We start from the raw sequence: 1026694 nt of genomic DNA, 5'->3' as shown, positions 1-1026694 counted from the left end.
GTTTCCCAGTCTCTGAAGCCAAGTAAAGAAGTTGGCATTCCTACAGTTCAACACTCAATATGTTTGGAAATATTAGCAATCTTACAAGTATAACTAAAGCCATTTCTTCACTATGCATGTTTGATGTTGAAATAAGGAGGGTTAAAGTTATCCTGCAGAATAATAGCTACAATGATCAAATCACTTCTCACTTTATATCATGTAAATTCATAGAACATTCTAAGATTGTTAGTCCTAAAAAGTACGCTATCTAAATTACATTAGCCTAGAAGGAACAACATGGGTGGTGTTCACAAGATCCTGCTGTTAAGTCAAAAATCTGTCCTACCTATCACACAAATCAATAACTTGCTATATGGATTTCAGTGCTGGTGCGATGCCAGATGTATAGGCTATGTGTCCAAACATTAGTGAAATTATCAAACAGAATACACTGTCAGCTGTTCATCACAAGTAAAGTGCTGACTGCACCAATCTAGCCCATGCTTACATTACAGTGTTCATTGCTAAGTAATCCTTGAGTGTGTGAAGAATAATGCTGACAAGCAATTTAGGATTATCAGTCAGGATTAATTTGGTACATTTGTATGTCCTGGAAACTCCACATATTAATGCACAGGGCCCTGTTAATGCAAATAGAATGAACATGTGCACACATGGTGTCTTGTTTCAACTCAACAAACAGGTGACAGCCTTTCTTCAGCTCATTTCTCAGGAGAATGTCCTAATCAATCAGGGTCAAACTGAATTAATATTTAAACAAAAGCTGGCAAGTAAATGTCAGCCATCCTCAATTCTGTATTCTCTAGAGCAACGCTATGAACAAACAGATTTCATTTGCCAGCCATTGAAAACTTTCATAGAGTTATAGATTCATAGAGATGTACAGCATGGAAACAGAGCCTTTGGTCCAACTTGTCCATGCCGATCAGATATCCTAACCTAATCTAGTGCCATTTGCCAGCATTTGGCCCATATCCCTCTAAACCTTTCCCATTCAAATACCCATCCAGATGCCATTTAAATGTTGTAATTGTCCCAGCCTCCATCACTTCCTCTGGCAACTCATTCCATACACGCACCACCCTCTGCATGAAAACGTTGCCTCTTAGGTCGCTTTTAAATCTTTCCCCTCTCACTCTAAACCTATGCCCTCTAGTTCTGGACTCCCCTACCCCAGGGAAAAGACCTTGTCTATTTATCTTATCCATACCCCTCATGATTTTATAAACTTCTATAAGGTCACCCCACAGCCTCCAATGCTCAAGGGAAAACAGCCCCAGCCTATTCAGCCTCTCCCTATAGCTCAAATCCTCCAACCCTGGCAACATCCTTGTAAATGTTTTCTGAACTATTTCATGTTTCACAACGTCCTTCCAGTAAGAGGGAGACCAGAAATACACGCAATATTACAGAAGTAGCCTAACCAATGCTCTGTACGTTGCCACAACATGACCTCCCAGTTCCTGTAGTCAATACTCTGACCAATAAAGGAAACACCTTCTTCACTAACCTGCCACTCCATTTTCAAGGAACTATGAACCTGCACTCCAAGGTGTATTTATTTAGCAACACTCCCCAGGACCTGACCATTAAGTGTATAAGTCCTTCTCTGACCTGTCTTTCCAAAAGCACCTCACATTTATCTAAATTAAACTCCATGTGCCACTCCTCAGCCCATTGGCCCATCTGATCAAGATCTCGTTATCCTTTCATAATGGAAAGGATTTCCTGGTTTTTCACTTTTCTGATATTCTTGTGAATTTTTGTGATGAGTGCAAACCAAAAAGTTTCAATTAAATATGTCTTTATTTCCAACAGTACTTAAATTCTGTACTTTAATGACAATTTAATTTGGCTTGTAGTCAAATATTTACATGTTATTTTCCAAATGGCATATGATCAGTATGACAAGAGGAGTTTTACATTGATTGGATTCTTTGAATTGTTAAAACCTTGATAACAAAGAATGACATAAGGAGAAAAGATGTTAGCTCAGAAAATCACCAAGTAGCATAAGAATGAGTAGTGATTGGAAATAACAAATGTCACAGTTATTTACTAATCCATGATAGTAGTTGTAGATACTTTAATCAGAGATGTTTTGGCATGTCTCTGGGGCAGGTGAGACTTGAACCTGGAACTTCAGGCCCAGTGATCACGGTGCCACAGGAGCCCTCAAAATGGTAGTTATGCCATCGGACAGAAAATCGAACCTCAGAAATTGTAACCAAGACATTGTGACAATTGCTGGAAAAACTCAGAAAGTATGCCAGCATCTGTGAAGATAAATTCACAGAAATATTAATTCTGATTTATCTTCACAGATGCTGCCAGATGTACTGAGCTTTCCCAACAATTGTTCCAGAACTATTTCTGAGAAAGGGTCAGCAGGTCTGAAACATTAACTTTGTTTTCTCTTCAAGGGTCAGTGAGGACTTGTTGGGCCGAAGGGCCTGTTTCCACACTGTAAGTAATCTAATCTAAAAAAAAGATGCTCCAGACCTGCTGAGCTTTTCCAGCAATTGTTACAGAACTAGTTCTGAGGAAAGGTCAGCGGACCTGAAACATTAACTCTGTTATGTCTTTACAGATGCTGCCAGACCTGCTGAGCTTTTCCAACAATTTCTATTTTTGTTTCTGTTTTATAGCATCTGCAGTTCTTTTAGTTTTTATTTTGCAATGTAACAAGTGTCAGGGATTTTAATGTTCAAATAGTTTGGATGAATCAAAATGTTTGAAGTGATGTGGAAGCTGCGTTTTGTATTTTCATTGGCGAATATAAATTACACTAAATCTTTTTTCTTTCATTTTTGCAAAATTGGAGTTATTTCATCATATCTATGTTTGTGTGCATAGGTTTACAGGTATCAACATCTGCAATTCATACCCAGCCAGTTGACTGTACAATGGTATGAACTTGTAAGCTCCATTCATCTATTAATCTTTTTAATATTTCTGCATACTGAGAGCATGTTTTAACTTTGGAATGTTTATTTGCAGACACAAAGGATGGCAGTGGTGCAAATAGACATGAGAAGTGACAACTGGAGGATGCAAGGAATTCATTCAAGTATTATTAGCAGGAGGCAGTTGGGAGGTCGATATCTTAATTATAGATTAGACTCCTGAATACTTTAGAAAGTCCACTTTAAACTGTTTAGAAATTAGAAGTCTTCATTTTAAGCCTGTCACAATCATTTCTTAAAATATGATGTGAAACTTTCTTATACATTTTAAATATAAAAGGCAAATATACATACAGACAAAGAAGGACACCAGTTTTATTTGGACAACACACACATCCTAGGACAGGCGAAACAAAGACATGCACAAAAATTCTTAGAGGCATGGCACTCCAGCCAGAACTCCTTCAATAAACACATTGATTTAGATGCTATCCACCTTCCCTTGAAATAAAAAGAACTGGAAATGACATCACCCACCTTCAGAAACTACAAAATTATGAGGGGCATGCTTAGGATAAATAGACAAAGTCTTTTCCCTGGGGTGGGGAAGTCCAGAACTAGAGGGCATAGGTTTAGGGTGAGAGGGGAAAGATATAAAAGAGACCTAAGAAGCAACTTTTTCACGCAGAGGGTGGTACCTGTATGGAATGAGCTGACAGAGGATGTGGTGGAAGCTGGTACAATTGCAACATTTAAGAGGCATTTGGATGGATATATGAATCGGAAGGATTTGGAGGGATATGGGCTGGGTGCTGGCAGGTGGGACTAGATTGGGTTGGGATATCTGGTCGGCATGGACGGGTTGGACCGAAGGGTCTGTTTCCATGCTGTACATCTCTATGACTCTATGACCTATAAATAGAGAGGCGAGACATACCACCAGCAAGCACATCACCAGAGATTCTCACTGATGATGTTACCTGGTATGGTGACAAAATGTCTGAAAACAAACCTTCAAGCTCAGCGAGCTAACTTACATACTTAAAATCCTACCATACAGGCATTGTTGTGTGTTAATATGCTTCATCTTGTTTTTTCACAACACTTTTGAACATCCTAAGGAAAAGGCAATGCAATTTCTTTTTACCACTATTGGCTGTGTATTTACCTATATGGCAGAAATGTTACATTGTTCTCTATTTAAGAGGAAATTAGATTATACAAACATTGTTCCAAATTCTGCTCTGTTTCACAACCACATGACCAGATGGGACCACAATCAAGTCATTTACTTCCTACAGGGTTTTGCAACATCATAGTAATTGAGGTTGTTTTTATATGTATGCATCCAAAGCATGAAAAGATTATGAAGACATGTACAAGGAAAAAGAGTAGGCCACTGATCTGATTTTAACCTCAATTCTACATTTCTGCATATCCAGGATAATCATTCATCCTTTTGGTAATCAAGAATTGATCTAGCCCTGCCTTAAAAATATTCTACATCAACTGCCTTTTGAAAAAGAGAATTCTAAAGACTCATGACCCTCTGAGAGAAAAAAAAAATCCTCATCTCTGTCTTCAATGGGCATCCTCTTGTTTCTAAACTATGACCCCTAGTTCTAGATTGTCTCACAGGAGAAAACATTATTTCGACAAACTCTTGGTCCAGTCCCCTCAGTATCTTCTATGTTTCAGTTACATGACCTCTGACTCCTCTAATCTCCAGAGAAATACACCGTGGGGTAATTTTTTATCCCATTCTTTCTTCTATAATTTTCACTGCTGTAGAGAGGGTTTAAAACTAGTACATTGGAAGAGGGAAGGATTCCCTGGAGGAGGGATTTGGAAATTTAAAATGAAGACAGCAATCGTGAAGAGAAATGAAATGGATAATGGAAATTAGAGTGCAATAAAACAGGTGAGCTGCAAAGTTAGTATCAGATGAGACAGAGATTTTAAAGGTAATAGGCATCAGACATTAAGGTAAATGCTTGGAATAGAAGTAAAGAAGAATTGAAGTTACTTCATCTGAATACATGGATCAATAAGAATGATGAACTAGTGGTCAGAGATAGAAATAAATAATATAGATGTAATCAGTGTTATAGAGATATGGTTAAAAGGCAACAGATTGGGAAATAAATATTCTAGGGTACATGTTTTTGAGGACAATCAGAATGGATAAGGAGGAGGAATAGCCCTTGGATGATAAAAGAACATTTAATGAGAAAGGATCTGTCTCAGAAAATCAGGAAATAGAATCATAATAGCTGAAGATTAGGGAAGAATTTGGTGGGATTAGTTTAGAAGCCTCTAACCAACAGTTAGATCATTGGACAGAGCATTAGATTAGATTAGATTAGATTCCCTCAGGTGTGGAAACAGGCCCTTCGACCCAACAAGTCCACAGTGATCCTCCGAAGAGCAACCCACCCAGACCCATTCCCCTACATTCACCCCTGACTAGTGCACCTAACACTACGGGCAATTTAGCATGGCCAATTCACCTAACCTGCACATCTTCGGACTGTGGGAGGAAACCGGAGCACCCGGAGGAAACCCACGCAGACACTGGGAGAATGTGCAAACTCCACACAGACAGTCGCCCGAGGCAGGAATTGAACCGGGGTCCCTGGCTCTGTGAAGCAGCAGTGCTAACCGTGCTGCCCCTTTTTGAATTTTTTGGAGTTGGTGACAAAGGCAGTGAAATAATTGTGGGGGGGCTTTAATCTTCATAATCTTCAAATTGGTTAGAAAGTGATTTGTGAAAGGAGCTGGTAGAATGTATTTGGGACAAAGAACCTGGAGAAATGTGTAGTGGAATCAATTAGGGATAAAGCTATTTTCACTCTAGTATTGTGCAATGAGACAGGACTAATTATTAACGCTGAACTGAAAGATCTACCGAAAAATTTAAATCTTTGCACAACTTACATTAAGTTTGAAAACCTTCACTTACAAGCAATATTCTTAAACTTAAATTAGATAAATTATGAAGAGAGAGCTGGATCTGATTTATTGGAAAGTAGGCTTAAAGGTATTGCCGTAGATAAACAGGGGGAACAATCAAAGCAATAATTCAAATTATTCAACCAAATGCATTCCATTGAAAATAAAAAATCTGCCCAGAAAAAGATATCCGTACTTTACTATGTAAGTTAGGGACAGCATCAGATGAAAAGAAAAGGTTTAAAAAACTTCAAAGAACAGTTGTAAATCCAAGAATTGGGAATGTTTTAGAAATCAATGAAAAAGTTTATAAAATAAACAAAAATAGAATGAGATCAATGTAGCCTAGAATAGTAAAGAGATTTAAGATCTTCTACAATTTAAAAAATTGTTCATGGGATGTGAGAGTCTCAAACCAACATTTCTTGCCTGTTCCTAATTGCCCTGGAAAAGGTGGTGGTGAGTGGCTTTCTTGATCTGCTGTAGTCTTTGGTGTAAAGAAATATCTACAATGATGTTATTGAAGTCAATTCCAGAATATTGCCGCAGCAAATATAAAGGAACAGCAATGCAGTTCCAAGGCAGAATGGGCGGGGGGGCCGGTGGGGGGGGGGGGGGTGGGTTTGGGTAGAGAGGGGGGTCAACTTGCTGGTGCTGATGTTCCCTTGATCTTATAGCCAATTGAGTAATGGGTTTGAAGGTGCTGTCAAAGGAGCCTTGTTGAATTACTGTAATATTTTGGAGATGGTAAACACTGCTGCCAGCATGCATTGCTGGTGAAGGGAATGAATGTTGAAGGTGGGGAAGAGTTGTCAATCAGGCAGACTGCTATATACTGGATGGTGTCAAGCTTCTTGAATATTGTTGAGAGTGTATCTGGGCAAATGGAGTCTATTCCATCATGTTCCTGATTTGTGCCATATGGACAGAATTGGAGAGACAGCAAGTGAGTTACTAACCAAAGAATTCCTAACATCTGTATTGCTCTTGCAGCCATGGTATGGCAGGGCATATGGCTACATGGTTCACCCAGTTCAGCTTTTGGTCAATGGAAACTCCCAGGATATTAATAGTGCAAGATTTAGTGATATTAATGCCATCAAAGAGATTGTCTCACATTTGGTATGGTAATTGTGTTATTTCAAAAATTCTATACCACTTATCCGCCCAAGTCTATATATTGTCCACATATATGAATGTGGGCTGCTTCAGTATCTGAGGGGTCATGAATGGTGCTGAATATTGTGCAATCACCAATGCACAGTCCCAGGTTGGGTCTTATTATAGAGGGAATATCATTGATGAAGCAGCTGAGGATGGTTGGGTTGAGAGCACTATCCTGAGGAAGTCCTGCAGAAATGTCCTGGAACTGAGATGACTGACTTCTAACAATAATAATCATCTTCATTTGTGCCAGGTCAATTATAACCAGCAGATGGTTTGCTTCTTTATTCCCAATTATTCTAGTTGTTGCAGAGCTCCTTGATGCTATTCTTGGTTGAATGCTGCCTTGATGGCAATGACAGTCATTCTCACCCACCTCTGGTGTTCAGTTCTTTTGTCTATGTTTGAATGAAAGTTTAACATGGTCAGAAGAAAGTTGCAGATACCAAATTCAGCATCAGTGAGACGGTTATTCCTTTGCAAATGCCACTTGAAAGCACTGTTGACAATCATTCCACTATTTTACTGATGATCCAAAGTAGCCTGATAGAGCGGCAATTGGCTGGATTGAATTTGTCTTGTTTTTTTTGTGTACAGGACGTACCTGGACAATTTTGCACATTGTATGGCAGATAGTAGTCTTATAGTTGTAATGGAATATCTTGGTCAGAGGCACAACTAGATCTGGAGCACAAGTCTTCAGTACATTATGGACCAAGCCAGACACTCTCAAAGCATTTCCAGAAGCTCGCCCAGATCCTAAATTTTCTAGTTGTTTTAAGTAGGTGTTAGTGGATATTCCAGGGGTGATGCAGCTAGTCAAACCACTCAGTTTTAAACAAAACAGAATTTATTTGCAGACTACTGAATGAGACTTAAGCAAAAGAAAACAGACTTTAGAATAACAACTACTTGAAAACCTGACTGGCACAATATCCCCCGCAACTTATCAAAGAGCTGTTCCGATTTCCTGCAGCATCCCCATAAACACACCCCTTGGCAAAAAGGTAAATTCAAACACAAGTTCTTACAGGAGATAGAACTTGCAGAGAGGATTAGCCAGGGCTCATTGGCTGAAACATGGAACCTCCTTATTCCCAGCAGCGTCTCAGGGTCTCCAGCTAAAGCTAAACCAAATGAGAAAAATCTCTGAACAGGGAGAACTGGCCATTCCCTTTTCATTGTACAAATGTTCTTTCCAAAAAACCTCTAAAAGCCCCTTTCCCTGATTGTTGCCTTAGGATTGTTGCCTTTTGATTATGACAGTTAGCCATAATTAAAAGTGGCCTAACCCAGACAAATCAAAACGTCTGCCTTTTTTCAACCCCTTTTGAAAACAACCAAGGGCAACATACTCTTGTTAAAGGAGCAGTATTGCTGGAATGTTGGCAGGGCCCATAGTCTTCACAATATCCAATGTCTTCAGTTGTTACTTATTATTGTAGGAAGTGAATCAAACTGGTTGTAGACTGGTTTCTAGGATTCTGGGGATCTCAGGAGAATAGCAAGTTGGATCATCCACTCAGCCAATCTAGCTAGATTATGGATGTAAATACTTCAAACCTTTTTTTAAGTTATGTGTTTGGCTCATTTGTCATTGAGGCTGAAGATTTTTGTGGCACTCCTACTTCCAGTGAGTTTAATTGTCCACCACTAATCATGAATGGCAGGAATTTGTTTTTTCAATTTCCTTGTGGGATATGGACATCTCTGACTAGGTCAGCATTTATTCTCCATTCCTAAACAGCTAGAGCTAGAGGTTGATCCCCAAGCCTGATAATAAAGATGGAGTGGGGATAGGTCGTGAGATTACAGATTGTGGTTAATACAATTCTGCTGCCACTGATGCCACACAGCACCTCTTAGATGCCCAGTTCTGAGTTGCCAGATTTGTTTATAAAGTGTGTTCTATTTATCATGATGGTATTGCCACACAACACAATGGAGGATATTCTCAATGTGAAAGTGGGACCTTGACTTTACAAGTGCAGTGCAGTGGTCACTCCTATCAACACTGTCAAAGACAGATGCATTTGAGGCAGTTAGACAGGTGAGAGGGAACTTAAATGCATTTTTCCTTTTGTTGGTTCCTTCACCATCTACTACAGACTCAATAGCAGCTATGTCCTTTCAGATTTGATGAGCTTGGTCAGTGGTTGTATTGCCACAACAATCTTAGTGATAGACATTGATGTCTGCTATTAAATTTACATTCTGTGCCCTTGACACGCAAAGCTTTTTCCAGGTGCTGTTCAACATAGAAGAGGGCTGAGACCTCAAAATGTGGTAATCAGCAGGAGGATTTTTGCCCATGTTTGACCTGATGTCATTCCACTTTAAAATATATGGATTCAATTTTGAGGACTTCCAGTTCAGCTGATTTCCAACTATATACCACTGTGCTGCCACCTCTGGTGGATCAGTCCCATTGCTGAGACACGACACACTCAGCGAATGTGGTAGTGTCACTTGTGACACTGTTGACAAGCTATGATTCCATGAGAATGTCAGTCTGTTGCTTGACAAGCCTGTGAGACAGCACTCCCAATGTTGGCAAAAGATCCCAGATGTTGGTAAGAAGGATTTGTAGGGCCAACAGGACTGTGTTTGCCTTGTCATTTCCTATGCCTAGGTCAATGCCAAGTGGTCAATCCAGTTTCATTCCTTTCTTTGTACTCCATCAGTCAGCCACATGGAAAGATATAGAAAATGGACCCGTGAGGATGGAAGAAGACTGAGTGAAGAATTCCCAGTACCTTATCCCAAGAACAGAATGCTACCATCATCAGATGTCCAGAGCACACACTGTACTAAATGCCTATTTGTTCCTCCAGGACCAATGAGCTACTTACAGATTGCATACCTTCCCAGGCTCCTTACAGATACTTGACTGCCTGTCTTAGGTCTCCATGGCTTCTGAACCCAGAATCTTATAATACTTTCATGAAAGTGAAATTCTGTTTGATAAGTTCATTCGGATTTTTTTAAGGATGTAATGAGAGAGGGTGGCAAAGGGGAACTGGTCGATGTCAACTACTCACTCTGTAATGGAGTGCCAGAACTGAGGAACACCTGGAAAGTACTGTCATTGTTATCTCAGAAGCTGCTGAATTGGACTTGATAGATTGTTAAAATTTTAATGTAATTCAAATTAGACAAGTACTGTAATGGCTATCTGTTAGCTTATCACCAATGTGGTAAATTCAAAGGTGTACTTATAAACTGACAACACCACCACCTACAAACCCATCCCTGACTTGGAACCATTATTCTTTCACTGTTGCTGTATAAAATCCTGGAAATCCCTTCCTAACAGCATGAAGGTTGTGGGTACCATGGCCAGACATAGTACATTAGTCACCAACCCCTCTCAAGAGCAATTAAGGATTGGCAATAAATGCTGACCTCCCAGTGATGCTCACATCCCATGAAATCAAAAATGTTACAAAGCCTAATTTCTGTTCTTTCTTTTACTCTTGATAGATGTCACAATCTTGAAAGCACAACCTGCACAACTGATTTAAACATCACACAACACCAGGTTATAGTCCAACAGGTTTATTTGGAAGCACGAGCTTTCAGAGCACTGCTAATTCATATTCTTACACAAAGAAGTGCAAAGAGAAAATTGTGAGAGATGGAAAGATAGTGAAGAAAGGGATGAAAGATGGAAAATAAATTAGTTCTCAGTAACAGTAGGTTAGGGTAATGAATAAACAGTGCTTATATCTAGTGGGAGATCATGTACATAAATACTCACCAGTGTTAATTTGAAACTTCTCCCATCTGATCTTAGAATTAGTGTTGGTTTAGTACGAGAGATTTGGCAGCACCCCTATTCTCTGGGAGAAAACTGCTGAAATATGATCAACATCTCTGCACCTATTTAAAGTTACATCTCTAAACCAATCTAATCCATAGCTCAGGACTACACATTATTTCTGAGATCCAGATTGCTACAAGATTGCTTTATTTTTCCATTAATTATTCAGAATTATATCTGTGCAGATTAGTATCTAAAACTTGTTTAAAGTGCAGTTGTCACCAACAGGATGAGGGGTGGTATACTCATTCATTTAAGCACTGATTTCTTTGCTTTTTTCCAGGTCATCTAATTCAGAAGACATTGACTGATGCTTCAAAATACTCAACAAAAAAATCTGCATTGCAAGATTACTGAGGTAACAAGTTCAAAAAGTTAATTTCGAGACAATCAGACAAATCTAGTATATTAGTTTACCCAAAATCTGCCTTTCTGCTGAAATTTGTTCAAATTTTTTAAATTATAGGCTTCCAGAACAAATATTTTGGGAAATATTGAATATTAGTCAATAGACATATATGATGTGTTTCTTTTCAATTGACTAGTTGATATCTTATGCAGTTTCTCAGTGATCCAAAGTAATTTAAACTTATTTTCAATGAATTTTGCTGCACGTAGCATTGGAGCAGGAACCTACCACAGCCACCTTGCCACACACCGTCCCCCCCTCCTCATAAGCCCACAACTGGTGTAAAGGTTAGGAGTGAGCTTCCTTCCACTTGAAGATAGTGAGGACTGCAGATGCTGGTAGTCAGAGTCAATAAAAAGTGGAGCCAGCAAGGTACTGCAGCTCAGGCAGCATCAGAGGAGCAGGAAAGTCAACCTTTCAGATTGGGACTCTTCATCAAGACTTTTCTTCCACTTGACCTTCTCACCCTGCATCCATTTGATGGCTACCAAGCTGTTGATTGGTCTATGTCAGTCAAGAGGCTAGCATCTCTCTAGTCTCAGTAGCAGCACTAAGAGCAGCGGCCACTAATGAGACTACAGGTAGTCCAGAGTGCAGATGTGTTGTGTGGAGTTTAGAAGAAAACAACTGCAGGGTTTCATCAGGGCTAGAGTGGGAGACACAAGTGAGGAGCGGTTAATTGGGGTGGACAGGGCATGAAAGAAACATGATATGGAGTATACCATGAGATAGTGAATAGGTAATGATAGGTACATGGTGCCTGAAAAGTAGACCTCCCACTTTTCCTTGTTTCACCTGACAGGCTGGACACTTAGTGCCTGTCTCTCGCATCCTGGATAAAATCCTAACAGGACCATTAATTGGTGACTCAAGAATCTGAAGGAGGTTATATTTCAGTTATACAGGACATTGGTAGGATCACATCTCAAATACTGTGCGCAATTTTGGTCTCCTTATTTAAGAAAACATGTAAATGAATCGGAGGTGTGGTCTTAGGAGGTTTCCTAATTGATGCTAGTGGGTTGACTGATGACGATAAAAGTTGGACAGACTGGGCTTGCTTTCACTGGAGTCTAGAAGATTGAGGGGTGACTTGATTGAAACATACAAGACCCTGAATGATCTTGACAAGGTGGATGTAGGAAGAATACATCCTCTTGCAGATCAGCCTACAATTAGGGATCACTGTTTTAAAACTGGGGGGCACCTTTTCAGGACAGAGCTGAGGAGATTTTCTTTTCTCTCAAAGTTGTGTGACTTTGGAGTTCTCAGAAGGTGGTGGAGGTGTGGTCATTAAATAGCTTTAAGACAGAGTTGGATAGATTCTTGTTAGGTGGCCAATATTGCAGGGGGTAGAATGGAATGTGGAATTCAAAACACAAACCAATCAGCTGTGATTGGCAGAGCTGACTCAAGAGCTAACCAACTTCTGCTCCTTTTTCAAGTGTTTATAATAACTGCCCAAATTTCCTCTGCCACAGGTCAATTTTCTTTTCATTCACTTGTGGGACATGGGGGTCGCAGGCTGGGCCAGCATTTATTGCTTGTCCTTAGCTGCCTTTGAGAAGGTGGAAGTGAGCTGCCTTCTTGAACTGCTGCAGTCCACATGCCAATTGCAATGTGGGCAAAGTGGACGTGTGTAAATGTCGGGGATGGTGATGATGCCACGCTGCAGTTTTATGGTCCCATATCCTGTTATTCCATTCCTAGTGTGACTATAAAATTCTGACCTGTGCCTTTCCATTGCTCTTCCACTAGTAATTAGTTCTGAACCCCTCTTCCCATATTGGTTTCATACTTTTCTCATTATAATTTGGCCATATTCTGTATACAGTTCTTAGTGCTCTTGCATTTTCTTTCATCACCACTTATCTTTCATTTTCTCTGGTTGGATTTACAGTTGTCCCCTCGGATGCTGCCTGACCTGCTGTTCTTTTCCAGCACCACACTGTCGACCCATTATTGATAAGGTCAACTTCTAGCTCACCTTTCAGCCTAGAGGAAGCAGTGAGTAAGTACTGGTAGAGATTGAGCAGGAGCTGGTGATTCAGGCAAGGAGAATGGCGAATGGGTTTCTTGGATCACAGAGCACTACAAAGATGCTGTGTCTTAAGCACTGGCAGAGATGTTGCAGTCCAGTAAATACTGGTTTGGTACTTCTAAAATTGCAAGAAAAAAACTTCTTAACTTCAGATGCTGTTCTTAAAAGAAGACATATGTATTTCTGATTTTCAATGTCTTAACAGAATTATGTTTTATTTATTTTAATTGCTAATCACACATCTCTCTTCAAAAATAATATAAGATTTTAAAAATCAACTTTGACTCCTTGAAGCAATTTGTTCAAATTTTACAATCCATGTTCACATCCATTTCCGAATCTGGAAACCCTGTGTTTATTCAATGGCTTTTGCCTTAATTTCTCCCAGGTTCTACTTTAGGGTAAGAAAAAACAGCATCCAAATTTCAGCACACAAGTGCAATAAGGTGGGTATTCTTTTTAATCCAATATCTTGTCACGAATAAACATTATATCCAGATCACATGCCCCAACCAGAGGACACAAGGCTAATTTAAGATTTAGCCACACTTCCCTGCCATTATTTGGTTATTGGTGTCTGTTGAATCTCCACTGGCAGTTCACTGATCTGAGCCTCACTGATAACAGCAATGGCAAAGTAAGGCCAATGAAGATTTCAAAAACTAATATCTTCCAGCCAATGCAAGGAAGGCACCTTAAACCAAATGATTATTTTAAAAATAGTCTAAAAAGTTCCTGTGGACCCATAAGGAGCTGAAGTGTGCCTGTAGAACCTAAACATTTGCAAACTCTCAGATGTAAAACCATCATCACATCCACAAAGGAACACTGCTATACCAGCTGCATCAAGGTTTATACCTTCAATGGGAGAAGACTGCAGGGGTAGGGATTCAATCAGTTTAAGGCAGGGAAGTGGTGTTGAGAGCAATCAGGTAGCTGTAGATTAGATTACTTACAGTGTGGTTACAGGCCCTTCAGCCCAACAAGTCCATACCAACCCGCCGAAGCGCAACCCACCCATACCCCTACATTTACCCCTAACCTAACACTACGGGCAATTTAGCATGGCCAATTCACCTGATCTACACATCTTTGGACTGTGGGAGGAAACCGGAGCACCCAGAGGGGGGTCCACGCAGACACGGGGAGAATGTGCAAACTCCACACAGTCAGTCGTCTGAAGTGGGAATTGAACCCGGGTCTCTGGTGCTGTGAGGCAGCAGTGCTAACCACTGTGCCACCGTGCCGCCCATGAGTAGAACTATTGAATGGAGGAACAGACTCAATGGGCTGGATGGCCTACTTCTGCTGCTAAAGTATTATGATGTGAGAGCACAACAGTAGTCCTCTACCCTCCACCGCTTCTTGCCCAAATGCCAGAAAAATATCTAGCTATGGCCCACTGGAGCGCCAGCTTTAACACTCAATGTCTCGGAAAGATTGTGATTACATACTTCAAAAAATGGTTTTAATTGCTCCCTGATGAGCATTTTCCTAACAATAGATGCTTACTTACATCACAATGTATTTAAAAGTTATTTGTGGCGATGCATTCCATATCTTGGGCACCACTTACCTTCAAAGCAGGATTTGTAGAGATCACCTTCATTTGGCAATGTTTTTGGAAAACCGCTTTCTGAATAGCTGATGGGAAGGTCCCAGGAGAATAATGCAGCATTTAATACAACATTAAATAGTGAGGCCAACCTCTCCTTCACTTCAGTATTAGCCGCTGACTAGTGATCAGGAGAGGAAACGTTGTTTACTTTTCCATACTTGACAAAAGGTGCTGTGAGTTTTGCAGCATGCTCACAAATGTTCTGCCAAGGTTACCTTACTCAGCAGGAACTAGGGACTGAAGCTGGATTTCCCTTAGATGCACAGAATAAATTGAGTGAACCATCAGGGAGCAGAATATTTTATAAAGTAAAAGCACTGTATAATTGCTCCAAAGTTTAACAGTCATTTTAAATGTCAGATTTTGTGACTATTTCAGCACAAGAAAATGATCCAAAATCAAGGATTGAGGTGGCAATAATAAATAAACTACAAGAGAAAATGCAAATACATGATTTTATTTCTCTTGTCTTTCTCTCTCTCTCTCTTCCTCTTTCATTTCCTAAAATAAGCTCCAAGGTCATTGAGATTCTTACAAACAGATTAAAATGTTTGGGTTTATTCATCTCCAGACACCTTACAACAAGCCAAAAATGTGTCACGCTCAAAACAACCTTATTCCCTACATGCATTTAGAACATTGTGATTAAAGTAGTGAACTAATAGAGTCATAGAGTCATAGAGATGTACAGCATGGAAACAGACCCTTCAGTCCAACCCGTCCATGCCGACCAGATATCCCACTCCAATCTAGTCCCACCTGCCAGCACCCGGCCCATATCCCTCCAAGCCCTTCCTATTCATATACCCATCCAGATGCCTTTTAAATTGTACCAGTCTCCACCACTTCCTCTGGCAGCTCATTCCATTGACGCATCACCCTCTGTGTGAAAAATTTGCCCCTTAGGTCCCTTTTATATTTTTCCCTTCTAATGGTTGCATTCTACTACATGGTACAATAATCTACAATAGTAGGTAAATATTCTTGAAATGTATTTTAATCCTATAATTCCCTTCTTGTCATGGGCATGTTATCTGGCTTCTATATGTAATTTTGCACAAGGCCTTTCCTTGTGCTCACCCCATTCAATTTAATGCTGTTCACAATGTCTTGAGCCACTGGAATAACATGGATCACTAACTTTTACTTCCAACTTCAGATAGAGTACATCCTTTTTAAAATGTTAGCAACACTCTGAGATTTACATTAATTCTTTTTGACTTATTTGTTCAATATCTATTTTGTTACTGGTCCTAAAATCGAGTCCAGAATTATGTTGAGAATATAGAGGAGGAATAGCGTATTGTTATTGTTTGGGGCCAACATTTCAAAAGTAACTAATTGACAGCAAAATAGTTTGAGACATTCTTCAGGATGTGATAACTATAAGAAGACGTTTTAAAAGTTTGTTTAAAATTAAATCCAAGGCTCACAATAATGAACTGGGAGAAAAGGTTATTTGCATAACTCCACTTCTAGTAGCATTAAGTGTCCTATAACAATCGAGAACAGACAGTGCCATTAGGCCATAACTTGAACAACCCCGTGAATTTCTCCAATGATGTTGATGAAGGAACCAGGTAGATGAGCAGATATCAGCTGGTGTCACTGTCTTTCTCCAGCTTGAAGCATTACCAAGCAAACAAACTTTTCCCACAGAAACTATGGAGAACTCGTGAACAGTTATTGAGATTCAATATTTACCATTACGTCCTGTTCAAAATCTATTTTTGTCATTATTTTTACACTTATATGTGGTTTGCTTCTATTTCTGGCCAGCATCATGTCATCTGCAGTAGTCATTGGTCTGTTTTTGACAATTTATAAAGAAATATAAATTACATAAATAGACAAAGATCTGGCCAATGGAGAATTATGTGGGGAGATGTGAAATTGTCCATTTTTGCGGGAAGAATTTAAAATAAGTAGATTATCTAAATAATGAGAGATTACAGGGTTTTGAGATACATGGGGACGAATCACCAAAATGCAGTACAGCAAGTAACTAGGAGAGTTAATAGAATGTTACTGCAAGGGGAATTGAATAAAGAAATAAGAAGGATATGCTAGGAGAAAGTGAGGACTGCAGATGCTGGAGATCAGAGTCGAGAGTGTGGTGCTGGAAAAGCACAGCAGGTCAGGCAGCATCCGAGGAGCAGGACAGTTGATATTTTGGGCATAAGCCCTTCATCTTGATTCTCCTGCTCTTCAGGTGCTGCCTGACCTGCTGGTCACCACAGTCGCAACTAAGAAGGATATGCTTCAGGGTATTGTTGTATAGGATTTTGGTGAGACTACATCTGGAGGACTGTGTACAATATGGTCTCCTTATTGAAGGAAGGGTGTAAATGCTTTGGAAGCAGCTCAGAGAAACTTCATCGTAGTAATCCCTCTTCACCATACAAGGCCCCGGACATGTGTTCCAGGTGAAGAAGTGGTTTAACTGAACTTCGTTTAATCTAGTCCACTGCACACCCCACAGCCAGTCCTACTATGACATGGGTTGCTTTTGATACAGTCATCCATTTTCACCGATGCCTATTATCATATTACATGCATTGCTTTCAGTACAGCTCACCTATTCTCTCCTAATCTTAGTTCTTATTATCACATGTTCAGTTTTTCATCTGTTCTGGTCTGTTATGCATAATCTCATTGTTTACCAACCCCTTTTATGTATCTCTCTCTGGGTTCAATCTTCACCTGTGCGCTCACCTCTTCCTCCACCTTGCACCCACCTCCTCTTTCATATAAATACCTGTTTTTCCAAGTCGCTAACTGTTCTGATAAGTCACAGGACTCAAGACATTAAAGGCTACTTTCTTCCCACCGATGCTGCCAGACCTATCGAGTTTCATTAGCATCTGCAGTTCATTGTTTTATTTTACTCTTTAACTTACCTCTCTCCCAGGTATTTCCACCTTAAAGAAATTCTGCTCCTCTCTCCGATAGGATTTCCATTCTAATCTTTCTTCTTGATCTCCATCATTACTTTCATTTTCTCTCCCAGTATTTGACCAAGTCTTTGCCAAAGCTCGTTTCCACAGCCGTATCTCAGTCCTCAGTGACTGCCTTTGACTGACTTACCCCACATGGATTCTGACTGAGATTTCATTCCTTGTGATTCAAATCCATCCAGGATCACATGTGAATAAAAACAATGACTGCAGATGCTGGAAACCAAATTCTGGATTAGTGGTGCTGGAAGAGCACAGCAGTTCAGGCAGCATCCAAGGAGCAGTAAAATCGACATTTCGGGCAAAACCTCCCCCACTCCAACCTCTCACCCTCACAACGCGCAGCCCTCCAATCCCTCTGCTCCAATCCCAACCTCACCATCAAGCCAGCAGATAAAGGGGGCGCAGTGGTAGTCTGGCACACTGACCTCTACACCGCTGAAGCCAAACGCCAACTCGAGGACACCTCTTCCTACCGCCCCCTTGACCATGACTCCACCCCCCATCACCAAACCATCATCTCCCAGACCATACAGAACCTCATCACCTCAGGAGATCTCCCACCCACAGCTTCCAACCTCATAGTCCGGGAACCCCGCACTGCCCGGTTCTACCTCCTTCCCAAGATCCACAAGCCTGACATCCCTGGCCGACCCATTGTCTCAGCATGCCCCACTGAAATCATTTCTACCTACCTCAACACTGTCCTATCTCCCCTAGTCCAGGAACTCCCGACATATGTTCGAGACACCACCCACGACCTCCACCTCTTCCAAGACTTCCGTTTCCCCGGCCCCCAACGCCTCATCTTCACCATGGATATCCAATCCCTCTACACCTCCAGCCACCATGACCAGGGCCTCCAAGCCCTCTGTTTTTTCCTCTCCCGACAGTACCCTTCCACCAACACTCTCATTAATTTGGCCGAACTGGCCCTCACCCTTAACAATTTCTCCTTCGAATCCTCCTACTTCCTCCAGACCAAAGGGGTAACCATGGGCACATGTATGGGCCCCAGCTATGCCTGTCTCTTTGTTGGCTACATAGAGTAGTTGATCTTCCGTAATTACACCGGCACCACTCCCCACCTCTTCCTCCGCTACATTGATAACTACATTGGCACCACCTCGTGCTCCCGAGAGGAGGTTGAGCAATTTATCAACTTCACCAACACATTCATCCCTGTCCTTAAATTTACCTGGACCATCTTTGACACCTCCCTCCCCTTCCTGGACCCCTCCATCTCCATTAATGATGACTGACTTGACACTGACATTTTTTACAAACCCACCGACTCCCACAGCTACCTGGATTACACCTCTTCCCACCCTACCTCCTGCAAAAATGCCATCCCGTATTCCCAATTCATCCGCCTCCGCCGTATCTGCTCCCAGGAGGACCAGTTCCACCATAGAACACACCAGATGGCCTCCTTCTTTAGAGATAGCAATTTCTCTTCCCACGTGGTTAGAGACGCCCTCCAACGCATCTTGTCTACATCCCGCACCTCTGCCCTCAGACTCTACCTCTCCAACCGTAACAAGGACAGAACGCCCCTGGTGCTCACCTTCCACCCTACCAACTTTCGCATAAACCAAATCATCCGCCGACATTTCTGCCACCTCCAAAAAGACCCCACCACCAGGGATATATTTCTCAACCCACCCCTTTCTGCCTTCCTCAAAGACCATTCCCTCCGTGACTACCTGGTCAGGTCCACGCCCCTCTACAACCCATCCTCCCATCCTGGCACCTTCCTCTGCCACCGCAGGAACTGCAAAACCTGCACCCACACCTTCTCCCTCACCTCCATCCAAGGCCCTAAAGGAGCCTTCCACATCCATCAAAGTTTTACCTGCACATCCACCAATATCATTTATCATACTCATTGTTCCCGATGCAATCTCCTCTACATTGGGGAGACTGGACGCCTCCTGGCAGAGTGCTTTAGGGAACATCTCTGGGACACCTGCACCAATCAACCACACCACCCCGTGACCCAACATTTCACCTCCCCCTCCCACTCTGCCGAGGACATGGAGGTCCTGGGCCTCCTTCACCGCCGCTCCCTCACCACCAGACGCCTGGAGGAAGAGCGCTTCATCTTCCGCCTCTGAACACTTCAACCCCAGGGCATCAATGTGGACTTCAACAGTTTCCTCATTTCCCCTTCCCCCACCTCACCCTAGTTCCAAACTTCAGCTCAGCACTGTCCCCATGATTTGTCCTACCTGCCTATCTTATTTTCCACCTATCCACTCCACCCTCCTCCCTGACCTATCACCTTCATCCCCTCCCCCACTCACCTACTGTACTCTATGCTACTTTCTCCCCACCCCCACCCTCCTCTAGCTTATCTCTCCACCTTTCTGGATCTCTGCCTTTATTCCTGATGAAGGGCCTTTGCCCGAAACATCGATTTTACTGGTCCTTGGATGCTGCCTGAACTGCTGTGCTCTTCCAGGATCACATGTATCTCTGCGATGTACAACATTCCTCAGAAAACTGCTCTTGCCCCATTCTGAGGTTCACAGTCAGTGCCATGCATCACCATTTACACTCTCTTGACCTCTCCCTCCATCAACACTGCCTCACGCTGGCTCAGAGTTGCTCTGCACACTCCCACCTCCCTAGTTCTACTTCATCCTGTGGTTCATTCGACATTCTTACAAAAAAAATTTCTTTTTCTTTCAGGCATTAAGGAATGCAAGCTGCGAGACACGAACAACCCTCCAAAACACCTTCCCATCCCCTCCCCCTAACTCCATCTTTTCTCTGTACCCCACTTCTTGTCATGTATTGACTATTCCCACTGACCTTTCGCTCTCTGATGCTGAGTGCTCTGTACTCAGCAAAGGTCCGAGTCTTATCCCTCTGCACCTGCACCGTAATGAATTTCAAGCATGAGATGATGTTGAACTCTTCTCCTGCCGTCTTCCCCAGCGTGCCCATATCTTTGGACAGGAGTCCTTTCCTGGTTCCATAGATCCCTTCACCCAGCTATGACACTTTTCCTCCACCTGGACCTCTCCCTCTGGCGTTTTACCTGCACTTGAAGTGTTCATCGAGAACTGTCACCATTAAATTGTTTGCCCAATTTCTCCATCCCATTCCCATTATCATTCAACCTTTCTCCCTCTGAACTTACTGCATTCTGCGCTCTCGGATCCAACCCTGATTTTGTCATCTAGCCTGCCACCAAGGGTGGTGTTGTTGATGTCTGGCGTCTGGACCTCTATATTGTGGAGACTGAGTGCCAGCTCTCAGATATCTCCTCCTATCTCCCCCGGACGCCACCATCAATCATCAGGCCATTGTGTGTGCATCAGACCACGACTGTCACCAACAGCATCTCAGCTGGTGATCTCCCTGATAGCCTCACAGCTCATAGAACCCCCCCCCCCACAAACCATCTACAGTCCACTTTTACTTTCTCCCTAAAATCCACAAACAGGGACCCTATGCAGACCCATTGTTTCTGCCCAACAAAAGGACTTGGACCGAGAGTGGGCAAAGAAATGGCAGATGGGGTACAAAGTGGGAAAGTGTGAGGTCATGCATGTTGGAAAGAAGTATTGAAGCATGGACTATTTTCTAAATGGAGAGAAAATTCAGAAGTCTGAAGTGCAAAGAGACTATGGAGTTGTAGTCCAGGATTCTCTCAAGGTAAATTTGCAGGTTGAGTCAGTAGCACATAGGAAGGCAAATGCAATGATGGCATTTATTTTGAGAGGACTTGAACATAAAACCAGGGATGTACTTGTGTGGCTCTATAAGGTTCCAGTCAGGCCACATTTGAAGTAGTGTAGGCAGCTTTGGGCTCCATATCTCAGAAGAAGTTCATGAGACTGGTCCCAGGAATGAAAAGCTTAACGTATGAGGAACGTTTGGTGACTCTGGGTCTATACTTGATGGAGTTTAGAAGGATGAGGAGGAATTAATTGAAACTTACTGAATACTGAATGGCCTGGACTCGATTCCATTCTCTCAGCTTCTCCATCTCCATCACATCTGTTCTGACAGACATAATACTTTAGAGCCTGATTCCACCTTTCCATTTTTTTATATACACCTGGTCCTGTTATGACATGGGATGCTTTTAATATAATCACCCATTCCCACCTATTCCCAGGTCTTTCATTACATATCACAAGGTATCACTCTCAGTAGAGTTCAACCTACCCCTAGCTTCTATTATCATTGATTTGACTTTACTTCTGACTTGGCGTGCCATTTGATAAGATGGTAGCGAAGTAGGATTTCTGAGCCTGGGGCTCATCCGCATTTCTTTCCTTATTTTTCTTTTCTCTCATTTGTTTTTCTCTTTTATTTTGTTTTATATACCTTTTGGTAAAGAGCTGGGTCACGGCGGCAGTGAGTAGGCCTAGCAGTGCGGACTCATAGTAATGGCGTCAAAAGCAAGATTGGGTTCCTACCAGCTTCTGCAGTGTTGAGGCTGTCTGAGCATCGAATCACGGCTTCTGTGGCACAGGTGGGTTTGGGTTACCGACAGAGTCAGTGTCCAGTGGAGGTCCATGGTGGTGGCGACGGAGCTGAGTTTGGGCCTAGTGGAATCAGCAGTGGCTGTGTCGGCAAGGTAGGCCCAAAGTGGCAGTGGAGTCGAGTTTGGGCAGTGGCATCTGCATTGGTGAGGTCCAGTGAGGATTCATAGTGGTGAGGGCATCGGTGGAAGCAAGATGGAGCTAAAGTGTGGCAACTTTCACTCCAGTGGTGGTGGCATGGCAAAGGGACTCATGCTTGACCTTCAAGTCCACTTAGCAAGATGGATTATAAAGGTAGACACTTTTTCTTGATTTCAGCATTTTTCTGCCTTTATATTTTATGTTTTGGTTTAATTTTCTGACTTTTAAGATGATGGTGGAGAGTGGTGACACTGTACAACACATTTCACTGTATTTTCTAACAAGATACACATGACAGAAAACAAATCAAATCTCCCTGCTCACCTATACCCATCGATATCTCTCTTTCTCTGGGCTCTATCTTCAATCTGTTCAGCTCCATCCTTCCAACCTCATCTCCCAACTTCATCTTCATCAGAAATACAAGATTTTCATAGATCTAACAGTTCTAATGAAGGGTCCTTGCACTCAAAACATTAACTCTGCTTTCTTCCCACAGATGTTGCCAAACCTGGTTAGCTTCATCAGCAATTTCTGATTTTGTTGCATCGGGTTCATATCTGGAAGATGGATGGTCTCATGATGGGAGGTTGGACAGCCCAGACTTGTATCTGCTGGAGTTTATAATATAAAATTTATAATATAAAGAGGTGAGTTGATTGGAACACAGAAGACCCTGAGAGAGTTATTCTTGTGCCTGTAACTCTATCATTCAGGTTGGTGTGAGGAGACAAGGGAAGCAGGAAGACAAACTGAGGTAATGCTCCCAATCTTGTTTCCCAATATATCAGTGTACGGGGGCAATAAAAATACAAACATTGTCATGTTTTGGACCTACGCCACTCTTATGACTCAATAGGGATTTACCAACCAAATGCTCAGGAATTTTATTCTAGGGGATCAAAGCATTTTACGGAGAAGAAATTTAATTTGAATTGTTACATAATTCTAAATGTTATCCTGAGAGTTATTGCAGATAAACAGTCATCAACAATGAACTAATTATTCATTTGGACTGCTGTATTACTTACAGGTGGTGAAAAGGGTTTAAACTCTGGCATTCTCTTGCTAAACATTTCTGTTCTGACTAGGTTTTACTTCCTTTAGAACACTCCTTACCACTCTTTAATTTCCTGTCCTAATTATGTCACTTGCTGGCACCTCCTATTTGATAATGTTTCTTTGAAACAGTTTAATTGCAGAATAAAGACAAACCAGGGTAATTTGAGAGGTAAAAGTTGTTTTTCATGGGAGCAGAGAACAATTTGGTGATTGAAGTGGTACATCAGGACAGTCTGGAATACCACACAGCTACATTGTATATTAAGTCTGTCATTTCTATTTATAAACAGACAGAGAGCTTCAGCTTTGATTGCTGCTTGCCAAGCTCTGAACATCACAAGTAATAAAATACTATTTTTAATTTCTCTTGAAAATGCCAGCCTGCCAACTATGATAAGAAAGTGGTTTCACATGGAAAACATTACATTTTTCAGGAACTGTTATGTCTGGATTGATATAATGCACAAGAATAACATCAGAATGAAAATAACAGCAAATATCAGTGTGTACATCGTTTGTTGCAGCTGAGGCTCTAACTCCTGTTAAAAGCAAAAATAGAAAAAAGGCATCTGATTTGTACTTATCTTAATTTCTACTTTCACACAAAGATTAAAATGGGAGCAAAAGAGTATATTAAAAGCAAATCATGGGATTCAGAATTTACTCCATGATGGAGTGCTGGTAAATTAGCTAGAATCATTGAGTCTTTCCAGCACTTAGCCTACAGCTATTGCATGTTATGGCATTTCAAGGGTACATCCAAACAGATGTAAATATCTGTGAGTTCCTGCCTTTACCATCCTTTCAGGTAGTAAGCTCCTGAAATAACTGCACAGAGGCCAGAAACAAATCACCTTTTTATTTCCATGTGAACAATACATTGGCTGTGGCCAGCTAACTCAGTCAGTCCCCTGACATGAGGAGATTCTGAACCACCTGGTTATAATATTTTATTAAACAAATTACAAAACAGTTTACAAAAAACAGTTAACATTTACAGCTGTGTACAACAGAAATTTTACAAGGGAGAGGAGCAGCAAAGCCAGGCCCCAAACCCTACCGTTCAACCAGTTTACAGAGAGGAGGACAAACCTCAAATCTCAGTTTCACATATAAAAGACAGTGACAATGACATTTGTACATAAAAAACTAATCCAGTTACATAAAAAGAGTGCAGACAATACAGACCCAGCAAGCCCCCATCCCTCCCACCTTCCGACCACTCGAAGGCAGCCTGCCCCTACACACCTTTCGGCTCTCAATCCAACCCATGCCCCTTCCAGTTCTCGGTCCGCCCTGACACACCTTTCAACCAGCTCTGGGACAGCCCGCCCCGGTAACCACCTGGTTATAATATTTTATTAAACAAATTACAAAACAATTTACAAAAAACAGTGAACATTTACAGCTGTTTACCATAGCAATTTTACAAGGGAGAGGAGCAGCAAAGCCAGGCCCCAAACCCTACCATTCAACCAGTTTACAGGGAATTGAGGACAAACCACAAATCCCAGTTTCAAATATAAAAAGACAGCAACAATGACCTTTATACATAAGACAATCCAGTTACATAAAAAGAGTGCAGACAATACAGACCCAGCAAGCCCCCATCCCACCCACCTTCCAGCCACTCTAAGGCAGCCTGCCCCTACACACCTTCCAGCTCTTGATCCACCCTATGCCCCTTCCAGTTCTCAGTCCGCCCTGGTAACCACCTGGTTGTATATTTTTTTTTGTGTGTGCAGGTGTGAGACACAGTGAAAGACACAAGGTACACGAATCTTTATTCAAATTTCCACCACCAGGAAGAAAGGAAACACCCGAGTGGACAGTGTCAAGCAGTGCCCTTAACCATCTGGTTATTTTTTATTTTTATTTTTTCTTTCTTCTTTTTTTTTCTTTTTTGATTAAATCAAAGTAGAGTTGGGGGGGTCTCCTGTTTTTTTTTCTTTTTTTTCTCTCTTTTTTTGTTTTTTATAACCCCCACACTACCACCTAACCGCGGTAGTGCTTATTTTTACCCCAGCACCCATGGTGTGTGTGTGTGCAGGTGTGAGACACAGTGAAAGATACAAGGTGTGCAAATCTTTATTCAATTTCCACCTCCAGGAAGAAAGGAAACACCCGAGTGGCCAGTGTCAAGCAGTGCCCTTAACCATCTGGTTTTTTTTTAGGGGCAGGTTTATTTTTTTTCTTTCTTTTTTTAACTTGCTTTTTTTATGAACCATCTGGTTATATTTTTTTTTTTTCCCTCAGTTCATTTTTTTTTTTTTTTTTTTTTTTTGACAAGCACTGCCCTTAAATTCCCTGTTTGTTTTTTTTTCTTTTTTTACCATCTGGTTATATTGGTCAGCCAGTGCTCTCTGATTGGCCCAGGTTAACAATCCCAATCAGGGATCTCATAATAAATACAATCCACCTGGTTTCAATCAATGCAGTTCCAGACACACATCCATTTTCCTCCAATCCCCTCTGAACCTCCAGTTCCTCAAAACAGTATACCCTGTTTCACACTTCCTACCCTGTCTAAGCCCCTCAAAACTTTGTACCACTCAATCAGATCCCCCTCAGCATTCTTGCTCCAAAGTATATCTAGTCTCTCTTACTTCAGTTCAAACAACATCCTGGTGAATTTCATCTGCATCATCTCTGGCGCAATTACATCCTTCCTAAAGTGTGGTGACCAGAACAGCACACAGCATTCTAACTATGGCCTAACTATATTACATACAGCTAAAGAAGGCTTGACCAACAGGCAAGCTATAAGCCACAAAGTGCCCCACCATAAAGCCTATGCGGCTGACAAGATCATTGTTCAAAAGTACATCAAATACTAACAGGATGATTTTGCAAAGAGCTGCTCCTCCAATCAGAGGACATTTCTCTCAAGTATATGTTGCTTATAGACTCACTAGCTGAGCCTATCAGCAGCAATGCAGGACAGAAGCAGACTTTGATTGGCAGGGCAGCGAGCAGTGTAACACAAATAGTTTTTTTCAGCCTCAGGTCTGGGACTGCAGGGATGAATCTGTGAGCCTGGGGCTGGGGCAGGGATTAGGGGTGTTATGGTGAGACACTGTCTTGAGGAGGAAAGGAATAAGCATCAGGCTGATGGACCTTTCCTTCAATCCTGTCTCTCTATCCCTCCTGCAAAAACATATTCACAAAGCAGACTGCGAAACATAGAAAACCAAGGCTGAAAGGCAACCCACTTTTGACCTCCACTTTCCATGTGAATTCCAACAATGCCAGCTCAGATTATGCCCCACCAGACGTGAATTAAGGATCCAGTGTTAGGAAAGTGCAACCCTTTTGCTTGGCCTCAGTCTCTACCTCTTTCCTTGGTGATCAAAACTTGGGTCGAATCATTCTTCCCTCTCCAAAAGAGAAAAGGGGATAAAATATTTTCTTCATCTTTCTGCTGCTTGGAATTTTTGAATGGTCATTTTTATTATTTTTTCAGAAGAACATAAGAGCTAGGAGCAGGAGTAGGCCATCTGGCCCATCGAGCCTGCTCCGCCATTCGATTAGATCATGGCTGATCGTTTCATGGACTCAACTCAACCTACCCACCCACTCACCATAACCCTTAATTACTTCACTGTTCAAAAATCTATCTATCCTTGTGTTAAAAACATTCAACAAGATAACCTCAACTGCTTCACTGGACATGTAAGTCAATTATTCAGCTTATTGCTTTGGAGTAGTCTCTATTTTCTAACACGACCCCCTGCACCATCACCCTCCCCCGAAAACTGCCAGCCTCCACCCAGTACATTCTTCTGGCAAACTTTACCTTTTGAAATTGCTCTTCTGTCATCTGAGTGAGGGATCAGTTTATGTGGGCCTCATATGAAAAGTTTGATCTACACTGTCACAACTTTGTGCTAATTTAGTAGGTTGTAATCTCGACTGTCTTCGTTGATAAATCTTTGAACATGTCAATTTGACCAGTGTAGTATTAAAGACAAATTTCAAATAAGGATGACAGATATTGACTTGTTGTTTGTTTATCAATGTTAACATATGTGCAATTTCTATGAATACAGCATTTAGTTAATTTTTAAACTGGGAACGAAAACAGGTACTTTATTCAATCAGCACAAAACTGTGTGCAATCTCAATTTGGCATGGGCTGAATAGTCAAGTGGATTGGCTGGTATTGGAGTAAGACAGAAAGAATTAGAAGTTAGACAAATTGGTTTCTAATATTTGCTGATAAAGCTTATCTTTGTCAGATAAATGGCAAATGCTTAGTGGAACTCTGAATAGAATATAGAACAGCTTTGAAATAAAGAGGCGGAGATATGCTGCAATCTTGATCATTGCCCAGTGACCCATATAGAAAACCTTATAAGTAGGGAGATCAGACAAAATTGGAACTGTATTTATCTGGGTTATCTTCCATGAGTAGACAATGTGTCTATGCTCACCTACGATAAATGATCTCTCAAGTGGGATTCTATTGAGTATTGAATGCCCCAGAAACGTATATGACAACGTATCTGTGTGGAAACTGTAAGAATGATGTCAAGAAAAACAAAGGCAGTCAAGGTAAGTATTCAATCAACACTAAGGAATGGAAAGTGGCAAAAATTAACTGCTTAGGAATTTTTAGGAACCAGCAGCAAATGACGAGAAAGCTAATATAGAATGAGAAACGTGATGATCGAAGTAAATATAAAAGGAATGTATAAGCAAACAGCAAGAGCTCCTATAAAAGAAAATGAGTACATAAGGGAGGTGTGGGATCCTTAAAAGATGCAAGTGGGAAATTTAATGATGAGGAACATGAAAATGATGGATAATTGAAACCAATATTATACATTGATCTTCACATGGAAAACAAATTAAATGCCCCAAAGGTAACAGCTAAGCAAGGTACTAATAGGAAGAAAGATTCTGCAGCAATTCCTATCACAAGGTACAAAGTATTTGACAAATGAATGGGACTGAAGGAAGACGTTAGGATCTGACGCTTTGCATTCAAGAGTGAAATTGGAAGTAGCCACAGAAATAGCAGAAACCTCTGTTGAAATACTTCAGAACTCACTAGATTCCTGGAACGCTCCAGCAGATTGGATAAGCATTAATGTGATGCATCTTTTCAAGAAGAGAGGGAGACAGTCAACAGGAAAATATAGAGGACTTAACCTGACATCTGTGTTGGGAAAATGCTCAAGTCCATTTTAAAGGAAGAAATAGCAGGGTATTTAGAAAAGCTTAACGCAATCAAACATTGTTTGGTGAAAGGGAAAACATGTATGACAAATTTGCTAGAGTTCTTTCGGAATGCAACAAGTACAGTTAATAAGGGGAAACTAATAGATGTAGAACATTTGGATTTTTGAAGGTATTCAATAATGTTTCATATAAAAATGAACAATTGCATAAATGTATAATATATATTGCACAAGATAGGCGTACACAGAATTGGCGGTTATACATTAAAATTGATTGAGGATTGGTTGACATATAATATGCGTCAGTTTATGGGTCTTTTTCAAGTTAGAAAGACATATGAGTGGATTGTCACAACACCAGTTCTAGGGCTTCAATTATTTACTATCTATTTTAATGATTTGGAGGAGGAGGATAGTTGAACGTACCCTAATTTTCCAAAGATGCAAAGCTAGGTGGGAGGGCATGTTGTGAGGAATTTGTGAATCATTTTCAAAAGAATAATATTCACATGTCACTACATGAACAAAGGAGTTAAGAAAATTAATAGAATCCCTATAATGTGGAAGCAGGACATTCAGTCCATCGAGTGCACACAGCCCCTCCGAATAACATTCTACCCAGACCCATGCTATCCCTGTAACCTTGCATTTCCTATTGGCTAATCTACCTAGCCTGCACTGCCTTGAACACTATGGGCAATTTAGCATTGCCAATCCACCTAACCTACACATTTTTGGACTGTAGGAGGAAACTGGAACACCCAGAAGAAACCTATGCAGTCACCCGAGGTTGGAATCTAACCTCTTGGTGCTGTGAGGCAACAGTTCTAAACATTGAGCCACCGTGTTATTGATGGATTTAGTTATTTCAATCAAAAAAATTTTGCAGCCATCCTCAGAGGAAGAAATTAAATTATCACCTGAATTCTAAGAAATTTGTTTTGAATATACAAACAGAATTTCCAATAAAGAAAGGCAACTTTGTTCATGATTAGAATGCACCATAACAGTGTTGACACTGCTTTATAAAGCAGCAGCACACACAAGTAATAGCATTATATATTACGTTATAACAAAGCTGAGATATTTAAATTGAAGATCTTCTGATGATTTCAGAAGTCTGAAAGTGTCTCTACACATTGTTTTTTTCTCCCAATCTAAAATCAATACATTGTGCTTGGAACTGAAGTTTTTTTTAAGGTTTTGCCTAAAATAATGAGGAGGCTTTCCATTATGGGCCAATAATGGGCCAGCAAGATTAGCTAATGAGTACCTGAGTACATAGGGTAGGGAGATCCTCTGTATGATCCTTGGTCTATACTTATTCAGCTGACCTCAGTCAAAGGAGTTGACAGGTAATACAACTGTCCTCAAAACCCAGAAGGCAAGCAGGAAAAGAAAACATTGATATACATGCATTGTGAGGTCAGCATTGGGTGTGATCTCCAATCATTACATTTTCAATCAACATTCCCTCTTCTATTAAAGAATACAGAATGATCATTGGAGAAGGTAATTAAAGGCAACGCAGCACTGGGTGAACAGTATGATGGCAAGAAAATGACACCTTTTGAAAGTGGATGGGGAAATTGTGAGAGAGAACAACATATAAAATTATCATGAAGAATCTGCCCTGAAAATCATTTTGCATACTTTATCCAATGAGCTACAAAGCATACTGTGTCCAGGCTGAAATGTTCTGAGCTATTTCAAGACAGCGATTCATTAAACAAGAGTACTCATTAGATAGATTTGAGACAGGTACTCAGATAAATCACTGGGATATTTCAAACTGGTTTAGATATAGAGCTGGTGCCACATGATCTCCATGCACTCTGAACAAAACTTACATTGATTACTGTTTGCCTCCAGCAAGTCCATAATTTCTATTGGAATCCAGTCATTTCATTTTTTAATTAAATTTCAAGATATTTTAATAATGGAGTCATTCTCATGCAAGGCATTTTGAGAACACATTATTAGTTTTTAACAATTCTATTGTAATTATCACATTTCCATGAACTAACTGTGTGCAAAGATCATGCCTCTAGATGTCCCTTCCAAAGGTTTAGGGCGAAAATCTAGGTTGAGTTTCACCAATCATTTTGCTGCTGGTGCCAAAAATTGGTGAGGAGGAGGAGATAGGTTTTGAGCAGCAAATAATTATCAGGCCACTACCTGAGTTTCCAATCATGACAGGAGACTGCCTACAAGAGATTAGCAACCTCAGCATCACCATCATTGAGGGTAACCATTGCTGATGCTGCCGCCCATGGGAGAGTGAACCTCAACGATCAGATGTCCTCACAGAGAGTTGATAAAGTTGGGGAAGCTGTGGCTAGGTTCTGCAATTTGGGTGGGGAGAAGGTCATGACATTTTGGTGGTGCTGTTCCTGGAAGTTTGGCAGTTGTTGCTAAAGGCCCTTACATGGACCATGGAGGGCTGCCCTTCTACCAGAACCCAACTGGAAACAACCAGATTTCACAGAATGGTCTCTCCCACCTGGTAGCAGGTCATTCTGGTAAAAACCTAAAATGGGAAAGGTAGCTCCACCATGGCAAACAAGGAATAGTCTAAGATCCAAGGAAAGAGCAGAATAAATTGGCCAATAAAGGATGAGAAAGGATTGATTAAGAAGGGGAAAATAGAGTATGAGAGGATAAAAGCATCTATAGATATGTGAAGAGACAAAACATTAGTAAAGACATATGTAAGTCCCTTACAGTCAAAAACAGGGAAGTTATAATGGGGAACAAAGAGATGGTGGAACAATTAAATGCATATTCTGGTTCTGTCTTTGCAAAGGAAGACACCAATATCCAAAAGTGTTGGGGAATGCAGGTCTTTCAAGATTCTGTAGTCCAGGTTAAACCACTACCTGGTTTAACCTGGGGCCATCACACCTCAGGGGTGGGGAGAGGTTGAGAAGGAGAATTTTTTCATGATGTCTTCAGTTGGTATGGGAATTGAAGTGATGCTGTTGGCATCATTCTGTGTTACAACCTAACTATCCAGCCAATTGAATAATACGATCACCTCAATTTTTCATCCCACAGAGTTCTTAAGGAAGCATCCTGAGAAATGATGAATCCATTGATGATCATCTTTCAAGATTCTGTAGTCTGTGGAACGGTAACTAATTTGGAGGATAGCTAATGTAGATTCCCTACATTTAGATTAGATTAGATTCCCTACAGTGTGGAAACAGGTCCTTCGGCCCAACAAGTCCACACCAACCCTCCGAAGAGTACCCACCCAGACCCATTTCCCTCTGACTAATGCACCTAACAATATGGGCAATTTAGCATGGCCAATTCACCTGACCTGCACATCTTTGGATTGTGGGAGGAAACCGGAGCACCCGGAGGAAACCCATGCAGACACAGGGAGAATGTGCAAACTCCACGCAGACAGCCACCCGAGGCAGGAATTGAAAATGGGTCCTTCGTGCTGTGAGGCAGCAGTGCTAACCACTGAGCCACCGTGCCACTCATGTAACCAAACTATTGAAAAAATTAAGTTAGGAGAAACCAGGCAATTATAAACCGGTTAGCCTGACATCATTTGTGGGGAAATGCTCGAGTCTCAATGCCAAAAGAAGATTTAATGGTAGAGCACTTGACAAACAATGATAGGATTAAACGGAATCACCATAAATTTACAAAAGGGAACTCAACACTTGACAAATATACTGGAATTTTAAAAGGCTGTAACTAATGGAGTTCTTAAGCGGGAACATTGGATGTGGTTTACTTTTAGAAGACTTTTGATAAGATTCTACATAAGAGATTAGCATGTAAAATTAAAGCACATGGGATTGGAGTACTGGCAGACAGGAATAAAAAGGAAGAATAAACAGGTCATTTTCTGAGAGGTAGGCAGTTACTAGTGAAGTACTGTAGGGATCCCAGCTATCCAGAAATGCTTTCAAAGATAGGAATTTGTCCTTAATTGGTCACATAAATGACCCAATTGGCTTCCCAGAGCTTCAGCTTTCCCAGAGCATAATAGTGGACGGGTATTGGATTCATCTTCCAAAGTCTTTTCTTTTTTCCAGACCATCCCTATACGAGCTAGCACTGAGCCCAATTCAAGTCATCAGGTTCAAACTCTGTATGTAGTCACTCTCAATCGATGTAGAGGGGGCAATTTGTCTCTGCTTTATCTATGATTCTGGGGTGTCTCTGTTCTCCTGCAGGTTTGCCAACTATTCTTTCTGCTTTGAACATTGTTTTCTGCAATAGAAATGATTATGTTGATTAATCATTTACTTTTAAATACTACAACAATGCCCAATTTCAACTTGGGCAACATGAAACGAGTGAGGGGAATGGTACTCAAGCAGATCATCCCGATAATGCAACGAGGGAAAGACAATTTTAACACTGAGGCCTCATTGTAATTTGATTGTCAAGCTGTTAACCTGATCATGTCAGGACTCCAACTGCCTGTCCACTTCATGCATGTAAGTTTTAACAGGTGCAATGAGATCTATTTAAAGCAGAAATGAACCTCTTAAGGTAATGTTGCATTCCCTGCATTGCATATTCATTTTAACAGTCTTGGACACTATTCCTGTCCACTACTGATGACAACATGGCATGATGACAGATAATATGGATCTTCCCTCCTGATGTTTTTTCTTGGCTTTTTCCTAACCCATCACAAAGGGCCCAGAAAATTCAGCCCATTAAATTCAGTAATAATAGACTTGAAGCTGATTTTCTGACCCTGTATCCTACACCATAGACTCTCCATACTGTTATAACTGTAATTGAGATCAGTAACTTTATATTTCAGAGAAAGAAATTCCATTGCCCCTGCTTTAGAAAAGATGTTGTTCAGTTTGAAAGGATTCGGACAAGATTTCTATGGATGATGCCAGTGTTTGAGAGTTTGAGCTAGAGAGACAGCAATAGGCTGGGGCTATTTTCCCTGAAGCCCTAGAGGCCAGGGTTTATAAAATCATGAAGGGCATGGATAGGGTGAATAGTAAAGGCCTTTCACCCAGGAGAGGGGAGTCCAAAATTAGAGGTCATAGGTTTAAAATGAGAAGAGAAAAATCTATAAGGAATCTGAGGGGCAATGTTTTCACATGGAGGGTGGTGCATGTATGGAATTAGCTGCCAGAGGAAGTGGTGGAGGCTGGTACAATAGACAATTTAAAAGGCATCTAGCTGGGTACATGAATAGGAAGGGTTCAGAGGGAAAAAAGGTAAAAACAATGACTGCAGATGCTGGAAACCAGATTCTGGATTAGTGGTGCTGGAAGAGCACAGCAGTTCAGGCAGCATCCTTCAGAGGGATATGGGCCAATGCTGGCAAATGAGACTAGATTAATTCAGGATATCTGGTTGACATGGATGAGTTGGACTGAAGGGTTTGTTTCCATGCTGTACATCTCTATGACTATTAACCAGGGTGGCTCGAATCATCAGATTCAGACTCTGGCCTATATCAATCTCGTGCAGTGGAAACACTGCTATTGGCTCCTTTTGCTTTTGTGAGTCCAGCATAAAGTGAGAATGTGCAGGGATCATGGGTTACTTGCTTTGTGTGAAGACCTGTTTAATATTACACTGTTAATAAAAATGAAATAATAAAAGCAGGAAGAGCTGCTTATCACATAAATGACCCAGTGATCCCAATGACAGCTGGACAAAATGGTTTTTTGACAAAGTATTTCCAGTTCTTTTGAAATGCCTGTGCATACAAGAAAATGTTACTCTTTAGCACATTGCAAATTTTATGAAATATCTCTCTTTGTGGATCACTACTCTTAATGTTAGTTGACCTTCATCGTGGAACTCAGTAGCTCCATGAAGCTATGTTCCAGTTATGTTCCAGCTCTTGGTGTTGAACAAGCCAGAGAAATGCTGTACACATTCAGCACGCCAGCCTTGACCATATGCCAAGCACTCTAAGCTTCAGAGAATTTATTTTCATGGTAGAAAAGTATGGACAAATATGCCTTCATTTTCCTGTCCTGAAGGTGTTGACAATAATTATGGGCATGATTATTTTAACCAGACGCGTGTCCAAAAATCAGATTCTCAGTAAAACTGTCACAACTAAGTCCTCGCTCCTTAGATTCAGAGTTCAAATACTTGCCATCAGGAAACCTATTTGCATATATTTCTATCTCATTCAGTACAAAGCAATTAAACGCCACCTCCTGACTAACTTCACCTCAGTCAAGAAGCTCAACGCTCCAAACTCTCAGCAGTTAAAACAAAGTGGGTCCCCATCGAGTTAGGTCTTCTGCCTCAAATGCAGGTAAGTTCAAAGATATGCCAATAATCTTCACCTCTATAGATTAGACAGAAGCTCTACTACTGCAGCAGATGCTTCTATGGTCACTGGGAACTATGTGTCTCTCAGCCTTTCTTCCACAGAAGTAGTCAATGGCAACGCATCAGTTCCAGAAGATCAGGTAACTTGTCATTGAGCAAGTTCAAACAGCACTTGTTCTCTCACAAGTAATTTTCTCAGGAAGAAGGGTCTGGCTGATAGAGAGTACTTTTGCACAGAACAAGATGCAGATAGCAGCCTCTGTCTCAAATGTCTTTATGTGCAGAGAGTGTGGCAGCCAAGAGGTCCAAGTTAATTTCTGGTTAATCACATTGTTAAGTTTGGTAATATCTTTACCTACATTTAAGAAGAAAAAGGTAACAAAATTGTCTGAACAAATCTATCTCTCAGAAACATCTGTAACACTGCAGGATGGAAGGAGATAATTTTCTGTCTCACTGAATTGACATTTGTACCTGTGATTGGTTATCAAAAGGTGAAAATTGAGTGGAATCTTACAGGATCTGAGGGATCTTAGCTTTAGCGAGAGATGTAACAAAATTGGACAAGAGTTCTGACATTGAAATGATCGTGTTCCATCTTTTATGGTTTTCACATGCAGCATGGTGAGATTCACGCAAGGCAATTGGCAAGATGACAATTGATGGATTGACACTGGTTAAGCACCTTTTTAATTCAACTCATTAATATTAAGCCTCCTATTTTACCAAACTTGTCAAAGAAGTCAAATGTTGGGAAAACCTGACAAGGAAACTCAAACATGTACCTCACCTATTTAGCTCATTGCATGCTCCAAATGATCTCCATGGGCCCTGCAATGAAACTGCAGCCCAGGTTACAATGAACGGTAATCAGACAAACACACCCTGAATCTTGGCACCCAGCATATGCCAACCAATCATAACCATCATGCACTGGTAGTTCACCCTAGCAGCACAGATTTGCATAGCAGGACATGCCAGCAACTAATATTGAAATGCTACAGCGGGGACTCTTTCTGCACAGGGACAGGCACAGCTTGCTGACTGGACTAGGCTGGAACTTAGGGCCTCTTACTTGCTCTCTAAGTACTTCCTCACTGTGCTTACTTGCATGCTTATAGTATCCATGCTCTGCTTTGCCTTGCTATGCCAATTAGTGCAATCACAAAACAAGTAGCTTGCCTTGCTGCTAAACTATCCTCAGTGTAGCTAGCACACATCTTGCTGCATAGCAGTGTGCTACATCAAACGTACACCTGAATCATGTTGCAGCAATTTACAAAGGGACCAGAGTAGGCCACTCCAGCCTGCTCCCATTCAATAAGATAACTGCTGAACTGATTTTAATCTCAACTCTACATTCCTGCACACTCGCAATGATCTTTCATCCCCTTGGTTATCAAGAATCAATCTGCCCCTGTTTTAAAAATATTTAATGATTCTCTGTCCACTGCCTTTTGACAAAAAGAGTTCCAAAGACTCACAACCCTCTGACAGAATTATTTTGCTTTATCTTTGTCTTAAGTGGAAACCCTTTATTTTTAAACTATGATCTCTAGTTACAAAATTTAAAAGGCATCTGGATGGGTATATGAAAGGAAGGGTTTAGCAGGATATGGGCCAAGTGCTGGCAAATGAGACTAGATTAGGTTAGGATATCTGGTTGGCATGGGTGAGTTGGATTGAAGGGTCTGTTTCCGTGCTGTACATCTCTATGACTCTAGATTATCCCACAAGTGGACACTTTCTTTGTGCATCCACCTTTTCTGGGGAAACTGCAGGGAATGGGCACAATTGAAATGTGGAGCTTATTCAAGGACCAGCTACTGTGGATCCTTGATAAGTATGTACTGGTCAGGCAGGGAACAAGTTTTCGAGTGTGGGGGGGCCATGGTTTACTAAGGAAGTTGAATCTCTTGTCAAGAGCAAGGAGAAGGCTTATGTTAGGATGAGATGTGATGGCTCAGTTAGGGCACTTGTGAGTTACAAGTTAGCTAGGAAAGACCTAAAGAGAGAGCTAAGAAGAGCCAGGAGGGGACATGAGAAGTCATTGGCGAATAGGATCAAGGAAACCTTAAGGTTTTCTAGAGCTATATCAGGAATAAAAGAATGACTAGAGTAAGATTAGGGCCAATCAAGCATAGTAGTAGAAAGTTGTGTGTGGAGTCAGATGAGGTAGGGAAAGCACTAAATGAATACTTTTCGTCAGTATTCAAACCAGAAAAAGACGATGTGGTAGAGGAGAATTCTGAGACACAGGCTACCAGACTAGATGGGATTGAGGTGCATAAGATGGAGGTGTTCACAATAGCTAAGTCCCTTGGGCTGGATGGGATTTACCCTAGGATTCTCTGGGAAGCCAGGGAGGAGATTGCCGAGCCTTTGGCTTTAAACTTTATGCTGTTATTCTCTACAGGAGTAGTGCCAGAAGACTAGAGAATAGCAAATGTTGTTCCCTTGTTCAAAAAGGACAGTAGACACAACCCTGGAAATTATAGACCTGTGAGCTTTACTTCGATTGTGGGTAAAGTGTTGGAAAGGGTTATAAGATGTAGGATTTATAATCATGTAGGGATGAATAAATTGACTAGGGATGGCTTTGTGAAGGGTAGATCTGCCTCACAAATCTTATTGAGTTCTTTGAGAAGGTGCCCAAACAGGTGAATGAGTGTAAAGTGGTTGATGTGGTGTATATGGATTTCAGTAAGGCATTTGATAAGGTTCAACATGGTAGGCTATTGCACAAAATACGGAGGCATGGGATTGAGGGTGATTTAGCGGTTTGGATCAGTAATTGGCTAGCTGAAAGAAGACAGGGTGGTAGTTGGTGGGAAATATTCATCCTGGACTTCAGTTCGTATGGTGTACTGCAAGAATCTGACTTGGGTCCACTTTTGTTTGTCATTTTTATAAATGATCTGGATGAGGGCATAGAAGGATGGGTTTGTAACTGTGAGGATGACACTAAGGTCGGTAGAGTTGTGGATCGTGATGAAGGATGTTATAAGTTACGGAGAGACATAGATAAACTGCAGAGCTGGGCTGAGATGGGGTAAATGGAGTCTAATGCAGAAAATTGTGAGGTGATTTACTATGGAAGGTGTAACAGGAACGCAGAGTACTGAGCGAATGGTAAGATCCTTGGAAGTGTGGCTGAGCAGAGATCTCGGTGTCCAGGTACGTAGATATTTGAAAGTTGCCACCCAGATTGATTGGGTTGTTAAGAAGGCATATGGTATGCTGGCTTTTATTGTTAGAGGGATTGAGTTTTGGAACCATGAGATCATGCTGTAGCTGTACAAAACTCTGGTGCGGCCACATTTGGAGTGTTGCGTACTGTTCTGGTCACCGCATTATAGGAAGGATCTGGAAGCTTTGGAAAGGGTTCAGAGGAGAATTACTTGGATGTTGCCTGGTATGGTGGGAAGGTCTTACGAGGAAAGGCTGAGGGACTTGGGGCTGTTTTTGTTAGAGAAGAAGGTTGAGAGGTGACTTAATTGCGACATAGAAGATAATCAGACGGTTAGATTGGTTGGGCAGTGAGAGCCTTTCTCCTCAGATGGCGATGGCTGTCATGAGGGGACGTGATATTAAATTGAAAGGTGATGGATATAGAACAGATGTCAGAGGTAGTTTCTTTCCTCAGAGAGTAGTAGGGGCGTGGAACACACTGCCTGCAACACTAGTAGACTCGCCGACTTTATAAGCATTTAAATGGTCATTGGATGAGAAAGGAATAGGTTGATCCTCAGGTCGGTGCAACATCAAGGGCCGAAGGACCTGTTCTGCATTGTAATGTTCTATGTTCTATATTCTAAGAGGAAGCTTTCTTTGTGCATTCACCTTTTTAAATCCCCCAGGATATTACATGTTTTAATTAAGTTCATCACTGATTATAAACTCCAGAGAATGCAGGCCTGGCCTATCTACTGGCAAACACACTCAATGTGCAGCAAGGAGGCAGCAATGTGGACTACTCTTCAAGGAGTAGTCCACATGGAAGTCCATGGAGGCACCAGTCAGTCAGGGGGTCCTGGCACAATAGGTTGAGGGCAGTCGCCCATACTCATCAAAGGAATTGTCCACGTTATGCTTCCAGTTGGGGGCCTGTGCCTTTGCATACTGGGGAGTGAGCCACAGTCAGTCCATTTGCTCCACTGCAACAAATATGAAGATTTGAGATCATGCAGTATTGGAGAAGTGTAGGCACTACTCAGTGGTCTGGGCATATCTTGCTTGGGACTGTCCGGTCATCTTATATCTGGGGGTGGCCTATGGTCATCCGCTAGACCTGCCACAGAAATTAAGAGGCCTGTGGGGGAGAGATCAGTGGATGAGGCAAGGGAGGCTATCACCCTGGGCCTGAACTATTAATGGGTTAGTCTTTGCAACGGGGGCGGGGGGAGGTCAATAGGTTCCGGGCAAGGGCAGAGTACAACTGTGAAGGGGGGAACAGCAGCATTTACAAGGAGGGGATACCACAAAACATAGATCGGAAAATTGTCATTCAGGAGAGGGGGTTGTCCAAGGTCTGGAGCTCCTGGGTCCAAGTTGGTGTGGGGTGGGGGGTGTCAGCAAACAACTACATGGCCACCTCATATGCCTGAGGCTGGGTGTGAAAGATAAGCAGGAGTAGGAACAGTTGGATGGTTTGAGCGTGAAACTTGGGAAATGTGAAGCCTGTGGAGTTAATGGAAAGGGATACTTGGAAGGGGATGCATTAGACATTGTCCCACAGTGTGAAGTGAAGGATGGACCATTTTCCTTTTCAGGAGTGGTAGGAGGTCCTTGACTTTGGAAACAATTGCCTTACAGAATCATAGAATCATGGAAGCATGCCATTCAACCCATTGAGTCCACATTGACCCTCCAAAAACCCAGACCCAGACCCAGACCCCTACCCTATCCCTGTAACTCCATAACCATGGAGTTCATGGCCAATTCCCCCTAACATAGGAACATAGGAATTAGGAGCGGGAGTAGACAATTCAGCTCTTCAAGCCTGCTCCACCATTTAACATGATCATAGCTGATGTTGTTCTGGTCTCAACTTCACTTTCCTTCTGTTCCTCGTAGCCCTTTATCCCACTTTTCATCAGAAACATATCTATTTCATTCATGAAGGAGGAAAAATCAGAAGAAATCATTGCAAGTTGTAGAACTCCAAACATTGAACTAAGTTTAAAAGTCTGACATGAGTTTTCAAGTTGAGTGAGATCAATCTTCAAACAGCAGATTCTATCACAGGATAATAGGGCTATCATTATAGCTCTAGTACACCTGAATAATCCACTACTAACAATCTCCATCAATCAGTACTCAACATTTCAATTCAGTTTCTTTTCTATATCATGAATGCAAGGTCCAGTCAAAGAAAACTATAATGGAATTGAATAAGTGTGCAGACAAGGATGAAGTAATTAATGATATTATTCTGTGCAGAAAATTGCAGATCATGGAGAAACCTATAAAGGAGCAGAAATTAGATACCGCAGTAGAAAGGTATATTCAGTAACCTATATAATTGTGCATGTGTAAATAAATAGTGTTACGGTACTGGAGAGAGTGAAAGAGCTTTACTTTGGGAGAAAGGTGACTTCGGAATGCTGTAACCCAAGAATAATCTAATAAAAAGGGAACAGTTTCAAATAGTGTATGTGCACGCAGCCAGAGCCGAGAAAAACAAGAGATAATTAGTGTGCTCTAAACATGCTGGCAGCATCAAGCATACAGAAGTACAGAAGAGACCAAACTGCTTTTAACAGACATGCACTTGGATAAGATATTGGAAGGCTTGGCAAGGCAATGGTTAACTGTGTGGGGGAGTCTTGGTAGTCTCACCTGTTCACTGTGGTCAATTCCAGGAATTCTGCAGTGAGGCTCTCTTAAAGCAGCTCAGGGTCACTCACCTTTGTAGCTTTGTTGGAAACACAAATGGTTGCCATGCTAATTCTAGACTCAAATTGTTGATATCCCTCTGAGAAGCAGACATGCACCATGTAGAGACAGGTGTCAAACTTGGAGATTTTGATGGATCGACAGGTTAAGAAATGTCAAGAACCCACCCATCTTTTGCAATTTCTCACCCACAGATCAGTGGAAATTATGAGCCCCTAACCCACAGGAATGGCAATACCACAATGGGAGCTGTCCATGCTGTCATCTTTTAGGAAGTCACCAGTCCTGATTCTTCACCGCTATCCTTGAGACATGATATGCTTAGTCTGGGAATTAGGGCCAGACCGTTCAGGAGAGGTGTTTCTCTACACAAAACGTGGTAGACATTTGGAACTCTCTTTCACAAATGGCTTTGAGTGCTGATCAGTTGTTAATTTTAAATCTGAGGTTGATAATTTTTTTATTAAGCAAAGTTATAAAGGGATATGAACCAAAGTCACGTAAACGGGGTGTAGGGAATATTGCTTAGCCTTTGGCCCAGCAGTCATTTTCAAATTTCCTAAAAAGCCTAAACTTTAGGGTTTGGGTGGTGGACTTGCACATAATTGTAACAGTTATCTGGATAGAAATTTAAAACGTATCCTGTTTCTGTAATCAGACAATGCCTAGACAATAATGGAATGGCAACCTTTCTGAGTGAGGAATATTGCTGACTGGTATTCTGGGGGATTGATAGGAACATATGCGCAGTCAATCATACTTGACACAAGAGAAGCTGAACATTTGCAAATCCCCGAATCATTTCACGTTGGGAGCAATGAGAAAGATAATGTACTCAACAGCCTTGACCAAATGTCAGCAACCTGCGTAATGTAAGCTGTGAACTGCAGACTAAGAGATGTAGTCTTGTCGCAGAAAGAATCAGTCAAGGGTTGTACTGTCAGTAACAATCACTCGAAAATCTTAAGTCCAACACCCACCCAAACCCAGCAAGTCCTATCACAATAGCCTGCATGAGAAGCATAGACTACTAATGCACTGCTTTTCTCTTATACCCGAGAAAGTGTTGTTGGAGTGTGTACACACTGTGATCTGAGTACTATCTCTTAGAAGCATCTCCCTCACCTTTTGAATAGAAGCAGCTGCTGTTACTCATGTTTTTTCCAAATTATCGTCCATCCAAATGAAACTTAGCATTAACTGCCACAGAAAATGCTGCAGAAACGCAGCAAGTCTGACAGAATCTATAGAGAGACAGAGTTAACATTTTAAATTCAATAGGACCCTTCTTCAAAACTGAATGTGGTGGGAAAATGAATTCAGTTGTACTTTTAACTCAGGCAGAAGTGGGTGGATATAGTTTAGAGGCCCAAGGTAAAAGACAGGTAAGTTGAGAGTGGTTGAGGAAGAGAAAAATAATGGAAAATGGGTGTCGATTAAGTTGTGATAGGGAGAGAATGGGTCATCCTTGCTGACAGCAAGGTAAACAAGACACAAATAAGTCAAGACTGTGTTGGAGTGCTGAGGAGGAGAATAGAGAGAATGTAAGAAAATGTAAGAATGTAAGAAAAATAAAGAGCAAAAGTAATACACTCAGGCTCCGAATCTTTGGAATATTGGCTGTAAAGTTTCTAAGAGGAACATGAGATGTTACTCCTAGCACAATCACAGCCCATTTGACAGAGTGGCTCAGTGGTTAGCGCGTTTGCCTCACAGCACCAAGGACCTAAGATCAATTCTAGACTTGGATGACTGGCTGGGTGGAATTTGCATGTTTTCTTTGTGTCTGTATGGATTTCTTTGTCAGGTGCTCTGGTTTCCTCCCACAGTCATAGAGATATAAAGCACAGAAACAGACCTTTCAGTCCATGCTGACCAGATATACTAAATAATCTAGTGCCATTTGACCCAATTTCCTCTAAACCTTTCCTATTCATCCAGATGCCTTTTAAATATTGTAATTGTACTAGCCTCCACCATTTCCTCTGGAAGCTCATTCCATTCACACACCATCCTCTGCATGAATAAGTTGCCCCTTACGTCCCTTTTAAGTCTTTCCCTCTCACCATAAACCTATGCATTCTCGTTCTGGACTCCCCTACACTGGGAAAAATCCTTGTCTATTTACCTTATCCAGGCCCCTCATGATTTTTTAAACATCTATAAGGTCACCCCTCAGCCTCCGATGCTCCAGGGAAAACAGCCCCAGTCTAATCAGCCTCTCCTTATGACTCAAACCCTCCAATCCTGGCAATATCCTTATAAATCTTTTCTGAACCCTTTCAAGTTTCATAATATCCTTCCTATAGCAGGGAGACCAGAATTGCACGCAATATTCCAACAGTGGCCCAACCATTATCCTGTACAGCCGCAACATGACCTCCAAACTCCTATATGCACTGACCAATAAAGGTAAGCATACCAAACACCTTCTTCACTATCCAATCTACCTGCGACTCTACTTTCAAGGAATTATGAACCTGCACTCCACAATCTCTTTGTCCAGCAACACTCTCCAGGACCTTACCATTGAGTGAGTGTGTAAGTCCTACCCTGATTTGCTTTTCCAAAATGTCAAAGATAACAAAAGGAAATTCCAAAGTTATATAGTCATTAAAACAGTAAGAGGGAGATGAAAGGAGGAGTGGAACCAATCAGACACCAAAAAGGCGACTTACACAAGAAGGCAGAGGGTATAGCTGAAGTGTTAAATGAACGCATTTGCCTTATGAAAGAAGAGGATGCTGTGCAGGCCCAGGGAGGTGATATTGAACTTATACAAGACACTTATTGGACTTCAGTTGGAATTTTGTTACAGATGTGGCACCACATTTATAAGAATGATGTAAAGATATTGCAACAGTGTGAAGAAGTGATTTATAAGAATGGTTCCACGAATGAGGATTATCAGTTATGAGGATAGATTGAAGATGTTAGAGCTGATTTTCCTTGAAGAGAAGAAAGCGGAGAGATTTAGAGGGTTTCAAAATCATGAACGGCCTGCAGAGATTAGATAGGGTGAAGCTGTTCCCACTCATTAAAGAAAAAATAATGAGAAGGCATACGTTTAAAACAATGTGCAAATGAAGTAAGTCTAATATGGGAAAAAAGACTTCCTGTCACAGCCAGATAGGGTATATAGGAGTTCAGTTGGCTTAGTTAACTGGATGGCTGGTTTGCAATGCAGACTGATGCCAATAGTGTGGTAATTCCCAAATCGGCTCAGAGATTGCCAAGAAGGTCCCACTTTCTTAATCTCACCCCTCACCTGGGGCACGGCAACTCTCAGGATGGGTACATAAATAGGAAAGGTTTCGAGGGATATGGGCCAAATGCTAGCAAATGGGACTAGATCATTTTAGGACGAATTGGATCAAAGGGTCTATTTCAATGTTGTATAATTCTATAACTCTATGTGCATGTTAGGCCATGTTAAATTGCTCATAGTGTCCAGGGATGTGCAGGCTATGTGGATTAGCCATGATAAATGTGGGATTATGGAGATAGTGTAGGATGCTCTTCAGAGGGTCAGTGCAGACTTGGTGGGCTGAATAGCTTCCATCTGCCCTAAAGGGATTTTATGAATATTGCAGCAGGCACACGAAAGAAATGCTAGCACGAGAACAAAATGGTTTATTGAATTGGCAAGCAACTGGAAAGTCTGGTCATTACTACGTATAGGACAGAGGTGTTCCGTAAACCAGTTACCCATTCTGTATTTGGTTTCACTGCTGCTATGTTCTAAATTCATCCACATTTTCCCACCCCTTTCAGTCGAAAGAAGAGCCACACCAGATTCGAAATGTTAACTCTGTTTATCTCTCCATAGAGGCTGTCAGACCTGCTGAGTTTCTCCAGCAATTTCCATTTTGTTTCAGATTTTCAGCAACTGCTCAGGTTTTTGTTTCATTACTGCAGTAATTTACTTTAATTTGACTAACATTAACAGCATCTATGATAAAAAGATGAAATTTACTGTACTACATAAGGCAAAAAGACAAGAGAAAGAAGAGCCTGGAAACTCAAAACACTGCTGGCAATCTAAATAGCAGAAAGCCTCTCAATCCAATTACTAGGAAGCAATGTTTTTTTTAATGTATCTTTTCAGGTTTTACTAGGTCATTGGCTTTTAAGGGTGTAATGCAATTACTTTGAAGTGATGCCAACTCAAATTCAATTGTGTGCCCGCACATGGCAAAATGCCACCTTTAAATTTGCCAGGTTTATTTTCCATTGGAAAGAATTAAAGATTCAAATAGTTGAGGTCACAATGTTGCATTAAAGGATGATGACCTGCAATTGGTATTTTGGAAGGTTATGAAGACATTGTGGGTGGAGTTCCCCTGCATCTCATCTGATTGGTAGCACAACTGATCTCTGGAAGCTTGAAGTACAGTAACGAGTGAGTAAAATGTCTAATGTTTTCCATTCACCAGCAACATTTAAAATTGTCACAGAGTCACAAAGGCATACAGCATAGGAACAGATCCTTCGGTCTAACCAGTTCATGCTGACCATGTTCCCAAACTAAACTAATCCCACCTACCCACCTTTGGCCAGTATCCCTCCAAACATTTCTTATTCATGAACTTATCCAAATGTCTTTAAAACATTGTAACTGTACCTGCATCCATCACTTCTCTTGGAAGTTCATTCCACACAGAAGCCAATCTCTGTTTAACAAAATTGCTCCCCCTCCCATGTCTTTTTGAAATCTCTCTCTTCTCACCTTAAAAATATGCCCCTAGTCTTGAAATTCCTCATCCCCGGGAAAAGACACCTGACATTCACCATATCTCATGATTTTATAAACCTCTACCAGGTCACCTCCTGATGCTCCAGTGAAAAAAGCCTCAACCTATCCAGCCTCTCCTTATAACTCAAATCCTCCATTCCAGGCAACATTCTGGTAAATATCTTCTGAACCCTCTCCAGTTTAATAATATAATTCCTGTAACAGGGACACCAGAGCTGGACAAAGTATTCCAGAAGAGGCTTCACCAATGTCCTGTACAATATCAATATGGCTCCCCAACTCCTTTACTCAAAGGTAAGGAATATATATATATTATAAATTATGTATGTATCCCAGGACTGGGATATCATAGAAATTGCAGAGATGTGGCTCAGGGATGGACAGGACTGGCAATTTAATGGTCCAGGTTATAAATGCTATTGGAAGGATGGAAAGGGGGGGCAAGAGAGGAGAGGGTGTGGCGTTTTTGATAAAGGATAAAATTAATATTGTACTTAGGGAGCATATTCCTGGGAATACACCCAGGGATGTATATGTCAAAGATCCTTGGAGAAAGAAATTCATAATCATCTTCACTTCAAATTGGGGACTTCTTATCGTGAAATGTGCCCCCATTGTTCCTTTCCCAACCAGCCAATGGCTCCTACCACACACTCCCTCCCCGCAATCTGATGATACACGCACCCACCCCATCCCTTCGCACACTCACCCACTCTAACCCACCCTCCACATCTCCCAGCCCACCCCCAACCTTTCCCAAAAGAGCAACACCTATCCTGATCAATTGAACTTCTTCCCTGACGATCCATCTCCAAGACCGTCGATGCCCACCAGGTCACTGTTGACGTCTGAGTCATTGAGGGCACTGGGCATCACGTAAGACATCTTTTGCTTCATACAAATATACTCTCAAAGTAAAAGCAGATAATGAAAGGAAAGGTCCACTGAGTTTCTAGGGTTTTTTCACCACATTACTGAATCATAGAGTCACACAGCATAGAAACAGACCCTTCAGTCCACCCAGTCTATGCCAACCATAATCTCAAGCTAGTACCACCTGTATGTGCTTTAGATAGGGGTGTAGTTGAAATCCCAAGAAAAAGGATAGAGCAGATGAATGCATGGCTGAGGAGCTGGTGTATGGGAGAAGGATTCACATTTTTGGATCATTGGAACCTCTTCTGGGGTAGAAGTGACCTGAACAAGAAAGATGGTTTGCACCTGAATTGGAAGGGGACTAATATACTGGCAGGGAGATTTGCTCGAGCTGCCCAGGAGGATTTAAACCAGTAAGATTGGCGGGCTGGGGGGGACCCAGCGAAATAGCGAGGGAAGAGATCAAGCTGAGACTGGTACAGTTGGGAAAAGGAGCGAGTCAAGCAGTCAGGGCAGGCAGGAACAAAGCAGAGAACAAAGCAGAAGACTGATAAATTAAACTGCATTTACTTCAATGCAAGGAGCCTAACAGGGAAGGCAGATGAACTCAGGGCATGGTTAGGAACATGGGACTGGGATATCGTAGAAATTGCAGAGATGTGGCTCAGAGATGGACAGGACTGACAGTTTGATGTTCCAAGATATAAATGCCATTGAAAGGATGGAAAGGGGGGCAAGAGAGGAGAGGGTGTGGCATTTTTGATAAAGGATAGAATTGCTGCTGTACTTAGGGAGGATATTCCTGGGAATACATCCAGGGAAGTTATTTGGGTGGAACTGAGAAACAAGAAAGGGATGATTACCTTATTAGGACTATATTATAGACCCTGCAATAGTCAGTGGGAAATTGAGAAACAAATTTGGAAGGAGATTTCAGTTATCTGTAAGAATAATTGGGTGGTTATGGTCGGGGATTTTAAATTTCCAAACATAGACTGAGACTGCCATAGTGTTAAAGGTTTGGATGGACAGGAATTTGTTAAGTGTGTACAAGAAACATTTGTGATTCATTATGTGAATGTACCTACTGGAGAAGGTACAAAACTTGACCTACTCTTGGGAAATAAGGTGACTGAGGTGTCAATGGGGGAGCACTTTGGGGCCAGTGACCATAATTCTATTTGTTTTAAAATATTAATGGAAAAGGATAGACCGGATCTAAAAATTGAAGTTTTAAATTGGTGGAAGGCTAACTTTGACGGTATTAGGCATGAACTTTAAAAGCGATTGAGGGCAGATGTTCACAGGTAAAGGGATGGCTGGAAAATGGGAAGCCTTCAGAAGTGAGATAGCAAGAGTCCAGAGAAAGTATATTCCTGTTAGTGTGAAAGGAAATGTTGGTAGGTGTAGGGAATGCTGGATAGCTAGACAAATGGAGGTGTTAGTTAAGAAAAATAAGGAAGCATATGTCAGGTACAGACAGCAGAGATTGAGTGAATCCTTAGAAGAGTATAAAGGCAGTAAGAGTATACTTAGGAGGGAAATCAGGGGGGCGAAAAGAGGACATGAGATAGCTTTGACAAATAGAGTTAAGGAGAATCCAAAGGAAATTTATAAGTACATTAAGGACAGAAGGGTAACTAGGGAGATCAGCAAGGCAGCCTATGTCATAGAGTCATAGAGATATACAGCATGGAAACAGACCCTTCCATCCAACCTGTCCATGCCAACCAGATATCCCAACCCAATCTAGTCCCACCTGCCAGCACCCGGCCCATATCCCTCCAAACCCTTTTATTCATATAGCCATCCAAAAGCCTTTTAACTGTTGCAATTGTACCAGCCTCCACCACTTCCATACACGCACCACCCTCTGTGTAAAAATGTGGCCCCTTAGGTCTCTTTTATATCTTTGCCCTCTCATCCTAAACCGATGCCCTCCAGTTCTGGACACCCCAACCCCAGGGAAAAGACTTCATTAATTTATCCTATCCATGCCCCTCATGATTTTGTAAATGTCTATAAGATCACCCTTCAACCTCCGATACTCCAGGGAAAACAGCCTCAGCCTATTCAGCCTCTCCCTATAGCTCAAATCCTCCAACCCTGACAGCATCCTTGTAAATCTTGTCTGAATCCTTTCAAGTTTCACAATATCTTTCCAATAGGAAGGAGACCAGAATTGCACACAATATTCCAACAGTGGTCTAACCGATGTCCTGTACTCAATACTCTGACCAATAAAGGAAAGCATACCAAACGCCTTCTTCATTATCCTATCCACCTGCGACTCCACTTTCAAGGAGCTATGAAACTACACTCCAAGGTCTCTTTGATCAGCAAAACTCCCTAAGACCTTACCATTAAGTGTATAAGTCCTGCTAAGATTTGCTTTCACAAAATGCAGCACCTCGCATTTATCTGAATTAAACTCATCTGCCACTTCTCAGCCCATTGGCCCATCTGATCAAGATTCCGTTGTAATCGGAGGTAACCTTCTTCCCTGTCCATTACACCTCCAATTTTGGTGTCATCTGCAAACTTACTAACTGTATCTCTTATGCTCACATCCAAATCATTTATATAAATGACAAAAGGTAGTGGACCCAGCACCGATCCTTGTGGCACTCCACCGGTCACAGGCCTCCAGTCTGAAAAACAACCCTTCACCACCACCCTCTTTCTTCTACCTTTGAGCCAGTTCTGTATCCAAATGGCTAGTTCTCCCTTTATTCCATGAGATCTAACCTTACTAATCAGTCTCCCATGGGGAGCCTTGTCGAACGCCTTACTGAAGTCCATATAGATCACATTTACCGCTCTACTCTCATCAATCCTCTTTGTTACTTCTTCAAAAAGCTCAATCAAGTTTGTGAGAAATGATTTCCCACGCACAAAGCCATGTTGACTATCCCTAATCAGTCCTTGCCTTTCCAAATACATGTACATCCGGTCCCTCAGGATTCCCTCTGACAACTTGCCCACCACCGACATCAGGCTCACTGGTCTTTAGTTCACTCGCTTGTCCTTACCACCTTTCTTAAACAGTGGCACCACGTTAGCCAACCTCCAGTTTTCCAGCACCTCACCTGTGACTATCATTGATACAAATATCTCAGCAAGTGGCCCAGTAATCACTTCTCTAGCTTCCCACAGAGTTCTAGGGTACACCTGATCAGGTCCTAGGGATTTATCCACCTTTATGCATTTCAAGACTTCCAGCACTTCCTCCTCTGTAATCTGGACATTTTGCAAGATGTCACCATCTAAATTATCCATATCCTTTTCCACAGTAAATACTGATACAAAATACTAATATAGTATCTCCCCCATTTTCTGCAGCTCCACACAAAGGCTGCCTTGCTGATCTTTGAAGGGTGCTTTTCTCTGCCTAGTTACCCTTTTGTCCTTAATGTATTTGTAAAAACCCTTTGGATTCTCCTTAATTCTATTGCCAAAGCTATCTCATATCCTCTTTTTGCCCTCCTGATTTCCTCTTAAGTATACTCCTGCTGCATTTATACTCTTCTAAGGATCCACTCAATCTATCCTGTCTGTACCTTACATATGCTTCCTTCTCTTTCTTAACCAAACCTTCAATTTCTTTCGTCATCCAGTATTTCCTCTACCTACCAGCCTTTCCTTTCACCCTGACAGGAATATACATTCTCTGGACTCTCGTTATCTCATTCCTGAAGACTTCCCAATTTCTAGCCGTCCCTCTACCTGTGAACATTTGCCCCCAATCAACTTTTGAAAGTTCTTGCCTAATACCATCAAAATTAGCCTTTCTCCAATTTAGAACTTCAACTTTTAGACCTGGTCTATCCTTTTCCATCACTATTTTAAATCTAATGGAATTATGGTCGCTGGCACCAATCTGCTCCCCCACTGACACCTCAGTCACCTGCCCTGCCTTATTTCCCAAGAGTAGGTCAAGTTTTTCACCTTCTCTAGTAGGTACATTCACATACTGAATCAGAAAATTGTCTTGTATACACTTAACAAATTCCTGTCCTTCAAAACCCTTAACACTATGACAGTCCCAGTCTATGTTTGGAAAGTAAAAAGCCCCTACCATAACTACCCTATTATTCTTACAAATAGCTGAGATCTCCTTACAAGTTTGTTGTGGAACCACAGGAGATGGGGGAGATACTAAACAAGCATTTTGAATCAGTGTTTTCTGTGGAGAAGGACATTTAAGATATAAAAAATGCGGTAGTAGATGGTGAGATCTTGAAAAATATTCATATTACAAAGGAGGAAGTGCTGGATGTCTTGAAATGTATAAAAGTTGATAAATCCCCTGATCAGGTGTGCCCGAGAACTCTGTGGGAAGCTAGGGAAGTGATTGCTGGGACCCTTGCTAAGATATTTGTATCATCAATAGTCACAGATGAGGTGCCGGAAGACTGGAAGTTGGCTAACGTGGTGCCACTGTTTAAGAAAGGTGGTTGTGAGGAAAAGCCAGAGAACTACAGATCAGTGAGCCCCACGTCAGTGGTGGCCAAGTTGTCAGAAGGAATCCTGAGCGACAGGACTTACACGTTTTTGGAAAGGCAAGGACTGATTCTGGATTGTCAGCATGGCTTTGTGTTTGGGAAATCATGTCTCATGAAGTTGATTGAAGGGCTTTTGCCCGAAATATCGATTTTCCTGCCCCTCGGATGCTGCCTGACCTGCTGTGCTTTTTCAGCACCACTCTAGTCTTGACCCCAAAGTTAAAAATCACATAACACCCGGTTATAGTCCAACAGGTTTATTTGGAAACACTAGCTTTCGGAGCGCTATTCCTTCATCAGGGGACTGTGGAGAATAAGACCAAACGACACAGAATTTATAGTAAAAGATTACAGTGTCACGCAACTAAAATGATATATTGAACAAACCCAGATTGTTGTTAAGTCTTTCATCTTTTAGAATGTTTTGGTTCATCAATATGTAAGTCCCAGAACTTCTTTTAAGTCACCTTCCCGTGATAACAATGTTTGATAACGAATGGTGACATCTCAGCTCAGACAATACATTAAAGGTGTAAGGTTAGAGTCAGGCTGTATCCCAATCTTGAGTCAGACTGATTCTATTTGCAAGGTGAAATTTACAAAATATTACATAGATTGACTGCCTGCATTGACTGCCTACAGATCGTGCATTTTTTTCCAGCAAAATAGAATGCATCTGCAAATATAATTCTGCAAATACAAATTCATTCTATAGTCTTATATGTGTGTGTGCATGCATGACAGAGAGAGAGAGTGAGTGTGCATGTGTGAGTGTGAGTGCACACAAGAGACTGTGTGTTTATGTGTGTGAAAGCCTGATAAAGTGTGTGTGTGGGGGTGACAAAGTATAAGCCTCTGAGAGGATGGGTGCATGAGTATGAGTGTGGGGTGTGTATGTGTGTGTGTGCGCATGAGAAAGGATCTGCATGAGTGTGTGAAAACGTAACAGTGTGTAAGAATGTGTGCGTGTGTGCGTGTGTGTGTGTGTGTGTGTAGTGTAGTGGGGTCATCTGTATTGTGATATGAACCCAAGGTCCTAGTTGAGACCATCCTCATGGGTACCGAACTTGGCTATCAGCCTCTACTTGGCCACTTTGTGTTGTTGCCTGTCCCAAAGTCCGCCTTAGAGATTGGTCACCTAAAGATCTGAGGCCAAATGTTCCTGAAGCTTTCCCTAACTGGGAAAGAACACCCCTGTCTGGTGATTATTGCGCTGTGTCAATTCATCCATTGTCATACTGTCTGTTTGATCTCGTATCATGCCTTGAGGCGTATGAGATAGACAATGCTGGCAATGCAGGCAGTCATTTTATGTAATATTTTGTAAATTCCACCTTGGAAATAGAACCACTCTGACTCAACGTTGCGATACAGCCAGACTCTAACCTTACATTTCTAATGTATTGTCTGAACTGAGATTTCACCTATTGTATAAAACCTTAAGTTATCTCGAGAAGGTGACTTATAAGAAGTTCTGGGATTTACATATTAATGAACCAAAACACTCTAAAAGATGAAAGACTTAACAACAATCCAGGTTTGTTCAAATATCATTTCAGTTGCATGACACTGTAATCTTTTACTATAAATTCTGTGTCTTATGATCTTATTCTCCACAAGCTCCTGATGAAGGAGCAGCAGTCCCACAGCTAGTGCTTCCAAGTAAGCCTGTTTGACTATAACCTGGCATTGTGTGATTTTTAACTTGGTTGACACCAATTAAACACCAGCCCTTTCACACTAAAGGTTGAAGACAGAGGATGGTGATGGAGGGTTGCTTTTCAGATGGAAGGCATGTGACTAACGGTGTACCACAAGGATTGGTGCTGGGTCCACTGCTTTTCATCATTTATATAAATGATTTAGATGTGAACATCAGAGGAATCATTGGTAAGTTTGCAGATGACACTAAAATTGGAGGTGTAGCGGACAGTGAAAAAAGTTACCTCAGGTACAATGGGATTTTGATCAGATGGGCCAATGGGCCGAGGAATGGCAGATGGAGTTTAATTTAGATAAATGTGAGGTGCCTGCATTTTGGAAAGGCAAGTCAGAGTAGGACTTATACACTTAATTATAAGGTACTGGCGAGTTTTGCTGAACAAAGAGACCTTGGAGTGCAGGTTCATAGTTCCTTGAAAGTGGAGTCACAGGTAGACAGGATAGTGAAGAATGCATTTGCTTTCCTTTATTGGTCACTGCATTGAGCATAGGATTTGGGAGGTCATGTTGCGGCTGTACAGGACATTGATCAGGCCAGTTTTGGAATACTGAGTGCAATTCTGATCTGCCTTCTATCGGAAGGATGTTGTGAAACTTGAAAGTGTTCAGAAAAGATTTACAAGGATGTTGCCAGAATTGGAGGATTTGAGCTATAGGGAGAGGCTGAATAGGCTGGGGCTGTTTTCTCTGGAGAGTCGGGACTGAGTGGTGGCCTTATAGAGCTCTGCAAAATCATGAGGTGCATGGATAGGATAAATAGGCAGGGCCTTTTTCCTGGGGAGGGAGAGTCCAGATCTAGAGGGCATAGGTTTAGGGTGAGAGGGGACAAGTTTAAAATGATCTAAGGGGCAAATTTTTCACACAGAGGGTGATGCATGTATGGAATGTACTGCCAGAGAAAGTTGTGGAAACTGGTACAATTACAACATCAAAGGGCACTTGACATTGCAGGAACACCCTCTATGAAACTTGCCAACAGAGACCCTTGGCTGATTTCTCGCAAGTTTCAGGCCCATGTCATTATCATTTTTCTTGGGGTGAGCAGATCATAAAACAGTTCTTTCCTGAATTCAAGAAAACTTTGTAATTGGCTCCCAACTGACACAATAGAAATCAGGTAAATCCATTTCTATTAGTGGGATATATAGTCTTACGGTAATAAGAGCATAAAATCTTTATTACAGTTAATCAAGGTGATTGAAAAGAGGGGTGACAATTCTCCCCCCCCCCCCCCCCCCCGCCCTCACCTCATTTTAACAACAGCAGGAATGGAAGAAAGATGAAAACATCTGGACAGACTCTGCAGTCAGAGGGTTAGCTCTGTCCACCCTGTGAGCACAAAAGCCTTGGGAGCCTTACATTTTGATGGCAGGGTGTTATTGGCAGTTGCAGAAATCTGGAACAGGATCTCTTTCCCATTGCAGCAACTAGTTACTTAGTGCCAGTGACCATCTAGGTAGCTCTCAGATCCTTATCCTGCAGCTTACCCATTATACAGACTGTGTTCTGGACTAGTGGTGCTGGAAAAACACAGCAGTTCAAGCAGCATCCGAAGTTTACTGCTCCTCGGATGCTGTCTGAACTGCTGTGCTTTTCCAGAACCACTAATCCAGAATCTGGTTTCCAGCATCTGCAGTCATTGTTTTTACCAATTATACAGACTGTGGCCTAACAGAACATTGTTCAGCCTCAGCATTATACTTGTACGTTTTTAAAGTATATAATTTGCATAGGTTGGTTACAGCACAGGAGGACATTCAGTTCCTTGAGTCCATGCCAGTTCTCTGCAAGAATTGGAGATGCTGGTGTTGGACTGGGATGTGCAAAGTTAAAAATCACACAACACCAGGTTATAGTCCAACAGGTTTAATTGGAAGCATACTAGCTTTTGGAGCGTTGGACCTGTTGGACTATAACCTGGTGTTGTGTGATTTTTAACTTTGTACACCCCAGTCCAACACCAGCATCTCCAAATCAAAACCAATCAAGTCTTTCAAAAGAGCATAATAGCTCGAGAAAGAAAATAGGGCTACAAGGAACGAGTGCCAATGTGGAACAAGTTGCGTTGGTGCTTTATGATTTTTAACTTTGGATCTGCCTCCATCACATTCTCAGGCAATTCATTCCTGATCCTAACTACTCATCACATTTTAAAAATTCCTCGTGTCACCATCAACAGAAATTCGAATCCATTTGATCGTAATTTTTCTGTCAATGAGGACAGTTTCTCATTATCTACTAGGTCCAAATCCTAATGATTTACATATGTCCATCAAAGCTCTAACCTTTTCTTATCTAAGGAGGACAGGGTAGGGAGTTCAGTTATAGGAGAGATTAGAAAACCCGAATTAAAAGAGGAGGTAAGAGGAGAGATCAGTAAAAACCTCAGGGGAGGTTATTAAAATCTCCAGCACAGACATAAATAGGACAGAGGGTTAGCAATCAAACTTCAAGCACTTTGGACAAACTAATGACAATAAGAAGAGGGACTGTTAATACAGACTGAAGGAGTTATATCTCAAATCAGGCAGTACAAGGAATAAGGTAAGTGAGCTTATGGCACAGATTGAAGTTGGCAGGTATGACGTGGTGGACGTTATGGAGAGGTGGCTGCAAGGGGATCAAGATTAGGAGCTGAATATTCGAGGTTATACATCCTAAGGCAGGTGGGCAGAGGACATTAGTAAGAAATGAAATTAAATAAGTAGTAAGAATTGAAATAGGATCAGATGGTGTTGAATCAGTGTGGGTAGAATTAAGGTGAAGAAACCATAGTTGGAGTTATGTATATGGCCTCCAAACAGTAGTCAGGAGCTGGGGCATAAGATACACCAGAAGATAAAAAGGATGTGTAGAGAAGGCTAAGTTACAGTAATAATGAGGGGTTTCAATATGCAGGTGGACTAGGAAGCTCAGATTGGTAGTGGATCACAAGAAAAGGAATTTGCGGAATGTCTATGAGATGGCTTTTTGGAGCAGCTTGGGGTGGAGCCCACTTGGGAACAGGTAATATTGGATTTAGTGTTGTGCAATGAGGCAGGTTTGATAAGAGAGCTTAAGGTGGAGAAACCTTTCGGAGGCAATGATCAAAACATGATTAAATGTACTCTGCAGTTTGAGAGAGTGAAAATAGAATCAGAAGTAAGAGTATTACAGCTGAAATACTGAAATTTGTGGTTGTTATGGGGGACTTTAACTTCCCAGATATTGACTGGGAAAGCTATGCTCGAGTTCGTTAGATGGGTCGGTGTTTGTCCAATGTGTGCAGGAGGGTTTTCTGATACAATATGTAGACAGGCCAACAAGAGGTGAGGCTATACTGGATTTGGTTCTAGGTAATGAACCAGGCCAGGTGTTAGACTTGGAGGTAGGTGAGCACTTCGGGGGCAGTGACCACAACTCGGTGACTTTTACTCTAGTGATGGAGAGGGATAAGTGTGCACTGCAGGGCAACAGTTATAGCTGGGGGCAGGGAAATTATGATGCGGTGAGGCATGACTTAGGATGCGTGGATTGGAAAAATAGGCTTCAAGGGAAGAACACAAATGATATGTGGAGATTGTTCAAGGAACAACTAATGGGTGTCCTTGATAAGTATGTACCAGTCAGGCAGGGAGCAAAGGGTCTTGTGAGGGAGCCGTGGTTTAACAAGGAATTGGAATCCCTTGTGAAAGGGAAGAGGGCGGCCTATGTAAAGATGAGGCGTGAAGGTTCAGTTGGGGTGATTGAGAGTTATAAGGTAGCCAGGAAGGATCTAAAGAGAGAGCTAAGAGCAGCGAGAAGGGGACATGAAAAGTCCTTAGTTGGTAGGATTAGGGAAAATCCAAAGGCTTTCTATAGGTATGTCAGGAAGAAAAGGATGACTAGGGTAGGTATCCGTCCAGTCAAGGATAGTAGTGAGAAGTTGTGTGTGGAGGTGGAGGAGATCGGTGAGACACTAAATCAATACTTTTCGTCAGTATTCACTCAGGAACAGGACATTGTTGCCGATGTGAATACTGAGTCACAATTAATTAGAATGGACGGCTTTGAGATATGTAGGGAAGAGGTGTTGGAAATTCTGGAAAGGATGAAAATAGATAAGTCCCCTGGGCCTGATGGCATTTATCCTAGGATCCTCTGGGAAGCTAGGGAGAAGATAGCGGAGCCATTGGCCTTGATTTTTATGTCGTCGTTGTCTATGGGAATAGTGCCAGAAGACTGGAGGATAGCGAATGTGGTCCCCTTGATCAAGAAGGGGAGCAGGGATAGCCCTAGTAACTATAGGCCAGTGAGTCTCACTTCTGTTGTGGGCAAAGTCTTAGAGAGAATTGTAAGGGATAGGATTTATGAACATCTGGATATGAATAATGTGATCAAGGATAGTTAACATGGTTTTGTGAAGGGCAGGTCGTGCCTCACAAACCTTATTGAATTCTTTGAGAAGGTGACCAAGGAAGTGGACGAGGGTAAAGCAGTAGATGTGGTGTATATGGATTTTAGCAAGGCGTTCGATAAGGTACCCCATGGCAGGCTAATGCAAAAACTACGGAGGTATGGCATTGAGGGTGCATTAGAGGTTTGGATTAGGAATTGGCTGGCTGGAAGGAGACAGAGGGTAGTAGTTGATGGTATAGGTTCATCTTGGAGCGCAGTTACTAGCGATGTTCCACAAGGATCTGTTTTGGGACAATTGCTGTTTGTCATTTTTATAAATGACCTGGAGGAGGGGCTTGAAGGCTGGGTGAGCAAGTTTGTGGATGACATGAAAGTCGGTGGAGTTGTGGACAGCGAAGAAGGATGTGGCAGGTTACAGCGCAATATAGATAAGTTGCAGAGCTGGGCAGTAAGGTGGCAAATGGAATTCAATGTAGCTAAGTGTGAAGTGATTCACTTTGGTAGGAGTAACAATAAGATGGATTACTGGGCTAATGGTAGACTACTTGGCAGTGTGGATGAGCAGAGGGATCTTGGTGTCCATGTACACAGATCTTTGAAAGTTGCCACCCAGGTAAATAGTGCTGTGAAGAAGGCATATGGTGTACTCGGCTTTATTGGTAGAGGAATTGAGTTCCGGAGTCGTGAGGTCATGTTGCAGTTGTATAAGACTCTGGTGCGGCCTCATCTGGAGTATTGTGTGCAGTTTTAGTCGCCATATTATAGGAAGGATGTGGAGGCATTGGAACGAGTGCAGAGGAGGTTTACCAGGATGTTGCCTGGCATGGTAGGAAGATCGTATGAGGAAAGGCTGAGGCACTTGGGGCTTTTCTCATTGGAGAAAGGAAGGTTTAGGGGAGATTTGATAGAGGTGTACAAGATGATTAGGGGTTTAGATAGGGTTGACAGTGAGAACCTTTTTCCGCTAATAAAGTCAGCTGTTACTAGGGGACACAGCTTTAAATTAAGGGGTGGTAGGTATAGGACAGATGTTAGGGGTAGATTTTTTACTCAGCGGGTTGTGAGTTCATGGAATGCCCTGCCAGTAGCAGTGGTGGACTCTCCCTCTTTATGGTCATTTAAGCGGGCATTGGACAAGCATATGGAGGTTATTGGGCTAGTGTAGGTTAGGTAGGCTTCGGTCGGCGCAACATCGAGGGCCGAAGGGCCTGTACTGCGCTGTATTTTTCTATGTTCTATGTTCTATGTTCTATGTTCTACGAAAAAAAGGCAACTACAGAGGCATGAGGGAGGAGTAGGGTGGAGTTGACTAGGAGAGGAGCCTAGCAGGAAAGATCGTGGGACAGCAATGGCAGGAGTTTCTGGGAGTAATTCAGGAGACACAGCAGAGATTCATAATGAGGAGAAAGAAGAGAAGGATGAGGCAACAGTGGCTGACTAGGGAATTCAGGGATAGCATAAAAGCAAAAGAGAAAGCACAGAACCTGTTTAAGGGCAATGGGAAACCAAAGGATTGGGAAGCTTACAAAGACCAACTGAGGGCAACAAAGAAGGAAATATGGATGGAGAAGATTAAATATGAGGACAAGCTCATATTTCCTTTAGTAATATAAAGGAAGGCTGTAAAGGTTTCTTTAGATATATAAAGGGCAGAAGAGAGGCAAAAGTGAACATTGGACATGTGGGAAATGATGCTGGAGAGATAGTATTGGGGACAAGAAAATAGCTGAGGAACTGAATAATTACTTCGCATCAGCCTTCACTGTGGAACAGTGGTAATATCCCAAAGATCCAAGAGAGTGAGAGGGTAGAGCTGACTCTGGTGGCCATCACCAAGGAGAAGGTGCTAGAAAAATTGAATGGCTTGAAGATGGATAAATCACCTGGACCAGATGAACAATATCCCAGAGTTCTATGGGAAATGGCTGAAGAGATAGTGAAGGCGTTAATGGTGATCTTTTAGGAATTGCTAGAATCAGGCAGGGTTCCGAAGGACTGGAAAATTGTGACACCCCTGTTTAAAAAGGGAGTGAGGCAGTAAATGGAAAATTACAGACCATCTAGCCTCACTTTGATTGTGGGTAAGATCTTGGAATCCAATCTGTAGGATGATATTTCTGAATACTGTGAAGTGTATGGTAAAATAGGGTAAAGTCAGCATGGTTTCATCAAAGGGAGGTCATGCCTGACAAATCTATTAGACTTTTTTGAGGAAGTAACAAGCAGGTTAGACCAAGGAAAGCCACCTACCTGGACTTAAAGAAGGCCTTTGACAAGGTGCTGCACAGGAGACCAATGCGTAAGATAAGGGCATATGATGTCAAGAGTAAGGCACTAGCATGAATAGAAGCTTGGCTGTCTGGCAGAAAGCAGAGGGTGGGAATAATAATGACAATTGGTGTTCTGAAAGGGTCAGTGTTAGGACCTCAATTTTTCATGTTATATATTAACAATATTAATGAAGGAACTGAGGGCATTCTGGCTAAGTTTGCAGACAATACAAAGATAGGTGGAGGGGCAGATGGCATTGAGGAGGCAGAGAGGCTGCAGAAGTATTTGGACAGGTTTGGAGAGTGGGCAAAGAGGTGGGAGATGGAGTATAACGTGGGAATGATTGAGGTCAAGCACTTTGGTAGGATGAATAGAGGCATGGAGTATTTGCTAAATGAGGAGAAAATTCACAAGTTTGAAGTGCAAAGAGACTTGGGAGTCCGAGTCCAAGATTCTCTCAAGATAAACTTACAGGTTGAGTCAGTAGTTACGAAGGCAAATGCAATGTTGTCATTTATCTCAAGAGGACTAGAATATAAGAACAGGGATGTACTTCTGAGGTTCTATCAGGCTCTGGTCAGGCCACATTTGGAATATTGTGTGCATGTTTTCCATATCTCAAGAAGGTTGTACTGGCCCTGGAGCGTGTTCAGAGAGGTTCATGAGCTGACAGAGGATGTGGTGGAGGCTGGTGCAATTGCAACATTTAAGAGGCATTTGGATGGGTATATGAATAGGAAGGGTTTGGAGGGATATGGGCCGGGTGCTGGCGGGTGGGACTAGATTGGGTTGGGATATCTGGTCGGCATGGACGGGTTGGACCGAAGGGTCTGTTTCCATGCTGTACATCTCTATGACTGTATGACTGTATGAGAATATTCCCAGGAATGAAAGGCTTGACATATGAAGAACATTTGAGGACTCTGGGTTTATACTCAATGGAGTTCAGAAGGATGAGCTGGGATCTAATTGAAACTTTCAGAAGACTGAATGGCCTGAACAGAGTGGATGTTGGGAAGATGTTTCCTTTGGTGGGAGAGACCAGGACCTGAGGGCACAGCCTTAGAGTAAAGGGAACACCTTTCAGAATGGCGATAAGGAGAAACTTCTTCAGTGGTTAATCTATGGAATTCACTGCCACAGAAGACTGTAGAGGCCAGGTCATTAAGTATATTTAAGACTGAGATAGATAGGTTCATGTTTGTCAAGGGGATCAAGGGTTATGGGGAGAAAGCAGGAGAATGGGGTTGAGAAACTTATCAGCCATGATTTAATGGCAGAGCAGACTCAATGGGCTGAATGGCCTAGTTTCTGCTCCTATGTCTTATAGTCTTATGGTCTAACAGTCCCAGTTTCTCCTGTCCTTTGATGAAGGCCCTCATCTATGGAACCATTTTTGTGAATCTTTCCTGTACCATCGTTAATGCATTCACGTCCTTCATAAAGTTCAGAGCCAGAATTTGGCACAATACTTCAGTTAAGCCAAAGTCATACTCTTGGCATTAAATTTCACCTGCCACGAATCCACCATCTGTCTCTGTTTTCTTGAAGGCTATCACGATATGTATGACATTTGCAATTCTTCAGTCATCTGGCATCACTCGGTGATCATCAGAAGATTATGGCCAGGGCCTCCACATTTCCACCCTCACTTCCATTAGTATCCTTGGATGCATCTTATTCTGTTCTGTTGAATTGATAATGTTAAGGACAGCTAGTCTTTCTTCTACTCCCCTTTTTCAATTTTTGTCCATCCAGTGTCTTAATTACCTTATAGTTCAGCATCCTTTTCTGATAAACACAAAGTATTCATGAAATACTTCAGTTATGTTCTTTGCCCCATGTGTAAGTCTCTAATTTAATTAATAATCAACCCCACTCCTCCTTTCACCACCCTTTCACTGCTAATATGCCTATTAAAGAGTTTTAGATTCCCTTTTATGTTTGCTGCCAGTCTCTTCACATACTCTTTCTTTCCTGCTCTTAATTTTGTTTTCATTTTGCCATCTTGAGGAATTGCAGCCCCAATACCTGTGATTTATTTCTAAGTCAATGGATAGATTATTACGAGCAACATATCTGCAATGTATGGCTCTGCATGACCTTGCTATGATGGAGGGATGAGAACACTCATCTGGTATTCTACTGATTGATAACATGACACAGTATTTGTTGATTGTTGATGTTGCTTTACAATGACAGAATGTGGTAATTACGGAGCCTCTTATCACTGACTATTATCAGACACAACACTAGTTAATCTGCTATTATTAGGGCTTAGTCCCTCCTGACTCCCCAAAGCCTGGGTACCATTTACAAATCAAAAGTCAGGAGTGTAATGGAATACTTCCCACTTGCCTGGATGACTGCAGCTTCAACTATACTCAAGAAGATTGACACCATCCAGGACAAAGCAACCTACTTGATTGGAATTAAAACTACAAACATTCAGTCCCTCCATTACTAACATTCCTTAGCAGCAGTGTCTATTATCTTCAAGATGCACTGCAGGTATTCTCCAAGGCCCCTGAGACAGCACCTTGAAACCAACAACCACTATAATGCAGAAGGACAAGGGCAATGTGGGAATGTCACCACCTGAAAATTCCCCTCCAAGCCGCACACCATCCTAACTTGGAAATACATCACTGTTCCTTCAGTGTTGTTAGTTTAAAATCTTGGAACTTCTTCCCGAACAGTACATGAGTCTAGCTACACCAAATGGTCTGCAGCTCTTCAAGAAAGCAACTCAACAGCATCTTCTCATGAGCAAGTAGGAATGGGTAATAAATGCTAATCAGCCAGAGATGTCCACATCCAGTGAAAAGTTTTTTAAAAGAGTGAAATACATTCCCCATCTTTCTTCAGTGTGACCTTCTCTCCTTATCAAAATGGATTTAATCTGATATAGTTCTGCCAGCAATAATTGTTTGCAGTTATTATTAATTTAACTAATTTTGACCAAATCTTAATATGACTCTTTGGCTGTTTCAAACTCTCCCCACTAACTGCCTATCTGGTATTGGTATTCTGAGCCTTCTGATTGACCTGGAAAAGGAAATGAAGAACAGACTAATAAGGTTGTTGACAAACTAAGTTCGAGCTGATGAATGATGTTCACCCACTAACATAAACTTCCAGTGTAACAGCTACAACATTCAAATATCCAATATCTGTGAACAATTCAGAGACTGATCAGTATATTTTTGAAAATTTTAATCTTTTGGATGCACCTCTTATTTCTAATATGCATGAGTGTTGTCTTTCTAATTCTTCTGACATTTAGTAATTATTAAACTCAGCCTTTGTTAATTCAAGAACATTTGGCTAGGTTGGCACCTTTTTAAAGCAGAAATTCAGTTGATCTGGGAGAAACATATTCACAGCAGAGGTGATCCTTCTTAAATTAACCTTTTTGCAATTGGATGGTTGCACAAATGAAGAAGGTGAGCCAGCTCATCCCTCCTCACCTCGGAGCTTAATGGTTTGGGGTATCCCGACTGGAACAAATTGAGAAATCTCACCTTGAGTGTGGTAACCTAATACCTCATAGCAACTGGTGAACAGCCTCTGTTTATACTTAGGCATTGCCAAAATTAAATCAGGAAGAACAATGCATGCAGCTATTTGTGGCACTATGTCCATCAGCAGGGGGACTGACAGCTTGATTCATGAATTTTCCTGGTTACAAGGTAGTTCACATGCACACAACACAAATAGTATCACCTCACAGTCCTTCATATTTCTCTAAATAGCAATCATCTGCATAGTAGGGACCCCTGCTGTTCAAAAGCTTCACTAATAACCTTGAACAAGTTGCCACAAGTACTGTTCATGTTGACAGAAGACATAAGGATCAGATATCATTGAAGGACCCCTACTGAGAAACAGGGGAGGTGAATATGTAACAGAATTTAATGCTAAAATATGGAAGATAATGATAATAAATATAATTAGCAGAAATATCCTTCACTAGCCTTAAAACTTTAATTTTCTCATCAATGGTCATTGGTAGGAATATTTTTTCGCAGTTAGAAAACTGAAAATTGCCTTTAAATGTTTGTCAGGCCCTCTACTGGGCCATATGCAGGGACAGAAATGGCAGCCTACGATCAAGAGAAATCACATCCAATGCTGATGCACAAAACAAAGTTCATAGACATGTAGAGGAGCAGTATAGTATTAATCCCCCTTACTAAGAGATGGTAAGTACAGGTGTTACTGCATGGAGTGTCAGAAGAGCTGCCTCTGTTTGCCACCTCAGATGGGTAGCCCAAGATTACATGCCACAAGTGTACCTGTCAGTCAGCTCCAGTCAGTTGCTCCTGCCTAGACCTCATAATACATTGTAGTTTTTGCATTGCAGGTCATGCATACACATACTTTAGCAAAACATGCATTCCAACTGCGACTTGACAGCCTTGCCGTGCATTTATTGTCCAAGACATTCGTTTATCAAATCCCTGTAACACAATTGTGCTCATTTACTTTTGGTTAAGATTTCAGGTTAGGCAAACAGCAATCCTTTCCCTGAAAACTGGGAAATGCACTTTGACGTAGTGGCACTGTCATAAAACCAAAATACTGTAAAAGTGAAGATCTGAAATAAAAACAATAAGTGTTGGAGAAACTCAGCGAGTCTGGTAGCATCTTGGAGAGAGAGACAGAGTTAACCGCCATTTCAAGTCCAATATGTTTCTTCTTTGGAAAACACCAAAGATGCTCTGAAGAAAAGTCCTATTGCACTCAAAACATTAACTTTATTTCTCCTTCAATAGATGCTGCCAGACCTAATGGTAATCCCACTGTACTATTAATATAGAACCTTGGGCTAAAGTGCTAGGGACATGGGTTTAATTGCCACCATGGCAGATGGTGAAATTTTGATTCAACAAAAATCTGGAATTAAATGTTAGCCCTAAGAATAACCATTACCTGATCTGACCAATATGTGATTTCTGACCCACAACAAATTGACTCTTCACTGTCCTCTGGAATATAACTGTTAATCTAGTCAGTAAAGCTCACACTGCATGAATGAATTTTTTAAAATTTGTATTGGAAAGTTGGATCAGGCAGTTCAGTGAACAAGTGAAAGAATGAGATAGGTTAACTGATGTGTCAGTTGTCGATTTGATAAAGATATCAAAATGACATCAGTGTGCTTGCTGAAATTGACCCACAAGTATAATAGTTAACTGCAGTGGTGAATTTGCAACCATTGACAATTACTCTCATTGCTGCAATATAAGTGGATTACAGATGACATGTTCTTTGCTGACCTAGAGCAAGCTGAGTCAGTTGTTCTCAAATGTGCATATGGAAGTACACAAAGACCTGAAGATGAGGTAATATTTGCATACTCAGTTCTACTTCGAAACTATACTTTTTAAAAACATAAATCAATATTAATGGATGGGAAATATCCTATGGGGTAAAACCACTAATCCAATATCCTATGGGGCCTACTCATCTCTGTACCAAAACTCTGAATATATGTGTCCAGCAAGCAAAGACAACTAAAGATTCATAAAAACATCCACAATGTGTCATGTTTATTCCAGTGCTTCAAAATTAAATGTTCGCAAAGGAAAAGTGAATGATTATATCAGTTACTTTTATTTTTTTCTTTGAAATGTTTTTAAATTCAGAGAAATGTGATCAGAAGTTTGTGAGTTATACACATTTGAATTTTAAAGTAATGGTATATATGTTTTTATCTATTTTTGTGAAGCAGTTCAAAAATTAGGCCAGTGCTTTTTCAGAATCGTGATTTTAAACATTTATGTGCCTCCTGGAGTGTTGCCAGAACTTGGTTTATATTCTGACAGTTTAAGACAGGAGAAAGAAAAAAACTGAAAGGCATTAGCCTGTTTTTGGTTTTGAATAGTCAGGGATTGATTTTAGCTTGCAGGACTCAAGAGTTTGGAAAGCTTTTGGGTTCAGATTACCTGAAGTCAGATGCAAATATATTCTCTCCTAGAAGAAAGAGGTTGTTCATAACAGTTAACGGAATAAGTTACCTTAGTGAAATAGCATAGTTTGTGAAAGCTTCCAGGTCAGGAGTGTTTAGTTAGAAACTTGCGTTTGTTATTCAAAGCTGAGAAATACTAACATCTCGGTTATGCGAATCAAGAACAATGACTTCATAGCTCAAAACCAGAACTTAGAAGAAGCAGTTAAGTTTAGCCTATAGAGTTGATAGGGGACAGAAATTTATTTGGTTTTGAGTAACTGTAAAATGATAGTGTTGGAGAATAAATTGAATTTTATTTTGCCATATGTTTTGCAATCTTTCAAACTGTGGTATATTTAGATACTTAGGTCTTTTTTTGTTATTTCTTTTATATAATAAGGTTCTGTTTTATTGTTAAAACTGAATCTGCAAAATTGAGTGCTTATATTTCTGTAAATGACAATCATTTAAAACAAAAACAAAATATGATCTATCAAGCCAGATTTCATGCTGGGATCTGACTTGTTCGTGTAACGTTGGTTCAGAGCAGAACAGAATCAACAACCATTTTACTAGATAACTAGTAAGTTTGCATTTTAACTGGTCACTTTTAATCTTGTAATATATCTAAATGCTATGAGTTTACGTTTTCATAAGAATTTGACTCAACAATGGCCCTTCCTGTTTGCTGGTACCTCATTGTGCACAAATTGGCTTGACATGGAGAGGCAGCCACAGGGACCACAGCAGCTGAACAGAATCCGATCCACATCTAATTTCCAGCAGAGGGTGCAGGATAGCAATCAGAAGCAAGATTTTCTATTTATGATTAAGTGCACTGAGTGCAGAATTGAACAGCACAATAAGCCATTGAGTAAACTTATTGAGCCATTAGGCAGAGCCTTCCAACGAGAACTTTGCAATATGTTAATGGAAAGAATTATTTTGGCCATACTATTGGTGCATTCTTCAAAGTCACACCCCTGACAAGAATGTTTCTGTGTAGTTGCAAGTCATAACAAATTAGTTCTGGCATGCTGTAACCATCTGCAACCTTCCCTAACAAAGAGAATTGTACATTGTACTTTTCCCCTGTACTTTTGAAAATTGAGGGTGGTGTGTTGCAAGGAGCAGTACCAACTTTGTTTTCTTCCTTGAATGAATCAGTCTTACATGTCTACAAGAAATGTGAAGGTGTGGCCCTGTTTCACTACTTGAAGGCTTCTCAATATTTGAAGGTCCCATGCTTTTAATCATTGATCACCTCTTTGAAGCAAAGAGGACACAGCTAGGTAGAGCATCACGAGTCTGCCATGGGCATGGCCAAGGTGGTCATTCAGAGTTCCAGGATGGGGTGGGGGCCTTGTGGGTCGTCACATGATGTCTGCAGCTTCACTTATGTCAGAATGGCTCTGAAGGAGCACCGTGTGTCTGTTGGTACATCAGGGATCTTCCACAGTCATTGACCACCTTCGGAATTGGAGTGTGTGGTCATCATGGGTGGAGATAAAATTATTTCAACTACAATGTTTACTTTGAAATTTTTTAAATCAACTTTTGTTTTATTTGGTTGTGCCACTCTAAAAAGGGGCAATTTCTGTAGGATCACTTTGTTTACTTACACAGCATTCAGTGGAGGGTTCGAACAAAAACAACACAAATTGGATGGACAGAGTACTGCTGGTTACTTTTTATTTTTATTTTCTATTATTAAAAATTATTGCAATGATAAATAAGAACAAATTACAACTTTTAGCAAAATGAAAATTTAAAGATTTTAACATTCTATATAATTAAATCAAACAAATCTTCTAAAACTCAGACATAGTTAGGCAATCTAATACTGGATTAGTGGTGCTGGAAGAGCACAGCAGTTCAGGCAGCATCCAACTAGCAGCGAAATCGACGTTTCGGACAAAAGCCCTTCATCAGGAATAAAGGCAGTGAGCCTGAAGCGTGGAGAGATAAGCTAGAGGAGGGTGGGGGTGGGGAGAGAGTAGCATAGAGTACAATGGGTGAGTGGGGGAGGAGATGAAGGTGATAGATCAAGGAGGAGTGGATAGATGGAAAAGAAGATAGGCAGGTAGGACAAGTCCGGACAAGTCAAGGAGACAGTGCTGAGCTGGAAGTTTGAAACTAGGATGAGGTGGGGGAAGGGGAAATGAGAAAGCTGTTGAAGTCCACATTGATGCCCTGGGGTTGAGGTGTTCCGAGGTGGAAAATGAGGCGTTCTTCCTCCAGGCGTCTGGTGGTGAGGGAGCGGCGGTGAAGGAGGCCCAGGACCTTCATGTCCTCGGCAGAGTGGGAGGGGGAGTTGAAATGTTGGGCCACGGGGCGGTTTGGTTGATTGGTGAGGATGTCTCGGAGATGTTCCCTAAAGCGCTCTGCTAGGAGGCGCCCAGTCTCCCCAGTATAGAGGAGACCACATTGGGAGCAACGGATACAATAAATGATATTAGTGGATGGGCAGGTAAAACTTTGATGGATGTGGAAGGCTCCTTTAGGGCCTTGGATAGAGGTGAGGGAGGAGGTGTGGGCACAGGTTTTACAGTTCCTGCGGTAGCAGGGGAAAGTGCCAGAATGGGAGGGTGCGTCGTAGGGGGGTGTGGACCTGACCAGGTAGTCACGGAGGGAACGGTCTTTGCGGAAGGCGGAAAGGGGTAGGAGGGGAAATATATCCCTGGTGGTGGGGTCTTTTTGGAGGTTGCGGAAATGTCGGCGGATGATTTGGTTTATGCGAAGGTTTGTAGGGTGGAAGGTGAGCACTAGGGGCGTTCTGTCCTTGTGAGCCATGATAATATTTAACAATTCGCTAAAAGCAATCCACATTGCAGGGCAGCAGATAGAAATGAATTTCCCTTCAGCATGATCTGATATTTGCAGTTTGAGTTACTTAGTTTAGAACATTACTTTGCTTTGACACTTACTAATAGTGTCATTCTCACAGTAAAGGACTTATAGAAGTTGTGACAACATTCTGATTTAATCACAACTTGAGATTAGCTAAGCAGCCCATTTCTGGAGTTAAATTTGTTGATATAGTTGTGCAGTTGACTGTCATTTACATTGATGAAGGGCTTTTGCCCGAAACATCGATTTCGAAGCTCCTTGGATGCTGCCTGAACTGCTGTGCTCTTCCAGCACCACTAATCCAGAATCTGGTTTCCAGCATCTGCAGTCATTGCTTTTACCTCTGTCATTTACATTATATATGGAAGACAACCTGTAAAAGTGAAGTAAAAAAGTACCAAGTTTGGATCCTTGGAGCACTTGAGATGACTGTACAACTATGCAATCAAAAATGTCTCAGATTCCATTCATATTCTATGTTGAGTTTGCTCAATTCACTTTAGATGGCATACATAGTGCTGCATTTGGACACCTTGCCTCTGTGCTGGATAGGGACAAAATCATATTGGGTTCCTGTTCCAATTTGTGTTCCTTCTGAAAAATGTACACAGGTCAGCATCAGGTGACAGTGGAATCAAATTCATCTGGAATGTAATATCTCTCCACAGATGGTAAAATAACACAAAATCACTGTGAGAGTTTACATAAGAAATCTATCCACTTAGTTAGGAGCTAGAGAGCTAGAGTTGGCTTTATTGAAGTTCCATCTTGCAGTGAGGGATGAGGTCATGTTGCAACTGTACAAAACTCTGATATGGCCACACTTGGATTATTGCATACAGTTCTGGTTGCCACATTATAGGAAGGATGTGGAAGCTTTGGAAAGGGTGCAGAGGAGATTTACCAGCATGTTTCCTGGTTTGGAGCGAAGGTCTTCTAAGGAAAGGCTGAGGGATTTGGGGCTGTTTTCATTAGCAAGAAGAAGGTTAAGAGATGACTTAACATGATTCAGACCAAACTAATTAACAGGCAAGAGATACTTTAAATAGAAAGGTAAATTTCATTTTAAGTAGCTGATACAACAAAGATATACTTCAAGCAACTCCAAGTCCCTACATCATGTCTGACAGACTTGTGGCACTATATAGTCCTTTTCTTTGCTCATCCAAGGTATTATCATCAGCAAGATATGTTTCTATGAAGGCAAAAGTGAGGACTGCAGGTGCTGGAGATCAGAGTCAAGATTAGTGGTGCTGGAAAAGCACAGCAGGTCAGGCAGCATCCGAGGAGCAGGAAAATCACGAAAAGCTCCTGCCCAAAATGTCGATTTTCCTGCTCCTCGGATGCTGCCTGACCTGCTGTGCTTTTCCAGCGCCACTGTAATCTTGACTATATTTCTATGAAGCCTATCTTCTTTGGTTTTTATGCTAAGGTTTTTCATTTGACCAATCAATATTACCTCAATTTATTGTTTGGTTTTGAGGAAAATAGCCAGCTCTTTAGCATCTCTTGAACTTATCATACAGTTGATTTTCATGTTTCAAACCATTTCAGATAGCCTCCAAGAAATCATGTCTCTTTTTTTCTGCCAAACAGCTTGACCGACTTTTTCCTGAGAAAGATTTGCTTCTTCTCAAGAATTCAATGTGCTCCAATTTCTATTTTGTCTGTTTTCTTTTTGAGTCTGCATCTGTGTGCTGATCACTTTTTCCCTCCTTTCCTATCTTGTTCATAGTAGTAGCTTCTTATCTCTGTCTTTCATATATTTAGCTGCATGGCTTTTTTAAAAGTCTTAACTTCCTTCCTGTCATACTGCTTCCAGTTCGAGGTCACCAATTCACATGAACCAGTCTTTCTTATTATTCAATAAAATTACAATTGACACTAACTCTCTTCAAGCATTCTTAGAACCAAATAGGTTGCATAGGATTATAAAGAAATGTTTTTAAAATTGGTTATTGTACAGTTTTCAGGTCAAAAACAATACTCACACAAGTCAATGAGAATGCAGTGGAGCAGCAGGATCAGAAAGTAGATGACTAGCTGTAGCACTCTTTAAAATGTGAAGGAGTGCAAGGAAATCAGCATGACCAAGGTGATAGTGAGAGTTTGGTGCTGGAAAAGCACAGCCAGTCGGGCAGCATATGAGAAGCAGGAGAATCAATGTTTCGGACACAAGTCTATGCACTCATCAACCACTCTACTCTTATTAATCTTCTCTGTAAACTCATCAAATTACTCATACTGGATTAGTGGTGCTGGAAGAGCACAGCAGTTCAGGCAGCATCCAACGAGCAGCGAAATCAACGTTTCGGGCAAAAGCCCTTCATCAGGAATAAAGCTTTATTCCTGATGAAGGGCTTTTACCCGAAACGTTGATTTCACTGCTCGTTGGATGCTGCCTGAACTGCTGTGCTCTTCCAGCACCACTAATCCAGTATTTGATTTTCAGCATCTGTAGTCATTGTTTTTACCTCATCAAATTACTCAGTCAAGTTAGTGATCCCAAATTTGCTTTGAACAAGTTTGTACTGAACATTATTAATGAAGCCATATAGTAATTACTTTCTCCCCTCACTGCAGCAACATTTTGGGATGTGGGCAACACTGGTAAGGCCAGAATTTGTTCCTGCTCCTGAATTTCCCTTGAATTGAATGGGTTGCTAGGATCAATCACATAGCTGCACATCTGGAGTTACGTGTCAACCAGACTGAGTAAGACTGACAAATTTTCTCCCTTAATTGGACTTGGTGAACCAAATGATTTTTTACAACAATCAAAAATAGCTTTATGGTCACCTTTACAGAGTTTTATATTCCAGAATTATTAACTGACTTTAAATTGCATCAGTTTTTGTGACTGGATTTAAACCTTCTTGAGGCGTGTGCAAACAGAATGCTGGAAAAACTCAGCACATTTGGCAGCATCTGTGCCAACAGGAAAACAGTTCACACTTTTGAGCCCAGTATGACTCTTCTTCAAAAGCCTTGGCCTTTGGATTTCCAGTAATGTAATAGCAGTTCTGACCAATCTCCACCTCATGAGGCTGACAGTTCCAGATATGAGCTCACCAGTAGATGATCATTCACCATCAAATTTGCTGAACAACATTTTGCATAAAAATGCTGTGAAGTCCTTCTACTAACGTAGGGCTCTTTGAGGAGTAAAGAAAATTCCAAACTTCTCTTTTTGGTGACAAACCCCATCCACCCACTCCCTTCATCAACTCTTTGATCCTCAGCATGTGAGAAAGGCTCAGAGATATTTGTCACTTGAATAATTAAGGTCAGTTGGTTGCCAAATCTGCTCTAGCTTCACCCACTACATTTTAATATGTGTAGTGTTGGACCGAAGGGTCTGTTTCTGTGCAGTATAACCTTATGACACTAAAAGATAAGGAAAACTCATAAAAGGATCTAGAATGAAAGGGCACAGATTTAAAAAGGCAGATGTATGGAAAGGAATGGTCAGGGTCTGAAATACATTATGTGGAAGTGAAGGAAGGTTCATTTGAGGCATTGGATGATTATTACGTGAGGATGTGAGGCAGGTGACGTAAGAGAATTGGCACTCAATTGCAATGCTTGTGTGGAGAGCTTGGACAGATGGGTAGAACCAAATTGTCTCCTTCTAAATTAAAACCAAAAGACCTGCAAATGCTGTAAGTCAGAAACAAAAACAAAAAAAACTGGAAAAACCTCAGCAGATCATAGTCATAGAGATGTACAGCACAGAAACAGACCCTTTGGTGCAACGTGTCCATGCATTCCTGATGAAGGGCTCTTACCCGAAACGTCGATTTTTCCTGCTCCTTGGATGCTGCCTGACCTGCTGTGCTTTTCCAGCACTACCCTCTGGACTCTGATCTCCAGCCCTCACTTTCTCCATACTAACCAGATATCCCAACCTAATGTCGTCCCACTTCCCAGCACTTGGTCCATATTCCTCTCTGGCAGCATTTGCGGAGTGAAATCAGTTAACGTTTCGGGTCGAGTGATCCTCCCTCAGAACATTAACTCTGATTTCTCTCCACAGATGCTGCCAGACCCTGCTGAGCTTCTCCAACAATTTCTGTTTTTTTGTCTCCTTCTAAGCCGCAACACTTCTGAGACATTCAATGACACCACTTGAAATGATTGTACCATTCTTCACCGCTCTGTTTTGAGCAGTTTAATAATGTTGGCCGAACCCATACACTATTCGCAGACAAACAGCCAAGCCCAGCGGCATGTAACAGCTCAACGCCGCTGACGCACAGGAAACCCTCCACTCCAGCTCCTTATATGGACATCTCTCGCGTTCCACTGCACCACACCACGTGACCCCCGGAATGCTGAAACGTTGCGTCATTGACGCTACCACTTTAAACTGCCTGGGAAAAGGAGGGGGGAGATGAAGACCTGAGTAAAATGTCAACCAACACAACAGCTATAATTTGAACATGTGCCTAAGGAAATGAATCATTAAAATTAATAACCTAGTTTCACACAGTTATACTCTCTACCGTGCAGTAGCATTGCGGTTGAAGCTTTTTTGAAAAATTGGCTCCCCCTCTGTGAAGTGGGGCATTGTAATGGATGAGGTGGAGTTTATTTCCGGCGGTTGCCGCGGGCTTGATGGTTATCAGGGAAGTGGGGCGGTGCCGGTACTAAGAGAGCAGGAGAGGTACCGAGTTTCAACGGGAGTTTTGTGAGTAAGTGTGGGGGGGGGGGGAAATGGGGGATTCGCCTCTTTCGTTATTTATCCCTCAACGGTGGTGGTAGTAGTAGCTGACAGCCCGATCGGTCGGTATCTTGAGGAGGACCAGTCGGGTTCAGACGGTTATCTGGCGGGTGTGGGGTTGGGAGTGCGGGAGGGGCGCAGGGGAGGCCCGGCGATGGAATGTTGGCCGGGAAGCGCGAGGCCCGGGGCTTTCGGGCTGGAAATAAAACGCTGCGGTGAGTAGCACCTACTTAACCCGGCGGTGCACAAGTGGCTGTTGTACCAAACTTACCTGGAGGACAGTTCATATTGTTTTGCAGGAGCAATGCCGCCCTGCTTCAGATTTTTGTCGTCGTACAGTCTCCAAGGCATATGTTTGATGGAAGGGGCAGTTCATAGTGTTGCGTTCTGTTTTTCTTTAAAGTTCTAATCTGGAAATAGAATGAACCAATGTGAAGACACCGTCACGTATTATTTGGGGAGGGGTCATTTTAAGTGAAAAATGACTGACAAATACCTGTGAAATCCTGGAGTGATAATTTCTCAAAAATTGACATTTCAAAATTTCTCCGAACTTGATTGCGAGCATAAGTTTTTAAATCAGTTTAGTCGTGGTTGAAATTTTATACCGTTCTGGGGTGTACCCCTAAACTGCCTGGACCGCCAAATGCTGTTGTCTTGACTGAGCTGATTTGACCGTAGTCTCTTGCACATCATTTATACTTGGTATCTGTAAAATTGCTTTAATATTGTTTCTAAGGACTGAATTCTATTATCCTCCTCTCAGACCCTCCTTAAACACCCTCCCTTTCACCAAATGCAGACCTTCCTGGGCTTAGTGTTCATTTTAAATTAGGTTTGAGTTGTCCCTGACAAAGATGCTATTTAAATGTGAGTTTCTGTCTTTTGAATTACAGTCCTTATTGGCTTGTTTTAGGTTAAAATAGATGTCAAGGTCTCATTTCATACCCTGATAAGGTTTAGGTACCAGAAGCTCAGTGCCTTTCAGCTGGTTCATAGAATCACAGAATCGGTAATGTGTGGAAGCAGCCTTTTGGCCATCGAGTCTACACCAAGTCTCCAAACAATGTCCCACTTAGACTCTCCCCACCAGCCACCAAACTGTATCCCTGTAACACTGCATTTCCCTTGGCTAAATCCACCTAGCCTGCACATCACTGGATGCTGGATATGTAGACTGTACACAGTCACTGGAGGATGAAATAGAATCAGAGGTCCTGGTGCTGTGAGGCAGCAGTACAAACTACTGAGCCTCTGTGCTACCCATGCCCATTTACAGTTTGGGTATTTGTTATGGTCAGTGGGTAAGTGCGAATTTCTTAGTGCTTTGGTGTATTGCATCTATTATGTGCTTTATCGATGCAAATTTGATACATTGTTGAATTCTAGCTATATTAAAATGTAATTTCTTTGAAAAGGAGCAACTAGCAGTTAGTTCAGCAAATTGCATGCATAACCTGCTGGAAAACATTGGCATTACTCACTCTTAAAAATACACCGTGGCGGTTCTGGGATATGTTCACATAGGATGATATCACATACCTACTGCTAATCATGAATTTGCAGCTGTTAGTGTATACTCATGCTTCTGTTATGAGGGTTTGCAGTAACCAGGCTGGCAGCTTTAACAAAGCGTACTTGGCAGCACAATGAAAGCTCTGCCTGAAAGCATAGTGGAAACAGATTAAATAGTCCTTTTTAAAGGCAACTGAAAATTTGTTTTATTTTTGGCAGTTGTGTTGCGGGTGTGAGTGTGGAGAGACAGCAGAAAGCTGCAGCAGCAGTGAAGCAAACTTTGTCACCATGATGGGCTGAATGGTGTCTTGTGTTCAAGTCTTTTAACATGACTGGATTGATTTTGCTCATACTTTGTGGAATGTGATCCCCGTTGTCTAAATCAACATGTTGCTCATCCTCCTTTTTTTCCCTTCTGAGAAGGTGATGACTTGCTATCTTGAATTGCTGCAATTCAAGGTGTTATAGGTAAACTAAAGACCAGTGTTTCAGCTTTTTAACCAATTGACTTTCGTGGGACTCCTTCAGTTCCAAGACTCAATGCTGTGGCTTGTAGTGGAACTTATAGTGCTTCATGCATCAGCTACCTTTTGTTTTCTATTCTTTTATTAAGTGAAAATTTTATTTAGGCTGTGGGAAAAGTTAGATCATTATCCATTCTTGCCATATTTTAGAAATCAAGTATAGATAAATTATTTATGTCTACGTTTTTGTGATTCTACTTCTGCATTAGGGCAATTGAGAAGAAACAACTGGTAAAATGGGTAAAAAGGTGAAAACTTTTATCTTTGAATGGAGGGACCTGACGAGTTTTTACTTGAACTTCTAGACATGTGCAAACATGTCTGAAAAATATGTATTACCTATACTTTACGCTTACATGGGGTCACATTTGTGCTGCGTGTTAAAACTGACTTTGTGCGGGACTCAATTTCTCGGTGAGTGTTGTGGCATTTCATAGCTAAAAATCATGCTCACCTTTTCTGCCTTTCAGCTCTGGCAATTTGTCCTAAATATTGCATGTCTGTTTGTGTAGCTTGAGAGGTTGCCATGCTTTTTTTTAATGTAACAAAGTAGGTCACTTCCAGCAAGCTGATCCCTGTTCTATGCCTTTTTAAAGTCTAAAAGGAATAGGGTGACATTTTCTAACACATGTTTGTGTGGGGGAAAATAATCTCTTTTTTTTGTTTTGGAAGACCACAACACAAACAATGAAGCTGAAGTCGATGTTTGGGTGTGGAAGGGAAGCAGTTATTCTTAACGTTGTCATGAATTAAATTTATGAACTGAAATTTTTAAAATGTGCAATAGACTACTTTTGTTTAAAAGTAGTTCATCTTTGCAATGCCAACGTACATGAGCAAAGTGGTAGATCAAAATGAATGACCAGGTCAGTGTCTTGGGCTTTTATTAACTCTACTTTTAAGGCCCTGAGCTTGAATTGTTATCAATTTTGTTGATCTCTGGAGATTTTAAGTTTGATATAATCTAAAATTTTAGCTTGCTGTAAAGTATATGCCCTTCATCACTTGCTGTTTTCTTTCCTGATCTCCCATAATCTAAAGCTAACTGATCTGCTGAGAAAGTGTCGTCAGGTTTGTTACCCTTTAGGTCTATACATCACTTCAATTTGCATTTTCTGTGCAAACTAGCATTAACGGGTGCTTTCTTCATTGGATGTGGGTATTACTGGCTGCACCTGCATTTATTGTCTATTGCTAACTGCCCATGAGCTGGCTGGCTTGCTTGCTAGGTTTGTTCAGACGGCAGGTGAGAGTTAACCACACTGCTGTGAGTTGGTGTTACACGGCTGCCAGTCCAGGCAAGGATAGCAGATTTCCTTCCATAAAGAACATAGGTGAACCAGGTGGGTATTGATAATTGAGAATGGTTACATAGTTGACATTAGATTAAAATTTTAATTCCAGATTTATATTGATTTCATATTTCAATATCATGGGGATTTGAATCCATGTCATCAGAACATGAGTTCTGAACTCTGAATTACAAGACAGTGATAGTATCACTGCTGTCTCCTAACTTTTAACTAACAAAACATAAGCTCTTCAGTGTTCTCAAGTAAAATTGTCACTTATCAGCAAAAAGGTTAGGCCTTAAACTTCATCAGAGACATGTTTTATCATGTCCACAGGGGCCAAAGTGAGGGAGAAGTTTTAGACAGGATTTCTAGGACCCAGGCAGTTGAAGGTGAAGCATTTAAACTTGAAAGCAGAAGTTAAATCAGGAACACCTCCTGGAAGGATCTAAGGTTGAATCAGTTACACTGGGGGAGTGGATTTGGAAATTGCCTTTATAATTTATTTGCAGGAACCTGGGTAGGTCATTGAGCATAGGTGAATGGGAATTGAGTGCATGCAGCAGTTCTGGTTGAATTTGCATCATCCCATCCAGAGGTGCAAGTTTTAAAATCTAGCAATAAGCTATCACCCCACAAACTGATCAAGGGCATAATTACTAAATTCTTCAAGACTATTCATTAGTTTAATACTTTTTAAGTAAAGCACCACGCAAACTTAAATTAGTTCTGTGGTGGTAGTATTGGTATTTTATCCCAGGTTATCCTGTTCAATACATCAGGATGCAATTGATTAGTGCTTGTGATGATACTACAGGAATGTCATCACAGAATTTTTTATTATGAAGTAGTGGCATTCTCCAAATCCAGACAGTAATTTTATTTGGAGCCTGCAAAGCTGTTTATAATCCCACATCCTTGTCCTTCTCAGAACAGATTTTACAGCTATGTGCTAGGAAAGTGAGCTAGGTTTATTGTAGTGCATAGTTTGTGTGTATATACAGCTTACAGTAAGTAAATTGCATTGAATGTGTTTGACAGAAGTACGGGTCAGGCAAAAAAAATCTCAGATATTGCTGCAGTTGAACAAATGAGGATAAAGGGTGAGCATTTCTCTGCATTCAACGTGTTCAAATTTAATTGTGCAGATGAGTTGGGAAACATCCAGCTGCTGCTCTGCAGCCATATTGATGTGGCTTGTCCAGTTGGAATTCTGGTCTGTGGTGATCCATGAAAATGGAATTTAGCACTGAAATTGTTGGCTGAGAGGTTATTGGCCCTCTCATGGCACTGTGGTAATGTACGGTCTTGTCCTGGATTGGGAGGCTCAGGTTTAAGCTCCATCTGTTTCAGAGGTAAGCAGGTTGCTTAGAAAAAGTCAAGATTAGAGTAGCGCTGGAAAAGCGCAGCAGGTCAGGCAGCATCTGAGGAGCAGGTAAATCGATGTTTCGGGCAAAAGCCCTCATCAGGAATTGCTCTAATCTTGATTCTGATCGCCAGCATCTGCAGTACCCATTTTCGTCTTGCTTAGAAAAAAAGTTAATTGAAAAATAACGGTTAGACATTCTTGATCAGTGCATGTCAGTTGTGTGAATGTCACTTGTTGCCAAAACCTAGGATGTAGATTGATTTGTGCAACTTCATTAAAAGTTTAGAATTTAGAGGGCAACAAAGGGATTGATTTTTAAGGGAGGGAAGGAAATTAGAACAAAGCTTGCAGGAACAAAAAAATGAAGATTCTATTAATATGCAAAGAGAAAAGATCCATAGAGACAAATGTAAGTCACTGAGTCAAAATGCAGAAGTTGATAATGGAGAGCAAAAAATGGCTGACTATCTGTACACCTACTTTGTCCTTTTGTAAACTCAACCTAAATAACGAACTTGAGATTTTGAGGAAACCAACCATGAGATGGCATAACTGAAGGAAATCAGGGCAGTGGTGTTTGGAAACTTGATGGGTTTGAAGGCCAATAAATATCCAGTGCCTGAAGTTGTGTATTTGACTGCATTAAAATTGTTTCTAGGAAAAGTGGTTGTATTAGTGGTTGTCTTCCAAGGTTCTAGACTGAGATTCATCTTGCAGATCGGAGGGTCGCTAATGTAACCCCTCCATTTTTTTTTAAAAAGTAAGCAGAGAGAACTGAGAGTTACAGACATGTTGAAGTGGAGAAAGTGCAAACCAGTTAAATATTTAATAGAGCATTTTCATGAGTGAAGATGGTAGGATTGAGCAGTTGGAATGAATTTATGAAAGGAAAATAATGCTTGATACATCTACTGGAATTCTTGAGACTGTAACTAGTAGAGTTGAAGTAGGAGAGCCAGTGGGTGTGGCCTATTTAGACTTGTAGGTTTTCAACAGTCCCACAAGATAAATGTGTGAAGTTATTCTGGGTTTCATGTAGTGTATTGAAATGGGTAGAAAATTGGCTGGCAGACAGGAAACAATAGGAACAAACAGGCTATTTTGAGTGTTAGGCAGTAATTTAAATGAGGGAGCTAAATAAAGCTCAATTTGTGCAGATGGCACAAAAGGGTGAGAAGCTTCTGAGAAGGATGCCCTGGTGTGATTTGAACAACTTGAATAAGTGGGAAAATGCATGAGTGTAATTTGTGCAAAAAAGGAATGTAGATTATTACCTGGCTCTTAATTGGAGGGGATGTACATTGAGACCAGGATGCGCCCCCCCCCTCACCAACTGCTGAATGTAAATATATGGGTACAGTGGTTGGTAAGGAAGGCAAATGGTATGTTGGTCTTCACAGCAAGAGGATTTGAAGATAGGAGAAAGTGTTCCTTGCAGTAATTATGCAAGGTTTGACCAGGCATGGAATATTGTGCATGGTTTTGGTCTCCTTACTGAGGAAAGATATTCTTGCTATTTCAGGCATGCAACAAAGTCATCCCACCATACCAGAATGAATCAATATGGTAAAAATGTGAGGTTAAATCAGTAAGGATTATATTTATGGGAGTTTAGAAGATTTAATGGGGATCCTGTAACCTACAAAATTGAAAGAGGATTAGGCAGGAAGCATGTTCTCAATGGCAAGAGTCTAGAACTGGGGTCACAGTCCAAGCCTACAGGACTGAGAATTGAGATGAGAAATTTCTTCGTCCAGAATGGTGAGCCTGTGTAATTCATTACCACAAAGAAGTTGATGCCAAAATTTTGATATCAAGAAGTTGAATGTAGCAATTGGGGCTAAAGGGATCCAAGGATATGGGGGAAGAACGTGGCAGCAGGCTATGGAGTTGGATGATCAAAAATGATCGAGTGGTGGAGCAGGCTCAGATGATTGTCTCTTCCCATTTTCTGTTTGTGTTGTGAATGGTCTAATGTCTGTGTGGAGTTTGCACATTCTCTCCATGTCTGCGTGGGTTTCCTCCAAGTGCTCTCATTTCTTCCCACAGTCCAAAGATGTGCAGGTTAGGTGAATTGGCTATGCTAAATTGCCAGCAGTGTTAGGTGCATTAGTGAGGAATGAATGTAGGGGTCTGGGTGGGTTGCTCTTCAGAGGGTCGGTGTGGACTTGTTGGACCGAAGGGCTTGTTTCCACGCTGTAGGGAATCTAATCTAATCTTTAAACCAAGGTAATATGCCTAAATAGTAAAACCATAGCCAGTCCTGTGCTTGTAACCAGTGAATGCTCACGGAAATGTGAATAAACTAGTGAAGGTAGCTTGAGGTCTGTCCATTGTGGCCTTCGTTGAATAGCTGTAACAGTTACCAAGTCTGTGTTCAGATTGGTTAGGATATATTCATTCACGTGCATTGTAAATATCTTAAGATTGATTATCTGTATGTAACTTGACTCACTGAACTGGAAAGGTCACTTTCAGACATTTCATCACCGTTGTAGGTAACATCAGTGAGCCTCTGGTGAAGCACTGGTGTTAGTAGCCCACTGTTTAGGTTTCCTTGAGTTGATGATGTCTCCCAAATGGATTATCTCCAAACTCCCTGTTTGCCACTCCTCTTAAGCTTAAGTTTTGCATGTTTCCTAGGCAGCAAGCTTAAGTTTAAGAAATTGGCTACTCCATTGTTAATGAGCATTGTGATACTTGGCCAAATGGGATTCAACTATTATCTGCTAGGAAAACTTGAAGCCAAGTTAGCTTGAGCCTCACTTGTTCTTGTGACTACCTTGAGAAAGCAGGTTGTGATCAGCTTTTGAATGGTATACATGATAATTGTGAGCAATTCCTATTAATGAAGTTTTTCCCATTCATCGTAATGGACTTTATTGAATGTTCAGGGGTAACCTAATTATAATTAACCAAAATGCTTTTAATTGGTATTAAAGTTAAAGCACTGGAGCAAGTTTGTTTTCAGTACTTTCCAGCCCCATAAATTTGAAGTAGTTTGTAGGAAAGTACAGCAACTGAATATTACTTTGAATCTCTCTTGCTCTATACAGTTGAGCAAAATGATCATTTTTGATATTGCTTGATGAATATATCAAAACTTTGAGTTTTCTTAACCACTTTTTGCAGTGGGATCTTGTCAGCTTTGTGCTGTACAATTGAGAAAAGTGAGTTTGATCTCTGGCAAGTAGTCACAAGCATCTTCTGTTAAGATTTGTCCAAAACCTTTTAATGTGGCTTCCATTGACTTTATATACAATGAATGCTTGTGTTCTTGTTGCGACCTGTTCCTTCGTGTTGTAGCATGGATATTTTACAAACATGATTTTAGCAATAGATGTTAACTAAGGCAGTTTTGATAGATACAATCTGGAATTCCAAAGTGGAAATTAAACCTTGTATGAGGGAAGAAATCGCTTCAGCTTGATTTTGTCCCCTTCTTTGTAGATTCAGCAGAAGTTGATGGAAAAGAATTTGAAAAATCCAGTGTTCCTGGTCTCCTAACAGTTTCTTTGAACTTTATCCATTCTTCTATATTTTTCTTGGAATCCTGGTGAAACTTGTGAAGGGTTTGTAGTAATTTAGGCATTTGGATCTAGTAGAAGAAAATGGGTGTTACTTAAGTTTCCCTTTTTTGTTAAAAAGAATAAGAAAATGCCAGTCCTTGTGGTACAATGACTAGATCCCACGCATGTCAGGAAAGCAACTGACTGCAGGACTGTCATGTTAATGAAAAGGAGTTTATACTGTCTGCCTACGACAGATGAAACAAAACATTTAAGGTTTAATTTTGTTTACATTTCCTAAGACTTTAGGATTGAGGAAGTTACTTCATTTCAGAAGATGTAGAGTTGATCGTGAAAGCAAGTTTGTTTCCTTCCTGGAAGGAGTCAAATGAATAGTTGGTTTGCAAATTTTCCATACGAGGTAAATTTGGTAAGAAATCTTTAGCTTATTAGAACTGATATACTTTAAGTTTTCATTTATGAAAAGTTCAAGTTGGCAAATATTTTGAATAGTCACTTCAGTCCATGACCTGAACTGGAAGGAATCAGTTAATCAGAGTCTAATGTATTTTGACTGTCTGTGACAGACCTAAAAGCAATGCTGGGAATTGTTTTTAACCATCAAAGTTTCCTTTCGGAATTTGACTTGTTTATTAGTACCATCAGCTTGGAGGATTGTGCTTCTTTTGTACAAGCAATGACCAGAAGAATATGCTAGTAATCAAACCATCTACTGACTTGCACCATTTTAGTGTTAGGTTAGTTTTATTCTGAACAGCATAAAATGTAAACAACTAGTGATGGGCTAAGACATCCACAAACTTTTTAATATAAAAGCAGAACATTTCCTTTTTTTTTTAAAGAAGTGGCAAAACTGGTTAGCATCTAAGCTAAAATCAGGAATTAAAATGGTATCAAAGTCTGATAAAACTCCAAAAATATGAAGGGATGGGAAGGAGGAATTGAAAGAAATTAACATTAGTTTCACCAACACCATTTCTCTACTAAAAGGATTAAAAGCAGATGAATGCCCAGGGCCTGACAAGCTGTATCCCATGGTAGTTGAGGAAATGGTCCTAGAAATAGCAGATGTACTAATGGTCTCTGCCAAACTCTAAAGACATGAGGGAAAAGTAACTACCCTCCAATCTATAGGAAGTGTAACCCCACTGTTTGAGGGAGGCAGAGAAATAGTGAAAATTATAGACAGGTTAGCTTGACATTGGTAGTGGGGAAAAATACTCTAGTCCATTCTAAAGATGTGAAAGCAGAGCACAATAATGACAAGATTGTAAACTTATGCTGACTGTTCAAAGGGAAGTTGTGCTTGACAAATCTGGCATTTTGAGGATACTCTCATTTGAGTATCAGAAGTTAGCATGCATAATTGAAATGCTGGAATTGGAGGTCACGTACCAAAATGGATTTAAAAACTGTTTAGCAGAAGGAATAAATGGATCTTTTGAGTGGCAGGCAGTAACGAGTAGTGTACCACAGGGTTCATTGCTTGGAACTCAGGCATTTGTTTGTACAGAGGAACTTCAATTATCCAAATGTCGGATTATCTGAAGGGGATCCAAAAGGTCCTGCTATAAGCATTACATCAAAGCTGTTTCAATCCTGATCGTGTCTTTTGTTTACAGATATGACAATTTAAAAGCACAGCTCACTGAAATGCTGCTGAGAACAGCCCTGGACAGTCCACGCACATCTGTAAATGACGAATGATCGATCTCCCCCTCTCTTTTTGCCCCCTTCCCCAGATAATCTCTCCAACACTGTCCTGTACAGAGCAAAGGTGGAACCTGTCAAAATGTGTCCATGTGCCATTTGGAGATTTACCCCACAAAAGCAGTGGAAGTCTTGCTGTTGGTGTACAGTCTGGCTGGCCCGGGGGCGTCGATTGGACTGGCGGTGGGGGAATGGGAGCGGATGGGGCTGGGGTGGTGGCGGGGTCTTACCTGCAACGTGTTGCTGCCTCATCTTACAAACTCTTGATTGGGTTTTCTACTTGGAGTTGAGTCTACAGTTGTGGGGGAAGTATCGAATCAGACTCACTTTTCAAAAAAAAAAGCTTTCTAATCTGCCAGCTGAGACCATTGTTTGTAAAATCATTGATAAGCAATAGAAATTGAATGGTACTTTTTTCATGGGTTCTTTTGTTGAAGACAGACTTTTTAATAAAAGTGAGGCCTTTAGTAAACAAAACTGTGCAATTGTTATCCTCAGTTGACTTTGCCTTCTGACTTGAGTAATTGCTTACCATCTGGCTTTACGTCAGTGCCAGTGTTCTTCCATCTTGAGCACTGCTTGAGCACAGACCAAGCCAGCAGTTAGTGTGTTGCATCTTTTGGATATAACAATCCAAGGTTTTATATCATGAGTAACAAATCCCTTAACTATACATTGAACAAAAGGTTTCCTAATGTCTGATGCCCCATTGTTGCCACTGCAACCATAAATTAATTATTTTCTTTTCAAGACCTTTCTCTGAATTGCCTGCTGTGTAAGCCAATTGTGCTGGTGTATAATAGGAGCAGGTGGAATTTAGATAGTCCCATAGAGGTTTTTTGTTTGAAAAGTTTGATCAATTTTGGACAGTGACCTCCATACCAAAAGTACCTGTTCAAATAAAGTATGTGATTGTAGTCAAATGCCTGGGAGAAGACCTGTAGTGCAACAGCATAAAATGTTTATCTTCATTTTATGGCGAACAGTATATATGCAGGCTGTTAATTTATTAGGATTTTGGAACAAAGTTAATTTTAAATTCTGAAGAACCTGAGGTTCAGTTCAGAAAAGGTGTTTTTCACTTGGGAGAGCATTTTTCTTAGTTATGGGGGCCCTGTCACTTCAGAAGTGGTTTCTAGTTGGTCAAATTCCAAGCAGGAGGGTTTAGATAGAAATCTTAAAGATGTTAATTTTGATGGCCTAAGCTTTCAGTTCGAAGGTTCATGCCTGTGGACTCTGAAGGAATTGCAACAATGTCTCTCCCATTGGAAAGAATGAAAACATAGGTTAATAAAGGTTTGCAAAGCTAAAATTAAATAATATTGCTTGGATTGTAATTCTAGCACTGTAGCAGCTTGAAGCTTTTTTTGATAAAGATCTTTTGAACTGCCTTTATATGTTTTATATAATGTATATTCTAAGAGTATCTGCATGTTCATAAATGCTTTAGTGACTAATCAATGTTTATCAACTGTGGAATATGATCTATTGAGCCAGGTATTTTGGGATCGGACCTGTGAGTATTGCCATCAGCTGTGATCATAACACTGAAACAAGGACTATGTTTCAAAAGTGTTTGGCTGAGATGCAGAGACCAATTAGTTCTAAAAGCAGGCTGTTTCCTGTTTTCAAGCATTTTATTTTTAGCCTGAGACTCTTTAAATTAAGGGCTGTTGTGCAATGCATTTTTTTTTAGGGTAAATTTTTGATCAACTATTGGAATCAGGTGAGGCTCTGAATTTCTGTAGTAACAGAATTAACTTTGGCAGATGGCCAGTTGATATGATCAGACAAATAGCCTTCTGTTAAACCTTGATATTCAGTAAGCATAGAACTAATAATATATATTGAAGTTGAGTTCTAGTTTACCTCTGAAAGTTGACTTTCCAATATCCTTATTTGAATGTGGGAAACTCCAAGTAGAATTTCCCAATGTCCAGGATTTATTAACTGGAATTCATCCTAAATAGCAAACTTACTGTGTGGCTGCTTTACCCCTTTCCTTTTTTATTGCAAAGAACATAATAGCATTTTGGTTAAGGTATTGTTAAAAGTTTCTACTTATCAAAGTAACAAATTTGTGTTTGCACAGATTTAAAGGTAAACTATTTATTCTAAAACTTGAGATTTACAGAAGCATGAAGGTGTCCTACGTCTTATACAAGCGTGGGTAAACTGCTGCATCCAACCTGCTCAAAGAAAGTTATAGCATCTGGTAGTTAGCAGAGAGGTCCCTTAGAGAAAATGATTGAATATTTGAACTTCAACTCAAATTTAGTTTTTGAAAATATTGCAAATAGTCAGATTAAAGAATTGTTATACAGTGCCTTATAGTCAGAATGTTTTACAAAACAAATTGCTTTTGAAGTTCAGTCAGTTTTGTGAAGCCTGGGTATTGAATAATAACATAGTTGGTTCCAGGTGTTCAGTGGATGTCTCCTGTAAACCAAAATCCTTGGTTTGAAATCTTCCTGCATTGTTTCCTTAATTCTACGTGAACTGTAGTCAGAGTTACAGCCATTGAAGGGATTTTGTAGTTACTTTCTGATTTAAGATGGCTGTAAACTGGCTTGTGTGTCTAACTGCGTCTCTACTTAAGTTTTGAACAGACCAGTTTTTGTGCTGGTGTGGCTAATATGCAGCAGTTGCTCAAACAACTGGTGCCTCCAGAATACTTACCTTTTATTTGTCTAGTATGTGCAGAAACTACCACTTATGGCCACTTATGCTGAATGCCTGCCTTCTCTTTCGTCATCTTCTCTCTTTCCTCCTCCTCACCTCCTTTCCTCCCCCCGTGCTTGATTCACTGTTATTAGTGGGAATCAATATACAACTGTTATGAGGGGCCTTTGTTAAAAAATTGACTCTGTGCTTCGTTATAGAGCACCTCGCAACCAAAACATGACTGCATAAGTTATTGACTTGGTGTCTTGATTTTGAAATCTGAATAATTCCAGCATAGAATGCAATCAAGGTTGTGTATAACCTTCCTATTTCCCAGAATTTTTAGGTCTATGGTACATTTTGCACTTCCTTGTAATCTTGAACCATCTGTGTTAAACAAATTGTGGGTACATCAGATGGTGTAGTTCTATTCCTTGGAAATAACTTCAAACTCGTCAAATTAATCTGAAAATTTGAGTTTTTAATAGCAAAATAAACTTTGTTGTCACTGCCCATGCAGCAGGGTCATTATTTCAACTGTTATACAGATTAATTTTGGACAGTGTATAAATGTTTATTTCGTACCGTTTCTGTCACTTTCCTGTGACTTTTGTGGAACCTGACGTGAACTGTTTCTGGTGTTCCTTAACTTAAACAAAAAAAAGAATTTTTTTTCATTATCAAGATATTTTGAAGATATTAACTTTGAAGATATTAACTTAAACTGAGCTGGATCCATATTTCTTTCTGTCCATAATCTAATTTCTCAAATAAATCAGAGCTGCTCAATGCAGCAGGTCAGGCAAAATTAAGATTCGGGTCAATGTTCTTTAATCAGAAATTTAGTAATCTCAATTGCTTTTTCCTAGATAACACCTAGCCACCATGTCGAGCAAAAAAAGCAGGGGAAAGACCACCAAGAAGCGCCCTCAGCGTGCAACTTCCAATGTGTTTGCCATGTTTGATCAGTCACAAATTCAGGAGTTTAAGGAGGCCTTCAACATGATCGATCAGAACCGTGATGGCTTCATTGATAAGGAGGATTTGCATGACATGTTAGCTTCACTTGGTAATTACTTGTAATATTCATTAGCCATAGCATGAATGTCAAAGGTTTTGCAAGTTAAGACATTTTAGCAAAAGTTTTGAGTCTGTCTTCACTAGACATGATACAAGTGATAGAGGTAAAAACAATGTCTGCAGATGCTGGAAAGCAGATTCTGGATTAGTGGTGCTGGAAGAGCACAGCAGTTCAGGCAACATCGGGGGTTTTGCCTGAAACTTCGATTTTCGAAGCTCCTTGGATGCTGCCTGAACTGCTGTGCTCTTCCAGCACCACTAATCCATGATACAAGTGATGTCTCAGAAATAGCTGTAAGTCAGGAATTAAATGTGAGGGAGGAATTCAAAGCTACAAATACCAGGGAAATAGTTTGAGAAGATTTGTAGCTCGGGTGCTCGTTGTTGTGGTTCTGTTCACCGAGCTGGGAATTTGTGTTGCAGACGTTTCGTCCCCTGTCGAGGTGACCTCCTCAGTGCTTGGGAGCCTCCTGTGAAGCGCTTCTGTGATGTTTCCTCCGGCATTTATAGTGATTTGTATCTGCCACTTCCAGTTGTCAGTTCCAGCTGTCTGCTGCAGTGGCCGGTATATTGGGTCCAGGTTGATGTGCTTATTGATTGGATGAATGCCATGCCTCTAGGAATTCCCCTGGCTGTTCTGTTTGGCTTGTCGTATAATAGTGGTGTTGTCCCAGTTGAATTCATGTTGCTTGTCATCTGTGTGTGTGTGTGTGTGTGTGGCTACTAAGGATAGCTAGCAGTGTCGTTTTGTGGCTAGCCATGAAACGACTCAACCAGCTATCCTTAGTAGCCCGACACTCAGATGGCAAGCAACATGAATTCGACTGGGACAACACCACTATTATACGACAAGCCAAACAGAACAGCCAGGGAATTCCTAGAGGCATGGCATTCATCCAATCAATAAGCACATCAACCTGGACCCAATATACCGGCCACTGCAGCAGACAGCTGGAACTGACAACTGGAAGTGGCAGATACAAATCACTATAAATGCCGGAGGAAACATCACAGAAGCGCTTCACAGGAGGCTCCCAAGCACTGAGGAGGTCACCTAGACAGAGGACGAAATGTCTGCAACACAAATTCCCAGCTCGGTGAACAGACACACCCAGGGAAATAAATCTGAGGGGTGATGAGTCTCAGGTCCTCATTGATTTCATCCTAGGGTCATAAAGGCTGTAACAAGTGAGATGGTTGGTGCATTGGTTTAATGTCCCAAACTCATTAGATTCAGGCAAAGCCTCTTTAGATTGGAACAATAACTAATGTAACTCCTTTTATTCAAAAATAAGGGAGTCAGAAAACTACAGGCCAGTTAGCTTCTGTCATTTTTTAAAAAAGTTGCTTCTTGAAAATATTATTATAACAAGGCAATTTGGATGAGTTCAAGGTAATTAGACATTTAACATGGTTTTGTCAAAGGGAAATTAGCTGGTTTATTGGCTTTTTAAAGTAGTTTGTACTGAATGAAGAGGAACCTATGGAGGTCTTTATTTTTCCAGAAGACTCTGCTGTATCAAATGTTGAAGAAAAATAACACTTGGATAGAAAATTGACTGGCTAACAGGAAGCAGAGAGTAGGAATAACTGAAGACCCATTATTGCAGATACTGGAAATTTCAAACAAGATCTGGTAGCATCTGTAGTGAGTAGCAGGGTTAATGTTTTGAATCTGGTATAACTCCTCAGAACAGCGAACTAAGAGTAAATGTATTTTTGCAAATTGGCAGCATGTCATAGTGGGGTCGCCAGGGTTCGTGCTGGGACCACAACTTTTTACAAGCATATATGAACAGTTTGCGTAAAAGGACCGGAGATATGGCAACTAAATCTGCCAATCTGAAAGGTAGGTCATTAAACTGAATTGTGAAGAGGGCACGAGCCTACAGAGGGATGTTAGGTGAGGTGACACTGATCTGACAAATGGAATGCAATATGGAAACGCAGGATGTGTCGGCAATCATGTAAAATTGTTGTCTGTAGAAGAAAGAAGCATATTATCTAAATGTTGTTGTTACGGAGCTGTGAAGCAGAGATCTAGGTGTTCTAGTGCATGACTCTACAGGTACTACAAGTAATCAGGAAAGTTAATAGAATGTTACATTTTATTTAGAGGAGTTGCATACAAGTGGAGGGAGGTAATACTTCAGTTATACAAAGCACTAGTGAGGTAGCATCTGGGGTACTGGGTCCACTACTGGTTATTCTACTAAAGGAATGCAGTTAGTCAGATGTACAGCATGGAAACAGACCCTTCGGTCCAACCCATCCATGCCGGCCATATATCCCAACCCAATCTAGTCCCACCTGCTAGCATCCAGCCCATATCCCTCCAAACCCTTCTAATTCATATACCCATCCAAATGCCTCTTAAATATTGCAATTGTACTAGCCTCCATCACTTCCTGTGGCAGCTCATTCCATACACGCACCACCCTCTGCATGAGAAAGGTTGCCCCTTAGGTCTCTTTTATATCTTTCCCCTTCACCCTAAACCTAAGCCCTCTAGTTCTGGACTCTCCCACCCCAGGGAAAAGACTTTGCCTATTTATCCTATCCATGCCCCTCATAACTTTGTAAATCTCTATAAGGTCACCCCTCAGCCTCCACTCCAGGGAAAACCAGCCCCAGCCTGTTCAGCGCCTCCCTATAGCTCAAATCCTCTAACACTGGCAACATCCTTGTAAATCTTTTCTGAACACTCAAGTTTCACAACATCTTTTCGGTAGGAAGGAGACCAGAATTGCACACAATATTCAAACAATGGCTGAACCAATTCCTCAAATGAGTGAATTGCTTTGAGGAAAGGCTTGGTAAGCAATGCCTGTATCCTAGAGTTCGGAGTCCGAGGTGACTTAGTTGAAATGTATAAGATCCTGAAGGACTTAATTGGGTTGATTTGGAAAGGATATTTTTTCTTGTACAGTAGTCTAGAATTGAGTTTAAGATGGATCCGGGTTGAGGTTTTTTGAATTTCCCTTCCTCAAAAGGCAGTGGATGCAGGATCTTGTGATATTAAGGCAGAAGTAAATTGACTCCTTTTATCCCCTTGGTAATCAGATTATCTGGGTGTGCATGACTGTATATGAAGGTTAAAATCTGTTCAGTCATGATGTTGAATAGCTGTGCAGGTCGAAACAGTCAGATGAGCTGTACATGTGTGTTCCATCTTCTGTCAAATATTGCAAGGTTGTGTTCAATTTGCATTACCAGAATAGTGCAACACATTGCCATGCACATTGGGGACATACCTACTGTTAAATGACTTTCATTGAAGTAACAGGTGTTTGCTCAATAGTCTCTACATTTGTCATACAGGAATGCATTAGAACTAGATGAGGTTTGACTGGAATGTAATTGAAATTCAGTACAAGTTGGTGCCATTTAAGAAAGGTGGTAAGGCTAATCCAGGGACCTAAAGACCAGTGAGTCTGATGTCAGTGGTCAAGTTATTGGAGAGAGTCCTGAGGGACAGGAATACGTGTATTTGAAAAGGCAAGGGACAGTCAAAATGGCTTTTTGTGGGGAAAATAATGTCTCTAATACTTGGTTGAGGTTTTTTTAAGAGGATTGAGGGCAGAGCAGTGGCCATGATCTATATGGACTTCAATAAGGCATTTGCAAAGGTTCCCCATGGGAGACTGGCAAGGTTAGATCTCATGGAATACAGGGACAACTTGCCATTTGGATACAGAACTGGCTCAAAGGTAGAAGACTGGGTGGGTGGTGGAGGGTTGCTTTTCAGACTGGAGGCCTGTGACCAGTGGTGTGCCACAAGGATCAGTGTTAGGTCCGCTGCTTTTCGTCATTTATATAAATGATTTGGGTATGAGCATAGGAAGTACAGTTAGTAAGTTTGCAGATGATACTAAAATTGGAGGTGTAGTGGACAGCAAAGGTTGCCTCAGATTACAGTGGGATCTTGATCAGATGGGGCAATGGGCTGAGGAGTGGCAGATGGAATTTAATTTTGGATAAATATGAGGTGATGCATTTTGGGAAAGCAAGTCTTAGTAGGACTTATTTAATGGTAAGGTCCGAGGGAGTTTTGCTGAACAGAGACCCTGAAGATCAGGAAAGTGGAGTCGCAGGTAGATAGGATAGTGAAGAAGGTGTTTGGTATGCTTTCTTTATTGGTCAGCGTATTGAGTACAGGAGTTGGGGGGTCATGTTGTGGCTGTATAGGATATTGGTTAGGCACTTTTGGAATATTGCATAAAAATCTGGTCTCCTTCTTTATGGAAGGATGTTGTGAAACCTGAAAGGGTTCAGAAAAAATTTGCAAAGGTGTTGCCAGGGCTGGAGGATTTGAGCTATAAGGAGAGGTTGAATAGGCACTGGCTGTTTTCCCTGAGGTGTCAGAGGCTGAGGGGTGACCTTGTAGACGTTTTCAAAATCATGGACAGGATAAATAGTCTTAACCCTGGGTTGGGGGAGTCCAGGACTAGAGGGCATAGGTTTAGGGTGAGAGGGAAAAGGTATAAAAGAGACCTAAGGGGCAACTTTGTCACGCAGAGGGTGGTACGTGTATGGAATGAGCTGCCAGAGGATGTGGTGGAGGATGGTACAATTGCAACATTTAAGAGGCATTTGGATGGGTATATGAATAGGAAGGGTTTGGAGGGATATGGGCCAGGTGCTGGCAAGTAGGACTAGATTGGGTTAGGATATGTAGTTGGCATGGGTGAGTGGGACCCAAGGGTCTGTGTCCATGCTGTACATCTGACTCTAAGTTGATTGGGACTACATTAACTTGTATGTTATATTGAGGGCTTTTTTCCCTTCCCTTGTGTTTCTTGTATGGTGGTGGGCCATTTTAACCATGAAACTTTCTGCAGGAAAGAACCCAAATGATGAATATCTGGAGGCAATGATGAATGAAGCTCCAGGGCCTATCAACTTTACCATGTTCTTGACCATGTTTGGTGAGAAGCTGAATGGGACAGACCCTGAAGATGTAATCAGAAATGCCTTTGCATGTTTTGATGAAGAAGGAACAGGTAAAGAACTGTAACTGACACAAAGTATAAGGATTGCAGATTTATGTTTTAGTGTTGTTATTACTGTCCCTCTAAGCTTTCCAATCTAGATATTGGAGTCTGTTTTTAGTACTTTTATCATTTACTTTGAGATGTTTGGGATGAGTAGGGCTGAGTGCTCTCCACATACGTAAGTAAATCTTTTCCACCTTAATGGTAGGCTTTGTTTGTTTTGTACGTGTAGTGTTACAATCAAGATAGGAGTGCACAATCTTCCTCTAATCCCACTGGTTACAGCATAATGTTAAATTTTTTTTACCCAGTTACTGATCTGGGCATTTAAAACTTTTAGGTTTCAAGTAAAAGTCTTTTGAGGTTTCTTACCATTCCTGTTTATATTTAATTTTATAAGTTGATATGAAAGTATAAATGCTTAAACCCCTCCACTCGAAGAAAGGAAAATGTGAAAACCAATTCGCTGCAAAGATTCACTTGGGAAAAACCCGTGTGCTCAGGTCATTAAGTAGGTACAGTTGTCTCTGGTATCTTCAGATGCAGCCAATCTGGAAATAACCAGGCTAATTCTCTTGGGCTTCTTGATCAACTTAATTTGAATTCAGTGTGGGTACTCCAGTCACTGAAGGAGTTTTTTTTTCAGAAACTGCAAAGCTGAACTGGGTAGCTTTACTTTAGCAGACTGGATGTCCAATTACAACTACATCAAAACTTTTTAAACCAATACCACCATTCTGGCAGTCAAAGCACTGACCTCCAGCAAATGGCTGAAACCTTGGTTTTAAGTAATATTCTTATTTTAATTCTCATGTCTAAAGTAATCTTATTTTGAAGAAAAAATATAAAATCTCAGTATCAGTAGAACTTTAAATCATTTTTCATAATCTTTGCTTTTAATTACAGGACTGGTGTTTTGAAGTCTCCAAAACATTGGCTGAATATATTCTGTATTTATTTCATGGTATAGGCAGAGTATAAAGTTATTTCTGAAGCCTTTCAATTAGCCCTTCAGCCTAAGGCAGTTCCTTAGCTGTAATGTGTGCATGCTGTAGAATATATGTACCTTAGTGTTAGGAAAGCAATTGTGGCTGAGAGCTTCTGTAGTAGATGAAAATCCTGCTCTGCTGCTGTTCTTCCAACTTCAGTCCCAAGTCAAAAAGGCTAGCCATCCAGGTTTAGATTTGCATACGTTTCTTGCTAGATTAATGTTCAATAAGGTCATCCTGTACAAATTAAACTAAACCAATAAAACTGGAAGAGGGTTACCTCAGATTACAACAGGATCTTGACCAGATGGGCCAATGGGTTGAGAAGTGGCAGATGGAGTTGAATTCAGATAAATGCAAGGTGCTGCATTTTGGGAAAGCAAATCTTAGCAGGACTTATACACTTAATGGTAAGGTCCTAGGGAGCGTTGCTGAACAAAGAGACCTTGGAGTGCAGGTTCATAGCTCCTTGAAAGTGGAGTCGCAGGTAGATAGTGAAGAAGGCATTTGGTATGCTTTCCTTTATTGGTCAGAGTATTGAGTACAGGAGTTGGGAGGTCATGTTGTGGCTGTGCAGGATATTGGTTAGGCCATTGTTGGAATATTGCGTGCGCTTCTGGTCTCCTTTCTATCGGAAAGATGTTGTGAAACTTGAAAGGGTTCAGAAAAGATTTACAAGGATGTTGCCAGGGTTGGAGGATTTGAGCTATAGGGAGACGCTGAACGCACTGGGGCTTTTTTTCCCTGGAGCGTCAGAGGCTGAGGGGTGACCTTATAAGAGGTCTACAAAACTAAGGGGCATGGATAAGATAAATAGACCAAGTCCTTTCCCTGGGGTCGGGGAGTCCAGAACTAGAGGGCGTAGGTTTTAAGGTGAGAGGGGAAAGATATAAAAGAGACCTAAGGAGCAACTTTTTCACGCAGGGGGTGGTATATGTATGGAATGAGTTGCCAGAGGATGTGGTAGAGGCTGGTACAATTACAACACTTAAGAGGTATTTGGATGGGTATATGAATTGGAAGGGTTTGGAGGAATATGGGCCAGATACTGGCTGGTGGGAGTAGATTGGATTGGGATATCTGGTAGGCATGGACAGGTTGGACCAAAGGGCTGTTTCCATGTTGTACATCTCTACGATGCTAGACTCTACCTGTAATTGGATGGGAATAGAAATTTTAAGAGAATGCTGAATTTGTGGCCTTATTTGTACTTTCATGAGTTAAACTTCCTATACTCAACATTTCAGCTTAAAAGCCTGCTATTGAATGGGCATCTTTGCTTTTGTATTTGTTAACCCATCAAATGCAAAACATTCAGCTGTAGTGCACTGGCAATGCAACTTGGAGTTATTGTTAGGCCAAGCTGTCTCTTTTGTCTCTTTATTTTGGGCTAACTATTTAGTTCTTTGTGCGCCTTGTGCTGAATTTGATTTTACTTGTGGTCTTTTTACAATGAAGTTTCCTAGTTTTTCATGTTGATTTGTGATTTTTTAATAAACTTATTTTGCTTTTGTTTCATCAAAACACTTGATCTATGTTCTCCCTTTTCAGGTTATATCCATGAAGACTACTTGAGAGATCTGTTGACGACAATGGGTGATCGGTTTACTGACGAGGAGGTGGATGAACTTTTCCGTGAAGCACCAATTGATACCAAGGGCAATTTCAACTACATTGAATTTACTCGCATTCTGAAACATGGTGCTAAGGACAAAGATGACTAATGGAATGTAAATTCAAGGGTTGGGGGAAAGCTCCTGTTTTACTTTACAGAATTTATACCTATTGGAACATACTGCATGCCTTGGCTCTAATAAACGTTGCTTTTTTTCATTATTTATATTTTTCAGTCATGTTGGCACACTTTGCGCACACTTGAAGTGGAAGGTTAGTGGCAGGGAGCAAGAATCTCTAGAAGCAGATCACTTGATTGAATATTTCTTGGAAACCACAAAATTTCAGCCACTTGTTAGAGGTCACTAGTCTGTGTTTTGACTGCCAGAGTGGTGATACTCTTTTTGATGTGATTTGGCTTTTCAGAATTCCTCTTTTTTTTCACTTTTCAGAGTTTTTTTTACTTGCTATTTAATTTGATTTATGGGGTGGTAAAGAAAATAAACCACTGTCCATCTGACTCTTCTGATCAGTATACTTGGTTTGTCTAAAGACAGTTGTCCTCGTTTAGTTGAAAGGGTATGACCTGTAAGCCGTTAATTTTACATTAACTGTCATGATATAGTTGTGTTGGCAGTCTTGATATGCAAGTTTGAGCTGTCATCCATTTGTCCAATTTTGGTTTTCAACTTATGGAGCTATATTTAAATATGATCATTTTAATCAGTGATATTTGGTAATAAGAGTAAATGATAAATGGTATGAAGCGAGTTCTAAGCTGTATATTGAGGGATAGTGGAAGATGATCCAAAAGACAAGATTTCAGTTTAAGGTGCAGAGTTTTATCCAGAGTCTTCCCGGTTTTGTCCAAGGTAAGACCAAAGTGTCCCAAGTGACTATGCAGATTGGTGTAGATATGTTTTGCCTTATTCTTGATCATACTTCACACCCTGTTCAGATTTCAGTGTCCTTTGTTATCAAAATTGACTTAAATAAAAGTTCTAAATTTGCATTTGTTTTAAATGGTTTCATTTGGTAGTAGCTACTTTTAAAGTCCAATGCAATGAACTGAAAACATACCCAATGTTTGTGATCAATACAAATATGTCAATGCTGCCCCCCACCCCCAAAATCGCTTTTTCAAACTCCTGCTTGTTACTGTGTTGTCTTTTGGTACTATTAAAATAGGCCAGAACAGTGCAAACTTGTGATTGCTTGGAGTTAGCTTGTTTTCAGCCAAGAAGTGGTGAAACATACAATTGGTTTTAATGCTTTAATGAAGGCCATTAAGGTACCTGCTGTTGATTTTGCTGTCCAAAGTCCTTTGCTCGAAGCTGTCCAGTGAGGCAGGCCTAAGCTTGGCTAAGAAGTGGGCTGTGAGATAAATAGGAGTGGGGTATCTGGGGGAAGGTGATAGGTTGGTGCAGGTGGGGTAGTGACTGTCCAGAGACTGTTTCCATCCCCACTCCCAATCTCTACTCTACACCAAGTGCTAGCCCCAGCCTTGCTCAGTTTTTTTTACCATTTTCCTCCCTGTCCACTGATGATAAATGATCAGTCCTGAAAGGTCTCACCTTCATTGAACTGTGCTCCTGGGTCAATGAATTTCACACACACTGACATCAAAGTTTTCTTCCTCAGCCTCCATTCCTTTTCCTTCAGAACCCCCACCCACACTCCAAATACCCCCCTCCTGCCTCCAACATACTCCATCCATTTGTACAGCCCATGCTGGTCTGTTACCTGGGAGAAAGTGAGGACTACGGATGCTGGAGACCAGAGTTGAAAAATGTGGTGTTGGAAAAACACAGGCCAGGCAGCATCTGAGGAGCAGGCGAATCGATGTTTTGTGCATAAGCCCTTCAGGAATGAGGCTGGTGTGCCAAGCAGGCTGAGATAAAGGGTAGGGGGAGGGGTGCTGAGAATACTATAGGTGGAAGGAGGGGAGGGTGATAGGCTAGAGAGGGGGTGGGGGCGGAGAGGTCAGGAAGAAGATTGCAGGTCAAGAGGGCGGTGCTGAATCCGGGGTTTGGGACTGAGATAAAGTAGCAGGGAGGGGAAATGAGGAAGCTGGAGAAATTACATTATCCCATGGGGTTGGAGGGTTCCTAGGCAGAAGATTAAGTGCTCTTCCTCCAGGTGTCACGTGGTCAGGGTCTGGCGATGGAGGCCAAGGACCTGCATGTCCTTGGCAGAGTGGGAGGGGGAGTTGGTATTCGGCCACGGGTCAGTTGGGTTGGTTGGTGCAGGTGTCCCAGACGTGTTCCCTGAAACTTTCCGCAAGTAGGCGGCCCCTCTCCCCAATGTAGAGGAGACCACATTAGGTGCAGCGGATACAGTAAATGTGTGTGGAGGTGCAGGTGAATTTGCGATGGATATGGAAGGATCCATTGGGGCCTTGGAGGGAGGTGTGGTGGCCGCAAGTTTTGCACTACTTGCAGTTGCAGGGGAAGATGCTGGGAGTGGAGGTTGGGTTGGTGGGGGGTGTGGACCTGATGAGGGAGTGGTCTCTCCGGAATGCTGATAGGGGTGGTGGGGTCTGTTTGGAGGTGGTGGAAATGACGGAGGATGATATGATGTATCTGGAGGTTGGTGGGGTGGAAGGTGAGGACGAATGGGGTTCTGGCCTGGTGGCGATTGGCGGGGCGAACTCGAACTGCTGCCATGACATTGACTGACTGCCTTAACCTGCCCACCCCTTTAACCCACTCCAACATCTCAACCTTGCAACACAGCCCTCCACTCCAACACCAATCTTGCCATCAAACTAGCAGACAAGGGGTATGCAGTGGTAGTTTGGCACACTAACCTCTACACTGCTGAAACCAGGTGCCAATTGATGGATGTCACCACCTACTGCCCCCTTGACCACAACCTCTCCTTCCATCACCAAACCATCTCGCAGACCATCCACAACCTCATCACCTCAGGGGGTCTCTCATTCACAGCCTCCAACCTCAGTCCTGGAGCCCTGCACCGCCCAGTTCTATCTCTTACCCAAAATTCACAAACCTGACTGCCCTGCTTGACTCAGTTTCTGCCTACTCCTGCCCCACCAAACTTATCTCGTCGTATCTTGATGTTGTCCTCTCCCCCTTGGTCCAGGAACTTCACATACATTCAGGCCACCACCCACACCCATCACCACCTCCATGACTTTTGGTTCCCTGGCCTCCAACACCACCTCTTCACTGTGGACATTAGTCCCTAATACATTTATCTGCCATGAAGGCCTCCAAGCCCTCCATTTCTTCCCCTCCTGACCTAACCATATCCCTCCTCCAACACTCACTCGGCAGAACTGGTCCTCATCCCTCCATAACAACTTAGCATTTTCCTACTTCCTTCAGACCAAATGAGTAGCAGTTGGCCCCAGCTGTGCCTGTCTCTTCAGATACGTGGAACAATGCATCTTTTGTAGTTACACTGGCACCATTCCCCACTTTTTCCTTCACTACATTGACTGCATGGGTGCCACCACATGCTCCCATAAGGAGGTTAACAGTTCATCAACTTCACGATCACCTTCCACCTGGACTTAAGTTCACCTGAACCATCTTGGACACCACCCTTTCCTTCCTGGACCCCTCTAGTTCCATTTCTGGCAACTGACTCCAAACGAACACCTACTTCAAATCCAACTGGCTCTCACAGCTACCTGGCCTATGACTCCTCCCACCCACCCCCATCTCACTTTTAGAAAAAAAGCTATCACTTACTCCCAATACCTCTGCCTCTGTGTCTCCTCTTAGGAGGACCAATTCAACTCTAGAACGTCCCAGATGGCCAGCTACTTCAAGGACTGCAATTTCCCCTCCCATGTGGTCAACAATGCTCTCCAGTACACCACCTTCACTTCCTGCACCTCTGTCCTTGAACCACACCCCACCAACTGCGACAAGGACCGTGCCCCTGGTCCTCATCTTCCACTCCACCAATCTCCAGATGTAGTGCATCGTCTTCTGCGACCTACATTCAGACCCCATCATCAGATCTATTTTCCTCTCCATTTATATCTGCGTTCTGCAGAGACCATTCCCTCCGCAACTCCCTCTTGAGGTCCGCACCCCCACCAACCCACCCTCTACTCACAGCACCTTCCCCTGCCACAACAAGAGGTATAAAACCTGCACCCTCGCCTCCAGCCAAGATCCCAAAGCATCCTTCCACATCAGGCAGCGATTTTCCTGCACATCCACCCACTTCATCTACTGTGTCCATTGCTTTCGATGTGGCTTCTGTACATTGGGGAAGATAGGATGCCAACTCATGGAACATTTCACAGAATATCTCTAGGACACAAGCCCCAAACAACCACGCTGCACTGTGGCCAACCACTTCATCTCCCACTCCAAGAAGGACATGCAAACCCTAGGTTGCCTCCAATACCAAATCCTAGCCATTTGACGGCTGGAGGAAGAACACCACCACTTCCACCTTGGAATCCTCCAACCATACAGCATCAGTCAATTTCCTCCCCTCTCCTCTGCCACCTCATCCAGATCCAATCCTCCAAGCTGGCACAGCCCTCTTCCCTCTTGACCAGTCCCACCTGTACACCTTCCTTCACACCTGTCTGCATTCCCCTCTGTTCTGACCTGTCACCATCAACCCCCTCCTGCATCCACCAATTGTGTTCCCAGATACCTCCTCCATTTCCCGCCTCCCCCAAAACCTATTTATCTCCACTCCCTGCCACCCACCATATTCCTGATGAGCTTATGCCCAAAACATGGTCTAATCTGATCCTTAGGATGTAGGCCATCTGGTCATAAAAATTGTTCATGCCCATCCCCAATTTTTGAGGACAGTTAGCAGTTAACCATATTGTTATGCCCTGAAATCTGAAATATTTGACTTTTGGTCCTTGTGTTTGTCGCAGTTTTACTTTGGTATTGATTTTGTTTTTGGGTTTCTCAGTGCAAGCCCCTCAAACCTCTTGCATTCTGTCTCTGCTGGTTTCTCACTTTACATTAGAGCCCCTCTTCTCTAATTCCAAGGGATTGATGTTCACTTTAGTTCTTTATACATAAAAAATTTTATATTTCGTGCATAAGCCCTTCAGGAATGAAGAAGGGCTTATGCCTGAAACGTCGATTCTCCTGCTCCTTGGATGCTGCCTGATCTGCTGTGCTTTTCCAGCAACACATGATTTTACAACCTACCAAATTAGGACTTTCTTTTAAGTAACTTAATCTGTGACTTCATTACTGCAACCACACTGATTTCACTCTCGTTTTCTAGAAATTTCTAGAATGGAGGCTATCCCTGTTGACTTGTCTGTGGTCTGCTGACAACCATGAGACTGCCTGCCTTTGTCTGTGCTGGCAGGCAGTGCAGCTGTACTGTAAGTCTAGTATCTCTAGCTGAAAGGCAGGGTGGTGAGAGAATCCAGGTTAGCTCAGGGAGTGACTTCTGACATAAGTGAACAAGCTGGAGATGCAACCTGCTGATGGGACCAAGTTGTGTCCCTGACTGCAGTTTCCTTGCTGCAACTTAATGATAATTGCATGTCGACCACAATGGCGATTACCAAAGTATTCTGTAGATGGATTGGAGATGTCTCAAGTGGTTCTTGGAGGCTGGCATGTCAGGTGCTAATGTCTCTCGACTTGGAGTGCATCTGGCCAGTACCTTTTGGAGTAAACTGAGCTGAATTCTCTGCATCTTGTTTGCTTGTAGTGGGTGGATAGGAAGCTGCATATTAATGAGGTGGGATGTGCAGTTAATAAGATCATGGAAAAGAAATAATCCCTTTGAATAGGTGACTTGTAACTTCCTAGTGTGAATCTCGCCTTCATGCTGGAATGTTATTTAAAACCTTGCTCCTGATGTTGAGAGGCCTTGACAAACTTGTGTAATCCTGCCGTCTTTACCATAGCCCACACCATTTAGATTCTACTTACTGTAGACTTACCATAGACTTTTACAGGACAGAAGGAAGCCATTCCACCAATTGTTTGTACCAGTCTTGAAAGAGCTACCCAGCTAATCCCTATCTCTAGCCCTCTAGATTGATTTATCTTCAAATATATGTCCAGTTCTGTCTGAAACCTCTTGTGGAATCTGCACTCCAAGGCAGTGCATTCCAAATCCTAACAACGGTATAAAGACGTCTCTTCCTCTTATTTTTTTTTTCTCCCTCTTTTTTCCCTCCCTCTCTCCCTCCTTCTTCCTCTCCCCCTCTTCCCCTCCTCCCCCCACTCCCCCACTCTCTGCTCCAGGAGCATAAGCCCAATTTCTTTAAACCTTTTTCCTTGTTTCTAAAATCCCTTTATTCCTGGTATCATTCTAGTAAATCTCTTTTTTGCACTCTCCAAGGTTTTTACATCCTTCCATAAATAAGGGATCTGATCTGAACTGAACACATTACTCCCAAGCATCACCTGACCAATTATTTGCAGAGCTAGTAAGCATTGCTTCCTTTTTATACACTCTGCTTCTATTTATAAACTCAAGATCCTAGCATTCTATTTTTATTAACCTATCTTTCTAATCAATCGGTTTAGAAATGTTATTACACATGAGGGAGGGACTTGAATGCAAGCCTCCTGGTCCAGGGGTAGGAATATTGCCCCACATAAGGGAGCCCAAAAGGTCAAGTTGCCATAGTTAGACCAAACCATAGGATTGCTCTCCCATTAACGAGAGACAGCTGGTGGACTGCCTTGACAGAACAATGTTGACCGTCTAGTATTAATTATTATTCTTGTGTATTTATTTTATCCTGTACTATGGCCTCCATTAGTTTTTTCCACTGGCGTCAAGCTGATAGATCTGTAGTTTCCTGGGTTATCCTTTGCCCTTGACATTGGCAATCCACCAGTCCCGGGGACTAATCCTATGTTTGGAGAAGTGTGCAAAATTTGTCAATACTAGCATTTATGGGAGTTGTAATCTCTTGCACATTGGCATCATCCCTGGCAGCAGGAGGTGTCAGGTCCTACAAGGATGTGGAGTCCTGTGGTGGGGATGTTGGGGTCCTAGGGCAGGGGTGTCAAGTTATGAGCAAATCAGGCCAGGTGCTGTGGGTGTGTCAGGTAAGTATGTAATCAGTTTAATAATTACTCAGGCTATGTACTTAATAGTTAAAATTGTTACTCAAAAAAGGTTAATTTCATTTCATCAGAACTATCAAAAGTCTTTTGTTTTTTCTGAGGACATTGAGGGTTTGGGTGGAGGGGAGCCACCCAAAAGAAAATTCTACTTAGGCAATTCCTTCAGTGTTGTTTCTCCTTTTTGTGGGAGCCTACTTATGACTGAGCAGGAATCTCTTCTATTGGAGAGTAGTGAATTTGTGGAATTCTTTACAGTACAGAGCTGTAGAGGCTAGTTCATTAAGTTCAAGACTAAAATAGACAGGCTTCAAATCAGCAGGGACAGCCCAAGGTTATGTGGAAAAAGAAAGTGGAGTTAAAAATTATTCAATCAACTGTAATCTCATTGAATAGCAGTGCAGAGTTGATGGGCTGAATGGTCTACTACTGCAGCTGTGTTTTGTCACTTTATTGTCTTAAGGATGACCTTACACCCTTGACCCTGCAACACAAGTGCAAAAATGTGGCTGTTGATTATTGCATAAATGTTCAGCATTCTCCTCAGCTTGTAGCTGCCTGTATCTAAATGCAGAAAGACCTGGGCAATATTCAGATTTGGGCTGACAGGTGGCAAAAAACATTCATGTCATAAATAATTATCTGAGAATCTTACCATCAATCCTTGACTTTCTATGGCAATACCATTACTGAATCCCCTGTTGCCAACATTTTGGGTTTACGATGGAACAAAAACTGAACTGCACCATAAACATACTAAGCATCGGCCCTGACAATAAACTTATAAATTCCTTATAGAACTCACTGGGGAGCCTGTCAGGACCCTGCGCCTTTCCAGTCTGGAGCTGCCTCGCAGCCTCCTGCAACTCTTGCTCTCACAATGGGGCATTGAGGAGAGACTCTTGCTCAGGGGTCACTACCAGAAGGTCCAACTTATTAAAAAAAGACTCTATTCTAACCCGCCCACTCTCACAGCTTTCAGATTGGTATAATTCAGAGTAAAATTTCCAGAGTGCTGCACTAATCCTTTTAGAATCATAGTTCAAATTTCTAGTGTCCTGTCTGATCGAGGTAATAGCCTGGGGGGACCTTCTTTTCCTAGCAAGATATGCTAAGTATTGCCCCACTTATCCCCATGCTCAAACAGCCTTTGTCTTGCAAATGTAAGCTACCTCTTGGCTGTCCGCATGAGCATGGAGTTCAGCGTAGAGAAGCGCCATGATCCTCTGCAGTTTAACCAGTGATGGCCTGTCAAAATATGTCTTTTCAGTTACTTTCAGATGTATCTTGAGCAAGCATTGCTGATCACCCGTCCGTTGCATATTAGTGGCTGAATAGAAATAACCAAACCCCGAGCATAGGCTTTAGCTGTTTCCCAAAGGATGGATGGGCTACTGGCTGAGCTTTATATCTAAAAAAGCCGTGAACGCAGCAAAAAAGAACTTAATAAACTTGCTATCCTTGAGGCTGAAGGGATCCAGTTACTAGTGCCTCGAGCCAACCACTGTATCCTTACTCTTAACCATTAAACACACTGGGGCGTGATCGGAAATAGTGATATTGCCAATTGTATATGACGCCACTGAGCCCAGATATGCTACGGGGGTCAGAAAAAGATCAATCCTGGTATAGCATTTATGTGGGTTCAAAAAGAACGTGAAGTCCCTGCCAGTAGGGTGAAGGTGCCTCTAAACATCTACCAACCCCAATTAAGCATTCAGATCCCTTAAGTGTTTAGATCACAAAGAAGTTTTGGCAGGCATTTGGGCAATCTGTCAACTGTGGGGTCTATGAGACAATTGAAATCCCCTCCTACAATGATATATTGAGATGCAAGGTTAATGAGTCAAAGAAAGTCTGTCTGACAAGAATGTAAGGGGGTGAGCCGGGGGACAGTAAACATTGAAGATCCCGTATTCTTCCCCATCTATCAAAGCCTGAAGGATTACAAATCTCCCGTGTGTGTCTTTAATGCACTCTAATAACTTAAATGGGAGATTTTTTTCTAACTAAAAAAACCAACCCTCTACTCCTCGAATTGAAAGATGAAAAATAACTCCAGTTGTACCCATTCTGTTGCAGCTTCAAATGCTCTGCATCATCCAAGTGTGTTTCTTGTAAAAACGCAACATCCACCCTCTCCCTTTTTAAGGCTGGAAAGTACCTTCTCCTTCTTGACAAGTGAATGACTCCCCTTAATGTTCCAGGTGCACCACTTAAACACATCCTGAACCATAACCTTCTATAATATCATTTAGACTCCATAGAGGAAGAACCCAAATTACATATCACTGAGCTTTATTGCGAAAGAATTCACAAAACCCAAAAACTACACAGACTAAAATAACTACAGCCAACAAATCTGCAAAACCTACAAAAACTATGTTCAGCAAAAACAGAAAAACAAAAAATTGCCAAAGGCAATTGGAGGAATTTACCCCACATTCAAAGTGGGTACCTGCACATCCTACAAGCCTGATGAAGGGCTCTGGTCAGAAACGTTGATTCTCCTGCTCCTCAGATGCTGCCTGACGTGCTGTGCTTTTCCAACAACACACTCGACTCTGATCTCCAGCATCTGCAGACCTCACTTTCTCCATCCTACAACCCTACTAACCATCCCAACACCCTCTCGACTCCTACCAGCTCAGGTCACGTCACATACACCGACCACTCGCTAAAGAAAAAAAACACTCAAAAGCAAGGTTAGTGCTATAAGCAAGTAAACCAAAAATAAATGTCACCATCCCTTAACATAACTTAGAGATTAAAAATAAATACTCTATCCATCCCGGACATCATTTCACATGACTTATTACCAGAAAGGAGACTCCACCAAGTCCTTTCTAAAGAAGAGCAAACCCGAACAGCTCTGTCCTCTTCGCCTATTCAGCCATTCGACTTAAGTCAATGTGTCCACATAGATCTTTGCTTTCTCTGGCAAGTCGAACAAATGTATAGATCCATTGTGATTGATCCAAAGCACCGTTGGGTATCTTAAAGCACTTAGATCTCAAGTGTTCTCAATCTCCTCTTGACGCCATCATAGGTCTTCCTTTTCTGGACCACCGGCACTGAGAAGTCTTGAAAAAACATGACCCTGGACCTGCCAGATATCAATGCCCTTGAATCTCTCTGCTGGGCTCTAGAGGCTTCCATGACGCTCTGCTTGTCTGTATAATGATGAAACCTCACCAGTGCAGGGCATGGGCGCTGATCCGCACCTGGCTTTTGCGCTCCTATCCAGTGGGCACTTTCAATTGTTAGCCTTCCCTTTTCAACCTCCAAACCAAGAGGTCTAAGAACCACTTCTCTAAGAACTGCACCGGCCGCTCACCTTCCGTCCTCTCCGGTATGCCAACAATGCGCGGATTCGTTCTTCTGTCCTGCTTTCGAGATTATCTACCAGATCCAACAGACCTATGTTTCCAGAGCTTCGGTCTGACTCTTGGAGGATGAGAAAGTGAGAACTGTAGTTGCTGGAGACCAGAGTTGAAAAGTGTGATGCTGGAAAAGCGCAACAGGCCAGGCAGCATCCGAGGAGCAGGAGAATTGAAGTTTCGGGTATAAAAAGAAGGGCTTATGCCTGAAACATCGATTCTCCTGCTCCTCAGATGCTGCCTGGCCTGCTGCGCTTTTCCAGCATCACACTTTCCAACTCTGACTCTTGGAGGAGTCAGTCTCTGCCTCTACCCCTGCAGCCTGGCGCTTGAGCTCATCAGTCCTTTTTCCCAGGTCTTGCAACATAGCAGATACAGGAGCCAGCTTCTCCTTGATTTTTTTTCCCTGGATCTGCATGCCCAGCTCCTCACGAGGTTTGGCCAGCTCCTCAACCAGGGTCTGGTGAGTAAGCAAGCCTACTTCTTCAGAGGGCTGGGCCATAGCCCCCGGCCCTGGGCAAGCTTCCTCCCTTTTTCAGCATTCTCCAGCTGCAGGGACAAAGGTAAGTAGTAACCTCCTTTACTGTGTTTTTACTCACAGTAAAGTGTTTGGGACAGGTCCTGATTTTGTCAGGCTAGTGTTGCAGCGCGGAGCCCAGCACATGTGATCTTAACAGGATGCCGCCATCTTGGATCCCCCTTTTTGTCTGGCTAAACTCTTGTGAAGCACCTTGGGCAGTTTACTACATTAAAGGTACTGTAAAAATACAAGCTGTTTTTGTTGTTGAATTGCAACAACATACTTTATAGAGAAATTCCAAGGCAGAATTTGGAGTTTCAGTCTGACAAACCCTTGCTATTGTTTCTGCTCTATCAGCAGCAGCCTTAATCCTATTACCCCATTTCCTTTCCCCTTTTCCTTTGACCAGCTATCTAAAATACAGTAATTGTGCTGTTGCCTATACAATGCACCAACTCCCATAGTGCATTCCACAGTCTCCTGAAACTTTCTGTAAATTGTCTAGCTTTCTGTCTTAAATCTCATACATTTAATATTATACCTACTTTAATTCTCTCATTGACTGGAAACTTTTTCTAGGTAAAAACAATGACTGCAGATGCTGGAAACCAGATTCTGGAGTAGAGTGGTGCAGGAAATGAAGGGCTTATGTCCGAAACGTCGATTTTACTGCTCCTCGGATGCTGCCTGAACTGCTCTTCTTTTCCAGCACCACTCTACTCCTGGAAACTTTTTCTATCTGATGAGTCACCAACTTCAAACAAACAGAATAAGTAATCAGAGGGTAATTCAGCAGAAAGTGAATATTTGTTGCCTACAACGACAGGCATATGAATTTCTGATTAAGTTTTCTTTCAGGTATTAACCCTGCAGTTAGAGAGAGTTGCAGTTTTCTTTATTTCAGCAGAATATATGAATAAGCTGAGGTTTGGAGAGCTGATTGCGTTGAGTATCAACAAAATATTATTTCAATCTATAAGTGTATCGTTGGGGGTAAGGCTGCTGATTCCAGTAGTGCGAACATAGAATTATAGAGTCATAGAGGTGTACAGCATGGAAACAGACCCTTCGGTCCAACTTGTCCATCCCGACCAGATATCCCAACCCAATCTAGTCCCACCTTCCAGCACCTGGCCCATATCCCTCCAAACCCTTCCTATTCATATACCCATCCAGATGTCTGTTAAATGTTACAATTGTACCAGCCTCTGCCACTTCCTCTGGCAGCTCATTCCATACACGTACCACCTTCTGCATGAAGCAGTTGCCCCTTAGGTCCCTTTTATATCTTTCCCCTCTCACCCTAAACCTATGCCCTCTAGTTCTGGAAAAGACTTGGTCTATTTATCATATCCATGCCACTCATGTTTTTATAAACATCTATAATGTCACCCCTCAGCCTCCGCATTCCAAGGAAAACCGCCCTAGCCTAATCAACCTCTCCCTATAGCTCAAATCCTCCAATCCTGGAAACATCCTTGTAAGTCTTTTCTGAACCCTTTCAAGTTTCACAACATCTTTCCGATAGGAAGGAGGCCAGAATTGCACGCAATATTCCAACATTGGCCTAACCAATATCCTGTACAGCCACAACATGACCTCCCAACTCCTGTACTCAATACTCTGACCAATAAAGGAAAGCATACCAAACACCTTCTTCACTATCCTATCTACCTGCAACTCCACTTTCAAGGAACTATGAACCTGCACTCCAAGGTCTCCTTGTTCAGCCACACTCCCTAGGACCTTACTATTAAGTGTATAAGTCCTACTAAGATTTGCTTTCCCAAAATGCAGCAGCTCACATTTATCTAAATTAAACTCCATCTGCCACTTCTCAGCACACCGGCCCATCTGATCAAGATCCCGTTGTACTTGGAGGTAACCTACTTCACTGTCCACTAAACCTCCAATTTTGGTGTCATCTGCAAACTTACTAACCATACCTCTTATGCTCACATCCACATCATTTATATAAATGATGAAAAGTAGTGGACCTAGCGTGGATCCTTGTTGCATTTCACTGGTCACAGGCCTCCAGTCTGAAAAACAACCCTTCACCATAACCCTCTGTCTTCTACCTTTGAATCAGTTCTGTATCCAAATGGCTGGTACTCCCTGTATTCCATAGGATCTAACCTTGCTAACCAGTCTCCCATGGGGAACCTTGTCAAATGCGTTACTGAAGTCCACATTCACCACTCTGCCTTCATCAACCCCCTTTATTACTTCTTCAAAAACTCAATCAAGTTTGAGAGACATGATTTCCCACGGACATGTTGACAATCCCTAATCAGTCCTTGCCTTTCCAAACATATGTAAATTCTGTCTTTTAACTTAGTGATGTTGTGCATCTTCTAAAACAGGGAATCTTGATATTTTTACTACTCAAGCCCCAATCCCTTGCTGTAAAAAGTCTATGGACCTTTATTTTCCGTATAAAACTTTGTTATACAATTGAACATAGAGCAGGTACAGACACAATGCACTGAGTTGCTGCCTTTTATGCACAATCATTTTTTGTGCATTTCGGATATATTCTTCCAACAATTTACTTGGAAGAAAGTCTTACTCAGTACATTCATGTAACATTATCATTAATCTATTTATAAAGAGAAGATATATGATTTTAGTACAAATGTCCAAGAACTCCAATGCAGTGCACCAGTTATCCTAACAAATAGAACTGTGGAATGTAATCAGAATATTGGCATTATTTAGCAATTGTACAGGACCATTCCCTTGGGCAGACACTGAAATTTCCAACTATGTCAGTCCCAAATAACTAGCCTTTTTTTCTTTAAACATAGACTTTATTTTGAAATAATACAATATGCAGACAAAAATTGAATTAATGCTGACATGTTATTTTAAAGGTTGTGAACATTGGAGAGGATTAATTAATCTGCAGCACAGTCTTTTAACTAGATTTATCATCTATATGATTCCTAATGTTGAAAATTCGCATATCTCAAATCCCATGTTGGAAGTAAATGACTGGACTAAGATAATTTACAGGGTCCTTAATGGTTGTGTACACTCTATTGTCCTATTAGTAGAAATCTTCCTCTGTCCAGTCTGTTCACACTCAGTTTTCTGTAAGTTTTAATGAGATGAAAACTTGCATCTTTCTAAACTCCATCAAGTAGACTCACATATGACAAGCTCTTCATCCTTGGGATCATTCCTGTAATCCTTCCCTGGACCCCTGCCAAAGTCAGCATGTTCTTTCTTAGGTATGTGCACAAAACTGCTCACAATATTCTAAATGCAGTCTGACCAGAGCCTTAAAGATTTCTAATAGTACAGTTCTGCTGTTGTATTCTAGCCTTCTAGAAGTGAATGCAACATTGTATTTGTCTTTCTCACTGCCAACTAAACATGTATGTTAACATTAAGAAAATCCCGAAATAGGACTCATAAGTCCCTTTGTGCTTCAGTCTCTGAAGCCTTTTCCAGTTTAGAAAATATTGTGTTCCATCAACCACTTCTTTGCCCACTCTCCTATTCTGTCCAAGTCCTTCTGCAGTCTCTCTGTCATAGAGTCATGGAGTCATGGAGAGTAAAAATTCCCTCAGTTCCTTTATCCAGATCATTAATGTATAATCTGAATAGTCGTGGTCCCAGCATGGACACCTGCAGAACTCCATTAGTCACTGGCTGCCATCCTGAAAACATCATGGACCCATCTTATTTAGCAGCCTCCTGCGTGGCATCATGTCAAAGATCTTCTGGAAGTTCAAATACATTATGTCTACTGACACTCCTTTGTTAACTTACTCTTTAATATTTAAATCTCCACAATTTGTGTTAGCCTCAGAATGATAAATTAGGATTTCACTTGCATTTGAAAACACATTTAAACTTCAAACCAGGTAAACAGAATATCTTAAATGTTCATAATAGAGAACTAACCAGGACAACGTAAAAATAAAATTGCCATCCAAGAACAACTTCAGACTGAAAATGGGGTCAGGCCAACTGACAAAGTCAGGCCAACATGCCTTAAGGTGATTTGAAGCAAATACTTAAGACAAATCATGGATAGCAAAGATCTCATTAAGGTTCGGGAATCCTGTGACAAGTTTACTAAATTAGAGCTATTCAAATAACATATCCAGTTCTCTGTTTCAGGTGATGCTGAGAAAAGAACTGTAAACATCTTTTTTGCCATTCTTTCCACAGACAACAAAAAAGATCCAGAAAAGACTGAAAGGTTCTAGAAGACTAGCTCAAAATAAGAACTAACTTAAGGATTAATATATACTAATCAGATCATACAGACAACAACCGCAAAAGCCTGTTGATCAGTTTGTCAGAGGATGCAACAACAAATGACTTGAGTTGACTTTTTCGAAGAGAATTGTCAGTGAGGCTAATTGAGTTTGCTCTTATCTCGACAAATTAAAGCTTTTAGAAAAGATCTTTGGCAGGAAAAATTACCATCAGTGCATTACTTGAGAATAGATGCAAGTATAAAGCCATGGTAGCAGGCAACAAAAATTATGTTTTAGGTGTAACCATGCAAGTGCAAGAAGTTCAAATCCAAAGGTCAAGCCTGAAGAAAACACAGCTGAACATTGAAGCAGTATGACACTACAAAACTGGCAGCAAAGGCATTGTGAGGAACTTACACAAATCCAAGCAAATCAATGAGGTTCAAGATCAACTAAGTGAAAGGCAAATTTTAAAAGATGACCAAATTTTCCATATTAATAACCTTGCACACCACGTTGACAGTATACGGCGATCAGAATTTTTTAGAACCATTATATCACATGCCCTGAAAAGTCCGGACATCACAATCTTAAATCAAAAACTGACATGAAGGCTATTGCCAATGAAATGTCACTACACATTCAGAAAGACATGTACATCAGCAAGGGGCACTCCTTAAACAGCCTTTGAGAGACTGTCTCAGAGCATATAGTATTTCCAGGTTTTGTCAGAACTGCATAGTACTGCCAATATCAACACTCATCTTGGCTTCCTGAAATCTTCTACCTGGTAGATACCGCTGTCCACAAGTGGTGGGACAATATAGGTACAATTCATGACATCCAAGTTGTGCTCATTATGACCTTAATAGATTACACATAATGCATTCAAATCATTCAATGATTTCAAAACCCAGACAGATTTAATATAATCAGCAATTTTAAGGGTAATGCTGAATTGCATTTTATTGATGATGCAACCTCATTAAAACAATTCTCCAAGAAACTTTAATGTCCACATTCAGGAATGATTCAAAAACTACTGGACAAGCTACTGCAAAATGGTATAATCCAGAAGGTTAACCATGACACAGATTGATGTCACTCAATGACATGCGTGTTTAAACTAAGATGGCACCGCAAAAGTATGTCTGCATTCAAGAGTCCTCAAATTTTGACTTCAAATGTGTCAACATAAAATAAAGTTGCTGGAAGAATTAAATTCTAAATTTTCTGACGTAAAATTATTCTCTACTCTAGGATCGAAGCATGTTTTTGATTTAAATGAACTACAGATGCTGAAAACAAATAACATACAGCACAGGAACAGGTCCCTCAACCCTCCAAGCCGCGCTGACACATTTTGCCCTTCCACACTAAAACTGTCTTCACTCGCAGGATCAGTATCCCTCTATTCCCTTTCTATTCATGTATTCGTCCAGGTGCTCCTTGAATGCTGCTATTGTGACTGCTTCCAGCTACTCCCCTGGCAGCAACTTCCAGGAACTATCCACCCTCTGTGAGAAAAAACCTACCTCACACATTGCTTTTAAACTACCCCCTCCCACCTGCACACTAAACCTGTGTCTCCTAGTAATTGACCCATCCACCCTGGGAGAAAGCCCCATACCTTCCACTCTATTCTTGTCATTCACAATCAGAAACAAAAAAACAGAAATTGCTGGGAAAACACAGCAGGTCTGGCAGCATCTGTGGAGAGAAAGCAGAGTAAATGCTGCAGGTGAAGTGACATTGGTTTGTCCAGTTAGTGGAGGAATCTCAGGAGCTTACAACAGTTAAGACACCAACGTTTCTGATGATTATAATTTGAGCTATCAACCAAATATTCTAACATAGAGCATATCTTTGATATTTGGCATCAGGTGGTTTCACATTTTTTTATTCATTCATGAGATATGGGCTTCACTAACTGGGCCAGCATTTATTGCTCACCCTATTTATCCTTGAGGGTCGAGGTGGTAAGATGCTTTCTTGAATGTAAATATAACCACAATCTTGTTAGGAAGGGAGTTAGAAGACTTGACCCAGTGAAACTGAAGGAATAGTGATGTTTCCTAGTCAGGATGGTGTGAAACTTGGAAGGGAATTTGTAGGTGGTGCTGCCCATGTCCTTCTACAGATGGAAGGAGTTGTCTAAGAGATCTGGGAGGATTTCTGCAGTGTGTCTTGTAAATGATACACATTGCTGCGACTATATGGAGTCTGGTGGAGGGAGTGGATGTTTGTGGATGTAGTGCCAATTAAGTAGGCTGCTTTGACTCGGATGGTGTCAAAATTCTTGAGTGTTGTTGGAACTGTAAATTCAGGCAAATGGGGAGTGTTCCATCACACTCCTGACTTCTGGTTAGAGGTGGATAGGCTTTGGCAAGCAGTGAATATTATATTTTTATTTATATATATTTTCAGTTTTTGGTCAATGGCAAAACCCAGGATGTTCATAATGGCTTGTTTAGCAAGAAATTGATCATGAAAACAGATTATAAGCCATTAATAATGAAATGCTGCAAACCTAAAAATTGCATTGCCACATTTGCAATACCTACTTGTTGAGGTTGCAAGGACATGTTTTTACAATAAGATATAAACCAGGTACATGGATGATTACATGTGACGCACTGAATAGATTACTCAGCCCACACAAAGGAATTCCTCTTGTTGCTCTTGACAACAAAGTTGAAGTTGTTCTCAAGTTTGATCTGTTACACTTTGATCAGACCCAGAGCATACAGTCTCAATGAGCAACTACCAAAGATGATAGATAACTTCTTTAAATTTTTCATTGTTCAATGACTTAGCAACATACAAGCATGATCATCATTGATGCAATGAGTGTTATTTGCAGTTTATTTGTTGTCCAGGATCAGATAGTATCTGACAACGGGCTGTGGTACACTGGAAATAGTCAGTGTACTCTGCAGGCAGTGACTGGTATCACATCATCACCTCACTATCTACAGTTAAATAATCGAGCAATGATCATTAAGTGGTGAGCAACAAAGGAAGTGTTTCACATTGCATTGCTGTATTTCTGTGCAGCACAATCGAATAGGGTTTACCATTCCCAGCATTTCTTATGCTCAGAAGACAAATAATCTTGTCCAATAACCAATTATTGAACCCCTGTTGAGACACAGGGCATTCTAATTCCAAGCCAGAGAAAGAGATATAGATGAACAAGTATGTAAAGAACTATGCAGAGCATGTGAGTCAGAAATATAAATTAGATTAGATTAGATTAGATTACTTACAGTGTGGAAACAGGCCCTTCAGCCCAACAAGTCCACACCAACCCGCCGAAGCATAACCCACCCATACCCCTACATCTACCCCTTACCTAACACTACGGGCAATTTAGCATGGCCAATTTACCTGACGTGCACATCTTTGGACTGTGGGAGGAAACCGGAGCACCTGGAGGAAACCCACGCAGACACGGGGAGAATGTGCAAACTCCACACAGTCAGTCGCCTGAGTCAGGAATTGAACCCGGGTCTCTGGTGCTGTGAGGCAGCAGTGCTAACCACTGTGTGACTGTGCCGCCCATAAATACAAAAACATGGATAACAACAAAGACCAAAACATGCTAACAGCTCAGATTCATACAAAGTCATAACTGATCTTGGTAGTACAGAGCAAAGGAAGAGAAGCCAGCTCAGACTCTGTACAACACACCAATTGTGCATGAAAAGTCTGAAGAAGGACACTTCAGCAAAGAGGATTGTCTGGTGATGTTGAGTGACAACAAGATAAGCAAATTGTTAAATAAATGCAATGCAGAATAAGGTATATCTCCAGACACATGTACAATTACCATAACAGGATGATTTGTCAAATCTCGGCAGCATTGCATTGAAATTTAAAATGTTAAGTCTTGTAAACTTTATTACATCTGCTTACAAAATAATTAAATTAATGACGTATGACCATGTACATCTGTATTGAATAGGTTTTTATCTGTCCTTTGTCTCACAGTTCAATATATTGCATATATCACCATCCTTTTATGAGACACGGTCATGACATCATTGCTGTATCATTACAATGTGACCTGATCTTATAAAGTTCACATATGTCATCTAACCTCAAATCACTTGAAGCATAAGACTTATCGGAAACATATTCCTCTGATGAAACTTAATAGCTTAATCTTATCCCATGCTCTCAGGGGCCTGAGGAATATACTGAATGTACATAATAGTCACAACAAAGTCTGTTGGATTCTTCAATATCACAATATGAATGCCCAGTTTCCTACATTACAGGAGATTACGTAAACATTGCTCCATCTTTTCAGTGGCAAACTCATACAAATAGTCTCTATTCCTACTCTAAACACACCTGTTTCTTTTTCTTGACGCATTACCAACCATTTTGGACTGGTCATGGACATTCAATTGGTTAAAGATGTTGTAATCTTCCTCTCATTCTTTTGAGAGCTCACCTCACTACAACTCATCCTGTCCTAAAACAGGACCTCCACGTAAGAGTGAGAAAGGCAATTAAATTGTTGGTGAGTATTCTAATTCCAGTTGCGATCCCTATAATTGCAAATCCTTCCTTTGAGAATATGGATGAAGCCTCCATGATTGATTGGATAAGATGTTAACTGTGCCTGAGTTAGCAAGCCAGGTATGAATACAGGTAAATAAGGTTCCTGGCAAAAACAAGATTTAATAGTCTGGCAGAGACAAAGCTCAGAAAGTTCTTTCAATTAATTCTGATTTTCTCTCCCCAGTCTTTGAATATTACACTAAGTTTTAACTCTTTGCAAATGAAAGTGAGTGAATAATGAGTGAATTAAAAGTGACCCATTAATTCTGCTTCTCTTACCATTGAAGCTGCCTGAGCTACAATAGATTTCCAGGATATTCTATTTGACTTTGCTATTTTACAGGCTGTTGAAAAAGAGGTGTATAATTTATCAGGTTAAAGTAATTAATTAATCATGTTAATGTAAATGATCTAATGCTTCAGATAAATTATTTTAGCCAAACACAGTAAAGTATAGATTTCAACAGTGGTGTGTCAGCCATTCATTTGCCACCTTGCCTGATTTGTCTTTCCAGTGAGACAGAAGTGCGATAGGCCAGGCTAATAGACTTTACCTTCATCCATTGTTTTCCCTCAATTCTGATCTTCTAGATTTCTGCTCTGGCTACTCCATTTTACAGGCTTTGATTTCAATATTGCTGAACACTCTCACTGCACTCACCTTGTCCACAGAAGCACATACACCTACATATATCTACAACTCCAAATTGTATGCACTGTGATATAAGATGTGTGGTTAATTTAATATATATTTTAATGTCATTTATTTTAACATTCAGACTTCAAATTAGTGGCATATGGGTTTTGACCTGTGTGCATGAGGGGATTAACTTGTTAATATTAATAGAGTTTTTTTTAAACGGAGTGAGAGAGAGGTTTCATGGAGTGGTAATATTTTGCATTTGTAGAGTTTTACAAGCAGACACAGTAACCATTGAAGAGCATTAGCCTGATTTCAGTTAGAAGGATCATGAATTTTTTTTTTCCCTTTTGCTTCGGGGAGTCATCCATAGCTTTGGTTTCAGTTTTCAGACATTCTAGTTGAGGCTGGATATATGAAACAGTTCCCTTCAGAGGAAGGAGTTGGTTCAGCAAAGACATGAAGTGGGTTACCTCATTTTAAGGATGTCGGTTTGAAAGTTTCAGACCAGAGGCATTTGGTTCGAATTCTGTCAGGCTTTTTGAAGTTGAGAAGTCTAAGTTCAGTTGTGTGAATGCTCAAAGAAAAGCCAATAAGACACTCAAGCTCGGGAATTGAAAACAATAGGTAAGTCAAAACTATAGAAGTGATAGACAAGGGAATTGTCTCTACTGTTTGAGTGCTACAAAGTGGTGCTGTTGGAATAGATTGAACATTATATTTTTACTGTGTTTCAAAATCTTTCAAATTGTGTTATATGTAAATGGCTTGATTAATTCTATTTCATCTCCTTTCCTTTTGAGAATTAAATATCCGTTTTATTGTTATAACTAGACTGGCAACAATGAATGCATGCTTGTGCTTCAGAGAAAGACAATCTCTTTAAATAAAATGTATATAATCTATCAAACCAGATTTCAGTCTGGGATAGAACATAGAACATAGAAAAATACAGCGCAGTACAGGCCCTTTGGCCCTCGATGTTGTGCCGATCCAAGCCCACCTAACCTACACTACCCCACTATCCTCCATATGCCTATCCAATGCCCGTTTAAATGCCCATAAAGAGGGAGAGTCCACCACTGCTACTGGCAGGGCATTCCATGAACTCACGACTCGCTGACTTGTCCCATAATAACAAAGACTGGGAGTGAGAACAATCTGCTAACCCAGTTGACAGGAAAGCCCTGCGTCAAGCTTCATCTGATAATAACAATCTCTACATTTTACTCTGTCTCCTGATTTCACACATTGTTTTGGACTCAGGACCTGAGCCATTGCACCATTTAAACAGCAGTAATACATCCATCAAGTTCAGGATATTACATAGAAATCACTCCTGAAAAAACATTTTATTGGACATTGAATGAGGATAAAATCAGATATGGGCTGTGATGTTTTTATAGTCAAATAGCATGCCAGTGTGCATTCAAATTAGTAATCATAAGCAGACAAACGTAAGGTGAGTGGAATGTTCATGGAGATATAATGTGCCATGTTTTAGCCAGTATGGTGACTCCTCAATTCAGAAGCCCTGCTCTCATACCTGGACCCACTATTTTCTCTGGGGCTGGATGTGAAACAGGGAAGGCATATCTTGCACACATATGTGTTTCACAGAGGCAACGGTTCATTTAAAACTGTTCCTGCTTTCACTTCATTGAGGAAGCAATTTTCATTATACATACAAACACGAACAACATTACGCCATTCACCCCATCAAGAATGAATTGCAATTTAATAGGATCATGAGTGATCCCATCATTAAAGCAATTTCTTTTCATTCACAGAATGAGGGCATCACTCATTCATCGTCCCTGATTGCCCAGATGGCAGTCAAGAGTCAACCACATTGCTGTGGGCCTGGGCTCATGCGTACCCCAGACCAGGTAGGGATGGCAATTTCCTTCATAAAAGGAAATTAAAAGGACAGTGAAGTAGATGGGTTTTTTCCAACAATCAACAATGGATTCATGGTCATCATCAGATTTTTAATTCCAGATTCTATTTTATTGAATTCCAATTCCACCATCTGCCATGGCAGGATTCAAACTTGCATCCCCCAGTCATTACCTAAATCTCTGGATTAACAATCCAGCAATAATGTCACAAGGCTATTGCCTCCCCACTAGGATGTTGCTTCCTCATTTGCATTCCTGCCTATCCTTAATACTTCTCACTCCCTTGCTTGGCAAATGTCTATCCACTTTCATCTTAAAACTAATAAAAGACTCTGTTGCCACTTCCTTTACAGAAAGAGTTCCAAAGACTCACAGTTCTCTGTGAGAACAAATTTTGCCTCATCTCTGTCTTATTTTTAAACAATAACTCCTCATTCTAGATTATCCCATAAGAGAAAACATTGTCTGTATATCAACCCTGCCAAAACTCCTCAGGGCATTATATGTTTCAATTAAGTCATCTCTTACCCTTCTGAATTCCAGTGTACACAAGCCCCTCTGCCCAATCTTACCTCCATAAAACAAATTACCAGCGCCAGTTTGGAAACCCTTCTCTGTCTTTCTGAAACGTCACTCGAAAATTTTATAAATTTGATTTTCTTTATTCTTTTGAGATGTGAGCGTTGCTGGCAAGCATTTGTTACTCAGTATTAATTGCTCTTGAGATGAGAGGCCATTGCAAAAGACATTTAAGAGTCAACTACATTGCTGTGGGTCTGATTTTACATGTCAGACAGAGGAGGTAAGAATGGCAGATTTCGAATCCATTAAGAACATCAATCAACCAGATGCATTTTTACAACAATGAATATTAGCACAACAATCAACGGTTCTCTTGATCACCATAACTGATATTATCTTTACATTCCACATTTATGCAGAGACAGGAGTAGGCCATTCAGCCTGTTGAACCTACTGTGTCGTTCAGTTAAATTATGGCTGATCATCTAACTCAATGCCAGTTTCCTGCTCCATCTCTACATCTCTTGTTGTCATTATTCTCCAGAAATTGATATCTGCCTTGAACCTATGAACATAGAAATTACAAGCAGAAATAGGTCATTCAGCCCTTCAAACTGCGCTGTTATCGAATAAGACAATGGATGATCTATTTCAAATTTCACATCACCACCTGGTCCTGATAGTGCTTCATTCCATAGCCTAACAATAATCTATTTACATTTGCATTAAAAAATACTCAATGACACTGTCTTCACCATCTTGTGAGACAGACAGTTCCAAAATAAGTAGTCTAGGGGAAAATGAATATCCTTCATCTCTGTCCTAAAGAGGTATAATGTAGAGGTGCTGGTGTTGGACTGGGGTGGACAAAGTTAAAAATCGCACAACATCAGATTATAGTCCAACAGGTTCATTTGGAAGTACAAGCTTTCGGAGCACTGCTCCTTCATCGGGTAGCTAGTGGAGCAGGATTATAGGACACACATGTGTCCTACAATCCTGCTCCATTAGCCACCTGATGAACGAGCAGCGCTCCGAAAGCTTGTACTTCCAAATAAACCTGTAAGACTATAACATGGTGTTTTGTGATCTTGAACGAAAGAGTTAGGACTAACTGAGAGCATTGTTCTAAATTTGTAGATGACAGAAAGATAAGTGGAGGGACAACTGGTGTTGAGAAGTTGGGGAAGTTGCAACGGACTTGGAGATTGGGCAAAGAAGTAGGAGATAAAAATGTGTGACAAAATGTGATGTTATACACTTTGGTAGGAAGAACAGAGGCATAGATTATTTTATAAATGAGGAAATACTTCAGAAATCTGACAAACAAGGAGACTTTGGAATCCTAGTTCTGAATTCTCTTAATGTTGACATGCAGGTACAGTTCGCAGATAGGAAGCCAAATGCAATGATAGCATTCATTTGAAAAAGATGAAAGATGTACAACTGATGCTGTATAAAGCTCTGGTCAGACCAGAATATAGTGAGCAGTTTTGTGACCTGCTCCTAAAGAAAGCTGTGCTGGCCTTGGACAGGGTTCGGAGGAGGTTCATAAGAATGATCCTGGCAATGAAGGACTGGCAATATGAACAGCAGTTGAAGACACGGGGGCTGTATTTGATAGAATTTTGAAGGATGAGGAGGGATCTCTTGAAATTTACAGAATGCTTATATACATGGATAGAGTGGACATGGAGAAAATGTTTTTATTAGTATGAGAGACTAGGACCCAAGGGCACAACCTCAGAGTGCAAGGACGATCCTTGAGAACTAACACCTGAAATACATCAAAAAGGAACAGCTCTTACAGCCACAACTTTTTCCCATCCTCCATCTTAGATTACCATGTTTGTGTGTGGGAAATCATGTCTCATGAATGTGATTGAGTTTTTTGAAGAAGTAATGATGAGGAATGATGAGGGCAAAGTGATGGATGTGATCTATATGGACTTCAGTATGGCATTTGGCAAAGTTCCTCATGGAAGACTGGTTAGCAAGGTTACATCTCATGGAATACAGGGAGAACTAGCTTGGAGGTAGAAGAGAGGGTACTGGTGGAGGGTTGTTTTTCAGACGGGAGGTCTGTGACCAGTGGAGTGCCACAAGGATCAGTGCTGGGTCCATTGCTTTTCATTATTTATATAAATGATTTGGATGTGAACATAGGAGGTATAGTTAGTAAGTTTGCAGATGACACCAAATTGGAGGTGTAGTGGACAGCAAAGAGGGTTATCACAGATTGCAATGGGATCTTGATCAGACGGGATGTGGGCTGAGAAGTGGCAGATGGAGTTTAATCTAGATAAATGTGAGATATTCTATTTTGGGAAAGCAAATCTTAGCAGGACTTATTCACTTAATGGTAAGGTCCTAGGGAGTATTGCTGAACAAAGAGACCTTGGAGTGCAGGTTCATAGTTCCTTGGAAGGGGAGTCGCAGGTAGATAGGATAGTGAAGAAGGCGTTTGGTATGCTTTCCTTTATTGGTCAGAGTATTGAGTATAGGAGTTAGGAGGTCATGTTGTGACTGTACAGGACATTAGTTAGGCCACTTTTGGAATATTGCATGCAATTCTGGTCTCTTTCCTATTGGAAGGCTGTTATGAAACTTGAAAGGGTTCAGAAAAGATTTAAAGGATGTTGCCAAGGTTGGAGGATTTGAGCTATAGGGAGAGGCTGAACAGGCTGGGGTTGTTTTCCCTGGAGCGTCGGAGGCTGAGGGGTGACTTTACAGAGGTTTATAAAATCAAAAGGGGCATGGATAGGATAAATAGACAAGGTTTTTTCTCTGGGGTGGGGGAGTCCAGAACTAGAGGGCATAGGTTTAGGAAGAAAGGGGAAATATATAGAAGGGACCTAAGGGGCAACTTTTTAATGCAGTGGTAGTATGTGTATGGAATGAGCTGCCAGAGAAAGTAGTAGAGGCTGGTACAATTATAACATTTAAAGGCATCTGGATGGGTAGAAAAATAGGAAGGGTTTAGAGGGATATGGGCCAAGTGCTGGCAAGTGGGACTAGATTAGGTTAAGATATCTGGTTGGCATGGATGATTTGGACCGAAGGGTCTGTTTCTGTGCTGTACACCTCTATGACTCTATGACTTTATAACTGAGGTGAGAAGGAACTTCTTCAGCAAGAGGGTGGTTAATCTGTGGAACTCAATGTTGCAGAAAGTTGTGGAGGCCAAGTTTCTAAGTGTATTTAGGCAGGATAGATGGATTATTCATTATTAAGGGGTTCGAAGATTGCAGGAAGAAGGCAGGAGAATGTGGTTGAGCACCATTTCAACTGTGATCCAATGGCAGGGCAGACTCAATGAGTCAAAATTCCTAGTTTTCCTCCTATATCTTATGGTCTCATGGTCTAAAACAGTGCCCCTTTGATCTGAACTCACACATAACAGTACATATCCTCTCCTTATCCACCTTTCAAAACTATTCAAGTGTAAAAACTATATCATTTTACTTTCCTGTATGTTTGATTGTGGTCTGAAATGGGTAAAGAATGGTTTTAAAAACTAAGTATTGTTGAAGGATTGCTACACATTTTAAAAGCATATAACCTGACACTCATTGTAAGAACTCTTCATGCAGCTACTGTTTAAGCAGTACTTGAAATTAGTGTGCAGATGAGCTGAAACCAATAGGTGAGTATGAATGGAGCTTTGGTTGTCACCAAGTAGCTGATTGGTCTGTGAACTCGATGATGAAGGCATTCTGCCAATCAACAACAGGATTGGATCCCAGGTAGCTGTGTAGCTTGGGGATATGAATCTTTTGGCAGAAACCATTGGGCCCCTGAAGGAGAAGGGACTATTTTGTTCTGTGGTAAAAAGCATCTCAAGCCTGACAATAGCAACATCCCCTTTTCCAGCTGCTGTGAGTTGTGCTGTTAATTGATTAATCTTTATAAGTGGGAACCAGTCACTCCATGCCTCATGCAAACAAGTAAAAGCATCACTAGAAGGAAAATCAAGAAACAGGTTTCTGATCAGCACAAGAATCATCTCAGTAAATCCTGTGGACGGGGACCTGAGCTACCTTCCTGGTCTTTCTCTTTACCCATAACATCCAATTATTTGTCATTTATATCTGTACATATGTGTGTAGAGAGAGGAAGATTATAAAGTTTAAAGTTTTAACTACTAGAGTTATATCGTTAATCATTCATGATTGTTTACCTTTGGTTAGGATCTATTTATTTGAAATAATTAGTTAACTATATTCTTGTTAAGTACAAAACTCAATCTATCCTTTCTGTCAATGTGGGTCTGAACAGAAGGTAAGTTGGGACATTCTGTGTAGCTCCTAAAATCTTTAGATAACTCTGGGAATATAAGCTTGATTTCCAGAGTGCCTAGTGAGACATAATACAGAATTTTATAATCTTCAATCAAAACAACCTCAATCTTCTAAACACTACTGAAAACATGTCCTGCCTGTCCAATCATTCCTCATAAGACAACAAATATGCTCCAAATATCAGTCTAATAAATCTCTCTTGACCATGTCCAGTGCATTTTCATCCTTTCTTAAATAAGGGGACCAAAACTGTATACAAGATGTGGTCTCGCCAAAGCCCTTTATAACTGAATCATATCATCCTTATTTTATGTTCAATTCTTCTTATAAAAAAAGGCTTGCATCCCATTAGCCTTTCTGATTATGTGCTGTACCCTATAACTGACCTGGTATGACTCAGCACTAGATGAGGGACATGGACAGGATAAATAGATAAAGGTCTTTTTTCCTGGAGTAGAAGAGTCTAGAATTAGAGGGCATGGGTTTAGGGTGAGAGAGAAAAAATTTAAAAGGGACCTAAGGGGCAACTTTTTCATGCAGAGGGTGATGGAAAATGGAATGAACTGCCTGAAGAAGTGATGGAGGCTAGTACGTTTACAACCTTTAAAAGGCATCTGGATGGGTACATGAATAGGAAGGGTTAGAGGGATATGGGCCAAGTGCTGGCAAATGGAACTAGATTGATTTAGGGTATCTGTTTGACATGGACAAGTTGGACCAAAGGGTCTATTTCTGTGCTGTACATCTCTATGACTCTTTGACTCTATGCCTCTGCACCTGAAAATTCTCAAGTCGTTCTTAATGCTTCCTGCCAAGGTGACCAACTTCACAGTTTCCCACAGTATACTCCATCTGCCAGATTTTTGCTCACACACCTGACTATATGGTCCGTATCCTTGTTATGTCATCGTCAAAACACACTTTCTAACCTATCTTTGCGTCATCTGCAAATATAACCACTATGCCTTTGATTGACCAACTAAGTCTTTGATATAAATTGTAAAAAGTTGAGAGCCCAGCTACCTGATCTCACTTATCATATCCTGCCAATGTGAAGAAGATCTATTTTTGAATACTTGCTGGTTAGATTAGATTAGATTCCCTACAGTGTTAAACAGGTCATTTAGCTCAATAAGTCCACACCGACCCTCTGAAGAGTAACCCACCCAGACCCATTCTCCTACATTTACACCTGATTAATGCACCTAACTCCAAGGGCAATTTAGCATGACCAATTCACCTGACCTGCACATCTTTGGATTATGGGAGGAAGCCAGAGCACCCGGAGGAAACCCATATAGACATGGGGAGAATGTGCAAACTCTCCACAGACAGTAACCCAAGGCGGGATTCAAACCCAGGTCCCTGGTGCTGTGAGGCAGTAGTGCTAACTACTGAGCTACCGTGCCACCCCTGGTTACTGTCAGCCAACTAATCTTCTACCCATACTAGTATATTACCCTTGAACCAGGAGCTCCTTTTTTGTGTATAAAACCTATTATGTGGAACCTTGTTAAATGCCTTCTGAAAATCCAAGCACAATACATCAATGGGCTCCCCTTTATTCGCAGTACATATTACTCATTCAAGGAATTCCATTTTATCGATTAAGAATGATTTCCCATTCACAAGTCCATGCTGACTCTTGCCAATTTCCTTGAGTTTTTTTTAAAGTGTCCTCTTTAATGATTGATTCTAACAGCTTCGCCAAGACATAATCTTAATTGGCCTTTGGTTTCCTGTTTCCTCCCTCACTTCCTCTTGAATAGAGGGAGTAAATTTGCTACTTTCCAGTCTGAATGAGTGATTCCAGAATCTAATGAAGTTTGGAAAATCAACACCAAAGCATCTACTACCTCAGTAGACAACTTACGACCCTAGGATAAAGTCTATCAGGACTTGAAAACCTACCAACCCATCGGTTTGCTCAGTATCATTTCCCTCATGATTACAATTTCATCAAATTCTTCTCTTCCTTCAATCTCCTGGTTTACAGATATTACTGAGGTTTTTTTTGTATCTTCTATAGTGAAGACTGAATCAAAATATTTACTCAATACTTCCTCTGTTTCTTTATTATCTTTTATTTCCTTCCAATTTCCACCCTTTAGATGACTAACTTCCATTTTATTTACCCTTATTTTAGATATCTATAGAAACTCTTGCTATCTGTTTTTACATTTTTGCTAGCTTTCTCTCATGTTCTAATTTATTCATCTCAATTAACCTTTTCATTATTTTCTGCTATTCTGTGTGTTCTGACCAGTCATCTGACCTGCCCATTCATCATTGTGCAATTCTATACCTTTCCTTTAAGTTTGACACTCTTTTTAGCTTCCACAGTTAACCACAGATGGAGGATCTGCCCTTGTAAGTTTTCTTTATAGTCCAAATGTAGTTATTCTGCGTGTTGTGAAGTATCTCTTTAACTATCTGTTGCTGGTTCTCTGTTGGTCGATCTTCTAGTCCAACATCCTGCTTTCATTGTGGCATAGTTACCTTTTTACAAGTTTAGAATATTAGTCTTAGTTCAATTCATCTTCCTTACAAACTGGATTCAGTATTTAATCATATAATGACTGTTGTTATGCAAAAATGTCCTTACTCTGAGGTTATTAATTAGTTCTGTCAAATTACACAATATCAACTTTAATATTGTTATGGACGAGACCAAATCCCCTCAAAATATGTCAAGGAGTTAACCCAGACCCTAACCTTTCTTATCTTAAAGGCAAGTGCCAAGCAATGCAATTTATTGGTCAAACTTGCAGGCTTGAAACAAAACACACTTTATTCACACACTGTAGTTAGAAAACAGACAAAATAAAAACAAAATAAAATAATTGGCTTACCTGTAACTCTATCGAAATACTGAACAAAATAATAAGCTACTTATTAGTGTTTCAATGAAGTAACATCCCATAAGCACAGCCTTGGCAAAGATAAAGTCGGTAAAATAGATTGTTTCACGTGCAAACCCAGAATCGCACAAGCTGTTTACTTTATTGGCTTCAAATAGACCACTCAGCATCTCTCCCCCAATCTCCCATCACACAAAAAAAGGACAAAATATACCTCTTAAAGTCATAGTATCATCACAATATAATCTGCTCTCAGGCTGGCTCCAGAAAATGGTGCTCCAAGAAACTATTTTGAAAGCAATCATGAACTCCTCATCCTTGCTGTTATAACCAGTCTGATTTTTCATGTTTATACATAGATTAACATCACTCATAATTATTGCTCATCCTCTGCTTCAAGCACCCTATATTTCTTATAGTATAATTTTTCCTTCATAATGGTTACTCATCACAGGCCTGTAGACTACAAGTGACTTCTTTCCCCTACTTTTCCTCATTTCCAGAAAAACAGATTCTGCATCCTGATCTCCTGAAGCAAGTTCAACTCTAGCTTTTGCACCAATCCAACTTTGATTCGGAGTTCCAGCCCTTCAACTTTACATAGCTTCCTATCCTCTATTCTTCTTGAATGTCAAATATCCTTCAATATTAAGGACCTAATCATTGTCATCTGCAGCTATGTCTCCATAAATGTCTAGCAGACCATATTTTCTCATTTCAATATGTGCAATCAATTCATTAACGTCGTTATGAATGCTAGCCACTTCAAGATACAGAGCATTTAGTTTTATATGTTGTTATTTTTGTAGCATCTACTGTTGACTGCTGGTGTTTTCTCAGGATTTTCTTCTGCCTATTCTCTGACTTTCATTTCCACATTAGTATTTGGCCTCTTGCCTTGACTCTATGCCTTGATTTTGTTACAATTACTCAGACTTAATCTCTCACCCACCACCTCAAACCCATTTTAGTTTGAAGCTCTCCCTGCCTCCCTAGCTGTGCAGCTCATGAGACTATTAGTCCCACCACAGTTTAGGTGTATATTGTCTCAACAGTACAGGTCCCCAATACTTTTGCCAGTGCCTCAAGAACTATAACCCTTTTTTTAACCAGACCAAACTTCGAGCCACACATTCCATTTTATAACCTTACTGACGTGCCAACTTTTTTATGGCTCAAGCAGTAATCAACAGACTATTATCTTTAGGTCTGCTTTTTAATTTAGCCACTAACCTCTCTTCCCTCAGTCGTACTTCTTTCCCAGATGATTAACGTTTACAAGGGTAGACAATTCCAAAGATTTGACACACTCTAAGTGAAGAAATTCCTTCTTATCTAATTTTAAATAGCCTACCCTTTCTCCTGAGATTATGTACCCTGGTTTTTGGCTCACCAACTAGGGGGCAATACCTTAACTGTGCTGTCATACCCTACACAAGTTGTGTACTTCTCATTTAGATCTGATAAAAGAAAATCCATAGAGGTCACTATCCCATCACCAATTTCCCTGTTATTTACACGTGGAAAGTCCTTGACACTGATCTAGTTTCCTCAGAACCAGCTGTCAGAGTGTCTGACACTCCTGTTTATATCTGTCAGTCAGGGCTCCCTGACTGGACCAGATTAACAGCCTCAATCAGAGAACTCATATTCTATGAGATTGACCTGGCTGACCTTGTTACAATCAATGCATGATCACCCCTCATTTTCCCAAACTCTTCTGAATACATATATAGCCTCCTCAATCTCTCTTCATAAAGCAATCTTACTATTCTTGGGATTCATCTGGTGAACCTCAGTTGTACTCCCTCGATCGCAAGTGTATCCCTTCTTAGACAAGGGAACAAAATTGGAAACATTACTAAAGAACAAAGAAAATTTACAGCCCAGGAACAGGCCCTTCAGCCCTCCAAGCCTGAGCTGATCCAAATCCACTGTCTAAACCTATCGCCCAATTCCTAAGCATCTGTGTCCCTCTGCTCCCCACCTACTCATGCATCTGTCTAGATGCATCTTAAATGAATCTACTGTGCCTGCCTCTACCACCTCTGCTGGCAACTTGTTCCTGGCACCTACCACCCTCTATGTGAAGTACCTGCCATTTATATCCCCCTTAAACTTTTCATCTCTCACCTTGAATGCGTGACCTCTCGTTATTGAATCCCTCATCCTGGGAAAAAGCTTATCTCTCTCTACCCTGTCTAAACTCTTCATAATTGTGTAGACCTCAATCAGGTCCCCCCGTAATCTCCTTTTTTACTAATGAAAACAATCCTATCCTACTCAACCTCTCCTCATAGCTACCACCTTTCAGACCAGGCAACATCCTTGTAAACCTTCTCTGCCCCCTCTCCAAATTGTCCACACCCTTTTGGTAATGTGGTGACCAGAACTGTACACAGTACAGGATTCTAAATGTGGCCGAACCGAAGTCTTGTACAATTTTAACATGACCTGCTAGCTCTTATATTCAATACCTCATCTGATGAAGGCAAGCATACCTTATGCCTTCTTGACCACTCTATCCACCTGTGCAGCCAAATGGACCTGAAGTCTGCTCATCAAATGCCTTACTAAAGTCCATCTACAGCTCCTCCTTCATCTATCAACCTGGTCACTTCCCCAAAATACTCTATTAAGTTGGTAAGGCACGATCTACCCCGCACAAAACCATGTTGGGACCTATCAATGATAAGCCCATTCTTTTCCAAATATAAATAGATTTTATCCTTCAGTACCTTCTCCAGCAACTTTCCCACCACTGACATCAGGCTAAGTTGTCTGTAGTTATCTGGAACACTTTAACTCCCCCTCCCACTCCACCAAGGACATGCAGGTCCTTGGCCTCCTCCATCGCCAGACCATGGCAACACGATGCCTGGAGGAAGAGCACCTCATCTTCCACCTAGAAACCCTCCAACCACAAGGGATGAATGCAGATTTCTCCAGTTTTCTCATTTCCCCTCCCCCCACCTTATCTCAGTCCCAACCCTCGGACTCAGCACCACCTTCTTGACCTGCAATCTTCTTCCCGACCTCTCCGCCCCCACCCCCTCTCTGGCCTATCTCCCTCACCTTAACCTCTTTCCACCTATCGCATTCTCAATGTCCCTCCCCCTCCTCCCTACCTTTTATCTTAGCCTGCTTGGCACACCCTCCTCATTCCTGAAGAAGGGCTTATGCCCGAAACATCGATTCTCCTGCTCCTTGGATGCTGCCTGACCTGCTTCACTTTTCCAGCAACACATCTTTCAGTGTTACCTGGAATATCCTTACTACCTTTTTGTACAAGGGGACAACATGAGCAACCCTCCAGTTATCCGGCACCTCACTTGTGTTTAAGGATGCTACAAAGATATCTGTCAGGGCCCCAGCTATTTCCTCTCTTGCCTCCCTCAGCAACCTGGGATAGACCCTATCCGGTCCTGGGGATTTGTCCACCTTAATATCCTTTAGCCTCCCCAATGCATTATCCCTCCTTATGTCAACATGATCAGAGTAAACAAACTTGTATCTCTAATCTTAGCATTCATCACCTCCCATTTCTCAGTGAACACTGATGCAAAATAATAATTGAAAATCTCACCCATTTTCTCAGGTTTAACACGCAACCTTTCTTCCTTATCCTTTAGTGGACCAACCCTTTCTCTGGTTACCCTCTTGCTTCTTATATAAGAATGAAAGGCTTTGGGATTCTCCTTAATTCTGTTTGCCAAAACTATTTCATGACTTCTTTTAGCCTGCTTGATTCCTTGTTTAAGATTGCTCCTACTCTCTCGATATTCTTAGCTGCCTGGACCTTATGTATGCTTCCCTTTCCCTCTTGGCTAGTTGCATGATTTCTCCTGTCATCCATGGTTCATGAATCTTGCCTTTCCTATCCTTTATTTTCAAAATGACGTGCCTATCCTGCACTATCTTCAACCTATTTTTGAAAGCCTCCCACATACCAAATGTGGACTTTCCTCCAAATAGCTGTGTCCAATCCACATTTCCCAGCTCCTGTCTAATTTTGATATAATAAGCCTTGGCCCAATTTAGTACTCGTCCCTTAGGACCATTCTCATCTTTGTCTATTCTAAAACTTACAGAATTGTGGTCACTATTCCCAAAAAGATCCCCCACTGCAACTTCTATTACCTGGCCTGACTCATTCTCCAGTACCATGTCCAATATGGCCCCTTCCCTTGTCGGACTATTGACATAGAGTCATAGAGTCATAGAAATGTACAGCACAGAAACAGACCCTTCTGTGCAACTCGTCCATGCCGACCAGATATCCCAACCCAATCTAGTCCCACCTGCTGTCTCCGGCCCATATCCCTCCAAACCCTTCCTGTTCATATTCCAATCCAGATGCCTTTTAAATATTGCAACTGTACCAGCCTCCACCACTTCCTCTGGCAGCTCCTTCCATACATGTATCACCCTCTGCGTGAAAAGTGCCCCTTAGGTCTCTTTTATACCTTTCCCCTCTCACCCTAAAACAATGCCCTCTCATTTTGGACTCCCCACCCAGGGAAAAGACTATCTATCTATCCTATGAATCTTGATTTTGTAATCATGGATTATGATTATCCATGCCTCTCATGATTTTGTAAACCTCTATAAAGTCACCCCTCAGCCTCCAAAGCTCCAGGGAAAACAGCTCTAGCCTATTCAGCCTCTCCCTATAGCTCAAATCCTCCAACCCTGGCAACATCCTTGTAAACTCTTTTCTGAACCCTTTCAGGTTTCACAACATCTTTCCGATAGGAAGGAGACCTGATTTGCACGCAATATTCAAACAATGGCCCAACCATTGTCTTGTCCAGTCACAACATGACCTCCCAACTCCTTTTACTCAGTACTCTGACCAATAAAGGAAAGCATACCAAACGCCTTCTTCACTATCCTATCTACCTGCGACTCCACTTTCAAGGAGCTATGAAGCTGCACTCCAAGGTCTCTTTGTTCACAAATACTCCCGAGAACCTTACCATTTAGTGCATTAGTCCTACTAAGATTTGCTTTCCCAAAATGCAGCAGCTCACATTTATCTAGATTAAACTCCATCTGCCACTTCTCAGTCCATTGGCCCATCTGGTGAAGATCCCATTGTAATCTGAGATAACCTTGTTCACTGTCCACTACACCTCCAATTTTGGTGTCTTCTGCAAACTTACTAACTATACCTTTTATGCTCGTATCCAAATCATTTATATAAATGATGAAGAGTAATGGACCCAGCACCAATCCTTGTGGCACTCCACTGGTCACAGGCCTCCAGTCTGAAAAACAACCCTCCACCACCAACCTCTATCTTCTACTTTTGAGCAAGTTCTGTATCCACATGGCTAGTTCTCATGCTGCTGTAGAAAACTTTACTGGACACTTCTGACAAATTCTGCCCCATCCACACCTCTGACACTAAGTGTATCCCAGTCAATGTTGGGAAACTTAAAATGACCAATCACCACCACCCTGTTGCCTCTACATCTTTCCATAATCTGTTTACTTATTTGTTCTTCTATCTCATGCTCACTGTTGGGAGGCCTGTAATACAACCCCAACAAAGTAACTGCACCCTCCTTATTTCTCAGCTCCACCCATAATGCCTTACCCACCCAACAAGCCCTCCATAGAGTCCTCCTTTAGCATACTGTGATATCATCCCTGACCAGCAATGCAAGTCCTTCCCCCCTTTTACTTCCCTCCCTGTGCTGTCTGAAGCATATATATCCTGGAACATTTAGTTGCCAATCATGCTCTTCATTCAACCAACTCTCTGTGATCGCAATAACATCATACTGCCAGGCACCAATACAAGCCCTAAGTTCATCTACCTTACCCACTTTACTCCTTGTATTAAAGTATATGCACTTCAGGCCACTAGTTCTTTTGTGCTCATCTGCTCTTTGCCTATTCTTCCCCTTGGTAATGCTAACTTTGTGATGTTTACAGTCTCCAGTTTCCACCTCACTGTCTAGTGGTCTTGTTTTGTGGTTCCCAGCCCCCTGCCACATTAGTTTAAAACCTCTCCAACAGCAGTAGCAAAAACTTCCCCAAGGACATTAGTTCCAGCCTGGTTCAGGTGTAGACTGTCCAATTTGTAATAGTCCCACCTTCCCCAGAACTGGTCCCAATGTTCCACAAATCTGAAACCCTCCCTCCTACACCATTCCTCAAGCCACATGTTCATTCTGCCTATTCTTTCACTTCCACCCTGGCTGGCACCTGGCACTGGTAGCAATCCGGAGATCACTATCTTTGAGGTCCTTCTCTTTAACATCTCTCCTAGCTGCCTGAATTCGGCTTTCAGGACCTTATCTCATTTTTTACTTATAACATTGGTGCCAATGTGCACGACGACAACTGGCTGTTCACCCTCCCTTTTCAGAATGCTCTGCAACCGATTGGTGACATTCCTGACCCGAGCACCTTGGACTGCAGCAAGACAATTTTAGCCATGTTGAAGAGTGTGGTGCTGGAAAAGCACAGCTGGTCAGGCAGCATCTGAGGAGAAGGAGAATTGACATTTTAAGCATAAGCTCTTCATCAGGAATTCCTGATGAAGTGTTTATGTTTGAAATAGCTATGCTTTTGCAGCACCATACTCTCAACTCTGATCTCCATCTGCAGTCCTCACTTTCTGCCAATTTTAGCCATGTACTCAAATCCATTTGTGAGGAAGTCCAACTTGCCATTTTCCTTCCTAATTGCTTGCTCCACATCTTTAGTGACTCATTGTTAAGAAGTCATCTTGCCAAGTCCCTTTGAACACCAACACTTCACTATTTAAGCAATTTTCTTTCTAACAAAGTGAATAGTTTCACATTTACTTTGACATTGCATTCCACCTGCCATAGAGTTATAGTCATACAGCACAGAAACAGACCCTTTCGTCCATCTTGGTCGTACCAACTAGATACCCTAAACTGATCTAGTCCCATTTGTAGCATTTGGCTCTTATCTCTCTAAGCCTTTCCTATTCATGTACCCATCCTGATTCCTTTTAAATGTTGTAATTGTACCAGCCTCCACCACCTCCTCAGGCAACTCATTTCATGCATGCACCATCTTCTGCTTGAAAAGGTGGCCCCTCAGGTCCCTTTTAAATCTTTCCCCTCTCACCTTAAACCTATGCCCTCTAGTTTTGGACTCCCCTAAACTGGGAAAAGGACATTGCCTATTCACCCCATCCATGTTCCTCATGATTTTATAAACCTTTATAAGGTGACCCCTCAGCCTTTGATGTCCAGGGAAAAAAGCCCCAGCCTATTCAATATCTCCCTATAGCTCAAACCCTTCAATCCCCACAACATCCTTGTAAATCTTTTCTGGCGCCTTCTAAGTTTAACAACATCCTTCCTATAGTAGGGAGACCAGAACTGAACACCGTATTCTAAAAGTAGCCTAACCAATATACAACCACAACATCCTAACTCCTACACTCAATGCACTGACCAATGAGGACAAATATGCCAAATGCCTTCTTCACCACCCTGTCAACCTGCTATTCTAATTTCAAGGAACTATGCACCTGAACACCATGTCCCTTTGCTTCGCAACACTTCCCATGACCCTAACATTAAGTGTATAAGTCCTGTCCTGAATTGCTTTACCACACATTTACCTAAATTAACCTCCATCTACCACGCCTGGGTCCATTGGCCCATCTGATTAAAGTTCCCACTTTACTCTGAGATAACCTTCATGTCATCTACATCACCAATTTTGGTGTCATCTGCAAACTTTCTAACTATACTTTCTATATTCATATTCTAATTCCCTTTGAAGTATCCTTGCATCGTCCTCACAATGTAATTTCCAACTAAATTTAATGTCATCAGCAAATGTAGAAATATTACAAGTGGTTCCCATATCTAACCTCTTATATAAATTCTTACCAGTTGTGAACCTGATCCTTAAAGTGCCTCACTACTAACAGCGCCCTCCTGAGAATGATTTATGTATTCCTGCTTTTTGTCTATGAACTAATTTTTTAGCCATACTAGCATATTTCCCCAATCCCAGGTACTATAATGTTATTTTTTGACTTTCTCAGTGGGTTCAATCAAAAGCCTTCTGGAAATTCAAGTACAGCACGTACACAGGTTCGCCTTCATTAATCCACAAAAAACTCTAAAATGTTTGTCAAACATGATTTGTCTTTTATAAATCCATATTGATCGTGCCCAGTTTTGCCATTCATTTCTAAATGTCCAGTTATTGCATGCTGCAAAATAGATAAAATACTATTTTCTTATTTTCAAACTAAAGTATCTGCAGTTTTCCATCGTCCCTCTTCCTCCCTTCTTAAAGAGTGTGGTTACATTTGTTACCCTGCAACATGGGGGAGCTTTTCCAGAGTCACACACCTTATTGTGCCCACTCATTTACAATGAATTCATTTTGCTAATTATACCTGCAGTTCTTCAAGTTTCTATTAAATTAGAACAAGAGACCATTCAATCTACCATGCTTGTGTTACTGTTAAATACTTGTTCACAGTAAGCTGTCTTTCTAATCCAATGATCCATTACCTTTTTCTATTCATTCTTTTCAAATAATAATTCAGTTTCCTGTTAAATTTGTCTTCTGGTGATGGGCAGAAGTGAATAAATATGTTTAATCTGAAACATAAAAAGGAAATGACTGCAAATGTTAGAGATTTTAACTGAAGCAAATTGGGAAGAGAAAATGAATGTGAAAAATAAATATTCCAATCACTGAGATAGAGTTAGTGGGTTGAATGACCTTTGCAATGCTTAATAGTGAACTAGAATGAGATAGAAGGCCAAATCAGTGCAGTAATGGGAAAACATGAATAGAACTAAAAGCATGTACATAACTGAGAGGGTTCAATGACATGCTGAAGGTCCACACAAACAAAAATGTGAGAAAATATTGGCAATTGGAAAAACAAAAAAAAACGTAGGAAGTCGAAATAAAAGAACATGGGAAATAATAATAGAACTAGTCCACACAGGCCTTCAAGCCTATTCTGCCATTTTATTGGATCATGACCTGATCTGACTGTGGCCTTAACTGTACGTTCCTACCTGCATCTCATAACTGTTTACTCCCTTGTCAATCAAAAATGCATCACCCAGCTCTGAGTATATTTCAATGAACTACTGCTCATTGGGTCAGAAAATCCTAAGCATTAATACCCCAATGAGACTAGAAATTCCTCCTCGCCTCCATCTTAAATGGAAGGCTGCTTTTTTTAAAATATTGTTTGAGCAATCTGAAAGAGGGAAACATCTTACCAGTATCTACCTTGTCGAGCCCTGTCACAAACCTTTATGTTTCAGTAAGAACAACTCTCATTCTCCAAAAGTGCACTGATATTGACCCAATCTGCTCAGCCTTTCCTCATAAGAAAAGCTCCGCATCCCAGGACTCAGCCTGGTGAACCTTCCCTGAGCTGCATCCAATGTAAGCATGTCCCTTTTTAAGGGATATATTCAAAACTGTACACAAAAATAAAATGCTGGGAATACAGAGTTGTCTGCTGGGCCCAAATATATGCCACTGAACAAACTGGAAGCAGGATTTCTTTGACACATGAAAGAGTTGTGAAGCATGATTGAGGTGAAGGACCGATGGGGTAGGAAATGGGATCGGAAACAAGAATATCAGTACTGGTACTTCTGGAGATGGAAGTTGGTGGCAGTCAAACTTGCCATCTCTACATCCTGACATAACACAAAGAGATGCATCTGATGAGACAGTCTCACCAATTGAAAATCCTGCTGCCTCTGTCTAACCACTTGATAGGTGCTCCAGAATGCATGGCCTGGATGCATTGGAGAATATGTTATTTGCCTGATCCAGGGATCTGGTAGGGTAAGAGCTGCACATAAAATTTTCTCTATAATGGGATTATAGAAGTTTATTTCTTAACTGGTATTGATTGAAGGTAATGTGGGATGTTTTAAATAACATTTGATTAAGGATTATGAATGTAATATTAAATTTAAACAAGTTGAATCTTAGTGATCCTCCTTCCTGGATTCCTATATCTTAATCAGGCCTTGAATTCATGGGACAACTTTAAAAAATATCTGAGTCCTTCACTTTGTGCCAGATAAGGCGTATTGCTTTCTTATTTGATTTTTTTTTAACGAGAAGGTCATAAATAAAGGGTGTGTATGATACAGTAGAACAAAATGTTCTTTTGGTTCAAAACATTGTATAGCAATTTATAACATGTGAGCAACAGAAGTTGTTTTCTGTTTTTTAGTTACGACAAAATGTAAACATATTCAAACCAGTAAAACGTTCATGTGGACTTTTCTATTATTGCATAAACAGGGTCCAATCAATTTTTTTTTGCCTTATTAGATATTAGATATTAGATTCCCTACAGTGTGAAAACAGGCCCTTCGGCCCAACCAGTACACACCGACCCTCCAAAGAGTAACCCATCCAGACCCATTTTCCTCTGACTAATGCACCTAACACTATGAGCAATTTAGCATGTTCAGTTTTAACACGTAGCATTTGTCCTGAGATGTACATGTCTGTAGTAGACAATGTGACATTCTGTTACACTTGAAAAGCAGCATTATTCAGATATATGAGTCTTTAGTCTTTGCCAGCACAATCTCAGGAATGCATTCACAGGAACAGGTCATAAAGCACAGAATCCTCTGTTACAGAATTGTTAAGGTTGTACTTCAGGAGCAGGTTTACATTTTCTTCAAAGTTTCTGTCCAAAACTTGCATTCCTCAAGGGTAGTGAACAATCTCTTCTTCACAGCAGCCATATATTTCAAGGGCAGCACGCTATGCTTTGCTGGAGAGTTCTTGGCTCTGGATGAATGAATTGGCTGAACAGACATCCTTCACCACCACACGATTTGTCAAGGCAGATGATGAGACAGTTTGACAAATTAGGTGCCAGGTTAGATTTGTTGTTGAGTTATTCTTTATAGTAATATAAGAATCTTGAGTGTCCAGAAGTTACCTAAGTGCATGTTACTTTGTAAATAATCCTGTTCCTACCTCTATCTGACCAGCAGTCCCGACTATTATCTGAAAGAGCTGTTGTACAGCGGTCTGGGGAAGAATGGTACACTCTAACCAATTGGAGTAACAGCACTCTGTATGCAATCATCTAACAACACATTCCTAAAGTTAAATCTGGAACCATTATGGTCATAAGAAATTCCTGCAATTCTTTCTTTTGTAATATTTCATATTTGCACCCTGTAAATTCACATTACTATTGTTTGCCATTTGGCACATAGTCCTACTTTATTTATGCATTAGATCAAAACTAGTTTGATTGTGTTGAAGTAAACTTAACCTCATCGTTCATCAGTGTCACCTTGGAGCCCAAGTTATGCACATAAAAATGTCAGGCCTAACACATCATATGGGGAGGATGGGAGAGCCAATCAGGATTAAATTTTAATGTATTTACATGAGTCAAGGTTCATTTATAACCAACAAGACAATACATCTGTTTTTCTGTTAGAGATTAGTATATCTTGTCTGTATCTATGCTTAAGAATAACTTAAATCATCTTTTCACTAAGCAATGTGACATTGATCCTAGTTTAATAGCTAGGAGATTCATGTTAAAGTGGATTTGCAAGCAAGAATAAATATTTATATTGGATAGTAAAATTAAGATACTGCTACATGTGCAATTTTTCATGCTGTGATTCATTGTAGGGATTTGTCCTTTCAAGATTTTTTTTCCCTTACATGGACTTGCTTTCTGTATTTGTTCACTTGCATTATCATCCCTTCCAAATGGAGAAAGCTCCATAAAACAGAGAATACTTGGATAAAATGCCCGGTCTGCCTGTGCTGCCACTTTATCCCTGTGATTCAAATGGCTGTGGGTGATCTTAAAAAAAAATCATAGAGCTGAATCGTATATCTTTTTAGCAAAGTGAGAGTTGCTTCGAATTTTTAAAATATTTCTTTGCCTAGAGGCTTAGCAAGTTTTCTCATCAAATCTTACAAAACTCATGAACTAGTGAACCTACACCAATGGAATCATACAATCATAGAGATGTACAGCAGGGAAACAGACCCTTCGGTCCAACCCGTCCATGCCAACCAGATATCCCAACCCAATCTAGTCCCACTTGCCAGCACCTGGCCCATATCCCTCCAAACCCTTCCTATTCATATACCCATCCAACTGCAATTGTACCAGCCTCCACCACTTCCTCTGGCAGCTCATTCCATACACGTACCACCCTCTGCGTGAAAAAGTTGCCTCTTAGGTCTTTTTTATATCTTTCCCCTCTCACACTAAACCCATACCCTGTAGTTCTGGACTCACTCACCCCAGGGAAAAGACTTGGTTGATTTATCCTATCCATGCCCCTCATGATTTTATAAACCTCTATAAGGTCACCCCTCAGCCTCTGATGGTCCAGGGAAAACAGCCCTAGTCAATTCAACCTCTCTACAGCGCAAATCCTCCAACCCTGACAACACCCTTGTAAATCTTTTCTGAACCCTTTCAAGTTTCACGACAGCTTTCCGATAGGAAGGAGACCAGAATTGCACTCAATATTCCAACAGTGGCCTAACCAATATCCAGTACAGCCACAACATGACCTCCCAATTCCTGTACTCAATACTCTGAGTCCTTCACATCCACTTCCAACCACATCTTACATGTGCCATTTCCTGAACAAATTACCACATCTAGGATATCCCAGAATGAGCTGATGCATCTGCAGCTGGTAGATGATGAACATAAGGTCTCATACGTTTTTCCCTCCTGTTGGTTTCCTCACCACCTACTGCAGACCCAGTCTAGCAGTTTTGTCCTTTAGGTCTTAACCAGCTTAGTCAGCAGTACTGCTGTTGAGCCAGTCTTGGTGATGAACATTAAAGTTCCTGGCCCAGACTGCATTCAGGTGCCTTGCCATCCTCAGATGTTCCTCCAAGTTTTGTTCAACCTGGAGGAGGAGGTAGAGTGGTACATGCTAATCAGCAGGAGGTTTCCTTGTCCACGTTTAATCTATTGCAATGAGGCTTCATAAACTCCAGAATCAATGTGGAGACTCCCAGGGCAATTCCCTCCCAACTATACACCACTGTATTGTCACTTTTGCTGAGTCCATCTGCTGGTGGAACAGCATATCCAGGGATTCTGATGGTGTGGCCTGGCATGTTGTGTGTGAGGTATGATTCTATAAGTCTAATTTTGTCAGTCTGTGGTTTAGTCCATTTTTGCAAGTGACTCCATGCCCCAAAGACGGAACTGTGGGCAGGGGAGATTGCATGCCCACTCTCAGTGGGCCATCTGGAAGGTTTATCCTACCAGCCTTGGTTCCTCTGACTTTATTTTTTTTTATTTTCCTCTCTAGGGCACCTCATCAGAGCACCCGGTTGGGCTGCCAAGGCTGCTGTTTCTCTGATTTGGCTGGCAATATCTATATTCAGCCTGCCATCTATGTTTTTTTTTGCCAATAATACTTTTGCCACTGCACAAATCTCCAAGGTCCATGCACAGCAGCAGTATCTGAAACTGGAAGTCAGTGTGTCTAAATGCAGTATGTCCAGAAATTCTGAGTGACTGCATGGATGCACAGCTTAGAGGGAACACTGCCTGTGCTCCTTATATACACAGTGAGCCTGGAGGTAGGCAATTGAGAGGCCAGGTTCATGCAAATTGCTGAATCCATCTTGCTTCCAGCATGAATGGGTTCAAGTCTTCCATACGGGCCCACATCAAGGTCATGAAGGCTGCATTGGAGTTTAGCCAATTACCAACATTTATCTCTTCACTGACCTGCTGAGTATTTTCAACATTTTCTATTTCAGCACCTGCTGTGTGAATTAAAATGGGTTTATGATAATAAAGATGGATTTATGCTGCAAATAACCTGGGGCACTGTAATAGAAAAACTTTTTGTTTAAATAATGAAGGAAAGTGGATGATAGAAGTTATATTTTTAGTATGCCACATATTTTCATTTTGAGCTTCAATGTTTGTGTTTGAGCAGCCTTAATGTGCCTGAGCTGCACAGTTTGTATGATGTCATTACATTGTTTACATTGTTTGACTAATCATAATATCCATCTATCCTCCTACACATGAGAAAGTTTGCGGAAGGATTTGTTATGTCACAAGAAAAATAGAATGGCTGATAAACATAGGTAGTCATCATATAGCCAGACTGGGAGAAAGTGAGGACTGCAGATGCTGGAGATCAGAGTCAAAGAGTGTGGTGCTGGAAAAGCACAGCCAGTCAGGCAGCATTCGAGGAGCAGGAGAATCAACATTTTGAACGTAAGCTCTTCAACAGGAATGTTGAGCAATATAGTCAGACTGGTCTTGTCAAAGGTACTGCGAACACTACATTTAAAAGGGTGCATTTATTCTAAATATCCAGCATTGCATGTCACAGTCCTTATATTAATTATGGAAATTAACTTTTTCTACATTTTGGGCCCATCAGAACTTTTTAATGCTGAAAAATGAGCTGTTTTGCTTAACATTGGCACACCTCAGCTCATGAATTTCTGTCCATTAACCTGAATAGTCTGGAAATGTGGGGTAACTGTAGAAATGAAAAACAATCCAGAGTTGCCTGCGTTCACTAAAACTGGTGAATAATCATTCCACTGACATCTGATTCTGACATGTGTAAACACCAGTAGGTGGACTGACTATCCAAAGCAATGATCACTTTAACTATGCCCCACACTCTAATCACTACCTACTTCCTGTTATAGTCACATTTTGTTTTATTTTGTAGAGTTCTTCCTCTCCAGCTTTGCTATTCTGTTCTGCCCACTGCAGCATCCTTCCCACATTGCTATTATAAATTGACCTTCCTCTTCCTTCCTCTGCTGCTTGTCTCTCCTCCGTGAGTGTTGCTATGTGGGGCAGCATGGTGGCTCAGTGGTTAGCCCTGCTACTTCACACTAGGGACCTAGGTTCGATTCCAGCCTCGAGTGACTGTCTGTGTAGAGTCTGCACATTCTACCCGAGTCTGTGTGGGTTTCCTCCCACTGTCCAAGGATGTGCAGGTTAGGCAAATTGGCCATGCTAAATTGCCCATAGTGTTCAGAGATGTATAGGTTAGGTGCATTAGTCAGGGGTAAATAAAGGACAATAGGGTAGGGGAATGAGTCTGGGTGGGTTACTCTTCTGAGGGTCAGTGTAGACATGTTAGGCCTAAGGGCCTGTTTCCACACTGTAGTGATTATATTGTATGTTTTCTGCTATGAATCTCCAAACCATCAAGATCATACTGCTTCTCTGCCATGCTCATATAGATTTATTTGTCCTGCACCTTGCTTTTCCTTAATTTTTCATATCGCTGACAGGGCCTTGCCCATCCTCAATTGTCTTTGAGAATATAGCAGATCTTAAAACAATGCAATTTGTGTGCTGAAGCATCTTCACAATGATGATAAGGAGGGGTCTATAGGATTTTCACCTATCTAATTTCAAATAGCAGTACTATATTTCTAAGACAGGATGGTATAAAAATTGCAGGGAAATTTGCAGGTTGTAAGTGTTCCATTGCATCTGCCACTCTGGATCCCTCTAAACAAGGGTGGAATGGTGGCACAGTGGTTAGCATTGCTGCCTCACAGTGCTGAATAACCAGGTTTGATTCCACCCTCAGGTGACTGTCTGTGTGGAATTGGCACATTCTACCTGTGTCTGTGTGGATTTCCTCTGGATGCTCCAGTTTCCTTCCACAGTCCAAAGATGTATGGGTTAGGTGGATTGGCCATATTAAATTGCCCACAGTGTCCAGAGATGTGCAGGTCACGTGGATTAGCCATTGGAAAATGCAGAGTTACAGGGATAGGGTAGAGGGTGGATTTGGCTGTGATGCTCTTCAAAGAGTTGGTGTGGACTCAATGGGTCAAATGGCCTGCTTCCACACTTTAGAGGGTTCTATGATTAGATCATTAGGAGATGTAGGACATGCACACTGCAGCCACAGTGCACTCGAGATGAAAAGAATAAATGGTTAAGGTGGTGCACTGATTGTCAATCTACTTGGCTATTTTGTCATTAATGTTGCTGAGCTTTTGGGCATTGTTAGCACTGCACACATTCAGGCATCTTATAGATGATGGGAATACTTTGGGGCATCAGGAGGTGAGACACTCACCTCAAAATGCCTTCTGATTTGTTATTGTAGTTACAATGTTTGTGTGACTAGTCCAGTTAAATTTCTAGTCAAATATAGCAAACAGGATGCTGATCAAGAGGTATTTGGCAATGGTAATACTATTGAATGTCAAGGGCGTTAGACAATTCCTTGTTGAGGTCATCATTGCCTGGCTTAATTGGGATGAATGTTACTTGCCATTTATCAGTCCAAGCTTGAAAACTGCTCTGTCATTGTTTCTTGCATGTATGGGCCTGTTTATTTTGTGAGGTGTTGCAAATGAAACCGGACATTGTGTAATCATGAGTGAACATCCAAATTTCTGATCTTAAGATTTGAGAAAGTATTAGATGCAATATGAAAGTTGCGCCTAAAACAATACCTTGAGGGGTGTTGACCTGGGGCTAAGATGATAGTCCAACTAAACTCCGATCATCTTCCTTTGACCTAGACATGATCCTAACCAGCAAAGAGATGTCACTTTGATTCCTAATGACTGAAATTTTGCAATGCACATTCAAGCAAATGTTGTCTTGATGTCAAGTCACTCTCACATTCTTCTGGAATTCAAATGTTTTGTCCTTGTTTCAATCACAAATGCAATGATGACCGCACAGAGGTGGACCTGAAATCAAAACTGAATTTCAGTGTAATTGGTGCGTAAATGTTACTTGAAGCACTGTCAATAACCTCTTCCACCATTTTACTCTTGAGTAGGACTAGACTATGGGTTAAGCATTGACCAGATTGGATTTGTCTATTTTTTTAATGGATATATCATGCATGGACTATCTTCTGTATATGTGCCGTCACCTAACCTCTCTCCAGTCATCCCTGCCTCAGCTGAGGGCCACACTCTCTCAGAATTGCAAAGGACCCACTCTGTACTACATCCTCAGGAGAATTAATACTCTCAACAAACAGTATTTCAATTCCATCTCAAACATCAAAAACTGTAAGTACAACAAACTTTTATCCACCCACCTCCATAACCAGTGCTCCTCAAACATTCCAGAAGATTCCCCTGGCCTCGGAAACGCCATTAGCCATGCGGCTGACGCAGCTACCACCCCCACGCTGAGTGATGATGTCACTTCCGCCCACATCATGGCCACTCCCACAGCCACTTCCGGCCCTCACATCATCGCTGATGCCACACGCTCAGTGACTTCCCCGACTGCCATGATCACCACCACTTCCGCCTCCACCAGCGCCACTCACCTGCATTCTGCTGACACGCCCCCCACAGACCCCACTGTCACTATCCCCACCCCCCAGAACCCCGAGGGCAACATTACCCCAGCTCATGTCTCCACCCCCATTCCCCCCACCATCACACCCACTCCAGGTACTGGCTCCGACCCCATTCCCAGCTCCACACCCGCACCAGATCCCAGCTCACGGCCCTGCCGAGTTTTCGCCATCCCTCCAGACCTCCCACTTACTGAGGACGAACGATCAGTCCTCAGCAAAGGACTCACCTTCATCCCCCTCCGTCCACGTATCAATGAATTTAATACACGACGTGACATCGAACAATTCTTCCGTCGCCTCCGCCTCCAAGCTTACTTTCACAATCAGGACTCCCGTCCAACTTCCGAGGACCCCTTCGCCCACCTCCAACACACTGCATCCACCTGGACACCCCGCGCTGGCCTATTACCTGCCCTCGACCTCTTCATTTCCAACTGCCGCCGGGACATTAACCGCCTCAACCTGTCATCCCCCCTCCCCCACTCCAACCTCTCACCCTCACAACGCGCAGCCCTCCAATCCCTCTGTTCCAATCCCAACCTCACCATCAAGCCAGCGGATAAAGGGGGCGCAGTGGTAGTCTGGCGCACTGACCTCTACACCGCTGAAGCCAAATGCCAACTCGAGGACACCTCTTCCTACTGCTCCCTCGACCATGACCCCACCCCCCATCACCAAACCATCATCTCCCAGACCATACAAAACCTCATCACCTCAGGAGATCTCCCACCCACAGCTTCCAACCTCATAGCCTGGGAACCCCGCACTGCCCGGTTCTACCTCCTTCCCAAGATCCACAAGCCTGACCACCCTGGCCGACCCATTGTCTCAGCATGCTCCTGCCCCACTGAACTCATCTCTACCTACCTTGACACTGTCCTATCCCCCCTAGTCCAGGAACTCCCCACATACGTTCGAGACACCACCCACGCCCTCCACCTCCTCCAAGACTTCCGTTTCCCCGGCCCCCAACACCTTATCTTCACCATGGATATCCAATCCCTCTACACCTCCATTCGCCATGACCAGGGCCTCCAATCCCTCCGTTTTTTCCTCTCCAGATGTCCCCAACAGTACCCTTCCACTGACACTCTCATTCGTTTGGCCGAACTGGTCCTCACCCTTAACAATTTCTCCTTTGAATCCTCCCACTTCCTCCAGACCAAAGGCGTAGCCATGGGCACACGTATGGGCCCCAGCTATGCCTGTCTCTTTGTTGGCTATGTCGAACAGTTGATCTTCCGTAATTACACCGGCACCACTCCCCACCTCTTCCTCCGCTACATTGATGACTGCATTGGCGCCACCTCGTGCTCCCGCGAGGAGGTTGAGCAATTCATCAACTTCACCAACACATTCCACCCTGAACTTAAATTTACCTGGACCATCTCTGACACCTCCCTCCCCTTCCTGGACCTCTCCATCTCCATTAGTGACGACCGACTTGACACTGACATTTTTTACAAACCCACCGACTCCCATAGCTACCTGGATTACACCTCTTTCCACCCTATCTCTTGCAAAAATGCCATCCCGTATTCCCAATTTCTCCGCCTCCGCCGTATCTGCTCCCAGGAGGACCAGTTCCACCATAGGACACACCAGATGGCCTCCTTCTTTAGAGACCGCAATTTCCCTTCCCACGTGGTTAAAGATGCCCTCCAACACATCTCGTCCACATCCCGCACCTCCGCCCTCAGACCTCACCCCTCCAACCGTAACAAGGACAGAACGCCCCTGGTGCTCACCTTCCACCCTACAAACCTTCGCATCAACCAAATCATCCACCGACATTTCCGCCACCTCCAAAAAGACCCCACCACCAGGGATATATTTCCCTCCCCACCCCTTTCCGCCTTCCGCAAAGACCGTTCCCTCCGTGACTACCTGGTCAGGTCCACACCCCCCTACGACCCACCCTCCCATTCTGGCACTTTCCCCTGCCACCGCAGGAACTGTAAAACCTGTGCCCACACCTCCTCCCTCACCTCTATCCAAGGCCCTAAAGGAGCCTTCCACATCCATCAAAGTTTCACCTGCACATCCACCAATATCATTTATTGTATCCGTTGCTCCCGATGTGTTCTCCTCTACATTGGGGAGACTGGGCGCCTCCTAGCAGAGCGCTTTAGGGAACATCTCCGAGACACCCGCACCAATCAACCAAACCACCCCGTGGCCCAACATTTCAACTCCCCCTCCCACTCTGCCGAGGACATGGAGGTCCTGGGCCTCCTTCACCGCCGCTCCCTCACCACCAGACGCCTGGAGGAAGAACGCCTCATCTTCCGCCTCGGAACACTTCAACCCCAGGGCATCAATGTGGACTTCAACAGCTTCCTCATTTCCCCTTCCCCCACCTCATCCTAGTTTCAAACTTCCAGCTCAGTTACTGTCTCCTTGACTTGTCCGACCTGCCTATCTTCTTTTCCACCTATCCACTCCACCCTCTCCTCCTTGACCTATCACCTTCATCTCCTCCCCCACTCACCCATTGTACTCTATGCTACTCTCTCCCCACCCCCACCCTCCTCTAGCTTATCTCTCCATGCTTCAGGCTCACTGCCTTTGTTCCTGATGAAGGGCTTTTACCCGAAACGTCGATTTCGCTGCTCGTTGGATGCTGCCTGAACTGCTGTGCTCTTCCAGCACCACTAATCCAGTATCTTCTGTATTATTGCAGTTGTATTGATTTTGCTTGGCTGGAGGCCATGGCCAATTCTGGAACACAAATGTTCAGTACTACACTTGGATCTTGTCAAGGCCCATAGCCTTTATAGTGTCCATTGCCTTCAGCATTACATGGTATCACATAAAAGAATTGAATTGGTTGAAGATTGATATCTACAATAGTGAGATCCTCAGCACGTGGCTGAGTTGAAACATCCAATTGATACTTGCTGGAAATGATTATTCAGTCTTATCTTTCTCACTGACCTTTGATCTCTGTCATAATTGAAAGCCAAGATGTTCATGGACTCTCATCCTTCTCTCGTAGTTGTTTATTTGTCCACCATTGTTAGCAGGATTAAAGGGCTTTGGTAGTGTCTCAGTTTATCACTTGCTACTTCTGCTGTTTAACATTCTTGTATTCCTGTGTTGGATCTTCAGCAGATTAGCACATCATTTTTAGGGATGCCTGGTGCTTTTCTGACCTCTTATGGAACAATATAGAATTGTTTCCCTCCATTAATTATGGGGAAATTTTGAACCATGAGGTGACAGATTATGGTGAAGATGTAATTCTGCAGCTGGTAAGGGCTCACTGTATCTTACAGATGCCATGTTTTGAGCTGCTAGATGGATTCTGAATCTATCTGATTTAGCAAGTAGCAAGGCCACACAATATGAAAGAGAATGTCTTTTCATCTGAAGACAGTATTTCATTTGCATGAATACTGTCATTAGGTGATGCTTCTGAAATTAGTGAAGGTGAGGTCAGGTATGTTTTTCCATCTTGTCACCGGTGTCAAGCCCAGTCTAGAAGCTGGGTCCTTATGGACCTGACCAGCTTGGTCAGTGGTGGTACTATTGATCCAGTCTAGGTGATGGTCACTGAAGTTCCCTATCAAGAATTTACTCTGTGCCCTTAATAAGCTCAGTACTTCTTTCAAGATATATTCAACATGAAGTAACAATGGTATGGTGGCTGACAGAGGGTAGAATGTGATAATTAGCTGGAGGCTTCCTGCCCATATTTGACCTAATGCTATGAGACAGAGTCAGTGCTGACAATGTACAGGGCCACTCTCAGAGGTATCTGAAATACAAACTTAAATATATGACTCTATAAGCATGAATATCCATGACATATTATGACTATATTACTCTTTTAATGTACAGCTGCCTCACCTTTCAGCATACCACATACACCATCCTTTTGGCTGTCTATTACAAGGATACATCCCCCTCAATCGACATCACTTAATTAGAATATTTAGCCATTTATCCTTGAGTTGTTTGTGGAATCTTGCTATGTACAAATCGGTGCCACATTGGCAGCATTACGAGATTGGCTTTTACCATATTCAAAAATGATGAATTAGCTGCGTAAAGCACTTTGGGTGTCTTGAGGGCATGTGAGGTGTTCCCTTCAGGAGATGACTGAAGACATTGTTGGGGAAGGAAGCTTTGGAAAGTGATAAGTGATGCTGCAAGAGAGAAGGTTTCAGAAAAAATGCCCCCGTAGTGTCAGGACATCATGAAGATCATAAATGAGATGTTTCATGATTGTCCTTAACAGTGTCACAGAAAGAGGATAAATAATGTAATATATTACTCTCAATAATGTCTAAATTCACATTCAGTTTCTTCTGCCCTACATTGCGAAATTCATACCTTAGTGAAGCATATCTTATTTTGGGATCAATGTGTATTGTTTTCACTATTAAATCTCTATCAGATTGAATACAGGATATTTGTACTGTAATCAGGTATAACTGGATTAACAGATACCTGTAAATCATTATCTTAAATCACAGTATTAATCTTTGTTGCTGGGAAGCATCCTTTTCCTGATCTTTGTTAAATCATTTTTTAAAAATTATATTCATTTGTTCACTCAATCCAATGCCACATTCTCAGACCATTTATTAATTTACAAAGTGACACAGTTTACAAAAAGGAAAATAACTTGAGCCATTTAATGAGCACTGGTGGTTTCTGATTCTTGGGTCACATACAATGGCTGCAAATTGAAAGTAAACTTGCTGGGATTTACCATTAGTGGCTAGGCATCCAGCTAAAATGATCTCCCAGTTTGCAGTCTGAACAAGACCTGACAAGTTTAGTTTGGGTTGCATTGAACCAGCCTTACTTCTGCCTGTCTGTCAGAAACTGGCTCCAGTACAATATGTTTTAACGTAATACAAAAGAATCTTAGTTTCTCACTTTAATAGTGACCCCAGGCAAGGTAATTTGCTCAATTAGGAACAATACATGTCAAGCTACAATGTACATATGCACTAAGATCAACTAGGGGGTTTAATGAATTTGTTAATATAATGACACAAAATTCAATTCAGTGTCTTTTTTTTGTGTTTTTTTTGTTATGCAATTAATTTTTTTGCATCAATGATGGATGTCGACATAGATTAGTTAAGCCAAATGACCTTTACAACCATATTGTAACTTCAATGTACTTCCTGAAGGTGGGGACACAAGCTGAGTTTTTCTCCCACATAAGACACTTATCCTAGGACATCTCATCTAAGTGGACCAAGAACATGAGGATTGACTAGGGTAGTCATGTAACTGCAGGACCTGCAGAATTGCACCCAAATTCATCATCATTCTGCACTCATGCAAAACTACCTCCAGCAAGTTAAATAGGTCAGGTTGTTCAATGAGGCAGCAGTGAAACCATCCCTACTATGCTAGTCACCACTTTCCTGAGATAAACAATATAGCAAGGGATCACTCATAAGATAATACTTACTATGAAGGTTGTAAGGGGCGTTCAGGGATTTTTTTTGGCAAATCTCCAAAATACAGAAATAGCAAGGCAGCTCGTGTATGATTTTGTTCATACCACAGGATACTAATCTTAATTTAATCTCCACAAACTGGTTGAATAATAAAATAATATGGTCAAACTTCATAGCAAGTGCTGTTCAGGAGTAACAATGTAGAGAAAACCAAATCTTGAGGCTGAGTCAAGATTTGATTTTCTGGTTGAACTCCCATGTTTTCAATTCCCCCGTGATGTGGGACTTATTGAGAAGGCCAGCATTTTTATTTTCCATACCTAATTACCCTTGAAAAGATAGTGACAAACTGCATTTGTAAATGACTGCCGTGCATGTGGTGAAGACCCTGAAATATATCATTGATCCTTCAAAATTCTGGAACTCCCTTCCTAACAGCATTGTCCTTACATGAAATGTTCTGCAGTTGAAACTGAGAATGCACAGAGGCCAGAAATTGAGGTGTGCATTTTCAAAGGATTGTAGGGCTGGAGGAAGGTTTTGTAGAAAAATGAGAACCAGAAGGGTTTTGAAAACAAGGCACTGTTTGACCAGTTGTCAATGAGGTCAGCGATCACAGGCAGCAGAGTTTTGGATGACCTTAAGTTCATAGACAGTAAAATGTGGGAGACCAACGACATTAGAATATAGAAAAATAATAAAGGTTCACTTGAGGAATGCAGCATCATAATGAGAAAAAAAATCCTTATGCAACATTAGAGATGGAATTAGGCAACCTTAATAATGCCATGAATATGATGTCAAAAATTCATCCTTGGATCAAATATCTTACTAAAATTGTGTTAGAGACAAGAAAATCTGCAACTGTTGGAATCCAAAGTGGACAGGCAGGAAGCTGTAGAACACAGCAAGCCAGACAGCATCAGAGGATAAGTCAACATTTCGGGCTCCTACTGGAGGGACAACACTTCATCCTCTGCCTGGGCACCCTACAGCCCAGAGGACTCAACATTTTCCGCCTTCCGCAAAGACCGTTCCCTCCGTGACTACCTGGTCAGGTTCACACCCCCCTACGACCCACCCTCCCATTCTGGCACTTTCCCCTGCCACCGCAGGAACTGTAAAACCTGTGCCCACACCTCCTCCCTCACCTCTATCCAAGGCCCTAAAGGAGCCTTCCACATCCATCAAAGTTTCACCTGCACATCCACCAATATCATTTATTGTATCCGTTGCTCCCGATGCGGTCTCCTCTACATTGGGGAGACTGAGCGCCTCCTAGCAGAGCGCTTTAGGGAACATCTCCGAGACACCCGCACCAATCAACCAAACCGCCCCGTGGCCCAACATTTCAACTTCCCCCCCCCCACTCTGCCGAGGACATGGAGGTCCTGGGCCTCCTTCACCGCCGCTCCCTCACCACCAGACGCCTGGAGGAAGAACGCCTCATCTTCCGCCTCGGAACACTTCAACCCCAGGGCATCAATGTGGACTTCAACAGCTTCCTCATTTCCCCTTCCCCCACCTCATCCTAGTTTCAAACTTCCAGCTCAGTTACTGTCTCCTTGACTTGTCCGACCTGCCTATCTTCTTTTCCACCTATCCACTCCACCCTCTCCTCCTTGACCTATCACCTTCATCTCCTCCCCCACTCACCCATTGTACTCTATGCTACTCTCTCCCCACCCCCACCCTCCTCTAGCTTATCTCTCCACGCTTCAGGCTCATTGCCTTTATTCCTGATGAAGGGCTTTTGCCCGAAACGTTGATTTCGCTGCTCGTTGGATGCTGCCTGAACTGCTGTGCTCTTCCAGCACCACTAATCCAGTAATTGACTTCTCTCATTTCAAATGACCTCCCTCCCCATCCACCAACTCCCTTCCCAGCCCCTCCCCCTCCTTTCCACTGCTCCCTGCCATCAGCCAGATTCATTCTTCCCATTGACCAACCAGGTCATACACTCTGCCTGTCTTCACCTACCTCCACTTCACCATGCTGCCCCGCCACCCCCTTTATCTGCAGCTCCCCCCACACCCACTCACAGTCCTGAAGTATAGTTGCACCCAAAACATTGACTTGCACCCCCTGATGCTGCCTGCCTACATTAAAATTGTGGCCAGACTAACTTAATTCACTCTCTTCATGAGAGAAAAGGAGTACACAACTAGGGTTCAGAATTTGGAGTAGGAATTGAAATCAAGTTTCAATCTTCCCAATGTTAATTGTAGGAAATTTCTGTTCATCTATTCCAGATGTCAGAGAAGCAATTTGACAAGTCAGTGACAGTGGAGTAATCAAAAGTGAGATAAAGTTGGCGTCATTGGTATACATGTGAAAAGTAACTGTGCCGTTGAATACAAGGTTTTAAAGTTTTACAATAATTTTACAACCTTTAATTGCAGCTTCTGATCATTTGTGTTATGTTTACAGTATTTTTTTCCTGCTTGAAGTAGTGTCAAACATTTGAAGGTCTTTGCATTTGCTTTAAAGATTTATCCCGAATGAACAATTCAGTGCTGCTATACCGGAGATGGGAACCTGGGCCCCATTTTATTCTATCTCGGAAGGACTCAGTGAGAAGTTGACACAATTCTACTCAGCACAAGGTGGAGGACCAGGGAAATTAGACTGGGTGTGAAGAATTATGGTATTAAAATTGGAGGATGGCCTTGGAAACATTGTTTTTTTTCCCCAGGTTAGCTGCAGCAAGTGGACAATGAGAAGGATGTCACTACTCTGGCATGGAAGAACATTCCTGATTGTTGGGGTAGTCCAGAACTAGGAGTCACAATCTCAGAATAAGGGGTAAACCATTCAGGACTGAGGTGAAGAAGAATTTCTTCGCTCAGAGTTGTGAACCTGTGGAATTCTCTCCCACAGAAAGCTATTTGGACCAGTTCATTAGATACTTTCAAGAGGGAGCTGGATGTGGCCCTTGCAGCTAAAGGGATTAAGGAATACTTAAACCACCTACTCCTGCAACTACTTTCTATGAAACAACAAAATTAACCATAATTCAAGAGCTCCAGACAATCAATGTGTTTTGCAGTTGTTTTTCATCCTTTATCTTCAGATCTGCCCTCTCATGAAAGGAGGACTTCATTGTTCTGAATAAGGCTTCACTAGCAAATCTAAACTATAAGCAGCAGTCCACAAAAAGTCCTGAAGAAACCCTGGGAGGGTAGTGGTTGTAATGAAACTGCTGGAGTACATCCAACTTGAATTGGCTATCCTATTGCTGAGATTAATTGTAGTGATGCTTTAGCTGCGATCAGCTAACTCAGTGCAAGTACATTTGGAGCCTGAGATGTTCATGATTTTATCACTAGAGAAATTTACTAAGCTATCAAAGAATCTTTTGAGAATTATTTTTTCTTTAATATATACAAAATGCCAATATTTTTAGTAATCCCCCACTGAATCTAAAAAGTCTTAATAAAGCCTTTAAGATACTGAACACCCTTCAAAACAAGTGATAATTATTATTACAATAAGAAGCACAGTGCTAGCTTTGCCTTGCTAGCAATGCAGGCAGATCACGTAGTTGAATAGCATAGATAAGTAAATAATAGGTAAACAGCAGCAAAAACAAGAACACGTGTATAGGCAAATGTTAAGAGTTTGTCCGTCCATTCAGTATTCTTGTACATCTTCCAATAAATGAAGAAAATTAATGATTTATGAAACACTTTGCTATTGTAAACCTAAATTTACTATCCCAAAATGGCAGAAGCAGAATTGCATTTTAAGATGGAAATGTCAGGATTGTATGTAATGATCAATCTGTCGTTATTGTACTCTCCGTTTTCTTATCATTTTATCTCTCATTTCTCCTGAAAACATTCTTGTTCTTGCTCCAGAATTACCAACAGCTTTCCAGCCAAATAGCAATCCTTTATTTGTCAGAGCTGCATTGACCAGCAGGAACTAGAGCAGATATTTTTAGTCGTTTCAACCCTGGAAGTAATCTGCTAGTCTAAGTCATCTAAATAAAACCTGGGATTTTCTAGCCTGTTTAATTTAGCGTCAAAATGAGTCATGCGTTTTTCTAAAAAAAAATGTAGCTTCGAACTGTCGGTCAGAGAATGTGTAAATAAGCGAAACTTTGTCGATACGATTGGTCTAACAGTAATGTGTTAACTGCTCGCATTCTGCGCGAGAGCTGCTGAAGAAGGTGTGACAATTGTAGAAAACAATCTAATTTTCTCAGAACAAAAGAATCAAACACTTGTTGGATCCTTCTCCCTGGGCATTTCCAACCTGAACAACAGCTGAGATGCGAGCAAGATAACAAGGAACCATCCAAAAGTCATTCAGTCACAAATTACCTCGTTGATCAATGCAAACCGGTTTTCGTTCACATCGAGCCGTTTTTACAAGGACAATTATGGTTTACAATTATATCTTGCCCTTCACAAACCAACCACTTGTTCGCATCATCCATGACTGAAATCATTTCAAAGCAATCAGTAGGCCAGAAAAAAAAGGCTAACTTGTTTTAAATTTAAAAACTAATCATCCTCGAAAGTAACAGTTGCCCTGTCTTGGGTAACATTATTTTGAAGTTCTTTTTTCAGACGATCGATAACTTCCCGAGGGAAGGTAAGACAATAAATAATTACACTAGAATCCATTGTTGAGTGTGTTGTTGTCGAGAGCATTTGTATTGACAAACAGATGGATTCACCCTCCCCACGATGTAGTGATAAACACAACCATTAATTAGCATTTCTTTTCAAAACGTGCGTTGGACAAAGGAACGTTTGGACAAAGCCCTTCACTATATACACATAGAGAGATAAAGTCAATCCTGTGTGGAAGTTTTAAGTTTTTTAAAAAAAAGTTTGGAAACTATTAACTGGTGAATCAGCGAACCACAACATATACGCAGGAGCCAGGCAAACGTGGAAACAAAAGAACAGCCCAGTGCGGAAGTGAAGCAAACATGTATATATGCTTCAAAGTTGAACACGCTTATGTATTTTATGTAATCAGAATAATGAAATCTGCTTAATCACTGCGCGCTGGCATGTGCTACAAAGTTTAATGTTTAACCGAGCCGCTCAAAAAGCAGAACCGTTTTTTTTAAAAAATACTGATCTCCTTCCAACTCTCCATGGGGGAGGTCTGCCAACCGTCATCAAAGCAGCTCGCCACATTCACCGGATATTAACCAGCAAAAGCACAAAGAAACAACAACCACTTCAATTGCAAACAGTTTCATCTGGTTTACTTTTAACGAACTCCAGAATCGAACAATGCACAGAGGGTCTTCTTTACTATGTATCATCTTTAAGAAATATATTAATACTTTAAGCGTAATCAAAAGTCGGGTTGGATTCCCTAACTCTATGCAAATACTAAACTTTTTTTTGAATGGGTTTGTGGTGATGTCAGAAGGAATTTTTTTTCTCTCTCTATTTCCACTCCCTTCCGTGGGTTAGGGGCGGATCCAGCTCTGAGGCAGCAGCTGTCAAAGAGAGCTGTCAGCTCCTGAGGAGGCAGAGAGACGATCTGATCCGACCCGAGCCGACTAGTTCCGAGCGCAGGTAGCAGTGATGTGTTTACCTTTTGTTTGAATCCTCCAGCGAGCAACACGTTGGGGCAGAGCGAACAGCACCCACCCAGCGTGCACTCCCAACACTGCAGCTGCCACTAGTTAGTCGTGTACATATACTCAAAACTTTTTTGCTGCTGCTTTTTTTTTGTATTAATCTGGGAGAAACGTAGCCGGGGAAGGTTTGTTTTATTGTTTCCTCCTCCCTCCCCACCCCCCCCTTTTTTTTCCACGGCGAACCTAGTTGGAGTGCCTGGAGACACATTTCTGGAACAGGATGAAAGCTAAGAAAGGTAGGTAAAAGCAAGTAACTGCTTCCTCCATGCTGTTGGCACGTTGTCAGATCAGGTTCAATGTGGCGTTCTTGACACTGTCTTGTCTGGAAATGTTACTCATTTAATTTAACACTTTTATTTTGTGTGTACCGTTGGAAAGGGGCTGTTTGTGTGTGTGGAGGGTAAGTGATCGATTAACTGCTAGGCGAAAAAAAAGTGTCTTTTTAGAAAGAGGTGAGTGGTGAGGTTTGATGAGGGCTTTGTTTAGCTCTCACCCTCGTGGAAACGTTTTCTACCTCCCCTACCCCCCCCCCCCCCCTCTCATTTCTTTGCTCAAACGTACCACATCGATTCATAGGTTTAACTTGACGAATTTAATTGTTATTTCCTTCTTTAGCTTGCTTTTAAAGTTTTATGAAAAGTGAGTGGGTCACAAGCGCTTCGAGGTTCTGGGGGATTTCCTATTGATTTGTTTTTCCAAGAAACACAACTCATCACTCGGGTGTTCATTGATTTTTTTTTCGAATAGCTCGGAACTTGGAAAAAATGCTAAACAAAAAAAAAACTCCCCGCTGTAGGTGGGCGGGATGTGTGGAATGATTCACAAGGACGGTTATTTTCTGTCTGTAGCAAAACTTCCACTTATTAAACATCCAGCCGTGCAGAACGTACTTTTAAAATATAAGTTTCCCGTCCATTTGCTCGATTAAAGCCTCAGGAATTTCAAAGGACATAGCACCGCCAAGTATTAGAGAGTTTACCATTTTGTCTGTGTGGGGGTGTTGGAGCAGGATCAGGTACATGGTGTTTAGTTTTGAGGATGTTTGCTGTGCTTAAGAATGTTGGAGTGGAGTTGCTTCCCCTCCCCCTCCCCTTAGAACTATAGCGAAGTGGGTGATTTTTTTTGTGACAGGTTCCAGTGTGCACAATATTTGTTGTCTTTCCATAGTTATTTTTCATCTTTATATAGGTGGGATTATCAATTCACTCGAATTGAGTTGTTTTCAAATCCTGTCCACCTGGAATGCAGTCTTTTATCTTTTGCTTTGAACTGTAGAAGAAATCAAACACTTTTTTAATATAAAAAATACTTTTTTTAAATAAAAGTTTTTAATCGTTGACCACTGTCATCAACTTGGTGAGGACAGCGTCCCAAGTCAGACAGGGTATTGTTTAAATATTTTGAATGCGTGTTTCCATTTATGAAAGACACGAAGTTAGTAGCACGTGTTTGGCGAGGACACAATGTTTGATTTTTTTTCAAGTCAGGGCAGCAGACTGCAAGATGTGACAGAAACTACCGAACTAAATTTCTTTATTGGTCCCCTTTTTGGGGGGTTGGAAGGAGTGAGGGAGACTGTGGAGGCAGAGAGGAAAACTTTGCAGTTGTTGAAGGCTGGTTTCTGTTCTTTTGTTCTGTCTCAAGCGGACAATGGCTGCTCTAAAACGCTGGCAAAGAGCAGGTATCACTTTACAACTGATAGCCCGACTAGCTTCAGAAATTCAAACTCAGCCAACCAGCGGTTTGCCCTGAGGAGGGCCTACGCTTTTCCCGGAGTTGGCTGAGAGTGGGCTGGATGGTTACAAACAATCTGAGGTTAGTGTGGGGGTGGGGGTATACGGAGAGGGGTAGTTCGAGGACAGCGAGAGGCGGCTTTTGTTTTAACCATGGAATGCCTGTAGGTCACGAACAAATCGGGCTTGTTGCAAGTTTTATGTTGGATTTATATAATCTGATTTCCTAAAGTTATGCAAATTAATTGTTTCGACTCTTCGCTCTGTTAGATACCACAAGGGAGGTCTAGTATAGGATCAAAATAACTTTTTTTTCGTAGAGAACGTTCAGAGAGGAAATTCGTTCAAATTTCTAAAAATAATATGTTTAATCATTCAAAATGGATCATAATAACATTCATTAAAAGGCTGAAGATAGGCGGTGCTGGCAGCGAGGCACTGAACGTGTTAAAGAGTGTACGTGCCGAGCAGTATAGCGAGCTTGGGTCCCTGTTGATCGTATTTCACCAGTCAGACCAGTGTGTCATTTGAACATCTCGTTCCTTGGCAGCGATGGGGCCGGTCTGCGGCAGTGAAACGGACGAGGACGACAGTTTGGAGGTGCCTCTCGACCTCTCTCATTCAGGAAAACGTCGCAGGCGGGGAAACCTGCCCAAGGAATCCGTGCGGATCCTCCGGGACTGGCTCTACGAGCATCGCTATAAGGCATATCCATCGGAACAGGAGAAAACTCAACTGTCCAGGCAGGCACAGTTATCCGTACTGCAGGTGAGTGAGTCCCAAGGCGGCTGACATTCGACCAATGACCATCATAAGAGCTTTCAGCAGAGATCTGTCACTGCTCGCTTACCGGTTATGTTTGTTCTATGTAAATCTGATGTTTTATACCCAAGGCAGCTGTTGGTAGTGTACAGCTGGACTGCAAAATGCATCTCCACAGTGCTGGAGTTGCTATTCTCTAAAATGTTGATGTCAGCCCATAAGTAGTGGCTGCAATTGCAGCAGGGCCCTGTGTGCTGCATAAAGCAGACAAGAGGCTGAGAAATCACTACAGCTTGGAGTTCGAGGTTGGCTCATGGATTTACACTTCCAGAACTTGCAATGTGAAATGTGTTGACCATTCTGTATGATCTTGTGTAATGCCAGCTCATTGCTAAATGAGAATTGTTTAACTGTTGCTTCATACTTGAGTCACAACTAATCTCAAACCAGTATCCAGGAATGTGTGGCCATTTCTAAATTGTCAGAATATGTAGGAGAACAATGTCTATAATGTTTTATTCCTGGGGTGTGGAGATGATTCCTCATGAATCTGTTCTGAGATGTGCTAACACCTCTGAAGCTGGTGGGACTTCAACCCAGGTTGCTACCGTTGCACCAAAAGAGCCCTTTTCTGGGGTACAGACCTTAACTAGGCCAACATTTATTGCCCACCCCAAATTGCTTTTATGGTGTTGCTCCATGATTAAAAGTGAAGGAATTGTATTCACTAGATTGGAGGGGAACTTGCAGTTGGTTTTCACATATCTTCTGCCCTTATTCTAGATGGTAGTGGTTTTGGAAAATGCTTTGTAAAGAGCCTTGGGTTTCTGCAGCCCATTTTGTGATGGTAGATGCTGCTGAGCGTTAGTGGAGGAGGAATGAATTTGGTGCCAATCAATTGGACTGCTTTGCCATGGTGTTACACTACTTGTGTTCGGTGTTCCACACATCCAGGCAAATTGGGGATATTCCATCCTGCTCCTGATTTTTGGCTTTCAGATGGTGAGCAGGCTTTGGGGAGTCAGGAGGTTTTACTTGCAGCAGAATTTCCAGAGTTTGATCTGCTTTTGTAACCATAGTTTTTTTTAATGGCTGCCCTATGTCAGTCAAGTAAATGGTGATCCCTAGGATGTTGATCGAGGGATTCAACAATGGTAATGCTGTTTAAATATTGTTGAGTGATGGTTAGATTCTCTCCTATTGGAGATGGTCATTGCCTGACTTGTGCAGTGAAAATGTTAATGCCATGCAATCCTGCATGTGTCATTTAGGGCTTTCTACACATGGACATGGACTACTTCAATATCTGAGGAGTGGTGAAGATGTCCATTGTTAAATGATCAATGAATAGTCCACGTCAGACTTTTATGGTAGTACCCTGAGGAACCCTTGCAGGAATATCCTGATGCTGGGAAGACTGCAATTATCTTTCCTTTGTGTTAGATATGGTTCCTAGACAATGATTTGGTTGCTGTATTTCTGATTATTCCTTTGCAGATGTACCAGTTTGACACCATTATGGGGATGGTCATGTTGTCTACCAACCATCTACTTAGTCTTGAGATGTGCAGCATGGAAAGAGACCCTTTCATCCAATTCATCCATGCTGATCAGATATCTTAGATTAATCTCATCCCATTTGTCAGCCTTTGGCTCATATCCATCTAAACCTTTCCTATTCATATACCCATCCAGATGCTTTCCACATGTTGAAGTTGTACCAGCCTCCACCACTTCCTCTGGTACCTCATTCCATACATGCACCATGTTAGATTAGATTACTTACAGTATGGAAACAGGCCCTTCAGCCCAACAAGTCTACACCGACCCGCCAAAGCACAACCCACCCAGACCCATTCCCCTACATTTACCCCTTCACATAACACTGGGCAGTTCTGCATTTTAAAAAAATTTTGCCCTTTGGGTCCCTTTTAAATCTTCTTTTTTCTCACTCAAATCTATGCCCTCTAGTATTGGACTCCCCAGCCCAAGAAAAAGACTTTAGTTGTTCACTCGTATCTATGCCTGTCATGATTTTATAAACTTCTATAAGGTCACTCCTCAGTCTCCACTCCAGGGAAAGTAGCCCCAATCTATTCAGCCTTTCCCTATAGCTCAAACCGTCCAATCATGGCAACATCATTGTAAATGTTTTCAGAACCTTTTTAAGTTTCACAACGTCTTTCCGATAGCAGGGAGACTAGAATTGCACACAATATTCCAACAGTGGCCTAACAATGTCCCGTCCAGCCGCATTACCCTCCACTCCTTTACTCAATGCACTGACCAATAAAAGCAAACTTACTAAACATCTCCTTCACTATCCTATCTACCTGTAAGCCTGCTTTCAAGGAACTATGAAGTTGCACTCTAAGGTCTCTCTGTTCAGCAACACTTCCCAGGACCTTTACATTAAGTGTATAAGTCCTGCCCTGATTTGCCTTTCCAAAATGCAACAATTCACCTTTTATCTAAAGTAAGTTGCATCTACCATTCTTTGGCCACCAGCCTATCTGATCATGGTCCCATTGTAATTTGAGAACTTTCCTTGCTATCCATTACACTTCCAATTTTGGTGTCACCTACAAACTTACTAACCTGACCTCACATGTTCATATCCAAATAATTTGTATAAATGACAAAAAGCAGTGGACCCAGCACTGATCCTGGTGGCACACTGCTGGCCACAGGTCTCCAATCAGAAAAGCAACCCTCCACCAAATGGTTAGTTGACCTGAAAAGGTGCTGTTGAGTCTTCCCCTTGGTGCCGTTAATGAGGATTGTATTAGAACAGTAGCGTTAGAATTATGCTAGTCATGGTGTATGTCCTTGTTCTGAGAGGTGATGCATTTTGGAAGTTCAGGTACAGGTGGAAATTATACAGTGAATGGCAGATCTGGGTGTGCAGATGGGTAGTAAAAAACAGCCTATGGCATGGCTGCCTTCATTGGGAGGGGCATTGAATATAAGGATAGATGAGTTATGCTGAAGCGTTATGGAGCTTTAGTTAGGCCACGCTTGGAATATTGTGTGCAGTTCTGGTCACTACACCACCAGGAGGATGTGGATGGCTGATCAGGATGTGGCCTGATATGGGGTATTTTAGCTATAGAGAAAGGTTGGATAGACTGGGTTTGTTTTCACTGGAACCCAAGAGTTGATGGGGCAACCTGATTTGAAGTTTGAGATTGAGTGGCATAGATAGGAAAGCACGAAGCTTCCTCCCCAGGTGGAAGGGTCAATTGCTAGGGAACACAGATTCAAGGTTTGGGGGGGGGGGGGGGGGGCAGCAGGGTTTAAAGATGTGCAAAGCACCTTTTTCAGACAAAGGGTGGTGGGTACCTGAACTGAACTTCCAGAAGAGGTGGTTGAAGCAGACACAACAGCAGCTTTTTAAGAAGCACCTGGACAAAAATGTAAATTGGAAGGGAATAGAAGGGTGTGGAACCTGTAAGTGAGAGCAGTTTTAATATAGATGGGCAAAATGTGTTGGCACAAGCTTGAAGGGCCTGATTCTTTGCTCTTTGTTCTGTGTTGCTGCTTTTATGCTTCTTGGTGGTAGAGATTGCAAGATAAGTAAGGATTATAACTTTGGCTATTGTATAGATATGTCTGAGAACACGTTACTCTTGCCTCCACTGTCAACAAAGGAGGCTATTTTTAGTTGGGTTTCCATTCCTGAAAATCGTGACTTTGAATGAAACATAACTTCTCATGGGAATAAATGCTAAATCCAAAGTTTGGCTCTCAGGAGCCCATGTAAAAGCTGAAATACTATGCCATATGTGTGAAGTGTTGTGCATTGCCAGCTAAAATAACTTGCAAGGCAAAATGATGAAAACTACAGTAAAGAATGCAGCTTTTAAAGAAACTTACAAGTTCCTAAACTATTTTACCATGTACAGGTACAGTACAGCAGAATTAGTTCCAAGAGATTAAGTCCACAACAATTGCTATAATTTTACAAGAACATACAGCAGGTACTTAAGAGATATTTAATACTGGAGTTTACCTGGGTAGAGAACCTTTTTAGTAAATTTTGAGTCAGAGTGCAGACACAATACTGGCAACTCGAGCAGCACCATCAGGGGCTGATGTGATAATGCACGAAGTGTGATGTATAACCTGATGAGGGAAGGAACATTTAAACAGAGAATGACCCTCTTAAATTAGGGGACAGGGTGTTTTTATTTAAGAAAGAAATCACCTTTTCAAAAACAATTTAACAGCAGAGATGTAAAATGAGGACACCCTTTAGCTGTTAAGTATTGAGTGCTCAGAAAATGATTCAACAAGTGTTCAGTCTCTTGTCTTCCACAGTAATAATCTGACTTGCTCAGTTAACATTGTGGTCAGTAGTGACAACTTTTTATTTACTCTGCATTGCTGTTGCTGAAAGAAATCAGCAGTGGTGGCACTGTTGAAGATTGTGGAGAAGCTTGCTGGCGGTGATTTGTTCTCTATGTGCATTGGTCGACAACAGTCAGGCAAAGTCCAAATGTTCTGGTCCCACTGTCAGTTATGGATTATTGAATTATCAGAAGAGTTGTAAATTGAACTGAACAGGTCTCGGTAAACAATCCATTCCTTAACTGTGCTAGTAGGATTCACTGCTGGTGGATGGTTGAATCAAGGTAGTTTCTGTGAAGAATTTCAGCAGAGGTAGAATGATGTAATACTGCAGCATAGGACCATATGTCCTGTTTATGCTGAGAGTATCACAATAAAATAATGACCAACAAATTATGCAGTGAGACTGAGCACTTAGTTTTAATCCTTTTTTAAAGGAAGGTTGTCTCTATTATGGTGCTGTTTTATCAACCAGTTGGATACTGTATAAGTTTTTTGTCAATTTAATTTATTTCAAGCTGTGATACAATGTCTTTCTGTTCTCTAGTAAGACCTTTTGTAAAGCCGAGAAAATTTGTAATCAAATGACCTTGGTTGACTTCGATAGAATTGCAGAATAAGCACCTGTCATGAAACATTGAAATTCAGAATTATCTGGGAAAGCCCACTGTTAAACTGAAGGTGTAATATTTGAGTTTATTTTTACACCTTTTTTTAAAGCAATGTGCAGAAAAACAAATGTGACAGAAGCTGTAAGGCAGTCAAATGTTGCCCCTTTAAAAGTATTCATTAAGTAGGAAAGTCTTTGCTCTGTCTCTTTCCCTCCTCTGCTTTGTGCCATGAATCTGTCTCAGACACAGATGGGGAGACTATGGTCTAGATCAAAGTCACCACATTCCAACAATTACTTTTTAAAAACCTGAATTCAAAAGAAAGAACCAGTGGGAGCACCAAGAACCTTGATTTCTCCTACTTAGACTAAGTGGTGTTCTTTCTACCATTTTGTCATGTTGGCCATGTACAATCCGTTGTTTGCACATAATTTTATCATGCACCAAGATCCAACTGTAAATGTTGACTTAGTCTGTTGGTTAGGAGACCAACTTTGCTTAATTTTGCTTAATGTCATGACATTTTTACATTCACCCAAATGGGCAGGTGGGGACTCTGCTTAGCATATCTGTCAGAACTATAAGTAAACATTTTGCCCTAGACTATTTAGGTTCTGCAATGCATCACAAACCAAGATCAGTCTTAAACATAAGGTAAAGTTTTTCCTTTTGGTGTAACTTACATTTTAGCTTTTTGAAATTTGTGCTCAAATTCTCAATCAGAAACATTTCCATGTTATTAAACACAAATTTTGTCCACATGAGCACACTCCGGTCACGATTATAGAATGTAATTTTTTTTGTGGTGGGGGAGATTCTGATACTAGATCTGAGTGGTCGTGGAAAAGCACAGGAGGTCAGGCAGCATCCGAGGAGCAGGAGAGTCAATGTTTTGGGCAAAAGTCCTTCATCAGGAAATTCTGATAGATGAGTTGCTTTTATTAATGCAACTGAAAATCGATTAACCACAACATGAAAAATTTAGAGGTTACACTTAGTAAATTACCCCTAAGCACTTAAATTTTAAAAAATTGGCTTTTAGTATTTGTATGTGAATAGTATCTGCAAATTAGGAAGGCTGAAGGTTTCCATGATACGTTCTACATTGGATAATACATTTAACCACATAATGGGGAAGCTTCTCCCAAGTGTATACATCTTAGATATCCATTCTAGAATAGCTATTATATGTTCAAAGTGAGAATTTTTGGATGAAAAAAGTTTTTTGAAATCATCTGAGCATTGTTCTTAATTTAAAAGTAGAGATTCATGAATATACTACATGAAATGCTACCTTCACCTACACGTCCAGAGGAAGAATTAGGCCATCCTTGTTTCACATTGTTATAATGTCCCTGAAGGCACGTACAGAAAGGCATTTGAACTACTTGCTGCTGTTTGAATTGATTTATGAAGAAATTTGTATCAATCCTTTTTTTGAGGCATTTTGAAATAAGCAGCGAGCAATAGTTTAATAAGTTTGCTCATGTATGAAAGCAATTGAAAAGATGCTGCTAGCCAAATTACATAGGACAATTTGCAGTATTGTCAACATAATTTTTAAAAAATACTGTACTCTTGATATGGCAGTGGTCACTAACTGCAGACCGTATTGTAAATACATTCATGCCTCCTACTTTTCTAGGACCTTCAGATAGGGTTTGGAAAACAAAAGCTTCCTTCTTTTAGTCTTCCAATGCTAATTCAGTAAAGAGGGGAGGTTGACCCTTGAAGTTCTCATGTTTCAGCTTGAGTACTGCTGTTACTGAGCCCCCTCCCTGCCCCCACAACTTTATTCTGCATGGCTTAATGAGATGAGCTCAAGGAAAGAGGACTGTGACTTTAATAGCTGAAATAAAGATTGCAAAAATGGTTTTGTGTTGTACTTGGTGTCTTTTAATTGCTGAATATAGATTATTGAAACTCCTAGTAAACTGAGTGCTTTTAATGGCCGGTTGAAATAATGCCTATGATACCATTTCCCTAAGGTGGATCTGGTTGACAGTAGTGATGTAGGGTCTGTAATTCAAATGGATTATGTTGCACGTAGAGGTCACATTCTATGCGATTTGGACCCTCCAGTGTACAGGAGAGTATTAAGAGTGCACACTCCTGTTGAATACCGGCTTCATATATTGCTTATGTAAGGCTGGTTGAGTAATGAAAGTGGGATAATCAGATTCCAAGCACCCTCATAAGGCGTACTGCCTGTGTTGCAACTCTTTGTAATGCACTTGAATAATAGATGAGAGCAAACAACTTTTTCAGCAGGAGACAACAAAAATATTTCATTTCTTTGAAAATGCTTTTTAAAAAGTTATTTTTAATTGAGATCTTAAGTATAGAATGCATTGCTCAATATCTATCACTTTGCATTGTGTTATTCATCCTTGAATATATTCAGATTTTTAATCAACAAGGTTGCAATAGACAAACTTATAATCTGTAAGGAAATCAAGTGTAATGAGGACAAGGCAGGAAAGTGAATTGTGGAAGTGTACTCTTGAATTGTACTTTTCACAAATAGACATTATATTCCAAAATAATGTCTCATGACAGGCTCTTTATATGAAGATGTGCTGCAACTCTATTAGTCAGCCAAGGTCTTTTGATAACAATGTCTTGGCTTTACAAAGGTCTTATTATAGTCTTAAAATCTTAGTCAATTGTCTTTGGAATAACACATTATTTTGAACAGTCATAGTCTATTAATTGTTTCAGACATGATCTTTGAGTGAAAATGCAAGATAAGTCTGTCAAATAACTTGCTAAGGCTGGTTCATTGATACTTAATTTGCATAAGCAAAGTTATGCAATCTGTGGCTGTGTAAAATTTGACAGCAAGACTATTTAGTCCGTTATTTTCTTTCAAAGAGCTGCTGCAGGCAGCCTAATTTGTTCCACTCACATACTTTTCCATCACAGCATTGCAATCATTTCCTTTTTCAGACATATCCAGAGACTTGGAGAACTGGCATAGGCATATAGGGCCAAATAGCCATCTCTTGTGCCATAGGGTATCATTCTGAAAATGTTACTATTGAAATGTAAAAGCTTTGTTTTTTTTTTCTTCAGAGGGATTTAGTTCTAAATATATGGAAATGGAAATTTTTCTTTTCAGGTGCCATGTCAACAACACTTTTGGGTCTTTGATAGCGTATCTAAACACTGACTCAATACAAGTAGAGTATGTGGAGTATCAATGTGTCTTCCAAGTTGTCATTTAAACTGTACCTGCCAGTGAAGTCATGTAGGGCAGTTATTGTTAAGAGGTGAGGGAGGAGAAATACAGGAAAGGAAAACATTGATCTGCCCATCTGTCATGAAAGACAACATTGTCATACAGTTCTTGACTTGTGAAATTTCCCTAATGTTGGAGTTTTGTACAGGCAAATAAGGTGGAGTTTTTAATCCTAATCCATCTCATGAGGTTGAAAGTTCACTTTCTCTGACTAATGGACAGTGGTGGAAGTTGGAGCCAGTATCTCTGCAATTTTGTTTGTCTCTTCCTGCTAATGCCTGAGATGGTGAATGCTATGCTGAATTTTCTACAAATTGTATTTTAACAATATGGGTTAATGATTAATTGCACAGTTTTGAGGTGAATGAGGGAAGCCATGCTTAAAGGAATGATCGCTGATAGAATTACAGCCAGTTCTCTGTCTTGCACGCACTCTGTGAAAATAGGAAATTGTCAAATTGTTTTTTAGCCTTGTTTTAAATGGTTTGTAAGGAAGTGGCTGACCTCATGTTTAAGATATGGAATTTTTGTTTTGTGATTCTCGTCAATGTGGTTATTCTTTTGCTTTGCATTATATTCAAGATACTTGTTTGGTTGGAGTTCATGCTTTTATAGGTAATACTTTTGATATTTGAGTTGAAGTCAAAGATGGCCTCTTGTTGATTATCTTTTTTTTTCCTTCTGCTAAATTGCAGGTCTGTAATTGGTTCATTAACGCACGCCGCAGACTCCTGCCAGACATGTTGAGAAAGGATGGCATGGACCCCAACAACTTCACCATCTCTCGCCGAGGCAGCAAGAGTGCAGAGCACACATCGATGACTTTTAATAACTATGTTGCAGACCTTGATGAAGGATCTTTCAGATCTGCAAGTTCCAGCCCAGAAAACGGGGAGACTTCTCCATGTAGCATCTCTTCTGCAGGGGGATTACTGCCAAGACCTTCGGTGATATGTCACACTACTGTCTCCACATCAAATGACGTGCCTTTACACTACTGCCCACCCACCAGCATAGAGGGAATGGATCTCTTGTCAAGTGCTAGTTTAGTGGATACCAATCCTGGATGCTCCAAAGATGCTGTTCAGGTGGGGTCAAACCAACCGCCCCAGAGTGGACTGTTTAACACCCCTCCACCCACTCCACCAGACCTCAACCAAGATTTCAGTGGGTTTCAGTTGCTGGTAGATGTTGCGCTCAAGCGAGCTGCAGAAATGGAATCCCAGTCGAAGCTTGTGGCTTAAATTCTGTTCTCACTGGCTGCCAAACTGACTTGAGGGAGGAATAAAAACACTAACTAAATCCTTTTGTTTCATGTGGAAAACAGTTGCTTTATGCAGCATGATGCCTTCTTATTTGCACAAGGGAATCCAAAAACACGGCTTCCTATCATGGAATTGTCTTAACAAACTATTCGCAAGGAGACCAATGAACTCATGACTACTATAGATAGAAGTTCTTTATGTTTTGTAGTTGCTGATAATGTGAGAATTTTCCCATGATTATGTGATTCTTTACTTTCTGTGCAATATTTAGATAAACAGAGCCGCCTTATCAGTCTTTATCATTCCTGCATGGAAAAAGTGTGGCCCATGCATTGTTTAGAACAACAGTTTTTATATATAATTATGTATTATCACTGGGGCTTGTATCTAAACTGAGTTTTGATTTATTCCTTCAGTCTTTATTTCAGTGTGAGGCAACCAACCATGGACCTGGGGAACAGAACTTTTAATGTACTTCACCTGCAGTGACTGTTTTATTGTACAGACCTTTCCTCTGCTTTACTTTTCCAGCTGCTACAGCAGGACCTGTGCATAGGCAGTACCACGCCTACAAGATTGCTTTACTTGTGGCTGCCATCACTGGTTCGCTGCTATTGTTACAGTAGCCAATGTTACCTAATCGTTTAAAGTTAGCTGCTGTATTTGTATCAATAGTAATCTCCAAAGTACAGAATAAGATTTTAAACCACCCACTCACTGCAAGTTTTTTTTAGTTACTTAATTGAAAACCTGAGTGATTTCAGATTTGGTGGCTGGTGTGGCCAACATCTCCTCGTGTAGCACACAAACCTTGAATGTACGTCTTTATTTTGATGCTTATGGTTTTGTTTTCTCTTGTGCATATTTCATGGAGGCACTGGATCACGTGTCTGTTTTGCCCAGGTCATCCTCTTCCATTACTGGTGAAGACTCCATGGCTTCCTAGAACTTTGCCTTTTGAAGCTGGTGTTGTGAAGTCTGGACACTACTGGCGGAACATGTCAGTTTGTCTCCTACCACTGTCGGTGTCTTGAGATATTCATGCTTAAAACAAAAATCTGATGGCTGTGCCATTATTCACTCTGTTTCTAGGCTGTAATTCAAAATGAAGTTGGGACCGACTTAAGTGAAGGACTTTGTTTCTTTAACTGCTGTTACATGAATAGTTAGGGGCTGAGAGTCCATGGGGCTTCTCCTGATCTCCTGCTGTAACTCGTTTACTGACTCTGACAGTCTGCTGCCTGAGTAATGGCATGCATGTGGGAAGATCACTACAGAATTTCAGGATATGAGTTCAAATGCATAACTTAATTTACTACAAGGTATAGAGATTAATGGACATCTTGTGTTGCCATGACAGTGTCGGTTTTGGTTTCTGTCACCCTGATAATGCACCTTATCTCAAAGACCAGGCCCTGTTGCATTCTTCAGTTTCTCAATAGTGCCAGAGGACAGGATTTCTAACATGAGGTCCTGCTGGCAATGTTCACATTTTTAAGAAAAAATGTACTATTTGGCTGCTGACGCTTCGATTGTTGAAGTGCTGTTTTTCCTGGGATAATTGTCAGAAGTTGTAGAATTTACTCTACAATTTATTAACTTGAGGGATGGTCAGGGAGATGAAAGAATGTTTTGTTTTTTTAAAAAAATCAATGTCTTTAAATACTGTGCAACTTGAGATTTGGAAATTTGTAGTGTGATTTCTTTAGCAGCTAGTGATTTTTAAGATCTTTTTAGCTGGGGGAAAAGATTATTTAAACTGTACATGGCTATACAAATTTCATTCCTACCTCCCTCCCACCCCCTATTTTTAAACTTCTTTGCAATAAATGGCTTTTCCTGTTAACCTGTCTGCATTGTGAGCAGGTACACACTTAAACGATAGTGTAAATTTGCTATGTCATACTGCCACGTAACATCACGCTGATGGTTGAACCAGTTTAAACCTTTCCAAGTGTGTTTCTGTTGGCAAAATGACTGATATGACTCTTGCATAGTTGGGTGACTTATAATTTATGAAACTATTTCCACTGTAATAATGTCTGCAGTGCCATTTTTGGCATTGTCACAAAGCAGGTTATGGGAACAAGACCCTGAAATCCCTTGCAGGTTCTCGTTATAACTCTTTGAGACCAGTGATATCCCCCAGGAATAATTACTATCTTCATCCATCTGTGTTAGGACTGTCACTAAGTCGTAGTTGGTTGTTGGGGACTCTTCCCACAAATGCTGGAATTATATCCTACCTCTTGAACAAGGGTCCTGCAGTTCTCTAAGTCCTCATGTCTACAAACATAAAGGGCTGGATCTTGTCCTATGATTAAACCAAAGATCCAGCAAAAACTAATTATAAATCAGACCTTCAAAAGGAAGTCTGGTCTCCATTATCTGTACCTTTTGTGCTGATCAACATTTTTTTGGATGAGTTCCTGTTCTGTGGCTTTTTTTTTGTATAATTTATTATATATTATGGATGCTGATGACCTGACAGGCACTGACTTGCTGTTTCTGACTGAAACGTGAATGGCAGCTGATTTAACACCGTGAAAGTGACACAATCACTAAAGCATTCCAAACTTTTGTCTATCGTTGTTGATTAATTCAATTTGCATTCCTTTTTTGCAATTGGGTCAATAGTACTGTAATGAAATGTGATTTTTTTTTTTCCTGACTCAATCATAATTCAACCTTTTTTAAAGAAGAAATGAAATAGTGAAGTTTCCTACTTTTTAACCTAGAACCTTTTTTAAGCCTTCGGCTCTGGAAGGTATTTGTACAGTTTGCATCATTGTGGTCATCTTCCATTGTAAAGCTAAGTGAAGTCAAACTGTACTGAATGAACCTGGTCGTTTTTTGCATTGATGTTTGCCTTGTTGATTTAGCCAGGTTGCAATGACCTGTAAAGATTGACTAAAGTTGCAGTATTCCTCTTTGCCTTGCCACTGGATTCTGCAGGCAGGGTTCTTCTCACTTCTTAATTATAAGGTGGGGGCAACAGAATGCAGTTTCACAATGTATCCAGTTTTGATTTAAAGACAAAATAAATTACTTTATTTCCTTCGTAATTCTGGTTCTGTGATTTCTCTCTGTGAACTTAATGATATTTTATTGGCAGTTGGCAGCTCTGCTCAGCAACAGTAAATAAATGCTGCCTATTTTGTGGGTAAGTTGTTAGAGGGTCAGTAAATCACAGTTACTGCCATCTCCCAACACTCACTGCTTCGTAGCTTCAGTAACTGTCTTGGTGGCCCACACTGTCATGAGGACTGCACTGAGCACAGCATGATTATTCTCCTACCATGATAGATGAAGGCTTGAGAGTACTTGGAGCTACTAAGTAAATAAATCACCAGAGCAAGATGAAATTGCTTCAGGTGGATTTCAGGTTCTTGAAAAAAAGACAATGAAGAAATAACTAGGTCTGTGCATCATCTTCCCAGTTCCCCGCCAGATAACAGCGTGGTGCTAGAAGATTGCTAATGTTATACCTTTTTCATCAGGGGAGCCAGGGAAGTTTATAAATCAGTCTAAACTCGGTGGACAAGTTCAAAGCATTTGAGAGACTGGGGTTTTAAAAAAAAGTCCCGAAAGCACAGATTATTTATGGACAGTTGACAGGGATTTGTTAAGGGAAGGTAATGTTTCTCATTATTTTTAAAAGTAATGGTATTGATCAGGATAGGGCAGTTTGTGGTCTGCATGGATTTTATATTTTTTCAATCATGTACATTTTCGAACCTTTTGCTAAATCCATGTAAACCACATCAACTGCACTATTCTGATCAATCCTCCATATTTTTTTTTAAATAAAAGACTTGAATCAAATTAGTCCGACACAATCTTCTCTTAAACCCCTGTGTAGTAAATAGTGAAATAGGGAGTTGTAGATGGCAGGAATATATCAATGGATTTGTCAGGCAAATGAACCTAGAGCAGGAGGAGGTGTTGCATTTTTGAAGAATTCAAACAGCAAAAGTATTACACGTTAAGCGGGAGTATATTGAGATGCTGTAAAAGTAAGGAAATTAATATTTGCTGATCCTTTTAAGGTAGCAGGTCAGGTTGATTACAGTATCTCATATGCTACCTTAACCACTTTCTCAGCTGAAGTGTAGAATATAAGACAATGGTGGTTATGCTGGAAATAAATAGACCACAATGTGTTCTGCGTGTAGTTCTGATCACTTCATTTCAGAAAGAATATAATCGCCTCATACATGGTGCAGGAAAGATCTAAAATGATTGGGTGCCACAGTGGCTCAATAGTTAGCACTGCTGCCTCTCAGTACCAGGATCGATTGCAGCCTTGGGCAACCGTTTGTGTTGGTTTCTGGTAGATGCTCCAGTTTCCTCCCACCATCAAAAGATGTATAGTTTAGGTGTCTTAGATATGGTCAGTATTGGACTACGGGGATAGGGTTAGAGCCTGCATCTGAGTGGGACACTTTTTTTTTTCTTTTTAGAGGGTTGGTGCGGACTCAATGATCCAAATGGACTCTGCACTGAGGGGATGTGAAAACTGGCTGAGGAAAAACTGCCACTGTCTATTACCCATCCCCTGAAATAGTGGTGCCTTGATGTGTTGCAGTACGTGATCTGTAGGTAGACCCACAAAGCTGTGAGGGAGCAAATTCAAGGATTTTTAACCCAGCAATAGTGAAGGAACGGTGATATATTTGAGTCTGGATGGTAACCAGCTTGCTAATAAACTTGCAGGTAGTGGTGTTCCATGTATTTGCTATCCTTGTCCTTCTAGATGGAATTAGTCATGGGTTTGGAAGGTGCTGTCTAAGGACCTTTTTTGTTTTAGCAATGCATTTTTAGACTGCTTCTACTGCGTATCAGTGATGGAATGACTGAATGGCACCACATGCACAAAACAGTCAAACATGCTGCATTGTTCTGGATAGTGTCAAGCACCCTGTAATATTGGACTTCAACTCCGAGCAAGTGGAGAGTTTTCCATCACCCTGCTGACTTGTGCCTTCTAGGTGATAGACTGGGTTTGGGGAGTTAGGAGGTGGGTTAGTCTGCCTCTGATCTGCTCTTGTAGCCACTGTTTATGTAGTGAGTCCAGTTGAGTTCCTGGTCAATGATAACCCCCAGGATGCTGATAGTGGGGGATTCAGTGATGGTAACATTACTGACTATAGAGGGGCACTTGGTCATTACGTGGCATTTCTGTGGCACAAATGTTACTTGTTACTTTTCAGCTCAAGCCTGGATGTTATGGTCTGTTTGCATTTGGACATGGACTACTTCAATAGCTGAGGAGTTGTGAATGGTGCTTAACACTATGCAATCATCTAATGTCCCTACTTCTGACCATATTGAGGGAAGATCATTGAAACAGCTGAAGATGGTTAGGCTTATGATGTTTTCCTGAGGAACTCCTGCAGAGATGTCCTGGAGCTGAGATGTCTGCAAAGTTTCCCATAGTGTTCATGGATGTGTAGGTTAGGTGCATTTGTCAGGGGTAAATGTAGAGTGATAGCCTTTTGGGAATGGGTCCGAGTGGGTTACTCTTTGGAGGGTCAGTGTGGATTTGTTGGGCCGAATGATCTGTTTCCACTGTAAGGATTCTATGATTAAAATTGCAAATCTGATAAAATGCAGCCGCCATTGTGCTAGAAACTTCCTGAGCTTTTAGATTTTATCTTTTTCATTCCCTGACGCATGCAAGTACAAGTTATTTAAAAACAGAAGTGCAGCACCTGCCAAAATCTTTCAAGGATTCTTTGAGATGCTCTTGAGGGGCACTTTTTCAGAGATTCCTGTGACATTCTTGTCACCTCCTTTACTAAATGATACAGACATGTAGTAATATGGTTCCTTCATTTATGTTGAATATTTTTTAGTTTCTATTTTTTTAACACACATTGAGGATAGTATACATGCACTTTTTGTAAATGTTTTAACTTGGAATGTATAAATCAGAGGCTTTTGGTCATTTTAAGATTAACAAATTGACTTTACTGTTTCTAAAATGAGACTTATGTGAGACACATTGCAAAACGCCTCTCTCCTCCCACCAGCACGCAAGTTAAAAATTTGCAGAAACCCCAACAATAGTTAGAAGATCCCTTAGTTTTGGGGGTCAGCAATATTTTTCTTGGACTGTACGACGTTACGGAGAGTTTGTTCAGCCCGTTCTCTTGGTTCAGTATTGAGAATTTTTGACTTTGGTTTGAGTCAACTTTGCAAACAAAAATGTATGTGGTGATTTTATGATTTGACTGTTAGAGAATTTAATCTACAATGTAGAAACAGGCCATTCGGCCCAACAAGTCCACACCAACCCTCTGAAAGCAGCCACTCATACCCATTTCCCTCTGACTAATGCGCCCAACACTATGGACAATTAAGTATGGCCAATTCACCTGACCTGCACATCTTTGGACTGTGGGAGCAAACTGGAGCAACCGCGCAGACAAACTCCACATAGACAGTCACCTGAGGTGGAATTCAAAGCTAGGTCCCTGGTGCTGTGAGGAATCAGTGCTAACCACTGAGCCACGGTGCTGCCCCTAATTATTGTATAATGTAGTTGTCCTCAAATTTAGAACGTGAAAGCTTTGGAATAGCTGTGCCCACTGATATATAGATAAATGCATATGTAATACATGCTCTGAAGATTATCTTTCCATGGTTGCTCCTGTGTTTGAAAATTTAAGAGGCTATTTTTGACTTTTGGGGTATATGTTACATGCTGAAGTAGCGAAACTGCTGGAGAAACCTCTGAACTGAACTCCATCGATGTTATAAGGTTGATTAAAAGTGGTATGTAAATGTGAGCTGTTGTTATATCCAGCTGATCTTGATCTTATCTGAATGCAATCCAACAACCACTGTTCACTGCACTTCAGTTAATGATTCAATTGATTGGTGTACATTGAGCTTCCCAATGCATTGGCAACCCTTTCTACTCAGTCATTTGATTCAGGTTTTAACTTTACTCTGCATTGCACTTGAGGACAATGCACAATACAAGGTGTGGGACGCAGGCAGCTTGACAACAGGGCATAATACAGGTATATGAAGCACTTTCTTTCACCTGTAAAGATCTAATCATTCACTTATGTTTATCACAAGTCTAACAAAACTTTGGTAACAAGTAATTAAAATGGACAACACAGTTCTTCATTATAAACCAATCCTCACTATGATAAGAATGGCATGGTCAATACAATGAGGTATTATCCCATTTGACCAATGATCAGGAGCATTGTTTTATCACGGCCAAATAACTCTAGTTCCACCTTTATTTCTTGGGATTGTGAGGATTTTACCAGAGTATAGGAGATTATATTCAGTGATTCATTATGCAGTTGTGAACTTGTTTGAATGTTTCTGGAACGTAACCACGCGCAGTCTGTCTTTTAAATTTCTATGAAGTATTCACAAAGATATGTTTCCCTTTTTTCTGATGTCTTTGATGCATTGTCGAGATTGAAGATAGGATTAGGACATAATGTTGAGGTTGTACAGAAGATTAGTGAGGCCTCTTCTGGAGTACTGTGTGCAGTACTAGCCATCCTGTTTTGGGAAAGATATTATTAAGCCGGAGATGGTTCAGAAGAGGTTTAGCAGGATGTTGACGGGAATGGAGGTTTGAGTTATACGGAAAGGCTGCGTAGGTTGGGGCTGTTTTCACTGGAGTGTAGGTGGTTGAGAGGTGATCTTATAGAGGTTTATAAAATAATGAGGGGTATAGGTAAAGTGAATAGCAGGTGTCTTTTCCCTAAGTGGAGGATTTCAAAACTTGTTTTTAGGTAGGCAAAGTTAAAAATCACGACACCAGGTTATAGTCCCAATAGGTTTATTTGGAAGCTCTAGCTTTTGGAGCACTGCTCCTTCATCAGGTGTTTTTTTTAAGGCGAGAGGATTTTGAAAAGACACGAGAGGCAACTTTTTTTTTAAGAGTGGTTTTTGTGTGGAATGAACTTCCAGAGGAAGTGGTAGATTCAGGTGCAGTGGTAGATTCAGGTACAGTTACAATGTTTAAAGCAAGTTTGGACAAATACATGAATGAGAAATATTTGGAGGGATATGGGCCAAGCGCAGGCAGGTGGGACTAGTTTATTTTGGTGTTCTTGTCGGCATGGACTTGTTGGACCGAAAGGTCTGTTTCCATGCTGTATTACGCTGTGACACTATGAAACATGAGACATATAGCCACCAGACATGGAACCCATGGGTACTATTTTGAGAAAAAAGCAGAAGAATTCTCCCAATATCCCTGTGAAATTTAACCCTCAAGCACCATCAATTAATAATGTCATTTATCTCATTGGTTTTGCAGTTTCCACACAAGATGCAACAGTGTTTTATAATATTCTAACTCTGAATATATTTCAAAAGTGTAATGTTGAATGTCAAATCATAGAATGATTACCCCATAGGAGGCGCGTCGTCCCACCCTGCCCACGTCGGCGCTCAATAAGAGTCGCAACAAAAAACCGCAGATGTTAGAAATCGTAAACAAAAACAGAATGTGCCAGAGATACTCAGCAGCATCAGTGGAGAGAAAAATAGCTTCAAAACCAGTGACCCTTCGTCAGACTTGGGAGTAGTTTAGCTACTCTCACTCCACGTCCTCTTCCTGTAGTAATTCAAATCTTTTCTCTTCAAATTTATCTAATTTATAATCGATAATTGGATCTGGGGCAACTTTTACATGTGGAAGGTGGTGCATGTATGAAATAAGCTGCCAGAGGAAGTGGTGGAGGCTGGCACAATTATAAATAAAAGACACCCGAACGGCTATATGAATAGGAAGGTTTAGAGGAATGTGGGTTAAATGCTGACAACTGGGACTAGATTAAATGAGGATATCTGGTCATGGAGGAGTTGGACCGAAGGATCTGTTTCCGTGCTGTACGATTCTATGACTCTCCATGACTCTAATTGAATCTGCCTCCATGCCACACTCGAGCAGTGCATTCCAGATCACTCTGTGATGTGACTTGATGTTCCAAAAGTCAAAGAAGGCACTCTACAAATGCATGTTCTTTCTTTAACTTTCAATCAAATAAGAATGTATGAACTTACTAATTATCTACTTTTGTAAAGTTTTCTTTACTTGACAAAGCACCTTGGAACCTTTTTTGCACATTAAAGGTTGTTGTAGCCTGAAAATCACATTGAGGCATTTCCAACCGTGGGAAGTGGTCCAAAACGGGATGGGAGTGAATGTGACTGCTCAACCCGACTTTGGCGCTTCCGAGCCGGCTAGCTCAGCCGGGTTTGATCCGGCGGTTCTGCCGACGGTCTCGTCTTCGAGGGGGGAGCGTTCCCCGTTTACCGTCCGATTTTCGTGCATTTCGAACCGTGGGAAGTGGTCCAAAAGGGGATGGGAGTGAATGTGACTGCTCAACCCGACTTTGGCGCTTCCGAGCCTATCTGATTGGCATACTTGCTGGATGAGATGGCAGAGCCATTATGACCAATAACTATTTGCACAGTACAATAGTAAACAGTGAGGCATAGCTAGTAGCACACTTTATAAGCATATAAATATTTTGGTGAAGTGGACACACCCAAGTTCGAAGAAACACAGGAACATCAACTTCTATATGGCACCCTTAATGTAATAAAAAATCCCAAGCTATTTCACTGGACAGTTAGATTCTTTTTAATTTCTTATACTTGTGAATACAAGGACAAGTAACCAAAGCTGGGTCAATGACAGAGGTTTTAAATACCATTTCAAAAGAAGAAAGACCGAGCAGCAGAGAGATTGAGTGATAGAGGTCCCAACAGTCTTGAGTGCAATGGAATAATCTACATTAAATGTAACACAAGACATGAATGAAGAATTAGCAAAGGTTTAGCTGAAACAGAGGTGAACTTGGATGATATTGATGAGATGAAAATAGGTGGTATTAATGATGATTTATGTATGTATGTATGTGGTTAGAAGTTCATCTGTGTTCAAACAAATTACTAAGTTTCTAAGCAATCTGGTTTAGTCTCAAGTTGTTGCCAGGCAGAAGGATAGGTTGGCGAGGAACAGTGTTTGGACTGAAGACAATGGTTTCAGTTTTCAAAATATTTAATTAGAGGAATTTTCTGTTCACCCAGTGGCACCTAAAATTGATACTTTTTTTTGTATGATACTGATAAATGTTATCTGGCCAATATCATATTGCATTGTGGGAGTTTGTTGTGTGCAAATTGGTTGCCATGTTGTCTATACTATAACAGTGACTTGTCTTCAAAACTTACTTGCAAATCTTTCCTTTTCTCTCTTGTGCAATTGTCATCTTGCAGCCATGCCTCATGGTTACTGGCTGGACTTCCCTGCTGTTAACATGCGCCATTATCGACACTCATAACTCTCTGTCTGCCTTCTCTTCCTGGAGAAGATGAGCTTAAAATTTTAGGAAGAGACTGAGCCTTGGGGATAGTGGCCTTCTACTGAGAGGCACCTGGATGCCCATTGTGTGCAAATTGGTTGCCATGTTGTCAATGCAAATGTGTCTGGTCCAGTGGGAAGTTGGTCTTTTTTTAGGAAGCTGCAGGGATTATCCAGCCATGATGTCCATGACTTTATAATTAGAAGCATGGGCTGCAAAGACAGAAAATGTCTGCTGATCAGCTGTTTGTTCATGCCTCATCTAGAATTGACTCTTTTAGCATTCTCCCATTTCCCTGCAGCTTCCTAGAAAAGACTAGCTTCCCAGTGAGCCAGATACATTTGCATGTTACTTTCCTCACGCACTGGGAAGGAAGGTAATTGCACTTTTGGAAAGTTGATGGCCTTAAAGTGATCAGTCATTGACCTGAACTGGTGGTGGGTCCCAAGAATCATAGACCTTGCTTGATGAATTGTAATTGCTGACATGGAAGGAAGGGGGCAGATTTCTCACTGGTGTCAACACACACAATTAGTTGACCTTCCCTGCCTGCCCATAGCAGACAAGATTAGATTATATTCCCTACAGTATGGAAACAGGCCCTTCGCTCCAACAAGTCCACACTGACCCTACGAAGAGTAACCCACCCAGACCCATTTCCCTCCGACTAATGCACCTAACACTATGGGCAATTTAGTATGACCAATTCACCTGGCCTGCACATGTTTGGACTGTGGGAGGAAACCCACGCAAACACAGGGAGAATGTGTAAACTCCACACAAACCGTCACCTGAGGCTGGGACCGAACCTGGGACCCTGGTGCTGTGAGGCAGCAGTGCTAACTATTGAACCACCATGCCATAAGTTTGTAGAGTATTTCAAATATATTACTGCTGCTTTGACTCAGGAGGTAAATGGTGCTTCGTTGAATGACATGGGAACCATACTACTCTGTAAGCTCCCATATCAGTGCATCCCAAAATTCTGGTTTATGGCCCCATTCCTAGCCTAAGGGTGTCGCAGTATTTTGCAGCTCCTCTCGCTGACTGACTGAGAAGAATAGATAAAGTTTCTTTTCGGTGACAGGATGTAGCTATCCTTGAAATTCTGATGCCTGGGCCTGAACTCCTATGTGAAAGGGTGGATCTGCAGAGAATCTCATGGTTCCACAAAGTAAATACAGTGAATGATTCATGCGAGTTTGCACTTTTACTGTGGGATCCAGCATGTGTTTCTGGAGGGAGAGTGATATGAGACTAATAAAAAAGAAAATGATAGAATGAGATCACTCCCCTGTGGCAACGTATAAATACATGCTAATTCAATACAGCTAGACTGAGAAGAGAATCTGGTAGTAAACTGGAGAGCATGAATTGAGATCCTTTTCGCTTTAGGCCTCATTTGAATGCTTGTGATATAACTTTAGATGATTGAAGTATGACTGCATAGTGCCCCCTTGAGCTACGGAGGTCCACCACCAAATCTCAGAGACAAAATGTCCTTCATGACCACACAGCACTGCAGCATATTATTGCTGGTAGGTAGCAGGGTCTCCTTTTATGAGATGCAAGCTTTGACTCAGCTCTGTCCTACGTCAACCAGAGAAAGTGAGGACTGCAGATGCTGGAGAGCAGAGTCAAGAATGTGGTGCTGGAAAAGCACAGCAGGTCAGGCAGCGTCTGAGGAGCAGGACAATCGACTTTTCGGGCATAAGCCCTTCATCAGGAATAAGGCTGGGGGGCTGAGAGATTAATGGGAGGGGGGAAGGTGGTGGGGTTAGGGGGAAGGTAGCTGGGAATGCGATAGGTAGATGAAGGTGGAGGAGAGGTGATAAGGTGGGGGGGGGGGGGGGGAGCGTGATGGCAGAGGAGAGAACCTGGGGGATACAGTGAGAGCGCGATTCACTGAGATCCTTGTGGAAGGAAGAGAACTTCTTCAAGGAAGGTATCCTTGGAAGAGGCTTCGCAGTAAGGTTAAAATTAACTAGGACAAAGTTTGGATTGCAGGTGGTTTTCCCCCCCCCCTTTATAACCTATTACCTTCTCCCTCACATTCATCTACCTATCACTTTCTCAGCTAATGTCCTCCCAACCCTACCCCCACCCATTTATTTATCAGCCTCCCGGCCCACAAGCCTCATTCCTGATGAAGGGCTTATGCCTGAAACGTCAATTCTCCTGCTCCTCTGATGCTGCCTCACTTGTTTTCCAGGACCACACTCTCAACTCTGTCCTATGTCACACTATCTAACTAGCTATCGTAATGGCAGGATTCAAAATCTGAACCATGTTGGTTCTGTGAAAGATCTAGAATGAGGGTGCAACTTGAGCCCTGTACTCATGTTCCTTAAAGGGCCACGGGATTCACATTTTTTTGGATCATTGCAATCTCTTCTGGGGTATAAGTGACCTGTACAAGAAGGACGGATTGCACCTAAATTGGAAGGGGACTAATATACTAGCATGGAGATTTGTTAGAGCTGCTCAGATGGACCTAAACTAGTAGGGTTGGGGAGGGGGGGGGGAACCCGGGGAAATAGCAAGGAAAGAGATCAAGCTGAGATTGACTCATTTCTTTTCTTGACTGTACCAAACAGTCAGGGCAGGGATAAAGCAGAGAACAAGATAGGACTGATAAATTAAACTATTTATTTCTCTGCAAGGCGCCTAACAGGGAAGGCAGATGAACTCAGGGCATGGTTAGGAACATGGGACTGGGATATCAGAGCAATTACAGAAACATGGCTCAGGGATGGACAGGATGGGCAGCTCAATGTTCCAGGATACAAATGCTACAGGAAGGACAGAGAGAGAGGCAAGAGAGGAGGGGGAGTAGCATTTTTGATAAAGGATAGCATTACAGCTGTGCTGAGGGAGGACATTCTTGGAAATACAAGCAGGGAAGTTATTTTGGTTGAACCGAAAAATAAGAAAGGGATGATCACCTTGTTGGGATTGTATTACAGACCCCCTAATAGACCTAGAGAAATTGAGAAACAGATTTGTAAGGAGATCTCAGTTCTCTGTAAGGATAATAGGGTGGTTATGGTAGGGGATTTCTAACTTTGTTAAGTTAGACTGGGACTGCCATAGTGATAAGGGTTTAGATGGAGAAGGATTTGTTAAATGTGTACAAGACAATTTCCTGATCCAGTATGTGGATGCACCTACGAGAGAAGGTGCAAAACTTGACCTACTCTTGGGAAATAAAGTTAAAAATCACACAACACCAGGTTATAGTCCAACAGGTTTAACTGGAAGCACTAGCTTTCGGAGTGACGCTCCTTCATCAGGTGCTCTGAAAGCTAGTGTGCTTCCAATTAAACCTGCTGGACTATAACCTGCTGTTGTGTGATTTTTAACTTTGTACACCTCAGTCCATGCTGGCATCTCCAAATCTTGGGAAATAAGACAGGGAAGGTGAGTGAGGTGTCAATGGGGGAGCACTTTGGGGATAGTGGCCATTATTCTATTCGTTTTAAAGTAGTAATGGAAAAGAATAGACCAGTTCTAAAATTTGAAGTTCTAAATTGGCGGAGAGCTAATTTTGACAGTATTAGGTAAGTTCAAAAGCTAACTGGGGACAGATGTTCGCTGGAAAATGGGAAGCCTTCTGAAATAAGATAACGAGAATCCAGAGACAGTACATTCCTGTTAAGGTGAAAGGAAAGGCTGGTAGGTATAGGGAATGCTGGATGACTAAAGAAATTGAGGGTTTGGTTAAGACAAAGAAAGAAGCATATGTCGGGTATAGACAGAATAGATCGAATCCTTAGAAGAGTATAAGGGAAGTAGGAGTACACTTAAGAGGGAAATCGGGTGGGTAAAAAGGGGACATAGCTTTGGCAAATACAGTTAAGGAGAATCCAAAGGGTTTTCATAAATACATTAAGGACAAATGGGTAACTAGGGAGAGAATAGAGCCCCTCAAAGATCAACAAGGCAGCCTTTCTGTGGAACCGCAGGAGATTGGGGCAATTCTAAACAAGTATTTTGCATCAGTATTTACTATGCAAGATGTAGACTGTATGGAAATAGATGGTGGCATTTGAAAAAATTTGAAAAATCCAAACCAAAGGAGTAGCCATGGGCACCCACATGGGCCCCAGCTATGCCTGCCTCTTCGTCGGATATGTGCAACAGTTCATCTTCCGCAGCTACACTGGCACCACCTCCCACATTTTCCTCCGCTACATCGATGACTGTATCGGCACTACCTCGTGCTCCCACGAGGAGGTTGAAGAGTTCATCCGGGGGCTAAAAACAATGACTGCAGATGCTGGAAACCAGATTCTGGACTTGTGGTGCTGGAAGAGCACAGCAGTTCAGGCAGCATCCAAGTAGCTTCGAAATCAACGTTTCGGGCAAAAGCCCTTCATCAGGAATAAAGGCAGTGAGCCTGAAGCATGGAGAGATAAGCTAGAGGAGGGTGGGGGTGGGGAGAAAGTAGCATAGAGTACAATGGGTGAGTGGGGGAGGGGATGAAGGTCAAGGAGGAGAGGGTGGAATGGATAGATGGAAAAGAAGATAGGCAGGTAGGACAAGTCCGGACAATTCATGGGGACAGTTACTGAGCTGGAAGTTTAGAACTAGGGTGAGGTGGGGGAAGGGGAAATGAGGAAACTGTTGAAGTCCACATTGATGCCCTGGGGTTGAAGTGTTCCGAGGCGGAAGATGAGGCGTTCTTCCTCCAGGTGTCTAGTGGTGAGGGAGCGGCGGTGAAGGAGGCCCAGGACCTCCATGTCCTCAGCAGAGTGGGAGGGGGAGTAAAACTTTGATGGATGTGGAAGGCTCCTATACAGCCTTGGATAGAGGTGAGACAGGAGGTGTGGGCGCAGGCAGGTTTTACAGTTCCTGCGGTGGCAGGGGAAAGTGCCAGGATTGGAGGGTGGGTTGTTTGGGGGCGTGGACCTGACCAGGTAGTCGCAGAGGGAACGGTCTTTGCGGAAGGCGGAAAGGGGTGGGGAGGGAAATATATCCCTGGTAGTGGGGTCTGTTTGGAGGTGGCGAAAATGTCGGTGGATGATTTGGTTTATGCGAAGGTTGGTAGCGTGGAAGGAGCACCAGGGGCGTTCTGTCCTTGTTACGGTTGGAGGGGTGGGGTCTGAGGGCGGAGGTGCGGGATGTGGACGAGATGAGTTGGAGGGCATCTTTAACCACGTGGGAAGGGAAATTGCGGTCTCTAAAGAAGGAGCTATCTGGTGTGTTCTGTGGTGGAACTGGTCCTCCTGGGAGCAGATCCGGCGGAGGCGGAGGAATTGGGAATACGGGATGGCATTTTTGCAAGAGGTGGGGTGGGAAGAGGTGTAATCCAGGTAGCTGTGGGAGTCGGTGGGTTTGTAAAAAATGTCAGTGTCAAGTCGGTCGTCATTAATGGAGATGGAGAGGTCCAGGAAGGGGAGGGAGTGTCAGAGATGGTCCAGGTAAGTTTAAGGTCAGGGTGGAATGTGTTGGTGAAGTTGATGAATCGCTCAACCTCCTCGCAGGAGCACGAGGTGGCACCAATGCAGTCATCAATGTAGCGGAGGAAGAGGTAGGGAGTGGTGCCGGTGTAATTACGGAAGATCAATTGCTCTACGTAGCCAACAAAGAGACAGGCATAGCTGGGGCCCATACATGTGCCCATGGCTACCCCTTTGGTCTGGAGGAAGTGGGAGGATTCAAAGGAGAAATTGTTAAGGGTGAGGACCAGTTAGGCCAAACGAATGAGAGTGTCAGTGGAAGGGTACTGTTGGGGACGTCTGAAGAGGAAAAAACGGAGGGCTTGGAGGCACTGGTCATGGCGGATGGAGGTGTAGAGGGATTGGATATCCATGGTGAAGATGAGGCGTTGGGGGCCGGAGAAACAGAAGTCTTGGAGGAGGTGGAGGGCGTGGGTGGTGTCTCGAACGTATGTGGGGAGTTCCTGGACTAGGGGGGATAGGACAGTGTCGAGGTAGGTAGAGATGAGTTCAGTGGGGCAGGAGCATGCTGAGACAATGGCTCGGCCAGGGTGGTCAGGCTTGTGGATCTTGGTAAGGAGGTAGAACCGGGCAGTGCGGGATTCCCGGACTATGATGTTGGAAGCTGTGGATGGGAGATCTCCTGAGGTGATGAGGTTCTGTATGGTCTGGGAGATGGTGGTTTGGTGATGGGGGGGTGGGGTCATGGTCGAGAGGGCATTAGGAAGAGGTGTCCTCGAGTTGACGTTTGGCTTCAGCGGTGTAGAGGTCAGTGTGCCATACTACCACTGCGCCCCCTTTATCCGCTGGCTTGATGGTGAGGTTGGGATTGGAGCAGAGGGATTGGAGGGCTGCGCGTTGTGAGGGTGAGAGGTTGGAGTGGGGGAGGGAAGTAGACAGGTTGAGGCGGTTAATGTCCCGGCGGCAGTTGGAAATGAAGAGGTCGAGGGCAGGTAATAGGCCAGCGCAGGGTGTCCAGGTGGATGCAGTGTGTTGGAGGTGGGCGAAGGGGTCCTCGGAAGATGGGCGGGAGTCCTGATTGTGAAAGTAAGCCCGGAGGCGGAGGCGACGGAAGATCCACTTTACCAACACATTCCACCCTGACCTCAAATACACCTGGACCGTCTCAGGCTCCCCCCTCCCCTTCCCTAGACCTTTCCATTTCTATCTCGGGTGACCGACTCAACACGGATATTACACCTCCTCCCACCCTGCCCCCTGTAAAAATGCCATCCCATATTCCCAAATCCTTCACCTCCGCCGCATTTGCTCCCAGGAGGACCAGTTCCAATACCAAACAACCCAGATGGCCTCCTTCTTCAAAGACCACAATTTCCCCCCAGACGTGGTTGGCGATGTTCTCCACTGCATCTCCTCCACTTCCCGCTCCTCCGCCCTTGAACCCCGCCCCTCCAATCGCCACCAGGACAGAACCCCACTGGTCCTCACCTACCACCCCACCAACCTCCAGATACATCGTATCATCCTTCGTCATTTCCGCCACCTCCAAACAGACCCCACCACCAGGGATATATTTCTCTCCCTTCCCCTATCAGCATTCCGTAAAAACCACTCCCTCCACGACTCCCTCGTCAAGTCCGCACCCCCCACCAACCCAACCTCCACTCCCGGCACCTTCCCCAGCAACCGCAAGAAATGCAAAACTTGCGCCTGCACCTCCCCCTCACTTCCCTCCAAGGCCCCAAGGGATCCTTCCATATCTGTCACAAGTTCACCTGCACCTCTACACACATATCATTTACTGCATCCGCTGCACCCGATGTGGCCTCCTCTACATTGGGGAGACAGGCGGCCTACTTGCGGAACGTTTCAGAGAACACCTCTGGGACACACGCACCAACCAACCCAACTGCCCCGTGGCGGAACACTTTAACTCCCCCTCCCACTCCGCCAAGGACATGCAGGTCCTTGGCCTCCTCTATCGCCAGACCATGGCAACACGACAGTTGGAGGAAGAGCGGCTCATCTTCCGCCTAGGAACCCTCCAACCACAAGGGATGAATGCAGGTTTCTCCAGCTTCCTCATTTCCCCTCCCCCCACCTTATCTCAGTCAAATCCCTCGATCTCAGCACCGCCTTCTTGACCTGCAATCTTCTTCCCGATCTCTCCGGCCCCACCCCCTGTCCGGCCTATCACCCTCACCTTAACCTCCTTCCACCTATCGCATTCCCAACGCCCCTCCCCCAAGTCCCTCCTCCCTACCTTTTATCTTAGCCTGCTTGGCACACCTTCCTCATTCCTGAAGAAGGGCTTATGCCCGAAACGTCGATTCTCCTGCTCCTTGGATGCTGCCTGACCTGCTGCGCTTTTCCAGCAACACATTTTTCAGCTCTAATCTCCAGCATCGCCAGTCCTAACATTCTCCGCATTTGGAAAATGTCCATATTACAGAGGAGGAGGTGCTGGATGTCTTGAAATGCGTAAAAGTGGATAAATCCCCAGGACCTGATCAGCTGTACCCTCGAACTTTATGGGAAGCTAGGGGAGTGATTGCTGGGCCCCTTGCTGAGATATTTATATCAGCGATAGTCAGAGGTGAGGTGCTGGAAGACTGGAGGCTGGCTAATGTGTGCCACTGTTTAAGAAGGGTGGTAAGGACAAGCCAGGGGACTATAGATTGGTGAGCCTGACATCGGTGGTGGGCAAGTTGTTGGAGCGAATCCTGAGGGACAGGATGTATGTGCATTTGGAAAGGCAAGGACTGATTCGGGATAGTCAACATGGCTTTATGCATGGGAAATCATGTCTCTCAAACTTGATTGAATTTTTAAAAGAATTAACAAAAAGGATTTGTGAGGGCAGAGCGGTAGATGTGATCTATATGGACTTCAGTAAGGTGTTCAACAAGGTTCCCCATGGGAGACTGGTGAGCAAGGTTAGATCTCATGGAATACAGGGAGAACTAGCCATTTGGATACAGAACTGGCTCAAAGGTAGAAAACTGAGAGTGGTGGTGGAGGGTTATTTTTCAGACTGGAGGCCTGTGACCAGTGGAGTGCGACAGGAACAATGCTGGGTCCTCTACTTTTTGTCATTTATATAAATGATTTGGTTGTGAGCATAAGTGATACAGTTAATAAGTTTGCAGATGACACCAAAATTGGAGGTATACTGGACAGCAAAGGTGGTTATCTCCGATTACAACAGGATCTTGACCAGATGGGCCAATGGGCTGAGAAGTGGCAGATGGAGTTTAATTTAGATAAATGTGAGGTGCTGCATTTTGGGAAAGCAAACCTAGCAGGACTTATACACTTAATGGTAAGGTCCTAGGGAGAGTTGCTGAACAAAGAGACCTTGGAGTGCAGGTTCATAGCTCCTTGAAAGTGGAGTTACAGATCGATAGTATAGTGAAGAAGGCGTTTGGTTTATTGGTCAGAGTATTGAGTACAGGAGTTGGGAGGTCATGTTGCAGCTGTACAGGATATTGGTTAGGCCACTGTTAGAATATTGAATGCAATTCTGGTCTCCTTCCTAACGGAAAGATGTTGTGAAACTTGAAAGGGGTCAGAAAAGATTTACAAGGATGTTGCCAGGCTTGGAGGATTTGAGGTATAGGGAGAGGCTGAACAGGCTGGGGCTGTTTTCCCCGTAGGGTCAGATGCTGAGGGGTGACCTTATAGAGATTTACAAAATTATGAGGGGCATGGATAGGATAAATAGACAAAGTGTTTTCCCTGGGGTTGGGGTGTCCAGAACTACAGGGCATAGGTTTAGGGTGAGAGGGGAAAGATATAAAAGAGACCTAAGGGGCTACCTTTTCACACAGAGGGTGGTGTGAGTATGGAATGAGCTGCCAGAGGATGTGGTGGAGGCTGGTACAATTGCAACATTTAAAAGACATCTGGATGGGTAGATGAATAGGAAGGGTTTGGAGGGATATGGGCCGGGTGCTGGCAGGTGGGTCTAGATTGGGTTGGGATATCTGGTTGGCATGGACGGGTTGGACCAAAGGGCCTGTTTCTGTGCTGTACCTCTCTATGACTCTGTGACGCTATGCCCCAACTTGGAAGTATTTCCATTGCAAACTGCCTGGAAGCACTCTGGAGTGTTTCTGGGCACTGCTGAATTGGGTTGGGCTTCTGGATTTGATGTACAACATTGAGGCATCCTCACAATGATGGCTGAGAACTAGGTAACCTGGTCAACAAAGAAAGATGCAACAAATACAGGGGCAGTGGTCAGAGTGCCTCCGGCTCTGCAATAGGAGATAGAGTAGAGAGGTTAGACTCAGTCCAAAGATGTGCAGGTCAGGTGAATTGGCCATGCTAAATTACCCATAGTGCTAGTTGCATTAGTCAGAGGGGAACTGGGGCTGGGTATGTTGCTCTTCAGAGGGTCGCTGTGGATTTGTTGGGCCAAACGGCCTGTTTCCACACTGTAGGGGAATCTAATCTATTCTGTATGTTCCTTTACAGTGAGAGAAAGCCTCCACGTGGTCTATTTTACACAACAGAAGGCATTTTTTTATTCAGCTTAATGTGTGGCGTCGAGCCGAAAAGCGGGAGGAACAGGCTTTCACAAGTGTGTCGAGTTTTTCCGTATGATTATATTCTTCATAACCTATTAATGTTCAAGAATGGGTAAAATGTGAACATGATGTGCAGATTAGCAGCAGATTCTGCTCTCTGCTGGAACATTCCAGATGCCGGCTTCCAGGTGCCATATTTTAAAGGTACCTGAACACCATTTCACTGACTGCCACTCAGGAACATCAATCAAACTATGCACCTCACATCGCCTTATCCCAGAGAGATGACAAAAAGCTGACCCTACCTTAGCAACACCACCTCAGAGATTTTTCGAAAAACTATCCAGGAGAATAGGGAAGTTTTACTTCCCCTAAGAAAGCCAGCAAAAGACCATTCAACTGATGAATTAAGCCTGGACAGAGATAGTGGTATCTGTGGACAGCTGAAGAGAACCTGGTGGCAATGCTGCAAGTGGATGAAGGATCTCCATTCAACGTCTCAAGCTCCTCTGCGTGTGAGTTAGCATTGTAAGGTTGCCATTACAGACGACTGGTTGGGTACTAGGCATTTTCAACTCATGTCCTGTATGCAATCAATGTCTGTCACTTCATTATACCAATAGTGCACTCTTCGACCACAGTGCTGTTGACTCTGTGCCTTCTGCCAGGTCATATTTAAAACAAAAAAGTAGCTACTGAAGTCAATACCACCAAACCACTGGCCTTTCATCACAACTAGGAGAGCATGCACATCCAATAGATTATCTCCAAAGACTTGTGAAAGACAAGGGCACCATCACAAAAACATGGTTTCTGGATCAACGCTTCGCAGATCTTTCTGGCACACACATCATACAATGCATTATCAATTCCAGTCCTGTACCATCTTGCCATTTGAACCCTCTATCATCTATTGTCCCCCATACCACATTCTCCTTCCCATTAATAGCACACACACAGTTACAGCTCTGGGGATTGGCATCGCAATCAGTATCTGTGTAGGCAATGTGCTCTTGTACATACTCTAATATCTCTTAATGCTTCTCTCCTTCTGCAAGGAAAGAATATGCACAATTAATGTCAATGAGGTTAAAAAATCACACAACACCAGGTTATAGTCCAAGAAGTTTACTTGGAGGTGCTAGCTTTCGGAGAGCTGCTCCCACATCAGTGAATAGTTACCTGATGAAGGAGCAGCACTCTGAAAGCGAGTACTTCCAAATAAACCTGGTGGACTATAATCTAGTGTCGTGTGATTTTTAACTTTGTTCACCCCAGTCCAACACCAGCACCTCCTCAATGTGAATGTGCACAGAGAGGAAAGGAATGCCTGATATAATCCTCTTGATCTAATGTGAAGGCACAGAGCTGGCTGGAGAGGAGCAGGAATATATCAATGCTGAAGAGGTGATTGGTTATGTTCAGCCATCTCATGAGAAAGCTTTCAATCTGCTTCGCTCACGTATACATCAAGCGCTATCTAAATGCAAGTTCTTTAATTTCTTTGCCTTTTTGACTTAGTTCTGAACCTGTACATACAGCACAGTTCTATAGCTCTAACACTTCTGCCACAGGATCAAATTTCTGAAGCTCCTTTACAGCACTGTGGTGCCCCTGTAGCCCTAGAGGCAATTAGGGATGGGAAGAAATACTGGCTTAACCAGCGATGCCCACACTCCGTGATGAATGAATACTAAAGAAGGATCAGTTTGTTCTGACACTGTGGAAGGTCATTATTCAGGATTTTAAGGTCATAATTGTAACTTTTGCTGTCACATAAAAGCAGTCTTGAAAATGTGCAGCTGATGCAGTGTTATTGCAACTCTGAAATCCACCCAGAAATTCAAAAGCACCACCTGCTCACATTTAATGTGCCATTTGCTACGATAAAATTGCACAATTGTGGAAGATGTTTTAAAAAAACTTCTTTCCATAGGCTTCAAATAGCATTTGGTACAAATTTAAACTGTGACGTTAGCTACTTTGAAATTCAACAAACATGAATGATTCAATCTGCCCTCAGTGCACCCCTCACCGATAAACACCAATAAGCACCTCTCCCCCACAGCAGGAATGAGTTGGCAAATGGGGGAAGGGGGAGCAGTTGCATAAGCCCATGACCTTTTTCACTATTGTTGATATTTTGACTCGCGGTGGTAGTGGGGGGGGTGGGGGGGGGCGGTAGAGGAGTGGGGGGTGGTGGGGGGTTAACCATGCCACATGGTAAAACCCAATGACCTTTTTCTGGATTTAGGGGAATCCTTCTTGTTCAGGTACTCTCTATCCAGCAGAGGTGTGCCCAATAAAGTCTCTACCTCCACATGCTCCTACCGACCCTCTTTCCCTGTTGGACTCAGACCCAACTGACAGGGCCTTTTAGCCTGGTACTGTCAAACCCTGGAAAGTGGTCATGAATCAACATGAATCTCTATAGTGGTCATCATTTCCAAACGCACTGCTGGGAGAGCTCTTGGATGATTACTGTCCATTAGGTCTGTCGGCCTGTTGTGTTTGGGCTGTTTCTCTGAAGCAGCAATCTACACAGTAGCTCTGCCTTGCCTGCTCCCAGCAGTTATGCATGTTATTCCTTTTCAGATGATTATCCAAGTCCCACTTGAAAGTCTCAATTGAAAATGCCTCCACCAGGTCCTCAGGCAATGTATTACAGATCTTAACCACTCATTGTGTTAAAAAATATTTTTCCTCTTGCTACCATAGCTCTGCATTCTCTCGGTCTCGATCTTTCCACCGATAGGAACAGTTCTTTCCCTCGACTCCATCCAGACTGCTTTTGGACACTATCCTCTGCTATTTAGCTGACTTAAACATTCCTACTTGTCCTATCTCCTCCAGAGGGTGTGTAATAACATCTCCAAACTGGCTGATTACAGAGAGAAAAAAAGGGCAGAAAAATAAATATAAAAGGTATTGAAGTTGTGAAAAAAGGGATTAACACTGGTTTGAGGACCACTCATTGGCTAATGTATTTAAAAGAATATATTTAAGGAAGCAACAATATAACCATTTTACAAGTACGCAGAAGAATTTAATGTGATTTAAATTAGCTATTAAAAAACTGAAGTGGACTAGCATGCAAGTATTTCCAAATTTAAATGAGGTTTACTTGAATGAAGAACAGGACAAATGATGTATAGCGCAGAGATGCTTTGGGACAGCTACTTAGTCTCATGAATACAAAATCACGAGGTTTAGAAGCAGGAGCAGAGTGTATGGACCACCCATCAAACCTGTTATGTCATGTCATTCAGTACAATCAAAGCTGACCTTGGGCTTCAAGTTAACTTTCCTGCTCTACATTTCCCTTGATTCTCTGTGAGACCAAAAATCTTTCTATCATGGCCTGAAGTACACTCCAAGATTAAATGGCGGTTTATGATGATCATCATGGAGTTAAATCTGTTTTAAACATGAACTAATATGGCTTTCAAGACTCCTCTGGTATGGTAGACTCTGAATGAATGATTTATTGTCACTAATGAACGGCACAATAAAATACCGTGAAAAGCTTCAATTGTCACCACAATACAACACCATTTTGAACAGTTGAAGAATAAAAACATACAACTGAAAGAGAGTCCATCTTCACTCCTCTGCCCTGAGTCCTGAGCCGCCTCACCAATGACACCTGTGCCGCACCCACTAGTGTTGAAGTCACCTCTCTTTTGGCACAATCTCTTCATCACTGGGCCCACCTCACTGATGGGAAGCAGATGCTGGGTCCAGTGCTGGACCCACACTCGCCCTGCAACCAGGAGCCCCCGGCTCTGCTGCTGCCTCACTAATAACCAGGAGACTCCAGCTCTGGGCTTACCACAACCAGGAGCCTCCGGCTCTGCTGCTGCTTCACTGATAACCAGGAGACTCCAGCTCTGGGCTTACCACAACCAGGAGCCCCTGGCTCTGCTGCTGCCTCACTCATAACCAGGAGACTCCAGCTCTGGGCTTACCGCAACCAGGAGCCCCTGGCTCTGCTGCTGCCTCACTCATAACCAGGAGACTCCAGCTCCGGGCTTACCGCAACCAGGAGCCCCTGGCTCTGCTGCTGCCTCACTCATAACCAGGAGACTCCAGCTCCGGGCTTACCACAACCAGGAGCCCCCGGCTCTGCTGCTGCTTCACTGATAACCAGGAGACTCCAGCTCTGGGCTTACCACAACCACATGTCACGGTTCTGCTGTCCCCAGTGCCCTGCCGACACCTGGAACCCCAGCTCAGGGCATACCACACCACCGTCGCTTCAGCCACAGCCAGGACTCCCCACTCTGCACCTACCACAGCCAGGAGTCCCTGGTTACCAACTCTATTTTCTCGGTATCCTCTGCTTTTTTTTCTGTTCACTTTCCCCAATACACTTTCAAACAGTTGGTCTCCAGAGGTCATGGCAATCAGAGTCAATGTCCACCAATGTCATATCTTACTTGCAGGTATCATCATTGTTGTGGGAGGTCACGACCTAGTGGCCAACTCACCATGCAGCACGTCTTAGCATATTCAGCCATTAATTATCTGATTGACTTGGCCAAGGAGCGCAGATATTATTGGCTTAGCAATGAGTGTCTGCTGATGGAACCTGTGTGCGCCAGTACCTCTGTGTTGGTGACCTTATCCTGGTGAGAGATGCTGGGTATAACGCAGAGACAGCAAAACATAAACTGTTCACTCTTTTCACCTGTCTAGCCCAAGTTAGAACATAGAACATAGAACAGTACAGCACAGAACAGGCCATTCAGCCCAAGATGTTGTGCCGACCATTGATCCTCATGTAAGGTAAATCTAATGTGCGAACCCTCAAATTTCCGTGACCATATTCCAGTCCAGTAGTCTCTTAAATGTCCCCAGACCTCGCTTCCACAACTGCTGCTGGCAACGCATTTCATGCTCTCACAACTCTCTGTGTAAAGAACCCGCCTCTGACATCCCCCAAACAGCTTAAAACTACGGCCACGTGTTAACAATTTCTGCCCTGGGAAAAAGTCTCTGTCTATCAACTCTACCTATGCCTCTCATTATCTTGTACACCTCAATTAGGTCCCCTCTCTTCCTCCTTTTCTCCAATGAAAAAAGTCCGAGCTCAGTCAACCTCTCTTCTTAAGATAAGCCTTCCATTCCAGGTAGCATCCTGGTAAACCTCCTCTGAATCCTCTCCAAAGCATCCACATCTTTCCTGTGACAGGGCGACCAGAACTGGACACAATATTCCAAGTGACTCCCACAGCTACCTGGATTACACCTCTTCCCACCCTACCTCTTGCAAAAATGCCATCCCGTATTCCCTATTCCTCCGCCTCTGCCGTATCTGCTCCCAGGAGGACCAGTTCCACCACAGAACACACCAGATGGCCTCCTTCTTTAGAGACCGCAATTTCCCTTCCCACGTGGTTAAAGATACCCTCCAACACATCTCGTCCACATCCCGCACCTCTGCCTTCATACCCCACCCCTCCAATCGTAACAAAGACAGAACGCCCCTGGTGCTCACCTTCCACCCTACCAACCTTCGCATTAACCAAATCATCCGCCGATATTTCCGCCACCTCCAAAAACACCCCACCACCAAGGATATATTTCCCTCCCCACCCCTTTCCGCCTTCCACAAAGACCGTTCCCTCCGTGACTACCTGGTCAGGTCCACGACCCCCGACAACCCATCCTCCCATCCTGGCATCTTCCCCTGCTACTGCAGGAACTGTAAAACCTGCGCCCACACCTCCTCCATCACCTCTATCCAAGGCCCTAAAGGAGCCTTCCACATCCATCAAAGTTTTACCTGCACATCCACTAATATCATTTATTGTATCCGTTGGTCCCGGTGCGGTCTCCTCTACATTGGGGAGACTGGGCGCCTCCTAGCAGAGCGCTTTAGGTAACATCTCCGAGACACCCGCACCAATCAACCACACCGCCCCGTGGCCCAACAATTCAACCCCCCCCCCCACTCTGCCGAGGACATGGAGGTCCTGGGCCTCCTTCACCGTCGCTCCCTCACCATCAGACGCCTGGACGAAGAACGCCTCATCTTCCGCCTCGGAACACTTCAACCCCAGGGCATCAATGTGGACTTCAACAGTTTCCTTATATCCCCTTCCCCCACCTCACCCTAGTTCCAAACTTCCAGCTCAGCACTGTCCCCATGATTTGTCCGGACTTGTCCTACCTGCCTATCTCCTTTTCCACCTATCCACTCCACCCTCTCCTCCCTGACCTATCACCTTCATCCCCTCCCTCACTCACCTATTGTACTCTATGCCACTTTCTCCCCACCCCCACCCTCCTTTAGCTTATCTCTCCATGCTTCAGGCTCTCTGCCTTTATTCCTGATGAAGGGCTTTTGCCCGAAATGTCGATTTCGCTGCTCCTTGGATGCTGCCTGAACTGCTGTGCTCTTCCAGCACCACTAATCCAGAATCTGGTTTCCAGCATCTGCAGTCATTGTTTTTAACAAGTTCCCTATATTATCCCTGATCAGCCCTACTCTTTCTTTGATCATTCTCTTATTCCTCACATACATGTAAAATGCCTTTGGATTCTCCCTAATCCTTCCTGCCAAGCCTTTTTCGTGCTCCCTCCTGGCTCTCCTCAGACCATTTTTCAGCTCCTTCCTCGCCTGCCTGTAATTCTCTAGAGCAAGATCCTTGCTCCCTCCACCTTCCGTAAACTGCCTTCTTTCTTTTGATGAGAAGCTCCTCCACTCTCGTCATCCAAGGTTCCTTTATCTTACCCCTTCTTGCCTATCTCACAGGAACACGTTTATGCATCACTCGCAACAACTGTTCCTTAAACAGTCTCCACGTGTCTATAGTGCCCTTTCCGTGGAACAATTGCTTCCAGTCCATGCTTCCCAACTCACGTCTGATAGCATCATAGTTTCCTTTTCCCCAATTAAATATCCTCCCATTGTGCCTGCTTCTCTCTTTCTCCATGGCTATGTAGAATGTGAGGCAGTTGTGGTCACTATCACCAAAATGCTCTCCCACCACAAGATCTGACACCTGCCCCGGCTCATTGCCAAGTACCAATTCCAAAATGGCCTCTCCCCTCGTCGGCCTGTCAATGTACTGAGTTAGGAAACCCTCCTGAACACACCTTATAAAAACAGCTCCTTCCAAATCATCTGCTCGAAGGAGGTTCCAATCAATATTGAGAAAGTTAAAGTCACCCATTACAACAACCCTATTACATTCACACTTTTCCAAAATCTGCCGACCTATGCTTTCTTCCATCTCCCTGCTGCTATTGGGGGGCCTGTAATAAACCCCTAATGAGGTGACTACTCCCTTGATGTTCCTAATTTCCACCCATACTGACTCGGTAGGCAGACCCTCCTCGACAATGGAAGCTTCTGTAGCTGTGTTACTCTCTCTGATTAGTAGTGCTACACCCCCTCCTCTTTTTCCCCCCTCCCTATTCTTTTTAAATGTTCTAAACCCTGGAATATCTAGCAGCTATTCCTGCCCCTGAGAAACCCACGTCTCTGTTATGGCCACAACATCATAGCACCAGGTACTGATCCATGCTCTAAGTTCGTCACTTTTATTCCTGATACTCCTTGCATTAAAGCAAACACACTTTAACTGATCCCTTGGTTCTTTCCCATGAAAATCCTTCCCACTAGCTGGTCTACCTCTTGCTACTGCCTCATCTGCATCAACTCTCATCTCCGGTATACAGCTCAGGTTCCCACCCCCATGCCATACTAATTTACACCCTCCTGAACCACTCGAGCAAACCTTCCACCGAGGACATTGGTCCCCTTCCAGTTCAGGTGCAATCCGTCCTTCTTGTACAGGTCCCACCTTCCCCAGAAGGCATCCCAATTATCTACATATCTGAAGCCCTCCCTCCTACACCAGCTGCACAGCCACGTGTTAAGCTGTGCCCGCTCCCTGTTCCTCACCTCGCTATCTTATGGCACCGGTAGTAAACCCGAGAACATTACTCTGTTCGTCCTGCTTTACAGCTTCCATCCTAACTCCCTGAAATCACTTTTTATATCCTCGATCCTTTTCCTGGCTATATCATTGGTGCCAATATGTAACACGATTTCTGGCTGTTCACCCTCCCATTTCATAATCTTATACACCCGATTGGAGATGTCCCAGACCCCTGGCACCAGGGAGGCAACATACCTTCCAGGAATCCTGATCCTGACCACAAAATATCCTAGGTAAAAACAATAACTGCAGATGCTGGAATGCAAATACTGGATTAGTGGTGCTGGAAGAGCACAGCAGTTCAGGCAGCATCCTGAACTGCTGTGCTCTTCCAGCACCACTAATCCACAAAATCTCCTGTCAATTCTCCTAACAATCGAGTCTCCTACCACTAGCGCTTTTCTGTTCTGCCCCCTTCCCTTCTGGGCCACAGTGTCAGGCTCAGTGCCAGAGAACTGACCACTATGGCTTTCCTCTGGTAGGTCAACCCCCAGCAGTATCCAAAATGATGTACTTATTGCTGAGGGAATGTCCACAGGGGATCTCTGCACTGTCTGTCTGTCCCCTTTCCTCCCCCTAACTGTAACCCATCTATCCTTACCCTGAGCCTCAGGAGTGACCAACTCCCGGTAACTCCTCTCAATTACTCCCTCAGCCTCCCGAATGATCCACAGTTCATCCAGCTCCAGCTCCAATTCCCTAACACGGTTTTCAAGGAGCTGGAGTTGGGTGCACTTCCTGCAGGTGTAGCCAGCGGAGACGTGTGCCAAGTCTCCCACCTGCCAGATTCTGCAGGAGGAGCAAGCAACTGCCCTAGCATCCATACCCCACTTAACTGAACGCCCACACAATATTAAACAAGAAAGCTGGATTCAATTGCTATAAAATCAAGCAATAAACTTATATTCAAATAAAGGAAGTTGAGAAATGAACCGTACCGTATTAACTTGGCTTAGAGGAGGAGGGCGGTTGGGAGACATTACAGTTGTAGTGCCTGGGGTTTAGCTGCCTTGCTAGTATATTTGGTCACTTACTTTCCTTCCTGGCAGCCCCTCTGGTCCGCGTCTCATCCGCAGCTACTCCCTAAGGAGCAAGTTCTTGTCCTTAGGGCTACTGGATACAAACAAACCGTAGCTGCAGCTTCTGTCTGGATCAGTGAACATATAACTTACCATCCAACCCAAACTCTGGGTCCAGTATGTAGATGGCACCTTTGTCATCATCAAACGTACACAACTGGAAGAAACCCACCACCACATCAGTAACATCATCACCAGAATAAAATTCACTAAAAAAGAGGAAAACAACAGTAGACTCCCTTTCTTGGATGAATTAGTAGAACACATACCTGCTGGGGAACCCCAGACCAGTGTGCACAGCAAGAACACCCATACTGACCAGTTACTGAATTATAACAGTAACCCACAAACAGAGCTGCCTTAGGATACTATTCAAACAGACAAGGACACACTGCAGCAACCCAGAACTCCAGAAGGCAGAACAAGAGCACTTATTCAAAGGGTTCAAACAAAATGGGTACTCAAGAGCACTATCCTCCATACTTACGGGACAAGCCCAAAGAAGAAAACACTACATGACTAGACATGATAGCGACCATACCATACATCAAAGACATATCAGAGATAACTACCCAACTGCTCAGACTACCTGAAATCTTAGTGACACACAAACCAATAAATGACTTCCACCAGCTCCTCGCAAAGCTAAAGACCCGACACCCACATCCAACAGGATGAACGTTATCTACAAGATACCACACAAGGACTGTAAAAAACACCACATGGGAGAAACAGAACAAAAACTAACCATACAAATGCACGAACAACAGCTTGCCACTGCCAGACACAACCAGCATTCTCTCATTTCCAGCCACACAGACAATGAAGGACACCAGCTCAACTGGGCCAATGTAACCATCCTAGCACAGGCTAAACTGGAACTCAATCAATAGATACGCTGACTGGACCCCGTATACAAACCACTCAGATATGAAACCGGAAGTACCAACAAACAAGGTTAACAGCTTTCCATCAGTATTGATATATCAGTAGACAGTTTCTGAAATAACTTGAAGGTATGCAACAGCAGTGAAGGGGAGAATATGCCAAAAGAATCATGTGTTGGTTCCAGAACCCAACCCTCTTTGATCCCACTGTGGAGCCTAAAGGATTCTGATGCTGCCTTAACCCAAATGAGACCCAGATAATAGGAACCAAAGGCAAATGGTGGAACTTAAATGAAACCAGACAAGCCACCTGGCATTGACCTAGGCACCAGAGATGACAATGGCACCACTCAAGATCGAAGGCAGTTACAGAGAGTGGTGAACTCAGCCCAGACAATCACAAGGGCGAATCTTCCATCTATAGAATCCATTTACCAGGCCTGCTGTCAAGGAAAGGCCGCCAGCCTTCTCAAAGATCCATCCCACCCTGGCAATGTTTATCTACAACGTCTACCATCAGGGAGAAGGTACAGAAGCCTGAACTCACGCACCAGCCGATTTCAAAACAATTTCTACCCTACTGTTGTTAGAATACTGAGTGGACTCACAAACGCTTAGCATTCGCCTATACCTGTGTTTCTGTTTTTGCCGCTGTTTACCTATTATTTACTTATCTATGCTACTTAACTCTGTGATGTGCCTGTGTTGCTCGCAAGACAAAGCTTTTCACTGTGCCTTGGTACACGTGGCAATAAATTTAATTCAATTCAAACCCAGCCTGGATAATGCTGCAAACTGTTGACATGACTTATTACAATCTGGAGTCCTGCCAATGTTGAGAGAGCTGTCTCACAGACTAGTCAAACAATAGCCTGAAGTGAGCCATACTCACTGAATCATACCTCACAGAAAATATCCCAGACACCACCATCACTTTCCCTGGGTATGTTCTGCCTTGCTGGCAGGACAGACCTCGTGGAGGTAACAAAGTAGTAAATAATTAAGAGGAATTTGTTCTGAGATTCCTTAACATTGATGATGGACCAAACACAGACAAATGTGACTAGTTTACTTTGGGGAAACCTAATCGGCATAGACGAGTTGGACCGAAGGGTCTGTTTCCATGCTGTATGAGTCTATGACTCCATACTGGTCTGAGGCAAAATAAATTAGCCTCCACATTCTTGTAAGATGAGGAAACCTTTTGAAGAAGTAAAAGGAAGAACTGAGCTTATACTATAAATTCACTATAAAATGCTATGAAAGTTATCATGTTAAGTTGTTGGTGTTGTATTTAATGTTTCTTTATATATACAACAAAGTCTGTTTCTGTAAAGAAAACTTGAAGTCTTGAGGCATAGTTCTGTCATTTAATTGCTGTGTTTTTTCAAACACCAACAGTCCCCAACTGGACTGTAACAACCTTTGCCTACTCTACAAGTGATATTCTCAAGAAGTTTCAATAAATTAACCATACGAGTAATGTCTTGTCAGACCATGTTGTCTTTTTCTAATCTTTTTCGAAGTGAACTGTTAAGATGTCTTGAATAATAGATTCCAGCTCAAGTTAATAGAAATCATAATTTAGAAATTTGAGAAACATGTCAAATTACGGTTGTTTTGTGTATCTTAGGATGTTTTGGTCTGCATGTTTAAGGAGGTGCTAGATAGTAAGAAAGAAAAGTGTGCATTTATTTAGTGCTTTCATGATCTTTGTTTGTCCCAAAGTACTTTACAACGAATGGAGAACCTTTAAAATTTGGTCACTCTTGTGGGGGCAAATAACATTAATGTAATGCAAAGTACATAGGGAGAGAAAGCTATGCTGATAATGATAAATGTAACACAATGGGAGGGCTATGTGGTGCTTAAACACAAGCATACACTTGAATGACTTGTTTATTTCTTTATACACCAAAGGCACTGAGTACAGTAAGGTGTTGTTTAAACTATGACAACATGCTGAGTACACCAAGTTTATCATCATTCTACTACAACTGCACACTCTCAGATCTGGCCACCCAAAAATTGGCACAATTGACACAATTCCAATTTTTTGTTCTGAAAACTGTTAAGTTCCAAGATCTGGTCTGTCCTCATGGTCCTGAGGCTGCTAAATCTAAGAGTGTACTTGTTAAAAAGCAAAGTGGAGTTATTTTGCTCTCTGATTGGTCACAGAAACTGAAATTTTAATTCTGTTTCTCTTTTCAATTATGCTGCATGACATTCTGTGTGTTTCTGAAATTTTTCTGCTTTCATTATTGTTGCTCCTCTATAGGCTGGTGTTCACTTCGGAGAGTTTGTCTCAAGTATGAAAATCAGAATCCTGCCCTTGAGTTGGAAAATGAAGTCATGTGAGGTACAAATCTTATTTCAAACACTTAAACTCACCTAAAACTATAGCAGATTGACATTGCATTATAAGGTAAAGCATTTCTGTGTTATGCCAGTAGGTCAACATTCTTTTAGATGTAACCATGTGAAAGGCTTGTTTTTCAACCATTTAGTGAAATTCCAATAACATTGCAGAAATGCAACATTCCTAAATGTCAGTCAATCCTGATGGACCTGCAGGTTTTGCCAAATCAATAAATGGCCCATTTAAGTCTCCATGCATTTCCACAAAAATCCAGCTGTGGATTATTAAGTTAACATTTCAATTTATGAGAGAAACTTTGTGGGGGATAAAAGACTACTTCAATAGTATTCATTCCTTCAAATTTGCTGAAAAAAGTGTAATTTTAATGTAGTTCTCATGTCACAGAATTCTGTTCTGAATTAGCGACTTTGGTTAAGAAGTAAAATTGACCTTTTCTAATGCTTTTTGCAATATTATTGAAGGATAAGGGTACTAACTTCAGACTGGGTAATTTTTGACACTGTAAGAGGCCACATAATTTCTTTTTTGGGACTATGACTGAATGGAAGTTGGACTGATATAAGTAAATCCCCAGGAGAGTTTTACAAATTAAAAGTCAAATACTGCATATTATTTAACAGTGGATTACTATGTTGTTTTTTGAAGCAGTGAGCAGGATAATTTAAGACTGAGAAGGACCAAGAATTATTTTGAATTAAGAAAATTCTGCCTGGTGACAGTCTTTTGATTGGTCAAGCTATAGTTAAAAGAAAGTGTTAATAAACTGTTAGTATCAGGGATAGCAATAAGGAAACGTCTTAAGCCTGTAAACAGGAAGCATCTATTTCTCTCTGTGTGTCTCTCTCTCTTCATTTGAGAAAATAAGACAAAAATAACCAAGAAAACTTTAAAAGAAAGAAATTTAAAACAAGAAAATACTTAGGTTCATCTGATCAACTATTGAATTGAAGAATTACAATATCCCCATGGAGACTCTACCATGTCATTGTTGCTAAAATCAAAAATATTATGAAAAAAATACTTTTCCCCCTAAAGGCCTGGACCTCTGATCTTCAGAATGTTTAGCTTGTATATACTATTTTCCACCCACAAAATATATGTTGTAAACCATTTAATTTTGTCTGTCTTACTTGTCTTTGAGTACACAGGTATTTGGGAATTTTTGAAGGGATATAGTTTAGTTGCATAATAGGAGATTAGAAATCCTTTCGTGTTTTTCCTCTTCTTAAAGTTAAATGTATTACAATAAATAGATAGTTTTCTGTTAATAACAAAATCTGGTCTGAATTTCTTTCATTCTGAGTAGCAGTCAGTCAGGTGAATTAGTTATTTTGGTTATGTCATTGGGATGTTACACATTTATACATTTTGGGACGGCCTTTGGAACAGTGGGCATGATCACTGCTGCTCTTGTCCTACTTAAATTGTAACAGTGCTGTGCCCTGCTTCCCCACAGTCAATAGCCTATTTTATCTCACAAGTATTCACAAGTGGGAATACTGATGCTCTCCAGCATATTCTAACAAAAACAGTAGAGTTCAATCTAGGAGCAAGACAGCAGAAAACAAAACTCAAATGGGTGGATTTCATAGGAGAAAGTGAAGACTGCAGATGCAAGCAGGTCAGGCAGCATCCGAGAAGCAGGAGAGTTGATTATTTGGGCATCTGAATGATGTGAGCTATGGTGAGATTTTGAACATATTTGACTTTGTATCTTGCTAAATATGCCAAACAAGCTAGATGTCAAGAATTCTCAACATGGAAACCAGAGCAGGCACCTGGTGACTCACCATTTGCTGTGAGAAGCCTCCATGTTGCACAGAACCAAACATCATCTCAGGGCTCGATACCTGGGCACCAGCTGCTGGCATCCAACAGACATTGACATCCAATAATTGCCAACCTCATGATACCTCTCCAATCCACTTACCGAAGCTTACAGTCCAACATAGCAGGGTGCACTGGTAACTAGTTTTGAAGAATTGCTGTAAGGAAACTTTGCACAGATTGGCAGGCACACGAAAGGGGCTGCTTCAGATGTGATTTCACAGCAGGCAGCTGTCTTTGTTGAGGTGATTGGAAGGTGGAGGGACTAGTTTGGATAGAGTTTGCTGCATCTTCCTAGTGTAATGTGCTCTGCACAATTGAAGCAGTCACTGGAGTGATGTGTTAGATGCTGAGGAGCTAGGGGAATGGGAGCAGCCTTCTCAGGATGAGGAGATTGAGGAGCAGGAAGATTGCCTTGTGCATGTCAGAAATCAGCTACAATTGGTATTACAAGCCAGGCAGGGCCTGACTGATGTATGGTAGATTGACAGCTTGCTGGGTGTAAAAGACAATCATGGATTATAAAACATATTGTTCATGGTGCTAGGTTTTTGCTGACCAACTGCAGCTTTCTTGGTTTTGTTTGTGGTTCCTTTTGCTGTCTGTAAGTAAACATTCCCGCTTCGAATTGTCTAGTTGAATGTTTGTATGTGATGTTCCTCCCTGGACAACAACAAGCTGCTGTGGACATTGGAGACATAGTAGCAATGACTTAAAGAAAGTGCTGAGACAGGATGTAGGTAAGGATGGGCAAAATGTGTAGTCTGGTAGTTAAGTAGCAACTAGGGTGGGAGAATAGGGCTCTAAGTGTCAGGGATATGCTGTGAACATCATGCCCTTGCTGCTGCTGTGCCACGATGGTGCCAGTGAAGGGCAATGCCAGATTGCAAATGTTTGTCAGGGTGCACAGCAGCCTTTTAAAGATGGCACAAGGGATGTTGATCTTTTGAGGAATATCTGGAGATTGTTGAGCTGTTCCAAGAACAGCACATGACAAGATGGGACTGGAATTAAACAGGAGTGACCCACGAGGGACAGGCAGGGTAATTAATGAGACGAGTTTGGTCAGCTATGGTGAGAAAACTTACAAAGCCTTGCCCTGGAAAACCCTCCAAATCTACTTGATTCAACTCACAGCTCGTCAAAGAAACAGAAGATTCCGTCCAATGTATCTTACCCCCAATGCTAATATGTTCCAGACTATATGCCCAGTCATAACAGTGATTCTTTAGCCACTTTAGTAGTTCTCGGTTTCAGTGATTGGGGGGGATTCCTATATGTATGTGTGTGGTAAGTGAATGCGAACATATCTGAGCTTTGTGTGATTGGGATATCTGTATGTTTCTCTGTGTTGGGGAGGAGGGCTGGAACAGATTAGAATTTTTAACAGTGTTAATACGCCCCTGCAGACATAGTTCAGATTACTTTGCATTCATATCAGCCACAAGCATTTGACTGCATTTGAAGTATTGGACATCTGTATATTGGATTGGTTTTGAAGTATTCTCTGTTCCAAGACATGCAATTGCTAACTTGGCTGCAATTGAGAAAATGCCTCCAGCAACCGTGAGCCAAGAAGATCTTGAAATGCAAAGGAATGTGTGCGTGATGTATGTGTGTGTGTGTGTGTGTGTGTGTGTGTGTGTGTGTGTGTGTGTGTGTGAATGATGTGCCTGTGTGTGATGTGTGTGTGTGTGTGTGTGTGTGTATGTGTGTGTGATGTGTCTGTGTGCGTGTGTGTGCACTTGTGATGTGTCTGTGCGTGTGTGTGTGTGCATGTGTGATGTGTCTCTGTGTATGTGTGATGTGTCTGTCTGTGTGTGTGGTGTGTGGGTGTCTGTCTGCGTGTGCGTGCATGTCTGTGTGTGTGTAAGAGTGTGTGGTGTCTCTGTGTGTGTGTGATGTGTCTGTGTGTGTGATGTGTCTGTGTGTGCGTGTGTGTGATGTGTCTGTGTGTGTGCGTGTGTGATGTGTCTGTGTGTCTGAGTGTGTGATGTGTGTGTTGTGTGTGTGCATGTGTGCGCGTGTGATGTGTCTGTGTCTGTGTATGTGTGTGTGTGTCTGTGTGTATGGTGTGTGTGTGATGTGTCTGTGTGTGAGTGTGTGTGATGTGTTTGTGTGTCTGTGTGTGCATGTGTGTGATGAGTGTGCATGTGTGTGCCATGTGTCTGTGTGTGTGTGATGTGTCTGTGTGTGCGTATGTGTGTGCTGTGTGTGTGTGTCTGTATGTGTGTGTATGCATGTGATATATCTGTGTGTGTGATGTGTCTGTGTGTGTGATGTGTCTGTGTGTGTGCATTTCTGTGTGTGTGTGTGATGTGTGTGTGTATGTGTCTCTGTGTGTGCAGGTGTGATGTGTCTGTGTGCGTGTGTGTGTGATGTGTCTGTGTATGTGTGTGCGTGCGTGTGTGTAATGTGTCTCTGCTTGTGTGTCTGTGTGCATGTGGTGTGTTTGTGTGTGTGTGTGTCTGTGTGTGCATGTGTGTGATTTGTCTGTGTGTGCGCGTGTGTGTGCGTGTGTGATGTGTCTCTGAGTGTGTGATGTGTCTGTGTGTGTGATGTGTCTGTGTGTGTGCGCGCGTATGTGTGTGATGTGTCTGTGTGTGTGTGATGTGTCTGTGTGTGTGATGTGCCTGAGTGTGTGCGTGATGTGTCTGTGTGTATGATGTGTCTGTGTGTGTGCGTGCATGTGTGTGATGTGCCTCTGTGTGTGTCTGTGTGTGCGTGTGGTGTGTGTGTTTGATATGGGTGTATGTGTGGTGTCTGTCTGTGTGTGTGTGATGTGTCTGTGTGTGTGATGTGTCTGTGTGTGTGCATGTGGTGTGTATGTGTGTGTGTGTGATGTGTCTGTGTGTGTGTGAGTGTGTGTGTTATGTGTTTGTGTGTGTGTGTGGTGTTCAGTGACACATTCTCTGAATTCCACAGTGGAATGGGTGAAAGTACAAGGCCACTGAGAGTCGTCTCAGGTTTTAACCTCACACAGGCAACTAAATATTAACAAAGGGAGTTGTGGTTTTGCAGGTTTAACACCAGCTTGTTTGAATAGACTACAGTAATACCCATTCTGAATACCGACGATGCCAATAGCCAGCTCCCTGTTTGTTGTTTTGTTGTGGAAGATCACAAACCCCCTACAATCAAACAAGGAACTGTGGATGCTGGAAATCTGAAACAACAAAAACAGAAATTGCTGGGAAGACACCTTATCTTCTTTTTGGGCAGCCTAAAGTCCGAACGACTCAACATTGAGTTTTCAATTTTAATTAACCTGCACCTCTCGCTTCTTCCATTGGAGTGAACTAAGGCATTTCCTCCAGATGAGTTTCTACCTGGTCATAACAGGTTTGTTGTAGCCATGACTGTTGCAGTAATATGCAGACACAGGATGTCACGTAATCTATGGATTCAGTGCTCTAGGCAACTGGAGGGTACACTGAGGCTGTGGGATAGATGACAGGGATCAGTGAGAGCTGCAGCATTATATGTGGTAAGAACCTTCCACCTCCTACAGAGTAGCAGCATCAGCCAAAACAAGGCCAGCAGAACTCTGTGTGAACCTCTTAAAATGGGTTGTGTGAAATCATCGTTGACTCAATGTAAACATTTTAATGCTGCTGAGGCCAGCATCCCCTGTATGATCCCAACTGAAAGTGCAGCTTAATGCCACGATCTTTTCAATGCTTTTTCTGTTTAATAAAATTTAAGGATACAAATTGATGGAAACCTTCATAACGTGTGCTGTTCTGGTCATCCTGCTTTGCAAGGATATTAATAAATTGGAGAGGGTGCAGAAAAGATTTACAAGGATATTTACTGGGACTGGAGGGTTCAAGTTAGAAGGAGAGGCTGGATAGGCTGGGCCTGGTTTTCCTGGAACATAGGAGGTTGAGGGGTAATCTTCATAGAGGTTTATAAAATGATGAGGGGCATAGATAAGGTGAACAGCAAAGAGTAGGGGAGTTCAAAACTAGATGGCATATTTTTAAGGTCAGAGGCGAAAGATTTAAAATGGTCCTAAGGGCAACGTTTTCCACATAGAGCATGTGCAAGGAACTGTCAGAGAAAGAGGTAGATGCAAGTACAGTTACAAGAAATTTGGACAGGAATATGAGGAGGAAAGGTTTAGAGGGATATGGGCCAAATGCAGGCAAAGACTAGCTTAGTTTGAAAAACTTGGTCGGAATGGGGTGATTGGACCAAAGGGTTTGTTTCTGAGGTGTGTGAGTCTATCTGAGACTCCCTCATTCAATTCATGCTAGTGTGGACACAATGCAAAGAATGTTGTTATCATTCAGACAGGGATGAGTTATTGTGTAGTGCTAAGGTTGTCTAACCTCTGCACCTTCATTTTTACCACAGCTACAATGACTGGATCACACAAGTGATGATGAACAATGAACACATAGTTACAAATGTGGTTATAGGGTCATAGAATCATAGAGATGTACAGCATGGAAACAGACCCTGCGGTCCAACCCGTCCACACCAACCAGATATCCTAACCCAATCTCGTCCCACCTGCCAGCACCTGGCCCATATCCCTCCAAACCCTTCCTATTCATACACCCATCCAAATGCCTCTTAAATGTTGCAATTGTACCAGCCTCCACCACATCCTCCACCACATTCCATACACGTACCACCCTCTGCGTGAAAAAGTTGCCCCTTAGGTCTCTTTTATATCTTTCCCCTCTCACCCTAAACTCCCTGACCCCAGGGCAAAGACTTTGCCTATTTATCCTATCCGTGCCCCTCATAATTTTGTAAACCTCTATAAGGACACCCCTCAGCCTCCAACGCTACAGGGAAAACAGCCCCAGCCTGTTCAGCCTCTCCCTATAGCTCAGATCCTCCAATCCTGGCAACATCCTTGTAAATCTTTTCTGAACCCTTTCAAGTTTCACAACATCTTTCCAATAGGAAGGAGACCAGAATTGCATGTAATATTCCAACAGTGGCCTAACCAATGTCCTGTACAGCCGCAACATGACCTCCCAACTCCTGCACTTAATACTCTGAGAAATAAAGGAAAGCATATCAAACGTCTTCTTCACTATCCTATCTACCTGCGACTTCACTTTCAAGGAGCTATGAACCTGCACACTCCAAGGTCTCTTTGTTCAGCAACACAATGAGGTTTCACACTTGCTATTTATACAACGTCATCACGTTTTCTGTTTTGCTTCCCTCACATCTCGACGTAGTCACAGTCATAGAGATATTCAGCACGGAAACAGACTCTTTGGTCCAACTCGTCCATGCTGACCAGTTATCCTAACCTAATCTAGTCCCATTTGCCAGCACTTGACATATCTCTCTAAATCCTTCCTATTTATGTACCCATCCAGATGCCTTTTAAATGTTGCGATTGTACCAGCCTCCACCACTTCCTCTGGCAGCTCATTCCATACCACCCTCTCTGTGAAAAAATTGCCCCTTAGGTCCCTTTTAAATGTTTCCCCTCTCACCCTAAACCTATGCCCTCTAGTTTTGGACTCTCACACTAGGGAAAAGACTTTGCCTATTTATCCTATCTATGCCCCTCATGATTTTATAAACGTCTGTAAGGTCACCCCTCAGCCTCTGATACTCCAGGGAAAACAGCCCCAGCCTTTTCAGCCTTTCCCTATAGTTCAAACCCTCCAAACCTGGCAACATCCTTGTAGATCTTTTTTGAACCCTTTCAAGTTTCACAATATCTTTCCAATAGGAGGGAGACCAGAACTGCATCTGGGGTCCACAGCTGAGGTGGAGGGAGCCTGCTGTACAGTAGAGCTTATTGCCCTTTGAAGTTTGGGTAGGTGACCTCAAGGGAGATTTATGACTGGAGCAGCTGGACATGCAGAGAGTGCCACACCCAGATGTAAGTCTTTGTCTTGAATGACCACAGGCAGAATAGAGATGAAGGGTCTGGCCACTCTGGAGTGTGCTACGAGGAGACCTCTACACGGCCTGTGTGTAGTTCCCAGTTCTGGCACCATCCTGTTTCCTTGTGAGCAAGTGGAATCTGGAGTGAGGTCAAGGTCCCTTTCCAGCCTACGGCCTTGCTGTTGGTACTGAGGATCAATGGTTGGAGTAGAAATCTGTTTGCCAACTTGTCCAGTCAGAATCATACACACTGCAGGTATCACTGTACAGATAGCATTAGTGGGCATCTTCAACATTTGATCCTGTTTTCCATTTGCCTCCAGCAAACATGCCCACTGCTCCTGCATCTGTTTGTACAGTTGGATAAAGTTCTTAATGGATGACATCAAGGGGTCCCCTCCTTCCTTGGGTTGAGCAGGTGCCTGGACTTCAGCAGTCCCTCTGACTACTGGGGAGCTTGGCTATTTCTTCCTCGGCTAATTGCAGAAAAGGCAGTTATGTGCTCGGTTGGCTTGATAGCTGATTTCCAACAGCACTGGCTGAGGTTACCATGAAGGACTTTTTTTCTCAACCGCTCCCCTCAGCGTGGTGACTCTCAGGTTAAATCCCTACTTGTTGTGTGTGTCTCTCTCTCTCTCTCTCTTTCTCTCTCTCTAATGAGACAGCAGCTTTATGGTCTAGTTAGACTATGATAACTTTATTCCTACAACTTATTCTTTCTAAAAGTGACCTTTCCTTTTCAGAACAGATAAGAGCAAAATACTGTGGATGATGGAAATTTGAAATAAAAACAGAAACTTGCTGTAAACACACAGCAGATCTGGCAGCACCCTTGGAGAGAAAACAGAATTGACCCTTCAAGTCTGCCCTTTCTTCAGACATTTATATTTTTTATAATGTTGATTATTTATTCCAGGCAACAAATGACCAACTTCATATAAAATAACTCATGTTTCTTTGGATTAAAATCATTGACACATAATAAAGCATGTTTCAACCACTTTGCAATGCAGGCTCAAAAGGCCACATGATACTTCTCAGGGCTGTTATCAACTAAAAGCTGACTTTATGTCACATTTTGAAATACATTTTGTGAGACAACAAGAAGCTACATATTAAGGGTCCTTTTAAGGTTAGCAAGGTAGGGAGGGAATTCCCCAAATTAAGGTCCAGGCAGCCAAAAGAATGGAAGCCAGTTAAAATTGGGGATAAGCAAGAATCAGAATTGGAGAAGCAGAGAGCTCTCAAAGGGTTCCTGATGAAGGGCTTATGCCTAAAACGTCGACTCTCCTGCTCCATGGATGCTGCCTGATCTGCTGTGCTTTTTCAGTGCCACAACTTTTCGACTCTGATCTCCAGCATCTGCAGTCCTCACTTTCTCTTAGCTCTCAAAGGCTTGTACAATTTAAGGGGGTTATGAATAGAGAGGGTCCAGGCAATGAAGGGATTTGAAAACAAGATGAGAATGTTAAAATTGAAGCATTGCTTATACCAGTAGCAAACATAAATCAGTGAACATCAAGGTGATGGCAGAATTGGCTATGGTGTAAGTTCGGGTACAAGCAGCAGCATTTTGAAGGGACTCACATTTAAGGAGTGTGTAAGATAATAGGTTGGTCAGGAGACCACTGAAGTAGTCACAACTAGAGCTGACAAAGGCCTGGATTAGGCTTTCAGCATTGGTCGAACTCTTGCAAAAGGGATCGAGTCACATGACGGAGGCTGAAGTGGATAACTTTGATGATGCAGATTCTGCAACAAATTACTCACCTCTTGAATCCCCAAAACCTGTCCATTCTTCTCAAAATGCAAGTTAGGAGCCAACTAGAATATTCTATACTTATCTGGATGAATGTAGCTCCAGCAACATCCAATAAGCATAATACCATCCAAGACAAAACAACTTGTTTGGTCTGATGCCCCTCCCACCAAATTAAACATTCACTTGCCCTCATCACTGATACACAGAGACAGCTATGTGTACCATGTATAAGATGTACTCCAGAAAACCACAAAGCTCCATTGACAACACTTTCAAAATCAATAACTTCTCCACCTAGAATACCAAGATGGAATTTCCTTCCTAGTCACATACCTGTTGACTTGGAGCAACATCCCCTTTCTTTCACCGTTATTGGGAAAAAAAGTCATGGTGCTTCCTTGCCAACACCACTATGCATCTACCTACTCCAGTTGGAGTGTAGCAGTTCAAGAAGGCAGCTTATTTGCCATTCTCCTTGGCAATAAGGATGAGCCTCATCCGCAATGCTCACATGTCATGAAAGAATAGTTAAAAGAAGCTCATCCTGGTGCTAAATAACTTAAGAATGTAAGAATTAGGAGTAGGAATAGGCAATTCAGCCTCTCGTGCCTGCTCTGCTTTTTAATAGGATCATGGCTGATCTCATCTCAATCTCAACTCCACTTTCCTGCCCATGCTCTGTAATCCTAGAACCTGAACCTAAAATCTGTCAATCACTTCCTTAAATTTACTCCATGTCCTGGCATCCACCACAGTAAGGTAGTGAATGCCACTGATTCTAAATCCTTTGAGAGAATAATCACACAACACCAGGTTAGAGTCCAACAGGTTTATTTGGAAGCATTAGCTTTCGGAGCGCTGCTCCTTCATCAGGTGATTGGGGACAACCACCTGATGAAGGAGCAGCGCTCCAAGCACAAGTGCTTCCAAATAAACCTGTTGGACTTATAACCTGGTGTTGTATGATTTTTAACTTTGCACACCCCAGTCTGACACCAGCACCTCCAAATCTTCACAGAATAGAACACCTTTGTTCACAATAATTCAGTTCCGACCAACAGAGCTGTAAGGCAATGAGATAGATTTGGTCATGAGGGAATGGAGTCCGTGATGAGGCAACTAAGGGCAATGGCTAGATTTCAAATATGCATTCGGAAGAAATTTCTGTTCATCCACCATTGGATGACAGCCAAGCAATGCAACAAATTAGAAACTGATAATTTATAAAGTATACAAAGAAACATTTATATCAGCTAAAATGTCATGTTTTTACCGTGCTCACAGGAAGAGGTTAGTTCTTTGGACAACAGAGTACAATTATGAATTTTAACCCACCCACAAACCCTGCATTTTGCTGGTCTCCTCCTCTGTGCTGATCTCAACAAAGATGCAAAAAATGTCCACAATGTGTCTGAGATTTTCTTTATTCATTCATGGGACGTGGGTATCAATGGTTGGGATAGTATTTATTGCCCATATCTAGTTGCCCTTGAGAAGGTGTTGGTAAGCTGCTTTCTGGAACCACAGCAGTCAATGTAGTGTAGGGAGACCCACAATGTTCTTGGGGTGAGATTTCGAGGATTTTGACCCAACGACAGTGATGGAACAGCAATGTATTTCCAAGTTACGATGTTGAGTGGATTGGAGGGTAACTTAGAGGAGATGGTGTTCCCATGTATCTGTCACCCTTGTCCTTCCAGATGGGTTTGGGAGGTGCGATCAAAGGATCATTGGTGAATTTCTTCAGGTGCATCTTGTACATAGTTCACACTGCTGTTACTGAGCATTGCAGGTGGAGGGACTGAATATTTGTGAATGTGCTGCCAATTATGTGGGCTGTTTTGTCCTGGATTAGGCTTTGTCCTGCCAAGCTTCTTGAGTCTTGTTGGGACTGCATCCATCCAGGCAAGTGGAGAGTATTCCATCACATTCCTGATTTGTGCCTTTGTGGATAGGAATCAGGAGGTGAGTTACTCACCATAGTATTCCTAGCCTCTGACCTGCTCTTCTAGCCATTCTGGTCATGTGGTGTGTCCAGTTGGATTTCTGATCAATGGTAAGCTGCAAGATATTGATGGTGGGGGATTCATTAATGGTTACACCATTAACTGTAAAGGGGCGGTAGTTATATTGTTGCTTATTGGAAATGGTAATTCATGGCATTTGTATAATATGAATGTTATGTGACACTTGTCAGCCCAACCCTGAATATTGTTCAGATCATGTTGCCTTTGAATATGGATTGCTTCAGCATCTGAGGGGTTGTGAATGATGCTGAACATTGTGCAATCATCCGTGTACATAACCACTTCTGACCTTATGATGGTGGGAAGGTCATTGATGAAGCAGTAGAAGATGGTTGGGCCTCGGTCAGTACCATGAGGAACTCCTATAGTGATACCCTAGAGCTGAGATGACTGATCTCCCACAAACTCAACATCATCTTGTGTGCCAAGCATGACCCAAGCAGCATTGATTCCCATTTTGCTAAGCGTCATGATGCCAGACTTGATTGAATGTGGCCTTGATCACAGGGGTTGTCACTCTTACCTCACCTCTGAAATTTAACACTTTCTCTCCATGTTTGACTTTGGGAGCCTAGTGGCCTTAATGGAACCCAAACTGAGTGTTAGTCAGCAAGTTCTTGCTGAGTAAATGCTGCTTCATGGCACTGTTGGTGACACCTTCCATTACTTTACTGATGATCAAGAGTAGACTGAGGGGCGGTAATTGGTAGTCTGGATTTGTCCTGCTTTTTGTGTATAGGGCATACATGGGCTATTTTCTACATTGTCAGTTAGATGCCTCTGCTGTAGTTGTACTGGAACAGCTCGGCTATGAGAGCGGCAAGTTATGGAGCTCAAGTCTTCAGTACTATTTCAGGAATGTTCTCAGGGTCCACAGCCTTTGCATTATCCAGTGCCTTCGACTATTTCTTGACATTATGTGGAGTGAATTGAATTATCTGAAATTGGTATCTTTGATGCTGGGGACCACCTGGAGGAAGCTAAGATGGTTCATTCACTCGGCACTTATGGCTGAAGATTGCTGTGAATGTACTTCTTTTGTACTGATGTGTTGGGCTCTTGCATCAATGGGGATGGGGATATTTGTAGAGCCTCCTCCTCCCGTGAGTTGTTCAATAGTCCATCATCATTCACAACTGGATGTGGCAGGGCCTGATTTGATGTTTGTGGGATCATTAAGCTCTGTTTCATGCTGTTGATACTGTTTGGAATGCAAGTAGTCCTGTTTGGTAGCTGCACCAGGTTGACATCTAATTTTTAGGCATGTCTGGCTCTGCTTCTGGCATGCCCTCCCTCACTCTCTATTGAACTAGGGGTTGATCCCCTGGCTAGATGGTAATGGTTGAATGGGGGATATGCTGGCCCATGAGTGCACACTGGGGACATGCTGACATTGATTATACATCAATTGCCAATTGACCAAATACGAAAGGTGGATGCCAGTCATGAAATCTTTCAAAGGAATGGCATCATCTCCTCAGAAGTCAGAATGGGGGTAAAGTGTACAATCTAAAAATAAGCAACCTTTTCTCCTCATACTTTCCTGGGTAAACGTCCTGCTTGGTGTAATTCCGAGACACAGAGAGACCAGACTTAGTCAAAGAATCAAAATGCATTTTCTCATATTGACTCACATGGATCATGATCAATAGTTCCTTCAGGAACAGGGAGGAGAAAAGCAGTGTGTGTATTCCTTTCTAATTGTTTTCCTCTTATGCCAACCAGCAAATACATGTTTGGATGCCATGTGGGTGCTCACTGATAATTATCACCTCAGACGTTCATTCAAATGGTTACCTCATGAAGGATCTTGCTGCCAATGCCTATAGTAGAACCTCAACAGCAGTATTTAGAGTCATAGAGATGTACAGCACAGAAACAGATCTTTCAGTACAACTCATCCATGCCGACCAGGTATCCCAACCCAATCTAGTCCGACTTGCTCGCACCTGGCCCATATCCCTCCAAACCCTTCCTATTCATATACCCATCCAGATGCCTTTTAAATGTTGCAATTGTACCAGCCTCCACCACTTCCTCTAGCAGCTCATTCCATACATGTACCACACTCTGCGTGAAAAAGTTGCCCCTGAGGTCCCTTTCTCTCTTTCCCCTCTCGCCCTAAACCTATGCCCTCTAATTCTGGACGCCCCCATTCCAGGGAAAAGATTTTGTCTATTTATCCTATCCATGCCCCTCTTCATTTGATAAATCTCCACAAGGTCATCCCTCAGCCTCTCATGCTCCAGGGAAAACAGTCCCAGCCTATTCAAACTCTCCCTATAACTCAAATCCTCCAATCCTTGCAACATCTTTGGAAATCTTTTCTGAACCCGTTTAAGTTTCACAACATCCTTACAATAGGAAGGAGAGCAGAATTACACACAATATTCTAAAAGTGGCCTAAGCAATGTCCTGTACAGCTGCAACATGACCTCCCAACTCCTATACTCAATACTCTGACCAATAAGAGAAAGCATATCAAGCGCTTGCTTCACTATCCTGTCTATTTGTGACTCTACTTTCAAGGAGCTATGAACTTGCACTTCAAGATCTCTTTGTTCAGCCACACTTCTGAGGACCTTACCATTAAGTGTATACGGCCTGCTAAGATTTGTTGTCCCAAAATGCAGCACCTCGCATTTATCTAAATGAAACTCAATTTGCCACTTCTCAGCCCATTGGCTCATTAAGATCCCGTTGTAATCCAAGGTAATCTTCTTTGCTGTCTGCTATACCTCTAATTTTGGTTCATCCCAAGGGGAACCTTGCCAAAAATCTTCATGAAGTTCAGGTAGATCACGTCCATTGCTCTGCCCTCATCAATCCTCTTTGTTACTTCTTCAAAAAACTCAATCAAGTTTGTGAGACATGATTTCCCACGCACAAAGCCATGTTGACTATCCCTAATCAATCCTTGCCTTTCCAAATACATGGACATCCCGTCCCTCAGGATTCCCTCCAACAACTTGCTCACCACCGAGGTCAGGCTCACTGTCCATAGTTCTCTGGCTTGTCCTTACCACTCTTCATAAACAGTGGCACCACATTAGCCAACCTCCAGTCTTCCAGCACCTCACCTGTGGCTATTGATGATACAAATATCTCAGCAAGGGGCACAGCAATCACTTCCCTAGCTTCCCATAGAGTTTTAGGGTACACCTGATCAGGTCCTGGGGATTTATCCAATTTTATGCGTTTCAAGACATTCAGCAATTCCTCTTCTGTAATATGGACATTTTTAAAGATGTCATCATCTATTTCCCTAATTCTATATCTTCCATGTCCTTTTCCACAGTAAACACTGATGCAAAATACTCGTTTAATATCTCCCCCCATTTCCTGCAGCTCCACACAAAGGTCTCCTTGCTGATCTTTAAGGGGCTTTATTCTCTCCTTAGTTACCCATTTGTCCTTAATAGATTTGTAAAAACCCTTTGGATTCTCCTTAACTCTATTTGCCAAATCTATTTCATGCCCCCTTTTTGTCCTCCTGAGTTCCGCCTTAAGTATACCCCTACCACCTTTATATTTTTCTAAGGAGTCATTCAATCTGTCTTGTCTATACTTGACATACCCTTCCTTCTTTCTCTTAACCAAACCCTCAATTTCTTTAGTCATCCAGCATTCTCTATATCTACCAGCCTTCCCTTTGCCTTCAGAATAAGACAGAAGATCAGAATGACAAAGAAATTCGATAACACAACTCAGAACTGTAAGTATACATCATTTTAATTAAGTCATTTAATATTTTACATCATGGTAAACATTCAATTATTTACAAAAAAAAACCTTTATTTGAATAATTAAACTCCACCAACACACAAACTATTTTGAAATTAGAGGGGTATCATTTCAGGCTTCTCTGGTGATTTGTTTTCCATTCAGTATTTCATACTGCTATTAACATCAATTGCTGTTCAAAGAGTAGTCTATTTCTTTATCAATAAATTAAGGATTCATTTACATTTAAACAATAAATACAAATGAGGTAACAAAAAAGTTGACAACTTTTAAATATAACATTCATCTTCAAATCTGACCGGTGATGGGATAATTGGCAAGGGGGCATTATTAGAACAACCTCTTTAGCATTTTTAATCGACTACCAGTTTTATGCAAGGTTTTAATCTCATTTACACAAATAATTAACTTTTTCTTTTCATACACTGTGGAAAATACCATTATGAAGTTACTTACTTTCACTAGCAGTCTATATATATAAGGTAGAACAGTTCAACAGTTTTATATTTTTAATAAAAAGGAATGTAGGATGTCATCCACATATTGCCCTATTCTGCCCTGGTCAAATCCGAGTTGTGAGGGAGGCTAAAGCCAATTATTCAGGCTAAAAGTGCAAAGAGTAAGGAAATGCTCCCAATGGAACTGATATACAGGAAGTACCATTTTCCAACAATTTTTTTCAGGTTTTCATTGTCCTCCAAATTCACAGTGAAGATTGACCACATGTGCACATATAGTGTTTGAAATTTCAAATGACTGTTTCCAGGTGATGGAAAGTGGTGCAGTACAATGTATATTTAATTTATGTATAATTCTCTTACCCAATAACTGAGAGCAAAACATGTGTTTTCAGGGGTTTGGAGGAGACAGAGGACATTTCTGTTGACAAAAACACATATTTGCTTTCTTTAAAAAAAGGGTTTATTTTCATATCACACACCATTTATGCATCTATTAGGAACAGGTTAATGCATTTAGGCAAATGCATTACCAGCCCAGATCTCTAAGTTATTGAAAGTGTAATAATTGAAAATGAAAGAGCTTAGCACACTGACAAAGTACATTACTTATTAACTGGTAATATTACTGTAGCAGGTAGATAATTGGACACATTTGAATCAAAAGCACGTACAAATTGTAACAGTGAACAAGAATATTGGGTATTGTAGCTCAAAGGGAAATTGATAAAAGACAGTTAAAAAAATTGTCAGACACCTGACAGGATCAAATTAGTTTGTTCTCAAGGTATGGCAAAGAATCACTAGCCCTTATCTGGTGAATTTCAGAAGCAGGCACTCTTCTCAGAAAATAAACATTATAACTATCATACCTTTAAACATATGCACTGTATCATCACCGCATCATCCAAATGGCTCATTTACAATGACATGTTAATCTCATAAAATGTTTCTATTTCATACCTTCTTACCAGACTACTGTCAATTAAAAGGCGCAGAACGGAGTACACTAATGCTATTCTTGAGTGTACATGGAAGTGTACAGGGTATACAGGGAACACAAAGATTAGGAAGCCCATTTAATGCATGACTTTCACATACTCAATTTTTCTGAAGAGTTGCCTGCAACTATCCCATTTTGCTCATTATATATAAAAAATTCTCTTTCCCTGCCATTACTGACTTTTAGTAACTAACTGCTTGAGCAGATGGACAATCCATAAAACATCTTTAAAATCTGCCACTCAAGATTTTAGTTTTTATTTAATGTATCAGTGTTAACCTTTGTGTTTATGAATGCATGTAGCTTCCGAAGATTATGCACTTCAAAGAACAAGACAAAGCACCTCGCCCTTTGCTCATAGTGCTGTGAGCACATTTAGGGTTCACCGCTGTCAAAATCCAGTTACAAAAGTGTGAGGTGTTAAGAGTTATGCACTCATCCATTTTGAAGTAATTAATCTTGGTCCTAAATTCTAACATCTACACTTAGGAAGACATCAATTTCCCAAAAGACCTTTCAGCAGTATTAAATTCTGGTGTTTCTATTGCTGTGCACACATAAATTCTAGTTTTTTTCCTTAATTTTATTTAACTATTTGTCAGCAGTTGAAACTTAACTATAGATATGGATGATTCAATGGAGCCACGTACAGAGGTTACAAAAATGCAACAGCAACAACAATTAATGTGAAGCCATGCAAATGACATGGCAGTTAGCAAATATTTAATGCAGCTACATTAATGATAGAAAGTTGAACAGCTTACAATCCTTCGCCTGGGTTTATCAAGAATGCCACCCCTGCGCAAAACTGTTCTGATATTTCAAATTCCAAAGGGGCTTAAAGGGATATGAACACTTGGCTGTGTCCCTATTGAACTTGTAACATGAATATGCTACAAATAACCCACCCTGCAATTGCGAAGTTATCACAGTTCCTACCCAGTGTGGCTTATAGTCTGGTCTGGGCCTCTGGGATATAAATTTCAATGCTGTCTGCACTTTCTGTGGCGGAGTTCTGTCTCACAGATGCAGCTCGCTTGGCAGCCATCAGGCGTTTCCGTGCCTCCTGCCTTTGTTTCTCTGTGGCTTCTAGTGATTTTTCACGTTTGAGGGGCACTTGACCCTTTGGTGGTTTCTTTGGCACAGGAGGAGGAATTCTTTTTTCCTGCAGTAAGAAATATAACGGCGTGTGAGTGACTAGTATTCTTCAGGTAGGTGTGGCAACACACAACTGCGGTATTTCACACAATCCGTAGATGCATACAGTACCTGGAAACATTGTTGCTGTCACTGAAAACGTATCAAGTCATTATCAAAATTACTCAACGTTATTGACACCACCATGTCACCATTTCACACAGCAATTATCTTTCCTTCTGGAGCCCAACTACACAGTATCAATATAATATCTCAAGAAAGGCAGGAAAGGACAGAATGTTCTTGTAGCTCTGCAGCCTTGTACTTAAGTTTAGATTTTTGGGAAGCAATAGCTCAGTCAGAAACAGCATTTTATAGGTCAGCAAACAAACTTGCTCCATTAGATGAATTGTCTCATTTCTTAAGTGGTTAAACTCAAACTTAGCTTTGTGGGACCACTCTCTCAGTCAGAAGAATGTGGATCAAAAGATTTCAGAGGTTTGAGCACATAATCCAGGTTGATACTTCAGTGTGGCATTAAAGGAGAGTTTGGTGGTTGAGGGTGAAAACTATCAGTTAACATAGCATCCCTACAGTGTGGAAGCACGTCATTCAGCCCATTGAGTCCACACTGTGGACAATGTGCAAACTCCCAACAGTTGCCCAAGGCTGGAATTGAACCTGGGTCCCTGGTGCTGTAAGGCAGCAGTGTTAACTACTGAGCCAACATGTCAGCATCTGTTGGTGTCTCGGATGGGTGTAAAAGAGTCTGTGAAGAATCACAGAAACCCAGCATGGAAAGAGACCATTCAGCCTATCGAGTCTGTACCAACCCCCTCCCCCTCCCCCCCCCCCCCCCCACCATGAGTATCCCACTCAGGTGAAACCCTCACCCTATCTCTGTTACTCTGCATTAACCACAGCTAACCTGCACATTCCTGGACACTGCAGGGCAATTTAGCTTGGCCAATCCACCTAACCTGCACATCTTTGGACTGTGGGTGGAAACTGGAGCACCCGGTGGAGAGCCAAACAGACAGATACTCCAGGCTGGAATCAACCCTGGATTCCTGGCGCTGTGGGGTAGCGGTATTAATTACTGAGCCACTGAGCTGCCCAACAAGAATAATGACACTGACCAATATTTAAATCAACATGACTAAAACAGAGTAACCACTCAAGTATCTTGTTTATTTTGTGGAATTTTGCCATGCAAAACAAAGTACTATGTTACAGCCTATTAATATTTTTAAAATGCAATATATTCTGGGACATCCAGAGATTCTGAAATGAACTTATTAATAGAAGCCTGCTCCTTTCCTTCTCAGAAATATTGCTTTAAAGTTGCAGATTTGTAGTACCAGCATTTTTCTGTAAGCCTCGTTTTCTCTTCTCTCCTGATTAAATTGGTTCTATTCTTGCAATATTTTTAACCAAATGGCTAACACCATTAATATTGGCAAGCCATTTTATCACTCCAGGGGTTGAGTATTACTTAGGAAAACATCATTTTGCCAGGCAGTATAATAAAAGAAGCCTACTATCTAAATAGTGAGAGATGGCAGAGAAATGGAGAGGAATCTGAGTGTCTTAGTAAATGCATCACAAAATGTTAACATGCAAGGACATACATAATTAGGAAAGCTAACAGAATGCTTTTGTTTATTGCGAGGAACATTGAATACAGAAGTAGGGAGCATAAGCTTCAGTTGTCCAGGGCACTTGTGAGACAACCTCCAGAATACCATGTACATTCTTGGTCTGCTTCTTTAAGGAAGGATACAAAATCGTTGGAGGCAGTTCAGAGTAGGTTTAATGGACTGAAAATGGGCACGTGTTCTTATGAAAAAGACAAGCTAAGGTTGTATCCACTGGAGCTGAAAAGGGATTGAAACATATATGTTCCTGAGGCAGGCTGTCTGGGGAAAAGATGCTTTTTTTCTGATGGGAGAATCTGGATCTAGCAGTCATAATTTCATAATAAAAAATCACTCATTTATGCTGGGTCCTCTACTTTTTGTCATTTACATAAATGATTTGGATGCGAGCATAAGAGGTACAGTTAGTAAGTTTGTAGATGACACCAAAATTGGAGGTGTAGTGGACAGCGAAGAGGATTCCCTCAGATTACAATAGGATCTGGACCAGATGGGCCAATGGGTTGAGAAGTGACAGATGGAGTTTAATTCAGATCAATGCGAAGTGCTGCATTTTGGGAAAGCAAATCTCAGCAGGACTTATACACTTAATGGTAAGGTCCTAGGGAGTGTTGTTGAACAAAGAGACCTTGCTGTGCAGGTTCATAGCTCCTTGAAAGTAGAGTTGCAGGTAGATAGGATAGCAAAAAAAGGTGTTTGGTATGCTTTCCTTTATTGGTCAGAGTATTGAGTACAGGAGTTGGGAGGTCATGCTGCGGCTGTACAGGACATTGGTTAGGCCACTGTTGGAATATTGCGTGCAATTCTGGTCTCCTTCCTCTCGGAAAGATGTTGTGAAACTTGAAAGGATTCAGAAAAGATTTACAAGGATGTTGCCAGGATTGGAGGATCTGAGCTACAAGGAGAGGCTGAACAGGCTGGGGCTGTTTTCCCTGGAGCATCGGAGGCTGAGGGGTGACCTTATAGAGGTTTACAAAATTATGAGGGGCATGGATAGGATAAATAGACAAAGTCTTTTCCCTGGGGTTAGGGAATCCAGAACTAGAGGGTATAGGTTTAGGGTGAGAGGGGAAAGATATAAAAGACACCTAAGAGACAACTTTTTCATGCAGAGTGTGGTACGTGTATGGAATGAGCTGCCAGAGGATGCGGTGGAGGCTGGTACAATTGCAACATTTAAGTGGCATTTGGATGGGTATATGAATAGGAAGGGTTTGGAGGGATATGGGCCGAGTGCTGGCAGGTGGGACTAGTTTGGGTGGGGATATCTAGTCGGCATGGATGGGTTGGACCAAAGGGTCTGTTTCCATGCTGTACATCTCTATGACTTTATGACTGTATGACACAAATAAGGAGAACCTTTGTCTAACAGAGAATAGTAAGTCTTTGGATTTCTTTCAAAAGACAGTTGAAGTAGAATCTTTAAGAAAGAGGTAAATAGAATCTTGACAAGCATGAGGGTGAAAGATAAGCAGGAATGTGGAATAATCCAGCCAGACATAATCCTATTGAATTGTGAAACAGGTTCAAGTGTTCTACTTCTGCTCCTCACTCATTTATATATTCATATGTTGTTGACTTAGTGAACAACATACATAATGGTTGGATTAAGGGCAAGAAAGGGAAGTTTATATTTTTCAGTGCATGTACTCTCTTGGGGTATGTGTTTTCCATCTAAAAGTTGAGTTAAATCATTTAGGTATGACATTCCCTTTTTAAGATGTAGGCAAGTGGCTTTTTTTGAGATGCAAATGTGAAGTTCATCGAATAAACCTATTGAACTATAATCTGGTGTTATGTAATTTTTAACTTCATCTAATTTGCAGATTACTGACATCTAATTAGCTCAATTTAACATCAGTATTCACTGGCTATTCTTGTTTGACTGATATCAAATCTTTTTGTGTTCCTGGCTGAAAAAAATTACATTAAAATAAATGATTTTTAAGGCTTTTTTAAAGGCAATTTATTTTCTGTCCATTTTCTTCTTCAGTGCCCATTCTTGCCAATATCAGTAGCTCATACCTGGATAATGCTTCACAAACATGCAACAATCTGCCACCTCATTTTATTTCAATATCTTGCAAATGTTTCTAAATTTTGGAGAATAATTCAACTGTGGGCAGAATTAAAACTGAGTGCAATTCCATTTTTATTCAGTACCCTGATTCAACCAGGATCATTTGATAGCAATCAGAAACAGAGAGCTGGCTAATTTCTCTGCTACCCAGCCTGAAGATATTATGGGAAATTGTAGCACCTCATTGTTAACTCAGTCTAGATGAGGTGTGGACTGTCTTTGTCTGTTTGCTATCATACCACACTAATTGCAGCAGAGTTTACGTTAGCCTCGTATAAATATTAAAATTATGTTTCCTCATATAAGTATTAAAATTATGTTTTTATGCTTGTGGTTAGCAGGCTTGCATGAATTTATATGAGTCAATAAAAATGTATTAATTATAAGCAACATTGTTAAATGCATTATATTTTATCACATCTCTGTTATCATTTGGGAGGTCTGTACACAAAAGTTAAAACAATTTATTTTAATTATGTACCTTGCACTGAATTTGCTGGAGGAAATATCCTTTTTCCATCATTTATAGGGCAACACAACAATTTAAATATTGACACAGAAAAGTTGCAATGATCTTGATATGTCAGACAGCCATAAAACTAAAATAGTAATGAACTTAGCCTTTAAAGAAGCCTATGAGCTATTAAATGTCTTAAGCATGATTTTAAATGTTAAATATCAAATCTGTAGTTGCTGTGCAGCGGAAACGAAGGCTGAGTATTTAGGTATGAACTTCTATGCATATGGAGAGCCTCTCCATTGTTATGAGAGTAGTGGTGGAGGCCTGACCAATTTGCACATCCATCACCGTTCATGGAAGCAACTGTATGTGTTAAAGTGAAACTGTCGCGGATTGATCTTGTTTTCACTGGGTATGTCCATAGCATGATGAATGTGCTTTAGAGACAGCAAGATGATGCCTAAAACTTTCAGTCCTTTGCATGTATAAGGTTTTGGACATGGCCCTGGGACACCTTTGCAGATGGTCAAGTGTTCTTTCCTGGAGGTCAGGTGCACTGTGAAAGAGGTAAGGGGCTCCTTGAGTGAGATTTTGTGCTCTCTGAGCTTTTAAAAATAGACATTAGTATGCTTAATACTGGATTAGTGGTGCTGGAAGAGCACAGCAGTTCAGGCAGCATCCGATTTCGCTGCTCGTTGGATGCTGCCTGAACTGCTGTGCTCTTCCAGCACCACTAATCCAGTATTTGATTTTCAGCATCTGCAGTCATTGTTTTAACTCATTAGTATGCTTAAGATGTTCTATAAACTCATTGAAAGTATCAGCCTGATTGGAAATGTGAAAGCAATGGTCAAGAGAACTGTAAAGATGTCATGAATTTAAATTTCCTTTCAATATTTGCAAAAATTGCCTCCACAGTTTAAAAAGAATCAGTACCTGCTAATCCACTATATTGATATAGGCCTGAGGGCCATCATTAAAGGATCAGTGCTATGTGACTGATTACACAATAGTTAATTCATCAAGAGCCACGCAAAAGCTTTATTGAATCTAAACATAGGTCTGGGCCACTGCACATGTTGGATATTGGGTGAGTAGAGTTGAAAAGTGTGGTGCTGGAAAAGCGCAGCAGGCCAGGCAGCATCCGAGGAGCAGGAGAATCGACGTTTCGGGCATAAGCCCTTCTTTAGGAATGAGGCTGGTGTGCCAAGCGGGCTGAGATAAAAGGTGGGGGGCGGGGGGTGGTGGGGGGGGGAAGGGCGCTGGGTGGAAGGAGTTGAGGGTAAGGGTGATAGGCCAGAGAGGGGGTGGGGGTGGAGAGGTTGGGAAGAAGATTGCAGGTGAGGGAGGTGCTGAATGCGGGGGTTGGGACTGAGATAAGGTGGGGGGAGTTGGCATGGGTACATACAAGCAAAAAAGGTGGGGTGATAAGGGAATATGGATTGGTATTAAGGTGGCATTGAGGCATTAAGAGGCTATATGGAGTAGGTAAGATGGCATGGATTGAGAGGGTCATGGCATGGAATCAGGGTATGAGAGGGTCATTGAAGATATTAGAGGAGCAAAGGTTGGCATGAAGTATATAAGGAGCCTTGGTGAGAGGGTTATGAAAATGATGTGGCATGAATTGGGTAAATGATTGTGCGGGGTGGGGGTGAAGAGATGTGATAGCTATTCTTTGCCAGTGTATCAAGTCAGGCCTTCTATCCAGCTGTTTCCAAGCTATTTTCTGTATCCCATGACTCCCATTTACACATGTCTACACAAATGAGAAGATGGACCATCGTGCATCATCTTGACTGAACAAATATGGCAGTTCCTTTATTGTTGCTGGGTCAAAATACTAGAACTCTCAACTTAACAGTAATATGCTTTCCTTACACAAACTGCAGGGACTGTTCGAGAGGGTAGCTCAGCAGCACCTTTTTGAGGACAACTAGGGATGGCTAACAGATGCTGGTCTTGCCAGCAACATAGATCCTATTAATTAATTTTTGAAAGGTCTACTTTATAGTGATTTTATACTTTGCTGCTATGATCATGCCGATATGATCCTTGTTTCAGTGTGCCTTATGTTAATATTACTGTTCACATTCATTGTGAGCAGACTGGATCCGTCTCGTGTTTCTCTGGGTATTGGGTTGCACTCTGAGTGCTGCTCTCTTTTCACTACACTGCTACCCCTTTTAGTCTCTAGTTTCCCTAAGCTATCCTTATCCACAAGGCTCTCACACTTTTCAGTACTGTACCACCCTTTATTTACAGGTTACTGAATATATTTCTCTGGTGTAGTGTCTCCACTCTCCCCACCCCCATATTACACCTCTCTCTCTGATCTGTTCTTTCCTACATGTTGCCTTGCTCTGCTCTGCTGATGTCAGAGTAACACAATGAGTCACATCATCATTCATTGTCCACCTGAGCTTCTTTCTTACTCATAGAAACATAGAAATTTGGTACATGTTTAGGCCACTTGGCACTCGCTCAACCATTCAATATGATCATGGCTGATCATCCAAAGCAGTATCCTGTTCCGACTTTCTCCCCATGCCCTTTGATCTATTTATTCCTAAGAATTCTACCTCTCTGGTTCCTGAAAACGTTCAATGTTTTGACCTTAACCACTGTCTGTGGCTCAGTTTACATGATTCTAGCAATTTGCTTTTTGAACTTCTTATACTATAACTGATATCATTAACATTATCTTCCACACCTCCAAAATCCAAACCCAACAGGACAAAAGAGTTTAGACATCTGACTGGTTGCCCTGATTTGCTTTGTTTGATTTTCACACACAGGGCGAATGGTTCTCTCCCATTCCTTTAACTTTTGTACAATCCTGTATGCATTTGACAGAGGCTGGCTGTCTCTGTCTTATTCCTGATGAAGGGCGTTTGCCCGAAATATCGATTCTCCTGCTCCTCGGATGTTGCCTGACCTGTTGTGCTTTTCCAGCACCACATTTGCGACACTCATCTCCAGCATCTGCAGTCTTCACTTTTGCCTATGTCTTTGTTCACATTCATTCCCACTTTTGGCTTGAGTCAGATCAACACCTTTCCAGTTCTCCTGAACATTCCATCAGATGTCAAGGTTTTGTTGGATCTTAGGTTGATCTATTGCTTGAAGGACTGTTGGCTCTGCTTATCTGTCCTTCCTCCAGACTTTTGCACAAAGTTGTCAGTATTTTTGTTCCATGCCTTCTGCTATACCACTTCTGTTGTTTCCTTCTATGGTCTTTTCTCTCTCTTCACAGTCTTCCTGTTGTCCTGAGACATTATATTCAGCCTGACATTGCATCACAACAATGGTACCTCTGTTTTTAATCTTCCTTCCATGAATTGTTTTGCCAGTGAATATACATCTTAATTATGTTGATCTACATTGAGCATTGTTAAGTACAAGTCTGCAATCTTGGACATTAGGGACTTGATGGTTTTGATCACCTTCACTGCTTCCCCATTTCCCGAGGGATAAATTGGAGAAGTGGTAGATACCTGGTTCTGCAGTGAACTTATGGAATTCCACATTCACAAATTGACATCTGTTATCTAGAACTGTTTCCTCTGGAAAACAATGTGTTGCAAAATCTGTGCTCCAATAACTGCTTCTGATGTAGATTCAAAGGATGTATCTTCCCTTTGTCATTAGATAAATCTGTGCCGTCTTCTCCCACAGTCATGTTATAAGTTCTTAAGGCATTAATGGCCCAGTTGGCACCTGACTGTGGATAGCACATATGAGATATAATCTGATAAAATCTTCAATTTCTTTTGGAATATCAGGCCACCATATAGGTTGCAGAGATCTATAACTGTGCTGTCTGATTTCCAAGTATCTGCTGTGAAGTCATTTTAAGATTTCTTGCCTCACAGACATCAGTGTGACCAGTCCATTGTCGTACAGCAATAGGTCTTCCACAACTGTTTAATACTGTATCTGTTCAAGGTACGTCTTCAAAACCTGATCTGCTGGATAGTATATGAACTCTCACTTCTAGAAAGAGCTGGTACTGCAACATTCTATTTACTCAAATTTACCAATAGTGTTGGGGAGCAATGCAACTGGGTAGTTGGGGCAAGAGGCCATCATGAGTGTTGTGAACTCAGGGAAACAGTAGTAACAAAAATATTTTGTGATTAAAGATTTACTTTTAATTGGCAGTTATTGTAGGATATGTCTGAATTTCAATCTATTAATTTCTCTTGGTGATGAAAATGAATATTAACCCTGCCCCAGTTTGATCTGTGGTTTGTACTGAACTAATTGATTTCAGTCTACTCAACATCCAAAACCTTCCTTCTAAATCCACCTTGCAACACTTCTTTGATCAGACAGTTACAATGCATTTCATAGCATCGCTAGGCACAGAATTTTTTCAGATTATCTGATATCTATTGTAAATGTCACCCAAAATAGATCTGTGAAACCAGCAAGACATTACAGATAGATATCTGAAAACGCTGCAAATTAGAGAAATGCATTTTGTTTTTTAAAAACCGATTTATCAGGAATATTAAAGTTACCTTCTTTTCAGGAAGTTCCATCTGCTTCCAATTGCTTGCCTTCAGTTGATGCAGCTCATCAAATTTCATACTGACATTTTCAATAGACAACTGCAGCATGTCCCAAAATCCTGCCAAGTCTTGGGAGGTTAATCGAGGACAAGCATTTGGATTCTATGCACAGCAGGAAAAGAATGTGTAAGCTTGGCACTTATTTTATTTTCTAAGAATACATGCAGACATAGACATATAGGCTTTTTCTTTGCTTGTATTAGATCCTTATTTTGATGGTTTTGCTCTGCCAGTAAAATTAAAACTGTTGGAAGACAAACAATTCAGGTCAGTCACTGCTGGGATGAATCAATGTTGTCATGGTTACAGTAATTTGGCGGGAACAAGCTTGATGGAATGCAGATTAATACAATATTCACATACCATGTTTTCTTCACATAGTCCGCTGAATTGTTGGAACTTCTGGGACATTAACAGTTGAGCACTTCCAATAGCACTTCGTATTTTCCCCAAAACTAAAGATAAACAACACCAGGAAGAAGTGATATTCAGTGAACTTCAAATAATCTGTACACTGCACAGTAATATTTCAGCTCAATACCTAAGTCAGTGTTACTTGAAAATAAGTCTGTACTCAGCTAAGCGCTTAAATGTTTTGGATATTTTTAAAAAAGTTAATAAAAATGAGAGAAACTGTTACAGAATAAATTTTCAGAATACCTGTAATCAATTTTACTTTCTGTGAAGTAAATAAATTAAAACCTTGTTTATGCTCAATTTTGGATAATTAAATCTGTATAAGCAAATATCCAGTTACCGTTTTCCATCTGCCTCCATCTTTACTCAATATCCATAAACAGGCAAGGGCTGCTGTACTGTTATCAGGAACACTTCCTTTCCTCCCCTAACCCAAAGATTAGGCAGTCAAACGATGGTCCTGTACGACAGCCTCAGATCAGCTGACAGCTGGAGTTCTGCCTGGTTGCTGCAGCTACTCAATGGACAAAGCTTCTGCGCTAATGGACAGTCACTTTCTTCAAAATACTCATCAAGGACATCTGCGGGGATGCATTCTGGCAATTACCCCTTCTACCTCAGACTCAGATAATTTACTGAAGGGCAGGTTTCTATAAAAGGGGCATCCACAAGCACTGGGATGTAGCGAAATATGTCATTAGGCATTTCTGAAATTTGCATGCTAGGCATCTGGACAATCCACAAGTTGTATCAAATGCCGTTCCCATCTTCCTCCAAAAAAGTGTAGAATGCAGATATCAAAATCAACAAAAAATATTGCTTCTCTTGGCTGGGTTATCACATAGGCATCACTTTCATTGCCAAGTAATAGTCACTTTACTATTGACAATGAAAATCAATAGCAAGACTGAGATGAAGAATGAATGTATCAGTTTAGTATTTCAGCTCTTGGAGGAGGATAGTATGTGTAAAGAATTCCTAAACCAAACAGAGGTAGTAACTGTACAATACATTCTGAACTGAATGGTGTTTGAACCAACTATATAGTCAACCCCCTAATCCTGAGACTCTTCTACAGCTAGAAGAAATTACCACACACTGACCATTGTGTTAAGTCCCTTCAGGGGAGTTTCCTTTGAATTTTTGCTGACTGCCGTTTCAAAGAGGTACAGTAGGTAGTGGTTGAAGGGGTGAGAAGCAGGAAACTTCTGCTGAGAAGTTAGTGGACTTTATGAAGTGGTTTTGTGAAATGTAAGGAAAAGTGGGGCATTCAATAATTTACAGGCACCTGATGATGAAATTGCAAATAATGCTGACACACAGAGATTAGGAATTATGTTGTGAGCAACTCCTCTCCCTAAAGCCTGTCCACCATCTACAAAGCACAAGTGAGGAGTGTGATGGAATACTCTCCAGTTGCCTGGACGGGTGCAGCTCCAACAACACTCAAGAAGCTTGACACCATTCAGGTCAAGGTTAATGCTTGATTGGCATCCTATTATTTATCTTAACCATCAACTCCAATACCAACACACAGTAGTAACAGTATGTACCCACGTGTAAAATGCACTGTAACAACTTGCCATGCTTCCTTTGAAGGCACTTAGACCTATGACTTCCACCAATTAAACAGAAGGTCAAGGGCAGCAGAGGCATGGGAACACCCCACTATGGTATCCATCCAAGCTACAGATCATTCTGACTTGAAACTATATCAATGTTCATTCGCTGTCACTGGAATTATTTTGTAACAGCACTACAGGCCAATCTACCTCATCTGGACACCAACATTTCAAGAAAGCAGAATACCATCAGTTTCTCAAGCCCCACTGCAAATGGGGAATAAATTCTGGCTGCTAATGATGCTCTCATCCCATGAAGGAATGGAAAAAGAACTTGATGTTTGAGCCAAATGGGTGGATAAGAACAACCCAAGATGAAATGGTCTTGATAGTGCGTCAATACCAAGCTATGGAAATGCAGACCTTGACAAGATACAGAAGATACCCTGGTCACCGACAGCATCCGGATTCACCTCTCATCATTTAGATACGTTTTGCCAATGGGCTAAGGTAGGTTAGGATGAGATATTGAGGCTGATGTTGTACCTCTCTCCCTCATTATAATCTAATTCTTGTACTCCCAGTTGGAGAGAAAAAAACCCTTAATTACCAAAAGGATCACCTTAATGATCAAGACCTCAGCTCTAATTACTTAACAAAATTTAGGACAAAATCTTCCCAGTCCTTGAACTGGAATTGGTCAGAAAGTTGGGAAGATAAGGTGAGATTAGCAGTGAAGAGCTTCTCATTGTCAACAATAAACCCCATCCCATTCTCCAACCAAGTATTGAATGGCAAGACAAGATTCTCATTAACCATTGCATATATTAGTGTTTGCTAGTATTGTCATTATGGTGATATCTCATTGTAATGATATGCAGTTTCCCATTCCCCAACAAGTGGACAGAAACAAGACAGCGACAATTCCTGACATTAAAATCTGAGCTGTAACTTGGCAACTCCAGCCTTGGACTTCCATCAGTCATTAACATCTCAAACCATGCTTTACAGTTAATGGAGACTGACTGAGAGTGGAGCAGAGGACCCCAATTCAATAGGTCCTCTCAGGTTCTGTCAGAAAAGCTGGATGCCAATTACTCTCTGCCATGTTCAGGGCAAATTAAACTGAATTGTGCAAAGCAACTGTAGACTGTTACCACTTGATCGGTGCATGACTGGTCTTTAAAGATGCTTTCTAGTAGCTGAAAGACATTTCCTTTCTCCAGGACTGCCAGAGGACTAAACCCCTGCCAGGCCTGTCTGGCAGATGGACAAACAGTCGCGCGCACACGCACACACATACATACATCTCACTCCATCCATCATTCTCTCAGTCCGCAGAAAACAACCCTCAACAGTGCAGAAACATCTGTGTCTCGAGCAATCAAATAGGAAGTACTATCCACTGTTGTACTGGTTCCCCATTACCCTTAAACTGCATTTCATTTTAACATGCCACAACTCCTGTCCCATGGTCACACATTTCTCTCTTTTGTGTCTTGCTGGTCCCAATCGGGTGTCCATGGTGACTGTGGTCAAGAGATTGCCTTCTGCATCTCTGAGGAGGACTGCACAGATGCCTTACAGGAAGCAGCAGCAAGGCTACCTGCTGCATTGCCAATTGCATAGATAGTGACACTTCAGTGGGCACTTTTATCAAATCGGGAATTCTTGGCATCTGTTTTTTAATCCAGCACATGGTGGAATAGAACCATCATGTCAATGAGGTTAAATTCTGTGTTAACGAAGGTGATAAGAGCAGTAATTCCAATTAATAAAAGCTGATACATTGTATTATGTCTACGATTTGAAAGATCACAGAACTGACATGAACGTTTTTGCATTTCCCCAGATTTAGCTTTGAATTCATACAACAGCGCAATATTTGAATTTTACTGCTCCGATCTAACAAGATACATTGGCAATTTGTTGCAAAATACTTTATGTTTCATTTGCATCTACAAAAGAAATCATAGAACTTGGGTAAAATTTATATTATTGTACGTTGTGTCCCATTCAAGAAATGTCACTGATCAAAAAAGACAGTCATCAGTTGGTGAGGAAATAATTGTTTTGTCAGGTAGATAACAAGTATTAGGAACTCACTAAACATACTGAGTCACTCAACTCATAAAATGGATAATCCATGTTATCGCAGCAGCAGGAGGTGTTCCATCAATAGAACGTTGCTCAATGTATAGTGCGCAATGAATTCACATGAAAACCAAACTGATTACTATGTGGTAAAGGAAGGGCTACTTTGAGCCATGATCAACTGCATGGCCATCTGAATATCTCGCAATTCAAAATCAGTACCTCTTATGCATACATTATCAACTTTAAGATGAAAACTTTTCAAATGAAGCAGATAAATCAGTAATCTCTAAGCAACCTTTTCCAATAGCTTTCTGCCACACTTCCTCAGAACTAACACAACATCACTTACTATTTCAGCCAGAGTTGTGGAACAGCCAGGCCAGCAGATACTGTTTGTGAATAAAATTATATTAATGTAGTCAGCGATATATAGATTAACTAACAATTCAAAATGCTTAGAGCTTTTGAAAAGATTTGTAGTGCGGGTTATGGATGAGGTAGGAGATTTGTTCGCTGAGCTGATGTGTTTTTCTACAGACACTTTGTCGCCTCACTAGATGACATTGTCAGTGTAGCTTTAATAAGGTGTTAGTGCTTTGTCCTGCCTGGTACTCATATGACTCCGTTTGTTGGTACTTCTGGTTCTGTACCTGGATGGTTTGTACACGGGGTCCAGTTCAATGTGTCTATTGATTTGCGTTCCGGATGGAGTGCCAGGCTTCAAGGAATTCTCTGGCATGTCTCTGTTTAGCCTGTGCTATGATGGTTACATTGTCCTAGTTTAATTTGTGTCCTTCGTTGTCTGTGTGGCTGCAAATGAGAGAGTGCTGACGCTTGTACACTTGTATGGTCAGTTTTATTCCTGTAGGGTTTCTTGTTGATAACATTCATCCTGTTGGATGTGGGTGTCGGATCTTTATCAGGAGCTGGTGGAAGGTGTTTACTGGTTTGTGGGCCACTAAGATTCATAGGAGTCTGAGTAGTCGGTTAGTCAATTCTGAGTGCACGAACATCAACTCACCACTGCCAGACATGACCCCTTACTCTGTCATTTCCGACCATGCAGACAAGGAAAGACACAAATTCGACTGGGACAATGTAATCATCCTAGCTCAGACTAAACAGAGACATGTGAGACAATTCCTTGAAGCCTGGCTCTCCAACCAGAACTCAATCAATAGACACATTGAACTGGACCCTGTATACAAACCACTCAGGTACAGAACCGGAAATACTAAAAATGGGGAAACCAGGCAGGACAGAGCACCAATACCTTATCGAAGATGCACTAACGATGTCACCTCATGAGGCAGTGAAACGTCTGCAGAAAAACACACCAGCTCAGCGAACAAATCTACGACCTCAATTCAAAATACATTAAGCTACACTGACAAAGTTCAGTGCTTTTTTTAAAGTGGAGTAATTTCTGCAATTGGAAGACTAGGACAAACAATCATCTAGGCGTTCTGTTGCTAAATGTAATTCAACAATTTCTGCCCATGTGAATGTCAGAGAGCCATGGTTACGATGGTTTCTTGATGCATATCCAGAGTTTGACAACAATTTTATGGTCCCTTTTGATCTACTCCACTAACAATTCCAAGGTTTCTTTTCTCCATTTTTATCAATTGCGAACTAAGTTGAAGGATTTGGAGGTGCTAGTGTAGGACTGGGGTACTCCTGCCCCACTGAACTCATCTCCACCTACCTTGACACTGTCCTGTCCCCCCCAGCCCAGGAATGCCCCACATACGTTCGAGACACCACCCATGCCCTCCACCTCCTCCAAGACTTCCGTTTCCCCGGCCCCCAACGTCTCATCTTCACCATGGACATCCAATCCCTCTACACCTCCATCCGCCATGACCAGGGCCTCCAAGCCCTCTGTTTCTTCCTCTTCCGATGTCCCCAACAGTACCTTCCACTGATACTCACATTCGTTTGGCTGAACTGGCCCTCACCGTAACAATGTCTCCTTCGAATCCTCCCACATCCTCCAGACCAAAGGGGTAGCCATGGGCACCTGTATGGGTCCTAGCTATGCCTGTCTCTTTGGCGGCTACTTAGAACAGTCCATCTTCTATAGTTACACCACTCCCCACCTCTTCCTCCGCTATATTGATGACTGCATCGGCACCACCTTGTGCTCCTGCAAGGAGGTTGAGCAGTTCATCAAGTTTACCAACACATTCCACCCTGACCTTAAATTCACCTGGACCGTCTCTGACACCACCCTCTCCTGCCTGGACCTCTCCATCTCCAACAATGACGACCGACTTGACACTGACATTTTTTACAAACCCACCATCTCCCACAGCTACCTGGATTACATCTCTTCTCACCCTACCTCCTGCAAAAATGCTATCCCGTATTCCCAATTCCTCCGCCTCCACTGCACCTGCTCCCAGGAGGACCAGTTCCACCACAGATCACACCAGATGCAATTTCCCTTCTCATATAGTTGAAGATGCCCTCCAATGCATCTCATCCACATCCCGCACCTCTGCCCCCAGACCCCACCCCTCCAACCGTAACAAGGACAGAACCCCCGGTCCTCAACTTCCACCCCACCAACCTTCGCATAAATCGCATCATCTGCCGACATTTCCGCCACCTCCAAACGGACCCCACCACCAGGGATATATTTCCCTCCCCACCTCTTTCCACAAAGACCGTTCCCTTAGTGACTACCTGGTCAGGTCCACAACCCCCCAACAAACCACCCTTCCCTCCTGGCACCTTCCCCTGCCACCGCCGGAATTACAAAACCTGCACCCACACCTCCCCCCTCACCACCATCCATGGCCCCAATGGAGCCTTCCACATCCATCAAAGTTTCACCTGCACATCCACCAATGTCATTTATTGTATCCGTTGCTCCCGATGCGGTCTCCTCTACATTGGGGAGACTGGACACCTTCTTGCAAAGTGCTTTAGGGAACATCTCCGGGACACCGGCACCAATCAACCCCACCGCCTCATGGCCCAACATTTCAACTCCCCCTCCCACTCTGCCGAGGACATCTAAGACCTGGGCCTCCTCCACCGCCGCTCCCTCACCACCTGACGGCTAGAAGAAGAATGCCTCATCTTCCGCCTTGGAACACTTCAACCCCAGGGCATCAATGTGGACTTCACCAGTTTCCTCATTTCCCCTACCCCCACCTCACCCCAGTTCCAACTTTGCAGCTCAGCACTGTCCCCATGACCTGTCCTACCTGCCAATCTCCCTCCCCACCTAACCACTCCACCCCTCTCTGACCTATCACCTTCATCCCCACCCCATCCACCTATTGTACTCTTTGCTACCTTCTCCCCAGCCCCACCCCCCTCCCATTTATCTCTCCATCCTGGAGGCTCCCTGCCTTCAGTCCTGATGAAGGGCTTTTGCCTGAAACGTCAATTTTCCTGCTCCTCAGATGCTGCCTGACCTGATGTGCTTTTCTAGCACCACTCTTGTCTATACTGAAACCAACATGGTCATTCTAAAAGATGAGAGATTTAACAAACAATCCTGGTCTTTTTCAATATATAATTACAGTTACATCACACTGGAAACTTTTGCTATAAATTCTGTGTCTTATGATCTCATTCTCCACAACCACCTGATGAAGGAGCAGCGCTCTGAAAGCTAGAGCTTCCAAATAAACCTGTTGGACTATAACCTGGTGTTGCGTGATTTTTATCTAAGTTGAAGGAGACACACTTTTGAAATGGGAAATTCCCAATTCCAATATTGTTTAGCTAAAAGATATGAGCAACCCATCATAATGTGTCTAGTTAAACTTGTCAAACCAACTACACATTATGCTACTTTTGTAAAATGTTTTGCAGTAGACCTTGTGTGCACTCCGGGAGATAGCAACAGTCTTGATTTTCCTGTTCATTAAAAGCTTTGAAGGGTGGTATTGTTATACTATGACAAAGATGGAAAAAACAGGAAATATAGAGATAGTTAGCATTTGTTAAAAAAAGAGGAACTGTGATATTTCTAATGAACTATTTTACATTCACAACAGCACAACCTGTCTTTCTTCTTTTCTGATACTGGTTGATTCTTTCTGTATTTCTAATACTCCATGTTTTTATTTCTGATTTCCAGGATGTACTGTTATTACTTTTTAAATCGATTCAACATTTAGGAGCCAGCCAATTCCTTGAAATAAGAAAAATGGGGGAGGGAGACATGATAATTACAAATCAATTTTTTATTCTTCTTCCAGGTTGGACCACCCATGTCAGCTTCAAATCATCCTTTTTATACAAACAACATACATGCTACATTATACTGCCGTAAGTCAATATTTCCCATAAAGATATGAATAACTTTGTTGAAAAAGGTAGAGAAAATGTAAGCTATTTCTTTAAAGCATTAGTAAATCATAATTTGATTATGGAATTCAAATTCACATAAAACCAATGAAGTAAAAATTGGGTTGTTAAAGCAATAATATAGTCTTGTGAAGAAAATGTTTCAATGTTTCAGAAAAGACAACAAAAAACATAAAAGTTGACAGTTTCACTATAACCACTGATATTCTTAACATTGTGTTAACATTGCATCTGAATATAACATTATTTTATACAATGTATATATTTATGTTTCATCATTATTACAAAGGAAATAAAAGTGAATGCCTTGTTTTTTTTTCATACATCTATAATAATGTGAAATCTGTCTCACTTACTGTAATGCTTTTTCCACATACAAAATCTGGTGGCATTGTCCTTACCAGGATCGCCAACATCTAAGCTCTGAAGCCCCATGAGCACAGATCATTATATGCTAAAACAATGTTTTCCCCCCCCAAAACAAAAAATGTTTCCAACTTCTTTTGTTAATTGTAAAGCACATCAGGCAGTGGCTAGAGCTGAGGTGGGGTGGGAGGTGGGTAAGGATCCTGTGAGGGCCATACCTTGTGGTGGGACTACATGGCAGGAATATGCAGGTGAAGAAATCAGTGAACAGATTGGGAAAAGCAAATTATACCATCAAAGTCTTGCAACTGGGCAGGAAGAACATAAGAAATAGGAGGATTACACCTCATGGTTCATTGATGGCTGTTCCACCATTTAATTTGATCATAGCTCATCTTTGGATTTCAGTCCATTTCCCTTGATTCTTTCAGTGAACAAAATTCTGCATATCTTAGATATACTCACAAAATTAGGGTCAGAATATTTTAGGATGAAGAATTTCAAGGATTCACAACTTCGAAGAAATTTCACCTCGTCTGTATTAAATTATTGGCTTCTTACCCTGAGACTATATCTGCATGTTCTACTCTTCCTAGCTACGGGAAACAATCCCTTGAGGTTTATTTTGTCAAACCCCTTCAGAATCTTGTATGCTTCAATGAGATAATGTCTCTTTCTTTTAAACTCTAAATTAGATATGTCCAATTGTTTCAGCTTCTCATATGCCTCATCCCCAGGATTACTTTAGCAAAGCTTTACTCTACTACCTCCACGGTATGCACATACATCCTTAGAAATTCAAACTATGCACAGTCATGGAGCACAGTCCTACAGGTGTGCACTGATTGAAGCCCTATATACCTGCAGCAAGACTTCAATTAGATAGCAAGTGATACAGAACCTGATGTGCGAAATATTGAACCAAGTGTTAGAATGTTCAATAAACTTGACAGCCTTATCTGTCAAGTCTGTAAAGTGAATTACCGATGTGTTATTTCAGTTTACTGGGAGCAGAACTTCTTCAATATGTTCAAACTGTATTCCAATTTCCCTGCAATAAAGACCACCATGCCACGTGCCTTCCTAATTTGTCATTGTGCTGGTTCTCTATGTTCTTTATGACAACATTCAGTTTCCTTTCGAATATCAATATTTACAAGTTTCATGCCCTTAAAAAATCTGCTTTTCCATTCTTACCACAAATGAATAACTTCACACCTCTGCACATTAAACTTCATCATAACTTGACCATAAATTTTTGCTGTCTAGTTATGTCCTTCTCACAGCTTACATTTTCATCAAGTTTTATATCACCAGATATATTACTCTTGTTACTTTTGTCCAAGTCACTAATATACATTCTAACAGTTTAGGCTCCACTACCTATTCTTGTGAATCCTGACTGATTAAAAATCTGCCTATCTCAGTCTTGAATATACTTAATGACTTAGCTTCAACACACACCATCGTCTGAGAAAAGAAATTTCTTCTTAAATTTGTCTTCAATATGTAACCCCTTCTTCTAAGATTATGCTCTCTAGTCCTACATTCTCCGACATGGGGAAACTACCATTCTGCATTTACCATGTCAAATCCCCTAAGAGTCAGTAAGTGTGTTCAACACTGTGGACTCTAGGCCTCCAAGCGCTATATCATTTAGTTTTATTTCAAGTTAGTTGTACAAACAGTGTAGCTTTGAGTTCTGATGTTTCACTGTTACATTTAATTAAATTTGTAATTTAATTGTGAACAAAATCAAGCTGATTGCAAACTGTGGTGGGGGCCAGGCTGGACAGGGTGCAAGTAAATGTTTCCTTGACTTATAGTTTACAACAGAATTGTGGTGGTACATTAAGGTGCAATGAATAAACAAGGTGACTGAATCTGGCAAATAATCAGGTAAAGCATAGAGAATTAACATTTAGTCATTAATGCTCTGTCTATCAACAAAAGTACAATTGTTTGGAAACTCATTCAGTTTGGCATGAACTGGTTGGACCGAAGAGTCTGCTTCCATGCTGTATGACTCTATGACAAGACTAATGCTTTGGGATTACTGTCCAATCAGTTAGTGTGTGCCTATTCTGACAGATATCTCAATCAGGTTGCTTGTGTTGGGTGACAGCTCTGTGCTTACAGCTAAAGAAATAATTAATTGGGAACCTTCTCTCAGTTTGGCAATATCCTTTTCAGCTGACTGCCACGTGGGTGGAGGTGAGCAGGAAACTGTCCTTCTTAGGCAAAAGCACTTTCATCAAGGACACAAAGAAGTAGAACTTCTTTCGGAGTTGCCTGATCGAGCAGTAAAATTGCCATTTCTCTGGTGTTCCAATCATCTGCTGAGGTCATGGGAACTGAATTGGAAATTACTGGAGAATTCATTTAAAGCAATTAAACATTGTGCAAAGAATTGTTGAAGCTTCTGGACTTTGAAATATTTGCATCCAGCGGAGAAGTGGATGATAGCATGAGGAAAATCAGTATGGGCCATGGCAAATGTGATGCTGTAAATCTAATTGAAAAAATTACTTTGCCAAAAATGGGAAAATTCAGCTAATTGCCTTTGCCACAGACCTCAAACTCTTTTCTGTATTGAATGTGTTCCTCTATTTCTTGGCCACTGACCAAGGCTGACTCAAACTACTTGTAATCTGAGACTCTGGAGCTAATCGCTGTTTCCATATTTTCTCTACCATTAAGATTGCCCGTTTTCTTATCCTACCATCATTTCCATCCCTTAATTCAACCCACGTGCTCCATAAATTTGTAACTTGCACTGCTTTCCTGCCCGATCTCCCTTCCATTACTCATCATAAGTTGCAGCTCTTTCCTGTTCTTCTATTCTGCATTAGATCCCACTTCCCCATAAACTTTGTCCTCCTTTTGTTCCATCATTCACAACTATGCCTTCAACTATCTAGACCTTATGTTCCAGCATTCCTTCCATAGATATTACAAAACAACAATGCTTCCTTGTTACAGCAGTGATCACACTTGTTCAGAAGTTTGTCATTGGTTGTAAAGTGCTTTGACACTTCTGATAGTCAAGAAATGAACTTAATAAGAGCAAGTCAAATCCTCTCCTCTCTCAATACAGAAGCATGATACTGTGGATGCTAGAAGCACACAGCAAGCCTTCCAATCACATAGGAGGAAACAGTTTACATCAGAATTGGAAGAAAGCTAGAGATGTAACAGATTTTAAGTGCAGAGAAGGGAAAGTGGGAAGGGCTAGAAAGAGCAAATGGGAAAGATTGGGGTTTTCTGAAGATGGAGTCAAAAAGTGTGGTGTTGGAAAAGCACAGCCAGTCAGGCAGCATCCAAGGATCCTGTGCTGGTCCAGCACCACACTTTTTGACTCTGACCTCCAGCATCTGCAGTCCTCACTTTCTCCCAGTTTTCTCAAGGCGGGAGAGTTTACAAAACAAATCATGTTGCAAAGCAAATGGAGATTGTAATGGGGCAGGTAAAGAAGCAAGTGAAAATGGGAAAACAAATGCATTATCACCCAATTGCCAGGTTGGCACTGCTGCCTCACAGCATCAGAGACCTGGGTTCAATTCCCGCTTCAGGTGACTCTCTGTGTAGAGTTTGCACATTCTCCCCATGTATGCGTGGGTTTCCTCCAGGTGCTCTGGTTTCCTCCCACAGTCCAAAAATGTGCAGGTTAGGTGAATTGGCCATGCTAAATTGCCCCTGGTGTTAGGTGAAGGGGTAAATGTAGGGGAATGGGTCTGGGTGGGTTGCTCTTCGGAGGGTCGGTGTGGACTTGTTGGACCGAAGGGCCTGTTTCCACACTGTAAGTAATCCAATCTAAAAAAAAGGGAGCAGGCTTTATCAGCTTAAATTCTTGAATCTGAAGTTGAGTCTGGAAGGCTGTATTTTGCCTCATGTGAAGGTGTGGTCTGCTCTTTGAGCTTCTTTTGAGCCTCAATGGAGATGTGTAGGAGATGGAGGACAGGGAGGTGTCGTGAATTAAGAAGACAGTTAACTGGAAGCTAGGGTCAAGCTTGTAGGCTGATTGGATGTGTTCTACAAAGTGATGAATGATAATCCAATGTGTTTGGTCCAGTATATAGGAGACCATACTACAAATAGCAAATACTGTATACAAAACTGAAAAAAGTACAAGCATATAACTTAATTTAGATAAACGTGAGGTGCTGCATTTTGGAAAGGTAAATCAAGGCAGGACTTATACATTTAATGATAAAGTCCTAGGGAGTATTGCTGAACAAAGAGACCTTGGAGTGCAGGTTCATAGCTCCTTCAAGGTGGAGTCACAGGTGGATAGGATAGTGAAGAAGGCGTTTGCTGTGCTTTCCTTTATTGGTCAGTGCATTGAGTATAGGTGTTGGGAGGTCATGCTGCAGCTTTACAGGATATTGGTTAGGCTACTATTGGAATACTGTGTGTAATTCTGGTCTCCCCCTATGTGAAGGATGTGAAATTTGAAAGGGTTCAGAAAAGATTTGCAAGAATGTTGCCAGGGCTGGAGGGTTTGAGCTATAGGGAGAGGCTGAATAGGCTGGGGCTGTTTTCCCTGGAGTGTCGGAGGCTGAGGGGTGACCTTACAGAGGTTTATAAAATCATGAGGGGCATGGATAGGATAAATAGCCAAAGTACTTTCCCTGGGGTGGGCGAGTCCAGAACTAGAAGACATAGGTTTAGGGTGAGAGGAGAAGGATTTAAAAGGGGCCTAAAGGGCCAACATTTTCAATCAGAGGGTGGGGGGTGTGTATAGAATGAGCTGCCAGATGAAGTGGTGGAGGCTGGTACATTTACAATATTTAAAAGACATTTGGATGGGTATTTGAATAGGACGAGTTTAGAGGGATATGGGCCAAATGCTGGTAAATGGCACTAGATTTGTTTAGGATATCTGATCATCATGAACAAGTTGGACTGAAGAGTCTTGTTTCTATGCTGTATATCTCTATGACTCTATTTCGAAAGAGGTTTGAGGTACTATAAGTTAATAAAGTCCGCTGTGTTTCTTCTTTATTCTGTTTATTTTTATTTCCAATCTTTATTTCTAATACTGCCCCACTGTGACATAATCTGAAAACACAGCACTAACTTCCAAGTGCATGCTAACTACGCCCAGATGTACCTCACCAATATCTTCTTCCGCAATATCTTTAAACAGCCAGATTGCCAACAACTAAGACAGGAAGTGCTGGATTAACTCAGCATGTCTGGCAGCGCCTGTGGAGAGAAACACAGGGATAACATTGTAAATCCAGTGACTCTTTGTCGGAGCTGAAAGCAGCTGGTGGTGACGGCAGGGATGGGGTGGGGGAATGGGGAGAGCAGTGAGTAAAATCGATGGAGATGGTGTCCACAGCGAGAGAAAAAAATGGAAGACAGCAAAAAGGATTTCTGATAATAAGCTGGGGGAAGCAGTAAATGTTGAACGGGGACTAATGGGAAGAGTGAATATTTACATCTTGTAGAAGTTCTGCTCTTCTCTCTGACAAGATTTCTTTTTGAATATCTCTTCTTGTTCAGCACCATTACTTTTGTTTTTCCTCTTAGTGTTTGACAAGGTAATTGGTGAAGCGTGCTTTCATAGTCACACATTCCTCCTCAGCAACTGCCTCCTGCTCAGACTTATCTCAGATGGATTCCAACCTTTTTGTTTCAAACTACCCAAGAGCCTCACAGCACCAGAGGCCTGGGTTCAATTCCCGCCTCAGGCAATTCACTGTGTGGAGTTTGCACATTCTCCCCGTGTCTGCGTGGGTTTCCTCTGGGTGCTCTGGTTTCCTCCCACAGTCCAAAGATGTGCAGGTCAGGTGAATTGGCCATGCTAAATTGCCCGTAGTGTTAGGTGAAGGGGTAAATGTAGGGGTATGGGTCTGGGTAGGTTGTGCTTCGGCAGGTCGGGGTGGACTTGTTGGGCCAAAGGGCCTGTAAATAATCTAATCTAATCTAATCTAATCACAGGTACAGTTTGCTGCCAGCTCAGCCAGCCCATTTTCAACGAGTCACACTTCTCTTTGGCATCCATTCAGCATTTACTTGTCTCTTACTATCAGCAAGCTGTTTGCCTGCTTCCCCTCTTACTCTCTCTTTCTCTCTCAGTGGGCACTGTCTCCATCTCTTGGACTCACTCCTTTCCCATTCCCCAACCCCACACCCAGTCACCATCATAAATAGCCCCATTTTTTAGCTGCTGCTATTTGTAAAACTCAAAATGCATCTCTCTTTACAGATGTTGCCAGACCTGCTGAGTTTCACCAGCACTTTCTGACTCTGTTGCTATTTCCTCATTCTCTGGGGAGTCTACAATAACCTTGGCCTCTCTCTTCCATCTTATACATTGAAAGAAGTTGGTCATTTGGGTATTACTTGCAAGCTTAGCCTTGCTTTCTTTTGTCATCTTTTGTCGGTTTTCAAAACTTCCCCAATTCTATGGCCTAGCATTGATCACTTCCATGTTGAATGCTTTGTCTTTCAATGTGATATCTTTCTGGTGAGGCATGTACTATTTTCTTAAATGTCTCCCATTGTTTCTTAACCATTTTCACCGCTAAATTGCTTTCCCAGCCCACTCCAACTAACTCTGTCCTTAACCTTTGTATTACTGTTATTTAAGTTTAACACATTTGTTTTTGACCTAGATGTTGCCCTCTAAAACCAAAGGCTAAATTCTACTATGTTAAAAATCACACAACACCAGGTTATAGTCCAATAGGTTTAATTGGAAGCACACTAGCTTTCGGAGCGATGCTCCTTCATCAGCCACAATCACCTGATGAAGGAGTGGCGCTTCGAAAGCTAATGCTTCCAGATAAACCTATTAGACTATAACCTGATGTTTGTTGTGTGATTTTTTACTTTGTACACCCCAGTCCAACACCGGCATCTCCAAATCATAAATTCTACTATGTTTTGGTCGCTGTTTCTGTCCCCTGTTTTAACGTGCCACTGATATACCGGAGGACTGGAAAAGTTTTAAATGCCAGCAAAAGCTTACCCAAAAAGAAAAAGAGAATGTAATTGGACTGTGAGGATAATTTAGCAAATTAAGTATTAAAAAATAGAGCTTCTTGAAATATATAAACTGGAAGAGAGAAGTCAAAGTGAACGTAGTTCCCTTAAAGAATGAGGCTGGAGAAATAATAATGGGGAACAAAAATATAGCAGTTCTGGTCACTTCACCACAGAAAGAATGAAGGGTACAGAGGAGGTTCACCAAGATGTTGCCTGGGATGGAGCAATTGAGCTATAAGGAGAAACTAGATAGGCTTGGTTTGTTTTCTTTAGAGCAGTGAGGCTGATGGGCTACATGATTGAGGTGTACAAGATTATGAAGCAGATGGATAGGCTGAGTAGGGAGTAGTTGTTGCCCTTGGTTGAGTGGTCAATCAGGAGAGGTACAGTTTTGAGGGTAACAGACAGGAAATTCAGAGGAGATTTGAGAAAAAGCTTTGTCACTCAGGTGGGAATCTGGAATGCACTATGTGAGAGGGTAGTGGATGCCTGGAACTCTTTCAACCTTTAAAAAGTAATTGGATGAGCAATTGAAATATTATAGTGAGTCAAGGGTGTAGTGCTGGAAAAGCACATAAGGTCTGGCAGCATCAGAGAAGCAGGAAAGTCGACCTTTCGGGTAAAAGCCCTTCATCAGGAATGAAGTTGGGAGCCACGGGTATGGAGAGATAAACGGGAGGGGGTGGGGCTGGGGGTAGGAGGTTGAGAATGCAATAGGCAGATGGAGGTGGGGTAAAGGTGATAGGTCAGAGGGGAGGGTTAAGAGGACAAGTGGGAAGGAAGATGGACAGATGGGACAGGTCATGAGGACGGTGCTGAGCTGGAAGGTCGGAACTGGGGTAAGGTGGGGGGAGGGGAAATGTGGAAATGGGTGAAATCCCCATTGATACCCTGGGGTTGGAGGGTCCTGAGGTGGAAGGTGAGGTATTATTCCTCCAGGTGTCGGGTGGTGAGGGAGTGGCGATGGAGGTGGCCCAGGACCTGCATGTCCTTGGCAGAGTGGGAGGGGGAGTTGAAATGTTCGGCCACGGGGTGATGGGGTTGGTTGGTGCAGGTGGTCTGGAAATGTTCCCTAAAGCGCTCTGCGAGGAGGCGTCCTGTCTCCCCAATGTAGAGGAGACCGCATCTGGAGCAACGAATACAGTAAATGACATTGGTGGAAGTGCAGGTGAAACTCTGATAGATGTGGAAGACTCCTTTGGGGCCTTGGACGGAGGTGAGGGGGAAGGTGTGGGCGCAGGTTTTGCAATTCTAGGGGTGGCAGGGGAAGGTGCCGGGAGAGGACGGTGGGTTGCTGGGGGGGGAGCTGTGGACCTGACCAGATAGTCACGGAGGGAACGTGGATGAAGTGGGAAGGGAAATATATCTCTGGTGGTTGGGTCCTTTTGTAGGTGGCTCCTCCACCGTCACTCCCTTACCACTCGACACCTGGAGGAAGAACACCTGATTTTCCACCTTAGGACCCTCCAACCCCATGTCATCAATGTGGATTTCACCTGTTTCCTCATTTCCCCTTCCCTTCCTTACCCCAGTTCTAACCTTCCAGCTAAGCACCGCCCTCATGACCTGCCCCATTTGTCCATCTTCTTTCCCACCTATCCTCTCCACCCTCCCCTCCGACATATCACCTTTACCCCCACCTCCATCTATCTATTGCACCCTCAACTACCTAACCCTCTCAGCCCCACACCCTCCCATTTATCTCTCCATCGCCGAGGTTCCCAGCCCATTCCTGATGAAGGGCTTTTGCCCAAAATGTCGATTTTCCTGTTTCTCTGGTGCTGCTTGACTTGCTGTGCTTTTCCAGCATCACACTCCTGACTCTGATAACTCCAGAATCTGCAGTCCTCACTTTTGCCTATTTGAAATATTACAACATTCAAGGATATGGGAAAGGGCAGGAATTTGGGATTCACGTATTTTTTAATGGCAGTCATTGTCAGTGTAGATTTCATGGGCCAAAGGACCTTCTGTGCACTGTATGACTCTGTGACTCTATAGCAGAGGAGTTGAATAAATACTTTACCTCAGGCGTCAGGATACAGGATATTGAGAGGATTCCATTGATACAAAATTACAAAGGAACTAAAGGTGGGGATGGGGAAGGAAATAAGTTCAATAATTACTACAAGAAAAAAGACACAAGGGAAGCTAATGAGCAAAGGCCAGTAAGTCCCAGGGACCTGATGTGTGGCATGCCAAGATTCTGAAGGAAGCAGCTACAGAGATAATAGCTGCCATTAAGTATAGTCAAGACTGAGACAGACAGATTTTTAATCAGTAAAGGAATCAAGGCTGAAGCAGATAAGGCAAGAAAGTGGAGTTGAGGGTTATCAAATCAGCCATGATTTTATTGAATGGCAGAGCAGACTGATAGGCCAAATATCCTACTTATGCTTCGATATCTTATCATTACATGGTTTTCCTTGCTATCTCCCAGCTTGGCCAAAGGAACCTCTGTGAACTCTATGTGAGGCATACACCTCTGAAAGAACCTCTTTTTCAAAACATTCCTAATTTGCAGTAGAGACTTGAAATAAGGCAATAGGCCTCTTACTTGTGGGTAGCTGGTAAGGGTTATCTCTTAGGAGAAAGAAACAGCTAATTTTTCAGATCTTTCAAATGTTCATTCTTGTCTCAAGGGGGTTGCATTTCCAGGTCCCAACCTCTTGTCATAACTCCAGTACACAGCTAAATTGCATACTTACAGCACGACGGAGCACAGCAGCTGGTATCATGAGGCTAAAGCACTAATAAAACTCTGTGCAGAAATGAATCATCTGCAGTCCCAAAGGTGCAAAGCTCCAGAGACAGAGAGAGAGGTAGATGTGTCTTCTGAAGAGCTTTTAAAAACAATTAACTGAAGAAAACCAGACTCCCGTAACTTCCTGGATTTCACCTCCTCCCACCCAGTATCCTACAAGAACTCCATCCCGTTCTCCCAATTCCTCTGCCTCCACTGCATCTGTTCGGGTGACGAGACATTCCACTCCCAAGCTTCCCAGATGTCCACCTATTTCGAACAACGTGCTTTTCCTTCCTCTGTCATCAAGACAGCCCTCCACCGCACCACATCCACTCCCCGTTCCATTGCTCTAAACCCAGTCTCCCCTCCGAATGCAATAGAGACAGAGTCCCCGTTGTCCTCAACACCGCCCCACCAGTCTCCACATCTAACACATCATCCTTAAACACTTCCGCCAATTCCAACCAGACACCACCATCAAGAATATCTTCCCCTCCCCATCCTCTCTGCCTTCTGCAAGGACCATTCCCTTCGAGAGTCCTTGGTTTGTGCCACTCTTACCATTGACCACCCCAAACCCCCAGGTACCTTCACCTGCAACTGGAAAAGATGCAACACCTTCCAATGCACTACCATCCTCACCTCTGTCCAAGGCCCAAACCATCCTTCAGTGAGACAGAGGTTTACCTGCCTCTCTTCCAACTTAGTTTACTGCATCAGGTGTTCCCACTGTGGTCTTCTCTACGTCGCTATACCAAACGTAAAGTTAGGGAATGGTTCACCAAGCATCTGAGCCGGGCCCAGAGGGGCTGACTGGACGTCCCAGTCACTGCCCATTTTAATTCCTCTTTCCACTCCCATTCCGACATGACCATCCTTGGCCTCCTCTATTGCCACAACGAACCAAACCACAAATTGGAGGAGCAACATCTCAACTTCCACCTGAGCAGCCTATAGCCTGGAGGACTCAACATCGAGTTCTCCAATTTCAAATAACCTCCCTCCCCATCCCCTTCCCCTCCCCTCCACTCCTTCCTGCCACCAACTAGATTCATTCCTCCCATTGACAACAAGGTTGTACATCTACCCGTCTTCACCTATCCCCACTTCACCATTTTGCCTCCGCCATCCCCTTTACTGCAGCTCCCCCTACACCCACCCCCAGTCCTGAAGAAGGGTTACACCTGAAACGTCAATTTCTCCACCTCCTGATGCTGCCTGGCTTGCTGTGTTCTTCCAGCCTCCTGCCTGTCTACTGTGGATTCCAGCATCTGCAGTTTTTTTGTCTCTATGCTGTCACCTTGGAGGGGCAACTGTTCCATTGGATAGCCAGCGACAACAGGTGGGTTGGGGAGGGGCAGGGGGCGGGGTGCGAGGGAGGAGGGTCTCCTAGCAGAATGGAGCACTTGTCCTGACAACTATTCTGATACTGGGAGGCTGCCTCTGGCCTCTGAAAAGGTTAGTTGTCTGCACAGTAATCTTGATGGATAACATTAACTGTAGATAAACAAGAGATAAGATCAGATACATTTTATAAACTAGCTGGGATATGCATTTGTTTCGAATGCAGAGCAGCACTTACTTTCCTCAGGAAGATCATTATCTTGTTCTTCTTTTTCCATTTGTTTACACCAGGCGTCCATTCGTTCTTTCTCGGCTTGAAGCAACTTCATAAACCATCGGCCATCCCTTTGACACACTGCCCTCTGACTTGCTTCTACACTGGCCTCTGATGCAGAGTCAATCCAGGGTTCGGGAGGAGGCAGAAAAGAAGGATCAAAATCTGAGTCAAATTCATGTTCCTGTGCATAGGCCTGCACGTGATTTCCCTCTACTCCAAGAAAGCTAGCTGTGGATGTACTTGCATCTTTGGAAAATTGCCTTATCAATAGGCCTGAAGCCACTTCCTCGGGTTCTATTGAGTCTTCTGGGTGTTCCTGATCATCCAGATCCGCCTGTACTGCTGCTGTCACACTGTTTGACCGTGTAAATCTTCGAAAGCTTCAACAGAATAGAAATAAAGCTGTAACAAAACAATTGAGCTGATCTTTGTGTATATAAATTATGAAGGAAAGTACTGTAGCTGATAGTACTAAACTGTAAGTTGGATGTGATGTATTGCCAAGGTAAGCGTACTGCCAAGTTTGAGCTACATAACATATGAACATCCTAGTTAACTAATTCTCAGCTGCCACCATGGGAGAAAGCATTGACCACAAGGGCTCTGGATGCTATTGAGGGACAACAAAATAAATTAACTCTTGATCGTCATCCAGCGTTGGCGTGTGGATTCTGTGTGTAAGGTCTTATCATCCCTTCTAAGGTACCAATATTAACTTAGGTTCGATGAAAGTGGGGTTAGCTCCCCTTTCCTACCAACTCTTAGTCTAAGAGTGGGAGTTGTTTGCAAAGGAGAGCTAACCCCACTTTCATCAAACCTAAGACAACCTAAGATAAACTTCCACTCTAAGAGTGGGAGTTAGAAACCAGCCTTATTTGCACCAGTCTTACATAACCTCTTCAGGACATAGAGGTGTGTGAAATACTGCTGCTTTCACATGACCAGAATATGTTTCTTGAAGCGGGGTGGAAAATTTCAATGCTGTGAAACTGTGAACACCAGGCACAATGGGGGAAGCTACAAATTTAGATCGGTGTCCTGCTAAGTGGCTTTGCAGCAGAAGACAATAATGAGGAGTGGTAAAGATGTTGGTACATTTTGGATGCTCATTGTGTTGCAGGAACTCTCATGTCAGGTGTGGGGTAGTAGGAGGGAAGAGTCTCTGAAATTGTTCAGTCAAAGGGAGAGGTCAGCAGGTTTTAGATATTGCTTATCTGAATCTAGGCTGCAGCTGATCATGGTTGGGGTAGGGATCACAATAGCTTTGGAAGTTAGTCAAACAAACAAGGGGCTGCTTCATAAGCTCTGAGGAATAACTACTACTAGGGCTAGGTTACGTGGTTCTCCACAAGAATTAAAGGGGATTTGTTGACATTTATGTGTTCTCACAGCATTAGTAGATTTGAGTCATAATTAACATTGGCCAGGAGCTGTTCTCTCTGTAGTGAGCACCTTAATATAGATAGGTAAAAACAATGACTGCAGAAGCTGGAAATCAGATTTTGGATTAGTGGTGCTGGAAGAGCACAGCAGTTCAGGCAGCATCCGAGGAGCAGTAAAATCGACGTTTCGGGCAAAAGCCCTACATCAGGAATAAAGGCAGAGAGCCTGAAGCATGGAGAGATAAGCTTCAGGCTCTCTGCCTTTATTCCTGATGAAGGGCTTTTGCCCGAAACATCGATTTTACTGCTCCTCAGATGCTGCCTGAACTGCTGTGCTCTTCCAGCACCACTAATCCAGAATCTTAATATAGATGCCCAGTCTGTTCCAGGAAGTTGATTTGGAAGCATAATGAATATTAATTTGAATGATTTGCCTTTTATTAAACTGTTCCAATTAGGGAAGACCTTATTTTTACCTAGAGTTACCATGTTATGGGCTCTTAACAAAACTGAATTGTAACATTCAACTAACGCTTCATGACAGTGTCATTTACAGCATTAGCAATGCATGTATCTGGTACAGACAGAAAACACTTTAAAATGGCTTTACCCACAGAAGAATCAGGACATTGGAATTGTCAATGAATGTTGAGTTGGAATGTTCCATGCTGTAGGTATATCTTATATGTTATATACAAACTTAACAAAGATTTATTTTAAAAAAATAATTCAAATTAGTGCAGCCTTCTGGATAAGATACAACTTAATGACAAAATACAACAGAAATTTAAGATATATTGAACTGGAGAACTTCTAAATTCAAACATCTTCAAAATGCACCAACACATGTTTTCACAAACAAACCAAATGCACAAATTGAAAAACACATACACTGATAGAAGTCTTACAATAAAACAGTTATTAGACCCTATAAAATTTGACTTCTTTGGAATTGCTGATATGATGATTATTAAAACATAATATTAGTAGAGTCTTGTGACTAATTTGCAACTGAATGATTTTAAAGGGAGTTATTTCTGTGGCTATGAATACCCACCTGGAAGAGGAATCAATTAGACTGTATTTTAGAAATATAATGACCAAAATAAAAAGAATAAGGATGAATGATTGGAAACCTTGATTTGACCATCTAATGCTCAACATGTATAATGATAAGGCTATTCTGGCTTATAGTACGAAAGTCATGCATTGTCCGGTGAACAAACTCGAGATCCCAATGCATTCACTTTTTGCGCAGATTAAAGCTACGATATTATGACCCTACCTCACTGTTGGTTGATTAAACAAACAAAAACATATGCTGGGAGGTGTAGGTGCTGTAGGGTGGTGTTAGGGGCAGGGAGTATGTCAGGGGTGTTACAGGGTGAGCATCCCTGAGAGGAAGATAATATCTGCATTAGAAAAGTCCTCGCTTACCTTTGAGGTTATGTTTCATACGAATTTCAGTTACTTGGATCACAATTAATATCCACTATTACAAGTACATCAAGGAGATTTAATAAACATTATAGATTATAAACATATCAGTTGCAAATTGTCATGAGTTACTACAATTTCCATATCACTTGGAACAATCATTGTCGGAATTAATTTGTAATCAATGTGGATTCCCTCATTCATAATAAAAAATATTACATTTATCCAAATGGAATATTTCATTCCCACACAAAATAAAGAAAATGAAAATCTTACATTCTTATAGCAATTTATCATGTTTCTCAGAAATGATACAAAGAACTTTTAAGACACAGAATTAATTTAGTTTATGTATACACATGTGGCAATTGGCATATGGCAACAAGGTCCAAAAAGAGCAATGGTGGATGTTAAACTGCAAACCCGAAGAGCCATAAATATTCTCCTTTGTATTTGTATGTTACTTTGATGGGAAACAGCATCTCAAAGAGTTAGACATGTCCTCCACCCTACTTTTACATTGCACTTTTATTTTATATACCAGCAAGCCACTTGCTATCAAGAATTATTTTGATAGGATTGTAGAATTGACTGGACTTTGAATTTTGGCTCAATAGCTACTGACTTGTCTCAGTGAGAATATGCAGTATGTGATGGGATGAAACTAAAAAGCTGGACATCATGAGCACCTTCTGGGTGTGTTTTCAACAGGTAGGCATATTTCATATGGCCCAGCCAACCACCTTCTCACCCATCCCCAAAATCATTCAATCTGCTGTGCTCAAGGTATAGAGTATGTACCAGTCTTTACTCAGTGCTTCACACTCCATGTGTGAAATTCTGACTGCACAGAACTATAACAGAAGATTAAGTACCAGACACTTGCATCAGATATCGCTTGTCCAGTCAATATCAGTCACTCCATTAAAACTATGAAAGGCAAGGGCTCTTGTGGTGTAGTGGTAGCATTCCTACCTCTGAGCTGGGAGGGCTGGGTTCAGGTCTGACCTGTCCCAGAGTACAACATCCCTGGGCAGGTTTAGATTAGATTTCCTACAGTATGGAAACAGGCCCTTCGGCCCAACAAGTCCATACCTACCCTCCGAAGAGCAACCCACCCAGACCCATTCCCCTACATTTACCCTTGACTAATGTACCTAATACTATGGTCAATTTAGCATGACCAATTCACCTGACCTGCACATCTTTAAATTGTGGGAAGAAACTGGAGCACCTGGAGGAAACCCACGCAGACAAAGGGAGATGTGCAAACTCCAGACAGACCGTCGTCTGAGGTGGGAATTTAACCCGGGTCCCTGTTGCTATGAGGCAGCAGTGCTAACCACTGAGCCACCAGGTTGATTTGGAAGAAAAACTTACATCTACAAATGTTGTGCTACAGTGATACTGCCTCTTACACATCTGGCAAAGTTCAAAATTAAAATATAAGAGTAGTTATGTGCCATCAGCTAACTGACCTTTCTCCACAGTTAGTAGAAAGTACACATCTGATAGCTTTTTACCAAAGGCTTGCATGGGAGAGGGAAACAACCACAAAGGATGGCTGCAGGATGAATACTCAGAGGTACCTAAGGCACACACATCATATAACCCTTCATTATCTTTCATCTGCTATATCTCTTTGACAACACTTGAGCCATCTTTCAATCAGAAAATATTAACACCCAAGTTTTCCCATTCTTCTCACTAGTTACATACATGGAGAATCATAGCTCTGAGACTAACACCGTAGTCTGTATCTATGAATGCAGACACAGTGTTCATATATTTATGCTAATGTTTCTTAATGATTCTGTCGCTCGATAGAAGTGCATACACGGTAAGTATAAATGAGGGGTTTTGGAAAATGAGTAATGTAACATTTTTGACTTTCCATCTGACACCTTTGAGCTACAGGACTGGACAGCAAAGGCATTTGTGCCTATCCTGTATGGGGGAATTGAATAATAATAGACATCTAGAGAGAGAATGTCTAATCTGCTCCTGCCAGCTGCAACCTCTTAATGAAAACTCGGGTAAGGGTAGTACAGCACCAACAAATTTATGTATTTTTCTAGGCACTCCTGATCTCACTCCCAAGACACCATTCACTAGCTTTGAAGACCCTGGTCCCCTTTTGAGTGTTTGTCCACCACTGCAACCTCCTGAACCTCATGTCCCTGGTCTTGTTGGCACTAACCATTCCTTCTTCTTCTTGTCCTCTTCTTTCTTAACCTCAGAAATGCTAATACTGTGTTAAATTGGTCAAACCTATGGCATAGAAATACTGATCTGTGAAGAAATATCAGAAGGACGTATCAGTATTCTATTTGAGATCCTGTCATAGTCCAGCTACCCTTTGGAATCATCAGGCTGTTCAGGGGTTGAGTAAAAGCCTGCCCTTAAGCCACCTCGACATTGTGCAGTGCAGTTTTCACAATGTCTGACCAATTTTCCACTTCCTCATTCTGCCATAAGCAAGATATTTATAGTTTTGATCTTTATACATTGCTTTCCGTACATATGGCAAATAGCTCAATCTGTATCTTGGTGGCCTTTATTATTCCCTGCAGTACAGCTTCATGGATCTTGGAATATATAGCCTGCATAATGGTGTCATCGCTTGGAGATACACAGAATCTGTGTACCTCCATATGCAGTAAGTCCTTGACCCTCACAACATCATCATGACACTTGGTGAAACATTAGATGCCCTTCTTCTCAGAATTAAAAGTAACATGGGACATTGTTGGGACATGAGATTATTCACCTTTATTCTGCAGTGAGTACTTCCCTTTGATGCGTAGCCTTGAACTGTGTGCTCAAGTAATAGTACTTTTTGCTTTCTGTTTTGATTCTGTTTTGGTATTTGTGCTGTGCTGGAATATAAACAAACTGATTTTGGGCCATGTGTACTGCTCAATCTCTATGATACATTTGTATACCATCCTTTCACCCTCTACCATGCCCTTCTACACTTCAATTTCCCCTCTTCACTGCAAGTGGCCTTCTATTTTCTCTGGTAGCCCCATCAGACTCTATTCTTCTACAATCTCCTCCTGTGATTGTCAGCCCTTTCACTATCTCTCTTGATCTTCTTGCCTTTCCTTCCAATTCCATTGTCATCCATGTTCTCATGTCCAGATATGAAGGTGCTAGTGTTGAACTGAGGTCCATGTCCAGAATTAGTCTTACAGTTCCACTTATTCAACTCACCTGCTTGTTCTCTCCTCTCAGCAAGCTAACTGTCCCATTGTTTTCCCCTATCTGAACATGCAGTTCCCACTCTTCCTTGTCGACTAAGCCCCTATCACTGTGACTCCATCCCAGTTTCCTCCCACCATTTTCTTTCAGTGGTCCCAAAAACCAGGTCCTTATGGTTTTGTCCCCTATTGTTCATTTCTAATGAACCCACCTTTGTCTGAAGTTGAGCCCTGCATGTTTGCCTTGGCAAAGACTTATGCGTCAGCCAGGACGGATGCCTCACTTTAGGCAGGCTTGTTGACTCACTGAGGCTTCACTTCTTACACCGTAAGTGTTTGAGAAATACAAGCAAGACTACATCTAACTGTGACTTCTCATGAACTGGTTTCACGTGATGCGGTCCCACTCCCAACACTGTAAGCACCTTGCAAGAAACAGCTTGGTTCAGAATCAGCCAAGTTAATGAAGATGTTTCTACTCAACAGAGATGACGATGTCTATCCAGCCAGGATGTGTGTGTGATATATATGCAGTATGTAGACATATGAGTTTGTGGACATGCTGGTTTCCCATAACAAGATTGTGAATGCAATTCTAGACAGCTGGGGTGCTAATAAGTATTCATGAAATGTTAATAAGTGCAAGAGATATTCCTGATCATCAAGGTCAGGAAAGTGACTTGCCTGAAATGTTGTGAGAAGTTATTCCCTAAACTTTAACAAGGAATCTGATTATTTACCTCTTGTCCAATTATGTTCCCCTGCCTGCCATCTAAAAGTTGCTTGCAGAAGATTCCACTCACTATGTGATTTCTTCATCCCTGCTCACTGCCCAATTTGAACCATAGGAAATGGTAAGAGTGTGGGTGATCACTAAGGGGAGAGTTAACCACTGCCATGATATCTACCATTCTTGAATAACATGCTGCCCCTGTCTTAGAGGGCAATGTGTGAAGACTGGTCACTAAGCCTTGTGTCTGCCATCATGAAGCATATGCACAACATGCGTAATATTGCCAGGCCATCAATCCAACTCATCGATGTGGTACACAGGCTATCACCAACCCCACTTCATTACACCTTATTAACACATCATTGAGTTATAGAGGTGTGCAGCATAGAAAAAGGCCTTTCAGCCCATCAAGTCTGCACCAGTCAAAAACAATTACCTAACTGTTCTAATCCTACTTTATAGCATTTGGCCTACAGCACTTTGCATCCAATTACATTTCCCTCCACGCCCTTGTAAAAGGTGGGCCTGGAAGATCCACCTACTTTGTGGTGGGTGAGTCACGCAGATTTGAAGATCTTGCAAGAGGGCTAATCAATTTAATCTAATCTCTCCTTAAATTTATTAAAGCAGCTAATCGCTACAGCAGTACAATACAGATGGCAGTCTGTTTCACATACCTTATGTGTGAAAGGAAATATTTTCTTTAGTATCTTAGGTCCTGCTATTATTTTGCTACTTGTGGCTTCTAACTGTACTTGCCATCAAGTTAGATGATATAAATGTACCTAGTCCTCCTAGCCATTATCAACCTACAATATATTTGCATTCAAGCTTCTTTTTTCCCAATGAAAGCAAGTTTAGATCCCTTTGCAGAAAGTGGTGCCCAGTTCACTTTACCCAGCAGAGGTTTGCTTGTTTCTGGCCATAATTACTACTTTAAGAGTAATAAAAGTAGAGCAAACTATTCCAATCTTGAATTCTTTCGAACAATGCAGCTGGTGAAACAATAGTCAGCAACATGCTCACAGGCATGCACAACTTTAGATTTTCATAAGTATTCCATGTAAAGTGAATGAACAAGATTTTTCAGTGTAAACAGAGCTACTAACAATTATGCAAGAAGTCCAGTTTCGATTTGAGTTTTGGCACATAGAGTATTCTCAAACAGTTTTAAGGAAAACGTAATTAAGTGGTAATTTAAAACAAAACCTTGCCCATCTGGAAATGTTACTTTGCAAACAAATTTTGTTAATAAGCAATTGTGTAGCTTAGCAGCAGAAGGTCACAAAAGCCATAATCTTTCACTCTGTCAGTGAAAATGTTTTGAGCTGTTAGAATTCACTCTTCCAGCATGGAGTTAGAACTTCCAGGTTTTAAGTACTTTTTTCACCTCTTCTTTCAAATCAATTGCTATTGCAAAAACTGAGTTAGATACTGCAATAACATTAAGATTAGATTAATAAGGTGAGTAGCCAAATAAAAGAAATATAAGAAGTAAAAGAGACAGCAATCATGCAATTAAAATTCATTTCAGCCTTCTTATTTATGGAATAAATATACATCAATTTGTAGTACATTGCTGTCAATTTAGTACAGGCCATTAGATAATGAGTAAATATGGTGACATGTTTAGAGTATTGAGAAGCTTTTGCAGTTCCAAAGTTTCTTTACTGCTTTCAGTCTCATGTGATAATACTTTCCTATGTTAAAGGATACTCACACAGAATGACTGACTCACCTCACAAGGCAAAGACTGATAGGTAGCTGAAAATGTGTTGCTGGAAAAGTGCAGCAGGTCAGGCAGCATCCAAGGAGCAGGAGAATCGGCGTTTCGGGCATGAGCCCTTCTTCAGGAGAAGGGCTCATGCCCAAACGTTGATTTTCCTGCTCCTCGGATGCTGCTTGACCTGCTGTGCTTTTCCAGCAACACATTTTCAGCTCTGATCTCCAGAATCTGCAGTACTCACTTTTTCCTAAAAGACTGGTAGGTACAAAAGTTCTGGAACAATTCACCAACAAAAAATGCAAAGTAAATGGATGAGTTGTGTTGGGCCAAATTACTTTTTGTGTCCATACTTATCCTGTAATTGGGTACTGTCTAATAGTTTACCACAGAGTCAAGAAACCTGTTGTGTATATTGTTGCACTGCAATAATGAAGGGTGATTTCCAGAATGTGATAATATCTTGTGTGAAACAAGACAGAAATGATTCAACTTACCATTTCTCTGACTCCACTTGAATTCCTACTGACTGAAATTTGTTTGCGTTGAAATCTGCTAAAGTGGGCTGGTCAGGTCCATCAACCTAAGAGGGAAAGGAATAGGTAAAGAATAATTTATAAGACAAAACGAATATGATAAAATAGATAAATAATAATTTAGCCTACAATTTTAATTCAATTATGCCCGAGCTTTGTTATTTTAAATACTGCAGACATTCATAAACAGGTGTCAGTTCATCACTATGTACATCAATACTTGTCGTATTGTAAGCAAAGGAATGGGTCACTAAAGACATCATTAAACAACAATGCATTGAAATGCAACCATGATAAGTTAGTACATTAAATACTATGTTAACTGCATTATCATCCATCATGAATTTGTAAACGAACACTCTGAAATGATTAAATCACCCTGGTTTCTGCAAAAGCTAAAACATTAGCTTGTTAAATACTGCAAAGAAGTGTCAGACATATTTCAGCCATTCAGGAAGAAAATGATTAAACTGCATGTTTAATTTATGCTTGAGATTTTTGGTAAAGCTACATTTTAGCAAATAGTGTAACAATCAAACTACATAGGTGTGCAACATGCATACAACTGATCAGAAACACAAGTCTAGCTGAAACAAACAAGTTAGCTTAAGGTCAACATTTATCAAATCAGTAAAACAAGACTTTGTTGTAAGTAATCTAAACTACAAAGAAAACATTCCAGTGTAAGCGATGATTATGACTTGACTCTTATACAAAAGCAGCTTGCCTTGGAATGAGTCCAGAACTGTGTACATGGAGACCTGAAATCAGTCTACAGTATCCAGGCAGCAGAAAAGCTAACTGTGGTGACGTGATAGTTCCAATTGTTCCAGCCGTATTTGGCTGAACACATGACAAAATCTTGAATGTATTAAAGAGCACACATAGCACTTTTAAGCAGTCTTTGGTCATTGATCATGAAAAATCGCGTCTGCGTTCACGTTATGTATGTGAACAAATCTGCATCTCAAACAAATAAACTGAGTTGGTAGAAAAAGCAGCATGCATTCTCACACAGTTATTGTGTGTAGCTGCAGAGCCAGTGATTCATGTGTTGATGACTAAGTGATATATTACAGCAACTCCAGGTCTCCCAGAGACATTAAAATCATGATTCTACACAATACAGTTTGACCTAGTTTATATCTTTCATATTGAAACAAAAATAAACAATACTCAAGCTTACTGAACAGCAAAGAAGCACTAGAATAGATGCTAAAATTTACATCTGACAGTTCTTAAGTTCTCTGCCTGAAGGCAGGTCTTTGGTGATTAATTGCTGAACTGCACAAAAGTGCCAATGTTTATACTACTGGTACTCTGGAGAAACAATTTCTGAATCTATCTCGACCGGAATGGGGATCGAGTCCTGTCCTACAGACTCTAACCTGATCAGCCAGTGTCCGAGGAGCAGGAGAATCAATGTTTTGGGCATAAGCCCATCGTCAGGAATGCCCTCATTCCTGATGAAGGGCTTATGCCCGAAACATTGATTTTCCTGCTCCTCGGATGCTGCCTGATCTGCTGTGCTTTTCCAGCAACACATTCTTGATTCTGAACTCCAGCATCTGCAGTCCTCACTTTCTACTCCACAGCTAACTGTCCAGCCAACTGAACTAACCTGACCCCATTTAGTTGTTGCAGTAAAACAAAGAAATCAGGTCACCTTAGGAACAAAGATTCAACAAGGGTTATCATAATAAGCCTACACTTAGATTAAAACATCTTTCTCTGAATGAGCTCAGTAGGTGATGATGTAAAGATGGTTAGTGTCATTGGCACTTCTACACTGGATAATAAAACGTTACATGCAAGAGTAGTTGAGCAGGTATCAGGTTTTAGATTCAATAAAGTAACAAAATACTATTTGATGCTCAGTTATTATTATTAAGCCATGTTATTGATTCCATAACATAAATAGAATTATATAAAAATATTGATCATTGTTAGCATATATGGAGAAATATCAACAGATTGGGATTAAACAGCTAGCATTGGGCTAAAATCCTGAAACTACCCACTGACAGCATTATGGAAACACCTTCATTAAACAATTGCAGTGGTTTCTTAAGACCCAAAACTACTTTTTCAATAGCTAGTAGGAATCCCAAGCTCTGGAGAACATTTTTTAAAAACTTGTAAATTATTTCCTTCTGTCCTTCCTGATTTGTATTTAAACATAAGGCAAATTCACAATTGGAAACTGGGCTACTTGCAGACCTATCCAAATCTCTGTTCCCATCAAATTGAGACTAGTACATTTGCCACATTTTAAAATGCACTGTTCTTGATTTGCAGACAGCAAGGAAAGAAGGTGATAAGTTCAGAGAGTCCAACTGAAACATAAAAGGACTTTAGAACATTGCTGCTGAAGAACTTTACTGCAAGTTACCAGAAATTCATATTCTAAGTCTTGACGCAACAGAAGATATCAATGAAATGTAATGATGCCAAGAAAAACTATGTCTCCTGGGTGCCCAACAATGAATGTCAATGGTCTGAGGTCTGAAGATCCAACCTGCAGAACAAATTTCTTTCACAAAAGTCATTTGAAACTATAAACATAGTTTGCAAATTAAGAGGTGCTATAATTTTATCTTGGAAGTAACTGTCACTAATGTTATAGTGCAAAACTTAAAACATACTGAATTCCTTTCTCAACACTTTAAGCTATAAATCCAATGAAAACTAAAATTGTCTACAAGCACTTCGTATTCACAACTAATATAAGCAACAAGGGATACTCCACCTGAATTCCAACAGAAGAACATTTGTTTTTTCTCAAAACATCCGCCTTTGATTCCCCTGCTGACAGGATTCCTTTGTCACTTGCTGGTGTGTTGTCAATGTGCTGTTGACTGTTAGATGGTCCATGAACCTGTGCATTTGCAGCTTCGATAGCAGCATTTAAGGCTTTGACACTGTCCAAACTTTCTGTAGAGTTACTTAGTCCTGACTGGCTGTTTAGATCACCCCTCTGGGTATGACCATCCAAATATGCATCTTGAGCAGATTCTGTGCTGCTCTGGGCAGTGATTGAGATGAATGGTTTAATTGTGGTCCGTGGTGGAACTGGAGGAGGATTCTTCTTATATGTAGTAATACATGATGACACTGGTTAGACAGATAAAAACAAAATGTCAAATATTTCTCCAAAATTCTGGATATAGGATGCACAATTATACTCATGACCAATTTTAGAGCTTTACTTTCAAATTTTAAGGTAACTGTGATAAAATTCCAAAACTGCAATTGAATGAAAAAGTTTTGACAAACTATCCCATAATGTACAGTCTCTCACAATTGTGACAAAAATTTTGAACAGCTCTTCATCCTCCTGATTAAAAATGGAGTGCCAAAACACTTCACACAACAATAATAAGAATACTTACAGCTACCTTTTACATGTGGTGCAAACAAAATCCATAAGCTTGCAAAATAATTATTTGGATCAAATTGAAAATGGTCCATATGCTCTCAACAAACTCCTTAAGTCAATAACTGTCAGAAATGTATAGGACTTCACATATAATTGTGACGTGCAATTCCAGTACAGTTCCACAGATAATCAATCGAAGACAGATACAAAATGACACATTGCATTAAATTTTAAATCCTGAGAGTGAGGCGTCAGATGAACACCCCACTTTAGCTTGTGGGTTTTAGCATTTAGACCACATTTAATAGATCAACCCAAACTTGCAGTGGATATTTCAAAACTTTGTTAGGCTGCTCATTCCTCATTCAGGTCTGGGCACTACTTACTGACTTTTTGCTTTTTATCATTAGGATTAGAATCCCTATATTGGGGAAACAGGCCCTTTGGCCCAATAATTCCTCACCGACTCCCCCGCCCCGAAGAGTAACCCACCTAGACCCACTCCCCTACCCTATATTTACCCCTGACTAATGCACCTAACCTACACAACCCAACACTATAGGAAATGTTGAATGGCCAATTCACCTAACCTGTACATCTCTGGATTGGGAGGAAACTCACGCAGAAACAGGGAGAATGTGCAAACTCCACACAGACAGTCACCCGAGGCTGGAATTGAACATGGGTCCCTGGTGCTGTGAGGCAACAGTGCTAACCACTGAGTCATTCTGGCATGTGATACAGAAAGCAGGAAACTGTAGGCCAGTTAGCCTAACATCTATTATTGGGAAAATGCTGGAGTCCATTATTAAGCAAAAAACAAATGAAAGGCCATTAAGAAACGCCTAATGCAATAAAACAGAGTCAATATAATTCTGTGAAAGGGAAATCATGTTTGATAAATTTGGTAGTATCCTTTGAGAATATAAGAGAAAGTGAGGACTGCAGATGCTGGAGATCAGAGCTGAAAAATGTGTTGCTGGAAAAGCGCAGCAGGTCAGACAGCATCCAAGGAGCAGGAGAATCGATGTTTCGGGCATAAGCCCTTCTTCAGGAATCAGGAAGTGACACAGGGATCAGTCTGAGAGCTTCAATTATCTATGACATATATTAACAACTTGGAGAAGAGCCAGAGTGCAATATATTTTGCAAACTCTCCTTATTTTGTTTATGTGGTGTGGGATATGAACATTTCTGCAAGGCCAGCATTTGTTATTCAGTCTGAATTGTCATTGAATAGTGATGGTGAGTTGTATTCTCGAAGTGCTGTAGTTCGTAATGTGTAGGTACACCAACAATGCTTTTTTTAAAAAAAGAATGCTCATGGGATATCGGCATCTCTGGCTCAGCCAACATCTACTGCCTAGACAGCAGTTAGGAGTCAATCCACATTCCTGTGTCTGGAGTTAAGTACAGATCAGACCAGGTAAGAATGGCAAATTTCCATCTTTAAAGACATGAGTGAACCAGATAAGTTTTCATGACAACCAGCAGTGGTTGTATGGCTACCATTAGGCTAGCTTTTCATTCCAGATTTTGTTGAATTCAAATTTCCCCATCTACCATGGTGAGATATGACTCATTGTTCCCAGAACATTAGCCTGGGGTTCTAGACTACTGACCAGGAATATATTACTATCCCACCACCCTTGATCACAGTAATCCAATAACAGTGAAAATATGGTGATTTAGTTCCAAGTTCAGATGGTGCATCTCCTGGAAGGGAAAATGCAGTTGGTTTTGTTCTATGCAACAGCTGTCCTTGTTCTTAAATGGTAGAGATTAAATGTTTGGAAGGTACTGCTAAAGGATCCTTTGGGTCCTAATGTATGTTATAAGGAACTGACTTAGTTGATCTATGAAGTTCCTGCTGGGTGAAGTAAGTTACTTGCCTTTTAATGTCTGTGAGCTGGTTTGCATTGCTCTGTTTTGATACTCACTGTATGAATTGGGCTAAATGATCATGCAGAAATTTTTTTTATACCCATCTTCAATACAGTATTGCTTAGTAGAGATATAGGACACTGTTGCACTACTATGGAAATTTTGGGAATGTACTGCTGTATCCCACTTATTTTTTCACAAATGCAGATGGTAAATTCAGCAGCTGTTCACAAGACAGCCATCTGAGATCTCAAAGTACAGCACCAACTGCAGTAGAATTGCATAGTTGTTTTCAGCTGCAGTTTAGGAGTTAATTTAAAGAAACTCATTGCAAATAGTGCAAATTGTAGTCAGTATAAAATTGCAAAGTTATTTATTCCAGTGATTACAAAAATAACTCTAATCAGTTAGGAAATGGTTAGCAAGCACAGGTTAACAAAAACTAATCATAGATTCATAGAATCCTGATGTACAGAAGAAGATTATTTGGCTTATTTTGTCTAGGTCTATTTTCCACAAGATCAACACAGCACAAAGTGCCATTTCCCTCTTTTATGTCATAGCCTTACTAGCTTTTCATGTCTGAAAATGTGTTGCTGGAAAAGCGCAGCAGGTCAGGCAGCATCCAAGGAACAGGAGAATCGACGTTTCGGGAATCAGCCCTTCTTCAGGAATCCTCATTCCTGAAGAAGGGCTGATGCCCGAAACGTCGATTCTCCTGTTCCTTGGATGCTGCCTGACCTGCTGCGCTTTTCCAGCAACACATTTTCAGCTCTGATCTCCAGCATCTGCAGTCCTCACTTTCTCCTCGTAGCTTTTCATGTCCCAAATAAAGAACCTAGTTTCAGACAGACAGAAGTTCAGAGTCAATAAAATAGATGACAACCATTCACAAGTTAATTTCTCAGGTCAATTACCAAACCAATCAGGGTCAACTTTCCTGATGTAAAGTTTACACAAAGTTAAACTTGGAAGTTAATTGCCAATCAGTGCTTATCGGTATATTGTGGATAATCATGCCTCTATCAATGACAGTCCACTTTTTAAACAATTGGCACTCTCCTCTCATGTAGTAGACCTATTTTTCCCTAAAATTGGTATTCTTCTGAGTTGTCCTAATGAGTGCAAGATCAAAAGCTTCAACAAAATGTGTCTTTTTGCAGCAATATTCAGGTTACGTACAACTAAATGACTATGGCATATTCAGACTGGTAAAGGAATGTGGTTGTTGGAATATAAGATATTAGAAGCAGGCTAATTGCTCGTTGAACTTGCTCCACCATGCAACAAAATGTCTTAAGTCAATTTTCCTGCCTACACCCACAAGATTCAACTCAAAAATCTAATTTAATTTTGAATAAAATCAGTGAAGCAGCCTTCACTGTTTTTTAGGGGATGAGAATTCTACAGACTGATAACACTCTGAGAGAAAAAGATTATTCTCACCTTTTCATCTTAAAAGGGAGACATTTTAATTTACTCTGTGTCAATTGTTCTAACCTCTCCACAGGAGGAAACATCTTCCCAGGATCTTAAAATTTTCAATAAACTGGCCATTAGTCATTTTGCAGGTGCAGAAATTGAGCATTGAGAATCACAAAATAGATTCCAGCTATCCTCTAAATCATTTCTGAAAACAATGTCATAACCAATTAGAGTTAAACTGCTTAATTTTTTTTATATAAAGCTTGGTAGTTAATGGTCAGTTATTTAAGAATTGGTGCATTCTTCATGAGTTGAGTGAATCTGCTATGAACTACTTCTACCATAATTACCTCCCTCTTTTTCAAATAAGGAGAACAAATCTGAACATAGATCAAATCTGAACCGTATGCAGCTGGAGTAAAATTTCCTCCTTTTATAATCCATTCACTATAAAATGACAACATTTTATTTGGTGAGTGTGCTGGTTGTGGATTTGACATATTGTGTGGGTGGTCTGTGTGGTAGGAGATGAAAAATCAACCACCACCATCCCCCACAAACTGAGAGTTCAGCAGAATGTCCAGGCCATTTTCACTTCAGGGCATCATTTAAATGCTACAGCATTTAAATGGGCGGCACGGTGGCAGTGGGCGGCACGGTGGCACAGTGGTTAGCACTGCTGCCTCACAGCGCCTGAGACCCGGGTTCAATTCCCGCCTCAGGCAACTGACTGTGTGGAGTTTGCACGTTCTCCCCGTGTCTGCGTGGGTTTCCTCCGGGTGCTCCGGTTTCCTCCCACAGTCCAAAGATGTGCAGGCCAGGTGAATTGGCCATGCTAAATTGCCCATAGTGTTAGGTAAGGGGTAAATGTAGATGTAGGGGTATGGGTGGGTTACGCTTCGGCGGGGCGGTGTGGACTTGTTGGGCCGAAGGGCCTGTTTCCACACTGTAAGTAATCTAATCTAATCTAATCACCACTTCCTCACAGAACAAGGAGGAGGGATGCCAGCAGGCTGGAATGGAAAACTGAGCCAGAGGTGCTGTGAAGCTGAGATTAAAATAGGGCTGCAATGCTAATGTCATCACTAGCAGGTAAAATGAGCTCTCTGATGCCTGGGTGTCGTCCTCCCCTGACTAGTGTAAGGTCAATCATGATGATTTGAGTGAGAATGTAGCATAATAAATCCCCCTCCATCCTCAAAATTCCAACAGTCCTACCATATGGACAGGGCCAACGGTGATACCCATAGGTACCACCTAAAGGGACTCCAGCATGTTTTGAAAATTTGAAGCATACCTGATGATACAGGCCACACACACACACACACTGACATGGCTATGATTCGTTGAATAAAATACACAGGCAACAATCAGTTTCTTGGTCCCGGAGCTAGACTGAACAGCTGCAGTCTGAAGCAAGTTATAACTGGCTTTTATATTATGTGAGATGTTACTGCCTTCAGATAAGCTCAGACATACAAGCAACAAGTCAGTAAACCACCCTGGATTTTAATAAAATAATTAGAAACCACGTGGACTGACTCATCGTGCACAAACCAAACCTTTAAATTTATAAAGCTGTCAAATTCCCCTTGTTCCCAGTGCCAGCTAATTCTGGCGTGTGCTTGGAATGGCAACCGACCTCAAACAGAATTCTGTTTCCTTCCTCAGATGCTGCCCGACATGATGAGAATTTTCAGTACATTTTGTTTCTAATGCAATACCTCATTGTTTCTTAATGGTTTGATGTTGCTCTTAGGTAGGTTTACAAAGTGCTCCATAATATTTCATGTCAAGTGGTTTGGAAAAGCATTTCCCTTAAATGACAGGAATATTGGTGTCGCTTATTCTCTACTCATTTTCAAGACAGAAAATTATTTGTATTAACAAGTGGTGTTTGCTACAGCCAATGATCTAGGTAAGTACCTAGTTAGTAAAGTGACACTAGCAACAAATCCTAATTATTAGCCCCATTGTATCATGGGAACAAGATCCATGAGTGAAGCTCAAGGATGTATTTTCTAATTCAGACTCAATTCAGGAATATTGAGCATTAGTTTCTATACCTTTTATCATATAAATGCAGCTGTTGAATCAAACTTTGCTTTGTTCACAAGGTATAATGGGCTGAGAATGCTTAGGCCTGCCACTATAGTTAAGGGACAACATTTGCCAAGGAATTTTTAAAAAGCACTTCCTTTAAAACAAAATCAAGTTATTTTTTGTACATTGATAGTTTCATAACTCCAGCTTGTGGTAACTACTTGAACCACCAAAGCAAGGGTTTCCCTGAGGACAACATGAACTTTGCAAAGTTGACTTGTTTCTTTACTAGACAAAGGCTGCACTACAGTGTAGACAGATGGGCTTGGCTGTGTTCCAGAGAAATGAAACAAGGAGGTCAAACCCATGTGGATTCTGCTTTTATACTTGAAATAAAGCCCTAAGGTGATACTGCTGAAGATGTCAACATCCTTTGCTTTAATTTCAGTCAAGCATCGACTCATCTGAACTTTGTTTCCAATTCTGTGCAAATGTCAAACTGCTTTGAACTCAACAGGATAGGATAATATACGCACAGGCATAAAGTTTTATTTATTTTCAAATTCAAAGTCTCTTTTAATTGCCATCTAAAATCAGATAGAAAATTACCACAGAGATTTTGCAGTGCCAGGTCCTATTAAATGACAGAGCAATACACCTGTAACAAGGACAGACGGTTCAAGAACTTGGCTCAAGTTGCTTTTCAGAACACAGAAAGATGTGCCGAATTAGCATCACTGATTTCCCATGGTATGCTCCAGCAGTTAGGAATAGAAACAGTAAAGCTTTTCATCAGTTCCTGTTTGTTTTCTGCCAGACGCACAGAGCAACTTTGAAACACCAGTGACCCTCAACTTCCAGACAGCCTTGGCGGCAAACACCAAAGTTGACAAATTACACAAGAAAGCATTAGAACTACCACTCCTACTGTTGAGTCATAGAGCAGGAAATAACTCAGGGGCAGAGAGTCAGGATTTGTTTTCCAAACCGTCAATGGTTTCTAACCACATGATCTCAGCATTGCAGCTGGTGGGAATAAAAGATCTTATTCCTGCATTGTACAGTAGTTTGTAACAGATACCAAGTGGATCAACCATTACGGTGTTGTTTAGCAACCTTGTCATAGAATTTCCCCCTCCCATTTTACAGGCATTTTATCAACTCAGTTCACTAATCCACAAATGGTGTTTGTCGAACAAAAATCAAGGGAGCCGCTGTTGCTGCAGGACAAGCTTTACAGCTGCCTACATCAATTACTCAGCCATGAGGCAAGTAACAAAAAACAGCTGTACTACAATTAAAAGTGTCCTTACTAAGGGCAAGGTAAATGCTTAACAAAACTCTCTGTCTTGTTTTAATTATTACAGAAACTAGTATAAATACTCCTTAAATTATTCTTCTGGAGTGCACTGATCCATTTTACTTTAAAATATAAACTTAAATGCCATGTAAGGTACCAATTGTTTGAGATGAAATCATAAACCAAAAGGTTTATCAACACCTTCACTGTACTCTGTTGTAGAATCACTTCAGTCAGTTGCCATTCTGACTAATTTAGTAGTAATATTATAAGATTTTTAAAAATGGGATTACAGCTTTATTAAAAATTTTCCTTTTTGCCACAAGGTGTCATGACTGACACTAACAGAAGCTTGGCTTTACAGATTTAATCATAGCAGGACTAAACCTTTAATCTTAAACTTACTTTTAGTGCGGGGTCTGAGCATTGCTTCTCTTTGGCAGAGTGAATGGTGTCATCCAATTCCAAGAGTGATTCTAACTCCTGGGTGTCATTATCAAGTGGAAATAATTCCTGGTCCAACCCATGGAAATCACTGTCTGGTCGTGGATGACAGTAGGATTTAAGCTCCTCCACATCACTAATGTTAGCAGTGAACAATTAATACACTGTTAATATCCTTATTTTAAATGTAAGCCTTGCAACATCCACATTTGGTGTTTTAGCAGCTGAGGACAAACATGCTTCTGTTTCTCTGCTACCATGCTGCTCATTCATACTTTTTTATTCACCACTGCACTTCCCTGAATTGACTGCAAAAATAACCTGTGGGAAGATTGAACTGAGCCTGTGCTTGCTCTGGCTGGGATGTTTGATCCAGAGTGTTGAGAGATGCTGATCACCTGGAACAGTTCAGACTAGTTCTTGGAAGTTAGCTACACTAACAAAAGAGGGGCATAAATGAGAACATTGGCTGCACTATACCCATCAGGCAGTGTTTACATGGTGAGTGTTAAAATAGAACAATGACCAATGAATGTTGGAAATGTGGCACAAAAACAGAAATTGCTGGTGAAACTCTACAGGTCTGGCAGCATTTGTGGGGAGAATATATTTATGATCCTTCTGATCTACTGCTCTCTGTTGCTGAACGTTCTGTACTTAGCAAAGGACTTAGTTTCCATACCTCTCTGAGCTCTGTCTCCACCTATCCACTGTTATGAAGGTGTTGGTGTGTACTGTACCTTTAAGCAAGTTGAAAAGTCAGCAAGGACTGGCTGAAAGCACAGGGAGTCCTTAACAAAGTAAAAATGTAACACTTGGTTGAAGCACATAGCTGGAGTTGTGTTGCTATGGAATAAAAATAAATGCAAATTTAGCCAATTAGTTTAAATTATGCTCAAGATACCAAAATCTAATCGAATTTGAAATGTAATGTTTTTGAAGACATGAAAAACAAATGAAATGATCTGATTTTTTGGGGTATAAAACCAGACATTTTGAACAGTTAGGGGGAGAACTGCCAAGCAATAAACAGACTGCCAGCAGAACAGCTCTCTGAAAGGTACCTGTCTATAAGAAATTTGTGCAGCAGAACACCAAAGTCAACATAGAAGAATCTACAGAGAAAGTTCGACATCTGAAGACTATACCTGGGTTTGAAATTGATTTTGCTGTAAATTTAAGAGGGAATTTATTGGACTGGTATTGTAGAGAGGGAGGTAAAAGATGGATTTAAGAGAAAGGAGTGTGTGTTAGTTTTTTTAGTATTCTCTGTTAGACTTAAAGAATAAAATTGTTCATTTTTACTTTAAATGATGACCTCTGGGATAGTTCTTCGCCTCTCGAAATTTAACAGATTACAGAATGAGGTGAGCTTCTCTGTGCGTCAGGTTTAAAATTAGCAGAGGGGTTTACCCCATGTTGTAACACCATTCACCTCTCCAGTACTGACCATGCCCCCCCAACCTCAGCTTTAGCACAAATATCACAAATATCCTTGGGTTGCTATCTCTTCTGAAGAGTCACCAGACTCAAAACATTAACTTTTTTTCCCCACAGATGCTGTCATACCTGCTCAATTTTGCCAGAAATGTCTGTTTTTGTTTATATTTGAGTGTTTGTGTAAGATGAAGTGAGTACATGTGAGAACAAGTGGGAACAAGTGAGAACAAGTGAGACAATAACTGAACTGAAATAACTCCACAGAGGCTGGTATCCCATCACCAAGTCACCCTTTATTTATATGTGGAGAGTTCTTGACACTAATCCAGCCTCCTACAAGCCAGCTCACAGAGGGAATAGAACCCCTGACTCCTGTCGATAGCTGTCAGCCAGGGCTCCCTGATTAGACCTGGTTAACAGCCTCGATTAAGGAAATCATATTCTATTCTACACAAACCAATAATTAATATTACCCATCAGCTTCAGATGGTTCATGGATTTTACCTTTGTGTACTCCCTCAAGCTTTTTTAGCACCAGAACTAGCCCAGCAAGGCCTGGAAGGAACTTAAGATATAAAATTACATGTTTTTCAGACCAGTTTTGTTCCAATATTGTCTTGTCTTTAAAGTAGACAAATAGTGCTGAAGTGTAAGGAGCTTCAATAAGACAGACAGAGACAAATGTGTTACGCCCCTTGGTTGTGTTGCAAGCGTGCTTTGTAGACTCACTTTTCTGAAAGAAAATGCAGAAGAAATTCAATTTTAAATGACGGGTGTGCTCTGCCACAATATATGCATGTGAAATTTTGAAAAATACGTATATTTATTTAGTATGGACCATATCGCCTTAGACATGGCGCAACCTATTAAGAGTGCAAAGTGGGTTTGCATACTTTGCAAACTACATGGTATGATAAAAGATTAGCCTGCCCAATTTTGAAAAATATCCCAAGGGCTTAAACCTGATTCCCCCATTATTGTCTTACACATGAAGTGTACCAGACTCATACCATTTACTCCCAAGTTGAATACACTTCTCAAGTGTACGGGCAAACTTTCCAGTCAGGCAATTTTTGGAAAAGTATTCCCATTGCAGCATCTGCAAAAGAAGAAATTCTTCAACTGTCTCCATCAAAAATGTTCTTTCCTGTAGCTTTGTTTGACCAAAATGCAGACATTTTCAGTTTCAGTCCATGATGAAGAATTGCAGGATACAGAGCTGGATCTTCCGGTCAATGGTAGAGATGTTCACCACTGACCATGTGAAGAAGTGTGACCTTTTCTTTAAGGAACCGGCTCTCCTGACTGCATCAAGGGCCTAATGAGGAAGTCAGTTTCGAGGTTTGGTGTGACTGATGAAATAACAATTTATTGAGGCTACAAGCTGAAGATGTTGTCCAACTCAATCACAGGCAAGTGTTTCCTGATTTTCTTATTTAACGGTAGCAAAACAAGTTTTAATTACAGCAATCGCAACACCCCCTACACTCAGTATCCACCTGTTACTCCCCCCACCCCCCCCATCTCACAACTCTTCAATTTGACTTGTGTCAGGAATAGCATCGAGGAGCGGTAAAACGGAGGAAGTGGGATGCCAATGGGAGTTTGTGAGAGGAGATGGGGAAGTTTGAATTTACCGATAGTGAGCATGCCGCCAGAATAATCAAATATAAAGAGCTTTCTTTTCCTCAATGTGTTAATTCAATACCTTTCCTTATCCTTGATTTGGAGATGCCGGTGTTGGGGTGTACAAAGTTAAAAATCACACAACACCAGGTTATAGTCCAACAGGTTTAATTGGAAGCACACTAGCTTTCGGAGCACCGCTCCTTCATCAGGTGGTAGTGGAGGGCTCAATCCTAACACACAGAATTTATTGCAAAACTTTACAGTGTGACGTAACTGAAATTATACACTAAAAAATTGATTGTCTGTTAAGTCTTTCATCTGTTTGAATACCATGATAGTTTCACTTCTTTCATGTGTAAATCACAAAACCTTTTTTTAAAATGTTGCATTCTCAGGTTAGCTGTTAACAATGGTGATAGCTAGACAATATGTTGCAGGCATTAGCCCCCTGTGTTCTCTGTCAATGCCATGATGTTTAGATTGATTCTAATCTAAAAAGTGAGATAACAGAGTTTTACATGAATTTGTGCAGTTTTGGAGCTCAGAGTTCTACATGAATGCATGCGGTTTTTGAGCAAAGTACAATGTAACCCTGCAAGTACAAATTCGCCCCACAAAATATATGTGTGCATGTGGGTCTTTGTCTGTCTGTGTGTGTGTATCTGTCTGGGTTGGGGGTTGTGAGCATGAGAAAGTGTATGTGTGTGTGTAGTGAGTGTAGAATGTCTTAAATCTGTGAGGGGGTGCATGTGTGAGTGTGGGAGTATGTGTGTCTGTAAGGGGTGTGTTGGTGTTTCTGTGTGCGTCTGTGTGTATGTGTGTATAGGAGTGCCTGTGTGTGTGTGTATATGAGAGAGTGTGTGTGTGTGTGTGTGTGTAGGAGTGTCTGTGTGTCTGTATAGTGCAATGGTGGTCACCTGTAATGTGACATGAACCCAAGGTCCCGGTTGAGATCCTCCCTATGGGTACTGAACTTAGCTATCAGCCTCTGCTTGGCCACTTTTTGAAGCTGCCTATCCTGAAATCTGCCATCCGAGCCTCTGCTATTTGTGTCTAAACTTTACACCAAAATCTGTCTCATCCCTGTGCTCACTGTCTACATTGGTTCCTGTGTTACCAACATAATAATTTTAAAATTCTCACTGTTGTTTTCAAATCACTTTATGGCTTCACGACTCCTTAACTCTGTTACCTTCTCCTGGGCCCAAACTCTCTGAGGTATCTGTACTCTCATAGTTCTCACCTTTATATTATCTGTGATTTTAATCATAGAATCTTTACAGTGCAGTCGTGCCTGTACCAACCCTCCAAAGAGCATATCCCTTTAACTCCATATTTCCTATGTCTAACCCACCCAGCTTGCACAATCCTGTACACTATGGGCAATTTAGCATGGCCAATCCACTTTAGGTGCACATCTCTGGACTGTGGGGGGGAGCTGGAGCACCCAGAGGAAACGCATGCAGGAGCAGGGAAAATGGGCAAACTTCACATAGACAGTCGCCCAAGGCTGGAATCGAACCTGTGTCCCTAAGCTGTGAGGCAACAGTGCTAACCACTGAACCACTGTGCCGCCCCCACTTTGCAGCATTTATGGCTGCACTAGAATATCTCCCTTCACCACTGTACCTCATTTTCCTACTTTAAGACACTCATAAAATCTACCTCAATACTAAGCCATTAATCAGCTGACCTACTCTCTCCTCATGGCTCGATGTTATATCTTGTTTTAGTATGGTCCTTTATGTCCATTCTCCAACGTAATGCTCCAGTGTCATGGATGTGAGAGTCCTGATGGCTAAGGAATGCAGGGGTTTTCACAATCCAATCTTTCTAAAATAATTTTCAAAATGTTCCCCACTGTTCTGCTCCCAAGTCCTCGCTCACAGGAAGGGTTCAGGAGAGGAAAGTTATGGCAGGGTGGTTCAGAGAGAGTGAGGGACCACATTTCAAAAGCTGCAGAGTGAGGAGCAGGGAGGATCTGAAGGGAGCAGGAAGATCAGAGAGCAAAGGTTCAGAAGCAAAATTGTTAGTGAGATTGAAGTTCTGTAAATAACAACATTTCTCTTTCATTTTAAACTTGTTTTATCATAAAAGATATTTCATCCACCAATGTAGGAATTTATTAATGTAAAATATATCAACTTCGTACACAAAATTGAAAAGATGATACATTCTGGAAATGTGGCAACGATCATGAGCCTCACAGCAAAGGCAAATGTACAAATACTTATCACATTTCTGGACTTTTACAGTTAGTATCAGGTATGCCAGGAACAGAGTTACTGACAGATTCTGCACTTAAGCCTTGCTTTTGCATTTTCTCAGAGGAAAACAATATCCTGAGGCAAGCAATTAAGGTTATTTCACTCATTAATAAAAATAGAAATTCTGATCAATGAATTTTATTTACAAACATTTACGTCACATACACATGCTTGTCAGCACGATTTTACATAACTGGTCAGAATTTACAACTGAACGTTTGATTATTTATCTCTTGCCATATGAATGAATAGAAAATTCTGTTATGTATGAAAGTATGTGTTACCAGAAAATTCAAATTCATTTTCTCAGCCTTGCCATTGTAATTATATTAGGTTGTTCAAATAACTGGATTTTTGAAATGTTCTTGTGAAAAAATACTTCATTATGAGTATGCAATAAACAAATTCATGAATTGTTGACTTCTGTATCTAACTTCACAAAGTATCTGTGAGTTCAGAGATGTCTCTTTACAAATTTCTATGAATTTTCTTTGCCTTTAAAAGTTACACAAGCCACAAAATACTAATATGTATTAATACTATTACAAATTGTTAAAACCATTAATCTACAGTGATGGAGAAGAACAAAAGGAGTTTTCGGTCTGTGAGATAGATTGTGCATGTCATTGTTGTTGCATAGAAAGACTGGAGAATTTAAATACTAATCAGTACCTGGTACTTTTAACTTTAGGAAACTTGCCAAAAATTAACTTTTCTTAAGACTGCTCAATTATAGGGGCACATGTGCTCCTCCAGGTCTTTGATGATTTAATGACAAAGCAGCATGATTGGATAATGCTGCTATTTGATCTGGACTTTGATACATTAAGTACAATCCTCTAGTTTACTTTCTTTTTTATTTCAAAAATATGCTTTATTGATAAAATAATTTTTTATATACATAATCAGAACCATAGTTCAAGTTCACAGTGGCTTATCAAGGAAACAAACACTGGAGTTTGACTCTATCGTAAAAACCAAAGACCTCTCTTTTACATACAATACTATATTTACATACATTTGAGGCACTAGGAGGATCTCTTTCACCACTGCACCTTAGCAGCAGCTGCCATAAGCTTTAGAGTGTCCCTCAGCACGTAGTCCTGGACCTTGGAATGTGCTAGTCTGCAACACTCGGTGAAGTTGCTCTGGAAGACCAACAAATTTCATGCAGACCAAACAGCATCTTTCACCGAGTTGATGGTCCTCCAGGTGCACTTGATGTTTGTCTTAGTGTGCATTTTAGGGAATAGACCGTAGAGAACAGAGTCCTGAGTCAGGAAGCTGCTTGGGATGAACACCAACGAAAACCACTGTATCTTTCTCCAGTCATTTGGCAGAATACCTCATCACAAGAACTTTCCAACAAACACCACGACATTGCTTGGCTGCTGGTGAGAAGGGTACTACCTGAGATCTGTCATGTGTGCCCAGTCAGTGTGCAGTACTGCACGCTGCTCTTGAAGCGGTCTATTGTACTAGAGTCTTGCTTCAGGGGAAGCTGCTGGCCAATCAGAGACTGGTGGCTTCCGGATCCAGAAAGACTATTGGTCAAGCCTCAGTTTCTAAAACATTTGATGGTGACATACTAAGCAGTTTACTTTTGTTTCTCACTGGATGGGGGCTGCAAGGAGAAGGGAGTTTGAAATGAGGGCAGAGGATTGCTTTAAGAAGACACCCCCAATCTGTGTCTTTGATTATCCCAGGTCAGGGCAAATGGAGGGCCCCATCAAATAGTAGGCAAACCAACCATATTCTTGCCTATTGAGAAGTCAGGTTATTGGATCATTCATGAGTTGAAGCCCTTAAGTGGTCATTAATTGTAAGAGGTTTCAGAGCTGGTGAGTTGATAAAGTCCCCAGTGGACCTTTTCATCATGCTTTTAATTGTTGAAGTGGCAAGAAGAGGCAAAGTGTCTCTCCTGCTCAATTATTTCCTTGTCTCAACTCTCTTGCTTCCTCCATGAAGAGAATTTTCCACCCATCAGCAATATTCTCCCACTATGATAACATTGCCCCATCCCTAACCTGTTTCCCTATGGAAAGGATTATTACTAATGCAAGAAAAGTTCCCCAAAGCAGTTTCCAAGAAGGAACCCACAAGAGCCAGTAATACAACATTGACCAAGGGCTGAACTGAATGAGCTGTATAATATTCTGGACAAAAAAACAGATTTGAATCCTGCACCAAGAAACCTAGTCCTGATACCCAAACCCTGTCCAGCACTTACAAGACACAAACCAACACTATGATGGAACACTCCACAACTTGTCTGGATGGGTGCAGCTCCAACAATACTCAAGAAGCTTGACAACATTCAGGTCAACACAGCCCATGTGACTGACACCATGTCCACAAATATTCATTTATTCTATCATCGACATTCAGCAGAAGCAGTGTGTACTGTTGATGAGAAATTCACCGAGTGCCTTAAACAACACTCTTCAAGTCCACAACCACTCATTCTTAATCTCTGTTATCACATGACATGGTCTGCTTTCAGTGCAGCCTACCCATTCTCTCCTAAGCCCAGCTTTCATTAGCAGTTATTCAGTTTCTTTTCTGTCCTGGCTTAATGTCAACAGTCCCTTTATTTGCCTACCCCTTTCATACTTGTTTCTCTCTGAACTCAGTCTCCACCTATCCACTCACTTCTCCCAGCATGCTTCACCCTCACCCCTAACCACACCATTAGCATAAATAGTATTTTTGCCAAGCTGCTATCAGCTCTGATTGATTAAGAGTCACCGGACTCAAAATGTTAACTCTGTTTTCTCCTCACAGACGCGGCCAGACCTGTTGAGTTTCTCTAGTAGATTCTGTTTTTGTTTCAGATCTCCGGGTCCTTGACTTTTTTTTTGATTAAGGAGTATTTATTTATTGGCTGAAGGGTGAGACATTATGCCATAATCAATGCAGATTGTTTTCCTAGCCTGCCTGGGCCCTTTTAAATGTTTGAAGATAATGCAAGCAATCAGAAGGGAGTGAAGAGAATTAAAACTTGATAAAACATAGGGGGTATAGTTAGTAAGTTTGCAGATGACACCAAAATTGGAGATGTAGTGGACAGCAAAGAAGGTTACCTGATAGTACAATGGGATCTTGATCAGATGGGCTAATGGGCTGAGGAGTGGCAGATAGAGTTTAAGTTAGATAAATGTGAGGTGCTGTATTTTGGAAAGGCAAATCAGAGCAGGACTTATACACTTAATGGTAAGGTCCTAGGGAGTGTTGCTGAACAAAGAGACCTTGGAGCTCAGGTTCATAGTTCCTTCTAAGTAGAGTCACAGGTAGATAGGATAGTGAATAAGGCATTTGGTATGCTTTCCTTTATTGGTCAGAGCACTGATATAGGAGTTGGGAGGTCCTGTTGCGGCTGTACAGGACATTGGTTAGGCCACTTTTGGAATATTGCATGCAATTCTGAACTCCTTCCTATCAGAAGGATATTGTGAAACTTGAAAGGGTTCAGAAAAGATTTGTAAGGATGTTGCCAGGGTTGGAGGATTTGAGCTATAGGGAGAGGCTGAATAGGCTGGAGTTGTTTTCCCTGGAGGTTGACGGGTGACCTTATAGAGGTTTATAAAATCATGAGGGGCATGGATAGGATAAACAGATAAGGCTTTTTCCCTGGGGTGGGGGAGTCCGGAATTAGAGGGCAGGTTTAGGGTGAGAGGGGAAAGATATAAAAGGGACCTAAGGGGCAACTTATTCACACAGAAGGTGAAGCATGTATGGAATGAGCTGCCAGAGGAAGTGCTGGAGGCTGGTACAATTACAATATTTAAAAGGCATCTGGATGGGTATATGAATAGGAAGGGTTTGGAGGGATATCGGCCAATGATTGGTAAATGAGACTAGATTAGGTTAGGATATCTGGTTGGCTTGGACGAGTTGGACTGAAGAGTCTGTTTCCGTGCTATACATCTCTATGACTCTAATCAACGCAGCAGTCAAACAACTCAAGGGATAAAGTGAAAATTAAATTAAATTAAATGTCATTCAATAATGAGAAATTCAAAACCTTGCTTTGAGTTTTGTTGAGTCAGCGTAGCTGTGTGGAATCACAGTACAATGTGTCTGACAGAACCTAGACATGAAACACCTCAGCAAACGAGATGAAGGAACCTGCGGGGTAACTAAATAGCATTTTTAAGTTAAAATAAACTGTTTGTTAATTGATGAAGAACTTGTCAGTTTAATTATCTGTCTCTCAACCAAGTTTGCAACAAGGCTGCCTCATCTGTGGGAGTGTATGAACAAATCACAGCTGATAGTCAAATACAATGAATATAAATAAGTGCTCACTTACACATGAGTCAAACAGGTTTGAAAGAGGAAATGGCATTATTTATCTGAACAAGGTCATCACAACTTATTGGTCATAATCGTCAACAACAGTTACACTGTAGCAGAGGCAATTAAAGAACAAAGATCGAAAGTAAATTTAAATTCTTTCGAAACATTGTTTTCAACACCAGAGAATGAAGCATTCTGACTACACATCTGAGTGCTGCAATTCTGATCAGATCAAAGGCAGAAACTCAGTGGAATTCCTGGACAGGGACCAGAAAATGAGGTGGACCCTGGCACTGCCTGGAACTCTTCTTAAACTCTTTATATTCTGGAGGTAGCAAAGTGGGCTCGTTGGAAAGTGTTCTGCCTATTTCTTCGTTTAAGGAGGTCATATTTAGCAGTTATCTGGGGTACCAACTGGTGTTAGTTCACCAAAAGGGCAGGAATGGTTCGACTACCAGTCACCGATCTCTCAAAAACTCAAAACCTCAGAAACCAAGGGCTAAATTTCATGTCTTTTTTTGGGGTTAAGTATCAATTTCATAGAGGGTTTCTCCCCATGAGACCTAATATGTTTTCCCACTGCATCTTCCCAAATCCATCTCATTAACTACCTTTCCCAGTCCTCATGCACTCCTCCCATGTGACTCTCGTCCCATTCTACCACTCACTGTGTGCAGCACAACTCAACACTGCAAAGATTTCCCTGAATGGACAGACATTTCTGGTGCCCCAGCACAAAGTGTCCTTGCTGCAGTATTATAATGACAGTTGCTTTTGTGCCCTGAGGTGCGGCATGGAAATGTAGAAGTTTCAATGGACCAGAGGTGTGCCGCGATCTTTCTTAGAGGCTTGTCACATATTGGTTACCAGTGTCCATGAGTGTGAGGTGCATGTGGTTGGTGCTCATGGAGCATGCCTTGAGATGTTTGTGCCTGGTATTCAACATGAAACTCTTGTGGAACAAGTTGAAGTCATTAGGTATCCGCTTCCATGTCGAGAATTTTTGGTGTCTAGTTTGCTCGTGTCAGCTGGTACAATGTAAAGCAGCATATTCATGAAGCAAAACTTGCAGTTAATATGGTTGTTAACAAGCAACAATCCCCCTTAATAGCAACTCACTGCTGCCTAGCAAGAATCACATCTCGACACCCAGAACATTGTTAAAAGATGTAGCAAATTGTTCCTGATATTGAACTAGGCCTCGCTTGTACTTCTCATGCAATTCTGCTCCATCTCTTAATGACAATAGCCTATGTAATTCAGGTCCTTATAAGATTCCAGCCTGAATTTACATTGAGCTGAGGTCTGACAACTCACCCTCTCAACTTGCAGCTTCAATTTGCTGGCACACAAAGGCCACAAACCAGGAGATATTAAAATAAGATTTAAACAGATTGGCCACAGTTTTTATGGAAATTCTGTCAGATATTAAAGTCCATCAAAAATAATCACCTAATTGTGGACATTAAACTGTGATGTCATAAAAAAGTAACCACTGAACACTGGTGCTGGTATTGCATATGCATTGCGCTCTTGCCTGATTTTCCACCGAACTGTGGGGAGGTTGCGCCTGCAACTACCTCACGTGCTAGAAAAATTCATAGCAACTTCAGCTCAAATAAATTTCTTCCTGCCGAGACTCTTGAGACTTGAGATAAAAGAAGCACTGCTGAGCTCAAAGAAATTACATAAATGCACAAAAAGCTTTAGCTGCTGAGAAAACTAGCACTCCAGGCAAATGTCAAAAAACAGAGCGAGCAAGGGTTTGACATGGTCCAGAAATATTTAGAACTGATCTATTTCAAACTTAAAACTGCAGTTACACAACTTTGACAGTGGTCCATGCTGAACAATGGACATTGTGAAACATTACTTCCATTATATTAAGTATGACACAGAAGAATCTATTCACTGAGTGCCAGAGGTATCAAGAATTTATAGTGCAAAACAAGCAGATCATAATACTTGTCAATATTTATAAGACAGTAAAATAAATGTGGCCTCCTTATACAGGTCTCGAGCTCTTTGTCTGCAGAGGTGTTATGCATTTTGGACTATTTCCTGTAGCAGCTACAAAGATAAAAGGTGACAGACTAATAATTGCAGGAGCAGTATTAAGGGAAGCTTAACTCTGAAGTTTGTGATTGTGCAAGGATTGAACTGACTGGTTAAAGACATCATTTTCGAGGAAAAGAAATTTTCGGGAATGGCTTCAGTTACAGTTGGCAACCTTAGTTTAAGTTCTCCATGACACTGCTTTATTGGAACTAGGCATTGCTGACGTTCCATCTACTGGTGAGTGTTGCAAGTTACTGCACACTAAAGGATTTTAGAAAGGCGATAAAATGATAAATGGTTAACCAGGGAAGTGAAGCATAGTATTAAATGAAAAGAAGAAGGACACAATGTCACAAAGTTTAGTTGTAAACCAGAGGATTGGGAAAGTTTTAAAACCCCCAAAAAACCAAAATAGTAATAGAAAGGGAGAATATAAACTATGAGGGAAAATTAGCAAGTGATATAAAAGATGTAAGAGCTTATTTAAATATATAAAAAGGAATAGAGAGGCCACTGTCTTATAAATATTGACCAGAATTATGCACTGCTTGTTTTGTACTGCAGATTCTTGATTACTCTGGCACTCAGTGAGTAGATATTTCTGTGTCACTCATTAGGAGTACTATTTTCACAATGGAGTTATACTGTCCATTGTTCAGCATGGACCAGAGAAGGAGGCTAGGAAAATAATAATGAGGAACGAGGAAGTGGCAGATGAGCTGAATAAATACTAAGCTTCAGTTTTCATGGTAGTGGAGACTAACAGCATTCGGAAGTAATCAAGGGACTAAGGTTGGGGTGGGGGAAAGGAAACAGACACAAATGTATTGCTAGAGAAAAGGTACAAGGGAAACTAATGGGACTAAAGGCTGATACACTACCTGGACTGAATGGACTGCATTTCTGGATATTAAAAGAAGGGTCTACAGAGATAGTAGATGTACTGGTAGTAATCTTCCAATATTCCACAAATATACTGGAGGATTGTAAGTTGTCGATCTAACACCTTACTTAAAAATGGAAGGGGGCAAAAATCAGCTTACTGCTACTAGTGTAACATCTGTCATTGATAAAATGTTAGATTCCATTAAAAAAGGTGTAATTGTAGAGCTTTTAGGAATACGTCTATGATCAAGCAGAGTTGACATACCTTCATAAAGCGAAAGTCATATATGAAAAATGTATTAGAGTTTGTTGAGAACTTTACAAATTTCGACAAAGGGGAGCTAGTGGCTGTGCTATATTGGAATTTACATGAGGTGATCATGTACTGCACATGAGGCTACTTTAATAAGATAACAGCTCCTGGGGGCTGCTGGATTGTAATTAGCATGGTTCGAGGGATGCTTACCTAATAGAAGACAGAATGTTGGGATAAAGGAAGGATTTTCAGGATGATAATCTATAACTAGGGGAATACTGTAGCCATCAGGACATATTATTTAGAATATATATTCGGATGATGGAAGTCAGTGTCCTATCGTCACGTTTGCAGCTGACAGAAAAATAGGTGGAATAGCAAGTAGTGACGATGACATAAAGAATTGAGATGAGGTGTTGGTGAGCTCAGTTGACTGGATGCTGATTTGCAATGCAGAGTGGTGCCAAAACAGTGGGTTCAATTCCTCTACTGGCTGAGGTTACCATGAAGGCCCTGCCTTCTCAGATTTGTACCTTGCCTCAGATCTGGTGACACTCAGGTAAAACTCATCACCAATATTTCTCCAATGATAGTGTGGCCCCCTGAGACTTTAGTTTGCCTTTACAGGTGGGTATAAACAAGTTGGGTGATTAGACAAAAACTTGGCAGTTGGAATATGAGAAAATTTGAGGTTATGCACTTTGGCTGGAGAAATAGAAGAATTATTAATTATTATTATAATGGCAAAAACTGCAGAAAAAACTGCAATGGGATTTAGGATTCCAGTGCATGAATCACAAAAAAAAATTAGCGTACAAGTTCAGCAGGTAATAAGGAAAACAAGTGGACTGTTGGTCTTTTTTTCAAAGGGAATGGAGTACAAACATAATGCAGTCTTGCAAAAACCATACAAGTCACTAGTCAGACACATCCAATGAGAAATATTCATTTAGCAGCACTCCGATCTCCACTGGGTCCACACAACTTACCACTTCTGTCTTTGACTGGCCCTATTCCTACCCTAGTCATCCTTTTATTCCTCACATACCTATAGAAAGCTTTAGGGTTCTCCTTTATTCTACCTGCTAAAGTCTGCTCATGTCCCTTCCTTGCTCTGCTTAACTCTCTCTTTAAATCCTTCCTAGCTAATCTATAACTCTCCATTGCCTCATCTGAACCATCTCGTCTCAACGTCACATAAGCCTCCCTCTTCGGTGTGGACTCAGAGGGTCATGAAGGGCCTGTTTCCACATTGTAGGGAATCTAATCTAATCTAGTTTTTCTGCTTAACAAGCGATGCAATTTCTTTAATAAACCATGGTTCCTTAACTTTATTACTTCCTCCCTGCCTGACAGGGACATACCTATCAAGGACGCACAATATCTGTTCCTTAAACCAGCTCCACATTTCGATTGTCCCAATAGCCTGCATTTTGCTACCCCATTCTATGCCTTCTAAGTCTTGCCTAATTGCATTATAATTGCCCTTCCCCATTTATAGGTCATGCCTGTGGCATGTACCTTTCCCTTTCCATTGTTAAACTAATCGTAACTGAATTATGGTCACTCTCTCCAAAGTGCTTACCTACCACGAAATCAAACACCTGACGTTGTTCATTACCAAGCACCAGATCCAGTGTTGAAGTAGACACACTTCAAACCAGCTTGCTGTCTGCCAGCACATTCCTGTGACTGTGAAATCCTGTCCATGTCCTCCCTACTCACATCTTCCTGTGCACTGGAACTACACCTCAGGTTCCTGTCCCCCTGCTGAGCCAGTTTAAACCCATCCGAATAGCACCAGCAAGTTTCTCACCCAAGATATTAGTATCCTGCTGGTTCAAGAGAAGACTGTCCTGTTTGTAGAGGTCCCACCTTCCCCAGAATGAGTCCCAGTTATCCATATACCTGAAACCCTCCCTCCTGCACCATCCCTGCAGCCACATGTTCAGTTGATATCTCTCCCTATTCCTCGCCTCGCTATCACATGGCACAGGCGAACTTCACCTCAAACATCATGCAGGAGGAGTAGTCCTCTCCCTGCACTGCCATCCCTGCTAGTCCCCAGATCAAGAAGTAAAAAAGAAGAGAAGTTTACCTGATGTCTCCTTGGTGTTTAAGGTTAGAGGACGTGGATGGGTGGTTTAGAAAATACTCACTTATAGCTGAGGGGGGGAAAAAAAAGTCCCTCCTTTCCCAGAAACCTCTGCTCTCCAATGTCAGATATAAAGAATAAATTAGTGACTCACCTTTCCTGGCAGGCTCCTGGTCCAAACTCCCGCTCTTCCTGCTGCTGTAAACAGAATAATTAAACTAAACTAATCCAGTCCCATTTGCCTGCACTTGGCCCATACCCCCTAAATCCTTCCTATTCATATACCCATCCAGATGTCTTTTAAATGCTGTAATTGTCCCAGCCTCCATACTTCCTCTGACAGCTCATTCCATACATGCACCACCCTCTGCATGAAAAGGTTGCCCCTTAGGTCCCTTTTAAATCTTCCCTTCTCATCCTAAACCTATGCCCTCTAGGCCTGGACTCCCCCAACCCAGGGAAAAGACCTTGTCTATTTATCCTGATCAGCCCCTCATGATGCCTCCCATGCTCCAGGGAAACCAGCCCCAGCCTATTCAACCTCTTTCTATAGCTCAAACCCTCCAACCGTGGCAACATCCTTGTAAATCTTTCCTGAACCTTTTCAAGTTTTACAACATCTTTCTGATAGGAGGGAAACCAGAATTACACACAATATTCCAAAATTGGCCTAACCAATGTCCTGTACAGCCACAACATGACCTCTCAACTCCTATACTCAATGCATTGACCAATAAAGGAAAGCATACCAATGCCTTCTTCACTATCCTATCTAACCGCAGCTCTGCATTCAAGAAGCTATGAACCTGCACTTCAAGGTCTCTTTGTTCAGTAAAAATCTCTAGGTTCTTACCATTAAGTCCTGCCCTGACTTGTCCTTTCAAAATGCAGCACCTCACATTTATCTAAAATAAACTCCATCTGCCACTCTTCAACCCAATGGACCATCTGATCAAAATCCTGTTGTACTCTCAGGTAACCTTTGTCGCTGTCCACTACACCTCCAATTTTGGTGTCATCTGCAAGCTTACTAACCATACATCCTATGTTCACATCCAAGTCATTTATATAAATGATGAAAAACCCTGGGCCCAGCACTGATCCTTGTGGCACATTGCTGATCACAGACCTCCAGGCTGAAAATCAACCGTCCACCACTACCCTCTGTCTTCTACCTTTGAGCCAGCTCTGTATCCAAATGGCTCGTTCTCCCTATATTGCATGTGATCTAACCTTGTTAACCAGTCTACCATGAGGAACCTTGTTGAACTCCTTACTAAAATCCAGATCAATCACATCACCGCTCTGCCCTGATCAATCCTCTTTGTTACTTCTTCAAAAAACTCAATCAAGTTAGTAAGACATGATTTCCTACACCGAAAGCCATGTTAACTATCTTTAACCAGTCATTGCCTTTCTAAATACATGTAAATCCTATCCCTCAGGATTCCCTCCAACAGCTTGCCCACCGCTGATGTAAGGCTCTATAATTCCCTCACTTTTCTTAAATTTAACTTGCTTCCTTTATCTACTCTACCAGCCTCACATATACTTTTTTGCTCCCTATGACTTTGCCATGTCACCACAACCCCCACCCCCAACTTACCAGTGTAACGCCTCCTGAGTAGCACTCGCACATCTCCCCACAAGGATACTGGTCTCCTTCCAATTAAGGCGCAACCCATCCTTCCTATACAGGTCACTTCTACTCAAGAAGAGATCCCAATGGTCCAAAAATGCGAATCCTTGCTGCTTACACCACCGCCTTAGTCATGCATTTATCTGCCCTGTCCTTCTATTTCTAATCTCACGAGATCAGAAGTCACACAACACCAAGTTATAACCCAACAGGTTATAGTCCAGCAGGTTTATTTGATTGAAAGCTTGTGATTTCAAATAAACCTGTTGTACTATAACCTGATGTCAAGTGACTTCTGAACTTGTCCACTGCTGGCCAACACCAGCACCTCCACATCATGCTCTCACGAGCACTCAGCATCAGGAGTATATTATTACCCACAAGGCTTTTTACCTGCCTAATTTTCTATAATCTCTCTGCAGAACCTCATCCCTTTCTCTACCTACGTCACTGGTACCAACATGTACAATGACTTTCTGCTGGTCACTCTGCTCTTTCAAAATATTTTACACCCACTCTGATACTTCCTTGACTCTTTTAGTTTAAAATAAAAAGGGGTGCTAGTGATGGTGCTCCTGAATGCCACATGCTGTTATTTGATTGTAGCTGCAGCTGGATAGAATGCTTAGTTTTCTTTCATCAGCCCCCACTCCAGTATTCACTACGTTGTCTTGTGCAGACTTTGATTTCCATGTGTGGAACATCATTAGGGAAAAAAATTGAAAGCCGTGTTGTGACCTACTCTTTACACTATCAATGCAAATAAATGAACCACATCAACACCATTTAAATACTATGGAACCAAAGCAAATATTAATGTTACACTGAGAATTGTCAAAATATTGATCTGCTAATTCACCCTGCTAATACAGTAACCCATTGTCTACTTTAACTTCAAAACATTTCAGCCACTACTCTTGTCTCAAAGAAATGCCATTAATGCAGGAGGTGAAATGTATGAAGGTTAACGAAGCCTGAAACAGTAGGAAGACAAACAAGGAAGATTGTCTCACAGTTTCACAGGTTGTTCATTGGCCGTCAGACAGATAGCTCCCACTCAAAACAATGCAGCTGTAATGACCATGAGAACTCTTATCAGTCTTTGGCAGAGTCAAATATTAAAGTTTATCTTGAAATTCTACTGAAACTAGTCTCCTTTTTCCTTATGGGCCTATGTAGTGTTGAGGGCAGGGAGGATGGGGAGTAGAGGAATGCTGTTAAATTGGTCTTGACCAGTAGCACAAAGTATTGACTTCTTTGCAAAAGAAAACTAAGCAGGGTGAGAACTGCAGTCTTTCAACAGCAGCTTCTTGGGTAATTACCAAATGCATGTTCATAATCTTTTGCTGCGATTTTGAATGGATTTTACAAAACATGTACAGCAATGCAGCAAGTTCAGGCGAGGTAGGCTCTAGGTTTGATCTTTAGCCTGTGGCAACAGTATAATTGGCTTCAGCAATCTTGGATTAAGGATAGGCGTGTAATCTTTTGATCATCACTGAATGGCTCCTCCTGGAAATCTGCATGTGGTTGTGGTGACATTCCCCTCATTTAAACAGTCAGCTGACCCTCAGGCTAGGTTTCTCTGTCCTTCATTTCAGGTTGGAACTAGGATGGAAAACATGACAGGAGACATGATCTGTCATGAATCCGCTCATTACCATACCTTTAAGATTTCCTTTAAAATTGTTGCAAGTCTTTCAATTCACCTGTCCATTTGTTTTTATATTACCCTGGCCATTCCGCCATAGTTATTGCCTGCATTTCAGTTCCCTTCACTCCAAAAGACAGAGATTCGAAAAGATCATCTAAGAATGCAAAAATAACCTCCAGCTTTTTACAACTGCAAACTACTTCAACCCTCTCCCTTGTCTTGCCTGACCTGACCGCCAACAACAAGTGCGAGGAACTTGTGGATTTCTTTATCACTGAGACTGATATCGATGTGGCTTGTTGGGCTGTGAATCTGATGCAGAAAGGTGGGAGTAGGGAGGCTAGCTCTTTGTTGATCAGAGCAGACAATAATGGGCCAAACAGCTTCCTTTGGTGTTGTAAATTTTCTTTGCTTTCATCCATCAGTTCTCTTTACTTTTTTTTTAAGATTAGATTCCCTACAGTGTGGAAACAGGTCCTTCGGCCCAACCAGTCCCCACTAACCCTCTGAAGAGTAACCCACCCAGACCCATTTCCCTCTGACTAATGTATCTAACACTATGGACAACTTAGCATGGCCAATTCACCTGACCTGCACATTTTTGGACTGTGGGAGGAAACCGGAGCACCCGGAGGAAACCCACACAGACACAGGGAGAATGTGCAAACTCCACACAGACAGTCACCCAAGCTGGAATTGAACCAGAGACCCTGGTGCTGTGAGGCAGCAGTGCTAACCACTGAGCCACCATGCTGCCCTACCTTCCCTTCTATTAGCCCAAATAAAATGACTTGCTTCAAGGTTATCTGCTCCCCTATCACTGAACTTGCATCTTCCTCTAGATTTTCTCCTGTCTCATCTCATGGCCTCATTAGATTCAATGTATCCACAAGAGCAACTTTCAGATTTGTTAATCAGCTTTCCTCTGAACTGTTGCCACCTGTCTTCTCCTCCTGGCCTCCATGTAACTCAATGTAGTTTTATGTCCTCTCAATTCAGTTGTTGACACCCTTTCCTTCAAATCTGATATCATCACTCTTTGTCCCCTGCAAGGTGCACCCTGTTTCCCTTTCTTCTCCAAAGTTCGTGAATGTGACTTCTCCTACCAATTGCAAGCCCAACTTTCTATGAACTTCATATTGGTTTTCCTTAATCTGTATAGCATCCTGCAACATTACCAAAAAACGGCTCTTAACAAAATCTCAAATAATATGCTCTGCAACTGTCACAAAGCTAAACTATCCCTCCTCATACATCTTGACTGTGTAGCCTTTGACATGACAGACCAGATAATCTCTTTCAATCCCTCTCCACTGTTGCACAGCAGGGTTGGACTGAAATCACCTTGTTTTGATGTCAATCTAAACATAGTCAGTGCCTTCTCTGACTGCTCCCATTTTTTTAAACTCTAGTGTCCACTGAGGATCTATCCTTGGCCTGCCCTATTTCCCATCTACCTCCTGCCCCTCGCTAACATCCTGTACAAGCACTGCAATAGTTTTCACATTAAAACTGAGGACAGGCAGCTCCATCTCACCATTATATTTTTCATTCCCTCTGCACTGCTACATTATCAGTACTGGATGAGCAGAAATTTCTTCCAATTAAATACTGCAAGGGCTAATGTAATTTTTTTTGTTCCAACTCCAAACTCCTTTCATAAGCAACAAATTGAGGCAAAACCAGTTCATGCATAATCTTAGTGTCACACTTGACCTGTAAGTAAGCAATAGATGACATATTGAAACCCCACACTATTGCCACTCTGTAACACTGCCTAACTTCACCACTACCTCAAGCTCACCTGCTGCGGAAACTTTTGTTGTTGATTTTGTTACCTGTAGATAAGTCCTCTTGGCTGGTCTTTAATGATTTACTCTCTATAAATGTGAATTCATAAAAAATCTGCTGTGTCATAACTCACACTGGGATTACATTCGCTTGTCATGCTTGTGCTTGCTGAAGGACACTGGCACTGAGTCAAGCCATGGCACAATTTTAAAATTCCCATTTTTGTTTCCAAATCCCTCTGTTGTCTCACCCCTTTTCACCTCTGTAAACTCAACCTGGAGATAAATGTACACAAGTAATTCTGACATCTTGCACATCCCTTCCTTCTTATGTTTGGTAGCTGAATTTTCAGTTGCCTAGCACCTAAACTCGCGAATTTCCTTTCTACACCTCTTTGCCTCTCCCTTTGCTTGTTATGTGGCTTTGTATGTCATATTTAGTTTTATTATGCTCTGATACGTACCTTAGTAGGAAGGGTTTAGAGGGATCTGGGCCAAATGCTGGAAAAGGGAGTAGGTCAGATTAGGATGTCTAATGGGTGCGGATGAGTTGGACTGAAGGGTCTGTTTTAGTGCTGTATGATTCTATGACTCACAATACTAATTGCGATGGTTCCTTATAAAGGCAATATATAAGTTGTTGTTACCACTTACAAATACCAGCAATATGCCTTCTCAAGTATTTACAAAGCTAATTGAGAGGGGTGCAGTTTTTTTTCTGACATCTAGAATTGCAGTGATGTCAGAGTGAACTACTCTAAAGAATTCCCAGGTAGCTTATCTCACACACACAGCACACTGCAGATCAACTTTGAAAAAAATATGACATTCAAAACCTTTACTGGTAGACCATGAGCCACAGTAGCAAATCTTCATTCTCAATGTGGAGGGCTTCTTTGACTAAGGACCTTAAGAAAATGATCCTGAGGTTAGAAAATAGCTGGGGCTAGGAGTGCATCTTTGTGGAAGTGAAGGTAACTTCCTTTCAAGGGTGTAATTCAGTTCTCCAAAAGACGAAGAGATAATATAATCGGAAAGATGTTGTGAAACTTGAAAGGGTTCAGAAAAGATTTACAAGGATGTTGCTAGGGTTGGAGGATCTGAGCTACAGGGAGAGGCTGAACAGGCTGGGGCTGTTTTCCCTGGAGCATCGGAGGCTGAGGGGTGACGTTATAGAGGTTTACAAAATTATGAGGGGCATGGATAGGATAAATAGACAAAGTCTTTTCCCTGGGGTTGGGGAGTCCAGAATTAGAGGGCATAGGTTTAGGGTGAGAGGGGAAAGATATAAAAGAGACCTAAGGGGCAACTTTGTCATGCAGAGGTGGTACGTGTATGGAATGAGCTGCCAGAGGATGTGGTGGAGGATGGTACAATTGCAACATTTAAGAGGCATTTGGATGGGTATATGAATAGGAAGGGTTTGGAGGGATATGGGCTGAGTGCTAGCAGGTGGGACTAGATTGGGTTGGGATATCTGGTCAGCATGGACGGTTTGGACCGAAGGGTCTGTTTCCATGCTGTACATCTCTATGACCCTATGACTCTATGTTACTGTCTGAGTTCAATCCAGAAGATTAAGCTTTGGGTGAGGTGTCACTGGTGACAATAGTGTTGATAAAGTCTAAAGTAACAAGTTATAATAAAAAGCAGGACTGATCGTTTTTTAAAATCATGAAACAAGTACAACACATACAACATTCTTTGAAACAATGGGAATGAGGTAAATGGAGGAATTCTTATTAATTTAAAGCTTTTCATGTCGAACTGTTAACAGTTGAAGTAAACTGTCATCTCATGCAGTGATTGGAGGGAGTAGGGATTTTTGCTTCAGGATATGCCTCAGCAGGAGATCTTTAAATAGCAGACAGATTAAAATTTGAAGTGGCTGCAGACCAGAAGTAGACAAACACAAATATTTCTAAGCACTGTGGTGTGGAGGCGATGGAAAATGGGGCAAGGTTATGATGGAACTTAAATCAACAAGGTAAATTTTAAGTATGTTGTTGCCTATAGCTGAGAGCCAATATAAATCAATAAGTACATTGGTAAACTGTGAACTGGAGTTGGTGCAAATTAGGACACAGACACCAGAGATTAGCATAACTTCTAATTTTATGGAGGATAGGAGGTAATACGTAGGGCAGGAGTTAATTTCAGATATTGTTAAAAAGTTCAAGAGGAAAGTTCAATACACTGTAACAAACACTAACGTACATTGGAAGGTGGCATAGTGTCACTGTGTCTTCTGAAACAGTTACTTGTTTAATTTGGATTGTTGAGATGATGAACCAATTGCTAGCTAAATGTCACTAAACTCAGGTACCTTATTTCAGATATAAACCAGACACATGGGGCTGGATTTCAGTCTTAACAGGAATAATCAATATTCTGTTCATAGTAAATTTAAATTTCTTATGTTAAAAATCAGCCCACACAATATGCCCTCATGTTACAGAAGTGAGGAGGGATGAGACCATGGAAACATTTGAAAGAAGGATCACTGGACACAAAATATCAACTCTTCTTTCTCTCCACAAATGCTGCCAGATTTTCGAAGTGCCTCCATCAATTTCTGCTTTTGTATTTCAAAACAAGGACGGACATTTTAAAACCAAAGTGTTACTCAGCTGGGTGCTAATATAGGTGAGTGAGTAGAACAATGATGGGTGAATTGGATTTGCTATGAGTTAGAAAAATTAGAACAGGTGCAGCAGACATCTGGATGAATTTAAATTTATGGCAGACTGGTGAGGAATGTAATGAAATAGTCAAGTCTAAAGAGAACAAAGGCATTAACTGAGAGTTTCAGCAGCTGATACACTAAGACTGAGATGGAGTTATGCAATGTAAAAAACACAATGGTAGCAGTCTTAGCAATGACTTGACCACATAGAAATCCATTTATGACAGATTTAAAAAGGGGGAGAAAATAAGAAATTCAAGCTTGACTTAATATGAATAGTGAATGGTTTGAAAATCTAACTAATGTATTTAATTACTGTGCTATTTTTCTCAACAATTTTGGTCTAGCCCAAACAAAGCAGAAACAATGCATTTCCTCATTTCCTGCTAAATCCGGTTTCTTTCTCATTCTGATGCTTTTCAGCATCTTCACACCTTTGACTAAAACAGCATTGAAGCCTTACAGTCCCTTTTTCAATTTGGATGGAGGAATGCAGATTACCAATTTATTGACAGCACAAGCTGTTTTCCATTTCTATTGTTCAATTTGCTCGTTTCCTGATAAAACTCACCCCTCCAGAAGTTGCTTGTTTTAATTACAATAAACAAGAAACAAGAGCTGAATTGGACTCCTTTTAGAAACAGATCACACAGCTATGTGGGCAATTAGACTACAACGTAATATGAGCTGCTTCTTTCTATGGCCACAACCTACTTCCTTGCATGAGGTCTTCTGAACTGTTATGCACTGCCTTATTGGTTTTGATGCAGATCAGAAACTTCAGATATTGGATTAGTTTTGGCAACACTTAGTAACTTTTCTCTTGGTTTTATTTATAAAAGCAAATAATGTTAATAAACAGGATTCTGTGTGACAACGTAGTAGAGAAAGAAAGTCTTAACTTGCAAACCTGCAGCTCCATTTTTCAAGTAAGATCACACTTTAATTCTGTGTGAGCAACACTCAGAAAGGTCATGCAAGAAAAACAGTGGATGTCAAACAGCTAGATGTATAAACAGGAAATAAGATATTTTTGAATGGATTAACAAATGTGGAGCAAATCATCATCCTTTCATGTATCTATCTTATGAAATAGATCAGGTTGTCTTTCTTCTAAAAGTTCTGCCTGAGTTCTATCCAATCAGGAGTAACACAGATCAATTAATCCATGCTCTGTGCTGTCAACTGATTTCATCTACTGAGATGTGGTCTGCATGTGCTGTAAATTCACAAGGATTTGGAGGAGAAAAAGTACAATAAGAAGATGCTGATTACTATCCACTGCCTGCTAGTAGTATGTATAAAAGAAGTATCAATATAGGCCTCTTCATGATACCAGGCAAAACCAAAGCACTTTATAGCCATTTATGTTCTTGTGAATTGTGGTCACTCACGTAATTAGCAGACACAGCAATTTTTACACAGCAAAGTCACACAAATAGCTACAAAACATTAACCAGATAATCTCATTTTAGATTTTGGTAAAGGTTACGTATTGGCCAGATCAACTTGCACAATCTCCCTGAGCTTCTTGAAAATAGTGCCTTAGAGACTTCATATTCGCTAAAAATAGCGAACAAGGGACAGGTTAACTTCTCACCTGAAAAAGCATTTCCACTTGGCCACATTACTGCATTAAGAAATAGGGAGCATGGGCAGACCATAGGTCCCTTGCCTGCTTCACCATTGAACAGGTCTCTGTGTCCTTAACCTCAGCAGTGTAAATCCAGCTGCTGGATTAATGTGGTCAAACATCTGGCATGGAACTACTGATCAATAAATAATAGGAATGAAATATTTGTTTTCCATCTGAGATTTTGACATAGACAAATTAATCTTCAGGCCCTCACCTGACTGCTCATATGTTGGACAAAAACCTGTCTTCGGCCGTCTTGACATGGTCACGGGCAGGCATCTTACACAGGTAAAAGTGAGGACTGCAGATGCTGGAAACCAGAGTTTAGATCAGAGTGGTGCTGGAAAAGCACAGCAGGTCAGGCAGCATCCGAGGATCAGGAAAATTGACGTTTGAAGGGTTTTTGCCTGAAACATCAATTTTCCTGCTCCTCGAATGCTGTCTGACCTGCTGTGCTTTTCCAGCACCACTCTGATCTAAACACAGGCACCTTCCATGGCTAATAACTGGATTTCCTCTTCTTCATTTCTGATTTTTATAGCCTTGATCTTGACATTGCTCTCCATGCATGTGGCAATTAATACAAGCAGACTCCTGGTGGTTTCATTATCCTTGTTATACAGTCCTTCAACAATGGAATCACCATGGTGGATTGGCCATGGAAAATGAAGGGTTCCAGGGATTGGGTGGGGGGTTGGGAGATTGGGATGCTCTTCGGAGGGTCAGTGTAGACTCGCCGGGCTGATTGGCCTGCTCAACACTGTAGGGATTCTATGATTCTGATTAAGTTTCTTTGGCCACCCATCTAAAGACACAGGACCACCCTGGAAGATTCTGCCCTCAGAGCTGATGAGATATAAAAATGATCTATGAAGTAATTTTAGGTGCTTGTGATTATAATTGTGCATTTAGAAAAAAGTAAAGACAATTGGGAAGAGTCAGCATTGCTTTGTGAAATGGAAATCTATTAAAAACAATTTATTAAAATTCTTTGAATGGGTATCATGCGTTGTGGATAAAGGAGAGCCCATCGGTATACTGAGCTTAGATTTCCAGAAGAGATTGAAATATAGAATATAAGAACAAGAGTAGGCTAATTGGATCTTTGAGCCTGCTCTGCCATTCAAGATGATCAAGGTTGATCAACTGACTCAGTACCCTGTTCCTGCTTTGTCTTCCTTCTCTTTGATCCCTTTAGCCCTAAGAACTACAGTGTATATCTAACTCTGTCTTGAAAACATTCAAAGTTTTGGCCTCAGTCGCTTTCTGTGACAGAGAATTCCACAAGTTTATCACTCTCTGGGTAACGAAATTTCTCCTCATCTCAGTTCGAAATGGCCTACCCCATATCCTTAGACTGTGACCCCTGGTTCTGGACTTCCTGGTCAATAGAAACATCCATCCTGTCTAGCCTTGTTAGACATTTGACATTGTGCCTCATTAAAGGTTACAAGCAGGAGGCTGGAAGAACGCAGCAATCCAAGCAGCATCAGGAGGAGGAGAAGTCAACATTTTAGGTGTAACCCTTCTTCAGGATCCTGAAATGTCCTGAACCAGTCCTGAAGAAGGGTTATACCTGAAACATTCACTTCTCCACCTCCTGATGCTCCCTGGCTTGCTGTGTTCTTCCAGCCTCCTGCTTGTCTGCCTGGGATTCCAGCATCTGCAGTTTTTTTGCCTCTATACACTGCACATTATAGGAACTCATGGGCACATTTGCATGGACAGAAGATTGTCTAGCAAGCAGAAAACAACAAACTCCCAAATAGGTAATTTTGGCAGTATGTGCCAAGTGGAGTCCCAGGGGTCTGTGCTAGCATTTCAACTTTGAATAGTTGACATCAATGATTTAGAGGTATGGTGACTGATTTTTCAGATTACACAAAGATAGATAGGAAAGAATGTTGGGAAGATGACATAACAAGGATGCAGATAGATGAGGATAAGTTAAGTATGCATAAATCTGGTGCAAGGACTATGTTGTGGGAAAATGCACTATTAAAATGATGAATGGTTGCATCCTACTCACCTGCACATTCCTGGACAGTGGGTAATTTAGTATGTTCAATCCACCTAAACTGCACATCTTTGGGCTGTTGGAGGAAACTGGAGCACCCAGAGGAAACCCGCACAGACAGGGGGAGAATGTGCAAACTCCTCACAGGCAGTTGCCTGAGGCTGGAATCAAACCCAGGTTCGATTTTCGGAGGTTTTATGGTGGTTGGGAGATAAGGAGTGGTGGTAACTTTGAAAATGTTTATAATTTTGAAATTGCCTTTCTGTACACCAACATCTAGATAATTTACATGTATTACAAAGTACTGATCCCTGAGGAAATCAACAGCATACTCCATTCCAAAACACATTGAGGATTCCCAGCACAACATCCTCTCACCTGTATACCACCACCTCTGCTGTGACTAGCCCGCCAGTGTGACAGAACATACTGAGGAATAGTGATAGTGTTGTTTGCTACATGGTCTGTGAGGTGTGACTCTGTGAGTATGGCTCTGTCAGGTTGTTGCTTGACTAGTCAGTAAGACAGCTCTCCCAATTTGAAGGATTGGCATGTTGGCTCAGTGGTTAGCACTGCTGCCTCACAGCTCCAGTGATCGGGATTCAATTCCATTCTCGGGCGACTGTCTGTTTGGAGTTTGCACATTCTCCCTGTGTCTGTGTGGGTTTCCTCCAGGTTCTTCAATTTCCACCCACAGTCCAAAGATATGCAGATTAGGTAGTTTGCCTGTGCTAAATTATCCCATAGTGTCCAGAGATGTGCAAGCTAGGTGGGTTAGCTATGGGAAATGCGGGGTTACAGGGTTAGGGTAGGGGTGGGTGGATCTGTATGGGATACATTCAGAGGATAGGTGTGGATTCCATGGGCTGAATGGCCTACTTCAATACCATAGGGATTCTATGAGTCTTTGATCAACAGGGCCAGTTTTGCTATTACCATATGTCCATCAGCTTTCATTCCTCTCTTGTGACATTTTAGCAGTCTGGTACAACTAAGTAACTTGTTAGGGCAATTGAGAGGACAATTAACAGTCAGCCACATTGTTGTAGGTCTGGAGACGTAAGTAGGCCAGGCCTGTTAAAGCCAGCAGATTTCCCTCCCTAAAAGACACTCATGAACCATACGGGTTTTTACAAAGTCAATAGTTAAATATTTAATTCAAATTCCACTCTCTACCATGGTGGGATTCAAACTCTGATCCATAAAACATTACCTAGACTATTAGTCCAGTGACATCAGTGACACCAAAACATCAGCTGAAGCCTCTGGATTGTTCATCAACTGACATTACCAGGATGTTACTGTTCCCCTAAGATGGGGAGTAGGATGGGACTGCTTAATGAATAGAAATGTAAGCATGTTAGTGACACAAGAGGGTAAACCTTCCAGGATAAAATGATTGCTTGGTGGGGATATAAGATAGCAGCTACCAATAGGATAGCTAAGGCATTGATATCAGGTCACATGACATTGTGTATAGAAGGACATAGTCTCTGAGTCATGCAGAGATCTCTTCCTGCTCTTTATAAAATGCATATCACTCATTAATTACCAAACCCTGCCACATGTCCATCTAAAATCACTTAAAACAGTCCATGCAAACATACTTGACTATGTTTACCAAGTTGTTGCTGATAATGGGGTCCTTGCCAGTGGCAGCATGGTAAAATAAACAGGCTGTTGTTGGTTTTCTCATTCTTTTCATCAAAGGTGATGATATTTTACTGACTGGAGCACTTTCAGTCTGTTGTGATTTCTGCATAATTGCTGTGCACCAGACTCTGAAACACGCTTGACAAAAGAGCAAATTGAACTGAAAGTACTCCCACAGTTGATACTATAAATTAATATGACACTGGTTGCTTCACCATTCCCAGCCCCTAGGGCTTAAATTTACTTTAATTTCCTTTAAGTGAGGCCACCCAGAGCTTTGGTGATTTGCTCCTGGATTGTAGAATAGCATGTAATGTTTGTCAAGTTTTTTTTATTGTGTTGATATACATCCATTAGTATTTTATGTTTCATGAATTCTTCTGAGCTTACAAGTCTAAAGCTAATATTCTTGACTGAATGTTGAAACCAACAACAGCGTACTCGTGAACAGAAATATGGGTACAAAATTACCTTATCTGTTCATTCTCCCTTTAGTGGTCACTTTCATTCACTGTGCAATAGTATCTTCTGACAAACATTGATTATCCAAGCTACTGGCTGAAGAAATCTTAAAATTTTCAAAAAGCATGCTTTAATTTAACAGCCATCCATCATTGTACATGTATGGGCTTTCAGAATGTGCCAGCGAATTAATGTTATCGCTGTACAAGAGATTGCTGAGGGTACATTCGGAGTACTGCACACAATTTCTGGTCATAGTCATAGAGCTGTACAACATAGAAACAGACCCTTTGGTCCAACTCGTCCATGCCGATCAGATATTCCAAATTAATCTAGTCTCATTTGCCAGCATTTGGCCCATATCCCTATCAACCCATCCTATTCATATATCCATCCAGGTGATTTTTCAATGTTGTAATTGGACCAGCCTTCATCACTTCCTCTGGCAGTCCATTCAATGCACGCACCACTTTCTGCATGAAAATGTTGCCTCTTAGGTGCCTTTTAAATATTTCCCCCCTCACCTTAAACTATGCCCTCTGTGTTTGGGCTCTGCCACCCTGGGGAAAAGACCTTGGCTATTCACCCTATCCATACCCCTCATCATTTTATAAGTCTCTATAAGGTCACCCCTCAGCCTCTGGAGGTCCAGGGAAAATAGCCCCAATCTATTCAGCCTCTCCCTATAGCTCAAACCCTCTACGCCTGGAAACATCCTTGTAAATCTTTTCTGTACCCTTTGAAGTTTTACAACATCTTTCCTCTAGCAGAGAGACCAGAATTGAACACAGTATTTTAAAAGTGGCCTAACCAATGTCCTATACAGCTGCAACATGACCTCCCAAATTCTATACTCAATGCACTGACCAGTAAAGGCAAATATTCCAAATGCCTTCTTCACTACCCTTTCTCCCTGGGACTCCACTTTCAAGGAACTGTGAATCTGCAGTCCATGGTTTCTGTTCAGCAGCACTCCCCAGGACCTTACCATTAAGTGTATCGATTGCCTTTCCAAAATGTGGGACCTCACGTCTTATTGCTGGATTGAATTGGCCCTTGTTTTTGTAACGTTCCATAAATAAGTGTGAGCATATACATTAAAAGTTCGATACCCATATTGCAGAACATTAAAGGTTCGATACCCATATTGCAGCTAATTTGACCATTCTGTAATTTGGTGCAGTCCTCTTCAATGTTGACTCTTCCACCAAATTGCTGTCATCTACAAATTTAGAAATTGTGTTTTTGGTTCCAAGTTCCTAATTATTACTTCAAATTGGGGCAGTTGTGGTTCCAGTAGTGATTGTTGTGGGACACAACAACCTAACTCTCCATCATCAGCAATATCCTCTCTTTCTGCCATTGGTCACCTGACTCCACATTCTCTAATCTTACTGGTATTTTGTAGTGTACCAATTATCCAAATCTTTTAAAGATCCAGGTAAGTTACATTGATTGCATTATCATTGTCTTCTCTCACACTCACACACACACACAGAGTTCCTCAAAATTGTTGTTGAGTTAGATTTTCCCTTTTAAAAACTATTCTGACTATTCATTGTAATTTTTGTTGTCTCTAGGTATCCTTCTATGCTGTCCTGTAATTAGGATGCTGTTATTTCTTCTGCCTTTAATGTCAAGCTGACTGTTCTACAATTCCCAGGGAATATTTTATCTCTCTTGTTAAATGTAGGAATTACATGAACTATCTGTCAATCCTCTACATCGTTTTAAAATATATGGAGTAATGCTTCTGGTTATCTCTTCCTTTTTCAAAATATGTGGATGCAATTCATCCAAACCCCTCTTTCAATTTGATTCATTTATTTAATATATACTTTATTTTAGTTCAAATGCACTTATCTCATTTGTCTTATCATCACGCAGTGCCATGTCTACCGTTCTATCTCTCTGGCTAATACTGAAGTGAAATAATGAATTAATGTTTCTATTATTGTATTGTTACTTCTCTGTCCTTAATGGCTCTGCTCCCTAGACAGCTTTTTGAGATGGCCTGTAAAACATTTTACTATCTCACTTCATGTTCTTTGATAACATAATTTCATAGTTCTTTGCTGGTTGTTTTTTCTGATTTCCCTCCTAATCTCTGTTATCTTGCTGTCTATGTATTTGATGTACCACTGCCAGCTTCTTTCAACCCTTGCAGTTCAGAGCTTCCACTTGTGCCTCATCAGCAGAATGGATCAAGCTCTTAAGGAAATGAACATACAAATTAGAAGCAGAAATAGGCCACTCAGCCCTTTGAGTCCATTCTACCATTCAGTGAGGACATGGATGGTCTGTTTGTATTCTGAATTCCACAGTCCAATCTATTCCTAATAATTGTTTTGCCAAACCTCTGCATTGAAAATATTCAATTGCCTCTCTTCCACTGTCTTTTGATGATTTGGAGAGGCCGGTGTTGGACTGGCATGGACAAAGTTAAAAATCACACGACGCCAGGTTATAGTCCAACTGGTTTATTTGGAAGCATTAGCTTTCAAGGCACTGCCTCTTCATCAGGTGATTGTGGAGCAGGACCAGAAGAATTAATAGCAAAAGGGTTAGAGTGTCACAGAGTTGTAATGATATATTAAACAACTTAGATTAAGTCTTGCATCTTTTAGGGTGGGATATGCTGGTTTAGGCTCTTAAATATGTAAATTTGAAAACTTCTTTTAAGTTAAATTTTCAAGGTAGTTTCAGTTTATTTAACAATAGGTGTTATCTTAGCTCAGACACTGTATTAAAGGTGTGAAAGTCTGTCCCAATGTTGAGTCAATTTTATTTCTAAAGTGGGACTTTCAGAATCCTAGATGGATTTATGCATTTTTTGAGCAAAATAAAATGTAATTCTGCAATGACAGATCCACCCCATAAATGTGTATATGTGTATGTGCAGAACAGACAGAGTGGGTGTGTATATGTGAGTGTGTGCACGTAGGTGTGAGTGCATGTGAAAGAGTATGTGTATGCGTGTGTAAGCTTGGTCAAGTATGTGTGTGAGTGTGATGGTGTATAAGCCTGTGAGAGGGTGCGTGCGGAGGGTGCATGTGCGTGTGCATGACTGAGGGTCTGCGTGAGTGTGACAGTATGTGATTGTATGTGTGTGAGTGAGTGTATAATGCAGTGGAGTCACCTGTAGTGTGACATGAATCCAAGGTCCTGATTGAGGCCATCCCCATAGGTATCAAACTTGGCTATCAGTCTCTGCTCAGCCACTTTGCATTGTTGCTTGTCCCAAAGTCCACCCTGGAGGATGGTCACCCGAAAGTCCAAGGCCGAATGTCCTGGCATGCTGAATTTAGGGAAGACTTCAGTGGTCACACACACACACACACACACGCGCGCAAACCCCCTCTCATGCTCACACGCATGCACCCACTCACAGACTGACACCCCATCACACATACATGACCAAGCTTAGACATACATATACACACTCTTTACATGCACACACTCACTCTGTCTCTCCTGCACAAACACACATATAAATTTATGGGCTGGATCTGTCGTTACAGAATTACATTCTATTTTGCTCAAAAACTGCTTAATCCATGTAGGATTCTAAAAGTCCCACTTTGGAGGTAAAACAGACTCAACTTTAGGACAGACGTTAAGTTCACACCTTTAATAGGTTGTCTGAGCTAAAATAACACCTATTGTTAGATAAACTGAAGCTACCTTGAGAATATAACTTAAAAGGATTTTTCGAATTCACATATTAAAGAGCCTAAACCCGCACATCCCATCCTAAAAGATTAAAACTTGATCTAAATTTGTTTAATATATCATTACAACTCTGTGACACTAACCCCTTTGCTATTAATTCTGTGTCTTCTGGTCCTGCTCCACAACCACCTGATGAAGAGACAGTGCCTTGAAAGCTAGTGCTTCCAAATAAACCAGTTGGACTATAACCTGGCATCGTGTGATTTTTAACACTGTCTTTTGAGGCAGAGTGTTTTAAAGTTGCACAACTCTCTGACAGAAAATACTTGCCCCCATCTGTCTTGAAAGTGCAACCTCTAACTTTTAAACAGTATTGCCTAGTTCCGGAGTCAAGCATTGAACTAACAGCCTTTACACATCCATCTTGTCAAAACCATTCAAGATGTTACGGACTTCAATCAAAGCAAATCTTGTTCTTCTAAATGCAAGTGAAAACAGTCCCCGTCTGGTCAACTTTTCCTTAAAAGAACATTTCATTCATTCATTCATTCCAGCTATCAATGTAATCAATCTCCACCAAACCAAATAAAGGATAGCATCCCATTATCTTTTCGATACTTGCTCCATCTTCACAATAATGTTTTGTGACTCATATATCAGAATGCATTGAAGTCTGCAGTTATTGAGTCGTAGAGTCATGCAGTGTGGAAACAGACCCTTTGATCCAACTCATCTGCAGCGACCAGACATCCCAATCTGACCTAGTCCCTTTTGCCAACATTTGGCCCATATCCTTCTAAACCCTTCCTATGTAGATGCCTTTTAAGTGTTGTAATTGTACCAGCCACCATCACTTCCTCTGGCAGCTCATTCCATACACACACCACCGTCTGTGTGTAAAAATGACCGCTTAGTTCTCTTTTATAATTCTTTCACTACTCACCTTAAATCTCTAGTTTTGGATACCCCCATCCTACAGAAAAGGCTTTGGCTATTCACCCTATCCATGTCCATTCTGATTTTATAAACCCTTTCGTCTCTGATGCTCCCGGAAAAAGGCCCCAACCTATTTATCATCTCCCTCAAATACCCCAGTCCCAGCAACAATCTCGTAAATCCTTTCTCAAGTTTAACAGTAACTTTCCTATAGAAGTGTGAACAGAATTGTACGTAGTATCCTAAAAGTGGCCTCAGCAATTTCCAGTACAACTGCAACATGATCTCCCCAACTCCTATACTCGATGTTCTGATTGCTAAGGGTAAGCTTGCCAAATATCTTTTTCACTACCCTATTTACCTGCAACTCCACTTCCAAGGAGCTATGCACCTGCACCCTACGGTCTCATTGTGATACTCCCCATGGCCCTACCATTTGGGCAGCACAGTGGCTTAGTGGTAAGCACTGCTACTTCACAGCACCCAGTGATGAGCACATCTGAGACTTAGACATGCAAACCATCAACTATCTGCAGTAGGAGTTAGTGTGTATAAGTGAATACGGCACCAAGGAGATGGACCTAATAATGGAAATGCAGTCCCAAGTTGAGTCATTGGTTTCTGACATGAGAGTAATCCAGGGTATTGCTCATGATTGGCCAGTCAACCTGTCCCAATTATTGAAGAGAAGCAGATCTGACAGTAGATTAGATTAGATTAGATTCCCTACAATGTGGAAACAGGCCCTTCAGCCCAACAAGTCCACACTGACCCTCCGAAGAGTTACTCACCCAAACCCCTTTTTCCTTTGACTAATGCACCTAACACTATGGGCAATATAGCGTGGCCAATTCACCTAACCTGCACATCTTTGGACTGTGGGAGGAAACCGGAGCACCCGGAGGAAACCCATGCAGACACAAGAAGAATGTGCAAACTCCACACAGACAGTTGCCTGAGGTTGGAATCGAACCTGGGACCCTGGTGCTGTGAGGCAACAGTGCATTGGGTGGTCTAAGTCACACCAAAGTAACCGATGCATGTCAAGATTAGAGTGGTGCTGGAAAAGCACAGCAGGTCAGGCAGCATCCAAGAAACAGGAAAATCGATGTTTCGGGCAGGAGCCCTTCATCAGGAATGAGGCTGGAAACCTTGGGAGTGGAGAGATGTGGACTTCACCAGTGGATTTTCCTGTTCTTCGGATGCTGCCTGACCTGCTGTGCTTTTCCAGCACCACTCTAATCTTGACTCTAATCACCAGCATCTGCAGTCCTGACTTTCGCCTAACCGATGCATGGTTGACTAAACTCTATCAATAATCCAGCAGTTATTTCGTGGTCCCTAAAAGTTGACTTTGTAAAACCTATACCTAAACCCTCTAATATGGCGGATCTATGCAAGGAAAAAGCATGCATTCACATCAAGCAGACAAGGGCACTCCCTGTGTGATTTTTTTTTCCCCCCATTACTTTGACTGAGAGGCTGGTAAATAGGGGAATGAGTTTCAGCATGTCAGGTATGTAGCACACACACTTTATGGGATATGACAGATCTGCAGGAGAGAGGGGGGAAATGAAATCACTGTGCACCAGCAGCAATGACAGCTGAAATAGACCATTTAAAAACATGCTTTCGTGATCCAAATAATGATGAATTAGATGTTGCCAAAAAATTTATTAAAGAAAATTTTCCAACCGTTTACTTGCTGATTGAACTTGTTCAAAGCCTACTGTCAATTAATTATTCAAATTGCCTGAGGCTTAAAAATGTAGTTTTATTTTTATTGTATTCTAGTGCTGCAGCAACTGAATGAAAAAATAGTCTTGATCTCAGCAGATATTCTGTTATATTTAATTCAATGAATGCAGTCGCTGAATCAGGCAAGACAATATTGCTTAACGCATTTCCAATCTTGTTGGTGGAATCTTTATAAGATACAGGGGGTCTCGCTGACAGGCTGGAGAGCTGGATCAAACCAGGGGGTGGCAGACTGAGGTCCTAGAGTGGTCACTAACTGACCATTGGCAGCAGGGTGGGAAGATTGACCATGGGTATTCCTACCTGGAATTTCAGCGATGGGAAGGCAGGAGCATTCATGTGCATTATTATTCCACCTTATTAAATGACTTTCCCAACTCTAAACTCAACTCTAAGAGATCAGAAGATGCTGCCCTAGATTGCTATCCAATGAACTCATGCTAAAAAAAACTTGCATTTATACAATAAATTTCATGACTCAGAAGGGCCCAAGGCGTATTACAATCCACAAAGTATAATCCACTGTAACAATATAGGAAACACAGCAGCCAGTTTCCAGACAGCAAGCTTACACAATAGCAATTGTGATAATAACCAGATAATCTGTTTTGTGATGTTGACTGATGAATAAATATTGGCCTGGACACAAGGGATAACTGCTCTGCTCTTCAGAATGGTGCCAAGAAATCTTTCCAATCCACTTGAGTGGGTAGGGAGGGTTTCAATTTAACATTTCAAACAAAGTAGGTACCCTCCACAGGGCAGTACTCCCAGCAGAGAATTAGAAACAGATCCTGCAATATAAATTGAACCTGCAAATCCTCAGACTGTGAAGGAAAGTGCCAACACAGAACCAGAGCTGACAGAGGTATGGATATCAAGTGAGGACAGGATTGGGCTCAAATGTGATGTCCGTTGTTATCAAATAATCTACTTTTATTCTTGCACTCAGCAAGGTCCCCTGTTCATCTATTTTAGCAAAATTAAATATATGCTTTAGGGTGGATTAGCTTAGAAGGCTAGCATGTTTAAGTTCAATTCCTGTCCTGATTGAAGTAGACTTTGAACCTCTATCTTGGTCCTGCCCCTGACAGTAGTGGGAAAGGCAAACTGGCACTGACAAAAACTGGTTGGAAATGTCTCAGCTTGAAGCACCAGCAAACCGTGATCCAAGGTCCTGATTTCAGGCAGATCACATTTGATCATGATGATGCAATTTGTGTTAACTTGTTTATTTCTCACCTGGCTGCTGAGTTTCTTCAACACTTTCTGTTTTTGTTTTATTCCTCACCCCCTTTGTCTTTCCCGCCCCCTTCACCCTCTCTATACCCCTCTCTTTTTTATGCCCCTCACTCTGTCTGTTTTACTTTGTCCTCTTTAATTTCAATAAAATAATCTATAGGGCTTTGCTCTCCAAAGGTTTCCACTATTGCTATTACCCTATTAGCAAATATTCTGAGTTAAAATGAAAATTACCAAGTTTTTTTTCCAGACTTAAATGCAATTTGGTAAAAGGCAATTTCTTTTTAAAATAAATATTAGTGCGAATGACCCAGTCACCTGACTATGACTATGACTACCCTGTCCTAGTCACCATCACAGCTCAATTCACACTCCATCTCCACCATCAGACTCTCATTACCATCTCATTGCCAGCTCCTTCCCTGCCTACTCAAGCCAGAGTCTCTCTGAAAGACCAGGCCACAGTCTTACCGTCACAGCTCCAAGTATGAGGCTGCTCATGGTAGCTCCAAAAACACAGTGGTTCTCTCCTACATTTCCTGCTGACCATGCTTACCAATAAACATGTGGCAGCACACACAGGAGAGGAAGGGCCTCTGAGTGGAAGATCAACTCCTTGCAAAATCATCCATTTTTACGTTGTGTGTGAAATTCCTGGAGCTTACACTCTGAAATTTAGTAGAATGAGGGGAGATCTAATTGAGATATGCAAGACTCTAAAGGGATTTGACGAAGTAGATGTAGAGACGATGTTTCCTCACTGGGCATTCTAGGACGAGAGGTTATACTTTTTGAATAAGGGGTAACAGTTTTAAAACAGGGATGAGCCAAAATTACTTCTCTCATGGAGTTGTGAATCTGTGGAATTTATTATTACAGAGTGCAGTGCAAGCTGGGATATTGAGTGGATTTGAGGAGGAGACAGACAGATTTTTAATTAGTAATGGTTTGAAAGGTTATGGAGAACGGGCAGCAAAGTGGAGATGAGATTGAAACAAGATCAACCATTATCGTATCAAATGGAGGAGCAGGCTTGAGAGGTTGAATTGCTTACTCCTGCTTCTAGTTCTTATGTTCTTATGCAATAATCCTAGGTAAACTGAAAGGATTGATAAGTTGGCCACCTTTTTAACACACCTTCTTTGGTCATTAAGTCCTGGAGTGAGACTCAAACAGGGAGCAGAGGTAGGGATGCTACCCACTGCAGCTTAAGACTTTGAACGTAGAATATTACAGCATAGTAAAGGCCCTTCGGCCCTCGATGTTGCACTGATCTGTGAAACCAATATGAAGCCCATCTAACCTACACTATTCCATTTTCATCCATATGTCTATTCAATGATCATTTAAATGCCTTTAAAGATGTTGAGTCTACTACTGTTGCAGGGCAGTGTGTTCCACGCCCCTACTACTCTCTGAGTAAAGAAACTGCCTCTGACATCTGTCCTGTATCTATCACCCCTCAATTTAAAGCTATGTCCCCTCATGCTAGTTATCACCATCTGAGGAAAGAGGCTCTCACTGTCCACCCTATTTAACTCTCTGGTTATCTTATATGTCTTAACTCAAAGTGCGGCCACACCAGAGTTTTGTACAGTTGCAGCATGACCTTGTGACTCCGAAACTCAATCCCTCTACTCATAAAAGATAACTAACCGTATGCCTTCTTAAGAACCCTATCAACCTGGATGGCAAAGTTCAGGCATCTATGTACATGGACACCAAAATCTCTCTGCTCATCTACACTACCAAAAATCTTACCATTAACCCAGCACTCTTTATTCCTGTTGCGCCTTCCAAAGTGAATCATCTCACACTTTTCCACATTAAACTCCATTTGCCAACTTTCAGCCCAGCTCTGCAGCTTATCTATGTCCCTCTGTAACCCACAACATTCTTCAGCACTATCCATAACTCGACTGACCTTCGTGTCACCCACAAATTTACTAACCCATTCTTCTATGACCTCATCCAGGTCACTCATAAAATTGACAAACAGCAGTGACCCCAAAACTGATTCTTGTGGTATCCCACTAGTAACTGAACTCCAGGATGAACATTTCCCATCAACCACCACCCTTTGTCATCTTTCAGCTAGCCAATTTCTGATCCAAACTACTAAATCACCCTCAATCCTGTGCCTCTGTACTTTGTGCAATGGCCTACCGTGGGGAACCTCATCAAACACTTTACTGAAATCCATATACACCACATCAACTGCTTTACCCTCATCCACCATCTCAAAAAACTCAATAATGTTTGTAAGTCATGACCTATCCATCATAAAACTGTGTTGACTATCCCTAATCAACTTATTTCTTTCTAAATGATCATAAATCCTATCTCTTATACTCTTTTCCAACACTTTACCCACAACTGAAGTAAGGCTCAGAGGGTTATCCCTATCTCCCCTTCTTGAACAAGGGAACAACATTTGCTATCCTCTAGTCTTCTGGCACTATTCCTGTAGACAATAACGACATAAAAATCAAAGCCAAAAGCTCTGCAACCTCCTCCCTGGCTTCCCAAAGAATCCTCGGATAAATCCGATCTGGCCCAGGGAATTTATCTATTTTTACACTTTGCAGAATTGCTAACACCTCCTCCTTATGCACCTCAAACCATGTATTCTAGTAGCCTGCATCTCAGTATTCTCCTTGTCAACATTATCGTTTTCCAGTGTGAATACTGAAGAAAAATATTCATTTAGTGCTTCCCCTACCCCCTGACTCCATACACAACATCCCACTTGATTGGCCCAATTCTTTTCCTTGATCCTGTCTGCCAATTACTTCTCATGTCCCCTCTTGGTACTTATTAACTCTCTCTTTAGGTCTTTCCTGACCAATTTGTAACTTGCAAGCACCCTTCACGTCTCATCCTAACATAATCCTTCTTTTCCCTCTTGACGAGAGCTTCAACTTCTTTAGTAATGGCTCCCTCATTCGACCACTTCCTCCCTGCTTGACAGGTACATACTTATCAAAGACACGCAGTAGCTGTTCCTTGAATAAGCTCCACCTTTCAATTGTGCTCATCCCCTATAGTTTTCTTCCCCATCCTATGTATCCCAAATCTTGCCAAATCACATCATAATTGCCTTTCCCCCGGCTATAACTCCTTGCCCATGACCCAAAAGCAGAGGTCCCTGTTCATGATGCAATACGTATAAGTTCTGCCAATGACCCAAATATAGAGGACCTGTCTCTTACCCAAGCGCAGAGGCCCACCTACATCCCAATGACAGAGGACTGCATTAGCAAAAGAGGCATCTATAGTAGATATCATACAACAGGCTGTTCGTGACTTATATTTGAGGAGAGTACAAGCTGAAACCAAAACTAATTTTCTAATGTAGTCGTTCATGTGATGTGGACATCGGTGCCTAGACCAACATGTAGTTCCCATTACAATACTGTGTGTTGGTTACAAGCTGACTTTTTGAAATTGCTGCAGTCCTTGAGAAATGGGTACATTCACAGTGCTGTTAGGAAGGGACTTAGAGAATTTTCAGCCAGTGGCAATGAAGGAATGGAGACATAGTTCCAAGTCAGAATGGTGTGTTATGATGTATTGTCACTTTAAAAGATTATTTTATCTTGTTTTTTTATTGAGGAGAGGTTATAAGGCAGAGGCACTGAACTAGCTACTGAAGACGACTTAAATCAACAACTTATGAGGCCTTGGGGTTTTTAAAAGTTGGAACAGAGGAAGCAGCCTGAATGGGTGTGGCCTGCTCTCACAGATCCAGATCTCTGGGTTTTGGTTTTTTCAGTAGAATCAGAACCCATTGGGGTCTCAAAAGAGCTGGAAGCTTCAGTGAATGATTCCTACCAGCTACTTTCTCTGAAATCTCTCAATGTTTTTTTCCCTCCTGGATTGGAGAACTGCATGCAAGAATCTGTATCTGAATTTGCCTTTTTGGCAAGGGCTATGTTCATGGGATGTTACTATAATGGAACAATTAATTAGTAATAGATATTGTATCTACTATACAGTTAGGTTTTCCAATTGTTCAGTTATTCTGAATTCCTTCATTTTTGTTTGTACTTTAACGATAGTGTTTAAATAAATTGTGTTTTGCTTAACGTCAAGTAGTTTGACCAGTTGCACTTCATCTGGAACATGTCACTTCACATCTACCTCCAAACATTAGGGTCCAGGCTACCTGCTTAAAATATTCTGAGGGGATCTGGCCTGGTCCATAACGGTGTGGCTTGGAAGGAAACTTGCATATGATGGTGTTCCCTTGCATCTGCTGCCTCTGTCTTTTAAGGTGGCAGAAGTCAGAAGTCTGGAGGGTGCTAGGTAAAAACAATGACTGCAGATGCTGGAAACCAGAGTTAGATTAGAGTGGTGCTGGCTGTCAAAGGAGGCTCAGTGAGTTGCTTCAGTGCATCTTGGAGATGGTTTGAACTGGCAACACTGTAATTGGTGATGGGGAGAGTGAATATTGAAGGAACTTTTTGTGCCAAGCAAGCAGTTGCTTTGCCCTTGATGGTGTTAAGCTTCTTGAGTGTTGTTCGACCTGCACCCATGAACTTCTGGCAGAGATTAGTTGAGATCAACTGGTAAGACAAGGAACCTAAGTCTGAGATTCTATCCTCACCAATATACTGCAGCAACAGCATCCATGGTTTGTTAAAGTGAGCTCTGATGGTGCAAATATAAAAACTGAGGTAGCAAAGCTGGCATCTCCTATGAATAGGACAACATTGCACTGGCCAGCAGTAATCATGAGTACGTTCAGAGGCACAGGCACTCTTTTCACGTCAACAAAACACGCAGCAAACATTTCAAATTAAATTAGCCTGATTAGCCATCTTCAAAAACACTGAATCGCAAACTTAATGAATTATGGTTGGCCATTTTTGATCATGAAGAATGAGTATGAGCATAGGAATAATATGAATCAAAGTTGATTTTTATGTTTAATAGTCGATTTAATGAGAGCAGTATATTACACTTCAGTATGGAGAGAAAAACTGTAAACAGGCCATTTCAAAAAGAATCAAGAATCTCAAGTAGTCTGCCTGAAAGTCTAATTAAATGTGTTTTGGAGTCTGTTATTCAAGTATTTCGCTTTTGTTCAAACCACATCACTGAGTGGCAAATGCTTTTAACAGTTCTTTTATCAAACCATGCACAAATCCAGGCCCCTGCTCGAGCATGTCTGTTGCTTGTGTATATTGTATGTGGCCTGCCTTTTAAATATTATTTCCTCTTCACTTGCAAGAAGTCTGAGAATGGATGTTTGCTTAGTAGCTAAAACAATGGTATTTAAAAATATTTACATGGCACATTTTATCCTGACAGGTTTCACCAAGCATGGATTAGACTTATGCAGGCAGCTGCACTAGGTTTGTACCTGGGCACCTGCCTGGACCAGCACGGGCTTGTACAGTATTCTCAAGCTTTCAAACCAGTCGTAGAGTAACACTGGCATTATCAACATTAACAGTTTTAATTATGAACCAGTCCAGAGACTCAAATCTAACACATCCATATCAAGGTCATATTCCAAAGTCCCAGGATCCTTAAATCAATTTGTGTTAGCTTGATTGATCTCTGACACAATGCCATCCAATGCTCTGTTTGAAAGGCAGCACCTTTCAGTTTTGGGGGATGAACGGAAAACTTCTTGTAGGCCTTGAAGCCAGGTCTCCCGGTTCATAAGGAGGGATACCAACACTGTGCCACAAGAGTGCCCCCCAATCATCCTCCATTGTGCTGAATTTGACTCTGGCCAGTGAAGAGCTCCTCCAACACACTGATTACCTTTGATTTCAATTTTATTGGGGATTCTTGACACCACACTTTATCAAATGGCCCTCTCTCATCTCATTTCTGAGATTTGCTTGAAGTCACAATGGGTCTGAAACTGAGTGTTCATGGTGGAACTAAAACCAAGCATCAGTGAGCAGGTTATGGTGAGGACTGCTAGAAGTATTGTCAATGACTCCTCGCATCATGGTATTGAAAGTTGACTATTAAAGATAAAAACCGACTTTGATTCATATTATTTCTATATTCATACACATTCTTCATGATCAAAGTAGCACTAACTACACAAGATTAGATTTCTCCTGCTTTGTGAGTAGGACATATCGAAACCTTAGGCAGTTTTAGTAATATTAGAACAATCTGACACGGCTGGTTCTGAAGCACAAATCAAGATGTTCTTGATGCACATAGCCTATGTTGTATGTAGTGTGGGCATTTATTTCCTGGTACATATATTGTGGAGTCAACCGAATGGGATAATGTCTTCTGTGATGATGGATGCAACCTTCTATTCTGCAATCTAAGTCTGGCATGAGTTCATAGAGTAATAGAGTTGTACAGCAAGGAAGCAGACCCTTTGGTCCAACTTGTCCATGTTGACCAGAGATCCTAAATTAATCTTAGACCCATTTGCCAGCATTTGGCCCATAGTCCTCTCAACCCTTCCTGCTCATGTACCAGTCCAGATACATTTTAAATCTACCAGCCTCCACCACTTTCTCTGTCAGCTTATTCCATAGACGTACCACACTCTGTACAAAACCATTGCTCCTTTTGTCCCTTTTAAATCTTTCCCCTCTCACCCTAAACCTATGATCTCTAGTTCTGGCCTTCCCTACCATGGGAATAAAGACCTTGACTATTCACACTATCTGTGCCCCTCATGACTTTATAAACCTCGATAAGGTCACCCTTCAATGTCTGACGCTCTAGGGAAAATAGTCCCAGCCAATTCAGCCTCTCCCTATAGCCCAACCCTCTAATCTTGGAACATCCTCATCAATCTTTTGTGCACCCATTCAAGTTTAACAATATCTTTCCTATAGCAGGGAGATGAGAAATGAATACAATATTCTAAAAGTGGCCTAACCAACATCCTGCAAAGCCACAACGTGATATCCTAACTGACCAAGAAAGACAATAAATATCTTCTTCACTACCCTGTCAACCTTGGATTCCACCTTCAAGGAACTATGTATCTGCACCCCAAAGTGTTCGGCAACACTCCCTAGAAACCTACCATTAAGTATATAAGTCCTGCCCTGATTTGCCTTTCCAAAATGCAGCACCTCACATTTATCGAAAGTAAAGTCCGTTTGCTACTCCTTGGCCCATCTGATAAAGGTCATGATCAAGGTGTGAAAATGGGAGTGACTTCTTTTGTTGGGGACTGCATTAGTTTTTCTCACACAACTGCACAGCTCTCAGCTTATTATATGTGTGTGTGTGAAGAGGCTGGTGAATCTTATGGGGCAAGCTGGCAGGCAGGCAGCAGATTCTCCTCCTTGTCATTGTCTTTTGGGGACTAAACTTCCGGCATCATGTTCAAAGAGAACCTGGATGAGTATTCTCTCACTGCAAGCATAGGTTCAGACTGTGATTCCCCTCAGATACCTCAGCAGTCTCGAGATATGTCACAGTATAATGGAAAGTAGGTCCAATGTTCAGCTGTGTGGCTGTAACAGTGCCAGTGGAATATGCCCTTCATTTGCCTCAGCCTTACGTATGAATGAGTTGATAGTTGTGATCAAATAACATGGATCACCATTTTCATTGCAGTTTTTCCTAAATTCCTACTGCAGGAAATTGTAGATACCCTTCATTTTAAACTTCACTGTACATCCAATGACCTTGACCACTTTAAAAGGAAATGCATGGCAGATGATTGGAAAAACCACCATCTCAAATTTCCGCTCCCAGCCACACACCATACTGACTTGGAATGTTATCATGGTTCCTTCACTGTGACTGGGTCAAAATCCTGAAACTTTCTTCTTCACAGTTGTATGGATGTTGCTACAGATCAAGGACTGCAGCAGTTCAAGAAGATAGCTCGTTACCACCATCTCCAGGGTAATTAGGGAATGGCAACAAGTGCTGACCTAGCTAGTGAGGCTCACGTCTCAGGAACAAATTCTATCTGATGGGTCATTCGGGAGGAGGAGCCTGAAATAAATCTACTCAGCATTTCTGATTGAAGATTGCTGCAAACACTTCAGTCTTTGACTTGTGGGATGGGGCCACAATTGTCTACAACCAGCCACAACCCGATGTGGCAGGACCACAGAATTAAGATGTGAGTTGTTGGGATCTCTTTACTTACTTTCTATGGCATGCTGCTTCTGTTATGATTTGGACTTCTATCTAGATCCTTCACAATCTTAAAAAGCTTAAAGATAACCACTTCATCTGCTCTTCTTGTGAAGAAGAGTCCCAGACTATTCAGTCTTTTCTGATCATTATTAGCTCTTAGTCTAGTCTCATCTATGCAAATTAGTTTTGCTCAGTCTCTAGTATCTTGTTATCAATTGTGCAACATGGAGACCCAGTAGATTTATCTGTGGCTTGGGATGGTAATTCTGACATTGGTTTCATATTGAGGCCCTTGTTGGAAAGAGTCATGAGAATCAACTTTCATTGATTTTGGCATCAGCTGACCAGAGATCATACTGTCTGTCTAATTAGAGGAAGTGGGGGGTGGTGGAAGAGCAAGTTAGGAGGTCTAATTTCACCCCTATATGAGATGATTCACAAGGAAGGAAAGGTGATGAGGAGTCCAAACTTTCTTTTCTGACAAGAGTAGAAGTGACAGACCTGAAGACTGTGGAGGTGCATGAGGAAGTGAGCGATGGAGAGGTGTGAATCCATGTCGGATATAGTAGGAAGATACAGAAATCTCCAATTCTCCCTGCACGATGGCAGGCTACTGTTATACTGCAGCTCTGCAGAGACATCTGCTGGCAGAAGCAAACCTTGATCACCTTCATTTATCTCCCCAGAGCCATAGGTGAAAGGGAGATCAGGGCCTGGGAAAGTGGGGTACGTCAGTGTGGAGGGCTCTGGGGGGATGTAGGTGGGCCTCTATATTTGGGTCAGTGGCAGAACCTATACATATTTGCATCATGGGCAGGAACTCTGTATTTGGATTGAGGACAGGCACAGTAATGCACAGCAGGATGCAGCAGCTGGAAGGCTGAGGGAGTCATAAGTAAAGATACTTTATTTCAAACATATCTAGCATTCTATTTTCTTTTCTTTTGATCAGCTATAACAGAATTGTACCCACATTCAATGTTCCCTGAGACAATGCAGAGTCAGGGGCTAAGAATGGAGAGACATGCAAGTAAATTGTCTCCAGCTTATGTGAGGCCTCAAGGGGAGGACTCCACAACAATGTCTGTGATAGATGGTCACCACACCAACGATTGCACCGAGAGGTATTTTTTGTTTGTGGTTATATGAAATTATTATATTTCATTACAATGAGCATGTTGCAGCACAAACCCAAATATTTGTGTTTCCATTTTCTGATGGCAATACAAGAGTGAAGTGAACAGTGATACAATGGTCTGTGAATGCCGACACTGCAACCTTTAGACAGTTGCATGCCACACATTTTTGATAAGAATGGAACTATTCAGAACTGTGGGCAGTGGGAATGTGTTAACACTCAGAGCCAAGAGAGTAATAGAGCATGTAGTCCTGTTGGATGAGTAGTGCTCACATGAAGCATGCTGGGATCAGATTGGACCAAACATCAATCCATCCTAATCGGAGCTTTGATTAATGAGATAGGCTTGACTACCTCCCTGCAGAGTCATGGCACCATTCTGTTCTACATCGTCTTCCTCCTTCTGCTCTGATGAACTGCTCGAAACTTCTACCTCTTCAAGATGCACACCACTTTAAGCGGCCTCCTTAAACTGTGATGAAGGCAACCATAATAAAGCTAGATCTATCTGAAATTATAGCCACCAAATTCCTGGTGACCTGCTTGGTGGTGATTCTTGTCAACTGACAATTTCAGCTGAAAAATATCGGTGATTCTGTTGCATAGGCATTCGCGGGTGTCATTAGCTATCTCTTCAGATATGCAGACTTTAGCTTTTAGAAACCATCCATAGTATCTCACTGGTTGCCAAAGGAGGAATGTTTTTGCTAACAAATCTACCGGAGTTTTGTGAAGATATAACTGGTAGAATTAGTAAGGCAGATTCATGATATATGTAGATAACCTGGATGAGGTAACGAATTATAACATTTTCGAGTTCGCTGACACCAAAACTGGGTCGGATTGTGAGGAGGGACACAAGAAGATTTGAAGGCTGTTTTAAAATTTCAGTGATTGGGCAAATGCATGGCAGATGCAGTACAATGTAGCTAATGTTTAGTTATACACTTTGGTGTTTAAAATAGAAAGGCAAAGTATATTTGAAGATGACAAATTGGAAAGTGTGGCTAACCAAATGGATCTGGGTGTCCTTGTATACCACTAAGTGAAAGTACGCAGGCAGGGCCAGCAAACAATTAGTACAGGAGGAGTCACAAAGTGGGATTTTGGGCAGTGAAGTGGCACGATGGTTAACTTGCTACCTCACAGTGCCTGGGTTCGATTCCAGTCTTGGGTAACTGTTTGCGTGGAGTTTGCACATTCTCCGAGTCTGCATGGGTTTCCTTTGGATGCTCTAGTTTCCTCCCATAGACCAAACATGTGCAGGTTAGGTGGATTAGCCACGGTACATACAGGATTACAGGGATAGAGTGGGATTGTGGGTCTGGATGGGATGCTCTTTGGAGTGTCAATGTGGACTTGATGGGACGAATGGCCTCTATCTGTTCTGTTGGGATTCTATGTCCTGAACATTGTGGAATCATCAGTGAAAGTCCCCACTTCTGACCTTATGATTGAATGAAGGTCACTGATATAGCAGCTGAAGATAGATGGGCTAACACTGCCCTGAGGAACAACTACAGTGATGCCCTGGAGCTGAAATGATTGACCTTCAACATCCAGAACCATCTTCCTTTGTGCCAGGTATGATTCCAACCAGAAGAGAGTTGGGGGGCACGGGCAGGGGTGGGGTGTGGTGTTAGACGGGATTGTGGGGCCGGCGGGGGAGAAGGGAGGGTTGGATGGGTTGGGGGGGGGGGGGGTGGCCAGGTTGGGGGTTAAGGGGGGGCAGTGTTGGACGGGGTTAGGGGGCGGGTGGGGTCAGTGTTGGATGGGGTTGGGGGCAGGCAGGAACTTGCGCGCAATGTGCTGCTGCCTCGTCTCCTGAATGGGGAGTGGACTTAACAAAAAACTCCAGGCCGCAGAGGAGAGGCATTGAATCAATTAACCGAATAATCAATTATCAGAATGAAATAGTGCCTGCCCATCTCATTCCCCTGTATTGTCTTTTTCAATTAGGCAGTTTACTCCCCTCCAATCTCAACACTGAGTTCAACAATTTCAGAGCATAACCTCTTGACACCACTAATTATATGCATCGTTATTATTTTTAAATGATATCTGTTGGTGATAATTCTGTTTTAACATGCACACATATATACATACTTCTTTTAGATCCACCTTTTGTCTTTCCTTATTTCTCGATTATCAGTCTTTTGCCCTGTACCATTATTTCTTTAGTCATTTAACCTCTCCCTTTTGCTTTCCTCGCCTCTTTTTGCTATTACTGTATTTGCTCAAAACATAATACAGATCTAATTTTTTTTGAGTTCTGACGAATGATTAGAGAAAGATTATCTAGCATTCTATTTTCTTTTCTGTACATTTTCTGCTCTGACTGAGATTGTTCAAATGCTACAACTGCTCCCCCTGCTGTTGAAAGCCAAACTTGAAGGATTGCAAGTCTTCACAACTTTTCCAAATTTGCTAATCTTCCATATCCACATAGAAAATTCTGAACAATCTGTTACAGCAGTTAAAATATTCAAAATTAAAATACTGACTGGATTCTTCCCATGTATGACACAAGTGTTACTTCTACTGATGGAATTATAATTTGAATTTAAACATGACCATGATTATGCTAGTTTTGTTTTGCAGGGATCAATAGGTATGCAGGCTATTGTGTCACCTGGGAAATTCATTCAACTACTGTCATAGAGTCATACAGTATGGAAGCAGATCCTTTGGTCCAACCAGTCCTTGCCTGCTCTTGTCCTGTACCCTCCAAACCTTCCTATTCATGTACTTATCCAAATGTCTTTTAAATGTTGTATTGTGCACACATCCACCACTTCCTCAGGAAGTTCATTCCATGTATGAACCACCTTTTGTGTAGGAAAGTTGCCCCTCACGTCTTTTTAAAATCTCTCTTCTCTCATCTCAAAATTGTGCCCCTAGTCTTGAAACCAATTCCATTCAGGGTGATAGCCACGATTTTAATAGAATGGAATTTGCAAGAATTTTCTTTTATAATTATGATGTTTCTGACTAGTGTCATTATTAAGGTCAAGTAATACCACTAAGTGAATGGGTTCAAGTTACATTGGCTGTAGAAAACTGGAGATGTGACATAGTTTTTCAACTCAAAGTAACATTTGCACCACACAAGTGCCAGATAATGACCATCTGAATCAAGAGATCCTTCACACTGATGGCATTATCATCACTGAATCCTCAGTTATCAAAAATCTGGCAGTTATCATACACCAGAAACTATACCATACAGCAATATAAGGACTGTGGTGACACGAGCAGCTCAGAGGCTAGGAAGGCAATGGTTCAAGGTGGCAACAGGAGCTTCACCGCCACTTTCTTCAGAGAAACTAGTGATGGGCAATAAATATTGGACTAGCCAGTGAATAAAAAAGCCACGCATTTTTCACCTTGCTTGTTAACAGCACATGAGACATTGACAGTAGAAGTCTCATACGAATGAGGTGGTAAATGACTGAAAAAGTTAAATTTACCAAAACAAAATAGAAATACGAAGAGGTACTATATTTTTAATCTGGATTTGGCATCAGGAGGCGGGGACTTTAGATTGACATTACTTCCCCCAATTTGTTTCTTTAATACATTCATGTTCATTCAGTCCTTCAGTTATTAAAAAGCCATACATTGATTTAGCATTTTTCATGGACATGAATGTCCAAAGCACTTTACAACTTTTTTTAAGAACCAAATTTTCTGTGCTCTTCCCATATTTTATATTATCCTTATTTTCCAAATAAGAGTTGTTCTAAATTTAAAATGATTAAATTTTTGTTTTTAACATTATGTTTTTTTTAGAAGTGAATAGAGAAATACTATATTCTTTGGTTTGGGAATCAGTGCAAGGGTTAATTATTTTTGAGTAAATACCAAAAGACTGAGGAGAAAGGTTAGAAGCAATAAGAGCACAACCAGAGTTATTACAGCAGGGAATGTTTTAGCTCTCATTTAGGCAAAGTCAGTCCAAGGAGAGTTTTGCCTTGTTTCTCATCATAATCCAGCTCTTTCATCACAACCTTAATCCCAGTGATATGATATAAGATCAATATATCCTTCCAAATGTGGTCTGACCAAAACTGAATTTAAATTTTATAGAATTGAGTAAACATTCCACATGGTCTATTACTGTGCCAAACAAATTCCCAGCTCCAATTAAATTTTTAATCTTAATTTAGTTCATCTCAATCAAGGTGTACATCAATATTTTCATGATGATGGATCCAAACGCCATGTATTTATTGATTTTTTTTTACTTCTAATATTAAAATTGGATTTTGTTTTCGGAAAAGGGGACTGCTACCGAGAAACCACAACTGCGGATTTAAGTTCTGTGACCGTTTGGCAAAGTCCCATGTGAAGCCCATGGAATGTTGCACCTGTAAAGTGTGAGGAAAACTTCAAATAGGGAGAGCCTTAACAAGAAAAGATAGCAAAGAGGCTGACAACACTACTCACAGCAGAAAGCTACCTCTTATAGCCATGTCTGTATGATTCTCCATCAATATTAAAATAAAGGGTTAAAAACTGACAGCAACACTAACCCATGTGTGTTATTGGCTGGACATTCTAGAGTGCCGTGAAGGTCACAGTTTTGAGGGCAGTCATTTGAAACACCTCAACATTGCAGATAGAACAGAGTCAAACCTGTTTCACATTCTGAATGCTGAAATTCAGGATCTGCTGAAAGGAGTCAGAACAACAGTATTTCCATAAAAATGTAAAATCAAAAATCTCAAAACTGCTCAACAGTCAACGTCAACATTACCAGTGCCATCCAATATAGACCACATTGTCTTATTTTTTTTTCTCAGGAGCAAGTTAGAGTCCAATCTGTATATTTTTTAAAAAATTCTTTATGGACTCACCTTTTATTCCTACAGTGTGTGGACGTGTTACTATTTCTTTTCAGATTTTAATTAACTAATTACTAAACTCACTCTTTTTGCTCATTCAAGAAACCCTGATTAAATCTGCACTTATGAAAACATAATTTATGTCTGGGAGAAAGGTAGCTAAAAGGAAAGGGATTGTTTATAAATTAAACTTGTTTAGAATCGTTGATGCGGTTTATCAAAGATTCGAAATGGGATTCAACAAGTTGAAGAACCTTGCCCAGGATCTGGTTGTAACAATATTTAAATAAAATTAGGTTGCTTCGGCTTCCATTTCAAATTGTTATTCATTAACTTTCATTGGCAAGTGCATTTAGATGACCATTAGATGCAAACAGGACTGGGCTTGGCTGCAATGCTTACGATGATAATGGCTGACAGTAGGGTTATTCTGCCTAAGCTCATTTTGGAACTACGGCAATTACTTAGGTAAAATACAGAAAACAACTGTATTTATTTGGGAATGTACCATTGAATGAACACCATAACATGAAGTAAATTTGAGTGAAAAAGTTGTTCTTTGAAAACCAGTGCATAAAGCTTGCTTTTTATGTGCAAATTTGAAGTTTGTACTCTGCTTTAAAAGAACCATCATGCAACTATTTCATGAAACGTACATTGACTTTCTTTAAATTGGCGATACTTGCAAATAGCAGGCATTGAAAAGCCTTGGCCTTCTGGTAGTTTGTGTTATATTACAGTATTAATTTGGGAGACACCAAGTCTAGCATAGTATTCCACTGTGTTTTGCCGAGACTGAAACTATCGCTTCTGCATTTACGTCCAGCTGTCACTGTCATTCTTGTCTATGGAGTGACTCCAATGAAAAGGTCATCTGTGCCTGCCTGCCATCAAAAGCTATTTGCTTCTTATTGCAAAATTATCCTTTACAGTTAATCACACTCATGCCTAACAGAGACCAAATCAACAACAATGGATTTGTCTTCCATTTCACACTAGTAACCAGGGCCAGAGTATGTTTTCTATGGCTGATATTCTGAAAGATTCCCTAGCGTTTTCGCCATTATGTGTGCGTATTGACTTCACATTCATACAATAACTCAATGTACTCTTGCTTACATGCCTGTTGCCATTAAGCAATTAGTGCATGATCTACATATCTGTGATTCTCTTGCCTTACGTTTTGAAGTTACAAATGTGTGCATCCCTTTAAAACACACTTTGAAATTCTCATGAACTTTCCGCTGTTATAACTGTAAAAAATGTGACAAAAGCCCACATGTGAGTGGAAGGGCTTTCTGTTCAACTGCCATATGTCACTGAAGACGTGTTGGCAAAGTATCAGAAATTCCAGGGCCAACTTGACAGCATGTATTTTCTCTTGTATCTACTGTGTGTGTTGCTTGAAACAATTACTGTTATTTTCACTCTATTTACAGCCATGCAGGAGAGTCAATGGGGTGACAATACTTGGAGATTTACTAGACACCCATTTTACAGCAATGGAGCATAAGCCCTGTGGAAACAGACAACACACGTCATAGCACAGTTCATAAGAATACACAAAGCTGTGACTTTGAGGAAATGGAAGGACAAGAAGCAAGCAGCACTGCAGCACTCATGTATTTAAGCTGCTCATTATTTCTTTCTTTCCACAATTCAACATCTGGTCAAGTTCCACCAAAAACAGAACCACCTCCAACGTGCACAGCAATTCTCCCTATTGCTTTGCATCAAATATATAACTCCTAGGAGTGCTAATTGAGCCCAAGTTGATGAATGTTGCTAAAATTAATTTATGTAAATATCTCTTTCAGAATTCAATGTAAATTAATATAGTTAGGCATGCTTTCAGATCATAGCCTTACTTTATCAGATCCAGGGTGGGTGTTAATGAGGAATGTTGCCTGTTGGGGGCAGAATGTTGAGAATGTTGGAGAAAGTTTCTGACTGCAGGAAAGTATTCATGGATCATTTAAGTTAGCAGCTCGAATATTGTAATTTTGCTTGTGTAAGAATGGATTGTGTGTTCTGTTAAATAACAAAGAAGAACTCAACTTTAAGATTTTTTTTGCCTGGTCTAGCATTGAAAAGACATCTGGATGGGTATATGAATAGGAAGGGTTTAGACGGACATGGACCAGGTACTGGCAGATGGGACGAGATCAGGTTAGGATATTTGGTCGGCATGGACGAGTTGGACTGAAAGGGTTGTTTCCGTGCTGTACATCTCTATGACTCTATTTGTATTTTAAATGGTCCTGTTGCCTGGCTCAAAGTGACTCTGTGGCAGGCCTTGGAGAACACTGCCATGGCCACAGCAACTGAGTACATTATGGTGGATTTACCGCTTGAGGGCTGCTCTCTTGTCTCCCCTGGCTGAAAGGCATGAAAACTCATCTGATTTCCTTTCAACTGAGAGTCTAGGACCAGAGGGCATTAACTCAATATTAAAAAGAAATCACCCAATTAAGATGGAGATATGGGGGAATTTCTTCTCTCAGAAGCTAGTGAAGCTGTGGAATTCTTGACGACAGAGGGCCGTCGAGGCTGTTTTGTTAAATATATTCCGGGCTGAGACAGACAGATTTGAATCAGTAAGGGAACTGAGGATTTTGCTGCTGTTTAGACACCTGCTAGGCGTGCTGCACTCCAGGTAGGGATAGAAACGCTTCACACCTGCCTGACTGGCAGAACAGCCGCACATTCCCCCATAGAGAAATTGCTCTGTACCACCTCCTTTCAGTGGTTGCTTTTGGATGGATTTATTTTTAAGTAAAGATTTGTAAAAGTTGGGGAGGGCGTGCTTCAAAGTTATGCAGTTTCTATGAGAGTTGCTCGCAAGCTGAAAGGGTTCTGACTGGCCCTCAACCTTTGAGACCCCAACCCATTGCCCCTAAATGGATAAGACAATCTGTCTCCATAGCAATTAAGGGGCACACTCATGAAAATCTCCATGCGTGGCTGCTTATCCCAGGGATGGATCTGCCAGTCAGAAATATTCCCAGATTCTGTTCCCAGCTCTTTTTGGGAAAACACAGCCTGAGCTATTCTAAGCAATATGCTTTTAGAACTTCGAAGCTACAGGACTGCACTTAGCCATCAACCTTCCTTTGGTACCACAACCTAGAAACTTCTAAAAATCAACCTTTGCATTACCTAATTTTTACTATCGATATACTTTGTTTTCTTAAGATTAGAGTGATGCTGGAAAAGCACAGCACGTCAGGCAGCATCGCGAAGCAGGAAAAATCAATGTTTTGGGCAAAAGCCTGATGAAGGGCTTTTGCCCGAAACCTTGATTTTTCCTGCTCCTCGGATGCTGCCTGGCCTGCTGTGCTTTTCCAGCACCACTCCAATCTTGACTCTTATCTCCAGCATCTGCAGCACCCACTTCTGCATACTTTATTTTCTGTCTTACTTTCTTTTAATTTTGATGCAACACCCCAAGTTGAGTGTTGGTTAAACAAAATAAAACACATGCCATACCTCAAATTAAACTGGGATAGTTTTATTCCACTCCAGGATTCTCTGTCATCATCCTTTAGTGAATATATGAATAAGCATGATCATGCATTGAGGCACCATATCATTGAAATGAATAACGACAACTCCGGCATAACATCGCTGAACCCAGTCAACCTTCAATTACGTAATTCCTGAACAAAATGCATGCAGTAACCTCCCTACAAACCAGACTGTAACAGACAATGGAGCAGAAAATTAACAGCTGTTTGTTATAATTTCCTTCACACAGATTAGATATCTGTTCTCCAGTCATTTGCATGTCATCCTTGATCCTGAGGGACTGTCTAAGAAGAAGGGATGTGTTCTCTAAAAATTCATACAGTTTAAAAAGAAGCTACAAACAACAAACCAAGTGCAAAAGCTCTCTTTGAGGAATCATGAAGAGGTTGGGCAGCGAGAGATGGTGATGGTTTTTAGAAGACACGCAGATTTTGAAAACTCAGATCACTAGTGCAAGCAACATGTTTGCTAGCATCTGTACTTTAGTAACAATTTAAAATTATATACAGTAAAAGTCAAATTTTAATCACATCTCTTACTTGTAGGAAGTAACGCAAAAAGTATCTTACATTAACAAGGACAACATTGGGCATGGTACATTGGTGAGACCAAACAGAGGCTATGGCAATGGATGAATGGACACCACAGAACAATCAACAGACAGGAGGGTTTCCTCCTAGTTGGAGAACACTTCAGCGGTCCGGGACATTTGACCTTGGATCTTCGGGTGATTGTCCTCCAAGGCAGACTTCGGGACAGGCAAGAACAAAAAGTGGCCGAGCACAGGCTGATAGCCAAGTTCGGTACCCATGGGAATGCCCTCAACAAGGACCTTGGGTTCATGTCACACTAGAAGTGACCCCATTGCGCTATACAGATAGACAGACGGCAGACACACACACACACATCTAAAGAGACATACCTTCATGCTGACCTCCTTTCACACACTCACACATACACTCCCACACACACCCTCTCACAGACTTAAACCCCTTTACACACACATACATACACACACACACACACACCCTGTCACAGACCCTCAAACCCCACCCCCTTCCCCTCCTGCACTCCCCGCCCCCCCCCCCCCCCCCCCCCCCCCCCCCACACACACACACACACACATATGTTTGTGGGGTGAATTTGTACTTGCAGAATTACATTTCACTTTGCTCAAAAACTGCATGAATCCACATTAGATTCTGTATATCTGTTTTTCAGATTAGAATCAGTCTGGCCATTGTGGCACAGACAGCCTCACACAGGGAACTAACACCTTCAATACATTATCTGGACCGACATGACACCAATTGTTAAAATTCAGTGGAGAATGTAACTTTTAAAACAAAGTTTTGTGATTTACATATGAAAGAACTGAAACCAACATGGTCATTCTAAAAGATGAGACTTAACAAACAATCCAGGTCTTTTTCAAATTAAGTTTCATTTGCATCACACTGTAAATTTTTGCTATAAATTCTGGGTCTTACAATCTAATTCTCCACAACCACCTGATGAAGGAGCAGCACTCCGAAAGCTAGTGTTTCCAAATAAACCTGTTGGACTATAACCTGGTGTTGTGTGATTTTTAACTTTGTACAGGGACAACATTGATGTTGAAAGCCATTTTGTTTCTAATACAAGAACAGGAGAAAAAAAATTCTTACTCATTTATTCACTGATACTTTACTCATATTATTGGAAAATTCTGATTTTGGCCTGGACATATTTGGAACTCGGTGATAACAGTTGAAAATTGAAGCATTGGTACATAAGCATAAATTCATAATTCGTTTTTACGACTACTTCTGATCACTTATTTTCCCAAGTATTGGAGCTTGATACAAGCTGCAATGTGAATACCATGTATAGAGGACTGAAAGTAAAGTTTTGTTGTCTAGTGAGGAAGGAAATATGGCATCCTTACCTAGTCTGACTCCAGACCCACAGCAATGTAGCTGACTCTAAACTGCCACCTGGGCGTTTGGGGATTGGCAATAACCTAGCCAAGTCAGTGATGCCCACATCCTGTGGATGACTAAAAACAATTGAAATTTTGACAGAAGCGGTTGATTTTAATCAGTGAATGAAATAAAGAGAAACACATGATGTTCTTTTTCACTTATCACTTCTGAAAGGCCTCCTGTGTCAAAGTACCATGATCACTTTGTTCGTACTGCCCACCATTTTCAATCACATGTTCCTGATATATATTGATCAGTCAGGGGTAGAGGCTTCACAATCTCTACATCCTTGATCTCTCTACCTACTAGTCCTTGTCTATTGACCAACTCTAAAATTCTATTTAATCTAATGGTGTGACTATCTCCTGGAATTTCTCTCCTTCCTGGTTCTCTGCAATGTGTGCAGCTTGTTCTCTGGCTCAACACATTTGACTCAAGGTGTTACATCTGCCAACATTTTCCACATATATGGCTATGTCAGATTTTCATAAAGTCCCGTATGTTGCAGTTATGGCACACTACCTATTTGCCCATCTCTAAGTTTCCATTTAATAGATGATCACAAATTACAGTCCCTACAGAAAAAAAAGAAAAAAAAAACACTCATTAGCTATTGTGGTCAAACAAAAAGAATAAAACACAACATCTCCCTCCTACCATGCAAAATTCCCACCAACATGAATTGCTGGTGAAACTCAGCAGGTCTGCCTGCATCAATCAGGTGAAAACAGGTTAATGTTTTGAGTTAAGTGACTCTTCAACAGATCAACTCTGAAGATAATGCAGAGTATAGCGTGGTCAGTCAGTATTATGATTGACAAAATTACATGGATAGCCTTGATACTCAATGAGGTTTAGCTCCTCAAACTTCCAATTGCAAATGCCTAGTCTCCTCCCAAGAATCAATAATCTCCTCAGCCCTAAAAATTTCTAAGAACCTACTGTTCATGCAGCTCTATCCTTTTCTTCACTACGCACTTCAGTTAGGCTGAAAACTCTGGATTCCAACCTTAAATTTCTTTGTCTCTCTCTCTTGCTCTCTCTCTTTCTGTTCTTTTAAGACCTCTTTAAAACCTACCTCCTCATGTCTTAATCTCTTCTCTGACTCATTGTTTTTTTCGGTCTGATTATGTTCCAGTGGCATGCTTTACTGTTAGATATTATTAGTATTGATGTGCTCAGAGGGGCTGATGACAAAGTGCTGAAAAAGACATTGGTTGCTACAGAATGTGGGAATGATCATGGTCACAAGACAGAGATGCTCTGTCAGTATTATCAGATTGGAAAGGAAATGTATTACTTATAAGACACATTCGTACGATGTCCATTGAAATCCATTCTTGCGGGAGTTTGGGCGATTTTGTTAATTGCTAGTTCATGGCTCCAAAAGTAATTGAAACATCTCCAATCCTTCCCCACTGAAGGTAAGATAAACAAAGTGCAGTAGGTGGAAACAAAACAATAGGCATTCTAAGCCCCACTCCCACATAGGACTTGCATTAATGGATTGTACCTTTAGGTAAGCGACACTTGTCAATGTTCATTACAAGATAAACATCAGCAAAACTGTGGAAGCAAAGTTACACAGGCAGTATATAATTTAATAAATTAACATTAACTACAGTTAATACATCGAGCAATGCAGATATGAAATGCTTTGAATGTTTTCAATGCAATTGTGCATCTCTCTGTTACGAAAATATATTGGGTTAATTTCATGGCCTCCTTACCCATCATATTTGAAGACAGGAACTTTCAAGAATAAAACAGATAGACTGCCTGTCATCCTCCCCTCCACTACTGTTCTGTTTTCCATATTACAGTGGCAGGTAAGGGGTTAAGCAGCCAACTAATGCTTGGGTCCGTTGAGGCCCTCAAGTAGTCAAATAATGGTCACTTAAGTGCCTCATTCATCTATTCCACTATAAAAAGTAAAGTTGCCATTGTCTTACCAGACCATAAGGCAGAAGGACAGATGACTGTTGTTGGTTTAACCTGAGGGTCCCCATGCCTTAGGTAAGGGGAGAGGTTGAGAAAGACAGTCCTTTATGGTGAACCAGCCATCCAAACTAACCAATCTCCCTCAACGCCCCCTCCCACCCCACCACTATAATATGTTTGGAATAGTAAGACAATTGTATTAATACAATTGTATGAATAGTACATGAGTTGGAACTCACTCTGCCACATTTGTCTCTGATGTTGAGGTGCCGGAATTGGACCGGGGTGGACAAAGGTAAAAATCCTACAACATCAGGTTATAGTCCAATTGGTTTATTTGGAAGTACTAGCTTTCGGACTGCTGATCCTTTGTCATGGAGCTGTGCAGCAGGGTCATAAGACACAGAATTTGTAGAAAAAGATCACAGTGTCATGCAACTGATAATGGTATATTGAACAAACCTACGTATTCACTCATTCACCATCTCATTGATTCATCAGGATTCAAAGATTGGGCCTTTAAAATTACCAAATGGCAGCTAATGCTATAGAAAGGCAGGGATCTTGTGGGCTGTTGCCCAAAACATTGATTCTCCTGCTCCTCGGATGCTCCCTGACCTGCTGTGCTTTTTCAGTGCCACACTCGCGACTCTTATCCTCATTCAACTCCATTCTTGAAGTCGGCCCTGAGGGATGCTCCTTTGCCCATTTCTCTGAAACCCAGATCAGCCAACCACAGCAGAAATACTTAGCACCATTGAGTCTGGGGAATTTACAAGGCAATGAGATTGCTGCTGTTCCTGCTCAGGAAATTTGGGTCTTTACACGTGTAACATAAAATTAGCCTGACATAGGTTAAAACAAAAGGTTAATGCTGTAAGTTTTATTTTATTGGCAACTGCTCAGGATGTCATTCCCTTGGAACAAAGTTAATGGAATAATTATTATTAGATGCTGACAATGGTGTTTAGGCCGAAAAGTGACCCAAATTCTGATAATGCCCCATGTGATCACAACTGTCAGACACTTTTACAAAACTGTGCGAGGCTTTTCATTTGACCTTGCCTAATTAAGCTGTTTGCTGAAATATGTGAATTCACTCGTGTGTGGAATAATATTAGAAATTACTTTAGCGAACAGCAGTATAGTTCAATGATCTGATAAGAAATAAGAGCAGTTGAACTGAATGGCCATTACTAACAGCTTGCTAACAGGCTTGACGAATTACCTTAGATATAATTAACTGATAAAGGAACAGATACAAATAATGAAAATTTGGAGAATTAGTTTGACACTGGTGATGGGATATCTGGAAGGATGAAACTGGTCAGGAAGAGCAGTTTGAGATGTAATAATGAAAAAATATGAGGTAAAAGTCAAATTCATTGAGGTCTACAGTGCAGAAAAAAGACCCTTTGGCCCATCATGTCCATGCCAGACAACAACAACCATTCTATTCTAATCCCATTTTCCAACACTTGGTCGATAGCCTTGTATGCCTTGGCATCACAAGTGCATATCTAAATACTTCTTTAATGTTTATTATGAGGGTTTCTGCCTTTATCAGTGCTACAGGCATGGTGTTCCAGATTCCCACTACCCTCTGATTTTCCTTACAGCCCTCTAAACTTCCTGTCCTTTATCTTGAATCTATGACCCTGGTTACTGATCTCTCCAGCAAGTGAAAATGTTCTTTCCTCTTTACCTTATATATGCCTTGCAGAATTTTAGACATCTGTATCAGGCTCCCCACTCCCCCCTGCCAATCAACCCCCCTGTTTTAAGAACTACAACCTCAGTCTTTCCAATCTCACTTCATAACTAAAACTCAGGTCAGACACTACCCTGGTAAATCTCCTCTGCACTCTCTCCAATGCTATCACATCCCTTCTATAATGTGGATTCCAGAACTGCACACAATATTTTAGTTGTGGCCTAACCATGGTGGCACAGTGGCTAGCACTGCTGCCTCCCAGCGTCAGGGACCCGGGTTCAATTCCCACCTCGGGCAACTGTCTGTGTGGAGTTTGCACATTCTCCCTGTGTCTGCGTGGGTTTCCTCCAGGTGCTCCTGTTTCCTCCCACAGTCCAAAGATGTGCAGATTAGGTGAATTAGCCATGCTAAATTGTCCGTAGTGTTAGGTGAAGGGGTAAATGTAGGGGAGTGGTCTGGGTGGGTTGCTCTTCAGGGACTTGTTGGGCCGAAGGGCCTGTTTCCACACTGTAAGTAAGCTAACTGACATTTCATAGCGTTGCAGCATAACCTCCCTGCTCTTAAACATTATGCCTTGCTAAGAAAGGCAAGTATACCCTATGTCTTCTTAATCACTTTATCCACCTGTCCTGATACACTAAGGGACCAATAGACATGCAAACCAAGGACCCTTTGTGCTTCCCAGAGTCCTACTGTTCTTTGTGTATTCTCTTGCCTTATTTGTTCTACCCAAATGCATCAGCTCACACTTGTTCGGATTGAAGTCCATTTGCCACTGATCAGCCCATCTGACCAGTCCATCTGTATTCTCCTCCAAACTAAGGCTATTCTCATTTCTATTTACCACCCTGCCAATTTTAGTACTATCTGCAATCTTAGTGATCAAGTCTAAATCATTTATATAAACCACAAATCATAAGGACCCCAACACTGGCGTCTGTAGGACCAACTTGATGGAGACTAGAAAACACTGCTTTACCAATTGTGGATCCAATTTGCCAACTTTCCTTAGATCCCATGGCTTTTTACCTTTACTATCAGTCTCCCAAGTGGAACCTTATCATAAGCCTTTTTGAACTCCATGTAGAATATATCAAAACATTGCCTTCATTTACACACCTGTCTCTTCCAAATATTCTATCAAATTGGTCAGACATGAGATACTCTTACCAAAACCTTGCTGACCATCTTTGATTAACCCCTTGCTTCTCCAAAGGCAGATCAGTTCTATAGCTTCCCCAAGGTAAGACAGACTGACCTGTCATTACCTGGTGTATCCCTTGCTCCCTTCTTGAATAATGGTACCACATTGGCTTTTCTCCTTTGACTCACTCAATAGCCTGGAATACATTTCATCCAGCTTGGAGATTTATCGACTTTCAAACCTACCACACCACTCAGACCCTCCTATTTGTGCTAATTTCTTTAATTGTATCACAGACCTTCTCTGTGATTTCCATACCTAGAGCATCCCTGTCAATAGTGAACACCAGCTTAAAGTACTCATTTAAAACCTCTGGCTCCGTCCACAAATTACCACTTAATAGACCCTATTCTTTCCCTCATTATCCTTTTACCTTTAACATACTTGTAAAACAACTTCGGTTTTCTTTTTATTTTCCTTTATTTTACCTGTCAGTGATTGACCAAGACTAATGAATGACATTAAAGATGGGCTACTCAATCCAATAAATAAACCTTCCAAATCCAACCTGAAAAAGCATGAAAGCTCAGTGCAGTAGGTGATAGAAAATAACATTCACGGAAGACTTTGATCTAAAGTTAGGAGTAGAACATAGGATATAAGATCAGGGTTGGCCAATCAGCCCCTTGAACCTGCTCCATCATTCAATAAGATCATGGCTGATCTGTGGCCGACCTGCCTTTGGCCCATATCCTTTAATTCCGTTATTTTACAAAAAATGTGTTTTTTAAGATTTAAAATTAAAAACTGATCAAGGTGTGCATAAAGATTTGTAGCACTGATTGTGAGTATGTTCACCGAGCTGGGAAGTTGATTTGCTGACGTTTCGTTTCCTGCCTAGGTGACATCCTCAGTGTTTTGGAACCTCCTGTTTCAGGAACAAAACTGAATAAATTCCAGAAGACACAGTACAGCAGCACTTCACAGGCAGCTCCAAAACACTGAAGAGGTCACCTAGGCAGGGGATGTAACGTCTGCAAATCAACTTCTTAGCTTGGCAAACATTAACACCTGATCCTACATTAACTGCTATTTGTGGAAGTGAGTTCCAAACATCTCGCACCCTTTGTGTGTAGAAGTGCTGTCTGAAAGGCCTGGTCTTAACTCTCAGACTTAAATTCCTACACCTCCTCCTACTTAAAATGCCTCTACTTTTTGAAAGAGTTATAATTACAAGCTATCATAAATTGTTACACAGACAAAAGCGAAGTACACAACCAATTTCTTGGTGTTTATTTGTCCCCCTCTCTTTCGCCCATGGCATTGATTGAATTGTAGTTTCCCAGCTAAATCAGCTAATGTCAACATTGGACAACTGCTTCTAGGTGAAATTATTTTCTTGTTTGCCTAGTTTGATGAGATTCAAAAAATGTTGCATTGTATGATGATTCTGTATAATTATGTATAATGATAATACAAAAACAACTAGGAACCCAAAGTTGTTTTCAAGTCATAATTATGCATTTAATTCCTTCGGAACTTTGTCTTATCGAGCAGAATGCTTCCAAATACCCCCATTATCAAAGATGAGGGAGCCCAACACATTTGTGTAAAAGGTTGGGTTGAAGCATTTGTATATGCTTTCAGCCAAAAGTGCTGAGTAGATGATCCAATTAGACCTCCACTTGAACATCACAGATGCCAGCCTTCAGCCAATTTGATACAATCCATGTGATATCAAAAACAAATTGAAGGCACTGGATACTGCAAAGGCTATGGGCCCAGACAACATTCTGACAGTAGGACTGATGACTTGTGTTCTAGAAATAGCTGTGCCTCTAACCATACCACTCCAGTGAAGTTATTAACCCAGCAATATGGAATTTTGAAGATGTATTGATTGTACACTTAAAGCAGGGCAAATCCAAACTGGCCAATTAATGACCAATCAGTCTACTCTTGCCCAGTGATGAAAGGGATCATTACCAAGTGGCACTTACCACTTCCAATAACTTGCTCACAGACACTCAGTTTGGGTTTCACTAGGCCTAATTCCTGATCTCAATGCAGCCTCAATCTAAACACATGCGTTGAACACAAGAGGTAAGGCAAGGCAAAAGTGCATGATATCAAGGCAGCATTTGGCCAAGTATAGCATTAAAGAGCCATAGCAAAACAGGAACCAAAGGGAATCAGAGAGGAGGGAGCATAGAAGTGGAAATATACTAATACTGGTTGGTATCAACCTATCACAAAAAAGAAGATGGTCATCTCAGCTCCAGGATATCTCTGCAGGAGTTTCTCAGGGGAATGTCCTAGGTCCCACCATCTTCAGCTGCTTCATCAATGACCTTCTCTCCATCATTAAGGTCAGAAGTGAGGATGTTCACTGATGATTGCACAATGTTCAGCACCATTTTCAACTGTTTAGATACTAAAGTCATCCATGGGCAACCAGACCTCACAACATCCAGCTTTGGGCTGATAAGTGGCTAGTAACATTTGTAACACACAGTGCTAGGTAATACCAATCTCCAAGATGACAGACTTCATTAATTTCCCTTTGACATTCTATTGTGTTACCTTCGTTGAATTCCTCATTATCAATGTACTGACGAGAAAATGAGCTGGACAAGGCATATAAATTCTGTGGCAGCAATGGCCATCCCAGACTAGGGATTCTGTGGTGAGTAAGGGTGGTATGGTGGCTCAGTGGTTAGCACTGCTGCCTCACAGCACCAGGGACCCGGGTTCAATTCCCACCTTGGGTGACTGTCTGTGTAGAGTTTGCACATTCTCCTCGTGTCTGCATGGGTTTCCCCCGGGTGCTCCAGTTTCCTCCCACAATCCAATAGGTGCATCTGTCAGGTGAATTGGCCATGGTACATTGCCAGGTCAGGGGTAAATATTGGGTAGGGGAAAGCGTCTGGGTGGGTTACTCTTCGGAGAGTCGGTGTGGACTTGTTGGGCAGAAGGGCCCTGTTTCCATACTGTAGGGAATCTAATCTTAAATCACCTTTTGTCTCTTCAAAGTCTGCACACCACCTACACAGCATGAGCTAGTAAATGAACGAGGATATCAGATGCATGGGAAAATTGCCAATTGAAAATTTCTCTTCTAATTCACATAAATTCCTGACTTGAACCATACCACCATTCCTTCACTAACTGCACTGTGCAGACATCTATAGCAGATATAATGCAGCAGTTCAAGAAGACAGTTTACTGTAACCTTCTCAAAGGGATAGGTCATAAATGCTGGCCTAGCCATGAAGAGTCATACAACATGGAGACAAACCCTTTTCTCCGATTTGTTCATGCTGACCAAATATCCTAAATTAATCTAGTCCTATTTGCCAGCATTTGGCCCATATCCCTCTAAACCCTCCTGTTCATTTACAAATCCAGATGTCTTTTAATTGATGTAATTGTACTAGCCTCCACCACTTTCTCTGGTAGCTCATTCCATATATGCACCACCCTTCGCATGAAACAAGTTGTCCCTTAGGTCTCTTTCCCCTCTCACTCTAAACTTATGTCCTCTACCCTGGGGAAAAGATATTGGCTATTCACTCCATCATGATTTTACAAACTTAAATCCCACTTTACAAACTTACAAACCCACAGATGGATGAATTAAAAAAGTAAATTCTATAACCTCATAATGCTTCGCTTTCTTCTAACATCAGTAAGATTGACATAATGAATTAACATGGAGTTAGGAGTTAGTCTATGACTTGATGGCAGAGGAAAATTACAATTGGGCAAGGAAAATAGATGTTAAAGTGTAAAACAAGAAGTCTGATACTGATAATTCCTACTTTAGTTAGGTTTTGTTTATTGAGCTGCTTTTCACACCCCTTTCTGCTTTTCTCATCTAACTTGCAAATAATATCATGTATGTCAGTGTTCCATTGGTACATTAGTTGAAGTAGCCATTCTCGATATATCAACTTGGAGACTGAGTACTGGTAAGCTTTGCAAAGCGTCACAGCTGTATACCATCTTGTTCTCTCTTTACATCTGCACATCAACAGACAGACCTTCCAGCATGAATCAGTGAATAGCAATCACAGCGAGCTGGCTAATTTAGGATAGCTAAAGGCTATGATTACACTGCTGCTCTAACTGAGGGCAGTTCATGTCACAGATCAAGGATCAAGCTTGAAACTTTCTTAGTTAGCATGATTTGATGAGACACTTGGGGAAACAAGCATTCATTTTTATGGTTTTTCATTTTCAAATCTTTTAACTAATGATCAGTGTCTGAATGAACATGTCTGGCAGTAATTTCTGAATGAACTAAATTGCCTTTTATATTACAACTTAAGCAAGAGGTTTCACTTTCAAATGGTTGTAATTCTATAATGGTCTTGTAGCTGCATTTTTCAGTTAAGCCTCACCAGTTACTGTTCAGGAAAATAAATTGAGGAATATTTTTACGTAATTAAATAAATGTTATATCGAGTACAATATACATCATGATTATCAAATGAAAATGGGGTAACAATATCTTAACACATTTTATCAGCTCTCTATCCCAACATTTCTAATAGAATCTGTAAATAACTATACTTACAATTATACTTTGCTTGTTTTGCTGCTAGAATGTCAAAAAGCAACATATGTACAATTAGGTTTTTTTTGTTATCAAATTTCCTTTTATTTTGATTTCAGAAGTTACATATACATGGGCATAACATAACTATTGAAGAAGTCTTTAAGGTCTTATTTTGTACTCATGTTGTCACCGGATCTAAACCACTTTCAAACACTGTAATATCAAGCAAATGAGCTGCACTATGGTTTCTTGCATTAAACTCCTGTGCTTATTTTCTACAAATGGAAACATTAATTGTTCTACAGAGTACGTAGCAAGTAAGCAAAACAAAGGAACATGTTGTTTAATGGTACTTATCTAATTAAATGAGGATGATTGTTTTAATTCGGGCAGTCAACTGTTCAAAGTCAGCTTACCTGTGCAAGTGACCTCCAGCAATTGGATAGTCTCATTCAATAATTTAAATGGATTCAGCAGTTAGAGTTTGTTGGTATTCAAAAAGTGCAATCTGCCCTGCAATATGCGTGGGTATGTAAGGTATAAAAGGTATTTTAGTCTTGTCCTCACAGCAGAAAACAAATGGGTGGGTAAATTGGCCCAAGGTCTGTTGGATTCTTCAATACCAAAATATTCAAACTCAGTTTGTTATTTTACTGAGGTGACATAAACATTGTTACATCTGGCAAAACACTCTGTTGGTGGTAACCTCACAACAATCAATATCTCAAGGTGGCAAAACATCAGAGTCAGGCATGCTAGCTGCCAGTTGTAGCCCCGCTTACTCAGTAACATGATATGAATACTCTGAAGAGGCTTTAAGGGATATAGACCAAATGCAAGCAAACGGGACTAGGTCAGATTGAAATATCTGTTTGGCACAGACAAGTTGGACTGAAAAATTTATTTCTGTGCTGTATGACTTCATAACTCTATGACTGGGCTTGTATTCACTAGAGTTCAGAAGGATGAGTGGGAATCTAAAATGTATAAATTTCTAATAGTGTTGGACAGTCTGATGCAGGAGGATATTTTCCCTGGTTGGGAGTCTCGAACCAGGGCTCACCATCTCAGCACATAGGGGGTAAGGTAGAGATGTAGAAAATAGCTGTCTTTGAGATGGCATGATAATGTAACCAGAAACACCCTCTTGGGGTCCAATAATGACACCAAAGCTGCAAGTAGATTGGTTTAGTCTCAAAACTGTTGCCATAGAGAGGGATGGAGTCAATATGCAGGGAAGGAAGTTTGGAATGGAGGCTGAACACAATAACTTCAGTATTCCCTCTAAGTGCAAAGGAATCACACTGTAAAACTGATTAATAATCCTAAAATAATTTCTAGTGCAATGATTTGATGACAAATTCCTTTGTAGATAACCACATACAGTTAGAATTCAGTTTTACATTACATTTATGGAAGATTTGAACTCCAAACTATGCTGTATTACTCTATAATCCGAACCTTTGGTTTTCTAATCTAACATCTTCCAATAGAAGGACACCCAGAGCTGTATGCAGTATTTTAAAGGTGGCCTCACCAATGTCCTATACAACCACAACACGATGTCCCGACTTCTTTACTCATGTTCTGACTAATGAAGGCAAGCATACTAACACCTTCTTTACTTCTGTCACTACTTTATTTCTATCTTAAATAATTTCTTGTCAGCTTCAGATTTTTGTCATCAGATAGTGAAGAAATGCAATTATTTTAAAATCCACTGTCACTGGTGTGACAAGGTGTTGTTGATAGGCCTGTGTCTGTCATTCTGTGGGTAGTATAACTGCAGCAGCCATGATATATTTGATAGGAAAAGGAGATATGGTGACATTAATGTGTGTAGTCAAGATGAAATGAGCATATAGTTGTATTTCAACTTCTGCATCAGGTCAACTGATTAAAAAGTAATATTTATACCAAAAATATAACTACAGTTCTCCAGGTAACAGAAAGTGGTCTATATCGATTGTGCATCTATTTAGAGTCCACCAGTGTGAGAAAATTATTGCATTGCGCTACTACTGAGACATGTCAATATAGCACTACATCTCATATTAAATGTGGGCAATGCTACTTTTTAAAACTTATTATTTGACCTTTTAAACAGGTAATGAGGATAACGGAAGTAAATGCTACAGCTTCCTAAGAAATTAGAATTGCGTGATTATAAATGCAGCTAGTCAAATGGTGTTTATTTAAACTAGCCCTCTCTTCAAAAGTTCTTGACTTGTTACCATACTTTGCAGTTGAAATATTGATGCTGTAAAAATGGGATAGATATGCAATCTGAATATATTCACTTGGCTCAATGCTAACTCTGCTTGGGCGGCACAGTGGCTCAGTGGTTAGCACTGCTGCTTCACGGCACTAGTGAACTGGGTTTGATTCTAGTCTTGGGCGACTGTCGATGGAGTTTGCACATTTTCCCTGTGTCTGCACAGGGTGATCCGATTTCCTCCCACAGTCCACAAGTGTGCAGGTTAAGTGGATTGGCCATGTTAAATTATCTATAGCGTTCAGGGATGTGCAGGCTAGATGGATTAGACATGGGAAATGCAGGATTACAGGGATAGGATGGGTAGGATACGCTTTGGAGGGGCGGTGTGGACTCAATGGACCAAATGGCCTGCTTCCACACAGTAGGGCTTCTATGATTCTATCTACCTCTGACTCCATTCTCAAGTCTCTATGCACTTGTACACCTAGGATTCTTTGTTTGGCTTTGTTTGGGTACTGCCCTGCGTTCATCAAGCTTCTCTGTCAAAAAACTCAATCATGTTAGTGAGACATGATTTCCCATGCATAAAGCCATGTTCACTATCCCTTATCAGTCCCTGCCTTTCCAAATGCATGTAAATCCTGTCCCTCAGAATTTCCTCCAACAACGTACCCACCACTGATGGAAGGCTCACTGGTCTACAGTTCCCGTTCTTTTCCTTACAACTTTTCTTAAATAATAGCATCATATTAACTAACCTCCTGTCTTCCGGCACCTTACCCAATGATATCAATAGCTCAGCAAGGGGTTCGGTAATCTCTTTCCTAGCTTCCCATAAGCTTCTAGGAAACACCTGTCAACCAATCTGTCCAAATAGGACAGCCCTGCCACCCCCAATATTCCTGCTGAAGGGCTTTTGCCCAAAACATTGATTCTCTTGCTCCTTGGATGCTGCCTGACCTGCTGTGCTTTTCCTGCACCACACTCTCAACCCATCCCCAATATCAGTCTATGAACTTCCACTACATTCCCTCTATAGCAAGTACAGTTTGTTTAGGTAAGATGACATAACTGCATGCATTACACCAGATGCAGTCTAAAAAAAGTTGTGTAAGATTGCAGTAAGACATCACTATTTCTGAACTGAAATCCTCTTCTACCAAGATCTTTAAGACATCAATAACAGAAACTATTAGTACAAGGTATTTCTTTACCTTGTAAATAAACTTTGAGTCAGTGAACAGCAGTAAATCTTTGAGCCAGTCCTGATATTCAGTATTCGATATAATTATATTTTAATTCATTCATGGGATATGGACATTTATTAGGCTGGCATTTATTATCCAGAGAGCAAAGTCAAACACATTGTTCTGGATCTGGACTCACATATAGCACCAGACCAAGTAAGACTGGCAGTTTCCTTCTCCAAACAGCATTAGAGAATTAGATGGGCTTTTCTCCCTGACAATCAGCAACAGTTTCATGGTCATAATTAGACTCATAATTCCAGATTTTTATTGAATTCAAATTCTACCATCTGCCATGCCAGGATTCAAACTCAGGTCCCCAGAATTTTAGTTGCGGTTCTAGGTAATAGTGTAGTGATAATACCACTAGGCCATCACCTCCCCTTTTATAATATGCTCCAACATGAGACTTTTTATTTGTAAGATGAGCAGCAAATTTAGCCCAATAAATGAGATCCATCTGGAGTCACACATATAAGAAATGGAACATTACCTTACATAATATTTTACCAACAATTCACAACATATATGGCTAATCTAAAATATAATCACAAGAGACAAAGGGAAATTAAAATGACAAAAACTGCAACATTCTAACAGTTGCCAGTTATATCTACATCTTGAATACTAAGAACACAACTCTGCAAACGATTACAGCAGAGAGGTGCTTTTAATTCTCATGAAGCCTGGACAGCAAAGCATGATATATTGGAAAACACATCATGATACTGCTAAGCAGTGATTTTCTTCATCGTTTTACATGTTAGCTCAGCATAAGTCTCTAATCATAGACTGATACCATCACCATTTAAGCAGATGGTGTAAGGTGCCTTTGCAAAATCTCCAGAGATGAGTAATTTCTATAAACTGAAATAATCAGATTATGTATAAAAAAGATATATTACTTCTATAATTTATTTTCAATTTGGAAAAATAGAACGTATAACTTTCCACATTTAATCTTTACAGAATAGATGCCTTTAGGTAAACAGGCTCTTTGCCTTCATAAATAAGCCTGGCCTGGTTATTCTGAAGGGAATGGCAAAGTCGAGTTAGGAAACCTCCTGATTTGCCAGATCTGCCTCCTTAGACACACTCTTTCCCAAAGGATTGATGTTGCCACAGAACTGAACAGATGGCTAGGCTGGCAGGCTAAAATGCTTCCTATGGTACTAAATACATCAACTCAATTTCTCCAAGAAGAAAAGTACTCCAATGAATCTAATTTTTTATATTTTTTACTGGGATTATGTTGCAATGAATACAAGGATTTCAAGCCTTCATTACCATGCCAAGTCCCATTCTCATTTATATACTCTAAATTCTCCGCCTCTGTGCTGCCTCTGTGCCTTCCATAAAAATTCCATATCTAAACACTTAGTATGCACTTCAGCAGATCTCAGGAGCCATGTCTTTGAAATTAACATTAGACAAGATTAAATTTACCACAATCTAACAGTCACATTCAAACACATTTCATACTGAAAAAAATCCTCAGTCAAAACATCTACTCAAAAATGTATAAACCATTTGAAGCAGTCTATATGTTCTAAGAACATATAATGAGAGTCTGGATCAAAAACAGATAATCCTTAAATAACTCCTTAAAACTATCTATCAAACTCAGTCAAACATAATGAGCTCAATTGTTATAACACACCTTTATTGTTTCAGATAATGAAGTCCACTGAAACATCAAGACCAGATTATTTTTCTAGGTTACACCAGATGGCCTGTCTTATTTTCTCTGCAATCCAATTTGAAAGGGCTGTAAACATTTAAATAATTCAGATTGTGACAGTTGCGTTCACAACCATTTTCTTCAGTTTTGAATACATAATCCCAGTTATTCCAATAAATCTCAATACTGGAAGAATGTTTTTATATTTTCTTATCACGGCAGACAGAAACACACTTAACCTACACTTTAGATGTAAGCAGTGAAACTAAAAACAAAGATTATTTTTAAATTTTAATGTCTATCAAGGAAAGAATTCGAAGAGCAGTTTATTTTCAGATTGTGGATCCATAGTAATTCATGATGAATTTGAAGCACTATGAACCACACATCGTTGTTAAAGGGGCCCAATTCCATAGAAATGTTTGGTGGGGGGGTGGAGGGAAGGGAGGATGGTGCAGGTAATTGGAGTGACCAAGCTCATAATGGAGCCAGCAAAGAAAGGAATGCTACATGTAAAAGAGCTTGCCACACCCTTACTCTGGAGTGGTAGAAACTGCCAGAAATAGAAATAAAGTGGAAATCACAGAATTGTGTCTCACCAATGATTCCTCATAGGCTCCTGTGTTGACTAAATTCGCGACAATCAGAGTCCACCTTTAAATATGCTGTTGTTTGGTTACTAGACAGAGAACATCTTACTGTTTACAAAAGGCATAACCCAATAGCATATACAAGCAAAATATTGTGGATGCTGGAAATCTGAAACAAACACAGAGAATGTTGGAGAAACTCAGCAGGTGTGGAGAGAGATATAGAGTTCAGGTTTGAGTCTGAAATGTTCAATTCTGAAGTACAGTCATATCAGACATGAAAGATTAACACTGTTTATCTCTCCACAGATGCTGCCAGACCTGCTGAGTTTCTCCAGCATTCTCTGTGTTTGATTCAGATTTTCAGAATCTGCAATATTTTGCTTTGATCTAGAGGCGTAAAGTGGCGAAAGTGCCTGTTATTAATATTTTAATTGATATTCTTATAGGGCTTTAAGAATGCATTGCTTTGCAGGATTTATAAATAGATTTTTTTAAAAAGCAAATTCATGCATGTCATTGCTTTGAGACAGTCCATTGATCATATACCGAGTGTATAGTGGGTATATGGAAACACAATAGCCATGAGTTTATAATGTGGTAAAAACAACGACTGCAGATGCTGGAAACCAGAGTCTAGATTAGAATGGTGCTGGAAAAGCACAGCAGCAGGCCAGCATTCCTGATGAAGGGCTTTTGCCCAAAACGTCGATTTTGCTGCTCGTTGGATGCTGCCTGAACTGCTGTGCTCTTCCAGCACCACTTTCCTGTACAAATTGAGACATCTGTCTTGGGTAATTATTCTGGGGTTTTTAAAAATGTGTTTATTGGATGTTAGCGTAATTGGTTTGGCCTTTATTTATTGCCCTTCCCTACTTGCTGGGAGGACACTTAAGAATCAACCACATTACTAAGAGTCTGGAGTCACATATCATCAGTCCAGGTAATGACAGCAGATTTCCTTTCCTTCTAGTAGCACAGTGGCTCAGCAGTTAGCACTGCTGCTTCACAGCACCAGGACCAGGGTTCAGTTGTACCCTCGGGCAATTGTCTGTGTGGAGTTTGAACATTCTCCCCATGGCTGCGTGGGTTTCCTCCCACAAGCCAAAGATGTGCAAATTCGATGGATATGCCGTGGGAAATGCAGGGTTACAGGGAAAGGGTAGAGGTGCAGGTCTGCGTGGGATATTCTTCAGGGAGCTGGTGTGGACCTGATGGGCCAAATGGCTTCCTTTCGCACTGTAGTGATTCTATGATTAAAAAACGTTATTGAACCAGGTGAGTTTTAATGACAACTGTCAACAGTTACAGAATCACCATTAAGCTGTTAATAATTCAGATTTTGGGATTCTGGGATAATGTCCAATGACCAGTGACCTTGCCATGATGCTACCATCTCCTCCCCCTCCAGCAATATGACTATAAATGACATGTCTGAATTGTTCTTCAGCCAATGCTCTCAATGACTGTAAGGAGTCAGACTGATAAACATCTGGTTAAACCTTAATTTTCAAGACTTTTGGCCTAAAGTTTAGTGAAACTATTTGAGTGCAGCACGAAAAAACTCAAGTCATTTGACTTAATGTGCATACTGTTACACGTAATGAAAATATCTAAAAACAATAACACAACAAAAATATTGCTTTGATTCTTCTGAAAGATAAACCTGGATTTTGACATCTGGAAGGGCATTCAAACACGTGCTAGGAACAGAAGTAGATCATCTGGCCCCTCAATCCTGCATTGCCCTTCAATATGATCATGTCTGTTCTCTTTGGGTTTTAAGTTCCACGTTCCTGTCTGGCCTCTTGATTCCCTTGCCTAAGAAGAACTGGTCTCCCTTTGTCTAGAAGGTCGAAGGACAAGAGTACAGGTCAATAACAGTGCTGAAGAAAAGTTAAATTATTTCATTTTCCAGGCCTTCTTTGACACTGAATCTGCATGTCACAGAGTAGACCAGGTGGGACTGCAGGATGTTTTGCTCAGCATTGAGGGCTTTATTGTGTAAAGGATGAAATTTTATTATTTTCATGAGACCTCCTGTGACTGTCAAGGATGTCTCTCCCATCTCTGTAAATTGCATTGTTCAAAATGCACCAGAAAAGATAGTAAGTAGACAGGGTGCTTAAGAAGGTGTTTGGTATGCTTCCCTTCACTGCCTTTGTCATGCTGAGGTTGTTCCGGACGTTGGTGAGATCTCTTCTTGCATATTGTGAACAGTTCTGGTCGCCCTGTTTAGATTAGATTAGATTCCCTAAAGTATGGAAGTAGGCCCTTTGGCCCAACAAGTCCACACCGACCCCCTTGATGAGTGACCCATCCCCCCCATATTTACTCCTGATCAATGTACCTCACACTATGGGCAACTTAGTATGGCTAATTCATCTAACCTGCACATTTTCGGATTGTAGGAGGAAACCGGAGCATCCGGAGGAAACCCATACAGACACAGGAAGAATGTGCAAACTCCACACAGACAGTTGCCTGAGGCTGGAATCGAACATGGGTCCCTGGTGCTGTGAGGCAGCAGTGCTAACCACTGAGCCACTGTGCTGCCCCGATAAGAAAGATATTATTAAACTGGAGAAGGTTCTGAAAAGATTTACCAGGATGTTGCCAGTAATGGAAGGCTTCAGTGATAAAAAACTGGGATTTTTTTTACTGAAGGATAGGAGGTTGAAGGGTGGCCTTATACAGGTTTATAAGATTTTGAGGGACATAGGTAAAGTGAAGAGTAAAGGTTTTTTCCTTAGGGTGGGGGAATTCAAAACCAGGGACATAGATTTAAGGTGAGAAGAGAAAGATTTAAAAATGACATGAGGGGCAATTTTTTTTTACATACAGGGTGGTTCATATGTGGAATGAACTGCCAGAGGAATTGGTGGATGCAAGTACAGTTACAACATTTGAAAGACATTTGGATAATTACATGGATAGGAAAGGTTTGAATGGATATGGGCCAAATGCAAGCAAGTAGGACTAGTTTAGTTTGGGAACATGATCGGTTTGGATTAGTTGGACCAAAGATCTGTTCCCATGCTGTATGACTCTATTAGTACTGCATTGCTATTTCAATCAAAGGCTACCCATTTTCACAGCTGGGTAATGTTAAAAATCAAGGCTCATGGTCTTATTGACATCACTGGAGTCCATAGAGACCTGATGAGATAGATTTGGAGGTTGCATTTTATTTCCTGTAGAGATAATGCTTCATAAATGAGGGAGAATGGTGACATGGTGGAACATAATGACTCACTATCATTACATTTCTGTAGTTACGGAATGCTTCTCATGTTAGCAAAAAACTGAATATATTAATATGGCGGTCAGGTGATAAATGAGATTCGATGCAGAGAATTACAATGTTTCACATGGAGGCACAATATTCAGCAAGGTATTATTACTCAAATAGAAAATTAAGTGCATGGAAAAAGAAAGAAATTTCAGGGACCTGATTACACTTTGTTGAAGATGTCACAATAATGTTCTGTGGCATTGGGTAAAACAAGGCTATCTCGCCTCCTGACTCCCTGAAGCTTGATCATATCTACAGGGTGATTCAGGCCTGTGATGAAATGCGCACCACTTGTTTGATGAGCACAGCTCCAACAATACTCAAGAGCTTTATCACAGTCCAGGACACGGCACCCTGCTTGATTGGTTCCCCATCCACCAACTTCAACATTCACTCCCTTCACTAATGACAAACAGTGCTAGCAATGTGTACCATTTGAAAAGCGCACTGCAACAACTCACCAAGGCTCCTTCAACAGCATTCTTCTAAGTTGTGATATCTATCCCCTAGAAGGACAAGGGCTGGAAACGCATTGGAATTCAATTAATCTGGAGGGTGCCTGAAGTTGCACTCCATCCTGTCTTGTAACAATACCACTATCATTGTGTCTAAGTTCTGGAAAACCTCCCTGTACAACATTGTGGGTGTGCTTGCATGTGGATTGCCACGTTTAAGGAAGGCAGCTCACTTCCATCATATCCAGGACATTTAGGGACGGGCAATTATACGGCAATGCTCACATTTCATGAAAATCTTCAAAATTTATAATTCATTGGTGCAACTGGATGTGAGACACCATGAACAACTTTGAGTTCATCAAGACAAGAAATATACTGTGCAGATATTGAAAGGTGACGGAAGAGGTCAAGCAAAGTATCTAAGGAAATAAATTAATTGAACAATGGAAGAGTAAAAAAACTAGGTATATTGTCATTGAAAAAGAGAAAGTTGAGAGGTGATACTTCTGGATTTTAAAAGAGAAGTTTGAAGGATAATGTACACCATGGGACCATGTACACCGTAATTTGTTTGTAACAATAAAAACAGAGATCCACAACTTATACTTCAAGTATTCGTGATTAGTTCAACTTTCCCATATTTTCCAGGTTTTATAAATTTTTGCACTGCAAGTTGTTGAAGATGATGTGAACTGTTAACAACATAGGGAAACTAGATATCTAGGTGTGTTGATGTACCTGCTTGGCCAATTAGCTTGAAGGCTTATAGGTTAAAGGGCACAGAAGAGACAATAACTTAGAGGAAATACATTTAATGCCCAATCTGGTACAGAAAGTGAAATAAAGCCAAGGAAAGAAATATTATCTATTGAAAGAGAGGGAGAGCGAGAGAGAGAGAGAGAGAACAGACAAAATTGTTCTCACAAGTTGATGCAGTATAGCACTTCCAACATTTTTATTTCTGCCTTTAATGGCACATCCACTGTCAATTGAAGTTACTTTAACATTTACACCTGATAGCAGCCAGTGCTGATCACTTCACAGTTACTTTCACAGCAAACTATGGGTTATTATTTCAGTGAACAAATGGTTCAACAAGTGAACAATGAATGAAGTAGGTCGCTTGGAGCAACTGTGGAAGCAGATTTAAATGAAAATTAGATTTCTTTCATAAAATAATATGATGGAATCCAGTGTCTGTGCATTTTGGGATATTTAATACGTTTACTGTGGTACACTTTATGAAGCACATTACAGGTAACCACAGAACTACTGCAACATAGAAGGCGATCATTTGGCTCATCGGGTATGCACAGCTCTCCAAATGAGCGTTTCACTTTGTTCCATTCCCCTGCCTTCTCTCTATAACCCTTCACATTATTCATTTCAGACAGCAATCTAATTTTCTTCTGAATATTTCCATCAAATCTGCCTCTATCATACTCTTAGGGATTGCATTCCAGACATTAACCACTAACTGCATGAAAAAAAATTTCCTCATGTCAGTTTTGTTTCTTTTATCGAATGCTTGAATTTGTACCCTTCTGTTCTCAATCCCTCCACAAGTGGGAACCATTGTTCCCTATTCATTCTGTTCAGACTCCTGATAATTGTGAATGAACCAATGTTTCATATAAATTTGACGTAACTTCTTTATTTTTGTATGCTACAAGCCAAACAATACAGCCTAGGAGACTGCATACTTCAATAACTCATCTCTCAATCTGTCTTGTCGCCTCCAGTGACTTATGCCCATGCACATCCAAGTCCCTCTGCATCGGCACCTGCTTAAGAGTTTTATTCTTTATGTTTTATTGCCTCTCTGTGTTCTTCCTACCACAATTAATGAATGCACATTTCTTCACATTTTGTGCCACCTATCCACCCATTCCATCATCTTTTCGTTATGCTTCTTATCTTGTACATGATCCTGCTCAAAATTCACAATGCAGCCTCCGTGTTTTTATTATCTGCAAACTTTGAAACTGTACCCTGTACATTAACGTCCATGTCATTGATATAAATCAAGAACAGCAAGGGTCCCAACACTGGCCCTGGGGATCTCCAGGATACTCATTTCTCCTGCTCCAAATACATCCACTAACTCTTTATTTCTTGTCAGTAAATTACATATCTATTATTGGTGCTGCGCCTTTTAATTGATGAGCTATGAATTTATTCATAAGTCTGTCCACAATTTCTTTTGTTAACTCTTCAAAAAACTCCAGCAAGTTAATTAAACATGATTTCCTCTTAAGAGATCCATGCTGACAAACTTATAAATCCACATTTGCCCAAGTAAACATTATTTTGTCCTGAAACATTATTTATGGGAGCTTTCTTCAGCATGGAGATAAATTAACTGGCCCATTGCTGCAGGGCTTATCTTTGCACACTGATTTGATCAAGAGTGTGACATTCACAATTTTCCTAATGACTGTCTCCACAAGCTGGGTATAAGGAAGATTGAAAAATTATCGACAGTGCCTCTGCAACTCCCACTCCCATTTCCTTAAGTATCCTTGAAAGTATCTTATCTATTCCTAGTGCCTTTTTCATTTTAAATACACTCTATTTAATACCTCTTCCTTCTCAATTTTAAACGATTTCTCTTGTCTCAAGGCAAGTCTCTAGTATAGTCACACATTGTATTTCTACATGATAACCAGTGCTAATAATTCATCAATCTTAGTTACCACAAATATGCACAGTACCCCTGTTTTAAGAGTTGCTTTTTTTCTCCTTATAACCCCAACTATTAAATTATTGTTCCTTATTCATGTGCCATCTATCTCTCCACATCTTTTGTGCACACCTCTGACATGATCTCTTGGCTCTGTCAAGTTAGAGACGAAAAATGTGGTCCTTGAAAAGCACAGCAGATCAGACAGCATCCGAGGAGCAGGAGAGTCAATGTTTCGGGCAGGAGCCCTTCATCAGGAATGTGGAGGGAGAAAAGGGGGGGGGGACTGGTGGGGAAGGTATCTGGGAAGGCAATAAGTAGGAGGTAATTGTGATAGGTTGGTGAGGAGGGTGAAGTAGATAGGTGGGAAGGAAGGTGGCTAGGTATGAGAGTTCAAAAGGGTGGTGCTGAGTTGGAGGGTTGGATCTGGGATGAAATTGGGGGAGGGAAGATTTTAAAACTGGTGAAGTCAATGTGGATGCCATGTGGTTGGAGGGTTCTGAGGCAGAAGATGAGGCGTTCTTCCTCCAGTTGGTGGTGGCTTTGATTTGGCAATTGAGGCAGCCCCGGACTTCCCACCTACCTTCCTCTCAGCCCCACACCCTATTCATTTCTCCTCACCCTTCCCCCTCTACATTCCTGATGAGGGACTTCTGCCTGAGACGTCAACTCTCCTGCTCATTGGTTGCTGCCTGATCTGCTGTGCTTTTCCAGTGACACACTTTTTGACTCTGATTCCCCAGCATCTGCAGTCCTCACTTTCTCCTCCCTGCCAAGTTAGTTTTAACCCTTCGCAAGAGCACTAGTATAACACTTGCAGGGAACTCAGTCCCAGCCAATCCATTCTGCACAGATCCCATTTCTTATATAGCCTGTCCCAATGTCCCAAGAACCAAAAACTATCCTCCAATCACCCTTAATGTTACACACGCATCTGCTTTTTCTTCCTCTTTCTATACTGAGAAGTGGTATTGGAAGTAATCTGGAGATTTAGAACATAGAACATAGAACAATACAGCACAGAACAGGCCCTTCAGCCCACGATGTTGTGCCGACCACTGATCCTCATGTTTGCACCCTCAAATTTCTGTGACCATATGCATGTCCACGAGTCTCTTAAATGTCCCCAATGACCCTGCCTCCACAACTGCTGCTGGCAACGCATTCCATGCTCTCACAACTCTCTGTGTAAAGAACCCGCCTCTGACATCCCCTCTATACTTTCCTCCAACCAGCTTAAAACTATGACCCCTCGTGTTAGTCATTTCTGCCCTGGGAAATAGTCTCTGGCTATTCACTCTATCTATGCCTCTCATTATCTTGTATACCTCAATTAGGTCCCCTGTTCTCCTCCTTTTCTCCAATGAAAAAAGTCCGAGCTCAGTCAACCTCTCTTCATAAGATAAGCCCTCCAGTCCAGGCAGCATCCTGGTAAACCTCCTCTGAACCTGCTCCAAAGCATCCACATCTTTCTTATAATAGGGCGACCAGAACTGGACGCAGTATTCCAAGTGCAGTCTAACCAAAGTTTTATAGAGCTGCAACAAGATCTCACGACTCTTAAACTCAATACCCCTGTTAATGAAAGCCAAAACACCATATGCTTTCTTAACAACCCTGTCCACTTGGGTGGCCATTTTAAGGGATCTATGTACCTGCACCCCAAGATCCCTCTGTTCCTCCACACTGTCAAGAATCCTATCCTTAATTCTGGACTCAGCTTTCAAATTCCACCTTCCAAAATGCATCACCTCGCATTTATCACCTCCATCTGCCACCTCTCAGCCCATCTCTGCAACCTGTCAATGTCCCGCTGCAGCCTACAACAGCCCTCTATACTGTCAATGACACCTCCAACCTTTGTGTCATCCTTCAATCCCCTCAATCAAGTCATTAATAAAAATTACAAACAATAGAGGCCCAAGGACAGAGCCCTGTGAAACGCCACTCACCACAGACTTCCAGGCAGAATATTTTCCTTCTACTACCACTCGCTGTCTTCTGTTGGCCAGCCAATTCTATATCCAGGCAGCTAAGTTCCCCTGAATCCCATTCCTCCTGACCTTCTGAATGAGCCTACCATAGGGAACCTTATCAAAGGCCTTGCTGAAGTCCATATACACCTCATCCACAGCTCGACCCTCATCAACGTTTCTAGTCATGTCCTCAAAGAACTCGATAAGGTTTGTGAGGCATGACCTGACCCTCACAAAGCTGTGTTGACTGCATTTAATCAAGCCATGCTCTTCCAGATGGTCATAAATCCTATCCCTCAGAATCCTTTCTAACACCTTGCAGATGACAGACGTGAGACTTACTGGTCTGTAATTGCCAGGGATTTCCCTTCTTCCTTTCTTGAAGAGAGGAACTATATTTGCCTCTCTCCAGGCCTCAGGTACGACTCCAGTGGAAAGCGAGGACGAAAAGATCTTCGCAAGTGGCGAAGCAATTGTATTACTCGTTTCCCAAAGCAGCCGAGGACAAATCTGGCCCGGGCCTGGCGACTTGTCAATCTTAATGTTTGACAAAATTTTCAGCACATAGCTTCCTCTATCTCTATCCAGCTTCCTCTATCTCTATTCCTATTTTTGAGGTCCTGCTTGCTATCTAGCTCCCTAAATTCTGACTCCATAACCGCATACTTTTTCTGCCTATATTGTTTGTACCAATGTGGACCACAAATGATGGCTATTCAATCTCCCCAATCAGGATGCAGTGAAATATCTGATCCTGGCATCTGGGAGGCAACATATCACTTTCAATGCATGCCTGCATCTGCAGAAATATCTTTCTATTCCTCAAATTATTGAATCACCTATTCCTATTGCTCTTCTGCCTTTGTTGTACCCCCGGGACAGCTGAGCCACCTGTGATGCTTCAAACCTGGCTCTAGGCTATAGTCCACAGATGAGCTATCATTTTGACCAGTATTCAGAACAAAATGCTGGTTTAAGAATGGAGTGCATGCAAGGGATATTTGCACTACCTGCCTGTTCTTTTTTGTTTGCTTGGTAGTCACCAATTCCCTTTCTCCCTCCACACTCTTAAGTATTGGGTGAACATCACTTTCCATTTTGGGGAATATCTTTGCCTCATTTATGGCTCAGGCAAATTGATAGATGATGATTTTCCATTAATCACGAACTCCATTATTATTGTATCATATGACTATTTGGAAGTTCTGGAGCACAAGTCTTTAGTACTATTGCTAGAATGTTGTCAGTGTCCATAGCCTTTGCAGTATCCAGTGTGTCCAACTGTTTCTTGATATCACACAGAGTGAATTGGTATATGAAATGCTCAGCATCACTGGAGGAGGAGAGATTTGGTCATCTACTTGGCACTTCTGGCTACAGATTGCTGTGAATGCTTCAGCCATTACTTTTTCATTGATGTGCTGGGCTCTTCTATCATTGAGGACAGGGATATTTGTGGAGCTTCCTCCTCCAGTGAGTTGTTTAATTGTGCATTATCATTCAAGACTAGATATGGCAGAACTGCAAAGTTTAGATTTGATCCATTTGTTGAGAGATCACTTAGCTCTGTCTATCACTTGGTCCTTATCCTGTGTGGCATGCAAGTAGACCCGTTTGGTAGCTTCACAGGTTGATACCTGGTGCTACTCCTGGTATGCCCTCCTGCACTCTCCATTGAACTAGTGTTGAGCCCTGACTTAATGGTAATGGTTGAGTAGGGGATATGCCGGGACAAAAGGTTGCATATCACATTGAAGTTCAGTTCTGCTGCTGTTGATGGCCCACAGCACTTCCTGGATGCTCAGTATTGAATTGCTAGATTTGTTCAAAATCTATTCCATTCAGTACACTGATCGTGCCACACAACATGACAAAGGTTGTTCTCAATGTGAAGGTGGGACTTTGTCTACACCAGGATTGTTCAGTGGTCACTCTTACAGATACTGGCATGGACAGATGCATCTGCAGCTGGCAGATGGATAAAGATGAGGTCAAGTATGTTTCTCCTTCTTGTTGGTTCCCTCACCACCTACCACAGACCTAGTCTAGTAGTTATTTCTTTGCGGACCTGACCAGCTCAATCAATAATGCTGCTGCTAACCACTCTTGGTGGTGGACATTGAAATCTCTCATCCAGAGTATATTTTACACCCTTGCCACTCTCAGTGCTTCTTCCAAGCATTGTTCAACATGGAGGAGAACTGATTCATCAACTGAGGGAGAACAGTATGTGGTAACCAGCAGGACGTTTCCTTGCCCATGTTTAATCTGCTGCCGTGAGACTTCATGATACCTGGAGTCAATGTTGAGGACTCCCAGAGCAACTCCTTCCTGATTGTATACCATTGTGCTGCCACCTCTTTGCTGTATCTGCCATCCTGGTGGGACAGGAAATATCCAGGGATGGTGATGGTGTTGTCTGGGACATTGCCTGTAAGGTATGATTCCATGAGCATGACTATGTCAGGCTGTTGCTTGACTAGTCCGTGAGAGAGCTCTCCCAATTTTGGCACAGGCCCCCAGGTATTAATAAGGAGGATTGGGCAGTGTTGACAGGGCTGTTTCTGCCGTTGTTGTTTCCGAAACTTAGGTTGATGCCAGATGATTGATCCAGTTCAATTTTTTTGAGATTTGATAGAGATTGATACAATTGGATGGCTTGCTAGGCCAATCTCAGAGTGTAATTGAGAGTCAACTACATTATTGAGAGTCACATTTTGGCCAGACCAGGTAAGGATGTTAGATTTCCTTCCCTGAAGGTCATTAGTGAATCTGATGGGCTTTTGCAACAATTGACAATGGTTTCATAGTCATCAGTAGATTTTTAATTCCAGTAGATTCTCAATTCAAACATCATCATCTACCATGGTAAGATTTGAACCCAGGTCCCCCGGAACATTTGTTGAGTTTCTGGATTAATAATCTAATGATGATAATACTCAGCCATTGTCTCCTCTTCGTTACCAACTGAAACTTTGACAGACAAGTCATTAACATACGAACAGGTTACCCTGCTTTGTTCCATGCTTCGACCCTGTGTCTCCAAATCCAAAAGCTGGTCATCATTTTTTTCTGTGTCAAGCCATTTGATTTTCAATTGATCTTGGCTGTGTTTCTTCCCACTTGAGAAGTAAAGCACATGGGTCTGTCGCTGGGCAAAGGTTTAGTATGACCAAGACCCCTTGATCTGGAACATTTGTTATAGAAAAGACCAGACCCCCTCAAGATATATAAAGAAGGGAGCTTAGACTGTGTCTATCTTTTTCTTATTTTAAAACAAAAAGGGAGGAACTGTGTTCCAGATGCAATTCAATTGGTCAAAATGCTCGACCTTAAGAAAAACACTATTTATTCAAACATTACAATTAAAATACATCAAAAGAAAGTGGAACTTAGAATAACTTAACTCTGTTGGAAAACTTAACAGAATAATAAATACAGCAGCTATTACTAAGTGACTGTTCCAACCTAGTAACATCCCATAAACACACCCTTGGCAAAAGACAAATTCAGAAAATAGACTGTTTCACATGCAGTTATAGAGTCATAGAGATGCACAGCACAGAAACAGATCCTTTGATCCAACCGTCCATGCCAACCAGATAACCCAACCCAATCTAGTCCCACCTGCTAGCACCCGGCCCATATCCCTCCAAACCCTTCCTATTCATATACCCATCCAAATGCCTCTTAAATGTTGCAATTGTACAAGCCTCCATCACTTCTTCTGGCAGCTCATTCCATACACGTACCACCCCCTGTATGAAAAAGTTGCCTATTAGATCTCTTTTATATCTTTCCCCTCTCACCCTAAACCTATGCCCTCTAGTTCTGGACTCCCCGACCCCAGGGAAAAGACTTTGTCTATTTACCCTATCCATACCCCTCTTAATTTTGTAAACCTCTATAAGAGCACCCCTCAGCCTCTGACGCTCCAGGGAAAACAGCCCCAGTCTGTTCAGCCTCTCTTTATAGCTCAAATCCTCCAACCCTGGCAATATCCTTGTAAATCTTTTCTGAATCCTTTCAAGTTTCACAACATCTTTTCAGTTGCCCAATCCAGGAAAAAAAATCAAAAGACAATTCTGAGAGAGAATGTAACAGCCTGGAGGGATTCATTGCCTTCCAACCTGCTGAGACTCAGCAACAACTGCCAAAAGCTAACTGAAAATCCTGGATCTGTGAGAGTGTGATCACACTCATTGAGGTTGCTTATATTGTTCAAATTTATTGAAAGACAAGGACTCACAAATTGCTTATCTTCTCATAGACTGCTTGGCACCTGTCGCCAGTCTCTCTCTCTAAAAGAAACCAGGGCAAAACACACTTCTTAAAGCCACAGCGTCATCACACATTCAGTATCATCTTAAATTAAATGGGACATTTTAAAATATTAACAGTTTTAAAAAGGTCAAGCTTCAGAAGACTCTATAAACATTTCTGCTTCTCCACCTCCCTCTCCTGTATAACACACATCACAACAAACTTTGGGTCATTAAACTCTCTTGATTCAGGAACAGTTCTTTATGATTGGAAAGTTATGCATGTTATTTCTTACGTAGAAAATGAGAGATAAGGAAACCAGGAAATTACAGACCAATTATCTGTTGTCAGCAAATTATGAGAGATTTGCAATTAAGGATAGGGTGATTGAGCATTTTGAACATTTCCAGCTGATTAGAGGGACGCAGCGTGGATTTGTAAAGAGTAAATCATGCTTGATGAATCTCATTAATGTTTTTGAAAAAAAGAAATAAAGTAGTGGACAGGGGATTGTCTCTTCATTCTCTGGTTACTTGCCAAAATGCAGGCTTGATTCAAAGTACCACATTTTCCACACATGTAGGGCATGGAGACAGCCCAGCCAGAAACGGGTACCAATCACTGTGCTGCTAACATCAATCAAACTACACTGGCTGCGCTACCATGTGAATCAACTGCCCCAAACACCCCTCCCCGTCCCGCCAACAAGGAGTCCAAGTTATTGTGACAATGTATACTTTTGCATGCATGCAATACCTGGAGCTATGGATGGTGATGGTAGAGGTTTCATTTACTTTCCACCACATGGCTGACCAGGAATCTCTGTAACACTTACTGCCTGTCATTCATATATTTACAAGTTGGCAGTCGATCTGTTTGGCCACATTTCGAAACTACCTTCCAAAATCATCAAATCCTGGAATGGAAGTTTCTTGCACAGAGGAGGACATGACATACTGCATTACATGACTTCTACAGTGAAATCTCTATGGATGTTATTTTTAGAGTCATCCAATATAGAAAGAGGGCCTTCGACCCATGTCTATGCTGACCACCAATACCAAACTACACTTAATCCCATTTACCTGCAGCTTACTTGGCATTTTAAGTGCTCATCCAGATGCTTTTTAAAAGTTGCAAGAGTACTTGTCTCTACTGCTTTCTCAGGTACCAGAATCCACATATATTTTATATATATATATATATATATATATCACCAGCCACTGGATGAAAAAATATCTTTCCTTAGATCTCCTCTAAACCATTTACACCTCACCTTAAACTTATGCCCTCTGGTCTTAGATATGTCTAGGGAAGAAATTATCATGATCTACTCTGTTCCTGCCTCTCATAATTCTGTATACCTCAATGAGATCAATTTATAAACCTCAGCTTCCCCTGATCCAAAGAAAACAAATCAACCTATCCAGTCTCTCCTCATAACTCGATTTCCCATCCCAGGAAATCTTTTTTGCACCCTGCAACAATGCAACAAAATCCTTCCAACAGTGTGGTGACCAAAACTGCACACAGCATTCCATCTGTGGCCCAACCGATATTTTATAAATTTGTAACAAGACTTCCTTGCTCCAATATTCTGATATTCTATACCTGGGCTAACTGAAGGAAAATATCCCATATGCCCTCTTCACCACTCTGACTATCTGTGCCTTCAGGGATTTATGGACTTGTACGCCAAGATCCCTTTGTTCCTCAAAACTCCGTAGGGGCCATTGTGTGCATTGTGTACATTGTGTCTATTCTTCCTTTATTAGACCTCCCAAATCACACATACCTGGATTAAATTCAGTCTGCCCTGTCCGATTCACCAGCTGATCAATATCAGACAGTAGCCTTGAGATCGTCATCCTATCAACACCACAATCTGTTTTCATGTCATCTGGAAACTCACTAATCATACCCCCTACATTCACAGCAAGTCATTAATGTACATAACAAGCAACAAGGATCCCAGCACTGATCCCTGTGGTAGTCACAGACTTCCAATCACAAAACAAGCCTCCACCATCACCCATTGCCTCATAATTGTAAGCCACGTTTGGAACCAGTTTGCCCACTTGCCCTGTATCCCATGGGCTCTTATCTTTTGAACCATGATGGACCTTGTCAAAGGCTTTAGTAAAGTCCATATAAACCACATAAATTAAATCATTCCATCAATCTATTCAGTCACCTTTTCAAAAAACTCAGTTAAATTTAACAGACATAACCTCCCTCTAACAAATTCATGCCCTAATCAATCCCTGCCTTTCCAAGTGTTGATCAATCCTGTCCTTCAGAATATTTTTCAATAATTTCCCTATCACTGATGTCAGACTAACTTCTTCAATAAAGGAACGACAATAGCTATCCTCCAGTCACCAGAGTTTTCACCTGTGGCCAATGAGGTCTTAAATATCTGCACCTTTGCTTCCCATAGCAGCTTGGCTTACATCTCATCAGGCCATGGGCTTTTATGCTGTTAAATATCTAATATCTCCTTATTAATCATAACAGGTTTTAGAACCTCACCATCCCAACTGAAACTGCCAGCTACAATGTCCTTTGTGACCACAGATGAGAAGTATTTATTTAAGAGTCCACCATTTCCACTCGCACAGATTGCCCCTTTGGTCTCTAATAGGTCCCACTCTTTCCCTGGTAATCCTCTTACTCTTAATATAAAAAAAGATTTTGGGTTTCCTTGACCACAACTACCAAAGGGACTTCATAGCCCCCTCCTAATTTCCTTTTTAAGCTACCTCCCAACTTCTCTATACTTTTGAAAGGCCTTCAGAATTTATAATGCACTGTACCTGACATATATTTCTTCTTTTTCTTCATCAAACTCTTGATATCCCTTGACATCCAGGGTTTCCTGCACTTGCTGCCCATGCCCTTAAGGGGAACACACTGGCCTGAACTCTCACTATGCTACCGTTAAAAGACTCACACTTTCCAAATAGAGACTGACCTGCAAGTAGCTGCTCCCAGTCCCCCTTTGCCAGACTCTCTCTCAGGATATTGAAAGTGGCTTTTGGGCACTTCTGCACTACACCATCCCTTCCCATTATGATTTTGAAATATACAGAGTTATTGTCACTATCCCCAAAAGTTTGGCCTTCCTCATTACTACAAAGATGGTTTCCTTTATCAAGAATGCAATGCCCTCACCTCTCTTACGTCCCCCTGCCCAATCATGCCTGAAACTTCTATCTCCTGGAATGTTGAGCTGCCAGCCCTGTTCTTCCTTCAATCATGTCTCAGTGTCTGCAATAAGATCATATTCCAAATGTCGATCAATGCTCTAAGTTCATTTTTCTCCTTGTATTCAAATAAGAACAATTTACCTTTCTAGACCAGCCATGTACGTTATCCTGCCCTTGTCTTCTCCACTCAATGGACTGTCTTAACATTCTTCTATATCTGAATGGACCTTGCTCCTGACTTTACATCTGGACATTCATAAGACTACTTATGAAAGTCCTATTAAGGGAGTGTTTGCTAAAGTTAAAGCTCATAGAATTGAAGGCAAATCATTTATTTAGTTAGAAAATGGCTTACTGGCAGGACACAGAGGGCAGGGATAACAGATAAGCATTCGAAGGTTAGAGTTTTCCATGTTGAAGTTGGTGAATGTGTTTCATAGCATCATTTTCGCTGTGGTGAGCGATCTCCTGTAACTACACTTTCTCACCTCATTATACATGTGACAGAGATGTTGAGATATCAGGTTCCTGACTTCATATGTAGAGAAGATACTTGAGCTGGTCAGACAAGACCAAGACCCCTCATGTGCTATGTGGAGACAACAATGGGCAACAAACTTGGTAAATTCCATTGTGTTATTCTCTTCTCCAATTACCACTGGTGCTTCCTTATTGTTGTTCTGCATGAGGCTTTATCTTTCTTCAACTACTGTCTCTTCTCTTGGCATGTAATTTATGACACTCAAGGAACCTCAGCATGCAAGAGGACACAGCCTGACTCCTCAGCAATAGACAGCTTTTCTTGATATTGAAGGTCTGATTTTTTGGACTCTCTCTTAAGTCACCTCACCGGCCATTATTCTCACCACCTCAGAGGGACTAGCAAGGAGTAACATTGCTTGAATTTTAGTGGTTCAGTGCTCAAAAAGGACAATCAAACACAGAGGGAGAACTTCAGCCAACTGAATAGGAGACTGGTACCAACTCAACCAGTGCCATGAATTGGCATTCTGAAACAGATTGAGCGAAAAAGACTTATTAAGTATTATTTCCTTTTTAAATACTGTGATAAATGTAATACAGTCTGTAAAATGTGGGAAAATATTTTTATACTTGAAATGGTTCTTCTCAATAATCAGGACTCATAAATGTTTAGATTGACTCTTTCATATTCTATAGTTGTATTTAATTTAGATACAAACTAAACTCAAGGAGAACCCCAAAGTCTATTGAACAGAGGAGAGCCAAAGAGACTTGAGAATACATACATGATTAAACAATCATGAGCAGGTATTAAAATAATTCAAAAGCTTAATGAAATGCTAGATTTTATATCGAGAGGACAGGAGTGAGAAAGGCAAAGTGTCTTGCACAAGCTGTACAACAGCTGGCCAGACCACATGTGGGGTATTGGGGACTCCAATTTGTGAACGTCAGAGAGCAAAAGAGATGTACAGCATGGAAACAGACCGTTCGGTCCAACCTGTCCATGCCGACCAGATATCCCAAACCAACCTTGTCCCACCTGCTCGCACCCGACCCATATCCCCCCAAACCCTTCCTATTCAAATATCCATCTAAATGCCTCTTAAATGTTGAAATTGTACCAGCCTCCACCACTTCCTCTAGCAGCTCATTCCATGCATGTACCACCCTCTGCTTGAAAAGGTTGCCCATTAGGTCTCTTTTATATCTTTCCCCTCTCACCCTAAACCTATGCCCTCTAATTCTGGACTCCCCCACCCCAGGGAAAGGACATTGCCTACTTACCCTACCCATGCCCCTCATGATTTTATAAACCTCTATAAGGTCACCCCTCAGCCTCCGACGCTCCAGAGAAATCAGCCCCAACCTGTTCAGCCTCTTTTTATAGCTCAAATCCTCCAACCCTGGCAACATCCTTGTAAATCTATTCTGAACCATCTCAAATTTCACAACATCTTTCTGATAGAAAGGAGACCAGAATTGCATGCAATATTCCAACAGTGGCCTAACCAATATCCTGTACAGCCACAACATGACCTCCCAGCTCCTGTACTCAATACTCTGACCAATAAAAGAAAGCATACCAAACGCCTTCTTCACTATCCTATCTACCTACTTTCAAGGAACTATGAACCTGCACTTCAAGGTCTCTTTGTTCAGCAACACTCCTTGGGACCTTGCCATTAAGTGTCTAAGTCCTGCTAAGATTTGATTTCCCAAAATGAAGCACCTTGCATTTATCGGAATTAAACTCCATCTGCCATTTCTCAGCCCATTTGCCCATCTGATCAAGATCTCCTTGTAATCCGGGGTAACCTTCTTCACTGTCCACTACACCTCCAATTTTGGTGTCATTTGCAAACTTACTAACTATACCTTTTATGCTTACATCCAAATTGTTTGTATAAATAATGAAAAGTAATGGACCCAGCATCGATCCTTGTGGCACTCCACTGATCACAGGCCTCCAGTCTGAAAAACAATCTTCCACCACCACCCTATGTCTTCTACCCTTGAGCCTGTTCTGTATCCAGATGGCTAGTTTTCCCTGTATTCCATGAGATCTAACCTTGCTAACCAGTCTCCCATGGGGAACCTTGTCGAACGCCTTACTGAAGTCCATATAGATCACATCTACCATTCTGCCCTCATCAATCCTCTTTGTTAATTCTTTTAAAAATTCAATCAAGTTTGAGAGACATGATTTCCCATTCATAAAGCCATGTCGACTATCGCTAATCAGTCCTTGCCTTTCCAAATACACGTACATCCTATGCTTCAGGATTCCCTCCAACAACCTGCCCAATTCATGAATGCTTGTACTTACGAATGCAATCTCATATGCGCTGTAAATTTAAAGATCTGACATCAAAACATGTCTTGCATTTACGACTGGCTCCTTCACCTTGTATTATTGTGTTCTGGCTTGCAGTGAATCGATTTGTGAACAGACTCTAGAACAGAACCCTTTTGCAACCTAGAGACTGCCTATACTGTAAATAACTCTGGTCAACAATCCTTAGGACAAATAGTTTGGCCTTGGCAGAGTAAATGTAATAGAATTATATCTGGACTTCAAGGGATATATTGTATCTGGAATTTATGCAAGCAGGGGTTTTATTCCAAGTAATTCAGAAGATTGTGAGGCAAATTGATCACAGTTCTCAAACTATTTACAGGAAAGATGCTGTAGATAGATATTATTTACGTTCTTTGGATTGTCTAGACGGGGGACATAAATTAAAAATTAAAGCCCATCTCTTCAGGAATAGAATTAGGAAATGCATCTAAAGTGATTCAAGCTTGGAAATCTTTTCTGTGAGATCAATTGTCCACTTGAAATCTGATTGTAGGATTTTGTGAACTAAATTTACTAAACAACATTGAGAAAAAGCAGGTAAATGGAGTTGAGCTTCAGATCAGGAACAATCTTGTTAAATGGTAGAACATGTTCAATGGGATAATTTCCTACTTGGTCCTTAAATTTCATCATAATTTCCCTTTCTTTGTCTTATTTTCATTGCAGCTCTGTGAAATGCTTGTGTTTCTACATGAAAGGGAGCACATAAATGCAAATTGGTTTTGTGAAATGAAGAACACTGAATCTTCAAGGAATAAACTACATCTATTAAATTCAGATAAACTAAATTATATTTGTTCACTCTTTAAGTAAATAATCCAAAATAACTCAAATTTTTTCCATTTATTTTAATACTAATGCATCCCAAAGGCCAACTTGTTTCCTTCCAGTGACATTGTGGAATCAAACCATTTTATTCCCTCAATTGCATGGAGTTAATTCAAGCACTACAATTAATCTTGATCTATACATCGAAATCTTCCTCAATTATCTTTTTGAACACTCAAAATAGTGTTCTCATTCTCTGACTGGTTGAATGATTCAAGTAGTCATGTTACAAAGAATCCTGATTAAAACAGAAGGTTTCTTGGCAACAGGTATTGCATTTATCAGAAACCAGCTGTGCGAGGAGGAATCTGAACATTGTTGATAATTTAAAATGAATTCACTGACACAGAACATAAGTCAAATTCAGACAAAAGCCTGACTTTGACAATTGTTCAGAACCGGTTGAATTCTGCATTCCAAGGGATCATAATGATACAGCAGCGTGCGCTGATACAAAGTTGTGACCGCAACTTTTAAAAAAATTGTCATTAAGATTACGAACAGTGAGCGTTAAGCTGTACTGAATTTTGTTGTGTTAAAAATCAAATTGTTTAACGAAATATTTACATTCCCAGCATCAATAGCCCACTCTAAAACACATAGCTTCCATTCCATAACTAATCTTTTTGAAATGTTTACAAGAAATAAAATAGACTCAAATTACACAGTGCCCTTCCTGACCTTGCAACATTCCAATGCAATTTACAGCTAATTAAGTGCTTTATAAATGTAGCCACTGTTGCATTTGAATGATTAAAGTTTACGCTCAGTTTCATGGAGAGAAGGCTGGGTCAAAAATTAATACCTGAGATTTGAATAAGGGCAATTATGAGGGCACAGCTAGCTAAGGTGAACTGGTAAATGAAATTGAGGGTTGGTCCAATAGAGGTGCAGTGGCCGACACATAAGAGGATGTTTCGGAATACGCAGAATACATACATTCCAACAAGAAAGAAAAATTCAAAAATCCAAGAGCAGGACCCATCATCTACAAATAAATGAAACTGTTAAGGTTAGAATTAAACTTAAGGAAAAACATACAATTATGCAGACATGGGTGCCAGGTCAGAAGATCAGACAGAATATAAAAGCAGCAAAGGTGAATAAAATACTAATAAGAAGGAAGAATATAGAGCTTGACAGAAAGCTGGCTAGAAATATAAAAATGGATAATAAGAGTTTCTATAGATATTTCAAATAGAAAAGAGTTACCAAACTGTGCACTGGTCCCATAGGAAGTATGTGAACTGACCAAACATTTTACATTACTTTTCATATAAAGGAAATACATATTCTCTCAGAAATATCTGTAAATCAGGAAATCGAATGGAGGGAGGAACTCAAGAAAATTACAACCAGCAGGAAAGTCAAACTGATCAAGTCATTGGAGCTGTAGGTCACCAATTTTCAGGTATTCATGGACTTTATCCAAGGGCTTTAAAAGAAGTGGTTAGTGAAATGGTTGACCTGTTGCTTTAAACTTTCCAAATTTCTCTAGATTTGGAGAAGGTTCTATTAGATTTGAAAATAAAGCAAACATAGTTCTTTTATGCAAAATGGGAAGGGAGGTAGAAAGCTTGAAAGTAAAGGGCAGCTGTCTTAACGTGTGACATGGAGAACATATTGAAGGTTATTATAAAATATGTTATAGCATTGCTCTTAGACAAGTTCGAGGTTATCAGGATGAATCAACATGGTTTTGTGAAAAGTAAGTCATGCTTAGCCACCTTATTGGTTAAGTGTGTATCCAATTTGCCAGCTCACCCTGGATTCCATGTGATCTAACCTTTCAAAGCAGCCTACCACAGTGGTACTTGAGGATCTCAGAAGAAGTAATGTGCTGTGGATAAAGAGGAACCAGTGGACACACTGTGCCTAGATTTAGAAAGTATTTGATAGTTACATTAAAAGTTACTGTGCTTAGAAAAAAGAGCACATGGTCTAGTGGGCAGCAAAGTGCATGAATAGAAGGTTAGCTAGCTAACAGGAAGCATTGGAGGCATATGTAGGCAATTTTCTGGTAAGATGTAATATGTGGGTGTGTCACAGGGATTGGTGCTGAGACTTTACATGTTTACAATTTATATAACTGAGTTGGATTAAGGGACTGAAGGTATGGTTGCTAAATTTGCTGATGACACAGATAGGTGGGAAAATATGTTGCAAAGAGAACATAAAGGGGCAAGAAAGGGAGATAGACAGGTTAATTGAATGGGCAAAAAAATAGCAGATGGAGTACAATACGAGGAAATGTGAAATTGTCTGTTTTGGCAGGAAGAACAAAGAAGAAGCACATTATCTAAATGGTTAGAGATTGCAGAGTTTTGAGAGGCACACAGATCCTAGTACCTGATTTGTAAAAGCTTTCTATGTAGACAGTCTTTAGAAAAGTTAATAGAATGTTACTGATTGCCATGAGGGGAATTGCATAACCACCTGATTAAGGAGCGCACTTCGAAAGCTAGTGCTGTGTGGGATTTTTAACTTTGGCGTTGTGTGATTTTAACTCCAGACCAACTCCGGCACCTCAAAGTCACGGTCAATTAGGGAGATTATGCTTCAGCTATTCACGGGCACTGGTAAGGCCACATTTGATTGTGCACATTATTGACCTCCTTATTTAAGGAAGGATGGAAATTTATCTGAAACAGTTCAGAGAAATCTTACTAAACCAATACCTGAAATCAGCAGGTCGTATAATGAGGAGAAGTCAGACTGATTAACCTTATAGCACATAGATATTTGAAGGGTAAGAGGCAACTTGTTTGAAATATATAAGATCTTCAAATTCCACATGGTAGGCTGCTCTGAAAGGTTAAATCGCATAGAATACAGGGTGAACTGGATATACAATTGGATATACAATTGGCCTGATGGTAGGAAGCAGAGGGTAATAGTGGAAGGATTCTTGCCAGATTGGAGGCCTGTGACTAGTGGTGTACCTCATGGGTCGGTGCTGGGCCCATTGTTGTTTATTATCTATATCAATGATTTGGATGAGAATGAACAAGGCATGATTAGTAACTTTGCAGATGACAGTGAAATAGATGGTATCATAGACATTGAGGAAGGTTATCAGCAACAGCAGCAGGGGAAATGGCCAAGATGTAACAAATGGAGTTTAATATAGATAAGTGTGAGGTGTTTCTTCTTGGAAAGTCAAATCATGGTAGGCCCTTGATGAGTGCAGTGAAACAGAGCAACTATGGAGTTCAGGTGCATGGTTCTCTGAAAGTAGAGTCACAGGTAGACAGGGCAGTGAAGAAGGTTTTTGGCACACTGGCTTTCATCAGTCAGAGCACTGAGTCTAGAACTTGGGAAGTTCAATCATAGAACCATAGAATCCCTACAGTGTGGAAACAAGCCATTTGGTCCAACAAGTCCACGTCAACCCTCCGAAGAGTAACCCACCCAGACCCATTCCCCTACCCTGTTACTCTATATTTACCCATGACTAATGCACCTAACCTACACACCTCTGAACATTATGGGCAATTCAGCAAGGCCAATTCACCTAACTTGCACATCGTTGGATTGTAGGAAGGAAACTAGAGCACCTGGAGGAAACCCATGCAGTCATGGGGAGAATGTACAAACTAGACACAGTCGCCTGAGACGAATTGAACTCGTGTCCCTGGCACTGTGAGGCAGCAGTGCTAACCATTGACCCATTATGCCATCCAATGTTGCAATTGTACAGTACGTTGGTGGGGCCGCACTTAGAGCATTGTGTTCAGTTTTGGTCACCTTGCTCAAGGAACAATGTTATTAAATTGGAAAGAGTGCAGAAGAAAGTTACCAGGATGTTGCCAGGACTCAAGGAGCTAAGTTATAGGGAAAGGTTGGACAAGTTAGGACTCTTTTCTTTAGAGTGTAGGACACTGAGGGAGGAATCTTATCGAAGTGTTTAAGATCATAAGAGGCATGGACAGAGTGAATGCACTCAATCGTTTTTCCAGGGTTGGGGAATTTAAGACCAGAGGGCATCAGTTTAAGATTAGAGGGGAAGAAAAAAAGGGAACTTGAGGGGCGACTTCTTTACACAGAGGATGGTACGCATATGGAATGAGCTATTAGCGGAAGTGGTTGAGGCAGGTACATTAACAACATTTAAAAGGCATTTGGAAAGATCCATGGATAGGAAAGGTTTAGAAGGATATGGGCCAAGTGCAGGGAAATGGGGTTAGCGTGGATGGTAATTTTTAGTTGGAATAGACCAATTTGGGGTGAAGGGCCTGTCTCCATGCTGTAGGTCTCTATGACTGTACAACTCTATCCTGAGGAGTCTTGGCAAGATCCATGTGGAAACGATGTTTCCTATTGTGGGAGATTCCAGAGCTGGGGATTATTATTTAAAGTAAGTATTACCCATTTCAGACAGATACGAGAAGAATTTATTTCCTCTCAGTAAGTCATGAGTCTTTGAAGTTTTCATCTTTGAAAGGTAGTGGAAGCCGAGTTGCAATCTTTTTAAGGCAGTGGGAAATAGTTTTTTGGGAAACAAGGAGGTGAAATGTTATCACGAGGAGGTGACAATGTGGAATAAGCAGCTTAGCCATACAGGGCTGGCTTCAGAGGTGAGGTCGGAGCTGAAAATGTGTTGCTGGAAAAGCGCAGCAGGTCAGGCAGCATCCAAGGAACAGGAGAATCGACGTTTCGGGCATAAGCCCTTCTTCAGGAAGGCCCTTCATTCCTGTGAAGGGCTTTTGCCCGAAATGTTGATATACCTGCTCCTCGGATGCTGCCTGACCTGCTGTGCTTTTCCAGCACCACTCTAATCTGGACTCTGATCTCCAGCATCTGCAGTCCTCACTTACGCCAAGCAGCAATATGATAAAGTTTAGATAATCTGTGCTTAGTTTTGCTGCCTGAGACAGAGAGATTGATGAGGATACTCTTCAAAATAATGCTGCATGATGTTTTCACATGCACCTCAGAGAAAGAATGTCAAGAAACATTTGCTGATTTTTGCTCTTTCATCTCACTTCTGGGTTTCCTGCCCAATTATAATGTGGGGGCATGATGCCAAATTCTATACTACCTTTTCAGGTTACAGTAATTGAAGGAATGGAAAGGAGGTAAGGGAAGCTTGCAATCTATTCTCATGTTCCTGGCTCCAGAGCTCTCAGTTATCCCTAATCCTTAGAGACAGTGCAGCAGCAAATTGTTGCTTTCCAAGGGGGAAGACATCAGCCTCTCATATAAAGTAACAAAAGTGACTGAGGAGATGAGCAATAGGATTCTGGTTCCTCAAACAGGACATAGTGCCCTGAGAAACACAATTGACTTAGAATGGCAGAAACACTGAATAGTTCTCACTTACAGTTGCCAATTCCTGCACCGTGTAGTCTTTAGCCTTCTCCTACACAACATATCTCAAACCGACATACCTTGCAGCTCCCCTCTCACCAGGAACCTCTGCACATCTCTATTAGAACAACCATTACTAATACAAATCGGCATCATACTAACATCTTGCATCCATGCCTCATAGTGGCCCATGACAAATGTTGTTAGTGTGTCCCCACCATACAATCCATTTTTCACACACCTCTATGACACAATAGTGGGGTGAGAGCCACTGGCAATGCATGTTCTTCAGTTCCACTAGTTCTACAATGTAGGACGTCTTGGTCTAAGAAGCATCAGATGCTTGACCTGCAATGAGAGCCTGACTAATTGAGCAAAGTGATACTCTGCCTGTGTGGAACCTGTATTGGCATATCTCCCACTCCAAGCTGGATTTCTGGGTCCACCTCTTCTGCTCTGTGGTGCAGCATGTGACTGCTGAAGAGAAGAAGAGGAGAGGACTGCTGCTCATGGCATTGTTGCTACTCTAGCTTTTCCTCAGAGATCTACAGGCAGATTTACGCTAGCTGCTTCCATACTACAGTAAAAACTGTCATCGAGGAAGGAGAAAGTGAGGACTGCAATGTGGCACTGGAAAAGCACAGCAGGTCAGGCAGCATCCAAGGAGCAGGAGAGTCGACATTTCAGGCATAAACCCTTCATCAGGAACAAAATAAGGGAAGTCGTAAGCAGAAAAACATATTTCCAAAACATTGGTTAATAACGGGTGAAGCAGTGAAATCTGGCTCTCTGAACAAGTGCTGTGATCACAAGTCTTTTGCATAGCCACCTATTACGTTTCACTACGTAAATGTTCTTCTCTTTGAACAACGGCTCTTTGCTCGTCCTCACCTTGTTGCCGTGCCCAGTTTCACACAGAAACATGGGTTTCAGCTCAGGAAACTCTGTAACTAACTCGGAGTTAAACCAGTGACTATCTTAAATGTTTAAATTACTTACCTGACAACTCTGTGGAAGCTTCCCACTCAGTTCCAAATGCACTTCAGTAAAACTCAGAAATGGGAAAACGATGTCAGACTTCCAAATGGACAACATTTCTTGGGACCTTAACTCCCAAACTGCAACCAAACCTGCCCCATGGCCCCAACTGCAGTTACAATTCTGTGCTCTGTAGGAATGCAAATTCTGGAACATTAAACGTCACAATTTGCAAGTGGTCAATTTTCTTGTTAAACTGATAAAAGTGCAGGTGCAGACAAAGAACCATCTTAAATCAAGGTCACGTTGCTCTTGACATGGGACTGCTGCATCAATGAATTATGGGGAATGTTCTATTCCCACATAACATTGGTAACCTTTAAGACCAATTGAACAATCATTAATTTTCCAAGTCTGATGACGTCACAAACCAGCCACTGTGTCACAAAGCTGGTTCCTTTTTTCTAAAAGCTGTTCTTTTTCTCAAGGATATTGTGTCCTTGATTTTTTTCAGAGTGATCATAAATGTGCTGGGCTCTCATTAGACTGGTTTAGTACAGAGATGAAAAGGATTTTGAGAGACCTGTTGTTTATTTGTAAACAGATGAGACTTCAGGCTAAAGTGGTCATGTTTTAGAAGTGACCTGTATAATGGAAGGGGAGTGGTCAGCAGTAGACTGTGTAGATAGGTTCTCTCTCTCTCTGTCCTTCTAACTTCAAACTGTAAGCATCTGTACCTTTTTATAAAAACTGCTTTTTAAGGGGTTTGATTATTGGGACTGTTACATATATTTGGAACAGCATAATTAAGTCTAGTTTGGATAGACTGTATTCTGTAGGGGTTCTTTATTCTGTTCTTTGTATTTCATTATGTAATTTTGTGAATAAATTTCTGTCTGTTTTAAAACCTAGTAGTCAACCTAGCAACTTAACTCCAGGTAATTTTCACTGTATACTTACTGAAACAAATTGCAAAGTTATGGTCTGGGTTGCCTGCTCAAGAATTTTTTGATTAGTCTGGCCTAGTCCATAACAAATTGTGGGCTCTTTGCGGGATTTTAAACAGCGTGTGGTAGGGGCTAGTGTCTTTATTTTGGGTGTTGGTTTGGTTGGGTAGACAAAGCTTGGGATAGTAATGGCTCTTTCAGTCGCCAAAGGTTTTCTGGATGTGGATGCAGTGACTTTGGAAATTCTGCAAAAAGTAAATAAGATCAAGCTGCAGGAATTAGCCATCCAGCTGGAATTGGAACTGCCTGCTTCTGTGAGGAAAGGATTGATAATTACAGCAGTAGCTCAGCATTTAAACTTGCTGGAGAAACCATCAGAATCTATAGAGATGGCAAGAATTCAATTGCAAATGAAGCAGCTTGAGTTAGAGGCAAGAGATGCTTTGAGTGGTCTGGCCTACTCCATTACAACTGGCACAAAAAACATATTGCTGTGCATCCCGGAAGGCCAAAATAATTTAGTACTGTCAGTTTACTGAAAACTAGTGTGAATATTGAAGGGAAATGCAGTCTTTCTATGTCCTTAATAAATTCTGCAAGTTAGCACTATCTACAAATGTCTAAATGTCATGGCAGGAAATTATGTACTTAAGAATGAAACATGTGTTAAGTCATATTAGACCCTAGACTGAGTGATGCTGGACTCTTACATGGATGTTGCATAATAGGAATGCAGGTTATGATAGACACTTTAGGCCAATAATAGGCCAATTCTACATACTACGCTCCCAATGAGTGAAACTCCATTCTAAGAATGCAGCCTTTTATATTTACTCTTTTTAAAACATGCTGTTACCTTTTAACCTTACACCAGCAAAGCCCTGAACAATCTGTAGAGTTAAATAAACTCATTCAATTGTTATTATGGTTCCTTTTTCTTTGCATTGCTCTCTATTGTCTAATTAGTGTGATTTTCCTTTACCTAGAGTCACACAGTGTGAAATCTGTTTGAACGAAATAAGCAATTTAGACATTTCAAGAAATAATTAGCAGCTGTTAATGGACAAAAGATATTATGGTCAATTTTACAACAAGTAAAAGCATTGGCACCCTCTCAAAACCATCTGTCATCTCTAGAATTGATATGCTACAATTCAGTCTTTAAATGAAGATAAAATACATATTTCATTGTGACAGTACTAATTTTGCTATTGAATGTACAATTGTTAGTCACAACATTCATCGTTATCAAATATTACTAACAGTGTAGGCAAGAATAAATGCATTTGAGGAACAGGAGGGGTACGTGAGAGGGTTAGTTTTGAGTTTGTGTTACAGACAGGTACCCTTATCCAACAAGATGCAGTAGCCCAGGATTTTCCATCCATTAATGCCTGATAGCAAAAGCTTGGAACATTTCCTGATTCCATGGGATCTGGTGTATGAAATTTGAGTAAATTATCTAAAATTGACTTAATTTTCTGAGTTTCATTTTCTGACAAGATTCTGGCTCCCAGAATTCTTCAAATGACAAATGGGAGAATAGTGGCCTTTCTCCATAATTTAACAACTTGGTAATCCAGGCATGTTTGACCTGAGCAATTTTGGAGAATTCAAATTTAATTCATGATTATTGGCAATTATAAAGAAGTGAAGGACCAATGCGGACAAAAAAATAAATGCTGTCCTTTTTGCTCATTATTTTCCCAATTCCTAGCCACACTCGCCCACACACTTTAGAGAGAAGGGGATTCAATATCATCCAAGAACCTACCAGTACTGCTTTGGATGGTCCTCACCGTAGTGGTTGTTCGAGGCGGTGATGCTGACCTAAGTGACAAACTTTCATCATCCTGTGAGCAGCCACGTTCAATGGCCCTCACGTAGCTGTGACTTCGCATACGGAAACATCCTGGCATAGGCAAATCCAGCGCTTCGACTGCCTGGGACTCCAGCTCACTAAATACTGACTGGCAAACAGATTCGAATTGTCCATTAACTTCCACCTCACTCACCTACAGACAGAAATTTCATCAAGTGCTATTTAGATCAGAGCACGTAAGATTACTTAAAATTTCAACCTAAATAATCACAAATTGCCTACCTGACTGATGGTGCTCATGGCCCTCATGTAACTCTCATTGCGAGAACGGAACTTGGGCGAGGCAAGCAGCACTGCAGGATCCAAGCTATCCAAACTCCGATTAATTGAGACTTCACTGACGGCGCGCAAGTAACTGTGGCTTCGTATTTGAAGTTTGGGAGAATGTTCGCTTGATATCCTGAGGGAAAATGAGGGTACTTTTCAGTAAGAGGGCAGTTTGTTAATTGTGAGCAGGAAATGTAAAAAATCAGCTGAGAAAATGATGAGTGGTAATTTTCTCTGGAAAGGACAGAAACATCCACTTTTCTTTATAAGTTATGATACAGTAGGGCATTTTCAGGGACACATGGTTTTGAAACGTAACTATTGAGGCTGTAGTAATATTACAAGATTAGCAATAGATGATGACAAATGGTTGAGTATTTCAACAATACTGTGTGGAGAATGGCACATCTAATGCTCAACCCTTTGGCCATGGGTACATTTATATTCATTTTCTGAGTCCTAGTCCAGATCCAGACCAGCTCTGGAACTAGACACAAAATTCCCAGAGCTAAAGCCTGTAGCCATGGTCCCAGAAAAACCTCTTCCGGATCAAGATGATTTTTTTTTTGTAGTCCTCAGTCTCATTAGGGATCTACTTCTTTTCAGAGAAAAAAAAACACAACTGTGCCTTGAATAGAAGCAGAGTTTTTCAAATTCAACAGAGGCATCTCTATGAAGATGTGAAACACCCCCCAGATCATTACAACCAAGAGCAGCTTTTAGGAATTTGATATAAACACCAGCCACATTTTCTGTGCTGGGATAGATAAATGATACAACACAGAGTTTGTTAAGCAGTTCTGAATACGTTATACACAACATTGTTTATTTCTGGCTTCCATGTATTTTAAATGAAGCTAATGGTTCAAAATGGATCCTGCATTCAGAGCAGTAACTGTCAGAGCAGATTGGTTGAAGGTACAGTTTGTCATGAGTGATCATTATTCAGCCACAAGACACATAGAGACATATAGGACAGAACAGCAATTTGGCATTGAGTCTGCACTAACTGATCTTACACTAATACTATTTTTCAATAGTTGGCCCAGAGCCTTGAAATTGATGACATTTCATGTGGTCATTCATGTACTTTTTTAAAGGTTGCGAGGTTTCCTGTCTCTACTGCCCTTCCAGGCAGTGCTTACCAGATTCCATCATTCTCTGGGTGAAAAACATTTCCTCATATCCCGTTATACCTCCTCCCTTTCACCAGAAAGTATGCTCCTTTTTTATTGATTCTTCAATTAAAGAGAGCAGCTGCTTTTTATTCACCCTGTCCATACCTCTCATAATCTTATACACCTTATTTGGTTCCCCCCTCAGATGTTTTCATTCCAAACAACCAAAGTTTATCCAGCTAAAATGCTCCATCTCAGGCAATATCCTGGTGAATCCTTTACTCAGGTAAAGGAGGATGCAAGTACAGAATTCAAAAAGGTGGATTATTGCAGGAGATGGATAGAAGGATTGAGGAGGCATTAGAGGTTTTGGCAGATTTAAAAGTGGACAAGTCTGGATAAGTTGTGTCTCAGGTTGCTGTGAGAGATGGGGAGGAAATGACAGGAGATCTGATTCATATTTTCAAATCCTTTCTGGCTTCAGGGGAGGTCCCAGAGGACTGGATGACAACTAATGTGGTTCCACTTTTCAAGAGATGGACCAAGGAACTATAGATCAGTGAATCTCACATCAATGGTAGGGAAAATATTGGAGTAAATAATGAAGGAGAAAATTAATTTCCATTTAGAGAAGTAAGATTTGATCAGGGATAGTCAACATGATTTTGTAAGACTGAGGTCATGCCAAACAATCTAATGGAATTTTTGATTAGATTAGATTACTTACAGTGTGGAAACAGGCACTTCGGCCCAACAAGTCCACACCGCCCCGCCGAAGCACAACCCACCCATACCCCTACATCTACCCCTTACCTAACCCTACAGGCAATTTAGCATGGCCAATTCACCTGACCTGCACATCTTTGGAGTGTGGGAGGAAACCCATGCAGACACGGGGAGAATGTGCAAACTCCACAGTCAGTCACCTGAGGTGGGAATTGAACCCGGGTCTCTGGCGCTGTGAGGCAGCAGTGCTAACCACTGTGCCACCGTGCCGCCCACTAAGGAGGGTAGTGCAGATGAGGCGAGTTATGTAGTTCATATGGATTTCATCAATGCCTTTGACAAGGGCTTGCATGGAAAACTCATAAAACGGGTGATAGGAGACAGAGGATGGTGGTAGAAGGCTGTTTGTGTGACTGGAGCTCGTGCGCAGCAGTGTACCACAAGGATCCATGCTGGGTTCCTTATTGTTTGTGAGATTTGTACATGAGAAGGGGAGAAGGGCGTGGTGATGGTAATTAAGTTTGTGGATAACACAAACATGGGCTGGGTGGTTGACAATGAGGAGGAAGGTGTTAGATTACAACAGGATATAAACGGTTTGGTCAGATAAGCAGAGCAGTGGTAGATTGAATTTAGCCATGATAAATGTGGGTGATGTACTTTGGAAGAAGTAACAAGATAGTGGATACTCAATTAATAGAAAGGTACTATGAAGCTCAGAGAAACACGGGGATCTTGGAGTGCTTGTCCACAGGTTCCTGCAGGTGGCAGGACAGGTCAATAAACTAGATTAGATTAGATTACTTACAGTGTGGAAACAGGCCCTTCGGCCCAACAAGTCCACACCGACCCTCCAAAGAGCGACCCACCCAGACCCATTCCCCTACATTTACTCCATCACCTAACACTACAGGCAATTTAGCACGGCCAATTCACCTAACCTGCACATTCTTTTGGACTGTGGGAGGAAACCGGAGCACCCGGAGGAAACCCACGCAGAGAGGGGAGAATATGCAAACTCCACACAAACAGTTGCTTGAGATGGGAATTGAACCCAGGTCTCTGGTGCTGTGAGGCAGCAGTGCTAACCACTGTGCCACCGTCATTAAAATGGCTCATTAGAATGTATATGTTTTTATCAGTTGAGGCATAGATTATAAGAGCAGGGAGCTTATGTTGGAGCTGTACAGGACTTTGGTTAGGCCATAGCTGGTATACTGTGTGCAGTTCTGGTCACCTCACTATAGGAAGGATGTGATTGTCCTGGAGGGGTACAGAGGAGATTCACCAGGATGTTGCCTGGGATGGAGCATCTTAGCTATAAAGGCCTGATAAGCTTAGATTTTTTTTCTTTGGAGTAGAGAAGGTTGAAGAAGGACCTGATAGACTTGTTTAAGATTAAGAAGGGCACAGAAAGGGTGAACAGAAAGTAGCTACTCTCCTCCGCTGAAGTTATGGTTTGGAGATGCCGGTGTTGGACTGGGGTGTACAAAGTTATAAATCACACAACACTAGGTTATAGTCCAACAGGTTTAGTTGGAAGCACACTAGCTTTCGGAGCGACGCTCCCTCATCAGGTGATTGTGGAGGGCTCAATCCTAACACACAAAATTTATAGCAAAAATTTACAGTGTGATGTAACTGAAATTATACATTGAAAAATTGATTGTCTGTTAAGTCCTTCATCTGTTTGAATACCATGATAGTTTCACTTCTTTCATGTGTACATCACAAAACCTTTTTTTAAAGTTGCATTCTCAGACTAGCTTTTAACAATGGGTTACCACGATTATGCGTGGGGACACCTCCCACCTTGTACATGGCAGGTACTCATGTGACTCAGCCAATGTTGTCTATCTTATACATTGCAGGCTAGGATGCCCTGAGGCATGGTACATTGGGGAAACCGAGCAAAGGCTATGACAACGGATGAATGGGCACGGCGCAACAATCAACAGACAGGAGTGTTCCCTCCCAGTTGGGGAACACTTCAGTGGTCCAGGACATTCAACCTCGGGCCTTCGGGTGACCATCCTCCAGGGCGGACTTCAGGACAGGCAGTAGCGAAGTGACCGAGCAGAGGCTAATAGTTAAGCTCGGTACCCATAGGGATGGCCTCAACTGGGATCTTGGGTTCATGTCACATTACAGGTGACCACCATTGCACTATACACACACACACACGCACACACGCACACACAGACAGACACTCCTACACACACACACACACTCTCTCTCTCACACACAAACACACAAAGGCACTCCTATACACATATACACGTGGACACACATATACACAAACACGCACACAGACACCCACACACACCCTTACAGACACACACACTCCCACACTCGCACATGCACCCTCTCACAGACTTAAGACACTCTACACTCACGACACATACACTTTCTCACACTCACAACCCCCAACCCAGACAGACACACACACACACACAGACAGACAAAGACCCACATGCACACATATATTTTGTGGGGTGAATTTGTACTTTCAGGGTTACATTGTACTTTGCTCAAAAACTGCATGCATTCGTTTAAAACTCCGTTATCTCACTTTTAGGGTTAGAATCAATCTAAACATCATGGCATAGACAGAGAACACGGGGGCTAACACCTTCAAAATATTGTCGAGCTATCACCATTGTTAACAGCTAACCTGAGAATGCAACTTTAAAAAAAAGGTTTTGTGACTTACACATGAAAGAAGTAAAACTATCATGGTATTCAAACAGATGAAGGACTTAACAGACAATCAATTTTTCAATGTATAACTTCAGTTACATCACACTGTAAATTTTTGCTATAAATTCTGTGTGTTAGGATTGAGCCCGCCACAATCACCTGATGAGGGAGCTCGCTCCGAAAGCTAGTGTGCTTCCAATTAAACCTGTTGGACTATAACCTGGTATTGTATGATTTTTAACTCAGCTGAAGTGTTGGTAACAAGGGAGCATAATTTTAAAGTGAAAGGCAGGAGATTTAGAGAGGATTTCAGGAAAAATGCTTTTATCCAGAGGTTGGGACGAATCTGGACTGCCCTGCTTGGGAGGGTAGTTGTCATGGGAAACCTCACCATCTTTCAAAGTATTTGGATGAGTACTTGATGTGTCTAACATTCAAGGCCTAGTGTAAGAAATTGGAATCAGTGTGGTTAGTAGTTTATTTTTGGTGATACAGACTGGATGGGCTGAAGGGCCTCTTCTGTATTGTTTGATTCTATGATTCATGATCTCCTCTGCAAACCCCTTCAGTGCCATCACATCCTTCCTATAGTGTGACAACCAGAACTGCATACAGTACTCAGGTTGTGGCCTAACAAAGTTTTGGACAGTTCCAACATAACCTCCCTGCTCTTATAATCTATGCCACGACTGATAAAGGCAAATGTTCTGTGTTTTATATTAACCTGTCCTGCCAATTTCAGGGATCTGTTAACGAGCACCCAAGGTACCTCAGTTCCTTGGAGCTTCCTATAGTCCTGCCATTTACTGAGTATTCTCTTGTGTCTTATAATCAAGGGTCATGACGAAATGGCAGGAAAATGTATATAAGAAATGGCACATCATCCATAATCCTATTGAATGTTTAAGCATGCTTGAGGGCCTTCTCATGTTCCTCTAGGCTTCCTTCCTCATTATTGACCAACCTTTGCATCATCTGCAAAGGTACTTGTCATCCTCCCAACAGTCCTATCTTTTTCATTTATATATATTACTACCAATAAGAGACCCAGCACTGATCTCTGTGGTACACCAATGGGCACTGTCCTCCAGTCACACAAACAGCTTTCTACCATCAACTTCGGTCTCAGACAATCTTGGATCCAACTTGCAAAGTTACTTTGGATCCCATAAGTATTTACCTCCAATATGCTTACTTGCCAAAGGCTTTGGTGAAATCTTTGTAAAGTACATCAACTGCATTACCCTCAGCTACACACCCAATCACCTCCTCAAAGATTTCTATCAAATTTATTTCCATGACCTCCCTCTGGCAAAACCATGCTGACTACCCCCATCAAAACGTACCTCTCCAACTGGAGGTTAATTCTCTCCTTCAGAATTTTTTTCACCAGTTTCTCTACCACTGATTTTAAACTTACTGGTCTGTAATTCCCTGGTTTATCTCTGCCACCCTTCTTGAAAAGTGGAACCATACTAGCTGTCATCTGGTCCACTGGCATCTTCCCTGTGGCCAGAGAGGAATTAAAAATGTAGGTCAGAGCAACTGTACCTTCCTCCCTTATCTGTCAGAACATCCAGGGATGAAACACATTCAGATCTAGGCATTTGTCCATTTTTAAACCTGCTAAAACCTCCAATACCTCCTCACTCTCCATGTCAATCTGCTCAAGAACCTCACAGTCCTTCTTCTCGAATTCTGTACCTATGTCCCCTTTCTCGCAAGTGACGTACTCATCTAACACCCTACCAATTTTCTCCAGCTCCGTGCACAAATTGTTTCCTTAGTTCCCTAATAGGTTCTACTCTTTACGTGGTTATCCTCTTCCCCTTAATATAATTATACAATATCTTGGGATACCGTAATTTTACCATCAGTGTTTTCTCGTGACCTATATTCCAATTATGTTACTTGTTATTTGATTGTATTTTGTTAGAAATGTCTCAAAGCTTCCCATGAACAGGAATTACTCTGATGGCACAAGACACAAAGACCAAGAATCTATGGTGCAGGATAAATATGGATTCACTGCTCAGTTTATCACATTTTATATGAAATGTATTGGATGAGATTATTTCTGTTTACAATAACACGTTGCAAATAAATATAACCTTCCATAAATCAATTAATTCAATTTATTTTAGGAGGAACAAGGGTATTTGAAAGCTACTTGTTAAGAAGATCATTCTTTGTGATGGAATGGAACTGAAGCAGTAGATGAAATGTCCAAATTGCAACGGGTTTTCTGGAGGTCTATTGATCACAAGGTCTAGCAGGTTTCTTGCCCTACCTTACCCAACTCACCGCATTAATTATCTCTCCTCTATTCCACGTTGTCTCTCATGTTTGATTTCTGCCCAGCATACCATGCGTTGGTCTTGGAACAACTCACCATTCTGTAGATATCTGCTGAAAAACTGGCATCCTTTGCATCATTGCCATCTTTAAAAACTGGTTATGTACCTGGACGAGCACTGGCATTCCAAAGATGTTCTTTCCCTTTATAAAAGCCCGACTGAGTGTTGTTTAGGGCAGCCCCTCTCCCTCACAGGTCACGTTACTCACCCCACCCATTCACAGCCATTTTCTTCTTCATTGCGCGCTTTCAATTTCCACTGCGATGTCAGGTCCACAGTGAGTGTTCCACTGCCACTGGCTTCCATCCTCATCTGCATGTACCAGGGAGCCCCCAAACATCCACATCCCATTTTGAGTAGCCCATCCCATTGACCACACAAGTTTCACATTTCCTCCCGTGGCGATGTTGTCAATTTAACAAGGCTATTTTGTCCTTGAGCTTTTTGAAAGAGAGATCGTAAAGGCAGAGGTGCAGAGTGGTCCAGGAAGAGCCTATTTTAACAATGTCAGGAGAGTGGCCACTTCTTCCAGTCCAGATTTTTTCTTTTTTTTGGCTTAACTGTGGTACTCACAAGATGCTGGAGACCAGGGAGGTTGCAAGCTTCAGCAAATGTTTCCTGACTGACTTCCTCTCTGAAATCTCTTTGGATGTTGTCCCCTCCCTCCTGTGAGAATCTGTGTTTAAATTTATCTTTTTGCCAAGGGGTGTGTTTATGAGAGGCTAATAGATTGGAACAGTTCCTTGGTTAAGTTGTTGTATCAGGTTGGTTAAGTTTTCCAGGAGTTAAGTTTCTCTAAATTCCATTTTCTTTTGTTCGTGTTTCAACTGTGTGTTTAAATAAATTCTCTTTTGCTTAAGGTTGAATGATTTGACCAGCTACATCACACCTGAAATATCCACTTCACAGCTGCCTTTCAAATAAGAAAATATTAGGATTTTCTTAAAATATTTTGAGGGGGTCTGGCCTGATCCATAACCTCACTTCCTGTATCCAACCCATCTACACAGGCCTACACCTGCCTCCCTTCCCATCCAGCCCTTAGTATATGAGGTGCACATGCAGATGTGGTCATTCACTGTTTTCCCACTCGAAGCTAAGCCTGATCATTGATGATCCCCTCCCACATTACACCCACTGCAGCCATGCTTTACCTACTGCCCTCCTCTTCGCAACTGTATCCTTGCCCAGAGTCTGCAGACACCGAGTCTCATGGTAATCGCTACATTTGGTACCTATCCCATGACCCTTTTGGTTTCTGTGGGTGGATCTGACAGATCAACCCTGGCCTGTCCCCTTACCTGACATGACTGGACAACCCTGGTAAGATGTGCCCAGATCTCTGACTGGTGCCTATACATCTCCCTGGTTGCCTTAGCCACAGAGCCAATGGATTGATCATGACCCACTCCCTTGAGTGCAGAAGGAAGGGCCTCCTGACACAGAACACATCAACTGGACACCTGACCATGGCCCTTAATGGGCTTATGAGGCTGCTCTTGACTTAATACATCATGATCTCCTGACTAATGGGTGCCTCTATGGATTTTGGTAAGAACTACTCCTTAAGACAAGGTTACCTGCTTGTTGCATTTGCAGTCTGTTTGTTTTCTGAGCTGTTGCTACAATTCTGCACGTGGGAGATAGACCTGGAACACTACCATACAGCAAGATGTGTTTCCCTGAATTGAGCTTCCTAATGTGTGACTATGCTCATTGACAAAGCAATGCAAGTCCATGTGAGGTAGGGCAGGGACGATGTGAGCATGCAGGGGTAGGCGACAAGTAAGTGAGTGCTCAGAGAGGTAGTGAGATGTAGCCTAGTCCAGACTATAAGCTAGGTGCCTGTGCCTGTGTGCATGACATCCCTGCTCCAGTCTTTCTATGCTAGTTGCTAGACTGTCCTGCAGTGCAAATCTGCTTCCAAATCTGTACTAGCACCAGGAAGGGTTGGGAGATGCCAGCTGCCAGTGTCTGTGGGGTAGATGCACTTGAGTCTGGTATCCATTGATCATACTCTGGGTACCAGATTGGTAATAGGCAACATGAACATTGGTTGGAGCAAATGGTGAATTGAATTTGCCATACATAATGTGATTCCTTTGTTGAGTTTTCCCCATGTCTAGTTTGTTTGGTGGATTGGTAAGACAGGAAACTAAGTACTAATTAGACAAGTTGTGGCATTAAGAAGGTACTTAACATGTGTTAGTCCCTACCCTAACAATTGCTGTTGTCACATAACGAGAATCTTTCCATACCACTTATGGAAAATGGAGTGAGATGACATCGATGTTGTGATGGCCTTGTCAGAGTTCTTGCCTGATTCTGCCACATCTAATCCACATTAGCCAGAACTCTCCAAGATTCCACCAACTGTCTTTGTTCCTCTCCATAGATTCTCTCTTGAATGGAAAAATAGAGTAACTGCTCTGATTTTATCACATCTTCATTCATTCATGAGGCGTAGGCAATAAAGCGTTGGCGACACTGGTTGGGCCAGTATTACTTGCCCTTGAGAAAGTGGTAGTGAGCTGCATGAAGCTAGCAAAACTTGTGGACAAATTAAAACAAGCTCACTTAAGGTAATTTTCCAATATAATCCTTGTAGATAATACCAATGAAGTAATAAGTTTTAATTGCAAACAGTTCGGCTTGATATCTACCGATTACTAAAATAGAAAGCTACCATTCCTGTTAATAGTAAGATATGTGACAAAAACTGCCTTGTTCATTCAAATCACAATAGGAAAGCTGGGGGTGGTTAGATGACTCATTGGTAGTGGGAAGAAGAAGATTGGCAAGTATCCAAAAGATGTAGGAGGCACCAAAAGAACTATACTGTCATTAGCAATGATGCTAAGAAACAGAAACAATTCTCATGCTTACAGCGATTTATGAATTTACAGTTTCTATTTCTTGTTTTCACTGTTAGTCACAACTGAATGGATATGGCTAATGGTTACCGTTGGTAACTCCGGCCTCTCTCATGTTTTTGATGTGCTTTATTTCTGTAGTCAGGCCCTCAATTCGGGAAATTGCTCCCAAAACCCCTCCAACTCTCAGCATGTGGCTTCTCCTTTAAATTGCTCCTTGAATATTACTTCTTTGAATTACATTTATCCTAACATCTCATGTGGCTTAGTGTCAAATTTTGTCTGATAACTTCCCTGGGACATTTTCCTACATTAAAATCATTTATATATTTTTTTATATATCCTATATGTTTATATATATATATAGATAAAGACATATGGAATATATACACACAAGTTGTTGAACGACCCGATTGTCAGCAACTATTGTATATGAAAGCTTCATATGAGCTCAATTAGAATGAAACACCAATATGAAAGCATTAGAAAATAATGGTGCTTTTTTCATTATATGAGATTTCCAGCAACTGGAATATTTGTTTTTAAATGAAGGAGTAGCAATTAAGAACTTAAGACTTACAATTAAACCATTTGTGTCTTTAAGTCTGATTTGGTTATGGTCTCATCTCCACATTATTTTCTGTCACCCATAGCCCTCAAATCCAACAAAAACCTGTCAACTAATGCACTGTATAAATTCAATGCCTGAGCCTCCACTGTTTCCTGTAGAAGAGAATTCCATATACTAACTACCCTTCAAGAGAAAAATAAATTCCTCTCATCTCCATCATGTAACGGAAAATCTTGTTTTTAAAATTCTTTGGTTGGCTAATATACATTAATTTTAATAAAACATATTACTTTTTATTCAGTACGTGTGGATTTATTCACATAAGTTATTATACAATGTTGATTCTCTTTGCTTTTGGGTCTGGATGGTGTAGATTTTTCATACGAGAAGCATTTGTAGACTGGTCAAATTATTAGATAATAAATTACAGACCTACTACTTCTAAGGTTGTACTCTTTTGTTCAAATTTCCCTTAGTTCAGGAAATCAAAATCAAATCTCTTTGTTATTTAAAAATCTTCAATAGATCACCCTTCTACCTCCTAAGCTCAAGGAAATGCAAGTCATTTTTCATATCAGTCATCATTTAAGCTCACAAAGTCTAGTGTAATACTGCTGAACCTGCACTATATCTCTTCCAACACCAATATCTCTCTCCTAAGGTTAAATTTCAAAAATTGAACACATGCAGATGCTTTATTCTTTCAAGGGATGTGGGAGTCACTGCCAAGGTCAGCATTAATTCAACCAGAGATTAGAGTATTATGCACAACAATTAGAGTGTTGCATTATTAAATGTTATGCATGGTAACAGTGTACTGTTGCATGGTAATAGCTGTAGATTTTTATGAGACATTGACAATAGTTATTTAATGGCTTTGTTAATTATTCTAATTACTAGAACTATTTTAAATTGCAACCTAACAAAGAGGTCTTGAGGTAAGAGAGGTCAGTTCTCAAGAAGAGTCATTTTGAACTCAAGATAGTAACTCCATTTTTATCTCTTCAGATGCTGCCAGACCTGCTGAGCATCTCCAAGCACTTTGTTTTATTTTAGATCTCCAGTACCCATAGTATTTTGTTTATGTATGAGGTCTTGTGGTATAATGTTGATGAACAGCCACCAGTGTGATTCCATTCATCCATGCACTCCCAAGCCAATAAAAGTCTAGGGGAAATTCAAATGTTGTTGGACAACTCTGAACAAGCTGGTAACTTCAATGAAATTTGATCAGCTTTTAATTTTATCTCTCTCTTGGGTAAAAGTTTTTATTTTCTCATAAGTTGGGTGCCTTCAGGTTATGGAGCTTTGTATCCTGTGTACAGTCAGTTCGTCCATAATGCGATGGTTATGTTCTGTGCAATCCCGTGTTATAGAAAAATCACACGTTTAAAACAGCACTTCAAGTGTTGGGGCTGTAACTGCATTACAACCAACATATGTTTAAAAGTTGGCGCTGTTGAAACAGCATCGCCAACTCGTCAATCGCGTTACAGTGCATTCACAGTAATGAAACATGCATTATAACAGAATGGCCTGTCTATTAAAGGTGAGACTTGATGACTTAGATTGATCATAAAGGTTTCAGGTTTGATTCCTGGCCAATGATCAGCTAACTTTTTACACCAAGGGCAGCCAGTGCAGTGCAAATTTTAAGATGTATAAGGCCCATACATTGTAAAACAAAAATCAGTAATATCATTTCTATACAGGTTCTTCTGAGGTGATACACTTTTCCATAGATTTCCTCTGTCCATACAGAATTTTCCCACATGCAAATGCAACCAAGAAAAATAAAACCAGTAGGTTTTTGAATCTTAAAATCTCTGCTAACGCATGAGTTGTTGGGAATCATATTAGGTGTTGAGTATCTATCTGGTGCAGTCAAGGATATTGTGACTAAATTTACATTCAACTCCTGATAGTCTTTTGAGGGTAGTGTACAATTGTCAGTTTTGACAGGTCTATTAAATCCTTCTCCTTGTTTATGTATTGTGCTGTAGCCACATGAATAAGCAGCTTTTCAGAATCCCATATCACTCATGCTTTACAAACTTATGGCAAATTCAACAGACTGAAAATTGATTTTGTTTTGAAGGCTACTGCTTCTTAACAAAATTGCACTTGACCTATTATTGTCTCTGGATGCAAAGGGCAATGAGAAAGGGGGATGAGAGTTTCCACAGTGGTCACTAAAGTGATTTGAAACCAAATAAAGAAGAATTTTTAAATTGCTTTGATTCACTTAAAGTAGAGATTAAAAGTAGTTGACAAATCGCTGGAGCAAGCAGATATTTGGCAGATGAGGTTCAATGCAGAGAAGGAAAGGTGATGCACTTTGGTTGGAATAACATTGGACAATCATAAAGAGACCAGTACAATTCTAAATGGGGTGCAAGAGCTGAGGGACTTGGTATTTATGTGCAGAGATCAATAAAGGTGGAGGGAGCGGTTAGTACAGCAAAAAGTGCCCTCAGCTTTATTAATAGAGCCCAAGAGTATTAGAGCAAAGAGCTGATGTTGAGAGTTTGTTACACCTTAGTGGAGTATTGAATACAGTTGTGACTGCCACATTATAAGAAAGATATGAATGCATTGGAGAGAATGCAAAAGTGATTTACAAGAATGGTTCCAGCAATGAGAAACTTTAGTCATTTTAGATTGAAGAAGTTGGACAGTTCTACTTGGAGAGAAGAAGGCTGAGATGAGATTTGATAGAGGTTTTCAAAATGATAAGAGGGCTGGATACAGTAGATTGGGAGAAGCTATTCCTGCTTGTAAAAGCAACAAGAACGAGAAGGCACAGATTTAAAGTGATGTGCATAAGAAGCAATAGTGATGTGATAAAAAATAAATTTTCATAGTGCAGTTAGGGTATGAAATACACTGCCTGGAAATGTGGTGGAGAGAGATTCAACTGAAGAATGTAAGAGGGCATTGGATGGTGATTTGGATAAAAATAGTGTACAAGGGTATGGGAAAAAGAAGAAGATTGACATTATTATTGATGCTTATTTGAAGAGTCAGTGTTGACACAATGGGCTGAATGGTTTTCTTCTGTGCTGTTATAATTCTGAGATTCTGTGGTTGTGAAAAGGCATTTTTATTTCCAGCACTGAAAGTTCACAGTTCAAAACATTTAATCAGTTAAAAAGAGAAGTTTAGCAATAAAACAGTTATGATTATTTTGTTAAGCATTATTATTCATCTATCACAAGCTGCACTTTTAATGACATTGCTTGAAGTTTATTCTGAAGAAGGTCATTTAAGGTAATAAGGAAAATATTTCCCTTTAATCCATGAAAAATTGTTAAGTTGTGAAGTTTCAAGTATTGGATACATAACGTTGCCGCACAAATCTGTTGAAATTTTATTTTAGCCCCCAAGGGATTGCCAGAAATGTAGACACATAGTTTCAAAAACTGGAACAAGAAGCATATGTCAGTAAAAGTAATCTTGAGGTTTTCAGACTATAATAAAACCCTAACTGATTCATTAATGTCACCAAGGTGAGGGAACCTGCTCTGGTCCAGAGATGACTTCGCTGTACATCAGCATGACTGACTCTGAAGTGCACCAGCATGCCACTTAGTTATATTAAAAAACGGCAGTGTAAAGTAAAAGGCCTGTAACCAACTTTGCAGTACAATAGGGATTGTCAATAAATGACATTGGTCCTGATCTTCCAAAATGAATAAAAATACAGGTAAAGACATTAGCTGGAGGTTTTTTCAAACACGCATTTCTACTTACTTGAGTGTGCTGAGCTCTGTTAGGGATGGATGGGTGGCCCTGAGATAGCTCTCACGCCGTGCAGAAATCTTTGGAGAAGGTTTAGGGCTAGTGTCTGAGTCGCCACTGTCATCATCTCCCATCGCTTTAATGTAGCTCCCACTGCGCATTCGTCGACAGGGAATTTCATCGTCTTTGTTTTGTGGAGAATAACCGCTCCATTCATCTTGTGGAACCTAATTAAATATAACATCATAATTTGGAATACTCCTTTTCTAAATTATTTTGAAATATTGAACAAATGAAACAGTAATTGAACATATAAATCATTTTGACCAAGCTAATATTCATATCTGGTGGAGTCAGCTATTGAAGAAAGAATACATGGCTTCATCTATGTGACAATGCAATTTGTTACAAAATAAACATACCAACCACCCAAAAAAAATTATTAAACAATATTGTCTTACATTTTATAAAATATATTCGGAAGAATTAAAAACAGGAAGTGCTGGAGAAGGTCAGAAGGTCTGCAGCATCCTTTGTTGCGTCTGGTTCTGATGGTTCCATACTTGCACCCTTCATAAACCTGAGCTTATCCAACAGTCTATCTACTGTGTCCAACCTTTTACTAAGTCACATTCGCTCATCACAACTCCACGTTTTTCCTTCTGGTAAGATGGTGTTGGAGTAGGGCTTCTGAGCCCAGGGCTCATCTGCTGTGTCGGCTTTTCTTTTCATTTCTTTTTCTTCATTTACTCTTTTTTTTCTTGTTTTTTCTCTTTTGTTTTACTTATCTCTTGAAGAGCTTGGGAGCTCACGGTGACAACATCAGCGGTGACGTACAGTGGTGGCAGTGTCAGAGTGAGTTTTGGTGCATCAATGAGGTGGTCCTAGTGCCAATTCATGGCTACTGAGGCCGAGGCAAGTTTGGGTTCCGAGCAGCATCTGCATCCAGCACAGAATCATACAGGCAGAGGACATGAGTTTGCGCCTAGTACAAGACCCAGCAGCATTGGCTGTGACAGCATGGGCAAGTGGGCCTGAAGCTGACTCACGGCATGGTAGAGTTGAGTTTGGGTCAATGCGGTAGTCTGCATCGGTGGTGTCTGCATTGGCGAGGACTCAAAGTGAAGAGGGCATCAGTGGAGGCACAATGGCACTGAAGAGTGGTGACTGTCACTTCAGCAGTGACAGGACGGCCAATGGACTCATGGCTGACCTCCCCCCACCCCCCCAACCCCCAGACTGATGGCGAGTGGCAGGGCACTTAACACCAAGAACTGAAATGTTGAACACGTTTCCTTTATTTCTTTATTCTCTGCTTTTGTATTCTATGTTTTGACTTACTTTTCTGTTTTAAGATGGCACCGAAGGGTGGTAACACTATACGACACTTCTCTCCATATTTCATAATAAAACACACATGAGAATAAATAAATCAATCAAATCAACATTGGCTTCTGGTTAAGAAATTTTCTGACTTTAAAAAAAGAGAATTTTTCTCCACAATCCATCGGCTAATTCCTCCCTATTACTGGAATGTCCTTCAGGTCTACAACCATCCATGAACTCTGCCTTCTTCCCATTCTGGGATCTTGCAAACCTCTGACTTTCACTGCTCCAATATGGTATCATGGTTAAAGACACTATGGGCTGGATTTTACAAAGTACCAATGTCCCACACTCTACCCCAGATTAGAAACTCAGAGGGGGGCAGAGAATGAAGTTATGGCCTGGAAGAAAAATCATGGGCCTTGGTGCTTTTCTTGTTTCCAGGAGCCTTATTCCCATCCACCCTTCACACACTTAGATTGTTCAGATTTGGAAACGGGGCGGCATGGTGGCTTAGTGAAGAGCACTGCTGCCTCACAGCACCAGGGTCCCAGGTTTGATTCCAGCCTTGGGTGACTGTCTGTGTGGAGTTTGCACATTCTCCCTGTGTCTGCGTGGGTTTCCTCCAGGTGCTCTGGTTTCCTCCCACAATCCAAAGATGTGCAGGTCAAATGAATTGGCCATGCTAAATTGCCCACAGTGTTAGGTACATTAGTCAGAGGGAAATAGGTCTGGGTGGGTTACTCTTCGGAAGGTCAGTGTGGACTGGTTGGGCCACACTGTAGGGAATCTAATCTATAAAGTCATACAGATGTACAGCACATAAACATTCCTATCAGTCCAATTTGTCAATGTCGACTAGATATCCTAAATTAATCCAATCCCATTTGCCAGCACTTGGCCCATCTTTCCTCTGTAACTCTAGTTCTGAACTCCCCCACCCCAGGGAAAAGTTTGTCTATTTATCCTATCTCTGTCATAATGGAGTAATATTATTTAATACAGTTGAAGCAAGATGTCTTGGGTTTTGTCCTTTTATATCTTTATTTATGATGTCTATTAAAAGCTCAGGTTTCAGTAGATATGCTTTACAGCTTCTTCTTTGTCAGGCAATTACACACAACTTGGTTATTCGTATTTCACTATCAGCTCTACTTCATTGAACCTCACCCTATGCAATATCTGGACAGCAACATCAAAGAGACTTGGGCTTTGCATTTAGTGATAAATGTTTCCTCAATTTAACTTGTAATTAGCCACATTCACAGAGGCCCAGCATTGAGCAAATGATAGGAGAACAAAGTATTGCAGTTAATGGAAAATTGACGAGTAAATAGAAAATGCTAGAAATACCGAGTAGACCAGGCATTATATGTAAGAGACAGAGAGAGAGAAAATGCATCAATACTTCATATCCACAAACTGCACTAGTTCTGAAAAAGGGTAACTAACTATTGGCATTCTCTTTGCACAGATGCCACCAGAATTGCTGAGCATTTTTAACACCTCTTATTCCTATATTAAAAAGCCACTTTTTCAGCTCTCAAAGAAGCTTTCAGATTTTTTTTTAGCTTCTCTTTCCCCTTCAGCAAGAAACTTGACAGCAATTGTCTGAGATCTGGTTTCGCGAAATAATAAACATGAATTTAGCAAAAAAAAGTCAGAGCAATATGCTAATATAAGAAATTGAATAATTAATTTAAAAAACCATCAAAAGGTGCCAAGCAGCAAAGATAATTAATAAACATAAACACTTAGAAAATATGAATAGGCAATTTGGCCCATCAAGATGGCCTATTCCTGGTGAAGGGCTTACATCCGAAATGACGACTCTCCTGCTCCTCGGATGCTGTCTCACCTGCTGTGCTTTTCCAGCGCCACACCTTTCAAAGTTGGCTGATCAAGCCTACTCTGTCATTTAACCAGATCATTAATTGTGTGAATGGTAGTGGAGGCTTAATCTCAGTTTCCATTTCGCAAGCGAACAGAAGCTGACTGATTCCCCAGTTTGAAGCACGTGAAGGAGACTGGAGAGGGCCTGATAGTGCAAAGTAAAGAAGCCGGGGTCTTAATGCAAAGTAAAGTAGCCAGTAGATTAGCATTTACGTCTTGGAAAGGCAGTTGGAACAAGAAACTAAGATCTCCAAAATCAAAAGAGTAAATTAAAGTTTTACCTCAGATTAGGTGGAGGAGAATTCTCCTAAGGACAGTTGAATGTTTATGGGTGCATCATACTAAAGTAATTGATTTGAAGATTGATGAGTTTTATAAGAGAATTTGTAGGGGAAATAAGAAGTAACCTGAATGTATAACCTTAAGTAGTTCTAAGCTATAGTGTTAGCTTAATTGTATTGGCTGCATTTAATTTTGTTCTATATATAGTAAGGTTAATGTCTTGATTCAAAATAAAGGTTAAATCTTGTGGCATAGCTTTATTGGTTTGGTTTCTATTTCAATGTTAACAGCCATTAACTGGGTCATAACACTTTGTTCCTATTTCTATCTTCCTGCCCAATAGCAGGCCCACATTATATAATTTTGACTGGCACCAGACAACATAAACTTCTCAATGCTGTGGGCTGAATTTTATCATTATATTGGGGACAAGCTGGAGGCAACCCCGCTTCAGCCTTTGCAGGATTATTAGTCACATTTCAAGGCAAGTAGGTATTGAAGTTTTATTATTTGCTCTGGGTCAACATTTATTGCACATCAGTAATTGCTCTGGAGAAGTTGGTGGTAAGCTGTCTTCTGGAACCACTTCAGGGTTGGGAGTTGTGTACATATATTCACAGCACTGTTAGGAAAGGAGTTCCAGAATTTGCCCAAGTGACAATTAATGAATCTTAGTCATGATGGTGAAGGATATTTGCAGTGGGTGGTGTTCCCATGTATTTGCTGCCCTTCGTTATAAACCAGCAGGTTTATCCAGAAGTACAAGCTTTCTGAGCACTACTCCTTCGTCAGGTACCTACAAGCTATGAAAGCTCATGCTTCCAAATAATCCTGGTGGTCTATAACCTGGTGTTGTGTAAATTTTAACTTAGTCTACCCCAGTACAATAACTTCACGTCTTTGCTGCACTTGTTCTTCAAGGTGGCAGACATCATGATTCAGAAGGTGCTGTTGACAGAATGTTGGTGGATTACTGAGTGCATGTTGTGCATCAATAGGGGAGGGAGTGAATGTTGAATTTGGTGGATGGGGTACCAATCAAGCAGGGTGTTTTGCCCTGAGTAATGCTGAGCTCCTTGAATGTTGTTACCAAGTCAGGCAAATGGGGACTATTGAATTACACTCCTAATTTGTGCGTTTTGAAGGGTGACAAGCTTTTGAGAGTCAGGGGGTGAGTTCTCACCCCAGAATTCTTAGCTTCTGATCTGCTCAGTTCTTATATGACTGCTCTGGTTCAGTTCCTGACCAATGGTAACCTCTGGGATGTTTATAACGGGGGATTCAGTGATTGTAATGCAGTTGAACATCAAGGGGCTGTGATTAAATTCTCTTGTTGGAAATGGTATTGCTTGGCACTTGTGTGGTATGAATTGTCATTTATCAGTTCGAACCTGGATGGTGTCCAGGTTTTGCTGGATATGGACATAGACTGTTTAATATCTAAGGAATTATGAATGGTGCTGCAAGTTGTCCCTCAGCGAACATTCCCACTTCTGACCCTACGCTAGAGAAGATCATTGATGAATCAGACGAAGATGGTTGGGCTGAGGATAATGCCCTGAGGAACACCTGCATGTTATTTCAGGACTGAGATGATTGACCTCCAACAAACACACCAGTCTTCCTTTAATGGAATGATCCAAACCAGACGAGAGTTTTCCCCATGATTTCTATTGACCAGTGTTGCTAGGGATCTCTGATGCTACATTTGGTCAAATGTTGCCTTGTTGTCAAGGGATCGGTTAGGCCACTATGAGAATGCTGCCTACAATTCTGGTCATCCTATTAGAGAAACGATGTTGTGAAACTTGAAAGATTTCAGAAAAAATTTGTAAGGATGTTGCCAGGGTTGGAGGGCTTGAGTTATAGGGAAAGGTTGAATAGACTGGGGCTATTTTCCTAGGAATGCTAGAGGCTGAGGGGTGACCTTATAGAGGTTAATAAGATCACGAGGGGCATAATCAAGTAAATAGACAAGGTCTTTTTCCTGGGGCGGGGGAGTTCAAAAGTAGAGGGTATACGTTTAAGGTGAGATGGGAAAGATTTAAAAGGGATCTAAGGAGCAACCTTTTCACGCAGAGGGTGTTGCATCAATGGAATGAACTGCCAGAAGAAGTGGTGGAGGCTGATACAATTACAGCATTTAGAAGGTATCTGGATGGGTAAATGAATAGGTAAGATTTTGTAGGATTTGGGCCAAATACTGGCAAATGGGACTAGATTAGGATATCTGGTCAGTATGGATGAGTTGGACTGAAAGGTCTGTTTCCATGCTATATGTCTCTATGACTGTCACTCCCACCTTACCTCTTCAGTTCAACCCTTTTCTCCATATTTGGATGAAAGCTGTAATGGGGTCAGGAACTAAATTGTCTTATGGAACTCAAATTAAGTATCAGCAGATTATTGCTGAACAACTGCTGCTTGATCGCACTGTTGAGAACCCCTTGCATCACTTTGCTAATGATTAAGTGTAGACTGATAGGGTGGTAATTGTCCACGTTGGATTTGTCCTGCTTTCTGTGGAAAGGACACATCTGGCCAATCTTTTATATTGTCGAGTAGATGCCAGTTGGAGCTGTGCTATCGCAGCTTGAATGTGGGCACGGCACATTCTGGAACATAAATCTTCAATACCTGCGCTGGAATGTTGTCAGGACCCACAGCCTTTGCAGTGATCAGTGCCTTCATCGCTTTCTTTGTATCACATGGTGTGAGCTGAATTAACTGCCTTCTGGGAAGTAGTCCTCTTATAGGATGGCCACTTGCCTCAAGAACTGTTGGCCAATATGGGGAGTAGTACCCACAACTGGGGCTACACCTTAGAAGAAAAGTACATGGTAGAGGGATACTGCCCTCTCAGGTAAATAAGGTCAAGGCTGTTGGAACTAGTTAGAGCAGGCTTAGGGGAGGAATGTGTGGTTGGTGAAAGCATGTAGCATTGTTGCTACAGGGATGATCATTTCAGCTAGCAGTTATCTCTGTGGACAAAAGCATGTTTAATTAGGAGTAACACGATCTCGTCCTAAGCAAGGGTCACTGTCATGGTTCACCTGAGAGCCTACCTGCCACTACTAAATGCCCATCACACTGAAAAAGGTCCTAAATGAGCTACCTATTTGGCTTAATTGACCTCTGGTTGGGAGCACCATCTGGTAAATTAGCATGGGCAGCTGGAAGACAATGAACACGTCAACACCCTGTGCCCCTCCGACCCAATTCACTGCCACTACTTTTCCTTGCCGTATTATGGTATTCCAAACCCCCAACTTGCTCCTGTCCTGAAAGGGCTCCAAAAATCCAGTCTGTGAAATGGAAAATATTTATCAATCATTGAAAATGACAGACATGTCCCCAAAGCTTCACGCCCTTCACTCATCAGGATAAAAGCAAGAATGCCAAACTTTAAATACTTGCAGCAAGTTATGCTACAGTACGGTGGAATTCTGATTGACTGGCAAGTTGACTCTGATTCAATGAGGCATTGCATCAAGAAAGCAATAGGAAACAATTGGCTCTCAAACTCCTGTGCAGGGCTTGAACAAATTCCTTTTGTTTGCAAAGAAATGTGTGTCACTTCTAGCAAATGTAAATAAGGCATATTATGGACTTAGCTAATTACATAGTTTAAGAGAGGCAGCATGTTGATGAGCAATGGTTGGGAGGAATGGATAGACCCTTGGGGACATAAACAGCAATGGTGTGAGGATACAGACGTTACTTTCATGACAAAATAAAGCTGTTAAACTGCTCTTATTGTTTGAAATAGAAGCCGATTTTACTAAATTGTTACAAAATCCTATAAAAGCAGCGTTTTTTTTACAGGACATGTGATTCTAATATTTCCCCTGTTTCAATGTTTTACAATATTAGCTGAATGAGCCTGCAAGCAGATGGTTTATAGCAAGAGCAATGGACTGATGTAAGTACCTGCATTCATGGTGTCACTGAAGTGGAATGTTGCAATTTCTGCACAGATAAACCTCTCATTAGCAGTTCAACCTGGTTACAAAAGGGTGACTGAGAGACAATAGCTAGCATATTACCTAACATTGAAAGATGACCAAATATTGCCTTTTAAAGTATAAAGAGATTATAATGTGACATAACAGCATCAACCTTGCTTTTGAAATATCCTGGATGATTCAGAAAGATTGTGATACTGAAGGGGGTTATGGAGGGGAGGGTACAAAATTAAGCATTCACAAATAGGGTACAGCTACTTCTTATTTGTTTACTGAAACAATTATAAATAGCTAGGCATTTTTAATCAGCATTTCTCTAATCAACTACATTTGGAAAGTTGAATTTGTCTTAAAAAGATTTCTCTTTAATGGCATCAGCAATTTTTGTAAGATAATATTTTCAAAGCTTTTGAAGAGAATATGAATTAATTCTGACAGTACAGACTTGAACCCAAAAAGTCTCTTGCAAGCTCTATGATTGTATGATAATTTAACATTTAAATTAATTAAAATATGAATCAATACATTGTTATTGATAGCCAGGTCACTTCAATAGACTGTTGAAAAGGACAAAGACGTTTGAGTCACATCAAGAAAATCACAATAAGCATAAATAAATCAAGTGTAATTTATAAAATAGCATTTATTCTTATTTGATGATTATATTCAAGTATTGCGAAAGTTGGATCTAGTGGAAATTAGTTGAGAGTGTGGTGCTGGAAAAGCACAGCCAGTCAGGGCTTGACACGTCGATTTTCCTGCTCCTCGGATGCTGCCTGATCAGTTGTGCTTTTCCAGCATCACTCTCTTGACTCCGATCTCCAGCATCTGCAGTCCTCACTTTCTCCTAGTGGAAATTAGACAAGCAGCTTTCATATCACAAGCTTCCCACTATAAATGCAGGCCAAATGGAATTTAAACATTGGGGTGAACTGCCTCTGATTTCTTTGTGCAGCGATCATTATAGTACAATTGTAAACTTTCTGACTGTTATAATTCTAAAACAGCTCACAAAAGGAATCTTCATGTCATCTTTTTGGTTTTGGTAACTGGAGGTGGAAGTGAGGGGGGGGAGTGGAATGGGCTGCCAGTTTGGGGATCAGCAGTCCATAGTTTAATGAAGAATCATGAAAAAGTAGAAGCCTAACTGATAATGAAGTCTGATGTCTTTCAGTTAGGGGATGAGAGCATAGTCCTGTAAAATTATTATTTTGGCCATAATTTTCTGCCAGAAAAGAGGTCAATTTTCTTGCCTTCTTAAGGAATGAACTTGGAATGTGAATATTGCCATGTTATTCTTGATTTGGCATGGCAGATCTCAGAGCAATTAAGCTTGAACCCAGTTTCACAGTGCCTGCCCACTTGCATTTTCTAGAAGTTGGTACTGGATGGTGACCAACTCCAGGACTCCTAGCTAATGTTTCTAATCCAGGAGCATCAGATAATGTGCCAATTGTTAACTTAGCTCAGATTAGAACAGTGATTGATAAACAGACCAATGTTGTTCAGGTCTGTATTGCCTTTACGTTTGAATTTATTTAGTGACAGGGACATGGTTAAACAAGGTACAATGTCATTTCTGTTCAGATGATACAAAACTCACAACTGTATCAAGCAATGAGGAGGTTATCGACAAGTTGTAGAAAGACATCAACTGGTGAATGGGAAGAACACCTAACAGGTTAAATTCAACACAGAAAAATATGAAGTAGTGCATTTCAACAGGGAGAAAATGATGAATTAAAGGTTACAATTTTAACATAGATGCATGAGCTGATAATATTTATTCATTTGAAAGCGACTGGATAATTAAGAATGTTACTATGAGAGGTTACGGGATGCTTTGTTTTACTAATGGAGCAATAGAATCAAAAGTAATAGAGCTATGCTATACATACGTAAAACACAGGTCAGGTCGCAGCAAGAGTGTTCAATTCTACATAGTTATAGGAAAGAGTCTGAGAAAATTCAGTTAACTAGAATGTAAAGATTTGATATAGAATCATAGAATCCCTACACGTTGGAAGCATACTATTTGGATCATCGAATCCACACCGACCCTCCAAAGAGCATCACACCCAGATCCAACCCCCTGACCCTGTCCCTGTAACTCTGTATTTCCCATGGCTAATCCACCTAGACTGCACATCCCTGAACACTATGGGCAATTTAGCACGTTCAATCCACATAACCTGCAGATCATTAGTCTGGGGGAGGAAACCAGAGCACCCAGAGAAAACCAACGGAAGCACAGGGAGAATATGCAAACTCCACACAGAGGGGTCATTACTCTGGACCTGGATCTTTGTAAATTGATGATGCTAGAAAATAGGCTGAAAATTTGCTTTGTGGTGTATCTTAAGATTTTTCTAAACAGTCTAAAACAACTAGTCAGCTTTGTTTATTTTTTTGTTTCCGTGTTTGCTGCAATAAACTTCCATTCTGATGTCAATGAAACTCTGCAGCCTCGTGTGATGATGTTTCAATGACTGACCACCATGTTAACTAAAATGTTTTAAAATGATCTATCAAGCTGAATTTCATTCTGAGATCTGCCTTTTCCAATAGTACCAAGAGCTGGGATCATTATACCCGGCATTGCTTTTTGCCTGCACAGAACCAATACCTCAGGAGCAGCTCGACAATCAGTTTGACAGCAGGTCACAAAGTGATTGAAACTTGGGTGCAAAGAAGATGGAAGTGAAAGAAAAATACCAGGTGGCCTTCATCCCAAGGAGGTGAGACCATGCAAACTTACATCTACAGTCCAGCCTTTCAAAGAGGATTGCTTATTGGGTATTGAAGTTTAATGCGACTTTCAAATAGTTATCAACCTCCAGTACTTGCTGGATAGAATGAGAGTCCTCAGTGAGGAAATTCACTAATGTCTTTAAGGGAAGAAATTTTGTCATCCTGATCTGCTCTGACACTAGACAAACAGCAATTAACTGTCCTCTGAAATGGTGCAGCAAATCACTCAATTGCATCCAACTGCTATAAATTATAAAGAAAAGAATGAAACCAGATGGGCAACTTGGCATTGACAGAGGCATCAGAAATGATAACGGCACAACCAGCCTGATAACCCTACAATGCCCTTCTTACTAATATCTGGGAGCTTGTGCCAAAACAGGAAGAGCTGTCCCACAGACTAGTCAAGCATTTCACAGCCTGACAGACATACCCTTGGAATCAAACCTTACAATATCCCAGACACTCCCATCTCCATTCTGGGATATGTTTTACCTCCCTACGCCCTGCCCCAGGTGGTGGAATACTGGAATATACTCAGGAGGAACTTGTCCTGGGAGTCCTTGACATTGACTCATTGACTCCCAGACACCATGAAGTCTCATGAAATCAGGTCAAACATGGGCAAGGAAACCTGCTGATCAGCATGTACTGTCCTACCCTTCTGCTGCCCTTGTACTTCACCAAGTTGAATACAACTTGGAAGAAGAACTTGTGAGGGTGGCATAAGGAGTAGAACTACTGAATGTACTGTGGCTGGGGGATTTTAAAGACCTAGAGTACTCAATAGCACCATACTGTCAAGCCGGTCAAAACCTAATGGAGTAACTGTAAAAGACATAACAGCTCTGAAGAAGAATTCTACTATACTCAAACTCTAACTCTGCTTCTCTGCCTATAGATGCTCTAAGATTTGCAGAGGTTCTCCAGCTTTTTCTGTTTATATTTATGACATCGGTGTTAAACTGGGTCTGCAGCAGATAGTGTACAACTATCAAGAAGGTCAAGCTCCTTTTTTATATTCAGTTGCAGGATGTGGATGTCACTCAGTGTCCAGAATGCAGGTAAGGGGCAACTATATTGTTATAAATCTGGAGTCACATATGGGCCAGACTAGGTAAGGAGAGGAGAGCATTAGTGAACTCGGTGGGTTTTTAATGACAATCAATAATAGTTACATGATAACGCTTGCTTTTCCTTTAATTACAAAATTTTACTGAATTCACATTTCACGATCTGCTGCAGTGAGATTTGAAGTCATATTCCCGTTACATTACCTGGGTTCTGGATTACTACTCCAGTCACATTATCGTTATGATTACACCTCCCCTTTCACATTGTCGACACAAGCTGTCTGTCGCAGATTCATCTGCCCATGATTGTATTGGTAGAAGTGATACCCCAATTGACAGATCAGATCAAGGTCTGTTGTTCTATTAAATTCAGTTGTGAACAGTGATGGACAATTAAACATCTAATCAAGTATCTCCATCTTCAAAGACGGGCTAACCCAGTAGCAGTGCAGAAGATAATGCTGAAGCATCTGCAACTATCTTCAGGCAGAATTGCCAAGTGGATGATCCATCTCTGCTTCCTCCTGAGGTGTCATAGCCACCAATCTCGAGCCAATTTGATTCACGCCACAGAATACCAAGAAATGCCTGAAGGCCACAACATTATAGGGAGGACATAATTGCTCTGGTGAGAGTTCACAGGAGATTTACAAGCCAGGGCTTAACAATTGCAGCTATGAGAAAAGATTTGATATGCTATGTTTATTTTCCATTGAACAGAGGAATCTGAGAGGTTAATTAATTGAAGTGCACAAAGTAGTAGCTTAGTTAGAGTGGAAAGAAAAGATGTGTTACCTGCAGCAGGTAGGACAAATACTACAGGGCTGGTAGGAGGAAAATGAAGAAAAGCTTTTTGAGCTGTAGGATGATAGGTAGTAAGGAATTCATTGCCCAGTTTGGAGGTTGAGGTGGAAATTCCCAACTCACTTAAAAGGATACTAGACTTACTCCTGAGGCGCTGTAATCTGTAAGGCTATGGACCAGATATTGGAAAGTCAGATTAGAATTAGTTTATTAGGCTGGTTTATTCAGCTAGAGTAGACATGATGTGCTGAATGTCTGCTTTCCATGCCGTAACTTTTTTATGATTCCATGGAACTGTACACGACAAAGGTTATGATCTCCGACAACATTTCAATAATAGTACTAAAGACTTGTGCTTCAGAACTAGCTGCACCCCTTACCAACTTGTGCCAGTATAGCTAGAACACTGGAATCTACCTGACAATGTGGAAAATTGCCCAGGTATATCCTATCGACTGAAAGCAGGATAAATCCAACCTTTCCAATTACTTTACAATCAGTTTACTCTCAATCTTTAGCCAAGTGCTGGAAACAGTCATTGACTGTGCATCAAATGGCACCTGCTCAACAATAATCTGCTCATTGATTGGGCTCCGCTAACTCCACTCAGCTCCTTATGTCATTATAGCTTGGTCTAAACATGGATAAAAGAACTACACTCCAGAGACAAAGTGACTTGCTTTGAGTTCCAGGCAGTATTTAACTGAGTGCGACCTCAAAAGGCCCACTTCAATTGAAATCTAAAGGAAAGCTCTCTGTAGGTTGGAGTCCGACCTGGCACAAAGGAATATGGTTGTGGTTTTTGGAGATCAATCATCACAGCTCCAGGATAACACTGCAGTTCCTCAGAACAACTTGCTAGGCTCAAACATCTTGAGCTGCTTCATTAATAATCTTCCCTCCATCATGAGCTGAGAGGTGGTGCTGTTTGATGAGCTATGTTTAGACTCCTCAGATGCAGAAGCAGTTTGTGTTTGTATGACAACATGTAGGTTTAGGCTCACAAGTACGTGGAATATTTGTGCCATGGCCATCTCCGACAAGCGGGAATTGATCCATCGTCCTTTGATGTTCAATGGCTGCACTATTACTGATTTTGCGACTAGCATCATGCAGGAGCTTGCCACTGACCAGAAACTGAACTAGCCATATAAATAGAGTGGCTACAGCATCAGGTCAGCAAGCAATTCACTCCCTGGCCCCCCAAAGGCTGACCATCATCTACAAGGCAAGTCAGGAATGCAATGGAACACTCTCCACTTGCCTGGATGAGTGTTGCTCCAACACTGAGCATCAGAGGGACTTCAGTGTGCACCTCCACTGGGATTATGGGACAGGCAGATTAAGATGGCAAAAACGAGGTAAAAGCAATGACTGCAGATGCTGGAAACCAGATTCTGGATTAGTGGTGCTGGAAGAGCACAGCAGTTCAGGCAGCATCCAAGTAGCTTTGAAATCGACGTTTTGAAATCAGGAATAAAGGCAGTGAGCCTGAAGCGTGGAGAGATAAGCTAGAGGAGGGTGGGGGTGGGGAGAAAGTAGCATAGAGTACAATGGGTGAGTGGGGGAGGGGATGAAGGTGATAGTTCAAGGACGAGAGGGTGGAGTGGATAGGTGGAAAAGAAGATAGGCAGGTAGGACAAGTCCGGACAAGTCAAGGGGACAGTTACTGGGCTAGAAGTTTAGAACTAGGGTGAGGTTGGGGAAGGGGAAATGAGGAAACTGTTGAAGTCCACATTGATGCCCTGGGGTTGAAGTGTTCCGAGGCGGACCCACCGACTCCCACAGCTACCTGGATTACACCTCTTCCCACCCTACCTCTTGCAAAAATGCCATCCCGTATTCCCAATTCCTCCGCCTCCGCCTGATCTGCTCCCAGGAGGACCAGTTCCACCACAGAACACACCAGATGGCCTCCTTCTTTAGAGACCGCAATTTCCCTTCCCACATGGTTAAAGATGCCCTCCAACGCATCTCGCCCATATCCCATGGACTTCAACTGTTTCCTCATTTCCCCTTTCCCCACCTCACCCTAGTTCTAAACTTCCAGCTCAGATACTGTCCCCTTGACTTGTCCGGACTTGTCCTACCTGCTTATCTTCTTTTCCATCTATCCACTCCACCCTCTCCTCCTTGACCTATCACCTTCATCCCCTCCCCCACTCACCCATTGTACTCTATGCTACTTTCTCCCCACCCCCACCCTCCTCTAGCTTATCTGTCCATGCTTCAGGCTCACTGCCTTTATTCCTGATGAAACGTCGATTTCGAAGCTGCTTGGATGCTGCCTGAACTGTTGTGCTATTCCAGCACCACTAATCCAGATTAAGATGGCATATGGAATATTTGCTTTTCTTATTTGAGACGTAACGTTTAAGAACAGGAAGCTTATGTTGGGACTGGGTGACCACTTCACAGAATACCTAGGTTCTGTCTGCAGAAAACACCCTGAGCTTCCAGGTGCCTGCCATTTCAGCACGCCACTGTGTTCCCTGGTCAACATCTCTGTGTCAGGCTTGCTGCAGTACTCCATCAAAGCTCAGCACAAGCTGTAAGAAAAGCACCTCATTTTCTGCTTGAGAACTCTACAGCCTTCAGGACTCAATATCGAGTTCAACAACTTTAGGGCTTGAGCTTCTCCCCTGTCCTTTCCCCAATCTCCAAATACCAGGCCTTGTTATTACATAGTCTTCTATTGCAACAACCCATTGATAGCCACTAACAGTCCCCAATAATAGCTACTCACCCTCCTAGCCAGGTCGTTATCCATTCCTTTGTCTGTCCAACTGTTCTTCTCTCTCTTTGGGCTCTCTCTCCACCTATCTTTTACTCCTTACCCCTTCCCTCCATCCTATTTTCTGCATATAAACTGAATTTTCCGAGCTACTATCTGTTCTGAGGAAGGGTCACTCAACCCAAAATATTAACTCTGATTTCTCTCCACAGATGTTTCCAGACATGCAAAGCCTTTCCAGCAATTTCTCTTTTTGTTTAGGGTTGACTGGGGTTGTTTTTCTTACAGCAAAGGAGCCTGAGTGGGGGACATGACTGAGATGTATAAAATTATGAGGAACAAGGTAGGGTAGACAGAAAGAAATGTTTCCCCTTGGTGAAGGGATCAATGATCAGAAGGTATGGTTTTAAGGCAAGGGACAGAGGATTAGAGGAGTCATAGAGTCACAAAGATGTACAGCTCTAGAGGATGATGGGAATCTGGAACCTTACTGCCTTAGAGCAATAGAGGCAAATAAAACCCCTCAGATTTTTTAATATACACTTGCCATGTCAAAATATACAAGGCTATGGGCCAATTTCTGGAAAATGAAATTAGAATGGTTTGATGTTTGCTTTGACCAGTGCAAACTTGATGGGCTGAAGGGCCTTATTCTGTGCTGTAGTCCTCTATGGGTCTCTATTTCAAGATTCAAGAAGCTTGCCACCATTCAGGACAAAGCAGCCCACATAAGTGGCACTCTATCCATTTTCTTCAACACCACTAATGCCTGATGGTAGCACCGTGCACCATCTACAAGATGCAGTGACTCAGCAAAGTGTTTTTAACAGCATCTTCCAAACCATTCACCTCTACCAGCTTGAAGGACCAGGGCAGCAGTAGTACTGGAGCACCATCATCTGCAAGTTTCCCTCCAAGTTATACGCCATCTGGATTTGGAACTATATCAATGCTCCTTCACAATTGTTATATCAACATCTACCCAGGGACTGCAGCAGTTCAAGAAGGCAATTCACTACCGGCTTCAGGGAAATAAAGGTTGACCTAGCAAGCAATGCCCACATCCCATGACTAAAACTGAAGACTGCTGCACATATGGAGAGCTGTTGCATGAATTCCAGAGTATGTAGTGAAGTTGGAAACATGGGGCAACTGCATTTTGCCATGCTTTGCTTCGTTCTGAAATGCTCAGATTGATACAATAAAAGCATCAGGCAGTGTTGTAACCTTCTCCTCCAATGAACTTGCCTGAATAGAGAGACAATGATGAAGACTTCAAATCTGCCACCCTACAGATTGCAAAATTCAGTGAAGCAGAAACCTCCAGTAAATGATGGATGGAACTGGAGATAAACTAGTTTACTGCCTCTCATAAAGAAAACACTACTGCTATTGTTATTCCATACTGCCTTGCTACGACAAAGTTCCTACTTTCTTGAATCCAATAAGCAGGAAAGGATGGTGATATGAGGGTTAATGCTGCCAATAAATTAAGGACAATAAGAAATTCTGAACTTTAGAATTTTATTGTGTAGAAACAGATGTGTATTAAGTATGTGCTAGTGTTTTGTTTTCTCCATGAGTCACCAATTCTTTCTTCATTACTCTTTATATCCTTTAACATGCCTTTTATAAGCAAATATTTAATTCCTGTTGAATGCCTTTATACGCTTTGCTTCAATCATATTCTGTGATTGGGAAATTCAGAGTCTAATCTCCCATTCACTTGTTTCTGTGATTAAGTTTATCATGTGACCATGTTGCTCATCATTGAAAGGAATTTATCACTATTTCAGATATTGACTAAGCTTGTCATCTTGCTCATGAACAATTTTCAAAGTATTAACAATTTTAGTTGGTTTTCAAGTCAATCTTTGATTTTTCTTTGGCTGTTTGCCAGACATTGCTCTAACTTTGTTGGGAGCACTATGGAAAATCTATTTACTAAGTTCTTTCTGCACATCGCTGCAAAGTTAATGGAAATTTAAGATCCTGATTCTAACTATTCTGAGGCATTAGACTTACACAATTGATATTCAGCACAATTCATGCCAAACTATGAACATATTTAAGCTGATGGTCCATATCATGGAAGGATATTGCACAAACTCATTTCAATCCACATTTTGAAGCTGAAAGGTCATTTATATCTATTTGGCTAGGTTGGTTTACATCCCAGATCTATAAAGTAGATCTACCTACTGTACCATTCAATTTTCATGTTGTATTACACAATAAATTTCACTGATGCAGATGGGACTATAATAGGTTCCATTTTAAAGCAAAGAAAATGAATTTATATACTACCATACACAATTTCTGGACATTTTGCAGTTGTCTACCCACTTCTGTGGTCAATGTGACATATCAGAGAAACAAGGTGAGGTCCCAAAACATTAATGAAATAATAAAAACTAAAAGAACTGCGCATGCTGTAAATCAGAAACAAAACCATCAGTTGCTGGTAAAGCTTGGTAGAACTTCTGAGGAAGGGTCACTGAAACATTAACTCTGATTTCTCTTCACAGATGCTACCAGACCTGCTGGGTTTTTCTAACGACTTCTATTTTTGTTATCAATGAAATAATGGCTAGCCTACCATTTTTTTCTTGGAGTTGCTGTTCAGCCAAGACACCTGTCCTGGTTGTCATTAAATATTATTACAGGGTCTCTCAAATCCAGCTGAGGGCAAACTGCTTAAAAATCTCATCCAAATGGCAGCATCACTGACACTACAGCACTCCTTCAATACCATACTCAAGTGTTCATACCTTCAAGGCTCTACCACCCACAGCTTTCTATCTCTGAAGTGAGATTGCTATCACTGAGCTAAGGCAGACATTTCTCTGAAGACACAAAATGAACTGTGATCAATACCATAGGTTGTTAATTGGGTTTAAATGTATTTTCTGCCACAAACAGTTATTTGAGCTATATTCAGCGTGTCCTGAGGCAGAAGAACTCATGCACTAAGCAATCTGCATGGATTGGGGAATTTATCTTTGTTTCCTAAGCTAAGTGTTTTGACATCCAGTTTTAGTTTGTGAAATTAAACTCGTAAAACATCCTCCTCCAACCCTGGCTTTGTTTTGTGCAACTTTCATATTGGACATGATCTATCACATTGTCAGAGTTGTGGCAGTTACCAACTGTGCAAACCAGATGAGGTAAAATAGATTAGATTAAAGATCAGACTTTAAAATCTACTCTTTACAACTGATTGCCAGCTATTTAGGACATAAAAGCAGACAGCTACATGAGGTGGGTGCAGGGAAGCAGCCCTGAGCCAGAATGGGTAGACTGAATCAAAACCATTATTGAACCGTTGACCTCATTTAAATGCAGTGTCTGCTTGGGTTTCCAAGCAGTTTGATGGTGAATTACGATGGGATTTTGAGCTGTTAAATTTCTGGCAGAGACTGTCAGGTAAACACTGGGTGTGTGTGCTGATGAATGAAAGAGAAAGGAATAAATGAAGCACTGGAAAATCTTTGCCCATTTTGTTGGAATGAAGCAGCTTTGTCTGTGTTTCAATTGGGAGTTGGGTTTCAGTTTAGTACCAATCAATAAGGCAATAAGTCTCTTGGTAGATGTACTCCTGCGTAATAGTGGTCATGAAATGTTACAATTTATAACACAAATCCCACAATCAGTTCCTAAACTGTTTCTTTCATTACTGAGACTGTAAATAACTCATTATTCATTGTTGAAAGTTTCATTTGTAATCAGAACTCAAAACACTATGTGTATCTCAATACTTATGTAGTCACCTGCCTCTAGTCAGTGATAGTGTCAATGGACAAGATAAACATGGATCCTTAGCATAAGCTTTCCAGGTGGCTTTAGTAGTTCGTGCACAGTCTGCATGGCAATAGACCAGAAAGAGATGAAAAAAGCAAAATACAATGTAAAAGAGGAGAATCAGAACTTGAGATCTCAACTCATTTTTCAAACCGTGACATTTACGCATAGTGCGAGCCAGTTTCATAAAATGCTCTTTTGTTCAAAAGTTCTGTTATTTCAATGTATATTTGTTGACTGAGTACAGTAGGGAAACTCAAATGCAACCAGAGTGAATAATGAACCAATTGTTGGGGTTTTCCTTGGAAAAATATACTCTTGGAAAGATTACTCCTGAAATTCCTCTTTATATTAGCATGTGAAGAGAATATGCCAGAACTATGAAATTAAGAACGCGATTTATATTTTTTAAATGGATCAACTTAGCATGTAGACTTGGTTAAGAAAAAAGAAGGAAGCATATGTCAGGTACAGACAGGATTGATTGAGTGAATCCTTATAAGAGTATATAGGCAGTGTGAGTATACTTAAGAGGGAAATCAAGAGGGCAAAAAGGGGACATGAGATAGATTCGACAAATAGACTTAAGGAGAAACCAAAGGGTTTTTACAAGTACGTTAAGGACAAAAGGGTAACCAGGGAAAGAATAGGGCACCTCAAAGATCAGCAAGGCAGCCTTTGAATGGAGCTGCAGGAGCTGGGGGAGATACTAAACAAATATCTTGCATCAGTGTTTACTGTGGAAAAGGACATGGAAGATATTAGGTTAGATTAGATTACTTACAGTGTGGAAACAGGCCCTTCGGCCCAACAAGCCCACACCGACCCGCCAAAGCGCAACCCACCCAGATCCATTCTCCTACATTCACCCCTTCACCTAACACTACGGGCAATTTAGCCAGGCCAATTCACCTAACCTGCACATTTTTGGATTGTGGGAGGAAACCGGAGCACCCGGAGGAAACCCACGCAGACACGGGGAGAATGTGCAAACTCTACACAGAGTCGCCTGAGGCGGGAATTGAATCCAGGTCTTTGGCGCTGTGAGGCAGCAGTGCTAACCACTGTGACACCGTGCCACCCTATAGAATGTAGGGAAATAGATGGTGACATCTTGCAAGATGTCCATATTACAGAGGAGGAAATGCTGGATGTCTTGAAACATATAAAGATGGATAAATCCCCAGAAGCTGATCAGGTGTACCTGAAAATTCTGTGGGAAGTTAGGAAAATGATTGCTCGGCCCCTTGCTGAGATATTTATATCATTGACAGTCACAGGTGAGGTGCTGGAAGACTGGAGGTTGGCTAATATGGTGCTACTGTTTAAGAAAGATGGTAAGGACAAGCCAGGGAACTATAGACAGTGAGCCTGACATCGGTGGTGGGCAAGTTGTTGGAGGGAATCCTGAGGGACAGGATGTACGTGTATTTGGAAAGGCAAGGACTGATTAGGGATAGTCAACATGGCTTTGTGCGTGGGAAATCATGTCTCACAAACTTGATTGAGTTTTTTGACGAAGTAACAAAAAGGATTGATGAGGGCAGAGCGGTAGATGTGATCAATATGGACTTCAGTAAGACATTCAACAAGGTTCCCCATGGGAGCAAGGTTAGATCCCACGGAATACAGGGAGAACTAGCCATTTGGATACAGAACTGACTCAAAGGTAGAAGACAGAGGATGGTGGTGGAGGGTTAGTTTTCAGACTGGAGGCCTGTGGCCAGTGGAGTGCCACAAGGATCGGTGCTGGGTCCTCTACTTTTTGTCATTTACATAAATGATTTGAATGTGAGCATAAGAGATGACACCAAAATTGGAGGTGAAGTGGACAGTGAGAAAGGCTACCTCAGGTTACAATGGGATCTTGATAAGATAGACCAATGGGTTGAGAAGTGGCAGATGGAGTTTAATTCCGATAAATGCGAGGTGCTGCATTTTGGGAAATCAAATCTTAACAGGACTTATAAACTTAATGATGAGATCCTCGGGAGTGTTGATGAACAAAGAGACTTTGAAGTGCAAGATCATAGCACCTTGAAATAAGGTCACAAGTAGATAGGTTAGTGAAGACGATGTTTGCTATGCTTTCCTTTATTGGTCAGAGTATTGAGTATAGGAGTTGGGAGGTCATGTTGCGGCTGTACAGGACATTGGTTAGGCCATTGTTGGAATATTGCATGCAATTCTGGTCTCCTTCCTATTGGAAAAATGCTGTGAAATTTGAAAGGGTTCAGGAAAGATTTACAAGGATGTTGCCAGGGTTGGAAGATTTGAGCTATAAGGAGAGGCTGAATCGGCTAGAGATGTTTTCCCCGGAGCATCGGAGGCTGAGGGGTAACCTTATCAAGGTTTATAACATTATGAGTGGCATGAATAGGATAAATAGACAAAATCTTTTCCCTGGGGTGGGTGAGTCCAGAATTAGAGGGCATGAGTTTAAGGTGAGAGGGTAAAGATATAAAAGAGACCGAAGGGGTAACTTTTTTCACACAGAGGATGGTATGTGTAGGGAATGAACTGCCAGAGGAAGTGGGTGGAGGCCAGTACAATTGCAACATTTAAAAGGCATCTGGATGGATATATGAATAGGAAAGGTTTGGAAGGATATGGGCCGGGTGCTGGCAGGTGGGACTAGATTGGGTTGGGATATCTGGTCGGCGTGGACCGAAGGGTCTGTTTCCCTGCTGTACATCTCTATGACTAATTCATTCACAAATAAAAGCATCATTCTTGATCTGAAATTGAGTTTGCTTGGTCTAGTGTTTACACTTTGCATTTTATAAATTGGGTAAGCCCATTAGTTAATACTAGACAACTCACTTGTAATCTCAAAGAGAAATTTGCAAACTTATCAGTCATTATGAAGAATGCCTGTTGCCACTAACTGAAAGTGACAACTGGGCTGAGTCTTATTTCTTTTTAGTTAAGTCTGAGTTGTATAAGTCTCTTGGATGATTTTCTTTACCAAGAGGCTGAGCAGGTTTTCTCACCCAATCTACAAAATTTACCCCCTCACCTATATAGTATTTTTTCACAACTGATTTCCATCCGATCTCATAATGTGCAATTCCCATAACAACTCACCGGCTATCCACCAAAACATGGGTGACCCTCATGTCCGTGTGATCTATAAAATGCAGCCGTGCCCCCAGATGAACACTGGCATTCCGATGCTGCCCTGTTCATGAAGTGGACTATGGGAAAGAAGGAGAAGACTGGCACCTGGTTAGTGGTGTGGTGTGAAGAAGAGAAGGACCAGCAGAAGAGGTCACACCATGAGACTCTGTCAGCTCTGGTCTTTGGTCATCACCCAGGAAAGTGCCATCTTCAGGGTATCAAGGAACGGCCAATAATGTGGAAAGGTCAATGAATTGCTGTGGAAAAATCAATGACTTGAAAGGTCTTTGCTGCCTTGTTCTATCTCAACTGCTGCATATACCTCACACCAAGATCCATGCTCTACCCTCTCACTATTGTATGCAATATCTTCCCTCACTCACTCTCCCCCTAGATTCCCACACCACAAACCCTGCATGCTCTTTTTGCTGCCTTCATCTTCACTATATCTCAACACCATTTCTCCACATGTACCCAGCAATTAGAGATATGTGCCATCTACTTTCATCTAACTCATTCAACCTATTTTTCTCATCGAGGAGCATATAGCACATAACAGAGCAAAGAGACCAGCATTAGTTGCATGAAAACCATGTCCTTATCCTGATGTTGAGAAAATCCTGGTCAGTGCAGAGACCCATGGGCATGCGGAGGCATCCATGTCCTGAGAAACAAGTAAGTAGCCATGCCGCTGCCATTCTCCAGTTAATTTCGCTATTGATCTCAATCATTGCACACCACTTCTAACCACAGGCCACATAGCCTTCTTTCTCTTTGGCCTTGCATGTCTCACAAGCATTCCCACACTGAATACAGAGAAATAGGAGGCAGCAAGGGAACCGAGTGTGTGGACATCTAAGGATGAGAATGCAGAGGCCTCAGAGGAAGCTTTGACAGGGTTGCCTTCTGCACGTCCACATGCTCAGATACTGACACACCATGGATAACTAGGAGAAAGTGAGGACTGCAGATGCTGGAGATCAGAGTCAGGAGTATGGTGCTGGAAAAGCACAGTAGGTCAGGCAGCATCTGAGGAGCAGAAGAATCGATGAATATCCCCATTCCTGATGAAGGGCTTCTCAGATGCTGCCTGACCTGCTGTGCATTTCCAGCACCATACTCTCGACCTCATGGATAACTGTCCATGTAGAGAGTGTGGATACAGATCTGGTGAGCACCTCACTATGACAGCGCCATCACAAGCCAAGCAAGAAATAGCAGCAGCTGCTCTGCCTGCTTCTATGCCAGGGTTGCCAGCTGCCAGACAGATCCGGTGCAGTTGGAGAGATGCACACATCTGCAATCCCTTTCCCCAGCCAATGGTCCTCATGACCAAAGTAGTGAAGGTAGGGGGATGGAAGCCTTGACCCCAGTCCAGCTGCCACTCCTTGCAAGGTGACAGGGCAGTACCAACACCTACAAGCAAGTGGAACCATACAAAGATCCTCAGCAGTTTCTACACATGGGCGGCTGGACCCTCCTTCTCCACTCTACCTGACCCCTTCAAAACTTTTAAATTCAAGCCAAGTGAAGGGTCATCTTGCCCCTTCAAGTGTAAAGACTGCAACTTTTTATTTTCCTGTACTTTTCATGGTAGACAGGAAAAAGGACAGTTTAAAAAAAAACTTTGGAAGGCATTGTTGCTTTTTTAAATAACATACCAGACTCACTTTGTATGTGCTATTTACACTGCTGTCCGTTCAAGACATGATGGGAAAGAGGGCGGGGAATCCAGTTGCAGGTAAGCTAGAACAATGGGTTATGTACAAAGGGAAATTCAGTCAGCAGCACGTAGCTGATTGGTCTGTGGAATGGGGAGCCATTGTTGATGATAAATGCATTTTGCCTAATAAGAACTGTATGATTAGTTTTGGGGTGGCTGAATAACTTATCGTGTGAACTGTCCTTTTCTCGGCAGTTACTAAAAAATAAATCTCAAGCCGGACAAAAGCAAGTTTATCTCCATTCATCAGTTGCTGTAAGGTGTGGCTCTTAACCAATAAATTGGAGATTTTGTAGGTGTGAACCAGATGCTCCATCTCTCTTGCAAGCAAAAGTACCCCTGGAGAGGGAAGATCAAGGAGTGGCAGGTTTTGACAAACAAAAAAGGATTAAGTCAGTGAATTCTGAGTGAATTGGCTGTGTCTGCATATGTATACAGAAGAACCTCGATTCGCCGAAGGGCATGGGTGGGGAGTATTTCGCTCAGTTAATTGAATTCTAGATAATCAAATGCCAGATAACATAGTTTAGCCAAGTATCGGGACCTTGTAACCTTGCCGGATAATCCAATATTCGGATAATTGAATGCCAGATAATCAAGTTCCCTCTGTATAGGGGGAGTTTTAGAAAGAGTGTCGCAGAGTCTTAAATAGAATTATGTATCAACAGTTCATAATTATTTGTTGTAGCTGCAATTTTGTTATTTAAAACGAATAGTAATTTGTGTTTAGTACAGAAACATGGTCTATGGTTTCGGCCAACATGGATCCAATAGACAGTGTGCACTTTTACAAAATCTTTAAGTTTTGTGATGAATCAGGCAATAGCAGGGCTTTATTTCCAGTGAGATGTAATACAGGAAGACCCTCAGCATGTGAGGCCTGGTTAGACAAAAGTAGCCTCATAGTCCCCTTGCCAAATCTCTCGGGTCAACAGGCTCCACGTCAGAATGGGCTCCCTCCAGCCCCAGCTGCGGGACCAAGGAGTGCACTGAGATGTAATGGGAGCGAGAAAATGAACACAGCTTATTCAGGGCATTTCAGTAGCACGGGTGTAGAAGGTTTTGATTTGTAAATGGGACTGTATACGTAAATATTGAGGATTTAACCTTCATGTATCTGCTCTTGACTCTCTCTCTACGTAAACACTCAATTCATTTTCCCATCAGCCAACAGCAGTTCGTGGCCACACACAAGGCTTTAGGAGTGGAGGTCTGTTATGACAGCCGATTCCATCACATGCATTCAGGGGGAGAAATGCACAGAGATGGCAGTGGTGCTGGTAACACAGTCAGTCCTCCTGATTCAATATTCCTGATGCTTCTCTCCCTCTGTGCACAGACATGTAAATGCCAAAAGGTTGTCCTGTACTGGCTGTACTGGTGAGGTGACATGTACAGAGCTGAAAATGTGTTGCTGAAAAAGTGCAGCAGGTCAGGCAGCATCCAAGGAACAGGAGAATCGATGTTTCGGGCATAAGCCCTTCTTCTCCTGAAGAAGGGCTTATGCCCGAAATGTCGATTCTCCTGCTCCTTGGCTGCTGCCTGACCTGCCGTGCTTTTCCAGCAACACATTTTCAGCTTTGATCTCCAGTATCTGCAGTCCTCACTTTCTCCTCGAAGGTGACATGTACAGACAGGGTCAGTGCTATAAGACCACAAGAGTGTAGGCACCCTGCGTCCTTGTGACCTATGTTGTTCCCCTTTAACAGCCCAATGGTCTGTGTTTGCTGCAGCTCCCACTTTCACCAGCTGAGTCACTTGCCCTGCTCACTCTGAGTCTGACTGCGGCCATTCTCTTCCCAGTGCACTTATCTGATTGCCATCACGATGGAAGGTGTCAATGAGCACTCCTCTTTCAGCAGCTTCCAGAGTCAGCCTGACATTTTCAGTGAGCTCCCAAATATCCACATGTCCTCCTACCGCACACTTCACATTTCCCAAGTCCCGAAAAACTGGGTACATTCGCCTGCCCTTGTCTCCCCTTCCCAGCTAGAGCGTGGCATGTAAGGTAACCATGCCTATTGTAGTCACACTATGTCCCTTCCTTACAGCAGGGTGCTCCTGACTGTGGACGAGCCCCAATCCCACAATACACTCTTCCCAGCCATGGTGTATTGTACTTTAGCTTCACAATCTCACTGTGTCCCAGCCCAGAACACGCAGCCACCATTTCCAAACTCTGATCTGCTCAGAATCAGTGCAGCAGCTATGGCAGCTCTTACTACCCTCCCATACTCCCTTAGCTTCTGTGGATGGACCCGATGTTGACGGTGACCCACCCTCTCCAACAAAATGATGGATGGCCCTGGGCAAGGTATGCCCAGATTGATGATTGATGCATATAACATCTCATCGACTGCATTAACTCTACCCAATGGATTTGCTGCTATAAAATCAATGGATAATTGGTGTCCCATTTCCTGGAGTGCAGAGGTCTGGCCCCCTCTCCCAGAACTGAGACCCATCCTTACCTGACACCTGACCCATATGGGTGATTGTTCTTGATTTAATATGCTGAGACTTCCTGACTGATGGGTGCCTCCATGGATCTTGGTGAATATCGCTCCACGAAGACTTTGAAATATGGCTGCCTGATACATGCTATGTTTGTTTGCTACATAAGCTGCTTGCACATGGCAGATGTGTGAGATTGATGTAGCAAAGTCCTGCACAGGAAAAAGTCAATCCCCTTGGTTGAGGAATGCTTAACAACAAGGTCAACTGCCTCTTTATGCGACTGTGCTAATTGACAATGCAAGGCAAGTGCTGTGACCATTTAGGTAGGAGCTAAGTGAACAAACTCTAAGGGACCAGGGGAGCAGTGCTAAAATGGCAGCCTGGTCCAATCCGTGGGCTGGATGTCTCACCCTGTGCACATTGTGCCTTTGTTGCAGCTTTTTTAGGGCAATTCCAATGCAGCCTGCAATAAAAGCCTGCCTTCCAGAACAGGCAATAGAAGAAGTGCCAGAATGGTTACAGTAGATTGACAGATGGTGGATACAAATGTCAGTGAAGGAGGATTAGATTAGATTACTTACAGTGTGGAAACAGGCACTTCGGCCCAACAAGTCCACACCGCCCTGCCAAAGCGCAACCCACCCATACCCCTACATCTACCCCTTACCTAACACTAGGGGCAATTTAGCATGGCCAATTCACCTGACCTGCACATCTTTGGACTATGGGAGGAAACCGGAGCACCCAGAGGAAACCCACGCAGACACGGGGAGAATGTGCAAACTCCACATAGTCAGTCGCCTGAGGCAGGAATTGAACCCAGGTCTCTGGCGCTGTGAGGCAGCAGTGCTAACCACTGTGCCACTGTGCCACCGCGAGCAGTTAGCCAAGTGCCATATTCTGACATGTTGGGCCATGTCCAGCTTGGAGGTGATTCAGAGCAAGTGGAAAGCTGAATCTGCCAGGTACACACACTGGTTCGATATCGAGTTACCTTGTTGTCTAGTTTGTTTGATGACTTTGGTTAGATTGAAGGCTAAATATTAGTGAGATGAGTTGTGGCATTAACAAAGCAATTAACAAACAATAATCATCATCCATTGGCACCTCAAGGCTGCCTAGCGAGAATCTCGCCTGCTGCTTGTGAAAAGCATCAAGATGGAGTGAGATGATCTCCACTTTGAGAAGGACCTCATCGTACTCATTATAGATTCTGCCACACATTTTGCCATAACACACATTCCTGAAAAATTGGTAGGAGAGCGGACAGTGAAGAAGGTCATCTAAGATTACAATGAGATCTTGATCAATTGGGTCAATAGGCTAGGAGAAAGTGAGGATTGTAGACGCTGGAGATCAGAGTCAAAAGGTGTGGTGCTGGAAAAGCACAGTCAATCAGACTGCATTTGAGGAGTGGGAGAATCGACATTTTAGGCATAAAACCTTCATCAGGAATGGGGTGGGGTGGGGAGGGGGCTGAGAAATAAATGGGGGGTGGGGGGAAGTTAGCTGGAAAGGAAATAGGTAGGTGAAGATTGGAGTGATGATGATACATTGGTGGGGAGAGTGGATTGGATAGGTAGGAAGGAAGATGGACAGGTAGGACAGTTCAAAAGGGCAGTGCTGAGTTTCAGGGCTGGATTATGAAGTGGGGGGAGGGGATATAAAGAAACTGGTGAAGTCAATGTTGATGCCATGTGGTTCAAGGGTCCCAAGACAGAAGATGAGGCGTTCTTCCTTCAGTTGTCAGGTGACTAGGATTTGGTAGTGGAGAAGGCCCAGGACCTGCATGTTCTTGACAGAGTGGGAGTGGAAGTTGAAGTTGTCAGCCACAGGGTTGTTGGGATGTTTGATGCATGTGTCCCAGTGATGTTCACTGAAACATTTTGTGAATTGGCATCCTGTAGAGGAGAGCATATTGACAGCAATGGACACAGTAGATGAGGTGTTTGGATGCGCAGCAAAATCTCTGCCAGATGTGAAAAGATCATTTGGAGCTTGGACGGGTGATGCAGGGCTCCAGGACTTTGAGGTTGGAGGCTGCAGACGGGAGATCCCCTGAGATGATGAGGTTGTGGATGGTCTAGGAGATGATGGTTTGGTGATGGGAGTGAGGTCGTGGTTAAGGGGACACTAAGCTGTAGAATGACAGATGAAGTTTAATTTGGATAAATGCAAGGTCTTGCATTTTGGTAAAACAAACAAGGGCAGGACTTATACAATTAGAAGTAGGGTGGTGCTGTAGAACAGAGAGACTTAGGGGTCCAACTTCATACTTCCTTGAAGCTTGTGTCACATATAGACAGTGTGGTTAAGAAAGCATTTGGTATGCTTGCCCTTATTGCTCAGACCATTGAGTATAAGAGTTGGGACGTTATGTTGAAAGTGTACAAGACATTGGCGTTCTGGAGTACTATGTGCAGTTCTGGTCGCCCTGTTACAGGAAGGATATTATTAAGCTGGTCAGAGTTCAGAAGAGATTTACCAGAATGTTATCAGGAATGGAAGGTTTAAATTATAAGCTGAGGCCGGATAGGCTAGGGCATTTTTCACTAGAGCATAGGAGGTTGAAAAAAGTGGTGGATACAGTTACAGTAACAAGGTTTAAAAGACATTTAAATAAGTACATTAATAAGAAATGTTTTGAGGGATATGGACCAAGCGCAGGCAGGAGGGACTAGTTTACTTTGGGATTATGGTCAGCTGGACCAAAAAGTCTGTTTCCATGCTGTATGACTCTGTGCTCAAATGCCAATAAGATTCTGCATATAGGTTTTGACAGGAGTAGGAGTAACTAAGAGAAGGATGTTAATAACTTCTGCACTGGAACAGTTTTACACTTCTTCTGGTACTTCTAACACAAATGCACACTATTTATTGGTGGAACACAAATTTTATTGTATACATACTTTAAAGAAGTTGTTGAGTGGAATGCCATTGTTGCTACTTAAGCAGAGCTGTCATGCAAATTACGTGAAATTATATCCAATTCAGAAATACAGAATTCAGGGAGAAAAATACAAAAGGGACTCATGATGAGATTCAGTGGGTCACTGAAAAGCAGTCCATGAGGTCCCACAACACCAAGCAATGAACATCAGCAATAAAGAGCAGTCAAATGTATAATAATCCAGTTAGGAACACCAGTCTTCCACGGAAAGCTGCAAAGGCTGGTTCCATTACTTTTTGCCGTTTTGCTTGCATTTATTTTTCATTCTACACCAACCCAAACTCAATCATGAAATCTGATTTGCAAGCACTGAAATTTTAATGTGAATGTGAAATGTGTTCAGGGAATTTGTAGGAAAAGAAGCAAAACTTCCTACTTCATTATGTCAAAGCTTCTCTCATGTAATGCTCTGTTTATTGAATTAGCATATTTCATCAGCCAAGAAATGTTTCGTTTATATTCTAGGCTGGTGGTGAACACTTAGATTTTCTAACACTTACACTTTTGAACTACAGGAAATACAGAAAGTAATCACTTTTGCAGAATAAAAGCAGTGAGTTGCATTTTGACTTCTGGAGGTGTTTTGCACACTGACGTACCATTATGGAGAACATTGACATTAGGCTATGGGAGTATAATTTGCTTTTTATATCTTTTCAATGATAATTGGGAAATATAGAAAATATAATTTACTTGAATTTTCATATGAGATCTAATATATTTTCACAAGATTTGTGTACAAAATTCAGATTAATGGAATTAATGTCAAATTGAAACTAGTTTGAGAATTGTTTTAACAATTGGAACAGAAAGCAAAGGGAATTGGGAAGAAAACTATCTAAAGGCAGTGACTAGTCAACCATTGCAGATCACTGTGAGGGGCATCCAGTTATAAATCCCTTGCTATTCATAATTTAATTTGAGGTGACTACTTAGAGTAGAGCAAAATTTGTTGATGAGACAGGATATGTTAATGCAATTAATAAGGAGTGCTGAAAAATCAAGAATTAGATCAACTCATAAGATGGACTCAGAAATGGCACATAGGCCTTAATCTAGATAAGTGTAGGAAACTATTCAAGGTAATCTGGTATATTGTAGGATTAGGCTAAATGCAACTCTACAAAAGTACAACTAATGCTGAAAGGAATTAGTTAATGGGAAGAAGCAAAAGGTTTTGAATGTGATTCTTATTCAGACACCAATGGTTTCCATTGATGTGATGTTATTACAGTACATTAGAGGAAGACGTGTGTAAAAGAACAAATGATTGAAACAGGTAAGATGATGCAGGATAATAAAACACATTCCTGATCAAAAATATCTTACTTCATAACCATTTTCAGAAACAACAGTTATAAAGATGTGGGTGTACTGTATCTTAGAGTCATAGAGTCATAGAGATGTACAGTATGGAAACAGACACTTTGGTCTAACCCATCCATGCCGACCAGATATTCCGACCCAACCTAGTCCCACCTCCATATCCCTCCTAACCCTTCCTATTCATATACCCATCCAAATGCCTCTTAAATGTTGCAATTGTACCAGCCTCCTTCACTTCTTCTGGCAACTCATTCCATACATGTACCATCCTCTGTGTGAAAAAGATGCCCCATAGGTCTCTTATATCTTTCCCCTCTCACCCTAAACCTATGCCCTCTAGTTCTGGACTTGCCGACCCCAGGGAAAAGACTTTGCCTGGTTACCTATCCATGACCCTCATAATTTTGTAAACCTCTCTAAGGTCACCCCACAGCCTCTGACGCTCCAGGGAAAACAGCCCCAGCCTGTTCAGCCTCTCCCTGTAGCTCAGATCCTCCAACCCTGGCAACATCCTCTTAAATCTTTTCTGAACCCTTTCAAGTTTCACAACATCTGTCCGATAGAAAGGAGACCAGAATTGCACGCAATATTCCAACAGTGGCCTAACCAATGTCCTGTACAGCCGCAATATGACCTCCCAATTCCTGTACTCCATACTCTGACCAATAAAGGAGAGCATACCAAACGCCTTCTTCACAATCCTATCTACCTGCAACTCCACTTTTAAGGAGCTATGAACCTGCACTCCAAGGTCTCTTTGTTCAGCAACACTCCCTAGGACCTTACCATTACGTGTATAAGTCCTGCTAAGATTTGCTTTCCCAAAACACAGCACCTCGCATTTATCTGAATTAAACTTCATCTGCCACTCCTCCAGCCCATTGGCCCATCTGATCCAGATCCTGTTGTAATCTGAGGCAACCTTCTTCGCTGTCCACGACACCTCCAATTTTGGTGTCATCTGTAAACTTACTAACTGCACATCTTATGCTCGCATCCAAATTATTTATGTAAATGACAAAAAGTAGAGGACCCAGCACTGATCCTTGTGGCACTCCACTGGTCACAGGCCTCCAGGCTGAAAAATAATCCTCCACCACCACCCTCTGTCTTCTACCTTTGAACCAGTTCTGTATCCAAATGGCTAGTTCTCCCTGTATTCCATGAGATCTAACCTTGCTAATCAGTCTCCCATGGGGAACCTTGTCGAACGCCTTACTGAAGTCCATATAGATCACATCTACTGCTCTGCCCTCATCAATCCTCTTTGTTACTTCCTCAAAAAACTCATTCAAGTTTGTGAGACATGATTTCCCACATGCAAAGCCATGTTAACTATCCCTAATCAGTCCTTGCCTTTCCAAATACATGTACATCCTGTCCCTCAGGATTCCCTCTAACAACTTGCTCACCACCGACATCAGGCTCAATGGTCTATAGTTCCCTGGCTTGTCCTTACCACCTTCTTAAACAGTGGCACCATGTTAGCCAACCTCCAGTCTTCTGGCACCTCACCTGTGACTATTGATGATACAAATATCTCAGCAAGAAGCCCAGAAATCACTTCCCTAGCTTCCCACAGAGTTCTAGGGTACACCTGATTAGGTCCTGGGGATTTATCCACCTTTACCCGTTTCAAGACATCTAGCACTTCCTCTTCTGTAATGTGGACATTTTGCAAGATGTCACCATCTATTTCCCTTCAGTCTATATCTTCCCTATACTTTTCCACAGTAAATACTCTTAAAGTGAATTAGAAGCTAGCAGAACTGTGACAGCACCAAGTGTTCTCAATATGGTAACAGTGTAACACTTATTGAAAGCTACATTAGCTGGTTTGCCTGGAAAAAACAAAACAGGTTTGAATTAGGCCAGTCAGTTTAAATTATACCAAAAAATACCAAATTCCAGTCAAGTTTGAATTTAGTATACTGACAATCTTAAAAACCAATGACACAATCCAATGCTCTGGGGGTATAACACCAGGGAAAATATAACAGTTGGGAGGACACCTGCCAAGCCACCAGCATGCAAAGACTGCCTGAAAAATAGTTCTTTTTAAGGAACCTTTATCGATCAGAAACCTGTGAAGCAGAATTCCCAAGAAGAAAAGACAGGAATACGGAGAAGAACCGAAAGCTGCCTGGTTTTGAGATAAGAAGTTTTGGTTTGTAAATCTTAATAGAGATTTTTATCAGATCAGCTTTGTAGAGGGGAAAGTAAAAGATAGGTGAGAGGAAGGAGTTGTAAATAGCTGTTAGCTAATTATTCTCTGTTATATTTAAGAAAAAAGTAGTTAATTTTTACTTTAAATAGTTCTTGACCTCTTGAATTTTCACAGATGACTGTTCAGGATAAATCTTTTCTGTGTTGCTGGTTAAATTAAACAGGAGGCTTTACCCCGTGTCATAGCACTACCTTGATCGTGGTTCTAAGTAGCTAAATAAAGTGGTGCAAAACAGTGAAGTTATTATTAGCAAAGTGCAGCACCATAATCACAGAATTGTTACAGAAAGAAAGAGACTGCTCAGCCCATCATGTGTATGTTGGCTCTCTGAGCATTTTAACTCTGTGCTAATCACTCCCTTTTCCCTCTCATCCTAAACAACATTTCTACTTGAAAAATCATCCAATTCCCTCTTGACGACTTCAATTCTACCTTCCTCTATCACACTTCTAGACAATTCATACCATACTCTCACCACCCACTGTGTCAAAGAGCTTCATGATGAATAAACAAAGAAGGTGAGTAATATTCAGGAGAAATAAAAATGGACAGGCAAATAGGCTTACTCTGGAGGACTGTGTCCAGTTCTTGTTGCCATAAGGATATTATTAAGTTGGAGACGGTTCAAAAGAGATTTACCAGGATGTCGCTGGGAATGAAGGGTTTGAGTTATAAGGAGGGACTGGATAGACTGGGACTTGTTTCACTGAAGAGTAAAGGGTTGAAAGGTGACCTTATAGAGTTTTATAAAATCGTGAGAGCCATAGGTAAGGTGAATAGCAAGTGTTTTTTTTTTCCCCAGGGTGCAAGATTTCACATCTGGGAGCATATTTTTCAGGTGAGAGGAGAAAGATCTAAAAAAGACATGAGGGACAATTTTTTTTTACACAGACAGTGCTTCATGTGTGAAAAGTCTTCTAAAAGACATTTGAATAAGTACATGAATAAGAAATATTTGGAGGTCCAAGCGCAGGCAGGTGAAACTGGTTTAATTTAGGATTGAGGTTGGCATGGATTGGTTGGACCGAGAGCCTGTTTCCATGCTGTATGGCGCCATGTTAAATGAAGTTGTATTCTCAAGAATGAGGATATATGTGAGGAATCCATTGTGGGAATTTTGCAAAGGCCATAGAGCACACGGTTGGTAACTATGGTCTTTTGAAAAGATGAGAATCATAATCACTCGAACCACAGACTTGGCTGGCATCTCTGGTTGAAATCAACTAGGTAAAGACAATGACTGCAGATGTTGGAAACCAGATTCTGGATGAGAGTGGTGCTGGAAAAGCACAGCAATTCATGCAGCATCCGAGGAGCAGGAAAATCGACGTGCACTATGGAGAGAGAGATAAATCTCTCCATACTGCCTCTATTCCTGATGAAGGGCTTTTGCCTGACACGTCGATTTTCCTGCACCTCGGATGCTGCCTGAACTGCTGTGCTTTTCCAGAACCACTCTAATCCCATCTCTGGTTGAAAATAAAACTAGCAAAGTCTAGAATAAGGAAAACAGTGAAAAGACATGTATAAAAAGCAAAGACTGAGGGATTTCCAAGCGGCAAATAAAATAAGGTGTAGCCAGGACGTATAATAAAATGACTGTGAGTAAGAAAGGCCTTTCTCTAAAGTTGACTAGTGTGGGTAAGACCATAAGATAAGGTGTAGGTGCAGAAATATCTATCGAATCATCAAATCTACTCTGCCATAAAATATCAACTGCACTTTCCTGCCTTCTTCCCCCATAACCCTTGATTTTCTTACTGATTAAAAATATGATCATCTCAGCCTTGAATAAAATTAGCCTCAACTGCACTCTGTGGTAAAGAATTCTACAGATTCACTACTCTCTGCGTGAAAAAATCCTCTTAACCTCTGTTTTAAATGGGTGGGCCCTAGTCAGATGAAAGGTACTCATCCTAGACTCTCTCACTCGAGTATATAATTTCACCTACTCTATCAAACCCCATAAGAATGTATGTTGCAATAAGGCCTTATCTCATTCTTCAAATCTCCAATGAGAGGATTCTGGGTAATCCAAGATGGAGGACGGAAAAATTTCTGGCTGTAAAAGCTGCTCCTTTTTTTTTGAGGTATTTTAGGTGCTGGAGGCGAATTTCAGGAGCAGCAATTCCTGTTTTATATGCTGTTGCATTGTTTTGGAACTTTGGAAAAAAAAAGTCAAAACAACAGCAGTTTTAAAAGGGAGAAGAACAGACAAAGGAAGCACATGGTGAGGACTGTGCAGGAGAGAGACAGAGAGAAAAATAACCTGCACAGTTACTGCCTTTGTTGTTTTTGAATTCATGTGTCGTTGGACATCGGAGTGCATCTGGGAAAAGTAACAAACAGTGAATTTCACAACTCATCTTGGAGGGACCATTTTGGGTGAAGTTCACAACACAGAATCAGATCAGTTAATTGTTGTTTTAAGTCTGTCCAACAGAAAGGCTGTATTAGTGAGTACAGTGGGTTCTTTCTTGATTATATGTTTTTGGAGATAAGTCTCTTGATTAAACTTAAAATATAAGCCATAGCTATTAATTTAACCTGGTGCAGTATTTTGTAGAGGAATAAGACAGTGTTATTTTCTGAGTCTGTAGATTGTGAAGGAGCAAAAATGGCCTTTGCAGTGATATGTACGTCTTGTCAGATGTGGGAGTTTAAAGAGAGTTTAAGGGTTACTGCGGATTACATCTGCCATAAATGCTGTTGGATGCAAATCTTATCAGATCGAGTGGATCGATTGGAGACACAGATAGAAGCGATGAGGAATTTGCAACAGCAACAGTATGGCTCTAATGCCACAAGGGGTATGTCGGCTTCCAAGAGATCAATTCTGTTAGGGGATTCTGTAGTCCGAGGTACAGACAGATGTTTCTGTGGCCAGCAGAGATAAAGCAGAATGGTGTGTTGTTTCCCTGGTGTCAGGATCAAGGATATCTCAGAGAGGGTGCAGAATGTTCTCACGGGGGAGAGGGGCCAGCAAGAAGTCATTATCCACATTGGAACCAACGGCATTGGAAGGGAAAAGGTTGAGATTCTGAAGGGAGATTACAGAGAGTTAGGCAGAAATTTGAACAGGAGATCCTCAAGGGTAGTAATATTTGGATTACTCCCAGTGCTACGAGGTAGTGAGGGCAGGAATAGGAGGATAGAGCAGATGAATGCATGGCTGAGGAGCTGGTGTATGGGAGAAGGATTCACATTTTTGGATCATTGGAATTTCGTTTGGGGTAGAAGTGACCTGTACAAGAAGGATGGATTGCACAGAAATTGGAAGGGGACTCATATACTGACAGGGAAATTTGCTAGAACTGCTTGGGAGGATTTAAACTAGTAAGGTGGAGGGATGTGGTGGGACCCAGGGAGAGAGTGAGGAAAGAGATCAATCTGAGACTGATACAGTTAAGAACAGAAGTGAGTCAAACAGTCAGAGCAGGCAGGGACAAGGTAGGACTAATAAATTAAACTGCATTTATTTCAATGCTGGGTCCTAACAGGGAAGGCAGATGAACTCAGGGCATGGTTCGTAATATGGGACTGGAATATCATAGCAATTACGGAAACATGGCTCAGGGATGGGCAGGACTGGCAGCTTAATGTTCTAGGATACAAATGCTACAGGAAGGATAGAAAGGGAGGCAAGAGAGGAGGGGGAATGGCGTTTTTGATAAGGAATAGCATTTCAGCTGTGCTGAGGGAGGATATTCCCAGAAATATATCCAGGGAAGTTATTTGGGTGGAACTGAGAAATAAGAAAGGAATGATCACCTTATTGGGATTGTATTATAGACCCCCTAATAGTCAGAGGGAAATTGAGAAACAAACCTGAAGGAGATCTCAGCTAACTGAAAGAATAAAAAGGTCGTTATGGTAGGGGATTTTAACTTTCCAAACATGGACTGGGACTGCTATAGTGTTAAAGGTTTAGATGGAGAGAAATTGCTTAAGTGCATACAAGACAATTTTCTGATTCAGTATGTGGATATACCTAATACAGAAGGTGCAAAACTTGACCTACTCTTGGAAAATAAGGCAGGGCAGGTGACTGAGGTGTCAGTGGGAGACCACTTTGGGGCCAGCGACCATAATTCTATTCTTTTTAAAATAGTGATGGAAAAGGATAGACCAGATCTAAAAGTTGAAGTTCTAAATTGGAGAAAGGTCAATCTTGATGGTATTAGGCAAGAACTTTCGAAAGCTGATTGGAGGCAGATGTTCGCAGGTAAAGGGACAGCTGGAAAATGGGAAGCCTACAGAAATGAGATAACAAGAATCCAGAGACAGTATATTCCTGTTAGGGTGAAAGGGAAGGCTAGTAGGTACAAGGAATGCTGGATGACTAAAGAAATTGAGGGATTAGTTAAGAAAAAGAAGGAAGCATATGTCAGGTATAGACAGGATAGATCGAGAGGATCCTTAGAAGAGTATAAAGGAAGTAGGAGTATATGTAAGAGGGAATCAGGAGGGCAAAAATGGGACATGAGATAGCTTTGGCAAATAGATTTAAGGAGAATCCAAAGGGTTTTTACAAATATATATTAAGGACAAAAGGGTAACTAGGGAGAGAATAGGGCCCCTCAAAGATCAGCAAGGCGGCCTTTGTGTGGAGCCACAGAAAATGGGGGAGATACTAAATTAATATTTTGCATCAGTATTTACTGGGGAAAAGGATATAGAAGATATAGACTGTAGGGAAATAGATGGTGACATCTTGCAAAATGTCCATATTACAGAGGAGTAAGTGCTGGATGTCTTGAAACGATTAAAGGTGGATACATCCGCAGTACCTGATCAGGTAGACCCTAGAACTCTGTGGGAAGCTAGAGAAGTGATTGCTGGGCCTCTTGTTGAGATATGTGAATCCACCAACAGTCACATGTGAGGTGCCGGAAGACTGGAGGTTGGCAAACATGGTGCAACTGTTTAAGAAGGGCGGTAAAGACAAGCCAGGGAACTTTAGACCAGTGAGCCTGACCTCAGTGGTGGGCAAGTTGTTGGAGGGAATCCTGAGAAACAGGATGTACATGTATTTGAAAAGGCAAGGACTGATTAGGGATAGTCAACATGGCTTTGTGCGTGGAAAATCATGTCTCACAAACTCGATTGAGTTTTTTGAAGAAGTAACAAAGAAGTAAGCTGTTCGACAAGGTTCCCCATGGGAGACTGATTAGCAAGGTTAGATCTCATGGAATACAGGGAGAACTAGCCATTTGGATACAGAACTGGCTCAATGGTAGAAGACAGAGGGTGGTGGTGGAGGGTTGTTTTTCAGACGGAAGCCTGTGACCAGTGGAGTGCCACAAGGATTGGTGCTGGGTCCTCTACTTTTTGTCATTTACATAAATGATGTAGATGCGAGCATAAGAGATACAGTTAGTAAGTTTACAGATGACACCAAAATTGGAGGTGTCATGGACAGCAAAAGCGAGTTACCTCAGATTACAACAGGATCTTGACCAGATGGGCCAATGGGCTGAGAAGTGGCAGATGGAGTTTAATTCAGATAAATGCGAAGTGCTGCATTTTAGGAAAGCAAATCTTAGCAGGACTTATACACGTAATGGTAAGGTCCTAGGGAGTGTTGCTGAACAAAGAGACCTTGGAGTGCAGGTTCATAGCTCCTTAAAAGCGTAGTCGCAGGTAGATAGGATAGTGAAGAAGGCGTTTGGTATGCTTTCCTTTATTGGTCAGAGTATTGAGTACATGTTGCAGCTGTACAGGACATTGGTTAGGCCACTGTTGGAATATTGCATGCAATTCTGGTCTCCTTCATATCGGGCAGATGTGAAACTTGAAAGGGTTCAGAAAAGATTTACAAGGACGTTGCCAGGGTTGGAGGATTTGAGCTATAGGGAGAGATTGAACAGGCTGGGGCTGTTTTCCCTGGAGCTTCAGAGGCTGAGGGGTGACCGTATAGAGGTTTAAAAATTATGAGGGGCATGGATAGGGTAAATAGACAAGGTCTTTTCCCTGGGGTCAGCAAGTCCAGAACTAGAGGGCATAGGTTTAGGGTGAGAGCGGAAAGATATAAAAGAGACCTAAGGGGCAACGTTTTCATGCAGAGGGTGGTACGAGAATGGAATGAGCTCCAGAGGATGTGGTGGAGGCTGGTACAATTGCATTATTCAAGAGGCATTTGGATGGGTATATGAATAGGAAGGGTTTGAAGGGATATGGGCCGGGTGCTGGCAGGTGGGACTAGATTGGGTTGGGATATCTGGTTGGCATGGACAGGTTGGACCGAAGGGTCTGTTTCCATGCTGTACATCTCTATGACTCTATGAGTACAACCACAGCCTATTTAACTTCTCCTCAATCAAACAACATCCTTCATATCTGGAATCAATCTAGTGAACTTTCTCTTGACTGGTTCCAATGTCATTGAAAAAGGACAACATATTTAGAATGGTCAGTTTTGAAGAAGGATCATACCAAACTCAAAATGTGAACTCTGTTTCTCTCTCCACAGGTGTTACCAGATAAGTTGTGTCTCTCCAGTATTTTCTGTCCTTTTTTCAGCTTTCTAGCATCTGCAGTATTTATTTTTGAATGTTTATATCTACTGGTTCCACTTTACTTATCTTGTTTGTTACCTCCTCAAAGAATTATAATAACATTGTCAGATATCATTTCCCCTTCATGAAGCCACATTGACTCTGCTTGATTTTATTATGCATTTCTGAATGCTTTGCTTTTATATTATATCCCTGTGGCACTCCCACTTGTTACAGATTGCAATCCTGAAAATATTCACCTTATCCCAACATTCTACTTTCTTCTAGTTAGCCAATCCTCTATCCATGTTTAAATGCTATCTCCAATACCATTGACTCTATCTTATTAAGCAGCCTAATGTGTGGGTTTATATTAAATGCCTTCTATAAATCCAAATATATTATCTCTCCTGCTCCACTTCTATCTGTATTGCTTATTACTTCTTCAAAGAATTCTAATAAACTTGCCAAGCATGGTTTATGAAGCCACATTTACTGCTTACTTTTTGATGTATTTCTAAATGCTTTGCTATTATAGCATTTATAATTAACTCTAACATTTTACCAACAACAGCTGTTAAGCTAACTGGCCTATAGTTAGCTATTCTTGGACTCTTACCCTTTTTGAATAAAGGTGGTTTTCCAATCCTCTAGTACTATTCAAGAATCTAAGGATGCATGGAAGATTACAATGAGTGCATCCGTTATTTCTGTCATAATTTCCTTTCCATCCTAAGATGCATCTCACCAGCTGCAGGGTGCATAACAGCTTTTCATACTGTTGCTTTCCCTAATTGATTTTCTCCAGTGATAGCTATTGTGTTTATTTCTTCTAGGCAAAAGTGAGGACTGCAGATGCTGGAGATTAGAGTTGAGAGTGTGGTGCAGGAAAAGCACAGCAGGTCAGACAGCATCTAAGGAGCAGGAAAATAGACATTGAAGGAAAATGACGTTCTTGATGAAGGGCTTTTGCCTGAATGTTAATTTTTCTGCTCCTCAGATGCTGCCTGACCTGCTGTGCTTCTCCAGCACCACACTCTTGACCTTTTATTTCTTCTGCCCTGTCCCACCACGTTTTGCCCCTTGATTATTTAGTATATTTGGAATGCTGTTCATGTCTTCTACTGTGAATATTGATGCAAAGTATTTATTTATTTAACATATTTATTTTACCTATTTATTCAACCACTTCCTGGTTCCCCATGATTATTACCTTAGCCTCATTATCTACTTGGACTGTTTTCACTTTGGCCTCACGTCTTTTTATATATCTAAAGAAGCTCTTCCTCTCTTTCCTTGACATTACTTGCAAGTTTACCCTCAAAGTTTATTTTCTCCTTTATTTTTGGTAATCTTTTGTTGGTTTTTAAAATTTTCCAATTGAGTGGCTTACCATTAATTTTTGCCATATTGGGCATACTTGCTTTTAATCTGGTGCTATCCTTAACTTTCCTGGTTAACCATGGTTGTCTTAACCCCTTTCTTGAATCCTTCTTCCTGATTGGGATATATCTTTGCGGTGAACCATGAACTATTTCTCAAATGTCATTGTTCTTCAACCACCTTTGCTGCGGAAACTTCCCAGTCCACTCCAGTCAACTCTGCCTTCGTTAACTTTGTAACTACCCTTACTTAGGCTTAGTATTCATGGCTCATGTTTGTCCCTCTTAAACTGGATACCAAATTTTACAACATTACAGTCACTGCATTAATGGGGACCTTTTATTCTGAGTTCATTTATTAAACCTGCATCATTACACATCAACAGATCCAAAATAGCTCATCCCTAGTTAAAAAAAATCTGTCTTCTTGGAAACAGTCCCAAATACATGGTATCAATTGTTTGTGGCTAGCTCTGCTAATTTGAACTTCTCAATCTTCATGAAGGTTAATTTGTTAAAGACTTTTTATAACTCCAATGCCCCAATGAAGCTTTTCTTTCCAGTGTAATAAATTGGAATCTGAAATCTTTCTTATTTTGGTGTGCTAGTAATATTTTGCTGTTTCCAACACAGTCCATAAATCATAGCTATTGTACATATGTATAAGCATATTAATAGCTTGTACACAATATTTGTAGCAGCAATGTGCTTCGATATTGCTATACACTGGGTGCATACCTGGAGATACTGGCATGAACGTTCTTTCTGGCACGACTCCGATTTCATGACCGTTTTATTATCAAGATTCATTGAGGATTTCTGATAAACCTCATGGGCTCGGCTCACTGTTAATGTTGAAGACCACGAACTCTTCTTCATGATTTGTGCATCAACGTTCAGTGGGATGTTTACACAAGTTGTGCATTTCATGTCATTATTGCTTCTGGAAGTTTTTAACGTCTGTTCACTGATAGTATTATAAGCTTCCATGAAGTACTGAGATGTTGAACGGTCAGGACAACGACCCATAGTCATCACATTTGTTGGGCCATGATAAATGCATACATCACCATCCAAATTATCTTCTGAACTCCACCACCCTGAAATATTAGATTTGTTTTTCAGTTCCGACTTCCTATCTTTGCTTTTGCTGCGCTTGCCACGTTTCGTCGCATGCATTTCATCAGGACTTGCTTTATTACCATTTATATTTCCTTTGGAAGGTCCTTCGAGAGAATGTGACTTGGTAAACAGCTTTTGCACTGAGTGAACCAGGTGGCGGATTCTTCCTGGGCTTTCACTTCGGTGTTCCAGGGCTGACCGCTTATATTGTAATGTGTGGAACCCATCCCGGCGGATTGGAAGTTGCCTCTCAAATTGGTCCAGAAGGTTGGCAGGGATGCGATTGGTTTTATTGGATGAAGGTGCAGGCACCAGGGCACATTCTTCCTTAAGGTCATGTTGTGAACTGTAATGTCTTCTGGGAAAAGTACTACTAGATATTTGATCACTGAATGGAACCGTGCACTCTGAGTGAAAGGAGTTCCTCTGGGGGCAATAGGAATGATCGTCATGGTGGGAGTCTACTGGATTGAGAATGTATGGCTTCCTTTCCTGGTGGTGGGACAACGTATCACACAAAGGGTCACAGTTAGTTGCATGATGTTGGCCTCGGTTGCTTGATAACCCTTTCATTCTTGCGGCTGATATTTTTCCCAAGTCATTTAATAACTGTAGTTATTATCAGGAGGTGTCTTGAGAAAGCCCTGTAAAGTGACAAAGGGAAATAACTAATCAGTAACATAATTTCCCATCACTTGGGTTAAAAAGGAAGCACTGTAATAAAAAATGTAATTGAATCTTTCAGTACAGAGTCCATAGTTTCTGGTTATCAAAGAACAAGTTAAAATTTGATACAAATTAAAAAATGAAAAATCCTTAGCCATCTGATTCTTATCCAAACATTTTTCTATGAATTTTAGTTTGCTAATTAAATAACCGATTCTTATAAAATCAGATCCCATATATGCAGAGATCATAGGCAGCTAATGTTCAGTTGAAAAGCAGCACTCTATTGTTTTAATTATTATAGGACTATTTGAGTCTAATTTTCATCAGTGCATTGATTATGCAGTACAACTCCAGAAAACACGCATTACATAAATTACATTTACTGTAACTTCCTGGAATTTTTTTCATGTAATTTGCTGTTTTGACATAAATGCACTAATAAAATGTTTTATGCCTCCAGCGAAGTCTGGTCCAATGCATTGTTTCCAATTAATTAGAATGGATTGGTTTAGTTCGTAGACTAATCCAAAATCAAAACTGAACACTGGAAATTTGAAATAAAAACAAAGAAAACTCAGCTTCTGTAAGGATAGAAACAGAGTTGATGTTTCAGATTGTGACCTTTCATTAGGACATTTTCAGGAAGGATTAATGTTTCTCAAACTACAATAAATGCAACCTAAGAAACTTCTAAGAGATCTGAATGTGGGTATGCAAATTGGGGCCATTGTAGTTATCCAAAATGATAACTAAAAGGGGACAGGGAAAGAGTTCAAATAGTAGTGACACAAATCAGGCAGTAATAGACTTGGCCCATAATAGATGTACTATTTTCTTAACGATGAGTGATCTGATACAGGTTTATTAAATTGCAAAAGGATTTAATAAGGTGGATGTGAAGGGGTGACCAAAGTTAAGGATCATAATATGAGTCTAAGAAATCTGAGATAGGACCCAGGACAAACTTCCTTATCCAAAGAGTGATAAGAATGTGGAATTTGCTCACATAATGAGGAGTTGTGGTGAAACATACAAATGTATTCAAGGGAAGTTTGATAAACATGAGAAAAAATAGGTTTTGTACTGTTTGGATTTGATGGAGAGGAGTTGTATGGACTACTTGAGTCAAATGGCCTGTTTCTGTGATGTAAGTTTTCTGGATTGAGAAAATAGAATCAGAAACAATAATACATCAAGTGTGGTTAATCCAATCCCAGTCTATTTCTCCAGCCAATGAAGATAAATTTCACACTTAGTAACTTAAATCTGTACAGTTTCCACTCTCGTTTTGGATTATATGATGTCATTCTGAAAATTGAAAAAAAAATGGTCTTGCTTATAACAAAGAAAAGGACCTGTGTCTTCTATGAACAAGGTCATTGGCTTATAAAGTGAAATTTAATGTGGATGTGGGGGGACAAGGCATATTATCACCAATGAGACCTGGGTGCCATTTCTATAAACCTAATCAGAGTGCCAACAAAATAACGGTCCTAATATGCACTGGGAAATCTGCTGAACTCTGCACATTCTACTTTGGATAGTCCATCCCTTAGCATTACCTGCCTAATAGATCTGGGCCATTGGCAATGGATCCTTCAGAGATGGGTAAGTATGGGTGGAATGGGAGTCCCAAGGAGGGAGGGCACTGAACCAGATTGAACAGTGGGTGGCTGATAGAGCAGCAGGGGGCTTCTGCAGGCTCCTTCCTCCTGATGCCAGCTCCCTTACTCAGGTACACTGAGCCTTTGACACCAGACACCCAAGAATGTCTTAGAAAATCCATCAAGCCTTTCTTGATTGAATCCCTGTTGGCAAACCCCTTGCTAAGTGCCTGTGGCAGTGGAATGAGATGCTTCAGTGTCTAATTAAGGTGTTCAGCTTGGCTCTTGGTGCAAGCCTTCCGCTCAGGTTTAATGTGGGGCAAAAGGAATCTGCATTCTCCATCCACAACCTTTTGCCTGATCACTCTGCACCTATTCACTTCTAAACTTGTTTCTAGAGCCATACATTCCACTCCTTGTGGAGGTGGGAGCAGTTAGGAATGGCAAAAACTTTAATTTTCTCATTGTAATTTTGAATTTCTGTGCCTTCCTAGTCCAACACCAACTTCATATGACTATTGTGTGCGTTGAGACAGCCTCGGGTTGGATTGTGACCCCAAAGACACATCCAATCACTTAGGTTACCACTTACAGTCAAAGGGGAAATGTATATTTCCTGTTTACCAGTATCTGCATCAGGCTGGCTGGGTTTGGAAGCTTTCTGATAGCCTTGTTTGACAGTTCAGGAGCCTTGGAGCCTGCTGTGAAATTGGTTAAAGATAAGTGTTTAATGGATTGATGGTTTCAAATGTCATAAATGTCATTACTAGATGTTGCATGATTGATTATAGCAGCAGATGTCCAGCAGATGTAAATTTGTCACGATGTTGAGCATTGACGGTATGTTGGCTTGCATTAGCAAGGGGATTGAGGTTAAGAGCTGCTAGATTATGCTGCAGCTCTAAAGAGTCCTGGTTAGACCACATTTGGAATATTACGTTCAGTTCTGATCTGGAGATGCCAGTGTTGGAACTGGGGTGTACAAAGTTAAAAATCACACAACACCAGGTTATAGTCCAACAGGTTTAATTGGAAGCACACTAGCTTTCGGAGTGCTGCTCAGGAGCACCTTCCTGATGAAGGTGTGGTGCTCCGAAAGCTAGTGTGCTTCCAATTAAACCTGCTGGACTATAACCTGGTGTTGTGTGATTTTTAACTATGTTCAGTTCTGGTCACCTCATTATAGGAAAGAGTGACAACTTTAGAGAGGGTGCAGAGGAGATTTACCAGGATGTCGCCTGGACTGGAGGGCGCTGTCTTATGAAGAAAGGTTGAGGGAGCTATGGCTTTTCTCATTGGAGTGAAGAAGGATGAGAGGTGGCTTGATAAAGGTGTACAAGATATTGAGAGACATAGATAGAGTGGATGACCAGAGACTTTTTCCCATGGCAAAAATGTGTATCATGAGGGGGTATAATTTTAAGGTAATTGGAGGAAAGTTTAGGGGAGTGTCAGAGGTAGGTTTTTACTCAGAGAGTGGTGGGTACGTGGAATGCACTGTCAGTCGTGGTAGTAGAGTAGATGCATTAGGGACCTTTAACTGACTCTTGGATATGCACATGGAAGTTAGTAAAATGAAAGGAATGTAGGTTAGTCTGATCCTACAATAGAATAGCAGGTCAGCACAACACCGAGGGCTGAAGGGCCCGTACTGTGCTGTACTGTTCAATGTTCTATTTGATAGCTGGGGACTTTTATATATGCCTTACTATGTTTCAAAATTAAAGAACAACTTACCAGGGATTGTATTCACAGTTATATTGACAGTTTTAACATGTTAAGCTGTGTGACAAGCATGCTGTTAGATTGTAGAAAATGTACTTTTTCCTCCACATCTAAAAACTGTACGCATGGTGAACTGTAATGGAGATTATGTGTGTGCATGTGTGTATATGTTGAGAGATGGCATGTCTATGGAGTGCATTCAGAGTGTAATGGGGCATCAGGTTATGAGGGACCCTACTGGCTGCATGGGGAATATAAGGGAAATGCAGCTATGAGACAGCATGGGTACATGGCTGAGCATGGAGGACACAAGGTATGTGTGGAAGACTATGTTGGGGTGCAGGACTGCTGTCTTAGTGAACTGAGGTGGGCATTCTAATCAATTTGCAATTCTCTGAAGCTGCCTAGAGACTCAGAAAACCTGAACATGGCCTGTCCATTCTCCAACAGTCTTAATTGTGGCAGGTATGGCAGGTTGTGGGCGGCACGGTGGCACAGTGGTGCCTCACAGCGCCAGAGACCCGGGTTCAATTCCCGCCTCAGGCGACTGACTGTGTGGAGTTTGCACGTTCTCCCCGTGTCTGTGTGGGTTTCCTCCGGGTGCTCCGGTTTCCTCCCACAGTCCAAAAATGTGCAGGTCAGGTGAATTGGCCATGCTAAATTGCCCGTAGTGTTAGGTAAGGGGTAGATGTAGATGTAGGGGTAGGGGTAGGGGTATGGGTGGGTTACGCTTCGGCGGGGTGGTGTGGACTTGTTGGGCCGAAGGGCCTGTTTCCACACTGTAAGTAATCTAAAAAAAAAAGGTGGCAGGCTTTGGTTTTGAAATTGGGAAATGATTTGACTTGCATTTCTCAAGCTGAACACACCTGAAATTTGGTGAAGACAGGGTTTTTAATCAGCGTTTTAAAATTTGCACTCCATGAATTCAACTGTTTTCCCCCAAACATTAAAATCTACTCGTCTTGATGGCTAGCATTCTGGCAATTCTCATGGGTTATTAATTAAAACTAGGAACAAATGTGAGAAATTCAATTTGTAATGCTCCATTTCACTGTTGGAAGGTAGGCTTTTGGTCTTCTCATTACATGTCATGCCAAATCAGAACTGAGGTGCGTGTTAAAGGCTTGGGTGACTTCGAGTTGTCTAGCCCGCCAACCCAAAACAGTCATGACATCTTATAAAATAGTAAATTATGGTTGTAAACCAACACTGGGATTACAAAGTCATGTTCTGATGTAAATAGAGAATCTGAGCTTCCCATTCTCCATTCTATCACAGTTTGAGTGTCTAAGGATCTACTTAAGGACTGCTGTGTGCTGGTCTGTGAGGTGCCAATATATTTTCAGTCGTGATCTAAGTAAGTGCAGTGGAAATAGTAGTGCTGTTCCATCAAATTCCTTTGGACAACCTATCGGCATCTTTAATCATTCCCTTGCAAACCCTGGAACAATTTGCCCCCTCCTTCTGATGAGCTTGCTGATTAACGTGATCCAATTTTGCTTGGGTCTCAGCCCAGTACAAGCAGCGAGTAATGCAGATGCCCTAACCGTTTTGTGTTCATTTTGGGTGTAATCAAGCTGTCTAGGGTCTAGTCCAGAAAAAATCATAGAGGTAAAAACAATGACTGCAGATGCTGGACCCAGATTCTGGATTAGTGGTGCTGGAAGAGCACAGCAGTTCAGGCAGCATCCAAGCTACTTGGATGCTGCCTGAACTGCTGTGCTCTTCCAGCACCACTAATCCAGAAAGAATCACATGACGGACATATGTTTCAATAGATATGCACTGAATTTGAAAGCACTGTATGAAGAATTTGGCACTTTCGCTTGGAACTTGCATCAAACCAATGAGCGCAAAATGGAACGAGTAAATAGTACAACAGAAGATTTACTTCTAATGTTGGTTTTGCCATGGTAACCAATGAGAGTTCAGCTGTTACTTCTGAACAATACCAGATTATGAATTCTAAATGTTTTTTGCACATGATGTTTCATTATGTCAATCTGAGTAACATACATTAAAGCATCTTACTCACATGCAACTGTTTATTTCTTATTATAGAGCTAGGAAAACAAGCCCCTGAAATAATAATTGACTCACTTTTTAAATTACAGTTTGACAAAAGCAGTTTAGTCTTTTCTCTCAGCCAAGAAACAAAGGTTTACTAGATTATTTTTAATTAAAATAATGCACCATCAACTAAAGTATTTGCTTTACTAATTAAACAACTGCGTAAAATAACTGGACGATTAAAATGTGTTCAGGGCATTTTCCAAAACTCACTTGGTAAGTTCAGGTAACATTGATTCATGTGGACAGTAAATGTTCCTTTCCTGGTCTGTTTTGAGTTAGTTAATCTCTGGCAATGGTGGTAATGTAACAGTTTGGATTAGAGAAAGGAAAAGTAACCCACTCCTGATCATATTCAGTGATTGTTGCTAAAAAGTATGTTTTCAGATATCATATGAAGACAGGAGCACAGTTTCAATAGTATCCTTCATAATTGCTTAATGTACTAGCACCCGATGCCGATAAACCCATACGAAAAATGGGTACTTGAAGCGATGTTGTGGTGACTTTTGTGCTTTAGCGAAAAGCCTACATTTATGTTTTCTTAAGTCCAATGTTATTCTTTTATTCATTTATAGTATTATCAACAATGGAGGAGCTTTGATTTATGAGCTAAGGGAGGGGGGCAGGACATACCCCAGAATTGTGATTGTGTTGGCTGGAACCAAATGTGTAAGGTATAATACTGTAAAGTGTGACTACATTCAGACTGTTAGCTGATGAGTAAGACATCTCTCCCAATTTGGCATTAGCCCCCAAGTGTTAGTAAGTAGAACTCTGCAAGGTTGACGGGGCTCTGTTTGCTTTTGTTTTTTTCTGGTGTCTTATTTGATACCAGGTTGTCTTCCATTTTCATTCCTTTTTTTCCACTTCTAGAAGTTGGTACAACTGCATGGCTTGTTCAGCCATTTGAAAGGGCAGGCAAATGTTAACCACAACGCTGTGGGTCTGGAGTCACATTCAGACTAGATAAGGACAGTAGTTCCCTTCACTAAAGGACAGTTGTGAACCAATCAGTTTTAACGATAATTAACAATGGTTTCACGATTATCATTTTACTTTTAATTTTATGTTTTTCCTGAATTCAGATTCCACCATCTGCCATGGGTGGAATTCAAACCTGAGTCTCTGATTACTAGCCCACCAATAAGACCACTCATCCATTGCCTTCCCCAAACTAAGATCCTTCCGGTAACATACTCTTAAACCTCGAGAAAGTGGTGACGTGATCTTATTCTGGACCTGAAGCAGTGTGTAAATGGAGAACTGATTGGATGTTGGAATACAGCTAATCTCAGGACACACTCCAAGACAGATCCCAGTGAAATAACCATGCATGGTCTTTCAATGAAAAAGGGCAGGACACGTTTAAGAACAGGCTTTGAAACAATTAAGTGTGCATCTACGCTCAGCATTAGCAGAGAATGAAACACTACAATTACAAATTAAAATATGTAAGCGCAAGATTAAGTCACTTAATGATTTTATAATTATGAAGATATTGATTGCAATATCACTCTAGAGGCACTTAGTAATGTTTCTGTCTGCACCAAACATACTAAAGGACACTGAATGGCGTGAACTAAATGAAGGATCATGGGAAGTAGATGACAGGCATGAGGTGGCGTGACTTGGAAGGATGAGGCATGGGAAGTGTTGGGGGTGTGAGGTTTTACTGTATTTTTTAACAACTAGGATAAAGTCCTGGAAGTTCTGAGCTGGGCCTTTTAAACAGCTCAACTCCAAACCTGGCCCTCACTGTTGCTGCCGCTGCACTATTTTGGAGTTGGCAGGCCTGCCTTCTGTTAACACTTGCTCTTCCACAGAGTGAAACTCCAAAAACCTGGGAGAAGTTTCTCCAGTGTCAGGCTTTTAGGATTGGGAAAGTTCCTGTGTTTGCACTTCCAGGAATGAACATTTAGATCTTGGTGGGTCACAGTTTTGTTTGACCTGGGTTAATAAATGAAGTGATTAATAATTGTAGTCCCATAGTCTCTATTACCACACTTCGAAAGTAGAGGTGTGAGCTCAAAATTGTTGCCTTGGTGGTTACAAGTTAAACTTTTATTGTTTAAAAAATTTAAAAAAGTTTGCATATGCAATATCATATAAAGACAATGCTTTTTCATTTGACTAAAATGTAGGAAATGTTGAGAACATTCAGCTGGTCAGTCAGCATCAATGGTGAGAGAAATATTGCATTAATGGATTAGGCCAATGACCTTATATTTACTTCAGTGCCCAGCATGAACCAGATTCTCCTTGGAAGCAACATTTTTTTTAGATTTGCCAGCTGATTGTCGTGCTTCCACAGACAATGTAAGCTAATTGTACTTTGGATATTAGGGCATCGAAGATTTGACCGAGTACTAGTGGGCTGCAAATTAATTCATAAATATTTTATGTCTATAACAAAGAAACATATGAATGCTCTAATGCTGTTTCCATGCATGACACCTTCACCGTGACTGAAGAAAATAGGCTTTTAGCATTGGAGAATTGTTCAGTCTATTCCTCTCTGATCTGTGCACAAACGCAAAGTCATTTATGATGCTCCACAAATATAACATCTCAAAAAGTAAAACATGAGTTTCAATCGTCCTAATGATCAATTATCTCAAAAGCAAAAATAAAGTGGATGTTAGAAGTTTGAATACTTGTTCAAAATGCAGCATGAGATAAGGATTTGATTTGATTGACAGCATATATTTTTCTGAGAAGCAGAAGATTTGTAGTTCAGGTTGAGGTTCTGGATGTAGATTTACTTGTTGAGCTGGAAAGATCATCTTCCGACGTTTCGTCACCATACTAGGTAACATCTTCAGTGAGCCTCTAGACGAAGCACTGCTGGTGTTTCCTGCTTTCACCCAAACCTATAAATAGAATGCAAGAAACACCAGCAATGCTTCGTCCGGAGGCTCACTGAAGATGTTACATAGTATGGTGACGAAACATCTGAAAATGAACCTTCCAGTCAGTGAGCAATCGTACATCCATTGATCAATTAAATCATGCAAGTTCATGATCTTAACTCTGTTATTGGAGAAGTAGTGAGTGCAAGGGGTATGAGGATGTTAGTTGGGTAGAGAGGATGTAAATTTTCTTTGGGTGAGGTTAGGGGAGGTGGGGTGGTGAATTTCCCATTCATCCATCACACCCTCAGCAGGAGAATGATGAATATCTCAGGAAAGCAGCATGAAAGAATCACCTGGACTTACTGCAGCTATTCTGCTGAAATTATGCAGACAATTGGCAGAACTCCCATGGAAATTTATTCTCTAGTTGCTTCAACAAGAGACAGGAAAAACTGAAAGAGAAGCCTTCCATGCTATATCATTCCAGGTAGCTTTCATAGATGTTTCAGATGTTTGTTTTCAACTGCATGCATTTCTCAAATAAAAGGATACAAATGACATGTGGTAGTTCCTTCTTCTCCCCTCCAAAAATTTACAGTTACAATAGTATCAATTGTTGCCTTTTAGTCCTAATCCATTCTGGGTTATGTGTTTCAAATGAATGGAGCTGTACATAGTATGCTACTACAAGTGGTAGTTCAGGAGTACATACTTACATCCTCCTACAAAGGCAAAAGAAATTCTTCCAGCTGTTCTCCCGGTAATTGGAGTGCTAAATCTGGGCCATTTTCTAGACTGTTTCATTTCATGACCTCTTGCCTCAACTCGCAATACATTCCCTTGCCATTGGCCACCTACAGTAATCAGTTAATAATGGCAGTTTCAGTACCAAGTGTGCACAGTGCTACAGAAACCGATCTATCCATTGTATGGTTTAGATGGTTAGAATGTGCAAGTGCCAGGGTCACATTACATCCTATGCTTACTGCCACCCTATCACCCTATGATTTTAAAGTCTGGTCAGAGCAAAACAGAAGTATAAAGTGTCACAATGCTGCCCACCTGAGTTGTCTCACATTTTCTTGAAAATGAAGCATCAGAGATGCAGGTACAATTGTGAAAATTGGAGAGAAAAATTCAGAATACTCTGCCCTAATTGTCTAAGACAAATTCAAAATTCTGCATACATAGAACATAGAAAAATACAGTGCAGTACAGGCCCTTTGGCCCTCGATGTTGCGCCGATCCAAGCCCACCTAACCTACACTAGCCCACTATCCTCCATATGCCTATCCAATGCCCGTTTAAATGCCCATAAAGAGGGAGAGTCCACCACTGCTACTGCCAGGGCATTCCATGAACTCACGACTCGCTGAGTAAAGAATCTACCCCTAACATCTGTCCTATACCTACCACCCCTTAATTTAAAGCTATGCCCCCTCGTAATAGCTGACTCCATACGTGGAAAAAGGTTTTCATGGTCAACCCTATCTAAACCCCTAATCATTTTGTACACCTCTATCAAGTCACCTCTAAACCTTCCTTTCTCCAATGAAAACAGCCCCAAGTGCCTCAGCCTTTCCTCATACAATCTTCCTACCATACCAGGCAACACCCTGGTAAACCTCCTCTGCACCCGTTCCAGTGCCTCCACATCCTTGCTATAGTATGGTGACCAAAACTGCACACAATACTCCAGATGCGGCCGCACCAGAGTCTTATACAACTGCAACATGACCTCACGACTCCGGAACTCAATTCCTCTACTAATAAAAGACAGTACGCCATATGCCTTCTTCATAGCACTATTTACCTGGGTGGCAACTTTCAGAGATCTGTGTACAAGGACACCAAGATCCCTCTGCTCATCCACACTACCAAGTATCCGACCATTAGCCCCGTATCCCATCTTCTTGTTACTCTTACCAAAGTGAATCACTTCACACTACATTGAACTCCATTTGCCACCTTTCTGCCCAGCTCTGCACCTTATCTGTATCTCACTGTAACCTGCCACATCCTTCCTCATTGTCAACAACTCCACCAACTTTCGTATCATCCGCAAACTTGCTCACCCAACCTTCTAGCCCCGCCTCCAGGTCATTTATAAAAATGACAAACAGCAATGGTCCCAAAACAGATCCTTGCGGAACACCGCTAGTAACTGCACTCCAAGATGAACCTTTACCATCAACTACTACCCTCTGTCTTCTTCCAGCCAGCCAATTCCTAATCCAAACCTCCAACTCACCCTCAATGCCATATCTCCGTATTTTTTGTAGTAGCCTACCATGGGGAACCTTATCAACGCCTTACTAAAATCCATATACACCATGTCTACTGCTTTACCTTCGTCCACCTCCTTAGTCACCTTCTCAAAGAATTCAATAAGGTTTGTGAGGCACAACCTGCCCTTCACAAAACCATGCTGACTATCCTTGATCACATTATTCCTATCCAGATGTTCATAAATCCTATCCCTTACAATTCTCTCTAAGACTTTGCCCACAACAGAAGTGAGACTCACCAGCCTATAGTTACTAGGGTTATCCCTACTCCCCTTCTTGAACAAGGGAACCACATTTGCTATCCCCCAGTCTTCTGGCACTATTCCTGTAGACAACAAGGACATAAAAATCAAGGCCAATGGCTCTGCAATCTCTTCCCTTGCTTCCCAGAGAATCCTAGGATAAATGCCATCGGGCCCAGGGGACTTATCTATTTTCACCCTTTCCAGAATTTCCAACACCTCTTCCCTACATACCTCAAAGCCATCCATTTCAATTAATTGTGACTCAATATTCACATCGGCAACAATGTCCTGTTCCTGAGTGAATACTGATGAAAAGTATTCATTCAGTGTCTCCCCAATCTCTTCAGCCTCCACATGCAACTTCCCACTACTATCCTTGACTGGACCTATTCCTACCCTAGTCATTCTTTTATTCCTGACATACCTATAGAAATACACTGGGAATCATTTACATGATCACTGGATATTACCGACTATTACCTTACTTTCTTTTGTATCATTATCATTATGTGGTTGCAACATGAACCTTTCCTTCTTGTTCTTTCTTTTTTGGAAAAACATTACATATTCTTTAAAGAGAAATTAGGAGATGTTGCATACATTCCAGACCAGACAGACCTGTAACTTTCACATGGAGAAAGTGAGGACTGCAGATGCTGGAGACCAGAGTTGAAAAGTGTGGTGCTGGAAAAATACAGCAGGCCAGGCAGTGTCTGAGGAGCAGGAGAATCGATGTTTCAGGCATAAGTCCTTCATCAGGAAAGAAAGGCTTCCTGAAGAAGGGCTTATGCCCAAAACGTCGATTCTCCTGCTCCTCGGATGCTGCCTGGCCTGCTGTATTTTTCCAGTACCACACTTTTCAACTCTGTAACTTTCACATGACAACATGTGATGCTCTGGTATAAAGTCACCCAACTCGCCAACAGCCAATCTTTCTGTGTAATGGTGTCAAAGTAATGTCTTCAGTTAGTCAGTTATGTCTATGTAAAGTACAGTAACATCATAAAGGATATGTGGGGGGAGGCCTGGACGCTGCCAGTGTACTAGATGACCAGATGTGCAAAAAGTGATCCCAGCTGCAGAAGTTAAAGCTCTGGGTTTCCAAGGCAACCTCAATGGTCGTAAGCTCTGGATTACTCCCAGAGCCATGTGCTCGTGGGTTTTGAAATAGGAGAATAGGACAGATGAATGAGTTGCTCAGGAGTTAGTGTGAGGGGATTCCTGGATCACTGGGAACATGTTTGGAGAAGGTAGGACATATCTAATCAAGATGGTTGCACCTGAACCATATTGGGAGCAACATCCTTGCAGGAAGGTTTGCTGGTGCTGTTGGGAGGAATTTAGTCTGGTATGAGGAGGGGACACAGAAAATTGATGAAGTAGAGCTTCAGCAAAGGAAACAAGTCAGAGTGAGCTCAAATACATTGAGTGTCAAGCGAGTAAGGCAAGGCTGAATGGTCTTTACTTTAATGCTAGGAGTCTAATGGGTAAGAGCGATGAGTTAAAGGCGTGGATTGATACATGGAAGTTTGACATTGTTGGCATCACAGAAACATAGCATTAAAAACAATGACTTCAGATGCTGGAAACCAGATTCTGGATTTGTGGTGCTGGAAGAGCACAGCAGTTCAGGCAGCATCCAAGGAGCTTCGAAATCGACGTTGCGGGCAAAAGCCCTTCATCAGGAAGAAAGGCAATGAGCCTGACGCGTGGAGAGATAAGCTAGAGGAGGGTGGGGGTGGGGAGAAAGTAGCATAGAGTACAATGGGTGAGTAGGGGAGGGGATGAAGGTGATAGGTCAGGGAGGAGAGGGTGGAGTGGATAGGTGGAAAAGGAGATAGGCAGGTAGGACAAGACCGGACAAGTCAAAGAGACAGTGCTGAGCTGGAAGTTTAGAACTAGGGTGAGGTGGTGGAAGGGGAAATGAGGAAACTGTTGAAGTCCACATTGATGCTCTGGGGTTGAAGTGTTCCGAGGCAGAAGATGAGGCGTTCTTCCTCCAGGTGTCTGGTGGTGAGGGAGCGACGGTGAAGGAGGCCCAGGGCTTCCATGTCCTCGGCAGAGTGGGAGGGGGAGTTGAAATGTTGGGCCACGGGCCGGTGTGGTTGATTGGTGCAGGTGTCCCACAGATGTTCCCTAAAGTGCTCTGCTAGGAGGCGTCCAGTCTCCCCAATGTAGAGGAGACCACATCGGGAGCAACGGATACAATAAATAATATTAGTGGATGTGCAAGTAAAACTTTGATGGATGTGGAAGGCTCCTTTAGGGCCTTGGATAGAGGTGAGGGAGGAGGTGTGGGCGCAGGTTTTACAGTTCCTGTGGTGGCAGGGGCAATTGCCAGGATGGGAGGGTGGGTTGTAGGGGAGCGTGGACCTGACTAGGTAGTCGCGGAGGGAACGGTCTTTGCGGAAGGTGGAAAGGGGTGGGGAGGGGTGGGGTCTGTTTGGAGGTGGCGGAAATGTCGGCGGATGATTTGGTTTATGCGAAGGTTGGTAGGGTGGAATGTGAGCACCAGGGGTGTTCTGTCCTTGTTACAGTTGGAGGGGTGGGGTCTGAGGGCGGAGGTGCGGGATGTAGACGAGATGCGTTGGAGGGCATCTTTAACCACGTGGGAAGAGAAATTGCGGTCTCTAAAGAAGGAGGCCATCTGGTGTGTTCTGTGGTGGAACTGGTCCTCCTGGGATCGGATCCGGTGGAGGCGGAGGAATTGGGAATACGGGATGGCATTTTTGCAAGAGGTAGGGTGGGAAGAGGTGTAATCCAGGTAGCTGTGGGAGTTGGTGGGTTTGTAAAAAATGTCAGTGTCAAGTTGGTTGTCATTAATGGAGATGGAGAGGTCCAGGAAGGGGAGGGAGGTGTCAGAGATGGTCCAGGTGAAGGGTGGAATGTGTTGGTGAAGTTGATGAATTACTCAACCTCCTTGCGGGAGCACGATGTGGCGCCAATGCAGTCATCAATGTAGCTGAGGAAGAGGTGGGGAGTGGTGCCGGTGTAGTTACGGAAGATCAACTGCTCTACGTAGCCAACAAAGAGACAGGCATAGCCGGGGCCCATACGTGTGCCCATGGCTACCCCTTTGGTCTGGAGGAAGTGGGAGGATTCAAAGGAGAAATTGTTAAGGGTGAGGACCAGTTCGGCCAAACAAATGAGAGTGTTGGTGGAAGGGTACTGTTGAGGACGTCTGGAGAGGAAAAAACGGAGGGCTTGGAGGCCCTGGTCATGGTGGATGGAGGTGTAGAGGGATTGGATATCCATGGTGAAGATGAGGCGTTGGGGGCCAGGGAAACGAAGTCTTGGAGGAGGTGGAGGGCATGGGTGGTGTCTCGAATGTATGTGGGGAGTTCCTGGACTAGGGGGGATAGGACAGTGTCAGGTAGGTAGAGATGAGTTCAGTGGGGCAGGAGCATGCTGAGACAATGGGTCGGCCAGGGTGGTCAGGCTTGTGGATCTTGGGAAGGAGGTAGAACCGGGCAGTGTGGGGTTCCCGGACTATGAGGTTGGAAGCTGTGGGTGGGAGATCTCCTGAAGTGATGAGTTCTGTATGGTCTGGGAGATGATGGTTTGGTGATGGGGGATGGGGTAATGGTCGAGGGGGCAGTAGGAAGAGGTGTCCTCGAGTTGACGTTTGGCTTCAGCGGTGTAGAGGTCAGTGCGCCAGACTACTACTACCAGGTAAGGCAGCATCTGGGGAACGAAGCTGGAGAAGTTTTCGATGAAGTCGTAGCGGTCCATTTTAGCAATCGTGACCACAACACCGTACGGTTCAAAATTGTTCTGGACAAGGAAAATAATAGCCTGCAAAAGATGGCTCTTGCCTGGGGAGAAGGCAGATTCTAGTAAAATAAAGCAGGATCTGTCCATAGTAGACTGCAAACCTTTCCTTGAAGGTAAGTCTATAGCAGAGCAGTGGGTGGCATTCAAAAAGGAGCTGGGAAGAGTACAGGTCCAATATGTACCCTTTGGGGAAATGTAGCAGCAATAAGTTCAGGGATATGCAGGACAATTCAGAACTAGATGAGGAAGATGAAAAAGGCTTTTAGAAAGTCCAAAGGGGGCAATTCAGCTATGGATCTAGAGGAATTTAGGCAGTGCAAGGGGGAACTTAAGGGAGTAGTTGAAACAGCAAAAAGGAGTCATGTGAAAGGACTTGCAAATAGGATTAAGGAGAATCCTACGGTACTTCATAATATATTGAAAGGAAGAGGTTAACCACGGAAAGAGTAGGGCCCATTAGGGACCAAGATGGCAACTTGTGAAGCTGCAGGAGATTGGAAGTATGTTAAATGAATACTTCACTTTCATCTTCATTCTGGAAAAGGAGAATATAAGTACAGAATTCAGGAAAACACAACTGTGAGGAACTTGCACAGTTAGACACAGGAAAAGGGGAAATATTGAAGGCTCTGTTGGCCTTAAAAACAGATAAAGCTCCAGGCCCAGATGAATTGCATCCCAACAGCTGTGGGAGGTGAGGCAGGAAATTGCAGGGACACAAATTCTTAAATCCTCTCTGGCCAAGCGGCAAGTGCCAGAGGACTTAAGGACGGCTAATATGGTTCCACTTTTCAAGAAGGATGGTAGAGATAAATTAGGAAATTATAGCCGTTTGTGTCAAACTATTGGGAGAAAATTCTGAAGCAGAAAATTAATATCCACTTGAAAGGCATGGGTTAATTAGGGATAGTCAGAATGGTTATGTCAAAGGGAAATCATGCCTAACAAATCTGTTAGAATTTTTCAAAAATGTGATAAAATGTGTGGATGAGGGAAGTTCAATTGATGTAGTTCATATGGATTTAAGCAAAGCTTTTGACAAAGTTCCCAGACTGATTGAGAAGGTTAAAGCAAATGAAATTGTAGGAAGCATGGTGAGATGGATCAGAAACTGGGTTCATAATGCACTGCCTGGAAAGGTAGTGGAGGCCATAATTCTTACGACTTTTGAAAAATGTTTAGATGAGCAACTGAAATACCATAACATTGAAGGATACTGGATAAATTCAGGAAATTGGGATTAGCGCCCGTAATGGTAATTATGTCAGTACAGATTTGATGGGCCAATGTGCTTTCCTGCACTGTATGATTCTATGCCACTATGCCTCTATAAGTCTGCAATATTGTATTGTATAAACAATTGTGTTGCAAATACACTTTAAGGTATGTCTCAACAAGAACCCAAATCTCTGTTCTTTATGTTGTCTAACAAATAGAAAGCTACAAAGTGCATCTCTTGAATCCAAACTTTGTTTGTTTTATTTCAGCTTTGCCACACTTCCTTCAACTTTGGGATAACAGGACCAGTTTTCACATCTCCTCAGGTAATACGGGTGTGTTTTTCATCCCATAGCCTGGATTACTGAATGCTCCAAGCCCTTGAGAAATCACCTTCGACTGTTGCCATCAAGCCCTGGGCAGGGACTGGCAGAGGTGACTGCTACTCCATATTACACCCACTCACTCCCTCTTCCTGTGCCCCTGCCACCTCAGTCAATTGGCTGCCTTGACTCCATCAGAGCATAGCGAGGTTGTTGAAACTGGGCAAGTTCATCACAGAATGTAGGCTTATTCATGGACATTTCTGTAAGGAACCATGACCCTCAAAGCTCTTCTTGCTGTTAAATTACACATAACAAATTCCACAAGTAACATTTATTGTAGTTAGATTTGTCAACTTTTGTAACTGTCGCTAAGGCAATGCATACCGATTGTATTTAGGATATAAGAAAACTGAGGTTTTGAGGTTTTGACTGGGCTTCAGTGCTCTGTAAATTGATGTGTAAATATTTCATTTTGAGAACAAAGTAACATACAACTATCTTATCTCCATATAAGATGTCTAACAAAATTTAAGCCTTTTAGCATCAGCTAATCTTTGCATTTTTTAAATCTTCCAGTTAATTTTCCTCTTTGTTTTGTGTGAAAGAAAGAGCAATTTGAACGCACTCCGCAAAAAAATCTTTACCTGTATTTTTCAAAAAATCACAGTTAATTATGAAAAAGATCAATGTTTCTCAAAAACTAAATACTGTGGATGTTGGAAAATGAAAGACAAACAGAAAATTCACCAGGTAAGGCAGCATCTGGGGAAAAAAAAATATTTTCTTTATCTCTATCGTTTTATTATGTCAATTTACTCTCTGCATGTACCTTTCATCATTTTTTTTTAAAGAAAGGCTATTGTAACAATTATGATTCTTGTTTTTTTTTAGCTATTAGTTGTGTTGAGATTCATTTCTCAAACCTGCCCCCGCCCTCACACCACACACTACATGGTCTCTGCTTTGTCCAGTCTCCTACTCAGGACACCATTACCTTCAGAACTACCATAACCAGCACTAATAGCTGTGCCAACCACTGTCACCTCATCAGACCCTTCCTTTCTCTCATTCCAGCAGGAAACAGCACAAAACAGGGCAGAAAGAGTCAGGACGGGCTGAGGGGTGCCTGACATCAGTTTCATCACCCATCACGAGGGGAGAATCCTGTCATTCTCAGAAGACTGTAGGGATGCTAGATATCCATATCCTGCCAACTGAGAAAGTGCACTTCTTCATTCAACTGCAACTCTTAAAATAACTTGTGGTAATGTCATTCATTGCACACCACTTCTAACCATTGGCCACAACACCATCCCTTCCTTATGCCTTCCAGTGGCATGTCCATGGCCCCTGCAGACAAAAGACATTCTCTTCCAGAAGGCACCTTCTTGATCTCCGAGGAAGAGTGTTTCAAGGAAGCATCAGCAAGGCTGCTTTCTGGATCTCCCAGTAGCTTAGATCCTGACACCTTGGTGGGAATGTCAGGTTTAGAACATTTGGGAAATCAAATTGGTGATCGCCTCACGGCGACAACTTCACAGCTGGCTGAGGAAGAAACATCTCAGGCCTCTGGCACACAGAGGACTGTCAGAGACCAGCTCCTCCTCAAGAGGAATATTGGACTTGAAATGTTAGCTCTGTTTTTCTCTCTCCACAGACACTGTCAGATCTGCAGAGTTTCTCCAGCACTTCCTCATTTTACGTCAAATCTCCAGCATCCTCGTTACTTTGGTTTCAAATTGATTTCTTCTGATTCTGGCAATGACACCTTGCCATGTTCACTCACCAACATGACATCATTGATGCTGACTTCAGGCCAGAGCTGACTCCTACTTACTTCAATAAGTCCCGGGTAAAATGACCTGGCCTTCAAATTGTTTCTCATTTGTTTTTCTCTCCACAGACACAATCAGGCCAACTCGGTTCTTTCCAGCATGTTTTGCTACTTAAGGACTTTTCTCATGTATTTATATTTGTTCATTTGTAAAATTGTTCTAATCGCAAAATGCATTCTGTTATATCTCAGGCAAAACCATCCATTCAAGTAGATTTATTTTCTTTATCATTCATTATTTTGTAGTGATCGCAATATTGGGAAAAGTCATCAAGCAGCTTTACATAGCTTACTGAACTGGAAGATCAGATTAGGAGAGGCAGAAACAAAAGGTTTACTGTGCAAACTAATATTTGCTGATGCTACTATCAAGTCAATTCCAAGTAAATAGACAAACTGAATACAAATACAATAACATTTTTCACATGAAATTAACTGTGGAATCAAATGAGACTGTTTTTGAAAAGCAAATAAGGTATGTTTATCTAATTGTGTGTAAACGCTAGTTATTTTAGAACAGCACAGAAGTATTCGCTGCCTATAAGAAAATGGGAGAAAGAAATATGTATTTTACAATTTCAAGCTCTTTCTTCAAGAAGCATAATGTTAACATATGCCCAAGGGAAAAATATAATGCCTAACTTGGACCACTTTTGTGGCACGCTTGGGAATCTGTCTTCCAGAAGTAGGAATAAGTGGATGTTGCACAGGCCCAGATCGGCATCCTCAGCACAATGAACTAGAAAATCGAAATAACCCCCTTTTACACCCCCTTTTAATCAGTATTTTGCTTCAGAGTACCTACTTCACTTTACTGAAACATGAGTCCAGCTTTAATGAAGTATGTCAGTCCTTCAAATCTGCACCCTAATTCCCCCACTCACCCAATGTGTGCTCATATTTCCAATTCTCATATTGTCCATGTTCTCATATCTCAAAATACACTCCATAACCCCTCTATACATCCTTATATTCCCATGGCTCACCATGAATCTTCCATAGGTACTGACTCAGTATCCAGTAGGAGCCATGCCTTTGAGATGACAATTTTTAAAACACTTAACAAACAAAGAGTTGTCAGTGCACAATAAAAAGGTATCTTGCTCGAGTTGTATAGAACCTTGGTGAGCTCATATCTGGAGTATTGTGCTGTTTTGGTCACCTTATCCGAAGGAAGGACATGCTTGCTATAGAGGGGATACTACAGAAGTTCACCAGAGTAATTCGGGTTGGTGGAAATGTCCAATGAGCAGAGATGGAAGAGCCTGGGCCATATCATCCACAAATTAGAAGAATGAAAGGCAATCTCATTGAAACATACAAAATTCTGAAAGGGAACTTAACCTTAGCAGAAAAAGTAGCAAGCCATTTAGAACTCAGATGAGAAGGAAGTTCTTTACTCGGATCATATTGAATCTGTGGAATTCTCTACCCAAAATGCTATGAAAGCACTTTCCTTATGTACATCCATGACAAAGATAGATACATTCCTAGATCATAATGATATCAAGGGATAGTAGAATTGTTTGAGAAAATGGAATTGATGATAGATATACATGGAGCAGCATAGTGGTTAGCACTGCTGCCTCACAGCACCAGGGGCCCAGGTTCGATTCTAACTTTGAGTGGATGACTGTATGTTCTTGCCATGTCTCTGTTGATTTCCTCTGGGTGCTCCAGTTTCCTTCCACAGACCAAAGATGTATAGGTTAGGTGGCTTAGTCATGATAAATGCAGGATTGGGGGGGGTGTGGGTATAATGTTCTTTGGAGGGTTTGTGCAGACTTGACAGGCCAAAAGGCCTCTATCTGGACTGATTTTATGAAGAAAATAAGCCATAATCTGGAATGTTGGTGCAAGTTCAAGGAGCTGAATGGCCTATTCCTACTCTAATGTTTTTATGTTTCCACATTTCTCTAAAATGCATTTCATACTGAAAAATTACTCATTTATAAAATCCATTTAAAGATTTAAATTTTGTCAAGCAGTTAATCTGTTATAAAACATGCAAACATCAATTTCATTAACCACACCAATGACAGATATTCCTTTCTTAACCTCATAACCCGGTCAAAGTTTGAACACAGCTTCCTGCACTGGAACTTTTAAGACTCTACCAAGCACTCAAAATAGGCTCAGCTATGATAACAAATCCAGGAATGTGTCTGTTGAAATGGAAAAACCGAATGGTCTTTTCTTCTGAGCTGAGATTTCCTATTAATCAAAGAATAACAAAGCCAAAAACGTCTCTGTTTTTTCTGTCATTTTATAAAGACTCAGGGTGTGCAAATCACTTCAGATTATTATAGTCGAGGTTTTCTTCAGCTTGTGATACATATGAGCACTTTTTCTAATGGGAAAATCATTCTAATGAATCTCACCACTTACACAATGTTGATCAATGTAATCATCAACTTATTTTTGCAAGGTTAGTTAGATCAGATTACTTGCAGTGTTGAAACAGGCCCTTTGGCCCAACAAGTCCACACCAACCCGCCGAAGCGCAACCCATCCAGACTCATTCCCTTACATTTACCCCTACCCCTAACACGACGGGCAATTTAGCATGGTCAATTCACTTAACCTGCACATTTTTGGACTGTGGGAGGAAACCGGAGCACCCGGAGGAAACCTATAAAGACACTGGGAGAATGTGCAAACTCCAAACAGTCAGTCGCCTGAGGTGGGATTGAACCAGGGTCTCTGACGCTGTGAGGCAGCGGTACTAACCACTATGCCACCGTGCCGCTTTCTAATTATTCATTTTAGTAAAAGAAAATCGAGGTGACAAGAGTGCATCTAATGTCAAAACTTTAAGGACTTATTTATTTAGTATCTCAAAGCTTATCAATGAAAGAATTTCAATGGTAGGTTGCAACTTTTCCTTTGGTTCCCCACTTGAAATTGGATAATTCCTATGGTTCACAATGTCTCATCTTGTGAACTAGTTTTCCCTAAAAAAATCAGGTCTAATTCCATGAAAATAGCCAGACTTCTAAGAAGCCCACTTGCAATGGAGTAGTTCTGCACAATGAAGGGTACCAATTTGCCTCTTATCCTGGGTCACAGAAATTCCATCAGATAGAAAAGAGGTCAGGAATCTTAGAAGTAGGTCCTTTCTGCCATTTTGAAATCCCTCATTCCTGATCCAATATAGATGGAGACATGTAAGTTGAGCCTTTGTTTCCTCCTCACAACGTTCTTTCCTACCAGTTTTTGTATCATCAAATCTCACTACAATATACTTGGTTCCTGCATTAATACAGATCAGAAATAGTTAATGCCCCAGCACTTGGCACGTCATTTGTTCCAACTTGCTTGAAAATGACCTATTTATTGTGATCTCCCCTTTACTGTTAGTTTGACAATTCTTTATTCATGCTAAAAGTCCATCTTCAAAACCCCATGAACTTTTATATGCATTTTATCATACTTCTGAAGATTCAAGTACACTACATCTACTGGTTTCCTGTTAATCCCCCCAGCTTGTTATAACTACAATGAACTTGCTTTGGAAAGTGAGCAGGAAAATGGAGTTGATGCCGTGATGAGATTGGCTTTGATTGCATCAAATGGTGGAGCAGGCTTGAGGGGTTGAATTGCCCTAGTCCTACTCTTGATTCTTATGATCTTGTAACTCTCAACAGGCATAAAAATAGCATTAAATCAAAGGAAAAGGCTTAAAAGTTTTGAAAAAAAGTAGTAAGCCTGAAGCTTGGGAGGGTTTTAGAATTTTGTATAGGAAGACCAAGAAACATATCAGAAAAGTTAACAGTAGATTAAATACAATTAAGTGTATGATTAAGTCGACTCACTATGGGAATTATGAAAAATACAAATCAGTAGAGCTTTTCTTTGAGAATGTTATTGGGAAGATGAATAAGGGGAAACAGTCAACCCAAGTCTGAATGCTTGCAACAAAAGAGCCTTTCTGTCATGACAAAAGCGTTAATCAAGTCTGAAAATCAGAAGTCCCATGCCTGAACTTCAGGCACCTGTCTCTTTTGCAGGGGCCAGAGTGGGGGCACTTTGTGATTCACACATGTGCACATTATGGAGGCAACTGCCCACAGAGATCATCAGGTTCCTCCACTCCATATGATTTGGTAAGCTGGGTGTCTGAAAATTGAAGAACACAGATGAGACTTGGTAGGAGCTGCGCAGAACTTTGTGGCATCTCTTAGATAGCCAAGGTACCTTTTTGAAGAAGTCAGATACTGTTAGTTATGATCCTATGATACATTTGTAGAAGGCCTAATGCCATCTGAGAGAGGAAAAGTGTCCTTTGGGGGAGGTAAGATGCACTTTAGAGTTGTTAAAAGCAGCGATGAATGTGCATTAAAATTGCATAAGTACATGACTGTCAATCTCACTGACACTATCAACTGTCAACATTTGTTGGAAATTGGGACCCCCTTTTAAAAGTGAGTTATTTTAGTATTCCATGCTTAGTATTTCCTGGGTAGCATGACACCTCTATAACTGTGTAACTAGCCTTCTACAGATGTAAATAATTTGCTTCTTTGGGGGGACATTACCTGATTATGAATGCAGTGTTTGGACAAAATATTAAGTTTTAGCTCTTCAGAAGAATGAAAACTAATCTTCAAATGGAGGGGAGGCAATGGTCAACCTTGCATCATGAGTAACTATGGTCATGAACTGATATAATTTAGACATGCTATCAACACAGCATAGATTGCCAGGCCTCAAAATAAAGTATTTCAACATGGCAGGTGGGAGAGAGTGGGACAGAGAGGTTCTAGGGAAACTAGCTTCTTGGGAGAAGACTATGAGTTATGCTACTTCACCCTGATTGACAAACAGCATTGTTACTGCCAAAGACAACTGCCAAAGTAATCAGAGAAAAACACGCCACCATCCCAAAATCACAATCTCTGCTTCTCTGTTCTAGAGAATAGCTTCTGCATCAGTCAAGTGTTCCCATCTGTCACAGTTGTGTACTTTCTGTGTCTAATTAACTGATGTGTCATATCTAAACTGCTGCTTCTGAAACTCAATAAACTATCAAAAAATTGCTATAATTGTCAACTTCCTGTATTAGGAAATTATGATCACTAACCCTTCAAAACCAATAAATTATCAAAAGTAACTGTCAAAAGGACCTGTCAGAGGTGACTATCTAAAATATCTAAAGCACCTGCCAAAAGGACCTCCAGAAGTGACAACAAGAATTGTCAAATACTGCTGTTAAAGGGAATTATAAAGATGTCAAGGCACTTAGAAGTCCTGTTCTTTAAATGTTTGAAAAAAATGTCTGAGTGTTAAAAAGAATCATTATTTGCTACTCCACTCTGTCTGTTGGCATCAACTTGAGGGCTTCCATTTACTAGATTAGTGTTGGATGTATGATTTCATTTCTATGCATTATCACAATAGGGTGCTTGAAAACCCACAGTTTGATGAACAAATGGTTATAGACTCTTTTTACATAGACAATGAATTCCAATGATTGTTGTTATCTGTGAACATACACGAAGATGAAATACTTGCTGTTATAAGCCTTTATATAATCGAAGCAATGCAATTGTAGTCAATGTATTTTTATGAATCACAGTGATACTTTTCAATAAAGTGAAATTTGCAATTTACACTTACAACTTTGTGTAATTAATCTCAGTGTGATTTCAGATGTTGTAAAAGGTACAGTCCATTTTAAATACTTCATAGCAGTGCACAGCGACAAGATGGAATCAAAAACGAAACCATGCTGGACAGATCTGCTCAAATGATTCAAGGATGTAGAGTTGATAAGGGGGAATTAGTGGATGTGGTTTAATTAGACTTTCAGAAGTGCTTTCGATAATGTCCCAGACAAAGTTGAAGTGCAAGGGAATGGGGTAAATACACTGACAACAAAACTGGTTGGCAGACAGGAAACAGGCCTAATGGTATTATCACTAGACTATTAACCCAGAGACCCAGTTAATGTTCTGGGGAACCAGGATTGAACCTTGGCATGGGTGACGGTGAAACTTGAATTCAATAAAAATTTGGAATTAAAAATCTAATGATGAGCATGAAACCATTGTCAATTGCTAGGAAACCCATCCAGTTCTCTCGGGAACTTTAGGGAAGGAAGCTGCTATCCTTCCCCAGTCTGGCCTACATGTGACTCCAGACACACAGCAATGTGTTTGATTCTTAACTGCCTTTGGGGAAACTAGGGAGGAGCAATAAATTATGGCTCAGCCAGTGACATCAATATCCTGTAAATGAATAAAAAGAAGTCTTTTTCTGAGTGGCAGCTGGTGATTAGTGGAATACTACAGGAATCAGCATTTGAACCCCAGTTCTTCTTAATATATATTACCAATTTAAATGAGGGAATCAAATGCAATAACTCTATGTTTACGGATGGGTCAAAGCTGTGTGGGAGAGGAGCTATAGGGAGGATACTGAGATGCTTCAGTCTAATTTGGGCAAGTTGAGTGAGAGGTCAATTGCATGACAGACTGAAGTATAATGTGGATAAATGTGCGGATATCCACTTTGGTAGCAATAACAAAAAGATATTTGGATTAGTGGTGCTGAAAGAGCACAGCAGTTCAGGCAGCATCCAAGTAGCTTCGAAATCAATGTTTCGGGCAAAAGCCCTTCATCAGCTATTATCTGAGTGGTTATACATCGAGAAAGGAGGAGGTGCCATGAGATATGGATGTCCTTGAACATCAGTTACTGAAAGTAAGCTTGGAGGTGCAGCAGGCAATAACGATGATAAATGGTATGCTGGCCTTCATAACAAGACAATTCGCATACAGCAGCAGGGATGTCTTGCTGCAATTGTACCAGGCCTTGGTGAGACCACACCCTGGAGTTTGTGTGCAGTTTTGCTCTCCTCTCAGGAAGAATATTCTGGCTATGGAGGAAGTGCAGCAAAAAATTATCAGATTGATTCCTGGAATGGCAGGACTGACATAGTAAGAGAAACTGGATTGGTTAGGACTACATTCACTGGATCTTAGAAGAATGAGGGGGATCGCGTAGAAATTTGTAAAGTTTCCTGTAAAGGGACTAGTCAGAGTAAACATAGAAAGGATGTTCCTGATGACCAGGATCAGGAAGCTGGTAGTGGAGATTCTCTCACTTCTTTTCTTAGACCTTCACGTTAAGGGATTAGAGTATTTTAACTTCCCACATGTCCAGTTTCTCCTGGAGAGGTAGGGAGATGGTAACTCAAATGAGGTCAAATAGTTTAATATTTATTTACTTTGGTTCATTTTCACTGAGCAGGCAAATGATTAAACTAACCAATTTTAGAAGGTGGGAGTCATGTGGGTTGTGTCAACTTCCAAGTTTGAACTATTCAGTCAAATTGAGTTGGAAAAAACAAGTTGATCTAAACTACAATAATCAGATTGTATAAACAGTTCTGAGTATTGTTTCCCTTGAAATGATAGAATCGAAAAGCAGTTTCACATACTGGGACTCCCAGTGCTTAGCTGTTATTCATTCAATATATCTTGGGGTAAGAAAACACAAGCAAAATCATTTCAAGCTTATAGCCTAATAATGTTGGGAAATGAAGATCAAATACAATTAATCTTTCACTTATGCTATCTCTCTAGTTTTTCCTAAAGAGAAATAATCATATGCATGTTGCAAATTATTTAAACTCAAACAAGTTTGTTGTTGAGAGTGTGGTACTGGGAAGGCACAGCTGGTCAGGCAACATCCGGGGAGCAGGAGAATTGATATTTCGGGCATAAGCCCTTCATCAGGAATGAGGCTTGTGTCTCAAGATGGCTGAGAAATAAATGGGAGGGGGGTGGGATTGGGGGGAGGTAGCTGGGAAAACGATAGGTGCATGAAGCTGAGGGAGAAGGTGTTAGGTCAGAGGGGGCAGTGATGGATGGGTCCGGAGGGCAGTGCCGAGTTGGAGGTTTAGGACTGGAATAATGTGGTGGGAGGGGAAATGAGGAAGCTGTTGAAATCCACATTTATCCCGTGTGGTTGCAGGGTCCCAAGGCACAATATGAGGCATTCCTCCTCCAGAGATGTTCTCTGGGACATCCGCACCCACCAACCCCACCGCCCCCTGGCTGAACACTTCAACTTTCCCTCCCAATCCGTTAAGGACATGCAGGTTCTGGGCTTCCTCCACCGGCAAACCGTTACAACCAAACGCCTGGAGGAGGAATGCTTCATATTCCACCTTGGGACCCTGTAACCACACAGGATAAATGTGGATTTCAACAGCTTCCTCATTTCCCCTCCCCCCACATTATTCCAGTCCCAAGCCTCCAACTCGGCACTGCCCTCCGGACCCGTCCATCACTGCCCCCTCTGACCTATCACCTTCTCCCTCACCTTCATCCACCTATCGTTTTCCCAGCTACCTCCCCCCAATCCCACCCCTCTCCCATTTATCTTTCAGCCCCCGGCCCACAAGCCTCATTCCTGACGAAGGGCTTATGCCCAAAACATCGATTCGCCTGTTTCTCGAATGTTGCCTGACTGGCTGTGCTTTTCCAGCACCATACTCTCAATGCTGATCTCCCGCATCTGCAGTCCTCACTTTCTCCTCAAACAAGTTTGTTGCTTACTTTAATTCAAAATCCTTTCCCATCCATGTTCGCATGTCTTTACTGAAATTTCATATTTCCTTCTCTAGTTGTATCTAATCAAAAACATTGCAATGCTGATAACTGTGATTAAATTATGATTTAATTTGTGTATATCCCCTCTACATCTGCTTATTCTTGATTTGTTTGCAGTGAATAAATCTATTCATATTTTATTAACACATTTTCTCAGCTTAAAGCTTAAAAGCTTTCCTGGTCTGGATTCCAAAGTGATCAGGAACAACGTTCCTGTGTTTACTCTGTCTAGTCCCATTAGAACTTTACATACTTCTATCAAAGGCCTCTTCATTCTTCTAAGCACCAATATAAGATATAGTCCTAACCAATCCAGTTTCTCTTACTACATCAGTCCTGCCATCCCAGGAATCAATCTGATAGATTTTTGTTGCACTTCCTCCATAGCCAGAACATCTTTGCTCAGAAGGACAGCAAAATTGCATACAATACTCTAGGTGTGGTCTCACCAAAGCTCGGTACAACTACGGCATGACATCCCTGCTCTTGTACTCAAATCCTCTTGTTATGAAGGCCAGCATACTGTTTATCTTCTTTACCACCTGCTGCACCTCCATGTTTACTTTCAGTGACTGGTGGTTAAGGACACTCAGGTCTCATTGCACATCCCCTTTTCCCCATTTACAGCCATTCAGATAATAGCATTATATTTCCAAATCAGGATGGTGATTGGTTTGAAGGGGAACTTGCAGGTGCTGGTATTTACATGTCTCCACCCGTTGAGATGAAACAGTTCATGAGTTTTAAGGTGGAGGCTAAGGAGTTTATGAATTTCTGCAGTGCATCTTGTAGTCTGCTACCGTCAGTGGTGGAGGGATGAGATGTCTGTGGATGTGATGTCTATGGGTGGCGTGGTGGCACAGTGGCACAGTGGTTAGCACTGCTGCCTCACAGCGCCTGAGACCCAGGTTCAATTTCCACCTCAGGCGACTGACTGTGTGGAGTTTGCACATTCTCCCCATGTCTGCGTGGATTTCCTCTGGGTGCTCCGGTTTCCTCCCACAGTCCAAAGATGTGCAGGTCAGGTGAATTGGCCATGCTAAATTGCCTGTAGTGCTAGGTAAGGGGTATGGGTGGGTTACGCTTCGGCGGGTCGGTGTGGACTTGTTGGGCTGAAGGGCCTGTTTCCATACTATAGTGTAATCTAATCTTAAGGGAGCTGTTTTGTCCTGAATAGTGTCTAGTTTCTTGTGTTGGAGCTGCTGTCATCCAGGCAAGTGGGGAATATTCCATCACATTCCTGATTTAGGACACTACCCTGAGGAACTCCTGCAGAGACATCCTGGAGCTGTGATGACTAAATTCCAACAACCACATCCATCTTCCTATGTGCCAGGTATGATTCCAATCATTACCCGATTCTCATTGACTCTAGTTTTGCAAGGTCTCTTTAATGTCAAACTCAGTCAAATGCAGCCTTGATGTCAGAATTCAGCTCTCTTACCCATTCTTGAACCAAGGCTGGAATGAAGTCAGGAGCTGAGTGACCCTGACAAATCACAAACTAGGTGTCAGTGAGCAGGTTATTGCTGAGTATGTGCTGCTTGATTGCTTGTCTATCATTTTAATTCTTCATCCCAAAGCCACTCTGAATAAATTTGATCAGATACTTTTGCAGGCTTCTGAATTCAACATTGAGTTCAACAATATAGATCATAATGGCTGCTGAGACTTCCTTTTGTGAACGACAGCTGTCGATACTAATTCTGCTTTTTCTTTTTATACAATCTCCAGATTCATAATTTTTATTCCCATTTCTTGTCCCATTTCCTTCTTTTGCCTTTCACCATCATCCTTTTTGTCAGTTAATGACTCCTGCTTTGCATCCTTTCACAGACTTTTCATGGTGTTCCTGCTGGCCCAACTTGCTTAAAATCTATGACATCCCAAACATATCATCAACCCAAAATAAGTGTACGGTTTTCTAGGTTCCTTCTCCCCAACCCTGTGGAAGTGGGTTGATGGGCATGGGCAGTGTAGAGAGATGTAAACTGGGTGGCATGGTGGGGTGCCACTGTGCCTACCACTTACCTACTTAACTATTCGATGGATAATTTTGGTTGGACTGCTTGCCATGGGCCAGTTGAAGCCATTTAAAGCCCGCCTCCTTCTGCTACCTTCTGCCTATTTTGCTCATGGCATGTGTGCCCATGCCATGGTGGTAAAGGCTGCCAGCTGAACCCTAGCAGCCTCGATGTTGGCTGGGTTGGAGGAGACTCCCCTGTTTGAGAACAGTGAGCTCTAGAGAAAAATCCACCCTCCAAAGAAGATGACCACTCAATCACTCCCCTTTCGTGGGGTTGTCTAATTGAGCCAAGAGAAACTGCCCCTCTCCCTTTGGTATGATATCTGCAGTGATCTCAGCAGTGGGCACTGCTCCTGGTGGCTCTGTTGGGATTGAAGAGTTCTCAGTCATCTGATCAACCAGCAATTCCGGAGTGTGGGGGTGCTTTCTCCCAGTTGGGGTGAAAGCCTTGTCCTGAACTGGTGAACAGTTTCAAATCAGGGTTGGGAGAAGTTTGTCAGACATGATAACATCAATGCCTTGGTTAATTTTTAAATCTATCCATTCATGTGAACATGAAAACATGTTAGGTTTGTCACATTTTCTTACAACTCTGCTTACACTTGGATGTCTATTCAGCTGACATACACCTTGCATTTCAATGTCAGGTAAGTGCCTGTGTTTTGTAACTTCATAGCATTTCAATCAATGTGCAAGTAGCTTCTTTTTAATTATACTTTTATTGTTCTTGAAAACGGTATTTGAAATTTTCCACATCGCTACAACTTGAATCTTAACTTCCCTTAGATGTGGCCAAAGCAACCCACTCAGTTGTATTAAACTAACAGTTACTTCGTCAACCAGACAGCAGCCATTTAAGAAGAGACAATGAAATGAAAATTATTCTATAATAGGGAAGCAATTTTTCAGAATAATACCCAATCACAGAAGGATGTTACAAATCCTCAAGAGGACCATAATTGACTGCAAGGATCACACTAAAAGATTTCAAGTTCTAAGACTTCTATTGATATAAATGAACTCAGAGAAACACTGACCAAACACTACTCAGTAGGCAACTTGTACTTTAAATTACAGAAAAGATCCTCATTTAACCTTTACTCCAACGGTAAATCCCCTCCATTGTTATATCATACTCTGTTACCTCAGTGGATACTTCCTTTTGCAGGACTAATATTATATGAGCTCCGAATGGGCTTAAATAAATGGTCTATTACTTTCCTGATCAGTGGAGACCTGGAGTTTTGATTCTGCCCATCCATTGTTTCCTCACAAGCCTCACAAATGATGCCTTTCTGAGATAATAGCCAGTTTTTTTCAGATACAGCTGTAAATGATAATGGATGATGCAAAATTGTTTCTTAAAAAATAAATCTTTAATGGTAACTAGATAGACTAATGTTTGTTGGGCTTCCCTAATTTCTATTTAGAATGTGGTTTAGAACGGTGTTCTTAAAACATTGCATCTATGTACCATACGTATGTCTACAGTGCTGTTAAGAAAGGTCCAGGATTTTAACACAGAAACAGTGGAAGAATGAGATATGGTTCGAGGCACATGACTTGGAGGGGAACTTGTATCCAGTGGCATCCCCATACATCTGCTGATCTTATCTTTCTAAGTGGTAGACAGCGCACATTTAGAATTAGCTTTTAAAAGAGTTTAATGAGTTCTTGCTGCAGTGTATAATGCACATGGTACATACTGCTGCCACAGTGCATCGGCAGTAGAGGCAGTGAGCGTAAGATGTTGACTAGTACTATGATGATGGATCAAAGTATTCAGGCACATTTCATACTTTTGTGTAAAATGTGTTGCTTTTAAAAGGAAGCTTCTGCAGAAAGTTGTGCATTTAAATTCAGTGATTGGCAAAGCCGATAGGATTTAATAGTATGTTGCAAATGTAAATACTCAGAGAAACTTCAAATAGGGAGAGACTTGACAAAAAGAAATAATGAAGAGGATGATTATCTTTCATATTCTGTGCAGAAAGCCATCTCTTGTAGAACATCTGTGTTCGACCTCCAGGAATGCACAAGAATAGAGGTTAAAAAGCCAGTTTCAACTCTACTGAAGAGGACTAATGGGACTGAACACTCTCATGTGTATTAGACTTCGTTTCAAATGTTACCAAGCTATGAAGGTCACAGTTGAAGAACTATCCCCTAAGTACCCTTGTTTTGTAGGAAGGGAAGTCCCTTTCTGCCATTCTGAAAGCTTCAAACCAGCTGAGCGAAGAACTACAAAGCACAACCTATCAAACCATTAATCTTGTTTAATGCCAACGTGAACACTACCAGTAACCACCACTGCAAATGCCCAGTCTTCATGAACAGTTCAAAGATTGGTCTGTATTTAGTTTTACATTACCTTTTTGCACTCACCTCTTATTTCAAATTGGTGTTGAATTACTAATTCTTACCATGTTTAGAAATTCCAAAACTCACTCTTTCTGTTAATTCAAAAAAAGCCTGATTAAATTGGCCCCTTAATAAGCCTAAATTTGTTTGGGTCTGGGAGAAAGTGACCCACAAAGAAAGGAATGCTTTTTTATCTTTATTGAAACCCATTGAGAGGGTAGGTGAATAAAGAAGGGGAGCCAGTTCATCCCACTCAGGAGCTTAACATTGGGGTACCCCTCTTGAAATTGTAATGACTTAGGGAACCTCCCCTGGGATCTGGTCATAACACTAGGGTGCCAATCAAAGGGTTTGTTCATGAAGGTATCGAGTGTCTTCAGTGTGGTTGGAGCAGCGCTTACCTAGGTAAGTGAATTCCATTATACTTCTGACTTGTGCCTTTGACAGGCTTTTAGGGGAAAGGAGCTGAGTTATCCACCACAGATTTCCCAGCTTCTGTAGCCATTGCATTTACATAGCTGGTCCAGTTCAGTTTCTGGTTAGTAGGAGCCCCAAGGTGCTAATAGTGGAAGATTCAACAATGCATGTGGTAGAGAGGGAGGGATATGGAGGGCCTTGTGGTTACAGATTCTGTTTGAATACAATTTTGCTGCAATTGATGGCTGATCTTTGAGTTGGTAGATCTGTTCAAAATGTATCCCATCCAGCATAATGCCAGTTCCAGCTAATATAATTTGAATACTGATAATAATTGGCGACATTTTGCTGTGAATCTCTACTACGATTCAGGATTTGTAATTATTTTCTAATGCTTTGGATTTCTTAAATAGATACATATTTGAATTCCTGTTACTTGCAAAAATGATAATAATTAGTCATGTGATTAAGGTCATCACTCTTTCCAGATATTATAGAGACTAGTGAGGAAAAGAAAAAGGATTTCAAAGCATTTTATTTGATGTCGTGGAGTTTAATGATACTAACGCTGGTGCACCACACTGGGACACACACATTAAATAGTCTGTTAGAAACTGTTACTGTTAACGTCATCAATACCCTGAGGACAGTTGTTGAATCAGTTTGATTTGTCATCTTAGATTATCCAGTACAGTGAGTCTAAACTACTAGGTGACAGTTCATGTTAAATAAACACAAAATAGAAAGAAGAAGGAAGAAAAACTCAATTTTGATAGAATTTAAGAGTGAAGCATATATCTGAGCACAGTGAGTGAAAAGCAAATATAATTTAATTTGTTCTCTCCATTATTTAAAAAATATATACTAGAAAATAAGCGTAATAGAAATGTACTATTCAGTAAAACAAATTTGCAGGTACAGTTGTTTATGATAAGAAATGATAAAATCTGAATTATTGCTATGACCAGACACTTATTGCTGTGGAGTCAAAGTTACAATTCAAAATTTGTGACCATTTTCCTATGTGGAGGATTTACATTAAAAATATTACCATTGCACTGAAGCAGTTCAGAATGGATTAGTCATTAGAGCAGGGAAAACAACATGCATTAGTGTTATACAGACCAGAGCAGATGTGGAACATTGTTGCTCATACAGCAGTGTGAGCCAAGACAGCAAGCTTCTGCTGATTTCTTCCAAACACTACGGGGAGAAATTTAAGTTGTGGCCAAACTTGGCACTGAATGTGAATAGAAAGGAAGCTACAGGTCCCAAAAAGACGACCTGATGTAGATTGGTCATTGAGGATCAATGAACTTCCCCCGAGTCCAATGGTGAGTGGTTCCACAGGTTGGCACTGAAAAGGTAAATGCAGCTTAAGAGGAAAGGAGAAATAATTCACCCGAAGTGCAAGAACTTTAATTATTTACTCTAGAGCGATGAAGCAAGTTTTTGTTTGATTATATAATCACATTGAGATAATTTATGAACACACTGAATTGTGAGTAAGCTGCAGGAAAGTAGAAAAGAATATAACTTTTGGGTTCCCTAGCTCTTCCACCTTCATTTCAGCAGCAAGGTTGTGGATGCTGGAGAGGTACTATATATGTCCAAAAAATGGCTGTTTATAAATCCTCTTAAATTGTGGTTGCCAGAGGGAAGTTATGATGGGTGACTGAAGAGCTTTGTGGAGTTTTACGGCCCACTATATTTAATCACAAAGAATTAAAGCAAAACATAACTTGATAGATGAACATACAATGGGAAAACTATTACATCAGTGTGTACCTTTTTGAAAAAAAAAATGAAGAGCTTGTTATTTGAAGTGGGGACAAGGCTGAGAGTTCAGTTACGATTTGAAAATACCACTCATGGACAAAGTGTCAGTCTTCAGAGAACTCGAGAATGCACTAAAGGGGATAAATCAATGTAAGGAGCTGCTATCTCACTCACCTCCTCAACTCTGAGTGTAATGGTCTTGATACCATACCATCCTGACACCCACAAAATGAGCAACAAGTGCAGTGATAAAGGCTTAAACCATCAAATGAGGAAAACATTACATAAACCCACCATGTACATGGGTACTGTGGCTTTACAGAGTCAAGTATCAGGGTGTCTGTGTGTCATCTCTGCCGGCAAATGGGAACTTCATTTGGGAAATCCTGCTTGTATGACTTATAGAGATTGGGAAACATGGAAGTTGGGAGATGGGATATCCTCTGTCTCTCTGAAGATCAACTGTCGCACCACAATGATTAACCGTTCCATTCACAATGCCTGTCTTTCCCCAATCCTGACATCTGATAATCTCCCCAACATAACACATCTTTTTTTCTTATCTGTAAGACCATCCCTGGGTATGGTCTACTGCTGCTGGCTTTGCTCCCAGCCAGGTGAGAAATAATCATGAAGACCTCCACATCTGCAAGCTTGTTGTGTCTTTTTGGCTATTTCTGTCCTTCTCCACACCTTTCCTATACATACCATGGTGTTGAATCCTTTGCTGACACTTGTTTCAAAGGACACAAGCCCTCCTCTAATTTGTTGTCATTGTTCATGAGAATGAACATAGATTATTCAACTGCATAAGCTGATGCAGTCAGTCCTAAACTCATCTGATAGTTATCCTTATATTTACATTGTAGCAGTGTCATTGGATAGCAATTTGGAGCAACAGTACAGTCTATTTTTCCCTTCCATGAGATTATAACGGAACTCATTGACACAATCCTGCTCATGATAAATCTGAGATCAGCCAATTAATCACATATGAGAATTGAACTTGGTGTACTCCTGGTCTCAACCACTGATTGATAAATAAACTCATAGAACCATTAGAGTTTTGATTAGAGGAATATTTAAAACTGTGAGCTGTGGCAAAATGCTGTGAGTATGATTTATGATCAGCAAAATGAAAACAGATCGCAAACTTATTTAAACATTTGCAGTTATGGTTATTTTTAAACAGCAAGATTGGTCACAGGTCAAATATTACCGCTGGCAATAACAGCAAGGGAATATTTATGTGTTTTGTATGACATTCTTTTGTTTATGAATTTAATGCAGGAATTAACCCTCCAATATTTTATTCCACAGTCAAAGGAATGTTTAACAAATATCTTAATACACTACCACCAAAAGTAACATTCAAACCAAAATAAATTCCTATATTTCACAATTGAATTTCTCAGATACATCAAATATCAATCTTTTGCAAATCTCCAAAGTGTACTGATATTTCAGAGGCAATATGGAAACTATAAAAATGTCTGCTGCACAGTTACAGTATAAAAATAGGCAAGTACTAATTTGTTAAGTCTCTGACAGCTGCAGTCTGAGACACCATCTGTCGTAAGGTGAGATGCTTTCCAACTCCCTATTTATATGTTGTAGTCAGTAATCTGTACAATTCTGGAAGTCTTCCAGTCCTGATTCAGAATTTAGGAAGAAATAAAATGGCCACTGTGCAGTGGTCTTCAAACTGTCAGTTAAGTCAACAGGAGGTAATTTTCCAGTATTTCAACCACATGCTAATTTCAAATCTTTTATTTTACTTGCCAGGTCCTTAGCTTGAAAGCTTCTGCTTTGAAACGTATAACATCTGTAACAGCGTCAACCAGGTGGACCACAAAGAATATGAATTCTCTAGTTGGGGCTGTTAATCTGATCCAATCAGGGAGCCTCAGCTGACCAATATAAACTGAAGTATGGGTGGTATGGTGGCTCAGTGGTTAGCACTGCTGCCTTATAGCGCCAGGGGCCCGGGTTTGATTCCAGCCTTGGGTGCCTGTCTGTATGGAGTTTGCACATTCTCCCCATGTCTGTGTAGGTTTCCTCCAGGTGCTCTGGTTTCCTTCCACCATCCAAAGATGCGCCGGTTAGGTGAATTGGCCGTGCTAAATTGCCCATAGTGTTCAGAGATGTGTAAGTTAGGTGCATTAGTCAGGGGTAAATATAGGGGAGGGGGAATGGGTCTGGGTGGGATGCTCTTCAAAGGGTTGGTGTGGATTGATTGGGCCAAAGGGCCTGTATCCACACTGTAAGGATTCTGTGATTCTAAGGTCTAAAGTTCTGAATAAGGGTCACTGGACACAAAATGTTAACTCCGCTATCTCTCCACAGGAAAACAAAATTAAACTGGAGTGTCAGAAGTCCTGTTCACTCTGAGAGAGCTGGATCAGTTAAGAGGATTGTTCATCTGTAAATAAAGTGTGACTTGACGATGGGATACTGGCCTCTGTGGAGTTATTTCAACATCAACCTAGCATATCTGGAGCAAACCACAGCACTGCTTTCCCACTTACATCAATGATATGAAAGCCCAGAAATTTGAAAATGGCAACTTCTGTTGTGGAATGTATGGTGTACTTTGCTTGTAGTACAGGCTTAATATGGGTGGCCCACTACATGCAAGTGGGAAGATTGTGATGTCACTCAGATGATTTGATGCTAAACCTGCCATTTTAGACCTCATAGGCCTTGATTAATACTTTTTCTCATATACTCCCAGCTCCACGTGTTTATTTTTTAGGTGCAGAATGTCTCCCATGGCTGATCAGATATCTTCACCCCCACTTTCCCTGTCTTTTCACATAACGTTTGATTTCCCGAGTGATCAAGATCTACCTCAGCCTTAAATATATACAAGGACTCTGCCCCCACAGCTCTCTGTAGCAAAGATTCACAATTGCGGCTGTACAAGACATTGGTTAGGTCACTTTTGGAATATTGTGTGTGATTCTGGTCTCCCCCCTATTGGAAGGATGTTGAGAAACTTGAAAGGGTTCAGAGAAAATTGACGAGGACTTTGCCCAGGGTTGGAGGGTTTGAGCTATAGGGAGAGGCTGAATGGGCTGAGGCTGTTTACCCTGGACTGTCAGAGACTAAGGGGTGACCTTATAGAGGTTTATAAAATCATGAGGGGCACAGATAGGATAAATAGACAAGGTCTTTTCCCTGGGGTGGGGAGCCCAGAACTAGACGGCATAGGTTTCGCATGAGAGGGTAAAGATTTAAAAGGGACCTAAGAGGCAAGTTTTTACACAGAGGGTGGTGCATGTATGGAGTGAACTACCAGAGGAAGTGGTGGCGGTTGGTACAATTATAACATTTCAAAGGCATCTGGATGGGTATATGAATAGGAAGGGTTTCCGTGTTCCATGACACTATGAGAAGCAACTCCTCCTTATCTCCGTCTTAAATTGGTGCCCCTTTAATCTGAGATTATACTTTCTGATCCTAGACTTTCCAATGAGGGGAAACATCCTCTCAGCATTTACTTTTTCAAGCTCCTTAATAATCCTACATGTTTCAAAGAGATCATCTCTCATTCTTCAAAATTCCAATAACTGGAGTCTCAACCTGTTTAACCTTTGCTCATTGGACAATCCCTCCATACTAGTGGGATCATTCGAGTAAATCAGAATCACAGAATCCTTACAGTGTGGAAATAGGCCACTTGACCCAACAAACCCACACCACCCTCCGAAGAGTAACCGACCCAGACCTATTCCCCTACCCTATTACTATTTATTTAACCCTGAATAATGCACCTAATCCATACATCCCTGAACAGTATGGGCAATTTAGCATGGCCAATTCACCTAACCTGCACGTTTGAATTGTGGGAGGAAACCAGAGCACCTGGAGGTAACCCACGCAGACACGGGGAGAACATGCAAATTCCGCACAGACAATTCTCTGTATCGCCTTCATTGTAAGAATACATTTTCTTAAATAAGGGGACCATGAGGATTCTGGGTAATCCAAGATGGAGCACAGGAAAAAATTGTGCCTGTAAGAGTTGCTCCTTTTTGAGATATTTTTAGCTTTGGAGTTGATTTCCTTGATATGTAGGAACAGTATTTGCTGTTTTATAAGCTGTTGCATTGTTTTGGAACTTTGGAGAAAAAAATCAAAACAACGGCACTTTAGAAAGGAGGAAGAGAAACAAAAGCAGTAACCAAATGGGAAGTGGATCAAATGGAGCAGTAAACTTGTCTAACCAGCAGCAACCTGCACAGCTAGCGGCCTCTGCTGTTTGGTTTCAAGTATCTCTGGACATCAGTGTTCATCTGAGCAAAAACATCAAACAGCAAAATTCAAACCTGCATGGGGGCAGCTCACCACAGGAGAGCAATAAGTGGCTAGTTTTAAGTATAACCTTACTTTGTTTTTTGTAAATCTACAACAGTGAGTGGAGTGACTCCTTTTTTGATTATATGTTTTAACTGAGATCTGTCTCTGGTACAATAACAACATTTAAAAGGCATCTGGATGGGTACATGAACAGGAAGGGTTTAAAGAAATATGGGTCAAATGCTGGCAAATGGGACTAGATTAATTTAGGATATCTGGTCAGCATGGACAAATTGACCTGGAGGGTCTGTTTCCTTACTGTATGACTCTATGATTCTAAATGGTTCACAGTACTCCTGATGTGGTCTCACCAGCACCTTATACAGTAGCAGTAAGACTTCCCTACTCTTATACACCAACCTCCTTGAAATAAGGGCCAACATTCCCTTAACCTTCCTGATTACCTGCTGTACCTGTGTATTAGCTTGCTATGTTTCATGCACAAATACTCCCAAGTTTCTTTGCATTACAACATTCTGCAGTTTCTCTCCATTTAATCAATTCTTTTGATCTCCCTTCCAAAATGGACTACCTCACATTTGCCCACATTATAATCATTGCAAACATTTTGTCCACTTAAATAACCTATCAGTACTGCTCTGTAAACTGTTTGTATCCCTCTTGCAATCTATCTTTCCATTATTTTTCTGTCATCTGCAAATTTGCCTACAGTGTATTCACTTATTCCTCCAAGATATGGAGGTGCTAGTGTTGGACTGGGGTAGACAAAGTTAAAAATCACACAGCACCAGGTTATAGTCCAACCTGTTGGACTATAACCTGATGTTTGGTGATTTTTAACTTTTTCCTCCAAGTAGTTAATATATATTGTAAACAGTTACGGTTCCAGCACTGATTCCTGTGGAACTCCACTGGTCACAAGTAACTAACCTGAAAAAGAACCCATTATGCCTACTTGCTGTTTTGTGGGTATGCGTCAATTCCCTATCCATGTGAATATACTACCAGCATGGGCTCTTATGACGTAGCCTTTGTGAGTTGCCTTGTTGAATGCCGTTTGGAAGTCCAAATATAACATATCGTTTGGTTACTCTCTATCCACTCTGGTTGAGACTTCCTCATGTAACTCTAATAAATTATTCAGACATGATTTCCCTTTCATGAAGCCATTAGATAAGTTTATGCTTTTCCAACGGTTCTGCTATTACTTCCTTAATGATTGATTCCAATACTTTGACAACAATAACTGTTCGGCTAATCAGCCTATAGTTACCTTTTTTTTTCCAGTAGGAAAACCTGGGCCTCATAAACATTGAATAACCAAACCACGCAAGGATTTTGTCAGGCAGAATTCAGAACAAATGACATAGTACCTCTTCCTTCATCTGATTTTACTTAAAAATTGAAAATATCGTCCCAAAACATAAGCCTCTTCACATCTATAACAATGTGCTGCTGGAGGTGGTCTGAAAAGTTGTTGCGATCAGAAACAAGGTTGTACTGCACTCATTCAAATAGTTGGGGGGAGTTTGAAGGTCCGTCAATGAATAGCTTCCCATTGCTGATGTGTGCTATATGCAGTTCCTGCTGGCTTGCAGCATAACAGAGTGATTACACATTGCAGAGATGGGAAGTGGTGCATAGAGTAAGGAAGAGAAGAACAGAACATCATAACCAGCAAGCAATTCTTAATTCGATTTCAGTCTAGAACAGTTCCTGAGGTGGCTACATTACACTCAGAATGTGATTGTTGAATTGTACCACCACCTCCCAACTTGATCTGCAGCTACACAGGAGGGTGTGCACAATACAAATGGATAAAGTGGTAAAGCACATGATGTGTGAGCACATAGTTGGTCCATGCATTGAGTATAAAAGTTGGCAAGTCATGTTGCAGCTCTATAAAACTTTAGTTAGGCAATATTTGGAATATTGTGTGTGTTTCTGGCTAAGTTGATGGAGTTCTGCAGGTCATGGAGACTATAGGAAAGCTGCTTTGCAGAGGGTGTGAAAGAGAATGTCTCCTGGATTGGACTACATTAGCTATTGTGTGAAACAATTTTTTTAACGCAGAGCGTGCTATGTACCTGGAACATGCTGCCAGGGGAGTGTTAGAAGCAAGTAAGGTAGCAAATTTTAAAAGGCATTTAGACAGATACATGAACTGGAAGGGAATAGAGGGAAGCAGACCATATACTGGGAGATGGGATTAGTTGAGAATGGCATTATAGTCAGCACGCACCTGGTGGGTTGAATGGCCTGTTCCTGTGCTGTAATGTTGAGGTTACCCACTTAGGCAGGGAGAATAATAAAACAGAAAAAAACAATTAAGAAAATGAGTGGCCTTGGTATAGAGTGGTCTCGATGCACATGAAGCACAAAAAAAATTAGCATGCAGGTACTGCAAGTAACTGTGAAGGCAAAGAGAATGCTGGCCTTTACTACAAAGGGGATACCAGCAATAGAATCAGTTCAGAAAATGCTCACTTTGTTGACACTTGGGATGAAAAGGTGGTCTTATCAGGAAAATCTGGGCTTTTTTGCAATGAAGTTGAGAAGAATAGAAGATGATCTTATCAAAACATTGAAGGAGCTTTTACAGTGTGACAGGATGTTACCCTATCTTGGAAAATCAAGAACTAGTTTAAAAGTATTCAACATACTCAACAGTCCAGGATGCTTCTGTCTGTCTGCGTTCCCTATCACTTCTTCCAGTTCTTTATGGCACTGAGTAACCTGCTATTTATCATAATTGACTTCTAACCCAGGAAAAGGATTGAGGCACATTGGTGAGATTTGAGGGTCACATGAACGCTCCATCTGGTGGATTGATGAGAATTCAGCGCAATGTGTCAACGCTCTGGTATAAGGCCTGGCTAGATTACAAGCGGCACAACTGCTAAATGCATGAATCAGCAGGGAAACGCAAAATAGAGAGCAGGAAGGTGCCGGGTTTAATTCTTGTACTATGATCAGCTGGTTGATCTCAGCTGGAGAGGCAGCTGTGTCACTATCGTTGACCTCAGTGATTTGGGATGACAGCAGGTTAAAAATAAATCAGACACAGACCGAGTTTCCCTTGCTGGAAAGTCTGTGCATATGAGTATGGAAAAAGGAACAAGTTCATTTGTGACGTCCCTTGATGTTTGTGGAACTTCGCTTGATACGCAGGTTGGCTCCTTGCATTACAAGCATGACTGTAATTCAAAAGTATTTTATTGGCTGTGAAGTGCTTTGGGATATCCTGAGGTTGGGAAAGCCAAAATAATAAATGCAGCTTCTTTTTCCTTCATGAACTAACCTGTCAACCCTCACTGTTAAAGTTTATACTTAAAAAATGCCCAGTGGGAGAAATGCTGGAGCTAACGCCGATGCACAACAGGAAAGGTCAGTGGGTGAAACTGAGCTTCAGCAGACACAAAACAGACATGAAGGATTTGCTAATCGGCTGATTTTCTTTCCCCACCTTGACTTAATTTTCTCCAAATACCCGTTAAGGGATGAAGCAACAACTTTTGGGACTAGGGAGGTGAAAAGGGTATTTAAATGAATAAAGAAGTGGTGACTATGCTTTCTCAGTTATAGGAACTGAGTTGTCACCCTTAGCCCTCTTGATTTGGAGTCTAACATTGTGAGGTCATGGCACAGTTCAGTAACTTGATCACAACATCTCATTTTGATGTTAGAAATGCCATCCTGCAGAGATAATGCTCAATAGAGTCCACCTTCTCAGCTGGATATAGAATCCCACGACAATGTTTCAAAGATGTGTGTTCTGGTAGATGACTACCCCTCAACTGAATTTGTTAAAAGAGCATTTCTGGTTATCAGCACATTGCTGTTTGTGTGCTATGCTTAAATTGACTACTGTGTTTCCATATCACAAAAGTGAATACATTTCAAAAGTATTTGATTTGCTGTAAAGTATTTTGGGTCATCAAGAGCTTATAAAGGGTGCTACCTAAATACAAATCTCTAATTTAAAACAAAACAGTGCACCATTGCTGGGAGCTAATAAATGTTTGTCTATCTTGAAGTCCCTGATCCAAGAATGCAAATCCTATTATTGAGTAGGCATTGATATCAACCGTGGATTGCTACAACCAGTATTGTTATTTACAGTTGCATCAATAGACCACAAATAGCATTGCAGTTATTATTTACAGGCATAATCTGCAAACAGTCAAAGGCTTATTGCCTCCTGCATTATATAATTTTGATTAAAAATAATAACTGATTAATGTTTTGCTCAGTTAAATGGTGTTTCATTACAGCGACTAGAACATGTACATTAGAGAAGTAGATTTTTTCATCTTATTTGTCCCACATTGTATTTCCCATCTCACAATATCACATGGGAAATGAGCCATACAGACTTAACTACTTACAAAGGCATATCAACACAATTCTTTCACTCCATCCTGGTGAAGTAACTGCTAATTGTTAAGCCATGTTTGCCAAAGTTAGATAGTTTTTATCATGCTGTTCAAACAGATATTCCTCTAGAGCAGGTGGGATTTGAACCTGGGCCTCCTGGCTCAGAGTTAGGGACACTACTGTTTGCCAAAAATACCATGAGGCCAAAGTGAGAAATTATCCTAATTGCCAAATACAACATGGACAAACAGCATTTTTTCTCTTCCAAGGTAGACATGCCAATATTATGCACTATTTGCATATTCTAGTTAAATATTTTATTAAGATAATGGAGTTGAGGACTTGTTTAATTTAGAATTCACAAATATAATTGGTTAGCTAAGGTAAAATATGAGGGGATGAGTTTAATATACAGAATAGCCTCTTCCACCCAGGATCAATGCTCAATGGAAAGAGATAAAGGCAAAGTCTGGACTATACTGGACCATATGGCTGCTCTCTCATTAGAGAGAAATGAGTGTTTGTGGTTTAACCTGAAGGTCACCACACCTCAGCAAGGTGAGAGTTTGAGAAGGAGAGTCTTTCATGGTAACTCCAGCCTTTCCAATGGTTGAATGCGTTCACGTCATTTTCCTGTTGTAGAATCAACCATGGATAAAGCCATTTTGGATCAAGCATTTTGAAACAAGGCAGGTTTAATGAGTAATCTCAGAGGTCCTCTGAGAAAATAATTATCATAATTTAATGGAATTCCATGTTAAATTTGAGAGAGATAGACTCCAATCCTAAGCACTTTAAATCAAAATGTAGATTCGGTAAATAGACCAGAAAGTATGATAGAACAAACAGAATGAGAAACAGTTAAACAATGAACCAAAATGTTCGACAAAACGAAAGTTTGCTAAAACAAAAACTCAGCAAGAATGATCCATCTCTAGCTTACTAGGAAAGTTAAGGATAATATTAGATTAAAATAAGAGGTTTATACATGTTGCAAAGAATAATGGAAAGCCTAAGGATTAGGAGAAATTTAGTAACTAGCAAAAGGTCACAAATAGGTGAATAAATGTGGAGAAAAGGAATTAGCATGCCATTGTAAACTACCAGGAACATCAACAAATTGGGAACTGGAAGAGTTGAAGAGTTGGGAGTGAACAAATATTTTGGAAAGGATTTTTCTTCTGAGCTTCTGAACCGCGGTGCCAGGCTAAAATATGGGTCAGAAGCCCACAGTATGGGGAGGAGTTTGCTTCAGCCCATTAGACATGTGAGTAGTAATGGAGGAGATAAAATGGGTAGAGTTTGGCAAACCATCTCCCCACTTATGCTCAAGCTCAGCTCCATAATACATTGGGAGGGGTGGTGTTGAAATTGGCAGCCTACCTACCATATTTAACTGAAGAATTAATGGTCAATTAGACTTGTTGACAACCTTACTGGCCTGAGTAATACATTGCCCACATCATAATACAGTTAGCATGAGCATTGTGGTGGAAATGGACAGTCTACTTTGAAACAAAAAACCTCTTAATAATATGAGAAGGAAAGTAGAGTACTATCTTTGGGGGTCATGCTTTGATGTGCGAAAGACATCCTCCTCACAAACATAGTGCCCACCTTTTTTTGTTACTGACCTGCTGGTTCTCCAAAAACTCAATCCTTTATCACAGTCGAAATTGGTCAAACCCTTGCCTCTCAAAAAACCCCAGCGTACCTCAATCTTACTTCACTTCTTCATAGGACTGGTTGCTAGAGCTAGTGGCTAGTCAGATTGGCTGGCAGCTCCAGAGGGCAGGACTTCCTGCCATGAGAAACACAAATCACTCATCACCAATTTAGAAGTCCAGCAGCGAGCAAGCAATCCACCTCCGGTAAAATTCTGAAACTGTCACTCAGTGGGATTTTCTTGAAGGTGGCCAGTTTATTGAAAGAGGGCCAGCTCGCTGTCTAATGAAACATGGTGGGAGAGTTGACAAGACAGCAGCTGGTTGGACAGCCCAGTAGGAAGTAGCACCCAGAAGGACAAAAAAACCCAGTAAAGTTTGCAAATGCCCCAAATAATAGATTTGACTCTTCTGTCCTTCAAACTAGAGCTCCAGTGCAATTAATATCTTAACTTTCAAGTATTATTTGGGAGTGCTGTATTTGTTGCTGTATCCAGGCAAAGAAGAAAGTTCTCTCCTGGCCTTTCTAGAGTGCTAATTCACTTGTTAGCCACTGGGTCACCTTGGTCCATGTTGGCTATGGAAACCTGAGGGCCAACTGAAAAATTTCAATTGGCTACCATTAACTGGACTAAAGTAGCCTTTAGTGAACCTTAGATCTTCCAAGTTCCCCATTTATCCCACCTCCCATCAACAGACGGCAGTTGGGGAAACAACATGTCTGTCTGTGAGGCTATTTTCAGCTTGTACCTATTCTCCCATTGCATCGCCGATTAGAACATAAAATCCAGCCCTTTGTCTCCATCTTCACAGTGGGAGACAGAAATTACATACCAAAGATTCCAAGATGGAATGATAAGGATTAGGAACTCAAGATACTTAATAAATGTTAGTTGAGAAAAAAAGTATTTTAGAAACTTAAGGTACTAAAGCCGACAAATCCCCTGATCTATATTCTAAGGGTTTGAAAAAGAAATTTGAAGAGTTTATGGATTAACTGATTGTGATTCTGTTTTAGAATTCCCCAGATCCTAGGATGGTCCCAATGGTTTGGATTTCAACATTTGTAACACTACAATTCAAGAAAGGAAGGAGAGAGAAAAAAAATCAGCCAACTAACCTTACGTCAACTGTTAGGAAACTGTTGAAATCTATAATTAATGGAGTCTTAAGAAAGTATTTACAAAACCATAGTATTATCACGCAGAGTTAATCTTGTCTTATGAAAGAAAAATTGTATTTGGTAATTTTACAAGAGCTTTTTGAGGATGTGATTTGTTTTGTAGCTGAATGGGAACCATCATATGCTGTATAATTGGATTTCCAAAAAGCATTTGATAAGATGCCACATATCAACCTGGATGGAAGATTGATGAATGTGCTCAAAGCAAAGAGTAGGACAATCAAGGAATTTTCAACTTGGAAGGCTGCAAATGATAGAGTGAGACAAAGAGTCTGAGAATAAGGCAATACAGTTGGCTGATGAAATAAAACTAAGTGGAAATATAAAATGTGAGCAGAGGCTGCAAAGTGATATAGATAGATTTAGGGAATGAACAATGAGGTGACTAATGGAATATGGTAGGAAATATGAGTCAGAGATGTACAGCATGGAGACAGACACTTTGGTTTAATTTGTCCATGCTGACCAGATATCCTATCCTCATCTAGTCCCATTTGCTAGCACTTGGCTCATATCCCTCTAAACCCTTCCCATTCATATATTTATCCAGATGCCTTTTAAATGTTGCAATTGTACCAGCCTCCACCATTTCCCCTGGCAGCTCATTCCATACATGCACTACCCATTGTATGAAAATGTTGCCCATTAGGTCCCTTTTAAATCTTTCCCCTCTCACTCTGAACCTATGCCCTCTAGTTCTGGACTCCCCCATCCCATGGAAAAGACCTTGTCTATTTACCCTATCCATGCCTCTCATGATTTTAAAAACCTCTGCAAGATCACCCCTCGGCCTCTGATTTGAGGGAAAACAGCCCCAGCTTATTCAGCCTCTCCCTATAGCTCAGACCCTTCAACCCTCATTGAGTCATGCAGGACAGAAACAGATTCTTCAGTCCAACTATTCCATGCCAACCAGGTTCTCAAGGTAAACTAGCCCCACTTACTTACGCTTGGTCCATATCCCTCCAAACCTATTCCCTGTTCATGTATTTATCCAAATGTCTTTTAATGTTGTAACTGTACCTGCATCCACCACTTCCTCTCGTAGTTCATTCTACACATGAACCACTCTCTGTGCAAAAAAAGTTGCCCCTCAGTTGTCCTTTCTAAATCTTTCTCCGCTTACCTTATAAATATGCTCCCTAGTTTTGAACTCCTCACCCTAGGGAAAACACTCTTGCTATTTTCCTTATCTATGCCCCTCATGATTTTATTATCCTCTATAAAGTCACCCATCAACCTCCTACACTCCAATGTAAGAAGTCCCAGATCCCTACCCAGCCTCTCTTTACAAATCCCAGCAACATCCTGTTAAATCTTTACTGAACACACCCCAATTTAATAATACCTTTCCAATAGCTGGGCAACCAGAACTGCACACAATACTCCAGAACAGGTCTCACCAACATCCTGTACAGCCTCAACATTACATCCCAACTCCCATACTTAAAATTATAGGCAATGAAGGCAAGCATGCTAAATGCCATCTTAACCATCCTGTCTCTCTGTGAAGCAAATTTCAAAAGAATTATGTACCTGAATTCCCAGGTCTTTCTGTTCTACAACACTACCCAAGGCCTTACCATTCATTGCATTCATACTACCCTTGTTTATTTTACCAAAATGCAACACCTTGCATTTATCCAAATTAAACTCCACATGCCACTCCTCAGTCCATTGACCGAACTGATCAAGATCTCTTTGTATTCCTAGGTAACCTTCTTCACTGTCTACAAAACCACCAATTTTGGTGTCATTTGTGCAAACTTACTAACCATGCCCTCTAATTTCTCATCCAAATCCTTTATATAACCCAGTAACAATCCCTGTGGAACACAACTGGTCACAGGCCTCCAGTCAGAAAATCAACCCTCCACCACTACCCTCTGATGTGAAATTTGTAAATGTTGATGTTCAGAGACATCTAGCTAAATTCACATAAGAAATACAATAAGTTAGCTTATAAGTACAGCAAACAATTACAAGACAAATAGCACACTGGCCTTTAATGCAGGGGATCAGAGTGCAAGAAGAAAGATGTTTTGCTCCAATTGTACACAATTTGATGAAAGCATATTTAAAGATTTGGGCACAATTTTCATCTGTATGTTAAAGGAAGGATACACTTGCTTTGTCGGCAGTGCAGTGAAGATGTTCTAGATTGATCCTTGGGATGAGGGTGTTATCCTGTGATGAGAGACAGAGAAAACTGGATCTTTATTTTCTGAAGCTTAGAAGAATGAAAGGCGATCTAATTGAAACATGCAAGATTCTAAAGGAGTTTGACAAGATAGATATTGAAAAATTGTTTCCCGTGGCTGTGGGATCCAGAATAAGGGGACACAATTTCAGGATGAGAGGCCTAAGGTGAGAGATTTATTCAGTCAAATATTTATAAATGTGGAGTCTGTTACCCAAGAGAGCTGTGGATGTTCCATCACATGGATGTTAAGACTGAGATTTTTAGTTTCACAGGGAAAGAAACAATGCATGTGAAAACGCAGTTGAAGATCAAGATCAGCCATGATTGTATTGAAAATGGACTAGGCATGAGAGGCAATATTTTCTTGTTTCTATTCCTTTTGTTTTTATGAGAGGTTATTTTCTCTGGCTGTGTAACCGAAAATATGGAGGGAGACTCAGCATAAGTGACCTTTCATTTAGGACTGGGATGAGGAAAAATTCTCAGAAGATTTTGAATTGTTGGGAATGTCTGCCTCAGAGGATTGTGGATACTTAATCATTGAATACATTTAAGATCGACAGATTTTTGGTCTTTCCAGAATTCGAAGGATATGAGGAGTGGGTGGGAAGTGGAGCCAAAATAGAAGATCAGGCACAATCAAACTGAAAAGTAGAACAACTTCAAGGAGCTGTACAATCTATTCCTGGTCCCAAGGTCTCCATATGTATGTCCTTCTTTCAGTATTAAAACAGGGGATTCTTAGCAAATTCCTTTTTTTTGCAAACTTGGATTCAGTACCAATAAGTGTAAAGGGAGATTCTTGAGACTGCTTTGATGAAAAAAAAGATGGAATGCAGTAGTTCTTAACAAAGTTTAAGTAAGTGATTTTAAAAACCTTTCCGGGGCAAATTAGAACAAAAGAAAAGAGCAATTTTAAGAGATAATTGCAAATTGTTTTGAGTTCATGATGGGACTATATTACGAGGTCATGAGTTGAAGTCCAATTCCAAAGGCATGAGTGCACAATCAAAGTTGACCCTCCAGTGCCTGTATTGAGGAGAATACTTGATTGTCAGGTTCTTTTCAATCAGGTATTTAACCAATGCCCATTTGCCCTCTTAGATAGACAGGACAGAATCCGTTGCAATATTTGAAAAAGAGCAGATAATTTCTCCTTGTATACTTTAGCTATTCTGGTCAATATTTGTCTTTCAATCAAAAAAAGATTATATGATCATTTTACCTCACTCCTGCTCCTGCAAATTGACTCCTATGTTTCACTACATTACAGTATCGACAACAACACAACTGTGTAATGTAACTGGCTGTGAAGCATTCTGGGAAATCTTTAGATTATAAAAAACTCTGCTTAAATGCAAGCTATTTCTTTCTTCACTTTGCAGCACTGAGGAGCATGTAGCTGTTTCTTTTTATCTGTCTCTGCATAAACCAAATAATAAATAAGTGAGAGTTGTAAAAATATATCGAGCATAGCCCCCATCTTTAAATAAAAATGTCAACATACTCTAATAAGCCTGAAAGCAAAGTTTTTAAAAAATTTAAATGTAGAGAAGATATATCCTGACAGCTGTCCTTTAAAACAAATAGCAACTAAACAGCTGTTCAGGACTCAGTAGTGCCAGATTGTTAAGGGAACAGCTTTCCATTCAATTGCACTGGCATTCATAGAGGAAATTTGCCTGACATTAATTTGAATGAAATGTACATTACTGCCCTCTCTGGAAAGACTATGGAAGAATTTTAAGGCAATGTTGTTCAGAAGCAAAATGAAAGCAAAGGATTAATGACTATTTTCTTTCACCTTTACATTAATTTTAGGAATTGGGTAGAGGACAATTGGATCTCAGCTGACAAAACAAAAAGAGTGAAGTAAACAGTGAGGTTAGATATAACAGCTAGATATACACTAAAATTCTTTTTCATTGGTCAAGAAATGTGATAAAAGCACCATCTACTTTGCAGTGTAAATTCTTCCATTCAATACACTAGTCATCTGTCATATTTTGGGATTTATACTTTCACAGAAATACTTGAGAAAATAATTTAGTTTAAACATCAAGTTATTTAAGTTAATGAAACTGTTTTTATATTCAATGTGCTGGACACAAAGACACTAGACAATTAAATTGTATTAGCTGCACCAGTCCTTCCAATGTCTGAGGCATTGCAATTTTGTTAATTCTCAGGTTAGCACTCTTCTCAAGAGTACGCTCTCATGTCACTATGTTTCAGGAAGTGCAATATAATAACAAAACTAAATGCTTCAAGGCACTCATGCTGATATATATTTAATGAAATTTAAAATTTTGGGCTTAAAAAAATCAGAAAAAGTTTATTGGTATCTCCCAATATTAGCTCCCATTGAATTAATACTGAACTACACCAGTTTAGGGTTTACTACCATTTATCGTCATTTTGAAACCTAAGATCTGCTGTAAATCTCAAGGTGGATAAGTTTAATTTCTATGAAACTTTGCACAGCAAGCGGCTACAAATGGCACCTTCTGTGGGACACCTGTCAGTGAATAGGGCAAATATAGCATCTATCTACCTCTTGAAGAAACCAGTTCACAATTTGTACTGACTGGGGATTAAACAGTTCAACTTGTGAATAAGCACACGTTAATCAGAACAGCACATTCAGTGCCAAATCATGTGCAAAAATAAGAAGAGAGGGAAAGAAAGGCAGATGAGAAGAGATGGACAAAGGATACAGGAAGGAAAAAAGTTCAAATCAATATTTTAAAATCTCCAACAATGCTTAAAAACAAATTTACATTTATAATTCTTAATTTCCAGTACTAAAGAAGTTAATTGATAGTAATTAACACATATGTTGTTAAAAAGCACATCGACCTAAATGACTTGGCTTAATTTCTGTAGCAAAATTTAGTTCATATCTACTGCACAGATATAGCAACTTCACACCAAGTAATGCATTCAACAATGAGAGAAATGCTGTTTCCAGGAACCTAACCTAACGACAAATTGGGTAAATCTTCTGCCAAATGGCTACCAAATCCAACAAATCACTATCTGTCAGTTGCTGCATCGCTACCACAGCTCTCACCCTATTCAGGATCTGGGTGAAGACCTTTCACTGTCAGCGCATTGTCCATATACTCCATTTTGGGCATCTTTAATTGGATTCTTTTTTTGTTCAACTTCCAGTTTACCTGGTGAGCTCGAGTCAGCAGTCACATTGGATTTTGATCGTCCTTTGCAATGATTTCATTGGCTGTGTCTCTGGATCCATAAGTAACAGACCATCGACAGACAGTCTCCGCTCCAGGAAGATCACTAACCATCTCGTGCTGCCTGTGTTCATATCCTTCTGGAGCTAGAAATCCTAAACAACGTGCACAACTATCTGTATTTCCCAACAGATGGTCAACTATCTTCAGGTGCTCCATCAGCGACCTTCCTTCCATCATAAGGTTAGAAATGACAATAATTGCACAATGTTTGGCACTATTTGCAACTCCTCAGATATAAACGTAGTCCATGTTTAATGCAACAAGATCTGCACAAAATCCAGGCTTGCGCTAACAATAGGTAACTAACATTTGCGCTACACCAATGCCAGGCAATGACCGTCTCTAATAAGTGACCATTTAACCACCGCTCCTTGAAATTCAATGGTATTATCATCACTGGATCCCCCACTATCAATACCCTTAGGGTTACCATTGACCAATTGCCCAAATGGACTCACAACATAAATGCAGTGGCTACAAGAGCAGGTCAGAGGCTAGGAATACTGCAGCGAATATGGCAGTGAGTCACCTCCTGACTCCCTAAAGTCTGTCGTCTACCTACAAAAGCACAAATCAGAAGTGTGTTGGAATATTCCCCACTTGCCTGGATGAGTGCAGTTCTAACAATACTTAAGAGGCTTGACACCATCTGGGGCAGAGCAGCTCGTTTGATTGCCACAAGCCTCCATTCCCTCCACCGATGCTCAGTAACAGCTATGTGCAATATCTGCAAGATGCAGCGCAGAAATTCACCAAAGAATCTTAACAAGCACCTTCCAAATACACAGCCACTTCCATATAGAAGGACAAGGGCAGAGATACATGGGAACCACCACCTGTAAGTTCCCCTGCAAGCCACTCACCATCTTGACTTTGAAATATATCATTGAACCTTCAGTATCGCTGGGTCAAAATCCTGGAATTCACTCCTGAACAGCATTGTGGGTCAACTTACAGCAAGTGGACTGCAGTGGTTCAAGAACGCCAGTCAACAAAGTCCATGAACATATACAAAAAAAATTAAAAAGCTGCTTCTTTCCTCTAGCTTCACTTGCCAATAACTACTCTTCACAGTAGTGTAGAAATTTGCCTTTGTAAGTTAAGGCAAAATTCTTTCAATGGTTAGCATGGGGCAGTGGGATCTCTTCAGAGCCTTATTTAAAACGTTTGGGTCAATGCATAATCTTAGCTTTCCAGGTTGTTTCACTGCTATGATGCTATTAATCCATTCTACAGGAGTTGTTAGTTTCTTAAATTTCTCTTCTTTTCCAGCTTTTTAACTTGCCTTTCAGACTGGATTTGAGGACAGTTGGCAATTTTCTCAGCAGATTCTGAACCGATCTTGTATTTTCATACATCTTCCCCTAGAACACATCCTGATACTGTGAACTCATCTTTATACTCAGGTTGGATATGAAGCATTATCGATGGTTTATTGTGCTGCTGAATGTTGCAAATCTCCTTTGCCATTCTGAGGGTTATCAGTCCAAGCTTTAGACTTGATCCAGCTGAGATGAATGGCATATGCTTGCCATCTACATTCAGAAACTCTAGATTCTTGCTCATTTTATTGTAATGGGCTCACAGAGTATTCTATCCTTTCAGCATGTGTATGGTCCTATCATATCGCCTTAAACTTACTTCAAGGGCATCATTTTTGGATTGCTATGTTGAGCCACTTTGCACAGATGTGTGAAGGTCATGATGTTGCATGACACACTAGTGTTTATCTGAAACTTTATGTTGACTTGATATTGTTCTTCTGCAGTCCTCATTCCAACAGTCAGAAACCAGGTTTTATTTATTGACTTTACTGGACCAACTTGTAGCATGGTGTAAAATATTTCTTCAGAATCTATACTTTTCGCTTGTGTGAAAAACCATTCAGCTTCTTATTCCTCATGATGAACATCCTGCCCTTTGTTTATGATTGTTCTGCCTTGCGTAGCTGAAATATTTGATAGCATGACGCAAGATTTGGTCTGTTCGGTAGCTCTGGACACACATCTTAGTATCTCTTCTGACGCCATATTTTGAGTGTACATCAAAGCACTGTCTACAACATGAGGACTTTATTGAAGTGAAGTTTAAGATGTTGATTATTGAAGTGCAGCTTAAGCCCACACGGTGTGTACCCCATGGAAGATGTTACATGACTACAACAGACCCAGGACAGAAATTTCATTTCAATCCAAATATTGGCCTCAAAATTATTTTAACAGTAAATTCTAATATCATTAACAATGATTCTTGGAAGCTATGAATATTCTTGTTTTTATTCCAATGTAGTCTTCAGAAAAAATCTGACATAAATTAGTTCTATATATTCAGCTTTACGACAACACTTCACCTGCCCCCATATTTCTGTAACTTCTTTCAATGTTATAGTTTTTTTGAGCTTTCTACGCTTCTCAAATTCTGGCCTTACGTTCATCCCCAATTTTAATTCCTCCATCTTTGGAGGCCATGCTATTGACGGCCAAAGGCCATTTCTCTCTATCTCTCATAATATTTCTTCATTTAATACATTTAATGCAACCTAACTCTTTGATTAAACTTTTATCATCTGCATTCTAATGTCTGTTTATCTGGCCTGCTGTCAATGCATTTTAATTAATTCTTCTGTGAAAACCTTGGGATATTTTAATGTGTTAAAGATGCCATACAAAAGCAAGTTGTTGTTAGAGTATCACCACGACAAGGAATTGGGAAAAAAAATACCAAGACTTTTCTGGGATGTACGGATTGCGTTTTGGTAATTAATTCTGCTTTCACCACTGATATGCAATAACAGTGTGCATGAGAGAATATCAGTATACATATCCTGCCTCCAAACTAAGGAAATTGCTTTGTAACATATTGGCAGCATCCCTTTAATTAGAAGTTAAAAGTCATACTTGCTGAATTTTAATATGCCTTGCTTCCACCATTTAATTTCTTTTCAAAAATTGACTTAAAATTAAAAGAAACAGATCATGTATTAAAATAAATAAAATTAATTTCAAACCAGAGTTTGACTTATTTGTTGCCATGAACTAATATCCTCGTTCTAATTAGAAAAGGTTTATCCCCAGAAGATAAAGCGAATCAAAACTGAATTAGAAATATAAAATAAACTAACAAATTTTAAACCAAAACTTTCAAATTATATAAGAAAAAGAATCTTTATTCATAAACAAATACAGTACAAGCTCAATTATCCAAATGAGACAGGAGGGACTACTTTGTTCAGATAACTGATCTGATCACAAACGAGCGGTAATTTATGAGTGCTGGTTATCCGAACATGCCTCGGTTATCCGGCAATGCACGTCATAATGCCATTTAACTGATAGCTGAATGCTGAGTTGCCTAATGCCATTTTCATGGGACCTTGAGATCTTGTTTGGATAATCTGATATTCGGATAATTCATGTTCGGATAATCAAGATTGTACTGTATTAAATACTCATTCTCAACTGTAACTTTTTTGGGTCTTTCATGACTATAATGGGCAACTCCCAATTGCCCTGAAGAAAATAAGACCATAAGACATAGGAGTAGAAATTAAGCCAGTTGGCCCATTGAGTCTGCTCCTCCACTCAATCATGGCTGATAGGTTTTTCAACCCCATTTTCACGCTTTCTCCCTATAACTTTTGATCTCCTTAGCAATCAAGAGCTTATCTATCTCAGTTATATAAGTACCAGTGAACTGGCTTCTTGTACTGCTGCAGTCCACGTGGTGTCGGTTCTAATAATTAAGATGTGCTACTTGAAAAGTTAACTTATAATTGCCTGGATATCCAAATAAAATCATGAACTTTTGAAAGGCACACTTTTCAAAGTGAAGTATGCTAGTTACAACAGCAAATATTTTGCATACGCATAGAACACAGGCTTCCTTTTTGCAGTCACCAAGTCTATATCACATTTGTAAATAGAGGTCAGAGGACTGTGTTTATGGATGTAAGAAATGATGTTTGTTTCAATGAACACATGCAGAGAGAGCTTGCCACAAGGGCATATGCCTTCAAAAACTTTCTCTTTCTATGAAAGCCTTCATAAATTTGAGGGTTGAAAACACATTGGAAGGTCACAACACTGCAAAAGGAGGGTTCTCAAAGTAAATGTCAGAATCTACACCACTCTTCCCAGAAAATGAGAATTCATCCAGCCAGAACTATTCCAGGAAGAAAGCTCATTGTTGGAACAATCGGTTGAAGGACTAAATAGGACATGGGCTACATTAGATCTAAAATTATGCAATTAATAATCTTGTTGTAATAGTGACCATAGCATGATAGTGACCAGGGAATAGTGACCATAGCATGATAGAATTTTCAGTTAGGACAGAGACAGGAGAATTTATAATAGGAAATACAGTAATGGCACAGGAGCTAAATGTGTATTGCTATCCAGCTTCACGGAGGAAGATATAAGAAGTTTCGCTGAAATAATTAAAATCTACAAGTTTAGTGAGACCATGGGCTGAAAGAAATTAGTATTAGTTCAAAAAAGCATTGGAGAAATGAATGATACTGAAAGCTAACAAACCTCAGGATGATCTTCACTATATCGTGTTGAAAGAAATGGTTAGGGAGATAGGGGATACATTGGTGAACATCTTTCAAAATACTATTAATTCTGCAACTAGACCTGCAGTTTGGAAGGGTGCAAATGTAACTTCATTGTTTAAGAAAGGAGAGAGAGGGAGAAAACCAGGAATTACAGACCTATTCATCTGCTGCTGATATTAGGGAAATACTAGATTCTATTATAAAAGATACGATTATTAGATATTTAGAAACTAATTTCCAAAAAGAGCCAACATGGATTTATGAATATAGGAACATTGGAGTAGGAGCCCATCAATCCTGCCCTGCCATTCAATACAATCAATACCATTGCATTTTATCCATTCTATCCCCATAAACCTGTATGCCACTGTCATCAGAATTCTATCAATTTTTGTCTTAAACATATTCAATGACTGAGCTTCAATAGTTCTCTGTGATAAAGAATTCCAAAGCTTCACAGCCTGCCAAATAGAATAAAATGCTCATTATCTCAGAACAAAGTGGCAATCCTTTATTTCTGAATTGTGTCACCTAGTTCTAGACTTCCCAAACAGGAGAAACATCTTCTTGCATCTAACTTGAATATCCCTTTAAGCATTTTGCATGTTTTGATGAGGTCGTTTCTCATATTTCAAACTTCTAGACAATACAGGCCCATTTTCCCCAATCCCTCTCCATAGATAGTCTCGCTATCCTGAAAACAAGTCTGGCAAACCTTTGTTGCACTCTCTCTATGGCAATGATCTCTTTCCTGAGATAAGGAAATCAAAACTATACAAAGTACCTCAAACACAGTCTAATTAAGCTCTTATACAATTGAAGCAAGACTTCACTACTCCTGGACTCAAATCCTCTTGCAATAAATCCTTCCTCATAACTTGCTGCACCTGCATGTCAGAAATGAATATAATGAATGGCAGAGCAGGCTTGAGGGACAGAATTGCCTACTCTTGCTCCTTGTCTCTATGCCTCCATGGTCTACTCTACTGCAATTTCTATTGAGTCAGGCAAGATGTTAAAGGGTCATGGTTCACGGAGCCTCAGCGGTATCATGAACATGGCAGTGTGCATGAGAGAACATTTTGCAAGGTGAATTCAGAAGGGGTGGCTCACACTAAGGCCAGCCCTAAATATATTCTGTGCCCCTTGTGTCCCCAACATCAAGAGATGGCACTTCTATGTCCAATCATTCAGTATACATTCTATCAATGAATCCTATAAAAGCAGGTGAATGTATTAAAAATACATCCTGAAAAGTTATGAATGAACCACTTTTAAATGTTAAAGTTACCTGCTTTCTACTACAGGACAATGATTCAGAGCCTTTGAAGTTTCAATACAAGGAGTTCCACTTGAAACCATTAATGTTTGCAAAAAAATTGATAACAATCAAACAGCCAGAGCTGTCAATGAAGTCGGGGTGCAGGTGTTACAACAGTCCAACAGGTGCCTTGGCTCTCAACCAAGAATTCATAATCAGGTTCAGCTGGGAGTCCACATAACTGCTGACTCAACTCTCATCCCTTGGTATAATCACACCTTCGGAGTTTATACTTTACAAGGTAGATGTCTAAAGCTGAGAATTCTCCCACTATCTGCCCCGAAGATGACAATCCAATCATTACCTCTGCTCCTCTCTCTACAGATATTGCCAGACCTGCTGAGCTGTTACAGCACTTTCCACTTTTATTTTATCTTTTGATTAGACATTACACAGTCTTTCAATGTCAACACAGAGTTTTACAGTATTAGATCATAATCTTTGCCCTCAATTTTCGTAAATGGTCGCTGTTGGTGAAGGTGATGCTCAGCTTTTCCCTTACACGGTCTTTTGGCCTTGCACCATAATCATTTTATTTCTTCTACCTTCCACCTTATAAAGATTTTTCTTTTGTTCTTTCCTTTCTCCCCATTCCCCGCCTACACATAGCCTAAAATCTGTTACATCTTTAATGTTTTACTCAGACCTGGGATCAGTTATCAACCTAAAAAGTTAACTGAATGTCTCTCCATGGATGCTACCCGATGTGCTAAATATTGCCTGAATATTCGACTTTTATTGTGGGTGGCTCGGTGGTTAGCACTGCTGCCTTGAGACCCAGGTTCAATTCCCGCCTCAGGCTGTCTGTGTGGAATTTGCACATTCTCCCCGTGTCTGCATGGGTTTCCTCCGGGTGCTCCGGTTTCCTCACAGTCCAAAAATGTGCAGATTAGGTAAATTGTCCATGCTAAATTGCCCATAGTGTTAGGTAAAGGGGGTAAATGTAGAGGAATGGGTTTGGATGGGTTGCTCTTTGGAGGGTCGGTGTGGACTTGTTGGGCCGAAGGGCCTGTTTCCACATTGTAAGTAATCTAATCTATTTCAGATGCTCATTGCATGATGCATCTGTTGGCTTGGGTACTTGCACTTAGGGTTTGGTGCTGTGCATAATGGAAGATTCTTTTGGTTTCTTGCCACTTCCACAACATTCTCTTTCTCCAGTTACAGAAACAATGGAATGCCAATGGGAAACCATTAGCTACTGATAATGCTCTTCTGAATTTAAATGCTTTGGAATAAAAGGCAATATCTTTAATTCCAGATGAGTTTGCATCACCAATTAATGAAAATCACTTGCACTACTCAAGGCTGTTGATCTTTATCTCTTTGTGGCAGGGCTGTGACTATAAGTTACCATGGGGTCACCAGAAGAAAACAATGCGCCTAGGTTTGCAGTGAGTTGAAGTTAAAAGCCTTACAATCTCATGCTTCCTTGTAAGACCCCTTGGAAAATTCCAACATAAGAGTTAAAGCCAAGAGATTTAAACCCAATAGAAAATAATTTCTATAAGGTACTTTGATCTCCTGCAGTAATTTTGGCATGCGATCTTCAAACATCCCCTTGGAGCTGACATGAATGGATGTTTCCTCTTCGGAACAGTGTTTCCATCCACTTTCAGTGAGAGCAAATCCACGAGATCAGGAGAATCCCTGTGGAAATTTCAAGCGGAAGACTGGGCACATACATTGTTACTTGGCATTTATATACTGTGTATTTCAGCAAATGAATAATATCACATGCTGTTAATGATAAATAACCTAAATAATGTGACTGACATTTCTTTTTGATTTCTTCCTTTTCCCCTTCCTTACCTAATTAATTACAACAATATGGTGCATTCCACATTTTACTGCAAAGAATAATTCAGAAAAATTGTTGGCAAAATGAACGGTGCACTGCTGCGTTGTTGATTGTTGATTCATAAAAGCCTAGTGAATTTTGACATTAGATTAAGATGTGATGGACTAAAGTCGAACAGAGTCAATAATTCAGATTCCTCAGTGGACTCTCAACGGTTTTTAATCTTTTTTTACTGACTAGGATAGTTACAGTTTAGGAATATTATTTATTCTGTTTTGAAGCACTCAATGCTCCAGGGAAGAATATCAGTGTAGCATTTGATCACAGTTTCCAATTCATAGATCAATGTAAATTACATTTTGTTGCAGGTGAAAACTTCTGGAATTGGCTTATTTCAAATTAAAGCTGATTTGTGGCACCATATCTGACCACGGGGACTCTGCCAGGCAGTAAACAGCAGGATCAATGCTGTAGCTGAGAGCCATGTCAGAAAAAAGGAGATTTTCTGTTCTCCCTCTACCTCCAGAAGGCAGTGAATCACTTTGAGGATCGTTAGGCAATGACTGCCTCTAGCAAGTTAGAACGGTGGGGCAAATTGTACATTGATATTGAGGGGCATCACAGCTGATCTCGATTTTGTCCTTTTCCTATTGCGCACATTTCAGCAAAAGTTCAGTGATCAGAATCTCATGGCCTCAAGTGACTTGATGGCAGGATTGGAAATGTGCAGGGGATTAGTTTGTGGGTGCAGTGTCTGATGGTGCCCTGTCAATCATGCATTGTTGGGGGACAGGAAGTAGATTCCCCTGCTGTAACCTCATAGGGTCAAAGTTTAGCCCATCATATTTAAAAGGCACCCAGACACATATTCACTTCCTGTAATCCTGTAGCATTATTCCTGCTGTGTGGGCACTGGTGTATGTGCTGCAAAATGAACCAGCAAACTGTAGAAAGAGAACACTGCCTCCAATTCTCCTGTCTATTCTTTTTAAAATTAACACTAATCGGAGTAGACAGCCCCTGGCCAGAAACTGTAACAATCACAGAAATCAAAGTGTTACAGGAAACGTGCAGAACTCCAACAGAAAATTATTAAAATTAAATTAAAATAACATTATCAGGGCTGATGATGCAGCCCAGCTCCCGCAGAGCCTAGTCCTCCCATCTGTACTGGGCCTAAGAGTTTATCTTTATTACAGTGGTAGAGGATGAATCACTTATAAGTCTTAATGTAAAGATATGCTTGCCTTCATGTCATTCCCATGACTTGTCCGACCTGCCTATCTTCTTTTCCACCTATCCACTCCACCCTCCTCCCTGACCTATCACCTTAATCCCCTCCCCCACTCACCTATTGTACTCTATGCTACTTTCTCCCCACGCCCACCCTCCTCTAGCTTATCTCTCCACCCTTCAGGCTCTCTGCCTTTATTCCTGATGAAGGGCTTTTGCCGAAAACGTCGATTTTACTGCTTTTCGGATGCTGCCTGAACTGCTGTGCTGTTCCAGCACCACTAATCCAGAATCTGGTTTCCAGCATCTGCAGTCATTGTTTTTAACTTCATGTCATTCAGTGCAATTGTATAGGTAACAATAACATTAGATATTATTTCTGACTAGCCAACTAGGAGATACTGATGGCACATCTTTTTCTATCTGAGGCCACATTCCTCTTTACCGTAGTTAAGAATGTATGACACCACGAGATTGTGTGGAGCTGAATACAGTTCCAACAATAATCCTTTTGAGAACCATTACCTTACATCAACAGTACCTTGAGACTACAACAGTTGCTAGGACCTTCTGCTCTCTTGATGAGCTCAACTGTTGCTGCCACTAGCTTATCTTGATCCAATGGAGAATTACAACTGCCAATAGCATGTGCTATTTTGGGTGGGAGGGAATTGATAGGGATGTTTCAGAGCAGACAGGTATCATCACAGTTTAGTAATTCCTGGCTGCAGGGGAATCTACTTCCTGTCCCCAAACAATGCATGATTGACAGGGCACCATCAGACACTGCACCCACAAACTAATCCCCTGCACATTTCCAATCCTGCCATCAAGTCACTTGAGGCCATGAGATTCTGATTACTGAACTTTTGCTGAAATGTGCGCAATAGGAAAAGGTCATGGGAAATCCTGATCCCAACAACAGCAGTAGGAAGCCCTACTAAAACAGCCTGGATGTAGGGCAGAGCAGATACTGGTAGTCATGGAGTCCACAAGTTAATCTGGGTTCAGTGAAGAGGAAGGGTCAATGACCATCTGTGCTCTGCAGGGGTAAGTGACACATAGTCACCAGAAAATGGCACTCACAAGGCACCAGGCAATGTAAATGTATGAGTGGAGGGTGGTGATGGGCCACAGTACCAGATGGAATACATGGATTAATGAGTGGGATCCAGTTCATTCCAGGAAAATTGTACCTGTTGTAAGAGATTGCATGTGTAGTTCACTAATGAGGGACACAAAAGGTGTGGAAACATAGACAATAACAGCAGGAAGTAGGTTCTTTGAGACTGGTCCATCATTCAATGTAATCATGGTTGGTTCATCCAACTCCGTACCCTGTTTTCACTTCCTTCCAATAGCATTTGATCCCTTTAGCCAAAAGAACAATATCTGTTACCTTCTTGAAAATATTCAATGTATGTCCACAACGATTGCTACCAATTTTTATAGATGCACCACAGAACGCATTCTATCTGGATGCATATCAGCATAGTATATCAGCATAGTATGGCAAGTCCTCTTCCCAAAAGTACAAGAAACTACAAAGAGTTGTGAAAACAGCCCAGTGCATTAGGAAACCAGCCTTCCATCTGTTGACTCCAGCTATAATTCCTGCTGCCATAATCAAAGACCCCTCCCAACATAGTTATACTCACTCCGAACCTCTTCCACCAGGCTGAAGATATAAAAATTTGAATACACGTACAAACAGATTCAAGAACAGCTTCTTCCCTGCTGATGTCAGTCTTCTGAATGGACTTCTCAAATGTCAATTTTGATCTCTCTCTCTCTCTCTCTCTCTGCATTTTCTATGTATTATCTTTGTGTGTCTATATATATGTATATATATATAAATAAAAACACTGTATTCTACATTCTGTTCAGCTACCTGATGCACTTTGTATGGTACAATCTGCCTGTAGAACACACAAAACAACACTTTTCACTGTATCTCTGGACATGTGACAACAATAAATCAAAGTAAACCAACTGCTTACTGTGGCAGAGTGTTCAACAGGTTCACCACTCTCTGGGTGAAGACATTTCTCCTCATCGCAGTCCTAAATGGTTTATCATGTATTCTGTGGCCACTCAGACTGTGACCACTAGTTCCTCTGCCATTAGGATTCCTCTGCCATTAGGAATACCATTTTTGTGTTTATCATGAATGCTCTTGTTTGAATTTTATAAGTTTCAATGAGATCGTTCTTATCTCTCTTCTAAACTTCAGTGAAAATGTCTTAACTGAACCAATTTCTCTTCATACACCAGTCCTGTCATTGGAGGATTCAGTCTGGTCAACCTTTGTTGCACACACTTCATAGCCTGAACATCCTGCAATAGATAAAGAAACCAAAACTACATACAACGTAGGAGGCATGGGTGCTTATAAAATATTAGGGCCTACTGAAATTACATTGAATCCTTCTTTCTACGTATAAAAGAGTAAATAATTCAGAGGTGTGATCAAAGATGAAGAGTGTTCGATAAATCAAATTGATCTATTCAGAAAAGAGTACAGGATGTTGGGAGATCTTCACCCAGAGTGGTGAGCCTATGGATTTATCTGCCTTAGAAAGTATTCAAGGCAAAACTTTGAAAGTTTTCAAGAAGGAGACAGATATGAGTTTGGAGTGAGGTGTCACCAGTCTGGTTTTCAGGGCTGGGCATGCAGAAATCAAAGGTAATCCATTGGTGAGGAAAGAGAATGTGCATGCCCATCTGCAAATGAATGCAAGTACTCAGGCAGATAGATGCCAAAAGCAACTAGCACCGAACCACACCCTCATCCCTGATTAAAGCGACCAGAGGATATACCAACACATCATTCCCCGTGCCCTCTGCCAGCACCTTCCTCAATTTGACTCAGGATCACACTCTGAGTGCGTCAGAGACATATCCCTGTAGTCCTGATGACAGCTGAAGCCTTGAACATTCACAGGGGTGTTCAAGCCCAGATCTATATTAATGACATGCCTCAGGAAATGATGTGAAGACAGTAATGGGAACATCTGACTAAATGGCAAAAACCATGTACAGTCTTAAGCATTAGATGGAGTAGGGCATTTAAGTCATAGATCTGGTGCCAGTGCATGGAGGGGCTGGAGACTATCAGGGAGGATGAGGCCCATCAAAATACTCAGTGGATACTGGACAGGCAAGCAGAGGTGCACTCACAGAAATAAAGGAGTGGGTGTAGGCCATTCAACCCTTCGAGCTTACTCCACCATTCATTCTGGTCACAGCTGATCATCCAAATCCATAGCCTGTCTCTGTGTTTCCCCAGAACTTTTAATCCCTTTAGCCCCAAAATACTATATCTAAATCCTAACTGAAATGATACAATGTCTTAACCTCAACTGCTTTCTGTGGTAGCAAATGCCAAGGGCTTACCATTCTCTGGGTGAAGAAATTTCTCCTCATCTTAGTCCTAAATGTACATTTAGATTGTGTCCCTTGGTTGTGGACTCCCCACTTTTGCGAACACCCTTTCTGCATCAACCTGCATCAGTCCTTTAAGAATATCACAGGTTTCTGTGAGATCCCCCTCATTCTTTTGAACGTCAATGAACATAATCCTAATCAATCCAATCTCTCTGCATACCATCCTCGGAATCAGTCTGGTAACACTTAGGTGCTCTCCCTCAAAAGCAAGAAAGTCCTTACTCGGATAAGGAAGGAGATCAGAACTGCCATACAATATTCCAGGTACAGTCTCACCAAGGCCCTGTATAATTGCAGTAAGAAATCCCAGTTCCTGTATTTGAATTCTCTTCCTATGAAGCCCAACTTGCTGCACCTGCATGTTTGTCTTCAGAGTTTGGCGCATGATGAGATCCAAGTCTCATTGCCCATTCTCCTCTCTCAATTTATAGCCATTCAGATAATAATCTGCTTTCCTGTTTCTGCTACCAAAGTGGATATCCTCACATTGATCCACATTCTACTTCATCTGCCATCCATTTGCCCACTCACTCATCTTGTTCAAATCACACTGAAGCATCTCTGCATTCTCCTTACTGTTCACCCTCCCACCCAGCTTTGTGTTATCCGCAAATCTGCAGATATAACATTTAATTCCCACATCTTGTGGCAATTAATATATATTGCAAGCAGCCAGGGTCCTAGCACTGATCTTTGTGCTCCCTAAATTCATCCCTGCCATTTGGAAAACAAAAAGGACCTGTTTATTTGTACTCTTTGTCTCTTGTATGCCCACCAAATTCTCTATTCACGTCAATACTCCCAATTCCACGTGCTTTAATATTACACACTAATCGCTTATGTTTTAACTTCATGTGTAACAATCCATTGTGTAGTAAGTGCAGACCTTGATCAGATGGGCCAATGGGTTCAGGAGTGGCAGGTGGAGTTTAAATTAGATAAATGTGAGGTACTGCAATTTGGGAAAGCAAATCTTAGCAGGATTTATACACTTAATGATAAAGTACTAGGGAGTGTTGCTGAACAAAGAGACCTTGGAGTGCAGGTTCATAGCTCCTTGAAAGTGGAATCACAGGATAGTGTAGAAGGCGTTTGGTATGCTTTCCTTTATTGGTCAGAGTATTGAGTATAGGAGTTGGGAGGTCATGTTGCAGCTGTACAGGACATTGGTTAGGCCACTTTTGGAATATTGTATGCAATTTTGGTCTCCTTCCTATTGGAAGAATGTTGTGAAACTTGAAAGGGTTCAGAAAAGATTTACAAGGATGTTGCCGGGGTTGGAGGATTTGAGCTATTGGGGGAGGCTGAATAGGCTGGGGCTGTTTTCCCTGGAGTGTTGGAGGCTGAGGGATGACCTCATAGAGGTTTATAAAATTATGAGAGGCCTGGATAGGATAAATAGACAAAGTCTTTTCCCTGTGGTGGGGGGAGTCAAGAACTAAAAGGCATAGATTTAGGGTGAGAGGGGAAAGATATAAAAGTGACGTAAGGGGCAACTTTTTCATGCAGAGGGTGGTATGTGTATGGAATGAGCTGCCAGAGGAAGTGGTGGAAGCTGGTACAATTGCAACATTTAAAAGGCATCTGGATGGGTATATGAATAGGAAGGGTTTAAAAGGAAATGGGCAAGTGCTGGCAAATGGAACTTGATTAGGTTGGAATATCTGGTTGGCATGGACGAGTTGGACCAAAGGGTCTGTTTCCATGCAGTACATCTATATGACTCTAAGCGCTGTTAATATGTTTCGGCCATTTTGAATACTGGAAGCTATTTTTGCCCTTGCTGCCTCCTCCCCTGCGATCTCTACCCCACAATCTCCAACACTAACCCTTGAAGAACCAAGACCATATGCAACACATAGAAGATTTCAAGGGAGCAAGGGTGTACTTTAGCAGTAGACAGTTTATTCCCTGTGGTAAAAACAATGACTGCAGATGCTGAAAACCAAATACTGGATTAGTGGTGCTGGAAGAGCACAGCAGTTCAGGCAGCATCCAACAAGCAGCGAAATCGACGTTTTGGGCAAAAGCCCTTCATCAGGAATAAAGGCTGTGAGCCTGAAGCGTGGAGAGATAAGCTAGAGGAGGGTGGGGGTGGGAAGAGAGTAGCATAGAATACAATGGGTGAGTGGGGGAGGAGATGAAGGTGATAGGTCAAGGAGGAGAGGGTGGAGTGGATAGGTGGAAAAGAAGATAGGCAGGTCGGACAAATCCGGACAAGTCAAGGAGACAGTTATTTTATTCCCTGTAACTATTCAAACCTAAGCCATCTGTAAGAAAGCTCCAAAAATAAATACAATTACACCAGCAGCCAGCATAAACAATTCAGCAATTATCTGTAAGTGGTTGATGATCCTTTTAAAGTAGACCTGGGTGGGGGTGTAACAATGTTTTACTACCAATTAACTGTACAAAGTTAAAATAGGGAGAAGCAGCCTTTGACAATGCCAGAATCTACATTCTGCTGGGGATTCCTAGGTGCACACAAACAAACCTCCTTCCAAGGTGGGACCTTGCATGACCCCTATGATAGTGTGTGTGCACACCTAGGTCCTAACTCTGAACTTTAGGGTTGTGTTTAGCTATTATATTGTCTAATTTCATGACTTCACAATCCCCTCCCAACTCTTGCCTAGCACCTATATTAAACAGTTGCGCTATCATGTATGTGGTAGGACAAAATACCAGGTAGCAAGTAGGAAATCCTGAATGTTGATTTGGATATTTGAAGGAAGTACAGAGCTCATGGTAGTCACTTGGATTAAAAGTGAGCAGAGATTGTAGTTTAACGACTCACTATAAGAATAAGCTGCCTGTTCACTCTCTATAGCTTTAGACAGAGATAAATTAATAATCTCAATTTGAGAATTTGCATATGCAATGAGTGCAATTGGATCGATTAAACAAGATGCTGACTTTTATAAATAGAAACCATATCTAAAAACAATTGTCTTAATAATAGTTGTGTAAACTAGTTCACTTGAATTTTGCACTCAGTTCTAAAAACTGTGCTGGATTTTGTCACGATGAAAATTAGAACTTCATGTTCTAGATGTTATTTAAGGATACAAAAAGAGTTCAAAAATAGACTGCTCTGGATTCTGACCAATTAGATGCACTGTTTTCATTTCACTTGGGGAAAACCATGAAGCTTTGTGCCAACATGACCAACTGCACATCATGTGACTTCTTTCACTCAAACTCTTCCTGATTATTTAAAATCAGTCATATTGCTGCCAGATAGATCTCACATGGAAAAATGTGTTAGCTGTCATTACGATAGAGAAATTTAGCAAAAATACTCGCCTTCATTTCTCCCAATATCCTTCAAGCTTTATCCGTCATGACAACATTTCCAGAGTAAACCTCCGGTGCATTCATTTCCTAGTACCACTGTCTTATCAAACCTTGAATGCCTAAGTGAATTCTTGGGAGTAATTTCATATTGCACATTTTTTCTGAATTAATTGTGGAAGAGAAACAAGCTCCAGCAATTAAACTATAACACGATACAATGGAATGGGGGAGACAGGGGCATGTTGGTAATATTACAGAACTGGCAATCCAGAGACCCAGGTTTTGGGAGGAGGGGTTCAAATCCCAGCACAGTGACTGGTGGAAATTAAACAAATCTGAAATCAAAGTCTGGTCTAATGGTACTGATGTAACTTTGCTAATTGTGGTAAAAGTCCATCCAGGTTATTAATGTGGATTGAGGGAAAGAACTCTGCCTTTCTTAAATGGTCTAGACGACATGGAACTCCAAATGCAGACAAATGGGGTGATTCCTAAATAGCACAGCAAATGACCGCAGATGCTGGAATCTGTACTGAAAACAAAAACATGGTGGAAATCACAATAGGTCAAGCAGCAACCATGGAGATACAGCAATGTAATTTTTCAAGTCTAGATGGCTCTCAGCAAACTCAAAATGTTAACTTGCTGTCTCTCCATGGAGTCTGCCTGACCCACTGTGATTTCTAGTAATTTTGTGTTAACTCCTAAACGCCCTCTGAAATTGCCTGTTAGTCCATAAAGTTGTAGAAAATCACTGAAATATGTAGAAATAACAAGTGAAAATGGAAGGGTCACTAATCATTGGCAAATGTACCAGAAATAAAACAGACTTGTCTGCCCTGAAAATTCCTCCTAACTATCAGCTGTAGTCTTGCGCAAAATTGGGAAAGCTATCCTAGAGACTAGTCAAGCAATATCCTGACAGAATCATGCTCAGCATATCATACCTGACAATGTCCCAGACAGTACTTGGGTGTGACCTATCTTACCAGCACATCCGCCACAACAGAGGGGTGTTGGCACAGTGGTATAGAGTCAGGAGCAAATAGCCCTTGGAGTACTCAATATTGACTCCAGAAGCCATGCAACTTCATAATATTAATCTGAACATTGGGGCACAGACAGCCTCACATAGGGCACCTCACACATTCAATGCATTATCTGAGCTGACATGGCATCTACTGTTAAAGTTACATTTTCAAGTGAACTTTAAAACAGTTCTGGGACTTACATATTAAAGAACTGAAACCAACATGGTCATTCTAAAAGATGAGAGAATTAACAAATAATCCAGGTCATTTTCAACATATAATTTCAGTTACATCACACAGTAAACATGTGCAATAAAATCTGTGTCTCACGATCTTACACTCCACAACACTAGATGAAGCTAGTGCTTCCAAATAAACCTGTTGGACTATAACCTGGTGTTGTGTGGTTTTTAACTTTGTCCACCCCAGTCCAAAACTGGCTCCTCCACATCATGGCTACCATCAACACCATTAACTGCTGACTCAAAGTGGAGAGGATCTCCAAGAAGATCGCACATATCGACACAGACACCAAGTTTTTGCAGAAATACAGGAAAGTAGGAAAGATCCCAAAAGGATTACAGATCACAAACCCACTCAAGTTGACCTACAACACAGATACATGGAGAGACTTTGCCAGCGCACCTCTCGCAAACCCCTCAATCATCTCGTGCACCAACTCTACAGCAGGCACCACAATCTTGAAATTAAAATGGAGTCCACACGCTCAGCCTGCACTCAGGATACAGTTACGGGACATTGCCAAACAAGCAAGGCAACAAAACTACACCACATACATGCATGCCAAGAACAAGAAATGGAGAAACTTGGCATCATCACTAGCAATAGCCAGATTGGAAAACATTATCACCGCGGGGAAGTCGACCATCAACTTATCAGACCACACCCTTCAACCGGAAGAGACTGAAGTTTTTAGCAGGGGTCTCAATTTCTGCCCCACCACCAAAATGGACCCCAAGGGTCTTGTAGCAGACACGGAGGAATTCCTCAGATGATTGAGACTCCAGGTAACTCTTTTAAAATGCCTACAGTGATTTCAATGAGCCCACCGAAGAACCGGAACAGGGACCAAAAAAGGAGCCAACTTGGACCCCACCGGAGGGCCACTGCCCTGGGCTTGACATGTTTGTTCAAACCATCAGGAAATAGATAAATAATAGATTCATCAGCCGCACCTACAAGGTAGAGCAGAACATCACCCGATCACAACGCAATGCCGACCATGCTCTCAAAACCAATCACAACATTGTCATCAAACCAGCACATAAAGGAGGAGCCATCATCATTCAGAGTAGAACAGATTACTGCAAGGGAGTGTACTGACAACGGGAACAACTAGGAACACTACAGGCAACTACCGGCTGATCTGACCAAACAGCACAGCTGTATACTAAACACATTGATCAGAACTTTTGATCCAGTCCTTCAGAGTTCCCTACACGCCCTCATCCTACATACTTCTCACGTAGGGGGCTTCTACTGCCTTCCAAGGACACACAAAGCCAACACACCAGGACATTCCATTGTATCAGGCACTGGGATCCAGTGTGAGAACTTCTCTGGCTATGTCGAAGGCATCTTAAAACCCACTGTACAGGGGTCCCCCAGCTTCTATTGCGACACTATAGATTTCTTACAAAAACTCAGCACCCATGGGCCAGTCGAAACGCCAGTCTTTGTCACAATAGACTTTTCAGCACATTACACCAGTTCCCCCACAATGATGGCATCGTGGCAACAGCCTCAGTACTCAACACCAACAACTGCCAATCTCCGAGCACCATCCTACAGCTCATCTGCTTTATCCTCAACTACAACATTTTCACCTTTGGCAACCAGTTCTTCATCCAGACACACAGAACAGCCATGGGGACCAAATTTGCACCCCAATATGCCAACATCTTCATGCACAGGTTCTCTACGCAGGACTTCCAACCAACATTATACACCAGGTACATGGACGACATTTTCGTCCTGTGGACTCATGGACTGAAACAACTACACAGTGATATCAATGAGTTTCATCCCACCATCAAACTCACCATGGACTACTCTCTAGTATCTGTCTCATTCTTGCACACATGCATCTCCATCAAAGATGGGCACGTCAGCACCTCACTCTCCCTCAAACCCACAGATAACCTCATTATGCTACACTTCTCAGCTTCTACTTGAAATATATTAAACCAGCATTTTTTTGAGTTTGTGAAGTTTTCCAAGTCAAAAGACACTAGGCCAGAAATCTTCAGGTTGTTAGAATTAGAAAAAAAGTCATCAGAATTGCAGAGGAAAAGTGAAGAAAAGCTCTACAATTCAAGAAAGAAGTATGATTTCTCTGAACTAAGGGCGGCACGGTGGTTAGCACTGCTGCCTCACAGCGCCAGAGACCTGGGTTCAATTCCCGCCTCAGGCGACTGACTGTGTGGAGTTTGCACATTCTCCCCGTGTCTGCATGGGTTTCCTCCGGGTGCTCCGGTTTCCTCCCACAGTCCAAAGATGTGCAGGTCAGGTGAATTGGCCATGCTAAATTGCCTGTAGTGTTAGGTAAGGGGTAAATGTAGGGATAGGGGTATGGGTGGGTTATGCTTTGGCGGGTCAGTGTGGACTTGTTGGGCCTGTTTCCACACTGTAATGTAATGTAATCTAATCTAAACTCCTCACTTATAGTTCAGACTCTGCAATGAATAGTGCTGGGAAACAAGTTGAAACTTTGTTTTAATTGAGAGAGAGAGTGTATGTGTGTGTGAGCGACACACACACACACACAGTGTGTTTGAGAGAAGACATTCCTAGAGAGAGTGTGCAAGCTTGGTTTGCTTGCTTCTGTTCTTTTACATGATAAACATGTACTCTGTTGCTAAAAACAAAAATTGCAGCTTCTTGGGACTATGTCTCAGTGACCAGCCACCATGTGAACGAACAAAATTTTAAAAAATCTATCAAACTAGGTTTCATTCTGGAATCTAACCTATCAGGTAGTATCATCAGCTAGGACTATAACAATGATACTTCCATACGGCCAAACATTAGCCAGTATCAAACCATATGCCTGCATTTGTTTCTCTTCTCATTTAACTTTCTATGAACAATATTCTCGATTAAAAATCACATTTACTAAATCAAGTTTAGCCAATGTCTGCATAAAGGTTTCCAAATTCCTTGCATTCTGAACCCAGAGGTTATCCTGAGAATGCATCTAATCAGGCAAAAGTGAGGACTGCAGATGCTGGAAATAAGTCTAGATTAGAGTATTGCTGGAAAAGCACAGCGGGCCAGGCAGCATCCGAGGAGCAGGCAAATCGATTTTCCTGGTCCTCGGATGCAGCCTGACCTGCTGTGCTTTTCCAGCACCACTCTAATCTCGATAATGCATCTAATCACCCCACTGAGGGACTTTGCAGATGACACATAGCAACTGCATTGATCAATTCAGGCACACTTTCAAGTCACACTCTCCTCATGCTTGTTAGTAATTGATTATCTATAGGAAGATAGGGTGGGGGAGGAGGCTCCCTGGCTTGAACTTCAGCCATAATTTGATTATTTTTAAATTGAGGTTTTACTGTTGGTCTGGCCTGGAACCCATTGATGGGACTCACATAGGCATATTCAGCTCAGAATATTGACAGAAAAGCATGGATCAGGCTGAATTAAAAATCTCAGTTAGCTTGGATAATGATGATAGGACTGGGGGTCTGAAGTACACAATTTACCAGATTACCAGATTTAAGAAGTGCCCTGCAGCACAGTGCAGGAATTGTGTGGGACACACTCTCAATTTTCTTATTGTACTTTGCAACACTAAGAAACAAGAACACAGAAAAGTTCTTGACGTGGAGTTGCCGCAGTTAGACTGGGGTGGATAAGGTCAAAAATCAAACTACACCAGGTTACAGTCCAACAGGTTTATTCGAAATTGCAAGCTTTCAGAGCTCAGTTCCTTCCTCAGGCGTGGTATTCAAGAAACAATTCTTCCCTAAAGCAGTTAGTTTGCAGAAGAATAAATAACTGACAGTTGTGAAACTAGTTAAACTGACCGAAAACAGTTCCCAGGGACATTATAATCTGCCAAGAATGTTTGTAAGTCCTTTCAGTAGTAGATATTCAATGCAAACCTTCTTCCAACTATTTTGTTAAAGGTGATTGCATGTTCTTTGCAGTTTTGTGATTAAGAGTTCATATTTCACTTAAGTTCAAGGTCTTTGTCGAAAACATCTATTGTGAGCTTACCAATCCGTTAACTTAAATGTTTCATTGAAAAATATCGAGATGGCTAAAGGCTGTTCTTGGTTTTCAGGAACGTGCTGCTTCATGATGGAACAATGTTAAGATAAACTGGACCTTAAGTGTCCAGTTAAGTGAATCAGGCATTGGAGGATTGTGTGAAAAGCTCTGAAACTGACCCAATTCAGAGTCACCAATGCAATGGAAACAGGACCACCCACAACATCAGTAGTGTAAGGACTGGAGAAATTAACATAGATGGGCAGGGGATCATTTCAATGGGGTAGAACAGGTTACCTCTTGTTTATGTCAAGAAATAGGCATTCCAGCTGCTTTTGTGGGACAATATTGAGCAGACTTCCTGAGTGAGGCCTCGTAAATGACCTTTTAAAGCCAAGTTGTAATTCCTGATCCCAGATTTCATCTGAACATTGTAAAGAGAGTTATCTTTGCAGTGATGACTAACACATTCGCTCTCAGGCTTTCTTGGCAGTTTGCATGGAGAAAGTTAGAGCAATAAGAGGAAGTATTAGTTGCTCCTGGTTGTTGGAATGTCCTTAGAACTGCTTTTTGGTAAAGCCTGGATAGGGTCAGTCCCAGCAGCATCCAGAAGCTGACCTCAAAGTAGTCAGATGCTCCGAATTTAACTCCCTCTCCAGATGGACAGAAGTAGATCTCAAGACAGACTGAAATCTTGAAAATCATCTCTAACCCGCTGCAAGATTAAAGGCTGTGACTCATGGTTATTGCTCTCGTCAATAGTGAATAACACGTAAGGGCCATGGTCTGATCATGTAACAGGCTTTCATACTAATGTCAAGCTGGAGGAGTTTTGTGCTATGTGTTGCTCTACAGCAGAACCGTGACAAGAGTAGTCAACTGGAGACTAAGGCTGGCTTGAGACAGTTGTTCTGTTAAAATCCTTTGGCATTTGTAAGAAGCAAGACTTCTACTCCTACATTTCCACAAGGCATTCCACAAGCCAAGTCCAAAGATGTGCAGGTTAGGTGAATTGGCCATGCTAAATTGCATGTAGTGTTTGGTGCATTAGTCAGGGGTGAATGTAGGGGAATGGGTCTGGGTGGGTTGCTCTTCAGAGGGTCAGTGTGGACTTGTTGGGCCGAAGGGCCTGTTTCCACACCGTAGGGAATCTGAAAAAAAAGCCCGAGCTTCACTCCCCATTTGCGCTTGAACAGTTCATTCACTCTATCCAATTACAGCTAGGGAGAGTCCCTGACAGCTAGGGACTGTAATCATGGATCCAGTAGACTACAGTTGCTGCATGAGACCTGTTGCATCCCTCTATTTAAAAATTGTTTTAATTACTCACAATATGATCAGCAATTTCTCCCACAGTTCTACCAATGTCTCATGTTTCTAAAACAAACTGTGCTCATTGATGCCCTCATTACTGACCTATTCTGGATTATCTACTGATTGTCCCATTCCCAACTCTTTGCTGCTCCTTTTGTTGACCCCCTCACTGTCCCACTGTGAACCCCTGAACATCATATACTGCCTTGCTGCCAGATCAAAGAGTAGAGACTGAAACTGCAGGCAGTGTGGCAAGGAGAGAGGAGAATGGGGTAGGAGGGCTCAAGTAATGCACAGAATGGGAGGGTAAGTGGGATAGTAAGCGAAAGAAACAAACAACAAAGCACACCAATGACATTTGTCAGACTGACTTCTTGTCTCACTGCAGTGGGGATGTCCATCGATAGGTGTCAGCAGCATCAACTTTATGTCCCACTGCAATGAGGTTGTACACTGATGGGTGTCAACAGCATCGACTTCCTGTCCCACTGCAGTGAGAATGTACACTGATGGTGTCAGCAGCATTGACTTCCTGTCCCACTGCAGTGAGGATGAACACTGATGGTGTCAGCAGCATTGACTTCCTGTCCCACTGCAGTGAGGATGTACATCGATGGTGTCAGCAGCATTGACTTCACGTCCTACTGCAGTGAGGATGAACACCGATGGTGTCAGCAGCATCGACTTCCTGTCCCACTGAAGTGAGGATGAACACCAATGGTGTCAGCAGCATCGAATTCACGTCCTACTGCAGTGAGGATGTACACCGATGGTGCCAGCAGCATCGACTTCCTGTCCCACTGCAGTGAGGATGAACACCGATGGTGTCAGCAGCATCGACTTCCTGTCCCACTGCAGTGAGGATGTACACCGATGGTGCCAGCAGCATCGACTTCCTGTCCCACTGCAGTGAGGATGAACACCGATGGTGTCAACAGCATCGACTTCCTGTCCCACTGCAGTGAGGATGTACACCAATGGTGTCAGTGGCATCGACTTCCTGTCCCACTGCAGTGAGGATGTACACCGATGGTGTCAGAGGCATCGATTTCTTGTCCCACTTCAGTGAGGATGTACACCGATGGTGTCAACAGCATTGACTTCATGTTCCACTGCAGTGAGGATGTACACCGATGGGTGTCAGCAGCATCAACTTCCTGTCCCACTGAAGTGAGGATGAACACCGATAGTGTCAGCAGCATTGACTTCACATCCTACTGCAGTGAGGATGAACACCAATGGTGTCAGCAGCATTGACTTCACATTCTACTGCAGTGAGGATGAACACCGATGGGTGTCAACAGCATCGACTTCCTTCCCACTGCAGTAAGGATGAACACCAATGGTGTCAGCAGCATCGACTTCCTGTCCCACTGCAGTGAAGATGAACACCAATGGTGTCAGCAGCATCGACTTCTTGTCCCACTGCAGTGAGAATGTACACCGATGGGTATCAACGGCATCAATTTCCTGTCCCACTGCAGTATGGATGTACACCGATGGTGTCAGCGGCATCGACTTCCTGTCCCACTGCAGTGAGGATGTACACCAATGGTGTCAGTGGCATCGACTTCCTGTCCCACTGCAGTGAGGATGTACACCGATGGTGTCAGAGGCATCGATTTCCTGTCCCACTGCAGTGAGGATGTACACTGATGGTGTCAACCGCATTGACTTCATGTTCCACTGCAGTGAGGATGTACACCGATGGGTGTCAGCAGCATCAACTTCCTGTCCCACTGCAGTGATGTATACCGATGGTGTCAGCAGCATCGACTTCCTGTCCCATTGCAGTGAGGATGAACACCGATGGGTGTCAGCAGCATCAACTTCCTGTCCCACTGCAGTGAGGATGAACACCGATGGTGCCAGCAGCATCGACTTCCTGTCCCACTGCAGTGAGGATGAACACCGATGGTGCCAGCAGCATCGACTTCCTGTCCCACTGCAGTGAGGATGTACATCGATGGTGTCAGCAGCATCGACTTCCTGTCCCACTGCAGTGAGGATGAACACTGATGGTGTCAGCAGCATCGACTTCCTGTCCCACTGCAGTGAGGATGTACATCGATGGTGTCAGCGGCATCGACTTCCTGTCCCACTGCAGTGAGGATGAACACTGATGGTGTCAGCAGCATCGCGTTCCGGTCCCACTGTAGTGAGGATGTACACCGGTATAGCCAGCATCGACTTCCTATTCCATTGTGTTGGCAAGGTGCACAATGATAAACATTACTGGGGGTAAATTCAAACTGTAAGAAAGAGGCAATTTGGATTTGAAAATTCTCTTTGCACTCCCAAGTTGTCATTTTAAATATTGCTTCAGTGCTTTAGACTAATTGGAATAGGTTGTTTTGGCAAGTTAGGTGTTGGGCTGGACTGCTGTGATTTTACATCAAAATGACATTGTGTTCCTAATTGCACCATAGGATCACAATTTGCAAATATTCATCAGACTCTTGTGGGTACCTCGACCAACTAAAAGATCTGCATTGTTAAAATGAGCTTATTAATGTTGTATGCACAAAATGTCAATGCCTATTGCATCTCCCAGCTCTCACATCAGAGGTGAATGAACATTGGGTTAGTTGCCTCATTGGAGCAGCCTGGAACCAAGTTCCAAGACACGCTTTGGTATAAACAAGAAGGAGGGGAGAATTACGACGACTGAGGATTTACAGGAGGCTTCATGTGCTTCTGGGCCCCATTTTTAGGTTTAATTTTAAAAAATACTTTTAGTTTCTGACCAAGTGTTTAAGTAGAAAGAGCTACCCACCCAGGCATTATTTAAGGGACCAAATGATTGTCTTATATAGCTAATGTACACATCTGAAAAATGCTCTGACCTAATTTCTGATTTTCTTCAGCTTTTTACGAAGCGCCTTTCCAAATAAACCTGTTGGACTATAATCTGGTGTTGTGTGATTTTTAACTTTGTCCAATTTTTGTGCGTCGCTGAAAATTGTGCCTTGCCTCCTTGTTTTACACCTGCAAAATTTTCACAATGAGCTGCAAATTTTTGCTGAGTGGTCCATTGTATTGCTTTGTCAGTTCTTTAAAAAATAAATTTGCATTTAGTGTTAAGATAGGTCATTTTTATAATTCCTTGCCATCTTGCTGATCCCTATTGCCCTTGACAATAATACATGCCAGTGACAGGTCGATGAGGAATCTACGTTTACTAATAATTAATAAAATATTCCAATGACTTGCTGAAAAAAATTCCCTGCACTCCAGGTTCCATCATTTTTAAAACTTAAACCAACTGATAAATACATTTGATTATATTGGACTGTAACAATGTTTGTCTATAAATGATTGTAAGCAAGTAATGATTGAGAAGCATGTTCTTTGTCTCCTCCTGAGATGGTGAGATAATATGAAGCTGGGAACAAGAGTTTCCTGATTGCTGATCCTTTTCAGCTCATGGGATATCTGGAGCTCAATTGCATTTAGCCATTGGCCCATAATAGAGAAATATTATAGCTAAAAGAATAGAAAGGACAGTAGCAATCTTATAATCAAACTGGTTCAGGGATAAGCAATGGAGAGTAGTGGTTAATGGGCATTTTTCAGTCTGGAGGAAGATGGAACTCCCCAGAGGTCACCTTTTCTGATGTATATAAATAATTTAAATCTTGCTATGCTGTGTATAATTTCAAAGTTTGGGGGTGATACAAAAATTGGACAAAGTTAAAAATCACACAACACCAGATTATAGTCCAAGGGTTTATTTGGAAGCACTAGCTTTCAAAACGCTGCTCCTTCATCAGGTGGTTGGCAGCAGAGCTCCGAAAGCTAGTGCTTCCAAATAAACCTGTTGGACTACAACCTGATGTTGTGTGAGTTTTAACTTTGTCCACCCCAGTCCAACACAGGCATCTCCAAATCATGACAAAAATTGGAAGCATTGTAAAGTGAAGAGGACAGTGTTAAACAACGGGTGCTAATGTACTGCAATGACAGTGTCCCTATCTCTGAGCCTGGAGACTGAGGGTCAAGTCCCACGCATGAGAGGTGTGTCATAACATCTCTGAACTGGTTGATTAGAAAATACTGAGATTCTCAAAAGGGCAGTGAAATGTTGTGGAATGGGCACATAATTGCTGGATGCAGCTCAATGTGTGAAGTGATACAGAGAACATTGACAGACAGAAGAGATTCAAGGGCATGCAAGGATAGAAAGGCCTGAGTGCGTTTATCCATAAGTTATTAGCGGTGGCAGAAGGGGAGAAAACAGTTAATAAAGCAGACAGTATTTCTGGTGGTAGAGATTCTATGGGTCAGAGGGTATGTACTGTACTGTATGATTCTATGATTATTTTAGGTTTCATTAATAGGGACATACAGAACAAGAGTAGAGAGGTTATGCCCTCAGCTGGAATACTGCAAAAGGTTCTCGGCACCACATTTTAGGAATGATGTGAATGCATTTGAGAGTCCTGGTTCCAGGGATGAGAAACTTCAGTTCAGAGGGTGGATTGCAGAAGTTGGGATTTTTTTTCCTTGGAGAGAAGGTTAAGAGATGTTACAGAAGTATTCAAAATTATGAGAGGTCTTTAAAGAGGGGATAGGAAGGAAAATATTCCCACTTGTAAATGAATTGTGAACCAGAGGGCACAGATTTTAAATGTTTTTGCAAAAGAAAACAAACATCAGGTGAGAAAAATCCTTTTGCGCAGTGGAATGCCTGGCCTGGAACTGTGATGGAAGTAAGCTCTACTGAAACATTCAGGTGTCCATGAGTTATTTATTTAAACAAAATCAATATGCATGGGCACAGTGGCAAGGAAGAAGTTTGGTACTAAGTCAAACTGCTCAGTGAACTGATGCAGACACAGTCTGCTGAATGACATCCTTCTGTGATTCCATGTGAATCCTCAGTGACATAGATCTATTGCTGTGCTTTGAAAATGTTAAGTGACATACCATCCTCAGCTGTTTATGGGAAACAATTCCAGATTTCTACTACCTTTTGTATGAAAAAATGGTTCCTAATTTATCTCCCAAAATAGTTCCTAATTTAAGACAACGCTCTCTTGATCTGAATTCTTCCACCAGAGGGAATAGTTTCTTTATATCTGAGCTGTTAGAGTCATTTTAAATATCTCACTCACCTCATAACTTTCTAAGCACAAGGAAACACAAATCAAATTTAAGAAAGTGGTCACCACAATTTAAATTTTTTGACTCTGGTAATAATTTGGTAAATCTGTGCCATAACTACTCTGATATGGTGCAGTTTTCTACATGTTAGCTCAAGTGACATATATCACAGATTTGGCTTCTTATTGAGACAGATATCTGGAAGTTTATTAGCAACTGTATACACTAATATGATTCCTCAGACTTACATATACAGTCTGGGTTATAGATCTGCTTTGATTATTATTATTATTACACAGCTGAATGGCTGACAGACTGGCTAATGCACTCCATACCCAAACTATTCACTGTGTGAAAATGTATTTTCTTCCATTCCATTTGCTCCTTTTGTAAATCACTTTAAATTTTTACCTTCTGATCCTTTTACATACAGGAACTGCATTTCTCTATTTACTCTATCAAGCTTGGTCATGATTTTGAAACTCTCAAGCAGATTTCCTCTTCATCTTCTTCTCTCCAAGGAGAACAGTCCTAACCTCTTTAATATATCCTCATAACTGAAATTTCTCACCTCAGGAACCATTCTTGTAAATCACTTCTACACTCTCTCTGATGTGTTCACATTGTTCCTTTTATATGGGGTCTATAATGTTCCAGCTGAGATCTAACAAACATCGTCTACAAGTTCAACATCACCTTCTTGCTCTTCAACTCCACACTCCTCCTAATAAAGACGAAGCTACTGCATGATTTTTTTAGCTGCTCTTTCAACCTTGGCACCCTCAGTGATCTGTGCACATATGTACTCAGGTTTCTCTATTCCTGAACACCTTTAGAATTGCACTCTCCATTTCATATTGTCTTTCAATGTTCTTCCTCCCAAAATGCACCACCTCACACTTCTCTGCATTGAACCTCATCTGCCACACCTGACCAACTCCACTTCACCAACTTGTCTATGTCCATTTGAAGATCTTCACTGCCCTCACAGTTTATAATCCTTCTAAATTTAGTGTCATTTTCAAATTTTAAAAATGTACCCTCCATACCAAGATCTAGACCATTAATATATCTTGAACAGCAGGGGTCTCAAGAGGGAAGCAGGCTGATAACCTGGGGTCAAATGGTTGAATGCCCCATGGCAGACCATAACATTTGAATTTAATAATAATTTTAGAATAAGAAGCTGGCTTAATGTTGACCATCAGTGATTACAGTAGAAAACCATCTGGTACACTGATATCTTTTACGGAAGAAAATTCTGCTGTCCTGACCTAGTTTGGTCTACATGTGATTCTAGACCCACAATAATGGTGGTCAACTCATAGTTACCCTTTGGGCAATTAGGGATGGGTAATAAATGCTGGCACAGGCCAGTGATCTCACAATCACATACAAGAAAAATAAATATAGATACTTGGGGAACTTCACTACAAACCTTCCTGCTTGTTCTTGTAGTCTATGACCCTATCAGTAAAGACAAAGATAGTGCATGCTTTATTAACAGCTCTTTCAACCTTGTCGCCTTCAATGATCTGTGTAAATAAACACTCAGGTTCCTCAATTGCTGTACACTCTTTAGAATTGTACCCCCTATTTTAAATTGAATTTCAATGTTCTTCCTACCAAAATGTACCATCTCACATGTATCCTCACAAGTATCCATGAACCATTACTTTCCACTTCCTATCAATGAGCCAATTTTGTGTCCATGTTGTGACTGTCCCTTTTCTTCTATGGCCTATAACATTCTAAACATGGCTCTGTTTCAAATGTTTTCTGGAAGTACATGTACACCAGTCTGAATTAGCTTTATTGTACTCATTTTAGTACATGTCACAGTGAAACATTTATAAATTGCCACTTACGGCACCATCTTTCCTAGGTACAGATTCTTCAGTACAAGTTCTTAGGAAAAAAAGTTAGAAAAATAAGGATTTAAAAAGTCCAGCATTACAGATTGCTGGAATACATTAGGTTAGATTACATTAGATTAGATTAGATTCCCTACAGTGTGGAAACAGGCCATTTAGCCTAACAAGTTCACACTGAAGAATAACCCACCCAGACCCAATTCCCTTTGATTAATGCACCTAACACTATGGGCAATTCAGCATGATCAATTCACCTAATCTGCACATCTTTGGACTATGGGAGGAAACCGGAGCGCCCAGAGGAAATCCATGCAGACATGGGGAGAATGTGCAAATCCCACACAGACAGTGGCCTGAGTCTGGAATCGAACCTGGGTCACTGGAGCTGTGAGGCAGCAGTGCTAACCACTGTGCCACCAAAAGCAGAGAGATTGAAAGTTCAGAACAACAGCCCATCCGACCCAGTCCATGCTGGTACCTAGCTTCCAGTCCATGCCAAGGTTTGACTCCAGACCATGCTGGTTTTGCCTCAAAGCTCTCGAGACCAGGTTATTGCTCTGAATATACCTCAAGGCCAGAAGTGTATGCTGCGGCCATTTTGGGTCACAAGACCACCATGGGCTGCTGAATGACCACCATGCCGGGCCCAGAGGCAGCCACGTACTGCTGAAAGATCATGACACCCAGCCAAGAAATCACCATGCTGGGCCACTGAGAGACCACCAGGACAGGAGAACACCATGCCAGGCTGAGGGACTGCCACACCAGGCTAGAAGACCTCCACACCAGGCTGAGCAGCTGTCACACCAGGCTCAGACGGTGTCATGCTAGGTGCACGCTGAAGGCAGGAATCCAAGGCTGAGAAGAAAGAAGAGAGAAGAAAAAAACACTAAAGAGAAAAAAAGTAAAATTAACGGACAGAGTGGACATTGTCATCTTGGATTGACTCCAACCACTTCAGCTACATTATCCTCACTGAATGTATCTCTATTTCAAACGCATAATTTATTTATAACATCCAAAAAGTATATAAAGATGTTCTAAATTAGTTCTTTATGGTCTTTGCAGAGAGGGAAAAATACAAAAACATTGGAAGTTTGACATTTCTCAATGCTTCTCTGCAGTTGTAAACATTGAGGACATTTCCACTTACACAGAAAACTGTTTTATGTTCATTTGGAGGCTCTGACAACTAGTCTGTGTCTTTTGCTACTGTGCCTTGGTGCAGCTGCCCCAGGCTTTAATGTATCTCTCAGCACATGGTCCTGGACCTTTCTATAAGCCAGTCTGCAGTATTTAGTTGAGGTCAACTTTTCCCTCCCTGGAGTCAACCCAGGAGGAAATGGTAGGTGCATTGCAGATTAAGTCCTAAAACCTCTTGCACTTAGAGTAGACAATAAGCATAACTGAGAGATTCAGGGTGCAAGCCCAAGATGTGTATCATTTGGTACAATTTCCAATCTTTTCTTTTATATTCTTGAAATATAGCTTTTGGTTATAATCTAGTAGCTGAAAAATAATATATTAGATCCCTGCTTTTGATCAGTTGCAAAGTCTCACATTTTAATTTTTTTTCCCAATCAATCTAATTTACATTATGCCTGTTAGGTACAGACATTCTTGTATGCATTACATTTTATTTTAATCCTTCTGTGTGTTTCTGCCTCTGGCTTACTATTAGTTCACTGTGTCTTTTTATGTTTCTTATTCAAACAACAATCTCCAATATCAATTTTTATTTCATTTCTGTTCAATCCATCTTTCCTGCCTGGTGCTCCAAAGTTGTCCTTTTTAGTTTTAGAAACTGTCTTGGCACAACCAGCTCTGGGGGAGTCATTCTATGTAAGGGACCAACCATATTCTTCCTTCCTCATTCAGTAGACTCCAACAGCCAATTGTTTCCTCTTTTGCTGTCTTCCCATCAGCTTCAAACAGATGGACGGTAGGCAATATGGATCATGTGGCAACAGGTCAGTAGTAAATCAACTTCTTGTTTTTCTTTCATTCTTTCTTGCTTTCACTTTTGTTCCTCTTCTGTTTGCCTCTACAGCCGTTTCTCATTTCTCCCTCTGGGTAAACGCACATTTTGGCTCTAACACTGCTGAAGAATTGGGGAATGGTATTTTCAAGAACACTTACCTCCATTGGCAATAGCGCAATTCCAACAGGCATTGGCTCGCACACTTCATTCTACGCACACACCGATGTGCCATTCTGCACATGTGCTAGTGTCTGTGCTGTTCCACATGTGCACAATTTCGGTGCTGATCCTCGGGCCGTTCTGCACAAGCATAATGTCAGCTGCCGCCAGAGCAGCTTTCTGTGAGAGGTATTGGACAGAGAGAAGCTTGCTTACATTTTTTAAAAACGTACTGCATTAAATTTGCTTTTGTTTCATTAATAAATACGATTTCAACCTTCATTCAGGCTGTGTTATATGTTGCCTTGGACTTTTGAGTGATTTTTGAGTGATTGTGAGTGATATGTTTTGCTGAGTTGCCCCTAATCCCACTTTTCCCATAAACCCCATTATTTCTATCATGCAAGGTTTGGCTGGAACTCAACTCCGGCGTTATAGGAGAACTACCCGTATTTTTATTTCTTTCTCTCCCTATTGTTTTTTCTTCACAAGCAACTGCTTTTGTGTCTGACACTGACACTAGAACACAATTTTAGATTATTTCACTGTCATTTCATTTCAAAGGAACGTTCTCCTTCCATTTACAGATACATGCCAAACTAAAAAGCTAGCAACAGTGGATCGACACTTTCAAAACAATAACACAATTTTTTTAGAAAAAAATACAACTTGGAAACAGCTCTGAACCAAGCCACTTAACTTGTGAAAACATGTCGCTACTATTGAAATAGCAACGTGACATACATTTTTCATAACTTAAGCTACTGTTATAGCCATCATTCTATCATTATTCAAGCAGGAATATGTGAAAGTAGCATTGACAATGACAGCTAACTTTGATCTTTCTGAAGGGATTTTGAAAACTCAAAGCACAAGATTTATTTTTGAAGGAAGTCTGGTTTGATTTTGATGCCATGTTTGTCATATTTTCCACAGTTTGGTGTTCACTCCATGTTAAACATTCTCGCTATATTTACCACAGCATTTCAGATGGACTGCTGCAGTTTAAGGTGGAAGTTCACTACATTCTCAAGGGCAATTAGGAATACATAAAAATGCAGATGTAGTTAGTGATAACATATTCCTGTGAACAAATAAGTGAAAAAAAAACAGTAGTGGTCGATGAGAGATTTTTATGAATAATAAATTTAGCGATTGCAGAATTATAAATTATTAAATGGTAAACCAGTTGAGTGCAGACAACAAAATGCTCACTAAATGAGATAAAAGAATCATTATAAGTGCCCTGTGTATTCACACTGACTGAATAAATATCAATAAAATGATAATCAGTGGCTCTGGTTCATGGTGGCTGATGTTGTATGAATACCTTTTTTTTTGTATAATTTCCATTTGTAAATGAAACAAGAACAAAAAAAATTTCCACATAGCAACTAGTTAGGGCACGAATGGACTGCCTGGAAATGTACTGGAGGCAGGTTCAAGTGAGGCTTTCGAGAGGACATTAGATGATTATTTGGATAAAAACAGAATGCAAAGATATGGGGACAAGGCAGGAGATTGGCATTGGGTAATGATGCTTATCTTGAAGAGCCAGATGGGCCAAATGGCCTCTTTCATTGTGTAACAATTCTGTGAATTTTGTCATTTTTACTTGACATTTCTGAGAATATTTTATGGCAGAATCTTATTGGGACCTAAATGTTGTTGGTTTATAATGAAATTTGAGGCAGAATTGCATAAGATGTCCCCAAAGACCTATCTCAAAATTGAGAGCAACTTGCTGCACCTTTTTAGTATCAGCCAGGAGTCAAGGTGAGCTTCTGACTAGGGAGCAGTGAGTTGCATATTAAAGAGGGACATTGTTTGATTAATGTCTTCATGACTCCAGAGCTGGCCTCATTAATATGAAGCTCCCTACCTTACCATGCATGTTGAACAAACTATCAGGAACTCTCAAGATACAAGTTAAAGCAGGTACCCAGCAACTTCAGCTCATCATTGGCTGTTGTTAACCTCCACGTCGCTCTTTGGTTCTGAGGTAAGATTCAAAGGCACCAGCCTCACCCACTACTTGTCCACTGATATTGACATCTGAGATTTTCAAACTCCTCAGGATCCTCATTGCTCCTCTCTACATGCAAGGTGCTTAGGAAGCACAGAATTGCATTGCAGGGTGCACCGGCAACTTGCATTAAATGCTGCTGCAAGGACACACTGTGCTCAGGGACAGGCTCAAGGATGGGACCAGGGTTACGTCTCACAGCTGCTCACTTGCTCTCTTGGTGCTCACTGATTTCGTGCCTAGCTGGATGCTTACACAATCCATGCCTTGCCTTGCTGTGCCTATTAGCACAGTAACACAGCCAGGCAACTTGCCTTCCTGCTCAGCAGTCCTCAGTCAAGGAAGCAGATGGTATGGCATTGTGCTATGTCTGCACCATTGCCAGCAGAGTGTGCAGTAAACACACCACATGTGCAGCAAGCAGGCAGCCATGTTTCAAAGTCTTAAGGGATTAATCCGCACCCAAGTCTTTGGAGGTGCCCGTCAGTCAGGAGATCCTGGCCCAGCAACTCAAGCGCAGCCTCCCAATGCCAGTCCATGGGAATTGGTCATGGTCAGATGTCCATTTGCAGTGTTCTCGGTTGAGCATTTGATGATCCAGGAAGTAGATCATGTTCAGTGCTGTGGCTCCAGCAGAGCTATCCATACAGTAGGATTAATGCAGTTGGGGAGATGTACATGCATCAGTCAGGGATCTGGGCCTTTCTCATTCAGGGCTGTCTGCTTTGGCCAGGTAAGTGGGTGGGCCATGGCTAGTCTGTTGAGTCCATGCAGTGAAATTAAGGTGGAAAGTAGTTGCTGTGTGACAAGGGGTGTCGGGACCAAGGGAAGGAGACTCAGGAACCTGTGTTTCTGAATCTTCCTGCCAGGACTGCAGCATTGACATTATTATGGGGGACCAAAATGACCCAGTGTGATCTTGGGTCAGATGGCATTGATCACTGTCCTGATGCATTTGTAGTTGCACAATTGAGAGATCTCACACAGGTCACCTGAGGCTCTCTGGAAAGAGCCAATAGCAAAGAGCAGAAAAATCGCCTTCTACTGGGAGAGGATGGCATCCCACTCCTCCAGCCCGCAGGCCCCGCTCTAATCTCTGGCACAGTTCAGTCACAATGTTCCAGGACATGCAGAGTCTGCATTGGCACTGCACCTTTCTCTTCCACAGGAAATGGAGTCAGGACCAGAAAACGAGAGGCTTTATGCATATCCCACATAAACTGAAGGGCACTGCAGCTGTGACCTCTCCCTGAGCTGCTCTAGGCGTGCCATCAGTCCTAGTAACTCCTTCATTGATGTTCATCCTTGTAGGTAGGCAGCCACAGTGAGCGGCATCCCAGCAGCAGCAGCAGCAGCAGAGACCGTCACTCTTGGTGGAAAGGACCGAAATTAGGTACAGAGGAAGCACATGTGTTTCTGGGATTACAGAACCATAATCGGTAGCTAACCCTGCAGATGAGGGCTGATCACAATTCATCTCACGGTGAGACATGCTGGATGTGAATAATAGGGGACAGATCAGTGGTTAGCACTGCTGCCTCACAACGCCAGAGAGCCGGGTTCAATCCCCGCCTCAGGTGACTGACTGTGTGGAGTTTGCACATTCTCCCTGTGTCTGCGTGGGTTTCCTCCGAGTGCTCCGGTTTCCTCCCACAGTCCAAAAATGTGCAGGTTAGGTGAATTGGCCATGCTAAATTGCCCATAGTGTTAGGTGAAGGGGTAAATGTAGGAAAATGGGGTCTGGGTGGGTTGCGCTTCAGTAGGTCGGTGTGGACTTGTTGGGCTGAAGGGCCTGTTTCCACACTGTATCTAATCTAATATAATCTAATCAGCATTGGCCATGCACGTTCAGCGTCAGCCTATGCAGTCAGTTGCTGAAGGTGCCGTGCTGGCTGAGTGACCACCAGGTGTCAGTGTAAAGGGACTGACTGCAGCACGCCGTCACCCTCCAAACCCTACACCCACATCAAACACTGACTCTCACACTGCATTTCACACAGGCAAGAGTTAGACTTACTCAACAGATAAAAGACTCAAAATTGTGTGGCTCAAACAGGACCCTTGGAAGTCAAAATAATAAAAAGACCATAAGACATAGGAGTGGAAGTAAGGCCATACGGCCGTTCAATCATGGCTGATGGGCATTTCAACTCCACTTACCCGCACTCTCCTCATAGCCCTTAATTCCTTGCAAGATCAAGAATTTACCAATCTCTGCCCTGAAGACGTTCAATGTCCCGGCCTTCACTGTGTTCTGTGACAATGAGTTCCCACAGGCATTGGCATGTCGTACTGTCACTGCTGCTCACGCCAACATTACTGAGATGCCCAGCTAAATTTACAAGCACCAATGGCATGTAGCCAATGTTTGGGTACAGAGGTGAGGGAAAGAATAGGAATGGTTGACCACAAAGAGCTATGGTGTCATATACATGGTGCCATATATATACCTTGCCCATGTTGCTGATAACCCTTAAGTCGAGTCGAAGATGATCAGACCAGTCATGATCTTGCTGAATGGTGGAGTAGACTGACTGAACTGAATGGTCTATTTTTGCTCCCATGTTTTATGGCAGTACAGCCTTCCACAAGCTGCAGCGGGTCTCAACACAGACACTGATCTATGGTACATCATGTATGGAGACAGGCATCATGCAGTCTCGGTAATATCTGGGAATACACAGAGACTACACAAAACCCAATCAAACTTATAAGATGCGAAACTTTCAGTACAGATTGCTGCCACCAAACTGCCTTCTAAAGGTTTCTTTCTTTCTTTCCCCTTAGTGTTGTCACAGGTTCCACGAGGGCTGGAGGGAGTCTGCCCAACAGTGCAATATGTTAGCCCTGTAGGTTTGGCTGTGAGATCCTGAATGACTCAAACACACTGAAGGTCTTCATGTCAGAGGCAAGTGGACTTCTTTTGGCTTGAACTTCCCAGTCGCATAGACGGTCAAGAAGGATAGAGGTGGAAGGCCTGGCCACCTCTGGAGTGTCCTTCACGGAGACTCGAGGGCTCTATGCCTGCTTCCTCCTCAGGTTGGGTGCCACCTGGCACCACCTTTTGTCCTTGTGATGGATGCCCGGTATGCACAGGGAGAAAATGAGGACTGCAGATGCTGGAGGTCACAGTCAAGAGCATGGTGCTTGAAAAGCACAAGTCAGGCAGCATCTGAGGAGCAGGAGAGTCAATGTTTCAGGCATAAGCCTTTCATCAGGATAATCATTCCTGATGAAGGGCTTATGCCCAAAGCGTTGACTCTCCTGCTCCTCAGATGCTGCCTGACGTACTGTGCTTCCCCAGCACCACACTCTCGACTCTGACCTCCAGCATCTGTAGTCCTCACTTTCACATGGTGTGCGCATTCAGTTCCTAGTCCCCTTGGTGCCATGCCTTTGATCTTGAGGGGCAATGGAGTGTAGATGCGTATGTCTTTCCAGCATACCCTAAAGGCGCTGGACCTGGCTGTCCATGGCAGCTGCTAACCTGCCCATGGTTGGCAAGCAATCACGTACTTGAGATGGATAGGTTACTAGAGAGTAGCTACCCTCCTGTGGCTTTAAGTCTTTGAGGGCCATTGCTTCCCCATATCACTGTCTGCTGCTCCTGTCACTCCCAGTGTGTGTGGATGAAGTCCTCGATTGCTGGCACCACAGGGACCTCCTCCTGCCTAGGGCTGAGTGGGTGCCTGGTCTCTGGCAATCCTCCAAGTGCCAGCAGAACTGGGGCATTTCTTCTTCAGCCAGCTGTAAAGCTATCACTATGATATGCTCACCAGATTGTGCTCCCAAACTATCTATGTCTGATATTCCCACAGTTCTCGAGTCCTCAGAAGTTGGTTTACGATGGAGCAGGCCATTTCTCTAGTGGATCCGTGGGCATCCCACTGGTAACTGCAAGATGAAAGAAGGTGTCACAAGCCAATGGTTCGAAGTGATGTGCAATGAATGACACCGACAATGAGATTAACCATGGGTTGCAGTGGTATGAAGAGTAGCACTTACTCTATCGATAGGAAAATGGATGTTTCAGCTTTCCCAAAGGACAGTCCCAGTATTTTGCAAGGGACAGGATTTTTCCTTTTAGGGGTAGGTGCCTGATGTTGGACAGCCCTTCCACACAGCACAGGGCTCTACTACTGGATGCCTTCTCCTGGAATGAGAGAAAGGGAGGGATTAAGAAAGATGAAAGTCGGTGGCATTATGTTGAAGTCAAAAGTGGTGAGGTGTCCTTGATGACAGAGTGGGCAGTGAATGTAGGGTAAGTGTTGTGGGAGGCTGTACAGAAATGAAATCGAATAAGGTAAGATTCATGCTATAATCAGAATGGCAGAGTATGAGCCTTGGTGGGACATATGTGCAGTACAACAGAGGGAGTGTGGCACTTACCCTGGAGTGGATAGGAGGTGGTCACGGACCTTCTTGTGGGGCTGGTTGCCATCACCATGCAAGATGGAGACCACATTGAGTTGGGTAGTGACCTCAGACCAAGCTGTCACAGTCTGAAGTCATGGCCTCCTTGGTTGGTCCTCTGGGAGGAGAACACCCTTCTTCTGCACCAGCCCCCTCCTCCTGAGCTTCAGGATCATAAGTTGTAGAAGTAGGCCATTTGTTCCATCGAGTCTGTTCTATCATCCAATGAGATCATGGCCTCCAACTTACTTTTCAGTTATCTACAAACTTGGCTATAGTCCATTCACTTTCTTCATCCAAGTTATTAATATATACGGTAAATAATTGCAGCCCCAGCACTTATCTCTGTGGCAGTTGACTAGTTACAAATTGCCACCCTGAAAATCTCCCTTTATTCCAAATCTGTCTTCTTTTACTTAGCCAATTCTCTAACCATGCGAACATACTCCATCCAACACCATGGGCTCTTATCTCATTAAGTAGCCTTATGTGTGATGTTTTACTGAATGACTTTTGGAAATCCAAACATATTACATCTACTGGCTCTCATTTATTTACACTGCTTGTTACCTCCTCAAAGTACTGTAATAAATTTGTCAGGCATGACTGTCCCTTAATGAAGCCATGCTGACTCTGCTTGATTTTGTAATGGATATTTCAAATGCTAAGGTATTAATCCTTGATATGTGTCCCAATGACAGAAGACAGGGGGTTCAGGTCCTTGTTATTGAATTGTGGCACCATCTTTCCCTTCTCTGACATCTTCTGATTGAATGTCTTTGACCAGGCAGGGCAGCTTCAGAATACCGGAGCACAGTGGCTTTTTGCAGATGTCACGACCACCAGAGATGTTGGTCTTTCAGTAGATATCCTTTGAGAGTTGAGGTGTTCCAGGAACAGCATGTGGCAAGTTGGGTTAGAATTGCACATAAGGGGCAGCATAAGGCCAAAGTAAATAGTTAATGAGGTGAGAATTGATAAAATACGGTGAGAAAGCTAAGCCTCATCCGGAAATCTCAGTGCAACTTGCACTTAGCCAAAACATGTGTAACATTGAGCCCTCTTTATCTGTCGACTTAACCATACAAATGTAACATCATGGTCCTTTCTGTGATATATGATTTGGGGTGGGGGCGGGCGTTCTCAAAAATAATGAGAACTGTTCCTTTATAATGCCAGGATAAATCACATGCTTTTTTTTTGTTTTACAGGGTTCAAAATTCTTTATTGATGTTTTGAAATTACATTCCACTTATTTAGTTTTACTGTGATGAAACAAAACTGGTTGCTTTTATGCAAAATGTGCAATATTACCAAATTTGTATGGCTCTACACAGACTGCTGACTAGCTCCAATAAGTTCATCTGTGCAATACTACTTTAGTCACGTAATAATTTTTAGTGAGAAAAGCCTTAGGTACTTGGTATGCATATGACAAACATCTATACCAATAAAGTGTAAAACTCAACATTGGAAAAACTTGCTGTCTGCTTTTCTTGTAATTGCTTTATCAATAAACACAAAAATTTTAAACCATATGCAGAATATCATAATGAATATGAGAATTGAGAACAATGCATAATAGTGCTTAGAATTCATTTATACTTGACAAATTAAAATGCAATTAGACAAATCTAGATTCACAAATCGCCATATGTCATGAATGACTAACATAATGAATAATATTGATCTATACTATGCCAAATCCTGTTTCCTGCATTGTTATAATTTAGCTATTGCAATTTTTCTTGTTGCAATGTATATACTTTATATCCAAAACTATTGTGTTGTTTGTTAGTTGAACAGTGGATAGGGTCAACTTGGAGACTAAAGGATAGAAATTTATTTCAAGAGGCGGCACCAAACGGTTGATATGAGATCAGCCACCCACTATGCACAGCACCTGGGTGTAATTCCACTGCCTGCAATGGAACAAGATATTGGTTGATTTGTATTAGGCATTCAATCAACTATTGCCTATTATTGCAACATCACCTGAGATTAATTCTTATTCATAAAACCCTTAACCCAGACATTTCACTCTGATGCATTATACAACTTGTTGATATATTGATATCATATTTGTTTGCTTTTACCAGAGGTAGCTCTTAACGTCTAGGTTACAAACATCTTCTGAAAAAAAATGACACAAATTTGTGAAACATTTATATGACAATAACATGGCACAAATTTTGTGCAATACTGTAAAATAGTGATAAAGAATTGACAGCCCATTTGCCATCCTTTCAAATTGTTACCTGCATTGTGGAAATATCTACTGCAATGCAATTTCCAAGTTTTTAAGCTTTAAATGTTTTCCCTGTGAATTACAGCCTTAAGAAAAATGCTTTGCAACAAGCAGGACATATTTAGCATTTTTTGCATCTTCACTCAATGCAAGAAATCAGTAAATTTCTAACATTATTCTCAAAACGTTCTTATTGCGGAACATGTGTAATTAATAATACAAAATGTCATACTGTAACTGATATAACAACAAGAGCTGTAATATGTAATTATATACCGATACTTCAAGGAATTACATTTTTCATAATACCCCATTGCCATTAAATCTCATTATGTGCCAATGCTGCTGCTGAGGAAAGGCAGTAATCACTCCTGGCCCTTCATGTGGGTCTCAGTGATGCTGTCCTTTCTTAGCAACGTCTGAACAGTAAATTCTTGATTCACTTAATTATCATTATGTTCTCTGAGGGTTTTAAAATATATATCAGACAAGTTTACATTATTAAAATTTCATCAAGCTCTTTTGATTTGGAACTCTTCATTATACCCCACTTCACCACGATCCCTCCAGCTCTACTGAAGATGGGAACAACATGATGTGGCAGCTCAACCACATTACAAACCAAGCTGTTTCCCTAGAGAGAGCATAGGAGCTTTTAAAAACATGATTGACTCTGGGTTTTGTGCTGATTTAGAAGTAAATATGTGAACAAGACAAACCATAAGAGAAATGTTGACCTTATCTTAAACCACATTAAACAGAGGAAGAATTTCCTTTTGACTGTTTCAAATCACAAATCCTGCTGCAGATTTGTTCATTTTATGCTGCTCTTCTTTATATCAGTGAGACCACAGTCTAAGTTGAATACATTGCCTGCATTGTCCATCTTCTTTATCCTGTTAAACAGCAGCATCTTTTTTTTGGTCTTTTCTTGGCTGAATTTGTTTTTGTTTCCTACAGAAGCTTGGAATCTTGCTTATCGTTCTTCCTGAAATTCTCCAAACATTTTATAGGTTGTCCACTCAGGATATGTTCACTGTTCTTATGCTTGCAGTGAACAGTATGGGTCACAAAATTGAATTTATAATGTTGCATATTGAACATTGATTCATGTTCCTTTCAGTTGCAGTGAGCTCCTTTCAGGCAGCTTAGAAACAGTGAGTTGACATATTGCATCCTACAGACAATATCCTTTCACTACATTTCTCAATTTGAAAAAAATATCTGACTAAGTTTACATTTGGCATTTGTATTCCAGCTGCCAAAACTCAACAGAAGTTCAACACAATAAGATAAATTTATTTTGGCTGTGCTAGCAACATGGCATAAAGGATAGGCCACACATTAGAAGATGGTAAATGGATAGCTATGCATCATGCTGTCACTATTAGCATTATCTCAAGATGTACTCAATTTTACTTGATAGGTTTCTTTTTATGAAAACAATAATTAGCACCCATCAGAAAGAAATCTGAGTACTTAACTTATTACATGAGGACTATTAATTTCACTCAAGGTATTCAAATATATTTACAAAGAATAGTTTAAAAAAAAGCTGATTTTATATTCAATCAATTGGACATCACGCCAGTAGGGGTAACTCAAATCTGAGAGACAAATCAGGTAATTGGTGAACAGGACTCTACCAGGCCTACCCAATGATGCCAGCAGATGGGCCGTATCATAATGATATGTGGAGCTTATTTAGAGACTTTCAGTACTCAAAAAGCAGCTCACTGATCAGACAGTTGGGAATGGGAAATCCAGCAGTATTGTTAGTAAATGAAAAGCTGGTCTGGAGACCAACAGAAGTCATCACAGTGGAGATTGAGGGGTAAAGCGAACTGGCAATGAGTCAGGACCTCTTTACAAGGATTACGTGCATTCATGTTGATTACATACCATAAAAATCTGCACCACTGCCTTCTTTACACATTGAGTATTATTGTCCCTTTAAGAATCATTTATTCACCTGATCACTGTTCATTTCAAAAATCTAGTTGAGAGGTCCCCATTGCAGCTAGGGGAGGTGAGGGGGTTGGATGGCGAGGAGGTGCAGTGGGTGATAGATGTAAAAGGAAAAGTGAGTACTGTCCCATTTTCCAGCAGCAAAAATCACCAATTATTTTCACATCAAATGGTTTCTTTTAGCAGCTGTACCCAGGTGTATGATCTCCATGATCTGACATGTATTATGTAGTAATTTAATAAATGTTGAAAAGCTATGAAGTGCATTTGTTGTATGTTATTCAGCTGCTCAGGTGTTACTAACTTGATGCTATGATTAAATTAATGTCCAGTACTGTGCTCTAGTGTTAAATAATCAATTCTAAGAAAGCTTTTTTTTTAAGTTGGCATTTGATTTTCATAAGAGATTGAAATTTTAACAATAGAACAGTAGTTTCAATTTTCAAACACATTTCACATTTTTTGATGGTCTCCTCTAAAAATGAAAAGTTAATTACCTTTGCCCAGGTTCCCCAGCTCCTTTTTCTTTTCTGCTTCTTTGTGGTTGTTTACTTCCCATGTGCTCCTCTGATGAAAGTTTCAGCTAAAAGAAAAGTTAAAATGGAGGGCAATGAGTTGATCAGGAGAACTGCAGTGAAATGCATCACTTGCAAATAGGGAAGTCTGGCTGTAATGTTACAAGACACCAATCAGACTGTGAACAGTTTTGGACTCATTGTTTACAGAAAGATATGCTGGCACTGGAGGCAGTCCACAGAAGGTTTATTTGGTTAATTCTTCATATGGAAGGATTTTTTTATGAGAAGAGGTGGAGTAAATTAGACTAGCGTTCACTGGAGTTGAGAAGAATGATAAGCTATCTATGTGAAGTAGAATACAATTCTTCGGGAATTTGACATGGTAGAATTGGAGAAACAAAATCATGAATTCATCCATCTTAAATGGATGACCTATTATTCTAATTATGCCCATTATCCTAGAGTATCACATACTGGGAAGTAAACTCTCAGTATCTCAACAAAAAAGCAAAGAAAAGCAGATGGTGGAAATCACAAGCAAAATTATAAATTGCTGTAAAAACTCAACAGGTCAGGCAGAATCTGTGGAGAGAAAGCAGACATCATATTTTGAGTCCAGTGACCATTCTTCAGGACTCTTTCCACAAAATAAGGGGTCACCCATTTAAGACAGAGATGAGGAGGATTTTCTTTTTCCTCTGGGAGCTTTGTAAATGTGTTGAATTCTTCACTGCAGAGGGTTGGAGAAGCTATGTTTTTGAGTATATTCAGGCCAGGTGTTCGCCTTCTGCTTCCATGTCTTATTGTCAAAAGTATAGCATATTGCATGATTTGAGCATTTGTTTTATTTCCCTTTTTCCTGTTCTCTCTGTTGGGCAGATGGGGGTGGGAGGTGAAAATGAAGTTGTTCAAAAATGGTTGCCTGCTGTGAACTCATACATTAACTCTTTTCTCAGTCTAATATCCCTTGGAAAGTAGCCAGAAACATTAAATGAAGTATAATCAAATATGTACCATTCTGTTCCCTCTGTTTGGTCTCAGGTTATCAGGAAATGAAAAATGTGCTGATATCTTGCAATGTAAAATGAGTCTTAAATACATATTGCACAATACTTAATGTTATAACTTACTTTTGCAGGATTTCTATTATAGATGTTGTAGATGTTATTAATTTTCTTTGACAATGATACTGAAACCTAGCATCTTGTAATCAATTTATGATTTGGAGGAAAATAGTGAATATGAATTTTCTCGATTTGGAGATGCCAGTGTTGGACTGGGGTGTACAAAGTTAAAAATCACACAACACCAGGTTAGAGTCCAACAGGTTTAATTGGAAGCACACTAGCTTTCAGAGCGACGCTCCTTCATCAGGTGATGATCAGGTGTCGCTCCTTCATCTGATGAAGGATCGGTGCTCCGAAAGCTAGTGTGCTTCCAATTAAACCTGTTGGACTCTAACCTGGTGTTGTGTGATTTTTAACTATGAATTCTCTCAGATGAGCGATTAAAAGTATTCAGAGGACAAATTAACAATGATCAAGTCATGCTCATTCCATGGGATAGTTCATTGGGCACTGACAGAAAGATCAGAAATAACATTGTATCCTACCCTTGAAAAGATGACATAGTATGTAGACAGGCCAACAAGGGGCAACGCCACATTAGATACGGTACTGGGTAATGAACCCGGCCAGGTGTTAGATTTGGACATAGGTGAGCACTTTGGTGATAGTGACCACAATTCAGTTATGTTTACTTTAGCAATGGAAAGGGATTGATATATACCAGAGGGCAAAAGCTGCAGCTAGGGGAAAGGCAATTATGATGCAATTAGGCAAGATTTGGGATGCATAGGATGGGGAAGGAAACTGCAGGGGATGGGCACAACAGAAATGTGGAGCTTATTCAAGGAACAGCTACTGTGTGTTCTTCATAAGTATGCACCTGTCAAACTGGTAGGAAGTCGTTGAGTGCAGGATCTGTGGTTTACTGAGAAAGTTGAATCTCTTGTCAAGAGGAAATAGAAGGCTTATGTTAGATTGAGATGTAAAGACTCAATTTTAGTGATTGAGAGTTACAGGTAGCCAGGAAAGAGCTAAGATGAGTTAAGACGAGCCAGGAGGGGACATGAGAAGTTGTTGGTGGTTAGGATCAGGGAAAACCCTAAGGCTTTTTATAGGTATGAAAGGGATAAAAGAATGACTCGAGTAAGATTAGGGCCAAGGACAATAGTGGAAGTTATGCGTGGAATCAGAGGAGATAGGGGAAGCGCTAAATGAATATTTTTCATCAGTATTCACAATGAAAAAAGACAATGTTGTCGAGGAGAATACTGAGAAACAGACTACGAGACTAGATGGGATTGAGGTTCACAAGGAGGTGGTGTTAGAAATTCTGGGAAATGTGAAAATAGATAAATTTCCTGGGCTGGATGGGATTCATCCTAGGATTCTCTGGGAAGCCATGGAGGAGATTGTCGAGCCTTTGGCTTTGATCTTTATGTCGTCATTGTCTACAGGAATAGTACCAGAAGACTGGAGGATAGCAAATGTCGCCCCCTTGCTCAAGAAGGGGAGTAGAGGCAACCCTGGTAATTATAGACCAGTGAGCCTTACTCTAGTTGTGGGTACTGTGTTGGAAAAGGTTATAACAGATGGGATTTATAATCATCTCGATAAGAATAAGTTGATTAGGGATAGTCAGCACAGTTTTGAGAAGGGTAGGTCATGACTCACAAACTTTATTGAGTTCTTTGAGAAGATGACCAAATAGGTGGATGAGGGTAAAGCCATTGATGAGGTGTATATGGATTTCAGTAAAGCGTTTGATTTGGCTCCCCATGGTAGGCTACTGCACAAAATACAGAGGCATGGGATTGAGGGCGATTTAGTGATTTGGATCAGAAATTGGCTAGCTGAAAGAAGACAGAGGGTGGTGATTGATGGAAAATGTTCATCCTGGACTTCAGTTACTAGCAGTGCGCCACAAGGATCTATTTTAGGTCCTCTGCTGTTTGTCATTTTTATAAACGACCTGGATGAGAGCGTAGAAAGATGGATTCGTAAATTTTCAGATGACACCAAGGTCACTACAGTTGTGGATAGTGCTGAAGGATGTTGTAGGTGACAGTGGGTCACAGATAAGCTGCAGAACTGGGCTGGGACATGGCAAATGGAGTTTAATGCAGAAAGGTTTGAGGTGATTCACTTTGGAAGGTGTAACAGGAATGCAGAGTACTTGGAAATGGTAAGATTCTTGGTAGTGTAGATCTCAGAGTCTACATACGTAGATCCCTCAAAGTTTCCACCCAGGTTGATAGGGTTGTTAAGAAGGCATATGATGTGCTAGCTTTTATTAGTAGAGGGATTGAGTTTCGGAACTATGAGGTCATGCTGCATCTGTACAAAACTCTGGTGTGGCTGCACCCGGAGTATTGCTTGTAGTTCTGGTCATTGCATTATAGGAAGGATGTGGAAGCTTTGGAAAAGGCTCAGAGGAGACTTACTAGGATGTTGCCTGTTATGGAGGGAAAGTCTTACAAGGAAAGTTTGAGGGACTTGAGGCTGTTCTTGCTAGAGAGAGGAGGTTGAGAGGTGACTTAATTGAGACATACAAGATAATCAGAGGGTTAGATCTGGTGGACAGTGAGAGCCTTTTTCCTCAGATGGTGATAACTAGCATGAGGGGACATTGCTTTACATTGAGGGGTGACAGATACAGGACAGATGTCAGAGGTAATTTCTTTACTCAGAGAATAGTAGGGGCATAGAATCCACTGCCTGCAACAGTTGTAGACTCGCCAACTTTATGGGCATTTAAGTGGTCACTGGATAGGCACATGGACAAAAATGGAATAGTGTAGGTTAGATGGGCTTCAGATTGGTTTCACAGGGTGGTGCAACATTAAGGGCCTAAGGGCCTGTACTGCGCTGTAATGTTCTATGTTCTATGACTGATAATCTTTGAATAACTTTATTATGATCTGTTGCAATGATGCGATCTTCTAGACCAGCATTTCTAAAATGTCTCAATTTTTCTACAGCCAAGGATTTCCCCAGCCCCCACCACGTTCGACAGGCATTCAACCATATCTGCCTAATTTTCTGCACTTCCACTCCCTTCCCTCCAAGAAACAGAGTAGGGGTTCCCTTTGTGTTCACCTTCCACTTCACAAGCTTCCATGTGTAATGGATGCAAAATTCTGAGAGTGCTGGCAATATGAAACAAACACAGGATGCTGGAGAAACTAAGCAGATCTGAGAGCATTGGTGAAAAGAGAAGCAAAGTTAATGTCTCAAGTCTGATACGACTCTTCTTCAGAACTGAAAACTGTTGGAAAATTACTTCTTAAAAAAAATGTTAGTTGTGCTTCTCTCTTTAAAGATGCTGTCAGATTTGCTGAATTTCCCTCGGATTCTCTGTACCTAATTGCTCATTTTCCACCATTCATTGTCTTGGCACCTTTCTATGAAAGTCCAGGAGGTGTAACAATTGTCCTGTTACCACTGCTTTTCTCACTGTCCAATGCCTGAAAAAAAGTGCTCATGTGCTGCTGTAGACAGTCCTTGCTGAGACAGTCCTTGCCAACAATAATGCTCTGGCGAAACAAATCAGGTAGGACATAGGCAAACAGAGAGAAATACTGAAGCAGCAAATGGAAGAGAATGAGCTTCCAAAAAAACCAAAATCAAAGCAATTTTGAGGTGCTGGTCAGGTTTTCGAGCAGATTATAAAGAAGCAAATATAAATAAACTGGACTGAAAGAAAGCTTAAATTTTCATAGAATCCCTACAATGTGGAAACAAGCCATTCGGCCCAACAAGTCCACATTGGCCCTCTGAAGGGCATCCCATCCAGATCCATTCCCTTACATTTTCCCGACTAATGCACCTAACCTACACGTTACTGAACACTATAGGCAATTTAGCATGGCCAATTCACCTAACCTGTACTGTGGGAGGAAACCGGAGCACCCAGAGGTAACCCACGCAGACACGGGGAGAATGTACAAACTCCACACAGTTGCCTGAGGCTGGCATTGAACTAGCCTGCCTGGCATTGTGAGGCAACAGTGCTAACCATGGAGCCACTGTGCTGCCCCTGAATTGATGAAAACAGATAAAGCCAGGGTGTAAAACCAAAAGGTTCAAAATGAGCTGAAAGCACTGACATAGAAAAACAAATGTCAAGAAGGTTTGAACCACTCAAAACAGCTTGGGAATAAAAGATTGGTCTGTGGTAATGTAAATCAAAACTTGGCTGTTATGTGTCAGGATATGAAAATTCTGGGATAATAACTGTAGTCCATGAAGGAAACACTTGACAACACAAATGGTCAATGTTACCGATGGCTGTGAAAGTCAACAGTATTTCCAGACAGAATCACCATCACGAGATTTGGATGCCATGGGAAATTACCTGTTGAAACTGATAGGTTCACTTAATGTTCTAAAAGTTAAACTTTCTTTTATAAAAGGAGGGGTTCAATTGTACATGTACCTTGCCCTAAGAGTTGATATTTAAGGGCATTATGAGCTGTGTGCATTCAATATTGCCTGGCAGTTACTCCATTGTGGGTTTGCAAGCAGTACAAACATACATCAGTTAGTGTGCTGTCCGCTTAACACCTTGAAATGAGTTTTACTGCTTTAAGTAAACTAGTCCACAAAGTTAATTAATCCCTAGCCAGTAATTGATTATGACACTATTATCATGAACATGTTACAGAAACTTGGCTGAGAGATAGACAAGACTGGTAGCCCAATGTTCTGGGTTTCAGAAGCTATAGGAAGGATAGGAAAGGAGGCAAGAAAGAGGTGGGAGTTTGGCATTTTTGATTAACAAATACATTACTGCTATATCTAGAGAAGATATTTTATTTTTGAAAAATCATCCAGTAAAAATGTGTGTGTAGAAATTAGAAATAAAAAAGGAAGATCAGCTTGGTGGGATTGTACTATAGGACCCCAAAAGTAAGATAGAAATTGAGAAATAAATATGTTTGGAGATTTCAGATATTCATAAGTATAATAAGGTTGTAATAATGGGAGTTTTAATTTTCCAAACATTGAATGGAGCTGCCACAGTTTTGGATTGTGAAGAATTTGTTAAATGTGTTAAAGAAAATTTTCTTTATCAATGTGTGGATGCTGTTACTGGAGAGGGAGCAAAATTGGACCTTCTTTTAGGCAATAAGGCAGGATTGGTGACTGAAGTAAAAGTGGGAGAACATATTATGTCTAGTGATCATAATTCTAGTAGTATCAAAATGATTATGGAGAATGATAAGCCTTGCATAAAAGTTAAAGCTTTTAATTGGAGTAAGGCAAAATTTAATGGTATGAGACATGAACTTTCAAAAGACTGCTTACAGGTAAAGGGATGACTGACAAGTGGGAGGCATTCAAGAGTGTGATGACAAGAGTTCAGATGCATTAGATTCCTTTTGAATGTGAAGGGTGAAGCTAGTAAGGTTAAGGATCAATGGTGAATAAAGATATTGAGGTTGTAGTCAAGAATAAAAGAGAATCTTACTTTAGATATAGACACCTTGGTTCAATTGAATCTCTTAATCAATACAAAGAGTGTTAGGGGCATTCTTAAGAAAGAAATCAGGAAGGCAAAGAGGGGATATGAGATAGCATTGGCAGATAAGGTTAAGGATAATCCAAAGATATTCTACAAATACATTAAAAGCAAGAGGGTAACTAGAGAGAGGGTACAGCCCCTTAAAGATCAAAAAGGTTGTTCTTTGTGTTGAACCCCAGGAGATGAGAGAGATATTAAATGAGTATTTGCATTACTTTTTTTATTATGGAGAAAGAAATGGAGTCTGGAGAATGCAGAGAAGTAAAGTTTGATGTTTTAAAAATAGTTTACATTACAGAAGAAGTTTGGGAGGTCATAGAAACAAAGGTTCTGGATGTGGGTTTGCTCACTGAGCTGGAAGGTTCATTTCCAGACGTTTCATCACCCTACTAAGTAACATCTTCAGTGGGCGTCCAGGCAAAGCACTGCTGTTGATTCCTGCTTTCCATTTATGTGTTTGGGTTTCTTTGGGTTGGTGATATAATTTCCTGTTCTTTTTCTCAGGGGTGGTAGATGGGGTCTAACTCGATGTGTTTGTTGATAGAGTTTGGGTTGGAATATCATGCTTCTAGGAATTCTTGTGCATGTCTCTGTTTGGCTTGTCCTAGGATGGATGTGTTGTCCCAGTCAAAGTGGTGTCCTTCCTTATCTGTATGTAAGGATACTAGTGAGAGAGGACCATGTCATTTTGTGGCTAGTTGGTGTTCATGTATCCTGGTGGCTAGTTTTCTGCTTGTTCGTTCAATGTAGTGTTTGTTGCAGTCCTTGCATGGTATTTTGTAAATGACATTAGTTTTGCTTATTGTCTGTATAGGCTCTTTCAAGTTCATTAGCTGCTGTTTTAGTGTGTTGGTGGGCTTGTACAGGAGTTGTGAAGTCATGTTGCGGTTGTACAGGACATTAGATTAGATTAGATTAGATTAGATTAGATTAGATTACTTACAGTGTGGAAACAGGCCCTTCGGCCCAACAAGTCCACACCGCCCCGCCGAAGCGCAACCCACCCATACCCCTACATCTACCCCTTACCTAACACTATGGGCAATTGAGCATGGCCAATTCACCTGACCTGCACATCTTTTGGACTGTGGGAGGAAACCGGAGCACCCGGAGGAAACCCACGCAGACACGGGGAGAACGTGCAAACTCCACACAGTTAGTCGCTGATTGATGAGGCCTCTTCTGAAAGTGTGTCAAGTTCTGGTTGCCCAGTTAGAGCAAGGATATTATTAAGCTGGAGAAAGTTCAGAAGAGGTTTACCAGGATGCTGCCAGACAAGAAAGGTTTCAGTTATAAAGAGAAGCTGGATAGGCTGGGACTCTTTTCACTGTATCATAGGAGATTGAGAAATGACCTTATAGAAGTTTATAAAATAATGAAGGGTAAAGACAGTGTTAAGAGTCATTTCTTTCTTAGGATGGGGATTTCAAGACTGGAGGCACATTTTTAAAGTGAGAAGAATTTAAAGACGAGGGGCAAATTATTGACACAGAGTGGTTCGCATGTGAAATGAACTTCCTGAAAAAGTGGTGGATGTACGGTGGCACAATGGTTAGCACTGCTGCCTCGCAACGCCGGAGACCCGGGTTCAATTCCCGCCTTAGGCGACTGACTGTGTGGAGTTTGCACGTTCTCCCCGTGTCTGCGTGGGTTTCCTCCGGGTGCTCCGGTTTCCTCCCACAATCCAAAGATGTGCAGGTCAGGTGAATTGGCCATGCTAAATTGCCCGTAGTGTTAGGTAAGGGGTAGATGTAGATGTAGGGGTATGGGTGGGTTACGCTTAGGCGGGGCGGTGTGGACTTGTTGGGCCGGAGGGCCTGTTTCCACACTGTAAGTAATCTAATCTAATCTATCTAAAAAAAAAAATTACATTTAAAAGAATCTAGATATGTACATGAATAGAAAAGGTTTGGAGGGATATAGGCCAGGAGTATACAGGTGGGACTAATTTTAGTTTGGGAATAAGTTCGGCATGGACTGGTTGGACTGAAAAGTCTGTTTCTGGGCTGTATGACTCTATTTCTATTACAGCAAACACCTTATCTCAATTTTACACAAGAAATATTTATTCTCAATTTGTTGATACATCTGTATGAAAGTATAGAAGCTTTTCACTTCAACTTGAATTCCTATTTAATCCTACATGGTATGTGATCTAATACAACAGTGACAATCACCCCTCTATCAAGCTGAAAATCAGTAAGAGGTCCACTGACAAACAGCTTCTAACAAACCTCAGTCAGCTGAGGCACCCCAATCTCGGATATATTTTCCGGTTGTGGAGGTTCTGTCACATCTTTGTATGATAATTACTGGCTTGTGACTGAGCTGAAGTTGCTTCCTCCTTCTGTGCAGCTTCTGGAAGTGGTCTGTTGTTTTACAAATGTAGGATACTTCTTATTAGTTATCGCTGGGCATTGCTTGTGCCTGTGAGGCTTTTTTGTTGCATTGACACAAACTCTTTTCATCCGCTGTTTGGTCTACTCTTTGTGGTGGTTTGTCCGATAAGTCTGAACAGCATTCTGACCATACGGGCGACACGGTGGCACAGTGGTTAGCACTGCTGCCTCACAGCGCCAGAGACCCGGGTTCAATTCCCGCTTCAGGCAACTCTCTGTGTGGAGTTTGCACTTTCTCCCCATGTCTGCTCCGGTTTCCTTCCACAGTCAAAAATGTGCAGGTTAGGTGAATTGGCCTGGCTAAATTGCCCGTAGTGTTAGGTGAAGGGGTAAATATAAGGGAATGGGTCTGGGTGGGTTGCTCATCGGAGGGTCGGTGTGAACTTGTTGGGCTGAAGGGCCTGTTTCCACATTGTAAGTAATTTAATCTAATACAACGTGGATAGAACTTTTAGAGTCATGGAGATATACAGCAAGGAAACATACCTCTCAGTCTAACTCATCCATGCTGACCAGATATCCTAAATTAATCTAGTGCCATTTGCCTGCATTTGGCCCATATTTCTCTAAACCTTTCCTATATGCACATGCAGATGCCTTTTAAATCTTGTAAATGCAAACATCTCCACTAGAGCAGCTTATTCCATACACGTACCACCTTAAGTTATCCCTTAAGACTCTTTTAAATCTTATACCTCTCACTTTAAGCCTACGCCCACGAGTCTTGGTCTCACCTACCCTGGGAGAAAAGACCTTGGCCCGTCACCCTATCCATACCCTTTATGATTTTATAAACTTCTATCAGGTCACCCCTCAGCCTCTGAAGCTCCAGGGAAAATACCCCCAACCTATTCAACCTTTCCCTATAGCTCAAACTCTCCAACCCTGGCAACATGTTTGTTAATCTTTTCTGAACGCTTTCAAGATTCACAACATCTTTCCTATATCAGGGAGGCTAGAATTGCATGCAGTATTCCAAAGGTTGCCTAATCAACGTCTTGAACAACTGCAACATAACTTCCCAACTTCTATACTCAATGTACTGACCAAAAAAGGCAAGTGCATCAAATGCCTTCTTTACTATCCGGTGTACCTGTGACTGTACTTTCAAGAAAGTATGCACCTGCACTCCAAAATCCCTTTATCAGCAACACTCCCCAGGACCTTCTCATTAAGTGTATAAGTCCTGCCCTGACCAAATGCAGCACCTCACATTTACCTAGGTTAGACTCCATCTGCCACTCCTTGGCCTATTTGTTCAAGGTCCTGTTGTACTCTGAGGTAACCTTCTTCACTGTCTACTACACTGCCAATTTTGGTGGCATCTGCAAACTTAGTAACCATACTTATATTCACATCCAATATGACAAATGCTTTCCTCTCTTAAGGATGATTTTCTCCAGTTAGGATTTCTGCTACAAGTGCAACTTGAATGGCATTGTACAAAATCAAGTTTCCTTTAAGTGCATTATATCTGTCACATCAATATTTCAACAAAATTCTGTATTTTACTAATTTTGATTTCAAAACTAATCTATAGACACCCTTAACGATGTTATGGATTCCCCAGATGCTGAACTTTTCTGTTAAACTTTACTCTTTCTGCCTGTCTCAGATTAAAGAATCATCAAAAGCTGTTAGAAAGACTTCAAAAGTGCCTGTGCTTTTTTTTAGATTTTGGCATATCACAATCTCATCAGCTGTAGATCCTTTTAAATTAAATAGTGATGTCTACTGTTCAGCTGGCGATTCAGTATCTAATTTAAAACAATTCTTTTTTCAAGATGTCCAAACTTTGTTTGGTTCATCCCAGATATTAAATTGTTAAAGTAGTTTAATTTCTCCTGTCATTTCTTCTTGGTGTAATTATTTATTCTTCATGATATGAAACTGTTTTAAATTTGCAACATTTCAATCTTCTTTGTAATCTAGTTATTCAGGCTGTTAATTTTCCAGTATTTCAATGTTGTGTAAATTCCCTTTGTTTTGAAGTCCCTTCGAGCATTTAAACTTTGCTTTACAGCCATGCTATATTATTTTCTTCTAATAAAGTTTTAATTCTGTAGTAATTTTTAATAGTATATCTCTGTGCTGCTTGCTGGATTTATCCTGACTTTTTAAAAAATCAATACGATTGTTTGTCACCTTGTACAGACAAAATGGAGGTTATCCAACGTTTGCCGTCTAGATGCATTTTCTCAGTTCTTCACGGGCAAAATAAAAGTTTTCCACCTTTCATGGGCTAATACACAATGTATGGACCTGTCTGCGATTGTTCAAAAGATTCTCTAGCTATGGGCCTAATAAATCTTCTTGCCACGTCACTCCACTCAAAATATTTACTCAAACCTCTCTCCACAGATGCTGCCAGACCTGCTGAGCTTTTCCAGCAATTCCTGTTACACATTTTATGCATCTGGATCTAGAGCTGGACTCCTCGATTCTCCACCCAAGATTGTGTGCCATCATCTGATTGGGTAGAGATTAATGTAGTCACCAATATTAACCCTTTCAGAATCATCACCTGCGACTACACACACCATCCTGAATAAGAAATCAGACGTCCAGGCCACTGTGATGATATATGTTGGGTTTATGGAAATAGAAAATGTCTCAACTCTGCCCTCTGGACAAGGTTTCAGGCTGAATGCTTCTGTCACATTTATTCTTTCCTGTCTTTCACCCTATAGTGAATCTTCCTTTTGCCCTTGTCCCAGCATAACATGCTCTAAATCAGTTTCAGTTTCCTAATCTGAAACTTTAACGTACTTCTCTCTCTCTCTAGATAAAGCTGACTTTCTGACCTTCCAGCCTTTTCTAATCTTGTTTCTTACCAAAGGAACGTCATAAGAATGTAGTTCTAAAGTTTTGACTAACTTATTTCTATTTCTCATGAAACTTCATAAAAATTAAAATTATTTGTTTGAAGTGTACTAGATATTTTGGCATTCCTGCCTCTAAGATAGTTGGCTCTCTCTTTTCAGGGCAGATAAAGGAATTTTCCGTTTATTTGCATTTACTTGTCAAAGCAACCCTTAGTTTGGTGGCAATGGGAAACAATAAATGAGGCAGTTCTTTTTTAGAGGCTGAGCATTAAACTAAGGGGCTCACAGTAGAGTAACGAGACAAGGGATTAGATTTATTAGACATTAGAATAAACTAGAGTCAGAGTGAAGGGGCAGGTATGGTGGCAAAAGTAACTAGCCTTTTTGCTACCTGCAAGTAATATTATTCTATTGTGGAACTTTTAGTAGCAAAAGTAATGACACAGTTATATCTGTTAGGTTAGTAGGCACTTTTTACCAACACCAGGGAAATCTATCAGCCAACGTAAATGGTGAATTTAATAGTACCAACTTCCAATTACATTATGGAATTACGGTTTTATCATATATATGTGACATTTGCTAATCTGATGACGTAGTCTATTTATGCATTAATGTGTGTGATCACAGCTTTTCACATTTCTCATTAGCCTCAATGCCGTTCACAAAACAGTCTACCAATTTTGATCTGGCTAACGGAGGACAGAAGCTGGTGGGGAGGTATTATACATTTAGGGTCACTCAGTAGTTAGCATAGCTGCCTCACAGTGCCAGGGATCCATTCCATCCTCCAAAGGCTGCCTGTGTGGAGTTTGCATATTCTGCCTGTGTCTGTGTGGGTTTCCTCCGGGTGCTCCTGTTTCCTCCCACAGTCCATAGACGTGCAAGTTAGGTGGGTTGGCCATACTAATTTGCCCATTGTGTCCAGGGATGTGCAGGCTAGGTGAGTTATCCCTGGAAAATGCAGAGGTAGGATAGGAGATGGGTCTCAGTGGGATAGTCTTCAGAGGGTTAGTGCAGACTTCAAGGGACTAAATAGCCTGTTTCCACATGGTAGGGATACTATGAATCCTTTCTGGAAGAAATGTAAAGGGAAACAAATAAATACAAAATAAGTAAACATGTTATATTTTTATTCTTGGATCTGTTCTCATGAAGTAAATCACAGGGAATGCTTTTATATGAAAAGCCTATTGAGGTGAGCAACATAATGTGTGAATAAGAAGCTACTTTGAATCTTGAATTCTGTTCATCCATTATCCTTCATCTCAAGGAGGAAGAAATTCATTCTTCAGTACAGAAGAGTGTTATTGTAAATATCATGCACCTCATTATTAATTGAACACGATCTGATTGGGTGAATGTCAAATGTGACAGAGAATTTTGAAGAAGGACAATGATCCTAATCATTTTTCTCGTTTATGTTTTCCGACTGTTGACGCAAGATCAATTGCGTTTAATTAGTCTTCATTCAAATGAATATTTTCTATTTTGAGATCTGGCTCTGGAGAATGTCGTCAGTTTGGAAACTCAGTCGAAGTGTCATTTTCTAATACTTAAAATTAATAATTTAAATTACAAATTCCAAAATAACCCATAAATGCAAGTAGGGCTCAAAAGTTTAAAACAATATCATAACAAGCATGTCGAGAGGTCGATTATGCAGAACGAACATAATTAATCTCTGTCAGATACTGGAAGTGACGCATCCACTGCAGCATGTATTTAGCATATTAAAATGAAATGTGTTGACAAAGTGAATTTAATTCAAAGACTTTATCAACTAGACTGATCATTTGTTAACATAAAACAAAGTAGATGTCTATAATTCATCTATTAATTTATCAGGTTGTTTTGAAGAAAGTGTGTGGAACTTCAATTAATTAAGAGTAAATAGAGAATTGAGGCCAAATAAGAAAACCCAACTTCTCAGTAACAAAAGCCTACAATCTTAATGATAGGTATTATTAATGAAAAGATCTAATAGCTTATTCAAAGTTTATCCCATTATGGCTATGGTAGTATCGCAATTTTATTACTGGACAAAGATCCAGAGACATGACTTAAAAACAACCTCCATAACAGATGTTGGAATTCAAATGCAGTTCATTAAAAAAAAACTGGAATAAACAGTATGTGTATTTTGAACAAATTGTCATAGAAACATGTCTGGTTCTTTACAGTAAGTGATATGGCATCTCCACTCAATTTGAGCTATTTGTGACTATAGTCTGACAGTAGCATGATTACCTGCACTCTCAAAACAGCCCAGCTAGCCACAAAGTTTAAAAAAAAACTGCTATGCAAAACTAGATTAAGAATAAAACATTGACTTACATGCTGGACATGACAAAAGCACACTCTATGCAGTCGATATTGTAACGTTCTCCTAACATATGGGAATTTGTACCACAATTGGGAAAGCTGTCCCACAAGAAAGTTTTACGACAGACTGATGTAAATGTTCCAGTCAATGCCCCAATATCCTCTATCACCAGTTTGGTATGTTTGATTGGATTTATTGTGGTCACATGTATCTAAGTACAGTGAAAAGCTTTTGTTTTGTGAATGGTACATGCAGATCATAGCAAACATGGATATACAGATCATAGAGTGCTTAGACAGTGCAAGGATTACAATGTTACAAAAGCACAAGAGGTGCACAAGCAAAATCACCATTAGCAAGATCAACACTATTTGAGGTCAGCAGTCTAATAACAGCAGGCAAGAAGCTGTTCTTGAACCTGTTGGTGCACGTGTTCTAGCTTCTGTATGTTCTGCCTGACAGAAGAGATTGGAAGAGAGCATTATCAGGATGGGAGAAGTGTAAATGGATTCCACGGATGGAAGGTTAGCTTCTGTGATGGTCTGGGCTGTGCGCACAATTTTCTGTAGTTTCTTACAGTCCTGGGCAGAGCAGTTGCTGGACCAACAGAGCAGGCTGTTATGCACCCAGGTAGTATGCATTCTATGGTGCTTTTGTAGAAATTGGTGAGGGTTCTTATGGATGTACCGAATTTCCTAAGTTGCCTGAGGATGAAAGAGGTATTGTTGTGCCTTCTTGGCCATTGCATCTGTGTGGGAGATTCAGGACAGATTGTCCATTATCATCACTCCTCAGAACTCGAGACTGCTGATCCTCTCCATCTCTGTCAATGACTTTATTCCTGAAGTCAATGATCAGTTCTTTTGTTCTGCCAACATTGAGAGAGAGTCTTTGTACCACAACATCAAACACTTTACCTCTTTCCTGTATTCTGACTCATCAACAGAACAAACTAAATGGAGATACTAGCATAATGGCATACAACTGTGAAAGAGTACCCAGGGAACCATTCATATTGACTTTGGACAGTGTTCTGGCACACAGAACATGACAGAAGAAGCAGTCTTCCCTTTGGCCTCTAAGAATAACTCTTAACATTCTCATGTCGTCCACCCAATCACAGATCTTCCTTCGCTCCTTGTTTCTCTCATTCTTTGACCAAATCTACTACATTTCTAGCTTTTCCCAGTTCTGATGAAAGGAATGCAGTTTTTTTTCCTCCATAGATGCTACCTGACTTGTTTTTTGGTTTTATTTCAGATTTCCAACATTTTGAAAGGGAGCAGATACCTGGAAGTAAACAGCAAGGTACGGAAGGTTCCATTCAAGATGTAGGTTTGCTCACTGAGCTGGAAGGTTCATTTCCAGACATTTCATTACCCTACTAGGTAACATCTTCAGTGGGCCTCAGGCCACTGTACACGATTCCTGCTTTCTATTTATATTCCATTTACCACCCCCCTGAGAAAACGATCAGGAAATGACATCACCACAGGGAATGACAACACCAACCCAAAGACACCCAAACATATAAATAGAAAGGAATCATGTATAGTGCTTTGCCTGAGCCCCACTGAAGATGTTACCTAGTAGGGTAATGAAACGTCTGGAAATGAACTTTCTAGCTCAGGGAGCAAACCCACATCCAGAATCTCAACCTGAGCTACAAATCTTCTCAAAACTCACTGGCCCCTTTCAAATTACATTCAGTATTGACTGGGCACTGTATTGCTTCTTGTATTCCTTCTTTGTTACTGCGTCAAAAGCAAGAATTCCTTCCTTAATGTCACCCCATGAACTGAAGCAACTCAAGACAGCAATTCTCCACCACTATCAAGCACAATTCACATCCCATGAACAAGAAAAGTTTGAATAAACTGAATTGGAAAGTGTGCTTATTATAAATACGAAGTACTACTGGAAACCATTAGATTGGATGGAGCAATACCTATAGTAGTAAACTGATAACGTTGCAGATATTACTTCAGGATATCATTGCTGAAAACACTCCGTGATTTTCTCTTGTATTTGAAACAATGTAATTTCTTGATAGAAAGCAGTGACATCACAAATGTTGTTTAAAAAGTTAGTATTTTTCAAATTTTGGAAACTAAGTTGTAAATTTAAATCAGCAAATTGATAAAATTTGTACTGATGAAATAGCTAGGCTTCAGACCATCAGACCAAACATTCAAGGTCTGTCACACACTTTGCTGAACATGCATTTCCCACATCACAATCAAGTTATGATTCAGATAGATTCTGATTAATTGATTAATTGAATTAATATTGTTTATCTTGGAAATGCAAATAGAAACCTGAATTAGATTTTGATTTGTTTACATTAAATTTTAACTTTTGTGGATATTATTTCATTGAATTTAGCCGGAAGTTGGGGGTAGATGGTGATGTAATGTTAATGTTACTCCACAATGCAGCTGGTGCAATTTGAATTTATGAAAAATCTGGAACTAAAAGGAATCAAATGGTGGCAATGTAACCACTGTCAATTGTCGTCAAAACTCTTCTAGTTCATGATTGGCAGGCAGGGAAGGATATCTACCACCCAAACCTGGTTTGGCCTAAGTGTGACTCCAGACCCACAGCAATGTGGTTGACTCTTAACTGTCATCTGAAATGGCCCAGCAAGCTACTCAGTTTATCAAACCTCCATGAAGCCTAAAAATAAAGATCGAAACTGGACAAATCAGCTGGTAACAAACTAGTTACCAGAAATGATAATGGCAAACACAGCCCTGATGACCCTGCATAGTCCTCCTTACTAACTTCTGGGAACTTGTGCCAAGATTAAGAGAGCTGTCCCACAGACTAGATAAGCTACAGCCTGACATAGTCACACTCATGAAATCATACCTTATACACAACGTCTCAGACAACACCATTATCATCCCTGTGTTTACACATGGTCAGTCATCTGTATTGCATGCTCATGGTTAGAGGATCATGTCTAGTCTCCAGTACAGTGTGGGGATCATCCAATAATTAGTCCTGTAAATCCAGCAGAAGCAGTCAGTGAATTGCATGTTGTTATTCAGGGAGATACAAACACTGTGGTCAGGAGTCTGGTCAGTCAAGTCAAGGGGCAAATGCCAGCATTTTAACCTTGTAGGAGATTTCAAGGGGCGGGGGTATTATTTGTTGGAGAATGGGCGAATCAATGACGGAAGCTGGGGATGAGCCAAGGCTGGAATGGAAATAACAACACTTACAAAAGTCAGGGCAAGGACCGCAATAGGAACCATGCAAAATTTAATTTAATTCAAATTTAGTTGGTGGAATTTAGGACAGCATTGGAGGGCTTGGTATGCTGTAGGAGATGGCAGTGGGTTGGAGGGGAGGGAATTTATAGATTATGGCCGCTACTATGACAGTGGCCTCCATAGTGAAAGAAAAAAGGAGCAGGGAAGCCATCAGCAAGGTGGTATGGAGGGCAAGTAGGACTGTTGTTAACAAGTTCAATGTGGTAGGTCTCTGTATTGGGAGGGATGGATTGAAATGGGCTGACAGATTGATGTAAGGTATTTAAGCATACGCAGGTTCTGGGGCAGTATCTGATGGGGCCCAGTTTTGGCTGTATCTACACTACCAACCATCACTTACACTTCTATGGAGATGAAGTCCTCCTGGAAAAGGCTAGAACAATGTGCAGGGTGGGTAGAGACTCAGTTTGGTGGGCAATAGTTTGGGACCCACTTTTGCTGAATGTGTCGGTATTACAGTCCTTTACAAAGTGTGGCTACATTGGATTTGAAATCATTGCATTGTGTACCATAGAATCATACAGTACAGAGGAGGTCCTTCAGCCCATCAAGTTTGTACTGCTACAAACATACCCACTGCACTAGGCTCATAGCCTTGAATGTTATTGTACTTACAAGTTTTCATCCAAGTACTTTTTAAAGGTTGAGAGGTTTCCCGCCTCAACTACCCTCTCAGACAGTGTATTCTACACGCCACCATCCTCTGGGTGAAAAATATTTTCCTTAAATCCCCTTTAAACCTCCTGCCTTTCACTTTAAAAGTGTGCTCTTTGTTCCTGACCTTAAGCTACTTACTTTCTACCTTGTCCATGCCCCTCATATTCTTAAGCACCTCTATCAGGAAGCAGACCCACCCTCCACCACCCTTCTTTTCTCTAAGGAAAACCACCCAAGCTTATGGAGCCTCTTTTCATAGCTGAACTGCTCTATCTCTGACATCCTGGTGAATTTCCTCTGCACGCCCTCGACTGCAATCACACCTTACCTATAGTGTAGAGCAGAATGGCACTCGTTAATCCATTTGTCACCTTACAAAGTTTGATACACCTCTAACATGATCTCCCTGTTCTTATAATCCATGCCTCAACAGATGAAGGCAAGCATCCCACATGGCTTCTTAACTACCCTATTAAGCTGTCCTGCCACCTTCAGCAATCTGTAGACAAGAACTCCAAGATCCCTTTGGGCATCTTAGTGCCCTGCCTTTCATTAACTGCCCTCTTATCTTCTAAGTGCATCAGTTTAGATTGTCAGAGTTAAATTCTACCTGCCACTGATCTGTCCACCTGACCAATCCATTTATATCCTCCTGTCACCTCACTTTTCTCCTCACTTTCAAACTGGAACTCCCTGAACAAACATGTAGATTTGGACCCAATTTACTAATCGCACAGAAACAGAACCAGAAATGATACCATCCACAACAAACCAAGTTACATAAATAGCAAGCGAGACAGAACATGAATGCTTCAGTGGAGGCTCACTGATGATGTTACCCCACATGGTGACATAACGTCAGAAAACAAACCCACCAGCTCAGTGAGCAAACCAGTAACCTTTCCTCCTCACTGTTAACCAGCCGACCATCTGCAAACGTACTTATCATTCCCCGTCACATTCTTATCTACATTATTTATGAATATTAAAAACAATAAAGGACCCAGCAGGGATCCCTATTGTATGCCATTGAAAACAGGGTCCAGTCACACAAACAGCCTTCTAACACCACTCTCTGTCTCCTGTCAGTAAGCCCTATTTTGGATGACCTCTTATCTGTTGACTGGGGAGCTGTTCCGGACACTGAGTGTGGTAAGGTGGGGGTGGAAACTGGATGTGAGAGATACTGTGGTGTTGTGGTAGGTAATTAACTTGGTAAAGTTGGTAAGATAGGGTGCTCATAGTGAAAACACTCCAACAATCTTGGTGTAAGTTAGACCTACCCAAAAGAAAAGTACAACTCAGCCCAACGGATTTATTACTTAAGGGAAAAAAGTACTGGGAACCATGGTTCAATAACATTGGTGTAAATGGTTCACTGAGATGATTTGTTTGCTTCTCAGGAGTTTATGTCCTTCAATCACCTTTCTCCAGATTCTTTTCACTTTGTTGCAGTAGGCACAGGATGATTGGTACACTTAAAACAAAAATGGTCCGTTACCGTTTTAAAAAACAAACTTCAGGTATTTTTATTGTAGAGAGAGACACAGAGAGAGAGATACATACAGAGAGAAAGGTTCATACTCCCTATCCTTCCAGCTGCTTGAAGAATTCTCACTGAACTGAGCATTTATTCTGCTGCCCAGGAACCAATCAGAAATTTGCTGCCAGGCTAAAGATTTTTAGTATCCCAACTCGTCACCACTGCACTAAGCAACCAGCCAACCAAATCTCATTCTGTACATATACCCTGGTGTTGCATCATGCTGTCTATCGATTACTTCCCCACTGCTTGAACAAAGCAACAATGTAAACAAAACACACAATCAGTTTCATTGAATTGTAGAAGTCCAGCATTGTCTTCTACAATCTTTTGATTTTAAAACAGTCACTTTTTCCCCCTTTTTAGCCCACAATCAACAAAATACACACACACACACACACACAGACTTAAACCCCTTTACACTCTCTCTCTCTCACACACACACATATATGTTCATGGGGTGAATTTGTACTTAAGATTTACATTGTACTTTGCTCAAAAACTGCATGAATCCATGTAAGAGTCTGTTAACTCATTTTTCAGATTAGAATCAGTCTAAACATTATGGCACTGACAACAGCATACAGGGGTGAACACCTTCAACACATTATCTGGGCTGACACCAATTGTTACAGTTAACCTGAGAATGTAACTTTTAAAAATGTTTTGTGATTTACACATGAAAGAAGTGAAACTATCATGGTCATTCTAGCAGATGAGAGATTTAACAAACAATCAAGATATTTTTCAATGTATGATTTCAGTTACATCACACTGTAAACTTTTGCTATAAATTCTGTGCCTTACAACTGTGTCTCCACAACCACTTGATGAAGGAGCGGCGCTCCGAAAGCTAGTGCTTCCAATTAAACCTGTTGGACTATAAGCTGGTGTTGTGAGATTTTTAACTTTGTACACCCCAGTCCAACACCAGCATCTCCAAATCAGAAATTAAATGATATTGTCTTACATGAGTTACAGCTCAAGTGGATTGCTCTGCCTTGAGCCATCAGCAGCTGAAAGAGAACATACAAATAGTTGTGCTTTAAGTATCGGAATCCACTGTAACCATTGCATCCTATGCCTCCTACTGCCATTATCTATCTCTCATGTCAGTATCACATGCAAAATTAGCTTAGTCTTGTGAATTCAACGCACTTTGATAGTTAATAAATAAATTGATAATTTAATAAATTACTTTGCAAACAAACATTCAAACAGTGTGCTCTGCATCATCAATATGAATTGTAACCATAGCAACAAGTACTCTCTACTACCCCCCATCTAACTCTTATGGCAGCAGTACATTCAGGTTTACCCTCTGAATCTGACACAGTTTAAAAATTCAACATTCTCACTTTTACTTGTAATGGCTGGCAGCATTGTTATTAAGGTGGTAAAGGCACTAATTCAGAGTGCTTACCTCTATAGAAGGAAAAAGGCAGCCAAAGACTGAGGACTAAAATTTCATTGCATAATAAAATAACTTTACTTCCAGCTTTCAAAAAAGGCACCAACTTATTTTCAGATGCAATTCCATAGGTGTCAGTCGCTACTCAGTTGATTGGCCATTATTCCTGGTTGCTCCAATATAATCTTAGAACAGCAGTGAACAGAGCCAAGCTTGAACTTTAATTCTGCTAATGTTCACACATGCATTTTCCACCTGAAGTCACTAGCTATGCATCAGGATTTGAAATCCAAGCCAAGCTGTTTATTTCTACCATAGTGGTGCTGTCATAAACTGAATTGCCAAAATGGCATTGCACTTTGGATCAACTAATCTGGTATAAAGTGCAAACTGAATCTGTACAGTCTAGCTCCACTTAAAAAAGTGAACCATCTGGGATTACATGTATATCAAAATGGAAAGGTAGAACATCAGCTCAAAGTAGAAAATAAACAAAGTTCTTGAATAACCACAGCAAGTAGGCTGTGCAGCCTCTTCCTCCAACAGACTTCATCAGTCAGAAGGACCTGGTCTTTTCGCTTTTGTAATTAAATCCTCAGTAATTTTTTAATAATGTCTTTGTAATTATCAACAGTGAGCAGAGACAATCTCCCCTCATTCCCATTTCCTCCTTATTTCAATAAAATACACAATTACATTATTTAATGTCTCTACTGGCCTCCTGAAATTGCTATTTCTTCTGATTACATGCAGATTGGAGCAGTGAGATTTGAAACCTCTACTCTGTAATATTCAGATTGGAACTAACTGGAATGAAATACATATTCCTGTGAGAAACTGATTTCAATACCAAGTCACTTTTTAAAAACAAAACTGATGAGAGAATATTTCCATCTTGAGGTTATCTTCAAAATAATTCAATCATAAATCTCAGAAATAACTATTATCCGCAGACTGAGTGATGCTCCAAGGAAAGCTCAAACTACTGATCTGTTGCCCTAAGTATGCGCGATGCCTTGGACTACCCACCGCTATTTAAGTAAAATTACTATTCCTTAAATTACTTGAAAGGGAAGGAGGAATGTGGAACAAGTTGTAACCTCTCCAATCTGGCCACTCGTTGCTCTGGCAACCACTGTAGTCCAGCACCCATAGTATTCATGGTTTTCCTCATAGCGGCTTTGCAGCTTTGTTCATATTATTATTTGTTACACTTTGTCCAGTTTGAATAGGAAGAGTTTAGAAGGATATGGCTCAAATGCTGGCAAATGGGACTAGATTAATTTTGGATATCTGGTCGGCATGGAGAAGTTGGACCAAAGGGTTTGTTTCCGTGCTGTACAACTCTGACTCTACAAGGCATGCGATTGATGCAAGTCCAGGTGAGGTTTTCACTTTTAAAATGTTTGTTACTGAATATACCCATCTCCTGTGGTCTGGCAAAGATCCAGTCTTGAGGGTGCTGCATTAGGGAGGTACAACCAATATAACTAATGTTGGAGTATTTTGCTCCATTAGCTAACTCTAATGGATGGATGCAGATGAATTTCCAAACGGTCTAGGAAGCCATTCTTCTGCCTCCTGACACAAAAACTTCAAAGTATGGTGAACTGTGAGGAAGGAGAGGATAGTGATAGACCTAAAGAGATCATAGACAGGTTGTTAGAAGGAATGGAGAGGAAGCAGATGATAGCTAATGCAGACAAGTGAGAAGTGATACACTTCCATTGAAAAAAATGAGGCGAGGCAATATAAAAGGAAGCATTTCTAAAGGAAGTGCAGAAATCACTGACATTGGCAGAGAAGGTTGTCAAAGTGGTTAAAAAGGCACAGTAGATTCTGGTATTTATAAATTGAGGAATAGTGTGCAAAAGCAAGGAAGCTATGATTAATTTTTACATAAGACCAGTTTGGCCTGAATGAGAAAAGTTTCCCTATTCTGGCCAAATTAGGAAGCATATGAACTTATCGAGAAGGTGCAGCAGATATTAACAAAACTGGTTCTGTGGATGAGGGACTTCAGTTTAAACAACAGATCAAAGAACATGGAGTTATGAAGCTAAGAACTAGGGGCAGGAATATGTAATTCAGCCCCTCAAGCCTGCTCTGCCATTCAATACAATCATGGTCAATCTCATTTCTACCTCAACTCCACTTTCCTGCCTGTTCTCCAAAACCCTTTCATTAAAGTTATTAAAGTTAAATATAGCTTCTCCTTAAATTTTCTCAATGTATGGGCATCCATTGCATGCAGTGTTAGTGAATTCTGCAGATGTGAAACACTGAGAGAACTAATTTCTCCTCATTCCTCTTTTTAAATCTGCCCCCTTTTATCTTAAAACTATGAGCTCTCTTTCTTGATTGCCCCAGAAGAGGAAACATCCTCTCTACATCTACAATGTCAATTCCTTGAACATTTTACATATCTCAATTAGATCTCCTCTCATTGTTCTAAATTCCAGGCAGTATAGGTTTAAACTATTCAATCTCTCTTCATCATAAAAAATCCTTAACTCTGGAAGCAATCTAGTGAGCCTCCTCTGAAATGCATCCAGTGCAACAATATCTCCCTCAAGCAGGGAAACCAAAACTATACGCAATACACTGGGTTTGGTCTCACTTTACAGTTTCACCAACACCTCTCTCCTTTTATTCTTTATTCCTTTAGCAATAATACTAAAGTTCCATTTGTCTTTCCTTATTACCCGTTGTACCTGCATGCAAGTTAATTTGTGGTTGCTCTCCATGGAGAAGATTGAGAGGAAATTTGATAGGACTATACAAAATTATGAGGGGTCTTGGGAGAGTAGATAGAGTGAAATTGTTCCTGTTTATGGGAAGCCCAAAAACCACAGGACAACAATTTAAGATGATCAAGACAGAACTTAGTGAGTGGTTATGATTTGGAAAACATTGTCTGAACTTATGATGGAGGCAGATTTATTTTCAGTCATAGAGTCACAGAGATGTACAGCACGGAAACAGACCCTTTGGTCCAACTCGTCCAGATATTCCAACCCAATCTAGTCCCATCTGCCAGCACTTGGCCCATATCCCTCCAAACCCTTCCTATACATATACCTGCCCAGAATGGCAGCTCATTCCATACATGTACCACCCTCAGTGTGAAAAAGTTGCCCCTTAGGTCTCTTTTGTATCTTTCCCCTCTCACCCTAAACCTATGCCCTCTAGCTCTGGACTGTCCCACCCCAGTGAAGACACTGTCTATTTATCCTATTCATGCCCCTCATGATTTTATAAACCTCCAAAGATCCAGGGAAAACAGCCCTAGCTTATCCAACTTCTCCCGATAGCTCAAATCCTCCAACCATGGCAACGTCCTTGTATATCTTTTCTGAACACTTTCAAATTTCACAACATTCTTCCGATAGAAAGGAGACCAGAATTGCACGCAATATTCCAAAAGAGGCCTAACCAATGTCATGTACACGCCGAACATGACCTCCCAACTCTTGTACTCAATACTCTGACCAATAAAGGAAAGCATACCAAACACCTTCTTCACTATCCTATCTCCCTGCAACTCCACTTTCAAGGAGCTATGAACCTGTACTCCAAGGTCTCTTTGTTCAGCAACACTCCCTAGGAACTTACCATTAAGTGTATAGGTCCTGCTAAGATTTACTTTCCTAAAATGCAGCACCTCACATTTATCTAAATTAAACTCCATCGCCACTTCTCAACCCATTGGCCCATCTGATCAAGATTTTGTTGTAATCTGAGGTAATCTTCCTTGCTGTCCACTATACCTCTAATTTTGGTATAATCTGCAAATTTACTAACTATACCTCTTATGCTCGCATCCAAATCATTTATATAAATGACAAAAAGTAGTGGACCCAGCACCGATCCTTGTGGCTCCAGTCTGAGAAAACAACCCTCCACCAGCACCCTCTGTCTTCTACCTTTGAGCCAGCTCTGTCTCCAAATGGCTAGTTCTTCCTGTATTCCAATGAGATCTAACCTTGCTAACCAGTCTCCCATGGGGAACCCTGTCAAACTCTTTACTGAAGTCCATATAGATCGTGTCCACCGCTCTGCCCGCCTCTTTGTTACTTCTTCAAAAAACTCAAACAAGTTGCAAAATGTCCAGATTACAGAGGAGGAAGTGCTGGATGCCTTGAAATGGTTAAAGGTGGATAAATCCCCAGGACCTGATCAGGTGTACCCGAGAACTCTGTGGGAAGCTAGAGAAGTGATTGCTGGGCCTCTTGCTGAGATGTTTGTATCATCGATAGTCACAGGTGAGGTGCCGGAAGACTGGAGGTTGGCAAACGTGGTGCCACTGTTTAAGAAGGGCAGTAAAACAAGTCAGGAAACTATAGACCGGTGAGCCTGACCTCGGTGCTGGGCAAGTTGTTGGAGGGAATCCTGAGGGACAGGATGTACATGTATTTGGAAAATCAAGGACTGATTAGGGATAGTCAGCATGGCTTTGTGCATGGGAAATCATGTCTCACAAACTTGATTGAGTTTTTTGAAGAAGTAACAAAGAAGATTGATGAGGGCAGAGCAATAGATGTGATCTATATGACTTCAGTAAGGCGTTCGACAAGGTTCCCTGTGGGAGACTGATTAACAAGGTTAGATCTCATGGAATACAGGGAGAACTAGCCAGTTGGATACAGAACTGGCTCAAAGATAGAAGACAGAAGGTGGTGGTGGAGAGTTGTTTTTCAGACTGGAGGCCTGTGACCAGTGGAGTGCCACAAGGCTCGGTGCTGGGCCCTCTACTTTTTGTCATTTACATAAATGATTTGGATGCGAACATAAGAGGTACAGTTAGTAAGTTTGCAGATGACACCAAAATTGGAGGTGTAGTGGAAAGCAAAGAGAGTTACCTCAGATTACAACAGGATCTGGACCAGATGGGCCAATGGGCTGAGAAGTGGCAGATGGAATTTAATTCAGATAAATACGAGGTGCTACATTTTGGGAAAGCAAATCTTAGCAGGACTTATACACTTAATGGTAAGGACATAGGGAGTGTTACTGAACAAAGAGACCTTGCAGTGCAGTTTCATAGCTCCTTGAAAGTGGAGTTGCAGGTAGATAGGATAGTGAAGAAGGCATTCGGTATGCTTTCTTTTATTGGTCAGAGTATTGAGTACAGGAGTTGGGAGGTCATGTTGCGGCTGTACAGGACATTGGTTAAGCCATTGTTGGAATGTTGTGTACAATTCTGATCTCTTTCCTATCGGAAAGATGTTGTGAAACTTGAAAGGGTTCAGAAAATATTTACAAGGATGTTGCCAGGATTGGAGGATCTGAGCTACAGAGAGAGGCTGAACAGGCTGGGGCTGTTTTCCGTGGAGTGTTGGAGGCTGAGGGGTGACCTTATAGAGGTTTACAAAATGATGAGGGGCATAGATAGGATAAATAGACAAAGTCTTTTCCCTGGGGTAGGGGAGTCCAGAACTAGAAGGCATAGGTTTAGGGTGAGAGGGGAAAGATATAAAAGAGACCTAAGGGGCAACCTTTTCATGCAGAGGGTGGTACATGTATGGAATGAGCTGCCAGAGGATGTGGTGGAGGCTGGTACAATTGCAACATTTAAGTGGCATTTGGATGGGTATATGAATAGGAGGGTTTGGCGGGATATGGGCCGGGTGCTGGCAGGTGGGACTAGATTGGGTTGGGATATCTAGTCGGCATAGATGGGTTGGACCGAAGGATCTGTTTCCATGCTGTACATCTCTATGACTCTAAGTTCCTCAACAAGATCTTGGGCACAGGGCTGCTGTGGAGATACATGTAACCTCAAAGTGCACATTGGAGAGGGTGGGTAATTAGAGTTGTGGACCCTTCTTCAGAGGCAAGCAGCCCTGAGGTCTCCAGATGCACCAGCAAAGAAATACCAGCAGAGGTCAGTACTGGAAGGCCACCACAGAATGACCACCAATGTTTTGGTTTGCAAACAAAAGGAGAAAGTAAATGTGGAGTATTGTGCTTCGAATGAAGACTTGACAAGCAACTTTTTCGTGCAATTGAAATGTGAGCCACATGAAACAACATTACAGCACAATTTAAATATGACCAATTTCAAGGGTAGGTAAATGCAGATAAAATCTGACCATTGATAAAGAAATTGAATGTGCAGAAAGCAAACTTGACAAGGCAAAGAAAGAAGATGAATAGTGTTATTCACACCAGTTATGGAGTGGGTGAACCTATTACACACACAAAACATTAGGCCTCAGTTTGGAGGGAGAGTTTGTAAAGGAATGTATCAACGCAAACACAGCTTTACTAGCTCTAGAGAAACTTTCATTACTTCACAGTGTGAACCTGCCATGTACGACCATATTGGATTGCATGAATAATACGGCCCTCTGCACTGAGTTCAGCACATTGAAATGTCTCAGAGAGATTCTGCAGCTGATTTTGAATTCTACACTCTGGCCATTAATGGGACAACAGATCATAACAAGTGCAGGCGAACCAGCAACCAACAGATTTTGAATTAGAAAGGTTTTGCTTTCTTTAGTGGTAATGCAGAGCCCTGCCAAAGGGGAAGATATTTTTGAGAAGGTTACATTGGCAATGCATGGACTTCAGTCATTATTTCAAAAATTCACTGGCTTTACCACTGATGGTGCTCCAGTGATGCTTGGATTCCAGAAGTGATTAGTCCGTCTAGTCAGGAAAGAGCTAACTTGCTTCAATCTTGATCCCAGCAAGATGATTGCCCACCACAGCTTCACTCACTAAGGGAACCTAAGCATGTAATCCTTATTGCTGAACAATGTAATGTCAGGAGTAGTATCAAGCATTAACTTGATTAAAAGTAGAGCTTTAAGCAATTGCCAATTTAAAGAGTTACTGAAAGATCCTGAATCATATTTTGGTGATTTATTCACTATTGTGATGGTGAGATGAAGTGAAGTGCAGTAGTATGCTAATGCCGTCTTTATGAACTGACGAACAAAGTGGAAATTTTCACATGGAGAAAATGGAACAATGTATGGTTGTGCTGAGTCAATCCTGGCCAATCACCCCACCTTCCATATCCTGCTGGAACCTACTTCCACCTCTGGACCACAATTTCCATTCAGACATGACAATCCCCGAGACTCGATTCCCACAGCTGCACCAGATCCAATGACACCGTGACACATGTAAAGGACTTACCCGGCATGCTGCCTGCAAGACATGCCACTGACCCTGCCCAGCTGCCAGTCTACCAATCACACCCCCTAGAATGCTGCTCACTCAGTGCCCTAACACTGCACTTACCTACCATCTTACCCACCTGGCATCCCATCCAAGTGGTACACAACTAATGTGATACCCTACCAAACTCATGTATTTGCCAGCTGGTATCCAACCTCGTGGGCATGCCAACCACACGCTTACTTTACATGTGTCCTCTTTCACCGGAGCTTTCAGGGTGGCTGGCCATGTTGCTGGACAATTAAGTCACAGAACATAGCACTTTCATGCTCAAAATGGGACATGGTTTCCACAAAGGTCTTCTGCGCAGTTGGATTTCAGGATTCACGGAAGGCTTTGAACAAGAATTCCTCTCCAGGAATCTCTAGCACACAAGTCATCCGAAGGTAAGCAGGTAACGTTTCATCCAATCTGGGACAAATAAGTCAAAGTTTTCATCGTTATTGGAACATTTGGGCCGAATTTAAAAGGAAATATTGATAGATTAAGTGAATAGATAAACCTTTGGCATGGTGATTTCAATACAGACAATTTTGAGGACATCCACATTAGACTTTTAAAAAATACAACTGGGCACTGTAAATTGGAGACAGGCTAGAAACAATGGAGATGTAAAATGAAGACAGCATTTGGGATGCTTGCCTTTAGTGGTCAGAGCATTGAGTACAGGAGTTGGGAGGACATGTTGCGGCTGTACATGACATTGGTTCGGCCACTTTTGGAATTTTGCGTGCAATTCTGGTCTCCTTCCTATCAGCAGGATGTTGTGAAACTTGAAAGGGTTCAGAAAAGATCTGCAAGGATGTCACCAGGATTGGAGGATTTGAGCTACAGGGAGAGGCTAAATAGGCTGCAGTTGTTTTCCCTGGAGCTTCGGAGGCTGAGGGATGACCTTATAGAGGTTTATAAAATCATGAGGGACATGGATAGGGTAAATTGACAAGATCTTTTCCCTGGGGTGACGGAGTCCAGAACTAGAAGGCATAGGTTTAGGGTGAGAGGGGAAAGATATAAAAGGGACTGAAGGGGTACCTTTTTCATGCAGAGGGTGTTACGTGTATGGAATGAGCCATCAGAGGAAGTGGAGGAGGCTAGTACAATTCCAGTATTGAAAAGGCATATGAATGGGTATATGAATAGGAAGGGTTAAGAGGGATATGGACCAGGTGCTGACAAGTGGAACTAGATTGGGTTGGGATATCTGGTTGGCATGAACAGGTTGGACCGAAAGGTCTGTTTCCATGTTGTACATCTCTATGACTCTAAATGGGACTGGATTAGGTTAGGTTATCTGGTCGGCATGGATGAGTTGGACCAAAAGGTCTGTTTCTGTGCTGTACTTCTCAATGATTCTATGACTTGTGCTCCAAGTACACACATTATTTATTTGTAATGTACAAGTACAATAAATAATGAAAAGGTCTAGGGTCATATTTTCTGGCCTTTAGAAGGGTAAGTGGGGAGAGATTTGATTGACATGCTCAAATTATTAAAGGGAACAGAGATATTTTAATTAGAAGAAACAAATTTGGGGAGTGGAAAATTAAGGGCATGGTTGAAAGAAATAGAGCTAGACCTTTAGTGAAAGGAGGAAACATTTCTTCAGAGGGTCATTTGAAGTATGCAAAACTCTGAGTAATAATTGATGTTAGCTCAATCGACAATGTTAAAAGTGAAACTGACATATTTTTGTTCACCAGAATTTTTTAAGAAAGAGGTGTGAAACAAAGGTAGACGTTAGGGTTAGATCACAGATAAATTTTATCATTGAATTTTGTTAAGCTCCAATGAACACGTGACTTGATCTCTGAAAAAGAACAGTCACTATAAATAATCATTTGGCACCAAAATTTAACAGTTTTGTTGTGAATATTATTAAATGAAGAAGCACTCTCTGTATTTCATGTCTGTTTCTTTTTGCTAGTTTCTCCCAATTTCCTCATTCGGTGACAGCTATCTCGCAATCCCACCCCCCACCCCCCATTAATTTAATGCACTTTTTTAAAGTTTACATAATATTATGACCTCAATTGTTATGGAGGTTGGTACTGGACAAGGAATCTGTTTAGATAGCCCATAAACATTTATTTTTTTTAATCAATGTAATCTTTTACTAACACACAAGCGTGCAATGTTACAGTATTCATTTCAGCAATAAAACAAAAGTTTATTAACAATAGAAATGAAGATAAACAAGGGAAATAAACAGTCTATTCCCCCTTAATACAGATTCCAAGATTTTTCAACACAGTAATGATCCACCCACTCTTTATAAAGTGAACTGAAACAACAGCCACGTGTCTGAATGAGTATGGATAGGCTTATTAGTATCGTTGCCATGCTAAGAAATTCATATAATCCTTGCACTGTGGAGGCAGGCCATTCAGCCCTTTGAGTCCACACCAGCCTTCTGAACAGTACCCACCTAGACCCAGTCTCCTACCCTATTCCTGTAACCCTGCATTTCCCATGGCTAATGCACCTAGCCTACATAGATCATAAAATCCCTACAACATGGAAACAGGCATTTGACCCAACAAGTCCACACCCACTTTCCAAAGAGTATCCCACTCAGACCCATTCCTCTACCCTATTACTCTACATTTCCCCTGACTCATGCATTTAACCTACACATCTATGGGCAATTCAGCATGGCCAATTCACCTAATCCACACATCTTTGGACTGTGGGAGGAAACCCACATAGGCACGGGGAGAATATGTAAACTCCACACAAACAATCATCCAAGGGTGGAATCAAGCCTAGGTCCCTGGCACCAAAAGGCAGTAGTGCTAATCACTGAGACACTCTGCTGCCCAATGCTTGGACCATGGGTACTGCTATGAGATCTTATGCTTGGCCTGCTGGTGTGAACAGGTTTTGAAAAAGTTAGGTTCTGAAGATTTTGGGAGGGGCTCCACTATCTGCTTTTCTTGCCCATCACATCTATCCACTTGTTGCTATTCCTAGCTATGATCAGTTGAGGGATGGGTCACTGGAACCGAAATGTTCACTCTGATTTCTCTCCACAGGTTCTGGCAGACCTGCTGAGCTTTTCCAGCAATTTCTGTTTTTGTTGCCATGCTAAGAACATCTTGTGTTATCCATCTAGGAAGTCCCAGCCCAGTTCACTTCCAAGGAAAGAAAGTGATTAAAATTTCAACTCATCAACTAGAACAGTAGATAACTCTGTCTTGATTATTGTTATTATGCTCCTGTCTTAGTTTCCTTCAAGTGCTATACTCTCACTGCTACAGCTTCAATTCTTTATCTTCTTTAACTTTTGCAAAACATTTTTGAAAAATTTATTTCACTTCTTTTCCACTGACTGTACCCCAACCCACCGGTCAGGGACTAATAATAATTTCTTATTCTAAGACAATTTTAGTATTTTATATCCCTTTTCTTAGGAATTTGAACATATTACTCCTTTGAGAGGCCTCTCTCTCAAACACTTCACAGCACAGACTGAAAGGCTCTCCCTTAAGTCATTTGGGCAATTCCTTTGGAATTCTGGGTAACTTACTCTTGCTCGGAATGATGGGTATTGTGAGTTTTTTTAAAAAACTAATTGCTAATTTCAAATAACCAGAAACCCATATGTGTAACTTAGAATTCGAAGAACCCAAACTTGCAGTAAACAATATTAACATACTCATAAAAATCTCAGTTTTATTATAAGAGCACAAATATAAGGGACAATAATTGTTTAAGCAGAATATAAAGGAGTATAGTTAAATGTTGACTACTTTTGTGTCTCAAAGGTATGAAAATGAATTCCACACCTCAACTCACTATGTCAAGAAGCTTCTCTACCTTTCTACTCTAAGTGTCTTATCTACATTGCTGCAGAAAAGAGTGCGTGATGATCAATACTTCAAAACAAGACTAGGATTATTACCAGGCAGTAAAGGTGCCTATGTTCCTATATGCTTCAAAGACCTAGGACAATCTACAGCAGACATCTTAAAGCACTGAAGTATCACCACACACACCTTTGCAAGATCCTCCAAATCCAGTGAGAAGAAAGGTGGTCCAATACCAGTAGCCTCTTTGAGGCTAATCTGCCGATCATTTAAATCATGTAGAAACTAGCTCTGCTGGACAGGATATGACCTTTGTATACCTGACACCAAATTCTTGAAGTAAATAAACTACTCAGACTTGGCAACCACAGGATATACCTAGATGTTGTCTGAGATTTAATCTGTGAGGCATGATTCCTTGAATGTAACCACATCAGGTTGGCGCTTTGACTAGTCTGTGAGCTCTCTCAATTTTACCACAAACTCCAAACGTTAATCAGAAGGACTTTTGGGATTGGGTCAGAGATCATCAATGCTGAAACCTAGGTCAGTGCCAGGAGGCTCATCTAGTTTAAAGTCTTTCTTTGAACTTTTTTTCAGTTGGATATAGCTGAAAGGCTTGCTAAGCCATTTCAGATGGTATTTAAGAGTCAGCCACATTGTTGTTGGTCTGGAGATACCATTAGGCTATAACAGGTAAGGATGGCAGATTTTTTTTCTATAAAAGACATTAGTAAAGCAAATGGCATTTTACAACAATTGACAGTAGTTATATGCTCATCATTAAGCCAGTTTTGAATGACCAATTTTATTGAATCCAAATGTTAGCATCTACCATGGTTGGACTTGAACCAATGTCAACATCACAGAAATGTTATGGTACAGCAGGAGGCCATTCAGCCCAACTTGCCTGCACCAACTCATTAAATGAACATTCCCCAGTTTTCTCACCATGCTCTTGCACATTACATTTATACAAATAATCATCCAAGGCTTCAATTGAACCGGCCTTCACCACACTTCCAGGGAGTGCATTCTACTCATTGGGTGAGAAAGGTTTTCCTCAATTCACCCTTGCTCCTTTTTCCCTGGAACAATCACCTGAATGCATGGATTACTGGTCCAATGACATTACCACAATACCCCTGCCTGTCCAATACATTTCTGTCATTTTGTCTCATGGTCTGTATCTCTCTAATGAAGGAAGCTCCAATTTTTTGAGTCTTCCTTAATATTTATACTCCTTCATATTCAGCAGAATTTTGGTGCATTAGAAAAACATCTTCCATAAAGCTTCCAAATCTTCCTTTCTCAGGGATTCTTATATTGCACAGAATGCACGAACTGAGGTTTTAATGGCTCATCATTACCTTTTCGCTGTTATATTTTATATTTCTTGTGATGAAACCTTGAATTCCTTGTTGCTTATTTCTGGTCTTATCAACCCGTAACACACCTGTGTCCCAAACCCCTTTGTTTTTCTACAGTAGCAATCTGATTTATAGCATAATTATCGCTGATAATTTCTATGTCAACATGTATCACCTCACACTTACTGACATTGAATTCCACCTGCATTATTTAATCTATTTCATGCTCAAATCAATATTGCTTTGCAGCTCCCATTCATCATACGGTCATGACAACACAGAATGCCAACTGCCTCACCAACTCCATGCTGGATCTCGATAGAACAATTCGATCAGTACTATTTTCCCATTTTATACCCATAGCCTCGCAGAGTTATTTGCCATAACACAATAAGATATGGGGCAGAAAGTGGTTTTTGGTTTGTCTAATGTCCTCTGCATACATTGCAAAAACGGCTTTGTAAAAAGAGGTAAGAGTCTCAGTCTGTCGTGTGACAGAAAAAAAATTTGAAGCTTCTCACATCACTACTCAGAACTCCAGGCTACAATGTCTATGCAAAAGTGTGATTGAAATTCCAAGTTGGACTCCTTGATCACTGTCAGTTACCTGGGTAGTTTCTGGTGGGATAGATTTTGGGCTTGGCTCCTTGTGTTACCCCTGATGGGGATTGTAGGACGGTGAGTTCGATTTGCTTGTGAGCAAAGAACTGAAAACAAAGAAGTCCCACCCCTGGCGATGCCTCTTGCTTCTGAACTCAGATCAAAAGACTTCTGTCCATGTGTCGAGAACATCTTTTTGACTGGAGGCCTGCAACCAGTGCTGTGCTGTAAGGATTGGTGCTGAATCCACTTTTCATTAAAGCATTATTTATATTTCTACAGTAGCAATCTGATTTATAGCATAATTATCACTGATAATTTCTATGTCAACATGTATCACAATGCTTTTCATTATTTATATTAATGACTTGGATGTGAATGTGTATGGTTAGTAAGTTTGCAGATGACACCAAATTGATGGCATGGTGGACATTGAAGAAGTTTATCTCAGCGTACAATGGGACCTTGATCAATTGGCCAATGGGCCTTGGAATGGCAGACAGAGTTGAATTTAGATAAATGTGAGGTGTGGCATTTTGGTAAGGCAAACAAGGGCAGGACTTATCCATTTAATGGTAGGGCCCTGGGGAGTGTTGCCGAACAAAGAGATCTAGGGATGCATGTGCATACTTCCTTGAAAGTGCAGTCACAGGTAGATAGGATTGTGAATGTGGCATTTGGCATGTTTGCCCTCACTGGTCAGAACATTGAGTATATGAGTTGGGATGTCATGTTGTGGCTGTACAGGACATTGATGAGGTTACTTTTAGAATACTGCATATAATTCTGGTCACCCTTCTATAGGAAGGATGTTGTTAACCTTGAGAGGATGCAGAAAAGATTTACAAGGCTGTTGCCAGGACTGGAGGACTTGAGTTATAAGGAGAGGCTGGTTAAGCTGGAATTTTTTCCCTGGAAGTTTGGAGCCTGAGGGGCGAACTTACAGAGGTTTTTCTAAAATCATAAGGAGCATGGATATAGTGAATAGCTAAGATCTTTGTCCTAGGGACGAGGAGTCTAAACCTAGAGGATATTGGTTTAAGGTGAGAGGGTAAGATTTTAAAAAGGACCTAAGGGGTAACTTTTTCATACAGAAGGTGGTGTGTGTATGGAATGAGCTGCAAGAGGAAGTGGTGGAGGCAGGTACAATTATAACAATCAAAAGGCATCTGGATGGGTATATGATTAGGAAGAGTTTAGAGGGAGATGGGTCAACTGCTGGTAATTGAGATTTGATCAGATCTGAATGTCTGATCAGCGCCAACAAGTTGGGTTTGTTTCTGTGCTGTATGACTGTATCTCCTCTCTCCAACACTGCAACACCTTTTCTAATGTGTACTGTCAACCCTCCTCATTTCATTCCTTCCTTATCATTCCTGAACACAATGTTAAGAGCTGACTCCTCACCATTTTTAAGCCACATTTACATTATTAACACTACATCATATTCTCACAAGACAATTTGTACCTATAGCTCACCATTCCTACTGGTACACTTTATGTGTTTACATACATGCATTCCAAACCTGTGCTTGTATTCCTCATTGTCCTTCTTCATCTTCTCCTATCTAATCTCTAATTATTTCCTTCTCTGGTATTGTCTGACATTCAATTAACACACTTCTTCTTTTCTACTTCTTTGTACTGGTGTCCAGCTCTGACAAATTTGCTTTAAATCCTCCCTAACTATATATGTGAATTGCCCCCTTGAGAACACTCGTCAAAGTCCTGTTATGTGCAACTATTAGTGCCTCTTGTCCCAAAACAGATCCAAATGTCCAAGAAATCTGAAGCCTCCATCCTGCTCCTTTGCCTCAGTTCATGCGTTGATCCTTTCCATCCTCATTTGATCTGTTGAGTTGGAAGCAATTCAAAGATTACTAAGAATAAGCACACAAAGGAGGAACTTCAAGGCTATATTAGCAGTTTTGCAGTGGTTATTTAGCTGCTTTAGAAGACCCATTGTTGGGGCAACCACTTAGGCTAGATTCCTTTTTCTCATCTCAGCTCTTCATCAGTGGAACAACCTTGACCAACTCTAAAATCATATCACTCAAATCTTCAACAACTGGATAAACAAAGGCCTCTGCTTGATGGATGGAAGATCATTTCTTCTTCTGCATGTTATTATATTTTTATTTGAATTTCTAATCTTCCCTCTAGGAATTTTGCCTCAGAAATGTTCTGTGACACAAAGTGTTCCATTATGTCTGTAATCGCTTTGCAATTATATTGTTTCCTATAGTTGCCAGCGAAATCATAATTTTTATACTGGGAAAATAAATTTATTTGCACATTTATGCAGTTCTAAATGTATTAGAACATAAAACAGCTGTAGGCGAATAAGATACACTAACATTCTTCAATGAAGGAAGAATAAACAGAATAGTTTTCAGATTTTCTAGTTTCACTCTGTAGTTCACCAAAAGGTGAAACATTCATCTGTCCCAAATGTCTTACAGTATGTGATATGAATTGAATCCTTTAGACAATGACCCTGAAATTATGTTGTGAGCTGCTGGTGTATGAATACTAATACCATTCCTCAGAAATTTGTCACTCTACTGTTTTTGTAGAGAAATGTATCTGTTTATTTACAACATAATAAATTTTCCAGTAAAATGGACAGTAACAGTTCCAGATAAATGCACTCACTCAAAACTCCTTGGAGGAATTTCAGGTTTAATATATTTTATTCTGCACTCCCATTCTAACAGAATTTTAATTAATTTTTTGAACAATTTTGCTCTGAAAGATAAGGATTAAATTTCACACAGCTACACGTCAAATTAAGTTGATTCATACATAAAGCTTAGTTACTAACAACGAAAAACAGTACCCAAGACATTTTAATGATGGCTTTAACCCAGATTAATGATAGACAGTGGAATGAAAAAGGCAGTGCCAGCTGCTTTACCCCGATGACCTAGCTTCAACACAGTCCAACAACAGCAAGTGTATTTTCATGAGTTACAAATTCTAACTACTCACTTAGTAACATAGTTTCTCTGTAATTCTCTACTGGATTTATTATCTTATATTTGTAGCTCTGAGGTCTGTTCTTGCACGCAAGTGGAAACATTATCTGCATGTAGAGTCATACAGCACAGAAACAGAGCCTTTGGTCCAACCAGTCCCTGCCAAATTTAATCCAAGCTAGTCCCACCTGCCTGTTCATACCCTTTCAACCTTTTTCTATTAGTGTTTCCATCCAAATGCCTTTAAACATTTAGTTGTACCCACATCCACCACTTCCTCAGGAAGTTCATTCCACAAGCAAACCATCCTCTGTGTTAAAAAAAAATTGCCTCATGTCTTTTTTAAATCTCTCTCTCCTCTGACCTTAAAAATGTTCCCCTCTGCTCTTGAAATTTCCCATTTTGGGGAGAAGACAACTACCAAAGAAATAAGCCCCAACCTGCTCAATCTCTCCTGAATGATTTGACTTCTCAATTTTATCTCAATCTCATAATTTTTTGGTTTCTTTTCCAGTTTCTCCATATAATAGAGATAAAGAATGTTCACAGTACTCCAGGTTTAGTCAACCCAGCGTTCTAGATTTTTAAAAATCAATGTATTCAGTGATATTGGTCCGCACCTCTACAGCAGATAGGGTTTGAACCTAGGCCTCCTGGCTCAGAGGTAGGGACAAAACCACTGCACTATATTAAGACTTTATTGGGAAAAATGCACAGATTTTTTATCCCCATTATTTCACAATGTGTAAGTACTGAATTAAACCATCAAGATAACCAATTTGCCTGACCGACCGCTATTCAGGACAAAAGCAATTCACACTGGGTTTTGTCATTAATAGGAGAATAACTGTTTTTGTTGTAAACATACTTCTTTAACAAATGGCTGTGAATAAAAAAAACTGAAGAATATAAAAAATGTACCACCATGCAACTCAAAACTCCAAATATACACATACTTATTCACAAATAAGAGACAAAAAGCACACAATCATTACAAGTGGAAAAATATAGCTACAGAGAACACAACATTCTAAAAATATCAAAATTTCAGACCACAAGGTGGAGAGTTATTTATCTTTTTTTTAGTTTTAGTAATGCTGACACACTATTGTCTGCAGAACAATCATTATTCTTTGATTAGGTAGTTAATTTGGTGGACCCAAGACCTTTTTTTGTGTTAGCATTTATTTTTAGAAGCTTGTTACTTTTCTGTCTTTTCACTTTCAGAGAGAGAAGGAGAGGGATGTTTTCTTTTTGCTGGCTCTGTATGCTTCTTACTGCATTCCTCCCACAGTTCTGATGCAACCTACAGCTCAAAAAATCCAAGGGCTGACATTATACAGGGTTTCTTGATCTCAAAACAAACCTGTCATGAAAATGTAAAAGTTCGACTGCTGTGAAAACAACAAAGTCTTTATTGTATTTGTGTTTTATTTCCCACTAGAATATAATTTAGACAGAATGTAAACTGGAACAAAGAATACTTTGTTGGACATACTCAGTTCCACAGTCAGTCCTAGACTGTCCCTGTAATTCCTGCTTCCAGGTCACCTGACCCACTCTCTTAAAGGGGCAACACACACCCAACTACAGACATAAGTCTTCTACTATTAAAAATGTGCACCATTTGATTTTTCAATTTGCAAAACTCTCGGTATTTCAGCTGTATAATAATGTCTGACTTCCATTTCAGTTTATAGCCTGAAGAGTTAAATGCGTGGCTACAGGGATGGTGCAGGAGGGAGGGATTTCGGTACTTGGATAACTGGGGTTCTTTCTGGGGAAGGTGGGATCTCTATAAACAGGATGGTCTGCACCTGAACCTGAGGGGCACCAGTATCCTTGGCGGGAGGTTTGCTAGTGCTCTTGGGGGGGGTTTAAACTAACTCTGCAGGGGCATGGGAACCCAGACTGTAGCGTTAGGGTGCAGGACCTGGAGTGTAGGGAGGTTAGGAATATGGCATCAATCTTAAAGGAGGGTGCCTGTAAACAGAAGAGTGGCTTGAAGTGTGTATACTTTAATGCCAGAAGTATACGAAATAAGGTAGGTGAACTCGCAGCGTGGGTTGGTACCTGGGACTTCGATGTTGTGGCTATTACGGAGACATGGCTAGATCAGGGACAGGATTGGCTGTTGCAGGTTCCAGGGTTTAAATGTTTTAGTAGGGTCAGAGGTGGGGGCAAAAGAGGGGGGGGTGTGGCTTTGCTTGTCAAAGATAGTATTACAGCGGTGGAAAGGAAGATGGACGAAGATTTGCCATCTGAGGTAGTTTGGGTTGAGGTTAGGAATAGGAGAGGTGAGGTCACCCTGTTAGGAGTCTTTTACAGGCCTCCTAATAGTCCTAGAATCGTTGAAGAGAGGATTGCGAAGATGATTCAGGAGAAGAGTGACAGTAATAGGGTGATTGTTATGGGAGACTTTAACTTTCCTGATATTGATTGGGAAAGCTATAGCTCAAGTTCGTTAGATGGGTCAGTGTTTGTGCAATGTGTGCAGGAGAGTTTCCTGACACAATATGTAGATAAGCCAACAAGAGGTGAGGCCATACTGGATTTGGTTCTGGGTAACGAACCAGGCCAGGTATTAGAACTAGAGGTAGGTGAGCACTTTGGGGACAGTGACCACAATTCGGTGATTTTTACTCTAGTGATGGAGAGGGATAAGTGTGTACTACAGGGCAAGAGTTATAGCTGGGGGCAGGGAAATTATGATGCGTTGAGGCATGACTTAGGATGTGTGGATTGGAAAAGTAGATTCCAAGGCAAGAGCGTAATTGATATGTGGAACTTGTTCAAGGAGCAACTATTGAGTGTCCTTGATAAGTACGTACCTATCAGGCAGGGAGGAAAGGGTCGTGTGAGGGAGCTGTGGTTTAATAAGGAGTTGGAATCCCTTGTTAAATGGAAGAGGGCGGCCTTTGTGAAGATGAGGCGTGAAGGTTCAATAGGGGCAATTGAGAGTTATAAGGTAGCCCGGAAGGACCTGAAGAGAGAGCTAAGAGCAGCAAGGAGGGGACATGAAAGGTCCTTAGTTGGTAGGATTAGGGAAAACCCTAAGGCTTTCTATAGGTATGTTAGGAATAAAAGAATGACTAGGGAAGGAATAGGTCCAATCAAGGATAGTAATGGGAAGTTGCGTGTGGAGGCTGAAGAGATTGGGGAGGCGCTGAATGAATACTTTTCGTCAGTATTCACTCAGGAACAGGACATTGTTGTCGATATGAATACTGAGGCACGAATAAGTAGAATGGATGGCTTTGAGATATGTAGAGAAGAGGTGTTGGAAATTCTGACAAGGGTGAAAATAGATAAGTCCCCTGGGCCTGATGGCATTTATCCTAGGATTCTCTGGGAAGCAAGGGAGGAGATTGCAGAGCCATTGGCCTTGATTTTTGTGTCCTCTTTATCGACAGGAGTAGTGCCAGAGGACTGGAGGCTAGCAAACGTGGTTCCCTTGTTCAAGAAGGGGAGTAGGGATAATCCTAGTAACTATAGGCCAGTGAGTCTCACTTCTGTTGTGGGCAAAGTCTTAGAGAGAATTGTAAGGGATAGGATTTATGCACATCTGGATAAGAATGATGTGATCAAGGATAGTCAGCATGGTTTTGTGAAGGGCAGGTCTTTGAGAAGGTGACTAAGGAGGTAGATGAGGGGAAAGCGGTAGATGTGGTATATATGGATTTTAGTAAGGCGTTTGATAAGGTCCCCCATGGTAGGCTACTGCAGAAAATACAGAGATATGGCATTGAGGGTGAGTTGGAGGTTTGGATTAGGAATTGGCTCTCTGGAAGAAGACAGAGGGTAGTAGTTGATGGCAAAGGTTCATCTTGGAGTGCCGTCACTAGCGGTGTTCCGCAAGGATCTGTTTTGGGACCATTGCTGTTTGTCATTTTTATAAATGACCTGGAGGAAGGGTTAGAAGGTTGGGTGAGCAAGTTTGCGGATGATACGAAAGTCGGAGGAGTTGTAGACAGTGAGGAAGGATATGGCAGGTTACAGCGGGATATAGAGAAGCTGCAGAGCTGGGCAGAAAGGTGGCAAATGGAGTTCAATGTAGCTAAGTGTGAAGTGATTCACTTTGGTAAGAGTAATAAAAAGATGGATTACTGGGCTAATGGTAGACTACTTGGTAGTGTGGAAGAGCAGAGGGATCTTGGTGTCCATGTACACAGATCTCTGAAAGTTGCCACCCAGGTAAATAGTGCAGTGAAGAAGGCATATGGCGTACTGGCTTTTATTGGTAGAGGAATTGAGTTCCGGAGTCCTGAGGTCATGCTGCAGTTGTATAAGACTCTGGTGCGGCCGCATCTGGAATATTGTGTGCAGTTTTGGTCGCCATACTATAGGAAGGATGTGGAGGCACTGGAACGGGTGCAGAGGAAGTTTACCAGGATGTTGCCTGGTATGGTAGGAAAATCCTATGAGGAAAGGCTGAGGCACTAGGGGTTGTTTTCATTGGAGAAAAGAAGGTTTAGGGGTGATTTGATAGAGGTGTACAAGATGATTAGGGGGTTAGATAGGGTTGACAGTGAGAACCTTTTTCCACGTATGGAGTCAGCTATTACAAGGGGGCATAGCTTTAAATTAAGGGGGGGTAGATATAGGACTGATGTTAGGGGTAGGTTCTTCACTCAGCGAGTCGTAAGTTCATGGAATGCCCTGCCAGTTGCAGTAGTGGACTCTCCCTCTTTATGGGTATTTAAGCGGGCATTGGATAGGTATATGGAGGATAGTGGGTTAGTGTAGGTTAGGTGGGCTTTGATCGGCGCAACATCGAGGGCTGAAGGGCCTGTACTGCGCTGTATTCTTCTATGTTCTATGTTCTATAAATGATCCTGATATTATATAAATGATATATGACTTCTCTACTTTATAATTTTATCCATCTAGAAACTGATCCCACTTTCTTCTGTTTTTTTTCATATCCTCGTCAATTAATCTGTTTTACCACTCTGAGTGACTAGTGTGTTTATACTCCCAGGTCCCTCTATTTCACTGCCCCATTTAGATTCTTATTTTGCAAGGCATGTATTATATCCTTATTCCTCCTTCCAAAATGTCACATATATTGAAGTTTATTTCTAAATACAAGCCTCACCTCTTCATTTCTCTCTACAAAATATTCAATACTTCTTTTATTCACCCAACCCCCACCGCGACTCTCAACAATTCCTTTCTCACCATACAATCCTATAACATAACAATAACACCTCTCTCTCATCCGAAAACCCTCAAATCTCTCCTTTCCCTTCTTGCACCATAGGCTAACATCATTCTCTTCTTACATCTCAGAACTTACACAACCAGGTACCCCTTCCTCACTTCACATTCTGCACAACTCGTTCCACATTAGTTACTTTCTCAAGCTCATAAATTTCAGTTTTCCAGCTTGCGGTACTAGTGTCATATGTACAAGCTCTGTGCCTCTCTAATCACACTTCAACAACCATTCACTAGCTCTCAACCTCTCTTTCTATGCATCAAGACAGCTCATCATATGAGGAAGTGGATCGATGAAAAGATCTTAAAATCCTAACACTCACCCATGCAGAGCAAACAGACTTGTGAAGAGTCACATGCGTGTATCTGAGCAGGCTATCTGGACATTACCTCATTCACTCAGGAGGTAATCAGCAAGCACAGCAACTTTTAACTGCATTTGAAAGGGGGAGGCAATGGAGTGGTACTAATAAGACTGAATAAATAATGTAGGCTCAGTTCAAATCCCAATGGCAGATGGTGAAAACTTGAATTAAGTAAAAAAAGAAAATCCGGAATTAAAACTAGTCCAATGATAGTTATTGTTGCAAAAGAAACCTGGAATTTAGATTCTAATGATGACCATGAATGCATTGTCAATTGTCAGGAAAACCCATCTGGTTCACTTGTGGCCTTTGGGAAGGAAACTACCTTTCTTACCTAGTCTGGTCTACATGTGACTCCAGACCCACAGCAATGTGGTTAACTATTAACTGCCCTCCAGGCAATGAGGGATGGGTAGTAAATGCTGGCTTAGCCAGTGATGCCCTCATCCCATGAGTGAATCAAAAACACACATCAGGTTCACTTCTGCCCCGTAGGGAAGGAAAGATACACAGCCTGATTGACCATGCAACGGCCTCCTTTCAAATATCTGCAGGCTTGTACTAAAGTTAAGATTTGACAAGTCACACAGTCTTATTCACAGAATCTTGCTTCATTGACAATTTCCCAGACACCAATATTATCATGTCAAATACCCTTGAAGGAAGCACAAGGTGGGAACTCTGCTTTGGGGATGTAAATATCCATTGCTAAGTCACTTGTTAGCACCACTACTGCCTGAGCTCGCTGAGTCCTAAAGCATAGTGAGGCCTAGATTGAGACTATGGAAAGCAGTGAGGAAACCAATAAAAGGGAAATACCTAGTTGGCCTTGTCTTCATCGATCTACATACTTGCAACCGTCCATTTCAATATTGATAACAGCTACCACCACACAGCCATTGTGGAGAAAGAAATTGTGCTGTGCGGTGCTACCATTATGCAAAATGGTACACATTTTCAACAGACATAACAATTCAAGACTGGGCATCCATGAATTGCCATGGAACTCAACATCAGCAGAACTGTATTCTGCCACAATTCCACCACCAACATGGCCTGACATGTCCCTCAGTCTAGTATTACCATCAAGTCAGGACATCAACACAGGTTCTACGAAGACAGCACTTAGACTTAACAGGATGGCATCGTGCATATCTAAAACTTAGATGTCACCTAGCAAAGATGCAATTTAGGATTAGCTGTGGATAAAACAGCAGGTGCAGCAAGTGTTAGACAGAGCTCAACAATTCCACAACCAATGGATCAGATCTAAGCTCTGTACTCCTGCCACATCCAATTGTGAATGGTGAAAGACAATTAACCAAGCAACAGGAGGTGGACGCTTCACAAATCGCCCATCTTCAATGATGGAGGAACCCTGTATGTCAGTGCAAAGTCAAAGCTGAATCCCTCCCTTCCCCCTCAGTTGATTATCAAATCCCCAATTGCCAAATTCAGGAATGCACACCTTTTACCCACACTCCCAGAAGGCTCTGCCAGCTGCTTAACTGGAATCTGTTCTCACCTTAACATAATCAGAGTGTCTTCTGGGCTAGGAATCTACATAAAGAAATGACACAAGTCCACCCCCACAATACAACCATGGGACCTTGGGTTTACAAGGCCTTGGGAATGAGAAGATTATTTTTAAACAACTACATTATACCACAGAAATAATAATAAAGAAATTACTTGAGTTACAAAGCATTTTCTAATTCATATAAAGTACTTCAGCTACATCATTAATGTGTGAATAAAACAACTGGTTTCTGAGAGATGCAGTCTCTGAGACCATCTTAATATGATGCAGTTCCAATATAGTGGTTCCAAATCCAACATTGTTTCACCTGATTCTACAAAAGCCTTCCCAAAGTGATGAACTCATAAAATGTAAAAGAAGGTGCTATGCACGTACATCAAGTGAAACCACCAACTTCAGCAACTACATAAGATCGACAATAACAGAACAGATACATAATATATACTTCCCAATATTTTCTACTGAAGCTATGGAAAGGATAAAGTCAGGAACAGTGTACTGCAATAGCCATGCTACGAGTATTTGGAGGGATGTAGTGGTGTAGTGATAATATCACTGGATTGGGAATTGAGGGGCCCTGGCTAATGCTCTGGGAATACTTCAGCAGTTGGTGAAATTTAACTTCACTTAATTCATAAATCTGTCACTGAGAGCTAGTCTAAGTGATGGTGACCATGAATCTGTAATTAATTGTTATTATCCATCCAGTTAACTAAAATCCTTTAGAAAAGGGAATCTGTCTTATTTCCTTCGTCTGGCCTACATGTGACTCCAGATCCATGATGACGGGGTTGATTCTTAACTGCTCTTTCAAATGGAATAATCCTTTCAGATTTGAATAGTGTAAAGCCAGGTGCAAGACAGTTCTGAGAGCCCCTGTCCATCTTGATGCCCAGGCCACACGAATGTGGCACTGACAAACTGTGGGCACAAAACAAAGACGGTTCAGCACTTTCAGACGATCAAAACAGCATCCAACATCTCCCCAAAAGAAGGTGAATCACGGGATGTCCATTCTCAGAAGGATAGTCCAGAGCAGCAGCTGCAGCAGTTCATGTTCTATTAGAATACTTGAGAAATCTTCTCCTGTTGGCTTCATAAAATACAAATATGGAATAGCTCTACGTTTTCTTGGCTGCTGGCTGAAATTGTGCTCAGTGTATACAACCCACACTTTGCCCTAACAATGACGTAAAATGACAATAGGGCGTGCATCTAAAGATCTTGTTTTGCAAACCAAAATGATACATAATCTAAATCAGTTGGGTGATCTGATTCAGTCACAGCCTGAGGATGATGGAGATATTGTATTGAATAATGGGGCAGCAACATACTTCCCAATCGTTTTTGGAGACCTCTGCTTTTCAAATTTGCTAGGTGGGAAACTCTCAAAATCTACTAATTATTTCTGTGTCAACCCAACTACTGGTCTAATCACAAATTCATTTAGTCATTGCACACACATTGGTGAATGCCATGTCTGTGAATGGTCATACAAATTGGTAGTCACGCATCCACATACACTGAACCGTCCAGAAGTTATTCTGAAATTCAGATCACTATACCATTGTTGCAAATGAAGCACATATTGCAGATGGGTTACAGTCAGGGGATGGAAAGGGAACTTGCAGGCAGTGCAGGGAACCCCTGTGGCCATTCTCTTCAATAACAAGTATACCGTTTTGGATACTATTGAAGGGGATGACTTACCAGGGGTAAGCCATTGGGTACAGGTCTCTGGCACAGAGTCTGTCCCTGTTGCTCAGAGGGGAAGGGGGGAGAGGAGCAGAGCATTAGTCATTGGGGACTCCATAGTTAGGGAGAACAGATAGGAGGTTCTGTGGGAGTGAGAGAGACTCACAGTTGGCATGTTGCCTCCCAGGTGCCAGGGTTTGTTACATTTTCGGGATCCTTGAGGGGGAGGGGGTGCAGCCCCAAGTCGTAGTCCACATAGATACGAACAACTTAGGTAGGAAAAGGGATGGGGATCTAAGGTAGAAATTCAGGGAGCTAGGGTGGAAGCTTGGTGCTAGAACAAACAGAGTTGTTGTCTCTGGTTTGTTGCTCGTGCCACGTGTTAGCAAGGCGAGGAATAGGGAGAGAGTGGAGTTGAAAATGTGGCTACAGGGAGGGGTTGCAGGAGGGAGGGATTCAGATACCTGGATATTGGGGCACATTCTGGGGTAGGTGAGACCTCTACAAACAGGATGGTCTACACCTGAACCAGAGGGATACCTGGAGGGATGGGGGTGAGGTGGGAATTTGCTAATGTTCTTCAGGACGATTTAACGTAATTCAGCAAGCGGATGGTAACCTAAATTGTAGTTCCAATCTCCAGGTGGTTGAGAGTAGTGAGGTTAGAAACATGGTTTTCAAGGTCGTTAAAGTTCACTGGCAATCAGGAAGGTTTGATGTGTGTCTACTTCAATATCAGAAGCATCCGGAATAAGGTGGGCAAATTTGCAGCATGGGTTGATACCTGGGACTTCGATGTTGCGGCCATTTTGGAGACATAGATACAGCGGGGGCAGGAATGGTTGTTGCAGGTTCCAGGATTTAGGTGTTTCAATAAGAACAGAGAAGATGGTAAAAGAGGGGGAGGACAGTATTACGGTAGCAGAAAGGACGTTTGAGGACTCGTCTACTGACGTAGTATGGGCTGAGGTTAGAAACAGGGAAGGAGAGGTCAACTTCTTGGGAGTTTTCTGTAGGCAGCCGAACAGTTCCAGAGATATAGAGGAAAGGATAGCAAAGATCATTTTGGATAGGAGCAAGAGTAACAGGGCAGTTGTAATGGGGTCTTTAACTTTCCAAATATTGACTGGAAATACTTTGCTTTGAGTAATTTAGATGGGTCAGTTTTTGTCCAATGTTTGCAGGAGTGTTTCCTGACATAGTATGTAGACAAGCCAACAAGGAGCAAGGCCACATTGGATTTAGTACTGGGTAATGAACCTGGCCAAGTGTTAGATTTGGAGATGGGGAGCACTTAGGTGATCATGACCACAATTTGGTTATGTTTACTTTAGCCACGGAAAGGGATAGGTATATAATGCAGGGCAAGGCTTATTGATGGGGGAAAGGCAATTATGATGTGATTAGGCAGGATCTAGGATGCACAGGATGGGGAAGGAAACTGTAGAGGATGAGCACAATTGAAATGTGGAGCTTATTCAAGGAACAGCTACTGCGTGTCTCTGATAAGTATGTACCTATCAGGCAGGGAGGAAGTGGTTGAGCAAGTGACCATGTTTTATTAAAGAAGTTGAATCTCTTGTCAAGAGGAAGAAGAAGGATGAGACGTGAAGGCTCACTTCGGGCACTTGAGGGTTACAAATTAGCCAAGAAAGACCTAAAGAGAGAAGTTAGAAGTACTTGGAGGGGATATGGCAGGAGGATCAAGGAAATGGTGCAACATGGTTAGCACAACAACCTCACAATGCCAGGGACCCAGGTTCGATTCCAGCCTTGGGTGACTGTCTGTGTGGAGTTTGCATGTTCTCCCTGTGTCTGTGTGGGTTTCCTCCAGGTGCTCTGGTTTCCTCCCACAGTGCAAAAATGTACAGGTCAGGTGAACTGGCCATTCTAAATTGCGCATAGTCTTAGGTGCATTAGTCAGAAGGCAATGAGTCTGGGTGGATTAATCTTCGGAGGGTTGGAATGGACTTGTTGGGCTACGGGTCAGTTTCTACACTTTAGGGAATCTAATCTAATCATTATAGGAAGGATGTGGAAGTTTTGAAAAGGGCTCAGAGGAGATTTACTAGGATGTTGCCTGGTATGGAGGGAAGGTCTTATGAGGAAAGACTGAGGGACTTGAGGCTGTTTTCATTAGAGAGAAGGTTGAGAAGGTTAAGATAATCAGAGGGTGGACAGTGAGAGCCTTTTTTCTCAGATTGTGATGGCTAGCATGGTGGGACATAGCTTTAAATTGAGGGGTGGTAGATATAGGACAGATGTCAGAGGTAGTTTCTTTACTCAGAGAGTAGTAGGGGCGTGGAACGCCCTGTCTGCCACAGTAGTAGACTTGCCAACTTTAAGGGAATTTAAATGGTCATTGGATAAACACATGGATGAAAATAGAATAGTGTAGGTTAGATGGGCTTCAGATTGGTTCCACAGGTCGGCACAACATCAAGGGCCGAAGGGCCTGTTCTGTGCTGTAATGTTCTATGTTTTATTCGTATGAGTGTTGAACAAAAGTTGTGTCTCTGCAATACAAGCTGACCAACCTGACTCTAGTTATATTATTCACAATGTTGATAAGTTAGATGTAAAAATGGCATTAATTCATTCAGTAATGACACCTCACACAAAAACTGGCAAACTGCATATGATTACAGTTTAAATTTACAGTTTAAATTTACGCAAATAATTTGAGAATCTCTTTTTGGAATCCTTATAGTGTGGAAGCAGGTCATTTGCTCCAATAAGTCCACAGCAACCCTCTGAAGAGCAACTCATACAGACCCACCCCTCGACACCATCCCTGAAAACCCTACGTCTTCCATGGCCAATCCACCTAACCTGCATATCTTTGGACTGTGGGAGGAAACCCACACAGACACAGGGAGAATGTGCAAAATCCACACAGACATTTACCAAAGGTTGGAAGTGAACCCAGGTCTCTAGCGATATGAGGCAGTAATGCTAACCACTGAGCCATCCTGTCAGTCTCAACCTTATAAGTGAATGAAAATATTTATAACATTGATGAACATTTTATCATCACGGTGCAAATAATTCTTTTTAATTATTTGGTTTTTCATTCTTGGTTATGACTTAAAATTATACGTCAGAATAAGGATGCATTTAAATTCCAAACTCAAATGTATGTAAGATTAGATAGAAACCTAAAATTTCAGATGACTGAGTAAAGTGACATTATTGAGATTAACTGAATAGATCTGAACTAACTCTTTCAAAAAGACACATTTCTTCCACATGATCATAGATCTATATCAAACCCACATGTCCCAGCTAAGTACAAGGCCTCATACTGGCAAAAAATGAAAAGGGGTGCTGCCTGTTAAATAATTCATTACGTACACATTCTGTTTTCAGAAATTAATGATTTTTTTTTGTGGGCTTCATTCATTATGAACTCAGAGTGAACAGCTGGTCCCAGTCAGAGCAGATTGTAATACCTTCCTCTTCATCTCTTCATTAATTGGTGATCGCCTGTTTCAACATCCAAATTGTGAGAAAGTATCATCTGTACCTACAGAGTAACAAATGATTTTTGACACAAGTGATGATGAATATAGCTGGCACTGACTAAAGTAATGTTCATTATTTTTACCAGTGACAGTTTGTCATGAACTTTTTAATGTTCCTCTAAATTCTCATTTTCTCCATATAGATTTTACAGAAGTAGAAATTTAGACACTGAAATAAAATATTCTGAAGAATTATATCAGAAGAACATAAAAAGTGGCGAGGAGAGCCATTCATTTATCTTCATGTTTAGACTGGATTTTCATCTTCAAGCAGGTAGCAGAAGTTGGGAAAATTCCCAGACCAGCCACCTATCTTGGGGAAATAGTGTTCAGAAAAACAGGACTTAGATTGTGGAGCGAAAGGTGTTCATGTTCAAGAAAGTAGAGATCTCGAGAGTCAGGTCAAGATAACAAAATGTTTATTGCAGTATATATGGTACATATTGTACAAGATCTTCCATGTCTCTTCACTGACTGTCTCGGTCTCTCAGTGTGAGAACATCCATATGGTTGTGACGTTATCACAGTGGGTGATGCTTATCACACTTCCAGATATAAATCCCTGTCAGATCCATATTCAATAAGGGCAATGGGGATGAATGGAGGGCGTATTTGGAATTGAGCATGTGGAAGGCCTTTTTAATTTATCTTTCAAAAAGATCCTCCCATCCAGAATCTTGTTCATGGCACTTCTGGCCTGACTCCATGAAGGTTGTGGAGAACGAGGAGATGTACATGAAGCTAGCCAGATCAGAAGCACAGGGTGTCGGCTCAGACCCTACACCAGTTCCCTTCACTTGCAATTCTGAAAATTGGAAACAATAAGAATGGGGTCGGAATTCTCAGAATCAGATTCTGGCCACCCATTTGCAGCCCTCCATTAAGTCTCCTCGAATCCATGAAAATCCAGTCTCTCAAGTCAACATCTCTTCTGTGAGTTTCATTTATGCTTTGATTAAATCAACTTGGAAAGATATTGAGTAGTAATTTTTTTGGTCAAATGACCCCCGTCTCCATATCCCCAACCCCTTCCGTGGAGTGACTCACTGTCTGAATGGTTTTGACTCATGTGTGTGCCACATGGCAACAGACAATCTCATCACACCTCTGCAGTTCAGGTCCTTCCTCTATGTTTGGACCATGGTCCACAATATTCATTTCGTCCCAGTATTGAGACCCACAGCAAGGCAGTGAAAAATAGTCAGTGTGATCCGAAAGGCTAAGTCATTGATATAAATTGTGAATGATTATATAGAAAGCAGTGGGGAGATAATGGCCTACTGGTATTATCAGTGGACTGTTAATCCAGAGACCCAGGTGATGTTCTGGGAATCTGGGTTCAAACCCCACCATGGCAGATGGTAGAATTTGAATTCAATTAAAAAAATTCTGGAATTAAGAGTCTAATGCTGACCATGAATCCATTGTCAATTGTCAGGAAAAACCCATCTGGTTCACTAATGTCCTTCAGGGAAGGAAACTGCCATTCTTGCTTGGTCTGTCCTACATGTGACTCCAGAACCACAGCAATGAGGTTGACTCTTGACTGCCCTCTAGGCAATTAGTGATGAGCAATAAATGTTGGCCTGGCCAGTGACGCCCTCATCCTGTGAATGAATTTTTAAAAAACATGTGCATGATCAGGACTATGAGGAAGGTCAGAGATGGAGTACTTGTTACCTTCCCAACAGAATGAATTCTATGACTTACAGGCCCACCAATGGGGACACTGCCCCCAACCTCTCCCATCTGCCTAATGCCCTTTCTATATTCCACCTATTGAAGATCAGTTAGATGATGTTTTATTGAGATTTGATTCCTATTTATGTTCGCTGTCTAAAGAGCAAAAAACTCCTTTACTAGATACATGTCATACTTCCTAATAATTATGTTGGATGCCATTTAAATAAAATGTTTTATCATAAATCAAATGAACTCCGGCATTACATTTTAATGGGCTGCAATCAGTAACAATATAATTAAAAAGATAAAATAAAAAATTATCAAAGGAGATGCTTTGTGAACAGTTGTTGGGACTCTAAGATTCCACAGGACACAATCTCATATCTCCTTTGGCAGAATCAACCGATTCCTCTCAACCTTCCCTTTCCACATTCTCTCCACCTCTTTTTTTTCTGCTTTCTGAGACCTGTACTATGTGCTGATTCCTTTTGACAAGGATGATTCTCCATGCACACCAGGTGCACTCTTCTCTTGTAACAGCTCCACCAAATAATTTCTCAACAGGTTCCTCAGCATGGAGCCTGGGCCTAATTCCAATGACAGACATATCGCAGTGTCCAAATTGAGAAACGTATACCATTTTAACCTCAGGCCTGCTGAAGCTGGCGAAGGCAAGTATAATGACTGTCAGAGAATAGTTAAATAGGTTACAAATCTAGCCTTTAAAAGATATTCCGTGTGCCCGGAATAATACAAGTTTCCATTAGTCTCTCAAGGCTACATGACCCACTCCCTAAACAGCACACTAAGTGGAGTGCCTGGCTTACAGAGCATCAAGGGCTGTGTAGCTGGCATTTAGATATGGTAGCTATGGCAAGGAAGAGTAAATTCAAAATATCAATGAACACATCCTCCATGAATGCATGCAAGATTGGGTGAGAGTGATACTGTAGAAGCAAGGTGCATACTTAAGGTGAAAAGTGGAGTATATCATGAAAAAGTCATCAGGGTTCATGGAGAGAAAGCCTCCCTGAATTTGACACTTAACCAAAATATGGAAAAGTTCAGCCCATAATATATGATAATATATGGTAGGCATTCAAGTTTAGGAAGATGGAAGAAATGTGTGCACCAGTTTTCTGGTGCAACTAGTTTTCCTGAATAGATAATTAACTCACGTGCAATGTAGTTTGGATATATAAATCTCACCAAGGTTGGAAATCCAATTCCAGGCCATTTTATATTTTAAGTAGATTATAATTTGGCACAGAAGAGAGTATGCTGTATTGAATGTATAGGATGAGATTTTCTGTGCATTAATGCGCAGAATTCCAAAATCATCTCAAAACCAAATTACAGTAATAATTTAGAGTTCCAAATATTTCAGATATTTTTGAACTATCATTCAAACACATGCCTGCAGACCTGCTCTGAAAAGATTTCTTGGAGCACACTAGTCTACAAAGTTCATCTGTAATGGAATCCAACTAATTTATATGCAGTATCATAAGAAATGAGAGTATTGTAAATTAATATTCTTTCAGAGCGAAGACAGCCATCCACAGGTGCTGCTATAAATGGTAGGAGGTGTAAAAATGGATCAGAGCTCACAGAATGCTGAAAGCTTTTGAAAAGAATAGGGTTTGCAGGAGGTCTGTTCAAAATGAGTCTGTGCTTTCCCATATTCCAAATGAAATACTTATGCCTAAATTTTCATAACGATGGAATAGTCTAGGAGGCCTGAATCCAGAGGTCGCACCACTGCACACAGCATCTGGCATTATTGCAGGCTGGGGAGAAAAGGGCGTAGGTTCTAAGGTTCACATTAATGGTTCATGGAAGCAGCTATACATACTAAAGTGCAGACCCTGAAGGAAAATCCAGTAAAACTGGCAAATGAGACATATTGGTCAAACCCATCGAATATACTTCAAAATGATGGACCAGTACATCTGTTGCCAAGTGTCGCTGGTTTTTCTACTGTATTTTCCCTCCGGGATTTCTTCTGGATGATCTGATTTTCTTTAGTGAGATATAGAATTTAGACATGGTTGGAGAAGGTCCAAAGGGTTGGAGTAACGTGGAAAAGTAGGGTAGCTTTTGGGAACGATAAGGTAGTCTTTTGGATATGGTCCAAGGACATCACTAGAGGTGATAAGGTGTCCTTAATATGTCTGTTAAGAGAGCTGCCAAAAGGAACTACCAACAGACCTTCCAAGAATTTAAAACTCCTAACCTTTAAATATTTTAAAAGAATTGTCAGAATTTCTTTTAAAAATGTGTAGTTATGATTTCATTGTCTAGTAATCGATTCCTTACTGGATTGGGGATACAGGACTAATTTGCTGTTTATTACCGGAGTGGGAGACCCTGTCTGTTCATGGTTTGATTGATGCTTCAAGTGCTTATAACATCTTTGAAGTGGGATGATGAATTTAAGTGCTTGTTTTTATAAAGGAGGTGAGCAAGAGGAGAAAGGTAGTGAGATGATAGGAGTGACTGGAGGACTGGAGTTCTGATTTATGTTATGTTATTGATAGTGTCAGAGGAATGTTATTCTGTTGATATGGTGTGAAGCACTGTGACAGGCCTTCCACCCAGTCTGCCTCAGCACTCGAGAGATTCTACACTGTTTCCAGGGTTGCCTGGCATGACTCACACAAAATCTGGTCATCAGAATGAAAATCCAATGTTGCAGCATATTTTCTCCTGGGCTGAATTTGCTGAGCAGGGAATTGTCCCAACACTGATCTGGAAGCAAAGATTCAGGTCTTAATCTCTCCTACTCCTAACTTCTCTCTTCATCTTACAAATTCCCAACAAGTATGGATGAAGAAGGTTATAACGTTCATCTTTCAGAAGAGAATTTTTCTCATTACTGCAATTAACTGTTTCAAACAATAGTCAGAGTTATAAGAATGTAGGAACAGGACTAAGTCATTTAGTCCTTTGAAGTGGCTTTGTTCAATTAGAATATAGTGGAACGGTGGCTTAACTCCTTTGTCCATTGAATGATATCATTAATCTAGCATCAATTATGGTTCCTCCACACTGAGTGTAGAAGTTTCCTAATTTGCACATGAAATAAATTCAGCACAGCATTTTTGAAAATTTGCAGTTGTAGATCCTCTTGCTGGTGGGAGGCTTGTGATGAACCTCCTCTTCATAAAACATTACCTTTGGCACAAGAAAATAGACACAGTGATTTTGGTGCACAGTCCCATTTCACTGCAACGTGAGCAAGAGGAGAAGATACTTAAGAACCAGCTTGATTCCTGATTTACACCCTTCCTAGTGATTTCAATGGAGCGAAAAACAGAATGGGGAATAGAACAGACTCCCAATTCTTTCTGGGCCTATCAGGCTAAACTTCGCCTTGAGCAATTTGGTTGAAATTGCCAAAACCTGCTTTACCTGGCAAATATTACATTTGGCAAAAACAATTCAAATCTGGAGTACAATAGTAAAGCTACCAAATTATTCATGGGATTATTTCAATACTGTCATGACTCCTGTACTACTATCTTAAGGGAAGATGGTACAATGGTAATGTCAGGGCTGATATTTTGGGGACAGGGATTCAAATCCCATCACAGCAGCTAGTGGAATATACATTCAATATATAATTGGAGGATTGAAAGCTAACCTCAGTAATAATGATCATGATAATTTAATCCCAACACATCCAGTTCATTAGTGAAAGAAATCTGTTTTCACCTGCTCTGACTTACATGTGACTCCAGACCCACAGTAATGATGCTGACTGTTAACTGCCCTCTGAAATGGCTGAGTGAGCCATTAGTTCAAGAGAAGTTCAGGCAACAATACTGGCCTTGTCAACAATGCCTATATCCTAAGGAAGAACAGAGATTACACTTCCCAAATTCTGACCTCTATAAGACCATCCCTCAGTCTGCTAAGCTGCAGGGAGAAAAGTTCCAGCCTATCCAGCCTTTCCTTTTAACTCAAATGCTTCAGTTTCAGTAAAACTTTTTTGCACCCTTTCCAATTTAATAACACTTTCCCTATAGCGGTGCAACCAGAATTGTACACAATACTCCACATGTGGCCTTGCCAATGTCTTGTACAGTCCTCCACACTCACTCAGGTACCTCATCACCTTTCCCCCTACCTGCTATTTTCATTTCACTCAATCCCTTCTTTTGTCTCATTCCAGGAGAAAACAGCCCACAGTAGACCAGGAAGAACCAAGACAGGTGGAGCGATGCTCCCTATGATCCTGACTGGACAAGTACTCCCCTTAGACTTTGAGACATGGGTGTTTGATTGAAGCACATGAAATGTGTTTACTACAGATGCATGCTGTAGATGTGCGATTGATTATAGCATAGTGCTGAACAGCAACATGTCTACTGACTTGATTGGTAGCTTGTTACAAAAATTGGTGAATAGGTTTGAAATGTTGAATGAGCACCTGGATATGGCACTGCTATTGTTACACAGGTCCTGCATGAAACTTGGCAAATATGAAGAGATCATTCACTATATGAGTGGAAAACTTGTTCAAAACCAGCAGCAAGTTGGTTAACCATGTAGCAAATTCATTTGTGCAAAATTGGACATAGATATATCTTGAGTAATCCATACATAAACAACTCAGAGCGCTCCATTCTTAAACTTCAGCTCATTGAAACCATCTGCCTATATTCAATCAATATTGCTGTCTATATACAATCCTGCACTGAGCCTGCTCAACCTCAGTGCTTGCTAACCTACATTGACACTCAATGCATCAACATCTTGATTTAAATTTTTATCCTTGTGTTTAAGTTCCTTCAGTACATCACCCCTCCCTTTCTCTGTAATCTTCTCTTGCTCCAAGATCTTAATATATCTTCAACACTGGCATCTTCTATATCCCCCACTGGCATTACACCTTCAGGGTATAAGCTTCACTTTCTAGATTTCCCTTCCTAAACATTTTCACTAATTCAGCTCTCTCTTTTTTTAAGAGCTTCCTTAAACTCTATCTTTTAGGCCAAGCATTTAAACACCCTTTCTCATCATTCCTTCCTTGAATTAATGTCAATTTTTATTTGACTATCCTCTCTGAATTGCCCTTTGATGTTACCCCACAATAAACGGATCATAGAAATATGAATTAGCGACATTACTGTTGATGAAAGGGATTCAAATGAGATATTATCTCACATTCTCTTTTCAATCGCTGAAGAATTTTTTTAGCAATTTACATTTTTATCTCAAAACTCCAATCTTACTTTTCATCTTCTTTTTGACTCTTAATTCTTATGGTAGAACTTACGATATTTCTAGCTTTTGTTTTCAGATGAGCTCGACAAGCGTTCATGTTCAATTTATATCACATTTCTTCACAACATTAAAGAGGCTTTTCAGAGCATGAGATACAAAGTCAGTTCTGCTACAAAGCTGACATTATCACTGTGTGCCCAATGAACTATTAATAGCTCATTTGGTGATAATCATTTGCCCCAATAATAATTTTTTTGTCAGGCTGCAAGATCCACTGCATAATAAAATCAGGGATATCAGCCTGCAAAAGCTTTTATCTTTTGTCAGTATTGACTGCATTTGCCAAACACAAAAGAGAGATTAGAAAGAAAAAAATGTTTCACATCTCTGGCATATTCTTCATGTTTCTCATCAACAGCAGGCACAATCAATTTAAGTGTTCAGCAATACATCAGAGCCTCCATGAAGGCGTATAATGGGATAATAGCCTTATAGCATTCCAACCCGTGGCAGGATTCAAGAGGATTTTTCTTCTGGGGTGGGGAGTCTCAGTGGCTGGAGATGCTATAATTGTTTCTTTTAGCCTCTTGCAGTTTATTCACAGATTGAATCAACATGAGATTGATGCTTCTGTAGTTACAGCTGTCACCTAGCAAACCTTCCTCCCACCTACTTGACTGTGTTGACAACAGTAATGGGATTTGACCCATGAATTAATTGTTCACAACCATTCAGTAATAGAACTGTCAAATTTTAGCTTCTGACAGAGTTTTACATGTATTGATTTGTTTTTTTTTAAACAGGTGAGCAGATGCTGTAAGTATTTAAGACAGCGTCATTTTAAACAAAGCCAACTACTAAAAATTTTGTCACTTTTGAAAACTTTACTATATTAGGAGCAAAATGTGGGATTACATCTGCCAAGAAAAATATAATTAATGGGTTTCTGTTTTTACAGGTTCTTAATGTCAAATCATTATTTATATACAATTTAATTTAACAGAAAGCTAAAATAAATCTTGTTCTTACCTACCTTTTAAAGACAATTTTATAATATAATACAAAATTTCTATAATAAGTCATTGAGCTGGATTTTATGAAGCTTGTTCTCCCGGGTGTGGCTAAAATGTCAATGGATGGCTGTCCCACTGTTATTTAATAGATAATTGACCATTAATATGGTTTGAAGTGGAAATTCTGCTCCTCAGGGACAGGAAGGTCCAACTCAGAGAGATGCTGGCCAATCAGATGCCTGGTAGCCCTATGGTCTCAACAGTGCCAGGCTGGAGAAATCGCCAGTGCTGGGTATACAGACTCCAAGTTAAAAGGGTGATCTTTACTGGAATCAGGCTGGGATGTTCCAGCGAGGTGGATGGGAAAGCTACAAGGACCAGGTTTGAGAGATAAAGAGGTGGGAGATGGATCAAAGGGAAAGGTTTGATCTGGAGGAGGGGTTTACCTACAACAGTGGTTTCCCAACACCACCTTCCACTGCATAAGTTGTCTGGCTTCCCCATGACAACCCTGTCACAAGTAAGACAGTGGCATGGTGTGAAGGCTCCTTATGTGGTCAGTATTTGGCTGAAGGGCAGGCACATCAGTGATCTGACTGCATTGAGCGTCCCCTCCTGCCCCAAACCCCATGAAGTGTAAAATGGGAGACTGGCTTGAGAAGGCATCAAGAGAGCCAAAGACTGCAGTTGTGAACTCCTCTACCTTCAACCACATTGGCAGAGGCCAAAAAGTCCAGCCCTGTGAAACATTTGGAAAATACATTTCCTGCATTAAAGACAGTTCAGCAAAGAAAACTGTCACTGCATGTAATAACGTGGACTTGTATTTCTCTAAGGAACTCTAGAACAAGTACATTGGAATATTTTGGCCTCTCGTTTGGCATGTTTAGAGGCTAAAGGAGCACTTCATTAGATGGGTTGGTGGCATACCTGAATACAGCACTTCCCTGCCAGCCTTCAAATGAAGTTAATGGTGGGAATACCCATAGTCACTTTCATGGTCCAATGCCAATTGAAGCCACTAAGTGGGCATTTCAACACCAATTAGGGGCTACATACCACTGTTGGTGTTAATGCAGTGGTGGGCAAACCTGTTGATGTGAGGTAAAAGTATGGGTGTCTCTGAGGTGCCTTGTTCAAAGGTATTCAGAACCTGATTAAAGGACATGAAAATGGAAAAGGGATGGGCTGAGAGCACGAAAAGCAGTGTTGGAGGTAGGTGCAATGTCAGCAGGCAATAAGTGCCCTCCCCTTTAGATTTTTTTTAGATTACTTACAGTGTGGAAACAGGCCCTTCGGCCCAACAAGTCCACACCGCCCCGCCGAAGCGCAACCCACCCATACCCCTACATCTACCCCTTACCTAACACTACGGGCAATTTAGCATGGCCAATTCACCTGACCTGCACATCTTTGGACTGTGGGAGGAAACCGGAGCAGTGAAGGTTAACCTGGTTGTACAACCTTTCTTGCCCCAAATTTGGTTCGAGAAAACTGGAGCCCGCCCTCTACACCATTCTTCCAGATATGTGTCTACAACCCTCTTCATTTTCTTCCTGCATGGTCCAGAGAGTGGCAATTAGAATATTCAGCATTTGCTATCCTGAAAGTTCTGCTCTTTATTCTAGAGCAGCACTTCTCCAAATCGGTTTGTAAAACTTTGATTGGTTTGCACAGGAACCTTTCCTTATTCTATCAGTCTTGAACCTTTGTTTTCATCTCCTGATGTTGCAAACAGCTAAAACCTAACACATAACATGCAGACTGGGATTCCGTGCTTGGCAAGTGAAGACCTCCAAGACAACCAAAAAACCTATGTGAGGAAGAGATGAAGAAAGCAAAACAATGGAGAAAAGAAGAAATGAAGAATGAGCTCCTGATACCCATCAGCTTCTCAGGATTGAGATGATAGGTCCCCATTCACTACCGCTGTTGCTCAGACTCTATGCAGGCTAAACAACCCCTGATTCCCATTGACCTCAATTTCACTCAAGGTCCTTCAGTAAAAGACAATTCATTCTCACTTTACATCTGAAATTCAGCTTCTTATTTATCCATGTTTATAGCAAGGTTATTATAAGATCTGGGGTAGACTGGTCCTGCTAGAATCCAAACTGAGCTTTGCTGTGTAGGTCATTGATGACTAGGAGTACCAATGGCACCTTTCAACACTTTGTTGATGTTCAAAAATAGATTGATGGGACAATAATTGGATGGTTTGGATTTGTTGTCTTTTTTGTGGACAGAATGTACCTAGTAAATTTTCTAGGTTGCTGTGTCTGGTTTGTAGCTGGAACAATTTTGTTAGGAACATGGCTCATTCTGGTGCACAAGTCTTTAGCAATACAGCTAAGATATTGTTGGGGACCATATCCTTTTCTGTATCCAATGTACTCAGCCATTTTCTGATATTGCGTGGCAACTGGCATTCTTGATGTTGGGAACCTCAGGAGAGAAGCAAGATGGTTCACCTTCTTGGCACTTCTGGCTGAAGGTGGTTTACCTTAACGTTTGCACTCATGTGCTGGACTCTACCGTCTTTGAGAATGGGGATGATCATGGAACTGCCTTCTCTCATCGGTTGGTTCACAATTATTCATAACTGAAATGTGCCAGGATTGTAGCTGTTCAATCTGAATGCTGATTGATTGTAAGTTTGCTTAATTTTGTCTAAAAAAACTTCCTTTGTTGTAGATTTACCAAGGTGTAGCAATAATTGTTTGGTATTCCTGTTGCTACTCATCTTTGAACCAGAGTTCTCTCTCCGGCTTGAGGGAAAGCTGGATTGAGCAATTTGCTTGGCCTTGAGTTTACAGGCTGTGGTGAATGCAATTCTGCTATATCTTCCAACTCTCCCCACATTAAGAACACACCAAAAATTTATATAGCAGTTTGAACTCAACAGTTCAAGGCCTTCTTTTCTCTTATAATGCAAAATGTCAGAGCATTTTGGGACATACTACTGACATTTTCATAACTCCTCCAGTAGCTAATAATAGCAGCTTTGCATTAGTCTCATAAAAATGCAACAATAAATGCATTGGTTAAATTATCTTCTTTAATATATTTTAAAATATTTGTTATTCTATAATTGATGTTGCCAAACAGTGTTTCATTGTATGACAGTTACTATCTTCCAATTATGATTAGAAATGTTGCACAAGGTCAAATACATTTGTCTGTGCAGTGATAGGCAGAAATCATAACCTTATGATACTAACCTTTGCAGCCATATGCAGCTTAAATCAAACCAAACCTGAACAGACAAGGATGAAATAACTCAAACTGACTGCGTTGTTATATTATTTCTGCACATTGTACACCCACTTAACATGCACAGGACGGTGAGCTCAGCAAGTTCACAACTAAACATTTAGATCTAAACTCTGTAGCCCTGGCACATTCAGCCACAAATAGTGTTGGACAATTAGCAACCAATAGGAGGAGGAGGAAGTGCAATTGAATTTGGAGGGTTGAAGAAACATATACTATGACAGGCCCCTTTTCAGAAGATCAAGTTATTTCCTGTAACTAGGAAACAGCATAATTTGTACTGGCAAAGGCAACTGCCAGTACATAGTCTTGGGAAAGGACCAAACTCCCTGGGAAATATAACATGTCCAAAAGCCTCCGCAGTGTGTGAAATACAATTACTCATTTTCACGTCAAGCTTACAAATGTTTTCCTTTAAAAGACCCTATGGTGACAGCAGCTTGAAATTCCGTATCTGTGAAGCCAGAGTCTACGCATGAATAAAGTTGCTCGTAATCTACAGCAAGTAACTGTTCACTCTGATGCATGGAATTTAAAAAAACTCTGATTCAGTTCAAATCTAATACATCTAGGCGAGCTTCTGTGCTTGTCCACTGGCTATTCTACCCATATTATTGTCATGGATTTAAACCAAAGAAGAGGACAAAATACTTAAGGACAGAAGCTTCATAATCTTTTATATTGAATTCACTGTATTCAGTGCAGAGTGATAGTTCCACAATAACAATGACAACAACAACGTGCATTGACGTAGTGCTTTGAATTAATACAATATCCTAAAGGATTTTGGGAATTATCAACAAACAAACAGACACAGATTTATATAATGATCTAATAGGGCAGAGAATCAAAATCATCTTCATGCTGCTAAAATTAAGAAACAGCTTAGATGAGGAAAGTGGGATAAATAGACAAGAGAGATTAAGGGAAGAAATTTCAAAGCAAAGAACATTGATAGCTGAAGGCACAATTATGAATGGAGAAGTGATTAAAATCAGGAACATTTAAGAGGCAAGAATTGGCAGAGTGCCAGTCTAAAGGAAATAGCATGCTGGAAAAAATTACAGAGATAGGGACGAGCAAGGCAAAGACAGATGACAATTTTAAAATTGAGGTGATACTTAAGTGGAGCCAATGTGAGTCATAGAGTCATACAGAATGGAAACAGACCCTTCTGTCTAACTAGTCCATATTGACCGTAATCCAAAACTAAACTATTCCCACCTTCCTGCGTTTGGCCAAATCCTTCCAGACATTTCTTATTCATGTACTTATTTAACGTCTTTTAGTTGTAATTGTCACCACATCCACCATTTCCTCTGGCAGGCAGCTGGATAAACAGGACTTGATGCAAATTAGGACTCAGCAAAGGGTTGAACTAGTGAGGGCAGCCAGGAGTGGGTTGGAATGGTCAAGTTCACTGGTAACAAAGATATGGATGAGATTCTAAGCAGCAGCTAAGTCAGAGTAGAGTGTAGAGATGTTATGAAGATGGTGATAGGGGTCATGAAAGGGAGGGAGCTTGATATTCAGGCTGCTGGGAGGGTGAGTAGGTGGTGGCAAAGCAAAATGTTGCTATTACCAGAGATGAGGTATTGGTGTCGTTGAGGTCTATGTTCGTGGAGGGGAGGGGAGGACATTTCATCTTTAATTGAGACCTCTGATCTCCCTTTTAGAGCTAGATATTTTGAACTCTGGGAAGGTGCTTAACTTTAGATCCAATACCCTGAGATCAGACTCCAGGTTGCACTGTGAGACATTTGCGTGGCATGAAACCCATTATTATAAAATGGCAACAGGCACACAGTCAATGAGCTGACAATATGTTTTCTGTGTTTAAATTTTTAATACTTTAACCCTGCCTGCTCACACATGTTTAAATTTGAGCCATGGAGATTAGAATGAGGGCTTTATGAAGAAATTAATTGAGATTTCAAATCCACTAACTTGGTATCAAATCTGACATTTAACTTCCCCTCCCCTTGCCTTTGACTTGTTGACATTTAGAATTGTTATAAATGTTCAATGATGCATGGCATTGTCATAACTTCTTATTTACTCCTGACACAATCATAGGAGTACATTTTTCTAAACAAATAAATATTTGATAGCCAAGTCATTCAAATTATAATGTTAGGCTTTTATTTGACTCAAAATACTTCATCCTGTGATTCTGATGTTTTCTCAGAAAAGTACTCTGGATGCTTTAGGTTTGACTAAAATCAAACATTAATTGACATTGCATAGAATCTCCCAGGATGGTTTAGGCTACATTTTTTATTTTTATCTGATCAAGAGATCTAAAGAGTACAGCAGATTTGTTCATTGTTATGTTTTTACATGTTATTTATTCACAATAACTCAAAGGATTACAACCCCAATACTCAATTAATAAGTTATTTTAGTTCTGTCTCTTAATGGAACTAAAGAAAATTTCCCAACAGAAGTTTCAGCAAATGTTTAAGTCAGCCACAGATTTTTGTATAAAACAGACATGTTGCAAATGCAAAGCTCAAGTAATAATATATGGTTAATACTTTTTATTTAACAGTAATCTATTAATGCTGCATGACTCATTATGCTAGAGAAGTCAGTGGCATGCACAAAAACATCTTTGCCCTGAAGGAATGTTTGAAGTTGAAGAATGAGCCCATGTACAGAAAAACAAAAAGCTGATATCTGGCACTTGTCTAAAATTGTCCTACTAAGGGAGAAAATAATGATGACATTTTTTCTTGCAGGACCATTTTTGGTATGCTACATTTAAGCTTGGAATCCAATTATATTTATGTTGAGCTTGATTCATAAGACATTAAAGACATTGTGGTAGTTACTGTTCAATTCTTTTTGAAAATCAGGAATTAATTTTCCACACCTACTGTGCGACTTACAATAACATTAAGCTAGTTATTTCTAGTTCTAGCTATTCATCACTCAGCATCACTTAGGTGTTTGTGCGAGATAACAAGTCTTCAACATGGTGTCATGCTGTGGTGTTAAGGTGTGAACCTAAAACAGGATTCAGCCTTAAAAGATTGTCTGTTTATTGCCTTATTTCTGAGGTTAAAGTTCAAAGCTTCACAAGAAAATTATTTGTACCCGTAATGATTGAAAATAGGCTGTATAGAGGTTATTGACCAAATTAGTTTTGTCCTGCTTTTTGTTGAAGTGGCACACTAGCAGACAATGTCAACATTGCAGCTCTGCTGAACTGACTAAAGGTGCAGGTTGTTATTCAGGATTTTGTCAGGGTCCATATCTTTTGATGTGCTCAGTGACTTCAGCTGATTCTTGATATCACATAGAACGAATGAAATTCTCTGAAGACAAAAATATTGTCATATTGAAAGGTTTGAGCTATAGGAAGAGACTGAATAAGCTCAGGCTATTTTCCCTGAAGCACTGGAGGCTGAGGGGTGACCTTAAAGAATCTCTACAGTTTGGAAACAGGCCATTTTGACCCAACAAGTCCACACTGACCCTCCAAAGAGTAACCCACCCAGACCCATTCCCCTACCCTTTTACTCTACGTTTCCCCTAACTTATGCACATAATCTACACATTCCTGAACACAATGGGCAATTTAGCAAGGTTTATCCACCTAACCTGCACATCTTTGGATTGTGAGAGGAAACCAGAGCACTTGGAGGAAACCCACGCAGACACAGGGAGAATGTGTAAACTCCATACAGACAGTCACCTGATGCTGGAATTGAACCTGGGTCTCTGGCACCTTGAGGCGTCAATGCTAACCACTGAGCCACTGTGATGCCCAGTTTATAAAATCATGAGGGACATGGATAGCATGAATAACCTCGGGTGAGGGAGTCCAAAACTGGAGGGCATAGGTTTAAGATGAGAGGGGAAGATTTAAATGTTTTAATGAAGGCAGTGGTGTGTGTTATGGAATGAGCTGCAGGAGGTGGAAGTGGGGGCTGGTACAATTACACTTAAAAGGCATCTGGATGGGTACATAAATGGGAAGGGTTTAGAAGGATGGGGCCAAATGCTGGCAAATGGGACTAAATTAATTGAGGATGTATGGCTGGTGTAGATGAGTTGGACTGAAGTGTCTGTTTCTGTGCTATATAACTCTACGGCTATGACCAGCATTGGTAGCAGTGTGCGCTCAGGAGGGGGCTGAGATGGATATCTGTTCAATACAGAAGAGATTTAAAAGACCTCAGCATTGCCTTTTTTTCAGCGATTCATTGGTCTTCACCATTATTAAGGACGGAGATGTTTTTAGAGTTTCTACCGCCAGCTTGTGGTTCAGTTGTCCTGCATTATTCAGGACAAATGCAATAGCACTGCAGAACTTTGATTTGATCTAACAGTTGCAAGATTGTTTGGCTCGATCTACAGCATGTTACTTACTTAGCATGTATTATTATCAATTACAACCAGTACTTGTCACACAAGCCTGTGTGGTAACTTCACATGGTAATATTTATACACATTGGATTGTTGAAATAATATTCATAAAATTATGCATTTGTAATGTTAACCAGAAAAGGGTTATTAACAACAAACATAGTACATATGAAATGCTGTAATTTTCTGTAAACCTTGTAAAAAGGGAATTAATTTCACTAACCCTAAATCTAAAATATTTTAAAATGAAGTATAATATGGCATAATGACAATGAACAGTTAAATGTTTTATCTGGAGTATCAGAATGATTAGAGACAGCAAGCTGAGACACCATCATAGTGCTAAACAATTTCAATCAGGAATCATCTATGATGTTAAACTTCAGAAGCTCAGTTAAAAAAAAACTCAAGATGAAGTATCAGCTTTATAATTACATGCAGATTTGCAGCAGCTGGAGTGCTCTTTCTATCATTATGTAACACTGAAGAGTCATTGCTGCTCTGTGTCAGTCAGTTGCCCATTCTATTTCTCTGAATAATCTACCTGAAGGTCATCATTGCTGGCAAAGTTACCTATTCCAATCGGAAATTCTAAAACAAACCAAGCAGCTGCTCCAGAAACACCAAAGGTCCCAGTAATTCACTGTAATACTGAAATAAGCTTTAAAGACCAATTTTGGGAAATCCTGGGGCCTCTCACTGAATGAAAATTTTGTGTCTATTCTCTCAATAGCCACATTCACCCCAGCAAACCTTTCATTGTAAAAGTACTGCCAACAGCATGCAAAGAAGTATATTATAATAAAAATCCAAATTTTAATAAAAAGAATATCTCACTGATAGGATTCAATGTGATCGTAATGAGTTATGGATCTTTTCAATTCCACTCATGAACACCATACATATCAACAGAATAATCGTGAAAATTCCTAGCAGTGACAATCGAAAAGAGCAGCAAGTTAATACAAATGGAATTACATTCATAATGATTAATTGAAAACATAACCATATTGAATCTACCTTGATGTATCCTGTCTTGGGATTTCAGATGTCAGTGTAGTAACCAAAAAGACATTGCAGAGAAAAATGCAACATTGCACCTCGTCAGATTGACTGATCTATGGACTCTTGCCTACCTAATACGAATGTCAAACTTAATAAATGCAGGGAAGTGAAGATGAGATTGCCACCTGAATGTTGCTATATACCAGACAGATCTTTCATCCATCTCTGCCTTCAGCTTTTTGAGTGGAACGGTAGGCAACAAAATGAAATGGTATTGACCACAAATATGGATGGAAGACAAATGCAAATACAACTTATATGAATGGGTAAAATAAAGCAGGTACATGTATGAATCTTAAAATTCCATCTGATTTACAAATGACTCCTTACATTGATTGGATGTAGCTAGGGTGAACGTGCTGCAATTTCAATGATAGCAGTTAGAGGCCTGATACTTTTACATGGTTCATTGTCAATATCTGAAAATGTGTTGCTGGAAAAGTGCAGCGGGTCAGGCAGCATCCAAGGAGCAGGAGAATCGATGTTTCGGGCATGAGCCCTTCTTCAGGAATGAGGAGAGTGTGCCAAGCAGGCTAAGATAAAAGGTAGGGAGGAGGGACTTGGGGGAGGGGTGTTGGAAATGCGATAGGTGGAAGGAGGTTAAGGTGAGGGTGATAGGCCTTACCTCCTTCCACCTTAACCTCCTTCCACCTATCGCATTTCCAACGCCCCTTCCCCAAGTCCCTCCTCCCTACCTTTTATCTTAGCCTGCTTGGCACACTCTCCTCATTCCTGAAGAAGGGCTCATGCCTGAAACGTCGATTCTCCTGCTCCTTGGATGCTGCCTGACCTGCTGCGCTTTTCTAGCAACACATTTTCAGCTCTGATCTCCAGCATCTGCAGTCCTCATTTTCTCCTCATTGTCAATATCAACAACAAGTTGGTGAGCTGGTTCTAATTTTGGAACAGCTTAATAATTGTCAGTATTGCAAAATTTGCTGACTTTCATCATGGAGCTCAGGCAGAACGAGAAAGTTGTTTTTTTTATTCATTCATAGTATGTGGGTGTCAAGATCTCGGCATTTATTGCCCATCACTAAGTGGTCTTGAGAAGCTAGTTGTGACTTGCCTTCTTGAACAGTTGTAGTACATATGGTGTAGGTATACCAATAAGGCTGTGAAGGGACATTCCAAGATTTTGACCCAGGAACTATGGTTCAGTTTCAGGTCAGGATAGTGTGTAGCTTGGTGGGAATTTTCAGGTGGTAGTACTCCCTTATATGTGCTGTCTTGTTGTTCTAGATGGCAGTGGTCACATGCTTGCAAGGTTCTACTGAAAGAACCTTGGTGAGATGTTGCAATACCTCTTATAATGCGGCACAGATGCTTAGAAACTCACAGATCTTAGGAAGAGGCTTGCAGTTAAATTGTAGATTAAGCCAGAGCATTAAAGCTTCTTCTGGCTCCATTAAAACTATTTAAATGTTTTTTTTTGAACAGCCAAATAAGGAGTTCTAGTCAGGCTGCTCAGTATCAGGTCCAATGGGCAGAACATTCGTAATGTACACTCGGTTCATCTGCACTTCTGAATGAGATTCAGCTCCAATTGGTTTCATAGGACCTACTTTGCACATCCTTTCCACTCATTTCAAAGTCCCCCTACAAAACAAAAATTCTTTGAGATTTCAACAGATTTTGTTTTTGTTTTTGCATGGTTTATGGATGTCATTCAAAGTTCAGTATTTGTTGCCTGTTTATAGTTGCCCTCACTTCAGAGGGCAGTTAAGAGTCAGCCACATTCCTGGAGTCATATATAGGCCAGGTCAGGAAATAATGACAGAATTTCTTCCATAAAGAACATGAGTGAACCAAATGGGTTTTTACAAACAATGATGATTTCACGGTCACCATTACTAAGACTAGGTTTCAATTCCAAATTTTCGCATTTATGACATTTTAAATCTCCCCAGTAAGCATTGTAAGATTTAAATGTACAGCCCTAGAGTACAGCCTGGATTAATGTACAGCCTGGATTATTAATCCAGTGACAATCTAACTATGTCATATCTCCCCTGAGGTATAAAGTGTTAATCACTGTGTTGCCATTGTACAATCACCCTGTTCTCCTATGAATGGGAAACAGGTTGCAAATTGGTTAAATTGTGGAATTTGATCACGTAATAGACTTAACTCTGCACCTACAGGACTTCTTTTCAAACTGCTTCTATCAAAGCTGAAAATATAACTGATTTTAAATGCAAAAAAAGCAACATATTGTGTCAAATCTGCACTGACAATCGTCCAACTCTGTCTGCTACTTTAATTTGCTCTTGAGAGCAAAAATAAAAGTATGTGTTTAGTGCAAATTTTTTTAATATATCTTTAGCCTTTTGGGAGCCATGTGGTGAGTTTGCGGAGCAAATGAACATAGATTGTAAACATCTAATATCTTCATTGCTCTTTTCTGTACAAGGATCAGTCATGCACTGTTGGTAAAATCACCCTTTGCATTTCCTCTATTTAAGATTACTTAACACTAGAAAGTCTAGATTCAAAAGACGATCAATTCTATCAATGTATTCCATCCTCATATCATGTTGAATTAATCCTATTGTAGACTGTTAATAATCCATGATTATAAAATTTATCAAGCACAATAGTGGAATATCTGACTCAACTTTCTACTATTAGGTACAGCAACAACTGCTTTTTTTTAGAAAAACGTCCATTGTCAATAAGACGTCCTGGAAAATATGGCATAAAATATGAAGAATAAAATAAAACTAATAATCTAGAAATCGGTGTTACTTGACAACTCAAATTTCCATTGATGTTTGAAAAATTGAGCATTGTAATCTAAAAGAGGAGCTGAAACATGAATCTCCTTTTTACTGCAAATGTACACCTAAAATTGTATTACTATCTTTCTTTCATCAGGTTATAAGATATCAATTATAATATTTGCATTTCTATATATGTTGAATTATCCAACAGCATCTGACATACTTACATAATTTAATTTATACTCCTTCAAAGAAAACCTACACTTTAATATAATCTAAATAAATGGTAGATCTGTTACTTTTGATACAAACAAGCAATCATGATCATAAAAGGAGTTGGACAAAAACTCTCAGTATGTATTTTTGAAACTGTGAAATTATGAGCTTTTGGTCTTCATTAAACTACATGTAACTCATTAAACTGTATCTTTAAATGCTAGACTATTGGAATAATCTGTCGTAATATTTTTAACAGACTCTTTTAGATACTTACTGCATGATTATTTTAAGAGGTTAAGAGTAAAATATTCTTAAACAGTGATATGTTTCTACATCTAACTGAGAAAGCTGGAAATAAAATGATTCAGGACTGAAAAAGTAAACTCCTATACTAAGTCTAAAATTTTGTAAAGTTCACAAACCTGTGAACTGGTCACGTACTGTTATAGCATAAGTTTCGTTCAAGATTATAAATGCTGTTGCTGTGATTCACAAAATCTGACCTTTCTAAAATCAGTATTATCTCTATGACCTATGGGTCTGTTCATTTCTAGTGAGAAATTGTATTAGATTTTGTTGGACCAATCTGTGTCAAATCAGCTCAAACCCTTCAGCTTTTTAGTGGGATATTGATCACTTATGAATTTACAAAGTAGCATTCTAGTGTTGACCTACAAGCACCTGTCTCAGCTACAAATAGACATGTTCCATCTCTGGAGGTTTGAAATTAAAGTCTGGACATTAGCTCAATACAATTAATATCTGGAGGTGAAAGTGCAAGAATAGGTATTGTAAATCTGAGTCAATCAAAAAGCACTTATAGCGTTATACAGCATGGAAACAAACCTTTTGGTCCTACACATCCGAAATCAATCCCGTACCATTTGCCAGCACTTGGTCTATATCCCTCTAAACCCTTCCTACTCACATACCCATCCAGATGTCTTTTAAATGTTGTAATTGTACCAACCTCCACCACTTCCTCTGGCAGGTCATTCCATACACACACCACCCTCTGCTTGAAAATGTTGTCCCTCAGGTCCTTTTTAAATCTTTTCCTTCTCACCTTAAACCTATGCCCATTAGTCTTGGTCTACCCCACCCCCAAGAAAAAGACCTTGGTTATTCAACCTACCTGCCCCTCATAATTTTATAAACCTCTATAAGGTCATGCCTCAGACTCTGATGCTCCAGAGGAAACAGCCCCAGACTATTCAGCTTCTCCCTATAACTCAAACCTTCCAGTCCAGCAACATCCTTGGAAATCTTTACTACACCCTTTCAAATTTAACAACGTTTCCAGGAGCAAGGACACCAGACTTGAACAGCGTATTCTAAAAGTAGCCTCACCAAAGTTCTGTACAACTGCAACATGACATCCCAATTCCTTTACTTAATACATTGACCAATGAAGACAAGCATGCCAAAGACCTTCTTCACCACCCTGACTACCTGCGACCCCACTTTCATACGCTGAAACAAATGAAGGGGAACTTTTAGGGAAAATTCTGCAATTGTTTGAAGAAATAAAAATGAGGGGCTAAGTCGGTATCAGAAATTGGCTAAATGTCAGTTTGATGGAACTTCAAACTGACATTTTTCTCTCTGAGAAAATTATTCTCTCTGAGAGCTCTAGTACATTTTTCATTCTTTTCTCTGCAGTTCATCCAATTAGCTGTGTACTAACGAGAAAATTCTCCGGACAACTGGGGATTTCCGGTGATAGGGCCATTTTACAAGCCCAGTCATGCACCACATCAAGTGCTGGCAGCCAGGAGGCGCCCTTCACATTGCATGTAGTGGGAGGGGATCAAAAAAGAAAGGCTTCTGAAGAGACATAGGTTGATGTTCATTAATGTACCACTGTGTTACACCATCACCTGTCTGATCGGCAGACAGCATCACTACAAGTCTGAGAACCAAGCTTCCCAGGTTACCTGTCCTGAGCAACATTCCATCTTAGTTTCTGTTCTAAGGCAGTGTGACTCTTTCTCTGATGCCCAGTATAGCAATAAACATCTGACTGTTCAATACGGGAGCATGCCATACTGGAAAGCCTTCAAATGGTTGGAAACATTCACTTTTATTCAGCAACAGCAAAAGATAACATCCACAAAAGAAAGCCACATTTGCCTCTGGGAACAGATAGGGACTGCTTGCATTTGGAACAACAACCAACTTCCATCAATGAATGATCACTGCACCTACTTCACATTTATGAGAACAAGGTGTTAGTTTTGTCCGGCCTGGCTTGTTGTGCCTAATGCTGCTGTGCTCTGTCATGTGATGATCCACCTGCTCAATGTCCACATTTTCCTCCTCAGAAAATGTCTGCCACTCTCGCAACTCTTCAGCATTCATCATGTCCCTTTTGTGCTTGGTCTAGCTGTGCACAGTACAGCATGCAAGGATTATGCAGTATGCTGTGTCTGGCATATACAGCAAGATATAAGACTGATCCAAGTATCAGCATTTTATATTCAGCAGGCCCACCATCTGCTTCATGATGGTTCTACTGAAATAATGGGCAGCACTGTATTTACACTTGTCCTCAAGTAACACCTGTCCTCAAGGGAGGGGGTTACATAATTGAGTCATCACCATGGTTGCAGAAGATATCCCATTTCTCCCAGTAACTAACCTTGTAAGGCACCCTGCCCATTAAATAAAGCAGAGACATGGGAGATCCCAATTATACAGGCATCATGGCAGTTCACAGGGTACTTGGCAATAATCTCTAAAATGTGTGCCAATGACAATCACTTTGATGAATTAAATCCCTTCTTTGTTGATGAAAACAGCTGCAATATAGTATAATGTTCTCAATCTGACGTGCCCACAGTCTGTAGTGTCCTACACCTGGAGCAAATTCTACTGTCAGGATGGGAAGTGAGATGAGACAGGGTAATTTGTAGCCAGCATTTGTATCAGACACAAGTGATAGCTAAGTACAGTCTTCCATACGGAGGGACATGAAGAACTCCGAGAAAAAGACTTGGAACGTTTCTACATGAACCTTTAACATAGGGACCTAATTCTGATTAATGCAACACACAGTGTGTTGTGTAAATAACGTTGGAGATTGTAAGTGATGTATGATTGTAAGTGATGTATGATTGTAAGTGATGTATGATTGTAAGTGTTGTATGATTGTAAGTGATGTATGATTGTAAGTGTTGTATGATTGTAAGTGATGTATGATTGTAAGTGTTGTACATGATTGTAAGTGATGTATGATTGTAAGTGATGTATGATTGTAAGTGTTGTATGATTGTAAGTGATGTATGATTGTAAGTGATGTATGATTGTAAGTGTTGTATGATTGTAAGTGATGTATGATTGTAAGTGTTGTACATGATTGTAAGTGATGTATGATTGTAAGTGTTGTATGATTGTAAGTGTTGTATGATTGTAAGTGATGTATGATTGTAAGTGATGTATGATTGTAAGTGTTGTATGATTGTAAGTGATGTATGATTGTAAGTGATGTATGATTGTAAGTGTTGTACATGATTGTAAGTGATGTATGATTGTAAGTGTTGTATGATTGTAAGTGTTGTATGATTGTAAGTGATGTATGATTGTAAGTGATGTATGATTGTAAGTGTTGTATGATTGTAAGTGATGTATGATTGTAAGTGATGTATGATTGTAAGTGTTGTATGATTGTAAGTGATGTATGATTGTAAGTGTTGTATGATTGTAAGTGTTGTACATGATTGTAAGTGATGTATGATTGTAAGTGATGTATGATTGTAAGTGTTGTACATGATTGTAAGTGATGTATGATTGTAAGTGTTGTATGATTGTAAGTGTTGTATGATTGTAAGTGATGTATGATTGTAAGTGTTGTATGATTGTAAGTGATGTATGATTGTAAGTGATGTATGATTGTAAGTGTTGTATGATTGTAAGTGTTGTATGATTGTAAGTGATGTATGATTGTAAGTGTTGTATGATTGTAAGTGATGTATGATTGTAAGTGTTGTATGATTGTAAGTGATGTATGATTGCTGATACCTTCTCACCATTACCACCTCCTGCACACAAGAGCAGCATTAAAGTTGAGAATTCCATTGTAAGTGGGTCAGAGATGTACAATGGTGATGTGGTGATGCTGGTATGTGTCAGATGTGAAACTCTTGATAGGAGCTATGTGTGATCGAAGCCCATGGTGTGTGCTCTGAGATGTTGGGGACTGTTGCTAAGGAGGGAGGCCTGGGAAAGGAAGCAGAGAGCTGGAGTCATCATACATGCAGCCTGGCTTTCATGGGAATTGTCACCATTTAGCTTCTATCTGGCACTTGGGAGAATGATAAAATGCATATCAATGAGGTAAGATTAGGTGCTAATAAAATGCAAATGAATGCAAATAGGTCTCTTGCCATTCACTAGGAAGATTCATGTCACGCTATTCAAAACTTGTTTAGAGAATTAGACTTTTCTGTAAACATTAAGAATCTCATTTCTACTGAACTTGCCAAATTTCCCCAGCTGAGTCACAATTGTCCATGTTGCTCAGGGGCTGGTATGATCCGCCACAATCTCTTTACAAACCATCAATACCTTAATTTCATGCTTTTGCAAGTTCCTCATTTATTTTCTTATTAGTTTCATTTTCAACTTCAATCAGTCTGCAAAGTCATATGTTAATTTGATCTCCAAGCATGATATAATTATTTTTGCACTATTAATATCAACCAATGTTCAATCTAATTTTCTTTCATTTGGCATGACTTAAATCATTTAAATTTGACCCTTTTAATTTTTTTTGCATTGCTGCAACTTAAACGGCCAACATGAGGCTAACCGATGTGAGACTATTTAGGTTTGTTTCTGTGTTGATGTGTACTCTGCCTATGTGTATACCTTTTGTGCCGTGAGGAAGGGATTTGAGGATTTAAACCTGGTGACGGTGGCAGAATTGAAATATAGTTCCAAGTCAGGTTGATGTGTGGCTTGGATAGGAACTTAGAGATGGTGTTTCATTGTGTCCGCTTATGCTCGTTTTTCTATGTGATTGAGTTTGTTGTTTTGCAAAGTGTTATTGAAGAACACTTGGCAAATTGCTGCATTGTATCTTGTAGATAGTGCACATTGCTCCCAAAGTACATCAGTGGTTAAAGGTGTGAATGTTTAAGATGGAGGATAGGGTAGTTATCAAGCAGTTTGTTTTGTCCTGGATAGTATCGTTTCTTCTGCATAAATTCATTTCTTCTTACTTAGTTAGCTATCCACCACCATTCATGACTTGATGTGGAAGGACTTCAGAGCTTAGATTTGATCAATTGATTGCAAGATCACTTAGACCTATCTATTGCATGCTGCTTCTTCTGTTTAGCATTCAAGTAGAACTGTGTTGTAGATTATTCAATTTAACACCTCATTTTTGGTACTGTTTCTAGCATGCCCTCTTGGACTCTTCATTGAACTATTCGTAAATCATTACTTAAAATTTTGAAACAGAAAATCTATATTATATATAATGTATATGTCAAAATACTCCATTCTAAAAATATTTCCAACAAATCAGTGGGCCTTCAAACAACTTAAGTGGTGGCATGGTGGCTCAGTGGTTAGCACTGCTGCCACACAGCACCAGGGTCCCAGGTTCGATTCCAGCGTCAGGCAACTGTGTGGAGTTTGCACGTTCTCCTCGTGTCTGTGTGGATTTCCTCAGGGTGCTCCGGTTTCCTCCCACTGTCCAAAGATGTGCAGGTTAGGTGAATTAGCCACGCTAAATTGCCCATAGTGCTAGATGCATTAGACAGAGGGAAATGGGTCTGGGTGGGTTGCTCTTCGGAGGGTCGCTGTGGACTGGTTGGGCCGAAGGGCCTGTTTCCGCACTGTAGGGAATCTAATCTAATCAAAGTAAGATCATTGTAGTTCGGGTACTATGTAATGTAACAATTGGTAGCTCAATTTCAGCCTATTGATTGTAACAGACTTTGCTTACAGATACTTGAACTTTGCAGTCATTAATTTATGCACATCATTACACACACGGTGTTTTTATATACAACCATTAGTCATGTTCTTTGCTAATAACAGTCTTTGCTTTTAACAAAGAAAATATTTCAAATAATTATGTTGCTTAAAAACTATGACCATTTCCTAATAAGAGTTACTGGAATGAAAATACCCATGACCTGGGCTGGTTCACATAACCTGTCACATGACAATGCATCAATCAAAATAGCATTTCTTGAATGCACCATGGTGGTTTAATTGGATGGAAATATACTCTGATGTATTTGATCTTGAGTTGTTGCATATCATCTAACTTATTGTCACAGTTACGCTATTTTTTAGGACGCAACTGAGAACCAGGATTGTATTTTAATACATTGCTCACATTTCTTTAAAATCATTATTACAGTGATTATCTTATCTTTCAGCTTGGGCATAATCAGAAGTGTATTACGCTGGTGCACCAATATTATGCACTACAGGTCAATAGGAGGCTATCTGTAGGAGGGAAAGCAGCATATGAGAAAAGGTCAAAATCAGGTTAGGTCACTTTTGTGTATCTCATAATTTTTAATGATAATAATAGCAAATTTTTTAATACCGTTAATGTAAAATGTATAAAGCACTAATACAATTTGAGTGCTGCTAATAGCCTAAGTGCAGGGTTCCCTCCATCACCTATATTATCAAGCACAAGATTGAGAAAGCAAGTATAAATCTGGGATTGAACAATAAGGAGGAAAGAAAACAAGGATTCTGCATTATTTATTTGAATTTTGCACCCTGTGAACGAATTGAACTTGTAAAAGGCAGAGGGATGGATTAAACCCTCCACACTAATCGCTTTGAAAGCCTGATAAATGTAAAATCCATTCAGGTTGCTCGCTCTCTTTACTGAGGCCCTTAAACACCTTATCCCACTGTCAGAGTTTCTTCCACACAGCAAGGGTAGGTCTGTGGTCTTAGGATACTCTGGCAGCTTTAGCTGCACGGGATGAGGTTTTGTAAGGTGGAGGGAAACTCCTCTGAGAGTCACCTGGACCCACCATGGAATGATGGATGATGATTTATTGTCACTTGTACTCTGCAATAAGCAATGTGGTAACACACAGTAAAAAACTTCAACTGTCACCATAATTCAGTGCCATTTGAATATTTCAGGAATAAAAAGAATAAAAAGACAAAACTCTTTGCTTAACTGAATGTCCCCTGGGCTCATGCTCCTCTTTTAAGATTCTCTCATGCTCCCACACACACCATCTCAAATCCAGTTTCCCACCAACCAGTCACCACTGCCACCCTTCATCTCTGCCTGCCAATGTGGCACTGGTGAGACTACAGTGGCTCAAGTGACTCTTGTGTCGAAGGAATGAGTGCCTTTGGTCTTAGTAGAGCTCACCACTCCCAATGTGCTGCTAAAACTGCAGAGCTGCTAGCCATATGATTGATCAGCAGCTCAATAAGGCATACCTTCTCCTGAGTGAGAAACAGAAATACTGCCTTCAACCTTTAAGTACTGCTTCAATCATTTAAATAGATTAGGGACAGCCAATGGGATCATGGGCTGACTCCTATTGACTTTTCAACCAAGGTTAGGGTCTATAGAACCATTAAATTGAGCCCATATTATCTGAGAAAATTTAATCGACATTACCTCGCTGCATTGAATATCACACAATGCTTTATCTATTGAAAAAACATCAGGTGCGTGGGGTCAAACAGGGTAGCTGGCTGCTACTTTCACAGTCCACACAGAATTCCTCAATTATATTCTCAGCGGTAGTCTGCCTGTCCCAAACAATCAATATTAATCTCTATCAATAAATGAACAAATTCTTCCTCAACATTGTTTCAAACTGGACACAGGAAAGATAATTTCCTTTCAAAGAACAATCTACAATATGAATCAGGATGAAAATAGCAAGCTTTTACCTTATCAGGTAAAAATAGAACAGTTTGTGACCCCACGCAGCAAGAACTTGGATACCTTCAGATTCCCCAAAACATTCAAGACACAAGTAAGGAAGATGATGGAAAACTCTTCACCATCCATGGAGTTATGCAAATTGCCTCAACAACTTGCAGGACAAAGCAATCCATTTGATTGGTTTTGGAACTCCCTCTCTAACAGCACTGTGGGTGTACCTTTATCACATGGACCACCATCTTCTCAAGGGCTATTCGGAATGAGCAATAAAATCTTGCTCTGCTAGCGATGCCCAAGTCCATGAAGGAATAAAAACAAAACTGGTGGCTCTAAATGCCAGAGAAGTGCTTCTTCCCTTAGGATTAGGTGTTTAATTGCTATTGAAGAATGCTTGGCTTCCAATAACTGCAAATAACTGCAATTGAATTGGGACATGGTGAAGAGTTGTCATAGATCAGGAAGATGGTTTAGGCTACAAGGAAAAGACAAAAAATGCTACACCTTTGCATTTCTCTCTGAAATCAAACTGAGGCAACATTACTAAAAGCTCTTCGTTCAGGGTTGCTTCTTGCCTCATCACAGTTTGTTTAATCAACTGATAAGTCACTCTGTAGAGCAGGGTTGATTGTATTTCTAATAAAATCAACATATCTAAAATTATGAAAATAAAATACACTCTTGGGTTATTGCGAATATTACCAGTTGATGTCTACCTAATTCTTCACTAAGCTTAGTCTGCCTACCTCCTTCTGGGATACCATTCAAAGCTGCTAAGAAACAATGAGCACCTTGCTGTACCTCCCAACAGAAAGACAATCATTGCGTACAGTTTTTCTAGTGAAGCAGCTATAGATGCTGGAATAGTTTCTCATTCTGCACGTTGAATGAATATTTCCTCGACCATGATCTCTGGGAATGTGGGTAAGAATGTTGCTGTTTAAGCAGGAATTGAAAGACATGAAATGTTTTGATACAGCAATCCTTTTTCCTACCAAGCGGGACCTACTGATGTTACTTTCTTGCAAGGTAGACATGGCCTGGAATCAGGTTAAAACATCCCTTTTCTTTGCTGAGAAACTGGTCCATTTCTGTACAAGAGTCGAAACACCACACACACACACTCTATCATGTGCACTCCCATCCATAAGCACACACTCACATGCACACTCAATCCGTCGCTCCCACACACGCACATATAAGCTTATAGGGTGACATTGCTTTTGCAGAATTGCATTTTATTTTGCTCAAAAACTGAATCCATGTAAAACTCCATAAAACTATACAGAGCATTTGTCAGACTGACATAGCATTGGGACACAGACAGACTTCACACCTACTGTTTAAAAAGCTGAGCTATCTTGGGAATGTAATTTAGAAAAAAATTTGGGATTTACATATCAAAGAACAGAGACCAGCATAATCCATGATAAAAGATGAAAGCTTTACTTTAAGATTGTTTACTGTATCACATCTCCATGACACTGGACTCCTTTGGCTATATGCTCTGTGAGCATGATCATAACCTCCACAACTACCTGATGAAGGAGCGGTGCTCCAAAAACTAGTGCTTCCAAATAAACCTGTTGGACTATAACCTGGCGTTGTGTGATTTTTAACTTTGTCTAGTCCAGTCCAACACTGGCACCTCCAAGTCCGAGTAAATAAAGTGTGACTTGGCAGTGGGATACTGCCCTCTGCGCAGTTATTTCAGTTTTTCTCCTCTACAGCACTCTCAGGATACTCAACGACAACTTCTTCATTTTATATCATCAATATTAAAAAAATCTATATTTTTCTCCTTCATTTTCTGAGGATGATGCCCCTTAGGACTAACAACTGAGCACCCCCTACACCTGTTGCAAGTGTAAACCTGAGACACAACTCATCTTGACCCAGCCTTTGCATCTCATGTCCAGTATGGATTGCAAGGTAATAAATTGACATAAGAATCCAGTACAGTTTCCCACACCTGGGTTATTGTACTAGTGTAACCGGTCCTATTGAAATAAAAAAAACGTATAACTAGGAGAGTAGAATCTGCTCAGCTGAGAATGAGCTCTGAGCTGGCTGGCCATAGCCAAGTGTACTGTGCACTTATGAAAAGAAAGGAAGACTTAGTGATGGGACCTGGGCCTCTGCATAGTCATTTCAATGGTGATGAGAGAAATGTGCCTGAAGAACATTTACTTACAACTGTCAACATGGAAATGGGGTAAGCATTCCGGCACCATACCTCTATTTGGGAAGCTTGACTTATTTGACCCTGCTGTTGAAGACTGGGCCTAGTTTGTTGAAAGAATATGATATGTTTTCTGGGTAAATGACACTAGAGCAGATGAAAAGCAATGAGTATTCCTTCTGATTGTGTGTGGACCCAAAGCATTTTTGGTTATAACAGACTTAATTTTTCTAGACACTAAAACCTTCCAAGAATTGACACAGTTGGTTAAGAAACATTACGATCCCAAACCTCCTCTAATCCTGAGAGGCTATTGATTTTATTTGGCTGTTAGAGAACGTGGGAATCCGCATCGGGACTTTTGACGAGGTTACGATGACTGGCAGAGTTTGCGTTAACCCTGAATGAGAAGCTAAGAGACCATTTGGTACGTGGGATTCATGATGTTACCATGTAGAATCGCCTACTACCCGAAGCCCACTGGATTTGAAACAGCATTGCAGCTGGCATGGTTATTATGGCACGTGAAGCATAGGAACTACAGGGCATCCCAATGGAATTGGACACTCTCTCCAATCTGACTGAGTTTGGGGAACACCAATTGGGTGTAGGCAATCGCAGAGCCTCATGGTGGACATGTCCTGAGCCGAGAGTCCCCAGGCCAACCCACAGCAGAACCCCACGACAAAGCTGAGCCTCGGCCAAGTGGCTAAACAGTTCTTCAGGATCTGGGCTGGCAAGCCATTGTAGTTGCTGCCAGTATGTGGACTTGAGGCAGCAAAGGAGTCCTACAGAGCCTGAACGGAGTAGGAAAACTGATAGGCCAGTACCCAGGAGAATGCACACCGTGGAAAATTCCCCTACATGTGGGTTGGAACAACTGAATTGCTTAGTGACAGACAAATCAACCAATTAAAATTAATATTTGGTTAAATGGTCACCCAAGTCTCAAAGAGGTGGATATTGGTGCAGCTGTATCTGTGGTTGCAGAATCTGTCTTTCACATGATTCACTCAGGACTCCAACCTTTAAGCTTGCACAAGACTTCAGTCAGGCCAAGGGGACGTGCACTGGGGAACTGTTGCAAATGAAGGGTACGACTTGATCTCCAGTCTCCTATGAGAGGCAGTTGGTACAGTTACCACTGATGCTAGTAGAAGGCTCAGGCCCAAGACTACTGGGACAGAATTGCTTGAGAAAGATTCACCTTGATTGGCTCAACATTTTTCAGTTGGAAAATGGCTGCCTCAGTGAGGTTCTAGTGAAATACCAGAAGTTTTTCAAGAAGGGCTTAGGACTATCAAAGGGGCTAAAGTCACTTTACATGTTGACCAGGAAGCGATTCTGAGATTTTGCAAGACCCGCCCAGTACCATTTCCCTTGTGGGCAAAAGTAACGGTGGATATCAGGAGGCTGGAGAGTGAAGGAATCATAAACCAATGCAGTTTGTATCATGAGCAGTACCAGTCAGACTGATTGTGAAGCCTGACGGCTCAGTTCACCTTTGTGGGGGTCTTAAACATACAGTAAACGGCTACTCACAGCTGGATAACTACCCGATCCCTTGCACGGAGGACTTATACACAAAATTGGTGGGGAGGTTGTGCCTTAGGAAACTGGACATGAGCCACACCTACTTGCAATTGTGACTGGATGAGAAGCCCCAGAACTAGTGCTGATATGCGTTGCATCCCCGTGCGGTATCGGGGTAGTGTTGGCTCATCAGTGGCCCCACAGTGAGGAATGACCGATTGCATATGCACACTTTGGCTGATGCCAAGTGCAAGTATGCCAAGATAGAGAAGGAAAGTTCGGCAGTCAACTTTGGTGTGAGAAAGTATCTTTGCGGATGGGAATTTTTCAGAGTAACAGATCACAAACCCCTTCTAGGGCTAATGAAGGAAGAAAATATGGTCCTGTTCATAGCTTCCAGTAGAATTCAGCATTGGGCCCTTATTCTCAGCCTGTACAAGTTAGAACCCCATCCAGGAAGCTAAGTGGTCAATGAGGATGACTTGAGCTGCCTCCCATTGGCAGATACTCCTCTGGTGGTGTCTCCTTGGAAAGTCTGTTTTGGTTTTAAACTTTCTGGACACCCTTCCAGTCACTGTGGATAATATCTGACTGTGGACACAAAAAGATCCTGTCCTAGCAAAACTGAAACAGCTAGTGAAGACGGGGAAAACAGAAGGGCCATCGCAACCAGGACTGAAACCTTTCTGGACCCAGTCAGACCAGGTCACTGTAGAGAATGCCATAATACTGTGGGGAGCTACGGTGCTTGTTCTGAGTAAAGGTCACTGCCAGCAACTGGCCAAACCCCACCAGAGGCATCGAGGGGTTTCCAAGATGAAGATGCTGGCAAGAAGCTATGTCTAGTGACCATGATTGGATGCCAAAATAGTTGGTGGGGCAATGCGCCAAGTGCCAACAAGACAAAAATTGCCAGCAGCAGCCCCACATTCATGGGAATGGCTGGGTAAACCCTGGACTCAGTTGCATGTCGACTATACCAGCCCTTTCATAGGCTCAACATTCCTGGTCTTTGTGGACCCCCATTCAAAGCGGCTAGACGTGCATAAAGTTTGTTCAGCAAACTCAGGGATGACGATTGAGAGGCTGTGAGCACAGCTCGGAATACACGGACTCCTAGAAGTATTGGACACGGACAATGCAATGTCATTTACCAGCAGGGAATTCGATTATTTCCTGAAGTCTAATGGCAAATATTGAAGGCAGGCTTAAAGAAGCAGCCTACAGCATCAATTAAGGCCAAACTGTTCCTGTTCCCATATAATTAAAGGACAACAACAGGGTTAGCTCCAGCAGAGTTGCTGATGGGGAGAAGACTCCGCAGCAAGTTAAACCTGATATTTCCAGACTGCGGGAAGCGGGGTTTGGTGTGAAATAGCTGCAGGAATGCCAAGGCTGGCTAAATGCCACCTCAAAGTGAAAGAAACAATTTAATTCTGGGGACAAAATTTGGTGCCGGAACCATGGAAATGGCCCTGTATGGGTATGAGATGAGGTTGACATGAAGCCAGGTCTCGTGACTTACAAAGTTTGGGTAGGTGGGGCGATCCTGATCAAACATTTGGACCACCTGAAAGCTGTTACCTCACAAATAGCCCCTCAGATTAGCCCACAGGTGCTCCCCCTCAGTCTAGTGTCGAGGAAGCCTCAGAGTCCGAAATGGGTCCAGCTTTGATACCATTGCTGGAGAGGAAGAAGAGGAGGAGGAGACTCTTCTGAGATGTTCTGGACGTGAGACAGGCCACCATCTGGTACACGTCGCCTATGTTGAAGGAACCGGACCTGTGATGAAAGCGTCACCAGAAAAGCTTCAGTGGCAGTTCAGGCCGACATGCCTGGACTGGGGTTGGCAGGGGAATGTAGTGATTGGAATCAGGTTGACCTCATCAACTATGAAGTGCTTGATTGGAAGCGTTTAACCTGGGTCAATCAGGAAAGCATTTGCTGACCAATATAACTAGGAGATGCCTGCCCCTCTTCCGTGGTTACAAAAAAAAGAAAGAAAAAAAATGTACCAGGTGTCCTTGGAGAAGGAGCGCGCGGTGTCCACCAACACCCTGGAGTTGTGACTGGCCACTTGACAAAAAAAAGAAAAAAAAATATAACTAGGAGATTAGAATGTCCTCAGTCGAGGAGAATTGTCACTGTACTTGACTTGGTGATGGGAGCTGGCCTCTGCAGTTACTTCAAGGGAAATGGTGAGAATAGGATTTTCCATGTTACAGCTCTTCCATGCCCAGGAGTGTAAATATTTAATTTCAATCTTTGCTTACCTTTTAGGATTTAAAAATTTGTGCCACCTTTTAAAAATTGGATTAAAAATATCCACCTTTATTCCCCTAATTTCAATTCAATCAAGGAAGAGATTTGCATTTTATTTAACTAGGAGAAAGTGAGGACAGCAGATGCTGGAGACTAGAGTTGAAAAATGTGGTGCTAGAAAAACACAGCAGGCCAGGCAGCATCTGAGGTGGTGGAGAATCGACGTTTTGGGCATATGCCTGAAATGTTGATTCTCCTGCTCCTTGGGTGCTGCCTGGCCTGCTGTGTTTTTTCCAGCACCACATTTTTCAACTGCATTTTATTTACACCTACTTGTCTTCAGTTCATCTGAATGTATAGTCACTAGACTACTACAGTTTAGGTAATGATTTGGAGATGCCGGTGCTGGACTAGGGTGTACAAAGTTAAAAATCACACAACACCAGGTTATAATCCAACAGGTTTAATTGGAAGCACACACGCTTTTGGAGTGACGTTCCTTCATCAGGTGATAGTGGAGGGCTTGATCGTAACGCAGAATTTATAGCAAAAATTTGCAGTGAGATGTAACTGAAATTATACATTGAAAAATTGATTGTCTGTTAAGCCTTTCATCTGTTAGAATACAGTGATAGCTTCACTTCTTTCATGTGTAAATCACAAAACTTTTTTTTAAAAGTTGCATTCTCGGGTTAGCTGTTAACAATGGTGATAGCTAGACAATATATTTAAGGTACTGGATTAGTGGTGCTGGAAGAGCACAGCAGTTCAGGCAGCATCCAACGAGCAGCGAAATCGACGTTTCGGGCAAAAGCCCTTCATCAGGAATAAAGGCAGTGAGCCTGAAGCATGGAGAGATAAGCTAGAGGAGGGTGGGGGTGGGGAGAGAGTAGCATAGAGTACAATGGGTGAGTGGGGGAGGAGATGAAGGTGAGTTGCAGTGGGAGAGGGACTCTCTGAGATTCTTGTAGAGAGAGGAGGAAAACTTCTTCAAGGCAGGCATCCTTGCAAGAGGATTCGCAGTCGGGTTAAAATCAATGAGGTAAAAACAATGACTGCAGATGCTGGAAAGCAGTTAGCCCCCTGTGTTCTCTGTCTATGACCTGATGTTTAGATTGATTCTAGTCTAAAAAGTGAGATAAGAGTTTTACATAAATTCATGCAGTTTTTGAGCTCAGAGTTCTACATGAATGTATGCAGTTTAGGTAATGCTACTTTGTGAGCAAGACAATAAAATTTACACAGTAAGATCTGACAAACAGCAATCATGACAAATGGTAATTATTCTGGTCCTAATGATGTTAGCTGAGAGATAAACGTTGGGTGGATTCAGAGAATTCAGTTGTCACACATCTACCATCTTCAAAAGAAATGCAATAGTCACATAGATTTAATTGAATTCTTCAGTTGCTTTGTAGGGTAAATGCATTGATTAGTGTAGTACATTCTCTGCTGAATATCACATTTTAGGTTTACATTTGCAGCTGAAGGGGGACAACTGTCTGCTGCTTTCTATGAATATTTATTGCTTTCCCCAGATAAAGACTTTCCTTTGTAAGAAATACATACTGCAAATCATTAAATTCTAACAAGTCACACCTGTATCCACAGCTTTGTTGGTTTCAATAAAGAAGGTAAAGTAAAGGTCTTATTTTCTTGCTAGCACTATTTGCAGTTACAACAAATACTGTTCAATCTCTGCATTTTGACAATTGCTTACCTTCATTTTTCACTTTGTTTCTATAATGAGGTCTATTAACAAGGATGGGAAGAGTTTGGTAACATTGACTGCTTCTATAGTAAAGGTTGTAATATTGAGACTGATTTACAAGCAAAGTGAAATCCATTCTATCACTTCCTTGATTGACATTCTCTCTCGAATCATACATGCTTCCATTCACAACTAAATTTATATATTCAATTCACAACTAGATTTATTTATTCAATTCAAAATGTTTAGAAGGTATACGCAAAAATTAGAATCTTCTTAATGTACAGTATTCTGAGGGTGTAGGTTGGCTCGCTGAGCTGTAGGTTTGATATCCAGACGTTTCATTACCTGGCTAGGTAACATAATCAGTGGTGACCTCCAAGTGAAGCGAAGCTGTTGTCTCCTGCTTTCTATTTATGCTTTCATAAATAAAGCAGGATAAATAGACCTGAGCTAAACCTCGACCTGAGCTACAAACCTTGTGACAGTATTCTGAATTGTGATCATGCCATTATGCCTATAGGACACTCAAGCATAAAGGTATGATATAATTTAGTCTAACATTTTCTTCTCAAAATATTTTTTGTTATTGTCTGTCATTCATTATGAGCTGACTTCTTTGTTCATGTCCAAGATTTCCACCAATTTGTTTTTGCCTCATCTGAGACCACAGTGATTTTTAGTTTGATTATTCACAAATTCTGTATTTGTTGATCTGAACACCTTAAACCAACCAAATAAAAATTAATAATTAGGTCTCTTGTAGTGCAGTGGTAGTGTCCCTACCAGTGAGGCTGAAGGCTAAGGTTCAAGTCCCACATGTTTGAGGTGGTTTATAACATAGGTTGATTCAAAATGTTTATTAAGTGTGGGACATATACTAGTTTTTACCCTGTAACGTTCAATCTCCAGAGATGTCACTATGTCCATTTGTATTAACAAAGGTGCTACATACAAACCTTTAGGTTTTTGTTTATTAGATTTTCTTTAAGTACTTCACCTCCCTTAATTTATCAATTTACTATACTAACCATACTATGCACTGAAAAAGGGTCACTGAAATGTTAACTGTTTTCTTTCCCAGATGCTGAGTTTCTTTAGCAATTTGTTTATATTTGTTTCAGATTACCAATGTCCCCAGTTTGCTTTATTTTAGTACTTAGTGAACTCTGAGAAATTGTAGCTCAATTGGTCTTCATCTTCTGTCAATTGAAAGAAATTAATAGACAAATGAGGTAGTTCATGCACTGTTCATGAGAGCTGCTCTTTGGGAATCATTACTAATGGTTGTTTGCCTGTGTTTTTAAAATAGAAGTAACTCTTGTTTTGTGGGTTGAGGAAACCTCATGTGTTTATTCCCTGGTTCTGTTTATAATGTGTTTCATAATATACAGCTTTTGTTATATGCCTGTAATGTGCTGCTTTATCTCCATTAGATTCTTTATGTACACTTCAACTGATACTTTTGAATCAGAAAATTCCAGTATTATTTGTTTACCTTTCCAACTTTAGTAGCAGCCAAAGTAAAATGCACCTGCTGGTTTTAAATGAGTTAGAAAGGAGATACCTGGGGTAAATCCCTCATTATCAAGTGCAATTCTATGGCCAACTCAGATTTATCTTGCAGACAAGAGGGCTACTTTAATCCACAACTGAGTTGCTTTGCATGGAAATTAAACATATACAAACTTGAAATAAAATCTCATGATACGATCAGGAACGTTAAGTCCCCATGGGGTTCCAGTTAAATTGGTGCTTTGGAGCCAAAATTGGCTGAGGCAGATGGTAATGGTATCGGGATGTTTCTGTGACCCCAGTCATGTTCCACAGCATTCCATGCTGGGCTCTACCTGAATGAGTCCAAAATGATCAAGAAGCTTGCAGACGTCACCAGAAAGTTGCAGGTTAGTACACAGTGATTTGCAGCAGGAAATCAACCGACCAATCTGAAGGATGACACAGTGGCAAATGGAATTCAGTTCAATAATAAATACCAGTTTATTTAGGGGTTACCAATTTCCAGTTTGAAAGTTTCATTCTCGGTCTGCCTGACGTACTGGCAAGCTCCTCAGGCAGGACAACAGGTTTTTCATTGGAGTTCCACACGTTCCCAGCTTCAGGCCTCCAACCCTCACTTTGAAAACTGGAGCACATCCTGGAGGATTCTGAGGCAGTCTAAGGTTATGGTTTTCAAACTACACTCACACACCACCCCAGCCCCATGGGCATTTGAAAATCCAGTCCTTGGCCCCTATAGTTTTCTCTTGTGGGCAAACATTCCACTTGCATTTAGAAACTGTCAGAAAAACCCTTTTTATAGCACACCAAAGTCAATATAACTATGGTAATTTGATTTTGGGCATTTGAGAATTTTTGCTTAAATTTAGTGATGTTTATATGTTAAGTATGCTTACTTGTAAAAGCATAAAATGAAAACTACAGATAATTTAGTAAGTTAGTACTAAGCATTAAAGCTGCACCTTTTTCTTGAATAAATGAGATCAACTCTGCAAAGGTTACAAAAAATTAAAGTTCTTTTACATTGTATGTGGCGACTATTTTAAACTGAAAGTACTTCCTTCCACAGTGATGCAATCATTTAATGTAATTTACAGACTTCTGAAAAAATATTCTCTAAATCTTAAGTCTAAATTAAATAAATAATCATTGCAATTTAATGGTTCGGTTACAAATAATAAATATCCATAAAGTTTCAAAATGGAATTAGTAAGCATGATAAGACTGCTTTTTAGCTTTCATTGCATTTAAAATAATTGTAAATCAACAATGAGAAATGAAATCATTTCGAAGGAACACATTCACTGTCTTACCTTGAATTTTGAATGCATTGAACCAACTTGATTTTATTGTTCCCACTTTTTATAACAGCGATTCCTTTGTTTGCTAATACCACTCAAGCCTCTCATGTCTTGGTTTACACAGATTTCTACTGCAACTTCTAATTTTTCTCAACTTTTACAAATAGAAACTAAATGTGATTTTGACTGACTGCAATAAAGCATTCAGTGGACATTTTCCTCCTTTACAGAGAAAATCATTTTGATCCCTCAGTTACCAATACTGTATTAAAGCTCTAAAATGCATTCACATTAACTACTCTTAAATTGAGAAAATACTCTACTGAAACAGCTGTCATTTTAGCTGGGAAGACCCAACAGGACGACAATGAAAATATAATTTCAAGAATGGAACAGACATTGTTCTTTTCTCTGCTGTCACAGATTAACTTTAAACTGTAATAGCAGTTCTTTTGCCAGTATAATATATTCCACTATTACAGCAGCTATCATGACCTGGTGAATGATGAAAAACAGTAAAATGGCATAATTTGTAGGAATGCAAACTGGCAATTTTAGGAATATCTGATTGGAGCAAATTTCCCTTTTATAAACTGTTGTGAAGAACAATCCTAGACTGTTCCTTAATCACAAATGGTATTTTTGTATGCAATTTGCAATAAGGACTTACAGAATAGCAGTAGGAATTTGAATCCAGAGGACAAATCTCATTAACTTCAATGAAAATTGAACAATCATTTGTTTCACACCCCTAATAAAGTTCAGCTATTGTATGAACAAAACACTGACTAAAACAATTGCAAAAGTACAAGGTTTTACAAGCAGTTACTTTGAAGTTTCTGACAAATACTCCTCGCAGTTTTGCGTGGATTTTCATGATGTCAGCATCCTTTTAAAGTGCTCAGAGAGCTTCAGTTTTAGATTTAATTATGCCAGTAGGGAATTACCTCCAATTCAACAGACTTCACCAGAGCTGGAATAAATAGATTAATGTTACCATCTTCAATGAAAATTAAGTGCTTGTATAAGCTCCAGGGAAGGTTGTGGTCTTCAAATCTGTAAAGAGGGGATGTTTCCCTGATACTAGTACAAAGGAAGGTTTCAAGCTAGGGTGGGGTGGGAAGGATGTGGATGGACATAGTGGGGGATGGATAGGGATGGCAAGGTTTGAAGCAAATCCAGCAGGTCAAACCTTCCTCCTGAGCTTCACCGTTCCAAGTTGCATGGTCAACAAGACACATTCAGAATAAGTGATTTTTAAAATTGCCTATTTAAACAATGAAAGCTGACAGGGAATTTGAAGTAACCTGTTGATATGGTACAATGGAAGGACAGAGCCAGGTGAGCAACTAGATTGAATGATGCTTCCTGGAATTCCTCCTGGATGCTGTCAGAGCAGGGGGTGACATAACTGGATGCAAGCTTAATCGTGAAATACAAACTAAGACCCAATTCTTTTCCTTGGTAGTTGGTGTATTCACAGTACAGTCTTACAAATCTCCGCTTCCAAACATCTAACTCCGTGTCTTGAAAGTTTGTAGCTCATATTATGGATAAGGTTGTGGATTTGTTCACCAAGCCAATGTGATTTTCTGCAAATGTTTCTAAGCCTCACAAGGTGACATCAATGTGCCTTTGATAAGGTGTTGGTGCTCTGTCCTGCCTGGTATTTTGTCTGTTTGTTGGTATTTGCGGTTCCATATCTGAGTGGTTTGTATACTGGGTCCAGTTCAATGTGTCTATTGTCTGAGTTCTGGTTGAAGTGCCAGGCTTCAAGGAATTCTCTGGCCTGTCTCCACTTAGCCTGTGCTAGGATGGTTACATTGCCCCAGTTGAATTTGTGTCCTTTGTTGTCTGTGTGGTTGGAAATGTGCTGGTCATGTATGACAGTAGCGAGCTGATGTTTGTGCACCTGTAGAGTCAGTTTTCTTCCTGTTTGTCCCATGTAGTGTTTTTCAGTCTTTGCAGGATATCTTGTAGATAACGTTTGTCATGTTGGATGTGGGTGTCAGGTCTTTAACCTATGGTGAGGAGCTGGTGGAAGGTGTTTACTGGTTTGTGGGCCACTAAGATTCCCAAGGGTCTGACTGCTCAGGTAGTTATCTCTGAGTCTTTTTATGGTATGGTCACAATCGTGACTGGTCATGTAGTGTTTTCTTCTTTGGTTTGTCCATAAGTACTGGAGGATAGTACTCTTGGGTACCCATTTTGTTTGAATCCTTTGAATTGGTGTTCCTCTCTGCCTTTTGGAGTACTGGGTTGCTGCAGTTTGTCCATGCCCATTTGAATAATGTCCTAAGGCAGCTCTGTTTGTAGGTGCTGGGGTGGTTGCTGTTATAATTCAATATTTGATCAGTATGGGCGTTCTTCCTAGACACACTGGTCTGGAGCTCCCCGGTATGTGTGCTTCCACTACTACATCCAGGAAGGGGAGTCTGCTGTTGTTTTGCTCACCACTGCCAGACACAACCAGCACTCCCACCTTTCCGACTTCAACTAACTTGGTGTCTGAGCTGACTTTGTATTCCTAAGCGAGTTCTTAATCAAACAGTATCCTTAACAGCGAAACCCACAAACCATTTACATTTCCCCAACAGAGGAAATCTGCCACTGTTAGCAGGGGTCCTCTTTAGTATACCTTCCCCTGCATCAGAAGGTCTACGTTCAAGTCTCCTGTGCCTGAGGTGTGTCACAACACGACCAAACAGGCTGATTAAAAATAATTTCCGAATCAAGATGCTAAGGGCTCTTCTGGTGCAACAGTACTGCTCTAACTCTGAGCCAGAAGGTCAAGGTTCAAATCCCACTTGTCCCAGAGCTGGTGTCATACAAATTATGTCCAAACAACTTTGTTTTAACTTCCCTCACTCACAACATGCTCTCCCCAATCAGGGTGGATATCCCAATTTCAAAGCCGTGCTGATGTTTGTTATCTAACTTGTCTGATGAACAGACCAAAACATCCCTGACCTGCTGGAAGCCTTCAAACACCTGAAAAATGCCTGTGGTGACAGAACTTTTCTGTGAAATATTTATCATATAGAACTGTTACAGCTACTGGAACTTCTGATGGCGTCTGAACTTTGAAAATTAACTTTTTTTTTTACTGGCAAATTTGAGGCCTGTGCAACCCAATTGGAGCCACCTCAAACACTAATGCTTGTCTAAATAGGACTAAAGGGGTTTTATCTGAATTCACACAGTATAAGGAATAAAGTAAATGAACTTGTGGCACCGATTTGAAATCTGTGCTTGGAAGGAGATCAGGATTGGGAGCTGAATATTCAAGGATATACATCTGATTGAAAAATTAGGTAGGTGGGCATAGGGATTGGAGTTCCCTTATTCGTAAGAAATGAAATTAAATCAACAGTAAGAAATGAAGTAGGGTCAAATGGTTTAGAGTCTGTGTGGGTAGAATTGAGGAACCACAAAGGTAAATACTCCACAGTTGGAGTTATGTATAGGCCTCCAAACAGTAGTTAGGAGCTGGGGCACAAGATATATCAGGAGGTAGAGGAAAGGCAAAGTTCCAATGATCATGGGGGATTTCAATATGCAGGTGGACTGAGAAAATCAGGTTTGTGGTGGATTGCAAGAAAAATAATTTGTGGAATGTCTGAGATGGCTTTTTGGAGAAGCTTGTGGTGGAGCCCACTAGGGAAGAGGCAATACTGGATTTGTTCTGCAATGAAGCAGACTTGATCAGGGAGCTTAAGATGAAGGAACCTTCAGGAGGCAACGATCATAATATGATAGAATTTACTCTGCAATTTGAGAGTGAGAAGGTAGAATCAGAGGTAACGGTATTACAGCTGAATAAAAGCAACTACAGAGGCATGAAGGAGCTGAATAGAATTGACTGGGAGAGAAGCCTAGCAGGAAAGACAGTGGGACAGCAATGACAGGAGGTTCTGGGACTAATTCAGGAGAGATAGCAGAGATTTTTTTAATTATGAAAAAGAAGCATGGTACAAGGAGGATGAAACAACTGTGGCTGACTAGGGAAGACACAGATGGCATAGAAACAAAGCAGAAGCATATGTAATGTGGTGAAGAGCAGTGGGAAGTCAGATTGGGAAGCTACAAAGACCAACAGAGAGCAACAAAATAAGAAATGAGGGTAAGCTGGCAGTAATATAAAGGAAGACGGAGTTTCTTTAGATATATGAAGGGCAGAAGTGGACACTGGACCATTGGAAAATCTCAGTGGAGACATAGTGGGAACAAGGAAATGGCTGAGGAACTGAAGATACGAGTAATATCCTCAAAATTTGAGCACAGGGGACAGAGCAGAGTATGGTGGCCATCACCAAGGAGGTGCTATAAAAACTGAATGGCCTGAAGGTGGATAAATCACCTGGAGCAGATGGACTACACCCCCAGAGTTCTAAGGGAGAAAGCTGAAGGGATAGCCGAGATGTTAGTGGTAGTCTTTCAGGAATTGCTAGAATCAGGGAGGGCACCAGAAGACTGGAAAATCACTAACATAACACCCCTGTTTAAAATGAGGAAGGCAAAAGATGGAAAACTTGCAGACAGATTAGCCTAACCTCAGGTGTGGGTAAGATCCTGGAGTCCATTGTGAAGGGTGATATTTCTCCATACTTGGAGGTGTATGGTAAAAATAAGGCAAAGTCAGCATGGTTTCATCGAGGGGAGGTCATGCCTGACAAATCTGCTTGACTTGTTTGAGGAAGTAACAAGCAGTTCAGACCAAGGAGAGCCAATAGATGTTACCTATCTGGACTTAAAGGTGGCCTTTGACAAGGTGCCGCACAGGAGGCTGCTGAATAAGATAAGGGCCCATAGTGTTAGGGACAAGGTGCTAGCATGGATAGAAGCATGGTTGCCTGGCTGAAAGCAGTAAGTGGGGATAAATGGGTCCTTCTCAGGATGGCAGCCGGTGACAAGTGGTGGTCCATGAGGGTCCGTGCTAGGACCACAACTTTTCACTTTATACATTTAAAGATCTAAGCGAAGGAACTAAGGGCATTCTGGCCAAGTTTCCAGATGATACAAAGATTGGTGGAGAAACAGGGTAGCATTGAGGAGGTGGGGAAGCTGTAGAAGGATTTGGACAGGTTAGGGGAGTGGGCAAAGAAGTGGCAGATGGAGTGCAATGTGGGAAAGTGAGGTATCTTCTAAATGGGGAGAAAATTCATAAGTCTGAAGTGCAAAGAGACTTGGGACTTCTAGTCCAGGATTCTCAAGGTAAACTTGCAGGTTGAATCAGTAGTTAGGAAGGCAAATGCAATGATGGAATTTATTTTGAGGATTTGAATATAAAAGCCGGGATGTACTTCTGAGGTTTTATAAGGCTCTGGTCAGACCACATTTGGAGTATTATGCACAGTTTTGGGCCCCATGTCTCAGGAAGGATATACTGGCTCTGGAGTGTTCAGAGGAGGTTCACTAGAATGGTCCCAGGAATGAAAAGCTTATGAGGAATGTTTGAGGACTCTGGGTCTATACTTGGAGTTTAGAAGGATTCGATGGGGTTGGGGGGGGGAAGGATCTAATTGAAACTTACAGAATACTGAATGGCCTGTACAGAGTAGATGTTGGGAAGATGCCTCCATTGGTAGGAGACACTAGGACTAGAGGCACAGCCTTTAGAATGGAGATAAGGAGAAACTTCTTCAGCCAAAGAGTGGTTAATCTATGGAATTCACTGCCACAGAAGACTGTGGAGGCCAGGTTATTGAGTGTAATTAGAACAGAAAGAGGTTATTGATTGTCAAGGGGATCAATGGTTACAGGAAGAAAGTGGATGAATGAGGTTGAGAAATTTATCAGCCATGATTGAATGCCCTAATTTCTGCTCCTATGTCTTATGGTCTTATTTCTATTGAAAACTGTCTCATAGCTACATGCTAATGTGAACAACTGTACAAATTAATTACTAGCTTGTGCTAATGTTCATATTGACTCTGGCAAGCTGAGTATTCACAAATATTTCTGTTAGTGCAGAAATGGCCATGTTGAAGCTGGGATGTGTTTGTGGTCCAATTTTTACTTCCCACATGGTGACCTGTTTTTACTTGTTATATTTCTACCCCTTTGATAGAACTTCCCTGATTTTAAACTCCATTTATAGGGACTACTAATGGAATAGGTCTGTGACAATTTCTGTTTTACTTACTTTCTAACTGGCCATAAAGGATCATGTAGGTAGTACAGACTATGTGCTGAAGATCAACCACATCATGGTTGTGGTCAGTTTGACTGGTCCCTGGCAATGTTTACTTGCTCTCTGGAACTCCTCGATAACTTGTGTCTCTGGGCCTCCTGCAGTCCTAGCAGTAGTCGCCCCTCCCAAGAATACTGAAGAGCTGTCACCATCTGTGATGATACTGTCTCTTTAAGAGGTGCATTTTGACCTAGTTTTGTTTTGAGAGGTTTTAAGGCAGACGTAGAGAGTTGTCTATTGAAATCCCTTAAAAGTAAACAGCTTGAGGCATTGGGTTTTTTAAAAAAAATCTGAATAAATGGGGCAGGATCCTACAAAACCAGGATTTTTAGTTTTTATTTTGATTTTTCAGTAGCAGTTGCTGCTAGAGTCTTGCATCTTTCAAACCCAGCTCAGTTACCTCCCTCCCAGCTCCGTTACGTCCCTCTTCCTCTCCCTCTGAATTTTCTCCTGATGCCTTTCCTATTGAACTCTAGAATTGCATGTGAGACCATCTATTTTTCTGAATTTGCCTTTTTGCCAAGGGTGTATTTATGGGATGTTACTAAATTGGAACAGTTATTGTTTAGTAGTAAAATAACCTATTGTTCTGTTAAGTTTTTCAATAGAGCTAAGTTATTCTAATTTCTTCCTCCTTTTTGTTGTATTTTGACTGAAATGTATGAATAGTGTTTTACTTCAAATCTGGTAAGTTTGACCAATTGAATTTCACCCAGAATTCAACACTGCCACTTGTCTTTAAAATAAAACATTAGGGTCCAGGCTATTTTCTTATCTTGAGGGGGTTTGGTCTGATCCATATCAACATATCCAACAGGCTAGCAGTTCTTTGGGGCAAAGTCCTTTCTTGAGGGGCAGAAGGCATGACTGCAGTCAACATGAAATACAATTGTCCTTTACACTGAAGTAGCCCCTAATCTCCAGCTGACCATAGGGTCACTACCACCCTGTACAAGTTCTGCTTTATCTCCTAATCATTGCTGAAACCCCTCATTTTCTTGATTCTTCCTGAACTTTCCTGTACACCTCATATCCAACAATATTTAGTGACTAGTCCTGTACTTATCAAATTATTTAGTGGGGGTGCAAAGCAACATACATAGTTCTCCCACTGGTACCTGATGTACTGCTGCCTCCTCAAAATCATGACGAGCATAAACATTGTTCAGGAAAATTGATTATGTGGCTTAAAGAACTAAAATATTTCTCTAGGCCCTAGAGGTCATCTCACTCACTGCCAGTCACTAATTGTTTCCTACAACTTCCCAAAGGTGATATTTCGATCTGACACTCACTCCCCTCATCGGTGAGCATAAATGACTCTTGACCCTTAAGATGTTTTGAAACTCTCAGTAAAACAATGACTTTGCCTACAGGCTACCTAATTGCTTCCTAGTTCAGAGATTCCACCTTTACTTTTTTGCTTCACAGTTGCTGCTATTATAGTTGTTAATTAATGGTCCAGCAGGTATGATGGTGGAGTAGGAGATGTTGAGTTGATGAAATCTTAGGGAATAGTCAAGCATTCTTTCAAATCAAGGTCACCTAAAGAATAATGAATAATGGAAAGTTCATTATGTGTTTTTCATGAAGATTGTGTTTATTTTTATCCTATGCAAACTGACCATTTAAGAGCTTGTCTACCACAGATTTTGACTGACTTGACTTGTTGAAAGAAGCTGCCATTAATTTCTGAAGTAGTAATGTCTGCTGTAATTTGAAAAATAATAGTGAATTTTAACTCTTTGCACCCAGCAGTATTGATAATAGCTGCAATGTAATGGAAGCAAACAGCTTAGCAATCTCTTTCTACTCCACTGCCATCTGAAACTCAGTCATCCATTGGGATGTTAAAATGTCTGTCTGAATTGTAAAGAAGGCACATTAATATCCATGAAATTGGGAATCTTAGGGCTCCAAAGCAGTTTTGAGGTTTATTGGATTTTTACTCAGTAAAATCTGGTGGACAAAAGGAACAGGCCCCCAAGTTATGGATTTTTATTTGTTAATGAGATGCTGGTGTCACTAACTATATTTGCTTCCCATGCCTAATTACCCAGAGAGCAGTTAAGAGTCAACCACATGGCTGTGGGTGTGGTGTCACATATAGATTAGAACAAGTGACAATCCTAGTTAGTGAATCAGATAGGATTTTACAACAAAATCCTTTGGGTTTTGTGGTCACATTCGACCAGCATTTTATTTCCAGATTTTTTATGGGTTTAAATTTCACCATATGCAATGGTGAAATTTAAATCCAAGTCATCAGAACATTAGCCTTGGGTTCTGGATTGCTAGTCCAGTGACTATACCCCTACACCAACACCACCCAAGCAAGTTCCTGATGAATTACACAAACAAAATGAATATAACAGAATAACCACAATTTGTAAAGTTATCACAAAAATTGAAATTTGTGTTTTCTTTGTTTCTCAAAAAAATCATAAGATTTTATCATGCTGTTGCATTAATGATTAATGAATGAAATAAAGGGAGAAATACAATAATATCAAAATCATGTTAAATTTTTAGCATAGTTCAGAAATACCCCCATCTAAATTGGATGTCGTTCTTAAATCATATAGAAATATTAATTAAAAGGCAGCTTCTGCATCAGATAAAACTTTCCATACTACTGCATCAGTCATTAGCTATGATTGATGGATTTTAAAACTTGATTCTTCATGTTGCATTTGATACAAAATTAAACCATTTTTTAAATCATTCATTTGGTTGACAATAGATAACTTTGGTCTTTTTTAGGTCGATACATATCTTGTGATGTGAAAAATTATAAACCTAACAACTGAAACTGTTATATTCATTTATGAGATGTGGGTTTTGTTTTCTAGGCTAGCAATTGTTGTCCATTCCTACAAATTGGGAAGGAAGTTCCAGGATTTTAACCCAGTGACAGAAAGAATGCAGATATAGTTCCAAGTTCAGGGTGGTGTGGGGGGAGGGGAATTAGCAAACTTGTTGTTCCCATTCATCTTCTGCCATTGTGGAGATTTGGAAGACATTGTTTGAAAATCCTGGGTGAGTTGCTGGATGATACCTTGTTGAAGGCACATACTGTCACTGTACATCAGTGGTGAAGGGAATCAATTTTAAAGTTAGTGTGCAGAGTGCTGATTACATTGTGTTTACTGGATAGTATTGAGCTTCTTGAATGTTGTTGGAGCTGCACCTATCCAGAAAAGTGGAATGTATTTCATCACATTCCTGGTTTATGCCTCTTGGATGGGAGACAGGAGGGGAGTTACTTATCTCAACATTCTGTGCCTCTGATCCGTTCTTGTAGCAAAAGTGCTTATAAGCTGGTGCAGTTCAGCTTCTGGTCAATTGTAATCCCAGAATATTGACAGTGAGGGATTCGATGATAGTAATGCCACTGAATGACCAGAAGGAATGATTAGATTTTTCTCATGTTGAAGATCATCATCATTGTCTGGCACTTACTTGACATTTAACATTATTTGTCACTTAGCAGTGCAAGACTGATTTTCAGGATGTTGTTGCATATGGACACTGACTGCTTCAGTATCTGAGGAGTTGTGAATGTTGCTGAACATAGTGCAATCATCAGCAAATGCTCCCAGCCTGACCTTAGGATGGAAAGAATATAATTTATGAAGGAGCTGAAAATACTTGGACCTAGGAAACTGTCCTGAACAATTCTTGTCCTCACGACCTGGGGCTGAGATGATTAATCTTCACAAACATTCTCTCTTTTTTTTTTCGCTAGTTAAGGCTGCAGCATTTTCCTTCTGATTCCTATTGACTCCAATTTTGCTAGGAGTTCTTGATTTTTGATTCCATACTTGGTCAAATGCCACTCAGTTAGTCACTCATTTCTCCTCCTGGAGTTCAGTTGTTTTGTGCATGTTGACTCAAGACTGTAATGGTGTAACTGAGGAGCTGAGTGGCTCAGGCGGAAGCCAAACAAAGTATCAGCTTATTGCTGAGCAACTGTCAGTGATCACTTCCATCACCTTGTTTATGATCAAGATGGGGCAATAATTGGTTGGGTTGGATTGTCATACGACTTGCATATAGGTCATAACTGGTCAATTTTCCACATTGTAGGGTAGGACCAGTCTTGTGCTACATTGGGAGAGCTTGGCAAGTTGGCATATAAATTCTGGAGGATAAGTACGTGTTGAATGTTGTCAGAGTCCAATGCTTTTACAGAATCCAGTGCTTCTAACTAATTCCTGATGTCATGTGCAGTGAACTGGATTGGCTCTGTTTGTAACTTAAAACAGATTCCCCAACCTCTGAGTTGCTTTCAACCACAGCTTTTATGACTGATCTCTTTTTTGTTTGGTGCATGACAGTATTTTTGTTTTCCTTTACAACTTAATTTTCTTTGTTAATGTAATGGCTATTTTGCCCAACATACTGTATGAAATTTTCCACCAAGATGTGTAATTCAACTCTGTGAAAAATCAGCTTTTAATTTCCTATTGGTTTCTGGAAGATTCTTATGCATGATAAGAAGGTCACTTTTTCTTGCAGATCATCGTTATAAAATAACAGGCATTAAATATCAGTTAATTAATATTAAGTTGTGCAAAACAGACCTCAAATATAGCAAGGCATCAGTAACTACACGAACCAATGTCAGAAATAAATCTGTTCAATAATATTTTCAGTGTCATTCTTGGAAATTCAGTACTAAATCCATTTTAAGATTTTTTTTTGAAAATCCTGAATTAAAACTTCTGGATTACAAACAGCAGAAGTTAAAGTAGATATGTTAGATATTCTTTTGCATATTGCTGTCCCTTCAATTCAATGTATTAGATTCTCTATTCTCACACCATCAATTTGAAAAAAGCATTTGTGCTTTTTAATAGCCCAAAAATAGAATAGGATCTAAAGATTATCAAACGAGCTGTAAAGAAACAAAGCCACTGCTGAATTTTAACTGTCGTCTCCTTTTAACTAAAGTAAGACTAGAGTTTGTGCCTATTCACTCAAAAAATGGAAAGGTAAGAATTGACATAATTTATTTAAATGAATTTTGTGGAACCTGGAGAATACAAAAACTCAAATTGCTCTTCAAGAAGCAACATATTCTAAAAGCGATGTGATTCATAACACAATGCATTAAACCGGTTGACTAACTGTATTTTTTAAAAATTACTAATAAGGAGTTTTCTTTTCACAATGGGTCATTTAATGATATATCTTCCATGTTAGATGAGTAATAAATAGTTGTTTTAAAATAATTCATGTTTGTTTCAGATCAAAACCTATTTCAGAATGTTACTTATTTTAAATTCAAGTTTATAAACTTATATTTGAATTTATTAGCCATCCCACCTCTACTTCAGAATCTAGGCGAGCAGGTATTCTTACCACACTCAAATTTACAAATTTCCCCCAAATCATTTCTGGTCAACTTTGTTGGCTGTGACTCATTCTTCAAAAAGCTAACATCTTTACCTCACCATGGTTCATTTATATCAATTAAACATATATTAATTTGGCTGTCAAATCTGGTCTGCATTCCAATAGAAGGGACAAAAGGTTTAGTCTTTTTGGAAGTACTTAATGGCTGTAGTTATCAAGTAATAACCTGCCTTGGGCTGACATATTTAAACTCCCTCTAAGTTGATGCAGATATAGATTGATTTCAGCACATATGTAAAGTGTCAATGTCTAATTAATGCAAGTATGGAGTACCTTTTTTTTTCCTTTATCTATCTTTACAGTAGTAACAGTAAACCATTCTACCAATGAAACAAGATTTTCTTCTGACTACTCGCCACCAAATTAGGCTGAAACTATTCAACAAAGAGCAAAAATATCTTTATTAATAAATTGATATGAATATGTTGTCAAAACACGTTTTTAAAATGTCATATCTACCTGTACATCCAAATAATCGTGAAATTCCAAAAGGACACCACAGAAGTTGAGAGCTTGATGTCAGTAGCTGGGGTAATCAATTGCCACAGTAAGTATTTTAAGACCCTACTGTAACAGCTGTATTTAGGCAGGAAAGTGTACTAAAGGAAGCTAACATACAAGGGAATTCCAAAATCTTCTGCAAGTGTATAAATAGTAAGAGGGGGAGTGGGGCCAATTAGAGACCAAAAAAGAGATGAACACAAGTTAGGGGCCAATGGTGTTAAATGAGTACTTCCGTTCTATCTTTACCAAGGGAAAAGATGTCTCCCAGGTCATGGTAAAGAAATATGTTAGTCACAATATAATTTGCAATAAATATTTTATTCGAGTGTGTTGCTGGAAAAGCACAGCAGGTCAGGCAGTGTCAAAGGAGCAGGAAAATTGAAGTTTTGGGCCAGAGCTCTCCTTCAAGAATTCCTCATTCCTGATGAAGGGCTCCAGCCCGAAACATCGATTCTCCTGTTCCTTGGATGCTGCCTGACTTGCTGTGCTTTTCCAGCAACACACTCTCGACTCTGATCTCCAGCATCTGCAGACCTTACTTTTTCTCCTAATAGATATTTTATAGCTAGCTATACTTTCCAGTTGATAAGACACTGGGATCAGAAGCGATGCATCCAAGGATATAGTGAGATTGGAAATTCTACAGACACTGGCCATAATTGTTCAGTCTCTTTCAACTCAGGAGTGGCGCCACTGTTGGAAATGTAACACATTTGTTCAAAAGCATTTGCTAGTACAGTGGAAGATGGGGAGGAACACAAAAGAAAAAATAGCTCAGCCCTGGTTGACAAGAGAAATTAATAATAGTATAAGATCCAAAGACTCAAATATAGCAAACTTGAGGGCTGGGAATAGTTTCTAATTCAGCAAAGGAGGACTGAATCATTGGATAAGGCTAAAATGGAGCATTAGAGTAAACTTACAAGCAACATAAAAGCTGACTGCAAGAGATTCTGTAATGATGTGAAATATTGTTGAAGGCAAATGCAATGTCCTTAAACTCTGAAATGGCAGACTGATAATAGAGAACAAGGCAACTGTAGAGCAACTAAACAATTATTTTTGTATAGTATACAGAAGAGGACACAAAAGATCTGAAGTGCTGGGGAAGCAAATGTCTTTTCATGAGGTGGAATTGAAGGAGATTAATGTAAGTACAAATAAAAGTGCAGGAGAAATTAATGGGACTAAAAGTTGATAAATCCTCAGGGCTCAATCAACATCCCAGGGAACTAAAGGAACTGACCATGAAATGATGGATGCATTGGTTATCAACCTTCCAATGTTCTGCAGATTCTGGAACAGTCCCAGCAAATTAAATGGTGGCAAATCTAACCTGAGGGTTTAGAAAAAGGAGAGAGGGAGAAAATTAGGATGTACAGATTGCAGCAATTTCCCTCCCACTGATACCAATCTAGGGTAAAGGATGTGATATTAGGACACTTAAAATATCACCCGTATTACATAGTCAATATGGATTTGTGAAAGGGAAATCATGCTTGACAAGGTTTGCTTGAGTGCCTTGAGAACACAACTAGCAGAATGAGTGAGGGAAAGCCAATGGATGTGGTGTTTTTGAATTTTCAGAAAGCTTTTGTTATAGCCCCTCTGAAGAGATCATTTTATAAAATCAAAGTACAAGTCATTGGTATTGGATTGAGAATTGGTTAGCAGTCAAGAAACTGGAAGGTAATAAATGGGTTTGTTTTAGGAGTAAGTGGTTGGAGTGGACAGACTAGGTACAAGGATGATGTTTCACCTGGCTGAGGTCACCATGACAAGAGGTCATGCTCTCATTCAGCTTTTATGTTCTTTGAGTTTACTCCAATGCTCAGCAAGGAGTACCAAAGGATCATTGCTTGGGTCTCTAGCTATTCACAATTTATCAATAATTTGGATGTTAGAGCCAAGTTTAATGGTTTCAGGTCTATTTATGATGCAAAACTAGCTGACAATGTTAGTGATGAGAATGTGCAAAGGCTTCAGGGTGGTTTAGACAAGTTGAATGAACAGACCAGTTCATAGCAGATGCAGTATAATGTTAAGCGTAAAATTGTCCACTTTGGTATGAGAAACAGAATACAAAAGTATAATTTAAATAGTGATTGGTTAGGAAAGGATGGTGTACAAAATGTGTGCACTTGGGTGTCCTCGTAAATATTCACTGAAAGCAAGCATGCAGGTATATAAAGCAGTTAGGAAGGCAAATGAAATGTTGGCTTTCACTGCAACAGGAATTGACTGTAAGCACAAGGAAGTCTTGCTGCAATTGTATAGGGTCTTCAGTAGGACTATACCTGGATATTGAGTAGTTTCAGTTCTCTTCTAAGAAGATATAAGTGCCACATTGAGAATACAGAGAAGATTAACTAGATTGATTTACAAGATGGCAAGTTAGTCAAACAAGCAGAGATTGAGCCAACTGTGCTGGTATTCACTGGAGTTGGAAGAATGAAGGGGGTTTCATTTGATCTGTATAAAATCTGATAGGATTGGGCTGACTGGATGACTTTGTTCCTCTGGCTGGAATTCTAGAACAGGGCTTTCAGCTTCAGGATGTGGGATAGCCTACTTTAGATTGAGAAGAAGAGAAATTCCTTCACTGAGATGTGATGCATCTGTGGAATTCTCCACCACAGGAGGCTATGGTGGTCAAGTTGCTGAATATATTAGAGATATTTCTAGAAGCTAAGAGTGTTGAGCATTAGGAGGAGTGTGTGGGAGTATGGCATTGAGCTAGCAGGATCAGCCATGAAAATGTTGAATGGTGGAGCAGGCTTAATAGGCAGAATCACCTAATGCTGCTCTTATTTTTAATGTTTCTGTTTTTTTTCTTTCAGAGTGTAAAGGTAAGTCCAGTAATTAGACCAATTACAAAGCAAATGGCTTAGGTGCTATTAATGAGCTTTTGTTTGAAAATGACTATCTTCTTCAATCAGTGTACCACTATTTTCAATAGAAAAGGACACCTCTCAAGCAAGATAATACTGCAGTTGCTGATAGCAATAATGGTAATTTTTTTTATCTTTCTCTTGTTCAATGTACAAGTCTAATTAGTTAGAATTGAGTGCTTACCTAATTTTCCTTTCCATATCATTTCTTTACAGGATGGCTTGAGCAACTCTATGCTGTCTTTGTGAAAGCAGGTAAGGAATATGCAATAATGCTGTAATTAAATGTAACAAATTGTTAGTCATTCTTTAATAATTATCATTTCTGAGACTGTTAACACACAAATACCAAACATTACTTGAAACTGGTATCAGCATCATTCACCACTGATATTCCAACTTAACATTTGATGCTGTTTTATCAATGTCACTTTCTTCATAACTGATTATATTACAATTTCCATATGTTATATGCTATGTGTTGTTTCACTAATACACCAGTATTTTGAGTTTGAATCATAAGGTACAATATCACTTCAACACAAATTTCATTTATTCAATCAAGTGAAGCTGCTGTTCACTGCCATTAATAATAGGCAATAATACAATGTTTTTGTCAGCTTTAGGACAATCTCTGCATTACATACAATTGGAGACCATGAATGACTATCAAAGTGGGCAAAACATGAGGCAATTTAACTACTTTGCACATAGGATAATAGATAAATGGAACATCCTGTACAAGGAGGATGGAGGCTGAGATTGCTATTAAAATTCAAGTGCATCTTAACAGACACTTAGCAAAGGAAGCAACTGAAGAATTATGGGGATAGGAAGTAATTTGAATCTGCCAACAATGGTTTGGATCAAGTGGGAGGTTGGCATGTTAAATGTCCAAATCAGGAAACCAAATTTCCTTTCATTTCTATACTGCTAAACTTTAATGGAAGTAGAACGAGGGGTGACGAATACATGATTGATCTGCTCCTCGAGCATGCGTTAGTCAATTACATCCTTTATGAAGATTGCATGCACCCACTGTAACAGCGCTTCAGTTTTAAACAGTTGGGTAGGTTTTCAAGGGCTCATGAAAGCTGTAAAGGTAAGAAAGGTTGGATTAATTCGGTGCATTCACAGCATTGGTGTGGGTCAGGAGCAGCAGGAGTGCAAACCTCCCAAACAACACCAAGGTATCACCCAACTCAGGAACCAATCTTATAAAGTATTCCTTGACTCTTCCTTGACCATCCATTTGATCCTCTAATTGCTCCTACAGCCTTACCTACAACCCCAGCCAGTGATTGAATTCTCCATCCTATTGAACTTTCTCTGATCTTTCCCAGACCTTTCAAGTTCTGCCAAAACACATTCTCCTAAACATCCTCCGATCATATACAACTCTCCAAATCGTAGAGTAACTGCACATGATCTCTACTCTGAACAGCACACAAACTACCTGCTTTTGGGAAATGGTCTATTCTAGAGAGTTACTTGCTTGACAGGGATCTAAGCCTCCTCAATCAGTCAAGCTCTCAGACCAAGGAAACTTTTTATTCATTCTGGAAATGCAGGCATCATTGACTGGGCCAGCATTTATTACCCACTCTAAACAGTGGCTCAGTGATTAGCACTACTGCCTCCGTGTCAAGTTCAATTCGACCCTCAGACATGTGTGGAGTTTGCACATTCTCCCCATGTCTGCATGGTTTCCTCCAGGTGCTCTGGTTTCCTCCCACAGTCCAAAAATGTGCAGGTTAGGTGTCAGCCATGCTAAGTTGTCCATAGTGTTCAGGGATGTGCAGACTAGGGTGGAACTGCAGAATTGCAGGGATTGGGTAGGGGTGGTGGGTCTGGGTGGGATGCTCTTCAGTGGGCCGGTGTGGACACAATGGGCCAAATGGTCTGCCTCTGCACTGTTCTTTAATTCTAATGGACTTGAAGGTTGTTGTGAACTGCTTTATTCAGTCATTGCAATCCATTTGTTGTGGGAACACCCACAATGTTGCTAGGTAGAAAGTTTCAGTTTCATTTCAAATGCTTCAGATTTATCCTTTGCAGTGAAGTGAAGTGCTAGGTTCCTCCAACAGTTGAGGCTGGGACTATTTGTAGAACATACTCCTTCAGTGAGTTTAGTTGTCTTCCACTGTTCACAACTGGATGTGGCAGCACTGCAGAGCTTCGATCTAGTGCATGAGTAAAGTTGCTGGGAGCTCGTGCCTGTGCAGGACTTCACCTGTGTCCACATTCACACAACTATTTCGCCTCCTGATTAAGAAGAGATACCTCTGGGCATAAGTTTGTTGTGCTCGTTTTGAGGATGTGGATAACAATGTGAAAGCTCATCAAATTTTGAGAGAAAATTAGGATGTTCGCCTGCTCAGTCACTTCTGTAGATGCTCTCATATGGAGTTGACCCAATACCAATATTTATCCAGCAGGATGGTATGGAACTTTACTAGTCCTTCTTGGAAGTAGAGATGGCAAGTCCTGTTCCAGCAACTTGGTGTGTTGCCATTGTGCATTTGCGGATGATAAATTGTGCAATAATGGTATGGTGGAGGGGCATGTTGATATTGAAAGTTTGAAAATAAATAGGCCTGTGTTTTCAGTAAGATTGTCAGGAAGTAGAAAACTTATGAAAGACACCATCTAAATGCTTCAGAATATCTCAAAGGTGCACTGTTGTAATGTAGTCACCACTGTATCATGGGAAATGCTGCAGTCAATTTGTAACCAGCAAGCTCTTACAAATAGCAACATGATAATGATTGGGTAAGCTATTTGTAGCCATGTTCTGAAGAATAAATATTGTCCCAGAAATTAAGATACATCCTGGTTTTTCATCAAAATAGTGCTACAGAATTGTTTACCTCCACCTGAGAGCAGCTAAAAGTACAGATATGGGACATCTGCCTTTTATTAGCATTGAATACAAGAACAATGAAGTTTAATGAAGCTGTATAAGATGTTAGCTAAGTACTCTGTGCAGTTCTGGTTGCCATATTGGAGGAAGGATGTGATTACACTAGAGATTGTGCAGAGAAGATTCATCAGGATGTTGCCTGGACTGGAGTGTTTCAGCTATGAAGGGAGACTAGATAATCTGGGGTTGTATTCCTTTAAGTGGAGAGTAGAATTAATTGTAGCATACAAAATATCAACAAGCTGATGGGAAGAAAATTTGCCCCTTAGTAGAGGGGTTGATAACTAGGGGACATAGATGTAAGGAAACTGACTGGAGATTTTGTGGTGTTTTGCTGAAAAATGGGTTCAGCCAGAAGGGGGCTTGTTTATAAATTGCCTGAAACGGTAACAAAGGCAGGAACTCTCGCTCAACCTTTTAAGAAATATTGTGGTGAGCATTTGAAATGCCATGGGATACAACGCGGAGGACCGAGAGTTGGAAGATGCCACTAGAGCAGATGGATGCTTGGTGACTGACTTGGACACAATGAGCCTTTTTCTGTGCTGTAAAATGTCTATGCTTCAAGTCAATGTGAGTAGGGATGGCCAACTAATGCTGGCCTTGCCAGTGACACCCACATACAATGAATAAGGTGCCTGATGACTAGTGTGGATATGATTGGCTGAAGGGTCTATTTCCATGTTATGACAGCTAAAGACAGCACACCAGACAATGCAACACTTCCTTTAATACTACACATCTAAATTTTTAAGTTTTTATTTTTGGAAGGTCTTAAACCAACAACCTTCTGACTCCGAGGCAAGAGTTAACAAGTGAGGCACAACTGACCATAACCAGATAGTGTGCCTAGGAACGTTTGCATTATTTTAAAATTTTATAAATTTACCAAAAATTATCCTCCACTCTGCTGTAATACCAACTAATGATGTAGTTTGTTGTCTGCTGTGGTCTGTTTTGCTCAACATTTGCTTCACTTGGACCCAATGCATGAGTCACTCTACTTCACAAGTAGAGATTAATTTGTTATGCTTTCCATTTTTTTTCAGTGACAAATAGTAATTGGCTTTACAACCTAATTCTTTCTTGCCTTACCCTGGAATATTTTTCAACCTTTGCTTATATTCCTCACATTGTGCTTCAAGCTTGTTAAATGTCTGATTTTATTAAATCTTTGAATATAATGTAGACCTCTATTAAATCATATGCTCCTCTTCCAATTCCTACAGCACCTTTTCATCCACGCGCTTTTAGTATAATCACAAATTGTTCATATTGCTTTGTTAACTCCTCTGTTCTGACATAAAAATGACATTGTTACTTTTCTTTTTTGCTATCAATACCTTTTTTAGGTTTGTGTGCAGTCTGTTATTAGTAGCCTGAAGTCCCCTGTGAGTAGAGTCAGCCACATCTATCACGACTACCTTTCATTATTGGCTGAAGGTGTGCATGAAAACTGTCTGTCCCACATTTCTTAAGCAATTCTGTTAACCCCTGAAGTTGGAAGTTGCATTTTCTACAGTATGACTAATTCAATGTTGTTTTTTTAAAAAACCCAAAGAACTTCAGATGCTAGAAAAATGAAGCAAAAACAGAAATTACTAGCAAAACTCCACAGGTCTGGCTGCATCTGTGGAAAGAAAGCAGAGGTAATGTTTCGAGTCCAGTGACCCATCTCCAGAACTGATTGTAGCTTGGTGTGTATCTACATGCCAGAGAAGGGGGTAGGAGTAAATGATAGGTGGAGAGGGAGAGAAAAACAGTTGGGCAGACAAAAGAATGGGTACTGGTCAAGTTGGGAGAATGAATGACTGCTGATGGTAACTATTAGTGTCTGATAATGGATTTTGTGGTAGCAGCCCATGTGATGACAAGGCCTGGTGTATGGCAGTTGGGGGTAAGGACATGGGAGAAGGTGTTCAAACCCTAAAATTATTGAACTCTATATATTGAGTCTTGGAGGCTTCAGGGTCCCTAAGTGGGAAATGAGATGCTGTTCTTCCAGCTTGGTACTGAGCTTCACTGGAGCACTGCAGCAAGCCTGAGACAGATGTTGGCCAGGGAATCAGTATTAATAAAGGTCATGACAGTGACAGTGAAGACTTTTGCCTACTCTTTTTGTCTACTCAACTGCTCCATCTCCACTTATTTATACCTCCCCCTTTCTCTATCCCAGCTTTAGCATGCTAAAGGAAAAGTTAGTATGTGTGTGTATATATACAAACTTTTCCTAATTACACTAAGTTCTGGACAAGGGTCACTGGATTGAAATGTTAACTCTGCTTTCTCTCCACAGATAATGCCAGACCTACTGAATTTTTACTACAATTTGTCTGTGCTGAAAAATGTGTTGCTGGAAAAGTGCAGCAGGTCAGGCAGCATCCGAGGAGCAGGAGAATCGATGTTTTGGGCATAAGCCTTTCAGGAATGAGGAAGGTGTGCCAAGCAGGCTAAGATAAAAGGTAGGGAGGAGGGACTTGGGGGAGGGGCATTGGGAATGCGATAGGTGGAAGGAGGTTAAGGTGAGGGTGATAGGCTGGAGAGGGGGTGGGGGCAGAGAGGTCGGGAAGAAGATTGCAGGTCAAGAAGGTGCTGCTGAGTCAAAAGGTTGGTGGGGGGGTGGGGAGGGAAAATGAGGAAGCTGGAGAAATCTGCATTCATCCCTTGTGGTTGGAGGGTTCCTAGGCGGAAGATGAGGCGCTCTTCCTCCAGGCGTCGTGTTGCTATGGTCTGGAGATGGAGGAGGCCAAGGACCTGCATGTCCTTGGCAGAGTGGGAGGGGGAGATAGTGTTCAGCCACAGGGCGGTTGGGTTGGTTGGTGTGTCCCAGAGGTGTCCTCTGAAAACATTCCGCAAGTAGGTGGCCTGTCTCCCCAATGTAGAGGAGGCCACATCGGGTGCAGCGGATGCAGTAAATGTATGTGGAGGTGCAGGTGAATTTGTGACAGATATGGAAGGATCCCTTGGGGCCTTGGAGGGAAGTGAGGGGGGAGGTGTGGGTGCAAGTTTTGCATTTCTTGTGGTTGCGGGGGAAGGTGCCAGGAGAAGAGGTTAGGTTGGTGGGGGGTGTGGACCTGACGAGGGAGTGGTCTTTCAGGAATGCTGATAGGGGAGGGAAATATATCCTTGGTGGTGGGGTCTGTTTGGAGGTGGCGGAAATGACGAAGGATGATACGATGTATCTGGAGGTTGGTGGGGTGGTAGGTGAGGACCAGTGGGGTTCTGTCCTGGTGGCGACTGGAGGGACAGTAAGTGGAGGAGATGCGGTGGAGAGCATCATCAACCATGTCTGACCGTCTTATCTGGACGGTCTCAGACCCCTCCCTCCCCTTCCTAGACCTCTCCATTTCTATCTCGGGCGATCGACTCAACACTGACATTTACTATAAACCGGCCAACTCCCACAGCTACCTAGATTACACCTCCCACCCTGCCCCCTGTAAAAGCGCCATCCCATATTCCCAATTCCTTCACCTCTGCCGCATCATCTCCCAGGAGGACCAATTCCAATACCAAACAACACAGATTGCTGCCTCCTTCAAAGACCGCAATTTCCCCTCAGACATGGTTGACTATGCTCTCCACTGCATCTGCTCCGCCCTTGAACTCCGTCCCTCTAATTGCCACCAGGACCGAACCCCACTGGTCCTCAGATACCAACCTCCAGATACATCGTATCACCCTTCGTCATTTCAGCCACCTCCCAAACGGACCCCACCACCAGGAATATATTTCCCACCCCTCCCCTATCAGCATTCCGGAAAGGCCACTCCCTCCGTGACTCCCTCGGCAGGTCCACACACCCCACCAACCCAACCTCCACTCCTGGCACCTTTCCCCACAACCGCAAGAAATGCAAAACTTGCACCCACACCTCCCCCTCATTCCTTCCAAGGCCCCAAGGGATCCTTCCATATCCATCACAAATTCACCTGCACCCGATGTGGCCTCCTCTACACTGGGGAGACAGGCTGCCTACTTGCGGAACGTTTTCAGAGGACACCTCTGGGACACCTGCACCAACCAACTCAACCGCCCCGTGGCTGAACACTTTAACTCCCCATCCCACTCCGCCAGGGACATGCAGGTCCTTGGCCTCCTCCATCGCCAGACCATGGCAACACTACGCCTGGAGGAAGAGCGCCTCATCTTCCACCTAGGAACCCTCCAACCACAAGGGATGAATGCAGATTTCTCCAGCTTCCTCCTTTTTCTTCCCCCTGAGCCCCCCCCCCATCTCAGTCCCAACCCTCTGACTCAGCACTGCCTTCTTGACCTGCAATCTTCTTCCCAACCTCTCCACCCCCATCCCCTCACCTTGCCCTCCTTCCACCTATTGCATTCCCAACGTCCCTCCTCCTACCTTTTATCTTGGCCTGCTTGGCACACCTTCCTCATTCCTGAAGAAGGGCTCATGCCCAAAACGTCAATTCTCCTGCTCCTTTGATGCTGCCTGACCTGCTGCGCTTTTCCAGCAACACATTTTCAGCTCTGATCTCCAGCATCTACAGTCCTCACTTTCTCCAACAATTTGTCTATAGCAATATTGTTGAACATAGTCAATTGGAGCCTATTCTCCATGACAATGCCTCTACCGGAGTCACTTGCCAATTAATCATAATCTGCTCATGAGTAGAAATGTTGGTTCTCCCCTTGAATTTGTATTCTTGCAAAATGGCCTGACTAGTACAAAATGAAAAGCTTCGACAAATTCTTGTCAATGTCTTTTCGTACAACACTGATCTTGACATGGATGATCTAATCAAAATAATTGCAATGAACTTGTAACAATTATATAAGAAATATGATCAGAAGTTAACTCTATATAGCCCCTCAAGCCTGAACTGCTATTTAATCAGATAATGACAAATCATCCACATCAAATCCCTCTAGTGCTCAAACCTATCAATCGTAATCTTGAATATGCTCAATGACTGAGCATGTACGGCCTCCTAAGATAGACTAAACCTCTGTGATATTTCTCCACACCCTATTAATTGAGGCTATGTATGTGGGCTGCAGTGGTTCAAGAAGGCAGCTCAACACCAGTTTATCAAGTGCAACTAGGTGTTGGAGTAATGGCTAAGCCCACATCCCCTGAATGAATATTTTTAAAAAACATAGATTATTAATTGGATGGTTACTTGAGCACATGTAAAGTCATACCGAGGGCTTCATTGTGCATGGTAGTGTCCATACCTCTAAACTTGGAGATCTTGGTCCGAATTCCATATTGGTCACAGAGGTAGAACCATTAAAATATTCCGGCATACAAAGAGGACATTCAGCCCATGTTTATTCTAGTCACCCATTTTAATCATGCTTCCAGCACCTGATCTATAGCCTTGCAGATTACTGCACTTCGGGTAGAGATCAAGGTTCCTTCTAAAGATGCTGAGCATTCCTGTTCCAATCACTAAACTGGCAGCAAATTCCAGACACTCATCACCCTCCTATCCTCCTTCATCCTTTTAGTGAGCATTTTAAATCTGTGGTCCTGGTATGCTCACCAGAAAAACAGGCCTTTCCTGTTCACACCCCTTATTATTTTGTGCACTTAGTTAAGTATGTCTTTAGCCTCCTCCTATTCTATAACCCTAGCCTATGCAATCTTTTTTCTTATAGCTCCAACTTCCAAGCTATGACCACATTCTTGTCAGTCTCCTCTGTACTCTCTCCCGAGTTGACCAGAATTAGAGGTCCAGACCTAAAATAATTGAGGCCAGGTATCCCATCAACAAGTCACCCTTTTATTTACACATGGAGAATCCTTAACATTGATCCAGCTCCCTCAGAGCCAGCTCCTGGGGTGAACATTCCTGTTATCTGTCAGCCAGGGTTCCATGATCTGGGCTGTTCATCTGGTCCAATCAGGAACTCTTATTCCATGAGGTCCACCTGACTGACCTTGTTGCAATCACTTCACAGACCTGCCCAACCAGTTTGCATATATTTCCTGTTACATCCTTACTTTTGTATTCAATACTTCATAAATAAGCTGTCATGGAGTCCTCTGGTCCAGAGTGATAACAGTGAATTTGGTGAGAGGAAGGTAATACCTTTTTTTAATTTTCCTTTTTCTTTCTTTATCTTCAGCCTCAAGGAGACCAGAGTTTGCAAAGCTGTAGAAGGGTGAGATCAGATAATATTCAAGAGTAAAATCTTAGGGGAAACAAAGGTCATGAAATGGGATAGGGAGAATATATAGTGGGCTTAGTACATAAGACCATTAAGTATTTCTACTGTCAAGTAAAAGTTGGACTTTATTTCAGATTTAAAGGTTTTAAAGTGTCAACAAAAAGGTAAGATCCCCAGTACATTTCTATAATTCTTTAAACTGGAACAAGTAAACAGTAAGAGAGCAATTTCCTGGTAAGTCATGGATGGCAATGTGGCTCAGTGGATTGTTCCTCTTGGGGGAATGTGGGCAGTCTAGGACTCTTCTAGCATCAAGGTTGAGCTGAAGTACAGGAAGTGTCTCTGTATTTTGAGCAGTGCTAGAGTCACTACGAAATATCTGCAAGGCTGAAATCTTCAAGCAAGGTGATGAAAGTGAGTACTGCAGATGCTGGCACTTGGATTTAAGATGAGTGGTGCTGGAAAAGCACAACAGGTCAGGCAGCAGCTGAGGAGCATGAAAATCGAAGTTTCAGGCAAAAACCCTTCATCAGAAGCCCTTTATTACTTCAAGCAAGGTGGTCACACACCACAGCTGGGTAGGTATAGGAAGTAAGGGCATGCTGACTGTCAGATGCAGTCAAAATACCAAGATTGTAATGCAAATGTCCCCTGGGGTCATCTCCCTCATGAACAGATTTTCTGGTTTGGATACAACTGGGCAGATGATTCTCACTAGGTTTCTTAGAAACCAAGAATGTAGCACCAGGACTAGCTCAGCTGCATGGGGAGGGTGGAGAAGAAAGTAATAACAATAGGAGTTTCTATTGAAAGGGGGACAGATGTGACTCCAAGATGATACCTGACCTCACCGCTGCTAGAGTCAAAGATGTCTCTGAGCAGCTGGAGGACTTTGAGGATGGGGGGAGAGGACAGCCTGAGTTCGTGGTCCCTGTTGGTTGGTACCATTGACATAGGTAAGAAGAGAGAAGTGATAAAGCAAATAGAATGTAGGGAAGTATAAGGAATAAACTTGAAAGGTAACAATCTCTGAATTATTCTCAGTGCTATGAGATATCTGGATAGATCAGAAACAGTAGAATAGAATGGTTGATGTACAGATGGTGTAGGAGAGAAGGATTTAGATTTTGGAGGCATTAGGGCACATTCTGAGGAATCTGTATAACCTGGACTGGTTAAATAATAGGTATTAGGACAAATATTCAACAGACTCTAACCATTACTATAGCCAAGGCTTTAAACTAGAGTAGCAGGGGGTGGGAACATGAGGGCAGAGACAAGTGTGAGGGAAACAAAGATGGACATAAAAGATAGAAATGTAGAAACCAAAATTACCTGGCCCAGGAAACAAAGGATAGCAGCAAGTAGGGGTTGGAATCAAAAGGAAAAAAAACTAAAGATCATTAAAAATGAGGCTAACTGTGCTATATTTGGAAGCATAGGGAATAAGGTAGATCAGTTACCAGCACAAATAGTTGTATTTGGGCAGGATATAGCAGCAATTACTGAGATATGGCTGCAGGATAATAAGGAAAGCAACTGAACATCTAAGGGTATTCAAACTTTCCAAAGTAAAGGAAAAACCGAAAAGGAGGTGGCCGGTCGTTGAGAGTGAGACTTTCTGCACCAATACCCTATGTGGAATTTGGGTGGGGCTAAGAAGTTTTAGGAGGGTGGAAATGAGTGCAAGTTATCCTTAGGCCTTCAAAGGAGTGGTATTAAGTGGATGGCATTAAACGTGAAATTTAAAGAGGCATGCAATGGGGTTGCAACAATAATCATGAATGATTTTAATGCAAACCACACTCCAAACAATAGTTTGGATGAATTATTAGATTGGCACACGAGGAAACCAAAATACACAAATTGTGGATTCTGGAAATCTGAAACAAAAACATTGTTGGAGAAACTGAGCAGCTGTGAAGAAAAATCAAAGTTAATGTTTCTGGTCCAGTGACCCTTCAGAATGGATTTGCAGATAGGAAAAGGTTGCATTTATTGCTGAAGACACTGGTGTGGAGGGAGGTGGGGGGGGGGGGGGGGGGGGGCAAGGGAGTAAACAATAGGTGGAGACCGAGCACAGAGACTGAGAACTGCACTTGTGCAGATAAGGAATGGACAATGGTCAACTGGGGAGAAAGTAAGGCTGTTCATAGAGTCCATCAGTGGATAAAAATGCATTGGATGTGATGAAAATAAACCTGGTGACGACAGGGCCTGGGCTACAGTGATAGGTAAAAGATACTGAAAATGTTCAGGCCTTAAAATTATCGAATTCAATATTGAGCCCAGCAGCCTCCAAGCAAAAAATTGAAATGCTGCAGCAAGCCTGAGACAGAGATACTAGCCAGGGAACATAGGTGACTGTTGAAATGGCAGGCAACTGGATGCTTGGTCATTTTGCAAATAGGATGTAGGTCTTCCGCAAAGTGACTGCCCAGTCTGCAGTTCATTTCCCCAGTGTAGAGGAGACCACATTCTAAGCAACGAATGCACTAGATTAGATTGAGTGAAGTGTAAGTAAGTCACTGCTTCACCTGGAAGGCATGTGTGGGGCCTTGGATACTGAGGGATGAAGTAAACGGGCAGGCGTTACACCTTCTGCAATTACATGGGAAGATGCCATGGGGTATAGGGAGGAATTTGGAATGGAGGAGGAGTGGGCCAGAGTGTCCCAAAGGAACAGTCCCTATGGAATGCTGAGCACAGGAGAATGTGTGCCTGGAGGTGGCATCACACTGGAGTTAGCAGAAATGGTGGCTAATGATCCTTTATATGTGGATGCTGGTGGGTGGAAAGTGAGAACCAGAGGGATCCTATTGGAGTTGGAGGGGAGGGAAGAGATGGTGAGGGCAGAAGTATGGGAAGTGGATTGGACATGACTGAGGGTACGTTTTAAACTATGGTGGTTAGGAATTCCTGGTGGAGGAAAAAGGTGGACATTTCAGAGGCCCCCACCCCCATCAGGAGGTATCATCATAACAGATGCGATGGAGAAAATAATGGAATGGGGTCTTTAAACAAAACTGTCAAGATGAATAATTGAAGAAAGAGTCAGTGGGTTTGTAGTGGATATTGTTGACCAGCCTATCCCCAGGAACAGCGATGTTGAGGGAAGGGAGGAGTTAGACTGGCTGAAGATGAAAGTAAGGTAGAACTTCAAAGTAAAATTGATAAATTTTCCAATTCTGAATGAGAGGGGGAAGCAGAATTGATGCTGTTGATGTACCAGTGTGTGTTGCAGGGAAGAAACTGTTAGGATTGTACACTACTTGTTCCAATAAACCCCACAAAGACAGGCATTACATGCATGTACCCATGGCCACACCTTTGATCTGATGAAAGTGAGAGGTGTTAAAGGAGGTATTTTTCAAGCTCAGCCAGGAGGAGGGGGTTGGTGATTGGATGCAGATGGTATACTTCAAGGGGCTAAAGAGGTCAAGGGGCCTGGGGAAGGGCTGGAGTAACCCATTTGAAAAGCAAATCAGCCACAATCCTATTGAACGGTGGAATGGACTCCAAGGACCAAACTGGCTATCTCTGCTCCTATTTTTGATGATTTGGAGATGCCAGTGTTGGACTGGGGTGTACAAAGTTAAAAATCACAACACCAGGTTATAGTCCAATAAGTTTAATTGGAAGCACGGTTGCTTTCGGAGCGATGCTCCTTCATCATGTGATAGTGGAGGGCTCAATCCTAACACCGAATTTATAGCAAAAATTTTGTGATGTAACTGAAATTATACACTGAAAAATTGATAGGCTTAACAGACATTCATCTGTTAGAATACAATGATAGTTTCACTTCTTTCATGTGTAAATCACAAAGTTGCATTTTCGGGTTAGCTGTTAACAATGGGTGATAGCTAGACAATATGTTGAAGGTGTTGGCCCCCTGTGTTCTGTCTATGCCGTGATTGATTCTAATCTAAAAAGTGAGATAATGGAGTTCTACATGAATGCATGCAGTTTTTGAGCAAAGTACAATGTAACCCTGCAAGTACACACACTTTGTGTGTGTGTGTGTGTGTGTGTCCGTCCGTCCTATGGGTACTGAACTTAGCTATCAGCCTCTGCTCGGTCACTTTTCTCTGCCTGTCCTGACGTCCACCTTGGAGGATGGTCACCCAAAGGTCCAAGGCTGAATGTCCTGGACCACTGAAGTGTTCCCCAACTGGGAGGGAACCCTCCTGTTTGTTGTGTGGTGCCCATTCATCCATTTGTCGTAGCCTTTGCTCTGTTTCCCCAATGTACCATGCCTCCAGGCATCCTTGCCTGCAATCTATAAGATAGACAACATTTGGCTGAGTCACATGAGTTAAAAACAATAACTGCAGATGCTGGAAACCAAATACTGGATTAGTGGTGCTGGAAGAGCACAGCAGTTCAGGCAGCATCCAACGAGCAGTGAAATCGACGTTTCAGGCAAAAGCCCTTCATCAGGAATAAAACAAGGGCTTTTGCCTGAAACGTCGATTTCGCTGCTCGTTGGATGCTGCCTGAACTGCTGTGCTCTTGAGTCACATGAGTACCTGCCATGTACAAGGTGGGAGGTGTTTCCACGCATAATGGTGGTATCTATGTCCACACTCTGACACGTCTTGCAGCATCTATCGTGACAGGGTTGTATGAGTTGTCCTGAGAGCCAGGTAGCTTGCTTTGAACAACAATCTGTTTGAGGTTTGGCAGTTGTTTAAAGGCAAGTAGTGGAGGTATGGGGAAGGTCTTGGTGAGGTGCTTATCCTCATTGATAATGTGTTGCAAGTCACGAAGAACATGGCGTAATTTTTTAGCTCCTGGGCAATACTGAACAACGAAGGGTACCCTGTCTGTTGCAACACATGTCTGTCTCCTGAGGAGGTCATACGGTTCCTTGCTGTGGCACATCTGAACTGGCTGTCAGAGTTGAGCATAGTATCCTGCTCTTGAGGGCATGCTTGAGTACTTCTAGGTGTCTGTCACGTTCCTCCTCATCTGAGCAGATCCGGTGTATGTGTAGGGCTTGTCCATAGGGGATGGCTGTTTTAATATGTTTTGGGTGGAAGCTGGAGAAATGTACCATTCTGAGGTTGTCTGTGGGTTTGCGGTAGAGTTTGGTGCTGAGGTGTCCATCCTTGGAGACACATTTCTCTAACAATGAGACAGATAGTCAAGAGCACTCCATGGTGAGTTTGGTGGGATGAAACTTGTTGATGTCATTGTAGTTATCAGTGACTCCTTGCCATGGGTCCAGAGGAAGAAAATGTCATCAATGTACCTGGTGTACAATGTTGGTTGGAGATCCTGCATAGAAAAGTCTTGTTCGAACCTGTGCATAAAAAAATGTTTGCATATTGGGGTGCAAATTTGGTCCCCACGGCTGTTCAGTGTGTCTGGATGAAGAACTGGTTGTCAAAGATGAAGATGTTGTGATCAAGGATAAAGCAGATGAGTTGCAGGATGGTGTTTGGAGATTGGAAGTTGTTGGTGTTGAGTCCTGAGGCTGAATCTGAGGCTGTCATTGGATCAAACTGATCTTATTGAATGGAGGACTACTACCAGCTGATCCAACCAAGAGGACATGTAGGTTAGGTGATAAAGAAGGGATATGGGATGCTTTTCTTCATTGGACAAAATATGCAAACATCAAAAATAGTACATCAGTACAATTATCATGGACAGAGGACTGGCTAACCAATAGGAAACAGGAGCTCAAGACTAAATGTAATTTTCAGGATGGTATACTGTAAATACTGGAGTGCTACAGGGATCTACACTATTTAAGAACTACATCAATGGCTTACATGAAAGAACTAACTATTGTCAAATCTGTCTAAAGATGGCAAAGTAAATTGTAGAAGAATGGAAGGAATTGGCAAAGAGATTTAGATAGGTTAAGGGCTTGGATAAAGATTTGGCAACTGGACTATAATGTGGGGAAATATGAAGCTGTCCACTTTAATAGGAAGAACAGGAACCAAAATATTTAGAATGTTGCATGGAGAGATCTGGATGCCCTTGTAGATGAATTGCAAAAGGTTAGCATGCAAGTACACCAGGGTATTAACATGTTTTTATTGTTTGCGGGATGGCGTATAGAAAGTTTTTTTTGCTGAAGCTTTATAGCCTTGGTGAGACCACAGCTAGAGTTCTGTATGTAGCTTGTCAACTAACTTCAGGAAGAACATGCTTGCATTGGTGGGTTCGCACTGATTCCTGCGTGAGGCTTATGACCTGAAGGCTGAGCAGGTTGGACATATGCCCATTTGAGTTAAAAGAATGAGAGGTCCTCTTACTGAAAAACAAGATTCTAAGGGAACTTGACAAGACAAAATGCGGATAAGTTTCGCTTCATGGGGAATCAAACTAAGGGCACAGTTTAAAATAAGAGATTGCCCATTTAAGACCGATGTGGAGGAATTGCTTCTGAGTGTTCTTAGTGTTTGGAAATCTCCTCCTCCAAAGAGCAGTGGAGTTGATTTATTGAAGGCTGAGCTAGACAAATTGTTTGAAAAATTATTGGAGAAAAGGTTGGGAAGTGGAGGTAATACTGTCATTGGATCAAACTGATCTTATTGAATGGGGGAGCAGTGTTAAAGGGCTAAGTGGCCTACTCCCCTTCCTATTTATCACATTCTTATGGATTTTAATCTGAAGATGACCCTGTTATCATGTGATCAGAAAACTTGGAATAATTAGTGTCCCCAGTGTCTTTCAGAATTTACCTTTTAAGCATGTTTTGTATTGACAGGTGAAGGTCCTTCCATTAGGAGGCTGATATCACAGGTCTAAAGAGTTGGTAGGTGCATTCTGGGAGTGAGAGCTCCTGACTGGGACAACTGATTTCTCAGGAGGATCTGTTTTTTTTCTTCATTGGGCAGAGAATTACTGAGTAACTTTTCTGGAGGTAGAGGAAGCATTCTTTCTGATCCACAAACAATACCATAATGACAGTCAACTCAGACTTTTGCTTAATGTCTCCTTTAAACTGCCAATTTCCTGAAGCTTTGAAAATCCACTTAGTGTGGTTAAAATAGAATGACAGTTAAAATGAAGACTTGCAACACTATTATAATTAAATGACCAATCGATAAATGCCTCTGTTTAAATCATGAATGGATTAGAGGCTGTTGCATGCCCATTACAGATGCTATGCATTATAATCGCTAGCATGACCCCAACCTTGACATTTGTGGGAGTTAAGATTCAGCCCAATATTATGAAATTTAGAGGATGTAGATTTGTTCAGTAATAGGGTTAGTGTTATTTATGTGGGGAAACTTAAAATAACTAGAATGGATGAAAGGAATAATGAGACAGATGTCAGTAAAAATTATTCATTGTAGCCAGCATTACCCAAAATATTTTAAATACTGTTTAATCACTCATCTGTGAAATCAGTGCACAGATTGGCTTGATTGAACAAGAGTGATCTCACTATGAAAGTAATTACAAAAGGGAAAGAGTGCAGATGCTAGAAATCTAAAATATAAACCAGAATTGCTGAAAATATCCAGAAAGTTATACAGCTGTATGAACAGAGCTAAATCTCCTCCTCTCAACTGTCAACTGAGCATACCCTCACCTCCAACATCATTTTCCCTTTGACCTAGGTCCTTTATAATCCTCAGACTTTGGAAGTCTACATCCTGAAGCAGCCATAGCTGCCTCCTGATGGCGCTGCTGAGCACATGAGTTGTCAATCCCTGATTAGCTGGCAGCTCTCACTCATTGACACAACCTTCCTATGGATTTGATTCCAGAGGAAGAGCCACTAATGACCTTTCCACTCCCCAGTTGGCTTGTGATGCATTATGCTTTCCACGCAAGCCCACCTGCAGGCAAGATCATTGATGCCTCACTATGTTTAAATGGGACACTGTGCTGATTCGATGAGTTGCTGTATTAAGGCATTGCTTGTGGATCAGGAAGAGTGCTTCCTCTACTCCTAAAGTGTTAATTAGTAACTCTCTGCCCAATGAATCTGTCACCCTTCTGATCGTGATCCTCCTGAGAAATCAGGACCTTTTTCACTCCTAACATTTCAGATCAAAGACCTTTCTTCAGGATAGAAGGGAAATTGAAATGAAGAGTTTTTAAGTCATTAGTGTGGGGAAGGAACCAGAAGAACAAACGGGTAGGTCTGATAGGACAGATGCTAGGAGAGATTAACTAACAATAAATATTTTTGATGCAAAGCCCAAAGAGAGATTAAAAGGATCAATAAAGAGACACAGTTTGAGGTATGAAAGTTGTGAAGCAACCATCTAAAGTCAACATGAAAGGATAAAGAAAGAAACAGATTAGAAAACTAGCAAAACAGGCAAAGGATAAGATGGAGGCAGAAATGAAATTTCTAAAGATATTGAACTACCTTGGAGTCCAGAAGACGGTAGAATGCTGACATGGATGGTTAGGAGCTTGTCTTGTAGGTAAAAGACATGACTGCAGATGCTGGAAACCAGATTCTGGATTAGTGGTGCTAGAAGAGCACAGCAGTTCAGGCAGCATCCAAGTAGCTTCGAAATCGACGTTTTGGGCAAAAGCCCTTCATCAGGAATAAAGGCAGTGAGCCTGAAGCATGGAGAGATAAGCTAGAGGAGGGTGGGGGTGGGGAGAAAGTAGCATAGAGTAAAGTGGGGGAGGGGATGAAGGTGATAGGTCAGGGAGGAGAGGGTGGAGTGGATAGTTGGAAAAGGAGATAAGCAGGTAGGACAAGTCCGGACAAGTCATGGGGACAGTGCTGAGCTGGAAGTTTGGAACTAGGGTGAGGTGGGGGAAGGGGAAATGAGGAAACTGTTGGAGTCCACATTGATGCCCTGGGGTTGAAGTGTTTCGAGGTGGAAGGTGAGGCATTCTTCCTCCAGGCATCTGGTGAGGGAGCGGCAGTAAAGGAGGCCCAGGATCTCCATGTCCTCAGCAGAGTGGGAGGGGGGAGTTGAAATGTTGGGCCACGGGGCGGTGTAGTTGATTGGTGCGGGTGTCCCGGAGATGTTCCCTAAAGCACTCTGCTCTGAGGCGCCCAGTCTCCCCAATGTAGAGGAGACCACATCGGGAGCAACGGATACAATAAATGATATTCGTGGATGTGGAAGGCTCCTTAGGGCCTTGGATAGAGGTGAGGGAAGTGTGGGCGCAGGTTATACAGTTCCTGCAGTGGCAAGGAAAAGTGCCAGGATGGGAGAGTGGGTTGTAGGGGGGTGTGGATCTGACCAGGTAGTCATGGAGGGAACGGTCTTTGCGGAAGGTGAAAAGGGCTGGGGAGGGAAATATATTCCTGGTGGTGGGGTCTTTTTTGGAGGTGGCGGAAATGTCAGCGGATGATTTGGTTTATGCGAAGGTTGGTCGGGTGGAAGGTGAGCACCAGGGGTGTTCTGTCCTGTTATGGTTGGAGGGGTGGGGTCTGAGGATGCAGGTGTGGGATGTAGACAAGATGTGTTGGAGGGCATCTTTAACCACGTGGGAAGGGAAATTGCGGTCTCGCAAGGAGGAGGCCATCTGGTGTGTTCTGTGGTGGAACTGGTCCTCCTGGGAGCAGATGAGGCGGAGGAATTGGGTGCTTCTTTACAAATGCTGCAGCAGGCCATGGATAGGATGGATGAGAGCGAGATGGCCTGTTACACTGATGAACACCAGGAAGCTCTGGGTCATGTGTGTGGTCTGAACAGACATGTTGAGCAAAGGGATGAGAGCAGAAGTGTGGCAAATGGATCAGACAATTGAAGGGAGCTGTCAACAATGCTAGAAGGGGTAATCTGCCTAAGAAAGAAAAATGTTGGGAGTGTTGGTGTAGACGGTTGCATCATCAGAACAGATTCAACTTAGAAGGAGAAGTGGCACTGATCAGGTCATTTAAGTAGTGGAATTAAAGATGAAGTGTCCATGTGAAACTGAAATAGTCAACCTTCCCACAAAAAGGTAGGTATGACCAGGACTAATGGCTACTCATAGCAATATTTTGAATTTGGAGTGTAATTATGAAAGTAAATAATTGGCTATAGCAGGATGTGGGATCTCAGCCAATGGGAGAGCCTTTAGGAAAACTCCTGAACAGATTCCTATAAATATCTGCCAATGAAAACCAGGAAATGCATGCCTGCAAAATCCTTGCACATACTACTTGGTCAGCAAGGCTCCATAGCAGAAGTCTAGACAAAAACTTCCTCTTCAGAAAAACGTACATTTGTCATCTGTTCTATTTCAGAAGCTATTCTTGAAATTTGAGTAACGTTAGTACTTTGGCTCAAACAATAAATCCATGTTGAGCCATATAAGATGGATAGTATGTCTCATTTCTCTGAATGGGAGTTATGCTTAGTAACTTTCAATTTTTATAAGATACCAGTTGATCTCTAGTAGTCATGATTTGGAGATGCCGGTTTTGGACTGAGGTATACAAAGTTAAAAATCTCTCAACACCAGGTTACATTTTATATACTTTTTAAAAAGCTTTGACGTAGTAGATCTCTCTAAGTAACTGCTGTGTCAAAAAAGAGATAATAGTGGAGGAATCTATTGAACTATGTGAAATAAAGCTGAAAGGAGGATGCCTCATTCAGAATTATTCTGAAGAGAAGCTGGAATGTGGAGTTTGAGTCTAGGTCTGGGAATTTGGGGCATGTGTGGTTTGGGATCTTGGGGGAATGGAAAGACTAAGATAAATGTGACAATTGGAAGCTTTTTGAAAGGTCTGAGAAATGGTAGTATACAGGATTGCTGACTATGTAGAAGTACTCTGAATGCTGGAAATAGGATTAAATTGTTGGTGCTGGGATCTGTGGATGTTCGAATTCAGGATTTGAGCTTGACAGCACTTGGTGCGGCATGGTGACTCAGTGGTTAGCACTGCTGCCTCACTGCGCTAGGGACCTGGATTAGATTCCAACCTTTGGCAAGTGTCTGTGGAGTTTGCACGTTCTCCCCATGTCTGCTTGTATTTCCTCAGAGCTCAGGTTTCCTCCAACAATCAAAAGATGTGCAGGTTAGGTGAATTCATCATGCTAAATTCCCCATGGCGTTTGGGGATGTGTAAGTTTGGTGCATTAGTCAGTGGTAAATACAGGGTAGGTCTAGGTGGGTTCCTCTTCAGAGGGTTGGTGTGTGGCTGAAGGGCTTGTTTCCCCAATATAGGGATTCTAATCTCTTCTAACCTCATTTAGGGGGAGCTGGATCTCACTGGGAGAACGGGAAAGGATGGGGATCTAAAAGTGTGAATTTGTTTCAGAATCTTGGTTAATGTCTGGAACCACCCTGAGTTGGCTTACTTGGGATAGCTGGTGTTTGAAGGGAAGAACTTTGTTAGAGCCAGGTTTAGGTTAGGGTAGGAAGACTTTGGTTAGGGTAGAAAGTGTAGCTTCATCTCCATCACAGACTAGCTGCGGCAAATAGAATCAAAAGTGTGGCCAGCCAGAGTAAAGAGGTGGTTATCAAATGCAAAGAGCTTGGCAGCCATAAGTAGGGAGAGTTGTCTGGAACAGGGAAGCCAGCAGGCATTTAGTAGACAACTCTCACCAGGATTTAATGAATGAATTTATGCAGGTGCCTTGGCATGCATCAGGAAAAGAACTACACAGCATGAGTCTGTAGCCAGTGAACCAGGTCACAACTTCATTTGAAAACAACAAAGGTTAAGTATTAAATTTACACTTTTAACAACTCTATTGGTAACTATCCAATTCTTTAGAAACATTAAATGCTTCCCCAGATACTTGTAGCTTTTGCTGCTCTGTTTAATTGTTTGGTCTTTTCCTCTCTTCATGGGTTGATTCTGCCTCTGGTCAGAGGGTGAGCTGCTCTGGTCACTGCTGTTTCTGATATGTCTCTAGGTAGGCTATAGAGTGAGGATACCGAGTCCTGCTGGGCTGGGTTCTTATACCCTCCTGGTTACCTTCTGGAACTCTCCAAGGACTTGGCCAATCAGAGGTATTGAATTAATTGGCATTATCACCTTGAAATGCTGCTAATGGCTCTCGGTGGCTTGCTTAAATGATATTTTTGATGTCTGCTCTTGGGGCCTGGAAGTCCGGTTTTATCCCAGAATATACACCGGGTCTTTTGTCTTACTGAGGCATGTCTGCTTCATGCATCCAGTGTTGTTTGTTTGTCAGGAAAGATTGAATTCCCTGTTCACACTTCCTGATGTCTTCTGGTGTCTCTTGGTTTTCAATTGGCTGTCTGAGCTTAGATCTTGCAAGGACTTGTCCTGAGGCAGAATGGTCTCTTGTGTCTGTTTTGGCTCAGGCCTTCCCAGCATACTTTGCTTGTTGGCTAATTTTGATGCCTGTTTATTTCAGTTGTTGTGTCTGTATTTCTGGCCTCCCTTCTTAATGATCTCTCTTTCTTTCACTTGAGCAGTCGCAGGCTGCTACAGGTTGAAATGTGTTAAGAAGGACAAGAACCTAGCCAGAGAACAATATTAAATATCAAAGACACTAAAAAGTCATTGAAGTGGCAGGATATAGCTAATGTTTTCACTGTAGCAAATGACTGCTCTGCATCTGTACAAAAACAGGAAAAAAAGACCCAAGAGTTATCCATATCATCCAAACGTGGAGCAGAAAATAGCTTATTTCCTGAGGGAAGACCAACTTGAATCGGTATTGAGACTGGAAGACAGGATGGGTGAGACTTTATTAAAATTTGTATTACATTTCTAGAATTATTGGTGATATGAGCTGTAGGGCCAAATATAATCAGCTCTTCTGGTACATTCATACATCCAGTGGCAGGGACTGAAATTTGTCCAGTTGCTCTCATAACTTTCATTACCAGGCCATATAGGGATTCGTTTGGGACAGAAGATATATGACTTCAAAACATAAGATTCAGAAGTGGATTGGAAATGTTCAAAATCATTTGATAGGGTATACATAGAGCCCGAATCCCCTCTGGGGGAGTACAGAACACAGTGACCAATTACAGCAGGACTATTCAGGGCTTAATGTCAAAGTATTTTTATCGGACAAAGCGTGATGGAGATCAGCAACTCCTACCCTTAAAATCTCTGCTAAGGCTAATTCAATTAAAAGAATTAAAACTAAGATCAATTAACTTTTGCAAGTCAGTGTAAAAGGTATAAGAAATAAAGGAAGCTAAATAGAGTTACAGTCTAGAAAAATTAAACCCTATTTAATTGAATAGTAGAACAGGCAAGAGAATAACTGTAGTGGCCTACTTCTATTCCAAAGTTTACGTTAATGGGACAAGTGCTCCCAGGGTGACAAGGTGGCATATGCTGGGCTGAATTTTTGTTTTTGGCTAAGTCTGAATTGCATAGGATTTATTAAAGCTTTTTCTTGCAAGGCCCAGTGTGTTTTCTCACTGTATCTTACCAATCGTGCTGAATTAATGACTCGCTCACTTACTCAATGGAGAACAGTCCTATCAACATGCCATGATCAGGTCTTGTGGATGCACAGGAGCCTGTATTGATACAAAGGCAGGTTGAAACGAGTTTTTAGGGATACTGTTTTTTGTGTGTGCATGGGAAGTTTTGGAATAAGTTTTTTTTTTGAATAGTGCTCTTTAGTAAATGAGAGGACAGCCAATTAGCAAAACTGCAGCAAAGTTTAACCAATCAATATGCTTTATAAACCACACACAAGCAAATGGGGCACATTTCTAACCTCAACATCCTTTCCCTTAGTCCACAAGATAAACTGAAACACTTCAGCAAACCTGTGCAAGTATTCTTATATAAGTCAGTATTTTGCCAGAACCACCGATGAATGCATTCATTGCCAACTATTCTGCTTGCTGGTGTTAATCCTGGCTACTGATAACATGTGGAGAAGATACCCTTGCAATGTCATAGGCAGAAAGTAGATTCAACCTTGATGAATAGTAGATAGGGTTATTACATATTATGTAATAACTAATGCTTTATGACTTGGATAAGTGTTTGCCACTTGTAAGACATCAGGCTGAACTTAAAAGTAAATTCATATTACAGCTCCTAAAATATTCCTCTGCAGCATTAATAACATGTGCAGGACGCTGACAACTCTAGAAATTCTAGTTAGCTCCTCCCAAGAACCTATCTCTCAATGTCAATTAACACTTTTTTAGATCCTTACTGCTTCATATATCTACCCATCATCCCCGAAGCTTTTATCCAGTAAATAAACTCCATACAATCATTCCAAATAAATACAGGCCGTTCCTGATTTATGAACACTCATACTCACGCAATCCCATTCAGGGGTATATTAACTTTAATTTTAAGGATCTGACTTGAACATTTCCTAGCACTTACAAATGGCCATTTTATATTGTCCTGCATTGTGTTCTGATTGCGGATAAATTGACTAGTGAACAGCATCTATTTACAACCTGCTGTAAAGTAGATTTATCACTACCCCATCTCTCCACAAGCACTGATGACTTGGTTAGGTTGAAAGTTTGAAGATTGAAGATGAAATATTGAAGCACAGTGCATTACCATGCTGAAAACATAGCCAATCTTTGCTAAGGATGCATTCTGGTATTGATGCTGCTGTTGGACAGTTTTTTTTTTCCTTTAGAGAATATTTTGTTTCCTCAAATCATATCAAAGAAGATACCTGTTTCTATAAGAATTAATTTCACCTTTTGATGGTTTTTTTTTCTTCCATTCTTTTTGGATAGCTTTGTCGTCATATCAGGAGCTATCATATCATGAATTCTGAAGCTGATTGTACTGTTTTAGTATTGTTTCTTCTAAACAGCAGAATTGTTGCACTGAGCTAATTACTAATTCCTGGTCCTGTAGTGACAAGGATGTTCAAAGGTTAGATTTTTCTTAAACAAAAATATCTGTGGTTGGAATAAAATCGAACAATTCCTATAAACCTTTGAAATAAGTAGAAATGTCTGATCTCGCAATTGTGAAAAGGTTTCACATACTACTCTAATTAATCTTGAGAGGTTTATGATTTTTCTTGGGTTCTGCAAACAATTATTTGAAGTCTTATAAAGTCTGTCTTGTGTTAAGTAAAGTTACATTCATCATTGGTATTTGACTTTTGAGCTTCCACATAGGATTTTAAGAGGAAAATTTGATTTTCTGTTTAGGAAAAATTGATGCTGTATGTCTATTTCACATAGTTTTGCTCTCTTTTTATTTGAAAAGTATTTGCAACATTCTTCCAATTTGAGCAGTCTTCCGCATGCAGTTATTTACCAGTTTCATTGTCTTCAAAGGATTGTTTTTCAGATAAGTCAATAACATTCACTCTAAAGTCAAGCTTGAAATTCATTGGATGGCCACAGACATATATAAGCTCTGTCATATCTGGTTCAGGTGAGTTACCAGTCACCCCAATGAAAAGTTGATTTGTATCCTCTAAATGTTACTAACCATACAATGATATGTGTTCTAATCAAGGTAAATTATGTTTTTTTTTCCAAAGATGCTTGCTGCAAAATAGTAATCTCTTTGTGCACATTAGCACTATTATTTCTATTGTTCGGTGGTTGTTTCTGCTTCTTGCACACTTTTTTCTACTAAAGTTACATTGATATGACAAAGGTGGACATTGCTTCTTTTTACATGTCTTTTTAATACCATATTTTAAACAGTAACTCCCACCAACAAAGGATCTGAACACATTGAGTTTATCATGTGTCATTTTGGTACTTTAGAAGGTGGATGAAGTCTGAGAAATTTCATGATTTCTAGTTCATAATTGTATGTTTTTTTTGTATTTTGCCTTCCACTGCAGTCTGCATAGTTTTCAATGCAAGATCCTGTTTACATTGTAACATATCTGAAAGAGATGTATCAAAAATTCCAACAATTCTGTCTTGAATTAGTTCTGGTTGTAAATCATTGATACAGTTGTCAACAGGTTCTTCCAAAAGCTACACTTTTCCTGTGAAATATTGTATTCTCCATTACACAACTCCAACTTAATGTAAAGTGATGGTCAAATGTTCTTACAATATTATCAAAGTTTTATGTCTATCTTACATTTTGCCATTTAAAACTCTATGTGCAACAGATGAATAGAGTAAATAAATGTTTGACTTGTTTCTTTTGTAATGTTGAAGCAATTCTATTGCACAACTTTTCATTTGATCCAGTTTAATCAACAGTTTAAAGTGTCTGTGATTTGATTTTAGATTCACTTAGAGGTGTGATATCCTTCTCCATGATCATTCTTTCAAACTGCTGATTTGAAAAAACTCTTATTTAAACGATTTACTTGAAAGCCGTTGTAGAAATGTTCTAATTTTTCTTTTGTAGATATAACAGACTTTACTATTTAATTTTCAAAGTTGTTCGATTATTTCCAATGCAGGAACTGTTGAATCCTTTTTAGCAAGATTATCAAAGATTGTAATTACTTGGTTAATTGACAATTAAGCTGAATTACTAATAAAGCTTTATCTTGAAAAATTTAAATTGAAAATCACTTTTTTTTTTCATAAATGTTCATTTAATTTCTCAAATTAAATTTGGTAAGGATTTACTGAAGTGTGAACAGTTATGGTCTCCTTAGCGAAGGAAAGATATACTGATATTGGAGGTAGTCCAGAAAAGGTTCACTGTTGATTGTGGATATGGAGGTATTGTCTTATGAAAAATGTTTGAGTAACTTGGGTTTCCATCACTGGCGTTCCAAAGATGAAAGGAGACCTTATTGAAGTAAATAAGATTCTGGACAGGCCTTAATAGGGTAGTTGCCAAGAGATTGTTTCTCCTTTTGTAGGAGAGTCTAGGAGCAGAGGGCAAAATCTCAAAGGAAAACATTGCTCATTTAAGAGTTGCAGGATTTTTTTTCTCTTGGAGGGTAGTCAATCAGTGGAATTCTTTCCCAGAGGGCTGCCAAGGTTTGGTCATGAAGAATATCCAAGGCTGAGACACAGATTTTTAATCAGTTAGGGAATTGAGGGTTATGATAAGGTAAGATAAAGTGGGAATGATGATTATCAGACCAGCCATGATCTTATTGAATGACCTAGCAGACTCAATGGCTAGATGGCCTACTTCTGTTCCTCCATCTATGGTTTTGTAACCAGAGAACATTTCAAAATTAAGCTCCCATTTTTGTTATAAAAATTATGGCATTTTCTCTATTTCTAAATAATTATATCAATGCTCATTTACTGAAAATAACATTTTATGACTTATTTTAGCTTCTCCGCTTCAATTTTCTTTTCAAATGCAAGGTTTTTTAACACCCTTCTCAGAAAATTAATTCACATCAGATATCCAATACCATCAGCTGTATCCGGAATTATTGTTTGGATTTCTTTTCCCTCACAACCTTGCTGAAACTCTACTTGATCTTCATCAGCTTTTTCAACATGTTTCTCCTGATTCTGGCTAGTTTGAGCTTTATCGGGCAGGCTTAGTACTGCAATGATTCCTGTCTGCTTGTATGAAAGCCATAGCCAGCAGGGTCAGGCTCTGTCTACTTTTACTCTGTCTACTTTTACTCTGCCAAATATTTTAAAGATACACTCTGTTTTCTTCCTCCTTCTCCTCAATGGCTGTGATTTTAGTGGAACTGAAGCACCTTAGAAACATTCACTGCTACCTATCAACATGCTGGTATTGGCTTAGGTTACTGATACCATGTGACACCTTTGGCAGATGTTAGCTGCAATCTTGATCAAAAGTAAATAGCTATTAAGCAATATGTAATAAACCTATTATATTAAATCTTGGATACATGTTTATCTCTTTAGACATCAAGCTGAATCTAAAAGAAAGTTCACAATTAGTGTGAGGTAATGCATTTGAGCAAGACATAACACAAGGGAATATATAACGAATGGGAAGCACCAAGGATCAGAGCGGCCTTGGTGTGTATGTCCACTGGTCCCTTAAGGTATCAGGAGAATTACAACACTTAAAACCCATCTGGATGAGTAGATGAATAAGAAGGCTTTAGAAGGATATTGGCCAAGTGTTGGTAAATAGGACTAGATTTAATTAGGATATCTAGTTGGCATGGACGAGTTAGACCGAAATGTCTGTTTCCATACTTTATATCTCTATGACTCTATCATTAAGATTGTATATGGTACACTGTGGAGACAGTGTAAGACGAAAGAGGTGATGCTGGAACTGTGTAATATGTTAGTTAGGTCACAATTATAGTATTGTGTACAGTTTTGGAAGCCACATTAAAGGAAAGATGTAATAGGTCTGGAGAGGCTGCAGAGCAGATTTACCAGAATATTGCCTGTATTGGACAATTTCAGTTATGAAGAGATTAGAGAGGAGATTGAGAAGGGACATGACTAAAATGAGTAAAATTTATGAGGGGCATTGATAGGGTATCAGTAGAAAATTTTCCCCTTGATTTGAAGGTAAGGGTCAGGAGTTTTAAAGGAGATGGAGGAAAAATATTTTTCACCTAGAGGATAGTAGGAATCTGGAACTCACACCCTGTAAGGTGGTAGAGGTAAAAAAAACCCTCAACATTTAAGAATTACTTAGCTTTGTATACCTTGGCATCACAAGTTTACATCTGTGTCAAATGGTAGAAAATGGATTGGAATAGTTGGGTTATTGTTTTTGGTTTGAACATTATTTCTGCGCTTTTTTTTCTTTTCTGTGCTGTTGACTTCAATAACTATGATTCTATCACAGCTACTAAATATTCTCACATAATACCAGAAACAAGCACAAAACTCTATCAACACTCCAGAACTTCTGCATAGTTCCTTCCAGGGAATCATCATTTTACATTAAGGTGGCATGGTGACTCAGTGGTGCTGCCTCCCAGTGCCAAGGACTGGGTTAAATTCCAGCCTCAGGTAATTGTCTGTGTGGAGTTTGCCATTCCTCCAGGTGCTCTGGTTTCCTCCTACAGCCTAAAGATCAGGTTAAATGGATTAGCCATATGAGGCTGTTAGGATAAGGTATGGGACTGGGTCTGGGTGGGATGCTCTTCAGCGGGTCGTGTGGCCGACTGACATCTTTCAATGATTCTATATTTTGATGGGCCAAGTCTATCTCATGATGGGCAACACAAGTGTCTCAGTGATTAGTACTGCTGGCTCACAGCACCAGGGACCCTGGTTTGGTTCCAGCCTCAGGTGGTTGTCCATGTGGAGTTTGCACGTTCCCCATGTGTTTATGCGGGTTTCCTGTGTGCTTCAGTTTCCTCTCAGTCTAAAGATGGGTAGGTTAGGTGGATTGGCCATCCTAAGTTTCCCTGTAGTGTCCAGGGATGAGCAGACTGGGTGGAGTAGGCATGGTAAATGTGGTGTGATGGGAATAGAGTTGGGTGGGATGCTGTTTTGTTGCGGGGGGGGGGTTGATATGATTCAATGGGCTGAATGGCCTCTTGCTGCATAGTAGGGATTCTCAGTGAATCCTTTCAGGTCTTAACTACATTATATAATATAGAAATTGAGTATTATCTAGATGAGGTGTGGTGGGGGAAGGCAGGCCGGTCAGAAAGGTAGTCACTTTTCTCACCTGCATGAAGGCAGGTAATTAGGGCAATGGCAAGGTGGAGTTCAAAAGGGTCATTAGTTGATCACTATTTGAATGTAGTTTCTCACCCCCAATGAACCATCCCACCCAGAACCTATTTGCTGAGATGGCTGGAAGGGAATGAGTGTTTCTGCAGTGCCAACCTGCCTTTACCCATCGCACCACATGCCTTCCACATCCAGCAAGGCAAAATCCTGGCTGTTCCTTCAGACAATGGGCCAAAAGGAAAGAACAAGTTAAATTTCCTGCAGTGAGTACCCCTGATTTTATCCTGGTAAATCTGCTTTGCAGCCTCTCCAGACCTATCTCGCCCTTCCTCTCCTGTGTGAAAGGAAGAGAAAAACACATGTTGGAGAACTGTAAATGTGATGAATTTTGGAAGTTCAAGTCCATGTAGAAACTATACAGTGAACAGCAGATCCCTTAGGGGTATTGATATACAGAGGGGTCTGGGTGTGCAAATCCACAGATCACTGAAGGTGGTAGTGCAGGTAGGTTAGGTAGTAACAAAGGCAAGCAAGCATTGAAGGGGCATGAGTATAAGGATAGGCAAGTTATGCTGTTTACAGAACTTTAGTTAGGCCACACTTGAAATCTTGCATACAGTCCTGGTCACCACACTACCAGAAAGATGTGGATGCTTTGGAGAGGGTACAGAAAAGGTTTACCAGGATTCACTTGTTTTGGGAGATTTTAGCTATGAAGAAAGGTTGGATAGACTGGGTTTGTTTTCACTGGAACACAGGAGGCTGAGGGGGCGACCTGAGTATTTGAATGGTCTGGATAGAGTGGAAAGTATAAGGCTTTTTTTCCCAGGGTGGAGGGGTCCGTTACTAGGGGACACAGGTTCAAGGTGTGGCAGGAGTGGAGTTTTAAAGATGTGCGAGGCATGTTTTTCAGTGGTGAGTGCCTGGAATATGTTGCCAGAGGAGGTGGTGGAAGCAGACACAATAGCAACATTCAAGAAACACCTAGACAGATACATGGAAAGGAAGGGAATAGGATATGGATCCTGTAAGTGAAGTCTGTTTCAGTTTGGAAGGGCAAAATGGCCTGTTCTTGTTGTATTGTTCTTTGGTCTTTGTACTTGGAGTTTACAGCAGAAGTCACAGGGTGACAATTATCAGGTCTTAACCCTTGTTAGATCACTTCCTTCCTAATCCAGTAGGACGACCAATATCAACCTGATAGCGATCACCTAAACAGCATCAAACATAGGGTCATCATGATTTTTATAGATCAGGACAGCATCACTTGGTGCATGTATCCAGTAAGACAAAACAACATTCCTCAATCAGTTTGATCACACTTTTTTTTTCAGTATTTACTCTTAAATATGCATCTATACCAAGAAATTCTGGTTTATTAAGATCTATCTCTTAGTAGATACGTGAAGGACTTTTAGCAACTTGACAGCAAGATTGTAATAAAAAATACTGCAGATGCTGGAAGTCTGAAACAAACACAGAATGCTGGGAAAACTCAGTAGGTCTGGCAGCATCTGTGGAAGGAGAAATAGTGTTAACATTTCGAGTCTGGCATGACTCCTCTTCCGAACTGAAGTCATACTTTGGTCATACTTGACTGAAAATGTTAATTCTTTCTCCCTTCATAGATACTTCCAGACTTACTGAATAAGATTGTACTGTTCTTTACCATTTTTGCAGGGGTCTTTAAGGTTTTATATCTAATATGTTCTAATCAGAAACAAATGCTTCCTAATATGGTCTCATGATCTGAATATAGCTACTCGATAAAATAAAAGCTCTGAGACTGATAGACGCTGTAGGCAAATTATTTTTAATTTCACACTTGGCTGAAACAGATAACACAAACTCACTGAAGAAATTTTATCTGCATTACCCTACTCCAATATACATAAGGTTTTGATCTTAATAAATTAAAGACTACATTATAAGTTCATTAATAAAACTTTTACCTTACCACAAAAACAAAATAACAATAGCTTTATTTTTGAAAAATGAAATTTCACTTCTCTCAAAGCTTTATTGACATTGTTATATGCAAAGCAGTGAAAGATTATAGCATACGATGCAGTAAAGCAATATAGGTTCATTTGAAGCTTAAAGGACTTCCTTGTGATGTTGACTGAGTAAAATGTAATTACGGGTTTTAGATAAGGTAGGCATAATCATTATTTTCAAAGAATGTAGGCGAGGAAATTCGGCTTGTTTATGAATGTTTGGGATCCATGAGTGGCTTTGTAGGTCCAAAGTGACATTCATGCTTAATGCAGTGAGAGGTAAATCATGTTTGACACCATATTGCTTGAAGGAATCTCTACAGAATGTTCGACAAGCACAGATAGTAATCAGAGATTAGAGAGATCAGATCAAATAGCGATAGATCACTACACAGGTAGTGCGGTGGTAAATATCACTGGATTAGCAAAATAGCGGGGCTTGCTAATGCCTTGGATTCAAATCCCACTATGGTAGCAGGTGCGATTTAAATTCAATTATTGAGAACTGGAATTGACCACTTGTCTCTGTCTGTTATGTAATGCCAGCAAAAAATCCCCCAACTGATTCACTAATGTTACTTCAACTATCTTTACCTAGTCTGGCCTAATATGACTCCAGACTCACAGTAATATTATTGACTTTTAAAGCCTAGCACACCACTCCACTCATGGAATGGGATAAATGTTGGCCTTGTCACTGATGCTCCCATCCTATCAAAAGAGTAACACAAAAAAGGCAGATTGAGTGCCTCTGTTTCCTTTACTATGTTGAACAGGCAAGTCACTTGATTATCTTATGAATTTCAGCAAATATAATGCTAATTTGGTTAATCGCTTCTCACAATTAATCCTTGAAATCCAGGTTATAGTCTAGTAAATCTACACCTTAATACTTCTAAGACCAGTAAATCATCTGGTATGGTACCTAGAAAAGCTCACAGTACTCTAGGTGTGTTCTAACCAGGCTCTATAGCTGAACAACAGCTTCCACCCTCTTACATTTTATTCTGCTAGATATAAAAAACAAACATTCTATTAGCTTTACTTGAGTAATTTCTGTGCTAGGTCAAGACAGTTTAATCCTCTCGATCAGTGCTAAAAATACTAGAAATAGTTGCAGTTCAAAGAACTAGATAAAGTATTCCTATGACTATTTTGACTCTTTCTATACTTGCAAGTTTCAAAAGTGGTGAATAGATGCTGATTTTGTTTTTTGTATGTTTTGAGGCTTTTGCCTTAACCACATGTTCCCTCCCATGAGTGCGCTGGTAGGCATTACAGTGGAACATTATGATGGCTTTAAAGAATGAACACAGAGCACAGGAGGATGTTGGAAAGAGGAATGAAGAGGAACAATTCTTCCACTGAACCTCAGTGTAGAACACTGAAATAGAACACTAAGATTTTTAGCTGGGTCATCTGATAGAACCTGTCAGCCTGTGCTGTTACAAGAGCAACTTCACAATAGGGTATGGACCATAAAGCCAGTGACTGTGAAGTTGACTGTGGTGATGAATGTTTCAGTCTAGCTCATTTCAGGCTGCACTGAAAATACTGTATTATCTTGCAATTTGATGCTCGATGTTGCATAAGACTGAAGCTCGCTATTCAAATAGAGCTAACGATGTTTAATTCTCTCTTGCCAGAGACAGGCAAGAGAAGTGAGCACTCTATAAAACAGTGATTTCACTAGGACTGCAGACATCCCCATGGCATTGACTGCGCACTTACAAAATGAGAACTAGAAGGGATTACATCATTGTCCAGCAGACAGAGAATTATGCAGGTCAATGCCCAGCAGTCATGATACCTTACTTTTGTAACAGTCCACCATACCAGCACCATTTGAACCACCAGGACAAATCAAAGTGTTGCTCCTGAGTGAACAGGGTTTTCTGTTGATGACTCCCAAGTACATAACCCTCACACTGTGCACAGCAAGTGTAGAGTGAGAGCCATGCCGTTATGACATAATTGGATCTTTAACATGCTGGAACAATGCTTCTGTAGATTGAACTTACCCAAGAGAAGCTCTGTATTACTTGGTAGAGGTTTGTGGAGATTTGTTGTATGTTGCAAACCTTCATCAACATGAGGAACAATCATTGCCACTTGCTTTATGGTGAACAGCAGAAGATTAGAAGCAGGAAAACGAGTAGAGGAGGGAGACGAAGAGGGGATAAAGGAAGGGATGAAAAAGAGAAGGCAACAAGAAAAAAGCTCCTTTCTGACAAGGGAGAACTCATTGAAATATAATACCAGCAACCATAATTACAATCCCACTGTCAGTGACCATCCAGTGTCCAAAGCATCATAAAACAGAAGAAATAGGATCAGATTTGGACCATGTGGTCCCTCTAATGTACTACGCTAATTAACATAATCACCATTGAATTTCTCCCTCAACCTAACTTTCCCAAACATTCCCCATTTTCCTTGTTTCCCTGAGAGTCATAGTCATAGAGATATACAGCACAGAAACCGATCCTTCGGTCCAACCCGTCCATGCCAACCAGATGTCCCACCTGCCAACACCCGGCCCATATCCATCCAAACCCTTCCTATTCATATATCCACCCAAATGCCTCTTAAATGTTGCAATTGTACCAGCCTCCACCACATCCTCTGGCAGCTCATTCCATACATGTGGAAAGCAAATCTTAGCAGGACTTATACACTTAATGGTAAGGTCCTAGAGAGTGCAAGTTCATAGCTCCTTGACAGTGGAGTCGCAGGTAGATAGGATAGTGAAGAAGGTGCTTGGAAAAAGTTGCCCCTTAGGTGCCTTTTATATCTTCCCCACCCCCCCTCAACTTAAACCTATGCCCTCTAGTTCTAGATTCCCCCACCCCAGGGAAAACACTTTGTCTATTTATTATATCCATGCCCCTCATAATTTTGTAAACCACTATAAGGTCACCCCTCTGACGCTCCAGGGAAAACAGCCCCAGCTTGTTCAGCCTCTCCCCATACCTCAAATCCTCCAACCCTGGCAACATCCTTGTCAATCTTTTCTGAACTCTTTCAAGTTTCACAACATCTTTCCATTAGAACGGAGACCAGAATTGTATGCAATATTCCAACAGTGGCCTAACCAATGTCCTGTACAGCCACAACATGACCTCCCAACTCCTATACTCCATACTCTGACCAATAAAAGAAAGCATGCCAAGCACCACCTTCACTATCCTATCTATGTGTGACTCCACTTTCAAGGAGCTACGAACTTGCACTCCCTAGGACCTTACCATTAAGTGTATAAGTCCTGCTAAGATTTGCTTTCCTAAAATGCAGATCCTCGCATTTGTCTGAATTAAACTCAGTCTGCCACTTCTCAGCCCTTTGGCCCATCTGGTCCAGATCCTGTTGTATCTAAGGTAACCTCCTTCGCTGTCCACTACACCTCCAAACTTACTAACTATACCTCTTATGCTCGCATCCAAATCATTTACATAAATGACCAAAAAGTAGAGGACCCAGCACCAATCCTTGTGGCACTCCACTGGTCACAGGCCTCCAGTCTGAAAAACAGCCCTCCACCACCACCACCCTCTTTCTTCTACCTTTGAGCCAGTTCTGTATCCAAATGGAGAGTTCTCCCTGTATTCCGTGAGATCTAACCTTGCTAACCAGTCTCCCGTGGGGAACTTTGTCGAAGGTTTTACTGAAGTCCATATAGATCACATCTACTGCTCTGCCCTCATCAATCTTCTTTGTTACTTCTTCAAAAAACTCAATCAAGTTTGTGAGACATGATTTCCCACGCACAAAGCCATGTTGACTATCCCTAATCAGTCCTTGCTTTTCCAAATACATGTACATCTTGGCCCTCAGAATTCCCTCCAACTACTTGCCCACCATTTGAGGTCAGGCTCACTGGTCTATAGTTCATCGGCTTGTCCTTACTACCCTTCTTAAAAAGTAGCACCACGTTTGCCAACCTCCAGTCTTCCGGTACCTAACCTGTGACTATCGATGATACAAATATCTCAACAGGAGGCCCAGCAATCACTTCCCTAGCTTCCCACAGAGTTCTAGGGTATACCTGATCAGCTCCTGGGGATTTCTCCACCTTTATGCGTTTCAAGACATCCAGCACTTCCTCCTCTGTAATATGGACATTTTGCAAGGTGTCACCATCTATTTCGCTACTTTCTATATCTTCCATATCCTTTTCCACAGTAAAAACTGATGCAAAATACTCGTTTAATATGGCCCCATTTTGTGCGGTTCCACACAAAGGCTGCTTTGCTGATCTTTGAGGGGCCCTATTCTCTCTCTAGTTACCCTTTCGTCCTTAATGTATTTGTAAAAACCCATTGGATTCTCCTTAATTCTATTTGCCAAAGCTATTTCCAAGATCAAAAATCTGTTGATCTCCGCCTTAAATACTTTCAGAGATAGGGCAACCGCAATGCTCTGTAATTGGCAGCTGCAAATATTTACAACCTTCCGAGTCATAACATTTCTCCTTATCTCAACCCGAAATTAGTCCCCCGTTATCCTGAGACTCTGTCCCAATCTTCTAGATTCCTAAGCCAGGGCAACTTCTCACTGTCTAGCTTGTCAAGACCATTCAGAATGAGATGATCTCTCATTCTTATAAAAATTTGAGACCCAATTTACTCAGCTTCTTATAATAAAACAGCCTTCTCCTATCACTAAATAATCTAATTGACCTTTGCCTTATTGTCTCCAAGTCAAAGATGTGCACAGTTTTTCAGGATTGGTCTCTGCAAAGTTCTATGCAATTGTAATGAGATTCACTGTTCTTGTACTTCATTTATTTGCAATCAGGGTCAACAGGCCATTTGTTTTCCAAATTGCTTCTTGTACCTGCATGATGTTCCATGTTTAGCTGTACCAAATCTCTTTGGAAATCAACATTTAAATGGTTCACACCTTTTAAAAATATTCAATTATTCTATTCTTCATGCTAATTGAATAAACACACACATACACAGCCTGCCAACTCACTCAACCTCTTTTTGCAGACTTTTTGTGCCTTCCTCACAGTTTGCATTGCCAGTGAGTACAATAAATATTCCACACCGAAGATATATATGAACACCATGCCATATCATATATAATGTCAATTAGTCACTCTGAGAATTATCTTGATGCCTGTATTCCATATGCCTTTGCTTGTTCTATTGCTCCTATGCATAGCTCATAGTAGACTGCTGGCTTTCAATGGGGGAAACTGCAGATAGCTTGTGAGATGATTTTGAACAGCTTTGAGACTTGGCGCTCTGGTTGTTAATGTTACAGCAGGCTGGGCTGTGCTAGCTGACTGGCAGTCAATAGCAAGTGGAGTGGCAGAGATGGGAGGACAAATGCTATCTTTCTGACAAGTGATAATGCCTCAGCAATCCTAGTAATCTGTTGAAGGACAGATTAGTGTATTGTTCTAACACCCTGAAAAGCCCCTTCGAACGGTTGTTATCGACAGCCATGATGGCCTTGATTGCCCTTTAACTGAAAAATGCTTTATGGCCAGATTGAACTGGGAATCATCACGCAGCCAGCAACATCTAAGTATATACGTTAACCCACCTTTGTTTCCAAACCTGGAGAGGGAGTTAGAAATGCAACCCATAATAGCACTGCACAGAATGTAATTGTGTTAGTCATATTGACATTATATAAGGTTTTTGCAGCTTGATTTCTAGCACAGGGTGAGAATAATTTCTGTTTTTACACATATGTAACTTTGTCCAATGCTTATGGGCTACATTAGATGTCTGAAGTTTACTTCAGTTTAGACAAGCACTTAAAGGGTAAGACTCTTTAAAATAAGAATTTGGAGAGTATCTGGTAGCAAATATAATGTAAACTTCTGGCTGGGTACCTGATCACTGCAAATTAAAAGCGGGTGATAGACACAACGAATAACCATGGATATTTTTCCTAACCAACCTGTTCCAACATGTTATTACGCACATCTGGAGCAAGTAAGACTTGAAAACAGACCTCTAAGCTCAAAACTAGGGATAGGATCACTGCACCTCAATATCCTATTTAGAATGAGCAGCCAGGCAGATTAGATTAAAATTATTCCTTTTCTTTCCCACCCTTTCTCTAAAACTAATGGCTAGTTAATGATACTGCACAGACACACATCTTTGAAATTAGACTTTTCTTAGAATGTGATCTCATTAGCAAGCTGACAATTAAGGAGAAAAATAGAGATTCTATTTTTATTTAAAATCAACCTCACCATAGTGGTATGGCAGTAAATAGAAAAAAGGTTTCTTTTTGTTTTCCAGAGAAAGGCGTACAACTTATTGAAATGCATCATTGTGGTCATTTTCTGGTTCACTGTGTTGAGTTAATTTCAACAAGAATGTACAGACTTAATTGACCATTACAATATGTACAAGGTATAAAATTATACCATATTACAAAATACAATGAGCTTTAAATAATCAGTCTGAATTTACAATGCAATTATCTCCAGTCTGTAGAGATCAACAGTAGGTGAAAATGAGGACTGCAGATGCTGGAGATTAGAGTCAAGAGTATGGTGCTGGAAAAACACAGCAGGTCAGACAGCATCCAAGGAGCAGGACAGTTGACATTTCGGGTAAAAGTCTTTCATCAGAAAGGGCTTCATCCTGATGAAGGGCTTGTGCCCGAAACATCAACTCTCCTGCTCCTCAGATGCTGCCCGACCTGCTGTGCTTTTCCAGCACACACTCTCTCAACAGGGATCAATAGTAGCTGTATGATAACCACCTCAATACGATTCACCATAGATATTCCCCCACCACAACCATTTGTAACAATTTTTGAAATACGTAGTTGTGTTCTACATGAAATATATCATTTAAAAGTTTTAAGTTGGAGCTACAACTTAAAGCCAGATTTGGAGAAATCTATAAAAACACTGAAGTTTAAATTCATGATACAAGATTATCAATGCGATGATTTATAAAATTATTATATTTTGTACTATACTTCAAGGTGAAATGGATGAATGAAGAGGGTCATGCATTCTGCTGTGAATTCTGCTCAACAGGGGTGTGGTTACCACAGGGACAGGGGGATTCATTGTGCCTTTCTGACAGCAAGGTGTAAAATGTTCATACCTGAAAACAGAGGCAGAAGCAACGGTGTTAACTGTGGATGAACTTTGGATCTCCAGGATTTTGGAGAGAGAGAGACACACACACACACACACACACAAAGAGACAGAGGGAGATCAGGAGCTCTCACAGAGCTAGAAAGCTGCGGTGGTGTGGGCAGCAGAAGAAAAGGCTATCACAGCTCAGTGAGCTTTCAGGAGGAACACAGAGGGAGGAAAGTATCTCAAAGATATGCATAACATGACAATCTAACATCCCTAACAGAGATGTGCCAATGAAACCTAGAAGAGAAATCACTGAGTGAGCCTTACTGCCAGGAGTCAATTTGAAAATTCTATGAAAACTGAGGGAAGTACCTTTTTTAACTCTTGATACTTCATGTTAGAATTCATGAAACAGGGAGATTGAAACCCATTGGAAGCTATTGTAAAGAGAAATGTATGTCTCTCAAATATGCTGCCTTTGTTGTGGCAAAAGAGGGAAATTCTATGGAACAACTTCCTCTTCTTACATTGGCCATAGGCCATTGTGATCTTTGCTGAATTTAGTTGCAATAATTTGTTGATGACAACAAGCTGGGGCTAAGTAAATGCAATTTTTTTGGATAACCATGCTGTTGCTGATTTAAAAAGTTTAGTTTATGTCAACCAAAAAAGACTTACTAAAGTTGTGAAGGCCTTTCCAGCTAGATATTAGCAGCTTATTTATATGTATCTCTAAATGAATTAAAAAAGACGGAAGATTAAAGTTGAAAAAAAACTATTTACTGCTTCAGAATCATATGTTGTGCACATAGAATTAGGAGTAGGCTAATCTGCTCCTCAAGCCTCTTTTTTTTATCGCTCAATCACAAAATGGCAGTGGCTAGCATTGCTGCACCATCGCGCTAGGGACCCAAGTTCGATTCCAGCCTTGGGTGACTGTTTGTGTGGTGTTTGCACATTCTCCCAGTGTTTGTGTGGGTTTTCTCCCGCAATCCAAAGATATGCAAGTCAGATGAATTGGCCGTGCTAAATTGCCCATAGTGTTAGGTGCATTAGGCAGAGGGAAATGGGTCTGGGTTGGTGTGGGCTTGTTGGGCCGAACAGCCTATTTCCAATCTGTAGCAAATCTAATCTAAAAGAGCTTGTTTGTACTTCAACCATATTTGCCCAACTTGCCTCCAACTTTTAAAATATCTTCACTGATTAAAATCTATTGATCTCAGTATTGAAAATATCAAAATGCATTTTGTAAAACTTTCCAGCTCCCACCTGTTCTGTTTAACTCCAAATCACATTTGCATAGAGTCATAGAGATGTACAGCATAGAAACAGACCCTTCGGTTCAACCCGTCCATGCCAACCAGATATTCCAACCCAATCTAGTCCCACCTGTCAGCACCTGGCCCATATCCCTCCAAACCCTTCCTATTCATATACCCATCCAAATGCCTCTTAAATGTTGCAATTGTACCAGCCTCCACCACTTCCTCTGGCAGCTCATTCCATACATGTACCACCCTCTGCGTGAAAAAGTTGCCCCTTACGTCTCTTTTTTATATCTTTCCCCTCTTGCCCTAAACCCTTTAGTTCTGGACACCCCAACCCCAGGGAAAAGACTTTGTCAATTTATCCTATCCATTCCCCTCTTAATTTTGTAAACCTCTATAAGGTCACCCCTCAGCCTCTGATGCTCCATGGAAAATGGCCCCAGCCTGTTCAGCCTCTCCCTGTAGCTCAAATCCTAACCCTAGCAACATCTTTGTAAATCTTTTCTGAACCCTTTCACAACATCTTTCCGTTAGGAAGGAGACAGGAATTGCACGCAATATTCCAACAGTGGCCTAACCAATGTCCTGTACAGCCGCAACATGACCTCCCAACTCCTGTACTCAAAAATCTGATCAATAAAGGAAAGCATACCAAACGCCTTCTTCACTATCCTATCTACCTGCAACTCCACTTTCCAAGGAGGTATGAACTTGCACTCCAAGGTATCTTTGTTCAGCAACACTCCCTAGGACCTTACCATTAAGTGTATAAATCCTGCTAAGATTTGCTTTGACAAAATGCAGCACCTCGCATTTATCTGAATTCAACTCCATCTGCCACTTCTCAACCCAATGGCCCATCTGGTCCAGATCCTGTTGTAATCTGAGGTAACCCTCTTCACTGTCCACTACACCTCCAATTTTGGTTTTCAATGAGATTAAGAAGGACCCTGACCATAATGGAGTTCTGAAAGGGAATGGACTTTATGGGGCATTTAGGCAGGCACATTCATGGAACCTTTTGACATGCAGATTTATTATAGAACCTTTCAATATTTTCAATGTCTTGCTGAGTCCACTTTTCATTTATTTATCTGGAACAGTTTAGTTAAAAGATCCCTGGCCAAGAATAATCCTTTCATTGCTCACTTCATTGTAACTGTGCACAGAGATGGACATGGAGTGGTGTCTTAGTAATCAGAGATACGTTTGTTTGGTTAGTTATATCGTTAGTTATTGAACTATGTACATTATATACACAGCACAGAGAGATGTCTGCATGTTCATGTTGGAGTAAGTCCTTCTACATGCTGAATGTCATATGACCTGTTGTCACTGTTGGTGATGTCATCTGTTATCCTACTGGTAGCTGCTTCTTTATATGATTCCTCACAGCCAATAAGTATTTATTCTTCCCCTTACTGTTAAGGCTTTTCCATCATTATATTATTAATTTACCTGATTAACCTGTGTCCCCCTCCTCTGTCCACCAAGTCTCTTTCAGTGATTTTTCCACACTAACCATGTTCTTGGCTCTCTGAGGTTAGGAAGACAGAGCCTGGCATATGCTTCCTTCTCAGGATGGGAAATGAATGCTGGTCATTCATGTTACTTCAGGGGAATGCCTCTTTGAGTAATGTTGTGTGCTTCTTTTGCAGGTGGGATCAACTGTTTGTCATGTTCCCTTGGTGGTTTTGTGTGGCTCAATCTGGCCGAGTATCTTCTTATCTGGCTTGACAATGAAGTAGGCACAGTGTCAGAACTGGTAAGAGCTGGCTGAGGGCTGAATTCCAGCATCCTTATTGGTGTGTTGTGACCTTTCCTAAGCAGAATTCTCTTTGCCATGCCTTTGCTGTGGGGTCTCCCAATGTCCCTGGAACTGCTCCTCACTCTCTACATTGGCATGCTTTTGCCAGTGAGTCTAATCGTGAACTGAGAGGTCTTGCTACTCTCCATGAGCACGCTTATGCCTCAACCTTCTGGTAGAAGGTTAATGGTATGTGCTAGCCTTCAGCTCGGTCACCTGGTTTGCCCAGTGTGTTATAGGGATTCTTATTCTTGGTTTTCCTTTGGTTGCTATCTGCAGAAATTCTTGGAAGTCTTTGAGGCACCTTTCTGGTACCCTTCAAGCTTGTGTCAGAGTTATCTTCTGATTGTGACGTATCGCTCAGACATCCAGTTGCACCATGCGGTTCTAGACTCGATATCACATTTGCCAGATCTTCCAAGGTTTTAGTCATATTTGTTCTGCTGTCTGAAAGTGGTTCCTCCTGCATTTATGCAATGGGTTTAAACAGTGGTCTTGTCCCAGTTTGGATTCCATGCTTTCCTTGGCTTTGGCGCCCCAGGACCTCTGTAGAGAGGATCACAGAGTCCTTACCATATGGAATTAGGCCATTCAACCCATCAAGTCTCACTGACCCTCTGAAGAACATCCCACTTAAATGAACCTCCTCCATCTTATCTCTGTAACCTTGCATTTTCCATGACTAATTCACCTAGCCTACACATCCCTGGATACTATGGGCAATTTAGCATGTCCAATCGACCTAACCTACATTCCTTTGGATAGTTGGAGGAAACCAGTGCAACAAGAAGAAACTTATGCAGACACAAGGAAAATGTGCAAACTCCACAAAAACACTCAGCTGAGGATGGAATCGAACTTGTGCTCCCACTGTGAAGCAGCACTGCTAACCAGTGTGCAAACATGCCGACTGTATGTGAATAAATGCTACTGCTTCCTCCGTGACTGAGACTCCATCTCTTTCTAGTCAGGCTCACTATGAAAGGGCTTAATCTCAATATTCCTTGGCTGTCTGCAAGGTTGTGCTCCTTGTATGAAGTCTTGATGGTCACAACTTGTTAAAGAGAGGAGGAGGGCCAGAGTTTCCTTCTGTAGCTGGTCACCATCACTCATGGTGTCAGTTACAGCTACCTTCCCATGTCCTCACCATCACTACTGCTCCCTCCACTATCTCCAAAACCAACAGCCTGACGATCAGAGTCTCTTGCTCTGGCTGGTTGCTATGGTTAGTGTTGCCCCATATTGAACACTACCTGTTCCCTAAAGGCTACATGCAGTGTGGTGCATCTTCTCATACAAATAATTAGCATTCAACGAAATATGATATCAAGAAGCCCTAACAAAATTTAAGTCAATGGGATGGCAGGGGTTCCTTCGGTAGTGTCCTCGACCCAACAGGTTCAACTGCTTCATTTATTACCTTACATTATTTTTTAAATGAGGCAAGATTAGATTAATGAGGCAAGATTAGATTAGATTACTTACAGTGTGGAAACAGGCCCTTCGGCCCAGCAAGTCCACACCGCCCCGCCGAAGCGTAACCCACCCATAACCCTACATCTACATCTACCCCTTACCTAACACTACGGGCAATTTAGCATGGCCAATTCACCTGACCTGCACATTTTTGGACTGTGGGAGGAAACCAGAGCACCCGGAGGAAACCCACGCAGACACGGGGAGAATGTGCAAACTCCACACAGTCAGTCGCCTGAGGCGGGAATTGAACCCGGGTCTCTGGCGCTGTGAGGCAGCAGTGCTAACCACTGTGCCACCGTGCTGCCCATCTATTATAAGTTCAGAAATGGATGTGTTCAATGATAATTGCACAAAGTTCTCCTACCACATTACATTGAGATCACTAAAGGCATTTGTAATTCAATGTGTTATCATCAGTAAGCTTAAATTGATGTCCTCCACTTTTATACATTTAATATATGATTAACAACTGTAAAACAGAAGTCACTTATTGTCCCCAGTGGCATCAATATCCTTATTAATGTTGAACATTGTACCAACTCTTTGTGGACTATTGCATAGGAGATCTTGTTACAATTAAACACGAAAATAGCTTTGATTCGGTTGAGATATACAAAATAGTGAGGGGCCTGGATAGAGTAAATGGGAAAGATCTGAACAGACAGGTCAGTGATCTGGGGGGCATAGATATAAAGTAATTTGAAGTTAGATTAGAGAGAAGGAAATTTATTTTTCATCCACAAGATAAATTGAAATCTGCAACACTGCCTGAAAAGGTAGAAGTGGTAGAAACTCTCCAACTCAGGATATGTACTTCAAATGCCATAAAATGTAATGCTGCAGCTAAAATGCTGGAAAATAGGATTCGAATCAGTTCTTTTTGGTTGGTGCAGACAATGATGGGGCAATTGGCTTCTTTCTGTTCTATGGCTCAAGCTAATCTTCAATTTACACAGAACAATTAAACTAAATGCTCTTAAAGACACTCAATTCACTCTCAGCACATTCTTGCATTGTGCATTATAGTTCCTTTAATCAACCTGTTTGGACATGTTATGACACTTCCTTAGGAGGGTGGGGCTTGGCAATAATGGTTTCCAACCAGTGTGCTGTGCAGTGAGAACTGTCCAAGTGTGCTATGAATTTTTGTACAAATTTGAAACATTTAATGCATTTGATACTTCTTTAGCTTGTTGTATGCAGTGTGTACAAAGTGCAAGAAAATGTGACATTCATGAACAATCAGTTCAGCTGAAAAAAGTGGGTGTGCCATGGAATTGAAGTGTGCTGCATTACTGAATAGCTTGGAAACCACTGCACGAAGGGCACAGTCACAATGTCACATTTCTATTTGGCAAAGAAGCACAGTGTTTGTCTTAATGAACAACAGACCTACTTTACAAGTGGGGGGAAGAAATCCTGAATCAAATGTTTATGTTGGACTTTATCACAAATTCGAACAAAAAAGGAAAATTCATTACTGACATGAAGCCTGAAACTTATCAACGGTTGCAGATACTCTTTGATCGCAGCATTTGTAAAAAAAAACTTTAAGGAGCAGTAAGACAGAGGCTTTGCTGTTACAGAAGTGTAGATTTAAAGACATTTAAGAGAGATAAGTGGCTAAATGCAACATCAATGTTTTGTACTCTACCTGCTTTATAACACAAGAGATCAGCCAATAATATAACAACCTGGTAGAATACTGATTAACACTTTGAACCATTTGTCTCTGATAACTGACAACTTGCGATATTTATAACAACATATAAATCCTCCAGGAGGTCTGATAGTGCACTATGGTCCCTGCTCTAAGCCAGAAACTCTGGCATCAACTCCCACTCTAGGTCTTACTAGGAAATCGTGTTCAGAATATAGCCAAAATAATTGAATATCAAGTCCACCCAACATATGCTAATGGAAGGCAGTATGAACAGGAGAGATTCCTCAGCCACATCATGAAAGAAAAATTGGAGTTTCTGGCATTGCTATTTATAACTCTGGACTGCAGCACGCATGTTGGCATAGCTCAGATCCTGTAGGCAAGATGGGACAGTTGGTTGAGCGGCTGGTGTGGATCAGATTGATGCCAGCAGCATGGTATATGATCCTCGCTCCAGCTGAGGTGAATTCAGGCCTCTTGGCCCTACCCATGGGCGAGGTCACAGCACTGTGGGTCAGAGCTGCCTTCTGTCAGAGAACTGAAGATAAATCATCCACAAACCCTAAGGTGTCCTGCATGATTTCTGACTGAGTGGCTGCTGAACACTTTCATAGAAACCTTGTACTTGACATGCACTTTAAGCATTTGCTTCAGTTTGAAAGCTTTCACTAAGTTCCTCACTTTTAAAGAACACAGTGTAATTTGCAAAAAGTTTCAGGTCATTGCACATAATGCTGCAATAAAACAGACTGTACATGATTATACAACACAGCATTACAGTACATTCAAGCAAAGCAACTTCCTGAAGCTGTATGAATTTTTTTATAACAGTTTTGATTCAAAGTCACTGTTTTTATAAATTGAATTCCTGCAAACTATCCTTTTTTTGGTAAAGCTGCCCTGTATCATTTGACATGGCTGCTGTCAAACAACTACGTTTTAAAGTGAAGTTCTATTTAGGATATTCGTTCAATGTTTGGTCTGCTCATCTCTCCAACTTCTCCTATTTTTGTCATTTGTTGTATTTTAATTTAGAGCTCTTATGAATAAGACAGGCTGCTGATTGCTTGAACATAAAATTGATCTTGCGAATCAACTGTCTATTACAAACACTGCGTGGTTTTCATTCCCATTGATCCCAATTGGACAGTTTCTATAATTGGCAGTCTGTTTGCAAGTTAATTTTATGCCTGGGAGAAAGTTGAAAATCTATCCTGCTATTTCAAAATGTGATTAATTACGCATTTCAGTATGTGTTACGTTTTACAGAAGGTTTAACTGTACATGATTATACAACACAGCATTATAGTCTCCTCCCCAAAGAATTTCGTGGATTAACTGCAGTTCCCAAGGTTACAAAAGAGAAAATCAATCGGGTTCTATGTGTCTCGGATTGTGTCTTGGATCGTGTTTTCCGGTATCCTTAAGGGGGAGGGGGCAGCCCCATGTCGTGGTCCACATAAGCACCAATGACATAACTCGAAAAAGTGATGGGGATGCAAGGCAGAAATTCAGACAGCTTGGGTGGAAGCTGAGAGTAGAACAAATAGAGATGTTGTCTCTGGTGGTGTTGCCCGTGCCATGTGCGAGCGAGTTGAGGAACAGGGAGAGAGAGCATCCCTGAACACATGGCTAAAGGGATTGTGCAGAAGAGAGGGATTCAGATAACTGGATAATTGGGCCTCTTTCTGGGGTAGGTGGGACCTCAACAAACAGGATGGTCTACACCTGAACCAGAGGGGTACCAATATCCTGGGGAGGGGGAATGGAATTTGCTAATGCTCTTCGGGAGGGTTTAACATAATTCAGCTGAGGGATGGGAACTGGAATTGTAGCACCAGTATACAGGAGCTTGAGAGTAGTGAGGTCATGAATAATGTTTCAAGGTTGCAGGAGTGTACCAGCAGACAGGAAGGTGGTTTGAAGTGTGTCTACTTCAACGCTAGAAGTATCTGGAATAAGGTTCGTGAACTTACAGCATGGGCTGGTATCTGAATGTTGTGACCATTTTGGAGACATGGACAGAGAAGGGACAGGAATAGTTGTTGCAGCTCCCGGGATTTAGATGCTTCAGTAAGATCAGGGAAGGTGGTAAAAGAAGGGGGAGGTGTGGCATTGTTAATCAAGGACAGTATTACGGTGGCAGAAAGGATGTTTGAGAACTTGTCTACTGAGGTGATAGTGAATATTTAGGCAAATTACAGTATGGGCTGAGGTTGGAAACAGGAAAGGAGAGGTCACCCTGTTGGGAGTTTTCTATAGGCCTCTGAATAGTTCCAGAGATGTACAGGAAAGGATAGCAAAGATGATTCTGGATAGGAGCTTTAGTAACAGGGTAGTTGTTATGGGGGACTTTAACTTTCAAATACTGACTGGAAATGCTATAGTCAGAGTACTTTAAATGAGTCAGTTTTTGTATAATGTGTGAAGGAGAGTTTCCTGAAACAGTATGTAGATAATAGACAGGCAGGAGGATGGAAGTACGCAGTAAGCCAGGCAGTGTCAGGAGGTGGAGAAGTTGACCTTTCGGGTGTAACCCTTCTTCAGGACTGGGGTTGGGGAGCTGCAGATGAAGGGCGTGGCAGGGGCAGGATGGTGAAATAGGGATAGGTGAAGACAGGTAGAGGGTACAACCTGGTTGGTAAATGGGAGGAATGAAACTATTTGGTGGCAGGGAGGGGTAGAAAGGAGGGGGAGGGGCTGGAAAGAGAGTCAGGGGATGGGAAGGGAGGTTATTTGAAATTGGAGAACTCCATGTTGAGTCCTCTGGGCTGTAGGCTGCCTAGGTGGAAGATGAGGTGTTGTTCCTCCAATTTGTGGTTTGGTTCATTGTGGAGGAAGTGGTTGAGCAAAGGAATCGTGGTTTACAAAAGTTGAATCTCCTGTCAAGAGGAAGATGGAGGCTTTTGTAAAAATGACACATGAAGACTCATTTAGGGTGCTTGAGAATTACAAGTTAGCCAGGAAAGACCTAAAGAGAGAGCTAAGAATAGCCAGGAGGGGACATGAGAAGTCTTTGGCAGGTAGGGATCAAAGAAAATCCTAGGTATGACTCTCAGGAATAAAAGAATGGCTAGGGTAAGATTAGAGCCAATCAAGGACAGTAGTGGGAAGTTGTGCGTTGAGTCCCAAAGAGATAGGTGAGTTGGTAAATGAATATTTTTCATCAGTATTCACACTGGAAAAAAATAAAGTTGTCCAGAAGAATACTGAGATACAGGCTACTAGATTAGATGGGATTGGGATTCATAAGGAGGAGGTGTTATCTATTTTCACACTTTCCAGAATTGCTAAGTCCCTTGGGCTGGATGGGATTTATCCTTGGATTCTCTGGGAAACTTGCGGGGTGGTTGGGTGGAGATTGCAGAGCCTTTGGTTTTGATCTTTGTGTCATCATTGTCAACAGGAATTGTGCCAGAACACTTGAGGATAGCAAACACTGTTCCCTAGTTCAAGAAGGGGAGTAGAGACAACCCTGGTGATTATAGACCAGTGAGCCTTACTTCTGTTTTGGGCAAAATTTTGGAAAGGATTATAAGAGATTGGATTTATAATAATCTAGAAAGGAATAACTTGATTAGAGATAGTCAGCACAGTTTTGTGAAGGTTAAACCTTGCCTCAAAAACTTTGAGTACTTTGAGAAGGTGACCAAACAGGTAGATGAGAGTAAAGTGGTTGATGTGGTGTATATGGATTTTAGTAAAGCATTTGATAAGGTTCCCATGGCAGGCTATTGCAGAAAATATGGAGGCATGGGATTGAGCATGATTTTGTGGTTTGAATCAGAAATTGGCTAGCTGTAAGAAGATGGGATGATCTTTGATGGGAAATGTTCATCCTGGAGTTCAATTACTAGCGTTGTACTGCAAGGATCTGTTCTGGGGCCACTACTGTTTGTCATTTTTATAAATGACTTGGATGATGGCATAGAGGGACAGGTTAGTAAATTGGCGGATGACACTAAAGTCAGTGGAGTTGTGGACAGTGCGGAAGAGGGTTACAGATTAAAGAGGGACATAGACTACAGAGATGGGTTGAGGAGTGGCAAATGGAGTTTAATGTGGAAAAGTGTGAGGTGATTCACTTTGGAAAGAGTAACAGGAATAAAGAGTACTAGACTAATAGTAAGGTTCCTTACTATTAGTGTTGATAAGCAGAAAGATCTCGGTGTCTATGTACATAGATCTCTCAAAGTTGCCACCCAGGTTGTTAGGGTTGTTAAGAAGGCATATAGTGTGTTAGCTTTTATTGGTAGAGAGATTGAGTTTCGGAGCTATGAGGTCATGTTGCAGCTGCACTTGGAGTATTGCATACAGTTCTGGTCACCGCATTACAGGAAGAATGTGCAAGCATTGGAAGGGGTGCAGTAGTGGACTTGCCAACATTAAGGGCATTTAAATGGACATTGGATAATCATATGGATGATAATGGAATTGTGTCGGTTCGATGGGCTTTAGATTGGTTTCACAGCTCGTTGCAACATCGAGGGCCCAAGGGCCTGTATTGCGCTGTTATGTTCTATGTTACTCACCAACTGGATTTATCTGAGATGCTGAATCTCCAAAATGTTTAGAAAATCCAAAGTAATGTAAAAAAAATACATGCCAAGGTATTCGTAAATTCCTTCCCTAAATTCTTCTTCAATTTTATGTGTCAATGATGTTAAATGATGGCAGCATAGTGAAGCTTCCAAAATGCTAGCAGTCATTGTTACGTTTCAAACTATACAGTTTTCGTTCTTTTAAGGTCCAGAAACAACTAACAGCTGTGGATCTGTACTCTAATCAAGACTAAACATTTGAAAAAAGAATATATTGGAAAGGAATTATTTCTAACCAATAATGGGAAGTGGGGATAATTAGCAGAGGTGGGTAAGTTGAGAAAAGAAGGTGTAATTGTGGAGATAGCAGGAAAATTAGGATATATACAAATATCCTCATTTCTGCAGTTATCTCCAACCAAAGTCAAATCATGGCTCATTGACTGATGTGAATTTCAGAGCCTTAGAGAGGAAGCTGGTGAGTTGACAATGTCTTCACAAGAATAAGAAATGCAGTTCATTGATACAGTCCTAGTCACTGCATTATAGGAAGGATGTGGAAGCATTGGAAAAGGTGCAGAGGAGATTTACCAGGATGTTACCTGGTATGGAGGGAAGGTCTTATGAGGAAAGACTGAAGGACATGAGGCTGTTTTTGTTAGAGAGAAAAAGATTAAGAGGTAACTTAATAGAGGCTTACAAGGTGATCAGAGGATTGGATAGGGTGGACAGTGAGAGCCTTTCTCCTTGGAAGGTGATGGCTAGCATGGGGGGACATAGCTTTAAATTGAGGGGTGAAAGATGTCAGACATATGTTCTTTACTCAGAGAATCATACAATACAGCTGAGGCCCTTTGAATCATTGAGCTTGTATGGCCAAAAATGTAATGCTAGCTACACTAATCCCATTTTCCTGCACTAGGCCCACAGCTTTGAATTTATGACACTTCCATGTGTACATCCAAGTATTTTTTTAAGGACTGAGAGGTTTACTGCCTCATTTACCTTCCCTGGCAGGACACTGCAAACTCCACCACCCACTGGGAGAATTTTTCCCAAATCCCCACTAAACATCTTGTCTTTCACTTTAAAACTATGCCTCCTTGTTATTGACCCTTCCATCCAGGGGAAATCGCTGCTTCTATTCACTCTATCCCTGCCCCCCTGGTGATGGTTAATAGATGAAAAAAAAATGGCAATTTGGTGATGGTGGAAGAAATATCCTTATAATAATGTATACCTCTATGAGGTCCCTCCTCAACCTTCAGTGCTCCAAAGAAAAATCCAAGTTTATCCAGCCTCTCTTCATTGCTAAGATGCTCCATCCCAGGCAATATCCTGTTGAATCTCCTTTGCAACCCCTCCAATGAAATCACCAAATTCAGCCCAGCTCAGTTCAACTCAGATACAATCTAGTCCAATCCTGTACTGACTGAGGTATACTGGACCGGTCTCACTTCATTTAAGTGGGGATGAGCAGCCTTGCTTGGAGCCAACCAGCCCAAGCCCTGTAGCCAGACCTACCCCGCTCCAGACTGAGTCCTGCTCCAGCCCCACTCCGGACCCAGTCCAGCTTTATTCCTGCTCATCTCGAGCTCCAGACCCCTTAAGACTCACTCCAGATACAATCCAGCTCCAGATCCACTTGATGTCAATGTTAAGATTGTTAAGACACCTAGGTCCATGAATTAACAGATGAGTTAACAGGTGAACATGCTAACCATCCCATGGCTCTTTATTAATTGAAAAGGCAGCAAGATTGAGACAGGGAAACAGCAACAAAGTATACCAGGCAGATGGTAAGGTAGAGGTCAGTGTTCTGACTGGAAGATATTGAGCACAAAGAAAGAAGACAGTAGTAAAGCTGACATAGACCAGAATAACAGGATAAATGGGAAAGAAAATAAACCCATTTCCAATCAAACATTGGAAAGTGATGATGTGTTTGTGGTCACAAGACATAAGAGACATGAAATTCCATGAAACATCTGGATGTGGCAATTGCCAGAGAGAAGAAAGTCACCCAACCATCCAGATCAGGAGGAGGGTGACTCAGAAAGCCTACTATCATCAATCTGAAGAAAGATATTGGAACACTTAGACTGTAACAGAATATCTTGCCTGAAAATTTATAAGAAAGCAGGTATGCAAAGAAAGATGCTCTAAGTCTGAGCAACATCACACCAAAAGCATATGGTTAAACGAAGATTCAGCAGTTAGTGATAACCCAAAACAGAGGGACACTCAAAAGGGAATAAATAAACTGCATGTTCCATGTCACTGAAACAGATGGCTCTGGGGTTGAGCAGTTGAGAAGAGCTGCAGCTGATTTCAACAACCCATGAGATGAGAGGCGACATGACTGAGAGCTGAAGACAGTACACCTTTTGAAAAGTGATCAGAAGAAAATAAATGATTGTCAGAGTCACAGAGCTTTTAGGTTGGGTAAATTCAATCACTGTGAGAGACAGCATGTAATGCTAAGCAGATGGGTTGCAGCAAGTTATTACAATTCTTAAGTGGAAGACATGAAGGGTAGCTGAGGAGAGAGAGGTGACTCAGGCAGAAAAGAAGAATAAAACTGCCGAAAACATACAGCATTCCAAAATGTAAAGCTAGAATTAAAGAATAAAGTTGGTGAAGTGAGAAAACTGGATTCTGTGCAAGACATGAAGTGGTGAGTTAAAATGAGCATCATGGAAGAGAAACTGTATGCTTATGATTAACAGAGGAGGCATTTAAAAGGATGGTTGTGAGCCTCAGGTCGTAACTCTGAAATTAAATTTTAATAAGAGTCATATGGAACTCAAAGTGTTAACTCTGTTTCTCTCCACACATGCTGCAAGATGTGCCAAGTTTCTCCAGCATTGTCTGTGTTTGTTTCCGCTTTCCAGCATCTGCAGTATTTTACTTCTGTCCAAGTGTTCTCCAATAGGAGTTAGCAGCCTCCTGTTCGCCATGCTGCAGCTGCTAGAGGGCACAAGGGCAGGCAAAACCACACAGATGGCTAACATTAATGTAATGCACAAGGGACACTTTTTTTTGTCCTATTCCAGTGCTCCAGCATTTCAGCTGGACATTGATGGATATGAATTCTTTTTAGGGGTGTTTGACATCAGTACTGACAATGTTAGGCTCAATTAAGTGAACAGAGTCAATTGAAAGTAATTCCAGATTCTTCTATAAGAGGATATGGTAATAAGTTAACATTCTATACTGATTGGAGACACGAGCCGCCTATTCTGTCAAAGTGTACATCTTCTGTTTCAGTTATGGCAGCATCACTGAATAATATATGTATTCCACGAACATTGTCGTATTAACAGCATGCTTAATACCGCAATAAAGACGAGGTAATATGGGTTAATATGTGATGTTGATTGAGTGATAGATATTGAACAGGACACCAGATGAGGGTTCATGTGGCGCAGTGATAGTGTCCCCACATCTGAGTCTGGAGACCTGCATTTAAGTCTCAACAGCTCTTGAGGTGTGTAACAATATCTCTGAACAGGTTGATTTACAAAAAATGAACAGGACACCAGAGGTAACTCCTCTGTTCACCTTCAAGACAGTACCTCCTGCTCTTTACATCCACCTGAACAGGTAGATGGGACCTCTGTTTAATATCTCATTTGAAAATCAGTATTGCCAACATTGTTGTGCTCTCTTAATAATGCAATGAGATAAGGCAATAATACATAAGATTTGGCTTTAGAGCACTCGAGCACTGGAATAGGCTTGAACCTAGAGCCTTTTGAGTCAGAGGCAAGTGTGCTACCAACTGAGTCACAGGTTTGCCAAAAGGGACTATTTTGACTTGAAGTATGCATTTGATTTGAAGATGCCAATTGGGACACCATAGGTCATTCATAGCCACCAAAAAATGAAAGTTACACAACTGAATTTTAATCATTCTAATTTTCACAGGATGGCATTTTACTAGGATGACTGAAATAGTGGCACGAAAAATGTTTCATTTTAGCAGATTAACCATAGGGATATAATATTAGCAATTAAAACATAACAAGACTAAAGGCAGAATCTTTTGGCACTTAATGAAGTGACTATGTTAATAAACAAGAGATTGAAGTTTCACTTTTGAACTAAGCTTTAACATTTCTATTGATGTGTACCTATAATTAATTATCAAAAGCAGTTACATCTTGTACCTGAGGATATTGCTTCCTTTTGGGTTTTCGTTCACTTAGAAATAAACATTAATGCAAATTCAAGGTAATATAAAATCCCAAAAGCTTTTGAAAGAAAATACTTTGAAGTGTGAAAATGTATAGAACTCTGCCCCACATTTTAATAGGCCACCACTGAAAGAATTATCTGATTTCTTTCACGGTTCTGTAAATGGCGCTGCTTTCAGATATGATGTATGACATTAAACACATTACATTATAACACAATGCTGAGTGCAAAAGTGACTGTTCAGGGCTATTTTGCTTTGGCAAACAGAAAAATCCACTACGAGTCTCATTTATAAAAGTTGATAATCTAATGATGCTACAAATCTACTGGGGAATGGTATTAAGTAGGTGAGCAAATGAGAATTTTGAAGTAAATTGTAAAAAATGTACAGGCCACTGTTGCCTGAAGGCTTGAAAAGAAATTGCATTGCAAAGATTTACAAGCTTACTTACAATTCATACTTCAATGGGTAAACTTATTGCCAATTTCTGAAGAGTGTGAGAAGAGAATGGAAGAATATACACCAGCAACTGAATAAATATAGATAGCTGATTAAACTATATCACATTATTATTATTTCAATATATTGATACTTTTTGGTACAAGTCTTTCAAGTACAATTCTATTTTGTGACCATTTCTTAGATTTTGAAACCCAGTGACTAACCCTAAAGAATGACAAATTTCTTACAACTGGATTAGTTTGTTAAAATAGAACAAGAACTTAACCAGAAAGTTTGTTTCTAATTTAATGAGAGCTTCTTTAACAACACAACACAATTAGATGTGGGAGTTCACACTCTTCAATGCACTATTTTTAGTACTTTGGTTTAATGAGTTTCTTTCAGATTCCTGCAACACTTATTTAAATTGCTCATCCGATTGCTTTCTGAATTCAGAAACATTTTATACATCAAAGCTTCTGGGGTGCATGTTCGCCCCCATGGAGGAATGTATCAGGAAACTGTAGATACAGTCTATATGAATGAAGAACTATAGGAGCCTTGGGCTTTTAAAGTCTAAGGGTGGAGGTGGGTGGGTTGCTGTATAGAATTATTGAACCCCTACAGTGCAGAAAGAGGCCATTCAGCAGGTTTGCAGCTTTCATTCGGTCCATGTGCTTGGGCAGGGGCACCCACCCAAACTTTACACGTCACTGGACCTGATCTTGGATTGAACATGCCTCTTACGCACGCAGGGCCATTCCAGGTTCCTGCATCAAACTTTGTCCCCTGAAATAAATTGTCTTTCTCACTTCGAAGAGGCATGTGGCCAGCATTGGTATTCCTGCTGCCATTTCACCCACCTCCTCATGTCTGGAAATATCAAGTTTAACCTGGTACGGAGTCCTCTCCCCATCACCAACTTTGCTGGAGATATCTCTGTTATCATGTGGGGGGTTGGTCCTACAATCAAACAGGAACCAGGACAATTTGGTATTAAGTGACACTGTAGGCTGCTTCTTTAAGGCTGCCTTCAATGTTTGGACCGCTCTTTCTGCTAGACAATTGGACGATGAATGGTATGCAGCTGTCCTTATGTGCTGAATGCCATTTGACTTTGGGAAATACTCACATTATCCACTGGTTAAATGACGTCCCATTGTCTGTGAACAATACTCCCTGGAGTCCACGTATTGTGAGCAATGCTTACACCCGCATTTGCCACTTGGCCTCCTGCAAAGTGTTCCAACTTGTAATTACATGCACTTACTATTAGAGAGCACAGCTAAATTCAACCTGAAGCTATGGGTGGCACTCCCTTGTCACCTTTAAGTAGACATAGCAGGAGTTGTGGTCCATTGTTAATATAAATTTACGTCTGTAAAGGCATTGTCAGAACTTTCTGACTCTAAATATGACCACCAAACCTTTCTTCTCTATCTAGGCATATCTGAGCTCTGCATTAGTCAAAGTCGCAGATGCATATGCTATTGGGCATTCTTCTCCAAAGGGCCACCTATGAGCTAATACTTCCCTGATATATGGGAGGCATCACATGTCAATACCAGATTTTGCTTGGGATCATAGTGTGCCAACACCTTCGAGGATGATAGTTGGTCCTGCATTCCCAGAAAGCTATGGCTTGGCTATGCAGTCATTTCGAAAGCTAACACTTCTTGAATTGATGCAAGGATGGATAGCCCAAGGAAAGAGCTAAGCTCTTGTACAGACTTGGGAGTCAGAACATCTTTGATCACTCTCACTTATTCTTCCAATGGGTCTTATTGACTCTGTAGGTCACTTGGTGTGCCTAGAACACATATGTTTCCCTTTTAGGGTATACGCCCAACCTGGGGGAAATGTCTAAGGTCTAGGTCCATGCTCTCTAAGTGCTCCTTATTGTGCTTCTTTGTTATTAGCATGTCAACCAGATAAATGGCGACTTGGGGTAGACCTTGTAAAATGTTCTCCATCATCTGCTGAAAAATGGCACAGGCTGACGATACCCTAACAGACAATCTCATATATTAATACAAAGCATTATGAATATTAATTGTAGCATATTTCTGGGAAACCTCATCTAACCGCAATTGTAAGTACGCATGGCTCATGTCCATCTTTGTGAAGGACAGCCACCGCACCCCCCCCCCAGCAGCTTTGTGTATAAATCCTCTAAGCAAAGGATTGGGTATTTATCCAGTGAAATGTGGTTTAATTCTATTTAAAATTTCCAAAATCAGTATGACCAGTGCTGTCCATTCCGCAAATTGGACTGGTTTAATGATTCCTTCACTTTCCAGTCTTCTGAGTTCGGCCTCAATTTTTCCCCATAAGGTAAATGGCACTGGGTGGACCTTGCAATATGAAGGGATTACTTCCTGCTCATTATTCAAGGTGGCCTTGGCTCCTTTGATGGTCCCTAGATCTTCCTGACAAACCTCCAGGTATTTAATTAGGACTTCATTCAGAAGCCACTTTCGAATTGGAAAGTGTTGAGCTAATTGGCTGAATCTTGCTCAGCAATTTCTGTCCTATCAAGCTTGGTCCTGAGCCTTTTATTAATATCGGTGGTAACTGAACCAGCTGTTTCTTATAAGAGACTGGAACCGAAGTTGTACCCTTAAACTGTAAAGGTTCCCTGGTTATAGGTTCTCAGTCTACCCAAGGTTTTGTGCAAATGTAAGGGCTGGAGTCCAGCGCAAAATTTGTTAAAGACTGGGTCTGTGATCACTGAAATGGCCACTCTGGTATTTCCCTCCATTAGAACTGGGTGACCATTTAATCAGACGTTTATTTTGATTGGTTCTGATTTGGATGTTGCTAAGTCCAATTTAACTGTTCCAAACCAGATCTATGAGGACTTTCTAGTGTGTGCATTCTGCTGGCCATTAGCTTACAAGCTCTCCTACTCAGTTTAATTCTTTTGCTGTCTCGACTCTGCATAATTGCAGCAACTACAATGGCTTGCCGGCCTGGATCCTGAAGAATATTTTAATCGGTTGGACAAGGCCTGACTTTGTTTTAGAGTTTTGATGTGGGCTGACCTAGAGTCCTTCTGTTCAGGATATGTCCTGAGTGAGACTATGCAATGGCCTTCAATCAAATGGTGTTCCCCAAGCTCAGGTGGACTGGTGAGGATGTCCACTTCCATTGGAATACCCTGCAACTCATATTCTCTATCTGCTGCATTTTCTAAGGATAAAGCTAGCTGTAGTGTCTGTTTAAACTCCAGCTGGGCTTCAGCTAGTAGGAGCTTTTGTATGGTTACATCATTAACCCCCAAAACACATGGTCTCCCAGCATCTCATTAAGAGTTAAACCAAAGACACATGCCTCTGCCCGTTGTCTTAACCTAGTCAAAATTTCCGATACAGATTCACCTGGTTCTCGAATTAGAACATAGAACATTACAGCACAGTACAGGCCCTTCGGCCCTCGATGTTGCGCCGGCCTGTCCTACCAATCTGAAGCCCATCTAACCTCCTCCACTATTCCATGTACGTCCACATGTTTGTCCAATGACACCTTAAATGCACTTAAAGTTGGCGAATCTACTACTGTTGCAGGCAAAGCATTCCATACCCTTACTACTCTCTGAGTAAAGGAACTACCTCTGACATCTGTCCTATATCTATCACCCCTCAATTCAAAGCTATGCCCCCTTGTGCTCGCCATCACCATACTTGGAAAAAGGCTCTCCCTGTCCACCCTATCTAACCCTCTGACTATCAAATTGTCGAGTAAAACTGATAGAAACTCAGAATTAGAGGAAACTAGGGGTTATAATATTCCTTAACTGAATCTGTCAACTCTTGAAAGGTTTTAGTATGTGGTGCTACTAATAACCGAAAAAGCTGCAGACTCACAAGTTGTCAGGAGAATTACTCACTGTTTTTCGTCTACCCCAGTGTCACTTACCTGGAAAAAATAATGCATTCTTTCGACATACTGGGTCCAGTTTTCGACAGCAGGATCGAATGAGTCAAAGACAACTGTTGCGAGCAGGTTTCTTCACGAAGGTGTTTCTCTCCCCATCTCTACCGAAATAACTCCATGGAGGCCAGCATCCCATCACCAAGTCACCCTTTATTTCCAATGTGGAAAGTCCTTGACACTTATTCAGGGCCCTCAGAGCCAGCTCTCAGAATGAACCGAACCTCTAACCCTCCTGTTTATATCTGTCAGCCAGGGCTTCCTGACTGGACTAGATTAACAGCCCCAGTCATGGGAACTCCCATTCTATGACTTGTGGTTATAATCACTACAGTACACACTTGCTTGTCCCAAATACTTGCTTGGGACAAGGGCACAATCATAAAAGATGGCCTTTTGAGCTGAACCCTCGTTTGAGTTCTGCCCCACATGCCTGCCCTTTTTCTAGTAAAAACCAATGTGGATGTGTGACCTGTATAGGCTTCCCCCTTAATGTTGTAAGCCTTTAACAACAAGCCAGACTGCATTGTGAGGGAAATTTCTTCAGCAGATCAAGATGGACAGGCTTCACTGTGAACACTGTAAGCATTTACTCCAAAGTAATCATTTTTTTTCTATCAGAGTCCAAATTAGTGAAATGTTTATACTCAGTGGAACTTGGAGGAAGATGTCCACCCACTCAGTTTGTGCCTTATATAGTTGGGTTTATGCACGGACCTGTTTCCCATTTTTAGCTTGCAAGATTGAAACTGTGAAAGCAATTACAGTGGCTTTGGGTATTAATGAGTGTGCACATTGTGCTAATTAATGAAAAACAGGTTCCCACTGACTATCTTCAGCAAATTTGACCGGCCTGAAGTGTCCTGAGAACTTAACAGTCAATCTTTGACCTGCCTTTGGGAAACAAATTTTGCCTCTTGCCCAGTTAAGTCCTCCCACCCACCCTTCTAATATCTTTAGCCCTTGCTTGTGATTTCCTGATGAGCGGTCCCAGCAGCTGGGATTTACAGTAGAAGCTTACATGTGGCGATGCAGCTCTCAAAGAATTTGCAAGATTGAAGAAAAATGCAATAAACCTATTCGATACTATGTCATCTTTGACATTCCTTTAAAAAAAAATTTTGGTAAAACATTTAGACACCTTGCTAATAACATCAAATAATGAAAGCATGACAATTAGAATGGCATTCCCGTTAAACATGAAGGCACTGATTTACTGTGAAAGATGGCATTCTTTAAATGAGATGTCAAACCAATGGCTCATCAGAAGATTCTATCTAATATTCTGACGGGAGCAGTGAGTTCTTTGGGTACCTTGGTGATCGTTTAACTCTCTACTAACTGAATTCAAATCAGATCAACTGGTCACTGACGCAATGTGGATTATCATATCAATTTTCATAACACTATTATTAGCATTTTAAAACAACTTGTTTTATGTCAACCTTATTGAGGCATTTGAGATGTAGAGACATGAAACACTGATTGCTTTTTGACTGTTTTCAGACATCCTGGATCCTTTCCAAGAGATTCAATTCAACATAAGAGCATGTGATTGAGTCTTAGAGAGGAATTGTCCCTCTCTAACACCAGTGTCCTACATTCGATGGACTGCAGAAACTGAAGAAAATTCTCACCAACACCTTCTAAATATCCATCAGGGATGGACACTAAATGCTGGCCTTGCCAGTGATGCTCACATCCCTTCAAATAACTATAAGTACAGTGTGTCTGATTGCATGCAGCACTCACAACAAGGTCAACAATTGAAAGGCACAACTAAGTGATACGTTAGTATAATGTACAGACTGAATTGTCATGACAGAAGCATGGCTGCATGGTTACAAAGACTGGAAACTGAATATTCAAGAAAATTCAATGTTTAGGAAAGTTACACAAGAAGGAAGAAAGAGATGGAGTTTTGCTGATTATAAGAGATGGGATCACTCTATTGTAAAGGGAGGATCTCTGACTCGATCAACAATATTAAGTGGGACTAAGAAACGACAAAGGATTGCAGCCATTAAGTGACAGTTACGTAGTGAACATCAAATAGTGGTGGGGGTAGTGCAGGGCATGGTATTAATCTTGGAGACACATGGGGTGTGGCAGCAGACTAGACTCCCTGAGCTGGAGCTGGTCCACTCCATCTGGTTCTTTTCTCTTTTCACTCTCTTTTTGCATCTTTTTTTCTTTTCCTTTTTACCTCCCGTTCTTGGGTGGCATCGGCAATGTCCAGGGTGAAAGCGAGCAAGGACACCCGGTCTCAGTGGGAACCCAAGGGCTCCTGGCCTCAGTTTGGACCCGATGACTCCCGGCCTCACTGTGGACCCGAGGGCTCCCGGCCTCACTGTGGACCAGAGGGCCCCTGGCCTCACTGTGGACCCAATGACTCCCGGCCTCACTGTGGACCCGAGGACTCCCGGCCTCACTGTGGACCCGAGGGCCCCTGGCCTCACTGTGGACCCGATGACTCCCGGCCTCACTGTGGACCCGAGGACTCCAGGCCTCAGTGTGGACCCGAGGACTCCCAGCCTCAGTGTGGACCCGAGGGCCCCTGGCCTCACTGTGGACCCGAGGACTCCCAGCCTCACTGTGGACCCGATGACTCCCGGCCTCAGTGTGGACCCGAGGACTCCCGGCCTCAGTGTGGACCCGAGGACTCCCGGCATCACTGTGGACCCGAGGGCCCCTGGCCTCAGTGTGGACCTGAGGACTCCCAGCCTCAGTGTGGACCCGAGGACTCCCAGCCTCAGTGTGGACCCGAGGACTCCCGGCCTCACTGTGGACCCGAGGACTCCAGGGCTCACTGTGGACCCGATGACTCCAGGCCTCAGTGTGGACCCGAGGAATCCCGGCATCACTGTGGACCCGAGGGCCCCTGGCCTCAGTGTGGACCTGAGGACTCCCAGCCTCAGTGTGGACCCGAGGACTCCCAGCCTCACTGTGGACCCGAGGACTCCAGGGCTCACTGTGGACCCGATGACTCCAGGCCTCAGTGTGGACCCGAGGAATCCCGGCATCACTGTGGACCCGAGGGCCCCTGGCCTCAGTGTGGACCCGAGGACTCCCGGCCTCACTGTGGACCCGAGGACTCCCGGCCTCACTGTGGACCCGAGGACTCCCGGCATCACTGTGGACCCGAGGACTCCCGGCCTCACTGTGGACCCGAGGGCCCCTGGCCTCAGTGTGGACCCGAGGACTCCCGGCCTCACTGTGGACCCGAGGGCCCCTGGCCTCACTGTGGACCCGAGGACTCCCGGCCTCACTGTGGTCCCGAGGACTCCGGGCCTCACTGTGGACCCGAGGACTCCCGGCCTCACTGTGGACCCGAGGACTCCCGGCCTCACTGTGGACCCGAGGACTCCCGGCCTCAGTGTGGACCCGAGGACTCCCGGCCTCACTGTGGACCCGAGGGCTCCCGGCCTCAGTGTGGACCCGAGGACTCCCGGCCTCACTGTGGACCCGAGGACTCCCGGCCTCACTGTGGACCCGAGGACTCCCGGCCTCACTGTGGACCCGAGGACTCCCGACCTCAGTGTGGACCCGAGGGCCCCTGGCCTCACTGTGGACCCGAGGACTCCCGGCCACAGTGTGGACCCGAGGTCTCCCGGCCTCACTGTGGACCCGAGGACTCCCGGCCACAGTGTGGACCCGAGGGCCCCCGGCCTCACTGTGGACCCGAGGACTCCCGGCCTCACTGTGGACCCGAGGACTCCCGGCCTCTCTGTGGACCCGAGGGTTCCCGGCCTCACTGTGGACCCGAGGACTGCCGTCCTCACTGTGGACCCGAGGACTCCCGGCCACAGTGAGCCCTCGATGAGTCCTGGCCTCACTGTGGACACGGATTCCTGGCCTCAGTGTGGACACGGATTCCCGGCCTCAGTGTGGACACAGATTCCTGGCTTCAGCATGGACTCAAACACCTGGCCTTAGTGTGGACACGGACTCTCAGCCTCAGGGTGGAGTCTGGTGCATGTCTGGGTTGGAAGAACGGTTATTCTGAACTTATTTCTCTATTTTTCTAAATTATTTCTGGGCTTTTTGATGTCTTTATTTTTCTAATCTTTTTCCCTAAGAATTTGTACTTAAGAATCTATACCTAGGTACCTTGGTGCCTAAGATGTCACCATAAATGGCAACTTGCAAATCTTTCACTGTACTCATGTGAATACATGTGACAGTAATGCTAATTCTAGTCAGGAGATGAGAGAGGTGTGAAGCAATGGCAATGTAATCATTGTAAGTGACTCTAATCTGCATATAACCTGACTAAATCAACTGAGTATTAAAACTGTGGAGGACAAGTTTCTGGAATGTGTTAGAAATGGTGTTCTACAGCAGTATACTTGGGGGCTTGCTATTTTTGATCAATTATTCGGCAATGAAAAATGGCAAATTAACCCTTAGAGGTGAACAGATACAATACAAAAAATGTTACCTTTTGTTTGAAAGTGAGGTAGTTCATTCTGTATCAAGCGATATTATGAAAGAATGAGACACAAATCGACTGTTAGGAGTGAGAAAAAAAATAAAATCCACAACTGTAGATAGATAGTGGATACTCTTTAAATCTGGTGCATGACTTCCAGCAACTACACATTTGTCCAACATGCAAAAACTCAAAAGGTTAATCAGCTGTGACTAACAAAGGAAGTTCAGGATTGTATAAGGTCTTTTAAAAGGAAAGGTCTATAAAGTTGCCAGAAATAGCAGCAATTCAGAGGATTGGGAGGATTATAGAATACATCAAAGGAAAACTTAAAACTGCGAAGGAAAGAGAGAAAAGAATATAAATGAAATTTAGCAATAAAGAAAAGAATCATAAAACCTTCAATATGTACTTAAAACACAGATGTTTTGCTAAAACAAATGTGGGTCCATTACAGACAGAGTCAGAAGAATTTATAATGGGGAATAGAGAAATGACAGAGAAGCTAAATCATTATTTTATGTCTGTTTTTCACTGAGGAAGACAGTAGAAATCTCCAAGAACAAAAGATCCACATATCCAGGGAGCATAAAGAGTTGAAGACAATTAACATCAATAAGAAAAAATTGTACTGGAGAACTTGGTGGTACTGGAAGTTAATAAATCCTCAGATGCTCTCAGTCTATCTTCCAGAATACTGAAGGAGGTGGCTACAGAGATAGTCAATACATTGGTGATTATGTTCCAAAAATCTTTAGACTCACAAATGATTCCTGTGGACTGGAAGGTAGTAAATGGCCCCACACTATTTAAGAAGGGACTGAGAGAGGGAGAAAACACAACTACAGACCTGTTAGCCTTCTATCAGTAATAGAGAAAATTCTAGTACCTATTATAAAGGATTGGATAAATAGACATCTGGTTGATAATGATCTGATTTAGCATTTTCAGCATGGAGCTATGCTCAAAATTATGTTTGATTAAGGTATGAAAGTTTTTGAAAATGTTACCAACAAAATTGATCAAGGAAATCTGGCAGAAGTATTATGCTTAAAGTTAGTTAAAAACCAAATGAGATAGGAGATAATGCATTGGCATGGATTAATGATTAGCTAATAGCCAGAAAGTAAAGAGTAGGAATAAGTGGGTCATTTTCACATTAGTGGGGTCCCATAAGAACCAGTACTTGGGCTGCAGCTGTTTACAATGTATATCTATGATTTGGAGTTGGAGACCAAATGTAATAATTTTAAATTTACAGATGATACAAAGCTAAATGAGAATGCGTGTATTGCAAGGACGATATAAATGTAGTTTTGGGCAGGCTTAATAAATGGGTAAGAACATGACTGGTGGAATATAATGTGGCAAAATGTGAAGTTATCCACTTTGGTAACAGGAACAAATGTGCAACTTATTTCATAAATGGTAAGAAGTTGGGAAGTGCAGATGTACAAAGAAACCTAGATGTCCTTGTTGATAAGTGACAGAAGGCAAACAAGTTGTTCGGAAGGTTAATGGAATGTTAGCCTTTATAGTAAGAAGATTTGACTGCAGGAGTAGTGAATTCTTGGTTGAATTGTGCAGGATCTTAGTTAAATCTCATCTGGAGTACTGTGTGCAGTTTTAGTCTCCTTATCTCAAAAACGATATTATTGCCATAGAGGAATGCAAGAAAGGCTCAAAGACTCATCAGACTGTTTACTGTGTAGGCAGAACTGTCCTATGAAAGATTAGGTGGACTAGGCTTGTATATTCTCTAGAAGTTTGAAGAATGAGATGCAATCTTATCAAAATTCATATATAAATTAGAGAGTTAGACAGGATGAATTCAAGTAAGATGTTTAGAGCCAGGGCCATAATTTGAAAAAAAGAGGATTCCTTTGAGGTCCAAGATGAGGAATAATTTTTTTTTCACTGAGGGTTGTGAACCTTTGGCATTCTTCCCCACAGAGGACTGAGGGCCTCAGTTTTTGAGTACGATTCAGGTAGAGATTTATTGATTTCTGATTATCAGTGGCATACAGGGCATAAGCACGCGGTATGTAAAGTGTTCAATCGGCCATGATCATATTGAATGGCATGATAGGCCCGATGGTCTGACTGTGCAATTCCTGTTCCTAAATAAAGGCAGCGCCTGAATGTTGAGTTGTATTGTGCTGGAGTTCTTGGTCTTGCAGCATCTGTACCTGTGATGAATATGCTGCAAATGCAGTTAGTTGCAATATTCTTTCATTTTTCTCCAATTCCGACACATCTCTGATCTCTTTATTGGTACCAAAATCAGAGTTGCTATTAAAAATAAAGACTTGTATTTATATTCTGCTTTTCATGACCTCTGGAAAGTCTTTTAAAGCCCATGAAGCACTTTTGAAGAGTCTCTCTTGATACTTCTTCACGGATAAAGGTTTTAGGAAGGTTGTACTCATCAGTTGCAGACTTGCTGGTAGCTAGTCAGATGGCTGCTTCCTCCTTCTTGAAAAGTGCAATGGGACCTGTAAAGATCCACATGAGTTGGTTTAACATCTCACTTGAAAGACAACACTTCCTCCACTGCAATACTCCCTCAGTAGATAAATGCAGCATGTGATATAGTAACACATATTTTGTTTGTGCTACTATTTTGTGATAGTTTGGGTTAATGTTGAAGCTAGTGATAAAGATATGCAATGACATATATCTTTCTATCAGTGCTGCTGAAGTCTGATCAGTGCTTTGAAAAAGCTTCAGTGTGTCAGGTCACCACAATATTCTAGTTGCCTATTTTGTTTTACTCTCCATACTCAATTGAAGTCAATATAGAAACCAGAGTCCACTGTTTTTGCTTCAGCAGATTTATTTTCACTCTGAGGCATTGCTTTCATCAGAAGAACTGGGTCAGGTTTGAACGACCTCTATCCTGATTGTATCACATGCAACGCAATGCTGTTTCTTTTAATAAAAAAGTCTCTTTCAACACTGCATTAGCAGTGAAAATGGCTTGGAAAGCATTTTTTGGCAGATGGCAGCGGTGCCATTATTTGATTTGAAATCAAATGTACATTGCAAAATTTTCTTTATAGTGACTATGAAATGGTGCAAGATGCAGATGTGGCAGAACTGTTAGCACCTCTTTGCATGGATGACATGAGCATTTCGCCACTCACTTTTCGTTTATCTGGGAGGCATCATAGGAGTAGGGTTAGGTAAGATTGGGTGGTGATGGTGGTGGTGGTGGGGAGGGAGGTGGTTTGATGGTGTCTGTTATCATTCAGGACAGCAAGGAGCATCATAGCCATGTCTGTCAGTGGCATTTTCAAGGTAACCTGTTCATTAACATTTTACGACTGGTTTGGCCAATGAACAGCAGCAGGTATGATGAAGGGCTTGCCTGATGTGCTCTCAGTGTTTAAAAAGACAACACAATGAAGCATCTTGAAGATCTTGGAATTTAAGAGAAGAGGGCAAGAGCTAATAGGGTGGAAGTAAGATGAACAGAAGCTATGCCCAGTTTCAATGCTGTTGTGCTGGGGGTGTTGGAGGGGCCAGAAGTTGCTGGATAAAGATATCATTCCCAAGCAGATTGAGGAAGAAACATTTAGCAGAGACCAAAGAAACATTGTTGGAGATTGCTAAAGGGACTCAGCTTCAGGAACACAGGGAAATGCTCTGAGGTGCAACATAGGAAATGTTTAGTCCTTTAAGGACTGATCCAGGTCAGGAACAATGTGCTCAGTGGTGCATTCACCAACATCTTTAATATGCATGTCACCCCGATTACTCGCTCTGCCTTCTGAAGTTACTTCAGATCAATTCTTCCTACCTTTCACTTTCTGCCTATGCATTTCCTATGTCCCATCTATCTAATCACCACTGACTCTTGTTCCAAGCCTGATGCAAAGTCCGACCTCTTCCAGATACTCACCCTACAAGCTCTCTCCACCAGATGGACACATGCCATTACCTTCAGTCACAGCACTGCCCTATTCCTTCTCTCAGAAGAAAACACAGAACACGATCAAGAGGCAGAGATCTGAATATGTTCCCTTCAATTGCCTCATTACTAACACGTGCAGAGCATGAGGGGCTGGATATCAACTATATTCCTGACATGCTTGAACACCAGAGATCAGGACATAGGGACTTCCTGCTACCTGGTGACAGAATGAAATATCAGACAGTCACATATTATATGGCATGCAGTCACATTGACCTGATGATTCTAGGATGAAAAGGTCATTTTATGAAGAAACGTTGATAAGTTGGGCCTGCATCCGTTTGGTACAGCCACAACACATCGGCAAAACACATCGCTGCAGAAGAGGGGCAGAGAGTCGCCAGATATGACCGCCTCCACAGCCTGCTGCCTGGGCCTGTTAATAGCCAACTTGGCAAGGCCCAGGAGCAGACCCAGGAGGATATCCTCTGACTTCCAGAAGCCAATCCTATTATTTTTAGATCCACTTAGAAACTAAAAGGTGATCCTATTGAAACACAGAAGACCTTGAGGGGATGTGGGATGTACAAGAACTGGACGAAACTTAAAAAATCAGATCAGAATTATTTTGTCTCAGAGAGCCCAGAGGTGAATCCCAGCTATTTTCTAATTAACCTGTTCAGAGAGTTTTTATGCACCTGTGGAGCAGGTGGGATTTGAACCAATCCTCCTGGCCCAGAGGTAGAGACACTATCATTGCACTACAAAAGCCAATGTTTTTAATACATATCTATTTTATAATAAATCTGTTACAAGATACTATTACACATGTCTCAAGAAGGTGGGATTTTAAGCTAGTCCTCCTGGTTCAAAGTTAGGGACACTACCACTGTGCCAATACAGCCCTAAGAAGGCATTCCTATCTTTTTCTTTTATATCCAGAAGTGCTCTGACACATAACAACAGGTTTTTCTCCATCACCAATCACCTATGTTTTCCAATTGAATAATTTACATTTTAAACCTGCAGGGAAATATAGGGAGGGGGCCAAATCAGCATGAAGTTGGAAGTCACAGAACCATGTCTTTTTTTTCCATATCTAGAATTGCTCTTGCACATAACTGAATGCTTTTCCCCCCACAATTACTATAGTACAGAAGCCAATCTTAGGTATTTTCCAATCAATATGTTTCAAGATATTATTGCATACCTCTGCAGCAGGTGGGTCTTGAACCCAGGAATCCTCATTCAGCGATAGGGATATTGCTACCATGCCACACGAGCCCCACAGAACTCATTCTTATTAAGTTATGTCCAATTAATGATACCTGCTCTTAATTATCTCTGAATTCTGCTTAATAGCAGGGCTCTTGCGATACAGTAATAGGGTCCTGTCCTCCGAGCCAAGTGTCTCTGATTTAAGTCTCACCTGCTCCAGAGATGTGTAATAAAACATCTCTGAAGAAGTTGATGAGAAAATACCTTTTGGGTGATGCTTAAAATGACCTACAAATCTACCACTAGCAATCAGAACCAGATATTCTCACATGTACCCTCTGCTGAATAATTAACAATTCTTGAAATGGATCACTAGAGGTAAAGACACACTTATTCTTTCAATGCCCATGTAATTTCATAATTTAGTCTACTTCAATATTAAATTTGGCCATTTCCTTAAAAGAGGTTAAGTTCAGCCCATACCATCTGCAAAGCTCCTCCTTGCCACACAACTCAGCCCAATGGTTTACAAAAACAGAAAACCTCCTTTTTATGCCATTTATCCAATCACATTTTCATTTTTCAAATCTGTTTCCATTTCAATCCATTTGGCCTATGTGAGAAAATGGAATTAATTGTGAGATTACTATTCTAATTTTTTTTTAAACTGACAAACTTACTTTGCAAGATCTCATTCTCTTCTTTCAGTCAGTTATTAATTTTGATGTTACCACAATCTCAAGCTGATCATTCTCCCTTTCCAAAAAAACTCACCACTCAATTGGTTAACTTTGTTTACTTTACCACCTAGGACTTAAGGGTTATATTTGTAGAAAGAGTAGAAATAGTCTTTTTAATAGTACAGAACTTGGATAGTGCCGGAAAAAGCCACATCTTGCCAAAGCTGTTTGTCTTGCAAACCTCAGGACATGTTACAAGAAATGCCAATGTAAATGTAAAAGAACATTTAAACAGTAAAGCAGGAAGGTACTGACTGGTTGACAAGAACACTCTGATTGGTAGAGGGGTTGCCATGGTGATTGTACTAGATTAGATTATGACTATCCATTAACTGCCAAGCATTGTTTAAATGTTAAATAAGGTACATCGGACAAATATTTTCTAAAAAAAACTGAACAAGAAAATGGCTGTCACCCATTTTGTTGAACTGAAACATGGAAAGCGTGTGTACATGATTTGTTTCGGGCTTCAAAGAGCATAGCCCTGACTATTAAATATGTATGTGCAAGTATAGCACATGAATGGAAACAAGAGAGCTCAATCCAGAAGGTGAATGCCTTTATAACACAACATGTAAACCTAGAAGAGCAGGAGTGCTACTACCAGGCATAAGTGGCTCCCAGTAATCCCCAACCAGCATGATCTCCTTGCTTCAGCAGACCATGGATTAATGAAAGAATCAGAGGTCAAGAAGAAAAAAAAAAGTATGTTTATAACAAATGTCAGTTGGATAATACATCTGGGAACTAGGCTGAATACAGAAGTACCAAAGAGGAATTGCAAAAGCAAATAGTAGTAGCAAGGAATCAGTGAGAACATGAGACAAGCTTGACAGCTAACATAAAATCTTCTATAGGTATACAAATAGTAAAAAAGTGGTCAAAGACATGACTGAGATACTGAATTAATACTTTGCATCTGTCTTTACAAATGAAGAAGCACCTGTGCAGGTAGAGCAGACATTTGTAGTATTTAAAATTGGAAAGGAGGCTGTACTGGATAGGCTGCCTGTACTTCAGGTTGACAGACACCAGGACTGGATAAACATAATATCATAAGAAACAGGAGTAGGGGTAGGCCCCTCAGCCTGTCCCATCATTCAGTAAAATCATTATTGACCTGCCCCAGGCCTCAACTCCAGTTTTATGCAGTTCCTCATAGCCCTCAGATCCTCATATTTCAAAAATCTATTCCCCTGCTTTGTAAATACTTTCAGTAATCTAGTTTCAACAGTTCAAAGATGTGCAGGGCAGGTGAATTGGCCATGCTAAATTGTCCGTAGTGTTAGGTAAGGGGTAGATGTAGGGGTATGGGTGGGTTGCGCTTCGGCGGGGCGGTGTGGACTTGTTGGGCCGAAGGGCCTGTTTCCACACTGTAAGTAATCTAATCTAATCTAAAAAAACTCTCTGGGATTGAAAATTTCAGACATTCATTCCCTGGTGAGAAAAGAAAATGGTTTGACACTAGTTTTAAATGAGTGTCCTTTATTCTGTAACTATGCTCCCCAGTTTGAAACATCCCCACTAATGGAAATACCTTCTTAACAATTACCCTGTCAAGTCTCTTGTGTGAACAAAGGCTGATCATCTTTAGTGGCACTTGGTAAACCAGTCCCTTCATCCCAGAAATCAGCCTAGTCAATCTCTTTTGAACAACCTCCAATGTCTGCAGCTTCTTTCTTAAATATGGGGACAAAAACTGAATACAGTATTCCAGCTGCTGCCTCACCAGCACCTTGTACAATTGTAATAACACTTCCTTATTTTTAACCTCCAACCCCGCACCCCCTCACTCCAATCTATACAGTCCAAGATTCCAATTGCCTTTCTAAAGCTTGCTACACCTGCATGTACCTGGGGTTTCATGTTACAAGAACATCCAGATTTCTCTACACTTTTTTGAAGTCTCTCTAAACAATTTTATGTTTTGATTTTTCATACCAAAATGCATGACCTCATACTTTCATACATTAAATTCCACCTGCCAATATTTTACCCACTCCTGACCTATCTTGCCTTGCAAATTCATTATGTCCTCGTCACATCATGCCCTCCCACTTATTTTTGTATCAATGGCACACTTGGATACATTACACTTTCTCCCTCCCCAGGACTATCTTTGTAATCCTCTACTAGTTACGTCTTCCCAAACGACAAAAGACCCATTAATCCCAACTCTTGTCTTCTGCGTGTCAACCAATCCTCAATTCATAATATATTACCCATAATACCCTGAGCTCCTATCTTGTGCACAAACCTTTTATGTGTCATCTAATCAAATGCCTTTTGGAAATGATGCGAGGCACCTGAGGATACTAAAGGAAGGGAGAATGGAAATTGTAGACCATTGCTCATTATGTTCCAATCTTCCTTAGTCCGAAGGATAGTTCCAGAAGACTAGAGAATTGTAAATGTAACACCACGGTGCAGGAACAGAGTGAAAATAAATGTGGATTTATTAAAGAAAGTCTGCATGGATTTGTGAAAGACATTTGAACTTAACTAACTTGCTTGAGTATTTTGATGAGAAAACAGTGAGGGATGATAACAATAATGCGCTTGATGTGGTGTCCATCAACTTCTGAAAGGCACTTGGTACTAAACCAATAAGCAAATCTGTGAACAAAGACCGAGTTCTTAGACAGTCGTAACAGGGATACAGCATTGTTTGTTTGACAGGAGACAAAATGGTGAAGGGGCTTTTCTTTCAGACTGGAGGAAGGGTTATTGTAGAGTTCCCCACTAGGCTCAGTGTTGGGACCCCTGCTCTTCCTGGTATTGGAGGTCTTGACCTTGTCTAACAGGTACCATTTTCAGAATTTAAGAATGGCAAAAAACTTGGAAGTAATGTTAAATGAGAAATGCAGGACTTCAAAAGGACAAAGATTACTGGATTGACCAAACAATTGTAAGATGAAATTTAATGCAATGACAAGTAAAGTGATTCATTTTGGTAAAAGGAACACAGGGAGACACTACAAAGTGAAGGATATAATGTTAAAGGGGGTGGAGGACCTGGTTATAGATGTATATAGATTATTGAAAGTGATCACATGAGATGTGTTTAATAAAGCATACAACATCTTAACCTTTATAGACTTTATTAATAGGATTTTGGAGTGCAAATGAATGTTAAGAGCACATAAAATCCTGCTTTAGTCTCAATTGGAACATGCCTGGATGTCACACTTCAGGACAGATGTGAAGGAAAATTAACAAAGTTACCAAAAAGATTCACAAAAATTCCTGGAATGAGGGACATAGATTGGTTAGCAAAGCTGGGACTTGGGGAAGAGAAAGCCAAAAAGACATTTGATAGATGCATTCAAAACCATGAGGAGTCTGAACAGAGTAGACCGGGAAAAACTGTTCCCATTATTGGAAAGATCAGGAACCAGAGAAGATAAATATAAGGTAATTATGAAAAAATGCAATGGATCTACAAGGAAAAAAACATGTTCGACAGTGAATGTTCAGATGTACTAACTCAGAGCCCCGTGGAGTTAGGGCCAGGGACAGAAATCACAGCACCCCAGCTGAAACATAGCAGCCCTGCTTTCCACCCACTTTCCAACCCAGCCCAGGGCACACAATTCTGACATCCATCCTGAACATAACAATCCTGCCTTAACCCAAGCGCAGGGTTGACTTAAAACCCTGGATCCCGAGGTATGACTGCTCCACCCATCCCATTTTGAACACAGCTGGAAAATATATTCAAGAGATAATTGAATTATTATAAAAAAAAATAAAACTGTACTGGATGAGGTTTTGTTGGGGTTGGGGGGTTGTGGCGGGGTCTGGTGAGACAGGCAATAAATTGCTCTTACAGAAAGCCAGCGTGAGGCCTCTTTCTGTGCTGTCACTGTTTGTAGTTGTGTGTGACTAAAAGACATTAGAGAACACTGCATTTCAAAGCTGAAAACAAGTTTTACGCCAAAATATATTTACTCAATCAACTGCTTTTCACTCCACTGGTTTCCTGCAAATTGAATGCCTCCCATTTGCACATCCACATCAATTCACTCTAACAACAATCCAAGGAAACAGCTAATTCAAACATGGGTACCAATTGTAAAATAGGCAAATCAGTGAAAAATTAATTCCTGTCCATTGTCACACTTAATGAATAGTTGGCCTCTCAAGCAAATCAATCCCATTTATATTTCCAAAATTCTCAGTTAACAACTAATTCATCAAAAATATAATGCAACACTTACTCACTCACTCACTCCAATTCAGATCAAATTTCCTCCATCCATTCAGCTTTGTACCCATTTTGCTGACTTCGCACAATGCATCTGAATTAAAAACAGCAGCTGCTGACCTGTATCACAGGGAAAGTAACAAGATTATGATCAGTAGGCAATCCTGCTCAAATTATAATCATTTTTATAATTAATTGCTTGGTGTTGCAAAACTTCAACATTGCTAAAAGGAGACATGAAGTTGCAAGTTTTATACAGCTACATAAATGGGCACATCTATGGGCATAAAATGGACAAGTCTATTCCTTGCGTCCTAGTCCTGATGGCAGGGGGATTGGTTAGCTTGGATGACTAGCATGCAATACAGAGTGATGCCAACAGCATGGGTTCAATTCCTGCACTGGCTGAGGTTACAATGAAGGACTCTCCTTGTCAACCTCTCTCCTCGCCTGAGGTGTGATGATACTCAAATTAAACCACCACCAGTCAACTCCCTTTCCCTGTAAGGGGAGAGCAGCCCTATGGTCTTTGTGGGGGGGGTCTATGGTTATTTTAGCCTGATGAATGCAAAGCAAAATGCTCCAATTTTGTCTCCTTCTAGCAATATTTTGATCATACTTGTTCCCCTGCCATGAGGAAGTAGCCTCTTCCCTACAGTTACAATGATGCTACGACTGATGTTAAACTGTATTTAATCATGTGGCTTTGTCTGGTTCAGTAACATTCTCAGCTCTGGGTCAGAAAGTTTGGGTTTTAAGTCCTGTTCCAGAGACTTGTACAAATACCCTAGATGAAAACTTTAGTTCAACAAAGAATATGTGTTGTACTGATTGGTGTTGCATGTTTCAGATGAAATATTTAACTAAAGCCCTGCATGCTCTCTCAGGTGAAGATAAAATAAACCCATGGCATAGAAGAACAATGGCATTACTCTGTTTCCTTTGCCAATATCTGTCCCACCATCAATGCCAATAAGAAAAATGTAGTCCTTATCTTGTTGCAGTTTTTGGGATCAAATTAGATGAAAATTGGTTCTGTTTCCCACATTCTCATAACTCAAGGGTTAAATTGGCTGTAAAGCAATCTGATTTACCAAGACATTATGAAACATACAATAGAACTGCACATTTATTTATCACCCCTCAAATGTTAATGCACTCGAAATTTTTTTAAAAAGCTATCTTTGTTTCTTACTTAAATACAACTAAGTGAAATCAGTGAGAATGTAACAGGAAATCAGAATGGGATTCCTCTTCAGATGCAGCACAAGTCTGTAATCAAAACTAAAAATGCTGCATAAACGGGACATCTCCTAGATTTCAAATCCAGTCAAATTCACATTGAAGCATATGTCATTTGCAAGTGATCCTGCTAATTTCTGATTAATTTCATAATGTTTCAAATTAACCAGCTACTGAAATTGACGTCAAAGCATAACTAGAAATATATCAGCCAATTTTAAGTCTGAACCAGTTATGGTTGGGTAGAACGTAAAACTACATAAAATTATCTGAATTTAAATGAATACTTACCTCCATCACGCCCACTCATGTCTGCTTTCAGTTTTAACTCAAGGCAATGGGAATGAGTAACCAGCTTGCTCCCAAGCTGTGGGAGTACTTAAATATGACCAGGCCATTTTAATATTATGTCGAGACTGCATATCTCAGAATTAATACCCAATTTAAGTTTAACACTAACTGGCTGACAAGCCAAGAGGAATCTCCCAATTAAACTGCTTCATCCATTCCATGACACTTCTGATCTCCTTCCCAATCTGCTGATCCTGCCAGCCAAGGCTACACATTACCCCCACACACCCCACACCCCATCCCTCACGAGTTTTGACCTTCTCAATCTCAAGACACTTCCAAAATTCTCAGTAAAACTCTCCTTTCTTCGGGGAAGCTCTTTCTGCTCTTTCACTGAGGCCCACGCTGATAGTGCCCCAATCCACTGGGGCCACTGAGTCCTCCAATTCCTCTTACCCAATCCACTAATCTCCATCCTTGCAACCTGCTAGCCTCTCCTCCTCCCTCTTCTACATACTCCATCCTCACACACCCAAACCCATATGTGGTCACCAACCATTCTCTCAAACTGGCTGGGATGCAGGGACTAATAATGTTACTCAGGTCTGGCAATTAATTTCAGCAGGACTGGAGGTAAGCTGGCTCCTCTAGATTCTCTCGTCACAGAACTGCTGGCCCCACTCCCACCCTCAATTCCCACACTTTCACATATTGGGGCCAAACTGGTTCTTGAAATTACTGGAACAACAGCATTCTATTGGAAGCAATGCACCTACTGGTATCAATTTATAAAACATAAGGCTTCAGGAAACAACCATAACTTGAATACTTAAATTAAAATCAAACATTTACTGATGGTTAAATTGTACTGGCTATTAATTGGACTTCAAGCGTGGAATTTTCTATTCCCAGAGCTGATGAGCTTCAATTCAATGGGCTCTTTCAGTTTGAGGCAGAAAGATCCATCCTTGACCTTTCTTTGTGGCCAACTGGGGGAGTGCCTTAGGGCCTCAGTCCACTGCTGCTGGGATTAACCCAGCTGAAAGTGGGCCTGTTACATGTGACATGCTTGACCTGTCATACTCTGTGGAGGAACCAAATGTAATCAGTACCTGATCAAGGGTGGTATCCCCTGAGATCCACTCCTGTGCCATTACCTCCAATGTTCCCTGCTGCCGGGCAGCCCCCAAACTAAGACACACCTTGCCTTGAATGTCCATGATCCTGGATGCACTTCCAGCGGCAGCCATGGTTGACTCTGTGTGATGCTGAATGCAAGAGCTGGAGGTTTCTGATTAGCCAACAGCTCTTGCTGGATGGGACCTGGTCTATAGTTGTTTTAATTCAATGCTAAGACAGGGTGGAGACCTTGACTGTGATGCCTTTAGATTTGGCAGATTTCTCTAGAAGAGGCAGTACATGTCTCTCATCAGCTCTCCAACTGATGACACTCCTGATCTCAAAAAATTCCATCCTAAAATACCGTATCGTCCAATTTGCCAATCTCAGCTGTTTCAGCAAAGTCAATCTGGAGTACTTCGCAATCATGAAAAATATGTTTAACAGGTTTATTTGGAAGCACTAACTTTCGGAGTGCTGCTCTTTCATCACCTGAAGAAGCAGCAGCGCTCCAAAAGCTAGCGCTTCCAAATAAACTTATTGGACTATAACCTGGTATTGTGTGTTTTTTTAATTTTGCCCACCTCAGTACAACACCAGCACCTCCAAGTCATGAAAAATATAGTTTGTGTCTCTCTCACTGACATGTAAACATGGAGAATGCTAAAGGTCCTCAGCAGGTCTGGCAACATTTGTGGAGAAAGAAACACAGTTAACACTTTGAGTCCAATATGACACTTATTCAGAAAGGACTTCAGTCACACTGGAAGTGTTAACTCCGTTTCTCTCTCTCCAACATTCTCTGTTTGTTTCAAACTTCTAGTATCTACAGTATTTTACTTTAATTTGACATGTACACATGAATGTATTATCTTTGCAACCACATGGAAATTTTCTTATATCTCAGCCATAATTCACTCCCACATTGCAGGCAATCTTCTCTTTCTCTAACTTGCCCACTGAGCGTGTCAGGCAAGTATGGAAGATATGAGAGATATTTTTCATGAATTACCATAATATCTTGTTATGGACTTGACCAATACCCCTCAAAATGTGTCAGGGAAATAGCCCAGACCCTAATTTTTGTTCTATTTAAAGGTAAGTGTAAGCTGCTGTGTTACAGATGCAATTAGAAGTTGCTGGAAAAGCTCAGCAGGTCTGGCAGCATCTATGAAAAGAAATCAAAAGTTAGCATTTTGGGTCTGGTGACCCTTTCTCAGAGGAAGGGTCACCTGGACTCGAAACTTTAACTCTGATTTCTCTTCACAAATGCTGGTAAACCTGCTGCGTTTTTCCAACAAAGTCTGCTTTTGCTTCTGAATTACAGCATCCACAATTCTTTTGATTTTTATTTATTGTTGCAGATGTGATTCAATTGGGTCAAACTATTAGGCTTTAAGCAAAACAAATTTTATTCTTACAACACAGTTAAAATATAAGCAATATTGGCGCAACTTTAACTCTATCAAAATGCTAAATAAAACAATATGTTATTTAACTGTTTAACATCAACTGTTCCAACATACCAGCATAAACATTCCCTTGGCAAAGGCAAATTCAGCAAAACAGATTTTCCTCATGTGCTATCACCCTTTCAGTGTAGGAGAAAGGATCACCAATATCTAGCAGCAGAGCGAGAACTCAGCATTTTGCTGCAGCAGAGAACAAGCTGTGTCTATCAGCTTCGAGAGCTAGCTCCAAACCCCGACTGAAAGCAAAACTAAAACCCTGGGTCTATGTGAGTCTGACTCCACTCACTCATACTTCTTTTGTCTAATTTAAAATAAAACATCCAGGGAGCTTAAAGCTGTTTACCTGCTGCTTCTCATTGCAGACATTCTGGTACCACTTTGGCAACATCTCTCTGCAAGAGAAACAGCACAGAACAAATCTCCCCTAAAGGTACAATGCACTTAGTGAGTTGTTTTGGATTCTGACTCATGTAACATAGTTTTATCATGTTCATTGTTATCCCTGTTAAAACAAATAAGAAGCATTTCCAAGATGGAGTAATGTCCAACATGGAATGTGAAATACATGGAATCATAGAGTGGTTACAACAGAGAGACTATCCATTCATATTCCATCTAGCTCTCTAAGAAACAAGTCACTAGTTCACTCTCCCAACTTTGCCAACAATTTTCCTTTTTAGATAATGTCCCAATTCTCTTTGAATCCATTGACTGAACATTGATCCTCTGCACTCAGTGTAAATCCAATCCTAACTACTTTCTACATAAAAATATTTTCCCTCAAGACACCGAAATATTCTGGCACAGAAGGAGGCTATTTTGACCATTGTGCCTGCAATAATTCTACTATCTTGTGCCAGTCTCCTGCCTTTTCCCCATTCCTTGCACGCCATTATAATTTAAATAACCTTCCCATGTTCTCTTGAATATCTCAGTTGAACCTGTTTTCACCACACTTCCAGGCAATGCATTCCATGCCCTAACTATTTGATGTATGAAAAAGTTTTTTTTAATCTCACATCACCCTTGTCTCCTTTGCATATTATTTTAAATTGATGACCTCTCACTCTTTTCCCTGTTATGAAAATTAAGGGGACTGTTTCTCCATATTTGCTCTGTCCTGCCTGCTCATGGCTTTGGAAACCTCGATCAAATCTCCTTTTTCTCTTCTTCTGTCCGGGGAAAACAATCCCAACTTCTTCAATCTATCTTCCTAAATATAACTTCCCAGACCTGGAATCATTCTTGTAAAATTGCTTGTGTGCTCTCACCAATTCATTCGCATCTTTCCTATAATGCAGAGCCCACAACTGTGCACAATACTCAGCTGAGGTCAAACAAGTATCTTCAACAAGTTCAACATCATTTCCTTGCTCTTGTAAACAATGCCCCTCCAAGGACATGTTTCATGGGACTTTAAATCATTACCTGTCTGGTTGACTGTCATTTTAACAAGTGGAACAAGAATCAAGCAAAATAAACTACCCTTTCTTTGTACCATGTGATGTTAGAACCCTGCATAAAGGTGTCTACTGTTTCCTAAATGCCGGTCAGAGCACACAACATGTTGTCAGTGCGGAATGTTGCAGCATCAAAGGTTGCGAGGACATCATACAGTTATTAAAACTAATTTCTATTAAATAACAGGAAAAGTGCAGGAAGAATAAACAAAAAGGCTGCATTTGTTTTTGCCTTTGGAGCAGTGGAAATTGTATAGTCAATAATTTGTCTTCACTCAACTCAGATCTACTGGAAGTGGTAATCCATTAAATCCTGTCTGACTTGTGCCTAACACTACCCTACTCTACTGTCATGAAGGTGGTTAGCCCACTTCACACTTCCTACCAACATATCACCATCACCTCCTACCTTTGCCCACCTATTGCCATCTCACCTACCTTTCTCCTAACCCCACCCCCCCATTTATCTCTCAGCCCCCTTCCCCCTCCTCAGTCCTAAAGAAGGGTTATGCCTGAAACATTGACTCTCTTGCTCTTCAGATGCTGCCTTGACCTGCTGTGTCTTTTCCAGCACCATGCTTTATCAACTCTGACTCTCCAGCATCTGCAGTCCTCACTTTCTCCCACTCAATGTCCTCACCTTCTTCCTTGAAACTGCCATTCTCCCAGCTCCTCAGCGCCCATCACATCCACACCTTGCCTGCTCCAGCTGTGCAGAGAAACTGCACTCTAGCATTATGTGCCACACTTAATCTGGAAGATACTGCAAGGCACCTCCAATTAATCCTAGTGTCGGTACACCAACTTGATGAGGCCTATCATCTTTTTCATGATAGCCCTGATAGAAGATTGACCTGCATTGTATCAGTCAGGATGCTGCATACTGGAATCATCAGCCATGTTTGCAGAGGGGAGCCCTTGTCTCCCTATAACCATCCTTGTCAGGCATCCAGCCTTTGGAATGAAGCAGGAACCTGACAGTTATCAAGGATATAGACAGCATCTCCAGTGGCTGACATAGATCTCTTTGGTTGTGTGATAGCGATGATCACAGATGACTGAGAAATTGATTGAATGGTATTATCGAATTCAGTCATGTTATGATATGGCAATCCCAATGTAATTTGTGTGGACATTCTCTAGCACCCTGCACCTGGGGAATGACAGCTATGATGACAAAGCCTGGGCTGCAGCTGACTTTGTCATGGGGAAATGAGGTGATGTGGTATAATCATCGGTAAATTGCATCAGGAATAGCCTTGATACCTTTATGATTGAGGATTGAGAGATATGACACAGTTCCCAACAGCCGCTTGTGAGCAGCCAGTTGTATTAAAAATTAAGCACAGTTATCAGATTGTTGGCGATCCAGATCACAAGTCTTGCTCCAGCAGATGACATGGTCAGTTACTGTGAGTTGACCATCCTCATTTGGTGATGGCACTGAGTTTTACTCACCTGAAGGAAATGACAGCAAAGTCTGTCCACGTTTGGCCTCAGGAACCACCTCCATCGCCTGAGGGGGGGGTCTTCTGCTCTGACTTCTTCATGTGGAAGCTGTTCAGCAGCTGCTCATGTTTGCTGCTGGTCCTGCCTTATGGACCCCTTTACACCTCTTGAATTTCATTGCACCTTCACTGTATCAAGGCCACCTTTAAGTATTACCTTGGTGGTCGGGACGACCTTAGGTGGTCGGGACGACCTTCAGTGGTCGGGACGTACGGAATGTACGGGGAATTGGTGATATTAAATTAAGCATATGTCCATGGCAAAACAGCCCGTGTCAGAAGGCTACTGAAGGGCTGCTGAGGGTACATGAACTTAGGTGGGCGGGCTAGTATGAGAAGTACGGGGAATTGGCAACACATAAATTAAGGTATTTAATTTAAAGAGTGAGGTGTCTACCTGATTCAACCACCCAGCCTTAGACCTGTTGTTAAGAGGGGAAATCCCCCACGCAAACGTCTGGACCCTGAAGTGGGTGCTGAAGAAGGTGACACCGAACCTCAGTAAGGTTAATTAAATTACATAAAGAAATGGTCGATCATAGAAATGGGGAATAAAAATAGTGATTTATGTTTAGAAGGGGACATGAGAGGGACGTCCAAGGACCACATCCCAACGAACAGACCTTTAGAGAAAATGTTAAGGAATTGGGAGTACAATGCTCAGACACGAGGGAAGGATAAAAAAGAAATGATAAACTTTGGTTGTTTTATCTGGACAAAGGAAAGCATTAAAACTCCAAGTATATTTTGGCCCAAATATGGATCAGATGAAGATTGGTTATGTCAGGACTTAAATATATATGTAAATAAGAAACAAAAATACTCCCGTAAAGAATCTGATTATGCTGCCTGTTGGATAGGGAGTCCGAAAATCCTTGTTTTGAAAAAGTCAGAAGAAGGTGATGAGGAAATGAAGGTTTCCCGTTGGGATCCTTTGTCATGTTTACCCCCTCCTTATAATAACGACAATAATGGTCTGTTGTCGTCTTTATCCTCTCCCACAGCGCCCTCCCTAGTACAAGAACTTGAAAAACTTCCAGGGGAAGACCTTCCCCTCAGTCCAATTAAGACTAGATCAGCAGTAAAAAGGACGGAGGAGGGGGACATAGGCGGGGCAGCGGCACAAATATATCCCCTTAGAGAAGTCCCCGTTGGTAACGGCGAAATCGGGTATGTCAACGCACCACTAACTAGCAGTGAAGTTAGATCATGTAAAAAAGAAATGAAAAGCTTGATTGAAGACCCCATGGGATTGGCAAACCAATTGGACCAATTCTTGGGGCCGAATTTATGTACATGGGGTGAATTAATGAGCATCCTGGGGACGATATTTTCGGGAGAAGAAAAGGGTATGATCAGAAGAGCTGCCCTGAGAGAATGGGAAAAAAGACACCCGTTGGGTGAAGGAGTAATACCAGCAGAGAACAAATTTCCCAATGTGGACCCCTGCTGGCAGGGTATGGATGAACACGATAGGGGAGAGATGAGAGACTTTCGAGAAATGGTTATTTTGGGCATTAGAGAAGCAGCACCTAATTCTCAGAATTTTTATAAAGCCTTTGAAATAAGACAGGAAAAGGAGGAAACCCCGTCAGCCTTTTTACAGAGATTAAAGGAAGCCACTAGAAGATATTCAGGAATGAATCCTGATGATCTGGTAGCACAGGGACTTTTAAAGGTCCAATTTGTGACTAAATCATGGCCGGATATACAAAAGAAGTTACAGAAATTAGAAAGCTGGAGTGAAAAACAGATAGAAGATCTGTTATATGAGGCACAGAGAGTGTATGTGAAAAGGGAAGAGGAGAAACAAAAACAAAAAGCTAAAATAATGGTTGCAAGCGGTTGAAGAAATTACAACAAGAAAGCTAGAATCAGAGAACAGAGGAGGACAAGAGAGACAGAGAGCAGATGGGAGGGGAAGGAAGCAACTGGCAGGATGTCATTATTGCGGAAAAACAGGACATTTTAAAAGACAATGTCCAAGGTTAGAACGAAAAAGAGAAGTGGTATCACTGATGATTTTTGACGAAGATTAGGGGAGTCAGGGGTTCCCTCCTCCTGAGACCCACCGGGATAAATTTAAAGGTGGGACCTGAAGAGGAGGAGACAGTGTTTCTGGTAGATACGGGAGCGGCGCGGTCATCCCTAAGTTTTAGACCTAACGGTGTTAAATTAACTAATAAGAGTCTAAGAGTTTCTGAAGTAAAAGGCGAAGGATTCTTGGTGCCCATTTTCGAACCGACCCTAATAAAGGGAAATAACGAAGAAGTAATGGGACAATTATTATATATTCCTGATGCTGGAAGCAATCTCTTGGGTAGGGATTTAATAGTATTGTTAAACTTGAAGACTGGAGTAGAGAGTAGTTCAATAACTGTAACAATGAATAAACTAACGACCACTGATGAAGGACAGATAAACCCTAATGTGTGGGCGAGAGCCAGGAATAGGGGTCGTTTAAACATTAATCCCATTGTAATTACACTGTCACAAGAGAATAAAACAGTAAGGCTTAAACAATATCCAGTTTCGTTAGAGGGGCGCAAGGGATTACAACCGGTAATAGACTCTCTCGGAAAAGAAGGGCTATTAGAACCATGTATGTCACCCTTTAATACCCCAATACTACCCGTTCGGAAACCAGGTTGAACTTACCGACTGGTACAAGATCTCAGACTAGTAAATCAACTGATCCGGACAAGACACCCAATGGTGCCCAATCCATACACCCTTTTTAGTAGGATACTGCGTAAACATCGCTGGATTAGTGTAATAGATTTAAAAGACGCATTCTGGACTTGTCCTTTAGCCTCAGAGAGCCGCGACAAATTCGCTTTTGAGTGGGAAAACCCATACACTGGCAGAAAACAACAGCTCCGATGGACGGTACTTCCTCAGGGATTCACAGAATCACCTAACTTATTCGGACAAGTACTGGAACAAGTTTTAGAGCAATATAAAGTGCCTCGGGAAACGTCACTGTTGTAAAATGTAGATGATCTACTTGTGTCAGGACAAAAGAGAAATGATGTAAGCTCAGCCACCAATGAATTGTTGAATTTCCTAGAGTAACAGGGCTTGAGAGTATCTAGGAATAAATTGCAATATGTAGAAAAAGAGGTGAAATACTTAGGACACCTTATCAGTGAGGGAGCTAGACGCATTAACCCTGAGAGAATTCGAGGGATAGTAGAACTGCCTCTCCCAAATACTAAACGAGAATTACGGAAGTTCCTGGGACTGATAGGTTATTGCAGATCATGGATAGATGCCTATGCTCAGAAAACGAAGAAGTTATATTACAAACTGACAGAATCAGAGCACAAAAGATTGTATTGGACAGAAGAGGAAAAGGAAGGGTTACGTGAGCTGAAGCATAGTTTGATGCAAGCCCCGGTATTGACCCTTCCTTCCCTAGAGAAACCATTTTACCTTTTTGTGACAGTAAACGATGGAGCAGCCTTAGGGGTGTTAACTCAAAAAGGAGGGGGAAATAAACAACACATAGCCTTCCTGTCTAAAATTCTGGACCCTGTTTCAAGGGGATGGCCTGAATGTGTACAGGCAGTGGCAGCAACTGCTATATTGGTAGAAGAAAGCTGAAAACTTACTTTCGGAGGAGCATTAGTAGTTAGCACTCCCCATCAAGTTAGAACTGTGCTAAACAAAAAAGCAGGAAGATGGTTGACAGACTCACGAATCCTAAAATATGAGACCATCCTGATGGAGAAAGATGATCTCGTACTAGCAACAGACACCTGTCTAAACCCAGCTGCCTTTCTTTGCAGGGGAGAACACCTAGACGGACGAGAATTAGATATTATAGAATATCAAACCAAAATTAGACAGGATCTGAGAGATCTACCTTTACATAGGTAGATAGGTTGTTCATAGATGGGTCATCGAGAATAGTGGAAGGAAAAAGACATAATGGATATGTAATAGTGGGCGGTAATAAAAACCAAACAGTGGAGGCAGAACGACTGCCTAACACATGGTCAGCCCAGACCTGTGAATTGTACGCATCGAACCAAGCTTTAAAATACTTAGAGAAGCGAGATGGGATGATTTACACTGACTCCAAATATGCTTATGGGGTAGTCCATACCTTCGGAAAGATATGGCAAGAACGGGGACTAATCAATAGTTGAGGAAAAGAATTAGTACACGAAGAGTTAATAGGACAAGTACTAAAAAGTCTAAAATTACCCCAAGAAATAGCTATAGTCCATGTACCTGGACATCAGAAAGGGAACACCCTAGAAGCAAAGGGAAACCAGCTAGCAGATGAGATAGCTAAAGAGGCAGCTATGAATCATACAATAACAAGGGTACAGATTCATACACCCCTAGTTGACTCTTCTCCTGTGAACCCTGTGTACACAGAAGAAGAGGAAAAAGAGTTCCAAGAAATAGGAGCTGCTAAGACAACTGAAGGAAAGTGGATCCTCCCGGACGGGAAGGAACTATTGAACAAACCAGTCATGAGCAACATCTTAGCCACCTTACACCAGGGTAGTCACTGGGGTTCCCAAGCTATGTGTGACACAGTATTAAGAAAATATGGATGTAAAGGAATATATACATTGTCAAAACAGATATGTACAGGATGCATAATTTGTCAAAAGATCAATAAGAAAATGTTAAGAGAAGGGCTCAAAGGAGGAAGAGACCCAGGGTTGAGACCCTTCCAAAGTATACAGGTGGATTACACCGAATTACCCCCAGTGGGAAAACAGAAGTACCTGTTAGTACCAGTAGACCACTTAACTGGGTGGGTGGAAGCTTTCCCGATGTCATCAGCCACTTCAAAAGGAGTGGTGAAAACCCTCCTTGAACATATCATCCCACGATATGGAATAGTGGAAAATATAGACTCAGACCAAGGTAGCCATTTTACTTCCAATATATTGCAAGAAGTAATGGCGAGACTAGAGATCTCTTGGGAATTTCACACCCCTTGACACCCACCCTCTTCTGGACGGGTGGAACGAATGAATCAGACTATAAAAAAGCAATTGTCTAAATTAGTCCTAGAGACTTAATTACCGTGGACCAAATGTCTACCTATTGTATTATGACGCATTCGGACTGCCCCAAGGCGCGATATTGGCCTTTCACCTTATGAAATCATGTTTGGACTACCATTTCTAGGAGGGAAAAGAGAGGTGCCTATAGCTGAGTTTAATGACAAGTTTTTAAAAAAAATATATTATGGCACTTGGCTCTTCATTATCTATTCTTAGGAGTAGAGGCTTGTTGGTATAGACACCACCGCTCGAATTCGCAGCACACCAAATTCAACCGAGTGATTGGGTCCTGATCAAGACCTGGAAAGATACCAAACTGCACCCGAGTTGGGAGGGACCATTCCTAACCCTCCTAACTAGTGAAACAGCTGTTTGGACTGCTGAGAAAGGGTGGAGTCATCACACTCGCGTTAAAGGTCCTGTGAACACCCCAAAGGCGGAGTGGCACGCTCATCCTACAGACAACCCTCTGAAAGTTAAGCTGAGAAAGAATGAACTGAGACAAAAGACTCTTTTAACGTTTGCTGATATATATATATATTGATTGTAAGGGCTGTGTGGACTCACCTCTCCCTGACACCTAAAAGGTTAAGACAAGATGGTAGGCAGGGTTCAGAGATGGATAAATACTGGTATAGTATTGTAATGTTAGTAATACTAACTATTCAAGGAAGTGGGAAAAATCACTTCACTACACTGTGCCAGAATTACGCTAAACAAGAGGGACTTGCCGACTGTTGGGTCTGTGCAGAGGTCCCACACCATGGCGCATGCGGAATCCCCACCTCAGTAATACCACTCACTAAAAAGAAGTATACGATCTACAATAATTTGATGTGGGTTCAAATAATACAAAATGGAGATCTGAAAGGAGCAAATATAATTTTGCAGGATGGTTCCCAAGGCCAGCCCCGAAAAATCAGGGCGCTATTGATAGTCTTAGAATTTCCCCACCGAAAGGAGCAGAGACTACCATCTGTTTCTGTAATCAGAATGATGCTGCACCTTTCCAAAGAGGAAAATCATCTTGTATCCACACCAGTCAAGCCACTGCCACGACCACTCCCCGAATATTAAATGGAACATATTGGGTATGCGGTATGAAGGCCTATCCATTTATTCCCAGGGAAAAATATGTTCATGTGACCAGAAAGGTTGGAGTGGCTGCTGTTACCTCGCTTATATAGTCCCTCACCTCCGAATAGAAAAGCATGAGCCCAACCTGAGAAAGGAGGGGGGGATAAGACATAAGACCTGAGAGGTCTCTGAAGGAGACCGACTACTGTGGACACTACTCCCAAACTACGGCACTACGAGGGCAGGGTGGGAATACAGAAACTGGCGGCCGCCCTTGAAAATTTAATTAATGATACCACCGGTGCAATGGGGGAAACTCAATCCCAAATATCGGCCATAACCACTGAAATGATTGCCACGAGACTAACAGCTTTACAAAATCAAATGGCTTTAGACTATCTTTTGGCCGATAAAGGGGGAACCTGTGCTCTGATTGGTAAGGAATGCTGCACCTTCATCCCAGACACCTCTTCCATAGTGGAAGATAAGGCAGAAATAGTAAAGAAAAAGATAAGCAATATAAGAGAAATTGGGGATGAACTCCGAAAAGATGAAGGATGGGGATGGGGCAACTGGGGACTGACTGGTTTGTGAAAATGGTTAGTGAATTTAGGCATTTATGTGCAACTAATAATTGTAGGTTTACTGATAGGGTTTAATGTGTTAAAATGGATATTGGGAGGACAACAACCAATAATGGTCATGACAATAGCACAAGCGCAAGAAAGAGAGAGTAACAGATTACTCCTAGAGTTTAAAAAAAAGGCAAACTTAGAAGGACAGAAATGACTAGATTGTGAACCTCGACACCATAGGGTGAAAAGAGGGCAGAAAATAAGATTGCAAAAACAACAAATGGTTAAGAAAAGAAATGGGGGAATTGTTCGAAATGGGGAAAAGCGTTGTTTTAGCAGATATAGAAAAAGCATACAGAAAAGGGGTACAGCAAGAGAACTATTAACTCAGCAGGTATTTAGGGAAGAATATCTCTACTTTTCAGTGCATAATTATGGATAATTAAGTACTAACTTTAATGTAGATTTATTAAAGAAAATAATTCCTTTTACCATAATGTTTAAAACAGCAGTTTCAGCAAAAAGCTAAGATTACTGAAACATATAAGCGAAGCATGAAAAAGATACATTGTTAAGATGTATGTACAAGAATGGAACGTACCTATGGATAATGAAAGAAGTTACAAAGGGGAACATCGAGATAAGAGTTTAGCCTTATGACAGCACGTACACGGGGGAAATTGCCAACTTGGAAAGAAAGGGGCAATGGTCGTGGAGCATAGATGGGTAGAGGCGAAATAGTAAGAGAGATTGGGTAATTAGGAGTCTGGAGAGATGACCTCACTCAGCTCAAAGGGTATAACTGTACACTAACCTAAGTTCTAATTTGCTTTCATTTGCTTATGCAATTGAAGCCCTTACTTGCAAGTTCGTAATAAATTGCCTTGTTTCCAGTTTTGGTGGTCTCGTCTAAATTTTATTGATTTTGTTTCCAACACAATGATCCATGTGGTAAATATCAAAAACAAAGCTCTCAGTAATGTGGTTCCTCCGCAGTTGGAACAGACACAAATGAGATATTAACATAGGTCTCCATACAGTCGGACATACTGTCTGTATATGGATCTCTGACATATTAGACTTCAGACAGATATACGCACCACAAACCATGCTGAATAAGTACACTCGGAGACTATAAATGCAATAAGATTCCTGAAGCTATGTTTTCCCACCTTCCTTCCAATTCCCAAAACATGAAAAATAATGAACATTCATAAGCATGGTCTGACTTAGTTACAGTTCAATGTGCGAGCAATTTTCCCCAAGCCCCAGGACAACTGCATTATCATGCCCAATGCTATTATTCACTGCTGCCCTCATCGAAGCCTGGGGTGGTGTTCTTGCATGCTATATCTGTTCTAATACGTATATCTACTTATAGTGTTGGCCCCTCTGCAGCCCAGTATAATGACTCTCCTTTCCACACTTCTCCCTACTTTCCCCAATATACAATGTTCCTTAATAGACCTCTTTCATGTTTATTACCCATGACCTCAGGACTGACCACGGCCAAACCCTGTACCGAGACTGGACAATACCCTTGACTCTGTCTGTCCATAGTTCCTCTTAACTGAATTGTGGACTGCTCCCATTCGATATTCACATGTGACCATTATATTGAAGCATCGTATATATGTCCAGTAATATGTCTGACCCACTGACTGGTCACTACTAACCATGACATGCTGACGAGCTCTCTGATAGTGTGAAAAGGCAAGGCAAGTAAACATTCTGTGAGCCTAAGTAAAGCAGTAAGGTACAAAAAGGCATGGCAAGGATTACATACTATCCAAGTAAATGCGAAGTGAGTGCTAAGAAAGCTATGATTTCTGAGATGCATCCTGTTTCATTACATGAGATGGGTGCCTGTCCCTGAGCACAAAGTGGCCTGGCAACAGAATGGCAATAGAAAGATTCTTGTGAGCTCTAAAGTGCAATAAAGTGCTGAACTGTATTAGAAGTTAGTCCGAGATATGGCATGGTGAGGCTGGTAATTTGCTGATGCCAATTTTCGTAGCCAGAGGGTGCAGGCGATGGCTGTTTGAAATGTTGGGAGATGCTGGCCAAGACGGATACCTTGAAATGACTTTCTGGCAAGCTGCAGCCAAGAGGGAACCATTCCAATTTTCAAACAAAATAATGTGGATGCTTAAAATCTGAACTGAAAAAAGAAAGTGCTAGAGGAACTCAGTGGATCTGATAGCACTTGTGGAGTACTGAAGAAAAGTCACACTGGATTCAGAATGTTAACTTTCTTTCCCTCCACACAGATGCTGCCTGAGTTTCTTCAGCACTTTCTTTTTATTTTGATGTGACTTTGAAATTGGAAATGAACGCTGTCTACTTTCCCACCATTACCTGGGAGAATGGCAACCTACACATACAGGAGGTGAGATTAGCTAATAACATACTAATGCATACAAATAGGGTCCTCACCACTTACTAGCAAGATTCACACTATCTGTTGAAATCTTAAGTGAAAACCTGACTATTTTTTCATGGTTAAGCTAACTTGCCTGTATTTTCCTGCCATCTGTCTCTTCCCTTTTCAAATAAAGGGGTTACGTTCACTATGTTCGAATCTAATGGAACCCCTTACAGAATCTAGGGAAGTGGGGAAATTAAATCCTAAACTATCTCATTGGCCACTTCTTTTTAGGCCCGAGTTTGAAGTCCATTAGGACCCAAAGTTTGTCAGCCCATAGCTCCACCAATGTGTTCAGTAATACTTCTCAATTGATTATAATTTGCTTAAGTTCCTCTCTACCGTCCATCTCCTGACTTACAGCTCTTTGTTACTGATATCCTTATAATGAACACTGAGGCAAAATGCTTGTTCAATTCATCTGCCACCTCCCCTGATTCAGTTTCTGCAGGGCCAGTGCTTATGGTTTGCTCTTAATAACTTCATGATGACTTTCTTGAAGTGACCTACATTTACCCAATTGGCTAATAGTTTTGTTCTAAATTATCATTTGTAACAACTTCCCCGCCATTGAGGTTATCCAAATGGCTTGTACTTGCTGGGGTTATTGTTATACTCACTTTTGAACAAGGGTGTAACATTCATAATTCTCAAGATTTCTAGATCACTGTGACTAAGGAAGATTGTAAAATTATGGGTAGTGCCTCTGTAATTCTGATTCCCATTTGCCTCAGTATCCTTAGATACATTGTAGACTCTCATGGATCTTATCAATTTTAAGTATAGATATGCTGTGCTTGGCTACTTTAAACTGTTCACGTATTTGAATTAGTTCGTGTTTCACCATGACATTATCTTCTTCCTTGGTAAAGACAGATGCAAAGTGTTCATTTGTTATCTCTGTCATAACCCCTCTCTCCTGGACTAAATCCCATTTTTGTGTCCCAAATTTGTCCAACAGCCTTTTCCACCTTTCAACAATTTACATACTAATCGAGGATACTCTAATTTCAATTTTATACTGGCTGCCAGCTTCTCCCCACAGAATCTATCTGCTTCTCTTACTTACTTTTCCATTTCTTCTCTGATACATATTCTTCATGGTTCTCAATAGTTTTCAGCTATTCCTTTCTTTCATTTGAAAATCTCTGAGCTGGACTATCCTAATCTCCTTAGTAAGAAGGCATGAAGAGGAGAAATATAAAATCCCAGCTATAGCTGTGCTTTGTCTTAGAACAATTCAGCCCAGGAACAGGCTCTTCGGCCCACAGTCTCTGATGCTATTCCAAACTAATCACATCTGCATGCACATGGTCCATGTCCCTTTATTCCCTGCCTGTACATGCATCAATTCACACTTGTCTGGATTAACCACCATTCATCATTTCTCCACTCAGTTTTCCAGCTGATCTGTATTGTGCTGCACCTTTTGAGATCCTTCTTTACTATTCACAATTCCACCAATCTTCATGTCATCTGCAAAAGTACTAATCAGACCACCAACATTTTATTCAAATTATTTATATACGTTACAAAGAACATAGGTCCCAGCACTAATCATGGTAGAACACCACCTCTGGTCATAGACATTTGTCAGAAAAAACACCACTCCACAACTACCTTCTATATTCCACAGCTAAGCCAATTTTGTACTGAACTTGCCAACTCACCATGGAGTCCAAGCAATTTGGTCTTCTAGACCAGCCTACCATGAGGGACCTTGTCAAATGCTTTAGTGCAGTTCATGTAGACATGCCTTACCCATGTAAAATATCTTTGTCACTTCCTCAGAAGTCTCAAACAAGCTTGTGAGACAAGACCTACGCTGCAAAGCCATGCTGACTATTCTCAATTAGACCATTCTTCTCCAAATGAAAGTAAATCCTATCCCTAAGAATCTTCTTCAATCAGTTCCCTATCAATAATGTAAGTCTTACTGGAATAACACTGGCTATTCTCCTGTCTTCTGGGACTTGGCCTGTTGCTAAAGAGGGTAGAAAGATCACTGTCACGGCCCCAGCAATCTCCTCCCTTGCCTCCTTCAGTAACATGAGATTGATCCCATCAATCCCTGGGGACTTACCTGCTTTAATGCAATCAACAGGATTTAAAACAAAAAAATTAAATCACCCTTATTCGATTATCTTGTCACGTTACCATAATATTTGAAATGCAACCTTTAATCAAGAGTCTTTTGATAACATCAAGCAACTCCTATGCATTACTAATAATTATGTTCTGGTACAATTGCTGTTTTTTGTGTCCCAGACTTGGCCGAACATGTCCCAAAGAAGAGAACAGAGGCTGGTCCGGAATTAAGTCAATGGCGTTTTAGGAAAAGCAGGCTGTTGGTTGCCTGTCCTGTCTCCATGAGCAGTTGATGATCTGTGGACAAACTTTTGAGCCATTTGTCCTGCTGAGAGAGACTCAAAGATCAGTCCCTGGAGGGGAATTAAAGCAGGCAAACCAGGAAGGGATTTCAGAGGGAAGGCACAACCATCATGGCATGATCCTGGTCTACAATAAGAATTTTTTTTTTAGATATTGCTGAGAAGCCTATATTTCACAGCAAACACAGTTTTAGTCTATAGTTGTAAATGAAGAATGCTGAGTGGAACAATCATCCCAATGACGCAATGGACCAACAATTTCTATACTTCGTGGCCTCAGAATCTGCAATGGCGGCCACCAAAATTAAAATCTGAATAATGTCGGGTTGAAAATTATTGATGCATCTTTGGCCACAGCATTGGGCTCCAAAATTAAGCTGAACAGCCCCATTTTCGGGCCCAGGAAACAGATGCAAGTAGCTTGTTAAAATAAAAACCCGGTGATGATCATACAATGTAAAGTTGAAGATGGAGCCCGATATCTAATGTCAGTTCCACTTTGTGTTTGGGTAGCTCACTAACTGGGCTGCAGCTGCAATTTATGCTTCAGGAGCACCAGAGGAAAATCTCCCTGAGCTTCAAATCTGAGTCAAATCTTTGTTTGTGCAGCACACCAATAATTCCTAATTAGTGATACTGAAGAATTATTGTTTGAGCAATGACCATATCTTCCCTGAAGCTACTGTAATTTATGGCTACTGCAATTATGAAAAAAATAGAGCAACAAAATTAGCGTAATAGTCTCTCAGCCAGCAGCTCTTCATAATGCTAAGAGAGACGTTGCTGATATATTTAATACTTTAAGACAGTCCAGCCATAAGGGAAGCAGGCTTTGTACAACTTCTTTTACTCACTATGAATTAATTAATTACTCATGCTGGTTTCAAGTAAAAATAAATGTTGATGAATGGCCAACAATACCAGACATAAAACATATCAGAGAGGAATTTGAAAAGTGACACTCTTTAATACAAATGAAATTAAAAGTCAAAATATTTGCTAAGTATTTCTTATCACTTCCTTTTCCATGCATTTCCAGTTTCATGAATGATGTGTTATAATAATTCATATTGACATCATCTAACTTGAGCTCCATTTTTAATATCATGACAAACAAAGCAGGATAAGTTTGTAAAAGAAGTAGTTACCTTTGACTGATAGAAATAGATGCAAATGAGAATCCATATCATTTAAGTTACTGTTAAAGTACCGATTATTCTCTGAATGTGGACCATGCACACTATTTCCAGAAGTTGACATTCAATGGTATTACTGCTGTCACCAATGACCAGAAACTATACAGAATTAGTCACATAAATACAGTGGCTACAAGAGCAGGTCTAAGGCTATAAATCTTGCAGTGAGTAATTCGCCTCCTGTTCCCCTAAGCCTGTCAATCATCTACAAGCCAGGTGTGTAATGGAAACTTCCCCATTTGTCTGGATGAGTGCAGCTTTAACAACATTTAAGAAATTTGACATCTTCCAAAGCAGCTCGCTTAATTGGCACCACATCCATAAACATCAACTATCGATGCTCACTAGCAGCAGTGTGTACCATCCAAAAGATACACAACAGAAACTCACCAGGGCACTTTAGACAACAAAGCCATGATCACTTCCATCTAGGACAAGGGCATCAAAATTGGAAACACAACCATTGCAAGTTCTCCTTCCATGTCACTCAACATCCTGATGTAGAACTATATCCCTATTCCTTCACGGTCACTGGGTCAAATGCTGGAATTCCCACACTAAGTAGCATTGTAGATCAACCTTCACCAAATGGGATGCAGTGGTCCAGGAAGGCAGTTTACCACCACAATCTCAAGGGCAACTAGTGATGAGCAGTAAATGCTGTCCCATCCAGTGACACTCACTTCTCTTTGCAGACTTTTGCAATGGAATATGTGTGCACCGTGGGACCATATCTCTCGTTGTGGTGATGTATATTGTGTACACAGCCCAATTTCCCCTCTGCCACATCATGGTAGGCAGCAGATGTGGTATTTACTCTGTCCAATTGACAATGTCAGCAGGAGACCCAATTGATTTATTTGGCCAGGCCTCATTTGGGAATGACAGATGACTTGTCAGCTTCATCCGTACTGCTCTTAGGCAGCTGTCCATCTGGGAGAGGACAGCTGACTCAGGGGCCTGCATCAGCACCTTAGTGGAATACAACAAAAATTTTATGGATTGAAACAGAATCACAGGTTTCAACAAATAAATTGTTTCAGCATCCAGAGCAGCAAGGGATGACCTTAGTGGAAATCGTTAATGTCAAAACACACAAGATATATTTTTAAAAAGTCAGCTTTCAACTTTCCCTCCCCTCAGCTGTGAATCCCTTTAAAATTGTTGCAAGTTACTACCTGAACCATTCAGGGTTTGTAGGTGCGTGGATCGATTAGCACTAGCGATAAAGGTCAAGCTGCCCTGATAATAGCAATTGGCATGCTTTTGTATATATTTATTAGGTTTCAACATCCTGTTGGCAGCCTAGGTGGAGGTCTGGCCAAAAATCAGAATTGTTGGATCTCTTCCAACTCTGATTTTGCAATTTCCATTCTGCTATTTCCCATCCCTCAGGCATAAATGAGGTGCTAGTGAAATGAAAAATTACTCCTGGAATCTTCGTAACAGACTGTCAACAACCATTCTACCACCACGTAGAAGACCAAGTACATCCTGTAGTAATTTTTTTATCAGCTACAAGGATAGAAATGGAGGCTAAAAATACAGCAATTTTAAAACAGTACAAAATTAGACAGACCAGTGACATGCTCAAAGGAATTGAAATTAATCACAAGAAACTAGGAAGGTTGAAATGTGAGCACTTTAAGCTCTGCAGCTGAATGATTTGCACGAAGTTCAAGACTTTGTATAAAGAACACTAATTATAAAGATATCTATATTATGCATGTTTGTGTTTGGCAACTCATGACAGGTACCAAATAACAGGAAGGGATGTTTGGGTAGGTGCCACTCAGAACAAACATTTTCAGATATGTGCAATCCATAAGAATCACATTAGAGAGGTGCAGGAGGGGAGCGTGGGGAAGGAAAGGAGCAGAGAAGCCACATAAATATGAAATTATTTATCAGCCATCACAACTACTATACGGTGCCAAGAAATATTCTTTTGGTCACATCTTGGAACTGCTGCTAATATATTTGTAATGTTCACCTATGCATTCAAACAATAACCACATATTTAAACCATGACAAAATCCTACCCCAGACTTCATGCTTCCTGGTTTCTAAGCTTTTCAATATTTATCATTGAAGATACAAGCTCAGCTGCATTCATCTCTTCTCCTTCCTCTATTGCAGAGACAGCCTAGCTAGATAATAACCATTCTGCCTTATCATTTAAGTTTGATTTCTTCAGCCTCTTACTGATGTTTTCAGTTTCCACAGTACCTATATCAAATTATATATTTATTGGGAGCATACTGTCAGGAACAGAAGCAGGTTATTCAGCCCATCAAGCCTGTTCTGCCATTCAACTAGATCATGACTGACCTAAAATTCAACTCAGATGAAGAGAGATGAATGGGCTCCTCTCTCTTTAACACTCTTAGTCGGTCACACTAACTATTTTTAAATTCGTTTTAGCACAAAGCCATACCATTCTTCAATTAAAATGTACTACAAGTCACCATTATGACACCAGTTGTGTTTTCTTGAGTGAAAGAAACAGGAATTTTATTACTAGGACTAAGACAAAGGTCATACACAATTTAAGGACATAGGGACAGAGGTAGGCATTCAGCCTTTTGAGTCTGTTTTGCCATTCAATAAGTGTTGGAGGCTGAGGGGTGACCTTATAGAGTTTTATAAAATGATGAGGGGCATGGATAGGGTAAATAACCAAGGTCTTGCCCCTGTGGTGGGAGAGTTCAGAATTAGAGGGCATAGGTTTAAGGCTAGACAGGAAAGATTTAAAAGGGACCTACGGGGCAACGTTTTCATGCAGAAGGTGGTGCATGTATGGAATGAGCTGCCAGAGGAAGTGGTGGAGGCTGGTACAATGATAACATTTAAAAGGCATCTGGATGGTTAAATTAATAAGAAGGATTTAGAGGAATATGGGCCAAGTGTTGGCAAATGAGACTAGATTAGTTTAGGATATCTGGTCGGCATGGATGAGTTGGACCAAAGAATCTCCCTTCCCATCTATCCGCTCCACCCTCCTCTCTGACCTATCACCTCCATCCCCACCCCTATTCACCTATTGTACTCTTTGCTATCTCCTCCCCAGTCACTCCCCCCACTCCCATTTATCTTTCCACCCTGGAGGCTTCCTGCCTCTATTCCTGTTGAAGAGCTTTTGCCCGAAATGCCAATTTTCCTGCTCCTCGGATGCTGCCTGACCTGCTGTGCTTTTCCAGCACCACTCTGATCTCATCCCAAGAGTTGGACCAAAGTGTCTGCCTCCATGCTGTACATCTCTATGACTCTATGAGATCATGGCTGATTGGTGACCTAACTCCCTATACCTGCCTTTAGCCCATATGCCTTAATACCTTTACCTAATTTTTTTAAAAGTCAGATTTAAAATGAACAACTGATCCAGCATCAAACTTTTACCACACTTTGTGTGTAGATATGCTTCCTAACATCTCTCCTGAATGCTCTGGCTCTAATTCCAGGGTTAGGGTTAAGATTAAGGTTAGGGTTAGGGTTAGGATTAGGGTTAAAATTAAGGTTAGGGTTAGGGTTAGGGTTAGAGACTAAGCCCTCTCATTCTAGAATTACCAACCAGTGAGAATAGTTTACCTTTATTTACCCTATTTTTTTTCCTTTTAGTATCTTGAATATTTTGATTAGATCAACCTTTAATCTTCTAAATTCTGGAGAAAGCAGGCCTAATTTGTATAATCTCTCTCGTAACTTTACTTCTGAAGTCCACTTATCATCTCGTAAACCTACTTTGTACTCCCTCCAAGGTGAATATACCCTGCTGAAGGTGAGGTGTCCAGATCTGCTGATAGTACTCTAAGTGAATCTAACCAGGGTTTTGTATAGTTGCAGCATGACTTCTGCATCTTTATACTCCAGCCCTCTAGATACAAAGGCCAACATTCCATTAGCTGTCTTGATTATGATCTGTACCTGTTTGTGGCATTTGAATGATCTACGCACCTGAATTCCCAAGTCTCTTTGGATAATCACTGTATTTAATTTCATACAGTCTAGAAAGTATCCTGATCTATCTTTTTTCAGTCCAAAATTGATAACCTCACACTTAATTACATTGAACTCCATCTGCCACAGTTTTGCCCATTTACATAGTCTATCAATATCTCTTTGTAATTTTATGCTATCATCTACATTGTCTGCAATGCTGCCTAATTTTGTGTCATCAGCAAATTTGGACATATGACTTTCTATGCTAATATCCAAGTCTTTAAGTGACTTGAGGTGTTAGATTTTAACTTGAGACAATGGGTGTATAACAAGTGTTTTGTATCCTCAGAGTGGCAACATTTGTAAGTATTTTTGAATTCTCAGTGAATCAATGTTTCTCCAATTTGCTTTATCATCAGGTTTATTTCTCGAGACAGAGTCTTTCTGTTCCATGTTACAAATCTATTTAACGTCTCTTGTCTGCTGGAAAGCTGTTTTCTTGAAATATGGTTCATTTATGTATTCCCATGACTGGTATTTTTCCCCAAGTTGCATAATCTGCAGATGACTTTCAACCCATTATGTGAAATTTCTACAACCATATGGCATTCCTTCACACCTGACTAAGTTTCATGTTTTATCTATTAATCACACATTGGTTCCATGAGCTTGGTTCAATTTGGTCAACTGACCACTGTGGCTACCTTAAGTCAGTTTTTTCTTCGTTATATCATCTGTGATAGCCCTCGGTATTATTAACAGATGATCAAAGTCAATATTTGATATTTTAGCATTCTAATGACAAATTCCATGTGCCTGCCTTAGCTTCAAATCTGTTGGTACCCTTAAAAAGTCTCTTGGCCTCACTTTTGAAAACTCTAATTGGACTTCAGCATCAAGAGAATTTTGGTGGAGAAGCAGATTTTCAGTACACTTTCTGGTAAAACATGCTGTCTGATTTCACTCCTATTTACCCTATCTTTGATTTTGCAAGATTTGTTTATGTGATGTGTACATCATTTATTGCCCATCCCGAATTCCCTGATGAGGTGGTGAGCGACCATTTTGAATGGCTACACTTTCTGGGGCATAGGGCCACTGTGCCCCCTGCTACAATTTCATTCATTTGTTTAGGCTTCAGAGCGTTTGATACAACTGAGTGGAGGGAGGAAGTGGGGTTGCTGGGTTTGCTGCTGAAAGCCACCTCCCTGTCCTTGCTTCTGACCCCAGCTCTCCCATTACTCCTCCACACAAAATCAATTTGCCCTCTTTCTCTGGATTCTTCCATGATCTTAGGCCTTTCCCTGGGTCCATTATGAGCTACCAGTGAAATTGGTTGACCTGTAGAAATACCAGCCTCTGCTTTGCCCCCAATTCTCAGTGGATGGGATTCAATTTCCCAGGTCCTGAATCACAGTGAAGGCCTGACAATGGTCAGTTAAAAGATAATTGAGTCAGGGCCTTGCCCTCTCAACTGCTGTCCAGGGAAATCTCTTTGTCAGGTCTTCTATTTTCAGATTCTGCCTGATCTGCTAGACATTTTCATCATTTCTCTGTTTATATTGAGGCATTCCATTAGCCTTTATGATTATGTGTTTTTTTGCATATGCATCAGCTCTTTACTAACTTGTGCCCTTGGCCAACAGAGAGTGTCAGCTATTGTTCACCTATTGGTAGTACTGCTGAGTAATGAGATACGGATTCAAATCCCAATGCAGAATCTTGACATTGATGCTCTAGTGCAGTACTGAGGGAGTGCTGCGCTGTTGGAGGTGATTCCTTTTGAAAAAAAAATTAAAGCTATGTCAGCTCTCTCAGGTGGAGGCAAAAGTCAAAATTCTTTTTGTCCTCTTAATAACTTGTTATTCCAGCATATTAATTTTTTGTGCACCTTGTACATGTACACTCAAGTTCCTATCAACATGAAGGCTTCCTGCCTTTTAAACATATTCTTTGTCTGTACGCTTAGTACAAAATTGAATAACCTCACACTAAAGCACATTGTATTCCATTTGCCATGTTGGTGCAGTCCAAAGTATTGATATCTCTTTGCATGTCTCTTTGTAACCTCTTTACAGGTTATATTCTCACAACTTCTCCATTGTCAGCAAACTTGGATCCTCTACCGTTGGTCTTTTTGTCAAGGTCATTAATATAGACTGTAAATAGCTGGGACCCCAAAACTAGTCATTGTAATGTGCCACCAGTTGCACCAATTTCCTCATCTCTCCTTGCCCAGATCCAACCCTCCAACTCAGCACAGCCCTCTTGAACTGTCCTACCTGTCCATCTTCCTTCCCACCTCTCCGCTCCACCCTCTGCTCCGACCTATCACCATCACCCCCCATCTTCATCTACCTATCGCCTTCCAAGCTAACTTCCCTCAGCCCCACCCTCCCTCCCATTTATCTTTCAGCCTCCTTGGGCACCGCGCGCCCACCTTCCTCTGCTGGCATCTTCCAGAGTTGAAGGTACTGGCGCCATATTTAAAGGCTGCCCGGGAATTCTTGGCACTCACTGCAGGCCCAAGGCTCCACAGCAGACAGTGGTTATGGCTTCCATCCCCTCAGGTTCCATGGCAAGGCAACAGGGAAACGAGTCAGCTTAACCTCAGTCTAGGTGCCCATTCTTCTAAAGGGGAGCTTCCATATATTGGGAGGATGAGAGGTGGACGGGCATGTCAGAAGCTTCTTCTCAGGACATTGCAAGGATATCTTGCCACTCTACCTCCAACCTGCCTGCTATCCCAAGGCCTGCAGCAATACGAGATGAGGAAGATGAGTTGATCTGGGCAGGAGACTCTCAGCAGTCCTGTGCTGTCTGGGCCCAAAGGCACCAGAGAGCCACTGCCCAATCTTCCAAGTAACCACGGCCAATGATAAAGCAGGCTCCTTCCACATCAGATGCAGAATTCTGGAATGCCCTTAGACATAGTGAAAGGAGGAGGAAAAAGTAAACATACCAAGGGCACAAAGATGGCACAAGTGTTACATTAATGGACTTATAAATAGTGCATAATATATCTGAACTTTTGCTGTTCTGTAATTGATTCTTCACAGTTCTAGGCAATTCAGGCAATTTCACAAGCTGATTCCTGCTTTCACAGCTCCATGCTGCTCATATAGTAACACTCCCACTTTACCTCTTGCAGATTTCCATGTGCCTAAGTCATAAGCAACCCTTTGCAATCTGTGCTGAGGTTTTCCATTCAGCTATAATCAGCTTCTTGATTGCAATGTGCACAAAAGCCTGAGGAACAAGTTGCCTTTTGTTTGATGTGCCAGCTGGAACTGGAGATAGCTCCAGAAGACAGCCTGACCTGTTCCACCTTGATACGTTGACTGTACTTGGAGAAGTGGTAGAAACAAACTTAATATGGTACTCAATTGTATTATGATCAGTTTTCCTTAGATAACTTTTATTATGATTACTTATACTTTTATCCATCACTTATTACTTATCCTTATCCCTAACCCTTACCCTTTGACCCTACAGTCCTTCTTCTCATCTACACAGATGACAAAGACCTAATATCTGCTGGTCAATGTCAAAGGCCAAGGTTTCTCCACCCTTGCATCCGAGATTGCTATACCTGGCTGATTCACAATCATACCCTCCTTTTCCGGGCCACTGGCTAACTTTGAAGTTCTGGATAATCTCACCAAAGTGTCTGCTACCTGGAACAAAATTATCAGGTAACTCTCCCTATCTCTGATGTCTCACATACATTGTTACACAACATTAGATCTGATATTGCTTTGCCTCCAATTAGTTATAATTAGTATTGATCTAAGATGTTGTTTGAAGGCTTTCCACAAACCTATATTACAGATGATATTCTTTTGTGAGGTTAACTATCTAATCTAAATGATGATTAAAGTCATCCGTGATAGTTACTAACCTTTGTAACAAGCTCCAAATATTTCTGGCTGAATGCTCTGTCCAAGTGTACAACTATTGTTAGGGAGCCTTAAAATAACTTTCACCAATATTTCCTGGGTCTTGCCATTCCCAACATCTGTTCTTATTGATTCTACTTCTTGATTTTTGGATCCTTAAAAATTTCTGATCACAGGTACAGAATACATTATTGCTTCACTATTTTGTCCATTATCTAGTCCCATATACCTATTTCCTGTCTTCTACATGGTGTGATATTCAGGTTTTCCTTTCACCCTGCAGTCCTTGTCCATTGTCCAGGTGATAGGTACATAATACTTGTTGGTCAAGGGCAAAGGCTACTCCATCACTGCATCCTAGATCAGTCCACATGCCTGACTCTCCTTTCCCCATCTGTGTTCAACATAATTACATGGGGATGCCTGCTTCCTGGAACAAAATTATCAGGTAACTCTCCCTATCCCTGATGTCTTGCAATGCCTGTAGGTTAGCCTCCACTTCAACAATTCTGACCTGAAGTTGCTTAAACTATGAACTCTTTCTGCAGATAGAGTTACCGGGAGCACACACTCCTCTGTACTAACTCGAGCATGCAGCAGTTATAGCATGCTATCTATCTAAATTTAAATCCTTGATAAAATCTCTTTTTACTTTTGGCATTAAGAATTTATTCTAATTCACCTTTCTAACAAAGACTGCATTAGTGATGTAGCTAACATCTCATCTTCAATGTGCACATGTGGTGACACAATACCTAATTAGCAATGACAAAGTTAAAACTCACACAACACCAGGTTATAGTCCAACAGGTTCATTTGGAAGCACTAGCTTTTGGAGTGCTACTACTTCATCACAACACCTGATGAAGGAGCAGTGCTCCGAAAGCTAGTGCTTCCAATTAAAAATGTTGGACTATAACCTGGTGTTGTGTGATTTTTAGCTTTGTACACCCTAGTCCAACATCAACACCTCCAAATCTTAGCAATTACATATTTCTTGGCTACATATTTGATTTTCTTTCACTCATCATTACAGCCATCAGAACAATTCAGGGAAAATATGTTGGAATATTTCATTAGGACACATATCCTACCAACTTTCCAAGATTTGCAGAGATTACAATAAATAGTAAAGTAATTGAAAGTTTGATATTTTTGGATGCTAATCCTTTTAGCATTAAGAATGGGCCAGAAGTTTTACAGCCAACTTAGATATTTTCTCAACTGGAAGGATTTAAACCACCATATCTTTTATATTCACTTTACTGCAAATCCTGAGATAATGCATCAAATCTATTTGGATAGTAGACACAGAGGGAAATAAGGAAATGATAAATAACCTGACTGTTTAATGAAACTCAGCTGGTGGTTTAGACAAATAACTTTTACTCGCAGACAAATAAGTTTTCTGATTTGTCTGCCACTGAGGACAATTTCTGTTCTGTGCGCAATTCATGCACATAAATAGTGAATTAAAGGCTTTCTTTTTTTGCCTGGAGTAATAATCTGAACAATTCAATCAGGTAATGTCACAGGTTTGAAAGTAATATTCCTTATCACAATTTTTAGTATTTTGATGCCAAAACGAATTCAGAAAATAACCACATTTTGTGTACAACAGTTCTAATGGAATACTATTACTAACTACCCTATTATTCCCAGTTTTACCTTCCTCTTCCGAAGAAATGTTGACTTATCCTGATATACATTCTTCTAAAGAAGATTCATGCCTTACTTGAAACGTTATCTCTGTTTCTCTCTCCAGATGCTGCCATCCAAATGTCACCTGCACTTATAAATAGTGCTTTTACTGTGGGGTAATATGTCAAAGTGGTTCACACAGAGGTATTTAAGAAAAAAATGGTTGCTGAGCTACAGAAAAATCCTGCACTTTCACCTCTCTATGTTTGCATTTTATCATACATGGTTTAATTTAGTGCAATATTCCGGAATAACCATTTACATACAGTATACTTGTGCAAGGATAGTTTTCTGATCCTTCTTTTCAAGTCTTTCCTCACAGTTTAATAATCTGTCACTAACCTTTGTTCTTTGCTTCAGGAACTGGTCAAAATTAGATCACAAGCATCTTCTGACTAGTATTCTACAGTTTTGGTCATAAAATTCAATAATAATTTGCTTTTATTTAGTATCTTTAATATAGCAATATATCCCAAGATGCTTCACAAAAGTAATTGTATAATTAAGTTTTTTAAACTGAACTTGGGAACATTGAACAAGACACCATTCAGCTCATCGAACCTGTTGCACCATTCATTAAGATCATGGCTGATCTATGGTCTAACTCCATATACCCACGTTTAGCACATACATAATAATACTTGTGCTTAGCAAACATTTATTCATCACAGATTTAAAGCTAACAACTGATCTAGCATCATCTGCCATTTGTGGAATAGAGTTCAAACCTCTCCTACCCTTTATATGGAAAGGTGCTTCCTAATATCTCCCCTGAATGGTCTGGCCCTAATTCTCTGACTATGCCACCTATTTCTAGAATCCCCAACCAGTAGAAATAGTTTATTTTTATTTTCCCTGTCTTCTCCTGTTAATACCTGAAAGACTTTGATCTGATCAACCCTTAAGCTTCTAAATTCTAGAGAAAACAGGCCAAATTTGCATAATCTCTCCTCATAATTTAAGCCCAGAAAGTCCAGGTATCCTTCTTGTAAACCTCCACTGTACTTCCTTAAGGCCAATATATCCCTCCTAAACTGTGGTGCCCAGATTTGCTCACAGTCCTCCAAGTAGGGCCTAACCAGGATTTTGTCCAACTGCAGCATAACTTCTGCATCCTTGCACTCCAGTCCTCCAGATATTAAGGCCTTCTTGATTAATTTTTGTTTATGTTCATGACATTTTAAGGATATATGCAGCTGAACCCCTAGGTCTCTTTGGACAATCACTGTATTTAACTTCATACCATTTAGAAAGTACCTGATATATCCTTTTTTGGTCCAAAATGGATAACCTTACACTTGCTAACATTGAACTTCATTAGCCACAGTTTTAATCATTTGCCTAGTCTATCAATATCCCCTTGTAATTTTATTCTACCATCTAAACTATACACGATGCCACCTAATGTTGTGTCTTCAGCAAATTTAGATATATGACTTAAATTCAGTATTACAAAAGATGACCCAAAAATTGGTTAAATAGGTATGTTTTTAATAAAAATACCTTATAGGAGCAGGGACAATCAGAAAGATTAAGCAGGGGTTTCCAGAGATTAGAGTCTAAGCACCTGAAGGAAAGGCTGCTATTGGTGGAGCACACAGAAAGCCAGAGTAGTGCAGAGATCTCAGAGAGTTGAAGGACAGTACAAATAAAGCAGGTTGAGGCCAGCACAAAGTTTGAAAACAAGGATGAGAACTTTAAGATGGAGACTTTGAGGACCAGCAGCCAATGTAGGTCAGTTTATTGACTGGTAATTTGCATTGGCTGAATGTATTCAGGGTTGAAACTCTTAAGACTCCCAAATCTCTTTCAACTTTCTCTTTAGCTACTTCAACACCAGAATGCTCCTATTATCTGCTCATTGATATTAGGGATGATTGGCATTAATAGCTAAAAAATGCGACACAGCACAGCAGCTACACGAAGCACAAATCATGGCTTCTACAAATGGTGACTTTTTTTTACTTTAAAGATATTCTGATCCTGCAATGAAAGGCTTTTTAGATTAGTGGGCTATGAGCTCACTGATAGAGTTGAATGACCCAGAATGTATAGTTTCTCACATTCTCACATGAATAACTCTCACATTCACTTTTTGATTATAGATGTTAACCTGAGTCTCTGGGCAAATGAGGAGTCATTTTTCCAAGAAAGTATTTAACTTTATAGGAAGAATATTATTAAGCTAGAGTGGGTTCAGAAGGGATTTATCAGGATTTTACTGGGATTGGAGGGCTTGAATTATAAGGAGATACTGGATAGGCTGCGACTTTTTTCATTGGAATGTAGGAGGTTGAGAGGTGACCGTATACAGGTTTATAAATAATGATGGGTAGAGATAAGTTAAATGGCAGGTGTCTTTTCCCTAGGGAGGGGGATTTCAAGACTAGGGAGCTTATTTTTATTTGCTTTTTATTCCTGATGAAGGGCTTTTGCCCGAAATGTCGATTTCGAAGCTCCTTGGATGCTGCCTGAACTGCTGTGCTCTTCCAGCACCACTAATCCAGAAGCTTATTTTTAAGGTGAGAGGAGAAAGATTTTAAAAAGACATGGGGGCAATTTATTTTTTAGACAGAACATGGTTCATGTGTGGAATGAACTTCCAAAGGAAGTGATAAATCCAGGCACAGATGCAATGTTTAAAAGACATTTGGATAAGTACATGCATAAGAAATGTTTGTAGGGATATGGGCCAAGCACAGGCAGGCGGGATTAATTTAGTCTGGGATTATGGTTGACATGGACTGGTTGACATGGCCTGTTTCCATGCTATATGACTCTATGACTCTAGAACACTTGAAGCAGTTTGCCAATACCAGGGTAAGACATAATGTTGCTAATCATATGACAACTATCAACATAATTTCAGTTTTTCTGAATTCAGGAAGATTGCATTATATGTTGAAATAAATTATGTTATGCAGATGTCATGATTTATAACTCAAAATTGAAAGTAGTAGGATGTAGAAAACATACTTACGCTTGAAAATACATTCAGCTTTTTGGATGAAAGTTTTGATGTGAGGAAACTAATCATGAAGGAACTGAATCCCCGTCTAACAAGTTAAAAGGTAAAATTACATTCTGTTTAGGGGAAAGGAAAGAATAATAATTTATGTTCAAACCTACCTCGCTGTTTAAAATATGAGTAAAACAAGTTGCTGAATGGACAGTAAGACTTTTGATAGATCTACACACTCTTTGAATTGACAAGCAAGTCAAGCATTTAGGAATGATCAAATAACAGTAGACAACCTGTCAACTGAAAACTTTTCAGGCCTTTATGAATTATTTTCAGCCTTAGTTGTTATGTAGAGCTGTGTTTGTTTCAAATATATTGATAATCAGTGAAATTCCATTAAAAAAATATTAAAATTGTAAACAGTGGCAACAGTCACAATAGTAAACCCAGATAGTATTCAAACATTGACTGGTACCACAAAGCAAAAAATAGTCAGTAGAAGTGAAAGCAAAAATAAATTATTTAAGATTATTTGATTGCTAAACAGAATACTAATTGATACATTCAACAATACTGTTAGAAACTAACATTTTACTTGGTAAAGAACTTGTCTTGGTAGTAAAGTGGGAAACATAAAAACAGGACAAGTTTAGAAATTTGCTAAGGGATCATGGGAAAACTATGTCAAGACATAAAAAAAACTGTGCATGCATTTAAGGCACAACATTGGAATATCTATGCTCCTCGATGAGATAAGACCTTGGATATTTTAGATAGGAGATAGTCAAACAAAGATGGCTCTGAAAAATATTATGGAATGGGATAATGGTCACATGAAAGATACCTGTTTGGTCACAGAAAGCATGATCAAACACTGCTGAAATGGATTGGGCTAAGAGAGGACTTTATTGGCTAAGAGATTGGATAAAGGAATTTCTGATTTTATCTGTTTTTGGTAATAATCTGGAAAACTAGACAAAGACTAGCCAAAGACAAGGAATGGGGGAAGAGTCAGAAACAGAGAAGAACAATGTAATAATCAAAATCTGTAAGAGGTATTATTGTGTGCTTCTGTCCAGTCATGCAAATATATAGCCCATGTAACTAAAGGCCTGGTTTATTGTTATAGTTTACCTGAAAACCTTAAAAACCTGTCATTGCTTTACCACATTACAGTAGTCCGATGACTAAATGTTTCTGCCAGACTGTTCAAAAAAACAAAAACACCAATCTGTTTTTAGGTCAGTCAGTGTATTTCAAAATGGAGCACATGTGACTTCCAAATTATATTTCCATTCACTTAGAAGAATTTTACAGTTCTATATTGTTTAACAGAGTCGTCAGGTAGTACTGACACATGAGGCTTCAATCTCTCCACAGTTAATATTAATTTATCCTTCTAAACCAGGAAAGGCAAACAGCCAACTATGAATGGGGATGGGAAGCAATATAGATTAATGGTCCCCTCTACGTTTTCAAATATTTGCTGGAACAAAAGGCTGGATTTTACAGGGTGTCACAGTATTGCTGTCTCTGCTAACAAGTCAAGGAGAGTTCTACGATTCCAATAGTTACCCAGCAGCAAAGTAACATTTTCTTCAAGGCAAGCCTTTCGCCCCCTTCTTGGAAGTAAGTCCCACCTTAGAGGGACTCTGGCTAATCAGATGAACAACAGTCTGTTGGCCCAGCAATGCCAGGCAAAAACAATGGCCACCAATAGGAATACACTTATACCCAGTCAGAGGGAAAGGGGGTTGGATACCTGGTTGAAGCAGCTGAGGGGAAGTTAAACTAGGGGTTACTTTGAGGAAGACAACTCTCATGGTGATTGCCAAAAATGATTTAAAAGCTTGGTTTAAGGAACTACTTGCTATAATAGACTAGTTTCTCTATGAGAAGCAGTTGATTGCCATTCAACAGTTTAGCTATTCGATATCTTATACTGAACAAAATGGCATTCTGTGGCAAGTCATGTGATCAAGTATTCATGGCATACCTTGATAAGAGCAATGCTGAAGAGGGTCAACTTCATCCAGTGCAAAGCAGTCCAGTTGGTCAACATCTCATCCACTAGCTTAACTATCCATTTCCTTCACTACTGGAACAGCAGAGTGTGCCAGGTATAGGAAGGATGGGAGAACTCATCAAACATTCTATGGCAACACAACCAAATCCGCACCCTCCACCATTTATTTGCACATTTCCCTGTGCAAGGAAACACCATAAGCTCCAAGTCCTATTCCAAGTCATAAATTATCCCAATCAGAAAAATACATGACTGTTCCTTCATTACCTCAGTGTTTAAATCCCAGAAATGTACAACATGAACTGAAGAGCTTCAACAAAAGGATAGATCATCACTTTCTAAGACATCTAGGACAGGTAATGAAGGATGACTTTGTTTGTGTTACCCACAATCAGAAATGAATTTTGGAAGATCTAACAATGAAATTTCACCTAGCTACAGATTTTTGATGGATGTGTAATCTTTATGATTTCTTATTTGATTATAATTGTTTAATGTTGAACAGTTAAAATGTATGAAAAATGTGTTGCTGGAAAAGCACAGCAGGTCAGGCAGCATCTAAGGAGCAGGAGAATTGACATTTCGGGCATAAGCTCTTCTTCAGGAAGGGCTTATGCCTGAAACATCGATTCTCCTGCTCCTTGGATGCTGCCTGACCTGCTGCACTTTTCCAGCAACACATTTTTCAGCACTGATCTCCAGTATCTGCAGTCCTCACTTTCTCTCAGTTAAAATGTATGCTGGCATTTTACTGTGCTGTCTTTACCTAAAGGATATTGTGTATTCTTCTCATAGTGGAATTACTGTACAGAGATTCACATAGCTAGACAATTCATATTAGATTAGACTAGATTCCCTACAGTGTGGAAACAGGCCCTTCAGCCCAACAAGTCCACACCGAACCTCCGAAGAGTACCCACATAGACTCATTTCCCAACATTTACCCTGACTAATGCACCTAACACAATGGACAATTGAGTTTGTCCAATTCACCTAACCAGCACATCTTTGGACTGTGGAAGGAAACCAGAGCACCCGGAGGAAACCCACACAGAGAGTCACCCGAGGCAGGAATCAAACTCTGGTCCATGGTGCTGTGAGGCAGCATGCTAACCACTGAGCTATTGCGCCACCCAAAAGCACTCACGTCTATTAATTTGCATAACTCCCTGGATCAGTTTCAATACTGTCACATGTCTACCATATAAAATTTGTTTCAGATAATTTATGGTTCCTGATCACATGTTTGCACTTCCTTCTCTGGAGGGTTACAGCTGAAACAAAGATTAATTGAAAACGTAGTTTGTGTTTCAGTACAACCCGATATTTCCTTGAAAATAAATTATTGCTCTCTGTGTCTCAGCATTGTAGACTTTTGATATATTATAGTGATAGCACAAATACTACAATGCTGTTGAATGCAATCAGTTCGACTGATTGATTGGAACATTACTCAGGTGTTTATTGAATGGGAAGCTTCAGTTTAAAAGTTGAGTTATCAATCGTTTAATTTATGCCAGTATCAATAAACATTGAGAAACTCAAAAACAATTTGAGTCACATCTTACTTTATATTCAACACAAACATTAACTAGATCATTTCAGCCAAAGCATCTCATTTTTATTCAACTGTAAGCAAACACCTGGTCTGAAAATTTTGTTCATCTCATAAAGACACAGATGTGCAAATATTCTTGTTTCATTGCTGCATCACCTGGGTCAGTTAGCATGTGATTTTTTTTGGAGATCACTGCAAGATCATATTTTACACAGGAAAATTCATCAGTGAGTTTATCTCTCCCTTGCTACCCCATCCTGCCCTTCTCTGCAATAATCCCCCCCACCCCCCACCACTTAACAGAAGAATCCCACTGGATACCAGAATTTACAAAGGAGTCAAAAGTTTATAGAAATGGAGATGTTCTTTTCTAGTCCAACAGGAGAACTCACTAGGAATTTAAAATCCAAGCTCTTCTCAGATTTGGCCACAAACATTCAGGCAGCACAGTAGCACAGTGATTAGCACTGCTACCTCACAGCACCAGTAGACCCGGGTTCAATTCCCACCTCAGGCAACTGTCTGTGTGGAGGTTGCACATTCTCCCTGTGTCTGTGTGGGTTTGCTCCGGTTTCCTCCCACAGTCCAAAGATGTGCAGGTTAGGTGAATTGGTTATGCTAAATTGCCCATGGTGTTAGGTGAAGGGGTAAATGTAGGGTTGCTCTTCGGAGGGTCGGTGTGGACTTGTTGGGCCAAAGGCCCTGTTTCCACACTGTAAGTAACCTAACTGAAATATGCAGGTCAAATTTTCAGAAATCAAGCTCACCCATCCCTCAATCTCATCATTGTACAAATGTTTAACTCATTTCTATACTCTGATTCAATGTTCTTCCCTGATTATTTATTTCAGAATTTTATTATCCATTTGATGATGACTCTATTTGACTTTTGTTGTTATGTCTTTTTTTTTTAACATCAACGTAGTAAATAATTTGCATCCTTTTTAAGAAATTACTTTATTCTTTCATCTATGGGAGGTGGGGGTGTGGTGCTATTGTGACTGGACTAATAAAGTCAGGCTCATGTTCTGGAGACAGAAGCTCAAATTCCACCATGGAAGATGGTGAAGTTTGTATTCAATGAAATCTGGAATTAAAAGCTAGCTGAATGACCGCCACGAAACCATTGCCAATAGTTGTATAAACCCATCTGGTTCACTAATGTCTTTTAGGGAAGAAGATTTGCCATCCTTAACATGTCTGGCCCATACATGACTTCTGACCACAACAAAGTGATGGACTCTTAATTGTCCAAAGGACAATTAAGAATGAGCAATAAATTATGACGTCTAGCTAGTGATGTCCACATTTCATGACTGAATCTTTTTCAAAAACTCACCTCCTGACTCCTCAAAGTCTCTCCATCATCTTCAAGGCAGAAGACAAGACCACGATGGAATACTCCCTCTTGCCAGATGGGTCTAGCTCCAAAAACACTCAAGAAGTTTAACACCATTCAGGACAAAGCAGCCCACTTGATTGGCGCCACATCCACAAGCATCCACTCTCTCCATCACTGGTGCTCAGTAGCATTGGTATGTGCTATCTGCAAGATATACTGTAGAAATTCACCAAAGGTCTCCAGACAGCACCTTCCAAATCCATGATCACTTCCACCTCAAAGGACAAGAGCAGCAGATTCATGGGAACAACACTGCTTGCAAACTCCACTCCACACCACTCATTCTTCTGATTTGGAAATATATCATCATTCCTTCACTGTCACTGGGTCAAAATCTTAGTATTCCCTCCCTAGAGGTCAACTTACAGCATATGGACTGCAATGATTCAAGAAGGCAGCTCACCACTAACTCCTCAAGGGAAACTAGAGATGGGCAGTTCAATTCATTCTTTACACATGCAGCATGTTCTATTTATTATGTACAAATGGTTGAATAAAGGTCATGAGTATTTCCACTGCACTTAAAAAAATGAGTTGCCCACAGTAGCTTTAACCTCAGTCATTTTTCCTTGACATACCAAAATGGTAAAGAATCTTAAAATTCTGGTGGGTGAGGAGGTACTTCATATGCTGTGTATAAGAAGCCACTCTGGCACATAATAACTTCCTTTGAACTGACAGACTGCAAAACCTCAGATTTCTCAGGAAGGGACAATGCTCTGGAAGCATTAAAAATATTTTAACGATACACATGTTAATATAAACACAAGCTTTAGTTTTCACTTCATGTGCCATTTTCAATAAATTTTAAGTTTTCAACCTCATTTCTGGCACTTTTTAGATCATAAAAGTTTTAGGATTTTCAAAACATATCTAGGTCAACTTCACTGGTTGACTCCCTATCTTTTGATTAGATTACTTACAGTGTGGAAACAGGCCCTTCGGTCCAACAAGTCCACACCGCCCCACCGAAGCGCAACCCACCCATACCCCTACATTTACCCCCTACCTAACACTACGGGCAATTTTAGCATGGCCAATTCACCTGACCTGCACATCTTTAGACTGTGGGAGGAAACCGGAGCACCTGGAGGAAACCCACACAGACACGGGGAGAATGTGCAAACTCCACACAGTCAGTCGCCTGAGGCGGGAATTGAACCCGGGTCTCTGGTGCTGTGAGGCAGCAGTGCTAACCACTGTGCCGCCATGCCACCCATCTTCTTGGTATCTACATTTTGTTGTGCATTAATTGTTTTCATGTAGCCATATTTCTTTTTTCAAAGAAAGTGCAGATTTGAAGAGCAGCCTGGGATCATTAGGAGTTTGAATTTAATGCTGTTACTTTGGAATTTCTTCCATTAGCAAACAGGAATTCGTTTTATGATTAAGTGGATACCTACTTGGGTAGTCAGATGCAATGGGATCACTATCATCTTCAAGTTGTTCTCACACTGAAATACCATCACCATTCCTTCAATGTTACGGTCAAAAAATGGATCTTTCTCCCTTCAGAACTGAAGTAGAGTCATACCAGATTTGAAACATTAACTCTGTTCCTCTCTTAACAGATGCTGCCAGACCGTTGGAGTTCTTACTGTTTCCTTCAGATTTCCAGCATCCACAATATCTTGCTTTTATTTTATGGAATGCCCTTCCCACTTTCTAATTCACCATTAGTGAGAACAGATGACCCCATCCAGAGTAAGAGAAATGACTAAAGATCTAAACAGTGACCCGTGGAGGTCACAGATATGTCAAACAGAAACTGGTATCCACAACTCTAATTTATCTCATTGACTATCCATGTTATCACCGGTCTCCCACCCCATCGTCAGCACACCCTGCTCACCTTATTAAGGAGTGCAAGCCTCTTATATGAAAATTTATCACACACCATTTGAAAAGTGAAATGTAAGTGGTAATTTATGCAAATAACACGAACTTCATTGACTTTATCAGTACATTATTTCCCAAGAACGTCATTAAAAATAGTTTTATTAACTTCCTGACTTACTTCATTTTTAAAATGTTCTATCATTTTGTCAAATAAAAATGAGGTTGTTGTAATTGTCCATCCAAAATGGCCCTGCTTTTATTTTGTAACTGGTGACCATCAGTTTATTCCAAGTTCTTTCTTATCCTAAATAACACATGAATCAGCCTAGCTGTTCTCTGATCAGGTTATTAATTCAGCTAACCTGGTGAACTTTACACTCACTTCCTATCTTTGTTCCGTCGCACAGAATCATCAAATGATATTGCACGAAACAGTCTCATCTATTGTGCCTATACCACCTCTTGAAATGAATTATTCAATGAGTCTCACTCTCCTGTTCATTCCCTCAGCACTGCCACACTTTTATCTTCAAGCTTTATCCAATTCCCTTTTGAATGTTACTGTTTAATTTGTTTCTGTTACCCTTTCAGCCACATTCACAAGGAATGGAAGAGCAGGCTTGAATTGCTGAATGGCCTGTTCCTCATCTCATGTTTTTGTTGCAATGTTTCACAAATGCTGTTCCCTAGACGCCAGCTCCATCCATCTCTCTGGTAACAGTTTGAGATCGAACTAGACAATTTGCAAAAACATTTCTCATACAATTAAGGGTGCTCTCCATTGCCTCAATATAACTAATTCAAATACAAAACCACATAAAGGCATCTGAGAGCAAAATATTGCCACTCCTCATTAAATCATTGTTCTAATCAAAAATATAAGTCAAAAATAAAAATCTAGTGGGGGTGACTGTTGCCTGCTGGACAGGTATCAACTTGATCAATTGGCAATGAGCAGCTACTTAGCACCGAGACATCACAAGGGGAGTGAGTTCAAGAGGAAGAAGGCCAACGTTTCAGCCTTCAAGCAGCCTGAATAAACAAGAAATCAAAGTGCAGCTCATGACCAGTCTAGAAGGGTTTTCACTCTGTAGATGACATGTATTTGATTGACCCTATGCTATCTCTATCTACGTGGATTCTTCTTTGGTTTTGCCAATCATTGCATCCCTGGCTTCAACTAACATGTTATCTCTTTCTAAGTATAACTACTCCCTTTCCAGATTTCCCTACATTTTCGAAATTCTGCAGTGTTAATTCCCAGTCCTGATATTTCTGCCGCTACGTCTCATTAATCCCTACTATGTCTGGTTGTCCCCAGTGCATGAGTGTTTCCAGCTGCTCTGTTGTATAGTGTACACTATGTGCTTTGCTGTACAGTTATTTTAACACATTTTTAATTGAATGTCCTCTCATTTTATCCAAAATAAAGCATTTTTGACCCCATTTGTTACTTTTTCACAAATGTACTCCTTAATTTATTAATTCCCAAGTTTTCATTTCGCACAAATCTGAGGTTATCATGATGGACTCTCCCTCTCAACCTCTCCCCTTGCCTGATCCTCAAGTTAAACCATCACCAGCTGTTTTTCTCCAGTGAGATAGCACTCCAAATTCTCGTAAGACTATGGAGACTTCACCTTGCCTTATAAGATATGGATCCCTGTAAGTGAAGACAGTTTTAGTATGGAAGGGCAAAATGTGTCGGTGCAGGATTGGAGGGCCGAAAGGCCTGTTCTTGTGTTGGATTGTTCTTTGTTCTTACTTTTTAGGCTGCTGACATTTTTAGCTATTCCCTCCGCTGCTGCTGGTTTATAGTTCTTTCCTCCTCCCTCTTTACCTTTTCCACTTGTATCTTGTTCCCATCCCATTTTAGCTGATGCCAATATGGATTTTTCCTATGCCTGAACTGATGACAGGATTGCCAAGCAAAGGAACACCTCTTTTCTATGCAATCCCCTAAGCCACATGTTCTCTTGATTTGAATAAAAGTAAAATGCTGCAGATGCTGGAAACAAACACGAAGAATGCTGGAGAAACTCTGCAGATCTAGCCGCATCTGAAGATAGAGATACAAAGTTAATGTTTCGAGTCCCAATTTGTCTGCTTTTATGCCAATTATCACGCAGCTCAGGCAATAATCTAGACATTACTACCTTTTGAGAGATAACCTTTCAATTCCCAGCCAACCCCAGACTGTCACTGAGCAGTACTCCTCCCTGTTCCTATCTATGTACTCTGGTTCTCAATCCTTTCACAAAAGACACAATTTTATTTACCTTCTCTACACTACTGCCTCGTGATTTTGAATACATCTGTCTCATCTTCTCTCAACCTCCTTTCTCCAAGAAAACCAGCCTAGCTTCTCTGAACTATTTCTTTTCCTAAAGATCCTTATTCTTGGACTTATTCTCATAGATGTGATGGTACAGAGAAGACCTAACGGAGAATTCACCACAAAGGTATACAGGAAAGCCACACACACAGCCCAAGTCCTGAACTACGAAAGCAACCACCCCAACACACACAAAAGAAGTTGCATCAAGACACTGTTCAAAAGGGCCACAACACACTGCAGTATACCAGAACTGCAAAAAAAGGAAGAAGAACACCTCTACAATGTATTTGCCAAAAACAGATACCCGCACAATTTCATCAACAGGTGCCGAAGGGAAAGACATCGGAACAAGGACATGCCACAACCCAAAGGACTAGCCACACTACCATACATCAAGAGCATTTCCGAACTGACAGCCAGACTACAAGCGACCACTAGGACTCATAACAGCACAGAAACCAACAGCCACTCTCAGACAACAACTCAACAGAACAAAGGACCGGATACCCAGCATGAGCAAAACCAATGCAGTGTACAAAATCCCATACAAGGACTACACAAAACACTACATAGGACAAACAGGAAGACAGCTAATGATCCGCATCCATGAACACCAACTAGCCACGAAACGACACGACCAGCTATCCTTAGTAGCCACACATACAGATGACAAGCAACATGAGTTCGACTGGGACAACACTACTATTATAGGACAAGCCAAACAGAGAACAGCCAGGGAATTCCTAGAGGTAAAAACAATGACTGCAGACGCTGGAAACCAGATTCTGGATTAGTGGTGCTGGAAGAGCACAGCAGTTCAGGCAGCATCCAAGAAGCTTCGAAATCGACGTTTCGGGCAAAAGCCCTTCATCAGGAATTCCTAGAGGCATGGCACTCATCCACAGATTCAATCAATAAGCACATCGACCTGGACCCAATATACCAACCACTGCAATGGACAGCTGGAACTGACAACCAGAAGTGGCAGAGACAAACCACTATAAATGCCGGAGGAAACATCACAGACGCGCTTCACAGGAGGCTCCCAAGCACTGAGGATGTCACCTAGATGGGGGACAAAATGTCTGCAACACAAATTCCCAGCTCGGCGAACAGAACCACAACAACGAGCACCCGAGCTACAAATCTTCTCACAAACTTTGAACTTACTCACAATTTTATTGGAGAAATTTATGGCTCATCCGAGGTAAGCCATTTGAAAGCACACAAGCAGTACAGGCGTTGAAAAATTGTAGAGAAGCAGAGCTCGCCAGTGTCTGCATACTGGACTCTGGTGGATAATATCATGAAGAAAGAATGGGTAGGTGAAGAGGAGGAGTGTGTCCGTGAAGAAAAAATGGTGGCTGATCTTTAGAGCTGACATTGTGGCAATGGCAAAGATGCCGCTGCTTGGGGATGTGCTAATTGATGAATTAAGAGTGAAACCTTGCAAAAGCATTTCCTGTGAAATAACTTAGAAAGCAATGCTGCAATTGAAGGATAAGGTTAGTTGTACTGTAATGGTCGACAAAGAAGACATCAGAGAATTTTTGTCACTTTGGCTCAGGCTCTCTGGTCCTACAAGAATGGCAAAAACTTGACTGGATGGATTCAAACATATAATTGGATTTTACTCCAGTTCACAGGGTTGTAAGAGATCTAGGAATGGAAATCTGAAAGGTAATACTTCCAAGGATCTTAGAAAAATAATGAAAGCAGTAGATATATGTACAAAGGAGTTAAGGCTATCATTTTGGAGGAAGTTGATAGAACTTTGAAATGGAGGTGGACAGTCCTTTGGGAGAGGGGATCACTCATACTGGAAGCTAACATGCAATACCTAAACGGGATCATGTTTGAGGATTAGCTTGAGGTGTAGAACAGGGTGAAGTACTCAAAAGAGAGACAAGTTTGAAGCCAAACTGTGGCTTAGCAATGGAGGCTGCTGTACTGTCAAGAATAAGGTAAATGCTGGAATGTACAGCCAGTTCGGGAGACTTAGATTTGAGTCAAATTATTAACACAGTAAACTAATTACATCAATACATTTCTGTCAATGCAATCCACAAAAATCAAGGCAAAGTCCTCACACAAGCAATTGGCAGGAAAATAGACAATAGACAATAGATGCAGGAGTTGGCCATTCTGCCCTTCGAGCCTGCACCACCATTCAATATGATCATGGCTGATCATCCTTAATCAGTATTCTGTTCCTGCCTTATCTCCATAACCCTTGATTCCACTATCCTTGAGAGCTCTATCCAACTCTTTCTTAAATGAATCCAGAGACTGGGCCTCTACTGCCCTCTGGGGAAGAGCATTCCACACAGCCACCACTCTCTGGGTGAAGACGTTTCTCCTCATCTCTGTCCTAAAAGGTCTACCCCGTATCTTTAAGCTGTGTCCTCTGGTTCGGCACTGACCCAACAGTGGAAACATGTTTCCTGCCTCCAGAGTGTCCAATCCTTTAATAATGTTTTCTGTCTCAATCAGATCCCCTCTCAGTCTTCTAAAATATGTAACTTTGTAAAGACTGTGATCTTTCTGGAAGAAGTCAAGTGAGGTGGATTAGACAGTGATTCTGATTAGGATAGGCAGAAGCAAATGAGCAATTCAGCAAACATGTTGAAAGAGGCAGGTGGGGATGTTGGGTTTACCAATCTCAGGCAAGACACTTGTCAACCACATTCAGCACCTACCTAACAATAAGCATGTTCAAATTTCTAGGCCCACATATTTAAGATCTCACATGACTTAGCAGAAGATAAGAGGCACCTTGAATCCAAAATTGACTCAGTGACAGAAAGGGATATGTGTAACAGGTACTTTTGTGACTGAAAGTTTGGGCTGAACTTAATGGCCAAAATGATGATCAAGCCTATGAGCCAGATACCCAGTTGCAATGCTGACACAGCTATTTCCTGGCACAATGAAGGAATTAAATACAAATCAGGTACTGATCTACCTACCTCAGAGTTCCCAGGCCTTTGGAGACGTGGATTCCCTCTTCAAGAGCTGCAAGCCATTCAGGCAACAACAACTCTTCAGTCTCAGCAGTGCCACCAGGAATGGTGGCCATTTCTAAGACTGCCAGAAGGCTTTGGCGCCAGGCTCAGCACTGGATGTTTGGAGAAAAGCTTTTTGGGCTGGCCTTGCGAGGGGCAGTCAGGCAAGATCCAAAGAGGGGGATAAAGTTGGTGGGTCTTCCAGCGCGTTCTCGATCAGAAGGACAACCCGAAGCATGCAGTTCCTCTGTTGTCATTTGTTAAACCTCCCAGACATTGGCACAATACGAGTGCTGAAAATGTATTGCTGGAAAAGCGCAGCAGGTCAGGCAGCATCCAAAGAACAGGAGAATCGACGTTTCGGGCATCAGCCCTTCTTCAGGAAATACGAGCGCTGGTCAGATGAGACTCGGATGCCAGCATTAATTAACCATTTCGCAGTCTCAACTGGCAGGATGCGGTGAGCCTGGAAAGCAACAGACTCTCCACCTTCAGCGTTCCCTTGCAATAACATGACTTTTCCCCACCCCTAGCTATCTCTTCTGCAGCAGAAAATACTCCTTGCTATTTCCATTGGGTGTTTGAGGAGTTAGTACTAGGTTCTTTACTGCCCACGGTACATATCAATAAAAGGCAAGTTTAAATAGTTTGCCACAGGGTTATGTTTGAATTGTATAAAACCCTATGTGGATCACTGCTGGGGTACTGCATGCAGTTTTGGGTGTTGGATTGCAGGAAGAATGTATCAACGCTAACAGAGAAAGTACGAATAAAATTCCTGACAATGTACACCTGAAAGGGAGAATTTTAGCTGTGAGTAAAATGTGGATAGGCTGTTATTTTTATCTTGGGAAACCAAAAGGCTATGGAGAGACATCCCTAAGGTCTATACATTTGTGAACAGCCAAGATAGAAAACAATCTGCTTCCCATAGCATCGGCTTGCGAACAAAGATTTAAATTAATTGTTAGAAAGATTAAAGGAGAGTTGACAAAGATGTTTCTTCACCAAAGGGTGTTTTGAAGCTGGAACTCATCCTTATAGATAGTTTATTTGTAATGCAATTTATTTATTTGTCATTTAAGCAAGAACATCTGGATATTCATTTGAGATGCTATAACTTAGAGCTGGATGGTAGCTATTTATTTTTCATCGAGCACTAATATGAGGGCCAAATGGCCTCCTACTGTGTTAGAAACTGTTTTATGTTAGGCACTGAAACTGACATTCCAGAAAGAAAAGGAGAGAGAAAGATGATCAATAAATTCAAACTGACTCTCATGCAAATTCACTTATTCTATTTCTGTGAATCTCCTTGTCACCGTCTCTTCCCATTTGACAATTTCAACTTTCATGCTTTCTTTTATTTCCTTTGTTTCTGGGAGCTGGATGCCAATGATAAATTTTGATACACTTTTCTTCATTGTGTCCTTCTTATTATCATATTAAATATGTATTTACAGGAACAGTACTTATAATTTACCACTTGCCAGCCACTTTCTGTCATTATCAAAAGGTTTCTGCCAAGCTAAGTGTTATCAGAAGGTAAGGCTCATTATTCAGTTTCCAAAATTTAAGCAAACTAAATGAATCCTTCAGTAGAAGAAAGAGAAGCTCATTTGCATTTAGTTCCTGATAAGTGCCTTGGTTTTACATCTTCTTGGCAGGCAGCCAAATACAACTATTAGCAGGTACTCAAAGTCTGTAAATAACTAAAGCAACATCATTTAAAATCACACAACACCAGGTTATAGTCCAACAGTCATGATTTGGAGATGCTGGTGTTGGACTGAGGTGTACAAAGTTAAAAAAACACAACACCAGGTTATAGTCCAACAGGTTTAATTGGAAGCACTAGCTTTCAGAGCGCTGCTCCTTCATCTAGACCCCATGTCCTACAAAGTAGGGCCTCCCTCCCACCCTCCTGCTGTAACCTAAATTAAAAGTCCACAGACTTGCCCCAAAAAGAGGGTCCAAGGACGTTCCTGTGGATTGAAGAGTGAGGCTTTAGCTCAGGAGTCTTTGACAAGGAGGTTGAGTGAAGTGATTACGCCACAGTTGAAGAGGGTGAAGACATGACTGCCAAGCTGGTTCAGTGTGCTACATGCTTGATGTGGGAGGTCAACGACTCTGGTGTGTCTGGCTCGTATAAGTGTGGAAACTATGTGCACGTTCAGCTACTGACAGAGCATATCGCAGCGCTGATGAAAGAACACGAGGACCTTAGGCTCATCCGAGAGATCGAGATCTTTCTGGACAAGACCTTCAGCGAGGTTATTACACCAACCATACCAGAAGAGAGCAGAAGAGAGCAGACGATGAGGAAGGCAGAGAGGAAACAGGTGCAAGAGATGCCGTGGGAAGTACCTGTCAGGAACAAGTTGAGTCGGACATCGCACAGAGCCGTGGTAATAGGGGACTCCATAGTGAGAGGAACTGACTGAGGTTTTTGTGGCAGCAGGCGGGACTTAAGGATGGTGTGTTGCCTTCCTGGTGCCAGGGTTAAAGACATCACAGACAGAGTGCAGGAAATCCTCAAGGACCAAGGTGAAGAGCCAGAGGATGGTGGTACATGCCAAATGATGTCGGGAAGAAGAGGAAAAACATACTACAGCGGGACTTTGGAGAACTAGGAAGGCGGCTGAAAAGCAGGATGTCCAGGGTGGTTATCTCCAGTTTGCTTCCAGTTCCTCAGGCTGGTGAGGCCACAAACAGGGAGATAATGGACTTGAACGTGTGGCTGGGGAACTGGTGCAGGAAGCAAGGATTTAAATTCTTGGATCACTGGGGTATGTTTTGTGGTAAGCATAAATTATATAAGAGAGACGGTTTGCACCTTAATAGGTTAGGGATCAGCATTCTGGCAGGCAGGTTTGCTACTGCAACACAGCTACGTTTAAACTAAGTAGTGGGGGGGAGGGGACAAACTGGATGTTTAAGAAGGAAATTGAAGGGAAAGTTAGAACAAGGGAAGTCAAGAAAGACAACTGTATCAATGAGGCAGAAAACTCAAAAAGGGATCATGCTGTCAGGTTGAGTGAAATAGGAGTTGATGGGAAGGGTGAGGGCAGTAACAAATTAAAAATACTATACATGAATGCACGAAGCATTAGAAATAAGATGGATGAACTTGAGGCTCTTTTGGAAATTGGCAGATACGATATTGTGGGGATAACTGAGACATGGCTTCAAGTGGACAGGACCTGGGAAATGAATATGTGCTATCATAAGGACAGACTGATGGGCAGAGGGGGTGGGGTGGCCTGTTGGTAAGGGATGATATTCAGTCCCTTGCGCAGGGGGACCTAGAATCAGGGGATGTAGAGTCAGTGTGGATAGAGCTGAGAAATTCTAAGGGTAAAAAGACCCTCTTGGGAGTTATCTACAGGCCCCAAACAGTAGTCTGGATCTCGGATATAAGTTGAATCAGGAGCTGAAATTGGCCTGTCGCAAAGATGTTACTGCAGTTGTTATGGGGGATTTCAACATGCAGATAGACTGGGAGAATCAGGATGGTATTGGACCTCAAGAAAGAGACTTTGTGGAGTGCCTCCGAGATGGATTCTTAGAACAGCTGGTGCTGGAGCCTATCAGGGAGAAGGCAATTCTGGATCTGGTATTGTGCAACGAACCAGAATTGATCAGGGACCTCGAAGTGAAGGAGCCATTGGGAAGTAGTGACCATAATACAATAAGCTTCAATCTGCAATTTGAGAGGGAGAGGGTACAATTGGAAGTGACAATCTTTCTGTTGAATAAAGGGAACTATGGAGCTATGAGCGAGGAGCTGGCCAAAGTTCAATGGTGCAATACCTTAGCAGGGATGACAGCGGAGGAACAATGGCGGATATTTCTGTGTATAATGCAGAAGATGCAGTATCAGTTCATTCCAAAAAGGAAGAAAGATCCTAGGAGGACGCATGGGATGCCGTGGCTGACGAGGGAAGTTAAGAAAAATATAAAGTTAAAAGAGAAAAAGTATAACATAGCAAAGATAAGTGGGAAAACGGAGGACTGGGAAGCTTTTAAAGAGCAACAGAGGATTACTAAGAAGGAAATATGCAGAGAAAAAATGAGGTACGAAGTAAAACTGGCCAAAAATATAAAGGAGGATAGTAAAGGCTTTTTTAGGTATGTGAAAGGCAAAAAAATGGTTAAGACTAAAATTGGACCCTTGAAGACAGAAACAGGGGAATATATTATGGGGAACAAATAAATGGCAGAAGAATTGAATTGTTACTTCAGATCTGTGTTCACTGGGGAAAACACAAGCAATCTCCCTGAGGTAACAGTGACTGAAGGACCTGAACGTAAGTGAATTTATATTTGGCAGGAATTGGTGTTGGAGAGACTGTTAGGTCTGAAGGTTGATAAGTCCCCGGGGCCTGATGGTCTGCATCCCAGGGTACTGAAGGAGGTGGCTCGAGAAATCGTGGATGCATTGGTAATTATTTTCTCAGAGTTCGATAGATTCGGGATCAGTTCCTGCGGATTGGAGGGTAGCTAATGCTGTACCACTTTTTAAGAAAGGTGGGAGAAATAAAGCAAGAAATTATAGACCAGTTAGTCTGACCTCAGTGGTGGGAAAGATGCTGGAGTCTATTATAAAGGATGAAATTACGACACATCTGGATAGTAGTAACAGGATATGTCAGAGTCAGCATGGATTTATATAGGGGAAATCATGCTTGACTAATCTTCTGGAATTTTTTGAGGATGTAACTCTGAAGATGGATGAGGGAGATCCAGTAGATGTAGTCTACCTGGACTTTCAGAAAGCTTTTGATAAAGTCCCACATAGGAAGTTAGTGAGCAAAATTAGGGCGCATGGTATTGGGGCCAAAGTACTAACTTGGATTGAAAGTTGGTTGGCTGATAGGAAACAAAGAGTAGTGATAAACGGCTCCATTTCAGAATGGCAGGCATTGACCAGTGGGGTACCGCAGGGATCAGTGCTGGGACCGCAGCTTTTTACAATATATATTAATGATATAGAAGATGGTATTAGTAATAACATTAGCAAACTTGCTGATGATACTAAGCTGGGTGGCAGGGTGAAAGTGAGGCGGATTTTAAGTGATTACAGGGTGAACTGGACAGGTTAGGTGAGTGGTCAAATGCATGGCAGATGCAGTTTAACGTGGATAAATGTATGGTTATCCACTTTGGTGGCAAGAACAGGAAGGCAGATGTCTACCTAAATGAAATCAATTTAGGTAAAGGGGCAGTACAAAGAGATCTGGGTGTTCTTGTACACCAGTTAATGAAGGTAAGCATGCAGGTACAGCAGGTAGTGAAGAAGGCTAATAGCATGCTGGCCTTCATAACAAGAGGGATTGAGTATAGAAGCAAAGAGGTTCTTCTGCAGCTGTACAGGGCCCTGGTGAGACCACACCTGGAGTAGCATGTGCAGTTCTGGTCTCCAAATTTGAGGAAAGACATTCTGGCTATTGAGGAAGTGCAGCATAGGTTCACGAGGTCAATTCCTGGAATGGCGGGACTACCTTACGCTGAAAGACTGGAGCGACTGGGCTTGTATACCCTTGAGTTTAGAAGACTGAGAGGGGATCTGATTGAGACATATAAGATTATTAAAGGATTGGACACTCTGGAGGCAGGAAACATGTTTCCGCTGAGGGGTGAGTGCCGAACCAGAGGACACAGCTTAAAAATACGGGGCCAACCATTTAGGACAGAGATGAGGAGAAACTTCTTCACCCAAAGAGTGGTGGTTGTGTGGAATGCTTTGCCCCAGAGGGCAGTGGAGACCCAGTCTCTGGATTCATTTAAGAAAGAGTTGGATAGAGCTCTCAATGATAGTGGAATCAAGGGTTATGGAGATAAGGCAGGAACAGGATACTGATTAAGGATGATCAGCCATGATCATTTTGAATGGTGGTGCAGACTCAAAGGGCAGAATGGCCTACTCCTGCACCTATTGTCTATTGTCTAATATGATTGTGGAGACACAATTGTAAGGCACCGAATTTATAGCAAAAATTTACAGTGTGATGTAACTGAAATTATACATTGAAAAATACCTTGATTTTTTGTTGAGGCTTTTAGATTACAATCAGTCTAAACATTATGGCACAGACAGAGAACACAGGGGGCTAACACCTTCAACATATTATCTAGCTAACACCAATTGTTACAGTTAACCTGAAAATGTAACTTTTAAAAAAAAGTTTTGTGATTTACATATTAAGGAAGTGAAACTACCATGGTATTCGAACAGATGAAAGACTCAACAAACTATCAAGATATTTTTCAATGTATAATTTCACTTACATCACACTGTAAACTTTTGCTATAAATTCTGTGTCTTCCAATTGTGTTTCCACAACCACCTGATGAAGGAGCAGCACTCCAAAAGCCAGTGTGCTTCCAATTAAACCTGTTGGACTACAACCTGGTGTTGTGTGATTTTTAACTTTGTCCACCCCAGTCCAACACCGGCATCTCCAAATCATAAAGTAACATCAGTTTATTCCACCATAAAGCTCTTTTTCCAGTCAAGAATATTGTTATAGTATTTCCCAGGTGACCACTCCCGGTATCTTGTACTGTTTGCCAATGCATGAAAATCAGTAAAGGTTATTTGAGGTAGTTCAGTGACACCTTTGTATCGGGCCTATTTTGATTAGTAGTAGAGGATATACCAGTGTAGAGTTTCTGTTGAAGAAGTATTGTTCTTAGATAACAACAATGTTTAATATAGATAGCATTAAGTGCAGTTACATTTGATCAACCTCAGATATATCAGCTCCCTCCAAAGACTGGTGTAGAACAGATTGTCTCTGGCCACAGAGTGAACAACATCAGTACAATGAGTGGAGCTAATGCAACATGTACATTAACCCTCTTAGAGCCTTCACCTAATACAACAATGGCAGTATCAAACCACTCTCCAGGTCGATGACTCAGAATTTAGTAATTGAAAAGCAGAATACTGCATATAGTGGACCTCTGAAATGAAAACAAAATCAGTGGAAAAAAAGCTCTGAATCTGTGAAGTGAAAGAAACAGAGTTAACCTTTCAGATCTGTGATCTTTTATTGTTTCTAGAAGAAGTTGGAGATGTAATCGGCTTTGAGCAACGGTTTTTTTTGGGTCAAGGACAGAAGAAGGGCTTGTGGCAGCATAGAAAACAGGAAAGATTGAACAACAGAAACATTAGTCTAGGGCTGAAGTGGAATGGTGATAGGGCAAGTAAAGTAACAAAAAAGTAACAAAAAAGCAAAAGATGTATCTAGAGAAGGTATACTGCATTGTGTTCATGTTGCATTAGCTCCACTCATTGTGCTGTCTGAAAGGGAAAAACTTAAACAAGGAAAGAAAAGGAAACAAACTGAGGGAAGATATTTATAGTTTAAAACTACTGAACTCCTTGATGAGTCCAGAAATCTGTAAAATGTTCAAGTTGGAGGATAAGGGGCTGTTCCTGAAGCTTACATTGAGCTTCTCTGGAACATTGCAGTAAGATGAGCCCAGAGGTATCAGCATGGGGGGCAAGGTGGAAATGTAAAATTACAAGTCACCAGAAATTCAGGACTATACTTGCGGACAGAGCTGTGTTGTTCTACAAAACAGTAACCCAATCCACTTTTGCTCTCCCCTGTGTCCTGGGCTTCCATTCAGTCCCCTGGATATACCTCAGAGCATGACAGGCAGGGAATGGCCTCCATACCTAGTGACCAAATGAGACCCTTAATTAGTCATTTAAGGGCCAGTCATGGACCTCATCCTGTTAGCATACACATGCTCCCTATGCATGTTTTACAGCCTTACTGAATTATTTCAAATGAAGCAGCAGAACCACACATACTGTACACCAAAATACATCATCAATCTCATCCTGTTGGTACTGGCCACATGGGAAAACCTTCAACCCAACTCTATTGGATGTGCCTGATCAAAGAAATCTGAAATGATTAAAAGGGGAAGGTATCCCACCGAATGCCACTCTTCTGCCCCTGCTTTTGGCTATGCTCCCCTTCATTCAGGTCAAATTCAGGGATGTATACATCCGAGATCAGCAGTGGTCCTCAAGGTAGGCTCATACAGAAATGGCAAAGGGCATCATTCTTGGTAGTATTGTCAATACTAGGGATTTCTGGTGTCTGACTGCCCACATATTGTGAAGCAGGATATGTGCCCCAGACAGGCCAGTGCAATATTTAAATCACCCTGATGGAGCCAGGGCTCCCATACGATGGTTCAGCAGAGTTGCTGTCGGTTTTCATTCCAGTGTTCGGGTCTCTCACCATCTGCATTAAATAGTGCTTGTGGTTTTCTAAGGAGGAATATGAAGAGCAAATAGAAAGTGGCATAAAAATAATAGACAAGATTTTATTTTACTTGAAGTTTACTACAAACTCCGCATTCTTCTCATCAATATCCAGTATGCTTGTAAAAACTGAAAGAACTGCAGATGTTTAAATCAGAAACAAAAACAGAAATTGCTGGAAAGACTCAGTAGGTCTGGCAGCATCTGTGGAAAGAAATCAGAGTTTACATTGTGGGTTCAGTGACTCTCATAACTGATGGTAGCTAGGAAATAATTTTTTTAATGCAGAAAACAGGGTGGGGAGGGGGTAAGGAGTAAACAAGATGTGAAGATAGAGTCCAAAGAGACAGAAAACAGTTGGATGGACAATGAAGTGGAGAGCAATCAGCTTGGGAGATTGCAAGTGGATAATTGGTGGCTAACAATGGGTTGTGTGTAACAGCAGACCGTGTGATAACAAGGCCTGGTGCATGAAGGTTGAGGTAAGGACATGGGAGAAGATGCCTCAAGTTCTAATATTGTTGAACTCGATATTAAGCCCAGAAGACCTCTGCATAATAAAACAACTTTTATTTCCTAGCTACCATCAGTTGTCACTGAGGGGTCGCTGATTCCGAAATGTTAACTATAACTTCTCTTACAGATGCTGCTAGTCCTGCCGAGCCTTTCTATCAGTTATTATTTTTGTTTCCACATATTTGTGGACAGGTTTGCTAAACATTTTCCTACCATCATGACAGTTCGGTTTTTAAAATGTGATTGCCAGTGAGGAAATAAGCATCTTTTGCCAAATAGGACAAATTCTGCAACTCACCTCAACTTACAATATGCAGCGCTGCATACTCCTTTCCCTGTGCATGGAGCAGCTGTCACTTTTCAATAGCAATAAAATGGAACAAATGCATTTGTCACATTTTCCTTGTCAACCTGTCCATTAAAGTGACTGGAATAGATCAATTAATCTTCATTGCTAACAATAGGCACAACCAGATGACATGTCAGGTGCCAATCTCAAAGGTACTGAATTATTCACAAAGAAATCCAAATAGATACATGAAATTTAACATGTGGGGCTTTGTTATTCCTTTGTGTTGTTAGTTTTGGGTGGGTAAGCACCTGAATCAACTGAGACCAGTTTACTGAGATTGCTCCGGCACCATTTCCTGAATTGATGAACATGTTTGTGCTGTAGCAATCACTATTTTTCAGGACATTTTGTCCAAATACATTCTCTTTGATGTGAGAGCACACAGCTTGACATTGGTGTTTTCTGGGGCTTTCCTTGGAATTACAGATTGTACATTCACTGGAAAGGCTTTAAACATATTAGTAAAGATTGCTACCCATTTGTGGACTTCATGCTCTGAAGCACTGGCTGTGAGCAATCACTGTGTCACTGTGATGTGTGATTCACCTTCCAATGTACAACACGCAGAGCGCAAATTTGTTCCGGTCCATTTTTCAGCATGTAACTGACGCCAGACTTCCAAAATATACCTCAGCCACCAGGCTGAGGTAAACTTAGCAATTTGATCTGAGGTATCACTTCAATAATTCATCAATGACGGCTGTCCCTTGGTTTAAGAATGGCATTTACTCAGCATTATGCATTGCTGTGATGAATTGCTAACTGATTGAAGAGACTGATTTTCAACATGTGCAATATCTTCAGGCACATGGGGCCACAATATCCTCTGAGGGATCCGGAGAGAAAGATTTGCTTCCTTTTTATAATTATGCTGAGCTATTAGCACATGTTTCACCGCTAATGTTGCACTGCAGACTATTGTATTGGTAGTTCCATCTGAGAAGGCCTCAACAGGGGTGCTAGTGGAAGAGTGGACTGGGGGCTCAATGGGAATGAGAACACTATGGGTGCTGATAATTTGCAGCAGCCTTCAGGTGTATTATGGGAACAAGGAGGCGCACAGCTGCTCGCTATGAATGTTCTCCAGCCTTATTATTATTTCAAATCAAGCAGCAGAATGTACAGATAATGTATGCCAAATATTATCTGAAAGACATCATATAGATTGACTGGGAATAGTTAATTCCTGATATTAATTCAGAGTGGGACTTAGAGATGTGAAGATTCAATTCAGCAGTAACCATAGTGACCTCGGTCTTTTGAGGCTCAACAAGCTCAACTGAAGTTTGTAAAGATTGAGAAAAGGAGGTCCAACTGAAGCAATCACATTTTGAGGTGACATAGAAATGAATGAAAGTTTTAGCTTTAGTTGAGCTGAGTTAGGGATGACAGCTCTGATTGTTTAGGAGAGATAGGTATCCCTCTTTTGAATCTGAGCTCGGAGGTGAACATGTTGCAAAACAATGTATTTCTGCTCGAGACAGCATGAGGTGGGGGTGGGAACTTTTTGAAGGGGGTAGAATTGGTGTCAGGATCAAAGGTCACACGTTAGATTGTTTCTAGAATTTAAAGCACGGATGCTATCACCCATTGAAATCTTAGCTTCACTAATTTTCCACTGTTGCAGAAATCGTAATGAGTGAAAGTACCCATTCCCTTTTGAGATACTAGTCTTTCTCTCTATCATTTTCCTGTTCATTAAAACCCTTTATTTCTTAACAGTGAAGGCGGTAGCTGTCGCACTGTTAGACTTTGAATTCTCTAAATTAAATATCAAAAGTTAATTATTTGGGTGCGTATCTTAGCTTTATTCTAAGTTATTGTTTAAAAATAGGCATTTCGCAATGCTTAAAAGCAAAATTAAGTGGCTGTCCTATTGCTTTGGATACAAATGTGTAAAGTGTACTTGCTCTTTGTTATTGAGAGGTTGCCATTCAGCATGGTGCTTGTGCTTTTTTTCTGAGGTGCTTAATTATGTTGAACTCACAGATCATTAGTAGTTCCAATTAAAATGAATGAAAAGAGAATAAAATATAACCTGGGATACTCTCATTTAGTCTCGTCAAGTCATTGCAGTTCTCTTCTAAAGGAGTCTCAGTGAAAGTTTGTTGTTAGTACCATGAGAAACCTACAAATTCAAAGCATTAGATGGACTTAGCATTGCTGAATTACGGGATCACAGTAGTCCCATAAAAGAACATAATAATAAATGCTAAATTATTTGTTTACCTTCCAAAATACATAAAGGGTAGTGTGTAGAAGGTCTTTGCTTTGTTTTCCTTTATTGGTCAAGGCATTGAGTACAGGAGTTGGGAGGTCATGTTGCAGCTGTACAGGACATTGATTAGGCCACTTTTGGAATACTGTGTGCAGTTTTGGTCTCCTACCTAACAGAAGGCTGTTGTGAAACTTGAAAAGGTTAAGAAAAGATTTACAAGGATGTTGCCAGGGTTGCAGGGTTTGAACTAAAGGGAGAGGCTGATTCGGCTGGGGCTGTTTTCCCTGGAGTGTTGGAGGCTGAGGGATGACCTTATAGAGGTTTATAAAATCATGAGGGGTATCGATAGGGTAAGGGATGAGGGTGTCCAGAACTAGAGGGCATAGGTTGAGGGTGAGATGCGAAAGATTTAAAAGGGACCTAAGGGGCAAGGTTTTCACACAGAAGATGGTGCGTTTATGGAATGAGCTGTCAGAGGAAGTGGTGGAGGCTGGTACAATTACAACATTTAAAAGGCATCTGGATAGGTATGTGAATAGGAAGGGTTTCAAGGGATATGGGCTAACTGCTGGCAAATGAGACTAGATTAATTTAGGATATCTGGTCAGCATGAACGAGTTGGACTGAAGGGTTTGTTTCCATGCTGTACACCTCTTTGAGTCTATGTATCTAAATGGCTAGAGTGTTAATGAGTCATAGAGTCATAGAAGTGTTCTAAGCGAGACATTGTTTTCTTCTTAATTCTTTACTGGGATGTGGGCATCGTTTGCTAGGCCAGATGGCAGTTGGAATCACACGCAGGCCAGACCAGGTAAGGGCAGAGGTTTTCCCTCCCGACAAGTCATTAATGAAGCAGATCGACTTTCACTACAATGGTTACATGGAGGCATTGCCATCAGAGCCTGTCAGCCTGGTCTGAGGTTGTCACTCAGATGAGTGCCATCTCAACAATGCAGAGGAATGGATAACAATGTTGTAAGAAGGTCAATAATTTTCTTTGCAGCACCAGAGTAAGTGCCATACTCTTGACTCTATCACCTCATACTCATTTTATTTCTGCTACTGCGCCCACCTCCCACTAAGGCATAACTGGGATATTTTCTGATTGGCAAATTGTGACACATCGTGTGCCACAGGAAACAGTGCAGGGACCTCACCTGTTAACAATTTATACAGATTATTTGAATGAATGAACAGAAGGTATGTTTGTCAAATATCCTGATGGCACAAAGATAGGTTGGAAAGAAAGTTATGAAGAGGACATAAGGATGCTACAAAAAATATAAATATTTTATGTAAGTAGATAAAGATTTAACAAATACAGTATGATGTGGAAATTGAAATTGTCTATTTTGGCCGGTAGCATTTTAAAAAAGTACATTATCGAAGCCGTGAAAGATTGCAGCATCCTGAGATATTGAGGAATCTGGGTGTACTGGTCCATGAATTTGCTAAAGGCGAGGATGCAGGTATAGTACATTGTCAGGAAACTTAATAGAATGTTATAATTTATTGCGAGGGGAATTGAATATAAAAGTCAGGATCTTATACATTATTAATCCAGGGCATTGGTGAAACCATATGTGGAGTATTGTGCACAGGACTGGTCACATTAGGTAAAGAATGATGTACATTATATTGGATGCAATTTCAGACTAATACCTTGAATGAGTGAGTTGTGTCATGAGGAAATGTTGGACAGGCTAGGCTAGGCTTGGATCCACTGGCGTTTTGTGGAGTAAGAGTTAACTTGATTGAAACATATGACATCATGAGAGTCAATGCATTAACTGAATGGCCAACTAAATTTTCCTGTGTTCCACTATAATTAGATTAGATTACTTACAGTGTGGAAACAGACCCTCCGGCCCAACAAGTCCACACCGCCCCGCCGAAGCGTAACCCACCCATACCCCTACATCTACCCCTTACCTAACACTACGGGCAATTTAGCATGGCCAATTCACCTGACCTGCACATCTTTGGACTGTGGGAGGAAACCGGAGCACCCGGAGGAAACCCACGCAGACACGGGGAGAACGTGCAAACTCCACACAGTCGGTCGCCTGAGGCGGGAAATGAACCCGGGTCTCCGGCGCTGCGAGGCAGCAGTGCTAACCACTGTGCCACCGTTCCGCCCACTGCCACCGTTCCGCCCACAGAATGTAAACAGGATGTTTCCTTTGATGGGAGAATATAGAACTACAGGTCACTATTTCATAATAAAGTGTCCCCCATTTAAAACAGAGGTAAGTCAATTTTTTAATCACCGAGGATAATGAACCTTTGGGACTCTTTTCCTAAAAAAGACAGTGGAAGCAGAGACTTGGTCATTAATGCAAAGTTGGTCATTTTTAGCAAGTGAGGGAGCGAAGTGTCATCAGGGTTAGGTAGGAATATGGTTTTGAGGTTACAATCCGATAAATCGTGATTGTATAGAATGGAAGAAAAGGATTGCAGAGTTTAATGGCCTACGTCTTCTCCTTGTTCACTTGTTAGTAAGTAACAGTGGTGAATTCTGGTGACAAGATTCAAGTATTTTAGTTTCTCAACTGTAAAATAACTCCACAAGCTAACTAAAGAAGGCAGAATATTCAAAGTTTGGTACCTAATGAGAGTCTTATGAACAGTATCTGTGGCATCTAACCTACTGCAGGCCTCATCTGCATGCATGCCAAATTTAGAAGGAAGTATGAGCTAGTTGGGCAGGAACTATGGTTGCTAGGCCATTAGCAAGTACCAGAAGAAATTATATAAGCAATCTGGTTTATACTGGGGAGGGGAGGGAGGCCTTTTTGTTTGGAGAACCCTTAGACACGGAGCTCTACAGATTTCTCACTGAGCTTGATTTTATTTTTTCACTTGACTTGATTGGCTTATAATTGTCATACAGAGTCATACAGCAGGGGAACAGACCATTTGGTCCAACCAATCCATGCTCAACATAATCCCAAGCTAAACTATTCCCAACTGCCTGCTCCTGGTTTATATTCCTCCAAGCCTTTCTTCTTCATGTACTTACCCAAATGTCTTTTAAATGTTGTAATTGTGCCCACATCCACTGTTTCCTCAGGAAATTCATTCCACATATGAACCATTCTCAATTTAAAACATTTGCCCCTCATGCCTTTTTTAAATTTCTCTTCTCTCATCTTAAAAATATGCCCCCTAGTCTTGAAATTCCACCATTCTAGGGAAAAGACAACTACCATTAACTCTATCTGTACCTTTCATTATCTTATTAACGTATATCAGGTCGCCTCTCAATGTCCTACACTCCAATGAAAAATGTCCCAGCCAATCCAGCCTTTTTTTTTATCATTCAAACCTTGGCAAACTCACCCTGAATACCATGTGATCTAACTTTACTAATTAGTCTACCATGCAAAACTTTGTCAAAGGCTTTACTAAAATCCAAATAAACAACAGCCACTGCTCTGCCATCAATCTTTTTGTTAACTTCCTCAAAAAACTCAACCAAGTTTGTGAGACATAATTTACATCACACAAAACCATGCTGACTATCCCTACTCAATTTTTAACTCTCTTAATGTCCATAAATCCTTTCTTTTAAAGTCACCTCCAACATTTTACTGGATTAGTGGTGCTGGAAGAGCACAGCAGTTCAGGCAGCATCCAAGTAGCTTCGAAATCATTACCACCATCGAAGTCAGACTCAGGCCTATAGTACCTCAGCTTCTCCTTACAATCTTTCTTCAACAAAGGTCCAACATTAGCCACCCTCCAGTCATCCGGCATGCCACCCATAGTTATAGATGATGAAAATATTTCTGCAAAGGATCTCACAATTTCCTTCCTTACTTCCCATAATGCTCTAGGATACATTCGATCAGGCCCCAGAGATTTATCCACCTTTATTTTCTCTGAGACCTCTCAAACACCCTCTTCTGTATTGTAAACTGTTTTTTAAAATATCAAAATTTATTTCTCTGCATTCTCTCCATTTCTTTCTCCATAGTAAAAAATTGATGTACCTAAGTACAGTGAAAAGTTTTGTTTTACATGCAGTACAGGCAGTTCATTACATACAAAAAATGATAGGGTGATTGAACAGCGAGGAATACAAAGTTACGGCTGCAAAGAAGGTGTACAAAAATGAGATCAACATTAGATTTGAAATTTGAGGCGTCCATTCAGAAGTCTAATAACAGTGTGGAAGAAGAGTTGGTATGTGTGCTTAAGCCTTTATATCATCTGCCAGACAGAAGAGGTAGGAAGAGGGTATAAACAGGGTGGGAGGAGTCTCTGCCTTTCTGCAACATTGAGAAGTGTAGATGGAGTCAATAGATGGAAGGTTAGCTTGTATGATGGTCTGGGCTGTGTACACAACTTTCTATAGTTTCTATGGGTCCTGGGCAAAACAGTTGCCATACCAAGCCATGATCCATCCAGATAGAATGCTTTCTATGGTGCTTCTGTAAAAGTTGGTGTGGGTTATTATGGACATGTTGAATTTCCTTAGGTTCCTCACAAAGAAGAGGTGTTGTTGTGCCTTCCTCACCATTGCATCAATGTGAGTGGTCCAGGACAGATTGTGGTGATTGTCATTCAGAGGAACTTGATGCTCTCAACTATCTCCACCTCAGCTCCATTGAAGTAGATAGAGGGTGTGCCCTCCTCTTTGTTTTCTGAAGTTAATGATCAGCTCTTTAGTTTGCTGACATAGAAGGAGAGATCATCTTTACACCACGTCACCAAGCACTCTATCTCTTTCCTCTATTCTGTCTCTCATTGTTTGATATCCAGCCTACAATGGTGATGTCAGCAACGAACTTGTAGATAGAGCTCAGATGAAATTTGATCACACAATCATGAGTGTACAGGGAGTACAGTAGGGGGCTGAGTACACATCGTTTTGGGGTGCCAGTATTGAGGATTGTCATGGAGGAGGTGCTGTTGTCTATCTTCACTGATTGCGACCTGTGGGTCAGGAAGTTGAGGATCCAGTTTCAGAGGGCAGAGCCAAGACCTAGGTCTTGGCATTTGGAGATTAGTTTGTTTGGGATCATACTGTTGAAGCAGCTCTTTTAGAGTCATTGAGTTCTTACAGCACAGAGAAAGGTCTTTTGTGCTGACACCAGTCACCAAGCATCTACTCATTCTAATCTCATTTTGCAGCTCTTAGCCTTGTATGCTATCTCATTTCAAATGTCCATTTAAATAGTTCTTACATGTTATTAGGATTCTTGCCTCCACAACTATTTTAGGCACTGAGTTCTGTCCTCTGGGTGAAAAACATTTTGTCCAAATCCTCTCTAAAATTCCTGCTCTATACTTTAAAACTGTACCCTCTGGTTATTAGCCCATTGACTATGGGGAGTTTTTCTCAATGCCTCTCAGAACTTGATACACCTCAGTCAGGACCCTCACAGCCTTGAAAACGGCAAATGTTGGAGATCACAGCGGGTCAGGCAGCATTCAATGAGCAAGAGCAAGCTAACATTTCGGGTCTAGATTGGTCTTCATCAGAGCTGTATTAAAGTGTGGAGGAGACAGCATTTAAGCTATAGTTTGGAGGGGGGGGGGGCGCTGTCTGGGGGTAGTGGGTTTAGGGCGCCAGCATATATGCTGTTCCCTCCACACTTTACTTCAGCTCTGATGAACAGTCATTTAGACTCAAAACGTTACCTTGCTTTCTCTCCATGGATGCTGTCTGACCTGCTGTGATCACCAGCATTTGCTGTTTTCAGTCCAGATTCCAGTACCTGTTGTTACTTGTTCCCTCGCAGCCTTATCTGCTCTCAGCCTATTTAATCTCTCTCTGTAGCTGAATCACTCTAGCCAAGGCAACACCCTGGTGAATCTCCCCTGCACCCTATGTAGTTCAATCTTTTCCTTCATGAAGCAAGACAACCAGAACTGCACATAGTACTCCAGCTGTGGCCTAACATTGTATACAGCTCAATCATAAACTCCTTGCTCTTATATTCAATGTGTTGACTAATAAAACACATATCTCTTATACCTCCTTCTATATTCATCTGAGGGTCCTACCATTCGTTCTGTACTCCATTGCTTATCAATATAAATCACCTCACATGCTTCAGGATTAAATTTCATTGGTCGCTGTTCAGCCCATCTGAGCAACCTGTCTAAATCATCCTGTAGTTTAAAGTTTTAATCCTTGCTAATTTACCATACCACTAATGTTTATGCTTTCTGCTAACTGACTGTTCTTAATGCCTATATTCACATCTGGATCATCAAGTACACAGCAAGCAGCAAGGGACTCATTACCAAGCCCTGTGGTACGCCACTGGACACAGGCTTCCAGTCACAAAAGCACTCTCCATCACCCTCTGTTTCCTGCCACTAAATCAATTTTGGATCAGTTTGTCCAATTTCTCTGAATTCCATGGCCCCTTAGCTTGCTAACCAGTCCGCTGTGTGAGACCTTGTCCCACTGGTCTATAGGAGATTTTTAAAAATCTTATCTTTCTGGTTCTTTTTGGCTTTGCTTACGGTCAGGGAAACTGCGATGGCTTCTCCAGACATTATTTGAAAAATTATAGTTAGGTTGCAAGGAAATAATTGGAACCCCATCTCCATACTTGGTGAGGGACCTGGTTATCTTTTGGTGAAAGGTGAAGGTCATATTTTCCTGCTCAGACAAGTTGATTGAGCAGATGATTCCAGGAAGCCGGTGAGATTAGAAAGAAAAAATCACTTTGATCATACCATTACTCTGTTCAGTTTCCTCAAGAAAGCCATGTGAAAATTAGCCCCTTGCCATCAACTGAAATCCATAAAAGTTTGATTCAATCTTGACTGATATTGACAATCAGACTTTTTCACATTGACTCAGTAGCGATTGTGCGTGAGTTCATGTTTATGTCTGAAACATCTGCCTGGGCCACTCATCAGGCTTCCCATACCTCCTTGATGTTTGAACGAGCAGTGGCACTGACAGAAAAAAAGCCTACCTGTGCAGATAAGAGATACAGAGCTAAATGTACATTCTTTAGGAGTGACCTTTCAGTGTGACATTCTTCCAAGCTTCTTTCAATATTTCACTCGCTCTCTGTGATCAATCAATTTGAAACTTCTTGTTTTTCTTTGACTGAAATAGAATCACTACATCTTAACATTGTATTGTCTCCAGTGGCTTGGCCAGGAGCCTAATAAATCAATGTGACTGAGCTTGAGTGATAGGCAATATTGTGACTCTGGTTAGAACTCAAGCATTCCTACCATTTGAACTCTCCGTTTACATCATATCCTTTCATGCTGCTAACATAAATGCTGGTTTCACTTCAGTTTAGTATCATCCCTGTGTTTCTTTTGATCTCAGCTGCTGGGAAGTACTCAAATACTGTCTGGGGTGGCTTGTTGTATGATCTTTTCCTTCCTTCCGACTTGTTTTCTTTCTTTATTCTGCACTACACAGCTCTCTGTGTTAACCATATTAATTTCCTTCATAATAAAATCATGTCTCATTCCTTAGCCCCCTACCTACTCAATCAGAACAGATTTTATTTCATTAAATAGTACTGACTAAAACACTGCACTGTTTTTATTTTCCTTCCAACTGAATCTGCTGTATGATTTTGAATCACAAACATTGAAACATTTAGGACTGTCTTCACTTTATAACTATATTTGTTACTGTTAGAGCAATGCGTGCTTGTTAAACATATTTCATATTAATCTACTCAGCAGTATGGACAATACTGACAGGATAAATATAAACTTGGTGGGTCACTTAAATCATATTGTCAAAGACTTAGCACAAATTAAAAATCATGTCAGGCCAGAAAAGAACCTAAGCTCAACTGGGTCAATATATAAAATGTGATGGTTAAACCTCTTTGTTTTGCTTATCAACTGACTGAAAACAAATTGGCCTTTGACTGTTTGACCAGTTTCTGGAAATGTGGTCTGATGAATAGATTGATAGATGTGACGTTAGTATTAAAGTCACAAGTTGTTTGAGCATGAAGGGTTCATTATTCAACTCAAAGTCTGTTAGTGAGAGTCAGGAAATTTCCCAATTCGGGGTATCCATCTCTTGAAAAATTGCTTGCAGAGGTTGAATGTGTGTTCTAGGGGAGCAGGTACTAACAGAAGACAGGCTCATCAAGGCAGTCTGCAGGAGTTATTTGTCTAGCCCTGAAGAAGGGTTATACTCAAATGCTGACTTCTCCACCTCCTGATGCTGCCTGGCTGACGGTGGTCTTCCACCCTCCTGTTTGTCTACTTTCCTCTGAGCTAGATGCTCTGAGGGTCCACACACACGAATCAGCATACCATCACCTTTCTCAGCATTGAGTTCAAGTTACAGATGTTGCTGTCACAAATGGACCTCAGAAGTCCACACAGAAGGTGGAAAAAAAGACCCATCTAATTCTTACTTGCTCCTGTCCCCCTACACACTCCTAATGCCCATTCCATGCCAGCTCATGCCCCTCCATGCAATCCCAATGGAATTTCATACCCTGTGTCACAGATGAGAGGGGAAGATCAATTGAATTCTTTTTCTCCTTGTCTGTCCATAAACAGATTTAAAAAGAAATACTTAATTTTCCTTTTTGATGTAGACTGTGGTGTGTTCCCCTCAAACTCTATTCACAAAATTCAACTTTTAAATGATCCATAACATACTCCATTCAGGGTTAAAATTAAAGATAATGTATTGAAGGAATAAAATTGGGAGAAAAATTTTTGACACAGATGCACATACACAAGGATATAAGGACAAAAAGAAAAGAAAGGAAGGAAAAAAGTGCCAATTATGAAGAACTGAAGAACTTGAGCATTAATTCATGTGAATCGGAGTACAGTAAGTCAATGTCCAATGCAAGTTAGCAGGTCTGGTGGAATCCCTTTTCTTAGCAGCTTGGATACTGAAGATGCAGTCAAATGTGTAGGAACATGATTCTTGTAGACTGGGGATTACTTTGCTTTTCGTGCAAAATACAAGATTCTTCCCAGAAATTAGGCTTTGAGACAGACTCTGAGATTAGAGTCTGAGTCTACCTGTGCCTAGAGTTGTTCATGGTTATCAATTCTGATGTTAAAAAGCAAATTTTAGAAACAAATTCAGAGATGTAAGAATAAAGCTGTTCAAAAACCAGACGTTTCAGTTCTGTGACAGGGTTCCTGGTTAGAGCAATTCAACCTACTGAGTTTTGATGTTTCTGGTCCAATATCAGTATGTTGGAGGAGATAACTGTGAGACTGCTAGCACCACTTCAGGTGTAATGAGTTTCAGCTTTTTTTAAAAAACCAAACCCACTATGGAGATTAAATGTTTGCTGCTCCTTTGCAGGTTTTATTAGATTGTTTAAACAATAGGGAGTGGCAAACTCCAAAGAGATGAGATAGCTAGACTGGATGAAAATTCCATAAAGCTACCGATAGGCCTTTTCTGTAATTGATGGCAGCCATTTTAATCCAGCAACAGTCCATTTTTAAAAAATGAACAAGAAAGTATAATTTTCTAAATGGAATCTCTATTCAAGCTTTATAGGTGTGACAGCCTCCATGGCAACTGATAGCAATTAGTGTGCACTCTGTATAGAACCAATGAACCCTATCATAAAAGTGCATCTGTGAAAATCTCTGTGAAGGAGTAAACAACTAATCTTTAATAACCTGGCCCGAGTCCATGAAAAATGATCATAGTGGGGGTGGGCAACTTTGGAGAATACGGAGCAGTGTTCTGATCTCCGCCAATTTGCATCTTATTCCATGCTGGCAAAAATTGGGGGAGTAGGAATTGGGGCTGGAAATCTTGGAATCAGGTTCTGTCAGCCATTTTAAACTTCTATGCAGTCTCCCTATTCAGATTTTGGTAGAATTACTCACTGTGCCTTAACTATTTTGCGTACCCTTACTTCCGTGGCAACTGAATAACATAAAATTAGGGAAATTCCCTCACCTATTGTCAGAGTTGGCATACTTAAAAAATAGAGACAGACAATTCTCTCAAACTGTCAAAGTTTAAGGAGCTTCAAAGTTGATTTTCTTTATTGCTGCCATTGTTTCCTGCTTTACCCTGCAGCTTATTACAGGGTGTGCCCAATTTACAAACATCCAACTTACAAATGCTTGTTCTTATGAATGCAAACCTAAACATACTCTTAGTTTTAAAGACCTGATATGCAAATATTTCCTGTCCGTGGAAACGGCTGCCTTGTACTGTCCTGCATTGTATTCTGACGTACTTGAGAAAGAAACCTGTTCACAACGTGGGGACTGCCTATATGTATCATCAAATGCAGACACAGTACTTCCAACATCCTCAGATGGGCATAAAGATCTCAGAGCAGTATTTGAAGAGGGGCATAGGATGGCCAACATTCATCCCTCAACCAATGTCTGGTTGATGCCTCCCTATTAAAGGGAAATGAGAAATACTGGGCAGCATTTTCTGGACAGAGACTGCTCACAGATCAGCCTTGGTCCAAGAATGTAATTTGGCCCAGGGCTGACTTGAATTAGGAAAGCCTGCCCTGCGGTCAGAACTTCTCGTGGGGTTGTTAAATTGCTCAACAGTGGACTTCCACTCTCAGTGGGCATGTATCCCACTTTCAGGAGGTGCTGTCTACTCTGATTATCTGGCAGGTAAATCATTCCTGGCAGCACCAGAGGTCTGGAGGCTCCACTTCTGGGAGTGCAGAAAGATGACCCAGGGAGGATGAAGGCTGCATTGGAAGAGGGTCTTGGCCCTTTATAATGGAGAATGATTCTCAAACCCAGAGAGCAGTTAGAGATGATAGGAGGGATCGCGGTTTATCCAACTGCGTGGCAAGAAGAGGAGATAGTGACACCTTTGAAAGAGATTATCCAGTACACGAACAGCAGCCCCAAAACAAAGTGACCCCACATTCCTGCCTTTCTTCATGTAGATCATTAAAAACCACCACGCCCACTCCAGTCAGATTGCCTATGCCAATCATACAGTGGCTCAATGGTTAGCACTTCTGCCTCGCAGCACCAGGGTGCCAGGTTCAATTCTAGCCTCGGGCGACTATCTGTGTGGAGTTTGCACGTTCTCCCTGTGTCTGCGTGGGTTTCTTCCGGGTGCTCCAGTTTCCTCCCACAGTCCAAAGATGTGCAGGTCAGGTGAATTGGCCATGCTAAATTGCCCATAGTGTTAGGTGCATTAGTCAGAGGGAAATGGGTCTGGGTGGGTTACTCTTCGGAGGGTCGGTGTGGACTTGTTGGGCCAAAGGGCCTGTTTCCACACTGTAGGGAATCTAATCTAAAGAATTCACTGGAGTTTAGAAGAATGAGAGGGAAATATCATAGAAACCTATAAAATTCCAGACAGGTTAGATGCAGGAAGGATGTTCCCACTAGCGAGGGTGTCCAGAGCCAGGGATCATAGTCTAACATTAAGGGGCAGACATTTTAGGACAACGAGGAGGACAATCTTCTTCACCCAGAGAGTGTCGAGCCTGTGGAATTCAGTACCACAGAAATTGGTTGAGGCTAAAACATTATGTGTTTTCAAGAAGGAGGTAGGTATTGTTCTTGTGGCTCAAGGGATTAAGGGATATGGGGGAGGGAGGGATGTGTGTACTGAGCTCAATAATTAGCTATTATCACATTGAATGGAGGAGCAGGATCAAGGGGTTGAATGGCCGTTATCTTCTATATTTCTATGTATTAGGACATGGCAGCATATTTTCCAGGTTAAGCAGCTTATTAACAAGCATAAATTACCTTTAAGTTTTCATGTAAGTATTATGGGTAGATTGCCAAATTTGCTACCTACCCACTTTGCATATTATAGGAGTGAGCTCAGAGTTATATGGGAAAGTGGTGAGCTATCTAATTTACCTAGCCCTCCTCCAGCTGGGGAGATGTAAAACCCAGCCCACTGTTAGCTTGGGACTCACTTGTCACAGTTGTTCAGATAAAATTTGGCTATTAATAAGTCGTTTACATACATTAAAGACATGAAGATTTACATCAACCATATTATCATCAATCAATGCTATTTTCTTAAAAGAACTATGGTACATTTACAATGCCATGATTAGAATGATATTTGAAGATTTGCATTACCAAAGACATGAAGACATGTATACCTGGGAAGGAGAATTATTTGTTCCAAAAACCTGGAGTATTTTATTTTCATTAAGAGATTGGATTTTGTTTCTGCTGCATTTATAATCTGTAAATGCATTTGGATTGTATTTTGGTATGCCTGAGAGAATCAGTTCTAAGTGCTGATTTTCCTGACCAATGTTATTTGTGCACTCTCCTGTCAACATGACTCAATGGTCACACTCTCAGCTCTGAGTCAGAAGGTTACAAGTTCAAGTCTCACTCCAGGGACTGAACACATAATCGAGGCCAACACTCCAGAGTGCAGTCCTGAAGGATTGTTACACAGTTGGAAGTGTCATCCTTTGGGTGAGACAATAAACCTATGTCCCATCTGCCCTCTGAGGTAAACATAGAAGATCGAACAGCACAAACAGTCAATATTTATTCCTTAATAGAACTAGTCATTAACATGTGTAGCAAGTGGGAGCTTGCCTTGGTGAACTGGCTTCCACAATTCCTATTTTGCAACAGTGACCATGTTTCAAAATGATTTCATTCATCATGAAAGCTTTGAGATATTCAGAGGTCATGATAGGGGCTATATAAATGGAAGTCCTTCTCTTTTGCATGATCATCTTTACTGGGGTAAGGAGTGGGTTTGGAAGGAGACATTTGAAAATCCACAGCTGGCACAACACGCAAGTGACTGCAACAATTTAGCTGGTATCAAAAATTCAAATCATTGAGATCAAAGGCAATGTATATGGAAGTACTACAGCACGGTCCAGTGGCTCCATGTTTTCTGATTTACCGTCAATGTTTTATTGCTCAGAATGAAGCAGGTATTTGAATAAAGGAGGAAAAGAAACAATCAGAGGCTGCAGGCTTAATACAAGAAGGCTGCTGTAACTAATAACCCCATAAAGCTGCTGAAAGAAGTTTGAATCAGCAGGTTACCAATAAGAGAAAACAATAACTTATTGCGATAAACATACCTCAGATAAAATATGGAATTGAAAGCTGGTCTCAGTAATAATGACTGTGAAACTATCACTGATTGTCATAAAAACACCAACCTATTCAACACATTACACATGGGGAAGGAAATCTCCTTCTCGGTTTGTATTTGAATCCAAAGCCGCAATCATGGGATCCACTTTTAGCTGAAACGGCCTATAGCCACTGAGTTCAAGGGCAATTTGAGATGAATATATGAATTAGGAATGGGAAGAGGTCATTTAGCCCCTTGAGCCTGATCCACCATTCAGGAATGACTAATCACTCCACATTTCTGCCTACCCAAGTTAACCTATCAGCCCCTGCCTTTTAAGACATCTGCAGATCCCTGCCGCAAAAATGGACAACAAATACTGGCACTGCCAGCAACATCAACATCCCGTGACAGAATAAATTAAAAACTTATTTTTGACCCTGTGCTTTGTTCAAATTCAACAGCTGGAATTTCATAGAATCCCTACAGTCTGAAAACAGGCCATTTGGCCCAACAAGTCCATATCAACCCTCCAAAGAGGAACCCATCCATAACCCTTACCCTACATTTACCCCTGACTAAGGCACCCAACCTGCACATCCCTGAACACAATGGGCAATTTAGCATGGCCAATTCACCTAACCTGCACATCTTTGGATTGTGGGATGAAACCAGAGCACACCCACACAGACATGGGGAGAATGTGCAAATCCCACACAGATATTGCCAGAGGTTGGAATTGAACCCAGGTCCCTGGCACTGGAGGGAGTAATGCTAACCACTGAGCCACTGTGCCACCAACTGATATGTTTATTGCAAATGTCCACAAATGTTGCATGCGGAATTCACATGTTCTTTCTCTCCAAGTGGATTCACTCATAGCTCATCACAAAGGGGGAACGTGACAGATTTGAATGAAATGTTGTCACTTTTTCCCTGCACTTGTTATCTATCGCTTCATTAAAGAATGCTTTTTTGATACCTGCATTACAATCTGTAAAATGGCAAGCAAGGGATCTTTTGTTTTAGCTATTTTCCACATGCAACAAATAACTCAAAAGCATTCATAAGTGGTGGAAATTCAGTTTTCTATCTTCCACCCATTGTAGGAAGAAGTTCTGCAATCCTTTGCCAGGCAGAAAGGAAAATCTGTACGAGAAATAGCTGCAGAAATATCAGCCACAAAACAGCCCAGAGATTAATCACCTTGTGTTACTTCTATTCTTACGGCAGGAGTCATCTTTTGTCATGGTGCATTGTGAATCCCTTTGGGTGGCATAGTGGCTCAGTGGTTAGCACTACTGCCTCACAGTGCCAGGTCCCAGGTTCGATTCCAGCCTCGGGCAACTGTCTAGGTGGAGTTTGCACATTCTCCCTGTGTCTGTATGGGTTCCCTCCAGGTGCTCCTGTTTCCTCCCACAATCCAAAGATGTGCAGGTTAGCTGAATTGGCCATGCTAAATTGCCCATAGTATTCAGGGATATGTGGGTTAGGTATAGTAGTCAGGGGGAATGTAGAGTAATAGGGTAGGGGAATGGAGCTGAGTGGGTTACTCTTTGGAGGATCGGTGTGGACGTGTTGAGCCAAATGGCCTGTTTCCACACAGTAGGGATTCTATGATTAACATGCTGAAAGACTTATGGCTATTGTAAAACTTACCTACCCTTGCTTACCTCTTCGCTTTGTCTGTCATTGTGGGTTATGCCACAATAAGCTGAGGATGAGGATCTATCTGTCTCATTAGGGGCCAGTCTTTTCAGCTATGCTCACATTAACTCGTTTCTACGCAAATACCAAGAGACAACACCTGGGGATGATGAGGAGGAGGAAGTGGGAATGCTCGGAGTCACCCGTATTTATGATTGCACATCCTTCAATGGAGTCAAGCCCTCGCTAACTCTGTAATCTGCTCCAGCTCCACAACTCTCTGAGATACCTGAGCTCCTCGAGTTTTTAACTCTCTGAACAGCCTTCATTTTAATCGCTCCATCCTTGGTGACTGTACCTCCAGTTGCCTTGGCCCTAAGCGCTGGAATTCTCTTTTCAAATCTCTCTGCCTCTTCTTTAAAATACTCCTTAAAATGTCGACTATATTTTTGGTCATCTGCCTTACTATCTCTGGCCTGACTTGGTATCAATTGTGTTTAATGCACCTATTAAATATTTTGCCATGTTTTGTTACATAAAAGGCATATAGAAATGGCTGCATTTGCGAACATGAGGGAGTATGCACAGTATGTTCTTGGGAGACACTTAGCAGATGCACTAGTGAATGGGATTTACTGCAAGGTCCACTTGTGTATCTTTATCAAGGCTGGCTGTCAATATGTAAAGGGTTCAATCTACAAATCCTTTTTGTGGCTCAGCACTTTAACTCCTTTAGCACTTTGGGTGGCTACTTGTCTTTGGATATTGATATATTTGGAACCAATTGCAGTGTAAGCTTTAAAAGCATGACTGCCGCTTTTGGTTTGAACCCACATTCAGACTTCAGTTCTTTGTTTGAATATTTTTCTGAGTATATAGAGTCAAGGAGTCATACAGCAAGGAAATAGATCCTTCGGTCCAACCAGTCCACATCAATAATATTCCCAAACTAAGCTTGCCTGCGTTTCACCCTTATCTCTCCAAACCTTTCCTATTCATGTACGTATCCAAATGTCTTTTAAATGTTGTAACTGTACCTGTATCCACCATTTGCTCTGGAATTTCATTCCACATACAATCCATTCTCTGAGGAAAAAATGTTTCCCTTTATGTCCTTCTTGAAACTTTCTCCTCTCACCTTTAAGCGATGTCTCCTAGCTTTGAACTCCCCCATCTTAAGGAAAAGACTTTTTTCATTCGTTCACCTTATTGATGCCTCTCATGATTTTACAAACCTTTAATAAGGTCACCCCTCAAACTCCTTTGTATATAGTTTGAGCGATTTTCATCTTTAAGGATTGGCTGGACAAGGAAGAGATCAGTGGAGTGAAGCTTGATATTGAGTGAGGCTTGTTCTCCCCAATCCCTCGCAGAATCAATCATTTCCCCAGGCTTAGAATGCACAGCAAATCAGGCAGCATCCGAGGAGCAGGAAAATCGACGTTGATGTTCCTGCTCCCTGGATACTGCCTGACCTGTTGTTTATTTTACGGCACCATTCTAATCTTGACTCTAATCCCCAGCATCTGCAATCCTCACTTTCGCTGTTTCCCCAGACTTGTCCATCTTCTGTCTTGTAGTTTTGGAATAGGAATTGGATGGATTGGAGTAGAGGGAATGGATGGGGTTGGAGATGCAGATCCATTCTATCTCTGCTCTGACCCGATTTGGTTTGCATTTCAAACCATGCCTTTTCTATATACGTACGCAGTGCAAACTTTTACATTTGATGCAACAACATACAGAGCCTGGAACTGTGCACACATGCATTACCACAGGAACACATACACACAGTCACCTCCAAGTTCCAGTGTCACCAAACAGTGCTACACAAATACAAGTTGCTGTATTTGTTGTTGCCAATGAATCAGAAATATCAGTTAGTGAGCAAAATTAGGGCGCATACTATTGGGGGCAAAGGATTAACTTGGATTGAAAGTTGGTTGGCTGACAGGAAACAAAGAGTAGTGATAAACAGCTCCATTTCGGAATGGCAGGCAGTGACCAGTGGGGTACCGCAGGGATCAGTGCTGGGACCACAGCTTTTTACAATATATATTAATGATATAGAAGATGGTATTAGTAATAACATTAGCAAATTTGCTGATGATACTAAGCTGGGTGGCAGGGTGAAAGTTGGGAGGATGTTAGGTGATTACAGGGTGAACTGGACAGGTTAGGTGAGTGGTCAGATGCATGGCAGATGCAGTTTAATGTGGATAAATGTATGGTTATCCACTTTGGTGGCAAGAACAAGAAGGCAGATGTCTACCTAAATGAAATCAATTTAGGTAAAGGGGCAGTACAAAGAGATCTGGGTGTTCTTGTACACCAGTCAATAAAGGTAAGCATGCAGGTACAGCAGGTAGTGAAGAAGGCTAATAGCATGCTGGCCTTCATAACAAGAGGGATTGAGTATAGAAGCAAAGAGGTTCTTCTGCAGCTGTACAGGGCCCTGGTGAGACCACACCTGGAGTATTGTGTGCAGTTCTGGTCTCCAGATTTGAGGAAAGACATTCTGGCTATTGAGGGAGTGCAGCATAGGTTCACGAGGTCAATTCCTGGAATGGCGGGACTACCTTACGCTGAAAGACTGGAGCGACTGGGCTTGTATACCCTTGAGTTTAGAAGACTGAGAGGGGATCTGATTGAGACATATAAGATTATTAAAGGATTGGACACTCTGGAGGCAGGAAACATGTTTCCGCTGATGGGTGAGTGCCGAACCAGAGGACACAGCTTAAAAATACGGGGTAGACCATTTAGGACAGAGATGAGGAGAAACATCTTCACCCAGAGAGTGGTGGTTGTGTGGAATGCTCTGCCCCAGAGGGCAGTGGAGACCCAGTCTCTGGATTCATTTAAGAAAGAGTTGGATAGAGCTCTCAAGGATAGTGGAATCAAGGGTTATGGAGATAAGGCAGGAACAGGATACTGATTAAGGATGATCAGCCATGATCATATTGAATGGTGGTGCAGGCTCGAAGGGCAGAATGGTCTACTCCTGCACCTATTGTCTATTATCTATTGCCTTGGAATTAGATATCAGGGGTCTGTCACTTATTACAAGTGGGAAACTGCAGAATGATCTACAGGGGCAGCATAATCTACAGGGGCAGCATGGTGGCTCAGTGGTTAGCACTGCTGCCTCACAGTGACAGGGGCCTGGGGTTCGATCCCATCCTCGGGTGACTGTGTGGAGTTTGCACATTCTCCCTGTGTCTATATGGTTTTGCTCTGGGTGCTCTACTTTCCTCCCACAGTCCAAAGATGTACAGGTTGGGTGCATTGGTCATGCTACATTGCCCATAGTGTTCAGGGATATGCACTCTAAGTGGATTCGCCATGGAAAATGGACGGTTACAGGGATGGGGTAGATCTGGGTGGGATTCTCTTTGGAGAGTTGGTGAAGCTTCAATGGGCCAAATGGGATTCACTGTAGGGATTCTGTGATTTGAAATGAGGATTATAATCTGAGGATCTAAAGGCAGTCAACATGATAGCTAAAACTGACATGACATCAGGCAACGAGAGACTGGCTTCAATCATTTGGTTTGTACCATTCAATTTGCCAGACTGTGAATATGGCAATGCCAGAACCAACCTTTCAGATGAGCACGATCATAAACGACTCTCACTACAGCACTATGTGTGCACACTTCCAGCAGCCTCCTCTGGTGCCTGCACTTCTGTTAGTCCTGTAAGCAGTCAGGGTCAGACTGTCCTTGCAGTAGATTCCGCAAGCTCCAATGGCTCCTGCTGGAAGAGACCAGCCAAACCTCAGAACCCTACCAGTGAACCAGTGCTGAGAAGGAACAGGTAATTAGGTTTGAAAGAGCTCATCATTTCAGATTCTGAGAGAAGGGAAGGTGACAAGTAAACAGCACAAGTATTTCTGTTTCTCAAATAATCATTAGTACTTATAAGCTTGGCAAAAAAAATGTGATATAGATGTTGGTCATGATTCAATGGTAGGGGTGATGCAGCAGATGCAAAGAGGTAATGTTATTAGACATAATCTGGGCTCATGCCTCAGCATCATGAGTTCAAATCCCACAGTGGCAGCTGTGGATATTGAAATTCAATAGATTTGGAATGAAAATGGCTCGTCTCATCAGTAATGGTTATGAAAATGAATAGATTGTTAGAAAATACCATCTGGTTCACCTGTGTTCATTGGAGGAAATCTGATATCCAGACACGTGGCAATATGAGTGACTCTGAACTGTCCTCTGAAATGGCACTAGTAAGTCACTTTGGTGTAACTGACTCACCAAAACATTCTCAAATGCAAATAGAGATGGACAATAAATGCTGGTCTTTGCCAATGGGATTCACAATGCTAAAATCAATTGAAGAAAATTCCTCGGAGGGGCAGGAATGCATAAATACACAGGAGAAAGAATGTTTCTAATATTTCAACATGAGAATTTTACAATACATTGGAATGGTTATGACAGTTATCAGTTGCGTGAAGGTGTCTTTTCTAAACTCTGCTCACTAAAGGCTCAAAACAGGCAAGGAGTGCTCTGCAAAAATGGCTGCCAGTTCAATAAAAGGCAGCTTCAGTGTTCTCTTCCTCTTCCCTGGCATTAATCAGGAGGGTGAGTCAAGCAGTAACATTTACAGCACACATGGGGGAGGTGATGGCACAGTGGTAATGTCACAGGACTCGTAATCCAGAACTCCAGGCTCATGTTCTTGACAACATGGATTTGAACCCTACCATGGCAGATGGTGAAATTTGATTTCAATAAAGTTTAGAAGGAAGATTTTAATGGTAATGTAATAGTGACCATGCAGCCATTGTCGATTATCATAAAATCCCATCTGGTTCGCAAATGTCTTTCAGGAAAGGAAATCTGCCATCCAAACCTTGCCTGGCCTACATGTCACTCCAGATCCACAGCAATGTGGCTGGCTCTTAACTGTTCTCTGAAATAGCTGAATAAATCAATTAGTTGAAGGTCAATTACAGATGGAAAACACCCATATTTAGAGCAAGATAGTTTGAAAAAAAATGATGTAATATATTTCGACTGGACTAGGTCACAAAGAGATCCCAAAGTATGTAGTTGAAATAACAGGCGGACAGGTCATTCTGCTATAAAGCGCCTTTCATCAGCATAAATTGGCTGTGATGTGGTTGACGAATTGTGGACATTGTTTGGATAATGTGAACTTTCTACTGAACGGTCATAATGATTTTCTATTCGCAATCTTCTATAGCGGTTTTCAATAGCACGATTTTCTATAGCACAAAGTTGCAGAGGAACACAATCGTTGTGTTAAAGCAGAATGACCTGTAGGCTACATGGAACAGTCAGCACCCCTCAAGTCCCTTCCTATCACATTTTTTAGCTTCCCTCCATCCCCCAGAAATGAGAAGCTGACCATGCAGTATTAATTTTGTTCATGGTGTAAGTACTAGTGGTGGAAGAATAAGATCCTTAAGAGGTTAGTAATGATCACTATGAGCCTCAAATGATGTCCAGCAGTGGGGGGAAGTTCAAACATGACCCTCCCTACCCTTTTGCTGGAGATAGAAGAGTGGCCATGTTCATGTACACTACCATCCCAGAGTTTATGTGCGCTTCCGGCCTCTTAGCTTGCCACTAGACACAGCAGATGTTCACACCCAATGCCTCAATCACTTGTGTGACATTCACGTGGACTACCTGATTGGTGTTGCAATTAGTGACATACTTTGAGTTCAAATTCACATTCAAATTCTAAACCCATAATCACTTTAGGTGCATATCTCAATTCATCAGTCTTTCCCCACCAGTCAATGTGACAACTGGCCGAAATCGCCTGGACAATTTAAAAATACAGTCCCCCACTTCCAATTACAGCTGCTTGATTGAGATTTGTCCAGTGTAGGAGAGCAAAATCCATTTCACAGGATACAATTTATACCCACCCAGATTCTTTGGCATTAAAAAGGTATAGTGGCTTTTCTTAGTTTGTTAGTATGTTACACAAAATTAATATTTTACCGACTTGATGATGCCAGTGAACACAACACAATCAATTTGTCAATCTTCTTGGATGATGCCTGCAGACTGTTGGCATATTAGAATGCAAAGCTTAGCCTCCAGTATATTAGAATCATTACTTTTTGTCCAGCACTGTATACAATAATAAGCCTTGGCATTGAACTATGCTGTAATTACTACAGGAGAGTCAATGGCCATTGGCATGAATTGCACTACTACATTTATTGCCAGTCTGAAGAGCAGATAATTTTAGAAGTGCTGATGACTGCATGCTATGAAATTATTTTCAATTCTCTGTCATAACTTGTGTCTTGAAAAAGGTCAGTCAAGTTAAAAAATCAACCAGTTTTCATACATCCACAGATTCAATTAATCATGACTGACTGCAATTTAGTTTTGTTGGAAGAACATTGACATTTAAACATTTGTTTTAAACAACTCCCAACAGCCAATAGGAAGATAGTGGAGGTTTTACAGACTAGCATCTTGCAAGGATCCCATTCTTGTCCATTTTTGAACCACACTTTGGAACAGGCAGCATGAGCTGGCAAACCCTTTGGACAGGATTTCCATCCCATTACTCAGACTGTTGAAAGGGAATACATACCCTCTGCAATCACTGAGCACTTCATTTAAGTGTCAAAGGTCGCAGTGCCTGATCCCATCTGGGGAGGAAGACCAGTCTCAGAGAGCTTCCGGCTAAACTGATTGACTGAACCTCTGTAGGCCCAGCGGCACCAGGTTCAAGGACAGCAGTAGCTAGGATTGCAGGCAGTCCTGAAAAAAATGAATGCTGAACCTTCATAAAATTCCGGGGTATTGATCAGGCTAGACTGGCAGGTCCCAGCAAAGTGGCTAAAGAGATTTGGGCAAGTGAGTTAGGAGGTTGGATTTGAAAGTTTGGGAGGTTTGTAGGGCATTTCTAACTTTGTGGAATTATGTCTCTAATGGGCCCTCAACTTACCCAACACAAGCAGGAAAGGCTGCTGGCATGCCCATCTAGTATTGGCCTCACCTTGTATGGGTTATATTGAAGTGGGAGCAAGATAGGGACTTAATGGTCTCAGTGGGGTCACCAAACATCTCCACCATTGCTTGTAAAATGGGAGTTGGTGGGGGAGAGCACGTAGGCCTCAGATAGATCATGTACCTCATTTCACAAGATTCCCAGTCAATAATGGTGGGTTGGGCATGGTAACATCTTTCCCTTTGTTTAAATATGTGGATCAGAGTGCAATGGGTCTTAACTGCCATTGTCGTTGTTGTCCTGAGCAAGTAAACCATGTTGGCTTTCCCACCAGCTGCAGCCAACTGGGGAAGGACATAGGACCAGAAGAGAACCATTGGAGCTCATTTCCTGAATTCCTTCACAGGTCTAGGTGGAAGAGGAACACAACTCCTCAACGTACTTTGAGGCCTCTTCTGTTCATAACTAGCTATTCCTTTGAAACCTACATTCTTGCCATTGGGTCCCTCTTTGAAGGCTCTTGCTTTTTTTTTGTTTCCTCTGAATCCTGCTTCTTTTGGCAAACAGCTGGCTAAAAGGCAGATAAAGTCAATAGGTCCGAGCAACTCAGGCCTCACAGGGCTGGGGTCAACACTGTGGTTGATGGTTGCATAGTGCTCACACCATCCCCACTAAAATCTTGCTTAAAATTGAGGCATCAGTTTATTCCTTGATTATAACTCTGCTGTAAACTGTTATGGACCTGTGTCATATCCACAAATTTGGTTGTGAACTTTTAAGCTGCATGCTAGATCTGTAATTTATGATGGAAGTATTGCAGGTAAACTATCTTCCTGCCTTCATAAAAAATGTTTAGCAAAGCTATTTCACTTGTTTATAAATTTTACTCAGTCTCAGCAGGACAAACAGAAATGTGGTCTGTCAGCAATTTTAAAAAAACCTGCCTCTCACTTTGTAATACACAAAGTGTCCTTGCATCGTTAGCTCAAAGTTTGAGTTGTGGTAGGCATCTACAATATTTACTTAACTGCATAACTAAAGTAATAGACATGATTTGGAGATGCCGATGTTGGACTGGGGTGTACAAAATTATAAATCACACAACACCAGGTTATAATCCAAGGTTTAATTGGAAGCACTAGCTTTTGGAGCACCACTCCTCCATTAGGTGGTTGTCAACCACCTGATGAAGGAACGGCGCTCCGAAAGCTAGTGCTTCCAATTAAACCTGTTGGGATATAACCTGGTGTTGTGTGATTTACAACTAACTAAAATAAGATACTATCACTTTAAAATGATATTAGAACTTTTAGACTTCTTTTCAACAGTTTGACTCTCAAGCTGTTCTTGCTGCACGATTGTTGGTCATTTTCTGCACTAATATTTGATGGACTTTACCTGGTAAGAAAATTGACGGAACAATGGGAACCTTGTGAGGCCTTAAATGCGGATTGCTGCAAGGAAAATCTGACTCAGAAAGTATGACAAAGAGGTGAAAACAAACAGTCCAGTGACACACACAGGAAGTCTATTCAAGACTGTTGATATATTATGGAGAAAGTGCCTTAAAATAAATTCAGCATTTGTCCTTCTGAAATTATTCTTGTTAATAGATTTGAATTGTTTCCTTTATAATTGAATCTACTGGAATCAAAGCAGATGTGAAAGTATAAGCTCTGCAATTCCTGCAAATCAGGCTCTGACTATTTCAAAAGACTGCTGAATAGCTAATCTTTTTCCAATTTTCCAGTGTCACTCCTGTGCCAGTTGACTATGATGAAATACTTCCCGGATCTCTCCCTCCTTCGACGTTAATTTGTGTAAGTATTCTTGGGCCTCACATATTTGTTCATTGCGCTTCATGAATATTCAAGTAGTGTAGTTTACCAGTCATTGCCCATTACTAATCTCCATTATCTCCGTGCATTCAGTCCAATTCCCTCCTCTTTAATTGCTAACAACATCTTGTACTGTGATGAGATGAGGACCAGTTACTTAAAAGTGGCACCATACCGTTTCCTCCCATGTTCTGCCTATTTTGAATACAATCGAAAGGATTTGCTTTATGCAAATTGGATTTTCAAACAGGTCTGTAATGTTTTGAAAATGACATAACTGTTCTTCAGAACCCCATCAGTTATATTGGACTCGAAATGTTAACTCTTTCTCTCTCAACAGATGCTGGCAGATTTGGTGAGATTTTCCAGCACTTTCTGTTTTTATTGTAGATTTCAAATACCAATATTAATTTGTCCACGTCATGTTGTTTTCCATTATTGATGTCATAAGTTCAATGGAAAGTAGTAATCTAACATGTAATTCATTGGTTAAGGTTTGAAATGATTAATTACAATAAATTCAGCTCTGTGGCTACAATGGTTTTGATAACAATTCATGAAATACTACAGGGGGCACAATTAGGTAGGAAATTAAAAGGTGTGGCTGGAACACCAACTTGCTGGCCATTAACCTCCTTAGAGAGTAAAATAAGGAGGAGGGAATTGAACTGAATGCACGGAGATAATGGAGATTAGTAATGGGCAATGACTGGTAAACTACACTACTTGAATATCCATTATTTTTTCGATTATTTTTTGGATGGCTCTGTAACAGATGTATTCATTGAGCTCAGTTTAGTTGCCCCATGATGGTCAAAAAAAGTAAACAGATGTCTCTCTTCATTGATTAAATGTTCATTTGTTATGCTTTTGAGAAGAGAGGTCAACTTCAAAGGATCTGAGCTCTGGAGGGTATGTTTATTATACCCATCATGGATACTGGTTAGGTGGACATAGAGATGCATGGAGCATGGCAAAGAGGTTGGGGGTAGGCAGTAGGACAGGTAGGATGAGGTGTGAGGATTAGGAGCCTAATCCTAGGACTAGGACATGGAGAGATCAGTAAATGAAGGTGACCCTTCTGACTCACTGAACTCAACATTCACCCGTCTCCTTGCCAGGAGCCCGCTTTAGAAGATGGCAGCCCCATACTCTAACCAGACCCCAATTCCCCGGGGAGAATACAGGAAGTGTATGTAGGGTTCATTCAGAAATCAGAAATGTGATGTTGGGAAAGGTCCTGACTTGTAATTCCCAGTCAAATAAGTAAATCAAGCTCTGTGCATTAGAATATGTGCATGCTAATAATCACTATTATATTCTTTAAATGAATGCAGTTGTTTGCAAAGCGTTACTTGAATTTTGATTTTTCTGAAAGCCAGTTGCACAATAATGTCTAAAACCAGGACTATGTTGAATGTTTTTATTCCACAATTTAATGAATGAAATCCAAACATATTCACATTTTGAAAGTGAATTGGGTCCCTCTCAACATAAACTTATCAGTTGTCAAAGAGTCATGTCATAGCAACACTTTATTTTAGAATCCTTCCATTTTTTAATGGAAGTTAAATCTAATAAAAAAAACTGACACGAGAAAGAAAATTATATCAATGTTGAAAACAAAGTGAAGACAAAAGTACCAGTTCAACTCCAAACAGCATTCAATATTAATAAATTAATTAGACTATTGTAATGCATCAAACTGATAGTGTTGTCTATCATAGTATGAAAGTTAATAAGTGTGTTTACAGATTTCTGTTTGGAATGATAGCATATCATTGCCCAGTACAGCAGTACAGATGACAAGGCTAAAACATTTACAATTCAGACAGAAGTGCCTAGTGGATGATCCATCTCAGCCTCCTCCTGGGGTCCCCAGCACCACAGATGCCAGTCTTCTGGTCACTCCATGTTATATCAAGAAAGGGGTGAAAGCACTGGATATTAAAAAGGCTATGTATCTGACAATATCCAAACTATAATACTGAAAAATTATGCTTTTGAACTAGGTCCACCCCAAGCCAAGCTGTGCCGAAGCAGCTACAACACTGGCCTATACCTGGCATTATGGAAGATGAAGGGCTTTTGCCCGAAACGTCGATTTTACTGCTCCTCGGATGCTGCCTGAACTGCTGTGCTCTTCCAGCACCACTAATCCAGAATTATGGAAGATGAGTCAGGTATGTCCTGTGCACAAAAGCAGAACAAACCAAACCCAGCCAAACCCCATCAGCCTGCTCTCCATCCGTAAAGGAGGTGCAATTCACATTAGTATCAAGAAACATTTAGTCACTAATACTTGCTCACTGATGTTTAGTTTGAGTTCTACCAGAACAGTTCTGTTCCTGTCCTCACCTTGCTCCAACATGTTCAATGAACTGAACTCTCGAGTGAGGTTAGAGTCACCAATCTTGACACCAAGGCAGCGTTGACCAATTGTAGCATTAAGGAGTCCTGATAGAATTGATCTCCATGGGAATCAGGGTAACTCTCCATTGTTTCAAGTCAATGCTAACATTAAGGAATGTGGCTGTGATTTTGATTTGATTTGGTTTGATTTTATTTGATTTTTTTACTGTCACATGTACCGAGGTGCAGTGAAAAATATTGTCTTACATGCTTTCCAGGCAGATCAGTACATCAGAGTAATAGAACAGAGTGCAGGATAAAATGTTACAGCTGCCAAGAGGTGCAGAGAGAGATCAAGATTAAAGAGGTTGTTAAAGATTGTTGAAGAGTAATCATCTCAATCCATGATTTCATCGCAGGAGTTCCTTGAGGTAGTGTCTCAGGACCAAACATGATTAGCTGCTTTGATAATTACCTTCTCTCCATCACAAGGTAAGAAAATTGGAATAATCAATGATGATTGCAAAATGCTCAATTCCATTGGTATCTCCTTAGATACCGAGGAAGACCACATCTGTATTCAGTGAGATTTGGACAACATTCAGACTTGGAACAATAAGTAGCAAGTAACATTTGAATTACACAGTACCAAACAATGACCATCTCCAGCAAGGGAGAATCTAACCATTCGTCCCTTGACATTCAATGGCATTGCTATCATCATTGAATTCTGCACCATCAACATCTCATGACCAAACCATACACATAGCTTTGCTATTGAACCAGGTTAGAGGCTGAGAATTCAAACAACTACCACCTGATTCCCAAAGCCTGTCAACCATTGACAAGGCATGAGTCAGGAATAAGATTGAACATACCCCACTTCTCCAGATGATTGTAGTTCCGATACTCAAGCAGCTTGACAGCATCCAGGACAAAGCACTTTGCTTGATTAGCATCTTTCCACTACCTTCAGCATTTACTCTCTCCACTGTGCAGTGCAGTGTGTACAATGTACAAGATGAAGTGTAAGCACTTGTCAAGATAGCTTCTGAACACTTGGTCCAGTACAATCTAAAAGGAAAAAAACAGCAACTGCTTGGAAACACCACAATGTTTATCTTTATTCATTCATAGAGTGTGGGTGTCATTAACAAAGCCAGTATTTATTTCCCAACCCTAATTTCCTAGAAGGCAGTTAACAGTCAAACACATTACTGTGAGTCTAGGGTCAAGTGTAGGCCAGACCAGGTAAGGAATACATTTTAATCCCCTAAAGGACATTAGTAAATTAGATAGGTTTTCTTCCCTAACAATGAGTTCTTAACTCCAGGTTTTATTGAATTTAAATTCCATCACCAGCCATGACAGGATTTGAACCTCACTTCCCAAGACATTACCTGGGTCTATGGATAAATATTCTGGCAATAACACCACTAGACCATCATTTCCCCTTGTTCCCCTCAGAGTCTTATGTCATCCTGATTTAGAGCTATTCCAATATACCTTCATTGACACCGGGGTAAATTTGTCAAACTTTCTATCGATACTGTGGGCATACCCATACCCAGAGACCCATTCTTCAAACACTCTATCAGCACCATGGGTACATTCCATTCCTAACAGACTGTTGAATTTCAAGAATGCAGCTGCCCACCATGTTCTGAAAGTGAAATTAGGGATGAGCAATAAATGATGACCTTACTAGCAATTCTCACATCCGATGAATGAATAGAAAATAAGGCTCATGATGCAATGGTAAACGTAGAGACACTGAACTGGTGCCAGTTTGCCCTGGAAACACGAGAAGCCTGCCTCCTGTAGTGTTTGATGCACACAGTTCTCAGTGAACCTGAACATGGCGAGCTATATGAAGGCTGCTGAGAGTCTGTTCACAACAGTATTTGAGGCTTTGTAGGTTCACTCAAATATTTACATAAAATCCTCTCCTCTTCAACATGCATCTGGGATGAGGGAACTAAGCATCCACTTCCACCAAGGCCAATGCAGAGGCTTCATTTTTTTTAAATGATCAGCTTCGGTGATCCTTATCTATTAGCAGGGCCACTTTCATTTCTAATTCAACCTCAGCTGTTCTGGCACCACCATTATTTATTCATTTTGCTGGTCCTAGGTTGCCCAAATGTGGAGGAGCTAGTGCTGTAATGGAGTAGACAAAGTTAAAAATCACACAACACCGGGTTATAGTCCAACAGACTTGTTTGGAAGCATTAGCTTTCAGAGCAGCGCTCTGAAGGCTAGTACTTCCAAATTAACCTCTGGGACTATAACCTGGTGGTGTTGTGATTTTTAACTTTGTCCTGGGTTAGCACTCCATTGGCAGGAAGTAGCCCTTCACTGCCTGATACCAATCAACATTTTCCATTTTCTCCCACTACTCCCATTCTATACAGCATTCCATGTTTGTAGGTTGAAAAGATAAAGATAAGTCAACAGTGTATGTTTTACCATTCATTCGCAATGCTCCTGACACTGCAACAGGCTCATCCAAGAAAAGGTATATTAACAAATCACCTGGTCTCTGGGCTCTCATGTTTCCATCCCTCTGCAACACCCAAGGCATTTTGTTTTTGCTGATTAAACACATGGCTGAACACATAGCAGAAGAATGTGATTTAGTTTGTTTATTGTAGCTACTTCTAATTACTTTCAACTCATTTTACAGACTTGTAAAGTTTTCTCCACTTTTTCACATCAAATTCAATTTTAGAGGGAGAAAATGTGATATCATAATTTTAATGTATGCAATGCTAGAGTGGTCACTCACACGGAAAATATGTTTGAATACTTTGTGCTGCAGATTGTTGTATAAAAATGATTAGAATTTTATTCTTTTCCCAGTCTATTGATTTCCGAGACTCTTTTTTTATATACTGCAGGAAGATGGTGAGATTATTTTTACTCAGCTTTAGATGCAACAAAAAGGACGCACTATTTTGTTGATCCTCATGCGAAGCTACAAATACAGAGATTTTGTTTTAAAAGAAGATTCAAAAAGTGTGGGTAGCAATGGATATTTCACTTTAGCTCCTGCTGAAGATCAAAAAGGGAAATGGAATCTTCACAACAATGGATTAGTGAATAAAATATGTGCACTTTTTGATTATCTCCGAAGCACATGGTTTTTGTAACATCTTGAAGAGAACTCTGAGGATCCTTCTAGGCCATCAGAATATTTTGCAGATTATCTTCTGAAAAACCCGAGGACCAGGAAACAAGAATGGTGCAAGAGATAAATATTCTTATATCAAATTCCTCTCGGTTATTTTTAACAGGGAGCATTAAGTGCTTATATGGTAATTATACACAGGTTTATGCATTTCACTAGCAACATGGTGACTATTTCAGGTAGTAAAGACTTTAGAACAATGAAGGTGGTGAAATTCCAGTGCTTAATGTACAACATAAAAATTAAGTAAATTTTACAGAAATAATATCAAATAACTTAGCTCCAAAATATCTGCAAGCAGGGACAAATTGTAGAATAAATGTTATGGTAAACAGAGTTGTATCAGAGATGCTTAATCAATGATTTTTTTTCTATCTTTAAAAACGTGTCATTTCAGGCTAAAAAATATGTTTGCTGTCTTCTGAGAAGGATCTTTAATTTTCTTTACTAGTTTAACAACTACCAGAATGATAATCAATTTATCACACATTTCTTAGATATCTGAAATCCTAGTCTCATCACATTGTTCAAATACAGTGTATTTTGGGACAGTTGCTGCATGAAGATTTAATTACAGTATTTGGTTAGGTTATAGGAAGGCACTGACAGGTTGATGACTGCTCTAAAACCCAAGCGCGGTATGATTTCATTCAACCTCAGGACCTTTCTGTTCTCTGCTACTGTGAAGGAAAAAGGATCATAGCACGAGTTAGGAATAAATTAAAACAGTCAGAGGACCAGGCAATTCAAATCAAAAAAGGAGCAGCTTGAAACACTCTAGAATCAGCAATACAGGAGAGAAAGGCTCACTGAATTGCTGAACTCACTCTGGAGAGGCCAGATGGCTCTTTAGGCATACATTAATGACAATGTGATTGACGCTGACAGTGACAAGGCAAGTGAACTTAAATTTACTGGCTGGGAAAGAATGAGATATAGGCACTTTATAGCAATGTGGAGAATGAAGTAAAATAGCACAGTGCTGGAATCAGAACAATTTATCAAATCATTGGTTGTTCCTTCAGCTTGCCAAGACTTTTAATATAATGAAACACTGCTATCTCATCTGGGATTATGATTTCTGCGATTTATCTTACAAAGAAACATATAACAGCAGTCTGCTCAACAGCATCAGAACTAGAATCATTAGATTCACAGCTAATTTTAAATGGTTATCAAGTACTGATGATATGCACAGTGATATGTAAAGGTTGAATCATCAAAACCTCCGAACCATAAAAACTGCACTGATGTGACAGATTAAGAGAGAATGAAATAGCTGAAGCCATCAACAAGCCTGGAGCATGATGTCTTACTGCATGTTTCACTATAATAATATTGATTTACCCAGGTGCAAACAAAGAGAGGTCAACAGGCTTTGTACTTGGCTGAACATGTCAAATTGTTAGAGTTCAGAAGGAGGCTATTAAGTCCATCATGCCTGCCCTGGCTCTCAGTATTCACATAATGGCAATCTCCTGCCCTCTCCTTGTAATCCTACCCATAGCTTCTATTTAAAGAATCATCCAACGATCTTCCCAATGTCTCAAATGAAACTACCTGCACCACACACCCAAGTAACATGCCCAGTAACCATTCCCCTGTTTCCTATCCCTCAGCAAGATGTGTCTCTATATTACCACACCCAAACCACTCAGTGTGTAAACAAGGTTTTTATTTCTCAAGTTGCATTTATTTCTTTCACAAAATGATTTAAATCAGAGTCCTCTGATTCTCAATTTGTTTTCGAGTAGGATCAGTTTCTCCCTTTCCACTCTGTCTGCACCTTTCATAATTTTGAAAACCTCTATCAGATCTCCTCTTAGCCTCTTTCTCTACAAGTAAATGGTCCTAACTTCTCCAATCTTCTGTCATAACTGAAGTATCTCATCCCTGAAACCATTCTCATAAACCTCTTCTGTACTCTCTCCAATGCATTCACATCCTTTGTACAGTGTGAACCTCAAAATGATGCACAATATCCCAGCTGAGATCTAATCAGTGTCTCATACAAAATTCAACATAACCTTCTTGCTCTTGTATCTATGCCCCAATTTATAGACCTTGGAATAATATATGCTTTATTCACTGCTCTCTCCACCTGTTTTGCCGCCTTTAATGATTTATATCCATATAAACACAGATTGTTCAGCTCCTGAATGTTCTTACATTACCACACACTTCTCTATATTGAACTGCAGCTGCCACCTATACACCAACCACATCAACATTCAATGGCTTTTTAAAGTTCTTTGCTATCCTTCTCACAGTTTACAATTCTCCCAAGTTTACTGTCATTCACAAACTTTGAAACTGTCCCCCGCACATCAAGGTCTACATATAAGGAAAAGCAGCAGTCCCAAAACTGCTGAGAAACCTTCCTCCAGTCCCAATAATACCAATTAATCAATATCCTTTATTTCCTACCCCTCATGCAAATTTGTATCCACATTGCTAGTGTCCCTTTTATCCGTAACTCTTAACTTTCCTCACAAGTCTGTTGGGTTGTTCTGTATCGAATCCTTTTGCAAGTCCGTGCACACCAAATCCCCAACCTTCCCCTCACTCCTACTTCCTACTTCATCTCCTCTTTCTCTCTCTTGTAACATCCTTATCACCTGCAACCCCTCCTGTGCCTCAGCTCCCCATCCCTCCACCTCCCCCAACCCCTGTCACGAGACCAACCCAATTTAACTGATGCAGAACTTGAGAACTGAGATAAAGAGAACTGCTGTTACGCCAGCAGTGTCCCATTACTACTTCTGGCATTGCTTGGGCTACACAGCAACTCTGGAATACTTTCACGGTTGCAATTCCTGCTGAGAGCCACAAGTTCCAACTCCCCAGAGATTGAACAGTATTGTTGGGGAATGCATTCCTAGCTGATGTTCAAGAAAGTGAGGATGGAAACTCCACCGTCTGAAAAATCATGGTTACAGTCTTAGAATAAAGGGTTGACAATTTTAGACTGAGATGAGCTGAAATTTCTCCACTCAAAATTGATGAGTCTTTTAACTTCTCTGCTCAAGAGGGTTGTGAATGCTCAGTCACTGAGTATTTTCAGTGATGAAAGCAATACATTTTTGAACTTTAACTGACTCAAAGCTGTCACAAACAGATAGGAAAGTGGTGCTCAGGTTGAGGATCAGTCATTATCTTACTAAGTAGCAGAGCTGCCTTGAGGACAAGTACAGTCTACTCCCAGTTATTATGTTTGTATTAAAATAGTTGAGCGTATGAATTCAGATGGAATAAAACAATGGAGTATGAACAACATCTATGTACAAAAACAGGGATGTTACACTCACACAATATAAAATGTTCATTAGGCCATGGTTGGAATTTTGTGCGCAGTTCTGATCACCACATTACAGGAAGGGCATAATTGCTCTGGAAAAAATATAAAGGAGATTTACAAAAATAATGCCAATGTTCGAAAATTGCAGTTATGTGGAAAGATGGATTGGCTGAGGGTTTATTTTGCTTTAAACAGGGGAGGCTGAACAATGACTTATTTGAGGTGGACAAGATAATGAGGGCCCCAGTTAGAGGAAAGACTATTGCCATGAGCAGAAAGGTCAATTAACAGGAGACATAGATTTAAGGTAGTATTTGATTTTGATTTTGCTTTTAAAGTCAAATATACTCAAGTATAAAAGTAAAGAAGTACAGTGAAAAGTGTATAATGTTGCCACATAGACACCATCTTAGGTACCTCAGTACAGAATCTTAACAACAAGAAAGAAAGAACAAAGCTAAACATCACGGTAATTATAGTATAGTGTAAAATATACAAAATAAAGTTAAAAGTTACACATGGCACACCTTAGTTTTAAGTAGAAAATGAAGATATGAAGCTGAAAGTTCTTTCTGTGCCAGATTCTTCTACCATTCCGATAGATTGAGGAGCTGATCGAAATAGAGATATCAAGAGAAGACCATTGTTCATATCTTTAATAGTTCATTAGAATCTAGGATGGTTTGTGTTTTCAGCAAAACTCAAGAACCATAGGCCCATTAGTCTATGTCAGTTATAGGTTAAAAAAACCTTAAAAAGATCAAAATATAGACTGTTTATGATTTCTATGCATAGAATTCACCAGGGATGCTCAGAGGCACTCTGGAAAAGAAGGCTGTGCACTAACAATTTTTTGAAGGTTTACTAGATTAGTGGATGAAGATATCCCAATAGGCATGGTCCATATGCATTTTCAGAAAGCCTTTGATAAAGCTCCTTACAATATATTTCTCTCCAAGTCAGAAGCTTGCAAAATCAGTGGAAAGTTGATCGAATCAATTCATGAATAAGCTTCAGATAGTTATAGCTTTTCACTTTCTTTGTGATATAAATCTGTGCAAATATTAGGACTAGGGACGAGAAATGATTTTTGCAAGGTCATTCTGTGGCACGTGGAGAACGAATGAAACTTTGGAAAATGATATTTTAAAAGAGAATAGAAAAACTAACTGTCAGGTAGTGTCTTTCCCATTCTCAAAATATACCACAACACCTTGCAGACAATAAAGTTCATTTTGAAGTATTGTTGTAATGTAGAAACTGGGTGGCTAATTTGAATCCATCACATAAGTGCTGACCAGATCTTGTTTTAGTGGTACCTTTGAAGGACAAATGTTGGGTACTAGGGAAGATTTACCTGCTGTTCTTCAGAGAATGCTATGAGATCTTTTCATTTCCACCTGAAGATACAGAAAATAGTCTCACATCCCTTTCGAAAGACCAACAGTCCTTGCTTACAGACAATCGGATTGAAAGCAAAAGTGCTACTGATTGAGCCACAACTGACTTCAAAATTTGGATAAATGTATTCTTTTGCATTTTGGCTAAGAGTGAAAAGCATCTTTGCATTATAGTTCACAAGTCTTTAAAGGTCCTCAGCTAAATTTGAGAAGACCAATATAATGTTACATCATCCAGGTGGGCAATCCTTTATCTGAAATTCTGAAATCCAAAAAGCTCCAAAATCCGAAATTCTTTTTCTGAATTTTTTTCTCATTAACAAGGTTGTTTGGCATGTTAATGCAGTTAATGCAACTCCACACCCACTCAACCCGTGTCACTCAGATGTGACATAACGACGTGGTCCAGCACTGGCAGGTGTCAATTCTGTCTCAGTGTTCATAGTAATCATAAGTGGGTCTGGTGTTTGGTAACTTCTTTTAAATTTTACTATGAAAATGTCATTTAATCCTTTATCCAAAACATTCCAAAATGCTAAAGACAGCTCGTCCTGAGGGTTTTGGATAAAGGAATGTCTACCTGTACTAGTAAAACTATGAAATACAAAACTTTGCCCACCATGCTGTTCATGATTAAAGCATGTTTATTATATTTTGTCCAGTTTTAGACCCCCTCAAACACTTGATGATACAGACACAATAGGGGAAATCTTCCCAAGCCCTGAATGATGTGAGCCATGGTGAGAAACATAAGGAAAGCACATGAGATGGCGAACAAAGAGCTTCTCAACATCAAGAGCAAAATGTCCCATTTTCCAACCCGGTGTTGAATGGTGAGATGAGATTCTCATTAGTGAGCAATAAAAAGTCTATTTCACAAATTAACATCTAATTATTATCTAATCTTGGCTTATCTCTATGTAGATTTCTATTCGCCCACCTGCTGGATGGAAACTAGATGCTGAAAATACCCGACATGAAAGTCAAAGCAGTTACCCAGTGATTCCAGCTTGCTGCTGGCTTCTCTAGACCTCCACCTTGGACACCAGGCACCAACATCTCAGGGTACGTTCCATGGGAACACCCCAATTTCATGACGTTAGGTACGTGCCAGCCTTACCACATCATCATGTCACATCTCTGATCGACTGACAGCACAATTCTGCTCTTCAATGCTGCACTTTGGAGCACAACTGCACCTTTCATTGCAAAACTGCCGTGAGGACACTTTATGTGCAGCGAAATGAACCCAACTCACAGATTGAGCCAGAGGACATTTCAAGGCTGCTCACTTGGTCTCATAGTATTCACTCATTTGCAACAGCTTGAAACAGGCTGTGAATCTGCTGTATCTTCTTGATTCCATGTTGTCATTTCAGAGTGTGGGATTGGTAGGAATACAGCATACCATTGAGGTAGTAGCCCTGATAGCACATGTTGACTTGCACAGACAAAAGCCAGTTATGTGTTATATGACTGAGTTGGTTAACATCAGGATGAGTTTACCTTTAGTGTCAGGCAAATGGTAAGCTGGAGTACTGTGTACATTTCTGGGTGCCACACCACATGAAGGATGAAAAACAAACATTGGAGAGATTGCAGAAGAGATTGAGCAAAATGGTTTAGTTCCATGCGTAGATTGGAGAGATTGGGACTATTTTCCTTAAATCGAAGAAGAGTAGAAAGAGACTTGGAAGAAATTTTCAAAGCCATCAAAGGGCTTGATGGGATGAATCTGGTCATGCTCATAAAAGGGATGAAAACGAACAGTCACAGATTTAAAGTAATTCACAATTTTATCAAATGTGATGGAAGAAAAATCTTTCTTACACAATGACTGGCTTGGGTCTGAAACACACTTCCTGGATGTGCAGTGGAGGTGCAGTCAATTGAGGCATTTAAGAAGGCTTTCAGTGATCAGTTGAATGTAAATGATGTGCAAGCGTATGGAATAGGGGAATGGCATTAAATCAAAATGTTGGTTGTGTAGTTAGTGCAGAGATGACTGCCAGAATATCCTTCTTCTGTGCTGTAAAAGTTCTGTGGCTCTTTGAAATGCAGTAGAGTTTTGATTTTTTTACCAAAATTCCAGGGCCAATTGATACGCAAGGCCTATCATTTCTTCAGTATCTATAGTATACAAATTAACTCAAAGGCTAGATTCTGTTCTTATTGATGCTGATTATTTCAGCTGGATAGATTAGGAATGACAAGATGATATGTGTATATAAAACTAGAGGTGGGATGAGATGAGATATAAGATGGTTCCATTTTTCCAAAAGCATTGGAATAATGTGCTGTTTTGTCGAGTTGGTGCTGACCTTCGTCCTGCTTTCAATCAATGGTTGACATCTCTCGGCACAAAATTCCAGGTAATATAAACATGATCAATGCAATCCCCTGATCAGATTTCACAGCCTAAGGGATGGAAGTGGACTCTATCATATTTGTTTACAGATAACTGATTTGCTTTTTATATTTTTTAATGCCTGCCACAAATGATTGTGCTCTGCTATTGGATAGGGGATGATTAATCAGCTTGTGAGTAACATTAGGCAATATAGACAGGGTAGGCTTGGTGGAACAGTTGTTTCAAGCTAACAGCTTCACACATTCATGCATTCAGATGTCTTGGTCACCAGTCCTCCGCATAAGTGACATATTTCCATATGTCACTAAAACGCAACTCACTGCATGAAAATTAATTTTAGATTGCCATTTATATGATTATGCAATAAGCAATAGAAATGAAAACCACTGCAAACAACAGTGAAAATATAATCTAATTATGCTGCTGGCATTCATATTTTAAATTCAAGACTTGCTAGGTGTAATAGCGTAAATGCAATAATAGAAATAACATAGATCAATAATGTAGAAAAAAATTGCTTTTATTCATTAATGAGATCATGGGCATTATTGGTAAGGCCAGCACCAGGTTCATTCCTCATGGCGATTATGAATTGTTAGCCGCTGTCTTGAACTGTGGGTCATGTTGCACAGGCATACCTATAGTGCTCTGCTTTTGTAAAAGCTTGATACAACTGAGTGACTAGCTAGATCTTTTAAGATGCATATTAAAATTCAGCCATACATTGGATCTAAGATCACAGAAAATTGTCCTATTTTCAGTTAAAATATATTACTGATTGAGATTCATGGTGTTTGGTCTGTGGTGGCTCAAAGTGACTTTCTCACACAGTCTTCTGTGTTAGTTATGTATCTGGGCTCCTGGGTACTTTTCACAGGGAACCATTCAGCTGGAGAGTCAGAAGTGGTCACCACTGCCTGGACCTTCCCCCATTCTTGCCACTGGCACCATATTTAAAGCCCAGTTGCACACCACTGCAGGCACTGCAAGCCAGGAGTGATCCTTCACAACATGCTGCCAAGCCTCTACATGGCCCACAGGAAAGGAAAGCTTGCTCCCTGCTTTGTGAACAGGGATCTGGAAGCACAGTGGATGAGGTGAAGGAGAAGCGAATAGTTATTATCCTAGTTGACTAGAATAGGACTCCACTCCGTCAGAGTTAGGCAGCTCAGACCTCGATAGCAGCTCAAGTCAGTACTGTGTACTGAGTGAATTGGGTCACTTGGCAGTGCAAGAAGTAGATAATGACTTTTAGAAGACTGCAAGGGTTAGGGCTGCCTCACAATCATAGGACCACCATTCTCCCAAACTCAGCCACCATACACATTTCATCACGGTTCAACTCTTACTCACTATTGCATGCAGCTGTCCACTTAAGTGCTCTGTTCTCATCTACATCATCCTCCCAAACTACTAACTCTTTCTGCCCTCACTGATTGTTAATTACTCTCTGGGAGACCCGACCATCTCTTTTGCCACTACAGTACCACTAAGCCTTCTTCCATCAACTTCCATTATTCTCAATCCCTCCCTTTGTCTCATTGCAGAACTAACTGGCCTATCTTCTGGACTGTAGTCTCCACAATACTCACACAATCTGTAATCCCTGGAACTGGTTGCACTTGACCTATGGACTGACTGTGGCCTAATCTTTGGACTGCCAGGGTACAGATCCCTAGAGTCAGGTAGGACAAGTGCCTGACAGGCCATAAACAACCCCCTGGACTGGAAACAGCCAAGCCTCTTGAATTACTATTGCCATATCCCATGATTGACTGTACTCCCTTTTCACCCCACTAAGGACAGGTCCCCATTGACTTTCACAAGTGGCCATTTGCTGCAAGTACATACACATGCAGTGGAGTTGCTGCAAAAAGCTGCTGGCACATGATGCATGATGCTGCATAATGTTATGTCCATGCCTTTGACTGCCCATTGCTCCCTACCATAGCAAACTGCCTGCTTCTCCTTCTGCAATAGAAAATAATACAACTGCAGAAGCAAGAAACCCATTACTGAGCCCTGAAGCCCCCATACCCTACAAAAGCAATGCAATCCACACAGAGGCTAACAGCCTGTAGTTGAGAACAGATGACATAATGCATTAAAATGAAATATGGCCCACATAGATACTGGTTGCCTGTAAGTCAGTGCTGCAGTAAGTGTGTGCACTAAAAAAGCAATGTGAACAACTTTCATAAGATCAGCTGACTAATCGAGGCTACAAGGATTTTCATCATGGAAGATATTCCTTAAATGGGCTTTATGGCGATGCATAAAATCATGAGGGGCATGGATAGGATGATTAGCCAAGATCTTTTTCTTCGTGTGCCAGAGTTCAAAACTAGAGAGTGTAGGTTTAAGGTTAGAGGGAAAAGATTTATAAAAGACCTGAGGGATAACTGAAAAGTGGTTTTCATAGGAGTGGCGTATGTATGGAATGGGTTGCCAGAGTAAGTAGTGGAGGTAGGTACAATTACAATATTTACAAGTCATCTGGGCAGATATATGAATGGTTCTGGATTAGTGGTGCTGGAAGAGCACAGCAGTTCAGGCAGCATCCAAGGAGCAGTGAAATCGATGTTTCGGGCAAAAGCCCTTCATCATATGAATGGGAAGAGTTTACAGAGACATGGAGCAAGTGCTAGCAACTGGGATGCAGTGCAACTGAATTATCTCATCGGTGCAGACAGGTTGGACTAAAGGGTCTGTTTCTGTGCTGTATGACTCTATGACTTTAAATTGATAGCCTTTCAGTAAGTGGAAAGCGATTGAACACTACTAAGACAAGCTAAGAAGCAGAAGGTGCATCTTGTGCAAAGCATGTATCCTTGCTTGCAAAGCGATCTGGCAGAAATATGCAAGTCAAAGGTACTCCTGAGCTCCAAAGTAACCTGTTAAAGGGCCAAAGTGGTTTCTGAGTTGGTCTGAGAGCTGGTACAATAATGCAGTGAGGCTGTTGGTTTGCCAATGTTTTATTCATAAGGACAAAAGCTGGAGCAGGATATTGGTCATGGACTGCACAGGGACATTGTTCTGAAGAAACGTTTGCACAAGGTCTGGGACAAGCATTTAGCAAGCTGCTGCCGCTAGGTACGCACGCTTTTTGACATTTTCAGACTTTGCGTCATCCAGTTTCCTGGTGGAGAAAGGGAAAATGGATGCGGAATATAAATAAGGCAAGTTGGGTTTTAATGAGATGCAAATATATGAAAATAATATACGCACCACTCAAGGGGAAGATTTTGAAGTCACCATTAAATATTTTCTTTAAATAAGTGGAGCTGCAGGACAAAAATCTTAAAATTCCATCCAAAAATCATGAACAAAATGATGACTCATTTCTTTTGCAAAAGAAAACCTGTTTCCTAGCACGATCTGCAATGGACATTAAATCATTCAATCAAGTGAAACATGAAAATAAATAGTCCAATTATCATCAGCTTCAAGGTTAATGCTGTTTCTGAATTTGACATAAAGCTGGACTTTAAGATCTGAGAACACCAGATGAATTGTCTCCACATGGATCTGCAAAGCCTGGATCTCATTTTAGAGACACTGTGCAGTGATTGGAAGCAGGTTGACCTTGTTGACTATGAGGTCATTGATTGGGGTTATTAACCTGGGCCAATCAAGAATCTGAGCTGGCCAATATAACCAGGAGATTCAGCTTGTGTCTCTCACTGTGTCTCACACCTGCACACACACACCATGGGTGCTGGGGAAAAAATAAGCACTACCGCACTTAGGCGGTAGTGTAAAAAAAAAAAAAAAAAAAAAAAAAAAAAAAAAAAAAAAAAAAAAAAGAAAAAAAAAAAAAAAAAAATAACCAGGACATTAGGAGTCCGGGTGTCCTTGGAAAAAAAAAAAAAAAAAAAAAAAAAAAATAAAAAAAAATAACCAGGAGATTCAGCTTGTGTCTCTCACTGTGTCTCACACCTGCACACACGTGCCATGGGTGATGGGGAAAAAATAAGCACTACCGCAGTTAGGCGGTAGTGTAAGGAAAGAAAAAAAGAAACAGAGAGAAGGGCACTACTTGTCACTGGCCACTTGGGTGTTTTCCCCTTTTACAAAGAAGAAAAAGTAAAAAAAAAGAGAAAATAAGAAAAAAATAAACAACAGTTAAAAAAAAATAACCAGGAGATTTAGGGCACTGCTTGTCACTGGCCACTCGGGTGTCTTTCCTATCTTCCTGGTGGTGGAAATTGAATAAAGATTCGTGCACTTTGTGTCTCTCACTGTGTCTCACACCTGCGCACACACACCATGGGTGCAGGGGATAAGAAAAAAAAAAAAAAAAAATAACCAGGAGATTTGATTGCCCTTTGATGGGAAGGGGCAGTGCTTAAAAAAGAAAAAAAAAAAAAAAAATTTAAGCAGGACCCCCCTGTGGTTTGAAGGGCAGTGCTTGTCAAGATAAAAAAAAAAAAAAAAATAACCAGGAGATTCAGCTTGTGTCTCTCACTGTGTCTCACACCTGCACACACGTGCCATGGGTGATGGGGAAAAAATAAGCACTACCGCAGTTAGGCGGTAGTGTAAGGAAAGAAAAAAAGAAACAGAGAGAAGGGCACTACTTGTCACTGGCCACTTGGGTGTTTTCCCCTTTTACAAAGAAGAAAAAGTAAAAAAAAAGAGAAAATAAGAAAAAAATAAACAACAGTTAAAAAAAAATAACCAGGAGATTTAGGGCACTGCTTGTCACTGGCCACTCGGGTGTCTTTCCTATCTTCCTGGTGGTGGAAATTGAATAAAGATTCGTGCACTTTGTGTCTCTCACTGTGTCTCACACCTGCGCACACACACCATGGGTGCAGGGGATAAGAAAAAAAAAAAAAAAAAAAAATAACCAGGAGATTTGATTGCCCTTTGATGGGAAGGGGCAGTGCTTAAAAAAGAAAAAAAAAAAAAAAAATTTAAGCAGGACCCCCCTGTGGTTTGAAGGGCAGTGCTTGTCAAGATAAAAAAAAAAAAAAATAACCAGGAGATTCAGCTTGTGTCTCTCACTGTGTCTCACACCTGCACACACGTGCCATGGGTGATGGGGAAAAAATAAGCACTACCGCAGTTAGGCGGTAGTGTAAGGAAAGAAAAAAAGAAACAGAGAGAAGGGCACTACTTGTCACTGGCCACTTGGGTGTTTTCCCCTTTTACAAAGAAGAAAAAGTAAAAAAAAAGAGAAAATAAGAAAAAAATAAACAACAGTTAAAAAAAAATAACCAGGAGATTTAGGGCACTGCTTGTCGCTGGCCACTCGGGTGTTTCCTTTCTTCCTGGTGGTGGAAATTGAATAAAGATTCGTGCACCTTGTGTCTCTCACTGTGTCTCACACCTGCACACACACACCATGGGTGCTGGGGAAAAAATAAGCACTACCGCAGTTAGACGGTAGTGTGGGGGTTAATAAAAAAAACAGAGAGAAGGGCACTAAAAAAGAAAAACAAACCGGAGAGAAGAAAAGGAAAAAAAGACCAGGAGATTTAGGGCACTGCTTGTCACTGGCCACTTGGGTGTTTTCCTTTCTTCCTGGTGGTGGAAATTGAATAAAGATTCGTGCACCATGTGTCTCTCACTGTGTCTCACACCTGCACACACACACCATGGGTGCTGGGGAAAAAATAAGCACTACCACAGTGAGGTGGTAGTGTGGGGGTTTAAGAAAAAAAAGGAAAAAAAAAGCATGAGGGTTAATAAAAAAAATAAACAAGAGATTGGAGTGCATTATTTCCCCCTCCAACTCTATTTTAAAAAAAAATAACCAGGAGATTTAGGGCACTGCTTGTCACTGGCCATTTGGGTGTTTTCCTATCTTCCTGGTGGTGGAAATCAAATAAAGATTTGTACACCTTGTGTCTCTCACTGTGTCTCACACCTGCACACACACACCATGGGTGCTGGGGGAAAAAATAAGCACTACCGCAGTTAGGCGGTAGTGTGGGGTTTAAGAAAAAAGATATAAACAGAAGTGTCAGATGTTCGGGCCACTCTGACAGCTGGCTCTGAAAAAAAACAGGAGATTTACCAGGGTGGGCTGTCCTAGAGATGGTCAAAAGGTGTGTCAGGGTGGACCGAGAACTGGAAGGGGCATGGGGTGGACAGAAAGCTGGAAGGTGCTTGGGGTGGGCTGCCTTAGAGTGGTTGAAAGGTGGGAGGGACGGGGGCTTGCCGGGTCTGTATTGTATGCACCATTTATGTAACTGGATTGTCCTTTTATGTACAAATGTCATTGTCACTGTCTTTTATGTGAAACTGGGATTTGAGGTTTGTCCTCATCTCCCTGTAAACTGGTTGAACGGTAGGGTTTGGGGTCTGGCTTTGCTGCTCCTCTCCCTTGTAAAATTGCTGTGGTAAACAGCTGTAAATGTTAACTGTTTGTTGTAAACTGTTTTGTAATTTGTGTCACAAAATATTATAACCAGGAGATTTACCAGATCAGGCTGTCCTAGAGGTGGTCGAAAGATGTGTCAGGGCGGACCAAGAACTGGAAGGGGCATGGGGTGGACCGAGAGCTGGAAGGTGGGTAGGGCCGGGCTGCCTTAGAGTGGTCGGAAGGTGGGAGGGACAGGGGCTTGCTGGGTCTGTATTGTCTGCACTTTTGTATGTAACAGTATTGTCTAATGTACAAATGTCATTGTTGCTGTCTTTTATATGTGGAACTGGGATTTGAGGTTTGTCCTCATCTCCCTGTAAACTGGTTGAACAGTAGGGCTTGGGGCCTAGCTTTGCTGCTTCTCTCCTTTGTAAAATTGCTGTTGTATACAGCTGTAAATGTTCACTGTTTTTTTATAAACTGTGTTTTGTAATTTGTTTAATAAAATATTATAACCAGGAGATTAGAATCTGGCTGACTGGCCACAATCAGTGTACTGTGCAGTAGTAAATAAAGGGTGACTTGCTGATGGGATACTGGCATCAGTGCAGTAATTCCAACATCTCATTCTTTTAACCCAATGGGTACAAGCCCAACCTTTTATCATAAGATAAACCCCCTCATCACATGAATCAATTGAATGAATTTTCTTTAAACTATGTTGATTGCAATCATTTCCTTTCTAAGTCAGGAAAAATAAAAAAATATATAATCAGGGGATCAGAATCTCCTCAGTTGAGGACTGACTCCAAAGTGGCTGGCCAGAGCCAGGGTATTGTGCACTCATAAATAAAGGGTGACTTAGCGACAGGATACCAGCCTCTGTGTAGTTATTTCACATTGTTTTGCAGTGTCTAACATCTCCTGTGTATAACCTGGAAATGGCTGATAAAACACTCTGATTTGGCAAGGCATCAGTACTGCATCTTTATCAAGCATCATTATACCATCAGAGTTAAAAATCACACAACACCAGGTTATAGCCCAACAGGTTTATCTGGAAGCACTAGCTTTCGGAGCACTGCTCCATCAGGTGGTTGTGGAGTATAAGATCATAAGACACAGAATTTATAGCAAAAGATTACAGTGTCATGCAACTGAAATGATATATTGAACAAACCTAGATTGTCAAGTCTTTCATCTTTTAGAATGGGTTGCAGGTTTCAGTTCATTAATATGTAAATCCCAGAACTACTTCAGCTGAGATGTCACCTTTTGTTAGAAAACCTTAAGTTATCCCGACAAGGTGACTTAAAAGAAGTTCTGGGAATTACATATTAATGAAGCAAAACCTGCAACCCATTCTAAAAGATGAAAGACTCGACAATTCAAGTTTTCCAATATATCATTTCAGTTGCATGACACTAATCTTTTGCTACAAATTCTGTGTCTTGTGGATCTTATACTCCACAACAAGGAGGAGAGCTCTGAAAACTAGTGCTTCCAAATAGATCTGCTGGACTATAACCAGGTGTTGTGTGATTTTTAACTGTGTCCACCCCAGTGCAACACTGGCTTCCCCACATCATGTTTATCATCAGAGGCACCTTCTCGGTTATATAACTTCAACCAGATAGGGATGGCAGAATTGCTCCCTTTGTAACTTCATGACCATCATTAATGAGACTGCCTTCATAATCAATTTTTGTTAATTTGTTAAATTTTAATTTTCCCAATTGTAGTAGTGGGATTTGATCTCTTGCCTTCAGAGCATTTGATCAGGTCTCTGGAATACAAAATCAGTCACATTATCATGAAAGTACCATTCTCTTAACTGAGATAATTATATGAAAACAATTTTATGTAAACACAATATACGCTCACCTCACAAGTACTTGCTTGACACCAGTGAAATATGCTTAACCAAAGTAATGTCTGTTAGCAAAGGAAATAAGACAAAGGCTTTACGTGATTATCAGTCAGTCTTTGAACGCATTCCAGGAAAGCAGGTAGAAGTGTTGGACCTGCTCCAGTTATTTCTGCTTTTCTATTGGGAAAGTGACAAATGAGTTATTCCTGCCTCCCATGACCTATTTGAAGCAGTGCTGTACAGGCCACAAATTTACCCGGAAAATCTGATCATGGGTAAATTGAAATTAGTTGGTGGCAGAAACGTTTGAGGAAATATCAACTTAGATCACAATTGGAAGGTCAATCTCTGCTGGATGTAGCACTTGTGTTCCCATATTTGGTGTAATCCACTGTTCACCTCTTCCAAATCCTAAACAGTGACAGTAGGAACATGTAACATGCTCCTGTAACAAAGTTTCGACTGCATCACCCAGCATCACAGTGCTAAATTTGGGATTTGGATACCTCAAGTGCCAGGAATCATGAGCACAAATGAACATTGCTTTTGTAGGCATACATTAAAGATACAACAAAATAAAGATAATGAGCAAAGCACATTGTCAAATAAATGTACTGGCTCAAATGGCTAAAGTTTGTTTTATAAAAGCGAAATCAGTAGTTCAAAATGCAAATCTCAAAAATCTTACAGACTCATTTAAAATATTGCTGTACTGGTTTGAATAGAAAGCGAGCTCCACAGCATTTATTTTGCAATGACATTTAGCAAATAAACTGTACCACAGTACAGAGTGGGGAATAATTATAGGTCCAACGAAAATGCATTTACAAATTTTTTGCTGTCTAAAGTGTCAGTGCTTCAGATAATGAACATCATCCGTTTTAATGCAGTGTAAGGTCTTCAAATGCACATCTTTCTGATTCCTTAGCAATAAATGCTCAAAGGTGGGAGCATTTGCCAAATATGACATCAGGGAATCAAATCAAATTGATAAATAATCAATTACATTGTAAATAATACAGCCATACCAAGAGACTGATTACTTTAAATGCAACATTGTGTGTAGTTTTATAGGAAGACAATAACATTAATTTCTGCTGTCATGTACAATTTGACAGAAATTATCTTTCTCGCAATCTCATAATGGATTTTCCATTTTTTTCTGCAATAGTCGCTTTAATATGCAAAGGCTATCACTAAGAGTATATGGCAGTAAAGCTTCAAATGAAGCCACTTAACCAGAGGTCACTGCTAAATGGGCATTATTAAATTGTTAAATTATGTGATTAATCATAAATGTTTCTAAAGGTTGTAATAGGACAGTTAACATATTGCTGTTAAATATATAGGCTTTAATCAGATAAATAAAACGTGCAGGGACTGTATTTGAAAGACTTTATAATAAAGCGTGTTGGTCAGAATTTTGATCACTGGGCTTCAGAAAGACAAGACTTCGACCACACTCCAAATCTATCACCATGCTGCTTCTCTGTTTCAATAAAGATGAACATAAGCTTTACAAATGCATCTCATCTTTTGATGAGGTACGGCAGAAGTGAGGACTGCAGATGCTGGAGATCAGAGTCTAGATTAGAGTGGTGCTGGAAAAGCACAGCAGGTCAGGCAGCATCTGAGCAGCAGGAAAATCGACGTTTCAGGCAAAAGCCCTTCATGAAACGTCAATTCTCCTGCTCCTTGGATATTGCCTGAGCTGCTGTGCTTTTCCAGCACCACTCTAATCTATCTTACATCTTATTTGACTCACCATTGTGTTCACAGCAATTTCTCAGCATAATCCTTACTTCATTTGTTTGGACAGCAACTAAGGGAACCATGCCTGCTATTCACATTTACACTTTCTCTAGACAGAGCTTTATTTCTTTATATGTCCTTTTATCATCTTTTTTTGCCTTGCACCATCATCTTTTTGGTAATTTAATTTATTTTCCATTCCATCCAATAGCGAGCCTTTTTCATTTTTCTTCCTGACATAACCCCATCACTTCTGCACCTGTTTAAAACCTTCTGTCTCTAACCTTTTGCCGTTAGACTTGTACAGCATAGAATCAGCCCTTTGGTCCAACTTGTCCAAGCTAACCAGATGTCCTAAAATAATCAAGCTCCACCTGCCAGCATTTGGCCCATATCCCTCTAAACCCTTCCTATTGATATATCCATCTAGATGCTTTTTATATGCTGTAATTGTACCGGCTTCCACTACTTCTTCTGGCAGCTCATTCCATACACGCACCACCCCCTGCATGAAAAGATTGCCCATCAAATCCCTTTTAAATCTTAACCCTCTCACCTTAAACCTATGCCCTCTAGTCTTGGACTGCCCTACGCTGGGGAAACTACCGTGGCTGTTCACCCCATCCATGCCCCAAATGATGTATTAACCTCAATAACGTCACTCCTCAGCCTGCAACACTCCAGGGAAAATAGTCCAAGCCTATTCAACCTCCTGCTATAGCTCAATCCTCCAAATTTAGCAACAGCCTTACAAATCTTTTTGAACCCTTTCAAGTTTAACAACATCTGAGAGACCAGAATTGAATGTACTAATCCAAAGGTGGCCTAACCAATGTTTTGCACAGCGACAAAATGACATCCCAACTCCTATCGTCAATGCAATGATGAATAAAGGCAGGCTAATCAAACACTTTCTTCACTATCCTATCTACCTGTAACTCCACTTCTGAGGAATTATGAACCTGCACCCAGAGGACTCTTTGTTTGACAACACTCCCCAGGCCCCTACCATTAAATGTATAAGTCCTGCCCTGATTTGTCTTTCCAAAATTCAATACCTCATCATTATCTAAACTAAACTACATTTCCAATCTTCAGCCCATTTAATCAAGGTCTAAGGTAATATTTGTCACATTTTCCAGCTCCATGCAATGGGAATTTTCCTATATCAGCAGCATTCACCTCTCTTGTGTGACTGCTGGCCACCCATAGCCTCATGAATTAGATCTCCTGCATGCACAACCTGCTTACTGTCCCAATGGAGAGCAATCCCAGCGGAAGCCTGTAAACTAGCATGTGGTCCAGACAACTGCTGGAAAATTCAGCCCCTTCATTCCGTTTCTTCCTCCAGAGATTCAGTATTTCTAGAATGTTATGCTTTTATTTTAGATTTCCAGCATCTTTGCTTTTGTATGAATGCCAGTGATCATGCAGTATTATGATGAGTTGGGCAGTGAGCTGGAGCTAGTAACAGATGTGATGATATCTTTGAAAAATTCTACATATTAGTGAATCTCTAAATTGGAGGTAACTAAAATAATCAAGAGTTGGTAGCTACTTAAAATGTACACATCAATACAACCCTGGCAAAAGATTCTGAATTTAAATTGTGCCAAGATTAGGAAACAAACACTAATGCATTCTTTTACAATTTTTTAAGGACAATTGTGATCATAGAATCCCTACAGGGTGGAAGCAGGGCATTCAGTCCATTGAGTCCACACTGACCTTCCAAAGAGCATTCCACCCAGCCCCACCCCCTACCCTATTCCTGTAACCCTGCATTCCCCATGGCTAAATGACCTAACCTACAAATCTTTGGACTATAGGAAGAAATCCATGCAGACACAGGGAGAATATGCAAACTCCACACAAACAGTTGCCCAAGGGCGGAATCAAACCGGGGTGCCTAGGGCTGTGAAGCAGCAGTGCTAACCACTGAGCCACTGTGCCACTCCAACGGGAAAGAAAATAGTCTTTTACTTTTGCAGCAGCAATTAAATCATAAAAGAATTGTAAACACTAATGATCGCACAATTTGACTTGAAGGTCAAACAGTGAAATAACTTCTCCGTACACATTGTTATTTCATTAAATTCATAAAATATAAGCACTGACATTTTTTCAAAGGCATTTTGGGGCACTATGAATTATTTTTATTAATGTCCAGCCTGACTCCGGATGCTCAATATACCAGTAATGCATGTGCATCAGACTTGGCATGGTGACAGTACTGTTGCCTCTGATGGCTGAAGCCACACTCTATGTAATCCCGGTTGACACTGTAGTGCAGTCCTGAAGGGCAGCTACACTATCGGTGGTGCTGTTTTGATAAAGTGTTTAGTTACTGACAGCCCTCTCAGATGATGTAAAAGGTCCGGTGACACTTTCCAAAGAAGAATAAAATGAAGTTCTCCCAGCATTTATCCTGCAAGTAACACCTAAATCAGGTGGTTTGGTTATTTATTTCATTCCTGTTTTCTGGAACCTTGCTATGGGCAATTTGTCATGTTTTCAACTTTACAACAGTGACTACACTTCAAATGTTGGCTGTGAAATGTGCTATATAAATATAACTTTTTTTCTTCTTCTTTATTTAAAGTAACTGCTACATTTCACAAGAAGCCTTAACTCCAACACCTACAGCAGTGCTTTTCAACATACAAAAAGGTACTATATTTAAATGTGACCTACTATTTTCTGACTCCATGTGATTAAGCAATACTTCTAATTAAACAAAGTCTTTTAACTTCTTTCATTTTGTAAATCCCCAGCTAATCAGCAAAATTCGAATGCAAGTCTCTCATGCTTCCATTTGTCTTATCTTTCTCTTTTTCTTTCCCTAAGGAAACATTTGGGATGATTTTAATTAGACATTAAGCAGGAAGTGTGTGCACAATGTGAGTTAGTTTAAAATAACTTCCATGTCAAAATTACCCACAATGAGAATGATTTCCTTTGGTTCTCTGTTAGTGATGCAGTAAACACTGGAGAAGGGTTTTATGCATTTTAATAAAATGGTAACCACAACATAAATCTATGCTCAGCCAAAGCTTAGTTTCTCTGCATTAAGTTCCATTCTCCAATCATCTGACCCGTACTGGTGAGTCTCACAAATTTTAGAATTCTCATTCCAAACCCACTATGGCCTCACCTTTTCTTATCTCTTTAATCCCCTCTTGTCTTACAACCCTTGAGATCTCTGCATTCCACGACCGTCTTGAGCATCCCCAATTTCACTTGGTGACACCACCTTCAGAAGCCTTGGCTCCATGATCTAAAAATCAAAGCCCTCCAATTGCCCTTCTTCTTTTAATAATTTCCATTTAAACCAGCCAATTTTGATTGTAGTGCTCTTATGAAGCAACATTGTGCTGTATCAAAGGGGATAAATAAATGCCCTTTGTTGCTATTGTACACATTTCAGGAACATTTCATCAGACTGCATTTCCAAGCTATCTTACGAGAATTCATCCAAAACTAGTCAGATCTTTCTTGTGACAGTAGGGGGACACGTATTCAAATTATTAAAGGACCTTCTAACTTGCATTTAGGGATTGCAGGAACAAATTAAGACAAAGCAATTTTTAAAATAACCTTGTGATTTATGTTGCTAACGTGTATCACAAGACATATGATGACCCTATGTTTTTATGAATATGCTTTTGTGAACATATAAATGATGGAAATGGAAAGACCGGATCTAAAAGTTAAAGTTCTAAACTGAAGTAAGGCCAATGGTGACAGTATTAGACAAGAACTTTCAACAGATGAGTGGGGGTGTGTGGGTTTTCACCGGTAAAGGGTCATCTGGAAAATGGGAAGCCTTCAAAAATGAGATAATGAGAGTCCAGAAACAGTATGTTTCTGTTAGGGTGAATGGCAAAGCTGGTAGATGTAGGGAATGTTGGATGACGAGAGAAATTGAGGTTTTGGTCAAGAAAAAGAAGGAAGCATACGTAGGGTTTAGACAGCAGAGATCAAGTGAATTCCTAGAAGAGTATAAAGGCAGTGGGAGTATACTTAAGAGGGAAATCAGGAGGACATGAGATAGCTTTGGCAAATAAAGTTAAGGAGTATCCAAAGCAGTTTTATAAATACATTAAGGACAAAATGGTAACTAGGGAGAGAATAGGGCCCCTCAAAGATCAGCAAGGCAGTCTGTACGTGGAGCTGCAGGAGATGGGGGAGATACTGAACAAGTATTTTGCATCAGTGTTGTCTGTGGAAAAGGACATAGGAGATATAGAATGTGGCAAAATAGATGGTGACATCTTGAAAAATATCCGTATCACAGAGGAGGAGGGGCTGGATGTCTTAAAATGCATAAAGCTGGAAAAGTCCCCAGGATCTGATCAGGTGTATGCGAGACCTCTGTAGGAAGCTAGGCGAGTGATTGCTGGACCCCTTGCTTAGATATTTGTATCATTGATAGTCACAGATGAGGTGCCGGAAGACTGGAGGTTGGCCAAATGGTGCCACTATTTAAGAAAGGTTGCAAGGAAAAGCCAGGGAACTATAGACCAGTGAGCCTGACGTCCGTGGTGGTCAAGTTATTGGAGGGAATCCTCAGGGACAGGATTTAAATGTATTTGGAAAGGCACGGACTGATTAGGGATTGTCAACATGGCTTTGTGCGTGGGAAATCATGTCTCACAAACTTGATTGAGTTTATTGAAGAAGTAACAAAGACAATTGATGAGGGCAAAGCGGTTGACATGATCTATATGGACTTCAGTAAGGCGCTCAACAAGGTTCCCCATGGAGACTGGTTCGCAAGGTTAGATCACATTGAACACAGGGAGGACTAGCCATTTGGATACAGAACTGACTCAAAGGTAGAAAATAGAGGGTGGTGTTGGAGGGCTGCTTTTCAGACTGAAGGCCTGTGCCAAAGGTGTGCCATAAGGATCGATGCTGGATCCATGGCTTTTTGTCATTTATATAAATGATTTGGATGTAAACATAGCCAGTATAGTTAATGAGTTTGCAGACGACACCAAAATTGGAGGTGTAGTGAACAGCGAAGAAGGTTACCTCAGATTACAATAGGATCTTGATCAGATGGGCCAACGGGCCAAGGAGTGACAGATGGAGTTTAATTTTGATAAACGTAAGGTTCCTTATTTTGGAAAGGCAAATCAGGGCAGGACTTAAGCACTTAATGGTATGGTCCTACAGAGTGTTGCTGAAAAAAGGGACCTTAGAGTGCAGGTTCATAGCTCCTTGAAGGTAGAGACACAGGTAGATAGGATAGTGAAGCATTTGGTATGCTTATCTTTATTGGTCAGAGCATTGAAAATCGAAGTTGGGAGGTCATGTTGTGGTTATACAGGGCATTGGTTAGGCCACTTTTGAATATTGTGTGTAATTCTGGTCTCCATCCTACTGGAAGGATGCTGTGAAACTTGAAAGGGTTCAGAAAAGATTTATAAGGATGTTGCTCTTGATTGAGGAGTTGAGCTGTAGGGAGAGGCTGAATAGGCTGGGCTGTTTTCCCTGGAGCGTTGAAGGTTGAGGGGTGACCTTATAGAGGTTTATAAAATCATGGGGTCATGAATAGGGTAAATAGACAAGGTATTTTCCTTGGGGAAGTTGAGTCCAGAACTAGATGGCATAGGTTTAGGGTGAGAGGGAAAAAAATTAATATGGATCTAAGGGGCAACTTTTTCACACAGAGGGTGGTGCATGTATGGAATGAGCTGCCAGAGGAAGTGGTGGAGGCTGGTACAATTACAACATTTAAAAGGCATCTGGATGTGTATAAGAATAGGAAGAGCTTGGAGGGATATGGACCAAGTGCTGGCAAATGGGACTAGATTAGTTTATGATATCTAGTTGGTACTGATAAGTTCGACTGAGGGGTCTGTTTCCGTACTGTGCATCTCTATGAATCCGTGACTCTATATGAAGAGCATAAGTAGGTCATTTGGCCCCTTTACCCTGCTCCATCATGGATAAGATCATGGCAGATCTGATTGTAGTCTCTACCTTCCTGTCTACCCCTGCACACTTTGACTTCCTTGTCTATCAAGAATATATCAAAGGAATTATAGTCATTTCTTTCTATCAGCGATAGAGGGATAGAGAGAGGGAGAGAATTTTACATATGCTTATTGGATAAGCCAACACCTCATTTTAGCTACAGAAGTCTATAATCACATTAGTAGTTGGCCTCAATTTTTCATTCAGAAATATATACTTGTATGCAATTAAGCAGGTGATATTGCTTGTGTTGTAGAGATGTGCGGGTACTTAAGACACACCCACGCAAAGCATATTATGTGGTAAATGATGAAAAAGGGTTCCAGAGCAAGAACAATGAAGGACAAAGCTGCTTTAAAACTGAAATTCATACCATTTGCTCACTGATCAATATTGTAGCAGGGCAATTTGGTGTGAGGGCAAAACTAGTGCATGAATGAGAAGTTTGAGTTCATGTTGAAGAAGATGCCAAGGACCAAACATGCCATGAGGAGAGATACCAGCCACTGCCCTGATTTTGAGAAATATGGAGCAGAATGGGTTCTCAAAACCTGTCATAACTATTACCTCATCACCATAAATGCAGTACGTACTTATGCACTTCAGTAGGTCAAATCAAACCTTCACTCCACCAAATCTTGAGTCCACCATGGTCACTCTCCAATTATCTAAACTACAGAAGGGTCTCCTGTGGCAATACTTGATCATTTATTCCCATAAAGTTAATAGTCTTCTGAGAACTATCATAACTTATTGGCTGACCTTTGAAGTCTTTACAAATAAGCTGAAGAACAGGGGCTGTGTACATGTGAATCATCAATGTGATTGTGGAAGAAGTTGCTCTGAGAATGCCAAGATATCTCAATGCCTAAAGTATTAGTTTCCAGTGTTTCATTAACAGACTGTGGTAAAAACATGAGAATCCATTGAGCCACACTGGCAACTTGCATGAAGCACCCATTAACATAAAACATCCTGCAGCTAAAACTGGAAATGAGAAAAGCAAAAGCAGTGTTCTTAAAAATGACAGGACATAACAAGAAAATACTCCGTATGATATTGGTCTCCATGCTTAACTACTTTTGATATTGCTAGATGACGGAATCCAAATTTCTTAATTTGTTACAAGTCACAATTTATGCTCCTATAGAGATTAAATATTTAGGTAGCACAGCAAAGGTGACAAAAGCGGTTCAAAACTTCATGTTCTATTTCTATTTCAGTGAGGAATGACATCCTATTTAAGGAATTTTAATAGTTATTTTCTGAATTTTCTTTATGTTCTGTTATTTGATGGCTTGTCATGAAATCCTCCTGAATTTCAATGAGTGGCAATTTGTGCAAATTCCATCCCAAAACCTAATCAAGGTGACCATTTTGAACATAACAGGAAAATTGGGCTAACCATTTTTAATAAGAGAAATTAAGATCTAAAGAGGAAGCAAATAAAGACTTTTAAAAAAGAAACAAGCCTAAGGCCTGAAAAAAAATGGATGACCTCGAGGTTCATTAGAGGGGAAAAGCAAAATATGAACATAAACTTGTAAGGAACTTCAAAATGGACTGTAAGGGCTTCAATAAGTATGCAAAAAAAGGTTGTTGAAGATATATGTAGCTCCCTCACAGTCTGACACAGGAGAATTGATAATGGAGAACAGGAAAATAGCAGAGCTATTAAGCAACAACTTTAGTTTTGTCTTCACAGAAGAAGACACAAGTAATTTTCCACAAAAGCTAACTAGTCAAGGGACTATTGAGGAAGAGATATCGTATAAGATTTGTATTAGTGAAAAACAGTGCTGGAGGTGTTAGAGAAGGTGACTCCACAAAAATAAAAATCTTTTTGTCACATTTGTTCCCAGAATGACCAATTCCACCTTAGAAAATCCCAGATGGCATCCTTCTTCCAAGATCGCAATTTCCTTTCCACATGGTCAATGATATCCTCCAGCGTATCTCCTCTACTTCCCGCAGCACCACCCTTGAACCCCACCCCTCCCAACATAACAAGAACAGAACCCTCCTGGTCCTCATCTTCCATCCCACCAACCTTCGTATACATCATCCTCCACCACTTCCGCCACCTACAAATGGACCCCACAGATCTATTTCTCTCCCCACCCCTATCAGCTTTCTGGAGAGACCATCCTCTCCACGACTCCATGCCCCCCCACACCAGCCCATACCTCACTCCCGGCACCTTCCTCTGCCACCACAGGAAGTGCAAAATCTGCGCCACACCCCTCCCTTCATCTCCGTCCAAGGCCCCAAAAGATCCTTCCACATATGACAGAAATTTACCTGTACCTCCACCAATGTCATCGATTGTATCTGTTGCAACCAATGTGGTTTCCTCTACATCTGGGAGATAGGATGCCAACTTGCAGATCATTTCAGAGAACATCTCTGGGACACCGGCACCAACCACCCCATGGCTGAACACTTCAACTCCCCCTCCCAGTCCATCAAGGACATGTACGTCTTAGGCCTCCTCCATCGCCAAACCATTACCATTCAACGCTTGGAGGAGGAACGCCTCCTATTTTGCCTTGGGACCCTGCAACCACATGGGATCAATGTGAATTTCACCAGTTTCCTAATTTCCCCTTCCCCAAATTATCCCAGTCCCAAGCCTCCAACTCGGCCCCCTCCTCCTCACCTGTCTATCACCTTTCCCATCTATCCCCTCCTCTCCGACCTATCACCTACTCCCTGACCTTCATCTACCTATTGCATTCTCAGCTACCTCCCCCTCCCATTTATCTTTCAGCTCCCCCCCCCCACCCTCCCAGCCCACAAGCCTATTTCGTGATGAAGGGCTTATGCCTGAAATGTCAATTCTCCTGCTCCTCGGATGCTGCCTGATCGGCTGTGTTTTTCCAGCAGCACACACTCGAAAATAATAATCCCGAATGACAGGGAAGTCGAACATATCACTGCAAAAGATAAAGCTGAAGAATTTATGACAATCTTCAGCCAGAATTGCTTGAGTGAAAGATCTACCTTGGCCTCCTCCAGATGTCCCCAGTATCACAAATGCCAGTCCTCACCCAATTCAATTCACTTCAAACGATAGCAAGAAAATGCTGAAGGCATTATACTGCAAAGGCTAAGGGCCCTGACAACATTTCAGCAATAGTATTGAAGACTTGCACACCACACTCCTAGCCAAGCTGTTCCAGTGCATTGGCATTTACCCAACAATGTAGAAAATTAGCCAGATATGTCCTGTACACAAAACACAAGACAAATAAAATCCCCAACTACCCTCCCAACAGACTACTCTCGATCATCAGTAAGGACATGGAAGGTGTCATCAACAGTGCTATTAAGCAACATTTGCTTAGCAATAATAGGCTCACTGATCACCTGGTTTGTGTTTCACCAGTGACTGACTTTATTACAGCTTCGGTCAATGGTCAAAGAGCTGAATTCCAGAGGTGAGGTGAGAGTCATAGTCCTTGACATCAAAGTTGCATTTGACTGAGTGTGGCACCAAGAAAACTTAGCAAAAATGGAGTCAGTGGGAATCGGGGGAAAACTGTCCACTCATTGGATTCATAGCTGGCAAGAAAGATGGTTGTAATTTATAAAAGTCAATTATCTCAGCTCTAGGGCATCTCGTCAGGAGTTTATCAGGGCAGTGTCCTTGGCCCAACAATCTACAGTTTCAATTATGATCTTCCCTCCATTTTAATGTCAGGAGTGGGGATGTTGCTAATGTTTGTACAACATTATTTGTGACTCCTCAGATACTGAAGCATTCTATGTGGAAATGCAGCTAGACCTGGACAATATCCAGGCTTGGACTTAAAAGTGGTAAGTAACATTCGTGCAATGAAAGTGCCAGACGATGACCATTTTCAGCAAGAGACCAACAGGATCACACAAAGTCAACACAGATTCATGAAATGAAAATCAGGTTTGACAAATATCTTTTGTCTTTTTGGGAACATGACTAGTAGTATAAATGAGGTAGAACCAGTGGATGTGTTGTAGTTGGGTTTTTACCAGGGTTTTGATGCAAATTTGTGTAAGAGGTTAATATGCAAAATCAAAACTTGTGGGATTGGTGGTAATATACTGGCATAGATTGAGATTGGTTAGCTGACAGGAAACAAAGAGTAGGAATAAATAGAAATATTTCCAAGTGGAAGGAAGTGACAAATGGGATAGCACGGGGATCAGTGCTTGGAGTCCCATCGTGAGAGAAATCATAAAAGTTCACAGAGGGAAAAATCCCAGGAAACTTTCCGAAATTAATACTTGACTAAATTTTGAGAAAATTCAGTACCCCATGTCTCCACAGGCAGAATCTTCCCAATTCCTGAACAACATATGCATTGGTGAGAAAGCTGGGAAAATTGGATGAGAGGGCCAATGAGGAACTTCTGAATGCCAAGAGCACAAGTGCCAATTTCTGACCAACAGTGGGATGCAATTCTTGCATGTGATCAGTGAGAGGCCGATATAGATGTTTCAGTGTTTATTAATATTGCATTGTTACCTTGTTGATATGCAGTTTCCCAATCTGTTACACTGGATAGACACAAAACACCAAACACTCCCAAAGAAAGATTCAGAGAGGATAGTTGGCAACTATAACTTGCAACCAGTTACACTGGGCCTCCATCTTGGACAGCCAAAACCAACATCTAAGGTTACACACTAATGGCAGCGACCTCATACATTCCACTCCCCTGCCCACTTCCATGGATATGAGCATCCACCACTTACTAACTTCAATGTATCATCCTGACTTATCTCTGATCCATTCACAATACAACTTTGTACTTCAATGTTGCACTTTGGAGCACACTGGCACATTTAACTGCTCTGCTGTTGCCAGGACGATTAGATTGGTCCACGGAGTGAATCAGGACTCCTCGCTTGTTCTCTTAGCACTCACTCATTTTGTCCCCACTTTGATGCTCACTGCATCCCTGTCTTGCTTTGCCTTTTAGCATGGACACCAAGCCAGATGGCTTGTCACGGTTGTCAGCAGTCATCAGTCAAGGGACCAGCCAGGTTTCTATACAGTATAATGCTGGAGAATTTGCCAGCAGTATATGCAACAAACACACTGCATTTGTATCAAACAATTGTTCATATCTCACAGTCTAATTGGAATAGTTCTCAGACAAGTGGAACTGTCTTCATTCGGGGGTCCAGGTACAGAAAATCAAATGCATCATCCGATCTCCATTCAGGGACATGGGCTTGGTCAGTTGAGATTGGTTACGGACAGGGCACGTGTGTCGCTGCAGTCCAGGGTCAACCACGGTCATGGTTAGTTCTGCGTGGACATTGCAAACAAAGAGAGGGTTTCTGCTGAGTCAGCCATGGAGCTGCACATGGGTCATCACATAGATAGACAGTGCTATGGTCACTCTTCAGTCTGGGCTGTCACATTGAAGTCAGTCAGGGGGCGGTGGGGTATGGTCAGCTGGGAGTCTTTGTAAGTCAAGGATTGTTATCACTGATATGGTAGCAAAGTCAGGGAGCTCAATACTGGATATCAGGATGACAGCTGCACTAAACATTTATGCAACTGGCCACTTTCAAGGATTCAATGAGGATCTGCATGGGGTCCCACTAACCTCAACCCACAAAAATATCAAGGCTGTCACCAATGCAATTTGTGCTAGATCACACCACTTCATCTTCTTTCCCCCTTATATAGTCAGTGCTAGTCCAGACAGTAGGCTTTGCTAATGCAGCTGGCTTCCCTCAGGTACACAGCATGATAGCCTGTCTGCAACTTGCATTGGGAAGGCCATATCAAAATACAGCTGAGTTCATCAATCGAAAAGAATTTCATTCCATTAGTGTACAAGTCATCATAACAATTGGTACCAACTGTTAGAACTCTGTGCCCAGTACCCTGGCAGCTGCCATGATGCCTATATCCTTGAGCATTTTCACGTTCCCGGGTCACAAGGGGCAGATGCTTTATGATGACGGTTACTTCTTCGTGTCACAGATTCTGTTCCAGCACCTGGCACAGATCTGTAAAAGAATCCTATTGACAGCTTGAGCCTGTGATGATGCTCAGCTGCAGAAAATGGCACCAAGGACCTGAGTCTCCTGTATCTCGTGCATATAGTGAGTAGCCTTCAGCTATTGTCTTTTCATGTTGAGGCTATTCAGCATCCATTGGTGGTTGATTCTGGTCCTGACTCATTGTTTCACTTTCATTTCTCCATGGGTGTACTTGCCATTGCCAGGACATCCCAGGATGCCTCACACTGGCACCATCTTTGAAGCCCAGCCAGACACCTGTCCAGACCTGGCAGCTTGGAACAAACCTTCACCATGCCCATAATGGGAGAGCAACCACAACCTAATGTTTCCCAAGGCATATAGATGGTAAAAACATTGCATACACACGTACCTATTCTTTTATTTATTGCTATTTCAGAAAAGACTCAACAGCCTAGTCAGCCACATTTCAGCTTACAATCCTGTCGACAGGAGGGTTATTCTTTTCTTAATGCACACTGTAGCCTGTAGCACCTTATCATTGTTCAATAAGGGACCATTGCATTTGATTCAAAACATTAATTTTTATTCAGCAACAGCAGAAACAAAAAGAACAAAGACAGAAGCTGTATTCATCTCTGTAAACAGAAACAGCCTGCTTGCTTTTTAAGCATCAACAACTTTACAGTCAATGAGTGATCACTTCAGCCAGCTTTCATCTGGAACCGTGTGTCAATTAAATTTTGTTCTGCTTGAGGCTGCTGTGCTCTGTCATGCAGACGGTGATGTTTCTCCAGCTCAATGTTCTCATCGTCCTCCTTGGAAGACTGCTGCTGCTCTCCCAGCTCTTCTGTCTTCGTTACATCCCCCTTTATCTGCTCGAGTTGTGCATGGGCTGATGCTAAACTTTCTGCCTGGAGTGTACTGCAAGGCACCCCCCTCCATTGCCAACTCTCCACCTCACCACAGACCAGCCCGAGCATTGGCATCTCATCTCCAACAGGCCTATTGCTTGCTCCACCATACCCCTGGTCAGAGAATGCATTGTATCAATGCTCCACCTTATTTAGAGGATTGCGTAATGGCCCTGGGGCCAGAAGGTAGCCCTGGTCTCTCAATGCTTCCACTTACGGCAAGTGAGAGAGTCCAGGCTCCGTAAGGGGTGGGATGCTTAGGTAACATGGCAATTTAGGGAAGATAGTGTGAGAAAATCTGCTAAGCCTTGTGGAGAGAAACCCATCACGAGCTCACCAAAAAAAAGACAAGCAGCAGGTTTATGGTAAAACTCAGCCCATAGTATCTATCCTACAGGTATTCAGATCGTTTTTAACACACTGCTTCTTAAACGATTGCAGCCAACGTGCAAAAGGAAAAACTATTTTAAGACATTCTGGTAATGAGGTAACAATTCTCACCTTTGCGCTCCAAATGTGTTCCCTTGCCTTTCAATAGCACTACAAATAAATGGTGCTTGGCAGGCCTTCAGTACATCATCAATTACTCTCAAGACCCTGGGTCAGGTCAATATTTTCGCACTATTATCTTCAATACAAGGCAATTTTGCTGAGAAGTGTAATTTCTGACGTCAAAGTACTATACTTAAAATATACAAAAGAAGTTCCCTGCTGATATCAATTTGTTAAATGATACGTAATTTACAGGGCAGTAACACATCTGTCAGTTATTCAGGAGGTCTATTGGCAAAGCTTAGTTTCGTGCTGTTAGTCACCTATGTCTCTTGCATAACTGACCTCTTCAATTGTATTTGAAGCACACCCACTTTAATGTTGACCGTGAAACATGTTATAAGCGAAAAATTGACATCAAATGCAACTGAAAGTCTAAGTCTCTCATTCTCATGACATTCAACCTGCAGAAAGGGCCAATTTGAGAAATCACGAGGAACAGGTGCAAATGAACAGTACTCAAAGGTGGAAAAATAATAGAGTGCTTATAATAACTGATTTTAATTATCTGAATGGATACAAACGTAGAAATTTGTCAGGCAGAGAAGGGTACGTGTTCTTTGAGTTTGTTCAGGAGAATTTTCCATAGCAGCATGTTCCAGAAGCCACTGCCATGCACCGACTTTGGAGGTCAGCTCAGTGAGAAACATAATTACAAAGCCAACTCATCATCAACAAACTGTCCTAGCAGCAGCATTTCAGTGTCAGTTACCAGTGGTACCCAGGTGCAGCTTTAAAATGGAGGAAGTGTGGTCACTCAGTGAGAAGAGACCCTAGATAAACTCAGACTGTTTTCTTCAGAGCAGAGAAGGGTGAGAAGGAGATCTGTTTGAGGTGTACAAGATTATGAGGGGCATGGACATGGTGAATTGAAAGCAGCTGTTCCTCTTAGTCAAAGGGTCAATAACAAGGGGGCATATCTTTTCACTTTTAAAGTGAAAGGCAGGAGGTTTATAGGGGATTTTAGGAAAAGTATTTTCACCCAGAGGGTGGCAAGGGACTGTAATGCACTGCCAGGGAGGGTTGTTGAGGATAGTTGAGATAGCAAAACTCACAACCTTTAAAATAGCACTTGGATGAGCTCTCGAAGTATCATAACATTCAAGGCTATGGACAAGAAAGTGGAACATGAGTAGGTAGTACTATACTTTAGAGTTACAGACTTGATAGACCATAGGCCCTCTTCTGTAATGTATGATTTTATGAACCTTACACAGGGATATCTACACCATGGGGATGGGTAGATGGCATTAGGTTGCATAGGTTGGCATGGTTAGGACATAGTGAGTGTGTGGGTTGAAAGGAAGTGAGGGCTGTGTCGCGTTTCAAGGTGGTGGAATGGTTGATGTTTCTCCCCTTTTGTAGACATACATAGCCTCTTTGGATCTGGTTCTGACTCACCTTTTGTTGACGTAAGGCATAATTCAATGGATGCAAGGTACCGTTTGGGATTGTGAAAAGTTATCTTGTGCGTAAAAAGAAATAAGTGTATCAAAGAGGAGCCATTGGAGTTCTGAGAGACTGGCAGGCATCAGATGCCAGTCTCTGAGGAGTGGATGGGTACACCAGGTGCTACAGAGCATGCCTTGATATGTTGCTGCCCATTGTCCAAGATAGCAGACCAAAGGAGCAAGCGGCAAACTGAAGTTACCAGCTTCAGGAATTTTCGGCATTTAGTTTCTTTACAGAGAGTATAAGGATAGGAAGCTAAATAATAATGTGGGGATATTTGCAATTTATGAAACTGACAACCAGCAATCTTTCCCACACGTCACCAACTCACCCACTCCCTGGCAAGGATCGCAAGTTGACACCAAGTACTCTGGTTGAAAATGCACAGAATCGCTCCCAATGTCGAGAAAGGTCATGCTCAACTTCTGATGCAATTCTCCCAGATTTCTTACCAGAGGCCACATTGTTCAGGCCTCAATAACGTTCAGTCCATGGGTCTGTTAAGTAGATGTGTATATCATATACCACACTTTGATGAGAAAAACTCTCTCATTCATAAATGGAGGTTGTTGACAGGTCTTCACACTTATTGGCAGGATAGCACTTGATGACACATCTTGACATGTTGACACTTTGCAGTTTATGGATAGTTTTGGATAGTTCCAAGGAATTTATGTAGCTTTTATCCACAATCTTCTCCTCAGTAAGCAGTTCCAAATTGGCTCTCAACTCCAGCACTTAGCTGCCTACTAAATCCTATGAGATGCTTTCATCCCAAGTATCCTGATTCCAATCACCCCTCCCCAACCTGTGACCATGTCTCCAGGGGTATCTCAGGTCTCCATATAGGTATGCTGGCCATGCAAAGGAACTGCACAGAGTACAGACCTTTCCTTAACTGTTTAATCGCCATACTGGCTTCCAGACCCTAGGGATGCCAAATGTACGAATTCAGTGAAAGCAAGCTAGTCATTTCACTTGTCAGTTGTCCTTGCAAAGTGAGAACTACCAGAATCAGGGACAAGACTTTGGATTCCCTGCTTCTCTCAACATTTCCTCCATGATGGAAATGTTCTCCTTTGTGACAAAAATGGTGGTCCGGCCAGTTAGGTTTCCTCGGTCTCGAGAAATCCAGTAGTTAAGTGGACAGGAAGAATAGAATTAAATGACCATGGACACGCCTATCCTATTTACTTTCCCTCTATGGTCATAAATATCCCTTGCACCTCACTCCCAGATTCCTGACATCCATTGCCGGTCTCCAAAATCATTGAAAATCACCTCTCAGTTCCCCTCCAAGGTCACCCCAACCCTAAAGCTTCAACCCCCATTATCAGGCTTCCCTCCATCCCTGTTCTAATCCTCTGCTCAAATCTTCTTCATTCCACAAGGAGTCCACCAAACAGACTGGATTCTGGGTAAGGAACATGCTGGCAAGAAAGCAATGCCCGACTGGAAATTCAGTCCCCCATAGTGACCGCAACAGCAAGTAGAGAAGCTACCTGTTCAGAAAACCTGCACACATCAACATTGGAGCATTCCATTTTCACCTTCACAGCCTGGATGATAATCTTTCATCGCAGATATCGTACCCAGGATGAATACAATTCCCAGCATTCTTCAGGGTATACTCAAGTCCAAAGGTGCCACATTTGACTATTACAAAATGTCAGCAACATTCTGCCCAGCAACTGGGAAGGGGCTTATTGTGAGATATTCAGTCAGTCATTCAGGGCACTTCAAAAGATATTGTCACTTGGAAAAGGAGCAACAAATGCACAAAGGAAAATTGCTGTTAGCTGTACTAATGGGAAGGCAGCTTATCTTCACAAGTTATGTGTAGGGGTCTCAGTGATGAGTCAAGTTTATTTGTGATGTCAGAAATTAGGAAGAGTCTTGTCAATTAATCAGCAGCTAAGGGCTAAGTGCCAGGACTCAGAAGAGGTCCTAGAAAGCTGAGGATGTGGGAAGGTCACTGGCTCTGTGTTTGAGGAAGCCAGGAGGGTCTTGAAAGAAGCCTGCAAGCATAAGTCTCAGTTCAACTACAAAGTGGAGGTTAAGCAGGTCACATCTAGGGTTCGCTTGATATAACTTAATAACACTGGAGCTAGGTGGCAAAACTCAAGGGCAAGACTGGGTCAGTGAAGCTAGCTGTCAGATCTGGAGTTAGCATTTGTGAATGAGCATTTAGGTGTTGTTTCAGAGTGCAGAAGAGCTCAAACACAGGGAAGGAAGGTCAATAACCAGAGAGAGCAGTCGTTGAGTCAGTACGTGATTGAGCAGTTTTGAGAGGGAGTTTCAAGATCAGCATTTGCATCCCATGCGAAGTTTACTGAGATTGGATGTCTCATTGCATAACTAACATTGAAGGAGTTGAAGAAAAATGTCAGGAATTTGTCGTGATTGCATTTTCAATTTGATATGCGCTGTGCAGTGTCTGACCACACTCTAATGGTCACATTTACTACGTGTTAATTCAGATGTTAGGAATAAATTGTATATGTATTATATGTTATATTGTACAGTAAATCTTATTGCTGTTTGTTCAAAACCATGGAATTTGTAGCTTTATTCTATTAACATGTTCCCTGGGGCTCACATATTTTCTACTACTTTTTTCTCCTTTGGAAAACATGTTTACTGGTCCTAGACAGATCATAACATTCTTTTTTAATTCGTTGATGAGATGAAGTGCTGCTGGCTAGACCAGCTCTTATTGTCCATGCCAGAAGATCAAAGAATGTTGAGTCCACTTGAGGTCTACGCGCTGGGCCCACTCACAGTCCATACTGTATCCCCTCAGGTTCTGCATGCTGGACCCGCCGGAGGTCTGCAGTGGGCCCACTCGAGGTCCTTAACACTGGGTTTTCTCAAGACCCACACACTGGGCCCACTCAGATTCTACATACTGGGCCCACTGGAGATCCGTACACTGGGCCTACTTGAGACCCACACACTGGGCCCACTCAGGTTCTACATACTGGGCCCACTGGAGATCCGTACACTGGGCCTACTTGAGACCCACACACTGGGCCCACTCAGGTTCCACATACTCAGCCCACTCAAGACCCACACACTGTGCCCTCTCGAGACCCGCACACTGAGTCCTCTTGAGATCCACACACTGGGCCCTCTCAAGATCCGCACACTGGGCCCGCTCGAGATCCACACACTGGACCCACTCGAGATCCACACAGTGGGCCCACTCGAGATCCGCACACTGGGCCCACTCGAGATCTCCACACTGGACCTTCTAGAGATCCGCACACTGGGCCCACTCGAGATCCGCACACTGGGCCCACTCAAGATCCACACACTGGACCCACTCGAGATCCACACACTGGGCCCACTCGAGATCCACACACTGGGCCCACTCGAGATCCACACAGTGGGCCCACTCGAGATCCGCACACTGGGCCCACTCGAGATCCACACACTGGACCCACTCGAGATCCGCACACTGGGCCCACTCGAGATCCGCATACTGGGCCCACTCGAGATCCACACACTGGACCCACTCGAGATCCACACACTGGGCCCACTCGAGATCCGCACACTGGACCCACTCGAGATCCGCACACTGGGCCCACTCGAGATCCACACACTGGGCCCACTCGAGATCCGCACACTGGGCCCACTCGAGATCCGCACACTGGGCCCACTCGAGATCCCCACACTGGACCCACTCGAGATCCACACACTGGACCCACTCGAGATCTGCACACTGGGCCCACTCGAGATCCGCACACTGGGCCCACTCGAGATCCGCACACTGGACCCACTCGAGATCCGCACACTGGGCCCACTCGAGATCCACACACTGGGCCCACTCGAGATCCACACACTGGGCCCACTCGAGATCCGCACACTGGGCCCACTCGAGATCCGCACACTGGGCCCACTCGAGATCCGCACACTGGACCCACTCGAGATCCGCACACTGGGCCCACTCGAGATCCACACACGGGACCCACTCGAGATCCGCACACTGGGCCCACTCGAGATCCGCACACTGGACCCACTCGAGATCCACACACTGGACCCACTCGAGATCCACACACTGGGCCCACTCGAGATCCGCACACTGGACCCACTCGAGATCCGCACACTGGGCCCACTCGAGATCCACACACTGGGCCCACTCGAGATCCGCACACTGGGCCCACTCGAGATCCGCACACTGGGCCCACTCGAGATCCGCACACTGGGCCCACTCGAGATCCCCACACTGGACCCACTCGAGATCCACACACTGGACCCACTCGAGATCCGCACACTGGGCCCACTCGAGATCCGCACACTGGACCCACTCGAGATCCGCACACTGGACCCACTCGAGATCCGCACACTGGGCCCACTCGAGATCCACACACTGGGCCCACTCGAGATCCACACACTGGGCCCACTCGAGATCCGCACACTGGGCCCACTCGAGATCCGCACACTGGGCCCACTCGAGATCCGCACACTGGACCCACTCGAGATCCGCACACTGGGCCCACTCGAGATCCACACACGGGACCCACTCGAGATCCGCACACTGGGCCCACTCGAGATCCGCACACTGGACCCACTCGAGATCCGCACACTGGACCCACTCGAGATCCGCACACTGGACCTTCTAGAGATCCGCACACTGGGCCCACTCGAGATCTGCACACTGGACCTTCTAGAGATCCGCACAGTAGGCCCTCTCCAGATCTGCACACTGGGCCCACTTGAGATCCGTACACTGGGCCCACTTGAGACCCTTACACTGGGCCCACTCGAGACCCATATACTGGACCCTCTTGAGGTTTACAAAGAGATAACTCTCAAACCATGTGAGATTTTTTGCTAACTTTACCTCTTTTATTAAATTCATTTTTCTTGACTAGATATTGTGCCGATTACACTTTGTAACAATACTTCTCTACAGCAGCAATTATGCCAGAAAAAACATATTCTTGAAATTTAACAATTCACTACTTTGAAGATTTGAGGGCACTCTAGAATCTCCTATGTGATATTGTATAAGGTGACAGGCCGCCAGTGTTCATGTAAAATACATTATTTTTATGTCAACATCAATGAGTCAGATCAACTGTAAGAGTGTGCTAAAAAAAATTGGTGTCATCATCAATTAGAATTTTACCTACACTTTGAACTAAACATGACAGTTGATAACAATTAACATGATGTGATGTTTTTGTGTTGTTGAACAAAGAATGTTAGAAAGTATAAAACAAAATGACCTGTAAGAAGTTGACATTGAGAGCATTACCACTGGATTTCTGATGAGGCATGCAAACCAAGTCTCCCTCATTAACACTACACTCTCTCCACCATTTTCACTTCAATGATATCAGAAAAAGTTAGACAAGATTCAGAAATATAGCTAACACATTAAATGGGACTTTGCTACTCATTAAAGACAGTTCTGCATGTGTCATTCCTCTCCCCAATGCAAAGTTGCAGAACTCAAATAACATTTGCCATTTGTGGATTCAGAATCTGGAGTGGGAAAGCATCATTGCAGTTAGTTCAAACTTCGTTTTAGCAACTGACTGAAAATTTCTACCTAACGTAAACTGAATATTTCACTGTCATCAAGCTAGACCTTACTTTGAGGTACTAGATGAACCAAAAAAACCTGTCTCCATTCTGTACAGCACATGTCTATAAATATCTTGCTTCTGAGAAACTGTACATATGTATATTCCATGTAGTCTAATAATATGTATTTTTGTTTTTGTTATTCTTAATGTGGAACTTGTTATGGATTCTGAGCAACAATTCTGTAAAAATATGGACGTATCTTCATAAGTATCCGCAATGCTTATCCTGGCTTGTTTATGATTGAGGTGGAACTGTCGCGTTGCAAGTTATCAACTAAGTTTGGAGACTGTACCATGAGGTTGGGGGACCCTCAATGGTGAGTATAAATTTCTGTCATTAAATGGTCAGTAGTTTGTCACTGTATTGAACTAAATTAGCTTTATTGTCACATGTACTCAGATGAATCACAGAGTCATAGAGATGTTCAGCACCGAAACAAACCCTTCGCTTCAGCTCATCCCTGCTGACTACAAATCCTAAATTAATCCATTTGCCAGCACTTGGTCCATATCCCTCTAAACCCTTCCTATTTATATACCCATCCAGATGCCTTTTAACTGTTGTAATCATACCAGCCTTCACCACTTCTTCTGGCAGCTCATTCCACACATGTCCTCCACTCTGAGTGAAAAGGTTGCCCTTTAGATCCCTTTTAAATCTTGCCCTCTAGTTCTGACTCTCCCACCCCAGGGAAAAGACCTTGTCTATTTACCCTATACATGCTCCTCATAATTTTATAAACCTCTGTAAGGTCACCCCTCAGCCTTCGATGCTCCAGGGAAAACAGCCCCAGACTGTTCAGCCTTTCCCTATCGCTCAAATCCTCCAACCCTGGCAACATCCTCGTAAATCCTTTCTGAACCCTTTCAAGTTTCACAACACCCTGCAGTGAAAAGTTGACATGGACTAAGATTGTGAGGTTAGCAGACTGCCATTCTGTGCTCAGTACATAACAACAATGTACTGACCACACAGTGACAATGTGGTCAGTACACCGTCACTCTATGATTTGGAGCCAGACACTCTGAGGTTAGATTAGCACTATGTGGTCAGTGCACAGCTCCCATGTTATGCTAGACTGTAGGTGAAGGTGCTAGGATGTTGATATGTCCAATGATGTTGATGGCCATGTCAACCCTCACTTCTTTGCTTTTCTATTATTAACACATTGAACAGAACTGCTGAAATGGCATGTTATTTCCTTGACCACATATTGCTAATCTGATAACCATTACCTTCTGGGCCCCTGGATTGAATCTTATGCCTTTTTGGCTAAGTCCAGGTTGCATTGAGAATTTTGGAGGGACTTTTGCCACAAGGCCTCATGGGTTTTCTCACCATACCTTACCAAACATACCTCATTAACCAGTTATGCTCACATCCAATCCTGGCCCCATTTTACCATCCAGCATCAATAGATAGCCTGGAATTTACCAGCATCCCTTGCGCCCATGTCATCTTTGAAAGCCTATTGTTCACCAAGAGAAGCCCTGTCAGTCTGGAGCTGCCCGTCATGCTTCCTGTAATTTACCCCAGACTTGGCAGACAGGGGGAATGTTGGTGCTCTGTGACACAGGCAGGGACCTGGAGGTCCTTCTCTGATATGGTGGTGCAAAGACAGGGCATCTTCCTGCCCCAGCACAGGAGGCTACAACACAAGACCATGCCAGCCGTCCAAAGTTGCCATTCAGGTTAAAGCAGTCTTAAGGGATGCCTGACATTGTAGGTAGAATGTCAATGAAGCTTCATTCTGCCAATGCAAGCAGAAGGCCCACCAACTTCTCTCCGATACTTCACACTCACTCCATCTCTGCTACTAATCTACCCACTGCCCACCAATACTCTTGCTACCTCTCTCACCATTGCCTGTAACATCTGTCCTATGTGCTGTCACCCACCCTAGGTCACAATAACACGAATTCTGCAAGCCCTTTATGTTGCCAACTTAGGACACCTCCCCACCTACGCCAAAAGAGACAGCTGTGCCACCCACTTTCACCTCCTTAATACCCGCCTCTCTCGCATTTTGGGAGATAAACACCTCTCAACAGTGCAGAAATCATCATTATGGCTGCCTGGCATACAGTTCCTCACCCCTTACAGGAAGAGGCACCTGTTTCTGACTGCCCTGAGTAGCTGATTCAGTATTTTAAGTCCCTGGACTGATATCAGAGGCTGTCCTTTACTTACTGTGCTGGGACCCCTGACCAATGACTTGACTGAAGCCTGCTGACAACCAGGGTAAGTTTCCTTTGTTTGTATCTCTGCTAAATGGCAAGGCAAGATGAAAGTAATATCAGATCAGATTCCTTACAGTATGGAAACAGGCCCTTTGGTCCAACAAGTCCACACCGACCCTCCAAACAGTAATCCACCCAGACCCATCCTCCCACCCTATATTTACCCCTGACTAATGCACCTAACACTGTGGACAATTTAGCATGGCCAATACACCTGACCAGCACATCTTTGGATTGTGGGAGGAACTGGAGCACCCAGCGGAAACCCATGCAGACATGGGGAGAATGTCCAGACAGATAGTCATCTGGGCTGGGACTAGAACCCAGGCCCCTGGCGCTGTGAAGCAGCAGTGTTAGCCACTGAGCCACTGTGCTTGGAATATTTGGCTGAGGGGCAAGGCACAAAAAGTCAAAGTGGGGTGATGTATGGGATACTATATGCATCCAGGGAGGGTGCAAATGAATGAGCACTTTGACCATGAGCAAAGAACGTGGAGATGCAGCCTTAACCAGGGTATGAGCTGGGTGTGTGTCCCTGAGCACACAGCGTCCTTTCTGCAGCATTACAATAATAGTTGCTGGTGAAGCCTCAGGTGCATCACTGAATTGTTTGACAAGTTTGGGAAAATGGGAAGGTTAATAATAATGAGGAGGATTGCTCCATCAACAAGATATTGAACAAGCAATAATCTCCGTTAATTGGCAACTCTCTGCTGCCTAGCAAGAAACTTGACAGAACACTTTCAAAAAGCTTAAGTGATGGCATGAGATGCTCCCGATGTTGAGATGGGCATCGCTGAGCTTCTCATTCAATTCTTCCATAAATCTTGCCCACACCCGTCACACTTCGATAAGGTTCCACCCCAAGTCGTTTAACAAGCAATAAAGTCTGTCTCTGTTTGTCCAGCATAGGGCTAGATCTGGAGATTACAGATCTGGAGATTACAGTGAGACTGTGCTGGTTTGAACCTGTGGGGATTGGCATTAGATTTACTACAAATTGTCTGAAAGGAGGAGACAGGGGGTCAAAAGCAGAGCGTCAAAACCTTTTTGCGAATGTTAGGAGGCTGTGGAATGCCTGCTGTACAGCATTTTAAATTCCATCAGAGCAGACAGCTTTAAAAGCGTAGAAGTAGCCTGAACTTTTCTGCTGTCATCCACTGCCTGCATGTTAAAGCAGTGCATTGCATGTAAAACTACTTTGGGGGTAGCCTAAGAGACATGATAAGAAGCTAAATAGCTGCATGTCTCCTCCTTAATGGGATTGTCATTTTTGATTCAAGGCAACTTCCATTACTTCTATTATTTAGGAAATGTCTGAGTTTGACCTGTTCAGGTCACCTAAGATTCAAATATACCTTTCTCCTTAAAAGTAGAACAGCATACAAGCCACAGAACAGTAATGCAATATGGGTGCAGAAAAATTAAAATGATGAGGTGAGAAACAGGCTGGTGTGCATCACCGGCAGAGACAAATTTAAATTTTGTAATGTTCTTTAAATAGAGATAGGGATAGGAACTTCAAGAAAGGAACAAATAAAAAAAAGTCTTATTTTCATAAAGCTTTAATGGAAGGTGAATAGCATTTTATTACATGAACAGTTAGCAGATATAATTGAGAATAAACAGCCTTTACAAGATCAGATAGTGTAAGCATCAATGAAATAAGAATCTTGGTACTGCAATCATTAAGGTAATTTTTCTCATGACCGTTAGAATAAAAGTCCTCTTAATTTTGCATTCCCCATCATAACCCTGTCCACCTCCTTCCACGACTTTGTAAATCTGGTGCCAAATCTTCAGAGTTGAGTTTGTAACATTTGAGTGGAAGTCAATTAATTTGTAATTATTTCTGTAGCCCTCTTGTTTTCTTCTAAAACAGTTTTGAGGTCTAGCTTTAAAATTAATGGGTTTTCTGTCGTATGAATGGATTTTAATTTTATCTTGGGATTGATTTTTGACCCAGTGAGATAAATAATGGGGCCTCAAGGGTTTTTAGAGGTTCAGGGGAAGACCCATCGTTAAGACAGCAATTTTATTTTTCGTTTTGCATTGAGTTTTGAGCAGTCCTGTGAAGTCTTTGAATGAAGACAGCTGTACAGACCACTGTTCCTGAGAAGGGAAGGATATAATGAACTAGGTTACCTTAGAGTGAAGCGTTAATGTTAATCCCAGACCAGAAACAATGGGATAAAACCCTGTGCAGCAGTTACTTGAAGCTGTGTATACTTAAGGTCAGGTACAAAATAGTTCCACAAAGAAGCTATCTGCAATTCTGGTCTGCCTGTTAAAGTCACAAGTGACTTAAACCTACCAAGGTATTAGAGACAGGGACTCTGGTGTGAATATGGTACAAATAGTGCTTTTGAGTCCCATGCAAGGTGAATTTATGGGTATTGTTCCAGGGTTGTGTTTTAGGTACCATACAAAAACTGTTATTTTTCTTTTCAATTTATAAAGGAGCATTTTGGTATTAAAGGCATTATACTTTTCCTGTGTATTTAACAATATTTGAATTTGTGTTCTCACTAGATAGCATGATGATACTGTGCCTTTAAAAAAAAAGTGTCCTCTCTTGTTTCCCTTGCAGAAACTCTTGTCATCCTGGTACCGAGGTGGCTACTCCAGACAAACAGATTAAAAAGCTGTGGGTTTTAAAAAATTAGACAAAAGAAGCAATTTGCAGGCAGCGTCAGGCTCATACAGAACCAAGGGACTTTGGGTTTTTCTTTCAGTTTGATTTTGAGTTAGCTGGCTGTTGGACCTAATAGGCGTATCACTCTCTTTCTCTGCTGCGGGTGAAGACTTACACAGAAAGATCTTCTTAAAAATAAAAAGCAGGCTTTTTTTTCGGTATTTCTTGCAGCTGGACTGGAAGAAGACAGCACGTGAGAATAAAAGTGTTTTGCTAAAATGCCTTGCCAAGCATATGTTTATGGGATGTTGCCTATACAGGAGCAGTTGATGATAAGTGGTTAAATAATACATTATCTTGTTAAGAATTTCAATATAATTAGTTATGCCAGTGCTTCTTTTCATTTACATTTCAACTGTGGTGTTGCTTAAAGCCTAGTGGTGAACTAATCAAATTACATCTAGAACGCAGTGCCCTACACTTTCTGTTAAATAAAAAGATAGGGACCAGGTTATCTTGTTACTATATTGGTGGGTAGGGGAGTTGGTCTGGTCCATAACTGTAGCTTGATTTATTCTATTTTATTTTAATTAATGTTGTTAAAAAAATTCTGTTCCATTTTTAAAACAAAATCTGCAAGCTCATGTTTCATTGAGAGATCACTTGGATAAAACCAAAGCAAATAAAAACATGCACTATCAAGTTCAGTCTGGTATCTGACTTGGCCAGTAATAATATCAGCTGCATCCAAAATGCTGCCACCAATTCTTCTTTCTAAGCCGAGTCTAATGGCCTATCTGTCAGTGGTAGTGGATAGACCACCCTACAGTCTTAAAAATATGAGGCATCTGTCAAGCTATAGTACCACTAACATTAATTAATTAGGTTTAATTACCATTAAGATGCCAGGCATATCAAATCTGCCTCTCGAGACTTTGTGAGACCTCAGCTCCACCCAAAAACTCTGTAATTTCATCAGATTTGATTGAGCTCAATGAAGCTCAACATTAACATTTTCAGAACCATTACCTTACTACAATATTGAGCAAAACTGCATTTTTAAGCACATTAATTTTACTTCACAAGTTTTGTTAATCACCAATTATGTTTACAGCAATTTTTGATGTCTCAGTGTAGAATTGGAAACAATTTGTTATGTAAATTGTCATTATAAGGAAAAATGATTAGCATCAATAAGAAAATAAAGTTCTGTTGAAGGCTCACCAACCTGGAATGTTAACTTTGCTTCTCTCTGCACAGATACCACAAGACTTGCTGAGTATTTCCAGCATTTTCCACCTTTCTTTCACATTTCCAGCATCCACAATAGTTCACTTTTCTAAGAAACAAAGAAGTTTTCTGTAAACTGTCTACATAAAGATCTTAATTCATTTCTAGTCATCCTGAATGTTTGTCAAATGCTTTATTTACAAAGCAATTGTTAGAGCAAAGGCAACCAGGTGACTGAGTGAAAGAGGAGTATTTACATTAGAATGCTTTTTAAGATTTCAGGACATTCCAAATCAATTTTGTTACCTTGCAATTGACCACTGCTATAAAACAGCAGCCAATTTGGATATCAGTAACGTGAACCATGCCAATACAGAGGAAACTCGATTATCCGAATACCAATTATCCGAAAATCGGATTATCCAAAGGAGATCTCAAGGTCCCGATAGAAACATTACATCAGAGACATGTTTCCAACAGTGATCGCGTCTTTTATCATTGTGATTAAACAGGCACTGTCTCCAAATGCCTGACTGCCCACCCTCTCTCTCCCCACACCTTCCCTGGAGTTCCACAGAGAGGTGTACCCTAAACCCCTCCTTCCCAGGAATAATCTCTCCAACATTGTCCTGTACAGCGCAAACGTGGAACCTGTCAAAAATTTGCAGTAAAAAAGTTTGTATGTGTGTGTGTATGCGCGCGCACACTATTTGGAGACTTAACCCACAAAGGCAGCTGCAGCAGCAGCACTCTTGTTGTTGATGTGCAGTCTGGCTGCCCCAGAGAGGGGCCAGGGGTGGATGCCGGGGGTGGCCTCTGTTTTGGGGGTGGGGCTCACGCGTTTTATGCTGGGGTGGGTCGGCGGGGTTGGACCGGGTTTGGGGGCGGGGTTGGGAGCGGGGAGCCGTAATGAACCAGGTCAGGAGGCAGGGCTGACTGGGGGGAAACGAGAGAGGGGTGTTGTGGGGGGTGGGGTCTCGCCCGCTGTTTGCTGCTTCAGTCTCCTGAATCGGGAGAAGACTTTAAAACTCCGAGCCCCAGAGGAAACGCATTTAATCAATTTTCCAAATAATTGATTATCCAAACGAAACAGTGCTCGCCCATCACGTTCAGATAATCGAGGTTCCACTGTATATAATAAGAAGACAATCTAGACCCTACCTTGTTCTTATTTTAAAGGTAAGTGTAAGGCATTGATTGGCTTCACGGCAAATCTATTGAAATGCTTCACAAAATTATATATATGTACATTAATTACTACTAATTAATTGATCCAATCTAGTAACATAAGCACTTCCTTGACTAAAGCAAATTCAATAACTAGATTGTCCCAAATGCAATTCTACCAGCAAGAAGAGAACTCAAGCTTTTTGCTGTAACACAGAGAAAAAGAGCTTCCATATCCGTGCTTTAAGACCCCAACAACTGCTACTGAAGGCTAAAACTAAAAAAAATCCTGGTTTTGTGAGAGCTTGACCCCACCCATTCAGGCTGCTTCTGTTGTCCCAACTTCAAAAAAAAACACCAAGGCCTCACAAGCTGTTTACTTCACTGGCTCTGGAACACACTCGGCTCGATCCCTCCATCTCGACCTTCCTTCACAAAATAAAACAGAACAAAATACTTCTCCTAAAGCCATAGTATCGTCAGAGAAGGCGGCTCACCACGATCTTCTCAAGGGTAATTAGAGAAGGGCAATAACTGTTGGCACAGTCAGACACAAGCATATCCCTGAAGTGAATAAAATCACTGTCACCAGACCCAGCAGCAACACTGTCAAACTTTTGAACTACAGCTGAAGGATGGAGCTGAAGCAAAATCCTCAAATCAATTCCTCTGAAAAATGCCATCAAAAATCTACAACTGCTTGCTAATGTAGGAAATTTCACCCATTAGTCATAATTTTATTCATTGTTATTACTTTATGGAACATGCCAGAAGAAGTGGTCGAGGTGAGGAGAATTACAATATTGAAAAGGCATCAGGATGGGAACATGAATAAGCAGGGTTTAGAGGGATATGGTTCAAATACTGGCAAGTGGGGCTAGATCAGTTTAGGATACCTGGTTGGCATAGATGAACTAACCAACGAGTCTGCTTCCATGGTGTTTAATTCTATGAGTCTATGTATGTAAGAGGAGCTAAAAATTGATTTACATACTTTTTGATCAGGTTGAACCCAATGGGCAACATACCCGCCATGCTTTCATGTAGATTTCATGCTCCCAACTCATTATTCCAATTGTAGCTGGGGGCTGAGCCTCTTCCCTGCTGCTAGCTGTCCCTTTAAATTGCTGGAGGCCTTCATGCAAATGGCCACGTTATGGTGGTTGCAAATGGTGAAGCCAACCCACTTTTCTTCAAGCCAACCTGCATCTCTTAAAGGGAAACTGCTCTGAAAATACTGCTACAATTGAAATGATGTCAGAGCGAACCTCAGGGCAGAGTTGAAGGCAGAATTGCATAACAGCGAGTGATGAGACCCTATCAACCTTTCCACAGTTCAGAAAGGAGTCTAAATCAATGCAGCAAGTTCGGCATATGAAGCTTCAGTCTGTGAAGATGGCGTAGCTCACCAGCTGAAGGCGCATCAATAAGCTCATGAAGGCAGTCACTGCTGAAGGATTTCATGGTGATCAATCTGTCTGGGGGCAAGCCTACACATCTGACTGTGGTGAAAAACATCTACCTGCTCCTTCGGCTGGCACTGTGGCTCAGTGGTTAGTACTGTTGCCTCCCAGTGCCAGGGACCCAGGTTTGATTCCATCCCCAGCTGACTGTGTGGAGTTTGCACATCCTCCCTGTGTTTGTGTGGGTATCTTCTGAGTGCTCCACAGTCCAAAGGTATGCAGGTTAGGTGGATAGGCCATGCTAAACTGCCAGGGATATCCAGGCTAGGTGGATCGATCATGGGAAACGCAGGGTTACAGTAGAGTAGGTGGGTGGGTCATAGTGAAATGATCTTCAGAGGGTTGTTGGGGACTCGAAGGGTGAAATGGCCTACTTCCACACTGTAGGAATTCCATGATTCAAACTCCTAGGATGTGACTTCTGTATTGACATTATCATCATCAAGACCGCTGACCATGTCTGCCTGAAACCGGTAAGGGGCACTGAGGGGGGTGGGGCACAGCAGGCAGATGGTAATGGAGGTGGACAGGGAAGGAGACAGTGTTGGACTTGTATTGGGAATGAGGCAGTGGGCGTAGAAGTGTGTGTCACAGGGATGGGATTAGTGATGGCTCTGACCTTAACCCCATGAGCTTGAATGCGCAGGCACTTTGAAGTGACTGATCACATTGACCAGGCCGAGGCCTCCAAGGGTTTGACCGTCCTGGACCTAGTAGACAATGCCTGAAAGGCCATCACTTCCTCTATCCAAGGGGAAGTCACCTCTGTCCAGTTTGACAATTTCCACAAGGTAACGTAAAGGTGGATAATTCTCTGGCACCTGAGAAAGTCTGTAAGGAGAAGCCTGGGAACTATAGTGCAATGGCGAGTAAGTTGTTGGAGGAGATTCTGAAAGGTAGGATTTACATGTAATTGGAGAGGCAAGGACTGATTATGGATAGTCTGCATGGCTTTGTGCCTGGGAAATCGTGGCTCACAAACTTGATTGAATTTTTTAACGACATAACCAAAAAGGTGAGCTGTAGATGTCATCCAAATGGACCTGTTCGTAAAGCCTTTGACAAGGTCCTAATGGTATTCTGATTAGTTAAAGTTAGATCCCATAGAATTCAGGGCGATCTTGCCAATTGAATACAAAAGAGGTAAGAGTGTGCCTGGGCTATGAAGGCAGGACGTGGCAAGCTGAAGGCAGGATTTACAGTTAATGGTAGGGCCCTGGGTAGTGTGTTGAACGCAGAGCCTAGGGGTTCAGGTACATGGTTCTTTGAAAGTTGCATCACAGGTAGACTGGGTGGTTAAGAAGGCATTTCGCACATTTGCCTTAATTGCTCAGACCATTAAGCGTAGGAGTTGGGACGTTATGTTGAGGTTGTACGATGATAGTGAGGCCACTATGTACATTTCTATTTACTTTGCTATAGCAAGAATATAACTAAATTGGAGAGGGCTCAGAAAGGATTTACTAGGATGTTGCCGAGACTGGAAGGTTTGAGTTATAAGGAGAGGCTAGAGAGGCTGGGACATTTTTCACTGCAGCATAGGAGGTTGAGAGGTGACCTTATAGAGGTTTATAAAATCATGAGGGGCACAGATAAGGTGAATAGCAAAATCTTTTTCTTTGCTAAGGGCAATTAAAAACTAGATGACATAGTTTTAAGGGGAGAGGAGAAAGATTTAAAAGGGATGTGAGGGGCAATCTTTTCACACAGAGGGTGGTTTCTATGTAGAATGAACTGCCAGAGGAAGTGTAGCTACAGTTACAACATTGAAAAGACATTTGGACAGGCACATGAATAGGAAAGGTTTTGAGGGATATAGGTCAAAGGCAGGCAAGTGGGACTAGTTTCAAGAAACTTGATCGGCATATATGAGTTGGACCAAAGGGTCTGTTTCTGTGCTGTATGACTCTGAGAGTCTATGTCGAGAGTGTGGTGCTGGAAAAGCACAGCAGGTGAGGCAACATCCAGGTAGGAGAATCGCCGTTTCAGGCATAAACCCTTCATCAGGCATCCCTGCTCAAAACATCGATTCTCCTGCTCCTGGGACACTGCCTGACTTGCTATGCTTTTCCAGTACCACACTTTCCACTCTGATCTCCAGCATCTGCAGTCCTCACTTTCTCTAAGACACCAATACCTCAGTCAGCTTGTTTCGCCAGATGAGGTATTAAAAGAGCTCACTTGCACAAAGTGCATCCTTCCAAAAATGCAGACTGCCGTGCATGTGAGAGAAGACACCATTTCAGGGCAATGTGCGATAGCCAGCAGCCTTTATCTCTAAGATGGGTGACACCAGCAGGGCCACAGAAAGGAGATGTTTCCCAACTATTTGAAATCCCTTCCCTAAGTGACAGTCGATTTCTGCAGTATAGAGCTCTTCATCAACAGAGTCTAGACAAGATTTAAACTCAATATGGAATCACCATCTCCATCCTCTGAAATTATGGTTTGCAGAGGCTAAGACTAGAATCCCTTCAGTTCATCACATCCTGCTTTTCTCAGCACAGGGCACACATCACTGAAGTTCTGATAGTGAGACTCTGAGATTTGACTGAGATGTTAAAAACCGTGAAGGGGCTTAATGGGATAAATAAGGAGAATCTATTTTCAGTGCCAGAAGTGTCAATAACAGTGGACACGGATTTGTCAAAGAACCAGAGATGACTTAAGAAAACACTGTTGCCTCACAGCGCCAGAGATCCGGGTTCAATTCCCGCCTCAGGCGACTAACTGTGTGGAGTTTGCACATTCTCCCCGTGTCTGCGTGGGTTTCCTCCGGGTGCTCCGGTTTCCTCCCACAGTCCAAAGATGTGCAGGTCAGGTGAATTGGCTATGTTAAATTGCCCGTAGTGTTAGGTAAGGGGTAAATGTAGGGGTATGGGTGGGTTGCGCTTCGGCGGGTGCGGTGTGGACTTGTTGGGCCGAAGGGCCTGTTTCCACACTGTAAGTAATCTAATCTAATCTAATCTAATGTGGTGACTAAAATCTAGAATCAGTGTGTTACAAACAAATTCAGTCATAACTTTCAAAAGATAATTGGATAAATTCTTGAAAGAACACAAATTGCAGAGCTATGGAAAAAGGTTAGGTAAGAGGGACTAATCAGTTAGATTACCACTGAGCTGGAGTAGGCACAACTGGGGTAGTAATGTTCCTCTGAGCAGTATTTTTCTATGTTACTGATAGTAAAATGGCAGCAGAAAAGGGGAAAAGCTCAACATCAACAACTAATTTAGTTTCAAAAGCCTTATTTAGGCATAATATTAACATGCAGTTTATAAGGTTTCCAGTTTTATATTTCGTAGCATTTCGAATGCAATCATATTAAAAATAAATTGTGCGTGTCAGTTTAGTGGTGGTCGATACTACTCAGGCTTCCTCAAGAGAACTGAAGAATTGTCTTCATGAAAAATATTTCAATGGACAAGAGATGAAATGGGAGAATAGGATTATCTGAGTTATTCTTAGAGAAATCTAGCTTGGACACAATGGGTCAAATGTAACCATTCTGTGAATGTATAAGGTATGAATAAACAGCAGCTATTATCCAGTAACATTCGGATCCAGTAAGGCACACATTTGACCAAAAGAAGGTCTGCACTTCCTGTTTGCTCTTTCAGAGCCTTGGCAGATGGCATAGCCCTGGAAAATGGACACAACATGTCCAGTTTATAGGTTCATTTTGTTATCGAAAACATTCTCACTATAAAGTTTTCATCATGATTTAATCACATGTTTTATATCCAGGAATGTCAAACAAAAATTTACCAAAGTTCCCATATTTGCCACAAAGAATTTAATTCTGAAATTCAATATTACTTTTAAACTTACTTTAAAAATACCAGGATCTACCCAAAGCTAACATAATAGCTGTGATTACTAAACAATGTTCTGAGTTGATTGGAATTTGTTTTGGAAAGGTTGACTATCTATGAAACGTTTATATATCACCTTTCATGACGTCAGGATAGCCAAAGTACATTATGGCCACCTGTGTACTTTTTGATGCCCAGTCACTGTCACAGTAAATGTAAGTCAATGTAGGATATGTAGCAGCTAATTTGTGTACAGCAATCTTCCCCAAGTAACAATGTGATAATTATTAAGTAATCTGTATGACGAATGTTGATTGGTGGATAAATAATGGTCAGAACACAAGGCAGAACCCACCTGTTCATTTTCATTGTGTTACGATGAAACTTACCTGAGCGAGTAGGTAGAAGTTTGCTCTAAAATCTCAGGAAAGGACAGTACAGTCAACTGTGCTACACAGGACTGCCAATATACATTGGTCACATCACTGGACTAGGTTTTGAACCCACACTGAATGTTGAGGATACTGCCAACTGAGACTTGGCTAATGCACCAAAACAGTTTATATTGAACGTTCAACATATAAGGCAATACTAATCAAAATGAAATGAATAAAAAGCCAGGATATATCGACACATATTTCATATCAATGGTGCTGTTGGAGTAGATCACTCTCCAGGAGGATTCGCGATATTCCAGCTATTCCCAGGTTATGCGACCCAAGTATTGCAGCCTCTTGAGAAGGCCGATCACACAGGCATTCCTTGCAAATGTTGAAAACCATAAACCAGGAATGTGCCGACATCCCCCAGCCTTGCTGACTGTTGAGGTGGCTTCATCCTAACTTGGATCTCAGAGATTAGATTAGATTAGATTACTTACAGTGTGGAAACAGGCCCTTCGGCCCAACAAGTCCACACCGCCCCGCCGAAGCGTACCCACCCATACCCCTACATCTACATCGACCCCTTACCTAACACTACGGGCAATTTAGCATGGCCAATTCACCTGACCTGCACATCTTTGGACTGTGGGAGGAAACCGGAGCACCCGGAGGAAACCCACGCAGACACGGGGAGAACGTGCAAACTCCACACAGTCAGTCGCCTGAGGCGGGAATTGAACCCGGGTCTCCGGCGCTGTGAGGCAGCAGTGCTAACCACTGTGCCACCGTGCTGCCCAACTGATTCACTGTCACCAAAAATTAAGACATTTTCTGTTAGACGGGCCCAATACTAACATTTCTTAAACAGATTGGACATCCAACTTCCATTTGAGCTGAACTTGAAGAAGACCTGCTATTGTAATGAGTCTGTTAGAGCTCTGGAACGCTTTTAAAGTTGTCCTCTGAGATCTGGTACTGGCAATCAGGAAGGATGGAGGAACTGGGGGGCTCCACCCATGCCACAGAGTACTCAAACAGAGGACTCTTGCCACCCCCAGACTGGTGGAGAGGATCTCCAAGGTTCAGCTGATGGCATCCTCAATAAAGTGGAGGGTCCAGCCATTGCAACTAAATTATCATCTATGACAGAAAAAGGATCTTTATTGGCCACTTATGTTATTAAATTGGCCCCAGGCTGGAAAGGAGATCTTTCTCACCACGTTGGTCTTCGAGATGACTATGAACTAGAGCAGAGAATGTATAAAGGAAAGGTCTGCAGTGGAATTGATAGGAGAACGCAGGGAGGAGGTATCATGGACAGCATTCAGGTGAGCACGTTGTCAGAGGCAGACTATCAGGCCCAAAGTTCAATGGTGCAGTTTCCAACACCAATCCAGCATTTGTCACCTCTACATCACATCACCGTGCCCTTAAGCCACTCTCCAACAATAAAATTCACGAACAGAAACCTCTGTAAAACAGCTTGAACTGCAAACAGTTCCAGTCATACAAACAAGATGTAACAACTCATACATGTACATTTCAACAGTGCCACTTTTGCGGATGCTTTCGTACATTTTCATGCTCTGACCCAGTGCCACCTCCTGTGAAAGTCGCTGACTTTCACTGGGGGAAGCCACAGATGGCTGGCAGGATTGCTTTGAGTAGCTCTGACCTTAAGAACCCAGTGTGGGACTGCACAAGCTTGGATAGTGTAGCAGTAGTGTGTATTGCCTGTCTATATGGAAACAACACAGGCACCGGTGAGCTAACTATTACCATTCTGAGAAAGGATAGCAGGTTTATACTCTAGGGAGCATCTGCCATTTCTCCTGGCAATCTGATGGAAGACAGCTTGTTACGTTCATGCCCTTGTGAGAATTGAGAACCACAGCCAGGATGACAGCAGTCTGTGCCTGTACAGCAGCAGGCTGGACTTTCCTGGCAATAGGCAGGAATCATGGAACTTTGGTCTGAGCTTCCTGGGCAGCACTAAGAAACTGGACTGTACCTTATTGGCATGGCCAGAGTCCTGACAAGGAGGCAGAAAGCTGGGCGCAATCCTGCCTCTGCCATTTGGAGGAAAGGCAGGGCACATTTTTCAGGAATCAGGCAACTAATTGATTGCCAACAAACTTCTCGCCCCTCAAAGAATGACGTCTTGACGTCAAGAGCTACCAGCCAATCAGATGGCTGGAGGGTGGTGCGTGTATGGAACGAGCTGCTAGAGGAAGTGGTGGAAGCTGGTATAATCACAATATTTAAAAGGCATCTGGATGGGTATATGAATAGGAAGGCTTTAGAGGAATTGGGCCAAATGCTGACAAAATGGAATTAGGTCTGATTGGGATGTCTGGTCAGCACAGACGAGTTGAGCCTAAGGGTCTGTTTCTGTGCTGTATGAATCTGTGAATCTAAGCGGTCGTTCAGTGTCACTGGGAGTGTAGCTACAACAATCCATCAAACAGGGCAACTCTTTTAACCAGACAAGTGAGTCTTTGCACGCTGTGACCAGTCTAGGCAGGTTTACTAAGGAGGCCAGTTTGGTGTTGTTGAATGTGAAGTGATAGGGAATTGAGTGACTCCTTTTGAGCCACTGAGTACCCAAATATTAAATCCTGCTCCCCCTCCAAACCCACAGGAAGGTTTATGTCGTGACCTCTCCACATACTGGACGGTGCTGCCTTTGGCAGTAAAATGCCAGCAACAACAAGAAAAGGCAACAGCTACTTCAGTGATTCAATTGGTCCTGGGTTGGGAGAGGCGCCCATCTTTCTGACATGTTAGCAGCAAGATAACAGGTACTCTAACATCACCAGCCCTCACATGTTTTACAGCTTTGATCACTTTCCAGTGTTTACAGTAAATCCAATTCACTGAGTGACATCTGTCTGTACTGCATCAACAGGATCTCCAGCTCTGTTTAAGTGTATTAGTGTGATTTTTTTACATTTCTCTGGGTCAGCAGAGAGAATTCTGCTGTAACATCTTATGAAAGGATGCCGCGTTCTCTTTCTATTCTATGTATGTGTTGCATGTGGTCAGGCACACCTCTTGGGCATCTGAAAGTGCAAGAGCTGAAGAGGAGAGGAGGGGGACAAAGAGAGTTAAGTAAGGAATTAGAAGGAAAACAGGAGGTCTGTGATCACATCACCTGCAGCTTTCACTTCCTGCCACATTTCAAGATGAGACTGGGGAGGGAGTTGAGAAGCAGCAATAAGTTACTGTCATCCTCAATGGTCTGAAAAATTCTGGATGCTACAGTCTCTGTCATGGCCAGCCTCATGATTCTCATCAGAATCATCTCTAATGAATGGAGAAGATGCTGATGTAACAAATACTCATAGCTCTGTGGGTCTCCCTCCTAATATGTAAGTTCTTCGCTTTCAAGAGACAGGGCAGAATGACAATAATTGCATGGCACTATATTTAGGCCAATGCTCCTGCCATAACAGAATAACTGGCTAAGAGGCAAAAAGGAGGAGGTGTAAGGCTAGCATCTATGCAAGGTCTACCTATGCATGAAGAAGTATGTGAATATTAGGTATGAGTCTTTGGTGTTAGGGTGTAAGGTTGAGTGAGTGAGAGGGAAGCGTAAGGTGATGCATTGAGCAGCATGAAAGGTTGGTGGTCCATTGGGTATGAAAATTGATGTGAAAGTGGCATTGACCTTTACAACAGGTATGATGCCATGTTCTCAAAGCCAGGCACTGAGCTTAAAACATTTGTTAGGTGTCTGATATGAGGATATTCTGGACCCCATGGAAAGACCACCTCTATCCTTGAGATCATCTCTATCCTTGAGTCAACCTCTATGTTTCCAGTACGGTATCAACAAATCTTGAAGCCTTTTCCCTGAGATGAGGCTACAATTTTGTTCACTTTCAGACTTCAAACATGATTTACTTTAGCAGACTTCAGTTCGACAATGTGATCTATCAGTGAAAGAAAAACTGCCTTTACAAGATGGAGACTAGTTGGTACATGTGTTGGCCTTGCTTGCTGTTGGGCCATCTGTTGTCTGTGTAACTAGCCAGCATCACAGGTCATGCTTGGATACACACAATAATCATTCAAATAAGGAGGCAGTACAAAATGTATGTGTTATCTGCTTCCAATGGAATCAATGTGAGCAGGTTGCAAGTTGCAAATCCCTCAAGCCTGAAGAATTACATGACAGAATTTTACATCCTATATCCTTTTGAACACGCTTGGAGGCACAAATGACACTGATTAACATTTGTATTATCTTTCCACAACATCCTATTGTGTTATGTAAGTAATGTACAAAATTCTGTTACTTTTACATTGAAAATTAATCAAAATTAATTCAGAACTGATCATAATAGTGTAATCCACAACTGATTACATTGAGATATTGTGAAGAAAGAAACATTTTTATCATTGTCAAAGTAATTGGTAGTTCTTGTTAAAACTAAAAGAGCAGAACTTATAAGCAGCAATAATTTCCAATCGTGCTTGCACTGGGAAATCAAAATGAAGGACCATCTTTCCAAAACAGGGGAAAACCTGGGACCTTGATAATTCGTTTACTTATCTCCCTTAGGATCCTTGGAGATATCTTGTCCGATCTTAATGCTTTGTATTCCTTTAACCTAATGAACTTATTAAAATTTCCTTTTCTTCTGTAATACAAGTAGTTAACTTGTCCTCAACTTCTTAAGGATTCAATACTAAGACATCCTTCTCCTCAGTAAAGACTGTTACTAAAGGCCATTTTTGATTATTGTCATAGCGGTGTTTGATCCTTTTCTTAGGGATGCTCACGCCTTCACCCACTATTTGAACTTACACTGTTTATCTGCCTTCCACCTTTGTAGTCATGTTCCCAAGCCTTTCACATGCACCATTGCTAAAAGGGCTATTCATAACTATTACGTGCATATTCGTTCATATACTCTGAATTCAACCCCTCGCCCCATTATTCGTGAGAAAGTTTGACAGCAGGCCAAATCTGGTCTTTAAACTTTTCCATTACGTTCTCCACAATTTTTTACTTATCTTTAGAACGCATTGTTGACTGACATAATCTAGTTGGCAAATGGACAAGATGTAAATTGAAAATGTGTTTTTTCCTTTATCCGAGACCTTTAAATCCATGGCCATGAACTTGTCCTTGTCCATGACCTTGGCCTTACAAATCTTACATCTATCACTTAGCTCTTCTATGAGCTTATTGTATTCCTCAATCCTTATTCTTGCATCATTTGTTAAAATTTTTAACCTTTTCGAGCTCAGTTGGGCAAATTGCCTATGTAAGGTTAACGCAATTGACTTTATGTCTTCTAAGTTCCTACCTTCTCATGGCAATAATATTTCTTTACTTTCTTGGGTGGAGAGGTTGTATTTCATTAAAGTTCCATACAATAGTGTCCCAATGGTGTGAATCGCAAATTCATACATTTTCCAAATAACATAGATTTGTAATTTTCCACGTCCAGTTTTAGTTGTGCTTCCTTCATTGATGGCGTACTTAATTAAGGGAACCTAGCAATGCTAGCAATCCAGAGGCCCAGGTTAATGTTCTGGGGTTCAAATGCCACTATGGTGAAACCTGAATTCAATTAAAAAGATAAGCAAATGGTGCCCTTGTGACCAGTATCAATTGCTGCAAATTCCTGGCTTATTCACTGATGTCCTTTAGCAGAAAACAATCTGCCATCCTTACCTGGTTTGGCCTATATGTGACACAACGGTAATTCAGCAATGCAGCTGACTCAACTGCCCTTTGGGCCATTAGGGACGGACAATAAATGCTGGCCAAACCACAAATGTCAATATCCCATTAACAAATCAAAGAAAAATGAGCATTTTCACTGTAAATGCATCCATTCTAATAAAATCATTGATTCCTGCTATTTAAAAAAGATTTTAGTGTGTTGTCATCCCCAAATCTAAAACTGGTGAAACTTTGCCCCAGGTCATATTACTCACAAAGTCTAGCTGGCAGTTTAGCCAGTCTATCCCGCACACTGTAGACACATACACACTGTTATAGACTGCACAATTGAAAGGTTCTGCCACCAACACATTCATCATTTGGCTGAAAGCTGTCTTTGATCTGCATCTCCATATTCCTACCCTCTGAATCTTCTGTTTCATATTTAGTTATGAGTACTTTTTTATATTATTTGGGATAATTCATGGGGTAGTGGTACTTTGAATTGAAACATTGACCAAATACACCCTGAGCATTTCTAGGGTTCATTTGCTTATTGTAAATCTCAAATTCTCTTTGCTTCTCAAAATTATTGATGATATATCTGTCCTCATTTCTATTATAGTTCTCCTGCAATCTGTATCGAGACATCTCACCAATTTGTTAATATTATTTCCTTTACTTTCTCTTGTATTCCTGAATGCCCACTTTGTACTACAAATGCTACTGGAAAGGTATGGTTTCCAAGGTCAAAAACAGCAATTGCTGGAGAAACTCAGCACATTTGGCAGCATCGATAGGGAGAAAACAGAGCTAACATTTCAAGTCCAATATGACTCTTCATCAGTTCCTTCATCAGTGAACTTGAAATCTTAACTCGGTTTTCTCCTCACAGATGCTGCGTGACCTGCTGAGTTTCTCCAGCAGTTTTGGCTTTTGTTTCAGATCTCCAGCATCTACAGTTCATTATTTCATTATAATGTTTTCCAAGGAATTATTTTAGTATTTCTAACATTTGCTCCAGCAGTGCACATTTGTCCACAAATTTGGCTTCCATCAAAACTAGCAGTCTGTCCACATTTGATATACAGGTCGTTCTCCTTTAATGCATGTTTTGTTAATACGAATTTGTGACAAAACGATTAAAGAACTGGGGACACTTTCCCTAAAGCGCGAACTTTTAAAGCACGTATTGGTGCAAATGCAATTCCAGCCCCATTAGTTTAAACGGTGCTGGGATGACACGATTTTCTTATAGCACGGGATTGTATGAGAACAGAACTACTGTGTCATAGCCGAATCGACTACATTTTTTATAGGGTTGAATAACTTAAATGTCATCACAGATTGGGGAGTTTCTACAGGAAAAGTCTGCAGTCTTGTACACAATCTACTGAATTCTACTGTGTACTCTTCCATTGTAATGTCCTTGCCAAATTTGCCAAAATCTAACCATGCCTTATAAGGAGGAGAAAGTGAGGACTGCAGATGCTGGAGATCAGAGCTGAAAATGTGTTGCTGGAAAAGCGCAGCAGGTCAGGCAGCATCCAAGGAACAGGATAATCGACGTTTCGGGCATAAGCCCTTCTTCAGGAATGAGGAAAGTGTGCCAAGCAGGCTAAGATAAAAGGTAGAGAGGAGGGACTTGGGGGAGGGGCGTTGGGAATGCGATAGGTTGGGAAACCTATCGCATTCCCAACGCCCCTCCCCCAAGTCCCTCCTCCCTACCTTTTATCTTAGCCTGCTGGACACACTTTCCTCATTCCTGAAGAAGGGCTTATGCCCGAAACGTCGATTCTCCTGTTCCTTGGATGCTGCCTGACCTGCTGCGCTTTTCCAGCAACACATTTTCATGCCTCAATAGGAGTCAATAAATCATCTTATTGATTAATTGTATCTATAAAAGTTAACAATTTGTCCAAATCTTCATCCATGTTCAATCATCAAGCTCCAATTCCGACAAAAACTTTGTTCCTTATCTTGCCTCAATATGACAATGAAAATCCTAAGTCATTGGTAAAGAGTTCACCCCGGTTCACAGTGTACCTTCATTCTTCTACTGGCGATAAGGCTCATTTTCAAAAATCAGGGGTGGGTAATCATATTCTGAACCTTTACATTTAGATTCAAACATCTTGTGCTACCAATGTTATACACTAGAAGGTAACTGTTCTTTAACAAAATTCAGGTCCCCATTTTAAGTTACAGTTTGATTTCATCAACCACACTCCATAAAACTCAAATCCCACTGGTCACTGGCTTCCACATTTATAAAACAAATGATCCCTTAATTAATATATCCTGTTCCCTTGTTGCATTAGGCCTCAGGCAATCTTTCAGACTATATTAGATGATAACAGTAATACTTACACAATTTTAGATGGCTTCTAACACCTTTATTTACATTACATCCCAGAAGTTAAATATATATATTTTTTCATTCTGTTGAAATTCTATCTCTTAATCTGCCTTCAAAATCCAATCTTGGTTACCTTCAAAGCATTTTTGAGTCAGACGTTCTTGAAGTCTGAGTATTTTGATGGAAAATGTCTAAGTTTGTAATGTCTAAATTCTCTTCCAGATGAAACATTTCTACCTTGCGACTAATTTCTTTCTCTCAATATTGGCAACTTGGATCTCAAATGGATGATTCACTCCAGTCTAGTACTAGCACTTGATTCACAGCTATTGTACAATCATTTTCAGTTGCAACGTCTTACATTTCTCATTCAGCCATAAGTACCAAGATTAACTGTACTGCTTTGACAGAACTCCCAGTGGCAGAGTTGGCTCTGTATCCTCTTTTGACGTGCCTGGATGAAATGGCACAGTTTTTTAAAATGAATTTTTATGGTTTTATTGGAACAAAGCAAATGAAACAGTGTTTGAATGTGAGGGTCATGAGCCATTCTAAACAAATCATGAGGTTTCTGTTTGACTATGCAAGATTTTTCACTGCTACCTGATAAATGCTGACATGTTACAGGCACAGTATGGAAATTTACTTGTTTGATAAGTTATATAGATCAAGGGTACACCATTTATTCTCATCATCTTGTCAGATTAAACCATTATTTGCATGAAATTGTAATAAATGCAGATATTAATTTTCAACTCATAATTCAATGTTTTATAGGCACATGCATGCCTTCACTGTAACTATTAATTTGCATTATCCTAGATTTATTAAGTATTTTGGATGCATGCACATTAGTTTTTTTAGGTTTCTCATTCTCATTACATCCTCAGTTCCCCACTTTTTTCAGATCATGTGTGTTTTCCAGCACAAAGACAAACTCAATGTTTGGAACGTCAATCTCTGAGAGTGGATGGGTATTGGTGCATTGGTGCATGCCAGACAGTCCTTTATAGCACAAAAGGAGGCCATATAGTCCATGCTGACTCTCCATGATGCAATTCTGTCAGTGACATTGCCTTGCTTGATCCCCCGACACTGCAAGTTCATTTTCTTCAAGGAGTTCATCCAATTTCCTTTTGGAATCACTGATTGCTTCTGCTTTCACCATCTTCATGAGTATCAAGTTCCCAGTCATTAACAGTCACTGCATTAAAAACTCCTCGGTCGCATATGGGACATTAAAAATCAAGAAAAATGGTTGTGTTCTGGGGGTTCTGAAGAAGGGTCACTGGATCCAAAATGTTAACTCTTCTTCCCCTCCCAAGATGCTGCCAGACCTGCTGAGTTTTCCCAGCAAATTCTACTTCTGTTTCTGGTTTCCAGCATCCACAGTTCTTTGATTTTTTTTAAAAGACGTCAGTGCGTTGGGAAGCTGATTGACTTCCATGTTTAACTGGAGCTCTTCGCAAGTGTGTGCACATCACTATCATACAAACAGGATTGCTATTTGCTGATGTTAAATTGCGTATATCTTTAACCGTGGATTTTGGCTGTAACTGATTGCAAGATGGGTTCCCCAACTTCCAGGAACTTACCCAGTTGTAAAAGGCAAGAAAAAAAAATCAATGATTGGCAGGCTGAGTAATTGATAGGCTCGGAACATTTTAAAATAGGAGATATGTCAACTGGTTTTTTGCCAAGGTCAAAGGTCTTTGTTCATAAAATTGCTTCTGAAAGAGTACTTTCTATGTACTGTGATGATTTCCAATACCCTGGAGGTAATGTCTATTGCTTTAGATCTTTTAAAACTTTGATCTGCAGTTCCTGCTCCCAGCTGTTAAAGAGTAGCAGGGGATTCACTAATTCAGTTTTCCTTGCAGCCTCAGACCAGCAATGCTATCAGCAGCAAGGCAAGAAGATCAGAAGCAATCATTTGTTACTCTGCAGGCCACAAGGGATGAACACTGAGATTAGCTTAAGGCAGATGATACCTCCAGCAGGGGCACACAGTAGTTTAACTTTTCAGATATGACAAAGTAATAGCATCTCAGATTTTCATGATGAGGTACTGTTGATATTTGCAGCATCCCGGTGAAGACTCGCTGGAGAGCAGACTAGTTTAGCATCCACTGCCAATAGTGGTCAAGGTTAACACATCTTTGAATTTCTTTGCTTCCAGCTCCTAACATCCTGCTTTAACAAAAGGGTATCTTCCAGGCAGCAGATGTCATGTTTGTCAGGGCTGCCACTCATACCAACCAGTTTGTAAGTGATGAGGTCTGGCAGAATGAGAGGGCCCTCAGATCTGCAGCTTTCGCTAGATTGCCATGGTGACAAACAGTTATAGACATGCAGCAATAAAGACAAAACTAGATCAAGTAGTAAACTTCTTCGATCCAAACGGGTTTTCCATAGAAAACTCATATCCCCAAGCTGCGTCATCAGACAGTACCTTGTTGACAAGGGCTACCCTCTGTGGGCATGGGCCACAGGTTGTAAGGAGTGATACTGATACCAAGAAAATGCTTAAGCCATGAGCACAAAAGAGTGGATATTGATAAAAACCATTGGGATGCTGAAAATGGACATTCTGGGGCACCTTCTGTCAGTAGGCATGTGCAAAATGAATGTGCTGTATTGCATCTCACACTAACAGAGTATAAGAGAGTACTGGGACTACAGACAGAGCAAGGCGATATCTGCCCTACATCTTTGTAAAAGCAAGAGAGGAGGAGGTGCAATAGGAAAGGAAAGAGGAGAAGGATGCGGAGGCGATGAGATGACTAGGGACCTGCAGTGCCTCTGTTAGCTGTCAGGGATACCATCAAATAAGTCATATAATTTTCAACCAGCAGCACTGTCTACCCATGTGCAATCAACACAGTTTGCATATATTGCTTTAAACTGGTACTGCATAAAACCAACGCTTAGCCCATGCTGTGTAAATATTGATTGTTAAAGCGGACGGGTAATAAAATTTTAAACACCCCAAGTGGGATCTCTTGTGAAGTTACAAAGTCTTTTTCTTCCTTTTCACATTACCCAGGTGTGGCGCGATCCTGAGGATTTCTGCCAAACCAGAAACAAACTCCTCCTTCCCCTGCTCTGACAGCTTAGATGTTCATGCTCAGTGTCTTCTGCGCCAGTGAGGGCAGTGCCAAAGGTTACCCCAGGAGCAGGTTTAGACTTCAGGAAATGGATCAGTATGTGGGGCTCTAACTGGAGTGCGAGGAGCTGGTGGTGTGCGAGAGAAGAAGAGCAGGTGAAGACTAGAGAAGGTAGATTGTGGGGATTGACACATGGAACATAGCCTGGCACTCACCTTACTAGCCATGATGGGGCAACTGAACATCCTCTGGCATTGTTTCTATTCTCTTGGACTTCACATGCACCTCCTGAGTTACTTCCAACCATATTTGCTTCATTCTCTCAGCCCCATGGGAACAATATTCTCAGTAGGCTCTTGCATGTGCCAGCTTGTTGGCCTTAGGCTCTGACACTCCATGGAAAGTAGCCCTAGCCTATTCCTTCTATCTGATCATTTTCCACTAATCGAATTGCCAAGCTGGGATCCTTTGTTAGAAACATTATCATTTACGTTTTTCTCTATGCTGGGATAAATGATTTTTGTCTGCCCTCCCAACCCCCAAGTCATTTTGATTTGACCTTCTTTTGAGTCAGGAAAGCCTTCTGAGGTCATGTCCATGTTGTGAAGAATGAGGGAAAATTGAATTTCTTCCTTACATGCTTTTATTTGTTTGTGTATTTTTTGGAAGACCTCAACAAAACTACACCACCTTGGAGAATTCATAGCCACAAAGGAAAGCCTGCTGGGGAGACAGGAACATTCTGATAGGTATGTTTTGATACATTCAAATATCATAATTTAATTCTGTATTGTCATGCAGATGTGTTCTTAATGCAGTGATTCATCACAGGAGTCTGTTCTGCAAAGATAAGCTGGCCTTTATGTTGACCAGCATTATGTAATTGGTGTGGTGCATTTCAATACTTTTCCAACTTTAAACAGTGCCGTAACACATTGAGAAAAGTTTTTAAAAAATATTTTATCAACCTCTACTGATGTTATGTGCTGTGATTTAAATCAGTTAGCAATTCTAATACATGTATGCAATGGCTATTCAATCACTAGAATTGTACTTGTGCTATTAGTTCATCTATTCTTTTGGAATGTTTCATATATTCAGATGGAGAGCATTTAAATTTCACTTTTTTAGTCACTAATGCTGTCCTAACTTTAGTATGTTCTTGATTTGCCCTGAACTGCTCTGCTTATTTTTACCTAAGTTGTTACCTAGGCATTTAATTTACTGATTTATAATTTTCTAATTTCTCCCACTCAATCTTCAAGTATTCTATCTTTAGACTAATGTTCTTTGTAGCAGTCCTTGCCTCCTCTTTACTAGTTCAAAGTGATATTGGTAGCTCCATTTAGCTGCTCTACACTGTAGTCCCAAAATGGTGCAGTGGTACAGCTCCTTTCTGTCTTAGTATTGGTACCAGTGTCCCATGAAATGGATTCTCTGAGACTAGTTGTAGGCTGTTGATGTGGGTGGATGCTGCCAATCAGACTAGGGCAAGTCAAAGTCTTCCTTTATGTTTCAGTGGACACTTCCACCAACAATATGCCTTTCTCTTCCCATTAGCTTTATAAATATTTCCGCCACCAGAATTGAAGGTGGCAAGTCTTCTGACAGCTCAATCTTCTGAATAGCACATTAAAGTGCTTTTAGCTTCAATGTTCTTCTGCATCCCTGAGGAAGTTAACATCACAATGAAAGTCTGTGTTCTGGCAACTACTGTGCAATCTGCTGCACTGTATAAGTAGGATAATTTCCACAGTACTGAATTTTAAAGCTATACTGTGAAATTGTGTCAAGAATCAATTCCAAAATATAAAAAAACATATTCAGCTCCTTTATTGCTTGATTAATATTTTAAAATATTCTGTCAGAAAATATATATTGATACTTTTATATGTTTATCTGTTACACAGTCTGAATTATTATAAGACCATAAGACCATACGATATAGGAGTGGAAGTAAGGCCATTCGGCCCATCGTGTCCACTCCACCATTTAATCATGGCTGATGGACATTTCAACTCCACTTACCCGCATTCTCCCCGTAGCCCTTAATTCCTTGCGACATCAAGAATTTATCAATCTCTGCCTTGAAGATATTTAGCATCCCGGCCTCCACTGCACTCCGTGGCAATGAATTCCACAGGCCCACCACTCTCTGGCTGAAGAAATGTCACCGCATTTCTGTTCTGAATTTACCCCCTCTAATTCTAAGGCTGTGCACACGGGTCCTAGTCTCCTCGCCTAAAGGAAACAATTTCTTAGCGTCCACCCTTTCCAAGCCATGTATTATCTTTTAAGTTTCTATTAGATCTCCCCTTAATCTTCTAAACTCCAATGAGTACAATCCCAGGACCCTCAGCCGTTCCTCGTATGTTAGACCTACCATTCCAGGGATCATCCGTGTGAATCTCCGCTGGACACGCTCCAGTGCCAGTGTGTCTCTCCTGAGGTGTGGGGCCCAAAACTGGACACAGTACTCCAAATGGGGCCTAACCAGAGCTTTATAAAGTCTCAGTAGCACATCGCTGCTTTTATATTCTAACCCTCTTGAGATAAATGACAACATTGCATTCGCTTTCTTAATCACGGATTCAACCTGCATGTTTACCTTTAGAGAATCCTCGACTAGCACTCCCAGATCCCTTTGTACTGTGGCTTTATGAATTTTCTCACTGTTTGTAGTCCATGCTTGTATTCTTTTTTCCAAAGTGCAAGACCTCGCATTTGCTCACATTGAACTTCATCAGCCATTTCCTGGACCACTCTCCCAAACTGTCTAGATCCTTCTGCAGCCTCCCCACTTCCTCAGTACTACCTGCCTGTCCAGAATTACTGTATCATTCCTAATCATGGATCATTTTCAAGTTTATTTTGAAGGTAATTTACATATGATTAACAGCTGAAGAGCAGCCTACTTGTCACTTACAGTATATTGTTTACAGAAAGTATATACTTAAGGTATCTAATAAAGGTTAATAATTAGTTTCATTTTCATTTATTTATACCATGCTGAATTTACATAGTTATCATCTAGAAAAGGCTTCTCATCAGTACAGATGACCAGCTAAAGGATTTACTGATACCTCATTAGTACACCATTAAGAAAGAACTACTTTTTAAGAATATCATTTACTCATCTACATATCTATGCAATCAATAATAATTACCAAGCATCATTATGACTAAAACATGCAAATTCATTCAGCAAAAAATGCTGAGGTCAATACAGTTTCAAACAAAGATCCACAGAATTATCTGCTCTTAAATGGTGGAACTCTTTTCAGATCTTGAGCAACACACAATTGTTGGATTATCTAAAAGTGAATAACTATTTACTTCATAGTATAAAACTTGATTATTACTGAAAAAAAGCCATTTTCACAAAGTTTTTTGTCTTGATCTTATTATTATAATCAAGACAGTTCATAAGAAATACTAAAGTAAAGGGAAAACAACATTGATAATGTACTAGAAGCGAGCCCTGCTTGGTTGGCAAATGGATTCTGATTGTTGTAGGCATTTAAGTTTAAATGGTTGAAATGATCATTTTAGTTCTTTATAAAATACCATATAGCTTGTCGGCTGTAACAACTCCTCTAACACTTTGGCAGCATGATCATGAAAATTGTTAGGGTTTATTTAGAGAGGAATAATTGTGGTCTTCCTTAACACATATATTAGACTCAAAGCTTGCTTACTATGTGACCTAAATTTGTCTTTGAGTAGAGACTTTAGGAAAGCATTAATCTTCAGGAAAGCATCAATGAATCAACTAGAATCACTGCAAATTAGATGAAGACCTTTGGCTCCGAATTGTCCATGTCAGCTTGCCCAGAGAGCAATTCACAAACTGCCACTCCAAAGCACTCCACAGGTCTGCATATTCCTCTTTATGTAAATTAGCAATTCACTGCTGTCTATACAAAATACCACAATTTGTGGCGTTACATGAAAAACACAATAATTTTTGAAGATAATCTATGATGGTGGGGAAAATAATCTACAATACATTGGCTTTATATCTTACCCCAATAAAATGCATGTCTAGATTTGAAAACCACGAGTACCATGAAGTCAGTACAGTCCACTTGTGTTCACCATAGCTGAGATGGGAGGTGCACTTCTAGTTTTAAAGTAAGGAAAATTTCAGGCTAATTGTTCTGAAAGTCAAGCAGAAGATTGAACACACATTGTAAGGGTAGCACAGTGGCTCAGCAGTTAGCACTGCTGCCTCACAGCACCAGGGTCCCAGGTTTGATTCCAGCCTTGGGTGACTGTGTGGAGTTTGCACATTCTCCCTGTGTCTGTGTGGGTTTCCTCCAAGTGTTCCGGCTTCCTCCCACAGTCCAAAGATGTGCAGGCCGGGTGAATTGGCCATGGTAAATTGCCCATAGTGTTAGGTGCATTAGTCAGAGGGAAATGGGTCACTCTTCAGAGGGTCAGTGTGGACTTGTTGGGCCAAAGGGCCTGTTTTCACACTGTAGGGAATCTAATCTAAATTGTTTGTGCAGGCTGGATAATTTCAAGTAAGAAAACGATATATGTTGTGATGTAATTGCAGTACCAGAGCAGATCAGAAGGTCATTTCCCAATGGTCACTGATGTATGTTGTATGAAGAATGGAATTGGATATTCTCTGTGAGGGACAAGGGATCTGCAACTTTTGTTTCAGGTCCAGGCAGCAAGTTAAAAATATACCCATGGCAGAGACACTCATAAAAACACCAACAGAAATATTAACTTGCCTTATTTGAAAAAAAAGGTGGATAATTAACTACAAAAAATGAAGATTATAAGAACAAGAATATTACATGATGAAGCATGCAAAGCAGTACAGTGGTTCCTTTGCTACTGAGAATATGGATCAATACGAAAGCCAATAAGAAGTAGACATTGTAAGTGTGTGTATGTGGGAAAAGATCTGCCACCCTGCCTACCCACAGCATGGCCACACAGAACACAGAAAATCAAGCCTGTCCAAACCATACAAGGGATTCCCAGAATGCCTCAGCTTGACCAGACAGGCTGACAAGGGAAACCAGACATGACCACAGTCACTCACAGACCAGGGAGTACACTTCCCAAGACAAACTGACAATAAGCTTCCTGGACCCAATAAACACAGCTGTCCCAAAGCCCTGAGGGCAGTCTCGTATCCCAGTGATACCAAAGCCACACAAAGGACAGGTCAAACAGAGAGGCACCAGAATACCTCACTCACAGGAGAGCTACACTAGAAACACCTTACTGCCAAGAAAAGGGACATTATCACCTACCCTCGAAGCGAGCTGGAACCTCCTGATCCCATTAGGAACTGATTAATGCTGCCAGCATTGTACCTACATTCAGGACATTGCTCTGTTAACTGCTTTGCGATTATCACCATCGTAACTTGATTACTTGACTATCAAGACCACTGTATTTTCACTATTTTAATTAGCATCATTGTACTGTATTCCTATAAAAACTGGTTTGATTCTCAGCTTGGGGAAGAGAGTTTCACCTGCCTGGACGGACTGCCTGTGCTGTTTCAGCTTGGTCAATTTCTCTTCTGTGAAATTGTTGTGTTAATAAACGGTTTGTTAATTTCACTTTGATCTGTGTTTTGTGATCTCTGCTTTATTGGATGTAAATGTAGCCCAATGCAGACCTGGTGGCTAGCCCTGCCCCAGCAGGTCAGACCTGGAGCAAAAAGCTGGATGACTGAGGAGGGGAGCCACAATTCGAATCTAACTACCGAGGCAATTTGGTGTCGAGCGACCACGCACTCAGCCTGAGAAGGTAAACGGTTAAGCTCCTAAATTGATCAACTAAATTTTAACCAATTTGGGTGACATGTGATCCATCTTGAGCCAGGAATTGTGCCGCGATCCTGATCCAGCCAGGGGAAAGACGGACGAGCAACAGAAGCCTGGCAAGATAGAAGGAAAGATCGCCAGTTAAATTTTTCCCTTCAATCCTAAGAGATCTTCAGCTCAAAGGAAATTGACGGGGGTCCCATCTCTCCAATGTTTTCTGTCAGTTGGTTTTTGAGTGCTTGGTTTGGGTATATCTGTTTGTCTTGCGGTTACCGAGTGCTTATTTTATCAGTTTCAGTTATCTCTCTAAGTGTGTTTATCCAGCGGCTAAGTGGTTGTTTACACTGCGGTCAGCGATTACTTGTTCAATTGCCCTTTTATTGCTTGTTCTGTCAATAACTTACTGCTTGGGTGCTTCTGTGAGCGCTCTCTCTGTCTTTCCTTGAAGTGCAGCACTTAGCACTCAACCCAGGACGTCCAGTACGCCATGGAAATCCACCCTCTGCCAGGAAGTGCCATCTGTGGGTGCTGGGCAACCCCAACCACATGGTGAGAACCGCCCAGGGCCGAAAATGAATAAGACCACATGAAAAGGCATGGTAAATATGTGACATTCAAGACCAAGGTAAGAGATGCTCCTGTTACACCTGGGTCAGCGGCAGACACAGTGCTAAGAAGGGACAGGTGACAGCCGTTACGTTATCCCCTTTACCGGAGACCTTTACACCTGGTCCCAAGGAAATTGGCCATATAGGGGAGTCCTTTAAATTGGATAAGATTGATTACTGGACCACGACCATTACAGGAGGGCACGGGAACCCTCCTGGGGCACTGTTTACATGCTGCAGTGTCTTGCAAAGTTTCAGGACATTGCCAAGCAGCATCAGCCCCCTAAGGCGAAAAACCGCCACAATAACCCCCCGACGGCGGAGAGCCCCACTGCCCTATGCCCCTCAACACCTGAAACTTCCCCTACTGGCTCCAGAGCCAGACCCACTGCTGAATGAAGTGGCTGCAGTTGTCACCGCCCAGCCCACAGGGAGCCCGCGGCAGGAGACAGCATACACCTGGCAGTCCGAATCACCACTGCTGCCTACCACAAATGATAACTCAAGATACACACGTAGCGCGACGGCCGCCCTAAAAAACCAGGGCCCCGACTGCCAGTTTCACCACATCATGACTGGTTTCTCTCCCCTTGATAAGCTGTGGACCCACGTAGAGGTCCAGGCCATGCTACAAGATGCCCCGGACCCATTGAAGCGACCCCTCCCATTCTACAATTGGCTACTCCAAATTTCCTCTATCAACAACTGTCTGCCTCAGGATGTGCAGACCTTATTGCACACTCACTTATGGGACCCACTGGGAGACCATTCGCCCTGCTATTGACTTCCTGACCCAACCTTGGGACACCGCTGCAGACCGGGAAAAATGGCTGGACGGTACCATAAAGGCTGCAATAAAGACAAGTGCAAGACAGCACGCCGATTTTGGTGCTGTTACCCGGTGTCTGCAGAGAGCTGACGAGCCCTTGCCCATTTCATTGCCCGTTTTAGTTCTGGGACACCTTGGCAGGTATTCCATTACACAGGACGAAAAGCTTGGCGTGCAGGCCTTAGTGAACTGCAGGCTCGCTACATATGCTCATGTTTACAAGTTGCACAATCTCACTTGGCAAATGACAACCTAGGGTGGGGGGGGGGGGAAACATTTAACCACACTTTAGACAAGAATGGGCTGTTTACGAAGCCAAGACAGACAGGGGTATTACTCTGGATTATGCAACCATTCCACCATAGGGACACCACCAGACCAGTAGAGCAAACTAGGGGAATTCAAAAAGGACAGTGCGGGAACTGTGGGAAATTGGGACATTGGACTAGACAGTGCCGGTTAGGGCCCAGGCAAGGTCGCCCAGGCCCTTCAATCCTCCCCCACTCCCCACAGGCACAACAGCAGCCCACCAGCCCATAATGGCAGCCTGGACAGACAGCCTACACCATGAACAATCCCTTCCCCCGTGTCCCAGGCATTAACTAGGGCTGCTGTGAGAGGGAGATTTTACATGCAGTCTTGACACGCTTCTCCAACTCCCCGTCCGAAAATCCAGTGAAGGATGTGGAGGTGGGGAGGCAGCTCATTTCTCTTCTGGTGGATTCTGGGGCCACCCACGCGTCTGCACCTCCCTCCCCACTAGCACTCGTTGGCCTGTACTTTGTGGGACCACAGGGGATGGCAGCAGAAAGTGCAACTTAGCAAAGAATGGGCTGCACTGTTCTGCAACAGTCCGACAACAGTTCCACACATTCCCTTCATTGTCAAGAGCCCATGGCTCCCCAAGGATTTAGGCCTCATGATGATGCAGTTATGATAGTGATCCCTCCACTTCACACCCCTCAGTCGGGCCCCCTGGTTAGAGGTTGCCCAACTTGGGCAGGATGAGTTTTGTGTGCGCTGCGCTCCTGCAACACTCCAGGCCACTTTTCCCATGCAAACCCCAGGCACAGCCCCCTCCTACGAAAATCCCTTGTTGTTTGCTGATCTTCCAGCATCACTGTGGGCACAGCACCCCAACCATGCAGGCCAAGTGATGTCCGCCATGCCACACACAGTCACACTCAAACAGGGGGCCACCCTACCATCTATACAGCAATACCCATTGTCACGTGCAGCGTTAGAAGAGATCAAGCTGCTGATTGACTCCCTCCTACAACAGGGTGTCCTAATTCCTATGATCAGTCCCTGTAAAACACCCATCCTACCCATCTCAAAACCCAGGAGGCCAGGAAAGTGGCATTTTGTCCAAGACTTGAGTTCTGTCAATGTAATTGTGATTCCCGGCTCCCCAGTGGTCCCGGACAATAACGTCATACTCACCAGCATCCCTGCTACCGCCACCTTTTTCTGTGATCGACCTCTGCTCAGCCTTTTTGTCTATTAAATTGTCCCCTGAGAGCCAGTACCTTTCCACTTTTACGTACGGTGGCTGCCAGTACACATGGGCCAGCCTTCCCCATGGTTACACGGAGAGCCCTATATGTCTATGGAACTGCAGTACATCGCAGCCTCTCCACCCTACACCAACTGTGCCATAGCACCCTTCTCCAATATGTGAACGATTTGTTACTGGCCTCCACCCCTGCTGAATCATGTATGCAGGACACTGTCACATTGTTCTGCTGTCAGGCGAAAGGATGGACACAGGGTCTCCATGGAAAAAATGCAACTCTGCCAGTACACAGTACAGTGCTTGGGATACAAACTCTCACACAGCCTCAGGGCACTATCCAAAGAACAAGTCGCGGCCATCACTCGGCTTCCCCGCCAGCCACAAGATCCCAGCTGCAGGCTTTCCTGGGAATGGCGAATTATTGCAGGCACTGGATCCCAGACCACCGTGCCACTGACGAGCCCCTACGGGAGGCATTCTCACCAAAGCAGCCAGCGAAAGTGCAGTGAACGCCAAAGATGGAACAGGCATTCACTGAATTAAAACAGCGACTAGTCTCTGCCCCTGCCCTGGGGGTCCTAGTCAACACTCAGCCCCTCTACCTCTATGAGAAAGTGAGGACTGCAGATGCTGAAGATCAGAGCTGAAAAATGTGTTGCTAGAAAAGCGCAGCAGGTCAGGCAGCATCAAAGGAGCAGGAGAATCAACGTTTCGGGCATAAGCCCTTCTTCAGGAATGAGGAGGGTATGCCAAACAGGCTAAGATAAAAGGTAGGGAGGAGGGACTTGGGGGAGGGGCATTGGGAAAGCGATAGGTGGAAGGAGGTTAAGGTGAGGGCGATAGGCTGGAGAGGGAATGTGATAGGTGGAAGGAGGTTAAGGTGAGGGTGATAGGCTGGAGAGGGGGTGGGGGCGGAGAGGTCGGGAAGAAGATTGCAGGTCAAGAAGGCAGTGCTGAGTCCAAGGGTTGGGACTGAGAAAAGGTGGGGGGAGGTGAAATGAGGAAGCTGGAGAAATCTGCCTCCAACCCCTCTCCGGCCTATCACCCTCACCTTAACCTCCTTCCATCTATCGCATTCCCAACGCCCCTCCCCCAAGTCCCTCCTCCCTACCTTTTATCTTAGCCTGCTTGGCACACCTTCCTCATTCCTGAAGAAGGGCTTATGCCCGAAACGTTGATCCTCCTGCTCCTTTGATGCTGCCTGACCTGCTGCGCTTTTCCAGCAACACATTTTTCAGCTCTGATCTCCAGCATCTGCAGTCCTCACTTTCTCCCATGGAGGAAGTGTAAGCTGCCCAACAGGCTGCTCCACCACAAGAAAAGGACAGTAGGACCCGCATTGGGGCCACGCAGTCACCTTCCCTACAGCTGCTTGTATACCCTGATGGCTGCATCATTTGCCCAAGAGTCCACCTACACACACTGGCTCTAGCAGCCCACAAAGCAGGCTGACAAGGGAAACCAGACATGACCACAGCCACTCGCAGACCAGGGAGTACACTTCCTAAGACAAACTGACAATAAGCTTCCTGGACCCAATAAACACAGCTGTCCCAAAGCCCTGAGGGCAGTCTCGTATCCCAGTGATACCAAAGCCACACAAAGGACAGGTCAGACAGAGAGGCACCAGAATACCACACTCACAGGAGAGCAACAATAGAAACACCTTACTGCCAAGAAAAGGGACATTATCACCTACCCTCAAAGCAAGCTGGAACCTCCTGGTCCCATTAGGAACTGATTGATGCTTCATTATACCTACATTCAGGACATTGCTCTGTTAACTGCTTTGCGATTATCACCATCATAACTTGATTACTTGACTATCAAGACCATTGTATTTTCACTATTTTGAATTTGCATCATTGTACTGTATTCCTATAAAAATGGTTTGATTCTCAGCTCCGGGAAGAGAGTTTCGCCTACCTGGACAGACTGCCTGTGCTGTTTCAGCTTGGTCAATTTCTCTTCCGTGATATCGCTGTGTTAATAAACGGTTTGTTAATTTCACTTTGATCTGTGTCTTCTGATCTCTGCTTTATTAGGCTAATTTCTCTGACAGTGTACAAAACTAAAACTAAATTAACACTCTAACATTTTGCTCAACTATCCTTGAGAACCAGTCAGAAATTCCACAGAAGTGTTATTGGAAGTGTATTTCATTAGTTGCCTGACTTCAGCACTGAATAGATTGAGCTGAGTTGATGATTGGACAAGTTATAGCCTCTGTGGGGAGAACAAGGTTGATTGGTCAACTGTGATTACTTCATTCCATCTATTTTTACAAATGCTAGGGGTCGGGGACATGCTGGGTGGCGGGGCCTGGGCTGGACGCTGCTGCAGAACATAATGAGCAGGGCAGCGGTAGACCTCTGGTACATGGCCACTGACATCCGATGCCTTAAAACGGTGGTGCTCGGACCCGATGTAGTGCACCAGTTGGAGGATGCTCAGGTGTGCGGTGGGATCCCGTCTGCGCTCATCCCTGCCCCAACGGAATTTCACATTGGCCCCAAGGTTCCGTACTTCTCCCGGGAACCTGTGCCCCACAACCTGAGCCGCCTCCGGAATTTTAGTTTTGTCCCTTATAAGGACGTAAAAAGGCAGGCTATTGCACACCATCCACCTCTTCTCCCTTATCCACCGTCCGGACACGCCTTGGCATGCCCATTTGCCACCGGGCAGTGGGGATCCCCAGTGGAGGGCTCTCTATGCGGGAGTCCTCCCCCTTTCTTTCGGGGATCTGGGGTGGAGGGTGCTGCACGCAGCGGTCCTCTGCAACCGCAGATTGCGGTGGTTCACAGACTCCCAGTCCAACTGCTTGTTCTGTGGTGCTGTGGAGTCCGTGGACCATGTGTATATTGGGTGTGGGTGTTTGCTCTCCCTTTTTGATTTTCTCAAAAACCTCCTTCTCTGCTTTTGGTTGCACTTCAGTCCCATGCTCCTGATCTTCGGGTACCCAGTACGGAGGGGAGATGGCAGGTCTGAAGACTTCCTCGTGGGTCTGCTCCTGGGCCTGGCCAAACTGGCCATAAACAAGTCTAGGCAGCAGGCCGTAGAGGGGGTTGTTAGGGCCGACTGGTTGCCCCTCTTCCGCGGTTACGTTAGAGCTCAGGTGTTTCTGGAAAAGGAGCATGTGGTGTCCAAGAACACCCTGGAGTTGTTCAGGGAGAGGTGGGCACCGCAGGGAGTGGAGTGCATTATTTCCCCGTCCAACTCTATTTTGATTTAATCTCTGCCCTCCCCTACACTGTTTGAACACACAGCATTGCCCTTTGATGTGAAGGGCACTGTTTGTCACTGGCTACTCGGGTGTTTCCTTTCTTCCTGGTGGTGGAAATTTGAATAAAGATTCGTGCACCTCGTGTCTCACACCTGCACACACACAACATGGGTGCTGGGGGGAAAAAAAATAAGCACTACCTCAATTAGGTGGCAGTGTGGAAAAAAAGTTCTTACAAATGCTAGGTTACATCTGAAGGTTCTCAAGCAGCAAAAGCTTAACACAGACGTGTTTGCCCTGGATCATCTTGGTATCCAGCAGTTCCCATAAACTGCAGCAGCAATACATCACCCATCCCATCATCACTATTTTATTAAATAATTACTTTAAAATTCCAACTCTTTACACTTCAGAGTAATTGTTTTTACCAGTTTCAATCTTATATTTAAGATATTTTTCAAGCAAAGAAAAAGAAAACTAAGATGAGAGGTTTAAACCCATACTTTTCTTTAAAAGACTTTTTAAAACTTTACGAATTCCACTCAACAATCAGCTGCTTTCCCTGCCTTTATCTCACATTGTGGTTCTTGATCTCACTCTAGTCTCACTGCAGGTGGCCTCTTGATCCATACCGTCTCATCTCTCCCACTTGCATCTTGCTCAGGAGACTCTATTTTCTGCAATAAGCCTTACTAAGTGCACCTCTTTTGCATTGATTAAACTAAATCTCCAGATACAGAAGAACCTCAATTATCCGGACGACACAGGCAGGGAGTATATTGTCGGATAATCGAATGTTCGGTTAATCGAATGTTCGGATAATCAGATGTTCGGATAACCGAATGCCAGATAACACAGTTTAGCCAAGCATCGGGGGTTTGTGATCTTGCCAGATAATCCGAAATTCAGATAATCAAATGCCGGATAATCGAGATTCCACTGTACATCACTTGGGCTCTGTCTTAATCAAATCAAGTCTTCATTCACACTGATTGTGTACCTTCCTGATTCTGCCATGCTGCTTACAATGAGAATGACAGTGAGACAAGCAAATCAAAGTGAACATTGTTCTGAGCATGCACAGTCTTTGCTTCTGTCTTACCCAGTCATCCTTTCTTGAATTCTCAGTCACCCATCCCAGTCACTTGCTTACTCTGTGACTTTCAGGTGCTTCCTCACACTGTGCTGTTCTGGCCTCTTCAACTACATGTTGAATGATAGATCAGGCCTGGATATTATTTAAATCACCTCCTATCTCAGTAATGTCCAAGTAAAAGTGAAAATGTTACTGTTTGCTTCCTCACAATTGCAAATATACCAAGGAGTGAAATGCTTGATGGAGCATTCCCTTACAAAATTGGGAGAAGCAATTACAGCTGCCGCCAACTATTAACTGCAGTTAGCCATAATAAAATAAAAGTTTAAGCTTTTATTCAAAACTTTGGGAGCAAGGGTGCTGCTCTCACATTTGGAGTTATAATTCTCCCTTCAGACACTTGTAACCACCTGCAATCTCAAATCTGGAACTTTCCCAATCCCCTATCAAGAAAGGATTGCCAGTCCATGCCCTCACGATTATCTCTCAAGGTCAAAGGTCCTTGTACCATATTTGAAGGACACCCAGACAGCTGTATATTCCTGGCAGAGCAGGAGTATCCATTCAGCCTGTATTAACCCAATCTCAGGAGATGTCATAGGTATGATAGAAAGTGCTCCCATGGTGCAGTGGTGCCCAGCTGCACCAGTGCCAGGAAAAGTGTAGAGGTTTTCCTGTTCCATATACACGAGGTGACAGATGCAAACAAATAGCAGAGTTCACCATTTTCTTTGCAGGTATCTCCCCACCCCTGTCTCAGACTACCACGGCTACAGTGCACCTCAAATGTCACTGCAACTTTCAACCCTGTTGGGATCTCAATGACATGACACCTCCAAGTGATAGAGTTTTGTGATCTACCCCATAGCAAGAAGAACACACTTCAGGATTGGTCTTATGCGGTCAGCTCATTATCACATGATTTGTCAGTAGTCAGTTCACGAAGCATTATATAGTAACTCTTACCCCCTCAAAGACCCTCCCCTCAATCTGAATGTTCCCTATTAGTGAAGCATGGTGTTCTGAGTTAGGGCATGATAAAAGATAGTCTGCCACGTTCTGTCCTTCCCGTCAAACCACCAACTTTCTCCAATTATTCTTGACTCATCCTCATGTTAGGTTCAACTAGGAGAAAGTGAGGACCACAGATGCTGGAGATCAGAGTTGAAGAGTGTGTTGCTGGAAAAACACAGCCAGTCAGGCAGCATCCAATGAGCATATGCCCAAAACGTCGACTCTCCTGCCTCTCGGATGCTGCCTGACCGGCAGTGCTTTTCCAGCACCACACTCTTCGACTCATGTTAGGATCATGCCCCTCTCAGTCACGCTTAAGCCTCACCCTGTTATACTGGACACCCATTATAATAGTCATCCACGTGCCTGCACTCACGCCTGTGCCCAGATCCATTATCATCCTCATGTCCACCCTGACTCTCTGTTACTGAAGCCACCTACCCCTTGACCGTTCTAGACCCTGGAAATCCCACCCTATCGTACTCCACCCCCACTGCCACTGACATGACCCCCCACTTCCCAATACACCCAATTTAATCCCCAGGACCCTAGCATTGTAACTAACTGACCCCGCTCTTTAGAAACAAACCAGTATACCTGCTAATGAAACTCCTCCCACCTGTAGCTGCACTATTCACATTCAAATACAGGTAGTTCTCCTTTAACCTGGCAGTTGTGTTCCTGTGCGACACTGTGTTATAGAAATTCGCACAATATAAATAATGGTGCCGACAGGGAAAAACAGGGTTAACCCCCCAAAATGTCAGTAAAAATCAAAACAAAAATAGAACAGAACAGAAATGCCAGCACAGTCTAAGTAAATCTTTTAATCATATATTTTATGGAAATAATACAGTAAATTTAACACTTTATCACGAAAATCACTGACTCCAACACTATACCATTCACGAAGTTCTTCACTAGAAAGACTGCGAGCCGACTGACCATGTGAAGCCGACACGGAAGTTCAATCCTCCTCAGAATTCTGCCCCGGTTCCTTCTAAATGTAGACTACAATTCCCAGTTTCAAGCGAAGTTTCAAGGCTTGCAGAGCTGACTGCATTCCTGTTTTAGCTGAACACACTGGATTCGTATTTTGCAGGCAGAGGATCCTGAGGGTGCGTTTTGCTGTTCAGGTAAGTGCTGGGGATGGAATTGCACAATAGCAAATGGAGGTTCATTTTATAAAACAAAATGTCATAACTCACTGATCGCGTTATGGCCAAATCATGTTTAATAAAAGCACATTATAGGAGAACGGCCTGTACAACTTGGCCATCCTTAGCCAGCCTCCAAGCCCTCTATCTATGGCACTCCAGCCTCCATCCCTTCATCATCTCCCATACCATGTGCAACTTAGACAACTAACACCCAATCACAATCATTGTATGGCACAGATGAATAATCTCCATGCACAAAATCAGAAGCCTCTTAAACAACCCATCGTATCTTCTTCCACCAATACAACTGGCTGCGCATTTCAGACACCTATCACTCTCTGAGTAAAACATTTGCCCTTGACATCTTCTTTGAACTTTCCACCGTTTACCTTAAATGCATGCCCTCTCGTGTTAGACATTTCAAGTTTTCAAAAAGGATTCTGACTATAAAGCCTATCTATGCCTCTCATAATTTTATAAACTTCTATCAGGTCTCCCTTCAGCCTCTGCTGCTCCAGAGAAAACAACCCTAGATCATCCAGCCTCTCCTCATAGTTTATACCCTCTAATCCAGACAGCATCCTGATAAACCTCTTATGCACCCTCTCTAAAGCCTCCATCTCCTTCCTGTAGTGTGGTGACCACAATTGAATACAATACTCTAAATGCAGCCGAACCAAAGTTGTATCACTGCAATATCACTTCCTGACTTTCCAATGACATTTTCAGCACATAAGCTTTATAGAGGAGTAATACATTTCAGAAATTTAGATACAGAGCTGAATGTACACCCACATAACTTATCATCCATTATCATTAAATGACAAACTACCGGGTTGAATGAATGAATGAGCAATGTACTCTCTAATTTTTCCAAATTCTGAATGCAGCTCGCTTGCTAGGGAGTTAGTAGCTCATTTGCAATTAATGTACAGCTGCACCTTATTATAACAGTGGTAAAAATTGACTATCAGTTTTTGACTTCCATTATGTGATGTTAATATTTCAACCTTTCTTGATTAAAATAGTTCAAAAATGAAAACCACTGACTTAAGATGGCAGCATTGATCACCTGACCAGATTGTACTATCTGCATGGCATCACAGTGGTTGGCTCAGCTGTCTCACAGTGTCAGGGACCTGGGCTTGATTGACCGTAGGAAACAGTGGCTCAGTGGCTAGCACTGCTGCCTCACAGCACCAAGGTCCCAGGTTCGATTCCAGCCTAGGACGACTGTTTGTGTGGAGTTTGCACATTCTCCCTGTGTCTGTGTGGATTTGCTCCGGTTTCCTCCCACAGTCCAACGATGTGCAAGTCAGGTGAATTGGCCATGCTAAATTGCCCATAGTGTTAGGTGCATTAGTCAGAGGGGAGTGGGTTACTCTTCGGAGGATCGGTGTGGACTGGTTGGGCCGAAGGGCCTGTTTCCACACTGTAGGTAATCTAATAAAATTTTTAAAAAGTGGGGTGATGGGTAAGGGGAAATAGGTGGGCCTGGGTGGGATACTCTTTGGAGGGTCGGTACTGACTCAATGGGCCAAATGGCCTGCTGCCACACTGCAAGGATTCTATGATTCCAGGAAGCACCAGTCTTACACAAATTAACATCCCACTAAAAAGAGTAACTTGGTCTGTATCTCAGAAAATACGTGTATCATAAAAAATAATGATAAATGTGTAACAGCAGAACAGGAAGGTTTTCTCTCTCCTTACCTGGAGAGAGAACATATTTAACTGCAAATTCCTGAACATATTTAACTGCAAACTGAAATAAAAGTGACTCTAAAGAGCTCAAAAGCCATATAAAAAATACAAGTGAGCTAATTAATGATTGCGTGGCATTTGAAATATTTGAAAAAACATGTGTCATGTCAAGGGAAGATGTATTCCAAGTGGTCAATTATCTTTTCTGCAACAATAAAATCATGAATTTATTATTAATATCTCAATGTTAGTACAGTAATAAGAGTCATAGAGATGTACAGCATAGAAACAGACCCTTCGGTCCAACCCGTCCATGCTGACCAGATATCCCAACCCAATGTAGTCCCACCTGCCAGCACCCAGCCCATATCCCTCCAAACCCTCTTAGCCTCTTGATAAACAGCACCCAGCAATAAAGCAAATTGGAGAAATATCCAGACAATAAGGAGCCAAAGATACTTGACAATTACACCACGATGAAGATTACAAGTCAACAATTATGGTATCAGGTTGAACCTAACACATCATGACTTGAAGGACATTTTCAGCAGCATACTGTATTCTCACTCTTACTTATATTCGAAATGCTCTTTTTAAACTGTATTTACTTGTTCACATGTATGCCTGATGTCGCTATCTAGTTTCTATCCCTTGGGGTTATCAAGTAAGAAATTTCCTCCTTCTTTCACTCAAGGAAACCTTCAAATTTGCTCCTGAGTTCTGACAAGTTCTGAATTTTATTTGAAAAACCAAAAGAACTGTGGATGCTGTAAATCAGCAACATAAACAGAAATTGTTGGAAATGTTCAGCACATCTGACAGCATCTGTGGAAAGAAATCAGAGATTCTGAGGAATTAGTTCTCAGGGAGGGTCACCTTACCCAAAACGTTAACTCTAAATTTTATTTGCTAAGATTTAACTGCAAAAAAAACCTCCATTCTGGCCAACAGAGGGAGTTTAAAAGAGGGGACCTAATTCTCCCAAACTCACTTGGTTGTAACAATATGCACATGGGATGTTATGGGATCATTGTTTGTATGCAGCCTGTTCCTTCATTGTGTGGTAGAGTCCCAATTGCTGCACAGTATGCACACATGTACTTGAAGTGAACTTTGTGGATCGATGTGAATAGTTCCCCGGTATCTGCTTCACTTCAATCAAGTGATGCCACAGGACGACAAATCTTTTCAGAATTCTGCGATTCTGCCACTGGGGAAAGTTTAATTTTACAGTATGGCATTCTCCCAGTCTGGCCTAAACCATATATGACTGGGAGCCATATAAAAACCACAGAAATGATTCATGTTGTTCAGAAGGAAGACATTAGGTAAAATGTTCCCGCTACTAAAGTTACATTGTTATTATTTTGAAATTCATTCATGAATTAAATTTAACTCATTGACATTTATCATAAGCAAACTACACTGAATGACAAGGAATGAAATTCCTGAACATATTTAACTGCAAACTGAAATAAAAGTGACTCTAAAGAGCTCAAAAGCCGTATAAAAAATACAAATGAGCTAATTAATGATTGTGTGGCATTTGAAATATTTGATAAAACATGTGTCATGTCAAGGGAAGATGTATTCCAAGTGGTCAATTATCTTTTCTGCAACAATAAAATCATGAATTTATTATTGATATCTTAATATTAGTACAGTAATAAGAGTCATAGAGATGTACAGCATAGAAACAGACCCTTCAGTCCAACCCGTCCATGCCGACCAGATATCCCAACCCAATGTAGTCCCACCTGCCAGCACCCGGCCCATATCCCTCCAAACCCTTCCTATTCATATACCCATCCAAGTGTCTTTTAAATGTTGCAATTGTACCAGCCTCCATCACTTCCGCTGGTACTTCATTCCATACACGTACCACCCTCTGTGTGAAAACGTTGTCCCTTAGGACTCTTTTATATCTTTCCCCTCTCACCCTAAATCTATGCCCTCTTATTCTGACTCCCTGACCCCAGGGAAAAGACGTTATCTGTTTATTCTATCCATGCCCCTCATAATTTTGTAAACCTCTATAAGGTCACCCCTCAGCCTCCGACACTCCAGGGAAAACAGCCACATCCTGTTCAGCCTCTCCCTATAGCTCAAATCCACTAACCCTGCCAATATCCTTGTATATCTTTTCTGAACTCTTTCAAGTTTCACAATGTCTTTCCAATAGGAAGGAGACCAGAATTGCACGCAATATTCTAACAGTGGCCTAATCAATGTCCTGTACAGTCGCAACATGACCTCCCAACTCCTGTACTCAATACTCTGACCAATAAAGGAAAGCATACCAAACGCCTTCTTCACTATCCTATCTACCTGCAACTCCACTTTCAAGGAGTTATGAACCTGCACTCCAAGGCCTCTTTGTTCAGCAACACTCCCTAGGACCTTACCATTAAGTGTATAAGTCCTACTAAGATTTGCTTTCACAAAATGCAGCACCTCGCATTTTTCTGAATTAAACTCCATCTGCCAATTCTCAGCCCATTGGCCCATCTGGTAAAGATTCTGTTGTAAGCTGAGGTAACCTTCTTCGCTGTCCACTACACCTCTAATTTTGGTGTCATCTGCAAACTTAATAACTGTACCCCTTATGCTCACATCCAAATCATTTATGTAAATGACAAAAAGTCGAGGACCCAGCACCAATTCTTGTAGCACTCCACTGGTCGCAGGTCTCCAGTCTGAAAAACAACCCTCCATCAACACTCTCTGTCTTCTACCTTTGAGCCAGTTCTGTATGAAAGGAACTCTCAAGATTAAATAGTAATCTTGAAGATCCATTGAATAGCTTAATCATAGAATCTGTAAAGTGTGGAAAGAAGCCATTTAGCCAATCAAATCTGCACTGGCCCTCCAAACTGCATCCCACCCAAACCCAGCACTCTACCCTATCCCCGTAATGTGGAAATTACCATGGCTAATCCACCTAGTCTGCACACTACTGGACACTATGGAGCAAATTAGGATGGCCAATCCATCTTCCTTGCACATCTTTAGACTGAGAGGAAACCAGAGCACCCAGAGGAAACCCATCCAGACATGAGGAGAACATGCAAACTCTACACAGATAGTGCTAACCACTGAGCCACCATGCAGCTTAATAATTAATTTCCTTAACTTAACGAACTTAATTATTAAGTTATGAGGCAAATGCAAAGTACTGAAGATGGAAATCTGAAGTAAGAGTAGAAAAGGTTAAAAATACTGACTGGGTAAATGGCATCAGTGGAGAGGGAAACAAAGTTATAGGTGGAATATTTCTAGCCCTACTGAAGTCATGAGGATAGTGCTCAGATATGTTTTCACCTCTGAGCAATCATGCCAGAGGCAGGCTCAATTCAATAGCAGCTTTCTGAATGGCTGCAGCAAACAAGATGCTGACACTGCCAGGACCTTCTCACTGTCCACTGGCTCCATACTGCAGGTAGTGTTGCTGTCCATCCTGTGACATTGCCCCTCACTACTAGAAAGATCCCAGTTCATTGGAAAACTGCTATTCAGGAGAGGAGGGAGACAGCAAGGAGTAAAGTATAGATGGGTGAGTCTAATATCTATCATTTGGAAAATGCTGAAATCTATTTTAAAGGAAGTAGCAGGATATAATGAAAATCACAATATATTAGAAAGAATCAACAATAATTTTCTAAAAAGGAAATTGTGTATGATCAACCTTTTTGGAGTTCTTTGAATACGAACCGGCAAGGTGGATGAAAGTGAACTAGTAGATGGTGTGTATTTGGACTTTTAAAATATATTCAGTGAGGTGACACATTAAAAGTTAGTATGCACAAAAAATAAGAGCACCTGATGTTAGAGGTGACATATGAGATTATACAGAGATTAGATTGTAGTAACATTCCTAAAAGTAACACAAATGACCCCAAATGTGGATTTTGATTGTTGAAGATCTCAGGCGGATTTATTTACAGCTAAAACCAGTAACAAAGCAAGCACTAGACATATCCTTTGTCTAGATGCTAAAATGCAAGAAGATTGTGGCTCCTAGTTGTATGATAACATTCAGGTATTGGCCTGTCTGCAAAAAAGGGACATCACTTTTTCTGATAGTACAATATAGATAACTAAGTCAATTGAGATTGGCCAACTGTGATTAGTAGGTGCCAGAGTGATCAGTGCTGGGTCTCAACTATCACAATCTATATGATTGACTTGGATGAAGGGACTGTGCACTGTAACCAAATTTCCTGACAATGAGGAGCATTTTGGTGGAAAAGCATTTTGAGAGGAGATCACAAAAGACAAATAAGATAGAGAATAGCTAATTTTTTTTTGATGTTCCTCCAGGGAAAGAGGTTACAAGAAAATTGCTCCTTTCATTGTTTTGTTCAATTTGAATGACATCTTCTTAAATTGTTTGAGGTTAAACACATATTGGTAGCAAGCACTCAGCCTGATGTTTGACTTCCCTGCTGTATTGAGACTCTTGGGAGGCTCAGCCATTATTCCAAAAATATGCAAACATGAAGCTCAAGTTAGTTACAACAAAAATAATACACTGCACCTACATTGCAGCAGGAGGGGGATATAGAATTGATGGAGCAGGATCACCAAAATTGAATGAAAATGTTATTAATTAAAAGGCTAAATTTAAAAACTTGCACTTCCAGTTCAGTGCTTTGCAGTTGAAAGCATAGAAAATGTAATATTTTATATTACTTTATGCCAATACATTTATTTGGATAAATGTTATGCAACTTAAATTTATACTTGTGAGGTGATCACAGCTGGCAAAGTCAGCATTTATTGCTCATTCCGAAAGGCACTTGAACAGCTGGTGATGAACTGCCTTCTTGAACTCTCACAGTCTATGTGGTTCCTGATGCAATTAGTAAGCTATGGCATTTTAAAATGCAGTCAGTGGCTTTGGCTACTTGTGTGAAGCCACTGAACTTCATGTGACACTGCACTCAGATCCTTAAGGTCCAAGTGCTGGCTCTGATCTCCATAGCTATTTGCTTTCACTGTCTTGTAAGCATGTGCTGGAGGACCTCCTGACATCTTGTGGTTGACAGGACTTTGATTCTCTTTCCTGCTCCTCCACCAGGGGATCTAGAGCATCTCCTGGAAGCCATGAGGCTTGTTCTCCCATGTTGTGCCATGTGTCTTTCTTCGGTAACAGCATGAGATGGCTTCAAGAAATGCAGGCTGGCTTTTATCTGGTGCTAGCCTCTTGTGATTTTATGCTTTCTACTGTGGCATGGAGCCACTCAAAAGCAGATTTAACACCAGTTGCCTGGTGAAATCATGTTAGTCATCTGGCAGAACTAAGTTATCATGCTGCCCACATCAGACTGAATTGACACACATTGAACAAGCATTAATATAGAGTCATAGAGTTATGCAGCATGGAAAGAGACCCTTCAGTCCAACTCATCTGTGCCTTCTATACATCCTAATCTGACCTAGTCCCATTAGCCAGTATTTGGCCCATATCCCTCTCAGTTCTTCCTATTCAGATACCCCAATGTTTGGGGCTCTCTCATTTAGGATCCCACTACTGAGAAATATTAAGAACATGAGAACTAGATGCAGGAAGATAGGTAGACGGACAGGTAGCGTTGAGGAGGTGGGGAGGCTGCAGAAGGATTTGCAGGTTAGGAGGGTATGTGAAGAAGTGGCAGATGGAGTACAATGTCGGAAAGTGTGAGATCATGCATTTTGGGGGGATGATTAGGGATGTGGACTATTTTCTATCTGAGGAGAAAATTCATAAGTCTGAGGGGCCAAAGAAATTCGGGAGTTCTAGTCCAGAATTCTCTCAAGATAAACTTGCAGGCTGAGTCAGTAGTTGGAAAGGCAAATGCAATGATGACATTTATTTTGAGAGGACTTGAATATAAAAGCAGGGATGTACTTCTGATGCTCTATAAGGCTCTAGTCAGACCATATTTGGAGTATTGTGCAGTTTTAGAACACAAATCTCAGGAAGGATCTATTGGCCCTGGAGTGTGTTCAGAGAAGGTTCACAAGAATGGTCCCCAGAATGAAAAGCTTAAGATATGAGAAATGTTTGAGGATTCTGGGTCTGCACTCCATGGAGTTTTAAAGGATGAGGGGGAATCTAATTGAAACATATGAGAATATGGAATAGCCTGGACAGAGTGAATGTTGGGAAAATGTTTCCATTGTAGGAGAGGCTAGGACCCGAGAGCATGACCTTAGAGTAAAGGAAAGACCTTTTCAAATGGAGATAAGGAAAACCTCTTCAGCCAGACAGTGGTGGATCTATGCTACAGCAGGCTGTGGAGGCCACTTCATTGAATACGTTTAAGATGGAGATCGATATGTTCTTGAGTATCAAGGGGATCAACAGTTACAGGGAGAAAGCGGGAGAATGGGGTTGAGAAACTTATCATGATTGAATGGTGGAGCAGACTTGATGGGCTGAATGGCCTAATTTCTGCTCCTATTTTATGGCCTTATGGAATATGCAATTCAGCCCCTCGAACCTGGTCTACCATTGAATATGATCATGGCTGATATCATCTCGGCCTCAATTCCACTTTTCTGCCTGGTCTCCGTGACCCTTTAACCCCATTACGAATTAAAAATCTGTCTAACTCGGCCTCAAGTTTATTCAATGTCCCAACCTCCTCTGTACTCTGGGATAGTGAATTCCACAGATTTGTGACCCTTTGAGAGAAGTAATTCCTCCTCATCTCTGCTTTGAATCTGCCATCCCTTAGTCTAAAACTATGACCTCTCGTTCTAGATTGGCACACAAGGGGAGTTATCTGCTCAATGTCTACTTTGAAAATCTCCTTTGGCATTTTATGTACATCAATTAGATCTCCTCTCATCCTTTTAAACTCCAGTGAGATTATGCCTAATCTGTTCAATCTGTCCTCATAAATCAAACCATTCAGCTATGGAAACTATGTCTACTGAATCTTCGCTTAACTGCCTCCAATGCAATTTCTTTCTTCTTCAGGTATGGGGACTAAAACTATACACAGTACTCCAACGCAGACTTTTACAATTGCAACAACACTTCCCTATTTTTATACTTGTATACTCCAATCTTTTAGCAATAATTGAAACAAATGCCTTTAATCCCTAATATGCTCCTAGTCATAAAGAGAATTAAATCTCACTAAAATTAGCATCTCAGAGACAGCAGCATAATTAGTATATTAAAACACATCAATGTACTCTTTGCTTTTGGAATATTTTAAAAATGTTTAAAGGGGAAAAAGAAGCATCTTGAAATGGATTCTTCTTTGCATTCCTATACTGGAACCTTATTTTCTTTCTTTGCTGTTTCAGCGAATGTGAAAATTAGGTGTTGAAATGCTGGATGTATTGATGCATGTATGTGGCAGCCCGATTGCAAGTGTCATTAATTGTCTGTTTACTGCTGTATGAAATACACCTACCCTGAAGGTTTCTTTTGATCAGCTGAATTTTCAGTCAGCTTGCTGATTTTACTCATTATCAGGATAGTTGCTGGTTTGCAGAATGTCATTGAAAACTCTTAATTTGAACTCTGGTCTGACCTTGAGGATCTGATCTAAATCAAATTTGGCCAATCCAGTTAAAGTATAGAATGTGTTCAAGAAAGCCAGGAATGGAAAACCTGTCAGAATGGTCACAGAGAATTAGTGTGAACAGGAGATACTTTATCAAAACAAAGGTGGGTAAGTGTTCTCGATCATTTGTTTCATGTCAAGTCATGCACACAACATATTATAGTATGTTCTCATATGTTGGATTTTGGCCCTCGAAGTGTCTCCATGAAGATTTCAAAGGTTTCACCTTGTGGTCCCCAGGCTCCATGGCACAGTGTAGTGCCAATCCCCAAAGGTTAAATCCAGGCTACAGTTCTAACTTCCAGCACCAACTCACTGATCAACAGCATCAATGCAGTTTGAGTCTCCAGTCCCAGACCAGCATAGGAGATGTAACAGACCAAAAACCATTGTGTGGACTTTTATGTTTCTTATGAATTACCCACGAGTTTGCAGAATTGATAATCCCCATTATTTCCTCCATGTTAGTGCCTCAGCCAATCTGAATCGATCAACGAGACAACCAATTTTCTCCAACCATATGAGTGTATTGATATGCCATTAGAGACATGCTCCCACAAAGCTACCACCCCCTGAACCCTATGACCTGGCCTTAACTCAGACATCCACTCCTCGAGCTGAAATTTCCAACTCTGGACTTCCCTGAGCTCCTCAGTGTCGTCGGGCTGCCTGACATCCCAGGAGTGGCCAGTGAGTCTCATAGCCAGTCCTGCTGGGTCTATAGAGTGCCAGTCATTCAACAGCTGGACAGATTTCAGATGCATAATATCCTCCGAAGAAAGGAGCAAAAGTCTCATTTTAAAGCAATGATGATCTGCTGTGGAGCAGCCATTGAGATCGCTGATAGTCTCCTCCCTCCTGATGTTTTGGCCAGGGAAGTGGCAATGACAACACCTCACAAAACTTAGTCTACTAAAGTGCTGACATTCCCAATAGATTGGCACCAAATGGTGTCAGAATGAACCCTAATAGGTAAGTGCTAATTCACCAAGAGAATCTCCAAGGGAAATATTCATTTAGTGGTATGGTGAAGAATGAATGGTTCGAGTGTAATTTAATATATGTTTTAATGACATCTACTAACCTTTCAAGTCTTTTGTGCCAATCTCGATCCCTAGGCTAGGAAACATTCCCAAACAATTACACTTAATAATCATTACGCATGCTATCTCAGAAATGTATAATCAGAAAATGAGAGGATAAAACTTCTGAAAATAATTTCTGTAATTCTGAATGATTTACACAAAAATGAAAGAACTCTAATCGTTTGACTTTAAAATACACCTAGTGTTACAACCAGAGGGGGTTTATGGTAACCAACTTGCAGTTTTATCACGCATGGAGATATTTACCACAACTACTGCTGGTTATGACATACCATCCACACAAAGAATTAATAAAGTATGCTATATAAAATTAGGTTCTATCCAAAGAACTGTGGATGAACTGCGGATGCTGTAAATCAGAAGTTGCTGGAAAAGCTCAGAGGGTCTGGCAACATGTGTGAGGAGAAATCAGAGTTAACATTTCGGATTTGGTGGCCCTTCCTCAGAACTGGGGAACCGATGGAGTTTGGAAGGATCTGAGAAATCTGATTGGAACCGACAGAATATTGAGGGGCTGGAAAATGGTGTACATGGGGAAGACATTTTCACCAGTAGGAGAGATTAGGACCTGAGGACACAACTTCAGAGTGAACAGATGACCCTTTACAACTGAGATGAGGAGAAATTGTCTTCAGCCAGAGGGAAATGAAGCTATGGAACTCATTGCTGCAGAGAGCTGAGGAGGCCAAGCCATTGAGTATATTAAAGAAAGAGATTGGTTCTTGATTGGTAAAGGGATCAAGGGTTACAGAGTGAAGGCAGGAGAATGGGTTCAGAATTATGGCAGAGCAGATTCTGTGGGCTCAATGGCTTCTGCTGCTTTGTCTTATGGTCTTATCTCCCCACGAAGCCTGAATCATAGATTTACCACATGATCTGCCCTCTAGGGACATCATTTCCTGTCAGACCAATTATATCATTCCTCAATCCTTTCTCTTCCAGGGAAATGTGAACAATTTACATCATTATCCAATCCTTTCATGCTCTTGGTTACTCTCTACTGCATTGTCTCAATAACCGCAGAATCAGAACTGCATAAAGTATTTTAAATGTAGCTGAACTAATAATTAGCTCAGTATTTCAGCTGAATATTGATATTTTAATCTATCTCAGCATTTGATTTGCTTTACTCACTGCCACTGAGCATTTTTGTAATGGCTTCAATTTATTTTCAATCAGGATTCTCAAATTGCTTCCATTTTCCATACTTTCTTTTCTATTTCAATAATAGTCCATTATTGGATTTTTGTCCTGATGTGAAGTCTTTGAACTTCTGTAGAGATACTAAGGCTCTGGTCAAGAAAAAGAAGGAGGCGCATGTCAGGTATAGACAGTGAGATCAAGTGAATCCCTTGAGGAGTATAGGGGGGTGATGGAGTATACTTAAGAGGGAAATCAGGAGGGCAAAAATGGGACATGAAATAGCTTTGGCAGATAAGGTAAAGGAGAATCCAAAGAGATTCTACACGTATATTTAGGGCAAAAGAGTGACAAGGGAGAGATTAGGGCTCCTTAAAGATCAACAAGGACATCTGTGTGTGAAACTACAGGAAATGGATGAAATCCTAACTTAATATTTCACGTCAATATTTACTATGGAAAAAGACATAGAAGCTAAGGAACCCAGGGAAACGAATAGTGAAGTCTTGAAAATATTCCACATTACAGAAGAGGAGGTGCTGGAGATCTTAAAATGCAGAAAGGTAGTTAAAACTCCAGGACCTGATCACATGTATCCCAGGACATTGTGGGAATCTAGGGAAGAAATTGCAGGGCCCTTAGCAGAGATATTTGCTGGAGTGAGGTGCTGGAGGACTGGAAGATAGCTAATATTGAGCAATTATTACAGAAAGGCTGCAAGGAAAAGCTAGGGATCTACAGATCGGTGAGCCAGGTGTCAGTAGTGGTTAAGTTGTTGGAGGGGACTCTGAGATACAGGATTTACATGCATTTGGAAGGACAAGGATTGACTAGGGATAGTCAGTATGGCTTTATGTGTGGGAAGTCACGTCTCGCAACTTGATTGAGTTTTTGAAGGGTTATAAAGTCCAACACTGGCATCTCCAAATCATTTATATAAAGGGTTTGAATGCAAAAATGGGAGGCATGGTTAGCAAGTTTGCGGATGGCACCAAAATTGGTGGTGGAGTGGACAGTGAAGACAAGTATAACAAGATCTTGATCAACTGAGCCAGTGGGCTAAGGAGTGGTAGATGGAGTTTAATTTAGATAAATGCAAATGTTGCATTTTGATAAGACAAACTTGTGCAGAACTTACACGGTTAACGGTAGAGCCCTGGAGAGTGTTATTAAACAGAGAGACCTAGCCCTGCAGGTACTTAGTTCCCTGAAAGTGCTATCACAGGAAGACAGGTTGCTGAAGAAGGCATTTGGTACACTTGATTTTATTGATCAGACCATTGAGTACAAGAGTTGGGACATCAAGACATTGGTCAGGCCTCATTTGGAGTTCTGCTCTCAATTCTGGCTACCCTGCTTTTGGAAAGATGTTATTAAACTGGAAAGGGTGCAAAACAGATTTCCTAGGATGTTATTGAGATTGAAGGGTTTGAATTATAAGGAGAAGCTGGATAGGCTGGAATGTTATTCCCTGGGTTGCAAGAGACTAAGGGGTGACCTTATTGGGGTTTATAAACTCATGAGGGCATAGATAAGGTGAATAGCCAAGGTTTTTTTTCCCAAGATAGAGGAGTTCAAAACTAAAAGGCACAGGTTTAAGGTGGGAGGGGAAATATTTAAAAGTGTCCCGAGGGGCAACTTTTACACATTAAGGCTGATGGTGTCTGGAACGAGCTGTCAGCAGAAGTGGTAGAGGCAAGTACACATTTGAAAGACCACATTTAAAAGACATTTGGACAGATACATGGTTAGGAAAGGTTTAGAGGAATATGGGTCAAATGCAGGCAAATGGGACTAGTTCAGTATAGGAAACCTGATCAACATGGATGAGTTGGCCCAAAGGGTCTATTTGTGTGCTCTATGACTCTACAATGAACTTAAACTGTTCCTGTTTGCTGATTCTCAAGTATAATCAATATATGTTGCAGCTTTCTGTTCAGTTTTCCAATCTACTACCATTAACTTTCATTATTGGCAACTTTAGCCACAGTGCTCTTGATTCCCAGCTCACAATAAATAAGAAGTCCAAAGCAGACATCATTGGAACCTTGCTGTTAACATTCCTCCAGGATGGCAATTCTTTGCCATTAATCTCTATTTCATTTGTTAACCAACGTTGACTGTTGTAAAACATTTCCATTGACACTCACTTTCTTTACCTTCAGTCCCAGCCATTTCACAGCATGTTAAAGGCCATCATGAAATCCAAGCAGATCAAATTCACTGATGAGTTGCTGTCAAACTCCTTTGTCACATCCTCAAAGGATATGGTCAATTATGGCAGCAAGACTTCCTCTTAAAGAAGGCACCTCGGTTACCTTTCAAGATTTCATTTCTATTCAGATCCTCCATCACCTTAGTTTTATTAAAGTTTTCTTTAACATTACCCTCTATGCACAATAAATTCATTTCTCTGGAGTCTCCTAGGTCACTTTTTCTCTAGCTTTTCTGATATCAGGTATTACATCTACCTTTCTTACGTCTCTAGGTTCGTTGCTAGTAATCTACGGTTTTGGGAAGGTTATTGCTAGTGTTCCTTCAGTTTCATGGTTCACCTTCAAGGACCTTCAGATTCACCTTCACTTTATACAAGTGTTTGACAACCCTGTTAGTAAAACTGTAAAGTGTCACAATTTTACTTCTGAAACACCCTCCAGCTTTCTTTCCACATCGAATCGGTCATCTGTTTTCACTTTTGTAACACAGAAGTAAAACGTTTATTTAGTATGGTGTAATTGCCATGCTCTCACCCAATCCTACTTTATGATCTAATCCAGTCCTCACTTTTCTTACTTCCTGTATGATAACCACATTTTTTTACATTGCTATAAGAGCATAAACATAAAAATGTAAGTACGAGGAGCAGGAGCAGGCAATTCAACACTTTGAGACTGTGCCGCCATTTGATAAGATCATGTCAGCCTCAAATCCATTTTCCTGCCTACTCCCCATAGTATTTCAATCCATTCCCAATTAAAAATCTGACTACCTCCTCCTCAAATTTATTCAATGTCATGGCATCCACTGCATTCTGGTGTACTGAATTCCAGATTCAAGACTTTTTTGACAGAAGTAATATCTTGTCATCTTTGGCATCAGTCTGCTACCTCGTATAATAAAGCTATGAACTCTCATTCTAGAGAGAACTTCCATTTATCTTACATTTCACATGATGTATTGACTTGAAATATTTTGTTTGCCATTCTGATGCCTGTATTTAATATACTTGGCATAGTAACATGTTTTTTTTTAACACTGATATGTTTTAACTCATTCCTATTTTCCTTTGAGTTTTTCTTGGCATTGTAGAATAGTTAACTGCTGCATTCCAACTCAACTCATTAAAGAAGCTCCACAGTTTCTTCACTTTCTATCCACATCAAATTTATCAAGCTCATGCTCATAAGATGTCTCCGTAATGTCAAGTTGGTCTTCTTAAAATATGTCAGTTTTGTTGGTTTTGCTTAGCCTTCAATCCTTGTAATGTCAAACTGTGGTCTTATTATCTTTGTATTCACCTGTGGGACATGGGCATTGCTGGCTGACCAGTATTCATGATCATTGATATTGAAATCCTCACACACCTTTGAGTTGGAGATTTCAATACTCTTATTACTCCCAATTAAATTTAAGATCTTTCCTCTTCTTTTCGGTTCTTTATAATATGAGCTTTAAAATCTTCCATAAACTTCACAAATCCCTTCAATATTTAACATCTTTGTACTAATCAATTGCTGGCAAATTAAAATCCACGATTACTCGTGTTATACCCTTGCTAGTCATCTTCCTATGTCATCCCTTCTCTCCAGATCCCTCCAGCCCATGGCTGTGCAGGATATCCTCTTTAATCATTTACTCATATTATCTTTTATTTATCTGATGTGAAGAGATTCAGCGTTTGTCTTTTTCTTTTTTTACATGCTCTCTCACATGCTTCACTGTCAAACTTTACATGAATGGCACACCACCAGTGTTCTTCTAATATGGTCTACGATTGATTGGATTCATTCCACCATATTCCTGTCATGCGAATGATGTTAAATCCATCAGCCTCTGCAGGATCCTCCAGGTCTCATGACTAATTTGTTAGAATTCTTTGTGAAAGACTAACTGGGTCTCTGCTGGAGTACTCTGTTCAATTCTGAAAAGAAATGAAGGCCTCAAAATGGATGTAGAAGAGAATCAGTAGAATGGTGACAGGAATGAGACACTTCAGATATGTGGACATAACTCTGTGAATTAGATACTCAAAAATCCCATCCCACAATCGATCCAAAATGTCTTCAGGATTGTCTCCGCGAATAGTGTAATCTCGACTGTCGTAGCAACATCATCTCCAGAATGATTCAGTACATTATCTCTATCCAGAAGAAAAAAATGTTGCAGCCATCAGGAATGACAGATCCAATCGTACTAGCTGACCACAATTTCTGGTCCCCTTTCTAATTCCTTCATCAAAGAACATGTTCTTCTCTCTGATTCAGCAGCTACTGTGGTCTTCTTGATTATCACATCTACAGAACTGAACCAAACTGCACCGCACCACACCCTTCTACATGTATCCAGTTCCTATTTAATACTGAACATATAAGTGTATGCAATTGCTGTAGGTGAAACATTCTAGAGCCCTCGACCCAAATGGCAACTTCCCAACTGCTGCAAAACACTAAGTATGCCATGGTTATGCAATTAAATGTTTAGCTACCCTTGAACTAAAAAGAAACATAAAAGAAGAAATAGGATAAAATAAAACATTTTGCACTTAAACACTTTGAATTCCCCCTTCTCCCTTGCTTTAGTGGTTCTGTCCTTAAGTTAATTACTGCCAGTTTCTCCTTGAGTATCTAATTCTCACTCTTACTGAATTTCTAATTAGAAAATCTCCACTCTGTTCCCAACTCACCACCTCTCCAGTTCACACAGCCATAAGATTTGCTCAAACTCTCTCAAGAAATCCAGTATCTGGAGAAAAAAGGTGTTTTAATATATCTCTAGATGTGTTCTAATGTATTCCAAAGATAATTATTTGTGTTCGATATTGCTTACTTCTGTAGAATTTCAATTATGCACGCTAAACCAATCCTCCGCACAACAGCAATCAATATTAGAAAAATTATTGCAGAGTGTGAACTGGTATGCATTGTTTCCATTTTATATGGCTAACATGAGTCCAATTTAATTGTTGAATCTATCTAAGCATCACTCCCAATGCCAAATTGTGGGTCCTTTTTTTTTAAAAGCACCCTGGCAGGACACGTAAAACAAACGAGAACTATTAAATATCTGAATTAGGAGCCTAATGCTCACTAAAATTTGCAGATTAATTTCTGTCTTTAGAACTATATACAATTATTGGAATAAATAATTATCGACAGTAAGTAAACCATAAAATGTTGTAAGTTTAATTCATCATTTATATTTGAACAGACTGGAACAGAAAGGTGCAATCAGGATACTGAACACACAAAAAAATGTCTTTGCATTATCCATTAATAGAACGGCTAATCATGATGGCACATAGAAGATAATCATAATCATTTATTATCAAATGCATTGTGGAGAAAGTGACACAATTACATTTAATTGAGTTCTATTGCCTTCACGATGATCACATCGAGCTTGTTCCATGGTTGGGGAACCTGATTGTAACAGTAAATAGCAACATATTTTTCTGCATTTTTGTATCATGATCTAGAAATAGCACAAATTGTGAAAACCCATTATATGGAAAACCTTTGTACCATTTGAGCTCAATTTTACATAATGTTATGGTAATTAAGGAGCAAGATAGTTACAGACAATACATAAATTTTAAATTGTTTTTGTGGTTAGCACTGCTGCCCTACCGCGCCAGAGACCTGGGTTCAATTCCCGCCTCAGGCGATTGTTTGTGTGGAGTTTGCACATTCTCCCCGTGTATGCGTGGGTGTCCTCCAGTTGCTCCGGTTTCCTCCCACAGTCCAAAAATGTGTAGGTTAGGTGAACTGGCCAAGCTAAATTGCCCGTAGTGTTAGGGAAAGGAGTAAATGTAGGGGAATGGGTCTGGGTGGGTGGCAGGTCGGTGTGGACTTGTTGGGCCGAAGGGCCTGTTTCCACATTGTAAGTAACCTAATCTAATCTAAGAAATTTATTCTAAGTCCCCGAAAGCTGCAACCAGCTCAAAACCTCGCTCAAAGTGGTTACTTTGGCTGTTCTCTTATTGCTGTATTTTCAGTTGTGTATGCTAAAACCCATGCAGCAGGATGTGGAAACCCGTAGCATTTGCGACTCCCAAATCCTAGACATGTCTGTCTTCAAATTTGTATATATCTATCTATCTATCTCCCCTGACAATCAATGATATTACCATTGGCAAATCCCCACCATTAACCAGAAATTTAACTGGGATAGCACCAAAAATACCTCGGCTATAAGAATAAGTTGGTGTCTAGGAATTCTGTCACAATTAACTTACCTCCTGTCTTCCCAATGCCTGCACTCTCAGCTTAAAGGCATAAGTCACCTGCCTGAATGATTGCCTTAACACTTAAGAGGGACTACCATCCAAGATAAAGCAGGCAGCTTAATTGTTACCTCATCTTGCCCCACCCTTCGCTTACTCCTCCATGGTTGCAATTCTCTACCATCTACAAAGTACACATACAAACATACAAACTTGGAGCAGGAGAAGGCCAACCTGCTCTGTCATTCAATAAGCTCATTATTGAACTGATTATAATAGTAACTACATATTCCTGCCTACTACTAATAACTTCTCACCCCTTTGGTCATTAAGAACTATCAATGCCTGACTTAAGAATATTTAGCGGAAAAGCTTCCATCACCTTTTGAGAAAGAGAGTGGGTGGCACGGCGGCACAGTGGTTAGCACTGCTGTCTCACAGCACCAGAGACCTGGGTTCAAACCCCTCCTCAGGCAACTGACTGTGTGGAGTTTACACATTTTCCCCGTGTCTGCATGGGTTTCCTCTAGGTGCTCCGGTTTCCTCCCACAGTCCAAAGATGTGCAGGTTATGTGAACTAGCCATGCTAAACTGCCTGTAGTGTTAGGTAAAGGGGTATATCTAGGGGAATGGGTCTCGGCGGGTCGGTGTGGACTTGTTGGGCCCAAGGGCCTGTTTCTACACTGTAAGTAATCTATATTAAAGACTCACAACTCTGTGAGAGAGAAAATAAATGCCTCAAATGGAAGCTCCATATTTTTAAACGAATGTTGTAATAACATGAGTTCTGCTTTCCCTAAGAGTATCTTGATCTTTACTCATGGGAGAAACATTACTCTCTGAACAATACTTCCATTGTCTGGAAAGATGCCTCCGGTATTTACGGGGAGACAAGGAGGAAAACAGGGATGTTGTTCAACACCAGAAAATTTCTTGCAAGTTTAATGGGAGGACCAAATTATGATCTTCATGATGTGCTTCCCCTTTGGCAGCTAGCCAAATTAAGAGGCTGGCCAATTGTAGATAATTTGTGGTGGGTTACAGCTGGAAACTGCTGGGTTTGGTCCCCCAACAAAAAAAAACTAGGGTTGGGGATTGTATCTTCATAGGATGTAGCCATCACTGGTAAGGCTCACTTTGTTGCCCATTCCTAATGGCTCTTGAGAAAGTGACTGTGTGCCAGCATTTTGATCAACTCCATTTTGTGCGATGGAAATACTCACACTCCTATCATGGGAAAAATATCAGGATTTTTACCTAGCGATGATGAACGAGCTGTGATAAACTTTCAGATGGTGGTATACACATGTAACTATGACTCTTGTTTACCTAAGCATTAGAGGACATGTGTTTGGAAGCTTTGCTGAGTTGTTGCAGTACATCTAGACATTGGATCAAACAATACACATGGAGAGTAAAACATTCCTGCATACAGGAATAACTCTTCCCTTGAACAAACACTTTTGAATTTCTGTGGGAGATGCGTTTGGAACAGTGTAGACAGCACATGCATTCTTTCATTGCAACCTGGCTCATTTCAAGGTATATTTGAATGACTAGATGATATAATTTGCACTATCGACATTAGAAAATGCCATTTTAAATTTGGCAGTAACTCACTAGAATTACCACCCATTGATTGGTCCTAGTGCAGTAAGAGCAATAGTTTGAAAATTGGTTGCTCATACATTGTATAAAGAAAAGCTTATTAATTTAGAAGAACACATTTCTTTTGCTATAAAGCAAATAATTATCTTAATTTATTTCCTAATTATTCTTAACCAATTATGTTCATAATTACACCACAATATATTTGTTCATTGGTGTTGCAATGAGAAGGTAGAACTTGTAAACATTTTACTGTTGTAAAATAACATTTAAATAGCATCAAACATGGTAGTCATAATGTAATTCCTGAGGTCGGGTTACTTATTACTTAATGACTCCCAAGATAATACACACCTCAGAATGTCATCATATGTTTGCACATCAAAAAGGAAAAACATTTCAAAACTCTCCAGCATATCATTTCAACATATCATGTCTCTGAAGAATAGGCTGATCTCAAAGAGAATTATTTCATCTCTGCAAACTGCAGATATTTTAAAAACTTAGTTAGATCGCATTAGTGTTATCTTCCCAAAATAAATGTCTTGGCACATCCAGTAGATGTGCCGCAATCAGCAAAAAGTGAACAATAAAATTTCTTTATAATTTACTATCAAAATAGACTGGTCACACTATACAACAATTGTAACTGGTCTAGTCTTTAACTACGCATCTTCTAAACAGTAGGCAGCCTTACCATAAAGCCCTAATTTAGCAGATTATTTGATCTTCAAAAGAGGCAAAGGGAGAATAATCTGAGAAACTGGCCCGAAAGCCAAAGGAAAACAAACATAATGAACTGTTACATGACAAACTTGCCACTCACTAAACTAGTTCTCTGCATGGTAGAATAATGTTCTGGTATTTTCACACTAGCCGTGGGAATAGTTACAATGGTTGAACATAAATAAGAACAGAGCAAAGACAATGAAATACCATTTTTTAAAACTGCAGAGGTATTACAGAAAACTAAGGGGAGCTTCAATTCAGGCTTAGTGGTGGCATGTTCACAGTCATAGGACATAAATTTCATGCAACTGTATTGTCATTATATCTCAAAAAGATGTCAAAAGATAACTGATCGTGGAGATTTTAAAAACTGTAGCATGTGGGTAAGAGTGTTGGGAGAATTAAGTGTTAAGGTATGTATTGTTACAGAATTGAGTTACTGTCAAGCTTCCAAATATTGGAACGTATTAGTTATTATTATTGACAGGAAATTAGTGACTCCATGGGTGAAATTTAATTAAGCTCATTGCAGACATTATCAAGGCAGGGGAGCTGGGAGAATTAGTCAGGAGTATCCATCAGCTTCCTGGAGTTGGGGAAATTCTCTCCAATTAGGTTGGTATCGGGAAGGGCCTGACACAGGAATGGCAGGATATCAGTCAGATTTATTCATGAGCTACTTGACACCAGTCATCCCTGAGCCACAAGAATTCAGCAGTAGCTCTGGGATTTGAAGTGAATTGCATAGCTCCCTCAGACCACTTAATGGCCAGCTAGCAAACCTGTTGGGTTTCACAACAACCTCATAAGGGAAACACTTGTTGACAGGCATTCTGAAAGCTACACCCTTTAATTTCAAACCCTTCACCTCTCCTCCCCTCCCCCACCACATCTGGCAGTCTCCCCTTTGCATCCTCCATCCTGTCACCCCTAACTTGTGTCCAGAAATCCAATGTACTTCCTGAGACTGGGTCACACATTACTAGCAATGAAGCCTCACCAACTCCCAGAAAGGGGATTTCCTCCCCATGGTCAGCCTGACTGTGTGGAAGGCCCTACACAAGATACCTCGCCTCCACAGAAGTTTTTTTTAACTGTAAGCAAAATTAAATCCTAACCTGAATTACTAATTTATCGAAAATCAATCTCATATAAAAACACCAAACCTTAAGTACACTGAGATCCATATGTTTATATTCAACCTCATATACATGATGGGCATTAATTGGGGTTACACATGCACACATAGCAAATAGATTATTTGGAACTATCCAATGTCAGCATTAGGAAGTATGAGTTTGTAATTGTTAACTTTGGAAATAAAGGTCAAATTGAGTAACAACCTCTAGTATCACCATTCACTTTCTGGAATACAATAATCGGTCCCAGTAAAATATAGAAATTGTGAAGAATTTTCAAAAAGTCCAGAACACCCAGCATGACACGTGAATTCTCACAGATTCACAAATGAACCAATGACACAAAAGGTGAAAGGTTAGGGTGGTGAGTGAAGCGGAAGGGAGTGGGGGTGTTTGGGTTTAGTGCTGGCAAAGGATGGTGGGGTGGCAGAGTGTGGGTGGTGGGTACTGGATGGTGGTCATGAGCTGGTGGGTTTGGCAGAAAGTTGACACTTGCTCCTTCAAGGGCACCAAGTTCCCATTGCTTTCAAGTCCCTGACTGTGAGTTGTACAATTCCTGTCTGGTTGGAATTTTGTGCTCAAGGTGGTTTTTTGCTTCTTATCACTGCAGAATGGTAGTTAAATAAATAAATCACTGCATGTAAATGGGCGAGTATCTTTGCTGTCTGTTCAGAGAATGTGTTTTATTCCAGTCAGTATAGAATGACTAATGTTTCTGTCAGATGCTTCTGAAGTGCAAATGCACAGAAAGACAGACATGACAGGTCTACTTCTGTGAGCAGCATTGTGAACAAAGGTAAAAAATAACTAATTAACATCGACAACTTCTATATTGCAGTGTTATTCCATGGTGCAGCAGTTTTGCAACATTCTCCTTTTGTTTAAGGTACTTTGATCATATTTGAGAAGAGGGTGCTTACTTCATTCTGTGGTGCTAGAATCATGTGGCCTATTTTTATCTGAATTTTTACACCTTTCTCCTAAGACAAAAATATAACCAATAATCTGATGACATACAGAGGAACCTCGATTATCCAGCATTCGATTATCTGAATTTCGGATTATCTGAACGAAATGCTCCCCGCCCGTGTCATTCGGATAATCGAGGTTGCTCTGTATATGTTATCACCAATATTTGCTCTATTTAATTAACCGCTCCCACGCAGAATTCAGGTAATCAGGTGTTTCTGCAACATTTTATTTACAATTCACAAATTCCCTTTAATGTGTTTGCCATTTGAAATAGAAATGAGGTTGCATAAGTGTGCAACAGATAATAATCCAGTGAAAAGTTTTAATCTTATGTTGAAATCAGTCCAATAATTTCTTTCATTTAGCCATAGAAAATTATCTTCATTTAGTTTTAACAAAACCATCAGGAAGTGGTAATGACTGAGATAACAAGATAAATGCAAATTGTTTTAAAGTTACAAAAAAGTTCAAATTGCTTTCAGTGAACTGAAAAGATACTTACACAATACAATTGTTGGTTGCCAGTTTATCCACAATAAAGGTCAAAGGCTAAGGACTTACAAAACCAAATAATTACAGGATAAGACAAAATGAACAGACTTTTCAAGGTGCCATAAAGCCAAAGAGAAAACTGTAGGTCTACTAATGTTAAATCAGAGCTGGCAAAGGAATGAAAATGTTCTAGTCACTAATCCCTTGCTTAATGAGCTATGGCAAAAAACATAAATTGCATGGGAAATCCTGGCAAGGTTTGATATACAATGAAAATAAAATCTCTAGAGATATGTAGTCAGATTCTGGAAAGATGTGAAAATAGCAGTGTTGTTGAGATGAGCAATTTTAACTTCCCTCATATTGATTGGGATTCCCTTAGTGCTGGGGTTTTAGATGGGGAGCAATTTGTTAGTTGTGTCCAGGAGGGCTTTTTGAAACATGTGGACATTCCAACAAGGGACAGGGCCACAATGGACCTGGTATTGGGAAATAAGCCCGGGCAGGTGATCATAGTTTCAGTGGGGGAGAATGTTAGGAATAGTGACAATAGGTCCGTAGGTTTTCGGATACTTATGGATAAAGGCAAGAATGGAACTCAGATGGAGGTGTTAAATTGGGTGAAGGCCAACTTTGATTTATTGAATGTCTTAAAATGTAAGAAGGTAGACAAGTCCCCAGGGCCAGATAGGATCTAGCCAAAATACTGGGGGAAGCAAGAGAGGAATAGTTGGGGCCTTAACATATACCTTTGTATCTTCTTTGGCTTCAGGCAATTTTCCACAGGATTGGAGAATAGCCAATGTTGTGCCTTTGTTTAAGAAGGGAAACAAAGGTAATCCCGGCTAATGTCAGTGATAGGAGAGCTGTTGCAGAGGATACTGAGAGGAGGGGTGTATTCACATTTGGAAGCTAACGGACTTGTTAGTGATAGGAAGCATGGGTTTGTGCACAGAAAGTCATGTTTCACCAACTGAATTGAGTTTTTTGAAGAGGCGACAAGAATGATTGATGAGGGAAGAGCAGTGGATGTTGTCTACATAGACTTTAATAAGTCTTTTGATAAAGTATCTAATGGCAGACTAGTATAAAAGGTAGAGTCTCATGAAATCTAGAGTGAGCTAGCTAGATGGACATAAAACTGGCTTGTTCATAGAAGACAGAAAGTGCGGTGGAAGGGTACTTTTCAGAATGGAAATCCAGAATACCACTAGTTGTGTTCTGCAGGGATCAGTGCTGGGATCTTTGTTGTTTGTTTTTTATAAGTGGTATGGATGAAAATATAGGTGGTATTAGTGTGCTTGTGGATGATACCAAAATTGGCAGATTTATGAGCAGGATTGTCAAAGGATACAGAGGGATACAGAGAGCTTGCAGATTTGGGAGCGAAATGGCAGTTGGAGTTTAATCCGGACAAATGCCAGCTGATGCATTTTGGGAGATCAAATTCAGGTGCAAATTATACAGTAAATGGTAGAACCCTTATGGGCTTTAACATACAAAGTAACCAAGGTGTTGAAGAAGAAAGATAAGTAAGTCTGGGAAAACATCATGAAGGACTGGGGGTGGACCATAAGCCTGTCCATTTCTTTGTCATTCAGTGACAAGGTAGAGGTCTACAAAATTAGGAGAGACACAATGGATAGTCAGAGGTTTTTTCCCCAGGGTGGAAAAGTCAACTACAAGAGGGCACAGGTTCAAGGTGAGAGGGGAAAAGATTAGGGGAGAAGTGCAGGGAAAATGTTTCACACAGAGGGTGGTGGTTGCCTGGAGTGCACTGCAAGTGGAGGTGGTGGAGGCTGGCACATTAGCAATGCTTAAGGCGTATCTTAATAAATAAATGAACAAGAGGTAAACAGAGAGAGGGAGCAACTGCATATGAGCAATAAGTAGCAGGTTTTCATAAAGGACTAGGAGTCAGCGCAGGCTTGGTGGGCAGAAAGGCCTCTTCCTGTGCTGTATTGTATTATATTGTATATTGTATAAATACTATTTCAAGTTCTCTCTTTTTCACTCAACAGGCATATAAGAGAAATTATTTATTCTAGTCTGGGATGCAATTTCAAGCCAAAAAAATTGTTTCAACCTAAGTTTTTGGTGATGTGCTGCTTTGCTAACAAGTGGTTTGGCTGCCAGCAACTAAAGGTGTTACCATACCCTGGAGAGATTTGACAATGAGCTGAATCCATGAGCTGAATCCAATCCATTCCATCATACAACTTTTGAATTAGGAATGGCACTTTCCATGATTGAAAATTTCATTTAAACTCAACATTATAACAGGTAGGCTTACAACTATTTCCCTGCAACCAATGCAACCACTGAAAGCCTTGAACACAAGGATATTGTGTTTGAAGAGTGAAAGATAATATCTTACTTCCATTCAGCACTCCTGTCCTGCAGAGAGATTGAAATGAAACACAAGAATATACAATGCGTTTTTTCCTCTCCTGTTTGGGTTTGAGACCAGATCAGACTGATGGGAAGACAGTCTCATCTCTCTCAGGAAATGAGATAGCTATCGCTTTGCACGATGCGAACAATGACTGTGAAGGCCCTGCCTTCTTGACCTCATCCTTCATCTCAGGTCAGATGAATCTCAGGTTAAACTCACTGCTGTCCTCTCTCTCTCTCTTTCTCCTAAGAGAATAGGCCTATGGTCCTTTAAGATTACTTATTCACCCACAATTTAAGAAGAGTTCTGAGCTAACAGACTCACTCAAAGTTCACTTAGCAAGTGAAACAGAAAGCAATTGTGCTGATACCAATATTGATGTTCATCAGCATTGAAATTTCTAGAGCAGAGTACAGGGCAATGTAGCTATAACCAACTAAGATAACCTCATCTGGAAGAGTTTGAGCTGTGCTTTTGTGAAGGAGATAAGAAACATGAGTTAGGAAAGTTTTCAACTCTGCAATGTTATTAAGAATATTCCCCTTGAACCCAATGCTTTCATTCCAGGAGAGCAGGTGGTAAAATGGAGTCAAACTCATTGCCTCCAGAGGCAGGGCCAATACACCAACAGGTGTAGGCAGAGGGTGAGGTTGACAGACTAGAAGGCAAATCACTATTCAATGGACAATCAGTCCAATAGTAACCCTGGCAGTCAGGCCATCAAACTCACATCCCACTCCCATCACACTCTATTCTACTACCCCATGCCCCATTTCCCTAACTTCCCTCCTTTTCCCTCAATATTTACCAGGCCTCCTCCATGCCTCCTCATATTTCCCATGTCTCTTCCATATCCCCCATTCATTTACTCTCCTCATAAGTGCAAACCAATGACCGATTAATAAGTTTCTGAAATACTCATAACTAGTTTTTTTAAAATAGAATTATGGTTTGCAGTGAAGCAATAATGTGAATAAAAACAACCTTTTGAGATCTGACTGTAGCAACCTCCTCTACAACTTTTTATAATCATTATCCATTATTGTATCATGTTCATAATATCATTGTCCATTATTGCATCTGCATGCTGTCCAACCATAAGCACACTACTGGTTACTAGTTATTTTTTATTTGTAAGTGCCAACCTTGTAGAGCCAACAACAAATCATATGAATATAAAGAACTGACAGTCATAAAATTGACCACCAAACCATCATAAACAACCGAGACCAGATCTGTAATATTGCCTTTCATAAACCTGAAGTCAGTTTATCTGCTTTTGAAACACTCATCTATATTTTACCTTCAAACTATTCCAACACTCTCCTGGCCAGCCTTCTATCACCTATATCTTAAACTTGAACTTATCCAAACCTCTACTGCCCCCAGCCTAACCCCATCCAAGCCCCACTCAACAATGAGCTTGATATTTGCTCAGGTGCATGGCTTCTATTCAAACTAATGTTTCATTTTAAAATTCTCCTCCTGATAAATTGGAATCTCTACAGCATGGTAACAGGCCATTCGGCCCAACAAGTCCATACCAGCCCTCTGAAGAATAACTCACACAGACTCATTCTCCTACCCTACATTTACCCCTGGATAATACACCTAACACTGTGGGCAATTTAGCATGGCCAATTCACCTGACCTGCATATCTTTGGACTGTGGGAAGAAACCGGAGGAAACACACACAGACACTGGGAGAACACGCAAACTCCACACAAACAGTTGTCCAAGGTGGGAATTGAACCCAGGTCCCTGCATTTTGAGGCAGCAGTGCTAACCACTGAACCACCATGCTGACCCAAAGAACATAAGCATCAAACCTGCCCTGCTATTCAGAAGAACATGGTTGATCTTTTACCTTATTTTCCTGACCCTATTCCCATATCTTCAGATTCCATTTGCATTCAAAAATCAGAGTTAACCTCATTCTCAAATGTACTGAATAAATGCACTCTCTAGGATGGAGAAGTCCAATGATTCACATCCTCTTAATGAAGAATGTACACTTATCTGAGTCCTAAATGGCTGAGCCTTATTCAGAGACTATGGCCCAAATTATAGACTTTCCAATCTGTCTCTTAACATTTAATCTGACAAATCCTTTAAACATTTTAGACATTGCGTGAGAACACCACTTATTTTTCTACACTCTAGAGAATGCAGTACCATTCTACAGAATATATCCACATACAAGGGCCCTAACACATACATACAAATTGAAGTATGAATGTACAAATTAGGAGCAGGGGAAGGCTACTCAACATCTCAAGCCTGATCAGCCATTCAATCAGATCATAGCTGACCAATGTACTTCACAATCCCTCCAGCTACAGTTAGCGTCCAATCCATTCAACAATCCACCTCTGTCTTAAAAGTATTCAAAGATTCTCTCCCACCACCTTTAGAGGAAAAGAATTCCAAATATTTTCACAATTCTCCAAGAAAACATTCTTCCTCATTTTTGTCTTAAATGAGTGATCCCTAGTTTTATGCTCCCAGGTATATAACCTCCCACAACAGGAAATATCATTTTCACATCTTCCCTGTCAAGAACCCTCAGGATTACCTATTTTTCAATTAAGTTATCTCTTGTGCTTCTAAACTCCAACACATTCAAGATCAGTCTTGCCTTTCAAGACAACCTGCCCATTCCAGACATTAATCTAATAAACCTTCTCAGACTTTCTTCCAACTTATTTACATCCTTCCTTAAAAAAAGACAAATACTCTGTATGGTATTCCAGATGTGCTCTCATCAGCACCCTGTATAACTGAAGATTAGCCTCTACACATTTGAATTCAATTCCCTACACAGTAAACAATAGCATTCTATTTGTTTTCTTGATTATTTGCTGTTCCTTCAATTAATCCTATGGGACTCATTCACTTGGATGCCCAGGTACTTTTGCATCTCACAGCTGTGTAATCTCATACCATTTTGATAATATGCTTTTTTTAATTCTTCTGTGACCTGTTCACATTTTTCTATATAATATTCCATTTGACCACTCATTTAACCTATCTGTATCACTTTTCAGCCTCTTTATATCCTGTTCACAACTTACTTTCTTACTTATCCTTGTATTGTCAGCTAAGTTAGCAACTATACCTTCAAATCCTTCATCTAAGTCTTTTACATAAATTGTAAAAGATGGAGGTCTCGGCATTGATTCTTGCAGCACACCATTTTTTAATACCTCGCCAACCAGAAATTACTCACCTTTTACTACTCTCTCTTTCCTGTTAGTTAGTCAATGGTCTATCTATGCCAACGTTTTACTCCCATTTCATGAGTTTTTATTTTCCACAGTAACTTTGATGTCGCCCCCTTATCAAATACCTTCTGTCAATCTAAGTACAGCACATCCATTGGTTCCCTTTATTCACAGAACGTGCTACTTCTTCAGCGAACTACAATAAAATGCAATAAGTTCCCCTTTTTAAAGCTGTGGTCACACTACCTTATCACCTTGTATTCTGCTAAGCATCCTGCTGTAATAACTTTAATAATAGCTACAAACATCATCATTATGATAGATGTTAAGTGAACTGGCCTGTAGTTTCCTGCTTGCTGTCTTCCTCATTCTTTGAATAAAATTTACCTTCCCTATTTTGTGATTTAAAAGAACTTTCCCCCAATGCAGGCAATCCTAGTAGGCAATTAAGGAAACTTTGCTGTCTATCTGCAATTTATGAACATCCTGCAAACAAATGTAATCTCACCAAAGCCCTAACAACTGCTACAATATTTGCAATCAACCTTGCATTTAACAACTCACCAATATAAAGATGTTATTATCTGGATCATTGCCCTATTTGCATGAATCACAAACATCATACCATGTGCTGAGTGTAGGGCCGATATATCACAACCCAGCTGCAAGAGTCAATTCTACATGGAAGTCAACATACCTGAAAGTGTCGAGTGAAAAGACACACTGTTTACCTATGACCAATATATGGTACAGTCCCAGACTCTTGGTGTCTTGCGCTATATACTACCTCCACATGTATGTGCTGCTGGGTAAGGGTTATTTGAGGTTGTTCAATGTCATCAATCCTTCATTGTCTTTGCTTTGCTTTCTACCTATTTAGTGATTAGTGGGATATTACACCAATATATCACTGTAGAGTAACTGTAGAGTATCAACAGAAGAGGCACTGTTCTTAGCTAACAAGAAGGCTTATTGCACGAGCAATAAATGCAACGACATTTGGTCATGCACAATTACAAGGACCTGAGTGGAGCCTGTGCAGATAGATTTGCTCCCTCCAAAAGCTACAGTAGAACTTTGTCTCCACCCACAGACTGTAACATCTGTAGAATGGGTGAAGCCAAGGTAACGTGACCAATAAACATTAAATGATACAAGTAGCCTTACAGATGTTTTGTGAAGTTCAACATCTCTGGCATTTGCTGAATCTCTTGCTGTTTATTAGTAAGAATGTTCTTCCTTCAATCTGGCCCAGAAATTTTAAGAAAATTGTACAGTATTAGATTGTAAACCTAAAAGCAATAATACAGCAAATGTTGGAAAAGTGAAATAATTACTTTAATCCAATTTGTTTTCTTTTCTAAAAGCTACCAGGCATCCATTAAATAATTAATGTTTTATTCCTGTCTCGGTCTCCCTGCGTCCAGCCAAAATATAAACGTTCTGTTGAATTTTCACCCTCTCAATTATTATCCTCTTCATACTAGAATCCCTTCACAATTTTTACCTTCCTCAGTTATTCAATCTTTATCCATTTATTAATGGCAAGTGGCCAGGCCAGCATTTCTTGCCCATCCTTTATTGCCTTTGATAAGATAGTGGTGAACCTCCTTCTTGAACTGCTGCAGTCCAATCTTACATTCCTTCACATTCCAGTCTTTTGTGCATCTCCTATCGCAATACCTTCACCTATACAGGAAATGATGGCTAACAAAAACATTTATGCTCAAGATAAACTGAAGACATTATAATACTGATTGTAAAATTTTCTGGAAAGGGTATGTGAAAGGACTGTAATAATTTTCTAACGTCATTGACAAGGAATAGTGACGTTTGCAGATTCGGCAGTATAGTGGTCAGACCAGAATAATCACTTAGGAGGCCTATGGTCCATTCCAAGCAACAGAAAAGTTGTTTCACTTTTAGGGAGTGGGAGAAATTAGCTGCTGATGGGAAACTAACTCACCAGTAGCAGGAAAGCATTTAATCATTAGATCCATCAAGTCTACGCCAACCCTTTGAATAATATCCCTCGCAGACCCACCCCATAACTAATTTCCAAAGGCTAATCCACATAGCCTTCATATCCCTGGACAACAACGGGTTAATTTAACATGGCCAATCCACCTAACCATCTTTGGACTGTGGGCAGAAACTGCAGCACCCAGAGGAAAACCACACTGACACGGGAAGAATGTTTAAACTCGACACAGAGAGTCGCCTGAGAGTGGAATCAAACCCAGGTGCTAACCACTGGGCCACATGTTATGTTTGATAATATGAGCTTGTTAAAACCAACTTTTCCCAAATCCATCGAAACATAATAGCAGGACTGGAGATTACACCTCACTAAAAGAGGTTACTTTGAGAAAGCCAGCCAGCAAACACTGGTGGATTTACCAAGGGTCCACCAGGCGATTCCCCACTCGCAGGCACATAGTGTCAAAGGTAAGAACCTCGCATTGGGAAGTCAAGAGCAATCTCTTAACCATTCTCCCCCACAATGAGTTGATGACTGCTCCTAATGCTCCCTATCCCATCCCGCAAAGCTGTCTGCAGTTAGCACCCTCATTGAAGGCCACAGTCAGTGGATGCTGTTCCCAATGGCACAGCCAATAATGGACTCTCAGCTACAGGATTTCCTGATTTGTTGTGGACTTAATCCAACATGATGCCTGACAGTGACCAAATAAATGCCTGTTTACCTTGCAAATTGTATCAGGACTCCCAAAAGTTGGAATCCCATCAGTTTTCTAACCCACAGTTAGGACCATGGTCATTGACATTAAATTTCACCTAGGAGATATCACAATTTTAATTAAAAACTAATTCTAGTTCAAGTTTTATGTACTGTAATGATTATTTTTATTGAATTGTAATTTTATCAGATTTCTTTTCTCTATGAATAGCTTTCATTTCCATTCAGGTCTTCCATATTACTTTAGAAATTAATTCACAAGTTATCCATTGTACTCCATCCAGTTACATGTCTCACTCATGTCTGCAATGGTTCTATTTATTATCAATTTAGGGAAATGAATTTCCCACTCACGCAACAGTATGATTGTTATATAGTAACTTTACTGAGTGTATAACCCATATCATTGTTGGAAAATGACTGCATCTGGACATCAACTAGTCAATTTTCTTCGAAGGAAATGGTTTAAAAAAAAAGCACCTACTGATGGAAGCAGGTACAGATTAACAAGTGGTAACTGGTAGAGCAAATAGCAGTCCACTTCCTTCAAACAGCAGGATAGTACATGGGCAAGTTAAAAGGGCAAACCTTTAACTTTCGCTTTGTCAGCCAATCGTATGGGATATTAACAAACATAGAAGTATCAAGCTCCATGACTTAGGTCCTGAGCTTGTCACATGGCAGTACAACAAAGTTCATTTATAATCTGGTTAATTATGTCTTATTGTGTAAAGAGCAAATTGAATAGAGAGAGTAATTTACATATCCACATTAATAACTCTTTGCGCTCGAAAACTGTATCCAGGATTTAAGTTGAACCAGTGGAAATATGAAACAAAAATACTCAATATATAGAATGATTCCACCCACACCCAGTTAAAAGTAAAAAGGTCAATTTTAATCCTTCCTTTCTCCACCTGTAAGAAGGCACCAGGATCAATATTAAACTGTTCTTTTTTATCAGGCAGAGAGCCTCCTCAGAGCCTTAATGTAAGGCAGACAGGGTCATCTTTAAATATATAGATTGGAATTTGATGATGGTCATGACACAATTACAATTTTAATTGGAGTCTTGCGCATGGCTTAGCCTGCCAAATCAACATATACTTTCATTCCTGGGACTGACGTGCGGATGAGAAGACCAGCATTTATTTTCCATTCCTAACTGTCCACCTATATAGCCAAAACACTCTCACATGTGGCAAGGGAGAGAGCGACCACAAAATAAAGGTAATATATGTCCAACTTGGGATGGTTGTTACTCAGAGAATAACTTGATGTTGTTCCCATGCACCTGTCAGCATTATCCTTTCAGGAGTTGGTTGCAGATATTGTGCAGAAGTAACCTTGACGTAATGGCTGCAACAGGAGTCAGAGCCAAAAGGGAAGTGTAGGAAGTTGTGTTTTTAATTTTGTCCTATTACCTTGGAGGTTATATAGAACGAGTTTGCCCCTGCCAATGCCAGAAGGAAATGCTGGGGCCTTCCCTGATCTTGATCATCTTTCCATTCTCTAGATTATAATGCCCTCCCACAATCCCTCCAGATCACTGAGCTGCAGCTAAAACTTCAGATCTCCAGAAGCAACTATCCTATGTAAGATAGGATCCAAGAGTTAAAGACTCTTACATCTCATAATGTTGTGTGTCAAATGGCTTGGACCTTGCCCCCCCCCCCCCCCCCCACCACCACTTTGACTAGGAATACAAGTTTTTCCCTCTGTCTCAAAAACAATTGTGCATGGGCAATAAATTCTGGTCACCTCCCACAAATTTTTTTTTAAAAGCAATGATATGCACAGTATTATTGAAGGGTTTCTGCACCAGATAAGCTGAGGCATGGACAGAGACATGCAAACTCACAGACATAGAAAGAGGTGGCCTTCTCGATGGTGCAGCACAGAAGCTTATCCCAGGTTCAAGAATGTCACCAAGCATACAGTTCAGCTTCACAGTAATTCAGACAGGGAGAAACCTGATGTCAGTAGCTGGGGAACAGAATTTCTCAGTGGAATTGAAGACAATGGGCAGAATCTTATCGGGCTCTGAATGACATGAGCTATGGTGAGATATGTGGCAGAATTGAGATCATCTCACTCCATCTTTTATACTTTTTGCAAGCAGAGTGGCAAGATCCTTGTTGGGCAATGGCGAGATGCCAACTGATGATCATTATTGATCATGAAAAGCCTTGTTAATGGTAGAATTTCTTCCACTAATATTCAGACTCCCACCTTAGCAAATTCACCAAACAAACTAGACTTCAAAAAAACTTGATAAGGAAACAAGAGTGAATAAATGGTGGATTCAGCTAGCTATTTCCTCGAATGACCTCCATGTTAGAAACAGGTCGCCAAAGCCTCAGAGCACACTCTATGGTCACTGGCCACAAAGCAACCCACATCGATTGACTTTGGTCCAATATTTGCCAGCATCTAAGAACACTCATTGCCCACCTCCAATCCTCTTACAAGATACTTCTCCATTTCAATGCTGCACCAGCAATGATCACTGTATTGCTGCAGCAAGGGCACCGTGTGCTCAGGGACAAGCACTCAGCTCAAAGTGTGAATCTGGCTACATCTCTACATTGGAGAGACTGGGCGCCTCCTAGCAGAGCGCTTTAGGGAACATCCCCGAGACACCCGCACCAATCAACCAAACCGCCCCGTGGCCCAACATTTCAACTCCCCCTCCCACTCTGCCGAGGACATGGAGGACCTGGGCCTTCTTCACCGCCGCTCCCTCACCACCAGACGCCTGGAGGAAGAACGCCTCATCTTCCGCCTCGGAACACTTCAACCCCAGGGCATCAATGTGGACTTCAACAGCTTCCTCATTTCCCCTTCCCCCACCTCATCCTAGTTTCAAACTTCCAGCTCACTAACTGTCTCCTTGACTTGTCCGGACTTGTCCGACCTGCCTATCTTCTTTTCCACCTATCCACTCCACCCTCTCCTCCTTGACCTATCATCTTCATCCCCACCCCCACTCACCGATTGTACTCTATGCTACTTTCTCCCCACCCCCACCCTCCTCTAGCTTATCTCTCCACGCTTCAGGCTCACTGCCTTTATTCCTGATGAAGGGCTTTTGCCCGAAACGTCGATTTCGCTGCTCGTTGGATGCTGCCTGAACTGCTGTGCTCTTCCAGCACCACTAATCCAGTATTTGGTTTTCAGCATCTGCAGTCATTGTTTTTACCTAACATAGTGCTCGCTTGCTTTTGCTGGCGAGATGCTCCTAGTAGCCCTACTTTTAAAAATGTTGCTGGAACAAGTGATGCTATAATTTCTGGGACATCTGCCTGAATCAGGTATCATTCTTAGAACTGCACATATTAAGATGGAGCAGAAATTGGAGATCAGAGATGCCACAGGAACATGGTAAGTAATTAACGAGGCGAGTTTGGTAAGATAGAATGTGAGAACTCACTAGACCTTGTGGTGACAAACTCCTGAAAAAACAATACAACTGTTCATTCACTGGTGAATATAAATTGAACAGTCGTACAAGTTAGCAACAATTGAGCAGTCAAAATTTGTGGGGTTGGGTGTCAGAAACATACACGTACTACTTTACCTGATTATAAAAAATGGCTGCACCTCTGTTAAAGTTATGAACAAGATAGCTTCATACAAATGTATTAGACATTCCAGAAAATGTTACTTCTGTAGACTATGACTTGGAGGTGCTGATGTTGGACTGGGGTGAACAAAGTTAAAAATCACACAACACCAGGTGAAAGTGCAACAGGTTGATGAACATGTGATGAAGGAGCAGCGATCCGAAAGCTAGTGCTTCCAAATAAACCTTTGGACCATAACCTGGTGTTTTGTAATTTTTAAGCTCAGTAAGCTAGTGTAACCTTTTGATTAGCTTCCATACAGCAAGGAAACAGGCCCTTCGGCCCAATTAGTCCACACCAACCCTCCGAAAAGCAACCCACCCAGACAGATACCCCTACACTTACCCCTAACACTACGGGCAATTTAGCATGGCCAATTCACCTAACCTGCACATCTTTGGACTGTGGGAAGAAACCGGAGCACCCAGAGGTAACCCACGCAGACACGGGGAGAACGTGCAAACTCCACACAGACAGTCGCCCGAGGCTGGAATCAAACCCAGGTCCCTGGCGCTATGAGGCAGCAGTGCTAACCACTGAGTCACCATGCCGTCCAAACCTGCTGCATTTGTTCCCAAATTGCTAACTTTCTTGATCTAAATTAGTTGCCATTGGTTCTCATTCAAAAAGCAGCAGGATCTGAGCAAATATCAAAAAACTGGCTTCTTTTACAGAGCATGAAATTAAAGCTGACAGAGTTAAGGGTTTCCCACCATTTACTGTATTTTACTTTTTCTGCCAGCACTTTCATGTGGATTACATTATATCTGTCTTAACTCAATTCGTCTTAAACTGTATTCAATAAAAACACCAATGGAAAGTTTTCCTCAGAGATGATATTTACTAAAAATGTAACTGCTGAATGCTTAACAAATATGAAAATGAATGATGCAAAATTCTGTGATAATTTTAAACAATGGTCCAAAATATTAAACATTGATGACCATTTGCAGCCCACTATTTGGTGAGTACCTCAGACTAAATGTTGAGAGGTATCTATGATCAATTCAGTTTTTCATTAAATTATTCAAAGAGCATACTCCATAACGTTGATTTTTCCATAAGGATATGTTTAAAAAAATCTTGACATCTTTAAAAAATATATCTATTATTTGAAGTAAAGGGTGGGGAACCTCAGGAGCAGTGGACATGGATTGAAAAGAATTATGCTCATGGTCTTGGTTGCAATTTCCCTCCAGGGAAATTTATGTATATGTTATGTTGCCAGCATGAATGGATAATTTTATATGGAAATGTTTATTCCAATTCATTTAACCCTGCAACAGCAGGTAAGCAACAAACGTTTTGAGCTTTAGCTTACATGCAAAGAAAGTCCATTCAATTCATGATCACCTGCCATACAGACATTGAAATGTCATTGAGTGCATTCATGCTGTTAATTCAGGAATGAGCCAAGAATACCCCCAGTGAGCAGCAGTCCATGATGAGTAGGGTTTGGGAAGGAAAAAGAACAATAGAGGATAGCTGGATGGGTGGTGAGCAGTGGGAGTGAAGGTAGAAAACCAGAACAGTGGTCAAAAGCAAAACGCTGTACCCACTTCGCTTCCTCAACTTAGAAATACCTCCTCAAAAAGGCAATACAGTAGAACCTTTATTATCTCAACGAGACGAATGGTGAGTGCAGAGGAACTTGATTATGCAAACGACACGGGCGGGGAGTATTTTGTTTGGATAATCGAATGTTCAGATAATTGAATGCCAGATAACACAGTTTAGCCAAGCATCGGGATGTTGCAATCTTGTTCTGATAAGCCGAAATTTGGATAATCGAATGCCAGATACTCGAGGTTCCTCCATATATTGTTCAGATAATGATCATTCAGATAATCGATCTGATCATGAATAAGCGGTAATTTATGAATGCTGGCTATCCAAACATTTCTCAGTCATCCGGCAATGCACGCCAAAATGCTGTTTAACCAATAAATGATCTATCTTAAACAAGCGGTACAGAGGAACCTTGAATATCTGGCATTTGATTATCAGAATATCAGATTATCTGGCAAGATCGCAAGGTCCCGATGCTTGGCTAAACTATGCTATCCGGCATTCGATTCTCTGGAATTCAAATAACTGAATGAAATACTCCCCACCCGTGTCCTTCGGGTAATCGAGGTTACTCTGTAATTTCTGTGCCAGTTATTGAACATTTCTTGGTTATCTGGCAATTATGACATCATGCCGGTTAACTGATAACTGAACGCTGAGTTGCCTAATGCTGTTTTTATGGGACCTTGAGATCTTTTTCAAATAATCCGAAATTCGGATAATTGATACTTGGACAATCATGGTTCTATTGGAATCAGAAATCCATACCCTGAACACTTCATTTAGAATTATCACTGAGTTAAATTTGGGAGTGGTGTGGTCATCAGATTCTGTTAATATTCCAAAGGCACCATTCTTGCTTCCCAGGGAACCCTGCTTCGCTGAAACAAAAGTCTGACCTTCCTCACCAGTTTGGTATCGCGGACCTGTCAGTAAATGTCCTGTGTCCATACAGCTGAACCAATTGCAAAAATTGGGACTCTTAACAACAGAGGAGGACGCTGGGCTATCAAACCAAGCATTTGTTTTGTGTTCCATATCTGCCACCTCCACATGTCCAAGTCTGCCATATCACTTCACAATTGAAAAGAGTGTTAGTTAAAAGATATTGACAGTCCACAAGGGTTCCAATTTTCTTACTCATAGGGTGAACAAGCACTTTGGATTCATGATATCCTTTTACCAGTCAACTGTTGCTCAGTTAGTACCCTCTTGCTTCTGAATGAGATGGATGAATGTTCAAGTTCCTTGTCAGGAGTTAATGACAAAAAATCACATTCTAATTTAGCACAGAGGAAGTAGAACATTGTTGAAGATGCAGCTTTCAAATAATATATAAAAGTGTGGCCCTGCTGCTCTCAGACAGACATAAAGTATCTCCTGTAACAATCCCACAGAGTTATCCTCAGTGCCCCAGCCAATACTTATCCTTCAAAGCTGAGAGGCTATCCAATCATCATATTATTTTGTTTATGGAAGTTTGCTGTGTGCAAATAGCTGGTACACTTTCTGAGTTACAAATGTGACTAAACTTACAAAATAATTCATTGGGATATCTTGTCATAAAATGAATCATATAAATCTAAGTCATTAACCCTGCTTCCATCCATAATTTTTCATTGCAAGTCAGGTGCAAGGGATTTAGAAAATTCTCTGGATTCATCACAACCTCTCAATGTTATGTGGGTTTGAACCTGTATTATGCTGCTCTTTAGACTCAAAATGAGTCAGTATTATTTGGTGCATCTCACAGAAAAGGTGTGCAACTCTTCAGTTTCAAAACTATTTGTAACTGTCCACTATACCACTGTGAAAAGTTGTTTTTTTTCTGTCCTCAGTAAAACTTTTATGTTGATCTGGACTTTCAGAGAACTTTCTTATACTTAATAACATGTGACAGTGAAGATTTTACTGTATCTGTAGCTTATTCTAATTAAGGACAGGAACCACTCTACACTGCAGGCACCGCCAAGCCTTTCCCATTGGGATTGTTTTTCTATTATTGGCAAATCAAGATCAGAAGCTTCATATTGGTGTGAAGTGAGCCAGCTGGCCTACGTGAAGTAGAAAGACATTTTCTCCTCTATGAGTTCTTATGGTGTGTTATGGTGTCAGGTCTGGTCATGAACAAGACACAGGCTGCTTTGTACAAGGCTGCAGTTTAAGTGTAAATGTACCCTTTGTTCCTATTAGGACAATCTTCCACTTGTAGTTTTTTGAATTAATCATTTTTACTGAGCATCAATTAAAGCCTGTCAAAAGTAGTTGTCATGGTTATTGTAAAGTACTCAGACTTAGCTATTTAAAATCTTTTAAGAAATCATAAATAATCAAAAAATAAATTACATCCAAGGTCATTTTTAAAGTTGTCATCTCAACCTCGTTTTGTTGATGGCATACTGCTAATTATACCCCTGCTCTCAGCTAATAGAAAGGGCTTAGGATTGAAGTACATGCCTCACTACACCAATTTCTGCTTTTGATTATTAATGTTATGTTGCTTCAGTGTTTTTATGCTGGCCATGAGCATTCATTTTGTGTATTGTGGGCGTGGAGTCACAAATTTGTTTTGATCATCAATTTCTTTTCCTCTTGTTCCTGGAGTGTTATGCATAGGAAGATAATAGCTCTCACTCAGGAATTACTTAGTGGGTTTGCTTGACAATTCAAGAATTGTATTGTTCTTAAAGAAGATGGTTCTACAACGTGTTGTGCATTGTCTACTTGCTAGTATAAAATAGCATGAGCTGAGAACATATCGTGTTTATTTTGGATACTGTCCAATATTCGAAAAACTTATTTAACTCCCTTTATGTTACTGCTACACTTATGCAATTAATGTTGTCAAGTATATTGACTTGTTTCTTGTGATTGTGAAATGGATACCTCACATCTGGAAGTTTTTGTCTGTATATCTCAGAGAATTCCTTTGTTCGAAAGATAATTCTAGTTTGTCCTTTACAATGTTGACATCATTTGGAAAATCTGCTCTTTCTTCACAAGTGTTACCAAATTCCACACAAAAAAAATAAATGAAATGGATTAATTAAGCTGTTGGCACAATAATACAGGTGCTGAGAACAGAAGTTCACAGGAAGGCAATTCTTATTAGTCCTAGCACAAAGCACTGGATTGTATTATGTAATGTGTCTCATACAATATCTGGAATATAGCTGGTGCACTGTCGAAAAATGATTGTTTAATACAGAAATTACATTTACCTTTAAAATAATTGAGCAAATCCTCACTTTTATGATAGTAGGGAACATATTTGAATGTAGCAGTTCAGTAATGTGTCACCTGGGCTACAAATCAGTTCAGCCATTGGTTTGTGTTATCTCTATTGTTCTGCCACTGGCATACTTCAGAAATCCAATTTTCACATACAGATAACCTTGGAAATCTAATCCCTAATTTGCCTGCCATTACATATACATTTATCATGTGTAAAAAAGACATGTCTCCATATAGACATGGATTTTCACAGAATCAGAATTGGAGCCCCCATTTTTTGTAATTAAGGGATTAGAGGGTGGGAAATAAGCCTGTACCCTGCACTCCGAACCTGTTTGGCTCCATTATGGCAAAGACATCTTGACAATTATTTTTTTGGAATTGGACTACTTTATCAATAACTTGCAGTTCACGATCTCTCATGGACTATAGTCTGGAGTCAGGAAATATTTGATGGGAAGATCAAAAGGCTTAAGGTCCTTCATACCCTGTCTGTGTAAACTGATGCACTTTCCATGCCATTCTCCATAATTAAGGAGATTTATAATAAAGGTAGCCATTATGGAATTGCTGAAGAAAGTAAAATCTCATCTATTCACAAAACTGTTTTTGAAAAAGGTTTGTGCTACCCACAACCCTATAAAACTATCAGTTAGACAAACCATAAACTGTCGATGGAAGTTTCAAAAGCTTCACATCTTGGTTGGAGGGTCAATAACAAGGGGGCGTGATCTTAAGGTTAAAGTTCGGGAGTTTAGAAGTGATTTAAGGAAAAGTTTTTCACCCAAAAGGTGGTAGGAATCTCAAATACACTACCTGGAAAGTGATAGAGGTGGAAAAAATCACAATTTTTAAAAAGTACATGGATGAGCGGCACGGTGGCACAGTGGTTAGCACTGCTGCCTCACAGCGCCAGAGACCCGGGTTCAATTCCCGCCTCAGGCGACTCTCTGTGTGGAGTTTGCACATACTTCCCGTGTCTGCGTGGGTTTCCTCCGGTTTCCCACACTCCAAAGATGTGCAGGTCAGGTGAATTGGCCATACTAAATTGCCTGTAGTGTTAGGTAAGGGGTAGATGTAGGGGAATGGGTGGGTTGCGCTTCGGCGGGGCGGTGTGGACTTGTTCAGCCGAAGGGCCTGTTTCCACACTGTAAGTAATCTAATCTAATCTAATGAGCGCTTGAAATGTCATACCATGTGAAAAGTGGGACTAGGGTAGATTTAGAATAGTTTTTTGACAGCGCAGTCTTGATGAGCCAAAGGGAATCTTCTGTACTGTATGATTCTAATCTTATCCAAATAACAATGACAAAAGAGATCACAGTAAGATCAGCTTATTATAAACCACCTAAATCTGTCAATCAAGCAATGTCAACAATTGGCTTCAATTGTCAAAATAGAACACTGTGCTGAGCCACTGTTTCTGTTGTTCCAGAGTCTCAGCCAAGAGAGTCATGGAGCTTTCTAAGTCTGTTTCTGGAATTGGACAGTGAAATTCCCATCTTGCGCTCAAATCTCACGAAGCAAAAATAGTACCCATCTGAGCATCTTTTACTAATGTGGGGTTGGCGACTTAAGCTATTCGCCTCAGTAGCTAAATCTGCACCATAGAGTCAACAGTTAGAATCAAGGAAGATGGGCAGTGTTGTAGAACAGAGAGATCTAGGGGTTCATGTACATGATTCTTTGAAGTTTGCGTCACAGATAGAGTGGTTAGGATGGTTTTTAGCATGCTTGCCTTCATTGCGCAGATCTTTGAGCTTAGGAGTTAGGATGTCATGTTGAGGTTGCACAAGATGTTGGTGAGGCCTCTTCAGGGGCACTCTATACAGTTCTGGTTGTCCTACAACAGAAAGGATGTTATTAAATTGGAAAGGGTTCAGAAAACATTTACCAGGATGTTGCCAGGAATGGAGACTTTGAGTTATAAACATAGTTATGATAGGCTGGGACTCCTTTCATGACAGCACAGGAGGTTGAGGAGTGACCTCATAGAGCTTTATAAAATCATGAGGGGCATAGGTAAGGTGAATAGCAAGGGCCTTCTCCCTAAGGTGAGGTAGTTCAAAACTGGAGGGCAAATTTTTAAGGTGTGTAGAAAGAACTGCCAAAGGAAGTGGTGGATGCAGGTACAGTTACAACATTTAAAAAGACATTTGGATAAGTACAGGAATAGCAAAGGTTTGGAGAGATAAGGGTGAAACGCAGGCAACTAGGACTAGTTTAGCTTGGGGACATGGTCAGCGTGGACTAGTTGGACCAAAGGGTCTGTTTCCATGCTGTATGACTGAAGACATTACAGGAATACATTGCAAAATAATTCTCTCCTGTCTTTGATTATTCATCATCTAAGGGCCTCAGTTTAATAAAGTAACTATTATAAGTGATTCTCACTCCTGCAAAATGATTTTCTCCATTCAAACATCAGTCAGTGCAGAATTTGAAAGGTACCGCAATCAATTTAAAATTGCTGCAATAAAGACATTTAGCTCGGCTTCAAAGCAACATACAGTAGAAAGATGGATTCAGCCTTGAGGCTGTTCTTGGTGTGCTGTTTAGGGCTTAGCTCAGTTTCAGATAAAGATTTCAGCTCTCTCAAATTAGTTCTTTGGTAAGCCCTGTATTGATAAGCCCTATATCTTTGCAGCATGATCAACTGTCGTAAGTTGATATGCCAGCATTATTACTTATACTTCCCATTCTCATGAACAGCAATTTTGTTAGTGCCAGGCAATGGGCAGTAAGCAAATCCACACAGTTGATCCCTCATGACACAACTACTGCTGACATTAATCCTCAAGATAACAGCAACTTTCCGGCTTATAAATGACATAAATATCCTTAAACACTTAAAGATTGTACTACTATTAGTGTTATTCAAAACTGTTGAAGAAATAATGATGGGTGGTAATGTTAAATATAAATATTGTCTTTTTCTTAAGATATTTCAAAGATTTGTTCAGCTTGTAGCTGGATCTGAAACAATACAATCAACCTAGATTAGATCATAAATTTGCTTCTTTAAATTGAATTTGTTATTTCTATTAAACTGATTTATCTGAACCTTAATCCATGTTCAGAACTGACTGGCACTGTTTATCAGGATCCAGATGCAATGAAGATAAACTGAATTGGTGTTGTACATATCATGTGCTCGCCTTTTCAATTGTGACAATGGAAGTCAAAAGTGATATAGATTTCACTCCTTTTCCAATGCTTCTTTTCACAGTTGTGCCTCCACCAAATGATGGTGGGTAATCTGTAAAAATCACTGTAGCATTAGCCTTGAGCCAGATAACACTATCTTCTACAATGCCAACTCTAAAAAAATTGCATCAACCTGTAATTAGAAGGCTACTCTGTCAGCATTGACCTGCACTTTAAATCCAAGAGGTTGTGATTCTGAATCATTGTGTTAAACTCTCAATGTTCTTAGATTGCTAAACAATCAGCTTGAGAGATTCTTTGCCATCCGAAGCATTAATGTGTTTCATGAGAAAGGTTAGTTTAAGTCCTTGTTCATCCAACTGTCAGGCAATGAACTGTCCTTCATGACAGCAATTTACTATGTAATCCCCATCCTAAGAGAAAAGTGACTGATTCAAGTCAGAATGTTTGGGATAAAGGAAGTGTGACACATGGCAACCCTTCAGAACAAAGTAGTTTAAAATGGATCACACAGGAGACGGGGTTACACTGTAGCAGTCTCTGGATTAGAAGGAGGACACGGGTTTAAGTCCCACCACAGGAGCTGTTAGACTTTAAATTCAATTAATGAATCTGGATAATGAATATAAAGCTGGGATCAGTAATGGTGCCATAAAACTATATCAACTTGCATTAAAAAAATCTGATTTGAGGAAGGGAAATCTCTATCCTTACAACATGTGACTCCAAACCAAAGTAATGTGGCTAACTGTTGCCTGCCCTCTGAAATTCCAAGTCACTCAGTTCAAGGGCAATTAGAGAAGAGTAACAATGATGCTAACCTATGTTTACTGTGAAAGGGACAATGCAAAATTTCAAAAGGCATTAGACAGGTTTGGTAGAATGAATAGATAGTGGCAAATGATGTTCAATACAGAGAAATATGAAGATTCATTTTAATGGAAAGAATGTGGAAAGGCAATATGAAATAAAGGGTACAACTTGAAAGGAGCTGCAAGAACTCATATAAGACACTATCTAGGTTTCAGCTGGAGTATCTCAACACCACACTTTTGGAAAATTGTGGAAGCATTTGAAAGATTGCAGAAAAGATTCATCAGAATGGTTCCAGGGATGAAGATCTTCATTTACATCGATGGATTGGAGAAGTTGTTGCCGCTGTCTCCCTTGGGGAAAAAAATGACTGTGATGGTTAAGTAGATGGACAAAAACTTGCCAGATGAAGTATAATGTGAGTTGCAAACTTCGCCAGAGTTGAATGTTAATTAAATGGAGAAAGACTGCAGAAAGGAAAAAAAAAAGAAACGTGGGAATGCTTGCCCATGAATTACAGAAAGCTAGCATCTAAGTTCAGCAGATAATAATGAAGGCAAATGGAATGTTACCTTTATTTCAAAGGGAGTATTGAAGTAAGGAGATTTTGCTAAAACTATACATGGGCACTAGCCAGATCATAGTTGGCATACTATGAACAGTTTTGGGTCTCTTATCTAAGGAAAGACATTGTAGCATTGGAGGCAGTCCACATTCACCAGGTTGACACCAGGAATGGTGGAACTGTCTTACATGAGAGGTCAAGTCACATGGTCCTGTACCCAATGGAATATGGAAGGTTGATAGGCGACCTTATTGATAAATACAAGATTCTTAGGCATTGTTTTCTTTGTGTGAGAGTTGAGGACCAGAGGGCATGGTCTCAGAACAAGAAATTGCATATTTAAGACAGAGATGAGGGGGGACTTCTGCTCTTAAAAGGCAGTTAATCTGTGGAATTCTTTAACACTGAGGGCTGTTGAGACTTGGTCCTTTGAGAAAAACAGATCTTTAATCAGTAAGGATCACATAAGGCATAATATGGAGGTGGTGATTTTCAGATCAGCTAACAGCCTTTACCTATTGGCTTCCTGCCAGGGTCCTCATTGAATCCTGGCTCTTTTTGTAGGCCTCACCATCCCCTCCTATCGGCTGCTGGCATCTATAGTGGAGCTACTCCTCCAGTTGGGCAAGGGGCCTGGGCCTTCTTCTCCCTCCTCCTGACTGGTGGGCAGTCAGCTGTGGCTGAACACAGTGGTCAATCCTTTCCACTCACTCCCAACAATGGTGGCCTAGATCTATGGGGCTCCTAGGGTGGAGTAGGGCTCATGGTCAGGGAGCTTTAAGGTTTGGGTTGGGTTGGTGAGAGGTCATAATTAAGGAAACTGGTTGCTGCCTTTAAGTCTGAGGGAGGGAGCAACCACACCAAAAGGACATTGATTAGGTCAGGTAATGGACTGCCATAAACCATTTTACAATGAATCTTATGATGCTGAATGAGATTTGCAGTCCTAATAATAAACCAATGTTTAAGCAAAACAACGGTATACTGTCCACTGTATAGTTAGTGCACTTTAAATATGGACTATATCGATTAAAAATCACGAGGGGTCTTGACAAGAAAGGTGGGGACAACCTGTTACAACTTATGAAGATACCAAGAATGAGAAGGCATAGATTTAGAGAAATTGACTAAAGAAGAAGAGATGACATAAGGAAAACATATTTATACAGAAAATGATTAGGGTCTGGAATGCACTGTTTGATTATGGCTGAGTTAGGTTCAATGGAGGCACACAAAAGGGGTTTAGATTATTATCTGGATGCATGTGTTTCCTGAACACCTCTACCAAATCTTGTCTGAACATTTATGTCAAATTATACAAATCTCCATAAAACACATACAGGTGTTAATAACAATAAAAAATAAAACAATCTTAATGCTGGAAATCCAAGACAATATGAGACTTATGGATTTTCTCAGCAAGTTGCCTAACATTAAGTCAGGTAAATTATGAATGTTCATTTTTCTTTCTCTTTCAGATGCTGACTGAGCTGCTGTACATTTCCAACATTTTCCTGTTCGAATTTCATCATCCTAACACATATGTTTGCAATAAGTTCCTAGTTCAGGATTCCGGAATTATTATGATAAATATGAAATAATATGAATGCCATTTGTATATTGTAAAGCAAAATCAAAATTTAATGTTGCATTGACATGTGCTTTGATTAACAAATGTGCTTAAAATATGCTCAATTTGAATGGCACTATCATTTTGTGTGTTTCGTTTCTTTGTTTAGCAGCACTGTCAGTTTTTGTCTATACAGAAGTGAAAACTTACAAGCCACTGTCTTTCAGAATGAAATAGGTTTTCTTCTTTTGTTTTGCCAAGAAATCCATTAAGTTATGTTGATTATAATAGAAAAATGACAAGAGATTCATTCAATGTCATCTACTGATTATACATCAGTTTCTGGAGCTGGTTACATAGCGCATGGTCAAGTGTATTGGATATGCTTTTATATGATTTCTTTGTAGTGGTGGATATGTTTAAAACTAAACTATAGATTGACTTTTATAAGAGCTTGAAAAATGATGTCTGTCTGAATTCTCCAGCAATCATATATTTGAATTCCCAAGAAACCGAGCATTATTATTTGTTTTAAGTGATTTCTGTGTATTTGGAAGGAGAGAAAAAATAGTTATGTATTTGTCAATTCACTGCTGGTCAAATTGGATTAAGAACACAAGTCTTAGTCAATTCCTTGGAATTTAATAAACCTTCTCAATTCTAAGGCTGCATTAATGTGGATTGTGAATACAGAATTAAAAGTTAATCTTTCCTCAAGTCAGATAATAAATTCCATCAATACTATACACTGTGTAAAAAAGTTGCCCCTTATGTCTTTTTAAATCTTTCTCCTCTCATCTTAAAAAATATGCCCCTTAGTCTTGAAATCCCCAACCCCAAGGGAAAAGCCACCTGCCATTCACCTATCAACATTTGCTATCTGTTACTGAGGGATACTCCTGAACAGACAAAGATGCTGCACAACTAATGCATCTTCCTAATCCCTATTAATAATACAATCAATAGCATATTCCCTATTTTTTAAAAAAAGTACTTAATTCAGGCTATAATTTTCCTTAGTATCCAAACTGTTCTAAATTTGATTAGGTTGGTGACATAACTGGCATAACCCTGAATCTATTTCCCTCTTTTGCCCACTAAGATCTAGCTTTTTAAATACACATTGCTGCTTGAGACAAATTCTCTCTGATTCGCCAAAGTACACAAACAATGTAAACTGGAATTTTGGTCGTGCATTATTGTCTAAGAATACAAATGTAAGTAGATTTATTTCACAGGTTAATAAAGGTTTCAAGAATTTGGCTCCAATCCCAAATGGAAAGTTGCATTAGAAGCTTTCTGAAATAATTAACTCAGACCAAACCAGGTTTATTTAGAACTGGCACTTACATATTAAACTCATTCATTATATAACCTCTGCATAAGTAATGGGCCCAGCCACAGAAAACAGTTAGGGCTTCTTGTGTGCTAACGTTGAGAGAATTATTTGATGCAAAGTTGGCTGAAAGGGATCAAAATCTTTTTATATATGTTGCTCAGATTTAATTAGTTGGAGTGAGAGAAAAGCTGGGGTTGGAGAATGGGATTAGGTGCAGAGCACAGGAATACAGCATATCTTGTGCTGGAGGAAGGGCTGTTATAAGGAGAGGCTGGATAAGCTGAGACTTCTTTCACTGAAGTGTAGGAGGTTGAGGAGAGACCTTGACGGATATAGATAAGTTGAATGGCAGACATCTTTTCCCCATGGTTGGGGCTTTCAAGGCTAGCGGGCATATTTTTAACATGAGAGGAGAAAGATTTTATAAAGACATGAAGGGCAACTTTTTTTCCACAGCGTGGTTCGTGTGTGGAATGAACTTCTAAAGGAAGTGGTGGATGTAGGTACAGTTACAACATTTATAAGACATTTAGATAATTGGATGAAAAAGATGTGTTTGGAGGAACATGAAACAAGACAGACAAGTGGGACTGATTTAGTTTGGGATTATGGTCAGCATGGATTGCTTGGATTGAAGGATCTGTTTCCATGCTGTATTGTCTGATTTATTAGATAACTCAGTAAATTTTCTTTTAGTAAGGTATTCATACTGCAGTTTTAAAAATAATCATCTACTTCATTGGATTGGTATCAATATATTGATATAGAAGTTTCAATATCGCAGAATTACAGCCTAATTCCAGGTTCCTCCTGGTGGTCTGTGGCCATCATGCAGTGTCCAATTACATTGGTGGTGGAGAAGGAACAACATCTAGAATATTCAAATTACTTTGGAAAATCTTGGGAGATTATGAAATGGTAACAATTGGGCACAGGAAAAGTTGTGGTCAGCAAGACCTTTTGAACATTACGTAGAACTAAGAGAATATGGTGAATGATAAACATAAAATACATGTTTCAAATGGCAATCTCCAGTGCTCGCTTCATCTGACAGAAAGAAAACCACATCAGACCTGGAAACTACTGCAGTAATTTATATTCCAATTTGACATATGGGCCAAAAACAGCATTAAGTCCACATTTTCCATATCCAATGGCCTAACATCAGTTTCAGGCACCATCATGAGCATCTATGTAGGCTCAATGTGGCAGATGCCACACTTCTGACATCAGTGCACAAATAAGACTCACTATACTGAACACTTAAGCAGCCAATTTACATCATTGAAATGTGTACAGTACACAGCAATCTCCAAATAATTCACTTTATTTTTCTAATCATTAAATTCTAACGCAGAGTTGAGTGTATTTCATTGTCCCTTAATTCTCTAGCTGAACATATTTTAGATAACTGCCGCACCAGCATCGAATAGCTGCAAAATGACCAATCTTTAACTTTTTTTACCATTCGTTTTACACTTTCACCAATATGTGTATGGACCTGAAAATGCTCAAGTCTTTAAAGAGTAATTGCAATTGATTTCTTCAGTAGAAGACTCTTAAAATTCCTTAGCATCCTGTTGTGACTGCTGTACACTAATAATATCTATGTGATACGATCTTCCATAAAGCCAAACGGTCTTTGTTATTTCTAACATGTATCTAGACAGAAACTAAAACTGACACAGCAAGGTTTTAGAAAGGCATATATATATATATATATACTTTCCTGCACTTGGACAAAAATAATGTGAATGCTAAACCTGCTGGTTTTGGACTCCCCCACCCTGGGGAAAAGCTCTCTGAGGAGAGCTAGGAGGGGGCACGAGAAAGCCTTGACAGCAAGGATTAGGGAAAACCCAAAAACATTCTACATGTATGTGAGGAATAAGAGAATGATCAGAGAGAGGGTCCGGCCAATCAAAGGTAGTGGAGGGAATTTGCGCCTGGAGTCTGAAGAGGTAGGGGAAGCCCTAAATGAGTTTTTTTATCTCGGTATTCACGAGAGAGGGAGCTTGTTGATAGTGAGAATACCATGGACCAGGTTAATATGCTTGAGCAGATTGTTATTAAGAAAGTGCATGTACTGGAAATTCTGGAAAGCATCAAGATAGATAAGTTTCCAGGGCAGGACCAGACATGTCCAAGGTTCCTACGGAAAGCAAGGAATGAGATTGCTGCACCTCTGGCGATGATCTTTGCATCCTCACTCTCCACTGGAGTAGTACCAGCTGATTGGAGGGAGATGAATGTCGTTCCTCTGTTCAAGAAAGGATATCGGGGAATCCCTGGGAATTATAGATCAGTCAGTCTTACGTCTGTGGTTAGCAAAGTATTGGAAAGGATTCTGAGTGATAGGATTTATGACTATTTGGAGAAACATAGTTTGATTAAAGATAGTCAGCATTGCTTTGTGAGGGGCAGGTCATGTCTCATAAGCCTTATTGAGTTATTTGAGGAAGTGAGGAGACAAGTCGACTCAGGTTGAGCAGTGGATGTACTGTATATGGATTTCAGTAAGGCATGTGATAAGGTTCCCCATGGTAGGCTCATTCAGAAAGTTAGAAGGTATGGGATAAAGGGAGATTTGGTGTGTCGATACAGAATTGGCTGGCTGAAAGAAAACAGCAAGTGGTAGTGGATGGAAAGTATTCCAACTGGAGGTCGGTGACCAGTGGTGTCCCGCAGGGATCTGTTCCTGGCCTCTGCTTTTTGTAGTTTTTATAGATGACTTGGATGAAGAAGTGGAAGGGTGGGTTAGTAAGTTTGCTGATGACACAGAGGTCGGTGGTGTTATAGATAGTGTCAAGGGTGGCACGGTGGCTCAGTGGTTAGCAGTGCTGCCTCAAAACACCAGGGACCTGGGTTTGATTCCAGCCTCAGGTGACTGTGTGGAGTTTGCACACTCTCCCCGTGTCTGTGTGGGTTTCCTCCAGGTCCACCAATTTCCTCCCACAATCCAAAGCTGTGCAGGTCAGGTGAATTGACCATGTTAAATTACCCATAGCGTTAGGTGCATTAGTCAGAGGGAAATGGGTCTGGGTGGACTACTCTTCGGACGGTTGGTGTGGACTTGTTGGGCCAAAGGGCCTGTTTCCACACTGTATACAATCTAACCTAACCTAATCTCAAATATGATGTAAAAACAGATACTTAGCAGGTCAGGCAGCATGTGTAGAAAGAGAAACAGTTAACGGGTGGAATTTTCGCAACCCCTTGGCAACAGGTTGAGTGGGTGTGAAAAGTGAAAACTTGGCATGGGAAGGCATTATGGAAATGGCTAACATTTTCCCAATTCAATTCAATTCAAACCTGTGAAACCTAGTGGTCTCTCAGCACACTTAAGGAGGGAAGGGGGGAACGTAAGCCTTGTTTTTGGAAACACCGTAGACTACAAAGAGGTTTTTAGGTTCATAACACCATACACACACTCAGTACACACAGTGTTCCTGAGGCTGGCATCCCCCTAAGGCTTTTTCAAGAGTGCCCAAAGCATTAAGCCACCCTCTCCTCACAACTACTGGCTATGGCTCTGCTGAGGTCGCTGAACTGTCACCCTTCTCATTTCAATGCATGGATTTAAACCAAGGGCAGCCCCAGCAGTGATTCTTAATTGGACGTCATCAGGGATATACCTCCCTGATGGGTCTGGCTATTGTGAGTTTGCCTCCAGCAGGGTGTTTTACCTGAAGCAGCAATCCTTTTGCCTATAACATAAGAATCTGGGAAAGAATATCTGAAGAATCCAAGAGATATTTATTACAGCTATGCAGTATGTGTAAACATTACATTCACAGGCACAAAACTGTCCAGGCAAACGTTATTATATTAGGTTACAACAGAGCAGGATTGTGAGACATGCTTCAAGTCACGTGTCACAATTCAAGTGATCGGAGGCCAGATGATTACTCAGACCTTCATACTGTCTGGTCACGTGCAATAGCACAATGATGATAACGTCTGCTAAAGGGATACTGACATACTGACTGTAACAGAACACAACATTTGCTGTTGGTCAAAATGCAATGACCTTGTGCTTTTGGTCCCAGTTGTGATAATTTATTTGCAACAAAAAAACCCACTACAATCGACCTGACACATGTAATCGTATTTCTTCGCTGACCACTGAGGTATTTTCCTTGCAGTTTACTTCACAAGAACTTTTTGTGCCACTTATAAAGTTTGGAATTTTCATTTTACTCAACTTGCTGAATCAATCTCAACTAATATGCTCACCTTGTACCAACTTTGGTGTTTCACTGGGTTATAGTATATCTTTTGTCTTACAATTTTAGTGCTTGAAGTTTTTCTTTTTCAAGGTCCCCCAGGCAAGAGAGGTTCCCGAGTGCCTTATCCAAATTACAAATCTTCCTTGGTGAGCCTAGAATATTTCAGTATTTTTGATATTGTTGTGAAAATCTAGTTCATGGTTAGTGTGATTTAGAATATATACTTTTTGCAGCTTTAAGAATTAAAGTCTTACTTGCAGAAACACAGGGACCAGGGTTTGGTTCCAGTCTTGGGTGACCGTCTGTGTGGAGTTTACATCTTCTCCTCATGGGTTCCCTTCAGGTGCTCCGGCTTCCTTCCACAGTCCAAGGATGTCCAGATCGAGTGGATTGGCCATGCTAAATTTTTTTTGGATTGTCCAGGGATGTGCGGGCTAGGTGGATTAGCATAGTAATTAGGGAGTTTGGTCTGGGTAGGATGCTCTTCAGAGAGTTGGTGCAGACTCAGTGGGCAGAACAGCCTCTTTCCACACTATGGGAATTCTATGTAAACAGAGTGAATGCAATTAATATGAACTGAGCAATTATTTTACTTCAAAGGTCAGAATAGAAGACATGGAACAATCAAAGAACAGATGTAAAAAAAAATTTAGACTTCAATGAAAACAGATGCTGATAGGATTTGCAGTTCTCGGGATGTGTCTCCATAGGAACAGATTAGATTAGATTCCCTATAATGTGGAAACAGACCCTTTGGCCCAACAAGTCCACACCAACTCTCCGAAGAATAATCCACCCAGACCCATTTCCCTCTGACTAATGTACCTAACACTATGGGACAATTTAGCATGGCCAATTCACCTGACCTGCACATCTTTGGACCGTGGGAGGAAACCCACGCAGACACAGGGAGAATGTGCAAACTCCACACAGACAGTCACCTGAACCTGGACCCTGGTGCTGTGAGGCAGCAGTGCTGACCCCTGAGCCACTGCGCTGCCTTACCAGAGACACTCGAGGTCTTGTTGAGATGAATGTCTGAAAGTATATTCACAGCATTATTTAGATGACTGCAATATCACAGAATTACACCCATAATTTAGAATCTGTACATCCATACATCTGTTGGATTGAAGAAACTATATTGATTTTATTACACAAGTATCTGCAAGCAAGGTGAAAAGTCACATGTGATGCTAATCCCAACTTTGGAATAGAAGTCGATAACCAGCTGACAGACCCAGATGATGCTCATCCTGCAGTCATAACATGCTTCCAGCCCACTAAACTCATGGATAGTGGGACTTCCACCCCTCACTTGTGTTTAGGAACCACCCTCTGCAATGACAGCTAACATACCATGGACCTCCGAGGACTACGTGGTGACATCCACTTCCAAAAACAGACTTCAATGCTGCGAATGGCATCGGATGGTACCCTGCCAATAAATACACTTGACAGGGAGAAGAAATATCAAGTCCTGAGAAATTTTTTTAAAAAGTCTGACAGAATGCATTCCATCCAAATGCATTAGTTGGAGTTTGGATCGAGTATGGTTGTAAAGTACAAAGGCATGGGGAGAATTGACCGAGGAGGATTCTGGGAGAAGTACTCAGTGCAGTTACCATGACTAGTAGTTTGATTAGCAGCCTTACCTTGATCCATTCCACAGTAAGTGTCATGAGAGCAGCACTCCATCGCATCTCATGCTCACAAGTGACGTTTTGGACATGGTTAGTCAAGTGATTGTTCATTTTTCTTACTTTCATTTTCCATTCTCCTTTTCACACCCATAAGGCTTCACATAAGGGATATAGGCTAGTGGTAGAGTAGTACAGTGCTGGGAATTAGTGCAGTACCTAGACTGTTGCTTAAAGAATAGTATATTTAGAATCTTTTTAGTGAGAATCTAACACTAGGGACCATCTAGTTGGCTGTAAATTAATTTAAATCAAGTTTATTTTTAATTAAATAGTTGCTGGAGAGTAAAAATGGCAATCAACAGGGTAGTATGCTTCTCCTATGGGAAGTGTGAAATCAGAGACAATTTGAACGCCCCGGCCAACTACATCTGCAGCAAGTGTGTCCAGCTGCAGCTCCTGTCAGACTGCATAGATCAGTTGGAAAGACAGCTGCCATTCTTAGGAATAGGAGAAAGTGAGGGCTGCTGAGGCTGGAGATCAGAGTTGAAAAGTGTGCTGCTGGAGAAGCGCAACAGGTCAGGCATCATCCAAAGAGCAGGAGAGCCAACATTTCAGGCAAAAGCCCTTCATCAGGAATGGTGGGGGTGGGGTGGGGGGAGGTGGGGGGGGGGAGTCTGAGAGATAAATAGGAGGGTGAGGGGTGGGGCTGGGGAGGGAAGTAGCTGGGAATGTCATAGGTGGATGCAGGTGGGGGATGATACTGATAGGTCAGTGGGAAGGATGGAAGGACGGAGTGGACAGGTGGGAAGGAAGATCGACAGATAAGACAGTTCAAGAGGGCAGTGCCCATTTGGAGGCTGGATCTGGGATGAGATGACGGGAGGGGAGATTTGGTAACTAGTGAAGTCGATGTTGATGCCGTTTGGTTGAAGAGTCCCAAGGCGGAAGATACTCTGGAACATGCAATAGAAAGCATCATAGACAGGAGTTTTAGAGACATGGTCACACCCATGGTTCAGGCAGATAGATGGGAGAGTGCTAGAAGAGGCAAGGAGACAAGGTGGGAGTTCCCTTTGGCTATCCCACTGTCTCACCTGTATACTATTTGGATACTGCTGGGGAATGTCTTATCAGGTGACAGCAACAGCCAGAGTGATGGGACCACAGTGGGACCTCTGTAGTAAGGCATGGACGGTCAAAGTGCAGTTGAGCAGTAGTAATAGGGGTCTCCATAGACAGGGCCACAAAGGAAACTCCAGGAGAATGTGTTGCCATACTGTTGCTAGGGTCAAGAATATCTCTGAGCAAGCACGGGACATTCTCAAAAAGGAGGGCAAGCAGCCAGAGGTCGTACACATTGGTACAAATGACTTAGGAAGGTAAAGTGATGAAGTCCTGAGAAGGGAGTTCAGGAGTTAGGTAGCAAGTTGAAAAGCAGGAGCTGAAGGGTTGTAATCTTGGGAGTACTCCATGTCACATGCCAGTAGAGCTAAGAATAGAAGATGGTGCAGTTAAATGTGTGGCTAAAGAGATGCTGTAGGAGGGAGGGCTTCAGATATGTGGATCATTGGGACCTCTCCCAGGGCAGCAGCGACCTGTATAAGAAGGATATATTGCACCTAAACTGCAGGGGCACCAATATCCTGGCAAGGAGGTTTGCTTGTGTCACTCATGAGGGTTTAAAGTAGTGTGGCATGGAGATGGGAACCAGAGAAGTAGGTCAGTAAGTGAAATGACCGAGGAGGAGTTAGAGACTAAGAGGAAGAGCAAACAGGGAGAGGTTATTGAACACAATGGGACAGGCAAACTGAAGGCGAGGAGTATGACAAGTCAGGCAGATGAACCTGGCACTTAGATTAGAACACATAACGACAATGTTGGAGTTATTATAGAGACTTGGTTCAGAGAAGAACAAGACTGGCAGCTTAACATTTTGGATTAAGATTTTTCATAGAATCCCTCCAGTGCAGAAAGAAGCCATTTGGTCCATCGAGTCTGCACCTACCCACTCCGTCTCGGCCCCCTACTCTATCTCTGTAACCCTGCATTTACCCTGGCTAATCCACCTAGCCTATACATCCCTCAGATCTACAGAGCAATTTAGCACAGCAAATCCATCTAACCTGCACATGTTTGGACCTTGGGAGGAAATCACAGCCCCTGGCAGAAACCCACTCAGACACAATGGAGAATGTGGAGAAAGTGAGGACTGCAGATGCTGGAGATCAGAGTCAAGGGTGTGGTGCTGGAAAAATACAGCAGGTCAGGCAGCATCCGAGGAGCACAGAATTGATGTTTTTGGCATAAGCCCTTCATCAGGAAGGGCTAATGCTCGAAACGTTGATTCTTCTACTCCTCAGATGCTGCCTGACCTTCTGTGCTTTTCCAGCACCACACCTTCGACAGTGCAGAATGTGCAAACTCCACACAGGCAGGTGCCCAAGGCTGGAATAAAAACCTAGGGTCCTAGGAGGTGAGAGGTAGCACTACTAACCACTGTGCAACCTTGCTGCCTGTGACATCTCAGACAAGATAGAGGGGGTGTAACAGAGGTGAGGGAGGGGTGTTACTGTTTAGGGAGAATATCACATCTGTACTGAGGGATTGATCATCCAGCGAGGTCATATGATTAAAATTCAGGAATAGAAATGGTACAATCACGTTGATGGGATTGTACTGCTGATCCTCCGACAGCTAACAGGAGACAATGGAACTAAAATGTGGACAGATTGTAGCAAAACGGAAGAAGTGTTGCTATAATGGCTGATTTTAACTTCCCCTGCATTGACTGAGATTCCCTTAGTGCCAGAGCATGGAGGAGGGGGAGCTTGCTAGGTTCATCTAGAAGGGATGTTTGAAACAATATGTCAATAGTCCAACCAGTGAAGGGGCCGTACTTGATCTGGTACTGGGGAATGAGCTTAGCCAGGTGATCGAACTTTCAGTGAGGGAGCATTTTGGGAAGAATGACCATAAATCCATAATTTTTAAGTTTTTTTTATGGATAAGGATAAGAGTAATGCTCGGGTATGTACTAAATTAGGGGAAGTTAACTACAACAGTATTAGGCAGGAACTGGAGACTGTACATTGAGAGTGGCTATTTGAGACTAAATCCACGTCTGACATGTGAGAGTTTAATAAAGGACAGTTGATTAAAGTTCAGGGCCACCATGATCCTGTGAAAATGAAAGATATGAATGGCAAGATTCAGGAACCTTGGATGACAGGGAATTGTGAGTTTAGTCATAAAGAAAAGGGAGGCCTATGGAAGGTCGAGGGAACTAAAGACAGATCCCTCAAAGAATATGAAGGAAGCAGGAAAGAATTTAGACAAGGAGTTAGGAGGGTTAAAAAGGGCCATGAAATCTCCTTGGCCAACAGGATTAAGAAAAGTCTCAAGGCAGTTTACATGTATTTAAGGAGCAAGAGTGCAGCTCAGGAAAGGGTTTGTCCACTGAAGGATGAAGGAGGGAATTTATGCATGGAGCTGGAAGAAGTGGGTGAGGTCCTCAACAAGTAATTGGTATTCACAAAGGAGAAGGACATGGTGGATGGTGTGTCTGAGGAGGGGTCTGTTGATGTTCTTGGGCATGTCAATATAAAATCAGAGGAGGTACTGGATGTTTTGAAATGAATTAAGATATGCATGTTCCTAGGACCTGATCAGATCTATCCCAGAATACATAGGGAAAGAAGGGAGGAATTTTCTGGAGACTTGTACAAAATCTTTGTATCTTCTTTCATCACAGAAGTGTTCCCAATGGACGGGAGAATATTTAATATTGTTCTTTTGATTAAGAAGGACAATATAAATAATCTAGAAAATGACAAGCTAGTGAGCCTCACGTCATTGATTGGGAAATGATTAGAACAGATTCTTAGGGACAAGACTTACCTACATTTGGGAAAATATGGACTTCTTAGCGATAGGCAACATTGCTTTGTGTGGGGTGCTCATGTGTCACAAATTTGATTGAGTTTTCTGAGGAAGTGACAAACATGATTAGGTGAGGATAGGGGAGTGGATGTTGTCTACATGGACCTTAGCAAGGCCTTTGACAAAGTCCCTCATGGCAGACTGATACAGAAGGTGAAGTCACATGGGATCTGCAGTATGCTGTTAAGATGGATACAGAACTGATTTGGTCATAGAAGACAGAACATAGTGGCTGAGGGTGTTTTTCTGACTGGAGATCAGTGACCAGTGGGATTAGTGCTGCGACTCCTGTTGCTGGTAATACTTATAAATGATTTGGAAGAATCTAGATGGTCTGATTAGGATATTTGCAGCTGACACAAAGATTAGGTTAGCTGTGGCTAGTGAAAAGAAATGCCAAAGGATACAGCAGGCTATAGATAGGCTGGAGACTTGAGCAGAGAAATGGCAGATGGAATTTAATCCAGATAAATGTGATTGTGAAGATCTAATGCAGCAGGGAAATATACACTAAATGGCAAAATCTTTCGAAGCATTAACAAACAATGGGATCTAAGAGTACAGATCCACAGTTCCAAAATTGGTACCAAAAGTGGATAAGGTGGGCAAGAAGGTATATGGCATGCTTGCCTTCGTCAGACAGAGCATAGCATATAAAAATTGACACTACATTTTGCAGTTGTATAAAACTTCTGTTAGGCCACATTTGGAATAATGCTTAGAGTTCTGGGTCGCCACACTACCAAAAGGATTTGGAGAGAGCACAGAAAAGCTTTGCCAAGATTTTGCCCAGTTTGGACGATATTAGTTATAAGGAGAGATTGGACAAACCTTTTTCACTTGACCATCAAATGCTTACAAAATTGTGAAAGGCATGGATAAAATACAGAGCCAGAGTTTTGTTCACAGGGTAAAAATGTCAATTATTAGGGTCATAGAGTCATAGAGATGTACAGCACGGAAACAGACCCTTTGGTCCAACCTGTCCATGCCGACCAGATATCCCAACCCAATCTAGTCCCACCTGCCAGCACTCAGCCCATATCCCTCCAAACCCTTCTTATTCATATACCCATCCAAATGCCTCTTAAATGTTGCAATTGTACCAGCCTCCACTACTTCCTCTGGCAGCTCATTGCATACGCGTACTTTGTGTGAAAAAGTTGCCCCATAGGTCTCTTTTATATTTTTCCCCTCTCACCCTAAGCTTATGCCCTCTAGTTGTGGACTCCCCGACCCCAGGGAAAAGACTTTGCCTATTTACCCTATCCATGCCCCTGAAAATTTTGTAAATCTCTATAAGGGACATAGGTTTAAGGTGAAAGTTCAAAGGAGATATGAGAGGCAACTTCTTTTTTTACAAAGATAGTGGTAAGTGCCTGGAATACACTGGCAGAGGAGGTGGTAGGAGCAGATACAATAACAATGTTTAAGAGGCATATTAAGAGATACATGAATAGGCAGGGAATAGAGAGATATGGACCCCATAGAGGCAAAAAGGTTTTTAGTTTAGAAAGGCATCATGTGTCATCTAAGGCTTGATTGGTTGGAGGATCTGTTCTAGTTCTGCACTGTTGTTTGGTCATTGTCTTTTAAATGACAGTTAGCTAGGCATGTGCCAAAAGCTGTACAAAACATGAATTTCATCATTCATCGTATTGAATATAGGCAAGGTTTAATCTCAGGAAAAGTGAGGACTGCAGATGCTGGAGATCAGAGCTGCAAAGTGTGGCGCTGGGAAAACACAGCAGGTCAGGCAGCATCCAAGGAGGAGGAGCATTGACATTTCGGGCGTAAGTCCTTCCTGATGAAGGGCTTCCTTTTCCAGCACCAAGGCTTAATCTCAGGTTGAATATTGTGAGGGAGTAGAAACTGAAAGATTGACTATTTTGATACGAGTGGAGGAACCTACAGTGGTTCACACACAGGTTTGTGGCAAAAATAAATCCCACATAAGATTAGCTTGGATCTATTAAACTAACCAGAATAAAAGACTGAGGTATCAACAGTCAGAGAGAGCAAATTAAAGTTTTTTACTTTTGAGAATAGCTGGTCCTGTGGAGAATTAAACAATACATAGCTTCCACAAGACTGTGGAATACTTATGGCTGTTCGCTAAAGAAGTAACTAACTTTATCTCATCCAAGAGACTGTTTCGGAATGTATGAAGTGAACCTAAAGGCCTGGCATGTGTGCTAAAAACTTCACTTTTCTCTTCATCATATTTACTTTGTTGGTTATACAATAAAATTAGTGCATTGTCCAAAAGGAAAAGTGCAATCTTGTGGCACAGTTCTATTGGTTAAAACATGTTTTCAGGTTTTTTTTTGGTTTTTATGGTCCCTAGCCAGATCATAACAATGTACTTTCTTTTTTTGAACTAATAGACAGATCTGATCTGTAGAGATTTCTAAAATTGAATGAGTCAGATGAAAGACAAGACTTTAGTGTTAGCTGCTGTTGATGGAGAAATGAAGAAATGTATCTTTCCAAACACAACAACCATTAACATCTTAAACTAAATCAGCATCTAAGTTCAGCTACCGGTGTTTCTACAGAAAAATCAGCACATTCTTGAATTGGTGGTACAAACCAATGATATTTTGAGTGTAAAGAAACTAAGTTCTGTTAAAGATAAAGTTGACTTCACCTTCTCTCAACATTGGCTATGCTCATTTTTTTTTGGAATTTTTTTTCACAGGCTGATTGCTAAGAGTTGCACACAGATATAAACAAGATATTAAGATCTGCCTTTTCTTGCAGTTTTCCTCAAAGGAATATTTCAACGTTGCCTTACATATAGGACTCCACCCCAATCCCTGAGATTTGCCCTAAATTTATTTATCCTTGGCTAACGAAAGCACATAAGACCATAGGACAGTGGAGCAGATATAGGCCATTCATCCCATCAAGTCTGCCAGTCAGGGCTGATCTGATAATTTTCAACTTCACTTTCCTGCCTTTTCCCTATAACCCTTCATTCTCTTATCTATTGAAAACTCTCTCAGGCTGGATTATACTTGATGACCTAGCCTCCACAGCCCTATGTGGTTAAAAAGAAATGTCCACAGATTCACAGCCTTCTGAGAGAAGACATTCCTCCTCATCTCTCTCTTAAATGGGCAACCTCTTGTTCTGAGATTATGCTCTGTGGTCCTAGATTCTCCCACAAGGAGAATAGACCTCTTCACATCTACCCTGTCAAGCCCTCTAAGAATCTTTTAAGTTTCCATAAGGCCACCTCTCATTCTTCAAAATTCCCATGAGTACTGGCCAACTTATTCAAAATCCCCTTATATAAAAAGCACTCAAAACCCAGGATAAACAAGTGAACCGAGTGAACCTTCTTTGGACCACCTCCAACACTAGTAAATCATTCCTTAGTTGAGGAGACCAAACCTGTTCACAATATTTAGATGTGGTCTAACAAGTTTCTTGTAGAGTTTAAGCAAGACTGGAGTCTCAAAGTGGATTTCAAAACAAAACAGAATGATCTAAAATAATAATATGTTTTAATTTATTTCAATATTCATGCTAAGATTCTCTTCCATTTAGAGTTTCACAACACTGTCCTAATGTGTTTAGTGTAACAAATTGTTATGCTGTGTACCTGAATATGATCGTGTTTTATGGCTTTGAAAGCCATCTTCAGTTTGCTTATTCACTTATGGTGCAGCTGGTGTTTCTACACTATGATAGCCCAAGGCAAACTGTGCACTATTTATAACAGAGCATTTAAGATTGATAGGGAAACATGAGGAATGACACTAATTGTCACAGTAGTTGCAGAAGTCCCAACTGGAGATCATTAGATGTACCAAATTCAGCTCCTTGTTCTGCAAACATTTTTACACATTTTTGTGTCTGTTTAACGATTGCAATGTATATTGATTCTAACTGCGGTGCAAAAATATTTGACAGTAGCAAAAGAATATGAAACAGAAATTAATATTGGTGATAATAGCATTATAATAGCTTATACATTCTTATAACATTTCTCTGTCAAGTCACTTACAGAAGATGAATTAATGTTTCTGTTATGTTAGTGGGCAGAGGAATGTCAAATTAGTGCATTAATTGCTATTACTGTTAATAGCAATTGTTAGCCTCATCTTTTCAGATTTTAAAAACAAAAAGCATTTGAAATGCTCAACAGGATGATCAACATCAAACTGCAGAAAAGGCAGGACAATAATATAATGCGATTTTCCATCACAACAGAAGCTCAAGATTCCTTAATATTGCCTCAGTTTTATCTGCTCTAATATTATTTAAATGTAGAAATTGTTCACTTTACATGATTAAATGTGTATGCTGTACTGTTAGGTACTACTTCCTTAGGCTTCTAAGACTGTAGGATCTAGGTACAATGGTTGAGCCTTTCTTTCTTGATACCACTCACCCTGTACCTCCTGCAAAAAAAGTAAAAGAATCCAAAAAAGAAGCTGGAGAACAGAAGTTTTGGATAACAAAAGGAATGTTTCATTAAACCCTGTGACCTAGCGTTACTGAACCGTGTTTCCCCAGTACTCTTTTTTACAACACAAAACCAATATCTTGGGGTTTAACTCTGTCATTCTGCATGTGAGCGTATCTGTCCGCATGTGTGCGTAGGGGTTTTGAAAGGGGTTTAGAGATATATCTTGATTTTCCAAAGTTCTGTTTACTTATGGCTAAAACTTAGCGATCTTGATTTCATAATCATCCTTGTTAAGGACATGAATCTGGTCAGTGTTTCTGTTAGTCTGATTCCATCAGACAGTTAAACTGGAAACTGCATTTTCTGACTAAATCATTAACAGTAGTGGCAATCCGGGAGTATCGTGAATCAGTGCACTTTCTCAAGATGGGTTGTAACCGTGGGCCTGTGTTCTCAGAATTATCAAGTTAAAGTGATTTATCTGGGATTAGATTTCTAGATGAAGGGAACACGACCCAGAGTAGCTTTGTTGCTTCTATAATCAAGATGTAGTCGACAAATGTTGTACTCAAAATCTCCCAAATTCCTCAAAATGTATTAAACAGTTGTCAGTTTTTCCCACCGAAGCCTTGATTATTTTCTCTGAACAGGGAGATGAAATGGAACTCATTAAAACATGCCTCCACACTTTTACATGATGCTCTAGGAAATATAGGGCTGCTTCAGAAAAGAGTAGTAAGGCCTCCATTTGCAGGCTCAGTGCAATTCTTTCATCTGGCAATCATAAGGTTGAGGAGCAGAAATAGGCCATTCAGCCCATCATGTCTGCTCCACCGCTCAACGAGGTAACAACTGACCTTATAATCCTCAACTTTTCCCCATAACCTTTGATTCCCTTATTGATGAAAGTTCTGTCTATCTCAACCTTGAATATACTTAATGACCCAGCCTCAACACCTCTCCGCGGTAAAGAATTTCACAGATTCGTTACACTTTAAGAAAAGAAATTCCTCCTCTGTCTTAAACGTGCAATCCTTTATTCTGAGGTTATGTCCTCCGGTACTCAGTTCTCCCCCAAGGAAAGCAATCTTTTCACAACAACCCTTCGAGCCCCCTACAAATCTTGCATGTCTGAATTCCAATGAGTACAGCCTCAACCTATTCAACCTCTCCTCTTAAGACAATCCTTCCATGCCTGGCATTAACTAAGTTAACCTCCTCTGTCTCCAATGCTACTGTACCTTTCTTCAGATAAGAGACTAAAACTGTTCACAGTATTCCAGCTGTGGTCTGTCTAATGCCTTGTACAGTTTTAGCAAAACCTCCCAATTTTTAGAATGCATCCCCTTTGAAATAAAGGCTAGCATTCCATTTGCCTTCTCTATTACTTGTTGAACTTAGATGCGAACTTCCTGAATGATGACTCTCAAGTTCCAGTATTCCATAGCTTCCTGCAGTCTTTCTCCACTCTCCACAATTCTTCCTGCCAAAGTGCATTATGTTACATTTTCCCACATTATAATCCAACTGTTAAATTTTTCGTCAATTTGCTAACCTGTCTATATCCCGCTGCAGACGCTCTGTATCATCCTCACCAGTTCACTTCCACCTATTTTTGTGTCAACCACAAACCTTGCTGTAGTACATTCATTTTCTCATCGAAGTCATTAATATCTCCAGTAAATAATTGTGGCCCCTGCTCTGATCCATGTAGCTCTCCACTAGTTAAAGGCTGTCATCCTGAAAATGCTCCCGATTCCAACCCTATCTTCTATTAATCAATTCTCTGCGCATCCTAATACACAAACCCTAAAGCAGGACCTTTAGGGATCCCTACTTTACTTGCTTGTTTCTCTTGGACTGCCTGGCAGTCATCCATTACCGATTTGTTGTCTGCCCCTAACCTGACCACCTCACTGAATGTGCCATCCACATAGACCTCTGCCTCATGGGTAGATATTTTGGAAAGGTCTCACTCACTAACTGGCTTTTGGTTCTGAATGTTGGTGAGGGCAATGGATCCTTGAAGGAGTGTACCAAGAGCAGAGCCCATGGCATCATAAGTGGTCGAGCTACATTGGATGGGAGAAAGAAGAGCAGTACTGATAGGGGATTCTTTCATGAGGGAAACAGACAGGTTTTTCTGTGGCCATCAACATGATTCCAGAATGATTGCTCCCTTCAGAGATGTCTCCCTTCAGAATGGCTGCAAGACAATATTGTCAGGGCATGCCAGCCATGGATCGTGGTCCACATCATTGATACAAGATGGATCATCCAGTTTCATTGGCTTTTAAAAGCCTTTTAGTGGTTTTGTACAACTGAGTGACTTGTTATTCTATGCTAGAGGGAAGTTAAGAGACACCCACATTGCTGTGGGTCTGGAGTCACAGGCCAGACCAGATAAGGTCAAGTTTCCTTCCCTGAAAGTGCCAGGGACCCAGGTTTGATTCCAGCCCCGGGCGGCTGTCTGTGTGGCATTTGCACATTCTCCCCGTGTCTCCGTGGGTTTCCTCCAGGTGCTCCGGTTTCCTTCCACAGTCCAACGATGTGCAGAGTTGGGTGAATAGCGTAAACTAAACTGCCCACAGCGTTCAGAGATTTGTGGGTTAGGTCAGGGGTAAATATAGGGTAAGGGAAATGGGTTTAGGTGGGTTACACTTCAGAGGGTCGGTATGGACTTGTTGGGCCAAAGGGACTGTTTCCACACCATTAGGGATTCTAACTGACTTAAAAGACATTCGTGAACCAGGTAGGTTTTTACAACAATCTACTCTGGTTACATGAATACCACGAGACTTTTACTTCCAGACTTTGCATTTGAGTTCTATTTTCACCATCTGTCATGATCCCTACAGCATTATCAGGGTTTCTGGATTACTAGTTCAGCTAACACTACCACTTAGCCATCACTTCTCACTATACTGTGGTACAGAACTCACTGTGTAGGAAATGCTCAAACAATTTTCCAGGCTTCTCTTAACACAGGATTTAGCGACTGGAATATTGAAAATGTGATGCCATTGTTTAAGAGAAGGGAAAAGGATAATCCCGGAAACTTCAAACCTGTCAGATTGACATCAATAGTAGCAAAACAGATGGACAGCACAATATGGGATAAGGTCACTATACACTTAGAGAAATATAAGTTAGTACAAGACAGTCAACATGGGGAGAATACAGAGAAATGCGATGTAATGCATTTTGGCAGAAGAAACATGAAGAGATAATATAGGCTCAGTAGTACAACCTTTAAGCGAGTACGGGAGCAGAGGAACCTCGGGGTTTACATGCATAATTCTCAGAGGTTGGGTCAGCAAGTTGAAACAGATATTAAAAAGGCTTATAGGATTTTTGGGTTTATAAATAGAAGTAGAGAGTATAAAAGCATGGAAATGCAAGGAAGTAACACCTTTACAAATCATGAGCCAGACCACATTTAGATTATTGTGTTCAGTTCTGGGCACCTTATTTAAGAAAGGATGTTAAAGCCCTGCTGAAATTGGAAAGAAGACTTATTAGAATGATACTAGGAATAAGAGGTTTTAGATAAAAGGAAAGACGGCAAAATCGGGCTTATTCTCCTAGCAGCAGATGAAGTTCAAAATTCTGAACAATTTCAACAGGGTAAAGAAGGATATTTAGCTTCCACAAGTAGGTATGTCAGTAACTAGGGGTCACAATTTCAAAACTGTCAGCAAGAGACTCGAAATGAGGGGAGGGTAAACCTCATCACTTAGCATTGTTAGGATGTGGAAAGTGCTGCTTGGGAAACAGTAGAGGCAAATTCCAATCAAGGTTTCAAAAGAGAGCTGGATATATATTTAAAGGTGATGAAAGTAGAGGGCTATAGAGATAGGGCTGGAGAATGGGGTCAAATGGACTCACTATGTACCGTACAATTCTGAGATTCTATAATTCACAGCCAAAAACTTTCAAAGACAGCAATGTGATAATGACTGGTTAATCTGTTTTTGTGATGTTGCTTGAGGGATCTAACCTGAAAACAACACTTTGTTCCCCTGTCACCCATATTCACTGACCTAACTGGCTCTCAGTCAAGCAACATTTTTACTTTAAAAGATTTCAAATCCCTTTATAGCCTCAGGTGTTCACAGCTCTGTTAATTCTTCAAGAACACAAAAAGGCTTTCATTTCTATGGTACTTTTCGAGACCACTTGATATTTCAAAGCGCTGATTCCTGCTGCAATGTTATGTAGTGGTTCAGCCTGGAGCCCAGTTACAAGTGGAGTTCCACAGGGATCAGTTCTGGGTCCTCTGCTGTTTGTAATTTTTATTAATGACTTGGAAGAGGGAGTCGAAGGGTGGGTCAGTAAATTTGCAGACGATACAAAGATTGGTGGAGTTGTGGATAATGAGGAGGGCTGTTGTCGGCTGCAAAGGGACTTAGATATGATGCAGAGCTGGGCTGAGGAGTGGCAGATGGAGTCCAACCCTACCAAGTGTGAGGTTGTCAATTTTGAAAGGACAAATAAGAATGAAGAATATAGGGTTAACGGTAGGGTTCTTAGTAAGGTGGAGGAGCAGAGGGATCTTGGGGTCTATGTTCATAGATCTTTGAAAGTTGCCACTCAGGTGGATAGAGCTTGTAAAAAGGCCTATGGTGTATTAGCATTCATTAGCAGAGAGATTGAATTCAAGAATCGTGAGGTGATGTTGCAGCTGTATAGGACCTTGGTAAGGCCACATTTGGAGTACTGAGTGCAGTTCTGGTTGCCTCATTTTAGGAAAAATGTGGAGAGGGTGTAGAGGAGATTTACCAGGATGTTGCCTGGAATGGAGAATAGGTCATACGAGGATAGGTTGAGAGTGCTAGGCCTTTTGTTATTGGAACGGTGAAGGATGAGGGGTGACTTGATAGAGGTTTATAAGATGATCGGGGAATAGATAGAGTAGACAGAGACTTTTTCCCCAGGTACAACAGAGTGTTACAAGGGGACATAAATTTAAGGTGAAGGGTGGAAGGTATAGGGGGGATGTCAGGGGTAGGTTCTTTACCCAGAGAGTGGTGGGGGCATGGAATGCGCTGCCTGTGGGAGTGGCAGAGTCAGAATCATTGGTGACCTTTAAGCGGCATTTGGATAGGTACATGGATAGGTGCTTAAGCTAGGGCAAATGTTCGGCACAACATCGTGGGCCGAAGGGCCTGTTCTGTGCTGTATTGTTCTATGTTCTATGTTCTATGGTTCATAATCACAGTTCACTCTCCTTCTCAACGGCACCTAGGGATGAGCAATAAATGCTGGCCCAGACAGCAGCACCCACGTACCCACAACGAACAAATTACTTAGAAAGCACAGCAGCCAGTTCATGTACTTTCACATGCAACAATGTAATCTCTTTTCGTGATGTTGATTGAGGGATTGAAGTCAGCTAGATTTTCAGGGATAAATACCTTGCTCATTTTCAAAATCATGCAGTGGGCTCTTTACATACAAATGGGGTCATGTTCTAACATCTCATCTGGAAGACAACACTTTAGGACAGTGCAGAACCTCCTCAGTATTGTACTGAAGTATCATCTTGATATTTGTACTCAAGGCCTACAGTGGAACTTTGTAACTCAGAGGCAAAAATGCTCACCACTAATCCACAACTAATTCCAGCCACGATACTAGAGATAACCTACTCATATCCGAATAATGCCATTCATCCCCTGTAGGAAACATACAAAGCCCTCTGTTTAACATATCATCTGAAATCCAGCATTTCCAATAATGCAACACTTCTTCGGTACAGCACCATTGGAAATGCCAGTCTTTGTGCTTTCTGCTCAAGACCTGGAGTGGGTCTTAGGCCAAGACATTTCAGGTTCTAGAGCCTGCTGGAGTGTTACCATCTGAGCTACAAATGACACATTTATTCAGAGGAATCTTGGTGGTTTCCCACTTCTAATCATAGAAGGATGAAACCAGTTATACACTCAACTCATTTAGTGCAGATAATGCACATCCTGCTGCTGATGGAATTCTTAATTCTGTTCGTCAATTTGTACAAAGGCATTAATGCCTGACAGCATGATGGCTATCCTCTGCCTGGATTGGAGCAGAAGCTGGTCTCCAGGAGTCCTCTGAGTGTCAGCAACCTGGGACATTTCTTCTTTGGCCAGCTGCTGAGCTGTGGCAGTCATGTACTCACCAGAATCTGCTGCAAAATCTTATTCAGAAAAAGAAAACACTGAGGTGAAAGTCTCTGAGTGGTAGAAGGTGCAGGAGAAAGCCTTGTTGATGCACCCTTAGAGGGACCTGTAACCTGTTGCTCTGTGGTGGAGAGGAAACTGATAATGTAAAAAATAGGAGCAGGAGTAGGCCATTCAGCCTGTCTAACCTGTTCTGCCATCCAATAAGATCATGGCTGATTTTCCGGGGATTCAGCTCCACTTACCCACCTTTACCTGATAGGTTGGTGGGTTGGTCGCTTTCTGTTTGGGTGCCACTAGCGCCTCCACAAAGAGAAGCAAAGCAATTAGGTGCTCAGTAAAGGTGGAAGCTAGAGGAGCTTAAGAATGCATTCACAGCAGTGATAATGGAGAACCGCACATGATGGTACAATGGAGCTTACTCGGTTGCCTCGGTATGGAAGTCTCGGCATCTCCACGAATGGTCTTGACCATCTCCAGCCAGTTCAAGGATAGACATAATGGGTAAGGACATAAATGTTGGCCAACCTGTTTTGCAGAATTTTCTCCTGCAACGACACAAAACCAGGAATTGAGTGAGATGCAAATGGATGGAAGAGCTACTAGTGGTGGTTCAGGGCAAGAAAGATAGTGAGGTGTCCCTAGTGAGTGAGTAGGTTAAAGTGCAATGGTCAGGAAGGGTTAGTAGTTTGTGAGGATGAGGTGGGTGAATTCCAGTGAGTGGAGATACTGCATGCAACAATGAGAGTGACAGACCATTAACTTTGTGTGAGATGTGTGCAGTGCCAGAGTTACAGTGGGTGCGAGGTAGCAGAAAGAAAGTGCTGGCATTTAGCTCTGCACAGGACATAAGAATTAAATAAATGACCATTTGACATTGCTGGACATTCCTTTTCATACTGGAGACAACACTGATTCAAGTGGCTATCTGCTTCTAGATAGATAGTATTTGGTACCATGGACTTCTTTGTCAGTCAAAAGAAATGAGGATGGCCCTCCTCATGCCACACCATCCATCAAGACATCCAGGTCCCTTTCCCAGCTGGGTTCCCTTTCACAGTCTCAGTAATAACAGGTTAGAACCACAGTGTAAAGGCCATTTCTTGGCTTGTAGCAGTCAAGGCACTGTGCAGATAGGATGTAAATATGGGGCCTGTGGGGTGAACATCAAAAGGTCCTGTCTTCTGCATCTGTGAACACACAATTGAACATGAGGGGCACTGTAGTACCTGGATGAATAAAGTAATGAACAGCAATTTATAGAATAGCAGTTTATTGGCATGTATTTTTACAAAACAATTACAGTGAAATGTTTTGTAAGTCGCCATACCATGGCGCCTAAATTAATGACAGAACAACAACCGGTAAGAAAAAAAAGTTAGAGGCCATCACAGTTCAAATAACGACTCCTGGGTTCGGGTACACTAGAAAACTGGGCTGAAACCACCACGCCATGCTGAGATGAGACTGCCATTGGAAGACTGGGAAACGTCTTCCAAAGCAAGGATGAGACCTTCATGCCAGGATTAGACATTCAATCGGGCCGTTGGAATACCCCAAAGCTGCCAAAGACCTCCGCAATGGGACATGACTTCCATGCCGGGACAACGCCACCACTCCAGGGCAAGACCACCTCTCCTGGTCAAGACCACCACACTGGATGACTACACCCCTCCCAGCAGGCACAAGGCCTATACTACAATCCTGGGCGTCTGCAAGCCTTGGCCACATTGCTGGGCCTTCACCGGATAAAGACGCTTTCTGCCGAAGTTATGAAAAGATGGTAAAATACCATAAGAAATGGAAACATTTAAAAATAGCATAGAAAAGAGAAAAAAAGTGAAGAGACAGAGTAGACAAGCTCTGGGCTCCTGGGCTGAGGAGCCCACCTGGTGCACTGTTACTCTGCAGCCATCTTGAAAAAAATGAGGTGAGCAGCAGATGATGGTATGAGAAGCATGGTCATTAGCCAAGATAGGAAAGCTTTCATGAAACTTCCCAAAAATATCACCTTGCTAAAAATTGTACCAGTTCTTCTTTTATTTGCATTTGAACAGCTCCTATGTCTGCTTGTACTGAGTACCATACCTCAGAATCTCGACAGTACTTTAGTCTTGGTCATTAACTGATTATATTGTGATTTTTAAATTGCAGGACACAACCACCTGATGAAGGAGCAGCGCTCCGAAAGCTAGTGCTTCCAATTAAACCTGTTGGACTGTAACCTGGTGTGTGATTTTTAACTTTATACACCCCAGTCGAACACCGGCATCTCCATATCATTAAATGACCATGAATTTGTCAGTTAGTATATTATAATTTGGTTGACACAAAGAAATCTTTTTGCAGACATTTGCAAACATAAGAAGTAATAAAATAATTTACAGCAAAATTTAACATCATTGATATTTAAAGCATACTGTAGTTCAGGCAAAATTGAGATGTCATATAAAATTGAGATGTCACATAAAATATAAGGTGAAAGTACTGATAGTATTTCAAAGATAGCATCAGCCCATTATTGCCAATGTATATTTACATTCACATGATTGTTATTCTATTACAGACATTATAATGCCCCTTGGCCAGCATCTATTTACATATTGCTAATAAGTCTGGCAAACACATTACTGACATCAGGTTTGGTATTGTAGCTACAATTCAAACAATCATTAAAGCCATGCCAATTCAACAAAAGTGTCCACAATAAGCTTTTATATCTTGAAAGAGGTGCAATCTCTAGAGAAAGCACGGCTTGTCGAAGAAGTCATTGGCCATTTAATAAATTTTGATATCCTAACCACAACACAATAAATGCAGTTTTAATCTCTGCTGCACCAGAAACAAGCTAAGTCACACTGAATACAATCTGGCCTCGGGAGTTAATGATCAGCGTATTCATCTGGCAGCACCTCTCTGGGGTTGGTACGTTTCACGCATCAAAGGTTCTCTGACATATCCAAGACAGCCATCAGGGCCAGAGATTAGTTGACAAAAGCTCAGTGGAATTTACATCCTTTTTTCCAAGTGGAAGGTTAGAGATAGAAGCAATAAAATTTCCAACAATAATTATAAAATGAGTTTTTGTTCTAAATACTTTCTTCATATTTTCTAGCTAAACAAAAGTAAAGTGCTGAAAATAATAGCATAGGAGGGAGAACAGAGAAAGTTTGAGTCAAGGCAATGTGCACAAGAAGTCCTATTCTAAATGACTCCTTTACATCTTTAATTTATTTACACAAATGTCATGTTAAATCGATAAGGCTACTCATTTGAATAGATATATTGTTGAAATGTTGTGTGATTTAAAAAGTAAAATTGTTAAGGCAGGAAACTTGTATTTTATTTGGATTTGCTGATTATGTACCTGTAAATTAAGCTGTAATTGAACCTGTATGAAGAAAATATATGATTAATTAAAAACTGACTGCTTTAATCATTTTTGAATGTTGTTTTCTTTTCGTTGTTGCTTGTTTTCCCAGAATTCGCTACTTAAAATAAAAATATGTATCATTACACTGTCTGTCATGGGAGTTTGCATTCCCTAATGAAGGATTTCACTCAAGTTTATTAAGCTCCTACCAATTCTGCAATTATTCTCAATTAATTTTTGTAATTAAAAGTCTGTGGGAGATGTGACACTTAAAATATCACACTTCAATACATCATAAATCAAATTATCACCAATGCTAAGTGCAACATTTTCATTTAATTGACTCAATTATTATTGACCAAAGACAAATCACTGGTAACTGCATAATGCTGTTAAAACTAAAACTAACAAAACAAAAACATTAAGATTAAATGGTCTCCAATAAATGCAAAACTCTTATCTAAAAGTAAATCTCGAAATATGATGATTTGGTTTATTTCCACACACACACACACACCACAGGCTATTTATCTCTGATGACAGGGATTATAAATACAAATAATAATGATTTTAGAAAAAAAAAGAGAAAACAGAGAAATCAATAGTGAGATGGGGAAGAATTTTGTAGATCGTGCAGTAGATTAGTCACCGTTAGCTAAACAATAAATACAGATTGGTTATAACTTTCCTGAAAAGAACTTAATGTTTCTTCACCGTAAGCTTGTATTAAAATTACAACTATTAGTTCTTAAGCCATATGCATTAGATATTTTGAGGGGTGGTTTATTACAAGCCTTAGTTACAGCATGAGGTGAGTCAAATCGAATAAGCTTTCCCATGAAATTTTATTTTAAAAGTTAATCTTGAATAGTAGATCAAATAAGCGACGTCATATCAACCATATATTGGAAATAAACATCAGGCACAGCGTATAATGGAGAGCAGATCTAGGATCTTGTAGCATGGGGAAAGTGAAGAGAGATTACAAGAGGTGAATTTAAAGTTGATAACTCTCTTATACAATGGCAATCAATTATTAACAAAAATCTAAGGGATGTGAGGCATGATGGATATGTATCATTAGATCACAGATGAAGATCATCTAACTGAATGGGGGAACAGGCTCCAGGAGCTAAATAGGCTCCTACTGCCCGAAGTTCACACGGTCTATGAGATATGTAGCTCAGTCTTCCTTCCTGAGAAAAGTGAGAAAATTTGGGCTAAGTATACACTGCTAGCTAGGGATCTTGTGGCACAGCAGTAACATCCCTATCTCTAGGCCAGGAGTCCTGAGCTCATGTGTGTCATAACATATCTGAACAGGCTGATTTAAAAAGAAATAAACATAACTACAATGGCTGACCAATCTGCAACTGGCCATTTTCTGATCCATCAATGGTAAATATCTTCTGGCAAATTTATTAAACATGAAATACAAAGATATAATAAGTACAAGTCATTAGATAAAATAATTAAGCTAAAGCAAGTCAAACATGACTGATTGAGCTTCACTCCGGAGTATCTGGAGAAAGATGAGGGAGTTAAGACAAAAAGTTGAGGTAATGTTTAGAATGTGGATAGAGGACTGCAGCTTGAAAACTGTAATAGGAATTCTTAAAAAAGAGAAACTGCTGTCTCAACTGATTATGGCTAGTCTGCTTTATAAATACTCCATAAAAAGGAAAATTCTGATTTTTAAAATAAATAATTGATGTAATATCTACTCATCTAAATTAAGTGCTAATGCTAAGAAGCATCAGCAGATTTCAGAAAGGGTCATGTGTGAAATACATCATAGAGTTCTTCAAGGAGGGACCAAATAGCATCGTTGGGGAAACGCAATGGATTGTAGGTGCATACACTTTCACGAAGCATTGGATTAGGCAAGATAGACAACACAGTTCAACAAGATTGAGGACAGCAGAACGGGAGAAGGCTTGCAAAATGGTTGGAAAGGAGAAAAGTGAATAGGAGCTAAGGGCAGAGGTTAAGCCTGTGTAGTAGAATCCCGGGGAGTTCCATCCTGGTGCTACATCTACTAGTAACATTTGACAATAATTTGGTATCCAAATTTATACACAATACTACCATAAAAGATAATGAGCTCCCGCAATCTACTAATTAACTATAAAGGAACATTTATCCTGGAGAATGAAAAGTATATTAGCATATGTATCATACAAGAATAAATTGACAGTGAGGTAAAGATATAATTAAATATTGGGGGGTTATTCTGAGTTTCAAGATCCACTTAAACTTCACATTGACAGTTTAATATATTTGACTGAATTGCAGAAAGATTAATGGTTTCCTAGATGTGGGTACAATTCAGTAATCAAATCAAGAGGTTTAAATTACAATGTAAATTGCAAGTAACAAACACAACTGATCGATAACTACCATTTGAACTCTGATATTAGACTATAGTTCAGAAATGATTGCAAAGATAACTTATGAAATCAACTAAAATTATGAAATCAAGTAAAATTTAATGGGATAGCTTATTTGATTTGACTCACCTCATGTTGTAACTAAGGGTTACAACAATCCACTCCTCAAAATATCTAATGCATAATGGCTTAGGAACTAACAGCTGTAATTTTAGTACAACGTTACAGCAAGAAGGTATAAAGTTCATTCTCAGAAAATTATAACCAATCTGTATTAATTGTGTGGCACATGGTGACTTAACCTGCTGTACTATCTAGAATAATTTCAAAAAGCTAACTTCTGTTGCATTTCTTTCTACCATTCTTCCAATATTGGGAATACTACGATAAAAATTAATCTTGAATAGTAGATCAAATAAGCAATATCATATCAATCACATATTGAAATTAAACATCAGGCACAGTGGATAATGGAGAGCAGATCTGGGCTCTTGTAGCATGGCCATAGTGTCCCTACATCTGCACCAGAAGATCTGGGTTCAAGTCCCATCTGAGATGCAATGTGACAGATTGATTAAAAGTCTGTCATGGAAAACTTCTGCACCAATGCTGCATTTGTGTTAATCTGTCCCATTGTATCAATATTTCAGGTAATAGTAGATGAATTTCACGTCAATATCACAATTCCATATTTGACCATTAGGGGCTTCTGCATTATGTTCTACAAGTTCGTCAATTGAAGGCAGTAAGACACGTAGATAATGGTGGGATTCCTACCTTTATTAATCAAAGCATTGAATACAAGAGCAAGGAGGTTATAATGAGTACTGTGTGCAACATTAATTAGACCACAGCTGAGCTACTGTGTGCCATCTTGGTTGCCACACTATAGGAAGAATATGACTGCACTAGAGAAGGTGCAGAAGAGATTCACCAGGATGTTGCCCAGGCTGGAGTAATTCAGCTTTGAAGAGGCAGAAAGTTGGCTGAAGTTGATTTCCTTACAGCAGAGAATGCTGAAGGGGATCTGATAGAGGTGTACTTAGTTCTGAAGGTCAAAGATAGGGTAGATCAGGAAAAACATATCCCTCAGTAGTAGGGTCAGTAACCAGCATTTTAGGTAAAGAGCTGGGGATTTGAGGGAAAACCTTCTCAATGAAAGGATTGTGGTGTCTACAGCGCACTGTCTAAAAGGGTGGTGCATGCAGGAACCTTCACCTTTTAAGAAGAATTTAAATGAACACTTGAAAATGTCATAGCATACAAGACTGCAGGCCCAGTTCTGGAAAATAGGATAAGAATAAATGGATTACTGATGACTAACCTAGACACAATGGGCCAATGGCTCTCTTTGCTTATTGTACAAATTCTATGACTATGTACATTTGCACCTTCAAATTTGAATCCAATTTCAGAATACTTTCTGCTACTTCAGTGACCAACTTGCTTTTTGATTCCAGGAAATCTATTGCTTCTTCATATTATTTTGAGTCATTTTCAACAAATTTAAATATTTACTCTTTTAAAGCTTCCTGCAGACTTAATCATACATCCATTGCTGACCTCAGCTTCTCTTCTCTACCTTTCATAACAATCACCCTTTACTTTACCTAATGCCTCAGGACTCACTACTTTCTTGCTGGTTCATCAATAATTCCCAGCTGGCCAATCTTTCCCTGGCTGTTTTGGGGTTTATATACCTCACAGCATGTTTGCCATCATGTGAGGTTTTCCAGCTCTCAGAGTAAGCTCAGTTTATTATGGCCTCTCCATTGCCTTTCCCAGCACTCATTTGTCACCTCTGTCAGCTGCCTTAACACTGTTTGTAGCCTCTTGGATCATCCATCTTTCGTTCAGAGTCTGTGGAACCAATCCTGAATCAGTCGTGGATACTGTGTTTAGACAGTATCCATGCTTCAGATTACACTCACTAGAAGAGGGGTACAGAAAAAAACTCTCATGGTAACTTTATCTTTACATCACGTTGGAGAGTGAATGATATAGAATTGACAGCTCATTCCTTGGAATATCCTGATTTTCCCTTCTTGAGACATGCAGCATTTTCTTTCTTCCTTGATTTAAGACCTTCATTCTCATCTTCAAACTCCTTCATGGCTTTTCTACAACCTGATATGCTGCCCTATCATTAGCAGAACCTTCAGCCACCTAAAATCCACTTTGTAGAAGGTTGTCCATGAATCCCTGCACCTCTGTAACCTCTAACACCTCTGGTTCTACAACTGAAAACTTCTCAAAATCCATTTTATCACCAAAGTTTCAGGTTACTCTTTATAATCTCCTTTTGCATTGCCCAAATTCATTTCCTTGTCTTCGTCCATTAATAAGTGTAGTTGATGTTTTTGATTTCATAAAGAGCTAGACAAAATCAACAAATAATGTGTCTCTATGTACTGTGCTTCTGCCACTATTTGCTTGTTGCATTTAATGAGTTTGTTTGGCAGTCAAAGCTTATGTCACGGTCTGATATAATGCTATTCTGCTGTCAAGATCATGGCCAGAATCTTATGCAGACGCATGCTCGCCTTTGCAGGTCCTAGAGGTCATTACTTAATTTGACATTGCTCAGGCAATTAGTTGCTTGCAGACGTGGCTTGTGCCCTCTGAAACAGAATATCCCAATCCAAAGAGCTTGACAGCAACTTAGATGCCAGCAACTCTTCAGTCCTAGCAATGCACTGATTTGATTTGATTCGACTTATTATTGTCACACGGACCGAGAGACAACAACAAATATTGTCTCGCATGCTATCCAGACAAATCATTCCTTACTTAAGTACATCTGACTAATAGAACAGAATGCAGAATACAGTGTTACTTCTGCAGAGAAGGTGCAGAGAAAGGTCAGCTGCAATATATGAGAGGTCCGTTCATGAGTCTGATGACAGCAGGGAAGATGTTGTTCTTCAATCTGTTGGTACAAGTTTTCAAACTTTTATATCTTCTGCCCAATGGAAGAGGGTGGACAAGAGATTTACTGGGGTAGGAGGGGTCTTTAATTATGTTCGCTGAGCCAATGGAAGGAAGGCTGGTTTGTGTGATGAACTGGGCTGTATTCACAACTCTCTGTCATTTCTTGCAGTCTTGAGCACAGCAGTGGCCATACCAAGCTGTGATGCATCCAAGTAGGATACTTTCTATGGAGCATCTGTAAAAATTGGTTAGAGTCGTTGTGAACATACAAATTTTCCTTAGCCTTTTGAGGAACTACAGGTTCCTGCATTCTGCTGACATTGAGGGAGAGATTGTTTTTCCACCATATCCCTAAGCTGTCTCTTTTCTGAATGGGTGCGGAGGGAGGATCACTGGACCCGAAACATTAATCATGATTTCTCTTCGCAGATGCTGCCAGATCTGCTGAGCTTTTCCAGCAACTTCTGTTTTGGTGTCAATAAACAGGAATCTGATATAGTTGTTATCCAAATGTTCCAAGGATGAATATTGGGCCAAGGAGATGGTATTTGCCATGGTCTTATTGCAATAGTAGGTCAATTCTAGTGGATAAGGGCAATCTGGGAGGCTGAGCTGATGTGCACTGTTGATGTACTGTTGGTACTGAAGTACATCCAGGACAAGTGATAATGGAGGAAGTAATGGGATTGGACCTCACTGGGGTCAATCAGCCAGGTTAGACCCATTATATCACTACCAGCTTATTTGCATTTTACTTAAAAGGTATGGCATTATTTACACTGCAGTTGATGTGATGAGAATGCCCATCATGCAGTTTGAACCCCAGCTGAGGTTTCTCCAAACCATACTTGGAGAAGATGAGAGTCAAAAGCAAGAAATGACAAAATAAGGCGATGGATTCAAAAGCTGTTTCCTGCTTTAGTAAGTGCTCTATTGATGAGCCAGAAAGAGAGAGATGTTATTCATGCTGTTGTCCCAGCAATGGGAAGAAGCAATCTGCAGTTGTCACAAAGAAGAAGTGATTGGAAATGAATGGGGAGGTCAGATGTAAGGGTGCTGTATAACAATTAAGTTCAGGAAATATTTAAATAACCTAACTCTGACAAGAGAGATGAACAGAGTTGAAAACGTGTTTGCAGGTTGCTATGCAAGTCCCCACACCCCTTTACCCAGCCTTCCTAAACCTAGTCTGTCACAGCACCCATCATACTCACTGAGCTTGCAAAATGCACACATCCTTCTCTTTCTACATACTTTCTAAGCCACATGCTATCAGGATTGGTGGATACAGCGGTTATGAAGACACATGATATACTTGCCTTTATTCACTAAAGCCTAGAGTTTAAGAGCTGAAGGCTTTGCTGGAACTGCTTAATAAACTGTATAAAATGTTGGTTAGACCATAGTCCTGTGTGCAGTTCTGAAATTCGCATTATAGGAGTGATGTGATTGCATTGGAGGGGGTACAGAGGAGACTTACCAGGATGTTGCCTGGGTTGGAGAGTTTCGATTATGAAGAGAGATTGGATAGATGGGGGCTGTGCTCCTTAGAGGAGAGAAGATTAAGAGGGGACATGATTGAGATGTATGAAATTATGGATGGCATATCCAGGGTGGAGAGGAAGAGACCTTTCCTCTTAATGGAGGGATCAATGACCAGGAGCAGAGGGTTTCCAGGACGTGTGAGAAAACACTGTACATTCAGAGGGTGCTGGGAATCTGGAACTCACAGCCTGTAAGGGTGGAACATTATTTTAGAAATATTTAGATGCGCGCTTGCAATGTCAAGCCATTCACGGCTTTGGGCCAAGTGCTGGAAAATGGAATTAGAATAGTTAAATAATTGTTTTGACCAGTGCATATGTGATCAGCCAAAGGGTTGTTTTCTGTGCTGTAGGTCTCTCTATGATGGTCTGATTCACCTATCTATGCACTTCTGTTACTCATCATTATTGTTGCATGTCATCGAGCTTGCCTAATTATCCCACTCTTCAATGAATTGCATCCATTGGGTGAACACATCACATCATAATCATTTAGAATTCTGTTATTTTCCACTTTTGCATGGGAGAAGGGAGAGCGCTGGAGGTAAGTAGCTGTTCAGTGTGCCTGGTTAGCGGGTATGAAGACCTCCTACCTACCTGCTGACACAATGAAACACCATCAACCTCTATGGCACACAACACTCAAAATTATATTAAATTGACTTCAAGCACAAGTAAAATATGATCAAGTATATGATCAAGTTCCTGGGTATTGATTCACAACCCTTCCTTCTGCACAGAGGCAGCAAGAATCCATAGACCTTGGAGATGGCAAATTCTCAGGGCAACATCACAACAGGGTGCAGCATCACAACAGTTATGCTTACCAGGCATTTATTTTGAAACTTTGAAGAGATGAAAAGTCTAATACTAGGGGACATACATTTTAGGTAAAAGGGGGAAAGTTCAAAAGAGATGTGAGGGGCAGGTTTGTTTACACAGAGAGTGGTTGGAGTCTGGAACACACTGCCGGGGTAATGGTGCAGGCAGATACAAAAGGGATCTTTAAGGGACTTTTAGATAAACACATGAATATGCAAAGAATTGAGGGATATGGACCAAGGGCAGGGTAAAGGGATTAGTTTAATTTGGCATCATGTTCGGCACAACATTGTGGGCTGAAGGACCCATTCCTGCACTGTACTGTTCTATGTTTTATGTTATAACTTGCATTTGAGTGCAATAAGGTAGACAGATGCTTGGGTTTTCACATGGTGACTTACAATTCACAATTGAGCAACATCAGATGGTTGTTGCAATTCTAGCTGCAGACAGAACTAATTTGCTTTCTCCAACCTCAGCTGGACACAGACACTAGTACCTGAGAGACAAGGAAAAGAAATGCAAAGAGGTGCAATGTTCTGACAAGTGCATTGATTACTGCAGAGAATTGAAGAGTCCACACTTCAAACATGTAAAGATGAAGCCAACGAGCATTGCAATGATGTCGTCTATCAATGATAACTCCTAGCATCAGTTTATTGACATTAAGATGTTGATGAGGTGAGAACTAACTTGCCGGGTTAAACTTGCCTTTTGTCCTGTGGAAAGCACATGGCTGTTTTCACTTTATAAGGTAGTTAGCATTGTTGAGATTCGGTTTTGTCAGGGTTCAAAGCCACAACTACGTCAAATGAATTCAATCACTTCCTACGTCACACAAACTTGACATGGGAAAGGATGCAGCTGATGGACCATCTCTCTTCGATTTGGAGTGTCTTTCAAAGGCACTGGTGATTCTTCACAGTGCTTCAAGGTGCCTGCTGTATGTTGTCTTGGTCTCCAAAGCATTTAGAAGTGCCGAGGTCACTGCTGACCAGTAAACTTGAGACCTCGGTCCTCAAGTACTTTTTCCCTTAAGTCAGTCCAAGACTGAACTGATACATTGGAAGTAAGGATGAATTTGATGGTATAGGTCAGGGTTAATCGAGTGAAAACTCCCCATACATGAAAAAGATGTAAATTTTCCAGAAGCTCACCATTAATTTTAGTCAATGAGGAAGGTATTGTGGCACAAGTTCTACTGGAAGAGGACCTTAATTTTTCAGGGGGTTTAGTGTAATTAATTAACTTGGTATCGCCTCCCAGGTCAACTTGGTCATGATTGAAACACCATTCACTTAAAACCAACTCCACTAGAAGGATATTCATTCATTCATATCTTGACATAAGATTCCAGAAGCAACTGCTCTACTTGGAATGTAATCATGACAGGAAACTGCTGGCAGGAAAACAAAAAGACTTTGGGGATGACCTTAAAACATCTTAAAAAAATCAAACTTCCCTGCCGACTGAACTACCTTCCATTTTTATCACGGCTACATGCCCCCATGTGTCTTGGAGGCGTAAATTTGCTCTCAGCAGAGCTGGTCTATTTTCTACTATTCATATCCATCATTCATACCTATTTGGCATCGAGACCACCCCTCTACTACCATTAGCACTCAACATGTTTTTTGCTGTGGGCTGTCTCACCCCACCCTTCCCCTTTCCCATTATCAATTGTATGTGAACCTTCATTCTCCAGCCCACTTCAGTTCCCAAGAAGGCATTGGACTCGAAATGCTAATGCTGTCTCTCCAACGATGCTGCCAGACCTGCTGAGCACATTCTCAATGTGTTCAGTACCTCCCATGTCCTATCAGTTTCTGTTTGCACTGTGCAATTATGTTGCAATTTCACTGATGCCTCATTCTGAAAGTATGCATGGTGATTCTCCTTTACTGAATAAAACATAGCATGGAATTTCTTCTTGTTGTTATTCGTACTGCCTGAAAATAAAGGGGTGTACTTCCCAGTGTAACAAACAGAGCTCTTTGTTATTTACTACACACTGACCTCGCTGACCTCTCCTGTGGGTGGAAAGGTCAGTTGCTTAGACATTTAGGGCAGTTATCACTGTACTGTCAGTGGGGATGCATGTTGTTTATTGTTTCATTGCTGCTGCCATTCTTGAGCCAGACAGTTCTTTTGCCCTTTCCTTCTTGCTGCATGAGCCTTTCACATGGTCCTCCAGAGTGGATCACAGAAAACTGACACGTGTCCACCATCAATGGTCTGATAGGCAGAATGAGTTTTAATCTAGTGCCCCCTTGCAGTGAGTCTCCTTTCTCGCACTGCCTGCTGCTTCTATAACATCTCCAACAAAGTCATGTATGGCACCTTCCCAAGTTGCTACATTTGCTAAATTTGGTTCCAAAAGAGTTGTGCAACATTGGCAATACCTGATATTTACCTGGCACCTTTCTTCATGCTTTTCGTACAACATCTTGAGTTGAGGAGTTTGTGAGATAACTTATAGCTGATGGAATAAAAGAGAGAGTAACAAGGTGGATACAAAATTAGCTGAGAGACAGGAAATAAGAGTAAAGGTCAATGGATAGTTTTTGGATTGTAGGAAGTTTTGTTAGCAGAGTTCACCATGAGTCAGATTTGGTGTTTGCTTTTCCTCGTATGTCTCAATAACTTAGATTTTGGCCTGAAGGAAATAATGTAAAAGTTCACATATGATATGAAACATTGTAAACTGAAAGGGGGATAGTGTAAAACTCCAAAAGGACAGAGGAATGTTGGTTCAGTGGGCAGGCTGGTGGCAGATAAAGTTTAACACAGAGACATATAAGGCATTGCACATTAACACAAAGAACATGAAGGGATGTTATAAAATAGGTGGCACAATACTTTACTAAGTACTTTACAGACAGATCTGGGTGGATTCAGATCATAGAAAGTGAATACCATAAAGAAGATATGATAAAGCAAATGGTATCCTGAGTTTTATTAACAGAGACACAAAACACAAGATCAAGGAGGTGATGCTGAACTTATACAAGATATTTTTCAGATCTCAGCCGGAGTATTGAGTTCTGGATACCACACCAAAGAAAGGATGTGAATGCATTAGAAAGACGATATAGGAAATTTACAAAAATGGCTTTGGAATGAGACACTTTTGAGGACAGTTTGGAGAGGTTGGGACTGTTCTCTTGGACAGAAGAAGGCTAAAAGGAAATGTAATAGGGGTTTTCAAAATCATGAAAGATCTGAAAGAGTAGATAAGGATAAATTGTTCCTACTCATAAAAGAATTGAGAGAGAACAGATTTGCTGTCATTTGTAAACACAGCAAAAGTGATCTCCGAAAATACTTTCCACACGACAAGAGATTCAGGTCTGGAGCACATTGTCTGGAAGTTCAGTTTTGGTGATTGTACTGACTAGAAACAAAATGTAAGAGTATTAGGAAAAGGCAGGAGAATGGCACTAAGTCATGCTGCGGGTTGTATATCACAAGGAGGTGCATCCTTGGAATTTTCCACCCCAGAGAATTGTGAAAGCTCAATCATCTAAAACGCAAATTGATAGGTCCCTGGAGATTGATGCTGTTAAAGAATATGGAAATGGTGTGGGAAAGTGACATTGAGACAAAAAATCTGCCATGAATCAAATGAATTGTAGAGCAAGTTTGATGGGCTCAAGTGACTTCTTCTGATTCAATGTTCCCTTAATACATTAGTAAGTGGTATTATTCATGGAGGTAAACACACAAGTCAAATGGTGTATGTGTATGTTATCATTCACTATTATAGTAAGCATACTAAACTATATCCATAAATTGTGATGGATGGTTTTCCTCTTCCACCCTGTGTGTGTAAAATAAAATATAAAGGAATTGACAAGTTGATACTAGTAAATGTAAATATGTACATACAAATTCCATTCATGCATGAACGAAATGCTGTCAGTTCCTGTTTTTATTTACAAATGAAAAGCTTAAAAATCACTTCACTTCACTGAGCTGGTGGAATGGTGCCTGAGCACTAATGTAATCAACACAAGGCATAACATAATTCTGCTACTGCGTATGAGATGTGATTCGTTGCTAAATTTGCCTTTTCTTTTATGCAATAAAGAAACATTGGTATTCAACCATTCCCCTTTTTAAAATACAGTAGCATGTTGCTGACATTCTGAAATAAAAGTTTAAAAAAGGGCCTCTTTATACAGTCTTGCTGTCACACTGTATCAATATGACTTTATATTACATTCGCTTATTTAATTACTCTTTTTATTTTATTTAATGCAATGCTGTACTGTAGCTGACTTTTAAAAGTACTGGTATAGTTCTGTTGGATACTTTTTCTTTTAGTTCTGCACTTTTTTATCTGTTTTCAAATCTGCATTTATTGTCATGTAGCTTCATCAGGAGAAACAGATGTGACAGAATAATGGGAAGTCAAAACTCCTGCTGGCATGTTTTCAGGAAGTCATGCAGTGGGCATTATAATTCAGTGTGGATCTCCACAGAGACAAGATTTGTGCCCTCTGTTACTCTGTACCGAAATATCTTTCCTTTGTGTCAAGGATAGAGTGTCTAATTCCATATTATTGGTCTGTTTTGTCACTGGCTTTGTGCAACTGAGCTTGCGGCCCTATAATTCACTAAAACTACTTGGAATGTAATCCATCAAGAATTGAGGGATTACACTGGGCATTTCTTATTACAGAGGATTGAGCATCTAAAGTTCCATTGCTTTGGCTCTATCAACCAGTAGCCATCACAGATAAGGAATGATTGAGTTCAAGTACAATAGTGAATTAATTAGGAAGAGCTGTGCACTCTTGTCAGATTATGAGTGAAAGGCTTTAATCACATGTTTTACCACAAAATCTATAGCATTGGTGAATAGGCTAACTTGATGGACCAAGTACAGTTGTCAGATCAATGTAGATACTGTGTAACAGTTATCAGGCATCAATCAGCTATTGTGTACATATTCACAGTCTGGAGCCAGACATGCTACAAAGGAAAACAGATGTAAAAATATTCTTTACAACATATGAATATTACATGGGCAACAGCAAAACAAAATCACTACAACAATGAAAAACAGAATTCAGTAGGACGACTAGAAATTGAAAATACGTACATTCTCTGCTGAAAAATGAATCAACACCTTCCACTTTCCCAGCTAAATGTTTTTTGTAAATTTTACTAGTGCTGAGGGTAGCTGGAGGAATAGGGAGGTGAGAAGCCATCAACTTTCATTCTCCCCTACTCTATAATATTCCTGACTCTCTGAAGTTAAATTGCAAATGCATCCATTTAGAGAAGCTCTCCTACCTTGTCACCAGGCCTGTCCATACTCCTGGCCCCAGTCCTGTTTCCTGTCTTACCTCCTATCCCATCCAAACCAGTGGCACAAACATGAGAGAAAATTCAAGTGTGAAGTTATCAGAAAGCACAGAGGTGATTTGTTGGTGAAGAAGTTGTTTGGTGAGTATTTGGCAAGTCCATAAGAGATAGGAATAGGAGTAGGCCATTCGGTCCCTCAAGCCTACTTTGTAACTTAATAGGATCATGGTTAGTCTGACATTGTTCACATCCACTTGACCTGTATGTTCTCCATAACCCTTATTTTATTTGCTGATCAGCAATTTATCTATCTCAGCCTTAAATATACATGGTGTGGAAGTGCAGGTATTGAATTTGGGTGGACAAAGTCAGAAGTCACATGATACCAGGTTATAGTCCAACAGGTTTATTTGAAATCACAAGCCTACTGAGCACTGCTCCTTCATCAAGGGAAGTCTTCACTTCATCTGAACCATGCAGAAGTCTGTGTTCTAGTAAGCTGAATAACTAGGGAAGCAGGGAGGGGCTTCAAACTAAATTTTGGGGGTGAGGAATCAAATTTGGGAAAATATGATAAATCAAAGAGGACAGATAAGGCTTTAAAAAAGTACTAATATAAGAAATGATAAACAGACCATGACAGGGAAGGATAGAGAGTACAGTCTCGAAGTAAATCAACAGATAAGGTGAAAGGTTATAAAAATAATGAAAAGGAAAAATAAAACTAAAGGCTCTATCAGAATACTAGAACTTCCAAATCAAAACAAATAGCGCAAATAAAAATAAATAATGATCTGATAGACAAGGTTGCAGGACAACATTGATGGGACCTGATTATTTAAGAGTACATCACATTTAGGAAGGAGTGGAGGCTAGGGAAAAGGGTGAGAATAAGTGATTCTATTAATTAATGTTAGTATTTTCACACAAGAACAGGATGTCCCAAGTTTAGAAAACAACTATCTAAAAGCAGTTTGGGTAGAGATCAAAAACGACAAAGGCAAGAAGTCACTTATTAGAGAGGTGTACTGGCTCACCATCAGTGACCATAGAGCAGAATGGAGTATGCAGAAAGAAATAAAAGGGAGCTTTTAAGGAAGGCTTAGTAAGAACCATGGGGGAATTTAATCTACATCCAAACTGAAAAAAAAACAAATAGATGAAGGTAACCTAGATGAGAAATTCATAGAGTGTTTTCAAGATTATTTATTAGATCTGCATGTTCTAGAGTCACCCAAACAGCAGGTTCTCTTTGACCTGGTAATATGGAACATGATGAGATTAATTAATGGCCTCATAGTGAAGGCACCACAAGGTAACAGAGACCATATTATGATTGCATTTTACATTCCATTTGAGAATAAAGAGAATCCAAGGCTAAGATTTCAAATTTAGATCAGGGCAATTATAAGGTAACAAAGGCAAAGCTAGTTAAATTACATTAACAAATTAATTTCAGGGATAAGTCAAACTTGCAGGTGGCAGACTAATAAGGGGATATTTCACAATACACAAAATAAATACACTCCAACAAGAGAATCCATGATAAGTAGTTAACAGAAAAGTTTAAGTTAGTATCAAGCTTAAAGAAAAAGCATATAAATTATGCAAGGTTACACAGCAGGTCAGCCAATTGGGCAGAATATGAACAAAGAAATGGCAAATGGAGTACAATGTGGGAAAGTGTGTGGTCATGCACTTTGGTAGAGGTATGGACTATTTGCTAAATGGGGAGAAAATTCAGAACTCTGAAGTGCAAAGAGACTTGAGAGTTCTAGTCCAGGATTCTCTCACAGTTAACTTACAGGTTGAGTCAGTGGTTAGGAAGGCAAATGCAATGATGGCATTTATTTTGAGAGGGCTTGAATATAAAAGCAGGGATGTACTTCTGAAATTCTAGAAGGTTCTAGTTAGACCATATTTGGAGTATTGTGATCAGTTTGGACCCCATATCTATGGGGAAGGATGTACTGGCCCTGGAGCGTGTTGAGGAGATTCACGAAAATGATCCCAGGAATGAAAAGCTTAACATATGAGGAATGTTTGAGGACTCTTGGTCTTGACTTGACAGAGTTTTGAAGGATGAGGGGGGATCTAATTGAAACTTACAGGATACTGAATGGCCTGGACAGAGTGGGTGTTGGGAAAATATTTCCATTGGTCAAGACTAGGACTCGAGGGCACAGCCTTAGAGAAAGGCAATGACCTTTTTGAACAGAGATAAGAAGAAACTTTTGAAGCCAGAGAGTGGTGAATCTATGGAATTCACTACCACAGGAGGCTGTGGAGGCCAGGATATTGAGTATATTTAAGATGGAGATAGATAGATTCTTGATTGTCAAGGGGATCAAGGGATATAGGGATACAGACAGAAAGTGGGAGAATAAGTTGAGAAACTTATTAGCCATGATTGAGTGGTGGTGCAGACTTGATGGGCTGAATGGCCTAATTTCTGCTTCTATGTCTTATGGTCTAATATAACGAAAGCAAAGAATGACAAAAAACCTAAATAGGAGGGAAAAACTAGGTTTCAAAGAAAAGCTTGTGAAAAGTAATTTTAAAAGGAAAATAGTTAACAAAATGAGCATTGGTACTAGAGAAAGTGAGATTACACAATTAATAATTTTGCATCAGTCTTTATGATAGAGGATAGACATAATATCCCAGAATTAACTATAAATCAGGAAATGGTAGAGAGGGACTCAGGAATATTCCAATCACTAGGGAAGTGGTACCAAGGAAATTGCTTGACCTGTAGGCTGACAGGTTCCCAGGTCTTGATGGATTGCATCCTGGGCTCTTGAGAAAAGGTGGCTGATGGGAAGTTGATGCATTGGTTTTGATTGATTAAATTCCCTATATTCAGGGAAGATTCAATTAGAAGGCGAAAAATATCAAATGTAATTCTTTATTCCAAATGTAAAGGTGATTGGAAGTAGGAAACTACATGTCAGTTAGCTTAATATTTGTGATTGGGAATATATTAGAAGCTATTATTAACGACGTTACAGCAGGACACTTAAAGAAATTCAAGGTAATCAGGCAGAGTCAACATGCTTTTGTGAAAGGCAAATTATGTTTAACCAACTTACTGGAGTTTTTTGAAGAAGTAACATGTACTGTGGATAAAGGGGAACCAACGGTTTTGATTAGGTGTCACATAAAAAGGTTATTGTGGAAAACAAAAGCATATGGTGTGGGTGGTAACATATTGAAATGGATAGAAGGTTGGCTTGCTAACAGGAAAAGGAAGTAGCCATAAATGGATTATTTTCTAGCTGGCAAGTTGTAATGAGTGATGTGCAACTGGTCATTGCTCAACTTTTTACACTTCATATGAATTACTTTAATGACGAGACCAAAAGTATATTTGCTAAATTTTCTTATGAAACAAAGATAGGTAGGGAATCAAGTTGTGATGAAGACACAAGGGGGCCAGAAAGAGATATAGATAGGTTAAGTAGATTGAGCCTGCAGTATAACATGCAAAAGTATGAAATTGTTCATTTTGGCAAGAAAAACAATAAGTTGTATATTATCGAAAGGTTAAGAAGTTACAGAACTGCAAGATGAAGAGAGATTTGGATAGTCATAGGTATGAATCACATAAGCTTAGTGTGCAGTTATGTCATGTAAATAAGAAAGTAAAAGGAACATTATTGTTTACCGAGTATGATTTGAATACAAAGGCAAGGAAGTTATGCTTCAGTTAAGCAGAACATTGGTGAGACAACATCAAGAGTACAGTGTACATGTATTGGTCTCTTTGTTTAAGGAGAGATTGAATCACTTGAAAGTATTTATGATAACATTCACTAGATTAGTGGTTGCCTTATTAGAAAGGTTGAACAGGCTGTGCTTATCACTAATAGAGTTTGGAAGAGTAAGAGGCAAACTTATTGAACATAGAAGATCCTAAGGGGTTTTAATAGGGTAGATGTGAAAAGATTTGCCCAATTGAGGGGACAAGGAGAATTTTCTTTTCATCAGAGAGTGAGTTTCTTTAGAACCCTCTTCCTCAAAAGATGGTAGATGGAGAAAGTTTGAACATTTTCATGGCAGGCCTGGGTAAATAGTTGATTTTAAAAAAAAGGCTCTAAAGCTTATTGTGACTGGGAAGAATGTGGAGTAATCAGATCCACCATGATCTTATTGAATGGCAGGGTTTGCTCAAGGGGTCAAATTGTCACTCCAGCTCCTAATACTTAGGCATGTCTGTATGCAGTCTGACTATCAGTCTGAAGGCTGCTCGTGTACACCCTGTTTCAACACTCACTCCAATTGATAAACTAAAAACTCAGGAGGTAACAGAGAAACCTCAATGCAAATCAGAAATGCAGCATGAGCCCAGTACAGATAATAGACATGGAACATCATGCTTCACATCCCATGCCATCTGGAAGATCAGTATAACTGTGCTGATATTCAGAATGAAAGCTGCTGCTTGCTCCACTCCTCAGTCAGAATTGTCATGACAAGCATATGGAAGAAAAATGCAAATGGTGGAGAGAGCCATGTAATTCATCATTGTGTCCCACTGTTTTTGTACCCGTCCTTCTGTCTTTGCTGAAACATATGATGAAGTCACAGAGTAGGAATTGATATTTTGCTGTCTGACCCCACTAAAGTTTATCTTAATGGCTTGGATTAACCCTCAATATACTTGAGATTTCTCACAAATGAAAAGTGATATATTATTCAACTTAAATAATCCTCAAACTCAAATTTATTACACTTCTTACTGGTCATGTACCCAATTTATTTCCCTTTATTCATTCACAAGGTAAAGGCGTCGCTGGCCAGGCAGCATTTATTGCCCATCCCTAGAGGGCAACCACATTGCTGTTGGTCTGGAGTCACATGTAGGCCAAATCAAGTAAGAACAGCAGTTTCGTTCCCCACACAGCATTAGTGAACCAGATTGTTTTTTTCTGATTGATTCATGGTCATAGGTAACCACTTAATTCCAGGTTTTATGGAATTCAAGTTCTACCAGCTACATTGGCAGGATTTGAACCCACGTCCACAGAACATTATCTGGATTAACAGTCCAGTGATAATACCATTGGGTCCTCGCTTCCCCCCATTTTCTCCCTTTCTCCATCCTTGTTGCTATTACCTTCTCACAAACAAGCAATATCCTACTTGTGACTAGAGACAAGATGCAAACAAGATGTTGGATATGAGAGGCCGGATGTCCATCGATTTAATCTCCATCTCAAAGCCATTTTGATGGAACACTTAAGCTTCAGTAAAATCTGTCTAGCAGTTCTGCGAGAACTGCCCCAAGGTATTCACAGGGGAAACCTGATTTGTCTATTTCTCAGAGCCAAGATTTAAATCTACCATTTCCACATTAGAGCCTAGGGCTATAACACTGTAGCTCGTAGGCATTCTTATATATCATTGTCAATTACTTAAGATTTACTTGTACTTCTCTAATAGTTTTTAAAATGTTTTGTAACTACAGGGAGAGTTTGTCAATCACTCTGATATACCAGCAAGCTCTAGCCCTGCAGCTATCATTTGTTATCAACTGTAATGTCTGCTCCATTACCCTAATTAGGCAAGGTATTAAATGTGGCTAAGCCACGCTGGTATATTACAGTGATCATCAGCATGTTTTATTATTATGGTTTATTGCAAAACATCCTTGCCACTCTTCAACCACCAGAAGGCATCTCTAGCCTTCAAAGCCCACTGAAGCTTTGTTTGGTAAGACAACATTAAAAATTACTTTCTATGGTTTGAAAATATTTGTCAATGATGTTATCATATACGCATGAAATACTGTGATATCAGATCCCTCTTCAGGATATCTTAATATGGCAGTAAGCTGCTTATTTTAAACATATTGAAGCTTATTTTGAGGTTGGATGCCCATCAGGTGGGTGGTGGACAGGTTGACTGCCCCACCTGTACGGTGGCACCAGTGGGAGCCCCAAACTAATTTCACGGTTGAGCCTTATCTGCATGATTCAACTTTAAATAATTTAAAGCAAAACTGCTTCCCACTTCATGTCTCAGTCAGGGTTGTCATAGGCAAACATATGGCAACAGAAATATATGTGCAAATGGAGAAGTAAGCCATAACAACAACTTGCATTTGTTAAGTAGAAGTGTAAAAAAAGTGTTACATAGGCTCATTATAAAATAAAATTTGTCACAAAACTTGAACAGGTAATAACTCTGGCAGATGACATAAAGCTTAGCCACAAAGTTATCTTAAGGAACAATCTTTAAAAGAGCAAACAGAAGTAGAGAGGTTGAGAAATGGAAAGGTTTAAGGAAGGAATTTTAGAAGCAAGGCTCTCAAACTGAAGCCACTGTCAGCAATCATGGGACAACTAAAGTCAGGGATATCTAAGCAAACAGAATTGGAAAAGCATAGGTACCTTGGAGAGTGTAATGTTGGAGACAGTTACAGAGATAGGGAGAGGTGAGGGCATATAGGATACTGAAAACAAAGACCAGAATATTAAAGTTGTTCAATCAACAACCAATATATGTTTGTGGGCACAGAGTGATGTGTGAAGTGGACTTGATGCTTGGAAAATGCAGGCAGAGTGTTAGATGAAGTTAACACGTAGATATTAATTAGGTGAATGGGCAATAATTGATTCTTAAAGGACATGGTACATGGTAATGGTAAGGGAACAAAAGCCATTGATTTTTTTTTTGCTATGACAAGACAGATAAGAATGGAATACAGGAATACAGTCACACTCAGCTGGATGGCCAAGGAGAAGCATTGAAGAGGACAGTGTGGTCAACGACAATGAAAACTTCAGATAAGTCAAGAAGGGACTGTTTATATTGGCAATGTGAGTGTGAGAGAGGGTGGGGGCAAGGGGCGATTTAAAGGGAATGCAAAGCTTGGAGGTGAGGATGTTGTACAGCAGATTGGCAGCTGAAACATAGCCTGGCAAATAGAAGGCCCAAGTCATCACAGTTCGGATTTTGAACACAGTCGCAAGCTATTTGGAACATTTTTTTAAGAAGCAACACAGAGATTAGTTGAATTGGGAGGGTGAAGGGGAATGTCAGTAGAGACTGGAGATACAAAGGAGAGATTGGATAAATCTATCTGTGCTTGATATCATGGAAAGGAATCAGAACATTTTAAGTGGCAAAGTGATGGAAGGAGCTTTGACTTGATATGGAAGGAGAATTAAAGTAATGATGGAAAAGCAGTGAATTGAGAGGGAAGACAGCATGAGGAGTTGAAATGGAAATTGATATTGCTGAGGATTAGAAATTGCTCAGCTCAGAAGCTGAGAAAGAAAAGCAGTGAAGATATACATTGTAAAAACAAGGATTTCAAATGAGAGCTAAGTGGGATAAAGCGAGGCAAGTTATTTAAAGGAGAAGAGAACTGGGCAGACCAAGGTATAATTTAGTGATTGGTGGAGCTTGTTCTAATTCTTGTTCTAATTCATTTCATTTCCTTGAACACCGACAAAGCACTACATAGGAGTAGTGTACAAAATCCCATGCAAGGACTGCACAAAACATTATATAGGACAAACAGGAAGACAGCTAATGATCCGCATCCATGAACACCAACTAGCCACGAAACGGCATGACCAGCTATCCTTAGTAGCCTCACACTCAGATGACAAGCAACATGAGTTCGACTGGGACAACACTACTATTATAGGACAAGTCAAACAGAGAACAGCCAGGGAATTCCTAGAGGCATGGCATTCATCCACAGATTCAACCAATAAGCACATCGACCTGGACCCAATATACCTTAACCATATGCACCCTAGTTTTGAACTCTCCCACCTGAGGGAAAAGAATCTAATCACCTTATCTATGACCCTCATGATTACACCTAAACCTCCTTTGTTCCAATGAAACAAAACGTACCAACATTTCCAGTATATTTTATATATCAAACCTCCATTCTGGCCATATCCTGACATATCTTTTCTAAGCCCTCTCCTCAGCAACGCCCTGTACAACACAATATAGAGGTGTTGAGGTATAGAAACATACAGCATGGAGACAGACCTGTCGGTCCAACTTGTCCATGCCAACAAGATAAATTAATCTAATCCCATTTGCCAACAGTTGGCCCATATCTCTTTAAGCCCTTCCCATTCATATACCCATCTAGATGTTGTTGGAAGGGATTCTGGGGGACAGGATTTACATGCATTTGGAAAGGCAGGACTGAATTGGCATAGTCAGAATTGCTTTGTGAGTGGGAAATCATATCTCACTAACTTGATTGAGTTTTTTGAAGAGGTGGCAAAGAAGATTGATGAAGGCAAATAGTAGACATTGTCTATTTGGACTTCAGAAAGGGGTTCAACAATGTTCCACATGGTAGGCTGGTTAGCAAGGTTTGATCATATGGAATCCATGGGAAGCTAGCTAATTGGATACATAATTGGCTTGAAGATAGGAGACAGAGGATGGTGGTAGAGAGTTGTTTTTCGGACTGGAGGCTTGTGACTAGCAGTGTGTTGCAAGGATTGGTGCTGGTTTCACTGGTTGTTGTCATTTATATAAATGATTTGGATGTGAACATGGGAGGTATAGTTAATAAGTTTGCAAATTACACCAAAATTGGTGGTGTAGTGGACAGTGAAGAAGGTTATCTCAGAGTACAAGGGACCTCAATCAGATGGGCCAATGGGCTGAGGAGTGGCAGATGGAGTTTAGATAAATGTGAGGTGTTGTATTTTCATAAGGCAAACCAGGAAAGGACTTATACACTTAATGGTAGGGCCTGGGGAGTGCTGCTGAACAAAGAGACCCATGGGTACAGATGCATAGTTCCTTGAAAGTGGAGTTGCAGGCAGACAGGGTGGTGAAGGAGGTGTTTGGCATACTTGCATTTATTGGTCAGTGCATTGAGTATACAAGTTGGGACATCATGTTGTGGTTGTACAGGACATTGGTTAGGCTATTTCTACAAAACTGTATTCACCAGGGATGGCAAGGTGGCTCAGTGGTTAGCACTGCTGCCTTACAGTGCCAGGAATCCAGGTTTGATTTCAGCCTCAGATGACTGTCTGTGTGAAGCTTGCGCATTCTCCCTGTGGGTTTCCTCTAGGTGCTTTGGTTTCCTCCCACAATCCAAAGATGTGCAGGTTAGGTGAACTGGCCATGCTAAATCGCTCATAAGTTAGGTGCATTAGTCAGGGGTAAATGAATGGGTTTGGGTGGGATACTCTTCAGAGGGTCAGTGTGGACTTGTTGGGCCGAATGGTCTGTTTCTGCACTGTAGGGATTCTATTATTCCTCTATGATGAACTCTGTTCTCCCTGCTCTAGGAAGGATGTTGTTAAACTTGAAAGTGTTCAGAGAAGATTTACTAGGATGTTGCCATGGTTGGAGGATTTGAGCTATGGGAAGAAACTAAATAGGCTGGGGTTATTTTCCCTGGAGCATTGGTGGCTGAGCATTGACCTTAAAGAATGTATATAAAATCATGAGAGGCATGAATGAATAGTCAAGGTCTTTTTCCCAAGGTAGGGGAGTCTAAAACTGGAGGACATAGGTTTAAAAGGAGAGGGAAAAGATTTAAAAGGGACCTAAGGGGCAACATTTTCATGCAGAGGGTGGTGCATGTATGGAGCAAGATGCCAGAGGATGGATGAGAGCTGGTACAATTGCAACAGTTATAGAGTTATAGCGATGTACAGCATGGAAACAAGACCCTTTGGTCCAACCCGTCCATGCCGACCAGATATCCCAACCCATTCTAGTCCCACCTGCCAGCACCTGGCCCCATATCCCTCCAAACCTTTCCTATTCATATACCCATCCAAATGCCTCTTAAATGTTGCAATTGTACCAGCCTCCACCACTTCCTCTGGCAGTTCATTATGTCCAACAATACATGAATTCAAACCACAAATGCAGTAACTGTGCAGGCTCTCTCTCTCTCTCCTGCACTGACCTCACCATGTGCTTCCTTTGTCTGTTCTTCTCCCTTTTAAAACTGCTGTTGTTTTGACTTTTTTTTCCAAAGTTCCAAAACAATGCAACACCATATGAAACAGTAATTGCTGTTCCTGGAATTCGAGGAAATCACCTCCAGCACCTAAAATATTGCAAAAAAGGAGCAGCTGTTACAGCCAGAAACTTTTCCCGTCCTCCATCTTGGATTACCCAGAATCCTTCCATGTTAAAAGGTATGAATAGAAAGGGTGTAGAGGGATATGGGCCAAATGCTGGTAAACGGGGACTAGATTAGGTTAGGATATCTGGTTGCCATGGAAAAATTGGACAAATGTGTCTGTTTCCATGCTGTATAACTCTATGGATCTCTAACTCATTTTTCCAATATTGGCATATTTTCATAATTGACTCATCAATGCCCCTGTCATGCAGGGGCTGAAAAAACTTCATCCCTTAATTTTAATGATGATGAATAGAATTCTCCAGACTAATAACCCTCAGAAAACAAAAACCTCTCATCTCAGTCTTGAGACCTCTTATTCTTAAGCTCTCCCAACGGGGAAATATCCTCTCAGATTCCACCTAGTCAAGTTCCCTCAGGATCCTAAATAAGATCACCTCTCATTCATCTAAATACCCCATTCGCCAAACCTTTCTTCATAAGATAAGACCTTTATCCCTCGAAGAAGGATTTCCTACTGGTGAAATTCTGAAGATTAGGTGGTAGACTTCTATATGATCTGGAGAAAGTTCCACTCAAAGGAGAAGTGTCTAAATCCTCACTGATGAATTATCCTCACTGTTGGCTATATTGCCAGCACAGAAGCTCTTTAGATCAGCTGCCTGCATGAATCTAATTAATTATAATTAAAACATAGATTTACCAACTGAAACATTTACCAGTTTCACTTCACCGTGAATTTTAATTGTTCATCAACATAAACACTTTCGTGTTTTACACATTCTTTCATTTTACATATCTTATTAACTGCAGATTTATTGGATTTCGTTTTATTGTTGGGTAATCAAATGATATACATTGAGCAAACAAACAGAATTTCTTTGTGCATTCGAGGTGTGAAGTAGGTCTTTGGAGAAAAGTCAAAATTCTATTGGAATAGTTAAGCTTAATAATGCATGATAGTAGAATTAATGTTGGTGGAGAGACAGTTATCAATTCAGATATTTAGGCTCAACTGTGCATGTTAACTGAGGTACCAGCTAAATTTAGGGAAGTTCATCCCTACTTTCAAAGGAGTGATGATCTCACATAGTTTTTCACTCCAGGTCTTGTTTAGTTTTAGTGAAAGAAGAGAGCTCCGTATATCCGAGAGGAGCCTCTGCTCAGGGAATCCTCAGAAATTCATTTTTCATTTATCACTTAGTGTTAGACTATCAAAATGGTGACGAAATGAAGCCTTTCTCTATATTTAATTGTACTTCTCACTGTAAAATACATGCGAAAATAAAATCATTCACTCATTCAAAAATAATTCATTCATTCATTCATTCAAATGCACAGCTGTAATTCCATTCTGTCAGTGCTTGCATAGCATAGAACATATTCGCGTCCAGTTAACTACGGGCACTGCCCGGCACTTCATTCCTTCGGTAACTTTCTGGGGCGGCACGGTGGCTCAGTGGTTAGCACTGCTGCCTCACAGTGCCAGGGTCCCAGGTTCGATTCCAGCCTTGTCTGTGTGGAGTTTGCACATTCTCCCCGTGTCTGCGTGGGTTTCCTCCAGGTGCTCCGGTTTCCTCCCACATTCCAAAGACATGCAGGTCAGGTGAATTGGCCATGCTAAATTGTTCATAGTTGTTAGGTGCATTAGTCAGAGTGGGGGGTGGAATACTCTTCGGAGGGTCAGTGTGGACTTGTTGGGCCAAAGGGCCTGTGTCCACACTGTAGGGAATCTAATCTAATCTAAAAAAAAGTAGACAAAGCATACCCCTTTTCACTGCAGTCAGTGTAGATAAGGTAAATGAGTTGCTATGTTACTGGGAAGTTAAGATGCCAGGTAAGCAAGATGCCAGGTGGGTAGAGTTTCAGGGAGTCAGGTACATCAGATGCCAGCAGGGAATAGTGCCAGTTAGGGAGGGAATAGGGTGCCAGGAGTAGGCTGTAAAATGAATAATGGGTATGGTGCTAGGTTAGCAGCATACTGGTTAGAGTGTCAAGTAAGTGGAGTGCCAACTGGGGTGAGGTAGGATGCCAGTGGTAGGGTACCAAATGGGGATTAGGGTTGCAGGTTAATTGGGTGTGAGAAGTATAGGGAGTCAGGTAGTAGGGTGCCAGGTGGATAGGTGCAAGGTGTTAACATAAATGTTTAGGCTATTTTCAGATAGATTCAGAGAAAATATATCAAGGCAACCTTCCATTAAATCCATGCTGCAAGAAATGATTCTTCCTTCCTGTTGCAGGCAGAACACACTGCCTCAGTTTGCTCATCCCTTCATGTTTAAGTAGACAGGACTTGACACACTCTCACATTTCCTTCATTATTTTGCCTCAGCTTCTCCCTGCTTTGCAGGAATGTTTGCAGTCGAGAAGTTTTCTAATCTTATGGTAACAATATACAGATGGAGGACTTTCAAGACCAGCCTTGAGAAATGCTGGTAATATTCAGTTGAATCCTGCATTCCCTCAGCCGTCCACCTATCCAGAATATGCAGGAAGGCTCCTTTCGATCTATTCAGAAAGTGTTTCCCTTCAGTGTTATACTGCTAGATCATTCTTACACTTAGTGCTCAATTATTGTGACCTACTTAGTTTTACAGATAACAGACACTCACACAGAGCCACAATGTCATATATTGGACACAATTACCATTTAACCTTTCCAGACCATGCTTCTGACCTCAAGTCTGCAGCTGTTGTAGCACAAAACCAGAAAAATAGATCATCAACATTCTCTCAAACCAGGACATAATCCTGGGGCAGCATTTATCAGGCTTTTCATTTACATTGCATCTTTCGGCTAGTATAAGTACTGCACTTTAAAGTCCTATTATTTGAACTACTCCATAGACGACAAATTATTTCAGATAATTGCAAGTTCAAATAGCTACAAGTCAGTAACTAATGAGTTTAGTTTGCCAGAGGACACAAATGAGCTTTGGAAGATACAGCAGTTCAATTAACTGGAAGCCAGGAAATCGGACTAATTCTGCATAGAAAATTCTGTGACAGCGCTTAAAAAAATACAAAGGGGCACGATCCGTTGGGATTGCACTAGTGTTAAACAACACAATCAAGAGGTTGCTCCTTTTTTAAACTAAAAGGCAGAGGACAGCTCAAGGTGAGATACAATAGTTACCTTAAACTATAATAAAGAACCGTGTATGTGAGTGAACACTCTGGAACCTGAATTAATCAGAAAATGACTAAATACTGCTGTAACTGTTACTGCACAGTTAACAACTCAAACAAAAAGCTTAGAACAAATCCATTCATATCTTTAAATATGCTTTTTAAAGTTATATTTTGATACCGCCTGCTTCACATGTAAGTTCTCATTGTTACTGAAATTACATATTCTCAGGACAGTTCAGACATTTGAAAATAAACCTTAAGCTTTAAACATTGATATAAACTATCATAGCTCCCAGAAGACCTTTTTAATTTGAGAAATAATAATCCATGGTTATAATTATGAGGTTCATCTTTTGGGACTGTATCTTTGAATTTACAATAAAAAGGGGGAGCCATATGATCTGTCCTAAAATATGCTTTGACAATAAGGCTAGGTGATTTGATTGTTCAGGAATAAATAAAGACTTAGATTGTTTTACTGGGTAGAAGATGGAAGGTATTTGTCCTTGGAGACAATAGGATCAGTCTCTGAACCCACCAGGGGTACACTTGGAGTCTTCCAAACTCCTAGAAAGTTGTTGGAAGTATTATGTCATAAACAGTTGTGCTGTGAGACCATAAGACCATTTGATATAAGAGCAGAATTAGGCCATTTGGCGCATGAGGTCTGATCCACCATTTGATCATAGCTGATATGTTTCTCAACTTCATTTCCTTGCTATCCAAATAACCCTTGATCTTATTACTAATGAAGAATCTATCTCTGTCTTAAATATTCTCAATGACTTAGCCTCCACAGCGCTCTGAAGCAATGGGTTCCACAGATAAACCACCCACAGGCTGAAGGAATTCCTCCTCATCTCAGTTCTAAAGGGTCATGCCTTCATTCTGGAGCTGTGCACTCGGGTCCTAGCCTCTCCCACAACTGGAAACATCCTCTCACATCAACTCTCAGCAGGCCTCTCAGTATTCAGTAACTTTCAATCAGACCACCTATCATCCTTCTAAATTCCATCAAATACAGGCCCAGAGTCCTCAACCTCTCCTTAATGACAAGCCTCCATCCTCAGGATCATTGTTGTGAACCCCCTGTGGACCCTCTCTAACACCAGCACACCCTTCCTATGGTACGGGGCCCAAAACTGCTTACAATATTCTAAATGCTGTCTGACCAGAGCCTTATACTATACATCCTCAGCAGTACATTTCTGCTTTTGTACTAGAGCCTTTTTGAAATGAATGCTAACATGCATTTGTCTTCCTAACTGCCAACTGAACCTGCATGTTAACCTTAAGAGAATCCTGAATTAGGACTCCTGAGTCCCTTAGTACTTCAGATTTTTGAGGCTTTTCCCATCTAGAAAATATTCCATGTTTCAATTCACCCTAATAAAGTGCAAAACCTGACACTTTCCCATAGTATATTCTGTCTGCCATATCTTTTTTCCACCCTCCAAGCTTGTTCAAGTCCTTCTGCAGCCACCCCACCTCCTCAACACAGCCTGTCCCTCCACCTACTTTTTCTGTTATTTGCAAACTTAACAACAATGCCCTCAGTTTCTTTGTCCAGATCATTAATGTATAATGTGAATGGTTGTAGTCCCTACACTGACGCCTGCAGAACTCTACTAGCCACTGGCTGTCATCCTGAAAAAGATCCCTTAATCCCCACTCTGACTTTTGACAGTCAGCCCATCCTCTATCTGTGCCAATATCTTGCCCTAACATGATAGGCTCATTTCTTATTTAACACCCTTCCTATGGTACGGGGCCCAAAACTGCTTACAATATTCTAAACGCTGTCTGACCAGAGCCTTATACTATACATCCTTAGCAGTACATTTCTGCTTTTGTACTAGAGCCTTGTCAAAGGCCTTCTGGAAATCCAAACAGATCACATCCACTAGCTCTGCGTTGTCTAACTTGCTCATTACTTCCTCAAAGAATTTTACCAGATTTTTCAGGCATGACCTGCCTTGATGAAGCCAAGCTGATTCTGCCCTATTTTACAAAGTACTTCCAAATACTTCACAACCCCATTCTTAATAATGGACTCTAAAATCTTACTAACAACTGAGGTCAGGCTAACTGGCCTACAGTTTCCTGCCTTCTGCCTCCCTCCCTTCTTAAAACAAGGGTATTCCAGTAGCTATTTTCCAGTCCTCTAGGACCCTCCCTGACTCCAGTGATTCCTGAAAGATCACCACCTATGCCTTTACAATCTCCAAAGCAATCTACTTGAGAACCCTGGGGTGTAATCCATCTGGTCCAGGTGATTTATCCACCTTCAGATTTTTCAGCTTCCCCATCACCTCTTCCTTTGTGATGACCACTACACTCATCTCTGTCCCATGATCCTTTTGAAATTCTGGTATACTGCTGGTGAAAACTGATGCAAAGTACTTATTCGGTTCCTCGGCTATTTCTTTGCTCTCTGTTACTTCTTCTTCAGCTTCATTTACTAGCAGTCCAATGTCTATTCTTGCCTTTCTCTTATGTTTTAGATATCTAAATAAAATCTTGCAATCTTACTTCATATCACCAGCTACCTTACTCTCTTCTCCTCACTTATTGATTTTTTTAGTTGTCCTGTGCTAGTTTTTAAAGGCTTTTCAATTGTATGGCTTCCCACTAAGCTTCACGACATTGTATGTCTTTTTCCTTTGCTTTTATGCTGTCTTTGACTCCTCTTGTCAGCCATGGCTGCCTCGTCCTCCCCTTAGTATGTTCCTTCTTCCTTGGGATCAATTTTTGTTGTGCCTCCCAAATTACTCCCATTGTTGCTCCACCCTCTTCCCTGCTAGGCTCCTCTTCCAATCAACTCTAGCCAGCTCCTCCCTCATGTCTTTGTAGTAGCCTTTACCCAAATGTAATATTGTTACATCTGATTTCAGCTTCTCCCTCTCAAACTGCAGAGTAAATTCTATCATATTATGGTCAGTACCCTCAACGAGCTTTTTCACCCTAAGCACCCAAATCAAACCTGCCTCAATACATATCAGCAAATCCAGGCCTGCCTGTCCCTCATGTGCTCTACCACAAACAGCTCCAAAAAACCATCCGTGAACTGCGCATTTACTGAATAATAAAAGAGAGTTGGGCATCAAGGATAGTCAATTACTTGGATGCATCATCAATGAGTCTTATTTTGCCAGGAGGAAAGGGGACAATGGATTATATTTTTGAGGTCAGGCTAATAAATCAATGATTATCACAAATAGAAAGTACACAGAAAAGGCTGTTTGGCCTTGAGAGGTGATATAGCTTGATGCAGGAAGGAGACATTCTCTACTCAGTGAAGTGCCTCTTGCAAAGATTTGGCAAGATATATTCTGTCATCACCAAGGGCAAGCACAATGATCAGAACAGGTTTTATTACTGATGGTAGATTGAAGAAACTTCCGATGACTGAGCAAAGTGCCTGGAGATGGTCACTATTAGGAGAAAGTGAGGACTGCAGATGCTGGAGATCAGAGCTGAAAAATGTGTTGCTGGAAAAGCGCAGCAGGTCAGGCAGCATCCAAGGAGCAGGAGAATCGACGTTTCGGGCATAAGCCCTTCTTCAGGAATGAGGAAGGTGTGCCAAGCAGGCTAAGATAAAAGGTAGGGAGGAGTGACTTGGAGGAGGGGAATTGGGAATGCGATAGGTGGAAGGTGGTTAAGGTGAGGGTGATAGGCCAGAGAGGGGTTGGGAGCAGATTTCTCCAGCTTCCTCATTTCCCCTCCCCCCACCTTTTCTCAGTCCCAACCCTTGGACTCAGCACTGCCTTCTTGACCTGCAATCTTCTTCCCGACCTCTCCGCCCCCACCCCCTCTCCAGCCTATCACCCTCACCTTAACCTCCTTCCACCTATCGCATTCCCAATGCTCCTCCCTCAAGTCCTTCCTCCCTACCTTTTATCTTAGCCTGCTTGGCACACCTTCCTCATTCCTGAAGAAGGGCTCATACCAGAAACATCGATTCTCCTGCTCCTTTGATGCTGCCTGACCTGCTGTACTTTTCCAGCAACACATTTTTCAGCGATGGTCACTATTAGTAAAACAGGAAATATTGGAACTCATTGGAAAGAAAAATGGCCTACTTGCTGAAAGGACTGTAATTCCTCGGTGAGTGAAATGGGTGACAAACATCAGAGGGGAACATCATTTCTGTAAATTAAAGTCTCGGTGCCTACAAAATGCAAATAGCATTTAATCAAGTAGTTTTTCTCTTAGTAACTTGTTACAGTGAATATTTTAAAATGTGAAATCCTGTCTTGTGTTTTTTCAGTTTGTAACTGGAGGTTGAAATCTCTATTTTTTTTAAAAATGACCATTCTCTAAGAAAACAGAAATGTCACTGAAATGCAAAATGTGCCTGTAGTGCTTTCTTTTGCAATCATTCATGCGAGAGTAAAATGTATCCAGAACAGAAGTTTCCTTCTATTTCTAATGATGAAATTTGAAAAGTCAGAAAGAAGCAATAAGAAAATATCAAACGGCCTTTCAGACTTTCCGATATGGCCCATTCAGACTACTTTCTGCTCCCACCCAGTGATCCACAAACCCTCCCCAACATTAACCCAACTTGTAAGAGGAAATAAAACAAAGAAACAAGTTCCTATTGATTGATTAAAAGACAAACTCTTACCTTTGCTCTGTCACGAGATTGTAGATTTTCTTAACATTTTTCTTGAAGGACAGTTAGACACCAGCAGTAATTGCCAACCAAATCTTTATTTTTCGCTCTGTTAAAAAAAAACTTCCACACATCCAAGTTCATGCACTTCATTCTTCATTTAAGATGGTGGCCCTTAGTTCATAATAGCCCAATGATTTAATCAAATCTACAGCTCTCCAGCAAATCCAACCACACATCATTAAGTTGTTTTTTTTTTAAAGTTTCATGGCATTGAGGGTGGCAAGGACATTTAATGTACTCTGCATAGAGGACTCCACTGTCCATCACCAAGGATGGCTTACCAGGATCACTGCTGACCAGGTTGTCTAAACCCTGAAGAATATGTCTGTGCAACTGGACCTGTGCTGCTAAGAGAGCCAACAAGAGGGACCAATCCAATCGACCACATCCCATCTTCACACTGAGGACACATTCCATCATGTCATATGGTATGTCATATGACCGTATTAAATGGAATAGATTCAGGATAAATCAAGCAGCTCAAACTTGGACACTGTAAGACATCAGGAACTGTATTTCACTAAGATCTGTCACTTGATGGCCTGTCATAGCCCTCACTCAGCCATTACTGTCAAGTTATGAGACTAAACTTGGTTTAATAAAGAAAGAGCTTGCACGTGACAGCACCAGTCTTAACTAAAAATGAGACAAAGTTACAGTAACTTAACAAGGTTTCTTTAACAGCACCTTCCAAACTTACAACATGGAAAAACCAGGGCAACAGACTCATGGGAACAAAATCACCTCCAAGCTCTCCTCTAAGTCACACACCATCGGTACTAAAAACATCCCACTCTGTTCCTGGGTCAAAACCCTGGAACTCCCTCCTAACATTATAGTGGGTGTACTTACCCCAAATGGACTCCAATCATTCAAGACGACAGTCCAGAACCACATTCCAAAGGGCAATCAGTGATGGATAATAAATGCTGGCCTGCCCACAAACCCTCTCATTTCATTATTCATATAATTTACAGCACAGAAGGAGGCAATTTTGACCCAAGCGATCTGCACCAGCTGACAAGTGACCATCCAACTGAATCCTACTTTCAGCTCTTGGTCCATAACTTTACAGGTTATAGAAATTCCAGGCAAGTACTTTTCACATGTAATGAGGATTTCTGTCTCTCCCACTATTTCAGGAGGTAAGTTGTAGACACTTATGGTGAAATAAATTCTCAATAGCCCTCTAAATGTTCTACCTTTTTATTCTAAATCTATGCCTCCTGCCTACAGATGGGGTCTTTCCATCCATTCTATTTCAATCCCTCAGAATCCATTTAGTTTGTCTTTAGCCTCCCCGTTGCAAAAAAAAATCCTACTTTTTCCATTTTTTTCTCAAAGCTATAATTTACTAGATTAGGCTACCTCTTCAAATCTCTTATGTTCTTTTTTTTGATGTGGTCACATCTAGTACAATGATCAGAGCTGCACACAATACTCCAGAAATGGACTAACTAATACTTTACAAAGTTCCAGTTTACCCTCCCAGCACTTATATTGTAATCTCAGCTAAAAAAGGGAAATGATCTCATATGCCAGGTTGACCATCTTATCCAACTTTCCAGCTACTTCACAGATCTAAGGATACAGACTCTAAAGTCCCTCTGTTCCTCTACAATTCTCAGGGCCCTACAATTGACTGTGTATTTTCTTGTCTGGTGAGCCTTCCCCAAAATGCATTACCTCACACTTCAGTTGATTGAACTCCATTTGTCATTTTGCTGTCCACTCACCTCATCCATTAGAATGACACAGTGGCTCAGTGGTGCCTGCTGCCTCACAGCGGCAAGGACCCAGGTTCAATTTCATGCTTGAGTGATTGTCTGTGTGTCTGTACATTCTCCCTGTGTCTGTGTTGGTTTCCTCCAGATGCTCTAGTTTCCTCCCATAGTCCAAACATCCAACTAGGTAGATTGGCCATGCAAAGTTGCCCAGAGGGTCCAGGGATGTGTTGGCTATGTGGATTAGTCATGGGAAATGCAGGGGTACATGGACGGGGGAAGGGGTTTGGGTCTGGGTGTAATACTCTTCAGAAGGTTGGTGTGCTTAGTTGATGGGCCAAATGGCATGCTTTCACACTGTAGGTTTCTATAATTCTATGATTAATATTTTCCTGCAGTTCACAGTTTTCAACTCTATGATCAACCATATGATCAGTACAAAAGCAAAACTAAATGTACTTAGACCAGAAAACCTCGAATTGTTGCAATTCTCCTTGAGGAACAGCACTAAAAAATGGAGCTTGTTATTAATCCTTCTTCTATATTGAACAGTCCGTGCATCACAGTCCAGAAACCTGCATGCTCTAGATACTGGTTGATCTCTACAACATATGGATAACAAGGATACCTATGTCAGATTCCTATTTATAGACTTTAGCTCAGCCTTCGCACCATAATTCCAGCTAAACTCATCTCAGCCTCAGGCGACTGACTGTGTGGAGTTTGCACATTCTCCCCGTGTCTGCGTGGGTTTCCTCCGGTGCTCCGGTTTCCTCCCACAGTCCAAAAATGTGCAGGCCGTGCTAAATTGCCCATAGTGTTAGGTGCAGGGGTAAATGTAGGGGAATGGATCTGGGTGGGTGCACTTCGGCGGGTCAGTGTGAACTTGTTGGGCCGAAGGGCCTGTTTCCATGCTGTAAGTAATCTAATCTAATCTAATCAAACTTCAAGACCTAGGACTCTTCTCCCCTCTCTACAACTGGATCTTCAAATCCCTGAGCCACAGACCGCAATCAGGACAGATAGGTGACAACAGCGCCTCCACAATAATCCTTAACACCAGTGCCATGCAAGGTTGTGTACTCAGTCCCTTACTATACTCCTTACTCACTCACGATTGTGTGGCAAAATTCAGTTCTACTTCTGTTTACAAATTTGCTGTGACATCATTGTAGTGGGTCAGATTATAAACAACAATGAGACAGAGTACAGGAAAGAGATTAAGAATTTAGTGGCATGGTGTAAAGACAAAAATCTTTCCCTCAATGTCAGCAAAACAAAGGAGCTGGTCATCGACGTCAGGAAGCCGAGTGGAGGACATGCCCCTGCCTGTACCAATGCATTGAGGTGGAGGTGGTCGACAGCTTCAACTTCCTGGGAAGGCTAAGGAAATTCAGCATGTCCACAACAACTCTTACCTTTTTTTTTGTCGATGCAACATAGGAAGTATCCTATCCGAACGAATCACAGCTTGGTATGGCACTGATCTGCCCAACACTGCAAGAAATTACAGGGAGTTGTGAACACAGCCCGGTCCAGACAAAAACCAGCCTTTCTTCCATTGATTCCGTCTACACTTCCCGCTGCCTCAGGAAAGCAGCCAACATAATCAAAGACCCCTCCCATCCCAGTTACTCTCTTTAACCCTCTTCTGTCGGGCAGAAGTTACAAAAGTTTGAAAACACGTACCAGCAGATTCAAGAACAGTTTCTTCCTTGCTGTTTCATACTTATGAATGAAGCTCTCATATAGCAGAGTTGATCTTTCGCTGCATCTTCTCTTAGCTGTAACACTGTATTCTACATTCTAGTCTATTACCCTGATGTACCTATGTACGATTTGCCTGTTTAGCTCACTAAGCAATACCTTTCACTGTATCTCTGTACATGTGACAATAATAAGTCAAATCAAATACATACTGAATTTTTTAGAACTTATCATTGATAGCTCCAATCCCTATTACTATACCTGTTATCTGTAATCTACATCTAACAATATTATAGTCTCTTCCTGAGTTCTGTATATCTGTATGCATTCAGCGCAATGTCACAAATGTAAAAAAAAATGATGTTTGAATCCCATTTCCAATTTAATACGTGGGATGTTCACGGACTGAAATGGTCTTAAAAAGGGTCCAAAGCATGAACTTAAGATAGTCAAAGGCATCACCTGATCTGCACACCTCCAAGTTTCATGAAACCAATTAAATTAAACCAAAGCAGTTGGAGCTGAACTTAACATTTTACCAAGAGAAGAAAACCAACTCAAATGAGAGGCATGAGAAGGTCCTCATTTCCAATTTGTTTTACACCAGTTTGAAAATGCCACCATGTTGAAGTTGGAACCTTACCTTCAGTCATCAGGCCAGAAAACATAACCTCAGCGGACACAGAATACACAACAGCTCTTTAAATAATACCTTTAAAATCATAGAGTTTTTGCAGTGTGAAAAGTGGTCCTTTATTCCATTGTGTCCACACTGGTCATCAAATAGCCATCTACTCTCACCCCACTTCTCTGCATTGAACTCATCTTCCACCTATCTGCTCACTCTACCAACCTACCAATGTCCTTTTAGAATTCCACACTCTCCTCTTTTAAGTTTACAATTCGTCAAAATTTCATGTCATCTTCAAAATTTTAAATTGTGCCCTGCACTCCAATAACTAAAACATTTGGTTCATCTCTGATTACATTCAGACTATTAAAAAAGTTTCAGAGAAGGGTAAAAAGATTGATTCTCAATTTAAATAAACTGAGCTTAGGCTTAAATTGCTTAGTCAGCTCACTTAAATCATGTACAGACTTTGAAGTATAGAGACATATAAAAGCTTCATTATAGAGGCACTCTATATAGTTATGTTAAAAGATGAACTTTTTAGCTAAAAACAGGAGGTCAACCATTACACGAATACCATTTTTGAGGAATAAAATCCGCTGTCTTCCAATATTATGCTGTCCTAGATTTACCAGGACAGAGAATGCTCCCACCATACCAGACCAAAGAAGTCAAGAAGTATTGTCATGATTAAATATTTATTTAAAATTGTGTGAAACTTTGGTGTTCTGTCACAGTGCATGAATGTTTCTCTTCATTATGCCTGAATTATTCAGTAAAGATTCCTTTATAAATTTATCTAATCAATTCATTGGTGATAATTTATAACTACTATATGAAGATTTCTTTTATTGCTCTCATCCATTTCAATCTTGAAAGTTTTATTTCTTAAAAAGATATATCAGTAAAAAATATATTTCATGTCTCTGCCTTTATTTAGCTCACATTTCTACCCATTTCTGAGATGAGTTTTGTTTGATTCTGATGTCTCAAGATTCTCATACGATAAGAAACTTTCAATGCTATCTCTTATCAATTGATTTCCTTAGGTTTTATAGCTCCTGTATTTCTCTTGTGGTTAGTATCTTATTTTCACCCTCAATGTGATGGCGTGACTCTCGTATCAGGCCTTCTTAATTTCAAAGTGAACTTTGCTGGGTTTTCAAAGTGAATCTTTCTGGCTTGTCCTGTTAGCTGAGATGGAGTTTTTATATGGTTAACTCTTTCCATATGAAGAAGATTGACACACATTCATATTTTTAAATGTGTGATCCACTTATTTCTTAATCAAACCTATATTTCTAAACAGGTATTGTTACTTTCCTGATGAAGGGCTTTTGCCTGAAACATCGATTCTCCTGCTCCTTGGATGCTGCTTGACCTGCTGTGCTTTTCCAGCACTACATTCTCGACTCGAATCTCCAGCTTCTGCAATCCTCACTTTCACCTACACCCACCATATGCTGAACCCAACTCTGCACTTATCTCAAAAGTACCTGGGCTGGTGATTCCAAGTGTCAAATCAAGCAATATGGCCTCTTCATAACTACTGCACTGTTGCTCTCTCTCTCTCTCTCTCTCTGTCAGTCTCTCCGACAAATATATTCATTGAACAGGCAGCAATATACAGTTTTTGAAGGATGTAGGCACATACACAATTGATTTAATTCCCTCCTTCTGTACGGGAATCATTCTATAGTTCTATTCAACATTGTAGTAGCAGCATTAGCAACAATCTCCCATGACAGCTTTGTGACCAGTGGGAGACAATGTTTGTAAAAGGAGCAGGCAGTCGTCAGCAGCTGGGAATGCTACTCCGTCCCCTGCTGTGTGCTCAGGTGGCAAGCAGCAGGGGCTTCACTTGGGCCATTGCTACAGTCAGGTCAATTGTCCTGTTGCCTATCTTCATGGCAACAGACACGCACAGGTCACAAACTGTGGGCCTCTGTCCCCCAGCCTCCTCCAAAAAATCACACAGACCTATTTTTAGCCCACCGTGGCAGATTAAAAATTGATTTCCGTTGAAAGGAATGTGCAAATGACAAAAATGTACATCAAGAAAACTGCCCATAAACAACCCAACAGTTCCACTAACCTCCTTTCCGGAAACGAAGCTGCTCCTGTTGCCAGCACTTGATTGTGCGTGACTCCAGTGCGACACAAATTAGTTTTCGCTTGGCTGTCTCCTGAATTGGACTTGCAAATCATAAAAAATATCACCTTGTGTTCTGCAGCATTTCAAGAAAGTCAAGCACTTTCTTCTCTGGGTGAATAGGGAGAGGCAACATTTGCTCATCCACAAACTTTGTAAACTTCACACAGTTTCACAGCTGATGGACAGTCTACTGATGGACCTAAAACACTGTCAAACCTCTTTTATAGAGTACCTTCACTGTTAATTGCTTCTTCCTAAGTGTTGTATTCTACCCTTTTTTTGGTCCCACTTTCATTGAGTACTGGCCTATTTTATTTGACGAACTTGTTTTACAAATGGAAGTGCCTATTCCAGTTAAGCACCATGCATGAATCTTATCAGTTTTGCAGAGCTTCTGAACCCAAATCATTCAATTAAAAGAGTAATAGAACAGTTCCCAATACCAATCTCATTTGTGCATCATTCAGGACCTCCTTACCACCATCCATTTTATTAAGACCCATTTTCATGGGAAGCAGCAGCTGAAGCAGCAGGATATCCCTTCTACTGGAAAGGAAAGGCTGACTACAGAATTGGTTTTGCCATCTGGAATATAATCTTGGATGCATTGCCAGAACTCTTCATTTATTTAACTGGAAGACTCACAGCACTTCACCTCTTATGGGAGATAGTAAGTGGTGGCAGTGTTACTGGAGTAGTAATCAAGTGGTACAGCTCAAGTTGCTGAGGTATGATTCAAATCTACCATGGCATCAGTTGTAATTTAAACTCATTTAGTCTGAAGGTGAAAGTTAGTCTTGGTAAGAATGATTGTGAAACTGTCATTGATTGCCGTTCAATCCCATTTGGTTCATTTTGTCTTGCCCATATCTAATTCCAGACACACAGTAATGAGGTGGGCTCTCAGCTGCCCCTTACAATGGCCTAATATGCCACCCTATTCAAGTACAACAATAGGGAAGAACAAGCAGCACTGACATACCATGAAAGAATAAGAAAACTTCCAGCTAAGCCACAATCAATAATATCATCTTCATCAGCATTTGCACTCCAAACCTTAATTCCATTAAAGATTTCAAGGAAAAGTTTTATTCTGACCTTGATAAAGTTTTAATTAAGTTCAGCCATTCAAAAATGGGAAAGAATCGAGGGATTTTAATGCGAGGGTTGACAGGACTCAGCTGTCTGGAAAGGAAGCATTGGGAAATGTGACATGGGAGCAGCCAATGCTGATAGTGACTTTCGATAACAAAGTACACTCAGTGCAGCTTTGTTATGAAAATGACTCGCTTCCACCAGAAGAACAAACACAAAACAATATTGAGTCAACCTAGATCTATACATCGGTATCATTCTGATTTTCTTTATTTGTTCATAGGATGATGGTTAAGCGGAGTGGCTATGCATAATTGCCCAGAGGGCAGTTAAAAGTCATTACATTGCTGTGGGTCTGGAGTCACATGTAGGCCAGACCGGGTAAGGATGGCAGTTTCCTTCCCTCAAGAACATTAGTGAACCAGATGGGTTTTTCCAATGATCATTTCAACAATGGTTTCATGGTCACTGTTAGACTCTTGATTCACGATTTCTATTGAAATCAAATTCCACGATCTGCCATAGTTGGATTTGAATCTGAGTCAACAGAACATTATCTGGGTCTCTGGATTAACAGTCTAGTGATAACACCAGGACCCCATCGGCTCCCATAATTATGTCACTGTTTGAGCCAGAGATCAAAGTGATGTCTGTATTGCTCAATCCATACTGAAGACATTGGACAATCGTCTACCTATATGATTGGTGATGAACATCCATCTAACACCAAGACATCACAACAACCAAAAGTTGAGGAGGAAGAAGGCCAATGTCTCGGTTCCAGGCAGGTTCACTGCAGTGAATCATTCTAATTGTAGCTCATGATCAGTTTCGAAGATCTTCACACGTCCAATTCAATTCCAGCACAGCGAGATTGAATAAAGTCAGCTGTACTCAATCCCAGTGCCAAGACCTTTGGGTTAGAGTATCACTGTCACCAGGATTGCTTCAACAAAAATGATGAAGCCTTTATCATCTGGCAGAACAACTCAAAGTAGTATGTCAAAAAGGCAGCACACCAACAGCTCAAGGTTGACAATGAAAGATAAATCTAGATAGCAAAAGTGAGAAGAGAAAGCCTGAGAGATCCAATAGCATGTTGCAAATAATCATGCAAAGTCCTTTGTGAAATCACAAGGGTGACTTCAAAAATCACAAAGGTTTGGTCATAGACTAAGATCAAATCGATAAAATCCTTTCCGCTCGCTATATGGTGTCGCTCTTTGTCAGAATGACGATGCCATTTGTCAATGCTGGGAAGAACACTGCCAATGACTCCTTAACTGTGCAATCACAGTGGCAGCTGATATTCTGCAGGCTATGCTCAAACAGCCTGTGGTAGAGTCCATGGGTAAACTACCATCAACAGGAGAGATGCAACACGCAATCATGTAAATGAAAAGCAACAAAGCCTGTGGCCTTGATGGAATTAGGGCTGAGGCTTTCAAAGCTGGCAATGTTTATTCACATCAAGACTCTTTGAGAGAAAAAAAATTCTCTATCCCCACAGTCAAGATTTCACCAGTACAACTATCTTCAAGAATGGACATAAATCATACTGTGGAAACCATCAAAGTGTTTTCCTCATCGTCATATCAGGTAAAATCCTGATATGTATTTTCTTGAGGCTTCCTGTGGCTGAGGACATCTTCCCAGAAACACTAGGTTAGCTCTATAGCTTCCAGGGGAACCTCTGTCATGGTTCTTGCTGCCAGATAAATTCAAGAAAATATAAACAACAACACCAGGAACTCTTTGTTTCCTTCAATCAATCTGACCAAAGCACTGTAAATCACTGTAAATCCAAAGATATGGATATTGACATTTTTTAATTTCAAAAATATACTTTATTCATAAAATATTTTGATGGTCTGTACAGTTGGTCATGCCATAATACGGAAACATTCCATTTCTTTGCATACAGAGATCAGAATTTGTCATTTGTATATACAGGTCTGTACATTTATCAATCACATATCCATATATTTAGCTGAGGTGTCAGCAGAGCCCAAATGACTGCGTGGGCCCCCTGTTCTTCTTAGGCAGGCAGATGTTACACGGTGGTCTTTCCCCACCGTGCCTTGGCAGCAGCTGCCCCAAGCTTCAGCGTGTCACTCAACACGTAGTCCTGCGCCTTGGAATGTGCCAGTCTGCAACACTCAATCGGGGTCAACTCCTTCAGCTGGAAGATCAACAGGTTTCGGACCGCCAGAGAGCGTCCTTCACCGAGTTGATGATCCTCCAGGCACAGTTGATGTACGTCTCGGTGTGCGTCCCAGGGAACAGACTGTAGAGTATGGAGTCCCGCGTCATGGCGCTGCTCAGGACAAACCTCGACAAACACCACTGCATTCCTCTCCAGACTTCCTTTGCATAGGCACATTCCGGAAGGAGGTGTGTGATAGTCTCGTCCCCTCTGCAGCCACTTCAAGGGCAGCGTGTGGTGTGGCTGAGAGTGCATAAAGGATCTCACAGGCAGAGCCCTTCTCACCACCAGCCAAGCCATGTCTTGGTGCTTGTTGGAAAGTTCTGGCGATGAGGCATTCTGCCAAATGACTTGACATGCTGTAAATGTCTTGAGTGAGAGAATTGAAATGTATGCCCTCAAAATCCTGACCAGTGCTGCATGACAACCCACATTGTTTGCAATCAACCTGACAGTAGTTATTCAACTTCAAAGGCCAAATGCCCACCGGTGTCACTACGATGTTCTGTTTTGAGGAAAACCATTTCAATTTCAATCACCTCCCTGCCAAACTAAATTAGCCACCACAGACAGCATGATCTTCAGTTTGCAGATGAATGCAGTGTCCTTAACCACTACGCACCAGATTTGTAAGCCACTCTCAACGTTCTCAACCCTCCATATGGGAGACTTCGATTGAACCTGAATATTGCCCAAACAAAACTCATATAAACCCATACCTGGTCAGCCAAAACTTTCACACCTCATATATCCTGAAGAGGCGATTCTGGAATGTATTCATAACTCTTCACACCTTTGTACTGCATTCGAAAGGTCATCATTAAACAGGAAATCCAACACCAGATCACTGTGCTAGCTCAAATCATTCAAGGCACTAATATACTGGTCAGTTGTTATCGCTCCACACTACAATGTCAAAATGGAATAAAGTTGATGGTTGACCTGCATCAACCAAGTTATCAAAGAATGACAACAGAATAGCCAGCTCTATCAACGTTATGTGCATGACTGGCCTTCATCAGAGCATGATACAGTTAGTAGGGAATTTCCCTGAGAATCATTAATATTGAATTAGACCCCATGACATTTTATGGCAGCAGGTCAAATATGAGCAAGGCAATCTGCCCCCCTGCTGATTACACTGACTACCATCAGGCTGCTGAATCATTACACCTTCTTGTTGAACAACAACTGGACGGTTCAATAAAGGAGATAAGTTCAGATCACACCATGCAATTCAAAACTGAATATTCATGACAATGCTGTGGGGCCTCAACAATGGTAGAATTGTACTCAGCCACAATCTGTGATCTCACGGCAACGCATGTCACCTACTCTGCCAGTACCATCAAACTGGGCAATCAGTTCTATTCCATGTAGAGTACAGGAAAACATGCCAGCACAGCACCAGAAATACCTAAAACTAAGGGATAAACCTGACTATAATGCAACACTGTTTGCATACCAAATAGCAGAAGCAGAATGCAACAGTTAGAGCTAACTAACCCCATAACCAATGGATCAGAACTAAGTGCTCCTGTCCAGCCATGTTTTTGATAGTGGCTAATTGAACAACTAACATGAGGCATGGACTCCACTAATATCCCCAGCTCAATGATAGAAAAGCTCAGTAAATAAAAAGTGCAGAAGGCTGAAGCATTTAGATTAGATTAGATTCTCTACAGTGTGGAAACAGGCCCTTTGGCCCAACCAGTCCATACCGACCCTCTGAAGAGTAGCCCACACAGACCCATTTCCCTCAGACTAATGCACCTAACACTATGGGCAATTTAGCATGGCCAATTCACCTGACCTGCACATCTTTGGAGTGTGGGAGGAAACCGGAGTATCCAGAGGAAACCCACACAGACACAGGGAGAATGTGCAAACTCCACACAGACAGTCACCCAAGGCTGGAATCAAACCTGGGACCCTGGTGCTGTGAGGCAGCAGTGCTGACCACTGAGCCACCGTGCCGCCCAAACCATCTCTAGTCCAATGTGCCACGTTGGTGATCCATCTTCGGAATGTCTGAGGTCCCCAGCATCACAGATAACCAGTCTTCAGCCAATTTGATTCCCTGACAATGATGGCAAGAAACAAAAGATATATACCTGGATAATGTTGCAGCAACAGAACTAGCCACATGGCTAGCCAGACTGGTTCAGCATAGCCATAATACTGTCACTTATTCAATAGTGTATAAAATGTAAAATCATTGATACTTGGCCTGTCAACAAAGATCCAACATATCCAATTACAAGCTTCATCAATCTGATCTTGATCATCAGCAAGATTATGGTGGATGTCACTAATGGTGCTATCAAATCACATTTGCACAGCAATAACCTGCTCAATAATGCTCATTGTGGTCTCAACAGGGCCATTCGATTCCAACCCTCATTATGTGCCTTGATCCAAACATGAACCATAGAGCTGAGTGAAGTGAGGATGATCGGCCTTGACAATAAGGCAGATTTTGATCAAGTGTTGCATTAAAAGCCATGGAATAGAACAGTAGGAACAGTAGGAAGTCTTGCTAAAACTACACAAGATGCTGGTCAGACCACAGCTGGAATATTTTGAACAGTTTTGGTCCACTAGATCGAAGGGAAGCTATACTGGCATTAGAGGCAATCCAGAGAAAGTTACTGGGTTGATCCCAGGTATCGAGGGATTTTCTAATGAGGAGAGTTTGAGCAGGTTGGATTTTGGAAGAATGAGAAGAGACCTACTAAAACAACACATACATGGGAAATTTGAGTTGATAGGTGAGGAAAGGTTGTTTCCGGCTGTGGAAAGACTACGTCCAGAGGGCATGACGTCAAATCAGGAGTCACATATTTAAGACAGAGATGAGGAAAAAATTAATTCCCTCATAATAAATCCATGGAATTCTTAACTGCAGGGTTGAGTTGTTGAGTTGAGTTGTCAAGGTTGACAGACACATTTCTATTCAATTAGAGAATCAAAAGGTTATGGGGAAAAGGGAGGAAAATGGAGGTGACGATATCAAGATCAGCCATGATCTCGTTGAATGTTGGAGCAAACTTGATGGGCTGAATGGCCTACTTCTGCTCCTACATCTTATGGTCTTAAGGAACGTGAATCTTGAAGTCATACATAGCACAAAGGAAGATTATTGCATTGTTGAAGATCAATCATCTGGGTACCACAACATCTCTGCAGGAGTTCCCCTGGGTGGTGTCCTCGGCCACCATCTTCGGCCACTTTATCAATGACCTTCCTTCCAGGGCAGAAGGTGAATAGTGAAGCATGCCATACCATAACGCAGCAAGACCTAGGCAATATCCAGGCTCAGGCTAATGAATGGCAAGTATTAAACACACTGGATAAGCTAGGCGATGACCATCTCCAACAAAGAGGATCTAACCATTGCCCCTTGATATTCAATAGCATTATCATCACTGAATCCCCTACTAACATCATCCTAGAGATCACTGCTAACCACAAACTGAATTGGACTAACCATATAAATGCAGTGGTGATAAGATCAGCTCGGAAGTTAGGAATTCTATGTGGGTACGTCACACCCTGTCACCCCAAAGCCATCTTCAAGGCACAAGTCAGGTGTGTGGTGGAATATTATATACTTGTCTGGATGAGTTCTGCTCCAACAACAGTCAAAGACCTCAACACCATTCAGGACAAAGCAACCTTCTTGATGCGCAACACAGAGTCATAGAGTCATAGGTCATACAAATGTACAGCATGGAAACAGACCCTTCGGTTCAACCCATCCATGCCGACCAGATATCCCAACCCAATCTAGTCCCATCCGCCAGCACCCAACCCATATCCCTCCAAACCATTCCTATCATCCATGAAGTTAAAACATTTACTCTCGCCACCACTGAAGCACAGTTGGAGCAGTCTGTATTATCTTAAGATGTAATGGCAGTATCTCAACTGAGCCGCTTTGACAGCAGCGTTCAATCCAGTGTCCTGTATTAACCAGAAAAGCAAAGACAGCAGATGTATGGAGACACCATCACCTACAGGGTCCAAGCCCATCTCCACCAAGCCACACATCACCCTGACATGGAACTAATTCACTGCACTTTCACTGTTGTTAGGTCAAAATGCTGGAACCCCTTCCAATCAGCACTGTGGGTGTACATTAACCACACGGACCATTCATCAGTTGGAATACTCCATGCTCCTGTGCAGACCTCCAGAAGTGGAAGTCATTCATCAATAAACCAGTTGAGATATGCAGAGCTTTCCAACTTAGAGAGAATTTTACTAAGTTCCACCTTCTCTAAGGCATTTTGCAATGGGCAACAATGTTAGCTTAGCCAGGGACATTCCATGAAAAGAGTATTTTTATGAAGTCCTGTACTACAAATCAGTAATAGACAAGAGTGCAAAAGAACATCCTTCTGTAGTGCCTCCATTGTATCACCTGGATTCAGTGGGAGGACTATTAAACCACTGCCAGTGTTTGTGTGCCAATGTGAAGCCTGCTCCACAAACATTCAGACAAAATCTCTGCAAAATTGACTATGATAGACTAAACAGCAGATGGAGAAAGTGAGGACTGCAGATGCTGGAGATCAGAGCTGAAAATGTGTTGCTGGAAAAGCGCAGCAGGTCAGGCAGCATCCAAGGAGCAGGAGAATCGACGTTTCGGGCATGAGCCCTTCTTCAGGAAACCTGAAGAAGGGCTCATGCCCGAAACGTCAATTCTCCTGCTCCTTGGATGCTGCCTGACCTGCTGCGCTTTTCCAGCAACACATTTTCAGCTCTAAACACCAGATGGTAAGAATGCAACTCCTGTGCAAGACCCTATTTTCCCATCTCTCAAGTATTCCAAGGGAGGGAAAGGAAAGTGCTTTAAAGATACTCTGAAGCTCTCCTTAAGTACAAGAGCATTGATTTGAGCAACTGGGAGGAGTTTGCCGCTAATTATTCAAAACAGTGCCAACTTGTCCATCATGCTACATTACTCTGTAAATCAGAACATCTTAATAATAAGGCAGAGTGGCAGCAGAGATGGAAGGAAATTGTGCAATTCCAATCCCATTACCACATGACTCAGCCTGTCCACTGTGCCCAACCATCTGTGGGTCAGACTGCTCAATATACACTATTGCAGAAAATTACAAACATGAGTAGAGGCCATTCTTGACGGGGTTGGGGGGACAACTGGTGATCACTATGCTCCATCCAACATCACCCCAAGAAGCATCTGCAAGTTTCTTCAGCTAACTTCATTTTTAATTCTAAAATTTCTCTTGAATAATAATCACTCTCAGGGCAAATAACATTTTCTTGTGTGTGGGACTTTGTCCAAGGTGTTTTGAACAGTAACTGGCGGCACGGTGGCACACTGGTTAGCACTGCTGCCTCACAACGCCAGAGAAACCCAGTTCAATTCCCACCTCAGGCGACTGACTGTGTGGAGTTTGCACATTCTCCCCATGTCTGCGTGGGTGTGCTCCGGTTTCCTCCCACAGTCTAAAAATGTGCAGGTTAGGTGAATTGGCCATGCTAAATTACCTGTAGTGTTAGGTGCAGGGGTAAATGGAGGGGAATGGATCTGGGTGGGTGCGCTTTGGCGGGTCGGTGTGGACTTGTTGGGCCGAAGGGCCTGTTTCCACACTGGAAGCAGTCTAGTAACTAAGTAACATGTTCTCAAATAACACAGAGAATGCTGGAGAAACTCAGTAGATCACCAGTGTCTTTGAAGAGAGGAACTCTCCAAGTCCAATAGATCCCTTCTTCAGAACTTCTGGAAGAAGAGTCATACTGGACTCAAAATGTTAATTCTGCTTCTCTCTCCACAGATGCTGATTTTCTCCATCATTCTCTGTGTTGTTTTTAGATTTTCAGCATTCACAACAAATGTGAGACTCAGGAAAAAAGCACACTAATACAATTTTAATATCTAAAAGTAAGCAAGATAAAACAGATGTGCTGCAGGCAGTATTTGCATGAATAAAAGGCTAGATAAATATGGCAATCATTACATCATTGATTCCGTCAGTTGTAACCCATAGTTTAATCTTAAATAAAGATTAAAAACATTAAAGAAGTTGTCAAACAGCAACAGATGATAGGAGGAGAAAGGGTTAAATGAAATAAAAGATGAACATTGAATCATGCAGCAAATCATGTTCTTCCAGGTATACCTGCAGTTTGCATTAATGCAAAGATGTACCAGTGAAAAATAAAGTGTATGCTGGACCACGTAACACAAAATTGTTAAACTGCATACTGAAAGATATGCTGAAATGTCTTTTTTTCCATTATGGGGAGATAACATCTAGATTCAAAAGCCATTGATGATGCATGTTTCAGACCTGTCAAGTCTTACGCGTTAGGGTGTGAAACTGATGCAATTTCAACCGTCATGCTCTTGTATATACACATCTAAATGTCACCACAAACGACTGGGGGTGAGAGTTGGTTAACAAATCCTTTTTTCAATAGGGAAAAATACCTCTCATTCTTAGAAAGTAACAATCCCCAAATATGTTTATGCTTTTCTTACACTCCTGTTGACGTTGAAAATATTTTTATTTTTATAATATATAAAGGTCTGCTTTTTCATGAAAGAAAATGTTCGCACACATTTCTATAGAGCTTTCTGTATGTACACCCATCTGGAATATGCATATCTTGAATATATATTTACAAGTGCAAGTTCAAAATTTGATTTTGCAATTTGTGAAAGCGAACTCTACGTAATTATGAAATTTCCCCAAGTTTGCATTTTTCTATTTGGTCTTTTAAGTTCCAGAAATTTTAACGAGAAACTCTTAGAATTATTTGGGGAGGTTTTCTGTTTCAGTACTCCCAAAGGAAATTATATCCAACAGGCAGAAAACCATGGGTTTAGCACCTCTGATTTCATGAACAGATATTACAAGCACAAAACTTTGACATCTTTTCCACAGAAACTTTAGCCCATTAGAAGACCATTGATCCACGGAACATTTGCTGATGCCAGGCCCACTTTAGTCTGTACTACTTAATCCCATTTCCATTAATTTAGGTATTTTGATGCATTCATTCAGGATGCAGGAGATGCAAGCCAGGCCAGCATTTATTGTTCATCTCTAATTATTGTCGAGAAGTTGGTGATGATCTGCCTTCTGTCCATGAGCTGCAGGGCCACCCATAATGTTGATAGAGAGGGAGCTCCAGGACTTTTATAGAGTCATAGAGTCATAGAGATGTACAGTATGGAAACAGACCCTTCGGTCCAACCCGTCCATGCCAACTAGATATCCCAACCCAATCTAGTCCCACCTGCCAGCACCCGACCCATATCCTTCCAAACCTTTCCTATACATATGCCCATCCAAATGCCGCTCAAATGTTGCAATTGTACCAGCCTCCACCACATCCTTTGGCAGCTCATTCCATACTCATACGACCCTCTGTGTGAAAAAGTTGTCCCTCAGGTCTCTTTTATATCTTTCCCCTCTCACCCTAAACCTATGCCGTCTAGTTCTGGACTCCCCGATCCCAGGGAAAAGATTTTGCCTATTTACCCTATCCATGCCCCTCATAATTTTGTAAACCTCTGTAAGGTCACCCCTCAGCCTCCAACGCTCCAGGGAAAACAGCCCCAGCCTGTTCAGCCTCTCCCCATAGCTGAAATGCTCCAACCCTGGCAACAGCCTTGTAAATCTTTTCTGATCCCATGATACTGTTTCAAAGATGATCAGGTGGGGGAATTGTGTCCAGTGCCCTAATATTTTTCTTGCAATCATCAACAACTTTTTTTTGAAAAAAGCTAATCATTACAAATATTCATGGGAACTTGACTGCCTTATTTCCTACAACACCACTACTTTCAAGAGTACTTGATTGGCTGTAATGCACTTACGAAGAGAAAGCGAGGACTGCAGATGCTGGAGCTCAGAGTTGAGAGAGTGGTCCTGGAAAAGCACAGCAGGTCATGCAGCATCCAAGGAGCAGGAGAGTAGATGTTTCAGGAATAAGCCCTTCATCAGGAATGAGGATTGTGGCCCAAGGAGGCTGAGAGATAAATGGGAGGGGGGTGGGGCTGGGGGAAGCTGGCTGGGAATGCGATAGGTAGGTGAAGATGGGGATGAAGGTCATAAGTCAGAGAGGAGGGTGGAGCGGATAGGTGAGAAGGAAAATGGACAGGTCAAGAGGGCAGTGCCGAGTTGGGGGTTGCATCTGGGATAAGGTGGGGGGAGATGAATTGAGGAAACTAGTAAAATCCACATTGATCACATGTGGTTGGAAGGTCCCAAGGTGGAAGATGAGGCGTAATGCACTTACACAGATTCTGAGGTTGTGATAGGCACTTCAAAAATTCAAAGCTTTCTTTAATGGTTACATATCAGCCCTTGAAAGTTGTGACTGACTCAGCTTCGCATGTTACTTACAGTAATGTAATGCCTACACATTATAGGAATGCAAGGTACTTGCTATTATGTACAAGTTTTCTGCAATTAGGTAAATGACCTAATTTAAGTAATTAATATCAAATGTTAATTTTACGCCCCATTGTTACTGTCCAATTAAACAACCTTCCACAATTTATCCACTCAAGCCCTGTCACAACTTTCATGATATGACCACTAGATCTACACTTTCTCAAATACACGCAGCCAAAGAGATTTGTTTCACTCTGACATGTTCCATGCACAAGTTCCATGGCTCCAAAATATGGTTGAATTTAGAATTCAGATGGAGAGTGTGAAGATAAAATCCAATACCAGAGTCCTGTGTTTAAACAAGGCAGACGACAGTAGAATGAGGGAGGACTTACCCTACGTTGACTGGAAAAAAATTTTTTATGGTGGAACAGTTGATAAAAGTGGAGGACTTACAAGGCAATTTTTCAAAGTGCTCCGCAAAAGTATATTCCAGTGAAAAGGAAGGACTATAGGAAAAGAGGTAATCTGCCATGAGTGTCTAAGGAAATAAGGGAGGCTATCAAAGTAAAAGAGAAGCCATACATAGTGGCCAAGAACAGCAGGAAACTAGAAAATTGGAAAAACTTTAAAGGTCAACAGAAAGCCACAAATGGAGCTATAAAGAAAAGTAAGATAGAACATGAGAATAAACTAGCACAGAATATAAAGACAGATAGCACAAGTTTCGATAAATATATATAAGGAAAAAGAGTGGCTAAAGTAAACGTTGGTCCTTTGTCCTTCATTGCTAAAGGGATTGAGTTTAGAAGGAGGGAGGTCATGTTGCCACTGTTCAGGGTGCTGATGAGGCCACACCTGGAGTACTGCATGCAGTTTTGGTCTCCTTACTTAAGAAAGGATGTGGTGCACTGGAATGGGTGCAGAGGAGGTTCACTAGGTTGATTCCACAGTTGAGAGGGTTGGCTTATGAGGAGAGACTGAGTAGACTGGGATTATATTCATTGGAATTCAAAAGAATACGGGGTGGGCCTGATAGAAACATACAAAATTATGAAATGAATAGATAAGATAGGAGTAGAGAGGACGTTTCTACTGGCAAGTGAAAATAGGACAAGAGGGCATAGCTTCAAGGTTAAAAGGAGCAGATTTAGGACTGAACTGAGGTGGAATTTCTTCACTCAGAGTGTTGTAAATATATGGAATTCCTTACCCAGGAAAGTAGTTGGCGCTATTTCTGAAACATTTTTAAAGCTAAGATAGATATTTTTTGAACAATAAAAGAATTAAGGGATACAGTGAGAGTGTGGGTAAGTGGAGCTGAGTGCATGAAAATATCAGCCATGATCTTATTGAATGGTAGAGCAGGCTTGAAGGGCCAGATGGCCTACTCCTGCTCCTGGTTCTTATTTTCGAATACTTCTTCGCCGTGAACATCACAGAGTTAACTTGTTCTCTTTTCGCAGACTCTGAACATCTACCTTCTGCAGACAGTACCACTATAGATTAAGGTCACAATTTCATTAGCCTTATAAGTTGTATGTTATGCCTATTATCTTACTTTTAATGACCTACGTGTGCACTTGTACTGAGATTTTTGTTTGTGTCATTGTACAAAGAACTTTCGCTTTTCTCTTACTTTGTGGTCTCCCAAAATTTACTGCTTCATCAGATCAATAGGTCAGAGTTTTACACATTGAGGAAGACTCACAGAGTCTCATCCCTTTTCCAACCAGTCCAGATTTTGCTGATAGGGAGAAGGGAGCAGGGTTTGATTCACGCAGGAGGGAAACATGTATTCAGCAGAGGCTTTTGAACTTAGTGCTGAATTGAGACAGACCACCATTTTGGCTGTTTTTAGGAGCTACAGCGCAGTAATCACAAATTGCTAGAGTAGACATAAACATTCTGGAAATGTGGATATGGGTTCTTTAAGTGCCATGATCATAAGTTTATTAAATATTCCATTCTTTAAGCATTTGAAATAAAACAGGCTGAATTCTTTGCTGAGAGTTTCAAAATATAAACTCTGTCGGACTGCTTTGATTAGCAGGCCATTTGGTGCAACAGCAGTTAAAATTGGGGTCATTCAATCACAATAGATTTAGTTTGGTGACATTTTCCACGCGATATTATTGCACCATTATGAATTTCTGGTCGAGTTTCAAAAGCTACAGTTATTTGATTGAGTGTCATGGTTTCACAGTCTGATTGAGAGCTTAAAGTGTGAAGGAAAGATTAGGTGGGGTATGAATAGAAGTTTATCTTTTTTATCTCAAACTAACCATCTGAGGAGATTTAAAAGCTTGAATGAACTATATGATCAGGTGACTTCATTATCAAGTGTGCTGTAAATTGTTAATTCATTTTACCTCCACATGGATAATGGATGATTGTTACGAGTTTAGCATGAGGCTATAAGGGCTAATGGAGACTGGATGGGGAGCCTGGCATGGAGCTACGGTGGGGTAGGGTGTGGCAGGACTGAGGCCGAGAAGAGCCTAACAATTTCTAAAACAACTGAGACAAAGTCCGAGAAAACTGCAGCAAGCTTTCTAATCCCATGGCCACATGCTCTGCTCCCAGCGTCAGCAGGCCAGACTCTGATCCCATACCTGCCCCTGGGGTTGACGTTGTGCATATCTGGGCGCCTTTTACCAAAGTGAGTCCTGCGAATGAAGAAACTATTAAAAATCTGGCCCATAGAGTTTCATTTGCTCTATAATTTATACATTCACCTCTCCCCACAGTTTCCTACATTCTTCCAGGGCAGAATTTGTAAGAAGCGTCCAGGAGAGTTTTCTAGAGCAGTATGTCAATAGTCCACGAGGGAAGGGGTCATAATGGACCTGGTGTCGGGGAATGAGCCAGGCCAGGTGGTAGAAGTTGTGGTGGGGGTTTTCTTTGGGAACAGTGACCACAACTCTCTAAGTTTTAGAATACTCGTAGACAAAGATGAGAGTGGTCCTAAGGGAAGAGTACTAAACTGGACCAAGGTCAATTATATCAAAAATAGGCAGGAGCTGGGAAATGTGGATTGGACACAGCTATTTGAAGGGAAGTCCACATTTGATATGTGGGAGGCTTTCAAAGATAGGTTAACAGCAGTGCAGGATAGGCATGTCCCGTTGAAGGCAAAGGATAGGAAAGGCAAAATTCTTGAATTGTGGATGACAGGAAAAAACGTATGACCAAGCAGCCAAGACCAGAAGGGGCCCTGGAGGAATATCAAAGAGTAGGACCAGCCTTAAATGAGGACTCATGTGAGCTAAGAAGGATCATGAAATAGAGCTAGCAAGCAGAATTAAGGAGAATCCCAAAGCCTTTTATTCTTATAAAAGAAGCAAGCGGGTAACTAGAGAAAGGATTGGTCCACTAAAAGATAAGGAAGGAAGGTGTGTGTTGAACCTGAGAGAATGGGTGAGATTCTGAATGATTACTTTGCATCAGTGTTCACTGAGGAAAGGGACATGATGAATGTTGAGATTAGAGATAGAAGTTTGATTAGTCTGGATCACGTCGACATAAGTAGGGAAGATGTGTTGGGTAGGCTAGAGGTTATTAAGGTGGACAAATCCCCAGGGATGGGATCTATCCCAGGTTGCTGAGGGAGGTGAGAGAGGAAATAGCTGGGGCCCTGACAGATATCTTTGTGGCATCCTTAAACACAAGTGAGGTGCCGGAGGACTGGAGGGTTGCTCATGTTGTCCCCCTGTACAAGAAGGGTACTAGGGATATACCAGGTAACTACAGACCAGTAAGCCTGACGTCAGTGGTGGAAAAGTTGCTGGAGAAGGTACTGAGGGATAGAATCTATTTATACAGGTGGATATAGATAGATTGGAGAGTTGGGTGGAGAAGTGGCAGATGGAGTTCAATCCAGGCAAATGTGAGGTGATGCATTTTGGGAAGTCTAATTCTAAAGTGGATTATACAGTAAACGGAAGAGCCTTGTGAAAAGTTGATGAGCATAGAGATCTGGGAGTGCAGGTTCATTGTACCCTGAAGGTTGCTGCACAGGTGGATAGAGTGGTCAAGAAGGCATATGGTATGCTTGCCTTCATTGGATGGGGTATTGAGTATAAAAGCTGGCAGGTAATGTTAAAATTGTACACGACATGGGTTTGGCCGCATTTAGAATACTGTGTACAGTTCTGGTAGCCACATTACCAAAACGATGTGGACGCTTTGGAGAGGGTGCAGAGAAGGTTCACAAGGATGTTGCCTGGTATGTAAGGTGCTAGCTATGAAGAGAGGATGGGTAGGTTAGGTTTGTTTTCATTAGAAAAAAGGAGATTGAGGGGGACCTGATTGAGATCTACAAAATCATGAAGGGTATAGTCAGGGCAGATAGAGATAAGCTTTTTCCCAGGGTGAAGGATTCAATAACAAGAAGTCACGCTTTCAAGGTGAGAGGTGAAAAGTTTAAGAGGGATACACGCTGCAAATACTTTACACAGAGGGTGGTGGGCGTTTGGAATGTGTTGCCAGCAGAGGTAGTTGACGCAGACACGGTTGATTCAATTAAGATGAGTCTGGGCAGATGCATAAGTAGGTGGGAAGCAGAGGGATACAGATGCTTAGGAATTGGGCGACAGGTTTAGACAGTGGATTTGGATCAGCTCAGGCTTGGAGGTCCAAGGGTCCTGTTCCTGGGCTGTAAATTGTCTTTGTTGTCACTTTAATCATGTCTTCTGTCTTTTATTTATATCTGATCAATTGGGACAAGTACAATCCAAACATACAAACAAAAGAACCCCTATACAGTAGCCCCCAGTAACTGTGGGGGATACATTCCAAGGTCTACCACGGAAGCCCAAAACTGCGGATAGTAGCAACCCATTGATTTAAATTGGAAGTTTACCTCCCCGGAAGCCCCTGGTCCCTGGTTCTGGAATGTTCTATGTAATATGTTCAGGCCGCGGTAAACCGTGGGTAACTGAAACCGCAGAAACCAACTCCGCGGATATAGCTATCGCCCTGAATTTCTTGCTATTCTATGTTTTCCCTACCAGAGAATATTCAAGCATCTGTATGGTACACTCAGCAACTGAAAATAGAGACAACCAGGAAACAAAAATAAGTGAAATGTCAGATTGATAATAGTTTTTATAAAATTATCTCTAACATGTCTCCATACATTCTACATATTTCTGCTACTGGGATGACAACATGCTACTTTTATCACGAGCTGGTGTGCAACATTTGGTTTAGGGTGACTATCTTTACTTCTCCTTGTGGAAACACATCTGAACACATCTGTCCTTCATTCCACAACTGGCCTCAATGCCTACAGCTGTCAAGACTTCAGCATGTAGACAATCATGGCTGCAATCACTCATTCTGCTATCCAGTGCAGAAGTCATGCAGCTTTGGAGCCAAATTCAGGGATCCAAGTCCAGATTTGTATATCATTTATAACCTGTTGGCTCTCTACCAAGGCATGAGCAGATGTGGCCGATGGAGGAGATGACCCTCAGAAAAGTCTGCCTGCAAAATATCTATTTCTTAATAGCAACACATAGCAACAATGATAATGAGCATTTAAATAAAATTACTCTTAACTAACAGTATATTCCTGAGATGAAGAGGAATTTTAAAAAGGTGAAAAATCACCCATGGCTTAACAAGAAAGTCAAGGATGACGCAAAGGCAAAAACTAGTGCATACCATCCTGCAAAAGTTAGTGGCACTCTGAAGGCTTGGAAGAACTCAGCAAAGGGTTACAAAAAGCAAAATAAATGAGCTAAGATGAATTATGAAAGAAACCAGCAGAAAACATAATCAAGGATGCTAATAGCTTCCATAAATATATAAAAAGGAAAAGAATAGCTACAGTAAATGTTGGCCTTTTGGAGGACAAAATGGCGAGATAATAATGGGAAACCCAGAAATGGCACAGGCACTAAACAATATTTTGTCTCTGTTTTCACAGTGGAAGGTTATTATTTCTTCACTAAAACTATAGTAACTACAGCATAACTTGGTGAAATTATAACAGCTAGGGAGAAGATATTAAGTAAACTGTTGAGATTAAAGTCCTCAGGGCCGAGTAGCCTGCACCCTAGATTGTTAAAGAGGTGGCAGCAGAGATAGTGGATGCATTAGTAATGATTTTCCAAAACTGCCTGAATTCTGGAAAGATGCCAGTGGATTGGAAACACGTTCATGTGACACCCTTATTCAGAAAAGAGGATAGGCAAATAGCGAGAAACGACTGACTTCTATAGTGAGGATGTTGCTGGAGACAATTACAAAGGAAGAAATCACTGAACACTTGGAACAATAAATCTCAATTCACCAGCATCAGCAACATTTTCATGAAGGGCAAGTCGTGCTTGAAAAACCTGTTGGTAGTCCTTTAAGGATGTAACCAATAAGGTAGATAATGGGGGTCAGGAGGATGTAGTATATCTAGACTTCCAGAAGACATTCGACAAGGTGCCTTATAAAAGACTGATCCAGAGGTTAGACCCTCGGGAGTTAAGGGTAGAATATTGGCTTGGATAGAGAATTGGCTGACTGATGGAAAGCAGAGGGTGAGGATAAATGGGTCCTTCTCTGGATGGCAAACTGTAACTGGTGCAGTTTTGTACTGTTCAGTTCTTGGTCCTCAACTGTTTACAACCTATGTGAATGATCTGCAAATAGGGACAGAGTGTAACAGAGCAAAGTTTATGGATGATACTAAAATAGGTGGGAAGGCAGGCTGTGATGAGGAGATAAAGTGTTTACAGATGGACATTGGCAGCTTAGGAGAATGGGCCAGAAGCTGGCAGGTGGAGTTTAATGTGGATAAATGCAAAGTTGTCCATTTTGGCCAGAAAACTAAAAGGACAAATTATTATTTAAATGGGAAACAGATTCAAAGTGTGTCAGTGAAGAGGGACCTAAGCATTTTTTGCCTGAATCACAGAAAGTGAGTATGCAGGGGCAGCATATAATAAGAAAGGCTAATGGAATCCTGGCATTTATTTCAAAAGAACTCAACTATAAAAGTAAAATTGTTACAACTATATAAGACATTGGTGAGACCACATCTGGAATACTGTGCCCAGTTTTGGTCTCCTTAATTGAAGAAGGATGTGGTGGCGCTGGCTGCAGTTCAGAGAGGGTTCACAAGATTTTTTCCAGGGATGAAAGTGCTATCATGTTCAATAACTTGTGCTTGTACTCCCTGAAGTTCAAAAGAATGAGGAGGGTTCTGATTGAGGTGCATAAGATGTTAAAGGGGATTGATAAGGTGGATGTGGAACAGATGCTCCCCCTTGTGGGACAGACTCAACAAAAGGTTATTGGTAAAGAGTGAGAGAAGGTAGGTTCAAAACTAAGATGAGGAGAAACTACTTCTCACAGAGGGTTGTGAATCTGTGGAACTCACTGCCCAGACAGCAGTGGAGGCAGAATCAGTCAACAGATTCAACAAAGAAATAGATATTTTTTCTGATGAAAAGCAGGATAGAGGGCTATGGGCAGCAGACACGCAAATGACGTTGAGACAAGGAATAAGATCAGCCATGATCATGTTAAATAGTGGAGCGAGCTTAAATTGCCTACTCCCATTCCTTATTCTTATTTTATGGAAAATATTTTTAGAAAGCAAGAAATTTGTATTATACTGGAAAATTAGTGAGGTAATTTTGCCAAATCACTATTCTAAAATTGTACTTTAAAAATGTATACTTTTTAAAGAAAGTTATGGAATCCTCAATTTCTCTGTTCAGTTCAGACTGATGTCAGATCCTTGGTCTGGATATTGCAATTTACATTGACATTGGTCCTTAACTTCTCATCCTGTAATTTGGCTGTTCCTTTGAGTAATTAGACAAAGGTGGTTGAAGTAATTGTTTATATGGTGTTCTGAATTTACCAAGGACTTTGGTCTTAAGAACTGCTAAACCTTTTAGGTATATGAAACTATGCTGTTTGTATTTTAATTTTAAATTGATATAAATCTTTATAGATCAATGGACTGACAGCATCAATTATTCTAATACAAACAATGATAGACATAAAAGGAATTGCTTATATCTACTTCTATGTAGAATCTTGAGAATAGTTATACATTGTTACACTGTCTTCTCCTGGAAACACAGTTTGTACCATAACTTGCGACTGTAGTATACTCAATCTGGCACTCACCCTTTTATAAACATCAGAGGTAAGAATCTCAGAAGGAGAAACATGATATAGAAAATGAATGTATCATTTAATGGTTATAAAGTCTCCATGGAATGGGAGCATCCCAGTATCACTGAACAATATCAATTCCAGTTATTTTGTGAGGAATGCTGATATTTCGTGTTTTTTTGTGAAATGCATGGGAACAAAATAAGTGATATATTTAACAATAAAATAATCAATTTAATCTACTCCTGCTTCTATTTATTGCATTCTTTTGTCATTGTTTTATTCTATCATTAGTCATATCATGTAACAAAAGTAGTTAATCAGTCAAAATGTGAGTAAAATCTTTGGTTTCACATCAAAGTGAGCACACTTCATGTACTACCCATTTATAGTAAATTGTGGGAGAGAGTAATATTTAAACTTAGAATCTCCCTGTTTTTGAGAGGAATAATATGGATTAAGAAAGTGACACATATACATGTTCATTAGTATGTCCTACGCAGTATATACTGAGGCAATATTCTGCTGTAAGGGAAGCAATTATAATGCAAGCAAAGTCCAGCACCTGTAAAATAAACTACCTCGTCTACAAACTGCCTTATTTTACAACAATCAAGACATAAATATGGCTACTTAGACTTCAAATAGCAGAAAGTTGTCGCACAGTATACTATGCAACACTCATGCAGGATCAAGTCACACACATGGGTCACTCCTATAACACCATTACTTTTGCACAGTTGATGTTGATATGAGGTAGTGCAGCACTAATACCAACTGCACTATACAATTGTCATGATCCTTCACATGCTTAGTCATTCAGTGTTATGCTGTGCAAACAGGATACCATTGAACTTACAGCTGGAAAAACACAAGTTCAAACCTGAATATGAATTGCCATTCAAAGTGGCTTTCCTAATTGAGGTAAGTTTAATCAGTTCTCAGTTGGGCAAGGAAGGAGGCAGAAAAATGGTGGAATAGATATAGGTGTCAGAATGAGCAGAGACTAGAGAAAATACAAGCTCATCCTTTACTAGTCAACCACAAAAAGAAATTGGTGATAACTCCAGATGTATCCATACCCTAGCATGCCCCTGTTCTCCTAATGAGTAGAAGATCTATGGTAAGACTAGGTAGATAATGAATGCAATTCAATAGGACATAGAAACATGAACAATCAGAAAGACCAACCAATCAAACGTGCTTCTGATGCTCAACTCCGACTGTTCCCACTTTCATACTGCTCCTTTAACTTCAGTACTTTCCCTCAAACAAATTATCTTTGCATTGATACTTCTAAAAAAGATTGCTAGTGGATAATTAGTACCTTTTGATCATATTGTATTTTTAGAGAATAAAATTATGTTAGTTTTCCAATGTGAAAAACTGCAATTGATTTCAATTTCACTGTACCAGGCAACCATTTTAATTTCACATCTCTATTATATGTATTTTGTAATTCTATTAATCTAACTGTGCAGCCATTATAATTGAACACTTCTGACATCACATATCCATTGCAATTATATACTCCTGACATTATGAATCTGCTATTCTTATCACAAACCACCTGTTTCTCCATGCAGTCTAAGTGTAAATACAAAACGTTGACACATTTTCTTGAAAACAAGATAAATTAAGAGAAGTCAAGCTCAATAGATGAAATTGTGTAATGTATTGAGTGATGAAGCATGGATTACTCAACAGTATGAACTAGTCTTGAATGTATGAGGCCAGATGACTTGAAGACTGTGCATCACAAACCAGCTATCGCTCTGCATTTAGTCTCATCAAACAATAAAATGCTATAGTTTGACAGTTCAACAAATAGCAGACCATGAGCTGGCAAAGTGCATTAACACAGCTTAGGAAAACGATAATTCCAGTCACGTGTACAACTGCCCTGGGCTCTCACCTCTTTTATGGTAAAACTGTTCTGATAGTACTGTGGCTATCATCTTTTGTCAGTGTTAAAGCCTAATTCTCCTGTCAGTTTATGCTATTATGAACATAAAATGTAACCACGGCACAGCACACTTCCTTCAGATAACGCTTTCATCAGATCACTGGGGCAAGGCAAGTAAGAAAAAAAACTCCAGGTTTTGAGGAGATGGAAGTAAGTGGGGGGTGTCAAAACATTTATATAATCACTACAGTGTTTTCAGTCTGTCAGAATCTGAATCAATCTAATATCCTGAAGAAATCTCTGTTTCTGCATTTGTATAGTCTTACATCAAACCTTAAAATATAAGTAAATAAAGGGTGTCCTAGAAATTCTTCATATGACTGTAATTTTTTGTGGGAAATACTTTGAGCTCCTAAAAATGTTCTTCCCCAATATATCCACAAGAATCCAATGAGGAGCATGTTTACTCTGATCATTTGCTACATTGATCTACTATGTGGGATATGATTTGGAAACATTTCAAAAGCAGTTTGCGTTCTGCAGACTTCATTGTCTTAAGGATAGCTTAACAACCCTGTACATGCTCAGCCATATCCAATCAAGTAAAGACTGACCAACATACTGAATCAATAAATCTTAAGGAAGTCAGTATTTTTAATTGAAAGCCAATGAAATTAAAAGCTAACAGATCCTACTAATTACTGCATTGGCACCGATTTGCAGCAAGCACGACAATGACGATTTAAATTTTATATCTGAGTGCAAGAAGTACATGCCACAAAAGAAATTGAAATCCATTTGTCATCACATATTCTGTACCCAATTCGTCCAACACGTATGTCAATAAAGGAAAAATGCTTGTATCTTCAAATTATTTTATTGCACTTGTGGATACAGATTTGATTTGCCTTCGCTCCAGCAGATGACTTTACAGATCTTATGCTGGATGTTAGGATCAAAGGCTACTCCAGGCGCACTTCACAAATCAAGCATTTGTTTCAAAGCTGTAAAAGGTTTCCTTAAACAAATGCTCGTGAATGGTGAATATCCTGGACCTGGATTAACACAGATCTGAACCAGTTCCTCCGTTGTTGAAACTGATTTCATTTCAAATGGCATCATCAGATCCATCGCTTTACATAAGTGCTGTTCCAAATCAATTCTGCATGTACACCACTTTTAAATGATCTCAAAAAAAAACCAGCCCTGGAGCAGTTGTAAATAGTATGGGTTTGAATGAATACTTTGTGTGAAGGAAATAATATTAAACAACCCAAGTCATGCACTAAATGCCTTCAAAATACAGTATTACTGTAAGAGGCACAACCAACTAGGGTCGTTTCTTTATACCTTACAATGATTGCTGGTATGTGGGGCAAAACATTAAGAGCATAAACAATCTTACTGCGAGTTTACATTGTCACCAATCAGCCGGGTTTGGATCTTTAAATATTGTGCAGATGTAATACGATGAACTGAGCCTGACCCAGACTGAGGATGAGGATGGCGACAGTCAAAATTGAACTGAGCAGCTATTATATATACACATATACAAAAGCACTCACCTCTTCTGACGGATCACTCTCTGTTCAGAACACGTGTGTAGTGAATACACCTAATCCTGAACGGTGTTCTGCCCAGTAAACAGCAGTTGTCCAGCCGGATTGATGCATTCACTGTACAGCACTTAGTGAACTGGAATGGTGAAGCACATTCTCGCAGTCTCTACAGCTTGCAGCTCATAGCCACTGCAGCACCAAATGTCGAGAGAGAGAAAAAAAATTATACATATATAGATGGAGGAACAAAGGCTGCTACAAAGACCTGGAATGGACAATAGCTCGTGGGAGATTCTGGATCAGTCCATTGCCTCAACTCTTAAAAAAATGTTTCTTTAAAACTTAAGCATAATGTCTCGATCAGAATAACATTGTGCATTCAGTATGAAGGATTCAGTCGACTTGCTTAGTCAACATCTGTCTTGCTAAGTTTAATGTTCAGTATTTGCTCTTTTGAGACAAGTTCAGTGATGTCACGTAAGACTTGTTCCATATATGGTAAATCTTTCCTGTGAGTTGGCAGTTACAGGATTTCATTCATATTAGTTTATGCTGTGAAGTTGCTGACATCTTGTGACCTAAACGCGACTGTAGAAATTTACATGATCTGATGTATCACTGAGAATTGTAAATAAAGATTTATACGGCTCTAGAATGAAGAGTCCCTCGTTCAGATTCAATTATTTCTACTCAGCCCAATAAAAGTAACTGATAATTGTTTTGCTTTTTGTGCACTGGCGTGAAATGACTGAAATAAGTATTTTCAGTGCCTTAATATAAATAAAGTGACATGTACACTTAACTAAGACTTGTTTCAAAAACACAGAGAGTCACTTTTCAGCTATCCCACCAAAGTGTTCATTTCTTTTTAAATTTCACTGTTATAGCAACAACATTATCGTAGAAAAAATGTTCATGAGCTGTTAACAGAGGTGCTTTTAAAATTAACAGATCTCAAATGTATGACATAAACTTAGAAAAAGAGGTGAATTTTAAGAAAATGTTTACAGACGGGATGGAAACAGAGGTTTGAGAAGAAATTCCTTTAAAATGGGTTAAGGCACAACTAACAATAGCCTTGGAGAGATACTTCAGATAAGACTGATGCATTTGTAACCATTATCAGCCAGAAGTGCCAAGCGGAGAATCCGTCTCATCGTACTCCAGAAGTTTGCAGGATCACAGATACCAGTTTTCAGTCCATACAATTCACTCTATGTAACATCAAGGGTGGAGGTACTAGATACTGCAACAGCTTTGGGCCCAGACAACAATCTAGCAACAGTACTGAAGCCATGTGCTCCAGAACATGATGCACCCTTAGCCAAGCTGTTCCAGTACAGCTCCAGCAATAACATCTACACAACGATGTGCAAAATTGTCCAGGTATGCCCTGTACACAAAACGTAGGACAAATCCAACCCACCCAATAAGTCTACTCTCAATCATCAGTAACATTATGGAAAGTCTCATCAACACAAAGTGCTACCAAGCAACTCTTGCTTAACAATAATCTGCTCATAGACCCTGTCTTTGGGTTCAACTAGGGCCACCCAGCTCCTGACCTCATTATAGTCATGGCTTACAAATGAACAAAATATTAAATTCCAGAGGTGAGGTGAGGGTGATTACGCTTGACATCAAATCTGCATTTGACCAACTGTGGCATCAGGGAGCACTAGCAAATCTGGAATCAATGAAATCGGGGGAAATCCCGACACTGGTGGCATCATAACAAGCACAAAGGAAGATGGTTGTGCTGTATGACTCTATAACTCTATCAGTTACCTCAAGTTCAGGACATTTCTGCAGTAGTTCTTTACCTAAGATACTTGTAATCAACCTGTTCAGACATGTAACAACACATCTCTGGAACAGGTGGGACTTGAACATAGCCCTCCTGGTTCAGAAGTAAGGACACGATCACTGCAGCACAAGAGCTCTAGTTTCTCAGGTTATTGTCCTAGACTGAACTGACTTCAGCTGCTTTATCCATGACCTTCCCATCATCATGGGGTCAGAGTGGGATGTTCACTGATGATAGCACAACATTCAATACTGTTCATGATTCCTCAGAGACTGAAGCAGTATATGTCAAAATGCAGCAAGACCTGGACAATATCCATAAGTGACAAGAAACACACACAAGTGCAAGCAATGGCCATCTCTAACAAGAAGGATCTAACTATTTACATTCAATGGCATCACTGAATTCCTCACTATTGACTGGGAACTGGACTAAACTACCCAGATAAATACTGTGACTACAGGAGCAGGTCAGGGGCTAGGAATTCTGCAACAATTCAACTCCTAATACCCCAAACTCTGAGCACCATTTACAAGACACATGGAATGTGATGAAAGACCTCCCACTTACCTGGATGAGTGTAGTTCAACAAATCTGAAGCAGCTCAACACCACCCAGGATAAAACTGCCCATTTGAGTGGCACCATATCCACAGACATTCAATCTCTCCTGCACCAATGCATTGTAACAGCATTGTTTATCATCTACAAGATACCTGAAATTTACCAATGTTCTTTGAACAGCACCTTCCATGCCCACAACCCAAACCAAAAATGTTGCTCCTTTCACAAGGTTATGTTGTCCTTGGTTTTTCTTCCGAGGGTTCGTAAAGATACAGGTTCCAATGTGTCCTGTTTGGATATGTTTTAGGACAAACTTGATTATAACTGACAGATACTGCCTCAGACAAAAGGCTTTCAAGTTTAAAAAAAAACATGTGTACAATAAAAGGTGATTGACCAATCCTCTCAGTTCAGTTTTTCTCTGGTCTGGTTGGTTTGGTTTTGGTTTTAGCAGTCTGGCTGCTCAGAGGCTGCTGGTCAAGAAACAGCTACAGTGGAAGGAGCTTCCATACTAAATCTCTCTGCCATCTCTCTCTTTGACATCTCTCCTGTAAGAACCTGCGTCTTATTTTACCTTTTAGCCAAGAGGGTGTTTATGGGTACTGTTGCAGGCATTTGGAACAGCATCATTATGTTGGGATAGTCTATTGGGCTTTTGGATAGTTTGAGTTATTCTGCATTCTGTTCTTTTTTATTTCTGCTTCATTTGGTACTCTGTAAACAAATTATGTTTTGTTTAAAACGAGGGGTTTTGACCAGCTGCATCACTCTTAGAATATCCACTGTACACCTGCTCAAAACAACTAGAAAAATTAAGGTCTGGGCTACCTAGTGTTGAAATGCTTTGAGGGGGTCTGGCCTGGTCTGTAACAGATTGGGGGCTCTTTGTGGGATTTGTTCTGTAGTTTCTATTTGGGATTAGGGTTGCTGGACTTGAAGGCAGCGAATGGTAAGTGTTAGTTGTTTTTGTTCCGAGAGTTGAATTAGATTGGTTTGGACAGTGCTTGGTTTAACAATGGCTCTTTCAGCCACTAAGAGTTTTCTGGAGGTAGAAGAAGTGACCATGAGATTTTTATAAAAGGTGATTAAGGCCAAGCCGCTGGAATTAGCAGATACTCTGGAGCTGGAGCTGCCTCCTTCTGTGAGGAAAAGAGAGATAATTACTGTCGTAGCTCAGCATTTAAATTTGGTGGAAGAGCCATCGGAATCTTTCAGGATGGCTAAAATTCAATAAAAAAGGAAGCAGCTTATGTTAGAGGCAAAAGAAAAGGACAAAAGAAATTAAACTGTTGAATTATGATTAAAAGCAGAGGAAAGAGAAAAGAGACAAATTGTTTAACAGAACTAAAAGAAAGCAAGACAGAAAGAGAGAGAGAGAAGAGGGAGAAAATGAAAGAGGGGAAAAGAAGAAAGAGAGGGAGTTTGAAATTCAGAAATTGGCACTTAGACAGAAAAATCAGCTTAAAAGGATGGAGATGAAGGCTGAAGGTAAACCTAGTGAGGAAGAGAGTGAGAATAAGCAAAGCACTGGTAGCCAACGGCCTGGTGAGAATCTCTTTAAATATATTCACACATTTCCTCAATTTGATGAGAAAGCATTTTTCATCTTATTTGAGAAGGTGGCTAAACAAATGCAGTGGCCAGTGACCATGTGGGTTTTGTTGATCCAAACAAAACTTGCGGTAAAGCTAGTGAGGTATTTGCATCACTATCAGAGGAGGTAACTGGGGTGTATGAGCAGATGAAGAAAGCCATCTTAAGAGCATAGGACCTTGTACCAGAAGCCTGAAGACATTGCTTCAGGAATCTAAGGAGGGACTGTGATCAAATCTACATTATGGTTGAAAGGATCAAACAAAGCAATTTCAACAGATGGATAAGGTATTAAAAATAAAGCAAGCCAATGATACTGTAAGAGAGACGATTGTTTTGGAGGAGTTCAAAAATTCACTTCCTAAAGTAACGAGATCTCAGGTGGAGGGACAGAGAGTTAAAATGGCAAGATCAGCAGATGAAATGGCTGATGGTTATCAGTTGGCCCCTAAATCAAAGTTTGGCTTCCAAAATCAATTTCAATCTGTGAGGGATAGAAATTGGGGAAAAGATTAATCCTCACGTGGAAAGGGAAAGATAGATCTCAGTGAAGATCATAAGGATTATTTACCACAGGGTAAAAAGGAAACCCTTGAAAGGGAAATAAAAGTTAAAACTCTCCAGTGTTTTCACTACAATAATAAGGCCACATGAAATCACAGTGTTGGTGGTTGAGGAAAAGCACTGAGAAGCCAGATGTCAGAAAACAGGATAAGACAGTGAATTTTGTTGGAGTGGTAATGGAAAGCACAGTAGAGGCTAGAAAGCTGCACCAGTATGTACAAGTGGTTGGGGGTTGGTTAAGGAGGAAGTGCCAGATCTTCTTAAACCATATACCTGTGAAGGTAAAGTTCACTCGCATAGGCCAGGAGCAGCAGGTAAAGAGGTTACAATATTACGACATACAGGATCCTGCCAATCTTTGATGTTGAAAGATGAGGAGATACGTACTTCTGAAGGACTATTACCAGAAAAGATGCTAGTAATGGAAATTCACGCTTAGATAAGAAACGCTAAATTATGTAGAGTGAGGTTAGAGTATCCAGTGACGAGTGGAGAAGTTGTGGTAGGAGTACTGGACAAATTTTCAGCTCCAGGAATACAATTTGTCCTGCTTATAATATTAGAGACAAAAAAAGCTGCAGGTGCTGGAATCCAAAGTAGACAGACAGGAGGCTGGAAGAACACAGCAAAGCAGGCAGCATCAGGAGGTGGAGAAATCAATGTTTCGGGTGTAAGCCTTCTTCAGGATTGGAGATGGGTGTAGGGGGAAGCTGCAGATAAAGGGAGTGGCGGGGACAGGATAGTGAAGTGAGGATAGGTGAAGACAGGCAGAGAGTATGACCTGGTTGGTCAATGGGAGGATTGAATCTGATGGGTGGCAGGGAGCAGTGGAAGGGAGGGCAAAGGGCTAGGAAGGGAGTCGGGGGATGGGCAGAGAGGTTATTTGAAATTGGAGATGTTGAGTCCTCCGGGCTGAGGTGCTGTTCCTCCAAGTTGCAGTTTAGTTCCCTGTGGCAATGGAGGGGGCCAAGGATGGTCATGTCAGAAAGGGAGTGGGAAGGGGAATTAAAATGGGCTGTGACTGGGAGGTCCAGTCAACCCCTCTGGGCCTGGCTGAGATGCTCAGTGAACTGTCCCCCAAGTTTACGTTTGGTCTCCCTGATGTCGAGAAAACAACAGCAGGAGTACCTGATGCAGTAAACTAGGTTGGAAGAGAGGCAGATGAACCTCTGTCTCACCTGGAAGGACTGTTTGGAGCCCTGGATGGAGGTGTACTGGTAGGTTTTGCATGGATAACAAAGGGGGCGAAGCACGTTGTTCTAAATAGGTGGACATCTGGGATGCTCGCAAGTGGAACGCCTCATCGTCAGAGCAGGTGCAGCGAGGTGGAGGAATTGGGAGAATGGGATGGAGTTCTTGCAGGATACTGGGTGGGAGGAGGTGTAGTCCAGGTAGTTATGGGAGTCTGTGGGTTTATAGTAAATGCCTGTCTGGAGACTGTCACCGGAGCTAGAAATGGAGAGATCAAGAAAGGGGAGGGACAGCACCACCACCACCACCCAGTATCCTGCAAGAACTCCATCCCATTCTCCCAATTCCTCTGCCTCACCACATCTGCTCGGAAGAGGAGACATTCCACTCCCGAGCATCTCAGGTGTCCACCTATTTTGAACAACGTGCTTCCCCCCTCTGTCATCCAGTCAGCCCTCCAGCGTATCCCTGCCATTCCCTGTTCCCCTGCTCTAAGCCCAGTCCCCTCACGCAATAAAGACAGGGTCCCCCTGGTCCTCACCTACCACCCCACCAGTCACTGCATTCAACGCATCATCCTTAAACACTTCTGCCAAATCCAACTAGTCCCTACCACCAAGAACATCTTCCCCTTCTCACCCTTCTCTGTGACAGTTCTTATTTTGTGCCACTGTCCCTACCAACTCCCCCCGAACCCCGAGGTACCTTCCCCTCCAACTGGACAAGATGTAAAACCTGCCAGTACACCATCCCCTCACCTCCATCCAGGGCCCCAAATAATCCTTCCAGGTGAGTCAGAGGTTCACCTCCCTCTCTTCCAACTGAGTTTGCTGGATCAAGTTCTCCCGCTGTGGTCTTCTGTACATCAGGGAGACCAAACGTAAATTTAGGGAACGGTTCACCAAGCATCTCAGCCAGGCCCAGAGGGGCTGGCTGGACCTCCCAGTCACTGCCCATTTTAATTCCCCTTCATACTCCCTTTCTGACTTGACCATCCTTGGCCTCTGCCATTGCCATAATGAACCAAACCACAAATTGGTGGAACAACACCTCATTTTCCACCTGGGCAGCCTATAGCCTGGAGGATTCAACATTAAGTTCTTCAATTTTAAATAACCTCCTTTCCCATCCCCTGACTCCCTTCCCAGCCCCTCCCCCCTCCCACCTCTCCCTGCCACCTACCGGATCCATTCCTCCCATTGACCAACCAGGTTGTACCCTCTACCTGTCTTCACTTACCCCCACTTCATCACCTTGTCCCCACCACCCCCTTTATCTGCAACTCCGCCACACCCACCCCTAGTCCTGAAGAAGGGTTACACACCAAATGTTGTCTTCTCCAACTCCTGATGTTGTCTGGCTTGCTGTGTTCATCCAGCTTCCTGTCTGTCTACCTTGCTAACAATATAGCTATTTCACAGGTAGGAGTGCTGCCTACTGTGGTTGAAAAGCCAGTTCAGGCTACTGAACTATCGCAGGACCCATATCCTCAGATTTTTCCCAACTGTGTGGTAACGAGGTCACAAAGTCACCAGTTGAAACAGGAGAGATCAAAGAGTACAGATAAGAAGGTTGGAGTGGAATTATCAGAGACTCTGTTTGATCAAATGGTTGACACAAAACAGGAGCAAATGACTGACAAAGTATAAATCGTTAGCTCAGAGAGTAACTGAATTACCGTAGATACTAAACTAATTATATCAAAAAGTATACACGGAAGAAGAATCTAGATGTATCCCTGAATGCTACTATCTTAAGAATGAAATTTTAATGAGGAAATGGAGACCTTGACATATTCAGGCAGATGAGAAATGGGTAGACATTCATCAAGTCATATATCGCCAGTGGGTTTAGAAAGGAAGTGTTCCGGGTGGCGCATGAACTACCACTTGAGGATCATTTAGGGGTAAGAAAAATCTTCTAGGAGAAAGTGAGGACTGCAGATGCTGGAGATCAGAGCTGAAAATGTGTTGCTGGAAATGCGCAGTAGGTCAGGCAGCATCCAAGGAGCAGGAGAACCGACATTTTGGACGTTTCGCTCGAATGTTCCTGAAGAAGGGCTCATGCCTGAAACGTCAGTTCTCCTGCTCCTTGGATGCTGCCTGACCTGCTGCGCTTTTCCAGCAACACACTTTCAGCTAGGGTTAAGAAAAGCTCAAGCTAAATACACATTTTTACTGGCCTGGACAGCACAAGGATGTAGCTGAATTGTGCCAGACATATCACGCATGTTGGGTAATTGGAAACCACAGACGGTAATAACACCTGCACCTTTTAAACCTATTCCTGCATTTGAAGAAACTTTTACAAGAGTCTTACTTGACTGCATAGGACCCCTACCTAAAACAAAAAGTGGGAAACAATATTTGTTAACAATAATGGACGCGTCCATTGGATTTCCAGAGGCCATTCCATTATGCAATATCACAGCTATAATGATAGCAGAGGAGCCACTCAAACTTTTCGCAAGATACAAACTAACCAAAGAGATAAATCAGATCAAAGTTCAAACATCACATTGAAATTATTCAAGGAAGTTATGGACTCCTTAGGAATAAACCAATTCAAATCTACTGTGTACCATCTAGAATCACAGGGGCATGAGAAAGGTGGCCTCGGATATTAAAGACCATGTTGAGGGCTTATAGTCAAAACTATCCAGATGATTGGATAAGGGAATTCTGTTTGTGCTTTTTGCGATCAGAGATGCACCAAATGAATCAACCAAATTCAGTCTATTTGAATTAGCTTTTGGGCATGAAGTGAGAGGACCACTAAAAATGATCAAGGAGAAATTGGTAAATCAGAATTCAGAAAGCACATATTTAGATTATGTATCAAGTTTTAGGGAATGATTAACTAGAGTGGAGAAGTTGGCTAGACAACATTTAAAAGTATCACGGATACAATGAAACAGGAAGCAGATGAGAAATCAAGAACTCGCAATTTTGCTATCAGTGATAAGATGTTAGTGCTACTTCCAGTGGTAGGTGAACATTTAAAAGGAAGGTTTAGTGAACCTCATCAAATCAAAAGGAGATTGACTGAGGTGAACTATTTGATAAGGGCTCCAGACAGAAAGAAATCTCATAGAATGTGTCATGTGAATATGCTCAAAAGATATTTTGACAGGGAAGGAAAGCAAAAGAAGAATGTGTTATTGGTTAAAACACAGAGTGAAGAACCAAGTTCAGAGGATCCTAAATTGGACATTCCTCAAATTAAATTGGACAATGAGCAAGTTGTCAAAAATTGGGATAAGTTATTGAGTTACCTTCCAGAGGAAAATTAAAATGACCTGAAAGGATCATTACTGTCACATGGGGAGATATGTGGAACTAAGCTGGGAAGCACTAACCTAATTGTGCACAATGTAGCTATAGGAGATGCTGTTCTGATTAAGCAACATCCTTATAGACATAAGCCTCTAAAGTTTGAACAGGCTCAAAAGGAGGTTGAATGCATGTTCCAAGACGACATAATTGAAGTGAGGTACAGTGACTGGAGCTCACCTGTAATAATGGTGCCAAAACCAAATGATACCCAACAGTTACGTGTGGACTATCGCAAAGTCAATGCAGTTACAAAGACTGATGCATATCCAATTCCATGCTTGGAAGATTGTATTGAAAAGGTGAGACAAGTAAACTTATATTTCTAAGTTGGACTTGCTCAGAGGATACTGGCAGGTACTTTTGTCCGAAAGAGCGAAGACAATTTCGGTTTTCACAATGCCAAATGGACAATATCAATTTAAAGTCATGGTATTTGGTTTGAAAAATGTGCCAGCCACATTTCAGAAGCTAACCAATAACGTAATTACTGGATTACCCAATCGAGTCGTATATATAGATGACCTCGTGATTTTTTAGTCACACATGGAAGGAACATGTGCAACATTTATCAGAAATTTCAGTAGACTTCAAGAGGCAGGCTTGGTGATAAACCTGGCTAAAAGTGAATTTACCAAACCCCAAGTAGACTTCCTCGGCCATGTTACTGGAAAAATGGCCCCATGGAATGAAAAACAAATGTAATTGAGGGGTTTTCCATACCATCGACAAAAAGAGCAACATATGATTCCTGGGATTGAGTGGAGTTTATCGAAAATTTGTACTAAATTTTAGCAGTGTAGATGCTCCACTTACTGAATTACTAAAGAACGGCAAGAAATTTCAGTGGACAGTGGACTGTCACAAGGCATTTGACAGCGCGGAAGCTGTGTTGACCACTATCCCAGTGTTAGCCACACCTAATTATGTAAAGTCATTTAAGGTGGTGATTGATGCAAGTGATGTGGGTGTGAGTGCTGTGCTCATACAGGAGGATGATGAGAAAAGAGAAAGACCTATCAGGTATTTCTCCAGGAAATTGAACATTCATCAGCAGAAATATTTGACAGTTGAGAGAGGGACTTTGAGATTAGTGCTGATATTACAACATTTCAACATTTGTGTTACCAGTAATGTCTCTGAGACAACCATCTACACTGATCATCACCCACTGAGGCTTGTAGAGAAATTTAAGGACAAAACTTCCAGACTGTTTATGTGGAGCTTGTTGTTACAGCTATTAAATTTGAAAATTGTGCATGTGGCAGGACAAGAAAATATGATTGCTGACACATTGTCGAGACTTAGCTGAGAAAAGGAGGTGTTCGATGACAGGAGTAAAACAGACTGTAATAGAATTTAGTGTGCATGTTTACATGTTTATAGTCAATGAAATGTATATGGGTGTTGTAGTGTACTAACAGTGTACGATTAAGGGGATTAAAATGAAGCCATGTTTGGATATTGATGGTTCATCTTTTTTTAAGGGGGAAGGAATGATGAAGATGCTGCTTTAACAAGGTTAAGTTGTCCTTTATTTTTTCAGAGGGTTTGTGAAGACAAAGGTTCCAATGTGTCTGGTTTGGATGGGTTTTAGGAACAATTTGATTATAGCTAACAGATATTGCCTCAGGCAAAAGGCTTTCAAGTTTTAAAAAAACCATGTGTACAATGAAAGGTGAGTGACCAACTCCCCCAGTTCAGTTTTCTCTGGTCTTGTTTGGTTTGGTTTGGTTTTAGCAGTTTGGCTGTTCAGAGGCTGCTGGTCAAGGAAACAGCTACAGTGAAAGGAGCTTCCATGCTAAATCTCTCTGTCATTTCTCTCTTTAACATCTCTCCTATAAGAACCTGTGCCTGATTTTACCGTTTTTACCAAGGATTTCGTTTTATGGGTACTGTTGCAGGCATTTGGAACAGCATCATTAAGTTGGGATAGTCTGTTGGGTTTTCGGATTGCTTACGTTATTCTGCATTCTGTGCTCTTTTGTTTGCGTTTCATTTGGTACTCTGTAAATAAATCCTGTTTTGTTTAAAATCGAGGGGTTTTGACCAGCTACATCACACGTGGAATATTCACTGTACACATGCTCAAAACAACTCGAAAAGTTAAGATCTGGGCTACATTCTTGAATTGTTTTGAGGGGATCTGGCCTGGTCCATAACAGACCCATGAGCCCTTTAGAGAGGGAGGATGGGAACCATCCTAGGGGGGGGGCGGATGAAAATTAATAATGAGTTGCTGTGGGTAAGGGTCAATAAGTGAAGATGAGAGAATCACTGCATTAATCAAAAGGTGTGCAAGAATTATTTTAACTGAATAATGAGTGGCCAAAGGATAGGCTGTCAGTGCAATATAAAATCTGACCTATCTCTGAGAGTTGGATCCAGAGATGCATAGAAATTTTGAGCCAGCCTGATCAGATATGCTATGACACACCTCTAGAGAAGTTGGGCCTTCCAGCTCAGAGATAGGGATGCTAATGCTGCACTATTTAAACCCCTTTAAAGGTCTATAAATTGCTGTTACATTACGATAGTTTGCCTTATTATCGTTTGCCTAGCCAATGGAAGCTACTTGGCTTTAGCATGTGTATACTTAGAATCTGTGCCCACAGGGAGTAACAGAACACTGACTTTAAAAAGGACATTTAGGTTAATTAGGACTATGTTTCAATTCTCAGACTATCCATCAGCAACATCATTGATGATCACTTACAACCGGAAATGACTTGAGATGTGTCCTTTGGACATCTGAGATGTTTGCTTCACAAAACATTTAATGAACTGAAATTCCCCACAAACTATCTTCCTACTTGCTTCTCTCTCTGAGAATATCTTGATTGCTTCATGGAAAATGTTAACCAATGATGATGTGCTCAGATACAGTGAAATGAGCAGGAATGATGTTATACAAACACACCAACATATCAACATTCAGCCCTTCAAGCCTGGGTAAAAACAAGGACTGCAGATGCTGGAAACCAGAGTCTAGATTAGAGTGGCGCTGGAAAAGCACAGCAGGTCAGGCAGCATCCAAGGAGCAGGAAAATTGACATTTTGAGCAAAAGCCCTTCATCAGGAATAGAGGCAGGTGTCTGCAGAGTGGAGAGATAAATGAGAGGGGGTGGGGGTGGGGAGAAAGTAGCATAGAATACAAAAGGTGAGTGGGGGTCGGGATGGAGGTGATAAGTCAGAGAGAAGGGTGGGGGAAAGTAGCAAAGAATACAATGGGTGAATGGGGGTGGGGATGAAGGTCTGTTCTGCCATTCAATCAGATCACGGCTGATCTGATATTAACCTTAATGATACATTCCTACATTTCCCCAATGATCTTTCACCCCCTTAGTAATCAATGCTATTGATTTTTTCAATGAAAATATTTCACGATTATGCATCTGCCCCATTTTAAGGAAAGGAATTCCAAAGACTCACAACCCACTCAGAGAAAAACGAGTTTTCTCATCTCTGCCTTAAATGGGGATTCCCTTATTTTTAAACCATTTATTTTTGACCCCTCATTCTAGATCACCCCACAACAGGAAGCATCCTTCATATATCCACCCTTTCAAATCTCCCCAGGATCTTACAGGTTTGAATTAAGTTCACCTCTGCCTCAGGCCTAGCCTATCTTGCCTTTCCTCATGAAGAATTCCACTGACTTCAGGCATTGGTGCAGAAAACCTTCCTGAAACTGGTTCCAACATATTAGCATGCTTCCTGATGAAGGGTTTATACCCGAAACATTGACTCTCCTGCTCCTCAGATGCTGCCTGACCTGCTGTGCTTTTCCAGTGCCACACCTTTTGTTTCTGTAAGTAGGGTGACCAGTACTATATTGCCTCTTGATAAAATCAAATGTTTGTTGCGCCTGATTTTCTTGAACTTATCTAAGTGGTCTATCATAGCATCTTTAACAATAGTGTCCAGCATTTTCCCTATGATAAATGTTAAGCTAACTGTAGTTTCTTGCTTTCTGCCTGCCTCCCTTTTTGAATAGAGCTACATTAGCTGATTTACAATCTAAACCTTCCCCAGATACCATGAGTTTTGAAGATTAAAACTAATGCTTCAGCTAGCCTACTAGCTGCTACTTTTAAGACACTAGGATGCAATCTATCAGGCTCTGAGGACTTGTCAACTCACAGTTCCAACAATTTATTCAGTACCACTTCTTCGGTAATTGCATTTTTTTTAGATTTCCCCTCCGTTTCAATGCTTGATTTACATCTATTTCTGGAATGAAACTTTTACCCTCCCTCGTGAAGACCATTGCAAAATATCTGTTCAATTTGTCTGCCATCTCTTTATTTCCACGACTATTGTAATTACCCAGATTCATTTTCTATAGGACCAACACTTACTTTGTGAATTCTTATCTTTTTCAACCATCTATCAGTTTTTATCTTTTCGGCTAACCTCCTCTGGTACTAATGTATTCTTCTGTACAAATTGACCCATCAAACATTTTCTCCTGTCTGTAAAAAGGACCCTGAGCTGCCAGGTGCCTGCTACTTTGACACAGCATCCTGTTCCCTAGCCAACATCTCTGTGCCCAGGCTTGCTGCAATGCTCCGGTGAAGCTCAGTGCAAACTGGAAGAAGAGCATTCCATTTTCTGCTTAGAAACTTTACAGCCTTCAGGACTTAATATCGAGGTCAATAATTTTAGAGCTTGAACGCTCCTCCTTCCATAGTTCTTTCACCCACACCCACACTCCAAGCCTGTCATATTATGGATTGTTTTCAGCTCAGCCAATCCATTTTCATCTACACATAGTCCCCTTTACCATCGTTTCTTCTTCCCTGGCTTACTATTAACTATCCCTTTGTCTGCCTTTATTTCTCACTTCTCTTGGCTACGTCTCCAAATATCCGCTCACTCCTCTTCCCCTCCATTGCATGTCATCAGCATAAATATCACTTTACCCTCACTACCATCAGTTCTAAAGAAGGGTCAATGGACCCAGAACATTAACTCTGCTTTCTCTCCACTGGTGCTGCCAGACCTGCTGAGTTTCTCCAGCAATTTTGGTTTGTATTTCACACCTTTGGCATCTGCAATGCATTATTTCAGTTTATTATTTACTCATCTGCTGTTTTAAATGCCCTTTCAGCACTTTGCTTTGTGGTAAACCCTCCCATCATGAGCAAAACCACAGGCCTTCTGCTGTTAACAAAAGCTTGTAAAAATCACATTCTCAATATGATGGCTGTTAAACCTAAAGCACGTACCTTGTTTCATAAATGGAAAAAAGACATGTTGTCAAATTACCTCGGGGTATCTGTAAAGCTGCAACTCAGCAGGAGTCATGGTCATGACAAAAACATGTGTAATAAGAGAAAATTAAAAAGGGAATCTGATTTTAAAAAATGTAAGTTACGTTTGTGGAAATGCTTTCATTCATAAAGTATGCACAAACAAAATAATACGAGCATGAATTGAAAAATGAAGCATAATATATATCCAAGATAACATTGCCGATATTATGTAGTTAATCAATTCATATCATGAACCAGACTACATGGTTCATTTGGTGGCACTCTCATTTGAATAGTGAGGTTCTGGATTCCAATCTTAGCTCAGGATTTGAGCACAGAAAGACACTCAGTGGTGCAATACTGAGTAAATGCTACCTTTCAGAATTAAGAGACCTTAAATTGAAGACTCCAGATGTAATTAAAAGTTTCAACAGTCCTATCTTGTTAAAAAAAAAGTGTAATTACCCTGGATGTTCGAGACAATGTTTATCTCTCAATCAACAGCTCAAAAACAGATGATTTTGTCACGCTACTGTTTGTGGGAGTGTCCAACTTGGCTTCTGCAATTGTGCTTTACATTATGACTAGATTTTAACATCACTTCATTGACTATAAAATGCTTCAAGATATCTGGCTGTCATGAAACAGGCTGTACATAAGGTTCAAACAGGTTTCAAAACTCATAATGCTCAAAATCAATCATTCAGTTTCACCTTTTCACTAAATCATGCTTGTCACTAATAAAACAGAGAGCCAGTTTTCATGCCCAAGAGATGTGGCTACTGGGTTAGATGGGAGGTCTATGTGACATTTACTGCATTCAATCAATGTGTATTTTATGCAAGGACAAGATCATAGACTTTGTGAAGATGAGCAGCATTCTTCAAGTTCAGTGGGACATTGATGATAAATATAGATTTTGACTTTGAAAAGTACTTCCTAATGAGGTATTGAGGGTCATAGATAAGGGGAACAATAAGGCTCTTTTCCCCAAGATGGGGTAATTCAAAACTAAGGGGCATATTTATAAAGTGAGAGGAGAAAGGTTTAAAAAGGACATGAGGGGAACTGTTTTACACAGAGGGTATTTTGCATGTGGAATGAACTTCCAGGGAAAGTGGTAGATATGGGTACAGTTACAATGATTTTGAAAATGTGGATAAGTTCATGAAAAGGAAAAGTTTGAAGGAATATGGGCTAAGTGCAGGCAGGTGGGATTAGTTTCGTTTGGCAACATGGTTGGCATAGATTGCTGGATTGAAGGATCTATTTCCTTGCAGTATGATTCTATAACTGTATTCTTGTTGAAAAGTGCATTAGGTGAAAAAGAGCTATTGTCTTAAACATATTTCAGTTTGGTGCAAGCATTCTAAGCTGGAATGAACAACTCAGTTTGGTTGGGTAAAACATTCGCAAAAATCATGATGGAAAAAAAAACTGAAGGCATATCATCAACAGCAAAATGAGTGCCAGCTGAAGGTATCTGAATTTCACCAAGTTCGAATTATTTTTATTATTTCAAATTTCAAATCAGGAAATCAATTCCAAGAGTTTAGAAGAATTGAGGGCTTAAAAAAGTAGTTTACTCATCATAATAATCTTACATTGATAGAGAATTCTTTGTTAAGATAAATCAATATCATACGTGTTGTAAAAACAGTACTTAAGAGATAATGAGTGTCAACTTGGAGCCAGAGCATTTCATGTTGAGGAAAGGAGAGAAGAAATACAAATGGGTTGGAGATTTAAAGTGGTACATAATAATATAGGAAACTTAAAAATCCAAAACTTTGCAAAGCATCCGGCTTTGGAAATAGAAATAAGTGCCTGACTGGTAGTTGAAGTTGTTAACAAGTAATTGGTAATATGATGTGAAAGCAACTGCGCTAGCTTTATAAATAACGAGGAACACTTTTAGATCGAAAAGAGACAGAGAGGAGAGATTGCAGCTAATTAGTTTAGGTGCTAAGAGAACTGAAAAGAACATCAAGGTAAGAAATATTAAAAATAATTAGAACTTGGTGAATAGGTAGGAGGGTAGCAAGAAATAAATCCAGGATGGGGCAGATCATTGGTGAAGAGACAGGTTGCAGTTGGATAGGGACAGAGACAGCTATAGAATCTGGAGACCGTGGAGAGTCAATGCACTAGACAATTTGAAAGGAAATAAAGCTACAGTAATTTATTCAATTTAGATTCCTCAGAAAACAAAGCAGACAATACAAAAAGCTCCCTCTTTATTTCAGGTCAACTCTGTCAGAAGGAATAAGTTATAGCATTGTTATAAAGTTATAGAGGGCAGTGCTAACATGCAGCATGTACATTTTCAGACTGACAGGATAGTTGACAAATTCCTTTGTGTAGTTGAGAGGGCCCAGTGATTTTTCTAGATACCAGAAAAGGTTTCTTCATTCCGGTTCACCTGACTTGATTATCCACACTACTGTTATGACCAGATGAGATGGGATGAACTGGTTTCTCTCTGTTAAACTCCTCAGTCAGTCACAACAAAGCTTTAAGTTATCTTTGGACATAAGCATAGCTAACTGTTTTTGCTGTGACTAACAAGGAGACAATTAACAAGGTTTTCATGAGTCAACTGTTAAACCTGAGGCAAATCATAAAAAGGGTGACATCAAAGCATGCTGCCTTTGTGCCGTCACCTGGCCCGTTAGAAACACATGCACATACCTACACCAAGTTCAAAGTTAAAGGAGAATAGTAACCAATACGAAGGAATATGTAAGGATATACAGATCAAGCTACTTTGGTTGTCTTTGAATTGCAAGAGTTTAACCTGTGGCTAACATTGATCAGCTCTAAGATGCAGTCAATTGAAGCAAATGTTGCAATTACCGAAAAGTCTCGTTACTTGATGATTTTTCTTCATTGCTGTTTCTATGGGAACCCAGTGTTAACTTCTTGAAAGAGAGAAAATGGAGACAGCAGCTCCTTGTCATGACACAACCATTGTGTCAAGGTCCAGAACATTATACTTGTTAATGATTTCCTGAGCATGACAGGTTTTGATGCATGAAAACCTAGCCGTTGGTCCATAAGAAGTACAATCCAGCTGGAGATAACATTTCAATGGTCCGCTTTCAGAGTTCTCCTTTGTATTGATGGGAATGTAGAGTATGTTCAATCCAACGTTTGCTGAATAGGTATTAGATTGAAGTCTTTGTTCCAGTAGTATCTGTTGTCAAGAAGTCTTATCCCTATGCAAAGGCAGATGCATGTCTCATTATGAGCTATACATTCCAGAAGATGAATTTGAATATAATTATTCCCTTGGCGAGTCTTTTCTGAATGTGGTACTCAGGCCCAACCTTTGGACACTACTTTGTAGATTCCTGAAGGTTTGGCTACTGTCAGGTCAGGTGGCTTTGGTAGCCGTTTTAAAATGTCCTAGCTCATTTTTAACTTTTTTTTTCTCTCAATTCCACAGTCCACAATGTTTAAATTAGATAATGAGATTGCAAAGATTAATATAAATATAAAAGATAGGAGCAGGAGGATGCTCCTTTGAGCCTGCTCATCATGATCATGGCTGATTGTCCAACTCAATAGCCTAATCCTACTTTACTTTTCATGTCATCATGACACAAGCAGCCCAGAATTTTCATCTGCACATCATCTCATTCCTGGTATTGGTGCTCATCCCTGATGGGCAGCAAGCTACATTAGCCAGCCCTTTTACAGTGCTGTGTTATACCCCAATTTTTTAATTTGAGTTCATAATTGAAGTGAACCAACTTTCCTCAAAAAAGCAAATCTGCTCTCAAATGAGTTGGATGTTCTGCAGAATTCTCCATCCCCATTGGCTTGTTGCAGCAATAATACTTTTGTGTAAGAGTTGTCACTCAGTTAGTAAGACTGTTATCTCCAAATCTCAAGGGGCTGGATTTATGGATCCTTCTGGGTGTGTTTCCTGTAGAGCTGTAGGAAGTGGGAGAGTACATAAAATATGTTGAGGAATTAGCACCACATGTTCTTGCCCCAGATGTAAAATTGGCAGCCCACTTACTGTTTTGAAAAAGAACATGAACACCAGTCAAGTTTGTTAAAAACACCATTAGCTTGAAATTACTCTGCTCCTGCCATATTCCAATCAATATGGGAATGTGGCAGGCTGCTTTTTGAAAGAACTTTGTTGAAACTGTGCAAAGGAAGGGGTCACATTAGGGACACCACTTTCCAAGATGCTATCTGCCTTTTTGCCCCTCCCCACCTGACCTCCAACCTCATTTCCCACCCCCACCCCCCTTCCCTTTCCACAACCCTCCCTAAGATTCCTGATTCTGTCCTCATCCAAAATATCTGGTCCATGGTTTCTCTCTGGTTCCTATTGCCTCTTTGTTCCAGGGTCTCCTTGCAATCCCAGCAGTGCATGTTGGTTTGAACTGTTAGAGATGTTGCTCATTGACATAGACAAGCAGCTGTCAAAGTTGAGGCTTCTCTCCCATTGAAGCATGGAAATCCTACTGTCTATTTGTCTAGGTTACCAGCACCATAACAATGCTGTGAGGCAGGCCTCTTAAAGTTCTTCAGTTTACAACTGACTTTAATAATGGGCCAGTGGTAAAGCAAGCAGTAACCTCTCCCAGACTGTCAAATTCAACATTAGGATTTGTGTTCAAGTACCATTCCTTGACTTGAACTATTGAATTAAGGCAGAGACTCCAATGCAGTACTGTGGGAGCACTGTGCAATTGGAGATGCTCTCTTTCTATAATGCCATCAGATTCAGGCTCAGCTGGAGGCTTGGGTTTATATAAAAATCCATTACTATCCTGGAAAAGAACAGCCACATTATCTGAGGCACCTTGGCTAACATTTATCCCATATTCACACCAAAAGGAAAAATAGATTATTTGGTCAATATTACATTACAGGTTGATGGAGATTGCTGTATGTTTCTTGGATTCCAACAGTATCCATGCTTCAGAATCAAGGATTTATAGAATTTTACAGTATAGAACAAGGCCATTTGACCCCTCATGTCTGTACCAACTCCCCAAAAGAATTAGTTCCACTCTCCAGCCCTATCTCCATAGCCCAACTACTTCATTACCCGTAAAACACTTGAGATGCCAGTGGTCACTATATAAAACACTATGGGTGGAATCTTCCTAGTTCCTGAGTGATGTGGACATTGGTAAGCCAGTTGGAAAAATATAATGAGTTCATCAGAAATGAGATTCCTGAAATTGTGAAAAATGAAGTCAATTATCCAAACTAGATTGGAATGGTGAAACTAGTGAGCCTCTATCTTGGACAGCAGTTACCAACATTTCAGGACACACTTCATGGGCAGTGACCACATCCTCTCCCATCCTGTCCATGGAAGTTGGCATCAGACAGGTATCAGCCTCATTGTACTATCAGGCCATATCTTGATTCCTTTACAGTACAGTTTTACATGTCAGTACTATTTGGAGCATGCCAATACCTACCACTGTAAAGCTACTGCCAGGACACTTGGAGGCAAGGACATGCCCCATCTCAGGGCTCTTCAATTGTTCGCTTAGCATTCATTCATATTGCACCTACTTGGATACTCACAATATGTCTGCCTTGCCATTGTTTTTTGCACTTTGTCCCCTTTGCCAGAGCCTAAAGGTTCACTATCCTTCTGTCTTACATTGCTGTTTTGCACAGTCACAAAGACAGGCAGCTTGTTTTTCCGTCACCAGTCAAGAGGGTAGAGATGTTTCTGTACAGCACCAACTTATCAATCTGACACCTGCCAATAGCGTACATGGCAAACACACTGCATGTACATCAACTTACTGGTAACACCACAGAGTCTAAATAATGTAGGTATCAATTCAGATCAAGATAAGGATGGCAGCATTCAATTAGGGGCCATGGCACTCTAAGAGAAGGGCAAAGGTCTCTATTTATCCAGGGATGTGTGTGTGTGTGACCGATGATCACAACCACCATAGCTTCGACACAGGGTAACAGTGCAGCATAATGATTGATATGACTAAGACATAGTCTATGCTGGGCATTCAGGGAAGAATAACAGCCTCTCAGATAAGGTTCTAAGATGAGATAAAAGAAGAACAAAGAACAAAGAAACAAGAATTACAGCACAGGAACAGGCTGTTGGGCCCTTCAAGTCTTCGCCGATCCAGATCCTCTATCTAAACCTGTCACCTATTTTCTAATGATCTGAAAGATCCTGTGTAGCTTCCTAGTATGTGCACTGGGAAGACCAAACCATCACTGGCCGCACTTGACCTGGTTTACAGCTAAGTTTCAAAAATGCCATGAATGTCAGGAATCCTAGAATGTCCTAGCAGTGGCAGATACTTCGTCTTTGTTGAGAAGACAGTTAGGATGAGTGAGGTATTGTAGAAATGTGGAGCAGAGGTAATGAAGCAAGTTGTGCAGAGTACCTTCAGAAATCTCACTAGAGTTCATGGAGAGAAATCCTCCACAAAATTAGTCAAAATTGACATAACCTTTTTCTGGTAAATTTTAGACCAAAATAAATATGAATCTTTCTTTGAGATGACCAGTAACGATCCTTTGTGACAGTAAATCTCAAAGTAAATCATGTAGCATGCTCATCAGATTATCTAGTCTACTCAAAAAGGTAGTAACTATTACAATTTGGACTACTTATGTCCAGTTCAAATGATTATTTAGCTACATTTATAAGTACGATATATCGAAGCACTAAAATGTCTATGCTACAAATATTTGGAATACTACAAAATAGAATCAGTCAAAAATGGTTAAACTAGCCTTTATGATGAACTTTTATTACACAGGCTAGCAATCTTCAGCAATGCAAAATGCATGGTATTGCAAAATCCATCTCTTAACTATATAAAATAATGAACCATCATAGTCCATCGTTAGCTAGAGTGAGAGAGTTCCATAATTTTGACCTTTGACCCACTGACACTGAAAGAATGGTGGAATATGAGCAGCTGAGAAGGTAACCTGTAGGCGCTGATGTTCTTGTCCTTCAAGATTGCAGCATTCATGGGTGTGGAAGGTACCTTTTCTAATGACTTTTGTTGAATTTCTGCCAAGTATCTTATAGATGGTACACACTACAGATAGTGAGCATTGGCAATGGAGGGAGTTGATGTTTGAGGATGTGTTGCCAATACAGCGGACTGCTTTGTCCTGGATGGTGTCAAGCTCCTTTGTACATCACAGAATCACACAATCATAGAATCCCTACAGTGTGGAAACAAGCCATTTGGCCCATTGAGTCACACTGACACTCAAAACACCATCCCATCCAGACCCACCCCCATTACCCTAATCCTGTAACCCTGCATTTCCCCTGGCAAATTCACCAAGGCTGCACATCCCTGGACACTATGGTGTAATTCAGCATGGCCAATGCACCTATACGACACATCTTTGGACTGTGGGAGAAAACTGAAGCGTCCAGAGGAAACCCACGCAGACACGGGGAGAATGTGCAAACTCCACATAGACAGTTGCCTGAAGCTGGAATTGTGCACAGTCCCTGCCACTGGGAGGCAGCAGTGCTAACCACTGACTCACTGTGCCACCCGGTGGATAAGTATTAAACAGGCTTTGATATATCAGGAGATATGTTACTCAGATTAGATCTCAGATTAGATTCCCTACAGTGTGGAAACAGACTGACCCTCTGAAGAGTAACACACTCAGACCCCCGACTAATGCATCTAACTCTATGGGCTATTTAGCATGACTAATTCACAATTCACATGTGCAGGTTAGCATGACCAATTCATGCTAACCTGCACATCTTTGGACTGTGGGAGAAAACCGGAGCACCAGGAGGAAAATAGAGTTTGCTATGGTATTCTTAGTGTTTCACTTGCCCTTGTAGACATTGTGTTTATATGGCTAGTCTAGTTCAGTTACTGGTCAATGGTAATCTGTCGTATGTTGATAGCAGTGAATTATTCAGGGTAATGCCATTGAAGGTTAAGGGAAAATGGTTAGATTGTACCTTATTGGATATAGTCATTGCCTAGCACTTGTGTAGTGCGAAAGTTCCTTGCCATTTGTCAGCCAGGTGTGGATATTGTCCATGCCTTGCTGGACATAGGCTGCTTCGCTATCTCAGGAGGCATGAATGATGTTGAATATTGTGCAATCATTGCAAATATCTCTATTTGTGATGTTATAATAAAGAAAAAGTCATTGTTGGTTGGACTGAGGACTCTATCCTGAGAAACTCCTGCAGAGTTGTCCTGGAGATGGGATAGCTGACCTCCAACAATCACAACTATCTTCCTACGTGCCATTTCTGACTCCAACGAATGGAGTTTTCCCTTGATTCTCTTTGACTCTAGTTTTGCAAGATCTCCTTGATGCCACATTTTGGTCAAATATAGCCTTGATGTCAGCGGAAGAACTCTTGTCTCACCTTTGGAATTCAGCTCTTTTGTCAAAGTTTAAACCAAGACTGTAATGAGGTCAGGAGCTGAGTGGCCCTGGTGGAACACAAACTGGGTGTTACAGAGTGAATTGGTGCTGAGCAGGTGCTGCTTGAGAGCACTATTGATGACACCTTCCATCATTTTTCTGCTAATTGAGAGGACTGATGGGATAGTAATCGGCTGGGTTGGATTTGTTATGCTTTTTGTGTACAGGTTATACCTGGGCTATTTTCCAACATTGTCAGGTAAATACCAGTATTGTAATTGTATTGGAACAGATTGGTCCTGGGGTTGACGGGAGCAAGTTCTGGAGCACAAGTCTTCAGTATACTATTGTCAGAATACCATCAGAGTGTAGCATTAGTAGTGTTCAGTGCCTTCCACTTTTTCTTGGTCTCATGTAAAGTAAATGGAATTTGCTGAAGGCATTACATGTGATGCTGGGGACCTTTGGAGGAAGTTAAGACAGATCATCCACCTGGCAATTTTTGTAAATGCTTTGGCCTTATCTTTTGTACTGATGTACTGGGCTGCCCCCATCATTGAGGATAGATATTTGTGAAGCCTTCTCCTCCAGTCAGTTGTTTAATTGTCCACCACTATTCACAACTGGATATGATAGTACTGCAGAGCTTAACTCTGATCCAATAGGTGTGGAAGTTATTGGATCCACTACTTTCTTCTTACTTTGGCATGTAAGTAGTCCTGTTGGTAGTTGGTAACCAAATTGATAGCTAATTTTGCATGTCCTCCTGCACTTTACAGGGTTGATCCTCTGGATTCATGGTCATAGTTGAGTGGCTGAGTGGGGGAGGATGCCAGATCATAATGTTGCAGGTTGTGTTGGAGTATAACTCTGTTGCTGCTGATGACCCACAGCTCCTCATGGATGCCCAGTCCTGAGCTGCGAGATGTGTTCAAAGTCTATGCCATTTAGCACAATGTTAATGCCACGCAACATGATGGAAGGAGTTATCAGTGTAAAAGCAGGACTTTGCCTGCACAAGAACTGTGGAGTGGTTACTCTTAGCGATAATGTCATGGACAAATGTAGTTGCAGCAAGAAGAATGATGAGCATGAGGCCAGGTTTATTTTTCTCTCTTCTTGGTTCCCTTATCACCTGCATAGATCCAGTCTAGCAACTCTGTCCTTTAAGAGCTGTCCAGCTCAATCAATAGTGCTGCTTCTGAGCCACTCTTGATTGAAATTTCTCACCCAGTATATATCTTGTATCCATATCACGCTCGGTGCTTCCTCCAAATGTTGTTCAACATTGAGGAACACTGATTCAACAGCTAAGGGAGGATGATATATGGTAATCAGTTGGAAGTTCACTTGCCTGTTTTTGATCTGATGCCATGAGACTTTGTGATTAGGGCTCTCAGGGCAACTCCCTCCCTCCCAGTACCATTGTACTGTCACCTCTGCTGTGTCTGTCCTTTTGGTGGGTCAGGACATATCCAGGGAGGATGATAGTGATATCTGGGACATTATCTGTAAGATATAATTCCATGAGTATCACAGTGTCAGGCTGTTGCTTAACTGGTCTGTGAGACAGCTCTCCCGGTTTTGACACTAGTCCCCAAATGTTAGTAAGCAGAGCTTTGCAGGGTTGACAGGGCAGTTTTTGCTGTTGTTAGTTCCTGTACCTAGTCTGATACAAGGTGGTCTGTCCACTTTCAATCAATTTTTACTTTCTAGCATAGTTGTATCTGAATGACTTGCTGGGCCATTTTCAAAGGCAGTTAAGAGTCATCCATTGGAATTTCTACCATATTCTTGCCAAGTTCATCAAATGACAGATACCTTCTTCTCGCATGTATCATCAACATAGCAACGCCAGGCATCACTTAAGGAACCTTTGGACTTTAGTTCTAAGAATGGAATTTACTTTCGGATTGTGCAAAATGCCTAAATGCCAACTCACAGATTCTAAATGCCAACTTTGAACATTACAGTGTTTCGAGATATTGATTTTCTTCACCAGACCTATTATTAGATTCGATTCCCTACAGTGTGAAAACAGGCCTTCAACCCAACCAGTCCACACCGACTCTCCGGAGAGTAACCCACCCAGACCCATTTCCCTCTGACTAATGGGCAATTTAGCATGGCCAATTCACCTGACCTGCACATCGTTGGACTGTGGGAGGAAACCCACGCAGACACGGGGAGAATGTGCAAACTCCACACAGACAGTCACCCAAGGCTGGAATCAAACCTGGGACCTTGGTGCTGTGAGGCAGCAGTGCGAACCACTGAGCCATGTAAAGAGGTGATTGGATCTCATGGACAAGGCATATTGCTTGGAGACACAGGTAATGCAGGTTTTGTTTTTCCTATTTGATGTAGGATGGGAATTAAACTTGCATCGTATATTTCTTCATTTGCAAGTATTAGAAATTAACTTCCAGTTAAAAAGCAGGATAACTATCAATTGAGCACAGCTGTTTAACCAATACTGGGACACATTCAATGTCAATTTTCATCTCCACAGCATTTTGAGCAATTTGTTTTTGAACAACACTTGCTAAATTTCAGCATGAATGTTGCAGTTCTGAATAATAGGATAAATATACTTTACTGGGAACGAATATGATAGACAGTGTTTGAAGAATGCAACCACACCATTGCAAGCTGAACGTTGCTGAAACAAATGTAGGTCATGAAGTTCTCAAATCATAGACACATTCCAGTTATTTAAATGAAAATATTTATTTTGGCTAAGATGGCTTCCTGAAGTGATTTCACGAACACAAGATAAACGGAAGGACAAGGTCAGGAATACAGAATCATCCAATGCAATCAAGTGCAGCAACAAATCATGGAAGTATGTAAAACAGGGACGTAATTGTCACACGTTTGAAAGGTAAATATATTGACTCTAACTTTTATTATCCTTGCTTGATATGCATAAATCTTTTGTAATTCTAGAATCAGAAATGAACTACAATACAAAAATTATATAATATGATTTCAACATAGACAAATTAAATACCACATCCATTACCGTATGAATATCGAAAACAATTTTCTATCGATTGAATGAACAGTTAGTATCACTTTGAATTCATTGTAGGCCTTTTGAGGAAAGTTAAAGAGCTCAGAATGCGTCATATTTCTTTATTTACAATACGTTTATCCTAGTTCCAACCATCTTATTCAACCACAGTTTCGGACTGGGAATTCAAATCATGAAAAAAGGAATAAAAGCAAATTATTGGGAATGCTGGAAACTGTAAATAAGGAAAAAGTGCTGGAGAAGTACTGAAGGTCTGGCAGCATCTGTAAACAGAGAAACAGAGTTAGCATTTGAGTCCAAATGGAGTCTGATTTGAGACCAGTTTAGAGAGATTTTGACAAAAATTATTTTCAACCAAAGGGTGGTGGTTACCTGGAATGCATGCCTGGTTGGGGAGTTAAGGTGGGAAACCTGAAAATTAAAAATAAACATTGGATGAACACGTGAAGTGGCATAATATTCAATGCGATGGGCCTAGTGTGAGAAACTGTAGGGAGTAGTATATCTTTGGCATTAGAGACTTGATGGGCCAAAAGGCCTCTTCTGAATAATTCTATGATGACACTTCTTCAGAACAGGGTAGAAATAAGAGGGAGCTGGGAATGAAATACATTTTAACCAATGTTTTAGCAATCACACCACACTAAAAGAAAAAGGTTACAACAAGAAAACCTCAATAGTGACTGCAACCCATTGTGATTGGCATTGTGTTAAAGTGCCCTGCCTTTGAAAAGATCTCAAATGGTCCCTGAGTTTGATGTATTTTATCAGGATAAAAAATTATACAAACATTATTTCACTATTTGTCTGCTAACAAGTGTCCTCTCATTGTGCTGTGAATTTGTCGAGTTGATTTCTGGAACAGTGCCATTAAATCAAAAGGTTGTCGAAAGTCAGTTTCTGTCACAGTGTGAACAGCACAAAATGACAGAAGCTTTTATGACATTATTTAGTTTGAATTAGTTTTATACTGGACAATTTGGGATTTATAATTAACAATTTATTTTTCTGGAATTCTTGATCTTCCATTTGTAGCAAACTAAAGGGATTGTTGTCCTTCATCATTGGAAGCAACACCAAGCACAGCAATTATTCTAAGTTAACATAGAGTATGGTAGGTTTTCATTCTGAAGTAATACAATATAACCATTCATTTGAGAGAAGTGTTCTGTATATATGGAACAAAGTTAACCCCAACTGCTCATCCAAAGACGAATGTGTGGGAAATTCAAGTCTTCCTGGACAGTGGGACATCTTGGGACTGGGTATAATTGACTTTTAGGATTTATACCCATAAACAGCTTCCCAAAACAAGTAGGTTCCTTTTAGCATAGACTTGCCATTAAGATCAGTTTACAACCTTGATATTCCACAATGGGTGGCTGTCAGCTTCCTTCATAAAGCCTCATCACCCTTAAGGATCAAAGCAAAATCCCAGATGGATGCAGCTGTGTCTATATTCAAGAGGCCTGATAACGTTCAACATAAAGCATTCTGCTTGAGCGGCAGAATGTCCATCATTTTAAACAATCACTTCCTTAATCACTGGAGCTTGCTGGCTGCAATGTGTGCCATCCATGAAATGCAATTCAGCAAGTTTCCAAGGGTTCTTCAATAGCACAACCTAACCTGTGGCTTACATTATCTGAAAAGACAAAGGGCTGCATGAGCATGATGTTGCTGTCTGCTTTGTTCCACAAATCCGGATGGCACAAGTTTTCTGTATAACAGCAGTAGCTTTATTATCGGACAGCCAGCGAGAGATTCTGACTTGTAGTGACTCTTCTTCATGAATCTTACATCCAGAGACAGTATATTTTATAGGAATTGAGCAAAGACTTATCAGTCACATGGATGATTGTCATCACATAATTTAAAGTAGGTAATTATGAATTTGAAATTCCGATGAATGTTGATGCCCTGTAATAGTGTTTGAATGGACTATGGAAACCAATTATCATAATCTCCATGATTATGTATTAATTGAAAGAAATTAAGGCAGAAAGGTTTTGCCTGCTACAAATGGGGAACTCACATACCTATGCTAATATGGAGGAGAGGTAAATGGGGGATTCACATACCTATGTTAATATTGGAGGGGAAGTGAATGGGGATTCACATACTATGCTAATATGGAGGGGATGTAAGACAATGGGTGAGGGAGGCAGTTAACTGGGTTGGGGCCAGGGCTATTAGTCCTGTCTGGAAAAGACAAAGGTCTCGGCTTACTTGCGTGGAATGGGGGAACCCACATGCGTGGATTGAAAGAGTACAGGCTTTCAGTTGCTGTTGCAGTAAATCCTTTGGTAGTGGGATTTTTAATCCTAAAGTCCCCAAAGTGCCCTGAAAGAGAAGTAAAGCATGGAACTGACCCCTCTGTGACATTTTAACTTCCTCAATGGAATGACTAACATCTCCAATTTCCCAAATACACACACCATCTTGGCTCTGGCATTTATAGACTTGTTTTTGTTGTTGATGGTTCAAAATTCTTAGAACAGCTTGTGCTGGAGCCTACCAGGGAGAAAGCAATTCTGGATCTGGTGTTGTGCAACGAATCGGATTTGATCAGGGACCTCGAAGTAAAGGAGTCATTAGGAGGTAGTGACCACAATACAATAAGCTTTAATCTGCAGTTTGAAAGGGAGAGGGTAGAATCGGAACTGACAATATTTCAGTTGAAAAAGGAGAACCATGGAGCTATGAGGGAAGAGCTGGCCAAAGGTCAATGGTGCAATACCCTAGCAGGGATGGCAGTGGACAAACAATGGCAGGTGTTTCTGGGTATAATGCAGAAGATGCAGAATCAGTTCATTCGAAAAAGGAAGAAAGATCCTAAGGGGAGGCAGGGGTGGCCGTGGCTGATGAGGAAAGTTAAGGACCATATAAAGACAAATGGGAAAAAGTATAACAGAGCAAAGATGAGTGGGAAATTGGAGGACTGGGAAGCTTTTCAAGAACAACAGAGGATAACATAAAGGAAATAGCAAAGTAAAAATAAGATACAAAGGTAAACTGGCCAAAAATATAAAGGAGGATAGTAAAGGCTTTTTTAGGTATGTGAAAAGAAAAAAAATGGTTAAGACTAAAATTGGGCCCTTGAAGACAGAAATGGGTGAATTTATTACGGGGAACAAAGAAATGGCAGACAAATTCAATTGGTTCTTTAGATCTGTCTTCACTGGGGAAGACATGAGCAATCTCCCAGATGTAGCAGTGGCTGAAGGACCTGAATGAAGGGAATTTATATTGGGCAGGAAATGGTGTTGGAGAGACTGTTAGGTCTGAAGGCTGATAAGTCCCCGGGACCTAATGGTCTGCATCCCAGGGTACTGAAGGAGGTGGCTCTAGAAATCGTAGATGCATTGGTGATCATTTTCCAATGTTCTATAGATTCAGGATCAGTTCCTACAGATTGGAGAGTGGCTAATGTTGTCTCACTTTTTAAGAAAGGAAGGAGAGAGAAAACAGAGAACTATAGACCAGTTAGTCTGACCTCAGTGGTGGGAAAGATGCTGGAGTCAATTATAAAGGATGAAATCACGACACATCTAGATAGCAGTAACAGGATAGGTCAGAGTCAGCATGGATATATGAAGGGGAAATCATGCTCGACTAATCTTCTGGAATGTTTTGAGGATGTAACTCTGAAGATGGACAAGGGAGATCCAGTGGATGTAGTATACCTGGACTTTCAGAAAGCATTTCATAAAGTCCCATAAAGGAGGTTAGTGAGCAAAATTAGGGCACATGGTATTAGGGGCAAAATACTGACATGGATTGAAAATTGGTTGGATGTCAGGAAACAAAGAGTAGTGATAAACGGCTCCCTTTTGGAATAGCAGACGGTGACCAGTATTGTGCCGCAGGGATCAGTGCTGGAACCGCGGCTTTTTACAATGTACATTAATGATATAGAGGAAGGTATTGAAAGTAATATTAGCAAATTTGCTGATGACACAAAGCTGGGTGGCAGGGTGAAATGTGAGGAGGATGTTAGGCGAATACAGGGTGACCTGGACAGGCTAGGTGAGTGGACGGATAATGGCAGATGTTTAATGTGGATAAATGTGTGGTTATCCACTTTGGTGGTAAGAACAGGCAGGCAGATTGCTACCTAAATGGAATCAAGTTAGGTAAAGGGGCAGTACATCAAGATCTAGCTGTTCTTGTACATCAGTCAATGAAAGCAAGCATGCAGGTACAGTAGGCAGTGAAGAAAGCTAATAGCATGCTGGCCTTCATAACAAGAGGAACTGAGTATAGAAGCAAAGAGGTCCTTCAGCAGCTGTACAGGGCTCTGGTGAGACAGCACCTGGAATATTGTGCGCAGTTTTAGTCTCCAAATTTGAGGAAAGACATTCTGGCTATTGAGGGAGTGCAGCGTAGGTTCATGATGTCAATTCTCGGAATAGCAGGACTATCTTACGCTGAAGGATTGGAGTGACTGGGCTTGTATATGCTTGAGTTTAGAAGGCTGAGGGGGGATCTGATTGAGACGTATAAGATTATTAAAGGATTGGACACGTTTCTGCTGATGGGTGAGTCCCAAACCAGAGGACACAGTTTAAAAATAAGGGGTAGGCCACTTAGAACAGAGAGTGGTAGGTGTGTGGAATGCTGTGCCCCAGAAGGCTATGGAGGCCATGTCTCTGGATACTTTCAAGAAAGAGTTGGAGAGAGCTCTTAAGGATAGTGGAATCAAGGGTTATGAGGATAAGACAGGAACAGGATACTGATTGAGGGTGATCAGCCATGATCATAATGAATGGCGGTGCTGGCTCGAAGGGCAGAATGGCCTACTCCTGCACCTATTGTCTATTGTCTATTGGCAATATCATGAAATGCCCTATCCAACAGTATTGTGAAAGCACCTATACCATGTGATCTGTAATAAATCGAGAACAAAGCTTACCATTGATGCTTACTATTGCTACTTAGAAGTGACAAAAAAAAGGTGACCATGATCAAGACAACCACATTCCAAAAAAGTAATGCTGGGTCCCAATGTTGTTTGGATCCCGGAGACCCAACTGCAATGTTTACTAATAATGAAACATTAGGTCTACCACAATGCGGATCAAGATCAAAGTAGAGGAGACCACAAAACATACATTATTAGCATTATCTCAAGGGAGTTTGAGGAATATAGAGTGCTTCTGAAGGATCCACAAGGAAATCTCAGACCTTTCTTTTATCATGAGGATCCCTGTGGTACTCCCTTTCAACTGATCCCATGGAATTCCATGTTTTTGGTGTAAATTTGTGCTCCTCTTAATTTCCAGCCTCAAAACTGACATCTGGGAGTTAAATGATACTGAGCTAAGTTACACTGAAATTGCCCCTTTTAAAACTGAGTTTCTATAAAAGTGTTATATGATCTAACAAAGTGCTTTTTAACTACAGTAATTTTAAACAGGTCAAATATGATAACAACATTTATATATCCAAAGAGTATACTGACATGAATATATTTTTTAAAGTAACATTTATTGAATTTTTCAAAGCTATTTCAGAAAGTATAGTAAATTATTCATATCAATTTGGCAGCTGAGCAGATTAACTTTCAAGACAATACATGCTCCAACAATGCCTTGAGCTACACATCAACTCATTAATTTGTATCAATTTAACTAGAAAGATCTCAATTTTACATTTCATAATACGCTTTAACATAGACAAATGGAAGAAATATTATGACAGGGCCATCCTGAATTGAGAAGCATTAAAGCAAATCATAATCCACATCTTATACAGCAACTTATCGACTGGGATTTTTGTTTTAAATCTAGAAACCTGCAAGCTAATATCAATAAATATGATCATGAATGCTGATCTAAAATTCTCACTGATTAGTTAATGTCTTTCAAGGAAAGAAGGAAAGCTGTCATCGTTGCTTGGCCTTAGTGATTTAACATTTCATTCTGCACAATGTGAATCAGAGTGATTTATGTTTACATTGGGTGGCATCCTAACGTTTTCAATTTTTCAAGCCTGATCCTAACCCACCCTGAATCCACCTATTCCCAGTTTTAATAGATATGGAATGGGTATTTGGTAACCCATTGGCTCTCAAGAGGTAGATTAGTCTGTCATTAGTATATTTTTAGAGGATTGTATGCTCCGATTTTACAGGCTTTTGTTTCTAACCAGTTTTAGTTGGGTTTTCTTGTCCTTGGTGCAAGATGGGCTAAATCTGCCAGGTTTGTACCTTTACAGTAGTTCTGAGCCAAGACAGTACAGCACTGAGCCAAGAGTATAAGAACATTTTCTCCCAGTTAAAGTAGCTTGTCTACTTCCAACTCCGGGAATCAGTTCAGCTCAGTTGGCTGGATTGTCAGTTTGCAGAGCAGTGTGATGCCAACAGTGTGGGTTCAATTCGCATCACCAGTTTGAGGTTAACATGAAGGACTCTCCTTCTCAATACCTCTTCCCTTGCCTGTGGTCTGGTGGCACTCAGTTTAAGTCATCACCAGTCACCTCTCTCTAATGAGAGAGCAGCCCTATGGTTGGTCACAATATGGTGACACAATACTTCCAATTCCATGATTGATCACTTCACCCCTGGTGATTTCCATCCTCAGAATACCAGTCCTGCCTCTCTGGACTCCAATCACTATCTTGGCTCACAGGACCTTGTTCCACAATCAATCATCAGCGCACTCCCTGGCCATCATTCCAACCTATCTAAAACCCTGTTCTCCATCTTGCCAGTTTCACCAAACACCAGTAGACCTCTCTAACTATGCAAGAAGCCCAAAGCTAGGATCTCGCGCTGCCTCTCTATCGCTATTTGCTCAATTATATCCTGGTGCCACAGACATATTCTTAAATGACAAGCAGCCAGTTAGCCTGTCAATCAGATGGGAAGTCAACATGAAAGTGTAAAATATTGTGCTGATCTGGGAATGCTGGTGATTCCAGTAGAAAGAAAGGCTTTCATTTACATAGCACCTTTCATGATCATTACGTGTCTCAAAGAGCCTAGTAAAGTACTTCTAAAGCGTAGTCACTTTTGTCACGCAGGAAATGGAGAAGTACTGGAAACTTCCACAATCAGATCACCTACTTTTGTGATATTAATTCAGGGATAAATATTGGCCAAGAGGAAACTGAGAACAATTCCCCTGTCGGACTTCAGAATATTTGACATCCACCAAAGCAGTAGAAAGATGAAACCTCCAGCAGTGCAGTACACTTCAATACTGGAGTGGTAGCCTTCAGTTTATTCTATACATTGGCCCTGGAACAGGACATGAACCCACAATTGTCTTACTGAAAGGCCAGCTATAGAGCCACAGCTAACATAGAACACGTCCACAGTTCTCCCTCACCATTCTGAATGTGCAGGTTGCTTTATAAATGATCTATTGTATTTGAAGCAAATATGATGAACAAAGGACATCAGCTTACTGGTACAATCTACTTGCGAAGGATGAGGAAAACGCTAGGTTAATCACAGCAGCAAAATGGCAAGTGCATGAATGTAGTGCAGTCCTGAGAAACATTACAAGAACTTCCCTGACCCGAATCTTTATCCTCAGTTTTGTTGCCTCACTCTGCTTTGTACATTCACCATTCTGCTATTTTAACTGCAATTACTTCATCCAACCCAATCAATCCAATGTTTCTTCAGATTCATCCTCTTCCTGTAATGACACCACATCATCTCGAAATATAATCTTTAATGAATTGAGTTAAACCTCAAGAAAACAAGATGTCTGGTCATTTGTATCATTCCTGATGTAGACTAAGTGCAAATTAGCTGCCAAGCTTCTTATACTACAACTGTAATTGAACTTCATAAGCTCTTTAAGAGAAATTGCTGGAAAACCTCAGCAGGTCTGGCAGCGTCAGTGGAGGGAAGTTAGAGTTAACATTTCAGATCCAGTGATCCTTCTTCAGAGTTCTGAAGAAGGGTCACTGAATCTGAAATGTTAACGTTGATTTCTCTCCACAGATGCTGCCAGTCCTTCTGAGCTTTTCCAGCAATTTATGCTTTCATTTCTGATTTCTAGCATCCATAGTTCTTTCGGCTTTTCATTAGCGCTTTGTTGGGGTATATAAGCGTTATGAAAGGTGTTCCCTCTTCTTTATTTTCCCTAATATTTTTATCTTGCATTAGTATCAGCAGCTTAACCTTGTGCTTTTTCTTTACGCCATGCAATTTCTTTCAAGTCTTCAAAGACTTCCACTGAATTGTTGAAAAAAGGTTTACTTTGGCGTCACTGTTATGCTTTTCACCCACTTGGTACATTTAGAGTCTATTATTCCCCAATCATAAAGGGGCTTACATCTTACTGACCTTATCACAAATCATAAGACCTTATTGTTAAATTGGCTTTTACTCACTTGCCTGACAGTGGTTTGCCTCCAACATGAATTAAGGCTAGATTAAGATTTTTTTAACAAATTTCCTGGTGGAGCAGCTTGTTGGCTGCTATACCAGCATTATTATGATGGGTACAGTGTGATTGGTTCCTATTTTTGTGTTACTGTGAATGAAATAATTCTCAGAAATTGTGCAGTTCAAATTCACACATTCCTGATTCTTTTTAATGATTTATTAAGTTGGGAAAAAAATTACATCACAGCCAATATCAAACAAGAAAAAAAACTTGCTAAATATATAGAAATAATATATTTATCAGGTAGAAGCAAGAATGAAGTTGAAAGTAATATTTGATGAAGATAAAATATTGACCATTGCTTTTTGAAATTTGTTATTTGTTTTTAGACTGAAATGTTATTAAGAAAAGGATTAAAACACTGACATAAAGTTGTCACAGCAATCACCTGACAACATAGGTTAAGGTAAGATCCTTGAAACCAATGTGGAGTAAACAAGACTGGTATTTGCTGGAGAAACCCAGCAGGTCTGGCAGCATTAGTGGAGAGGAAGGTGTTTTAACATCTTGAGTCCAGCTTCCCTTCTTCAGAACGCTTTTTAAAATTGATTTTCTTGTTTAAAGGAATAAATAAAATTGTCTGAACGGAAATGAACATTTTATAAAAAGTCACAAAATCTCATCTATCCAGTCAGGTATGAAAAGAATGTCCACTCCTTTTTTAAAACTTAGAACTGTATGGCAGGTTCAAGATGAAAGACATTACCTGCAATTATTAAGCTCAATGAATTCAGACAGAGAATATATATATAAATACATATATAAAAACCACCTTGTACTTCAATATACAGCTTTCTGCCAAACAGGGGGATGGGTGTTTGATGATATGTTAAAAACAGTTGGCAAAAGAGCCTCTCAACATGTCAAGAAGGGAAGTGTCCAGTGATAGCACTGATCAAAAGGAAACATCAAACACTGAGCATTTAAATGAGAACTGAAGTATTCACACAACACAAATAACATTTGTGCCGCACAAATGCCAGACAATGACCATCCACAGTAAGAGACAGTTTAACTAACAATCCTTGACATTCAATGGGTTACCACTACTGAATCACTCACTATCAACATCCTGGGACTTACTATTGACGAGAAACTTCATCGAACTCACCACATAAATGCAGTGGCTGTGAGCGCAGGTCATAAGCTTGGAATCTTACAGCAGATAATTCACCTTCTAAGTTCCTTAAGCCTGTCCACCATCTACAAGGCAAATGTCAGGAATGTGATGGAATATTCCCCACTTGCTTAAATGGGCACAGCTTGAACAACACTCAAGAAGTTTGACACTATCCACTTGATTGGCACTACATCCACAAGTTTTCACTCCCTTCACCACCAACATTCAGGAGCAGCAATGTGTACTATCTACAAAATGCACTGCAGAAATTCACCAAAGATCCTGAAACAGCATCTTCCAAATCTACAAGCACTTCCATTTAGAAGGACAAGGGCAGTAGGCATATGGAAACATCACCTACAGCAGGTACCCCTCCAAGCCACTCACCATTCTGACTTGGAAATATATCACTATTCCTTCCCTGTCACAGGTCAAAATCCCAGAATTTGGTCCCAAACAACATTGTGGGTTTTTCTATAGCACATGACCTGCAGTTGTTCAAGAAGGCAGCTCACCTCCACATTCTCAAGGGCAGCTTGGAATGGGAAATATATGCTAGCCAGCAAGCATTAGCTATATCGGGTAAGTGAATTGAAAATAAATTGAAAATAAATCAGCTATTGCTGTTTATTCAAGACACAAGTTAAACAGCTATTAACTCAAGTTAAAGCATAATACCTCAAGGGTACCCTATGCACTTTGTACTATATATTCCTTTCATCTTCTTTTTGTACTGGATGTGATCCTTTTTTTAACTTTATACCTCTGCATATGGCTGCATGACTTTATTATTTTCTCAGGTTATCAGATAATTAATTGCTCTTTCTTTCACTTGAGAAAACCTTCTAATTGGCTCCTTGCTCAAAAAACAGAATGAGAAAGCTGTATTTTTCTTAGTGACTGTGGATCCTTATACTAAAAATGACAAACATTTTTTTGTGGGGGGGAGGTAGAGTCATAGAGTCACAGAGCTGTACAGCACAGAAACAGACACTTTGGTCCAACTTGTTATGCCAACCAGATATCCTAAACAGATATAGTGCCATTTGCTAGTATTTGGCCCATATACCTCTAAACACTTTCTATTCATGTATCCATCCAGATGCCTTTGAAATGTTGTAATTGTACCAGCCCCCACTACTTCCTCTGACAGCTCATTTTATACATGCACCACCCTCTGCATGAAAAAGTTGCTCTTTAGGTCCTTTTCAAATCATTCCCTCCTCAACTTAAACTTATGTCCCCTACGCTGTGAAAATAATCTTGGCTATTCACCCCATTCATGCCTCTCATGATTTTATAAACCTCTATAAAGGTCACCCCTCAGCCTCTGATGTTCCAGGCAAAATATCCTCAGATTATTCAATTTCTCCCTGTAGCTCAAACCTTCCAACCCTAGCAGCCACCTTGTAAATCTTTTCTGAACCCTTTCAAGGTTTAACAACAGTGTTCCTATAACAGAAACCAGACTTGAAAGCAATATTCCAAAGGCAGCCTAACCAATGTCCTGCACAGCTGCAACATGAATTCCCAACTCCCTTGCAGCAAATACTATCACGTGGTCAGTAAAATCAAGGTCATGCATATCAAACGCCTTTTTCACTATCCTGCCCACCTGCAATTCCACCTTCAATGAACTATGAACCTGCACCCCAAGGTCTCTTTGTTCGGCAACACTCCCCAGGACCTGACCAATGAGTGTGTAAGTCTTACCCTGAGTTGCCTTACCAAAATGCAGCACCTCACATGCATCTAATTCACCCTTCTCACCTGGCAATGGCATGTTAAAATGATTCTTTTATTGTTTGGAATATCAGGAAATGAAATGCATCTTTGGTACTTGAAAATGATCAAAAGATTTTTTGTTGAAAGTGAAGAGTTAATGGTACACGTTGCAATGAGCAATCTTTTCTGTTACTTCCAGTAATGAGTTAACTGACCATGTGATAGTATTTGCTGCACACTTCTGTTACTTCCAGCCCTAACCTTTCGATAATAGCTTCCATAGGCAGACTTCACCCTTTTAATCTGAGAAGAGATTATGGTGGACTCATAATCTGTTATTATTTTGTTCAAGACCAGCAAACAAGAAATTTACGTACATCTGCCTTTTCTGACTTGAAAGATGAAAGGTTAAATTGATGGTCTCTGACAATCACGGATGCAGGATCATGATGCACAATTAACCTGCACTGAGCAATAAAAAAAACAGGCAGATACCTGCTGCTAATTCATTTGATTGAATGCTGTATGAAACCAGCACAAAACAAGCTGTTTCTATATTAAGTGCAGCAGCAGAGTCCAGTACCATAGCTTGCAAGTTGCAGTTAAAGTTATACTTACAGCTAACTTGTAGTCCTTGAAAGCATTGTGGTGAGAGGAAAAATGTTGTGGCACAAAATGGAACAGAGTATACTCCATGGTTTCTGAATGCTGCAATGGAGGCTGTACCAGAAGAGGTGACAATTAGGAGTGGTGTCAGGCAACCCTTCAGACACGTGCTCAAATGACAGTGAGATTGTATGGAGGTTAATGCCAGGACTCAAAAGCCAATGACCTGGATGCAATTCTGGAGTTTGATGTTGATCTTACCAGAGTGATCCCCCAGGGTGCAGGACATCTCCAACCGGCTTGAAAGGATATTGGAGCGGAGGGGGAGGATCCAGTTGTTGTGGTCCACGTTGGGACTAACAACATAGGCAAAGCTAGGGTGGAGGACCTGTTTGGGGATTATCAAGCACTAGGAAGGAAATTGAAGTACAGGTCCTCAAGGGTCATAATCTCCGGATTACTGCCCAAGCCACATGACAATTGGCATAGGGATAAGAAAATTAGGGAAGTAAACACGTGGCGAAGTGATTGGTGTGGGAAAGAGGGATTCCATTTCATGGAGCATTGGCATCAGTTTTGGAACCGGGGGGATCTGTACCGTTGGGACGGCCTCCACCTGAACCGATCTGGTACTAGCGAATGTTCTAGTGAAGAGGATAATAGGGTGGTCAGTAGGACTTTAAACTTCTGAGTTGGGGGGAAGGGAAAGTGAAAGGGACAGGGAGTATGGAGTTAAATGGAAAGATAAGCAGCAGGATAGCATGTGTGCAGGCAGATTTAACCTTGAGGCAGATTAGGAATGCAACAAAAAGGAAGGATAACTTAGGACATTTTATGACTTCCAATATCTCTAATGATAAGAATGTTAGCATTAAGGCACTTTACCTGAATGCTCATAGCATTCGTAACAAAGTAGATGAACTAATGGCACAGAACATCGTGAATGATTATGATGTGGTGGGCATCACAGAGACATGGTTGCAGGGGGTTCACGACTGGCAGTTAAACATCCAAGGATTTACAACTTATCGAAAAGACAGGGAGGTGGGCAGAGGGGGTGGGATGGCCTTGTTAGTTAAGAACAAAATTAAATCTATGGCACTAAATGACATAGGGTCAGATGATGTGGAGTCTGTGTGGGTGGAATTGAGGAACCACAAAGGCAAAAAAACCAAAAAGGGAGTTATGTACAGACCTCCTAAAAGTGGTCAGGACCAGAGGCGCAACATGTACCGGGAAATAGAGAAGGCATGTCAGAAAGGCAAGGTCACGGTGATCATGGGGGACTTCAATATGCAGGTGGACTGGGTAAATAATGTTGCCAATTGATCCAAAGAAAGGGAATTCTTGGAATGCTTACAGGATGGCTTTTTGGGACAGCTTGTCATGGAGCCCACAAGGGAGCAGGCTATTTTGGACCTAGTGCAATGTAATGAACCAGACTTTATAAAAGATCTTAAAGTAAGGGAACACTTAGGAAGTAGCGATCATAATATGGTAGAGTTCAGTCCGCAGTTTGAAAGAGAGAAGGCAAAATCGGATGTAATGGTGTTACAGTTAAACAAAGGTAATTATGAGGGCATGAGAAACTGACGAAAATCGACTGGAAGCAGAGACGAGCAGGGAAGGCAGTAGAGCAGAAATGGCAGGAGTTTATGGGTATAATTGAGGACACAGTACAGAGGTTCATCCCCAAGAAAAGAAAGATTATCTGGGGAGGGATTAGACAACCATGGCTGACAAAGGAAGTCAGGAAATGTATCAAAGAAAAAGAGAGATCTATAAAGTGGCCAAAAGGACTGGGAAATCAGAAGATTGAGAAGGCTACAAAAAACAGAGGATAACAAAGAGAGAAATAAGGAAGGGAGGATCAAATATGAAGATAGGCTAGCTAGTAATATTAGAAATGATAGTAAAAGTTTCTTTCAATACATAAGAAACAAACGACAGGCAAAAGTAGACATTGGGCCACTTCAAACTGATGCTGGAAGCCTAGTGATGGGAGATAAGGAAATAGCTGGAGAACTTAATAAGTACTTTGCATCAGTCTTCACAGTGGAAGACATGCGTAATATCCCAACAATTAAAGAGAGTCAGGGGTTGAGTATGGTTGCCATTACAAAAGAGATAGTGCTAGAAAAGCTAAAAGGTCTTAAAATTGACAAATCCCCTGGCCCCGATGGGCTACATCCTAGAGTTCTGAGGGAGGTGGCTGAGGAAATAGTGGAGGCATTGGTTGAGATCTTTCAAAAGTCACTGGAGTCAGGGAAAGACCCGGATGATTGGAAGACCTCTGTTGTAATCCTGTTATTCAAGAAAGGATCAAGACAAAAGATGGAAAATTATAGGCCAATTAGCGTAACCTCGGTTGTTGGTAAAATTCTAGAATCCATCATTAAGGATGAGGTTTCTAAATTCTTGGAAGAGCAGGGTCAGATTAGAACAAGTCAAGATGGATTTAGTAAGGGAAGGTTGTGCCTGACAAACCTGTTAGAATTCTTCGAAGAGGTGAGAAGTAGGTTAGACCAGGGAAACCCAGTGGATGTGGTCTATCTAGACTTCCAAAAGGCCTTTGATAAGGTGCCACACGGGAGGCTGCTAAGTAAGGTGAGGGTCCATGGTGTTTGAGGTGAGCTACTGGCATGGATTGAGGATTGGCTGTCTGACAGAAGGCAGAGAGTTGGGATAAGAGGTTCTTTTTCGGAGTGGCAGCCGGTGACAAGTGGAGTCCCATGGGGTTCAGTGTTGGGGCCGCAGCTGTTCACGTTATATATTAATGATCTGGATGAAGGGACTGGGGGCATTCTAGCAAAGTTTGCCGATGATACAAAGATAGGTGGACAGGCAGGTAGTACTGAGGAAGTGGGGAGGCTGCAGAAGGATCTAGACAGTTTGGGAGAGTGGTCCAGGAGATGGCTGATGAAGTTCAATGTGAGCAAATGCGAGGTCTTGCACTTTGGAAAAAAGAATACAAGCATGGACTACTTTCTAAACGGTGAGAAAATTCATAAAGCCAAAGTACAAAGGGATCTGGGAGTGCAAGTCGAGGATTCTCTAAAGGTAAACATGCAGGTTGAATCCGTGATTAAGAAAGTGAATGCAATGTTGTCATTTATCTCAAGAGAGTTGGAATATAAAAGCAGCGATGTGCTACTGAGCCTTTATAAAGCTCTGGTTAGGCCCCATTTGGAATACTGTGTCCGGTTTTGGGCCCTACTCCTCAGGAGGGACATACTGGCACTGGAGCGTGTCCAACGGAGATTCACACAGATGATCCCTGGAATGGTAGCTCTAACATACGAGGAACGGCTGAGGGTCCTGGGATTGTATTCATTGGAGTTTAGAAGGTTAAGGGGCGATCTAATAGAAACTTACAAGATAATACATGGCTTGGAAAGGGTGAATGCTAAGAAATTGTTTCCGTTAGGCGGGGAGACTAGGACCCGTGTGCACAGCCTTAAAATTAGAGGGGGTCAATTCAGAACAGAAATGTGGAGATATTTCTTCAGCCAGAGAGTGGTGGGCCTGTGGAATTCATTGCCACAGAGTGCAGTGGAGGCCGGGATGCTAAATGTCTTCAAGGCAGAGAATGATAAATTCTTGATGTCACAAGGAATGAAGGGCTACGGGGAGAATGTGGGTAAGTGGAGTTGAAATGCCCATCAGCCATGATTAAATGGCGGAGTAGACTCGATGGGCTGAATGGCCTTACTTCCACTCCTATGTCTTATGGTCTTATGGTCTTATAAAGGTCAGTGAATGAACCTTTGAGTGATAGACACTTAAGACTGCCCCAATAATGTCAGACACTGCTCACCCCCATCACTCACGCACCAACAATCTTTATTAGTCAGTTCTCATACCTAACAGTCATGATGCATCATCTTACCTTATGTCTCACAGTTGGCATGACTGCCACACTAGGTGTAATATCCTGCTGATGTTAGCAGCGATGATTGCTCATGAGAAAAAAATCTCAGGGACTGAAATGTGGCAAACTATGAACTCAACTCCAATTTAAACATGAGAGAATTTGGACAATCGATAGCATCTGTTTCTGTGTGTACAGATAGCCCCATGGACCTACAGATCGAAATTGACCAGCCAGAAGATTAACTAAGCGTTCCCTTACTTAAAAATAAAAAAGTCTATAGTTACAAATACAACTAAAATCAAAAGCTGCAGACATGAACAGAACCACCGTGAGTATCTTACCTCTCTTTATAAAAATATCAGACCCTGCAATTCTGATTTTGTTGTAAGATATGGCGGTTATATTCCCGACAGTACAGTCATTAAAATGTTCCTAAAAGGAAACAAAGTTTTAGAAAACAGATTTCTAAATTAAGAAGGCTCAGTTGTGTCCAGCTCTCATTCAGTTCCATCATTTGGTTTCTCCAATTCATTGTCAAAATAAAAAAAAAGCCATGAATGCCAACTACAGGTAGAAACATGTAAAAACAAGTCATGTAAAAACAATGTTAAAACAACAGTTTTAAAGGGATCAAGTCTAGTAGGTCAGCAACCTTTAAAGGGACTTAATGTAAATCAAAATTGCTGTCCACTGGCCTGACACACTGTTTAAAATGTGAAGTTTTTAAGGCTAAATTATGAATACTGTAAACTTCATTATGGATTGAACAAAATTCAGTGACACTCTTACACAGCTAGAGCAATTCAAACAACGTAAGTTCTATCTTACAGATCAAATAATAGATTGCCTCAAGAAAAGAGCTCTAAAATTCTCACCAGCCATTAGCAAGAAATGAATGAAGATATCCAGTCTTTGCATTGACAATTAGAAACAGTTAGAAAAGATATGGAGCATTCTCGAAGACCAATACACTCCAACTCATGTCATGCAGACAATAATCCCAGGAGTATGTTTGCAGTTTGTTAGAAGATGCTACAGCAAAGGGTATAAGCGAGACTTTTCTGAAGATAAATTGTTGAAGAGGGATCATTAGTTAGTCATCACCTCTTATCCCAATTAATAGCTTCAGGAAAGATCTTTTAAGGAAGAAAAATTACCCCCCCACTGACTGATTATTTGAGAATGGATACAGGTAGGAACCCATAGTGACAGGCCAACAACAACTACATATTTTACGTGCAGCCAACACTTTTGCTTTGACAAGCAATGTTCTTCAAACAACAAAATCTGGATCAGATATAATTGCTGTAATTACAAAAAAAACTTGCTTTTTTGGATACCTATAAAGTTTATGGCACCACGGGCATGCAGACATAGGAAATCTAGATCCCAAGGCAAAGACAGACCCAGAACAAAACACAGGTGACCAACAAGACATAAAAGCATCATCCTCCAAAGGCAGACTTCGGTACAGGCAGCAGTGAAAAGTGGCCGAGCAGAGGCTGATAGCTAAGCTCCATTCCCATAGGGAGGGCCTCACCTGGAACCTTGTGTTCATGTCACACTACAGGTGACCACCATTGCACTATACACACACACACAGACACTCCTACACACACACACACACACACACACACACACAGAGGCACTCCTATACACACACGGACACACATACACACGGACACACATATACACAGACACACGCACAGACACTCACACACGGCCTTACAGACACACACACTCCCACACTCACACATGCATTCTCTCAGAGACTTAGACCACTGTGCACTCACGCACACACATATACACTCTCTCACAGACACTCACAACCCCCAACCCCAGACACACACACACTCCTACACTCATACATGCACCCCCTCACAGACTTAAGACACTTTATATTCACATACACAACATATACACTCTCTCTCACACTCACAACCCCCCAACACACAAACACAAACACACACACACACACACACAAAGACCCACATGCGCACATATACATATACGCTCATGAGGTGAATTTGTACTTGCAGAGTTACATTGTACTTGGCTCAAAAACTGCAAGAATTCATGGAAAACTCTGTTATCTCACTTTTTACATTAGAATCAATCTAAACATCATGGCACAGACAGAGAACACGGGGGCTAACACCTTCAACATATTGTCTAGCTAACACCAATTGTTACAGTTAATGCAACTTTTTAAAAAAGGTTTTGTGATTTACATATGAAAGAAGTGAAACTATCATGGTATTCAAAAAGCTGAAAGACTCAACAGACAATCAAGGTATTTTTCAATGTATAATTTCAGTTACATCACACTGTAAACTTTTGCTATAAATTCTGTGCCTTACAATTGTGTCCTCAACAACCACCTGATGAAGGAGCGTCGCTCCGAAAGCTAGTGCTTCCAATTAAACCTGATGGACTATAACTTGGTGTTGTGTGATTTTTAACTAAACACACCACAACACTGGCAGCAGTGACAGTGTTAAAGCTCATTTTAGTCAAGTCATTTTCCATCACAAGAGCAATTTATCAGGAACAACGGGGCAGGACTTGTGAAAATTTTCTGTAATCATTTGCATTCTCTGAAGCTTGATGGTACTGCGCAAATGATAACAGCTAGATTTTTAATTGAACAGTCTCTTTAACATTGTTACACTTTGCCAGCTATTGCTCAATTGTAATATATTCACCATTCCTTTGATGGTCAAAGCACTAAAAGCTTTGTTGGTTGGGCATCTGCTTCCTCATTGCAAACAACCTTGAGTATAACAATGACTTGCTCTTGGCACTGCTATTTAGAATTTAACTTATATTTACGCAGGATACTAATCACTGAGCATTCAATATTGGCTTGAATTGAGAATCTTTTCCCTAGGTAGCTTTCCACTAGCTGCTTACAGTTGATAAACTGACTCTTAATGGTCTTTCTTGTTCATTGAACTTAGCCTGCAATACGTCAAGGTAGGTCCTTTGCCTTCATTGGAGGTTTCGGTAACTTTACTACAGTTCCCTTCATTTCTAGTGGATGTTGAAGTGTGGCTGACAGCAGCTGAAACATTAAAATGTTGGAGTCTTCCTCCTTCCTTGTAACGCTCCGACCTTCATCGCAAGATTAAATCTATATTTCAAGTAGAGTCATCAAATCATACAGCATGGAAATAGACCTTTCAGTCCAACATGTCCATGCTGACCAAGTTTCTCAAACTAAACTAGTCCCACCTACCTACATATGGCCCATGTTCCTCTAAACCTTTCCTATTTATGTACCTATCCGAATGCCTTTTAAATGTTGTAACTGTACCTGCATCAATGGTGGATGCTGCTGTCATTACATGTCATTGGTGTTTTTGGGAAATAAGCAGATGAGCATACCTCTTTGTCAGCTCTTCAGCAAAATGGTAATGCGCTTCAAAAGAGACAACAAAGGCTTCATGAAAATTTTCAGTTGAGTTCGAGTATAGGAAGGTCCAGGATGTCTGCTTCTAAATTCACAACATCAGGGCACCTTCATTCCCTGACACTCTTCCATGAAAGAGAAAGCGAAGATCGAGAATGTCCTCTTGGAGCTGGTCACCTTCATCCTTTTAGTTTTCCAGCTTCTTGCAGTATCCCTTTAAAGGGAAATGAAATATCTTCACGTCCTTCATGTGATCCTAAGGATGAGGTTTCTATAGTAGAGGCTGATTCATGGTGCATTGAGTCAGCTTGTGTCTTCTGCACTGTTAAACAATGAAAGATTCAACACAATGCAAGCATCTCCACTTAATAGTGGTTAAGAATAGCATACAAATATCAGTGATCTATCTATCTGTCTCTCATTATGACAAAATATACCTAGCATCATCTCTTGCCTTTGATTTTGATCTTTACTGCATTCTGCAGAGGAATGGGAGGCTGTCAGATAAAACTTGGTTTCAACTGTGGTAGTTTTTTTTTGCCAGCAACGTTAATATCTGCACACTAGAATTTGTCTTATAGGTCTGTCTAATTAGGGAAGCTCAAATTTTGCAGTCGGCCTGTTAAATCTTCACAAGAATTCATCCTGTCCCTCAGCATCCTCCAGTTCTTGAACACTTACAGAATGTTGTTATCGGTCTTTAATTTGTGCAACTGATTCTGCTGTGAAATGGTTGCACTCCTGGAAATCAAGATCTTCCGTAATACTGGTCAAAGAGAATCGTCCAACAAAGGGGGTCCTTTAATAATGCCAACAGCACCCTGTTTCTCTCAGTATTTTCTGCTGCTGGATTTTATCAGTGTCCTTGCAGTTTTCATCTCTGTAGAGACCTCTAATCTACAGTGGTCTATTATTCACTATGGTGGACTGATTTTTCTCAGCTTGCTACATACCCTGCTGCAGGCTTTTCCCACACTTTGGGAGTGTTGTATAAGATTTCCCTCTCTGCAGTCCAGTGATGAGGTTGGTGTTGAAGTCCTCATCTAATGCAATAAACTATTACTAAGCTTGTATTCAGATTCTCATTGCTGCTTGCTATCTGATATAAAAGGTACCATTTCATTCCACTAGCCTACTTTGTATTTAATATGACCATGGCTGACCTGTACTTCCTTCCACTTACCCATCTTTCTTCCATATCCTTTGATATACTTCCCAACCAATCTTGAATATTTCAATGAACTCACCATCCATGGTCCTTACAGGGACTTTTACCATTTGTATGAAAAAATACCCCCTTCAATAATTTTGTGCTAGTTCAATCTCAAAGTGTTATAGTGATTTAAAGCAACCTCCTAGGCCTTGTGATTGGCAAGAAATTCTGCAGTTTTCATTGAGATTCATTGTTTTTTCCAGAATTCCTGTGAATGCTGGATCCCCTTGTAATGTCTGTTCTTATTTCTCTCAGTTCTTTGTGTCCCGATGAAGTCCGTTTGCTTTTATTTTCTCTTTGGAAGTTGTCTTGCCATTAGAATTAGTGTTATTGAAGTGGGACTAATGCTGTTGGATTAACAACTTGGGTAGAGATCAGTCTCACAGGCCGTTTCCCATCTTGTACATTGCATAAAGCTTTCATCATGTGCTTTGTTTGACCTTGCAAGCTCTTGTAAAATTGTAACTCTAGAAAGCATTTCAATCAGAAACTTATGAGTCTGAACACAATTTGTCTGCGATTCCAACTTTGCCTCCAGTTTGCACATATATGATGGAAGTTGGCAGGAAAAAAGTGTCTGAGCAAACAGAGTTGGCAGTGCCATTTTAATTCTTCCGGCAGGATTGATAATGAATGGCATCAAGTCACTTGTCCATCTTACAGCTGGAGTCAAAGTCAACGGAGAGGAAAATGGGGCAAAGTGTAAAACTATCAATCTTCCTGCCATTTTCCAGCTGGTCTGAACAGTTAAAATCAGGCCCATCATTACAGAAAACTCTGGAGAATCTGCAAATGGAATTTATAGCATCATAGAAATTTACAGTCCAGAACTCTATAACTCTATAAGGATGCATTAAGCTTATTTTGTCTTCCTTGCTTTTTGAAAGAGCAGGACAAAGTGAGGACTGCAGATGCTGGAGATCAGAGTCAAAAAAGAGAGGTGCTGGAAAAACACCACAGGTCAGGCAGCATCCAAGGAGCAGGAGAGTCAACGTTTTGGGCACAAGCCCAGCTTATGCCTGAAACATCAACTTTCCTTTTCCTCGGATGCTGCCTGACCTGCTGTGCTTTTTCAGCATTCCACTTTTTGATTTTGAAAGAGCAGTCAGACTGAATCGCAAAACCAAATTTTGTCCATAATCTTCTCACTTCCTCATCTTCAGATAGCTGTCCAACTCCTTTTTATAATGATTTATGGAATTACCTACCACCTTGACAAGTACAGCATTCTAGCACTGGACAACCCTCTGACCGAAGGCTAACATCACATCCTGCTTATCTCTCCTTTTAATATCCTCCTAAACATTTCGAATATATGCCTGCTGATCAATTTCCCATGCACCAGTGAGAATAACATTTCATTATTTACTCTATCGAAACACTGCATCTCTACTAAGTCTCTTCTTAACACCATTGTTCCAAGGAAAACAGTTTCAACTTTTACAATCCCTCCTCATAACTCCTTTGTCGGCCTCCGCCATAGCATTTGTAAGGAATTTACATCTTTTCTGAAATGTAGATTCTCTAACTCTCCACAATGCTTTAACTAATTTAGATGGTACTTTATAAAGTTCAGTGCAATCTGTTTGCTTTTCTTTCTATTCTTCCTCTTATAAATCGAAATTACCCAGATGCTTTTTTTTAAAGCCACATTTAAGGATTTATACATATGCACTCCCAGGTCTCTCAGTTTACCGCTTTTATTGTGAACTATATGAGTTATCACCTATACCCTTTCCATATTAGTCTTCCCAAAATGTATCACATCAGTTATCTCCATTCCACCGTCTATGTCTCTGTCTATATCATTCTGAAGCTATCCTCATCGTTCCCGACAACTTTGCCATTTGCCAACATTCATATCAACTGTATATTTATAACATAGTTCCCTGCATCTGTCTGGGTCACATATAAAAAGTGCAAAGGTTAATGGACCTAAAATAGACTCTTGGGGATTCCCATTTCAAACCACTTTCCAGCAAAGAAACATCAATCCAC

At 41.2% G+C, this 1026694-nt stretch overlaps 3 protein-coding genes across 20 annotated transcripts; 2 read left to right on the top strand and 1 right to left on the bottom strand.

The window, feature by feature from the left end:
- The first annotated feature begins 72798 nt into the window (after nt 1–72798).
- Nucleotides 72799–94492, top strand: LOC140477096 (myosin regulatory light chain 2, smooth muscle minor isoform-like). 2 transcript variants are annotated; one of them, XM_072570370.1, is made up of 4 exons: nt 72799–72960; nt 86463–86662; nt 91515–91676; nt 94208–94492. In XM_072570370.1, the coding sequence occupies exons 2-4, from the start codon at nt 86479–86481 to the stop codon at nt 94378–94380; spliced, it is 519 nt and encodes a 172-aa protein (XP_072426471.1). In that variant the 5' UTR covers nt 72799–72960; nt 86463–86478; the 3' UTR covers nt 94381–94492. The 2 variants fall into 2 exon arrangements, with proteins under 2 accessions (XP_072426471.1, XP_072426472.1); XM_072570371.1 differs by having other exon boundaries at nt 72843–72956.
- A 57934-nt stretch (nt 94493–152426) lies between these two features.
- Nucleotides 152427–437494, top strand: LOC140477095 (homeobox protein AKR-like). Of its 5 annotated transcripts, XM_072570369.1 has the most exons (5): nt 152578–152872; nt 154920–155137; nt 197087–197167; nt 435340–435396; nt 437477–437494. In XM_072570369.1, the coding sequence occupies exons 1-5, from the start codon at nt 152857–152859 to the stop codon at nt 437477–437479; spliced, it is 375 nt and encodes a 124-aa protein (XP_072426470.1). In that variant the 5' UTR covers nt 152578–152856; the 3' UTR covers nt 437480–437494. The 5 variants fall into 5 exon arrangements, with proteins under 5 accessions (XP_072426469.1, XP_072426470.1, XP_072426466.1 ...); XM_072570368.1 differs by lacking the exons at nt 152578–152872; nt 197087–197167; nt 435340–435396; nt 437477–437494 and adding exons at nt 152427–152571; nt 164029–167663; XM_072570365.1 differs by lacking the exons at nt 197087–197167; nt 435340–435396; nt 437477–437494 and adding an exon at nt 164029–167663.
- dlgap1a (discs, large (Drosophila) homolog-associated protein 1a) lies at nt 212393–978882 on the bottom strand. Of its 13 annotated transcripts, XM_072570353.1 has the most exons (17): nt 978606–978881; nt 941115–941253; nt 814107–814217; nt 685692–685798; nt 614486–614576; nt 511964–512049; nt 418239–419266; nt 377202–377416; nt 363059–363236; nt 362729–362969; nt 328445–328468; nt 255693–256057; nt 252905–252990; nt 243891–244309; nt 224153–224244; nt 223739–223891; nt 212393–215042 (listed from the first exon to the last, which is right to left on the bottom strand). In XM_072570353.1, the coding sequence occupies exons 7-17, from the start codon at nt 419193–419195 to the stop codon at nt 214827–214829; spliced, it is 2946 nt and encodes a 981-aa protein (XP_072426454.1). In that variant the 5' UTR covers nt 419196–419266; nt 511964–512049; nt 614486–614576; nt 685692–685798; nt 814107–814217; nt 941115–941253; nt 978606–978881; the 3' UTR covers nt 212393–214826. The 13 variants fall into 13 exon arrangements, with proteins under 13 accessions (XP_072426454.1, XP_072426465.1, XP_072426458.1 ...); XM_072570364.1 differs by lacking the exon at nt 941115–941253 and having other exon boundaries at nt 362729–362924; nt 978606–978882; XM_072570357.1 differs by lacking the exon at nt 814107–814217.
- Between the last annotated feature and the right edge of the window lie 47812 nt (nt 978883–1026694).

Source organism: Chiloscyllium punctatum, chromosome 5 (assembly GCF_047496795.1).
Source record: "Chiloscyllium punctatum isolate Juve2018m chromosome 5, sChiPun1.3, whole genome shotgun sequence".
NCBI classification, from domain to species: Eukaryota; Metazoa; Chordata; class Chondrichthyes; order Orectolobiformes; family Hemiscylliidae; genus Chiloscyllium; species Chiloscyllium punctatum.
Note: the sequence above shows the minus strand (reverse complement) of the source record. Positions and strands in the feature narration are given on the sequence as shown.

Bases quoted from the DNA above. Each gene is read 5' to 3' on its own strand.
- LOC140477096 (XM_072570370.1), top strand. From the start codon at position 86,479: ATGTCGAGCAAAAAAAGCAGGGGAAAGACCACCAAGAAGCGCCCTCAG. The intron at 86,663-91,514 runs GTAATTACTTGT...AACTTTCTGCAG, and splicing joins TGACATGTTAGCTTCACTTG to GAAAGAACCCAAATGATGAA. The intron at 91,677-94,207 runs GTAAAGAACTGT...CTCCCTTTTCAG, and splicing joins TTTTGATGAAGAAGGAACAG to GTTATATCCATGAAGACTAC.
- LOC140477095 (XM_072570365.1), top strand. The intron at 155,138-164,028 runs GTGAGTGAGTCC...GCTAAATTGCAG, and splicing joins CACAGTTATCCGTACTGCAG to GTCTGTAATTGGTTCATTAA.
- dlgap1a (XM_072570355.1), bottom strand. From the start codon at position 419,195: ATGAAAGGGTTATCAAGCAACCGAGGCCAACATCATGCAACTAACTGT. The intron at 252,991-255,692 runs GTGGAGTATCCC...TTTCCCTCTTAG, and splicing joins GTTCTTCTGTTGGAATTCAG to GTTGATGGACCTGACCAGCC. The intron at 244,310-252,904 runs GTAAGTTGAATC...ATTCTGTTGAAG, and splicing joins CAAGTGGAGTCAGAGAAATG to CTTTCGAAGATTTACACGGT.